The sequence below is a fragment of the Canis lupus genome, chromosome X, assembly GCF_003254725.2.
Source record: "Canis lupus dingo isolate Sandy chromosome X, ASM325472v2, whole genome shotgun sequence".
NCBI classification, from domain to species: domain Eukaryota; kingdom Metazoa; phylum Chordata; class Mammalia; order Carnivora; family Canidae; genus Canis; species Canis lupus.
Window position 1 is genome coordinate 35015443 of NC_064281.1, and position 939667 is coordinate 35955109.

The 939667-nt window shown below is 41.0% G+C and overlaps 13 protein-coding genes, 1 long non-coding RNA gene, 1 other non-coding gene and 1 pseudogene across 34 annotated transcripts; 10 read left to right on the plus strand and 6 right to left on the minus strand.

Annotated features, from left to right (window-relative positions):
• Positions 1–35082: 35082 nt before the first annotated feature.
• LOC112673288 (uncharacterized) lies at positions 35083–73145 on the minus strand. The gene is made up of 5 exons (XR_003144720.3): positions 72983–73145; positions 46578–46746; positions 38087–38173; positions 37347–37399; positions 35083–35911 (listed from the first exon to the last, which is right to left on the minus strand). It is a non-coding gene; the product is annotated as an uncharacterized LOC112673288 (long non-coding RNA).
• On the plus strand, positions 51149–74181 carry ATP6AP2 (ATPase H+ transporting accessory protein 2). 3 transcript variants are annotated; one of them, XM_025468842.3, is made up of 9 exons: positions 51149–51393; positions 57532–57662; positions 59317–59448; positions 65371–65466; positions 65653–65790; positions 66807–66860; positions 68107–68256; positions 69054–69173; positions 73144–74181. In XM_025468842.3, the coding sequence occupies exons 1-9, from the start codon at positions 51354–51356 to the stop codon at positions 73336–73338; spliced, it is 1056 nt and encodes a 351-aa protein (XP_025324627.1). In that variant the 5' UTR covers positions 51149–51353; the 3' UTR covers positions 73339–74181. The 3 variants fall into 3 exon arrangements, with proteins under 3 accessions (XP_025324627.1, XP_048963381.1, XP_025324628.3); XM_049107424.1 differs by lacking the exon at positions 73144–74181 and adding an exon at positions 69450–69581 and having other exon boundaries at positions 51159–51393; XM_025468843.3 differs by lacking the exon at positions 51149–51393 and having other exon boundaries at positions 57480–57662.
• An 11808-nt stretch (positions 74182–85989) lies between these two features.
• LOC112673226 (fatty acid-binding protein 5-like) lies at positions 85990–88514 on the plus strand. Its single transcript, XM_049107824.1, has 2 exons — positions 85990–86099; positions 87935–88514. The coding sequence occupies exons 1-2, from the start codon at positions 85990–85992 to the stop codon at positions 88314–88316; spliced, it is 492 nt and encodes a 163-aa protein (XP_048963781.1). The 3' UTR covers positions 88317–88514.
• Positions 88515–97361: 8847 nt separating this feature from the next.
• On the plus strand, positions 97362–98165 carry MPC1L (mitochondrial pyruvate carrier 1 like). The gene is made up of 2 exons (XM_025468844.3): positions 97362–97494; positions 97600–98165. The coding sequence occupies exon 2, from the start codon at positions 97610–97612 to the stop codon at positions 97979–97981; it is 372 nt and encodes a 123-aa protein (XP_025324629.1). The 5' UTR covers positions 97362–97494; positions 97600–97609; the 3' UTR covers positions 97982–98165.
• Positions 98166–99403: 1238 nt separating this feature from the next.
• LOC112673177 (ras-related protein Rab-2A-like) lies at positions 99404–100250 on the plus strand. Its single transcript, XM_035711548.2, has one exon. The coding sequence runs from the start codon at positions 99442–99444 to the stop codon at positions 100081–100083; it is 642 nt and encodes a 213-aa protein (XP_035567441.1). The 5' UTR covers positions 99404–99441; the 3' UTR covers positions 100084–100250.
• CXHXorf38 (chromosome X CXorf38 homolog) lies at positions 99863–121986 on the minus strand. Of its 5 annotated transcripts, none has more exons than XM_025468837.3 (7): positions 121686–121985; positions 121410–121544; positions 114813–114932; positions 113124–113273; positions 112649–112828; positions 107381–107567; positions 99863–102447 (listed from the first exon to the last, which is right to left on the minus strand). In XM_025468837.3, the coding sequence occupies exons 1-6, from the start codon at positions 121899–121901 to the stop codon at positions 107406–107408; spliced, it is 963 nt and encodes a 320-aa protein (XP_025324622.1). In that variant the 5' UTR covers positions 121902–121985; the 3' UTR covers positions 99863–102447; positions 107381–107405. The 5 variants fall into 5 exon arrangements, with proteins under 5 accessions (XP_025324622.1, XP_025324621.1, XP_025324624.1 ...); XM_025468836.3 differs by lacking the exon at positions 99863–102447 and adding an exon at positions 104089–106730; XM_025468839.3 differs by lacking the exon at positions 99863–102447 and having other exon boundaries at positions 107020–107567; positions 121785–121984.
• Positions 121987–125778: 3792 nt separating this feature from the next.
• On the minus strand, positions 125779–192078 carry MED14 (mediator complex subunit 14). Of its 5 annotated transcripts, none has more exons than XM_025468830.3 (31): positions 191434–192078; positions 187015–187041; positions 184609–184714; positions 178124–178297; positions 177396–177525; positions 176803–176931; positions 176385–176492; positions 175696–175828; positions 174092–174242; positions 173497–173608; positions 166830–166955; positions 164895–164973; positions 160687–160846; positions 157195–157389; positions 156659–156793; positions 154280–154356; positions 148230–148390; positions 147996–148142; positions 147286–147377; positions 146164–146316; positions 145576–145845; positions 142150–142290; positions 140000–140111; positions 137276–137407; positions 135303–135485; positions 134228–134463; positions 132080–132259; positions 131419–131526; positions 129606–129731; positions 128984–129176; positions 125779–126411 (listed from the first exon to the last, which is right to left on the minus strand). In XM_025468830.3, the coding sequence occupies exons 1-31, from the start codon at positions 191646–191648 to the stop codon at positions 126338–126340; spliced, it is 4365 nt and encodes a 1454-aa protein (XP_025324615.1). In that variant the 5' UTR covers positions 191649–192078; the 3' UTR covers positions 125779–126337. The 5 variants fall into 5 exon arrangements, with proteins under 5 accessions (XP_025324615.1, XP_025324617.1, XP_025324616.1 ...); XM_025468832.3 differs by lacking the exon at positions 191434–192078 and adding an exon at positions 187670–190129; XM_025468831.3 differs by lacking the exon at positions 137276–137407.
• A 106-nt stretch (positions 192079–192184) lies between these two features.
• On the plus strand, positions 192185–677299 carry USP9X (ubiquitin specific peptidase 9 X-linked). Of its 6 annotated transcripts, none has more exons than XM_049107421.1 (48): positions 192185–192254; positions 197015–197109; positions 241528–241658; positions 498161–498309; positions 565896–566149; positions 571532–571677; positions 573824–573903; positions 576260–576372; positions 577663–577881; positions 580628–580743; positions 580947–581198; positions 581272–581410; positions 582502–582654; positions 583530–583634; positions 587544–587750; positions 589197–589333; positions 590799–590947; positions 603213–603300; positions 605910–606252; positions 608556–608651; positions 609279–609490; positions 610559–610799; positions 615897–616046; positions 617240–617360; positions 626525–626655; positions 626849–627127; positions 629254–629379; positions 630591–630716; positions 632029–632195; positions 635894–636002; positions 636228–636374; positions 637166–637312; positions 638372–638594; positions 640927–641147; positions 644991–645181; positions 650536–650709; positions 654119–654260; positions 655482–656235; positions 656844–656967; positions 657622–657847; positions 658345–658474; positions 662571–662756; positions 663215–663435; positions 663525–663613; positions 669911–670067; positions 670225–670437; positions 671022–671117; positions 673288–677299. In XM_049107421.1, the coding sequence occupies exons 5-48, from the start codon at positions 566054–566056 to the stop codon at positions 673423–673425; spliced, it is 7680 nt and encodes a 2559-aa protein (XP_048963378.1). In that variant the 5' UTR covers positions 192185–192254; positions 197015–197109; positions 241528–241658; positions 498161–498309; positions 565896–566053; the 3' UTR covers positions 673426–677299. The 6 variants fall into 6 exon arrangements, with proteins under 6 accessions (XP_048963378.1, XP_048963379.1, XP_025324613.1 ...); XM_049107422.1 differs by having other exon boundaries at positions 590814–590947; XM_025468828.3 differs by lacking the exon at positions 241528–241658.
• TRNAK-CUU (transfer RNA lysine (anticodon CUU)) lies at positions 482576–482648 on the minus strand. Its single transcript has one exon. It is a non-coding gene; the product is annotated as a tRNA-Lys (tRNA).
• A 27050-nt stretch (positions 677300–704349) lies between the features above and the next one.
• LOC112673287 (40S ribosomal protein S27-like) lies at positions 704350–704665 on the plus strand. Its single transcript, XM_025468966.3, has one exon. The coding sequence runs from the start codon at positions 704383–704385 to the stop codon at positions 704635–704637; it is 255 nt and encodes an 84-aa protein (XP_025324751.1). The 5' UTR covers positions 704350–704382; the 3' UTR covers positions 704638–704665.
• A 1853-nt stretch (positions 704666–706518) lies between these two features.
• LOC112673225 (GTP-binding nuclear protein Ran-like) lies at positions 706519–707816 on the plus strand (annotated as a pseudogene).
• Positions 707817–724006: 16190 nt separating this feature from the next.
• LOC125754628 (liprin-alpha-3-like) lies at positions 724007–724785 on the minus strand. Its single transcript, XM_049107427.1, has 2 exons — positions 724572–724785; positions 724007–724156 (listed from the first exon to the last, which is right to left on the minus strand). Exons 1-2 carry the CDS (start codon positions 724727–724729, stop codon positions 724060–724062), a joined length of 255 nt encoding a protein of 84 aa, XP_048963384.1. The 5' UTR covers positions 724730–724785; the 3' UTR covers positions 724007–724059.
• A 35936-nt stretch (positions 724786–760721) lies between these two features.
• On the plus strand, positions 760722–791241 carry DDX3X (DEAD-box helicase 3 X-linked). 5 transcript variants are annotated; one of them, XR_004813146.2, is made up of 18 exons: positions 760731–760904; positions 763746–763803; positions 765906–765953; positions 767651–767783; positions 768735–768893; positions 768978–769077; positions 769479–769614; positions 770696–770781; positions 771092–771190; positions 771298–771458; positions 772066–772210; positions 772292–772436; positions 772641–772822; positions 772911–773028; positions 773281–773434; positions 773745–773884; positions 774087–774363; positions 791047–791241. XR_004813146.2 is itself a non-coding variant. In XM_025468824.3 (17 exons), the coding sequence occupies exons 1-17, from the start codon at positions 760860–760862 to the stop codon at positions 791127–791129; spliced, it is 1989 nt and encodes a 662-aa protein (XP_025324609.1). In that variant the 5' UTR covers positions 760722–760859; the 3' UTR covers positions 791130–791241. The 5 variants fall into 5 exon arrangements, 4 of the variants coding, with proteins under 4 accessions (XP_025324609.1, XP_025324610.1, XP_025324607.1 ...); XM_025468824.3 differs by lacking the exon at positions 774087–774363 and having other exon boundaries at positions 760722–760904; positions 773748–773884; XM_025468825.3 differs by lacking the exon at positions 791047–791241 and having other exon boundaries at positions 760723–760904; positions 773748–773884; positions 774087–776670.
• Positions 791242–836732: 45491 nt separating this feature from the next.
• LOC112673224 (voltage-dependent anion-selective channel protein 3-like) lies at positions 836733–840893 on the minus strand. The gene is made up of 4 exons (XM_049107825.1): positions 840349–840893; positions 840049–840197; positions 837127–837226; positions 836733–836835 (listed from the first exon to the last, which is right to left on the minus strand). Exons 1-4 carry the CDS (start codon positions 840891–840893, stop codon positions 836733–836735), a joined length of 897 nt encoding a protein of 298 aa, XP_048963782.1.
• Positions 840894–850423: 9530 nt separating this feature from the next.
• On the plus strand, positions 850424–869281 carry LOC112673223 (uncharacterized). Its single transcript, XM_035712288.1, has 7 exons — positions 850424–850432; positions 858620–858725; positions 862084–862225; positions 866733–866942; positions 867797–867991; positions 868329–868406; positions 868989–869281. The coding sequence occupies exons 1-7, from the start codon at positions 850424–850426 to the stop codon at positions 869152–869154; spliced, it is 906 nt and encodes a 301-aa protein (XP_035568181.1). The 3' UTR covers positions 869155–869281.
• Positions 869282–885274: 15993 nt separating this feature from the next.
• On the plus strand, positions 885275–889101 carry NYX (nyctalopin). Its single transcript, XM_025468821.3, has one exon. It carries the CDS (start codon positions 885524–885526, stop codon positions 887138–887140), a length of 1617 nt encoding a protein of 538 aa, XP_025324606.1. The 5' UTR covers positions 885275–885523; the 3' UTR covers positions 887141–889101.
• Positions 889102–939667: the final 50566 nt, after the last annotated feature.

A 939667-nucleotide genomic window follows, 5' to 3' on the forward strand; every position in this document is an offset into this window, starting at 1 on the left:
TGTGCTCTTTCTCTCAAATGAATAATTTTTTTTTTTAAAGGCAAGGGTTTCTTTACCTGTATTTTCTCACCTGTAATGGTATTTGTAACGGTATTCAGATTCTCCTATCTAGACCTGCGTGAGCTCCCCGGGGAAAAATGCCCACAGTGGGAGACCCTAAGAGTCCTGGGTGGATAGGGTGTTTGGTCAGGATGGCCTCTGGCAGCCGTGAGACAGGATCCCAGGAATAATGAAGGAGATTCATGGTGGTCACTGTGGTCCAAGGTGCAAGGCCAAGCCAGGAGCTTGGAGGGAGGCCCAAGGGCAGAGGGCAGGGGCTGGAGGGAAGGGCAGAACAGGACAGGGGGCTGGGACAGTGGGGGCCAGACTTCCCCATCTTCCCTGGTGCCCTGGGTCACACAGGGGACCTGAGGCCTTAAGGCAGCCTCACAGGCCCAGGCACAGAGAGCTGCTGGGTGCTGTTTGAGCTCGGCACCTCCTATCACTCCAGGGTGTGTGAGAAAGAAGGAGTTAACATCTGGAATCTTCCAGTGGAAGCTGCTCACAGCGCGAAGCTGCATTTGTGAAAAATGGGCTCAATCTGATATTTGGAGAGCAATGAAATTGAAATCATTTCAAATTTTAAATGCCCAACATATTGAGACCCACCCTCGGATAGATCTTCCAAATTATACTGCGAACTCTCCATGCCTAGCTGCAGGAGGGGATCGGCTTCTTTGCCAAAAAGATTCCTCTTCCTTGAGTTGGAAAACAAAAGGCCCTGGGTTGGCGGGTCTCCCTGAGCCCAGGCCCTCTGTGTGCTACCGAGAGCCTTCTGCGCAGGCTGGAGGAGGAGTGTGTTTTTCTTCCTCTCTCAGGTAATGAATTTGATCTAATGGGACTGTCTAAGTGCCCAGATACCATGGTGATAGGCACCCCATAAACACAGAGATAAACAGGTAGAGAGATATATGGAGGCAAGCATAATTTGCTTCTAAGTGCCTTTTCACTAGTATAAATAAAGGAGGAAAATAAAGTTGTTGGAGGCACTTGCAATACTAATGTAAGGAGGAAATTAAGCACTAATTACAACGTTAAGGATAAATGAAAAGGCCCACCCAGTCCAGGTGCGTCGGCATGCGTGTGTGGAGGGGCCAAGAGTGGGAGAGGCAGGAGAAAAGGCACTGGGGCCATCTCCCCAGCTCCACCCAGAAGGCCGTCCGCAGACAGTTTCCACAGGCCCCGTGGCTTCCTATGTTTCTCCACCGGAAGGCACTCTCTGGCTCAGGGGGCATCGTGGGGCTGGCCTGGGAGTTGTTGGCTGGGGGGGGGGGGGGGAGGAGGGGGGGCAGGCTGTGTGTTAAATGCTCCAGGAGTGCAGGAGCCACCCTCAGCCAATGAGAAATGGGAACCGAAGGATAAATACCCCAGCTTCCTGGCCTCTCGGTAGAAGGAGGATATTCATTCCAATGTCTTCTACATACTCCTTCGGAGGACCTCCAGGGCCCATGGGGATAATCCACCCAAGAACAGACCTTGACTGGCTTTCCCCACTTCCCTTTCTCACTTCCCCACCCGACCATCACTGTGTTTCCTGCACAAATAACCTGGGCCCCTCTGCTTTGAGGGAAACTCAAACCAAGATGGGCCGTTTTGCACCAGGTCTGGAAGCAGAGCCTGAAGCCTGCGGACAGTTTAGGGGGAGCCCAGAGCCCACTCCCAGAGGGGCCCCATGCTTGGTTTCATGTTCTGCTGGCTCTATCTTGAAATCCTTAATAATTTTGCCGTCGAACTTGTCTTTCCCAAGTGACAGCTGATGGGACCAAGGAGCACACATGAGAGTCACACGGATAACACACAGGGTGATGACGCTGAGTGGCAGCTGGGGGCTCTGCAGGCAGCACAACCCAAGGGATTCCCTAGCAACCCAGGGCACACATGCATGCTTGGGGCAGTCCCCAGTGCAGCAGAGCTCCAAAGCCAGATTGGGGGTGCTGATGCAGCTGTGGTGGAGAAGGGCGGGATATCCACATGGAATTGGCGCTGGGACCCCTGGTGGGAAGCCAGCATGCCCGGCAATGCATGGACCCCATTCCTGTGGCATCAGCACAAATGTCAGCTCTTCGGCCTGCGCACCTGGGCAGGAACTGCCAGAGCTCAGACAGTCAAGTTTGTCAATACATCTTTAAAAAAATCAAAGCATACACATGGACATTGCAATAAAGCATAACAGGGAGTTAGAGTTTTTCGATGAGTTTAGAATCTCGGGTTTTAAAAACCCCAGCAACACTCCGTGACAAATATCCACAGGCTTAGACATAGAAATTAAATTTAAAGATCATCAGATTCAACAGAAAAGAACGCTATTTTCACAGGAAGCTTCAGATGAACCAATTATTAACAAAGACAATTTAAAAATTAATTTTTCCTTGTAATTGGAGATACAACAATAAAATGCATAAACAGGCATTTTGAATTATAGATAAATCACGAAGCCACTTTTAATTTCTTCTATGACCTCCACGAGTTACAGGAGACGTCAGAGAAAATATTAAAATGCCTTTGTATAAATTTACATTTAAAATTAAATTCAGACTTAGATGAAACTGATTTGTATAGTTGAATTTTTTTAGGAAAAAAGATGTTCTGTGAGACTTGGCTCTAGATACACTGAAATTTTTGAATTTCAAAATGTAATATATTTTGAAATAATTCATCAGAAATGTATCCCAACCTGGTCACAGCCCATAAAAAGACTCTAAACAGGTCTGGTAACAGTTATCACACAGAAAGGTCCTTTTTTTAAAAAAAAGATTTTATTTATTTATTCAAGAGAGACACACAGAGAGAGAGAGAGAGAGAGAGGCAGAGGCAGAGAGAGAGAGGCAGATACACAGAGGGAGAAGCAGGCTTCTCATGGGGAGCCTGATGTGGAACTCAATCCCTGGACCCTGGGATCACACCCTGAGCTGAAGGCAGATGCTCAACCACTGAGCCACCCAAGCATCCCCAGAAAGATCCTTTTCAAAATTAAAAATTTCCAAAGTCACCTGCAACCTCACATTTGCCAGGGGGGACCTATGTCACATTCAATTTATTTTGATTGAAAATGAAGTAGCTACAAGTATAAATTTTGATGACCTAAATAAATGAATTTGCAGAAAAGTGAGCCAGAAAATATGATCAACCTTGATAGCACATTAATAAAGTATTATTGATTTTGTTGCATAAAATCATAATGCCAAAATATTGTTTGGCATGGGGCACCTGGTGGGCTCAGGTGGTAAACTGTGCAACTCTTGATCTTGGGGTTGTGTGTTTGAGCCCCACAGTAGGGGTAGAGTTTACTTAAAGACAGAGAGAGAGCTTGTAAGGAGTTCTTGGGCCCGAAACCTGCTTTAACCCCTGTTTCACAAACTGGGTCTTGTCATCCAGCCATTGACTGCAGGCTTCCCATGGGCAAGGAAGTTCAGTGTGCTTGAGGGCAGTTTTCGAGAAGGAACACTGCTTTGGGAGTCATCAGCAGCTGGGGCCAGGTAGATTGGCCTTGAGGGAGGATCTGAGTAGAACACAATAGTAGAACACAATAGAACACAACTACAGTCCACCCCTTGCGCCACTGCATTCACTTGCTGCTTGTAATGACCTTACTCTGCTTGTGGAAAACTTGTCCAGGATTCTGAAGTCTTGTTTTCTGGGAAAATTAAGAGAATAGTTAGTGGGAGAACCATAGTCCCTACTGCTACTGTTATTGATTTTGAAGACATAATAGGTCCTCTTTCTCCTCCTCCTCCTCCTCCTCATCATCATCATCATCCTTCATCTTTTATAGATTCCCCTCTGCTAGCATAGCTTTTATTTAGTTGCCTTTCCTGGTGAGGTGATAAAGACCCTTATGCCTGAAAGATCTAAACCCTGGATCACCGTGGCCTTTTTAGGCTATAACTGCCATACTTGCCCATTTATCATTAATATTGGACATGAGAGCACCAGGAGATTCCTCAGTGGATAATTCAGGAGCCATATTTTTCACCATTCCAGTTTTGTAGCATTCACTTTATCTCCTCCTAATGATCAGGGTTCCACTGCCACTGCCAGGATGGTGACTACTCCTTTTTCTGCCTGTTGGTCACTTGGCAGGAGGCCAAGAGACTGGGAGGCCACCTAAATCTTAAGGCTGAACAAAAGCCTTAGTGTATCCCCTAATGTACACATTCCTCTTCTGAGAATGGAGACCTATAGATCCACATGATGGGGACCAGAAGCATAAATTCCCCCAAGTGGATCAACAGGATTGATATTAATTGGGCCACTTCCATTTCTACCTCTTGGTTCCTGAATCCACATATCCTACTATTGGGGCTACAGTACCATATAATCATTGTTGATTTCGAGTATGTACAATGTCCCAGAAGATGGCATCCCATCCTTACAGAATACATCCTTCAAGCTGATACATCAGCAGCAACAAAATAGGCCATTTGTCTGTTTTCTCATGCTAACAGCTCCTGGGTGGTGCAGTATGGGGTAGAACCAGAGCATCCTGTGGTCATGTGTCCACTGTCATACCTCATTTGCTGTAAAGAGGGACCCTCAGAGGTGGTGTTATATGAGAATCCATGTTAGTAAATCAAAGGTTCTGTAAGCCTTCAAGATTGGAACTAACTCAACCTCAGCCTTTTCCCTTATCCATCAACTGGTCATAAGGGTCTCCCCAAATGTAGTGTCCACTGGAGGCCCAGTGGACAGGAGAGATAAGCCCATATTGCATGTTGGTCCCAGTCAAGATGAATCATTGCCCTTTCCAGGGCAGAAATGAACTTGCTACCAAGGGGACAACTGGTCTCCTTGAGGAATGATGCCAAATTGGAAGTTTAGCACTGGTCTATGTTAATGATAGGTCAGGCACTCAACAGTGCCAGTAGCTAGATCAGCCTTAGTGAGAAGGAGCCCATGGAGTTGGGCCAATGAATAACTTCTATCACTGTTATAATGACTACTTCATTCATGCAGCTGTTATGCCACTGTGTCAGCATTGGGGTGGCCAATGACAGAGGATGACTGATGTCAACTGACAGATGTCTACTTGGTTGTTTGGTGACTCTTCTGTGGTAGACACTCTCTGGTGGCTATTATGTGTGATAGAAAGATCATACTTCGTGCATACCCCCATACATGCCTCCACATGACTCTTCCCTAGACCTGTTTGTCCCTCATCTTCTAGTCTTTCTCCTTTCTGGAACCTGACAAACCAGTCTGACCATTTGCCACTGTCTGTGAGTTTGTATTTTCTTACTTTAGGCCACTTTCTGCACAAGGTAAATTATCAGGTGTACCATCTAGATCTCTGATCATTGAAAGGATTTCTCCTTGCTTATGTCTTTCAGGGCCATCCCTGAGTGGGATGAGACAGCAATCCACTTTGGGCTTGCACCAACATACCAAGTTTACCCCCCTGCGACTCAACCTCAGCCTTTTCCCTTATCCATCAGCTGGTCATAAGGGGCCCCCCAAATGTGGTCATTTGAGGTCAGCTAAGGGAAAGATGCTGGAACAGTGGTAGAGGACAGGAGCATCTGGGCTTACATGTTTGTGTGGCTTACATGAGCTCTCTGGTCCTGCTTGCACCCAATTCAAGAACACCATTCTTATCATCAGTGGATTCCTACTGGGCCCACCCAAACTTATGATATAGTGGGACCCTTACAGTCCCAGTTCATGATGGGTAGTACTGATCACATAATCACTTGACATCACATATTTAGGTGCTTGGTCTCTAGCAGGGCTCAGTAGCATGCAGGGAGCTGTTCTCTGAATGGCACGGCATGGTCTTGCTCCAGAAACTAGAATCAGGCACCTAGCTTGTGATTCTTCTGTTGGGGCTTGCCATAAACTCCATCTGGCATTTTATCCCACCACACTTACCTCAACTATAAGGTCATAGGGCCCAAGCCCCAGGGCTGTTTGCCCTGCAGCCTGGACTTGCTGCAGAGTTCTTCCCTGCTCTGGGCCCTACTCAAAGTTGGTAGCCTTCTGTATCGCCCAGTTAACAGGTATCCCCATGTGCAGAACATGCTACCCCAAGATCCTGGGGAGGCTTACCAAATATGGCGCTCCTTTCTCAGTGGTGAGACAAAATACAGTAAGTTGCTTTTGCTTTGTAGAGGATGCCCCAGCACGTCCCAGCCTACTAGGGGTCCCTCAAACCTTCACGGATGTGATAGGATACTAATTGTCATAGGGCTGATCTCTCATTCTCTGGAGTTCATATGTCTTATCAAGACCTCCAACAGGGTTCCTGGGTAGTCAGTGGTTGAGCGTCAGCCTTCTGCTCAGGCATGATCCTGGAGTTCCAGGATCAAGTCCCACATCAGGCTCCCTGCATAGATCCTGCTTCTCCCTCTGCCTGTGTCTCTCTGCCTCTCTCTCTCTCTCTCTCTCTCTCTCTCTGTGTGTGTGTCTCATGAATAAATAAATAAAATCTAAAAACAAAATAAAAATAAATAAAAAATAAAAATAAAAAAGACCTCCAACATACTCACCACTCATTGCTCATCTGTTGTGATTAACAAGACACCACCAACATGATGCATCCATGTGATGTTTTGCAGAATGTTCCGATGGTCCAGAGCTCTTCAGATTATGTTTTAAGAGAGAGTGGGAAAGTTAACATAGTCCTGGAGCAAGACCATCCGTGTCTACTGTTGTCTATCCCACAAGTATATAAGCCATTAGAGATAGCAAAGAATGGTTTACTATCTAGCTGAATTCCAGGGATCAGATGAATTTAGGGTCCCCTCCTACTCCACTATCTTAACTCCCCAGCCAGATAGCAAAGAATGTATTCACCAGATCTTTGGCCATATACTATGTGCCAGAAGCAAAGATGCCACATTGGGTAAAACAGCTGCCAATTGGGGTTGCTGCTTGATCAAGTGATCCACTCTCATTCACCATACTCCATCCAGTTCTTTAAGGGGTCAGACTCACGCATTAAATGGGAACATGTTGGGAACCAACATGCATTCTTGACATCATTGAGCGTGACCCTAATCTCTGCCATCCCTCCAGGATGTGATACTGTTTGTGATTCACTCCAGTGGCTTGGGGTGTGAGGGGAGGCATTTCAGAGACTTCCACCTCATCTCCTTCACTGTGGGAGCCCTTACTCCGTAGGCCAAAAAACCCAATATGAATGGGGGTTCTGCTCACCACTAAATATGTCCATTCCAATTAGACATCTAGGGAGCAGAGAAATAACCACTGAGTACGTTCATGGACCCAGTGGAACCACACCACTAGTCAGACCTGGGCCTGGCCTCTATTTATTACCTGGCCCACATGTGCTTTCCATTCGAATAGAGGCCCCAGGGTAGAGTTTTGTGTTCCGGTATCAATGTCTGTGCCAACAATCCTTGAAAAGTCTGCTCAGTCTCATTTTTCTACGGCTCCATTACCCAAGTAAATGGCCATAGGTTCTCTGGAAAAAGAATGAGCCTCAACCAACTAGCAGTGAGAGTTGATGACTAAATACCCCAGCTTCCTTGCTCATCTGGGAGAACAATTCTGCTTCACACCGTCTCCCAGAGTCCCCGGAGCAATCGTGCCCTGGTTGCCCACAGAGTTGACCTGCTGTGGAGCTCAGCCTTCACCAGCCTTCCCCCTGCCCCACCCCATGGCTCCCGTCCATCACTGTGCTTCTGGGGACCTCTTCCCACGTGAACTACTTGCATCTACGTCCTTGTCTCAGGGCTCCTTGGGGGAAACCACCTTAAGATAATAGCATGGAAATGAGTGGCCTGAGAAGTCAGCCCCTCTCTCTTCTTAACCCTTAGGCACTTCTGGTCTGCTTGCCCAGAGGTGAAGAAAAGGTTCCACCAGCCTCCATGGCAACCCAGTTCAACATTTAATTCTCATTGTCAGACCTTTGCTTTTTATTCTCAACCCTCAATCCCTCCTGCTGGAATTTCAAACCACTTCATCATCTTAGGATTTTTTTCTTTCTTTTTTCTTTCAGAGAGAGAGAGACAGAGACAGAGACAGAGAGAGAGAGAATAGCCGGGCACCAACTTCAGTGTAAGAGAACCTAATATACTCGAGTGTGGGTATTAATCTTTACTTCTCCAGGCTGAAGAATCCAGGTTCTTTTAAAGAGTGCCCATCAGTCCCGTTTTCCAGGCTTTTAATCATCTTTGCTGCTGTAAGCTGTCACCCCCAGCTGCTCACCATAGACCAGCCTGCAGGCTTCTGGAGACCACCAGATGCATGTTTAACCCAGAGAAGTTCACAGGAGGGGAGGTGCCCCAGCTGCTGTAAATCACCCTCCCCCTTGCCTCCTCCCCAAAGCCAGAGAACAAGTCCCAGCTTGCTGTGGAAGGCCATAAAACTTCTCTTCTTTAAAGGGCCCCTTTGTTGGGTATGTTCATTGTAGCAGGCATGCAAGTCCACCAAGGGCCCATAAAACTTCCCCAGGCTTTGTGCGGGTGACCCCACAGGCCTGCGCCGTAGCAATCCCACCCTTAAGCCCACAATGAAACTGTTTCTGGGTTCACCCAGAAACAGACTGGACTCAATTTGCCTTGTGATTTGTTTGTTAGCTTTACAAATGGCTTTTGAGGCCAGACAACCCCTCCTAACCCTGACTACTTGATGGGTGGAAGCCCAGGGACTTCCCGGGGAACTGTGGGGGCTCTCAAGTCTCCATGGAGATTTCTAAACAATTCACCTCAAGGGAAAAGCTGTTGTGGCCCTGGAAGGGTGAGCCAGCATTCAGACGCAGCGGGCCGTCTTGTCTCTGGTAGCAAAGGTGTTTTGCCTCGTGCCCTCGCCAGCATGGCCTAGGGCCCAGCTCCCTGAGTAGCTCCAAGAGCCTTGCCTGGTCCCTGACGATTAATCTGCTCTGGCAACCCTACCAGCCTTGGTAAGCAAAATCCAAACAAAGTCAATCAGCCGGAGGATGATATTTATCTTAGACATAGCTTTAGTGGTTAAGAGCACAGGCTTCAAACAACCCAAATGTCCATCCACAGTGGAATAGATATTTATACAATGGGATATAAAAGAACAAAGCATAGATATACACAACCACATGGACAAATCACACAGACACCCTGCTGAGTGAAAGAAGCCAGACATATAAGAGCAAATGGTACACACTTCCATTTATATGAAGCTTAAAAACAGTCAAAACGTAATCTATGGTAGTAAAAGTCATAATAGCAGTTACCTCTGGGAGGCAAAGAGGGGGTGGTATTGACTGCAAAGGGACCCGAGAGAACTCTCTGGGGGTGATGGAAAGATTCCACATCTTGAGCTGAGTGCTGGTCATACACACATTGTGTATGTGTATAGGTATATACACACATAAAAAGTAATCGAGCTGTCCACTTAAGATCTGTGCTCTTAAAAAAAAGTTCTGTGCTCTTTATTGCATATAAATTATACATTAGGGTAGCTCTGGGGGAGAAGCCCCAGCTTCTGACCTACGGAACTATGAGCTTATAAATGGCTGTTGTTTTGAGCTGCTAAATTTGTGGCGATCTGTTACATAGCCAGAGAAGACTGGAACATCTCGGTTCTGACATCGGTCCTGCCTCCAGTTTATTGTGTGGCCACGGGCATGCCGCTCACCTTCTCTGAGCTTCAGCTTCCCAGCTGATGAGAACGATAACTCCTGTCCTGCCTGCACGACAAACGTGGACATCAAATGAGTCAAAGTATGTAAAAGCTCTTGGGAAGTTAGAAAGCGGCTCATAAATGGGAAGTTTATTATTGTCATATTCAAAATAAACCTCCAACTTTGAGCACAGGAAATGATTTGGAATTAACCAACCCAGGGCTTTGGGGTTAAACAATCATGGGTTAAAATCCTGGTTCTGCCACTCATTAGCTGTCTTTTAATTGGGTTATTTAATCTCTTTAAGACTTAGTGCCCTGGGAATTGAAATCTGTACCTCATAAGGTTGTTGTGATTCTCAAATATCATAGTGTCTGGCACAGAATAAACGCTCGGTATCCGATACTAAGAGTCATGGGTGTACCGGGCCTGGAGGGCAGCTGGTTCAGATGGGGACAGATCAGGAGGCTCCAAGATATAGAGTTTCTACAAGATGAAATTGATTGAATACTTGACGTGTCTGAATGTCTTTAGAGATTTAAATATCTGGCAAAGTTTACAGTCGTGTTACTGATAAGTGTGTACAAAACAAAGAAAATCAAAAACCAAATGACTATTAACTCCAGGGAAAAGGTTGTGCAAGAAAAAAAACCCATAATTCACTGCACGGATCAGTTGTATAAAAATATTTACAAAACATTTAGATAAATACTGACCACTGGTCCAATCAAAAGTACAATATAACTACATTGGGAGCACGGGGAGGGAAGGGCACATGATGTGGGGAAAGGGCAGGAAGAGAAACGAAAACAATTTTTGTAAAGAATGAACTCATGGGGGCGCCTGATAGGCTCCATCGGTGGAGCGTGTGACTCTTGATCTTGGGGTCATGAGTTCAAGCCCCATGTTGGGCATAGAGTTTGCTTTTAAAAAAAGAAGAATGGATTAAGTATTATGCTCTAATTTGATAATCATAAGTGAAAGATACTTTTAGTCCATTAAAGATTTTAACTAAAAAAAAGATTTTAACTTGTGGAAAACAGATACAATGATAATAATATTTTAAGAGGGTAGCAACTGTGGGATGTAAGGGAAGCTCCGAGTCATCTGGACAGGGCAATATTGCCCTGTCAGAGGGAGAGCTGCAAGGTTCTAGAAGGCATAGAACTTTTTAGCAAGTGAAAAATAAAATTTCTATGTATTTTACTTTAGGAAGGTTTTTTAAAAAGTAAACAAGTGTGAAGGCATCTGCCTGTGTCACTTCTGTTGCAGAGATAAAATGGTACACAGGTGGCAGTGTTCAGAAGGAGTGCATCTGACATCATCTGTTCCCCCAAGCTTGGCCACATCCAATGCTGAACACACTCACATGCAGTGGACAGTTATTGCTGAGGCCCTGTAACAAAATGGGGGCTTATTGGCCCTGGGTTGGTTGATTCCAAGTCATTTCCTGTGCTCAAAGTTGGAGGGTTTTTTTTTTTTGAGGTTTATTTTGAATATGACAATAATAAACTTCCCATTTATGAGCCGCTTTCTAACTTCCCAAGAGCTTTTACATACTTTGACTCATTTGATGTCCACGTTTGTCGTGCAGGCAGGACAGGAGTTATCGTTCTCATCAGCTGGGAAGCTGAAGCTCAGAGAAGGTGAGCAGCATGCCCGTGGCCACACAATAAACTGGAAGCAGGACCGATGTCAGAACCGAGATGTTCCATCTTCTCTGGCTATGTAACAGATCGCCACAAATTTAGCAGCTCAAAACAACAGCCATTTATAAGCTCATAGTTCAGGTGTGGCTGGATCCTCAGCTCAGGTTCTCACAGGGCTAAAGTGGAAGGCCAGCCAGGGCCGTGATTTTGCCTGGAGTTCACAGCCCCCTTTCAGGCTCCCTCCAATTGCTGGCAGGATTCAGTTCCTTGCAGTTGTAGGATTAAGGGGCCAATTTCTTGATGGCAATTGGCCAGGGGTCACTTTTAGCACCTAGAGACCACTCTCAAGTCCTTGCCAGGTGGCCCCAACACCTTCAAAGCCAGGAATGGAGAATCTTCCTGACACCAAATGTCTCACAGGTACTGGATCCTTCTCATTTAGAGACCAGACGCTTTTAAAGCCTCACCTGATTAGGTCAGACCCACCTGGGGTAATCTCCCTTTCTTGAAGTCCACTGCAACACAGCATAACCTAACCACGGGAGTGTTACGCTGTCATATCCAGAAGTCCTTCCCCACACTCAAGGGGAGGGAATCCTACAGAGCCTGGACCCCTGGGGGCCACCTCAGAATTGTGCCTACCACAGGAAGTGTGCTGGAATAGCATTTTCCCTGCTAAAAGGAGGGCTTCCTTGACCACTCATTTTGAGAGTTCCATGCCCACCCCAGGTTATAAAAAGAAGAAGAAAAAGAAGAAGAAGAAGATGTATCATTGTAAAATTGGCTTAAAGGGATGCCTTTAGGCTGATGCATTATAGCTATGCCGTGGAGAATGTGAAATGTGTCTGCTTCAGCTCATTACAGCAAAGATTTGTAATTTCTTAAAAGAATCATCCACCAGAAATAAACCAGTCACAAAAAGACAAATACTGTACGATTCCACTTATTTGAAGTATCTAGAGTAGTCAAATTCATAGAAGCAGAAAGTAGAACGGTGGTTGCCAGGGGCTCAGAGGAGGGGGAATGGGGAATTGTTCAATGGGTTTCAGTGTTGCAAGATGAGAAAGTTCTGGAGGTTGATTGCATAACAATGTGAATATACTTAACACTACTTAACTGTACACTTAAAAATGGTTCAGATAATAAACTTTAGGTTATGTGGCTTTTTTTTAAACCACAGTTAAAAATAAATTAAAAGGAAAAAAGAATCACTCAGGAAAGCTTTTTGTGATCTGAAGTATAAAAGGGCTCTTCAAAGCAGCCTTGGGATGAGGGGAAGTTCCTAGAATGGGGATGATGGGGAGGATGTGTTCTCTCGCCATCCATCCCACCCTCCTCTTATGTCAGTCTGCACTGCCAAGCCAGGAAAACTAGGGTTCTGAGTGCGGATTACATTCTACCTATTAGATGCCCCTGTCAGAGATTCAGAGGGCGGGAGTGAGGCTGAGGCCATGTTCCATTGACAAGTGTGGCTGGGGGTAGGGCCAGTGAGTTTCTGGAATAGTTTTTCAGTGCCCAACACTGGCCTCGTGAGTGTCAATTGGCAACTGAGGCAACAGCATAATTGTGATCCATCCCTGGATCACACACGGCTAAAGCAGCATGCTCTTGAAGCAACCAGTCCCCCCGCCACCCCGACCCAGAGCTTTCTATGTCCCCACTTTCTTGGTTAAGGTAGAGAAAGTAGCTCCCCTGGCAGGCCAGTCATTCTGTGGTATCATCCTGAGAGTCATTCCTGACCTTGAATACCCTGAATCAAATTCATTTCTGCTTAAAAGAGCTGGGGTGACTTCCTTTTTCTACAACTAAACTCTGAGAGTTAATTGGACATGATGGTCAGGCCAGCAGAGGGATGCTTTCCATCTTGTGAGGTTTTGGTGACAACTGATAGAGGCCAGCATCTTCAGCTTTTTCCAGGACTGTGCTGGGGGCCTTCTGTGGCAATGGGGCCATTATTCTCATCTGCCTGACTTTCACCCGGTCCCCGTACCCTAGGCCTCAGGTGGCAGCAACCGGCCCCCTACTGCTGGCAGGCAGTGCTCTGTTTCTCTCCTCTCCCTCTCGCGGTTGTTTGAAAACTTTTCCCTTCTACTCAAGTTCCCAACCTTCTGCTAACAGAACCCAATTTTGTTTGGGTATTAGGCAAATATCTCTCAATTTTAGGCACTATGTTCTGTGATGGGTTTGTGACCCAGTCCTGGCTAATAAGGAGGAGTCTCCTGGGAAGCTTCTGAAGAGAATTTTTCTTCCTGAGGAGAGAGTGTGTGTGGGGTTCTCATTGTCTGACTGCCCAGGACTTCCTTGCCTAAAACAGGCACTGGCTGCCTGGAGCCACAGCAGCCATCTTGACACCATGAAGTTACAAGAATGGGAAGGACAGACCACCAGCTAAGGATGGCAGGGCAGAGCGGCTGACAGAACTGGATTTTCCATGCAATCAACAAACCACGGACAGACCCTGGACTGCCTACCTCCAGACTTCTTGCTAGCTGAGCAGTAAAGGTCCTTAAGATTTAAGCCACTATTAGTTGGGTTTGGGGCCACTCAAAGCCGAAAGCCTTCCTGCCACTTCTAGCCCATTCCTGATTAGTTACTCAGCAGATGCCCTTGCCTTTGACTTTGCAGAGAAAAATGGAGTCCACTTCCTGCCCACCACCCCCCTCCCAACACACAAGATTTCTCTCTTCCCTCTTGTGTCCTAGCCAAGGGCCTCTGATCTGATCTGAGACTAATCATTCCCTGGGGCTTCAGACACCAGGCCCACCCCTCTGTGGGGAGCTCCCCAACCATTCTCTCTCTCTCTCTCTCTCTCATCTTCCGCCTCCTGTTCTCCAGCAGCCCCCTTCCCAACTGTTGTCCTGAGCAACCACCCAAGGCGCTGTGTGCTAGACTGAGTGCACATGTCTCATCCTAACCCCCAGGGCGCGGCTTCTAAAGGGCCCCTGCCCTGTGCGGTGGGCCAGCCCCCAGGGGTGAAGGAAGCAGGAGGTTGAAGGCTTGGAACTGTTCTGACTGCAGAGGTAGCGGCTGCCCAGGACTGGGGACGGACATGGGGGCCCATGCCAACGGCGCTGTCCACTGCAAGGCTTATTTTCCTTCTGCCTTTTCCCCTTATTTTTATTGAGGGCATATTTTCCTTATCTTTAAAGCTTTTATAGCTTTGTATCTCTGCCTCGTTTTAGTATATTCTGTTGTTATGATTTATGCTGCTTTTACTGGCTCTTTACCCTCAGCACATAAACACGTTTAAGTTTTCCACAGCTTAGAAAAATAAAATAAAATAAAAAAACCCTTCCTTGACCCTGCATTCTTTTTGAGATTTGGCTCTCGCTCTCTCTCGCGCGCTCTCTCTCTCTCTCTCTCTCTCTCTCTCGCCTTCCTTGTGAGCTCTTCGGGAGCTGCCTGCATTCAGAGTATTCCTTCACATCCCACCCAACGCTGAACTCTTGGCTCCCAGACCGGAAGCGGCCCAGCCTCACTTAGCACAATGGGGGTTTTATTGGCAGGATGCAGGGGATCTCACAGGGTGTGGGAAGAAAAGAAGGAAAGGGACGCAGCTGGGGCCACCAGCGCCCCTGGGACTCATTTCTGGCGGCCCCCACGCTCTTTCTCCCAGCTGCTCTCCTGAGAGTGACGTCATTCCCCCCACGTGACTCCTTCCTGCTCCAGAGCCTCCTACCCTTCTGCTCCCCTTCACTCCAGTTTGAAAAATCCCAGGGAAAGATTCCGATTGGTCCAGCCTGCGGCGGGGGGGCGGGGCTTCCCACGGATCAGCCTGTGGGGCAAAGTCGGGGAGCAGAGACAAAACCTCAGGGAGGGGAGCTATAAGCCAGCACCTCAGTGGGCTTTTTTCTTAGCCACAGCACTTGCTTGAAAGTGGCGGTGGCGGGGCGCCCGGGTGGCTCAGTGGCTGAGCCTCTGCCTTCAGCTCAGGGCGTGATCCTGCTACAGGCTCCCCGCGGGGAGCCCCCTTCTCCCTCTGCCCATGTCTCTGCTTCTCTCTCCCTGTCTCTCATGAATAAATAAATAAAAGGGGGGGGGACGGTGGCCTCCCCGCAGTACTCAGGCCTTGCCTCCATGTACTCAGGCTTTTTGCAACTGCCCAGGCCTGCCCGGCACCTGGGCGCTCTGCTCTGCCGGTGTATAGGGCAGGTCGGCAATGCTGAGAGATGACCGCACCGCCGCTGACCTCACCCACGACCCTGGGCTGCATTAATGGCACAGCTTGCTGGAGAGGGCGAATGCAGTGGCCACAGAGATGCACCCCCAGTGCACCCCCTTACAGAGGGACTTGTTGCCTCGCTGTCGGTAGACGGCCTCCAACTGCTGGAAACCACCTGGCCCCAAGGTAATTGACGATAATTGGTCATTCGGCTCTCTGTGGGACAACTCTGACCGGCCGGCACATGCTTCAGGGCTTCCCAGGGGTTTAGTCCAGGGTTTGCTAGGCCAGCTTTTGCAGTTCAAGCCAGCTTTCAGCCCAACCCTGCTTCCACCCCGCTTCTTCCACAAGTGTTCTCCCTAATAACTACCCCACATGCCAAGTGCCATTGTGGCTTCTGCCTCCAGAGAACCTAACCTGTGACAGATACCCTTGAGCTGTGTGTCCCACACCATCTCCGGGAGGTCCTGGGGTCCTGACCACCAGCTGCCCCTAGTGGGAACAGACTTGATAAGGCTCCCTTTACTGGCTGCCTTCCTTCCCCTAGCTCCTTTCCCCATGTCCCATATTCTCTGCATCTCCTGAAATCTACTTGCTCTCAAGTCCTTACCTTGGGGACAAACCAAATCCAGACACCAGGATTATTGGGACTTTTTTTTTTTTAACTCCAGAATCTCAGCCTTTATCTGTGACATGTACCACTGTGACCACAAGCTCGTTCTTGAAACGCTGTCCTCCCTGGACACGCTGGGTTCCCTGTTCCCTCACTGCCCACTCCTCTGCCCACCCTTCTTCCTCGGCCCACTCCCTGGGTTATAGCTTGGCTTCTCTACATGCAACATGTTCCAGGGAATCTCACTCACGCCCCTAGAGTCCACCACTACACGGGGATGACCCACCCTTGTCTGTGTCCTGCCCGGATTGCTTCTCTTGTACCCTGGACTCAGATATCCAACTGCCAACTGCCTCCCTGCCATCTCTACTTGGATATCCCACAGATGATTCAAAGCAATTCAGCAGAACTGAGCTCATTGCCTTTTTCTAAGCCAACTTCTCCTACATTCCCTCTCTCAGCCAACAGCATCGCTGTTTGTTGTCCCCAAAGCCAGATTTCTGAAAGGCACCCCCACCTCCTACCTATCTCCTCACTGGCTCAATAGCACTTTCCTGTCTTGGTACGAAACCCACCCACCCCTGCCCTTGATCAGACCTCCCACACCTAAGCTCCGTCCTCCACTAGCCATGTGACATGGAATTGCTGAATCTCTCTTAGCCTCAGTTTATGCATCTGTAAAATGAACTGTTAATAACAGTAGCTACTCTCTTAGAGTCGCTGTGAGGTTTAAAAGATATTGCCCTATGTAAAAGGGTTAGCAAAGTATACGGCGAGTAGTAAGTAATGATGGTTAGCAGGGTTTTTTTTTTATTATTATTGTTCTTGTTTTTTATCTTTACCCTCCCCATCACTTTCCTTGTATTGTAGCCACTTACATGGCATCTTTAAATGCCCTACTGGTCTGCAAGATTTTTTTTCTTTTAAGATTATTTATTTATTTGTGAGAGACACAGAGAGGCAGAGAGAGAAGCAGGCTCCCTGCAGAGAGCCCCATGCAGGACTCCGTCCCAGGACCCTGGGATCACACCCTGAGCCAAAGGCATATGCTCAACCACTGAGCCACCCAAGTGCCCCACGGTCCGCAAGATTCTTGAAGGCAGTGTTATATCTTATTCACCTATCTGTGACCACCGTCTCCACTCCTATTTCCCCTCAGATCTGGTAGCATGGGAGTAACGAGGGGGATTTCTTTATATCCAGCTAAGGAAAAATTGACTTGGGGATATATTTAGTTTGGGTTTAATGGGACATGTGTGTGTGTGTGTGTGTGTGTGTGTGTGTGTTTAAGATATCGCTGGCCATCCCAGGGCAGGAATAGCTTCCAAGAACACTCTCACCACCCACTGGGTTGACTCCCCAGGTAATGTAACATGAAGATTCAGGTCCAGAGGTTGTATCTCAATGTAAACATGTCCTACGGTGCCCAGAACCAGAAGCGTATGTGTAGTAAAGGAGAAACAAAGTTTGATAAGTCTGGAGTCAGAAGGTACTCTACTCTGGAAAATTCTTCCAATCACCGGACATGAAAAATTGTAAACAGGGGATTTAGTTCTTATTCATGCCTAAACAAAGGAAATTCTCTCCCATTGGGAGTATATTCAGCCATGCAATGTATACAATTATGAATGCACCATATATTTTTTTCCTTTCTCATGGAATGTATATGGAATAGAATTTATCGGAATTCTTGGTTTGTAGGGCACAAACTTATAGCAGTACAACAAATGGTGAGTAGGTCCGCATGTGATGTCGCATGTTTTATCCACTGCAGTGAATTGAACCATATCTTAGAGTATCTGATGCCTCTTGTTCTGATGAAGTCTGGCAGTTCCAGACGAAACGGCAGACAAAATTGACACCGACACAGCAAAATACCCTAAAGAAACATATTTATCAATGAGTCAATTTTTATCCCATAAGAGTAATTCAATTACATAATTATGTAGCCTGGTACGATGTAGTGGCAATTTAAGAAGGCATTTGAATTGCTCTTGTATGCCCTAACTTCAGATTAACTTTAGATATTTTTTTCGAAAATATTGATCAAACCAAAAATCGATCAACGAATATGCAGCCAAAAATCGTAAGATTAAAAAGTACTATCGAGGTGTGTCAGGCAATGAGTGAAAATATTCTATGACATTGTCTGGATTTTGTGAGGTTTAGGTATTTGTCAACTCTTTCAAATTCAAGATTTCTTGTCATACCTCATTTTGCCCCTGTTGTCTTACATTCTTTTACTTAAAGAGAGGGACCCCCAAATTATATATGTTTCAGGCCTCACAAAGCCTGGATCCTCCACCAGTCTCACTCTGCGACCCTGCATGCGTGTGTGTGTGTGTGTGTGTGTGTGTGAGAGAGAGAGAGAGAAAGAGAGAGAGCTCTATTGTCCCTATTCTGGTACCCGCTGCACTCCACACACATCCTCACAGCCAGCCATGCTGGAAGGTGTCTCTTGACAGAGGGAAGGGAGGGCCAAGTAAACCAGGCTATGGTTCTATCGTGTAATAGAGCTGGGACCTGCAAACCACAGAGGCGACCCGGTGGGGCAAATTCAATCAGCCGGCTCCCACTTTGGGGACTGGGGCACAAGACTGTTTGGCAAATAGAAAAAGGGGTGGGAGTGGGGGTGGTGGGCAGGCCCAGAGTGGGCTGCAGTTCTGCATTTGACCACAAGATGGAGGTAGAAGAGTGGTCCCTCTGCTCCGCCTAAAAACTCATTAAGAGCTAATCAAGGTAAAGGGGGTTTTTCATGTTTCCTGAGGGTGCCTTCTCCCCTTTGCCAAGCCTCAGTGCACTTACTATTGTTCCATTCTTTTTGGTTGAAGTCGTCACAGATCTGCATTTTTGTTTGTTAACTCAACTGTAGCCTGCAGTTCGTCTTCTAGACAACTTTCCCTGCTCCTTATGGTTAAGGATTATGTTCTTATTAACTATTATTAGAAGAATTTTCTGACTCAGAAGTTTCAGGACTTAAAGCTATAGTCTTAGCTCAATAATTGCCTGATTATTTGCTGCCGTGCTTGGAACTTTCATTACCTGGCTTCTATTTCGCATGCATTGCTCCATACCCCCCCAGTCAGGGCTCTGTACAGAGCGCTATCTGGACCACCAGGCCGCGTTCCCATCTGTCTGAGAGAGATATGGTTCCATCTAGTTTTACTGGGGCCCTGTGAAGGTTGAATTATTCCTACATTAACCATAAACAAACGGAGCAACTTGCCTAAGGAAGACGGTGATAGAAATAGGGTCAGGCTTCCTGGATCCATTCCTCCATTCTCCACTGGACAGGACCCCCTCCTCCTGGCAGGACAGTGGTAGTCCCATAGACCAGCACCATTAGCTCAGAATGCACCGTGCAGAAAGCATGGGGCCGTGACCAGCACTGACCCACCTTCCAGACATCTTTTGAGAACTTTGCCTTCTCTGGGAGTCCTTGACCTAGACATGTACTTGGCTTATTGGTGGGGGCTTTGCTGGAAAAGCATGCTAATAAGAGGGCAAAGGTCCCCACCCAAGAGCAACCACACTATGATCCTGAGCACACAGATGCATGAGCTGCCTCTCCAGTAGTGGAAGCTATAATGTTTGTCTTTGATGAGTCATAAGCTTGTCTTATGACTGAGGTTGGAGATTACATCTGTGTAAGAGGACATACCAAAGCTCACTGGCCCACATTCACAGCAGATCTTGGCTGACCCCTTAGTAAATCTCCCCTGTTTCTTGACTACTCCAGCATTGAGATATCCCATGGGACGACGGGTGCTTTCTTTGAAGCAAGTAGAGGAATCAGAAACATCATGGCCTATTTCCCCTACAAAATGCTTCTCTGGCTCCAGATCCCACGGATTTATTTTGTTTTGTCTTGTAGGAGTATCCCGCCCTCGACGGCACCTTGGGGCCTCGGGTTGGGCAGAATAGGAAAAGCAGTGCTGGACAAGGAATTAGGGGACCTAGCTTCAGATGGCAGCTGTGTGACTATAGCATCTCCTGTCAGGAACGAAGGACTCCCCCCAGCTGCAGGAGAGACTCTCTGGCCACGGCCACACCTTTTCCCAGGGTAGCCCACCTCTGATGACTACTGGCAAGGAGGTATTAAGTTTCAGCCTTCTTGTCCCAACTCGAAGTGACTCCAAGGGTCTTCTTTCTATCTTTCAGATTCCCCATAGAGTCAGCAAAGTTTTCCCTGAAGGCTACATGGCAGCTCAACTTGTCCCTCCATCCACTCTTGCTTTCTCTCCTCCCTTCCTCAGGGGTGGATCCCAAGGGCTCTCCCTAATAAACCTTCTCTGCATGCAAAACTCCATCTCAGAGTCTGCTTTCTGGGGGAACCCAGCCCAAGACGGTGACCTTGGGGAAAGGTAAATACTCTTTCTGAACTGTGTCAGGAGGCTGGCCAAAGCTGTGGAGCTACATTTACTGCCACCCCTGCGCTCATTTTTCACAGCTGACCACTAAGGATCCCACCAGCTCTTGGCAACCAGACTCGGCAAAGAATTCAAAGTTTCAGAAGCCTGGGAACCCAGTTACAGAGGCGTGCTCACACGCAGAAGTGGCTGCTCACTCAGGCAGGCTAGGGAGCAGTACTGAGATTCTGTAGCTCTCAACCCAAATTCTAAGAGTGCTGCTGTGTTTGGTTTTCAAGTCCATCTGCTGCTTAAGCTTGAGGGATAATTTCTCCCACTCAATCCCTGCAACTCAGAGACAGGCCTGGGACATTGTCCACTTCCATTAGAGGTTGGTTGTCCAGTTGTCCTATGTTGACCTTTGCTCTCTCTCTTCCTATAGGGCCGTGGAAATAAATTCCTATCCAGGAAATATTTCCTGTTCAGCGGAAATAAATTCAAGCCACATATATAATCTTAAATTTTCTAGTAGCCATACATAAAGGTAAAAGAAGAGGACGAAATTGATTGCAATAGCATACCTAACCCAATACATCTAAAGTACTATCAGTTCAATAGGTAATCAATAGGAAAATCATTCACAAGGTATTTGGTATCTTAAATTCTTTTGGTTCATACTCAGTCTGAACTCTGGTGTGTGTTTGGCACAGCGCCTCTCCACTTGGACTCGTCACATTGCAAGCATCCAGTAGTCACTGCAGTGACCATATTGAACAGTGCAGGCATGGATTATAAGGGAGGAGAGTTGCAGAAGGAGGCATATGAGACCCTGTGATTTCGAAGGGTCTCAACCACTTTTGTTTCTAGGGCCGATGAGTTTGAAGCCTGAACTCCAAATTCTTGCTGACCCCTAGCTCTCATTTCTCCATAGATTAGAGATAATACCGTACCTGCCTCATAACGCAGGTAGGGGACTTTAACAAGATAACATCCCTAAAGCACCTGGCACACCCACAGGTTATCTGAAACCCCATGGCTTTATACTACCCACCCCCAAAATTCCACCAGCATGAGCAACATCAGCCAGGACTGGTTCATAGGGTTTGAAAGCAATACTAAAGACACCTTTATTTCAAGTTGCATTTCTGCGTCTTGCACAAAGTCTTGACCAATTTTCTAATCCCAATCAGGGGAGGAAGTGTTTGGAGAGAGGTATAATACTACGTGTTCCCTTAGAATGTAAAACATTTAATTAGATGCCAAGGATTGAAAATCTTGATTCAGAGCCCGAAATGGCTAATAAGGTTTTATTGTTGCTATTACTTAGAGTTTTTATAGAACTTTAGGCTTGCAGAGTGCTTTTCAATCACTTGAGAGAATCTAAGTTTGTTAACAGCAAGATGAAAAAATGTTCTATTCATCAGGAAAGACAACATACATAATATTTTAAGTATTTAAGAATTACAACCCTGCTGTGAGAACTTCTGAAATTACCTCTACGTGGATGCAAGAGATTCTTGTTATAGGCACAGGACATTAATGCAGATACCAATGTTATTACCCTGCTGAGTCTGCAAGGGTGAACTTTTGCAAGTCAGGAAATACGGAAGTTTCTAAAACAAACATTAGTTGGCTCTAGTTACACATATGGAGCTTTTTGCCCACACGTAATTTTTGAACATTTTTCTAAAGGAGCTCTTAAGGTTTTATGGGTGATCATATTATAAAATCATACATAGTTCTAATACGGCATAATTTATGACTGCTCTGGGTCACTGAAATCTCCCAGGATTGTGCTGTTGGGGCTGCTGCAATTAGAGACAAATTTGCACCAATTCCTCTATAAATATTATCGGTGAGGCAGCATTGGCTGGAAAATGAATTTCTCTTCCCATGTATGCCAAAGGCAAATCCAAGCCCTCTAGCCTTTTGGATGTATCAGTTAGCTTCTGCTACGACAGTGCTGCCTAACAACCAAATCAAAGCGCAGTGGCATACAACCCTAAAGATGTATGCCTCCAGATGATTGGCTAGGTGGCTCCACTGATCTCAGCTAGATTCACAGGTGGTTGGTGGCTGATCAATGCTGGCCTCAGCTCTACTCCACTCTACATGTCTCTCGTGGTCCAGCAGGCTAGCCTGGGTATATCAACATGGAGATGGCTGATGCCCAAGAGAGAGCAAACTCCAATGAATAAGCCATTTTCAGCCTGTGTCATGCTTGCTTACAGCCCATTGGCCAGAGTCATTTGGCTGAGCCTGGAGTCCATGGCTGTGGTAAATCAACCCACCGACCAAGGAAACGCACTGCAGTCACATGGCCAAGGGCACTGATGAAAGGAGGGATGAGAATCGTAGCCATCTGTGTGGGCTACTACAGGTGTTAATGGATTAGAATAGTTTTCTTGAAAAGAAAAGGAAGGGCAAGCACAGTAAATGTCACCGACATTTGCATCCATTTTGATTGAGAAAAGATGCTCTCAGCTGGTAATGCCAAGCTAATGCCAACTCACTTCCCAATCCCTACCTCTCGGAACAGTTCCTAGGCCAAAGGTCATGGGAAAATTTTTTTAAAGGTTTTTATTTATTCATTTGACAGAGAGAGAGAAAGAGAGAGAGAGAGTGAGAGAGAGAGAGCACACAAACATGGAGACTGGCAGGCAGAGGCAAAGGGAGATGGAGAAACAGACTCCTCATGGAGCAGGGAGCCTGACGTGGGGCTCGATCCCACTACCCCGGGATCATGACTCAAGCTGAAGGTGGATGCCCAACTGCCTGAGCCACCCAGGCTCCCCAGAAATTTTTTTTAAAGATGCATTTATTTATATAGAGAGAACGGGTGGGGGGAGGGGAGAAGCAGAGGGAGAGAGAGAATCTTAGGCAGGCTCCATGCTCAGCACAGAGCCTGACATGGGGCTCAATTTCACGACCCTGAGATCATGACCTGAGCAGAACTCAAGAGTCAGACGCTTAATTGAGCCACCCAGGTGCCCCATGGGCAATTTTTGACTAAGTTCTAATGGGCAATTTTGACAGAGTATGAAGCAGGAATCTTTTCAAGTGTACCCCTTCATAGACAACACATAGGTGAGTAGCTCACAGCATCCTCCTGCCTATCTCCTTCTGGTAACCTCCATGTAGGGCCCTCAGTACCATGTAGAATTATACTTCAGAAAGCAAGGCAGGGGTTATAGACCCTTGTGGCCCTGCCTTGACCAGGTTTGGGTGGTCACCACACATGCTGAGAGAGCCTCTGCTCTCTGCCATTAGGCCAAGCATCAGCTGGCCCCATGCCAAACTAGCATTTGTGCCCATCTGTCAGGGTGGCACCTGGCCCTCTTCTAGAAGCAGATGGTTTCAATTGATCTTTCCTTGCCAGTCTTCCCTGCATTGACACTCCAAACCTGCCCTGCCTCTACCTGGGATTTAATGGAATTCTCACATGCTCTAGCTTCCTGTATCTTTTCCCTGGTAGCCAACTTGTTTTTCTTTTTTGCTTTTTCTTTCTTTCCTTTTTTTTTTTGTTTAAGTTTTTACTTTTCTGAAATAGTAGGATTATAAATGGATTTGTATATACAGAGGGAAAAATCAATAGCCTGTATTTTCTAGGACAAAATGTAACCTCGAAGCAAAGCACCGACAATTATAAAAAAAAATCATTTGTTTTTCCATTTCACTGATCTTGACATACAGTCCACCTCATAGTCCTAGACAAAACCAACTTTGGCCTCCCTGGACATAGGAGACTTGACCTAACAAAACCTCTCAGAATGAGACAGGAAATATGAAGGCCCATTCCTGGCACACCTTGGGTGTCAGGCTGACAATTTAGCGGCCCAGAGGACAATATGGATTTAAAATTTTATTTAGTTTTTTTAAAGGAAAGACCTGAGTTCGGGCAGCTAAATGTTACAAATATTCCAAAGGTAAGGTGGCGCCTTGGCCCTGAGGTCCCAGCCTGGGAAGGGACAAGTGACCCTGGTGACCTGGCCCAAGGACAACAGGACACCGCCCCTGGTGCTGGGGCCTGCTGACCTCTGCCTGCAACCCAGCCCATAGAGACGTAGCTTTGGCCAGTGGGGCTGTCCAGAAGCACCCAGCAACGTCCAAATCACAGCCTGGCGTGGGTGTTTCTCCTGCTATATGCCTGAGATGCCACCATGTGGGTAAGTAAAGGCGGAAGAAGACCTATAGACAAGCACTTCAGTATGCACGGAGCAGCTCTGGCCAACAGAAACATAGTGCGAGTTGCAGATGTAATTCAAAATGTTCTAATAACTACATTTGTAAAACGTAAGAAGAGAACAGGTGAAATCAATTTTAATGAGACCTTTTCTTCACCCAATATATCAAAATATTATCCCTTCAACATATAATCTGTACGAACAGTGACTTATGAGACATTTCACATTAGTTTTTACATGAAGTCAAATTCAGTGTGTGTTGCACTTACAGTACACTACAATTCAGAATAGCCATATTCCGAGCACTCAGTAGCCACGTATGGAGAGGGGCCACCATATTGGGCAGCGCAGAGCTTGGGTAGTTCCAGAAGGGGACTCAAAGAACAGTTAACAAGGGTTGCCTCTCAGGAGAATGAAGGGACTGAGACATAGGGACGGCAAACAGACTTTTATCTATAAACACTTTTGTATTGCTTTTATATACCAAGTGTACAGATTAACACTACTCTGTTGTATTAGGGTTCTCCAGAGAAACAGAAAAAATAGGAAAGAAATATATATATTCATTAAATATATTTATATATAATATATATAAATTATATCATCGATATTCATTTAAATGTTCATCTAAATTACATTCAAATGTGTCTTTACTATATCAGTACTGGGCTAATTGCTTTTATTTTGTTTTAAGATTTTATTTATTTATTTGAGAGAGAAAGAGAAAGAGAGAAAGAAAGAGCTCACAAGCAAGAGGAGGGGCAGAGGGAGAAGCAGACTCCCCATTGAGCAAGGAGCCCCATAAGGGGCTCCATCCCAGGACCTTGGGATCAGGACCTGAGCAGAAGGCAGACACTTAACTGGCTGAGCCACCCAGGCGCCCCGGGCTAATTGCTCTTAATCTTCACAAAAACTTCAAAGTGGAACGTGCTGTGGACCCTGTTTTACAACACAGATACTAAGGCTCTGAGGTTAAGAAGCGGGCTAGCTAGTAAGAGGTAGGACTTGAGTTTGAACTGATTCTGTCTGCCTTCAAAGCTAGCAGATACAGATAGGGAGAATGAACACAGATGGTCCAATAAAAGAGATTTATTATAAGAAATCAGCTGATGTGATTCTGGAGGCTGAGAAGTCCCACGATCTGCCGTCTGCAAGCTGGGGACCCGGGAGAGCCAGTGGTATAAGTCCCAATCCAAGGGCAGAAAACCCATGTTTCAGCTGGGCAGGCAGAGAGCAAACCCTCCCTTCCTCTGTTTTTTTGTTCTCTTGGGGAGGGGGGCCTCAATGAATTGGATGAGGCCCACCCACAAGGAAGGGGGGGCAATCCGCTTCACCTGGTCTTCTGATTCAAATGGTAATCTCATTCAGAAACACCCCAACAGATATACCCAGAAATATTGCTTAACCAAATATCTGGGCACCCCGGGGCCCCATCAACTTGACCATAAAATCAACCATCGCCTCTCCTTCTAGAAATGGTATCATAAAGAAACAACTAGACAAGAGGGCCAGTACGTTACGGACGAGGCTGTTTATCTCAGCATCTGAGCTCTTACTGGGAAATTGAAACGATCCTAAACGTTGCCAACAGATGTGTAGTGAAACTGCACCCTCTGGAGGGAGTGGCTTCTAAAGACAGGCAATAAGAGGAAATCACCAAGAGTCAAAATTGCCCTTGAAAATCACTTGGACAGCAACCTACCTAAGAGGCTCGGTGCTAAATCCTCCACAGCAAGGTCGCTGCTTCTCAGCCTGAGCTCAGGATGCAGCAGTTTGCTCGCATGCCTGGGCCATACTGTGTGAAAAATAAGTGCCCTACGCCCTGGTCTAAGTGGGCAAGGTTGGAGAGACACATTTGAATGGAAAGCAACGAAGGACACAGAAGATTTGTGGCTTCCACCTTGGGCTCCGTTTTTGAGTAAACTGGGAGACTGAATTGCCCCCTCTTATTTAAATTGTTTTCTCTTGCTCTGTGAAGTCCATACTTTGCACTAGACATAACTGACATGCTTGAAAGGGGGTTTGGGTGACCTGCTGCATACTGACGGGTGTGTATAAAGAATGTAAGGGCATGAATAGGGGCGCCTGGGTGGCTCAGTTGGTTGAGCATCTGCCTTTGGCTCAGGTCATGATCCCAAGGTCCTGGGATCGAGTCCCACATCGGGCTCCCTGCTCAGTGGGGAGTCTGCCTTTCCCTCTGCCTCCCCTCCCCACCTCCATGTATGCATGCGTTATCTCTGAAATAAATAAAATATTTTTTAAAAGGAGGGAGTGGTGTGCTCTACTTCAAACATGGGGTACATTCTCTTTATATTCAAAGGGATCGAGGGAACATTAGAGATGCCACTGGCATTTACAGAAGACCGAGGTCCTTGGTTGGGGGGCTGAGGACAACAGCTCCCCCTAGATAGTTCTCCTGCCTCCACTCCATGCCACTGCCCCACTGAGGCTCAAACGAAATGTCTCCTGCGGGGATGGTTCATCACCCCAGGCCCCCAGCCTGCCCACCCCTTCCCTTCAGGGCTGCGGTGGGGCTTCCCGGACACCCCGCAGATTGTCACACGGTGCAGCACGCGCACCCCCCTGAACCACCGGCCTTGGCATAGCAGGAGGAAGCCTGGCAAACACAGGACACATTGGAGAGGGACAAGCATAGCCTGGCAGCGCTGACTTAGGTGCAGGTTGAAAGCATGAGGCAGGCCCTTCCAGCAACTTGCTGTTATTTCCAGTCAGCATGCTCCAGATTCTAAACATACTAATGAGAATCCCTGCCCTGTCCTGGCGGCTCAGCCTGAAACAGGACTGTCCGTCTGGACGGTCTCTCATTTAATCCCCATAACAAGCCTCCCGGAAGGCGTTGCCACGACTACTTCACAGATGATGGAAGCCAGGCTCAGGGAGACAAATCCTCTTGCCCAAGTGTCATGGGTTGGGTTCCCAGGGAAGGAGACTCTGAGGCAGAGGGAAGCACACAGGATGCTTATTAGGGACCTTGGAAGGGAGAAAGGAATGGGGAGGGGATGGGAGGGGCGGGCAGAAGGCAAAGTCAGCTGTGATGCGGGGCAGTAACAGCCTTGGTCACCCCTCCACAGGAAGCTTGGGAGCAAGGGTTGTCCCGAGTTGCCCCAACGTGGCCAGATTCTGATCTGATGCTCTGGCAGCCATCGGTCAACGGATGGGACCCACCCCAGAAGGCCATGACCTTGGCAAGGTGCTCTCTGGAGCCAAGACAGACCCTGCAGGGGCAGAGAGCTGAGGGCTGTCCCCTAACAGCGTCGCTGATGGTGGGCAGAGCAATGCATCTTCTCTGGAAGGAGGACCTTGGCCCCTCGCGTGGCTGTGCCTACCACACCAAGGTCATCCAGCTAATGAGTGACAGAGCCACCGCTGAGAGTGAGCAATCCAAGAGCTGCAATTTCTGCCATGCTACTAAGCTACACTGCCTCCTCTGGGCTTCAAGTCTTACAGCAGCCTCAACCTTCCACCTAAACTGGGTCCAGTCTGAGGCCATGTTGGGGGGCGGGGTGTGAATAGGGAGTCCCTATTGGAGTCTAGATTACCAGGCTGTTCCAGGTGCTCCTGGAGCCTCGCTACAGTTGTTCCCATTACAAAGGCTGTGGGATCTTTCAATTTTGCCTCAACATCCTCCCTAGCCCACAGGTGGGCTACTCTGCACCATCCCCCCCCCCATCACCACCTCTGATTGCTTCTACCACTACCTTTGGCCCCACCACATCCTTCAGCATTTTTAGGGTGGATTGTAATGATCCAGGGGTGCCCGGGTGGCTCAGTCAGTTTTAGCATCCACCTTTGGCTCAGGTGGTGATCTCAAGGTCCTGGGATCGAGCTCCTCCCTTTTCCTCTGCCCTTCCCCATGCCCATGTGTGCTTGCTCTCTCTCTCTCTCTCAAATAAATAAATAAATTCTTTCCCAAAAAGATGTATTTTAATGATCCAAATGAATTTTACCAAAACCTAAGGAGATTTACAAGGGAAACCGAACATTCGAGCACATTAGTGGCACTTAGAAACCGTGGTTTTCTCACCCTACAATAGCTTTCCAGGCATCAGTAAGCTGAACCAAAATCCTGATTCAGAGACTCCCATTTCCTCTTGGTAGATTCTTACTCACCGCCATCCCCCAGGCCCCACAGCCACACTAGGCAGGGGATAGTGAACCCCTCAGTCCCACAGCCCATCCGGAGGTGAGTGACATGGAGGACAACTCCCACAGGTAAGGCTCCTTCTTCAGGGACAGCTGCTCTTCTACTTGGAGGGAATGGGATTCTGGGACCCAAACACACACACACACACACACACACACACACACACACCAGTGGCTTGGGAACAGTGGCCTCGCTGGCTGGAGATTGGATGGAAACGGATGGGCTGGGGAAGAATATTGGTGTAGATGCTGAAGGGCAAAGGACACAGGAGAAGAGACAGAAATGGGTCAGAGATAGAGAGGGACAATGACAGCCTTTGTTAGAATCCTACTCTGTCCAGCCTGGAGTATTAATTTCCTAGGGCTGCTGTAACGAAGTACCACATGCTGGGTCACTTAGACAACAGAAATGTGCCTCCTCATGGTTCTGGAGGCCAGAAGTCCAAGATCAAGGTGTTGGCAGGGCTGGCTCCTTCTGAGGGCCTGAAGGGGAGCACCTGTTCCAGGCCTCTCTCCTCTAGCTTCCGGTGGTTTGCTGGCAGTCTTCGGTGTCCCTCGGCTGGTAGAAGCATCACCCCCATGTCTGCCTTCACGGTCACGTGGCCTTCTCCCTGCCTGTGTGTCTCTGTGTCCCAATTTCTCCTTTTTGTAAGGACATCAGTCATATTGGACTCACGCCCACTGTCATGACCTCATTTAACTCTATAAAGACCCTTTCTCCAAATAAGGTTACATTTAGAAGTCCTGGGGGTTAAGGTACCAACGTGTCTCCTGGGGAGGGGGATACAATTCAATCCATGACACTTACTGATTCCAAACCCAGAGTGGGCATCTCTGATTTTTGCCAGCACAGCATGCCTGCCTATCTTCTGGTAACTTCTCCTTCCTTTAGGACTGAGTCCTTCCTTTCCATGCAGCTCCCAATAACATGACTCCATTTTCCCATTACAGGGATGGACACATGACCCAAGCTAGCCAATCAAATTCTCTCCATCCATCTCTCTTTCTGGATTGTAATGATGTTAGTGAATCAGTTGAGAGAGAGAGAGAGAAAAGTTGGTGCTCTTCCTGAAAATTGGCCCAAGCCCAATCTGTTTCTAGTATTTGCTCTTTTAAGAAAGTCTTCATGATGATATGCCCAAACGGTGACAAGCCCAAGGCTGCTGTGCCTGAGGAAAGCCCTTGGCTTTGATGCGCAAACCCCAACCTCCTCATTAATTAGCTAAGAGATTGAGAAGTTTTCAGTGCCTAGGTTTTCTTCTCTATAAAATATGATGGTGGTAATGCTATCTATCTCAGAGTACTCTTGTAAGGGTCATATACATAAGAAGATGCCATACAAAGCAAAGGTCTATAAAAATATTTGTCATTATTAGAAAGGTTAGTAATCTAGGAATAGGAGAGCCAAAGAATAAGAATTTGTCAGTGTTTACCCAGTCCTGACTTCGAGCACTGGCATCACACTTTCCCGGCCCACACCCTCTTCCCCTCCATCTTCCAGTTGATAAGGCCATGTGGTTGGTTAAGTATGACTTTCTGGCCCAGACTCAATGTGGGAGGGAGAACACAAAAGCATGAACACAGAGGGGTGAGTGAGATTCATCAAGCATTACCAAATGGTAGTCTGCCACAATAGTCAAATAGTCACTCATTTGTTCATACTTTCATCCACTCATCAAATCCTTTTTGAGTACCCTTCATGAGTTCAGCATTGTGTTAGGCTCCGGGGATTAAAAGATGAACAAGCAAGGTCAGTCCCTCAAAGTGTTCCTCTTGTCACAGGTGAGATGGGGTGAGCACATAGTTGCAATATAATGTGTCCATCCCTACAAGGGAGGGGAACACTGTCTGGAGTCCAGAGAGGCTTCCTGGAGGAGGTGATGTATCAGCTAGCTTTTAAAAGGCAAGTAAGTGATTACCAAGCAGATGGGGGCAGAAGAGCTTTTCAGGCAGAGGAAGCCACACCTCTGAAGATACCAAATGTTGGAGGTGTTGCGCAGAGGTTTCAGAGTGGCTGGAACACAGAGTGTGTGGAGTGTAAATGCCAGGCTAAGGCATTTTGATTAGATGATGAAACCTGGGGAACCACAGGAGGTTTTCCAGCAGAGAAGTAGCTTAAAATGAAGTCTTTCTAGGAGAATAACTCCAATGGGAGGTTAGAAGATGAGTGGCAGGAGAGGGATTGGAGGCAGGCCAGGTAGAAGGCTACTGCACAAGTCCTGAAAAGGGATAATGAGGCACAAACCAAGGCATGGGGTGAGGACTGAGACAAGAGACTAGATGTAAGAATTTCTGGGGTATAAGGGAGAGATGTTGGAATGGGAGCCTGATTATGACTAATTCTGGATAATTGGCCTGAGTCCTTTAGACAGAGCCTGGAGTGAAAACCACTAGCCTATTGCATCTCCATAGCTTGAAAGAAATTTGTTTCTTCTAATTCTCTGCTTCCTAAACAGTTCTCTGGTCTCTAGTTTGGTCTACTGAGGAGATCAACCCCCTGGAAGAATGTTCTATGTAGATCAAACACTTGTGTTCAGAACCCAGAGAGGAATACCTAGTCAAAAATATCCACTCCTCTTACCTCCTGCTCTGCTGCTAAGGAATTAGGTCCCATCTTCACATTTTGGCTGGATGTTCTTCCTTCTGGAACAGATGGGTACATTTTCTCCTCTACACATAAGATCTAAGGGTAGAGGAGACAGAATTTGCTGATTGACTGAATGTCATATGTGAGGGGAAGAGCAAAGGTGAAGATAACACCGGGCTTTGGGCTTGAGTAATGGGAAGAACAGAATTACCACTTACTGAGAGGAGGAGGAGGAGGTTGGGGGAGGTTGGAGTTTAGTTTTGGAGATGCTCTAAGTGAGATGCTACTGGGCATGTAGGTGGAAAGGTGGAGAAAGTGGTTGAACGTATTAATATAAAGTTCTAACACATTACCCAAAATGTGGCAAAGAAAGATGAAAAATATCAAAGGAGGGTTACAGGATATGGAGGAAAGAACAAGACAGTCTAATAAATGTTTAATTGAAGTCACAGAAGAGGAAAATGGAGAAAAGGCAATATTTGAGGGGATAATGGTTGACAATTTTCCAAAATTAATGAAAGGCATGAATCGTCAGGTCCAGAGAGCCCAACAAATTCGTATAGGATAAAAGAAATTACATCACAGTGGAACCAAAAAAAAAAAATCAAAAAACAAAAAACCCAACAACAACAACAACAAAAAAACCTGAACACAAAAACACAAGAGAAGATTCTAAAAGCAGCCATGAGATAGGGGGATAGAATGGGACACAATTACCTATAAAAGAATGACAATTGGAATGTCAGCATAGTTGCCAACAGCAACAGCAGAAACAAGAAGATAGCCAAATGCTTTCTAAAAAAATATATAATTCACGTACCATGCAATTTATTCTTTTAAAGTATACAATTAAGTGGGTTTTTTAATATTTACAAAGTTGTGCAACATCACTGCTATCCAATTCTGAAACAGTTTCATCACCATCCCCCCTCAAAAAAAACCCATGACCCGGTCACTCCTTGTTCCCCTGTCCCCTCAGTCCCCAGCAAGCCCTAACCTAATTTCTGTCTCTATAGATTTGCCTATTCTGAACACTTTGTAACAACATAGAGATTTTGCCTGGCTATAAGCTACAGTCATACTTGTACTCTAACCCTCCTATTCACCCCCCTTTTGCTGAGCCCTGTGAACCCCCAGAACCATGAGGAATAATAAGAAAACGATTGTTGCTATTTTAAATCACTAAGATATTTTGTTAGGCAGCCATAGGTCACTGAAAACTGCTGCCTTGTTTCAAAGGCCAATGTCCTCGTGCAAAGGCAGAGTAAGGATGGTCATTCAGAAAGGATTAGGTCCCACGCTTGTGTGTGCATGTTGGTGGGGGGTGGTCCTAGGAAAGATAATACAGGTTTCTGAAACCAGTCTACTGGGCACCCAGCACCAGTGTATCTTCCATACTGAGAGCCATGTTGGGGTTGTTATAGCCATCGGTCTCCTTCAAGTTTTACCTCATATGATTCAGCCCACAACAGCCACATCCTCCCTGGGTAAACTGAGAACATCTCATCTGGGGGCTCTGATGCTGAGACCCACTCCAGTGACTCCACCAGAGGTGTAGCCCCTGTGAGGTTGTACATTCTTTAGCTGCAGCATTTTGGCCAAGTCTAAGAAAGCTTATGTTTGCGAAAGTATTTTCATTAGCTCAACACTTTTTGGTGCTCACTGCTTCCTGAAAAAGTTAAGAATGGACAGACTTTGGGATGCCTGGCTGGCTCAGTCAGTGGAGCATGTGACTCTTGATCTTGGGGTCGGGTGTTCAAGCCCCACTTAGGGCATAGAGTCTACTTTAAAAAAAAAAAAAAGAATGGACAGACCTCTACCTGGAAGCTTTAAAGTTGAGTCTTTATTATTATTATTATGTTGAGAATACTTAACATGAGATCTACCCTTTTAACAGATTTTTAAGTGCACAATACAGTGTTGTTAGCTATAGTTGTACGGCAGATCTCTAGAACTTCATCTTGTGTAACTGAAACTTTATACCTATTGATGAGTAACTCCCCATTTCCCCTTCCTTCCAAGGCTGCCTCTTACTTAAATTAATTCTTTTTTGATTAACAAAGCATAAGCCAAAAATATATCCCTATGTTATGTTTAACAAGTATCTAAACTTCTCAAAAATTAATTCGTTGAAAATATAAGCTTTACATTTCTCTTTAAGAAATCCTTGAAGTTAGGGGCACCTGGGTGGCTCATAGCTTGAAAGAAATTTGTTTGAGCTAGTGATTGAGTGATTGAGCATCTGCCTTCGGCTCAGGTCATGATCCTAGGGTCCTAGGATCGAGTCCTGTATCGGGCTCCCCACAGGGAGCCTGTTTCTCCCTCTTCCTATGTCTCTTCCTGTGTCTCTCATGAATAAATAAATAAAATCTTTTTTTAAAATAAATCCTTGAAGTTTGAGACTATAGAATACCAAGATGTATATGCTAAAAAGTTTTCAGAATGAATTCTTCTGGACACCCACAATTACTACAAATGAGACCCCCAAATTAAATGTTACATGATTTTTTTAAAAGACAGTAAATTTTAACAAATTTCACAATTTTCTTTAAAACTAAGGGCATTAGGAAATATTGAATACATTTTTAAAATAAGACAGATTATGAAATTATAGACTTTGTAGTAATATTGGCTCTCACCCACCTTTATTCATTCAGGCATTCATATTCGGTAAATATTCTTTGAGTGTGTAAGATAAATAATAACAAACAGCAAGTCTTTTTATGGATCAGGGACTATGTGACACCATGGGTATCATCTTATCTAATCCTTTTAATAGCCTTTCAAGTATATGGGTTTTTTTTTTTTATTCCTTTTGCCCAGATGAGGACCGATGAGGTCACTGAGGCACAGAGAAGCTACCTTGACCAGTTACTAAGTGGCTGCACCCAGATGTGAGCTGTAAATGTGTCCAGTACTTTCTTTTAACCACTGTCCTCTGCTGCCTCCATGTGCCCAGCAAAAAAATTTGGGTGCTGAGATGGAGAGATGTTTAAGACAAGTTCTTAATTCCAGGGAGGTGACTATAAGAATAAAGAAATCAAACAGCTCAACCTAGCCAGGGAACAAATAGTATAGACCATACTTGATAGGGCAAGTTTTTACCAGTTTAGGGTTAAATAAATTTATGTGGCTTTTGTCTTTAAAAAAGATATATATTTTTAAAATTTAACACGTTTAAACTTACACAAAAGAAGAGAGAATAGTATAATGAACCCCCCCACATACCCATCACCCAACCACCCAGTGTAGCTAGTACTATCAATTTACCGCCAATCTTGGTTCCTCTATATCCCATCCACTTTTTCCTTCCCCCACCCCCTCCCTACTGGATTTTTTAAAATGTTTTTTAAGATTTTATTTTTAAGTAATCTCAGCATTCAATATGGGGCTCGAACTCACAACCCCAAGATCAAGAGTCACATGGTCTACTAACTGAGCCAGCCAGGTGCCCCCTTACTAGATTTTTTGAAGCAAATCTCAACCACCCTGTTCTTTTATCCACGAATACATCAGTATGTATCTTTTAAAGACAAGGAATCCTTGTAAACATAAGAGCAATACCAATACCCCTCCCCAAATAATTAACAATGACACCCTAGTAATCATTCAGTCTGTAGGGGAGGAAAATCATTTTCTCTCTACCCTTCTAGGTTCGTGGCTGATAATAAATAATAATAAAAGTTTAACAGGAGAAAAACAAGCATGTCTAATAACATGTATACCACCATATGCATGGAAGAGACCTTGGAAAGCTGAATAACTCCAAAATTGTGCAAGTCATCACCTTAAATACCATCTCCAGCTAAAGACAAAAGAAGATATCGGGATCGGGGTGCTTGGCTGGCTCAGTCGGAAGAGCATACAACTCTTGATTTCATGGTTGTGAGTTCAAGCTCTAACTTCACTGTAGAGATTACTTAAAAATAACATCTTAGGGACGCCTGAGTGGCTCATGCTCTGCCTTTGGCTCAGAGCATGATCCCGGAGTCCCGGGATCGAGTCCCACATTGGGCTTCATGCATGGAGCCTGCTTCTCCCTCTGTCTGTGTCTGTCTGTCTGTCTCTCTGTGTCTCTCATGAATAAATAAATAAAAATATTTTAAAAAATAAGATCTTAAAAAAATGTCAGGGAAAGGGAAGGTCAGTTACAGGAAGTTATCTGGCAAAGAGCAGTAATCAAGAATATGGTCATTGTGCAGATTTAGGTTATTGCCTTCTCCACTGATCAGTTTCTAGAGACTAAGTCATCCTGGTACAGAGAGCAAGACACTCTCACAAATAGAGAGTTCCCTTACACATGCACTTTTCTCTTACAAAAGGGTCACTTTCACTTGATTGTCAAAGCTTTTCTTCTGTCTACTGTTTATTAAAATAATAATAATAATAATAATAATAATAATAATAAGCCTAAAGTAATTCTTTTGCCAAAGAGACATATTTTGGGATGACAGATTCTATTCCCCTTCAAGTCATTTACATATTCAAATTGACTCCTTAGGGGTCCACATATCCAGATTAATAAAAAACACAGTTTCTCTCCTGGGGTTCCTCTTCTAGTGAACTGAGATGCTAGTCCAATTCCATTGTGGTCCTGCTTCCAAGCACCTGGAGAAGAAAGAACCAGAGAGTCTGAGCCATCTCCCAACAGGTGCCCTCCTTACTTGCTGCCCCGGCTGCCCCTGAGTCTTGCTGATGGAAACCAGTGATCTTGGTCAGTCCAACCACTCTGACTTACTGCTAGTCAAGCTCCTGTCTAGGTCCCAGGGGTTCTCCCAGGAAGGCTGAACCTCTTCCTCTGGGGAGCCCTTGGATAGGCAAGGGCCCCACTGTGGGGATCTCAAGTGTCTGGCTCTTTACTTGCCTCTGAAACACTCAGCCCTTGTTTCCACAGCACACCTGGAGCTTTCAGGGCCCAGCCCCACACCTGAGCAGAATCCACCTTCCCCAACAAGAGCCAACACCAAAGGTATTGATCCTAGTCGAGCTTCTTCCTTCTTGGTGCATTTCCCCAAGTGCTCCCATGCCCCTCTCCGGCCAACAGATGCCCATCCGGACCCCGGCAACCCGTCAGAGAAGGGAGATGTCTCTGAAGTGAAGGACTAGGAGCCAGTTCCCTGTAATGTTGGGAATCTCTTGAGCCCCACACAAATCTGCCCTGGGACAGTTTCTGCAGGCCAAGACCTACTGGAAGAGGTGGGCCACAATCCAGCCACAAGGAAGGTCTTGTTATACCCCTCCCCTGGGCTACCTCTCACCACACATTTACACAACTAAGAAAGGTGGTTTAAGGATTTCTTAGACACAAGTCCATTCCAAGGTGACCAGCTGCCTCCTCCTCCACAACCTGTGGAGTTTTGCCTTTGTTTTGTTTAGCTAACTTCCATGTTGTACATTTATGTCTTGAACAGGTCAGACATTTGCATAGTTCGAAATTCAAAAGATATCGAAGGGTAGGTGGGAAAGTCTCTCTCCCACTGCATCCTGCTCTCACTCACCCAGATCATCCCCCAAAACAACCAATTTCATCAGTTTCTGGTGCTTCCTCCAGCAATATTTTATGTCTGTACAAGCCGATATATATATATATTTATAATTTAATATATATGAATATTAAAATATATAAATGTTTTAATATGTATATGAATATATATTTTTCCCCTCCTTCTTACAGCAACAGTAGCATACGATGCACAGTGTTTTGCTCCTTGATTTTTTTCCCCCATTTACAGTATAATCTTTACAATCAATCCAGGGGGGCATTCTTCTGTTCCTATTACACTTGCAGAGTATTCCAAAGTGTGAAGGTACTGCAAGTTGTTTAACCTCAAGTCTTCTATCGGTAGGCTCTCGGGTTGTTTGCCATCTTTTCCAATTACAAACAACACTGTACTGAATAAACTTATAAACAGGACCCAGACAGCTTTTAACAAGCAACTTCTCTTGCCTAGAAACAAATTAAAATTCTAACTAAGTAGGCACCCTGCTGTATAAGATAAAGAATGATAAAATACTCTGGAGGATCAGAAAAGATAGAACTTACTTAGCTGTCTGGGGGCCACAGAGAAGAGATGTGTGGGGCGGGGAAGACGGAATCTGCAGGAGGGGAAATCACAGGGAATTCATTTAGAAAAAAAAATTAAGTTACCCTGATCTATGTATAGAATGTACAATAAGGAGGGGGGCAAGTTGTTATTTCAATTAAAAAAACAAACCTCTAACTTAAAAACTCTAGTATTCACATGGCATTATATATACTGCTTGCCTGAGAATGTAAATATCAGGCACTCCAAAATAAATTACAGACATAATGCAAAATCTGACCCAGTTCTTAGGAACACAGACTATAAAACACTATAATGAAGGCAAAAATCCACATCAAAATCTCCATTGTCTCAGAAAAATGGAATTTAAAGAAATCCCTTCCCTATTCAGTAGCGTTATCACTGGTATATTAGAATAATGCTACTCCTGCCCTTTGTCATTAATATATGCTTGCCACTTCTTGGTAAATGTCTCTGGTTTGCCTTTTGGTTGGTGGGTGAAAGGTGATTGTAATGCAGTTAAGGTAGCAAATTTTCCCACAAACAGGCAGTACAGACATAATATCGTTCCACACTGCACTTGATGCTCTGAATTATTAATTAGGACGTTAAATATATTGCTCAGTGCATGAGGTTATATTTAACTCCATATACTGACAATCTGAGCTTTGCACCTTCCTGGGTTTGAAAATTAGATTTGTAACAACAGGATTTCTTGTGTTTGTTCAGAAAATCATACCTGTAATGAGGGTGGAGAATCATTTCAAGCGGACTTCGAGAGGTGAAAAGTCAGTTGAGGTTCTGGAATGAAATGCCCACATAGGAACTAGGAAAAGAGCAACATCCATAATTAGTTCCTGGCACTTTCACTCCCAAGTTCAATCTTCTCGAAAATTCTGTCGAGAAGTATCAGGAAAGACTTGGGCCTCCGTCAACCAGATCTGAATTCAGATCTAGATTCTGACAAAACCTAAGATACAAAAATAGGGGATTCGATCAGTAAATTAGGATGCATTCACACAATGAAATATACAATTATTAAAAAGATGTGTGCAGATATACTGTTAAATGGATGGTACTAGAGCATTTCATGTAAAGGCAAAACATGGGAAACATTTTTAATGTCTGTTGAAACAGGCTTGGAAAATTAAATTATGATACATCTGCTGTGAACTGACCAAGGCCAATTTGGTCAAGGCACTCTTATGAGGCTCTCTTGTTGCAGCAATTAGTCTGAGGCAAGTAGGGTCTATTTATGCCCCACTTTGCCACCAGCTTTTTTTTTTTTCTTTTAAGATTTTATTTATTTCTTGAGAGATGGTGAGTGCAAGAGCAGGGAGTAGGGGAGCAGAGGGAGAGGGAGATGCAGATCCTCACCAAGCAGGAAGCCCCACTCAGGGCTCAATCCCAGGACCCTGGCACCATGACCTGAGCCGACAGCAGACACTTACTTAATCAGCTGAGCCACCCAGGTATCCCTTGCCACCAGCTTTAAGGAAAGTGGGTCTCAGGCCCAAATCAGCCAGGTATATATTAACAAGCAGGCCTAGCAACAGTGTCACAACCTCTTCTGTATACAAAGGAGTCCCAGCTCAGTCCTTGTGTTCAAGGTTCATTCGAGGCAAAGGCTGTAGTATTCTAGAAGCAGGATTCCATTGGCCTTATAGGCGGTATCAAGCAAGTAGAATGTCCAAATTCATGGTTGGATAAAGCCCCATTAGAGATCAAGCCTAAGGTGCCACTGAGCAAAGGCTGCATGCCTGCCTAGATTCAACTACCCTGCTTGTGTAAGTATGAGGAACGTCTATAAAATAGTTCGGCCAATCCATACACCTTGAATACTTCTCAACTCAACAATGAGAGCACATTTTGAAAAGCATAGCTTAAACTAAATAACACATTCATAAAACACTGACTATATTTAAAGTATATTACAGGGACACTTGGCTGGCTCAATTGGTAGAGCATGCAACTCTTGATCTCGGGGTTGTCAGCTTGAGCCCCATGTTGGGTGTACAGATTACTTAAAAAAATAAAATATTTAAAAGATAGAGAGAGAGCCCCTCGGAGGTACAGTCAGTTAAGTGTCTGACTCTTGGTTTCTGCTCAGGTCATGATCTCAGGGTCATGAGATTAAGCTCCACATTGGGCTCTGTGCTCAGCACAGAGAAGATAGGGAACTTATCATTATCCCAGGAAGTATGATTAGTGGGAAGAGAAGAAGCTACTTTTTTCTTTATGCGTTTCTGTATTTTGAATTTTTTACAATGACTATGTAATTGATTACATGAATTTTAAAAATGCACACTTCTTCTAAAAGGATGTTGCAGAAGAATAATTATGTGGAGAAATGTTTATAATACATTCTTGGGTAGAAGACATTAGATGGTATTATATTAGATGTGACAACCATTGTCTCCTCATCTGTATGCAAACCCCATGTGGCAGATTGTGTTTTCTGAAGATGGCCAGGCCAATAAATATCCCAACCCATGGGCTCTTCATCCGATGTGACATCAGTAGGCCTCCAGTGACAGGCAGCAGGGGTGGGATGGGAGGAGGTCATCTTTGTTCCCTCTCCTTACACCTGGCAGATCTTTCTGCCTTGCCCAAGCAAGTGAGCAAAGACGTGATGTTCAGTGACCTTCTGAGGCTAGATCCTAGAAGGTGATAGGGCTTCCATCTGGCTTTCTCTCCTTGGGACATGTGCTTGAGCCATTGGAGTCCCGAGTCCCCATATAGGACAACGGTTACCCTGATGCTGCCATGCTGAAATGTCCATGTGGGGAGACCATGGAGAAATAGAGAGATGCCCTGTATGCCCCAGCTGTTCCAGCCCCCAGCTGTTTGAGTCTTCCCAGCCCAGGTGCCAGACAGGCAAACATAGAAACCTTTGACATGATACCACCTCTGGCCACCATTTGACTGCAATGGTGTGAGACAACCTAAGTCAGTACCACCCAGCTGAGCTGCTCCCAAATGCCTGACCCACAGAATCCCTGATGAATAATAAATGAGTATTGTTTGATGCCACTGAGTTTTGGGGTTACTTGTGGAGTGTAATAGATAACTACTACATTCTTCCTTTTAATTTTAAAGCTTTTTATTTATTTAAGAGAAAGAGTGAGAGAGAGAATGATCAGGGGATGGGGTAGAGGCAGAAAGAGAAGCCGACTCCCCTCTGAGCAGGGATCCCAACATGGGGCTCCATCCCAGGACCCCAAGATCATGACCTGAGCCAAAGACAGATGTTTAACTGACTGAGCCACCCAGCCACCCTTACTACATCCCCTTTGAGAGAACCTACCACTCCCTCAGCCTAGAAGAGGAAGTCTTTACAATCCATTTGCTTCACAAAGAGCATCCACACATATTCGCAGTGGCAGGACCCCTGGAGGTCACCCGACCTCCTGGGAGTTCTCTGTTTCTCTTTTCCAGAAATTTGGAATGTGAACACTGACGCCAAATCTCCTAGCTTGGGGACACTAGACACTTCAATTTCATTTTCTACCTTATGTCCCAGGCTGCAGAGGACAGCAGAAGGACTCAAACACTCAGAGAAGAGCAGGACAGAAAGAGATCTCGTAGCTTTAAAAGAAAATGAGAGGGATCCCTGGGTGGCGCAGCGGTTTGGCGCCTGCCTTTGGCCCAGGGCGCGATCCTGGAGACCCGGGATCGAATCCCACGTCGGGCTCCCGGTGCACGGAGCCTGCTTCTCCCTCTGCCTGTGTATCTGAGCCTCTCTCTCTCTCTGTGACTATCATGAATAAATAAATAAAATCTTTAAAAAAATAAAAAAAATAAAAAAAAAAAAAAAAAAGAAAATGAGAGGGACACCTAGGTGGGTCAATGGTTGAGCATCTGCCTTTGGCTTAGGGTGTGATCCCGGGGTCCTGGGATCAAGTCCCACATTGGGCTCCCCGCAGGGAGCCTGTTTCTCCCTCCATGTATGTCTCTGCCTCTCTCTCTGTGTGTCTCTCATGAACAAATAAATAAAATCTTTAAAAAAAAAAAAAAGAAAATGAGAGAAAATGTTTTTCTGTCTCGTTCCTGATATTCTTCCTACCTTTTGGTTCTTCTAAGTGCTCAGCATGTGTTAACTTTAATCCTCACCTGATGTATGGAGCTGACACCACTATTGTCCTTATTTTACAGCTGAGGAAGCTGAGTCCTGAAAGGCAAAGTAACTTGCCCAACAGGCAGTTGAAAAATGCCTTTTTTAAAGTTTTTGTTTTGTTTTGCTTTTTTAGAGCCAAGTATAAGCACACATACAACAGTGCAGAGCCAGGCTCAGATGTTCCCCTCTCTGCTCTCACTAATCTCACTAATGACTGAGAGTGGATCAGCACAAGGCACCCTGCAGGCTTCTGTGTGCAGGGTTCTTGGTGGGGCCCTCTGGAGGCTGAGGGAAGGTATCTGGAGACTGGAGATTTTTCATTCATAAGTCATTGCATTCATAAAGAAGGGGAAGTAGCTGCTAGAGGTGATGAGAGGAGACAGAGAGCACGTGGTTTCCTGATGCTGGTAATGGATCGGTAATGACCAATTCACGCTTCTCAGTCTAGACTCTTTCCCCTTATGGTCAGGACGATGGATGCCCAACAGCTGGCTGGAGCTAGGAGTGTGGTCTCCCAAGGGATTGGAGGGCGGATAGGGGCTTAAAGACATTGCTGGAAGCTTTAAATAGCTGTAGAGGTTGGGGAGGAAGGGAAGAGGCAGTGACTAGGTCAGGGGAAAGGATGGTCAGGGCTCAGCTGAGAGCCAATCCTAGGGATAGAGGAATTTCCACAGCAGCAGCGGTCGCAGCCCATGATAGGAAGAGAAGGTAGGCAGCCACATGGTTCCAAGATCAAGGTTTTGTCCAATAGGTTGAAGAGAAGACAGAGAGGAAAGAGAATCAGGGTGTGGCTAAGAGAGAGTGAGGAGGGGTGGCTCATGACTCCAAAGTGGGATAGGAAAGGCAGAAAAGACAGAAGGGGGGAGGTGATAGGAAAAATAGAGGACCAAAGGTCTGTTCAGGTGATCAAGCATCCCTACCAGCTCCTGGGAGCTCCAGAAAAGATCTTGAAAACACTTGTGAATGAGGCACGGTCTTGCCCTATTTTTTGTTTGTTGGGTTTTGGGTTTTTTTTTTTTTTTTAAGTAATCTCTACCCCCAAGGTGGAGCTTGAACTCAGGACCTAGAGATTGAGTCACATGTTCCACTGACTGAGCCAACCAGGCCCCCCAGTCTTGCCCTGTTTTTGCCTTTGTAATTATCTGGAAGTTGAACTTATTGTGATCACTTCATTAGCAGAAGATTCCCCCCATTTCATTCTTCATAGATAAATAGAAGCCATCAATAGTTAATTTGTTCACTTATTCATTCATTCATTCATACGTCTAATGTTGTGTTTACAATGTACTCTGTGAACATGGGTCCCTGGTAACATGGAGGTGAACCACATGAAAGGAAGTATTTTCCCGTTGTCCCCAAATGGGACACAAATTCTCAGCTTATTTCCCCAAAGTTCAGCTCCAAGTTAGCAGAACCCAGAGTTCACAGAGCACATTGTAAAGGCACAACGTTGGATACAGGAGTGAATGAGTGAGTGAATGAACAAACTAAATGAACAATGGCTTCTATTCATGTTGGTTTAAATATGATCATCCACTAGGTGCAAACTGAGAATACGCTAAAGATATGTTAGGTGTAATTTGCATGTAAAAATGCATGAATTTCAAGTGAACAGCTTGTTGTATTTTCATCTATGTGTATCCTTCATATAACCACCATCCAGATCAAGATATAGAACATTTCTGTCACCCCAGAAAATTCCCCTGGGCCCTTTCTCAGTCTACCTCCCTCACCCTCAGAGATAATGAATATTCTGACTTCTATCATCATAGATTCAGAGGATCCAGTGCTTTTGATTAGGTTTTTCAGGAGAGTTGAAGAGAACTATCCAAAGTCACTGTAGTCAGTATCCAGTGGCTCAATGAGAGGAAGTGCTCCTGAAAGCTTGGAAATAAGATTGCTGTGTCTCAGCCAGGGTTTAATCAGGAAAACAAACATGGTAGGGACCATGGAAGGGGGTGGGAAGCTCTCATGGATGGAGAGGTATGGTCTGTGCCATCACCCCAAAGTGGCTTATTACAGTGTCCTGTCAGTCTGACACACATATCCAGCCTGCCCAGGAAGTACATTCTAGCTGTGGAGATGGGTACAACAGAGTGCCATGCATGAAATATTTGCTCTGATTGTATACTCACCAAGTTGATTTTGAATAACTAGGATTCCTGTGTCACTTGCATTTTTGGGAGAGAATACACTGACCAGGTTGACATGAATATGTAGACTACCACATACTTATATCTCATTGTAAGTGAACAAAATGCTATTTTCAACATGAAGATCTTTTGAGTTTATTGTTTTAGGTCCATGTCATGGAGTCAGATCCACTCTGAGACACTGACAGAGCTGGGGTTCTCAGGCTGTGATAAATTCCCATGATAGATCCCACCTTTAAGATGTCTTAGAAAACACTCATTAACCTGCCAACCTAACTCTGGCCTTTCTTTGGAAACTTCCACACTCACCGAAGACATGTTTTGTAAATACAAGATTCTCCAAACATGCATTGAAATCACACACAAATAATTCCTATCAAGTCAAAGAAAGATACATCTTCTCAAGATCCAAAAAAGCAAACTGATTTTTAAAACCTTTTAATTGTAAAAGATAGCACACAAACATGTAACATCAACGTTCAGAATATGGATGATTATGAAATAAGCACTAATGTAACAACCACCATCTAGGTCATTAAGAAATGGCCAGCATTACCAAATTCTTGTGCATGTCCCTCTTTTTTCAAAAAAAGATTTATCTATCTATCTATCTATCTATCTATCTATTTATTTACTTACTTATTTATTTATTTAGTTTAAGCAGGGAGAGGGGCAGAAGAAGAGAGAATCTCAAGCCGACTCCACACTGAGCATGGAGCCCAGACCCTGAGATCATGACCTGAGCCAAAATCAAGAGTCCGATCCTTAACAGACTGAGCCACACAAGCACTCCTTACATGTCCCTTTTAGTCTCATCCCCTTCTCTACTACCCCCATAGGTAACCACTATTGGATTTTTATGATAATCACTTCCTTATTTTTCTATATACTTTGAATGCCTATGCTACATACCTAAACAACATACTTTCTGGGTGCCTGGGTGGCTCAGTCGGTTAAAAGTCTGCTTTGACTCAGGCCATATCTCAGGGTCTTAGGATGGAGCCCCACATCAGGCTCCCTGTCCAGCAGGGAGTCTGCAGTCTGCTTCTCTCTCTCCCTCTGCCCTTCCCCCTGCTTGTGCTCTCTCTCATTCTCTCTCAAATAAATAAATAAATAAAATCGTTTTAAAAAACCAATATACTTTCTTTTTGTCTGCTTTGAAACTTTATATAAATGGAATCACATTTCTCATTTCTTATTTCTATTTCTGTGTAATATATATGACATATAATATTTATTATTTACATTTCTTAATTTTTATTGTGGTATAGCATCCCATTGTATGGAATATACCACAATTTAGGGATCCCTGGGTGGCGCAGCGGTTTGGCGCCTGCCTTTGGCCCAGGGCACGATCCTGGAGACCCGGGATCGAATCCCATGTCGGGCTCCCGGTGCATGGAGCCTGCTTCTCCCTCGGCCTATGTCTCTGCCTCTCTCTCTCTCTCTCTGTGTGTGACTATCATAAATAAATAAAAATTAAAAAAAAAATATACCACAATTTATTATCCATTCTATCGTTAACGAACATTTAAATTACTTCCAGTTTTTGGCTATTATGACTAGTGAGCAAATGAATATTCTCTTTTCTTCTTAAAGATTTTTTAATTTTTTAAAAAGATTTTATTTATTTATTTGAGAGAGAGCAGAGTGTGAGAGAGAGCATGAGCAAAGGTGAGAGGCAGAGAGAGAGGGAGAAACAGACTGCCTGCTGAGCAGGGAGCCCTATGCGGAGCTTGATCTCATGACCCTGAGATCATGACCTGAGCTGAAATCAAAGTCAGGCTCTCAACTGACTAAGCCACCCAGGCACCCCAGTGAGTAAATGAATGATATGAACATTATGTGCATGTATTCTGACACATGTAAGTACATACTCATATTTATTCCAAGGAATAAAGCTGCTAGGTCATAGAGAATGTATATCTTCAATAGATTAGGCAATGTTTTAAAAAAAATCATTGCACCAATTTATGCTCCTACCAGCATGTTATGAGAGTTTCAGTTGACTCACATCCTTGCCTACACTTGGCATGGTCAGCCCTTTTAACATTTGTCAATCTGGTGGTGTGTTGTGGTATCCCGTGGCTTCAAATTTGCATTTCTCTAACTATTAATGAGGTTGAGTGTCTTTTTATCTATTTACTGGACTTTCGTATTTCCTCTTCTGTAAAGCATCTGTTCACATCTGTTGCCCATTTTTCTATCAGACTTTTTCTTATTAATTTTTAGGAATAATTTATATAGTCTGGATACAACATATCTTTTATCTTTCCAGTTTTTACCTTGTATTTTCATTTACTTTATGGGTTTTTTCTTAGAGATTTTATTTATTTATTCATGAGAGACACAGAGAGACAGAGACATAGGCAGAGGGAGAAGCAGGCTCCCTACAGAGAGCCCTATTCAGGACTCAATCCCAGGACTCAAGGATCACGATCTGAGCCAAAGGCAGACACTCAGCCACTGAGCCACTCAGGCATCCCTACTTTATGACTTTTTATGACTTTAGTTTTTAGAACAGTTTTAGATTTAGAGGAAAATTGAAAAAATATAGAGAGAGTTCCCATATACCTCACACTCAGTTTTCTCTATTAACATCTTACATTAATACAGCATATTTGGGGCAGCCTGGGTGGCTCAGCGGTTTAGCGCTGCCTTCAACCCAGGACATGATCCTGGAGACCCAGGATCGAGTCCCACATCGGGCTCTCTGCATGGAGCCTGCTTCTCCCTTTGCCTGTGTTGTGTCTCTGCCTCTCTGTGTGTGTGTGTGTCTCTCATGAATAAATAAATAAAATCTTAAAAAATAAATAAAACCTTTAAAAAACACAGCATATTCATCACAATGATGAACCAATATTGATATGTTATTAAGTAGAACCTATACTCTATTCAGATTTCCTTTTTCTGTTGCAGGATCCCATGCAGGAATGAACAATTATGTTTAGTTGTCATACCTCCTTAAGCTACTCTTGGCTGTGACAGTTTTTCAGACTTTTCTTGTTTTTTATGAACTTGAGAGTTTTGAGGAGTACTTTGTGGTATCTTTGTGGTGTCTGTCCGATCGGGTGAGGGCGCCCACAAGTGGGGTGATGACTGGGTGGAAGCTGATGGTACAGGCTTCACCTGAGGCAGAACAAAGGAGACAAAAGTTTATTGAATACACTGCAAGGGAGCTGTGGGTGAGACAGCAGAGGAGAGACTGCAATGAGGCAGCGGGTAGAGGCTGTTTTTCAAGGGGGAAGATGAGGAGGTATGGCAATGCATGGAATTCACCCTTTTCTGGTAATTGTGCCTGGTTGTAAGTAGCCTATTGGTCAGTTAGGGCCTATGGGTATCTTGAGGTGGGGCACCTGTTGGTCCTGTCTTCAGTCCGGGGGCTGCTGTGGGCCCTTTCTACATTCCATTGCTCAAACCTGTTTGCCTAAAAGCCACCTCTACATACTTGTCATCAAATATTTTGTAGGATGTCCCTCAATGGGGATTTGTCTGATGTTTTCCTCATGATTAGACTGGGGTTATGGGTTTGTTGAGGTAGGCCATAGAAGTAAAGTGCCGTTCTCATCACATATCAAGAGTACACACTATCAGACATGGTTTGTCACTACTGATGTTGGCTTTGATCACCTGGCTGAGGTAGTGTTTGCCAAATTTCTCTACTGTACAGTACTGTACTGTTTACACCCACTTTTCCATTCTGTTTATGGTATCTTTTGAAAATGAATTCTTTTTTTTTGTTGTTTTTTTTTAATATAAGTAATCCCTACACCCATCATGGGGCTCAAACTTATGACTCAGAGATCAAGAGTCTCACACTCTTCCAACTGAAACAGCCAGGCACCCTTGAAAAGAAAGTCTTAATTTTAATTGAGTGGGGGCTGCATGGTCTAGGGGTATGGCACAATCGTAGCCTCCACAGGACTCCCTGATGGCTGATTTGCAGGGACCAAGCCATTTTAATGCTGCCTCTGGGATCACTCAGAACTTACTGCTGGAATTAATGGGGCTGAGGGGCAGAATTAGGGAAACAAACTAAACTGTGTCTTCTTTCGAATCTTGTATCTGGATATCTCCTTTTAAAACTCAAGAGCCAGGAACCTGGGTGGCTCAATGGTTGAGCATCTGCCTTTGGCTCAGGGTGTGATCCCAGGGTCCTGGGATCAAGTCCCACATCGGGCTCCCCGCAGGGATCCTGCATCTCCCTATGCCTATGTCTCTGCCTCTCTGTGTGTCTCTCATGAATAAATAAATAAAATCTTTTTTAAAAAATAAAACTCAAAGGCCACAAATTTGACATCTTTGTTTCCTAGTTCTTCTCTGAGAATCCTTCCCTCAGGGCAAAGAATGACAGGAGTCTTGGCTATTTGGCCTGGGAGGAGAGGGGTGTGTGATGAAGGCGGAGGAGGAGGCTTCTTTAGAGGAGTAACACATAGCCACCTCTAAATGCTTTGAAGAAAAAGAAAAAGTTAACCACACGTATATCACCGATTATTTACTGAACACTAAAGATTGAATCAGGAGGGCTACAAATAGGAGGCAGAACTACTGACGATTCAAAATATAACCTTGAGTACATACGCCCTTCACCAGGTTCAATCTCTCAATCTATGAAACAAAGAGAAAGCTTCCTACAGTGTTTATTTTGCTGAATTCCTAGGCTCTAAGGAGCAGTGATGCCTCTTGGAGACCAGAGAGGAAAGGAGGGCTTTAGATTTACAGGCTAAAATATTCATCCCTAGCTCAAAAAGGGATGTTATTTCTCAAGACACAGAGTATGAAAGAGACTGAGGTTTTCTTGCAGGGAGGAGAAAGAGGAGGGATTTTATGTTCCTGTCTATAATATCTTTGTTCTTCTTCAAATTAAAAGAAATAAGAACGTTCTAGAACTCTTTCAAGAACAGAAAAATTCATCCCATTTCCTGTGTCTTTAGGCTGGGTGAAATGGCGTGGAGTTCTGCTCCACTTTTAGCTGATTGTGCTCCTAAAGGTTTATTTAGACAAACTCTTTCAGGGCCTTTGGTTTAGAATCTATTTCAGGATATGCAGCAAGATGGACAAAGAAGAAAATTTTAGTTGATGTAAAGAGAAATGACTCCATCATGCTTAAAAATGAATTTTTAAAAAATGATTAAATTCTTATTGATTTTTTTTCAAGCTAGTCATTTCAGAGTTGATGCTTTGAAAATTAGCTGCTTTAGACAATTTTGGTAATCTAATAATTTCACATTCCTAATGGAAAACTATCCTTCCCCCTTTCAGATTTTTTTTAGATTTCTTTCTTTTTTAAAGATTTTATTTATTTATTCATGAGAGACACAGAGAGAGAGAGGCAGAGACATAGGCGGAGAGAGCAGGCTCCATGCAGAAAGCCCAATGTGAGACTCCATCCCGGGACCCCAGGATCATGCCCTGGGCCGAAGGCAGACACTCAACCACTGAGCCACCTAGGCCTCCCCAGATTTCTTTAAAGTCACTTTTGTGCTGGGTCACCTGCCTGGCTCAATCCGAAGAGCATGTGACTCAATCTCAGGGTCCTGAGTTCATCAGTAGTTCAAGCCCTATATTGGATGCAGAGATTACTTAAATAAATAAAAATCTGAAAAAAAAATAAAGGCACATTTGTGCAAATTCTTGCCTCTGAAAGAATGCAAATTTGAGAGTCAAAAGTTTTCTGAAGTTGAATGAAGAGATCCAGATTCCATTCCATCAATTGAGAGTGGCTTTTGTAAGCATAGTGGATTCTGAAAGTTCAAAACTGAGTATCTGGGGAGTGTTCTGATTCCAGTTTTGAGTTGGGCAAGTTTTTCCTGGTATAGGTCTGCTACCTAAGAAACTCCTGGGATCACTGCCTTCAATCCATCTCCTATTTTCTCCTTCAGTTACTCCCAAAAAGAAAATGGAAATTGGAAACTGTGTAAACAGTAGGACATTTTCTCCCAAAAAGTTTGTCTTCCATTTGTGCACTTTACAAAGCTCAAACACCTTCAATGGCTCCCCATTTCCTGTCAGTTGATGTGTTCTTTTATTTAACATTCTCAATAAAAATGTCCCTAATTGAAATTTTTAGCCCTATGTGCCTCTCCCCTATATAATCTCTTTGGTTAAATTAAACAGTTAATGTTTAACCTGACAGGCTTTCTCCATGCTGCACCTTACAGTTTTTGCTACCTGCCAGAACCACTCCTTCTCCGATACTTGCATATTGAAACCACAGCATCTTTCAAGGTCATGGGCCAGGGCATCCTTTTCTGATATTAGATGCCACATTGTGTCACTTCTTGCTTAATATCATAGGCAAAAAAACTTGTGATTAATGTGGGAAACAACGGCAGAAGGAAATGTAGGTAAGTCTAACATTCCTCCAAGAAGCTCTCTACTGTCTTAATGTTAATGACTTGCTAGAGGGAAAAACTACTTTAGCCTGACAATAGCAAGATCTCCAATATCCCAGGAGTCTTGAGCGTTAAAAAAAAAAAAAAAATCCTTTTTGGAACTTCCCTTATCTTTACCTCCCCAACACCATAGTACATAATCAGGTGCTCTTCACAGTTCCAGGGCAACAGCTCTTTCTGCCCAGGACCCACAGGTCCTGTTCCTGTGCTTTTAAAAAAACCACCTTTCTGGACTGAAGACCCCAAGAATTCTTTCTTGGTCATAGGCTCCAGACTCCAACACTACTCCAAAATACACATGATGAGCACTGGTTATTGTACGCAAGTGATCAATCACTGAATCCTACTCCAGAAACTAATGTTACACTGTACGTTAACTAAAATTTAAATTTGAAAAAAATATATCATAGGCCAAAAGACTTAAAAGTTGGAAGAGAGGATCCTGGTCTAATTAGTAGGTCTAGCCCTCACCTAACACTGAGCGAATGGATGAAGTAATTAACGTTCTTGGCCCCACATTCTTGGTGGATAGTAGAGTCTTAGGAGATAGGGCTGCCAGATTAAACAAATCAAGATATATGACGGCCAGTCATATGTGAATTCCAGATAAACCATGAATACTTTTTAAGTATAAGCATGTCCCATGAAATATTCACGACATAGTTCTACTAAAAAGTATTCGTGATTCATTTGAAATTCAAATTTAACTAGGCGTCTTATATTTTATCTGGCACTCCTGCTTAGAGGGCAGGGGCTCCCCGAGGCGCCTGGCTTCCACCCAGCAGGTGCTCAGCATCTGTGCAATTGTTAGAACGAAATCCAAACCAGCTCCGCAGCTTCCACAGCTGCACCCCAGCTGGGCGGAGCCAAGCCACCGGGAAAGATAGACACCCCCGACACCGTCACTGGAGATCGGCCAAGGGGTCTGCACCTGGGAGGCAGCCCCGCCCGGTGGGCACTCAAGATCCTTCCACAGGCTTCGTCATCCCCCAAGTCCCCGACCCCCTGCCCTACGCTCCGTCTCGTCACTGGTGGTCACGGGCCGGGGGAGCGGAGCCGCCCGACTCTCCAACCGCTGTCTACCATTGGCGGGGCCTTCCATCCATCACGCTAGGCCCCGCCCACGAGGCCGACGTTCCTCGGACTACGTCGCTCCCGCAGGCCGCGACGTAGCTAGCGATTGGCGGAGAAGGCGGCAGCCGTCCCAGCGGAGACGACGACGGGGAGGTCTCAAGGAGTCGGGACGAGCCGGAGCGCGTCACCCCGTACCGCTGCGGTGGTCGCTCGCGTTCAGTCGGCCCCGTCCGTGCCGCCCTGCACTGTTGCGGCCACCGCGGGACCATGGCTGCGCTCGTGGTGCTCCTGTCCTTGTTGGCGGCGGGTGAGGGCCGGGGCGCGCTGGAGGTGGCCGTGAGCCCCGGGGGGCGGGGGGCGGCCCCAGGTGGGCGGCAGCGGGGCGGGTGCCGCAGTGCGGGTGCCCGGCGGCGGCCTCGCCCCAGCCGCCTCCCTCTCGGCCGTCTGGTCGGACCGACCTGTGGCGGCGAGGCCTGGCGGGCCGCCGGGGCGGGGCCAGACCGCGTGGGGGCACCTGAGCCGGCCTCCACCCTCCGCCTCTTCCAGGAAGGCGCGGCCCCGGGTCCAGCCGCCGGTCTCTTCCGGCTCCGGAGGCACCGGGATGCGTTTCTCAATTAACTGTGACCGCAGCCCTCGGCGAGGAAGGGAAGGCCGACTTATGAGCTGCCATCAGATGCTGCGTCAGTTTCTTGGCATTTTTCTGGTGTCTTCCTTTCCAGCGTTTGTCATCAGTAATTGGTGAAGTCCCCTCTGTTCCCTTACGTGTTTCAAATACAGAAGTTGGAGGTGGAGTAACTGGTTTTGTAGGATTCTTTCTAAAGGCAAGTTCAGAGTACCTCTCAGTAGTTTGTCAGGGTTCTCCATTTTAAGGATTTGGAAACTAAGATGTGAGTCACGTTCCTAGGGTCACATGTCAAGTAAATGATAGCTTTCAGAGTGGAACCTAGGTTCCCTAGTGTTCACCAAGTCCGCTAATATTTGGCCTCTTACTGTGTATCATGTAATTCGTTTAATTATACAGTAGTCCTTAGAAGAGGACATCATCCTCGTTTTACAGGGCGATCAGGCCTAAATCCATTACCAACAGCACGCAGGTAGGAAGCAGCAAAGCTGGAATTGAACCCGAATCAGCTGGCCCCAAGGCATGGGTCTTTCCGTTGTGTGTGTTGTGGCACAAGTGACAGAAATGCGCCTACTGCGTAGGAATGATGGGGACCTGGACTGGGGGCTCAGACAGTGGCAAACAAAAGGCTAGATTGAGAACAACTTGGGCTCTGTCTGTTTAAAACCTATAGCTTACAAATCTGTGGGAGGCTTCACCCACTTTTGGAATGGTGGTTTATTTCTACACGAGGGTATAGGCCACTGGCATTCTTGAAATCTGACGTTCTTGAAATCATCTCCATCCCTGGAGATGTGCTCGGGGTCATGTATTGATAATTATTTTCATACTCCCAGGGTTTTAGGGTTCTTTTGTTCCTTTCATTTCTGCTTTTGGCTCTGGAAGGGTCATCCTGATCTATCTAGTAAGTTACTTTGAGGGGTGTTTTTATTTGTTTGAAATGTAGTTTTTGAAATCTAAAAAAAATCTTCTCTTTGATACTGTGATTTAACTGAATATCTGTTGAAATCCCATCTTTTAATGTTGTGACTAATAATTAGTTTGGTTCAGTGAGGTTTAGGGTTTTTTTGGTTTTTTGGTCTGAAGCAAAGTAATTGCTTCTGTACACGGTTTGAACATGGTTTCCTAGCTAGAGTATAGTTCATACAGACTAAGAATTTGACCTTGTCAGTTTCTGCATTGCTTGGTCTTGTCACATGAGGTTAAATTACTATTTTCCACAATGACTAAATGTGATTTAGTGGAAAACATCTCCAAGAGATTAGACTTCTCTATTTGAGAAAAAACGTAAATCCTTTAAAATGGTGTTAACCAGAGAGAGACTAGAGGAAGGGAACTAGTGTTATGAATACCATGTCAAGAGGAGTATTTGAAAAAAAAAATTCAGATGTTTATCTTGAACAGGAAAGGCCAAGGGCAAACAGGTGGTATTTGAAGCAGTGTCATGTGGAAGAGGGATTTGATGTGGCCAGTGATGCCCCAGAGGTCAAAAGTAGGACCTATTTTGTTCTTCTCTTATTGATTCCATCCACTGTTCATCGATCACAGCATAGTACCGTGGGAGTCCCAAAGGGAAAGGATACTCCCTCTCTAGCCCAAAATGGGAGATAGAAATTTTGTTGTGGGGGGTGATGCTTCATTGGCAAATATGTGGAAAAGATTGGAGTGGGGGAAGGCAGTTTAGACAGAATGGCCTGTGTACGAGCAGAGATAGGAGCAAAAGAGCCAATAGTTTGGTGGGGCTGGAATGAATAAGGATTGAGCTGGAGAGCTCCCAGGAAGTAAGGTTGGTGAGGTTCCTTGGGTGTTCTGTTTTAGGTTTTGTCTCAAAAGCTCTGGGCAGTAAGTGCAGGTGGTTAAGCTGATAGGTGAACAAACCCACTGGTATTTTGAAAAGGTGCTAGAAAAGCTGGCCCAGGGAATAGTGTGACAGGTAATCAGGCAGCCAGTTCTAGGAAGCCTGGTAAGGGTCCGGGAGTGTGCACCTGACCTGGAGGGAAAGGGATTTGTGAGATAAGGAAAAAAAATGGACAGAATTCAATGGTTGATTGGCTGTGGGGCTGAGGAAGAATTTAAAGATGACCAGTGTGAGCAGCTGCCTTGGAAGATGGTGTCGAGATAGAGAATACAGAAGGAGCATGTGGAAAGATGGTAAGTTCAGTTCGGAACCTGTTGAGTTTGAAGGACCCGTGGGACTTAGAAGGAAATGCTTATTAGCAGGCTGTTGGGTATGTAGGTCTAAGGCTCCAGGGAAATCTAGGCTGCCAATAAAAGTCTGGGAGCCATCAGTGTTTTTGGCGTTTGCAGCCTGAGGAGTTGATAGGCTCGGCCAGGGAGAGGGATATAGACTAGGAAAGCAGTGAGGGTCAGGAACAGAGCCCTCAGATCTCAAAAGTAGAGTTTGCTCGGTGATCTGTTAGGATGCCAGAAGAGGGTACTAGAACTTCCATTTGTAGCTTTTTTAGCTCCCCCCCCCCCTTTTTTTTAATAGTAATGGCCAGATATTTTGTAGAATATCAGTCAATTCAGGTTTGTCTGATGTTTTCTCATGATTACAGTGGGAAGAATACAACACAAATAGCTCATCCTTTTTAAAAAGTTTCTGGTTTTGTGTGCTTTGTAATATATTATGAATGTACAGTCTATTCTACAAGTGTGTACTTTATAAATAAATATATGTATATTGGGGCTGCTGTCAAATTTTGTACCAAAAGAATTGAAATCTAAAAAGTTTGGACAGGGGACACCTGGGTGGCTCAGCAGTTTAGCGTCTGCCTTTGGCTCAGGGTGTGATCCTGGAGTCCCGGGATCAAGTCCCACATCGGGCTCCCTGTATGGAGCCTGCTTCTCCCTCTGCCTGTGTCTCTGCCTCTTTCTGTGTGTCTCTCATGAATAAATAAATAAAATCTTTAGTAAATAAATAAATTAATTTTTTAAAAATTGGACATCGCTGCTTTAAAGGATGGAAAGGAAAGAAACTGAGGGGAAACTACCAGAGGGACTGGGAGGGGGGTGGAAACAAAACAGGGGCCCTAGCTTCATGAGGGCCAAGGCAGGAGATTTTCTGTTTTGTTTTTTAAGATTTTGTTTTTTTTTTTTTTTTCATGAGAAAAAAGAGAGACACAGGCAGAGGGAGAAGCAGGCTCCCCACAAGGAGCCGGATGTGGGACTCGATCCCAGGATCATGACATGAGCCAAAGGCAGATGCTCAACCACTGAGCCACCCAGGCATCTCAAAGCAGGAAATTTTCAAGGAGAGAGTTACCCAGGATTGGTGCTTTGAGAAGTTAAATAAAACAAGGGCTGAAAATTGTCTTTTGGATTTGGTAAATGGCATCGGTGGCCCAGTGGGGTCAGTAGCTGTGGGTTAGATGGTAGTGTTAGATGAAGAAGTAAAGAAGCAAACAGTGATGGTGATTGGTGGCTCTTCCAGGACCTTTCCTCGGAAGGGAAGCAGAGGCTGGTAGAGGTGGGGTTTTGTGGTTGTCATTTTAGAAGGGGAGCACTTAAAGTGTATTTTTATGCTGAAGTGAAAGAGCCGGTTGAAAGGGGGAAGTGGGTAGCATGAGGCATGGCTTCACTCATGAACTCAGCAACTGTTTCTTGAGCACCCATTTGTCAGGCACTGTTCTCAGCCCCAGGGATATTCTGTGAACAAGACAAGCTGGAATCCCAGCCCTCATGGAGCTTACATTTTTACAGGGCCAGCTTTTTGTGCCTACAACCATATAGCCACCTAACTCCTGATCCTCATTTTCCCAGGATAGTGGCATAATGAACATTGAATGACTAATAGGTGAGTGAATAAAGGTTCCTAAGAAGGCTGAATTCGGGGGTGATGTCAGCCTGGATGAGGGACAGCCCTGCCAGCATCTGGAAAGAGAGGAGATAAGCCTGGGAGCTGGCGCTGATAAATTTATAGTGCGGAGAGGAAGCAGGCAGTGGGCAGGATTCCTGTGCTCTCTTTTGAATCCAGGAATGAGGTTATCTAGTAAGACTGAATCAGGGGTGATAAGATGCAAGAAGTTGGGAAGCTCATTTCAGTTGAGTACAAGGAAGAACTTTTCAGGGGACTGGAATGTTGGGACAGTGAAGATGACTGCTGGCAAACGTTGGGTTTGTAAGTTGAGGCAGTGTCCCCCTTGACTGGTTATATTCTGGTAGAGAAGGGGAGACTTCCTGTCAGGTATCCAGGAGAAATCTGGAGTAGGCAACAGTTTCTCAGTCTAGGCCACAGCTGTAAGGTTTTTCTATAGTCTGAGGCTCCTGAAGGACTGTCATGCAGGCACCAAAGCGGGGAATCTACCTACAGTGTTGGGGCAAAATAATTCAGTAGAGCTTACTTTGCTGGGATTGAGTGAATAGGGCCCTATTGCAAAACAGGACTATCTCCAGATCCAAACAAGGTTCTTTAAATGTGTATGATACTTAGAAAGTACAGGTCTCTTGCTGCCCCATTTTCCTTAGCGTTTGCAATAACCACTAGTGTAGTGAACCAAGATGTCTATCAGTTAGAGACAGCCATACCATTCTAATTTTTTTTTCTACCTGCCTTTGGCTAGAACACTTTGGAAATCCTGCTCTGGTCTGCGCTGAATTGAAACTCATAACTCTTCATGTTGTATCAGCACCATCCTGAGGCCTTTTATTTACTGTCAATACTGCAACACCAAAACATTTATTGTTGCTTCTAACTTTATTCCCATACCCTGTAAGTGGTACTTTCCTTAGGTCAAGAGAATAACAGTGATGCTTTATTAAAGTCTAATTTTCCCATACTAGGTAAGCATGGCCAAGATTTGTTTTGGACTTGGAGCTAATATTTCATAGGAATCTGAAAGTTTCCATAAGTTACTTGTCCTTGTCTAAGCTAGACATCATTAGGTTAACACAGAATGGCTGAAGAAGCCAGATACCTCATCCTTGAAGGGTTTATCACATAGTCCTTTTATTCTCATCCTTTGCCTCTTAATCTCAGACTCCCTACCCCTAGACTTGTTGGCTATATTATTACAGAATACTTGTTCTCAGCCTCTTGATAAACCCATTGGAAATACTATTTCCTATACTACTTCTAAAGTCTGCAGTGTTTATATTCTGACTAGTAACATGGGCCCCCCTCCACTCACCTTTGACAGTCCTCATTTTGCTAGGTTTGTTTATGGGTTGTAAAAAGAGATCTGCTCTATCTGAAGATATGCTAACTTGCTCAATTTTTAGAGTGAAACACTAGGAGTCTTAATTTGCATTTTGAAGAGAAGGTGGATGGCAGAAATACTTTAGAGATTTCAAGTTTCTTCCTTTTTAGTCTGTGCCAGGGTTTTGCTTTCTTTTTGTTTTTATTTTTTAAAGTTTTATTTAAGTAATCTCTACACCCATCGTGGGGCTTGAACCAACTACCTAGAGATCAAGAGTTGCATGCTCCTCTGACTGAGCAAGCCAGGCGCCCCTTGTTTGCTTTTGAAATTCTGGAGCCATGCCACTGATTTCTAACTCTTGCTGAATGTGCCAAATGTCGCTGTTTAAGGGCCACCTGCAGGAAGGTATCTAGCTCATTGAGAGAATTGTGTTTCATAACTGTGCCTCTGTGACAACCCAATGTATGGACTTGGGTTCTTAGAGCAATACTTTGAAAAAGAATTTGTTGATGTTTGGGATTCAGCACTTTGTTCAATAATATGTAGTATGCTAATTCAGTGGAGAATGGGGAAACAGGTTTTATTTTTTATTTTTTGGAAACAAGTTTTATATTTAATAATTTTCTACATGGGCGTAAGAGATTTATGATGTTCATCATTCATTTATTAATCTGTTTTCTTCCAGGTGTTTTGGGGAACGAGTTCAGTATATTAAGATCACCAGGGTCTGTTGTTTTCCGAGATGGAAATTGGCCTATACCAGGAGACCGAATCCCAGATGTGGCTGCATTGTCCATGGGCTTCTCTGTTAAAGAAGTATGTGTATTTTTGAAAAAATATTGGGAGCTGCTTCTAAAAGTATTTTTGTTGATTTTTCTGCCAATAGCCCAAGAAACCAAGAAGCAAACATAGGTATATTTAGTAGAGATTACAAAAGGTAAAACTTATTTGTAGTCGGGAAGATTTGGAGATGTGCTACAAACTTGGCTTATGAAACCAAATCATCATAAATCATTAATCATGTAATTATTCATAGTAGTGATGTTCTTTGTATATGAGAATGCATCTGTCCTATTAATAGGATTCACAGTTTTACTTCTTTTGTCAGTACACAGTAGATGTAGGTCTTAGCTTGGGTTGCTGTTACAAAGTACCAGAGACTGGATGGTTTATAAACAATGGAAATTTTTCTCTCACAGTTTTGAGGGCGAGAAGTCCAAGATCAGGGTGCCAGCCCAGTCAGATTCTTAGTGAGCACCCTCTTCCAATTTGCAGACTGCTGACTTCTTTCATGTCCTCACAGGGTGGGGAGAGGGTGAGAACTCTCTGGAGTCCCTTTTATTAAGGCATTAATAACCTCACTGTGAGGGCTCCATCCTCATGACCTAATCACCTCCCTAAGGCCTACCCCTAATACTATCACACTGGGGGATAGCTTTCAACATGAACCTGGGGGAGACACAAACGTGCAGTCTATTCCAATTTATTATGAATGATAAAATGTGCATGCGTCTTGCTGGAGTTTAAGAATGTAGTGTGGTCAGTAGCTGTGGAATATAATGCCTAGGACCTTGGTTTCCCACATAAGCTGTTGAGTATTTGGCTGCTGCCATGATGTAGTGAAAGGGGTGTAGGTCCTGTCACGAGAGGTCCTCAGTTAAGGGCATGGAGAGAGGGGATGTAGTCTGCTCTCTCTTCCCACTTCCTAAGTCTGGTGCTTCTGATGTGGTCTCTAGACATCACCTGTCACTCAAAGGGACTCTCCTCTTAGGTCCTGAGTTCCCTTGAAGCCTGAAACCCTGCAAGGGAGCTGCCTCTCTACTGGGCCTGTGGGTGGTCCCGAGTTCCTTATGGGAACAAGACTGGCTGTTTACATTTAAGGATGAAATTTGTACCTACTTCTTTATAGACTTAAATTTGACTACCCTTGGCTGTCATAATAACCCTGAGAAGTGATTATTAGTAACTTAACATGAGCTGCTTTTAAGAGGGATTTTATTTATGAAGAGTTTAGTCTAAAGAGAAGACTTTAAATGGCAGTTTTGCTGTGTCCTTATGAAAGAGAAAAGCCATGCTGTCAGTAAGGGCAAATGATGGGGTAGGGAGTGGGGATTCGCCCCTGGTTCTGTGAAGAGAAGAGTATGTAATCTGGAATTTGAAGAGGACCTACATTTTGTTTACTTGTCTGCTTTCTTCCACAAAAGGTTTGGGAGGACTTACTACTAGACTTTGTTGTTTCAGATCTGTAGAAGTTTAAGAATATGAAGGAGGTCGAAATCATCCCCATCCCTGGTTAGGAGATTGCAACTACTGCCTTAAACATTTGCTTCCCCTGCCCGCCCCCCCTCCCCTGTGAATTTTCATTGCCAGTGTTATCCCGGAACCCTTTGACTCTGCTTAGTATCTGTTGTTGGGGAGGTGGTTTCTGGAGTGGATAAGTAAGCCCTGTCTCATGTTTTACAATGTCTAGGACCTTTCTTGGCCAGGACTTGCAGTGGGTGACCTATTCCATCGTCCTCGGGCTACCATTATGGTGATGGTGAAGGGAGTGGACAAACTCGCTCTACCCCCAGGCAGTGTCATTTCATACCCTTTGGAGAACGTGAGTATTCACCCATTTTTAATCTTGTCGAGCTGTCATTATGAATTATGTTCGAAGCACACTTTTCTTGTCCACATTTTCTTGGGCATTATCTTGTCACTTTCCCTTCTGAATTTTATTTGATTATTTGTGTAAGTAGGAGACTGGAGTCTGTTTTGCTGGCTCACTTACTCCTTCACTGGCTTTTCATATAGTGTGGCTGGATGAGCTATCGTGAGAGGCCCTCCTTCCATTGCCAGCACATAGAAGTCACTAAAACATGTGTGTAGCTGAATTTTCAAGCAAGGGATACACAGAGCTGCCAGACAGGCATAGAAAGCTCAAAAGCTACAGTGGTGAGCCAGAGCTTCATGTTTCTTACAGAAACCCAGGGGCTGTGAAATGCTGTCTTGTTCTCAAAAGGGGGACTAGTAAAACCCCAGCTGCCCCAGAGCTACACACCAGAGGAGCTGGCTTACCACTCTTGAGCAGTGGCACCGAAAGAGTCCCCTAAGAGAAATCAGAATCCCAGGCTTGGGCTGTGCAGAGTGGTGTGCCCCAAATTCACATGACCCACCCCATACGGATGCCTCCACAGCCCAGGGCTGCTTTGATTAAAAAAAAAAAAAATTGAAGAGGAGTAATTCGCAAAGCACTTGCAAGAAAAAAAATGCCATGAGAGAGTCTGCAGGTGCAACAAATTGAATTCATACCCTTAGAACTACAGATAACAGACCAATCTCAAGGAGATTTTAAAATACATATGTTAAAATTGTGAGGAGGTTCAAGGAAGGGATAAAAAGAAACTGAGGCAGGTAGAAGACATTTTTGGTATGTGGTGCATTCATTGATACCTCTGAATATTTTGTAATTTATCTTTGATTTCTTTAACCCATGAGTTATTTAGAAGTGTTTAACCTGTGGGTTATTTTCAAATATTTTTAAATTTTTCAGTTTCTAATTTCATGGCATTGTAAGACTGGTCTATATGATTTTGGGGGGGAATTTTTCAGACTTTCCGTGGTCTAGTATAAATTATTTCCAAGCACACATGACATGATTACAGAAGGCCATGTACTAGGCCACAAGGCAAACCTCAACAAATAATAATTCATATCAAATAAACTACCCTCTCTGACCACAATGCAGTTAAATCTGAAAATGATAACAAAACAATACCTTAAAAAAATGTATTTGGAAGGGTGGGGAGGATGGAGGTAATAGGTGCAGGGGACAAAGATGTACAAACCTCCAGTTATAAAAAAGTCACGAGAATGGGAAGTACAGCATAGGGAATACACTCAATAATATTGCAATAACTTTGGTGACAGATGGTAACTAGACTTACCATGGGGATCATTTCATAATGTGTATAAATACCAGATCACTATGTTGTACTCCTGCAAACTAATACAATACCGCATGTCAGCTATACTTCAGTAAATAATAATAAGAAAATAAAAATGCATTTGGAAATGATAAAAACAAAATAGATGACCCCTCAGGTTTAAAGCACACTGGAAATCTTAAAAGATATTTGAGAAAAGCCTTTGTCTTCATAAGGAATGATAGTAGAAAGCAGATTTCTCATTCCCATTAGACACTAAAAGCAAGAACCAAAAAGCAGTGATGGTCTATGGGGCGCCTGGTGGCTCAGTCGGTTAAGCGTCTGCCTTCAGCTCAGGTCATGAACCGGAGTTCTGGGATCAAGTCCCACATCAGGCTCCCTGCTCAGTGGGGAGTCTGCTTCTCCCTCTGTTCCTCACCCCGCTCATGCTTTCTCTCTCTCTCTCCCTCTAAATAAATAAACAAAATCTTTAAAAAGAAAACAAAAGCAGTGATTGTCCAGTATAAGGCCAGGCTGAGAATACAGTTTATATCATCATAATAATGATAGATCCAATGAAAATTATGACTATTGGGAAGGTGACAGCATGTATGGGGCGGGGGATAGGGCTGTGTGGTTGGTGATGCAAGAAAGCTAAATCCTCATTCTCTATAATCAATAAATAGATGATCTCTAAAATGGAAAAATCAAGATGTAGTAACTAAACATATTTAGAAATGGTGGCAAAAGGAAAAGGAAACGGTTTGAAAGTGAGGGCCTTGGGAATGAGAAATGGAGCAAACTTTATTTTTCATAGTCTAATAGAACTCTTCATATCTTTAAACTGTATGTATAATCCTTTTTCTAGGGATCCCTGGGTGGCGCAGCGGTTTAGCGCCTGCCTTTGGCCCAGGGCGCGATCCTGGAGACCCGGGATCGAATCCCACATCGGGCTCTCGGTGCATGGAGCCTGCTTCTCCCTCTGCCTATGTCTCTGCCTCTCTGTCTCTCTCTCTCTCTCTCTCTGTAACTATCATAAATAAATAAAAATAAAAAAAAAAAGTCCTTTTTCTATATGACTCTTGAAAAAAAATTTATTTGTTTTTAAAGATTTATTTATGGTGGGATCCCTGGGTGGTGCAGCAGTTTAGCGCCTGCCTTTGGCCCAGGGCGCGATCCTGGAGACCCGGGATCGAATCCCACGTCAGGCTCCCAGTGCATGGAGCCTGTTTCTCCCTCTGCCTATGTCTCTGCCTCTCTCTCTCTCTCTCTCTCTGTGTGACTATCATAAATAAATAAAAATTTTTAAACAAAGATTTATTTATGGGCACCTGGGTGGCTCAGTCGGTTAAGTGTCTGCTTTTGGCTCAGGTCATGGCTCAGGTCCTGATCCGAAGGTCTGGGATCAGCAGGGAGTCTGCTTTCCCCTCTCTCTCCGCCCCTCCCCTTGCTCATGCTCTCTCATTTGCTCACTCAAATAAATAAAATTTTAAAAGATTTATTTATTTTAGAGAGCATAGGAGCTGGGGGGAAAGGGAGAGGGAGAGGGGGAGAAGGAGACTCCCAGCTGAGCGTGGGACACCCTCCCCCACAGCCCTACTGGTTCTCACCAATCAGAGATCATGACCTGAGCCGAAATCAAGAGTGGGACACTTAACCAACTGAGCCATCTTAGGTGCCCCATCTCTTGAAAAAAAAATTGTTTTTAATCAACAGGAAAAGTTAGTTGGAATAGATGGACTCCTACTAAATAATTCAAAAGTTAAAAAGAAAATCACAGTGGAAGTTTTGAAATTATTTGGAAGTGAATATCAATGAATGGTGCCATATATTTAAAAATAGTGAGGTGCGGCTAAGGTGGTAAGGAAAGGAAAATTTATAGCTTAAATGCATGTGTTAGTTTAAAAGATTGGAAATTAATGAGCTAAAGAAACTGAAAGAATTTCAGAATAAATGAAAGGAAACAGTAAAAATCAAAAGGCAGATTTATTTATTTTTTTATTGGAGTTCAATTTGCCAACATATAGCATAACACCCAGTGCTCATCCCACCAGGTGCCCCCCTCAGTGCCCATCACCCAGTCACCCCAACCCCCTGCCCACCTCCCTTTCCACTACCCCTTATTCGTTTCCCAGAGTTAGGTGTCTCATGTTTTGTCACCCTCACTGATATTTTCACTCATTTTCTCTCCTTTCCCTTTATTCCCTTTCATTAATTTTTATATTCCCCAAATGAATGAGACCATATAATGTTTGTCCTTCTCTGATTGATTTATTTCACTCAGCATAATACCCTCCAGTTCCATCCACGTCAAAGCAAATTGTGAGTATTTGTCATTTCTAATGGCTGAGTAATATTCCATTATATTCATATACCACATCTTCTTTATCCATTCATCTTTCGATGGACACTGAGGCTCCAAAAGGCAGATTTTAAAAATATTTTAATCTTAGTAATAAGATTATTAAGAATGCAATTTCCGTGAAAATGATTGTTGAGGATCCCTTTAAAATATATAAAAATCCAAAATGCTATTAAGATGTTAATATGCATGCAGTCAAAAACTAAGGATTTTTAAGACTAGCCTCATTTTACATGAGTACAAAATGTGAAAAGAGCTCATGTTGTTGCTTGACCCTGACTGCTAATACTTTTCCTGGCAGTGGGTGGTAAATGAAATACAAGGCTCATAGGGCAAAATCCACAAAATCTTAAAAAATTACCCTTAATCCTCAATGAAGCTTCTGTTTGATTAGCTCCTTTCATTAGAATTTCAAGTCCTATAGATAGAGAAATTTCATTCTCTCCAGGACACACACACATCTCCTTCTAATATAGTAGAAGAAAATAGGAGATTTTAAGCAGATGAGTTTTTTCCTTTTTGAGCTTCGTGTTCTGTATAATTTTTTTCTTCTCCTTCACAGTTTGGCTCTCATCTGACTCAGCAGCTTCTCTAATTTGATTGCTAAGGATGTGTTACCTTTAATCTTCAACTTTCCTGAAACAAGTGCCATTACATTAGGTGAAGTGAGGCTGGAAAGTCACAGCTCTCGCATTCCCTTAAAATAAGTTAATAGTATCATGAATTAGATGAAATTCCAGCATCAAAATTAATCAGCGATGAATCATATTTATTTCTGTCTGTACCATGTTAGCATTAACTTGCTACTTACAAACACTAACCATTTAATAGTAGAGGGAATCACTGGGGGAAAAAAAAATCACTGTAAGAAATCTCATTTAAAAAAAAAAAAAATCTCCATTTAGGGATGCCTCAGTGGCTCAGCGGTTTAGTGCCTGCCTTCAGCCCAGGGCATGATCCTGGAGTCCCAGGATCAAATCCCACATCAGGCTCCCTGCATGGAGCCTGCTTCTCCCTCTGCCTATGTCTCTGCCTCTCTCTCTCTCTCCCCCCCCCTGCCCCCCCCCCCGTCTCATGAATAAATAAATAAAATCTTTTTTAAAAATCTCTATTAGGGATCCCTGGGTGGTGCAGCGGTTTGGCGCCTGCCTTTGGCCCAGGGCGCGATCCTGGAGACCCAGGATCAAATCCCACGTCAGGCTCCCAGTGCATGGAGCCTGCTTCTCCCTCTGCCTGTGTCTCTGCCTCTCTCTCTCTCTCTATCATAAATAAATAAAAATTAAAAAAAAAAATCTCTATTAAAACAAAAACACTGGGCATCCCAGGTGGCTCAGCAGTTTAGTGCTGCTTTCAGCCTAGGGTGTGATCCTGGAGACCCAGGGACTGTCAGGCTCTCTGCATGGAGCCTGTTTCTCCCTGTGTCTCTGCCTCTCTGTGTGTGTGTGTCTCTCGTGAATAAATAAGTAAAATCTTTAAAAATAAATAATTTTTTTTAAAAAAAGTAGATTTTTACTACAATTGGTTATTTCAATTTGGTATCATGTGATCTCAGGGTAGAGGCTTCAGAATTCTTGTGACATACTTTATATGCCTTGTCTGAGTCTTCAGTCTATCTAGAGAAAAACCCTAAATCCAGTATTTTTAAAATTCTGAAATGAAAAATGAGGTCTAGCTCTCTTCCAATGAAATTTAATTCTTCAAATTCTTCTGACCTTCTTTTACATACAAGTTAATACTTTATTATAGAATGTGCATTCATTGTAACACACTTAATATTGAAATCAAATGAATTGCTGCTTAAAATACACTAACTACCAGGCGCCTGGCTGCCTTCAGCTTGGATCATGATCCCAGAATCCGGGGATCGAGTCCTGCATCAGGCTCCCTGCTCAGCAGGGAGTCTGCTTCTCCCTCTACTCCTCCTGCTTGTGCTCGCTCTCTCTCAAATAAATACATTTTTAAAAACCTTTTAAAAATATATGAACTACCACCAGGAAATGATAATTTTACAAGTGTTGTGTCCTTCGTGTTGGCAAGTTACTTCCCATCTAGGTGTATGAGAGATACAGACTTGAGGCCCACTAGGGCCTGCTTTGTTCCTTCAGAAAGGCTGTGTTTGGAAATGTTTTGGGTCTTTTGAATTTCCATAAATGATGGGGTTTTTTGTTTTCTTTTAAGGCTCTTTTGTTGTTGCTGAATGGTTTCTCTTACCCCTTGTATTCTGACGATAATTGGTCTTACTCTTAAATTTCAGGCAGTTCCTTTTAGTCTTGACAGTGTCGCAAATTCCATTCACTCCCTATTTTCTGAAGAAACTCCTGTAGTTTTGCAGTTGGCTCCCAGTGAGGAGGTAAGTGATAGTTTTTATTTAAGGTGTTTTAAAAGATAAGCTTTCCTTAATGAAAATTTAAAACTACTTTTATGAAAAATTGTATATATGTTCTCTGTTGATTGCATATACATATATATTTTATACATACTCTGTATATTGGAATTAATGTGCAGACTGTAACAAAATTTTGGATTCTTCTTGCAGAGAGTGTATATGGTGGGGAAGGCAAACTCGGTTTTTGAAGATCTCTCTGTAACATTACGACAGCTCCGCAACCGCCTGTTTCAAGAAAACTCTGTTCTCAACTCACTTCCCCTCAATTCTCTGAGTAGGAACAGTGAAGTAAGAAATGCCGCCATTGAATGAATACATGAACATCATTACTAATTTTCCATGTCTTATGCCCCCTGACTTCAGAGCAAACTTGGAATTTTAGGAATTGACAAGTTTTGCCAGTTTCCTGCTGGCATAGATTCTTCTTCTTTAGTGTAATTTTTAAATGAATCCCAAATCCCGCGAACAAATAGACTTTTTTTGTGACTTGAGTAAATAGTTTTATAATCTCTTGCTGCAGGGGTTGCCACCAGTTAAGGCAGACAGGACAGGAGTCACACAAACTACTTGATTGGTGGAGCTCTGTTGGTCTGGTTATGTAGAGGCCATTATTCACTGCCATCTCTGATGTGTTGTCTCCTCTTTCTAGTACATTCTCAACAGTACAGTAGAGGGAAGGACTTACTTTTGACTCCCTATCAGCTTCACCACCCTCTTTACCATGTAGCATGCCACCTTTGTGGCAGTCTCTCCTCTTTACCTACTATGGATGACCAGACCCGCCATCTTTCCTTCTCTGATGTGGAATGTATTCAAAGAATGTGAGCAGACTGGGCCACTGGCAGGACCTCATTGCAGTATGTCAAGAGTATTTTGATCCCTGGAGGGAAAACCACTCAAGAGTTTGGATGCTATATCAAGTTTTTTTAAAGAGCTTTTATTTAAATATTCAAGGAGTCTTATAACTGCTCTTAAAAATCAGACCTGTGCTGGGTTTATCTGAAACTCCCATTTCAACTAATTCTGTTATCATACCTTTATCAAATATATAGCTTTTTTTTTTCAAATATATAGCTATTGAGGGTAGTCACTGTACTGAGAATGACCCATCACCTTTTTATTAGGAAATGATTTTATGAGCATTTTCAGTTGAGATGAACCTACCAAATGGAGAACAACTGTTGCCTAAAATCATTTACTACGCTAAACATTTATAATATATCCTGTGCCTTGCTTGATAAATGGCAAATACAGATCTCTGATGCATATTTAAAATAATGCTTATTTCTTTTGGCCCTCTGAAGGTTGATCTGCTCTTTCTTTCTGAATTGCAAGTGCTACATGATATTTCAAGTTTGGTAAGTCAGCTACTCTAGTATTTGTTTCATTTATTTTGGTTCCAAAAGACATTTCCGGAGAATCTTGAAATGATAGTGAGACCAATTGAAATTTGATTCTGCCCTAGATTTATGGTATCACAAAAGTTAAGAAATTGGTGGTGATGGGAATTCTGAACTCTTTTGTTACAGTGAAATTATTTTGCATTTCTGCTTCTAGGAGAGATAGTATATATATATCTTCAAGGGCACAGGCCTGGGAGTAGGGCCACCCTCGCCATAGTCCTGACTTGGCTGTTGATTTCTTGAAAGACATTAAGACCTAATTCCTGTATCTTTATTTTTGGGTCTAAAATAGAAATAACAGTTTGGACTAATAATGCTGTCAACCAAGTCAGGAAGGAAATAAATATACCTGTAGTATATTTTGTGTGTGAGAGTGGTTCTTAAAAAAAAAAAAAGCCCTCCTGAGACTAAAAAAGAAAACTTACTGGTATGCTGTCTTCTGAGGTTGTTCCCCAGTTTTCAGTGGATTGATTTGGGAGAGTCTAGAGGTGTATTGCTGGGGGCAAGCCAGGCCAGTGCTCTAGGAGGGCGTGTGTGAGGTAACTGCTCTCTGAGCACTGATGGCTCATGCTCTCCTGGGATCAAACTGGTCCTGCTGTCTGTTCTTTCATGCCCTGGCCCATATCTGAGCGTGTTTTGTTTTCTTAAGTTCTATGTAGGCCCAGTGTGAGGCTTGAACTCCCGACCCTGAGATTCAGGGTCATATGCTTTACCAATTAAGCCAGCCAGGTGCCCCTTATATCTGAGGTTTTTTAACTAAGAAGCTTTTTTTTAAAGAGCTTTTATTAAATATTCAAAGAGTCTTACAGTCGCTCTTAAAAATGAGATTTGTGGGGATCCCTGGGTGGCTCAGCGGTTAAGCACCTGCCTTCAGCCTGGGGTGTGATCCTGGAGCCCGGGATCGAGTCCCACGTCGGGCTCCCTGCATGGAGCCTGCTTCTCCCTCTGCCTGTGGCTCTGCCTCTCTCTCTCTCTCTCTGTCTCATAAGTAAATAAAAATTAAAAAAAAAAAAAATGAGATTTGTGCTGGGTTTATCAGAAACTCCCATTTCAACTAGTTCTGTTTGCCACCAGATTAGACTATTTGTATATTGTGGCACACTGGTATGGTTCTGTTCAGCCTAGTTTTTAGTTCAGTATAGAATTTGAAGTGGCTGTGTCTGACATGACCCACTTCCTTTTGTTTGTTTGTTCTCCTAAGTTGTCTCGACATAAGCATCTGGCCAAGGATCATTCTCCTGATTTATATTCGCTGGAGCTGGCAGGTTTGGATGAAATTGGGAAACATTATGGGGAAGATTCTGAACAATTCAGAGACGCTTCCAAAATCCTTGTTGATGCTCTGCAAAAGGTAAATTAGTGATGGGGGTATCTGAGGTCAGAGTAATACCATTTCACTTTTAGCCTCTTAGTGGAAAAATCTATTTAGTGAAGTACTGTTGATTGAAGTCTCCTCTTTGGAGGACCTCTAATTTTAGTGACAAAGGGTAGAGTGGGTCAGAGATGTGTGCTGGGATGTCTCTAATGCTGGCAGAGACAGCAGAGGAAATGATCAATAACTCCAGCACAATACTTTTTTAATTGTGGTGAAATAATACGTAAGTTAAAGTTACCATTTTAACCCTTTTTAAATGTACAGTTCTGTAGCATTAAGTACGTTTACATGGTTATACAACTATCACCACAATCCATTGCCAGAACTTTCTTCTTTGGTACCTGAAACTCTGTCTCCATTAACCCTATGAAATCTTCGAAGGAGCACACTCTGCACCGTACCAGACATTGAGTAGTTGTGTAATAGGTGCTAGTTTCTCTCTGCCCTTGGAGTTGCTCACCTGCAGCTTTTCAATGAGTTAAACTTTATAGGTGTTTGTGATTAACTGGAGACCCCTTAGGAAGATTTTTAGTTTTCCACTTCCTTCCCCCAGTTTACATGCCAACAACTTGTTTCTTCTTAATTTTATTTCAAATGTTTGAATATATGTTGAAGATTAACACTTTTCTGAATATTTTGACATAATCAAACCTTTAAGACTGTGTGATGCGTTAGCTAATAGGTGGATATATGTTCTCATAGGTGCACAGAGCTTTAACATTATTTTCATAAATGCATGTTTGCGATTCATAGTAACGTCTGTAACTCTTCAGTTTGCAGATGACATGTTCAACCTTTATGGCGGGAATGCAGTGGTGGAGTTAGTGACTGTCCGGTCGTTTGACACATCTCTTGTCAGGAAGACAAGGACTATTCTTGAGGCAAAACAAGCGGTGAGCACATTTTTAGACCCTGCTTCAAAACTGTAAAAATAAAAACAAAACAAAAAAAAACTCCACTAAATCCTCAATCACCTGTGGGCTGCATGGACGATCAGACAGTAAATCTGGGAAACAATTTCAGTGAAAACCTAGATTGCTTATTCACGGAGGCATGTGTGTTTTGCCAGGCAATGCTCAGTTCCTTAGGGTTGTAATCAGATAATACAAGATTTAAGGATGAGTCTATCAAAGCCAATAAGATAATTCAAATACTGCTCTTACAAGCAGACATCAGACGTTGATGTGAGGGAGTGGAGGATTCAGCACGTGGAGTCTTTTCCTGGAGGTATGTTGTCTGTGTGGCATAGTCTCTCATTTTCCAGGACCTGCTGTGTATACTCCTGAGAATTTGATTTACTTCTGTAAGTTTTCAGCCTGCATCATGCTTTGATTTTAAGCCTTGTCCTAGGCAAGGGTGCCAGCCATAGCAAAACGTGTGTATGTGAGCATAGACAAGAGCTGCACTGTGGGAACTCCAGAATAGCATGTGGGCAAGAACCTTATTTATAGTTGGTTTGAGAGCTTAGAACAATTACACAGGCATCTAGAGACACTCCCCTTTGGACCCATTTATTGATCTCAGTGTGGGACTTAAGACTGTCCAAGGTAATGCTCATTCAAGATCATCTAGACGTGACTGATCTGAGATAGTTTCATTCTAAAGGGAGTAGGAGGCCCTGTATTTAAGACAGTATGGGGACACCTGGGTGGTTCAGTGCTTGAGCGTCTGCCTTTGGCTCGGGGTGTGATCCCATACCATGTGGTACCCTGGGCTCCCAGCATGAAGCCTGCTTCTCCTCCCTCTACTTGTGTCTCTGCTTCTCTCTGTCTCTTGTGAATAAATAAATACAATCTTAAAAAAAAGTATGGTAGGGATCCCTGGGTGGCGCAGCGGTTTGGCGCCTGCCTTTGGCCCAGGGCGCGATCCTGGAGACCCGGGATCGAATCCCATGTCGGGCTCCCGGTGCATGGAGCCTGCTTCTCTCTCTGCCTGTGTCTCTGCCTCTCTCTCTCTCTCTCTGTGTGACTATCATAAATAAATAAAAATTAAAAAAAAAAAAAGTATGGTAGGCTGGACAGTCCAAAAAATATTCCCACTACAGAGCATCTAGGAATACCGATAAAATATAAACATCTTTTTGAGTGTATAGTTTAGCTCTCAAGACATACATTCTTCAGGAGCAAATAAAGAAGAGGAACTCAAACTGGTAGGCAGGCTACCCTGGGAACATTTCTAGTTGGGTTACCAGGAGAGTGGTAGTAAGGCCCTGGCTCCCTCAGAAGGGCAGGGTTTGAAATGGACACTTCTATATAAAACTGGGGGAGCCAAGGCAGACTAAGAAACCGGTATCTGCCCACTGGCAGAGGAAGACAAAATGGCAGGTTGGGCTCCTCCATGTAGTTGGGGAATGTTGTTGGGGATGGGAATGTCTCTTAGGGAATTCTTTTTTTCTCTCTTTTTTTTAAGATTTAATTTATTTATTCATGAGCGACACACAGAGAGAGAGAGGCAGAGGGAGAAGCAGGCTCCATGCAGGGAGTCCAACGTGGGACTCGATCCTGGGTCTCCAGGATCACGCCCCGGGCTGCAGGCGGTGCTAAACCTCTGGGCCACCGGGGCTGCCCTCTTAGGGAATTCTTAACCACAAGTCCACCTTCATGTGGGTTTGTGGCTCAAATTTATATTTACTGCAAGTTCTAGGAAGCCCCAGGCCAAGAAATTCACACAAACCCTGGTCTCAAGATGGTAAGACCTGTGGTGCCCAGCAGGAGTAAATGTAAAACCTCTGGTAGGACATTCCCTCCACACGAGCCACAGTGGAGCGGGTGCCCCCAAATGTGAACTCAGAACACCATGAGGCAGGGGGAGCCAGTTTCCTGTGAGTGCAAGGTAACTACTAACGTGTCAATTAGACCACCAAAAACTTCTGTAGAATATGGATATAGGCTATAAAACAATTTAAACTGATTAAAGAAATAGGAGTCAAGAAAAAGAATAAGATACTTTTTAAATTTAAAAGATTTTATTAGAACACAAGCAGGAGGAGTGGGGGAGGGAAAAGCAGAAGCAGACTCCCCCTGCTGAGCAGGGAGCCCCATGCAGGGCTCAGTCCCAGGACCCTGAGATCATGACCCTAGCCAAAGGCAGACGCTTCACCTACTGAACCACCCAGGCGCCCCTCAACATACTTTAATGGCAGATGTGAATGTAACTGGAGCCTTCCAGTACTAGATTCTTTCACCACTGTCCCCACCAGGCCTGCTAATTTTATAGGAGGTGACTCTGGAGAGTTTGAAGAAGGTGTCCATGTTTTGGGAGTTTGGCAAGGCAGTTTTGCAGAGGTGAATTACTTTGTCTACTCTGAGGTGTTAGGTGGAATTTATAATGGATAAATGGAGTTTATTAGGAAATGAGCTTATTGGGAAAGTAGTTTCTAAAATTATTGTCTATGTGGGGAGGGGCCAGAATCAGGTGGCAGTCACTGGATTTTCTTTACCTACAAGGTAGTGCATTAACATCTTACACACATAATCTGAAGTCTACAGTATCTAGCAGACAAAAGCACTCAGAGCCAGGAGGCTTGTACCCAGCACCCCTGGGAGCACTGTTCTGCCCCGTTCTCCTGTGTCTGGTGTCTGCCCCTCAGCTCTGTGTAGATGATCTCCCCAGTCCCCAGGAGACAAGGCCCTGGGCTTAAGGTTCTCTGTAGGGTACTGGAAACGTTCTACAGTTAGGTTGTGGCACCAGCCGTGCAGCCCTGGGAATATCCTAAGGTGCAGGGAGTTGTGCACAGGAAGAGAGAACCTGTTTACCCCCAAAAAGAAAGAGGTTTCCAAGGGTGAAATCCTTTAGTGTTTGCCTCCTGCTCTGAGCTTCCCACACATGGGAATGCCCAGCTCCTCTCTCCCACTGAGATCACGATCTTGCTTTAGTCTGAGGGAGAGTGTCAAGAGTTTAAGGAAAGGTTCAAGTGCCCACAACATGCCAGGTGCTGGGGTCTGGGGCTGCTTTCTCTTCTCTGTCCTTTTAAGACAAGCCTGATCCTATTGCTTACTTCCTGCCTGAAACCTCGCCCACAGGCTCAAGGCCACATTGCCCATACCTCCCCTGCCTCTAGCCACTCGTCCTGCTGCTTTCCTCCTTGTTCTGTTCTCCAGCCAGGATGAACGAAGCTTCCCCAACAATGCCTCTGCGCACACCTGGAATCGACTCCACCCCCACCAGGGCCTGGCAGGATGAAGTTGTGGCTGAATGAACTATTTGTTTTCCTCTTTAAAATTAAAAATTTTAAGTGGAGCACACATAAGCATATAGCATGTGGGGAAGGGAACACAGTACTTGTTCCTCTGAACCTCCCGGTCCTGTCCCTGTACCGTCCCCATCCCCAGGTAACTGCTGTCCTGATACATTAGTCATGCCTGTGATTTCTTTACAGCTTAACCACGGAATGGATTTATCCTTAAACACTAGTGTTTGGTTTGCCTGCATTTGAATTATATGTGGACGGAACCCTGCTGTGGTTTTCAGAGTCACACAGGCTGTAGGTCAGGCCTCACTGCCACGGCTTCCGTTGTGTGGACCTGCCACATTCTCCGTGCGCTAAGTGGACATCCCTGTGCATGTGTCTCAGTACACAGAAGGTTGCCCTAGGGTATGGACTTGCTGGATTACATGATATGCATACTTTCGACAATAGTGAGGTCACCACACTTTCTGAGGCAGTTGGACTGGTTTATGCTTCCACTGACTGTGTGCTTACCTTTTCCGGGGAGGCTCCCCTTCCTGGCTCCTCCTAGTAGAAGCATGTCTTAATGCCGCCTAGGAATAAATGTTTGATAAATGAATCAGAGCTACCAAATGGGGATAATTTCCTATCTTAAAATTCTTCCCTCTTGATTTGCTTTCTTCTCTTTCTCGTAGAAGAACCCATCAAGCCCCTATAACCTCGCATATAAGTATAACCTTGAGTATCCGGTGGTTTTCAACATGGTACTTTGGATAATGATCGCCTTGGCCTTGGCTGTGATTATCACCTCTTACAATATCTGGAACATGGATCCTGGATATGACAGCATTATATATAGGATGACAAACCAGAAGATTCGAATGGATTGAACTTTCCTTACGCCAAACTTAAAAAAGAGGTTTGGAAATTGGCTGTTCTGTTAAATCTTCTAGTGTAAAGTAGATGGTATACTTTAAATTTATAAAAAAGAAATTTTGTTTTCCGTGTGCCTGTAACGTTCTTTTAGAGTGAATTATAGTATTGATGTGAATTGATTTGTGTGGTATAGATTCCATGATATGCTCAAATATGATATAACCATTTAATTTCATTCCATTTAACATTTGGAAATGTGCACTGAAATAAATGTAAAACATTTAGAATAGCTTGTGTTATTTATGTTGGGGGAAAATGCACTGAATTTATTAGACAAACTTAGGAGCGCTTAACTTCCTTACACAGGACAGGTGAAAATGACATTTGGGCTGTTCTATACTATGAACCATTTGTAAATGTCTTACCCTTGATGTAAATATCTCAAACAAGATAGAACGTTTTTAAACTTCAAGTAGCCCTAAACAGGAGATTGAGAACTGCATCTGATTCACAGAGGGTAGCTGGCTTTTAACCTCTTCTGAACGTTTGATGATCTAAATCGTAGGGTGCATATTAAAAATACTATGTTGATCTAAAAAGAAACTGGAAAAAAACAACTGGAGTTATAGATACCTGTCATTAGATACCCAAAAGCCAGTATTTGGGGGACATCTATAAAATGGGGCTTGACTATAAAATCTTTATTTTAATAACTCTTCCCCCTGTGTAAGTTACTGTTAATGGTTTGTGGTACGTCATTCTCTAGAATATTAAGTGGAAGTAGATGCTCCCTACTTTTCATGTGGAAGTGGACCAATGTCTATAAAGAGTGACAAATAAAGTTAATAATGATTCCAGATTTGTGTCATTTCAATACTAAATTTATTTTATATTATAAAATCCTAACAAAGCAGGTTGTATTTACTCAGAATTGGCTGTTACACAAACGGTTTCATGTCTCTTTAACATTTGTTTATTCTCGCTGCCTCCTGAGATTCAGTTTCAAGACAAGACATTTTAATTACCATTCTTATTGAATTTATACAGAATATCTGGTGAATTCACACTAGACTTTAAGTAGGAAAAGCCCAAATTTCCCTGTAGTATTTAAAAGAGGAGTAATTGATCAAAATAGAAAGGACTATCTAAGGTAAAGGCTTAAAGGTTATAGTTTTATTTCTTAAAAGACTTAATAGAATTTTAAATTTCATGATCATGTAGCAAAATCAGTCAGTTGTGCTGTCCTGCCCCTGGGAACTCTACTTGGGCTCAGCAGGAGCTGTTTCCATGCCCCTTCTTTGGGAAGATCATCACATCCTTTTTAAGTAACACTGAGGGTGGCAGGTTTGAAAAGATGGAGTCAAGCTAGTTGCATTTTCTACCACTTAGTGGAAGATACCTTTAACAATTACAGTGTTAAGTGTCCACAGAAGAAGGTTTGATTTTCTTTGTCTCCTCTAACTATAAATGGCCAAGCTGGTATCACGTTCCCTGAGAAGAGAGTTCCAAAATCACTGAAGTGTTCTCCACCTCTACCTCCCTGGTAAAGTTATCGGGGTGAGGGTGTTTTCAACTGCCTGTTCCCAAAACGCTAACCCCCAGAGAACTCAACAGGGCCTGTCTTTGGGGAGCCAGAAATCTATAAGGCTGAGGAATAGTTAAAATCTGTGTTTCTTTCACAAATTTCTTATATAAACATTGCCAGAGAAGACTGTGATTACATAGGAAGTAAACCAATGCCTTTGTAATTTAAAACTGATGAGATGAAGTTCGAGGGGAGAAAAGAATTACATGACAGCACTGCTCCTCATAGTGTAAATGGCATCAGCACCCTTCTATCTGTTAGGCAGAAAGCAGTTAATTAAAATAAATGTTCTGCCAAGATTATTATACCTGTTGCTGATGATTTGCTTTTAAGTCTAATTTTGTTCAGGAACATAAATCAGTGTGGAGATTTGTATAAGAGGCAGGAAAGCTAGACTCATGACAGACTATTCTACTGACAAGCTGAAAAAACCCAATCAGTTTATATCAAATTGGTAGAATAATCCAGGCTTATAAAATATCTGAGATTCTACATGTGTGAGGTACTGCTTCTGGCCTAATCCTTTTACGAATGCTGTAGAATTGATCTTTGTTCTCTTTGGCTATGCCTATTTTGAAGGAATGGTAATATGAATACATTTTCATTGGTACCAAATAAGTGGAAGCCATGAACTCACTTTTTTTTTTTTTAAGATTTTATTTCAGAGAGAACACAAGTGGGAGGGAGAAGCAGGTTCCCCACTGAAAAGTGAGCCCAACATGGGACTCATCCTAGGACCCTGGGATCATGACCTGAGCTGAAGGCAGATGGTTAACTGAGCCACCCAGGCGCCCGACTATGCAATGGCTTCTTGGAACAACAGAGTTGCTGGAGTTAGTAAAGTGCACTGGGATTAAAACCCCTCAAGAGTCGTACAGATTAATTCAGTTCACCATGTCACCATCTAATAGCTGAACAATTTTGGGCAAATCCCTCAATCTCTATATCAGGATTTTATTTATTTTTTAAAGGATTTTATTTATTCATGAGAGACACACAGAGAGAGAGAGAAGCAGAGACACAGGCAGAGGGAGAAGCAGGCTCCATGCAGGGAGCCCGACGTGGGACTCGATCCCAGGTCTCCAGGATCACGCCCTGGGCTGAAGGCGGTGCTAAACCACTGAGCTACCCAGGCTGCCCCAAATCAGGATTTTTAAAAAAGATTTTGAGGGCACGAGTTGGGTGGGGGGCAGACTCCCTGCTGAGCAGTGAGCCCGATGTAGGGCTCAATTCCAGGACCCTGGGATCATGATCTCAGCCAAAGGGCAGATGTTTCACCAACAGCCACCCAGGCACCCCAGAAGCAGAGTTTTAAATCAACATCATGGGAATGGTAATACTTTAGATTTGTGGAAACGAGCCTTCAATGCACTAACATGTTCTAAGGTTTGCGAATGCTTAATATAATAATAACAGTTATATTAAATTCAAAGAAACCTGCTTGGATCCATGTTGTACCATTGATGTGTCCTAGCCAGTTTCTTGGTTGCTAACAACAGTAACAAAGTTTGGTTAAATTATACCAACTGTCCTAGTAAGGACCTCTTATTAGCCCAGAATCCAGTTCAGGAGCACACATTGCATTTAGTTCTCATGTTTCCTTAGGCTTCTTTAACCTGGGACACTTTACTTTTGCAGTGTAATGGACTGTTACTTTATAGAATGTCCTTCAGTTTCGGTTTGATACTTGCTCATGGTGAAATTCAGGTTATAGGTTTTTGGAAAGAATACCACAGAAGTGGGGCACCTGCATGGCTCAGTAGGTTAAGCGCCCCACTCTTGGTTTTGGCTCAGTCATGATCTCAGAGTTCTGAGATCCAGCTCCATTTGGGCTCCACACTGAGTACAGAATCTGCTGAGATTCCCTCCCTGTGCCTGCCACCCCGCCTTGTGTGTGCATGTGATCTCTAATAAATAAAAAGAATACCACAAGTGTGTCCATCTTAGCGTGTCCTTATCAGGAGGCACATGGATGTCAATGTCTCATTTTTGGCAACCTTAACTTTGGTGAAGGTGGTATCTACCAGTTTTCTCCCCTATAGGTACTTAGATATGATAAGACTATTATTCAGAGGTTTCCTGGTTGCCTGAGTGTGTAGACGTAATACTTGATCTCAGGGTTGTGAGTTAAAGACCCGCGTTGGGCATAGAGCTTACCTAAAAAAAGGGGGGGTGCCTGGGTGGCTCAGTCAGTTAAGTGACTCGATTTTAACTCAGGTCATGATCTCAGGGTCATGAGATAGAGCCTTGCTTCGGGCTCTGCACTCAGTGGAGAGTCTGCTTGAGGATTTCCTCTCCCTTTGTCCCTTCCCCCATTCCTGCCCTCTCCCTCTAAAATCTTTTTTTCAAAAATTCACATTTCATTTTTTCATCTTTTACCTATTCTAGCATCTACTGATACTCTTGCCTGAAGGAATTACTATTGTGGTGTTTGCCAAATAATGATGTTTTATTTCCATCATTCCCGCTCTATTTATTAATTGGAATTCTGTAAAGAAGAGCTTTCCCTTATCCCTATTATTTATTCCATTATTATGCAGCACAAACTCATGGATATTTTGGGCTCTGTGTTATAATCCATTACTGTCCTCTATTTTGTTGCTCAGTTGTCCCAGATTTGGTCACTGGGAGATCCTTTGGTTGGTTCCCATGTCCTTTTGACATATCCCCATCATTTTTTGAGTACTTTAGGCACCATGTATTTATGGCCTGGATTTTTTTTTTTATAAAGATTTTATTTATTCATGAGAGACACAGAGAGAGAGAGAGAGGCAGAGACAGGCAGAGGGAGAAGCAGGCTCCATGCAGGGAGCCCAACGTGGAACTCGATCCCGGGTCTCCAGGATCAGGCCCTGAGCTAAAGGCGGCACTAAACTGCTGAGCCACCTGGGCTGCCCTGGCTTGAATTTTCAAGTTAGCCATTAGCACACCTTTACGTGATAGGGAGAAAGGTGGGTGGGGAGGGGGGCAAGTAAGGAATGAAAAAGTGGAATATGTAAACGTATACATAACAGAATGAGGAATTAAGGAATTCTTATTGCTTCAAAAGACAGCGAGGTCAGAGTTAGATTTGAGAGGACTTTTTCTGGTCTACTACTCCGCTCATGTTCCCTTTACCTTCAGCTCACATCTCAGTTCAGAGCTTCTTCACTCATCACAGAAACCCTCTATCCCTGGAGGTTGAAGGAACCTTCTAGTAACTTCCTAGTGGACTAAATGGGTTGCTCAAAGGGGCCCAGAGATAGGTGCCAATCTGTGGGCTGTTACCAGTCTGTGATGTGGTAAGTGCAAAAACAGATCTATGTTAAGAAGTTTTTATAGCAATTTGACATGACATGATCTCCAAACAAATTATCAACAGCTTCCTCTTTAATGAATAAGGTACAGACCACAGGCCAGTTTGGGTGTAAAGCCTGCACGGTGAACCACATGCAGAACAAGCTGTGTCCCAGTCATGCACAATGAAACCATGTCCTAATAGATATTTTAAGGTTAGTTTGCCAACTGTTACCCAAAAGTATAAAAAATTAACATTTACATCATAAATTGTTAGAACTGAAGATTTGAAGACCTATTTTGGGAGTAAGTCATCACTTCCTTTTAGCTTAGATGAAAATTAAAAATAAATATCCTGAGCTTGCTGGATTACTTTAAAATATCTTCTTTCGTTTCTGTCAACATAGCTCTGTGAGACTACAGTTTCTCTACTATAGATATATATAAAAACAGAGAAGTCATTCAGCTCTGTATCTGCCCTGCGTGTAGCACTGTCCTCAGTCCAACCTGAATCAGATAAGTTACCAAACAACCACGCTTACTGGTCATGTTTAAACTTTAAATAAGAAACATGGTGTTTCGGGATACCTGGGTGGCTCAGCAGTTAAGTACCTGCCTTCAGCCCAGGGTGTGATCCTGGAGTCCCGGGATTGAGTCCCACATCGGGCTCCCTGTGTGGAGCCTGCTTCTCCCTCAACCTATGTCTCTGCCTCTCTGTCTCTCATGAATGAAGAAAAAAGAAAAGAAAAGAGAAGGAAGGAAAAGAAAGAAGCAAGCTAGCTCGCTCAGAGTACATATAGGCATTGGATATGGGAGAACTGATTTGACTCGATTTTTATCTAGTTATAACTGTAATGATAACATCACGAATATAGTAGTGACTACTAATTGCCTATATATTCACTTTCAACTAATGTATAGTTTTTATGATTTTTTCCTTGCGTTTCTTCTGATTATACTGATTAAAATGCAATTTTATCTGTTAAGTAAAACAGTTGGGCTTGTAGTTTTTGGATCATTTAAAGATATTCATTTTCAAAGTAATTCATTTTTGTTATTTTACAAAAACACTGGTCCACATAGCCACATGCAGAAGAATGAAACTTGGACCATTCTCTAACACTGTACACAAAGATAAACTCAAAATGGTTGAAAGGTCTAAATATGAGACAAGAATCCATCAAAATCCTAGAGAACACAGGCAACAACCTTTTTGAATTTGGCCACAATAACTTCTTGCAAGATACATCTATGAAGGCAAAGGAAACAAAAGCAAAAATGAACTATTGGGACTTCATCAAGATAAAAAGCTTCTGCACAGCAAAGGAAACAGTCAACAAAACTCAAAGACAACCTACAGAATGGGAGAAGATATTTACAAATGACGTATCAGATAAAGGGCTAGTATCCAAGATCTATAAAGAACTTATTAAACTCAACACCCAAGAAACAAAAAATCCAATCATGAAATGGGCAGAAGATAGGAACAGAAACTTCTCCAAAGAAGACACACACGTGGCCAACAAGCACATGAGAAAATGCTCCGCATCACTTGCCATCAAGGAAATACAAATCAAAACCACAATGAGATAACACCTCACACCAGTGAGAATGGCGAAAATTAACATGACAGGAAACAACAAATGTTGGAGAGGATGTAGAGAAAGGGGAACCCTCTTGCACTGTTGGTGGGAATGTGAACTGGTGTAGCCACTCTGGAAAACTGTGTGGCGATTCCTCAAGAAGTTAAAAATAGAGCTACCCTACGACCCAGCAATTGCACTGCTGGGATTTACCCCAAAGATACTGATGTAGTGAAATGGCAGGACACCTGCACCCCAATATTTATAGCAGCAATGTCCACAATAGGCAAACTGTGGAAGGAGCCATGATTCCTTCGACCGATGAATGGATAAAGAAGATGTAGTATATATACATACAATGGAATATTACTAAGCCATCAGAGAGACGAATACCCACCATTTGCTTCAATGTGGATGGAACTGGAGGATATTATGCTGAGTGAAGTAAGTCAATTGGAGAAGGACAATCATATGGTTTCACTCATACAGGGAATATAAAAAAACAGTGAAAGGGATTATAGGGGAAAGGAGGGGAACTGAGTGGGAAAAATTAGAAAGGGAGACAATCCATGAGAGACTTCTATCTCTGGGAAACAAAGGGTTGCAGAAGGGGAGGTGGGTGGGAGGATGGGGTAACTGGGGGACGGGCAATGAGGAAGGCACTTAATGGGATGAGCACTGGGTGCTATACTATATGTTGACAAATTGAATTTAAATTTTTAAAAATGTAAAAAAAAAAAAAAAACCTGGTCCACAATGGATTCAAAAATAAAAAACTGGGTGCTGGGCAGCCCCAGTGGCATAGCGGTTTAGCGCCGCCTTTAGCCCAGGGCGTGATCCTGGAGTCCCAGGATCAAGTCCCACATCAAGCTTCCTGCGTGGAGCCTGCTTCTCCCTCTGTCTGTATCTCTCTTTCTCTCTCTGTCTCTAATAAATAAATAAAATCTTAAAAACAAAACAAAAACAAAAAAAAACCTGGGTGCTCGCTTCAGCAGCACAGATACTAAATTAAATTTAAATTAAATGTAAATAATAAAATCTGGTCCCTTACAGATAGCACAGAAACACTACCCCAGTAGAACCCCTGCCTGTCCCTCCACCCCAACTCCTGCCTGGTGTGGCAACCTTATTTGCTCTTTCAGAGGGAGATGAAGGTGCTCCTGAACTAGCAACTCTGTGCACAAAAGGCCTGGGAGTAGGAAAAGAATTAAACTAACTCAGTGCAAAATACTTTAAGAACAAAACAAAAATCAGCTGATGAAAATTCTCCCCATAAAAGCCAACCATGAAGCAGATGGAAACTCTAATACAAAAAATCCAAACCAAATTAAATACTCTCAAATGTGTTTTTCAATATTAAAAAATCCTAAAATCAGAAATGTAAAAACTAAGAACAGAAATTAACAACAGGTACAAATGCAAGAGAGTTGACTGAACTCAGGAAAGAAATTGAAGTCACCGTCTCATAAATGAATAAAATTACAAGGCACCCAAGGGAGAACAGATTCAAATGAAAATTTAATAAAGGATACTGAACAAAGATGGAGATGAATCCAAGAAAATAAAAAGCAGATAAAGAAGTAAAAAGGGGGACAGCCTGGGTGGCTTAGCGGTTTGGTGCCGCCTTCAGCCCAGGGCGCGATCCTGGAGACCCGGGATCGAGTCCCACGTCGGGCTCCCTGTAGGGAGCCTGCTTCTCCCTCTGCCTGTGTCTCTGCCTCTCTCTCTCTCTCTCTCTCTCATAAATAAATTAAAAAAATCTAAAAAAAAAAAAGAAGTAAAAAGGGTCAGAAAAAAAAAGTGGTCAGAATGGAAAATATGCAAGAAAACTCCCAACATACACACACTTAATTTGAGTCCAACAAAAATGGAAGAGAATTTTTACTTATATGAATAAGAAAATTGGCCTGGCATCAGAATTCTCAAGCATAATACACAGGGTACTCCAAGAGTGAAACAGCATTTTCAAGAAAGCCAGGGAAATAAAATGCAAAGAACAGTGGCTCTACCCTGGCTACCCTTTCAGACTCACATATATAGGAAACAAGTTTCAATTTTGAAACACTCCTAAAAAGACACAGAAATAGACTTGAAAAATGAAAATACATCTTCTTGAATAGGAAAACATGGATGCCAGTCTGTGTGCTTCAGAGAATGAAAAAAAATATAGTTTCTACATACACATGCACACACATGTATACATACACACACAGAGGTGTTTTAAGAAATCCAGTTATGTGATTGTGGGAGCGGGGCCAGCAGGCTGGGAACTCACGTAATATTCCTGTTATAGTCTTAGGCAGAATTCCTTCTTATAAGAACAGTTCTACTGGCTGAAGGGCCCACCCTAACTCCTGTATGATCTCATCTGAACTCACGACATCTGTAGGGAACCTATTCCCAAATGAGGTCAGTTCTGTGGGACCAGGACTTAGGACTCCAGCATATCTTTTTGGCAGACAAAACGCAGCCCATGACAACATCCCCCAAAATGTCAGCTCTCCCTAAGTTAATTTAATGCTCTCCCAACGAAAATCAAAATGTATTTATGGAGCTGGACAAGGAGATCCTAGAGTTTATATATGGGAAACTAAGAAAACACAGGAAAGGAAGAGTTATAAGGGCTGAACTACTGCTACCTGATATGAAAACCTAAAGCCTCCATGATTAAAACATTACGATGCTGGCCCATTAATAGACAAACCAGTGGAAGAGAAGAGAAGATCTAGAAAGAGACATGTAATAGATGGTAAAGGCAGCATCTCCCATTGGTGGGCAAAGGTAGACTTTTTAATAAATGAGATTGGGGCAACAGGATACCCATTTGAGGAAAAAAAAAACTACATCCCCATCTTCTCGCATGTACAAAAATAAACTCCAAATGGATTAAAGATCTAAATTTTAAGGAGAGAAACTACACAAGTGCTAGAAGAAAACAGTGTTGGTTATTTTATAGCCCAAGTGTAGGAAACGGCTCTTGTCTCTATTGCATCAAAATCCAGATGCGATAGAGGAAAATGTTGATAAATTTGGCTATCTAAAAGTGTGAATTTTATAATTTTTATTGAGACATATTTTAGATATCACATATCTATTGCAAGTGTTTAATTTAATGATGTTTTTGTGAATTGACCAAGTTGTACAACATCACCATAAATCAGTTTAGAGCATTCCCATCAGCCCAAGAAGATCCCTCATGTACATTTACTGTTAATCCTATCCCCCTCCACCCGTACAAGTGCCAATCTCTCTGTCTCAACAGATTGGCTTTTTCTGGACATTTTATATAAATGACATCATGTGGTGCGTGGTCTCTTGTGTCTGGCTTCTTTCACTGGGCATAATGTTTTTGAGGTTGTTTATGTCATGAGTCCATAGTTTGTTCTTTTTATTACTGAATAATATTCCTTGTGTGGATAGACCACATTTTGCCTGTCTATTCACAATTTGGGGCTATTATGAATAATGCTGCCAATAACACAATAAAGAAGTGAAAATACAAATAATAAAGAGAAAATATTGGCAATATACATCACAGATAAAGCACTAATGTCTATAATGAAGAGCTTTCCAAATTTGAGGAGAAAAGTCCAAAATTCCTATTTAGAAATGAGCCAAAGACATGAATAGATAATTCCCCTAAAATGATATTAAGATGCAGGTACCTGGGTGGCTAAGTTGGTTAAGCATCTGCCTTTGGCTCAGGTCATGATCTCAGGATCCTGGGATTGCCCCCCCCCCGCCCCCCCCCCGCTGCACAGGGCTCCCTTTACAGCGAGGAGTCTACTTTCTCTCCCTCTCCTCCTGCTCAGGTTCTCTCTCAAATAAATAAAATCTTTTTAAAAAAAGATATTAAATGGCTCTTAAACATATGAAAAGAAATTCACTAATAAGTGCAAATTAAAACTGTATTGAGGGGCGCCTGGGTGGCTCAGTGGTTGAGTGTCTGCCTTTGGCTCAGGTCATGATCCCAGAGTCCTGGTATTGAGTCCTGCATTGGGCTCCCCAAAGGGAGCCTGCTTCTCCTTCTGCCTATGTCTCTCTCATGAATAAATAAATAAAATCTTAAAAAATAAATACATAAATAAAACTGTTGAGAACATCAACTAGGAGGCTATTAAAAAAAGATAGGTAATAACAAGAGTTGGCGAGGATGAACTCTTGAACACTGCTGTTGGGATTGTAAAATATTGCAGCCTCTTTGGAAGACAGCATAGCAATTCTTCAAAAGATTAAACGGAGCTGCTGTATGACCCAGGAATTCCTTTTTGTTGTTGTTAAAGGTTTAATTTATTTATTCATGAGAGACACGAGAGAGAGAGGCAGAGACACAGGCAGAGGGAGAAGAAGGCTCCATGCAGGGAAACAGATGTGGGACTCGATCCCAGGGACTCCAGGATCACGCCCTGAGCCAAAGGCAGACGCTTAACCACTGAGCCACCCAGGCGTACCATGACTCAGGAATTCTACTCCTAGGTATCCAACCAAGAGATATCCAAGAGACATCCACACATAAACTTGTACACAAATGTTCAGAGTGGCATTATTCACAATAGTCTAAGGAGGAAACAACTCAAATGTCCATCCATGGATGCATGGATAAACAAAGTATGGTCTATGCACACAGTGGAATAGTATTCCGCTGTAATAAGGAATAGAATATTACTACATGCCACAACATGGATAAACCTGGAAAACAACATTGTAAGTGAAAGAAGTCAGACACAAAAGTCACCCTGTTACTTCCATGTATACAAAATCTCCAGAACAGGCAACTCCTTGGAGTCAGAAAGTAGTTTAGAGATTGCCAGGGGCTTCCAGGACGGAAGAAAGAAGGGTGACTACTAATGGATACAGGGTTTCTTTTTGGGTTGGTGAAAATGTTCTAGAACCCATTGTGATGACAGAGGTACAGCTGTGTGACTATACTAAGAACCACTGAATTGCGCACCCTAAATGGATGAATTGTACGGTATGTGAATTACACCTCAATATAACTGTTAAAAAAAAAAAACTACCATAAGATACCATTTCTCAACTGTCACATCAGCAAACATTCTAAAGCTTGACAAGGCTGTGGAAGAACAGACACTCAACATTGTAAAATGCAAAATGGAAAGCAAATTTGTTAATATCTAATAAAATTAAATTTGTATTTACTCTCTGACCCAGCAATAACATTTCTAGGGCCTTCCTCTTTTTTTTAATTTTTTTAAGTTTGTTTATGTATGCATGTATGTAACCTACACCCAATATGGGGCTTGAACTCACAACCCTGAGATCAAGAGCCACATGCTCTCCTGAGGCAGCCAGGTGCCCCTCTAAGGCCTTACTCTTAAAATACACCTATAACAATAAAATACACATGTGCAAGGATACTTATGATTATTCATATTTGCAAAGTAGTAGAAACTACCTAAATGTCTAAATGAAGGATACTGGCCAAAGAAACTATAACATGGCCACACAATGGAGTACTGTGTAGCTGTAAACAAACAAAAAAAGGTGTATCACCTCTATGAGGTGATAGGGAATGGTTTCTAAGATATATTGTAAAGTGAAAAAAAATATAAACAGTCTGTTCTCATTTGTATAATAAAGGGGAAATAGGGGCACCTGGGTGACTCAGTTGGTTAAGCATCTCCCTTCAGCTCGGGTCATGATCTTGGGGTTCTGGGATCGAGCCCCATGTTGGGCTCCATGCTCGGCAGGGAGCCTGCTTCTCCCATTCCCTCTGCTCCTCCCCCGGCTCAAGCTCTCTCTCTCCCATGCTCTCTCTCAAATAAACAAAATATTTTTAAAAAGGGGGAAATAAGTGAATATGCATGTATCTCCATATTTTTTGCAAAAGGAAACACAGGAAAGATGAACCAGAAAATAATGATGTTAGTTACCTGTGTGTGTCTGTGTGTGTGTATGAGAGAGAGAGAGAGAGAGAGAGAGAGAGAGAGAGAGAGAGAGAGAACAGCATGGAATAAACTGGGAGGGAACAGCCTTTGGAGGGTGTATCTTTTTGTGTAGTTCAATGTTGGGGTCAGAGGAGATAGCTTCAAAGGGCTCCCACTGTCCAAATATGGACCAATTGGAGCATCAAACTTAAGACGACAGTAAAGGATTCTAACCCAGTGAATAAAACAGGAATTCACAAGACCGTATTATTAATAAATAGGTAAGTATATAAATGGAGGAAGCAGGAGATTCTTCTGTACAGTAATGCTGACATGTACATGGAAGGACTGGTAGAACTGGAAAATCCTCCCCTTGTATCCATCGTAGTAAATATTGATTTGGACGAGAATCATCCAGGGATGCTAAATCTATGGGAGCAAAAGTCTGATCAGGAGCAGGCTATTTATACTGTTTTAAAGCATCTATCTACTGACCATTTATGAGCCGCAAGGGGCAAAGCTATAACCCTACAGTGGAGAAACTGGACAGTGTTCTGACTAGGTGACCCAAATGTCCACTACAGCAAGGGGCAGACAGACACGTGCTTTTGGGTGTGGTGCTCTGAGGAGGACACAGATCACAGACAGTATTTTGGCTGAGAAAGTGTAACCTCAATCTGTGAGGAAACATCAGGCAGGCCCCAACTGAGGAACAATGCTGTAAACTAACTGTGGCCTGTGGCTCTTCAAAAACATGCAGGTCAGGATGCCTGGGTAGCTCAGCAGTTGAGTGTTTGCCTTCAGATCAGGGCATAATCCCAGGGTCCTGGGATCAAGTCCCGCATCGGGCTTCCCGCAGGGAGCCTGCTTCTCCCTCTGCCTGTGTCTCTGCCTCTCTCTCTCTCTCTGTCACGAATAAATAAAATCTTTTTAAAAAGCCAAAAACATGCAGGTCATAACAAGTAAAGAAAGGCTGGGGAACTGTTCCAGATGAAATGCCCTGCATACTGGGGTGGATCCTGTACTGAAGGAAAGGATGCTATAAAGGACATCACTGGGACAGGTGACAAAACTGAAAGAGGGCCTGAAACTGCATAAAGTACTGTACACAATATTATATCAGTGATTACTGTGGTTATGTGAGAAAAGCTCTTTGTTCTTCTCTCAAATGCTTCAGAGAAAATATGTAGTAATGTACCCTTTGGACATACATATGTAGTATATACACAACACATATAGGGACACACGTGTACACACACACACACACACACCTACAAAGAAAATGATAAGACAAACATGGGAAAGTTTTAAATTGGTTGGGGTGGTCTGTACTGTGTCAGCCTGGCTGAGCCAGAGCTCTGATTCCCAGAATCCCCTTCCTCATATGGTTCCACATAAGAGATGTGGCATACGGAAGTCAAAAAAGGACTCTCTGAAGGCATTCAGGATCAAACGCAGTGGAAGACACAGATGTGTTGGCAGATTCCAGCTTGTTTGTTGAGGCCAGCTCTTCTTCCTAACTTACTGAGCAAAGTTAGTAAGTTCTTCGGGTCTTACTGAGCAAACAGTGCCCCAATGCCCGGGCCTGTCACCAGACTCTTGGCTGCAACACCTCAGAGGCAAGAGGCCCCGACCCCCACCCCACCCTGGGCCTGTCTGCCAGACTCCCTTCCAGCACTCTACGCCCTACTTTGGCAGTTCAACAGGACTGGCTCCTCACGATGGCTGGTTGGTGATTTCTTGCCCTCAAGGCCCCACCTCCGACACCATCACGTCCCCAGCTCCTTCCATGGCTCTGTTCCATCGACTCCCTCTAATAAATCCCTACTCACTCATAGTGGCCCTGCCTCCCTGATGGAACCCCGCCATTGGTGAATCATTCTGAGTAAAGGGACAAGGGTTTTCTGTATTCTTATAACTTTTTGGTCAATGTGAAATACTTGCCAAAGTTTTCAAAATTCAAAGTTTTATGTTTTTGTAGAATTTACTTATATTTTAATTTTTTTTTTAGATTTTATTTATTTGAAAGAGAGAGAGAGCACAACAGAGGGGAGGGAATGCCGAGGGAGAGGGAGGAGCAGACTCCCCACTGAGCAGGAAGCCCAACATGGGGCTGGATCTTGGGACCCTGAGATTACAACCTGAGCTGAAAGCAGACGCTCAACTGACCCAGCCACCCATGTGCCTATTTTTGTAGAACTTAAAATACTGGATGAATGGATAAAGAAGCTGTGGTCTATGTATACAATGGAATATTACTCAGCCATTAGAAACGACAAATACCCACCATTTGCTTCGAAGTGGATGGAAGTGAATACATGAAGGAAGTAGGAGTGGGAATGGCTCTGCGAAAAGTGGGTGCAGTGGCCAAACCAGATTGTATCATCTCTTCTGACGACAAAAACCTCACCATAAAAACTGAGAGCACTTTGAAAACAACACAGTTTTCGTGTAATCTGGGAGAGAAGTTTGAAGAAACTACAGCTGATGGCAGAAAAACTCAGACTGTCTGCAACTTCACAGACGGCGCATTGGTTCAACATCAGGAATGGGATGAGAAGGAAAGCACAATAACAAGAAAGTTGGAAGATGGGAAATTGGTGGTGGAATGCGTCATGAACAATGTCACCTGTACGCGGATCTATGAAAAAGTAGAGTAAAAATTCCATCATCATTCTGGACAGGAATTAGCTGTGAGGATGAACAAGCTCAGTTCAATGAGCAAATCTCCATACTGCTTTTTTTTTTCATTACTGTGTTCAATTACCTTTACCACAAACATTTTACATGCAACTATTTCAAAGTGTTGATTTAATTAGGATCATTCCTTTGGTTAGTAAATAAATGTGTTTGTGCTATGCCAAAAAAAATAAATAAGTCCTTCCAGAGAAGGACAAGCATTATATGGTCTCATTCATTTGGGGAATATAAAAAATAGTGAAAGGGAATAAAGGGGAAAGGAGAAAAAATGAGTGGGAAATATCAGAAAGGGAGACAGAACATGAGAGACTCCTAACTCTGGGAAATGAACTAAGGGTGGTAGAAAGGAAGGTGGGCGGGAGGTGGGGGTGACTGGGTGATGAGCACTAAGGGGGACACTTGATGGGATGAGCACTGGGTGTTATTCTGTATGTTGGCAAATTGAACACCAATAAAAAATAAATTAAAAAAAATACTGGATGATCCACTCACTCAAAGGTTTAAAAAAAAGGGGGGGTCTTCATTTCTGGGGCAAAGAAGTATGAGAAGGTAGCACTGAGCTATTTCCAATGGCAGACCCTCCAATGAGGCCCTGGCAAAAGAAGCAGGTGGAGGGAGGCTTTGCAGCCTCTTGCTCCATTTCCCAGTTTATTCCTGGTCCATTTGCCATGGACCTGGTCAGAGGACGTGTGAAGAAGGCAGAAATCCAACAAAAGCAACTGTTTGGTGGGGGCTGGACCCAACCTACCCCCTCCTGCCACTTGATCACACCCAGGGACCCAGGCCAGGCAACAATCCACTTTATAGCTAGAGAACGTGAGCTACAACACACTTAACTGACTTTCTCATAGCCACTGAAAAATCCCCCCAACCTATCCTTTAGCTGCTGTGTCCTCAGGACAAAAAAGAGCATACATAAAGGCAAAAGATTAGAATCAGGCCCACAGACAACTCTAAAATTATTTTCAGCATTTACTGAAAATAGCAGAGCCAATATATCTGCTTATTGTTTTATTCATCCAGCTTTTCTTGAGGCACTCTGCTATTTATTCCCTTTGGTAGAATTTAAGAGCAAATATTCCAAGGAGATCAGTATAGATGTGGCAAAGAAAAAAAAAAAATTTCTGTTCCATAAAACACCCAAGTCTTAAATGTTCAGTTTTCACAGCTGTAATTCATGAATAGTCATAGGTTTTGGAAGTGTTGGCTAGCATTCCAGGGCAACTTTAATGAAATACATAGTGTTGCTGGGGCGCCTAGGTGGCTCAGTCGGTTAAGCATCAGACTCTTGGTTTTGGCGCAGGTCATGATCTCTAGATCCTAGGATCGAGCCCCCAGGTTGGGCTCCATGCTCAGTGGGGAGTTGGCTTCAGGATTCTCTCTCCCTCTGCCTTCCCACCACCACCACCCACGCTTGCATGCCCACATACTGTCTTTTAAATAAATAAATAAATCTTTAAAAATAAGAAAATAGGGACGCCTGGGTGGCTCAGCGGTTGAGCGTCTGCCTCCAGAGTCCCAGGATCGAGTCCCATATCGGGCTCTTTGTGTGGAGCCTGCTTCTCCTCTGCCTGTGTCTCTGCCTCTCTCTCTCTCTCTCTGTCATGAATAAATAAATAAAATACTTTTTTAAAAAAAATTTTAAATAAAAAATAGGGTCACCTGGGTACCTTAGTCATTAAGCATCTACCTTCGACTCAGTTCATGATCCCAGGGTGCTGGGACCCAGCTCCACAGTCAGGATCCCTGCTCAGCGGTGAGTCTGCTTCTCCCTCTGCCCCTCCCCCAGTTTGTGCTTTCTCACTAGCTCCCTCTCAAATAAATAAAATCTTTTTAAGAAATAAAAATTAAAAAAAAATACAAACTAGAATGTCACCATCATTAGAGTAACAATTCAGGCAAGAATCAGCAATGAATGCTAAAATTAGTAGGTTAAATATCTGATGAGAAAATAGATATTTACATCATCTCAAAGTATCTCCCCATAAACTACTTTTTACAAAGGGGAAAACACAGACTTTATGGTGGAGAATCCTGGAAAATACTGCCTTACTATCACTAATAAGCAGACACACAGACATCATGTGCCTCCTAATGGGACTAATGCAGTGAGGGACACAATGCTCTCATGGGGTTCCTGTCCAAAACGAACACCCTGAAGACAGTCATGAAGGAACATCAAATGAACCCAAATTGAGAGACATTCTATCCAACAGCTGGCCTGTACTATTCTAAAATTTCAAGGTTGTGAACACCAAAGAAGGGCAGAGGAAGGCAGAAGGGTTCCAGATGGAAGGAGATGAAAGAGACATCACAATTAGATGCAGTGTGTCATCCTGGTCTGGATCTGGGACTAGGAAAACAAAATGGTGATACAAGCCATTATTGGGACAAGAAACAAAATGTGAAGTAGAACTACAGATTATGGTATTATACTGTGAAATGTCTTGATTCTGGGTATCCTGTGGTAATGTAAAAGAAAGCCACAAGCCTCCGTATGCTTAGGAAATGCACTCTGATGTTCTTAAGAAATACCCTTCGAGGGAGAGAGAACTTTACAGGGGATGTTGCACAATGTTGAGAGTTGGGTAAATCTCAGCGAAGGATATGTGGGTGTTCTTTTGGCACTTCTTGCTTTGTTATACTTGCTTTATTTTTAAGATTTATTTATTCATGAGAGACACAGAGAGAAAGGCAGAGAGAGACATAGGCAGAGGGAGAAGCAGGCTCCCTGCAGGAAACCTGATGCAAGACTCAATCCCAAGGTCCTGGAATCACACGCTGAGCCAATGTTATACATACTTTAAATTGTTTTAACTTTTATATGAGCTTGAAATTATTTCAAAATAAGTTCAGGGGCACCTGGATGGCTCAGTTGGTGAAACGTCTTGCCTTTGGCTCAGGTCATGAGGGAGCCTGCTTCTCCCTCTCCCTCTGCCCTTCCCCCTCCTTGTGCATGCTCTCTCTCAAATTAATAAAATCTTTTTTAAAAAAAATTTTAAAGGGGATCCCTGGGTGGCTCAGTGGTTTGGCGCCTGCCTTTGGCCCAGGGCATGATCCTGGAGTCCCGGGATCGAGTCCCGCATCGGGCTCCTGGCATGGAGCCTGCTTCTCCCTCTGCCTGTGTCTCTGCCTCTCTCTCTCTATGTCTATCATGAATGAATAAAATCTTTTAAAAAAATTTTTAATAAAAAGTTCAGAAGAACAGTTAAAATAAAAAGATGTGCTCTACTGTGGTCCACTGCACTGGAGCTCACTGAAGGGTCATGTCGGGCTAGAGTTGTTAACGTCAGGGTCCTGGGGTCGAGTACTGTGTGGGGCTGCTCAGAGGAAGCCTGCTTCTCTCTCTGCCTATGTCTCTACCTCTCTCTCTCTGTGTCTCTCATGAATAAATAAATAAAATCTTAAAAAATAATAAAAAATAAAGTAAAATAACGATAAACCTTTAGCTCTTTAGTCTCCTGCATTAAAGCCCAGTGAAATTCGCAGCAAGGCTAATTTACCCATGGGGAAGGGTAGTCACTGGCCAGCATTACCGTCAGAGCACCCAGCTGGGCTGACTTGCTTCAGGTTAACACGCTCCTGGCTTGCTGACCTGAGGCCTTTGATTTTTTTTTTTTTTTTTTATGATAGTCATACAGAGAGAGAGAGAGAGGCAGAGACATAGGCAGAGGGAGAAGCAGGCTCCATGCACCGGGAGCCCAACGTGGGATTCGATCCCGGGTCTCCAGGATCGTGCCCTGGGCCAAAGGCAGGCGCCAAACTGCTGCGCCACCCAGGGATCCCTGAGGCCTTTGATCTGTCACAGAACTAATGTACTTTGAGATTTGCAGACCACTGGACTTGGGGAATGAAGGAGCAGAACTTTCCCAGGCCACAGAGGCTAGCAAGTCCGTTTGAGGCTGCCTCAGCTTTCTAATTAGCTAAAACATCTTTTATCTTTTAGCAAAATGTTTTTCTCTTTTTACGGTCACGTAAATGACTTTACTGACCTCCCTCTGTGCATCTGTAGACCCTGCCCTCCTTTGCAGAAAGAACAGAATATTCTTGTGCAACCCCCTAAGTACCAAAGAACCAGACCTTCTTGCACAACCCCTTCCTCCCTCATCCCCTGGGGCTCCAAGGAACTTCTAGAATTTCTTGCACAACCTCCGTGCACTGAGATAACTGTAGTTGGCATCATGCAGTCTGCACGTAATCAAGAAAGGTCACAGACCATTGCACTCCTTTAATTGATTAAACCCCTTTAACTCTTTGAGGAACCTCCACACAGTTTTCCAGAGTGGCTGCACCAGTTCACATTCCCACCAACAGTGTAAGAGGGTTCCCTTTTCTCCGCATCCCCTCCAACATTTGTTGTTTCCTGCCTTGTTAATTTGCCCCATTCTCACCGGTATAGCAGCAATGGCCACAATAGCCAAACTGTGGAAGGAGCCTCGGTGTCCAACGAAAGATGAATGGATAAAGAAGATGTGGTTTATGTATACAATGGAATAGTACTCAGCTATTAGAAATGACAAATACCCACCATTTGCTTCAACGTAGATGGAACTGGAGGGTATTATGCTGAGTGAAGTAAGTCAGTCGGAGAAGGACAAACATATGTTCTCATTCATTTGGGGAATATAAATAATAGTGAAAGGGAATATAAGGGAAGGGAGAAGAAATGTGTGGGAAATATCAGAAAGGGAGACAGAACGTAAAGACTGCTAACTCTGGGAAACGAACTAGGGGTGGTAGAAGGGGAGGAGGGCGGGGGGTGGGAGTGAATGGGTGATGGGCACTGGGGGTTATTCTGTATGTTAGTAAATTGAACACCAATAAAAAATAAATTTAAAAAAAAAAGAAGAAAAAAAAAATAAACCCCTTTAAAAATCTCTGGGCCAGGCAGAAACCTCAGAGTCGGGTTGTTCGTTTTTTTTTTTAAAGAATTTATTTATTCATGAGAGACACACAGAGAGAGACAGAGACATAGGCAGAGGGAGAGGCTCCATGCACGGAGTTCAATGTAGGACTTGAGCCCAGGACCCCAGGATCATGACCTAAGCCAAAGGCAGATGCTCAACCAATGACCCACTCAGGTGCCCCCAAAGTCGGCTTTTGGACAAGAGTCTACCTTCTCCCCGGGTGGCCAGCCACCTGAATAGAGCTCATATTCCTTTCTAATCAACATTCATCTCTTGAGTACTAGCCTTCCAGGCAGCAGGCAGCCAAACTTGGGTGAAGTAATATTACTTATGTTCTCTAAGCCTAAAATTCTTTTGTCACTATCTTTGTTTCAGGCAAGTTGGATTCTTATAGCTTTGCTCATTCCTAGCCCCGTATACCCACTCCAGTTTCTCTTCATGTGCTGGCCAAGCTCTATGACCATGCCTTACCTTCCTCTGGGGCCATTTATTGCAACTCTAAATACCAACAAATATCTACCAGGCACAAACCTTATACAAAGACTGTATTCAGCCAGCATCTACTGGCCTGGAACCAACCAGGAAAGTCACACATTGTCTGTACCTCCATTTCTCTGGCTGTAAAATCCCTACTGAAAGGTAGACCTTGTCTTGTTCAATTTGGACCAGGTCCAGTCGGCACATTAAAAGAGGCTCCTGGGGAGAAGGAATGTTTCCTTTGGTGATATTTTCCCTGGTCTGAGGGAACTTACAACATAGGTGGAAAGACAGAAACACATCAGATGTTAAAATGATTTGTGTAGAGGACTGATGTGAGAAATAGGAAATCTTAATACTGGTGTACTGCAAATTCACTATGTCATCATGGCAAATAACATGATGTCTTAAAGGCTTCATGCCTTATTTATAAAATGAGGGGTTGGAGTGGATGACAATGATAATAGAAATGTACTGAGCACATATTATATGCCAGGCCCTAGACTAAGCACCAAACAAAGATTAATACACTGAAATCTCACAATAGTGCTGTGAGGTAGGGACCACTACCCCCATTTTACAGATAACCCGTGAGATCCTTTCAACTCCAATGGTCCAGAACTATGTGATTTCAAGTTAAGTAATATGGTAAACTGTTATTTTCCAAAGGGGCCACGCTATTTCCCATCCCATATGCTTTTCTTAAAGTGTGACTCTGACACTCCTGCCTTTAAGAGATGGGTCTGTGTCCTCTCATTGACTTTGAGTGGGCTTGTGATTGGAGAAAGTGATGTTATGTGACTTCTGAGGCTAGATCACAAAAGCCAATCTAGCTGATACCGTTTTCCTATTGTGACACAACAGATGACCACATACTCAGTGACTTAAAACAGTATCTGCTATTGTTAGCTCAGTCCATAGGTCAGAATTCTAGGCACAGCATGGGTGGTTTCTCTGCTCTGGGAGTCACCAGGTTGAATTGAAGGTGTTGGCTGGACTGAGTTGCCTGGGGGCATCTAGGGGAAAATCCACTTCCAAGCTTATTCACGTTGTTGGCAGAATGCAGTTCTTTGTGACAGCAGGACTTGAGGTCTGCCTCTCCTTGCTGGCTATCAGCAGAAGCTGCGCTCAGCTCCTAAAAGTTCCCCCAAAATTCCTTGCTAACATGTCCAACTCCACCCTCAAAGCCAACTGTAAATAATCTCCCTCACATCAAATCCCTTGAACACTTCAAATCTCTGACATCCTCTGTTTCTGGCTTTTAGAATGGACCCAGATTTAAACGACTTCAGTGATTAGATCAGGCCCACATATAGAATCTCCCTATCTTAAGGTCAACTAATTTGGGAACTTACTTACACCTGCAAAATCCCTTTTGTCACACAATCGTGAGAGTTAAATCTAATCATATTCGTAGGTCTCACCCAACTCAGGGGGCAAGGGTCACTGGGGGTAAAATTGTGCCTACCACATAGCTCCTATTTGATTCTCCCGTTATGTTATTTTTGGAGCGTGGCCACCATACTCTGAGGAAGTACAAGCAGCTTGAGGAAAGGAACAGACCAGCTGAGCAACCAGCCAACAACCAGTATTAACTTGCCAGCCATGTTAGTGAGCCATTTTGAAAGTGGGTCTTCCAGTCCCAAACTGAGCTGCCCCAGTTGGTGGTAAGGACAGCTTATTGAGTCCCACTCAAATTGCAAATTCATGGGTAAAATAAAGGACTGTTGTTGTAAGCTACTACTAAGTTCTGGGGTGATTTATTACACAGCAACAGGTAATCAAAATGAAGTAACAACCTAAGTAGATGATCTACTGAAAGATTTTTGCAGACAAGGAGTGGTAATTTACATTTTTAGGACAATGAAACATCTGATGATGTAGCCCTAAAATGTCATTCAATTCATGGTTGCTGATTTATTAATTCAAACTTATACTGAACTAATTTACTCTAGTATATTAGCCCTCCATATTTGGAAGCCCAGCATTTTAAAAAGGTTATCTAAAACTTATGCTGCTTCCTTTTGAGCAATGGCTAAACTATATATTTTAAGCTACATTTACAAAATATTTGGGATGTAAATAAACAAAAGATAATGAATGTATTAATTTTTAAAGATACCATGGCCTTGTTTATAAGTCACTAAAGTATTAGTACCTCAATGTATATTTAATTACTTTTCAACAGGTATTATTTTCAATAGGAAACACTTGGAAAATAACCATCAGTTTGTCATTAAGAATTTTCATCAATGGGGGTTATCTGGGAGGCTCAGTTGGTTAAGCATCTGCCTTTGGCTCAGGTCATGATCTCGGGATCCTGGGATCAAGCAGGGAGCCTGCTTCTCCCTCTGCCCCTTACTCCACTGGTGCTCTGCATTTCAAATACATAAATAAAATCTTAAAGAATTTTCATCAATGGATATTAACTGTTAGGTGAAAGACTGTTGGAGTAGAACTCCTCTTGGATTTTTTGTTGATTACAGAGGGGGAGAAACGTGGTAGACAAAGCCTTAACCAAATAATCAAACTTAAAAGACAAAAATAAAAACAAAACAAATAATCAAACTTAATATCACCAATGATATTGTAACAGTGACATCATGTGCCTTCTTCCACTGTGATGCACTAAGGACAGACCATCACATGTGTAGTGTTCTTGCCCTGAAGTGTTTAATCTAAATCTAATTATGAGGGAATCCCTGGGTGGCTCAGTGGTTTGGAGCCTGCCTTTGGCCCGGGGTGCGATCCTGTAGTCCCGGGATCGAGTCCCGCGTCGGGCTCCTGGCGTGGAGCCTGCTTCTCCCTCCTCCTGTGTCTCTGCCTCTCTCTCTCTCTATGTCTATCATAAATAAATAAATATTTAAAAAATACTCTCTATGTCTATCATAAATAAATAAATATTTAAAAAATAAACTAATTGTGAGAAAACACATAAATCCAAATTAAGGATATTGTGAAAAAACATTGACTTATATTCTTTAAAAATGTCAGTGTCATGAAAGACAAAAAAAGGGGGAAGGAGCTCCTCTAGGTTAAGGGAGTCAATCGAAAAGAGGTAACTAAATGTGAATCTTGATTGGATCTCCCCTTTCCAACAAGAAAGAAAAAAAAAACAGCTATGAAACTATAAAACTTAAGTATGCACTACATATTAAATAGTAGTGTACCTAATGTTAAGTATCTGAGTGGATTACTGTACTGTGGTTAAGGAGGAGAATGTCCTTACTAAGAGTCAGATACGGAAATATCTAGGGGTGAAGTGTCACTATATCTGCAACACTCAGGAAAACTGTATAAGGACTAACTTTGTGGACCTGGTTGTAGGATTTCCTATCAACACAGTCCACAGACTGGGCAAAACAAGCAAATTTCCCTTTGGCTAGTTAAGGAGAAACACATAGCTGGACACTCACCTCCCTGGTGGTGCATGGGGCCCTGAGAGTCTTACCGTGGTCTCAGCACAACGGCGAGTGAAAGACGAGGATGTGGCTTCACTTTTGCTAGAGAAACAGACGTACGCGCACACAGGAGAGCACTCAGGCTCTGCACCCTCTACCGCAGCCCTACTCAAGCGTGACGGCGAGGCCGTGCCTCTCGCCCAGAGGCTCACCTGACAGCAGTACGTGCCTGTCCGATGCACTTTACGGCAGTCACGCGAAGGCGTGGGGGAGTGCTTACGCCTCCTGCGCCCACAGGCACGCAACGACAGCAGCACACGCTGTGTGGAGCGCTTTATGGCAGCCACGCGAAGGTGCGAAGGCGGGAAGCCAAGGGCCGGTGGGCCCACGCTGCGCGGGGTAGGCCCGGCGTCCCACGTCATCATAGGCTGCCTGTTATTTTGTTGTCACTCCCACAGCTGAGCGATCATGGCGATGGTGGCGGGACTGTGGCAGAGGGCGAGAGACTATATGAAGACCAAGGAGTTCCGGGACTACGTGACCAGCACGCACTTCTGGGGTCCCCTGGCCAACTGGGGCCTACCGCTGGCCGCCATTAAGGACATGAACGCATCGCCTACCATAATCAGTGGCCCTATGACGACAGCACTCATCTTCTACTCAATGGCATTCATGCGTTTCGCCTACCGTGTACAGCCTCGAAACTTGCTGCTGCTGGCGTGCCATAGCACCAACGTGGTGGTGCAGAGTGTGCAGGTGAGCCGCTACCTAATTCACCAGTACGGCGGGGACTCTGCTGCCGCCACCGCCGGTCTCACCCAGCGACCCTATGGCTGTTAGCAACTTTGAGGATGATGACTTCTGCTAGACAGCCCGCCGCCAGCCCCAACCTGTGGTCCCCGAAATCTGGCTGAGAAGGCCCTATCAAATCTCGGCAGCTTGCAAGCCCTGACCTATTGTCCTCCCTGAAGAAAAGACCAATGAAGTTTGGTTTTGAGTCTAATAAAAAACAAAAACAAAGAAACAGTGCGACTCTGATTTAAACCTGCAGTTTGCTTATTAAGAAATAGAAAATAGCACAGAACTGAAGGTGTAGAGTGTTGTTTATTTCGTCACCTGGAAAGAAACTTATTTAGGTGAGGGTAGATTGGCTGGTTTTCCTCTTCACGGGACCGGCACCTCGAGGGTTAGTTTTTACAGGGGAGGAAAACTGAATGAAAATGCCCCTGAGATCGCGTTTCGTTACTTGTTTCTTTACTTGTTTCGGGCCTCCAGACCAAATAATGGTGCTTAGTGTTATACATGATTTTGAAAACTTGGTATAGACATTAATCTCTTTACGGGAAAAATAAGTCGGGAGCTATTTCTACTGAGGGAACTACCTCGGAGGGGTTTAAACGAATTCAGTGAAATACAGGTTAGACTTTTCAAAAGTACTTTTTAAAAACAATTTTTATTTATTTATGAGAGACACAGAGGGGCAGAGGGAGAAGCAGGCTCCATGGAGGGAGCCCCACGTGGGACTCGATCCCAGGTTTCCAGGATCACGGGACTCCATCCCAGGTTTCCGAGATCACCCCCTGGGCTGAAGGAGGCGCTAAACTGTTGAGCCACCCGGGCTGCCCTCAAAAGTACTTTTTAAGAGAACCTAGAATCTCTTGGTGATTGGAGAGCGATTATAATTACCATGGAAACAGGATAAACAACTCTGAAGTCAGTTGCCCCGAACTCTGAATTCTAGGTAAATAGAAAATTAAAACGACGAAATCACCATCGCTGCCTTTCTTCTTCATGCCTAAAAAAGGAGGAAATGGCAGTCCGTAAAACGGGTAAGCCTATGACCCTGTGTTGAAAGCTAGTTAGGGTTGGGGGTGAGGGTCAGTGGTCAACAGTTTTAGGCCACAGTGTCCCCCTGGTTATCCTGTGGGTGCTAAGGACTTAAGTCAGGTTGAATGAGGTGGGGAAAGAGAAGGGCGGGGCTGTGGGTGTAAGGCCATTGTTCCTGCCACAGAGGCTACACTGTAGGGTATGACCTCAGATCTCCTGCCTCTGGAGGATGTGGGAAGTTCCAGAGTGGTGTACGGGGGGAAGAGCACTTAAACTCTACTTTTGTTAAAGATTTCAAATGCAGATTGTTCGACTGAGCTCGGTCGGCCCCTGACTCCCGGCGGCTGACCGCGACGGCTGCGGTGGGCGGGGCCTGGTGTTTCCAGGCAGAGAGCGGCGCCAGGGTGAGGGGCTCGGAGAAGGAGGAGGAGCAGGGGCCGGAGGAGGAGCCGTGTGCCCAGACACCGAACGCCATGGCCTACGCCTATCTCTTCAAGTACATCATCATCGGCGACACGGGTGTTGGTAAATCATGCTTATTGCTGCAGTTTACGGACAAGAGGTTTCAGCCAGTGCATGACCTGACTATCGGTGTAGAGTTTGGCGCTCGAATGATAACTATCGATGGGAAACGGATAAAACTTCAGATATGGGATACGGCAGGGCAAGAGTCCTTTCGTTCCATCACGAGGTCATATTACAGAGGCGCGGCAGGGGCGTTACTAGTGTATGATATCACAAGGAGAGATACATTCAACCACTTGACAACCTGGTTGGAAGATGCCCGCCATTATTCCAATTCCAACATGGTCATTATGCTTATTGGCAATAAAAGTGATTTAGAATCTAGAAGGGAAGTAAACAAAGAGGAAGGGGAAGCTTTTGCACGAGAACATGGACTTATCTTCATGGAAACTTCTGCTAAGACTGCCTCCAATGTAGAAGAGGCATTTATTAATACAGCAAAAGAAATCTATGAGAAAATCCAAGAAGGAGTCCTTGACATTAACAACGAGGCAAATGGTGTTAAAATTGGCCTTCAGCACGCTGCTGCTACTAATGCCATACATGTAGGCCATCACGGAGGACAGCAGGGCGGGGGAGGCTGCTGTTGAGTCCACCCTTTTTACTGTCTCGCTGCCCAAATTCGGCTTCTCACTTCCTCTCACTCTCCCTTGCTCAGCTGAGACCTGAAACTATTCGAAATGGCTTTATGTCACAAGGCTTTAATCCTTCGAATTGTTGTATAACTTTGAATAAATGGTTAATGTTCACTTAAAAAGATTTTGGAGATTGTATTCATATCTATTTGCATTTGTTTTCTAGGTCAATTGATGTGATTAAATATTGTCTCGCGCCTTACCTAGGAACTGAACTGTACTAAACACTACAAAGTCATCTTGAGTATTTTAAATCTACTTGTATGGTTAAGTTTCCCAACATCTGTGGTGACCTAATGTTTAATATTCTAGAACTGTCCTCAAAGAGTTTGTCAATTTTCAAGGCTATAAGAAAACAGGAAGGCCTCTTTTAATTCTCTACTTATAATTTACTTTCCATATATACAGTTTAACCTGCTTGGGTGTAACCAAGCTTGAATTCTTTAAAGCAGTTGCATAAATTCTATACTGTTTAGAGCTTAAAGCTACAGAAACATTGTTAGGAATTGCTTGGACACTGAATTTTAAAATTTTTGACATTGTTAACAAGATGTTCATCTTCTCTTGTCACTAGTCCAAGAAAATATGCTTAATATACATTACTAAAGGCTATGTATGTGTTAACTTGTTTTAATGCCAAAAGTTTGCTTATGTGTCCACAATTTATTTTTTTTTTAAATTTATTTATGATAGTCACACAGAGAGAGAGAAGAGGCAGAGACATAGGCAGAGGGAGAAGCAGGCTCCATGCACCGGGAGCCTGACGTGGGATTCGATCCTGGGTCTCCAGGATCGTGCCCTGAGCCAAAGGCAGGCGCCAAACCGCTGCGCCACCCAGGGATCCCTCCACAATTTCTTTAAGACCTCCTCAGAAAAAAAAAAAAAAAAGACCTCTCAGAAAAGGATCTGTTTGCTTTAATGAATATTGTTGGGTAGAGACACAGTATAATGAGTGAAATGGGCAGAAGAACTCCCTACACCTAAGAGACTCCAAGAAGAATGAATGTCCATATTTAGATGGTACATTATGAGGACTTTAATCTTTCCTTAACACAATAATGTTTTCTTTGGCTTTTATTCACATGATTTCTAAGTATATTTTCCATGCAGGACAGTTCTTCAACCTTGGTGTACAGTAACTGTGTAAACTTTTTCTTTCAGTGGCAACCTATAATCTTTATTTTTTTGGGCAACCTATAATCTTTAAAATATGGTAAGTATCTTCTCTGTTTTGAAGGGGATATGACAATAAATCTACCAGATGGAAAATCTTGTCAAAAGTAGAAAAGCAAAAAAAAAAAAAAAAGGGGACGCCTGGGTGGCTCAGCAGTTGAGCGTCTGCCTTTGGCTTAAGGTGTGATCCTGGAGTCCCAGGATCGAGTCCCACGTCGGGCTCCCTGCATGGAGCCTGCTTCTCGCTCTGCCTGTGTCTCTGCCTCTCTCTCTGTGTCTCTTATGAATAAATAAATCTTTAAAAAAAAGTAGAAAAGCTTTAGTAATTTACTCAGTGTGATGGTTTTATCCTTTTTTTTTCTCTCCCTTGGTCTATAATAAAATTGTTACAGCAGTGCAAAATAAAATCCTATGTATAAAAAAAAAATTTCAAATGCAGAGAGGGGCCCCTGGGTGGCACAGTGGATCTGACTCTTGGTTTCATTTCAGGTCGTGATTTCAGGGTCTTGAGATGGAGTTCCTGTCAGCTCTGATCTCAGTGAGGAGACTGCTGAAGTTTCTCTCTCCCTCTCCCTCTGCCCCTCCCTGCTCACTCTCTCTAAAATAAATCCTTAAAAAGAAAGTTTTCAAATCCAAAGATATTGAACATAATTCTTTGAAGGGTTCTGAAGACATCAGATCTTAGATAAGACAGGCACAACATTAGGGGAACTCTGGAAGATTCCCCTTTATCTTCTGTGGCATCTAGGCAGTAGTTCACTCTGTAGGCAGTTTCTGCATTTCACAATCTGCAGATGGGGGAGAAAAACCCTGGAAAACTATTGTGTGCTAGTTATCAATTCCCGTGTGACAAATCACCTCAAAACAGTATAAAACAACAAATACTATCTCACACAATTTCTGAGGGTCAGGAATCTGGGAATGGCTTATCTGGGTGCTTCTGCCTCAGCATCTTTGCTGTCTGCTGGGGCTGTAGTCTCTGGACTTGCCTGGATATGGTGGATCCATTTTCAAGATCACTCACACAGTCGTTTGCAGGTTTCAGTTCCTTGGCATGGGGGCCACGGGGCTGCTCAGGGCAGGGCTTCCCTCCAAGTGTTCCAAGAGAAAGCCCAAGATGGAAGCCACAGTCTTCTATAGCATCATCTGGGAAGTGACATACCATCAGTTCAGCTGTGTCCTATTGGCCACATGAACCAACCCCAGTACGTTGTGGGAGGAAAATACAAGGGTGGGAATACGGGGGGGGGGCGGGCAGGGATCTTTGGGGGGTCATCTTGGAGGCTGGCTATCACATATGGTTCTGAAATAAAAATTCTCATGCCTTTCTGAAAACTCAGTAGAAAGTAATAATGCATGTCAGGTCATTGCCCACCTTCCCCAAAAGATGTCACAAAATGTTCAGTTTACAGTTTTGTGGGCAGTTCTTAAAGTTTTGAGATGAATCATAACCTTTTATCAAGATTTTTATTAAAACTTGAAAGGGGGCAGCCCCGGTGGCTCAGCGGTTTAGTGCTGCCTTCAGCCCAGGGCGTGATCCTGGATCGAGTCCCACGTCGGGCTCCTTGCATGGAGCCTGCTTCTCCCTCTGCCTGTGTCTCTGTCTCTCTCTGCGCCTCTCATGAATAAATAAATAAAATTAAAAAAATAAATAAAACTTGAAAGGAATATTTCCCTTCACTACAATGTGAGTAGAAATTAATATATTTTTAGATCTGTCTTACAACATGTATTTTGTAATTGGAGTATATTTCAATCAAAGGCAGGTAGATTTCTAATTAACCTGGTAAAGGAAAGGTAGGTAATAATCCCTGCTGATAATTTCATATCATTCTACATTTATAATTTAGAGGGCAAAATGATGAGAGAAAAAAAATCCAAAAGATTCCAATGCCTCCAACTCTAAGGCAATGTTTCAGTTACAGGATCTAATTTGTAGTATGCCCACCCAAGAGGTCTAACCTTTGTTGCCTAGGATATTCATGTTTAAAGCCATATAAGTGATTAATACTTTAAAATGAGCCTTTCAAATCATTAGGGTAATAATCACTTCATAATCTCCCAAAACTCTCAAACACAATCCTTTCTGGCCTTCACAATTTAACCTGTCTACAGATCTCTTCCTCTACTTTATGAAGCCAATAATATTTTCTGAATTGGCATTTTTCCCAAAGTTTTTGTTACTAACACACTTTTGTTACTACCCAGAATTTGTTTTATATTGAGTTTAGTAAGTAGTGTCCTTCTCCTTGGGCCCTCTGAGTTCCCTGGCAAAGCACAGGCTAAAATCCAAAGAACTGCCTTACTTTTGCAACCATAATGCTGAAACGATTTCTCTCCTCTAATTCCTCTGTTAAAGAAAAAAATTGTGTGGTGGGGAGAGGCGGAGAGAATAAATCATATTACTGGATGAAAAGCAGGCACTCAGAGACAAAACGGCCCTGTGTGGAAAGGAGACCATCTTCCTGGGCCTCTCCAGACCCTGCCACCTCAAAAGTGCCCCCAGAAGTGGAGCTGACCCCCACGAAAATGGAAGCTATGACATATTCCAGGAAATGTGACACATGAGCCTTGCAGTTTGATTTTATACTGTTCACATCTCTTAATTATCTTGAAATGAGAAAGCTGTAATTAAAAACTTTCAAAACACCAGTGGCGCAATGTTTGTTGAACAGATTTCATATGGGACTAAGCCAAAAACAGAAAAGCCAGATTTCTTCTAACCAACCCCCTCAATCCCAATTCCTTTCACAGTGGTACACAGCAAAGAAGCTTGAGAAAGGCACACAGCTTTCCAGACCTTTTATTGAAAAATACAAATAGTTTTACAGCATGCTAGGCATTGTTAAACGTTCTGCTCTTCTGTTAAGCGTGTTTTAGAGATCATTCTATACTACTGCATTGTGGCATTACTATATTATTCTAACAACAGCATAATGCTCTGTAGCATGAATGTGCTGGGATTTACCCAATCATCTCTCTTTTTTTTTTAACATTTCATTTTATTTATTTATTTTTAAAGATTTTATTTATTTCTTCATGAGAAACACAGAGAGAGGCAGAGACATAGGCAGAGGGAGAAGCAGGGTCCATGCAGGGAGCCTGATGCGGGACTCGATCCCCGGACCCCAGATCACACCCTGAGCCAAAGGCAGACGCTAAACCACTGAGCCACCCAGGCAACCCTAACTAGTCATCTCTTGATGGCGGGCTGCCAATGCTGCTGCGAGCACCCTTTTGTGCACATCCTGTGCTGCGTGCCCAGGTCTGGAGAGGAGAGGCCCACAGGCTGATGTTCCTGTACACACTGGGCACGTCTTCCCTTTCTTCCATTTCAATGGAATTAAATGTTGCCACTCTGATGTTTTCTGAGCAGTATCTTTATCAGAACAGACAGTAAATCCAGAGATGGCATGTATACCATCACCCACACCTTATAAACCCTCACATCTGCATCCATTTCAGTGCCTGGCCATGACCGGTAATTGATAGATGTTGGAGAGAGAGGTAAGAGCTAACTGGATACAAGGAGTATGAAATGAAAGTATTCATAACCCCAAGTCCCTCAAGTTAGAAATCAGGTCTTAACTTGGTTAGTGAATCAGGATTTAATTTGATCCCAACTTCTAGATGTAAGGTCCATCTAGGAAAAGTTTTAGCAAATTTCTTAGTTTGGGCAGAGTTGTGAGATGAAGATTCTTACTTCACTACTGACATTTTTTTTTAGATTTTATTTATTTATTCATGAGAGACAGAGAGAGAGAGAGAGAGAGAGAGAGAGAGAGAGAGAGAAGCAGGCTCCATGCAGGGAGCCTGACGTGGGACTCAATCCCAGGACTCCAGGATCATGCCCTGGGCTGAAGGCAGGTGCTCAACTGCTAAGCCACCCAGGGATCCCCTAAGCCACCCAGGGATCCCCACTACTGACGTCTTCTAAAGGAACTGTATGAAATGAAGGGACAAAGAAAATGTATGATTCAAGACCAAACAGTTATAGGCATATTTGCATTCATCCAGAGTTTACAGCATTATATATATGCATTGTAATGTAAAAATATACCAAATATATCGTACCCTCTGCCCATTGTCTATAGATTACATCCTTGATGGGCAGCTGAGCAAGCAAAGAAGGATGGCTTCCTTTGGGCCTGGAGTGGAAGCACTTCCTCCAGGCAGCGGGGCAGGGGACAATTCTTCCCCCAAGGTCCAGAGGTGACATGGCCCAGCTAAGTAGCACTGGCTTTGAAAAGGAGCAGATATAGGGGATAGGGAGGCTGATCCCATGGACCACTGCATACGACTGGGTGGTGGTTTTGCAGTTTAGGAAACCGACAAAGAAGTGGATACAATAGAGCAACAGAAGTTACAAATGAGTTTGTCACTTTGTGGAAAGAAAATGATAACTTTGAAATTCCCTAAGAGTGGTGATATTTCATCCTTAAATCTCATAACAAAGGACCAGGCTTAGTTAACAGTATAACAAACACTCACATGTAAGGATAAATTGTTGGTGGATCCTTCAGTCAACAGATAATCATGGAGCACATGAGGGCTAGGCCCTGTGCTCGGTGTTCCAGATATAATGGAACAGAAAGAGCTGTGATTGCCACAGGAGCTAACTTTTCCCAGGAGTACCAGGAACAAGCCAGCAACCACACAGCTGTCCCTGGTGTCCCCATCTGTGATGCTGGCTCAGGCCCTCTGCCTGCTTTGGTCAGTCAAGTCCCTGTGTTCTCCACTACCCCCTGACCAGCCTTGGGCCCACCTCCTTGCCCTACTGCCCTGGGGCTACCAGAAATGGGGAGCAGTAGTTCTATACTAATTAGAAATGGCTGGGAAATGGCCTTTTAGGTGATTTGTTTTCTTGCCTTCTTCCAAAAAGGAAGGGTTTATATCACAACATTTATATCACAGCCCACTCCTTGGGCATCCTCAGAAACGTGACTCTCAGGAAGGGGTGTGGGGAAAGGGCTTGCGTGCCAGTGAGCAGAGAACTCGATGTGACCCTTCATGCAGGCCTGGCCAAACATGGACTTTACTGTGTAAAGCAGCTTTAAGTTCAGGACCGGAAAAGAATCTCACCTTCTGAATAGTAAAATAAACCCCCAAACCAAAAATCAAAACAAACAAACGAAGTAAAAAAACCCTTGGATGACAGCATGTGTTGGCACAGCAGTATCTAACATTTTTGGGGGGGCGGTTACAGATAACACAACACCAACCTTATGGATATTTTTTCCAACCATATGAATATTAAAAAAAAAAATGTTCCCAAAGAGTCAAAGAAAGTCCAGGAAAAGACAACAAAAGTTCCTTTCTGTTTGGGCGGGGTACTCTGGTAAGTTTTTCCTGTTGCACAGAAAAGAACAGGTGAGATCGAAACTGTGCTGACCTTCACATAAGACACCTGATTTCTGTCAAAGGGCAACCTGAAACCAGAGAAAATATTTAATTTTCTTTCTTTGAAGGGAAAACCGTGGAACATCAGACAGTTATTTTAACAAACTTTTCTTATGGAAACGACCAAGTTGCTAAGAACTAGGCATTACTGGCATCGTTTGAGGGCTCACATGCTTTTTGATTGTGTTAGTTGATTTACTTAAGACTAGACCAGTGGCTTCAGGTATATTGGCCTAATAAACAAAGCTGACAGGGAGATTATGTTGAATCACTTCAGAGATGTGAGAACCATCAATTAGCACACAAAGCTCAGTGCCCTTTCTTTTCTTTTCTTTCTTTTTTTAAACATTTATTTTTATTTTTTTAAGATTTTATTTATTTGTTCATGAGAGACACACAGAGAGAGAGAGAGAGAGAGAGAGAGAGAGAAGCAGAGACATAGGCAAAGGAAGAAGCAGGCTCCCTGTGGGGAGCCCAATGCAGGACTTGATCCCAGGACTCCGGGATCACGCCCTGAGCCAAAGGCAGATGCTCAACCACTGAGCCACCCAGGCGTCCAGTGCCCTTTCTTTCAAATAGTAAGGACACAGGGAAACTTCAGGTTAGACTAAACTGTGTGTTCATCATGGCCTTGTGTAAGAGAATAGGCATCAAAGTGCTGAGGTTATTCTGTCCTTACTTAACATCATATGTGGAAACTCCCTTCAGGACTTCTCTTTGGGTGCCTGGGCCCCAGGTTCCTCTGAATCTGGTTTTTGATGCTGGAGATGGAGGCTGTCTAGTTTCTGAATATCTTCTATAAGACCATTTCGAAGATCCTCATTGTTTCTCAGAAATTCTTTCACCACTTCCAGTTGATTTAAGATCTGCAAGAGGAAACCATACAGTGCATGGCTTAGATCACTTTATAGCAGGCTCATAATTCAGAGGAAAAACTTACTAGGTCCAAGACTGGCTTCTGCTCCTGTGTCTTCCAATAGCTGGCTCTGGGCCACACAATGGGGGGTTTGTTTGTCTCCTCAAATTTTTTTGCTTTTAAGGGCTAATATCCAAAATATATAAAGAACCCGTACAACTGAATAGCCAAAAACTTCCTGAATAGGAACAAAGATGGACAAAGGACCTGAATAAACATTTTTCCAAAGAAGATGTATGATTGGCCAACAAGTACATGAAAAGGTACCTGACATCACTTGTCATTAGGGTAATGCAAATGAAAACCACAATGAGATCTCACTACATGCCTGCTAGAATGACTATCATCAAAAAGACAAGAGATAACGAATGTTGGAGAGGATATGGAGGAGAGGGAGCCCTTGTGAACTGTTGGTGGGAACATAAATTAGTGTAGCCAGTATGGAGAACAGTATGGAGGTTCCTCAAAAAATGAAAAATAGAATTACCCTATGATCCAGCAGCTCTACTTTTGGGAACACATCTGAAGGAAATGAAAACACCACATCGAAGAGATTATTTGCTCTCCTATGTTCATAAGAAGCATTATTTACAATAGTTAAGACATGGAAACAACCTAAGTGTTCATCGATAGAAGAATGGGTAAAGAAGATGTGGTATAAAAAAAAAAAAAAAAGAAGATGATGTGGTACATGTATACAAAGAGAGATATTACTCAGACATCAAAAAGAAAGAAATCCCACCATTTGTGATAACATGTACGGACTTAGAGGACATTATGCTAAGTGAAAGAAGTCAGGGAAAGACAAATGCTATATGATCTCATTTATATGTGGAATCTTAAAAAAAAAAGCCCCCCAAACAGACTCATAGAAAAAGAGATCAGATGTGTGGCTCCAAGAGGCAGAGGGTGGGAGGAGAGGGAATAGGAAGAAGGTGATCAAAAGGTACAAAGTTTAGTTATAAGATAGGTAAGTACTAGGGATGGAATGTACAACACGGTGACTACAGCTCGCACTGCTGTGTGATACATAGGACAGTTAAGAGAGTAAATCCTAATATTCACCTCACCAGGAAAAGTTTATTTCGTTTGGTATCTAGATGAGCTGATGGATGTTCACTAAACTTACCATGGTGGTCATTTCATAATATAATATACAAGTCAAATCATCATGCTACATGTCACCATAAATTTATATAATACTGCATGTCAATTATATCTCAATAAAAATGGGGAAAACTTTAAAAGTTCTTTTTTGCTTTAAAATCTCCTACATTGAAAAAAAAATAATAATAAAATAAAATCTCCTACATTTGGGGATGCCTGGGTGGCTCAGTGGTTGAGTGCCTACCTTTGGCTCAGGGCATGATCCCGGAGTCCCAGGATTGAGTCCCACATCAGGTTCCCTGGGGGGCCTGCTTCTCCCTCTGCCTATGTCTCTGCCTCCCTCTCTCTGTCTCTCATGAGTAAATAAATAAAAATCTTAAAACAAACAAAAAAACCTCTCATATATGTAGGAAATAGCCATATATCTATCTCTATATGTGTATGTACACACACATACACATACATATATGTGCACGTTTGTATACATATATAAAAATAAGAGGCACCGGGTAGCTCATTCAGCTGGGTAGCTGACTCTTGATTTTGGTTCACATCATGATCTTTTTTTTTTTTAATTTAAAGGTTTTATTTACTTATTCATGAGAGACACAGAGAGAGAGGCAGAGACATAGGCAGAGGGAGAAGCAGGCTCCCCGCAGGGAGCCTGATGTGGGACTCGATCCTGGAACTCCGGGATCATGCCCTGAGCCGAAGGCAGACGCTCAAATGCTGAGCCCTGAGCCACCCAGGCGTCCCAGTTCATGTCATGATCTCTTACTTGTGCTCTTTCTCTAGCTCTCTCTCAAATAAATAAAATCTTTAAAAAAAATCAGTAATGATTTTAAAGAATGTGGAAATTCCTTACATGTTTTCAGCCACTTACTACACTTGACATGTTTTAGCTGAATTGTTAAACCTGCTGGAGACAAACAGAGCACTATGGGTTGGCAGGTCCACATGAAGAGGTCTTGGGTGGTGACTGGCTGCTGCTGCAGATGGGCTCATGGTGGACATACTCCATACATGTCCCAAGGGGCCTGAGCAGCTGCTGCTCCCATTTGGCTCTGAAGCGGAATGCATTTTACAATCACAATTATACAAGCAGAGTGTATTTTAATGGGAACTCCTTTTTATAATGCTGTATATCACTGAGGCTTGTCAACTGAACAGAACAGAATGGAGATGATGAGCTCTCTCTGCTGTACGGTCCCTGGCCATCCCATGCTCCATGATATGTTGGTGCAAACTGTCACACTAAATTACCACCATTAACCATTTTTTTCTCAGCCTGGCTTTCCAACAGTAGCCATACTGTTTTAATGAACAGCAGAAACAGGTCTTGTGAAACAGTCACTGGAAAAGCCTGTGGTCCTAATACAAGCACAGTATTTCTAAATTCCTAGATGCCTGGTTTTTCATATCTTAGTATCTCAAATGAGAAGGTACCTTACTGTTGATAGTGTCTTACAATAGATTGGCAGTGGTTTTTTTTTGTTTGTTTCTTTCTTAGAAGTGACTGGATTAATGGCGTCTCACAGTCGATGGCATTCTAGATTCACTGAAATCTGGTTTGTCAAATCCTCTGACTTTGTGGAAACTAACCCTAAAGAACACGGATGACCATATATGGTACAGAACCTTCAAAAGACAGTAAGTTCACATATTGTGGAAAGCCAACCTTCAACTTCTTTGAGATAACATCACAATCTATCCTAACTTCCATTTTGATCAATCAAAATATCAAGAGACATGTCATGCTCTACTGAACAGAAAGCATGAAGAATGAGAATTTATCAAGTCTACCTAGAGATTTTGGGGACCCAGAGGACAAGCCAACTAACCCTAATTTCCTGTCTATAAAACAGAGATAATGAGGGCTCAAAATTTATAGCTGCTAGCTCCTCGGTGATATATGATCTGCAGGGCCACATGTGGAAAGGCCTAGAAACAGAGCCTTGAGACCCCCGGGGCCAGCCCTCACTCCCCAGCTGCATGGCCTGGTGTCTGTCAGTGCACGCTCCTGGTGGTTGCTGCCTCGCATGCAAAGCAGGGGACCTGGTCCCTGCCAGGTTCCCTGCCAGCTCCTAACTTACATAGACTCCTGGCTTGAGTGCACTGCTACTGATATATTTTGCTGTTTCTTACACTAACAGGAAAAAATAACTACAGCTCCCTGAGGAGAGAAGACAGAGCTACTGATGCCTCTGGGGCCTTAAGTCTGACCCCACCCCCACCCCATCCCTGGTTGTCTTCTCCTGTTCTAGGCTGTTTCTGACAAAAGCAGCAGAAACAAAACCCAGACTGGTTCTAATGATATTTTGAAATAAAGTATGACAAAACACACAGATTTAGAAAATAGAAGATTTAACCATCTTCTTCATCGCTGTCAATGCCTATGGTGTGCTTGGGGTGGGAGCATCCAAAAACCAGGGGTTCTCAGTCCCTCTGCTAAAAGAGCTCACTAAGTTGAATGAAGCATCTAGGTCAAGGTCAGAATGATTAACAGAGGCCTATGGAGCAGTGAGGAGCAGGGCTTAATGAATGAAACACACACTTTGTATTAAAGAAACACTTCGCCTGTGTTTAAAGAGGTTACCAGCAAACTAATTTCCTTGGACAAGGTAGAATGGAGAGGTAAAATGATTTGTCCAAGATCTCCTGGTGATCTAGAACTCTAATCCAGTAAGTACTGGAATCTGTCTGAAGTTTACTAGAATATAATTCTACTACTGTTCCTCCCCCCCCCCACTTTTTTTATACCTTGCATCTAACAAAGAGGATTCATTTGTCCTGTATTCCCTAGCAGGACTTAAGACCATCATCAGTCGGCACTGTCCTAAGCTGGAAACCTTTAAACCCTCCCTTTCCACTTTCTTCCAGTCCCATGTCACACTCCAAATACTCTAAGCAGCCACTAAGAGCCATCAGCTCTGCCCCAGCAATGCCTCCAGATTCCAGCTCCTCCCCTGCACCTCCAGTTTCTATCTTTTTTCCACTCTCACATGGCTGTGACAACCTCCCGCTTGTCTCCAACCCCCAATGACCATGAGTTAGCTTTCTAAAAGCCACATTAGATCTATTCAGTTTACTCTTTCTTGCTTAAAAATACTTGTGGGGGTGGGGGGTGCCTGGGTGGCTCAGTCAGCTAAGCATCTGCTTTCAGCTCAGGTCATGATCACAGGGTCCTGGGATCGAGCCCCACATTGGACTCCCTGCTCAGCGGGGGTTCTGCTTCTCCCTCTCCCTCTGCCTTTGCCCCCCTACTCATGCTTGCTCTCTTTCTCTCTCAAATAAATAAAATCTTTAAAGAAAACAACCAACCAACAAACAAAGAAAGCATCTGTTTGCTCCCCACTGCTTTTTAGGAACAAGGCCCAAGTCCCTTGCAACAGCACAGCAAACCTTCTAAAATATGGCTTCAAGCTAACCTGCCTTCCCATCTGACCATCACTCCTACACTTGCCTTCTCATTGCTCAGGTCCAAGCTATTCTTTTATACGTCTGCAACTGCTGCTCCTTCGGCCCAGGATGCCCTCTGCTCTTGCTAGTTTGCCAAACTCTTGTGTGATTCCGCTAGTCCTGGTTCAATGGCACCTTCTCAGCAAAGTTTTTTTTTTTTTGTAATCCCCCCTGACCTGCAGAGAAGCCCCAGAGCCTTTTGTTCAGAATCTTGTTGTAGCCCTCACCATGTTGTCCCATTCTGTGCATACTTTGGGAACTCAAATGTTCGCTGACTGAGGGAAAATATTTGTGTAAAGGTAATACTAGTCTGTGTCAAAAGAAAACTTTCTGGCAATGGGTTGATTTCTAAATCAGAAACATAGCTGGCAGTATGTTAAAATGAGCGACTCTTCCTCCCTGGCGCCTTTCTTTGATTTGTTTACTCACACAGAGTATAGGATGCTTTTTTTTTTTTTTTTTTACCTCTTCAGGCAACACATCTTGTTCTTGTGCTTGAAGATAGATCTCTTGAAGTTTTTCCTTTAGTAATTCCATTTCTATTTCATTGACTTGGCTCTCACTCAGGTAAACTCCTGTTTCATATTCACAGCCATCTCGCTGATCTTCTGCAGGGATGTGAACAGCCCAGTCAGATGTCAACAGCTGTTGGATTACCGAACAAATATATGAATGATGGAATGGGAAAGATGTTTCACTGGATTGCTCAAAGAACTTAAAACTAAACATCTTTGACTGGATCCACTTTAGCAATATCCTGTGACCAGAGAAAAGCTTCTCAGCATTGGAACAATTCTGGATTTCATATCAACATTTCTTTCCCCTGCTTACATTCTAAAATTTCATTTAAATCTAACAAACTTCAAATTCTAAATGAGTGAATGCAGTTGCCTTTCCCACTTTTGTTCTTTATACCAGAACCGTTAAACCTGATTTTTACCTGTTCTATTCTAGTGTATGCTGCCACAATCTCTGGGATATTCTTGAATTCATTCAGGAAATTTTGGATCTTCATCTGAAAATCTCGAAGCCACAGAGAAGACACTTTCATCTCTGAAGAATGCATGATCTCGTTACGACACTTAATCACCTACAGAAAGGCAAAAAAAGGTTTCAAAGTCAAACAATGGGGTAAATGGAGATTTTGTAGTTCCAATGGAAAATTCCAGAAAGGCTTTGTTAACTACAAAACCCACAAGTGTGGCCTGTAGTTGCTATCAGGGTTTGAGGGGATGTTTGACCACCTGCTACTTGGCAGTCATTGGAGTGAGAAACACAAACAAGCCTACAACTCTTGCTAACTCTTGAAATCTTGTTACTGGCTGGTTCTCTCTTACACAAGTCCCCAAATCTCTTAACTTAAAACTACCGGCCAAAGAGCAAGAGCAAGTTTTCTGGCTCTGGGTACACCCAAAGGCTGAAGCAGACAATGTGAAAATCTTTTGAATATTGTTGGAGCTCCAGGAAGCTGGGCCAAGGGAGTATTTTGATGTGGAAACTCTGATGAAAAGAAAATCAGGGACGCGTGGGTGGCTCAGCAGTTGAGCATCTGCCTTTGGCTCAGGGCACAATCCCAGAGTCCTGGGATCGAGTCCCACATTGGGCTCCCTGCATGGAGCCTGCTTCTCCCTCTGCCTATGTCTCTGCCTCTCTCTCTCTCTCTCTGTCTCTCATGAATAAATAAATAAAATCTTAAAAAAAAAAAAAGAAAATAAACTTCTGCCTATATTTTGGCAAACAATTCTGTCTTATCTCACACACACACACATACACACACACACACATTTTTAAGTAGGCTCCACACCTAGTGTGGAGCCCATCACACAGCTTGAACTCACGACTCCAAGGTCAAGACCTGAGCTGAGATCAAGAGTCAGATGCTTAACTGACTGAGCTACCCAGGTGTCCCATGTCTCATCATATATTAATATGTAATTCACATAAAGTCTTCTACATTTTTAGTTAAGAGACACAAAGGGGTCAGGTCTATACTGGGACAGTTTTTGCCTCTGCTGATATCACTCAAGATTCTCAGTCCTTTCAGCTGCTGGCATGCCAGTGAAATATACATGTGTTTCTCTGCATATTATATATCATCCAGGTATGCTACATACTCTTTTTGAAGAACCTCAGAGTAATAAATGTGCAAGAGTTGCTCTCTGGTGAAATAAAGTCTAAAGCCCACAGAGAAAATATGACAAGCATCATGATCTATTCTGACACTGTCGGTCCATTAGTGTTTTTATTTCCTTCAGCTCCGTGGACCTTGCTCTTGCAACTGTCTAGCTGAAGACATTCAGAAGGACAGGATTCAAATGCTGGCATACGACAGAGTGACACACTGCTTTCCTATTTTTTTTAATGGGGAAGATTACATTATGTTTATGGCAAACCAGAAAAGAGAAATTTGTGGTTTATCTATTTTGGCAGCGAACAGTATAAAATCAAGGTGTTGGGAAACTTCAGTGAGGGAGAATTAAGGGGTCCTATATTCACACACAGCTTCTCCGACGTACAGAAGGGGCACGCGCCGTGATCCCCACTAGGCCTCCCGCTGCTGGTCTCATCTTCACAGTCCCCCTGACCTGCCTAACTCTCACTGTATGGTTTTAAATCCAACGGCTCTTACCTCTGTGACTTTCTTTCGATCAACTGTGAAGTGATCGCAGGAGTTGATGAGACTTAAAAGAGCAACGGCATCACATTCCTCAGGGCCTGTTTTGTCCGTCAGTCCTCGGGGCATGAAGGCCTACAGCAGGGGAGGCACAACGGATGTGGATACCGGAGGCTCCTCCAACCCCAGGAGCTAGTGGGGCAGGTGTGATCTGCCTGTTTCCTGAATGATGACCGAAATTCTCTTACTGAGTTTTCGAGGTTGAGCCTCGTGAGTCAAAAACACAAGTCAGGAACCAGTGTCAGAGCTAAGCCTTGGCCAAGGGCAGTAACCGAAGGGCTGCTCTGCCTGTCCCTCTGCTATCAGAAATACTTAAACACTCGACAGAACTGGTTTCCCATCCTTTCCCAATGGGGTATAAGCAGGCAGCAAGGGTAGGAAGCACCAAAGTTTCAGTGGCTGAGCTGTTGAGAAGGTTCTTTAAAATTTAAAAATAGTTACTCCCAAGTGGGAACTGTAAAGATGACTTAAGCAAGGGGTGCCTGGGTGACTCAGTTAGTGAAGCGTCTTCCTTTGGCTCAGGTCATGACCAGGGTCCTGGGATCAGGCCCTACACAGGGCTCCCTGCTCAGTGAGGAATCTGCTTCTCCCTCTCCCTCTGCCCCTCCCCCTGCTTGTGCACGCGCTCTTGCTCTCAAATAAATAAAATCTTAAAAAAAATAAAGATGACTTGAGCAAGTTCAGTATGATGGTAGCACAAAGTTAAGAGCCTGGGCACTGCAGTGTGACACAGCTGGGTTCACATCCCAGCTCTGCCACTTGCCAACTGTGTAGCCCTTACTCTCAAGATTTCTCATCAGTAAGTAGGGGATAAGTGTTGTCATCAGCCTCGAAGGATGTTGTGAGAATTAAATGAGTTAATGCAGGTGAACCACTTGCATGGTGTCTGGCACACGCTAAACCAATAGGCCATAAATGTTGGCATAGATTATGTTGATGGTACTAGGCAAGCATGACCTATTTAGGAGTTACAGATGGAATCTTAGGGTTTGAGATACTCGATACATCAGAAGGGCCTTGTTCTAGCATAAGCTTGCCTTTTGTAGGATTTTAAGGCATGGACACCCAAAATGGTATCACCACAAGGCTTGGGAATGTTTCTTTCCTGAAATAGTCTCAAATTTAAACCTGAATGCAACAACTTTACCAAGCTCAGAAGCTCCACCAGTGACTAGAAAAGATGACATATGAAAGACAGCTTGCAGTAAGAACTCCAAATAAAAGGAACTGTTCCCTTGAAAAGAAACACATCTCAGGAGGCAAGCAAATGCAGTGCTTCCTACAGTGCTGCTCATGATGAGATTCCAAAAAGGGCTTGTGATCAGGGCCCACACACCCCAAGGAGAGTCCCAGCTACGTTCCTGACAGTGGTAGAATCCTTGCTGGAGCCTCACATACTTAAGAAGAACTTTGTAGGGGTGCTTGGGTGGCTCGGTCAGTTGGGTGTCCACCTTCAGCTTAGGTCATGATCCTGAGGTCCTGGGATAGAGCCCCAAGTCAGGCTTCCCATTCATGGGGAATCTGCTTCTCCCTCTTCCTCTGCCCTTTTCCATTGCATGTGCTCTCTCTCAAATAAATAAAATCATTAAAAAAAAAGAACTTTGCATGCACTGAATGGCCCATATCGAAAGGTACAGTAAGTAGTGAGTACCATTACTCTTTCCATGTCTTTTTTTTTTTTTTTTTACTCTTTCCATGTCTTAACAGCCACTGACATACTGAGCCTCTGAAAGTCTACGATGGATGCTCCGATGTTTTTTGTTTTTTAAAGATTTTTATTTATTTATTTAGAGCACCCCAACAGGGGGAGGGGCAGAGGGAGAGGGTGAATGAGAATCCCAAGCAGACTCAGCATTGAACACAGAGCCCAACATGGGGTTTGATCCCATGACCCTGAGATCATGACCTGAGCCAAAATCAAGAGTTACAGGCCCAACCGACTGAGCCATCCAGACGCCCATGGATGCTGCGATGTTAACACAGAAGTTAACTCATGTATTACAACCAAACTAGTGCAATGAAACTGCAGGAAGAAAAATTACTTCAGCTCCTCTTGGGAGGATGATCCCAAAGTTATAGGGGTCTTAGGTGCCTCAAATCCAGGCATAGTTTTTCTTTTCCATTACAAGGTGCATTTTCTCACCAATATGGGTTTGTCTTTTCCACATTCTTGCTTTAGTCTAGTAATGATTTCCCTTTCTTCTGAACTAGAAGATGACAAGGGAGGCTCTGCTGCCTCCTTGCCACTGAAAGGAGTTTCTTAAAATGGTGCCAAGTGCCACTGTGTTCTAGACATCAAATGCACGGCAGTGGGAAACATGTGTTACTGCCTCCCATGACCCTCTCCTGCCTCTTCAGTGAGTAGATGTTTTGTTTTCCAAAAACAAACAGAGGCCAGATCTGGCTCTGGAAAGGAGTTTAGAGTTTCTTCTAAAGACTTCTTCAGGAAGCCTCCCAAGGGTTAGAAATTAGAAAACGATCTAATTTCCCCTCAAAGACTACATATCCTGCCATGTGGAGAACCAACCAGGGGGTGACCAGATGCCACCAGAGCAGCAGAGGTGGCTGGGTGAGAGGCTGAGGCCAGAGGCCAGGCAGGAGGTGGAGAGAAGGAATCCAAAAGTAATTTGCAGCTGTAAACAAGGGGGCAGTAAGTGGGAGAGATGAAGCGAGGGTGGTTGTAGGTAGCTGCTGCTGGGGCGTGGCCACACTGCAATGGGTTGGGCAGTCCAGGTGGCAAGTCCTGCTTGAGAATCCAAAGTGCCCAGGGGGTAATAAGGAGAGGGGTTGAGCATGCTAGATAGGGGCACCTGGAACTCAGAAGAGAGGGCAGGGCTGGGGGCACGAATTAGGGATACATAGCATGAGTGTAGTATTTGGTGGTGAACTCCATGGGCCAGGGCAGTACTGCCAGAGGAAAAGACGGGGACAGAAGAGGCCTGAGAAAGGCTGGCTGAGGACCGGAAAGAGGCTTTGGAGGAGGAGCGAGGGAGACAAGAGACCCATGGGGGACAATGATGACATAAAGCCTCAAGTGTTTCAAGAAGAGGGGCCAGTCATGCAAAATGCCCCTGAGGAAAGAGAGATGGGGCTGGAGAACTGAAGGGTCACATGTGCCCGACAAGACCGATGCAGGGGGCTGGCAGGGGCAGAAGCCACACTGTAAAGGGTTGAAGAGTTACGGGCAGCTGGGGAAGAGAGAGCAGGCATAAAACCCTTCCTGAGAAGCTCCACAGGGTATGCATATGGGAGGCAGATACAGAAATGGGGACAGAGCTAGAGGGAATGGCTCAAGGGAAGCTTTTCTTTCTTTTTAAATTTTATTTTCCAAATATATATTCAAGCAGTTTTATTTTTTATTTATTTATTTTTGTTAAGCAGTTTTATTTTTTATTTTATTTTTATTATTATTATTTTTTATTTTATTTTTTAATTTTTTTAATTTTTTTTTACAGTTTTATTTTTTAAAACGGCTTTACTGAGGTACAATCCACATACCAAACAATTCACTCTTTGAAGCGTATGGTTCTCTGTGACAACATGAATGGATCTTGAGGGCATTGTGCTAAGTAAGTCAGAGAAAGACAAATATTGTGTGATCTCACTTCTATGTGGAATCTAAAAAAACCAAACCAAACCAAACCCAAGCTCGTAGATATGGAGAACAGGCTGTCAGAGGTGAGGAGGTGAAGGGGGTCAAAAGGTACCAACTTTCAATTATAAAATACGTAAGTCATGGGGATCTAATGTCCAGCATGGTGACTATAGTTAATAATACATACTGCATATTTTAAAGTTGCTGAAACAGATCTTTAAAGTTCTCATCACAAGAAAAAAAAACTTTTTCTAACTATGTATGCTGATGTGGCAATCATTTCTTTTTTTTTTGCAATCATTTCTTAATATTTACTCCTATCACGCCATTAAAGTATACATCTAAAACTGATACAATGTTATATGTCAGTTATACCTCAACTTAAAAAAATGTAGTTTCAGTGGTTTTGAGTATATTCACAGGATTGTGTCACCATCACCAGTTGATTTTAGAACACGTTCAGCACCCTAAAAAGAAGCCCTATACATCTGTTAGTTATAATCTCCCTCTTACCCCCTGGCCTTGGCAACCACTCGTCTTTTTGTCTGTGTTTCTGCCCATTCTGGACATTTCATATAAATGGAATCATACAATATATGATTGGCATCTTTCACTTAGTATAATGTTTTCAAGGTTCATCCAATGTCCTAGCATGTATTAGTACTTCATTCTTTTTTTTTCAAGATTTATTTTTATTTATTTGAGAGAGAGAGAGAGAGAGGAGGGGAGAAGCAGGAGGAGAAAGAATCCCAAGCAGACTCCACACTGAGAGTGGAGCCTGATACTGGGCTCAATTCCACGACCCTAAGATCATGACCTGAGCCAGAATTAAGAGTCAAATGCCCAACCGACTGAGCCACCCAGGTGCTCCCACTTCACTCCTTTTTATAGCTAAATAACATCTCATTGTATGGACAGGGCACATTTTGCTCATCCATTCATTGGCTGATGGACATTTGTGTTGTTTCCACTTTTTGGCTGTCATGAATTGTGCTGCTATGAACACTCATGCACAGGGTCTTGTGTGGATGTGTATTTCCACTTCATCAAATACAAACCTAGAAGTGGAATTGCTAGGTCATATAGTAACCCTATGTTTAATATTGTCTTTTTAAAAATTATTTATCTATTAAAAAATTTATTTATTTATTCATGAGAGACACAGAAAGAGAGGCAGAGACATAGGCAGAGGGAGAAGCAGGCTCCCTCCAGAGGAGCCCCATGTAGGACTTGATCCCAGGACCCTGGGATCACGACCTGAGCCAAAGGCAGATGCTCAACCATTGAGCCACCCAGGTGCCCAATAATCTTGTCTTTAAAAAATTTAAAAAAAAAAAATTTTTTTTAAATAAACCAAGACAGTATTAAAGCTATCTGTATGGTGGTGGGAATAAGCTCGGGCGGGGAGAGAGTGGATCCCTGAGGCCTGAAAGTCCATGGGCAGGTGGGAAGGGCTATGATCCAACATACTAGTGGAGGGCCAAGGTGGTAAGAAGATAAATGTCCTTCCTTCTTTGTAGCAGAAGAAAGATGGTGCACATGGGGTGCGGGTAGGTTTGTAGGTCTGGTAAAAAGATAAAGCAGGTATCTATGGGCATGTATCAACTCCAGGAAAAATGCACAAAGTCAGTAGCTGGGAGCAAAGGTGGCGGAATGGGAGCGTGGCATGGGAAAGGCAGCAACAATTGTCCCCAGGAACAGGAGCCCTATACAGAGACGTGGCCAGACCACTGGGGCTCATGATTAAGAACTAAAAGTGAAACCAGTCAGCTCCCTTGTGAGATTATTCCCCTGAGCATGATCAGATGATGGTGTCATCAGGGCTGCAGTTGGGCCAATCAAGTTCAGAGAAAGGAGGGTAAAAAGGAGGATGTGGTTGGAGAATAAACACTTGGGTTGGACTAGAAGGTCTTTTGGTGACAGCAACAAAAAGGTGCATGAACAGGTGACATGGGCTTCAAGAGAATTCCAAGGGTATGAAAGCAGCAACAACGACCACACAGGTGAGGGATAGTCACAGTAAAGGGCAGAATTTTAAGTTTCTTTCTTTTCTAGGTAAAAGTAAAAGTTGGGAATTCTATAGTGGCAACAACAACCAAAAAAAAAAAAAAAAAAAAAAAAGAAGAAAGAAAGAAAAAAAGAAAGAAGAAAGAAAAGGGGAAAGAAGGTGTAGATATGGTGGGTTTACGGATCCATGATAGCCACAAGTCTGTGGCCACTGATCAAGTCCAACTTCCTCATTTTTGAGGTTAGGGAACACAACAGCAGTTAAGCTAGGACTCTGATCCCTGCTTTCCAGGCACCAAGCCTGTGCCTGTTGCTAATTAGTGTGTAGACTGACTATAAAAGTTAATTTGGGTTAGAAGGTGACTTTGCCCAGCCCCACCTGCTACTGGGCTTCTGGAAAACAAAAACAAACAAAAAAAATTCCCCAATTGGGGAAGTCACAGCTAGGCAAGTCACAGCGCCAAGATCTAACAGTCTATCTGGCTGCCCTCTCCACCTGACCTCCCCAAAGTTTTATGCCTTACCTGGGCACTTGAAGTCCTTTCTGTTTTAGCTCTAACTTCCCTTGGCTTCCTCTGCTATCCTGATGGCACTCTACAGTCAAAATGAGCTACTCAGGGAGCCTACACTCAAAAACGTTTGCCTTACGTGTTTCTCCCTCTGGGCCTGTGCCCATGATGCTCGCTCTACATCTTGGGTCAGTGTCTCTTGTTGAAATCTTTCCAATATATTTCCAAGCAGGGGTAGCAAACTTAAATGCCTTGTTAGTAGTATCAAGCTTCTACATCGCTAAGCTAGAATGGATGCAGTACAACAGCTCTGAACCCCCTGGACACTAGATCGTAGATCAAACACTCATTCCTCTCTATCTCTGCGTCTGTTTATGAGGCTCTAGGATCCAGGTGACCAGCTACCTGGTGAGTCAGCCACCCTCCGGAGCAGGTGCTTACCTTGGCCACCTCCCAGGCATCAACTGGCCAGCGGCGCGGCTGGCAGTTCCCCCAGTGGACGTCTCCATTCCTGTTGGTGTGGTGTTTCAAAATCTCCCGTTTCCACTCCGCGCATACCTGACACTGAGGCTGAAACTACAGGGGGCGGCGGTGAGAAGGGGCCCGGCAGGGAGGGGTGGCATCTTGGGCAAGTGAGCCCGAGGTTTTGCGGTCAGCGCCGCCCCGGGGAGGGCTCGGGAACCAGGACGGGGGCTGGGAGTAAAGCCAGGGGCTCACCTGGCGGGCCCGCGGGCTACACCGTGAGCCGCTGCGGCAGGCGGCGCGGGGGCCCAGGCTGGGGGTGGCGGCGAGCAGACCGCGATGGAAGGCGAGTACCTCGCGGGCGACGAAGCCCTGCAGGCAGCCGCGCAGCAGCAGCAGGCAGTGGCCCGCCTTCACCCAGTTCTTGTACTCGGTGCAGTTGAGGCGCGCGGCTAGCTCAGACAGCACCATGTCCCCCTCGGGCCCCGCGCCAGGGGCGAAGAGCTGGGGGCGAGGGGCGAGAGGCGGGGCCGACGGCACTGCGCAGGCGCGGGAGCCTGGGCGGTGCCGTCAGCCAGGCCCCGCCCGGAGCCCGCCCCCACGTGCAGGCCGAGGCAAGGGGGCGGAGCCTTCTGGCTTAACGGATACGCCCGCCCCATCCGTGTTGGGTGACAGCTGACGCGAGTCCTTTATGCAGTGCTCGCCCAGAGCTTGTACCTGAGTAACAGCCCGCTTGTCTGTTCCCCCAAACTGAGACCCTGCCAGTACCCGATTCGACTCCCTCTCCTGTTGTCCGTGCTCTTTTATTGTAGAGATGTGCAAGATGCTCAAGGCAGTTTTTGAATGATGTACGTTCCTTGCATTATACAATTCTATAAAGTTTACTTAGTTCCTAAGCCCAATAGGTTGGCTGTAGCAAATAAAGGCATTACTGATGTGTGACCGCTGGTGGCCTATACCACGTGTCTACCACGCACCTGCAGTGTGCCAAAGTGACACAAAGCTTAAAAACATCCGCCATTGGGCCATCTAGCTGAAGCAAACAGGACGACGCATCCCGGATGGGTTTGTGGAGGGCTGCACTACCCCAAGCCATATAAGGGCTTCTTCCACTATTGTCCTGAGGCATCCAGCTTAGATGATGATTTAGTAGTCTGTTACAATTAGTGCTTCTTACCTAAGGCAGTCTTAACTTCCAAGTAAGTGCCATGAGGATTAGAAGGCAATGGACTGTCAATCCTGTCATGACAAGAGGTTCTTTCAGTTTGGGGGCTATTTAGTGAGCTTCTTGAACTTGGAAAACTTTAAGTTGTGTGTAGTCAAAATGCTCTGGGAGAAGTGTCTATAGACAGAACCTTCTGCTGACTTCCTGGTTAAAAGCAAAGTGGCACAGTGTGTAGGGGAGCTCTAGCTCTGAATTCAAACTGCCCCCTTTTAACTGTTTGATCTTGAGCAAACAATTTTGATCTCAGCAAACTACTTCATTTCCCTGGGCCTCAGTTTACTCATCTGTAAAAGGAGGGTACTAATACCTACCCCACTGAGTTGTTGTGAGAATTAAACACACATTGAAATACTTAGGATAGTGCCTGGCAATAGTAAGCTCTCAGTAAATATTAGCTATTACTTTACATTGTTCTAAATGTGCCCTTCCACCAGTCATATTCCTGGGCAAGGTATTTGAACAAATCACTGGCCACTTGGAAAAGTGGACGCACTATATAGAAAACTGAGATCTGGTCTTCTGGGGTTGTGCAGCTCAATGCTGGCTGTGCTCTGCTTTTTTCTTAATAACCTCAATACTAAATCCACCCTAAGTAAATTTCCAATCATTTCTTTAGACATATTGTCCACTCTCATCAAACCAAATGAAAGAGGAAATTCCACAAGAAATAATGAAATATACATTAATGTTTTTCCTTTCTGCCTCTAAAGTTACCTGAGAAGTTCTCTTAAAATTTTCTGTATATTGATTTTGTATCACGAACTTGGATAATATAAAGTAAAATATAACGGGTAGTTCTTTGAGGAAAAAAAGTCATGAAAGAAAGGAACATTTTGGGATGCCTGATGGCTTAGCGGTTGAGTGACTGCCTTCGGCCCAAGGCGTGATCCTGGAGCCCTGGGATGGAGTCCCTTATCGGGCTCCCTGCATGGAGCCTGCTTCTCGCTCCGCCTATGTCTCTGCCTCTCATTCTGAGTCTCTCATGAATAACTAAAAAAAAAATTTTTTTTAAGGAACTTTTCTGTGTAGCAATTGGATTCTTCTTGAAGTTATCAAATTAATCATGATCCAAAGAGTTACTAACAAATGATTAGTATTCTGTGGCTGAATGAGTTACTGTATGAACTTCAACACAGTTATTAGTGGTATTTAAATTAAAATCAGTTATGTTTTATTCTGCTTACACTAGCTCAGAGTTAACTTTCAAACATAAGGTTCAGCCCTGCTATTTAAAAACTGGGTATGTTCTGTTGAATTTTTCACCTTCTTCCTCACTAATTCTGAAAGTACTTCTACACCTTCCAAAATGGCATTTCCGTGAATGAAAAAAAAAAAAAAAAAAAAAGAAAAAGAGATGGCAAATCAGACCTAATTTCTTCTTTCGAGATCAAACTAATGCTAAACCAGATTACTATCTAAAACATCTCCGTGCAAATTAACTAGAGAGAGTTGGTAGTTCTCTGAAACTTGTATAAATTTTATTACCAAATATACTAAAATCACACTGAAAAGACCCATCAGAGAAAATCACTATGGGCATCCCGTCCCTTTGATTGAACCTGGGTAATAAAAAGAGGCAAAAGACATGGTTTATCCTGAAACCTAAGATTTGAATTCTAGTGTTTTCAAGCTTTAATAAACTGTATATCAATTCCAAGTACCAAGCATAATATCAAAATTTGTATTCATGGGTTTATCCTTCTTAAGCAATGAAAGCAAATTCTGCTCACTGAATCCTACCTTTTGATTTGCACGAGGCATTCAGAGAGGAGTTATAATCAGAAAAGTGTCCGCTGAATGCATCATGTTTAAAAAATACAATTAATGTTTCAAAACCACACTTAAAAGGGAGAATATCTGAGAAGTTTACTCCTTCATAAAATTTGAGACAATATCATCCTGCAGATAAAAATACATTTCTTGTATATGCACGAAGGATTTCTACATGAAAGAAAGGACTCAGCTACCAACAGAAAAGGGCTGATCCTTGATAAAGACACGTTAGAGATTGCCAAACAGATGTGATTCCCGTTGTAAGGAGAACAGAAAAACAAAGGATAAAAGATAAGTTAAAAGAAGGATAAAGTCCAGTCACCTGCTCCTGAACAGCGGCAGAGCTGGGTAAGAAGCAGGGGATAAAGGTAGAAATAAGACACTGAAGAATGGCAGAGAAGGCCTCGACTCTGACCAGAAGTGATTAGAGAATCAAGCAAAGTTGAGAACAGATAGGATACAGCTGCAGTGAGATGTCTGAAACTAGAATTTGGTAGTTGATAGTTACCAGAAGTTCAAGTCATCTTAAAGTGGAATTAGAGCATCTAAAATTCACTGGAGAGCCAATATTCCAGTGACCAGATAACTCTGTAAAAAACGGTCCCAAATAATATTAGGTCACCAGAAGACTTTTGCTTCTGATCACATTCTTTAAAGCTTAAAAAAGTCCCTGACTGACTGGGAGAGACAGCACAGTGCTCCAAAAGAAACTCGGCTGAGATGGGTCAGCACCAGAAACTTCACTTCACCCTGGACGGCACTGAAGTTGACTTCTTCAAAGTGAGGGCGCTGTACCAGGTTTCTTCCAAGCAAAACATTTTACTGTTTTGTTGATAATGAATTAAGTTGGGATTGTTTAGAACAACCCCAAGTGTGGTGGGGAAGGAAAGGGAGACAGAAGTTAAGCAAGATAAAGAAAATGTCACAGAAATTTAATGCAAGGGTGGAGCATTCAAGTTCTAGGTTTCCTAATTAATGCTGTATGCAGAAGTAACCTATAAACTATATTTGCCTAACAGAAAAGTTTCCATATCTTCAACAGATGAGAATGATTGTAGTATTTGGGACCCTTGATCAATATGAACTATTCACTGTCTCTTCTCAAAGACTGGTTCCTTCTTTTTTACCCAAATCCTACACTGAAAGACAACTACGGTGCTAAATATTCACCATCAGTCAAGTTAGGAATAGCTGAAGAAAATAAATTAAACTTGAAACAAAGAAGTAGAGGTTTCTGGTCAAATTTCAGACATGTATCATTAGAAATTAATTATTGGCCCCACCAGCTGAAAGATAAAGGAGGCCAGGAGAAGTCTATAAAGCTGATATACACACAAGTGAGTGTCACTGTTTTGTTTTGTTTTTTAACCTAGTTTTATTAAATATTGCTTCTTTGGGATGTGTTTATAACAACTCCCAGAACATTTTCATGTAAGGACTCAAAGCGGGCATATTAAAATACAGCTTCAATATAAAGTTTATCACAGTTTTACAGTATTCAAAAATGACAGACCTGCCTTAAAAAACAAAAACCAAAAAAAGGACTATTACACCCAAAACATAAGAAAACAATTAAATAAACAAGTTTGGCATTTCCATAACTTTATAGTATAAAACAGAATATTAAATCTATTACTGGCAAGCGGACACCAATGTTTTACCTAGTTTGAAATGTGTCCCATTTAAACACACTATACAAGTTCACTATACAAAAGATTGATGGTCTTTTTGATGAAAGAAGTGCACCCTGAAAATTTTTGCCAGTTTAGAATATTTTAGCTCTTAAAGTCAAAAAAGTCCTTTTTTAAACTGAAGGCTAAATTCAGATTTTTTTTTTGTTTTTTTATTTTTTTGTTTTTTTGCTGTTTTGTCTCATTTGTCAGCCTTCCTGGTTTAAAAACAATAGTGTCTATGGACGCCCACCAGGGGGCAGTGTAAGATTAGCCATTAAATCACGAACAGCTGCAAATATTGTGCATTCACCTGCAACAGAGAAAAATGGTCATTAGCTATTCGCAATACAGGAAAGATGATGTCAACACACCGGTGGGGGTAGGGATAATTAAATCTAAAATCAGCAAGAACTTCAAGGGTCAAAATAAAAGTATAAATTTTAACTGCACAGGTTATAGGGAATTATTAAGCTTTGTTGCTAAGTATCAAATGATACTTGATTCAGGTTTTGTTTTTCTTCTCATGGGGAAATTCTGGGTAAGTTCCAGTTGGGTTTGGATTTAGGAAGATAGGCCTCAAGTTTCTCTGTAGAAACACTGGAGCATTGGATAAACCTTTAAATTTGGGTTTCAAGGCTACTGACTGCATTTGAATCTAATGAAAATATCTAGTTTAGATTTATGCATCAGTTACAACATCAATGATGTCCTTCTAATGTTGCTTTAAAGGCTGGATAAAAATGTCTGTGACCGCACTGTGCAATAGAACTTTTTGTGCTGATGGAAATATTCTATATGTGCACTGTGGCTCCTGAGTACCTGCAATAGCTTGTGTGACTGAGGAATTCAATTTTAAAATTTTAGTTAATTTTAACTAGCTTGAATTTAAATAGCCACACGTGGCTAGTGACAGTTATATTGGACAGTGCTGTTCTATGACATATACTGGAGTTTTCTCAAATTTAAAGGAAAAGATCAACTTCTGGAGTTCAACATTAATATCAATTAATAAAAAGAAAACTAATTTTTCTTAAAAGCACTTCACTGGGAGGGGAGGAAGTGATGGGTTGCGGGGGAGGGAGGCTGAAGTATGGTACAACAACAATCCAAAAACAAGACTTGTTTGGGGCAGGTGGGGGGGGGGAGGTTGTGGGGGAGGCTCATAACTCATCCTTTCAATGTCCCCTTTGCTCAAAGAAACCAAAGACCCTGCCTCTTACTTCTTGTGAACATTACACATACTTAAATATAATAAACCCAAACCAGCTGTAAAGAATATAAACCAAAAGCTGAGTCCCTTTCCTGGTGCATGGCGTAATGCTACAGTGGCTGCAAGTGAGAGAATTGGAGGCCTCAACTGAATAATGGCCTTTTGGCAAAGGGTGGGGTGTGCAGTAACCCTGTGCAAGTTACTGCAAGCTTCCCTCCAACTGGTACAGAAAAAAAAAGAAACCCCAGTCTTGCCCAGTCTAAGGTAGATACAAAAAAGACTGAAAAAAGAAAAGAAAAAAAAAACATTCCTAAAGCATCCCAATAATTTCTCAAATAAAAGGAAAAGTTACATCTTTTTTCCTTTTTAAAAACACATTTTCATTATTGATACGTAGAAAAACTTATTTGATCCCAAGAGGATCAACACATTCTTTTAATTGTAAATTCCACAAGACATAATAATGATAATCATCTGCTTGTGAAGGAATGGCCTTATCATCAAAGTTCTACCGAACTGCTACTCTGAAAATTCTTCAGCTTTGAACTTTGATTCTTAAGGACCTATTTTTAGCTGAAAGAAGAGATAAGTCAAAAGATGGAAGCAGAAAATTTTAAGAAGTGGAAGAAGTATCACAACAAAAGAAGCATACTCTTCTCTACTGCCCAGTGCAATCCTTGTAAACTCTATGTGAGTGAAAACTTGCCTATGTATATACAATATGGAGAAATAAATAGCTGAAAGTGTAATTTCTCCCATGATTCCTGTTTCTGGTAAAGTTTTAACACTGTGGTACCTAAATAATGTTTCAGAGAACAACTTTCCCTCATTTATAAACATAACTCTGTTGTCATGCGATTCTAAACAGAAAGCTACAGAGGACTTCCTTAACATCAGAAATAAGCAAATTTTAATTCAAATTTAATTTCCTTAAAAATAGCAACAGGCAAAATGGTAGAAAAGTTCTCCTTGCTGAACTTTAGGTTTTTGACCAGTTAGCACTGCTGGGAATCGTGCTGTTACGTGTAGGCTACCACAGTATGGAAGGGACCTTGTTTACCTGCCAGAAACATTCAGGGTTCCTTGAAAATGTTGTTTGAGAGCTTCATTGTGCACTTGGTGAAAAGGTTCACTTGCACCCGCCTGACACTTATATAAGAAGCCCAAAAAAGCAGTGATGCCATTTGTATCAGCTTTTATTCTTCACAAAACATTTAGAAGATACAGAACTTTGAATGATAATATTCTATTCATGATTGAACCATGAAATATGAGAAACCAACATGCATTTCAACTGGTGACATACAGAGTGGCAGGTATCAATGGGAGGGCAGGAATTCACAGCCATGAAAAAGTCTATCATCCTAACCTAGGGCTCTGTGGCAATGTGTGCTATAAATACAAGCTTCTGGCATTAGCAACTGGGTCAGTCCTGATAGTGAAATCACTAACAAAAATGAGGTCCAGGCAGCAGAGACATGGACAAAAATGAAGAACCAGTGAGAAAGGAAGAAAGCGACAGGCAGACATTAAGAGGGCCACAGCAATCAGTGCTCTATTACTAGAATTGGGGATGAGGCAGGTAAGGAGGGAGCAGAGGGAAGGAGGAGGAATCTCTCAAAAAAACTTTTATAACATATATGCAATAAAATATCATCTACTGGTCATGTACCTTGTCGTGGTGGGTTCATCTCTGCAAACCTCTTCAGAATGTTGCTGACCATCATGGGAGCAGCAACAGAAGAGTTCTGCTGTCTGGGAATGTCTGCCTGTTGGGTTGTACCTGAAGCCATGTCATAAATGATCGGAACTATAATACTAACAGGTTCTTGGGGAGGGACCGATGTTTTCTGAGTTAGCTGAAGCTGAAGACACACAACACATACAAAGAGAATAAAAACGTAGTAAGAAAATAAAACATTTGCCTAAATTTATCAAAGGTGCTATTATTTACTCTATCAGATTAAGATACCTCAGGCAAAAGAAAACTAAAGATGACAAAAGGGACAACTGAATATTATGGTTAAGATGCAAGTGTGCCACACAATTGCCTAGAGTTCAATACATTTCTGTTATTACTGAAGGGACGGGGAGTACATCATGTCTACACTGACAATTGAGGATCTGAGCCTGTGTTTGGCAGTGACAGTTAACTCTGCAGTAATCTAAAAGTTGTCCTATTATCCTCACATGGCTTTTTCCTCGGGGGCTCTGTACATGCGACAGCACACGCATGCACACACACACACACACATACACACACTCTGTCTCACACATGTGCTGGGAGTACTTACAAAAAATAGCATTTTGGATTTCAGCACCACAGCAGGTGTCCCAGGGGGTGCAATTGGAGGCGCACTGGGAGGGATCGTCAGGCAAAACTGGACGTTCCATTTTAGTTGTGTTGCCTGGTCAGGAAACTGTTTTTGAAATCATGATAAAGTCATGTGAACATTTAAAATTACATCCTAGTAGAGGAGTCTGAAAGGTCAGAATTTTATTTTATACTCCATTATGTACAGAACATAAAGATTATAGCCTGCATTATTTCAAAGAAAATGCATACATGATGTTACTACATGAAAAGTCAACTCCAGACCTAGGTGATATGTTTCCTTCCTTTTCTCCCACTCCGTTAATTCCCAAGGCCAATGGATTCTGCTTCCTTGGTATCTCAGGCATCTGTTCCCACAGCTCTATTTTCATGGATGCCACCAAGCTCCAGGATTTGTGACTTCTCTTGTGACCCCTAATGGTCCCTTCCAGTGGCTTCCTTTCCCAGCTACTCCATCTACCACTGCCAGGGTCATTCCCAGAAGAATGTCCTAGAGCACAGTTCTAATCGACCTCACAAATGTTTAGTGACATGCAGTAACACATGCTGTTTGTTCCCTTCCCTTCCCCTGCCAGGACCAAGACCTGGCATTCAAGGCCCTTCTTAACTGGTGCCAGCCCAGACTTCCTAGGCTCATTCCCAACTCCTTCTCTAAAACATACTTGTCAAATTGTGTTAATAATTTTAAACTGTATTCTCTGGTGTTTTTTGTTTTGTTTTTTAAAGATTTATTTATTTTAGAGTGTGTGTGTGTGTGTGTGCGCGCGCGTGCGCGCGCACGCATGCAAGCTGGGAGGAGGGTAGAGGGAGAGAGAGAGAATCCTGAAGTAGACTCCCCGCTGAGTGCAGAACTGGACTAAGGGCTCCATTCCAGGACCCTGAGATCAAAATCAAGGGCTGGCCATTTAACCGGCTGAACCACCCAGTCGCCCCTACTGGTACTTTTTTTTTTTTTTTTCTTTTCAGCCACATGAATACCTATTCCTTCAAAAACTCAAATGTGTATCTTTTTGATACAAATAATGTTTCCTATAGGCTACCAGAGCAGAAGCCAAATGTTGACTATTAGCAAAGGAACATTCCTGTCCCGATACTAATAGTAAAACACCAACTGGAAAAAGGAGTAAGGTATTTGGAATTACCCAAAACAATACTAGAAACATTTGAAAGTTCTGTAAGCTTGGAAAAATATAATCAGCTGTCACCTGAATTCCATTTATAGAACTGTATATTTTCACAGGAAAGAAGAGGGATTAATCTCTTCCAGAGAAGAAATTTTTAACAAATGATATTAGGGCAATTTGGGGCATCTGAAAAAGCTAGATCCATACCTCACATTTGACAACAAGGTATATTTTAAATGGATCAAAAACCTAAAGAAGTAATTTATAAAATGAATCTACAACAGTATTAAAAGAAGCCACAGGAGCATCATTTCAGTATCCGAGAGCAGGAAGAGTGAATTAAATATATTTGTTTTAAGAGGTAAGCCACTGGTAACTTGGGTTGTCTGTAGGGAGGGAGACTAGACAGCTAGACAGGGATATGTGGGAAATTTCCCCCTGTATCACATCTTGATCTAAATTCAAAAATTAAAAGAGGGCTGTGTTACCTATTCAAAGATAAATAAAATCTTAAAAATTAAGAAAAGTAGGAGAAAAACAGAAGGTACATATAAATAGGTGGAAACCAATAAATACTGCTCCCACCCACTCCAACCTCCACAGACAGACCTTGCTTTACATAGAAGTATGCATTTCTCTGTAACTTACCAGCTCTAGCTTCATAATATGCACACAGTCCCTGAGGATGTGTGTAGGAGCTCCTAACAGCTTGGTGAAGGCTATTAAAGTGTTGGCTTTAAATGGCGGTCCTGCAACCTATAGGGATGAATAAAGCAAGTTACTCTGCATTCTACTTTGACTCTTCCCTTTTGTCGATTGTACAAGCATACTTTGGAGATGTGAGTTCAATTCCAGACCACCGCAGTAAAGCAAGTATTGCAATAAAGCAAGTCAAATGAGTTTTCTGGTTCCCCAGTACATATAAAAGTTACGTTTATACCATACTGTAGTCTATTAAGTGTGCAATGGTGTTATGTCTTAAAAAAAAAAAAAAAAGAACCTATCTTAAAAAATACTTCATTGCTAAAAAATGCTATCACTTGAGCTTTCAGTGAGTCACAATCATTGATCACCATAAGAAATAATGGGAGAGTTTGAAATATTGCGAGAAGTATCAAAATGTGACAAAGAGACAGGAAGGAAGTGAGCAAATGCTGTTGGGAAAATGGCCCTGACACACTGGCTCCATGCAGGACTGCCACAAACTTTCAATTTGTAAAAAACATTCAGTATCTACGAAGCACAAGAAAGCAAAGTGCAATAAAACAAGGTATGCCTGTATTAAAACTATGCATTAAGAAACACATACTCTTGTTTCAAAGAATTTCTCCAAAACTTGAAGTTCATCAGGTTTCCACTGTCCTGCATTTTCAGGTGTCACTTTTAGCTGAAGTGTTTGATTGGTTTTGGGACTAAGGGCTACTCTGCATTTCAGCGCATCAGTTTTAAACATGATCACTCCAGGTTCATTGGAATTTATCAGCTGCAGCTGCAAAACATGAAGGATGCACGGAGTTAAAATGTAAGACAAAGAGAAAATGAAAATGTTGCTGAGAGAACTGTTTCAAAGGGAAAACAACTCAGCTGATAACTGTTCCCAAACAAAAATATCTAGGCACTGAGCACCATCAATTGCTAACATCCCAAAGGAACTACACATTAGGGGTCTCTCAATGGAAGAATAGAACAAAATCTATGGAATATCCTCATGAAACAACAACAAAACTTGAGCTGGAATTTGGTAGTTAGATCCGCAGGGTGGACCAATACAGAAATGTGAGGGTCAAAAGAACATGTTCAGGAATTCCAAAGGGAGGCAATCAGCAAAATCCAGACTGAGAAACTCGAGAAGACAAAGGATATGGTTTCTTCAACAAACAAATAAAATGTAGAAGAGATGGAGAGGGAGCCTACAGTTTAAAAGGGACTTAAAGACTTGTTTGGGTTCTACTGTAGACTGTAAAAACTGTAACAACTTGGGTAATCTGGACACCAACTAGCTATCTGATGATAAAGAAATGGTCTTTATGGATGAAACAACGTCTGAGATTTGCTGTCAAACCATCTGGAAGAAGCTATAGAGAAAACTATTGACAGGGGTTCACTGTTGAGGGTAGGTGATAAGAACATAGAAGTTCATACTCTTATACTATTATACTCTCAACTTTTAAGTATAAAATTTTCCACGAGAATTTTTTTTTTTAATGGCACAGTAGAAGAATAAAGAATACCATTATAAAATGTTGGATCTGGACTGGGACCTTATATTGGCCCAGCAGCTGGCAAATTTTTCTGTAAAGTAATAGTGAATAAATATTTTAGGCTACATGGTTTGTCACAATTACTCAATGATTCCATCATAGTTGAAAGCTGCCATCAACAATAAGTAAGTCAATGGGTGCCACTATGTTCTACTAAAACTTTACTAAAAACAGGTGGTGGGTAGGACTTGCTCCCTGGGCCAGTAGTTTACTGACCTCTGCTCTAGTGTAACACGTTGATTATGCAGATGAGCAAAATGAGGTTCAAAAAGAGCTGAAAGTTTCCATGGCTCTTAAGTGGCAGAGTGAGGATAGACCACAGGTCTCATAATCATCATTTTTTAAAATGCTAATTATTTAACTTATGTTAAAACCTCTGTAATTTTCAAATCTGTATATAAAGGTTGCAAAATAGCTTGGTGCCATCCATGGAGTGGGTATTTTAAACATTCACCATTCTACCTCATTAACACATACATATATCAAGAGTTATACATAACTAATATATACTGAGCGATACCAAGATATTACGCTAAGGGCTTTATGTGAAATACCTCCAACTACCACAATTGCTAGGAGTTATATAAATATTATTATCTACCCTTATTGAAAGGTAAAGGTTGTACTAGCCTAAGGTTGTACTAGCAGGTAGCATGGCCTGGGTACAAACCCAGACAGTTGGGACTCCAGAACTGGTAGTAACAACTCTGCACTATCTCCTGAGGGTATCACCATCGGACACAAGTCTTTTTCTTAATCAGTTCAGTTGTTCATGTATCTAAAAAGGAGCTTTCAAGCTTGTGATCATAAATAAGTTGATTTCAATGGAGAATCTGATTCAAAGTCCGCCTGCCTGCAAGAGATTCCAGAAGGCCAATAGTTGCTTGTATGCTACTCTCCGCAAAGGCTGATCCAGGGTCCATTCGTCCAATGGCACTATGGGGACCCCGTGGGACCTATCTACGGATCCCTAATGTCAGCCATAGCACAGCAAACTATAAAATGCAGGAGCATGTTAACAGAAGAATGAAAAAGAAAAATGTGGAGTCCATTTTTAATGCTAGAGCAGGGTGGAAAGCAGTTTCAACAAGCTAACAGAAGTGAGGGAACATCATCTTAGTTCAGATGTCACTCCGTGGGCCAACGTAGCACCCACCTCCAACAATCACCACCAAGGAGTTCACTAGTACCCATACCGTTTCTTGTTGAATGATTCTTTGAAGGTGCCGTCTCATGATGACCGATCCAAGGAATCTCTCAAGCGGAGAACAAAGGTAACTACCTGCCAGGCCAGGTACAAGGCCTGGTGTTGGAGAGGGCAGCAGTAAAATGTTCAAGGCACTATGTGTGAGGATGGTAGGTATGGAGGCTGCCCAGGAGCGCTGAGGTAGTTTACGAGGTGGAGGCATGTTTGTTGGCAAAGTTTGGGAACCTTTTGGGAAGGAAAACATGTCATTTCATTTACAAAAACACACGGTTCCATTGTTCTGTTTTGCTTTTATTATAAATCTTTGATATTCTAAAGCAATCCATACTGTTTTCGTTACTCCTTGTGGTGTAACAATCATGTTAGCTTCCTGTCAGCAAAATGGCCAGTTATTCTCCCTGTAGCTTGGTCCCTTGCAAAGTGACTTTATAGCAAGCCCTTTGAGGGGCAGAGTCTATTTCTTGACCCGGACTCTGGGCTGGCCTTGTGACTTACTGTGACTGAAAGGATGCAGTGGAAATGATGTGATGCCAACTACAAACTAGGATTTCGCTCATGTTCTTGAAACCCCATCCAGCCACCAAATGAACAAGGCTGTGATCAAGTATGAGACCACATGGAGCAGAGGAAGCCATGCTGGCTGGGGCCATTTTAGACCAGCCAGGCCCCAGCCCATGTGGGAGCTGACCACAGACACGTGAGTAACAAAGCAGAGCCTGGAAAACGAACATTATGTCTGCTATTTTCTCCTGTGTTAATTTACACAACCTTGTCAGTTAACTTTAGGTGTCCTTTCAAGGTCTAGTTTTGCAGCTAAGTTAGTAGGCATAACAGAGGCACTGGGACTCACCTCAAAAGATTTCTGGAGACATTTCCCTTTCTTACATTTTGCTTGACTATGCAAATTAACTATTGTTAACCAATTTGCTAAAGGGCTAAAAGTTTAAGTTATGAAGTATCCCCATTTAATAAGTAGGTCACAACTTTCCAATGTGAGGATGAGAAAAAAATAGGTCATTTGGAGGTTAGGCTAAAATGAACACTAAAGTGATGGTGATGCTCACTTGTTCCAGCTCGAGGGGAATGAGAAGCATCTGGAACTGGAGAATGTAGTGATGGATTGGCTGGTGACATTCCAGGCATGCGTGTCGCTGGTGAGGGGCCAGACACTTGAGGAGACCCTGGCCAGTTCCCAGCTCGTCCGCTTGGTGACACCATAGTGTATGGAGAACTAGGGTCTAGGGTTCCTGTAAACAAGTAAACAGATGGTCTTCAAAACCTGTATTTTAACAACTGAAAAGTACTTGGCAGTGCTGAAATGCTCGACCCTTTACAAGGTGATCATTTTTTCTTTTGCTATTTCATGGAAGTATGATGCTTAACATGGCACATCTGAATCTCTCTATTTTGTGTAGTTTATGTACTTTTATACATGATACAACATTAGAAAGGATAAAATTTACCTTCACACAAGCTTCAACATGTGCAACATGTAACAATCTACTTTATACCATGCAACAACCTACTACTTTCAAAACCTATTTGCAAATATCTTTGAAAATGTCAAGGAAAAAAAACTCAAAGCTCATTTAAGGGCCAGAAATCTTGTATTTTTCAAGTAACCCTGACAAATTGTTTTTCATTCTATTCAAGGCTGAGGAGAGGGAAATTTTTCCCTTTTCTTTCTGAGAAACGAACCAAGAATCAAGTTTTGAAAGCAGCAAATTACTGAACAATTTGATATTTAAATTTCATCCTGTAGACACCCTTAACATATTACTTATACCCCTCTGTAACCAAATGACAAACTGAGAAAATACTTTTACCATATATCACAGAGTAAACGATCCTAACTTAGAAGTCTTATAAATTGGTAAGAAAACACACAAGAACATAGAGGCAGGGATAAAATAAGAAATACCAAAGACTTGTGAAAGAAAAAAGGTTTAACATAATTAATAATCAAGAAATGCACATCTTAACCAATAAGATACCGTTTTTCACCAATCAAATGACAAAGATTTCTGAAAGTCATAATACCCTGTGTTGGCAATGATTAAGGAAAATAGACATCCTTGTTTGATGCTAAAGGAAATTGGTATAGCCTTTCAGGTGAGCAATTTGCAATGTGTTTCAAAAGCTTTAGAATTTCTCAAACCCTTTGAGGCAGCAATTCCACGTCTAGGAACTTACCTAAGGGAATAATCATGTGAGCAGAGATGATACCATTTTTAGTTGTAAAAAAAATGGAAACATTCTAAACATATAATAAGGAGGGCAATTAAATTATGGTATGTCAAGACAAGGGAATACTATGAAGCCATCTAGTATGATGATGTAGAGTTTTTACTGACAGAAATGTTCCTACAATATTAATACTAGAGAGTAAAATCACAGATGCTACACAGCTGTAAAAACTGAGCAAGTTCTTTATGTTGTGATTTGGCACAGCATTCAGGAAAAATAGATGAAAAAAGTAAGGCACTGAAGTATGCTGTCACGTGTGTGAAAGGGCAGAGAACACTTACAGTATCTGCTTGTCTATACATACATCATCTCTGCAAGAACACTGAATGCCTCTAGGAAGAGGAACTAGGTGGTTGGTGGCACAGAAACACTTCACTGGCTACCTCTTCTATTTTTTATTCGAACCAATTCAAAATAGAATTTTTTAGTTAGAAAGTTAAAAATTCAAGTCTCAAAACAATACATATGGTACAGTCCCAATTGTGGGGGGTGGGGTATTTGAACGGATAGACAAGCAGACAGGTGGAGAGCAGCAGAGAAGCGAGCAGGCAGGCAAGCATGGGGTGCGTGATGGGAAGTGCAAGGCAGAGTGGGGGAGGGGGGAGGAGTCCAAAGTAGATGGACTAACTGGTAGATCTAGAGATGGTGGGATCAGGACAAATTCATTTTCTTTTGTGATTTCCCCAACGAACAATGTGCTAAGTTTGCAATAAGAAAATAACTTACTTAACAAAAAACTACTTTCACGTCAAATTCTTATGCTAATCGCGATTTCCACGTATGGACTCACCATGTGGACTAGCAAAACTGGCCCCTGGTCCTATTGAGATTCCATGCGAGGATGGGGGAGGAGTTGGAACAAATGACGCTGGTGAAGGGGCTCTCAAAGCCCCACTGGGGGAGCTGGCAGCATGCAGATTTCCTAATAAAGGAAAATAATTATAGATGATCTTCGCAGGACACATACTATGTCCTGGCCAAGGACCTCAAGTTAAGACTCTCTCTACAAATTAAAGAAATAAGCAGTAAAGCTCCCTTAAATAGCACAAAGAAAATCTGGAATGATTTTGTTACTGAAAAAGAGAGAGATCAATTCCATGGGGCCCAAATTCTAGCTCTTATATTGACTGAGCTTAAAAAAAAAAAACAAAAACAAAACCCAGTGTACTTTTTTATTCACTCATTCACTCTTTCAGCAAGTGGGCATGAACGTTCATTTCATGCCAAGCATTGCTGTAGGCACTGGGGATGTAGCAGTTGCCAAGAGACAAAAATTACTGCCCTCGTGGAACTTCTATTCTAGTAGAACGAGAAAGACAACAAATGTGTATCAGGTAGTGTAAGTGCTATGGAGAAAACCAGGGCAAGGAAAGGGCGCAGTATCATGTAATGGTGGAGGTGGGTGCTGTTCTTTCTGTAAAGCAACACAAGAAGACCACTCTAAGGGGTCACATGGGTAAGTGAAGGGTAAGGTGGGCAGATACCCAGGGGGTAAGATATTCCAGGCAAAAAAAAGAGTTAGTGCAAAGGCCCCAAAGGCAGCAGTAAAAATAACAGGTAGGGGGCCGGTATGGCTGGATCTGTGGGAGCCACGGGGAAATGGGAGATGAGGACAGAGGGTGGTGGTCGGGTTCCCTAGATCACACAGGGACGTGTAGGCCACTCCAAGGACTCAGGGTTTACCCTGAATGAGATGGGAAACCACTGCAGTTTGGAGCAAAGGAGTCATAAACTACCTTCTGTTCCAGAAGGATCACTCTATAGTCATTGTGTAAAAAAGAGACTACAGGGCAGGGGCAGGTAAACCAGTTACAGGGAACAGTAATAATCCAAATGAAGGCTAGTTAATGGCTCGGTTGAGGGTAGAGGCTGAGGGTTAGAATCTGGATAAATTCTCAGTACAGGGCAGGCAGTGTCTGGGGCTGACTCAAGTGGGTATGAGAGAAAGGAGTCCAGCAAGACTCTAACAGCTCTGGCCAGGCTGCAGGCAGAAAGAGGCTGCCATTTATGGAGATGAGGTGGAGGAGGGAGGACAGACTGGGGGGTAGGCGGGTGGGAAATGTTAGAGGAGTTAAGTCTCAGCCATTGTCTACACAAGGACATGCTGACTAGACAGCTAGAAAACACAGGACTCGAGCTCAGGGTGGAGGCCTAGATGGCAGATATTAAAAAACTGAGAGCAATGAGCTTAAAGATGGGATTTAGCCAGAGGACTAGTTTCAACCGAGGATCAGGAAAGGGGGACCTATGCTCCTCAAACCGCGAATAAATGTTACACAGAGAAACTACATTACCATCACTTTCCTCAGTATCTATGCGTTTCAAATTCTTACTACTACCTAAGAGAATTTATTTTCTACGTTCTGTGCTTAATGGAGTGCCTTACAAGCAGTTAAGTATGTCCATCAACTTGATTAACCTTTAAGCGTCATATTTAGATATTCAGCTGTGGGTTTTGCTGTGGAGATTCAATGGATAAAGTGCTCATACATACGGCTTAGCACATAGCAAGCACTGTATACCTGTCTGCTACTATAATTATTCCAAAATAATTACTTCTGCTTCCTTTACATAAAACCTCTTTCGTATCCTAGAAACACATACGCCTTGGGTTCTATGCCCACATCTCCTGTTTTGCTCCTTGCTCTCTAGCAGCTCCTTCTCAGGCTCCTACATCTGAGAAGCAGCTCCCCGTACTCCGCAGGGGCTGAGCTCACCCACTCAACTCAGCCTTCAATGACCTTCAGTGACATGAAGTAACTTCCAAATCTTCCATCTGTGGTTCCGTCACCTCTGATGAGCAGGTAAGGGGTCATCTACCCAACAAATCTGATACCCATCTTTCTTGCTAGACTTAAGCTTTAAGAGTAGGACTGGTATCTTGCTGACTGCTAAATCCCCAGCACATGGAGCATCTGGCCCAGGGCAAGAGCTTAAGTGATACCAAAGAACTGTTTGGTTAAAAGTAAAAATTAGGTATCCTCAAGCAATTTTATAGTGCACTTCATGGGGCTGCCAACAGAGCCATTTTGTTTGGACAAGCAGGTTGTGCACTGGCCTGACAGGCAGGGCACCTTTCATATATACCCAGCTTAGGAAACTTGTTCTGTAAGGGATCGTTTAGAAGGAAAGCAGCCCCCACGACTGCATTAAGGGGTGTGGCTGGATTCCCACGAAACTACAAAAACAGTCGGTGGGCAGGACTTGGCCCATGGACCTTGGTTTGTTGGCCTCTGCCACAGATTGTGTTGTGACCAGCGCTTCTCCGAGCTGGGCTTCAAGCCTGGCTCTGGGTGACAATACCTCCACTTAATTCAAACCTTTTCAAGTGCTCCTGAATCATGAACACAGCTTTCACAACCCTGCCATAAGGAATGAATAGGAGATACCTAGCCACAGATAAGGAGTGGTCTCTGAAGGTCTAGGCTACATGTGTGGTGCATGTGTGTGTGTGTGTCCATATCTGTTCTGGATGTCAAAGTTGAACATGACAGGAGAGGAAGTAGTATCTTACCTGGAGACTGTGTGTGCATCATAGAGGGAGACTGATTAACTGTGCTGTGGTAAGATGTAGGGGGTGAAGTAAGGGGATAAGCACCTGATGATCCCGGTTGCTTGGGAAATGGCTGCAGAGAAAAAAAGTAAACGTTGGTTAAAAAGCCACCTGCATATAGTATATATAGTACAGACAGCACATAGCATTCGGCTGGTGTTAACCTTTACACATTTCTGTGGTTATGAAACAGGAAACATGAGATACGGAAATGTGTAAATTATACATCAATAACACAAGTTTTTAAAAACTCCGACTTTCAAAATATTTATTTTATTTATTTTTTTTTTTAAATTTTTTAATTTATTTATTATAGTCACAGAGAGAGAGAGAGAGGCAGAGACACAGGCAGAGGGAGAAGCAGGCTCCATGCACTGGGAGCCCGACGTGGGATTCGATCCCGGGTCTCCAGGATCGCGCCCTGGGCCAAAGGCAGGCGCTAAACCGCTGCGCCACCCAGGGATCCCTCAAAATATTTAAAAAACAGCAAAAACCTCATTCCTGACCTTATATTACCATTGCTTATATACCTCAAGATGGTTTTTTTGCTTATTTTATCTACCAGATCACTGATTTTTCTCTATCATTTATCTACCATTTCACGGATTATAAGATCCTCAGCACCACCCCCATGCCCTTTACTATCTCTGAAGTCAGGGTGTATCTTTGTATCTTGCAATTCATGGCACAGCATGGTTTCACTGGCAGCTTTGTTTCTGGCAGTTTATAAAAAGTAGTGCATCTTACATTTGGTGGGGTTTTACAGGCAATCAAATATGGTAGTTCAACCTGACCTCTCCTCACCCTTACCTTCATCTCCAGCCACGAAAAACCTAGGACAACATAATCCTTCCTTGTTTCTTGTTTAAGGTACAAATCACATATAGTAAAGAACACAAATCTTAGAAAATGTCCAGTCTGATCAATTTTTACAAATGCCACAGCCACAGAGATCAAGACACTGAACAATACCACTAGTCCCCGGAGGCCTCCCTCATATGCCTTCCAAGTCTTTATCACCTCCCCAAGGTAAGCACTATTCTGACTGCTGTCACTCAAGCTTAATTTTGTCTGTTGTCATATTTCATATAAATACTAAATGTATAGTTATTAGCATCTGGTTTCTTTTGTTCAACATTAGGTCAGCAAGATTCACCATGTTGTTACATGTAACAAGAGTTTGTTTTCTCATGTTTGTATTCTTTTTTTCCATTTTTGTAAGTATTCTAGTGTACGAATGGACCCAGTTTATTCACTCATTCTGTTGCTTGATATTTGGGTAGTTTGTACTTTTTAGATAAATATGTTTGCTATTAATATTCTTGTGTTTCTTGATACATTTCTGTAGCACATATACCTAAGAGTAGAATTTTTAAGTCAAAGCTGTGCCTAATGTTCAGATTTAGTGCTCTGGAATACCGCTGAAAGGTTGTTAGACCACTTTATGCACCCTCCAGTAGTAAAGGAGCTTCACTTGCTAATACCAAATGCTGGCAAGAATTATCAATTTTCTCCTTAAAGCCATTTTTGTGGGTACGGAGTATTATCTCACTGTGGTTTTTTTTTTTAAGATTTTATTTATTTATTCATGACAGACACACACACACACACACACACACACACACACACACACACACACAGAGGCAGAGACACAGGCAGAGGGAGAAGCAGGCTCCATGCAGGGAGCCTGACGTGGGACTCAATCCCGGGTCTCCAGGATCACACCCCAGGCTGAAGGCGGCGCTAAACTGCTGGGCCACTGGGGCTGCCCTCTCACTGTGGTTTTAAGTTGTATTTCTGTGATGCCAAATGATACAGAACACCCTTTCTGTGCTTACTGGCCATTTGGATATCCTCTTTTATGATCACATGGCTAATCACCTTACATCATTTTAAGTGCACGAATCTGAGGTTAATGCTACTTCTGGTACTGTTCACCTGCCATCACTAGAAGCCTCCTCTCCCTATGTCATTATTTTTTCTTATGGACTTTCTGGACATCTTGGGCCCACCAAGGATCTCCTTGCCTTTCAACAAAGAAGCCCTGACGCCTTAAGAACCCATTAAGTTATGTGAATGTGAAGCCATTTGGAATTTCAGCAAGACATTACCTGCTGTTGGGGTGGTGGTTGAAGCTGTGATATTAAAGAATCCATCATATCTCCTCCAATGGGAGAAGGGGGATTATCGTCCTCATTTACAGACCTTCTTCGAGCATCCTGATTGCTGTCAACAAACATATTCAGGAATGTCTATGGATATAAACAAGTAGAATTCAGATTATTTTATTTAACTTTAGTATTTTTAATCATTTAGACTATTTTAACAGAAAGAAATATACTATGCCCATCACTAAAACAGAAGTTGGATACACAGCCACTATTATGAGGACAACCTGGAAGACATATTGATAATTTTGAAGGGGGGAAACTGAGGAAACTGGTTAACCACAACAGAAACAACATCTAAGTTAAAAATCCTGTCAAGTAAAAAGTATTGTGCAAGTAACAAAGTTGAAAAAGTATACCCTGGTACCTCCTCATACTAGGTCGAAGTATTTTCTTATTAACTTCTGAACCAGAAATGCAGGGGGAAAAAAAAAAGTTGTATGTTGGCCATTTAAGTAACTTAAGTGACTTGGGAAATTTCCTATTTGGTGAGAGTCCTCACTTTCTAAGCTAGAAAATATGACAGGAAAACTGAATATAGGAACTAAGCCATCTTTCCTCTTTTTTTATCTGACATGACTGAAATTTTGAACCACCAAGAGTGGGACAATCTTGTTTTATGGGATATGTCATCAAAAATTAAGCAAGGCTATGAGGGTTTGTGTCTCAAGCATTTTCTTCCTTTTAATACTCTCCACCTTTCCCATCTTCAAAAACATAGATCAAAAGCTTGTCAGGATCACTCAAAAGCTTTTAAAAGTACATCACTTGATTTCTAATAAAAGATGATGGAGTCACAACGCACCATTTTATCTTTTCCCAATACCCCACTGAAACTCCTTAAAAAAATTTTTTTAAGCAATAAGTTACAAATACAGAAAGAATGGGAGAAGAAAAAAAATAGCAATGAATTCTGGAGGCTGCAGAGCAGATGGCTGAGTGGTAAGTGAACTATCCAATGTGAGGAAGTTGTATCCTAAAGCTGGCAGGGGGGAAAGCCAAGAAGCAAAGCTATTTCCGTCCAGATCCTCAAGACACGTAGGAACTGGCAGCAGTAGACACCTCTGGAAGTGGGGATGAAAGTGGGACTAAAAATAGGACTGGCTGGAAGTCTCTTTAAGAGACAATGAAAGCCTCCCAGAGCCTCTGTCACTCTCACTGTGTGAGGTTGACTTCTACCACTCTGGTGGAGGGTCTTTTACTAGGGGGACTCTAGCATCGATGGAAAGGAATGCCGTATTAAAAATGAAGATTATGGGGCACCTGGCTGGTTCAGTCAGAAGAGCATGCGACTCTTGATCTCGGGGTTGTGAGCTCGAGCCCCACGTTGGGTGTAGAGATTACTTTAAAAAAAAAAAAAGAAGATTAAAGTTTACATACTGAATGTTGAAAATAGTAGTTTCCTTCTCTTATTTGACTTGCCAAAAATTGGGGGCCAGATGCACACCATCTATGCAGAGACTTGAATACTCCTCACCAGCCCAATAAAAAGACTTGAATCTACTGACACTGATAGTTACCCAAGGAAATGGCCAAAGCAGACCATCCTAAAGTGAAGACCATAGTCAGCAAGTCTCACCTTCTACTAAGAGCTGCGAGTTAAGCATCACTAATATGAGAGATTAAAACAAACAAAAAAAAAGCAAAGTGGATGAAATGGAGATTCTGGAGGAAGAAAAGAGGTAAAAGAAGTTAAGATAGCCATATACAACAAAGATGTCATAAAATGAACACTGAATGAACATTTAGGAACAAAAGCGAGCTCCTGGAAGTTTTTTAAAAGATGGCAAAAAAAAAATAAAATAAAAAAACAGATGAAAAGGAAAAAACAAGGAAATCTCTCAGAAACAAAGAGATAAAAACAGAAAACATAAGAAAAATCAGAGGATAAGTCCAAGATACCAAACATCAGAATAGTAGTGGTACCAGAATGAGCTAACAGAGAGAACAAAGAAGAATCAAGAAATAATACAAGGAAATCCCCAGAGCAAAAGGATTTAAGTTTACAGAGTGGAAGGCTCTGCTTAGTTACATAAGGTCCAAGAACTGGAGATTAAATACCTCAATCGTTATAATGGAAATAAGAAGACAATGGAGCAATGTCTTCAAAATTCTTACAGAAAATTATTGGAATCTCAAATTCTACACCTAGCCATTCTCTCAATTAGATGAGGGTAAACTAAAGATGTTTTTAGGCAAACAAGATCTCAAATTAACCTCCCACGTACCTTATTGAGGAAACCGCGCAGAAGCTATTCTACCAAAACAACGGAGTTAAACCAAGAAAAAGACCCATGGTCCATGCCACAGGGCATGCAACACAAGAGAGAGGTCAAGGACTCTCCCTCTTCACCATCCTCCTACAGATTCCTAAATCAAACTGTGCAAAGAGTCTGGAGCACTGCCATTCCAGAATGAAGGTCAGAGGACTGTAGAAGAGATTTCTTCAAGATGAAACCAGTGAGATTTCTGATATGTAAACACTGAAGGGAGAGTTATATCTATGGAAGAGACTTTAAGGCTGAATTAGTGATTAAGTATAGAGAAAGCCAGGCAAACTAGTACATTAATAATTCTCAGGAAAATAAAATGTTGAACAAGAAAAAAGTAATCATACTAAGCTTGGCAGATAGTGTTTACATATTTATAATGAGAATACTGAACAATCATCTAACCAAAATTGCTCATAACCATACTGCAAGGATAGGAGGAAAGAAAGAAGGTGTAATGGGAGCTGCCTGGGAGGAAGAGGCATTAAGAATTAAGAAAAGAATTAAACCATGATCTTCCACTGCAAGGATGAGATAATGCCCTCGACTAAGAAGTCCACAAATAGCAATGTAAGCATGTTATTTAGAAACAGGGATGTAAATACCAAGAGAATCACCATATAAGAGCTGAAAACAGAGCAGGAAAATGGCAAGAGTGGGCTGCAAGCAACTAATTTTCCAAACAAGTCTTTGTAACTATTTGACTCTAAACAATTGAGCTATTATACAAGAATCTGCAGGGATTGTGGCCCAGGACCCTACATTTTAAAAAAATCTCATGGTTGAACTGATGAATCAAACTTTCTCAATAATCAATGAGAAAGACATTGTTGAAGTTCCTTAAAGTTCCAACTAGCAAACAGGACTCTCTTCAGTATCTTCCTTCCACCTTATTCATTACAAGGAGAGGAGATTTTATCATCTCATGCACGTAGGCACAGCGCTTTAGAACTTCTCGCTCCTTTGGAAGGACGCTGCAGAGGTGATAAACTAACACAGCTGTATAAAATAGGAATTTGTTCTTTGCCCCATTATTTTCCCCTTAAAAGAATTTGGAAATATTTATGTTTACTCGTGCTATAATATTAAAGTCGGTTACCTTTAGTCCGGGTGCAGGATAAAAACCTTCCACTAACTTGCTATTATCAAAAAGACTATAGGCACCATCTCGTATCGCCACCACTCCTCGGCTCCGGCAGTAAATATCAATGCAGTACATGTTCCTGAAGGCCAGTCTAATGTGGGTGGACGATTGGGGCAGGATGGAGAAGCACTGGTAAGCAGTGTTGGTTCTCTGGGTCAAGCCCAACATCGGCACGGTGGGGAGTTTGTTGATGGCATTTAACGGAGCCTGAGTATCAAAGAGTACCTAAAAGGAACACACACAGTAAGGGTAGCAAGTTTCTGCACAAATGCTGAAGCCTCAGAATCTTCCATGTCTAATGGTCATGAATGAGCCTAGGTCTTCCTGGCACAACCCATATGACTTTCCCTTGAAGAGAATGCAATGTACACTGCTGCATCCTCTTTGAATCAAAGAAAATTCCCCAAGAATGCAAGATATAAAGGATAAAAATATGCACCCTTGTCAATGAAGACAAGTTAAGCCCACATGATTTTTAGAGTTTTACATGGTACACTAACACTGACAGAGGCTTATGTTTACACAGATAATAAGCTTAATTACCTGTAATAACTGAACCACATTTGGGGTTTTGTTGAACATTTCTTGAAGCTGATGGAGAATGGTATTGTGACAGTTACTGCAACCTGAGTTTGGGCCAACAGTTCCCAAAGAAATGTGAAATTTCTGATGTATGGAATTCCACTGGATGCTAATCTAAATCAAAGAAATTACAGGTTTCAGAAACTGAGAAAGTAACAGATCCAAGTAAAGAAAAAACAATGTTTAAACAGTAAGGCAGAATGCCAAAGATCTACATGAGGTCTTTTTGGAAAGCCAGTCATAAGACTGGGTTCTATAAACTCCAGAAGTACTGTTACTATGGACAATTACATTCCCGGAGTAGGTGCATATTAGCCCACCCCCACTAAGTAAAACAGAAAGAGGAGGTGTTAAAAGACCAAATCTGGATTAAGCTTTGTTTGAAAATTATCACTGGTGGTTCTTATTTTTCCTTTTTTTTGTAGGACTGAAGAAAAGTCACCCTCTAGGTGAGTGCTGTCATAAAGGGAAAGGAAGTCATTTCTAACACAGATGCTTTCAGTTTATAGATTTTAAAACACTCAAGTAATTTCTCATATTACTTGAAGTGGAAGAGTCCAGAAAGAAGCCAAATGGCTGAATTTTTATGCTAAATTTCTAGGACTTTACATATGGGTGGGAAGAAAATGAGGAAACCGAGATTACAGGGAATACCTCCCAAGATTGAGACATGATCAAAAAATGTTAATAATCATAACATGACCAAAAACATAGACATACAGTAATGTTCAAAGCCATTCATAATCTTCATTATAGTAATCACGTTGCTAACCAGGTTTGAAATTGGTGAAGAAAAAATACAAAAACCAAAAATACATTACCTTGTCCAAAGCTCATTAAGATTATAATACCCCATCAAAGAGGGCATAATTTTTGCTTTCAATTTTAAAGAGTTAAGCATTATAGTATACTAGTCTACAGTATTTATATCATCAAAGTTTTTAAAATTTACTTTTAGCCCTAATTTTTACTTGAGTCCTCAATTATTTCAAGGCAGTTTTCATAACTTTTGAATTCTTGGTTGTTTTTTTTTTTAAAGGATTTATGAGAGGAACTTCAGTTTTAAGTAGTTCATAGACTTACTGAGCTTCCCTTGGTGGTTCCATAACACAAGATAAGTTTTCGGTAATTATAGACACGGACTTCTGAGAAAATATTTAGATGAGCAGGTATGTCTAAAGAGAAAGGAAGAAAAAAGGAAACTAAGGTGACACATGCAAAACTTTAAAACCCATATTTGAAGAAGTAGGCATCTGGACAGTATCATATGCCTAGCTGGAAAAATCTCTAGATACATTAATTTCGTCAAAAAAATTTTTTTAAAGTAAAGCAATGGCATAGACAGTGGGCTTCTGTATCCATTTCTACAGAAGGGGTCTAGGGCAGGAGTGGAGACTAATGAAGCAGTATAGCACAGCGGTCAAGAGGTTCCAATTCCAGCTCTACCCTTTAGTAAATAGCTGTGCAACCTTCAGCAAGTTCCGCAGTCTCTGTGACTTGTTTTCTTCATTTGTGAAATGCGGAATACTAACACCTACCTCACAGGGGGATTGTGACAATTAAATGAGTTAACACAAGCAAACTGTCTGCTACATTGTACAGCCCATAGTAGACTCTCAATAAATACTATTATTGTAATACGGTAGAACTCGGAGTAAAATTTTCTGGATATGTAAGAAAGTTAACAGTGGTTGTCTCTGGGGGAAAGCCTGAGGTAGAAGGGAAATTTATTTTTCATTAGATAAAAGGGCGGGGGGGATGCTCCCTTCCAAAAGGAACGTTATCACATGTACCTGGTAGAGAACGTGCAAATTCCAACACACATTCATATAATCGTGCAATGCTATTCCAGTCATTAAGGAACATTTCAACCACTTTCCTACCACCAACGGGTTCAGACAACAGGTTTTCATATGTCAGATAAACATGCCGGGATGGCCCTACAGGATTAAAAAAAGAGAATCGCTATCAATACTAAAAAGAAAACCCCAGAAATATGCAAAGACAAAGTGTGTGAAGCATCTTACCTTGCTCCCTAGTAGAAGTGCCATTAAGTGGACAATTTGCAAATACTAACTCCGCCACCCAGGTGCGGTTATTTCTACCTTGCAATCGGAAAGTGCAATCGAGAAGAGAGCGATCCAGAGCTTTCTGGGTTTCTTCATTCACACCCTTACAGGGAGGAATTCTGGCGATGAAAGATAGAGCATATGAAGTGTACTTTGCATTACAGAAAGACATGAGCACAACCTACACAACAGGCAGGGTATCACATTAGGGCTTCAGTTCAAACTCCACTACTAGGTGCTTTCTGCAAAAGAAGGAAGTGATTCATAGCAATTCACAGCAATTCATAGCACTGAACCCACTTCTACTCACACCAACACAGATTAGGACCACCCGCTTTAATGAAGTGTTTGTCTGAGTGTTTTAACAAAATGTATTTATCTTCATCCTTATTCCTGTTATTAGAAACACTATGATTCTTCAAAGTGAAAAATCAAGGACATTGGCTTTCTATGAAATCTACCTAGAACATCCTCAAGGAAAAGGGGAACAGAATACTTGTAAAACCACTCTGAGAACAGAATGATACAGTGGAAAAGAACATGGGCTTTGGAGTCAGGGACCTGCATTCTAATTCTGACCCAGTCACATTTAACCTCTGAATTTCAGTCCCCCAACTACACAATGGAGAGAATTACCTCCTAGGTCACTGATTTTAAAACATGACACCATATGTGTAAAGTGCTCATGGTAGCTGATATAATGGTATTCATTCGTATATGTTAGCTCCCTTTGCAGTAAAACCAAGTCTCATTCACTGATACCAAGACAAAATCACAGGTCTATTATCTCTACTCCCCTCTTCAGTAGAGGTAACACTCATGTGATAGAGCTTTGCATGTATCAACTCATTTAACATACTGTCACTTGAATATATCACATATAGAAGAAGAATGCATTGGCTTTAATGTCATAAAATACCTACCTATCCATTTTCCTCTTGCAGCTTTATGGACTATCTTATCATAAAACATTATGAAGTCATATATTCTCATGTTTTCACAGTAATAGATGAAATAATGAGATACTTTATATTTTTTAATTACACATTATCCTTTAACTCATAGGGAAGATGGGTTAATTCTCAGACTTGGTATAATGATTATCTATTATCTAAGTCAACAACAATGGGAAATATGGAATCTTGATTCAGGCCTCTTATTCAGAAACACCTACAATAGGGTTTCTCAATCTTGGCAATATTGACATTTTAGGCTAGATAATTCTCTGTTGTGTGTAGCCTTGGCCTCTCCCTACCAGATGACAGTAATACCTCCTACCCACTCTTCTCAGTTAATGATCACCAAAAATCTCTCCAAACATTACCCAATGTCCCCTGGAGGGCAAATTGACAACCACTTGCCTAGAATAAACAATTTAAGAGCAAAAAAAAGAGCCAGAGGTTGCAGATGATTAAAAAAATTTGGAGGCTTAAGAAAACAGCTACACAGGTTGCATAAAAATAGAATTAACATAGTACCAAAATTTTCTTAATTAAAAATTCTACCATAGCTCCTTATTATTTTTATTATTTTTTTAAGATTTTATTTATTTATTCATGACAGACACAGAGAGAGAGAGAGAAGCAGAAACACAGGCAGAGGGAGAAGCAGGCTCCATGCAGGGAGCCCGACATGGGACCCGACCCCGGGGTCTCCAGGATCAGGCCCTGGGCTGAAGGCAGCGCTAAAAGCTGAGCCACCGGGGCTGCCCCATAGCTCCTCTTAAATGTATAGTTTTGTTTTGAACATTTCAGAAGTTAATCTTTTGATTAACTTGTAACCAAAAGTTGATTAACCAGGGGTGCCTGGATGGCTCAGTTGGTTAAACGTCTGCCTTCAGCTCAGGTCATGGTCCCAAGGCCCTGAGATAGAGCTCCACATCGGGCTCATTGCTTGGTGGGAAGTCTGTTTCTCCCTCTGCTTGTGCGCACATGCTCTAATAAATAAAATCTTTAAAAAAAGCTAATCTTTCATACTTATTTTTATTTTTTATTTTAATTTTTATTTATTTATGATAGTCACAGAGAGAGAAATAGAGAGAGGCAGAGACATAGGCAGAGGGAGAAGCAGGCTCCATGCACAGGGAGCCCGATGTGGGATTCGATCCCGGGTCTCCAGGATCGCGCCCTGGGCCAAAGGCAGGCGCCAAACCGCTGCGCCACCCAGGGATCCCTCATACTTATTTTTTATCACTCACTACAAGATTTTGCCCAATGTTATTTGGGGTAATTACAGAAATTACATACATTGCATATATGCTTATCAATTTTGTAGGTATACTGAGAACTTTTGCCTGTCCTTACCCCTGAAAACACAACCTCAACTCATAAGAGTTATAAAACAGCCAATTTAGATAGATTTTTAATCTTGATTTAAAAAATATAAATGCAAGGACGCCTGGATGGTTCAGTGGTTGAGTGTCTGCCTTAGGCTCAGGGTGTGATCCCGGGGTCCTGGGATTGAGTCCTGCAGGGAGTCTGCTTCTCCCTCTGCCTATGTCACTGCCTCTCTCTCTATGCCTCTCATGAATAAATGAAAATTTTTTAAAAATAAAAATATAAATGTAGTAATTATCCTCCTTTCACGTAAATAGGTGTTTTGTGAAATCCATCTGGTTTGAAAATGAACACAAAGAAGCCAGAATGTTTTCAAGGAAGAAGGGTAAGACTCCTTTCAATTTATGCCGAGGGATAGCATGACCCTAACAATGCATTCTATGTCACCTTCTTTATCTGGGACACACAAGTAATTGGCTCAGCTTCAAGGAACCTGTAAACTATTTATTTCTTTTAAGGTTACAAATGTAACAGAATAAACTACAATTTTAACTTTAATCCTCCCTCACTGAGGAGGGGGAAATAAAGCTCCCCAAAAGGAAGCCTTTTGAAACAAAACTGTTACAAACTCAAAATAGTCACCAAAAATTAAGAACTGGGGAAGGTATTTCTGGGACAATGGCTTAACCTTATTTGAAAATTTCTACCAATCCAAAAAAGCTGTTTTTTGATCTAAACAGCTACACCCAACTAATTTTTCTCCTGTAATCCTGAGTATGGGAAAAAGGTAGAAACTAGGGTCTGGTCCTTTAAGGTAGATGTGGGCTAGCACTGCTCCTTTTTGGTCACCACGTGCTATCAGTTTCGTCCTGAGGGGTTCCACAAACATCAGCAACCACATTATGGAGATCACTGAACGTGCTAGTAAAGGAAGCGCAATTGTGCCTACAAGGAAAGTGAAGAGGGCTTTATAAAGGTTCCATATGCATATTCAGAAGGACTGAGTCACACAACTGATATAAGCTGAGTCACACAACGTGCAAAAATGAGTTGTGCCTATGCATTATTTGCATAAGCTACAAGAGGCAAAGAAACACAATGGACAAGATGAAAAATCCTTGTGGGTGTGGCTAGCAGACCAGCATCACTGTCCAGCAGGGTAATGTTATAGTTCGGGAGAAGGTGGGAAGTTTGCTCAAAACGAGGAACTGTGAGCAGCATGCTGCTCTTGAGACCTGTGTTATCTGTGCTGTCAGGTCAAGGCTCTTAGGAATCTATACAAGGCAACAGGCCCGTGAACTACAGCAATCAAAGGTGTTTACCATTGACACTTTCAGATACTTCAAGGAGGCCTGCTCAACAGATTCTCAAAAAGATAAGTTGAATAAGAATTGAACATGTTTTTACAAAGAGCAGAAAAATGTGCTCAATTTTAAAGCTTTGAAGTATAGACTCATACTCCCATTTAGTATTAATATATCTAGGAATGAAAGCTTAAAACTTTCTAAAGAGTAAACGCATTAGAGTACTTATATGCTAATTAGACCTATGCCAGGTTTTAATTTAGTAAAATCGTGTTTAAACATTTGTTATTTACGGTTTCCTTCTTAATTTCTATACCCTATCTCCATAATGGACAGCAGGTACTAGACAAACAGATTATCTTTAATTTTCCATTTCTCTGTATATTTTCCTTTTAAGTTTTAAATAAAGAAAATAGCCAGGATGTAATAAGGACTTTTAAAAAATTATTATAATGAAGCTTAAAAAACAATAAATGCTTCCTTCTTAGGTAGGACTATATTATGGGTTCTCTCAAATTCAAGAAGGAAGAGGACTGAAATTTCTTCATAAAACTGCTGAGAACAAGATATTTTAAGACTCTTGCAAAACATGAAAAATTTAGCTATGAGACTAGAACACAAATCTTAACATTATTTATCTGCAGTTGCCAAGAAGAGTATAAAGATTAAAAAATCAAAACAAAACCCTAACTCCTATACTTTAGGCTGAGGTGATTCAAAATCAAAAGCCATTAAAAGTATACATTTTCCTATTGATTTCTATTACAAGGCTAGCTCTCTCTCTGGAGAACTTTTTGTAGAGATAACGTTTAGACAGCCAGGAAGGGAAGCTATTCTAGTTCTTCAACTCTGTCCCAAGTAAGCACCATGACACACGGGTGGAGTGCGTGCTGCTAGTCCTTCCCATCTTCCACAGAAACCAACTGTTTCCCAAGTAACAAAAATTAAAGCTCCACTGGCTCAAATTGTAAAGCAGCCATGTCTTGGCAGTCAGAGGAATTCCATAAATAAAAACTGCTTCTGCAATTTATATCAGTAAGCAACACCTAAGAGACAATACAAATGCCCACCCTCCCACACCCCCAAAACGGTTTTTTGCATCAAAAAGGCATAAATGGCATCCTAGCTCTGCAAGTCCATCCTGGTTGCCTTACGTGACAGAGGCAATGCACTATGTTGGCTTTCCTTCTGAGCATCCTTTGCCCCTGGTCCTTGATTCATTTAGAGCCAAGACCTCTACCCATCTCCCTCTGTATACTCTTTCCTGGCAATCAATTTTAATATCCCAGCTCAATTACTATCACCTTGGTGATGACTCATACACTTCTCCTGCCCAAACCTGTTGCCTGAGCCTGAGACCCAGCCGTGCCTGGCCAAAAGAATGCACAGGCACCTCAACCCTGTGAAGCCCCTTCCAACTCACATCTTCAGTGTCCCTTATCTCACAAAACACCACCATCATCCATCGTGTGCCCAAGATAAAACCAACAGGCACCTGTGCCATTTTCTTCTCTTTCTTACCTTCAAACATCAATATCCTCGTCAACCCCTGAATATTCCACCCCCTAAGTCCTTGCAGAACCTTCCCAGGTCTAAGCTACCAACAAGTCTGGTGTGAACCACTTCAGCAACCAGTTTCACCAGTCTTGGTCCCCTCCAATTGATCCTTGATAGGGCTTTCAAGATGAACTTTCAAAAACACCTAGCTCATGATGTCAGTTTCCCTTTAAAATTCACCTGATGGCTTCTTTGGGCCATTAGGATGAAGCCTACATTCCTTGAGGGCATTTAGAAAGCCCTCCAGGATCTGACCCCTTCCTGCTTACTGCTCCAGCCTCCTCTCTCTCAACTCCTGCCACAATGACCTCCTTTCAGTTCCAGGAGGCAGAGCTCTCTTTCTCCTGCCTCCAAGCAAGAAAAACAGAAAAAGAGAAAACTGCCTGCCTCCACTTTAGCAGTTAATCCCTTCTGGCTAGAACCGCCCACTCTGTGCCTCACTGCCCACCTTCCCTCTGGCTAATTCTCCCCTCTCCTTCAGTCTGAACACAACAGGTACTTCCCTCAGGGATACCCTTTCTGGCTTCCAAACTAGCTTAAATCCTCCTGCTACATGAACCCACAGCATCCAGAAGGGCCCTAGCAGAATTCAAGCCTGATACACAGTCGCACTGAGTAAACATCCATTAAAGGAGTAAAAAGAAACGCAGAGGAAAGACGTCCTAAAATACCAAGAGTGCTGGATCTCGACTCAGCAGGTGGAAAAGCAGCCTCCCCAAGACCTCAGTGATTGTATGCAGAAATCCAGAACACCCACAGGTTCTGAACTCTGCTTTACATGGTCTCCTAGGGGAGGGGCAGCTCTAGCACCATGGCTCTAACGTGAGGGACTGAATGAGATAGGACTGAATGAGACAGGATGGGGACTTACTTCAGTAAGCGAATTGCATGGCTGAAGCCATCACCTTCCATTTGTACTCCTTGATGGGGAATCTCCAGATTGGACAGCTGGTAAGACAAAAGCAGGTAGATAAGACCACCAATTTTACAAAGGAAACTACCTTTTCTAAGTACTAGCGTCTATTTTTGCAGCACCTGTTCTAGGGCTACTCTGTTCCAAAGTTACAATATATTAGGCATGCATACTGTCCTCCATTATCTGATTGCCTGGGTCTTCTATGGCAGGCTATTTATACCCACCTTGTTCCAGAAAGGTTTTAAAGCAACCCTAAGTATCTGACCGAGCCTACTCTTTAGGCCTCAGAAGGGCAAAGGTTTAAGAAAAATAACTGCCCACCAAATAGGCCATAGGAGTCCAGATTCAAAAGGAAGCCAAGTGTAGGAGGACTCCAAAACACTGTCTCTGTCCCATGGATCAGAGATCTAAATGTTCCTGGTAAGATGAAATTTAGTTATTCACATCTCAGCATAAATTACTTTAAGCAGTAAATGTGCTTGCCTTTTCCTCAATGTGGCTTTTTCACTGAGAGAAGAAAAAGCAGGCTGTTTAAGAGCTTGAGTGGGTTCAACAGAGTACTACTATACAATGTTCTTATGTGGCCCACCTGTGCAACAGGTAGAGGAGCACAGAGGAGGAGGACAGAGAAGACTATGTCTATAGGTTTTAGTCTCTGTGAGCCCTACAAAGACACAAGTTTTTTTTTGCCATTTCTAGACTGTGGGTAGAGCAGGCAGGGAGAGAGACATCACAGTGCCCCTAAATACCATGTAGCCTCCCTTCCCACCTCAAAGGTAGTAAAAATGAATGCATTCTTGTCATCAATCAACAGGGCACAATAAAAGGCCCAAGAACACAGTCAAGTAGATAGGAAGCATAGACACTGTCCATACAGTTTAGGACCTATGGCCAGTACCTGGATAAGAAGACCTTTATTAAGCTCACAATTTTAGGAGCGAGGACATCAAGGACACAAGTATCTATTTTAGGTGCCTATTTCTGGGCCTCGATTTCTCTGGGCTATTCCTGTTCTTCATAGTTTTATACTTTACTCTCTGCTTTCAGACCCTAAAGCCCTACAAAGCAAGGGTCAGCACACAACAGCTCATGGGCCAAATCCGGCTCACCACCTGTTTTTGTAAATTGTTACTGAAACATAGCCACACTCATCTGTTTAAACATCAACGATGGCTAATTCACATTACAAAAGCAGATGTGTATAGCTATAATAAGAGACCCTATGACCCACAATGCCTGAAATACTATCTGGCCCTTTATGGAAAAAGTCTGGCAATTCCTGCTCTAAAGCATGAGAGTGTTCAACAAGACTATGGTCATTATTTTCTCTAAAATAATTCACTTCCACACTCCCAGAGCTCTTCTCTCTTTTTTTGTATCTTCGGTTGTTTTAGTCATACACACTTTTTTTTTTTTTAATTATCTTTTATTTTATTGTGGCAAAAGTCTCTACTTCATTCCCAATAATTTACAGAGGGAAGGAGTCTTACAAAAAGTGAAAACTTCAAAATAGAGGGAAATAATTATGGTTTTGGTGTATCCCTTCAAAGGGATGCCAATCCTTGGCCAAAGTCCTTTTCAGAAATATAAAAAATGCTCGTTTTGGGGACATCTGGGTGGCTCAGCAGTTGAGCATCTGCCTTTGACTCAGTTTGTGATCCTGGGATCTGGGGATTGAGTCCCACATCGGGCTCCTGCAGGGAGTCTGCTTCTCCCTCTATTTCTCTGCCTCTGTTTCTCATGAATAAATAAATAAAATCTTAAAAAAAAAAAAAGTAGGTTCTGTTATTGCCCTTTACTATCATATTTAGAGATCATGCTGGATATCACAACTATGTATTCTTGAAAGACATTAATTCTAAATGTATTCTTTAGTCCATGTGACAAGAGTAAAAATTGGTTTAATATTCTTTCTGACCTGCTTCTCATAAAGGAATGAGGTCTTATTAGTGTGTAAGCAATATGTATGGCTTCACCAACTCAGAAATAAGCCACTCCTTTATCAACTAACCACCTCTAAGAGATAACACTGTACTAAGAGGTATGCAAGTAAGATGATAATACTCAAAAAATGTCCCTTTTAAATTGGTTAGACTTTACTTTCCATTTCCATAAAGAGCAGAACGCCCACAATTTGGAATCAGAAAGATGAGATAATGTTAAGTCCTGTTTTACAGATATACCATGAGATGATAGGATTTCAACCCCATCCCTCCCAAAATAAGTAAGATCACAACTATTCTGGTTCTCCTAATGGAATCCATGTAGCTTTACCAAGGCATTTTAAAAATTACTCTTTTACATAGAGTATTCAAAATTGTTTCAAAAAATTACCTCCAACCGAAGTCCTACAAATGGCATATTTGTATCACACATAGCAACAAAGTGAGCTAGAACTTTATTGAAGGCACACATTTCTCCTGATCGTTTGGTTTTCTTGGGTTCTACTGGACATGGATCATCAGACAACTAGAATTTAAGTAAAGAACACAAGTGGGTAAAGAAGTACAGGTGATGCAATTAGTTAAGAAGGTTAAACTACTGTAGAGCTCAAGGTTAACCAAAACAAATGTTATGCATTCAACAAATATTTGCTGAGCAAATATTTCGACCTAAATACTAGAAATTTAGGTAAATACTGTGTATTTAGCAAACTCTCTTGTGGAAACGGTGTATAATTATTAATTAAGAGGCATTTTCAAGAAAATGTAGAAAACTATCATTTAAACCTTATTGCCCCCTCATCTCCTAAAACCCTAATTCTTTTTTTTTTTTAACCCTATCTAATTCTTTCCCATATTAAAATGTTTAAAGAACCCAACAGAGTTAATACACACAAATCCTGTACTCACTTCGGTATGTGATCATACCTTGCGCTTGGGACCAGTCCTAGGCTGTTTCCCAGGTTTTGTGCGAAAAACCAATTCTTGGACGTTTTCCTTGAACTGCTGCAGCAGGAGTGCCATAACAGGGGTGTCTTCACGTTCTGCAGCATTCACAGACATGAAGTAGTACTTATATGACAGCTGTGTGGGTTTATTAGGAACCTCCAACATCTCCACAACCTAAGAAGGCCCAAATCAGAAAAAAGACTCAGATAAATCATTAATGAGTGTCAGATATTTTCCACCTTATAGCAAGTAGAGCTCAGAATTGTAAATCTACTGTAGATGGTCTTTCTTCTTTAAATGAGGATAAATCAATCTCATGATTCTAAACGAGAAAAGCATTCTCACTAAATATATATTCTGGTCTCTAAAAAAAATAGATCAGACTAACAAAAGCAAAAACCGCTATAAACTATAGCAAATGGGACATTTGAACTATTATAGCATTAAGTGTTCTGGACTTTCATACTTCAGCTTAAAACACTATATGCTTAAGTCCAGCAGGTCTGCTAGATTTTCTAGAATGGTTTCTGCTTTAAATTGCCATTTCCCTTAACCATTAAAATATCCTAGGGGGAGCCCAGCTGGACCAGTTGGTGGAGCAGGCAAGCAACTCTTTATCTCAGGGTTGTGAGTTCAAGCCCCACATTGGGTAGACATTACTCAAAAATAAAATCTTAAAAAAAAAAAAAACCTCCTAAGAATTCCAGTTATAGCAGAGAAAAATGACAACTAACTCTCAAAATTGGAAGCATATAAAAATAAACCCTGATAAATGTGGTCACTGTGAGGATAAGGATCTCATGACCAACAATAGTAAACACTGATAGAAGAGTACTATGTGCCAGGTACTGTCCTAAGTACGTGACACATGTTAACCTCTTCAGTCCTCTTAATGAATCTAGTAAAGAAGGATTACTTTCATTTTTCTGATGAAGAAACTGAGGCACAAAATACTTAGGTTACTTGCCCAAAGTCTCAAGAGCTGAGAAGTGATGGACTCATGCTTCAACCCCAGTTTGCCTCCAGAGACCTTGCTCTTAGTCACTACCCATTTGAAACAGCTTACCTTCAGCATCTACCTAAAATTTAAGAAAAGTCCCCTAAATACTCAAGGGGGAGAAATAAATGCCATTGGACCATTATTGCTCTGCCATATGCTTTCCGTCTCTCTTCCTGCCTCCCTTCTCTCCCTCATCCCCCACCTTCCTATGCACTCTCTTCCAGGAATTCTTAGGCTAGCACCTACTACCACAATGATACACCTGAGGAAATGGAAAAATTAAAAGGAAAATGGATGTTTCACCAGAGAAGATAAAGAGATGACCAAAAAAACACATGAAAAGATATTCAATATCATCAGACATTAGGGCAGCATAAAATAAAACTACAATAAAATACCACTATACCCCTATCAGAATGGCTAAAATTTATTTTTTTCAGAGATTTTTAAATTTTTAAGTAATCTCTACGCCCAATGTGGGGTTCAAACTCACCACCCCAAGATCGAGAGTTGCATGCTCCACCAACTCAGCCAGTCAGGTGCCCCCAGAATGGCTAAAATTTAAATATTATAGTACCAAGTGGTGACAAGAATGCAGAGCATCTAGAACTCTCTTTTATTGCCATCAGAAATGCAAAATGGCCCAGCCTCTTTGGAAAACCCTTTGGCAATTTTTTATAAAGCTAAACATACACTGACATTATAATCTAACCCAACAATCCCACTCCTACTTATCTAAAAGAAGTGAAAACCTATTCACACACACACACACACACACACACACACACACGTATACACAAATGCTTACAGCTGCTTTATTCAGAATTGCCCCAAATTGGAAGTAACCCTGATGTCCTATCACCAGAGACTGGTTAAATAAACTGTGGTACATCCTTACCATGAATACTACTCCAATTAAAGGAATGAATTATAATATACATCACAATGTGGATGAAAATCAAAGGCGTCATGCTTGCTGAGTCAAAGAAACTAGACTGATGGGCAATGTGATATAATCAGAAACAGGTAGTCAGGGGTCATCAGCTGAGAGGGGGGGAGCATCTGATTATAAAGCAACAGTATGAGGGCATTTTGGAGGTGACATCTGTTCTGTGTTCTGCTGAGAGGGGAATTACAATAGTGTAAGCATTTATTACAACTCAGATATAAAAAGTCTAAATTTTTCCCGTATAAATTATATCTTAATAAAGCTGACAGAAGTATAAGGGCAGACCAAGCCTTTCCACAGTAGTTTCTCCCACTTCTATGAATGTATCATCCCTAAGTGAGAAGTAAGAAGGATGAAGAGAAACATACTTTCAGTTTTGGTGTAAGCCATGTGAAACAAATTATTGCTCCACAATAAATCATTAATCATTGAAACTAACACCTGGTTTCTGATGATATTAAGTAAGGTCAGAAATAATAAAACCATTTACTCTGTGGCTAAGTATAAGGATCTTTGTGTGTTCAAAGGTTTGGTTATTATGTGTGTATTCTGAATATCATTTTATATGTACACCAGGCAGCTCACCAAGAATGGAAACAACAATCCTTTATCATGTATCAAATTTAGTTCCACAGCTGGGGTCTTAAAATTCAGGAAAAAAGTGAAATTCACATCAGTGACAAACTACTGCTCTACATAAATAATGCTAATTTAAGATATGTCAGGTTATGCAGGGTACCTTTTTTAAAGATGGTATCTTTTAAAAATATAGCTCAAAACCTTAAAAAACTTCACCTCCATTACCTGCAACCAACAATCTTAAGTTTTTCAAACATCTTAGATTCTTAGCCAAAAATATCTACTTGGTATACGTAGAAAATTCCTACAAGCAGGGAAATATATTTAGGGTGAGTTCATATTTCAAATTCTTGCAACTTTTAACCATTTAAAGATCTCAAAGAAACAAACTAGAAACCACCTAGAAAGAGTGAAAATAGAAGAAAGGATCTTACTGTGCCCTGAAAGGTATATGCAATCAAAATATCTATATATATATGTGTGTGTGTGTGCCTTTAATCAATTAAGGAGAATATAAAGCTACTTCAGTTAGTCATATTTAAAAGGATGTATTATGCAAGTTAACATTAAATTAAAATCAAGAAAGTTTATCTGACACCAAAACATCTCCACACCATCACAGTAGTGCTTTCAAAGTTTTTCCTCCTATATAGAGGACATGCTTCATCGCAAGCAGAAACTAGGCCTCGCTACAGGAAAGATCCGAGGGTGAGGGATGAAGACATACCCTATATTCCCCAACCCTGCCTGATCACTGTATCATTTCTTAAACACATGATTTTCTTCTCTCCCTCATCCCTACCTCCTAGGTTAAGAATCACTAAAGTCAAATATCCAATAAAATATATTTGCAAATTAAATTAAGCAATAAATCACGTGAAATAGTAATAGAATCACTGAGCTTGATCACCCAAATCCCCCCCCCCCCCTTCTGCATACTTACAATGTAGTACTGTGGAAGACGGGTAAGTTTAATGAACAGCTTATTCTTAGAAAGATTTCCAATAGGATGGGTTGAGTAATTGGACAGCTGCAATGTTTCACTGCTTATTGTAGGCAGATGTTTTATAGATTGTTTGCAACGCTGTTGTCCAAGCCAAAACCTTAATTGAAAGGAGACAATTCACATCACAAAATCAGATTCTTCTGATTAACTGTGTGCAACTGATCTGTAAATCCATTACTGAAGACCACTAAAAGGTTACAATTAATCTGAAACTTAACTGAACAGTAAAAAGACGATAATGATGAATCATTTCTCAAGTTTTACATTGGTCAGTTAGTTGTAGTTTAAGGAGCTGAAACTGCTATGTGAATGATTCTGTTCAGTCATAATGTAGAATTAACTAATATTAAGGCTAGGACACTGTAGCAGTGTATTACAGAAGATGACAGATTTCCTATGGTTTATTAAGACAGCAGTAACTAATCTCAACATCTTTTAAAAAATATCTGGTGTTTATAAAACAAAATAGAATAATAAATAGGTATAAAGCTACCTAATTTTTCTAGTATCACTGGAGATATAGTTCCAGTTGTTATACTGTGTATGTTTAAAGTGATAGTTCTATCTAGCAGGTGCCAGTAACTATTAATTATCTTCTTTCCCTCCTTTCAGTTAAGCCAACAGATTTCAGTTTGATGCTTTTTATAGTACTCCTCTCACTTCTTTTATTTGATTAGCTATCCTTGAGTCTAGACACTGTGTGTGTGTGTGTGTGTGTGTGTGTGTGTGTGTGTGTGTGTGTAAAGTATGGAAAACATACTGTATTAGTCCGGTGCAGTAAAATCATGTCATAAAATGACTGGTTTACAAACTCTCACTGATTCACAATGAAATAACTACAGAAAATAAGAATACAAATTTATAAACTTTCCATAGCAATGTAACAATTATCACAACATCCAAGCTCATAATCAGTAGGCTGGCCCTGCTAAACAGAGTATGACTAGTTTGGGTGCTGTTGCTTTTGTGTAGTGAGCTGCATGTGGTACAAACTTTGTACTAATCACGTGCAGTAAAACCATGTCATAACATACGATGTTTTAAGGGAAGTTTGTCACAACTATTATCCAAAAATGGATAAAGTCTAGAAAGCACTTTTTTTCCCCAGTGAAAAACAACTTAAATTTAGCTGCAACTTCACAGGATCAATTGCTAGAACTGGCTATAAATGAAGAAATGAAGACAAATTTTGAAAATATGGTACTTCCTTCGTTTTAGATAAAAGCTAAAAATGACTATTCTGAACTTGCTAAAACTGCTTTCAAATATCTACTTCCAGTCCAATCAACATGTGAGACTTTGTGAGACTGATAACTCTATTAAGTATGCTTTTAAAAGAAAAACAGAAAAAGTTAACATATACGTTGTCTCCTGTAATTAGCATTATCCTTCCAATCTAGATTAAGTTACAATGAGCAAGAAACTCATTTGTCATGTTAAAAATTCTAAATACAAGACAACATTAATACAATATAAATCCTAAATATATACAAATGTGTTTAGATAAATTATAAATACAAGATACTCTTTTCAAAGCACATACGGCATTACCATTTTACTCTTGACTTTTTGTTTTGATTTCATGGAACAAAAAAATCTAAGCATTAAGAGTAATTTTCTGTATTAACTGCCCATGTACAGTTCCAATAAAAAACGTGTACAGATTTTTTAGTTTTATACTGTTTGCTCTGATTATGTTTACTGAGATAATTTTTTCTGTTGGTTCTTACAATTTAAAAAAATGGGACTTATATGTTACACATGTTTTTTCATCTTTTTTTGTAGAATGTTTTCATTGCACGTTTTAAGAAAAGTAATCACATGAATACTCATCATCAGTCATTAGAAAAATATAAATGAAAACAACAGTGTGATACCTCGTTATACTCACTAGGATGGCTATAGTCAAAAACCATAACAAATGTTGGCAAGGACTCGGAAATGGAAATCCTCAAATACTGCTGAGATGTGATTTTAAAATGGCACAGCTACTCTGGAAACTGGTTTGGCAGTTTCTTCAAAAAGTTAAACATAAATTTACTGTGTAACTCAGCAATTCCACTCCTAGTGGAATGAAAATTTAAGTCCACACATAAACTCACACATGAATATCAAGCAGCATTATTCAAAATAGCTGAAAAGTGAAACAACCCAGAGGTGCCTGGGTGGCTCAGTCAGTTAAGTGGTCAACTCTTGATTTTGGCTCAGGTCATGATCTCAGGTTGAGTCAGTCTCCTGCTCAGCGGGGAGTACCTTAAGATTCTCTCTCCCCTTCTGCCCCTCCCCCTGCTTATGTGTGTGCTCTCAAATAAATCTTAAAAAAAAAAGGTGAAACAAGCCAAGTGTCCAACAATTTATGAATGGATAAGCAAAATGTGGTACATAGCCATATAATGGAGTATTATTCAGCCATAAAGAAATTAAGCGTTGATACCTGGTACAACACGGATGAACCTCAAAACATGGTTAAGTGAAAGAAGCTGGTCACAACAGACCACATGTCTTGATTCCATTTATATGAAATGCCCAGAAAAAAAGATCTTAAAAGAAAGTAGATTCATAATTGCCTGGGGCTGAGGCTGGGAATGGGGTTAACTGTAAATGAACACCTTTTTGAAGTGATGAAAATGTTCCAAATGCCTGAAAACTGGATTGTGGTTATGGCTGCAAAACTCAGTAAATTTACAAGTCATTGAATCATACACTTAAAATGGGTAATTTTATGGTACAGAAATTATACTTCAATAAAATTATTTCAAAAACATTAATGTCCCACGAAAGCTTAGGAATAAACTGGTCGTCCACCAAAGATCATCTGAGAAGCACTACTGTAAGTGATAACGAAGGGATCTTTTTTAGAAATTATGTGTTTAAGTACAGAGACATATTTGATAAGTTTAAGGCTTTGGAGACTTAGCCTTCTGGTTTTAGCTTATATTTCTGCTAGCTGGACTGCCAGATATCCTCAAATTATGCAAGATGTGAGTTACTAAGCATTTAAGTATTTAAACCTTATTTGTTTAGCCAAATACACAAAAAAAATGTTAAATCGCTAAAAATTCTGGAATGTATTACCCAGAATGATTACCATTTTTTAAAAATTTTATTTATTTATTCATGAGAGATAGAGAGAGAGAGAGAGAGAGAGAGGCAGAGACACAGGCAGAGAGAGAAGCAGGTTCCATGCAGGGAGCCCAATATGGGACTCATGTGGGACTCGATTCCAAGACCCCAGGGATCACGCCCTGGGCCAAAGGAAGACGCTCAACCACTGAGCTACCCAGGCGTCCCTGATTATCATTTTTCATATACAGTTGAACTAAGCAGCTGTTCAAAAGGAGGCTCACAAAACATTATCTATCTACTGGCATTAAAAATCATGTCTTGTTAATGAAAACATTACTTGATTATAGTAGATTCTTCAAATATTTACACAACTCAAACTGGCAAAAGGAGAAGGGATAGGGTAGATCACAAAATCAACAGATCTCTGTGAACAGTCTAACCCTCCCAGTTCTCTATTTGCCAGTTTGGGTTTTGATCTCTGAAATTTATTTTTATCCCTTGGAATTTTGTTTTATTAATTTTAAAAGAGACTTTGTTTGCCATAATGGTACCTCTGTGTACCATGATAGTAATGAAACCTCACAGAATTATCTCTAGTTCCGTTTTCAATGTTTTTTAGTTTAACAGTATGAAGCATTCAAAAGATTCTGAGATGGTATTGAATGACAGCATTCGAGAAGCAGAAATAACTATTTTGGAAGTGTCAGCTGGTAGATTCATACCATGGAGATTATCATGGGTAAGAACAAGTAAGACTATCGCAGAGAATATCAAATTCAATAAAATTCATTGTTTGAGTGATATGTACAGTGCTTTTATAGCAGGAAATATGGCAAGGAATGAAGAGTGGAGTCTCATGCCCTTCATACCTATATTTGTTCTAGAGGGGAACTGGATACAAAACACTGCCACCTTGGCCCTATTCCAAAAGAATTTTGATTCCAAATACCAGAAGGTGCTCAAGTTTCATGTCATAAACATTAAGGACAGTAAGTGACCAAGAGTAATGATGGAGAAGAAAATATATCATGTCAAAATAACATTCCATTTTTAGTCTTGAGCTAAATAAATAAGCTTACTTCAGTTGTTGAATCCAAGGAATAATTCGTTTCATATCATCATTCACAGACTTCTCCATGTCATCCAGCGTGGCCTGGTCTATAGAATATAGCACTTCATTAATTCGTTGCTTACACAAGGCACAAAATATGGAGGCCAAAACTTAAATGAGAATTATTGTTTTATGCAGAAAGTAGTGTCATTTTTAAGTCAGAGAAAACCTCAATTAAATGTATCACTAGGCAGAAATCAACCTAATTTGTTTAGCCTCTTTAACACTTAGAGAGTTATAGTTAAGACAACTAATTAATAGCAAAAGCAGACTAGTGGGAAGAACAAGTAACAAATATATGAATTCTTTGCCTACATTTTAATTCCCAAAACTCTTGGTATAGTTAATTATTTTTCACTTACATGTATTTCAAACTCCTTGGATTACTAAACTTAGAACCTTAAAAATGCAAAAACTATAAAACTCCATTAAAATGTTTATTCATTAAACAAATGATTTCTGGCATAAGTAAGAGCTGTTGGCTTAAGTTAAGCTTGCTAAACATCACTTATTAGACTTTTTAATGACTAAAAAAATGCTGTAATAGCATGCTACACAAAAAACAATATAAAATGATTTCAACTAAAGAAAAAAGTATAGAGAAAATTAGAACAGCATGACTATGGATTAAACTGTGACCTCCAAAATTTGTATGTTGAAGCCCTAAACTCCTAATGTGATGGTATTTAGAGGTGGGGGTCTTTGGGAGATAATAAGGTTAAGACAAAGTCATGAGGGTGGGACTGAGGTCATGTGGTTATTGGTGTTCTTATAAGAGGCACCAGAGAGCTTGCTCTCTCTCCTTTTTGCCATGTGATGACGGAGAGAAAGCCTAGCCTCCAAGTCAGGAACAGAGCCCTCACCATAACTCAACCATGCCGGCAACCTGATCTTGACTTCCAAACTCCAAAATTGTGATAAAATAAATTTCTATGGTTTTGGCAACCCTCCCTGTGGTTCTTTGTTATGGCAGCCTGAGTGGAGCCAAGTACATACCCTCTAAAACAAGCAAGACTGCCAACAGGTAACTAATTTTTGTTTCTCTCATTTTTATATGTTCATCTTCCTTATTTATGAGTGCGTATTGTGTAAATTAGTCAAGAAAACAGTTAAATACAAAAAGTTTTGAAGAACATTTGCCTTGTGCTTTGGAACCATAATTAAAGGTAATTCCCAAGTGTGCCACTTATCATTTAGCCATCATAAATGCAAAGAGATTCAAAGTAATGAGGGCAAACTTCCATAAACAATTCATTGAAAAGTTTATCCTTAGAGCTATACAGTATAACCAGAAAACCTTCTATTTCATCAATCTGGCTTATATTAATTTCAAACAGTAAATGTACTAATATGTGCAAGAACACTGTTCTATTAGCAAAGCAAAACCACCACGTTCCAAGTGATTCATCATTTCAAAACACCAACTTGGTAACAGAACTTGTTAGAAATCCAACGTTAATGTCTACTGTGTTTAGACCAAGAAAAAACCTCCTGTTCTCCAGGATTCTGTACCCCAAGTCATCTTTTATATGTTTACACGGTCAAAAACCTGTTCGGCAGTCATGAGTGACATCAGAATCCCCTATAGTCATTTCCATGTCACCCAACTACTAGTGGCAGTATTGTTAATCTAAAAAACACCAGCCATTAATCTTATTATACTTTTACATAAGAGAAACATGAATGAACTTCATATTGGGAAGTTTAATTTTATACAAGAAAATCCAAAGTAGGCTTAAAATTGGCCCCAAGGAACAGACGTCAGCTAGAGTTCTTCCTTTCACATCTACTTTCTGTACTACTGATACCACCCCCTCCAATACCTAATGGCAGAAACACTTTAGTGTACTTTTGTTAAAATGTTTTTCCTTATGCTAAGTGACTATATCATTAAGTAACTTACCAAGTCCGTAAAGCATCAATTGAAACATTCCAGAATGCAAGTCTACGAAAATGTGTAGACACTCAGAATTACCGCAGGGCTCCAAAATGGGAACAACAAGAGCCGGAAGCGCAGTCTCTATGGAAGCTGAATGGTTAAGAATAAAAGATTATATTTCTATCTGAATGTTTTCCAGAAAAAATTATTTCTCAATGAGTAGAAACAAATGATCAAACAATCCTATATGTCAGAGGAAAAATATGGCTTTGCAAAATTGGAATAGTACTATTATGTCAATGTAGTGGCTCAAAAGGAAGAATGTATTCCTCGAGGAGACTTGAAACAAACATACCCCTCTCAAATACTACAGCAAAAAAAATCCTGAGTCTTTTAAAAAAGGTTAAAAGAGGGATGGCTGGGTAGCTCAGTGGTTGGGCATTTGCCTTTGGCTCAGGGCATGATCCTGGAGTCCCGGGATCCAGTCCTGCATCGGGCTCCCTGCATGAAGCCTGCTTCTCCCTTTGCCTGAGTCTCTCTGCCTCTCTCTCTGTATCTTTCATGAATAAATAAAATCTTAAAAAAAAGAAAAAAAAGATTAGAAGAGCTCGTGAAAACAAACTTCAGCAGTGAGCTGAGTTCTAGTTTACCTTCATTCAGTAATTACTAGTAAATTAGTTTTTAAGGATTTTCATTTTGATATAGTGGGAAGAAAATTGTTTGGTAAATAGAATAAATCTCATCTACAGCCTCAATATTTTCAATGCCATTCTTCATAAGCAGAGGTTTTCTGGCAATTAGGGCTCATGTGTTAAATTAAAACACACACACACACACACACTTGAAAACCACTAAACATCGCTTATTTAGGAAAAAAATTTTTTCCAGTTATTTATATAACCTTATTTTCAAGTCACAGATGAAATAAAAGCAAGCAATTGTTAAATACCAATTCCCAAAGCTGCCAGTATACTTCTTCTAGAGGTTCATAGTATTTCCACCAGGCCCAATTAACTCTTCCCTTAATCCTACAAACTGGGGTAACAAAACTGAGTAAAGGAGCAAAGTACTGAAAGCACAGCCTGTGCTGATCAGATTGAGGAGTTATAAAAGGAATATGCTCTTCTAGTTACCACGTTCCTCTAACGCTATGGCACAGAAGAAAAGGCTGGCAGTGAGGAGAGTGGTAATGTAGGCCCAGCCTTTCACCAGGTGTGACTTCTCTGTGCTACTCTGTTAAACAAGAATAATAACATCTTCCTGTCCATGCCATGGATCCTTAGGAGGAAGAAATGACAAGTTTGTAAAGGTGCTTTAAAAAGCAAAGTGCTCAACAACGTGCATTTCCTATAGTCCTTTATGAATCAAAGAAACAAACCAAAACCTCTTATTAGGAATTTGCACAATAATTAAAATGGGTGAAGTTACCATTAGTGCTATCTATACAAAGAAATTATCAAACAAGTTAATAAAGCCAAAAAAAAGGAGACATATTTAATCAGATGAAAACTGCTTTCAAGTAGATTACTACATATTTGCAAAGAGATGTTTAACATACACAGCCAGCAGAACTATCACCTAAAACAAACACAGAAGAACAAAAAGGTACAAACAGAAATTTCTTTTACGGTATTTTATAATTCAGAGCAGTGTGACAAATTAGTTCAAATTATGTTTTGCTGAATTTACTATGTTAATAAACAGTGCTTACAGATTTGAAGCAAAATTACTGATTTTTAACACAACTTTAACTATTTTAATTCTTAATGGAGTAGGAACATATTCTTTAAAGCAAAATCATTTTTTTAAAATTAAATTCAATTAATTAACATACAGTGTATTATTAGTTTCAGAGGTAGAGTTCGGTGATTCATCAGTCTTGTAACACCCACACCCAGAGTTCATTATGTCACATGCCCTCCTTGATGCCCATCATTCAGTTACCCTGCCCCTCCCCATCCACCTCCCCTCCAGTAACCCTCAGTTTGGTTTCTGTGATTAAGAGTCTCTTATGGTCTGTCTCCCTCTCTGATTTCATTTTGTTTAATTTTTCCCTTCCTTCCCTTATGATCCTCTGTTTTGTTTCTTAAATTCCATGCATGAGATCATAGGATAATTGTCTTTCTCTAGCAAAGTCATTTTTAAAGTGTAGCAATGGTGTAAAACTAATTCTGACAATTGGGATAACGATTATAATTTCAATGTAATGATAAAAATTGAATATTTTTGAAAAGACAGGGCATCAGAGAAGAATCTAGAAAGCACAGTCAAAAGGTAAAAAACACTTTTATGTGTATCCCTAATAATGGCCAATGTCCTTATTTTCTTTACAGAAAATAAAATATTAAAAAAAAAAAAAAAAGGGGGGGATCCCTGGGTGGCGCAGTGGTTTGGCGCCTGCCTTTGGCCCAGGGCGCGATCCTGGAGACCCGGGATCAAATCCCACGTCGGGCTCCCGGTGCGTGGAGCCTGCTTCTCCCTCTGCCTGTGTCTCTGCCTCTCTCTCTCTCTCTCTCTGTGACTATCATAAATAAATTTAAAAAAATTAAAAAAAATATATATATAAGGCCCTAAGCATTTAAAGGCAACTGGTTTGAAGGTATCTAAAAAGAGCAAAATTTACAAATAAAATATAGAAAGGGAATTAAAGGCTGTGCAAGATGACAGGATAGTACACCACTTTTTCCTGCAGCAGGAATATAGAAATCTTCTATTTATTGAGGACCAGATGAGGAATGGACAAGTACAGAGTAATATAAAATGTGAAGACTAAAGAGAGGCAATTAAGCCCAATTAGGAAGAGCTGCATGTGGTTCACAGCTTCCAAACTGCCCTTGATACCCTGATTCTCCACAACACAAGGGAGACTCCCCTGGCTTTCAAGAGACAGGAATGCTGCAAATGGGCCAACTGGCAAGTGACATTAAGTGCCTTGCACTGCCTTTTTTGACCTTCTCTCTAAAGTTCTGCCTACTCTCTGGAGATGTTCCCATTCCCACGAAATCACACACTGCCATCTAGCCTGACCAAAACCTGCTGTCTGTACATCCCCCCAGCCCTCCCTTGAAATGCTCCCTTGTCCAAGCTACTCATTTCCCTGGCTTATACCAGTGAGGAGTGGGAAGAAAAGCCATGTGATTTAAGGGTGATTGCACTAAAGGATTCCACGAATAGCCCTTTGTCCTAGTAAAGGATCTGACTAAAGCATGCTTTCCCATCACAAAAGGGATCAGGTAAGACTACAGGAAATATATAAATGCATGAACAGGAATTTAAAAACAAGTTTAAGCATATGTCATAAAATGGTGGACCAGTAGGCCCTCTCCTACAGCAAGTCCTCATTTCCAGAACTGTTCTGATTAAAGCAGGTCTGAGGGGCCCAACCCCACATGCAAGTACCTATCTCTCCTCCAAAACACAGTACAGTCTCCAAAGCACCCTTCTCTCACACCCAGAACTCTACAGACACCTGGAACATGAAAACCACTGCTGGAGCACACACTCCCACTAGAGTTAGAGATCTAGGAAAAGCCTGGACTAAACATCTTTGAGTTACAGATGAGAATGGTACCCCAAAAATACTACTGTTCAAGAGCATGCACCTCAACTCAGACCTTCTGGCTGCCCAACCAGTGAAATCTCTACAAAATGGCACTGATGAAAAAATCTTTCTGACTTGTTGCATATTAACAAGACGCAAAACTATTCTTCTATAAAAACTTGGTTAGTCTATTTTTCAAATTAATTTAAATATCCCCTGGGCAATCATACTAAGCTTTTTACTTACTACAACTAAGAGTTGTTTACGGATGATATTGAAGTAAACCAGAGTTGGTACGCCGGGGTGGCTCAGCAGTTGAACTTCTTTCCGCCTTTGGCCCAGGGCGTGATCCTGGTACCCAGGATCAAGTCCCACATTGGGATCCTTGTAGGGAGCCTGCTTCTCCCCCAGCCTTTATCTCTGCCTGTCTCTCTCTCTCTCTCTGTCATGAATAAATAAAATCTTAAAAAAGAAGTAAACAAGCTTGTCAAAAGATCATAAACCTTGATTTTCTGCAATCCCAACAAGTGAATTTTAGAATTTTACTATTTTGAAAAGTTAGAAATAAAAAAAATTAAGATTGCAAAAATCCTTAAAAATCTTCTTTACAAGGGAGCCAAGATAATTAGATGGGAAAATTGTTTTTTTCAAATGTTACTAGAATTGTACACCCTCAAACAAAAGAACACAGCTGGACCCCCTACTTCACACCACATACAAACATTAACTCAAAATGTAATCTAAATGTAAGACTAAAAACTATGAAATAGAAGATAGATGACAAGATGTTCAAGAATCATTAGGCAGAGATGCAAGTCAAAACCATAGCGAGGTACCAGTTCACACCCACGAGGATGGCTAGAAACCAAAAGACCGTAACTGGTGTTGGTAAAGTGTGCGAAGAAACTGGAAACCTCATACACTACTGGTGATGGGATATAAGGTGGTGTTAAACGTGTAAAAAGGTAAAACAGAGTTACCATGTGACCCAGCCCTTCCACTACTAGGTACATACAAGAGAAATGAAAACAGGTCCACACAAAATCCTGTATAAGCATGGTCACAGCAGCATTATTCATCATAGGAAAAGAAAAAGGAAGTGCAGTGGGAAACAAAGGCAGAAAGAAATGTAAATAAAATCAAAAGTCCTTATCACCTGCAGCCCACTAACGAATACTTGAGGAGGCAGAGTAGAACATTCCTCCAGGAAGCTCCCAACTGTCTTAATGTTAATGCCTTGCTAGGGGGGAAAACAACCTTGGTTTGACAAAGGCAAGGCCTTAGGTTTCCGGAGTCTTTTTTGCATATGAAAATCCTTTTGAAACTTCCCTCACCTTTACTTCCTCCAACCCCAAAGTATACCATAAATAACTCCTCACAATCCTGGGGCAGCAGCTCCTTCTGCCCACGGGTCCTGTCCCCATCCTTTAATAAAAATCACCACTTTGCACCAAAGACATCTCAAGAATTCTTTCTTGGCTGATGGCTCTGGACCCCACCAAACACATCAACATCCAAAAACTACATCAGATGCGACCTCCTCACTGATGAATGGAGAAGCAAAATGTGGTGTATCTGTACAATGGATTATTTGACAACAAAAATTAAGTACCAAAGCATGCTTTAACATGCACAAACCTTAAAAAGGCTATGCTAACAATATGCAGAAGAGCAAACATTATATAATTTTATTTATGTGAGATGTCCAGAATAGGCAATGCTACAGTGGTAGAAAGTGGACTAGTCGTTGCCAGGGGCTGAGGGGAGGGATGAATGGGGGAGTGGCTGCTAATGCATACAGAGGTTTTTTTAGAAATGATTAAAATGTTCTAAAATTAGATTGTGGAGCTAGTTGTACAACCCTGAGTATGTTAGAAACCACTGAACAAGTGAATGTATGTGAATTTTATCTCAAAACTACTATAAAAAAAAGAACAAAACGGGGGGGGGGGGGCGGTTATGCATGCTTTCTAACCCCAATGAAAGTTTTGATTATACTTTCCAATCACAAAGAAATCTTAAGGCCAGTATTTAACATCCTTGTTTGAGGGATTAAAAGGGAGGAGAGGATGAGGACTTACACTGCAACTTATAATTAAATTAAAATCACTAAAACCTGATAAATCATTAAGCCCTGATGGGGCTAGTGGACATGCCCCCCTCAAAATAGATTTAACCACTGCATACATCAGATGTCTATCATACTCTTTATTTTTTTAAGGCCTATATTTGCATTTTTGTGAAGTTAAGCTGCCCTTCCCTTTAATCTTTAGTTTGGCTCAGACTTTCTTCTGCACTTTTGTCTCTTTTGCTTTCTTTGAATGACTACTGTATTCTAAATACAAATTTATTTTCCTGATGGTCTTTCCTTCAGGCAGTATTTCTACTTAATTCATCAAAGTGGTACCAAAGAAATTGCTTAAGTAGAATGGACTGAGTTGGGCTCTGTGAGGATGAAAGTCAGTACCTTTGCTACTAGAGCTATTAAAGACATGATATTTTTATGGCACTTTCCCTATATCAGCTCACTTAATTGAAGGCTGTTCACTGTGGGCATGAGGTGATCACAACCAAAAACAACTGGGGTAGGGATAGTGCCTATGGTCATTATGATACTGTGAAACTATTTCTAGAATGAGAGCACTGGTTCTCTAAATGATTGTCCCCAAAGCTCTAAACTTAGAAGATTTTTCACTACGTGTATGTATCTGTATTTCTTACCTGAATCTTGCTGATGTATTAACAATTCAAGAAAAAAATCTTTAAAAAGACCAGGGATAAAATCTGTTTCACTCAAAGAGATGCGTATTTTATAAATAACTTAAGTATCTGCAAAGCTGCCTTATTCTTAGAAGACATAAAAGAAGTAAGATTCATAATAAGATGTTAAAATAATTTCCACTTCAATTGGAAAAAAGCTTTCAGGAGGTTCAATATGTATATGTTTCAAAAATATAGCCAAGTTAAATAAGAAAGAAGAAAATAAGAGAAAAATTAGGGCAAGCTTGATAGATCACTAAAGTTAAAATGCAGAAATGCCCAACCGCCACAACAAAACCAGGGAAAAAAAAGTATTAAGACGTTTCGTAAAATAAAAGTGGATAGTAACATAAACAAAAAAGAAGAAATGCCAATTTTAAAAGAACCTACAGTTTTCGTTGGCATTGAAGCCTCGCAGAATGGCCTTCAGCTCCTGGAGCTTCTGATGAGCTCGTGCATGGACGCTGTCTATCAGGAGCTTTTCTATTGATAAGTGGTCAATCTGCATAAACAACAACAGAATCATATGTGCAATTTAAACATATTTACTTTAAAAGCCTAAGAGTACATTATTGTTCTTTAAGATAATTCCTTTTAGAATCACACTGACTGTTAACCAGTAAAAGCAAGCAAGCTTAAAAAGATAAAAGTATATGGTACTGGTAGCTTAAAGACTTCAGCTAACATTCTGGCAAGTGTACACCAGGATAGTATGTATTGGTTATCAGTGATTAAGTGGCAGACCTTCAGAATAAAATGGTGATCTGTCCTAAGTTAAAAAATTTGAAAGAACATTAAAAAAATTATGTATAACATCAGTAATAAAAAAATGCAAATATATAACATTTGTTTATAACAAGTTTCATAAAGGGTTTAAGGAGCAACTTGGTATTTTAAAGAATTTCTGCTAAAAGTTTAAATATAAATAGTAAGTTACATATATTCATTTAATCAAAATAATATTAAGATACACTTAATCTCTTACCTTCATGGCTCTTTCTACTAATTTGGAATCAGAAGCTGGCAAAGGAGGATCATGAAAAATCTGTAAAGGCTTAGAGACATCATTTTCATCGATTTTAATTGTAACTTTGTGAACAGATGCCGTCCCTGTTTTTCTCCCAAGAACCTGTTGACTGAGAGAAAAGAAGAAATATTTTCATTTTTTACAGATTTATATATTTACTTATTTGAGAGAGAGAGAGAGAGAGAGAGAGAGAGAGAGAACATGCATGCACAGCAAAAGAACAGAGGGAGAGGGAGAGTGAACCCCAAGCTGAATCCACATTGAGGGTGGAGCCAGACACAGGGCTCAATTTCATGACCCTGAGATCATGACCTGAGCCCAAATCAAGAGTCAGATGCTCAACTGACTGCTTACCCAGGCACCACAAGAAAAAAAAGAAACATTAATATAATTTTTTTCCAACACGGCCTATTAACTTTTGGAATAAAACAGAAAAAATATTGTGTACCTTAGCCAGAGTCTAGAACATGACAGGCCCTCAATGTTTGTGGAGGGAATAAATTAATAATGAGAAGACTGCTATTCATAATTGAACAGAATATTTATGTCCTTAAAAAAAAAGACAAAATTTAAAAACACGCGCGCGCACACACACACACACACACACACACACACACACACACAAAATCCCAGGGGGATGCCTGGGTGGCTCAGTGGTTGAGTGCCTGCCTTCAGCCCAGGGCGTAATCCTGGAGTCCAAGGATCGAGTCCTACATCAGGCTTCCTGCGTGGAGCCTGCTTCTCCCTCTGCCTATGTCTGCTTCTGTGTGTGTGTGTGTGTGTGTGTGTGTGTGTTTTTCTCATGAATAATTAAATAAAATCTTAAAAAAAAAAAAATCCCAAAACAAAACCACCTGTGTTCTAAGTGGCGTCTATTAATCTCTGATTTCTTTACAGAAAATGAGTGTCAGGCAAAGTTCAAACAGGGAATCAAGAACTGGAAACAGCCTGATACTAATTTTCCCCAAAAAAGACTTTAAAGGGCACAATTCAAAATGTAAAACTGTGATAAGCATATTTTAAAAACATATCCAGGGGCAGCCCCGGTGGTGCAGCAGTTAGTGCTGCCTGCAGCCCATGGCGTGACCCTGGAGACCCTGGATCGAGTCCCACGTCAGGCTCCCTGCATGGAGCCTGCTTCTCCCTCTGCCTGTGTCTCTGCCTCTGTCTCTCACTCTGTATCTCTCATGAGTAAATAAAACAAAATCTTTAAAAAAAAAATAAAAAATAAAAAATAAAAAATAAAAAATAAAATAAAAACATATCCAACAATCTCAATGGTCTTTCAGCCATCTGGTATGAGCTCAGAGTAATTTAACATTTTAAGAATAGCAAGTCTTAGTACAAAGAGAGATCTATGTATTTAAAACATGCCATGCTCTAAGAAAGGGGTCAATTATAAATGTTCTATGTGGTATATATGATACCAGTGACCTTACTATATAAAATCATGTTGCTAGAGGTACACAGCTATTGGTTTATAGTAAATCAGAAGCATGAGAGAAAAAAACAAAGAGTATTAACAGTCACAGCATGAACTAACCAGAATCAACTTCACTTACTTCCAAACTGAGAGGGAGAGGCACTTTCCAGCATGGTACCTTTCCACCTGCACAAGGTCTCCCCACCGCTCTCGTATTAACATTAGAGTTTGGGAATGTAGCACTTCTAACTGAAGCGATAAGCAGAAAGAATCTGATGGGTCTCGTTAAGCAGATTTAATAAATCACTACAACAGCCAAGAAGTACAAGCAAAATTTCATTTAACAAAAGTTTCCCCAAAACCTGGGTATGAAAGAAATATCTGGAATTATATTTCTCCAATGACATATACTTAAAAAGTGTTATAATTTCTGGCACAATCTTAGAAAGAAGCTTCATATTTAATTCTGAACAAATATAAACAAACTATAAGGTCCAAGTTGCCTGCTAATTGATCACAGTTTAGAAATTATGAGTAGACCAAATAGCACTATTTTTTTCCTCCAGATAGTACTATTTCTAATTCATTTTTGCTTTTACCTGCAAAGTGAAGAGTAAAATGTACAATTTGGTTTATTACAGATGTATAATTATTCTTCACACTGATCAATTCCCAGCCCTGTTTCTACCCCCATAAAGGAAGGTGGGGAGGCAGGGGAAGAGTTTAGTCTGCTACAGTTCAGGATGGGGGGAAGGCAAATGGAAATGTGGGGAGGAGAGGGACATACAAACTCCTTACAAATATATGTCTCAAATTTCAAAAGGATACGTAGGCAGTTGTACATGTCCTGAAGAGGTTTTTCATCAGCAAAGAGTCTAGACTGCACCAGCTGATGGATAAAGTTGATTTGCATACTATGAACCAAGGCTCGCCCATCTTCCATTGGCAGGAGAAAAGAAGGTGGTTAATCAGAAAAAAACTGTACAGATCATGTCACAGTACCATTTAAGGAAGAGTATACTAACAATAAAAAAAAAAAGAACTTAATTTATCTATGAAAACCAGAGAACATTATACTTGAGAAACACTAAAGCCTCTACAGATTAGTAGGTAGGTATGATTACCATAACATGTGCTTCAAATTACAGGATAAATTGCTAAACATTTATTATTCTGTAAGAATGTTCCAATAATATAAAAACAAACATTTGAATTTTTATGATTTAAATCAGTATTTGTGATTTACCTCCTGTTTCCTTGTCCTCAACTAGAATTTCTAGCTTGAGAAGACGCCATGGAACATCTGGATCATCTCCCATCACGGTTAAGGTGGCTTCAAACTCTCCTTCAACTCGAAACTTCACCCGGCCATTTGCTTTTAAAAGAAGAAGACAATGACTACCATGCTAGAAAATAAGCAGCTTCTTGCTAACCTAGAAAGCTTAGTCTTGCTTAAAAGAAATTTTAAATAGCTTGAAAGTTCTTTCATAAATGTCCAAGAATTCAGTAGTTCCTGCATAAGCAATAGCCAAAGGCAGTTAACACTTCTAACATCAACTGATAATTTTCTCTTGAGGCCTAACTCTGGAGCTTCCTCTCTCTCCTCCAGCCCTAGGTGATCCCTTTGCTCCCAGCTTCACATACCAGCATTTTATCTCCAGGTACTAAAATTTTATCCCTAGGTACTAAAGAGAAATGATCGGATTGACAAGTCACATATTTGAACACCACCTGAACTGCAGGCCAAAACATCAAAATGAAACCCCCCAAAAATTGTTTTAAAAAAAATTCTAACAAAAGTTAATTCTTTAAAAAACATAAGAAACTTCAGGTACATACCAACTGTAAGATTTGCTAACTGAGGGGGAAGATCTGTGGTCACAAGCCGATGTCTAAGAATCTGATTGAGTTGGTGAAGTGTGGCTTGTTTCTCAATCTTGGTAATTGGGTCTGGAGGAATAATTTTATCCTACAAAAAAAATTAAGTGATAAAATAATGTACAAGACACAATCTTTACCTATGCCTATCTTAACGTAATATTTTCATACTTTGTCCAAGAGAATCAACACTCATTTTCTATATCCAATAATAGTGACATGACCATTACTATCATGCATCAGTTCCAATGATTCCACCAGTACCCAGCTAAGACAGTAATGCATATGATCTTCATGCTCTATTTAACCAAGTTCATGTCACTAGGTAACTTCTACCACTTCTTAAAAATATAAAATGCAATAGCACCGAGTCAGTAAACAACTACCACAATAATAGTTAAATACAAAACAAAACCTTTCAAAAAGCAAGCATCATTCAGTATTTTTACATCTGAAATAGACATAAATTAATTTGCACATGTTTAACTTCACATACACGAAGATTCATCCATTTTGATAGTTACTCAATTTGGCCTCAATTTTAGTTATAGAGAAAAAAAAGTCAATTACATGAAATAGCTGTTTTAAAAATACAGAATAGTCATTTTTTGGGCTCCTTAATAACACAGTAGACTCCATTGCCAAAGTCTTCAACTTTTGAGAAAGGGAGTGGTAAGCAATGCACTTACCCTAATGCAGGTGGGCAGTCGTGGGTAAGACCCAGTAGTCAGTACATCAATGGCATACGGGATGGCAAAACTAGGCAGGCGTGCATGGACTAGGGCATCTCTAGCTAATGAGGCCAGGCGATCAGCAGTATCCACAAACAGAATGGCTTGCTGATCTAAAAAGCTTGAAATCATCTTTAAAGCAAAGGGTAAATGTATTAAGTTTTATTGAGAATGGGCTGCTTTCCACTTAAAAATATCATTTATTCATTCCAAAGTAAACTTTGAGGGCCTTAATACAGTTTTTCACATTTTGAAACATTTCTTCAAGAAATTTCCCAGTAACGTGAAGAAATATTTAATGCATTTGTATTTGACATTAAAAACAATAACCTTCTATCACTTAAAGTAAAAGGTTTTCCAATTTATTTCTCCATCCCTAACACTGCATATACATATCAGAAGTTAGGAAAAATGAATAAAATAAAATGCTTCTTACTCTCATAGATTTCTAGAGTTGGCTGTTAAAGTAGTTAAAAGAATGGACTCCTGGACCCGGACTGCCTTGGTCTCAATTTTAACTCTAAACTTGCTAACCCTATATAAACTAGGCAAGTCACTTAACCTCTCTGGGCCTCAGTTTTTTCAACTGTGAAATGGAGATAATGATTTCCAACCTCAGTAAGGTTGTTCTAAAGATTAAGCGTTAACGCATATAGGGAGCACTTGGGTGGTTCAGTCTTAAAGTGTCTAACTCTTGGTTTTGGCTCTGGTCATGATCTTCTAAGACGTGGGAATGAGTCCCACATTGGGATCTGCACTCAGTGGGGAGTCTGCTTGAGATTCTCTCCCTCTGCCCCTCCCCCTACTCTGTGCTCTTGCACTCCAATAAATAAATCTTTTTTTAAAAAAGTTAATGCACATAAAACCTTCAGAACAGTGCCCAGAACACATAAAATACTCCATAAATGCTGCCTGTTATATGAAATCTAGGCCAGTTTCATACCCCAAACAGAAATCCTTTCCATCGGTTCTCTATTGAATGCATTTCATAAGAGTACTTGAACTACCTGAGCTCATCACAGAGCTGAAAACAACTTTTTTGAAACTTCTATCTTCTATTCTGGAGCAGTAATGTGTCTTACGTCCTTCACACAGGAGAAGCCCACCCTATATTCAAGCTAAACATTCCAAGTCACTTCATTTAGTCTACATCTCCTAATTTCTGACTCACCACCCTTTTTATGCAGCCTTGAAAATGCTACAATTTATCAGTGGCTAACTTAGAACATGGTATCCAGAATTAATAACATATCACACTCACAATTAATACCTGAATACAATGCCCTACATTTTCTCAGTATTTCCATATTTATTTTTATTATCTGATCTTCACAACTCTAGGAAATAGATAAAACCAGATAATTACCATCACCTTAGCGATAAGAAAATTGAGATTTAAGACACCTGCCCAAAGAAAGACAGCCAACAATCAGAGAAACTGGAACCAAAAAAATGTTTCTTCTCCTAGACTGCCCAGAAGCACTACCTTGCATGACTACTAAAATGGATTTCTTTATCAATGCCACCAATATTAACTTCTTATTAGCAACTATGACAGTGCTAACACACAGTAAGTTGGGAGTCCATTAAAAGACCCTGATATTGGGATCCCTGGGTGGCGCAGCGGTTTGGCGCCTGCCTTTGGCCCAGGGCGCGATCCTGGAGACCCGGGATCAAATCCCACGTCGGGCTCCCGGTGCATGGAGCCTGCTTCTCCCTCTGCCTGTGTCTCTGCCTCATTCTCTCTCTCTCTCTCTCTGTGACTATCACAAATAAATAAAAATTTTTAAAAAAGACCCTGATATTTTGTACATAAATCTCTATCAAGCAAGGTCCTTTTCCATCCTGAAACCAAAGGAGGACTGTAATCTGTCTGGTTTTAACAGATTAAAACCACTTGGATTCTACTTCTCAACTTTTTTTTTTTTTTTAAAGATTTCTTTATTTTAGAGAAAGCAAGAGCACAAGTAGGAGATACTAAGGGAGAGACGGAGAATCCCAAGCAGATGCCACGCTGCGCGTGAAACCAAATGTGAGGCTCGATCCCTCAACCCCAAGATCACTACCCGAGCAAAAAACCAAGAGCCAGATGCTCAGCTGACTGTGCCACCCAGGCGTCCCTACTTCTCTCAACTTCTGAGCTGGTTTTTACTCAGATCTAGATCATCTCAAGTCTCCAATCCAGGACACTGTAAAAATGCTTATCAGATAAAAGCCAAAGCCAAAGAATACCAAAGACCTCCCTCCTCCTGGGAAGACATGTATCAATCCCAGTGCAGTAATATAGTTCATCCAGCCCATGGTGCTCTACCTTAAATGTGGGTAATTAATGAGACATTCTCCAAACTACTCTGGCTCAATTCAAAATACACTAGCTTCAGTTATACTCCTTTGACTTAGAAACCGAATGAGTAAACATAAAATGTTAGTTTTGAGTAACTTACTAGTGAAACTATATAGGTCCCTAATGATCTTTTTTTTAAAGCACTCATGTGCCAGTTGTTAATATGGTTAATAATATTCTCCTTTCAAATCTGAGCACTGAATAGACATTTCTCAAAGAAAAATACATAAATGACCAAAAGTACATGAAAAGATATTCAACCTCATTGGTCAGCAGAGAAATGCAGATCAAAACCACAATGAAATACCACCTTCACACCGAATAGGATGGCTAAAATCAAAATGTCAAATGATAACAGGTATCAGCATGGAAAAACTGGAACCCCATACACTGATGGTGGGAATGTAAAATGGTACAGCCATTTTGAAAGACAGTCTGGCAGTTCCTGAGGTGATTAAACATAGTCACCATATGACCCAACCATTCCATTCATAGGCATATACCCAAGAGAAATGAAAACATATGTCCACACAGAAACTTGTACATGAATGTTTACAGCAACATTATTTATAACAGTTAAAAACTAGAAACAACCTAAATGTCCACAAACTGATGATAAACAAAATACAGATCCATACAATTCAACTATAAAAAGAAATGAAGTACTACTACATGCTACAGCATGAATGAACCTTAGAAACATTATGCTAAGTGAAACAAGCCAGTTCCAAAAGACCCCATATTATGATTCCATTTATATGAAATCTTCAGAATAGGCAAATTTACTGACAGCAGACTAGTGGTTGCTTAGGGCTGGGGGACACATCTGGAGGTGATAGCAAAAGGGTAGATGTTTTCTTTCTGAGATGATAATAATGTTCTAAAATTGACTGTGATGGCTGCACATATCTGAATATACTAAAGACCATTAAACTGTGTACTATAAATGGGCAGATTGTATGGTATATGAATTATACCTCAATAAAGCTGTTTTTTTTTTTTTAATTTTTATTTATTTATGATAGTCACACACAGAGAGAGCGAGAGAGGCAGAGACATAGGCAGAGGGAGAAGCAGGCTCCATACACCGGGAGCCTGATGTGGGATTCAATCCCGGGTCTCCAGGATCGCGCCCTGAGCCAAAGGCAGGCGCTAAACCGCTGCGCCACCCAGGGATCCCAATAAAGCTGTTTTTAAAAAGCTCCAGGAATATGAGATATTTTCTTTTTCTTAGATAAAACATGACCCAGACTGTTTTACCATTAGAGTTCTATAAACTATGTATTTATACCCTGCCACACACTTAATATGTCTGGTATGGCTAAAGATCACTATCTATTAAGAACCTCAAATGAAACTAGATAAATAATCATTAGATTGAGAGGAGTCAAAACACAAATAGTCCTCTAATCCTCAAATTGATGGGCATTATACCGGACATAAATACATCTTTTCCTACATTCTCAAAACAAAAATACCAGAACTTTAGAAGTTCAATATGAGACTTTATTCAGAACATGACTGATGTGAATAACCAATTAAAAAAATTAATAGAAGAATGCTGAACTATGAATTAATGAAAGATGAATAACAATATGGTTCAATATCAAAACCAAGAGTTTTGAATTTTCCTTGACATTATGTTACTGAAGCAAGACTCAGTAATATTAAATAGGTAACTGAAACACCCATGATGTTATTAGGGATTTGACACCAGGTTTGAAAAATTGAACGCTTCGATATGATACACTTCAGTGACACCTAACTTCTCACTGCAAGTCTGAACATCTTTAAGAAAAGACTATCCCAAGTTAAGTAGTTAATGAAAAGAAACTGCAGGCTTTCCAGAAATATACCATGCTTCTTCATTTCAGCCAGAATAGATTTACTACATTTGGTGTCCAAATTTCCAGAACAATGAATTGTAAATCTTTCTGATAAATAAGCTTACCATAAGTCTATTTATTAATATTTATAATCAAAACTATCCCTTGAATGATGCTTTACAGTAGACAAAAGATCTTCTGAATACAAACTTTAATTTCTCTATCATACCAACAGACAACAGATGAATCCAAGAACACTTTCCCCCGTGAGGAAAACAATATATGGGGTACAAAATATCCTCCCTCCAAATAAACCTGTGACTGATGTTGTACTTCAGAAGGATGATCGCTTACTCCTATGGACAAAGATATGCAGGCTAGAATGTCTCTTGGTAGAATTCTTAGTATTGTCACTAGCTTAGTTGGTAGAGATGGAATGGAGTATCAACTTCAATGAAAACCAGGTTTTATTTTTAACTTAAAAATTATTATTCTGTGGGGATCCCTGGGTGGTTCAGCGGTTTAGTGCCTGCCTTCAGCCCAGGGCCAGATCCTGGAGACCCAGGATTGAGTCCCACATTGGGCTCCCTGCATAGAGCCTGCTTCTCCCTCTGCCTGTGTCTCTGTCTCTCTTTCTCTCTCTGTGTGTCTCATGAATAAATAAAATCTTTAAAAAAAATTATTATTCTAGAAATTACAATTCTCAACTTCTTCACAATCCCTTTTCTCCTTTTACTTTAGCAACTTTCACATAGGCTTTGTGTCTAATGACGAGGGAACCTAGTAAAAACCAAGGAAAGTGAATGCAGCAGATACAATGGAGGGGAAAGCTCAGGAAATCACATGCAGAAACACAACTGTGTCCTAGATTCATTTCTAAAGTGGAAGAGGCAAGCCCTGATAGACTTGCAAATATAAAAGTACTATAAAAATATTTTTGACTTAGCTTGTCAGGGTGCTAAAAAGAAATTTATTATAGTACCTCTACACTAACTGGGTGGCTGTTCATTTTAATTTATCCAGGAAATCTACTAAACTTTAAGAGATTCTGAAAAGTACTCAAGTAAAATTTAACCAGTGTAAAGCTGTTTTTCTGCCTTTACCTGTAAAAACTGATTTTAAAAAATTTAATATTACATAATTGAATGGAAAAAAAAATGAGCATCAGTGTCATGCTTACTTAGAGAATCTACCCACTTTCCAAGTATAACTGACAGTGGCTAGATTACTTGGCCTTGTAAAGCTGACCTCAATTAAAGTGAATAAATGCTCTCATTATGATAATTATTCTATCCTTTCCAAGATGAAAGAGTACTCTACTCTCTTTCCATTCTCCTCACTGGAATTGACCGAAGTAAAACAGAAGAGAGTAATCATGTGTTTTGTTTGTTAACAGGGCGTCATCCTCCCCAATAATGAGCTCATACTTGGGTTTCTTTTCTTTTTTGAGGGGGGGTGGCAGATTTTAGCATCTTTGGTACACTTCACTACAAGTCATTCCTTTGAATTCAAAAGATTTAACAGACTATGAGCTTCTTGAGAGCAGGGGCTATGCCTTACTTAAGTCTCATCAGCCATACCCTATGCCGGACCTGTGCTCACTCAAGGGTATGGAGAATCAGATAAATGGTGTTATTAGCTGTGACCTTGAAGAAGCCATTTAGCTACTAAGAACCTTATTCCCTCATCTGTAAAACAAGAAAAAAATAACAACTCTGCCATACTCAGGGTTTTCAAGAATCAATAGGCAAAGTTCAAGGAAGCACTTTGCACACTCTAAGGAAGTATAACGATATAAAGCTGTTTCTCCCTCCTTTAGTTCAAGTCTCATATTTAATGTCTTCTAGAGTAACGGTGTTTCCAGATACTCTTTTTTTCTGCTCAGGTGATCAAATACTAAATTTCTATAGAAATATATTACACATCTTCTAGGGTTTTTTAAAATTATATTTATTTATTCATGACAGACACAGAGGGAGAGGCAGAGACATAGGCAGAGGGAGAAGCAGGCTCCCCACAGGGAGCCTGATGTGGGACTTGATCCCAGGACCCTGGAATCATACCCTGAGCAGAAGACAGACACTCAACCACTGAGCCACCTAGGCATCCCATATTACACATTTTCATCCAAAAATATGGCTACTCACTTAAGTAATGGCCCTCAAAACAAATCAGCAGATATTAATTAAAGCCAAAATTAGAAACTATGTCTATTATAAGTTAACATTCCAAAAACTTATTTTTTATAAAATAAAGTGAAAAATTTAACTTACCGCACATTTTTCCACCTTGCCAGCATTATTAGCCCATTTTACTAAAGCTAACAGTCGAACAAAGAGTTGACGTGTCCGGCTAGCAAACTGCACTATTTCTATTTTCCTATAAAATAAAACAATTCTTAATGAACCAACACATTTGAAAAAGTATTTCACAATTTACTTCATCTGGACTGAAATACGAATCAATCTTTGTTTATGAGCATTACAATGAAATGAACAGAAATATGAATTATTGTCACATTTTATATACTGCCTGTTTTTTATTTTCAATAAAATTCAATAAAATTCAATAAAATATTTTAGCAATGAATCAGAATCACATTTTAAAAATTAATTTTGTATAACAATAAAAGCTGTTTAATAAAATGTATCCAATTTACAAACATAAAAATACAATGTAAAAGTTAACTAGCTCACAAAGGAAATCAAATTTAGAGTTAGGAATTTCAGAATTCAGACTACGAGTTATGAATTAGCAACCTTTTTGGTAGGAGAAAGGAACTGAAACAGATCTTTACCAAAGCTTGAAAGTGTCTCACTTCTACAAAACCAAGAGCCCATTTCCCATCTTGCAAGCGTGTGATTTAAACACCTGAATAATTAAAGAACTATGCAACTTTACCAAACTAATTTTAGTGAAAAACTTAGACATTAAGTCATCTAAACAAAGTTAAAGAAAGTAAGCTAAGCACTAAAAATAAGAGCTAGATGGTCTTCCCATATCTATTTTTATTCTATACCCACTACAATGCTTTTTCTCTCAATACTCATCTGTATTTTTATCATCTCATAAAGCCTTAAAAGCTTTACGTTGTCAGTGTGTTAGCAAGACCTCTCAATTTCCTGTCAGCTTTAAAACTGAAAAACCACTTTCATAGTTTACCTTAAGGTACTGAAAAAAAATATTCGACAGGCCAGGACTGATGACAGGACTCAGCAGGACATCAACCTCTCTCCAAGTGGACTCTGACCTATATTAATTTCAGTACAGCTGTTCAATGGCCTCCGGTTCCAACCCACATCTCTGCATCTCACCAATAGCAACACCATGAGGCAATGCACCAAAATAAAAGCTTTTGTTGAAATATAATCCTGACTGAGGACCACAGAATCTAAGTCCTAGCAAGCCTACAAAAAACCTGAAAGACTTCCTTAAGATTCAGCCAGCAATACGATTATTGATAGTACCAAGAAAAGCAAGGGCACAGATACAATTAAGACTCTTTGCCAGTATCTGTGAGAGATCTTAAGAAAGAAAACAAGCGGAGCATTACTCACAAGGCCGGAGCACAGCAGAAACAGAAAATGTACATTAAGACCTGGCACCGTCTCATTGCTGGGGGCCTCACTACTGTCACTCCAACTCAGCAACAACTTACAGAGCATGTGAGCTCTCTACTCTTCTCTTAGAGCAAACATATCTGTATATTATTAACTTGGTTCCCCAAATGAGCTCCTGTACTGGAAAGCAAACACCCACCTTTGTAAACTATTGTTAACATGACTTTTCAACTCCATGCAATCTCAAGTGATCAGCAGCATGAATCAGTTTTTCAAGGCCCAGTTTCCCTTCAGACACCAGAGTGGACATAAGAAATCCGAATTTACATTTCCTTCCTTTAAAATGGGCCAGCCAAACCATAACAAAAGTATGCTTCAACTGTCTCTCCCATCTCTACCTTTTGATCTCATTCCATCAGAAAGATAGCTGGCAGTGGGGGTGGGGAGCATAGTCAGTAATAAATCCTCCCTAGTGACTTGGTATTTAGGAAAAAAAAAAAAAAAATCAACCAAGGAGCATAAGTAATGCCAGACATACAGTCATGTAGCCTATACCATGGCGACAATTTAAACCTCCATCACAGGATTACTCCGAAACAATTTATCTTGTTCCTTTGGCCTATGGAAACATTGGTATTTAATTTAGTTGGGTCTTAAGCCCCAAACTCCAATTCAATCAAAATTCTCTCAACTATGAAACAGCAATAGCAGAAGACAAATGTCAGTTCTCTAACGACATCTAACAGCATCATCGTGGCAAATGGTAAATTAGCAGCCAACTTCCTGAAATCAGTCTGTTCCTCAGCTTCTTTTCTTAAGTCCTGTATCTTCTACATCTTCCTACCCCCTCAGGACTTGACAATAAAGGTTTCTAGAACACAAGGTCCAGAGCTGGTCTCACACCAAGAATTGTTGAACTGTCAAGGATGAGGAAATCACATTTCCAAAGGTGCCCTAAACAAATGGTGTGAAACACCACCCTACATTCTCTGGACCAGGTTTCCAATCCACAGCCCTACTACCCATACCCACACCCACACCCTTTCTCTCTTTCTCATACATACACACTCTCATAGACAAACCAACATAGACACAGATTTAAGTTTTTTTCATACTCACCTTTCTACATCAGATTTCCTTGGCAGTCTAAAAAGAAAAAAAAAAAAGAAAATGACTAAATATATACATACCTTCATCAAAACATGACAATGGTCTTTATGTTGACTCTATTATATATCTTAGTGTTTCAGAAAAACTGGATAAATAGCCACTACGGGCTGGCGAGGCTACCTATTCTTTTTTTTATAAGTTTCTAGCAATATGGCTATAGGGGAAAAAACCAACAAAGGAACATTCCTCTCCATTCAAGATGGTCCAAAAGGTACTGCATGAGCCTCAAACATTTAAAAAGCTCAAGCCTTACATTAAACACACTACTCTATCATGGAGTCAGAGAAAATATTTTTAAAACCAAAATAGTCACAGATGTAGAATACTAGTTGCCAGCTTCCCTGTATCCAATGGAGCCTTGCCTCCAAGCAGTAACTTCTCCATGTTTTGTCAGGGTGGGTAAAACTGGAAGCTAAACACCCAAAAGAACCAGTGTCAGCCAAGGGTTTTACACTAATTATGATGTTGCATGGTGGTTAGATGTAAATGAGGACTTTTAAGCTCCAGTAAGGTTTTTATTTCTTTTTTGCTAGTTCTCTAGTATAACAGCCAGCAACCAATGTCACCAATTACCCTGTTAAATTATACTATTTAACACACTCACCTCAAATGATGTTTACAAAGGTCCTTATCTGCCTCCTGAATCACCACATTCATTCGGGAAGTTTCTATCTCATGGCCTGCCCAAGATTCAATGGCCTGAGCAGCTCTAAAGCCTCCTCTACATCTGATCCCCTTTTCAAGAACACACACCGAACCACTTAGGTTCTCTTCTCCCACTCACAGGCCACAGGTGCAGAAAAAAAAATAAAACCAGAGTTCAAGGTACAAGGAGGGGAAACTATTAAAATGAGCTCTGGCTTACAGTTAATAATTCTGAGAGTAGACAGTGAGATAGAAGTTGAAGTTATGATCCGAGTGATAAAGGAAACTAGGTAGAAGCTGGAAGGGCCAGGAGATCATATGAAGTAGAAATTAAGGCCTTGTAAGACTGCAAGGAAAAACAACTACTGGCAAGTTCCTCTACATGTGAAAGCTCCTGAGAACATTCCCTTGAGAAGCCACAACCCTCCTCCTCAAGGGAGGGAAAGAATGAGAACCATGGATGCTGGTGTGCGCATAAGAGATAGAGAGAAACAAGATGAGAGCCTTTGGGGGGTAGAAAGAACAGGAAACATTGTTTGGTCTCTTCTCTCCTGCCCTAGGGACCCTCCCTAAAAGGATGATCTCAAAGTCAGAGGCAGTATCATTTCCGGGACAAAGATTAGGCCTTGTTGTCTGCATCTCTTTCCTCCCAATTCCTCCTAATCTATTTAAAAATTCCTTTTATGGGGGATCCCTGGGTGGCTCAGGGGTGTGGCGCCTGCCTTCGGCACTCAGGGCGGGATCCTGGAGTCCCGGAATCGAGTCCCTCATCAGGCTCCCGGCATGAAGCCTGCTTCTCCCTCTGCCTGTGTCTCTGCCTCTCTCTCTGTGCCTCTCATTAATGAATAAATAAAATCTTTAAAAAAAAAATTCCTTTTATGGATAACAAATCCACTATTTAAGGCAAAAGTCCTAAAATGCAAATTTTTGAAGTCACACTTATTTACACCAAAGTGTAATAAGACAAGTTTACATGACTGAGATCCTAGCATTTTCTAATTTTAATTAAAACAGGTTTAAAAAAAAAAGAGTAGAACCTAAGTTCCTAAGAAATCAAGGCAGAGTGTAAACTCCCAGATGAGAGCATGTATGTTGGGGGAAAGATGGAGGCAGACAAGCAGAAGGGGAAAAACAGAAATCTGCGGCCAAAATCAAACTACTGAAATTGTCAAGGTATTCTAAAAACTAATTTGTTAATGTATTAAAATAAACTAATTAAAATAAACTAATGGTACCCAGGAGCGATAAGAGAAAAATAAAGCAGTGAGTAAAGAATAGATAGCAGGGGCAGAGTGCTTTCCAGGGGTGGTCAGAGAAAGTCTTTCTGATAAGTTCTATCTGAACAAAGACCTAAATTAAAAGAAATGGGAAAGCAGACCACACAGATTTCTGGGGGAAGAGCAAAGTGTGCCTGGCACTATCAAAAATATGTCAAGAAGGGTAGTGGGGCTGAAATAGAATAAGCAAAGAGGAAAAGTATTAGGAAATGAGGACAAAGAGGGAAGGAGAAGGCAGAGACCACATGTCCTGGTTTGCCAAAGAAAGTCCTGGTTTATGCCTGATGCTCTGATATCATTTTTTAAGATTTAGTGGAGAGGGAGAGAGGGCGTGCTCATTTTGCATGCAAGCGGGAGGGGGAGAAGGAAAGAGAAAATGAATCTCAAGTAGACTCCCTACTGAGGATGGAGCTCAATTTCATGACTGAAATCACAGCCTGAGTTGAAACCAAGAGTCAGATGCTTAACCAACTGTGCCACCCATTATTATTAACACCACCACCTTTCATGCTCAAAAGTGTCCTGATTTGGACCATAAGTCTTATAGTCACTCCATATACAGGTGACTATAAAATGTTTTTACTCTAAATGAGATGGAGAACCACTGGAGAGCTGTGAGCAAAAAAGTTTTAAGGATCTTCTTGGCTATTTTATGGATGACAAAATTGCAAAAGGAAAAGGGTAGCAGTAGAGACATCAACTGGCATACTACAGTTAACATGGGCGAAGGATTCATACTCAATGGAAATGCTGAAAAGTGGCCGGACTCTGAAATCAGGTGACAAGACTTGATGTACTAAGTATGGGACTGGAAGAAAGAGGAGCCAAGAATTACTTGAAATTTTTGGCCTAACCCACAACAGGAAGAATGGAGATAATCTTTAGTAAAATTGGAAAGGGGTGGGGCAGGGCGGAGGCAGGGGGGATTAAGTGGAATTGACTGAAATGCCATTAGGAATTTAAATGTAGCCATTTGGATATATAGTCTGGAGTTCAGTGAAGTCTCTGCTGGAGATAGAAGTATAGGAATCATCATCATATAAAGGATGCAGGATTAAAACTATATACTTATACTACTGCAATAAAATAGACGTTTCTTCATAATTAAGTTGTAAAATAGAACACAGTATATAATTCAAAGAATTTCTTCAAATCATCTATGAAAGAACAAATTATACAAATTACACAACCACTGACATCGTTTTCAACATTTTTCCATAGCTATACACTGGGTAGGTGAGCTTCATATATACATAATTTTTTCATGGATACCCTTAAATTTTTATGAAATCCAACAGTAATTGGTTCAGGGAATTACACTACTACAATAGGACCTAATCATGACAGCTACTTAAGTTTCTCACTAGACGGGGTAGCCTTCTTTCTGTTCCATTCAATAAAGTACCATATGTCAAATTGGGTGGAATGATGTTTTACAGGAATAAGTGGAACCTATTCTAACTTTCAGTTATCTGCAAACAAATATTTTAAGTCTCTGGTAACAAATTACTGTGCTACTTTACAGACTAAGATCTACATACGAATGTATACAATTGAAAACTAATGTATATGTTTTCAATTGTATACATACAACTGCAACTGTTGATCTACAGTCTAACAACATAAAAGATAAAAACCTAAAATTCTTACTTTTTTTGAACCTGGATTTAAAAATGTAAAACAGTTTTTTAATTAAGGTATATATGCCTCAAAATTTTATAGTGCTTTTTCTACACACACTGAAAATCATTAGTGTATTCTGATCCTATTCTGAAGGGATTAACACTCTAATCATGTCCCAAGGCATTTCATTGGTAACTTGGTGATTTATAAACTCCCTTCATACTCCGAGACAATAACAGAAGACCAGTAACATAAAGCTTTTTCTTATACTAAATGCGTTAGGACTTCAAACACTCCCAAACATTTCAGGAAAAAACAACCTAGGAATCCAAAATTTTAGATTATTTTATACACAATACATCTCCTGAGTTCAAACTCTGTCAGAAGCAATTACAACCCTACGTTTAAAACATACCGTCAAGACGCTGTAAAACAGACTTCCTGTCTTTGGGAATTCAAATAGTATGTATTCTTAAACCCTAATCTTGGGTTTTCGACTAAAAAGCTTCCAACCAAGATATCAATTGGGCTCTGTTGGCAACTGGAGCAAAAATCCCAAAGATGGGATTTTCAGTGAGTCTAACATGCATAATTAACAAGTCTCCGTTGCTTCATCTCGAGAAAGACCCCAAACGCAAAGCTTTTCCTCCACCTCCGTTGAGCCCCACGAGTTTAGAAATTCTAGACTAGCCCAGAGGAAAGAAGAAAACAGCAGCCCCTTGGGGAGAGGGAGGTGCGAGCCTCTCTAAGCTGGTTGGGCGGGAAGAGGCGGACGGGAGGGGGGGGGTTGCTGGGGAGCAGGCATGGGTTTCGCGGCACTTACAGGTCCGTCAACACCATGAGCTCGGAGTAGGCCCGGTGCAGGAGAAATTCGATGAGGGTGCTCAGCCGGTAGCCCGGGCTGGCCGCGGCTGCAGCGGCCGCCGCCACGGCGGCTCCTGGAGGAGGAGGCGCAGGGGCTGACGCGGGACCACCGCTGGCCCCGCCACCGCCTCCAGGCGGGACCAACTGGTGGTTCTCCAGCTGCACTGGGGCCATGGCGGCGCAGGGCCGGACTTGGCGCAGCGGCACAAGATGAAGCCCTTGAGCCTCCCGGGCGCTCGGTCACCGCGCCTAAGTGGGCGCGGGCAGAGTCGCCACCGCCTACCGCCAGGCCGCCTCCGAACAGGAAGCCGTGCGCCAGCCGCGGAGGCCCGCCCCCATGTAGCGACGAGCTCGCCGGCCCCAGAGACTGGAGCGAAGGGCGGGGGAAAGCGGGGGGAGGCGGGGAGGGCGGGGAAGCGGGACGGCCTCCGCAGAGAAGCTGCGCCTCCGCAACCGATCAGAGGCAGCCTCGCCAGGCAGCCGCAGCGTCCATGTTGACGGCTCAAAGCGGAAGTCGTTAGGCTGAACGGAAGGGAACCTGCAGGGGGACTTCCGACAGCAACCTGTGCCTTTTTCCCGACTGTCCGGCGCCGTGACGCTGGGGGGCGCGTGGGAGTGGGGCGGGGCCGGCGCGCGGGCCGGGAAAGCGGAAGCGGGGGCTGTGCGTCGCCGGAAACGGGTGTGAGGGCGGAGCTGGCGGCGTCACCGCGGACGTCAGTAGTTGCCCCGCCCTTGCCTTCGCCGCCCGCCGGTGCTTAAAAGGCTTCAAAGTACTGTGAGGTATTTATCAACGCTCCCCAATGGGGCCAAACGCGACTGGGGAGGTTTCCTCCCAAGATGTTCGTGAGTTGTGATTCTGGAATCGCGAAGAAATTGTGGCGGCTGCGCTCTTGTGGCTTCTCAGATCTTTGCTCCTCCCACAGTCTGCTCATGCGCTTTTCGTGGGATAGCAAACGTTTCCGTCATTGTTGGCTTTTTTTTTCTTTAACTGTGGGAAAAGATGCGAGAAAATATGATGGGGGGCAGGAGCAGGGCTTTTGGCAGAATAACTTCACTTTAATGAAGTTGGATATACGTATATCTCGTTTCCGACCCCCTAAATCCCGGGAGTTCTACCACAGAAACAGCCCTTAAATCCTCTACCGCTGGCTTTCACTCAGTTCTTGTCCCTGCTCTTGCAGTCGACGCCCTGTCCTCCTAAGGTTTTCAGGTCTTTTTCTATGCGCTACCTCCACTTTTCCCCTTCAAAATCCACGTTTAGTATTTTGCTTCTTGCTTTAAAATGGTGACTCAACCCAGCCTGCACGTTGGAATCGCGGGGCGTGAGGGGCGGGGCTTTAAAAAATACTTATGCCATCCTTCTAGGTTCGGCTTTAAGTGGTCGGATGTGAGGTCTGTGTTAGAAGGTTTTAAAAGCTTCCTAGGTGATTTTATTGTACAGCTAAGGTAGAAATCCACTGTTAAAAAAATAACAATTCCTATGACTCTTTTTTCAAACATCCTTTTGGGGATTCCTATCTGTAACTCTTAGGTGTAAGAGATGCCCTTGTTCTTTCATCTATAAAATACTTTTTGCCCACTTAGTAATTCTCAGTCATTCCTGAAGGCCGTTCACTTGTCTCCCAAAGGTGTAACCTTTGGAGAATAGTCGCTTGCTCTCTTTTGTGGCCTTTAAGCATATTTACACTTAATAGCATCATGGTACTCCTCAAAATGCTTTCCGAGTACTTATGGATAGTGCAGTTGCTGGGGGGCAGAGACTATCATCCCTCCCTATGCAAGTAACCTCAGGGAACAAACATTTTTCTGTTAGCTAGAATGGTACCATTTCTTTTGCAGTTTTTGTTTGTTTTACTGAAGTTCTCCCCCACTCTTCTTGAAAACTATTGACTTGCGTTAAAAAAAAAAAAAGTGGTTACAGACACGCGAAAGATAAATGGTCGTATAAGATGGTGTTTAACGTCTTTTCTAACTCAGATTCTCATTCTGTGTGATGTTGATAGGGTTTTAACTCTGCCTTATTGCATATATTAAACAGTTATACACTATGTCTTTTGGTATACATTTTATTTGTCAGTAAGGGTCTCCAGAGACAGTATGACCAACTTGCAAATAAAAGAAAAAAAAATTAATTGGATGGGTTTGTTTTAGAATAGAGAAAATCTCACCCACATCCATCAGATTAGATTCTATTGAAATATCTGTGAGTTGAAATAGGTATCTTTAAAAATTGGAAAGTACTTGTTAAAAAGGATATTCTAAAGGAAAACAAGGCAAAAATCTAGGAATAAAACTGTGAGAGGTGCTATGCTTGAATTGTTGGTGATCAGGGAGGTAATACAAATGAAAGCTCAAAGGGGTGATAGCCCACCTCCCAACCTGATAGTTTAGCTGTTAGACAAATACAGGAAGTGCTAGTGAGGAAATGAATGGGGAAGGAGAAAAATTGTTAGCAAGTTTGGCTGAGTTACTAAAGGAATGACTCCTCCGAATCACTTTTGTAAATCGTGTAATTTATAATTTTACAGCCTATAGTACAGTGCTTGGCTTTGTAGTATATATACATAATTCTTTCATTCATAACTACTAATTATTCCTCTATTTGGTCATCACCAGATTCTTCACACTTAAGATAGTTTCAGAACTAGCAGCATGATATTTCCTTGGCTCTTCAATTGACCTAGACATTTGAGATCTTTCATGAAGTCAATCTGATTTTAATAAATTGATTGCAAAATAGGGAGAAATAAAAGAATATTTCCTTTTAAGCCCTCTTGATAGAAAAATAGAATTGTGATAAATATAACTTCATTTTGAAGCATACAACTGCCCCTCAGACACAAATGAGTGGGAAAGAGATTGAAAAGTAATTTTTTTTTTTTTACAAGATACTACAGTCAGTTCCTCCAAAGCAGACTGCAAAAGCAGTAACTGCATTCATTCAAGAGATGCTCCATTGATGGTAAAGTTGAGGAAAGGAAGTCAATACTGTGAGTGTGGTCTGACCAATGTAGAAAAAGACAACACTTTTATAGTTTTTGCCTGTAAAAGAAAACCCAAACTTCTTACTGTGGTCTCTAAAGCCATTAACAAAGTGACCCTTGCCTGCTTCTTCACCACTCTTATGCCACTCTTTCCTTCGCTTACTACACCTATAACCTCACTGGGTCTAGCACCTGCTGTTCTCCACAATGTTAGGGCTTGTCCACTGTTCCAAATATGGGAAACACTTGTTTCCCAGTTGTCCCAGCTCAGGTGGCTGGTTTCTCATCCTTCCAGTATCTGTGTAAATGAGAAAATCCTTAGCGAGGCCTCCCCTGACTATATGATATTAGGAATGTAAAAGGAATTTCATTGCCCTATTGTAGAAGCAAAATGGCTGAGTAAATTGCTATTTTTTTTTTAAGATTTGTTTATTTTAGGGAAACCTGGGTGGCTCAGTGGTTGAGCACCTGCCCCTGGCTCAGGGCGTGATCCGCAGTCTCAGAATCGAGTCCCACATCAGGCCCCCTGCCTGGAGCCTGCTTCTCCCTCTGCCTACGTCTCTGCCTTTTTCTCCCTGTCTTTCATGAACAAATAAAATCTTTTATTTATTTATTTTTAAATAAAATATTTTAAAGAAAAAAAGATCTGTTTATTTTAGAGAAAGAGAAAGTACATGCAGTGTGAGCACACAGTTGGGCAGAGGAAGGAGAGAGAGGATCCTCAAGCAGACTCCTCACTTAGTGTAGAGCATGACACGGGGCTTGATTCCAAGACCTTGAGATCACAACTGGAGCTGAAATCAGGAGTTGTCTACTTAACCAACTGAGCCACCCAGGCACCCCAAACTGCTGTATTTCTATGTAACTGTTCAAATGAAGGAATTAAACCTATATGTAACAACATAGATACATCTCAAAAACAATACTGAATGAAAACAGCAATCTTTTTTGATATTGATACATTTCTGTCCATTTTTATTTTTTATTTTTTAAAATTTAATTTTAATTACAGTGTAGTTAACATACACTGTTATATTGTTTTTAGGCATACAACATAGTGATTCACCAGTTCTATACATCACCTTGAGCTGTCATGACAAGTGTACTTCTTATTCCCCATCACTTATTTTATCCACCCCCTCCCCTCTGGTAACCATTAGTATGTTCTATATAGTTAACTGTCTGTTTCTTGCTTTGTATCTTTCTTTTTTTTTCTTCACTCATCTGTTTTGTTTCTTATTTCTGCCCATTTTTGAAGCACACAAAATAACGCTATAATTTCATATATTGTAGTCAAAGTGAAAAATGTAAATGAGGATGACATAGCTTTTCAGGATGGTAGTTACATCTAGGGAGGGGTAAGGGATGAGGCAGTGCTTTATTGGTTGTTAGCTATTAGTTCTATGTAATGGGTTTACTGAAGAAATACCTGAAAGAAATGTGACAATATTAATATCTATTAAATCTGGGTAGAAAGAGATGATTGTTAATATATTCTGTACATTTCAGTATTTTTAAAAATTTCATGATTTGTTAAAGTTTAAACTGTTTCTGTTAATTTACACAAGCTGCCATAATAAACCACTAAATCACAGTGACTTAACAGTAAGAGTATTTCTTGTGCTCACAAAGTTCAGTAAAGATATTACCTGATGGAGATGCCCATCCTACTCTAAGTACTAACCCAGAGATCCAGGCTCCTTCTACCTTGGGAAGCCATCACTTTAACCAGGAGATTTTTTTAGTGTCCACCCACATCCCATTAGTCAGAATTAGTCACATGGCTAGGAGCTGGGTTAGTCTATGTTGTCTCAAATGGCAAGACTTTATTCTTTTTTATGGCTAGGTGATATTCCATTGTATATATACCACATCTTGTTATCCATTCATTTATCAGTGGACACTTAGGTTACTTCCATACCTTGGTTATTGTAAATAATGCTGCAGTGAGGGCTAGGGAATGAAGAATGGGTGAAATAGGTGAAGGGGATTAAGAGGTACAAGTTTTCAGTTATAATAAGTTGCAGAGATGAAAAGTACAGCATAGAGAGTAGTCAATAATATTATAATAATGTTATATGGAGAAAGATGGTGACTACGCTTACTGTGGTGAGCAAAGCTTAACATATAGAATTGTTAAATCACTATGTTGTGTCCCTGAAATTAATATAACATGGTCTGTCAACTATACTTAAGTAATAAATTCTTTTTTTAAGAGTTATTAATTATTTTAGAGGTGGGAGAAGAGAAAGAGGGTCAAGCAGACCCCATGCTGAGCACAGAACCTCATGCAGGGCTCAATCTCACAACCCCAAGACCATGACCTTAGACAAAATCAAGAGTCAAACACTCAACCAAGCCACCTACTCAGGTGCCCCAATAATAAATTCTTCTTAAAATAAAGGCCATGGAGCTGCGAAATACAGTCTTGTGTGCCTAGGAAGAAAATGAAATGGTTTGGTGAACAAATAGCATTGTTTTTACCACAAGATTAAAGTAGTCTTCTCTCTGTCTCTCTGTTTCTCTGTCTCTCTCTCTCTTTTTTTTCCCCCTTAGAGCACAGCCTCTGGAATCAGATCACTTAGATTAAAATCCTAGTATTTACCTCAGAGGATGATTGTGAAGAATTGATGAGTTAACATTTACAAACAGTAAGTGATCTATAAATATTAACTATTACCATCATCATTACTTAAGAGTAATAATTCTTAAATTTGTTATTTCACCTTAATTACCTATGAACTAACTGTCTTTTCTTGTACTAATGTGGCTCTCTCTGTCATGGCCCCAGCACTAGCATAGTATGCCTAGCTTCTGGCTTCAATGAATGAATGGGACAGGTATATTTCTTCATCTGTACACTGTAGTTCTATTTATATTGTGTTCTTTTATTTAGGATTAAGATTGACTTACATGGATTTACATGTGAAATGAAGTGTCTAAGGTTTCTATGAAAACACTTTGGAAAATAAAGTGGGCAGAGGTAGATGAAATACCACTGGCAACATGTTGAGAATTATTAAAGTTGATGATGGCTACATAGAAGTTCTTTATACTCTGTTCCTTTTCTTCTTTTCTGTAGGTGTGGGAATATGCATGATAAAAAGTTTTGAAAAATTGAATACAGGTAGTCAACTAAAGGTCCAGATTTTTTTCTTTCCTAATCAACAGCTGATTGATAAAACACATATAATGTTTCAGATTTTTAAAAATATTTTCTTTATTTGAGAGAGAGAGAGAGAGAATGAGCAGGGGGAGGGGCAGAGGGAGAAAGACAAGCGGACTCCCTGCTGAGCAGGGAGCCTGATGTGGGGCTTAATCCTAGGACCCCACAATGACCTAAACCAAAGGCAGATGCTTAACTGACTGAGCCACCTAGGCGTCCCATCTTCCAGATTTTTAAAACATTTGTGTAATTTATAGAGTGTTTAACATTAAAAAAAACTAAAAGGAAACTTATGCTTGCTTGTAAAAGAGATGAAAGTGTTAACTTTGGTTTCAGGCCTTGAAATAAGAATGTTTGCAAGGAGCTCTAAAAACAACAAAAACAAAAAACAAAAACAAAAAACTTATCCAAATGTATAATCTTAAAAATTTCTAGCTGTGCTAAAATTCAGTATCTTTTATTTCACGTCCCAGTTACTTAAAAAAAAATTGGGGACTGAGAACATTTAAGATCTACTCTCTTACCAACTTTCAAATATATAACACATGTTAACTATAGTTACGATACTATATACTAGATCTTCAGAACTTATTCATTTTATAACTGGAGATTTATACCATTTGACTAACATTTCCCCATTTCCCCCACCCCAGCCCCTGGCAACCACCAACCTACTTTTTATTTCTATGAGTTTGACTTTTTTGGATTCCCACATGTAAGTGTGATCATATGGTATAGTCTTTGTCTTTCTGTGTCTGACTTACTTTACTTAGCATATTGCCATCAAGATTTTATCCAAATGGCAGGGTTTCCTTCTTTTTTATGGCTGAATAATATTCCTTTGTCTCTGTATGTGTGTGTGTGTGTATGTTCACGCTGCAGTGAATATGGGGGTACAGATACCTCTTTGTAAAATTCATTATCTTTTATTTTTTTAATTTTTATTTTTAAGATTTTATTTATTTATTTGACAGAGAAAGCACAAGCAGGGGGAGTAGAAGAGAGAGAGGGAGAAGCAGGCTCCCCACGGAGCAGGAAGCCCAACGTGGGACTCGATCCCTGGACCCTGGGATCATGACCTGAGCTGAAAGCAGACACTAAACCTACTGAGCCACCCATGCACCCCCATTATCTTTTAAATGAGTGATTTCTAATGTGTGAACAAAGGAAAAAGAAGGAAGAAGGAAGCCATTTAAAAAATAGTTATATTCTGATCCCTGGGTGGCGCAGCGGTTTGGCGCCTGCCTTTGGCCCAGGGCGCGATCCTGGAGATCCGGGATCGAATCCCATGTCAGGCTCCCGGTGCATGGAGCCTGCTTCTCCCTCTGCCTGTGTCTCTGCCTCTCTCTCTCTCACTGTGTGCCTATCATGAATAAAAAATAGTTATATTCTTCATTAAGAGATAAAAATTTTATTGTGTCTTGTTCTATCTTTGTTAGGGAAGAACACCAACCTCTAAATTGCCAGGAATAAACCTGCCATCCGTAGGTGCCAAAAGTGACGACGTGATCAGAGTAAGCCTTAGCGCAGCAGACAACAGGGGCATCACCACAATAGCTCTGGTTCTCATGTCCCCAAGTCCCATGGCATGATGTGATGGGCCCAGATGGAGACCCTGTGATCAGTGAGTTGCATCATAGCTGAGAAACCTGGGGCCCACGGTTCAACATCTTAATTCTTAGCAGTCAAATTGAAACAAGATTGAACTGGTACACATAGGAGAGAGCTGAGATGTCAGGCCCAGCCGAATAGTCCTCCTTTTTTTGTTAGGGTATCAGGCAGAGCAGAATAGCCCTGCCATCCTGAGGGTGTCCAGTGCAACACAGTAATTCCACTGGGCCAAGCCCACATTAGTTTTTCTGTGTTCATAGCACAAGGATGAGATAACAAGCCCAGCAGTAGGGTCATGTCACTTGCAGCTGCTGCTTGACTCATGTGAACCATGTGACAGTTTTGTGATGCTACAGTGCTCGGTGAAGGGGACAAAGAAAGCATTAAATGTTCCCACCCCTTCCCCAAACACACACACCTCATAGGGATGAAGGTGTCCCATTATCAGGTTATTGTTTCCTTTCCATGACCACATAGTTCATTTGTTCTAAGTCAGTAGCCAGTATGTCTCTCTGCACTCAGCCAACTTCCACCTCCACCCAGATCTTTTTCCATTTCAGATAGGAGGCACCATGGTAGAACTTGGTGGAACCATGATGTCCCCTGTCATCAAGCAGGCCATGGTAGGGATACTCTAGGGCTTATGAATTTCACCAACTGATTGTTCTGATGGTCAGTGCTCTTCCACCCCCAACAATTGAAACCAAGTGGTAGCAGAAGCAAAGATTGTAGTCACCTTCCTCCTGTGGTCTAACTGCTGCTTCAGGATGAAATCAGTCAGGTTTCTCAGGCACTAGAACCAGAGGGGAAAAAAGGAGAGGAAGGACTAGAGATTGTCAGAGTGGGATCACAAATATGGAGTACCAGTCTCCTATTGCTCCAACTCTTTCAGTCCTGATCTTCCCTACTCGGCTGTTCCAAAGGAGATGTTTCCTTGGAAGCCTGATAGGCCATATGGCTGCATTCAGTCTTAGCGGGTGTGGACCCCTTCTACAAGTGTCCACATGGGCTATAGAGATGTCTTGTTGGGCTGTAGCAATGGCTCTTCAGAGTTCTCAGCCTCACAGAGGGGTGTCTTTACTACACCAGTCAGTCATCATTCGGGTGCTTGACCTGAGAGCTGGGGCATTAGCCATAGCCCAAGAGTCAGGGAAAACACAACATGGATGGTCCTCAGCAGTACTGCCTAAGGCAAGGGTGATGACTTTCAATTTGACCCATTGTACTAAACCAGTCCTTACCACAGTGTTTCTTTTTTTTTTTTTTAATTTTTATTTATTTATGATAGTCACACAGAGAGAGAGGCAGAGACATAGGCAGAGGGAGAAGCAGGCTCCATGCACCAGGAGCCCGACGTGGGATTCGATCCCGGGTCTCCAGGATCACGCCCTGGGCCAAAGGCAGGCGCTAAACCGCTGCGCCACCCAGGGATCCCACCACAGTGTTTCTAATGGAGCTGTTGGAGTTGGACAGCTGCTGCTCCCCAGGACACCTCATCAGCTTTTAGTTTGGCTGAGACATCAATAAGCCAAGCCCAAGCATTTTTAGGGACACTCTGGAAGTGGGTCCCTACATAACTGGAGGCTGCCCCTGTGAGTGATGTAGGAGGGGGAGCTACCGTGGCCCCTAAAGCTGTGGCCACAATATCTTAATGTGAAGAGGACACACCTGTGGGACTAGGCATGCCATTTCATTAAATAAGAAAAGTCTATTGTGCCTTTCTAACTCTAAGCATTGAGTAGACCCACCTAAGATGAGACAATTTAGGTGCAGTGTAACCCGGAGGTACTGTGAGATGCTCAGTCTCCCCAAGTGCCTGCCCGATAGCAGACAAGTAGCTCTTTTGCAAATGGAATGTCGTGGGTAAGTGTCTGGGTGGCAAGTCCAGAACCCGCTGAGATGCATCCAAGCAGAAGCAGTCTCCCTTTTCCAGAGGGCATACAACAAGGGTCCAAAAAGCCAGACTCAGATGGTTACAGTTAATTCCCCTCTTCATATTATTTCATTTCTAGTTCTGGCCAGGTGAATACATGGCTGTGAATGAGCACTGGTATTCAAGTGAGTCATAAAAATTTTTATCCTGCTTCCTTGCCCTCCCTTTACCTCACTGTATCCTAATTAGAGGTTAAGGCCTCTGGTTTGCTCTGGGAGTGAAGAAACCTCAACCCCCATCCTTAGTCCCTTTTCTCCTTAAAGGCAGTTAAATCAGAATACTTGGTTCATGGTCAAGCAGTAAAGGTACTGGAGGAGGAATGTGTTTTAAGGCAGCCATTTATTTGGCTTCTCAATTCCTCCAATAGAACGATTTCTGTGGAGGGATCTGGTTTCATAGAGGCACTCTCAATTCCAGTTGGGTGGACAGCTCACTGTTTGCTGCCCCTCCCTCCATGGCTCAATATCCAGACCAAATTTCTTTGGTACTCATCCTATCAGTCTCCTTATGGGTAGCCCCTGCTCAAACAGCCGTATCCGCATTGTCTTACACGTTACTTTGGAGGGAATTTGATATCCCCTTCCTTAGTTTTGTCTTGTACTGCAGAGTCTTTGCCTTGTTTGGATTGCCCATCTTTATCCTAGGCATTTTTTTGGCTCTGTCATCACTGCCTACCACGCACACAGGGCTTCCAAGTATTAAAAACAAAGAGAGTAGTCTTCTACCTGGAAGTGGGGTAGGGCAGACCACAACATCCTTTCAGCCGTTGTCTAAAGTGAGGGGTTCATCATGGGAGCTTTCATTCTGTCCATTTTGTAGTCGGTCTGGAGCATCTGTAGCACTCAGGCTTTGAATAGCTTCTTCCATAGTGTTCCATCCATGGAATTTTTATCAGCTTTGGGGAAATCTTTCTGGTTTGGCCATAATGTAGTTATTGAAACAAATTTAAAGTAGCAAGCCTTGTTGAGGGCATAATTCTGTCCCAACTATGTCATAGCTTGAAGCATATAAGACAGCCTAGCTGCCGCCACTCATCCTTGATCCCTTGCCACACACATAACAGCCAGGTCTTCAGTAGCTCTCCACTCATTAGCCAAAGCAGTCCCCAGCGTCCCTCACCACAGTGGGCCAACAAAAACTGATTTTTCTTGGACTACAGATTTGTCCCTTGTGATTTTAGACTGATTAGGCTAGGATAATTTAGAGTTTCTACCAAGGTACGGTCAGGACCCTCACTACTATGAACCAGGACCCTTCACTCAGTAATAATGTGCACATCTGCAGCTCCTTGCATCTCCCCCACTTGAGGCATCTCTATCACTAATAACATACTTTCTGCACTGAATCTGGGCTCTGATGATCTTTTTGGCCCTTCGGTGTCAGATTTGTTATTCCATCCTAGGATTTTAGAGTTCTGATCAGACTTTGGTGTCCTCTCATGAAATACGTCTCTCTCTTTTTTTAAAGATTTTATTTATTTGAGAGAGAGCACAAGCAAGGGGTTGGGGGAGGGGCAGAGGAAGAAGCAGACTCCCCAATGAGCAGGGAACCTGACATGAGGCTCCATACCAGGACCCTGGGATCACGACCCAAGCCAAAGGCAGACACTTAACTGACTGAGCCACCTAGGAGCCCCTGAACAATCTTTTAATACTATCTATGTTCTGTGTTCCATCATCTTGTGTGTTGTCTGAGAACTTTTGAGAAATTGGCCTTGGAAGAGATCTTTGTAAATATTCTGCCCTCTAGGAGGCTGCTGATTTTTCCACTGAGCAGTTGAGATAACTTAACATTAGAGTTAAGGGCCGAAGTCATGTATAAGTGATATTTTTTTGTTTAACTGAGTGTCAGGTAATTTCTCAGGGAGTTGTTTGCTAATAATATACTAACTTCTGGCATAACATCCCTGAGGATAATTTGGAATTGTAGTGGCCACCTTAGGCCAACTTTGACATGTATAAGATTGTTCCTCTGAGAGGTGCTAGACGTATCTTAGAACAACAGGAAAAAACTCACAGAGACTATCCCATCTAAGAAAGAGAAAACACATTATTTTTCCATACATTGAATACTAACAAGTGCTGACTTTTCAGTGCTATGACTTGATAAAATGATCAAGACCCCAAGTTATTGGTTAAAACACCTCTAATGACTCTTGTGGGAAGCTGTATATAACAACCATATGTCAAAATGGGTGTTTAGCTTTTACAGTGCTAACTTCATTCGGAAACCAACTCCTTCTCTCCTTTTACAGTTTTTCCTTTTCTCTTTGACTCACTTAGGAAATTTTAAAGATAATCAGAAAAATTATTTTGTCATTAGGTGCAAATTCTAGGAATATCTAGTACAGATAGTCATAAATGTCTTTGAGGAAGAAAGAAAAAATACAATAAACTGTGTTTCTTTCACTTTAAAAAACACAAAAAATAAGTTTAAATCATGGCCTTTTTTTTTACTATAGTTACAAGGTAAGAAGAATGTCTTCTCTTGGTTTTAATCTATAAAATTAATGCAAGTCACTGTTCTAGTTTATACAACTAAGGCCAAACTTCTCATTATTTAAACTTCCTAAATTTCATATGTTGGTCTTTTGGAACAAATACATTTTCATTGTTTGCACAAGATGTTAAAGATTACAAAATATAAAATGGTGCTTCACTAGATGACAGTTTAACAAGCATCTTTTATCCAGATCTTTAGTAAACATCTGTTTAGGTTTTAAACATTAGATTGAATTTATTGACGAATAATCTTTGGATAAATTTTGTACTAATTTCTTAGTATAAAAAACATATAAAACTTTAGTCACTAAACATAGTTTCAATTTACTCTCATTCTTATAAATCATAGAACTATTTTAAGTTCACAGAATATTCCAGTGCTTTAGATCATTGACACATGCTTATTATATCCCCTTAAAATTTACTAATATAATCTAAAAAGTGTATGCAGGGAAAATTAGCTAGAAGGTTCTTTTTTTTTAAGATTTTATTTATTCATGAGAGACACACACACATACAGAGAGAGAGAGAGAGAGAGAGATAGAGGCAGAGACACAGGCAGAGGGAGAAGCAGGCTCCATGCAGGGAGCTGATATGGGACTCGATCCCGGGTCTCCAGGATCACGCCCTGGGCTGAAGGTGGCACTAAACCGCTGAGCCACCTGGGCTGCCTTAACTAGAACTTAACTATTTCCTGCCTATTAGTTTTTTCTGTGTCTAGAGAAAACAAAAGTTGACTGTGTGGATTAAAGGAGATAATAAAAGGGACGCCTGGGTGGCTTAATGGTTGAGCATCTGCCTTTGGATCAGGGCGTGATCCTGGAGTCCTGAGATTGAGTCCCACATCATGCTTCCTGCATGGAGCCTACTTTTCCCTCTGCCTGTGTCTCTGCCTCTCTTTCTCTCTCTCTCTCTGTGTCTCTCATGAATAAATATAGTTTAAAAATATTAAAAAAAAAACTTTAAAAATTTTTTTATTTTTTTAGAGGGATGCCTGGGTGGCTCAGTGGTTGAGATCTGCCTTTGCCTTAGGGCATGATTCTGAGGTCCAGAGATTGAGTCTGCATCGGGCTCCTCGCTGGGAACTTGCTTCTCACTCTGCCTACGTCTCCACCTCTCTCTGTGTGTCTCTCATGAATAAATTGAAAAAATAAAAATATCTATTTTTTTTAGAGATAGAGCAAGAGAGCATGAGCTCAAGTGAGGGAGAGGGAGAGCAAGAGAGAAAGTCTTAAGCTTCAGGTTCAGTGCAGAGCCTGACATGGGGCTCGATCTCACGATCCTGAGATCACGAAAGGGAAGATATCCCTTTCCCTTCACGAAAGGGAAGATACAGGGGCAAGGAAAGGAAACTCCAAATTCTTCAGGATCACGCCCTGGGCTGAAGGCGGCACTAAACCCCTGAGCCACCCGGGCTGCCCTAAAAAAATATTAAAAAAAAAAAAAAAAAGAAAGTAAAACTACAACCTACAGAATGGAAGAAAATTTGTGAATCATGAATTTTATAAGAGTCTAGTATCCAGAATACATATAAGACTCTTACAACTCAACAAAAGACAATACAATCTTAAAAATGTGCAAAGGACTTGAAAAGACATTTCTCTGAAGAAGGTATACAGATGGCCAATAAATACATGAAAAGATAGTCAGCATTGCTAATCTTAAGGAAATTCAAATCAAAACCACCACAAGATATTTCTTCACACTTAGTAGGATGGCTATAATTAAAATACAAAATAGCAAGTGTTGGTGAGGATGTGGATGGAGCATTGGGGTCTTTATGCTTCAATGATGGCAATGTAACATGGTGCAGCTCCTGTGAACAGTTTGGTTGGTCTTCAAAAAAGCTAAGCTAACAATTGCCATATGACCCAGCGATTCCACTCTTACATAAATACCCAAAAAGAATTAAAAGTGCATGTAGAAATATTTGTACCTGAATGTTCGCAGCTTCACTATTCCCATTAACTGAAAGATGAAAACAACCCAAATGTCCATTGACCAATGAACTGAAAACATTAGATTTTTTTTTGTAAAACAACCAATTACCTGCCTAGATAACAGATGATTTCTGTTATTACTTATCTAAAAATCATAGAACATATTTTATTAAGACTCAAAATGCTCTTTTTGCCTTTTTGTACTTCTAGCAAACTCTTAGGTAATTTTGACAATTTTTTTTTTAAGTTTAAATTCCTAAAAAAAGGGACGCCTGAGTGGCTCAGTGGTTGAGCGTCTGTCTTTGGTTCAGGGCGTGATCCCGTACTCCTTGGATCGAGTCCCACATGGGAATCCTTGCGTGGAACCTGCCTCTCCCTCTGCCTATGTCTCTGTCTCTCTTTGTGTCTCTCATGAATAAACAAAATCTTTAAAAGTAAATAAATGAGTAAATAAATAAATAATTCCTTAAAAATGACCATGGTTAATTATTACTGTGGTTTAAAAATATATATAGTTTTTGGTTTAAAAATTATGATTGCACAGTTAACAGGAAATAATATTTTTCCCAAGGGCATGCTATAGGTATAGAATGTCATAATAACCACCTTCTTTGGTGACTACTGCTGCCATACTTACTTAGAAACTTTATTCTCTAAAATCATAGACTATCAGAAACTTTGCTTTTTGAAAATATTCCTCTGGAATGCCTGGGTGGCTCAGCAGTTGAGCGTCTGCCTTTGGCTCAGGGCATGATCCCAGGGTTCTGGGATCAAGTACTGCATCAGGCTTCCTGCATGGAGCCTACTTCTCCCTCTGCCTGTGTCTCTGCCTCTCTCTCTCTCTCTCTCTCATGAATAAATAAATAAATAAATAAATAAATAAATAAATAAATAAATAAAAATTTTTAAAAAATAAAATGAAAATATTTCTTTAAAAATGAAACATCTCATTCTTGCCTGGAGAATTTAAGTCACTTTGATCTAGAGAAACAGCTGCAATTTTCACCATAGGTACAGAGCTTTAGGTAGGGGTTCTGGATTTCACATTGTACATATATCCTAACTTTGTAGATTCCAAGGAATCCAGGGGTTTACATTGCAGATTAGAGTTGATGTTGGTCTCTTTTCACACAACCTTGCTTTGAGTTTACTGCTTCATTTTCAATTTCGCCTAAACTCCACCCTCCCCTCCCCCCGAAATTCTATAATGCTTTGTCTTATCCTTCCTTTGATAAAATGTCTCATGGTTCCTCTGATGTGATCTCCCTCATTGCAGTGGGTTGATGAACCTGATTTTGTTACACTATAGGTTTGTTTTTGGTAGTCTGATGAGGCTAATAGAGTAAAACCCCTGCTTCCACAGGTGTCAAAAAAGTATTGAACAAGATTCAATAAATCACAATAAGACATTTTATTCCAGCACAGCAAATGGTAGGAGTTTCAGCATAGCAGTGCCAGTTCCTGTGCCTCTAAGACTCCTGATGTGAGAGGCTAAACATATAGTGGATTATGCCACAGCTGAGGAGCCCAGCATCAATAACTCAGCATGTTTTGTAGCAAGTATCAAACAAGTCAGTTCCCCTTTCCTAGGGAGCAAACCATCCCATTGTAGTCATCTTTTGATCACCCTGACCAACCCAATTGTATATGGGACTCTATAGAAACTAGTCAGTATCAGGGGATGGTTAGGCTTTAGCATGGCACACTTAGCAAGGCGATGTAAGGGTGCTTGAGACCTGCGGTGACTACCTTTCCCATAAACCAATGGAAATATTTGTATAGAATTCATTTTTCTGGGCGCCTGAGTGTCTCAGTTGGTTAAGCGTCCAACTCTTGATTTCACCTCAGGTCATGATCTCAGTCAGGGTCCTGGGATCCAGCCCCATATCGGGCTCTGTGCTCAACAGGAAGTCAGCTTGAGGATTCTTTCTCTCTCTTCCCTCACCCCTGCTCCCACTTGAATGCACTGAGGCATGTGATCACTCTCACTCTCTCTCAAATAAATAAATAAATCTTTTTATAAAAAAAGGATTCATTTATACTTCAAAAAACTGCAGCCCATTGTTTCTAGAGATTTTTGAACAAGGTAGAATGAGCCAAAAGGAAAGGAAACTCCAAATTCTAAGCCAAAGCAAAGTTTTTAAAAAAATATTTTATTTATTTATTCATGAGAGACACACAGAGAGAGGCAGAGACACAGGCAGAGAGAGAAGCAGACTCCATGCAGGGAGCCTGACGTGGAACCTGATCCCGGGACTCCAGGATCATGACCAGAGGTGGAGGCAGACACTCAACTGCTGAGCCACCCAGGCATCCCCAGCCAAAAGCAAAGTCTGGAGAGAAAACAATACTCCTCAAGAAAATGTAAATTATAACTTTGTTTTTTATTTGATACTTATGAAGGATGCCAAAATTACTTACCCTGAATGTTATCAAAAGACTATTGAATTAGTTACTATTGAGAGATAGGTAGTGGTATAGCAACATGTTAACTAAACCAAAGGCACAAAATAAGATTGCAAAATATTATGAGGTTGTTGATCCGTCAGTAATTTCATTTATATGTGTTTTCTTAATTTTTCAGTTTTATATTTTTGCTGACTCAAACAACCAGAAATGTATTGGAACCTAGAGTATATTGAACCCAAACTATCTGATTTTGAGGGCTACTAAGCTATAAAAGTGGATAAATCTATAACTTGAAATCTGATACTGAGTTTAGCTTTTATCATCCCCTGGAATCATCACATGACAGTTTTTTCAGTGCAGAAAAGTTAGACTATACTGCAGCAAAGTAACAATTCTGTCATGCTGAATTTCCATACCAGTCAATTATTTCCTCTTTATGGATGTTATGTTCAATTATTCTGATATCGTAGGTCATTATTTAATGCCAAAATATTTTCTCTTTGACAACAGAACACTTTTGCAGATAGAACAAATAATAAATAGATTTAAGAGACCATGCATAAACCTGTATTGATGAATAGTGCCACTGAACAGTAAACCCATCTGTCTCTGGTATGTAGTTGTCACAACCCATTTACAGACTTTCCCAGATCTGGTCTGACCTCAGCCAAATCCTAGATTAGGTTTCAAAATCATTGGGACTATGGGCACTGACTTGAGAAAAATAGAATAAATGAAACTCTGCCTGAGTAAAAACTACTTCTACTTTATTTTTAAAATTCTCAAAACCAGAATATCTTCCATTGTATCAGCTAGGAATGATTTTGACTACAAGAACGATTTGGCCAGCAATGGACAGGAGTTCATTTTTCTCACATAACAAGGCGTCTGGAGATTTGTGGCTGCTGGGAAATTTTTTTTTAAGATTTTATTTATTTGTTTGTTTATTTGTTTATTTATTTATTATTTTAAAGAGCGTGTGTGGAGGAGAAGCAGATGGAGAGGGACAAGCAGACTCCACACTAAGCATAGAGCCAGATGCAGGGCCTGATCCCACAACCCTGAAATCATGACCTGAGCTGAAACCAAGAGTTGGACGTTTAACCAACTGAGCCACCCAGATGCCCCAGGAATTGGTTTAATGTCTTAACTATATTAGCATCCTCTGCTCCATGAGTTCATGGTCATAAGATGGTTGATGCAACTCCAGACATGGCATGAACTAGAGAAAAAGAGACGATCTCAGGATATTTTCCCTCCTTTCTTTATAAAGCAAAACTTTTGGTGCACCTGGGTGGCTCAGTCAGTTAAGTGGCTGACTCTCGATTTCAGCTCAGGTCATGATCTCAGGTTCCTGTGATCAAGCCCCACCTCGGGCTCTGCACTTAGTGAGGAGTCTACTTGAGGATTCTCCCTCTGCCCCTCACCCTGTTCTCACTGTCTCTCTGTCAAATAAATAAATAAATCTTTAAAAAAAAATAAAGCAAAATTCTCCCAGAAGCCCTCCAATAGATTTCTGCTTGTAGTTCATTAGTCAGACTGTGAAGCATGGCCACTTTTGGCTGCGAGGGAGACTGGGAAACCATGGCTTTTTGTAGCCTCTAAAATGGACCCAAGAAGAGGGCAAAGGCAGAGGGTACAAACATGGAGTTACCCTATCAACACATGTGATAGAGATGCCTGGATGGCTCAGTGGTTGAGCATCTGCCTTTGGCTTAGGGTGTGATCCTGGAATCCTGGGATCGAGTCCCACATCGGGCTTCCTGCATGGAGCCTGCTTCTCCCTCTACCTGTGTCTCTGCCTCTCTCTCTCTCTCTCTCTGCCTCTCATGAATAAATAAATAAAATCTTTAAAAAAAAACATGTGATAACACATGTAACTTCTATGCTATTCAGTTCTATTCCGTGGGACATGGGGTGGCAAAATTAAGGAGGAAATCAAAGAGGTTCTGTCTGCCTGGAGTTCATAATCTTATTTCATTTATTTTCCCAAAATACAAATCAAAGTCACTGTTCAAGCTTTATTTACTATTTCCTTCAGTGTACTGTATGATCTGACCCAATTTAATTTCCTGCCTTCATGCATTTGCTCATGCTGTTAGCTCAGTCTGAATAGACCTCTTCCCATTTCTGCATATTAAACATCTTATTTGTTCTTCAAAACCTAGCTCAAATATTATTTCTCCCATGAAGTGTTTCCTAATCTCCCCAACTCAAATTACCTGTGGGCTCCAAAGACACATTCTTATTGCCTAAAATAACAATAGCTTGAGTTCTTTACATAGACCATCTCAATCTTCACCACCCAGTGAAGTAGGTACTATTGTTATTCTTATTTCATGGTTGTTGAAACTGGAGCTTAGGAAAATGAAATAGTTTGGTTAAGGGCATGTAGCTTGTAAGTGCTAATGTGAAGATTCAACTCCATTTCTATCTGATGCCCAAATCTGTTCTTTTAACATCATGCCATATTGCTTTCTCTATCTACCCAGTAGCTGCATGAGGATGTATATTAAGGTAGGAACAGAGTCTCATTCACCTCTAACTAGCCTCCCCTCCTTTACTCTTTCACTGCCTTGGAATTCAGAGACGCTCACAAAGTTATTAAATAAATAAGTAAAGCTGAAGGCTCTGCCTATAGGGCAGCATAGTAGTACGTAGGAAGGAAATTTGAAACCAGATGGCCTAGGTTCAAATTTTGGCTTATTTGAGCAAGTTTATCTACCTTGTACAATTTTCTTACCAGTAAAATAGTAATAATGACCCTTTCTCCATCTTAGAGAGTTATTTTTATTAGGCTTAAATGAGATAATATAGATAAGGTACTTAAAATAGTGTTGGCACAAAGTAATTGCTCAAGAAATCTTAGCTATTATTTATTTTTCCAATAGCCCTTCATCAAATTGAGATTAAAGATGCTAAGAATCAAGGGACCATTTTCAGATGGACCTACCTAATAGGCCATAATGTAAAGTAGTGCTACAAAAAATTTACCGAGTACTTCTGTTTGTTTCATTCCTGTTACATTATTTAAATGTATTTTTCATAAACATGTATCATCAATAAATACCTATATCTTTTTCTCTAACTCCATACTCTACCCCCAACAAAACAAGAACCTTAACATGCATTCAGTTCCCTCTGCTACCTGTGCTCCTCACATATAGAAATCACCTGGGAATTTATTTGGCCTGTTGATTTTTTTTTTTTTTTTTTTTTGCATTATGCAGCAATGACTTAGATTTATCTTATTTTTTCTTACTTTTTGATTCATTTTTATTTTGACAAAGTACATCTTCAAATAATTCTTTCAAAAATAGTTTACATATCTGAACACTGAGAAATTTTGCTATTGTCAGGGCCTGGGAAAAACAATTTAGAGGTGTTAAACAGAAATGTTTCATTGAGCTCTCAAGGTTGAATGGTAGTGAGGCTTGTTATGAAATTCTAGGATCAAAATGTTTTCCCTCAGAACTTTCAAGATATTGTCTTATAGCATCCATGGTTGTCAATTTTATTCTCATTTCTGTACAGGTAACCAGTTGATTTTTCTCTGAACGCTTTTAGGATTTTCTTTAAATTATAAGACCTCAATTTTCACCATAATGTATGTAGGTGGAGGATTTTTTTTTTTTAAGATTTTATTTATTTATTCATCAGAGACACACAGAGAGAGGCAGGCTCCCTGCAGATAGCCCGACATGGGACTCGATCCCAGGACTCCAAGATCATGACCCGAGCCGAAGGCAGACACTTAACTGCTGAGCCACCCAGGGGTCCCTGTAGGTGGAGGATGTTTTAAAAATCTATATGTGTGTGTAATGGGACCTAGGGGCCTAAAGATTGACATCTTGAGCTTCTGATAATATCTCATTCATTACTTCTTTATTCCTTTCCTCTCACTATCTCTGTGGGGTTTTTTGGGTGTTTGGGTTTTTGTTTTTTTTTTTTCACTAGGATCCATGCTCCTCATGGAGCCCAACACAGGGCTTGAACTCACAACTCTGAGATCAAAAGTCAGATACTTAATCGACTGAGCCATCCAGGTGCCCCTCACTATCTCTGTTTTACCATGAATCATGATCATGTAAATATTTAAACTTTTGAATCTATTTTCCATATCCCTTGATGTATCTTTTCCTTTTTTTGCCCCTATGCATTATATTCTGAAAAATTGTCTGGCTCAGTCTTCATCTGTGTTTAAGGCTGAAATTAAGCCAATTTACATTGCTAGGGCATACTATTCTGAGGCATATATATTTTTTTAAGATTTTATTTGTTTATTCATAGACACACAGAGAGAGAGGCAGAGACACAGGCAGAGGAAGAAGCAGGCTCCATGCAGGGAGCCCGATGTGGGACTCGATCCCAGGTCCCCAGGATCACACCCCAGGCTGCAGGCGGCGCCTAACCACTGCACCACCGGGGCTGCCCTGAGGCATATATTCTGATTGTTGGATAACTGTGCCATACTAGTCAGTAAATATTTTTAATATCATTCCTAGGCATGTTTGTCATTCTTTTTAGCCCCTTTCTTGAGTTTTTTATTTTAATGATCATATATATTTTATTTCTAAAAGCTCTAGTTATATCTTTTCTCTCATGTACTTTTTTATAGAATATCTCCAGGATACTATACTTAATTTTAAAGTCTTCTTGGGATGCCTGGATCGCTCAGCGGTTTAGCGCCTGCCTTCAGCCCAGGGCATGATCCTGGTAGTCCCGGGATTGAGTCCCACATTGGGATCCCTGCGTGGAGCCTGTGTCTCCCTCTGCCTATGTCTCTGCCTCTCTCTCTCTCTCTCTCTCTCTCTCTCTCTGTCCCTCAAGAATAAATAAATAAAATCTTTTAAAAAAAATTAAGTCATCTTTAGTTGGCTGTTTTAACTATTTCTTCCATTTGGGAAGTTGACTAACTTTCTTTCATGGTGGTTCTGTTTTGCACTTGTATTTTTTTCAGATGCTCTATTATTCTGTTCATGAATTTTTGTTCCATGTAATGAATTTCACATTGTTAGCGGTGAGGGGTTCTAGATAAGTTTCAGTTACCTGAATTAATCTGTGGCACAGTTCTTTTAGTGCTAAAACATAAGGATTTTTGTATAAATACTATTATGGCTATATAGTTACCTGCCACATAGGATTAAGGGCCCCTTTATGAGCAGACAATGCTATATGGGAAGTTTTGAAGGGAGAGAGTCTCCCTGAAAAATCAAAATTCTAAGAATATGCCTCTTCTGGGTTTGAATTCCAAATTCCAAATAACTCTCCACATGGTTTGGTAATCTCAGACTATACAGTTAATGTAAAAAATTAGTCCTGGTCCAGTGATACCTCCTGAAGAACCTGATGTACCATTTATCAGCTTATGGCCTCTAAGCTTTAAATATACCCTTCTTTGCCCTGCTTTGTGATACTAGACCTTGTAAACATTTCTCCTTGGCCATGAAGTATAATGTTAGGCTTTGTCAGGTGAGGGTGCTGGAGGAACAGTTCAGAGCATAGCAGAGGCAAGAGCTTATCTTTCTGGTCTGGGGTATTTTCTTTTCCTGAATCTGTCATGCAACTGCCAGTAGTGTGCAAGAGACCAAGTGGTGCCCTTCTTTCAGCAGTTTACACCAGATTCCAAGTAGGTAGCACCCTTGCTAGCACTGTACAGGAGACCCAGTGGCACCCCCTTGCCTAGTAGATTTCCCCAGCACCCAAAGAGGCAACTCCCTGCTTGTCAGCCCTAGCTCACTAGCCTGGTAAGCAGCTGCCTGTTTGCCAGCCTTGACCAGCCATGCCAGTTGTGACCCAGATAGTCACTGACAATCTAAAAAACAACAAAGATGACAATAATGATTAATTTGGGTGTATTTAAAATAAGATGGAATTAAAATATTGGCAAAGACATCTAAAATTGGAAGGGGAGACTGGAGTTAGAGTATTTTAAAGTCAACACATTCATCAAGATGTAATCAAGTTAAGATGTGATCATACTGGATTAGAGTAGACTCTAAATCCAAAGACATTTGAGGAATAAGAGAAAGGAGGGGGAGGGGCGCCTGGGTGACTCAGTTGGTTAAGCGTTTGGCTCAGGTCATGATCTCAGTGTTGTGTGATGGACCCCTCATCAGTTTTCCTGTTTGGTGCAGAGTTTGCTTGAGATTCCCTCTCTCCCTCCCTCTGTCCCTCCCTCCCCCTAAACTACCACTCACTCACACACTGTCTCTCAAGTAAACAAATAAAATCTTTCAAAAAAAAAAGACAAAGGAGAGTGAGATTTATATAGAGAGATACACAGAGGGAAGAAGGTCATGTGATGATGGAGGCAGAGATTGAAGTCATGCCAAGGAACATTAAGCCAAGGAATATTAAGAATCACTGGAAGCCTCCAAAAGCTAGGAAGAGGCAAGGACGGATTCTTCCTTCTCTGTGGTCTTCAGAGAGAGCATGGCTTTGCTGACACCTTGATTTTAGAGTTCTGGCCCTCAAATATGTGAAAGAATAAACTGTTGTTTAAGCTGACAAGTGTGTGGTAATTTGTTATGGCAACACTAGAAAACTGACACACTGCCAAATTAGTTTCTATAGTGGCCACACCAGTTTATATTCTCACCACTAGTATATGAGTGATCCAGCTTCTCTGTCCTCCCCAGCATTTGGTATCATCAATGTATTTTCTTTTTGCTGTTCTAGTAAGTTTGTAGTGATATCTCCTTATGGTTTAGATTTGTATTTCTCGAAATAATGAATGACATTAAACATCCTTTCAGGTACTTAATCGCCATCCACATCTCTTCCTGGGTGAAATGTTTGTTCGTGTCTTTTGCTCATTTTACAATTGGATTCTTTTCTGTTAACTTTTGAGAGTTTGTTACTTACTCTACAAAGAAAGCTTTTGCTGAAAATGTGCTTTGCAAATATTTTGACCACACTGTAGCTTATCTTTTCATCCTCTTAGTAGAGAACTTCGCAACATAAAAGCTTTTAATTTTGATGAAATCTAATCTATTTTCTTTTATGAGTAGTGCTTTTAGTGTCATTTTAAAGAACTCTTCACCTAATTTGAGTCCCGAAGATGTTCTGTTTTCTACTAAAAGTTTCACAGTTCTACATTTTACATGTAAATCCATAATTCATTTAGAATTAACTTTTGTATTAAAAGAATAAAACTTTTGTATGGTATGATGTTTAGGTCAAGGCTTATATTTTCTTCTTTTTTCACCTGTATGGATGCCTATATATTCCAGCACAATTTGTTGAAAAAGTTGTCCTACCTTTCTTGAATTGCTTTTGGACCTCTGTCAAAAATCAACTGGCCATTTCAACAAATCATGCTGGGAAAACTGGATATCCATATGCAAAAGAATGAATTTGGATAGATACCTCACACCATACAAACATTAACTCAAAATGTATCAAAGACTGCCTTCTCCCCAGCAGTTCAGCAAAGTACAAAAATTTAAAGCATTTCTTTCTTAAATTTTTTAATTCTTTACTATGAAATAGCTCAGAATGTCACTTCTGTTTTAAATAACAGAATTGATAACTGAGAAAGGAAATGTAATTTGGATCTTTTTTTTTTTTTAATTTGGATCTTAAAATTGTTGCTTTAATAAAAAAAATTCCTAAAACAGTTAAAAAAAAAAAAAGTAAGACCTAAATGTTGCTTCCTGTTGTTCAGATTGTGTAATGTCTATTGATTTGTCTTTGAGTTCTCTGATTCTTTCCTCTATTTTCTCCAATACTGTTGAATCTATCCAATGAGTTTTTTTATTTCAGTAATTAGACTTTCCAGTTCTATAATTTTTTTGGTTCTTTATAAACTTTTTTTTTGCTAAGAATTTCTATTTCATTTATTTCATGAGTGTTCATAATTGCTCATTGAAACAATTTTAGGATTGATGCTTTAAAATCCTTGTCAGATAATTCCAATATGAGTCATCTGTGTTGGCATCTGAGGCTATTGTCCTGGGTTTTGGTATAATGAGTCATTTTTTATTGTGTCATGGATATTTTGGGTATTATTTTGTGAAACAAAATCCTACTTATTCTGGATCCTACTTATTCATTATAAGCAGACTGTACTGGTTAGGTATAGGGAACAAGTCCAGCTTTTCATCCATTTATAAAATTGGTTTGTTTTCTTATCAATGAGGTATATAAGTTCTTTCTAATTCTGGATATACAAGTCCTTTATGTGATTTATGTGAAAATGAAATGTGATTTGCAAATATTTTCTCTCAGTCTATGGCTTTTCTTCGTGTTTTTTAAAGGTGTTTACTAGTATTTCTTAGTGGTGCTTTGAGCTTCGAAGTTCAAAAGTTTTGAATCTTGATGACCTTGGATTTATTAATCCAATAAAGTATGACCCCTTTTATGGGTCATACTTTTGGGGTCATATCTAAGAAATCTTTTCCTAACTAAGGTGCTTAAGATTTTCACCTGCTTTCTATTACAGGTTTTATAATGTTAGCTTTTACACATAGGTCTCTGATTCATTTTGAATTAACGTATGAGTGTAGTGTGTGTGTGTATCTCCAATTTTCCCAGCACCATTTGTTGAAAAGGCTATCCTTTCCCCCACTGAAATACCTTGGCACCTTTGTCAAAAATCAATTGACCATAAATGTAAAAGTTTATTTCTAGATTCTTAGATCTTTTCCTTTGATTTGTGTCTGTCTTTGTGTCACCATATACTATATTATAACTACAGTTTATAATAAGTTTTGAAATTGGGAAGTGAAAGTCCTGCAACTTTGTTTTTCATTTTCAAGGTTTGAAGTGGGGGTATATTCTAGATCTATTCCATTTAATTTTAGGATCAGTATTAAGTCAAAAACTGTGAAGGGCCTGAGATTTTACCCTACTTTCCAACTAAGTTTGTCAGTTTCACATGTATATACTGACAAGAAGACATCAGATCCCTCTGTCAAAGACACAGATGATATATTACTCATGGTAAAAACAGCATCCAGAGTAGCATTTTGCATCAATTCTCCATGCCACAGTTCTCCACAGGGCAACACAAATGAGGGTCAGATGTTTACCTGCATATGCAGTGGGTTTCGCTATAGGAATAGGCCCTCAAAATTATGAGACTCTAAGCTCATGTAAGGTTTGATGGCACATCTACCCTAATTCTTCTCTTTTGGGAGAGAATGACTTCATCTTTACTCTGGAATGTAAAGAAATCTTCTCTGGGAAGGGGAGGGAAAGGTGTCTAGATTTATTACCTTGGAATGTAAGCAAATGTCTCTTAGGGAGACATCTCTCAGTCTCTAGCTTCCAAGGTCTTTGCTATTCAAACATGTTCTTTGCTCAGAAGACCTACACTGTGCAGAACTGTGGAATATCCATGGAGAATTGTCTCCCAACAGCCAGCTTATCAATTTCCACATACACAGAAAAATTTGTTGGAATTTTGGTAGGGATTATATTAATGTATAGATCAATTTGGGGATGACATGAGATGGCTCTCCACTTATTTAAATATTTAATTTCCTTCATCAGTGTTTTTAAATTTTCAGTGTACTCGTTTTGTATTTATTTTGTTAAATTTATTTCTTTTTTTTTTTGTTAAATTTATTTCTAAGAATTTTTATACTTTTTAATGCTATTGTTAATGGTATTATTTTCTTATCGAATTGTTTATTTATTAATAGTGATACAATTGATTTTCATATACTGATTTTGCATCCTGAGATTTTTCTGAACTTACTTATTAATTCTAATAGTTTTTGTGCGTGAATTCCTTACAATTTTCTAATGCAGGATCATGTCATTTGCAAATGAAGACTGTTTATCTTCTTCCTTTACAATCCGTATGGCTTTCATTTTCCTTGCCTGATTGCACTGGCCAGAACCTTCAGTACAATGTTGAAGTAGCAACAGTGAAGTGGCAGGAATGGGCATCCTTGCTTTGTTCCCAGTCTTTTTTTTTTTTTTTTTTTTTTTTTTTTTTTTTTTTAATTTTTTATTCATTTATGATAGGCACACAGTGAGAGAGAGAGAGGCAGAGACATAGGCAGAGGGAGAAGCAGGCTCCATGCAGGGAGCCCGACGTGGGATTCGATCCCGGATCTCCAGGATCGCGCCCTGGGCCAAAGGCAGGCGCCAAACCACTGCGCCACCCCGCTTTGTTCCCAGTCTTAAGAGGTAACATCCATTCAGTCTCTTATCAGTAATTATCATGTTAATTGCAGGGATTTTGTACATGTCTTTATCAGGTTGAGGATTTTCCCCTCTATTCTAGGTTTCTTGAGAGTTTGTATTATGAATGTCAAATGCTTTCTTCTGTACCTCTCAAGATGATTGGGTGGCTTCTGTTCTTTATTATATTTTGCTTTTCATTTTCAAGTGTATTAATTTTCCTGAACTTTTGGAAGGGAGATACAGATTTTGTAAATTTATGACTGGGGTTTTTTGTCTCTATTGTCACTATCCTGTTCAATTTAGATTCACCAGCAGGATCTCCTCAGTATAGATATTTATCCTTAAAGGATGCATTAGCTGATTAGTTCTAAGAGTTCATGTGGATTAGCCAGACTGTTTTAGCACTTTTTTTTTTCTGTTTTAGCACTCTTAGACCTTTTTACAGACCCATGGTACTCACTTACCATTGAAATATTAAATCCTTTACAATTTTAGCTCCTCTCCTCATGTTGGCTCTATGAGCTTTCAGTGAGTACCTGTTCATTATTTTTTTTATTCTCAGGTCAGTGAGAGGCCCTGTTGCTTCCTTCTGCATATAAGGTAATACTGTAGTTATTGCTGTTGTCACTAGTATGTCCCCACTTGCTGTTTTGTTTTCTGGTGGGAGGGATAATTTATCATCTTGTTTTGTTGTACAAATAACTCCTATTTAAAAAGAAAGCTAGCAGCTAAATAACTTGAATGTGACAAACCAAAGAACAAAAGTAAAGTATGTCAACTCCTGGGACCAGGACTATGACAGATGTGTGTGTGTGTGTGTATGTGTGTGTGTGTGTGTTTGAGAGAGAGATAATCCCTTTTGTTGGACCATATCTTCTATGCACCAGGTGGCAGAAATAATTGGGAATGGACAGGGAGTAATCAACAAAAAAAAGTGACAGCCTTCTCCTCTAGTACTTCAACTTCCTAATTTCTTTTAAAAAATATTTTAATGAAAATTAAGTTACCTTAGGGAGCTTGGAGTTACATTTTACACAGGTAGTTATGAGTAGAGAAGAAAGGCGGTTAATGAGATGGTGCTTTGGTATTGCAACAGATGTTATTTAAATCCTTCAAACAAAGATTTTGGAGTTTTTTTTTATCATAGTGGAATAATGAGGCTTGTTATTATAGTATTTTCTCAGTTCAAGGAGGGAGATATTGAAAATGGATTTTATTCCCATGTGCCATCAGTAGACAAGTAAAATAAATACTCATGACCTAAGTGCAAGTGATTACTCAGTAAGTTAAAGTCCAACAAATTTGAAAGCAGGAAAAGTAACCTAGAGACTCTAGATAAATACTTTTAAACCAAATAACTATGCCTTTGATTGCACCATAAGATGTTTTATAAAGAGACAAATATATAAATTCAAATTTTGAAATAAATATTTTTAAATCTGGTATGCTCTGTGATTAGAATTCTCAGTGACTAAAACAGGGAATTTCCATTTTTAAAAAGCAAAATGTTGGACTTTGGATATTTCAAACCCACCTCCACACACACTATTCTTATCCTAAGAATTTTGTTTCAGCCATTGTGTAACATTTTAAATTTCTCCACAAATAACTTTATACTTTTGTCTTAAATTACCCAAATGCTTAAAATCATGCATTTTAACCTTAAAAAATTCTTAGTATGCCCAAGTATGGAAATATAATTCCAGTTCATTAGCTGAGAGTAATTTCTTAAGAATTACAAATAATCAAAAACAGGAAAGATTAACAAAAAGCATTTATCTTGAATACTGAGCCTTCATAGTAAAAAGTAAGAGATGTATTTCTCTAGTCACTATATTTTATGTAGGAGCTATAAAATGAAACACACATACTTTCAAAATATTTTTAATGTGCATACATTTGAAAGCAAATCTTAATTTTTTTTTAAGATTTTATTTATTTATTCATAAGAGACACAGAGAGGCAGAGACATAAGCAGAGGGAGAAGCAGGTTCCCTGCGGGGGACCTGATACAGGACTTGATCCCAGGACCCCAGGATCACGACCTGAGCCAAAGGCAGATGCTCAACTACTGAGCCACCCAGGTGCCCCAAATCTTAAATTTTTAAAAAAGATTTTTATTTATTTATTCATGAGAGATGCAGAGAGGCAGAGACATAGGCAGAGGGATGGGAAGCCTGATGTAGGATTCCATCCCAGGACCCCAGGACCATGACCCAAACCAAAGGCAGATGTTCAACCACTGAGCCACCCAGGCATCCCACAAATCTTAATTTTTAAATCAATCTAGTTTCAAATATTTTTCCAACTGCCTAGTACATTCCCATTAAATGCCATAATGACTGGTTATGCTTTAAAATTATAAGAATAATTAAAGGTTTTACTCTGGAAAATTAAAAATATAGAGTGATGATGTCCAAAGAATTTGAAAAACCAAGTTAAAATTAATGGGCAAGTGCCTCATTAAATACCATCAAGTAATTCTGATATTTGAAGAACACAGATGCTAGTTCCAGAAGCCTCTCCTGTTTTCTTCTTCACCCTACCAATGCAATTTATACATGTTGTCAATGGAGAGAGCTTTATAGTAAGCACAGCTTGATGAATAAAACTATATGTCTAAAATACTACATGTATCTAAGAAATATTTTTTTCCAATTAAGGCTGTTCAAAATTGAGATAATACTGAAAAAGAGATCAAGGTAAAAGATGAAAAGTTTTCCTGGATATCAAGCAGTCTGCTAAATTTTTTAGGGCAAAGAGTAGGAGAAGATGATAAATGACCCAGGAAGGGAAAGGAATCACAGAGAAATTGCTAGAAGAAAGAAGAAAAAAACTAACAAAATCCTAGCTCATTAAGATCTGTAGTCTGAAGAAGAAGGAGGAACCTATATTCACAATTCCTGTATATGTATTGAATGGAGATCTAACAGACAAAATTATCTTTTATTATTTAGAATTATAACTATTGATATAGTGAAAAATGTGATCGAAGGATGTGGAAGAAATAGGTTGTAGAAAATACTTGCCCAGTGACCAGCAACTATAGTCCTTAAAGCATACTAGTCAACCAACAGTTCTTGGTTGAAACACAATTAGAGTAGGCGACATGGGGATCCCTGGGTGGCTCAGCAGTTTAGCGCCTGCCTTTGGCCCAGGGCATGATCCTGGAGTCCTGGGATGGAGTCCCACATCGGGCTCCTGGCAAGGAGTCTGCTTCTCTCTCGGCCTGTGTGTCTGCATCTCTCTCTCTCTCTCTCTCTCTCTCTCTCTCTCTCTCTCATGAATAAATAAATAAATAAATAAACCAATCTTTAAAAAAATTAGAGTAGGCAACATAATTCATTTAAAATACTTGTTGAATGGAATATTACTCAGCCATTAGAAACAACAAATACCCACCATTTGCTTCAACGTGGATGGAACTGGAGGGTATTATGCTGAGTGAAATAAGTCAATTGGAAAAGGACAAACATTATATGGTCTCATTCATTTGGGGAATATAAAAGATAGTGAAAGGGTTTAAAGGGGAAAGGAGAGAAAATGAATGGGAAATATCAGAGAGGGTGACAGAATATGAGAAACTCATAACTCTGGGAAACGAACAAGAGGTAGTGGAAAGGGAGGTGGGCGGGGGATGGGGTGACTGGGTGACAGGCACTGAGGGGGGCACTTGACGGGATGAGCACTGGGTGATATGATATGCTATATGTTGGCAAATTGAACTCCAATTAAAAAAAATAAAAAAATAAAAATAAATAAAATAAAATACTTGTTGAGCACCTACAATGTGCCAGAGTGGGCTCTACTCACTGAGACTGAAGAGAAAACAAAACATAAAATTCATACCTTCATGCAATTATATTGTGGTTGGAAAAACAGATAAAGACAGGATAAATAAGTAAACTTACAGAATATAGAACTATATCAGTAGTGCTAAGTGCTATGTAGAAGAAAATAAAGCCAGGAAGGGGGATAGGATGTCTTGGGCAAGAGTGATGGTGGTGGTAATGTGGAGATGAATAAGAAGATAACATTAAGTAATTTCCAAAGGAAGTGAGACTATCTGGGAAAAGAGCATTCTAGGTAGAGGGAAGAAGAAATGCCAAAACTTTGAGATAGGAGTTTGTCTGATGTGTTGAGTGAATTACAAGAAGACAAGTGTGGCTAACAGAGTGAAGGGAAGAAAAATAAGAGGTCACCTCATATGTTACAAAATTTTCTTTACCTTATGTGGACTTTTAGGACCTACTATCTTAGCAACTCTCTCATTCATTCATTCATTCATTCATTCATTTATTTATTTAAGAGAGGGAGAGAAAGCATGTACATCCACAAAGGAATGGGGGGGAGGGGCAGAGGGAGAGAGAGTCCCAAGCAGAATCCATGTCATGATCGTGAGATTACCACCTCAGCCAAAACCAAGAGTTGGATACTCAACCAACTGTGCCACCAGGCACCCTATAGTCTCTTAGCAATTTTCATATATTCAATACTATATTATTAACAGTAGTCACCATTTTGAATAGTACATCCCCAGAGCTTCCATAAACTGGAAGCTTATACGTTTTGATCACCATCACCCAATTCTCTCATCACCTAACCCCCTCTTCTGGCAACCACAAATCTGATCTCTGTTTCTGTAAGTTTGGCTTTTTAGGCTCTATGTGTAAGGCAGATCATATAATATATGCAGAACTGACTTCTGTGGTATGACCAGATGAATAAATGGGGGATGTTAACTAAACTTATTGTGGTTATTATTTAGCAGCACAGGTATCCCCTGCATTTTAAAAGTTCACATTATACCACTTTGCTTTTACAAGAAACTTACATCAGTACCTATTTTTGCTAACCAAAAGAAACCCACAGAGTTTTTTTGCTTTTACAAAAAAGATGAAAAGTGAAAATAGCATTTGGTGTTTGTTTTGCAGAGAGCGATTAAAAAGGCAGTGGGCACCTTTGGTTGCCTGGGTGGCAGAGTCAGTTGAGCTTCCAACTCTTGGTTTCCTCTCAGGTCTTGATCTCAGTCAGGGTCATGGGATCAAGCCCTACATCGGGCTCCACACTCAGCACACAATTTGCTTGAGTTTCTGTCTCCCCCTCTGCCCCTCCTGCTTATTCGTGCACATGCGCTCGCTCTCTCTCTCCTTCAATAAAATAAATAGATCTCTAAAAAAGAGAGAGAGGGGCAGCATGTTCCCCAAGAGCAGGGAGAGCAGCCCCACCAAGCTTCTTCCCCCAGAACTACAATAGGCATCTCAGCATCTAGCCACCAGAGCTTTCAACTGCATCTATAAGCATCTGTGTTTTATCTCAGTATTTTGTGCATTTTGTTAGCAAGATGTGTCCTAAGGTTTCAGACAAGCCGAAGAGGGGTGATTTTGGTGGAGCTGAGAACATTCAAAATTTTTCCAGATAAATAGGGCAGCCCAGGTGGCTCAGCAGTTTAGCACTGCCTTCAGCCCAGGAGCTGATCCTAGAGACCTGGGATCGAGTCCCACGTCGGACTCCCTGCATGGAGCCTGCTTTTCCCTCTGCCTGTGTCTCTGCCTCTCTCTCTCTGCGCCTCTCATGAATAAATAAATAAAATCTTTAAAAAAGTTTTTTCCAGATAAATTAATGGTAATTGGTTTGTTTTATGCCATTTCAGCTTATGAAAACTTTCATAGGAATACCCTAGTTTTGGTGAGAAAACATGAGAGACCCCCTAACTCTGGGAAACAAACAAGGGGTAGTGGAAAGGGAGGTGGGCGGGGGGTTGGGGTGACTGGGTGATGGGCACTGATGGGGGCACTTGGCGGGATGAGCACTGGGTGTTATGCTATATGTTGGCAAATTGAACTCCAATAAAAAAATTTAAAAAAAGAAAAGAATACCCTATTTTTTGGAAGCAGAGGAAGCCTGTGTATACATATATCAAATCATTCTATTGCACACCTTAAACTCATATATTGTTACATGTCAATATATCTCAAACTGGGATAAAAGTAATGACAATACCAAGTGCTGGTGAGGATGTAGAGAAACTGACTCTCTTATTCGTTGCTGGTGGAATGTCAAATGGTACAGCTACTCTGGAAAACAATTTGGCATTTTCTTTAAAAACTAAACATAAACTTACCATATGGCCCAGCAATCATACTCTAGAGCATTCATCCCAATGGAATAAAAATTATGTTGGCATCAAAACCTATACATGATTGTTCTAGCAGTTTTATTTATAGTAGCCTAAAATTGGAAACAACCCAGATGTCTTTCACAGGTGAATGGTTAAACCACTGGTACATCTGTGCCACAGAATACAACTCAGCAATAAAAAGAAGTAACTATTGGTGCTTTCAACAGCTTGAATGAATTCCAAGGGCATTATAATGAGTGAACAAAAGCCTTTTTTTTTCTTTTAACAAAACCCATTTTTAAAAGGTCACATATTGTATGATTCTATTCACATTACATTCTCTACTAACAAAATTATAGAGATGGAGAACGAGTTAGTGTTTGCCAGGGGTTAGAGTTTGTGGCATGAGCGGGAAGAGGTGTATGTGACTATTAAGGAATAGCAAAAAGGGGGTTCTCTTTTTAAAATTTTTTATTTAAACTCAATTTAGTTAACATATAGTGTATTATTAGTTTCAAGAGTAGAATTTAGTGATTCATCAGGTGCATATAATACTCAGTGCTTATCACATCAAGTGCCCTCCTTAAGGCCTATCACCCAGTTACCCCATCCTCCCACTGACCTCCCCTCCAGTAACCCTCAGTTTGTTCCCTAGAGTTAAGAGTCTCTTATGGTTTGCCTCCCTGTTTTTATCTTATTTCATTTTTCCTTCCCTTCCCCTATGTTCATTTGTTTTGTTTCTTAAATTCCACGAGTGAAATCATATGGTATTTGTCTTTCTCCGACTGACTTATTTCACTTAGCATAATACCCTCTAATTCCACCCATGGCATTGCAAATGGCAAGATTTCATTCTTTTGATGGCTGAATAATATCCCAGTGTGTGTGTGTGTGTGTGTGTGTGTGTGCACGTGCACGCGCGCGCGTGTGCACACACACACCTGCACCACATCTTTATCCATTCATCTGTCAGTGGACATCTGGGCTTTTTCCATAGTTTATTGTTGACATTGCTGCTATAAACATTGGGGTGCATGTGCCCCCTCAAATCACTATTTTTGTATCCTTTGGATAAATACCTAATAGTGCAATTGCTGGGTCATAGGGTAGTTCTATATTTAACTTTTTGAGGAACCTCCATACTATTTCCACAGTGGCTGCACCAGTTTGCATACCCACCAACAGTATGAGAGCATTTCCCGTTGTCTGCATCCTACTCAATATCTGCTGTTTCTGGAGTTGTTCATTCAGCCATTCTGACAGGTGTGAGGTCATTGTGGTTTTGATTTGTATTTCCTTTATGCCAAGTAATGTTGAGCATTTTTTCATGTGTCATGTTTCTGGAGTTGTTCATTCAGCCATTCTGACAGGTATCTCATTGTGGTTTTGATTTGTATTTCCTTTATGCCAAGTGATGTTGAGCATTTTTTCATGTGTCTATTGGCTATTTGGATGTCTTCTTTGGAGAAATATCTGTTCATGTCTTCTCATTTCTTGACTGAATTTTTTGTTTTTTGGGTGTAAAGTTTGATAAGTTGTTTATAAATTTTGGATACTAGCTCTTTATCTGATAAGTCATTTGCAAATATCTTCTCCCATTCCATAGGTTGCCTTTTAGTTTTGTTGACTGTTTCCTTTGCTGTGCAAACACTTTTTATCCTGATGAAGTCCCAATAATTCATTTTTGCTTTTGTCCTTTTGTGCTTCATGTTTTATGCTTACCTTTGAAATCTTTTTGTGTCTATAGTAAAATGTAGGAAGAGATGTCTGTCATATATCATATGATTACCTGAAGTATATACTTGATAAATATAGTTTGAAGGACTACCTAGATGAAAGATTTTATACTGTTTTTCAAAGGGCTCACCAGGCCAGCAATTCTTGTATTAAGTCATAGAATTTCTGAAAGTATCACTGACCCCGAGGTATACAACCTACCACCATGAGAATCACTACTAAAGATTAAATATTTTTATTTTCTTAAAGACTATTTTTAGGGAAGCATTAAAAATTTATTCATTTGGCCAGACCACAGAAGTCAGTTCTCTGGATTTTTCTAAATACAATATGCTGAGTCTTCTATCTGACTGTAACCAAGGCCTGTGGAAAAGTGGTACAGTGACCCTCTTCTCCAGAGCATTCATCTCCAGTTTGGAAAAGCTAAGAAAGGGCATATTCTCTAAAACACAAGTTATCATTTCTGGTGCTTACAAAGCCACCTTATTAAAAAAACAATTAGGCTTGAATTGCTGTTTGCAGGCTGAAACTCACATACTGCTTTGACCTTCAATGTTCATTGCTCAGCTAATAAACTGGACATTATTGTAAGTGCTAAATACACTTATTTCTCTGTAATAGAGAATAATCAACATGTGCCTTTCCTGTCCTCAAAGAAACAGTTGTCATCATCATAGCCTAATGAGTTACAATTGAATTCAGTATCACATTCAAACAAGGGTGCCATTTTAACAGAGGGAAATACTATAGTAAATAATTTTATGAATAGAATAGGTAGAAACCATATTTTAAAAAAGATTCCTTGATCTCTATTCCTTAGGGAAAAGGCAGTCTTTGATCTCTCTTGTGACAGAGATGTACAGATTAGGTTACTGGGGTCTTTTTTTTTTTTTAATTAGCACACAATGTTACTGACATTTTTGTGTATATATACTTCTATGAGTTCTAACACATTTATAGATCTGTGTAACCACCACTACAGTTAGGATACAGAACAATTACATCACACATCACATCCTAGACTCCTTTGTGCTATCTCATTATAGTAGGGATTGGCAAACTACATCCAAGTCAAATCTGTCCCATAGTGTTTTCTTAGGACTCTAAAGCTAAGAATGGTTTTTATATTTTTCAAGTGTTGTAGAAAGAACAGAAGCAACAACAAAAATAAATAAGAATATGTGATGCAGACCATATGCAGCCCACAAAGCCTAAAATATTTACTATCTGACCCTCTGCAGAAAATATTTGTTGGCCTTCTGCTCTACCGTCATATCCAAGCTACCCCTTACCCCTTGGAAACCACTTATGTTTCTCATCACTATAGTTTTGTCTTTTGGAAAATGTCATACAAATGGTGTCATATAGTATGCAGCCTTTTTAGACTTTGGAGAACAGTGCCTTTGAGATTCATTTGTGTTGTTGCACTTGGCAATAGTTCTTTCCATTTTGTTGCTGAGTGGAATTCCATTTAATGGATGTACCACCACTTGTTTATTCATTTGCCTTTTGAGAGACATTTCAGTTGTTTCTAGTTTTTTGGCATTTATAAATACAGCTGCTATGAACATTCACGTACAGGTTTTTGGATGAATGTAAATGTTCATTTCTCTAGGGTAAATACATGGTAATGAGATTGCTGGGTCATATGGTAAACATATATTTAATTTCATAAAAGGTAACCTGCCAAAGTGTTTTTCAGAATGGCTGTATCAGTTTGCATTCCAACAGATAATGTATTCTCCAGAGTTCTGGTTGCTCTGTATCCTTGTCAGCACTTGATATTGTCAGTATTTTTTTATTGTTGCCATTCTAATTGATATGTAGTGTTTCCTTGGGGTCTTATTTCAATTTTTTTTTCTTAGAGAATGAGAGAGAGAGAGAGCAGAAGTGGGGGAAGGGGCGCAGAGGGAGAAAAAGAGAATCTTAAGCAGGCTCCAAGCTCAGTCCGGAGCCCAATGCAGGGCTCAATCCCACAACTCTGAGATCATGACCTGAGCCAAAATCAAAAGTCAGTGCTTAACCCACTGAGCCACCCAGGTGCCCTTCCTTGTGGTTTTAATTTGCATTTCCCTAATGGCTAATGATGTTGAACATCTTTTCACATGTTTATTTGCCATCCGTATATTTTCTTTGGTGAAATATTTGTTCAGATCTTTGCCATTAAAAAACCTCTTTTATTGTGAAATAACTTTACATTCACAGGAAGTTGCAAAGATACTATAGAGATGTCTCATGTCCCCTTCACCTGCTTTCCTCAATGGTTACATCTAACATAACTGTAGTATAATATTAAAACCAGGAATTGACACTGGTATGATGTAAGTGTATAGTTCTATGCCATATTGTCATTGTGTATAAATTTGTGTAACTACCACAGTTGGCAAGATACAGAACTGTTCTATTACCACAGATACCTCCCTTGTGCTACCTCTTTATCCTCATGGCCCTGCACCTCCCCTGAACCAACCCTAACCCCTGGCAACCAGTAATTTGTTTTCCATCTCAATACTTTTGGCACGTTGAGAATGCTAAATAGGTGGAATCACATAGTATGTAACAGTTTGAGATTGGCTTTTTTATCTCAGTCTACCTTTGAGATCTATCCAAGTTGTTGCATATGTAAATCATGTACTTATTTTTGTTGTTGAATAAGCACTCTGTATAGATGTACCACAGTATGTGTAACCATTCAACTATTGAGGGACTTTTTGGTTGTGTCAGGTTTTTGGCTATTGCAAATAATGTTGCTGTGATCATTTGTGTGGACATAAATGTTCAAATCTCTGGGATAAATGCCCAGGAATATGATTGCTAGGTTGTATTTTAAGATTTTTGCTGGGCTGTTTACTTTGTAATTGTGTAGTTCTAAGTTCTATATATTATACTGGGTATGAATCCTTTCTTTTTATTTAATGGATCATATTTTTGCTGTCATGTCTAAGAAATCTTTGCCTAGGGGTGCCTCGGTGGCTCAGTTGCTTAAGTGTCTGCCTTTGGCTCAGGTCACAATCTTGGGATCCTGAGATGGAGCCCCATGTCGGGCTCCCTGCTGAGCTGGGAATCTGCTTCTCCTTCTCCCTCTGCTCCTCCTCCCACTTGCTCTCAAATAAATAAAGAGAATCTTTAAAAAAAAAAGTCTGCCTAACCACTGACGATGATTTTCTCCTATTTTTCTTCATATAAGGCTTATAATTTTATATTTTACATTTAGATATGGGACCCATTTTAAATTAAGTTTTAGATAAGGTATGAAGCTTAGATCCAGGGTGTTTTTCTTTGTGAATAGATGTCCAATTGTTTTAATGCCATTTGTTGAATAGTCTATTTTTTGTCCAGTGAATTGCCAAATGTGGTGTATTGTACAATGAATGTTACTTGGCAATAAAAAAAGAAATGAAATACTGATACAAGTTACAATATGAATGAACCCTGAAAACATTATACTAAGTGAAAGAAGCCAGTCACAGAAGACCACATACTGTAATCATTCCATTTATATGGAATGTCCAGAATAGGCAAATTCATAGAGACAGAAAATACATTAGTGGTCACCTAGGGCTAGTGGACTCAGAAGGAAACGAGTGACTGCTAAGGAGTACAGGATTTTTTTTTTCTAAAGATTTTATTTATTTATTCATGAGATACAGAGAGAGAGAGAGAGAGAGAGGCAGAGACACAGGCAGAGGGGGAAGCAGGCTCCATGCAGGGAGCCTGATGTGGGACTTGATCCTGGGACTCCAGGATCATGCCCTGGACCAAAGGCAGGCGTTAAACCTCTGAACCACCCAGGGATCCCAGGATTCCTTTTTGAGGTAATAAAGATGTTCTAAAATTGACTCTGGTAACAGTTGCAGAGCTTTGTTAATTTTTCTAAAAACCATTGAACTATGTCCTTCAGATGGATGAATTATATGGCATGTGAATTATATTTCAATAAAGCTGTTGTAAATATTTTTTTAGATTATTTATTTATTTGAGAGAGAGAGAGTGCAGAGTGAGAAAGAGAACAAGTGTGGATAGGAACAGAGGGAGAGGGGGAAGCAGGCTCTCCACTGAGCAGAGAGCCCAATGTGGGGCTTGATCCCAGGACCTTAGGACCATGACCCAAGCCAAAGGCAGATGCCCAAGTAACTGAGCTACCCAGGCATTGCTGTTATAAACATTTTTGAAGGAAGGGAGAATGTTTGTGAAATGAAGCAATGACAGGATAGCAACAAGCAAAAATTAAGGATAGATAATTGAAACAGAGATAAGTAGTTTCAGATAATTTCAGAGCAGGGCAGTAGTATTAGTAAAGGTCGTTCAGAAAGCAAAAGAATACATTTGTATTTGTGAAGTGTTCAATGAGTTTTGAACATAAATTTCTTTAAAACGACCCAAGCCTATAATTTATACAGTAATGGTAGAAGTATAAATTGATATGCCCTTTATGTAAAACAATTGATCAGTGTTTATCAAGAGTTTCTTAAAAAAAAAAAAAGTTTCTGGGGCACCTGGGTGGTTCAGCTCAGGTCATGATCTCAGGGTCAGAGTCAGGCTCCATGCTCAGCGGAAGTGCTTGAGATTCTCTTTCTCCCTCTCCCTCTGCCCCTTCCCCTACTCATGCACTTGTACACACACTCTCTCCCTCTCTCTCTAAAATAAATAAATAAATCTTTTAAAGAAGAGTTTTTTAAAAAAAAGACCCTAAGGATCTTTTACTCAGTAGTCCCATTTTGAAGAATTTACCATCCTAAGAAAGTAACTTAAAATGCATTCAAAGATTTATGAACAAAGATAATACCAAAAGTTTGGAGATAATCAAAGAGAACATAGCTGAGTATAACTATGCAATGAATATTGAGCTATCATTGAAAAATCCTATTTCTAACACCTTTATTGAGATATAATAGATATATGAGAAACTGCATGTCTTCAGTATACAATTTCATAACTTTTGATGTATATATACCTATTAAACTATCACCACAATCAACAAAATGAACATATTCATCATACCCAAAAGTTTTCTTATCCCCCTTCTTCTTGCTCCTCACCAACCACCATCACACATCAGGCAACCACTGATCTGTTTTTTGTCACTTAAGATTAGTTGGCATTTTTAAGAATTACATATACATAAAATTATACTACTGTGTATTCTTTTTGTTTGGATTATTTCACTCAGAATAATTATTTTAGATTCATCCATGGTGTTGTGTATATCAACAGTTTATTCCATTTTATTTTATTTTATTTATTTAAGATTTTATTTATATGAGAGAGTGAGAGAGAGAGAGTGAACACAAATGGAGAGGGGCAGAAGGAGAGGAAATAGACTCTCTGCTGAGCAGGGAGCCCAATGTAAGGCTCAATCCTGGGACTCCACTTGGGACCATGACCTAAGCCAAAGCCACTTAACTGACTGAGCCACCCAGGCACCCCTGGTTTATTCCTTTCTAATGATGAGTAGTATTCCATTGTATAGATGTATCAAAATTAACTTACTCATTCATCTATTGATGGATATTTGAGTGGGTTTCTAGTTTTGGGCTATTATATAAAGCTGCTATGGAAATTCATGTACAACTCAAACTATGGACGTATGCTTTCATTTTTCCTGGATAAATACTAGAAGGGCAATAGGTGGGTCATATGGTAGATGTGTGTTCAACTTTCTAAACAACTATTAAGTTGTTTTCCAAAGCAATTGTGCATTTTACATTCCAATCAGCAGTCATGCAACTTATAGTTCCTTCACATCCTTACCAGTTTCTGGTATGGTGAGTCTTCTTAATTTTAGCCATTTAAAATAAGGTGAGAGGTGGTATTTCATTGTGGTTTTAATTTGTATTTCCCAGATAACTAGTGATTTTGACCATTTTTTCGTGTGCTTATTTTCCAACCATATATCTTCTTTGGTGAAGTATCCATAAAAATCTTTTATTCATTTTTTTTTAAGATTTATTTATTTGAGAGAGAGAGAATGAGCACAAGCAGGGGGAGCAGCAGAGGGAGAGGGAGAAGCAGCAGACTCCTCCCTAAGCAAGGAGCCCAGTGCAGGACATGATCCCAGGACCCTGACACTTAACTGACTGAACCACCCAGGCACCCCTTTTTCACTTTATTTATTGGCTTATTTGTTCTCTTATTATTGATCTTTGAGATTTCTTTATTCTCAACACTAGCCCTTTATCAGATATATGATACATGTATATCAGATATATTTTTCTATCTGTAGCTTATTTTTTCATTCTCTTAACAGTATCTTTTGAAAAGGGTAAGTTTTAAATTTTGATGAAAATTCCATTTTTTTTTTTCATGGATAATGCTTTTGATGCTGTTTCAAGGAAATCTTTTTGTAACTTAAGGCTAGTTTTTCTCTTTTGCTTTGTTCTAGGAGTTACATAGTTTTTACATTTAGGTCCTTGATCTATTTTGAATCCATTTTTGTTTATGGTATAGAGTATGATTCCAAATATATTTTTCTTTTGCCAGTTATTATAGATAGCCAGTTATTCTAGCACAATTTGCTGAAGAGACTATGCTTTCTCCACTGAATTGTCTTTGCACCTTTGTCAAAAATCAGTTGTTCATATATGTATAGATTTAATTCATTCCATTGCTCTAATTGTTTATCTTGACATCAATCTGACTTTGTCTTGATTATTGCAACTTTATACTAAGTCTTTGAAGTTAGTTTTAATCTTCTAATTTTGTTCCTCTTTTTAAAAGTGATTTTGACGATTCTAGGTCCTTTGCACTTCTGTATGAAATTTAGAACCATCTTGTCAGTTTCTACGAAAAAGCCTACTGGAATTGGTGATTACATAATCTATAGATCAATTTGGAGAGAATTGACCTATTAAATCTTATGATCCATAAATATAGTATATATTATATATAATTAATTATATATAATTATATTATAATTAATCAATACATATATTCATTTATATCCATTGATTTCAGTCTTGTTTAATTTCTTTCAGCAGTAGTTTGTGGTATTTAGTATACAGTGTTTTCATATCTTTTGCTAGATGTATTGATAACTTTTTAATATTTTTAAATGTTTTGTTGGATTCAGTTTGGTAAAATTTTGTTTAGATTTTACATTGATGCTCATGAGGAATACTGACCTTTAATTTTTTTCTTCTGTTAATGTCCTTGCCAGGTTTTAGTCTCAAGGCCATGTCAGCCTTAAAGAGTAAGTTGGGGGCGCCTGGATGGCTCAGTCTGTTAAGTGTCTGCCTTTGGCTTAGGTCATGCTCTCGGGATCCTGGGATCAAGCCTTATGTAAGGCTCCCTGCTATGCAGGGAGCCCACTTCTCCCTCTCCCTCTGTTGCTCCCCTTGCTTGTGAGCACTCTCTCTTTCTCTTTGTCAAATAAATGAACAAAATCTTAAAAAATAAAGAATAAGTTGAGAATTATTCCCTCCTTTTCAGTTATTTGTAAGAGTTACAAAGAATTGGTATTATATTGGGACGCCTAGGTGGCTTAGCAATTGAGCCACTGCCTTCGGCTCAGGGCATGATCCTGGAGTTGCGGGATCAAGTCCCACATCGGGCTCCCTTCATGGAACCTGCTTCTCCCTCTGCCTAAGTCTCTGCTTCTCTCCTTCTGTGTCTGACATGAATAAATAAATGAACTCTTTAAAAAAAAAAAGACACTTAAAAAAAAAGAACTGGTATTATATCTTCCTTAAATATTTCATAGAATTCACCAGTGAAGACATGTAGGTCAGGTATTTTCTTTGTAGGAAAGCTTTTAACTAAAAATTCCATTTATTTAATGTAGGACATTTCAAGCTTTCTGTTTTGATATTGGTCATTTGTGGGTTGGTTTTGGGGTTTTTTTTTGGATCAGTTTGGTTAAAGGTTAATCAATTTTATTGTTCTGAGAGTAGCAGCTTTGGGTTTCATTTATTTTCCCGGCCATTTTTCTCTTATCTCCTTCATTGATTTCTGCTCTGATCTTTGTTATTTCCTTTCTTCTTCATAGTTTGGTCTTAATTTGCTCTTGCTTTTGTAGTTTCTTAAAGTGGAAGCTGAGGTAATTGATTTGAGGTAATTTCAAATCAATGTAAGTGTTATTGCTATAGAATTTCCCTTACATACTACTTTAGTGACATCCCACAATTTTGTTATGTTCTGTTTTCATGTTCATTCCATTCAAAATACTTTCTAATTTTCCTTTTGATTTTTTCTTGGTTTCCTTTTTGTCTTTCATTTTATTCTTTTGATTTTGTTATTTATATGTGTTAGTTTTCAAATATATATGGATTTTTCAAATATATTTCTGTTTTTGATTTTTAATTTAATTCCATTGTCCCTAGAAAACAGTTTGTATATGACATATATCCTTTTAAATTTATTGAAACTCATTTTATGGCTCATAATTTGGTCTTTCTTGGTAAATGTTCCATATGCAATTGAGAAGAATGTGTATTCTGCTGTTGTTGCATGGTGTGTTCTATAAATGTCACTTAGATCAAATTGGTTGGCTGTGATGTTCAAGTCTTCTATAGCTATACTGATTTTCTTTCTGTTTGCTCTTTCAATTATTTAGAGAGGGGCATTGAAATCAACTATAATTGTGGATTTGTCTATTTCTTCCTGCAGTTCTTTCAGATTTTGCCTCATATATTTTAAAGCTCTGTGATTAGATGTATAAGCATTTTGGATTATGTCCTCCGGAAGAATTGACTTCTTCATCAGTTTAAAATGATCTTTCATATTCCTGATAGTATTTTGTGCTCTGAAATCTTCTTTGAAATTAGGGGATCCCTGGGTGGCGCAGCGGTTTGGCGCCTGCCTTTGGCCCAGGGCGCGATCCTGGAGACCCGGGATCGAATCCCACGTCGGGCTCCCGGTGCATGGAGCCTGCTTCTCCCTCTGCCTGTTGTGTCTCTGCCTCTCTCTCTCTCTCTGTGACTATCATGAATAAATAAATAAAATAAAAAAAAAAAAAAAAAAAAAAAAAAAAAAAAAAAGAAATTAATATAGCTGCTCAAGCTTTTTTTTTTTTTTACTAGTGTTAGCATAATAATCTTTTTCTATCCTTTTAATTACTTGTATCTGTATATTTAAGGAACATTTTTATTTTTATTTTTTTAGAGAGAGACAGCAAGGGGGAGGGGGGGCAGGGGAGAAAAAATCTTAAGCAGGCTTCACACCCAGCATGGAATCCAATGTGGGGCTCCATCTCATGACCCTGAGATCATGAACTGAGCCAAAATCAAGAATCCCATGCTTAACTGACTGAGCCACCTAGGTACCCCATTTAAAGTACATTTTAAAACCCATACCCTTATAAGAAACAAATTTACCACCTAAAAATACAATGACTATATACAGTTACTTTTGTCTGTAGCCTTATAGTTTTCAGTCAAAACATCATTGTCCCAAGTAAGATAGGTCAGCTTTCTAAAAAATGCATACATTGGGGATCCCTGGGTGGCTCAGCAGTTTAGCACCTGCCTTTGGTCCAGGGCATGATCCTGGAGCCCTGGGATCGAGTCCCAAGTCGGGCTCCCGGCATGGAGCCTGCTTCTCCCTCTGCCTGTGTCTCTGCTTCTCTCTTTCTATGTCTATCATAAATAAATAAAATCTTTAAAAATAAATAAATAAATAAATAAATAAATAAATAAATAAATAAATAAAGCATACATTAGAATTCACTCTTTATAATATATAGTTTTATGGTTCTATACAGTTCACATGCAATCATATATCCATCACCCCCACACCATACAAAACAATTCATTCACCCTAAAAGTTCTCCCATGCATCCCCTTTATAGTCAACAACTTGGGTCTTCTCAACCTCTGGCAACCATTAATTGTTTTGTCTCAATAGTTTTGCCCTTTCCAGGTGTCAGATGAATGGACTCATACAATGTATACAATATGTAGCTTTTGTTTTGTGCCTTCTTTCACTAAGTAGAATGCACTTAAGATTCATTCATGTTGATGAATGAATCAGTTGCTCATTTCTTTTTACTGCCGCACAGGATTTCATTGTATGGATGCACCAGAGTTTGTTTATTCATTCCCCTGATGAAAGACATCTTTCTTGCTTTCAGTTGTTAGCCAGTATGAATAAAGCTCTCTAAACATTTGTGTACAGGATTTCATATGGATATAATTTTTCACATCACTTTACATTATAGTGGTGCTAAATAAGTAAATGGATGGTGGATGGTATGTCCAAGGTTCTCATTGTCAGAAAGTTATAGGTAAACAAGGAAAGGAAGCAAGAATAAACCCTGTGATACTGAATTAGAGTCAGAGACATAAACTTCCATTTAGCTTAATATAGATATATATAGGGGAGGAGAGAGAAAGACAGAATTATAGGCATGTGTGTACATGTGGGTTAGTATCCATACATATATTACTTAGATCTATCCATTGAGAGGGCCTAGAAGCAATGATACCCAATAGCAACAAGCATAGTCAGGACCCAGATTTGGGTTTCTAAATACAGCTCCAATAAAAGGAACCAGGGATTATTAGCGGAACAGCTGATTTTAGGACCAGGGCAGAGAGCATATTCTAGTATCAGAAAATAAGAAAGTGCTGGGCAGCCCGGGTGGCTCAGGGGTTTAGCGCCGCCTTCAGCCCAGGGCACGATCCTGGAGACCCAGGATCGAGTCCCATGTTGGGCTCCCTGCATGGAGCCTGCCTCTCCCTCTGCCTGTGTCTCTGCCTTTCTTTCTCTCGCTCTGTCTCTCATGAATAAATAAATAAAATCTTTTAAAAAAAAAGAAAAGAAGAAAGTGCTTAAAAAAAAACCCAAAAATGAGGTCATGTCAAAGTGACAACCAACCTGAAAGAACTACCACTAACAAACATGGGAACAAATTGAGTGGTTTTTTTTTTTATTTCATTTTATCTCCTTTAACCCATGTATTAGCCTCCCCCCCCCCCATTAGCTTTAACTCCTTGTGTTGTTTCGGTGGTTGCTTTTGGGTTTAAGTATACATTTTTAATTTGACACAGTCAACTTTCTACTATTGTTATACCACTTCATACATAGTTTAATACCCCTACAATAGTATATTTACATTTCCCCCCTCCTGGACTTTGTGCTACTGTTGCCCTGCATTTTGCTTTTACATATATTATAAATCCCACACTACATTGTTAATTATTTCTGTTTATATAATCAAATGTCTTTTCAATATATTTAAAGAATAAGAAAAAATTATTAGGCATTTACCTATGTAGCTACTATTTATGGTGCTCTTCCCTCCTTTGCAGAGATCCATATATCCTTTTAGTAGCATTTTCCTTCAGCCTAAAGAATTTCCTTTAACATTTCTTAAAATGATGGTCTGCTGGTGATGAATTCTTTCACCTTTTGTAAGTCTGAAAAAAGTATTGTTTTATCTTTGTTTTTGAAATGTTTTTTCTGGGTATAGAATCTTAGGTTGACTTTTTCTTTCAGTTCTCTAAAGATATTCCATTGTTGTCTTCCTTATATTGTTTCTGATAATAAATATGCTGTAATATCCTAGTGCCCTAGGGCATTCAGTTAGGGAGGTAAGATCACAAACAGAGTGGAAATCCATGGGCACAGGCCAAGCTGTTGTCCACAGGTGGAATTTCTTATTTGTCTCAGGGAAGTTTCAGCCCTGCTTTTAAGGCTTTCTAACTCCTATTATCATTATTCAGTACTTCAAGCAAGTTCTAAAGGTTAAGCCTACAAAATGTTGTGTTCCTAATAGCATGAAGAGGAGATATGCTTATATCCTTGAGTGGTGGCAGCAGAAGTGACCAGCCGCAGAATTAGGGGCCTCTTATGTAAGAGTCTCCTTCCTTTGCCCCACCATTAATTCAACCCTTTTATTCAATACATCATTTGTACTGTCTGTCTTCCTTAGTCAGAATTTTAACAACTATGTATTTTAAGTGAAGGACGGTTGCTTTAGATAATTGGGTGTTGAATAGAAACCAGAAAATTTAACTTAGAAAGTACCAGGGCCCAATGGAAAAACACAAGCCAATACAATAAGTAGCTTGCACTTGTACTTGGAAACAAATAAGTACTCACAGTACTCTTGGCTTTTGGTTGTTGAGATTTTTCATTACAGATATGGGTGGCCAAATAACTAAGTTCTGGCTAATGAGGTAGAGGCAAAAGTTTTGGGTGGGATTTTAGGAAAGCTCTTTTTTTTTTTTTTTAAGATTTTATTTATTTATTCACGAGAGACACACAGAGAGAGGCAAAGACACAGGCAGAAGCAGGCTTCATGCAGGGAGCCCAACATGGGACTCGATCCAGGATCTCCAGAATCACGGCCTGGGCTGAAGGCGGTGCCAAACCGCTGAGCCACTGGGGCTGCCCAGGAAAGCTCTTTTGAAAGGGGTTTGAGAAAAAATAAAAATAAATAAATAAAGGGGTTTGACTCACCTGGAAAGTAGCCTTTGGCCTCTATTCTGTCTTCCTCTCTACCACAATCTGGAATACAGACACAATGACCAGAGTTGCAGTGGCTACCTTGCAATCATGAGGCAAACTTTAGGGTAGAAGTTGTGTGCTAAGAAGGACAAAGCAGCAAGATAGAAGAATCCAGGGAAAAAAAAAAAAAAAAGAAGAATCCAGGGACTTGGATGAGTTCATGGGCTTGTCAGGCCACCACCCGATTACCTACCTCTGCCTGCAAAAAAAAGACAAATAACCTCCCAATCTATTTAGACCACCCTTTATTGAATGCCTGTTATTAGCATCTGAATAAAATTCAGAAATGATGCATTCACATTCATGTGATGGGCACCATCTTCTGCTCAGTATCCTTCAGGTGAGACTAGCGTGAAATTGACATGGAATACTTTGAACTACTAAGTTAGGGTTGTATCTTAGTCAATCTTTGCCTCCACTTCTAAAAGTAGTGCCTGACAAATAGTAGATGCTCAGTAAAAACTGGCTGACCAATCAGAGGCCTTGCTTTGAATCTGTTATTCTCAGACCCCTGTCTCCAATTTGATCAGGCTAGACATGTTTTAGAGCCCTTGTGCTTCCTGCTTGAAAACAGCAAACAAATCTTGTTTCATTTTCCAGGTAATAGAGTCCAAAACAATCACAAAAGTATCTGAAATAGTAAAGAGCCATTAAAAACAGGAAATCAGGACAGACCCTAAAATGAAAAAATGGCAGATGATGATGGAGATACAAGAAGAGAGTCCAGGCCTTTGTTAATCTTTCTCTTCTAATCTAGTTCTCTCCAGTACATTTTTTGTCTCTTGTTCATCTTTCCTGCCCTTTAGAGTATAAACACTTATCTGCTTAAACATTTGTAAAACTATTTTTGTAAAACAAATTGTAAAACATTTGTAAAATAAGGTGACCTAAAAAAATAAATTAAAAAATACGTAAAATAAAGTGACCTACATAAATAAGTAATTGTGATGGATGAATAAATAATGAGTAAAGGAATGAGGAAGGAGTAAATATGCACATATGTTCATAGGCAACACACATAAAGAATCAACAATGGTATTAGATGAGGTCACTAGGACAGGGAGGGAAGAGAGAGGAGTCAGATGCAGAATATGCTCAGAAAAGGTTCATATAAATATTAGAGGACAGAAGCCTTAAAAACCAGATAAACATTTTTTTCTTACTTTCAAAAATGCATTTCGAAGTGACTGGAATTGCTGGCAGGCGCCTGGGTGGCTCAGTCCTTTAAGCAACTGCCTTCAGCTCAGGTCCTGGGATTGAGCCCAGCATCATTGGTCTTCCTGCTCAGTGGGGAGCCTGCTTCTCCCTCTCCTTCTGCCCCTTCTCCCTTCATGCTCACTTTCTCTCAGGTTCTCTCTCTCTCTCTCTCTCTCTCTCTCTCTCAAATAAATAAATAAAATCTTTAGAAAAAAAAGTGACTAGAATTACTGGCATCAAGTTCTCCTTCCAGCCTCTGGGAACTAATGGTCTTATCCTTATGACATGCCTATAGCCAAGGAAAATAAAATTCAGTCAGTCCTCCAAACAAGAAGGGCCTGGTAACCATGTTTGTAGGAAAGAAGACATGAAATAGTTGAAGCTATAGAATGTTTGAATTTCTCATATATCTTTTTCTTCTGACACTTAGTCAAGAGCTTATGATCCTAACATTATTCCATAAGTGTTTAGTTCCTAATGTGAAGAATATGTAGCAGATGGGACGCCTGGGTGGCTCAGTGGTTTAGCGCCTGCCTTAGGCTCAGGGTTTGATCTTGGGTCCCAGGATTGAGTCCTGCATCAGGCTCCCTGTGAGGAGCCTGCTTCTCCCTCTGTCTATGTCTTTGCCTCTCTCTCTGTATCTCTTTCATGAATAAATAAATAAAATCTTAAAAAAAATACATAGCAGATGATAGAATATTCTGAGGCCTCAGGATAGACTCCTAGGAATAGAGCCATGAGAGGTCATAGATAGAAACTTTTTAGGGATCCCTGGGTGGCGCAGCGGTTTGGCGCCTGCCTTTGGCCCGGGGCGCGATCCTGGAGACCCGGGATCGAATCCCACATCGGGCTCCCGGTGCATGGAGCCTGCTTCTCCCTCTGCCTGTGTCTCTGCCTCTCTCTCTCTATCATAAAAAAAAAAAAAAAAAAAAAAAAAAAAAAAAAAGAAACTTTTTATCTTTACTTCTAACTTTGCTCATCCCAACTTTGTCTCTTGCATTTTATCTTTGGCTCAGTGTATTTTTTTAATTTTATTTTTTGCATGTTATTTTCATTTCCTAACCTTTTTATTTTGAAAACTGTTGATCCTACAGAAAAGTTATAAAAATACTGTAATAAACACCCACATACCCTTTACCTAGATTCACTAGTTGTTAACATTTTGCCAAATTTGTTTCCTATTTAAATGTGTTTGTGTAAGTGCATATGTGCACATGTGTACACACACACACACATTTTCATGAAAGATTTACCTTTAAATCTCTTTAAAGGTAAGTTTCAGACATCTTAACATTTTACCTATATATAGTTAAAGCATATTTTTCTTAAGAAAAATAACCATAATAACATTTGTCATACTCAAGAAAATTATCACACTCAAGAAATTTAACACTGATATATGATACTGTTATCTAATATACATTCTGTAGTTATATTTCTTCACTTGGATCAATAACAACAGTATCTTTTACACTGCTTTTTAAAAATCCAAGATTCAAGGGCACCTGGGTAGTTCAGTTATTTAAGCATCTGCCTTCAGCTCAGGTCATGATCTTGGGGTCCTAGGATTGAGTCCTGCATCAGGGAGACTGCTTCTACCTCTGCCCTCTGCCCTTCCTCCCCTGCTCATGTGCTCTCTCTTACTCTCTGTCTCTATCTCAAATAAATAAATAAAAATCTTTAAAGTTTGTACATTGCATTTAGTTGTCATGTCCCTTTACTTTCTTTAAAGATAATGTCTGCACTTTTCTATCTTTTATTATATCAACATTTTTGAAGAATACAGGTCAGCTACTTTGCATAATGCTCCTGAATTTAGTTTGCACAATTATTATCTTATGATCAGAATCTGTTTTTCTTTTGGCAGGAATACTTCATGTGTGATTTGTGTCCTCTGTGCATCACATCATAGAAAATACGGTATTTTTTCCCATTTTGGTGACATAAGTTTGTTCATTTGGTTTAAGTGATTTCCACCAGACTTCTACATTTATAAAGGTACCTTTTTTCTCATTTATTCTCCTTTTTCCTTTTCTCTTTGTAATTGTAACTAGTGGTACTTTGAGACTGCATGAATATATTCTTCTTTACCAACTTTTCACTCACTCATTTTACATCTATTGATGATTGTTGCCTGAATCAAGTATTACAATAATGATTGCAAAAGGTTTGTTTTCTAATTCTAACAATTCCACATTTATGAGTTGGCATTCTTCTGTAAACACTTCTTTCATCATTTCTTCCTCACCCTAAAATTTTTTTAAGATTTTATATATTTATTTGCGAGAGAGAGGGAGAGAGAGAGAGAGAGAGAAAGGGAAAGCACGAGTGGGAGAGGGGCAGAGGGAGGAGTAGGCTCCTATATGGGGCTCTATCCCAGAACCCTGAGATTGTGACCTGAGCCCAAGGCAGATGCTTAACCAACTGAGCCACCCAGGCACCCACCCTTAATTTTTTTTTTTTAACTGAATAGTGTCTCATTAAATTGTTATTTTTTGTTCAAGGTATTACAATCTATTCCATTTCCTTATTCATTTTGGTACTCAAATTGTCCCATATTTATCAAGTGGGAGCCCTTTCAAGCTGGCTTCTGTCTTCCTTTTACATGACCCCATCAGTTTTTGAGCATTTCTGCATTTTTCTGGCACAAGATATTTCAAGACCACCTTATACTTTCCCTACTCCTGATTAAAATCATCCATTTTTTTTTCGAGGAGCTCTGGTTCTTTTTAGTGAGGTATAATCCAGGCACTAGACGTGCTCATTGCAATTGAGGTGTTATCTACAAATTTTTTTAAAAGATTTATTTATTTATTTATCTGTGATAGACACAGAGAGAGAGAGAGAGAGAGAGAGAGAGAGAGAGGCAGAGACACAGGCAGAGGGAGAGGCAGGCTCCATGCCAGGAGCCCCATGCGGAACTCAATCCCAGGACTCCAGGATCACGCCCTGGGCCAAAGGCAGGCGCCAAACTGCTGAGCCACCCAGGGATCCCCTACAAATATTTTTTTAAAGATTTTATTTATTTATCCATGAGAGACACAGAGAGAGAGGCAGAGACATATATAGGCAGGGAGCCCCTGCCCACAGGGAGCCCAATGTGGGACTCGATCCCCAAACTGGGATCACGCTCTGAGCCAAAGGCAGACGCTCAACACTAAGCCACCTAGGCGTCCCTATCTACAAATATTTTAAACAGAAAAGAAATACCATTGAAAACAGTTATTTCAGATGATTGTGTAAAGAATGTGAAAAATACAAGAATTTTAACAGGTAGATAATTCTAATAATAGTTTTCATTTGTATAAGATGATCTAAGTGCATGACATCTGATAATGTCACAACTGACACTCACAGAAATACCAAAAAGTTATATTGAATATGCTCTCATCAGCACAGTAATATATATTTTCCATTTATAATCTAGAATGTGATCAGCATCATTTAACATAAATTTAAAATCCCAAGTTTATAATATAATTTTCTGCCTAGGATCTCAACTTCATTTGCACTTAAAACTATTTTTAGATTTTATTTGAGAAGAGAAGAAAAAAGATGAATTAAGAAAGAGGAAGAAAAATAAAGAAAGATGAAGGAGCCACAGAGTACTTAATTAGAGGAAATCACTGAATTTCTGGTAGTTAAATCTATCATCTGAATGAGTCCTGATATAAAGCTCTAAAGGGATTCCTTAATTCTTAGGGTATCTATGTGATATAGGCTATTAACAACTATATAGTACTTCCCACTTCCTCTAGAAGTGAACAAAATAGGGGCTTTTATCAATTATTTTAAAATAATGTTTGTATGTATAATGTACATAAAGCTGAGCTGTACCATGGCCCAGTCTTAACTAGTGTTGTTTTCAAAGAAATGTCAGTTGAACATTCAAGAAACAATTTTAAAAGCAATTTGATTTTTTTAAAAGATTTTATTTATTTATTCATGAGACACACACAGAGAGGCAGAGGGAGAAGCAGGCTCCATGCAGGTAGCCCGACGTGTGACTTGATCCTGGGTCTCCAGGATCAGGCCCTGGGCTGAAGGCGACGCTAAACCGCTGAGCCAACCGGGCTGCCCAGCAATTTGATTTTTTAATAAAATAATTTGTAAAATTCCAAAAGGGGGATTTCTATTTATATTATATGGGAAAACTTTTATCCATCTTTCCATTATATATCAAGATAAAATTGACAAATAAAAATTGTATATATTTAAGGTGTATGACTTGATTTTTTAAAAATTCCAGTATAGTTAACATAGAGTATTATATTAGCTTCAGGTATACAATATAGTGATTCAACAATTGTATGCATTACTCAGTGCTCATCGTGGTAAGTGTACTCTTAATCCCCTTTACCTATTTCACCCATCCCCCTACCCATCTCCCCTCTGATAACCATCAGTTTGTTCTGTATAGTTAAGAGTCTGTTTTGGGGTTTTTCTCTTCTTTTTCTTCGTTTTGTTTTTAAATTCCATTTATGAGTGAAACTGTATGGTATTAGTCTTTCTCTTACTGACTTATTTCACTTTCATTATACTCTCTAGATCCCATCCATGTTGTTGCAAATGGTAAGATTTCATTCTTTTTTTGTGGCTGAATAATATTCCATTGTGCATATATATCACTTCTTTATCCATTCATCTATCAGTGAACACCTGGACTGCTTCCATAATTTGGCTATTGTAAATAATGCTGCTGTATACATAAGGATGATGTATCATTTTGAATTGGTGTTTTTGTATTCTTTGGGAAAATACCCAGGAATGGAATTACTTGGTCATTTGGTAGTTCTACTTTTCATTTTTTGAGGAACCTCCATACTGTTTTCCACAGTGGCTACCCTAGTTTGCATTCCTACAAACAGTGCACGAAGGTTCCTTTTTCTCCACATCTTTGCTAACACTTGTTTCTTGTGTTTGGGATTTTAGCTGCTCTGACAGGTATGAGGTGTTATCTCATTGTGATTTTTGATTTGTATTTCCCTAATGATTAGTGATGTTGAACATCTTTTCATGTGTCTGTTGGTATCTCTGTGTCTTCTTTGGAGAAATGTCTGTCCATGTCTTCTGCCCATTTTTAAATTGGACTATTATTTTGGTGTTGAGTTGTATAAGTTCTTCATATAGTTTAGATACTAACCCTTTATCGGAATATCATTTGCAAATATCTTCTCCCATTTAGCAGGTTGTATTTTTGTTTTGTTGATTGTTTCCTTTGCTGTACAGAAACTTTTTATTTTGATATAGTTCCAGTAGTTTATTTTTGCTTTTGTTTCCCTTGCCTCAGGAGATATACCTAGAAAAATCTTGCTATGGCCCACTTACTGTTTAGTAGCACGTTATTTAACCTCTATGTATTTGTGAGAGAAAGTACTGTCTGTGCTCTCTTCTAGGATTTTTGTGGTTTTTAGGTCTCACATTTAGGTCCTGAATTCATTTTGAGTTTATTTTTGTATATAGTGTAAGAAAGTGCTCTGGTTTCATCCTTTTGCATGTAGCTGACCAGTTTTCCCAGCACCATTTGTTGAAGGGACTTTTTCCCATTGCATATTCTTACCTCTTTTGTCAAAGATTAATTGACCATATAATATAATCATGGATTGATTTCTCAGCTCTCTATTGTGTTGTATTGCTCTGTTTGTCTGTTTCTGTGCCAGTACTGTTTTGATTACTATAGCTTTGTCATATGTTTTGAAATTTGAATTGTAATATCTCCAGTTTTGTTCTTCTTTTTCAAGATTTCTTTGGCTATTCTGGGTCTTTTGTGCTTCTTTTTTTTTTTTTTTTTAATTTTTATTTATTTATTTATTTATGATAGTCACAGAGAGAGAGAGGCAGAGACATAGGCAGAGGGAGAAGCAGGCTCCATTCACCGGGAGCCCGATGTGGGATTTGATCCCGGGTCTCCAGGATCGCGCCCTGGGCCAAAGGCAGGCGCCAAACCACTGCGCCACCCAGGGATCCCTCTTTTGTGCTTCTATACACATTTTAGTATTATTTATTCTAGTTCTATGAAAAATGCTGTTGGTATTTTGATAGGGATTGCATTAAATCATTGGATTGCTTTGGACATTTTTATAATATTTGTTCTTCCAATCCTTAAGAATGGAATATCTTTCCATTTCTTTGTGTCATCTTCAATTTCTTTCATCGGTGTCTTATAGTTTTCAGAGTATAGGTCTTTCACCTCCTTGGTTAACTTTAATCCTAGGTATTTTATTGTTTTTTGTGCAATTTTAAATGGGATTGTTTTCTTTTTAAAGCCTGATGTGGGACTTGATCCCAGGACTCCAGGATCACACCCTGAGCTGAAGGCAAATGCTTAACCACTGAGCAACCCAGGCATCTCATGATTGTTTTCTTAACTTCTCTTTTGCCACTTCATTATTAGTGTTTAGAAATACAACAGATTTCGGTACATTGATTTTGTATCCTGCAAACTTACTGAATTCATTTATTAGTTCCAGTAGTTTTTTGGTAGAATATTTAGGGTTTTCTTTTTTTTTTAAGATTTTATTTATTTATTCATGAGAGACACAGAGAGAGAGATGCAGAGACATAAGCAGAGAGAGAAGCAGGCTCCTGGCAGTGAGCCCCAAGTGGGACTCAATCCTTGGACTCCAGGATCACGCCCTGGGCTGAAGGCAGGTGCTCAACTGCTGAGCCACCCAAGGCATCCCTCAGGTTTTCTATATATATATATATATATGTAGTATCACGTCATCTGCAAATAGTGAAAGTTTTACTTCTTCCTTACCAATTTGGGTGCCTTATATTTCTTTTCCTCATCTAATTGCTTCCAGTACTATGTTGAATAAAAAGGGTGAGAGTGGACATCCTTGTCTTCTTCCTGATCTTAGGGAAAAAGCTTTCAGTGTTTCACCATTGAGTATGATGTTGGCTAAAGGGTTTTCATACATGCCTTTTATTATGTTGAGGTATGTTCCCTCTAAACCTACTTTGTTGAGGGTTTTTTATCGTGAATGGATGTTGTACTTTATCAAATGCTTTTTCTGTATCTACTGAAATGATAATATGGTCTTTTTTTTTTTTTTTTGATAATATGGTCTTTATCCTTTCTTTATTGATGTGATATTCCATGTTGATTGATTTGTGAATATTGAACCACCCTTGCATCCCAGGAATAAATTCCACTTGATTGTGATGAATGATTTTTTTAATGTATTATTTAATTCTGTTTGCTTATATTTTCTTGAGAATTTTTGCATTTATGTTCATCAGAGATATTGGCCTATAAGCTCTCTTTTTTTTTAAATTTTTATTTATTTATGATAGTCAGAGAGAGAGAGAGAGAGAGAGAGAGGCAGAGACACAGGCAGAGGGAGAAGCAGGCTCCATGCACCGGGAGCCCGACGTGGGATTCGATCCCAGGTCTCCAGGATCGCGCCCTGGGCCAAAGGCAGGTGCTAAACCGCTGCGCCACCCAGGGATCCCCATAAGCTCTCTTTTTTTGTGGTGTCTTTATCTGATTTTGGTATCAGGGTAATGCCAGTCTCATAATATGAATTTGAAAGCTTTCCTTCCTCTTCAGTTTTTTGGAAAAGTTTGAGAAGAATGAGTATTAACTCTTATTTAAATGTTTGGTAGAGTTCCCCTATGAAGCCATCTGGTCTTGGACTTTTGTTCATTGGGAGTTTTTTGATTACTGATTCAATTTTATTGCTGGTAATTGGTCTGTTCAAATTTTCTATTTCTTCCTGATTCAGTTTTGAGAAGTTACACGTTTCTAGGAATGTATACACTTCTAGGTGGTCCAATTTATCGGCATATAAGTTTTCATAATATTCTCTTATAGTCCTTTGTATTGCTGTCAGTTGTTATTTCTCCCCTTTCATTTCTGATTTTGTTTATTTGAGTACTCTTTCTCCCTCTCTTTTTTTGATGAGTCTGGCTAAAGGTTTATCAATTTTATTGATTTTCTCAAAGAACCACCTCCTGGTTTCATTGATCTGTTCTATTGTGAGGTTTTTTTGTTTTGTTTTTTGTTTTTTTTTTTTCGTTTCTATTTCATTTATTTTTGCTTTAATGTTTAGTATTTCCTTCCTTCTGCTGATTTGGGGTTTTGTTTTTTCTTTTCCGAGCTCCTTTAGGTTGTTTACTTGATATTTTTCTTCTTTTTCATTTTTTTAAAGATTTTATTTATTTATTCATGAGAGACAGAGAGAGAGAGAGAGGCAGAGACACAGGCAGAGGGAGAAGCAGGCTCCATGCAGGAAGCCCGACGTGGGACTCGATCCCAGGACTCCAGGATCACAACCTGAGCCGAAGGCAAATGCTTAACCACTGAGCCACCCAGGCGTTTCCCCCCCCTTTTTAAAAAATATTATTTATTTATTTATTTATTTGAGAGAGAGAAAGCGAGAGTGAGCGAGCATGAGTAGGGTGAGGAGTAGAGGGAGAAGCAGGCCTCCCTGCTGAGCAGGGAGCCCCATGTAGGACTGGATCTCAGGACTCCAGGATCATGACCTGAGTCACGCCCCTTTTTCTTACTTTTTGAGGTAGGCCTGTATTGCTATAAACTTCCATCTTAGAACAGCTTTTATTGCATCCCAAAGATTTTGTACCATTATGGTTTCATTTTCGTTGGTCTCTGTATTTTTTTTTAATTTGCTCTTTGATTTCTTGGTTGAATGACCCATTCATTATTTAGTAGCATATTATTTAACTTCCATGTATTTGTGTTCTTTCCAGATTTTTTTTTTTTTGGTTGATTTCTGTTTCATAACACTGTGGTCACAGGAGATGCATGGTATGCTTTTGATCTTTTTGAATTTGTTGAGACTTGCTTCGTTACCTAATATGTGATCTATTCTGGAGAATGTTCCATGTACACTTGAAAAGAATGTATATTCTGCTGTTTTGGGATGGAATATCCTGAATATATCTGTTAGACCCAACTTGTCCAATGTGTTGTTCAAAGCCACTCTTTCCTTGTTGACTTTCTGTTTGGATGATCTATCCATTGATGTAAGTGGGGTGCAAAAGTCCCTTACTATTATTGTATTACTATGGATTACTTCCTTTATGCTTGTTATTAGCTGCTTTATGTATTTGGGTGCTCCCATGTTGGGTGCATAAATATTTACAATTGTTACATCATCTTGTTGGATTGTTCTCTTTATGACAATATAGTGTCCTTCTTTATCTCTTTGTCTCTTTCTGTAAAACAGTCTTTGTTTTAAAGTCTCTTTTCTCCAATATAAGTATTTTTACCCTGGCTTTCTTTTTGCTTCCATTTCCATGATAAATGCTTTTCTATCCCTTTACTTTCTTTTATTTTTTAAGTATTTTATTCATTTATTCATGAGAGACACACAGAGAGAAGCAGACAGAGACAGAGACAGAGGAAGAAGCAGACTCCATGCAGGGAGCCTGATGTGGGACTCGATCCCAGGACCCCAGGATCACGCCCTGAGCCGAAGGCAGACACTCAACTGCTGAGCCACCCAGGCATCCCTCCATCCCTTTACTTTCAATCTGCATGTGTCTTTGAGTGTGAAACGAGTCTCTTATAAGCAGCATATAGATGGGTCTTGCTTTTTTATCTATTCTTTTTTTAAAAAATATTTTATTCATTTATTCATGAGAGACATAGAGACATAGGCAGAAACAGGCACCCTGTGGGGAGCCTGATGCAGGACTCGATCCTAGGACCCTAGGATCACGACCTAAACCAAAGGAGACGCTCAACCACTGAGCCACCCAGGCGTCCCGCTTTTTTATCTATTCTATAACCCTATATCTTTTGATTTGGGCTTTAGTCAATTTACATTCAAGGTAGTTATTGATAGGTATGTACATATTCCCATTTTGTTACTTTTTTATGGTTATTTTTGTATTTCTGCTTTGTTCCTTTCTTCTTGGTTTGCTGGTTTTCTTTAGTGATGTACTTTGGATTCCTTTCTCTTTATTTTTTGCTTATCTACTACTGGTTTTTGATTTGTGGTTCCCATAAGGTTTTTATATAGCATCTTATACATATAGCAGTCTATATTAAGTTGATGGTCACTTATGTTTGAACCTATTCTTTACTCCACTTCCCCCAACATTTTAGGTATATGGTATCATACTTCATGTCCTTTTATTTTGTGAATCTCTTGACTGGTTTTTATAGATATACTTAATTTTACTGCTTTTGTGTTTCCTATTTTTCTTACTCCCACTTACAGTCTTTCCTTTCTACTCAGAGTCCTCTTTAACATTTCTTGTATGGCTGGTTTATTGGTCATGAACTCTTTAACTTTTGTTTGTCTAGGAAACTCTTTATCTCTCCTTCTATTCTGAATGATACCCTTGCTGAACAGAGTATTCTTGGCTGCAGGGTTTTTTTTTCCAGCACTTTGAATATATCATGCCACTCGCTTCTGGCTTGCAAAGATTCTTCTGAAATATCCACTGATAGCCTTTTGGAGTTTTCCTTGTATATAGCTGTTTTCTCTTGCTGCTTTTAAATTTTTCTCTTTATCACTACTTTATGCCATCTTAATTATTATGTGTCTTGGTGTGGACCTCCTTGGGTTCATCTTGTTGGGGGCTCTCTGGGCCTCCTTGGCCTGATTTCTGTTTCCTTCCTCATATTTGGAAAGTTTTTAGTTATTATTTCTTCAAATAAATTTTCTGCCCCCATTTCTCTCTCTTCTTCTTCTGGGATCTCTATAATGTGAATATTATTACACTTGATGGTGTCATTGAGTTCCTTAAGTCTATTTTCATTTTGTGTTTTTTTTCTTACTCCTGTTCCACTTGATTGCTGTCCAGTATTATTTCCTCCAGTTCACTGATCTGTTCTTCTGCTTCCACTGGTCTACTATTTTTTCCTACTTTGATTGGTTCTTTTTTATGTTTTCTGTCTCTTTGTTGAGGGTCTCACTGTGGTCCTGCAATCTTTTCTCAAGTCCAGTGAGTATTTTTATGACCATCACTTTAAATTATCTATCAGAAAAAAAATTATCTATCAGGCATATTAATTATCTCCATTTTGTTTAGCTCTCTTGCTATGATTTACCCTATTCTTCCATGTGAGACATATTCTTCTGTCTCCTTGCTTTGGCTAATTCTCAGCATCTGTCTCAATGTGTTAGGAAAGTCAGCTATACTCCTGCCCTTGAAGGTAGTGATGTTAGGAAGGAGAAGTCCTGTAGTGCCCTGCAGTGCAGTGTGCCCTATTTACTAGAACCTGCCACTTCAGGGGTGTCTCTTATGTGTGTTGCATATGCCTTGCTGTTGTGGCTGAGCTGCTTTTGCCTTCAGTCCAGAAATCTGCAATGGCCCTCTCTGCTTGTTGTGGGAAGGGTTTGGTCCTTGTGTTGTTAGTGGGTCAGTCTGGGCCTCCCTTGGGCTTAAGTTGAGTCAGACCAGGCCTTTGCTAGAGATACAGTAGCACTGAACTGCAGGAGAATGCAGAGGTGGGGTGTACCATGCCAATAAGGCCCACATGGTTAGGAGGGAACCTACAGCTGCCAGGGACCAAAGCAGGATGTGTTGGAGAGGAAAGATCTGCAGAAGCTCACAGGGGTGGGACTCACAGGTAAGACTCAGGGTTTACTCTGGTCCACTATAGGAGGGGATCTGCAGCCACCAGGTCAGAAGGGGCAGATTCACAGAAGCAAGCGGCAGAGCTCATGGTGTTAGCAAGGTTTGCATAGGTCTACTGTGGGAGGGGACTTGGAACTGAGGCCTGGCTGGTAGGCAAAAATCCACAGGAAAACATAGCAGGCAGGACAGCAGTGTTATCAACTTAGGTAGCAAGTTATGTAGCATTGGTTCCAGTAGGTGTCCTTGTATCTAGGATGGGGGGCAGGGGAGGGAAATGCTGCCCACCAGCTCCTTTGTTTCTGGAGAAGTCTTCCCACAATCTCTGCCCCTCCAGCACTCTCTCTGAGATTAGTAAACAAATCTCCCTCTTGTATACCCTGGGCATTTTTCAAACTGCTGCTTCTATGCTATATCTCCATGGGGCTATTTGCAGTACTGTCTCTTTATTTTATTTTTTTTTTTAATTTTTATTTATTTACTTATGATAGTCACGGAGAGAGAGAGAGGCAGAGACACAGGCAGAGGGAGAAGCAGGCTCCATGCACTGGGAGCCTGATATGGGATTCGATCCTGGGTCTCCAGGATCGTGCCCTGGGCCAAAGGCAGGCGCCAAACCGCTGCGCCACCCAGGGATCCCCCGCTGCACCACCCAGGGATCCCTGTACTGTCTCTTTAAAGATAGGGACTCCGTTTCTTCTCACCCTCCTGACTTTCCCACAAGCCAGCTGATTTTAAAGTTCCAGGTTTTAAGCCTTGCTGATTGTAAGAACTTGCAAAATTCCGCCCCTCTACTTTTCAAACCTGAGTGTCATGAGGATTCGTCTTCCCCATGAAGGCTCCCTGGTGTGAGAGTCTGTTTCTCACTTCTTTCTGCCCCTGTAGCATCCCTCTCTGCCATGGATAGTTCCACAGGTCTATTTAGCTCCCCAACATGTCTTCCAACCATCTTCAATATGGCTTCTCATCTACATTTAATTGTGGAGAGTCCGTTCTGCTAGTCTTCAGGTCATTTTCTGGGTTATGTACTGATGTGTCTTGACGTTTTGATATATGTACACATTGTGAAATAACTGCCATAATCAAGCTAATTAACATATCTACCACCTCACATAGTTACCCCTTCTGTCTCACTGGATCCTAGATAGAATGCCCCAGAAATTCCCTGAAAAAGGTCAGTTGTGGACCTCACATACTCTCCTCTGACCTCCTCTCCACCATTTGTCCAGTTCCTTGCATGAATTAGCAACACCAGCTGGGGGCCAGGACTGCTTGAACTTTCCACATTTTCTCAATTCACAAAACCAAAACTATAGCTTTGCAAAGCTGTGGCATTACTGAAAGGAATGTCTGGTGATATCTGTGTTAGGGGCTTTAGAAGAAGCTGATACTGGAGATCCCTTGGCCCCTGAGGTGGCCAGTACTTTTGGCTTTATATCTGGATAGCTTTTCTCCCCACAGTAGAACAGCCAGTGTGGAGGCCCCACAGTAACAACCATCACACTGTACCTCTACCAACTACCCTTTCTAGGTATGCCAATCTTTTTCCTCCTTTGGGGTAGATACTTTGAAAGGGAACCCACAGTCACTTCATGTTTATTTCTGACACTTCTTCCTCAGATGTCTGGGTCTGGGTCTGAACCTAATCACTGACATCATTCACAGTCTTTTCCCATGGCTCTGAACTGACTCAGTAAATCAGCTGATGGAAATCAGTGCTGGGATGGGGGCCTCTCAATGTGCAGTCTCTGGTTAGGCTCTCTTAGAGTATGCAACTGCAAGAGCTTTTATGCATGGATTTTTATTTGGCAAAATAAATATTTTAAACTTCTTTTAAAGATATTTAAAAAATGGTGGTAGCCTGTAAACACTGAGTTGTAGGACACTCTTAATTATCAGCTTTAGAAAAGCAAGAAATCAAGTAATAGTAAATACTCTAAAAGTCACACAATTCTTGGGCTTATTGAGAGAGAAGCAATAACCAGATAGATGTGCAGATGTCATTTTGATTTGCTGTTGAGATCCCTCTTCAGTGTAGATCATGTTGCCCCAGCTGCCAGGGGAGTACATATATGTGTCTGCATTTTAAATGTATCTACTAAGGTCACACCCTTCCCAGGGCAGCCCACATCCAGTGATGTAGAGGTATGAAGACCTGGCCATCTCAGTTCATAGGGAGACAGTTCTGAAGCACTGTTTTAGCTCTGGAGCTTTCCTTGGGTTTGCCAAGGCTGTCAGCAGCCTGTTATAGCTCATCTTCTCTCTGCCCATGCCTGCTTGCTTCTATAGGTGTTAGTCCCAAGAGCACTTCTAATAAATAGCCTACACAATAAATTTCATTGCAGAACTTGCTTCCTAAGGAACTCAACTGGCAAAACAATGTTTTGCCTTCTTAGGTAAGATTCTTGTGATTTGCTAGCTTCATATGCACTCTATATGGAACCCTGCTGTAAGTGATATTACTGTTGCCCTTCTCATTTTGCAGATTCAGTCTCCAAATTATTAATCACCTCTGAGGAAATCAGTTTGACAGAGTAGGTATAACAGCACCGAATGCTGCAGTGAATTTTCATCTGTCCGTCAGTCCATCTATCCTCCATCTAGCTAGGTAATAAAAAAGCAGGCTGGGATCCCTGGGTGGCGCAGCGGTTTGGCGCCTGCCTTTGGCCCAGGGCGCGATCCTGGAGACCCGGGATCGAATCCCACATCGGGCTCTCGGTGCATGGAGCCTGCTTCTCCCTCTGCCTATGTCTCTGCCTCTCTGTCTCTCTCTCTCTCTCTCTGTGACTATCATAAATAAATAAATAAAATATTTAAAAAAAAAAAAAAAGCAGGCTCTGCCAACTATTTTTTTTAACTTTTTAAAAAAAAGATTTTATTTACTTATTCATGAGAGGCACAGAGAGAGAGAGGCAGAGACACAGGCAGAGGGAGAAGCAGGCTCCCCACCGAGCAGGGAGCCTGATGGGGGATTCAATCCCAGGACCCCAGGATCACACCCTGAGCCAAAGGCAGACGCTCAACTGCTGAGCCACCCAGGCACCCCAGGCTCTGCTAACTATTAATGTTCACCAAATATTCCACTTTGTCCCTATATGCGCAGCCCCCACCCGCCCCCCGCAGGCGGATAGGCAGTCAGGTGATTAGTTCTGGCCAATGAGCTGTGAGAGGAGAAGTCATCCCTGGGCTGAGGCAGTGAAAAGTCAAGTATGATTCTCCTCTCTTCTCTGCTAGGGCCGCTGGGAAGGCTGCATGTTTTAGACAGTGTGGATACAAGATGCTGAAGCTCTGACAGCCTAGATTCCTGGGTGACTATAAGAAACAAGCTTTTGTTGAAACAGGCTTTTGTCGTGTTAGGACATTCAGATTGGGGGTTTGTTACTTCACTCCTTATTAACCAGCCTATACTGACTAATATACTTTATATTCACTATAAAATAACATTTACACAAAACTATTTAAGTAGATGTGTATTAAATACATATACATCTACTAAAAGATGCATTATGGGGTGCCTGAGTGGCTCAGTAGGTAAAGTGTCTGTCTTCAGCTCAGGTCATGATCCCAGGGGCTGAGGATTGAGCTCTGCATCTGGCTCCCTGCTTCTCCCTCTCCCTCTGTCATTCCCCCTGCTTGTGCTCTCTGGCTCTCTCTTTCTCTCTGTCAAATAAATAAATAAAATCTTTAAAAAAAATAAACAAAAATATTCATTATATATAATGTAGAATGCTATATTATATATATGAATTATATAAAATAGATCAAATAGGAATATTGTATATACATCTATTAAATGTGTTAAGTATATACAATATACACATCATGCTCTAGCCATGACAGCTTTAGCAGTTTATTCACATGCTTCTAGATTTTTTCTAAATAAAGTAAGATGTTGGAAGATTAAACATCTAGGTTGTGGGGATGCCTGAGTAGCTCAGCAGTTTGGCGCCTGCCTTTGGCCCAGGGCGTGATCCTGGAGGCCTAGGATCGAGTCCCACATCGGGCTCCCTGCATGGATCCTGCTTCTCCCTCTTCTCTGTCTCTCTCTGTCTCTCTGTCTCTCATGAATAAATAAATAAAATCTTTAAAAAACAAACAAACAAAAAAACCCATCTAGGTTGTGTTTGGCAACTTTGTCACCAGTATCAAGCTTTACCCTTGTTAAGTAACTCCAAATCCCCAAGGTGGAGTTAAACGTCCTTTCCAGAAGTTTGTCTTCCAACATTTTATTCAAAGTAAAAAGCTGTCTTGGGCTACTTACCTCTCCTTCCTCTTCCCCAAATAATGGTGGTTTTTTCTTGGATGACTAGTTAATCCCTGGGCAGGCAGGAGCCTTGAAACTCCCTGCCCCTTGACAGCTGCTTCCTTTTGCCACAAGACTTGAAGTCAGACAAGAAAATCCCAGGGCGTTGTGTCCCAGAGTACAGCTCAAGCATGAAGAGGTGCTTTTCCAACGTACTCTTCTTAGCTTCCCCACCTCCCACCATCTGGTTAACCTTTTAGTTTGACTACTGTAGCAGATGTTAGCAGGCTCTACACTTAGCCCCTTTTTTCCACCCCAGGGGTCCCATGGATACTCCCTGTGCATGCTAATGGCTTCCTGTATCTCTGTGCTTTCTGGAGGAAGCTGCATGCTGAAAATGTCTGTGAATTAACAACCCTAGGAGCAATCCTTAGGTCTCCAACTAATGAGGGATGAGAGTAAATACATACTCTGGCTTTCTGGCTCCTCAGCAGAGCCCCTCAGTGTCTCAGGGGCTCCAGCTGGATTGAGCCCCAGATGCCCAAAGTGATAACCTGCTCATTGGCACACCCTTTATCGGAGTTCCTCTTCTTGTTTCCCCATCCTTAGTCTATCACTCTGCTTCCTGGGCTCACCTCTCAACTACTTGTCTTTAAATCTTGTTCTCAGGCTCCATTTGGTGGTGGTGGTGAGGGGGACCCAAATGAAGGCAACCACAAGGAAACTTGATTGTCTATGATGTTAGTTTAGATCTCTGAAGGCCAGAACTCAGATTCTGCCTAGGCCAGAGTTTCTCCCTTATGCTGAGATATCAAGACCAGGAAGTATGTCAAGAATACTGAAATTTGTGAATGATTTTCTTGATAGGTTCTTTATAAGTTAGGGTAAATTTAAGGTTACCCCGTGAATAGTGCTGTCTTCTTTCCCGGAGGCTAGGTATGGAGTTAGAGACATTCACTAGGAATTAGTGCTACTCGCATCACTTATCTTCTATGTTTCAGTGAAGAAATTCTTAAGCAGGTTTTCAAGGAAAAAAAAATTTTTTTCTTGAAGGGCCTGTATTCAGTCATTCAATAGGTATTCATTAAGTGCTTATTAAGTGCCAGGATCTCATATTAAAGACACTAGAGGGATCCCTGGGTGGCGCAGCGGTTTGGCGCCTGCCTTTGGCCCAGGGCGCGATCCTGGAGATCCAGGATCGAATCCCACGTCGGGCTCCTGGTGCATGGAGCCTGCTTCTCCCTCTGCCTGTGTCTCTGCCTCTTTCTCTCTCTCTCTCTGTGTGACTATCATAAATAAATAAATAAAAATTTAAAAAAATATAGAATTTAAAAAAAATAAAATAAAATAAAGACACTAGATATTGGGGCACCTGGGTGGCTCAGTGGTTGAGCATCTGCCTTTGGCTCAGGTCAGGATTCCGGAATCCTGGGATCAAGTCCCGCATCAGGCTCCCTTCAGGGAGTCTGCTTCTCTCTCTGCCTATGTCTCTGCCTCTCTCTGTGTCTCTCATGAACAAAAAATAAAATTGTAAAAAAAAAAAAAAGACACTAGATATTGTATTGAAGGTATTAAGATGTTTTCTGGGTGGTTGATAATTATGATACTTGAATTTAGAAACTTTAGCGAGACTTTGTAGAGTTAATTGTATTCTTTAAATAAACTGAAAAAAAGAAATAGTGGCTTTATTGGTCAGGTAGTAAGTTGGCTCACTTAATATCAATTCCAGTGTTGGTGGTGTCTCAGGCAGAATTTTTCCATGGGATGACTGTATATTTTTATTGGCTACATTGTCCTGACTGCATTATTTCTGAGTTGTAGCCAACTGCTTTCTGGGTAAACTAGCTAGACTAAAACTGTTGTCTGTAAGTGAGAACCTGGGATGGGAGAACTGTAAACAGCAGGTTAGGAAAATGTTGCTAAAGATAAACACACTGGTTTGGTGGAGAGGTATTTGGGTGAACCTCCCGGAGAGGGCAGAGGACATATGGACTTTTGTGTTTCACATTAACACCCACCGCAGAGCATCCACCACAGGTGCCTAAGATGATCTGTCTTGAGGATGTCACCAGCTTCCTCATCCACCCTAGCACCTGTGAACAGAGTGGTCATGGTGGCCTCATGGAGGCTCTACTGGGGCCCAACAACACAGATTCCCATTCACCACAGGTGATCTAACTACTGCCACTGCTGCGTGCCCAGCCTTCTACCAGCAAAGAACAATGCCAGGCCCTTGAAATGGACCAGTGTTCAGAGAGTTCTGCCAGCCAACAGCATGTTGTCAAACTTCGGGTTTTTTGCCAAGTTGGCAGGGGAGAAATGCTATCTCTGTGTAGTTCTAATTCACATTTCTCTTACTATGAGTGAGGTTGAACATTTTTTCATATATTTGAGGGCCTTTTTCATTCCTTTTTCTCCAACTTATCTGTGTATGTCTCTTACCATTTTTCTATTGATAGAAGTCGCAAATACTTTTCCCAGTTTGTCACTTGTCTTTTCACTCTTCTTTTTTTTTTTTTTTAATTTTTATTTATTTATGATAGTCACAGAGAGAGAGAGAGAGAGGCAGAGACACAGGCAGAGGGAGAAGCAGGCTCCATGCACCGGGAGCCCGATGTGGGATTCGATCCCGGGTCTCCAGGATCGCGCCCTGGGCCAAAGGCAGGCGCCAAACCTCTGCGCCACCCAGGGATCCCCTTTTCACTCTTCTTATGACATTTTATACCAAGCAAAAAATTTTTTTATTTGAGCAAATTTATCTTTTTTCTTATTGCTTCTGTAATTTGAGTGATAGGTAAGTTTTACCACTCCCAGGCTTTAAGGGAATTCACTCATATTTTCTCTTATTACTTGTAGTTTCATTTTTTTTTAAGATTTTATTTATTTATTCATGAGAGGCACACAGACGGAGAGAGGCAGAGACACAGGCAGAGGGAGAAGCAGGCTCCATGCAGGGAGCCTGACGTGGGACTCGATCCCAGGTCTCCAGGATCAGGCCCTGGGCTGAAGGCGGTGCTAAACTGCTGAGCCACCTGGGCTGCCCATGTAGTTTCATTTTTTATGTTAAGAATTCTGATCTATCTGGAATTTATTCAGTGTAAGTAATAAATTGGATTTTATCTTTTACCATATGGCTATCCAGTTGTTCCAATGCCACTTATTAAAAAGTGTTTCTTTTCCCATGATTGAGATAGCCTTTATCATATACGCTACATATACGCTATCTCCATGTGCATGTGAGTCTTTTTCTGGATTTTTTGTTTTCTGTTCCATTGGCCAATTCATGTGGTGATATCTTTTTTTTTTTTTTTTTTGGAGAGAGAGAGAGAGAGAAGGAAAGAGAGAGAGCCAGGGACGAGCAGGAAGAGGGGCAGAGGAAGAAAGAGAGAGATCTCCACCCTGAGATCATGACCTGAGCCAAAATCAAGAGTTGGAGGCTTAACTGGCTGAGCCACCCAGGTGCCCCGATATCATACTGTTTTAATTATGAAAGCTTTATGATAGGTTTTCATATTTGTTAGAGCTATCCCTCCTTGTTGCTTTTATCTTTTAGAGAATATTCATCCTGGCTTGTTTATTCTCTGAAGTAAACTTTATAATCAACATTTCTGGCTCCAGGAGAAAAGACTGATGAAATTCTACCGAGATTGTGTTAAGTTTATAGATTAGCTTACAAAGAATTAATATCTTTATCCTGTTAAGTTTTCTTATCAAAGAACATGGAATGTCTTTCTGCTTACTCAGATCTATCAGGAATGTTTCATAGTTTCTTCATAAAGATTTTTCACTTTCCTCATTATGCATATGTCTAGGCACTTTCTTTTATTTTGCTCTTGTGAATGCTATCTTTTCTCCCATTGTTTCTTCTAGCTGATTATTGATCATGTGTATATATAAGGGCTTTTGGTTTTTTAAAATATTTTATTTATTTATTCATGAGAGGCACAGAGAGAGACAGGCAGAGACTCAGGCAGAGGGAAAAGCAGGCTCCATGCAGGGAGCCCGATGTGGGACTCGATCCTGGCACTCCAGGATCGTGCCCTGAACCGAAGGCAGACGCTAAACCACTGAGCCACCCAGGGTTCCCAAGGCTTTTGGTTTCTGCATGTTAATTTAATATCCCGCTATTTAAATGAATTTTCTTCTTGTTTGTGATAGTTTTTTTGCTGACACTTTTCGGTTTTTCAGATAGATAAAACGTATCAGCTGCAAAAAAGGATAAATTTTCCTCTTCATTTCCCATTATTATGCCTGTACTTGATTTTCCTGTCCAACTGCTCACTGGCTAATACCTCCAACAGTGTTTGATATTAGTGGAGAGAGTGGGCCTCCATGTCTTAGTCCTCACTTTAGCCTGAAAGCCTCTATTATTTCCTGATTCAGTAAGATGCTGGCCTTTAGGATTATGTATATTTTATCATCATAAAGAAATACCCATCAAGTCCTATTTTATGGATCATTCTTAACACACCTGTCAACTTTTAAGTTGATAATTAGAGAAAAAAAATGAGTCACATTATTTATCTAAAATACAAAATCTGTGAATGTAGAATGTAACACATAACCATAGTGGCATTGCAGGCAAGCATTCAAGGGTATCTGTCCTGGGAAGTTTATAATCCGAGGAGAGGGGCAGTGAATGAGGCAATCACAGACTCATTCATAGGCTCTACAACGTGGGGCAGGGACAATGTAGTATAGCAGGTTCTGAATGAAAAGACCCAGGTTTGACTCTTAGCTCTGCAAATCACTTTGTGATCTTGGACAACTTGCTCAGCCTTTCAGCGCCTCCATTCCCTTTTATGTGAGTGTGTTTAATGGCAGTAGTTACATTAAGGATTGTGTTTAGTGAGGTAATCGCCCCAGAGGATTTAGTTCAGGACTTGGCACATAGTAAATGTTCACTAAATGGTAGCTATTATCATTAGGTACCAAAATAAGTAGTAAAGATGATAGATGCTATGAGGGTTCTCTGGAGGAGGGTGTACTCAAGCTGGTTTATTGAAACTGCATAGGGTTTGAATAGACAGAGAGTAGAGGAAGAAAGAGACTTGCCAGGTAGGAGAAAAAGATCTTTAATATTTAAAAGGTCATGCCAAAATAGTAGTTTATTTTAATTTGTATTTTTAAAGAGGTCCAACTGCCTTTTTTGGCCAAATGCCTTTTAAAAGCATAGTTCTTTAAAATTTGATCTGCTTTCCTCATTACATTTTGCAGAATACTTGAATATGAATAACATGTTTTATTATGCATATGAGAGAAAAACATTTTGAATCAAATCCCATGCTCTCTATCTTTGAGGCCTCCACTGGTTTTTCCATCCTTTATAGGTTTTTTTTGTTTTTTGTTTTTTTTGTCTAGTTGCCGTTTTGCATTTTAATTTGACCCTGCCTTTTATTTATTTGCGCCTACTACCAGAATGCTTTTCTAAACTAAATATTTTGTGGTGTTTGCTATTCAGCATTTGATGAATGTTTATTACTATAATTCATTATTCAGAATAATGTACCATATTCTACATCAGTCATTACACTCCGTTATCCATGGGGTCTAACTCACTTCATAGTCATTAAATGAATATATTATTTGGGGATTAAATCAATGGGAAGAAAGGATAAAGGCAGCCAAAGGTGGTGAGAAGTAAGGTGGGCAGTGGTGAGGCTTATGCAAGCAGGAAACACATAAAAGCCTCAGATTTTTCCTTCCTCTACCTCCTCTTTCTGCCACCTTTCCCTCAAGTAAATGTTGTAGAAACTTGCATCAGGCTGTGTTCCAGATTAGCATGGGCAGTGTGGAGCATGCCTGAACAAATATCTATGGGACATATTGATTGTCTTAGGTTGCATTGTCTAAGAAAACCCCCAAATCAAGAATTTGAGTGTCAGTTGTTTATTTGGGAAGTGAACCTAGTAAACACCAGTGAGGGGAATGGAGAAATGAGGCAGGAAAGAAGCCAATAAATGTTATATCATTGTCGAGAACTGTAAAGGGCCATTTGTTCATTTAATATATTAAAAATAATAAATACTTACTGGAGAAATTCCAGAAAAGATATATATGTATAGAGATTATATACATACATAATATTATATAAGTTTTTATTTATTTAAGTAATCTCTACACCCAATGTGGGGCTCCAACTCAGCAACCCTGAGATCAAGAGTCAAATGCTCTACTGAGGGATCCCTGGGTGGCGCAGTGGTTTGGCGCCTGCCTTTGGCCCAGGGCGCGATCCTGGAGACCCGGGATCGAATCCCACATCAGGCTCCCGGTGCATGGAGCCTGCTTCTCCCTCTGCCTATGTCTCTGCCTCTCTCTCTCTCTCTCTGTGACTATCATAAATAAATAAAAATTTTAAAAAAAATGCTCTACTGACTGAGCCAGCCAGATACCCCATATTGCATGATATAAATGTCAAGAATGGTGAAGATTCTGAGGTGTTTTTTTTGTTTTTTTTTTTTAAACTTTTTTTATTTATTTATTTACGATAGTCACAGAGAGAGAGAGAGAGAGAGAGAGAGAGAGAGGCAGAGACACAGGCAGAGGGAGAAGCAGGCTCCATGCACCGGGAGCCCGATGTGGGATTCGATCCCGGGTCTCCAGGATCGCGCCCTGGGCCAAAGGCAGGCGCTAAGCCTCTGCGCCACCCAGGGATCCCAAGATTCTGAGGTTTTAACCTACTTGTAAGCTAACAAGTTAGCCTGCCACAGATTCATAGACGTTGGGAGTTTCTTGGGTTAGAGGAACCAGGATGTGTCTGTCATTCGTGGCCTGGCAGGCAGCTCCTATATCTCACAGGATGGTGGAGAATGGCCCAGGTAGATGTCGCACATGCAGCATCTCTTATTGACTGGGCCTGCTCCTGGGGGCATTAACGCAGTGGCACTTTTGGCCCATTGATTGTTCCAGAGCCAGTCCTGACCAGAAGGTGGAGTTGGCTTTAGTTGGCAACCTCCTCTTCTCCAGTCTTTCCCCAAGACAACTCTGTCTCCATCTTCCCCAGAAAATGGGTCCACATTTTCATGTGTCTTGATCTCTTCTTTTATTCCCAAAGAAGTCTGACTTTGTAAACTCTTCATTTGTATTAGGGAGGAAATGGCTGGGAGCAGTCATGTTAGCATTGGAACTGGGATGTCCTAAAACTGAGTGTCCTAAAACTAAAGATATAAACACCCTCTCTGGGAAGACTTCACATACCAGATGGCAAATGGAGGAAGCTATGGGACAGAGGGAAAATGCCCACTTCATTAAGGCCGAGATTTCAGGGATGATCCTTAGGTTGCCTGGGAAAGTCAAGTGTCCTGCTCTTACAACTCCCAGGTCTTGGGAAGAAGAGCTCATTACCATTTCCTCTGATGCAGCTCTATGTTAAGTCACTTTGATTTTTGGTAACATCTACAAGGGACCAATAATCATCCTACATTTAAATTTTGTCCATTTTCCTCTTCCTCCTCTCCCTAAATGATAGATCACCGGGCTGAAAACAAAATTCACTTGTTTCAAATCGATGGGTCACATCATGAACAAAGAACAGAGGCTCCATTCTTCCTTCATCCCAGAACATTCTAATGAGAGGCCTGCCCCCATTTCCCACAATTCCCAGCCACCTCAGTGTAAATTACAAAGTTGTGATCAGTTAGCACTACCCTCCAGGCCAGGGAGTAGCATGGGGTGGGTGGGAGGGACCTCAGATGCCTAAGAAACAAAAAGATCCCCTTGAGGCTTTACTCTATGTCTAAAATGAACACTATGGTACACAATCCTGAACTCAGTGGCTTTCCACCCTTGCTTAGATCTATCAGAATGTCATTCACTCTACTGAATGACATTCTCTACTCTTTTCTCCAGGCTTCCTCTGGGCAAAATGAATGAATGAATGAATGAATGAATGTGTGTGTTTGTGTGTATTCCATTTTCCAATGCCTTTTCATAACCTTGAGATAATTATTTAGGGCACTCAGCATCTTGCTGTCATTACTATTGTTAATGTACCCTGTGATTGTTCAGAAAAAAAATCTGATGATTTCAAAAATATGTCCTCATCCAGGGCACCTGATTGGCTACTTTGCTCCCTTTCTACCATCTCTGAGACTGAGAAGGTTGGCATTTATTGAGTGAATCTGAGCTGTAGAATAAGCCATATCTGATCCCACACAGATTTATTGACTAGAACTACCCAGTCTAGCTGTCTTCAGATAATGGTTAGTACTTCCCTTGACACTGTATGGACATGGCTTTGTAGAACCAAATCCATTTAGATCTTTATATCGCCTAATAAAATTTTATAATTTTTTCCCATTGAAAATCAAAACATTCGGGCAGCCCGGTGACTCAGCGGTTTAGGGCCACCTTCAGCCAAAGGTGTGATCCTGGAGACCTGGGATCGAGTCCCACATCGGGCTCCCTACATGGAGCCTGTTTCTCCCTCTGCCTTGTGTCTCTGCCTCTCTCTCTCTCTCTCTCTCTGTGTGTCTCTCATGAATAAATAAAATCTTTAAAAAAAGAAAATCAAAACATTCTATTTTCTTTAATGTTCCTTGAGATTGAGGGGTACTTTTAGTTAGTTCACCTTTACATTAAAAGTGGGACCTCCTTTTTCTATGTGTTTGATTTTTTTCTGGTTTGTCTTTTAAAATTCCACATATAAATGAAATCATACAGATTTATCTTTCTGTGGTTTATTAGCATAATGTCCTCAAGATCCAGCAATATTGTCAAACATGGCAGGATTTCCCTTTTTATGGCTGAATAATATTCCATCGTGTGTGTATGTATATGTGTGTACACCACATCTTCTTTATCCATTCATCTATTTTTTTTAAGATTTATTTATTTATTCATGAGAGACAGAGAGAGAGAGAGAGAAAGAGAGAGGGAGAGAGGCAGAGACACAGGCAGAGGGAGAAGCAGCTCTATGTAGGGATCCCAATGTGGGACTCTATCCCAGGACTCCAGGATCACGCCCTGGGCCAAAAGCAGGTGCTAAACCACTGAGCCACCCAGGGATCCCCTCCATTCATCTATTGATGGACATTTACTTGGATTGTTTCCATGTCATGGCTATTGTAAATAACACTGCTATGAACATGGGGGTACAGATTATCTCTTTGATTAATTAATTCTAAGATATGCTTTTTTTACATTTTAACATTCTAGAAATTAGGAGTGTCTTACAGTAGATGGTGAATTTCAATTCCTGTTTGTCAAGCATCTGTCCTGATGTATTTGTAATTCTCAAAACATGCAGGAATTTGGCCACAGTAAATCACATTGCCACCATTTCAGTTGAGTTATTACACTGTTGATACTACATGTTAAATTCAGTTACCACTTTTAAAAAGTTTTCAAAAATATTATCCCATTATTTGCCATTGAAATGAAAAATTGTTGTATGTGCAAAAGACACAGGACAGCACAGCATAAATTTGATATTAGTAAAGGTTCAAATTCTTCTGGTAGAAACAATAAGTACTAGCAACAACACTTGCAAAACAGATGCCAATGGTATGGGAAATCTAAGAGACAATAGTGAAGTGTTAACAATATATCAAATGCCTTCCCCACCCATAGTTCCTTCTAAGGGGACTTATTACCCTATCTTCAGTTTCTGTTGAGAAAGCTGCCTCATGTTTTGTTTCACATGACCCAATACACTCCTCTTCTCTACCATTGCTCATGGTCACAGTTGACTGGGCCAGGGTAGGCACCTGTCCAGTGAGCAGCCTCGGCAGGTTCCATAGACAGGTCAGGAACCTCTGCTGTAGCCTGGCCCAAAAAGCCAAATTGGCTCTATCATATTACCTCTTTTTTAGAAAACATGAATTAGATGGCACAGGAAGCTGAAGTTGAACACATGTGTAAAGAAAGGCCATGGCCAACATGCACATGAGAAAATGCTCTGCATCACTTGCCATCAGGGAAATACAAATCAAAACCACAATGAGATACCACCTCACACCAGTGAGAATGGGGAACATTAACAAGGCAGGAAACCACAAATGTTGGAGAGGATGTGGAGAAAAGGGAACCCTCTTACACTGTTGGTGGGAATGTGAACTGGTGCAGCCACTCTGGAAAACTGTGTGGAGGTTCCTCAAAGAGTTAAAAATAGACCTGCCCTACGACCCAGCAATTGCACTGTTGGGGATTTACCCCAATGATTCAGATGCAATGAAACACTGGGACACCTGCACCCCGGTGTTTCTAGCAGCAATGTCCACAATAGCCAAACTGTGGAAGGAGCCTCGGTGTCCATCAAAAGATGAATGGATAAAGAAGATGTGGTTTATGTATACAATGGAATATTACTCAGCCATTAGAAATGACAAATACCCACCATTTGCTTCAACATGGATGGAACTGGAAGGTATTATGCTGAGTGAAGTAAGTCAATCGGAGAAGGACAAACAGTGTATGTTCTCATTCATGTGGGGAATATAAATAATAGTGAAAGGGAATATAAGGGAAGGGAGAAGAAATGTGTGGGAAATATCAGAAAGGGAGACAGAACATAAAGACTCCTAACTCTGGGAAACGAACTAGGGGTGATGGAAGGGGAGGAGGGCGGGGGGTGGGGGTGAATGAGTGATGGGCACTGAGGGGGGCACTTGACGGGATGAGCACTGGTGTTATTCTGTATGTTGGTAAATTGAACACCAATAAAAAATTAATTTATTTAAAAAAAAAAAAAGAAAGGCACGGATTAGTGCTGGCACCATTCAGGACAGAACAAACTCAGATTGCAAAGAAGCAGAAACTGTGAATCAGCAAAAAGCTAAGAGGTAGAGAAGAGCTACATAGAATAGAGGGGAAAAGTAAACCAGAGAGGGCATTTCTGTTTCACCTAGGGCATGCCAGTTATCCTAGTTATCTTAAAAACTACAAACACAAGGGAATTCTGGATGAAATGGAACAAATATCCTCTAAAATGCATAACTGAGGTCAAGGAAATAAATCTGGGAGGGAAGGGAGGGACAAAAAGAAAGCCAACCCAAGTGGTAAGCTTGTGCTGATGTTTTGTACTGGTAGAAGCTTATTGTTCTCAGCAAACAAGAAACATGGTGGGGCTGAGAGATAAAGAGCTCCCTCAATGAGAGGCCATACCATTTTTCTACTCACCAACAAAGGGACATCACGAGGATACTTGTCAATCTAAGTTTGACAGTTGTTGGAGCCTCAAGTGGGGCCTGTATAAGTTGGGGAACACACATTAACAGTGTCACCAGTATGGCCTCCCAGACAGCTGGTATACCTTAAGTTCCCAATTCTGTTTGAATAATTGAGTTTAGTCCTCAGTGTTAGAAGGCCAATCTCAGGGTACTTATCCAATCTATTCTATTTGTCCGTACCACCAGCCAAATGACATTTGTCCACCCTGTAGAATGAGTCAAGGCTATGGGAATGAGCTTGGGGAAGGCATCTGGAGGTGCTGACAGGTGTCTTATATGAAAGTTTAGCAGCTTGGGTCTTCCTCTACTGTTGCTGATAGACTTCTCAGTAAGGTAAGGACAATAGTGACCATATTGGCATCAGAGCTATCTGGGAAGGACAGCAGACCCAATAGTCAGTTAAATTATAAAGTACACAAGTAAAATAGTTATGGAAAGCTACATTGACACATTTTCCCTCATAAAGCCAAGCAAGGCTCCAGGGGCAGTTCTAAAAGACAGAAGGTCATTAATGTCCCTCCCTCCTCTGTTCATCTTGGCATCTAAGGTATTCCCTCCCTGGATGCCGGTATTACTGTTCTCCCTCCACCTCCACAAAGTTGTTTTGGCCTATTCCAGCAGCTATAAATTCACTTTTTTCCAGTCATCTATTCATACCCATACTTCTTGTCCATAAGAGTCAGGTGCAAGATGGACAAAGATGTTTTGATAAAACTTACAGAAACCCCCATTAAATCCCCCACTTTAGCCCATATGGGTCATGATAGGGAGATTCTGTGAGCAATGCACTCAATCAAGTGCTCATTACCTTTACTACCTAGACCATGGAAGTCTAACAAGAGAATCTAGATGGCTGAACCAGAATTAAGTTCCAATCCCCTAGGCCTTGTTTTGGATTAAGCTGCCACCTAGAGAGTGTACCAACCAGGCTGGCTTGGGGTTGCCATTAGGAAAAGAAGCATCATGCTGAGAACTGGGCAGGATGGAATCCTGAATTTTCAAAATAGGTCTCTTTATATAAATCCCACCACTTTTGTCCTGATCATTACCTAGGAAGTAGCTGAAAAGGGAAGATCCCTTTTTTGGGAACAACTATATTCAGTGTCCAAACTGCCTTATGATATATAGACCTGCGATATATAGACCAAGAGGAAGTGAGGGAAATAGAAATCCTTTTAAGTTGATTTTTGAGGAGGCTGGTCAAACCCCCCAATATCAGATACATGTGGATGGTAGGGCACGTGGAAGAACCATTGAGTACCTTGACAATCAACCCATTATGTGTGGCTTTTGCCACAAAAGGGACCTTATTGTCAGCCTGCAAATGGTCTGGGAAGCTGATCACATGACCTAGATTAGCTTCAAGGGCCACAGTAATTTGTTTGGATTCAGATGATCAGACTGGAAGAGCAGAAGAGTAACTTTAAAAAGTATCAAGAGGGATCCCTGGGTGGCGCAGCGGTTTGGTGCCTGCCTTTGGCCCAGGGCGCGATCCTGGAGACCCGGGATCGAATCCCACGTCGGGCTCCCGGTGCATGGAGCCTGCTTCTCCCTCTGCCTATGTCTCTGCCTCTCTCTCTCTCTCTGTGTGACTATCATAAATAAATAAAAATTAAAAAAAAATATTTTAATAAAAAGTATCAAGAGCAGTGAAGCCCTACTCCTAGGCCTGAGAGAAGGTCAAAGGTCCAGTGTGATTAATATTTCAGGAGCAGGTGGAGCCAGCACCCCGTATAATATTGGTGAGACAAAGGGGTCAGCTTTTGGCAGGGGTCACAAGTCTGGCATGCAAGAGTAGCCGTTGCATCAGAAAGCTAAAACTTCCTTATTTTGTGCCCAGTCTGAGAGTGGATGTGTTGCCATGTTTGATCTAAGCAGCAATAGTGATAATCTGGGCAGTGCAGGCTTGATTAGCAGCTTGATTTTCATTGGTCTCATCAGAGAATTGGGCTTTATTGGCATTCACTTGAGTAATCCGGCTGGTTTGATCAGAAGTCATGATTCGTTTCTATTATACATAGGTCTCAAGAGAGGTGTCCTTAATCTAAGTTTTCCAAGTGGCAGACCAAACAATGAGGCTGTTGGCAATAGCCAATAAGTCAGTAAAAATCTGACAAGGATAGTCAAAGGGAGTACTGGTCAGAGCTATGAAAATGGCCTGAAGTTCTGCCCACTAAGTGGAGCCACATTCATTTTTGGTTCTGTGTAGCTGGTGATGAGGTTAATTAGTTGCAGCAACCCAGTGGACACCATTGGGTTTAAGTTTGGGCCATCAGTGAACCCAGCCTAGGCATTAGAGGAATTTCTGTGAATCAAGGATCCCACTGAACCAGTGACTCAGCTTCAGGCAATGGAGTAGGGGATAAATTATCCCCCAAATGATAACTGTCATTTTTTCATGTAAAGTTGAGATGCTGCTTATGCCAGGCCAGCTGCTTTCTTTTCTTTTCTTTTTCTTTTTCTTTTTTTTTTTTTTTTTTTATTATTTAGTCATGAGAGACACAGAGAGAGACAGGCAGAGACACAGGCAGAGAGAGAAGCAGGCTCCATGCAGGGAGACTGAGGAAGGACTCCAGGACCACACCCTGGCCGAAGGCAGGCGCTCAACCGCTAAGGCACCCGGGCATCTCTGCTTTCTTGAATATACCATTGACAAGTGAAGCTTATTGGGCTCATTTTACCTTGTTAGTCATCAAAGTTTGAGTCGGCCCAGCCCAAAATGGAGATAATCAGGCTGGAGAGTCACAAGGCTTCTATGGGTCAGATGTTTAGTTTTGACAAGAACCCAGTAGCAAGCTAATAGCTTCTTTTCAAAAGGGCTATTTCTAGTAGCCATGTCTAGGAGGCAACTAGTCCAAAACCCTGAAGGGCATTTCTGGGTGGAGGCTGCCTCCCTTTGCCAGACTTCAATCAGCAAAATCATGATCATTAAGTTTATGGAATGCTAAAGACTTAGAGCGTGCCATAACTTGCAGAGCAGCTTCAAATGTGATCTGTTGGTATAAGCCCCACTCAAAGGATGCTGATTGATTAGTAGGTTAGTTGGTATAAAAGACCAAGTAGCATGCCTAGGTGAACAACAGATTGATACCTGAAGAATCCAGTAAGGTGTTGGGCTATTTGGTCTGTAAGGCCAAAGAGACAGCAGTTTTTCCATGACCACCAGAGGGATTGAATGTTATTAACGCATCCACATAGTTCTAAGAAATTTTGCTTGTTGAACAGGCCCCTAGATTTTGTCTGGGTTTATCAGATCCTTTCCTGGCTACCCGCATGGTGTAATAGCACTACCACCAAAGTCATTGAGACTGATGCTTCTGACTTGCCAACAAGGTATCACCTATATAGTGAAAGCTTGGGACATCAAAGGTAGAGGAACTCATGCCAAATCCTGACTCACCAACTGGTGGCAAATGGCAGGGAAACTTGGGTATTCCTAGGGGAATACTATAAATATATATAGGAGGCCTTGCTACATGAATACAAGCTGATCTTGTTCCTCAGGTATCAGTAAGATGGCAACAGAAGGTATTGGTAATGTCTATGACAGTATACCAAGTGTCATCAGCCTGTACAATGGATTCAATTGTGGTCACAATGTCTGGAACAGCCAGGGCTATGGGAGCAGCAATTGAAATCAGTTGGCAATAATCTGATATAAGCTTTCAAATCCATTTAGTCTATTTTTACTGCCTTAAAGGGCTTTTGTATTCAGATATTGCATTGTGGTTTGGATTTGCGTTTCCCTAACAACTAATAATGAACATCTTTTCATGTGTTTACTGGCCATTTGTATATTTTTCCTCAGCTTTACTGAGGTATAATTGACAAATAAAAATTGCATATATTTAAGGTGTACAATATGATGGTTGAGATATATTGATGTATATTGATTGTCGTAATCAAACTAATAAACATACATCACCACATGTTTTTGTGTGTGGTGAGAACACTTTTTCTTTAGCATAGTTAACACAATATTACATTAGTTTCAGATGTACAATTTAGTGATTTGACAAGTTTGTACATTATGCTATGTTCAAAAGTATAGCTACCATCTGTCCCATTACATCACTATTACACTATCATTAACTATATTCCTTATGCTCTGCTTTTTATTCTCATGAGTTATTCATTCCATAACTGGAGGCCTGTATGAGAATGCTTTTAAGATCTACTTAGCAGATTTCAAGTATACATTACAGTATTATTAACTATAATCACCATACTCTACATTAGATCCTCAGAATTTATTCATCTCATAACTGAAAGTTTTCACCCTTTGACCCATATCTCCCCATTTTTCCATACAGCATTTGTCTTTTTGTGTCTAGCTCATTTCACATAACATAATGTCCTCCAGGTTCATCCATATTGTCACAAATGGCAAGAATTCCTTCTATTTTATGACTGAATTATATTCAAATTTGTGTGTGTGTATATCATATTTTCTATATCCATTCATCTGTCAGTGAACACTTAATTTGTTTCCATATCTTGGCTCTTGTGAATAATTCTGCAATGAACATGGGAGTACAGATATCTTTTCAAGATACTGATTTCATTTCCTTTGAATATATAACCAAAGTGGGATTGCTGGATCGTATGGTAATTCTATTCTTAATTTTTGAGGAAAATCCATACTGTTTTCCATAGTGGCTGTCCCAGTTTATACTCCTACTGGCAATATACAATATTCCCTTTTCTCCACACCATTGTCAACACTTTTTATCTCAACACCATCCTAACAGGTGTGAGGTGGTAGCTCAGTGGGTTTTGATTCATATTTCCATAGTGATTAGTGATGTTGAGCACGTTTTCATGTACCTATTGGCCATTTGTTAGTTTTTTTTTTTTTTAGAAAAATATCTATTCAGGTCCTTTGCCCATTTTTAAATTAGGTTATTTGTTTTTTGCTATTGAGTTTTAGGAGTTCCTTATATATTTTGGATATTAACTTATCAGATGTGTGGTTTGCAAATATTTCCTCCCATTCCATACGTTGCCTTTCTATTTAGTTGATTATTTCTTTTGCTATGCAGAAGATTTTTAATTTGATGTAGTCCTACTTGTTTAGTTTTGCTTTTGTTCCTGTGTTGGTAGTGTCATATCCAAAAAATCATTGTAAGGACCAATATCAAGGAAATCCACCCCCCCCCCCCCCATGTATTCTAGGAGTTTTACAGTTTTAGGTCTTACAATTAGGTCTGTAATCTATTTTGAATTAATTTTATTCTACAGTATAAGATGAGGTCCAATTTCATTCTTCTGCATGTGAATATCCAGTTCTCCCAACAGCATTTATTAAATAGCTTATTCTTTATCTATCATGTATTCCTGGTATCCTTGTCAAAAGTTAGTTGACCATATATTTGTAGGTTTATTTCTGAGTTCTCTATTTTGTCCCACTGGTTTATGTATCTGTTTTTTTTTTTTTTTAAGATTTTTAAAAATTTATTCATGAGAGATACGGAGAGAGAGGCAGAGACCTAGCCGGAGGGAGAAGCATTGTTCTGTATGACTTCTTTAATTTCTTTTATCAATGATTTGTAGTTTTTGTAACAAGTCTTTTACTTCCTTGGTTAAGGTTATTCCTATTCTTTTGTTTTTGATGCTATTGTAAATGGGATTGTTTTCTTAATTGCTTTTTTTGATAGTTCATGGTAGTGTATAGAAATGCAGCTGATTTTTTATTTTGTATCCTAAAATCTTACTACATTTATTTATTAGTTCTAACAATTTTTTGTTGTGGAATCTTTGGGATTTTTTTTTTACCTATAATATCATGTCATCTGCAGAGACAGACAATTTTACTTCTTCCTTTCTGATTTGGATGCCTTTTTATTTCTTTTTCGTCCTTAAGTATTCTGACTAGGACTTCCAGTATGTTGTATAGACGTCACAAGAATGGGCACCCTTGTTTTGTTTCTGGTCTTAGAAAAAAAGCCTTCAACTTTTCACTATTGAGTATATTAGCTGACAGCTTGCCCTATATAGCCTTCATTATGTTAAGGAATATTCCTTCTATACCTATTTTGTTGACAGTTTTTATCATGAAAGGGTACTATTTTGATTACTGTAGCTTTCTGATATATTTGAAATCAGGAAGTGTGATGCCTCTAACTTTGTTCTTCTTTCCTTTTTTAAAAAAAATATTATTTATTTATTTATTCATGAGACAGAGAGAGAGACAGAGAGAGAGAGGCAGAGACACAGGCAGAGGGAGAAGCAGGCTCTATGCAGGGTGCCTGACATGGTACTGGATCCCGGGTCTCCAGGATCACACCCTGGGCTGAAGGCGGCGCTAAACCGCTGAGCCACCTGGGCTGCCCTGTTCTTTTCTAAGATTGTTTTGGCTACTTGGGGTCCCTTGAGATTCCATATACATTTTAGGATAGGTTTTTCTATTTCTGAAAAAAAAATCATTGGTATTTGGATAGGGATTGCATTGAATCTGTAGATTGGTTTGAATAGTGGTAGTATCTTAATGATATTAAGTCTCCCAATCTATGAACATGAAATGTGTTTCCATTTATTTATGTTATTTAATTTCTTTCAGCAATGTTTTGTATTTTTCATTGAACAAGTCTTTCACCTCCTTGGTTAAGTTAATTCCCAAGTATTTTAACCTCTTTGATGCTATCATAGTTGTAATTTCCTTTTTGGTGCTTGTTAATGTATAGAAATGCAACTGATTTTTGCATATTAACTCTGCAAAAAGATATTGCTACTTTACTAAATTCATTTATTAGTTCTAACAATGTTTTTGTGGAATATTTAGGGCTTTCTGCCTATGATCATATTATCTGGAAGCAGGTCATTTTACTCCTTTCTTTTTATATGGATGCCTTTTATTTCTTCTCCATTTAAAAAAAAATGTTTTATTTATTCATGAGAGACAGAGAGAGAGAGAGACAGAGACACAGGTAGAGGGAGAAGCAGGCTCCATGCAGGAAGCCTGATGTGAGACTCGAACTTGGGACTCCAGGATCACACCCTGAGCCAAAGGGAGCTACCCAGTCATCCCTATTTCTTTTCTTTCTTGCCTAATTGCTGTGGCTAGAATTTCCAATACTGTATTGAGTAGAAGTGGTAAAAGTAGTCATTCTTGCCTTGATCCTGGTCTTTGAGGAAAAGCTTTCATTCTTTCACTATTAAGTTTGATATTTGCTATGGTTTTTTCATCTATGGCTCTTATTCTGTTGAGAGTTTCCTTCTATTCCTAGTTTTCTGAGTGTTTTTACCATGAAAGTTTGTTGATTTTGTCAAATATTTTTTCTGCAGCAAAACACAAAAGCCTGTGGCTTTTCTTCATTGTGTTAATGTGGCATATTATATTGATCAATTTTTGTACATTGAACCATCGTTGTATTCCAGGAATAAATCCCATTTGTTCATGGTGTATAATCTTCTTAATATACTGCTGAATTAGATTTGCTAGTATTTTGTTGAGGATTTTTGCATCAGTGTTCATAAGAGATATCAATTTTTAGTTTTCTTGTAGTGCTTTGTCTAACTCTAGTATTAGAGTAATGCTAGCCTCATAGAATGAGTTAGGAGGTGTTCTCTCCTCTTCAACTTTTTGGAAAAGTTAGAGAAGAATTGATGTGAATTCTTTAAATGTTTGGTAGTATTCACCACTGAAGCCATCAGGTCCAGGACTTTTTTTATTGGGAGATTATTGATTACTGATTCAATCTTCTTACTAGTTTTAGATCTATTTTGTATATCTTTTTCGGTGAAGTCTTTTCAAATCTTTTGCTGATTCATTACTTGAATTGTTTGTTTTACTATTGGGTTGTATGAATTTTTTACATGTATTCAACATACAAGTCCTTTGTTAGATAATTGTATCGAGAATATTTTCTTTTAGTCTGTGGCATGTCTTTTTATCTTCTTAACACCATCCTTTGAAGAGCAGACATGCTGATACAGTCCATTTTGCCAAATGTTTTTTCTGTTATGGTTGGTGTTTTTTATTTCCTATTTAAGAAATCTTTAATTATCTTAAAACCAAAAAGATTTTCTCCAATTATTTTTCTAGAAGTATTATAGTTTTACCTCTTATGTTAAAGTCTTTAAGCCAGGGACGCCTGGGTGACTCAGTGGTTGAGCATCTGCCTTTGGCTCAGGGTGTGATCCCAGGTCTAAGGATTTAGTCCTCCATCGGGCTCCATGCAGGGAACCTACTTCTCCCTCAGCTTATTTCTCTGCCTCTTTTTCAGTGTCTCTCGTGAATAAATAAATAAAATCTTTAAAAAAAAAATAAAGTCTTTGAGCCATTTCAAGTTAACTTTTGTGTATGATATCAGCTAAAGGTCAAGATTCACCTTTTTCCACCTGTTTTTTTCTCTCTACCCATCTTAGGTTCATTGACGGAGTCCTGTAAATGAGACTAACAAAAAACAGATTAACAAGGGAAAAACAAGCAGAAGTTTATTAGCATGTGTATCACACATACACATGGGAGCACTCAGAGATGACTAACTCAAAGGGATGGCTAGAACTTGGGCTTATATAGCATCTTAACACAAGTACAATAAATTTTTAGAGAGATAACAAGACAAAGGAGAAAGACTGGTTTCTAGGGGAGCAGATTGTAGGAAGGCAACTACATAAGGAGAAATAATGGAAGATAATGGCTAATTAATAAAGTTGGGTATATGGATTCCTTTGGCCTTGTCTCTGGGCTGATAGGCATCTAGGGTGGTCTCCAATGATTAACTTTTATCCTTCTTGGTAGAGAGGGAAGGAATAACACCTTTACAAATTTATATCCTGCTTGTAGGCAAATAGCAGTTGAACTTTTCTTTTATCTGTTTCTTCTCAATTGCCTTCAACTCAAAATAATCTTATGCCACAGTGGACTATTTCACAGTGGCATATTCTGCTACCCCTCAGCACTTAGGATTTATATTATAATTGCCCTTCACATAGTTTGTTCCCTGCACTTTATCCTGATGTCATCAAGGGTAGGAACTATTTATTTTTATCAGAGTTTGGTTCCCCAAACACAGTAGATGCTAAATTGAACTTTAAATTATTGAACTTAAAGGGGCACCTGGGTGGCTCAGTGGTTGAGTGTCTGCCTTTGGCCCAGGTCATGATCACAGGATTTTGAGATTGAGTCCCACATCAGGCTCCTCACAGGGAGCCTGCTTCTCCCTCTACCTGTGCCTCTGACTCACTCTGTGTGTGTGTCTCATGAATAAATAAATTAAAAATATAAATTATTGAACTTAAAATTTTTTGCACTTTACCTTTGCTCAACAAATGTCAGAAAATGAACATCCAAAGGAAATCATTCTTTGTCACTACCCCTAGAGCCCATTTTCCCTAATCCAGTCCTTTATTCATACATTTTTTTCATTTTTTATTGTATTTGTGTGAGCAGGAATTCATGGGTAATCTCTGATAAACTGGTTTGCATTACAGCAAATTGTATTGCCACTCTGAGATTATTTGCATTTAAAAGTGAAGGCTGAAGAGGAAAATTCCTTTTGCCAAAGAGGAATTCCAAGCATCTCTTACTAGCCAATGGGGTTATGTTTTTTGAAGGGGTTAGAAACTGTTTGAGGGAGAAACTACCAAATCATCCCGTAGAAGGAAGTTATTTTATTTTGGTCACAAGTAGCAATAAGAACAATCTTGAAATCTTGAACAAAAGTCTCTAAAGAGGTTTGATTTTGGAAAGAGAAGGAGAGTTAAAATACTAGCAGTTAAAGAGTTAAAGAGAAAATATGCTTCTGCCAGCAGTTCCTGGGATTCTGTCCAAACAGCATGCTGTCAGCAGCATCAGCCAGCAGGAATGCATAATCTTCCACCCTTTGGTTTTAGTGGGTAATATTAACTAAGAAAACACTCCAGATTTTTCATATTTATATGGTATAACTCACTCACTTCAGACACGGCCCTTTATCCAATAGTTACCTCCTACACTTGTGAGAACTAACTTTCTTTCTTTCTTTCTTTCTTTCTTTCTTTCTTTCTTTCTTTCTTCTTTCTTTCTTTCTCTCTCTCTCTCTCTCTTTCTCCCTTTCTTTTCCTTCCTTCCTTCCTTCCTTCCTTCCTTCCTTCCTTCCTTCCTTCCTTCCTTTCTTCCTTCCTTCCTTCTTTCAATACATTATCAAATTCAGGACACCAGCCAGCATGTCCTAGGACAAAAAGGCAGCTTTTCAGACTATAAGGTCACTTTTCTTTTGTTACAATCATTCTTTGAGTCAAAAAGGCACAGTGACCTCAGGTTTTACGATTTCTGAAATTAAACATACTACCTAATTCTTTCCCCCACCCTGAAAATCTCTTATTAAATTGATGGTCAACTAGTGACTCATGGTGTCTTAGAATGGAGGAAAAACATGCCGTAGAAATGCACTGCCTGTCATTACCTTTGTCCTGGTGAAAAGAATGCTCCCTGGATCAGGAGCCCTCCCCACTTCTGTGGAAAAACAAAAAAGCTACCTCATGTACTACACTATAACTTAGTTCAAGTCAACAAAATTTATTAAAGATTTATTAAATGTAAATCTCCATGGTATATATAGAACTGAATAATTTAATTCAACCAAAGCACATTGAAGCTTAAATGAAGCTAGCACCAGGGTTACAAAGAATAAATCATAGCCCCTACATTAGCCCAGTGTGTTCGGGGAGACCATCTACAGATAATTATTTTAAAATGTGATATGCACTATAGTGAAAGAAAGCTCAAGGAAGAAACAATAAAAATTTTGTGCGGAGAATGGAACTTTAAGTTCCTTACAGAGCACTGTAGTAGTTTTCAAACCCTTTGCCTTGTCCCACAGTAAGTAATATGTATATTTTTTTAAGAGTCTATTTATTTAGAGAGAGTGTGTGCAAACAGGGGAAGAGGCAGAGGAAGGGAGAGAATTTCAAGCAGACTGCAGTGAGGAAGGAGCCCAGCATAAGCCTCGATCTCAAGACCCTAAAATCATGACCTAAGCCACAATCAAGAGTCAGACACTCAATTAGGGGATCCCTGGGTGGCGCAGCGGTTTGGCGCCTGCCTTTGGCCCAGGGCGCGATCCTGGAGACCTGGGATCGAATCCCACTCGGGCTCCTGGTGCATGGAGCCTGCTTCTCCCTCCGCCTATGTCTCTGCCTCTCTCTCTCTCTCTGTGTTACTATCATAAATAAATAAAAATTTTTAAAAAAAAGAAAGAAAAAAAAAAGACAATTAACTGAGCCACTCAGGCACCCCAATAATACATATTTTTACTTGATGTTTTGATTGAGATAACTGTGGATGCAGTTTTAAGAAATAATACAGAGGGATACCATGTACACTTTGTCCAGTTTCCACCAATGATAATATTTTGGAAAACTGGATACTATTCCAATTTCCTAGTTTTACTTGCACTTCTGTATATGTGTGTGTGTGTGTTAAGTTCTCTACTGTATTATCACCTATGTAGGTTTACTTGTCCACCACCACAGTCAAAATACTGAATAGTCCCAACCCTAACGGATCCCTCCAGTTGTCCTTTTATAACCACACTTACCTCCCTTCCACATCTGTCCCTGAACCCTTGCCACCATTAATGTGTTCTACATTTCTAAAACTTTGTCATTTAGGAATTGTTATATAAATGGAATCACACAGTATAAAACCTTTTGGGATTGGCTTTTTTCATTCAATGGTAATTCCCTGGAAATTCATCTAAATTGTTGCATGTATCAATAGTTCATTCCCGTCGGGGAATATTATATGGGATGGAATTCCATAGCATGGAATACCACAGTCTGTTTAACCATTCATCTGTCAAAGAATAGCCTGGATGATTCTAGTTTTAGGCTGTTACAAATAAAGCTACTATGTACGTTCATTCATGTACAGGTTTCGTGCGGAGATACATTTTCATTTCCCTAGGATAAATGCCTAGGAGTGTAATTGCTGAGTGTTATTGTTGCATGTTTAATTTTTTAAGAAACTGATACCATGGGACATGTGGGTAGCTCAGTTCGTTAAGCATCAGACTCTTGATTTTGGCTCAGAGCATGATCTCCAAGTCATGAGATTGAGCCCAGCATTGGGCTCCACACTGGGGGTGTGGAGCCTACTTAAGATTCTCTCTCATCTCTCCCTCTGCCCCCCCGTCCCCTTCTGAAAGAAAGAAAGAAAGAAAGAAAGAAAGAAAGAAAGAAAGAAAGAAAGAAAGAAAGAAAAGAAACTGATAAAGTGTTTTCCAGAATACCTATATACTTTTACACATCCACCAGCAATATATGAGTGATCTAGTTTCTTTGCATCCTCTTCGGCATTTGTTGATGTCAGTTTTTAATTTGTAGCTATTCAGGTATGTGTATAGTAATATCTCATTGTGGTCTCTATTTATATTTCCTTAATGGCTAATGATGTTCAGCATCTTTTTTTTTCTTTTTATTTATTTTTTAGGATTTTTTTTTAAGTATTCAATATCTTTTCACGTGTCTGTCTACCATCTGTTTATACTCTTCAGTGAAGTGTCTCTTCATGTCTTTTGCCCATTTTCTGTTTGGATTGTTTGTTTTCCTCCTGTTAGGTTTTGGGAGGGTTTTTTTTTTTAAAGATACATTCTAGATGGTAGTCTTTTATCAGATATATGGGTTGCAGATATTTTCTCCCAGGCTGTGGCTTGTCTTTTCATCTTTTCATCTTTGTCATGTAGATTCTCACAAAGCAAAAGTTTTTAATTTGATGAGCTTCAACTGATCAATATTCCCTTTTACAGTTCATGCTTTTAATGTCAAGTCTAAGAATCCTTTGCCTAGCCCTAGATCCCAAAGATCTTCTGTGTTCTTTTCTAAAAGTGCACTCCCACAACAGCCTTTTACTCACTTCAGAGAAATCACACTGGAGCTTAATGGAAGACAAGCAGTAGGTTAGAATTTAATAAGAGCACTATATTAGTGTGCTTGGGCTGCCATAGCAAAATATTGCAGACTAGACAACAGAAATTAATTTTCTCACAGTTCTGGAGTATGGAAGTTCAGTATCAGGGTGCTGCCAGGGTGGGCTTCTGGTGAGACCTTTCTTTCTCCTGGTGGACTGCCTTCTTCTTTGCTAGATTTTCACAGGGCCTTTCATCTGTGAGAGCAGGGAGATTAGAGCTCTCTGATGTCCCTTCCCCTTCTCTTAAGGACACCAGTCCTATTGGATTAGGTCCCTACCCTTATGACCTCATTTAAACTTAATTATCTTCCTAAAGGCCCTATCTCCAAATACAGCCGAATTATGAGTCAGGGCATCAACATATGAACTGTTGGGGTGAATGACACAATTCCTTCCTTAACAAACACAGTGCTTTGCGTGTTGGACTACCTGTTCTGGGTTTTTTGAACCACCTGTGCTGGCTGTTATGAGCAGCATTTATATGTGGGCATAGGTACCAACACTGCCTGGTTTCCGAAGTCCTGTTGCATGAATGCCAACTAGTTCATGTGCTTGTCTGCTTAGCGTGTTCCTATTCCCCCCACTTCCTTGATTTTCTGGGAATCATCCCTGTCTCTCCCACTCTGGTAATGAGGCTCTTACCCTCAGAACTGCTGACTTAGTACAATATGCCTCTGGCACTCTGGGCATAGTGCATTCATCCAGGAAAGGGACTAGTTGAAAGCAGGGCAAATCAATCTTTTTCTGGGAATTTTGACCTCAAGACTTAAACTCACTTTGGCTGCTCTAACTAAAGAAATCTGAGCTTGGGGGCCCTTGATGTTGACCATGTTCTGCTATGCGGATTAGGAAACAGAAATGGTGGATTTGCCGTGAGAAAGAAAATGGTGCAGATGCAAAGAAAAAACAAGAGGCAGAAACAAGGGGCAGAGAATTCTAGCACCAACCACTGTATCTTATCCTTGGGTATTATGAAACACCAAAAACCAAACTTCCCTTTTTGCTGGTAGGAAATTGAAGGGGGCAAGGAAGGAGAGGGAGGAGAAAGCTGCTGCACAGAGTTCCTGCCCAAGCTCTTATTCCACTTTTAGTCCTTTCCGGACTGACCATTTAGGTCAGCATACTCTTCAGAGCAGCTCTCTCCATAAAATGGAATGCACGCCACATAGGTCATTTTTAATTTTCTTGTAACTGCATTTTTTTTAAGAAACAGGTGAAAGAAAGTATAATAATTGATTTGACCGGGCAGCCCAGGTGGCTCAGCGGTTTAGTGCCGCCTTCAGCCCAGGGTGTGATCCTGGAGACCCGAGATCAAGTCCCACGTCGGGCTCCCTGCATGGTGCCTGCTTCTCCCTCTGCCTGTGTCTCTGCCTTTCTCTCTCTCTCTGTCTCATGAATAAATAAATAAAATCTTTAAAAAAAATATTGATTTGACCAATATTTCTAAAACATTCATCATGTAACTCAATTTTTACAATTGCTCCTTTTGAATGATTCATGTACTGTTGGTTGCCTTAAGAGGTCTAGAAATTCTTCTGAGAAGTGGGGTCTGAAAGACGGTCTTATTGATGAAGTGTGGACTATAGGTGAGGTCTGGAACTGACGACCAAGAAAAAATTCTTGAGAGGTCTTTGGTGCAAAATGGTGGTTTTATTAAAGCACAGGGACAGGACTCGTGGGCAAGAAGAGCGGCTGCCCCAGGCCTGTAAGGAGTAGCTAATTATATACTTGCAGATTTCGGGGAGATGGGGAAAAGGGAGATTCCAAAAGGATTTTTTTTTTTTTAGATTTTATTTATTTATTCATGAGAGGCACACAGAGAGAGGCAGAGACAGGAGGAGGGAGGACAAGCAGGCTCCGTGCAGAGAGCCCAATGTGTGGACTCCATCCAGGCATCCTGGGATGGAGCCCTGAGCCAAAGGCAGATGCCCAACTATTGAGCCACCTAGGCGTCCCGATTTCCATCACTTAATGTGTATGATAATAAGGTGCTGTCTTGGACCCTGCTATAGGGATGTTACATAGTATATACATTGCCTTATCTTTCTTAAATCTAAACAATCCTGAACCCCAAAGCATATGTGGTCTTAAGAATTTCATATTAAAGTTTATAAATCTGTATTTGCTTTTAACAGGGAAATCTTAATTAGATTATATTACAGACCAATGATGTATGCTTTGTGAATAGGCTATATCTAAAAAGAGAGGTGGACAGAATAGGATTTTTATTAATTCCTAAATTTGGTATTTCTAAGTTTTGTGGTTTTTTTTTTTTAATATTTATGTATTCATGAGAGACATAGAGAGAGGGAGGCAGAGACCTGGCAGTGGGAGAAGCAGGCTTCATGCAGGAAGCCCAATGTGGGACTCTGGGATCACACCCGGAGCCAAAGGCTGGCACTCAAAGGCAGGGGTCCCCCCAAAAGATTTTCATATGCTAAGCAGGACCTATAAGATACTGGAGGCCTTGCCATTGTCAAGTTAAAGATTACTTTTCCCTCTAGCAAGACATTAACATTAAGACAATTGGAAACTTCCTGAAGAAAGTCACACATATCCCACTCTGGATGGGGGTTGTTTGCAGGATATCAGCTGTGATTTGTCATCAGCTAACCCTGCTCCCTCATCTTTATGGCCAGGGTAACTCCTGGACTGCTTCATGGTGACTCTGTATCCTGGGAGCCCAAGGCAGCCACGTGAGAATTCCAGATTTCAATTTGCAACCAACTTGACCACCTCCCTAAGTTTCTCCTAAATAAGTCTGTGATTCTAGGTAACACCCTGAGTTAACACTTTCTTCCACGTCAATGCCATCTGTCTGTCTATCTATCTATCATCAGATGAGCTCTGGAGTCAGAATCTCTATTTGAGTCTTGCCTCTGTGCCTCTCTCTTATTAGCTCTGTGACCCCAGGCAAGTTATTTCATCTTCTCTGAGATCTTCATTTCATGACTGTAGAATGGGGATAATGGCAGTACCCGCCTACCACTCTTAGGTTGGGGATTAAATGAGTGAAGTATGAAAAATGTAAGAAGGATGAAAATCTCAGTCGTGTACATTAACCACTCCATAATTGGTAGCCATTATTATGCACAGACATCCTCTCTAAAGAGCTGACAGCTTTCTAGCAGCTAATAGGAAGGACAGAAAAGGTAACATACAAAGAATTAATAAAAGGAGATACTTCAAATTCTGATATCTAACAGTACCTGAAGCTTGGCACAAAACTTTTAGTTCCCCTTTGGGTTTCTACTTAGGCAAAAAAAAAAAAGAAAAGAAAAAATATTAAAGCCCTTTCTTTGTCTTAGCATCCATTCGCACCCTAAATTTTTTATATGGGTTATTCAACAGAAATTATTTTGCAGTAGGTCTTTGCCCTTTTCCTGTAGGTTGACCAATGTCTGTAGATCTTTTAGCATTCTCATTGAACACCACTCTCCTTTCTCCCTTTAAGTCACCATCCTCCCCTTCAGTGTTCCAAGTGATTTTCCTCTGGAGCATACATAAATAATTTTATTTTTTTATTTTTTTTAATTTTATTTATTTATTTATTTATTCATGAGAGATACACAGAGAGAGGAAGAAACACAGGCAGAGGGAGAAAGAAGCAGGCTCCATGCAGGGAGCCTGATGTGGGACTCGATCCTGGGTCTCCAGGATCACACCCTGGGCCTCCAGGATCACACCCTGGGCTGAAGGCAGGCGCCCAACCGCTGAGCCACCCAGGCGTCCCCATAAATAATTTTAAACTATGGCCCTGGAAATTACTTTTACCACGAGTAAAAGAACCCCTAAGGTGATTTGCAAATGTATTCAGCTAGAGTCCACCCACATCCCCACTAAGCTAAATTCTCCTGTTATAATGGAAGGAGGACTTCAAAGAGAGAGAAATAAAGAGCAGGAAATTCAAGCTGAGAGAAATTTTAGAAAACATTCAACACAATCCTTCTTAAATATTGTACCTGAGGAACCTGGGCCCCAGAGAAATTGGCCCACATTCTTCCAGAGTTTTCTGTGTTCTACAAATACCCACTCAGCTCACACCTGCAGAGTAGCCTTTGCCACGTTGCATTATGGTTGGTAGTGTGTCTACCTTGTCTGCTATCCTCTGAGACCATCAATACAGGATCAAGTCTTATTCATCCAAGTCCTCAGCACTGCACTTGATATATAAGTGGTGAATAAATGTCTAATAAATGAGTGACATGCTTTTGGACTTATAACAATCCATCTTGGCCTGGTATCTGGAATTAATAAAAGATCAGAGTGAGGTCTTTAGTTCTTATCTTTTTTGTTCCCAGGGCCTGGTTCTCTGGTATGTATTTGCTCTTCATGGGGCTCAATTTCTGTAAAATGTGTCTGAGTAGGCTGAAGAGGGCCCCAGGCATAATGTGAAACAAAATGATCTGACGGGGATTTCCAAATGTTATGAGAATTAAAAGCCCTCAGTGTACTGTACCTTAGAATGGCCATTTTAACTCCCAAGTGAAGAGACCCTGCCTGAGAATGAAGCCTAAACAGAAGAAATCAGAGTTAAGGGAAGGAAAGAGGTATCTTTCTGATGACATCATCTGAGTACCTGCATCCAGTCATACCTGAATGAAGTCAGTGTGCCTGCACTTGTCTCTTATATGAGCCAATGTACTGGCTTTTCATATATGCCGGCTGAGTTAGGCTTCTGTCACTTGTCCCCAAAGAGGATTGATTAATAAAGACCAAATAATTAGAGAACAATAAAAGCCACATATATAAAGTGTTGAACTGCATGGTACTGATTATAGATGCAATAGAAAGACAGAGGAACAGGCTGGGGCGAGATTAACAAAGATAATGAGAGTTGGACAGACCATGATCACTGTTGTAATTATAAAGAAACACCAAGAGGGGACTGTGACTGGTAAACTATAATAGTGTAGTAGAGTAATAATACAGTATAGTCTAGTATAAAATCAGGAATATTAGATAAAAAGGGAAGAAGAATGGGCCAAGTGTAGTGCTAGCCATTATCCTCTTAGAATGTTGTTAAGAGGGCCAGTGGAGGGAGAGAAAATCAATATGGTGTAAGACTGTTAGATTTGGACAATCATCCAAGCCTAACCTAGTGTCTGGGCTGAACGTACTCTATTATCTTGTCTAGAGCAGTGGTTCTCAACCTTGGCCATGCATTAAAATCAGTTGGGGAGCTTTACAAAATCCAGATGCCATGGGTACAAGGGAATATTATTCAGCCATAAGAAGGAAAAGAATCCTGCTACTTGCTGTAACATGGATGAAACTTGAGGATATTATGCTAAGTGAAATAAGCCAGATAGAAAAAGACAAATTCTACATGATCTTACTTGTATGTGGAATCTAAAAAAGTCAAACTCATAGAAATGGAGTAGATTGTGGCAACTAGGGGCTTGGGTGTGGGGAGATGGGGAGATGTTGGTCAAAGAGTACACATTTTCAGTTATAAAATGAATAATTTCTAGGGTATAGCATACTGACTATAGTTAACAAAACTGAATTGTGTACTTGAAATTTGCTCAGAGAGTAGATCTTGAATCTTATGAGGTGATGGATATGTTAACTAAGCTTAACGTGGTAATCATTTCACAATATATACACACATCAGATTGTAACATTGTACACCTTAAACTTACACAATATTATCATCAAATTTCAATAAAGCTGGAAAGAAACATCCAGACACCCAGGCCAGGTAAAGCTGAATCACTGGGGGTACTTAGGGGGGGAGGGCGGCAGCAGGTATCACTATTTTTAAAAAATATTTACTTATTTATTCATGAGAGACACAGACTGAGAGAGATAGGCAGAGGCACAGGCAGAGGGAGAAGCAGACTCTTCGCAGGGAGCCTGATGCGGGACTCAATCCCGGATCCCGGGATCATGACCCGAGCCGAAGGCAGGCGCCCAACCGCTGAGCCACTCAGGCATCCCCATGGTATCACTATTTTTAAATACTTCCCAGGTGATTCCACAGTGCAGCCAGATTTGAGAACAAGTGCTCTGGGGTGGTGCTTCTTGAATTTTAATGTCTTTGAATCTTGCTTAAGTCTAAGGTGGGATCCAGAATTTCAGGAGTTAAGTGTAGTTTAGTGTGGTGGTGATGGTGGTGGGAAGGCTGCTCTTTCCAACCCATCCAGCCAGATTTCCCAGAAATAATCTGTGGACAACTACATGTCATGAAAGGTTGAAGGCTCCATGATAATGCCAGTTCTGACGTAGGATATAGGATGACCCACTGACCTAATTTGCCTGGGTCTCAGGGGCTTCCGTGGCCATGGGGTGTTCAGTGCCAAAACATGAAAGTTGTGGGCAAATCGGGATGGTTAGTCACTCTACCTGACCCTGCCCTCAGGCAGTGAAGTTCTGGCCACAGTTAGGAAGCTTTTCCAACCAAATAAGCACCGTTAATAAAGTGGGAGTGAACGAGGCCTCAGAAGATGCTCCTTGAAAAAGAAAAGGAGGGCAGCCCAGGTGGCTCAGCAGTTTAGCGCTGCCTTCATCCCAGGGCGTGATCCTGGAGGCCCCGGGATCAAGTCCCACGTCGGGCTCCCCGCATGGAGCTTGCTTCTCCCTCTGCATCTCTCTCTGTGTGTCTCTAATGAATAAATAAATAAAATCTTAAAGAAAAAAAAAGAAAAGAAAAGGAGTTGCTGAAGCCGGCAACAGATAGGGGGGCAAGGGAAGGAAAACAAGTGCTCTGGTGTGCCTGGCTCACAGGCACCTATCCAGAAAGGGGGATAGGTAGCCCTGGAGACAGAAAGGTCTTTAGCTTAACATGAAGAAACTGGAAGCTTCCCACTAATGTGGGGAATTCAAACTGGAACATACAGAATTACCCAGAGAACTCATTCAAAATTCAAACTCAGGGGATCCCTGGGTGGCGCAGCGGTTTGGCGCCTGCCTTTGGCCCAGGGCGTGATCCTGGAGACCTGGGATCGAATCCCACGTCGGGCTCCCGGTGCATGGAGCCTGCTTCTCCCTCTGCCTGTGTCTCTGCCTCTCTCTCTCTCTCTCTGTGTGACTATCATAAAAAAAAAAAAAATCAAAATGCAAACTCAGCACCTCCCCTGAGAAATTCTAATTCAAAAGGTCAAAGGCCTTTTAACTGGTATCCCAGGTGATTTTAGGCTACACACTGAGAAACACTGAACTAAAGGGCCTGTCTGCCAGTAGTTTGGTCTGTTAAAGAAAACTTTCCTGACCAGTAGGATGGGCCAACTCAAAGAGACTTAGCAGTGATGGTAAAGTTTCTCAAAACAGCAGGTCCAGATGGTTTCAGAAGTGAATTCTAGCAAATCTCTAAGGAACAGATCATTCTAATGCTTTTAGAGTTCCAAACCATGGACAAAGAAGGAAATACAATTCTATTAAGCCAAGATAACATTGAAATCAAACCTAGCAAAAATAACACACAAAACAAAACTGTAGACCAATCTCATCTATGAATATCAATGTAAAAATCTGAAATAAAATATTGGCAAGCAAAATTCTGCATCCTTTTAAAAGAATAAATTACTGCCACCAAATGGGGTTTATACTGAGAATGAAAGAATGGTTCAGTGTGCAGGAATTTATTATTTTGATACATGACATTAACAGAGCAAAAAAAATTGCATGTCTATTTTTGTAGGTCATGTAATAGCATTCAATAAAACTCTACATGTACTCTTAATGCTTTTTTTTAAAATGCCCATTATGATCTGGGTGTTACCTGATCTTCTACACCATAAACTTGAACATGCATGGCAATTTTCCCTTACAAAACAGAAGTCAAATATATGAAACCAGGCCCAAGCATGTCAGGAAAGCAAGAGAAAACTATCCAACTAGGTGGCTCAGACTCTTATGATACCTACTCTTACTGCTACTCTGCCTTACATTCAATTTTACCTGTGGCCTCATGGACTCGATTCCCAATGACCCATTTTCTGAGAAGGAAAAAGCTTGAACTTGCTTCCCTAATGGGTTTACATGGTATGCTGGCACCAGCCAAAAGTGGATGACTATTGCACTACATCCGTATTTAGAAGTAGCCCTGAAAATGTTGCTGAAGGAAAAATCCTTCCAAGAGGCAGAACATTTAGTTGTTTACTTTGTTGGGACTGAGATGGCCAGAGGACTGGATTCACACTGAGCAATAATAGCAGAGTTATCTAATTGGTCAGGGACTTGGAAAGAAAAAGATTGAAAAATTGGAGACAGGACATCTTAAGGGCAGGTATGTGGATGGACCTCTGGCACTAAGTCTAAAATATGAAAGTTATTGTGCCCATGTAAATGCCCACCAGAAAGCATCTATTGCAGAGAGGCTCTGAATAATTAGGTAGACCAGATAACCTATCCCTGGTTGTCAGTCAGCCTCTCCCTCTAGTTACCCTGGTGCTCCCTCAGTAATCTTGTGAACTCAGAGTCATAGCATCCACAACAACAAACTTCTCTCACTAAGTCCACTACTGGATGCCTGACAAGCCAACAGTGGAGGCAGCTCTGAGTCTTTCATATGGCACCATTCCCTAAGGGAGTCCAGGCTTGTGGAGCAGATGTGAACAGGACTTGAGGTCTGGAGTTAGCCTGGCCCAGCTGAACCTAGCCTAAATTAACTGAACTATAACTATAATGCATAGACCTGTGAGCCAGAAATAAAACATTTGCTCTATTAAGCTACTGAGGTTGTGGTGCTGTTTGTTATACAGCAGAAACCTAACATAGTCCTGTTATTAATTCTCACTGAATTCTCCTGATTTGGTTGTGCCATCTGTTTCCTTTTGGAGCCCTGACTGAATCACTGCCTTTTTACAGATGACTCAAGGATATATAAATCTCCAGTTCATACCTCTCTTCCCAGACCCTGACCCATATGTAGTCAGTGTTCTGCTGGATAGCTCTTCTTGGATATCATAAAGGCATCTGAAAGTCAACACTCATTTGTCTGTCACAAACTTGGTCCTCTTTCAGTGGCCTCCCTCTCATTTAACAGTACCGCCCACTGAAGAAACCTGTGAACTCTCCTTGATGCCCACTTCCCTGTCATCCCTGTATTTAAACTATCACCATATCACATTGATGTAACATCCTAAATATCTCTCTAATATGTCCCCTTCCCTTGACCTCCACCACCAGTATCACCCTAGCCCAAGCCACCAGTATTTCTTGCCTAAAATAATCTTCCAATTGGCCCCCCTCCAGTTGGTTTTCCATATAGCAGTCAAAAAGTTCTTTTAAAAAACTGTTCCAATATGTCCATGCCTCATTTGAAGTCCCCCAATGTCTTCCCATTGCCTTTAAGATAAAGAGCAGAATATTTAACATGGGCCTCAAGGCTCCATGTGGTGTGGCCCTTGCTCCTCTGCTTTATCTCTACCCCTCTCTGCTCTCTTTATTTGGTATAAGAGGCCATATGGCCTTCTTTATTTGCTATGTACCATCTTACCCCTTGCTGTTCCCTCCCCCTGCAAAGCTCTTTCTCCTGTCTTTTCCTTATTAACACTTACTCATGCTTTACATCTCAGCCCAAGCATCACCTCTTTAAGGAAGCCTTCTCTCAGCTCCCTAAGTCTGGCTCACAGCATGGTGTATTTTACATTTGTGTGATTGCTTGATTAATATTGGTCACCACTGCTGCCCCTACGCACTATAATGTGACCCTCAAGAAGGCAGAAGCCATGTCTGGTTTTGGTCATCACTGCATCACCGCAGAGTCTGACATACCCTAGACACTTGGCACCTACTTATTAAATTAATAACTTGGTAAATCAGGTGTTGAGCTGGAATGTCTCTAGAGTTCATGTCAGCTCTAACCTTTGGGCTTCCTTTCCAGGTTCTGCCAGTAGGATAGAGGAGTGATGGGGAAAGCAGCCAACTGAGGTGAATTAGCAGCCCCCATGCAGTCAAAGCCATTGGTTAGACCTTGAAAGAAGCCCTTTTCCTACTTCAGAGATACTGCTAAGAACAATGTGGCATGTGCCAGCACTTGACTGGCCGGACCATTCTCAAAGAATCCTTAACACAAGTGCCAGAAAACCAAGTGCCAGAAATCCTGGGATAGAGGCTTTTGCCAGGAGATTCCCCGATTTGTTGAGCTGAACCAAGAGAGAGATGACTCTAAATGCCACTGATTGATGACCAAGAGTGATGCTTATCCATTTTGACACTCTGCTGCTTCTTGTCAAGTGTTCACCCACCCTGCCCCATTTAGAAAGACCTCAAGTAACTGCTGTCTTGAAACCTCCTTAGATGGTTGGCTTGGCTGATACCTAAATATCACTTGACTCATACTGTGGTGTTGGGGAAGGAGGGAGGGATAAATTACTCTTCTTGCATTGCATGATTCTGTTATTTTTTTTCTTTTTTTCTCTTTTTTTTTAAGATTTTATAAATTACTCTTCTTGCATTGCATGATTCTGTTTTTTTTTTCTTTTTTTTCTCTTTTTTTTAACATTTTATTTATTTATGGAGACAGAGAGAGAGAGAGAGAGGCACAGACACAGGCAGAGGGAGAAGCAGGCTCCATGCAGGAAGCCCGATGCGAGACTCCATCCTGGGACTCTGGGATCACACCCTGAGCTGAAGGCAGATGCTTAACCACTGAGCCACCTAGGCATCTGATATACTAATATATTTTTTATTTTTTTATTTTTATTTTTTTTAATTTTTATTTATTTATGATAGTCACACAGAGAGAGAGAGAGAGAGAGGCAGAGACACAGGCAGAGGGAGAAGCAGGCTCCATGCACCGGGAGCCCGACGTGGGACTCGATCCCAGGTCTCCAGGATCGTGCCCTGGGCCAAAGGCAGGCGCCAAACCGCTGCGCCACCCAGGGATCCCACTAATATATTTTTTAATATAATTAATTGTGACTCAAATATGAAAGCATTTTGATTATAATGTAAGTCTCCATGCAGGGAGCCCTATGTGGGACTTGATCCGGGAGTCCAGGGTCATGCCCTGGCCTGAAGGCAGGTGCTAAACCGCTAAGCCACCCAGGGATCCCCTGTTATTTTTTTTTTAAAGATTTGTTTATTTATTCATGAGAAACACCAACTGAGAGAGAGAGGCAGAGACATAGGCAGAGGGAGAAGCAGGCTCCCCTCAGAGAGCTCAATGCCAGACTCAGTCCCTGATCCCAGGATCACGACCTGAGCCAAAGGCAGGCACCCAATCCCTGAGCCACCCAGGTGTCCCAGATTCTGTTATTTTTAATTCTGAGGATTTCTTTTCCTCTTCTTAAGAGTGAACTAATTACATTTTGACAGCATGGCTTGGATTTCATCCAGGGGAAAGAGGTAGGGAATTCCAAGTACATGAGTCATTCTGCCACCAGAGGTAGAGGCAGTTCTTCAAGTCCTTATTCCATGGCAAAGGCAAACTCCTTCTCTCAAAGTCAGATGATATTCTGAATCCATACTCACCAGGCAGCCTGCCATTTCTAACAAAGCTTTCCCCGAGGCGAGGGAAAGAAGACTTGGATGAGGGACCTGGATAATTTGGCCCTTAGAAAGGGGTGTTACTTTGGTTGTGAATTAAGAATCCAACATCCTGTGTGAGGCAGGAAAGAGGAGTGAGTGCATTCCTGGGTTCTGCATTTGGCTGGTAGAAAAGGTGTGTCTGGTCAGAAAATGGAATACTATATAACAGTTAAAATGGATGAGCCAGAGCCACACTATCAACATAGACTAATTTTTAAAACATAATGTTGGAAGGATGGAGCACCTGGCTGGCTCAGTCAGTTAAGCATCTGCCTTTGGCTCAGGTCATGATCCCGGGGTCCTGGGATTGAGTCCCACATCAGGTTCCCTGCTCAGTGGGGAGCCTGTGTCTCCTTCTCCCTCTGCTCTCCCCCCACTTGTTCTCTCTCTCAAATAAATAAATAAAATCTTTTTTAAAAAAACATAATGTTGTGGGACCCCTGGGTGGCGCAGCGGTTTGGCGCCTGCCTTTGGCCCAGGGCATGATCCTGGAGACCCGGAATCGAATCCCACGTCAGGCTCCCGGTGCATGGAGCCTGCTTCTCCCTCTGCCTATGTCTCTGCCTCTCTCTCTCTCTGTGTGTGACTATCATAAATAAATAAAAATTAAAAAAAAAACCATAATGTTGTAAAGAAAGAGCAAGTTGCAGAAGGATACATAGAGGTCTGCTACTATTTATAAAATGTTAAAATATGCAAAAATATTATAAATAAGGTTGCCTGGGTGGCTCAGTTGATTAAGCATTGGACTCTTGATTTCCATTCAGTTCATGATCTCAGGGTTGTGAGATCAAACCCTCCATCAGGCTCCACACTCGGCGTGGAGTGTGCTTGAGATTCTCTCTCCCTCTGCCCCTTCTCCCACTCACTCTCTCAAATAAATAAATAAAATATTTATTTAAATTATAAATCATTTAGTTTAAATATATATTCCTAATGATTTGTAACAGGGTATAACTTACATAGGATTTATGATATGTATATGTATGTATAACATATATGTAACAAAAATATAAAAATACACATAGAAATAATAAACACCCAATTTGTGGTTGTCCCAAGGGTAGAGAGAATGAGAGTAAGAAGGGGTACATGGAGGTCTCCAACTGTATTTGAAATGTTTTATACCTGAAGCTGGATGTTTGTTAGATTATTCTGTATATTTTTGTGTTTCTGAAATATCCCATGACAATTTTTTAAAGGCAGAGAAGAAACATTGGGTTTTAGGAGGAGGCTTGAGTATAAAGTCAAACCATGGATTTGTGCATTTATTGGTACCATCTCTCAGCTATGACCGCCCAAGTTACCAGTGTTCCATGAGCAAATTCACCCCCATGTCTATTGGGTGCTTTCCTGTCAATTGCTGCTGAAACTATAAATGCTCCCACCTCTGCTGCTGCATCACTGCCAGGCCCACCCCCGCTCCTTTTCCCTTCTTTCTGTAACTGCTGGGAAGCCTCTGCCTCTGTTCATAGCCATCTGGAAATCTTCCAATTCCTTTTCCTGCCTGGTACATTCCAATCCCCCAAGCTTTAGGAACCCCCACTTCTGACTGCAGAGTGGAGTAGGGAGTAGAGAAGGCAAGCTGTGCTCCTGTTCTCCCAAGTTGGAACTTAAAGTGGATTTTCACTGGGAAATAACATTCTACCCAACAACTGGCTTCCTGACCATCATTAATACCAGCATCCCACTTTGTTAGGGGTGACATGGCCCCCAGGGGCCTGCTTGGGAACCAAAGTCATTCCTAACCAACTGAGGAAAATCTGTTCTGAACTCTACGACAGATTTTCTGACAAACTTTTGGAACAATACCAATTTTTAAGTTGTTAGTTCTCTCTAAAGCCCTAAGGGGCAAAGCTAAGTTTTCCATGGCTTAAGGGGATAAAATCCAAGGAAGCAAGGTTGCTGATGGGTGAAGTAAGACAGGGAACTTCAGAGGAACTCCAAAAGAATTTCCTGGGAAACAAAATTACATCATGGCTCACCTACCCCACTGCTTGAATTCTTTAGAGTACCCATGCTTCTATGGAAAAAGCTTTTTTCTTTCTGTTAAATATGAACAGTATATTAACAGATTCCAGTGAGAAGATCTGACAATTTGCCACACAATGTGAATTCTAATTGCTTGAATAATACTGCACAATGGAATAATTTCCTACCCAGTAAAAATGATTCCTCCTTGCCTGCGTGATAATATCCTGTTGAAATATAATGCTGTTCCAGACAGGGACTACATAATGTCTGGAGGCTTTTTTTTTTTTAATATAACCTTTAAATGCTAAGCATTAGAAATAAGGCAGTAACAAGTGATAAAACATGTTCCCAGATGAAGAGAAGAATTCGTTGGGTCTGTTTTGGAATCTACTAATTACTCAATGTCCTTGGATAAAATAGTGAGTCAATAAATTTACAATGCATAGACAGTCTCTGCTCTGTTCTTTTAGAGAAGATTGGTTTTGTGAAAAGAATGGAAATGGATTTTTCCATAAAGTTGGTACACAATGTAACATATGTATTTGGACAGGTACACACACCATGCTGTTAATTTTAATGCACCAATTTAATCCTTGTTATATGCATCACTGGACTCATAAAAGCAGATTTGTCTTTTGAAAATGAAATTGTTAGACATTTGTTGTCCAATGACCTAAGTGTGTAGTGCTCTAGCTTTGGGTGCTGTCTAGGAATATGGAAGAAAGGGAAGATGTGGTCCCTGTTCTCAAGGCGTTTGGAACACAGGCAGTTTATGGAAATTCCGAGCAGAAAGAAGCCATACATCAGAAAGATGAGATAAGTGAGGCCTGGAGAGGGAAAATGACCTTCCCAAGGTTACAGAGCTATGTAATGGAATTGTTCAGATGAAAACCAGGTGTCCAAAAACTGGAGCCCAATGCTAGCCTCTTCGGCACCAGACCTTTACAACATCCATGTTGAGACAGGACCAATGCTATGCTAGATTTGAAAGTTTCTGGAGGCTGGGCTGTGTTTTTGGGCACACATCTTCCTCCATGGGACTCATGGGAGGCTCCTTTGCTGGATCTCTTTGCAGTTCTTATGATGGGCATCATACACTGTTTTTCCAACTGGAATCCCCCTTTTTGCTTTTTAAAGATTTTATTTATTTATTCATGAGAAACACAGAGAGGGGAGAGAGAGAGGCAGAGACACAGGCAGAGGGAGAAGCAGGCTCTATGCAGGGAGCCCAACGTGGGACTCGATCCCAGGTCTCCAGGATCACGCCCTGGGCTGAAGGCGGCGCTAAACTGCTGAGCCACCCGGGCTGCCCCTGGCATCCCCTTTTAGCCCCTGGTTCTGGGACTGAGGTGAGAAGGTGGGGGAGAGGATGCTCTACCCAGACCCTTATTATTGAATCCACACTCTCTCTAAGAAATCTTCTTGGGCAAGACTTCATACTGCTCCAGATTTGACAGATACCACCCCTATGACCCTGAAATGCCACTCCCAGGTATATCCACAAAAGAAATGTGTACATATTTACTAAAAGATGTGTGTTAGGGATCCCTGGGTGGCGCAGCGGTTTGGCGCCTGCCTTTGGCCCAGGGCGCGATCCTGGAGATCCGGGATCGAATCCCACGTCAGGCTCCCGGTGCATGGAGCCTGCTTCTCCCTCTGCCTGTGTCTCTGCCTCTCTCTCTCTCACTGTGTGCCTATCATGAATAAATAAAAATTAAAAAAAAAAAAGATGTGTGTTAGAATGTCCGTAGCTATTCATAATAGCATCAAATTGGAAACTACTAAAATGCCTATCAGCTGTAGAATGGATAAATACATTGTGGAATATTTACATAATGGGATGCTATACAACAGTGAGAATAAACTATCTACAGCTACATACAACAATATGATGAATCTCATAAATATGATCTTGAGCAAATGAAACCAGGCACAAAAGGGTCCATACTGTATGATCCCATTTGTATAAAGGACAAAGAAAGGGGCCACCTGGATTGCTCAGTTGGTTAAGCATCCAACTCTTGTTTTCAGCTCAGGTCATGATCTCAGGGTTGTAGGATTGAGGCCCACATTGGGCTCTGCACTGAGCACGGAGCCTGCTTAAGATTCTCTCTCTGTCCCTTTCCCTCCCCCCCTCCCTCTCCCCTCTCTTGGGGGAAGAAAAGAATATAAAGAGGCAAAACTAATCTATGCTATCAGAGGTCAAGATAGTAATTATCCCTGGAGGGTAGTGGTGACTGAAAGGGTGTACCAGGGACATTATAAGATGCTGGTAATTAATGTTCTAGTTTCATGGGGATGTTCAGTTTAATGAAAATTTGTCAGTCTGCAAATCTGCTATTTTGGAACGTTTTAATACATATCATATATTTCAAAAAAGGTTTATAAAAGGCTCCAGACAGACTCTTCCCCCGTCCCTGGCTCCCACACGTGTAGGAGTAGCCTCTCCCCAGTGTATCCTCTCTCTCCCACTGCCACAGGCTGTCTTAACTCATGTCCCAGTCCTGCTTCCCCAACCACAGGGAACATACAGCAACCTTTTTAAGGGCTCCCCTTAATGTCCTCTCTTATGAGGCTGGAGGTTAGAGGGCATCTCTCCCCTTAACCCCACCCCAGGGGCAGGGGGAAGGAAACTCATAGAATGACAGTAGACTTTTCCAAAGAATCCTCTTCACACATCCTCCTTCTCTCTACCCTCTCTTGATGCCTTTATAATAAAAATTGTTGAGGGCATTTGAGATCTTAGAGTTTCTTGTAAAGACTGCCTCTGTGCACTTGTTCACACTAATTTTGGAGCATAATATCTCTTCTGTTGGCACTAGACAGTATCAGGATGATCCCATTTTAATATCTTGTTATGTAAGTAAATAAGAAATCTATCTACCATAATGACTTACCATATTCACATAGTGCTTAGAATTGATGAAGAGAACTCCAATCTATTTCCTTAATTTGATGAGGTGACCTCCCTTGCCTGAAGTCACACAGGTACTACATGAGGACACTGGAACCCCAGACCAGGTGCTCTGATTCCAGATTTATTCTGCAACAGTTCAGAATTACCAAGTATTAGCCAACACTGTTGGTTACCTACCCAAACCCATTTCTCCTTCTAGAATCACTTTCCTATGACCATGTGCTCAGGGAAAGTATTACCTCCCACTCCCCAACAGTTAGGGTGATTTCATTCATTTTGTCTTGTGATAGGTTTAGGCATGGACATTTGATTCAAACTTGGCCAGTGAAATCTGAGGGGATGTCTGCTGGGCAGAATTCAGAAAAGTTTTGCTCACTCTTGGAAAGGAACACAAGACAGGAAACATTCCCCTCCCCCAATTGCCTTTTTCTGTTCCCCCCTCCCAATGCTATTTTGTGAGGATGTGCTACTTGAAGCTGCTGCAGCCATCTTATGATCATGAGACACAAATGTGAAGGTAAAACCTGGCATCCCATAAAGAAGAGGTGGCATATATACACAGTGGAATACTATTCAGCTATAAAAAATAATGAAATCTTGCCATTTGCAACAACATGGATGGAACTAGAGAGTATTATGCTAAGTAAAATAAGTCAGAGAAAGACAAATACCATATGATTTCACTCATATGTGGAATTTAAGAAACAAAACAAATGAGCAAAAGAAAAAAGAGAGAAAAGCCGAGAAACAGACTCTTTACTATAGAGAACAAACTGATGGTCACCAGAGGGGAGGAGGGCAGGGGTAGGGGCGGTGGAAATGGATGAAATAGGTGATGGGATCAAGGAGGGCACTTGCTGTGATGAGCACCAGGTGTTGTATGGAAGTGTTGCATTACACCTGAAACTAATATAACACTGTATGTTAACTGGAATTAAAATAAAAACTTTTTTTAAAGATTTTATTTATTTATAATAACTTTTTTTAAAACCTTAGCATCCTAAACATAGGGAAACAGTAATAAAAAACAAAACAAAACAAAACACCGAATCCTTGATAATATTCTGCCACTAAGTTAGACAACTCTGGAACGACCTACCCTCAGACATACTATATAAGTTAATAAATGCCACTATTTTATTTTATTTTAAAGATTTTATTTATTTGTTCATGAGAGATATACAGAGAGAGAGAGAGAGGCAGAGACACAGGCAGAGGAAGAAGCAGGCTCCATGCAGGGAGCCCGATGCGGGACGGGGATCACGCCCTGAGCCAAAGGCAGATGCTCAAGCACTGAGCCACCCAGGCGTCCCAATAAATGTCATTATTTTAAAGCCACTTTTAGCCAAGTATTTTCTCCTTGCAACCAGAAGCATTCTAACTAAAAAACGGCAACATTTTAGTACCATATCGTTCTTTATAATGTTAATAATACTCATTTATTAGATGACGTAGCCAAACAGATACCAATCATACAGGAGAGAATCCAGGGTTCAGTGTAGGAAAAGACAAATGAGGTACTAGAAGAAGAGTAAATAGGTGGCCAAAAAAGGAAGTGGAGGGAATTCGTTTCACCAGATTGGAGATGGAACTAAAAGAAAGCCATAAGTAGACTACAGCAAAGCTAAGCTATGCACAGCTTCCCTTCCCCTCATTACAAGCTGCCTGTACAGTTTATGGATTAGACTTCCCCTACAGGAGAAGTTACACTCTTTCAATGTGCAACCTCAAACTAGAAAAAAAAAAAAGAGAGAAGAAAAGAAAAAAAAAACTAAGTATTAAGAACAAGCAACAATGTTTCTTATGTTTAGCATTACTGACATTATCTGTTTCTTTCCCATTTTGTCTCTTTAATGGGCTAGATAACTGGAGATACTTTTTTAAGAGGTTGAGACTTACTGGGTGATCACACCATACCAGACTTGTGCTAGTATTGTCTATTTTAATCTTTATGGCAACTATGGAGATACTGTCATTTGCCTGTGTAGTATCCATTTTATCCTTCTGTCTTGCGGCTCTCACAGTGCTGGGGATCAGACAGCAGCTCCCCTCCCTCCCCCAGGGCAGAGGAGGGGCTACGCAGCATGGCAGTAGTCCTCTACAGAGAATTCTCTCCACAAATCCTCCTTCTTCACACAGCTCTGGTTTTATTCAGGATGACAAAGTTCCCAGATAAAAACATCACCTTTCCAGACTTCTTTGGGGCAGCCTGTAACAGAGTCTTAAACAATGAGAAGTAGGCAAAATTGCTGCTTGGGCTGTTCAGGAAACTTTTTTTTTTTTTTTAACATTTCAAAGGAGCACCAAAATATATATGTAGGTTGTATTTGCTTCCTAGTAACATTCATAGAGAGGGTATGCACTAAAGAGATTGGGATCTATAAGAAAAATTGGGCTGTTTGGAACTCCACTGCCCAGTTTTCATGGACATACATGTATTTTTTAAAATTTTTTTTAATTTAAGGATTTTATTTATTTATTCATGAGAGACAGAGAGAGGCAGGCAGAGACATAAGCAGAGGGAGAAGCAGGCTCCATGCAGGGAGCCGGATGTGGGACTTGATCTGGGGACCGTGGGATCACGCCCTGAGCCGAAGGCAGATGCTCTGAGCCACCCAGGCCTCCCTGACGGACATACATGTATGCAGACATATATGTGAATTTTGCAAGTGTTTATGACATAATTTTTAAATCTGACAATAGGTAAGATCAAATTGTCCCCACAGGTGACTTAGTATTGGTCAACACAGTGCATTTGCTCTTCTGTATTTACAGCACACAGCCAAGGCACATGAGGCCCAGCATACTTTGTGAAACAGTTATACACATTTCATTTTATAATGGGGACACTTCACAGTAAATAACCTGAGAGCAAGAACATTTTGGAAATAGTGCGAGGGGGCTGGTATGCCATTTTAGGTATCCATAAATGTAAACTTATTTAATTAACCACAATATGGTCTCATTTTTTTCATATACTTCTATCTAGATTTTAGTTGGGGTTTCTAAATTTTTATTTATTATTTAAAAGATTTTATTTATTTATTCATGAGAGACACACACAGAGAGAGAGGCAGAGACATAGGTAGAGGGAGAAGCAGGCTCCATGCAGGGAGCCCAATATGGGACTCTATCCCGGGAACCCAGGATCATGCCCTGAGCCTAAGGCAGACGCTTAACTGCTGAGGCCCCAGGCGTCCCTAGTTGGGGTTTTTTAAAGATTTCTTTTGAAGATTTTATTTTTAAGTATTTTCTATACCCAACGTGGGGCTCAAATTCATGACTCCAAGATCAAGAGTTATATGCTCTACGGACTGAACCAGCCGGCTGCCCCTAAAGATTTTAAATAATCTATACCCTCAGTGTGGGGCCAAATGCATGACCCTGAGATCAAGAGTTGCATGCTCTATTGATGGAGCCAGCCAGGCACCCCTAGTTCTTACTTTTTATTTTATTCTAAATAGATTTTAATCATGATTTAAACATATGAGGGCCTGGGTTCACTTTTTTAGAATTTTTATTTATTTTTAAAAATTGTCATGTAACATATTATTAGTTTCAGATGTACAAGGAAAACTTTTTGAAGTGGGGGCCAACTCAACTCTCTTGTCTCTGTGACTTTTTGCCCTTTGTCCTTTGCCATTCTTCCTGGAACATGGATGTGATAATCAGAGGTAAAGCAGCCATCTAAGAAGCATAAAGACAAGAGCCAAGCATTATCGTTCCAAAAGTTAGGAGGAGCCTGGTTGCCCATGGCATTATGGAGACATTATACTAACCCTGGGCTGACTTCCCCTAAACTTCTTCATTATGGAAGAAAAATATATTCCTTTTTAGTTAAACCTCTGTAGTCAAGTTTCTATTCATGCGGTTGAATACAGGCTGTCTGATACAGTTGTGCACTAAAGTTTACCTTTTCAAAATTTGTGAAATTTATCATGCACAAAATGGTTGAAATTCATATATAAGATTTTAATATGATCAAATCTACCTTCTCCTGGATCCTGCTCCACTCTCCTCCCTGCCAAATGGAGTCGACCATCCTGACTTATGGCAATATTTTTTCTCAGTTTGTCGTCATCCCCTTAAAACTTAGTCACTTTTTTTTTTTTAAATAATGAGTTTCCTTTCCCAAAGTCCATTATGACAATAAACAAGATGTTCAAAAAAGCAAAACCCTACAGGGACAAAGAGATTGGGAGAAAAAACAACAAACTCTCAGAAGCAAGAAAGCAGATGGACAAGTCATTACTGATCCAACAGACCAGAAGAGGCCAACTTCCAAGTTTCTCAGAGGAGTTAAGGAGACCAAGAAGCAAGATAATTTCTGGTGTGAGACTCCAGAATGGTTCAGGATTTGGAGATGAACCATGCCTCTGGGATGTAAGTGGGGCAGGAAAACAAGAGGTTTCATTGAAAGTAGGTCTAACAGTCAGGATCTGGTCAGGATACAGAAAAACCCTATCAATTATTTGAACAGATAGAATTTAATATAAAGAATCATTAACTAGGCATAAAGTTGAATCCTAAAGTATCAGGGAGGCAGTAACTACAGGAAGCAGCTAACACCCCCCAGCTGGGGTAGGTGGGGAGCTATGAGGCTGGTTCTGAGAGTGTCAGAAAAACTGCAAACTGACTTAAAGTGTTGCTGCCAGAAGGAAGCCCTGCTGGAGCAAAGAGGTATTGCTGGGGTGGGGGGTGGGGGGTGGGGTGGTTGCTGTTCACACAGTAGGAACATTAGGAAGCAGTCTTCTGGATTCCCTCTATTGACTTCTGTGGGTAGAGTCTAACAAGGAATAGTTGGTAGAGTGCCTGTGCTTTGAAGAGTCTCAGCACCAGTGTTGCAAAGCTGAGTATGGAAAGGTTGGGTTTATTGCTGAGAGACAATGACAGAGTAACAGGCAGTGTTGGTAGTAGAAGCAAGTTTATTTTTTTAAAGATTTTATTTATTTATTTGAGAGAGTGAGAGATAGAGCACAAGCGGGGTGAGGGGCAAAGGAAGTAGCAGGCTCCCTGCCAAACTGGGAGCCTGATGTGGGGCTTGATGTGAGGCTCAATTCTGAGACCCTGGGATCATGACCTGAGCTGAAGGCAGACACTTAACCAGCTGAGCCACCCAGGTGCCCCTAGAAGCAAGTTTAAGCTCAGATCTCCATCCTCAACAAGGCAATAGCTGCTTCCCCCACTCTAGCTATGAATACTGAGGTGTATTCTCTGGAGGGAAGAGGGTCTCCAGACTAGGGTCTATTAATCACTGTTGAGGGTGGGATCCTGTTTTTAAAATAGGGATTAAGCAAAGATTTACTGAACATCTGGACCTCAGCCCTCTTCTCCCAAATGACCCTCACTGAAAGTTAGATATATATTCTCCAGACAGGGGATTTGGAAGCTTCTTGGAGAATTTGACAGCCCAAGAAAGACCTAAACATCCTGGTATCAATATATGGGTCTAGCTAGATTATAGTGAAGCTTGTAATCAATAACCTCCACCAAGCTGTCTTCCAATTGGGCTTTTAGGTTATAATCTTAAAGGGGAGCAGGATAGCCTGAGACTTCCAGACATCTCAGGAAACTCTAAGGTACAAGACAGAAGCCAAAGATTGAGGAAAAAAAGAACCTGGAGGAAATAGAGACTATGCTGAGCGATATCATCTTTGATATTTAATATTTTCTGAAAAATAAGATTTGCAACTAAATAAAAAAGAAGTCAATGAAAAGGAAACATTTAGAAAATAGGAAAGAATCCTTGGAAATTAAAAATAATATAGCAGAAATGAAAAACTCAAAAGGAAGACTAGAAGCTAAAATTGAAGAAATCTTCTAGCATGTAGAGCAAAAAGTCAAAGAGATGTAAAATAGGAGATAAAAGGTAATAAAAGCACTGTGTCTCAAGAAGGTCAACATATAAATGAGTTCCAGAGTGAGAACACATGGAAAATGGAAGGGCAGAAATCATCAAACAATTCAAGAAAATTTCTCTGGCTTGAAGGATATCAATTTCCAGACCAAAAGGGCTCACTGTGTGTCCAGCACAAAGGTTAAGCAAAAAACACAATTATACCAAGGCACATAGCTATGAAATTTTACAACACAGGGGACAAAGAACAGATCCTATAAACTGCAGGGAAAAAAAATTGTTAAACCAGGCTGGGGTCGACCTCAGGAATCTTTGTTGGAGACCTTATTGTGCTGCCCAAGTACCCTGGCAGTAATTATATCCAACTAAAATAAATAACTATCATTTATTAAGTACCAAAGACTTCACACATGTAATCTCTCTTAATTTTATAGACATCCAACAAATCACATAATCCTATCCCCACTTTATAGATGAGAAAATTGGAGCTCTAGGAGGTATGTGACTTTTTCACTTTAGAAAGGATACAAAAGAAAGAGATGGCTCTCCTCTGCTACTGCATATTGTAGTGTTTGGATATGATGCCTGGACCTATGGTAGCTGTCTTATGACCATGAAAGGAGACAGCCCAGGAAGGCCTACAAGCTGAGGTTAGAAGAACATACAGCTAGAAAGAACCTAGGCCCTTGATGAGCTAACCAATACTGAAATTTCCCTCTTTTTGGACTTATTATGTGAGATAATAAATTTTCCTTATTATTTCAGAAAAAAAAATAGTTACATAGGATCATGTGTCAGAATGGGTCTAAACTTCTCAACAACACTTGTAACCTAGAAAACAATGAAGAGAACAATGCCCTCAAAATGCCAAAAAAGGGCAGCCCGGGTGGCTCAGCGCCGCCTTTGGCCCAGGGCGTGATCCTGGAGACCCGGAATCGAGTCCCACGTTGGACTTCCTACATGGAGCCTGCTTCTCCCTCTGCCTCCCTCTCTGTGTCTCTCATGAATAAATAAATAAAATATTTTTTAAAAATGCCAAAGACAATGAATTCTGACCTAAAATTCTATACCTGTAAAACAATCAGTTAATGCAAGGATAGATTAAAGGCATTTCCAGATATGCAAAGTCTCAAAATATTTACCTCCCATGCACCTCATTCTCAGAAGCTACTGGAACTGCTCCATGAAAACAATGAATAGAACTGGGAAAGAAACCTATAGAAACCAGGAAATGAGATGTAACAAGAGAGAGGTGTTAGGAGTATCAAGGATGATAGTGAAAGGAAACCACAAGACAAGCAGCTGAGCCCCAAGAGTAGAAAGTAACCAAACAGAGTGGGAAAGAGTTCTTCAAGATGAAATTGATGGAATCCCTGATGAATTTGAACATACTGAAATGAGGGAAGATTTGGGGGATGAATTCATTATAAGTGGGTAGGAAATGACACAAGTGAGAAAACCAGACAGCTAGCAATTCTAGGAAAATGAAAACGTTGAGTAAGCAAAGAAAAGTAATTGTGGAGTACTACATAGCTTAGCCAGGAATGACATTTACATAATCATATAAAGAATGAATATTGGTTTAGCCCAATTATGATACATGTATTGGGAGCCTTGGGGAACGAAAAGTATGGTTATATGTGATAACCAGGGAAGGGGAATCAATGCAAGAGCAAAATCTTCATTTTTCGAAATGAGACATAAGTAGATAATGCCTACACTGGGCAAGGCAAGCACAATCACTATGAGCATGTTATTTAATGACCTGAAGAAACAGCTAAGAGGGAAGCAAATGGTTGCCTTTGAGGAGTGGAAAATGGAGGTGATGGGGTGTAGAAGGCTGTTTTTTTTTTTTTTTTTTTTTTTTTTCATTATTAGCCTCGGAGAATTGATTAACTGTCCAGGAGTTTGAATAATTTTAGTAAAAATTTAAAATAATTTTTTAAAGATTTTATTTATTCCATGAGAGACAGAGAGAGAGGCAGAGATATAAGCAGGCTCCTCACAGGGAGCCCAATGTGGGACTCCATCCAGAGACCCCAGGATCATGCCCTGACCTGAAGGCAGATGCTCAACCACTGAGCCATCTAGGTGGCCCTAAAAATAGATTTTTTTTTTAAAGATTTTATTTATTTATTCATGAGACACAGAGAGAGAGAGAGAGAGAGAGAGAGAGGCAGAGACACAGGCAGAGGGAGAAGCAGGCTCCATGCAGAGAGCCTGATGTGGGACTCAATCCGGGGTCTCCAGGATCACGTCCTGGGCTGAAAGCAGGCGCTAAACCGCTGAGCCACCTGGGCTGCCCTAAAAATAGATTTAAAACATGAGATGTGCCTGGGTGGTTCAGTCCACTAAATGACTTGATTTCGGCTCAGGTCCTGATCTCAGTGTTGTGAGATGGAGACCCCTGGCAGGCTCCACATTGGGCATGGAGCTTGCTGAAGATTCTTTCTCCATTTCTCTCTGTGCCTCTCCCCACCCAAATCATGCATGCATGTGCCTGCATATGGGTGTGCATGCTTTCTTTCTCTTGCTCTCAAAAAAATCATAAGAAACCCCCAAAAAAATTTTTTTAAGAAAAAGAGCCAATTTTGAACTCCCAGGCAAAAATGAGTTATTCAAGAAAATAGAGGACACTAAATGTGCCCTGCTGAGGGCTGCCTGGGTGACGCAGTCAGTTAAGCATAGGACTCTTGATTTCAGCTCAGGTCATGATCTCAGGGTGGTGAGATCGATTGCCGCCTCAGGCTCCAGGCTCAGTGGAGAGTCTGCTTCTCTCCCTCTTCCTCTGCTCCTCCCCCTGTACATGCTCTCTCTCAAATAAATAAATAATTCAAGGAAGGAAGGAAGGAAGGAAGGAAGGAAGGAAGGAAGGAAGGAAGGAAGGAAGGAAGGAAGGAAGAAGAATGTCAGCTGTGAATACTAGTTACATAATTTGCCTTCCAAATTCATCCACCTTTCCCCACCCGCTCTGTGCCTGGGAGGCAATCTGCTATGGACTCGACCAACAGGCTCCCATGCCCCTGACTTCCAGATGAGTTCTTCCCCTAGGAAGGAGGTTGAGTTGAAGGTACATGGTTTTTTCTCTGTCTTCCTATCATGGTCATCTCAGGCTGGCTACATGCCCTGACAATGGTCCAGTTGCTATCAGGCAGCTCTCACTATACACTTCTAGATCTCCAGGTTCTTTGGAGTGTAGGAGTGGTAATGGAGCCCCCACAGTTCTAGCAGCCCTATCTCCAGTAGTTTTCCTATACCCTGCCCACACTTTTTACAGTTGGTCCCTTATTAAATTCTTCTCAAATTACTGGATTTGAGTGTGTCATCTATTTCTTGCTGGGACACTGACCCATGCATATAACCATGATAATATAAACGATGAATGTTGACCTAATAAAAAGCCCATGATATATTGGGAAATGAGGAGAGTAAATATGTGAATATTTGAAGAAGGTGCATGAAAGGGAGCTAAATCCTCATTTTCCATAAGAAGAAAATAGATCATATGTAAAAGCAAAAGAAAAATGAAATAAGAATATATTCATGTTATTTAGAAATATGGAAGTAAATCCCAGAAGAAATAGCAAAATAGAGTCAGGGAAATGAAGATCCTTCTGATTTGTTATTTGGCTGTCTGAGGAATAGATTCTAAGACTGTTTTTTGGACTATGGTTTGAGACTCATTAGAGTCTTGACCAATTCAGTGAATATCGGTCAATTCTTTTATTATTTAGAACAGAGTGGAAATTATCAGTGTTTATCACAAGTAGTGAGACTATGATTTTGTTAAATGGTTTGGTTTTATGTATGATATAAAATGTGTGTGTGATATAAAATGTATTATTGTGGATTGAGCTCAAAAAAGCTTGAAAGTCACTATTCTGAAAGATCAATGGTGGCTGAAGACAGGGCAGTGAAGTAAATATCTTAACCAAATGGAGTTAAAGGGTCATGTTATTCTCTGTGGATGCCAGGAATAATAATTCACTGCATTTGTGTGAGGACCTGCCAGGTTAACAGTCCCACATGCAGCTCTTATTATATTCACCCCGTGCTTTATAATGTTCTTGGCTTACCAGCTAATAAAGAAGTAAATCCAGAGCCTCTCTGGTGGGATGATATATTGCTTTATCATGGAAGCCACTACCTACAAAAAAATATAATCGCTCCGGATGGGGCAGGGTTGGTGGGGGTGGGGGTGGGTGGAGAAAATAAAAATTACACCCAGACCTCTTTGCAATGAACTGTCACACTACAGGCCAAGTGATGCAGGGCTTAAGCTAACACAATTCCTAGCATGTGAAACCAAAAACACTCTCTCAGAGGAATAAGCATTTAACTTTCCTTTTGTTAGAGAGGTGGAAGATGAGCTCCAGCCTGGTGAAATAAATTGAAAAAGTGTCCTATTTTCAAATCTGCACAAAGATACCATTTTATCATATATAGTTGAAGCTGTATATAATTATGGAATTCCAACTATATTTATTCTACAAATTGCGTAATGAAATGACTATCGTGAGAGGAAGGCAAGGAACTAGCAAATCACAGGTGGCACTGAAAAGCCAGCAATTCCTGTGAATCCATCTGTTTGAACTCTGCAGAATTCTAAACACAAATGACAAGTGCAAAATTGTTGATCATGAGAATAAACCCCGATACACACTTTAAGTCTATTTTTTATTGTAACAACTTGTTGTGAATAGATTGTCAATGAAAAGTTGGCCCCTCACACAACAGCTTTTTCAGCCAATGGTATATTCAGCTCTCCATGGCAATGAGGGTGAAAGGAGGTCTGAGGTCTCAGGAAAACATCACCACTCCATTGAAGAATACAGAAACAGCAAGAAACTTGTGCTCACCAACCATCACTTCCTCTTTCTTCAGCATGTGACAATGAACTGAGAGGATTGAAGTCAAGGCTGCTTCTCTGCCCCTCATGCTCTTACAGCCAGCAGCACATACTGCATGAAGCCTGTGTGTTCACCTCTGAGCCAGGCACCACAAAGAGCCAAAAGAAGGAAGAAATAGAGTTCCACTCTTGAGAACTTCTGTCTTGTTAGGTACCCAGGAAACAACTAGGGTATGGTGTCAGACATCATGTGACATAAATTGTGTGTACTGGGAAATCAGTCCAGCTGAAGAGATTCGTGTCCCTGGTGCCATGCTATAACATGTTTGGAGAAGTCCTGCCACCTTTGAGTGGGCTGTGGAATAGGGCGAGGCTCTCATTTTCCACAGTGCATTTGGATGGGCCAAATGAACGTAAGGGCTGACATGCCCTTCTGTGCTCATTACTGAAACCCACCGACTCTAAGAGCTGATCTGCTCAGGATATCAAAATCCCAATTGCCTGTCTGTCTTAAGCTACCATTTATCTCCTGATACGCTATAGAAGGCTGGGTTACGAGAAGTAGGTATCGGGGGCAGCCCAGGTGGCTCAGCAGTTTAGTGCTGCCTTCAGCCCAGGGCATGATCCTGGAAGCCCCGGGATCGAGTCCCACATCAGGCTCCCTGCATGGAGCCTGCTTCTCCCTCTGCCTGTGCCTCTACCTCTCTCTCTCTTTCTCTCTCTCTCTCTGTGTCTCTCATGAATAAATAAATAAAATCTTTAAAAAAAAAGAAGTAGGTATCGGGAAAACCAAGTCCCACAGCCTCATAGGCCTGTCTTCTGCCTAAAGCGACCACACAGCGAGATAGTAATACACAACCACAAGGCGGATGCATCAGGCAGGCTCTTTGTTGCAAATGACCCCCATCCTGATTAATTAAACGAAAAGGAACATATTGAGGGATAGTAACCAGGCTCACAGAATCTCTAGAATGGTGAGAGAATCAGGTTTGTACACCTGAACTGTGCTATCAGACTGCTTCCACTGCTGGGCATGAGTACTGCAGCTTACATGACTGATGCTGGGCATAGGATGCTCCCACTAGGATCCCTGCCGCTGCTATCCTGAAGACTGGAAGTCTCTTCTTCAGGCTCTGCCACCCTCACTAGAATGGATTCTGTGCCATCCCTCTGCTTGCACTCTCTTCCAAAGGAAACTCTCTCCTGGGAGCATCATTGCATACCCACACCATAGCTGCAAGTATGTCTGAGAAAGCAAGTTTTTGCCTTCTGCCTTGGGAGACAAAATGTGCAAAATCATCCCTACATAGGGAGGCTGTGCAGAGGCGCCAGGCAGCCAAAAGGCATGGAAAAAATGTTCATTTGTTAAATGAGCCTAAGGCAGAACATACACAGGGTTCTAGTTCCACATAGTTGACCTCTCTACACACTGCCTCCATGACATTTGAAATAAGACATTTCTCATCCAGTAGGACACAATCACTCTTTTCTTCCAGGGTCATAGGATGGTTGTGCAGGTGAGGTAGCCCAAGGCAGCAGCAACAGCAGCAGCCATAACTAAAAAGGAACACGTGGCTTACGAAGTGCCTCCTGACACACACGACACCAGTGATGTTCTGTGCTGATGTCAGTCACTGAGGAAAATCCTGGATCGCAGTTCAGATGCCCATTCACCTGATAAAACCATACAGTAAGATGGGACTTTAGTGTCTTTTCAAAGCTGAAACATAAGATCTGAGTGAAGATTATTCATTATATTAGTTTCTTGAGACTGTTGTAACAAATGACCAGAAATCGGGGCACCTGCATGGCTCAGTCGGTTGAGTGTCCAACAATTTCTGCTCAAGTCATGATCTCAGGGTCGTGAGATTGAGTCCTGCAACACACTCCATGCTCAGCAGAGTCCACTTCTCTCTCTCTGCCCCTCCCCCTGCTTGCTTTCTCTCTCTCAAATAAATAAATAAAATCTTTTAAAAAATGACCACAAACTTGATACCTTAAAACAACACACATTTATTCTCTCACAATTTTGGAGGCCAGTGGTTCTGAAATTGGTATCAGTGGGCCAAAATCAAGATGTGGGCAGGGCTATGCTCCCTCCAAAGGCCCTAGGGGAAAACCCATCCCTTGTCTCTTCCAGCATCTGTGGCTGCTAGCATTCCTTCCTTGGCTTGTGGCCACATCACTACAATTTCTGCCTCTGTCTTCACATTACCTTCTCTATATGTATAATATCCCTCTGCCTTCCCTTTTATTTATTTATTTTTAAATTTTTTTATTTATTTATGATAGTCACACAGAGAGAGAGAGAGAGAGAGAGAGAGAGAGGGAGGCAGAGACACAGGCAGAGGGAGAAGCAGGCTCCATGCACCGGGAGCCTGACGTGGGATTCGATCCTGGGTCTCCAGGATCGCGCCCTGGGCCAAAGGCAGGCGCCAAACCGCTGCGCCACCCAGGGATCCCTGCCTTCCCTTTTATAAGGATAAATGTGATTGCATTTAGCACCCACCTGGAAAATATAATCTCTTCATCTCAAAATCCTTAATTCAGGACGCCTGGGTGGCTCAGCAGTTGAGCGCCTCCCTTCGGCTCAGGTCCTGATCCTGGAGTCCCGGGATGGAGTCCCACATCGGGCTCCCTGCATGGAGCCTGCTTCTCTCTCTGCCTGTGTCTCTGTCTCTCTCTCTCTCTTTCTCTCTCTCTCTCTCTCAGTGTGTCTCATGAATAAATAAGTAAAATCTTTTTAAAAAATCCTTAACTTAATCACATCTGTAAAGACCCTTTTTCAAAACAAAGTAACATTCACAAGTTCCAGGCATTAGGACCTGACACCTTTAGGGAACATTATTTAGCTTACTACAGAGGTAGCTGAAGGCTGTAGGAGAAGATAGGACTAGAAGGATCAGGCAAGACTGGGGTCAATAAATTATTACAGAGACTCTTGGTGGGGATGTAAATTAGTGGAGCCACTGTGGAAAATAGTATTGAGGTTTCCCCCCAAAATTAAAAATAGAGCTACCTTATGATTTAGCAATTCCACTTCTGGATATTTATCCAAAGAAAATGAAAACAATAATTTGAAAAAAATACATGCTTATATATTTATTGCAGCATTATTTACAATAGCCAAGATGTGGAAGCAACCTCAGTGTCCATTGATAGGTGAATGGATTAAGATGTGGTACACACACAAATTTTACTCAGCCATGAAAAAGGATGAGATCTTGCCATTTGCAACAACATGGATGGACCTAGAGGGTCCATAACATATTAGCAAAATAAGTCAGAGAAAGACATATGATCATATGATCATATCATATGATATACCATATGATTTCACTTATGTGGGAATCTAGAAAACAAAACAAGCACACGAAAAAACCCAAACAGACTCATAAATACAGAGAACAAACTACTGGTTGTCAGAGGGGAGAGGGATGGGGAATTGGTAAAATAGATGCAGGGAACTAAAAGGTACAAACTTCTAGTTATAAATAAGTCATGGGGATGAAAAGTATAGCCTAGGGATTTAATCAATAATATTGTAACAACTTTGTATAGTAACAGATGATAACTAAACTTATTGTAATGTATATAATTGTCAAACCACCATGTTGTACATCTGAAACTAATATAATATTGTAGGCCAACTATATACTTCAGTTAAAAAAATTTTAAAGGAAGCTAAAAAATTATTACATGGTCAGATCCTTCCCCAAATCCCTTCAGCCAACCTCTAGCATCCTCAGAATTTGGTAAAACTAAATGACCCCTGCCCCTAGACTTAGTTCCTTTTTTTTTTTTTTTTTTTTTATTTATCTATGATAGTCACAGAGAGAGAGAGAGAGAGAGAGAGAGAGAGGCAGAGAAGCAGGCTCCATGCACCAGAAGCCCGACGTGGGATTTGATCCCGGGTCTCCAGGATCGCGCCCTGGGCCAAAGGCAGGTGCCAAACCGCTGTGCCACCCAAGGATCCCTAGACTTAGTTCCTAGTGTGATTAATCCCTTTGACATGAAGTTAGCTTCAAAGGCAGCACAAGTAAGATCATTTGGAAAGTAAAGCAAAGTTTGTTAAGAACTCTTGACAAGTATAGGCACAAACCTAGGTTTGATGTCTCATATTTGTTCAGTAGTGACTTAAGGCAGTTGATTTGTGCTGCCTCAGCTATGGCTGACTGCAAGCTGGCAGCAAGGGCTTGTCTAGGATGCCAGGGTGGAATCCCACTCTGCCACTCCCAATGATTTGACCTTGGGCAAGTTCTTCAGCTCTCTATTTTCTGGTCTCTAAAATAGGGATAATAATAATAATAATACTACTTACCTCATAAAGTTGTTACAAGGCTAAAATGAGATAGCATATATAAACAATATCTGGCATATAATAAGCATCAAACAAATGTTAGCTTTTGTTGTTGCTTTTGTAATTGTTGTTATTATACTTTAATGCATTTTGTCTCATTCTTTTTACGAAAATATGGTATCTATAAGCCAAAGCATATAAAAAGGGCCTTTGAGGGGTGCCTGGGTGGCTCAGTAGATTGAGTGTCCAACTCTTGATTTCAGCTCAGGTCATGATATCGACCCCTGCATCTGGTTCCATACTCAGCAAGGAGTCTGCTTGAGATTCTCTTTCCTTCTCCCTCTGCTCCTCCCCCACTATGCACTCTCTTTCTCTCCAAAATAAATGAATAAATCTCTAAGTTATTAAACATAAGAAAGAAGAAAGAAAGAAAGAAAGAAAGAAAGAAAGAAAGAAAGAAAGAAAGAAAGAAAAAAAGAAAGAAAGAAAGAAGAAAGGAAGAAAGAAAGAAAAGAAAGAAAGAAAGAAAAAGAAAGAAAGAAAGAAAGAAAGAAAGAAAGAAAGAAAGAAAGAAAAAGAAAGAAAGGAAAGAAAGAAAGAGAGAAAGAAAGAAAACCTTTAAAGCCATATGAAAAAAGTTTATCAGGGACAATCTACAAAAGTAGAAATTTAAACACTAAAGTTTGTTGTACTGAATGAAAGGAAAATAAAAGCCCAAAGTTATAGTATTAGACAGGCCTCAAGGGACACCTGGGTGGCTCAGCAGTTGAGCATCTGCCTTTGGCTCAGAGCATGATCCTGGAGTCCCGGGTTTAGGTCCTGCATTGGGCTCCCTGCATGGAGCCTGCTTCTCCCTCTGCCTGCATCTCTGCCTCTATCTCTGTGTATCTCTCATGAATAAATAAATTCTTTAAAAGAAAAAGAAAAATAAAAAAAAAAAAAGAAAAGAAAAGAAAAAAAAAATAAACAGGCCTCAAATAAGTTCAGTGATGTTTTTGTTTGTATATCATAAGAATGATTCAAACACAATAGCAAGAATTTTTCTCCATGTAAAAGGCTTTTATAGACCTCAACATATACAGACTATCTTGTGGGCTTAAAAACAGCTTCTTTCATAATTTTTTAAATGTATACATTTTCATGCAGGACACTAGGAGCAGCTTTATTAGCAACACTTATCAGTTAAATAGTAAATTGTCCCAAATATTTTGGACTGTACATTTTTTTAAAGTAGGCTCCACACCTAGCATAGAGCCCAACGCAGGGCTTGAACTCACAACACTGAGATCAGGACCTGAGGTTAGATCAAGAGTTGGATGCCTAACTGACTGAGCCAACCAGGCACCCTAGGACTGTGCATTTTATCCTAATCAAGTGGAGTCCACAAACAAATATTTAACTTATGTTTCTGTTTATATATTCCCAAGAGTATTTATTTGTTTAATGTGGCTGGTAATTGGAAATGTTGACTGAACTAGGCTCCCTTGTACAAAATGGAAGACTTATAAAATTTTATCATAACTATGAGTCATAAAAGCCCCTTTAAACAAATTAATGGCCACTGATGGAAATAATCAGGGACTAACAAAAACTTCAATTAGTCATTTCATTAATTTTCCCCCAATCTTATCCTACAATAATGTCATAGTTTTCCAAATACAGTACAAGACCTTTCACTTAATACTGTTTTTGTTGATTTGTGGCATTTTCTGACACATTTAAAAAATTACAACATGGAAAAAATTTCGTTAAACTTTGACTAGCATAATCAACTCAAAACATAGAACATATTGGTAAGATTTTTACTCTCTAGTATTTAGAAAAGCAACTTAGTAAGTTGAGAGAGTGTGTGTGGAGAGACCATTTTAATATATTTTTTACTTTATTATGGTCTCTTAAAACATGATTTATAAAATCTTATTTTCTAGTGGGCTCAGATTTGTGAATGGAAGGAGTTAGGATCCATCTAAAATCAGGTAATAGATGTATCTAATTTTAAGTACAGAGAATTTAGAAAAGCAAAGTTGGGCTATTTTTAAGCTAATAATTTTGGGTAGACATTTGGAGGGGTGTTTTTTTTTTTTTCATTTTAGAATAAAGGAGGAAAAAGGCTTTGATGCCTGGTAAGGGTAAGAAATCTCTGAGTGGTGTTTATGTTCCTGGAAGAGTTTTGCCTCTTAAAAAATTTAATGTCAGTTTAAATATACATTCTTGTCAAGCCTGGAGAGTTGATGATTAACAGCCACTACATATTAGTGATTATTTTTCAGTTACATTTGCATGTTTATATTCTTCTAAGCATTAGTTCTCAGATACTCTGTTCTTCTTTTATATCTTAGTTTGGATTCCTCTAGAAGCTGCCTGTGAGTCAAGGGTTTAAGAGCAAGTAGTTTGGGACACCTGGGTGGCATAGTCTGTTAAGCGTCTGCCTTTGGATCAGGTCGTGATCACAGGTTCCCGGGATCCAGCCCCCATGTTGGGCTCTCTGTTCAGGGGGAAGTCTGCTTCTCCTTCTCCCTACTCTCTCCCCAGCCTCATGTTCTCTCTCACTATTTCTCTCTCTCTCAAATAAATAAACAAAATCTTAAAAAAAAAAAAAAAAAAAAAAAAGGAGCAACTAGTTTATTTGGGAGGTAAAGGAAAACATAGGTAGGGGAGTAGGGAAATTAGTCCATGAAGGGAAGTCATTAAAGGGTGGATTATCCATAAAGAGACAATTGTGGACCACTGGGGCCTAATTCTACTGTGGAACTCTGGGAAAGAGTGTAATGCATGACCCTCAGAGTCTTCTCACATTGGGAGTGAGGGGGTTGGGGTATTTATACATGAACAAGCCATAGTCTTTGGTTGAGGGTTGCTCATGGAACTGTCAAAACCCTTGGCACTTTCAGGCTGCCATACTGTGGGCAAAACCCTTGGCAGATATGGGCAGTTGGAGCACACTGAAATGGTAGGTCCTGGGGTTAGAGGGGTTAAGCACCCACAACATCTAGTATAGGTTACACAGAGGATTTCTATGATAAATGAATTGTTGCATATAAAGAATTTAGAATAATGCCTGCCACAGAGTAAGGATTCAATGTTAGTTTAGTTGTTTTGATGATATTTACTTTTTTTTTCTTTTAATATGTCATGAACCATTCTTTCTTGGTGCCCAAGGACTTCTCTTTCTCTGCTGGCACTTTATTTTTATTTTTGGCTTAAACAACAGCAATTTATTTTCTCATAGTTCTCAGAGGCTGAAAGTTTGAGATCAAGGTATTGGCAGAGTTGGTTCCTTCTGACAACTAAGGCAGAGGACGCCTTGCCGCCTCTCTCCTTGATTGTACATGGCCATCTTGTCCTGTCTCTTCACATCGTCTTCCTTCTGTACATGTCTATGTCTAAATTTCCTTTTATGTATTTATTAAAAAATTTATTTATTCATGAGAGACACACAGAGAGAGAGAGAGAGAGAGAGGCAGAGACATAGGCAAAGGGAGAAGCAGGCTCCTTGCAGGGAGCCTGATGTGGGACTCGATCCTGGATTCTGGGATCACACCCTGACCCGAAGGCAGACACTCAACCACTGAGCCACTGAGGTATCCCCCTTTTATTTTCATTTTTTAAAAAATATTTTATTTATTTATTCATGAATGACAGAGAGAGAGAGACAGCGAGGTAGAGACACAGGCAGAGGGAGAAGCAGGCTCCATGCAGGGAGCTTGATGTGGGACTCCATCCCGGGACTCCAGGATCAAGCTCTGGGCCAAAGGCAAGTGCTAAACCGCTGAGCCACCCAAGGATCCCCTCCCACTTTTATTTTTTATAAAGATACCAGTCATATTGGATTTGAGCCCATCCTAATAAACTCATTTTATTTTTTTTTTTAAGATTTTATTTATTTATTCATGGGAGACAGAGAGAGAGAGAGAGAGAGAGGTGCGGAGACACAGGCAGAAAGAGAAGCAGGCTCCATGCAGTGAGCCTGATGTGGGACTCGATCCCCAGTCTCCAGGATCACGCCCTGGGCCAAAGGCGGCACTAAATCACTGAGCCACCTGGGCTGCCCCAAATGAACTCATTTTAATGTAATTACTTCTTTAAAGACTCTATTTCCAAATAAGGTTACATTTTCAGATACTAAGATTAGGACTTCAACATATGAATTTGAGGGGGAACAGAATTCATTGTATAACACTACTGGATCAAGTCATATATATACAAACAATCACGCTTAGTAAAGTTGTAAATCCATGTTTAAAAAAAGAAGAAACAATTTTTTTTTACTACCCAATTATCTGCTTAGAGTCCCCTGATCATGATAGGGGTGACCAGTGCATAAGAAATGGGGTTCCTGGGGCACCTGGATGGCTTAGTTGGTTAAGCATCTGCCTTCAGTTCAGATCATATTCTCCAGGTCCTGGGATCAAGTCCTGCATCAGGCTTCCTGCTTAACAGGGAGTCTGCTTCTCTCTCTCTCTCTCCCTCTGCCCTCCCCATTGCTTGTCTCTCTCTCTCTCTCTCTCTCTCTCTCTCTCAAATAAATAAATAAAATCCTTAAAAAAAAGAAAAAGGAAATTTGGATTCCTTCCAGAGTCATTGGCCCCTTCACAACCCTTGAAATGAACTCTTTACCTTAAGACAGATGAAGTTTGTAGGCAGGGCTTCTAGCCCTACCCTTATCCAAAGGAAAGCCCCAGTGATGAATACAGCTCCATTTGGGTGGTGGGATTATGGGTGACATTTGCTGTCTTTATTCCTTCCTCAAATATTTATTGAATATCAGGTACTGGCAATACCTTGGCAAAGTTAATGGGAACAAAATGGTCCCTTCTGTCATAACAGAGATTATATCCAAGGAAACAAGCAATGTGCTAGTCATGGCAACCAATACAGCCTGGTCCAGGGTCACTTGCTATCCCAGACCTGGTATAAAACCCAGTCAACAGTATAGATTTCCTTTTCTTCCATGGGGATTATCTCTGTCCATCAATGATGTTCCTGTGACTTAATCCACAGAATGTGCTATGGAAACTCTCTTCCCAGATGCCTTTGGATCTCTTACCCTGTCTGTGAGCCCATCTGCAGTCTTTGCTACTAGAGCCATTTTGCCCAGATGTGGGTGCAGAAAGCCAGAAGTGCCTGGGGCTTTACTCCTGCCTTCTCCACTCACTCCCCCATAGGCCTAGCTAGTGCTAGATGGATGATGGTCAGGATAATAGTCCAGAGGAGGGATAAACTCAGAGCAGTATTTATAGTTGATCCTAATTATTGATAGAACCCCTATTTGCAAATTTTCCTATGCACTAAAATTTATGTGTAACCCCAAAATGCATGTGTGTATGTGTGTGTGTGGTGGTTTTGCAATCATTGGTGGATGTGCACAGAATGAGGCAACACCCTGCCCCTTGTTTCAGCTCTTCATACTATAAACAGGTGTCCTTTTCGCAGTCTATTTAATGCTTCATGTTTCTTTCACTTTTGTGCTTTTGTTGGTGATTTCGCTGTTTAAAATGACCCCTAAACATAATGCTGAAGTGCTGTCTACTATCCCCATGCACAAGAAGGCCATGATGTGCCTTATAGAGAAAACACATATGTTAGAGAAGCTTTTTGTTCAGGCATGAATTATAGTGCTTGGAGTTCAGTGTTAATGAATCAATGGCATACATTTAATAAGGTCTTTAAATACATAAAAGCAATGTTGGCATTGATCAGTTGCCAGAATGGGACCAGAGACTCACAGGAACCTAAACGTTATATTTCCCCTAGGGGTAAGAATTCAGCAGTATTTGCTAACTCAGTGTTCATGGTGACTTTATAGAGAGGATGAGAACCCACCATACATTCCAGACTCCCCTGTGTGTTTAGGTTGAGGCTGGCTTCTCCCCCATTATCTCTTTGGCATTTCCTACTCCTTTACCAGTTTCTCTTGGGAGCACTTCCTTAATAAATTTTTTTAAGATTATATTTTATTTATTTATTTGAAAGAGAGCAAGTGAGAGAGGACAAGCAGGGGGAGCAGCAGAGGGAGAGGGAGGAGCAAGATCCCCCCCTGAGCAGGGAGCCCCACATGGGGCTTGATTCCAGGACCCTGGGATCATGACCTGAGCTGAAGTCACACTTAACTGACTAAGCCACCCAGGCACCCCCTTCATAAATTCTTGTACGAGAACTGTCTCAGGTTCTGCTTCTGGGAACCAGACCTGAAGAAGGACAGCACTCTTATCTTTTTGCTTCTGGTGCTGTTCCTCAGCCCCTGGAAAAACTGGTTTCTACTTCTTCCATAGAGACCAGCTCTGTGTAATGCAAGGTATTGGGAGGGGAGCATGGTCAATCCACAAAATAAGGACTTGTTATATATCCATCTGGTCTAAAGTGTCATTAAAAGCCACTGTTTCCTTATTGATTTTCTGTCTGGATGACCTATACTCAGGTGCTCCTCTGTTGGGTGCATAGATATTTACAATTGTTATATCTTCCTGTTGGATGATCCCTTTATCATAATGTAATACCCTTCTCTGTCTCTTACTACAGTCTTTAGTTTAGAACCTATTTTGTCTGATATAAGTATTGCTACCCAAGCTTTTGCTTACTTCCATGTGCATTAAATATCTTTTTCTATCCCTTCACTTTCAGTCTGTATGTGTGTTGAGGTGTGAAACAAGTCTCTTCTATCTCTGCCTGCACTTTAAATGCTGCGGTTCCTTTCCCTTACTCTACATCCTTTTCAGGGGCCATCTTTTACTGTGTCACCTGGTGGTCACTTTTCTCCCTAATGCACATATCCAGACCAGGCCACTCCTCTGGGTCCCAGACTCCTCTACTCAACTGCCTCCCTGAGAGCTCTTCCACAATCACACAGATCCTCAGGCTCATTTTGCCTCATCTGAAGTCCATCCCCTGCCAATACAGCTCCCCACCACTTCTGTTGGTGGCTTCACCACCAGAGAGACTACCCATTCTTCATCTTAGGCCAGGGCCCTTGAGACTAAGGTCTATCATGGCCCTTGTCCATCCAAGCCCACCAGATGCTTCACTCCACTCTCACCCCCATTGTGGCAGGATGAGACCTGTTCTAGGGTCAGGCCTCACAAGATCAGGATGTTAGAGATCTGAATTCTGGAGTGAGGAGGATCTGGAAAGCCAGGCATGTTCGAGGGAAGCTCTTTTCTTGAAATATCTAGATGCAAGGTAGGGAAGAGGGGGGTACTGAGCCCTCTAATTCTCCTGCCATCCTGGATGTTTGAATAAGCCCTTTGGTTGCAGTTATTTGAGGATAAGATGGTCCCAAGTATTCCAGACCCCTTAGAGGGACAATGGAAGGCCCACAGCTCAGTTCTCACAGGAAAGACCATGAACAGGGCCTTTCTTGTTTGGCCTCGCCTAAAAAATAAAACCCTATTTAACCATCAAAAACCAAAACAAACAACAACAAAAACTTTTCCCAGAGCAATGGGGTCTAGTAGCACTATACTGTATGGAAGGGAGACTAGTCGAGGAATTCTTCAGATAATGAGGGGGAAAAAAACTCTTTTAGAGGATGTTCTAGCCCTCTCTAGAGCTTGGAGGGACAACTTTTAATGCAAAAGAAAAGGAAAAAAATACAAATTCTCCTCTGGCTGGTATCTGTATCAGGTGCCACTTGATTCTCATGGAGCCTGGCCCAGACTAACATTCAGGAAACACTGGCCCTAGGATAAGGGTCAGACCCTCAGGGTAGCAGGTACCAGGGATGTCTTTTTACCCCTCCCTCTGTTCTGCCCTCTTTTCCTGCAACTCTTATGCAATGGTTCTCTCCATTTTAGCTCCATGTTGGGTTAGATACCACATCTCTGGACTCCTGCTAATGCCTTGTGCATATCCCCATTATCACCCTTTTCTCAACCATGTTACAGGTATTTATTTGGGGCTATCTCTTTTAATAGGCTGTATGAACCTTGAGAACAGGGACATAGAGTATTAAGCGATGCACCTCCAGTGTGGCTGGCCCCGAGTACAGAAGGAAGGAAGCAAGAGAGGGAGGGAGGAAGAAAGGGAAGGACCCTTAATAGTTTCCATCTATAGAGCAGCAGGCACAAAGATGGGCTCAAACATACAAGAAATTTATTAAAGAAAATACCTGTGAGAGAAACTAAGCAGAAACAGATGAACATATGGGAAGGGGGAAAAAAATAGGGGAAGGGAAGCAAACCATCAGAGACTTTTTTTTTTAATAAGAGACTCTTAACAATAGAGAACAAACTGAGGGTTGATGGAGGGAGGGAGGTGGGGGTTTGGGCTAGATGGCAGACAGGCATCAAGGAGGGCGCTGTTGTGAGGAGCACTGGGTGTTTGTATGTAAGTGATAAACCACTGAATTGTAATCCTGAAACCAATATTGCACTGTGTTCACTAACTAGAATTGAAATAGAAATTTGGAAGGAAAAGAAAAAAAAAATTCAGGCAGGAGATAGAAAAGACTGGGACGCCTAGCAGGCTAGACTTGGGAAGGAGGAAGGAGAAGAGAGGAGGGAAGGAAGTTCCGATGGAAGCATCTTAGACTGCACTTCAGCATAAGGAAGGTTGAATGTGAGTGAAGGGGAGCCCTTGAGCCCAAGTTCCTGTCAAAGGAGCCCCATGTCACTCAGGAACAGGCCTGCCTTCGTACACCTGCTCCATTCAGTCGCTGGTGGTGGAGCAGCCTATGAGAAGCGTGGTCTGAGCACCAACATGCTGACAGATTTCTGAGGCTGCAGCTTGGGGCCCCTGGGCAGTTATACTTCTAAAGTCAAAGATCTGAGAGGTGAATTCTCATGAGGGAAGTGAGGAGAGAGGACATACTGAATGAGAATCTCCAGGGAAGGGGCCTGAGAATTTTCTTTTTAAAAGGCCTCCAGTGACTCTAAAATATTACCATGCAGCAGGAAATAATCACATCCTCCTGAGGGCTGATCTTACTAACCCAGACCTAACATGCACCAACAAACCTTTACAGCAAGGCGTCACAGGGCTGCATTCTAGTCTAGTCCCACACTTGGGATGCACTCTATGGCTGGCTTCAGATGTTTTTCTAATCTCCCTCTGAAGCGTCCACATTAGGAAATGAATTCAAAAGAGCCTCAAATAGAAAACTCATCGGAGTTTTTTCTCAGATGAGGAAACTCCCCAACCTTAATCCTTCCATCTGAGCGATAAAACTGTGCTCACTTAACTAGGAGAAACACAACTAACTTCCTTCAAAGCATACCCTGTACCACTGTCATTCTAGTCATTTCTGTATGTACATTGGCACAGCTCCCAGCTGGCCCTCTCAGGACCACCTGTGATGCTGGATGACAGTTTCAGAGACCAGTTAGAGCAAAGAAGATTTAAGTTGCTTAATGTACAGTAAAAGAATTCACAAATGCAGACATTTTTATTGTACCAGTTCTTGCAAGTTCCAGAGCTCTCCTTTTAGATCATGGTTTGTTGACATTTGCATTTCCAGTCTTGTTCAGTCCTTGACACACAATAGGTGCTTAATACATGTTTTGCTGGTACATGAGAGTTTAGGACCCCTAACCCAATATAATGTTGACGTAGTAACATAATCAACATGGCTTGTGAGGTTTCTTCCTTCCTCTTTTGCTTTGGTGTATTTGCATAGGTGCTGCATGTACCTTGTAACCAGTTAAACAAAGCATAAGACATTTATGAAAAATCTTACCTTCCCCACTTTAATCTCGCCCCCTGAGGTTACCAGTGCTAAGTTTGGTTTATATTCTTTCGCACCATTCTTTATTCTCCTACAAAAAATATACAAATGCACAGGTATTAGGGTTCTTGAGAGACCTAGAACCAATAAGATATATCTGTATATCTGCATATATATATATATATATATATATGTGCATACATACATATATATATGAATCTATATATATATCATATATATCAGATACATACACACAGAGAGAGTTTATTTTAAGAAATTGGCTCACCTAGTTGTGGGGCTTCAAGTTTGAAATCTCTTGCCAGGCTGGAAATTAAGGTAAAAGTTGATGTTGGAGTCTAAGTCCAAATTCCACAGGGCAGCCCAGGCAGTCTGGAAACTCAGGGTTTCTATGTTGCAATTTTTTTTGAAGATTTTTATTTATTCATTCATGAGAGACACACACAGAGAGAGAGGCAGAGACACAGGCAGAGAGAGAAGCAGGCTCCATGCTGGGAGCCCAATGTGGGACCCAATCCTGGGTCTCCAGGATCATACCCTGGGCCAAAGGCAGCGCTAAACCGCTGAGCTACTGGGGCTGTCCTCTATGTTGCAATTTTGAGAATTCTTCTTTCTTCAGAGGATGTCACTCTTAAAGGCCTTTGGCTGATTGAATGAGGCCCACATTATAGAGGATAATCTACTTTACTCAGTGTCTACTAATTTAAATATTAATCACATCTAAAAAATATCTTCACAGTAAGATCTAGATGAGTTTGACCGAACAACAGGGCACCATAACCTAGCCAAATTGACCCATAAAACTAACCATCACAGCATATAAACAGATTATAGGGATTTTTAAATTTGCTTTTTCTCCCAAGTGGAATCATACCCCATGCTTTTCTGTACAACTTGCTTATTATTTTACAATAATATACCATATTATTATTAATAAAATAATAATGTCTCATATTTATCTCATCGAGTCAATCCTTGTAGATCTTACTATTTTATTTTAAAGATTTTATTTATTTATTTGAAAGAGAGAACTGGGTGGGGGGAGAAGCAGAGGGAGAGGGATAAGCAGACTCAGTGCTGAGAACAGAGCCTGATGGGAGGCTCGATCCCACCACCCTGAGATCATGACCTGAGCTGGTATCAAAAGTTGGACAATTAACCGACTGAGCCACCCAGGCACCCCACTCTTACTGTTTTAAGAAGTTGCATAATATTCAACCATTTGTCCTTTGAGGGGATTCTTTCCAGTTATGACCAATGCAAAAAACATCATTACACATCTGTACTTACATATTGGTATATTTATTTCTGGAGGCTATAATTCCAAAAGGCAAAGAGTCAAAGAGTATGTGCATCTTTGATTTTAATAGATCCTACTAAATTACTTTTTTTAATATGCTATAGCAGTTCTCCTTCTAGCCAGGAATGAAAGGAAGTACACATTTCCATACATCATTGTCAGAATTAGTTCTACATTTCGCCTGATGGGTAAACAATGGTATTCTGTTATTGTGTGTGTTTAAAATTTGTAACTGTGGTAAAATACACATATAGTAACAATATATCTATAACATATGTAACAATAATACATGTAACAGAAAATTTACCATCTGGAGCATTTTTTTTAAAGATTTATTTATTTTTTCATGAGAGACACAGAGAGAGAAGCAGAGACATAGGCAGAGGGAGAAGCAGCCAGGAGCCCAATGCGGGACTCGATCCCAGATCCTGGGATCATGCCCTGAGCCAAAGGCAGACACTCAACTGCTGTGCCACCCAGGAGTCCCAGAAGCATTTTTAAGTGTACAGTTCAGCAGTGTTCAGTACATTGTTGTACAATCAAACTCCAGAACTATTTTCACCTGCAAAACTGAAACTCTGTCCCCATTAGACATTTACTCACCATTACTCCCTCCCACCAGCCCCTGGCAACCATTCTGTTTTCTGTCTCTATGAATTTGACTACTGTAGGTACTTTAGGTAGGTAAAATCATGCAGTATTTGTATTTTTTTTCAGTGACTGGCTTATTTCCCTTAGCATAATGTCTTCAAGATTCACCCATATTATAGAATGAGTCAGAATTTCCCTCCTTTTTAAGGCTGAATAATATTCCATTGCATGTATCTACCACATTTTATCTGTTCATCTGTCGAGGGACACTTGAGCTGCTTCCATCTTTTGGCTCTTTTGAATAATGATGCTATGAATATATATAGGTGTGCAAATATCTCTTTGAGACCCTGCTTTCATTTCTTTTGGGTATATCCCCACAAGTGGAATTGCTGGATCATATGTAATTCTATTTTTAATATTTTAAGAAACTACCATCCTCCAGAGTGAGTGCACGAATTTACATTCCTGCCAACAATGCATGAGGGTTCTGATTTCTCCACATCCTCACCAATGCCTGTTTTTTTTTTTTTAAGATTTTATGTATTTATTTATGAGAGAGAGAGCACACTCATGGGAGGAGAAACAGGGGAAAAGCACAAGCAGAATCCCTGCTGAGTGGGGAACCCAATGTATGGCTTGATCCCATGACCCTGAGATCATGACCTGAGCTGAAATCAAGAGCCAGACGCTCAACCAACTGAGCCATCCAGGTGCCCCAACACCTATTCTATTTCTTTGGTAGAAGCCACTTTCCTCTGCCTGTTTTAACTTTCACTTTCATATATAAACATATATATTTACTTATTTACAATTATATATTTATATATTTGCTATTTACATTTTCTTTTCTATGAATTTCCTCTTTATAACTTAGAATCGTCACCTTTTTTTCTGTTGAGTTATGTGTCTTTTTCCAATCAACATATAGAAGCCCTAAAATGCATGTATTCTAGGAGCCCTGTGTGTTGGGTTGAAATCTGAAATTACCATTTCTTTTTGGTCATAGACAGTCGATCTTCAGCAATTTCATATAGTTTAACTTAATATTATGGATATTAATCCTTTGTCTGCAAATTTGTTGCAATGATTTTCTCACAGCCTTTTTCTTTTGATTGTTTATGGTATCTTTTACCCCTGGAAAATTTTGTCTCTATTATCAAATTTGTTTCATTTCCTTTATGTCTTCTGAGTTTCTTGATTATTTAAGAAGGCCTTTCTATCTGATATCATATAAATATTCTCCTAGATTTATTTCTAGAATGCGTATTTTACCTTTGCATCTTTAATCCATCTATAATTAAAGAAATAGGGGTCTAACTTTATATTTTCCCTATAATCAATTCTTCTAACATTTATTGAATAAGCCATTACTGGCTTATTGGAATGCCACCTTTATTGTACTCTGTATTAAGTTCCCAGAAAATCTATTTCTTTCTTCTGTATTCCATTCCACTGATCTGATCTACTTGTCTATTTTTGTGCCAGCTCCCTACTCTTTTGATTACACTAGCTTTATACTGAGTTTTAATATCCATTAGGGCAAGACACCAGTGGGGTATTACTGGTCTCGTTTCTCAAAGTTTGATTAGCAGTGATCACAGAGTTGTGGAGCTATTGTTCTTCACACAAATCTACAGACACCCCTCATTAACAGTTAAGTCACTTAACACATCTTAACATCTCCCTCAGCTCACGAAACTAGTTGGGTTCAAGTTCCCCTTAGGAGGCCAGTACCCAGAGCTTCAGCAAATGATTAGGAGGATGCAGTGGAGGAAGAAGAAGAAGCAAATCTCTCCAGAAGCCCTCAGCATAGACCTACTGGTTGCTCATAATTGCCCCCCACTGTCCTCAAGATGGACCTCCCAGGTAGATAGAGTAGTAAAGGATGGTGAAAGAGCAGCAGAAATAAATTACCCACTTCAGAGTTTCAGTTAGGCATGGGCTTGTTCTTACCAAATATTTAAATGACCCCAAAATAGAAATAACAACTCCTCTTCCTGTCAGTCCACAACATTGCTTATTAACTAAAACATGTGGAAGCTCCAATGTGGCAATAGGATCTCAGCAAGTGGTGAGGGTGCACTGCAAACCAGTTAGGTGCATGCCAACTAGACAGTGTCCCTGAGTGCCTACCTCTGCAGGATTCCAGACCATTGTGGAAATAAATCAAACATACCATGCCAGTTAACTCAGGTTGCCGCACAAATTCCTGACATAACTAAGGAAATGTAAATGGTCCCACTCCCTCTGAAGCAAGGCCTACCTTGAGCAGAAATTTAAAGCTCCTTCTTTAATGGCCTTGCCCTAGCTCTGGTTATCATTTCTGTGTTATGTGTCTGCAATGTGTACTCTGCTTCTATTATCCATATCACTCAAAGTCAGTGGTGATAATTAGCCTCAATTCTTTTTGAAATAGTGTTATAGAATTGTAACCCATGCATCTGGTTTTTAAAAACCCCTTTGAGGGGTGCCTGGATGGCTCAGTTGGTTGAGCATCTGACTCTTGGTTTTGGTCAGGTTGTGATCTCAGGGTAGTGGGATCAAGCCCCATGTCAGGTTCCATACTCAGCACAGAGTCTGTTTGTCCCTTTCCCTCTGCTCTTCCCCTCCCCCCTCTCTCTCAAATAAATAAATAAAAATCTTAAAAACTCCTTCAAATAGTAAAAATGGACACAGAGAATAAAAATGGATATATAGAAAGAAAATGAATATAGAAAGTCATTCTCACACCCCCAAGCCCCCCAGTCTCTTCTTAACTCTTCTCATTTGTTACTTGTGTGGGGAGAAACTTCCCGTAAGTGAACCAAGAATCCAGTCTTCTTAGATTTCTCATTATAAATTAATGTCCTGGTTTATTAAATTGCAACTTGGTTAAACTTCATAGAGAGGAAAAGCATTCTACTTCAGCAGATCCCACATTGCAGGCCAGGAATACAGAAGAATTGAGCTGGCTAGAGGAAAGAGAGCTGAGGCCAGATGGGTATGGGGCATGGAGACAGCTCATGTGGAGGCTGATGGGCTCAATGAAATCCTCACGTACACAAGGGAAGTACATCCTGGCTTGTGGTAGCCATGGGGAACCTGAAAGAATCAGGTGGGGGCATGACCCTGTTCACTGGCCATGGAGGGGGTGTCTGGCAGCCCATATGCAGAGGCAGCTGGTTGTTCAGGGCATGGCAGAGCACAAGAACTAGGGCTGGCAGGAGGGGTGCAAGAAGCTAGTCCCCTGCCTAGAGGCTGGGGCCTGGAATGGGTTACCTCCTTACTGGGCAACACTGCCTTGTGTAGACACTGGAGGATAAACAGAAAACTCGAGCCCCAGGCAGAAGAGGACCATTTAGACTGCCCCCCTCTACCAGAACTACTCAGGCAGGGAGACCACCACGACCCCCTAACTTTCACCACTACCCTCAGGAGTGCTGGTGGAAACCACCATGGGCAAAACTACAGCAAAGTATTTCCAAATTCAGTGTGTCAGATGGCTTCCTTTTGCCCTTCCAGATCCCTCCACCCTTTTGCACCTACTCTGTGCCACTGCAAGCCAACCTCAATGGAATCCATCAATGGACTCCTATGTCCTCTGTCTTCCAGTTGCCTTTGGCCACCACTAAGAGATGGGAAGCTGGGAGGAGAGAGATCAGGGTATTTGTTTCCCTCAAATGCCTTTTTTCTGGGTCCCTGAGGGCTGGCTGGTTTCATCCCTGAGCCAAAAGGCATCACTCCTGTCAAGAGGCCCTCTTCACAGAATTCTCCCCTGAGGTTCCAGTAACTGCTCCCTCCTTCTGCTCCTTCTGTCCTGTGGTTTCCCTATACCCTGATATGCCTTTGTAAATAGTCTATTAAACTCGTCTCAATTTACCCAATCTGAGAGTGCCATCTGTTTTCTGCCAGGACTTGGAATGATACAGATGGCTTGTCTGACAGGCCCTATTGAGGGAGAGTCCAAGGACTCCTTATTGTTCCAAGCATAGGTGGGGCAGCCTGCAGATAGCCAGAGGTTACTACAGACACCTGGAATGAAGCCAGGAATTTGAACACTTGGAAATAGGGACTGTGTCTTCTTATCTTTGCAGCCCCAATATTAGAGCAGGGTCTGTCTTTTAATAGGGGGACCTCTCAAAACAAGTTTCTTCTCTTTCTTCAGTTCAGGAATACTTTTCTGTCTTAGAAGGATCCCCTTCTCTGATGATGTCCCTAAGCAGTTGCTCTTTGAATGATTTTCTGCTAAGATCAAAACAGTCAGTAAATTCTTGAGCAGAATAGATGCTAACACTCAGAGAAGAACAGGCCCTGGGAAGGGGCTGAGTGGATGAGGATCTGGAATAGCACTGGAGGAAGAATATGCCCTCAGAGAGAGAAATGGAGGGCTGTTTCAGAGACCTCCTTCCCCATTCCACAACTTTGCTCGAAGCCAAAATTCTGGGCAAGGAAGAGGTACTGATCCAGCTTAAAAGAAGCAGAAGAAAAACAAGAGCTCCCACCACTATGCAGGGAGTTTTTCATCTCTTAACAAGCGGCAGGTTTAGGCCAGTTACCTGCACATTTTGCAGCATAAAAATACTCTAACAGTTAGAAGATTACATATATGTGGCCTTTTATCATTTTTTTGAAAGCCAATGTACACCATGATCACAACTTTCTATATATGTCTGTCTTGATAAAGACCAGAATGTACACGAAAATACTTATTGTATTAGGGTTATAGAATAATTTTCCCTTTTTTAGCTTTGTTGAATTATAAATGATATACAAAAATTTCACACATTTAATGTATACATCTTGATGAGTTTGGACCTATGCATACACTGACAATACCATCACCACAATCAAAAAACTAAACATATCCAACACCTTCAAAATTTTCCCTGTGTTCTGGGGAGCCTAGGCTAAGGTGCTAATAATTTTCCCTATGTTCTGGTGGCTCAGTCAGGTAAGCATCTGACTCTTGATTTTTGGCTTAGGTCATGATCTCATGGTTGTGAGATTGAGCCCCACTTCGGGCTCTGTGCTGGGCATAGAGTCTGTTTGAGATTCTCTCTCTCTCCCTCTGCATCTGCATCCCACCCACCCCCCACTGCCACTCATGTACTCTCTCTCTCTCTCTCTCTCTCAAAAAAGTTCTTTGTGTTCTTTTCTGATGTTTTTTAGTTCTTGGGGTTTTTCTTTTTGCTAAGAACACTTAACATGAGATCTATCCTCTTAACAAATTTAATTGTAGGTACTGTGTTGTACAGCAGGTTTGTAGAACTTATTCATTTTGCATAATTTTTTCATCAGAAAATTGCTAAGCTCATAAAATTATTCTTAAAATGTAGGAAAAACACAAAGCAAGTATTTACATGAAATTGGACAAGGTATTTTCTTTTTAGTTTCCTTTTCTTCATCTATATAATGAGATTAACTGTTTTCTTTTTTTTTTAATAAACTGTTTTCTAAAGTCCATTCCAAACTTTACATAATGTGATTCTGAACTGTTAAAATTAATCATAGAAATACGGATACAGGGAGAGAGAGAGAGGTTTTGATTATTTTATCATTTCCATAAAAATCAAGAAATAGGTAGAATTGGCCTTGTTCCCATTGGGACTGTGGTAACTGGAATGCTCTCTGTCCAGCATGGTTTCCCATTTCTTCCTTTGTGTTACTTTGAAGATCCTTTCTTTGATCTCATGTGACCCTGGTGGACAGGTCAATCATGGTGCCCTGCTTCCTCCTTGACAGGCATTTGGTGGTCACATGGCCAAAGCAGAGCCAATCAAAACCTTCTATAACATTGATACATGGACTGGACAGCAAAGAAGATCTCTTTCTTCTGAAGCTATTAAATCTTCCTGCCCATTATTTGGGTGACTTTAGACAAATCATTTAACTTCTCTGAGCCTCAATTTTCTCACATTAAATGAGGAATATAATCTCCCTCATAAAAACATGTGAGGAACAGTTGATATAACATGAGAAAGGGGCAGCCCGGATGACTCAGCGGTTTAGCACCGGCTTCAGTCCAGGGCGTGATCCCGGAGACCCAGGATCGAGTCCCACATCAGGCTCTCTGCATGGAGCCTGCTTCTCCCTCTGCCTGTGTCTCTGCCTCTCTCTCTCTCTCTCTCTGTCTCTGATGAATAAATAAATAACACCTTTAAAAAAATAAAGCATGAGAAAGGCTGCTATAAACTTTAAAGTATAATATTATTTTTAATACATTTATTATTAAACATTAAGAAAATTATATGACATACCAATCCATTATAATATGTTGATCAATCATAAGACATTAAGTCCCTAAAGGATGTTTCTCATTTTTAAAGGAACCCATTACATAAAGTACAAAAACAAGCTGTAGTAATCTATACTGTCAGAAGTTAGGATAGTGGTTAACTTTGGAGGTGAGGCTGGTGATCACAGGAGGCCTGAAGGGGCTTCTAAGGGTGTTGGTTGTTTTCTGTTTCTTGACCTGAGTTCTATACAGGGAAGTATTGTTAGCGAAAATTCACTGGCACATATGCTTAAGATATGTGCTCTTTTCTGTATATATGTTATACTTTAATAACCAGTTGCAAAAACTTGAGGATTTCTATTTCCAAGAAGATGGAATAGACATACTTTTCTTTTTTTCTCCTCATAAATACAACTAAAAATGCTGGACATTGTATATGATTCAAACATAAGAAGACTCAAAGTGGAGAGAAGGAAGACCTGCTAAGGACCTCAGTACTCAAGGTACAACATGGTAGTGAAGTCTCTGGATTTTCTTTTCAACTCATATATCTCAGATTTGTAGCTATAGAAGCTGACACCCAGAAATGCAAAAAAGTGCAGAAAAAAAAAGCCAACAAAACCTTCTAAGCTAAAAGATCAGGAAGGAGCAGCATAGGAAGAGAAAACGTTTCAACTGTAACTGCTCTACTCCAGCTAAACCCATAGGAAAAGCTGTGGCCCCACTCCCACTCATCTAACAAAGGCCAAGGGGGGAACCCAGAATTGAACCCTTACCAGGCTTTAATGAGGTACCTCAATGTACCCATTAGGATGTAGCATCAGAGAAGGCTACATGTGGAGCCAGTTCTTTCTTCCTTGCTGGGTGGTAATGAGGAAACCATATAAGAAACCTGTCCTTCCATCCTGTGTCCTTTCTGCTAAAGTAGTATCAGAAAAAACCTAGTGGAGAGTCATGACTTTCACCATTGCTCAATTATATTGAGGCCACCATCTCCCTGGGGTGTCAGTGGAGATCTAGTGGGGAGCCTAAACTTCCACCCCACTCAGCAGTAATAAGGAGCCCCCTCCAACAGTTACTCCTCCCTACCTCCCCTCCCAATCCAACAGAGACTGAGGGGACTTCTCTGCTGACCTGGTAGTGATTGGGGAAGGCAGGGGGATTCCCCTCTTCTCCTGTTGGAGTTGTATTTTACAAACAGCTAAAGCAGGGGTGCCTGGGTGATTCAGTCAGTTAAGTGTCTGCCTATGGCTCAGGTTATGATTCCAGGGTCCTGGGATCAAGCCCAACATCGGGCTCTCTACTCTGTAGGGAGTCTGCTTCTCCCTCTCCCCCACCCCTGCTCATGCTTGCATTCTCGCTCTCTGAAATAAATAAAATGTTAAAAAACAGCTAAAACAGAAGGTTTAAATAAGATACAGTCATAACATAATATCCCAACTGCTCAGGTTTCAATAAAAAATCACTTATGATACTAGGAATGAGGAAGATCTCAAGCTAAATGAGAAAAGATGTCAACACTGAGATGAAACACATGTTAAATTTATCTGACAAATATTTTATTTTATTTTTAAAAAGATTTTATTTATTTATTCATGAGAGACACAGAGAGGGAGAGAGAGAGGCAGAGACAGAGGCAGAGGGAGAAGCAGGCTCCATGCAGGGAGCCCAATGTGGGACTTAATCCCCAGACTGGACCGTGGGATCACACCCTGAGCCAAAGGCAGATGCTCAACTGCTGAGCCACCCAGATATCCCAATCTGACAAAGAAAGCAGCCATCATAAAAATAATGAGCAATTACACTTTACACAAATGAAAAAATTAAAAATCTCAGTAAAAAAATAGAAGACATAAAGAAAAGCCAAATGGAAATTACAGACTGAAAAATAAAATAACCAAAATTTTAAAACTCAGTGGATGGGCTCAACCAAAATAGAAGCGACAGAAGAAAGAATCAGTCAACTGGAAGGTAGAGCAATAGAAATTACCTAATCTGAACAACAGAAAGTAGACTGAATAAACAAACAAACAGAGTCTCAGGGAGGTGTAAAGAACTCTCAAAACTTAATACTTAAGAAACAAAATGAAGCAATAATCCACTTAGGAAGTGGATTGTAAACATGAAGAGACATTTTACTGAAGAGGATATAAGGATGGCAAATAAGCACACAAAAAGATGTTAACCTTTAGGAAAGTGCAAACTCATCAGAATAGCTGAAATTTAAAAATAGTGGCATCAAATGCTGGCAAAGATGCAGAGAAACTAGATCACTCATATCTTGCATGGGTGAGGGTGTGTAAAATGATACAGCCACCGCAGAAAACAATTTGGCAGTTTCCTAAAAAACTAAATATACACCTACCATATGACCTAACACTTGTACTTCTGGGCATTTGTATGAGAGAAATGAAAACTTATGTTCATACCGAAACCTGTACGTTAATGTTTATAGCAGCTTTATTCATAATAGCCCCAAACTGGAACAATCTAGATGTCCTCCAGTAGGTCAATGGTTAAACTGTGGTCTATCCATACTTTGAAATATCACTCAGCAATAAAAGGGAATATGCTGATGATACACACAACAACTTGGGTGGATTGCCAGAGGATGGTGTTGAGTGAATAAAGCTAATCTCAAAAGGCTACTGATTACATTTACGTAACTTACTTGACAAAATCATAGAAATGGAAAACAAATTAGTGGTTGCTAGGATTAAGGAAAAGTAGGATGGGAGGGAAATGGGTGAAGGCCATAAAAGGGCAACGTGAGGGATCCTTGTGATGATGGAACTGTTTTATACCTTGACTGTATCAGTGTCAATATCTTGGTTGTGAACTGTACTATAGTTTTGTAAGATGTTACCTTTGGGGGAAAGTAAGTAAAGGATACATGGAATCTCTATATTATTTATTACAACTGCATTTAAATTTCTAATTATCTCAAAATAAAATGTTATCTTTCTTAAAATGAGGCAAAGGGGTCCCTAAAAAGCAGAAATCCTATAGGACTAAGAGAAAAAAAAACGTCTAATAGTATGATTTCAGGCATGGTGTCAAGTTAGTAGAAGAGGGAGATAGATACACCTTTTATCACATTCGTTAAAGTCAACCCTGGCACGTAACAGAGAAAGAGATTAATACAGACATGCCTCGGAGATACTGCAGGTTAGATCTCAGACCACTGTGATAAATCACAATATCACATAAAGTGAGTCAGATGAAGTTTTTTATTTCCCAGTGCATATAAAAGTTTTGTTTACACTATACTATGGTCTATTAAGTATGCAATAATAGCATTGTCAAAAAAACCCGTACATATACCAATTAAAAAATACTTTATGGTGGGAAAAAAAATGCTAACCATCATCTGAGCTTTCACCCAGTCATGATCTTTTTGCTGGTGGAGGGTCTTGCTTCAATATTGATGGCTGCTGACTGATTAGGGTGATGGTTGCTAAAGTCTGGGGCCACTGTGACAATTTCTTAAAATAAGAGAATAGTGAAGTGTGCCTCATCAATCAACTCTTCCTTTTATGAACGATTTCTCTGATTATTCATATAATGCTGTTTGATAGCATTTTACCCACAGTTGAACTTTCAAAATTAGTCAGTTCTCTCAAACTCTGCCACTGCTTTATCAGCTCAGTTTATATACCATTCTAGATCCTTTGTCGTCATTTCAATGATCCCCACAGCACCTTCACCAGGAGTAGATTCTGTTTCAGCAAACCACTTTCTTCACTCATCCCTAAGAAGCAACTTCTCATCCATTAAAGTTTTATCATGAGATTGTAGCAATGCAGCTCCATATTCAGACTCCACTTCTTCTGGTTCTCTTGCTGTTTCTACCACATCTGCAGTGACTTCCTCCACTGAAGGCTTGAACCCCTCCAACTTGTCCATGTGAGTTAGAATCAACTTCTTCCAGCCCCCTGTTAGTGTTGATATTTGACCTCTTCCCATGAATCACAAATATTCACCATCTAGAATGGTGACTCCTTTCCAGAAGTTTTGCAATTTACTTTTCCCAGACTCACCACAGGAACCACTATCACCAGCAGCTATAATCTTATGAAATGTATTTCCTAAATGGTAAGACATGAAAGTTGAAATGACTACTTGATACATGGGTTGCCACATGGAATGCTGTGTTAGCAGACATGAAAATAACATTAATTTCATTGTCCATCTCCATCTGAGCTCTTGGGTGACCAGATGCAATAATATTTTGTTTTGTTTTTTTTTTAATTTTAATTTTATTTTTAAAAATATTTTACTTATTTATTCATGAGAGACACAGAGAGAGAGAGGCAGAGACACAGGCCAAGGGAGAAGCAGGCTCTCTGCCAGGAGCCCGATGTGGGACTCGAACCTGGATCTCAGGATCATGCCCTGGGCCGAAGGCAGATGCTCAACTGCTGAGCCACCCAGGTGTCCCAAGCAGTAATATTTTGAAAGGAATCTTTTTTCTGAGCAGTAGATCTTAACAGTGGGTTTAGAATATTTGTAAACTATGTTGTAAAGAGATGTGCTGTCACCCAGGCTTTGTTGTTCCATTTGCAGAGCACAGGCAGAGTAGATTTAGCATAATTCTTAATGGCCTGAGGATTTTCAGAATGGTACATGGGCATTGGCTTCATGACTTAACATCACCAACTGCATTTGAAGCTCTGAAGCCAGGTATTGACTTCTCTTGGCTTATGAAAGCCCTAGATGGCATCTCCTTCCAATAGAAGGCTGTTTTGTCTACATTGAAAATCTGTTGCTTAGTTTAGCCACCTTCATTAATTAAATTAGTTGGATCTTCTGGATAAGTCACTGCCACTTCTACATCAGCACTTGCTGCTTCACCTTGCACTTTGATGTTAAGGAAATGGCTTCTTTCCTTAAACCTCAAAAACCAACCTCTACTAGCCTCAAACTTTACTTCTGCAACTTCCTCATCTTTCTCAGCCTTCAGAGAATTCCAGAGACTTGGGGCCTTGCTCTGGATTAGGCTTTGGCTTAAGGGAATATTGTGGCTGGTTTGATCTTCTTTCCACACCACTAAAATTTACTCCTTATCAGCAATGAGGTTGTTTTGCTTTCTTATCATTCGTGTGTTCACTGGAGGAACACTTAAAATTTCCTTCAAGAATTTGTCCTTTGTATTCATAACATGGCTAACTTGTTTGCCACAAAAGACTTAGCTTTTGGCCTGTCTCACCTTTTGACATACCTTCCTCACTAAGCTTTACCATTTCTAGCCTTTGATTGATTTATTCTTTTTTTTTTAAGATTTTATTTATTTATGAGAGACATACACAGAGAGAGAGTGAGGCAGAGACACAGGCAGAGGAGGAGCAGACTCCATGCAGAGAACCCGATGTAGGACTCGATCCCAGGACTCCAGGATCACGCCCTGGGCTAAAGGCGGCACTAAACCGCTGAGCCATGCAGGGATCCCCTGACTTATTCTTTTTAATTATTTTTTTTAATATTTCTTTTTTAAGTAAGCTCTAAGCCCAATGTGGGGCTTAAACTTATGACCCTGAGATCAAGAATTGCATGCTCTACTGACTGACCCAGTCTGGCATCCTTAGACTTTGATTTAAAGTGAGAGATGTGGGGGGGACCCCCACAAGTGCCCTGTCGGGCTCCCTGCATGGAGCCTGCTTCTCCCCATGCCTGTGTCTCTGCCTCTCTCTCTCTCTCTCTGTATCTCTCATGAATAAATACATAAAATCTTTATTTTTAAAAAAAGTGAGAGATGTGGGACTCTCTTTTTGTTGAATACTTAGAGACCCTTGTAGGGTTATTAATTGGTCTAATTTCATTATTGTTGAATTTCAGGAAATACAGAGGCCCTAAAGGAGTTAGAGAGATGGGAGAATGGCCAGTCAGTAGAGTAGACAAACACACACACATTTATCAATTAAGTTCGCCAACCTATGTGAGTATGGTTTATGGTGCCCTAAAACAATTTACATTAAAGATCACTAACCAGGGTGCCTGAGTAGCTCAGTCAGTTAAGCATCTGCTTTCAGCTCAGGTCATGATCCCAGGGTTCTGGAATCGAGCCCTGCATCAGGCTCCCCACTTGGCAGGAAGCCTGCTTTTCCCTCTCCCCCTCTGCTTGCCGCTGCCCCTGCTTGTGTTCTCTCTCTCTATGTCAAATAAATAAGTAAAATCTTAAAAAAAAAAAAAATCACTGACTGCAGACCACCATAACAAATGTTATAATAATGAAAAAATTTGAAATATTGTGAGAATTACCAAAATGTGACCCAGGGACACAAAGTGAATAAATGCCATTGGAAAAATGATGCCAATAGATTTTTCTTGATGCAGGGTTACCACAAACCTTCAACTTATAAAATAAAAAAAGAGGGGGTGGGCGCCTGAGTGGCTCAGTTGGTTAAGCATCTACCTTTGGCTCAGGTCATGATCCCGGGGTGCTGGGATTGAGTTCCACATTAGGCTCCCTGCTGAGCCTGCTTCTCCCTCTCCCTCGCCACTCCCCCTGCTTATGCTCTTTTGCGTGTGCTCTCTCTCTGATTTAATAAATAAATCTTTAAAAACACACACAAAACCCCTCAGTATCTGTGAAGTGCAATAAAACAAGGTATGTCTGTATTTATATCTGGCTGATTGAAGGACAATTCTTCATATATTATGAAGAAGGTAATTTATAAATTACTCTTTGTAAAATTTGCAGTCATCAATAAAGGCAAGATAAGAATCTGTGTCTGTTATTCTTAGCCCCAGATATAAAAGACTTAAAAATCTTAGTTGGTGCTCTCTGTGTTTATGTAATTTAATTATAGTGATTTTTTATTTATTTTATTTATTTATTCACAAGAGACACAGAGAGAGAGGCAGAGACACAGGCAGAGGAAGAAGTAGGCTCCCCGCGAGGAGTCTGATGAGGGACTTGATCTCAGGACCCTGGGATCATGACCTGACCCAAAGGCAGACACTCAACCACTGATCCACCCAGGCATCCCTAACTATAGTGATTTTCATGTAAAAAGATTAGCAGTTGTAATCTGCACCATAGAGGAATTTGCAGCTGAAAACATCTCAGTTTTTCTAGGTAAATTTCCAAAATACCTAAATTTTCTTAGAAAATACCCGGGGGGGGAAAAAAACAACAGAAAGAAAATACCCATAGTCTCAGATGTGGTTACAGAATAATGGTCTCCTGATGACTCATAAACTGAGTCCCTTTAGGGGGAAAAATACCTCTGGCACTACAAATAGGATTGCAGAAACTAAAAAAACAAATTATGTCAAGTCAAGAGGTTTTTTTCTGCTCATGCTATGTAACTCCTTTTGTGGTGCTTCAATGGGAAGGTTGGTAGAAAAGTAGGACCTGGAGAAGTGATGATTGACAGGAGAGACTCTTGAAGAGAGACTCTTGGAACTAATATCTCTTTTTGGTTCATCTAAGAAGTTTAGGAAATAATGTCTTAGGATGAGAAGAAATTGTGACCCCTGGGTGGCTCAGTGGTTAGGTATCTGCCTTTGGCTCAGGGTGTGATCCTGGTCTGGGGATCGAGTCCCACATGAGGCTTCCTGCGGGGAGCCTGCTTCTCCCTCTGTCTGTGTCTCTGCCTCTCTGTCTTTCATGAATAAATAAAATCTTTTTTAAAAAATGAGAAGAAATTATACTAATAATTTAATCATTCAGATTCCAAAGAGGACTGCGTGGGAACTGAAAGATCCAGAAGAAATACATTTTATTTTTTTATTTTTAAAGATTTTATTTATTTATTCATGAGACACACAGAGAGAAAGAGAGGCAGAGACACAGGCAAAGGGAGAAGTAGGCCCCATGTGGGGAGCCTGACGTGGGACTCAATCCCAGGTCTCCAGGATCACACCCTGGGCTGAAGGCAGCACTAAACCGCTGAGCCACCTGGGCTGCCCAAGAGATGCACTTTAAATACATGACTATGAAGGTGGTGGTGTGAATGAATCAGTGTGGACCTCCTTCAAGATTGAATATTTAGAGGAAGAAGAGAGGTAAGGAGGTGACTGGCATGGTTGGTGGTCCTCGGCTTAGTGTTTGGCCAGTGTTGTCTTTGGGTTCTGAATCCTACACTGGAAGAGCTAACCAGTCTTCATGGGTTGGCTGAGGCAGAGACAACTAGTCCTAGAGGTAGATAGCAGAGAACCACCTGGGAGGACAGTTTTGTTTTCAGAAGAGCATGGATATGCAGCCCGCAACCAGGAAACTGAGGCATGATCTGAGCAAGGACTAAGCGGGGGGTGGGCCCTGATGGACACAAGGATGGAGAGGGGGTTACATGGAGCCCTGACCTGGGGACAGCAGCCAGGTCAGCAGGTGCCAGAATTCAGGCTGATGCCAACTGAGCAAAGCTAGGCTCAGGAACAAATGTGAGTGGTGGTTGCAAAATCCTGAGATTCTTGCTCCCTAGTATACACTGATTAATCTCCTCCACTTGAGTGTGGGCAGGATCTGTGAATATGGTGGGATAATCAGTCCATCAGTTATGTTATATCATACCAGATTCTGCCATCTCCTGCTGACCTTGCAGATGTAGCTGCCATATATTTTTAAATTAATTAATTTATTTATTTATTCATGAGAGACACACAGAGAGGCAGAGACATAGGCAGAGGGAGAAGCAGGCTCTCCGCAGTGAGCCTAATGTGGGATTCAATCCAGGGGGACCCCGGGATCACGACCTAAGCCAAAGGCAGATGCTCAACCACTGAGCCACCCAGGCGTCCCTGTAGCTGCCATATTATGAGAAAGCCTCATGGCTAGCTCCTGAGAACAGTCTGTCAATGTTGAGAGAGGTCTCTCTACCAACAGCCAGCAAGAAAATGGGGATCTTAATCCACAACTTTAAGAAAATCAATTCTGGGAGTGCCTGGCTGGCTTAGTCAGTGGAGCATGTGACTCTTGATCTCTGGGTCCTGAGTTTGAGCCCCACATTGGGTGTAGGGATTACTTAAAATAGATATAGATGATAGATAGATAGATAGATAGATAGATAGATAGATAGATAGATAGAAAAAAATCAATTCTACCAGCAACCTAAAATTTGGAAGAGATACCAAGCCTCACATGAGTTCATAGCCCCATCTGACTGACACCTTGATTAAAGCCCAGTGAGACCCTGAGCAGAGGACCCAGCTAATCCTGTGCCAGGATTCCTCAACCACAAAACTGTAAGTAATGAGCTCATGTTGTTTTAAGCCACTAAGTTTGCCACACAGCCAAAGAAAACTAATATAGAAGGTCTGGCCTGGATTTAGAAATGTCAGGATCAAAGAAGTTTGGTGAGAGTGCTCATCTAGGTAGATGGATCCCACAGGGCACTAACTTCAATTGAGACAACCATGGAGGATGTGCCACCCCTGCCAGAGCTGTCTTTAAGGGGCCTTGGCACAATTTTCCTGTGTAAATTGGCACAAGCTTCCTGATAGTCAATTTAGCAGCATCTATCAAAATTACAAGAGCATATGATCTTTGACCCAGTAATTTCACTTCTAGGAATTTACCCCACATACAGTAGCAGACGTGGGAAATGATCCATATACAAAGTTATCCATTTGGACATTCATCTATTCATTCATTCATTCATACAACACTTGTATTGTTAGTAATAGCAAAAGGTTGGAAATAACCTAAATTTATATCACTAGGAATAATGAAGTACATTACTGTACAGTGGAATACCACATAGCTGAAACAAGAGAACCAGGAAGCTCTGTGTGTATCAGTATGGAAAGATCTCTGAGATTTTTAAAAATTTATTTATTTGAGAGGGGGAGGGGCAGAGGGAGAGAGAGAATCTCAAGCAGACTCCCTGCTGAGTCCAACTCCGGGCTCAAACTCATGACCCTGAGATCATGACCTGAGCCAAAATCAATAGTCAGATGCCCAACTGACTGAGCCACCCAGGTGCCCCTCTAAACTGTTGTTGTTTTTTTTTATTTTTATTTATTTATTCATGAGAGACACAGAGAGAGGCAGAGACCTAGGCAGAGGGAGAAGCAGGCTCCCTGCAGGGAGCCTGATACGGGACTCAATCCCTGACCTGAGGATCACAACCTGAGCCAAAGGCAGACACCCAACCACTGAGCCACCCAGGTGTTTCTCTAAACTGTTTTAAAAAGAAAAAGCAGAATAGAGCATACAATCATGTTAAGAGTTAGGATATATATTCACATACATTAAAAAAATCTCTGGGGATCCCTGGGTGGCGCAACGGTTTGGCGCCTGCCTTTGGCCCAGGGCGCGATCCTGGAGACCCGGAATCGAATCCCACGTCGGGCTCCCGGTGCATGGAGCCTGCTTCTCCCTCTACCTGTGTCTCTGCCTCTCTCTCTCTCTCTCTCTCTGTGACTATCATAAATAAATAAAAATTAAAAAAAAATCTCTGGCAGGTTTAATTGGGGAGGGAGGAGACTAGGCAGAAGGGGCAAGCATTAGAGGGAGACTTTTCATTATATATCTGGTTACAATTTTTATTTCTGAGCCATTTTGAACTATCAGCTATATATAATGTTAAATGCATGCATTTTGCAATTAAGACATTTTCAAAGAGACTTCAGCTCAATAAACTTAGGGAACCACATGATCTTTGTAGCATTACCAACCACACTTCCCACTGGCTCAGTTTCCTTTACCCTGTGGGACCAGGAAGGAGACCCTCCTCTGACCCACATTTAGATTTTGTAGCCTGAGCACTATCCTTTTCTGGAGCCACCACTTATCTTTCCCACCCCAGCTCCCTGGGGAAAATTTAAGGGGTGTTTTCCCAGAGACCACTAAGGCTTTCCAGCTATTCCACGGCCCTTGCTGACAGCTGAGATTCCCCAGGGACAAGAGAATCTGAGGGGGTCCTGCTAACCACCAGGCCCTAACCATCTGGGAAAACTTGATTTCAAATAACCCAGCCAGTCCTGAATCCAACTCAAGCAGAGCCGAGATGAACTGGGATGTATCAGTGCTAGTTATTTATACCTGGAGTCTCTTCTTGCTGTTTACTGCCTTTGGTCTGCAGGTTGTTATATGGTTTGGCTATCATCTCTGTCCTCAGCTACTTCTCTCACTTCAGTACCCTCTATTGCCTCCTTCCCACTACTCTGGACTTCCTCCCTTGATTGTACCTATTGCTGCTGATTACTTTCTGGTATCAGACAGGAGCCCATCAAGAAACAGATGGCATTCTCAAATTGGGTAATTTGAGAAGAGTTTACTAAGAGATTATTTATAAAAGTGTAGGTAAGGTCTAGGGAAACCGCTAGGGATAGGGCAGTACCTGGGGGCAAGAAGAGGGATCAGCAGCAAAGAGGGATGGGTGGAGCAGGCCCTGGCAGGAGCTGAGACTTGTGGTTGATTAAAGAAGGCAGCCAGCTCACTGTGACTCATCAGGGAGGGAGCCTGGGAAATTAAAAACCCCAACCTCACTCTCTTTCCCTCCTTCCATCTCCTAAAGGTATCCCATTTTACAAACCCAAGAAAGGGCACAAGAGCCCATTGATTCTATCCATAGAGGTCAGCTTCCCAGGCAGAGCATGGGGGGAAAGGTGGAGAGTGAATCTGGAGGGACAAATGGAATCTACCTAGCATCACTCCCATAATGTTTTAGAAAAATCATCATGGAAAAATTTTAAGCATATAAACAAAGTAGAATAGTATAATGAATACCATGTACCCAGCATCCAATTTCAACAATTGCCAACATAGAGCCAATCTCATTTTATCTGTATTCCCACTAACTCTGCCCTCTTATTAGTTTTCAGCAAATGCCAGGCATCATATCATTTCATCTGTCAATAATTCATATGCATCTCTTAAAAGTAAGGATTCTTTTAAGCCACAAAATCATTAGCAAAAATAATAAATGAAATAATCCCTTAATATCCAATCAGCATCAGACTTCCAATTGTCTGATAAATATCATATATGGATTTTTTAAAAATAATTTGTTTGCTTGAATCAAGATCCAAATAAGAGCTAATCTTTGCAATTATTTGATGTCTTTTGAGTCTCTTTTAAATCTATAGCTTCACCCTCCACCACTTTTCTTTTTCTTGCAATTTATTTATTGAAGAACACAAGACATTTGTCTGGTAGCATATCCCACAATCAGGATTTTGTTGATCATATTCCCATAGTCTAATTTAACATGCCCTCTCCTCTGTATTTCCTATAAGATTATAGTTGGTTCCAGAGGGTAAATAAGATTCAGGTCCAATATTTATTACTACTTCATAGACAGATGATGATACATTCTTCCTTCAGGACGCACAAAAAGTCTCATTGACGATTCTTGTGATGGTAGTAACCATGATGATTGATGCTTACATCCATTAATTTATTAGAGATTGTAAAATGATGGTATTCAAATTTATTCCTGTTCTTATGTTAGCAATTTTGCATCTTGTTTTTTTTTCAATTCATAATACTTTTTTTAAAAGACTTTATGAATTTATTCATGAGAGACAGAGAGAGGCAGAGACATAGGCAGAGGGAGAAGCAGGCTCCCTGTGAGGAGCCTGATTCAGGATTTGATCCCAGGACCCTAGGTTCACAACCTGAGCCAAAGGCAGATGCTCAACCACTGAGCCACCCAGGTGCCCCTCAATTCATAATACTTCATGGAATTCACCATGCCACCTGGTATAGCCCTAATGCATCCTTTTAATGACTCTATAACTTTTATGCTGTGGAATATTATCACTTATTCAACCATTCTCCTATTGGCAGGCTTTCACTTGGCGACTAGGTTTTTTGCAACTATGAGCAATGCTGCAATAAAACATCTTTTTACACATTTTCTTACTTACTAATACTTTCATTCCTACTGAATAGATTCCCAGGAGTAGAGTTGCTGGGGAAATGAAATTTGTTAATATTAACAATTGTTACCAGATTACTTTCTGGAATGGTTGTAATACTTCAATGTTCACCAGCAATGTGCAAGAATACTATTCAATCTATATCCTCACCAGCTATAGGTGTTACAGCTTTTATAATTTTTGCAGATTATGGGTATAAATAATGTCTCATTGCTTCCTTCTCTGGAGCCAGACTTCTGGATTTAAATTCTGATTCAGCCACTTACTATATGTGTACCTTGGTCACATTAACTTCTCAGGATCTCAGTTTCCTTATCTGTAAAACGGGGATGATAATAATAATACCTGCCTTAACATGTTTTAAGAATTAAGTGAGTTAACATATTTAGGACAGTGTCTGGCTTATTGCAAATGCTTATCATTATTTTTCTATTTTAACTTGCTTCTCTTGCCTAGAGCTTCGTGGTATATTACATCAATTCCTCTATTGCTAGCACCTTAGTATCCGGAGTCCCCGTTCTTTTACACTCCCACCATTGCAAAATAGCCCACTCTCTTCTCCTCTTACCTAGGCTGCCAGGTGCAGTTGTGCAGACAATGCCATTAGGAAATCAGACTCTTTCCTCAGATGAGTCCTGAGCACTGATCAGAGATCTATGTGTCTTTGAGACCTCCCCCAAGCAGGTATTCTACATTATCACTATACCTCCTTATCCTCTACCCCACTAATCTTTCAGCAGACAACTTTGAAGCCCTTACCTATAAACTTATGGAGGTAGATGTGTCAGACTGACTTATTTGACACCCATTTCAATGTGTACAGTCTGGAAAGATAGAAGGCTCCTTTGCAGTCAGGGGTTTGGATGTGATTTGGGTTATACCAATTAGAAGCACTGATGCATCAGATGGTGGCATTCTCTCACAGTGAAAAATAATTTCTTCAAATTGCTTTAAAATACAGTGTTTTGATGACATAAACCTAGTGGAATATACCCTTAGGACAAAGCACTCTTAAAAAAAATCTTAAACATCTTTCAGTAGTCTTAGTGATATTAGTACTGCTATTGTCATACATACACACGATAAGCCTAATTAATGATTATGTTAATATTGTTAGAAATAAAGATTTTCCACAAAAGATAAAAGAGAAATGCTAGTAAAAAAATCAATTAAGCATAAACACTTTAATCATAAATTCAAATTGGAAATATCAATATAAACTCATTATTTAGGGTTTTTTTAATTTTTTATTTTTATTTTTAAAGATTTTCTTTATTCATGAGAGAGACACAGAGAGAGAGAGAGAGGCAGAGACACAGGCAGAGGGAGAAGCAGGCTCCACGCAGGGAGCCCGACGCAAGACTCGATCCTGGGTCTCCAGGATCACACCCTGGGCGGAAGGCAGGCGCCAAACTGCTGAGCCACCTGGGCTGCCCGATTTAGGTTTTTTTTAATTGTATCTTTTAGCTTTGTACACTGACAAAGGCTTAGATACAATGGTAACTCAGCAGCATTCACACACTACCAAAGTGGTGTCCTCTAAATACCATTTTCACCTAAAGGAAACAAGGCTTCTTAGAGAAATGGCTGATTCCACTTAGAGATAGGAAGTATACAAAATAAGCAAGTATCAGTCAACTGGGGTTGTGTCAGAAGGACACAGAAACCAACTTGAAGGCACTCTCACTGGTTTAAGATGAGATAATTTTAGTATCAAAATGAATAAATACTGCAATTGATTGATAAACATCATTTTTAAATTTATGAGTTTACAATCATACTAAGCAATGAAACAAAACCCCAGAAAACTCATTTGTCATCATTGGAGGTTGCTAGAGCACCAATTCATCATTTTGAAAAAGTGGGTTGTTGTTTTTTTTAAGATTTTGTTTATTTATTCATGAGAGACAGAGAGAGAGGCAGAGATACAGGCAGAGGGAGAAGCAGGCTCCATGCAGGGAGCCTGACACAGGACTCGATCCCGTGTCTCCAGAATCACGCCCTGAGCTGAGGGTGGTGCTAAACCACTGAGCCACCCGGGGTGCCCTGAAAAAGCGGTTTTTAAATAAGAGAAAGAATTAAATGTTTATCCTGCCTTTTCTGTATATTGACTGAATTTTTAGGTAACCAAATAGTTGATGAAAAATCTTCCTCTTTTTAGAAGAATTCCAGCTAATATGCAGAATAATGATAAAATAAGAATATTACCGTTTTTCAGGTCTTAATAAAATGATGGATCTTAGTGATGATCATTAATGGCTGCTAAAACCACTAGTGGAAAGATTGATAGGAAACTTTACAATGGGGGAGCCTGGGTAGCTCAGCGGTTTAGCACCGCCTTCAGCCCAGGGCATGATCCTGGAGACCCAGGATCGAGTCCCATGTCGGGCTCCCTGCATGGAGCCTGCTTCTCCCTCTGCCTGTGTCTCTGGCTCTTTCTCTCTTTCTCTGTGTCTCTCATGAATAAATAAATAAAATCTTTTAAAAAAAGGAAACTATAATGGATGAATCAGGCTGACACCACCTGATCTTACTCATCAATTTTAGCATCACTACAAGAGAGAAAATAACATTATCTACCTCTTGATGTGCTGTGATAAGTACATAACATCACCTATTAAATATTTTGCCTACCAAAAAAAAAACATTAATCAAACCTCTCTATATAAATACCAATTATCAGGAAACACAGGAAACAGAGAATGAGTTAAATGACATCCAGCAGGGCAGCCCTGGTGACCCAGCGGTTTGGTGCCACCTTCAGCCCAGGGCCTGATTCTGGAGACCCGGGACAGAGTCCCACATCGGGCTCCCTGCATGGAGCCTGCTTCTCCCTCTGCCTGTGTCTCTGCCTCTCTCTGTGTCTGTCATGAATAAATAACTAAAATCATAAAAAACAAAATGACATCCAGCAGAAGCAATCAACCAAATCCAGATTATAACATATCCTGCATGATAAATGATCCAGTTCATAAAAAAAAAAAATCAATGTTATGGAGGAAAAGGAAGTAGAGCTGTTAGAGAATAAAAGAAACTTAAGATTTCTTTTATTAACCAATACGATATATAAAACCTTGCTTGGATCCTAATGTGAACAAACTAATTGAAAATAATATCTTTGTGAGAACTGAGGGACTTTGAATATACCTGGGATGATATGGTATTAAGGAATTGTTGTTGATTTTCTAAATGTAATAGTGGTATCATATTAATATTATTTTCAATACCCTGATTAGATAGAGATGCTTACTGAACATTTATGGATAAAATTATATGATCTGGATTTCACTTTAAAATACTCCAACAAAAGATATTGGGGTAGTGGTGAAATAGAAAAAGATTGGCAAAATATTGTTAACTGTTGATGCTGAGTGATGAGTACATGGAGGTTCATTATATAATAATTTTTACTTTTGTGTATGTTTAAAATTTTCCATAATATGAAGTTTTTTTTTTTTAGATTTTATTTATTTATTCATGAGAGACACAGAGAGAGGCAGAGACATAGGCAGAGGGAGAAGCAAGCTCCATGCAGGGAGCTTGATGTGGGACTCGATCCTGGGACTCCAGGATCATGCTCTGGGCCAAAGGCAGGCACCAAACCGCTGAGCCACTCAGGCACCCCATAATATGAAGTTTTAAGGGGCACTTGGCTGGCTCAGTAAATAGTGTATGCAACTCTTGACCTCAGGATCATGAGTTTGAGTCCTATGTTCGGCGTGGAGATTATTTTTTAAAAAATAGGGACACCTGGGGGGCTCAGTGGTTGAGCATCTGCCTTTGGCTCAAGGTGTGATCCCAGAGTCCTGGGATCAAGTCCCACATCAGGCTCCCTGCATGGAGACTACTTCTCCTCCCTCTGCCTATGTCTGTGCCTCTCTTTCTGTGTCTCTCATGAATAAATAAATAAAATATTTAAAATTAATTAATTAATTAATTAAAATAAAATGCTTTTAAAAGTAAATGTTCCTTAAAGACAAGGAAAAAACAAGAAAATGTCACAGATTGTAGACTAAGGAGAGGAGACATGACTAAATGCAATGTGGTATCCTGAATCAGATCTTGGAAGAGAAAAAGGAAAGTCCAAATAATGCCTGGTGTTTATTAAAACTATTGTACCAGAGGTGCCTGAGTGGTTCTATTAATTGAGCATCCAACTCTTGGTTTTGGCTCAGGTCATGATCTCCTGGGTCGTGTGATTGAGCCCCATGTCAGGCTCCATGCTCAGAAGGGAGTCTACTTGAAGATTCTCTACCTCTGTCCTTTCCCCACCAAATAAATAAATCTCTAAAAAAAAGTACTATATTGTACCAATGTTCATTTCTTAATTTTGATAAACATACCAAGGTCATCTTACTATTCAGGCTCCTATAGCAAAATACTACAGACTGAATAGTTTATAAGCAATAGAAATTTATCTCTTATAGTTCTGGAGGCTGGAAATCCAAGATCAAGGTGTCAGCATGGTAATGTGAGGGCCCTCTTCCAAGTTCATACCTGATGTTGTCTCATTGTGTCCTCACATGGCAGAGGGGGGCTAGGGATCTCTCTGAAACATCTTTTATATGGCATTAATCCCATTCATGAGAGCTGCACTGTCATGACTAAAGCACCTCCCAAAGGCTTCACCTCCAAATACCATCACCTTTGGGGATTAGGATTTCAACATACGAATTTTGAGGGGACACAAACATTTGTATCATAGCAATGGTTATATAAGATGTTAACATTAAAGAAACTGGGTGAAGAGTATATGGGAATATTCTGTACTATCTCTGCAAGTCTTCTGGAAATCTAAAATTATTTAAAAACTAAATGTTAAAAATAAAAAATGTTATTAATCTCTACACATAAGTTTCTTTTTTTAAGATTTTATTTATTTATTCATGAGAGATACACAGATTGAGGCAGAGACATAGGCAGAGGGAGAAGCAAGCTCCCTGCAGGGAGCTCGATGCAGGACTCAATCCCAGGACCCCAGGATCATGATCTGAGCCAAAGGCAGATGCTCAACCACTGAGCCACCCAGGTGCCCCTACACATAAGTTTCTTAAAGTGAACTAGTAACATCAAAGAAAAATACTTATGTCTGTATAATTGGCTTTAAATAATTCTCGAAAGATGAGGAAATTGGCATGCTTAAACTACCTTCCTGTTTTTTTCACCTCTAGGATATCCAGAATTTGGTTGGCTATAGTATGACTTCTATTTATATCATCACAGTACATATAACATTTATATGCTATTCTCTTTCTATAGTCGCTTTAGCCTTTAATGGACCCATTGATCACTCCTAGTCATTTGTATTATTATATCTGTTGGTAGAAATTTATCAGACAGTTTTATCTTCAAGAAAGGTTCTTGAGAACTACAAAGCCATCTGTTTGTGTCATTATACTTGGATAGCAGTCTGCTCACCACACATTCTCTTTCTCTGAAGATTTAGCAGGCATTACTCCTCCATCTTCTAATGTTGGATGCTATTATAGAGAGGGTGGAAGCCAAGTGAATTTTTTCCCATTCACAAGTAACTTAGTTTATTTGCAAGGATTCTCATGGGATTCCTTCTTTATTTCTGAAATCCATTAGTTTCATCAGGATATGTGTTGAAGGTAGTTATTCTATATCAATTTTACCTGGGATAGGTTTGTTTTTCAAGCTAAAAATCAAGTCTTATTTGTGGAAACACTCTTGAATTATATATTTGAAAATGTTTGTTAATGTTGCTGCTCCATTTAATCTATTTTCTTATTTAGAAACACTGATCCTACATGTGGTAGATCTTTGTTCTTTATATGTCATTTTCTCTTTAATCCTCTTAAACTTATTTCTTTTTTAGAGAGAAAAGGAGAGAGCATTCACAAGCAGTGGGGAGGGACAGAGGGAGAAGGCAGAGAGAATCTTAAGGAGGCTCCACCCTCAGTGCAGAGCCCAATGCAGGGCTTGATCTCACGACCCTGAGATCATGACCCGAGCTGAAATCAAGAGTCAGATTCTTAATCAGCTGAGCCACCCAGGTGCCCCTAATCCTTTTAAACTTCTAAAGTCTACTTGTTATATTCTCATTCTTTTTGTTCACTTTTTTCAAGACTTCCTTTCATATCCATAGCTTTTTTAAAAAAGAAATGTCTTTTTTTGATGTTTATAACATGACCTTCATTTCTCCTTTATATGCCTTCCCCATTTCTTTTCTGAGCTCTGCTAGCTCATTTCTTATTTCTTTTATCTTATTTTTTCTTGAGCTAGTTTATCTGTGTTTAGGTTCCTTCTTCACATATTGTGTTTTTATTAAGTTTTTTGTATTCCTATATAAAGTTTTGGTCATGATTTTCATTTTTTCCTTGGCAAATTATTTCTGTTTTGTGCCCTTTGACCTTCTCTTGATCTTGCTCCTTTATTTTTTTTTTTAAGATTTTATTTATTTATTCATGAGAGACACACAGAAAGAGGCAGAGACACAGGCAGAAGGAGAAGCAGGCTACATGCAGGAAGCCCGACATGAGACTCAATCCTGGGACTCCAGGATCATGCCCTGAGCCAAAGGCAGGCGCCCAACCGCTGAGCCACCCAGGCATCCTGCTCCTTTATTCTTGATGTTTTTGGACAGTCCCTATATTGGTTCCTTTTTATTATTACTAATATTTCAGTGATGCTTGATTTTCCTAGACCACTGTGTTGTGGAAGGCAGAAAGGACAAATTTGAACATCAAACATTTCTTGGTCCAGAGTATAGAGCCCTTCAAAGTATAAGATAACCTAGGTTAAAAAAAAAAAATACCCTCACAGGATGAGTTCAATAATAAAACAATGATGACAGGAAAGTATTATTAAACTTAAGTGTATATCAATATTAAATTTAAATATATATAAAATGTGCTCAATCTGAACACTAAGAAAACAAAAATTTTAAAAAATGAAGAGAGCCTCAAGAAATACAGGACAATAATAAAAGGGCTAGCATTCATGTCATCTGAGCTCTAAAAGGAAAGGAGAATAAGTGTGGTACTGGGGGAAAAAAGTAATTAAAGAAATAGTGACTGAAGACATCTCCAATTTGATGAAATACCTAACCTCCAGATTCAAAAGGCTTGATGAATCTGAAGCAGGATAAACAACAACAACAAAAAAAACCCATATCCAGATACATCATAATCAAACTGCTGAAAACTAAAGACAACGCAAAAATCTTAAAAACAGAGTAAAACAGCGTATTACCTGCAGGGGAACAGCTATTTGAATGACTGCAGATTTCTTATCAGAAACCATGGAGATAAGAAAATAGATCAGTTGTACAGATTAGAGAATCCAGAAATATGATTTGCAGAAATATGCACAGCTGATTTCCAACAAAGATGCGAAAGTAATCCAATTGAGGGAGTTACCTTTTCAACATGGTGCTGAAGCAATTGTACATCCTCGAGGAGAAAAAAAGAATCTCAATCTAAACCTCACATCTTACACAAAAACTAACTCAAAATGGAACTAGGACTTAAATGCAAAACATAACAATAAAACATTAAGGAAAAAGTAGGAGAAAATCTTTGGGACCTAGGGCTAGGCAGAGAATGTTTAGTCCTGACACCAAGAGCATGATCCATGAAAGAAAAAAAATTGATAAATTGGACCTCATCAAAATTAAAACTTTTTCTCTGTGAAAGACCCTGGTACGATGATGAACGGTCAAGCTATAGCCATGAACGGTCAAGCTATAGCCTGGGAGGAGCAAACCACAAATCTAACAAAGGATTTGTATTTAGAATATATAAAGAACTCTCAAAACTTAACAATAACAAAATAATCAGTTAGAAAATGGGCAAAAGGCATAAACAGACTTTCACCAAAGAAGATATATAGATGGCAAGTAATCACATGAAAAGGTACTCAACATCATTAGCTATTAGAGAAATACCAAACAAAATCTGAGATACTACCACACATCTATTAGAATAGTAAAAGGCAAAACAAAATAAATACTGACAGGACCAGGTGCTGCCAGGATGTACAACAGTTAGAACTTTTTTTTTCTTTTTTTTTTAGAACTTTTATACAAAGAGTAGGAATGCAAAATACTGCAGCCACTCTGGAAAACAGTGCAGGAGTTTCTTAGAAAGTTAACATTTTTTACCATATATCCCAACAATCTCAGTTCTAAGTATTTGCCCTAGAGCAGGGGGTCACCAAACTAAAGCAAGCAGGTCAAATCAGGCCAAGGATTTGATTTTGTATGGCTGCAGGCTAAGAATGCTTTTTACAATTTTAAAGAGTTGTCGTTTGTTTGTTTGTTTGTTTGTTTGTTTGTTTGTTTTAAGAATATGTTACAGAGACTATACGTGGTCCACAAAACCTAAGATATTTACTATCTGGCACTTTACAGAAAATGTTTGCCAACCTCTGCTCTAGAGAAATGAAAACTTACACTCACATAAAAACTTGGGCATTAACTTATATAATCTCTATTCCTTTTGCCCCAAACTGGAAACCATCCAAATATCCTTCCATTGGTGAATGGATTAACAAATTCTATGTGTTACATTTATAATAATGAAATTCTACTTAGCAATAAAAAAGAATAAACTATTGTTACATAGAACAATTTGGATGAATCTCAAAGGCATTATTCTGAGTGAAAGAAGTCAGTCCCAAAAAAGTTACATACTGTATGATTCCATTTATATGACATTCTCAAAAATATAAAATTACAGATACAGAAAGCAAATCAGTGGTTGGGGTGAGAGGGTGGGGCGGAATTAAGGAGTTTTTGGGTTGATGGAACTATTCAATATCCTGATTGTTGTGGTAGTAACAACAATGGCTGTAACTAGTTTAAAATTCATAGAAGTGAATTCAAAGAAAAATGTTTATTTTACTGTATAACAACTTAAAAAGGGAAATAGTTTTAAAAACTCAAAGTGACCAAACATTTGTCAATGGGTAGCTTCTTTTAAAGTGGTTCATGGGGCAGCCCTGGTGGCTCAGTGGTTTAGCACCGCCTTCAGCCCAGGGCATGATCCTGGAGACCTAGGATCGAGTCCCATGTCGGGCTCCCTGCATGGAGCCTGTTTCTCCCTCTGCCTGTGTGTCTGCCTCTGTCTCTCATGAATAAATAAATAAGATTTATTAAAAAAAATAAAGTGGTTCATGAAAGAAACTGAAATTTGTTTATTTATTTTTTATTTATGTATTTAAGATTTCATTTATTTATTCATGAGAGACACAGAGAGAGAGAGAGAGGCAGAGACACAGGCAGAGGGAGAAGCAGGCTCCATGCAAGGAGCCCAACGTGGGACTTGATCCCCGGTGTCTAGGATCACAATCTGGGCAGAAGGCAGCGCTAAACCACTGAGCCATCCGGGCTGCCCAGAAACTGAATTTTAAATTGAGCTAACAAAAATAAATAAATAAATAAATAAATAAATAAATAAATAAAGCTAACAGCAGTAATAATTGCAAAACAAAGACAAGAATGCTGGTGCCACTCCAGGTAAAGTTTAGATTCTTTATTAAACTATATCATGTTATCAGCCATTACTGTAGAGATTATACTATGAAATATTGCTTATGCTAGCTCAAGGAAATGCTATAGTGGTTACATGGTAAATATCATGGGTCTGGGGGCAGATGGAAGATCATTAGACATGCCACAAATAGTGTTCTTCTACAGTATCAATGCCTCTGGAATAGCATTACTAATTAAGCCATTTAAAGCTTCATTGAGGATTTGGCACAGGTTACAACAGTGGGATACAAATCATTTCCAGAGGGGATAAAGAGTATTTTCAGTTTTCACAACCAATGCCTAAAATGTCACTGCAGAACAATAACTGGTTCAGCATTTGTGGGCAGGGACTAAGGGGACTTGAGTTTCTCTGAGGTGAGCCTATCATGGGCCTACAAGCTCAGGTCCTTCTGTTAATGGAGCCCTGTGGTAATGAACAATCTAATATTACTTCTGGATAGTGGTGGTAATGAACAATGGTTTTAATCCCTCTTCATCCAATTAAAGAGTTCGAACATGATATTGTCTTTCTTTTTGTGATCCAAGGGCATATCTCTCTACTTAGTCTCTTAGAGTCCATTTTAAAAAAATTAGTTGAAATGTGATTCCTTTTAGATGAGAGAATCAAGAAAAAGAAAACACTGATCATACATCTCAAAGCCCATCATTTGTTCTTTCCAATATACTTGATCACTGCAAGTATCAAGAGAGGAAAGAAATGTATTTTCTTTGATATCCACCTAACTGCAAGACAGGCTGGGAAATGTAGTCTAGTAATGTTTCTAGGAGAACAACTTAAGAGGTTTGGTGAACAGCCAGCCAGTCTTTGCCACAAGCAAACCAGTGTTGGTGGAGGACAAATTGAAGAGACCATTTGAACAACTTGCCCCAAAGGGTGTTCATTAAGTGATCAATGTCAGCCAAGAATGAAGATTATGAAGCAGAGCCACAGGACTTTGATCTCAGACCTGTTTATTAGTTGAGTCCTCCAGGAAGCAAACATTTGGACAGAGTTAGGAATGGAGAGGTTTACTGGTAGGTAATTCCTGTGAAAGATAAAAGGAGGAGAATGCAGGTTGGGCAGGGCCACCTTCAGCCTGCAAATCAGATCTGACAGTCTTAGCCAATACAATGGGGAGCTCCAAAGCAAGATTGCCCATTAAAGGAGTTGCACATGGCACAATCATAAGAGCCTAGTAACACCACCATACTTAGTTGTCTGGGAGCTATTGAGAAAGACAATGGCCTTGGTTCGAAAGCTGAGGCAGTGATGTAAGCAAAATGGAAGAATAGGAAGCCCAAACAATCCTTCCTCCCACAGAGACACCAAAAACAATACAGGGATGGATTCCCTATTATGAGAAATCCAGAAACCACTTAAAAGGCTCCTGTATCCCCAGACAAGCATGAAATCAGCTATGTCAAAGGTCCTAGGAAATTCTGTGACCCTCTTCCCATAGTCCCTCCTGGGGTATAGTGCCACATGATTGTGAGAAAACTCCCAGCTCCTGGTATCTCCCTGGGTAGGAAAGAGAAGGCTAGATCATATATTCAACGTTCTGACTTTTTAAGGGGACTACCTGAGGGGACTGGCTTCTGTCTCGCCTGCCTGCCTCTGAGCGCTGACAAGACCCAGCATACTTGAAATACCTGGGCGCCTGCTGAGAACAAAGAAGAGCCAGGCAGCATGCTGCTACTCCTGGGAACCTGCGTACAACAGACAGAAGCTGATATGGCTTGGTAGCCTCTCCCTCAAGAGGAAAGTGAATAGTGGAGAATGTGTGCAACATTGCAGCTTTTCAGGGAGTTGTCCAAAGGACTGATTTCTGTCTCAGAGCATGGATGGGACCTAGCATGCTCTAGATGCCCGAGAGCTGCTGAGAACAGAAAAGATCAGTGCAGCCTGCTGCCTCCGCAGAGGTCCTGTGGCACAGGAGAAATACACTGATACAAGTTGGCACCCTCTTCCGAGAGAGAGAGAGAGAGAGAGAGAGAGAAGAATGGAGTATGCATCCAACATTCTAGCTGATTGGGGAGCTGCCCAAAGGATTGGTTTCTGTCTGGCACAACTTGGGGCACTGACAGCACCTGACATACTCTACATGCCTGGAGGGCCACTGGAAAATAAAAAGCTAGGCAGAATGCTGCTGTTTCACAGGACTCAGAGTATAGCAGACACCAGAGTAAAGAGATTATAAGATTTTGAATGAAAAAAACAAGCAAATTCTCTAATTAGAAATCGACATGCATAGGGGCACTTGGGTTGCTCAATCAGTTAAGTGACTGACTTTGGCTCAAGTCATGATCTTGGGGTCCTGGGATTGAACCCTGCATTGGGCTCTGCACTCAGTGGGGCATCTGCCTCTCTCTCTCTCCCTTTGCCCCTCCCCCTGCTTGTGTGAGCACTCACTCTCAAATAAATAAATAAATCTTTTTTTTTTTTTTTAAGAAATCTACATGCACAAATCTAGAGAAGACACATCTACAGAAAATGTTTGAGAGGCGCCAGGATCTCTAGAGAGACTGGTGAAGGTCTTTTCCTGTACAAAGCTAGTCTATCAAGACTGAGAGAGGTGGCTGTTTTTCCAAATATCAACACAAAGTTACAAAGACATCAATAAACAGGGGGAAATGGCCCAATCAAAAGGACAAAATAAATCTCCATAAGTCAACACTAAAGAAATGGAGATACAGGAATTACCTGACAAAGAATTCAAAATAACCACCATAAATATGTACAATGAACTCAGGAAAATTATGCATGGACAAAATGAGTATAGCAAAGAGATAGAAACTATAAAAAAGAACCAAACAGAATTTTGGAGATGAAGAATGTGATAACTGAGGAGACTAAGAAAGCAAAAGGAACAGAAAACTTATTTAAAGAAAAGATGGCTGAAAACTTCCCAAATTAGAGAAAGGAAATGGCAACCACATTCAAAAACCTTAATGGACACATAATAATCAAATTATCAAAAGTCAGAGAATTTGGAAAGCAGAAGTGAACTCATCATATTCAAGGAAACCCTCATAAGACCATAAGCAGATTTTTTTTCAGCAGGAAACTTGTAGGCCAAAAGGGATATATTTGAAGTGCTGGAGAAAACTGCCAGCCACGATACTGTCTCCATCAAAATTGTCCCATCAAAAATGAAGGAGAGAGAAAGACTTTCCCAGATAAACTAAAGCTGTGGGAGGTCATCAGCAATAGTCCAGCCTTATAAGAAGTGCTAGAGTCCTTCAGGTTGAAATGAAAACACGCAGCACAAAAACATATGAAAGTATAAAACTCACTAATGTAATATATAAATATTATTAATATATAAACAAGTACAGAATACTAAAATACTACAATTATGGCACATAGATCATTTTTAATTCTGGTATAGAACTTAAAAGACAAAAGTATTATAAATAACTATAATTATAAAAATATGTTATTGGATACACAATATAAAAGATATAATTTCTGACATAAATAACAAAGTGGAGGGGGGAGAAGTAGAAGTATAGAGTTTTTATATATGATTGAAGTTATCATCTTAAAATAGATGGTTGTCACTATAAGATGTTTTATGTAAGTCCCATGGTAACCAGAAAGAAAATACCTATAAAAGATACAAAAGAAAATAAGAAAGGAATCAAAGCATGTCATGATCCCTCCCCCACAAAAATCAATGAAACGCAAGGCAGCAAGAAAACAAAAGAGGGACAAAAGAGCTATAAGACAAACAGTAAACAATGATAAAAATGACAGTAGTAAAAAAAATGGCGGGATCCCTGGGTGGCTCAGTTGTTTAGACCTGCCTTTGGCCCCGGGTGTGATCTTGGAGTCCTGGGATTGAGTCCCACATCAGGCTACCTGCATGGAGCCTGCTTCTCCCTCTGCCTGTGTCTCTGCCTCTGTGTGTCTCTCATGAATAAATAAATAAAATCTTTTTTAAAAAATGGCAATAGTAAGTCCTTCCCAATCAATAATCACTTTATTTTTTTTAAAGATAGAAGAGAGAAGGCAGTCATAGGCAGAGGGAGAAGCAGGCTCCCCACAGGGAGGCCGATGTGGAACTTGATCCCACGACCCCAGGGTCAGGCCCTGAGCCAAAGGCAGAAGCCCAACCACTGAGCCACTGAGGCCTTCCTCAATAATCACTTTAAATGCAACGAGATTATGAGGCACCTGGGTGCTTCAGTCAGTTAAGCATCCAACTCTTGGTTTTGGCTCAGGTCATGATCTCAGGGAAGTCAGATCGAGCTCCCTGTCAGGCTCTGTGCTTATTGGGGCGTCTTCTTGAAGATTCTTTCCCTCTGCTCCTCCCCCTATGCGTGCTCTTTCTCTTTCTCTCTCAAATAAATAAATAAATCTTTTAAAAAGAGATATTACAACTGATGTTACAGAAATAAAAAGGATTGTAAGAGAAGCACCTGGGTGGCTCAGTGGCTGAGCATCTTGCCTTTGGCTCAGGTCGTGATCCTGGGGTCCCAGGATTGAGTCTTGCATCAGGCTCCCCATGGGGATCCTGCTTCTCCCTCTGCCTATGTCTCTGCCTCTCTCTGTGCCTCTCATGAATAAATAAATAAAATCTTTTTTAAAAAAACGAAAAAAGGATTGTAAGAGACTTCTATAAACAATTATATTCCAACAAAGTGGATAACCTAGTAAAAATGGATAAATTCCTGGAACATACAACCTAACAACACTGGGTCATGAAGAAAGCAAATCTGAACAGACCAATAATGAGTAAGAAGACTGTATCAGTAACCAAAAAGCTAGCAAAGAAAAGCCCAGGACCACATGGCATCACTGGTGAATTCTACCAAATATTTAAAGAATTAATGCCAATCTTTCTCAAACTCTTCCAAAAAAGTGTCGAGGCCAGCATTACCCTATACCAAAGCCAAATAAGAACAGTACAATGTAAGAAAATTACAGGCCAATATTCCTCATGAACATACATGCAAAAATCCTCAAAAAAATACTAGCAAACAAAATTTAACAGCACATTAAAAAGACCATATACCATGATCAAGTGGGATTTTTCCCTGAGATGCAAGGATGATTCAACAAACACAAATCAATTAATGAGATACACTTTATTAACATAATGAAGGATAAAAATCATGTGACCATCTCAATAGAAACAGAAAAACGGATTTAGCAAAATTCAACATCCTTTCTTGATAAAACTCAACTAATTTGGTATAGAAGTATTGTACCTCAACATAATAAAGGCCATATATGACAGTCACACAACTATCATCATACTCAATGTGGAAAACTGAAAGTTTTTCTTCTAATATTGGAAATAAAGCAAGGATGCCCACTCTCACTACCACTATTCAAAGGAATACTGGGAAGTCTTCACTGGAGTAAAATTACTTCTGTTCACAGATGACAATTTCATATGTAGAAAACCCTAAAGATCTCTCTCTCTCTCTCTCTCTCTCTCACACACACACACACACACACACACACACCTATTAGAACTAATAAATGAGCTCTGTGAAGTTGCAGGATACAAATTAAACTTTTTTTTTTCAAATTAAACATTTTTAAAAAATCAGTTGCATGTCTATACGGTTAGAACAAACTATCTGCAGAAAATATTAAGAAAAATATCCTGTTTACAACAGCATCAAAAAGAATAAAATACATAGGAATAGATTTAACCAAGATGAAAGACTACAAAACTGAAAACTACAAAACATTGATGAAAGAGATTGAAGAAGACACATAAAAATGTAAAGAACACACTTATAGAACCAATGCAATTCCTATCAAAATTCCAGGGGCACCTGGGTGGCTCAGTTGGTTAAGGTTCTGCCTTCAGGTCATGATCCCCGAATCCTGAGATCAAGCCCCATGTGGGGCTCTCTGCTTATTGGGGTGTCTGCTCCTCTTCCTCTGCTTCTCCCCCTGCTCGTGCTCTGTCTCTCTCTCAAATAAATAAATAAAAATCTTTTAAAAAATGAATTAAAGTCTTGAACATCAGACCTGAAACTTTGCAGTGCCTAGAAGAAAACATAAGGGGAAATCTTCATGACATTGACCTTAGAAATTATTTCTTGGAAATGATATCAAAAGGATAGGCAACAAAAGCGAAAACAAACAAGTGGGACTTCATCGAACTAGGAATCTTCTGCATGGCAAAGGAAACCATGAACAGAATGAAAAGTCAGCCTACAGAATGAGAGAAAGTATTTGCAAACTGTATCTCTGTTAAGGAGTTAATATCTAAAATATATAACTCATATGACTCAATAACAAAAAAACCAAATACTCTGAATTTAATATAGATGAAGGACTCAAAGAGGCATTTCTCTAGAGAAGACTTACAAATGGCTAACAGGTATATGACAAGATGTTCAACATCACTAATCATTAGGGAAAAATGTAAATCAAAACCACAATGAGGTAACACTTCACATCTATCAGAATGGCCATCATAAAAAAAAAGAAAAGAAAAAGAAAAAGGGTTGGTGAGGATGTGGAGTAATTGGAACCTTTGTGCACTCTGTTGGTGGGAATATAAAATGGAGTAACCACTATGGAAAGCAGTATGATGGTTCCTGAAAAAATTGAAAGTAGAATTACATATGATCCAGCAATTCCACTTCTGAATATTTATTTTAAAGAATTGAAATCAGGATCTCAAAGAAATGTCTGTACTCCCATGCTCACTGCAGCATTATTCACAATAGCCAAGAGGTAGAAACTACCTAAAAGCCCTTCAACAGATGAATGGATAAAGAAAAAATGGTATGTACATACAATGAAATATTAGTCAACCACAAAAATGAAGGAAATATTGTCACATGCTACAACATGAACCTTGAGGACGTTATGCTATGGAAATAAGCCAGTCGCAGAAGGACAAATACTGCACAGTTCTACTTACGTGAGGTATCTAAAGTAGTCAAGCTCATTATAGCAGAAAGTAGAATGGTGGTTGCTAAGTACTGAGGGGGAGGTATAAAGTGGGGGTTGCTGTTCAATGGATATAAAGTTTCAGTCACATAAGATGAAAAAGTTCTAGATATCTGCTGTACATGTACTTATAATTAACAGTGCTGTACTTTATAGTTAAATATTTGTTAAGAGGGTAAATCTCATGTTACATTTTATTTTTTTACTTTTTTACCACACTCAAAAAAAGAAGGCTGAAGCAGAGCCTGAGGGCATGAACAGTGAGGGCTCCTGGTTAACTGCATTCCATGTAATAAATGATAAATTCCTTCTTGAATACCAGCATGGCATACCTCCATGGCCATTGCACCTTGTCCTATTCAACATTGTCAGTAGCAGTGACCGAGATGAAGCCATAGAATGGTAGATAACTGACTTCGACAGCTGACTCACAATGTGAAGAGTGATAGGCAACCAAATAGCATTTGAAAACTATTTTGATGGCTGGGACATTGCTGGATTGAATCCAACATGTTGAAATCCTACAAAAATCAATGAAAAATCTTCCATTTATATAAATGCATTACATAAATGCTAATGATGAAAGTATTTTTCCATTCATATTCAAGTTTTGTATGACTTTCAGTTTTGTATGACTACCAGACCAAAAATGATACAAAGATGTGTGCTGTGGCTCCTTATAAAACCAGAAAAGACCGTGGCCGCACTAATGAAAGTGTAGTGTTTAGAACACAGGAGGTGATATCCATCCGAAGCAGGTGTTACCTTCTGGGCATCATTATTTAAAAAGGACACTGACAAACTAGACAACATTCAGAGGAAGGTGACCAGGCTTTGGAAGTCAAAGAACTATGTAATATTAAGGAAAGATGAAGGAATACAGTCCACTTGTTATAAGCTATCTTAGCACCCTATAGTTTTCTGGTGCAGAATTTATATAAGGCTATTATAAAATAAATAATATTTTAGTTGTACAGATGTTTTCCAATTTCATTAACTTTTTAAGATAATTATAGATTCACAGGAAGTTGTAAAGATAGTGCAGAGCCCTTCACCCAATTTTCCTCGATGATTACATTTGTCGCAAGCATAGAATACCAAAACTCAGGAAATTAACATTGGTATGGTGTGTACATGTAGTTCTTTGTTATGTTGTTACATGTGTAGAATTGTGCAACCATCCCCACGGTTTTTTTTTTTTTTAAGATTTATTTATTTACTTATTCATGAGAGAGAGAGAGAGAGAGAGGCAGAGACATAGGCAGAGGGAGAAGCAGGCTCCCCACGAGGAGTCTGCTGCAGGACTCAATCCCAGACCCCGGGATCATGCCCTGAGCTGAAGGCAGACACTCAATCACCGAGCCACCCAGGCGTCCCACCCCCACAGGTTTTATTGGTCTTTTCAAAGAACGAGCTTTTTGGTTCACTGATTTTCTTTTTTCTTTTTTCTTTTTTCTTTTTTCTTTCTGTTTTCAACTTCTTTAATTTCTGTCCTTAGCTTTATGATTTCCTTTGTTCTGCTTGCCCTGGGTGTATCTCAATCACCACTTTTTTTCCAGTTTCTTGAGCTGGAAGCTTAGATTATTGATTTGAGACTTTTCCTCTTTTCTAACATAGGCATTTAGTGCTACAGATTTCCCTCTCAGTGCTGATTTAGTTGTTGTTAGGCCAGTGGGATCAAGGGGGATCGGGATGATGGCGGCTGACCCTCCATCTTGTCACCCTCACTTCTGGACTTTCCCGCCGCTAGCAGACCGCCCAAAGACACATCATCATGGGAAAACAAGACCTATGCAGGAAACAGAAACCGAACCTTACCTAACCCCATATTCACTGACCCCCTCAACCACCAATTCCTTTTCTGTTATTCCACCCCTAACTTTTCCCTCTGCAACGTCAACCTGTCAAATGTTACCTCTCATCACGCCCCTATGGGCGGTTTCTTTTGGTGCAATGGCACCCTTTCTAAATACCGGTACCACCCTACCCTTCCCTATAAAAGCCTGCCTGTATTATTCCCATGCATGACTTCCCCAGTCTCACTCCCTTGCGGCCCAGAACCTCGCCTGAGAGCGCTTGCATTAAAAGCTTGCCTCCATCCACCTTTGCCTGGCCTATTTCATTTCACTACCAACCAGATCAAACCTGACAGTTGTGTCCCACAAATTTTTATTGGGTTTATTTTTGTTTCCATTTTCATTTAGTTCAAGGTAGTTTTTAAAATTTTACTTGAGGGGTGCCTGGGTGGCTCAGTTGGTTAAGCATCCGACTCTTGTTTTTGGCTCAGGTCCTGATCTCATGGATCATGAGACCCAGCCCTGCATCCAGCTCTGCACTCGGTGGGAGTTTGGATATTCTCTCCCTCTGCCCCTTCCCCCACTCATTCTCTCTCTCTCTCTCTCTCTCTCTCTCTCTCTCTCTCAAATAAATAAAATCTTTTTTTTTTTAAGATTTATTTATTCATGAGAGATGCAGAGAGAGGCAGAGAGAGAGGCAGAGACAGGAGAAATAGGCTCCATGCAAGGAGCCTGATGAGGGACTCGATCCCAGGACTCTGGAATGACGCCCTGAGCCAAAGGCAGATGCTCAACCACTGAGCTACCCAGGTGTCCTCAAATAAATAAAATCTTTTTTAAAAAAATAAATAAAATGAAATAAAATTTTACTTGAGACTTCCTCTTTGACACATGGACTATTTAGAAGTGTTTTGTTTTGTATCTGAATATTTGAAGATTTTCCTATTAATCTTTCAGGTATTGATTTCTAGTTTGATTACACTGTGGTCAGAGAACACACAATAGGATGTCAATTCTTTTAAATTTGTTGAAGTTCATTTTATGGCCCAGGACATGTTCTATCTTGGTATATGTTCCATGGGCACACATGTATTCTGTTATGAGGTGGTGTGTTCTATAAATGGTGATTAGGGGTGCCTGGATGGCTCAATCAGTTATGCTTCTGCCTTTGGCTCCCATATCTGGCTCCCTGCTCCACAGGGAATCTGCTTCTCCCTCTACCCCTCCTCCCTGCTTTTGCTGTCTCCCTCTCTCTCTCTCTCAAATAAAATCTTTTTTAAAAAAATAAAATAAGTGGTGATAATAGCCTGTTATTTAATGGTAGTTACATTTTTCTGTATCCTTGCTGATCTTCTGTCTGGCTTTTCATTAATTGTTTAGAAAGGATTGTTGAAGTCTTCAACTATAATTGTGGACTTGTCTATTTCTCCTTTTCAGTTCTATCAGGTTTTATTCTTCCCCTCTTAGGGTTTTTTAAAAATATTTTATTTATTTATGAGAGACAGAGAGAGGCAGAGACATAGGCAGAGGGAGAAGCAGGCTCCATGCAGGGAGCCCGATGTGGGACTGGATGCCGGGACTCCAGGATCACGCCCTGGGCCAAAGGCAGATGCTAAACTGCTGAGCCACCCAGGAATCCCCTCTATCAGGTTTTGATTCGCATCAAATACTTCTGTGCATACACATTTAAGAATGCTATCTCTTCTTGATGTATTGATCCTTTTATCATTATATAATATCACTCTGTCCCTGGAAACTTTTTTTGCTCTACAGCCTACTTTATCTGATACCAATATAGCCACTCCTGCTTTCTTTTGATTAATACTTGAATTATATAGCTTTCCCATTTTTTTCTTTCAACCCACCCATATTTGAAGTGTATTTTTTATAGACAACATATAATTCAGTCTTGACATTTTTATCATTTTGCCACTTTCTGGTTTAAAATTGGTGTATTTAGTCCATTTAAATTTAATGTAATTATTGATATGAAAAATCTGTCTTTTTATTTTCTGTTTATTTTCTGCTTTTCAATCCTCTGTTTTCTTTGCTCTGGCTTCCTCTGGATTACTAGAATATTTTTAGAATTGCGTTTTAATTTATCAGGGGTGTTTCTTCATGTATTTCCTTGTATAATTTTCTTACTGGTTCTTCTAGGTAATAGTAATACATATGTAAGCATATATATATTATCAATATATTTTCACAGTCTACCAGTGTCATCCTTTTTCCAATTTGAGTGACATAGAAAACTTACCTTTTGTGTCCCTTTACCCTCCCTAAATTATAATCATCTTAAATATTTCCTTTTTGTACATTTTTTTAAAGATTTGTTTATTTGAAAAAGAGAGAGCATGAGTGGGGGGGGGAGGGACAGAGGAATAAGCCGACTTACCAGTGAGCAGAGAATCAATGTCAGGCTTGACCCCAGAACCCTGAGATCATGACCTGAGCTGAAGTCAGAGGCTTAACTGACTGAGCCACCCAGGTGCCCCTCCTTTACATACATTTAAAACTTAGAACCATTTAAGACAATGTAATAATTCTTGCTTCAACTATCAAACATAATGTATGAAACTCAAAAAAAGTAAAACCTATTGTATTTACTCATATTCTTGTTCTTTCCTTCGTTCTTTCTTTCTCCCCGATGTTCCAAGATTCCTTCTTTTATCACTCTGTGCTTAGGGAAATTCTTTTAGCCATTCTTTAGAGTTGGTCTGCTGGCAACAAATTCTCTTGGTTTTCCTTCACCCGAGAATGTCTTGTTTTTCTCCTTAATTCCTGAAGTATATTTTCAGTGCATATAGAATTCAGGGGTGACCATTCTTATCCTTCAGCACTTAAAAAATGCTATTCTGCTACTTTCTGGCCGCCATGGTTTCTGATGAAAAAATCTACTATATAGTTTAGTTTTTCCCCTATAAATACTGTGTCATTTCTCTCTAGCTGGTTTCAGTTTTTTTTTTTCTTTGTCTTTAGTTTTCAGAAGTTCAGCTGTGACATGACTTGGTGTGGATTTCTTGAGATTTATCCTGTTTGAGATTCATTCAGCTTTTGAATCTGTAGGTCTTTGCCTAATTTTCACCATTCTTTCTTTGAATCCCCCACCGGCCCCACCTTTGGGATTCTGATGACAGGAGTTAGATATTTTATTATACTCCTATGTATCCCTGGGGCTCTATTCTTTTTTGGTCAGTCTCTTCTCTCTGTTGTTCAATTGTGTAATTTCTATTTTATATCTTCAAGGTCCTGATTTTTTCTTTTGTCCTCTCCATTCTGCTGTGAGCCAAATGTATTTTTTAAATTTCAGTTTGTATTTTTTCAGTTCTAAAACTTCCAGTTGGTTATTCTTTATAGCTTTAATTCTTTGCTAAGACTTTCTGTTTCATTAATGAGATTCTATTTTATCATTTGTTTCAAGAACGTTAATAATTACTAATTAAGGGATGCCTGGGTGGCTCAGCGATTGAGTGTCTGCCTTTGACTTGGGGAGTGATCCCAGGGTCCTGGATAGAGTCCCACATCAGGCTCCTGCAGAGGGCCTGCTTGTCCCTCTGCCTATGTCTCTGCCTGTCTCTCTCTCTCTCTCTCTCTCCCTCTCTCTCTGTCTCTCATGAATAAATAAATAAAATCTTTTTAAAAACATTACTAATTAAGCATTTTTATGATGGCTGCTTTAAAATTCACACCAGGTAATTCTAATATCTTTGTCATTTTGGTGGCATCTGTTGTCTTTTTCAAGTTGAGATCTTCATGGATTTTGGTATGATGAGTGACTTTCTATTGAAACCTATGTTGTGAGACTTGGGATTTTATTTAAATTGTGTGTTTTAACAGGCCTCCTCTCGCACCACTCTGGTCATAGAATGGAGCATGTTACCTCATTACTGCCAGTAGGCCTAGACATCCACATTCTCCACTCAGTTAACATTGACACTGGAGAAGTGGTGAGGAGGGGCCCTTTGTTACCTCCAGTAGGGATGGGAGTTGAGACTTCCCATTAGGCCTCCACTGATACCATGCTGGCTGCCAGTGGAAGAAGGACCACAATTTCAGGAACAACTTTCTCTGCCTTTCTTCTCATTGAATCTTCAGATCAAACCAACTAAATAGCTGGTTTTCTGTGTAGAAGAAATATTAACTTCTGAGCTCAGTCCCTAGATGGCTGTCCTTATAGTTGTCTGAGACATGAAAGAAAACAGTTACCCTAAAATGCAGCATTTTCACCACCAGAAACACTTGCTTCATGTGCTTCTTAATATTATGTTTCAATTCTATAGCTTGGGCAAAAAGACCTTTCTTAAATTGTAGTCTCTGAGATGCCAGCTTCTTGCCAGGTTTTAAAAAGACTTCTTGAGGAAAAGGAATTCTAAGATCAACCAAATTTGGGGAGCCTGTAGCCTACACTTCTGGAAAATTGCAAAGGCCCATTCATTTCCTAAAGATCACAGGAGTACCGAAGTGAAGAAACCTGCTTAATTTTGTTCAACCTAAACATATTTGACTCCCAAATCTTATAACACCTATTAACATCTCAAAGGCCAGCAGAGACCATGTGACCCAGTTAGCAAGTGCTGTTCCTGGGAGCCTTTGGCATTTTTTCCTCTCACAATGTATTATAGAAAGTATATTTTTATGTTAGGGTTCAAAGCATGTGTGCCCTCTCAGGAATACAATTAAATACTTAACCTTGGGCAGCCCAGGTGGCTCAGCGGTTTAGTGCCGCCTTCAGCCCAGGGCCTGATCCTGGAGACCCGGGATCCAGTCCCACGTTGTGCTCCCTGCATAGAGCCTGCTTCTCCCTCTGCCTGTGTCTCTGCCTCTCTGTGTGTGTATGTCTCTCTCTCTCTCTCTCTCTCTGTCTGTCATGAATAAATAAATAAAATCTTAAAAAATACTTAACCTTGAATATGAGACCTCTTGTCTTTTTTTTAAAGATTTTACTTATTTATTCATGACAGACACAGAGAGAGAGAGAGACACACACACACAGAGAGACACAGTTAGAGGGAGAAGCAGGCTCCATGCAGGGAGCCCAATGTGGGATTCGATCCTGGGACTCCAGGATCATGCTCTGGGCCGAAGGCAGGCGCTAAACCGCTGAGCCACCCGGGGATCCCGAGACCTCTTGTCTTAATTTGCACTCCCCCAGCAGCAGACCCCAAGACAAGGATTTGAACACAATCTGGGGGGCAAGGGAGAGGTGATCTTGGGAATCATCTGTAGTGGAGTAGAAAAGTGAAATGGGGAAGAGAAAGAAGCCAAAAAATGTGAGCTCTTGACCAGGTTACAGTTATGGGTAACTGAGGCTCCATCCCACTGGGGAACTCTGGGAGACAGCACAGAACACACTTTGGGGTTGTCAAATTACCCCCTCACAATAAAGAAAGGAAGCTAGGGTGTTTATCCTAAACTCCAATACATCTTTGGCTGAGAGCTGGTCTCAGGGCCATTGACTGGCATTTCGCTTGCCCTGCCCACAGCTGAGAGAAAGTACACAGGCTGAGTCACAGGTGCTTGCGGTTGGAAGCCTTTGTCTTGTGTCAGAAGTGAGTGCCAAGGGGCTGTGAGTGGAGCACTGATGGTGTTTGCTACGTCTCTGAATTCTAAATGTGTTTTTCCTAATCTCTTTTTGGCTCTAGTGTAGCTAAATAGACAACCCTATTAATAAAATATTCTTAAGGATACTGAAATTAGCTATATAAATAGATTATGTATAGTATTTTCTTTAAGGTCCAAGAAGCCTGGAATGATCAGGGTGGTGGCATTGAAATAGGGCAGGCCCAAGCCTGATAACTCAAAGTGCCCCCTCACTCCCTGGAATGGCAGACACTAGTAGGACAGACTCAGCTATAGGGACTTGAGGTGTAGGCCCAGTTTCTAAGATAAGAGCAGTCCAAGGCAGCAGACTACTATGGCATCTGACAACTATGGCAAAGCACAGCTGACCATGTAATCTACACGGCATTACAAAGGACACACTTGGGGGAACAAAATGTCTCTAAAGGTGCTCAGAGCATGTGATGGGAATCTAGGCATAGGTGATGGCAGAGTCATCCAGAGCATCTGGAGCATCCAGAGAGCCAGGAGGATAGACAGGCAGCAGGTGACAGTCATCTGTTTCCAGTAGTTGGTGCCAATCACTGAGAATGTGTCTGGGCACAACTCTGGATTCTGTGAGGGAGCCTACCAAGACTAAGTCAGAGCCCCCAACCTTAGAGGGTTTTAGGAACCAGACAGGTGTCCAAAGTAGGGCACTAAATACAGAGGACAAATCCAAGACCAGGAGAGGGTCAGTAGAACTATGGGAGACAAGAACTATTAGGGAGACAAGAAGCCCAAGGTCAAGATGACATAAACAATAAGGATGCCTTTGCCCTTGCCTTTGCATATGGGACTAGGGTTCCTGAGATAGTCCAGCCTAAGGCCAGGATTTGTCCCCAAGTTTATTTTTTTATTTTTATTTTTTTAAAAGATTTTATTTACTTATTCATGAGAGACAGAGAGAGAGAGAGGCAGAGACACAGGCAGAGGGAGAAGTAGGCTCCATGCAGGGAGCCCAAGGTGGGACTTGATCCCAGGTCTCTAGGACCACGCCCTGGGCCAAAGGCAGGCGCTAAACCGCTAAGCCACCCAGGGATCCTCTGTCCCCAAGTTTAGAGAAGGCTGCATAGACAAATGGACATCAAGCAGCCCTAGCAGTAGAGAATGAGGTTCTTTGAGACCCGGCAAGGCCTGGCCCCCTACTCAGACATTTGCAACCAGGTGGTCAGGTGTTCCTGCCAACCAAACCTCCCATTTATCCCAACACTTTCTTTATGGTCTTGCATATGCCCTCCTCTCCCTGCCCCACTGACCACCACCCTAAGACTTTGGAGCACTTAAAAATTGGTGGTCGGAATCTGCCCACTGGCCTTGAAAGGCAGCTAACTTCTGGGATGGAAAATCATAGAAGCCAGTTGTTCCTATGACAACATCCAGAGCATCGTCCTCTATAACTCACAGAAACAGAATTTGCAGGTAATTTGAAATGGAGGCATTGTCTCATATTTAAAATCATCTCCTCAAATTCCTCTGCCCGAATAGTGTTAATGGCCCCTTCTCTCCCTTTCCCTTCAAATGACACTGTACATGTCTATTTTGGTCCATTTCTGGTTAAATGTGCTTCCTTTTCTCTTTCTATTCTTGCTCCTTATTCCTCTTTTTCCTCTCCTTTCATTTATATGCTGTTGTTTTGTACCCTAAATCTGACCCCGGCCTGCTGTCCCAGGCCCCCACTCCCACCCACAACAAGATTTGGATCCGTTCAGTTCTTCTGATCGCATAGCCAGCAATTCATTCCTTGTAGGACTTTCCTTATGCCTGTTTCCTTTTTGTTTTGTTTTGTTTTGAATCCTTTATTACCCAGCTTTCCCTGGCAACTGTCCAAGATGAACCGGCATCGCTTTCTAAACCTTCTCTCTCCTAGTTCCTTCCTTTCTCCACTTTGCCCCTAGCTTCCTGAAAGTATGCCTGAGGGTCCATTTCATGTCTATTTATACCAATAACAAATACTTCATTTACTGTTTTGAATACACTATGCTTCTCAGCCTAAGGAGAACTTGTTTCTCCTCTGAAAACACTTATTTCTTCTTTGAAAACACTATCTTAAAAGAATCCACTAAACCTCTTTCATACTTTTTTTGGAAAGATTTCTGCATGCTCATCACAGAATTCTAAATAGGTGGCATCACGTGTATTTGGAGCCAGACTTTTGACAAGATGCCTTCCATCACCCACAGCTTCTTTATGAGTTTTCCCATCAAATGTGACTTCAGTTATTAAGATGTCCCAGGTGATTAGACTTGCCAGCAGCCTCCTAAGTATTCAGCTGAGGAAACCCGATATCGTAGGGAGAGGCTGTTCGGGGGAGATTAGTCCGCAGTGGTAAAAGTCAGAGGCCTGATGTCTGCAGAAGTTTGTTCACTTCTCAGAAGTCCTTTGACTGGGTGATGTGGGGAAGTCGCCTGAAATCTCCTTGTCTCCCTCCAGCTGCAATAAAGAGGCAACAATACCCCATTACAAAAGTTCTATGAGAAAAACGTTACAAAATACCAACAAAATGCTTTGGACTTCTTGTATATTTCACCACAGTAGATGTAGCAAAGGACTGCCCCTCCTCCCAGTCAGTCTCTCTGAGGCAGGGAGCTGTTTAGGAGTGGTAAGGCGGCCCGGGAGCAGTCTCTGGAGGGATGGGAGGTACAGCTCCCTGGGAGCCTGCTCTGAGAGGGGCTCACACAAACCCCTCCCATCCAGACCCGGCCCTGACATCCAGGTCCGTTTCCCTAGTTTCCCATTATTTTGTACATCTGAGAGTTCGTGTTTTTCCAGAGGCTATATATCCCTTATTGCTCAAGTAAATAAAGGTTCAGTGAAGGAGATGTAGGCAGCATTTACATGGTAGTTAAGAATATGAACTTGGGAGGCAGATGCCCTGGTTTGATACCTGGCTATGCCATGTGATAGCTTCGGGACCTTGGGCGACTTACTTCTCTGTGTTTCAGTTTCCTCTCTATAGATTGAGAATAATGTTATGAAGGTTAAGCAAGTTGATATTTGTAAAGGTCCTGCTTGAAACAGTGCCGGTATATAGTGAGCATGTTAAAGTACCTGTTAAATTAAAACACTGTCCAGATTCTAATGCTTTTAATGTTATAAAATCTTTTGTAAAAATAATTAGTTAAGATACAATAAAAAACTGAAAAGACAGCCTTCTTGTGGCAATGTGGAAAATAAAGTGTAAGTATAGCAAAAATAAAATGATCTAGGGGCCCCCAGGCAGACCACCAAAATGATCCTGCTGGCAAGATTTCACACCTTGAAATAATAACTCACTGATAGTTGTGCTGTTTATAACTGAAAGGAAGAACAAGAGGGAGAGAGGAGAGAGGTGAAAGTGGAGGGTAAAAAGAAAGAAGAAAGTCTTCTGAGAATTTGATCTCTTTTACAAACACAGATCCAAGAGAGTTCCTGTAGAAATTTGGAAAGTGCGACAGATTATATTTTCCCAGTATGGCTGCATTAATAAATGTATCCCATCCAAACACTCTTCTCTTGATGTGACATTGACATCCCTCCCACTGCTATTTAAGATGTACAACATGTTTTGATAAACATATACATAGTGAAATGATTACTGCAGCCAAGGTAATTAACATATCCATTTCTTCACATAATTTCCATGAGGGAGGGTATGTGTGTGCAAGTATGGTGAGAGCACCTGAAATCTACTCTCTTAGCAAATTTCCAGTATATAATGTAGTATTATTAACTATAGTCATCATGCTCTACATTAGGTCCTACATAACTGCAACTTTGTACCCTTTTTTTTAAGATTTTAAGATTTTATTTATGTATTTGTGAGGAGGGGGAGCAGACACCCTGCTGAGCAGGGAACTCGATGCAGGGCTCAATCCCAGGGTCTTGAGATCATGACCTGAGCCCAAGGCTGACACTTAACTGACTGAGCCACCCAGGCACCCCAATTCTGTACCCTTTGACCAACATCTCATTTCCCTCAAGCCCCACCCCTAGTAACTACCTTTCTACTCTCTGCTTCTACGAATTCAACTTTTTAAGATTCCACATCTAAGTGAGATCATGCAGTATTTTTCTTTCTGTATCTGGCTTGTTTCACTTAGCATAATGTTTTCCAAGTCTTTCCTTGTTGTCACAAATAGAAAGATCTCCTTTTTTTTTTTAAGATCTCCTTTTTTAAGGCTGAATGATATTTCATTGTGTATGTGTAAATACATACTACTCTTCTTTACTCATCCATCAGTGGACACTTAGGCTTTTTCCAAACCTTGGCTATTGTGAATAATGCTGCATTGAACATGGGAGTGCAGATATCTCTGAGATACTGATTTCATTTCCTTTAGATATATGCCCAGTAGTGGGATTACTGGATCACATGATAGCTCTATTTTTAATTTTTTGAGGAACCTCCATACTGTTTTACGTGGTGGCTGTACCAACTTACATTCCCACCAATAATGCACAAGGATTCTTTTTTCTCCACATCCACACTAACACTCGTTACCTCTTGTCATTTTCATAATAGCCATTCTGATAGGCATGAGGTTATAACTCATTGTGGTCTTGATTTGCATTTCCCTGATGATTAGTAATGGTGAGCACCTTTTCATGCACATTGGCTATTTGTATGTCTTCTTTGTAAAAATGTTTATGTGGGTCCTTTGCCCATTTTAATTGGGTTGTTGGAGTTTTTTTGCTGTTGAGTTGTATGAGTCCCTTATATTTTTTGGATATTAACCTATCGTCAGATATATGGTTTACAAATATTTTCTCTCCATCTGTAGGTTGCCTTTTCATTTTGTTGATTCCTTTTCTGTGAAGCAGCTTTTTATCTTTATTTTTTTAAGATTTATTTATTTATTTATGATAGACACACACAGAGAGAGAGAGAGAGAGAGAGAGAGAGAGAGGCAGAGACACAGGCAGAGGGAGAAGCAGGCTCCATGCCTGGAACCCGATGCGGAACTCGATCCCGGGACTCCAGGATCGTGCCCTGGGCCAAAGGCAGGCGCCAAACCGCTGAGCCACTCAGGGATCCCTGAAGAAGCTTTTTAGTTTGATGTTGTCCCACTTGTTGATTTTGCTTTTGGTGTCTGAGCTTTTGATGTCACATCCAAGAAATTGTTGCCAAGGCCAATAACAGAGAGCTTTTTTTTTTCTATATTTTCTTCTAGAAGTTTTAAGGTTTCAAGCCTTATGTTTAAGTTTTTAACCCATTTTGAGTTGATTATTGTGTATGGTGTAAGATAGAGGTCCAATTTCATTATTTTTCATGTGGATACCCAGTTTTCCTCACACTATTTTTAAAGAGACTAATCTTTTCCCATTATATATTTTTGGCACCTTTCTCAAAAGTTAGTTGTCCATATATGCTATGGTTTATTTCTGGACTCTTGACTTTATTCCATTGGTCTATGTGTCTGTTTTTATACCAGTGCCCTATAATTTCCACTTGTTTTCTATTACACAGCCTTGCAGTGAATATAATTCTACACATACATATCTGAGTATTTCTTTAAGATAAATTTCCATAAGTAGAACTGTAGGATCAAAGAGTCAGAATTTTATAGGTCTTTGGATGAACAGTGCTATGTTGCCCTCTAGAAAGATTATAACAATTTACATGTACACCAACAAAATACAAGAGTCATATAATTGCTAACTCAGATTTATTTTTTTTTTAACTTGGATAATCTTATAAGCCAAAAATTGTAGGTCATTGTTCTTTTAATTTGCACCTTTTTAAAAAAAATTTATTTATTTATTAGAGAGAGACAGAACATGAGCAGGAAGGAGGAGGCAGAGGCAGAGGGAAAGAGAAAAGCAGACTTCTTGCTGAGCAAGGAGCTCAACGCGGGGCTTGATCCCAGGAGCCTGAGATCTGACCTAAGCTGAAGGCAGACGCTTAACCAACTGAGCCACCTATGCACCCCATTTGCATCTTTCAAAGTTGACCATGTTTTTGGTTTGGTTTGGTTTGGGTTTTGGCCACTTGTCATTATTCAGGAATTGCATGTTCCTGGTTTTTTGCCTTTTTTATTAATGCATATATACTTTTTAGTCAATTTGTATGAACTCTTTATATGGTAAAGATATTAACCCATTGTCTATCATAAATACTGTGATTACTTTTTCTTAAGGGTTCATTTGTCTTTTAATACTATTAATGGTGGTGGTGGTTTTTTTATTTCTCCAAATTTTCTAAATAGGAAATACCTTTACACCAAGTGCTAGTTTTTAAAGGGTCTGATATTAGTATACACCATATATGCAAAAAGACCTGGGGGCAAGGTTGCCCTGGGTGATGCTTTTTGTACTTTTCTGTCCTTCCCAGATTTACTAAAATGAGTAACTCTTATGATCTTAAAAAGTATTCTAAAGAATGTTTTTATTTCTTTAAGTGCAGAGAAATTTGTGTGGTCTATGTGAGTGGAATGCCAGAAGCAAGCAAGAATGAGGATGGGAGGGAAGATGGGTGATGATGGGTGAAGTTAAAAATGAAAATGGGAACCAGACCAGCAAAAACTTTGGATTCGATGTCTGAGTTGCAGTCTGTTGAAGGTTTTTCGGCAGGAGTATGCCCTGATAAGATCTGTATTTCAGAAGAGCTCTAGTTACAATGGGAAAGATAAATTAGATTTGGGGTTTGAGAAGACATTGGTGATGGTATCAGTTGTTTATTGCTACAATAATACTGTGTAACAAAGAACCACAGACCCTCAGTGATATATAACAGTTCTATTGCTCACATGTCTGGAGTCAGCTAGAGGCCAGCTATGCAGCCCTGCTGGTACTGGCAAGGCTCATTCACACGCCTAGGAGTGGTTGCCTATTGGCTGATCTAGACTGGCCTTGGCTAGTCCGATAGCTGTTTTCATAGATGTTTGTATAGCTAGCAGGCTTGGGAGATAGAGATGGTATTCCCTCCAGAGCAAAGGGTAAGAATGCTTACCATCTGTTTTAAAAGATCCAAGTTCCCTGATCTTAGAGTTTTTCTCCTGTAATGCCATCCACTGTGTGTGCAGGCATTCACCTGTGTTTATCCACATTGCCCTCATCAGACTTAGGGGGCAAGGGGAACCAATGCAAATACACATGCTAAAGTGGCTTGCTGTGCCTTGAATAAAAAAATCCGGGGATCCCTGGGTGGCGCAGCGGTTTGGCGCCTGCCTTTGGCCCAGGGTGCGATCCTGGAGACCCGGGATCGAATCCCACGTCGGGCTCTCGGTGCATGGAGCCTGCTTCTCCCTCTGCCTGTGTCTCTGCCTCTCTCTCTCTCTCTCTCTCTCTCTCTCTCTGTATGACTATCATAAATAAAATAAAATAAAATAAAATAAAATAAAATAAAATAAAATAAAATAAAATAAAATAAAATAAAAAATCCTTTGTCTTTAACCCGGAAGTCATGTGTCTCTTGCCAGTATCCAGGAAACTGTGGCAAGTTAACAAGGTAAAACCTCAGATTCTTCAGTTCTCTTTTTAAAATTTTTTTTCAAATAAATAAATAAATAAATAGATTTTTTTCCCACTTTTATTGAGATATAATTGACATATAGCACTGTGTAAGTTTAAGGTGTATAGCATAATTACTTGACATACATATATTGCAAAGTGATTACAATAAGTTTAGTTAATGTCTATCACTTCATATGGTTACCAAAAAAACACATTTTTTTCCTTGTCATGAGAACTTCTAGGATCTACTCTCTTAGCAACTTTCCATATACCTATACAGTATCATTAACAATAGTCATTATGTTGTATATTATATCCTCAGTATTTATTCATTTTATAACTGAAAGTTTGTACTTTTGACCACCATCATCCATTTCCCCTACCCTCGCCCCTCCACCTCTGGTAACCATAAATCTGATCTCATTTTCTATGAGTTTGATTTATTGTCGCTGTTGTTGTTTTAGATTGCACATATAAATAAGATCATACAATAATCTTTCTCTGCTTGCTTAGTTCACTTAGCATAATGCGTTCAAGATCCATTCATGTTGTCACAAATGGCAGGATTTCCTTTTTTATTGCCGACTGGTAGTCTGTTGTATATATACTACATTTGCTTTACCCATCTCAGACTCATCACAGTTCTTGACAACAGTTATTTCTCCCTCTTTAAAAAAATATTTTTTTAAAGAGGGAGAGGGAGATGTGGGGAGGAGCAGAGGGAAAGGGGGAGTCCCAAACAGGCTCCAAACCCAGCACAGAGTGCAGTGCAAGGCTCGATATCACAACCCTGAGATCAAGACCTGAGCCAAAATCAAGAGCTGGACCCCCAACCAACTGAGCCACTCAGGTGCCCCAGTCGCTTCTCCCTCTTTTTTTTTTTTCTTAAAGATTTTATTTATCTATTCACGAGAGACACACACAGAGAAAGGCAGAGACACAGAGAGAGAAGCAGGCTCCATGCAGGGAGCCGGATGTAGGACTCGATCCTAGGACCCCAGGATCACACCCTGGGCCAAAGGCAGGCACTCAACCGCTGAGCCACCCAGGCGTCCCTCGCTTCTCCCTCTTAACCATTGACTACATGAGGACCTTTTATAGTCATATTCCCAGTGCTAGGCACAGGGCTTCTATTTAATTGTCACTTCAGAAATATTTGCCAAATGAATAAATTAATCATTTTTATTTACTTTTTATTTTTAATAAAAAGACTTGAAAATACCGTTATACTTGACTTGGTGATCAGTCTTCTGTCATTGTTACTCCAAGTAAGCTTTTCCCTCCAGTACTTGTTAAGAAACTGGAACCGTAGCATTGGCATAGGGGGTATGGTAACCTTTAAAGTATTTTGGGATGGTGGTCGATGCAGGATTTATATCCAACACAATTATACATGGGCTCCTAGGGATATTGTTTCCACTTTTCTGAAATTCATTTACATGTGAATTGTTTTTGTTTTTGTTTTTTTTGAATTTTGATCTTTTAATGAAAATTTTACCTATACACTTTAGAAAAAACTCTTCACCTTTCCCTGTACACTTACTGGCTAGATTCCCAACTATTTGTCCAACTGAGTGGATAAGCCCAAAAGGAAGATGAACAAAATAAAAATAGAGAATCAACTGGCTCAAAATGAGAGAAATGGACAAAGGTTAGGACAGCTTACCCCGGGATCCCTGGGTGGCTCAGCGGTTTAGCGCCTGCCTTTGGCCCAGGGTGCGATCCTAGAGTCCCGGGATCAAGTCCCACGTCAGGCTCCTGGCATGGAGCCTGCTTCTCCCTCCTCCTGTGTCTCTGCCTCTTTTTCTCTCTCTATCATAAATAAATAAATAAACCTTTAAAAAAAAAAAAGGACAGCTTACCCCTTCAACTGTTATTATGCAAGTTTTCTGCAGCTGTCTGTTCAGCTGCTGAAGTCTGGGTTAAAGTTCAAAAGGAAAAGCTCTATATGCACATATTTTTCCATGTAAAAAAAAGTTCAAATATTTGAAACTCAAATATTTTCATACATTAAAAATATCCAGTGATGAATTTTAATAAAGCTATATGCAGTGTAGAAGAAATTCAGCTCAGATCTCAACATCATTCATCCATGGTTAAACTGTATTAATTTTAAAACTTCAGAAAAAAAAAAAAAACTTCAGCCACAGCACACTTCATAGAGCCTGTCTCCTCCCACTGACTCTGGTGACATTCTCTGAGCTACACGTGAGTCATAACTTGTGACATTGCACAGATAGCATCTGTGAGGTAGGGCGTTTCACTTCTCACTTTGGCTCATGTTTGCTTATGCTGATTGGAAAGTAGTGATATAAGAGGAAAGCAAATGTGGGAAATAGGGTTCTAATTTCATTCAAAAGGCTCTGGACTAAGAAATATTTAAAGATTTGTTTTGTTGGTTTTTTTTAATATAACACATGAGACTATTTGAGCTTCAATAAGTATAAAATGCAATGGATACTTAATACCACACAACTGTACACTTCAAAATGGCTCAAATGGTAAATTTTGTTATGCACATGTTACCACAATAAAAATGTAATGGATTAAAACCCATAAAGTGTGTTTATAGTTTTAGACTCATTGTGATATTTAAAAACTAGCCACATTAAAAGATATCAGAAACCAAGTCATCATCTGAAAACTGGTAAATAAAGGGGAAGAATCAAACGTGTATCCTGCTTTTCCTGAAGAGACTGTACCACTAAATAACCAAAGAGTACATCAGGGAAGCATCTCTTTATAAAATTATTGCAACTAATAAATGGAAATAAAATGATGGAATTAGATTATCACCATTTGCAAGGCTCAGTGAATTAATTGATTTAGGCAGTAAGAACCAACAGCTGCTAATGTTGCAAAAAGAGACACAACCAGACATCATGTCTGCTGATGCAAGAATTCAGAACTGCTTATAAAATCCAACCCAAGTCTGGTCAAACCTCTGGGTCTAGCTATTTTCAAGAAAAGCTGGGGACAGAATACATATTGAGATGTACCATGTATGTGCCATCAGCAAAATTCAAACTGTAGGAAACTCTATAGGTCAAATTGTCCATGTTCTTCAAAAGGCAAATTATAAGGAAAAAGGGATGAAGAGGGAATCTGTAGATTAAAAGAGATTTATTTATTTATTATTTTTATCATACTTACATTTTACTTAATAAGAATTCAACCATATGCAGCAAGACCCTCCTCCAAAAAAGCCCAACAGATAAATTAGTGAAATTGGAAATACTGTAAAATCATATTTTACATATATGTATAACATTCTGTTGTTTATACATTTATACATATGAACACATAATAGCATGTGTTATCAGAGGTTTTTTTTAAGATTTTATTTATTTATTCATGAGAGACACAGAGAGAGAGAGACAGAGAGAGAGAGGCAGAGGGAGAAGCAGGCTCCACGCAGGAAGCCTGATGTGGGACTCCATCCCGAGACTCCAGGATCACACCCTGGGCTGAAGGCGGCACTAAACCACTGAGCCACCTGGGCTTCCCGTGTTATCAGAGTTTTACACAAAGCTACATAACTGCATATTATGAGCAAATGCAGAGATTTATTTTATTTTATTTTATTTTATTATTTTATTTTGTATATATATTTTTATTGGAGTTTGATTTGCCAACATATAGCAAAACATATAGCATAACACCCAGTGCTCATCCCGTCAAGTGCCCCCCTCAGTGCCCATCACCCAGTCACCCCAACCCCTGCCCACCTCCCCTTCGACTACCCCTTGTTCGTTTCCCAGAGTTAGGAGTCTCTCACGTTCTGTCACCCTCTCTGATATTTCCCACTCACTTTCTCTCCTTTCCTCTTTATTCCCTTTCACTATTTTTTATATTCCCCAAATGAATGAGACCATATAATGTTTGTCCTTCTCCAGTTGACTTACTTCACTCAGCATAATAACCTCCAGTTCCATCCACGTCGAAGCAAATGGTATTTGTCGTTTCTAATAGTTGAGGAATATTCCATTGTATATATAGACCACATCTTCTTTATCCATTCATCTTTCAGTGGGCACCGAGGCTCCTTCCACAGTTTGGCTCTTGTGGACATTGCTGCTATAAACATTGGGGTACAGGTGTCCTGCCATTTCACTGCATCTGTATCTTTGGGGTAAATCCCCAGCAGTGCAATTGCTGGGTTGTAGGGTATCTCTATTTTTAACTCTTTGAGGAACCTCCACAGTTTTACAGAGTGGCTGTATCAGTTCACATTCCCACCAACAGTGCAAGAGGGTTCCCCTTTCTCCACATCCTCTCCAACATTTGTGGTTTCCTGTCTTGTTAATTTTCACCATTCTCACTGGTGTGAGGTGGTACCTCATTGTGGTTTTGATTTGTATTTCCCTGATGGCAAGTGATGTGGAGCATTTTCTCATGTGCAGGTTGGCCATGTCTGTGTCTTCTTTGGTGAAATTTCTGTTCATGTCTTTTGCCCATTTCATGATTGGATTGTTTGTTTCTTGGGTGTTAAGTTTAATAAGTTCTTTATAGATCTTGGATATTAGCCCTTTATCTGATATGTCATTTGCAAGTAACTTCTCCCATTCTGTAGGTTGTCTTTTAGTTTTTTGTTTTATTTTATTTTATTTATTTGTTCATGAAAGACATAGAGAGAGGAAAGGCAGAGACACAGGCAGAGGGAAAAGCAGGCTCCTCATAGGGAGCCTGACAAGGGACTCGATCCCAGGGCCTCCAGGATCACACCTTGAACCAAAGTCAGACACTCAACCGCTAAGCCACCCAGGCATCCCATGTCTTTTAGTTTTGTTGACTGTTTCTTTTGCTGTGCAGAAGCTTTTTATCTTGATGAAGTCCCAATAATTCATTTTTGCTTTCGTTTCCCTTGCCTTCATAGATGTATCTTACAAGAAGTTGCTGTGGCCAAGGTCAAAAAGGGTGTTGCCTGTGTTCTCCTCCAGGACTTTGATGGATTCTTGTCTCACATTTAGATCTTTCATCCATTTTGAGTTTATCTTTGTGTGTGGTGTAAGAGAATGGTCTAGTTTCATTCTTCTGCACGTGGCTGTCCAATTTTCCCAGCACCATTTATTGAAGAGACCGTCGTTTTTCCAGTGAATAGTCTTTCCTGCTTTGTCGAATATTAGTTGACCATAGAGTTCAGGGCCCATTTCTGGATTCTCTGTTCTGTTCCATTGATCTATGTGTCTGTTTCTGTGCCAGTACCACACTGTCTTGATGATCACAGCTTTGTAGTACAACCTGAAATCTGGCATTGTGATGCCCTCAGCTCTGGTTTTCTTTTTCATTATTCCCCTGCCTATTTGGGGTCTTTTCTGATTCCACACAAATCTTTGCTTTTTGTTTTTTAAAGATTTTATTTTTTTTATTCATGAGAGACAGAGAGAGAAGCAGAGACAAGCAGAGAGAGAAGAAGGCTCCATGCAGGAAGCCCGATGTGGAACTCGATCCCGGATCCCAGGATCACACCCTGAGCCAAAGGCAGATGCTCAAGCACTGAGCCACCCAGGTGCCCCTGATTCCACACAAATCTTAAGATGATTTGTTCCAAGTCTCTGAAGAAAGTCCATGGTATTTTGATAGGGATTGCATTAAACATTTAAATTGCCCTGGGTAACATTGACATTTTCACAATATTAATTCTGCCAATCCATGAGCATGGAATATTTTTCCATATCTTTGTGTCTTCCTCAATTTTTTTCAGAAGTGTTCTGTAGTTTTTAGGGTAGAGATCCTTTACCTCTTTGGTTAGGTTTATTCCTAGGTATCTTATGTTTTTGGGTGCAATTGTAAATGGGATTGACTCCTTAATTTCTCTTTCTTCAGTTTCATTGTTAGTGTATAGAAATGCCACTGACTTCTGGGCATTGATTTTGTATCCACACTGCCGAATTGCTGTATGAGTTCTAGCAATCTTGGGGTGGAGTCTTTTGGGTTTTCTATGGTCAGTATCATGTCATCTGCAAAGAGGGAGAGTTTGACTTCTTCTTTGCCCATTTGAATGCCTTTTATTTCTTTTTGTTGCCTGATTGCTGAGGCTAGGACTTCTAGTACTATGTTGAATAGCAGTGGTGAGAGTGGACATCCCTGTCTTGTTCCTGATCTTAGGGGAAAGGCTCCCAGTGTTTCCCCATTGAGAATGATATTTGTTGTGGGATTTTCGTAGATGGCTTTTAAGATGCTGAGGAATGTTCCCTCTATCCCTACACTCTGAAGAGTTTTGATCAGGAATGGATGCTGTATTTTGTCAAATGCTTTCTCTGCATCTATTGAGAGGATCATGTGGTTCTTGTTTTTTCTCTTGTTGATATGATCTATCACACTGATTGCTTTACGAATGTTGAACCAGCCTTGCATCCCAGGGATAAATCCCACTTGCTCATGGTAAATAATCTTCTTAATGTACTGTTGGATCCTATTGGCTAGTATCTTGTTGAGAATTTTTGCATCTGTGTTCATCAGGATATTGGTCTATAATTCTCCTTTTTGGTGGAGTCTTTGTCTGGTTTTGGAATTAAGGTGATGCTGGCCTCATAGAACAAGTTTGGAAGTATTCCATCCCTTTCTATCTTTTGGAACAGCTTTAGTAGAATAGGTATTGTTTCTACTTTAAACGTTTCATAGAATTCCCCTGGAAAGCCATCTGGCCCTGGGTTTGTGTCTTGGGAGGTTTTTGATGACTGCTTCAATTTCCTCCCTGGTTATTGGCCTGTTCAGGTTTTCTATTTCTTCCTGTTCCAGTTTTGGTAGTTTGTGGTTTTCCAGAAATGTGTCCATTTCTTCTAGATTGCCTAATTATTGGCGTATAGCTGCTCATAATACGTTTTTTAAATCGTTTGTATTTTCTTGGTATTGGTTGTGTTCTCTCCTTTTTCATTCATGATTTTATTAATTTGAGTCTTTTCTCTATTGTTTTTAATAAGGCTGGCTAATGGCTTATCTATCTTATTAATTCTTTCAAAGAACCAACTCCTGGTTTTGTTGACCTGTTACACAGTTCTTCTGGTCTCTATTTCATTGAGTTCCGCTCGAATCTTTATTAACTCTCTTCTGCTGGGTGTAGGATCTATTTGCTGTTCTCTCTCCAGCTCCTTTAGGTGCAAGGTTAGCTTTTGTATTTGAGTTCTTTCCAGTTTTTTGATCGATGCTTGTATTGCGATGTATTTCCCCCTCAGGACTGCTTTTGCTATATCCCAAAGATTTTGAATGGTTGTATCTTCATTCTCATTAGTTTCCATGAAACTTTTTTATTCTTCTCTAAGTTCCTGGTTGACTCTTTCATCTTTTCGCAGGATGGTCTTTAACCTCCACGTGTTTGAATTTCTTTTTTTTTTTTTAATTTTTTTTTTTTATTTATTTATGATAGTCACAGAGAGAGAGAGAGAGAGAGAGAGGCAGAGACACAGGCAGAGGGAGAAGCAGGCTCCATGCACCGGGAGCCCGATGTGGGATTCGATCCCGGGTCTCCAGGATCGCGCCCCGGGCCAAAGGCAGGCGCCAAACCGCTGCGCCACCCAGGGATCCCCTTTTTTTTTTTTTTTAATTTTTTTTTTCGTGTTTGAATTTCTTCCAAATTTCTTCTTGTGATTGAATTCAAGTTTCAAAGCATTATGGTCTGAAAATATGCAGGGAACAATCCCAATCTTTTGGTATTGGTTGAGACCTGATTTGTGACCCAGTATGTGGTCTATTCTGGAGAAAGTTCCCTGTGCACTTGAGAAGAATGTGTATTCAGTTGCATTTGGATGTAAAGTTCTGTAAATATCTGTGAAATCCATCTGGTCCAGTGTATCATTTAAAGCTCTTGTTTCTTTGGTGATGTTGTGCTTAGAAAATCTGTCATTTGCAGAAAGCGCCACGTCGAAGTCTCCCAGTATTAGTGTATTATCTAAGTATGTCTTAACTTTGGTTATTAATTGATTGATATACTTGGCAGCTCCCACATTTGGGGCATAAATATTCATGATTGTTAGGTCCTCTTGTTGGATAGATCCTTTAAGTATGATAGAGTGTCCCTCTTCATCTCTTACTACGGTCTTTGAGATAAACTTTAATTTATCTGATATGAGGATTACTACCACTGCTTTCTTTTGAGGACCCTTTGAATGGTAAATGGTTCTCCAACCTTTTATTTTCAGGCTGTAGGTGTCCTTAGGTCTAAAATTTGTCTATTGTAAACAGCAAATAGATGGGTCTTGCTTTTTTATCCAGTCTGAAACCCTGTGCCTTTTGATGGGGTCAATTAAGCCCATTCATGTTCAGAGTTATTATTGAAAAATATGAATTTAGGGGGGCAGGGAGAGGCACAGGCCGTTTCCCCCCAGGGCCCCAGCGGGCTCCTCCTGCCCCCCCCCCAAAAATGAATTTAGTGTTATCATAATACCTATTCAGTCCCTGTTTTTGTGGATTATTTCTTTGGGCTTCCTCTTTCTTTTACAGAGTCCCCCTTAATATTTCTTGCAGAGCCAGTTTGGTGGTCACATATTCTTTCAGTTTCTGCCTATCTTGGAAGTTCTTTCTCTCTCCTTCTATTCTGAATGAGAGCCTTGCTGGATAAAGTATTCTTGGCTGCATGTTCTTCTCATTTAGGACCCTGAATATATCCTGCCTGCCCTTTCTGGCCTGCCAGGTCTCTGTGGAGAGGTCTGCTGTTAATCTAATATTTCTCCCCATATAAGTTAGGGATCTCTTGTCTCTTGCTGCTTTAAGGATTTTCTGTTTATCTTTGGAATTTGCAAGTTTCATTATTAAATTTTGAGATGTTGAACAGTTTTTATTGATTTTAGGGGGGATCTATCTCCTGGATCTCAATGCCTGTTTCCCTCCCCAAGTTAGGGAAGTTCTCAGCTATGATTAGTTCAAATACACTTTCTGGTCCTCTGTCCCTTTCGGCATCCTCTGGAACCCCAATTAAACGTAGATTTTTCCTTCTGAGGCTGTCATTTATTTCCCTTAACCTTTCCTCATGGTCTTTTAATTATTTTTGTCTTTTTTCCTCAGCTTCCTCCCTTGCCATCAACTTGTCTTCTATGTCACTCACTCTTTCTTCTACCTCATTAACACTCATTGTTAGGACCTCCAGTTTGGATTGCATCTCATTTAATTGATTTTTAGTTTCAGCCTGATTAGATCTAAATTCTGCAGTCATGAAGTCTCTTGAATCCTTTATGCTTTTTCTAGAGCCACCAGTAGTTTTATAATTGTGCTTCTGAATTGGCTTCCTAACATTGAATTGTAATCCAAATTCTGTAACTCTGTGGGAGAGAGTACTGTTTCTGATTCTTTGTTTTGTGGTGAGTTCTTTTCTAGTCACTTTGCTCAGTGCAGAGTAGCTAAAAACGAGTTGTATTGGAAAAAGGAAGAAAAAAAAAAGAAAAAGAAAAAACAAAAACAAAGAAAAAAAACAAGGAGGGGTATCCTTTGGTTCTATATACTGTAAATCTCTTGACTTCCCCTGGAGCTTTCCAGCAGTGCTCGGCCAAGAACTTGCTCTTCCCCTGTTCTTCCAGCTTGGTCTTCTGGGGGACGGGCCTACTGTGCTGATTCTCAGGTTTGTGCACGGCTCAGTGGGAGCTGTTTATCCTCAGCTCCGCCTCCACCTACCCCAGGAGAGTGCAGGATCCTGGACTATGTCCGCTCAGAGTCCTGGGATCCGGGGCCTCTGCCGCTGGAATCGTGCTCCTGGGGCTGCCCAGCCCCCTCCGCCCTGAGCCGCTGCCTGAGCTGCTCCAGAGGCCCCGCCCGGCACGCTCCAGCCCTTTACCGCGCTCGCCCCGATGTGCAGCATGCTCTCCCCTGGGGCGCACTTCCTCTGTTAGTGACCCTGGGAACCTGGGGGCTCCACTGCCCCTCCTGCGGTTCTGCCCGGTTTCCCTGCTGAGCGCCTTTCCATCTGGGAAGAATCTGGTGTGGATTTTTAAAGTTCCGGCTTCTTCGGGACTGGGCTTTCCTGTCCTGGAGGCTTTTGCTGCCTGGCTTTAGCCCGGCTCCTTGTGGGGCCCTTCCCCCACTTGATTCTTTTTTATTTCCCCCCTCCCCTGCCTTCCTACCTTGTTAGAAGCACAAACTCTTCTCTCTGTAGCGTTCCAGCTGTTCTCTTTTTAAATCTCAGGTCGAATTCATAGGTTTTCAGGATGATTTGAAAGTTATCAAGGTAAGTTGATGGGGACAGGTGACTTGGGGACCCTACTCCTCCGCCATCTTGCCCCACCCCCGTAAAAGAGATTTAAAAGAGGGGGATCTGGGAGACTCAGTTGGTTAAGCATCTACCTTCGGCTCAAGTCTTGATCCAGTGCCCTGGGATTGAGCCCTGTGTTGGGCTCCTGCTCAGTGAGGAGTCTCCCTCTCCCTCTCCCTCTGCCACTCCCTCTGCTTGTGCCTGTGCTCTTGCTCTCTCTCTCTCTCTCAAATAAATAATAAATAAAATTGGGGGAGGGAGGAGATTTAAAAGAATCAAGGGGTACCTGGGTGGCTCAGTCAGTTAAGCCTCTGCTTTCAGCTCAGGTCATAATCCCAGAGTCCTGGGATCAAGCCCCATGTGGGCCTCCCTATTCCAGGGTAGTCTGCTTCTCCCTCTCCTTCTGTCCCTCCCCCTGCTCACACACTCTCACTCACTCTCTCTCAAATAAAGTCTTTTTTTTTTTATTTTATTTATTTATGATAGTCACAGAGAGAGACAGAGAGAGAGAGGCAGAGACATAGGCAGAGGGAGAAGCAGGCTCCATGCAGGGAGCCTGACGTGGGATTCGATCCCGGGTCTCCAGGATCGCGCCTTGGGCCAAAGGCAGGCGCTAAACCGCTGCGCCACCCAGGGATCCCTCAAATAAAGTCTTTAAAAAATAAATTTAAAAAATAAAAGATGAATCAATAATTGTTTAAAGAGCAAGGCTCAACTAGAGTGTCTGAGGGTGCACACTTGCATAATGAAGCCATAAAGAAGTATAAGGAAATGACTACTATAAAGATGGGGGTTGTAGACATGAAGGGACTTCTGGAGTGGCTGGCAAAGTACTACATCATCACCTGGATGGTTGTTATGAAGATGTGACCTTATGATAATTCACTATTCTACATGTTTGTGCATTTTTCTGTGTTTTATTTTGTAATAAATATATATTTAAATAAGGTATCCAGAATGAACTGTAGTAGTATGTCACCCAGGACTGCCATATGGATGTGGCCAGCTGGTGAGAAAGAGAGATGATGAGAGAACTGGTGAATCCTCAGTAGCCCCCTCAAGGCCAAGCATTTGCCCAGCTACATGTGGGCGAGTGGCAACTGAATTGTACTGTGAAATTGGGCCAAGACAGCATTTTGAATTCCTGGCAGAAATGGATGGAAAGGGCTCAGAAGTTGTTTTGAGCAAACCATATTTTAGTTCCTTGAGCAGTTTAGTTCTCTGGGCATAATAGCTCTGGCCAGCCAATTGCCAACAAGAACTTAGAATTGCACCTTCAAGACTGTGCAGTTTGAGGGCTGTGGGTGAGGAAGTACTTGCTTTAGAGGCCCCATTTTATTAGAGAAATACTGTAGTATCGTTTGTCTCCAACCCCACCCCACCACTGTAACATCCTTATCAGCAATGCACTCAAAGCTGTGTTTAAGGCTGCAGCTAGCTTTTTCCACCAAGAAATCCAGAGAAGACAAATAAATATATTTTTAAAATAAAAATAAAATAATAAAAATTAATCAATTAATTATTTTAAAAAAAGAAATCTGGAGAAGATAAGGAGCTTATTATTACATCTGTGATACCAGAAAGCCCAAACATAAGTCCCTAAGGTGAAGGCAGCATAAAATGTCAGAGCAGGAAAAACAATATGTTCTACCAAAGATTGGATTAACAATGTGATACAACAAACACCTATTAAAATCCTCAAATCTGATAATTCAAAGTGCTGGCAAGAATGTGAAACAAGAGAAATTCTCATTCATTGCTGGTGAGAATGCAAAAATGACACAGCCACTTTGAAAGACTATTTGACATTTCTGTACAAAGCTAAACACAGTCTTACCATACAAAATAACAATTGTGCTCCTAGATATTTGAAAATTATTTCCACCACCCCCCATTATTTTTTCCACAAAAACCTTCATCCATATGTTTGTAGCAGCTTTATTTAGAATCACCAAAAATTGGAAAAAAACAAGATGTCCTTCGAAAAGTGAACAGATAAATCATAGTACATCTGTGTAGTGGAATACTCTTCTGTGATAAAAGGAATGTGCTATCGAACTATGCAAAAGATACAGATGAATCTTAAATGCCTATTGCTAAGTGAAAGTAGCCAGTCTGAATTACTCCATTTATATAACTATAGAGACAGTAAACAGATCAGTGGTTGCTAGAGGTTTAAGGAAGGGGGAGTATGGAATAAGTGAAACACAGGATTTTTAAGGCAGCAAAATTATTTTGTATGATACTCTAACGGCAGCTATGTGATGTTATGCATTTGTCAAAACCCATAGAACTTTACAGCATAAAGAGTGCACATTAATGTGCACAAATTTCTTTTAAAAGTCATTTAGGGGGCACCTGGGTGGCTCAGTCAGTTAAGCATCTGCCTTCAGCTCAGGTCATGATCCCAGGGTCCTAAAATGGAGCCCTGTGTTGGGCTCCTTACTCAATGGGGAGTCTGCTTGAGGATTCTCTCTCTCTCTCCCCCTGCCCCTCTCTCCTGCTCATGTGCCCTCTCGTGCTCTCTCAAATAAATAAAATTTTTTAAAAAATTAAAAGACTTTATTTATTTATTTGAAAGAGCACAAGCAGGGGGGAGGGGTAGAGGGAGAGGGAGAAGCAGACTCCCTGCCAAGCAGGGAGCCCAATGCGGGACTTGATCCCAGGACCCCAGGATCATGACTTGAGTTGAAGGCAGACGCTTAACCGACTAAGCTACCCAGGAACCCAATAAATAAAATCTTTAGGAAAAAAAAAGTCACTTGGGAGGTCAGTAGATCCCAGTATGGATTATAGACTGTGACAAGAGAATCTAACTGCATTATGAATGTATGAAATAACTTCACTAAAGGTACTGGGAAGAAAATATGCTGACCTAAATAACTTTAGAAATGAGTGGATTAAAAAAAAGAAAAAATATGTGGATACTGTAAGACTAAAGACAAAAGAAACTGTACGTAAGCACTACACTCTAGTTGATAATGTGGTTTCCCATGGGGGTACAGGTTAATGATTCTAATGCTACTGTGCATGTATACTGGAAATTACCAATTAAGTAAATAGATGGCACATTATGGAAGCCAGGTTTCTCACTATTCGAGTAGAAAGTTACAGACAATCAAGGAAGAAAAGGCTAGAATGATCCATGTGGTACTGGATTAGAATTGGATACATCAGTATGGAGACTTTTTGCCCTTGCCCTTCCTCCTGCCTACTGCCCTAGAATATGAATATAATGACTGGATTGCAGCAGCCATCATGGACTATGAAGCAATCTTGATGATGGGAGCCATGCATCAAATATAGGGGAGCAGAAAGAAGGAACCTGAGTCCTAGATATGTGTAGAACTGTTATATTTTTTTAAAGGTTTATTTATTTACTTGAAAGCAAGAGAGACCATGGGGTGGGGAGCAGAGAGAGAGGGGGAGAGAGAATCTTTGAGCAGACTCCTCACTGAGCATGTAGCCTGACTCTCGGCTTGATCCAATGATCCTGAGATCATGACCTGAATCGAAATCAAGAGTCAGATGTTTAACCTACTGAGCCACCCAGGTACCTCTGTAGAGCTGCCATATTAACCCTAGATGCCTACCCCTGAACTCCTTTTATGGGAGAAAAAAATAAACCCCTATCATATTTAAGCCACTGTGATTTGGGATTCTTTTATATGAAAACCAATCCAATGAAAACTAACTGATACATTTACTTCATAAAAGAAGTATATTTGTGGGAAATTTTAAATTTTATGGATAAACTATCCTAAATAAAAGTAGTAAAAATGCTAAGTTTCCTAAGGTAATGATTAAGCCACTTAAATCTGAAATCTGAAAAGAAGAACTTTAACTCGGTCAACGATTGTATCTTTTGACAAAGGAAATTTCTGTGTAAGCAAATTTGTGGTGCTGGGTTATCTGCAGCTATACCTTTGCTGTTCTATGGCTTTGGTGGAGGAACACACTGTCTTGAAGAGCCTGGACTTGTTGGTTTCTGTAATATTGTTTAATTATATATCACAAATATAGCTTATAGCTTATAGCTCCCAAAACCCTTGGAATTTCCTAAGAGATAAGAGCAATAGGAACATCTTTTGTTACAATATTTTGTCTCTAGCCTTCAGTTCCTAAAAATGCTTCAGAGCCCTAAAGGTGAAATGAGTGTTTTGTTATTCATAACAAACCTCTTTCACCACTACTGGGTTTCTGTTAATGAAGGTCACTTTTTGAAAGCACCTAAGGATGGGGACTGGTTGCAGGGGAACCAACCATGAACAGCAAGTTGAAAATTTCAGTGCATCTCCTGATTTCCAGGAACCGGGAGAAGGGCTAGAGGCTGAATCAACCACCAATGTTAATAAGTTCATTGATCGTGCCTTATGTAATGAAGCCTCCATAAAACCCAAAAGGAGGAGTTTCAGAGACCTTCCTGGTTGGGTAACCAGAATACTTCCGTGTGCCACATGCCAGGCCCCAAGCTCCATGAATACAGAAACTTCTTTGTTCAGGACCTTGCCCTATGTATCTCTTCATCTGACTACTGATTCATATCCTTTAATATCCTTTGCAATAAATCAGTAATCTAGTGAGTGAATGGGTTTCCAGAGTTCTATGACCCATTCCAGCAAATTTTTTAAAAATATTTTATTTATTTATTAACGAGAGAGAGAGAGGCAGAGACACAGGCAGAGGGAGAAGCAGGCTCCATGCAGGGAGCCTGACATGGGACTTGATCCTGGGTCTCCAGGATCAGGCCCTGGGCTGAAGGTGGCACTAAACCTCTGAGCCACCAGGGCTGCCCTCCATTCCAGCAAATTAATGAAACCCAAGGAGGGGGTCATGGGAACCTCCAATTTATAACCAGTCAGTCAGAAGTATGGATAACAACCTCGAGTTGTGATTAGCATCCTGAAGTGGAAGGGTTTTTTGGAACCTCCAATGTGTAGCCAGTTGGTCAGAAGCATAGTTAACAACTTGGGCTTGTACTTGGCGTCTGAGGTGGAGAGTGGTCTTTTGGAACTGAGTCCTTTCCCTATGGAATCTAATGCTATCACTGGATAAATAGCATTAGAATTGAATTGAGTTCTCAGACATCCTACTGGTATCTGATAATTGCTTGTTGGTATGGGGAAGCCTATACATATACATTGGAATTGTGTCCAGGAACCCAAAAAACAGTTTCATTGCCTCTTGTACCTGGGCTACACACTGGGGGATGTTAAGTCAATAGATGTTGTACATGCTGAAATCATGTTCTTTGTGGGTAAAAGCAGTTGAAGGAGAAATAAAATCTAATGAAACAAAAGTTATTCCTTCATTCATAGAGAGAACTGGGTGGAAGGAGCAAGAATGGACTTTTCTGAATGCACCTTGTTTGGGAAATATATACATATTTTTGTGTAATTATAAAAACAAATTTAAATCAAAAAGATTTTTTTTAATCCATGAATAACAAGAAAGAAATAAAACAAATCAGCCTGTATATCAAATTTGTATCTAACAACACAGAAAGAAATTATTTCAAATAATTTTAAATATATAGTGTTGACTATACCACTCTTATGGGATATATCCTGTAGACAAAAAGAAATTCAAAAAAATATTAAACTTTCAGTGATAATTCTACAATTGCTATTTTGAAACTATTACTGTGAATGATATATATCTATACACATACACACACATAATCATACACACATATATATTAGGATAAAGCAACTAAGTAACTATGTTAATGTCATTAGGAACTAGTATTTTCAGCCTAAGAGTAAAAGGACACAAATATAAATTCAATCAAATTATGTAAACGCCATTTAACCTTAATTTTGAATTGGAGGTACCAATATGAATTTGTGAATTCTTTTTATCTTTCTAAAACATACAAACTTCTCAGCTCCATCCACTGAAAAGGCAATGACCAACTCTGGGGCATGAGTACTCCCAGTGCCAGATTGTGGTTTCTCAATGCCTTTACCCAGCTCTGTCCACTGAAAAAACAATGGTCAGTTGAGGCATGAGTACTCCTAGTACCTAGATTGTGGTTTCTCAATGCTTTCACCAACTAAAAATAACCAGGACTCCCTGGAGAAATTACTGATTTCAGATATAGACCAGGAGATAAGCTATGGTAGCAGAAAACATGAAAGCAATCAAATATTGATATCATGTCAAAAGGGCATAGTAATCAATTTTAAGGGGTTCTACTTGCTAAAGATGGGACAATTTGAACCTCAAAATGAAAAATGATCCTAAGATTAGGAATGAGACAAAGATGTCTGCACTCACTACTTCTATTCAACATTGTACTCGAGGTTCTAGTCAGGACAATTAGGAAAGAAAAAGAAGTAAAAAGCCATTCATATATGAAAGGAAAAAGTAAAATTATTTCTATTTTCATGGTCTTATAAATAGAAAATCCTCAAAATCCACTAAAAAACTATTAGAACCAATAAACAAGTTCAGCAAGGTTGCAGGATACAAGATCAATATACAAAAAACAATGTGTTTCTATACACTAGCAATAAGCACTCTGATATTAAAATAAAAAATAATTCCATTTATAATAGCATCAAAAAACAAAATACTTAGGGATAAATTTAAAAGAAGTGCAAAACTTATACACTGAAAATCACAAAACATTGCGGAAAAAATTAAAGATCTAAATAAATGTAAACTTACACATGTTTATGGGTCAGATGTTAATACTCCACAAAGCCATCTACAAATCCGATGCAATATCAAAATCCAAAATCCAAAATCCCAAAAATTGATTTTTTGCAATAACTGACAAGCTAATTCTAGAATTCACATGGAAATGCAAGAGATCCACAATAGCCAAAACAATCTTGAAAAAGAAGAAACAAGTTGGAAGATTCACACTTTATTTTGCAACTAATCAAGACCATGTGGTACTGGCATAAAGATAGATATATAGATCAATGCAATCAAATTGACAGTCCACAAATAAAACCATTCATTTACAGTCAAATGATTTTCAACAGGAGTGCCAAGACTATTTAATGGGAATGAAGAATCTTGTCAATGAATGGTGCTGGAACTAGATATCTATGTGCAAAAGAATGAAGTTGGAGCCTTACAACATTTGAATTAATTCAAAATGGATTAAATACCTAAATGTGAACGTTGAATCTAAAGATACAGATTTTGGATTCTAAAGTTTTTGAAGAAATTATAGAAGTAAATCTTCAGGACCTTGGGTTAGCCAGTGGATTTTTAGATACAACATGAAAAGCACAGCAACAAAAGGGCGAAAAAATAGATAAATTTGACTGCATCAAAATTAAAATCTTTCATGCTGCAAACAATACTATCCAGAAAGTGAAAAGACAACTAAAGGATGGGAGAAAATTTTGAAGATTATATATTTAAATAGGGACTTACATCCAGAATTTATATATATATAAATACACACACACATACACACACTCTTATCATTCTATAATAAAAAGACAAGTTGGGATGCCTGGGTGGCTCAGGGCGTGATCCTGGAGTCCCGGGATCAAGTCCCACTTCAGGCTCCCTACATGGAGCCTGCTTTTCCCTCTGCCTATGTCTCTGCCTCTCTCTCTTTCTCTCTCCCCCCTGTCTCTCTCTCTGTGTCTCTCATGAATGAATAAATAAAATCTTTTAAAAAAATGGACAAAGGATCTGAATAGACAGTTCTTAAAACATATTTGCATACCAATAAAAATGTGAAAAGATATCTCAGTAAAACTGAAGGGGGGGAAGAATGTGAAAAGATGCGCAATATCATTAGTCATTAGGCAAATGCAAAACAAAACCACTGTCCACCCACTAGGATGAGTATAATCAAAAAGACATGTGATAATAAGTATTGTTGAGGATGTGGAGAAATTAAAATCCTTATGCAGCTGCTTTGGAAAACAGTTAAGTTGTTCCTCAAAATGTTGAGCACATAGTTACCATATGACCCAGCCATTCCACCTCTATGTACATACATAAGAAATGAAAACATATGTCCACACAAAACTTGTACAGGAATGTTCTTTGCAATATTATTCATAACAGCCAAAAAGTGGAAATTAGCTTCCTAGGGCTGCAGTAACAACCACAAACCGGCTGGCTTTAAAACAACAGAAATGTATTCTCTCACACTCTTGGAGGACAGACGTCTGGAATCGAAGTACAAGTAGGACTGCACTCCATCTGCAATTTCTAGAGGAAAGTCCTTCCTTGCCCCTTCCAACTTCTAGTGATCCTTGGTTTGTTGTGGCTGCAAAGCTTCAATCTCTGCCTCATCTTTATGGGTCATTTTCCTCCTCTCCTCTGTGTTTTTTTATAAAGATATTTGTCACCGGATTTAGGGCCCACCAGGATGATCTCCTTTTGAGATCCTTAACGTAATTACATCTGCACAGAACCTTTTTCCAAATAAGGTCACATTCACAAGTTTTGAGAGTTAAAAGATGGACGTCTTTTTGGAGGCCACCATTCAACTCACTACAAACCCAAAGGTCTATCAGCTGATGAACAGAGGAACAAAATATGGTTTATCCATACAATGGAATATGATTTCGTGATAAAAAGTACTGACACATGCTGCAACATGAGGGAACCTTGAAAACATTATACTAAAGGGAAGAAGCCAGACAAAGGCCACATGTTATGCAATTACATTTGTATGAAATGTCCAGAATAAGCAAATCAGTAGAAACAGAAAGTAGATCAGTGGCTACCTAGGGTTGTGGGATTCTTTTTTTTTTTTTTTTTTTAAGATTTTTTATTTATTCATGAGAGACACAGAGAGAGGCAGAGACAGGGAGAAGCAGGCTCCATGCTGGGAGCCCAATGTGGGACTCGATCCTGGATCTCCAGGATCACGCCCTGGGCCAAAGGCAGATGCTCAACCACTGAGCCACCCAGGCGTCCCGGGTTGTGGGATTCTTAAGAATGGACAATGATTGCTAATGAGTATAGGATCTCTTTTTGGCATGATGAAATGTTCTAAAGTTATATTACAGTAACAGTTGCACACTCTGAATATACTGAAAGCCATTGTATTGTGCACTTTAAATGGGTGCATTTTATGGAATGTAAATCATATCTCCATGAAACTGTTAAAAGTGAGAAATTTAAAAATTAATAATGAAGGTAATGGATTAAAATATATCAAATATGCTCAAATTCATAGGCCCATGATGATTTTTTTTAAAAAAGCTATTTAGTCATCTGTAGACAATGTTGGCGAATAAAGGAACTAAACACTTATTCTGCCTTTCCTTTTTTTTTTTTTTAAGGATTTTATTTATTTATTCATAGACACAGAGAGGCAGAGACACAGACAGAGGGAGAAGTAGGCTCCATGCAGGGAGCCCGATGTGGGACTCGATCCCGGGTCTCCAGGATCACACCCCAGGCTGCAGGCTGCGCCAAACCGCTGTGCCACCAGGGCTGCCCATTACTCTGCCTTTCCTATATGAACTATACCTGAGGGAATCCAAATAGTTGATAAGAGAAAGTTCTTTATTATAGAAAAGTCCCTGCTAATTAAGGTATAAGAAAGGACAGAATTAGAATCTCACCAGTTTGCAAGCCCTAATGAAATAATGGATCAAGGCAATGTTTTCCATTAGGTGAAAGTTTGATGGGAACTTTAAAAGAGGGGCTAACAAGATCTGAATCCAGTGATTAATCTTAGTATCACTAAAAATGGGACAGCTAGACATTACAGGCCTCCCAGTGTGATGCAATAGGAGGCACACAGTACCACTTACAAAGTATTCTTGCCAATAAAATCCAACCTGAATTTGATCAAGCCTCTAATTTTAACTACCAACTTATAGGAAATACAGGGTCTAAAGGAATATTATATTAAATGACACTAGAAATGTGGGTGCAATCAGCCAAATACTGACTGGGAAATTTTCCAGGACAAATGTGTCTATTTTTTTTTTTTTTGGCAAACAAATAGGAAGAACATAAGATGGGGGCATTATCTGTCAGAAAGACTTGAGACCAAAAAAAAAAAAAAAAGACTTGAGACCTGTTAACCACATGTAATGAGGAACTTTATCCAGTTCCTAGTTTGAAGAAACTAAATGTAAAAAAATAATTATGAGATAATGTGGAAGATCTTGAACACTGGATATAAATGATATTAAGAAAAATATTGTCAAAAAAAAAAAAAAAAAAAAAGAAAAATATTGTCAATATTTTTATTTTGTCAATATTTAATGTCAATATTTTAGTTGTAATAATAGTTATATTTGAAAAAAAGTTTTTATCTTTTAGATATACATACTTAAACATTTGCAGATGAAAAGATATAATGTCTGGGGTTTCCTTTAAAATAATTTCATGAGGGGGTGAGAGAAGTAGCTGAGAATATAGATGAAACAAATTGGCCATTTGTCACTAATTGTTGAAACTAGGTAATAGGTATATGGTGGTTCATATGCTGTACTACTTAGTATATATGTTTGGAAATGTTCCAGAGTAAAAAAGTTTGGTTTGTTTTTTTTAAGTAGGCTCCATGCCCAGCATGGAGCCCAATACTGGTGTTGAACTCATGACCCCAAGATCAAGGCCTAAGCTAAGATCAACTAAGTCACCCAGGTCCCTAAAAAGATTTTGGGGTTTTTGTTTGTTTGTTTAAGATTTTATTTATTTATTCATGAGAGACACAGAGAGAGGCAGAGACATAGGCAGAGAGAGAGCAGGCTCCATGCGGGGAGCCCTATGTGGGACTTGATCCCAGGACTCCAGGATCATGCCCTGGGCCAAAGGCAGATGCTCAACTGCTGAGCCACCCAGGCCCTCCCAAAAGGTTTTGTTTTTATGTTCTTTGGAACATTGAGTTGAGCCCTGAGTATGTTTTTCTATGTAAATCAATATGGTTTTTGCCTAGTGAAGTATATGGAATTCCTTTTTGCCTAATCTGACTAAAGCAGATCATTTTGAGAGCAGAGAGACAGTGCTTTGAAATCAGGCCTGGGTTTGAGTTCAGGCCTCACTATGCACTCATGTTGTCAGATACTTAACCTCTATGAAGCTCAGTTTCTTCATTGATTAAACTGGCATAATAATAGCTCCTCTCTCCTGAGGTTGTTTGGGGATTAAATAAAATATAGAACACACACACAAATATATATATATATATATATATATATATATAGAACACAAAGCACTTGCCACAGTACCTGGCAGTGCTCTATAAATATTAGGGGCAGCTAATTCTTTTTTTTTTTTTTAAATCCGTTTCTTTTTTTTTTTTTTTTAAGATTTTATTTATTTATTTATTCATGAAAGACACAGAGAGAGAGAGAGAGAGAGAGAGAGAGGCAGAGACACAGGCAGAGGGAGAAGCAGGCTCCATGCAGGGAGCCCAATATGAGACTTGATCCCAGGACTCCAGGACCACGCCCTGGGCCAAAGGCAGGCACCAAACCGCTGAGCCACCCAGGGATTCTTGGGGCAGCTAATTCTTATTTGCTTTGGCTATCTATTCTGGATTGACTTGACTCAACTGGGAGCTTCTGCTTTGTCTGCTATCAGCTGGGACTATAGTCATCTGGTGGGTGAATTGGGCTGAAACAACCAAGCTGGCTCATATACAGAGCAGGCAGTTGATGCCAACTGTTGGCTGGGCACTCAGCTAGGGCTGTTGTCCACAGCACCTACACATGGCCTTTCCATGACATTTGGGCTTTTCACTTCATGGTTCTGAGAGGAAGTATCCTATCCTAAGAGCAAAGTGAAAGCTGACAGTTCTCAAGGGCCTTGAACTGGCAGAGTCACTTCCACTACGTTCTGTTGGTTGAAGAGTCACAAGGCCCACCTAGATACAGTGGGAGGGGAAATAAACTGAACCTCTTGATGGGGAGAGGGGCAAAGAACTTGTAGCCATTTTTAATCTACCACATTAGGTGTCCCTGTTTCCTTATTAGGTGATCTGCAGATAAAGATCTAGATTTCAAAGAAACACACCAAAAATATACTCAGTATATGTCTCTGGAAGATGTTCACCCTGGACCACCCTGGCTGACATTTTTCCTGCTGCTCAGCTGACTAAACCAGGGCCTGAGGAATCAGAGGGCTAGACAGTGGTCACTAACCTGAGACTGGATTGGGAAGAAAAATCAGGACAGGACTAAATCTTCACCACAGAAATACCTTGGCATGAGTCAGTGGTTCTCAAAAATAATTTATGAGACCAAATTAGGTCATCTATTTTTAATTATTGCAGTTATTAATTTGACAAATTGTAATTCAATACTGTTCTCATATGCAGTAATTCTTGAGACGAGGAACTATTAGTATTCTTTTCCAAGGTATTAATTGATTCCTTAATTCTTTAGATTTAAGGCATAACAACTTTCCACATATTTCCTTCTCTTACCTTTTAACCAACAGTTGCTGGCTTTCACATCTCCTCTAACATTGTCTAAAACACAGTCCAGGAGAGGTGTGTTTGTTTGTTTGTTTTACAGTGTATTGCACAAACACAAAGTTTTCCCTTTTGGGTAAGAAACATCTGCTAGGGCTAAACAATGCAAGGTTAGTGGCTAGCTTGTGCAATATGAGTTTTACATGAAGACAAAGCTTTCCTTTTAATTGGAACATTTACAGTAAACAAATGATTGATAAAGACACCCAGTTGCCTCTATAAACAAGGAAGAACCCAGCCATGCTGAACACTGTGTTTATTTTCCACTGGAAGAGGATGTAAACTACTAATCACTGGCATGCCACGGTTTAATTTCTACACAAGACCCCTTCCTGATTTTCTATTTTTAGAAAAAATGAGGCAGCCCAGGTGGCTCAGTAGTTTAGCGCCGCCTTCAGCCCAGAGCCTGATCCTGGAGTCCCGGGATCAAGTCCTACGTCGGGCTTCCTGCATGGAGCCTTCTCCCTCTGCCTGTGTCCCTGCCTCTCTCTCTCTATCTCTCATGGATAAATAAAAATATTTTTTTAAAATGATGGCATTTTTGCTAAATTTCTTTGTATAGGCTTCTTAAATGCTATTAATTTTAACATAGGTTATCCAAAAGAAAGTTCTTAAAACTTCAGGTGCTTCTTAAGCTTGGATTCATTCTGCTATTGAAAAGATCCCAGCTGACAGCTGTGATATAAATGCATGGAGAAGGAAATAAACATTGGCTCTTTGACCATGACTTGGAAGTTATGTCAGAAGAATCTGGCATTCTATCAATTGGCCATAAAGCAAATATGGGGGAGTGGGAAGGAGATGGAACAGCCACATATTTCTGGCCCTTTCTGGATTCTGAGCACATCAGAGCATATAGCTAGAGGCTCAGAATCATTGTGGTGAAGAAAGAGTGGTTAAAAACATTCCCTTAGGGATCCCTGGGTGGCGCAGCGGTTTAGCGCCTGCCTTTGGCCCAGGGCACGATCCTGGAGACCCGGGATCGAATCCCACATCAGGCTCCTGGTGCATGGAGCCTGCTTCTCCCTCTGCCTGTGTCTCTGCCTCTCTCTCCTCTCTCTCTCTCTCTCTGTGACTATCATAAAAAAAATAAAATTAAAAACTTAATTAAAAAATTAAAAACATTCCCTTAGATATAAATTGTCCCTGTATAAGCTAAGACCCTTACTGACATATTTGAGATTTCTGACTTGAGACTCTTTCTGACTTACTTAAGCCCTCCCAGACTTCAAACACTGTCTGAGGAATTAGATACCCATCCTAATTTGTATGGAATTCTTCCTTACCTTTTGAGACCCTTCCTAATATGTTTGAAACAATTCCTAACTTGTTTCAGACCCATCCTTTCATGTGAGAGACTCTTCCTGACATATTTGAGATAGCTCGTGATTTGATTGAGATATTGCCTGAGGTACTTGAGACCCATCCTGATGTATATGAGACTAGTCCTGAGGACTTTGACATGCTTCCTGGCATGTTCAAGATGATTCCCAAGTATTTAAGACTCTCCCTATCTGTTGGAGATCCTTCCAGACATATTTATAATTCTACCTGACAACTTAGAGATCCAGTCTGACTTGTATGAGACTCTTCCAGACTTGTTCAAGACCTTTCCTGGTGTGTTTAAGACCATTCCTGATGTATTGAGACTAAGATGTATTGAGACAGGATGTATTCCTGTCTGAGACTCTTACTTACATATTTAAAAACTCTTCTGTTTTTAGACACTTTCTAACCTGTCTGAGATGATTCCTGCCATGTTTAAGACCCCCATCTGACATATATTGGACCTTTCTTGACATGTTTGAAATGCTTCATGACTTGTTTGAAAGCCTTTCTGACTGTGTGGGAAACTTCTTGACATGTTTAAGATTCTTCCTAAATTGTTTGAGACCCTGCCTAATCTATTTGAGAAACTTCCTGATGTATTCAAACCTCTTCCTGACATGTTTCAGACCTTTCTTGACTTGTTGTAGACTTTTTGACATGTTAGAGAACTTGGCTGACTATTTGAGATTCTTTCTTTCTTTCTTTCTTTCTTTCTTTCTTTCTTTCTTTCTTTCTTTCTTTCTTTCAGATTCTCTTTCTCTTTCTATGATTCTCTCACTTCTTGACTTATTGAGACTCTTCCTGACCAAGACCCTTCCTGAGGTAATGAAAATGCTTCCTCACTACTTTGAGATCCTTCCTCCCATGTTTGAGACTGTCCCTGACTTGTTCAAAAACATTCATGACACATTCAAGACCCTTGCTAACATATCTGACCCCTTCCTGATTTGGTTGCAACCATTTTTAACTCTTTGAGTCTCTGATGTAATTAATCCCTTCCCATATGTTTGAGACCCTTCCTGATATATTTGAGACTTATGATGACGACTGATACTTTTTCTGGCTTGTTTGAAGTTGTACATGAAGTATTTGAGACTCTTCCTCTCTGTTTGAGACATATCTAGATGTCTTTCTACTTACTTTGACTTGTTTGAGATGTCCCCTAGCATATCTGAGATCCTCCCTGACTGTTGAGACTCTTCCTGATGACTTTGAGACACTCTCTGACTTGTTTGACAGCCTTGTGACTCTGTGATATCATTCCTAAATTGTTTTAGTCTTCTGATTCTTCTTGTCTGAGACCCTTCCTGACTTAATGTCAATGCCTATTGAATATGAGATCCTGACGTGTTTGAGAACCTTCTTGATGTATTTGAGACCGTTTCTGACATGTTTGAGATTCCATCAGACTTGTTGAGACTCTTCCTAACAGGCTTGAGAACTTTCCTAGTTGATACTCTTCCTTTCAGTTTGAGACCCCTCTAGACTTACTTGGGACTATTCCTGACATGTTTCCATCTTCTCTTTATTTGTTTGACACCCTTCCTGACTACTTAAAGACTGTTCTTGACTTGTTTTAAGACACTTCTTACATATTTGAGCCCCTTCCTAATGTATTTTAAACTCCTCTTGACTGTTGGAGCTATATCCTGTCAGCTTGAGACCCTTTATGAATTAAGACTTTTGCTGTTGTAAACAATTCCTGTATAGTTGAGACCTTTTATGACATAGTTAAGGGACTTCCAGTCTTGTTTGAGGTGCTTCCTAATCTATTTGAGAATCTTTTAGACATCTGGAGAGACTCCTCGATTCATTTGAAACCCTTCCTAATGTATTTGAGACTCATCCTGACTTGTTTGAAATTCTTTTTGACTTCTTTGAGACTATTTGAGACCCTTCCAGATGTATTTTAAACCCTGCTAAGGAATTTGAGGCTCTTCCTGACAAGTCTGAGACTATTCCCTACTTGTTTGAAACTTTTCCTTATGTATTTGAAAACCTTTCTGACTTATTTGAAACTGTTCCTGAACTAAGACCATTCCTGAAGTATTTGAGACTCTTTCTGGCTCTGAGACCCTTAATGATGTATTGTAAGCTCTTCCTGACTACATTCAGATACTGACTTTTTGGAAGACACTCTGACATATTTGAGACCCTGCCTGCATGTTTGAGAAACTTCCTTACAAGTTGGAAGCCCTACTTGACATATTTGAGAGACTTCCTGACTATTGGAGACTCTTTCTGTTGACTTTAGCACCCTTCTTGGCTTGTTTCACAGCTTTCTTGACCCTTAGAAAGCTTCCCAGACATGTTTGAGACCTTTCCTGACTAGTTGAGATCCTTCCTGAGGTATCTGAAAATTTCCCTATATATTTGAGACTGTTACTAACTTGTTTGAGGCTTTTGCTAACATCTTTGAGACTTCTTCTCAGTTTGAAATGCTTTCTGACATTTAAAGCTCTTTCTGTTTGACATCGTCCAGACTTGTTTGAGACTGACATATTTAAGAACCCTCATAATGGGTTTGAAACTTCTCCTGAATATTTGAGTCCTTTTGTCATGTTTTAGAACCTTCCTGAGGTGTTTGAGATATTTAGTGATGTATTTGAACTATTCCTGTATGGTTGAGACCCTTGCTGAGGTACTTGAGGCATTTTCAGTCTTATTTGAAAGTCTTTCTAACATATTTGAGACTCTTCCTTGAGGACTAAGTGACTTTTTGATATATTTCAAACCTTTCCTGAGATACCTAAAACTTGTCCTGACTCATTTGGGCCCTTCCTGACATACTTTAAAGTGTGAAATACATTCAGATGTATTTTAAACTCCTCCTGACAAATTTGAGACCTTTTTTTCTTTAAAAGATTTTATTTATTCATGAGAGACACAGAGAGAGAGAGGCAGAGATGTAGACAGAGGGAGAAACAGGCTCCATGCTGCCCGATGCGGGACTCGATTTCAGGACTCCAGGATCACACCCTGGGCCGAAGGCAGGTGCTAAACCGCTGAGCCACCCAGGGATCCCCAATTTGAGACCTTGTCTAACAACTTTAAAATCCTTTCTTAATTGTTTGAGACTCTTCCTGATGTATTTGAAATCCATTTTGGCATGCTTGAGACTCTTTCTGTTTACAACACTTCCTCACACATTTTAGACCATTCCTGAAGTATTTGAGACTCTTCCTGTGTTTGAGACCCTTCTCAGTGAAGGTAGAACTCTTCCTGACTACCTTCAGATAGACTCTTCTTGTCTGCCTAAGACACTCTCTCCCTAAGACAAGTTTGAGACTATGTCTTACTACTACGTGACCATTCTTGACCAGATGAGACATTTTTAATGACTTCTGGACTTTTCATGATTTGGTCGACAGCATTTCTGACTTACTGAGACCCTTCTGACATATTTGGGACATTTCCTGAGAAAATTTCTTACATACTTAAGACTTCCAGACAATATGATCCTTTGTGACTTTCTTGAAATACTACCTGCCATGTTTGAGACCCTTCCTCATGTGTTTGAAACTCTTTCTGAGGTATTAGAGATTCTACTTGTACTTGATACCCTTCCTGTCAGGGTAAGACACTTCCTAATTTTTTTTTTTCACTTCCTAACATCTTTGAGACCCTTCCTGGGTGTTGTGTCAGAGCTTCTTGATGTGAGACTCTCAGACCATTTCTGACATATTTAAGAACCTTCCTGACCTACTAAAGATTTTTGTCAATATGTTTGAGACACTTCATTACTTGCTTCAGAAATGTACAGACATGTTTGAGACCATTATGGATGTTTTTGAGACCTTTTATCTCTTAATCGAAACTTTCATTGCTAAAAAAAAAAAGAAGAAGAAGCTTTCATTGCTTTAAAGCTCTTCCTAATGACATTGAGAGGATTCCAGAATTGTTTGGAAGATCCTTTTTTTTTAAGATATTTTATTTATTTATTCATGAGAGACACAGAGAGGCAGAGACATTGGCAGAGGGAGAAGCAGGCTCCCTGTGGGGAACCCAATACAGGACTTGATCGCAGGACCCCAGGATTACAACATGAGCCAAAGGCAGATGCTCAACCACTGAGCCACCCAGGTGTCCCTGTTTGAGATTATTAATGTATTTGAGACTCTTCCTTTTCGTGTAACACTTCTTGACATGTTTGAGTTCCTTATTAACATGTTTTTTACTCCTCCTGATGTAGTGGGATTCTTCCTGATGTATTTGCTGCCCTTCTTGACTTTTGATATCATTCCTAATGTGATACTTTCTCATATCTGAGAAACTTCTTTTCAGTTTGAGACATTTACTGACTTATTAATAACTTTTTAAACTACGTTGAGAAACTTTCTGACTTATTTGAGATATTTCCTCATGTATTTGAGATTCTTCCTCTCTGTTCCAAACACTTCCTGACAAGTTTAAGAGTCCTCCTTACAGAATAAAGGGGAAAGGAGAAAAAAATGAGTGGGAAATATCAGAAAGGGAGACAGAACATGAGAGACTTGTAACTCTGAGAAACGAACTAGGGGGGGTGGAAGGGGAGGTGGGCAGGGGGTGGGGGTGACTGGGTGACGGGCACTGAGGGGGGGCACTTGATGAGATGAGCACTGGGTGTTATTCTATATGTTGGCAAATTGAACACCAATAAAAAATAAATTTATATATATAAAAGAAGAGTCCTCCTTACATGGTTGAGGCCATATTTCACACTGTATTTAACAATGTTCCTTGTGTATTTATGACTCCCCTTAAAAAATAAATAAATAAAATAAAGATAAAAAATAAGACTCCCTTTGAAAAGTTTGAGACTCTTTATGATATATTTGAGACCTTCTCTGACATGCTTGAGACACTTCTCGACTTGGGACCCTTATTGAAATGTTTAAAACCCTTCCTTTTTGTTTGAGACCCTTACTGACAAAACTAAAGCTTTTCTTGACAATTTCGAATACTTATGGTCTAATTTGAGAAAATTGTCAACGCATTTCCGACTTTCCCCCTTTCTTGGCAACACTTCCTGTCTTGTTTGAGACACATCCTAACATCTTCGAGACTCTTCCTTTTTTTTTTTTTTTATTTATTTATGATAGTCACAGAGAGAGAGAGAGAGGCAGAAACACAGGCAGAGGGAGAAGCAGGCTCCATGCACGGGGAGCCCGATGTGGGATTCGATTCCGGGTCTCCAGGATCGCGCCCTGGGCCAAAGGCAGGCGCCAAACCGCTGCACCACCCAGGGATCCCTTCGAGACTCTTCCTGATGTATTTGGCACACCTACTATATCTAGATTACTAGGGCTGCCTTTTAAAAATACCACAAATTGAATGTCTTAAAACAACAGAAATTCTCTCAGAGTTCAGGAGACCAGAGGTCTGAAATCAAGGCGTGAGCAGGATTGGTTTCGTTTGGAGACTCTGAGGAAGAATGTGTTCCATGGCTCTCTCTTAGCTTTTGGTGGTTTCTGGCACTCTTTGGCATTCTTTGGCTTGTGGACCTATCACTCCAATCTCTGCCTCTATCTTTATGTGGCATTCACTTCTTTATGTGTCTTCACATAGCCTTCTTATAAGGACACCAGTCATTGACTTTAAAGCCCACCCTAATTCAGTGTGGCCTAAGCTTAACTAAATACATCTGCAAGACTCTATTTCCAAATAAGGTCTCATCCTAAGCTTCCAGGTGTACATGAATGAGGGTGGGCAGGGGATAGTATGTAACCCAGTGCATCTACTAATATAATTGAGATTCTTCCTGACTGTCTGAGGCCCTTCAAGACATGCTATAAGTTCTGTCTAATGATTTTGAGACATTTCCTGACTTGTTTGAGATGCTTCCTGATTTTTTGAGACTTTTCCTAATGTATTTGAAGCCCTTTCTAACTTGCAGTTCTTCCTGCTTGAGACTCTTCCTGACATTTCTGAGAATGTTCCTGCCATGTTTACTACTCTTGTTGACATATTTGTGAATCTTCCAGATTTGTCTGAGATATTTCCTGACTGTTTGAGACTATTCCTGGCATATTTGAGACACTTTGTGTCTCTTTGAGAGTATTCTTCTTGGATTTGGAAACCTTCTTACCTATTTAACACTCTTCCTGACATGTTTGAGATACTACATGAATTGTTTGAGACTCTTACAGATGTATATGAGGTCTTTGCTGACTTTCTTGAGTCTCTTCTCAACTTGAGACCCTTCCTGACATGTTTGAAACATCTGACATGTATTTGAGACACTTCTTGCTCTTTGAAACACCTTACTGACTTATTTATAGTTTATCCTCACTACTTTGAGAAACTTCTTGACTTGTTTGAGCTACTTCCTGATGTATGTTCTCTGCTTCCTGAATCTTCTCTGTTCTGGCTACTTCCTGACAAATTTCAGACTTCCTGGAGTATTTGAGACCCTTGTTGCCATATTTGAGAACCTAGCTCATGTATGTAAGATTCTTCCTGACATATTTGAAACCTTTCATGGCTTGTTTGAGACACTCCATGGCATATTAGACAATTTATCAAACTTGCTTGAAACACTTCTCAACTTATTTGAAAACTTGCTGGACATGTTTGAGACCCTTCTGGAGGTATTTGAGTTTCTTTTTCTCAGTTTGAGATGCTTACTGAAATGTTTAAGAAGTTCTTCCTACTTTGAGGACCTTTCAGATTTGAGATTCCTGATGTAGTTGAGACTCTTTCTGTCTGTTTGCAAGACTTCCCAATATGTTTGCTACTCTACCTGATGTATTAGATTCCTCCTGATATATTTGAGGCCCTTCCTAATTGTGACCATTCCTGACCTGGTATCACTCTCTCAGTTGTATCTGAGACACTCTTTTCTGTTTGAGACTGACTTATCTGTAACTCTTTTTAACTACTTTGTGAATATTCCTGACTTGTTTGAGATGTTTCCTCATATATTTAAGAATCTTCCTCTCTGTTCTGGTAACTTCCTGACAAGTTTAAGACTCTTCCTGGCATGTTTGAAACTCCTCCTCCTATGTTTGAGACTCTCTCTACCACATTTGAGAAACCTCCCCATGTATATATGACTCTTTGGGGACATATTTGGGAGATTTCAGGGCTTATTCGAGTCTCTGTGGTAGAGTTGAGACCTTTTTTGACATGCTTCAGATGTTTCTTGATTTGTTTGAGTCCCTTACTGAGTTCCTTACTGAAAAGTTTGAGACCATTCCAGATTTATTTGAGACTCTTTTCTCTGTTTGAGACCCTTACTAACAAATGTAAAGCTCTTCCTGACATCCTTGAGATCCTTCCAATCTGGTTGGAGAGAATTTGTGATATGTCTCAGATGCTTCTTCTCTCTTTGCAACACTTCCTGTCATTTTTGAGACTCTTCCTGGTATTTGAGACTCTTCCTGACTATGATTTTTCCTGACATGTTTGAAACTCCTCCAGTTTTTTGAGACTCCTGATGACTTTGAGGCCCTACCCAAAGTAAGAGTCTCTACAAAAGACTCTGCTGAACTGTTTGAGACCCTTCCTGATATGTGTGAGGCTGTTCCTGGAGTATCTGAGACTTTTCCTGCCTGTTTGAGACTCATTTCCATTATGACCTGTTATAGACACTTTCTGACATGTGTGAGACTACGTTGAAGCCGGTTCTGACTTGTTTTTGATGATTCTTCATGTATTTAAGACATTTTCTCTCTGTTTGTGACCCTTTCTGACTTATTTGAGACCCTTCCTGATATATCCGACATCCCCCTAATGTATTTGGGACTCTTCCTGACTGTTCTTGTCTGTTTGAGACCCTTAGAGACACATTTGAACTCTGCCTGATGAATTTGAGACCCTTCCTGACATGGTTGAGTCTTTCCCTGACTTGTACGAAACCCTTCCTGATTTTTTTGACACATTCTGGATTACTTACTTTTTTGAGGATTTTATTTATTTATTTGAGAGGGAGAGAGAGAACACAAGCCGAGGAGAGAAGCAGAGGGAGAAGCAGACGCCCCACTGAGCAAAGAGCCCAACACGGAGCTCAATCCCAAGACCCCGGGATCATGACCTGAGCCAAAGGCAGATGCTTAATCTAATGAACCACTTAGGCACTCCCACCCTAAACTATTTAAAATATTTAAAGCTTTTTCTGACTTGCAACTCTTCTTGATTATTTGAGACCATTCCCAACATATTACTACTCTTCCTGATGTATTTGAGACATTTCTTGAATGAGACTACTTTTTGACATCATGGAGATTCTTCTTGTCTCTTTGAGACAATTCCTGATGGACTTGAGAACCTTCTGTACGTATTTAAGACTCTACCTTCCATGTTTAAGACCGTTTATAATGTGTGTGACTCTTCCTTACATATATGAGACTTTATCTGACTTGCTTGACATGCTTCTCAACTCACGTGAGTCCCTTCCTGAAATGTTTTAAGACGTATTTGAGACTCTTACTAAGCCTTACTGACAAATGTAGTGCTCTTCTGGACTACTTTAAGATCCTTCCAGTCTGGTTTGAGAAGACTCATGATGTATTTCAGATCCTTTCTCTCTTTTGGGAATAATTCTTGTCATGTTTGAGACTCTTGTTGAGGTCTGCCCCCCCACCAGCCCCACAATGTGTTTGAAAGCCTTTCTGACATGCAGGACTCTTTTTGTTGTATTTGAGACCCTTCCTGACATGTATGTGACCATTCCTGAAGTAGTTGAGACTCTTCCTGTATGTTTGAGACCTGTCCTGGCTTGTTGGAGATGCTTCCTGAGTTGTTTGAGACTCTTCCTGATATGTTTGAGTCTGTTCCTGATCCGTTTGCTAGTCTTTCTGATATATTGAAGAATCTTTTTAATGTCTTTGAGACTTTTCCTGACTGTTTGACACCATTCATGACATATTTGAGACTTTTCCTGTCTCTTTGTAATCATTCCTGACAGATTTGAGAAACTTCCTTTACTATTTGAGATTCTTCCTCACATATTTTAGATTCTTTTTTGTAATTCTTCCTGACATTTTAATCAATTCCATACAAGTTTTAGAGCATCCATTATTTCTTTGTGACTCTTCCTGACATATTAGGAACCTTTTCTGACTTGCCTGGGACCCTTTTCAACTGACTTGAAACCTTTCCTGACAAGTTTGAGACCCTTCTGGAGGTATTTAGGTCACTTTCTCTCTGTCTGAGACTTTATTTTTTATTTTTTTGTCTGAGACTTTAATTTACAAATTGAATGTGCTTCCTGACTACTGTGAGACCCTACCAGACTTGTTTGAGAAAATTCTTGATGCATGTGAGACCTTTCCTCTCTGCTTGTGACATTTCCTAACATGTTTGAGAAACTTCCTGAATCTTCCGAATTTGCCTGCCTGTTTAGGATCAGTAAATACATATTTTAAACTCTGTCTGATGAATTTCAGACCCTTCATTATCAGTTTAAGACCTTTCCTGGCATGTTTGAATTTCCTACTGTGTTAGACATTCTTTCAATATTTGAGGCTCTTTCCGGCTGAGTAAGCTGACTCCTGTTATATTTGAGACCCTCCCTTAATTATTACTAACTTTTCTAATTATTTAAAACCCTTTCTCATATTTTTGAGGCTCTTACTCACTTTTTGAGAACCTTCTTAACAGATTTGAGATCTTTCCTGATTATTTGATATGCTTCGTTTAGGTTTGAGGCCCTTTGTAATGTATTTAAGACATTCTTCTCAGTTTGGAGCCCTTACTGACATTTTTAAATTTTTTATTTAAAAAAAATTTTTTTAAGATTTTATTTATTTATTTAAGAGAGAGAGCACAAGCCAGTAGGGAGGAGCAGAGGGAAAGGGAGAAGCAGACTCCTGTTGAGCAGGGAGCCCAATGTGGGGCTCCATCCCAGGACTCTGAGATCCTGACCTGAGCCAAAGGCAAATGTTTAACCAACTAAGCCACTCAGGTGCCCCTGAAATTTTTTAAATTTTTAATTGAAGTGTAGTTGACATATAATATTGTATTAATTATAGGTGTACAGCAAAAATGATTCAACAATTATATACATTACAAAATGTTCACCATGGGGATTTGTTTGTTTGTTTTTAGGGTGACGAAAATATTCTGGAATTAGATAGAGGTGATAGTCGATCACCTTGTGTATATACTAAAAGCTGCTAAATTTTACACTATAAAATGGTGAATTTTACTGTATGTGAATTATATATCAATAAGATATTCTACGCAAAAAAATACACTTTCCAATGAATTTCAATTTTGAGATACTTCCTGATGTATTTAAGACACATTCTGACTTTTTAAGATCTTTAAGAACACAGACCCTTCCAGATGTGTTTTCCTTTTTAGGATTATAAATGGCTTTATTTTTTTCTAGCTTTATTGATATAATTGACATATAACTTGTATAACTTTAAGGTATTATATTGTGATGATTTAATATACATATATATTGTGAAATGATCACTGTAAGGTTAGTTAACACCTCCACCACCTGACCTAATTACCTGTTCTGTATTTGTGGTGAGATCATTTAAGACTTACTCTCTTAGCAACTTTCAAATATATAATAAATAATTGTTAACTGTACTCACCATGAGGCACATTAGATCCCCAGAACTTATTCATCTTATAACTGGAAGTTTTTATATACCCTTTGACTAACATGTCCCATTTCTTCCACCATCACCCCCCTACCAGCCCTGGCAACAACTATTCTACTCTCTGTTTCTATTAGTTCAGCTTTTTAGATTCCACATGTGAAACCATTCAGTATTTGACTTTCTCTATCTGACTCATTTCACTTAGTATAATGCCCTCAGGGTCCATCCATGTTGTCACAAATGACAAGATTTTCTTCCCTTTTAATGGCTTAATGATATTCCAAGTGTGTGTGTATGTATCATAATTCCTGTATCCATTTGTCTGTCAGTAGGTGCTTAGATTGTTTCCATGTGTTGGCTATTGTTAATAATGCTACAGTGAACATGGAAGTGCAGATATCTCTTTAAGATCCTGATTTCATTTCCTTTGGATATATACCATAAGTGGTATTGTTAGATCATATGGTCATTCTATTTTTAATTTTTTGAGGGACCTCAGGTACTCCACATTGAGTATTATTGGCTTCCTTGTCAAATAATAGTTGTATATGATTGATTTTATTTCTGGGCTCTTAATTCTGTTCTATCAGTCTGTGTGTCTATTTTGATACTAATATGATACTATTTTGATTACTATAGCTTTGTAATATATTTTGAAATCAAGTGTACCTCCAGCTTTGCTCTTTTATCTTAAGATTGCTTTGGCTATTTGGAGTCTATTTTGGTTCTGTATGAATTTTAGAATTGTTTTTTCTACTTCTGCAAAAAAAAAAATGCCATTGTAATTTTAATAGAGATTGCTCTGAATCTGTGGATTGCACTGAATCTATAAATTGTTATGGACATTTTAACAATATTAAGTCTTCCAATTCATGAACAGAGAGTATATTTCCACTTATTTGTGTTTCTAAATTTCTTTCATCAAAGTCTTAAAATTTTCATTTTACAGATCTTTCACCTCCTTGGTTAAGTTTATTCCTAACTATTGTATTATCTTTAGTGCTGCTGTAAATGGAGTTGTTTTCTTTATTTCTTTTTAAGATATTTCATTATCAGCATAGAGAAACACAACTGATTATTTATGTTGATTTTATATCCTGCAACTTTGCTGAATATGTTTGTTAGTTCTAGCAGTTCTTTGGTGGTCTTCGGGATTTTCTCTATATAAGATGTCATCTACAAAGACAAGTTTACCTCTTCATTTCCAATTTGGATGCTTTTTATTTTCTTTTTTTTTTCTTCATATTGTTCTGGCTAGAACTCCTATTCAAGTACTCTGTTGAATAGGAGTACCAAAAGTAGACACCCTTATCTTGTTCCTGATCTTAAAGGGAAAGCTTTCAACCTTTCACCATTAAGTATGTTAACTATGGGTTTGTCATGTATGTTCTTAATTATGTTGATGTACATTCCTTGTATGTGTAATTTGTTGAAAATTTTTAGCATGAAAGGATGTAAAGTTTTTTTCAAATGCTTTTCATGCGTGTATTGAGGTATCTCTGTGATTTCTATCATTCATTTTGCTAATGTGGTGTATCACATTAATTGATTTGCATATATTAAGCCATCCTTCTATCCCAGGAATAAATCCCACTTGATCATGGTGTGTTATCTTTCGAATGTGCTGCTGAATTCAGTTTGCTAGTATTTTGTTGAGAATTTTCATCTATATTCATCAGGAATATTTACTTACAGTTTTCTTTCTTTGTAGGATCCTTATCTGGCTTTTGTATTAAGGTAATGCTGGCTTCATAAAATGAGTTTGGAAATGCTCTCTCCTCATTAATTTTTTGGAAGAGTTTGAGAAGGATCGGCATTCATTATTCTTTATAAATTTGGTAGAATTCACCAGTAAAACCACCTGGTCCTGGGCTTTTCTTTGTTAGGAGGTTTTTCATTACTGATTCAATCTTACTCATTACTGGTCTATTCGTATTTTCTCTTTCTTCATGATACAGTCTTGATAGGTTATGTTTCTAGGACTTTGTTCACTTCTAGGTTATCTAATTTTGGGGCATATAATTGTTCAAAATAGTCTCTTATGCTCTGGGAAAGGAACAAGGGGTAGTGGAAGGGGACATGGGCAAGGAGATGGGGTGACTGGGTGACGGGCACTGAGGGGATGAACACTGGGTGTTATGCTATATGTTGGCAAATCGAACTCGAATAAAAAATATACAAAAAAAATAGTCTCTTATGATCCATTGCATTTCTTTGGAATCAGTTGTAATGTCTTCTCTTAAATTTCTGATTTAATTTATTTGAGTTTTCTTTTCTTTTTGGTTAGTGTAAAGGTTTGTCAAATTTATCTCTTCAAAACAACAGTTCTTAGTTTTGCATTTTCAATAGTTTTTTTAAAAAAAGATTTTATTTATTTATCCATGAGAGACACACACAGAGAGAGAGAGAGGCAGAGACACAGACAGAGGGAGAAGCAGGCTCCATGCAGGGAGCCCAACGCGGGACCCGATCCCGGACCCCGGGATCACGCCCTGAGCCAAAGGCAGACACCCACTGCTGAGCCACCCAGGCATCCCTTCTATTGGCTTTTGTGTGTCTCTATTTCACTTATTTCTGCTCTGATCTTTTTTATTTCCTTTCTTCTGCTAACTTTGGGCTACTTTGCTCTTCTTTTTCGAGTTCCTTGAGATGTAAAATGAGGTTGATTATTTGAGATTGTTCTTCTTCCTTAATGTAGGTGTTTATTGCAATAAACTTTCCTCTTAGAACTTCGTTTGCTTCATTCCGTAAGCTGTGGTTTGTTGTACTTTCATGTTTGTTGGTTTCAAGATTTTTAAAAAATCTCCCTTTTGATTTTTTCTTTGATCTATTGGTTTTTCAGCTGTGTGTTGCTTAATTTCCACATATTTGTGAGTTATCTTTGGAGGAGCAGAACTTCAGTATTTACATTCAATCCTGTAGCTACCTGTTACAGAGGCTAAGTTACAGGTAAGCATAGTTGAGAGGTTGAGGGCTCCTGTATTCCACATAGTACCCACTTTTTGGGTAAAAGATTTGCTTTCAGGTGTCATACACTGAGAATACTGGGGCCCTGATCAGTCTTGCCCCAGCTTGTTCATAGCAGAAGTTTCATGCAGGGGAAGAGGCTACCACCCTGCTCAGTGCCCAACCCCTAAAGTAGGCTTATCACTCAGAAACTATGTTACTGTCCCTGCCCCCAGCTCTGGAGCCATGACTCAGAAATTTTTCCCTGAGGGAGAGGCAGGCTCTGAGAGCTCTGAAGTTCTTCCCAAAGGAACTAACTTTATTTGAAGCATTAGTGTGGGTAAATTCAAGCCTAAGAAAGCTCTAAAAAAACAATGGAGGTTTTGGTGGAAAGCAATTAGGAGACTGGTAGTTTCATTAGAAATATAAGCTAAACCATAGGCCATCTTGTTTAATAGGGAGAACCTGGGAAAGTGACAGCTAGAATAGTCCTCTTAAGGTCAGAAAAAAACCTCATACACTGATCTCAAACCCTATCCCTACTAAGGAGCCTGAATTTAGATTGAGTCTATGGGGTAATTTATGCCCCAAAGGTATTATTGAAAGCAATAAAGCAATCATCCAACAATTAGGGAAGTTAACAGCTGGGTGTGACCAAGGAGAGAGACAAAGAGGGCCCTACTAAAACCACTTTCATCCCAGGCTGACAGCAGCTTGTGACCAAGACTTTGCCCACTGAGGAGCAATATCAAAGCCTTCACATTGTAGAGGAAATTGACTTCACTAAAATAATCCAGCCAGTCACTAAGCAAATAAACAACAATAACAAGCTGGGGGCGGGGGGGGGGGGGGGTGGCGAGGACTGGTATCAGGGTTGCTACAATGTATTATATAAAATGCCCAATTTTCAACAAAAAATTACAAGACAAGCAAAGAAATAGGAAAATATTCAAATACAGGAAAACAGAATACAAATACAGGCAACAGAAACTGCCTGTGAGAGCAACCAAATGTCAGATTTAACAGAAAAGACTTCAAAGTAGTCATTATAAATATATTCAAAGAACTAAAGAAAATTATGCTTCAAGAAGGAAACGATATGATGACTGTAATAGACTAATGTTTGTGTCTTCTCCCAAAATTCATATGTTGAAATCTAATCCCCAATGTGATCGCATTTAGAGGTGGGGCATTTGGGAGGTGATTAGGTCATGAGGTTTGAGCCTTCAAGAATGGGATTATTGCCCTTATAAAAAAGACCCCAGGGATCCCTGGGTGGCGTAGCGGTTTGGCGCCTGCCTTCGGCCCAGGGCGCGATCCTGGAGACCCGGGATCGAATCCCACGTCGGGCTCCCGGTGCATGGAGCCTGCTTCTCCCTCTGCCTGTGTCTCTGCCTCTCTCTCTCTCTCTCTCTGTGACTATCATAAATAAATAAAAGAAAAAAAATATTTAAAAAAGACCCCAGAGAACTCCACCACCCCTTTGGCAATGTGAGGACATAATCATAAGACAGCTGTCTGAACCAGGAAGCAGGCCGTCACTAAATTTGCCACCACCTTGATCTTGGGCCCCTCACCTTCCATAACTGTGAGAAACAAATGTTTGTTGTTTAAGCCACTGAGTCTGTGGTATTTTTGTTATAGGAACCCTAACCAACTGAAAGCTAGAAGCTTTGGGGGTCCAGACATAAGCAGATCTCCACAATACTGTGTTTTACTTCTAGGAGATCAACTAGTTTCCCACAGTAAATATTGGAGAAAAATTCCCTGGTCCTTCGATTAAAGGGAAAGAAAGAGGAAGCATCTTGAAATACACTAGACACTCTGTACTTCTTTTTTTTTTCCCAAAGATTTTATTTATTTATTTATTTATTTATTTATTTATTTATTTATTTCTATTTATTCATGAGAGACACACAGAGAGAGAGAGAGGCAGAGATAAAAGCAGAGGGAGAAGCAGGCTCCATGCAGGGAGCCTGAAGTGGGACTCTGATCCCGGGACTCCAGGATCATACCTTGAGCCAGAAAGCAGACCCACAACCGCTGAGCCGCCCAGGTGTCCCCACACTCTGTACATTTTTTTTTCCTTAAGATTTTATTTATTCATTCATGAGACACAGAGAGAGAGGCAGAGACACAGGCAGAGGGAGAAGCAGGCTCCTCACAGGGAGTCTGATGCGGGACTCGATCCCGGGACTCCAGGATCACGCCATGGGCGTGAAGGCAGACGCTCAACCGCTGAGCCCCCCAGGCCTCCCAACACACTCTGTACCACTTAACAAGGCCTGCCCTCAGGGTAAACTAGTTAACCAGAGCCTAACCTGATGGGATATTATTAGACTCTAACTGACCTAGGGATAAGGGAAAAAAACAAATCCAGCCCACTCTAGCCATCCTGTTCCACCTCTGGTAGAAGGAAAAAAAAAAACTCTTGTGAAGTTTACACTCTAGAGACATGTCACTAAAAGACTGAGACCTAGGGATGCCTGGGTGGCTCAGTGATTTAGTACCTGCCTTCAGCCCGGGGCGTGATCCCGGAGTCCCAGGATCAAGTCCCACATTGGACTTCTTGCGTGGAGCCTGCTTCTCCCTCTGCCTGTGTCTCTGTCTCTCTTATTCTGTGTCTCTCATGAATAAATAAATAAAATATTTTTAAAAAATTTTATTTATTTATGAAAGTCACAGAGAGAGAGAGAGAGAGGCAGAGACACAGGCAGAGGGAGAAGCAGCCTCCATGCACCGGGAGCCCGACGTGGGATTCGATCCCGGGTCTCCAGGATCGCGCCCTGGGCCAAAGGCAGCCGCCAAACCGCTGCGCCACCCAGGGATCCCAATAAATAAAATCTTTTTTTTTAAACATTTTATTTATTTATTCTTAGACACACAGAGACAGAGGCAGAGACACAGGCAGAGGGAGAAGCAGGCTCCATGCCGGGAGCCCCACGTGGGACTCGATCCTGGTTCTCCAGGATCACACCCCAGGCTGCAGGCGGCGCCAAACCGCTGCGCCACCAGGGCTGCCCCCAATAAATAAAATCTTAAAAAAAAAGACTGAGATCTAATCATAGGATTATACAATGCTTCCTCTCTCCCCACAAATTACCACCACATTAGTAAGGCCTATTTACAGCAGTTTCTTTTACTTAGTACATCATATTAAGAAAAAGTACAGTACAGTACAGCTGTATTAAGAAAAAATTACAAGGCATACCAAAAGGTAAAAACCACAATTTGAAGTGACAGAATAAGCATTAGAACCAGACATGACAGGGATATTGGAATTATGAGACCAGGAATTTTTTTTTAAGATTTTATTTATTTATTCATGAGAGACACAGAAGCAGAGAGAAAGGCAGAGACACAAGGAGAGGGAGAAGCAGGCTCCACGCAGGGAGCCTGACGTGGGAATCGATCCTGGGTCTCCAGGATCACACCCTGGGCTAAAGGCAGCAATAAACTGCTGAGCCACCCAGGCTGCCCTGAGACCAGAAATTTAAACAACTATGATTAAATGATGTGGGCTCTAATGGATAAAGTAGACAACATGAAAGAACAGATGAGCAATGAAAGCACAGAGATGGGAATCCTAAGGGAAGAAAAAAAGAAAGAAGCACTAGTGAATTAAAAACAAAAACAAAAACAGTGTCCCAGAAATGAAGAATGCCTTTTTTTATGATTTTATTTATTTATTCATGAGAGACACAGAGAGAGAGAAAGGCAGAAACACAGGCACAGGGAGAAGCAGGCTCCACTCAGGGAGCCCTGCATGGGACTCAATCCCCGGTCCCCAGGATCAACCCCAGGCTGTAGGTAGCACTAAACCACTGCACCACTGAGGCTGCCTGAAGAATGCCTTCTTTGGGCTTATTAGTAGACTCGACATGGCTGAGGAAAGAATACCTGAACTAGAGGATATATCAATAGAATCCTTAAAAACTATAAAGCAAAGTGAACAAAGACTGGAAAAAAAAAAAAAACAGAAAAGAATATCCAAGGACTGTGGGACAACTACAGAAAGTATGGCATAGGCATAATGAGAATGCCATAAAGAGGGGCACCTGAGTTGCTCAGTGGTTAAGCATCTGCCATTGGCTTAGGTCATGATCCTGGGATCCTGAGATCGAGTTCCACACCAGGCTCCCCGGAGGGAGCCTGCTTCTCCCTCTACTTATGTCTCTGCCTCTCTCTATGTGTCTCTCATGAATAAATAAATAAAATCTTTAAAAAAGAGAGAGAAAGAGAGAGAGAGAGAGAATGCCATAAAGACAAGAGAGAGGACAGCCTGGGTGGCTCAGCGGTTTGGCACCACCTTCAGCCCAGGGCGTGATCCTAGAGACCCGGGATCAAGTCCCACGTCAGGCTCCCTGCATGGAGCCTGCTTCTCCCTCTGCCTGTGTCTCTGCCTCTCTCTCTCTGTGCCTCTCATGAATAAATAAATAAATAAATCTTAAAAAAGAGAGAGAGAGAAGAGAGAAAAGAACAGAAGAAATATTTGAAACAATAATGGCTGAGAATATCCCCCAAATTAATGTCAGACACTAAACCACAGATACAACAAGCTCAGAGAATGTGAAGCATGATAAATGCAAAAAAAAAAAAACCTTACACCTAGACATATCATTTTCAAACTACATAAAATCAAAAATAAAGAGAAAACCTGAAAGAAGCCAGGCATAAAATAAACAAACCTTACCCATGAAGGAACAAAGATAAAAATTAGATCTGAAAAAAAAAATTAGATCTGACTATTCCTCAGAACCATACAAGCAAGAAGTAAAGTATTTAAAGTATTGAGAGGAAAAAAACCACCAGCCTAGAATTATGTACACTACAAAATTATCCTGAGAAATACTTCTCAGATAAACAGAAATTGAGAGAACTTGTTGCCAGTAAACCTGTCCTGCAAGAAATGTTAAAAGAAGTTCTTTGAATAGAAGAAAAATAATATAGGTCAGAAACTCAATCTACATAAAGGAAAGAAAAATGTCAACAAAGAAATAAGTGAAGGTAAAATAAATTTTTCTTATTTTTTAAAGATTTTATTTATTCATGAGAGATAGAGAGAGAGAGAGAGGCAGAGACAGAGACATAGGCAGAGGGAGAAGCAGGCTCCATGCAGGGAACCCGATGTGGGACTCGATCCCGGGTCTCCAGGATCACGCCCTGGACCGAAGGCAGTCACCAAACCGCTGAGCCACCCAGGGATCCCTCTTATTCTTGATATAACAACAGTTTCTTCAAAATAATATCAATAACATACTTGATTTTGTATGCTTATATATATATCATATATATAGATATATGCTTATATAAGCTTACATGTAAGTGAAATGAATGACAGCAATGATACAAAGGATGGCAGAAATGAATTGAGATTATTTTATTACAAGGTACTCATGCTGTGCAGCAGTATAGTGTTATTTGAAAGTGGATTTGAGTTAGCTGTAAATGTATATTGCAAACTCTAGGGCAATCACTAAAAAGAAAAGTTTTTTAAAAAAAGTATGACCAATATGCTACAAAAGGAGAGAAAATGGAATTATACAAAGTGCTCAATTAAAATCACAAGCATAAAGGTAGTGAAAGACAAAAATAGGAATAAAGAAAAAGGCAATTGGGACATCTGGGTGGCTCAGCAGTTGGGCATCTGCCTTTGGCTCAGGGTGTGATCCTGGAGTCCCGGAATCGAGTCCTGCATCAGGCTTCCTGCATGGAGTCTGCTTCTCCCTCTGCCTATGTATCTGCATCTGTGTGTGTGTGTGTGTGTGTGTGTGTGTGTGTTTCATGGATAAATAAATAAAATCGTTAAAAAAAAGAAAAAGAAAAAGGCAATAGAAAATAGTAACAAATGTAGAAAATATTTGTCCAACTATATCAATAATCACTTTAAATGTCAGTGGTCTACATGCATTAATTAAAGGACAGAGATTGTCAGAGTGGATCAAAACCAAGACCCAACTATATGTTGTCTATAAGAAACCCACTTTAGGGACGCCTGGGTGGCTCTGCAGTTCAGCCTCTGCCTTTGGCTCAGGGCATGATTCCGGAGTCCCCAGATCAAGTCTCACATCAGACTCCCGGCATGGAGCCTGCTTCTTCCTCTGCCTGTGTCTCTGCCTCTCTGTGTCTCTCATGAATAAATAAATAAAATCTTAAAAAAGAAAAAAAAAAAAAAGAAAACCCACTTTAGAGGTGCCTGGCTGGCTCAGTTGGTAGAGCACGAGACTCTTGACCCCAAGGTTGTGAGATTGAGCCCCACATTGGGTGTAGTTAAAAATAATAATACTTTTTTTTTAAATTAAAAATAAACCCACTTTAAATGCAAAGACACACAAAAAACAAAAAACAAAAAACAACAACAAAAAAATAAATGCAAAGACACATATAGATTAAAAGTAAATGGGTGGGGGATCCCTGGCTGGCTCAGTGGTTTAGCGCCTGCCTTCGGCCTGGGGCGTGATCCTGGAGTCCCGAGATCGAGTCCCACATCAGGCTCCCTGCATGGAGCCTGCTTCTCTCTCTGCCTGTGTCTCTGCTTCTCTCTCTCTGTGTGTCTCTCATGAATAAATAAATAAAGTAAATGGATGGAGGAAGATGTACCATGTTAACATTAAGCAAAAGAAAGCACGAAGGGCACCTGGCTGGCTCAACCAGAAGAGCGTGCAACACTTGATCTTGGGCTCATGAGTTTAAGCCCCATGTTGGGTATAAAGATTAAATAAACTTTTTAAAAAAGAAAGTAAATAGTTCTATTAATTTCAGACAGAGTACACTTCACAGCAAGGAATATTATCAAGAATAAAGAAGGGCATTATACAAAGGTAATGGGGTCAATTCTCCAAAAAGATGTAACAATCCTTAACGTTTATACTCCTAACAAGAGAGTATGGAACTATGTCAGGCCAAAACTAATAGAACTGCAAAAAGAAGTAGATGAGTCACTTTCATAGTTAAAGACTTAAACTGTATCAGAAGTGGCTAGATTCAGCTTGCAGAAAATCAGGAAGAACATAGTTGAATTCAACTACACCATGAATCAACTAGATATAATTGACATCTATAGACTACTTTGCCCAACAACAGCAGAATACACATTCTCCTCAAACTCACATGGAACATTCACCAAGACAGACCACATTCTGGACTATAAAATGCACCTTAACAAAATAAAGAATAGAAATTATATGTTGTCTGCTCTGAGAATCAATAACAGGAAAATAACTGTAAAATTACAAAATATGTGGAAAAAGCAGACTCCCCGCCAAGCAGGATGCCCAACGTGGGGCTTGATTCTGGGACTCTAGAATCATGACCTGAACCAAAAGCAGATGCCTAACCAACTGAGCCACCTAGGTGCCCCCAAAATGTATATTTTATAATGATAAAAGGTTAATACATCTGGAACATATACCAATTATAAACATATATGCACCTAATAACCCAAAATACATGAAGCAAAAATTGACAAACATTAAGGGGGAAATATTCAAATCAACAATAATAGTTGAAGACTTCAATATGTCCCATTAAATAATGGATATAACAGGGGCACCTGGGTGGCTCAGTTGGCTAAGCATCTGACTTCTGCTCAAGTCATGATCTCAGAGTCCTGGGATCCAGCCCTGCCTCAGGCTCCCTGCTCAGTGAGGAGTCTGCTTCTCCCTCTCCCTCTGCCCTGCCCCTGCTCTCTCTCAAATAAATAAATAAGTAAATAAAATATTTAATAAATAAATAGTGGATAGAACAATTAGGCAGAAGATCTAACTGTCAGATGATAAACAAAGAAATAGAAGACTTGAACAGCACAATAAACCAACTAGATTAAACAGATACCCATAGAATAATTCACACAATAATAGCAGAATATAAAGTCTTCACAAGTGCACAAGACTCCCTCTGCCTGTGTCTCTGCCTCTTTCTCTGTGTCTCTCATGAATGGATAAATAAAAATCTTAAAAAAAAAGTGCACATAAAACGTTCCTCAAATTAAACCATATGTTAGGCTATAAAACAAATTTCCATCAATTTAAAAGTATTGAAATAAAAGAAAGGGTGTTCTGTAATCACAATAGAATGTTATTGGAAATCAATAACTGAAAGAAATTTGGAAAACTCACAAATAAGAGGAAATTAAACAACACACTCCTAAATAACCAATGTATCAAAGAATAAATCAGAAAGGAAACTAGAAAATACTTTGAGATGAATGAAAATGAAAGTACAATATACCAAAACTTTAGAGATACAGCTAAAGCAGGGTACTGAGGGCAGTAAATAGTTATAAAATGCTGATATTATAAAAGAATGATTTCAAATCAGTCAATAACATAAATTTCAACCTTAGGACTCTATAAATAAAAACAAACTAAACCTAAAGCAAGCAGAAATAATAAAGCTTAGAGCATAATTTAATGAAATAGAAAATAGAAAAGCAAAATAGAAAATCAAGAAAATCAAAGGTTGGTTCTTTGATGACATCAAGGAAATTGACAAACCTTTAGCTCCATTGACCAAGAAATAGAAAGACCCAAATTATTAAAATCAGAAATGGGGGTGCATGGCTAGCTCAGTTGGCAGAGTATGCAACTCTTGATCTCAGGGTTGTAAGTTCAAGGCCCATGCTGGGCTGGGCATGGAGCCTACTTAAAAAATTTTTTTGAAAACAACAAATGAAAAATATTACTGTCAGTCTTACAGAAATAAAAAGGATTATAAAGGAATGCTATGAACAACTGTATGCCAGCAAATAAGATAACTTCGATGAAATGGGCAATTTTTTTTGACTACTTCCTTTTATATTTTTTATTTGCATTTTTTTGTATATTTTTTTATCGGAGTTCGATTTGCCAACATATAGTATAATGCCTAGTGCTCATCCCATCAAGTGCCCTTCTCAGTGCCCATCACCCAGTCACCCCATCCCTCTGCCCACCTCCCCTTCCACTACCCCTTGTTCATTTCCCAGAGTTAGGAGTCTCTCATGTTCTGTCACCCTCTCTGATATTTCCTACTCATTTTCTCTCCTTTCCCTTTAATCCCTTTCACTATTTTTTATATTCAAAATGGGCAAACTTTTAGAAGGACACAAACTATCAAAACTAACTCAAGAAGTGGAAAATATTAGTAGACCTATAACAAGTAAAGATATGAATTAGTAATCAAAAAAACTATCCATGAGGAGAAGCCTTGGCCTAAATTGTTTCACTGGTGAATCTTATCAAACATTTATTTTTTTAAAGGTTTTATTTATTTATTTATTCATGAGAGAGAAGGAGAGAGAGGGGCAGAGACATAGGCAGAGGGAGAAGCAGGCTCCATGCAGGAAGCCCGATGTGGGACTCGATCCCAGGACTCCAGGATCACACCCTGGGCCGAAGGCAGGTGCTAAACTGCTGAGCCACCCAGGGATCCCCTCAAACATTTAAAGAATAATTAATACCAATTCTTCATCAACTCTTCCAAAAACTAGAAGAGGAGGGAACACTTCCCAGCTCATTCTATGAGACCAATATTATTCTTATACAAAAACAAGACAAAGATATCACAAGAAAACTATACATCAATATCCCTTATGAATATAGACCACCCACCCCCCCGAAAAGTCAACAAATTACTAGCAACCTGAATCTAAAACTCTCATGCACCATGACCAAGTGGGGCTTATCACAGAAATCCAAAGTTGGTTTAACATCTGAAAATAAGTTATATTAATACACCATATCAATAGAATCAGAAATAAAAACCTCAAGATCATCTAAATAGACACAGAAAAAGCATTTAACAAAATCCAATAGTCTTTCACAATGGTAACACTTAACAAATTAAGAATACAGGGGAACTTCCTCAACCTGATAAAAGACGTCCAAGGAAAACCCACAGCTTACTTTACACAGAACAGTGAAAGACTAGATGATTTCTTCTTAAGGTCAGGAACAGGACAAGTGTATTTGCTCTTGACACTTCTATTCAACATTGTACTAAAAGTTCTAGCAGGGGCAATTAGGCAAGAAGAGGAAGTAAAAGCCATCCAGATTGGAAAGGAAGAAATAAAACTCTCTTTTCACAGATGACATGATCTTAAATATGGACAATCCCAAGGAGTACACTAAAATATATATATTAGGATATTATATATATATGTATATATATATAAGAACTAATTAATTTATCAAGGTTGCAGAATGCAAGATCAATATACAAAGATCAATTTTATCTCCTACACTTGCAATGAACAATTTCTGATATATTTGGCATGACTCTTGACATGTTTTTAATCCTTCCTGACTTTTTGAGACCTTTTCTGACATATTAGAGACTCTCTGTGTGTGAGACCCATCCTTTTCTTACATGTTTGAGACTTTTCCTGACTCCTTGAGCCCATTGCTCACTTGTTTAAGACCCTTCCTGATGTGTATAAGAATGGCTGATCAAAACCACAATGAGATACACTTCTCACCCACTAGCATGGCTAAAATCAATCCAATAACAAATGCTGGCAAGGATGTAGAAAAATTGGAACCCTCATAGACTGCTGGTAGGACTGTAAAATGGTGCAGCTTTTTCAGAAAATGGTCTGGCATTTCCTCAAACGATTAAACACAGAGTTACCATATGACCCAACAATTCCATTTCTGTGTGTTTTTTTTTTTTAATTTTTATTTATTTATGATAGTCACACAGAGAGAGAGAGGCAGAGACACAGGCAGAGGGAGAAGCAGGCTCCATGCCCCGGGAGCCCGACGTGGGATTCGATCCCGGGTCTCCAGGATCGCGCCCTGAGCCAAAGGCAGGCGCTAAACCGCTGCGCCACCCAGGGTTCCCATTTCTGCGTGTTTAGTCAAGAGAAGTAAAAACAAAAACCTATACATGAATGTTGTTTACTATTATTCATAATAGCCAAAAAGTAGAAACAAACCCAAATGTCCATCATTGATAAATGGATAAACAAGTGTGATATATCCATACAATGGAATATTATTTGGCCACTGAAAAAGAATGAAGTAGAGCTGAATGCTACAACATGGATGAATCTTGAAAACATAATGCTAAGTGAAAGAGGCCAATCAAAAAAGACCACCTATTATATGGTTCAAGTCCCATTAAAGTCCAGAATAGGAAAATCTATAGAGACAGAAATTAAATTAGTGGTTGCTTAGGGCTGGGGCAGGGGGCAGGGAATAGGAAATAAATGATAGCAAAAGGAAATAAAATTTCTTTTTGAAGCAATGAAAGTTGACTGGGATGATGGTTATACACATATGTGGATATACTAAAAACCATCGAATTATATACTTTAAATAGGTGGATTGTATGATATGCGTATTATATCTCAATGAAGCTGTTTTTAAAATAAAGAGTAAAAAGGGGGGGGCTTTCTTACATGTTTAGAACCTTTCATGATTTGCTTCAGACTCTTCCTAATGTATTTCAGATCTTTCCGACTTGCTTGAGACATTTCCCAACTTCTCTAAGACTCTTCTTCACATGTTCAGATCCTTCCAGCCATAAATAAGAATCTTGTTTTCTGTTTGAGACTCTTCCTAACTTGAGTGATATCTTTCTGGGTTTGTTTTATTCCTCCTTAAGTGATTGAGAAAGTTCCTAACTTGTGTAAGACTCTTCCTGACATGTTAAAGTCTTTTCCTAACTATATGTGATGTTCCCTGCTTGGTTGAGACGCTTCCTGAAATGTTAATGTTTCTTTCTGATTCTTTGAGACCCTTCCTGACCATTTGAGACTCTTCTAGTTGACGTTGAGACCCTTTCTGTCATATTTTACACCCTGCATAATTTGTTTGACACTCATTCTTACCTGTGTAATATTCTTGCTGAAATGTTTGAGACCTATCCTGACCGAGTAAGATTCTTCCTCATAACATTTATACCCTTCTTGACTTTCTAAGACCCTTCCAGATGTATTAGATAGCTTTCCTGACATATTCAACTCCTCTGGACATATCTGAGACACTTCATGATGTGTTTAAAGCCTTCTTTGGGATCCCTGGGTGGCTCAGCGGTTGAGCATCTGCCTTCGGCTTGGGGCATGATCCTGGGATCCCAGGATGGAGTCCCACATCCGGCTCCCTGCGTGGAGCCTGCTTCTCCCTCTCCCTCCCGCTGTGTGTGTGTGTGTGTGTGTGTGTGTGTGTGTGTGTGTGTCTTATGAATAAATAAATAAAACCTTTTAAAAAATAAATAAAGCTCTCTTTAATGTATGTGAGACTTCCTGATAACTTTGAGAGCCTTCCTCTCATCTTTGAGACTTGTGTGATACATTTTATGACATGTTTGAGATACCTGACATATTTTAGACTTTCCATGATGTATTTGAGACTCTCCCTTTATTTGGGTTCCTACCTGGCTTGTTGAAACTCTTAATGACTTGTTTTTTTTGTTTGTTTGTTTGTTTGTTTTTACTGACTTGTTTCAAAAGACTCTTTTTTTTTTTATTTTTTATTTATGATAGTCACAGAGAGAGAGAGAGGCAGAGATACAGGCAGAGAGAGAAGCAGGCTCCATGTACCGGGAGCCTGATGTGGGATTTGATCCCGGGTCTCCAGGATCGTGCCCTGGGCCAAAGGCAGGTGCCAAACCGTTGCGCCACCCAGGGATCCCTCAAAAGACTCTTTACTGCTCCTTGAAATCAATCCTGGTGACTTTGAGACCCTTTCTACTCTATTGGAGACTCTTCTTGTTGCATTTGAAACAATTTATTTGCTTAAAACTCTTTCTGACATGGTTGAGACTCTAACATATTTGACTTGATGACCTGTTTGAGCCACTTTCTGACTTATTTGGGACTATTCCTGATTGAGATATCCTAATGATGTTAAGTCACCTTCTACCATGTGCACAGTCCTTTCTGACTTGTTTGCTATGCCCCGTGACTTTTTTGAGACCTTTTATGACATATTGAAGATAATTTCTGTCAGTATGATATCCTTTCAAAGGTCATTAAAACATTTCCTTATGAGTTTGTGACCCTTCCTCATATATTTGAATCTGTTACTGACTGCTTAAGACCTTTATTAACATATTTGAGAACCTTCTTGTATGAATCCCTTCCTGGTGTATCTAAAACTCTTCCTGATGACTTTGAGACCCTTCCTAACATGTTTGAGACCTTTTATAACATGTTTGAGAGGTTTCCTGATGTATTTGAGACCATTCATAATTTTCTGAGATTCTTCCAGATTATTTGGGGCCCTTCATGATATATTTGAAATCTTTCATATCTTGCTTGAGATCTTTTCTGATGTGCTTGACCCTTTTCTGACTATTCAAAACTATTACATTCTGTTTTAAACACTTCCTTATTATTTAGTACCCTTCTTAACTTATTTGAGACTCTTCGAGAAGTATTTGAGATTTTTTCCTGACTTGTTTGAGACTTCTTCTGACATATTTGAGACAATTTCTGACTTGCCTGAGACCTTTCCTGAGATGTTTAAGACTCCTCCTTAACTATTTGAGAGTCTTCCGGTCTGGCTGAGACACCTTTTCATACATTTTGAGATCATTCACTCTTTTTTTGTCACAAGACTTTTTATTTGTCACCATTACAAGTCTGAATTTTAAACAGATTTTCAGATTGGTGGCTCAGATTCATCAGCTTGTTCAACTTTAGCACCTGCCTCATTCCCAGTAGTTTTTTCAGGACTGCTACCTTCACCATGAAACTCCATGAGTTTTCCCAATTCAGGCTTGGGCTTCATCATTTTTACATTTCTAACAAAGATGCCATGGAGTGGATAAATACATCGGCAAACATTTTCTATGTCTTTTCCAATACTGTCTGGAATCAATTTATTGGCTGCTGCTTTTTAAGTCATTTGTCTGCACCTCCAGGGTCATGATTTACATTATCTTCTAGATTTGTCAAACACACTGATGCTAGGTATAAAAGCTGTTCCAATTTGATTGTTGGAACAATCTCCAACACAGAGTAGATGAAGCAAATAATCTTTGGTAGTCTTGACATTAACATGAGCTTCAATCATGGTCTGCCATTTTTTTACTATGGAGCATGTTTTGTCACAGATAAGATCCGTGCCATGAAAGTAAGTCAGGCAGTTTTCCCCCTGAATATCCTCAGTAGTTAGCTTTAATTTTCTACATGCAACTTTATCATTCTGCAGATCAGCAAGGTTCACTTCAAAAGCACTTACTCTTGAGCAGCCCTGGTGGCCCAGAGGTTTAGCGCCACCTTTGGCCCAGGGAGTGATCCTGGAGACCCTGGATCAAGTCTCATGTCAGGCTCCCTGCATGGAGCCTGCTTCTCTCTCTGCCTGTGTCTCTGCTTCTCTCTCTCTGTGTCTCTCATGAATAGATAAATAAAATCTTTAAAAATAAATAAATAAATTGGTTTAAAAAAAAGCACTTACTCTTGAGGCCATCAGATGCAATTTTGGTTCCTTGAATTCTTGTCATGAGTGTTTTTCCAATATTTATTATTAATTGAACATAGTTGGTGCTTTCACAGCATACCAATCTTTCTTAGAAATTGGATCACTTTCTTCTTGGCTCCTTTTTTGCTACCTTTCATAAAGCACTTGATCTTGCCAACTGTCATGGTTCTGCTTAGAACACTTCCTTCTTTTTCTGAGACTCTTTTTGACTTCTCATCCTGACATGTTTTTGAGCCATTCCTACCTATTTCAGATTCTTCCTGACTTACTTGACCCTCTTCCTGACATGAATGTCTTCCTGACCTATTTGAGACCCATCTTTATATACATAAGGACACTGAGACTTTTCTTGACATCTTTGAGACCCTTTTTGTTTTGTTTGAGACTCTTTCTGATAACATTGAGACCCTTCCTGGGCAGCCCCGGTGGCTCAGAGGTTTAGCGCCACCTGCAGCCCGGGGTGTGATCCTGGAGTCCGGGATCAAGTCCCACATCGGGCTCCCTGCATGGAGCCTGCTTCTCCCTCTGCCTGTGTCTCTGCCTCTCTCTCGCTCTCTCTGAATGAATAAATAAATAAATCTTTAAAAAAAAATTTAAAAAAAGAAAGAAAACAAGACCCTTCCTAACTTCTTTGAGACCCTTACTGATATGTTTGAAATCCTTTCTGGTGATTTTGAGACCCATGGTGATGTATTTAAGTACCTTCCTGATTTACTTCTAAGTGCTAAATCAGTCCCTGATACAGTCTTAGGAGGCAAAAAAGACCTTTAGCCTCAGACTTGAAAGGACTTTTCTTCAAGCATTTAGTCAAAAAATGTCTATGATCATATATCAAGAAAAATTCATCAATGCTTTTTCCAACCATCAACTGCAAATGGACAATGGGAACTTTTACTGGTCATTTTTCTAGGCTCTTAATGAAATTTTTCTATAATTCTGTTTAAGTATCAGTGATTTTCATTAGAATATAGTTTTTTAAGATTTTTTATTTTTTTTAATGTTTTTTTTTTTAAGATTTTATTTATTTATTCATGAGAGACACAGAGAGAGAGGCAGAGACATAGGCAGAGGGGAAAGCAGGCTCCATACAGGAAGCCTGATGTGGGACTCGATCCCGGGTCTCCAGGATCACACCCCGGGCTGCAGGCGGCGCTAAACCGCTGCGCCACCGGGCTGCCCAAAGATTTTTTATTTATTAGAGACACACACACACAGAAAGAGAGAAAGAGACAGGCAGAGGGAGAAGCAGGCTCCATGCTGGGAGACCGACGTGGGACTCGATCCCAGGTCTCCAGGATCACACCCTGGGCTGAAGGCGGTGCTAAAGCACCAAGCCACCAGGGCTGCCCTAGAATATAGTTTTAGCTGTGGTCTTAGAGAGCCAAAATAATAATAAGACATTATTATATTATTATTATATTAACATTATTAACATTATTATATTAACATCTGAGCATATGTAGTCTGGGGCTGCTCTGCAGCACTATGGCGGTTCTCAGGCTCTTCTGTCTTAAGGAACTGCCATGCTTGGTTGGAGCTTTGTCCATATTGTCCAAGATGGCTCATTAGCACATACCTTTTCCAGCCCGCAAGAAGTAGGAAGGGGGGGGCAGCAAACTGCCTTTTTAAGGACATGACCCACAACTTGCTCTTGTAAGTTCTGTTCTTGTATGGTTAGCCAGAATGTAGTCATATGACCATACATATGACCATATGACTATAATGGAAGCTGGGTAATATAGTCTCTATACTGGGAAGCCATTTTACCTTCTTAAGTTCAGAGTATCTATTACCACACACACAAAAAAAAGTATCTTGGGGAACAATTAGCAGTCTATTCAAAGCCTCTCATTTTTAAACTTTGAAATTTTTAATTTGGCCAAGAAAAACAATTCCCTCCTCTAGCAAAAGGAAAAAAGGATTTTTCTCCCTTTTCCCTTCCTTAACTTGGTAGCTCCCAGAGAAGAATAAGTTCTAATTGTAAACTGTGAAAGTTCAAGGGAAAAAAGGTTGCTTGAAACTGGAGTGTTTATTTGTAATGAAAAAAAAATGCCTTGGGCTATTACACTAGTACCTAAAGACCAACCTGAATTTTGTAATTGAACATCTATTCATGAAGCAAAAGCACAAAACATTTTCAGAGGCAGAGTATCAGATCACCATCTGGACCATAAATAATTTATGCATTTTAGATACTTGGAAATCACATGGATCAGGAACAAATAATATACTAAATCTCAATGAGAAAAAAATTCTCTAAACATTATATTTGTGAATTCAATTTAAGGCCTAATGACAGTTCTGAGAATTTGATTAAAATGCAGGAAAGAGCCCCAGTGTTTATGTGAAACTAAATGAACATTATTCTTGATTTTAAAAATATACAAAAGAATAGCTGATCAAGCTTAAATTGCCACAATCAAGCTTAAATCTCTACAATCTGATCATGGAGGCCAACTAGAATTGAATTCCATATCCAGTACACTATCTTTGAGTAAGACTTTGAGATAAAACTCTTATCAGATCCTGACCTAACAGTGACTTTACATGCTGAGCCACAAGTTTGTGAAATATGGTCAGTGCTTTAGCTGTTTTTGAGAGTTGCTGAGGTAACTATTCTGGTACACCTGAGGAAAGACAGAACATGGCAGAGAGTTCAGAGGTTGGTCCTGGTTGGAGCAGCAGGCTGCCCCAGATCCTGTGAGTGGAGCATGGGTGGGGGCATGAGACAAGGTCAAACTGGACATTACCTTGAAGTCACAACAGAAGCTCTTCCATAGTGGAGCCAGAAGCCTGAAACCTAGAAATGAACTATGTTAGGAGCTGGCAAGGTAACTCGACTACTGACCTTCACCAAGTACTCGTCAGCAACCTTGGTCAGCCTTTACAGGCTCAGCCATTCACCTGCCAACACCTCTCTGGACAGGGCTTTTAAGACCCCATGGATGAAGCTTAGCATTGTACTCTCTGGGATGGATTCTTATGAGTTGGTTGGGCATTTTTCTGTCCTATTGGGAAATGAGTGATCGTGTATGGTCTCTCTGAATTTGTTTTTTTTTTTTAATATTTTATTTATTTATTCATGAGAGAGAGAGAGAGAGAGAGGCAGAGACACAGGCAGAGGGAGAAGCAGGCTCCATGCCGGGAGCCCGACGTGGGACTCAATCCCGGGACTCCAGGATGGCGCCCTGGGCCAAAGGCAGGTGCTAAACCGCTGAGCCACCCAGGGATCCCCGGTCTCTCTGAATTTGAATATAAATGGACACTGTGTGTTTTTGAGCACTTAGACTTTTAATTTCATATTTATTGAAAGGATTCTTTTGGGCTTATTTAGGTATTTGTTTATTTATTATCATACATCACTTATAGACACACATAAAAGGAAAATTATATAACAATAAAGGTGAGAATGAATACTCCCGAGACTTCTTCACACTGAGAACCCCACTTTTCTGAATCAACTTTTTAAAATTGAGGTATAGCGGGGCACTTGAGTGGCTTTGTCAGTTATGCAGCTGCTTTCGGTTCAGGTCATGATCCCAGGGTTCTGGAATCGAGCCTGCATTGGACTCCTTGCTCAGTGGAGAGTCTGCTTCTCCCTCTTCCTCTTGCTTCCCCTGCTTCTGCGTTCTCTCTGTCAAATAAATAAATAGAATCTTAAAAAATATATATCACCCAATCAGTGAGGCCTATCCTAACCACCCAATTATAAATTGGAGTCCACACACCTCTACTCCTGATCCTTTTTTTTTTTTTTTTTAATTTTTATTTACTTGATGATAGTCACAGAGAGAGAGAGAGGCAGAGACATAGGCAGAGGGAGAAGCAGGCTCCATGCAGGGAGCCCGATGTGGGATTCGATCCCGTGACTCCAGGATCACGCCCTGGGCCAAAGGCAGGCGCCAAACCACTGCGCCACCCAGGGATCCCTACTCCTGATCCTTTTTACCCTCCTTTTTCTAGTATCACCTTCTAAAATACTCTAGAAACCGGGATCCCTGGGTGGTGCAGCGGTTTGGCGCCTGCTTTTGGCCCAGGGCGCGATCCTGGAGACCCGGGATCAAATCCCACATCGGGCTCCCGGTGCCTGGAGCCTGCTTCTCCCTCTGCCTGTGTCTCTGCCTCTCTCTTTCTGTGTGTGTGACTATCATAAATAAATAAAAAATTAAAAATAAAATAAAATAAAATAAAATAAAATACTCTAGAAATGACTTATTATATTTTTGCTTACTGCATTATTTTATTTATTATTTTATTATTACTGCTTACTGTATTTTGAGGTTACCTGTGCCCCTTGTGAGAAGTAAGCTCCACATCCAATTATTGGTCTGTGGTGGGGGGGGGCGACCCAGCCCACTCACTCCAACTCATGGCATCACAATAGGTTTATCCTTGCTCCAGAGCTCCCTATGGAATCCACTGTGGACTTTGCTATGACCACATCCAAACTCAACTTTTCCTTCTACCCAATCCTACTTCTGTCACTTTCCAAAGAACTTCCCAATAAATTTCCTGTCTGTAAATCATAGTCTCAAAGTCTGTTCCCTGGAGCACCTGAGCTGTGATAATGCCTTCCATTGAAACAGAGGCAAGATCAGGTTTACTAGAGAAGAGTCATGAGTTCAGATTTGGACATATTACCTTATTATCTAAGAAATATAAAGTAGATAGTTGCATATATGAAAAGGAATACAGGGATCCCTGGGTGGCGCAGTGGTTTGGCGCCTGCCTTTGGCCCAGGGCGCGATCCTGGAGACCTGGGATCGAATCCCACATCAGGCTCCCGGTGCATGGAGCCTGCTTCTCCCTCTGCCTGTGTCTCTGCCTCTCTCTCTCTCTCTCTGTGACTATCATAAATAAATAAAATTAAAAAAAAAAAATGAAAAGGAATACATTTATTCCTTAAACTGCTCACCATATAATCAAGAAGATAAAGCATGTTCTCTTAGAAAATCCATAATATGAGGTATTATATTACATAAGATTACAGCTGAAGTGCTAGAGGGGTCCAGAGGAGATCAGGAAAGACCTGGCAAAGGTGACTTTTTTTTAGTGACCACCGAAGATTGGGGCAGGAGCAGAGGCAGAGCAATGTAAGCCAGGCATGAAGACAAAACACTTAGAGCAAATAGAGGGAGTAATGGGCAGTTCAGCTTGAATGGAAGGTCAGGTATGCAGGGGGGCTCAGTAGAACACAAAGTTAGGAAGTGTTGGGATCCCTGGGTGGCGCAGCGGTTTGGCGCCTGCCTTTGGCCCAGGGCGCGATCCTGGAGACCCGGGATCGAATCCCACGTCGGGCTCCCGGTGCATGGAGCCTGCTTCTCCCTCTGCTTATGTCTCTGCCTCTCTCTCTCTCTCTGTGTGACTATCATAAATAAATAAAAATTTTAAAAAAAAGTTAGGAAGTGTATTAGTCAGGGTTCTCCAGACAAATAGAACCGATAAGAGATATATATAAAGGAGTTCACTCATATGACTAAGGAGGCTGGCAAGTCCAAAACCTGCAGGGTGAGCTGGCATGCTGGAGATCCAGGAGTGCCAATGGTACAGTTCTAATCTGAAGTCTGCCTTACTGTAGAGCCAGGAAGATCAATGTTGCAGATCAAGTGCAAAGGCAGTCTGCTAGAGAATTCTCTTGCTCCAGGAAGGCTGGTCTTTTTGTTCTATTCAGGCCTTCAGATGATTGGGTGAGGCCCACCCACATTACAGAGGGCAATCTATTTTACTCAAAGTCCACCAACGTAAATGTTAATCCCATTCAAAAATACCCTCACAGAAACACTCAGAATAATGTTTGAGCAAATATTTTGGCACCCCATGGCCCAGCCAAGTTGACACGTAACATTTAATCATCACAGGATGGTAAGGGCCAGTTGAAGAAAGACCTTGAATGCTAAGCTAATATTTAGGCTATGAGAACCACTAAAGATTTAGAGGCCAGAGGATTGGAATGAGGAAGCTTGGAGGCAGAGTGAGAACTTAGAAGACTACTGTGATCATCCAGGCAAGAGGGAAAGGGTAATTACAGTTAGCCTGGAGGGGATGAAAGGGAGGCAAGCAGTATGGAACTGACAAGACTTGGCAATTGACCAGTCCCAGGGTGGGGGAGGGAGTGAAGGAAAGTATGCACAGAATGACCTGTGGTTTCAAACCTAGGTAACTAGGAGGCTGGGAAAGCCACAGAGAAATGGAGGAATTGGTAGAGAGAAGATGCTGATCTCCCTAGGGGCTCCTCTAATGGAAGGGCTTACAGCACGTTCAGGTTATCAGTGTGTAACAAACCACCCAGAAATGGCGACCTAAAACAAATGCTGTATTTTGCTCACAGATCTGAAGGTGACTGGGCTCACCTAGCAGTTCTCACTCTCCATGATGATGCATTGTGGTGGTAACAGTAAATTAATTCTTCACATAAGATTTATTAAATGGAGGATGAAAGTAAATACTGATATCATCTTTTCTGCATATTACCCACTGAACTTGTTTTGTAAAAAATTGATTGCCATTTTTATCTACTGACACTGATTAATTCTAGATCCTACTTTGTTGCCCTAAGAGAGAGAAAATGATCTACTGTTTGTGCCTCTCCTGTACCCAGAAAGTGTTCTGAGTTAGAAACGTCTAACACGCTTTTCCAGTAGAACTTGGTTGAATTACCTGTTTATCTTTTAAATGAATTTTAGATTTCCCTTTGACCTTAGTTCTGTTGGATTTTATTTGTTCAATATTCTAGGACCAGCCTGAATTCTTTTTAAAAGATTTTATTTTTACTTATTCATGAAAGACACAGAGAGAGAGAGGCAGAGACATAGGCAGAAGGAGAAGCAGGCTTCCCACAGGGAACCTGATGTGGGACTTGATCCAAGAACCCCAAGATCACGCCCTGAGCCAAAGGCAAGTGCTCAACCGCTGAGCCACCCAGGCATCCCAGCTTGAAATTTTTTTTAATTATTTTTTTTTAATTTTTATTTATTTATGATAGTCACAGAGAGAGAGAGAGAGAGAGAGAGGGAGGCAGAGACATAGGCAGAGGGAGAAGCAGGCTCCATGCACCGGGAGCCTGATGTGGGATTCGATCCCGGGTCTCCAGGATTGCGCCCTGGGCCAAAGGCAGGCGCCAAACCGCTGTGCCAGCCAGGGATCCCTCAGCTTGAAATTTTTGAAACAATTTTCTTGGGGCATAATTTATTCTCATAAAATTCACTCATTTTTAAATGTGCAATTCAATGATTTGTAGTGAATTTACTGAGATGTGCAGCCATCATCACAGTACAGTTTTAGAATATTTGTGTTATCCTAGCCCCAGGCAACCACTGACTTTCTAGATTTACCTTTCCCAGACTTTTCATATAAATAGAATCATATGGCATGTGTTCTCTTGAGTCTGGCCTCTTTCTCTTAGGATGATGTTTTCAAGATTCATGCATGTTGTAGCATGTGTCAGTACTTCACTGCTTTCTTATAGCAAAATAATATTCCACTGAATACCACAATTTGTTTATCTATTCAACAGTGGGTGGATTTTTGGATTGTTTTTACCTTTTGGCTATAAAGAATAATGCTGTTATGCATATCTGCATACAAGTCCTTGTGAGGACATATGCTTTCATTTCTTATGTGTAGATACCTAAGAGTGGAATTGCTGAGCATGGTAAATTGATGTTTCACTATTTAAGAAACTGCCAAACTATTTTCCAAAGTTGTCATATCATTTTGTCATACCTGCCAGCCATATATAAGGGTTCCCATCTCTCCATGGTCTTGCCAGTATTTCTTACTATCATTTTGATCCTGGCCATTCTAGTGGGTGTGAAATGGCATCTCATTGTGGTTTTGATTTGCATTTCTCTCAGAATAATGATGTTGAACATCATTTCATGTGTTTATTAGCCATTTGTACATCCTCTTTGGTGAAATGCCTATCCAAATCCTTTGCTCATTTTCTATTGGGTTCTCTTTTGAAAATTGAGTCATAAGAGTTTTTACTTCCAGGCCTAAATTTAATATAATCAATACAACCTTTCTGAAGTACAATATGACATTATGTTTTAAATATCCTAGAATTTATTTAGTTTTGCTTATCCTGCCAAGTGGACATCATGGTGAATGTTATAATGCATTACCCAGATCTTATCTCTTATTGTCCAACTTCAAGAGTATGATCAGCAGACAGACCTTAGATGTCCACCCTCTGTGGCCCACCTCAGCTACATAGAATCACTAGGGCAGCCCACATCCAATGACTGATCATTGCAGGGGTATAAAGGTTTGCCCATTTCCACTTACCTTTGGATAATTCTATAGGACTATTCTAACTGCAGTGCTCCTTATAGGGTCAGCCAAGTCTGCCATCAAGCCTGCTTTGAAACTTGACTTCTTCCTCTAACCAATCCTGCTTTCTTCCCCTCCCAATACCCACAGGTGTTGATTCCAAGAGCATTATTTCCAGGGTTATTGAGATATAATTGACATATAACATTGTATAAATTTAAGGTGTACAATGTGTTGATTTGATACATTTATTTTTTTAAGATTTTATTTTTAAATAATCTCTACACCCAACATGGGGCTTGAACTCACAACCCTGAGATCAAGAGTCACATTCTCTACTAACTGAGCCAGCCAGGTGCCTGATACATTTATATATTGCAAAAATGGTTACCACCATAATATTAGCTAACATCTCCACCTCATCACATAATTACCATTTTTAAGGGTAAAAACATTTAAGATTTATTGTCTTAGCAACTTTCAAGTATATAACAAAGTATTATTAGCTATAGTCACCATGCCATACATAAGGTCCCCAGAACCTGTTAATGTTATAACTGGAAGTTTGTACCCTTTGGCCAGTATCTCCTCATTTCCCCCACCTCCAGCCCCTGGTAACCACCACTCTACTCTGTTTCCCGGAGCTCAGCTTTTTTATATTCCACATATAAGTGACATCATACTTATTTGTCTTTCTCTGTCTGACCTATTTCACTTAGCTGGTTCATATGGCAATTTTTTTTTAAGTTTTAAGGAACCCCCACACTGTGTTCCACCAACTTATATTCCCACCAACAGCGCACAAGGGTTCCCTTTTCCCCACACCCTCATTGACTCTTGTTATCTCTTATCTTTTTGATTATGGTTACTCTAACAGGTATGAGGTGATATTTCATTGTGGTTTTGATTTACATTTCCCTGATGATTAGTGCTGTCAAGCACCTTCTCCTGTATCTGTTGGCCATTTATGATTTTCTTCAAAAAATGTCTATTCAGGTTCTTTGCCCATTTTTAATTGAACTATTTTTTTTTAATATATTTTGCGGGATCCCTGGGTGGCGCAGCGGTTTGGCGCCTGCCTTTGGCCCAGGGCGCGATCCTGGAGAGCCAGGATCGAATCCCACGTCGGGCTCCCGGTGCATGGAGCCTGCTTCTCCCTCTGCCTGTGTCTCTGCCTCTTTCTCTTTCTCTCTCTGTGACTATCATAAATAAATAAAAATTAAAAAGCATATATATATATTTTGCTATTGGGACGCCTGGGTGGCTCAGTTGTTGAGCGTCTGCCTTCCCCTCAGGGCATGTTCCTGGAATCCCGTGATCAAGTTCCGCATCGGGCTCCCGACATGGAGCCTGCTTCTCCCTCTGCCTATGTCTCTGCCTCTCTATCTCTCTGTGTCTCTCATAAATAAAATTTAAAAATCTTAAAAATATATATATTTTTTGCTATTAAGTTGTAGGAATTCCTTATATATTTTGGATATTAGCCCCTTGTCAGAGATATGATTCAGAAATATTTTCTCTCATCCTATAGATTGCCTTTACATTTTGTTGATTGTTTCTTTTGCTGTGCAGAAGCTTTTGAATTTGATGTGGTCCCCACTTGTCTATTTTTTATATCGTTGTTTGTGCTTTTGGTATCATGCCCAGGAAAGCACTGCCAAGACCAATGTCAAGAAGCTTTTTTCCTATGTTTTGCTCTAGAAATTTTACACTTTCAGGTCTTATGTGTAAGTCTATAATCAATTTCATGTTTATTTTTGTGAGTGGTGTAAGATAGGGCTCCAATTTAATTCTTCTGCTTATGGTTATCCAGTTTTCTCCACACCATTGACTGAAGGGATTACCCTTTCCCCAGTAAGCATTTCTGGCTCCGGTGTCAAATGTTATTGTGAAAGTTTATTTCTGGGCTCTTGATTCTGTTCCATTGGTCATTGTGTCGATTTTTATGCCAGTACCACGTTGTTTTGATTACAATAGCTTTATACTAGAGTTTGAAATCAGGAAATGTGATGCCTCCAACTTTGTTCTCTCTCAGAATTGCTTTGGCTGTTTGGGGTCTTTTGTGGTTCCACACAAATGTTAGGATTGTTTGTTCTATTTCTGTGAAAAATGCCATTAGAATTTTTTTAGGGATTGTATTGAATCTGTAGATAGCTTTGGCTAGTGTGGACACTTTAACAATATATTAATATTTCTAATTCGTGAGCACAAAATATCTTTACATCTATTTGAATCTTCTTAAATTTCTTTCATCAAAAAAAAAATTTCTTTCATCAAAGTCTTATAGTTTTCAGTATACAGATATTTCACCTCCTTGCTTAAATTTATTACCAAGCATTTTATTATTTTTGATGCTATTGTGAATGGGATTGTTTATTTCTTTTTCAGATGCTTTGTTGTTAGTGTATAGAAACCCAACTATTTTCTGTATGTTGATTTTGTATCCTGCAACTTTACTAGAATCTGTTGATTACTTCTAGCAGTTTTTTGGATAATCTTTATGATTTTCTATATATAAGATCATATTATTTGCAAACAAAGACAATTTTATTTCTTCCTTTCCATTTTGGATGCCTTTTATTTCTTGTCCTTGATTCATTGCTAAGAGCACTTCTTTTTTAAAAAAAGATTTATTTATCTTTAGAGAGAGAGCATGGGTGGAGGGACAGAAGAAGAAGGAGAGAGTCTCAAGCACTCTGTCCTGTCAGGGGAGCCCCACACAGGGGCTAGATTCCACCACCCCAGAGGAAACCAAGAGTTGGACACCCGACTGTGTGGTGGAGATAACCCACTATGAGCACTTCTTAATAAACATCCTGCAATAGCTATAAACTCCATCTCAGAGTCAGTTGCCTGGAGAACCAAACCTACTACAGGCAACTTTCATTTTAATTATCCAAAGATTGGTACACTCACACACAGAGCCACACACATATATTATTGCTTGTTGATTGGCCCAGATGTGAGCACCTGACCCAGGATGGACCAATGAGAGTCTTTCCCTGGGGGTATTGAACTTGGGAATCCGTTTAAGTTGCTGCCCCTCTGTCAAAAAACCTGGAAAATAGGAAGAGTAGGAAAGAGTAACACAGTATTTGTGATTGCTCATGCCTCACATGTCTCCAAGGGAACCTAGAATCATGATGAACACCTGGAGATAGGGGCCCTTCAAAGGTTTTTTATGTTAATGATTGATGATTTTGTTGTGTACACCTGGAGCAGTGGACCATTCTGTACTAGCTTGTCCATATTGCTTTGCACAAACATCAAGATTGATGATGCGCACCAAAAGGGAACCAGCTGTCCAGATGGTCCTTGAGGAGGGATAAAGGCAGCATGAATGTCCATTTTCTGGGCTACGTGGCAAAGGAGGAAGCTGGCATGCTTATCTGTCTGAAACATGCATTCTGCCCTCAGGACAACCATGCATCTGTCCTCTCCAAACTCTACACTGAACCCAGCAAATCTCCTGCAGTCTTTTGATTTTAGAGCCAGACCAGAAAATAGCAAATGGCAACCTAGGGACAGTAATATCTCTGCCTTGGCAATCATTTTTCCTCCAAAGGCCCATCTACCACAAGAGCTCAGAACACATCTTACTGCCTCAGAATCATCTTGGTTACACACATTTCTATTACTTACAGGTGAATTTTGAACCTAGGACCTCTTTGAACCCCTTTCTAGTCAAAAAAGTTTCTCTAAAAAAGGTAGAGACAGTGCTCACAAATATCCAAATCATACATCAGGGAATTCTTTTTTTTAAGATTTTATTTATTTTTTAAAAAATTTTATTTATTCATTCATGAGAGACATGGAGAGAGAAAGAGGCAGAGACACAGGCAGAGGGAGAAGCAGGCTCCATGCAGGGAGCCCGATGTGGGACTCGATCCCAGGGCTCTGGGATCATGCTCTGAGCCAAAAGCAGAGGCTCAACCTCTGAGCCACCAAGGCGTCCCTTTCAACATGACTTTGTCTCCTCTTCGGCCCAAAGTACCACTAGAGCATGGCAGCCACGGGTGGCTGACTTTAACTGACGTTTGGGGGAAATGAAAGCCAGTCACAACACAGCAAGAAATAACTTGAAATTCACACCAGATATTATGGTCTCTAGAAAGTTACTGGCCATTCTCCACCATATGGGGTCTTTTTGTTCATGATGTTTTTTCATGGACCCTGATGTCCTGCCATGTTCCTGGGACCTTGTGCTCTCTTCATTGACCATATTATGTTTTCTCTTTTTTTCTCTGTACCTAAAAAGTTCACCTCCTCACTCTAGCAGCTCTGAAATTCTAAATGCCTCCTACTTTATTGTGTAATCCCTCACACATCCCAGGAAACAAGTTCCTCCTCAAAACATTTTCTTCATTTGGCTTCTAAGACACTACATTCTCCTGGTTTTCTTCCTTCCTTACTGGCCACTCCTCAGCTTCCCTTTACTGGCTCCTTGTCCTCTCTCTGACTTCTAAACACCAAGGTGTCCCAGGGCTGAGATTTTAGGCCTCTTTTCTATCTTTACTCATTCCTGAATGATCTAATCCAGTCTAATGGGTACACTTACCCTCTATATGCTAATGATTCTCAAATGTATATCTTCTGCTCTGACCTCTAGGCTCATATGCCCAATTGCCTACTCAGCTTCTTCATTTTGATATCTAACAAGCATCTTGAAGTAAATCTTTCCAAAACTGAATTTTGCATTACTCCCAAATTTGTCCCTATCTCAGTGAATGCCAGCTCCATTCTTCCAGTTGCTTAGGCCAAAACCTTGGAGCCATCCTTGACTCTTGTCTTTCTCTCCCACCTCACATTTCTCCTGGTAGGAAATCCTGCCTGCTCTGATTTCAAAGTATATGCTGGCCCTGGCTACCCCTCCCATCCTCTAACACTAGATTCCTGATAGCCTCCTTGATGGTCCACTGCGGTTGATCCCATCTGGTCTGACCTGTTGATACAGCCAGACTGATCTCCCCATTGTCCCTTAATGAAAGAAACTCTCATCATGGGGTCTGTGCACTCATTGTTCCCCTTACTGAAATGTTCTGCCCTCAGATCACAGTATAGTATCCTGCCTCTGTTCATGTTGCAGTGCAAATGGCACCTCCTCAGAGAGGCCTCCTTGACCACCTTTTCTAAAAAGAGCACCCACATCAGAATGATTCTGTCAGGGATCCCTGGGTGGCTCAGCGGTTTGGAGCCTGCCTTTGGCCCAGGGCGTGATCCTGGAAGCCCTGGATCGAGTCCCACATCGGGCTCCCTGCATGGAGCCTACTTCTCCCTCTGCCTGTGTGTCTGCCTCTCTCTCTGTGTGTGTCTCTCATGAATAAATAAATAAAATATTTTAAAAAAAGAATGATTCTGTCATTCTGTCAAAGATTCTATAATCCTTGACACTGCTTTCTTTCCCTTCATGGTACTTACCCTGACATTGGATTACATTGTTCATTTTTGCATTGTCTCTCTCCCCATGAGGGCAGGAACCGATCTGTTTTGTTTATGGCTATATTCCTGTAATCTGGACTAGGAATTAACACAGAAGAGGAGCTCCACACATTCTTGTTAACTCTCTTAGTTTATGTTATGCCCTTCCAAGTTCTTCCCCACTTGGAATATACCATCAAGGCTCCTACAGGTGCTTTCTTTACCACAAGACACAGCCATCTCTAAGATGAAGTTTATTCCCCTCTGGAATGCAGTTATACACACACACACACACACACACACACACACACACTTATGGAGCACATGCTTCAGATAAACTCACAGAAGTAAAATTACTAAGTCATGAGCCAAATTTCCAAATTACCTTCTAGAGAGGTGAACACTAATCGCTCTTCCATCAGTAGTGCTCTCTCTATTCCAGTGTATTCTGGGTCTCCAGGCAAATGGTGATGATGATGATGATGATTTATGTTCCCCTTACTCTTCGTTAACTAGAAAAGAAATGGATCTCTGTAAGGGCAGGGAAACCGCTGAGTTATCATGCCACTGTTGAGGGTCCTGGAGTATGCTGACTTTGGGAAGTAAAGATGTTCTCTGGCAGCTTCCACATCTGAAATTATGGCCTCACCAACACCTTAAATTGTTTTTTTTTTCTATGATGCCAAGTCATGTTCTTCCATTAATTAATTCATTTCACTATTACTTTTGAGCATCTGTTTTATATGTAAGCCCTAAACATTTGCCAAACTGAAAAATATCCCTTAAGATAATGAAATCTGCAACCATCATGGTGTGCAGGAGTTTACAAAGTGCTTTCACTTCCGTTATCTCATTTGGACTATACAAAAGCCAACTAGGAACAGTTCTGCCCCTTTTAAGGTGAGGGAACGAGAGGCACAGAGGGCAAGGATTTGCCACAGGTTACATATGACATATGAGTCAAAGCCACAACCAGGAACCCTCTGAGCTCCTCCACACATGCCACCCCCTCCATATGACAATATCCTGCCAGGTCCAACACCACCAAAAGCAGGTGTACTTAGCCATAGTAAAAAGGATGGCATACTTATGCCTTTTAATTTCTGCGCTGAGGGACATCAGAATGGAAGAATTACTTAAAAATGGCTTCTGCAGGTGATGCCATGTCCTCTATCATGGCAGTGGGGGCTGTACTGAATTGCACAATGGTGCCTTGATTAAGTCAGGGAATGACAGTTTCCTAGAAGCTCCTCCCTTGTATGATTCTGGGTTAGAGTTGGCCAAAAGAGGAACTTGTGTGGGAATTGTAGGGCAGAAGGTGAGAGCAGTCACTAGGTTTGGCAGGTTTTCCCATCAGACCCAGTGATGGTCAGAAACAGAGGTGCCCGGCATATTCCAACTTATCGGCTCTCTCCCGGCTTCACCTCCAGCTCCCATTTCATACTGTTGGCCTGGTTAGCCCAACAGCTGCCTCAGGCCCACCGCCAGGAACTTGTCTGTAGCCACACACACACTGTAGCAGGAGTTACACAGAGGCCACAGCCTCCATAAACCCCTCCACGAACAATCCCTCCACTGCCCGGCTTGGGCAGCTGAATGCACTTGGCTTCTTGAACTTTTCCTGAAAGCTCTGAAGCTCCAACTGCACCAATGCTTCCGGTGGTGGCTAATGAATCTCTGATCCTCTGACTCGTCCTTCCAGACATTCACTTCCCCCAGCACTTCTCACATCTGTGAGAGGTTTTATTCCTAGAATACTCATGGTGGCTCTGCTTCCCTGTCTGAATCCTGACTGATATAATACTTGCAGATTTTGCTTTACTTGAAACGAAAAATAACATAAGAAAAAAAAATGTTCCAGATTGTAAGGCAGAATTCCACCTTCTATTTAGAATCTGTATATCTCAGATGCTAATTTATAGACGGTGGGCGTGAAGGGAAAAAAGGAAGGGAGATTATTAAGTGAACTAGTGGAGGATGAATAATGTATGCCTTACATATAGACCAAAGTGAGAAAGGAAATGAGAAAGAAGAATCAAGAAGATTTACTTTCTCTATTTTGTTTTTATAAGATAAATGGGTGGAAGAGAGATGAAGAAATTGGAAGTGATATTATTTTTGTAGTCTGAAAATTTTCCATCAAGCTTTACCATATTTCTGTAGGACATAGTCAAAGAATTAGTCCAGTCTCTATCCTCTAAGTAACCATCCTTTGTGAATTGCAAGAGAAGGGAGTGATTCTTATCTAGTAAATCTGGGGGGGGGGGGGGGTTAACATAAAATATCAAATTACATGTGAACAGGAGCAAAGATGATGTCCAAGGACACTTAAACATACAATCCAACAGGATGATATCCACCTGATAGTGCTGAGGCCTACAATGAAGGCTTTAATGTTTGGCTTTTTAAATTTTTATTTGGAGAGATACAGCAAGAGAGAGCATGAGCAGGAAGGAGAGGGAGAAGCAGGCTCCCTGTGGGAAGTTCCACATGGGGCTCTATCCCAGGACCTATGGACCATGACCTGAGCACAGCCAAAGGCAGACGCTTAACCAGCTGAGCCACCCAGACACTCTAAGGCTTTGATGTTAAATAAATATGTCAAAGATCTCCTTTCTCCTCCCTATCCTAACTCCCTCTCTTTGAAACAATCACAGAAAGGAAGTTTTTAAAACAATTTCCAATAGAGAACAATTTTGAAATTCAACATTCTCTTCAAAGGAGACAGCAGGTGTGTAGAACAGACATTCTGTGGCATTGTTCCTTCAAAAATCAGACTTGTTGTCGGGCTCCCGGTGCATGGAGCCTGCTTCTCCCTCTGCCTATGTCTCTGCCTCTCTCTCTCTCTCTCTCTCTGTGTGACTATCATAAATAAATAAAAATTTTTAAAAAATCAGACTTGTTCATCCCCCTTCCATCCTCACACAGTGAATGGGTTCTTTAAAATATGCCCGCCTCAGGTGGCTGGTCATTTTATCAAATAAAAGGTGGCAGACTTTGCCAATTTCCTTTCCCTACTCTGAATTAATAAGCCCGGCTCACAGAGCAGTAAAATTTTATTTCCACCAAGTAAATATAGATTGTTTTCTCCTTGGCTGCTGTTTAAAAACTGTCTCATTCTCACTCGCGTCCAGAGCATGCACCTATTCCTGCAGCACTGATGTTTGACAAGTGGCCAAAGCATAGGAAATGTTGCAAGTCAGTCCTCACCAAATGGATTCCCCCTCTGCCACTGTATAAGCCAGAGAACTACCAGCTCATTCTCAAGGACACAAAGAAGGTATCTTCTCTACTCCCTGGAGCCCCAGGGACCCAAACTCTTGGCTCTGCATGTGGTTTCACCTCCAACTTGTTAAATATTGAAAAACAAAACAAAACAAAAAAGAAATTTCCGGGGCACCTGGGTAGCTCAGTGGTTGAACATCTACCTTTGGCTCAGGTCCTGATCCCGGGGTTCTGGGATTGAATCCTGCCTCAGGCTCCCCACAGGGAGCCTGCTTCTCCCTCTGCCTATGTCTCTGCCTCTCTCTGTGTGTCTTTCATGAATAAATAAACAAAATCTTTTAAAAAAAATTTGCCGAGTACATTTGAGGGTCTAATTGGTTTTATTAAGTGATTCAGGAATCAGGTAGCATCTCATCTAGTAGAAAGGTAGAAAATTGCACAAAACAGAAGGTTTCTATGGGCTGGCAAGGTGGTTGCAAGAAAGTATTAGCAAAAGAAAAGAAGGATTGTTTCAGGCCAGGAGGCCTTCTTTCTGCAGGGAAAAGCTGGGAGAGTTTTTATCATGCAAAGTACTTCACTTGTGCAGATCCAGAAATTTCAGATTGACTGTTCAAAGACCACATACCTGGGGTGCCTATCTGGCTCAGTCTGTAGGACTTGCAACTGTTGATCTTGGGGTTATGAGTTTAAGCCCCATGTTGGGTGTAGAGATTACTCAAAACAAACAAACAAAGACCACATTTCCAGAAGAGGTTGAAACTGTGAGTCTTGGGGGCAAGTTTTGCTGTCAAGGGGGCAAATGACTCCATTTTGGGCTTGTTTCATGGGTTTACAGCTGCAAGCCTGTAATTGTTTCCTGGGGCCCACTGTAACAATTAACATAAACCTGGTGACTTCAAACAACAGACATTTAAACTCTCATAGTCTGGAGGCTAAAAGTCCAAAATCAAGGTGTTTAAAGGGCCATGCTTCTTCTAGCTTCTGATGGTTGCCAACATTCCCTTGTGTTCCTTGGCTTGTGGCCACATCACTCTAATCTTTCTATCCATGTTCACATCTTCAACTCTGTGTGTCTGCGTCTTCTCCTGTCTGTCCTCTTCTGTCTGCCTCTAATCTCTCTGTGCCTTTCCCTTCTAAGGACATTTGTCATTGGAATTTAGCACCCACTCAGATAATTCAGGGTGATCTCTGCATCTTGAGCTCCTTAATTACATCTGCGAAGAACTTTTTACCAAACAAGGTAATATTCACAGGTTCCAGGGTTTAGGACATGGACACATCTTTTGGGGGCCACCATTCAATCCACTACAAGACCTTACCTCTCTTTCTTTGCCTGACTGTTTAAGAGTTTTCAACCCGTCACCACAGTGCTATACTCATTAACATTGCCTGTTGTATTCAGAAATGAGGCTTCACAGCAGGAAGGGCTGCATTTTGCTCAGGAATCCCACTAAAGTGATTCATCCCAAGTTTTTTTCTCTCAACACTGGAGTCTCTACATCTTTTCCTCCAGCCACTCTACCTTCACTCAACTTTGCTGGCTCCAGTCTTCTGTTCCTGTGACTAGAAATCTTCTGTCCCCTTCCCATACAGAGCAGTAGAGCCTAATCCAGTCACTCTAAATTTATGTCTCCATATCCACCCTCCTCAAAGGATCCTCCAGTTACCAAAATCCATTTGGTGGTATTGAAGGGAAAGGTGTTCAGTAAGTTTTGTCCTTTTTAGGATTTTTTTTTTTTTAGGATTTTTTTTAAAGTTTAGTTTATTGAGATGAATTTTGCATAGCATGAAATGAACCATCTTTAAGTATACAATTCAGTGGCATTTTTTAAAATTTATTTATTTTTATTAAAGGTTTTATTTATTTATTCATGAGAGACAGAGAGAGACAGAGAGAGGCAGAGACACAGGCAGAGAGACAAGCAGGCTCCATGCAGAGAGCCTGACGTGGGACGTGATCCGGGGTCTCCAGGATCACACCCCAGGCCAAAGGCGGCGCTAAACCGCTGAGCCACCCGGGCTGCCCTTCAGTGGCATTTAGTACATTCACAGTGTTGTGTAGCCAATCACCTGTATCTAAATCCGATACATTTTCATTATCCCGTGAGAAGACCTATACCCATTAAAACAGTCATTTCCATTCCCTCCCTCCCAAGCCTTAAGTAATCACTACTTTCTGTTTGTATAGAGCTGCCTATTCTAGACATTACATGTAAATGGAAGCATACAATATGTAGTCCTTTATATCTGTTTTTTTTTTCATTTAGCATAAAGTTTCCAAGATTCATTTATATCATAGCATGTATCAGTACTTCATTCCTTTTTAAGGCTAAATAAAATTCCATTGTAGGATAGATATGCCACATTTCCTTTATTCATTCATCTGTTGATGGTTAGGTTTATTTTTTAGTATTCCTTATTGCAGAGTTTCATTCACTGGTTTCGCAAGTATTTACTGAATGATAACTATGTGCTAGGCACAGTACAAGGAACAGGCCATATAGCACCTGACAAAGCAGACCAAAAATATCTGCACGCATGAAGCTTACGTTCTGGTGGAGGAGACATGATAGATAAGACAAACAACTGAAACACTTAGATTGCTAAATCAAAGTGCGGAAGAGGAGAGAAGGGTTGGACAGTGACTAGAAGGGGCCACTTAAGGAAATTTTGAGGGGGTGATTAGTCATTTCCTGTTTCTTGAACTAGGTGCTACATGGGCATGCTCAGTTTGTGCAGAGTAAGTGAACTTGGACTTAAGATTTGTGCACTGCGGGGTGCCTGGCTGGTTCCGTCTGTAAAGCACGCAACTCTTGATCTTGGGGACGTGAGTTCAAGCCCCACATTAGGCATAGAGTTTACTTTAAAAAAAAAAGATTCGTGTACTTCTCTGTATATATGTTACACCACAATAAAAAAATGTTTAAGCCAACGTGCTTCAATATCCTTTATTTTATTTTATTTTTTAAGATTTTATTTATTTATTTGAGAGAAAGAGCACACAAGCATCAGGGAGAGAGGTAGAGAGAGAAGCAGACTCCCTACTGAACAGGGAGCCCAACACAGGGCTCCATCCCAGGACCCTGGGATCATGACCTGACTGAAGGCAGACACCTAACCTACTGAGCCTACAGGCATCTCCTTCCATTTCCTTTCAAAGGCAGCTTGTTGCATCTATCTCTGGTGCTGACTCTTAATAAAATGAATGTGTCAAACCAGATGGTTTTGCTACCTAGGGGATCCAGCTAAATCCCTGACACTGTTCTTGGGTGGGTTAAGGATGCCACCAGATCATGATGCTGTTTTCAGCATTCTACCATTCGCTTACATCCTTTGGGTTTCTGGATCATTCCAGCTCTCTATAAAACCATTACTGTCAGTGGACAGCCAGAGTTTACAATGACCATGATGGCAATTTCAGCTCATTACCTTCTTTTAAAGCTCATTTCTGCCATTATCTTGAGCCTAATTTGGCTCTTTTTACAATGCTGACCTTAACAAGAACAAAATTTTTATTTTGGGGAAAGAATAACTGTGGAATCACAGGACTGGAGGAGGACAGAAACAGATTATAATGAAAGGTAATTATGTACACAGAGGAAAGGGTCACCCTTGGTTATCAATTAAAGAAAATGGTTGAGATTTCTATGCAGTACAACTCAACCTAAATCAGGAAGCAGTCCCTAGTGGGCAGTTAAATTGAAATGATTTGAGGGAAAGATGGATGAGTAATAAAAATTGGCCTTAAGTAGGGTCTATACCTCCTACACATGTATAACAATTTAGAATTTATTCAGCCAGAATTCTGTGACCACAGACACAAGGTAACTTGATTTGCCCAGAGTGTGATGAAGGACACATCCTTCATTATGTGAGTTGTTATTACGCCTCCATTATAACTTAGATGAGTTTGAGATATAAAGGTGACGGTGACATATACTGATGGAGAGGCTGCGTCCAAGTTGGAAACATGTCCTTGACAATGTTTTTGAGAGAAGAAAAGAAGGGGAGTACATTGAGTCTTAGATAAGTCAGAATCAAAGAAGACTTTCATTAATACAAATAGGATTTTTTTTTAATTTGAGAAAGAGAGAGAGAGAATACAAGTGAGAGGGGCCGAGGGAGAGGGATAGAGAATCCCAAGCAGATTCTATGCTGAGTGCAGAGCCCAATGCAGGACTTAGTCTCATGATCCATGTCATCATGACCTGAGCAGAAACCAAGAGTCTAACACTCAACCAACTGTGCCACCCAGGCACCCCTATTCATACAAATAGGAAGGAAGTTGGCCAAGATAGTCAAGAGGGATGAGTATGATTTAGGTAAGAGAGAAGACTGCAGAAACACTGATCTCACTGCCAAGGTGGTGAGAAATGTTTGTGGAGAGATATCTGAGTATGTACTTCAGAGAACTGCTAGAGACAGGGCTGCCAGAAAATTTAATTCTGGCCTAGAGTTAGTGCCAAAAGGGGTGAGATGTCCCTACCCACCAGCTCTAAGAACTAGTCATACAGCTGGAGGGAAAAGGAGGTCAGAAATGAAAATATCTGACATGCATATTAAATTGTGTTAAACTCTATTCAGGGACTAGGCAAAGCTCCAGTGATTCACAGACCAAGAAGATATAGCTTACAGATCAAACTTCCTCACCTTTTGGTAAGACAGATGCATCAGTGATGAAAACAGAACAAGTGAAGTCCTGAATGAGACTATGAGGATGCAGCCTATAGAGGAGATAGACCTTTAATTCCTCAGGTCATGTGGTAGAAAAGACAAGAGGACACCATAGGGGCCATTGCCTAAAACAGAGATGCCTACAAACATTCTTTTCTCAGTTCTCACTAACATGTGGGCACCAGTTTGATAAACAGTGTTGTGATGGAATCCCTGGGTGGCTCATCAGTTTAACACCTGCCTTCAGCCCAGGGTGTGATCCTGGAGTCCCGGAATCAAGTCCCACATCAGGCTCCCTGCATGGAGCCTGCTTCTCTCCCTGCCTGTGTCTCTGCCTCTGTGTGTGTGTGTGTGTGTGTGTGTGTGTGTGTGTGTGTGTGTCTCATGAATAAATAAATAAAATCTTAAAAAAAAAAACAAAAAAAAAAAAACAGTGTTGTGAAACTATACCTAACTAGAAAGTGAGATGCAAGGTAAATATCAGAGGTCACCAGATGATGTTCCTGTGCGATCCTTGTAGACATTTATTTCACCTGCTTGGGCTCAGTCAACTAATAAAACCTTCCTATTCATACAGTGCTTTATTGTGAACAAAGTACTCTAGTGTTGTATTTCATTGGATCATTTCCTCAAATCCTCATAAGGAGAGATGCCCTAAAGGCCCAAGCCTATGAAAAATAAGGAGTCCAAGAAGGTAGTTACTCTGGAAGTTCCCAGCTTTGCCAGTTAAGGTCAGTGTAGCACTCTGAGGCTGTTAATCACTCCTAGGTTCAAAGATCAAGGAGATAGAGTGGTAACTAGAACCCAGAAGGGAGTCTCATACAGAGAAAGAAAGGGCTACCTTGATAAGAGCTGTGGCCTTTCCCCACAGCCAAACTGAGGGGATCCTGTAGACAGCCAAGAAAATAGACCCCTACCTTCATTCTGCCTCCTTCCTTTGATCTCTTGCTGGGGCTCCGCATTGGCCAAACCGAAGCAGAGAAACAGAAAGCAGGGTACAGGAGAATGGAGAGTGGGTCTGAAGGACCAATAAAAAGCTCTGGCACTACTTGAGCAATTAGGATTTTCTTCATTAATTGATCCCTTCTTCTATGATTTTCTCCATTATATTCTTTTTTTAGAGAGAGAGAAAATCCTAAGCAGGTTCCATGCCCAGTATAGAGCCTGACACATGGCTTAGTCCCACTGACCTGAGCCAAAATCAAGAGTCAGACACTTAATCAACTGAGCCACCCAGGTGCCCTTTTCCGTATTTTAGAGGTGAAAAATCGTGACAAACAGAGGTTAAGTGACTTTGCCAAGGTTATGGCATAACATATGCTTATGTTAATACATAAGAGGGCCACAATGTGAATCAGGTTTGCTGACATCAGAGCTTGCTCTCTTAGTCACCACCCTATCCTGCTTCCACAACCTCAAAAAGCCTTCATATGATTAAGGCAGTTATAAGAATAAAATGAGATGGCACAGGGGATGCTCTTGCGGTATAGGAGGTGTTGCTCTTGTCAGCCTCTGAAACCCATGAAACCAAAACAGAAAGACAGATTGTCTTCAGGGACCTACAGAAACAAGGGCATTGATGAAGCTGGCCAGTAGCTTTGGTAGGGAGTAACTTAAAGAGAGGGAAAGGAAACTGATCTAAGAACCAGTTGCCAGAGGCTGACCCACCTGGAGCAGCAGAGGAGAGGCAGAGAAATTCCCCAGTAACAGCTTATGATGTCACCACAGGGAAGACGGCTGAGGTGCACAGGCAAGCAAAGGTGTGGACTCTGGGCAAGCTGCCATGGGCCACCAGGCAAACACCTCTAGTTTCATCAAAAGTAGAACTGACTAATTAGAAACATAACTACAGATAGTCCCCAACTTATGATGGTTCAACTTACAACTTTTTGACTTGACGATGGGATGAAAGTGATATATAGAAACTGTACTTTGAATTTGGAAGTTTGATCTTTTCCTAGCCTAGCAAGATGGAATAGGATACTCTCTCATGATGCTAACAGCTAGCCACAGCTCCCAGTCAGCCATGCAATCACGAGGGTGAACAACCAATACACTTACTGTTTTATACCCATGTGACCATTCTGTTTTTCATTTTCAATACAGTATCCCATTAATTACATGAGATATTCAACACTTCATTATGAATGAGCCTTTGTGTGAGATGATTTTGCCCAACTGGAGGCTAATGGATATGTTCTGAGCACATTTAAGGTAGACTAGGCTAAGCTATGATGTAGGGTAGGGTGGGTGTAGTAAATGCATATCTGATTTAAGGTATTTTCAGCTTACACTCGGTTTATCAGGATGTAACGCCACCATAAGTTGAGGAAGATCTGCATACCTCAAAGACACTGCAGATGTTTTAGCAAAGCCAGGGGTGGGGAGTGGGGGGATGGGAATCAGGGCATCAACCCAACTCAAAGGAGCAGCGGTTAGATCTTGGGGGCAAGAGAGATATTTAGCATAATAACTGGGGGCAAGCCAGTTGAGGGCAAGAGAGATATTCAGCATAATATATGGCTTTCCACAGGGGTCAGTCCTCTCCTTACACCCACATTAAAATTTTACCCTGACCTATCCTGCTCACTGATTTTGCATGATTTTCCCACAACTCAAAGAGGGGAGGAGTGCCAGGCTCATGTTTATTTATGTAGCCCTGGAAAATGTGTTTTACATATGTCTGCTTATTTAAATACCAATCAACCTATGAGCAAATACAAGTTCTCTTTTAGCGGAATTCAAGGCTCAGAGTTTAGGTTATTTCCCACAGTTACACTCCATTACTGGGGAAACCGAGTTTCCAAGTCAGGGCCATCAGATGCCAGTACCTGTGCTATTTATTTAAAGTGACCCTAATATATTCTGTATTTCAGAAATTCAGAAAGTGAAATTCAAAGGAGGGTAGTCCACATGGAGAAGAAAGAAAGTGGACACCAAAGTGCCATACGGAAGGGCAGGGGCTATGCAAATCTGTCAAGAATACCTCAGGATCTTAACTGAAAACAAACTGAGCATGAGCCATAAAATATAGCAACATGGCTTTGAAAAGGTCTGCCACAACAATAGTTCTTTGATTTTATTGCATAGTTTGCACATCATTTTTAAAACTATTTATTATGAAAATTAACAAATAAACACACAAGTAAAGAACACAACAAACCCCCATGTGCATCTCACCCAGCTCTTTCACATTTGTCACATTTGTCACATTTGTCACATTGCCATCACCTGTGAGAACCTGATGAAAACCAAGGACTGCCACCCCTTACCCCTGTGAAGACAATGCTCAGATACACAACTGTGCATACCTTTCCAGAGCATTTGGTGGACTCCCTGAGATGCATTCACGGATCTCCTGGGACACACGGATTCTAGGTTAGGAGCTCTGGGCTGCAAGGATGCAGTAACCTTGCAGTATACAGAGACTCCACTCCAATCCAATCCATCAGCATGTTCTTTTGACCCACCAAATAGATCTCCAGTAGGTCCACTTCTCTCATCTTCTGCTGCCACCATCTTCTGCCTGGACTCCTCTGAGAGCCTCCTAATTGGTCTCCCTGCTCCATTCTCGCCCATCCTACAATCCATTCTTTTTTTTTTTTTTTAATTTTTATTTATTTATTTATTTATTTATTTATTTATTTATTTATGATAGTCACGCAGAGAGAGAGAGACAGGCAGAGGGAGAAGCAGGCTCCATGCACCAGGAGCCCGTCGTGAGAAGCAGGCTCCATGCACCGGGAGCCCGACGTGGGATTCGATCCCGGGTCTCCAGGATCGTGCCCTGGGCCAAAGACAGGCGCTAAACCGCTGCGCCACCCAGGGATCCCCTTACAATCCAGCAGCCAGAAGCCTGAATCAAACTGTGTCATTTACTTGCTTGAAGCCCTTTGAAGGGTTCCACTTGCTCTCTGAATGAAACCTAAAGCACTTAGCCTGGGGTGCGGGACACTAAGAGCTTTTATTACCCCCCCCCCCCCCACCCAAGGCTCATGTTTCTTTCATCTGCACTCACTCTCCAGTCACCTTAGCCCTTGTAGAGGGGCAAAAATAATTTTCCATCTACGCTTCAAGGTTCTTGGCTGAGACCCCCACAGTATAAAAGGCAGACAAACAGGTGAAAAAACAAACAGAAATGGGGATCCCTGGGTGGCTTAGCGGTTTGGCGCCTGCCTTCGGTCCAGGGCATGATTCTGGAATCCCGGGATCGAGTCCCACGTTGGGCTTCTTGCATGGAGCCTGCTTCTCCCTCTGTCTGTGTTCCTCTCTCCCTCTCTCTCTCTCTCTCTCTCTCTCTCATGAATAAATGAATAACATCTTTAAAAAAAAACACACAGAAGTTTAATAATGTGTTCATATACGTACATGCAAGAGAGACTCATGAAAACTGAGTTACTCCCCCAAAATACCTCAAGTGTCCATCTTAAATAACATCTCCAGCTAAAGACAAAAGAAGAATGTTGAGGGTGGGAGTCAGTTATGGGAGGTTATCAGTCAAAGCAGAGGTATGATTGCTATGCCAGTTTAAGTAACTGCCTTCTCCACTGATAAGAGTTTCTAGAGATTTAGTCATCATCCTCCTCCTGGCAAAGAGAGGGAGACACTCTTACAAATGGAGATTTTCCCCTTTAAATGTAAATGCCTCTTTCAAAAGGGTAACTTCTACTCTGCTTTCAAAGCTTTTCCTATGTCTACCGTTTCTTAAAAATAACCAGCTCAAGGAACACCTGGGTGGCTCTGTGGTTGAGTGCCTGCCTTCATGCCCGGGGCATGATCCTGGAGTCCCTGGACTGAGTCCCACATTGGGCTCCCTGCATGGAGCCTGCTTCTCTCTCTGCCTATGTCTCTGCCAATCTCTCTCTCTCTGTGTCTCTCATGAATAAACAAAAATCTTTTTTAAAAAAATAAATAAATAACAAGCTCGAGATAATGCTTATGCCAGGGAGGAATATTAGGGGGTGGCAAATTGTGCTCCCCTTCCCCTTCCAACAATCAGAACACATCAAGCTCTTTTCTTCCTCAGGTCCTTTGCACTTACTGTTCCCCAAACTCTGTAAGTCAAGTTCTTCCTCCATTTTCAACACAACTGGCTCCCTTGTATTTCAGCTTAAGTGTCTCCTCTTCTCTTGCCATCCTAGCCACAGTACCCTCCACTCCCCTCCTCGCACACACCCTGATGCTCCACCAGTGTTCTGTATGTTTTTCTTCACAGCACTTACTATAACTAGAATTATATTTATGGATTCAGTTGATCATTTGACATCTCTCAAGTAGGATATAAGATCAGGATAGGAGTTCTCTGATTTTTATTTTTATTTTATTTTATTTTTTTTAGGTCTCTGATTTCTTAACCTTCAGACCATCCTGCACCCAGAGCAGTTCCTGTCATAGGGTGGGCACTCAATAACTATTTGTGTGTATCATTAAACTTGCCTTGGGGCATCTGACTGGCTCAGTTGGTGGAGCATGCAAATCTTGGTCTCAGGGTCATGAGTTCAAGCCACATATTGGGTGTGGAGTCTACTTAAAAATAAATAAACATACAAACAAACAAACTTGCCTTCTGTCAAGATTAGACTTGATGAAAACCTTAGGACACTGTGTCAAGTCTAGTTTCCTAGACAAAGGAAAATGGTAAAGAACCTAAAGATACAGGAGGAGCTAAGGTAGTTTTATTCGTCAGCTTGGGCCACCATAACAAAACACCATAGACTGAGTGGCTTAAACAACAAAATTTTGGGGCACCTGGCTGGCTCGGTTGGTACAGCATGCAACTCTTGATCTCAGGGTCCCAAGTTCAAGCCCCATGTTGGGCATGCAGTCTACTTAAGAAAAGAAAGAAAGAAACAACAAAAATTTATTTTCTCCCAGTTCTGGAGGCTGGGATTCTGAAATTAGGATGGCAACGTGGTTGGGTTCAAGTGAGGACTCTCTTACTGGCTTGCAAATGACAGCATTCTCACTGTGGCCTCCCATAGTAAAGTGAGAGAGAAAGTGAACAAGTTTCCCAATGTATCCTCGTATAAGGGCACCAATTCCATCATGAGGGTCCCACCATCGTGAACCCATCTAATCCTAATTCCCTTCTAAAGACCCCATCTCTAAATATCATCACATTAGATGTTAGGGCTTTATTTTGCCCCTGTATTTCATATACACTGGTAGTAAAATCTAGAACCTTTCTCAGAGTTAGGTTTGATTTGGGGGCAAGAATACTTCATACGTGATGTTGTAAATTTCCATCAGGAGATACATAGTATTTCCCTTTTTAGTGATGTAGTAACCATTGATGATCAATGCCCAGGATCCATCACTTTATTAACTATTTGGGAAAAAAAAAACAACTATTTGGAAAATAGTAATAATCTAATTCAAAAGTTCTCAAGCATTTAGACCAGAATTCTTAATAGTTATTGAGGATTACAAAGAGGTTTTCCTTATGTAGAATATACCTATTGATATTTATCATATGCAATATTAAAACTGAGAAATTTTATTGGGTATCTGAGTGACTCAGTCGGATAACTGTCTGATTCTTGATTTCAGCTCAGGTCATGGTCTCAGGGTCATGGGATCCAGCCCTGAGCCAGGCTCCATGCTCAGCAGGGAGTCTACTTGAGATTCTCTCTCTTCCTCCCCCTCTTCCCCTCCCCACACCACATTTTCTCTCTAAAATAAATAAAATAAATCTTTTTTAAAAAACTGAGAAATTAAAAAAAAAAAAAAAAACTGAGAAATTTTAGGGACGCCTGGGAAGCTCAGTGGTTGGGTGGCTGCCTTCAGCTTAGGTCGTGATCCTGGGATCCAGGACCGAGTCCTACATCGGGCTCTGGCAAAGAGCCTACTTCTCCCTCTGCCTAGGTCTCTGCCTCTCTCTCTCTATGTCTCTCATGAATAAATAAATAAATCTTTAAAAAAAAAACTGAGAAATTTTAGAACATATATATATTAGTTCATTTAAAAATAATAAAAACCAGGGTGCCTGGGTGGTTAAGCATCTAACTCTTGACTTTGGCTCAGGTCATGAGATCAAGCCCCACATCAGGCTCTACAGAGTGTGGAGCCTGCTTAAGATTCACTCTGTCTTGGGATGCCTGGGTGGCTCAGTGGTTGAGCATCTGCCTTTGGCTCAGGGTGTGATCCTGGAGTCCTGGGATCGAGTCCCACATCAGGCTTCCTGCATGAGCCCTGCTTCTCCCTCTCCCTATGTCTCTGCCTCTCTCTGTGTCTCTTATGAATAAATAAGTAAAACATTTTTTTAAAAAGTAACAAAAACAAGTGGAGCATAAATAACATGTTTTATTAAAAATAATCGGGATCCCTGGGTGGCGCAGCGGTTTGGCGCCTGCCTTTGGCCCAGGGCGTGATCCTGGAGACCCGGGATCGAATCCCGCATCGGGCTCCCGGTGCATGGAGCCTGCTTCTCCCTCTGCCTGTGTCTCTGCCTCTCTCTCTCTGTGACTATCATGAATAAATAAAATCTTAAAAAAAAAAAAATAAAATAAAATAAAAATAAAATAAAAATAAAAATAACCATATTTTCCAAGACAAAATAACCATATTTTCCAAGAAATAAGTGGCACTATACATTGGTATAAATCTCTTTAACGTCTGGCTTAATGAAAGACAGCTAGATTCTCATATTTGCTTCTATATCCAATCTGTTGTATTATGTTGCTTTGCTTGAAGTATATGAAGAATATCTGGCATTACACAGATATGTAGTTAGAAAAGGAAAAGCATTTTAATAACCCCTACAAATAATTGTAGATTTTTTTTTAGGAAAGAAATTGTAGTTTCTTAAAAGTCAATAGTCTGATGTGGAATCTGAAATCACACCAGTATACTTTTTATACTGTTTCATTAAAATCTATCTTGTACTTTGAATGGTTCTTTTACCCATCCGTGATTTTGTAACATCATGCATTAGTCATTTCAAAAATATTGATTCATTGAGTTATGCAAATATTGCAAATGTTGACACATCTCATTACACAATATCTTTAAAAATCCCATTTGTTAATATCACCACCAATCTCATCAGAAAAATCTTTAAATATTGAGAAGATATTAAACTCACAGTGGTGGATACAAATTTTCCAGAATTTCAATTTTCACTTGAAACCTTGAATTTTATCATTGGCAGTAAATACTATTACGTTGTTTTCCTTGGAACGCCTGGGTGGCTCAGTGGTTGACTGCCTGCCTTCGACTCAGGGTGTGATCCTGGAGTCCTGGGATCGAGTCCCACAGTCGAGTGCCTGCATGGAGTTTGCTTCTCCCTCTGCCTAAAATCTTTGGAAAAAAAAAGTTGTTTTCCTTGATGTGATAAGGCTCATGTCTTAATTTTTCAAGAAGATATCTGTCTAGTAGTCCTGGCTGAATAACCAGTTTGCCTGTCAATGGTTCTTTTCTGTTTTTCTCTAGTCCTTTTCTTTTTTTTTTTTTAAATATGGGTTTGAACATATTATTGAAATTGAGACTTGGGGAGTCTTTTTTTTAAATATTCCATTTATTTATTCATGAGAGACACAGAGACATAGGCAGAGGGAGAAGCAGGCTCCGTGCAGGGAGCCCTAGGTGGCTCAACTCAACCGCTGAGCCACCTAGGCTTCCCTCTCTAGTCCATTTTTATTTTGTTTTTATTTTTTTTCTTTTTTCCCCAGCTTTATTGAAATATAATTGGCATAGAACATTGTGTAAGTTTGTGTTATTTGACAAACTTACATATTGTAATATGATTACCACCATAGCTTTAGCAAACACTTCCACGATGTCACATAACTCCATTTCTTTTTTGTAGTAAGAACATTTAAATTCTATTCTCTTAGCAACATTCAAGAATATACTATAGTATTGTTATTTTTATTCACAATGCTGCATACTAGATCCCCAGAACTTAATCATCTTCTAACTGGAAGTTTGTACTATTTGACTAATATATCCCTATTCCTCCCATCCCCCAGCCCCTGGTAACCACCATTCCACTCTGTTTCGACAAGGCCAGTTTTTTTGAAATCCACGTATAAGTAAGATCATACAGCATTTGCCTTTCTCTATCTGCCTTATTTCATTCAGCATACTGCCCTCATTGTCTTTCCATATACCTCAAATGGCAGGATTCCTTCTTTTTCATGGCCAAATAATATTTTATTGTGCACATATAACACATCTTTTTTCATTCATCCATTGATAGATTCTTACATTATTTCTATATCTTGATTATTATGGACAATGCCACAATGAACATGTAACTACAATTATCTCTTTGAAATCTTGTTTTCATTTCCTTTGATATATACCCAGAAGTGGGATTGCTAGGTTATATGGTAGTTTTAGTTTTTATTTTATGTTATTTCTTTTAAAGTGAGCTCTACACCCAACTTGGGGCTTGAACATACAATCTCCAGATCAAGAGTCATGTGCTCTGCTGACTGAGCCAGCTAGGTGCCCTCTGGGAGTTTATTTTTAATGTCAGTGATTCTTTTAGATAAAAATAGTATTTTATGAAAAAAAGTGGCTACTTCAGCTCTCCATTAAAACACTTGCACAACACAACTGCTTTTCAAAACAGTTCTCATACCTGAATGTTGTGCAGAAGTGTCTTGTGTACATTTCCCATTCTATTATACAGAATTTTATACATATACTCAAAGTTTGAGATTTTTTTTTTGAGATTTATTAAATTAATAATTTTACTACTTCAAAAAGACACTCTCTAAGTGAAACTGGGAATTTTTTACTGTGAGTGTGGCAGTGAAGAATACAGTGACAGTATAGTCAGCACCACTGCCTTACCACATGCTAAGGCACCAGCAAATTTAGCCACCACTGCTTTTGCACCATCAATGAAATATCAACCTAGTGAAAAAGGTAAGTAACATCGTCATATTATTATAAAAATAATTTGACTTCATGGACCCCTGAAAGAATGCAGAGGGCAACACTTTGAGAGCCACCATTCTAATTCTATGTTTCCCTCTTCATTTTAAAATTAATATTTTCATAGAGGGAAACTGCCCCTCATTCACTCATTTGGTTACCCTGAGGTCAGTTTGTACAAGAAAAGGCAAGGTAAATTTTTATCTTGTCTCTTGATTTACTAGTTGTTTTTTTTTTTTTTTTTTTTTTTTAATGGTTCTCTAGCATCCTACAATGGTGATTGGTGAGAATTTGGTAGTTTATTTCATTATGAACTTAGGTATTTAATATATTTGATGTGTTTCTATCCATTGCAGTTATTATTTTTATTGATACCTAACTATTTCCATCATTTGCTAATGGGAACCTCTTCACATTGGCTACTGAGTCCTTTTGACATGACCCAAATAATCTTTGACAACTTCCTTGCCTTCTTGTATGACAGGATATTCTGTGGACATACTGTACTTTTCCTGATTCAGACCTAAGAATCAACCATTTGTCTAAGGAGCTCTAGTTTCTTTCAGTAGAAAATAGTATTCAAAGACCACAATCTGGGTGCTAGGAAGACTGTGCCAGTTATCAATATATTGCCTCTCAGATCCAAATTTACCCTATTTTACTGCTCTGTTAAAATGAATCTGGGCCCTTTAAATCATTTTTCCTTTGCCAGTAGTCACTGAATCTTAGTCAGTAGAGGACAATGGAGAGACATTGCAGAAGAAAAGGGTTTTGCATCCAGGTTCCAATGTGCTCTCTTAGCAGGGTCCTGCAGCAAAGATGGTGTTGTGTAGCACCAGGCTCCTGCAACATGGACAGCTTATTGAGTGCCCAGTTCCTGCACTGTGCAGTTGATAGCAGGACTCAGTAATGAATGGCCCAAGCACCCCCATGGGTGGACTTCTGCCTTGTTCCAGAGGGCAGATTTCCAGTATGTTACAGGGGGCTATTTTCCATAAATTTCCAGAGGATAGATCTCTTCACTGGGTGTTTCATCTCAGTCCTATTAGTAGTGATTGTACCTTATGTCTACTATTTCCATATTTACAGTGATATTTATTTCTAACTAGCCAATCTCTTGTTACTCTAATCTTTTATAATTACTTTTTTTTAAAAAAAGATTCTATTTATAGGGCAGCCTGGGTGGCTCAGTGGTTTAGCGCAGCCTTCGGCCCAGGGCCTGATCCTGGAGACCCGGGATCGAGTCCCATGTCGGGCTCCCTGCGTGGAGCCTGCTTCTCCCTCTGCGTGTGTCTCTGCCTTTCTCTCTGTCTCTCTCTCTCTCTCTGTGTCTCTCATAAATAAATTAAAAAATATTTTTAAAACAAGATTCTATTTATATATTTGGCAGAGAGAGAGAGCACAAGCAGGGGAGCAGCAGGCAGAGGGAGAGGAAGAAGCAGGCTCCTCACTGAGCAAGGAGCCTGATGGAGAGCTCAATCCCAGGACCCTGGGATCATGACCTGAGCCGAAGGCAGACACCTTAACTGACTGAGCCACCCAGGCACCCATAATTAATCATTCTTAATGTTAAACTTTCCTTGTTGAAGTTACTGTGTGACTTCTCTTTCATTGGACCCAGACTAAATTGAGTTGGTCATTTTTGCTATGTTTCCATTGGCAATAGCTAGGAAATACATATTATTTTAAAGAGAAAATACATCCTAAATTCATACTGGTAGTTTCTATTAACAGGATTAAATAACTTGATTTTTATATTTTATCTCATCCATGCTGAAAATCTTGGTTCCTAAAGACATTAGTATAATTAATTATAAACTTTATCCTACTAAATATATAAATTTAATTTAAATATTGTCTAGTTCAACAAAACTAAAAGACAACCTACAGAATGGGAGAAGATATTTGCAAATGATGTATCAGATAAAGGGCTAGTTTCCAATATCTATAAAGAACTTATTAAATTCAACAGCAAAGAATCAAACAACCCAATCATGAAATGGGCAAAAGACATGAACAGAAATCTCACAGAGGAAGACATAGACATGGCCAACAAGCACATGAGAAAATGCTCTGCGTCACTTGCCATCAGGGAAATACAAATCAAAACCACAATGAGATACCACCTCACACCAGTGAGAATGGGGAAAATTAACAAGACAAGCGACAACAAATGTTGGAGAGGATGCGGAGAAAAGGGAACCCTCTTACACTGTTGGTGGGAATGTGAAATGGTGCAGCCACTCTGGAAAACTGTGGAGGTTCCTCAAAGAGTTAAAAATAGACCTGCACTACGACCCAGCAATTGCACTGCTGGGGATTTACCCCAAAGATTCAGATGCAATGAAACGCTGGGACACCTGCACCCCGATGTTTCTAGCAGCAATGTCCACAATAGCCAAACTGTGGAAGGAGCCTCAGTGTCCATCGAAAGATGAATGGATAAAGAAGATGTGGTTTATGTATACAATGGAATATTACTCAGCCATTAGAAACGACAAATACCCACCATTTGCTTCAACGTGGATGGAACTGGAGGGTATTATGCTGAGTGAAATAAGTCAATCGGAGAAGGACAAACATTATATGGTCTCATTCATTTGGGGAATATAAATAGTAGTGAAAGGGAATAGAAGGGAAGGGAGAAGAAATGGGTAGGAAATATCAGAAAGGGAGACAGAACATGGAAGACTCCTAACTCTGGAAAACGAACTAGGGGTGTTGGAAGGGGAGGTGGGTGGGGAGTTGGGGTGACTGGGTGATGGGCACTGAGGGGGGCACTTGATGGGATGAGCACTGGGAGCTATTCTGTATGTTGGCAAATTGAACACCAATACAAAATAAATTTATTATTAAAAATAAAATAAATAAATAAATAAATAAATAAATAAATAAATAAATATTGTCTAGTATTGGGGTGAGTGGGTTGCTCAGTCTGTTATGTGTCTAACTCTTGATCTCTGCTCAGGTCTTGATCTCAAGGGGCGTGAGTTCAAGCCCCACATTGGGCTCCACACTGGGCATGGTGCCTACTTTAAAAAAAACATAATATGTAACTCTCTTATAATATATTATTATAATATAATAACATATTATTATTAAAATGTAATTAATATACTTAAATGTATTTAAGAAAATAATCTTTATGTAATATCAGAAAAACAAAAACAATATATTATTTTCAGTGTAAGATTTTTTTTATTTTACTTTATTTTTTTTATTTTTTTTAGATTTTATTTATTTATTGAGAGAGAGAGAGAGAGAGAGAGAGAGAGAATGGCTGGGACACAGGGATCCCTGGGTGGTGCAGTGGTTTAGTGCGCCTGCCTTTGGCCCAGGGCACGATCCTGGAGACCCGGGATCGAATCCCACTTCGGGCTCCCGGTGCATGGAGCCTGCTTCTGTCTCTGCCTCTCTCTCTCTCTCTCTGTGTGACTATCATAAAATAAAAAATTTTTAAAAAATGTTTAAAAAAAAAAAAAAAAAGAATGGCTGGGACACAGGCAGAGGGAGAAGCAGGCTCCATGCAGGGAACCTGACATGGGACTCGATCTCAGATCTCCAGGATCACACCCCAGGCTGTAGGCGGTGCTAAACCGCTGCGCCACCGGGGCTGCCCTGTTTTTTATTTTTTTAAAGATTTTATTTATTTATTCATGATAGACATAGACAGAGAGAGAGAGAGAGAGAGGCAGAGACACAGGCAGAGGGAGAAGCAGGCTCTGTGCCGGGAGCCCGATGCGGGACTCGATCCCCGACTCCAGGATCGCGCTCTGCACCAAAGGCAGGCGCTAAACTGCTGAGCCACCCAGGGATCCCCCAAGATCTTATTTTATATCTCCCTTTTATCCTTTGGGTATCCATAGAAACTTAGTCAAATTACTATCTTTTATTAATCTTAAAGATTTTATTTATCTATTTTAGAGAGAAGGGAGAAAGTGCACAGCAGGGGGAGGGAGAGGGACTAGCCGACTCCAAGCAGAGCACAGAGCTCAACAGGGTGCTCAGTCCCATGTCCCTGAGGTCATGACCTGAACCAAAATCAAGAGTCAGATGCTCAATGGACTGAGCCACCCAAATGCCCCCAAATTACTGTGTTTTAAAGTTCACTTGAAAGAATTTGTCTCCATGTAATTAAACCATTAGTTCAACATACAGACCCATTTGTTTCATTTTGATTTTGATTTTTAGATAATGCTTTTTAAAAAAAATTTTACTAATTTTGCTTTATAATTATGTAAAATATTGACATGGTCCTGAAGTTTAATCTATAATTCAAAATATCTTCAGAAAAATCTAGGTTCTGTCCCTGTACTCTATTCTTTTTCTCCTTTCATAGGTAATGCATTTGTTTTATGATCTATCCTTACATTGTCCTCTCAGAATATAAATACATACATGTTCACATGCTTCCCCCTTTCTTAGTTAAACTGGAATAAACTATGTTCTTTTCTTTACTTAACATTATATCTTGGAGAATACTTCATAGCTGTGCATAGAGATACACTTTGTTCCCCTTTATATTTAAGTAGTATCTCATTGTGTAGATAGATCTGAATTTATTCTACAAGGCCCCCAGCAGACATTTTTGTTATTTCCAGTCTTTTGCTACTATTAATTCTGTAATAAATATTTTTTCTTTCATCTTTTTATTTTGTACCTTGGGGATGGATACCTAAAAGTGGAAATACCAACAGAAAATGTTGACAAACGTTTGGATTTTTGCTACCCTGGTAGGAGAGAGAAGGTGTTCCAGCGTAGTTGTAATTTACATTTCTATTATGAGCAAGACCAACCTCTTTCCATGCTCAGGAGTGATTTGCATTTAGTTCTCTTAAATTGATTGTTCACGTCTTTAGCCTGTTTTCTAGAATTTTTTATTCTTTTTCTTCTCTATTTTAAATTCTTTTTTTGAGAGAGAGAAAGCACATTCGTGCATATGCACAAGCAGGGTGGCAATGGGCAGAGGGAGAGGGAGAAGGAGAATCTCACAGAGACTCCATGCCCAGCGCAGAGCTAAAGCGGCTCCATCTCATGACCCTGAGATCATGACCTAAGCTGAAATCAAGAGTCAGATGCTTGACTAACTGAGCCACACAGGTGCCCTATATTTTTAAAAGCTTATCATATATTAGGAATAATAATCCTTCATATGTGATACAAGTTGCAAATATTTTTTCCCATTTTGTCATTTATCTTTTTCTTCTATTTAAGGTGTTTTTGTTTGGTTTTGCATCCAACAGTTATTTGAACATAGCCACATTTATTTTTTCCTATGGCTTTTGTATTGTGAGTCATCATTGTAAAAGTTTGATTTCCTCTCAGATTACCTGGCAGCCTTGCGACCTAAGTGTTCTTCTCTGATCAGCAATGTTGGCATTGCCTGGATTTTGTTAGAAATGCAAAATCTCCAGTCCCACTCAGACCAATTGAATCAGACTACATTTCAACAGGATCACATTAGTTAGTTAATTTGCATACTCAAATTTGAGAAGCACAGTTTTAGGGGATTTCACTCACATTTTCTTCTAGAACTGGTGAGGTGGATGAATGGTTCTTAATTGGAAGTCATTGGTGAGCTCTTATCCACAGCTGTGATGAAAAACAAGGGAAAAAATGAGGCCAATTCCAGCAAAGAATCTACATTAAAGGCTTTCTGGACCACCGATTTTATTAAATACAGATATGGGAATCATCTATTAAAATGGTCTTTAAGGGCAGCCCTGGTGGTGCAGGGGTTTAGCGCCGCCTGCGGCCCAGGGCGTGATCCTGGGGGCCCATGATGGGGACCCACGTCGGGCTCCCTGCATGGAGCCTGCTTCTTCCTCTGCCTGTCTCTCTGCCTGTCTCTCTCTCTCTCTCTGAATGAATAAATAAATAAATAAATCTTTAAATAAAAAATAAAATGGTCTTTAAAAGTATATCTTTTGTAGTGCTAGGATTACTTGACTGACCTGTTGATCCATCATTTTATACACATCTGTGGACAATATACTAGTGAAAAGTGGACTTTGGTTATTTTTTTTCCAAATGAATAGCACTATCTCCTGCTGTTAAGCCTTTCATGATTTTCATGACCATGAACTTTGCAGAGGAAAAAATAAACCTCTTTAAGGCTTGCTGCACTGCACAAGCAAATCCTGTTTCTCTGCCACAAACTTCAAAGATGGTTGCATGAACAGTGCTAAATACATTTGTGGGTAAAATATTCATACAAAGATTCTTGACAGGCCTTTGCATCTAGCACCATGTAGCTGTTTGTCAGTAATTTTCATTTCTGCCAGAATGTTATTTAATCTCCTTTGCTAATAGGTTATGTAGAACTTAATAAGAACGAACAACATACTGGAGAATTAGATCTTGACTCAGCTGTTTGTAACAGCTTTTTGCATTTTTCATTGTCTTGGAATGTGAAAAGGTTTTGCAGGAATGATTAAGGCAGGAATCGGCCACTATGATATGATGCTGTTATTCATTTTTAATACATGGGCTTGGATTCAAGAGGCACTGAGAATTCCAAACACTAATAGAGAGAAAATAACTGCTTTGAAATACAGAACTGGACCTGTCAACATGAGGAACATGCTGGTATAAATTTGACAAATGATATCTTTTTTTTTTTTTTGACAAATGATTTCTTACTTTGGTTCTCTTTTGACTTTTCTAGTATTTCTGAAGCAAAGTTCTTAAAATTTAGTACATAATTTTATTTTAAAAAATATTTTATTTATTTATTTATTTATTTATTTATTTATTTATTTGAGAGAGAGAGAGAGTGCGAATGGAGAGAGAAAGAGGGAGAAGCAAACTCCCCACTGAGCAGGGAGCCCAATGCAGGGCTGGATCCCAGGACCCCAAGATCATGACCTGAGCCAAAGGCAGATACTTAACCAACTGAGCCACTCAGGTGCCCCTCATTTTATTTGTTTGTTTTTCTCCACCCTCTCCCTTTACCATATCATTTTAAACCTAGATGTTAGGTTCCAAGAAAAGTAGGTTTAAAAATCCTGTGTGGGGGGCCCCTGGGTGGCTCAGAAGATTAAGCATCTGACTTTGGCTCAGGTCATGATCCTGGGGTCCAGGGATGGAGCCCCATATTAGGCTCTCTGCTCAGCAGGGTGTCTGCTTCTACCTCTCCCTCTGCCCCTCCCCCTGCTCATGTTCTCTCTCTCTCTCTGTCTCAAATGAATAAATAGAATCTTAAAAAAAAATCCTGTGTGGGAAAACACTTCATAAACTATAAAGCAACATCTTTATTTTGGTTATTGTAGTGGGATCATGGTTCACCTTTCAGCTTTATAAAAGTCAAGGAATGTAATAGTACAAATGATAAAGATTTCTTAGTCATTGAGCTTCCCTAAATAAAGTAGCAGCTTTCTACAACCTCATGAAAGACATGACCTATCTGGCTTTGCCTTACCTGGTGACCTATGCTTGTAGGAACTGTTTCCATGAACTGTTTTCCCGTAGTCATAGCATCAGCCTCTCCACACAGCAGAAATACATAGTTAAAATATTCAGTTGCTAGCTGTTCTCATAATTGCTAGTGGGAGCCTAAACTGGTATAACCCCAGAGGTTAATTTTGCAAAATTAATCAAAATTACTAATATGTAGAGAATAAAGAGCCCAGAAATAAACTCATGCTTATACAGTAAATTAATCTATGACAAAGGAGGCAAAAATATACAATAATTGGGAAAAAGTCTCTCCAACAAATGGTTGTGGGAAAACTGGACAGCCACATACAAAAGAATGAAACTGGATTACTTTTTTTTCCCTAAGATTTTATTTATTGATTGATTAGAGACAGAGAGAGAGGCAGAGACATAGACAGAGGGAGAAGCAGGCTCCTCTCAAGAAGCCCAATGCAGGACTTAATCCAGGACCCTGGATCATGCCCTGAGCTAAAGGCAGATGTTCAACCACTGAGCCACCCATGTGTCCCCTCACATTTAGGTCTTTAATGCATTTTGAGTTTATTTTGTGTATAAGAAAGTAATCCAGGGATGCCTGGGTGGCAAGAGAAACAAAAGCAAAAATAGATTACTGGTACTACACCAAAGTAGAAAGCTTTTACACTGCATAGGAAACCAATAACAAAACAAAAACACAACCTACTGAATGGGAGAAGATATTTGCAAATGATATATCTGATAAACGGTTAATATCCAAAGTATATAAAGAACTTTTACAGCCCAACACCAAAAAACCCAAACAATCCAATTAAAAAATGGGCAGAGGACCTGAATAGATGTTTTCCCAAAGAACACATACATTGTGTTGGGGACTGTCTTAAAACATAAGAGATAGGGATGCCTGGGAAATAATATATAATCCAGTAATTCCATTACTTTTTATTTATCCAGAGAAAATGAAAACACTAACCTGAGAAGATTATGTTATTGCAGCATTATTTACAATAACCAAGATATGGAAGCAACCCAAGTGTCCATCAGTAGATGAATGGATAAAAGATGGTGTATAAATACAATGAAGTATTAGTTGGCCATAAAAAAGAATGAGATCTTGCCATTGGCAACAACATAGATCTGCTTAGAGGGTATAGTGCTAAGTGAGATAAATCAGTCAGAGAAAGACAAATCCCATATGATTTCACTCATATGTGCAATTTAAAAAACAAAACAAAAGAATAAGCTAAGAAAAAAGATATAAACAAATGAAAAAAACAGACTCAAATACAGATAACAAATTGGTAGTTGCCAGATGAGCGGTCGGTGGGGGAATGGGTGACATGGATAAAGGAAAAAAATTGCAAATACATAAATCATTTGACCCATCAGTTCCACTTCTAGGAATTTTTGCCACCCCAATATTTACATGTGTGTGAACTAATATATGTACAAGGCTATTTTGAACACCAAAGATTAAAAACAACTTAAATATCCATCAATGGTGGTGTTGATGCTGCTGGTCTGGATATAGTGGTTAAGGTGGGAAAGCTGAGGTATAGAATTATGTGACTTGGTTAAGATTGTATAGCTAATAAGTAATGGAGCCAGAATTTTGAACCCAGGTATTTTTACTCCAGAACCATCAGTACACTATTAAATTCTTTTTGGTAAAACAAAAAAAAAATTGCAGTATAAACAAACTTAAAATATAATGCAAAACACGATCATTTTTGAATGATTGCTATGATTTTGCATTATTAAATGTATTGATTTTTTGGCAACATCTATTTATTCAGCAGCCTGACATTCTCCACTAAGTGCTAATGTTATTAACCATTAAACATGTTTCCTCAAGTGTTTTAATTATTTTCACTTCAGAAGAAAAATATTTGTTGAGCATCTGGTATGGTAATCAGAAATAGTAATTGTATAAACTGTGGTTAATAAACAATGGACTTCAGAAAAGCCACCAATAATTTTTAAATTTCCTAGTTGGATTTTTAATAGTGTAATGCAAAGCTATATTTTCACTGGCAAGAACCCTCTTGAAAAAATGTTCCTTGGTACTTTTTCTGCCCTTTTCACAGTGGAATCTTTATGCATTTGAAAAATTTGAAGTAAGAAATGCAAACAAGTCAGCAGTTGTTCTTACCCTTGAAATCATGTGTCTAGCTGGGTACTTACTGTATCAATTACATGATTAAAAATAGTAAACTATAATTCCTTCCCCTTAAAAAGTGCCAAAGTTATGGTACTATCATAAGCAGAGCAAAAATCTTTAAAGTATCACTAAATTTTGCTAACTTGACCAAATGAGTCATCCATGCAGATAACATGGAAAAAATATAATTATGTCTTACGGTTTTTTTTAAAGATTTTATTTATTCATGAGAGAGAGAGAGAGAGAGAAAGAGAGAGAGAGATACAGACGGGGAGAAGCAGGAAGCCCGATGTGGGACTCAATCCCAGAACTCTGGGATCACACCCTGAGCCAAAGGCAGACACTCAACCACTGAGCCACCCAGGCGTCCCTATCTCTTCTGTTTTAAGACAATCCTGTATCTATTGATTTATGACATGTAATTCCAACAGACTTCATCACACTTGCAGCTAAGAAATGGCCAATTATTAATCCACATCTGCCACAGCACTTTATCTTTACCTTACCAACAAAGATTTCAGAATCCTTTAGACTGAAAACCAGAAAGCTTAGAAAGCATTGGGAAATGCTCTTGACACACCAGTGAACTATATAGGGAGGCTCTCTGTGAACATGCTGGGTTTGTCTCATTCCAGCAATGGGAGCAACAATAACATGTAACAAGTATGCTTTCTGGTGAAATGGAGATTCTGAACTATTCAAAGTAATTTTCCCAATAAAGTGATCTATTGTAATACCAATTACATGTTTGTGCTCCTATTTTCATAGTACTATATAATTTGTTTTAGTAATGCTTAGAACATTAGACCTAAATGAAACTGCAAAACTAACATGATGATTTATTACTGGATAGGTCATTGGAATAGAGATTAGATAATTTAGAACATTCATGGAATTTCACCCTCATTGTCATTCAGGGCACCAAAATAAAATTTGCAAAATAAAATTTGTAGGTCAGTACCATAAAATAGTGGTCATCATTCTAGGAGTTCCAGAAATCTGCGGTGAGGTCCCCCATACATAGAATAAAACTCCACATGGCTGGACAAAGAACTTTTCCACAAAGAACTACCAGAAAGTTGTATTCATTGATTCCCAGAGTTAACACAGGACCAGGGATCTTCAGGTTATCAGTCTGATATAAGACTTATATAGATATAAGTCTGAGAGACCTTGATCCCAGAAATATCATACCTTAGGATTGTGGTTAATCTAGCCCTGCAGGGAAAGCTATTCTAGATCTCTAAAAATTCTTGAAAAGAAGTCTGAAAGGGATCAAAATGACCTACAAATAACACAACTGCCTGCCAGAACAAGTCCAACATTATTTAAAGTAATATGGGAAATTCTATGACTCACATATGTAACATTCATATACCTGGCATCCAATCAGAAATTAACTAGTATGCAGGGGTACGTGGGTGGCTAAATTGGTTAAGCATTTGCCCTCTGCTCAGGTCATGATCCCAGGGCCCTGGGATTGAGCCCTATGTCAGGTTCCCTGCTCAGTAGGGAGCCTGCTTATCCCTCTCCTCCCTACTCATGGCCTCTTGTGCTATCTCTCTCTCAAATAAATCTTTAAAATGAAAAAAAAGAAAAAGAAATTAGCTAGCATGCAAAGAAACAGAAAGTATGACCATAAGGAGAAAAAATAGCTAATAGAAACAGACACAGGAATTACAAAGTGCTGGAGATAACAGACAAGGATGATAAAAAAGCTATTATAAATATTTTCAATATATTAAAGTAAAAATAAGAAACAACTAACAGAATAGAATGAAAACAGAAGGGGAAGATATAGAAAACAGAGCCAAGTGGAAATTGTAGTTATGAAAAACACAGTACTTGAATTTATAATTTCACTGGATGGGTTTAACAGAAGATTAAACACTACAGAAGACAAGAGATCTTGAAGACATAGCAGCAGAAACTATCCAAAATGAAACATGAAGAGAAAAATGGCTAAGAAAATGGTACATAAAGCCTCAATAATCTATAGGAAAATATCAAGTGTTTTAACATATGTACAAATTTGAATCCCAGGAGAGGAGAAGGAAGAGAGACACAAAAATATTTGAAGACATAATGGTTAAAATGTTTCCAGGAATGATTTTTTAAATCTGATACACCTCAGGGGCACTTGGCTGGCTCAGTCAGCGGAGCATGTAAGTCTTGATCTAAGAGTTGTGAATTCAAGCCCCACATTAAATGTAGATATTACTTAAAAATAAATCTTAAAAAAGAAAATCTGATAAACCTCAGTAGTTATAGATAAATAAACTGGTATATCCAGACAATGGACCATTTATTCAGTGGTGTAAGAAGTTAGCTATCAAGCCATTAAAAGGCAGAAAGGAGTTTTTGTTGATTTTTTAAAAAATATTTTATTTATTCATGAGAGACACAGAGAGAGGCAGAGATATAGGCGGACTCCCAGCAGAGAGCCTGCTGTGGGACTTGATCCCAGGACCCCGGGATCACACCCTAAGCTGAAGGCAGATGCTCAACCACTGAGCCCAGGGTGTCCCAAGGCAGAAGGGAGTTTTATTTTTTTTATTTTAAAGATTTTATTTATTTATTCATGAGAGACACACACACACACACACACACAGAGGCAGAGACACAGGCAGAGGGAGAAGCAGGCTCCATGCAGAGAGCCCGATGTGGGACTCATCCTGGGTCTCCAGGATCATACCCTGGGCTGAAGGCAGCGCTAAACCACTGAGCCACCTAGGCTGCCCGAGAAGGGAGTTTTAAATGCATATTACTAAGTGAAATCTGAGAATGCTATATACTGCATGATTCCAACTTATATGACATTCTGGAAAAGGCACAAATGAGGGGACAGTGAAAAGATTAGTGGCTGCTGGATAGAAACAAGAGGTAGGAGTAGGGATGAAAGGAGCACAGAGCATTTTTAAGGCAGTGAAAATACTTTGTATGATATTATAGTGATGGATGGGTGTCATTATACATTTGTCCAAACCCATTGAATGTACCAAGAGTGAACTCTAATGTAAACTATAAACTTTGAGTGATTATGATATGTCAATGTAGGCTAATCCTCAATTAAATATATATGTATATACATTCCATTCTGGTAAGTGATGTAGATAATGGGAGAAACTGCATATATGGGAAATCTCTGTACCTTCAGTCTTACTGAAAAGCTAAAACTGCTCTAAAAAAATAAAATCTTTTAAAAAATCCTATAAACCCACAGGTCCAAATAGCACAATGAACCCCAAGCAAGATAAACACAAAGAAAACCACATCAAGACACATCAAAATCAAATTGTTAAAAAGGAGTGATAAATCGGCACCTGGCTGGCTCAGTTGGAAAAGCGTGTGATTCTTGATCTTGGGGTCGTGAGTTCGAGCCCCATGTGGGGTATAGAGATTACTTAAATAAATAAAATGTTAAAAAAAGAGGGAACGATAAAGAGAAATCTTGGCAGCTTTCCAAAAGGAGACTGTCTACTTCATGAAATGTTAAATAAAGTTTGTATCATCTAAAAAGAGGGAGAAAATCTTAAAAGCAACCAAATAAAGGCATATTATGTATTGATGTAGAAGGGGGAAAATATCCCCATAGGCTTTTCTTCAGATACTATAAAAGACATAAATGCAGGTCTTGACACAGCTGGAAGGAATTTTTTTATTTTTTTTTTCTTTCTCTTTATTTTTTTATTTATTTATGATAGTCACAGAGAGAGAGAGGCAGAGAGAGAAGCAGGCTCCATGCACCGGGAGCCTGACATGGGATTCGATCCCGGGTCTCCAGGATCACGCCCTGGGCCAAAGGCAGGCGCTAAACCGCTGCGCCACCCAGGGATCCCTGGAAGGAATTTTTTTAAAAGTCAATTTAGAATTCTCTACCCGGGGGTGCCTGGGTGGCTCAGTCAAGTGAAGTGGCTGCCTTTTGCTTAGGTGATGATCCCAGGGTCCTGAGATTGAACCCTGTGCTCAGCAGGGAGCCTGCTTCTCCCTCTTCTTCTGCCTGCCACTCCCTTTTTGTGCTCTCTCTCTCTGTCAAATAAATAAACAAAATCTTTTTAAAAAATGGGGCGCCAATAATAAAATAAAATAAAATAAAATAAAATAAAATAAAATAAAATAAAATGGGGCACCTGGGTGGTTCAGTCTGTAAAGCATCTGCCTTCAGCTTGGGTCATGATCTGGGGGTCCTGGGATAGATCCCCACATTGGGCTTCTCCCCACCCCCCTGTTCTCTCTGCTTGTGCAGTCTCGCTCGCTCTCTCAAATAAATAAACTTTAAAAAAAAAATCTTAAAAAAGAATTCGTTACCCAGAAAACATCCTTCAAAAATGAAGGTGGAAAAAAGAATTTTCAGGCAAATAAAAACTGAGAGGATTTGGCACCAGCACACCTGCACTATGAGAAATGTTAAAAATTCTTCCAGCAGAGAGATACAGTACCAGAAAGAAACTTAGATCTACAGAAAGGAATGAAGAGTGCTGAAAAGGCATATATGCAGTTATTTATTTATTTATTTTTGCATATATGCAGATAAATAGGAAAATAATTATTCCAATTTTCTAACAATTCTACAAGACAACTGTTTAAAGGAAAAACAATAATGATGTGCTGTACCATTTATAACATATGTTGAAATCAACACATAAGTCAGGAGGGAAGAAAGGGAAGTACACTGTTGCATGGTTCTTACACTATATGTGAAATGGTATAATATTATCTGAAAACAAATTGTGAGAAGATGAAGACAACTTTTGGAAACCCCAGAGCAACCACCTCAAAACAAAGAGGTATAGAGAATATGTCAAGAGTGGAAATGAAATGGAATAGAAAAATATCAACCCAAAAGAAAACAGGAAAAGAGGGGAAAAGGAACAAAGAACATATAGGCAAACAAAACAAAGAGCAAATGTGAGATTTAAAGCTAATTATATGGATACGTTAAATATAAATTATCGAAATGCTCCAATTAAAAGGCAGAAATTCGGGGCACCTGGGTGGCCTCAGTCAGTTAAGCTTCCAACTCTTGGTCTCAACTCAGGTCTTGATCTCAGAGTTGTGAGTGCGAACCCTGAGTTGGGCTCCACACTAGCATGGAGCCTACTTAAAAACAAGACCCCCCAAAAGGGCAGAAATTAACATCAAACTAAAAACCTTTTGCACAGTGAAGAAAACAAAGCAAAAAGGGAACCTACTGAATGGGAGAAGATATTTGCATCATACATTCAATAAGAGGTTAATAGCCAAATTATAGAAAGAACTTACACAACTTAATATCAAAAACCACAAATAACTTGAGTAAACAAATGGACATACGACTTAAGCAGACATTTTTCTGAACAAGACACACCAATAGGCACCTGGCACACAAAAAAGTACTCAGCATCATTAATCATCAGGGAAATGTAAATCAAAACCACAATGAAATATCTCCTCACGCCTGTCAAATTGGCTATTATCAAAAAGACAAAAACCAGCAAGTGTTGCTGGGGATGTGGAAAAAGAAACCTCAGTCACTGTTGGTCAGAATGTAAATTGTGCAGCCACTCTGGGAAACAGTATAGAGATGCCTCAAAAAATTAAAAATAGAGCTACCAGATGACCCAGAAATTCCACTTCTGGGTATTTAGCTGAAAAAAACCAAAACATCAATCTGAAGAGATATCTTCTCCCCTATGTTCACTGCAGCATTATTTACAATAGCCAAGATATAGAAGCAGTATAAGTAAACATGAATAGATTAACAAAACTGTTTTACACACACACGAGATCTTGCCATTTGTGAGAACATGAATGGGTCTACAAGGTATTATGCTAAGTGAAATAAGACAGAGAAAGATGGGAACCTGGGTGGCTCAGTAGGTTAAGCATCTGCCTTCAGCTAAGATCATGATCCCAGGGTCCTGGGATTGAGCCCTGTGTCTGGCTCCCTGCTCAGCATGCAGCCTGTTTCTGCCCCCTCTCTCTCTTTCTGTCAAATAAGTAAATAAAATCTTAAAAAAACAAAACAAAAAAAGAGAAAGGCAAATACCATATGATTTCACTTATATGTAGAATCTAAAACACAAGACAAACAAAACAAAGCAAAAACAGGTTCATAGATAAAGGAAACAAATTGTTGGTTACCACAGTGGGGAGAGGTTGGGGGGCAGAAAAAGTAAGTGAAATGGATTAAGAAGTACAATCTTCCAGTTATAAAAAAAAATAAGTTATGAAAATGTAATGTATCACATAGAGAATATAGTCAATACTATTGTAATAACTTTGTATGATGACAGGTAACTAGACTTATTGTGGGGATCATTTTGTAATGTATAAAGATACTAAGTCACAATGATATACACCTAAAACTAATAGGATATTGTATGTCAATTATACCTTAATTTAAAAATGACAGGGGCACCTGGGTGGCTCAGTGACTGAGCATCTGCCTTTGGCTCAAGTTCTGATCCCGGGGTCCTGGGATTGAGTCCCACATTGGGCTCTTCTCAGGGCTCCTGCTTCTCCCTCTGTCTATGTCTCTGCCTCCCCCTTGTCTCTCATTAATAAATAAATAAAATCTTTAAAAAAATAAAAATGACAGAAATTATCAGACAGGGTTTTAAAAAATAAAAAGCAAGACCCAAGTATATGCTGTCTGCAAAAACTGACAGAAGTGAAAGTAGATAGGGGATCCCTGGGTGGCTCAGCAGTTTAGCACTTGCCTTCAACCCAGGGCGGGATCCTGGAGTCCCAGGATCGAGTCCCACTTTGGGCTCCCTGCGTGGAGCCTGCTTCTCCCTCTGCCTGTGTCTCTGCCTCTCTCTCTCTCTGTGTGTGTGTGTGTGTCTCTCATGAATAAATAAATAAAATCTTTAAAAAGAAGTGAAAGTAGATAAAGCCAAAATTACAATTGGAGATTTTAACATATTTCCTATAGTAATTGAAAGAAAAGCAGACAAAAAATCAATAGGAGTAAAGAACACACAACACAATCATTCAACTTGACCTAACTGACGTTTAAAAATATTCCATACAACTACAGAATACACATTTTTTCCAAAGTGCACATAGAACATTCAGCAAAATAGACCATATGCTGGGTCACAAAACAAGTCTTAATAAATCTAAGAGAATTATATCATACAGAACATGTTTCTTACCCACAAATAAATTACAAACCAATAAGAGAAAGATATCTGAAAAATGCCCAAATATTTGGAAATTAAACAACACACTTCTGAGTAACATAGGAGTCAAAGGAGAAGTTACAAGGAAATTTTATAACTTTAAATACTTACGGTAGAGACGAAGAGATGTCTACAAACAATAAGCTAAGCTTCCACATGAAGAAGCTAGAAAAAGAACATATTAAACCCAAAGTGATGAGAAGGAAAAGTAAAAATAGGAACAGAAATCAATATAATATGGGGCATGTGGGTGGTTCAGTCGGTTAAGCGTCTGACTTTGGCTCAGGTCATGATCTCAAGGTCCTGGGATTGAGCCCCAGGATGGAGCCCCATGTCAGGCTCCCTGCTCAGCAGGAAGTCTGCTTCTCCCTCTCCCTCTGTCCACATGCCCCACTAATGTTCTCTTTTTCTCTCTCAAATAAATAAAATCTTTTAAAAAATCAAAATAGAAAATGACCAATAAAGAAAAATCAATGAAACCAAAAGCTAGTTCTTTGAAAATGTCAATAAAATTGATAAACCTCCAGGTAGATTGATCAAGAAGAGAGAGAAGATACAAATCCTTACTATCAATAGGAATAGAAGAGGGTATATCATATAGATCACAGAGAATATATACATTATATAAAATATATAAAATAACATATGAAAATAATGTTATATATAAAATAACTTCATACCAACAAGTTTAAGAACTAGATGAAATGGACAAATTCCTTGAAAGACAAAAATAAGGGATGCCTGGGTAGCACAGTGGTTGGGCATCTGCTTTTGGCTCAGGGCATGGTCCTAGTCCCGGGACTGGTCCCACATCAGGCTCTGTGAGGGGCCTGCCTCTCCCTCTATCTATGTCTCTGCCTCTTTCTCTGTGTGTCTCTCATGAATAAATAAATAAAATCTTAAAAAAAAAGACAAAAATTACCAAAATGGGCTTCAAAAGAAATAGAAAAAAAGAAAAGCCCTATATCAATTGAAAAATTGAATCCACAGGGCAGCCTGGGTGGCTCAGCGGTTTAGTGCTGCCCTCAGCCCAGGGCCTGATCCTGGAGACCTGGGATCGAGTCCCATGTCGGGCTCCCTGCATGGAGCCTGCTTCTCCCTCTGCCTGTGTCTGCCTCTCTCTCTCTCTCATGAATAAATAAATAAAATCTTTAAAAAAAAATTGAATCCACAAATAATGACCATTCCAGAAAGAAAACTGTGTGCCCATATGGCTTCACTGAATACTACCAAACACATAAGGAAGACATAATTCTAATCCTACTACAATTTTTCAAAACATGGAAAAGAACACTTCCTAACTCAATGGATGAGAGAATTATCCTGCTACTCAAACCTGGTAAAGACATTACAAGAAAATAAAACTACAGACTAGTATTCTTCATAAATAGAAAGATCCTTAATAAAATATTGACAATTCAAATCCAGCAATATATGAAAAGGATGATATACATGACCATATGAACAAGTAGTATTCATCTAAGGAACATAGATTGGTTTGTCATTTGAAAATTAATCAGTAACATTGGCCATGTTAAGAGACTAAAAAAAAATATATTATCACCTTGACACAACAAAACAAAACCACATTTCACAATATTCAATACTCCTTCATGATAAAATCTCTGAGAAAATTAGGAATAAAAGAGAACTTCCTTAACTTGATAAAGAACATCTGTATTAAAAAACAATTAACATTATATTTAATATTAAATAATAGATGTTTTCCAAGTAAGACTAGGAACAAAACCAAAATACCCATTTCACCATTTCTGTTTCATATTGTGCTATAGTAAGTATTAGCCAGTTTAATAAGTCAGGGAAAAGAAATAAGTGGCATAAAGATTGGAAAATGAAAGGTAAAATTGTATTTATTTATAGATGGCACAATCATGTACAGAAAATATCCTAAATATTCTACAAAAAAGCTATTAGAACTGATAGGTGAGGGATGCCTGGGTGACTCAGAGGTTGAGCATCTGCCTTTGGCTCAGGGCATGACCCCAGTCCGGGGATGGAGTCCCGTATCGGGCTCCCTGTAAGGAGCCTGCTTCTCCCTCTGCCTATGTCTCTGCCTCTCTCTCTCTGTGTCTCTCATGAATAAATACGTAAAATCTTTTTTTTTTTTTAAAAAGAACTGATAGGTGAATTTAGCAAGTTTGTGATATACTAGGAAAAAAGACAAAAATTGATTATATGTCTATATACAAGTAATGAACAAAGGGAAATTGAAATTTTAAAAATGTCATTTGCAATAGGATCCAAATACATGAAATAGGAACAGATTTAAGAAAATATGTTCAAGACTTATATACTAAAAACTTCAAAATATTACATAGAGAAATTAAAGAAGACCTAAATAAATGGAGAGAGATACCATATTAATGGATTGGAGGGGTCAATATTGTTAAGGTATCAAGGTTCCCCAAGTTAATCTACAGATTCAATGCAATCCAGATGAAAATCCCACTGGTCACAGGGTACCTGGGTGGCTCAGTTGGTTTAAGTGTCTGCCTTCTGCTCAGGTCATGATTCCAGGGTCCTGGGATTGAGCCCCACATTGGGCTCCTTGCTCAGCGGGGAGTCTGCTTCTTTCTCTCCCTCTGTCTCCCTCTTCCTCTGCCTACTACTCCTCCTGCTTGTGTGCTCTTTCTATCAAATAAATAAGTAAAATCTTTTTTAAAAAAGAAACAAAAAAAGAAAATCCCACTGGTCTCTCTCTCTCTCTTTTTAAGAAAATGACAAACTATTTCTAAATTTTACACGGAAATGAACAGGAACTAGAATAGCCTAAATAATTTTGAAAAAGAACAATGCTGGAGGATTTACATTATCTAATTTCGGTACTTAATAATCACTAGATATTCATAGGGAAAAAATGCAGCTTTACCATAATCTATACCATACACAAAAAAATTAGTTCAAAATGGATCATAGACCTAAATGTAAAATCTAAAACATAAAATATGTATAAGAAAACATAGGAGAAAATTTATGTGATCCAGGACTAAGGAGAGATTTCTCAGGACACAAGAAATGTGAACTATACAAGAAAAAATTAATTAATTGCACCTTATCAAAATTAAAAACTGCCCATTGAAAATCACTAATAAAGTGAAAAAGAGGGCGGGCCACGTGGCTAACCGGTTTGGCGCCGCCTTCGGCCCAGGACTGATCCTGGAGACCCGGAATCAAGTCCTCCATCGGGCTCCCAGCGTGGGGCCTGCTTCTCTCTCTGCCTGTGTCTCTGCCTCTCTCTGTGTGTCTCTCATGAATAAATAAATAAAATCGTTAAAAAAAAAAAAAGCCAGACATCCTGATGATTTCATTCATGCGTAACTCTAGAACGTGCAAAACTAATCTATAGTGAGAGGAATCAGGCCAATGATTGTCTGGGACTAGAGGTGAAGGTAAGCATTGGCTGAAAAGATGAACAGGAAACTTTTTGAAGGGGTAGAAATGTTTTATATCAGAGGTTGGCAAACTACATCCCCATGGGCTAAATCTCATCCACAGTCTTTTTTTGCATAGTCAATGAGCTAAGCATGTCTTTTACATTTTTCTTTAATCATTGAAAAAACTCCAAGGAAACATGCAAATATTGCCTAGAATTTGAATTTCATTGTCCATCAATAAACTCTATGATAGCAGAATTGAGTAGTTGAAAGAGAGACTGTATGGTCTTCAAACCTAAAGTATTTACTATCAGACCCTTTACAGAAAAAATGTGCTGACCCCTTGAAGTAAGCCATAAAATGCCATACAATTCCACTTTGCTCATTAGAATACTTCTTTTTGAGCCCTGAGTTGCCACATAAGAAGTCCAACCTCCCTGAAGCTGCAATACTGGGGTAGCCCAAATCACAAGGAGAACGTAATATAGACACTCTGGTAGATAATCCAAGGCGAACCTAGGCTTCGAAATACCCCAGGGACCAGACATATAAATGAAAAAGCCTCCAGGTGATTCTTTTCCCCAGCTGTTCAACTCATCCCCAGACATTTCAGTCCCCCCAGATATCATATACCAGAAACAAGCCAATCTCACTGTGTCCGTTGGGATTCCCTGCTCCAACTGTAATAGAATACCAGTTGTTTTATGCCACTAAATTTGGGGCAGTTTGTTATATAGCAATGTACAACTAAAATAGATAACACATTAATAAGAAAAGGATAGGTAATTATTAATCTAGTTTTATTTATTTTTTAAAAAAAGATTTTATTTATTTATTCATGAGAGACACACACAGAGAGAGAGAGAGAGAGGCAGAGACACAGGCAGAGGGAGAAGCAGGCTCCATGCGGGGAGCCCGATGTGGGACTCGATCCCAAGACTCCAGGATCACGCCCTGGGCCAAAAGGCAGGCACTAAACCACTGAGCCACCCAGGCATCCCTATTAATCTAGTTTTAATAGATTAATACATCTATTAATACATCTATTTTAATACATACACACGCAAAAAACAACCAGTAAATCTTTTTAAAGATATTTCCCATTTAAGTTATTACCTCTTAGAAAATGCACTTGCCATAAAATTCCGGCACAAAAAGTCAAAAACATTCAAAGCTCTAGAGGGCTGCCACTGTGAGTCATCATGACTCAGTCTGGATAGAACTGGCAAAGGGTGCCTTTTTATTTTCATGAAGAAGGATATGTTTATTTCAGAAATGCAGGATTGGTATGCAGTTTGAAAATAAATGGTAGTCACCATATTAATAAAACAAGGAGCAGAATTATGAGTATCTCAAGATGCATTAAAAGCATTTAGTATAACATCCATTCATGATATAAATTCTTAGAAAGCTCCAAATAGAAATAAATGGGCTTTCTTGGGGCCCCTTGATGGCTTGGTTGGTTAAACACCCAACTCTTGATCTCAGCTCAGGTCTTGATCTCAGGGTCTTGAGTTCAAGCCCCACATTGGGCTCTGCATTGGGCATAGAGCCTACTTTAAAAAAGAAAGTAGAAATGGGATTCCTTAAAGTGACATGTACTAAAACCCTGCAGCAGCCATCATACACAATGATAAAATATTTAACGCTGTGAAATGGAAACAGGATGAGCATGTCCACTCTTACTATTTAATCCCTATTGTAATGCAGCCATTACAATAATAAGGCAAGAAAGAATAGATGAGAATGCATCATGTCTAGCAAAACAGAAATAAAACTGTCACTACTTGTTAGCAGTATGATTGTGTATGTGGAAAGTTGTGTATGTGTAAGGTCAGCAAGGTACAGCACAAAAAGTCAAAACAAAATCAGTTGCATTTTTATATGCCATCAAAAAATAGGAAAAAAATTTAGAAAATCAAACTTTAAGAGGAATTATTTATATTAGCATAAAAAATACTAAATACATACAATAAATCTATCACAATTGTACCAGAACTCCACAAAGAAAGCTATAAAATACTGTTAATATTATTGATAGAGGGGTGCCTGGGTGGCTCAGTTGGTTAAGCGTCCAACTCTTGATTTTGGCTCAGGTCATAATCTCAGGGTTGTGAGATTGAGCCCCGGGCCAGGCTCCACACTAGGCATGGAGCCTGCTTAAGATTCTATCTCTCTCTGCCCCTCCTCTGCCCCTTGTCTCTCTCTCTCTCTCTGCCTGTCTCCCTTTGTACCTCTCTAAATATATGTGTGTGTGTGTGTGTGTATCTATATATATTATTAATAGAAATGCAAGGAAACATAGATTGGAAGATTTAATATTGCAAAGATATCAATTTTCACCAATCACCAACTTAAACATCTATATGGTATTGTATCTGTAAGAGAAGATTGTCTAGCTTATCCTTTTTTCCTAATATGGATTTTAATATTTTAAGTTACTGGCGCTGTTATTGAGAATATTAAGATGCTTTCATGTTGAAATTATTAAAATGATATTTGGAATAATGAATGACACAAATAGCTCCCAGACACTTTTTAAATTGATTTTATTTTATTTATTTATTTTTAAAGATTTTAATTATTTATTCATGAAAGACAGAGAGAGAGAGAGAGGCAGAGACATAGGCAGAGAGAGAAGCAGGCTCCATGCAGGAAGCCCAATGTGGGGCTCAATCCCAGAACCCTGGGATCACACCCTGAGCTGAAGGCAGATGCTCAACCACCAAGCCACCCAGGCATCCCTCTTTTTTTAAAAAAGTATAAAATTTATACTATCATGGAAAGTCTTCAGAAGCATTCTTCTGGGAAACTCAGGGTTGGGGAGCCATAAATACAGCATCAGTAAGTCCTAGAATGTGATCTACTACAAAACTTTGAAGCTCATTACCTACCAAGAACCCTATATAATTCCTGCCCCCAATAAATGAAAAGGAACTTGAACTACTCTGGAACGTGGTATCATTTTCTTCCTAATTGTTCAAAAGCTAAAGATGCTTGTTAAAATAGATATTTATATCTGGTATGGAGAGTTTGCCAAGGTTGTCTGATTTGGAACCCAAGTACAGCTTAAGCACTTAGGGCAGAGCTCCAAATGTATGGAATTGGCTTCTCCCCCTTGCCAGAATTGCATCATGCCCTTTTCAAACCATCTTTATTCCATTTTCCCAGCAGTATAGGTCACACACGGAGGGCTTTTGGCTTTTGTAATCAGAACGTAAAGGTGCCATCCTGCCCTAGGAGGGATCCCGTGTGGTGCAGAAGCCTAGATGAGCCCAAGCCTTGGCAAGGAACCCCTTCTGGTGTCATGGTAGGGTGGCCTGCTGACCTGGAAAAAACAGCCTTCTTTGAGTACCAATATAAACAGTCACCAACCCATCATAACTCCCAAAGCAAAGCTTCACGGAAGTGCTTAGCCAATTCCTCCCCCTGCTCCCACCCCCAGTGCACCCTAAAGCAGTGAGATGCACTATGCTTCCTTGGGAGGAAGGGTCTAGGTTAGCTCAAAATAACCCTGGCATGCAGTGGAGATGCCTCCACTCCCACTCCCCCACTGCACCCCCATCAGCCTCTCATTTGCCACCAGAATAATCTTTGTCCTGCCTTCCTGAGGATTGCTTGAACATTTTTTAGGATCTCATTTTAAGGGGCACCTGACTGGCTTAGTCGGTACAGCATGTGACTCTTGATCTCAGGGTTATGAGTTGGAGCCCCATGTTAGATATAGAGATTACTAAAAAAAAAAAATCCCATTTAGATTTATCTATAGTGTTCTTTGAGTGTATCTCTTTGTATCTTTTTAATGGTTGCCCTAAGTATTATGTTATATATACCTAACTTAGGAGTCTACTGTTGTCAACATTTTACCAGTTCCAGTGTAGTGCAGAAACATAACTTCAAAAAAAAAAAGAAAAGAAAACTTACTTCCTTTTCCAACTCTTCACCCTTCCCCATATATAATTGTCTTAAATATTTCCTTTACTTAGAAAATTACATTAGCCAACGTTATAATTTTATTTCCACCATCAAACATGTATTTGCTCTGTCATTTTTTTCTTCTTCTCTGATGGGCCAAGATTTCTTCTTTTATAGTTTTCTTTCTATTTAAAGAACTTCCATAGCCATTCGGAAGAGTAGGCCTACTGGCAAAAAATTCTTAGTTTTTTGTTATCAGAAAATGTCTTGATTTCCCCTTCATTCCTGAAGGATATTTTTGCTAGCTGTACAATTCTGTGTTGAGAGCTCTGTGCCCTCAGCACTTGAAAAATGTTATGCCATTTTTTTTCTGGCCTCCCCAGTTTCTGATGAGAATAAAATCTATTATTCTAATTGTTTTTCCCTATGGGTAGTATCATTTCTCTGCCTTTCTCAAGATTTTTTTCTTTGTCCTAATGTTCAGAAGTTTGACTATGGTATTCCTTGGCATGGATTTCTTTAAATTTATCTTGTTTTGGGGTTCTGGAACCTATATGTTTACATCTTTTGCCAAATTTTGGAAATTTTTAGCCACTATTTCAACTCTACCTTCTTACTCCTCTCCTTCTGGGACTCCTGTGATCCAAATACTCATTTTATGTTAGAGTCTCACATGTCCCTCAATTTCTGTTCATTTGATTTTTCAGTCTGTTTTCTGTCTGCTGTTCAGATTGGGGATTCTCTATTCTAGCCTTAAATTCTCTGATTCTTTTCTCTGTCTTCCATATTTTACTGTCCATTGAATTTTTTATTTCACTTATTGCAATTTCTAGTTCTAAAATTTCCATTTGGTTCTTACTTATATTTTTTGGATTTCTTTGCTGAGACTTTTGTTTTTCATTTCTTTCAAGTGTGTTTGTAATTATTCACTGAAGTGTTTTTATGATGGCTGCTTTAAGTCCTTGTCAGGTCATTCTAACAATTCTGTCACCTTGGTTAATTGTCTTTTCTCATTCAAACTGAGATCTCCTTGGTTCTTGATTTGACGATTCATTTTTGATGAAAACCAGGACATCTAGGGCATGATGTTATAAGATTCCAAATGTTACTTAAATCTTGTGATTTAGCAGACAGCCAGTAAGTGAGGACACTGCCTCACTACTGCCAGATGAGGGTGAAAGTCCACAGTCTTTCCTTGGCTTTATTGACAGGCATGTGGGGTATGTACCTTGTTACTGTTGGGTAGTAGTGGGAGTTCAGGCTCCCTGCTAGCCCTCCACTGGAACTACCCTGGCTGGCAGGGTTAAAGGTGGTTCATGCTGCCTCCGCTGTGGAGTGGGGAGTGAGAGGGTGGTTCTGTAACCACTGAGTGGTGGTGAAAATCCTAAATGTCCACTATATCTCCTCTGACACCATCCCAGAGAGGAGGAGGAGAGGTACCTTGCTACTGCCTGGGGTGGGGAGTAGGAGTAAAGGGGGGAGTGGAAACCCAGACTCCTATGTTGATTCTACTAGCACCAACTGGTGGGGGACTTGTTACTATCTAGTAAGGATATCTAGTGCCTGCCTTCCCACTAAGCCTTCTGTTGCCACCTGGATGGGGAAGGGATGATGTCTGGCAAGGGTGGCAATCAAGGTTTCCTACTTGGCCTTTGCTGGCAGACTGGGGCCACATTTCTTTTCACCCTGTGGTGTTTATCCAGAGTAAAGCAATTATTGATTAAAAGTTTTCTGTCTTGAGACACCTGGGTGGCTCAACAGTTGAGTGCGTCTGCCTTCGGCTCAGGGTGTGACCCTGGAGTACCAGGATGGAGTCCCACATTGGGCTCCCTGCATGGAGTCTGCTTCTGCCTCTGCCTATGTCTCTGCCTCTCTCTTTCTATGTCTCTTATGAATAAATAAATAAAAACTTAAAAAAAAAGTTTTCTGTCTTGCTAAGCTGTCCTTTTCCTGGTCTTTTGGCTAGAAAGAGCAAGCTTTTCTTGGATTTGTTTTCTTGTTGTCTGTGCCCATTGATGTTTCTGTGTTGCTGACTTCTCTAGCACCCAGTCAGGGAGATGTGAGACATAAGGAAAACTTTGGTAATTTACCACCATTGCTTGATCCTGAGGTCCCTACTTGGTCTGATGTTTTCTCTCCACCTTTCAGTCTTCTTATGATTATTTTATATATGGAAATCTAGGGATAAGTACATTTATTCCATCTTTTTGGAAGTGGAAGTCCCAAAGATTCCTTTTTTTTTTTAGATTTTTAATTTATTTATTTGAGAGAGAGAGAGAGCAGGGGGAGGGGCAGAGGGAGAGAGAGAGAATCTCAATCAGACTCCACATTGAGCACAGAACCCAACATGCAGCTCAATCTTACAACCCATGAGATGATTGTGACCTGAGCTGAAACCAAGGGTCAGGTGCTTAACTGACTGAGCCACCCAGGTGCTCCATATATTTTAAAAATTTATTTCTAAAGTAATATCTATACCCAGTGTGGGGCTTGAACCCACAACCCCAAGATCAAGAGTCACATGCTCTACCAACTGAGCCAGCCAGGTGCCCTAAATGTGTATGTTTTATAAATATTTTTTTTCTAAGTCTATGGCTTGTTTTTTCATTCTCATGTCTTTTGTTTGTATGATTTATTTATTTATCTAAAGATTTTATTTATTTATTCATCAGAGACAGAGAGAGAGAGAGAGAGAGGCAGAGACACGGGCAGAGGGAGAAGCAAGCTCCATGCAAGGAGCCAATGTGGGACTCGAACCCGGGAGTCTGGGATCATGCCCTGGGCCAAAGGCCCAACTGCTGAGCCACCCAGGCATCCCTATGTTCTATTTATTTAAGCAATCTCTACACCCAATGTGGGGCTTGAAACCACAACCCTGAAATCAAGATTTTTACACTCCTCCAACTGAGCCAGCAGGCACCCCAACATTCTCTTATGACGTTAAAAGGACAAAAGGTTTTAATTTTGATGAAGTCCAATTTATCATTTGTGGAAGGATTATACTTTTGGTGTTATATCTAAGACATCTTTGCCTAAACAAAGGTCATTTTCCTGCCTCTTCACATGCCTGGTAATTTTCGATTGGATGCCAGACATTATGAATTTTACCTTGCTAGTTGCTGGATATTTTTTGTGTTCCCATAAATATTCTTAAGCTTTGTTCTGGGATGCAATTCAGTTACTTATAAATAGTTTAATCCTTTTGGGTCTTGTTCTCATAATTTGTTAGGTGGGTCTGGAGTAATGATCAGTTTAGGGCTAATTATTCCCCATTACTGCAACAAGACCTTCCTGAGTACTTGAGTTTCCTATAAGCAGCATATAGTTGTCTTTTAATTGAGGTATTTAAGCCATTTACCTGTAATGTAATTTTTATAAGTCTAAGTTTGAGTCCATCACTTTGCTATTTGTTTCTATCTGACCCATCTGCTCTTTGTTTCATTTTTCTCCTTTTGTTGTTGTTGTTCATAATTATTTTGGTGATTCCATTTTATCACCTTTGTTGGTTAATAGCAGAAGAGAAGGTCAAAGATTTAAAGCACAGGAAGGATCGATTGTGTTGTTGCTGCTAAACATGAAGGAAGCCATGTGTCAAGGAACATAAGTGGCCTCTAGGAACTGAGAGTGGCCCCCAGTGGGCAGTTAGCAAGGAAATGTAGACCTCAGTTCAACATACACAAAGAACTGAGGTCTGTCAATAACAAGAATTAACTTGGAAGTGGATTTTTCCCCAGAACTGCCACACAAGAATTTTGTGTGTCCAACAATTTGATTTCAGTTTATGACACCCTGAGCAGAGAACCTACCCATGCTGTGCCTGACTTCTGACTTACAGGACTATAAGCTAATAAATCTGTGTTGTCTTAAACTGCCAGGTTTTTGCTAACTTATTATGCAGCAATATAAAATAACTATAGGGGCAGCCCGGGTGGCTCAGCGGTTTAGTGCCGCCTTTATCCCAGGGTGTGATCCTGAAGACCCGGGATCGAGTCCTATGTCAGGCTCCCTGCATGGAGCCTGCTTCTCCCTCTGCCTGTCTCTCTGCCTCTCTCTCTGCATCTCTCTGTGTCTCTCAATAAAAAATAAATAAAATCTTAAAAAAATAACTGTAGATTGTTTTTAAATTTTAATGATTGTCTTCGGGTTTATAGTATAGTATTTAACTTGCTAGTTTACTTTTAAGTGATATTATACCATTTCACTTATTTTTTTTTTAAGATTTTTATTTATTCATTCATGAGAGACACACACACAGAGAGAGGCAAGGACACAGGCAGAGGGAGAAGCAGGCTCCATGCAGGGAACCTGATGTGGGACTTGATCCCGGGTCTCCAGGATCACACCCCAGGCCAAAGGCAGCACTAAACCGCTGAGCCACCCAGGCTGCCTTATACCATTTCACTTATATTGTAAGAACCTTACAATAGTATACTTCCATTTCTCTCCTCTTGGTCCTTATGCTATTGTTGCCATGTATTTAACTTTTATATAGATTATAAACCTCATAATACATTGTGATTATTTTTGCTTAACCAATTATCTTTTAAAGATATACATATAATTAAAACATCTTATATATTTATATATATTTACCCATGTAGTTAACCTTTCCTGGTGATCTTCATTTCTTTGTGTAGATCCACATTTCCATCTGATATCACTTTCATTCTGCCTGAAGGATCTCCTTTAACATTTCTTTTACTGCATGTGTGCTGGTGATGAATTCTTTCAACTTTCATATGTTTGAAAATGACTTTATATTGCTCTACTTTATGAAAGATGTTTCCCAAGGTGTAGAATTCTAGTGTTTTTTTGTTTGTTACTTGTGTTTGTTGAGTTTCTAGGATCTCTGGGTTTATAATTTTCATGAAGTTTAGAATGTTTTGTCCATTATTTCTTAAATTATTTTGTCTCCTCCCCCCTCCCCCCCATCCCCTTTTAGGGACTCTAATTACAATATAGCAGACCACTTGAAGTTGTCAAACATCTTACTGGTGCTGTTTTATTTTTTTATTATTTTTTTTTAATTTTTTTTTAGGTATTTATTTATTTATTTATGATAGTCACAGAGAGAGAGAGAGGCAGAGACACAGGCAGAGGGAGAAGCAGGCCCCATGCACCGGGAGCCCGATGTGGGATTCGATCCCGGGTCTCCAGGATCGTGCCCTGGGCCAAAGGCAGGCGCCAAACCGCTGCGCCATCCAGGGATCCCGCTGTTTTATTTTTTTAAAAGTCACTGTGTGTTTAATTTTGGAGAATTTTATTACTGTGTCCCAGATGAATTTTTTTCCTCCTCCAAAATCATAAAGGGCACCTACCAAAAATTCCTACAGCTAACATTATACTTAATGGTGAAATACTGAACATTTTCTCCTTAAAAGCAGAAACAGGGTAAAAATGCCATTCTCACCACTGCTATTTCACAGCGTACTGCAACCCTGAGTCAGTGCAGTCAAGGCAAGAAAAATTCAAGGTATACAGACCAGAAAGGAAACAGTAAAACTGTCTCTTTTTGCAGATGACACAATTATTTATTTAGAAGACCTTAAGGAATATATACAACTACAACCTAATTTTTCAAAGTCACAGAATACAAAGTTAATTTTGAAAACTCAATTATATTTTTATATGTTATTAGCAAATGATTAGAAAATAAAATTTTAAATGAATTTCATGGGGATGTCTGGGTGGCTCAGTGGTTTAGTGCCTGCCTTCAGCCCAGGGTGTGGATCCCGGAGTCCTGGGATCAAGTCCCACATTGGGCTCCCTGCATAGAATCTGCTTCTCCCTCTGCCTATGTCTCTGCCTCTCTCTGTGTGTCTCTCATGAATAAATAAAAATTTTTAAAAAATGCATTTCATGTATAATAGCATCAAAAAACATAAAATACTTAGTAATAAATTTAACATGTGCCAGACTTCTACACTAGAAAACATCTTTTCTTTTTCTTTCTTTCTTTTTTTTTTAAAGTAAGCTCTATGTTCAACACAGGGCTTCAACACCCCAAGATCAAGAGTTGCATACTTTAATGACTGAGCCAGCCAGGTGCCTCGAAAACATTTTTGAGAGAAATTAAAGAAAAACTAAATAGATGGGGAAATAAACCATGTCCATGAACTGGAAGACTTGATATTATTGTTTATCTGTCGATTCTACCTACACTGATCTATAGATTCAGTGCAATCTTTATCCAAATACCAGCAGTTATTTTTGTAGATACTGAAAATCTAGTTCTAAAGTTATGGAAATACAAAGGACCTAGACTACCCAGAGTATTTGAAAAAGAAGAACAAAGTTTGAGAATTTGCACTACCTGGCTTCAAGGCTAATTGTAAAGCCATACTAATCAAGAGTGTATGGCATGTAAGTTGATAGCATAGAGAGCTAGAAATAGACCCACACTTATTTAGTCATTTGATTTTTTACAAAAGCACCAAAGCAATCCAATAAGGAAAGAAAAGTTTTTGCAGGAAATGATGCATAGTAACTATCTATCCATATGAAAAAAATACAAATGTTAACCTCTATCTCACACCATACACAAAAATTAATCTGAGCTGGATCACACACCTAAATGTAAGTGGCAAGCTATATATTTTTAAAGGAAACTTTAGAAGAATGTCTTCATCATTTGAGATAGGTAAAGTTGGCTTAGCAGGTCACAGAAAGCAGTGTCATAAAAGAAAACACTGGTAAGTTAGATTTCATCAAAATTAAAAACTGTTCATCAAGACACAGTCTACAGACTAGGAAAAAATTCTTGAAAAAAAAAAAGAATTCTTGAGACGTTTTCTGTGCAAAAATGTGCTTTTATGGGGTGCCTGAATGGCTCAGTCAGTTAAGCATCTGCCTTAGGCTCAGGGCCTGGGATCTAGCCCAACCTGGCTCCCTGCTCAGCGGGGAGCCTGCTTCTGCCTCTCCCTGTCTTCCACTCCCTCCGCTTGCTCTCTCTCTCTCTCTCTCTCTCTGTCAAATAAGTAAGTAAGTAAATAAATAAATAAATAAATAAATAAATAAATAAATAAATATTTTTTAAAAATGGTGCTTTTATTATAGCACAGGCAGGGACAGGACCTATGGGCAGAAAGAGCTACAGTGAGATTGTGAAGAATGGCTGATTATATACTTTTTAGTTAGTGGGAGTGAGGGATAAGTAAATTTCTAAGGAATCTGGACACGTTAAAAGCAAGGTCTCCAGGACCTTGGAGAGCTAGGGATTGTTAAGATAATGTTTTGCTTTTAGTCTCTAATGAAACATCAACACTAAGGTAGCCATGAGTTCCTTGAGGAATGTCAGTCACACTCTGCACTTCTCATGGATTTATCAGTGGGCTGCAAATTTTAAGATTTACTTTTTTGCTACATTTCTCATGCCTTTGTTCTCCTCATCAATAGCACTATACAGGGCAGCCCAGGTGGCTCAGGGGTTTAGTGCCGCCTTCGGCCCAGGGCATGATCTTGGAGACCTGGATCGAGTCCCACGTCAGGCTCCCTGCATGGAACCTGCTTCTCCTTCTGCTTGTGTCTGTGCTTCTCTCTCTATCTCTCATGAATAAATAAATAAAATCTTTAAAAAAAATAGCACTATACATCTTTTAGAATAACTAAATAGCTTCCAGGGGAGCCTGGCTGGCTCAGTTGGTGGACCACAGGACTCTTGACTTTGGGGTTGTTTGAGCCCCACATTGGGTGTAGAGCTTACTTAAAAAAAACTAGGGGCGCTTGGGTGGCTCAAACGGTTAAGCATCTGCCTTACCCTTAAGTCATGATCTCAGGGTCCTGGGATGTAGCCCTGAGTTGAGCTCCCTGTTCAGCGGGGAGTCAGCTTCTCCCTTTGCCCCTGCTCATGCTGTCTCTTGCTCACTCTCTCTGACTCTCTCAAATAAATAAAATCTTAAAAAAAATAAATTAAGTTTAAAAAAAAGAATGGTTAAATTTAAATGACTGACAACCCCAAATGTTGAAGATTGTAGAGCAATTAAGCAGACCTCTCAAACCTTGTTGGTGAGAATGTAAAAGTATAACAAGTTTAGAAAAAGATGTGGCAGTTTCTTACAAAACTAAACATTTACTGCTCTGTAGCCCAACAATGCCATTCCTATTTACCCCAAAGAAATGAAAACATATTTACACAAAGACTTCCACATGAATCTTCGTAACAGCTCTATTTATAATAGCCAAGATGAGGAAATATCAATAGGACAATCGTTGATCCCAGGTGCCATCAACAGGGGAATGGATAAACAGAATCTTGTATATTTCATGCATTACCACTCAGAAGGAATGAGCTACTGATACATGCAACAGCATGAAGAATCTCAAAAACATAATGCTAAGTGAAAGAAGCCTTACACAAGAGAGTACATACTGTATGATTTCATTTATATGATATTCTTAAAAAAACAAAACAAAACTTGGGACACTTGGGTGGCTGAGCAGTTGGGCATCTGCCTTTAGCTGGGGTGGTGATCCTGGAGTCCTGGGATCAAGTCCCACATGGGGGTCCCTGCATGGAGCCTGCTTGTCCCTCTGCCTGTGTCTCTGCCTCTCTCTCTCTCTCTCTCTATCTCTGTGTCTCATGAATAAATAAAATCTTTAAAGAAAATCTTAGGGGGCACCTGAGTGGCTAAGTTGATTAAGTGTCTGACTCTTTTTATTATTATTTTTTTAATTTTTTTTATTTATTTTTTAAAATATTTTTAAAATTAATTCATGAGAGAGAGAGAGAGAGGCAGAGACACAGGCAGAGGGAGAAGCAGGCTCCCCACAGGGAGCTCGATGCAGGACTTGATCCCAGGACCCCGGGATCATGCCCTGGGCTGAAGGCAGGTGCTCAACCGCTGAGTCACCCAGGCATCCCAAGCGTCTGACTCTTGATTTTGGCTCAAGTCATGATCTCAGAGTTGTGAGATCGAGCCTCACTTCAGGCTCTGTGCTGGGTATGGAGACTGCTTAAGATTCTCTCTCTTCCCCTCCCTCTGCTCCAACTCCCACCTTTTTCTCTCTAAAAAAACAACAACAACCCCCCCTCCAAAACCCCACTTAAACTATATGATATTCTAGAATGAACAAAACTAATCTACAGTGGAAAAAGTAAGAATAATCTTTGCCTCTGGCAGATAAAGTTGGGTAATGACGGGGAAAGAACACGAAGAAACTATCATGAGTGATGGAAGTGTTTATATGTCCTGTTGTTTTGTTTTTTGTTTTTTTGTTTATTTGTTTCGTTTTGTTTTTCTTAAAGAGGTGGAGAGGAGTAGAAAGAGAAGGAGAGTGAGAATCTTAAGCAGGCTTCATACCCAGCGCAGAGCCCAATGTGGGGCTCGAGCTCACAATCCTGAGATCATGACCTGAGCCAAAATCAAGAGTCAGACACTTAGCAGACTGAGCCACCCAGGAGCCCTCTTTTTTTTGTTTTTAAAATATATTTGTTAAAGTAAGTTCTATACCCAGTGTAGGTTCAAACTCAAAACCCAAGTTCAAGAGTCACATGGTGCACCACCTGAGCCAGCCCGGCACCCCTGGAAGTATTGTAAATCTTGATAGGGATTTGGATCACATATCATTGTCAAAATTCAGTGAATGTACTCTTAAAATTTGTATCTCTGGGTGCTTGACTGGCTCAGTCCGTGGAGCATGTAAATTTTGATCTTGGGGTGTGATTTCGAGCCCCATGTTGTGAGTAGAGATTACTTTTAAAAAATGTGTCTCTAATTAAAGATAGATTTTATAGCAAAGGAAAAACTGTAAACAAGTATTCTAGTTAATTATTTGCCTGCTGAAGTATTTTGGGGGGCATGCACTGATGTCCACAATATACTTCAAAGTGCATTAAAAATTAATGGATGGATAGAGGCATGGATTAATAGATTTGTGATAAAACAAGTCTAATAAAACATTGATGGTAAAATCTATGTGGAGTATACCAATTTATCTTTGCTGAATGTTTGAAAATTTTCATAATATAATGTTGAGAAAAATTAAAAGAACACAGAAAAATATGTAGTAAAAAGCAAAAGTCCCTCCTTTCCTACTCTGAATTTTGCACTTTTCCAAAAGTAACCACTATTAATGGTTTGGTAGATATCATTCCAAATTCTTTTCTTTGTGTTTTTTTTTTTTAAGATTTTATTTATTTATTCGTGAAAGACACAGCGAGAGAGATGCAGAGACACGGACAGAAGGAGAAGCAGGCTCCATGCAGGGAGCCCGATGTGGGACACCATCCCTGGGATTACACCCTGGGCCAAAGGCAGGTGCTCAACTGCTAAGCCACCCAGGCATCCCCAAATTCTTTTCTTTGAGTGGCATATATTTATGTTGAAATGTATAGTTATCTTTTTAATACATAAAGGGAATTATACAATTAACATATTGAGTAATTTACTTTATTCACTTGATACTTTGTCTTGGAGATCATTCTATGGCAGCACATAAACATCAGCTTCTTTCTTTTTAACTCTTGCCTACTGCCCCATAGACCATGCTATAGTTTATTCATTCCCCAATAGACATTTAGGTTGCTTAAACTTTTGTGGTATTAAAAATTACTCTCCAGGGGCACCTGACTGGCTCAGTCGGTTGAGCATGCGACTCTTGACCATGGGACAGTGAGTTTGAGCCCCGTGTTGGGTATAGAGATTACTTAAAAAAAAAAAAAGAAAAAAGAAAATCTTAAGAAACAAATTCTCCTAAAAGCTGAACCAAATTACCTATAAAAAGGCTGATTTTTGGTGATTATGTATCAATGTTTGATTCCCGACACTCTTCCCTACAGGGGATATTATCTTTTATTTTTGTCTATCCAATGGCTAAAAAATGGTTTGTGTTTTCCTAAGAATTGGTGAGGTTGCAAATCTTTTAGTATTTTTATTGGCCATATATGGGTTTTCTTTTGTGAATTGCTTTTCTTTGCCCTCTTTTCTATTGGATTTGACTTTTCCTAATTGATTCTTTGTATATTCTGGATACAATCCTTTGTCAGCTATCATATTGAAAATATAAAAATATTGTCTCCATGTTAACTAACTAGAATTTAAATAGCAGTTTGAAAGAAAAAAATATGGTTTCCTTATTTGTGTCTTATGGTTTCACTTTTTCCTGTATGTCTTTTAATTAACATTAGGTCTTAGTTTAAGTGTATTCAAATGTGTAAGCCTGGGACACCTGGGTGCCTCAGTGGTTGAGTGTCTGCTTTCACTCAAGAGTGTGATCCCAATCTGGGGATCAAGTCCCACATCAGGCTCCGTTGGAGGAGCCAGCTTCTCCCTCTGCCTGTGTCTCTGCCTCTCTCTGTGTCTCTCATGGATAAATAAATAAAACATTTAAAAAGAAAACAAACAGGGATCCCCGGGTGGCTCAGCGGTTTAGAGTCTGCCTTCAGCCCAGGGCCTGATCCTGGAGACCCAGGATCGAGTCCCACATCAGGCTCCCTGCATAGAGTCTGCTTCTCCCTCTGCCTGTGTCTCTGTCTCTGTGTCTCTCATGAATAAATAAATAAAATATTTTTTAAAAAAGAAAACAAACAAAAAAACAAATGTGTAAGCTTTTCTTTATGGTTGTACTTTTTATGTCTTACTTAAGAAATTTTCCACTATCACAAGATCATGAAAATAATTCTCTTACATTATCTCCTAAAAAGTTTTCCAGATATTTTTTCTCTGCAGATACATAATTTGTGTAATCAGAAAACAGGATGACATCATGCATACTGCTCCATAACCTGTTGTTCTGTCATTTAGCAATATATTTTCAACATATTTTCTGTGAATAAATGTATCCATGGTGTTGTGGGTGGGGTTTCCCAGGAAACAGTCTCAGATAGAGATTTGGGTACAGAAGTTGATTAGGTAAGGCCTTCAGGATCAACATGTATGGGGGAAGGGAACAAAGTAGGATTAGAGAGGAGAGCAGTGGTGCAGAGGCAACCAGGGTTGCAACTTCATAGTTTAGAGGATCTTGTAAGTCACAAATTGAAGGGGCTTGGCCTTGAGACTCCAGTATTGTTAGATGTGGCTGCCTCCAGCGAAGCGGATTGGACACTGAGTAAGGCAGCTGACTTCAGCGGAATACAATTCCTGGAGATAGCTGCCAGATGAAGGTTGTCAGCCTATAGTATTCCTAATAGATGGCTGTCCTGAAGGGGTATCTGAGCAGCACATCACAGAATCCACCACAGTTAGGGACAGTTTTGACTCTGAATAGCAGAAAACCCGGCCTACCCTTGCTTAATAAATAAGAGTCTGTCTCACTTAACAGAAGGTCTGCAGTAGATAATTGCCAGCATCAACAGTATCTATCCTTTTTATATGGAAAGCAGAAACGTTCTCAGAAGTCCCCAGAAGACTTTCCCTGAAAATTAATTGGCCAGTACTGGGTCACAAGTCTATCCCTAGGTGCAGGGGAAGCTGGGAAAGTGGGAATAGGATTGTCACGATTTTGTGCTTGGAGCAGTGAATGTTGCTGCCTTGAACAATCTCTGGGTTCTGTTACCATAGTGGAAAAGGAGAAAGTATATTAGGCTTACCACAAATAGACCTCTACAAAGTTATTCTAAATAACTGCATTTGAAAAAAAAAAAAAAAAAAAAAAAAAAAAAATAAATAAATAACTGCATTTGGATATAACTTACTGAGTCTCTGTATTGCTAGACATTTGGTTGTTTCCAGCTTTTTGCTATTATTCATTGTACTTCAGTAAACATCCTTGCAATTTTTCTCTGCCCATATCCTCAATTATCTCTTTGGAATGATATGCAACATACGTAATTGCTAGGAGGAGGGAATGTACTTTTAAAGAATCTTGATGGAGATTACCAAGGTGTACCTTTGAAAGGCCTCCAAGTCTTTCAAAAGGCCATTATACCTTACAATTTTATGTCTTCCCTCAGCAGTGAATGAAGAGGTCTATCCTTACTGACACTGGATATTAACGTTCTCATCAATTTGCATCAGTTTTATATTTTTAAAAAGTACCTCATTTTAGTTTGCGTTTTCTATTGATTTTTATTGTCTGTATTTGTCAATTTTTGCATTGTGGTCCAAAAACCGTGCTTTGGACCTTTTGGTTTTTTGGAAAGTATTGAGATGTAGTCAGTGTTTGGCTATTGTGCTCTGGGGGTTAATTCCAGCAGGCCTGAGTTGTTTTGCTGGTCAAGGCATGAAACATACTGATTAACAATGTTTCCATTTAACTATGCCGGGACTAATTTCAGGGCATTTCAACCCAGTTTGTTGGAACTATTTATTGATAACAATGAGAGTGATATTTGCAGGTGGTCTTGGTGTTAGCGAAGCCCATCCCCACCCCACTCTCTGGAGGGCTCTGCTGCTGAGTCTGGTTACATTTCAGGAAAATGGCTACGTGTTACGAATACCTAAATATATATTCATAATTAGTATTCAAAGCAGCAGCAGAAGAGCTATGCAAGAGTACTTTGTAACACGAATATTTTTATGACCTATAAATTGTACTCTGTATAAATGCCAAAAATATTTTTAAAATATCACTCCGAAAGGTAAAAGGAGAAAAAAATAATTTTGCTAATTAATTCAATGAAGAATGATGACATATGAATTTAGAAACATATGCCATAGCTATTTTAATGAGAAACATGGCAGGGCTGTTTTAAAAACATTTACTGAATATGTAGTTCATGAATAATAGATCTCTTACTCCGTAGATGTTTTCTTAGTTAAAAAGGGTTAACAGCTATTTTTACAGCAAAAATAAAACCATGGTGCTACAAATCCAACAAAATGACTTGAATATTTTACTATCTCTAAATATTTGAATATATTGTACTAAAAATTGCTGGGATAATTTTTATTGCATTTTGTATGACTTGTATAATCATTATTGCACTTTATAATTTTAGCACACATTATAGTCTTGCATGTAAGTACTAGATATTTACTAGTTGAGAAAAATATCCTATAAGTCAGCATGCACTTCAGGTGAAAGATGTAGAAAAATAAAGTTAAATAGTTAAAAATGATACTTGATATAGATTTTGAATTAGTAAGAGTTATCTTTGAAATACGGAGTAATAAAGTAAACTAACTTACTACTAAAGCATTATGGGTAAATATATGGCCAGCCACTACAAGCATATACTTAAGTATATCTGTCAAAATAGTCAAGATTAAAAAGAATTAGACTACTCAATTCAGATAAGAATACAGAAAAGATAAACGCTCTATACTTAGTAGATAGAAATGTAATGCAGTATAGCTCTTTTGTGAACCAATTTAGCAGTACATAAAGCATAAAAATTATTCATAGCTTTGACTTAATAAATATGTGAGTCTAGGGATGCCTGGGTGGCTCAGTGGTTAAGCATCTGCCTTCAGCTCAGGGCATGATCCTGGGGTCCTGGGATTGAGTCCCACATGGGGCTCCCTGCGTGGAGCCTGCTTCTCCCTCTGCCTGTGTCTCTGCCTCTCTCTCTCTCTCTGTGTCTCTCATAAATAAATAAATAAATAAATAAATAAATAAATAAATAAGTCTAGAAGTCTAAAATAATAATCCAACACCCCGGGGCACCTGGATGGCACAGTCTGTTGAGTGTGACTCTTGGTTTTGGCTCAGGTCATGATCTCAGGGTTCTGGGATTTAGCCCTGCACCAGGCTCTATGTTCAGTGTGGAGCCTGCTTGGGATGCTCTCTCCCTCTCTCTCTGCCCCTGCCCTTCACTCTCACTCTCTCAAAAATAAAGAAATAAATCTTAAAAAAAAAAATCCTACATCCAGAGAAACCTGTACATACAAAGATATTTGTTGCAGCATTATTTATAGTGATGAAAATTATAAGCAGCTTATGTCTAAAACTTGGAGAAGAATTAGTAATTAATGAAGCCATTAAAATGTTATTTAAACTATAGTATATTTGTATAATGAAGTTAAATGAAGCTGTAAAATGGAGTGAGGAAGATCTCTGTGCTTTTTTTAAGGTTATCTGTAGAATATGGTGTTAACTGAAAAAAGGCAAAGTGCAGAAAAGTTGTATGGTAGGGAATATAAATATAGGTATGTATTTTCTGATATTTTTCAAAGGGAAACAATGGAAAGTAAAACAAGGACTAATAAAAGTGGTTTCCTAAAGGAGGAGGCAAGGAATGTGGAAAGTACAAAGATGGCAGCTAGACCTCTCTGAATATATCTTGTTTCATAATTTTGTTTTGAGTAAAAGATGGCCCCCAAAGATTCCCACCTCCTGGTATTTACATCCTTGTGAAGTTCCCTTGACACTGTAGCAGGGTTTGTCTGTGTGACCAGTAGAATTTGGCATCAGTGATAGTATATAACTTCCAAGATTGGACTCTAAAGGACAATGTGGCTTCTGTTTTATTCTTTCTTTCTCTTGGACCACTTGTTCTGGGGGAAGCCAGTTGCCACATGGTGAGGATCTGAGGTCTGCCAGCAGTCACGTGGGTGAACCATCTTGGAAGCAGATGCCCAGCCCCAGTTAAACCCTGAGATGACTGCAGCCCTAACAGACATCTTGACTGTATTTCATGAGAGACCCTGAACTAGAACCACCCAGCTAAGCCATTCCAGATTTCTGACAGAAACTGTGAGATAATAAATACTTGTTATTTTAAGTTTGATTTAATTTGCTAGGCAGCCGCTAATACATGTTGGAACCATAAGATTGTTTAAAATAATTTAAAAACTGAATCTCATTCTTGGACATTGAAGACAAACAGAAACAAATGAACTCAAGTATATATCAAGTTTTGCCATCAAAACTACACAGAGAATAATTATTCCAAGTGACTTGGAAACATAGTATTTTTATAGTATATCTCTAGTGAGTTAGATCCTAAGGACAAGAAGAACTGCAAATAAATCTGAAATGGCATTCAGTGTGGTCTAATTGTCAGCAATAATATTGATAGTGTTACCCTGACGCTCCTCTATCTATATAGTAGAATCAAGCAAATCAGTCATTATGTTAATATCATTAAGAATCAAGATTTTATACATGAGAGAAAAGAGATAAATACAGAATCAAAGAAACTAAAAATCCTTTAATCTTTCATTTGGATTGAAAATAGCAGTATCAATTTATAGTTTATTTTTCTTTTTCTAAGAAATATGTCTTTCCTAGCTCGGTGCACTTAAAAGACCTAAAAGAAATGACAACATAATAGCAATAAATACCCAGCATCCAGATTATGGTGACTAAATATAATTTAAAACAAACAAACAGGGGCAGCCCTGGTGGCTCAACGGTTTAGTGCCGCGTTCAGCCCAGAGTGTGATCCTGGAGACCTGGGATCGAGTCCCACGTCGGGCTCCCTGCAGGGAGCCTGCTTCTCCCTCTGCCTGCGTCTCTGCCTCTCTCTCTGTCTCTCATGAATAAATAAATAAAATATTAAAAAAAATAAAACAAACAAATATGCAGAGCTCCTTAGGGAAAGAACTGATTTCAATTCTGAGGCTGGAAATGTAAAAGATGAAGCTGGAATATCCTGTCTTACTAGAAATTAAAGCCTACAAGGGTGGTATTAAAGGATTAAGGAACCAACTTTTTAAGGGGTTCTTACTGGCCCCAGATAGAACACTTTAAGCATGAAAATGCCTAATGACTGCAAAGTAATATACACATTTATACATCAAATATTGTAGAACTCCATGAGTTCATTCTGATACTAAAAAATAAAACCTCATTGGTCACTTTTTGGAGGCTGCTAGGACATCAACTTATGAATCATAAAATTAACAAAGGGAAAAAAATCAAACACTTATCCTGCCTGACTGTATTTCAGAGCAGTCAGAATTGATGAGAAAGTTCTTCATTAAAAAAGAATTCAAGGGATCCCTGGGTGGCGCAGTGGTTTAACGCCTGCCTTTGGCCCAGGGCACGATCCTGGAGACCCGGGATCGAATCCCACGTCGGGCTCCCGGTGCATGGAGCCTGCTTCTCCCTCTGCCTGTGTCTCTGCCTCTCTCTCTCACTGTGTGCCTATCATAAATACATAATAAAAAAAAAATTAAAAAAAAAAAGAATTCAAGCTCTTAAAGGAAAATCACCATTTATGAAGGAATGGCCTGGATTATGGAAATGCTTCAATATCTTGATCTGAGCAGTGGTTACATGGATGTATAGTCTGTAAATAGTCCTCAAGCTGTTTACTTAGTTTCTGTGCATTTAATTTTGGGTAAAGTATACCTCAACTTAATAATTTTACCTCGATTTTTAAAAATGACCATAGTGCTTTCCAATGAGGGGTAATAGGAAGTACACAGAATGCTATGAAATATCCTTGCCAAAAAATTGAACCTGAATCTAGCCAAGGCTCCAGATGTAACTACCCACTTACAGAAAATAAAGGGGACAGAGGAACATGTTAAATGATACCAGTAGGATTCAACCAGAAAAATTTAGAATATGAGACATTCCACAGGACAAATGATGTTTTTCTGGTGAATTGAAATAATATACAGGAAACAGGGAAGGGGGAAGAAAGGATTATAGATTAAGAGAGAATTAAGAGATATACTGACAGAAACCATACCTGGACATTGTTTGGGTCTTGATTCAAACAAACCAACTGTAAAAAGCCATTTTTGAGACAACTGGGAAAATTTGAACACAGACTGAGTATTCGATTATATTAAGGAATTAGTGTTAATTATATTATGTATGATAATGGAATTATGTTCCTAAAGTCTGTATCCTATTAGACACTTAAGTATTTATGGGTGAAATTATGTCATTTGCTTTAAAACACTCCAGGGGAAAAGTATGGAGGGAAATAAATGAAGCAAGAAAGCCAAAATAGTAATAACTCTTGAAGCTGAGTGACAGATAAACTGGAACTCACTAAACTATTCTCTATTTTTCCGCATGGTATTAAGTTATTAAGCCTCACACTCACCCTTCCATATTCAACCCTTTGATTCGGGAGATGGGAAGCTACCACCCACATTTCTGTTTGGCCGGCTGCTTCCTGCGAGACTCTGCCTATAGGGGGCGATAGAGGGAGACTGCAAGGCGGGAGGAGGACGTAGCAACTTAAACTCCTTTCTGTTCTTCCTTGTTCCCTCCTGTCAGCTTCCTGCTGCTGTCAGCATTCCCCCAGAACATTTCTTCACCGCCGCCCCAGCAGCGCCTTTCCTTGTCTCCAGCGGAATCCGGCTTGCAGTTTTCCAGGATTCACAGAACGAGCTTCATCCCACCCCCATCAGCAGCACCAGCATGAGGTGAGCAGCACCCCCTCCTCAGAGGTCTGGGTCCCAGTTTCCACGGAGCCCTTCCTCCAGTCTTCTAAGTTTAACAATTCCATTTTCTCCTTTGTACCCCAGCGCTGGGGCTGGTAGCAGCTTCCTTCTATTACTTTCTTTACGATACCTTAAGAGTTCTCTTTTCACCGCTTGAGTTAGCTCCTTAACTTTATGCCTAGTTAACGTTTTTGTTGTTTTTGTTTTGTTTGTTTTTTAAATAGTAAATCCTGTCTTTTCGAATAACTAATGTGCTTTCTACGTTCCAATTGGTCCCTGATGAAAGGTACACGGACTCCCATTAGTCATTGGTTGAGGGCTGCGTTCAGGGGGCTCATTCCCCAGCATTTCTGGTCTGCCACATGGGTAGCAGAGCCAACTCCAGCAGCTAAGCAGGTTCCAGTGGCAAGAGAAAGCCCTTAGGCAAAGTAATTCAGGCGCTACCAATTGGAAGTTGCGCCAGTGTGCATTAAAGTGATAAGGTGGGGGCGGCTGGACAATTTTGCTACGCAGCCAGATGCCCTTTATAAAACATTAATTTCTAATTACAGAAGCGTTAATTGTCCTTGAAGGACAGTTATTAAGAAAAGGCTGAAATCCTCTCAGTCACCAGCCCCAGTTCTGATTCCTTTCTCTTCTCTCCTGCTGCCCAGAGGCAGCCAGTATTACCGGTTATCATTTACATGTGCTTTTCTACATGTATTATTAAAACACACATGGCATTATGTGTGGGTTCAAAAATTTTTTTTGCATAGTATATATATCTTTTTTGCATATGATGATATCATCGAGCCACCTTTCTTTTCTTTCTTTTAAAATGTTTATTTATTTACTTGGGGGGAGGGGCAGAGGAAGAAGCTGACTAGCGGCTGGATCCCAGGACTCTTGAGATCATGACTTGAGGTGAAGGCAGATGCTTAATGGTTTCAGGCACCCAGCGTCCTCATCCTCATCTCATGCTTTTCACCTGCTGCCTAATATTCCTTATTAGGAGAGCATATGCCATTGTTTATTGCACTCTTGCCATATGTTCACTCTTACCCACATTCCATGATTAATGTTCATGTCCCTGCATCTTTCTACCTGTTTAGGAATGTTTCTCTAGAGTTTTTTTTTTTTTTTTTTGATTATTTATTTATGAGAGATAGAGAGAGAGGCAGAGACACAGGCAAAGGGAGAAGCAGGCTCCATGCAGGGAGCCCGACTCGATCCCAGGTCTCCAGGATCACACCCCAGGCTGCAGGCAGCACTAAACCGCTGCGCCACCAGGGCTGCCCTGTTTCTCTAGAGTTAATACAGAGTACAAGAAATGCTGGGTCTGAGAGAATACATATTTACAACTTGAATTAGATGTTAAAAATATGTCCTTCAAAAGGAAGTTGCAACTTACAAGCTGTAATACTGTGATTGGTAATAAGAAATATATATTTGGCTTCCCTTTCATTTCTGGCATAGAGCTCCTAAAACCCTTGGAATTTCCTAAGTGATGAGAGCAACAAAGGTGTCTTTTGTTATGTTAATGGTGACATTTGGGCTGTACCTAAGGCTGGGGGCTGGTTGCCAGGGGAACCAAGTAGGAATCAAGGGTTAGAACTTTGAGTCCCACCCCCTGACCTCCCGGGAGGAGAGGGGCTGGAGATTGAATCAATTACCAATGGCCAATGATTAAATCAATCATGACTATGTAATGAAGCCTCCATAAAAACCCCAAAGGACAGCGCTTGCAGGTTGTCAAACACCTGGTCTCAGGAAGAGTGACGGGCTTGGAGAAGGCATGGAAGCTCCTCGTCCTTACACCATACCTTGCCCTGTGCATCTCTTCCATCTAGCTGTTTCTGGGTTATATCCTTTTCTAATACACCGGTGATCTAGTAAGTAAGATGTTTCTCCGAGTTCTGTGAGCCACAATAGCAAATTAATGGAACCCAAGGAGATGGTTGTTGGAACCTCCAATCTGTTGCTGGTTGGTCAGAAGCACAGGTAACAGCCTGGGCTTGTGATTGGCTTCTGAGGTTAGGGTGGCTGGGGTTGGAGAAACCGTCTTCTAGGACTGAACTCCTAACGTGGCTAATCTGATACTGACTCCAGGTAGGTGGTATTGGAATTGAGTTGAATTCTTGGACTCTGCTGGTCCCAAAATTGCCTGGTATTGTGTGGAAAGCCCTTCCCCCAACTTGGGATTTGGGTCCAGGAACTCCCAAAAAGTTGGTGGTCAGTGAATTGGGACTTGCTAGATGCGTCCTTGGCTCACGGAAGTATGTGGTTTGGGAAGAGAAAGGATGAAGGGGAGGTAGGGGGGGATGAGGAACCTCTTGATTCCTGGGTGATCATGTGGTTACTCCAGGAATGGAGCAGCAACTGTGTTGCGTTCAGTTACTAAAGATGGACCCAACTCCCAGGTATTTCGAATAAGGAAGTGCATACTAATGAGAAAAAGGCAAAATATTCAATCCTTTGGTCATTGTTGTTATCTGTAATGGCTAAACTAAAAGGGACCGCTCGGTCGGACTTTGGTGCCAGTCCAAACTCCGATTTCAGTGAGTCTGAGCTTTGGCCGTTAGCCTCAAAGCTGCCCCCCTAAGGTAAAAGTCACTGTGGGGGAAGGGCAAAACCAAGGAACTTTTGAAACTAGGGGGATAGAGTGTGAAAGCGTTGTTTTCATTTTGTCTAATCAGTATCCTCAGCTTCCTGAGGAAGCCTTCCTGAGCCGGATTGGGGGAGTAACTGATTGGGGGCGGTGTGTTTGGTCTGAATGCCGCCGGTGGAACAGCAGGTTCGGGTTGAGGCGGGACCCACAGATCGCTCTGGAACACTCGCAGGTGGCTGTATGTGATCCAGACATTCCCCAGGGAACAGCCAGCCTGGATAAAAGCCACCCTAAGCCTTGTTAATCCTTGGAAAGGGGACTGTACTTAACCCCCACATGAATGCCAAGTGCAACACCCCGATGGAGCAGCTGATAAGCTTCCTATGCAAGGCGTGGGGACTGGCTTTATGACAAGCGAGATATTAACCCGCCCAAAAGGCCCATTACCCGAGTCATGGTAAATGCCATGGTTGAGGGGGCCCCTTTCACAGGAGCGCCCCACCGAACCTCATTGCTGCAGAACCAAACAACAGCTCGGGAAGCCTCATCGAATTTGCTGCCTCAGCTTCCCCTCAGGGGTCTTACAGATGCTAATAGAAACCTTAGGTTAATTAACAAGCAAATGGAGAAAGTCTAGGGACGTTTCCGAACCAGGTGGAAATTTTTGAAGTTATTAAGAAATATGGTGACTAAAGTGAGTATCGATAGGAGTGAAACAAAGAGGAAAAGAGAAAGGGGACTCGTCCCAGCCGGGTGGAAATTTTTAGGTGATTATTAAGACATGGGTGAACCGTTTTTTTTGTTGTTGTTGTTCTGTATATATAAATTGCATAAGGATTTTTTCTTAAAAGAAATAGGATGAATAAAACAGACATTGATGGGGTTAAGACAAAGGTTTTATTTTTTTTTTAAGATTTTTATTTTATTTATTCATGAGAGAGAGAGAGGGGCAGAGACACAGGCAGAGGGAGAAGCAGGCTTCACGCAGGGAGCCCGACTCGATCTGATCCTGGGACCCCAGGATCACGCCTGGGCCAAAGGCAGGTGCCAATCCGCTGAGCCACTCAGGGATCCCTAAGACAAAGGTTTTAATAACAGCACTACCTAAGGTTGATCGGGCCAAATGGACCCGTTACTACCCCAGCATTAAAGGGCCCCAAACAATTTTGCTTTATGTTACCCTGTTTGGGAGAAATTTCACAAGGCGGAAGGCAAAAAGTACAATGAAGTCCCTGACCAGCAACTGCTTGGGCAAGCAGTTAGGCAGATTAATCAAGATAAAGATGGACAAAAGGGCCAGCGTCCCTTGGCTTAAACACCTCACTGGAGATTCAAAGCCTGTATAGCACAAGAGTAGGTAAAATGGTCAGAGAAGTTTCCCTGGACTTCTTGATACGGGAGTCCCATGAACTAGGGTACCAAAACCCATCGGTAAAGCCCTGACTCCTGATACAATTAGACTGACAGAATGTAAAAATATAGGGTTTGATAGGATTATGAAAGTTGATATACTAAAGCTGGTGTTCTCTGAAGAAATCATGTTAACTTTACCTGAATGTTTTATGGGAATGGATATTAAATGTGGCTGAGGAGCACTTCCTTTGCCTGGTTGTAAAACCGTAACCTGTTGATGAAGTCCTGACAGGCTGCAGCTAGGAACGCGAGTCCATGGAATCATGGTAAAAGTTTGTAGGAGAATTTGTACATTTGAATAGACTTTCTGGGAAGGGCTTGCGTTTCTTTTACCTGATGGTTAAAAGGCAAAATATTAGGGAATGACAAGGGATGGACATTGTATCTGACAGGGGAATGCTTCCCCTACCTAGTATTGTAACAGAAGGCATGTATGTCTGCCCTTCAAGGAGCATTAACTGGATGTGCTAAATGGGAACCAGTAAGATGCCTGAGCCCACAGCGGAGGGTAGAAGCTGGAATGTTGGTGAAGACCAATTCTGGCAATAGTGCTTTGTAAGAGTGTACACTGGGGTTTATGGCAAGAGCCTGTGAGCGCCTCCCAGTGACCACTACTGGGACTTTGGAGAGGAGAATTTTGAAGGTCATTTACAACCTTGCTATGGGATATTATTAATTGAAGCTGAAGGGCATACACGATCTTGAAACCTGAAATACCCATAATGTCTAGAATGATGTTCGAGAAACACCTTAACGGGAATAGCAGTGCCTGGGAATGCGAGGAGGAGCTTCCTCACAAGCAGGGAGCCCTTTTCCCCTAGGATAGACTCTGGAACTGTGTGAGGAGCTTGTTGGATTCTCTTGTCACTTGGTCAGTGCCCTGTAAATAGCTCTCAACTGATGAACAAAAAGCTGCTTGATCTTTGGATGCAAGTTCCATGGGGAATGGACAACATCTTACTTGGAAGGCTTCCATTCTGAGCAAAAAAGGTGAAAGCCAGTCAGCTCAGTGGTCTGAATTGCATGCTGTTTTGCTCTCAGCGATGGAAGAATTGAACCGTGATAAAAAGCCTGTATGTTTGACTCTTTACTGACTCACGGGCAGTGGCCAGTGGCCTGGGCTTATGGTCAGCAGGAGGGCGGCAGAAACATGGTCTATTAAAGGGATGCCCAAGTAGGGCATAGCCCTCTGGAAATTTGAGGGGTGCATTAAAGTAGAACATGCCAATGCCCATCAGAAGAACTCCCTTCCAGGTTTGGAAGGTGGTTGGAAGAAGCTAGCAGATCTCCCCATGTACTCCCTTGAGGTAACCACCTGGCTGGGGATGAGTGGACATTGGGGGTCTGTAGCAAAGCAGAGATGGGCTGGTTCCAGACCTGTTCCTCTGGCACCTTCTGAGGTACAAAATGTCAGTAAGAATTGTTCTGTTAGCAAGGGAGACAGAGACTGCAGATGGCCTTGTGGCAGATTCCCTGGTGGGAAGGGCCTTAACATAGTGGGCAAGTGAGACTTGATACTGGAAGTACTGGGGTCTTCCAGTGGGTCCTGACAGCAGGAGTCACTGACTCTAGATTGAGACCCAGAACTGAGGATACTGCACCACTTTGGACAGTCCATCGGCATTTCTTCAGAGGGAGGAATATACTTTATAGCTGATAATGTCCAACATGGGACAGGGATATCCTCCTGAGTACTAGTTTGACAGAGAATGGATGGGGCAGTTAAATAGTGGTTGTCTAAAAGGGGCTGAGGGTCAGGGTGGGCAAGGGGAGAGAAGCACACAAAGGGGGCTAGCTTCCAGGCCTTCATGAGTGTGTTCTCACACTCAGCATGAACATGATGGGGACTACAGGAATGTCCCCCCTGCATAGATTCCTCTGTCTTCCCAGTGGATCCGGGGAAGAGGGTGTGTGGGAAGGTGCTCATTCTTTTCCACATTGCCTCAACTTTTTTTTTTTTTTTTCCCTTCTCTACTTGATGCAGTGGTCAAAGGACCCAGGACTACCAGGGCTGGATTCTCAAGCAAGAAACTTGCAACTGTGTATTTTTAACCCTTGTGTCAGAATTCCTAAGGTCCCAATGAGGCAGGATGGGCCTTTGCCCCTTCTGGCGAAATTGGGGCTAACAGCGAATTCAGCTCTATTGCCTGGTGGTGCAGATAGCCCACTAGTACTACCTTAGCTTATCTGACTAGAACTGAACTGAGCGGGAGGGACTTGCTAGACTAGTTTTGCTGCTTGCAATCTACACCAGCACAGTGGCCAAACCCAATGTTCCTTCAGAGGTGGAAAGGTTTGGATATAAATGGAGGGAAGGAAAATAGTAGCTGAAGGGTAAGGGAATGAATATGTGGGTTATAGAATGAGGGAAATCCATGCATGGGATGTTACATTGACATGTCCAAAGAGGCTCAGAGCAGGAGATGCTATTATTTCTTAGCTTGAGTATACCAGATGCTTGAGAAGGTGAAGCCATATGTTGCTGAGCCCACTCTTGGTTTTGGAACCTGATGGGATCTACTGGAAGCCTGCAAACCTGAGTGGCCAACCCCCTGGGAGGGGGACTGCTTTTCCTCCATATGATGCTGGACTGGATAGTTATTAATCACTGAATGAGATTCTAGTAACGTGCCATATCTTTTGACTTTTATGATTGTTTTGCTATTAGGGATCCGTGTTCGAAGACCAGGGTGGGCTGTGATACTGTGGTTTATAATAAGAAATATGTGGGCAGCCCAGGTGGCTCAGTGGTTTAGCGCCTCCTTCAGCCCAGGGCCTGATCCTGGAGACCCAGGATCGAGTCCCACGTCAGGCTCCCTGCATGGAGCCTGCTTCTCCCTCTGCCTGTGTCTCTGCCTCTCTCTCTCTCTCTCTCTCTCTCTCTCTCTCTGTGTGTCTCTCTCATGAATAAATAAATAAAATCTTTAAAAAAAAAAAAAAAAAGGAATATGTTTGGTCTTGTCCCATTTCTGGCACCAAACTCCTAAAACCTTTGGAATTTCCTCAGCATTGAGAGCCTTAAAGGTGTCTTTTGTTATGTTAATGAGTCACCTGGCCAGCACCTAAGGAAGGGGGCTGGTTGCCTTGGGAACCAACCTTGTGATTAGAAGGTTGGAAATTTCAGTCCCACTCCTCTAATGGGTGGGAGGGGGATTGAATCAATCACTATTGGCCATAGATTTAAACTAAAAGGATTGGGTTCAGAGAACTTCCGGGTTGGTGAGCCTGTGGAGTTGTGGAGAGACTGGTGCTCCTGAAGAGAGAATGGAAGCACCTCATCCTTTCCCCAGACCTGACCCTATGCATCTCTTCCATCTGGCTGTTCCTGATTTATCTTTTTATAATAAATCAATAATCTAGTAAGTAAAATGTTTCTCTGAGTTCTGTGAGCCACTCTAGCAAATGAACTGAACCCAAGGAGTAGGTCATTGGAACCTAGCCAGTCAGAAGTACAGGTCAACATAGACTTGCAGCTGGTGTTTGAATTGAGTTACCAAGGGGGTGGTCATTGGAACCTCCTATCTACAGCCAGTTGGTCAGAAGCACAAGCAACAACTTACGTTTGGTGTCTAAAGAGAGGTGTATGTGTATGGGGTGTGGGACAGTAGCAGCCTTGTAGGACTGAGTCCTTAACCTGTAGAATCTGATGCTCTTTCCAGGTAGATAGTGTCAGAATTGTTTGGTGTGGGGGAACACGGCCCCCCACACATTGGAAATTGTGTTTCAGAACACTTTGAAGACAAGCATACTAGGAAGGTGCCAGTGCTCTTACTACAGGACGCAGTAGAGTTGCCTTATCCTGCATTTCCCATCTGGCACTGCTCCGGGCTCCCTCAGCAGAAGATAACCTGGGTGAGAGCGCCGTTCACCCTACCACACCACAGAGAGGAAGGCATTTTCTGCACCCTACTCCCTAAGGGGCCACCAAGGTGGAACTACTGTAATCAAGCTGGAGGTACCAATACCCTCAGGGAGTCCTCAGAGTGGCTGCAGTGCCTGATATCCAGCCAAGAGTAGAGTCTCATGGAGACTGTCGGATGGGACTTGTTCCTGGGCACACGTGACAGCCCTTAGCAACTCCCGGAAATCATTTGGTGCACTTCGTGGAGGCCCTGAGGTCCTTGCATGAGTAGGTGGCAGGGCAGTTAGGTTCTGCCTGGCTTCTGGTGAACCTGGTGCCTGTCGGAGTGGGAGCTTTAGGGAGAAACCTACAGTCTCTCAGCTACCTTCTGTGTGCTTAGGACTCCCATCCCTGATGTCCTTATAAATATGTGAAATCTATAAATGTGAAATACTTCATAAATATCTGAAAAGAAATTTGTTTCAGGGACAAGAAGGAACCAGCAGAGGCCAAGGATCTGAGATGGGAATGTGCTTTATCATGTTCAAGGAATGATAAGGAGCCTGGTTGGCACGGAGAGCGTGAGGGCGGCAAGAAGGAAATGATAGAAGTGAGTTAATGATGGGGACTGGAGACTCAGCTTTCCCAGATCGCTTCTTGCCCAAGGGTTGTTTTACCTAATTTTTTTAAAAAAAGATTTTATTTATTTGAGAGAGAGAGAGAGAGAGAGCATGAGCAGGGGAGGGGTAGAGGGAGAGGGTTAGAAGCCGACCTCCATCTGAGAGAGCTTAATGTGGAGCTCAGTCCCAAGACCCTGGGATCATGACCTGAGCTGAAGGCAGACACCCAATAGATTTGAGCCACCCAGGTGCCCCCAAGGGTTGTTTTAAACCTTGCAGCTTTTCCAGGCCAGATCTTGACTTCCTTGGTGATCAGTTCCATCCAAACCTTAGCAGGCCTCTGATCTCTCTGAGACCTTGCCCACATTCTCTTCCTAGATGTGGTTGTGATGGCTACCTTACTTATTTGCTTCCTTGTTCCTGTACTGCTCCGTTTTGAAACTAGTGGTGGGATCCCTGGGTGGTGCAGTGGTTTGGTGCCTGCCTTTGGCCCAGGGCGCGATCCTGGAGACCTGGGATCGAATCCCACGTCGGGCTCCCGGTGCATGGAGCCTGCTTCTCCCTCTGCCTGTGTCTCTGCCTCTCTCTCTCTCTCTCTCTGTGTGACTATCATAAATAAATAAAAATTAAAAAAAAAAAAAGAAACTAGTAGTGTCTCCCTTGATGCTATCTCAAACAGCAGGCTTAGATGAGAAGGATACCACCTCTTCAATTTGATTTGATTTCACTTCAATTTGATTTTCACTTTAGAGCAGAGTCCCGTTTACGGAGTTTTACACAGGGTAGCACTGAACATGCGAAATGACAGACCACCAGAGTGCTGTGGAGAAGCCAACTCTAAACTACTGCCGAGCAGTTTTATAGAAAGCCATGGAAGCTGGCAGCTGGATCCTAGCGGGGTAGTGGGGAAGCTAGAGAGAGTTGCCCTCCCCCCAAACTAGGGAGATGGATAAGAAACAGTTCTGTGGCAGTCTCCCTTGAGTTAGGGGTGGAGAAGCAACACTGTAGCAGCTCCTTGTCCTTAACCCCTTTCTTCCAGGAGGAATCACAGAAGATTCTGCCATGAGTTGGGTGAGACTGCAGATGCTCTGTTTATGTGTCCTACGTGGAGATAGGCAGGGTCACATCATGATGGAGCTGTTCTCCTACACCTTTGTGACACTAAGCCTTTTTCAGTCTTTTATTATTTGGGATACAGAAGCAGTCAGCTTCAGTTTCTTTCTTTTTTTTAAAGAGCGAGAGAGAGCGCAGAGGGAAAGGCAGAGGAAGAGAGAGAATCTCACGCAGACTCCATGCCCAGTGTGAAGCTGGATGTGGGCCTTGATCTCACCACCCTGAGACCAAGACCCGAGCCAAATTAAGAGTTGGAGGCTTTTAACTGACTGAGCCACCCAGGCGCCCCCGCAGTCAGCTTTTCTAATCTTGTATCCCCAAATTTCTCATTTTGTTTTTACAACTCAACCAACCAGTTCTTGCCTGAACTTTTTTCTTCCTTGTAACACCTTGCTAAATAGAGCAAGGAACCATCAATACACACTACTAACATCGCTTTCCTATATCCTTTGCGAAAGCTGGAGGCTCTGGAGGCACTTGGCCCTACTTCTTTTTTTTATAGGTAGCATCTGCTGTTTAACAAGAAGACTCTTTCCATCTTTCTATCCTCTGATACCGTTTTCCTCATCGTCTACTGGTTCAAACAGCAAACATTTCTTTATTGCTTATCTTCCCATGCTGTGTGGGTAAACAGGTCATGGGGACAGCCCTCCATGCTGTCATTCAGAAACCCAGCCTGACTAAGGCCTTGCTTTCTTTGACATGGGGCTACCAAGGTCATCCTTAGGAGTAGGGTTTGGAGCCACCTCTGTTATAGCAAGCTGCAAGGGGAGAAAAGCATATAAGAGTATGCTTGGGAGGTTTACACAGACAGGCTGGAAATGGTATGTGAAATTTGTGCTCACATTCCATATGGCCACACCTACCTGCAAGAGAGGCTGAGGACTGTGTGCCCAGGAAGAAGAGGAAAGTGTGGAGTCGGTGAGCAGCCAGCAGACCTTGCCACACCATGCTGTGGAATAGTTGTATTGGCAGTGCAGGTGCTGAGAAGAGGCTGAGTTCTGGATTTATATAAAAGGTAGAGACCCGGGGTGCTTGGGCGGCTCAGTGGTTGAGTGTCTGCCTTGGGCTCAGGTCATGATCCCAGGGTCCTGGGATCAAGTCCCAAGTGGGGTTCCTTGCTCAGCTTCTCCCTCTCCCTCTACCCTTCCACCTTGGCTTGTGCTCTCTCTTTCAAATAAATAAATAAAATCTTAAAAAAAAAGAAAGGAATTTGTTGACACCAAGGTTTGGGGCCTGAAAAGTTGGGAGAATAGAGTTGCTGTATGTCAAGATGGGAAAGGCCATTGAGAACTGTGTTTTAGACATATGATTTTTGAGTATCTGTGAGCATCCACGTGGAGACATTAGGTAGGCAGTTGGAGATGCATGTTTATGGTTCATACAGTTTTTTTTTTTAAAGATTTTACTTATTTATTCATGAGACACACACACACACACACACACACACACACACACACACACACACAGGAAGAGACATAGGCAGAGGGAAAAGCAGGCTCAATGCGGGGAGCCTGATGCGGGACTTGACCCCAGGACTCCAGGATCATGCCCTGGGCTGAAGGCAGGTGCTAAACCACTGAGCCACCCAGGGATCCCCCAGGTTTATGGTTCAAAGGAGTGGTCAGGATTGAATATATAAATAGGGAGCAGCCCTCGGTACATATATGGTATAAAGCTATTAAACAGCACTAAATACAATACTGAATTTCATTCGTTCTTCAAAGCACAGTTTTTTTTTTTTACATCTTCAGATCTTTGCAATTGGAACAAGTCTTTTTTTTTTTTTTTAAGATTTATTTATTCATGAGAGAGAGAGAGAGGCAGAGAGGCAGAGATACAGGCAGAGGGAGAAGCAGGCTCCCCACAGGGAGCCCAATGCAGGACTTGGTCCCAGTACTCCAGGATCATGTCCTAAGCAAATACTCAACCGCTGAGCCACCCAGGTGTCCTGAAATTGGAATGAGTCTTCAACACTAAATATAGTCTTCAATTATTATGATTGACTGTTTTCTTTCTTAGTATCATTTAAAATAATGATGTGTCTTACAACTGATGGCACCCCAGATTCAGTGAAACCGTGATGATAATAGTAAAAATGATGATGCTATTGAGCACGTACTAGTGTGTGTCAGACACTGTGCTAAACCACTTCCATGATTATCTTTACATGTAGTTACAAGAATGTTAAGTGCTCAGATGCTGGGACATGACTGCATGGATCTTGAATTCTGGCTCTGAGTTTACAAACCATATGACCTTGGCCAAATGCTTACTCTGTTTGTGCCCGAGTTACCTCATCTCTAAAATGGGATGATAATAGTGCCTAACTTACAGGTTTATTATGAGGATTAAAGGAATTAATACCCGTGTAGTTCTTATAACAGTGCTTAACAGGATAACTGCTAAATTGTTAAACATGATTAACAAATTAATATTGTTGGGATCCCTGGGTGGCGCAGCGGTTTGGCGCCTGCCTTTGGCCCAGGGCGCGATCCTGGAGACCCGGGATCGAATCCCACGTCGGGCTCCCGGTGCATGGAGCCTGCTTCTCCCTCTGCCTGTGTCTCTGCCTCTCTCTCTCTCTCTCTCTCTCTGACTATCATAAATAAATAAAAATTTAAAAAAAAAAAAAACAAATTAATATTGTTAAAACTGGCAAATATATGTATGTAAAAATTTATCAAGCATGAAATCTTGCCATTTACAATGACATGGATGGAGCTAGAGAGTATTATGCTAAGCAGAATAAATGTCAGAAAAAGATAAATACCATGATTTCACTCATAGGTGGAATTTAAGAAACAAACGAGTTTGGGACGCCTGAGTGGCTCAGCGGTTGAGCATCTGCCTTTGGCTCAGGGCGTGATCCTGGAGTTCCAGGATCGAGTCCTGCATCAGGCTCCCTGCGTGGAGCCTGCTTCTCCCTCTGCCTGTGTCTCTGCCTCTCTCTGTGTGTTTCTCATAAATAAATAAATGAAATCTTAAAAAGAAAAAAAGAAGCAAGTAATCAATAGTTGCCAGATTAAAAAAAAAAACAGACGAGCAAAGAGAAAAAGGCAAACTAAGAAACAGATTCGATGGTTACCAGAGGAGAAGTCGGTGGGGAGATGGGTGACATAGGTGATGGGGATTAAGGAGGGCACTTGTGATGAGCACTGGGTGTTGTATAGAATTGCTGAATCACTATTTTGTACACCTGAGACTATAACACTCTATGTTAACTAACTGGAATTTAAATAAAAACTTAAAAAGAACAATGTTTCAAGTCAAAAAAATTCATCATCAACTCTTTAATGCAATTTACCCACATTACTGTATTATTATTTTATACCTCAATAAAAGAAGAAAACCCAAACAAAAAAGTTTGTTGCAAAAGATTGTCTTTTTTTATTTATATGTATTTTTATATTTATATGTATTTTTATATTTATATATGTATATATGATATATATATATATATATATATATATATATATATATTTTTTTTTTTTTTGGAGTGACTGGGTGGCTTAGTCTGTTAAGTGTCTGCCTTCCGTTCAGGTCATGATCCCAGGGTCCTAGGGTCAAGCCCTGCATGGAGCAGGGAGCCTGCTTCTCCCTTTCCCTCTGCCCCTCTCCCAGCTTGTTCTCTCTCAAATAAATAAAATCTAAAGATAAAAACTTAAAGATTTTATGTATTTGGGAGAGAAAGTGAGCAAGCGGCTGGAGGAGCAGAGGGAGAAGGACAAGCAGACTCAGCACTGAGTGTGGAGCCTAAACCAAGAGTCGGCCACTCAACCACCTGAACTATCCATGTGTCCCCATTTGCAAGATATTTTAAGTGACAAAATGCAAGGTACAGAAAATAAATAGCATGAATGAATGTTTTTTGACGTGAATAAATATATATATTTTTTTAGTCTTTTTTTTTTTTTTTTTTAAGATTTATTTATCTATTTATTCAGAGAGAGAGAGAGAGGCAGAGACACAGGCAGAGGGAGAAGCAGGCTCCATGCAGGCAGCCCAACGTGGGACTCGATCCCGGGTCCCCAGGATCACACCCCGGGCTGCAGGCAGCACTAAACTGCTTCGCCACCGGGGCTGTCCCTGAAGTGAATAAATATTTTAAAAATGGTTATGTATTCATATCAACTATTTTTCAAAATAAGTAAAGGAAATAGAATTTTAAAAGATTGGTGGAAAATATATCAAAATTACATTTTAGCCACAATATAGCACAATCCATTTTAGCCAATATACCACAATCACATTTTAGCATTATAGGGGTTGTTTATGTTTCTTAATTTTCCAAACATTCTTAATTTGGTTACATTATTTCTATAAATTTTTTTAAAAGATTTTATTTGAGAAAGAGGGGCAGAAGCAGGTTCCTTGCTGAGCAGGGAGCCTGACTTGGGGCTCCATCACATTCCCTGGGATCATGACCTGAGCCAAAAGCAGATGCTTAACCAACTGAGCCACCCAGGCGCCCCTATTTCTATCATTTTTTAAAGGAGTATTCATAAGAAAAATCGGGAAGGTAATACACAAAAATGATAGAGATCATTGGTTTTGGTGATAGATGTAAGGAAAATTCCTTCTATTTGCCATTTTGTAATGTTATATTACATATACAATAATGTTTTTTGTGACACATATGCAGGTTTTATTTTGTTTAAGCATCTGGTGTCCATGTTAGGCTTGGAACAGCCTGGTTATACCACCTGTTACACTAGCATTCCTAGTACACATTGAAAAGATACTATAAATCGCTATTTTGGTATACAGTCCTATATTTGTTGAAGGACTTGATAAAGCAGAAAAGACTGGCTGATTTGGAAACAATGTAGTTTTTCTCCAGTCCTCTAGCCAACCAAGTGAACAATGCAGCCACAAACAACACATTTCTGCAAACCGCTACTTGAATCTGAAAACCAAAGAACAGAGCGGGAGCAGGGATGTCCTCTGCATTACCTAGACCAACCCAAGAAGAAGCAAGAGGTCCTGAAAAGAATCCAAAAATAAAAAGAAGGGAGAGGGATCCCTGGGTGGTGCAGCGGTTTAGCGCCTGCCTTTGGCCCAGGGCGTGATCCTGGAGACCCGGGATCGAATCCCACGTCGGGCTCCCAGTGCATGGAGCCTGCTTCTCCCTCTGCCTGTGTCTCTGCCTCTCTCTCTCTCTATGTGACTATCATAAATAAATAAAAAAAAATAAAAAAAAGAAGGGAGAAACTGATGCTATATAGTTGACAAATCATTTGTATTTTTTCTAAAAAAAACATAAATTTTGCCTAAAAGAGGCAAAACACAAGAGCTGAGAAAGAATAGCTGTTTCCAGCAGTCAAAAATGAAATGCTTAGAAGACAAATATAAATGAAAACAAAAAATAGAAACCTCACTAAATGTGATTGAAAGAAAGCCTTTTTGTATTTGTGAAAAGTTTGAATTGCAGAGTATATTTAGAGAAATAGCAATTAATTACATCTTATATGTATAAAGTAATTATATGTATTGTAATATATGTAGGAGTGCCTGGGTGGCCCAGTCTGTTACTTGTCTGACTTATGATTTCTGCTCAGGGCATGATCTCATGGGTGGTGGGTTGGAGCCCTGGGTTGGGCTCTTCACTCAGTGAGGGGTCTGCTTGAGATTCTCTCTCTCCCACTGCTCCTGCCCCTACTTGTGCAGGCACACACACTCTCTCTCTCAAATAAATAAATGTTTAAAAACTGCACTGGTCCCTTTTTACATAGATCACTTTTGATAAATACGGTACTATAAATGTATTTTCTCTTTTCTCTCTCTCTTTTTTTTAAAGGTTTTATTTATTTATTCATGAGAGACAGAGAGAGGCAGAGACACAGTCAGAGGGAGAAGCAGGCTCCCCGCGGGGAGCCTGATGTGGGACTCTATCCCGGGACCCTGGGACCAGGCCCCGGACCGAAGGCAGGCAGTAAACCACCGAGCCACCCGGGCTGCCCTCTTTTCTCTCTCTCTTTTTTTTTTATTTTTTTAATTTATGATAGTCACACACAGAGAGAGAGAGAGAGGCAGAGACACAGGCAGAGGGAGAAGCAGGCTCCATGCACCGGGAGCCCGACGTGGGATTCGATCCCGGGTCTCCAGGATTGCACCCTGGGCCAAAGGCAGGCGCCAAACCGCTGCGCCACCCAGGGATCCCTCTCTTTTCTCTTTTTAATGATTAGTTTAAAATAACATTTTCTCTAGCTTTCTTGATTGTAAGAATACAGTATATAGTACATTAACAAATTATATGTTACTGACAGACTATGTTATCAGTAAGGCTTCTGGTCACCAGTAGGCTATCATTAGTTAAGTCTTTGGGGAGTCCAGTTTTAAAACTTACATCGATTTTTTTTTTTAAAGATTTTATTTATTTATATATTCATGAAAGACACAGAGGGAGAAGCGGGCACCCTGCATGGAGCCCGATGTGGGACTTGATCCCGGGACCCCAGGATCACGCCCTGGGCCAAAGGCAGGCACTAAACTGCTGAGCCACCCAGGGATCCCCTTACATTAATTTTTGACTGTGTTGGGGGTTGATGTCGCCAAACTCTGTTGTTCCAAGGCCAACTGTATATTATATATTAGCATATGAATTCTTTGTTAGAAGTCCTGAAGGAAGTGACTCTCAAACTTCAGTAGCCTGTAGTAGTGTCACCCTGGGTTGCCTCTTTAATTTGAACCATTAGCCCTTCTTCCATTGATTCTAGAAAGCTCTGTGTGAAACAGAGCCCTCAAGTCATTCTGTGCTTTCTTCAAATGCTTAGAGACGCTACTTTAATAGTTAAGAATGATGTAGGAGTTTAGTATTTTAACAAATCTTACTAAAATTTCAGAAGAACTGTATTGAGAGACAAGACTAAATAATTATGATTTTGTTTATACTGTTGATTTGACTGATGCCTTTTTAAAAATCCAATGATAGGGCAAGCATAAAACTCAAGATGTGTTCTGTCTGAATACCATTTTCTAATTTAGTAAATTCTTTTTTTTTTTTTTTTTAAGATTTTATTTATTTATTCATGAGAGACAGAGAGAGGCAGAGTCACAGGCAGAGGGAGAAGCAGGCTTCCTGCAAGAAGCCTGAAGCAGGACTCCATTCCGGCATCATGCCCTGAGCCGAAGGCAGATGCCCAACCGCTGAGCCCCCCTGGCATCCCTAATTTAATAAATTCTAAATTATGTTGTAGTACATGAAGTAGTAGCAAATGAGCATATTTATGAGCTTGCAGTATTGTGATTTATAAGAAATATATGTTTGGTCATTCAGATGACCAAAATATACTTCTATCGTTAATCTTCATCCAAGTTTCCTGGCTCATAGCTAGCTAGCTCCCAAAATCCTTGGAATTTCCTGAGCAGTAAGAGCAGTGGGAGCATCTTTTTTCATATTTGGCTTTTTGTCCATATTTCCTAAAACTTTATTGCTTCAGAGCCATAAAGGTGAAATTGGTGTCTTCTTATTTATAACAAGCCCTCTTTCCACCACAACTGGGTATATGTTAATGACTTCTGTCATTAACAAGTCTCCAGGTGACTTCTGGAAAGCACCTAGGAATAGGGGCTGGTTGCCAGGAGAACCAACCATATGATTGGAGGGTTAGAACTTTCAGTTACTCCCACACCCTTAATCTCTGGGGAGCAAAGAGGGACCAGAGATTCAATAGATCACCAGTGGTCATTGATTAAGTTAATCCCATCTGTATCATAAAGCCTCCTTGAAAACCCAAAAGGGAGAAGCTTCAGAGAGCTTCCAGGTTGGTGAACAAATGGAGATATGAGAGGATGGCACATTTGGATAGAGGCACAAAAATTCCGTGCCTCTTACCCATACCCATCCCTATGCATCTCTTCATCTGGCTGTTCTTGAGTTTTGTCCTTTAAAAAAATTTTTTTTTAAAGATTTTATTTATTTATTTATGAAAGACACACAGAGAGAGGCAGAGACACAAGCAGAGGGAGAAACAGGCTCCACGCAGGGAGCCTGATGTGGGACTCTACTCAATCCCGGGATTCAGAGATCAGGCCTTGAGCTAAAGGCATACAGACACTCAACTGCTGAGTCATCCAGGCATCCCTCACTCTAGCAAATTAATCGAACCTAGGGCTGGTGTCATGGGAACCTTTGATTTATAGCCATTAGTTCAGAAGCATCAGTAACATCCTGGATTGGCTATAGACATCTGAAGTAGGGTGAGGGTGGCATTCTTGTAGGACCAAGCCCTTATCTGTAATGCAAGGTGGGAGTCATTGGAACCTCCAATCTCCAATCTATAGCTGGTTTGTCAGAAGCACAGGTAACAATCTGGAATTGCAGTTTGGCATCTAAAGTGAAGTGGACTCTTGGTGGGACTTGATCCCTTAACTTGTGGAATGTGATGCTCTTCTCTGGGTGGATAGTGTCAGAATTAAGTTGAATTGTAGGACACCCACCTGGTGTCAGAATCTTAATTGGTGATGTGGGGGGGAAAAACCACTTCCCTCCCACACACATGTTGAAACTGGTGATCAGAATCTTGGAGCTTAAAACTGATTACTTTTTTCTGGCATAAGCAATGATATTAGAGTAGACTTTGGAGAAACTTTAGCAAAAGGAAAAATTGAAAACTTGTGTTACTACAAAATTTCCAGGCTGGCCATGAAGAAATAGGGAGGGTATGCTAAGGCAGAAAGCAAGATGGAACTGAGGTTTTACCAGGCTGCAAGCATGTGGAGAGAATGTAGTAAGAATTTGGCTTGGCGTTTGAATTACGAAATGGTTGGTCTGGGTGACTGCAGTGCAATTTTTATTGTAAAAATGGTTGAGAAAATCAGGTTGACTTTGCTGGTTCACATTTAAATTATGAGGCTTAGATTTTAGCTAGATAAGACCTGGAACATTTGGCACACACAAGACAGAGCTGAGCTATACCACTGTTAAGGAGCTCTTAGTTTAGTAGAACTAGCATTGGGCCATGTCTCAAGTCATGCTGAAGCTACTTGCCTATGCCATAAAAGTAATAGAAGATCCAGGCTTCCAAGGAGGCATAGTTGTCATTCTCCAACTGGGAAAATGTGTATTTCTTAGGCCTAGATGAAGTAAGTAAGACTGGAAGTAAAAATAAAAGGATCAGATTATTTTGCCCTATGGTAGGTTATATAAAATATAACCTAATATAAACAGAACCCTTCAAATTTTAAATAAAACCCAGGAGATTCTAAAACTCTAGAATAAAAGGAGTGAAATAATACCCTGAAGTTGATGTACAGGTCCTTGGCTGGGAATAGGTCAGTTTTAGAGAGATTCTCCCACAGTGGGATAGACAGACTATTTTTTTTTTAAGATTGATTAATCAATTTAGTTTTTTTGAGCGAGAGCACATGTGCGTGAGTCTAGGGAGGGGTGGAGGGAGAGAATCTCAAGCAGACTCCCACTGTGCAAAACCACCTGAGATTATGACCTGACAGAAACCAAGAAACCAAGAGTCAGTCTGTTGCTTAACCCACTGAACCACCCAGACATCCCTTACCATATTTTATATTGAAGATGGTAAGTCATTGTGGACTTTCCTCATTCCATTCAAATCACAAAGCCTTCTCTAGGATACATATTAGCAATTTTATATTTGCTTGGCATTAACCCAGAAGACCTTTTCACAAGTATGAAGCAGTTAATCCCTTGTCTCTAGAACTTTGGAATGTGTGGCCCTGAAAGTATTAAGTGGTATCAATTTAGGAAGGCCTGTCCTTTTTCGTTTTTTTTTTTTTTTTTTAAGATTTTTAAAATTTATTTATTCATGATAGACATAGAGACTGATAGAGAGAGGCAGAAACACAGGCAGAGGGAGAAGCAGGCTCCATGCCGGGAGCCCGACACGGAACTCGATCCGGGGACTCCAGGATCGCGCCTTGGGACAAAGGCAGGCACTAAACCACTGGGCCACCCCGGGGTCCTCCTTTTTTGTTTTAATTGAAATATAGTTGATACACAATGTTAGTTTAGTTTTAGGTGGACAACACAGTAATTGTACAATTCTAAAATTTGCTGTGCTCACCACAAGTATACCTATAATCTGTTACCATACAACGCTATTGTAATACTGTGGACTGTATTCCCTATGCTGGGCCTTTTATCCCATACTTTTATACTTTTTTATTTCATATCTGGAAAACTGGACCTCCCACTCCACTTCTTTTTGCCTGTCCCCAACCCCCATCCCTCTAGCAACCACTGGTGTGTTCTCCATATTTATGGGTCTGTTTCTGCTTTGTTTTGGCTTTTAGATTACACATATAAGTGAAATCCTATGGTATTTGTCTTTCTCTGACTTCTTTCACTTTGTGTCTGTTCTTTAAGATAAATGTCCTAGTAAACAATGAGTATACTTATTAAGCATTTCTGGTTGGACAAATAAGAGTGCAGTGAGAGATTTTATGAGGAAATGGAATATGATAAGGCTTTGCTTTACCAAGACAGAACCAGGAAGTAAAAAATTACAGTTTTAAAAACCAAGGGGGGATCCTTGGGTGGCTCAGTGGTTTAGTGCCTGCCTTTGGCCCGGGGCGTGATCCTGGAGACCCGGGGAGTCCCACGTCTGGTTCCTTGCATGGAGTCTGCTTCTCCCTCTGCCTGTGTCTCTGCCTGTGTCTCTGCCTCTCTGTCTCTCCCTCTCTGGGACTCATGAATGAATAAATAAAACCTTTAAAAAAAAAAAAGGAAAAGAAAAACCAAGGGGCACCTGGGTGGCTCAGTTATTTAAGGGTCAGTCTTTTAATTTCTGCTCAAGTCTTGACCTCAAGGTCTTGGGTTCGATCCCCAAGTGGGGCTCCCTGCTGCGGGGAGGAACCTCTTGGAATTCTCTCCCCCTCTCCTCACCCTCATGCAGGCACATGTTCTCTCTCTCTCTCTCTCTCTCTTTTTTTTTAAAGATTTTATTTATTTATTCATGATAGTCACAGAGAGAGAGAGAGAGAGAGAGAGGCAGAGACACAGGCAGAGGGAGAAGCAGGCTCCACGCAGGGAGCCCGATGTGGGATTCGATCCTGGATCTCCAGGATCACGCCCTGGGCCAAAGGCAGGCGCCAAACCGCTGCGCCACCCAGGGATCCCCCTTTTTTTTTTTTTTTTTAAAGATTATGTTCTCTCTCTTAAATAAGTCTTTTTAAAGAAAAAGAGTGAGAAACCAAAATGAAGGAAATGAGAAGGAAAGCCAGGACTGTATGGACTTTAAGGAGCTTGCACTATGGCATTGAGCCTCTTCTTTTAACTCCAAACTGTTCATTGCCTAGCCCATTAACTGAGTGGAAGGTGTCAAAAGTGCGCAGTCCTGTAGGCCACACCCACTCTGGGAGCCAAGGTGCACATGGTAGCTTTGTGCTAGGAAAGAGTGAGCTGCTGGTGAGTTTGACTTGATAGACTAAGTCCCCCTAGAACTGCTGGTGGGAGTGCCATTTATAGGTTAAACCATATGAAACAATTTCCCCCCACTTTTTAAAGTTTATGGTAAAATAAATATAAAACATGAAAGCAATCGTTTTAACCATTTTTAAGTGTACTGTTCATTGGCTTTGAGCAGCACATTCAGTGTTGTGCAGTTATGTTTTCAGCCCCAGAATTTTTTCACCATCCCAAACAGAAACATCTTACCCATTAAACAATTACTTCCCCATTCCCTCCTCCCCCAGCTCCTTGTAACCTCTATTCTGCTTGCTATGAATTAGTCTGTTTATAGGTACCTTATGAGGTAGAATCATACAATATGTAACCTTTTGAGTCTGGCTTCTTTCACTTAGCACAGTGTTTTCAAGGTCCATTCATGTTGTAGCATGTCTTGGAATTTCATTCCTTTTGAAGTCTGAATAATATTCCATTGTGTGTATGTACCACATCTGTTTTTCCACTCACCTATTGGACATTTCGATTGTTTCCACATTTTGGCTATTGTGAATAGTGCTGCCATGAACAAGGATGACAAGTATTTCAGTTCCTGATTTCAGTTGTTGTGGGTACATACTTAGTGGAATTGCTGGTCCATAGGGTGATTTTATGTTTAGATTGTGGGGAGCTGCCAAACTGTTTTCTATAGCAGCTGCCGCATTTTACATTCCCAGCAGCAGTTTGCAAGTGTTCCAATTTCTCCACATACTTGCCAGCACTTTCTATTTTCTTAAAAAAAAAAAAAAATTATTATAGACATCCACATACTTGCCAGCACTTTCTATTTTCTTAAAAAAAAAAAAAATTATTATAGCCATCCTAATGGGTGGTAAGTGGTATCTCATTGTGGTTTTGATTTGCATTTCCCTCAAGACTAGTGATGTTGAGTTTCTTTTCATGTGCTTATTGCTAAAAAGTCTGCTGGGATTTTGATAGGGATCAGGTTGACTCTGAAGATCAATTTGGGGGGTATTGCTATCTAACAAAATTAAGTCTTCTAATCCTTGAACACGGCCTGTTTTTTTCATTTATTTTGGTCATCTTTAATTTCTTTTAATGATGTTTTGTAGTTTTCATTGTACAAATCTTGCACTTCTTTTGTTAAATTCTTTTGTTAAATTCATTCATTACTATTTTATTATTTTTGAGGTAATAGAATTGGTTTCTTTATTTCAGATTGCTTATTGCTAGCATATAAAAATATAATTGATCTATTATTTATCTTATATGTTGCAACTTTGCTAAACTCATTTATTAAGCTCTATTAGTTTTCTGTAGTGAATTTCCCAGGATTTTCTATATCTGCAAAGGGGGATAGAGGTGGCTTAATTGTTCCTTTCTTACCTTTGTGTCTTTCAGTTCTTTTTCTTCCTGTGGTTTGAACCGCAAGTACAATGTTGAATAGAATTGGTGAGAGTGGACATCCTTGTTAACACTGCTCTTTTGATAGGGTTAAAAGACAGGTGCTTTTTTTTTTTTAATTATTTATTTATGTATTCATGAGAGACACACAGAGAGAGAGGCAGAGGCAGAGGGAGAAACAGGCTCCATGCAGGGAGCCCGATGCGGACCCCGGGACTCCAGGATCACACCCTGCCTGAGCTGAAGGCAGATGCTTAACTGTCGAGCCACACAGGCATCCCTAAAAGACAGGTGTTAAACACTTTCCAATCCTGTCTGGTGATCATGGGTAAATGACTTATCCTATTTCTTTATCTAAAATTAGTGATAGCAATATATGTTCTGGCTTACCTCACAGAGTTCTGAGGATTAAGTAAAATCATGTGGCTAACAAACCTACAGTGTACACAGATGGTAGTGTCTGCTCTCTAGAGGCTCATAAGCTAATGGAGAAGAAAAGCCATTCATGGAAATAATTATAAAAACAAGGTAAAATGTGCTATGAATTATTAGGGCTATGAATTTTTTCTTGAATACCTTATTATATAATTTTTGTGGTGAAAACAGTCCAGTAATGTATAGTGAAATGATTTTAAAGATACTAGTAATGTGCTGCCATCCCCAATTAGTTTGGATTCCATTTTAACAACTGTATTACAAATTAACATAGTTATAGCATAACTAAGTCTAACTCTTTTCCATACAAAATATAATCTTACTTAACAAGGGCTTGCTACGATTTCAAATTTAGTGTCCAGAAGCATTTTTAAGTCAAAAGGAAATCTGTGGTAAATTTGGGACTGCATTTCTTTTCTCTCCATTTGGGCACTGAAAGTAGGTTGTATAGAATTGATCTAAGCACACCGTTTATTTGAAATTAGCCTGATAACCTTCGTTTTTGGAATATAAACCTGTAGAAAATAGCCCATGACATACATAGTGAATGTCATGGGTTCTTAAGGGTTTTCCTGGTTCTGACACAGAATTGGACTGATGATTTGGCAAAAGAGGCTAATCTTGCTGTTGAAACTGCTTTGTCCCTATGCCTTCCGTGGCATTTTATAATTTTTTCTTTGCTGTTTTAAGAGCTCCTATGGTCAAAGGGCGGTCAAAGTCAATACGGTTGTGAGGAAGCCCAAGTGCTTTCAGGTACTGATGCTACAGGATCATGTGAATTAGTTTCTTAGAGCACCTGCTTCATAGAGTGGGGGGGAGCTCCCCAATCCGACCATGTTCCCCCCCACCCCGCAGTAGATAGCCACACCTTCCCCCTATCGGCGAGGAGCAGGTGGCCAGGCCCTTAAGACCTCGCACTGCTGCCACCCCCAAGGTATCCGCCCAGTGGGCCTGGCTGGCTCACCCGCCAAGTGACGCGGGTTAGCTCTGCCCCCCCCAGACCCCCACGCACTGCGGGTGCGACCGCTCAGCGCGTGGTCTCGAGATCTTGTCTTTCTGCTACCCCTCCCCCCAACAATCCCGGAAAAAGGGGGGGGGTTGGTGACGTCATCATCCGGGCACTCGCCGGCGGGGCCACGGTTCACAATGGAACAAAAACAAGCGGCCCAAGTCAAACTCTGAGCGACGCAGCTGCGGTTTGCGCGATTAACCCTGTCCTGGCCACACACTCTGCTAGTCCTGAACTCCCAGCTCCTCCTCTGGCGTTTGCCAGATCCTTCCGGACTTCCCTTCCCCCACTTTTCCCTGTCCTCGTGTCACCTCTGCTCTCACATCGTTCTCAATATGAATGATTTGGAACACCGTTGCCGGTCGTAGCGCGATCCTGAACGGGCCGGCCGGAAGAAACGGTCCTGCGTGAACAGTCTTTACCGCATTGTTTTCCCCTCCCCCACTCCAGCTCCCCGGGTTCCAAACGTCTCTCGCCTGGCCCGGCTTCCCAGTAGCACGCCCAACTCTCCCTGGCTCTGGGTAGAGGAGGGAGCAGCAGGAGCAGCTGAGGGAGGAGGAAGGGAGGGGGGAGGGGGTGTAGGGAGGAGGAGAAGGGCCTTGAGGGGCGGGGCCTTGAGGGGCGGGGCTTGGCGGGGGCGGGATCCTCGCGGCTTTGGGCGGTGCTGGGGCTAGTGGGAGTCTGCGCCGCCGCGCTGCTGCCTCCACCGCCTCCAGTGCTGCTGCCGCCGCCGCTACCGCCGCCGCCGCCACTGGCCGAGCGGTTTTTTTTTCCTTTTTTTTTCTTTTTTTCTTTTTTTTTTGGTTTGCCGGATCCGCCATATTGGCGAGGACGGGCATCCGCGGCTGCGGAAGCTAGTCTCCGCTGCCGCCGGAGCCGCAACCTCTCAGTACCCGGCCCGTCCGGGCCTCAGCCGTGCGGGGCCCCTCCCCGCGTTGCTCCCCTCACAGGCCTCGCGGGAGCCCGCCGCTGCCGCCTCTCTCCCGGGAGGCGGCCGCCCCAGCCCCCGGTGCTCCGGTCGGTGCCGGGAGCAAGGAGCGACCCGCAGCAAAGCGATCAGGCCCAGAGCCGGTAAAGAGGCGGCGACCAGGGGAAGGTGAAGCCGCCGCTGCAGGAGGAGGAGCAGGAGGAGGTGACGCAGGAGAAACGCACCGTCCGGAGCCCGTCTGAGCTCAGCGAGAACCCCGGCCCGAAGGGAGAAGGGGGAAGAGGGCCGCCGCCGCCGCCGGCTGAGGAGGAGGAGGAGGAGGCGGCCGCGGCCACTGCTGCTGAAGGGCGGGCGCGGCGAGCGGCGAATTCCGGCGCCCCCTGTGTAGCTCCCTGGTCTTCACGCCCGTAGCCTCTCGACCCACTTTGTCGCCAGTCACCCCCGGGCCTGGGATGCACCCAGGGTTGCCCTTGCCCTGGGACTGAGTCTTGCAGCTGCCTGCTGCTTCCGCGTGCCCTGGTTGTGAGGAGAAGACGCCTGTGTCGTGCGGTGAGTAGCTAGCCGCGCCGGGCCAACAGCTGGATGTAAGTGAGGGGAGGAGGCCGAGGGGGGTGTGAGAGCCCAATGTTTCTTCCTCGGCCGGCGGCTGGCCGGGCCGGGGCCTTTCCGGTTCCCCCTCCTCGGCCCCTGGTTGGGCGAGCGCGCACGGCGCGGGTGGGGGCGCGGGGCTGTGTTGTGTGTCGAGCCGGCGTCCCGGGAGCGTGTCTGTGTGTTTTGGACTGTAAGGGAAAATGGCTGACGGCTTCGTCCCTCCCCCTCCTCCCCCTTCCAGTCCTGTCTGGGGCCGAGTAGGAGGATGGAGTCTCAGGGCCCGGCGTGCAGCCCCCGCAGCGGCGCCTGGGGGCCGGGTCGGCGGCGGGGCCTACTCGCCCTCGGCCCTGGGGCTTACAGCCCGACGCTCGGCGAACTCACGGCCGCTCTCCTCCCCAGTCTCGTTCCACTTGACACCAAACGCCATTACTGAGGTGGAGTGATTTGGAGCAGCAGAGCTAGGCCTCGGCTACGCCTGGCTATCAGGCCCGACGACTTGTCCGCCTCCCCCCCACCCTCCCGCGATAACCGGCAGCTTCTCCTCAGCCCTGTGGCCTGGGAGCCTGGGCCCGGTTATCGGCCTCCTACACCTCCTTCGCCCCCCTTCATTTGCTGAAGGCCAAAGCCCCGAAAGATGTTTTGATGCAGAAATCGCCTCCAAGCTAACTTGGACCCACCACCTTTCTATTTTTAACTGTTTCTGAGAAAATATTAGCCTGTGCGAGCTTGTTGATAAGGACCCTTCAGATTCGTGTGGTACGAGGCTTCCGGTTCGGTAAATTGCTTATTTTTCATTCATTGTAAAATATTAGGTTAAGTTACGGAGCAGGTGTATACGTTGTTTTGTAATCTTTGTAGGGACTTCTGTGGCGACTGGAATTTACACGGGAATTTTTTTTAAGACTTCCAATAGAACTTGCTTAGACTAAGCGTATTTTTTGAAAGTTCTATAGGAATAACGTTAATTGGAGTTTCCACGGTGCAGTTTACAGGTGTGTGTAATTTCTTCAGATTGTCTTTGAATTTAACTGAGCGAGTTGTAGTTGTAAATATTCGTGCCTTATTTTGAGCCCAGGGAAGGAAATATCTGTAGCCTCTTTTCCCTGGAAACTCATGAGCCTCCTAAATCTACATAACGTTTGTATACCTTCAGTTTTGAGGAAGAATCTGGGCTGTATTTATTGATTAGGAAACTTTTCAGCTGGTACTTAACCCTGTCTTGGAGCTCATTATCTCTACTCTTAGTGATTATATAGTAAGGACTCCTTAACCACGACTAGCTTGAACTATGACTAGCTTGACTTTCTTAATCCGTACACTTGAATTTAAAAATAGAGACTGCAAACTCCTTTAGATCTCACTGGTCTGATTCAGTGGGCTGCCATTTTGGTTTCAGCAAATGCCTCTCAAGTTCTTGAAGATTAAGGTTTATTGTTCCAGTGTCTGCATAGAGTGAAAATCAGAAGTATTTGGAATTGGTGTTCCATGGGTGAACTCAAAATGTTATGTTTTGTTTCTTCTGTTTTAAAAAGGCATTTGGAGTAATTTTTCCTCCTAACCTGTTTTCCTTTTTTTTTTTTTTTTATGGACATTTGACTTGGAATTTTTAACCTGTTATCTTCATGTTCTCATGCCATTTCTTCCTTTTGTTTGCTGACCTTTGTAGTTTCTGAGAGGGAAAATTTCTGGAAGGTTTTAGTAACGGCAAGAACAGGGCATGTGAGAATCTAAATTCTTCAGAAAGTTACTTTGAAGGGCAGATTTTACCTTTAACCGAATTACTGTAATCTCTTGTTGGTGTTCCATAGTTCTCTTGTTTTATCGATGGAATGTTCAAGTAGGATTCACTTTGCATCTTTTTTTCTTCCAGGATCTTGAAATAAGTATTCTGACATCTCAAGAAGATGAGGGATTTCGTGGATGTCTCTTCAGAGATAATTTTTTTTTGACCTGGTATAAATAATGCACCTTACAGTTTTTGAAAATGGATGTCGTGACTGCTGGTTAAATTCTTAGTTGGACATAAGCAACTATTCTTTCAGCTTGCTTTTATTTGATAAGGTCAACTTTAGTGAAGTTTTTATGCTTCAGTTACAGAATTTTAATATTGAAACCAATTTTTGCTTAGGTTAAAGAAAGTTGTCTGAAATGTAGGGGGCGGTGTCAAAGGATCAATCCTCTTGTAAGTCTTTGGGGCAATTTAGTAAAGGATCTCATTCTGTGATTCTTGAGCTAGTTGGGTTTGTTTTTTGGTGTGTTTTTTTTTTGTTGTTGTTGTTGTTTTTAATTCTAAAATAATGTGATGGTTTCATAATAGCCTGAATATTTCCTCCCTTGCTGGTATGTTTTCTAAATCTTTAAGTTTTATTTTTAAAAATTGAAAAATATTTTAGTTTCCCTTTTTTTTGAGCTGTCACGTTTGTTCTTAAATTCTTTTCTTGGTATAGGCTCTAACATTAGTGTTGGAGAAGGGTTAATGCGTTGACCCTTAACCCTGACTGCGCATTGGAATCTCTTAGGGGAGTTTGCGTGGGGGGGGGGGCGGGGGGAATACGGATGCCTGAGTTACTCTCTAAGACTGATTAGGTCTGATATGGGTCCTGAGCAAAGATTTCTTTTAAAACCACTATGGGTGATTCTCATGCAGTTAAGGCTGAATACTACTGTTAATACTACTGCTGTCTTACTGGACTTTCAAGCAGATTTATAAGAAGATGGATTTTTTTCCACATGTTTTCAATTACTGCATAAATAATTCTCCATTATACAGATGAGGGATTGAGGTCTGTCAACCAGTGATGTTTCAACTATGGTGCCACATTACTGAAATGACACTGATCATTATTTAAAAAAAAAACAAACATACAGAACTTTGTTTCATGAACCAGAGTAGCTTTAGACTAAGATTTTAATAAAAATATGACAATTATCTGCAATTTGGGAAACACTTTGGTTACCCAGCGAGGTGCTAAAAGCTTTGCTGCAAGTAGGTTCTTCCTCTTCCATATGTCTCCCAACATGTTCTGGGTGATAGTTTAGTTGGTGGGTGTGTTTATGACTAAAATAATGTTAGGCAACATAACGTTCCTAAAAGATGTAAAATCCAGGCATTTGTCTCCCAGTAATTTATTTAAATCATCTCATAAATGAACATTTAGTATTATGTGAACTATTATCTCAGTTTGAAAATTCTGAAGTTTATTTAGCTTAGTTTAGAATCCGTGTAATTTCAACAAAAAGTTCTGAAAACTGAGGGTTTCATTTTGCACTTTTGTAGTATTGCTCAATAATTTTATGGAATAAATGAAATAGCAATAAACACCTTTATTTGGTGTTTATTTCTTTTAATTCTCTTGGTCCACTGTGTTAAATTGTGTATTGAGGCTGCGGGGAAAGCCTGCTAATGTAGAATCTATGAGCTTTCTTAATGTGGCACAAGATCTGTCAAAGATCTTTTTTTTTTTTTAAGATTTTATTTACTCGAGAGAGGCAGACACCTAGGCAGAGAGAGGGAGAAGCAGGCTTTTCACAGGGAGCCCAATGTGGGACTCTCTGTGGGACTCGATCCCGATCACGGCCCTGGAGCCAAAGACAGATGCTCAACTGCTGAGCCACCCAGGCGTCCTGAGCAAATGGATTTTTAATTCTGTTTCTAGCCACTGTCTAACAATGATTTTTCTAACTCAGCTGTGTATCAGAATCACCTGTAGAGCTTTTTCAAAATCCATTTTCTAAAAAAAAAAATTCCTAGATCTTCCACTCTGGAAGTTATGATTGAATTGAATAAGTGGTGGAAACTAGGCATTAGAATAGCTCAAAAAATACTTTGGATGTTCAGCTAGGGAGTTCTTTGCATTTCATTTCAGGGAAAGGGGAGATCAGAGACTTTGCGTTTTGAGTCCTACCATTAGGCAGTGATATTCTCACTTTTTAGTTTTGCCACACTGCCAAAAATTCCAGGCAAAGTAGCAAAAAGTTCAGATGCTTGATTAAAATTTGGGAGAGACCACGATTCCAGAGTTTAATGTATACACACACAAATGCACAGAATATAGTCATTATCTCTTACTGAGCAGCATCTTGGAGTTATGGTTCCAGTCTTAATACTAGCATTACTGATAATCTGTTTTAAGTCCTTAGTTTGCTTTTTATCCATTCAACAAAAATTTATTGGGAATCTGCTGTGTACCAGACATTTTTCTGGAGATTGCTATTGTCTAGAAGCTTATGTTGTATCAAGTGAGGGGCATTGGACTAACTCATTTCTAAAGTCTCTCTTAGGTCTTTGTTATTTTATTTTTCTTAAAGATTTTATTTATTCATTCATGAGAGACACAGAGAGAGGCAGAGACACAGGCAGAGGGAGAAGCAGGCTCCACGAGGGAGCCTGATGTGGGATTTGATCCTGGAACTCCAGGATCACGCCCCAGGCCAAAGGCAGGCATTAAACCACTGAGCCACCCAGGGATTCCCTAACTTTGTTATTTATTGTGCTTCATAGATGGAGACTGGATTTTGTTCTAAGAAATCTACTTAGTTATGGTATAATTCAATGGAATTTTCCTTTTTCAGTTTCTTTTAGTTAATAGAATTTCATTCTGATCTCCAGTCTTCTCTAGCAAGCACAAATGTCAAGTGCAGTAGAAATGGATTAGAATTCTTGTATATTTGGTTTAGGAATAGCTATACTTGCAATGTTTTTAATTTTTTGTCAGGAATTACACACTCTGGTGTCTCACCTTTCCTCTTGCCATTCCTTTTTTGTATTGATGGTCTGTCAGTTACCTTTACACTGTTGGTATGTTTTTCTTTTTGTTTTATTTATTTTGTTCAGATGCTTTGATTTTTGTCCTCCAAATTTTAGGTTAGTGGCATTCATCTGATCAAACTCAAGATCCTAAGTCAATGATACATCTCTAGTAGCTAGAAAGTGCCTGGCACGTAGATATTCAGTAATTATTTGTTGGATGAATAGTCAGTTCATCACATTACATTCTGGTATGATTTTTCTCCATTTTTTTCTTTTTTCATAATTTTCTTTATTATTTGGAGTCACTTGCCCTGAAAATTGTTTTATGATGAGCAGTCCTGGAAGGAGTCTTAGACCTACTCAAACTCCTTTTCAGATGAAGAACATGCCTCAAAAAGTTGCTGAAGTAACTTAAGATAGTGTGCATAGAGTACATTCTACATGAAGCTCTTTCCGTATCTAATAAGGCACAGTAACTACTTTTTGAAATCCAATACCTTTGTAGTCATTGTCCTAAACTCACACTTAAATTTCTCTAAGGTGGTAGATAATAGGTAATAAGGTCAGCAATTCTGCCCTTTACCTTTGTTTATTCCAAAGCATGTAGAATATTATTTACAGTAACTGGCGAAATCTGGAGGAATACTTGACTTCCAGTACTTAGAACTGCATACAAAATTGATGTATCATCATATTTTGGCTCTTTTCAGTTTATCCTTCTGTAACTGATCAATCATAGAAGTTTTGAACACTTTAGACCCATATTGATTGGCCAGCCATTATCAGAGGAATTGTTTTCCTTGGCATGATTTTGACCTGGTTGTCTTGGATCCCAAGCTTGGATACAGAGCCTATGAAGTGGGAAAATAAGAAAATTTAGGCTGAAAAAAAGGAGTAGGAAAAGACTCCCTTTCCTATTCTATTTATGCTAGTTTCCTTTCTAGTGACTTTGGTGTTTATTAAAAGTTTAGGTTGTTGGTTCTTTCTTTCTTTTGTGGTCTTTGAGCTGGGTTTTTTTTTTTTTTTTTTTTTTAAGATTTTATTTGTTCATGAGAGACACAAAGATATAGGCAAAGGGAGAAGCAGGCTCCCTGTGGGGAGCCCAATGGTGGGACTCAATCCCAGGATTCCAGGACTCCCGGATCATGACCTGAGCCAAAGGCAGATCACTGAGCCACCCAGGTGCCCCTCAGCTGGTTACTTTGAAGGAACTTCTGAACATTTATTCAATTAATTGAGACACCAGAAAACATGGAAATTATTACATGGTATTAGACTCATGTTGTATCTTAACAGAGTATTTTGTCTCAGATCAAGGTAGTGTAGGAAGATTTGATTGTTCGACTTGATAACGCTTCCCAAATTCAAATCTGGAATCAGCAAGTTTTTCTCTAAAAAGCCAGATTGGAATTGTTTTAGGTTTTGCATGTGAAGAGGAGACGTTGAGGATATTAGGTCAATTTTCTGTTAGTGGAATTAAAAATGATAGTTGGTGCAATTATTTGTAATTCAGGTCTAATAAGAATAGAATGGGGAGGCTCATAAATACAGTATTTTGCCTAATGGGGAATTTAAAGTTAGTGTTCCCTGTCATCAAATAAGTTGTAAATGTTCCTGTGTGAAATACATTCTCAGCTTGTGGGCTATACAAAAACAGGAGATTGGGTTTGGTCTTTCATCATAGTTGGCCCTGGTTTATTATTTTTTTTTTTAATTTTTATTTTTTTTAAAGATTTTGTTTATTTTATGAGTGACAGAGAGAGGGGCAGAGACAGAGGTAGAGGGAGAAGCAGGCTCCATGCAAGGAGCCCGACATGGGACTTGATCCTGGGTCTCCAGGATCACGCCCTGGGCTGAAGATGGCGCTAAACTGCTGAGCCACCTGGGCTGCCCTTGGCCCTGGTTTAGGGCAAGGTTCTAAAACCTGTTGGTTTGTTAAAATAGATTTCTGGGCCCTGCCCCCTGAATTTGATTCAGTAAGTGTGGAATGGGGCGCAAGAATATATGTTTCTTTTTTTAAGATTTATTTATTCATGAGAGACAAAGAGAGAGGCAGAGACATAGCAGAGGGAGAAGCACGCTCCCCACAGGGAGCCCGATGCAGGATCCCAGGACTCTGGGATCACACCCTTAGCCAAAGGCAGATAGATGCTCAACCATTGAGCCACCCAGGCATCCAAAGAGTATATATATATATTTCTAACAAGTTCCCAAGTATGTAACCACCCTTGGAGAATTACTGGTTTAGACATGAATTCCAGCATATCTTATCTTTCTTCCGTCTTATTATTTTATCTCATTTTACTTGAATCCTTTTTATTTTGTACCTTAAATTCTGCACTTACATGTTAAATGCCTATTATGTGCTAAGTATTGTACCAGATAACAGGGATACAAGGTGAGCAAAACAGAATTGTTCCTGTCATATATACTGGTTAGAGTGAGCTTAAAAGTCAGTTTCCAGGGCTCCTAGATTGCTTAGTTGGTTAATTGTCTGACTTTGGCTCAGGTCATGATCCCGGGGTCCTGGGATTGAGCACCCCCCCCCCCCCAGGTGGGCTCTCTCAGTGAGACGTCTATTTGTCCCTTTGCCCTTCCCTTGCTTGTTCTCTTTCTCTCTCAAATAAATAAATATCTTTATATTTAAAAAGATTAAATATAACAAACCCTTTAGAGCTAGAGTCTGTGAAACAAAGCACCATTTTGAAAGTGGGGCAATGGTGTTTAATGCTTGTTAAAGGCAAGCTAAGTTGGAAACGTTACAAAATACTTCATTAATTTGATGTCTTAGGAGATATTGTTCTGTATAAATGAATTTTTCAGATCACCAAAGCTTTTTTTATTTTTTAAAGATTTTATTTATTTATTCGTGAGAGACCCAGGGAGGCAGAAACAGAGAGAAGCTCGCTCCTCACTAGAAACCCGATGTAGGGCTCAATCCCCAGACGGGATCATGCCCTGAGCTGAAGGCCGACTCAACCACTGAGCTACCCAGGCGTGCCCCAATGCTTACTTTTAAATACTTAAAACCAACTAGTTATTTGATGGAAGGCTTTCTAAAGATATTATATATATTTTTTCATCTGATTATGAACTTAAACATACTCTGTTAAAAAGTCTGAAGAGCGTGAGGGAATAAAAGCAAAAAGCAGGGCGGCCCCGGGCGTGATCTTGGGGACCCGGGATTGAGTCCCACTTAGGGCTCCCTGCGTGGAGCCTGCTTCTCCCTCTGCCTGTGTCTCTGCCTCTCTCTGTGTGTCTCTCATGAATGAATAAATAAAATCTTTAAAAAAAAAAAGCAAAAAACAAAACACAAACCTCACGTTTGATAATTCCATCATGTCGAAACAACCATGTTAATTACGTGTGTGTTAAAAGTTCTCATCAGTTAAACAATTTACTAAGTCATGTACCCTCGTGTCTGCTGTCCTCTGCCTCCACTTACTCCTGCCTCAGGAATTGAGTGTGTGCCATTTGTTCATCCTTCCTAGGAGACAATTTTCATGTCCCTCCTCCCTCCCCCGCTCCTTTTTTAGATACTGCTTTTGTAAACACTGCTGCAAACTTTTATTATGAAGTTGATTTTCGTACAACTTCATAACTTAATTTCCCAACATTTTTTTCTTAACCCCCTCCCCCAATCCCTCATTTACTTGACTCTCCCAATTCTCCATATACTTCCTTATTCTTTCAGACTTGTATTTTATTCAGTATCTTTTTTTTTTTTCTTTTAATTTGTTTATTCATGAACGACATAGAGAGAGAGAGGGAGGCAGAGACACAGGCAGAGGGAGAAGCAGGCTCCATGTAGGGAGCCTGACTTGGGACTCCATCCCGCGTCTCCAGGATGACGCCCTGGGCTGAAGGTGGCGCTAAACCACTGAGCCACCAGCGCTGCCCTGTTCAGTATCTTTTTTAGGAGTTTCCTATTCTTTGTATCAGCTGGAGGTCCCAAACTTAATATCCTTGACAGGGAACTGATTAGGGATATGTCTAACATTACTGGGTTAGACAGTTCATTGGGTTCATTGGTTATGTTGCCTGACTTTTTGTTCACTGGTGGATGAAGTAATTGCACTGACACAGGAAATTAAGTATGGCAAATGTGTAGTAAAGCTTACAATGTGAAAGATGAGGTGTAATTAGGGATTTTATAATAATTGGAAAAATGTCTAGGAACATGTGAATCTGTTGTTTGGATTTGGAATATTTGATTTGTCACATTTTCAGGAATGCCTTCTGTGTGAAAGGGAAGGGTACTTGCCCAGGCTCTTGTGAAAATGATTGCAGAAAATCTAATTTTTCTTAAATTTAATCAGTATGTATATAGATGTTGACTATGTCATTTGTAGATATAATTCAGTTATCCAAAGTTCTTACGAGTTTTTGACTGGGAGTGTGTTGAACTGGAATGAAAGGGATTGTGAGCTCAGGCTAAGGGTTGGAGGAAGAACCCGGCGTACTCTCTGCAGGTGTATTGCCTGTCTGGCTTGATGTCATTATCTGAGCCATATAAATGTCAGCAGTCTCAAATTGATACTACTCAAGCGTTAGTAGGAAAAATCATGGCGAGATTCTTTGGCTTCTATTCATCTACACAGCCACAAGAATCATGTTTAAGTAACTCCTTATGTCTTCTGCTCCCCCCAAATACTGTTCAAAATTGGAGTGCCTGGCTAGCTCAGTTGGTGGAATGTATGACTCTTGATCTCAGAGTTGTTTATTTGAGCCCCCTGTTGCATGTAGAACTTAGTTAAAAATTAAAAACTGGGGGGATCCCTGGGTGGTGCAGCGGTTTGGGGCCTGCCTTTGGCCCAGGGCGCGGTCCTGGAGACCCGGGATCGAATCCCACGTCGGGCTCCCGGTACATGGAGCCTGCTTCTCCCTCTGCCTGTGTCTCTGCCTCTCTCTCTCTCTTACTGTGTGCCTATCATAAATAAATAAAAGTTTAAAAAAAAATTAAAAACTATTGTTCAAAATGTACCATGGCAATCCTTTTTTTTTTTTTTTTTAAGATTTTATTTATTCATGAGAGAGAGAGGCGCAGAGACACAGGCAGAGGGAGAAGCAGGCTCCATGCAGGGAGCCCAATGCGGGACTCGATCCCGGGTCCCCAGGACCAGGCACTGGGCCGAAGGCAGGTGCTAAACCGCTGAGCCACCTGGGCTGCCCCTACCATGGCAATTCTATGCAAAGGAGGTCATTCTGGCATAATTCCAGTCTGACTTTTTTTTTTTCTTTTTAAGGATTTTTTTTATTCGTGAGAGATACAGATAGAGGCAGAGAACACAAGCAGAGGGAGGAGAAGCAGGCTCCATGCAAGGAGCCTGATGTGGGATTCAATCCCGTGACTCTGGGATCATACCCTGAGCCAAAGGCAGTCACTCAACCACTAAGCCACCTAGGCGTCCCTCCAGTGTACTTTTCCAAGGTGATTTCTTGTTCTCCCATCTAATCAAACAACCCATACTTGATGTGGATGCTCCAGTCTTTTCCTATTCCCATGACTATGCTTCTTGGAGCTCCATCTCCCCTTTATGGCTAACCTCCAAAAGTCTAGCTCACAGGCCATATTCATGAAGTTGGAAATTGGTCTTAACCTTCTCTGAATTCTGGTAGCATTTTTCCTGTGCTCTTCTTTTGGTCTTATTCTACTTTTTGTTTGTGTTTCTTTAAGTAAAGCCCCCCTTGGAAGGTGGCTCTGGAAATTCTGAGCCTTAGTTGATAGTGTTTGAGTTTGAGTTAGTGTTTAAGTTTGTCTTTTGTAGGTAGTCAGAACCTCCCTCAGCCTGATTGAGATCGTAGTACAGTAGGTAGTAAAGAGCTCTAATCTCAGTCAAAAGGGTTAGATTACAGTTGTAATTCCTCTACCAATTAGTGAGCAAGTTACTTAACCTCCATGAAATAAACCTTAACACTATTGACACTTTGAGTAAGATGAATCTTTGTTGTGTAGTGTGCTGTCATATTTCCTTCTGGTTTCTATCCACAAGATGCCAGTAGTACCTGCTCCCCCACTTCCCACCCCGTTGTGATAACCAGAATTGTTCCCAGACATTGCCAACTGTGTTCCGGATACAAAATTTCGGAACCGTTACTTGAAATGGAAGAATGAAAGAGAAAGTGTAGTGTTTTAGAGAAAAGTTAGTAGAAAAAAAAAAAAAAAAGAAAAGTTAGTAGAATGTAGAAGGAGCATTGGAGATAATTGGAAGGGATTATGGGAGGTGAGGCTAGATTGCAAGGGACAGACAACCTTGTATACCACATTAAGGACACTTATATTTTGTTTTTAGGGTAACGAGACGGATCCTTAAGTGAGCGATGGTTAGGTTTGTGTTTTTGAAAGATAATTCTGATGGCTTTGTGGTAGACCTGTCAGAGGGGAGAGTTGGGGAGCCAGGAGAATGTGAGGCAGTATTTTCAACACTTTGGCTGAGAAATAATAAGAGAATAGTTTAGGGAATGGAGTAAAGGAAGTGAGACACATGGGACTCCTCTTGAATGAGGGAGTTGTTGCTAATTTGACTTTGCTTCTGTCACTGAAGGGAGTGTTGAACTGGAAAGCAAAGCACCTTTATTGTCTTTTCTTTCTTCAACTCTTACTCCATTCCCAATTTCACCTCTCCACTTGAGAGCTTCTGACTGTTGAGATGTGTTGAAAGGTCATAGAGCGGAATCTGGGTTATAGAATGACTGTATTTTCCCAGTGTGGCTCCATTACTTAAACAGTGGATTATGAAAGCACATGCTTTCTTACCACCTCCCTCCCCTAAAATGTAGGTGGCTGGAATCTGGTATCCAGAGAGTGTTAACTGTTGCCTTGCCATGGTTTGTATAGGTGTTATTTTACAGCTTTTAAATTAGATTTTTACACATGAGTAGAATAATCATATTGTTTGAATAATTGCATTAATTCCATTAGCTCCTAGTTTGGAGGTTTTTTTGTTTCAAAACAGCATTTGTATTTGAATTGAAACTGTTGTAGTCAGTGGAAGGGTACTGGACTCCAGTCAGAAGGGCTCTATTAGTTCTAGTTACTCTGCACGCTGTGTTAATCACTTAACTCTTGGGTCCTCATTACTCTTATCTGTAAAACCATGGTGTTGAACAAGAGAGGACTTAAGCTACCTCTTTTTTTTTTCTTTTCTTTTCTTTTCTTTTCTTTTCTTTTCTTTTCTTTTCTTTTCTTTTCTTTTCTTTCTTTCTTTCTTTCTTTCTTTCTTTCTTTCTTTCTTTCTTTCTTTCTTTCTTTCTTTCTTTCTTTTCTTTCTTTTCTTTCTTTTCTTTCTTTTCTTTCGATTGTATTTATTCATGAGAGAGAGAGGCAGAGACCCAGGCAGAGGGAGAAGCAGGCTCCATACAGGGAGCTGGGTGTGGGACTCCATCCGGGGACTCCAGGCTCATGCCCTGGCTGAAGGCAGGCACTGAACCACCCAGGGATCCCCTGTGTATCTATTTAAAAGTAAAACTCATTGCATATTTTTTTCTTAAGATTTTATTTGAGAGACAGTGTGAGCAGGGCAAGGATGAGGGCGTCGATGGTGCAGAGGAAGAGCAGCAGACTCCCTGCTGAATAGGGAGCCTAATGCAGGGTTCCATCCCAGGACCCTGAGATCATGACCTGAGCTGTAGGCCAACACTTGACTGAGACACCCAGACGCCCAAAACTCATTGCATGTTAATGTGAATAGTACTTTTATGAAAAATAGCTTTTCCCAGAAAACAAATTTTTTAAAAGATTTTTTAAACAATTTATTCATGAGAGACACAGAAAGAAAGAGAGAGAAGCAGGCTCCATGCAGAGAGCCTGACATGGGACTCGATCCCAGGACCCCAGGGTCACGCCCTGAGCTGAAGGCAGATGCTCAACCGCTGAGCCACCCAGGTGTCCCCCAAGAAAACAAAAATTAATGAGCAGTGTTGCGTTGTTCTTTATTTTTGCAGGTATCTCATATTTGGCTTAATTAATAGAAGAAAGCTGGATTCCATCTGCTTCTGCCTTTAATCTCTTGTAAATAGGCTATATCATCAGACTTTGGAAGAACTCCACTGTGTACTGGAGAGAGAATGACAGTGACAATAGCAACTACTATTTTCTTATTATGAAAACAATTTTGACTTCTTGAATCTCCCGTAAGGACAGTGGGACCACACTTGGGGAACCAGTGCGTCAGACTTTCAAAGGAAGTTTGACATGATCTTTTGAGTGGCTTGCCTACTGTAAGATTTTTTTTTTTTTTAAAGATTTTATTCCTTTATTCATGAAAGACAGAAAGAGAGAGAGAGAGAGAGAGAGGCAGAGACACAGGCAGAGAGAGAAGCAGGCTCCATGCAGGGAGCCCAACGTGGGACTCAATCCCAGGTCTCCAGGATCAGGCCCTGGGCTGAAGGCAGCGTGCTAAACCGCTGAGCCACCCAGGCTGCCCTATTTTTAAGTAGGCTCCATGCCCAGCGTGGAGCCCAATGTGGGGCTTAAACTCATGATGTTGTGATCAAGACCTGAGCTGAGATCAAGAGTTGGATGCTAAACTGAGCCACCCAGGCACCTTTCCTTCTATCTTTCAGTGAATTAATTATGCCTGTTTTTGAGCTTCATATAAATGGAATAATATAATATGCAGTTTTGTGCCTGGCTTCTTTTGCCATATGTGATTAACTTCTTTTTCATTACTGTGTAGTCATTGTATAAAATATGCTGTAATTGCTTTATCCATTCTGTTGGGGACATTTGGATTGTTTATGGGGTTTTTTTTTTCTAATTATAAAGAATATTGCCATGATCATTTTAGAACATGTCTTTTGGTATATACCCAGAAGTGGAATTGCTGAGTTAGAGGATATGTATCTGTTTAGTTTTAGTAGATACTACCAAAAAGATTTCCCAAGTTGTTGGTGTCCTAATTTTAGAATTCCACCACTGTAGTTAGATTGCTCTTCCTTAACAACACTTAGTACTGTCAGTCCTTTTAATTTTAGCCAGTTTAGTAGGTACTTAGAAATACCTAATTGTGGCCTAAATCTTCATTTGCCTGTATCTATCTAGTGGTGGTTAGAACCTTTTCATAATTTTGCTGGGTTTTTGGCTACTTTGCTCTCATATATAAATTCTGAAGTTTGGCTAGTAGGCAGCTTGAATTCTTTTGTGGCTCAAAATCACTACTTGAGTGAATTTTTGAAAATACAAGCTTTTTTTTTTTTAAATGAACTTAATTGATCAGTGATAATGGGGTTAAACAGTACTGATAATTTAAAGAAAATTCTGCGTATTTGGCTTTAGAGTATGTAAAGATCTTTGCTTTTGAGAGAGCCAATACTTTAGATTAAAATATGACCCTTAAAAATACCAAGAAGAGGGATGCCTGAGTGGCTCAGCAGTTGAGCATCTGGCTTTGGCTCAGGGTGTGATCCTGGGGTCCAGGGATTGAATCTCACATTGGGCTACCCACAAGGAGCCTGCTTCTCCCTCTGCCTGTACCTCTGCCTCTCTTTGTGTCTCTGATGAGTGAATAAATAAAATCTTAAAAAAAAAACAAAACAAAAAACAAGAAGATAAGAAGTAACAAGTGTTGGTGAGGGTGTGGAGAAAAGGGATCCATTGTGTGCTGTTAAGGAATGTAAATTGGTGCAACCACTATGGAAAACAGTATGGAGTTTCCTCACATTAAAAATAGAACTACCTCGTGACCCAGTAATGACACTACTGGGTATTAACCTGAAGAAAATGAAAACACTAACTCAAATAAATTTATTCACCTCCATGTTTGTTGCAGCACTATTTATAATAGCCAAAATAGAGAAGAACCCTAAGTGTCTATCAGTGGAGAAGTGGCTAAAGAAATTGTGGTGTGTATCTGTTCCATTGTGTATGTATCTACAGTGGGATGTTATTCAGCCATAAGAATGAATCTTGCCATTTGTGACAGTGTGGAAGGACCTTGAGGCCGTTATACTAACAAACCAGTCAAAGACAAATACCATATGATCTCTTAACATATGGAATCAAAAAACAAAAGTCAGGCTCGGAGAGACAGAGAACAGGTTGGTGGCTGCCATAGGTGGAGAGCCGGGAGGAGAAATGGATGAAATGGAGGAGTCAAAAGGTTTAAAAAAAAAAAAAAAAAGAGTGCCTTGACTGGCTAAGTCAGTACATCTTGCAACTCCTGATTGTGGGGTTGTGGGTTCAAGCCTCACATTGAGCATGGAGCCTACTCCAAAAACAAAAACAAAAAAGACCCAAATGTGTTCAATGTCCAAAGAGGAAAAATACAGGAAGCTTACTCAATTCGGCAACTGTTCCACTGTCTAGGACTTTCCTGTGCATCCCAATAAATGTCAAAGCTTAGCTATGATTCTTTATTGTGTGATATTCACATTTGTGAAATGCATTTTAAAGCATTTACTTGCTGTCCTCCTTTGGTAAATTCTGTGATAGCAAAACAGTAGTTTTTTGTGATTCTATCTTAAGGATCTTAAGGATATACTCTTAAGGGAATAGATATTCAATAGTGTCACCAAGACAAAATGTCTTTCATAGATTTTTTTTCCACCCCACCTTTATTTAACCAGATTTCACCTATATAGATATATCTTAAGGAATGGGCAAGGATATAGATAAATCCTTGAATACTCTTTAAGAATATCTGATTTAGGGCAGCCCAGTTGGCTCAGCGGTTTAGCGCCGCCTTCAGCCCAAGGCATGATCCTGGAAACCCAGGATCGAGTCCCACATCAGGCTCCCTGCATGGAGCCTGCTTCTCCCTCTGCCTGTGTCTCTGCCTCTCTCTCTTTCTCTATCATAAGTAAATAAATAAAATCTTTAAAAAAACATCTGATTTATTTTAATATGATTGCATATGTTTTATTCATCAGTGAGCTTTTTGTATAGGCCAAATTTGTTTTGTTATGATCTAACACTTAATGCCAGAGTTAGGAGAAATGAGGTTAGGCAAACCACTCAGTGGTACTTGAGGTGATTGGTGCTTGTCTTTTGAGACACTTATTATGAACTACTGTTAAAATTGACTGTCTTATGCCTATTCCACACTGCTTCTTGTGCCTTTTCTCCTTCATCCTTATATACACTTATTGATTTTTTACTCATGGTTACTCTTAAGATGCAACTCCTATGTTCTTCTGAGATGCTTTTGTAGATACTCTGTGTCCTTAGATAATTTTATTTCCCCTTCTTCCAAACTTTTTTTAAGTTTGTATTTATTTTAGAGGAAGAGTGAGTGCTTGAGTGGAGGGAAGGACAGAGGGAGAGGATCTTCAAGCAGATGCTGTGCTATGCACGGAGCCCATTATGGGGCTTGATCTTATACCCCTGGGATCATGACCCAAGCCAAAACCCAAGAATCGGATGTTTAACGGACTGACCCACTCACGTGCCCCTTAGGCTTTTATTTAAATTTCAGTTGTTTAACATAATATAGTACTATTTCAGGTGTATAGTGTAGTGATTCAGCATTTCATACACCTATTGCTCATCACAAGTGCACTCCTTAATCCCCATCTATTTAACTGATCTCTTTATCCAAACTTTTTATTAAGGAAAAATCAAACATACAAAGATGCAGGTAAACTCCCACCAAGTAGCTTCATTTTATGGCTGTTCTTATATTTTATAAAACTGTATTTAGAAGCAAATCAAAGCCTATGATCTTAAATATTTCAGTATAATCCAGTCTAGTTATTTTTCCTTGGCACTCATCATTCTTCTCTATTGTAAATTATGTTTTTTTTTTTTTTTAATTTTTATTTATTTATGATAGTCACAGAGAGAGAGAGAGAGGCAGAGACACAGGCAGAGGAAGAAGCAGGCTCCATGCACCGGAAGCCCGATGTGGGATTCGATCCCGGGTCTCCAGGATCGCGCCCTGGGCCAAAGGCAGGCGCCAAACCGCTGCGCCACCCAGGGATCCCAAATTATAGGTTTTTATTTTTATTTATTTTTATTTTTTTTATTTTTTATTTTTTAAAGATTTTATTTATTTATTCATGAGAGATACAGATAGAGAGGCAGAGACACAGGCAGAGGGAGAGGCAAGGAGCCCGACGTGGGACTCGATCCCAGGACCGCGGGATCACGACCTGAGCCAAAGGCAGGCGCTCAACCACTAAGCCACCCAGGCGTCCCAAATTACAGGTTTTTAAATTTAGTTCTTAGATATTCTCATGTTCCAATTTGTAAACCTTTCACAATAACAGCATCTATAAGTGAGAAAAATAAATCGTTTCAATACTTACATTCTTTATATTCTTCAAACAATCCTAAGTATATATTACTATCCCAGTATTATATATTAGGAAACCAAGACACAGAGATTAAGGAATTTTCCAGGTTGGGTAAATTTAGGTAAGTGAGAGAACAGGAATCAAACTGAAGTAGTTTATCTTTAATCTGTACTCTTAACCACTACAGTATATAATGTCTGAGTGAATGAGCTCTGTTAGCACTTGTTCCTTCTTATTAATTTGGCCACCTTTGGCCTTGCATTTGCCAACAGCACCTATGTACTATTTGCTCTTTCATAAATTATAGCCAGAAGGGACCTTAGCATGTAGCTCTCCCATTTTAAATATGAGGAGGTTTCTTTGCCTTTAGCCCTTCTGCTTTTCATTTCATTTGTAATAAGTAAAAAAAAAAAAAAATCATTGACCTCTGGCCTCTGTATAGTGTCTGCATATAATAAGGGGAGATGGGTGCTAAAATTGAAATGTTTTATATACTGTACACTACATTTAAAATTTTTATTGTTGAGTTTGCATTTTTACTTAACATTATAGTCTTAATTTTCAGTAACTTGGTATTATAGCTTCCACTTTTGATATTTCTCTTTTGATCTGAGTGTTAGCTTTCATGGTATACTGCAGTTATTTTGAACTTTTAGAGTTGTACACAATAGACTTTAAAGGATACTTTTTCTCTTAGATATCTTTTAATGGAATCTACATGTATAAAACTAGATCGGAAAAACAATGCTAGTGTCCATCAACTAATGAATGCATAAATAAAGTGTACTATACAATGGAATAGTTTTCAACAGTAAAAGGAAGTGATTGATACATGCTACAACTTAGTTGAACTTGAAAAACAATTATGCTAAGTGAAAGAAGCTAGTCACAGAAAACTCCATATTATATGATACCATTCATATGAAATGTCAACAGTTTTGTAAAGACAAAAAGTAGATTAGCTTAGGGTTGGGGGTATGGGGTTTCTTTTTGGGGTCATGAAAATGTCCTAAAATTGTGTTGATAGCTGTACAGCTCTGAATAAACTAAAAACTGTAGAATTGTATACTGTAGATGGGTGATTTATGTGGTATGTGAGTTAGATCTCATGGCTGTTGTTTAAAAAACTCTTATATGTAACTTAAAAATATAGTGAAAATCATCTCATTGACTGAAAGGAATTTCAAATTCCTTGATTTCCTTTTCAAATTCTTACGTTTGTGTGGAATATTCAGACCAAAAAAATAACCCACTGGATACACATTGAGAATGGTAATTAATACTATTATTGGTCTTTCTTAAAATATTGACCAAATGAAATGAGGTCCTTGTTTCCAATGTGATGGATTAGCATTTCATGATTGAATTAGTAACTTCCAAGTATTAACTAATTTTGATAAAGATTATTAAAAGCTATTAAGAGATAACTTTGAGTTGTTAATCTTGTTATTTAACAAAGAGACAGATAAGTGGGTATACTTTCTGTGACATTTGGTATGTGACTGATATTTTAAGTCAGCATTGCTCACCTGATAATAGGTTGATTTGTTTAGCGACTGGAATTTAATGGACCTCTTTTACTAGGCAGAACCATAACCAGTAGGTGAGTACCAGTGACAAGGGAAATAGACATTTGACATAATAGAAGAGACTTTCCTGCTGACAGCAGTGGGCTTGACAGTGTTGTAACAGGAAATCTTCAAGGGCAGATAAGATGTTGAATTTTCCACATTTTGGAGCAGTTAATTTTTAAATCTTAATGGACTTCCAACCACACCTCCCCCACTCTCTGCAAAGTTCTATAGCCTTCAAAGTATCTCTTTGGTACCCTTTTTGTGCTAAAGTTAAAACAAATGTTTTCTTGTTAAAGAAAGCAGACTTGTTTTAAAATTAGTGAGAGTATTTTGGACTGCCTCCTAATCAAGAACTGCCACACAATTTCAGTACTTATGTTAGCTTTGTATTTTTCATGCATTGGTGCTTTTTAATTTGTGGGACAGTGAGAACAACAGAAGCTGATTTATCACATAATGATCTCCGTGCAAAGGACAAATTATGTCATAAGACACCATGTATACACAGTGATGTAGTAATTCAAGTAGGAGGGCTAAGTCTCCCACATGACTTATGATGGTGGTAGGATAGCTGTGCAAAACTCACAAGAACCCATGCCTTAGCAGTCAGTAATATGCTGCCATCTGTCACGTTACATTATTATTATTAATAGTTTTGTTTGTTTTGTAGGAGGGCAAGAAGCATAAGGAGTTTAATTCTTATTTTCATATTTACATATGTTTAAGCAATGTTAAAATAGTAATTTTAAAAATTCTGTTAAGGTAGAACCAAAATTGGCAAACTTGAACCAGCTTTGTATTGTTGATAGAAATCTGGTGCTTGGAAGTCAGGTGACTAGAACCTGGAATTCCAGTCCATACTTACTAGGTTATTTATTAAGTGAAAAGTGTGTTTATATTTCTACCTAAAAGTGTGATTTTTTTTTTTTTTTTAAGATTTTATTTGGGGATCCCTGGGTGGCTCAGCGGTTTAGCGCCTGCCTTTGGCCCAGGGCACGCGATCCTGGAGTCCCGGGATCGAGTCCCAGGTCGGCTCCTGGCATGAAGCCTGCTTCTCCCTCCTCCTGTGTGTCTGCCTGCCTCTTTCTCTCTCTCTCTCTCTCTCTCTCTCTCTCTCTGCGTGTCTATCATAAATAAATAAGTAAGTAAATAAGTAAATAAATAAATCTTAAACAAAAAAGATTTTATTTATTTATTCATGGTAGGGGGGCAGAGGGAGAAGCAGGCTCCATGCAGGGAGCCTGATGTGGGACTTGATCCCAGGACTCCAGGATTACGCCCTGGGCTGAAGGCAGGTGCTAAACTGCTGAGCCACCCGGGAATCCCCTAAAAGTGTGATTCTTTTATTCATTCCTTTATAGATAATTTGTAAGTCATGTAACACCACATGCTTTTGATGTCTTATTACTGTTTTGTTTGTTTGTTTTTTTAATGATAGTCACACAGAGAGAGAGAGAGGCAGAGACATAGGCAGAGGGAGAAGCAGGCTCCATGCACCGGGAGCCTGACGTGGGATTCGATCCCGGGTCTCCAGGATCGCGCCCTGGGCCAAAGGCAGGCGCTAAACCGCTGCGCCACCCAGGGATCCCTATTACTGGTTTTTTTATTCTCCCTGTTACATTTTGTTTTTAGAGCCAGCACAAAATCTGATAGGAATACTGTGCTATGAGTTGTCCTACAGAAGTTAAGATAATTTTTGATTTGATTTGAAAAGTAGGACAAAATTTTAAGATATGGTAGGATTCTGTGTTAAAGCAACAAAATAATAAAAACAGCTATAATCGTATAAAACTGTTGAAGACTGTTCATTTATTTAAAAATCATCCTGAGGAATTGTGATACATATATCAGGAGCATAGAATCTTGGTAGTTTATAATTGCGAGAATACTTTCCCTCTGAACTGATCTAGAGATCATATTCATCGGGAGCCTAGGAAGGTTCAAAAATAAGTGTTGTCAAGATTACATAATCATATAATTGGTATTTCAGGGGAGATATAGCTGGCACTTGTTAGAACACCTGCTATTTATTGGGTACCTTCTATGTGGAAGGCACTTCACATACATTCTTCCATTCAAGCTTCCCAATAATTTCTGAAGGTATCCAGTAATTTGGGGTGGAGGGGATGATATTTTGAGATTAAACACTACCTGTTAACAGGCATATCTTTTACATTGTAGTTGCTGAAAAAACTCATGCTCTGCAAAATAAGGCACCAAAATGTAACTGGATTTATGGGGAGAAAATAGGGTTAAGAGTAAAAAGAGATCTGGATTCCTGGGTGGCTCAGTGGTTGAGCATCTCTTGGGCTCAGGGTGTGATCCCGGGACTCCCACACGGGGCTCCTCTCTGCCTCTCTCTTTTCGTGTCTCTCATGAATGAATAAGTAAATCTTTAAAAAAAAAAACACACACACACACACACAAAACCACTCAAAAGCTATGTAACTTTGTAATTAGAGCACTAACAGAAACAATAAAAATTCTATTAAACAACACAGTTTGAAAACATCCTGAATTCCTGACAAGCCATAGTAAATTATAGGACTTATTAAAAACCAGTAACCTAATGGATTCCTTCCAAATAGGGAAGCATTGAGGTTATGGAGTTAGGGAGCACGAGGGAGGGAGATAAAATGCTCAAAGATCAGCGTGAACAGTTTAAGTACTTCCAAGGCAAAGCATGTAGCCAGCCTGAGCCAAGAAGTTCAGACCTTTATTCCCCACTCTCATACTGCTGCTGTTATTTGGTGCAAGACATGTATTAAGGGGAAAATTGCATCTGAATTAACATGATTTGCAGGTGTGTTTGCTGGCATTTGCCAGTGAGCTAAATACTAAATATCATTACAAAGCTGTATGTTTTTTTTTAATTTATTTTTTAAATTTATGATAGTCACAGAGAGAGAGAGGCAGAGAAGAAGCAGGCTCCATGCACCGGGAGCCCGACGTGGGACTCGATCCTGGGTCTCCAGGATCACGCCCTGGGCCAAAGGCAGGCGCCAAACTGCTGCGCCACCCAGGGATCCCAAGTTGTATGTTTTGTAGCAAAATAGACTTCACATTGACCAAGTCCTCTTCACTTCAAAACCCACATTCACAGTTTCACCTTCAGTAATAAATTGCAAATAGTTGTCTTTAAAATGTCTCCCCTTCAATGGAATGTGTTAGAAAGGAAAAGGAACTAATATTTACCTGGATTCCTTCTGGCATTTAAAGATAATTATTATCTCATTTAATCATAACTGTAGCCTTATATCCTCAAGTGAGGAGACTGAGTCCCAAGGAGATTGGGGAATTTTGCTCAAGATCACACAGTAGGTATGAGTAGAAATTTAAATTCAGGGCAGCCCCGGTGGCGCAGCGGTTTAGCGCCGCCTGCAGCCCAGGGCGTGATCTGGAGACTCTGGATCGAGTCCCACGTCAGGCTCTCTGCATGGAGCCTGCTTCTCCCTCTGCCTGTGTCTCTGCCTCTCTCTCTCTCTCTGCATCTCTATGAATAAATAAATAAATTAATTCTTTAAAAAAAAATTTAAATTCATGTGTTTCTGGTTACAAATTTGCTTTTGTATACCACGTACTTCTGGCCAAATAATTTTATGAGGCCTTTAGCTAGAGTGGTTGTCTAGTGCACCTAATAGGGATTGGTGAAGTCCTTCTATTCCTTCCCATTGGTCTCTTACAGCACTGAAATAGGCAGAAATAGTGATAGAGCATACCAAGTAGATGCACAGAGGTGATGGTACTAACTTGTCTAGATTTGAAATCTAGATTTGCTAACTTTGTTCCCCCTACGTATTAGCTATTACAAGCTAGTCAAATTATGCACCTCAGTTTTTTTTTCCATCTGTAAACTGGTCCTGATGACTCTTTCTTGGGACTGTCATGAATATTAAGTTAATAGATCAGAATCCTTTACATGATAACCTGGCTCATGGTAAGTGCTTAGTAAATGTTAACTTAGTTGTCTGTCTCCTTTGCCCCATTGCTTCTCTCATGTTTTGGTTCTTTTTCTGCTCCTAATCCATACTGTGCTCCTATTTCTCCCCTTCCTCCCCATCTATTCATATCACTGATTTGAAATAGATTAAATATAGACTGTACTTAACTGTATGTTGATGTTTTTTAACACTTCCTACGTTTTCATTGATGTTTTGGGTATATTTGGATGGGTATTGTTTATGCAAGGCCTGACAATTTGAAAAAGTAGCCATATGTGAGGATTTGTAATGTTTTAGTTTTTGAGGTACAAATTACGGAGCTGAGTACATAGTAGGTATACTATTTTAGTCTTATCATTTTGTGTGCCTAAATTTCTTGTATCTGAAGTATAATATATATGTGTAAGTATATAAATATATACACTACGAAAAAAAATGAGAAGCAAGAGTCTTAAGGTTTATTTTGGTGATATGATTGTGCCTGTTTTGTCTTTAAGGAGAATTGAGAATTTTTGTTATTTGTAGATGTCAGGATTATATATAAGAAAATCAACTGAGAAGCTAGTAATTGGTTTGAATATGATCACTGTGCCAAAATAAATTTAATTTTCACATATTTGTGAATTTCCCAAAATTTCCTTTGGTTGAATTCTAGTTTTATTTCTCTGTGTTCAAAGAACATAACTTTTTCAATCCTTTAAATTTATTGAGACTTGATTTACAGCCTAGTGTGTGGTCCATTCTGGAGAATGCTTATGTGCACTCAAGAATAGGTGTTCTGCTGTTGTTGGTAGAGTGTTCTACATATGTCTAGATGGTCTAGTTGGTCTATACTGTTAAAATCTCCATCTTTGATCTTTTCTTAGTTCTATCCATTATTGAAAGTGGGGAGTTGGAAATTTTAACTGTTCAATTGTCTATTTCCATCTCTTTTTGCTTCATAAATATTGGGGCTCTGGTAGTTTGCATATATGTATAATTTTAACATCTTGATGAGTGGACTGTTATTATAAAGTATTCCTTTAGTATATTTTTGTCTTAAAGTCTATTTTTTGTGATAAATGTATGGACACTTAACCTTTCTTATGGTTGCTTTTTTCATGATGCATATTTTCCCATTCTTTTACTTTTTTAAGTAATGTCTGAGGGAGGTGGGTGGGGGTGACTGGGTGACAGGCACTGAGGGAGGCACACTTGATGGGATGAGCACTGGGTGTTATTCTATATGTTGGCAAATTGAACACCAATAAAAAATAAATATATAAAAATAAATAAATAAAGTAACCTCTGCCCAGTTTCGGCTTTGAACTTGTGGCCCTGAGATCGAGAGTTGCATGCTCTTCCAACTGGCCTTGCCAGGGGCTCCTCCATTCTTTTGCTTTTAACCAATTTGTATCCTTGGTTCTAAAATTCTGCTATTAGGGTGCCTGGGTGGCTAAGTAGTTAAGTTTCTGCCTTTTGTTCAGGTCGTGATCTCAGAGCCTTGAAATGAGTCCCACATCCTACATCCTTCCTTCCGGTTGTGATCTCTCTCTCTCTCTGAAATAAATGCAATCTTTTTAAAAAATAAAATTCTCCTTTCAATTACATGTGGTTAGATCTTCCTTTTTAAATCCAGTCTGTCTCTGTGGTTTGATTGAATTTTATGAGCCATTCACATTTAATGTCCGTGATTTAGCTGGATTACATCTGCCATTTTGTTTTCTGTATCTCCTGTCTTTTTGCCATTTACTGATTTCTTTTGCCTTAAGTGGATGTTTCCTAGTGTATTTTAATTCCTTTTAATGATTTTTTTCACTATAATTTTTGTTTACATTTTCTTTTAATAGATTTATTGAGGTATATACATATTATATAGTTCATCTAAAGTACACAATTCAGTGGCTTTTGGTGTATTTAAAATGTGTTAAAATATATCACAAAATTTGCTATTTCAACCATTTTAAGTGTACAGCTTAGTGGCATTATTTACATGCAGAGTATTGTATAAGCATCACCACTATCTACTTCCAAAACTTACTCATCACCCCAAACAAATTCTGTAATGGCTAACCAATAATACTCTATCCTTCTTTTCCCTTGGCATAGTGTTTTCAAGGCTCATCCATATTATAGCATGTATCGAACTATATTCTTTTTTATGATGAATAATCTATTGTATGGGTGTACCACATTTTGTTTAATGCTGTAAACCATTTGTGTATAAGTTTTTGGTGTGGATGTGTTTTTATTTCTCATTTATATATATAGGAGTCAGACACAACTGGGCCATACATCAATTGTGTGTTTAACTTTTTGAGGAACTGCCAAACTATCTCAAAGAGGATGCACCATTTTTATTCCTGCTAGCAGTGTATGAAGTTTCCAATTTCTCCACATTCTCGCCAATGATTTTCTGTTCCCCCACCCCATTTTAAAATGTACAGTTCTGTGATATTAACTGCATTCATATTGTTGTGAAGCTATCACCGCCATCCATCTCCAGAATGTGTTCATTTTCCCCAATGAAATTGTGTCCATTAAATATTAACTCCTCAAGTTCCTTTCCACGAAGTCTTTGATAACCACCATGTTACTTTTTGTCTCTGAATTTGACTACTGTATGTGCCACAAATAAGTGAAATCCTACACTATTTGCCTTTTTGTTACTTCTTTCACTTCTTGTAATGTCTTCAGGGTTCATCCATGTCATAATATGTGGTGACTTTAAATATTATTTTTAAGATTTTATTTATTATTAGTGAACATTAGTGGGGGGAGGGGCAAAGAGAGAGGGAGAAAGCAGACTCTGCTGAGTTCATAGCCCCCGGCAGGGCTTGATCCCACCCCCTAAGTCATGACCTGAGGCGAAGTCAGACCCTTAACTTACTGAGCCACTCAGGTGCCCCTTGACTCCTTTTTTAAAGCTGAATAATACTCCACTGTATATAACATTTCATTCATCTGTCGATGGACACTTGGGTAACTTCTACCTGTTGGCCACTGTGAATACTGCTTCTATGAACATGGGTGTACAAATAATCTGTTTGAACCTCTAATCTCAACTCTTTGAGGTGTATACCCATAAGTGGAAGTGCTGGAAAATATAGTAATTCTATGTTTGTTTTTTTTAAGATTTTATTTATTTATTCATGAGAGACACAGAGAGAGAGAGAGGCAGAGACACAGGCAGAGGGAGAAGCAGGCTCCATGCAGGGAGCCCGACGTGGGACTCAATCCTGGGTCTCCAGGGTCAGGCCCTGGACCGAAGGTGGTGCTAAACTGCTGAGCCACCTGGGCCACCCCCTATGTTTAGTTTTTTGTTTTTGTTTTTTTTTTTATAAATTTTTATTTATTTATGATAGTAACAGAGAGAGAAAGAGAGGCAGAGACACAGGCAGAGAGAAGCAGGCTCCATGCACCGGGAGCCCCACGTGGGAATCGATCCTGGGTCTCCAGGATCGCGCCCTAGGCCAAAGGCAGGCGCCAAACCGCTGCGCCACCCAGGGATCCCCCTATGTTTAGTTTTAATGAGAAACTGCCATACTATTTTCCACAGTGGCTACACCATTTTACATCACCACCAGCAATGCACTAGGATTCTCTTCTCCCCACATCCTCACCAACACTTATCTTTTTTTTTTTAAGATTTTATTTATTCATGAGAGACACACAGGAGAGAGAGAGAGGCAGAGACAGGCAGAGGGAGAAGCAGGCTCCATGCAGGGAGCCCGATGTGGGACTTGATCCCGGGTCTCCAGGATTAGGCCCTAGGCTGAAGGCAGCGCTAAACCACTGAGCCACCTGGGCTGCCCCATGTTATTTTCTTTTTGATTATAATCATCCTAGTTGGTTGGAGGACTCTTATCTTACTGTGGCTTTGATTTACATTTTTCTGATGGCTAATGATGTGAGCACCTTTTCTTGTACCTAATTAGCATTTGTACATCTTTGGAGACATGCCTATTCATATGGTTTCATCATTTTTAAATTGGTTAGTTTTATTATCTAGTTGTAGGAGGTATTTGTTCTGGTGTATTACAGATAAAAGTCCCTTATTAGGTTCATGGTTTGTTTTTTAATATTTATTTATTCATGAGACGCAGAGAGACACAGACAGGGAGAAGCAGGCTCCATTCACGGAGTGCGATGTGGGACCCAATCCTGGGCCTCCAGGATCATGCCCTGGGCCGAAGACAGACGCTAAACCACTGAGCCACCCAAGGATCCCCAGGTTCATGACTTTTAATGTTTTTTTTCCCCCTCCCATTCTCTGTGTTGTCTTTTCACTGTCTTGATCTTCTATTAAATACCTTTTGAAGCACAAAAGTTTTTAATTTTGGTGCAGTCCATTTTATCTCTTTTGTTGTTCCTGATTTTGGTGTCATACCTGTAAGAATCCATTGCTGAAATACTAGGTCATGAAGTTTTACTCCTGTTTTCTCCTAATTTCATAGCTTTTGATTTTTTGTTTAGATTGTTCATTTTGCGGATTCGTTGTTACAGGGAAATATTTCTATATGCAATAGACCCAGTTCTGCATTATGTATACTTTGCTTTATACAGTGCTTTTTAAATCAGTTAAGAGAATAAAGGAGAAGAAATGTATTTATACTGTTTTTATGATTATATTTACCAGTACTGTTTCACTGGAGATTGGGTCTGCTAAGGTTCTTAGGCTGTCATGCTGGAAGTTGATATCTGACTTCTGTTTTGAAACAATTTTGGTTAACAGGATTTTTTCTTTCACTACTGTGAATGTGTCATCCCACTGCTTTCTGGCCTCTATATTGTCTGATGAGAAGTCAGCTGACAGTGTTATTGAGGAACCTTTATATGTGATGATTTGCTTCTTCCTGCTTTTTCACTTCTCTTTGTATTTGGCTTTTGACGTTTTAATTATAATGTTTCTCAATCTGGTCTCTCTGAATTTATTCTACTTGGAGTTTGCTGAGCTTCTTGGATATGTAGGTTAATGTTTTTCATTGAATTTGGGGGGAATTTGGGCCATAATTTCTTCAAATATCTTTTCCTTCCTCTTTCTGGACTCCATTATGCATATGTTGGCATGCTTAATTGTGGTCCACATTTCTCTGAAATTTTTTTTTCCTCTTCAAATTGCTTAATCGATTGATCCATCTTCTATTGTGCTGATTCTTTTTTTGTTTGTTTGTTTAATATTTTGTTTATTCATGAGAGACACACACAGAGAGGCAGAGACATAGGCAGAGGGAGAAGCAGGCTCCCTGCAAGAAGCCCGATGTGGGACTCAATCCCAGATCTGGGATCACGCCCTGAGCTGAAGGCTGAGGTTCAACCACTGAGCCACCCATGAGTCCCTCATTTTAGTTACTGACTAAAAATTATGACTCCAGAATTTTCATTTGGTTCTCTTCTATCTCATTATTTATAGTCTCCTCCTAAACATTGTCCTGTTTTCCTTTTTTTTTTTTTTAAGATTTTATTTATTTGAGAGAGCACACGCTGATGGGAGGGGCAGAGGGAGAGGGACAAGCAGACTCCCCACTGAGCATGGACCCCTGATGTGGGACTCCATGCCAAGACCTGGGAATCATGACCTGAGCCAAAGGCCCAAAGGCCCAAAGGCGGCAGATGCTTAACCAAGTAAGCCATCTTGGCATTCCTTTTCTTTACTTCTTTTAAGCACGGTTTCCTTTAGTTCTTTAAACATACTCCATGGTAAGTCTGACATGTGGACCCTCTCAAAGCCAATTTATTTTGTTTTGCTTACCCCCTCCCCAATATCCCCATGTATGAGCCACATTTTTGCACATCTTGTAAATTTGAGGGGGGAACGACACTGGATCTTTCACCTACCATAGCAACTTTGGATACTGATTCCCCACTACCCATACCTAGGGGCTTCTTGTTACTTGCTTGTCTGTCTAGTGGCTGGGCTAGACTACTGTAATGAAATCCATTTTCTTGCAATGTACAGCCTGTGATTTTACTTTAAAGAGGGTACAGGCTTAGTGCATCTGTGTTAAGCTGTCTCCCTCTTTTGGTATCACATGCAAATGTTAGTCTCCCCTCTTTGTTGGCTGATTGCTTGTTTGTTTTAGGTGATGCCCTGGGATTTAATCGCCCCACAGTTTGGTCCAGTTCAGTTTTTTCCCTTTTTTTTTTTAAGATTTTATTTATTTATTCATTCATGAGAGACACAGAGAGAGAGAGAGAGGCAGAGACACAGGCAGAGGGAGAAACAGGCTCCATGCAGGTAGCCCAATGTGGGACTCGATCCCGGTACTCCGGGATCACGCCCCGGGCCAAAGGCAGGTGCTAAACCGCTAAGCCACCCAGGGATCCCCAGTTTTTCTCCTTTGTAAAGGATAATCTTTGAGATCAGTCTTTGAGGTCTATTCTGACTCAGGGGCACCCTTAGCTGTTTCTCTACCTGATTGTTTCTAGGTAAGCTGCTAGTGAGTTTCAAGTTTAGTTTCTTGCTCTCATGAGATTAACCAGCTTCTTAATTGGTTACTGCTTTGGTCTACATTGTTTTTAGTGCACCCTCAGGTTTGAACTTCCCCTGTACTCTGTTCCAAATGAAATCCATTCACTTTGAGAGAAATGTGAAACTTTCATATGGCCTGCCTTTTCCCATGGGCAAATCCTTCAGGCCATTGCTTCAGAATGGGATGAAACAGTGGCTCACTTTTGTCAGTGACATCCCTGCTTCATGAGTAGAGTGTTAGGTGGGAACAGCAGCCTCTGGTGTTCTCAGTTTGTGTCTCCTGGTGTGGAGCCTCAGTCCTATGAGTGAAATGGAGTGAGGGCCATTAGGAACACATTCTTGGCCTGTAGGACCTAGGGTCAAACTTCTGCTCTGCAAGTAGGGCTTGGATAGCAAGGAACCCCCGACATCTCAGCTGCTTGGGCATGCAAGAGAGCCACTGCAAGTCTAAGTTGGGGATGATGAGGCTGCCTTCCCTCTCCTGGGGAGAGAACCTTGACTAGGAGGTTGGAGGAGAGAGCCCTGTGTTCTTGGCTGCACCCACCTGGAATGGAGCTTCTGTCCTGCTGAGCTGTCCCAAAATGCTACAGATGGTCTATTATTACTGAGATACAGAATATTTATTTATTTATTTATTTATTTATTTTCTTTTTTAGTAGATTTTCTTTAGTATGTGTTTCTTCACTTACTGTCTACCCTCAAGACAATTTCTCACTCTCCTTCTGAGTTTCTCTATTTATACATTGTATATTTAGTCTCTTTGTGTGTGTTTTTATTAGGATTTGGATATAAATGGAAGAGAAAATTAAGAAATCTCAATTTAAAGGGAATAAAAATAAAAATGTCCCTCTCAAATATCTGGGAATAGAACATGGTCTATAGGCTATGTGTTGGTCTATATAAAAGTATCATGTGATTCATTATATTTGTTTATCCCATTTTTATAATCACTCAAAGATTAGAAAATCAAAGCATTATTTGGGGAGTTTAGAACAGTAGCTAGAAATAAAATTATTTACACTTTATTACAAATATACACTCTCGGGATCCCTGGGTGGCGCAGCGGTTTGGCGCCTGCCTTTGGCCCAGGGCGCGATCCTGGAGACCCGGGATCGAGTCCCACATCGGGCTCCCGGTGCATGAAGCCTGCTTCTCCTTCTGCCTATGTCTCTGCCTCTCTCTCTCTCTGTGTGACTATCATAAATAAATAAAAATTAAAAAAAAAAAAAAAAGAAATTTCAAATATACACTCTCTCCCCTTATCCTCGGTCACCTGGTTGACCTTAGATATGTCATTTGATAGGTCTCAGTCAGCTAATCTGCAAATGAAGGCTTTGGAAACCTGCTGTAAAGTTGAATTTCTGGGGACTTAAAAAAATTTTTTTTAAATAATTTTCAGTGGTTATTGTGTTTTCACTGGAGAAAGTATCGACAGAGCTTCTGATGCCAGCATTCCAGAAGTCATTTTTAATTTAAAATTACTTTTTGCTTACAGCCACTTAAAAACTCATGTTTCAGAATGTCCTAGAAAAGATGCTGGAATTTATTGAAGTTTTAATGTGCATATAAAAGCTTCCAGTATCCTAATTGTGTAGATACGACTTGACACTTAGCATGGAGAAGTTTTAAATAGGAGTGTTTAGCTAATTACTGAGCATTTCTAAATGAACACATTTTTGTTGCAACAAAAAAACTAGAATGCAGGATGCAGTCTGTTGTGATTACCTAATACGAGGTTATCCATAGGAAGCAGCAGGGAGTTTACATAGTGACTCTATTTTTAAAATTTTTTAGTGTACATAGTGACTTTATTGTAAAATTTTTTAGAATTTTTTAAATTTAAGTATAGTTGATCCACGTTACATTCGTATATGGTGATTTAGTGACAAAAATTGTGGCCTGTGTGTGTTTAATAGTGGTGGTAATAGAATATGAGCATTTAGCTAAAGTAATGTATTTGGGTTTGACAAAGATTAATTATATATCTTCATTTGCATTAGCCTGAGTTATTGATTGGACGTGAAGCTGTCTAGAACTAGCATCACATTTGGGGGCTGGGGAACCTGTGCTTAATATAGCTTCCTTGACTGGTTTTGTGTATAATATATCATAATTGTGAGAAGAATGATGAGTCCTGTGTTAATGATAATGGCAGTACTGGTGGAGCTAGGTAAAGAAAATCCTTGACTCTTGAGCAAAGACTACATTTAAAAATTGCTTAGGGATATTTAGGTTTGTAGCTGTGGACTCAGCTATTGAAAATAACTTGCTGCATTTTAAACTCTTGAAACCTGAAATCTCATGTCTCACTGATCATTTTTTATAACATGGTTTTTGATTATACTATTTTTTTTTTTTTTAGGAATACAGTGATAGTGTTTTTTGTTTTGTTTTTAAGATTTTACCCATTTATTCATGAGAGAGAGCGGGCGGGGGGTGGGGTGGGGTGGGCACAGAGAGACCCAGGCAGAGGGAAAAGAAGCAGGATCACGCCCTGGGCCAAAGGCAGGGGCCAAGCTGCTGAGCCACCCAGGGATCCCTGTGATGGTGTTTTAGAAGAAAATGCTGCAGTATGTAGCTATTAACAGTGTTGTAGAAGAATAACATGGGAAAACTTTAAATGAACTAAAATTCCAGTTTTATAAAGTGTTTCTCCAGCAGAAACATTTTGATAGAGTTTATCTTGGAGTTGGGGATATAGTGACGGTAACGGGTAGATTTTTTTCCTCTTTTTCAACATTATTGTGTGGCCTGGTAGTTAAAACTGAAGAACCCTGGAGCTTGTGCAACCTGGGGTAGGATCCTGGCTCTACCACTTTCACTGCCTATTTATTCACTGTGCCCTAGTTTCTTTACTCCTAAAATGGAGCTAATAATAGGCTTGATCTGAGGATTAAATAAGTTATACATATAATTTGCTTAGAATAGTGCCTGACACAAAGTAAACACTCAAATAGTAGCTATTATCATAACTATCAATAAGAGAATTTTTATTTAAAATTGAAGGTATGTCACCTTGAGTATAGTAGTATTGAAATTGGGGAATGAGAGATGAAAATAGGGCTGACTGAGAATGACCTTGAATAGTGCTTAGGTAAAAGGTGGAGAGGAAACCACTAAAGATTTCATAGACTGAAATCTAATATACTAAACAGATTGGTGGTGTGGAGATAGTGTGGAGATCAGCCAGGATGCTTTTAAAATTGGAATCTCCTAAAGTGCAATGGGAGTAGGAAAGATAATTTTGAACACATTATAAAAGGGGAATTGTTGGAGATGGGAAGGGAGAGGGTTTGTTTGACTTGGATGTTTTTATTACCCACCCCCCCCACCCCATTTTTGTTTTGAGCACCTACTTGTTGTGTACCAATGAATCCTTAGGATACAAAGATGACCAAAGTTCAAATAACTTCTACCCTTAGGGAACTTTTTTTTTTTTGTAAGGAGTGTGATCATTACACAGATGCTTTAAGTGCAGCTGGCTCTCAGAGCTTCGGATAGGAGTACTTGAGTTCTAAGTCAAGTGAGTTGAGTGCTGGTCAATCAGTATGGGTGAAACTAAGCTGACTGCTTATTCAGAGGCTTGAGTCCACATGAAGGAGTACATTCGAAGAAATAAGAAGGCAAATTGAACTGGAGTATTTGCAAGATGAGACTGGAGTTGGGTATTGGAGGATCTTGTAGACTATTAAAACATTTTGGTCTTTGTCCTGGTTATTGAAGATTTTAAAGCAGGGCCATGATATGGTATAGTTTGCATTTTATTTTAAAGATTTTATTTATTGGGATCCCTGGGTGGCGCAGCGGTTTGGCGCCTGCCTTTGGCCCAGGGCGCGATCCTGGAGACCCAGGATCGAATCCCACGTCAGGCTCCCGGTGCATGGAGCCTGCTTCTCCCTCTGCCTGTGTCTCTGCCTCTCTCTCTCTCTGTGTGTGACTATCATAAATAAATAAAAATTAAAAAAAAAAAAGATTTTATTTATTCATGAGAGACACACACAGAGGCAGAGACAGAGGCAGAGGTAGAAGCAGGCTCCCCACAGGGAGCCTGATGCAGGACTCCTCCCAGGACCAGGACTCATCCCAGGACCCCAGGATCCTGCCCTGAGCCAAAGGTAACTCAACCACTGAGCCACCCTGGTGCCTCTAGTTTGCATTTTAATAAGAGTCATGGTGTTCATTTCCAATGCCAAAAAGATAAAACATAATTGGAGGGGTGGGTACAGGCTTGATAGTAACCATGATTTTAAGAGAAAGATCACATTCTCAGACACATTATCCTTGTCCCCTCATCTCCTCCCCCTTTTTTCCATCTTAATTCTCCTCCTTCAGAGAGAACATTTTGCAATCTATGGAGAATCTTCATGGTTTAATGGAAGAGCCAGTGGCTTTAGAGTCTTAACACGTTAGTAACTGCCATTTTGGACAAACTCAAGTTACTTAATGTTTTAGCTTCTGTTTGTGACTATTGGATCAACAGTCATATGGGATAGGTGTCATGGTGATTTCATGAGGTTATACAAATAAAGCACCTACTGTTCTTGATACATAAGTGCTCATAACTTTGCTAATGTACAGATTAAGATGAAACTGTAAGGAAGCTGTGATACTGTAATTTATAATAAATATATTTAGTCTTCATTCCAGTTTCTGACACAGAGCTTCAAAAACCCTACAAATTTCCTAAGAGGGGAAAGCCAATAAGAGGCATCTTATGTTAATGAGGTGGCTTTTGGAAAGCCCCTTCCCCTTCTCCCTCCTTGGGGTGTGGGGAGAGACTGGAGATTGACTTTAACCTTCAGTAGTCAGTGATTTAATGCCTATGCCTATGTAATGAAGCCTCCATAAAACTCCAAAAGACAGGGTTCAGAGAACTTCTGGATTGGTAAACACAAGGAAAATTGGGGAAAACGGTGGGCCCAGAAAGAACATGGGAAGTACATTGCCTTTTCCCCATACATTGTCTTATGAATCTCTTCCATCTAGCAGTTTGAGTTACATCCTTTAATAATAAACCGTAAGCTAGTAAATAAAATGTTTCTCTTAGTTCTGTGAGCCACTCTAGCAAATTAATTAAATTAACTCAAGGTGCAGGGATCATTGGAACCTCCAATCTATAGCTGGTTAGGGAGAAGCATAGGTGACAACTTGGACTTGTGACTGAGGCGGGGGAGAGGGGAGCGATCTTGTAGAACTGAGCCTTTAATCTCTGGGATCTGATGCCATCTCCAGGTTGATAGTGTCAGAATTTAGTGGAATTGTAGAACACCCAGTTGGAGTTGGAGAATTGCTTGGTATGAGGGGGAAAAAAACACACACATTGTAACTGGGTGTAGAATTGCAGAGAAACTTTGAATGTAATGGAACCAAGTCCATAAAAGACAAAATTCTTTGAATAGTATAAATACTGAAACCTATTTTGCCTTTACCCACTAAAGTTTTTGGATTCTATGGTGTCTGAATATAATTGATGGATTGTGAGGTGTGTGACAAATAATCATAAGTAGTTAAATAATTAGTTGAAACAAATAAAATAGCAATGTTTCCAAGTGAGGTTACCTAAAAACTCGAATCAAGATTATTCCCAGTTACTATTTTACTCACATTTCAATGTTTTATTAAAGGGATAGTAAAAAAACACACACAACTGGAAGTCCAGGTATTGGTGCAGAGAATTAAGTGCACATAACTTTTAATTTTGTGTGTGTGTGTGTGTATTTAAATAGTTTTTGGGTTTTGGCAATTTCTCTGTGTCCATGTAAGTGTCTAAAACCTGCAATAGTTTCATGTGTCCTTTCTAGTGTAGTAGGAAAACAACTATGTAGGAAAGGATACTTTTTCTTCCAGATAACAATGCATAATCAAGTTTGCCTTTAAGCATATTGAATCTGTCATAGTAGTAGAAATCCCAGTTTAAAATCCAAAAAGGTTAGGGTGCCTGGGTAACACTGTCCGTTAAATGCCCAAATCTTGATTTCTGCTCAGGTCATGGTCTCAGGGTTGTGAGAGTGAGCCCTGTGTCACGCTCCATGCTGGGCGTGGGGCCTCCTTGGGATTCTCACTCTCCCTCTCCCCACCTCATGCACACACTTGATCTCTCTCAAATCAATTTTTTAAAAACGTTCTTACTAAAATAAAATTTAAAAAGTCTAAATACTCTTGGCCTAAAAATAAGTATTTTTGTACTCTAAAATGATGGTTATTTTGAAATAAAGCTTATAGTTCCTAAAAGATGTTTCACAATGGATTATAATAAAGATGGGAAATTTATACATTCTACTTTAAAATTTTAAATGCACAATTCTGTTTATCCTCTATATGCTAGTGTATTAACTGCAAAATAATAAATTTTCTAAGACACTTGTAATTAAAATTTTCATTTTGGGACACCTGGGTGGTTCAGTGGTTGAGCGTCATCTGCCTTCGGCTCAGGTCATGGTCCTGGGATCAAGTTCCACATCAGGCTCCCTGCAGGGAGCTTGTTTCTCCCTCTGCCTTTGTCTCCACCTCTCTCTCTCTCTCTCTCTCTCTGTCTTTCATGAATAAATGAATAAAATCTTTAATTTTTTTTTTTTTCATTTTGTAGTAATCAAAGTAATGAGGTATCTAGTGCTTGGTGTAGGCTAAGTACAGCTTGTGTTTCATTGTTCTCTCATCCCGGTTAGTCAAGTATTTTAAGAAGGGAAAAACAAGAGTTACGGATATCAGTTAAACATAGAAAGGCATTAGAGAGGAAAAAAAAATAATTGAGTAATTTTCCTCTTTGGTTTTGGTACATAATAGGTAAAATTTGCAAGTTAAGATAATTTCCATAGATGAGTTAAGGATGATCTGCTTTCTAAGAAACTCATTTCATTCTGATGTCCAGTAAAGGAAATAATTTGTTGGACTTCTTCTTGTCTGTTTATAAGTCTCTAGCCTCAATCTGTAAAGCTAATTCCACAAGAGCAGAGGAGAGATTTGCCTGCTGTTCTCTGCTGGATTCCCTTATGCTTAAAACAGTAATGTGCCCCGGGCCAGCCCAGGTTGGCTCAGCGGTTTAGCGCCGCCTTCAGCCCAGGGCCTGATCCTGGAGACCAGGGATCGAATCCCACATCGGGCTCCCGGCATGGAGCCTGCTTCTCCCTCTGCCTGTATCTCTGAGCCTGCCCCTCCCTCTCTCTCTCTCTCTCTCTCTCATGAATAAATAAATAAAATCTTTAACCAAAAAAGAAAAAAAAATGTGTTCCATTGTAGACACTGAACACATATTTCTTTTCTTTTCTTTTTTTTTAAGATTTTACTCATGAGAGACACAGAGGCAGAGACAGGCAGAGGGAGAAGCAGGCTTCTCTCACGGAGCCCAATGTGGGACTTGATCCCGGAACCCTGGGATCACACCCTGAGCCAAAGGTAGATGCTCAACCGCTGAGCCACACAGGTGTCCCTGAACACATATTTCTTAAATGAGTAAGCTCTGAGTTTTCATTTAATCATCTTTTATTTTTTGGATGAAAAGAGAAAGTTTTATTTATTTATTAAGGTTTATTTATTTATGATAGACATAGAGAGAGAGAGAGAGAGAGAGAGAGAGAGAGAGAGGCAGAGACACAGGAGGAGGGAGAAGCAGGCTCCATGCCAGGAGCCAGGACTCCAGAATCACGCCCCGGGCCAAAGGCAGGCACTAAACCGCTGAGCCACCCAGGGATCCCCTGAAAAGAGGAAGTTTTAGAAAGAGAAGGAACTCTTAAGTATACTAGGATTGTTTATATATGTGTACTATATAAAAAGACATTCTGAAATCAAGAAAAGGTTTGAGCAGAGGAATAATGACTGGGTAGAGAATGACCATTCTTTGACTTGAGGGTTTCTCTAGTATTAAGGCCATCTTCCCTTGAAAACTGTTGAAGAAGGGTGCCTGGGTGGCTCAGTCTGGGAAGTGTTTGACTTTTAGTTTTGTCTCAGGTCATAATCTCTCCAGGCCACTTGCTTTAGGCTCCCTGCTCAGTGGGGAGTCTGCTCGAGATTCTCTTTCTCTCTCAAAGAAATAAATCTCTGCTTGAGATTCTCTTTCTCTCTCAAAGAAATAAATCTTCTGGACGTGTCCCTCCTACCTTGTGCTGGTGTTGCCGTGACCAAGCATGGGTTTCACATTGTTTGCTTAAATGGAGACTTTGGGTCTCTGTCACGGGGGGAATCCTTCTAGAAATGACTGGAGGGGGCAGTGGGTGCCAGCCGAGGCCAGGATGGGCCCAGGGCAGCTCCCCTTCCTCCCCAGATCCAGGCTTCCCTGTGCTCTTCCCTGTGACTTACGGGCTAGCCTGAGGCCTGCATCAGGCAGAACCAGAACCTTCCATTTCTGCCAGAATAATTGAATTGAACACATTGGCCAAGTAAAGTTGAAATTTTACTATAAATGATAATAATAAATCTTTAATTTAAAAAAAGAAAGAAAAGTATTTGAGAAATTCAGTTCTGCAAAATTTAAAGTAAATATAAATGGTTGCCACTATGTAATACTAGATTATTTTAAAAAACACAATGCCCAAATTAAATAAATAAATAAATAAATAAATAAATAAATAAATAAATAAATAAATAAAAAACACCATGCCAACCTTTAACCAACCTTTAACCAGGTATAGATGATGCTTCTTCCATCTTGGAAGATACTGAGATGCTAAGTTTAAATATGAAAAAATGCTGTCTTCTAAAGGCCATATAATATTGCTATTGAGGTTACATTGCAGAAAATCCAACATAATTTCTGGTTAAAACCTGAGTGAAAGAAAGGGAGAACAGTGATCCTTACAATACTTCACGTTTTTCTAAAATAAAACTTGATGTTTTTTATACAAAGCTTAAATCTTCATACAGTAAATTTTCACATTGGATTTGTTGAATATGAGCATTTCTTTAGGAAATTTAACTATTTAACACAATAGTTAAATTTTAAATGATTTGTATAATTTTTGAGTTGTTCAGTGGAGGATACTGCTCCTTGGTAGAAAGCTTGTTCTGTCCTTGCTGGGTATGCCTAAATGTCTCCTAGAAAAGAAGCTCTGTAGAGTCTGGGGCTGCTTCTTGAAATCAAGTGAAACACAGTGTGATTCCCATCTATTTCCACCACTTGGATTGAATGGTATTTATTAAGAAAGGTAGCAGTGTTATTCTTGGATAACTTAGTTGTAGCATATCTTTGATAATTTTTTTCCCATTCAAAGCTTTCCAAATTATTATTTTTTTTAAAGATTTTATTTATTTATTCATGAGACACACAGAGAGAGAGAGGCAGAGACACAAGCAGAGGGAGAAGAAGGCTCTATGCAGGGAGCCCATGTGGGACTCGAACCCGGGAGTCTGGGATCACACCCTGGGCCAAAGGCAGTTGCTAAACCGCTGAGCCACCCAGGCGTCCCGCTTTCCAAATTATATCTAAAAACATTATTTTCCAATTCTTACCTCATATTCAAGAACCCTTCACAATACAGTTATAGAAAGGGAAAAGAAAATTAAGTATTTTGAGAATTACTGTGTGTTTGGTATTTGGCAAAACATCTTTATTAAAATAATCTTAAAAAAATAATCTTTGTGGCATTTTTGTGGGTGGCATTCAGTTTTGTTTTTTTAAAGATTATTTGTTCTGGGAAAAAAAAAAGATTATTTGTTTATTCATGAGAGACAGAGAGAGAGAGGCAGAGATACAGGCAGAGGGAGAAGCAGGCTCCATGCAGGGAGCCTGATGTGGGACTTGATCCCCAGACTCCAGGATCATGCCCCCGCCAAAGGCAGGGTCTAAACGAGCTACCCAGGGATCCCCCATTATCTCAGTTTTAAACACCTGTGAAAATTGAGTGGCCATTACTGGTTTTAGTAAGATAGGCAGCTTGTAAGTGGCAGAGGTGGGATTTTGAAATAAAAGTTATGCTTTAATCCAGAAAGTATTTTTAATTACTTTGTATCTATTTCTTGTTCTTAATCTTTGAATCCTAGCATACTGAGGAAAAGGTTATCAATTCTGATGTGGTGGGAGAGACATAGCTATTAAAAATACCAGAATAGGGTAGAGTATATATGCTATGCTGAGACCTGACATACCTGCCCAGCACTACTGGAAATCTTGAAATGTGGAGAACTTGACAGAGATAGAAGAAATCTAGAAACCAAGGGACAGAAAGATGAGAATTATATAAGAAGAGATAGGATGGCAAGCAGTTTGAAGCTTTGTCAATGGGATATTCTGCAAGAAGCAGAAGATGATTTAGTTCTATGGTCAGAGTAAAAAGTATATTGTTTGGTGGAGAGGTTGGTTACACGTCTCCCTTTTCCATTTACCTTAAAGTTGTTTAAAGGGGTAGTTCTTTAGTAATCCACAGAATACTTTTCGTTAAAATAATTTATTCCCAGACTTTAGCCAGATAGTTTTGATTTGTTTGTAGACGGAGGGTTTTGGGGATACATATAGATAGGAGGATGTTGAGCTTAAAACATCACAAGGGTATAATTTTCAAGATATTTTAACTCAATCTCCAAATGTTAATGGGCTGCAAAGCAAGAGAGCGTTCAGTGCTATGTGTATACATATAATTTTATTGTGGGAGAAAATACATAACCTTAAATTTTATCATTTTAACCATTTTTAAGTGTACGATTCAGTGGCCCTTAAGTACGTTCACGTTGTGCAGCCATCACCATCATCCATCTCCGGAACTTTTTTTAATCTTCCCAAGCTGAAACTGTACCTGTTAACTCCTTAATCTTCTTTCCCCTTAACCCCTGGTGACCACTTTTATACTCTCTGTATTAGTGTTGGTACCTCATGTAAGTAGAATCATAGAATATTTGTCTCCTTGTGACTGGCTTATTTCACTTAGCATAATGTCCTTGAGGTTCATCCATGTTGTAGCATGTGTTAGAATTTCCTTTTTAACACTAAAGAATATCTCAGTTGTATGTGCATACCACATTTTATTCATTCTTTTGTCCTTGGATTGCTTCCTGGAAAGACTTTTTAAGAGAGATAGTATTGGTGTAGTGAACAAAGTAATAAAATTTCTAATTCTAGACTTGTTTATTTTCTACTGTGCTTTGGTCGAGTCACTTATTGGATGCTTGGTTTTCCAATTTTAGAAAAATACCACATTCTGTGTAAATGGTAAAGATTTACCTTTAAAAAAAAAAAACTACAATTTTTTGGTGTTGCTCAGGATTCATCCTCTCTCCTAGACTTTCCCCACACTTGGCATCCATATTCTTCAGTTAAGACCCACTGGCTTTAAAGCAACAATTTTTATTTTTTATTTTTATTTATTTATGATAGTCACAGAGAGAGAGAGAGAGAGAGAGAGAGAGAGAGAGAGAGAGAGAGAGAGAGAGGCAGAGACACAGGCAGAGGGAGAAGCAGGCTCCATGCACCAGGAGCCCGACGTGGGACTCGATCCCGGGTCTCCAGGATCCCGCCCTGGGCCAAAGGCAGGCGCTGAACCGCTGTGCCACCCAGGGATCCCTAAAGCAACAATTTTGATAGCTTAGACTCAAACAGATGATAAGGGAAAATGGAAGAAGGGAAAGGGGAGGCAGAGACATTCTTAAGATTTTTGGGAAAAGGGAAGGGCAGAGATTGGTGATTTTTCAGTAAAGTAGATGAAGAATAAGGCATCCAGGAAAAGAGCAAGGGGATGATGATTGGAGCATCAATCATCCTTTGGGGAGAGTACACAAGTGGATCATGAACCCAGGTTGGGAAACAAACAGAAGAAATTGGAACAAATTTGAAGTGGAGAAGAATCAAGCTGATTAGCTGATAATTTTGAGTGGCAAGAAAAGAAAGGTTCTCACATAATTTGCCAGCAGACCCAAAATGACTGAAGAAAATTATAGGCTAGTTTCTCTAGGTTTTTAAAATTGTTTACTTCACCTGAAGTTTTTTGTAATGTAGGGTGTATGCAAATGGAAAACAAAATTGAAAGGAGGGCCAATCAATCGTGTTATCTTTTGTATTTTCACCTTACATATTAAACATTTTTCTGTGTTTTTAGGCTCATCAGTACTTGATATTATTGGTCTTAAACTTTTATACGAATTTGATAAGTGAACAAAATCTTGTTAGGAACTTATTTCTGGGTTAAGTATTATATATATATATATATATATAACGTTTTTCAAGATTTATTTTAGGAGTGCCTGGGTGGTTCAGTCAGTTAAGCATCTGACTTTGGCTCAGGTCATGATTTCCAGGGTCATTAGGATTGAACCTCGCCATCCCCAAGATCATGACTTGAGCCAAAATCAAGAGTTGGACACTTACCTGAGCCACTTAAGTGTCCCAAGTGATTATATTTAAATTAGAGGTGTAAACTTGGACTGTTTTGGACTAAATGGAAAGTATGGTCGCCTTATAATGACATGTCTGTAAGTCATCAGCTAAGGCTCTCAATCTCATGGCACAATTCTCAATCACCAAGGGAGATATTTTGGAAAGTACTGATGCCTAGGCTTCACTCCCAAATGCAGTGGTTCAGTATGGAGAGGTTGTGTGCATCAGTGTTTCCCAAAGCATCTCAGATGATTTTAGTATGCAGCTAAGGATGCGAGCCATTGGTCTAATGAATATAGAATTGAGCGTTTTGCTGGTATTCCCTTATATACCTTTGCTGGTCAAGTAACAAAGAATTCCATTGTTAAACAGTTGTGGTTTGTCAGGCTTCTGGGGAATGCCTGTGACCAAAACAATGCCAAAAGGGAAGAGTCAGGGTCACTTGAGACATTGAGTTTTTTTGGAATAGTTGTATATAGTTTGAACTTTTTCCAAACAAAAATCCCCCCAAAGTTTTAAAGTTTCTATTAAAACCTGTTATAATCTTGTTTGAAAACTATTTTTATAATGACCTAGTACTGGTGATAAACGTTAGTTGTACAGTCTTTCCGAAATGTTTTTAAAAACAACCTTTTGTTACCTGGTTTATGTGTGGAGTATTCGTAATTTTACAGTGTATTGAAAGTATTAGCAAATTGGAGGCAGTTTTTTGTCATTCCATGATTGAATCAAAATGGCAACTAAATAAATACCTTGATAATATGTCTTTGGGATCCCAGAAGAAAGCTGAAACATATAAGCCTGTGCTTTGGTACAAACTGATCTACAGTTACCAGTTTAAGTTGAATATGGAATTAATGAGACTTTAGGTTTTCACCTCACCCTCTCATTATATAGCCACCTTATCTTGACTAGATTCACTGGTAATACTAAAATTGAACAGTTCCTTAATTCATGATTTTTAAATATAAAACAAATATAATTTTTTTCTTCTTGTAGGTTATGCAATGGTCTCTGCAAGATGGTTTATTCTTGAATTGGAGCTTTTTAAGACTGACAAATGCTGGTACTTCATCTTCTATAAGTGGACTATAATTTCTTTTCTCAAGACAACTACATAAGCAGACAAAATTGCAAAGATCTGCCCTGTGTCGAGTATGACAGCCACGACTCGTGGCTCTCCAGTAGGAGGGAATGACAGCCAGGGCCAGGCTCCTGATGGACAGTCTCAGCCCCCCCTCCAACAGAATCAGGTAGGACATTTAAGATACTAGTTAAAGCCACATTGGTATGTCTACTATGTGATACTAAATAATGGAGCATGTTCTGAATAATTTGTGAAGTAACCATAAAACTTAAGAAATGTAAATATAGGTCTCACACAGTAATAAGAAAGCTCAAGCACTGTGGGTGGTGATGCTTGAGTATGTAGCCCCTCTTTTGCTCGTGTCTTACTTATTACACAATCAGTTATCAAATGAAGTATTTATATTTAAGCCCTCTGTATCAATTCCAGAGTAAAGTGTTAAATCATTCAGTGTAGCCTGTTAAAGAGATTGGATTCAAGTCATGTTGTTTGTGTTCAAATTTGAGCTTTTCACTGTACTAGTCTTACGACTGGATAAATATACAACCTCTGAGCCTCAGTTTTTCATCTTAAAATGGGGATAATGGTAGTAACTACTTAATGGGATTGTGAAGAAGATCAAGTGAAATAATGATTACAAAGTTTACAAAATAGATTTTGGTATCAAGGTTTTATGCTGGCCTTAAAACTCACAGATAAATATTTTTTTTCTATTCTGTGGATGAATTTGTGTATGATTTCTGCATTTTCATTAATCATTTGGAAGATTTTATTGGTGAAGCCATCTGGCCTGGGGTTTCATTTGTAGGAAGGTTTTAATAAAGATTCATCACCTTTTTTTATTAGAGGAATTTTCTCGATCTTATTTTTTGTAGTGTGTGTTTGTGTTCTCTTTTGGTAAGTTGTGTTTTTCAAGGAATTTGTACACTCATCTAGATTTTCAAATTTATTGAGGTATAGTTGTTCTCATATCCTCTCTATTATCTTTTGAATGTCTCAAAGTCAGTGGTAATTTCTCTTCCTTCATTTCTGATACTGCTAATTTGCCTTCCCTCTTCTGAGGACTATTTCCTTAGGATTCATCTATTTCATTAAACTTGCTCCAAAACCAACTTTTGGCTTCAATTCCCTCTCCCCTCCTCACTTGTATATTTTAACCTTTTATCTTTGTTCCTTTCATTTCCTTGGAATTTGACTTGCTGTTTTTTTCATTTCTTGAAGTAGAAGTTTAATAATCGCTTTTCAGCTACTTTTTCTAACATATGCAGTTGTATCAATTAATAACCAAATAAGACCAAACATACTAAAATTTGTGATGTGCAGCTCAACACTTACAAGTGATTTTATAGCTGAGGTGCATGCACATGAATGACAGACATGTGACTTACAGTTGGTGCATGTTTATGTAGAATTCTGTATGGATAAGTTTTTAGGCAAAAATATTGTTACTGTAGGGTACTTAAATTTGTCATTTGGGGATAAGTTCTCATTGTCCAGTTTTTATAGGTTAGATAATCTATTACAGGTATGGTACAAAAGAGATGTACATCTGCTCTCTGTCTCTCTTTGCCCTCCTTCTTTTCTGTCTGCCATTTTAGAGAAGTGAGCAAATCAGGTTTTTATTTTATTTTTCCAAATAAATATGTTGCCTTTATTCCTTTTCCTCTCCAGTTTCCACGTTTAAGCCGTAAAATACTGAAGTAATAGTCACAGGTATTAGAGTTGTTAAGCCTTTCTTGTGTCATAGATTTGTTACCTAGTGTTTGGGTTTCTTTAAATAAACATAGTCAAAGGTTTGTGTTGGATGCCAAAGAATCTATTTTTCAACCAGGAGCTAGGGATGCCTGGGTTGCTCAGTGGTTGAGTGCCTTCGGCTCAGGGCGTGATCCCAGAGTCCTGCGATCGAGTCCCACATTGGGCTCCTTGCATGGAGCTTGCTTCTCCTCCCTGTGCCTCTCTACATCTCTCAGGAATAAATAAAATCTTAAAAAAAAAAACCAAAAAACCCACAATGAGCTAGTAGAGTTTCAGTATGTTTCACTCTCTTTTCTGTTTAACATTTTACTTAATTATTTTTAAAATTCAAGTATAATTTGGGGCGCCCGGGTGGCTCAATTGGTTAAGCATCTGCGTTCAGGTCACAATCACCCAAGTCAATCCCCCTGCTCGGTGGGGAGCCTGTGACTCCCACTCCTTGTGCCTCCCACTGCCCCTGCTTATTCTCTCTGTCAAAACAAAAAAAAAATCTTTTAAAAAATACTAATTTCAGGTGTACAACATGATTCAACTATTCTGTACCTTAGTGCTCATCACAATAAGTGTATTCTTAATCCCCTTCACCTGTTTCACCCATTCCCCACCTACCTCTTCTGGCAGCTACCAGTTCTCTATATTGAATAGTCTGCTGTATGTTAACTATACTGGAATTAAAATTTTTTTTAAAAAGTGTTTGTCTCCATTTTCCCTTGTTTGTTTCTTTCTTAAATTTGACTTAGCATTTTACCCTCTGGATACATTCCTGTTGTTGAAAATGGCAAGATTTCTTTTTTTTTTTTAATGGCTGAATAATAATCATTGTATCTTCTTTCTGTTTTATAACTGCATTGTGCATGGAGTCCTAACTTCTTTTGCAGTGCTTGTGGCTTGCTTGGCTTTAAACAGATATTAAGCCTCTACTCTATTAGTTTTATTTTAAGGTACATTTGATAATTTTTAGAGCTCTTGGGTTTGTGATATTCACCTGTTTGTGCTTCTGCCTTATGTTCTCTTATAGCTCTTGATGTTTTTTTGAGTGGACTGACCGGTGATTAAAAGAACAAAAATTACATTCTTAGCTATCTGTAGAATCCCTCACTTTTGTTTTCTTACTCTCTACATTTTAATGTTAGAATTTTAGTTACTTCACAAGATTTGACACTCTTGGACCAAGGAAAATCAACTATAGCATTAATAATTATCCAATTTAAGGGTCCCTTTTGGAATATGCTTTTTATATGTTGGCATAAAAGGAATTTCTTAGATAAATTAAAATTTTCAGTTGATGTACAATTTTTAAAGCGTGTTTTTTATAGGAGAAAAATTGAAATTCTAGTATGTATTGAAACTTGGTCTTGAATGAAACCTCCTTGGCAAAGGTACTGTGGGTTGAAAACTCTGGGTGTGGTTATCAGAGGGTGCAAACTTTCTGGAATGTAATTTGGCAATATGTATGTCAGTATTCCTAAAAGAGTTTATAAACTTATTTTTGTAATTATATTTCCAGGATTCTATCCTAAGGAAAAACTGAAGTTCACCACAAAGATTTATATGTAAAAAAATGTCATTACAGCTCTGTTAATGTTGGCATAAAGATGACAAAATACTGGGACGCCTGGGTGGCTCAGAGGTTGGGCAGCTGCCTTTGGCTTAGGGCGTAATCCCAGAGTCCCAGGATGGAGTCCCACATTGAGCTTCCTGCATGGAGCCTGCTTCTTCCTCTACCTATGTCTCTGCCTTTCCTTTCTCTCTCAGTCTCTTTGTGTCTCTCATGAATAAATAAATTAAGTCTTTTTTTAAAAAAAGGCAAAATACTAAATATCCCTTAATTTTATCTTATTTAATACTGTGTGACCCTTAATCAACTTTTTAAAACAGATTTTTAATTTAAATTAAGTTTGCCAGCATATAGTATAACACCCACTGCTCATCTCATCCTGTGCCTTCCTTAATGTCCATCACTCGGTTACACTATTGCCCACCCACCTCCCCCATCTGCAACCCTTTATTTGTTTCCCAGAGTTAGGAGTCTCTCATGGTTTGTCTTCCTCTCTAATTTCTTCCCCACTCAGTTTCCTCCTAAAAAAACGATTCTTAATGATGTAGGGAAATAATCAAATGTTGAATGGAAAAGGACATAGATTTTACCTAAGCAGGTAAAATCTCGACTTTAAAATTTAGATGAGATTTGTGGCTCTTTAGAACAAAGATTGCAAGAAAATAATTAAAAATGTCAGTGTTGCTTATCTGTTGGTGTGGTATTACATGTTTAGTTACTTTTATCTATGATTTTTGTGAGCATGCATAATACATATGTATCAGGGGAGAGGGTTTTTAAAAAAAAAAAATAAGCAGACTTCCTAACATATTTTAGGTGCTAATATTTCTGTTGGGCTTCTAACATTTGAGTTCTGTGCTATATAGATTTCTTTCTTTTGTCTTGGGACTAACTCTGTAGCACCTGGACAATGTTTACCATCTTAAATAAAAGTTCACCATTTGGTTGCAAATTGGTTCTATAAGTTCATGCATAAATTTTGTAAGTAGAACATATTAATGGTGATATGCCCAGCTGTCTTCAATATGTGCATTTACTTATGCAGCTGTTCAGTAGGTAATAAAATGATAGGGAGAGGATCCTTCTTTTCCATGAGGGCCATCAGCCTACAATGGGTAGAAAATTCAAGAACACATGAGCAAAAATCAGGTTAAAATTTGTATTGGTTTCAGGTTGCATTGGTGGCTCAGTGGTTGAGCATCTGCCTTCAGCTCAAGGCATGATCCCCCGGTCCTGGAATGGAGTCCCTCCCTCTGCCTATGACTCTGCCTCTCTCTCTCTCTCTGTGTGTGTCTCATGAACAAATCTTAAAAAAAAAAAAATTTATATTTCAGTTTAAAAGAGAAAATACCATCTGCTCTTTAAAGTAATAATATAAGGGTCATAAAGTTCATTTACTTAGTTTCAGAAATATGCATATCTAAAGAAGGAAGAAAGAGATGCTAAAAATGAAGAATGAAAATGTATAAAATTAGACCTATTAGTTGAAAATGATGTAGCTTATTTAGAAACAGCAATCATGAAATTTTATTTATTTTTTTAAAGATTTTATTTATTCATGAGAGGCAGAGACAGGCATAGACAGGCAGAGGAAGAAGCAAGCAGGCTTCATGCAGGAATCCCGATGCGGGACTCAATCCCAGATCTCCGGTATCATGCCCTATGCCAAAGGTAGACACGCTCAACCTGTGAGCTACCCAGGTGTCCCATGAAGTTTTAATAATTGTTTGGGTAGTCGTTTGAGACTACGGAAATTGCTGAATAAAAAATTTTCCTTTCAAATTAAAAAAATGAAAGTTAGAAATCAGAACCTTCTGTCTGTGAAATGTGAAATGCATTGTTTCATATTTGTACAATAATTCCTGTTGTGACAGGGCTCATATAATAGGAAATGGAAGCAGAGAAGCAATATACATTGTGGTTAAGAACACAAACTTCAGAGTTAAACCTGGATTCAAATCCTGACCATAGATTTGAATCTGTGTGACCTTGGGCTAGTTACTTTATGTCCAAGTTTGATTTTTCATCTATTAAATGGCTGTTCAATGCTTCTTAGGCTGTTAAGAGTTAAATGGAATTATTTTGAAGTATAATATCACAGAGACCACCTGAAACATCATAAAGCTACAGTGATTTTTATCTTTAAAATTTCCCCTTTACTGTGTTTGTTTGACTTATTAGATGTTGTACATGTTATACAAACCTTAATCTGAAATAATCTAATTTTTTATTAAGACTTCATCGCCTGATTCTTCCAATGAAAATTCCCCGGCAACTCCCCCAGATGAACAAGGTCAAGGTGATGCCCCACCACAGCTTGAAGATGAGGAACCTGCATTTCCACATACTGACCTGGCGAAGTTGGATGACATGATCAATAGGTGAATTAGTTTTTTTTCTTAATATGTGTAATACACAGGAAAACCAACAGTTTCTCAGCATAATTATTAGTAGTAAATAAGAGAAAGAGTGGACAGAAATATTATAGTAGCCACACTGCCTCTTTAATAGCCTTAACATCTTAGTGCTTACCAAATATTTTGTAACCTGTGGTTCTTAATGGATTTAAAGAATGGAAGGGAGTAACAGTGTCAATAAAGTTTTCAGATTAATGATGATGACCCATGCTGGTGTGTTTCTGAAGTAGAACCATATGTGTGATTTCCCTCTTTCAGAGTTTATGAAGATTTTTTCTTTCTTCATTTTTTCTTTTTTGGTACGTTGATTGCTACAGCTGCTGGATGATTTTCATAATTTTTTACTTGGTCCCTGAGGTAAGCCAGGTCATTAGAACATTGAGTTCCTCACAGCCTGCCCCTTATGAACTCTCGAGTAGTCTGAGGCATTTAACCATCTCAGCCTTTTGTTTCTCTTGATCTTCACCTCAGGGGCAAGTTCGGAGTAATAATTTTTTATACTTGTAGTGGGCAACTCTGAGAGTGAAAGTTTAAGCTTGTGTGCAGGGGTTGAAAAAGGTCTAAAGAAGATAAGGGAAGAGTGTGTTGGGGAACCCCCACATGGGTGTGGTCTTCACCAAGGCTGTGGGGCCCAACAAGTGAGTGCTAGGGAGGTGTGACAAATCCTCCCATCACCATTGCCACCAAAGCAGAAAAGTAAGGTACGGAAAATAAACTTAGAAGCATTTGACTTTACTAAATTTCCTTGTTGTGTTTCACTTTCTAAAAAATCACCTTCTGTTACGTATATAATACAGAGAAACCCCTTGCCTCCCCCCCCAAATTCTGATTATATATGTAATGTATGTACTGTTGAACATGGAAATACTATGTTGATAAAGTTCTATAATTTCCTTCTTCTGTACAGATATCTTAAAAAATTACTAACCATAAGAAGTATGCTTTTCAGATTATTTTTACTTTTACTATCATTTTTATTGATTTTTCTACAGATAAGAGGTTTTTACTATATCATTTTATAACTTTTTCATTTATCTTGAAATTTTTTCCTATTTTTAACTCATTGTTTGTAATAGTATATTTGAAAGAACACTTTGTAATTTTAGTAGATACATATAATAATGGTATACAATGAGTTGTAGTCAAAAAACCAGAAATAGTAGTTATTTTAGTGTCTGAGTATGTTTTCTCTAGAGCAGTGACCTAGCAAAAGGTTTTATAGTTGCTTTTTGATTTATCAGGTGATTGGTGGTGGTTAGTAAAGGATACTTATTATGCAGACTTGAGGACAAAGTTGTGTATTAGCAAATAAATTCTCAGGGGAAGATAAATACAAATGGTGTCTTTATGTGAATAAAAACAATGACAAGGGTGGTATGCATTTGAATATATAGTCATGGAGCACTTTTTTCAAAACAAGGGTTTAGGGAGCAGTGAGGAGGATGAGGAGAGAGGGTTAGGGTGTAGGGGAAAGTAGCCTTGGAGGTGGTTGAGCTGCCAGTGGGGCCAGAGAAAACACCACCTGGGTGCTCACTGCATCCTTCTTGGAGGGAGGGGGGTACCTGTGGTGGCAGAGAGACTTGGGAGAGCCACATCTCCCTTAACCTTCAGGAATAACTGACTATCAATTGAGGCAGAAATCTGTCATTTTCCACCTAAATGCTGCTGCCTTGTGAGGAAATTGAAGGCAGGTAAGAGGTTCATCATAATCCTGAAAGAGCACTTTCCTATGAACGTGAACAATAGGTATCCATTTAATTAATACTTGATTATTATTTCTAGTTTTATATTCTGTTATTAAAATAATTTCCTTCCTCCCCTTGCTATCTTTTGTTTGACAGTTTTTAAAAAATTCCCTTTGTAGAGACAACAGATGGATCTTAGTTCCACAAAGTAGATATTCTGCCAACCTTGTTGTTTTAATATTTTAAAATTTTTAATTATTAATATTTAATATTTTCATGGTGAGGCAAGTATAATTAGTAACTCATTTATAGTGCTTCTTTTAGAGTGTAACCAATAAACATCTTTTTGTTTTATTTATTTATTTATTTATTTATTTATTTATTTATTTATTTATTTTTCTTTTTGTATTATTTAAAACTCTTAGGCCTCGATGGGTGGTTCCAGTTTTGCCGAAAGGGGAATTAGAAGTGCTTTTAGAAGCTGCTATTGATCTTAGTAAAAAAGGTAAGTTTGTATGTTCTTATGCTTTTCATAATGTATACTACTAACACATTTTCACTTCATCCCTGAAGACTTTGTTCCTCTCTTATAAACAGTTATTGGGGGAAGCTTGGGTGGCTCAGTGGTTGAGCGTCTGCCTTGGGCTCGGGGCATGATCTTGGTCCAGGGATCGAGCCCTATGTCAGACTCCCTCTGGGGGGCCTGCTTCTCCCTCTGCCTGTGGCTCTGTGTCTCTCATGAATCAATATATAAAAATATTTTTAAAAAGCCTTATTGGATATTCCTGGACTAGAACGTCTAACTTAAGTTTTCTTGCTATTGCTTATGATACATACCTAGAACAAGGGTTCACATCCTTTGGACAGCCTTCAGGCATGTTTGTGAACTCACCGAAGTCGTATATAAAATTTGTGTATATTCATTTTTATTAGATTTTTAAGATTTTCGGTATTTTATAATTGTCTAGTTTGCATGTTGATTATTTTTTTAATATACAGAAAAGATCTAATTTCTTTTTTAAAGAAAAGCATGAAAGATGAGGTCTGATGTTTTTACCTTGTATAGAAGTGAAAGCTTGACAGTAGATTTTTTTTTTTAATGACTTGGGTCTGCTTTAGGTACAGTTGAATTCTTAGTAAAGGACGACTGTTGTAATGTGGTCTTCATTTTTAAGGCATTGGAAATTAGGAAAGTGGCAGTAACGTTTCAATATCTGAAATAGGGTACCTATGGATGTATTCCGTCATTAGGCATTATCAGAATTGAAGTTGATTATTATAAAAATTACTCTGCTTACATTTGTCTCCATGGCAAGGGTGATACTTCCTTCATCTTAGAATAATTACCTTCCTTTATTTAAAGAATGTCTCTCCACACCTTTTTAATCTTGTAAAAATAATCTAGTAAAGTATAAAAATACATTTCCAGATTACAGTTATTTACTGCCAAATTTCTTTTGTTCATTTACACATTTATTGAGCAAAATTTTGAAGATTTTTGCACTAGGCATGTTGTACTTCCTGGCTGTACAATGCTAGGTAAGAACACACAATGGTATTTTATTTACTATTCATTGACATTCACTGGACATGTAGCCCCCACTATCTATCTTTTCTGGGACCATGGTTTATTTTAGGAAAGGTTCAGATTTTTAAATACAATCCTGAGTTTCAGTGTCCTCTCTTGTGCAATCAAAATCCTAGAACACTTTATATACAAATTGAGTGGCTTTTCACTTTGTCCTCAAGAGTTAAAGATTTTCAAAGGGTGCCTGGATGGCTCAGTTGGTTGAGCATCCTACTCTTTTGGCTCAGTTCATGATCTCAGGGTCCTGAGATTGAGCCCCAAATTAAGTGCTCTGAATTGAGCATGGAGCTTGCTTAAGACTGACTGTCGCTTGCTTTCTCTTTCTTTCTCTCTCTCCCTTCACACACCCCCTCCTCCAGTGTGTGTGCTCCCCCACTCTTTCTCTCTCTGAGACAGAAAAATAATAATTATGAGAAAAGTTTTTTCTTTGTGTTTGGTGAGGTGTAGGGTATGTCGCTGTGTTGCCTTTCTGAAATAAGGTGAAATTAAGCAAAACTATACAGAAGCATAGATGCTAGGACAGTCAAGAGAGACGAGACAAAACCATTCATCTTACTCAATGAAACACTTATGTAAAATAGTTTAAGGATATTGGTGTCTAATGGATCATGTACAACTAAAATTAGATTTTAAAAATAGTTGTGAAATAATCATTTTATGGGGCACCTGGGTGGCTCAGTGGTTGAGCATCTAACTTCGGCTCAGGTCGTGATCCTGGGGTCCTGGGATCGAGTCCCGCATCAGGCTTCTTGCAGGGAGCCTGATTCTCCCTCTGCCTATGTCTCTGCCTCTCTCTCTTTCTCTCTGTGTCTCTCATGAACAAATAAAATCTTTAAGAAAAAAAAAAAAACACATCATTTCCTACGGTTTAATGTTTATCTTCAGAGAGTAAAATTTTGTGAAGCACTTAGATTCCCTCTCAATGGTACTGGCAACCATTTTGTGTTTAATATCTGTTGTCATAATTTGAAATGTTTGCAGTCCACCTTGCTGTTACTTGGTTTGATGTGCTTTTATTCAATTAAATAGTTTTGAAATTCATTGATTTCTTTGTTTCGGAATCAGCTACCTTCTTGATGCATAGGAACTTTGATAATACCTATGTATGTTTATCTTTTTGACCTCATAATGATGGATAATGCTGTGAGTTTTTTCCAAAGCTAGTCTGAATTTCTTACCTCTCAGTAAATTATTACTTTTTATCATATAATTTGACATTTTGAGACAACCAGAAAAATACTTTGTTTACATTAATTGTCTTCCTTTTTCTTAGGCCTTGATGTTAAAAGTGAAGCATGTCAGCGATTTTTCCGAGATGGGCTAACAATATCATTCACTAAAATCCTTACAGATGAGGCAGTGAGTGGCTGGAAGTTTGAAATTCATGTGAGTCTTCATTTGACTTTAAAAAATCAGATTTTCCTAGTGTTGCCTGTGTTTTCTCATATATATGTAAAATACATATTTGGTTGTATATTTGATCCACTAATTGAATTAAAGATCTAAAACTGAGAAACGTTAAAAATACTTGTTATAAATTATAATTTCTATCGAAGGGAAGCATAATCTTTTAGGAGTGTGGGATTTAGAATTAGAGACCTTTGGTTTAATCTGTCTCCTGGGTGCTTTGTGACCTTAGGCTGTTCACCATGTTTCATTAATTGTGAAATGCACCACACATTTATTTTATGGACCGCCAAGGAAGGAAAACACCTAACTAAGGTGGGGAGTCAAATACGTGGGACACAAAGGCTCAATGCAGAGAAATAAACTTGCCATACAGAAAGAGATGCGAAAGAAACCCATACGTGTCAACTATGGTATCTTAGAGGGGGTAAAAGTCTCCTGAAGATTTAAACAGGCCAGCATTCAAAGAGTTTTGTAATTTGAAATCAGATTATAGTTGTGAAACAAAAAAAAAAACTCCTTAAATGGATAAAGTGATCTCAGGTTCATGCTATGCCCAAGTGATTGGCAGAGGCAAACACAGGTTTTCTCTACAGTACCTTCAGTTGAAGAAACTAGAAGGCCTTGATTATAAGATACAATGGAACTTCAGAGTTTTTAAAAAGTAAAAAAAAGTCATGCATCTTAGGTCTGTAGAATGCCAAAATTATTCGAATTCTCTTTCTCTATTCATACTGTGGAAATCTAGTCATAAATTGTGAAGCAGATATTTTTGTGCTCTGTGAACTATTTTTCAGATAGAACCATAGCACAGAAATCCCATCTTCAAATTCAACGTGTAACTTTATAAGTAAGGAAATGGAAACTTTGGAGGTGCTATCAGACTTTTTCATTGAGGCTTAGATAGCAAATCAATTCCATCTTAGATAAATAAAATACTGTGTAGATTTTAGAATAGCTGCCTCTAGTGTGCAAATTCCAGAGAGGAAAAAAAAATTTGCATCTTATCTGTTGATGTAGAGCAGTACCTTGTTCATTTCGTAAGCCATTGCAAGTGTTTTTTTTTAAGCAGGTACTATATAAAGGACAGTAAATGTTAGTTGGTTTTTTGATATATCAGTTTGATCCTAATATTAAACAATTCAAATGATCAGTGTTAAAAAATGGAGTGATCATAATTAAAATATAGTTAAGATAGGAAGGTATTTCTATTTGGAGTTACAGTGTTTTGATCTTCTAAAAATCACTTTTCCTCCTTACATAATACAGAGGTGTATTATCAACAATACTCATCGCCTGGTGGAACTATGTGTGGCCAAGTTGTCCCAAGACTGGTTTCCACTTCTAGAACTTCTCTCCATGGCCTTAAATCCTCATTGCAAATTCCATATCTACAATGGTACACGTCCGTGTGAATCCGTTTCCTCAAGTGTTCAGTTGCCTGAAGATGAACTCTTTGCTCGTTCTCCAGACCCTCGATCACCAAAAGTGTGTTGGTTTGTTATTTTCTAATTAATACAGTTTTGGTCTCCAACAGAGATGTAAAAGATCTGAACTGCTTGTTAACGTGAAGAAGAGTAGTTTCATGTTCCTATTGAAGGGATTCTGCATTATTTTATGTTTTGGATTCTTTTTTCCTTTCCAGCTTTACTTGAAGCAGAATTGACAAAATTGTTTTGGAGTGTGTTTTTTTTTTTTTTTTTTTTTTTAGCTTTCTCTACAGTTAATCCCCATTGTTTCTTCCCAGCTCCTTGGGAAATAGTCATAAATTGAGTTAATATGAAGCAGGCCATAATTTTTGTCATAGAAAAGGGTAGAATAGGAGGCGACTTTCCCCCCTTCCCTGGCCATGATCACTGTAGATATACTGATGTCTTGACTTGAGGATCAAGTATATCCTGTGAATGTCTAATAATGTGTCATAAAAGTAAAATTATAGAAATTATAAATGAAAGAAACTAAAATTTATGAGTATCAATGAAATATATGTAGTATGCATCAATGTAAAAGTTCTTGGATGTAAATGTTCTATATTGGCATAAACAGTATACAAAATCTATCCTGGAACTGTACATCTTTTAATAAATAGTAAATAACAATATATAGTTTTTAAATTTTAGAATTTAGGGAGACTTTTTAATATTATGGGCATTATAAAAAGGAAAACCTAGACAAGATAATTTGAATTTATACATAAAACTTTGGTTTATTTCTGTTAAAAGTGGAAATCCTGAAAATGTGTTAAACTGAGGGCTGGGATTTTTTTTTTATATTTCCCAAGATTCATGTTTTTGCCACTTCATGCCTGTTTTTCTTTTGGTAAATCAAATTAGTATCTAAACAGTTAAAATCTCCAAAATATACCTGTGATTTTTGCTGTATAGTTCAATGATAATGTTCAAGGGACTCACAGGGAATAACTTGATTTAAGATGGCTTCTGGCTGAAGATCTCTTTATATCTTTCTTTGAAGCCTAGCTCTTGAGTATTATTAATTACAGTGTTCCTAATTGCTTAAACATAACATCAAAGCTGAAAACGTTTAGTAAGATTCGCTTTAGAATTTTTTTTTTTTAACCTTATGCACATACACTATTTTATATATTCGTGTTGTACATAACTACTGAGCGTATCAGCCTATCAGTCTCATTCTAGTTTCTGGGGAAATTGAAGTACAGAATTGCTTAATGCCATAAGGGACTCATAAATTAAAATGCTCAAGTTTTAAATTGTTTAGAAATAACTTTTTAAGACCAAATAAAAAGATAGGAAAATACTATAATGAACTTAAATAGAAAAATGGTTAATTTAGTACAGAATTTAATTTAGATATAAAGTCCTATCAAAACCACCTTTAGGGATCCCTGGGTGGCGCAGCGGTTTGGCGCCTGCCTTCGGCCTAGGGCGCGATCCTGGAGACCCGGGATCGAGTCCCACATCGGGCTCCCGGTGCATGGAGCCTGCTTCTCCCTCTGCCTGTGTCTCTGCCTCTCTCTCTCTCTCTCTCTGTGTGACTATCATAAATAAATAAAAATTTAAAAAAAAAAAAAAAAAAAAAAAACCACCTTTAGCTAACATAAGTCTCTTTGAAAGCATTACCTAACAAAAAAAAAAAAAAAGAAAGAAAGTACTTGAGATGTTCATTTCCCTTTGTCCTGGACACATTTTTTTGTTTTTGTTAAGTACGTGTTGTAGAAATTATTTGTATTTAAGACTTAGTAGTGAAATTACCTCCCCCCCGCCCTTGGTTTTCCCTCAGTGGATTCTAAAATGTGGCCTTTTAAAAGAAACCAAGGTATAAAAGGTTGTCTTGGGCACATAAATTTTTTGATCAATTTGATTCTTAGATATGTATATAACCTCTTTTTTTGCATGTAAGCATGCTTTTAACTCCACAAACCATTGGCTGTCCTAACTGTATTGGACTTTGAGTGATTGCTGTCCCTTAGGGAAGATTTTGAAAGACAGTCCATAGTTATTGGATCGTTGGTTAACTCTAAGCTGAGAATTGGCATGAGCCAGCAAAAGCATCAGCCAACATGTTTTATTTAGTTAGGAGCAACAAAAATACCAGGGTTAGCTTTTAATTAATAGTTCACTCTCAGGCTTTAAGATTATTGTTTTCATAGGGAATTTTTAATTATTTATAACTACAATAAAAAGTAAATTCAAACATTATTTTTGGTTACCAAATATCTTTTTCTTATTTTTTAAAGTTTTTTTTTTAAATTTTTTTATTTATTTATGATAGTCACATAGAGAGAGAGAGGCAGAGACACAAGCAGAGGGGAAGCAGGCTCCATGCACCGGGAGCCCGACGTGGGATTCGATCCCGGGTCTCCAGGATCCCGCCCTGGGCCAAAGGCAGGCGCTAAACCGCTGAGCCACCCAGGGATCCCTTTTTAAAGTTTTTTAATCTCCCTAAGCTTTTAAAAATAACTTTCAGATAATAAGATTTTCTCCTACAGTAGGATCTCTGAAATAGAAACCTGACATCTAATTCCTGTTCATGAGTTCTGTTGGTACAAACAACTGTGCCCTAGTGATTTAATCTGTACTGTTGCTTTTGCTTTTTTCTCACAGGATTACTGTAAATAATATGAAGTATTTCAAAGATGATTTTACATAATGATTTTCTTTTATTGAATTTCCTGTTTTAATCAAGAAAGTACTTCAGATGCTGCTTTTCTTCCTTAAAATCAGGAAGTCAGCCTCTTTCATTAACTGTATTACAGGGTTGGCTGGTGGATCTTCTCAACAAGTTCGGCGCTTTAAATGGGTTCCAGATTTTGCATGATCGTTTTATTAATGGATCAGCATTAAATGTTCAAATAATTGCAGCCCTTATTAAGTAAGTTATGTTTTTAAGTGAATCTTACGTGTATTATAGGAATTGCTACTTAATTCCTTGATAAAAATTTTTTTCAATTATGGTTTCCTTTTTAACTGATAACTACTAACTTTTTAAAAGTAATATAAGTAAGTCTGAGTTCAATCCTAGTTGATTGTAGGAAAGCAAATATTATAAGAGTTGTTTTGTCTTTCTTCTTTCAGACCATTTGGGCAATGCTATGAGTTTCTCACTCTTCATACAGTGAAAAAGTACTTTCTTCCAGTAATAGAAATGGTCCCACAGTTTTTAGAAAACTTAACTGATGAAGAGCTGAAAAAAGAAGCAAAGAATGAAGCCAAAAATGATGCTCTTTCCATGATTATTAAATCTTTGAAGAATTTAGCTTCAAGGGTTCCAGGACAAGAAGAAACTGTAAAAAATTTAGAAATATTTAGGTTAAAAATGATACTTAGGTAAGATGTTTTCCTCTTGAAATAAATTGTGTGAGTGTTTAGAATCCTACTTAACACTGAATTTCTCTTCTAGATTACTGCAAATATCGTCTTTTAATGGGAAGATGAATGCACTGAATGAGGTTAATAAGGTGATATCTAGTGTATCCTATTATACTCATCGGCATGGTAACCCTGAGGAGGAAGAGTGGCTCACAGCTGAACGAATGGCAGTAAGTCCTTTGGTTCTTCTGTTATAAGTGCTAGAGGAGAAAATGGCATCAAGTGTTTAGAAACTTTTGTGGCATTTTGACATTGCAACATATTTCCTGTATTTTTACAAACACACCTGCAACAGATTAGAATAAAAATGGACCTTTGCCAACTGAAAAGTATATTTCGCTAGCATATGGGGGGGGGGGCGTAAATACTTATTAAGTTGAATACTATAAAGTTACACAGTATGGACTATTACATTTTTGTATTGTGAGTTATTAGAATTTTGTTCTATTGGTATCAGTATTAAATAAATGCCAGTCAGCAACATAGCATACTGTTACAGAAACACGGACTTGGGAAGCATGCAGTCTTAATTCCAGTTCCACTTCTCACACTTCTGAGCCTGATTACTTTTACTTTAATAGGATAATATATCCCTTGTTAGGATTATTTGGAAGATTAAAGAGCCAATGGATAAGCAATAGTAGCATAACTGATGAATAAATAAAAGCAAAAAATTAAAAGGGCGTGTTTTCACCAGAATCCCATCTGATGTAAGGAAACCAAAGATCTTAAAATGGGTCTTGTACCCACTCTACCTAAACCATTGTGCTTACTGCACTTAAATACTACTTTACTGCATAAATGCTGGAGTTGAATTTTCAAAATAATTGCATTATTTTTGAGTCATGGATACATTTCAGTATGTGCAATATTAAGTTTCATTAAATTATAGTGGCTTTTCATAGTTTTGAATTAAAAAAGCACATAAGCCTATTACATTAGTGTATTTATTTTGCATTTTTAAATTCCTACTAATGTTGTTTAAAAGTGTGAACTGTATTTCATACATATATTCTAAAAAGCTTCTATGTGGGACGCCTGGGTGTCTCAGTGGTTGAGCGTCTGCCTTTGGCTCAGGTTGTGATCAGATCCTGGGATTGAGTCCCACATCGGCTCCCCAGAGGGAGCCTGCTTCTCCCTCTACCTGTGTCTCTGCCTCTCTGTGTGTGTCTCTAATGAATACATAAAATCTTTAAAAAAAAAATTAAAAAAAGCTTCTGTGTTTCAGCTTCTTTGAAACAAGTTTTTAAATTTTGTTTAGGAATGGATACAGCAGAATAATATCTTATCCATAGTGTTGCGAGATAGTCTGCATCAACCACAGTATGTAGAAAAGCTAGAGAAGATTCTTCGTTTTGTCATCAAAGAAAAAGCTCTGACTTTACAAGATCTTGATAATATCTGGGCAGCACAGGTAAGAAATTTCAGATGGTGACTACTTGGTTTCTAAAAGAAAGATATTAAAAACGAAAGGAATATAGTAGTCATGAAACAAGATGAACGTTTATATTATTAGACTCCTCATACATTTAACTCCTCTTGATTTACAGAAATCTTGTCAATCTTTTTAAATATATTCATCATTTATTGTATGTTTGGTACAGGTTACCAATTTGTAGGAGGATTTTTTAAAAATTTAGTATTCACTACAAATTTTTGATTGAAGTAGTTTATTTACACAATATTACATTAGTTTCTTCATAAACTTAATTCAAAGAAAACTTTAATGTCAGTAGAGTTAAATCACTAGATTATGTATGAAGACCTGTTGTATGTAATCCAAAGGATTTATAGCTTTGCTGAAGGATAAGTAACTTTTTTGATTTAAGAAACTAGATGATTCAAATCACTTTGACTACTTCAATAGTGCATTTTTACTAGGATCACTTGGGAAGTATTGAGTTAGATTACAAAGCTTTGTGTTTTGAGTCTGTAGCAAGAAAACATTCAGTTTTCCCTTTGAGTGCTTAAGGTAACAGTTTTTGAACAATACCAGTGGTGTACCTTATTGTTCTACTTAGAATGTTAAAATTGGCACACTAAATTCGATAAATTATAATAGAGGCTCACATGAATTCCCAAAGTACACATTAGCCATGTATATCAAGGAATTTAATTTGTCAGGTTTTAGAGGCCAATTCTAAAGCATTTAAAATGTTAGGGATTTCCTTATGTTACACACTTAGATGAAGATGATGGGAAGAGTTTAACAGCTGTCAGTGGTTAGTATATACAACTTGAGTGCTGTTCAAATTGAAATATGCTATGTTTTCTTTGGTTTTTCAATAGGCAGGGAAACATGAAGCCATTGTGAAGAATGTACATGATCTACTGGCAAAGTTAGCATGGGATTTTTCTCCTGAACAGCTTGATCATCTTTTTGATTGCTTTAAGGTAATAGCATCGTAAAGTAATGCCACTTCATTTTAATAAAATTATTAGAGCTATGAGTTGTTCTTAGACAATACATACTTGAGAAATTTTCTGGTGTGAAGGAATTGGTCTTTTTTTTTTTCCAGTTAGCACTTAATGTTCATTTTTATTATAATAGGTCCTCATAAATAAGTAATCTTTCAAACTCAGGTTGTGAGTTTGGATTCCTTTCCCCTAGCAATTTGAATTTTTTTTTATAGATTCTGGTGCACTGTAGGACTTCAGGGAAGGATGATTGGTTGCAATAAAAAATAGTGTCAATAAAAGGGATTACCAATAGCTTGATATTTTGGGGTGATATGCGCAGACAAATCAAAATGTAATTCATAAGGTAGCCCAAGAGCCCTTACAGTGATATCTGTGTTAGTACCATCTGCATTTTTTAAGGCCGTATTGTGTAGCGGTTTCTTTATAGTTGCTAGTACCAGGTTTTTTTTTTAAGGCCGTATTGTGTAGCGGTTTCTTTATAGTTGCTAGTACCAGGTTTGTAAAAAAACACGATTGATGAATTTGTGGATTAAGAATATATAACTTTAGGGCAATAACAGTGCTCATGAAGGATGTTCTATTAGCAACTGGCATTAGATGATAAAAGGTATCTTGTTTAAAATTAGTTACACTGCCTGCTGGTGGAAACATAAGTTGCTACAACCGTCTTGGATATAGAATGATATTTCTTAAAAAGTGGAGGATTCTCATGACTCATTAGTTTGACTTCTGAATATATCCTCTAGAGAAACTCACGTATAAGTGCACCGGGATATATGTTTAACATTTGTAGCAAAATTATTTGTAATAGCCAGCAAGAAAATTGCTATGTAGAATGGATAAACTGTATAATGTTCCTACAATTTAAACACTTCACAACAGTGAGAAAGAGCAAATTTGAGCATTTCAGCCACGTGGATAAGTCTAATAAAGTTGAAAAAAGGAATAAAATTACACAAGAATTCATATACCTTGATTGCATAACATAGACTTCAGAAATAGACCAGCTAGCTTCTAGAGTCTTGCTTACCAGGTTATTTTTGACCTGTGTAGTAAGTTACACGGGTGTTGACATTATGTAGATTATGTATACATTTATACCTTTCTTGGTGTGTATTTCACAATTGAAGGGAAAAAAATGTGAGTTATTGGCTTGTGCCTCAGACCAGTTAAACTTGAATTGCTTGTTATGGTGCCTGGGAGCCTGTATTTTAAGCAACATTTTCAGCTGAATCTTAAGCACATTAAAGTTGTAAATAATTGCCTTATGGAAAAATTCAGTTTGAAATCTATCAAAGGCAGCTGGGGAAATAATAGAATCTATTATCATGGGTATTCTAAAGTTAATTGCCATTCAGTTTTAATCTTGAGATGACTTCCGAAGTGGCACAGTGCACGTTGACCAAGATGGCCATGATGGGAAAAGGAAAGAAAGAGGTCAAATGTACAGCCTCCTGAACCCTCCTCTTCTAAGGATGGTCTAAATACAACAGTAGTCTAAATACAAACATGGTTCCATTATTTTTATCCCCTTTGGCCTAGCAGGTATTTACTATGCACAGGTTATTTGGTCGTAAGCACTGTTTTCTAAGGTGTCGCAACTTTTTACAAAAGATGATTCAAAGGAAGCATGAAGTCCAGGTCATGCCTTGTAGTTCTTTATAAACTGGAAGCAAGTGATTTCAGACTTGTCGATTAGTCTTAGGTATTTGCCTAGTTTAGTTTCAAGTAAGTCTTTGTTCTTCAAAACATTTATACTATTGTACAGTCCCATCAAGATTTTCACATCCTAGCCAGCAGTTGTTTTGTCAGAATTCTTGATTTGTGACCATCTGCTTGGTATGAAATATCTCATTGTGGTATAGCTGCTTATATCCTTGATCACTAATGAGGTTGAACATCTTTTCGTATGTTTCTATTCTTTATTTTGTTGTGAAAACCCTATTGAAGTTTTTTGACTAATATTTCCTTATTGGGTGGTTATTTTCTTAGTGGTTTGTAGGAGTTCTTGGCATTCTCAGTGATAGTCCTTATCAATTCAAGTATCACAAATAATTTCTCCCAGTTGTTGTCTTTTTTCCTCCCCTTATGGTGGCTTCCCCTGAATAGGTGTTCTTAATTGATTCTCCTTTTCATACGTCATTATTTTTGTATATATCCCTCAGAGATGAGTATATGAAGAAAAAGTTCATACTATTATCATACCTAAAAAAAAAAAACCCTAATAATTCTGTAGTACTGTCAAATAGTATTAAAATTCTTCTTTATTGTTTTTTAAAAAATAGTATTAAAATTCTAATGGTCTCAGATCATTATTTTTGAAATTTGTTTGAAAAGGTATTCATACTTTGTAATTGGTTGTATACGTCATTAAAGTCTTTTTTGAATCTACAGTTTCTCCCTTTATTCCTTAAAGAAACTGGATTGATTATTGTGTTTTATATCAGTAGTATGAAATTTAGGCCTGTGGGTTTTTTTTTTTTCCCCTTTTCCTAGAATACATCAGAGGTGGTCATGTGCTCTTTATTCAGGAGGCATGTAATGCCTAGTGAACCTGTCTTTTTAAGATGTTCTTAATTGTAATGTCTAGTACTTGAGATGTTATCCTGTAGAGTTTTCATATTTCTTTCATAATTTTGAGGGGTTAGAAGGAATTACAAGTTTGCATTAAAGTTGTCTTCCGGGATCCCTGGGTGGCGCAGCGGTTTAGCGCCTGCCTTTGGCCCAGGGCGTGATCCCGGAGACCCGGGATCGAATCCCACGTCGGGCTCCCGGTGCATGGAGCCTGCTTCTCCCTCTGCCTGTGTCTCTGCCTCTCTCTCTCTCTCTCTCACTGCGTGCCTATCATAAATAAAAAATAAAAAAAAATTAAAAAAAAATTGTCTTCCAAGATATCCCATATTTATCAAAATGTAAATGGTTGTGTGTAATGATTCCATTGAAAGGATCTCCTATAATTAACGTAGTTATCCTTCTGTTGCTTGCCATTAGGTTGATTTCACATTATTTTCTAATAAACACTCATCAGCAGCTTAATACATACAGCTTTTCTCATACTGTTTAGCAACAGCCCTGGCCTTTACCCATTTGATGCCTTCATCACTTACAACCTACCCCACGTGAATTGTATAATGGCATTTTAAAAAAATACCATTTTGAGGTTTTTTTTTTTTTGTTCCCCCCATTGTAGAGATTGTATTTTTTTAAGCTTTTATTTATTTGAGAGAGAAAGAGAGCACAAATGGAGGAATAGCAGAGGGAGAAGGAGAAAGACTCCTCCCTAAGCCAGGACCCCAGCATCATGACCTGAACTGAAAGCAGACACTTGACTGGCTGAGCCACCCAGGCTCCCCTTATTATGGAGATTTTAAATGAGTATTATTATCTTCTATATTGAAATAGCACCAAATTATTTTTACAAACGTTAGAAATTGTTTTTATTGGTTAATAACAGACTTAATAGAATATTTTGTTCTCATGTGTAGTGCACAGTGCTCTCATCAGCTTTTTAAATTTATGAAAATCTTTGTATATCAGGTTGTGTTTATCAAGTTTTAGTATAATTTTTCTATTTATTAGAGAGCACACAAGTGGGCTGGGATAGGGGCAGAAGGACAAGCAGACTTCCTGCTGAGTGGGGAGTCCGGCCTAGGCCTGGATACCACAAGCCTGAGATTATGACCTAAGCTTAGGTATTTAAATAGAGATTTTTTTTTTTTTGTCTTCTTGTTTAATTCTGCTCTTATTTCTCATCTATCACCAGAATAATTCTGTGCTCAGCTGTGTTGTTTTTCCAGTGAATATATTTAATCCCATGACACTTAATTTAATTACTGATGGGTGAATTTGTTGTTTTCATGTCATTTAAATTTTTTTTTCTAGGCCAGTTGGACAAATGCAAGTAAAAAGCAACGTGAAAAGCTTCTTGAGCTGATACGTCGCCTTGCAGAAGATGATAAAGATGGTGTGATGGCACACAAAGTGTTGAACCTACTGTGGAATCTGGCCCACAGTGATGATGTACCTGTGGATATCATGGACCTGGCTCTCAGTGCCCACATAAAAATACTTGATTATAGTTGCTCACAGGTAAGGTGTGCCCCCTTGCTCACTTTTTTTGACCTTCACCTTCATTCTCAGGATGGCTTAGATAACGAATAGTTCCACATCTTTCCAACGTTGTTATTTTTAAAATGATCCTCAAGAAGTGACTTATTTTCTTCATGTAAGTCTGCCTTATGTTAGGTCTCTGTCAAAATTTTGTGTATCATCTAGAAAAGCATTTTAGTTTCCTTGGGAGAAAGTATTTTAAAAAGCAGTTTATGGGGGATCCGTGGGTGGCTCAGCGGTTTGGCGCCTGCCTTAGGCCCAGGGCGCGATCCTGGAGTCCCGGGATCGAGTTCTGCGTCGGGCTCCTGGCACAGAGCCTGCTTCTCCCTCTGCCTGTGTCTCTGCGTGCCTCTCTCTCTCTCTCTCATAAATAAATAAAATCTTTAAAAAAAATAAAAAGCAGTTTATGTAGTGGTATCATTGTTGGTGCATGGTGCTGAAATACCAGTTTTAAATAGATCATAAGATATTAAAGCTGATGCGGGATGTTAGAGGTAAGAATTTGGGTTTTCTTTGCTCACAGGGAAGTTAAGAAAAATTAATAGAATGTTCTAAATAGTAAAACATTTTGAGCCCTGCCTGTGGGCAAATCACACAACAGCTTCCCTGCATTCTAACTTGTAGCATGTTAGCTGTTGTGTGATTTGCTGTTGACCCAGGGTAAAATTAAAATTGCTGTTAACTAATTTTCCGCTTGTTAAAACTGTTGCTACACCAATGAACTGAAATTCCGTTGAGAGCTAAATAAATAAGTTCAAGTAGGTGTATGTGATTCAGATGCCCTTTTTTTTTCTAGCTAATCACAGTTCCGTAAGTATTTAGTATATCAAATACTACTAACAGTCTTCAACAGAGATCACACACACACACACAAAGTAATCCAAACTTCAAGTTCTTAGTGCAGAAACCTGCATTTCTGCTTACTATTAATTTAGGGGAAGGAGTAAATAATGTTTGAGAAGTGAGTATCATATTTGCAATAATTCTGAGTTTATAATATTTTCATAACTACTTTTCTTTTATCTCTTTGTGTATATGTCCGTATTTCCTTATTTTGATTTTCAGTGAAAATTTTTTAACTTAGTTGCCATACCATTATTTTCTTGGTAAAAAAGAAATTTTCAGTGTCCCTCACCATGCTAAACAATCCCATATAGAATAACAATTGGATTATATGTTATTGCTGAATTTTATTATATGGTAGCATCCTTTGAAACATTGGATAATATTGTTTTGCTTTTTGTAGTTATGGTAGTAAATGTGAAATGAAAATGTATTTTGTGCTGCGTTTTATTACTGTTAATCTCATTTCTGCAATTATTACATTTGTTATGATCTTTTAAGAAAAGCCCTATTTTGTCATTGGAGGTGGAATTTTCCTGAGTGTGTGGCCTATCTCTAAAACAGTGAAATTGTTTGTTTAAGGATCGTGACACACAGAAGATCCAGTGGATAGATCGCTTTATAGAAGAGCTTCGTACGAATGACAAATGGGTAATTCCTGCACTGAAACAAATTAGAGAAATTTGTAGTTTGTTTGGTGAAGCCCCTCAAAATTTGAGGTAAGGCTTTTAACAGAAAATTTCAATATTTTTATTTTTATATTTTATTGAAAGAAATAGCATTCTCACTTGGTAAAAGCAAATTTGTCAAAAGAAAGAGTGGGAGGTTGACAGGCAAAGTGAAGGGTTAATTTGGAACAAAAGAAGATTCCTGTATCATATCCACATGTTGATTTTATTTATGAAGAAATAAGCCACAATTAAATTATAAGCATCAGAATCAGCAGTATTCTATATTACTCATGCAAGATAACAAGATACGGTTTTGTTTTTTAATTGATTGTAGCTAAATTTCTATTAGTGGTATGTATTTATTTATATATAGGAGTCTTTAAATACATCATTTTACATGCCGAATTCTGGTTACTAAAATAATTTGTCCTGGTGTTTTCTTTCTATAAGAGTTATAACAGATAATGTGAAAAGTTAAAAATAATATGCAGAGGGAGAGCCTAGGTGTAGTACAAAGCATATTTATAGTGGGGACAGGATTCCTGAGTATGACCCTTGTGTCTGAGCAGTCATATCATCTTTAAAGATTTATGAATTGAAAGAAATGTGTTTTTCTTATATGTAAATTAGATGATCGCCAAGATCCTTTGCAGCTCTAGATTATTAAGATTATGCCCAAGACCGTAAGGCTGTATATATTTTGGTTTCAATGGTTCAGCTTTGTCTCATTTTTTTCCCCAAAAGCTTGAAAAAATATGAAATTAGTAAAGCTATAGGGATAAACTGGAGAAAATCCAGATATATATCTTATTAAGAGTAACATTTCTTTGAGGGACATATTTTGATTTTTTTGGCCTTTTTGCCTTTTTCAAATGTATGTATTTGTTGGCAGATAAAGTAGTTTACATACTCTTCCAGGGTACAGTGACTTCATCTCCACTAGAATAGTAAAGACTGAGAGTTTATTGGTTTCAGTGAATGTAGTAGAAAAGGTTGGAAAGGAGCTAGCTATCTTTCTGGTAATGTGGGCAAATATGGCTATACACCAACTGTCCCAGAATGTACCTCGAATGGCTAATAAAATTTTACAGAAAGCATTTTCTTTGATCAAATTCCTTACTATTAGAGCATAATCCTTGTAGTGCAAGTCTTGAAAGGATTATGTTCTTATTTCATAATTCTGGAAATAATCACATAAACTTACACAGGTGCTTTAGTACTACTGTAGTATAGGAGTAGAAAATGGTTGTTGAGGTAGATATCCATGTGGTGAGATGGGAGAATATTGATGCATAGTTTCTGTGTAAGTAAGAATAATGGAATAAATATCTTAGTTTTTGAGGCATTATTTTCTTTTAAATTACTTGATATTGTTATTTAAAAGTAAACGGCCAAGATTGCAATTCTGTCATGAAGAAAACCATTCTAAGCTTTTTAATTAGTAGCTAAGAATTTAGATTGTATAAGCTCTTTTGATTACAACAGAGTTTAATTGCCTAATTATATTGTTAAGTTCTTCTCGTTTCAGTCAAACTCAGCGAAGTCCCCATGTATTTTATCGCCATGACTTAATCAATCAACTTCAGCACAATCATGCCCTAGTTACTTTGGTAGCAGAAAACCTTGCAACTTATATGGAAAGCATGAGGCTGTATGCTAGAGGTATGTTTTGCAAGCTCACATGAAATAACAGCAACTTTCCAGCATTTTTTAAATCAAATTACCTCAAAAATGGACAACACAAGTATTTTAAAAGATGGAAGATAATTGGTCTTATTATTTTTTATTTTTTTATATAATTGGTCTTATTAACTGTTCCTTTATGAGCTTATGTTCCTTTTTATGCTCAGTTCTTACCCACCCTAAATCCCAAGCCAGCATTTTAAAGCTTTCTTTAGTTCTTGCCTTCCCCATTCTCCTTGTTAAATTGATTTCTTTCTCTTCTGTGGGAGTTCCGCCTTTCTATACTATGTATAATTGGTATTACCTTCTTTGGGAATGTACTTGACTCACTCTCAGCTTTGGTTCGTTAACTACCATCACCTTTATTATTTTATGAAAATGTGTGTTGTCTATGTCTATTCTTGTATATATTATAGTTCCTTTATAATCCTAAGTCCTTATTTTATAAGAGTTTCAGACTTTGAAACAAGAGTTTCACTCTTTTCATATGAATTGGAAAATTCACACAAATAATGATATGAAGCTACAAGAATCCACGTGTTTATGTTGGTTTTCAAAGTGCAAATTTGTTTAAATTTGTTAGTTTCCTGAGGTTTCAACAGCTGGTTTTTAAGTTCCTGCCATATGTGGAACTCTGCCTCAGTACTCTTTTTTGCCCTCTGACGGTTGTGTCTATGCTAGAGTAAGGATGGGTTTCTAGTAACATTCCACGGTCTTTTAGGCCCAATGTTGTTCGCATGGCCAAAGAAAGAAAACTTGATACTACCACTGCTAGAAATAGAACTGAACATAATGGGTACTGAACATATTACTGATTTAACATGTTACATTACATAAGAGTCTACAGAAACCAGTAGTCCTATATTAGATATAATATTTCTAATAGTATTTGAAGAGTAGATTAAACTCTTGGCATTCTTGAATAAAATCCCAAGATGCTTGTAAATCATAGGATTTGCTTAACATAGGATATATATATTTCCATCTAAAATTCAGATAAATATAATGGAAAAATTAAGCAGCTCTTCAGATATGCCTACGATTGTGTTGATTCCTTTGTCCTTCCTTTACCCTCCCTCAGGGCCAACTGAGTTCTCCAAGGCTGTAGATTGTAGAGCTAGATAAGCAATCTAAGCATCGGGTGGTTGATAGGCACCAGGCAACGATCTTCTATAGTTTCAGGCCTCAGTTCATTCTAAGCAGCATGATAAGACAATCAGAGCATGTGACCATGTGATTTATGTTCTGTACCAAATGCAGCCAAAATCAGAGAAGCACAAGAGGTTTCCACATAATATACCCAATCAGTCAAGCATCTAGGCTCAATTTAACATAATGCAGATTCTTTGTTTTGGCCTCATCTCTCCTTGCTGGCACAAAGTTCTCAGAAACACCATTGTAGGCCTTCCCCCAAAATGCAGCCATATAAATCATGTGTGCTGAGATACAATTTTTATTTACTTCATTGTGTGTTTCAGTTCTTTTCATTGCCAGAAGTTGAATACTATGTTGTCGGGACAGTCACGTAATGCTGATGCATGTGCAGTTCAGCCTTACTAGAGTTCTCAGCTTTGTTTTAGTCAAATTTTACATGAGTCATTGCCTCATCTCAATTTTATTGTCACAAGAAGGTTTTCAGTCTTCAGTTTTCCCTCCTTAAATTGTAGCTCCATAAGAGGTATGATTCTTCATACAAGTTTGATTGTCTAGATTTGAAAATGACCAAAATATATTAGGTTTATGACCTTGGGCAAGTTATGTATACTAGAACAATGCACAGCACATTATAAACTCTTAGATTTTTGTTATTGATGGTCCCCTGAATTCATTGACACACCTTGTGTTTCTTGTAACTTTGATAACTTCTTCCTTTATTACAGTACTCTTCTGATTAATACCGAATGGTTGGTCTACAGATCCTTAAATATGGGTTTAAAACTAGTGAAATTCTCCTGTTAAACTTTCTGCAGTATTAAGTCACTTCTGTGATAACATCAGCCACCAACTTCCGAATTTGGAATTCTGAAGTAAATTATAGGTTTTATCTCTGTATAATAGAAGTATTCCATAGATTTCATTTGGTATAAACCTACTATTCGCAGGATAACATCAAGATTCCACAATTTTCTGATACTTTTAATTTTGGTTAACTATTATATCAGTATTACATATTTATCCTACCCATATTTCATCTCCACTAGCACCTTTAGTTTTGGAATAAGACATTTTTACAGTAGTAGGGGCAGCTGATTCTACCTCCCTTTTTAATATTATTTAGATAAAGTAATGAATTTATTAAAATTCTCTCCAATATTTACTCCTGTGTTCTTACTAATAGTGCCTTCAGACACTGGTGCTTACTGGTCATCCTTTAAAAGTTTTTTAGTACACACAAAGTAGAAGGACCACTTTTAATCTTCACTCAACATTTTGCCTCATTGGTAGGGTAGTCATTGTATTGACTTGAACACGTATTGATCATTTTATTTACCACTTTTTCTGCTTTCTGGATAGAGTTGTAGAACTTAATCTTCATTGTATATCGTACTTTTGCATTCTGTTTTCCAAGGACAGCTACTTCTTTGACATCTTCTGAATCTCTTACATCCAGTACTGGTGATTCTTAGGAACATTTTTCCCCATAAAAGATTGTTTCATGAGTGTCATTCACCAACAGTGCTCTGTGTTAGGGTTGTAACGTCTTCTAGACGTTCTCCGCTGTGGCTCATTCCTACACATCAGTCATGAAATACAGTTAGGTCTGTGTGGGCTCTTTCTGATTTTTTAAAAAATTGAGTCTTCGTTTTATAAATAGCTTATACTTTTCTGGAGTAATGGTTATTTCCATGACTGGTTGTATGAAAAGTATGTAAGATGGGCCTCCAGCATCGTATTTTAGAAAGTTAGAAAGGGTTTAAAGAATTTTGTTAAAGGCTGCCTGAGTGGCTTGGTCAGTTGATCATCCTCGTCGGACTCTTGATTTTACACTCTTGATTATGGCTCGAGTCATCAGGGTCATAAGATTAGAGTCTTGCCTTGGGTTCTGCACTCAGCAGGGAGTCTGTTAGAGATTCTCTCTTCCTCTGTCCATCCTCCAAGTTGCGAAGCACATTCTCTCTCTCTCTAATTAAAAAAAAAAAAGTAGTTGACATTTCGAAAACAAATAGGAGCCAGCTCTTACTGGCCAAAATTAGGTCTAAGTAAATAATAAAAATAACTAAACCCATTAAATAAGCTACAGACCCCTAAGTCCATGCTGTTAGAAAGTATCAACGAATATATATATAGAACATGCGGTGATGATTAAAAAAAAAAAAAAAACATGGGATGAGGGGTTTTAACTTTTTGAATGGTGGGAGTAAGATGCTCAGTGGACCTTATTTTTTTTCTTTTAAAGATGATTTATTTTACAGAGAGCATGCAAAGGGCAGGTGGGGGAGAGGGAGAATCTCATGCGACTAACCACTGAGCATGCAGCCCAACACACGGCTTGATCTCACAACCCTAAGTGAGCTGAAATCAAGAGTCAGATGATCAACCAACTGAGGCACCCCTCAGTGGACCTTCTCTTTAACAAAACAACCATTTTGCTGAAGAAAAGTTTTTAAATAATCATTGAAAGTACCTGGAAATGATTCTAAGGGGATACAGAAAATGGTGAAATAATTATTCAAGAAAATCTCTTGAGAAGAACAAGAAGAGTCTGTAGCATTTGAGCTACAACTTTCTCTCTCTACAGCTGCCAGTCCAGGGCTGTGGTTCCACCATAAGAGGGGCATAAGATTGGAGCTTATTATCTTCCCCAGTTAATGTTTTACAGAAGTTCTGTTCTAAGGCAGTCATGTTAAGAAAACAGAGACTCCCTTATCCTGCTCAGTGTCTACTCGTAGGTCTAAAGCTTTGCTTTAGTCATGGCAGTCTGAGAATACTGAAGCTCCGATTACTCCCATTGCAGTTTGCTATGTCATAAGATACAAATTCTGTGCCTAGGGAGCCAGACTGAGAAAATCGGGTATTTCCGTTTCCCATGCACCAGCACCCCTCAACAGAGCCAGAGGTATTTCTCTTGGAGAAGCTGCTTGCTATGTTGTCACCAATTCCTGTGCAGTAGCACAGAGGTTCTGCCCAGAGGGAGAGACAGGCTGTGAGGATGAAGAGTTCAGTTAGGCCTGAAGGGGTTGACCTTATTTGGACCAGATCATGACTTCTTAAAAGCATTATTAAAAGCAGTGGAAATTTTGGTGAAGAGCAATTAAGAGGGAGCTGATAGTACTCCTACTAACCAATGAAACTGCAGAGCAATAAAAAATTTAACAGAGATTTAGATAAGGAGACAGTCAAGATGAGCCCACCTGGGAGCACAGTCAGCCATAGGCTGTCACAAATGTTCTGCACATGCATTAGATTGTACCCACTCAGAAGCAATTAGAGGAAGACATGGACAACTTGAAAACATTCTTCAGTCCACATGCCAATCTATCGGGAAAGGTGGTAAGCTTCACTGGCTCAAGGACTTAAATTCAACTTCTGACCAGTGGGTGAATTATAAGCTACCATGACACCTGAGGCAATTCCTAGGAATCTAGGCTTAAAAGTAAAATTGTATCCCTTTTAGAAGTAAAAGGAATAAAACCTATTCCTTATAGTCAGAAACACTGTGTTTCATGCCTAAGACCACCCTCATGAATTATTGGGAAGAAAACCTCCCACCTACTACTAGCCCTTGACTGAATGTGAGACAAAAACTACTTGAACTACAATGATAGTATCCAAGCCATACTTCATCCACTGGTAAAGGGTAATAATTTAACTAGCCAAGGGGATTTAATTACAGCCTTTGGCCACTAAGGGGCTAGTGCTGAACCAAGAACAATCTACAGGTGGCAAGGCTGAAAGGTAAAAACAAGGAGAAACACTGTGGATGATATCGACTTCTTAGAGTTAGTTCACCCTAGTCACTAAACAACCAAGGAAACAACAACAACAACTCAGGGAGTGAGTGGGTGGTGTCAGTATTCAGGTTGCTACTAACTGTTAAATACCCAGATTTCCACCAAAAAAAAAAAATTTAAAGGTGTCACCCATACATACACAGACCATAGAAACTGCCTCTGAAAAGGCCCATATGGTAGATTCTGTAGACAAAGACTTGAAAGAAGTTATTGCAATATGCTCAAGGAGCTGTGTGAACTTGTCTAAAGAATTAAAGGGAAGTATCATGATAGTTTTCGTTGAGAATAGCAATAACAAAATAGTCTTTTCTTAAAAAGAGAATCAAATGGAAATTCTGGAGTTAAAAACTATAGTACCCAAAATGAAAAATTTGCCTCAAGGGCTGAACAGATTTGAGCTGAAAGAAGAATCAATCTCTCAACTTGAAGATTGGGCAATAGAAATTATACAATCTGAAGAACAGTGAAGAAGGGATAAAGAAAAATGGAGTCTTCGAGAAATACAGGACAGCAGGGATCCCTGGGTGGCACAGCGGTTTGGCGCCTGCCTTTGGCCCAGGGCGTGATCCTGGAGACCTGGGATCGAATCCCACGTCGGGCTCCTGGTGCATGGAGCCTACTTCTCCCTCTGCCTATGTCTCTGCCTCTCTCTCTCTCTCTCTCTCTCTCTCTCTCTCTCTGTGTGTGACTATCATAAATAAATAAAAATTAAAAAAAAAAAAGAAATACAGGACAGCATTAAAAGAGTACCAACCTACATGTAATGAGAGTATGGGGGTTGGGGAGATGCCTGGGTGGCTCAGTGGTTGAACATCTGCCTTCAGCTCAGGGGGTGATGCTAGGGTCCTAGGATGGAGTACCGCATCAGGTTCCCCGCAGGGAGCCTGCTTCTCCCTCTGCCTATGTTTCTGCCTCGTGCTCTCTCTCTCTCTCTCTCTCTTTTTCATGAATAAATAAATAAAATCTTAAAAAAATAATGAGTGTGCTGGAAGGATACGCGGGGAGAGAATAGAGACCAGAAAAGGACATAATCACTGAAGACTTCTAGATTTCAGTGAGAGACAGACCTTAAACCACACAAGAACCTTAAAGAATTCCAAGTAAGTTAAAATTAGACCTGGATGCAGGCACATCATAGTTGTAAGAAATTTTGAAGGAAGTAAAAGAAAACTGACTTCACAAGGAAACCTCTATAAAATTAACAACTTCTTTTTTAGAACACTGGAGACCAGGAGGCATTAGGATAATTTACGTGAAGTGATGGGGCAGTGGAGGGACCTAAGAATCAAACCTATCTTTAAAAAATAAAGGCAAAATAAAGACATTCCCAGATAAATACTGAGAATTTATTGTTAGCAGACTTGCCCTGCAAGAAATACTAAAGGGAGTAATTAGGCTGACAGTAAGTAACACCAGACAGTAATTCAAAGCCCGGGGGGGGGGTGGGGGGGTGGAGGGGGGAGAATACAGGCATACCTTGTTTTATTGCTCTTTAAAGATAATTGTATACTTTACAAATTGAAGGTTTGTGACAAGTCTGCATCAAGCAATTCTATCGCTGCTATTTTTCCAGTAACATTTGCTCACTTCATGTCTCTCACATTTTAGTAATTCTCACAGTATTTCAGACTCTTTCATTGTACTTGTTAAGGTGAACTGTGATGATTATGACTTGCCAAATGCTCAGATGATTAGTATTTTTTAGCGATAAATTGTTTTTAAATTAAGGTATTTGCATTGTTTTTTAAGACTAATGCTTCTGCTTAGTTGATTCTAATACAGAATAACTTTCAGATGCACTGGAAAGCCAAGAACTTCATTTGACTCACTTTATTGCAATACTTGCTTTGTTTTGGGGGCCTGGAACCAAACTTGTAATATCTCCAAAGTATGCCTGTCAAACTTTAGAACACCGTAAACCAGTAATCCGTATATCACAAGTATCTTTGGAATACTCTCCAGCAACAGCTATTGTACATTTGTAAGTGTAAATAGAATATTCTGCAGGACAGACCGTATTCTGGGCCATCAGCAAGCCTTAATAACCTAAAGTTTTGAAATCTTATAAGGTAGGGGTTTTGTCCACAATTGAATTAAACTATAAATAAAAAAGGAAATTGGTGATTTCACAAGTATGTGTTTAAGTATATGCTCAAAGAACAGGTCAGGGAAGCAATGATATCTGTGAAATGAGAATATACTGAGATGAATGAAAACAAAATCCCAAAATATGGGGAAAGTTACTAAGAAATTTGTACCTCCAAATGTTTATTATAAAAAAGAAAGTTAGAAAATCCGTAACTTTCAGAAACTAGAAAAGAGCAAACTAAACCCAAAGAAGAAAGGAAGAAAATAATGAAGATTATTAGAGGGGAAATCAAGATAAGAGAGAGTAAATCAATGAAACTGAAAGTTAGATTTTTGAAAAGATCAGCAAAATTGACAAAACTTGAGCTAGGCTAAGAAAATAAGACTCAATTATGAAAAATCAGAAGTGAGAGGATACCATTAGTGATCTTAGGGACAAACATGAGAATACCAAATTACTGAAATTGAAGGAATTGTTAAAAAGTTGAATAGACTCCTATCAAGTAAAAAGAGTGTATTAATAACCAAGCAAATTAGCACAAAGAAATTCCAGGACCATATGGTTTCGTTAGTGAATTTTGCTGAACAGTTAAAGAAGAATTACTACTGGACCTTCTAAATCTTCCCAAAAAATTAAGGAACACTCCTTCTATGAAGCTTATTACCCTGATGCCAATATAATACAAAGACATCAGAAAACTATAGACCAATATCCTTTGAGTATAGATTCAACCCCCTCCCCCTAAGAAATAAGTAAACCAAATTTAACAACATACTGTAAAGGATTATGGAGGCGCCTTGCTGACTCAGTCAAAAGAGCATGCAACTCTTGATTTTGAGCTTTGAGTTCAAGCCCCACATTGGATGTGGAGAATACTTAAGAATTTTAAAAAAGAAAAAGATTATTTATTGTAACTAATTGGAATGTATCTCTGGAACAAAGTTGGTTTGATGCCATTGTGATACATCATATTAATAAAGGATCAAAACTTAGGTTAATCTTGTACATGAAGGAAAGGCGTTTGACAAAATTCAACACCTTTCATTTTTTTTTTTTAACACCTTTCATTTTGAAATCATTCAACAAAGTAGGAATAGACGGTATCAACCTGATAAAGGATATCTCAAAGATCTCCGTTAATCTCACTTAATGGTGGAAAACTGGCTGCTTTCCCCTTAGCATCAAGAGTGAGACTAAGATGTCCATGCTAGTCCTCCTATTTAACGTTCTGTGGCAGTGCTGGCCTGAGCAACAAGGCAAGAAAAATAAACATCCACATTGGAAAAAGCATAACTTATCACAGAAAACATCTGTATATAGAAATCCTAAGGAAATCCCTAAAATTTATCAAAACTAGATTACAGGGGATCCCTGGGTGGCGCAGCGGTTTGGCGCCTGCCTTTGGCCCAGGGCGCGATCCTGGAGATCCGGGATCGAATCCCACGTCGGGCTCCCGGTGCATGGAGCCTGCTTCTCCCTCTGCCTGTGTCTCTGCCTCTCTCTCTCTCTCTCTGTGACTATCATAAATAAAATTAAAAAAAAAAAAACTAGATTACAGGAATTAAGATCACTATATAAATGTCATTTGTATATCTGCATGCTCAACAAAAATGAACCTGAAAATTAAATAATTTTATTTATAATAGCTTTATAAAAATGAAACATTTAAGAATGAATTGAACCAAAAGTATAAAACGTGTATTACTATTTTTTAAAGAAATCTCTGCACCCAGTATGTGACTCAAATACACAACCCTGAGATCAAGAGTCTCACACTCCACTAAGCCAGCTAAGCTGCCCCCAAAACTTGTACATTTATTTTTTTTAAAGATTTTATTTATTCATGAGAGAGAAGCAGAGACCTAGGCAGGGAGCCCGATGAAGGACTCGATCCCGGGACTCCAGGATCATGTGCTGGTCTGAAGGCAGATTTGACCATCTGCTAAGCCACCCAGGTGTCCCAAAACTTGTACATATTAAACTACAGAATAATATTGTTGAAAGAAGTTAAAGATCTAAATGGAGAGACAGACCAGGTTCACCGAATTGGAACAGTTAAAATTGTTAAGGTCACAGCACTCTGCAAGTTGATCTATAGATTTAACACAATCCCTATAGAAATCCAAACTTTCTTTTTATAGAAGTTGGCATGCTGATCCCAGAAATGGATAGCCAAGACGGTCTTGATGAAAACTAAAGTTGGCTGACCTATAATACTTTCTGATCTCAAAACTTAATGCAAAATAACCATAATCAAGACAGTGTGGTACTGACATCAGAATAGATTATGCATCAGTGGAATGTAATTAATAGAAATAAATCGTTAAATTTATTGCTGATAATGGAGTTAAAAATGGATCATCTTTGACTACTAACAAATCACAGTATTTAGACTGAACAAGAAAAACCACCAACTATCCTGTTGATGTTCTGACAACCCAAACCCAAAAGCTGTTCTGTAGCTAAGTGTAATGTCTCTCTCTTCCTATTTAGCATTGATGGATCTTCTTACTTCTTGACTTTTCTTAATTATTGTTTGATATTCGTTAAGCATTTTCAAAGTTTTTCCTGTGTTCAGTTTCCTAGTTTTTTGTTGTTACTGTTTTTTTTAAAGTAGGCTCCATGCCCACTGTGGAGCTCAAATTTAGGTCCCCAAGATCAAGAGTCACATGTTCTACCACGTGAGCCAGCCAGGCATCCAGGATCCTAGTTATTGATAAATTCCTGGTATGTAAATAAAAAAGGGGTGGGGATACTAAACGTAGTATAAAAGTTCGGTAAGAAGCAAGACACTTATATAGTCTGCAGGTCTCTCCCCACTAATTACTTATAGATTATTAAAAGAAAAATGGTAACTTTATAGTGTAGTAACTTACTGGAACCATATTAACCAAGTGATGAAAGTTAACTTTAGTACTGTATATAAGTATTAATTTGACAATTGTAATGTTATATTAGCAAGTGTCTTCATTATTTGGAAATACTTGAGTATTCAGGGGTGAAGAGCAATGTCTTCAACTGAAATAATTTAGGAAAATTTTATATATGTAGCAACTAATGAAGCAAATGGGTCAGGTTGTCAGCAACTGGTGAATGGGGTGAAGGTGATAAAGGAATTCTTACATTCTTTTTAAAACTTAAGGTTGAAATTACTAAAATTTAAAATTTCCCCTACAAAAGAACATGGTAAGTAAATAAAGCTATGCATAAACTACTTGTTAACGTTTTTTAAAAGGCAACTGAAGTCCATTGATTATTCAAATACCTAAGCACATATTCTTTGATAAGGAAAATTTTGGGGTGCCTGGGTGGCTCAGTCAGTTAAGCATCCAACTCTTGATATCAGCTCAGGTTATGAACTTGTGATTGAGAGATCTGGCCCCATGTTGAGCTGCTCCATGCTGGGTGTGGAGCCTGTTCAAGATGCTCTGTCATCTTTCCTCTGTCCCTCCCCCCTTCTCTTTCTCCCTCTTTAAAAAAAAAAAAAAAAAAAATCTACATAGTTGATTAGAATTTGATATTCTGGGGCAGCCCAGGTGGCTCAGCAGTTTAGCGCCGCCTTCAGCCCAGGGCATGATCCTGGAGACCCAGGATTAAGTCCCACGTTGGCCTTCCTGCATGGAGTCTGCTTCTCCCTCTGCCTGTGTCTTTGCCTCTCTCTGTATGTCTCTCATGAGTAAATAAATAAAATCTTTAAAAAATAAAAAAAATAAAGTCCTCAGCCCTAATGAAATTGACTTTCAAGGATGTAGAGAGTATGTGTTTAGGACTACTTCTGAAAGGTCTCATATAATTAGTATTCTGTGGTGGTAGCACACGTACCATAAAGTCCATGATCTGGTAATAATTGATCAGTAATTAATACTAAAGAGAAATCACACAATTTCTCATTCCTCCATAACTTGGTACAACTTTCTGGAAGAAGGGTCAGTGATTTTCTCATGGTTGATGGCATTATCAGGGAATTTGCTTCATGTCTCTTTTAGTGCCATTTCCATGTCATGCTGCTTTTTCCCATTAAATCAAATTGGTGATTTCACAGTACGAAAGCCACCGTCCATGGTATTTTTAGGACAGTAAGTCCTTTTTAAGATGTTTTGCTGTGGTCTTTCATAGCAAATACTGAGGCTTTTCCATCCATTGTATACTGTAATGGAAGTAAAACCAAAGAATTTGATAGCATTCTTTTTCTCTTCTTTTTTTTTTTTTTTGAAGATTTATTCATTTGAGAGAGCGCAATCATAAGTAGGAGGAGAGGGAGAGAATCTCAAGCAGACTCCATCCACACTGAGCACAGAGCCCAACATGGGGCTGAATCCCACAACCTCGACAACTGACCTGAGCCAGAACCAAGAGTCAGACTCTCAACCTACTGGTCCTCCTAGGCACCCTCTTTTTCTTTTATTTGATTTTTAAAGCTTTTTATTTGTTAATTTGTAGAGAGAAAACTCATGTGCAGTCGAGTGGGGGGAGGGACAGAGGGAGAGACTCTGAGCTGATCAAGGAGTCTGAGGCTGGGCTCAGTCCCAGCTCCCTGAGATCAAGACCTGAGCTGAAATCAAGAGTCAGTTGTTTAACTGACTAAGCCACCCAGGCTCCCTTTTTTTTTTTTTTTAAAAGAAAGAATTTACAGATTAAGTTAGGTTTAGTGACCCATACCTATACACATGGTTATGATGGAGAGGTAGGTTTTCTTGAATTTCTGAGACGTTCTAGACTTACAACAAGCTATTGCTTATTGCTGATAACTATGATAACTTAGTTACAGAATAGCATCTTGTGTTACCCTTGTGTCAATAGGTAAAAATTGACAATATATACTTTTTATATAACTTTTTTTCTCTATGAAGACAGTTTTCAGTATAACAGGAAATCGGAAAAATTTTGTCATGGTAGTTCATGTTCACAGACCACTCAGGTCAATTTTAGGCTATAAACAAAAATTGCTTCGTTGTGTATAAAGATAGTGCAGATAGGCTATGAAGAATTATTTTTGACAGCATGTTTAACACTTTTTTTTTTTTTGGTTATGTAAAAAGTTCGTATTTTAGGGAAAATAGATGGGTAGAAACCATCAATAATTAGTAAACATTAGTTTGCCTTTTAATAAAGAATTAATGACATTTCAACGGACTTAATTACCTTTGGTTAAAGCCAGCAGTGGATATCCATGTGTATAATGCGTGATTTTTTTAATTTGTAGATCATGAAGACTATGACCCACAAACTGTGAGGCTGGGAAGTAGATATAGTCATGTGCAAGAAGTCCAGGAACGGCTTAACTTCCTTAGGTTTGTTTTAAACCATCAATGTTGCTCTCTTTAAGACACAGATAAAGAATGCTTAGTTAATGTGCTGTATAGTTAAGTCTTTTTTAGGTGACCTTTCGCCTGCCACATTTAATTTTCTCACAAGGAAATGATTACCTAAAAGTCAAAGGTCATTTCCCTATGTGTTTATGATGTAATACTTTGAAATTATTGGCTAAGTTTTAACTTTTCAATGTTTGAAGAGAACACATTTTAAGATTTTTGTATATACTTTTGTCCTTCTTATTTGTTTTTGCTAAAAATAAGTTTAATGATTAAATTTCTGTATTTTGACACAACCTGCTGGAGAACTCTACTGACCTTAGTACTGGTATCCTAGACCATAAGGAAATGGAGACAAAGGGCTATTGGCTCAACACCTCAAAAGAGTGGTTTGCATCCACTGCTGCCTGGTTTATTCTAGCAGTGGCTGACAAAGGAGATTTGAATGTGGGAATAACATTATTCTGATGGGGATGAGGCAAAGAGGTTGATCCCTTTTGGCCAAAGCTAAATTTGTCCCAGCCTGAATTTGAATTTGCTCAGTGATAATTATTTTTTAATGATTATACACCTAACAGATTTGAAATTGTTAAAAAAATTTTATGATCGGTTTCTTGTGAATTCAGAAACCACGTACTATAGAGGTGCTTATTCAGTTTCTAAGTGTGCCAAGAGAAATGCCCAAATTGTCAATGTTTTGAGAAATCTATTGCATTTATTATTTTGATACATTGGGGGATTTTCTCCTGAGCTGAGTTAATTATGGACTTGTTTATTGAACTATGTGTTTATTTACTGGGAAACATTTATATAAATAGTAATTTTTTTATATAAATAGTTAAATAATTATCTTAACTTGAAAAACTTCAGCCACCAGATTTTAAGAAATTTGGCTTTTGTTGAAAATGAAATGTTTTTTTCTGTGTGTGTTTTGATTTTTAACCACCTGGATAGAAGCTCCTACCTCTCCAGATCGAGAATCACTGCCTTAGTGAGCCACTGTTACTGATTGGTGTGTGTTGTATCCCTTAGGTTTCCTAGAACAGAAAAATGGTTATGAGTTCTACTATCTTCATGTTTGGAATCACAGGATCTGTTCTACTCCATACTCTATTAGTACCTATGTACATGACCTATAGCAACACAGGGGAAAAGAATCTTAACTTTACTTACTGTATTACTTGGTCTATGTTAAACACTTCACATTTAATCCTCATAACCATGCAGAAGGCAGGTATTCTCCCCATTTGATTAAAAAGAAAATGGAGATCGGCATGGATTAAACTAGCTTCTTTGAAATCTCACAGCCAATATTGACTGGCGTTGTGCTGCTGCTCTAGATCTGACTACAAGGACTATGCTCTTTATATTAGGCAGTGATTTTTGTAAATCTGTCTTGGATCCTTAGGGCTTCTAAGGAGTTTCCTTCAAGATTTCTAAACAAGCAATGGAGATCTGATCCCCATTTCTCCTTTCTTTCCTCCTTCCAACAACTGGGGCAGCCCCACTTGTATTTTATACATTGGACTTTGAAATGGAATTTTTGCTTGAAGAAAGTTTTCTGCTATTGTATTTAAAAACAACAAGCTTGAAAAAAAAATGCATGTTACCATGGAGGACATTTTATATCATCCGTAAATTAGAGGTAACAGGGTTAGGTAGGACTAGGTGCTAGAAATCTTAAAGCTCAGCAATTCTTTTAAAACATCAAAGAACCTAGGATTGGGATCCCAAAATACTTAGAAATAATGAGGGAACCCACTGACATGAAATACATTCACTTTACTCCTTTACTAGGTGTGGAACCATTGTTAAGTAAGCTAGAAATTCTGTGCTATAATTCAGAATAAACTGAAGTTTTCTCTTTTCCTGTTATTCACTGATAGGGCAGACAGGGTGGGTGGAGGAATGCTAAAAGAAATACAGAGTTCATAGAAGAGACTGTAGCTGTAACAAAATTCACCTTCATTGTCTTAACCAACATTCACAAAATGAAAAAGACCCCAGAGAGCATCACTGAATCATTGATAAGCATCCTATTAAAGATTGGCAGAGAAAGTAAAATCCTATGTAGTCTGTTCTGTTCAGTGTGGCCAGGTATGGAGTAATGCGTATTAGAACATCAGAAAGCATTAAAACTTAAAGAAATTTTGATTTAAATTAATGAAATGGTTGTCTATGAAAGTCACTTGGAGATCACCTCATTTTCCGATGATGCTATAGAAGCGGAATGGTAAAACTCAACCCATTAAATAAAGTTTTGCAATGACTGGTTTCAAAAACCAAACTGCTTAATAAGTTCAGAAAACAAATCTTTATTTGGTTTAGGCCATCACCTAATGGAGTTCCTGGCACATTCAGGGCGTCCAATATATGCTTATTCAATGAATAAATTAATACCAAATTATTTAGTTATTTTTACTATAAAACAAAAATTGAGAAAGAAGTTTGGTAAGATGTCAATAAGAACTGACATCGTTTTACCTGTAAAAGTAGAATTGTGACAGATTATTCCTGCACTTATTGATAGTTTGCCTTTCATGGTAAAAATTATATAGATCTAATTGCTCATTTTTTGTTTTTCCAAGATTTTTATTGAAGGATGGCCAACTGTGGCTGTGTGCTCCTCAGGCAAAGCAAATATGGAAATGCTTAGCAGAAAATGCAGTGTACCTTTGTGATCGTGAAGCCTGTTTTAAGTGGTATTCCAAGTTGATGGGGGATGAACCAGATTTGGATCCTGATATTAATAAAGACTTCTTTGAAAGTAATGTGCTTCAACTTGATCCTTCCCTATTAACTGAAAATGGAATGAAATGTTTTGAGCGATTCTTCAAAGCTGTGAATTGTCGAGAAGGAAAACTAGTAGCAAAAAGGAGAGCATATATGATGGATGATTTGGAGTTAATAGGATTAGACTACCTTTGGAGGGTAAGTGAAAAGTGGAAACTTGATAAACACTCTTACTGATGAGATTTTGCAAATAGCTAAGGGGTCACGATTTTGCATATTAATTATGTACATCTGCTGTCCTGGTGCTCTCCCCAGTAGGTAGTATAGTTCATCTTTATCTTACAGGGTCATTTGTCATTAGGGTTTTTTCTCTCCCTTCCACCAACCCCCGCAATTGATGATCTTTTTGTCCCAGCTTCAAATCTGTCCATTCCAGATGTGTTTAGAAATATACTGACCATACAAATTCTTCATGCCTCTCTATGGAAGTTAACTGTTCTTTCCTTTTTTCATTCAGTATAGATCTGTTCTCATTTGGTGTTAATTTTGTGTTATTCATGCAATGCTAAAACAGGACAGAAAAGAAGACTACTTAGAATGGATTACAAACGTATACTTTATTGGCACTGTTTTAACGTGTGATGTTTTTAAACACTTTAGGGAGTAAAATATTACCGTCTGTTTAATTTTTCCACCTTTTTTAGTACTAATATGTATATATGTTCTTTAATTGAGATTAAATTGACACATTATATTTCAGGTGTACAACATGATTTCATATTTGTATATAGTGAAATGATCAGTAAGCCTAATTTTTTTTCCAGTAAGCCTAATTAATTAACATCCATCATCACCACATATCATTAGAATTTTTTTCTTGTGATGAAAAAAAGTCTTGACAGCAACTTTCAAGCATGCAGTGCAATATGATTAACTATAGTCACCATGTTGTACATTACATCTTCAGTACTTACTTTATATGTGGAAGTTTGTATCTCTTGGCCACCTTCACCCATTTTGTCCGTCCCTTCCTTGCCTCTGGTAACCACCAGTCTGTATCTGAATTCAGTGTTTTCTTTTTAGATACCACATACAAATGAGATCATACAATATTTGTCTTTCTCTAAACTTACGCATTTAGCATAATGGCCTCAAGGTTTGTCCGCATCGCGGCAATATAGTAGTAATTATTATTTCTATCTTTGAAAATATAACCATTCGCGGCAGTTTATATTGTTTTTTGGATATACTTTTCTGCAAACCATGGACTGCTTACTGTGTCATTCAGTTATTCAGACTTTTTCATTAAATGGTTTTCAACATTTTCAAACAGCCAGAACCCTTTTTAAAAATAAAAATTTATACAGTACTCCAAAATATAAAACTAGTTAGAGAAGAAAGAACCTTTCTTTTGGGGCGAGGAGTTCATCTATTTATTCATGAGAGAGAGAGAGAGAGAGAGAGAGGAACAGACACAGGCAGAGGGAGAAGCAGGCTTCACGCAGGGAACCCGATGTGGGACTCTATGTGGGACTCCATCCCAGGTCTCCAGGGTCACACCCTGGGCCGAAGGGGGCGCCAAACCGCTGAGTGATCCGGGCTGCCCAGCCTTCCCTCTTTTTTTTTTTTTTTTTAATTTTTATCTATTTATGATAGTCACACAGAGAGAGAGAGAGAGGTAAAGACATAGGCAGAGGGAGAAGCAGGCTCCATGCTCCGGGAGCCCAACGTGGGATTAGATCCCGGGTCTCCAGGATCGCGCCCTGGGCCAAAGGCAGGCGCCAAACAGCTGTGCCACCCAGGGATCCCCAGCCTTCCCTCTTCTGAAGCCTACATAGAGGTCAACCTTAAATCACTTCCTCAACCCCCTAGAGTTCTGCACATAGTTTGAAGGCCCTCAGCAGAATTAGATGAGTGAGGGGATCCCTTGGTGGCTCAGCAGTTGAGCGCCTGCCTTCGGCCAAGGGTGTGATCCTAGAGTCCTGGGATGGAGTCCCACATCGGGCTCCCTGCATGGAACCTGCTTCTCCCTCTGCCTGTGTCTCTGTGTCTCTCATAAATAAATGAATGAAATCTTTAAAAAAAAAAAAAAAATGAATGATAAAGATCTATAGAAATGGAAGTTGTAGGACAGCTCTTTTTGCTAAATTATTTTTTATATGTATTTCTTTTTAAATAATTTGAATTTCTCCTTCAGTGTCTGACACTTGGTTACCAAGGTGTCAATTTACAGGGTTAATAACTGGTCAAAGCGTATTTTGTTGTTAGTAATATGTGCCTTCCATTCTTAAACAAATTGCTTTATTCAAAGACTAGAATTTTGCATTTTATTACTCTTTTTTTGGTCTATTTTCTCACTTAATTTTACTTGATTTACTTGATTATCAAATATATCCCCAAATTATAGAGTACAGTGTTGAAAATAACCGAGGGAATAGTTTGAAATGTCCAACTAAAATATTTCATGAAAGTTATTTACACTTGAATCTGTTTGAACCTAGGTTGTGATTCAAAGTAATGATGATATTGCCAGCAGAGCTATAGATCTCCTTAAAGAGATATATACAAACCTTGGTCCGAGGCTACAGGTCAATCAGGTGAGGATTGACATCCACTAAAACTTCCACAAATTAGAATTCTGATTAAAGAACTCTATCGCTTAAAAGAATTTTTTCTTCAATTCTGAAATAACTAAATTGTTTTGTTTCAACTCCTTTTAAAAACATAGCAAAAGGGGCACCTGGGTGGCTCATTTGGTTGAGCATCTGACTCTTGATCTCAGGGTCGTGAGTTCAACCCTTGTGTTGCTCCATGTTGGGCATGGAGACTATTTTAAAAATCCATCGATCTATCTAAAATATTTAGTCTGTATCTCCATTAGATAAAATGCTGTCCAAATGAATCTTGATAATTATGTGAAGTGATTATTTTGCGTATAATTATGGCATGAGATTTCAACTGAATTTATTTTGATTCTACAACCTACTCTGAAGTTCATACTTGTTAACTTACATAACCATAGCTTCCATTGACAAAACATAGTATGTTTTATTATCAGTATAGACTTTGGTGAAATATGATTGCAGTTGAGAGCTATCTTTAAAGTAGTTATTTCCATCTTTAATTGAATTATTGTTTTTATGTGTATTTTTTTTTTTTTTTTTTTTTTTTTTTTTACATTTTAAAGCATCTTGGACTGTCTTTATTTGGCCCATTATTTGTAGGTGGTGATCCACGAAGACTTCATTCAGTCTTGCTTTGATCGTTTGAAAGCCTCTTATGACACGTTGTGTGTCTTGGATGGTGACAAAGACAGTATTAATTGTGCAAGGCAGGAAGCTGTTCGAATGGTTCGTGTATTAACTGTATTAAGGGAGTACATAAATGAATGTGACAGTGATTATCACGAGGAAAGAACAATTCTACCTATGTCAAGGTTTGTGAATAACTGATCCACTTATTATTTGGTATTTCTTAGACCTTTTTTTTTTTTTTCAGGATACAGTTTTTGCTTGTTGTTTTGTTAGAGCATTAAGTTTAGTTTTCTTTCTCTCTCTCTCTCTCTCTCTTTTTGCCGTTGACTTTTGTACCTGTTAAGTGTTCCCAAGGATCAGTATGCAGTTGAAGTATTTTGATGCCATTCGTTTATATAATAAATTGCACAAGAGATTGGAGAATAATTGGAAAAAACTCTTAAGAGCTGCTTTTAACAGCTGATATAGCAAGAAATACTTCCAAATGATCTGTTTATAGAATGAATGCTATCATTATTTAAGAGTTTTCCTTGCTCATTCTAAAATTATATAAAGTTGCTTCTTGAATATAATTTTTAGTTGTATCTTACCTATAACAAGATATTATCAAATATTATTTGGGGTGTGAAGTTTGAAAAGAACAATTTTTCAGAAAAACTTTCCATCTTTGCATTTTTGTTAATAATATCAAGCTAAAGTTTATCTTTCACATATAAAAATAGCCTTAATGGGGGATCCCTGGATGGCTCAGGGGTTTAGCGCCTGCCTTTGGCCCAGGGCGTGATCCTGGAGTCCCGGGATTGAGTCCCACGTCAGGCTCCCTGCAAGGAGCCTGCTTCTCCCTCTGCCTATGTCTTCTTTCTCTCTCTCTCTCTCTCTCTCTCTCTCTCTGCCTTTCATGAATAAATAAAAATCTTTAAAAAAAAAAAAAGTCTTAATGAGTTGCACTTTTATGACATTAAAATAAGAGTATTAACTCAGATCTCTGATTTAATTTCTTTAGACATCTCATTTTCTGCAAGTATAGGTACAAGAATAACTGGAAAATGATTGTTGTATTTTGAAGATCACTTAAAATATTTGTAATTAAAAGGCAATATATTTTGATTTTCAAGGTCCTAAAAATAAGTATCCTTAATTCGCTTTCTCTTTTTTAATAAGAAAATATTCAACATTAAATACCTAGCTTAATTTTCCTTGCAAGAAGATAATAAAAATCTGCTAAGATTTTTTTTTTTTCCCCCCTCCAGAGCTTTCCGTGGTAAACACCTCTCTTTTATAGTTCGATTTCCAAACCAGGGCAGACAAGTTGATGACTTGGATGTGTGGTCTCATACAAATGATACGATTGGTTCAGTACGACGATATATTCTCAATCGTATTAAAGCCAATGTAGCCCATACAAAAATTGAGCTCTTTGTAGGCGGTGAACTGATAGATCCTGCAGATGACAGAAAGTTGATCGGACAATTAAACTTAAAAGATAAATCGGTAAGTATCTATGATTACCAAACTTTTCAAGAATGTCAAATTGAGACTATTTTTTCATTTCACTGGTAAACATTTCACTCCATAAATGTTTTTTATTATTTATTATTTTTTTATTGGAGTTCAATTTGCCAGCATATAGCATGACACCCAGTGCTCATCCTGCCAAGTGTCCCCCTCAGTGCCCGTTACCCAGTCACCCCAACCCCACCCGCCCACCTCCCTTTCCACTACTCTTTGTTCATTTCCCAGAGTTAGGTGTGTCTCATGTTTTCTCATCCTCACTGATATTTTCACTCATTTTCTCTCCTTTCCCTTTATTCCCTTTCATTAATTTTTATATTCCCCAAATGAATGAGACCATATAATGTTTGTCCTTCTCCTATTGACTTATTTCACTCTGCATAATACCCTCCAGTTCCATCCACGTTGAAACAAATGGTGGGTATTTGTTGTTTCTGGCTGAGTAATATTCCATTGTATACATATACAATGTATACATATGCATGTACAATCTTTATCCACTCATCTTTCAGTGGACACTGAGGCTCCTTCCACATTTTGGCTATTGTGGACATTGCTGCTATAAAATTGGGGTGCAGGTGTTCTGGCGTTTTGCTGCATCTGTATCTTTGAGGTAAATCCCCAGCAGTGCAATTGCTGTGTCATAGAGTAGCTCTATTTTTAACTCTTTGAGGAACCTCCACACAGTTTTCCAGAGTGGCTGTACCAGTTCCCATTCCCACCGACAGGGCAGGAGGGTTCCCCTTTCTCCACATCCTCTCCCAACATTTGTTGTTTCCCGTCTTGTTAATTTTCACCATTCTCGCTGGTGTGAGGTGGCATCTCATTATGGTTTTGATTTGTATTTCCCTGATGGCAAGTGATGCGGAGCATTTTCTCATGTGCTTATTGGCCATGTCTGTGTCTTCCTCTGTGAAATTTCTGTTCATGTCTTTTGCCCATTTCAGGATTGGATTTTTTGTTCTTGGGTGTTCAGTTTAACAAGTTCTTTATAGATCTTGGATATTAGCTCTTTATCTGATACATCATTTGCAAATATCTTCTCCCATTCTGTAGGTTGTCTTTTAGTTTTGTTGACTCTTTTGCTGTGCAGAAGCTTTTATCTTGATTATCTTGATGAAGTCCTAGTAATTCATTTTTGCTTTTGTTTCCCTTGTCTTCATCGATGTATCTTGCAAGAAGTTGCTGTGGCCAAGGTCAAAAAGGGTGTTGCCTTTGTTCTCCTCTAGGATTTTGATGGATTCTTATCTCACATTTAGATCTTTCATCCATTTTGAGTTTATGTTTGTGTCTGGTGTAAGAGAATGGTTTAGTTTCATTCTTCTGCACATGGCTGTCCAATTGTCCCAGCAGCATTTATTGAAGAGAAGAGACTGTCTTTTTTCCAGTGGATAGTCTTTCCTGCTTTGTCAAATATTAATTGACCATAGAGTTGAGGGTCCACTTCTGGATTCTGGATTCTGTTCCATTGATCTATGTGTCTGTTTCTGTGCCAGTACCACACTGTATTGATGATCACAGCTTTGTAGTACAACTTCAGGTCTGTCATTATGATGCTGCCAGCTCTGGTTTTCTTTTTTAATATTCCCCTGCCTATTTGGGGTCTTTTCTGATTCCACACAAATCTTAAGATGATTTGTTCCAAGTGTCTGAAGAAAGTCCATGGTATTTTGATAGAGATTGCATTAAATGTGTAAATTGCCCTGGGTAACATTGACATTTTCACAATATTAACTCTTTTAATCCATGAACATGGAATATTTTTCCATCTCTTTGTGTCTTCCTCAATTTCTTTCAGAAGTGTTCTATAGTTTTTAGGGTATAGATCCTTTACCTCTTTGGTTAGGTTTATTCCTAGGTATCTTATGTTTTTGGGTGCAATTGTAAATGGGATTGACTCCTTAATTTCTCTTTCTTCAGTCTCATTGTTAGTGTATAGAAATGCCACTGATTTCTGGGCATTGATTTTGTATCCTGCCACGCTACCAAATTGCTGTATGAGTTCTAGCAATCTTGGGGTGGAGTCTTTTGGGTTTTCTGTGGTCAGTATCATGTCATCTGCAAAGAGGGAGAGATTGACTTCTTCGTTGCCCATTTTAATGCCTTTTATTTCTTTTTGTTGTCTGATTGCTGAGGCTAGGACTTCTAGTACTATGTTGAAAAGCAGTGGTGAGAGTGGACATCCCTGTCTTGTTCCTGATCTGAGGGAAAAAGCTCTCAGTGTTTCCCCATTGAGAATGATATTTGCTGTGGGCTTTTCATAGATGGCTTTTAAGATGCTGAGGAATGCTCCCTCTATCCCTACACTCTGAAGAGTTTTGATCAGGAATGGATGCTGTATTTTGTCAAACGCTTTCTCTGCATCTATTGAGAGGATCATATGAGTTCTGTGAACTCCATCTGGTCCAGTGTATCATTGAAAGCTCGTTTCTTTTGAGAGGTTGTGCTTAGAAGATCTGTCCTTTACAAAAAGCTCCGTGTTGAAGTCTCCCAGTATTAGTGTATTATCTAAGTATGTCTTTATTTTGGTTATTAATTGATATACTTGGCAGCTCCACATTAGGGGCATAAATATTCATGATTGTTAGGTCCTCTTATTGGATAGATCCTTTAAGTATGATACAGTGTCCCTCTTTATCTCTTACTTCGGTCTTTGAGATAAACTTTAATTTATCTGATATGAGGATGGCTACCCCTGCTTTCTTTTGAGGACCCTTTGAATGGTAAATGGTTCTTCAACCTTTTATTTTCAGGCTGTAGGTGTCCTTAGGTCTAAAATTTGTCTATTGTAAACAGCAAATAGATGGGTCTTGCTTTTATATCCAGTCTGAAACCCTGTGCCTTTTGATGGGGTCATTAAGCCTATTCACGTTCAGAGTTACTATTGAAAGATAGGAATTTAGTGTCATCATAATACCTATTCAGTCCCTGTTTTTGTGGATTGTTTCCTTGGACTTCCTCTTTCTTTTATAGAGTCCCCCTTAATATTTCTTGCAGAGCTGGTTTGGTGGTCACATATTCTTTCAGTTTCTGCTATCTTGGAAGTTCTTTCTCTCTCCTATTCTGAATAAGAGCCTTGCTGGATAAAGTATTCTTGGCTGCAGGTTCTTCTCATTTAGGACCCTGAATATATCCTGCCAGCCCTTTCTGGCCTGCCAGGTCTCTGTGGAGAGGTCTGCTGTTAACCTAATACTTCTCCCCATAAAGGTTAGGGATTTCTTGTCTCTTGCTGCTTTAAGGATCTTCTCTTTATCTTAGAATTTGCAAGTTTTACTATTAAATGTCGGGGTGTGGGGTGTTGAACGGTTTTTATTGATTTTAAGGGGGGATCTCTATCTCCTGGATCTCAATGCCTGTTTCCCTCCCCAAGTTAGGGAAGTTCTCAGCTATGATTAGTTCAAATACACTTTCTGGTCCTCTGTCCCTTTCGGCACCCTCTGGAACCCCAATTAAACGTAGATTTTTCCTTCTGAGGCTGTCATTTATTTCCCTTAACTTTTCCTCATCGTCTTTTGTTTTTCTCTTTTTTTCCTCAGCTTCCTTCCCTGCCATCAACTTGTCTTCTATGTCACTCACTCTTCTTCCTCATTAACCCTCGTCGTTGGGACCTCCAGTCTGGATTGCATCTCATTTAATTGATTTTTAATTTCGGCCTGATTAGATCTAAATTCTGCAGTCATGAAGTCTCTTGAATCCTTTATGCTTTTTTCCAGAGCCACCAGTAGCTTTATAATTGTGCTTCTAAATTGGCTTTCTGACATTGAATTGTAATCCAAATTCTGTAACTCTGTGGGAGAGAGTACTGTTTCTGATTCTTTGTTTTGTGGTGAGTTCTTCTTTCTAGTCCTTTTGCTCAGTGCAGAGTGGCTAAAAACAAATTGTACTGGAAAAAGAAAAAAGAGGGGGGACAAACAAAAAAACAAGGAGGGGTATCCTCTGATTCTATATACTGTAAGTCCCTAGTCTTCCCCTGGAACTTTCCTGCACTGCTTGGTCAGGAACTTGTTCTTCCCCTGTCCTTGCAGCTGGTCTTCTGGGGGAGGGGCCTGCTGTGCTGATTCTCAGGTGTGTGTACCTGGGGGAGCTGCTCCGCCCCTGCTAGGTGCATGGTTCAGTAGGTGCCGTTTATCCTGTAAGGCCCCTGTTCCCTGGCACCCTGCTCAGTCCCAGACACAAGATGACACCATGAGGAACAACAACAGTGGCAGCGGCCAGCTCTCCAGCTCTGGAGTCAGCTCCAGCAGCAACAACTACAGTCTCCCAGTGTGCAGGGGCCTGACATTCCATGGGCCGGGGGCACTGCTCTGCACAGCTTGGGACCTCCCGGCGTCAGGAGCATCCCTGCTGTCTTGTGTGCTCCCTGGGCCGCACAGCCCCTTCCTTGCAGAGCCGCTGCCTTGCTGCGGCTGGGCACTCGCTCCATCCCTTTACGGAGCTCAGAGCTCAGCCCACGGTTTGTGGTGCTTTTCCTCTGTTAGTGGTCCTCGTGAGCCTCGGGTCATCACTGCCCCTCCTGGGATCCTGCCCGAGTTCCCTGCAAGAGTAATGTTCCTGCTTCTCCGGGACTGGGTTGTCTTGTCCTTGGGGCACTCGACACCAGGCCTTAGCCTGGCTCCTTGCAGGGGCCCCCTCCCCCTTGGATGCTTTTTTATTTTTATTTTTTTCCGTCTTCCTACCTTGATAGAAGCGCGAACTCTTCTCACTGTAGCATTCCAAGTGTTCTCTCTTTAAATCTCAGGCCAAATTCATAGGTTTTCAGGATGATTTGAAAGTTATCTAGGTAAGTTGGTTGGGACAGGTGACTTGGGGATCCTACTCTTCCGCCATCTTGCCCCGCCTCTTCACTCCGTAAATGTTAATTGAGCTTCTATTCTGTGTAAGGCTCTTTATTAGGTATTTGGATTATAACATTAAGACTCACATTAAAAACAAAAGTATTTGATTGTTAGGCAGTACCTGTAAATTGTATTTGTTGAAGTGCTGCCAATAGTTTTTTTGTTTGTTGATATGTTACTAATTTCTGTCGTGCATATTTTACCTTGTCTTTGATACTAACTTAGTATATATTATTTTCAGCTAATTACAGCCAAACTTACACAAATAAGTTCCAATATGCCTTCAAGCCCTGATAGCTCTTCTGATTCCTCAACTGGGTCTCCTGGAAACCATGGTAATCATTACAGTGATGGTCCCAATCCAGAAGTGGAAAGCTGTTTGCCTGGGGTGGTAAGTAGATGGTTTGAGCTACCGTAGGCAAGACATTATGCTAGATTCTTTGAGAATAAGGAAGTATAGTTGGACCTCATATCGACCACCTACCCCTCACCATCCCCCCCACAAAGTAGAAAATTCAAGTATACCTTTTACCTCTCCCAAAATTTAACTACTCATAGCCTAGTCTTGACCAGAAGCCTTAATAATACATAATCAGTTGCACATATATTTTGTACGTTATATGTATATTTATTGCATTTTTACTGTATTATATACTGGATATATGCATAATACACTTTTTTAAATAATCTACATAATAAATGCTAAGAAATTCATAAGGAAGAGAAAATACATTTACAGTACTGCATTGTATTTGCAAGGAAAAAAATACGTGTATAAGTGAACCTGTGCAGTTCAAAGTCGTTGCTGAAGGGCTAGGTGTATATAGAATAGTTCGTTTTTTTTTTTTTTTTCTGAGAAGCTTACAATTTAATGTGGAAAAATACAAATAACTACATAGTTAACCATCAACTTCAGAATAGATCTGAAAGGTGATTGTAACTTGGTTGAAATTTAAACATTTCCTTTTAGATACAGTATTACATATAGTAATACATTTACGTAAAATTAATCTATTACAACTGAATTACAACTATTGAATATATAAACTTAGAAAAATATCACTGTATTTTGTATTTGTACCACAGAAATAAATCCTTTCTTCACAACTGTTTTTGTAGGAAAATGTCTGTAGTCTTTCTCAACTTGTCCTTAACATACCTTATATCTCAAGAAACAGTGACTCCTCCTTTCCTTACCCTCTCCTTCCACTCCTCCCCAGAAGAATTTTAATGGCTGTGATAATAACCAGCCACTCCAATGTCAGAAGAATTGGCTCCTATAACAGGATTAGGAATTTAAGTATTAACAGCCATTACAGCCTTTGGCATGTATGGAGTCTAACTTTTATGTATGAGAGAAATAAAATAATGATAGGGCTGTCACTCAGAAATTACTGGAGATGGCTTGGATAATATAATTCAGTCTGAATCATGAAGGATTTCTACAGATGAAATGTTGGGTAAAGCAGACCATTTTAGAGACAGTAGAAATGACATAAGCAAAAGTGTGGAAATTAATTACTTGGCTCTTTTTGAGGGTACATGTCATTTATAGGTAAATGTTTTATATGTTTTGTATTCTAGATAATGTCACTACATCCCAGATACATTTCTTTCCTTTGGCAAGTTGCAGACTTAGGTAGCAGCCTAAATATGCCTCCTCTTAGAGATGGAGCAAGAGTACTTATGAAACTTATGCCACCAGGTAAGAATCTTTTTTATATGTATAATGTTCATAAAATATACCCTGGACAATAATGGAATGTATTAACATTCTTTCTCTAGATGGAATATGCTTTGTTGTATAGGCCACATCAGGAGTTGACAAACTAAGTGCACAGTCCAAATTCACCCCATTGCCTCATTTTGTACAGCCTAGGAGCCAAGGATGATTTTTACATTTTTAAATGGAGGGGGGACGGATTTCAAGAGAATAATATTTTGTGGCTCCTGAAAATCACATGAAATTTACATTTTATTGTCCTCAACAAACTTCTGTTAGTGTACAGGCATGCTCATTCGTGGCTGCTTTTGTTTTAAAACACTAGATAGCGCAATAGTTGTGGTTGACACCGTATGGTCTGCAAAGCTTTAAATATTTACTATCTGGCCCTTTACAGAAAAAATGAGCCGACTTCACAATGTTATGGGCCATGTGTCATCTGTGACACTGTTTCTTTATTATTCCTCAGAAACAATTACTTTAACGTGCAGCTTTTTTTTCTATATGTATATACCATTATATCTATAAATAATAACTTAGTACAATTGTGTCTTGTCTATTTTATATACCTGCTCTTGAGTTTCTATTGTGGAGATGAAAACTTAAGTCTTATTATTATTTTTTTAAGAGTTTATTTATTTATTCACGAGAGAAACAAAAAGAGATGCAGAGACACAGGCAGAGGGAGAAGCAGGCTCCATGCAGGGAGCCTGACGTGGGACTCGATCTCGGGTCTCCAGGATCACACCCTGGGCTAAAGGCGGCGCCAAACCACTGAGCCACCAGTCTGCCCTTAAGTCTTATTTTCACATCCTCCTCATTTTTGCTTAAATTCTTTTATCTAAAATTAACACTAAAATGTAAATTTACATTTACATTTCTTACTTCAAGAGTACGTGGGAAGTAGTTTGGATTACTGACAAACTTTTTTCCTGAATTTAATAATGTCCACTTTTTGTTTTCTTAATTTTCTGTACGCTTATCACTATTTCATTCCACATACTGTTTAATAACGTCTCAAAATAATTTCCCGTTGTTATTTCCATTATATAATCTGTTATGTTTTACTATTTTCTGGAGCCTTTCTTCCTTCCTCTTGTAGCTGTTTATTCTTTGGTATAGAACTACTGTTGTGGGACTTCTTTCTTCACCTTTTCCATGGCAGCATCTCCATTCTCAAGTTCCTATGTCTTGGGTCTTGAAGTTTTTTCTTACCTACTCCCACAAGGATGTACTCTCGAACCCTGCTTGGGCTGCGATACCTTAGACTATGCACCCCTTTCACATGGAATTTAAATAGCACTATTAAAAATAATATATCTTCAGAGAGAACTTGAACAACTCACCAGGTAATTGAATGTGCCTGAAGGCTGCCTCAGGAGATAATAAAAAGACATGACACCAGTAGAAAATGCTGACTTGGTAGTGCTGAGGTAACACAGGGGGAAATATAACTGGGAGATAGATGGGCTGCCATTAAAGTTTGCCTGGGAACCAACACCCAAGAGTCCTGAAAGGCTGGTTGTACACCTCTCAGAATAAGCTCTGCTTGCAGGTCCTCACTTTTCATTTTCCTAAAAAGTTAAAAGGGCTTTTTACTGTACAGCTGCCTGGCCCAGGGGTTTTTGGTTGGTTGGTTTTGGGTTTTGTTGTTTTCGAAAGTTAGACCTCATCAATTATATTGGCACCTTCCTCATGATACAGACACCCTTTTATTTGCCGTTTGAATATGAGCTGATTAGGGTTTTAAAAACATGTGACAAATGAACAGAGTTTACTTATTTCCTTGAAGGCTAATACTGATAGGTGCTTTATTTTCTTGTTTCCTGCCTGTCTCTTGTTTTTGGAGAGTACTTTTTTTCCTAATAAAAACTTATTTTCCTTTTTTTTTTTTTTTTTTTTTTTTAAAGATTCTATTCATTTATTCATGAGAGAGAGAGAGGCAGAGACACAGGCAGAGGGAGAAGCGAGAAGCAGGCTCCATACAAGGATCCCAGTCCTGGACTCGAACCCGGGAATCTGGGATCACACCCTGCGCCAAAGTCAGGCGCCCAACCACTAAGCCACTCAGGCGTCCCTTATTTTCCTATTTTAAATAATTTCAAACTTACAAAGAATAATACAATCTCATTTACCCATCCCCACATTCAGTAGTTGTTAATAATTTGGTATAGTTGTTAAATCATTTTTTTTTCTTTTCTTTTTTTTTTTTTTAAAGATTTTATTTATTTATTCATGATAGTCACAGAGAGACAGAGAGAGAGAGGCAGAGACATAGGCAGAGGGAGAAGCGGGCTCCATGCAGGGAGCCCGATGTGGGATTCGATCCTGGGTCTCCAGGATCACGCCCTGGGCCAAAGGCAGGCGCCAAACCGCTGCGCCACCCAGGGATCCCTTGTTAAATCATTCTGTGGTAAGATTTTTCTAACTTTCGGAGAGCAAGTTGTAGATACCCTATATTTTTATCCCTAAATAACTACTGGTTTCTAAGAACAAGAACATTCTGTTAAAATTACCACAGTAATTAATCAAAATCAGAAAATATAACATTGGTAAATTACTATAATTTACCCAAAAAATTACTATAATTTACAGACCTTATACATATTTTACCAATTTTCCCCATAGTGAACCTTATCAACAGTGTTTTCTGGTTGAGAGTCCAATTCAGGTTCTTACACTATATGATTCGTTGGATCTTTAATCTGGAATGGTTCCTCGGTCTTTGTTGTTTATGATTTTGAAGATTTTTTTTTTTTAATTTTTTTATTTATTTATGATAGTTAGAGAGAGAGAGGCAGAGACACAGGCAGAGGGAGAAGCAGGCTCCATGCACCGGGAGCCCGATGTGGGATTCGATCCCGGGTCTCCAGGATCGCGCCCTGGGCCAAAGGCAGGCGCCAAACCGCTGCGCCACCCAGGGATCCCGATTTTGAAGATTTTGAAAAGCACAAATCATTTGTGGTCTTTTTCGGTTTTGCTGGTCTTCTGATGGTTATATACAGGTTGTACATTTTTGTCAGAATACCACTTATGTGATGCTCTCTCAGAGCATTATACCAGGAAGCACATGTCATTTTGTCCTTTATTGGTAACATTATCCCAGATCACTTAATTGACGTCTGCCAGGTTTCTCCTCCGTAAAGTTACTTTTCATATTTTGGAGAAATGTTACAAGATTCTGTAACTCTTTCCTCATCACACTTTTACTTAGGATTTTACCATTCATTGCAATTATTGCTTGAATCGGTTCTTTTGTGGTGGTTACAAAATGGTGATTTTATTTAATTTGATCATTCCTTCTGCATTTACTGGTTTGCAACCCTATTTGTGATGTCTTTTAGATGTATACACACATGCATAACCTTGTTGGGTTATAGCCATTATAATTATTACTTATTTTGATTCTCAGTTGTCCCATAAACAGTCAGTGGATGGACACAATGCCTTTTTTATATAGCTGCATCATTATTTGAGTACTTTCTTACTTGCTGTCACAAGATGTTTAAAGCTCATCTAGTACTTTTATTCTAGCCCTAGAATCAGCCATTTCTCCTTTCTGTGAGAGAGAGAGGGTATTTAGAAACCAGAAACTTATTGCTACTGGGGTATCTTGTTTCCAGGCCTTCCCATTAAACTGAGGAAGTAATACACATCTCTATCAATTTCTGTATTTGTCTCTATTAGAAAAAATAAACATGGGTTTATACTGGTTCTATTCCAGCATCTTCATCTTTCCCCATTTCATATTTGTATCTATCTCTAAATGAGTAAGAAATCTGCTTTCCAACTTCATCAATTTATTGTTGGTTTGGGGGAGTGACTTGCTTCTTATGCAGACTTCAGCCACTGGTTAGGTCTTTGATTTCATCTCTACTTTCTCAAGTACCTGTTGTTTTCATGTCCTGAGCTTTTCTAGGATTCAGTGGGACATTAATTTAGTAAGTACCCCTTCTCCTCCCTCTTACCCCCATAGTTGCTTCTTGTTCATCTAAGCTAGCTGTCTTCCATCCCCTCTATACCTTCAGTAATTCACTCACATTTTTCTACTGTTTCTTCATCCCCTATTTGTATGTCCTTTTGAGGTTATATATTTTATAATCCATTATTCTCTTTGTGGTGGGTTTGTGGTTGCTTTGCTGATAAATACAGTTCAATAATTCTTAGCTAAAGTGTCTCTCAATCACTTAATTTAATCCTTATCCCTTACCTGTTGTACCATTTGGAATTGTATTGTTTCATTTACTAGTGTTTGAGTAACAGTTCTTGCTTTATGTATGCAAAAGAGCCCACCATCACAATGTATTTTAAAACACCTCAGAATCCCTGATCTTGTGATTTTAGCATAATGCCACTACATAGTACAAGAAAGCTCTTGCAGAAGCCCAAGCAAAAAACCTCAGTGTGCTTTTTTTCATATTTTATATGATCAAAGTATAGTACCTAAATTTGAAATAGCCAACACTGAAAAAGCCAGTGATGATCATATTACAATAGACAGATCACAGGCTTTGGACTCAATAGACTTGAGTTCAAGTTCTTATTCTAGTTATTTCATGCCTCAGACATGTTTTGTTTTTCAGAATTTCCTTGTAAAACTGGGCTAATAACTATTTCATGGAACTGCAGGGATTACATGGGTGACCCATACATACATCTGTGGAAAATCCCAGCCTAATGACTGGTATTTAATAAGTATTCAACAAATGTTAACCTACTCGCTGTCACTATAGTTGCCTCATGCATGCATACATATACACACACACATTCATTATCCATCCCTCCCTCCCTCCACCCCTTTTAAGAAAGGAAGCAGAGACTCCTAAGGAAAGGAAGTAGTTATAAATTCTGTTTCTAGCTGTGTTACTTTTGGGTAATCATTTAATGTTTGTGTACGCTTGCATATATTTTAAAGGGGGAGAAAACCAAGATGGAATGAGTAGCTTTTTTTCTAGTCATTGACTTTACATCTCTTAGTTCTTTCTGAATCTGCCTGAAAGTCAGGTGCCTCTATTATGAGTTGCTGTTAAACTTCGAACATCTCCAGTCTTCTCTGTAGGTAATTTAAGCTTTTGTAATTTATACTGTTGTCAGTAGTTCCTCTGTACTTTCCCTACGTGCATTGGGAAAAGATTCTCCTTGATACTGAGTAATAAAAATGTATACTGCTTTACTAAGCAGAATGAGTTGCTTTTCCCTTTCAGTGCTTCCTTTTTTTAATTTTAATGTATTTCTTTGGAAAAAGAGAGCACAAGTGGGGGAAGAGACAGAGAGAGGGAAAGACTCCCCGCTGAGCAGGGAGCCTGACACAGGACTCCACCCCAGGACCCTAGGATCATAGCCTAAGCCAAAGGCAGCTGCCTTAACCCCCTGAGCCACCCAGGTGCATCTTCAGCCCACTTTCCCCTAGAAGTTTAGTCTGCTTAATATCTTCAAATATGCCAAAGTCCATTGTAAGCACTTCATTTAAGCCTCAAAACATGCCTATGAAGGAATTAACTTTTTTTTTTTTTTTCATTTAAAGATTTTCCCTCTCTGTGTCTCTGCCTCTCCCTCTGTGTGTGTCTTTCATGAATAAATAAAATCTTTAAAAGGGGGATAGGGATCCCTGGGTGGCTCAGCAGTTTGGCATCTGCCTTCGGCCCAGGGTGTGATCCTGGAGTCCTGGGATCAAGTTCCACATCAGGCTCCCTGCTTCTCCCTCTGCTGGTGTCTCTGCCTCTCTCTCTCTTTCTGTATCTCTCATAAATAAATAAATAAATAAATAAAATATTTAAAGAAATAAAATGAGGGCAGCCCCGGTGGCGCAGCGGTTTAGCGCCGCCTGCAGCCCAGGGTGTGATCCTGGAGACCCGGGATCGAGTCCCATGTCGGGATCCCTGCGTGAAGCCTTCTTCTGCCTCCATGTCTCTGCCCCACTCTCTCTGTGTGTCTCATGAATGAATAAATAAAACCTTTAAAAAAAAAGAAAAAAAATATAAAGATGGAGAAACTGAGACAGCTAACAAGCTACCTAACCAGGGACACATAACTTAAATGACAGTTCTAAGATTCAAATGTAGACTTTTGGGCTCCAATGTTTATACTGTAAACATATACAGGTTTATATTACTGTTCATTGTTTTCTATAATGTTAATAATATATTGCTATAACCATATACTTGATTAGGGTTAGGTATCTTTATAAAAGATGGGAAGGGAATAAACTAAAATCTTAACTATAGTTGGATGACAGTATTGTGGATGGTTTAAATTTTTCTCTATTTAACTGGGGACCTGGAATCATTTAGATTCATGAATGCTGAAGTTGGAATAGCCATTAATGATCATTTGGTTTACATAGCACAGTTGAATAAAATAGAATGCAACAACATTAAATGATTTGTTTAGTACTCATGCCTTCCTTTTCTTAGAACTTGTTTCTTTTCTCCGCCTCCCTTTTGCCTTCATCCTTCACTCAGAATATCTTTAAACCAAGCAAGACTTTCTCAGATAAAGCCTATCAGTTGCTTTGTTTTTAGAGAGTAGTTTGGTGATATATGTTAAAAGTCTTGGATCTTGGTGGCTTTTTCTGCTTGCAGGATTTTTTTTTTTCCTGATGAAATAAATAATTGCAAAGATTGAGCTGCTAGGATCTTCAGTGTAAAAAAAAATACAGAGACAAAACTACATGCCCAATGAGAGGTTAAACTGGTAAAATAACATACTATCAATTTAAACACCAATTAAAAATAATATAAGGGATGAATATTTAATATTCTCATTACATTTAATATTCTCATTACCTGAGAAGCTATTCACAGATGTTTGATTATAAAACTTAATATTTCGGCAGACTGGGTGGCTCACGGGTTTAACACTGCCTTCAGCCCAGGGTGTGATCCTGGAGACCCCAGATCGAGTCCCACATCGGGCTACCTGCATAGAGCCTGCTTCTCCCTCTGCCTGTGTCTCTGCCTCTCTCTCTCTCTGTGTCTCTCATGAGTAAATAAATAGGATCTTTAAAAAATAAAACAAGACTTTATTTAGTTACATTATGTTTCACTGTCCCTTCAGAATAGGGAAAACTAATGATTTTAACACAACTGATTTGTTTTTTTCAAGATTTTTAAATTTTGTTTTTAAGTAATCTCTATACCCAACATTGGGGCTCGACTTCACAACTCCCGAGATGAAGAGTCATGTGCTTCACCAACTGAGTTAGCTAGGTCCCCCACAAACGGAAGATTTTGCTATTTCTAGGCTACTTCAGGCATACAAAATTACCTTACTCTATGGAAATTATAGTAATTTTCATTTATCTTTATTCTTCAAGAAAAAAGATTTTATTTTATTTTTATATATATATATATTTTTTAATTTTTATTTATTTATGATAGTCACACACAGAGAGGCAGAGACATAGGCAGAGGGAGAAGCAGGCTCCATGCACCGGGAGCCCAACGTGGGATTTGATCCCGGGTCTCCAGGATCACGCCCTGGGCCAAAGGCAGGCGCTAAACCGCTGCGCCACCCAGGGATCCCAAGAAAAAAGATTTTAATATTTTTAAAGCAATCTTAGTTATCAAGTGGTATTTTAATCATAACACATTACCTTGGAAATAATTTGATGATAACAAGGTACTTTCTAAAGTTGATTATTCTTAAGTTTGAATGGTAACTAATGCTAAATTGCATCATGGGTATTTTTTTAACTGTATCTTTTCGCTGTCATTTGAAAGAAATGTAGGGGTACGTGGGTAACTCAGTTAAGTGTCCAACTCAGTTTCAGCTTGTGTCGTGAGATTGAGTCATGCATTGGGCTCCATGCTCAACTCGGAGTCTGCTTAAGATTCTCTCCCTCTCCCTCTGCCCCTCCCTTCATGCTCTCATGTGCTCTGTCTCTCAAAATCTTTAAAATGAAAGAAAGTAAGAAACTTGTATTTTAGTAGCATGGGTGGAAGAATAAAAATCCTGTGCTTGGAGGTAAACATTAATCCCCGTAGGTTTCTCCTACTACTCAAAAGTAGATTGTTCCTATGAACAACCTTTTGTAAGCCAAAATGATGTAAAGCACAAAGAAGCAGTTACCATTAGTTTATATGGGAAACTATTTTGAGTGTTCCCACACCCAAAAAGTAACCTCTTAAGCGACATCTTGTTCTAATGGATCCACAAAATAAGATAAAGCACAGAAGCTCACAGAGACAGCCTGACGCTCTAGTGGCTTGATGCTGAGTATAATTCCCAGGAAAGGAGCTTTGTGGGGCCACTTCCCTCCTTGAGGGTGCACATTGCCTCTTTAACAACTGCGAAACAAATAACACTATTTTTGTTTTTACCTTTTCATAAAAGTGAAAATCCTCTTTGGATTTCTTGTGGCTAATGAAAACAGATACTAATGTAGGTCTTTCTTGCTTTCTTCCTTTCTCTTTCTTTTTTGCTTGCTTTTTTTTTTTTTTTTTTTTTAAGATTTTATTTATTTATTCATGAGACAGAGAGGCAGAGACACAGGCAGAGGGAGAAGCAGTCTCCTCCAGGAGAGCCTGATAGGGACTCCTCGAACTCCCTGAACCTAAGGCAAACCAAAGGCAAACGCTCAACTGCTGAGCCCCCCAGGCATCCCTAATGTAGGTCTTTCAATAAAGAGAAGGGCCGTGCTGTTAGGCAAAGGGTGCGCCTGTATTCCTTTTTTTCTTCACCATTGTTTGTTTTAAAATTCACCTCCTAAGGTACCACTAAGCTCATATTCAGTAAAATAAAATAGTTAATGCATAGTGTCATAAAGGTGAACAGTAGAGAAGTTGGAAGACTTCTCACTTTTTCTCTTTTGTTAGTTTCAGTAAGAATTCTTTCTTTTGAAGTGTACTGTATTTTTTAGGTTTCTAGTGGCTGAGGAGGCGTGTTGATTTGAGGTCTCTGATTAGGTGGAGACTGCCTCCTTCATGTTTGGGTTGACTGATAGGAGTCATGGTTGATGGTGGGTTTTTGTTTTTTTTTCTTGTTTTAAATCAATCCAGATCTGGCTATGTCTTGTGAAGTATGAGCCTATATAACTCAATGAACTGATTGTTATGCCACACTGAAGTAATTTTCAAAATATCAAAAGTGAAACACTATGAATGGATGAATGGTGTTGTGTTTTAGACTATCTTGTTTTCTTTCAGATAGCACAACAATAGAAAAATTAAGAGCTATTTGTTTAGACCACGCCAAACTTGGAGAAAGCAGCCTTAGTCCATCTCTTGACTCCCTCTTCTTTGGTCCTTCAGCCTCACAAGTGCTGTACCTAACAGAGGTTGGTATTTTCCCTTTTGAATTTATTTCATATTCTTTGAACTTGACCTTTTTATGTGGTAATGTGAAGAACATGGATAAAATTTGAAAATTTGAAATATTTTTAAATGGTCAAGAATTTCTTAGCAGTGATAATAGGGAAAATAGAAGTTACTTTTTAAAACCCTTTTAATATGATCCTTTTCTTTTTCCAGGTAGTCTATGCCTTGTTAATGCCTGCTGGTGCACCCCTGGCTGATGACTCGTCTGATTTTCAATTTCACTTCTTAAAAAGTGGTGGCCTACCCCTTGTCCTGAGCATGCTAACCAGAAATAACTTCCTACCAAATGCAGATATGGAAACTCGAAGGGGTGCTTACCTCAATGCTCTTAAAATAGCCAAACTGTTGCTAACTGCCATTGGCTATGGCCATGTTCGAGCTGTGGCAGAAGCTTGTCAGCCAGGTGTAGAAGGCGTGAATCCCATGACATCGGTAACCACTTTTTAAAAAATATCTTATTTATAGTAATAAATGGTAATTTTTAAAGTTCGAGTTCAGAGTTGATTCAGGATGTTTCGAGTTCCTTTCTAGTGGAATCTTAATTTAGAGGGTTTCATCTATTAAATTTGTATGAAAAGTGAAAATGGTATTTCCTGACTACTCTAAGAGGACAATTCCTCCCTACTCCTTTAAGCCTGATAAAAACTCCATATGGATCTCTTACTAACTTGTACCTGGCAGATGGATGAAGATAAACGTGGTAGTAAGAAAACTTTAACTGATTTACTACCCTGTTGCCAGCCTCTCTTCCCACCTTGATAGGCTTATCCTCTAGTTCTGAGCTTATTCCAACTCTATTTTTGTCTTGGTGGCATCCTTAATCCATCTCACCAAAAGTCCTCAAGGCATGCCAGAATTCAATGTCTACTTATGAGAGGTCAAACTATGCACTTAATTCTGACTAAAATTTGAAGTTTTCTATATTGATCACAAGTGATGGTTTTACTAAATTAATCAACAGGAGATAAAGGCTTCAGGAATGTAGATTCTCTTTTTTATAAATGACTTGGGTCTTAATCAGGGAATTGGAATGTTGATTAGTTATGTGATATATTAAATATGTGATATGGAATAATACTGCATGTATTATCATAATAGCACTTGTAATTGTTTTAGGTGTGATAATGATACTATGGTTATGTTTTAAGTGAGGTGCCCCCTCCCTTTTTATTTTTAATAATTGCTAAAATATTTACAGGGGAAACTATATGATATGCAGGATTTGCTTCAAAATAATTCTGGGGGGCAGCACCGGTGGCGCAGCGGTTTAGCGCCAGCTGTAGCCCAGGGCGTGATCCTGGAGACCCCGGATCGAGTCCCACAGCAGGCTTCCTGCATGGATCCCGCTTCTCCCTCTGCCTGTGTCTCTGCCTCTCTCTCTCTCTCTCTCTCTCTCTCTCTCTCTCTCTCTCTCTGAATGAATAAATAAATAAATCTTTTAATAATAATAATTCTGGGATTGGGGCTCCTGGGTGGCTCAGTTGGTTGAATGTCTACCTTTGGCTTAGGTCATGAACCCAGGGTTGTAGGATCTAGCCCTCATTAGGCTCCTTGCTCAGCAGGGAGTCAGCTTCTTCCTCTCTTTTTACCTGCCGCTCCCACTGCTTGTGCTTTCTCTGTCAAATAAATTAAAACGTTAAAAAATGATAATAATCCTGGGGTTGAAAAGGGAGGGAGGGAGAGTGGTTAGATAAAACACTATTGATCCTTTGTTCATAATTATTGAAGCTGGTACATGAAAGTTAATAATACTATTATCTCTGGTTTTATATACATTAGGAACTGTCCATTAAAACAGTAAAGAAAAACAAAGGGCCTGAGTTTATATCATTTACAGTATAGAGAAAGGGAATTACAACTGGAAAGGTAGTCACAATGGCCTGGCTATGTAAAACTAATCTGTTTTTTATTTTATTTTATTTTATTTTATTTTATTTTATTTTATTTATTTATTTATTTTATTTTTATTTTATTTTATTTTATTTTATTTTATTTTATTTTATTTTATTTTATTTTATTTTATTTTATTTTATTTTATTTTATTTTATTTTATTTTATTTTATTTTATTTTATTTTATTATTTTGTTAGGTAGGTAGGTAGATAGATTGATCTGTTACTGAAATTCCTCAATGTTTCTCCTTTTCAAAGAACAAAATGATGACCAGGAGAAAGCAGAGCAGGATCTGCCCAAGAGCACATTTGAGAGATCTGGGATAATTTATTGAGTCTCTAGATAGGGTTGGGACCATCAGTTTAGTTTATTACTTAAATCTGTAAGATACACTGAGCCCACATGTAGAGACAGGAATTGAATTGATCTAGAATGGGTGTTTGCAGAGGGACATGTTAACACTACATTGCACAAGAAAAAGTGGAGGCCCTATTTTTGGCAATATGGTCCGCTTTTTGTGTAAATCACCGTTGACTGTGTGTGTGTGTGTGTGTGTGTGTGTGTGTGTGTGTGGTTCTGAGGGAGTGGTGATGGGTGGGGAGCAAGTGGTTGGGTCTGGTTCTGTACAAATTACTTTCTTCAAACCAAATGGTTACATTTTTTCAGGTCAACCAAGTTACTCATGATCAAGCTGTGGTGCTGCAGAGTGCCCTTCAGAGCATTCCTAATCCATCATCTGAGTGCATGCTTAGAAATGTATCCATTCGTCTTGCTCAGCAAATATCTGATGAGGTTAGTATTAAATATTTTAATACTTAGTATTAAGAATTTTAAAGAAATAAATAAAAAATAAAAAAAAGAATTTTAAGCTGTGAAATCTTGCAAGATCTTTTCTACTTTTGGCCCTCTGTTTAATTAAGAAATAACCCTTATCACAATTTAATTAAGACTGAATTTTCGTGGGCCCACTCACTGTAATCACTTTCTCAGTCTAGAGTTCCCCTAACATGAATTTTATCTAATATTAATGTTAGTATTTTCCAGTTTGAATCCTCTTTCTGTACAATAAACATCCTTTTAAAGTGTCTAATTCAATTTTAACAAAAGCATGTATGGGAATTCCTGGGTGGCTCTGCCTGTTTAGCGCCTGTCTTTGGCCCAGGGCGTGATCCTGGAGTCCTGGGATCGAGTCCCACATCGGGCTCTCTGCATGGAGCCTGCTTCTCCCTCTGCCTGTGTCTCTGCCTCTCCTGTCTCTCATGAATAAATAAATAAAATCTTCAAAAAATTAAAAAAATAAAAAATAAAATCTTCAAAAAAAAAGGCATGTATGTATGAAACCATCACCATAATCAGGACTCAGAACATTTCCATCACTCTGTGATGTCCCTTTGCATTCCCCTCTTCCCTCTACCCCAGGTAACAGTGATCTTTTGTCACTATAGAATAGTTTGCATTTTCTACAGTTTTATATAGATATAATTCTACATACAGTGTGTGGTCTTTTATGTCTAGCTTCTTGCACTCTGAATAATGATGTTGAGAATTATCTATGTTGTGTGGATCATCAGTCCATTCCTTTTTTACTGCTGAGTAGTATCTCATTATGAATATTCCACATCCATACACTTGGTAAAGTACATGTGGATTGTTTCCCCTTTCTGGCTATGAATAAAGCTGCTATGACCATTCTGTATAAGCATTTGTGTGGACTTGGTTTTCATTTTTTCATGGGGAAAAACCGAGTAGAATGTAGATTGGTGGGATCATCTTTATAGTCTTTAATATTCTTCTGAAAGTAATGTAGGGCCATATAATAACTTAAAGAGCATACTTTGTGGTACTGCTGTTAAAAAAACAAACAGGAAGAGCAGTTTGGGAACATGAAGATTATAGTACTGCCTCATGGCCATTCCTGTTTATTTTACAAGGAGAAACATTTTTTCTTCTCCAGTTATTTTACTCTAATACTTAAATAATTTTTATTACTCATTGTCTTGCAGGCTTCAAGATATATGCCTGATATCTGTGTAATTAGAGCTATTCAGAAAATCATCTGGGCATCAGGATGTGGGGCATTACAGCTAGTATTTAGCCCAAATGAAGAAATAACTAAAATTTATGAGAAGGTAAGAATTACCTTGAAATATTTTCCTTTTAAATAAATGTTGTTTAATTGTGTGTGAGGCTGAATCATTACATCTGCTATTTTTAAAAATCCGCTCATTTGCATCTTGGATGGTTGAAAATTAAAAATATCTATAGGTAAGATGGAGTATATAGTAAAATTTTACTTAGGAAATACAGTACTGCAGAATCCTGCCATAAAGCTTGTTTTTCAAATATGATGAAACTATCTTTTTCTACTTCTCACTAGAGTCCAATATGATCTACTGAATTTGCTTTTCCCTATTCTCTTCGTTCTTCTTTCATCATCTTTCTGTCCTATGTAAATTTTGGTTTAGTTAACTATCAGCTGTGGTGTCCTGGCAGTTAAGTATTTTTGGTGCTCTTTTAAAGCAGTCAAAAGTAGAAAGAGTGTCAGCAAATGAGGTATCATCTCTGACCTTCCCTTAGATTAAGCAAATTATTTACATAAGCAAGGCTGTGTTTGACTCTTTGATTTCCTGTTACATGTACTTGCCTCTCATAATCACAGCTGCATATTTAGAAGCGGAAATTAAGTTATAGCAATTTCCGGGCTTGGTAGAGCTTCCTTTTTATAAGTTTTTTTCTCTTTTTTTAAGATAATTTATTAGCACAAGCAGGAGGAGGGGCAGAGGGAGAGAGACAAGCAGACTCCTTGCTGAGCAGGGAGCCCAATGTGGGGCTCTATCCCAGGATCCCAGTATCATGACCTGAGCTGAAGGCAGATGCTTAACCGACTAAGCCACCCAGGCACCCCCACTCAGCTAGTATTTTAATGCTTACTTGTTCTTTTTTAGGCATGTATTATAATTACTAATTTTCGATAAAGTCAGATTACAATTTATTAGCTACCCACCCAAGTATATTTTAGGTTGTAAAGCCTTCAGAACCTTTCTGAACAATTGTCCAAGAATATTGCTTTCGAAATAAAGTTTCATTGTAGATATACTACATTTTGGAACTAGTCATAAGTTCCCAACTCTGCAGTGCTAGAGTAGCTCTTGAGAAAGGAATGATGGTTGCTTCAGAAGATCCCTAGGAACCTGAAGGACAAAGAAGCAGGTGATATTCTCAGTGTGCTCCTTCATAGCTCCTTGAGATGTAACAAAATAACAGAATTAAACTCCATTGTCTATTTTAGTCATTCCCGTGCTATTCTTAAACGAATCTCAAGTTGTAGGTAGAGAGGCTGATGCCAAATGGTTTAAGTGAGTCTGTAAGTTAAGTTCCAGTTGTCTGAGATTTTTCTTAAATGCATCTCTATGTAATTTGCCTTTGACCATAATTTTACAGACCAATGCAGGCAATGAGCCAGACTTGGAAGATGAACAGGTTTGCTGTGAAGCACTGGAAGTGATGACGTTATGTTTTGCCTTGATTCCGACAGCCTTAGATGCTCTTAGTAAAGAAAAGGCTTGGCAGACATTCATTATTGACTTACTGTTGCACTGTCACAGCAAGTAAGTATCTTTCTTAATTGTAAGAAACTTGATCTTTTGTTATGCAGAAATAAATTTAGGCTGGTGGAATTTATCCCAGAAATCTGTACTCTGCAGACAGACCAGAAATCAAATATTTATTGTCCCTATAGCATAATAATGTTTAGGGAAATTAACCATATTTTCCCTAGACCTAACTTTGGTTTTAGTCCCTGTAAAATGGCAACATTAAACTTCAAAGTAAATTTTTCTCTAATTTTTAAAATCTGGTTTGTAAGATTTCAGTTATAATTTTCACCTCCTATCTTGGATAGGTAGATTTCAGGGTTTTTTGTTTCAAGAGAAATGATTAATTCAGTGTGAAATTCACAAGCACGGTTATGGTAAGAACTTTTTCATTTTATAATGAGAATAAAGAGCAACTATATAAAGCCCTCATTTTCAATTCGAGATCATTTGATCAACGATATTAACTTTGTTTTGGACTTCTTTTTTGTGCAAGTCCATCATATTTGTAGAAAATACTGGTTTCCATCCTCATGTTATAATCCTGACCTTCCTGAGGTAACTTTTTAAACTGGAGCTCTAATTAGTGTCACTGTTCCATGTAATTAATCTATCTTACATAAATTTTGTGAAAAGTCAGAAAATGTTCGTTTTGATTATTCTCTCATGTCATTTAGCAATGACAGAAATCAATGATGATTTTAATGTAAAGTCAAAATATAAGTGCTGAAATAAAACCTAGTGATAAAGCTTTTTTCTTTAAAAAAATAGTACGTTAATGGAATAGATACAAACTCACTTGTTTTAGAGGATGCTATTAAATGATTTAGTTGAAATGGATACTATTTTAGAAGTTCCTTGGTAATTTCCTTGAAATTCAGAAAATCCTTTGACAGGATTTAATTTTCTTTATTTGTTCATGAGAGACTGTTTCAGATACTGGATTATGTCCCTGCATACATGAAGCTGCCCTTCAGGCAGAGTTTATACTTGTATAATATTACTAACCAGTATACCCATGTACTGTGCATTTCCCACATATGTTTTCTTCTTAATTCTGTAGTAACGCCAAAGTAGACTGCTGCTGGCAGAACTAAGGCTGAAGTTATAGGGCAACGTTCTACCTCTTGAGTTTTAACTTTCTGCCACACAATTATATTCTGTATAATTATAATCCATGAGCAAATTAATTTGAGTCCCTATTGGTGCTTGGCAATGAAAGTCCATAGTCACAAAAAGTAGTTTTTACACTTGAGAGCTTTGAGAGAGTAATTAGTGTCATAAACGGCAAAGCACTCTGGGAATTAGAAGAGGAGTGAGTTAATTTCTACCTGGGAAGAGCAGGAATAAAGGTTCTATGTAGAATGTAACATGTAAGCTCATGTTTGAGTTAGACTTACATGCATACAAAGGAAGATGGGCATTGGCGGTTCTGCCCCTCAACTACACTCCCCATTATGATGTTTTTATTTATGTATTGTTGGACTCCATATACTTTCCTCCTCCTCCTCCATATTGCTTCTACCCTTGTCTAAGCAACCAGCACTCCTTGCCCGGACAACTGAAGTATCCTTAATCTTCCCACCCCAGTGCTGCACTACTAAGTTATTACTCTAATCTGGGTACCACACTGCAAACAGCATGATCTTTGCCAAGCAAGATCATGTTGTTTTCCTCCTAAAAAGTCTTTTTTTCTATGCCTTCCCATTGCCTTTGAATTAAGTCTAAACATTTAAATTTGGCTTATAAACATCTCAATTTGGCCCTTGCTTCTACTTAGAAGTTTCAACCGCAATGCCACGTTTTCTAGTAAATTTTCTGGGAAGTCTCCCAGACCTCTGTTCATATTAAATGAGGTCTGTTTATACATCATAACATTGAACTTACTGTAATCACCTACAATTGGATTTAAATTCCTTTATGTGGCTATGTTTCTTCCTGCCCCTTCTACCTCCTTTTGCCTTATATCCTACCTATTTAACTCCTTTGTTATCTCTGATTGACATAACAGAGGCATTTGAGTTTCCCACCCCTGGAGTAGTGCTTTCAGAGAAAAGCTGAGTAGTCTGGTTTGATGTATGAAAGAGAAGTACAGGATAATACTGTAAAGGAGATTAGTGGGAGTCAGCTTACAGAAGGTGTTGATGCTGAGATCTAAGTAGTGTTCGATTTTAATATGGTTAGGCAGTCTCATTGGTAAATAATTTAGCAAGTACCTATTATGTATCAGGCACTATTCTAGCTATTAGGGATATAGCAGTAAATAGATAAAATGTCAGCCTTGGAGTCTACAGACTACAGAAGATAGGGATTGGGAAGGGGCAGACATGTGGGGAAAAATATATATAGTATGTTATATAATAATACTATGGAAAGAAAGCAGGGAAGGTGATAAGTAATGGAGAATCAGAGTTTGGTTTTATATAAGATAGAGAAGCTTCCTAAGAAAGTGACATTTAAACAAAACTCTGAAAGAGGAAGTTAGTGATCCATGTAGATAATGGGGGAAATGTGTTTTAAGCAGAAGGAACAACAGATGTAAATATCCCAAGACCAGAACATGCCTGATGTGTTAAAGAACAGCAAGGAAACTAGTGTGACTGGAGCAGTGAGTAAGGGATGGGCAGCTATATAGGAGGTGAGGTCAGAAAGTTAACAGGCAGCCTGTTAGGATTTTATAGGTCATTATAACAACATGAGGCTTGTTTGTGGGTTTTTTGGGTTTTTTGTTTTGTTTTTTACCTTGAGATGGCATCCCATTGTAGGGTTTTGAGCAGAGGAATGATGTGCTCTAGCTACTAACATTCTGAGTTTATTCTGGTTGCTTTGTTGAGAATAAATTCTAACTTGTCAGGAAAAATAAGACTATTAATCCAAATAAAAGATGACAGTGGCTTGAAGTATGGTAGTATTAGAAGTAGTGAGAAATGAGATTTTGAGTATGATGTAAAGATAGAGGCCACAGGATTTATTGATAGGCATGTATTTCTTTGGAAGCATTATAGAAGCCTACATGTATGGGGGAGATTTCACCAAGAAATGACAAATACAAATATGATAGATCCTACTTTATTTGGGCTGCATACATAAGTTTTAAAAAAATAAAGTAGGACAGTGTAAATGACATACACCTTTGAAAATCTAATAAAAGTTAAGGACTTTGTCCTCAGAAAACTTAGGTACTCCTGATTTCAATATACTTGGGTTCCATCAAATTCAACCCACAAGGCTTCTAAAGTCCTGGTTTATAGAAGACTATGTACAGCTTTCTAGAAACCTAGATATATCCCGGGGGGGAGGTTAGTATATGAAAAATATGCTGTCATGTCCTTTACACTGAGCTATAAATTTGGCTCTAAGCTCTCTGTTGGCTAGCGCAAAGACAGAAACAAGATAGTTTTCCATTAAATGTAGTTTGCAGTGTCCATAAGATGTATCCAGTGGAGCACTTCCATCTTCCATCTTGTTCCAAGAAAGGGGTGTTACAAGGCATCCCTCTATGACAATTTGAGGTTATAGTTCTTGCCATGCAGCCTAAGTTCATCTGTTCTATGTTGCCGGCTTAAGGGAGTGTTACCTTGTATTCTTGTATCTTTACTTATAATATACCCTTTATTCCACTCCACTCCTCCCACCAAAAGAGATCAGTGTTGGAATCTTTCTTTTTTTTTCCTTCATGCAAATATGTTAAATGTGAAACATTTTTATTTCAGAACTGTTCGCCAGGTGGCACAGGAGCAGTTCTTTTTAATGTGCACCAGATGTTGCATGGGACACAGGCCTCTACTTTTCTTCATTACTCTGCTCTTTACCGTGTTGGGGGTGAGATATTTTTTAATATGCTTCTTAATGTGATTAATTCTTTAAACAAGGCATTCAGGAATTTATGGTTTTAGCTTATATTCAAGTTAGAACAGCTTATATTTATTAAATATTTGTAACTTTTCATACTGTTTTAGTCCTCTGCTCTAGTTAACTCTAGGTTTTTAAAAAGTGGCTTCTGAGCATGGACATGTAAATTCACATTATTCTACTTTATTGTTTCAGAGCACAGCCAGAGAGAGAGCTAAGCATTCAGGCGACTACTTCACCCTCTTAAGGCACCTTCTTAATTATGCTTACAACAGTAATATTAATATACCCAATGCTGAAGTTCTTCTCAATAATGAAATTGATTGGCTTAAAAGAATTAGGGTAAGTTACCTTTAATACTGTGTTTATTGTATTGATAGAGTTTTTTGTTAATAGTTTGTAGTTTTGAGCACATTGGTTAGGTGAAGCACACCAAAAAACAATAAAAAGGACCAGGTAATATACTCTGATGGTGGGCCTTAGGAACTGATGATTCACAGAATGAATGCCTAACAAGTTTTATAAAATGCTTTGTTTTACTTGAAACTTGAAATACTGATTTTTTTTCAGCCTCTTCCATTTTAGAATCTTGGGCCTTTTTGCAAATTTTCATCTTCAAAAATGTTTGAATTGTTCTCCTCGAAAATCCGTGTGTATAGACTATCGCTTAACTCTTGTTCTTAACACTGGATACTCTTTACTCAGAATTGTATGGGAATTTATTTCAGAAGAGATTCATAGCTTTTATTGCCCTGAGAAAGTTCTGAAGAGAACTTTTCTTGCCTAGAAGGGAAAGCTTTGGCAAGAAACAGACTCTTAACTATAAAGAACAAATAGATGGTTATCAAAGGGGAGGTGAGCGGGGTGAGGGGAATAGGTGATGGGAATTGAGGGCACTTTTTATGATAAGCACTGGATGATGTATGGAAGTGTTGAATCACTCGACTGTACACCTGAAAGTAATATGACACTACGTTAACTACACTGGACTGTGTGTGTGTGTGGATTTTTTTAAAAGAATGGAAACGTTTGGGGGGATTACTACATGTATGTCTAGTTCTCTAATTGTGGATCCTCTCTGCCTCCATTCCTCCCTTCCATAAGTTAAGCATTTGTTGTTTTTTCTTTGGCAGGATGATGTTAAAAGAACAGGTGAAACAGGTGTTGAAGAGACTATCTTAGAAGGCCACCTTGGGGTAACAAAAGAATTACTGGCCTTTCAAACCCCTGAGAAAAAGTATCATATTGGTTGTGAAAAAGGAGGTGCTAATCTCATTAAAGTAAGTTTTGTCCTACACCAGATATCATAACCTCCTAAATGTTTGTTTCCAAATATATCTGGTTGGCTTATAATATCCTGTCTTTGGTGTATTATCTTGACCTTTTCTGTTTCTGCTTTCTAAGAATCTCTACAGGGCACCTGGGTGGCTTAGTCGTTGAGCATCTCCCTCAACTCAGGGCATGATCCGGGGTCCTGGGATTAAGTCCTGCATCAGGCTCGCTATGGGGAGCCTGCTTCTCCGTCTGCCTATGTCTCTGTCTCTCTGTGTATGTCTCATGAATGAATAAATAAAATCTTTAAAAAGAAAAAATCTGGATTTTTCACTTTATTGGTCTATTTAAAACAAGACCTATTTGTTTTTTTTGTTGTTGTTGTTTTTAAGATTTTATTTATTCATGAGAGACACAAAGAGAGGCAGAGACATAGGCAGAGGGAGAAGGAGACTCTATGCAGGGAGCCCAATGTGGGACTGGATCCCAGGACTCCGGGATCATGCCATGAACCGAAGGCAGATGCTAGACCATTGAGCCACCCAGGCGTCCCAAGACAGACCTATTTGTAAGGCTGCATCTCGTCTGTGATATTTCTTTAATGACTTTCTTTACGCATATAGTTAGGAAGCAAAAAGTATTCATTTTAGTACGTGTTATTTTTATTCAAAATGAGTTTTGGTATACATAAGATTAAAGGGGTAAACTTGGGGTCCCTGGGTAGCTTCCTTGGTTAAGCATCTGCCTTTGGCTCAGGTCAGAATCCCAGGACTCTGGGATGGAGCCCTTGCTAAGCAGGGAGCCTGCTTCTCCTTCTCCTTAAAGCAGAATCTTTTTATTAGAAAATCCAAGTAAGTTTTCTCAGATTATCTTTAATTATCTTTAATTCTGACATTATTTCCTTCCAAGAGTCATTTCTTAACTTTCCTCAAAAAAGAAATGTATATATACATACATACACATACACACAACTTTGTGTCATATGTATAAACCTTTATAAAATATAACTATTTATATAATATACATATGTAATTGTTAACATACAATCCTTTTTTCAACTCTTACAGGAATTAATTGATGATTTCATCTTCCCTGCATCCAATGTTTACCTGCAATATATGAGAAACGGAGAACTGCCTGCTGAACAGGCAATTCCAGTCTGTAGCTCCCCAGCTACCATTAATGCTGGTTTTGAGTTACTTGTAGCATTAGCTGTTGGCTGTGTGAGGAATCTCAAACAGATAGTAGATTCTTTGACTGAAATGTATTACATTGGCACAGCAATAACAAGTAAGTATACTAAAATACAATGTTGTGATGACAGATAATTCTCTAATGTGTTCAAATTCTATTTTCCTATTTTTCCTTCAGTAAACATCTTCAACTCATGTTTTTCTTTCAGCAACTAGTTTAACATTTGTAGGAAATGAATGTATAATTTAACAGCATTATAATTGAAAAACCTTGATGCAGAAAAATTTTCAAGTGTTTCTAAATTTCTTCCTATAAGGGGTTTGTGTATTTAGCAAAATTTCATCTCCATCAAATCTGGAAAAAACCCAAACCACAACATGATAAGTAGTCAAAATAATGCCAGAGTTCAAACTTAAAACTTGTGTTGCATGCATTGGAAAACCTTTCAGGCCCTCTCTTAGAAGCTTTTTAATAATATTTTTATGTGAACTCATAATCTGGTTTTAAAGATTAGAATGTGAGAAGATAACATTCTAATTCACTTTTTTTCCTCAGTTAATGCTCACATGAAGCCCTTGAGATAGACTATAGACTCCAGATCATAGAGATCTGAACTGAAGCTCCAAAAGGGTGAAAGCAATATTAAATGACCCCTAAAAAGAAGAAAATAATAATAGCACAAATAATTTAAGAGAAGAAAACCAGTGTTTATTTATCTTACAAAGCTTAAAGATGTAATTGATTCTGGTAAATATTTAAAAATGTGATATTATTTCTTCATACATTGTATTTCAAAATATAAGGACATTTTTAAATAACATTTTAGGAGATTCTGATTAAACTGTCTCCTTAAAAGGTTAGATCCTTTATTCTACCGTGTGTGTGTGGTGGGGTGTTTGGGGTTTTTTAACTTAAAGAAGAGTCTTTTCTCAGTTTTTTGATTTAACAAATCACAGATTTATTAATTTAATATTCAATAATCTTACACCTTCAAGGGGTACAGTATCACACAGATTCTGTTTTGTGGCCTTAACAAGAGGCTTGCTTTGGAATTTGGCATGAACCATACCACTGCTTCCATGGGCATGGGTAACCTTTCCCCAGATTCATCTGGTTTTGTTCAATTTGCCACCAGGAGTCACCGTGTCATCCTTTCCTTTGTACATGTGCGCACATCTCTTGCCTGTATAGAATTACTTCATCTCGGGCATCAACGCCTTCAATTTTAAGGTGAGCTGTGTGCTCACTGTGGTTTTGGAGGACCCCACTTCAAGCCACCACAACATGGCCTTGGACCATTAGCACTCCAGATATATTGGCATTTTCAGAAGTCCTCTTCTGAGTACCCCTTCACAGGTTCAAAGATAACAGAAACAAAAAGGCTGCTTGTTTTTTAAGTAGTACATGTGCATAGTAAAAATTTGAAATACCAAAGAAGCTACATGCTACAAAGTATGTTTCCTGCCCATTTTAATCTCCAGCTCCTCTTTAATAGCTGTAACCATTATCATCAGTTTGTCTGTCTGTCCTTCCAGCATTTCTGTATGGAAACAAAATCTTTTTTGGTTTAGTTGTTTGTTTTTAACCACAGATTGGCATATAGTATACAGAGTGTCTTCACTTTGTTTTCCCCTTCATATATCTACAGTTGTTCCCTATCGACAATACGTATCTGTCTAGTTCCATTTATTGGTTATATACTTTTCATTTCAGTATACCTAATTGAAATTTACTTAACCAGTTCCATAGACAGTGATAATATTTACACTGCTTCCAGATTTATACCAGGTAGAGGGAGATGTACAGTGATTTAAAATTCTCACAGAACTTTCAAATCCACTATTTGATTAGCTCCTCAAAATAACATTGTGATTATAGGCAAAGCAAGTGTTACTCTTTGTACATTTATTAGGGAGGAAACAGAAGCTTACCTGAAGGTGAAAGAGTTGGTAAGCAACGGAATCTGGGTATGATCCCAGGTGGTCCCAGGATGCTTCAAAACTGAGCAAGCTATAGAATACTTTGGTGTATTTATATTAACATTATATGTCAGAATGAATTTGAAGGCACTTTAAAAACATAAGTTGAAAAAAAAAAGTTCATAATGACTAAATAATAAAAACTAAAAGTAAAGTGAGCACATAGAAGTTAGCATTGTACCATCTCATGAGACTGCTTCTGACATTTCCCGTAGAAGCAGCCTCAGGTAAAACACAGGTTCTCAAATGGTGGGGTAAGAATCCCTATAGGGGTGCATGTTGCCACATACCTTCAGTTTGTCAAGAGGGAAATGTATACTCAATGTACTGCTTCAGCTGGCTGAAGAAGTAGTGGGACTGTTGATAATGTTAACTTACCATCTTAACAGAGCTAAAAACTGAACAAAATGGTTGTGTTAATGCTACAGGAATCTTTTCCCTTCTCTCAGCTTGTGAAGCACTTACAGAGTGGGAATATCTGCCACCTGTTGGACCCCGCCCACCTAAAGGATTTGTGGGCCTGAAAAATGCTGGTGCTACTTGTTACATGAATTCTGTGATTCAGCAACTCTACATGATTCCCTCCATTAGGAACGGTATTCTTGCAATTGAAGGCACAGGTAGTGATGTAGATGATGATATGTCTGGGGATGAGAAGCAGGACAATGAGGTAAATTTTATTCAGCTTTTCTGTTTTATGTTTGTTCTGCTACCAGATGCTATCATTCTCTCTGACAGAATGTTGTACTTTCATTGGACATGTTGACATACATTTATTTGAAAATAAAGCTGGAGTCTCCCATCATGGACTGCTACGTCCTGACACACATAATCTAGTGCTCACTAGCTACCAAACTTTAAACTATAGTTGATTTTCATGATAGTTTATATGTTTTTTAATAATAAATTTATTTTTTATTGGTGTTCAATTTGCCAACATAAAGAATAACACCCAGTGCTCATCCCGTCAAGTGCCCCCCTCAGTGCCTGCCACCCAGTCACCCCCACCCCCCGCCCTCCTCTCCTTCCACCACCCCTAGTTCGTTTCCCGGAGTTAGGAGTCTTCCATGTTCTGTCTCCCTTTCTGGTATTTCCTACCTATTTCTTCTCCCTTCCCCTCTATTCCCTTTCACTATTACTTATATTCCCCAAATGAATGAGACCATATAATGTTTATCCTTCTCCGATTGACTTATTTTACTCAGCATAATACCCTCCAGTTCCATCCATGTCGAAGCAAATGGTGGGTGGGTATTTGTCATTTCTAATGGCTGAGTAATATTCCATTGTATATATAAACCACATCTTCTTTATCCATTCATTTTTCGATGGACACCGAGGCTCCTTCCACAGTTTGGCTATAAACATCGGGGTGCAGGTGTCCTGGCGTTTCACTGCATCTGTATCTTTGGGGTAAATCCCCAGCAGTGCAATTGCTGGGTCGTAGGGCAGATCTATTTTTAACTCTTTGAGGAACCTCCACACAGTTTTCCAGAGTGGCTGCACCATTTCACATTCCCACCAACAGTGCAAGAGGGTTCCTTTTTCTCCGCATCCTCTCCAACATTTGTGGTTTCCTGCCTTGTTAATTTCCCCCATTCTCACTGGTGTGAGGTGGTATCTCATTGTGGTTAGTTTATATATTTTTAAAGCAGTAGGTCACGTTCTCATTTTTTCTGTGACGTGTTTAGTATAATTTGGAGTTTGCATAATGAAGGATCTTCATTTTTATAACAATTTAAATTATATTTTCACTTTTCTATCATTTTTATTTATATCTCCATTAATTTATGCCAAGTTGGGGCACCTGGGTGGCTCAGTGGTTGAACGTCTGCCTTCAGCTCAGGTTGTGATCCAGGGTCCTAGGATCGAGTCCCACATCAGGCTCCTGAGGGAACCTGCTTTTCTCTTTTCCAATCTCTCTGCCTCTCTCTGTGTGTCTCATGAATAAATAAAATCTTTTTTAAAAAATTAATTTATGTCAAGTTTTATACTATTACCAGTTGCTTTTAGGTTACTTTTATATTTGCCCCAGATCATAGCTCTTCTTGCTTAGGTAACAAACTTCTCTCTGCTTCATATGTCATGTGGTCTTATGACAAATTTAGGCTGCCTACCAAGTATCCACTGCACAATAAAGCTATAGAAAAGTTAGGTTGTAGTGACGTATCATATTTGACGTAACTATGGCACAGATCTTTAAAGAGAGAATACTGCAAGACTTAAGTTGTGGTCATGTTTGTATCCATCCTGTGTTTATTTTTATTTTATCTTTTCCTGTTCGTGGTGTTGGTGAGAACTGCAGAGAGAAGCCAGAATGTTTTCTAACTGTAAATATCTTCAGTGGTTCCTTCCTCCTTCCCTCTCTTCAGTCACCAGAGCTTTTTGCTCTGATGTAGTTTAACGCTTACATGGCTTCTGAAACATATGCTTGTCCCAGTTCTTCCCCCAAATCTACTGAACCACATCACCCCAGGGATCAGGGTCTGCGCATTGTTTACTTTTTTTTTTTTTTTTTAATATTTATTTCAGAGACAGAGCATGCACATGAGCATGAACAGGGAGAAGGGGAGGGTGTAGAGGGAAAAGCATGCTCCCTGCTGCACAGGGAGCCCAATATGACGCTCCATCCCAGGACCCTGGGATCATGACCTGAGCCAAAGGCAGACCCCCAGGCACCCCATTGTTTACTTTTTTAAAAAGCTTCATAGCGGGGATGTTTATACCTATAGCCATTTAATAACCACTCCTCTGAGTAGAAATTAAAATTGAAATTCTGTTTCTATAGCCCATCACATCTCTGGGATGTTATAGGTAAGGTCAGGGAGAGAATGCTAATTGTATTGGCAAGAAGAAAATAAGACAGACAAAATATGCAATTTCAAATAAAGTGTCCCATCTTTGCTCTCATAATACCTTCTGCTCTGTGTTGCCTCGGCACTTCACTGCACTTAGGGTTGTTTTGTTTGTTTTGTTTGTTTGTTTGTTTGTTTGGTTCTTTGATTTTTGCCTGTGCTCCTGTTTCTTCTCTATTCAGAGAGCTTCTCATGGGCAGGGATTGGATATTTTCTGTTTCTGTATCAAAGGTCCCTGATACCACAATTCTCTTTCCATCTCTACAAATTGACTATTCTAAGTACTTCAGATAAGTGGAATCATACCATATTTGTCTTTTAGTGGCTGGCTTATTCAACATAATGTTCTCAAGGTTATACATGTATCATGTGTCCAAATTTTCTTCCTGTTTAAGACTGAATAATAGTCCACTCTGTGGATAGATCACATTTTGGTTATTTATCCATCGGTGGACACTTGGGTTGCTTCCACCTTTTAGTGATTATGAATAGTACTCCTATGAACATGGGTGCCCAAATATCTCTTTAAGACCTTTCTTTCACTTCGTCTGGGCATATATCCAGAAATGGAATTGCTGGATCATGTGGTAATTCTATTTTTAATTTTTTAAGAAACTGGTCCGCAGTAGCTGCACTGTTTTACATTTCTACCAACAGTATACAAGGGTTTCAATTTCTTTGCACAAAAGTTAAGAGTTTCGTAATTTTAGCTCTTGCATTCAGGTCTTTGTTCTGTATTGTTTTAATTTTTATATATAGTGTTAGAAAGGAGTCCAACTTTATTCTTTTGCATTGGTGATATCTTGTTTTTCCAGCATTTTTTTAAGAGTGCTACTCTGAACAGGCATATTTTATTGAGTGTTCACAGTTTTGTTTTGAAGATTTTATTTATTTATTCATGAGAGACACGGAGAGAGAGGCAAACACAGGCAGAGAGAGAGGCAGTTTCCATGCAGGGAGCCCAATGGGAGACTCGATCCTGGGACTCCCGGATCATGACCTGAGCTGAAGGCAGACGCTTAACCACTGAGCCACCCGGGCATCCCAACTGTTCACAGTTCTGAGCACTTTATAATTCTCACCATAGCTACACATCCCCATGAGGAAACTGAAGTTTAGAAACATTGGAGTAGGGATCCCTGGGTGGCACAGCGGTTTGGCGCCTGCCTTTGGCCCAGGGCGCGATCCTGGAGACCCGGGATCGAATCCCACGTCGGGCTCCCGGTGCATGGAGTCTGCTTCTCCCTCTGCCTGTGTCTCTGCTGCTCTCTCTCTCTCTCTCTGTGACTATCATAAATAAATAAAAAAAAAAAAAAAAAAAGAAACATTGGAGTAGTTGATCGGCTCTAAGTTAGCCAACTTCTAAGTATCAGCACTGGCGTCCAGATCAGTCTGTGTCAAACACCACACTCTGCTACGTTGCCTTCATTATCTCCCTTTCTGATACATAGGGTTGTTCCTTTCTGACAACTCTTCTGTGGAATGGTGGAGATAAACCTTAATATTTTAAATTAAAATTTTTAAATTGGAAGTTAAGTGCTTTGGAAATAAATAGAAGTAGAAATGATTAATCATTTGTTCACTAACTGGTGTTTGTCTCAACATATTTTACTGTACTTTAAAGTTGGATTAACTTACTAGTATTTTTTCATTTCTAGAGCAATGTTGATCCCAGAGATGATGTATTTGGATATCCTCAACAATTTGAAGACAAACCAGCACTGAGTAAAACAGAGGATAGGAAAGAGTATAATATTGGTGTTTTAAGGCACCTTCAAGTCATCTTTGGTCATTTAGCAGCTTCTCGACTGCAATACTATGTGCCCAGAGGATTTTGGAAACAATTCAGGTAAACTATAGATAGACAGGAATACTGCTTAAACCTTTATGAACATCTCCATACACTAATGTCAACCTTGTAACATACATGTTGGAAGGCACCTTTATGTTTAATATTTAAGCAGTAGTACAGGTGACCCTGAAAAACATGAGTTTGAATTGCACGGGTTTTGGGGTTTTTTTTCCAGTGAATACAGTAAAGTACTTTAGGTGTGGCTTTTTTTCCCCCTATGGTTTCTTAATATTTCCTTTTCGCCAGCTTACTTTATTGTGAGAATACAGTATATATAATACATAAAACATACTAAATATTTGTTAATCACTTCTTTGTGTCATAGGTAAGACTTCAAAGCAACAGTAAGCTCTTAGTAGTTAAGTAAGTTTGGGGGAGTCCAAAGTTCTAGGCAGATTTTCAACCGTGTGGGGTCAGCTATAATAATCAAACTTCTTAATGTATTTTTCTCTCGTTGTCTTCAAAGTTGGAGGTAGAGAGTATCATAGTTTGAAGAGGCAGCATTCTCTAGTCTCCTAAGATATGAAAAATTTTTGGGACACCTGGGTGGCTCAGCGGTTGAGTGCCTGCCTTCGGCCCAGGCTGTAATCCTGGAGTCCCGGGATCAAGTCCCACATTGGGCTCCCTGCATGGAGCCTGCTTCTCTCTCTGCCTGTGTGTCTCTGCCTCTCTCTGTGTGTGTTTCTCATGAATAAACAAAATCTTTTAAAAATCTGAATATTTTATTTTAAAAACTTTTCACATTCAGAGAAGTAGGGAGAACCGTGTGAGCCCTTATGTACTCCTTCCCCCAGCCTCAGCAGTTGTTGACTCATGCCCAATCTCATTTAGTCTACATTTTCATCTGTAAATATTGCAGTATGTATCTCGGATGGCCTTTTTTAAACATAATAATGATAATATTACCATGACTTTTAAAAGTCCTTAATATCCTTATCAGTGTTCAGATTGACTCAATTTTCTCACAATTGGTTTTTACTATGAATTTTTTGGAATTGGGACCCAAATGAAGTCCATATACCTCAAATGTTACTATGACTCCTCCCTCTAATCAGTTTTCACCCTTGCAGTTTGTTGGGGGAAGAGTAGGTAGTTTATGCTGTAAAGTTGCATACCATCTGGATTTTATTGATGGGATACCTATGGTGTTCTTGTATTTTCTGTTTTCTTTCAGTCCACTGTATTTCCTATAAATAAGGAGTGAGATCTAGAGACTTAATGAGATCAAGGTGTTCTTTCTTTTTTTAAAATGCTAGGCAAAGCTACCTTATAGATAGTAATGTTTACATCAGTGAAGAGAGGTATGTAATGTCTTTCCCATGTTCACAGCCATTTTATCATCAGTGCCTTAGAGTATTTCATCACAGTTACAAAATGATAGTGGTCTCCTTTTATCCTTCTTTGATTTACTAGTTAGATCTACGTATAAAGGGATACTTTCGGGATCCCTGGGTGGCTCAGTGGCTTGGCGCCTACCTTCGGCCCATGGTGTGATCCTGGAGTCCCGAGATTGAGTCTCACATTGGCCTCCCTGCATGGAGCCTTCTTGTCCCTCTGCCTGTGTCTCTGCCTCCCTCTCTCTCTCTCTCTCTCTCATGAATAAATAAATAAAACCTTTAAAAAAAGTAAGTAAAGGGATACTTTTCCCTCACCAACAATTTGACTATCCTGAGGTAGAATTTTCTAGGAAAGATGGGTTAAATACCTTTTTTAAAATCATCATCTAGGGCAGCCTGGGTAGCTCAGCAGTTTAGCGCTGCCTTCAGCCCAGAGTGTGATCCTGGAGACCCAGGATCGAGTCCCACGTCAGGCTCCCTGCGTGGAGCCTGCTACTCCCTCTGCCTATGTCTCTGCCTCTCTCTCTCTGTCTCCTGTCTCGATCTCTCATGAATAAATAAATAAAAATTTAAAAAATAAATAAAAATAATCTATTATGTGTTTCATGCACTGCACTATAATACCACAGTACAACCACTTAACTCTTTTTACTGTATATGCAGAAGGCTCTAATATCCTTCATAGCAGTGCACTTTTTAAATAATACGCCTTAGAATCTCTTTTTTTTTTTTTTTTTTTCCGCCTTAGAATCTCTTAAAGGTCTCACCCATCAACTGAGAGCAGAAGTAGAGGGTCACCTGACACTGCTGCCCCAATCTCTATCTTTCCTGATTCTATCAGAGCACATTCCCTTTTCCCTATAAGGATACTATTTAGATTTCTTCTGAAACCACTGCTTTATAGTATAGTGGCTTTTCTGTGACTCAACCATATAAATTCCTCTGATTCCCTTAACTAGGCCCTGCTTAATCCATACTACTGGTTTGCATGCACCACCCTCCTTCCCAGCTCTGCTTTTACTCTTTCTGTCCCATCACCTGGCACACCCCTTGCCCTCCTGACTATTCTAGTTCGTTCTTTCCCCAGCTTGTCCCATCTCTGCCATAAATAAGGCTATTAGCATTTGTGTTCTTCCTCTTCCAAATTACTCTCCCCTTTTTAATGTTTCTTAAAATTTGTCATTCAGTTATAAATAATTTTCTCTCTGACAATACATTTGCATTTTTTTATTTCTAAATTACTTTGTATGCCAGTGGAGCTTCCAGTTCATCTAGACTAGCACTTCTGGACAATTCTCACTTTATTTTTTATTTTTTAAGAATTTATTTAAGAGCATGCACAAGTGGGGATAGGGGGGAGGGCAGAGGGAGAGGGTGAAGCAGGTTCCCCACTAAGCAGGGAGCCTGAAGTGAGGCTTGATCCCAGGACCCCAGGACCATGACCTGAGCCTAAAGCAGATGCCCAACCAATTGAGCCATCCAGGCACCCCTGATAATCACTTTAGACACAGACTGCTGATACATGTGGGTTAACCACATTCGCCACCCCACGCCCAACTGTTGATTTTGAAAAATTTGACATCAATAGAAAAGGTGATGAAGTAGGATAGTGATCACCTTTTATGTTCTACTCTAACCAGATGTACCAGTTGTTAACATTTTGCCATGCTTACTTACATGTATACAGTTAGCCCTTGAATAGTGTGGGAGTTAGGGGCATCAATTAATTCCCCCTCACAGTTGAAAATCTACATATAACTTTTGATGCGCCCAAAACTGAATAGCCTGCTACTCTTGAATAATATAAATAGTCAATTAACATTTTGTGTGTATATATATATATATATGTAAGAAATACATTCTTACAGTCAGGTAAGAAAAGGAGGAAATAAAATGTAATGAAAATGATTTTTTAAAAAAAAATCATAAGGAAGAGAATATATTAATGGTACTAAACTATATAGAAAAAATATCCGTGTATAAGTAGTGGATCCACATAGTTCAGACCTTTGTACCAGTGTCAGCTGTACTTGGGTTTTGGTTCTTCTGAACCAGTTCATGGTAGGTTGTAAATATGATACTTTATCCACCCACACCTACATGTGTTTCAGTCTGTATCAGCTAAGAATAAAGATACTTTCCTACTTCTATATAATACCATTATCACACTCAATAAAATTTAATGTTGATTTAATAATTCCTAAATGACTCTTGATTTAGGGAGTCGTGAATTTGAGCTCCCACGTTGGGTATAGAGATTACTTTTAAAAAGGAATGGAAAATATTTGTCTACCTTTAAATATTTTTATAAAAGAGTAATAGTAATGCCTAATACTCATTAGTGTGTATTCTGATTTCCCCCAAAATGTTCTTTGTAACCTTTTTTTTCAATCCCAGACTGATCCTGAAAGGATTCACAGGAATTTGGTTGTTACCTCTTTAGTTTTCTTTAAAATAATCTCCTAACTTGTCATGACTTGTATGGTACTGAAATTTTGTCTTTCAGAATTTCTCTCGATTTGTGTGATAATTTCCTTATGATTAGATTCAGGTTAAATGTTTTTTGGCAAAAAAAAAAAACCTACGATAGATGATGTTGCATGCTTCTCATTGCATTACATTGGGAGATACATGGTATCAGTTTGATGATTGGTGATATTAACTTGGTATCTTAACAGATCTGTTCATTTTGGAAGTACCTTTTCCCTTTTGTAATTAATGGTTTGACTACATGTTTGAAAGTATGGGGAATTGACCATAATTTGAAAATAAATAGAATGGATTGATGTCATTTTCAGTAATGAAACAAGTTGATTCTAACAAAAGGACATGTGTTTTATTTTAAGCTCACTGTATCAAATTTAAGTCTAATATACAATTGAAGGGGCACCTGGATGGCTCATTCAGTTAAGCATTAGACTCTATCTCAGCTCAGGTGTTGGTCTCAGGGTCGTGAGTCCAAGCCCCACATTGGGCTCCATGCTGAGCAAGGAGCCTACTTAAAAAAACAAATAAAAATATATAATAGGACTGAGGGGGCAGCCGGGGTGGCTCAGCGGTTTAGCGCCGCCTTCAGCCCAGGGCGTAATCCTGGAGACCCAGAATCAAATCCCACGTCAGGCTCCCTGCATGGAGCCTGCTTCTCCCTCTGCCTGTGTCTCTGCTTCTCTCTGTGTGTCTCATGAATAAATAAATAAAATCTTAAAAAAAAAAAAAAAAAGGAATGAGGTTATTTGCTCTATAGAAAAAATGTAGACAGTTTCTCTAGCACATTTAAAATACATTTGTCATATCTCTCACTTAGAATGCATTCATACCTATATTCACTATGTATGTCACTCTAAATACAAAATTAGAGGTCAAATTAAGAGCAAATAAATCCTCGCACTGTATCTGTAACCTGAAATTTAAACAAAATGAAAGAAATTCTAACATCTACATAAGAGTGAAATTGGGATCCCTGGGTGGCGCAGCGGTTTGGCGCCTGCCTTTGGCTCAGGGCGCGATCCTGGAGACCCGGGATCGAATTCCACGTCGGGCTCCCGGTACATGGAGCCTGCTTCTCCCTCTGCCTGTGTCTCTGCCTCTCTCTCTCTCTCTCTCTCTCTCTCTCTCTCTCTCTCTCTGTGACTATCATAAAAAAAAAAGAGAGAGGAAAAAAAAAAAGAGTGAAATCCACCACACAGTGTCTTCATCTAGATTCAAAATGCATCTGTGTACCATGTTACCTAAAGCAGCTGTCTTTGCTGGAGCCATAGTATCTATCCATCAACCACACCAGCAGTTTCATGGTGACTCTTCCCCACCACAGTGCTACTTGTACTGAGCCTCACTTTTCTTTCTCACTGCACTGTATACATAAAGAGCATTTTTTTTCCTACTTCCTCATGGAGTTGCGGGGGGGGATCTGTTTATATATTGTCATTTGTGGTCATCTTGCTTTTTTTTCCTTAGAAAATATTGTATATATTCTGAGTATCACACATTACATATTTGATTCCATTCATTTCTTAGGCTTTGGGGTGAGCCTGTTAATCTGCGTGAACAGCATGATGCTTTGGAATTTTTTAATTCATTGGTGGATAGTTTAGATGAAGCTTTGAAAGCCTTGGGACATCCAGCTATGCTAAGTAAAGTCTTAGGAGGTTCCTTTGCCGATCAGAAGATTTGCCAGGGCTGCCCACATAGGTAAGTGCTGATTATATATTTAAAGTTGTACTGTTGGGCAGCCGTAGTGGTGCAGCGGTTTAGCACCGCCTGCAGCCTGGGGTGTGATCCTGGAGACCCAGGATCGAGTCCCACATTGGGCTCCTTGCATGGAGCCTGCTTCTCCCTCTGCCTGTGTCTCTGCCCCCCACCCCCCGTGTGTGTGTGTGTGTGTGTGTGTGTGTGTGTGTGTGTGTCTCTCATGAATAAATAAATAAAATCTTTAATAAAAATAAAGTTGTACTGTTTATTTACTTAACAAAAATAAAATATTTATTAGTAGTTATGTGCAAAAGTGGAGTATGCCACCAATTTAACTATATACCTGAGACTAAATGTATTATATATACTGTGCACACCTTACTGTTGTAGCTTTGGGTTTTGTGTGTGGTGGTGGTGGTGGTGGTGTTTCTGTAGACTTTCGTTTTTCTGGTTTTGAGGGTTTTGGTTTGGTTTCTCTTCATCAAGTAACTTTTGGTTCCTTTTACCTATGGTCATTCCTGGGGAAATCAAATGGCACTTTGCATATATATATATATATAGCTTATAGGCGTTACTCATAAACTTGTTCATTATCTTAGAATTAAAGTAATTAAAATATAAATACATTAAGCTTAGAAGATGACGGACATTGGAGCACCTGGGCTGCTCCGTTGGCTTAGTGTCTGCCTTCACTTAGGTCATGATTCCAGGGTCCTAGGTCTCAACCGCATGGGACTCCCTACTCAGTGGGGAGCCTGCTTCTCCCTCTCTGCCCAACCCCCCCCCTCGTGTTCTCTTTCTCTCAAATAAATAAATAAAATCTTTTAAATTAAAAAAATAAAGAATATGACAATGGGGTACTATTTCCTATAAAAATACTAGTTTTTAAAATAGCATTGATTTGGTCATTATCCTTTAAAGTATGTTTTCAACACAAAACATAGCAAGAGGTGACTGAACAAATTGTGCTTTTGACTTTAAAGGAAAATCAATCAAGGACTCTTACTGAAAATAGTTATATGATTACTGAAATTCTCTACTATTAAAAAAATTATATTCTCTACTAGTAGATACATGTTTATGCCTATTACATGGACGTTTTACTTTGGAACTTCTCTTGCATGTTACTGATTACTGTTGGTTTAAAATCACTTTTCACCAAAATATCACAGTTCTATAGTATTTTCTACAAGCCTGAACAGAATTATAGTCATGAGTTGTGTGTGTATATGGCTGATTGGAGTGCTTCATTTTTTATCAAGGGAAATGATTGGTTGAGAGATAATACTGTAAAAATGAGAAATTATGATGAGGTTAAACCATTCAGAACAAGACAGTGTAATTGTTCACATAGCCTAGACAATTTTTGGTCATTTAAGATCTTTTGCATTAGGTAGACAAAAAAAAAACTATCATTTTTAACTAAACTGTTTTTAATTACTAATAAAATAAGCCAACTTTTTGGTCATTTATTCTAATCAGTCCTTCTTGGTTTATTTTAGACATCTTTCAAAGTTATTTGGAAATTACTGCTTTTCTTTGCTAAAGTGAAAATATCCAGAGAGCATGATCATAAGTAAGATCCCGAAAGTTTATTTTTTTTTTAAGATTTTATTTATTCATGAGAGACAGAGAGGGGGTTGCAGAGACACATAGGCAGAGGGAGAAGCAGGCTCCCCAAGGGGAGCCCGACCTGGGACTCCATCCCAGGTCTCCAAGGATAATGCCCTGGGCTGAAGGTGGCGCTAAACCAATGAGCCACCCAGGCTGCCCAAGATCCCGAAAGTTTAATACTTTCTCCACAACTAAACTAATCTTGTGATATGCCAGAAGGTTACATAAAGAGAGTCCCAAGTCTGTTTTAGGGCATTATTTATCTAGATCAGCAGTTAGCAAGCTATGCACCATAGGTCAAATCCAGCCCTGCATCTGTTTTTATATAGTTGTATTGGAACATACTCACCTCTTTACCTACTCTCTGGCTGCTTTCCGTAGAACAGCAGAGTCATAGAGACCTCATTGCCCCCAAAAAACTTGTAATAGTTACTATCTGGCTTTTTACCGAAAGAATTTTGCTGGCTTTCTCATCTTTGAATGTCCCAATTTTAGGTGAAGTCGTTAAGTTCTGACTTCGGATTGTTACCTGATCAGAGTAGCAGTATGCTTAATACCTACTTCATATTCCATTCATGCCACTTACAAATACCTTTTTCCCCATAACTAAACTGAAAAGCCTCAAATATGAGGGACTGTGTTCAACGTTGACTATCCCAGAGTACTTTTACACATAGAAGGCACTATGAATATATTTGTTGAATGAATAAATTTGATGGTTGAAAGTGTATTCCCCATATCTAGTGTTCTGAGTTTATGAATACATCTCATCAGGAATCTGACATTTCCCTTGGTAGAAAATTGCCGGAAGATGGGATTCTGGCTCCTACTCAGATGGTTTATCTCCTTTTGATTGGTTTGTTCAAACTTGTGCTTGTATTAAGGTTTCCATTACAGAAAAGAAGGACCATTTAAAAATTCAGCCTGCTAATAGTTTAAAATATGCTTTTCAGAGGTTGATGAATTCATGCTTTGGTCTTGGCATAAATTACTGCCTAAATAGGTGACAGTGGAAGCAGCACGGTAGACTGTAAAGAGCTTAAGCCATGAAGCAAGACAGACCTGGCTTCAAAACCCCATTTCAGGGATCCCTGGGTGGCGCAGCGGTTTGGCGCCTGCCTTTGGCCCAGGGCGCGATCCTGGAGACCCGGGATCGAATCCCACGTCGGGCTCCCGGTGCATGGAGCCTGCTTCTCCCTCTGCCTGTGTCTCTGCCTCTCTCTCTCTCTCTCTGTGACTATCATAAATAAAAATAAAAATTGAAAAAAAAAAAAAAAAAAAAACCATTTCACCTAGTTAATCTTGACCAAATTAACCCTTCCAAACCCCAGTACCCTTGTCTCTGGAGTAGAGGTGGTGATATTTCTCTAGCAGGTTTGTCATGAAGTCAGAGAACCTGGTGTATTTATGGGGTGTAAACAACCGAATGGGGATCCCTGGGTGGCGCAGTGTTTAGTGCCTGCCTTTGGCCCAGGGCACGATCCTGGAGACAGGGATCGAGTCCCACGTCGGGCTCCCTGCATGGAGCCTGCTTCTCCCTCTGCCTGTGTCTCTGCCTCCCTCTCTCTCTCTCTCTCTCTCTCTCTCTCTATCTATCATGAATAAATAAATAAAACTTTTAAACAACCGAATGTATTGCCCATCGCTAGGTAGGTGGCCCATAAATGTGTCGTTTATTGGTAACATTCTATGACTTAAGGGTTTCATGTTATAATTACTGCAAATGTAGTTTTCATTAAGTCTATAAGAATGTTTAGAAAAATAATTAATCCTCCTTATTTCTTAATATCTTTAGATACGAGTGTGAAGAATCTTTTACGACTTTGAATGTAGACATTAGAAACCACCAAAATCTTCTTGATTCTTTGGAACAGTATGTCAAAGGAGATTTATTAGAAGGTGCAAATGCGTATCATTGTGAAAAATGCAATAAAAAGGTATGAATTGTCCAGGTTTTTAAAATAATTATGGTTACATTTAATGGATTTGAGAATTGATTGGTTTTGTTCTCAAAGTTCACCCTCTTTTTATTCCCTACCCTGTTTTGTTATATTGGTAGCAGAAGGTTGTTAAGATAACTGATACAACACTTTTTCAGGGAAGAAGATTGAAAGAAAGTAGTGCCAGCAGGGCTAGGGAAACAGGTAAATAAGAGTGACCATTTTAGAAGTCATAATAGTTTAATAACTTCGATGGATTCAACAGCAATTTGGTTGGGTTGGACACAGACCCTTTCCATCCATACCCAACCAAACTACTATTGAACCCATCAAAGCTATAGCGCTGTCAGGAAAACATTTCTCCTGTCATGTCCAGAATTGCTTGTAAGGACCAGGAAGTTCACTAAAACCTTCATTACTTGATTTGGTTGCATAAGATTTCTTCTACCACCTGTGTTTTTAAACCACTGGGTTCAGATTTTTAGGCCCAATTGATCAAGTTTTATCTCTGGGATCTCTTAGGAGAGACCGTTTACACGGATGGACAGTAAATAACGTGTATCTTCTGGGCTCCCAAACTCTCTCACCTCCAAGTCACCTGTATCGTTTTGACATTTACACACCACCTAAAGAGGTGTTAAAGTCTAGAGGGGTGAGATGTGAGCTATAAAGCCCAACTGCCTGCCATCCACAGTTCTGAGACATGAGGCAAGTGACTCGATCTCTGCTGCTCCTGCTCCTCCTCATTACCACTCAGTAGCTCCTGCCTGGTGGCTTATGAGGATTAAATATGTTACTACTTGGGCAGTGGTTAACATATTACTTGGCACCTAATGGCCCAGTAAATAAGCTGCTACTGTGTATCTTCAGTTTACTCATAACAGAGCACACCTTCATTAGAATAACAGTAAACATGAAACAAGTAACAATGGTTAGATAGCACAGACAATATAGAATCCAGGCAATGAGTAATGTCTGTGTCACTAATTTCTGCAGTTTTTAACAAGTGGCATCCACTATTTCCATATTAATAGTTTTAGCATTTTTTAAATGCCCACTGTGACAGACTTACCTTGATTATTATGTTCATTGCCGTGTGTTTGTTTACACTTGTAACCTCCAATTAGTCTTCACGAGAATTTAATAATACAGTTTTATAGTTTGTTTTGTGCAGTGGATTATAAAAGAACATCTAGTAACTTGCTCTGTTTGTTTTAGGTTGATACTGTAAAGCGCTTGCTAATTAAAAAATTACCTCCTGTTCTTGCTATCCAACTGAAACGATTTGACTATGACTGGGAAAGAGAATGTGCAATCAAATTCAATGATTATTTTGAATTTCCTCGAGAGCTGGACATGGAACCTTACACAGTCGCAGGTGTTGCAAAGCTAGAAGGAGATAACGTAAACCCAGAGAGTCAGTTGATACAGCAGAATGAGCAGTCTGAAAGTGAGACAGCAGGAAGCACAAAATACAGACTTGTGGGTGTGCTGGTACACAGTGGCCAAGCAAGCGGGGGACATTATTATTCTTATATCATTCAGAGGAATGGTGGAGATGGTGAGAGAAATCGCTGGTATAAATTTGATGATGGAGATGTAACAGAGTGTAAAATGGATGACGACGAAGAAATGAAAAACCAGTGTTTTGGTGGAGAGTACATGGGAGAGGTGTTTGATCACATGATGAAGCGCATGTCATACAGGCGCCAGAAAAGGTGGTGGAATGCTTACATACTTTTTTACGAACGACTGGATACCATAGACCAGAGTGATGAATTGATAAGATATATATCAGAGCTTGCTATCACCACAAGACCCCATCAGATTATTATGCCATCGGCCATTGAGAGAAGTGTACGGAAACAGAACGTGCAATTCATGCATAACCGAATGCAGTACAGTTTGGAATATTTTCAGTTTATGAAAAAACTGCTTACATGTAATGGTGTTTACTTAAATCCTCCACCAGGTAAGTATCAAGAATTTATCTTAGGAATGAAGCATAACTCTTACTTTACTTATAGGATTTCTTAGCAAGTATCAAAATGTTTGTGTTTTTACTTTAAGCTGTTTTTGTTTCTTTTGGTTTTTTGTTTTTAAAGATTTTATTTATTCATAAGAGATATACAGAGAGAGAAAGAGGCACAGGCAGAGGGAGAAGCAGGCTCCATGCAGGGAACCCGACGTGGGACTCGATCCTGGGTCTCCAGGATCAGGCCCTGTGCTGAAGGCGGCGCTAAACCGCTGAGCCACCGGGGCTGCCCAGCTGTTTTTAAGCCATGTTTCAGATGACTGTTACCTTTGAGCAGTATATATTCTCTTGCTATTTGAAAACAGAGGAGGTTTTATTTATTAAAACCATTTGGTTTTGACTCAAGCATTAGTTTGAAACGTGCTTCACTGAACTAAGAATTATTTCAAAAGTTAGCCGGGTTTGGGGGGGTGGGGGCACAGTTAGCAAAGTTCAGAACATTTGGGAATCAGTGGAAATGCAGACTTGTTTGAAAATGGAGCTTAGACATAGAAATTCGTTTGACACTTTTTTTTTTTTTTAATATATCTCCATTTTTTTTATAGGGCAAGATCACCTGTTGCCTGAAGCAGAAGAAATCACTATGATTAGTATTCAGCTTGCTGCTAGGTTCCTTTTTACTACAGGATTTCACACCAAGAAAATAGTCCGTGGCTCTGCCAGTGATTGGTACGTTTCTTTTGGTTTTCATTCCTATTATAGTAGCATTTAGTTTGGTTCCTTAATAAAAGTGTCCTAAGTTGGGACTCCTGGGTGGCTTAGCAGTTGAGCATCTTCCTTCAGCTCAGGGCGTGATCCTGGGATCCAGGATCGAGTACACATCAGGCTCCTAGCAGGAAGTCTGCTTCTCTCACTGCCTGTGTCTCTGCCTCTGTGTGTGTGTGTGTGTGTGTGTCCCTTGTGAATAAATAAATAATCTTTTTTTTTTTTTTAAAGTGTCCTTAAGTATCAAAGTTGTGAACGTACAGAGGCCATTATAATACTTTTATTGAACAATTTTTATGTACTCATCCAGTGGGAAGATGTTAAGGGAAGATTAAGTTAGGGATTATTTTGTCATCAAATCTAGGAAGAGTTTGGTGTAATGGATTTGTAGAGGACTGGATAAACTTTCATCTCTGTTGTCACTCTGTGAGAAGATACCGAGTTGTAGTAGTCATCTGTCCTTTTAACACTGGTACTAAAAGCAACCATGGCTGATTCTCTCCTTCCAGTAGTAAACGGTGTTTGATTTTTATTTGGTTCATAGAGACCCATATCTGTACTATATACAAAACATATCATTGAATTGACATTCATAGATATTGTTTTGTTTTCTCTTAGGTATGATGCATTGTGTATTCTCCTTCGTCACAGCAAGAATGTACGTTTTTGGTTTGCCCACAATGTCCTTTTTAATGTTTCCAATCGCTTCTCTGAATACCTTCTAGAGTGCCCCAGTGCAGAAGTGAGGGGTGCATTTGCAAAACTTATAGTTTTTATTGCACATTTTTCCTTGCAAGATGGGCCATGTCCTTCACCTTTTGCATCTCCTGGACCTTCTAGTCAGGTAATTTTCCTGGTTTTCTTTCTAATGATTAAATGCTTACAGATCGCTTTCCTGAAAGTTTGAGTCAGCAAATATATGTGCATCTGTTTGATATGTGTGTGTATGCACACACCCCACGCCATCTGATATCTAGGAGTTTAGTAAAAGTATTTCACAGCAATGAATAGCAATTATTGGCGCTTTAAAAGCAACAGAATTTTCTGTGTTCGTTTAGTTACAAGCGGTGGCTTAATTGTACACATTGTTATGTAGATTATAAAGTTTTTGTGTAATGGACCTCCATTTATTAAAAATTAAAATATCATGAAGGCTCTAGATAAAATCTACCTCAGATCTTCATTTCCTAAGATGCAACCCTTTTTAATCATTTCTTTTGTGATTAGTCCTTCCAGAAATTTCTGCCTGTATTTGTGTTTGCGCTTTTTATGCAAATAGAATTATATTGTCCTATATCTTGTCACTGAAATGAAAAATAGCCAGTGCTTTATCCTTTACAGGCTTACGACAACTTAAGCCTGAGCGATCACCTACTAAGGGCAGTTCTCAATCTCTTGAGAAGGGAAGTTTCAGAGCATGGGCGTCATTTACAGCAGTATTTCAATCTGTTTGTAATGTATGCCAATTTAGGTAAGAATTTAAGTTATTCTAAATCTGTTTTAATGTATTCTATTAAGTGGCAAAGTCCTTTAGTCTAATGATGAGACATTTTTCAGTGCACTTTTCACCTTGTACTTTATAGTTCTTTTTGCATATCTCTGCAGTAGACACAGGCCAGAATCTGTCCTTTTTTAGAGAGCGAGGAAGTGGTGGGGGAAGGGCAGAGGGAGAGAGAATCTTAAGCAGGCTTCACTCTCAGCCTGGGGCCTGGCATTGGGCTTGATCTCACTACCCCGAGATCATGACCTGAGCCAAAAATCAAGAGTTGAACACTTAACCAACTGAGCCACCCAGGCATCCTCCGAATCTGTGTCTTGGGCAGCCCTGGTGGCTCAGTGGTTTAGTGCCGCCTTTAGCCCAGGGTGTGATTCTGGAGACCTGGGATCGAGTCCCACATCAGGCTCCTTGCATGGAGCCTGCTTCTCTCTGTGCCTGTGTCTCTGCCCCTCTCTCTCTCTGTATGTGTCTCATGAATAAATAAATAAAATCTTCATTCATGAGAGACAGACAGAGAGAGAGAGGCAGAGGGAGTAGCAGGCTCCATGCAGGGAGCATGGACGTGTGGGACTCGATCCCGGGTCTCCAGGATCACACCCTAGGCTGAAGGCGGCGCTAAACCGCTGCGCCACTGAGGCTGCCCAGAATCTGTGTCTTAATCATACTTTTATCTCCTAAAGCGGTGGTGCCAGACCTGTCTGGATATGAAAATACTGATTCCTAGGCCCCATACCACACCAACTTAAGTAGAATTCTCAGAGCTATCACAAGGAATCCACATTTTCGAAAACTCCCCAGATGGTTGATACTCACCCAAGTTGAGTGACGTGGTGAGTCCTTGAGTAAAGGACTTGGTCTGAACATAAATTTTTGTTGGAGTAAACTGAATTAAAATTACATATAATATAAATATTGAATTACCCTATTATTTGTTACTGCCTCTGCTTAATAACTTACTTTCTCAAAGTAATCTAACATTGCCTGATCAGTGATCCCAGAATACTTCACTTAAAAGTATATTGTTATGCTATCTTCTACTTACTCTGTTGGTTTTGATTGTATTCAAATTTTTGTGTTGCTCCCCAGTGAGATGGCAAAGATCAGAAGTTTTCACACAATGACACTCAGTAAATGTTTTTTAAATGAAAAAGATGTACAATTAGGAATATTATGAAAAATCCATCCATTATCTTTTAGTGTTTGTTCATTGGCTTTGTATGGGGTGGTAAATTTCATATGATTAAGAATATAAACGTTTGTTTGTTTTATTTAAGTAATCTCTATGCCCAACCTAGGGCTCAAACTCACAACTCTGAGATCAAGAGTCGCATGCTCTTTGAACTGGGCCAGCCAGGCAACCCTAAATTTATAAAAATTTCTTATCAATCAGGTGCTCATGCACTGTTTCCAAAATGATTAATTTATTGACATGCCATTTAAAATCTTACTAATATTTCGCCAGATTGGAAACTGATTCAAAGACTTAGCAGATAATAACTTCTTTAAAAATTTTTGGGATGCCTGGATGGCTCAGCGGTTGAGCATCTGCCTTCGGCTCAGAGTGTGATCCCGGAGTTCCGGGATTGAGTCCCACCCACATTGGGCTTCCTGCATGGAGCCTGCTTCTCCCTCTACCTGTGTCTCTGCCTCTCTCTGTGTGTGTCTCTTATGAATAAATAAATAAAATCTTGGGATCCCTGGGTGGCGCAGCGGTTTAGCACCTGTCTTTGGCCCAGGGCGCGATCCTGGAGACCCAGGATTGAATCCCACATCGGGCTCCCGGTGCATGGAGCCTGCTTCTCCCTCTGCCTGTGTCTCTGCCTCTCTCTCTCTCTCTCTCTCTGTGACTATCATAAATAAATAAGAATTAAAAAAAAAAATCTTAAAAAAAGAAAAAACTTAGAAATACCAAATTTAGGAATTCATAAAAATCCTATTCTGTTCAGCTTTCTTTTTAGATATAGCCTATTCACAAAGCATACATCATTGGTCTGTAATATAATCTAATTAAGATCTCCCTGCTAAAAGCAAGTACAGATTCATAAACTTTAATATGAAATCTTCAAACCACATATGCTTTGGTGTTCAGGATTGTTTAGATTTAAGAAAGGTAAGGCAATGTATATACTATGTAATATCCCTATAGCAGGGTCCAAGACAGCACCTTATTATCATACACATTAATATTTCCACAGTAAAGCATGAGTAGTCACTCTGAAAGAGGGGATAAAGACTAAAATAGCCTCTTGTCAGTTCAGGCCAGCTTTTCCCACAAAGCATGTTTTGACACCAACTTTAGGAAAGAAGTTTGTATTTATTATAAGTGCTTTTTGAATCTCAGGATTTCAGATAAGGGATTGTGGGCATTTATTTTTATTTTTTATTTTTAAAGATTTACTTATTTATTCAGAGATTGAGAGGCAGAGACACAGGCAGAGGGAGAAGCAGGCTCCATGCAGAGAGCCCGATGTGGGACTCGATCCCGGCACTCCAGGATCATGCGCTGGGTGTAGGCGGCACTAAACTGCTGCGCCACCGGGGCTGCCCGTGGGCTTGTATTTATTATACTTCTTGGAATATGACAATATAAAGGATAGTCTATCGTCTAATGGGGTATAAAAGCAAATGAAAAGGTAACTGCCAGAGCACCTAGATGTCTCAATTTAGGTTTAGTGATTGGATATTAAGGAGAGGGGAACACAGAAGAGATGTTAAATGATGCCCAAGATTCAACCGAGCAGATAGCAGTGCCATGTACCAAGAGGGAAGAACACTGATAGGGGAGTAAAATGAGTTCAGTTTGGGCAAATTGAGTGTGAGCCTGTTGGGCACCCAAATAGTGATGTTCAGTATTCAGTAGAATACTTAATATATTTGTCTGGAAATATTTTGGAATCATTTGGACAAAAATACCTGGAACTTGAAGCCATTAGAGTGGGTTTGATTGTCCAGGAAAAGCATGCAGATAGTCTGGTGTGGGAACTTTGAGGAGCAACCATTTTTCAGAGACAGAGGAAGGAGGACTCACAAACGAGACCAAGGAGAAGAGGTTGAAAGAAGAGAGGAATCCAAGAAGGAGAGGAAGCAGTTATGGTTTAGTACTGTTCTTTAGCTTTACCCCGGGAAAGTGGGCAGAAACCAAACTGACATGGGCTCAGAGTGGGAAAATAAGAAAATTGAGATGCCACCTACTTTTTAGGCATGGTTTCTTTTCTTTTTTTCTTTCCTTTCTCTCTCTCTCTCTCTCTCTCTCTCTCTCCCTCCCTCCCTCCCTCCCCCTCTCTCAGCACAAGCAAGGGATAGCAGCAGGGAGAGGAAGAAGCAAGCTCCCTGCAGAGCAGGGAGCCCAAGGCAGCCACTTTACCAACTGAGCCACTCAGATGCCTCTAGGCATGGTTTTCAAGTAGCTTAGTTGTAGAAGAAAATAAAGAGGCAGTGTATACAAGCATTCTTAATTCTCAGAGTTTTCATCATCCTCCCTTATGATGAGGATTGCAGTCTAGGCTAGTCCCCCAGACTCAAACCATAGAAAGTGTTCATTTTCTTTCTTTTTTTTCCTTTAATTTTTTTTATTGGAGTTCAATTTGCCAACATACAGCATAATACCCGGTGCTCATGCTGTCAAGTAAGTGTTGATTTCCTTGATGCCTGGTTTGACTGGAATATCATAGGCTTATAAAAACTTCAACCCGGGCAGCCCCTGTGGCGCAGCGGTTTAGCACCGCCTACAGCCCAAGGTGTGATCCTGGAGGCCCAGGATCTAGTCCCACGTCGGGCTCCCTGCATGGGCCTGCTTATCCTTCTGCCTGTGTCTCGGCATCTCTCTCTCTCTCTCTCTCTCTCTCTGTCTCTCATAAATAAATAAAATGTTTTTAAAAAATAAAAAAATAAAAACTTCACCCCAATTATACCATGTAGATTTTCTGTTCTCGTCAAATCATTCTAAATGCTAAATAAGAGTGGTTTTCTGATTCGAAAACTTACAGAAAAAATATTTTAGATAACTGCTTTATTATGAATCCCTTCATCATCCTAATTTTTTTCTCTTTTGTATTCTTCTTCATTGTAGGTGTGGCAGAGAAGACACAGCTTTTGAAATTGAATGTGCCTGCTACCTTTATGCTTGTGTCTTTAGATGAAGGTCCAGGTCCTCCAATCAAATATCAGTATGCTGAATTAGGCAAATTGTACTCTGTTGTGTCACAGCTGATCCGCTGTTGCAATGTCTCTTCAAGAATGCAGTCTTCAATCAATGGTAAAGTCAAATGCTCACTCCTTTACATTGATTTTAAAATACTGCTGAACATACATAGTATCCAGTTAAAAGTAATTCTGAAGATGCTTAAATGTTTAAAAAAAAAAAAGTCTGACAGTCTGTGCTTTGGAATATTTTAATAATATTTTGGGTTCTACACCTTTATCACATGTTTAAAGGGGATCTTTTTTTCCTCTCTACTTGTTATGAGGTTGATACTTTATTTATGAAATAGTTTAAGAATTAACCTTTTAAGTTAAGTTTGCATTTTATCATCTTTGATCATTTTCATATCTAATATTACTTTCTTAGTTTCTTCATAGTACTTAGGAATATTGATTTTAAATGTTATTTTTTTAAAATCCAAAACTCCTAAGCTGTTTTCTGTGGTGAAGGCTGTATTATTTTATTGTGGAGAAGCCTATTAGTTTTTCATTGATGACAAATCTGTATTCTAGGTAATCCTCCTCTTCCCAATCCTTTTGGTGATCCTAATTTATCACAACCTATAATGCCAATTCAGCAGAATGTGGCAGACATTTTATTTGTGAGAACAAGTTATGTGAAGAAAATCATTGAGGACTGCAGTAACTCAGAGGAAACTGTCAAACTGCTTCGCTTTTGCTGCTGGGAGAATCCTCAGTTCTCATCTACTGTCCTCAGTGAACTTCTCTGGCAGGTTAAAGGACAATAAACATTCGTATGCCTCTCTGATTTGATTTATTACTCCTTTAAATAAGTTTTTCACCATGTCTTTCCTATTTTTAGGTTGCATATTCCTACACCTATGAACTCCGGCCCTATTTGGATCTGCTTTTGCAAATCTTACTGATTGAAGATTCCTGGCAGACTCACAGGTAGATCCTCCTTCTTAGTTGACCAACTTTTAAACTAAAAACTGCCAATCTGCTTTTTTTTTGGGGGGGGGGGGTGGGGGAAGGGGTTTAACCTCCTGGAGATCTAATAAAGGTTTTACATTAAAACAAAAGCTTGGGCAGCCCCGGTGGCGCCGCCTGCAGCCTAGGGCGTGATCCTGGAGACCCTGGATTGAGTCCCACATCAGGTTCTCTGTATGATGCCTGCTTCTCCCTCTGCGCCCCCCCCCCCCCCCCCCCCCGTCTCTATGAATAAATAAAATCTTTTTTAAAAAAAATAAAACAAAAGCTTAAGAATGAATAAAAAGGGGGCACCTGGGTGGCTCAGTCAGTTAAGCATCCATCTCTTGGTTTTGGCTCTGGTCATGATCTCAGGGTCCTGAGATTGAGTCTCAAATCAGGCTCTGCGCTCTGCATGGAGTCTGCTTGAGATTTTCTGTGCCCTCCTGCTTGTGTTCTCTCTCCCTCCCCCCTCTCTTTTTCAAAATAAATAAATGTAATCTTTATAAAAATAAAATGAATAAAAAGTTCCTTCTTCCCTCACTTGATTTCACTTTTTATTCTTTCACTGCCCATTTGCATACTTACTACTAGATTTGGATTTTTTAATTAAGGAAAACTAATAGAAAATAAATAAAACATATAAAAATAATAATTAAGGAAAACTAGCATAGACTTTTGGTAAATACCTTAATTTCATTGATATGCTAGGGTTATTTTAGGATTAGATTACAGTAGTTTTAGAATGAGTCCTATAAGGTCACATTTCATTATATAAAAATAGTCCTTAGGTAAGTAAGTACAGTCAGTTCCCATTATTCATGGAACTTATTTTCTATAAAGTCACTGTGAATACTGAAGGAGGGAATGCAAAGGCATTATTCCCAGGGGAAATACGAGATTAGGTTCCTGCAAGCTTCTGGTTAGGTTTTTGTTGACTAGTCTATACATAAATGTGTGTTTCTTTTTAAAGACCCCTTAACATACATTGCTGACTTGTTAACAGTGACCTCCCAATAACCTGTGTCTGATAAAGTAACAAAATATTTTCTCTGCAAAGCCTTTTTGAGCTTAGGAATACTAGGTACTTCAGAACTACACATTTGAGGGGGTGTCATTTTAAACCATGAGATCAACAAAACGTACAAACATGTGGGAAAGGTGTCACTAAACAGCAAAAAGGACACTCCTGTACAATATAAAGTGCCACTTTGTTCTGATTTAGCTGGTAACATACATGTTCGGTGACTCCAATTTTTTTTTTTTTTTTTTTTGCCACCTAGCACATGACCACAAAAGCACCATGCTATTTTTTACCATTACAAATAAAGTTTACCAAGTAGGAAAAACCACAAATACAAAATCTGTGAATAATGAACATCAGCTTTAGTTTTTCAGTATATGAGAATTTGAGTGCAGTTTTTCTCTTTAAACTGAGGTTATCCAGCATAACTATCCTTCAGACTTCATCTATTATCTTTTAATACCTAAAATTATATAGATGGTGAAGTATGTAATTAGCTGACAACTCTGCCAGATTTTATAACTTCCCTCCCCATATGGATGATAGTATAATACTTGATTTTCGGAAACAGTTCAAAATTCATATATTCTGTCAGTAGTTAAAACAGCAACTTGAAGACAAGTTCTGTAACGACAAAATGCTTTAAGAAGATTCATAGGAGCACCTGGGTGGCTCAGTCGGTTAAGCATCTGCCTTCAGCTCAGGTTATGATCCCAGTGTCCTAGGATCTAGCCCCTGGATTCCCTGCTCAGCTGGGAGTCTGCTTCTCCCTCTGCCTCTTCCCCCTTGCTCTTGCTCTCGTTCTCACTCACTCACTCTCTCAAATAAATAAAGTATTTTTAAAAAAGAACTTAAAATTTTGAGTCTTAGTGGGGATTGCAAATGCCAGAATTCGTGAATTAATATTTCCAAGTTATCTCTGAAATTACCATCATAGATTTAAGTTGTGTTGTTCTAAAAATAGTTATTAAACCAAAAATCAGTTTTCATGACACAAGAAATTGAGTAGTTCCAAAACTATAGCCATATATTTTGAACACCATCCAGTACCCTTCTCAGTATGATTATAGAATTTTTGAAACTTTTTTAAGGGATGCCTGGTTGGCTCAGCGGTTAAGTATCTGCCTTCGGCTCAGGGAGAGAGCCCTGGGTCCTGGGATTGAGTCCCAATCGGGCTCCCTGCTTGGAGCCTGATTCTCCCTCTAACTGTGTCTCTGCCTCACTCCTCCCTCCCTCCCCTCTCCCTCCCCCCCTCTCTCTCTCATAAAGAAATAAAAATCTTTAAAAAAAAAAAAAGAAGAAGAAGAAAAACTTTTCTTAAGAGTTGTTTTTAGGAGCACCTGTGTGACTCATTTGGTTAAATGTCTACTCTTGGTTTCGGCTCAGGTCATGATCTTGGGATTGTGAGATAAGGCCCTGCATAGGGCTCTGTGCTGGGCGTAGCCCACTTAAGATTCTCTCTCTTCCCCTGTCTTTCCCTCCCCCTAAAAAAGCATAGTTTTTTTGTTTGTTTGTTTGTTTGTTTTAATTTTTTAAATTTATTTATTTATGATAGTCACACACACACAGAGAGAGAGAGAGGCAGAGACATAGGCAGAGGGAGAAGCAGGCTCCATGCACCGGAAGCCCGACGTGGGATTCGATCCCGGGTCTCCAGGATCGCACCCTGGGCCGAAGGCAGGCGCTAAACCACTGCGCCACCCAGGGATCCCAATTTCACTCTTATGTAGATGTTAGAATTTCTTTCATTTTGTTTAAATTTCAGGTTACAGATACAGTGCAAGGATTTATTTGCTCTTAATTTGACCTCTAATTTTGTATTTAGAGTGACATACATAGTGAATATAGGTATGAATGCATTCTAAGTGAGAGATATGACAAATGTATTTTAAATGTGCTAGAGAAACTGTCTACATTTTTTCTATAGAGCAAATAACCTCATTCCTTTTTTTTTTTTTTTTTTTTAAGATTTTATTTATTTATTCATGAGACACACAGAGAGAAGCAGAGACACAGGCAGAGGGAGAAGCAGGCTCCATGCAGGGAGCCTGACGTGGGATTTGATTCTGGGTCTCCAGGATTACGCCCTGGGCTGAAGGCGGCGCTAAACCGCTGAGCCACCCCGGCTGCCCCCTCAGTCCTATTATATATTTTTATTTGTTTTTTTAAGTAGGCTCCTTGCTCAGCATGGAGCCCAATGTGGGGCTTGGACTCACGACCCTGAGACCAACACCTGAGCTGAGATAGAGTCTAATGCTTAACTGAATGAGCCATCCAGGTGCCCCTTCAATTGTATATTAGACTTAAATTTGATACAGTGAGCTTAAAATAAAACACATGTCCTTTTGTTAGAATCAACTTGTTTCATTACTGAAAATGACATCAATCCATTCTATTTATTTTCAAATTATGGTCAATTCCCCATACTTTCAAACATGTAGTCAAACCATTAATTACAAAAGGGAAAAGGTACTTCCAAAATGAACAGATCTGTTAAGATACCAAGTTAATATCACCAATCATCAAACTGATACCATGTATCTCCCAATGTAATGCAATGAGAAGCATGCAACATCATCTATCGTGATGATAGGGATCCCAGCATAGTTGTTTTTAATGGAATCTTTCACTCTTTTCATTTAAAAATACTGTAAGCATTATAGCTTTAAACCAGTTCTTTACATCTTAGCTCTCAATTCATTATAGCAAGCGATAATGGTAAAGGCAATGTGCTATATTAAATATGGACAATTGACTGTTGTGTAATGAGTTTAGTAAGGTATTATTATTTTGAATCACTGGCCCAAACTTGAAAATAACTTTCTCATAGTGAGCTTTTAGTTCATTCGGTAAGCAGTGTTTGAATATTTATGGAGTATATACCATGTGTCTGGCACAACCAGGCATTGAATGGGAACAAGGCGTACAAAGATAATATTGATAAAAGATGGCATCTGAAAGCACTTAAAACTACTGGGAAGAAAATGTGATGTAGCAGAAATAATGGCTTAACACTTCATTATCACTTGACAAAACTGAAGGGAAAAACAAGATACACTGAAGTGTTTCAGATTAAACAGCCAAAAGCCTGTATATGATTGATTAGTGTGAAATCAGTAAACCTTACGAGATTGCTGGAGTCATGATTTCCAAACCAAATATTTTATGAATGCATGTAATGCAAAAACAAATTTGAATTTTTATTTGGAACATTCTATTAAGTAAAATTTATGGTTTATGTAAGTATTCTTTTTCTAATTACTACCCAGGTAATGTTTCCTTATGGAGGTAAAATTCACTTACAATATTCACCATTTTAATCATTTTAAAGTATACAATTCAGTAGTTTTTAGTAAATTCATAGTATGCAACCATTTCCACTATCTAATTCCAGAACATATTCATCCCTGCAAATGGAAACCCCATAACCAATTAAGCAGTCATTCTCTATTACCTCCCATCGCCCAGCAACCACTGATCTCCTTTCTGTCTCTGTGGATTTGCCTAACCATAGGCAAATGTCCTTTTGTGTCTGGCTTCTTTTACTTGGCATAATGTTTTCAAGATCTTACATGTTAGAACATGTATCAGTACTTTATTCCTTTTTACAGCTGAGTAACATTGCATTTTGTGGATATACCACATTTTGTTTATCCATTCATCTATTGTTAGACATTTGGGTTATTTCTACCTTTTGGCTATTGTGAGTAATGCTACTATGGACATTCGTGGACATGTTTTGTTTTTAAATCTGTTTTCAATTCTCTTGGATATACCACAGAATTGCAGACAGGTAATTATTATTTTTTAGTTAAATTGTAAAAATATTCATAACTTACCATTTTAACTATTTTTAAGTGCACAATTCAGTGGCTTGAAGTATATTCATAATAACTGTGTTGCCATCACCACTATCCATCTCTAGAACTTTTTCATCATCCCAAACTGAAACTTCTGCATTAAACGATAACTCTCAGGCAGCCCAGGTGGCTCCGGGGCGTGATCCCGAGTTCGAGTCCCATGTCAGGCTCCCTGCATGAAGGCTGCTTCTCTCTCTGCCTGTGTCTCTGCCTTTCTCTCTGTGTGTCTCTCATGAATGAATAAATATTTTAAAAATAAAAAAAATAAATAAACGATAACTCCCCATTCCCCTCCCTCCTCTCCAGCTCCTGGTAACTATTATTCTTTCTTTGATTTTGCCTATTCTAAATACCTCATAAAAATAGAATCATACAGTATTTGTCCTCTTGTATCTGGCCTAGTTTACTTAATGCCTTTAAGATTCATACATGTTACAGGGGTGCCTGGGTAGCTCAGTTGGTTAAGCATCCAACTCTTGATTTTTGACTCTGGTCATGATCTCAGGGTTGTGAGATCTAGCCCCGTGTAGCGTTCCACACTCAATGGGGAGTCTGCTGGAAATTTTCTTCCTCTCCCTTTGCCCCTCTACCCTATTTGCACGCACTTGCACTCTCTGAAATAATAAGTCTTCAAAAAAAAAAAGACTGCCACATATAGTATGTGTCTGAATTTCATTCCTTTTTAAGGCTGAATAATAATCAGCTGTATGTATATACACCACATTTTGTTTACTGGTAGGTGATGTTTTTAACACAAAAGAAGGCACATTCTACCCCACAGCCAAGTTGCTTCTTGGGCTGGGCAGGGATAGGGACAAGAAATCATTGACTATCACTCTGGGCAAGAACTAAAATGAAATCATCCATCATTGGCAAATCAGCTAAATAGTAGCATTGGTGAAAATTGCTTTGCTGTATAGCTCATTATTAGAATTCAGGTTTGTTTTGTACTTCTAAATTATATCACCATTTCATAGTCACTGGTTACTTACTTTGAGCAATGCAGTTTTATAAAAGGTACTGACCTGAAGCAAACTCTTAAGTATAGCAGTCATAAACTTAGTTGTTAGTTAACTTTAAGTCTGTATTACTTCTGGTGTCCTAAAGTAACTTCAGGTAATGTCTTTGAATTACATACATAGCAAAGCCATTTTGGATTGGTAACATGTTGGTAAGAGCACAGACTACTGAGTGGCTGTATGACCTCCAGCAAGCTGTTTAACCCGTCTATACCCCTCTTCTCATCTGTTCAGGGAGTCAATAACTGTACCTGCTCTCCAGCATTAGATGACATGACTACATCAAAAATCTTTTATTGAGTGGCGCATAGTAGGCACTCCATAAATGTTAGCTGCTATTTGATTTTACAAATTTTTATATTTGGTTCTTTTTCAGAATTCATAATGCACTTAAAGGGATCCCAGATGACCGAGATGGGCTGTTTGACACAATCCAGCGCTCTAAGAATCACTATCAAAAAAGAGCATACCAGTGTATAAAATGTATGGTAGCTCTTTTTAGCAATTGTCCTGTTGCTTACCAGATTCTGCAGGTGAGGATTTCTTTTCTTAATTTTGTAGAAATCTGGATCAGAATTAGGGATTCCTTTTTAAAGAAAGGAACAGTGAAAATTTGGACTTGCTATTTTAAGTTAACTTTGAAAAGTATTCTAAAACCTTTTCCACACATGGTTTTATTTTCTTTTGAAGGGCAATGGAGATCTTAAAAGAAAGTGGACCTGGGCAGTGGAATGGCTTGGAGATGAACTTGAAAGACGACCATACACTGGCAATCCTCAATATACTTACAACAACTGGTCTCCTCCAGTGCAGAGCAATGAAACATCAAATGGTTATTTCTTGGAGAGATCACATAGTGCTAGGATGACACTGGCAAAAGCTTGTGAACTCTGTCCAGAGGAGGTATTAAAAAAAAAAAAGCCACAAGTGTGCAGCAGATAGAAATGGAAGAAAGCAATTTTACTTTATAAGCCAGTGTTTATGTATTAATGATAATGTCAAAGAAATTTTGTTGGGGTTTTGTTTGCTTTAGTGTTTACTACATGTAATCTTAAGTTAACAAGAGAGCCTTCTTTCATAGAAATTTCTGAAATCAAAAAAAAAAAAAAGAAAGAAATTTCTGAAATCGCCTGAAATGTAGTCTTTCTGAGAGGACCCAAGTCAGGTTTTTTTTCATCTGCTTTAATTTATCTTCAGTAGGGCAGCCGGGGTGGCTCAGCGGTTTAGTGCCACCTTCAGCCCAGGGTGTGATCCTGGAGACCCAGGATCGAATCCCACATCAGGCTCCCTGCATGGAGCCTGCTTCTCCCTCTGCCTATGTCTGTGCCCCCCCCTCCCCCTAATGAATAAATAAATAAAATCTTAAAAAAAAAATTCAGTAAAAGGAAAGTTGTGGGTCAGTTCTGTAGGTTTTTAAATTTTTATTTCAGATAGTAAAAACTTAAATTTGTCTACATAATTCTTTATCTTTAAATATTTAAAATTAGGAGCCAGATGACCAAGATGCCCCAGATGAGCATGAGTCACCTCCACCTGAAGATGCCCCATTATACCCCCATTCACCTGGATCTCAGTACCAACAGGTAAATAGGGATTGATTTGTATTTTTATCCCCTAGAATCGATTCTTATGCTTTATTTAAAGGGTGGCTAAGATTTTTGTTGTGACTGCAAAGTAATAAAGGGATTATTTAGACTACCTTTAGAGCATGATCAAAAAAGGAATAGCTGGGGCAGGGTCATGATGTGATGTGTTTGAACTTCCCCCTGTGGTGTTTTCATGGTCAAATGGGTGCCCTTCTTTGTACTTAGTAAAACTGTATGACAATTGATGTCAACATAAAATGATAGTGTTTCAGACAAAGGATTAGGACATTTCCTGTTAGGCTGAGTCTGCAAATGGATTCCAAAGACATTTAAGATGTGGCAGTGAAGGAGATTGTTCTTGATTATTTAGCCTAAGACTTCAGTGACACTCAAAATTGTTGAAAAATATCAAGCATTTGATAGATTTCCATAAAGTTTCATCTAAAATCAGTAAATAAAGTTTCGATGAAGATACTTTAAAAAAAACAAAACTTTGTTTTCTAAAACCAAAGATGTGACTAATTCAGATCTTTTGAGGCAGTGGTGCTCAAAATAAATAAGCATCGAAATCCCCTGGTGGAGTGAGGGGGTTGGTAGCTCGCTGGCTTGGTTGGTAAAGCACATGACTCTTGATCTCAGGGTTGCCTGTTCAAGCCCTACATGGAATATAGAGATTACTTAAAAATAAAATCTTTAGAGACACCTGGGTGGCTCAGCGGTTAAGCATCTGCCTTCAGCTCAGGGTGTGATCTTAGAGTCCCAGGATCGAGTCCCACATCCTGCATGGAGCCTGCTGCTCCTTCTGTCAATGTGTCTGCCTTTCTCTCTGTCTCTCATGAATAAATAAATAAAATCTTTTTTAAAAATAAAATCTAAAAAAAAAAAAACCTGGTGGGCTTGTTCCAAAACAGATTGTTGGGCCCCACCCCGAGTTTCTGATTTATTTAGGTCTGAGGTATAGAACCAGAAAAATCTACATTTCTGACACATTCCCAGGTGATTGATGCTACTGCTAGTCTGGAAGCCATACTTTCAGAGCCATTATTTAAGGCATTCTTTGTTATATTTCAGGATGGAGGGCCTCCTGGGTGGGTGGCTCAGTTGGTTAAGCATCTTGACTTTTGTTTTTCTTTTTTTTTGTTTGTTTGGTTTTTTTTTTGTTTGTTTTGTTTTGTTTTTGTTTGTTTGGTTTTTTTTTAAGATCTTATTTATTCATAGACACAGAGAGAGAGAGACAGAGACACAGACACAGACAGAGGGAGAAGCAGGCTCCATGCAGGGAGCCCGATGTGGGACTCAATCCCGGGTCTCCAGGATCACACCCCAGGCTGCAGGCAGCGCCAAACCGCTGCACCACCGGGGCTGCCCAGCATCTGACTTTTGATCTCAGCTCAGGTTTTGATCTCAGGGTTGTGAGTTCAGGCCCCACATTAGGCTCCACATTGGGCATGGAGCCTAATTTTTAAAAATTGGGGGGATGGAAATAGAAGCATAGTTAGAAAATGCATATTCAACATTTATTTTCATAATACAAATTATAGAAAGTAAGACCTAAAATGTTCTTGACTGGTGGGAATGTACAGAAAAATGAGGGTTCACAGGTTTAAAAGGTTAAAGCAAATTCAAAAGAAAGTTACTTTGATCAGCCTTGAGAAAATTCATATATTAATCAGGCCTGGTTCATCCATGTTTCTTTAACATTGTATTGTTTTCAGTGACACTATTCTGTATTCAAGGTTGCTGGTAATGCAGATCTCATATGACCAATCAGTCAGATTCGTCATTATCACATAGAAGCTTCAAGGTGCTTAGAAGAGTCAGAATAGATGTGTTCTAGCTCACAAATCTTTTTTTTGTGAGTGTTGTTGACATAAGCAATAACAAGCTGCGATCCCTTATATAGACTTAGATCTAAATGATTTGGGGCACTAAAAATCACTTTGACTAAATATTTATACAGACCTACACTGCTTTTACTTGGGGTTGCATTTAGGCTAGCTTTTCTCTTCCAAACCAGTTTTTTTCCTTCACCAATGGCCCAAGGATATTTTACTTTCTGTAAGTCCTGGGAGTAAAAGAAATGTTTACATGTCCACAAACTTTTGCCCATAATTTTTAAAGTTTAATATATGAACATTTTTAACATAAATCTCTTTTCCCCTCCCAGAATAACCATGTGCATGGACAGCCATATACAGGCCCAGCAGCACATCATATGAACAACCCTCAGAGAACTGGCCAACGAGCACAAGAAAATTACGAAGGCAGTGAAGAAGTATCCCCACCTCAGACGAAGGATCAGTGAAATGCACATAATTAACTGGTTCCATCAAGACTGTGCACCCAGGCCTTACAGTCCAACCTTTTTCTGTGTCTGGCTAATAATTTAAAACTAGAAAAACTATTCCTAATCAACACGGAGTGGAGAGTTTATTCACTGTCTTATCTGCAGAAATTTGCTGTCAATATATAACCCGCCTGCAGTGGAAAGTGTATAGTGTTTTGTAATAAATGGCCTGATGCTAATGTGTAAATGGCAAAGGTGTATATAGTATATTAATGTTTGACTGTTAATTCTTAAGCAAGAAACTTTTTTCTTGAGGAGACTCACAGATCTACAAAAACTACAAAAGTTAATTTTCTCGTTCTACCCACTGCACTCTGCAACCAGTGTTGCCTGCCTCGTGGCAGTTGGATCTACTCCTTTACAAAAACAAAAAAATAAACCAACAGCAACAAAACAGAGCCCATCCATGTCAACCACACCAATAGTTTCATGTTAATTCTTTGCCACTGGAGTCAGTTTTACTAAGAGCAATGATGTAAGGCTGGTAACCTTTAAATTATTTGGTTGATGTGGAAAATTGGTGATGTAACATTGTTTCTAGATCTTTTTCATTGCCTTTTTATTCTGATACTAGGTTAATCACTTTGAAGCTATAGTTATGCTGTAACATTTAGCATGGCTTCACACCAGGTTAGTGTAGCCAATGAGGAAAAATTTACCATAATGACAGCAGTTGTCCCAGTGTGACAGCTGTATTGCTCAGAGCTTTTCCTTCTTACACCTAGAATATAAATATAAAACAAGGGGAGAAATGTGATAAAAGGCGGTTTTCAGTTACACATATGTTGCTTATGTCTAATGTTTGACAGTTCGATTTCTGGGTGGGATAAAGAAATTTAAGTATCAGTAATGGGAATTTTTAAAGATTTAAAACAAATATGCAAAAATTTGCTATGCCAGAATGCTTGGAGCATAATAGAAGACTGTATTTGGTGTGCTTGTTTTGTTTCTTTGATAGAGCTTATTAGGTGAATCTTCTAAAACTTTCCTTCTGCTGGACCCCAGTGAAGTGGAAGTCACCAGAGTCCCACAGTACTTGGAGCACCACTGCACCAAGATGTTTAGCTGAGTTTCTGCTCAGTTTTACTTGAAAGCAAGAATTGTCCTAGCTCCTTTTCCATTATTCCAAAACTTTGAATGTTCGAAGCAGGGTCTGATTAAAAAGGAAACTACTGGTTAGTTAATCTAATTGAAGTATCATAATTTCAGCATAAACATTTAATTAAAGATAAGGAACTCATTGGTTAATACTGTATTTAAAAGAATTGGTAACTTGAATGTGTGTAATTTTTGGAACCTGTCTAAAAACCAAATACCCCTGCAAACAGATACAGTCCACCCTATTCTATTTAAATATTTTGCTGTTTTATTTTATAGAAATTATTTTGCTGAATTCACAAATAGAATTTGATTTACGAAGAACTTTTTGTCCTGTGGTGTGTTTTTGGTTTTGTTTTTGGGTTGGTTTTTTGGTTTTTGTTTTTGTTTTTGTTTTTGTTTTTTAATTCTTTGTCCATTTTTATTGTTTTTGTTTTTGTTTTTTGAAGGACTGCATAATAAAATTAATTCTGTGCATAGCCTGCTTAGGCATGACACTGAATTCAGGAGTTCAGTCGCATTGAGCTTTTGTGCACAGAAAGATCTGACCTTAGGCCCTTGACTAAAGATTTAGAGAAAACAGGATGTTGACACTGTAAAAGTTTCCTAACATAATCAATCTTGTACTTTTTGTATGTTTTTTATATACATGTATATTTAATGAGCACAAGCTTGGTTGTATTTTTTACAATTTAGTTAATAGGAAAATGTTTTGTCAAAAAGGCTATAGTTGGAACTGAACAAAGCAGAAACAAAATTGAGAATTGCTTTATTTTGTGATTAAAAGGGGCAGGTATTTAAGATAAAGCTTTGGGTATCTTATTTGCAGTACTCTCTAGTCCATCTATGCTTTTAGGTTTTCTGTAATATTAGGAAATTTTGACACGAGATAGATCCTGTTTTTACCTTAAGTATATTACATCCGAGTTTGTTAAGTTTGAGCAGAAGTCCTACACACTGTTTGCAATTCCAATTGGTGGTTTTAATTCCAAAGTTCCTCATTTCCAGGCTTCCTTAGCAATGAACAAAATAGGTTCACTTTATTTGGACAATTTGCTATCCTTAAATACACCATCTCACCAGATGGGAGGTTGTTTTTGTATTTCCCGCTCCTTAACAAAGTATGTGATGTACTTAATTTAAAAACTTGAATGACTTCCTAGACCCGAAAAACTTGACATTTGAAAAGGCTGTGAATTTTTCTCCCTCTAAGGAGATCCCACTTTGGTTGCTTTGGATTGACAATTCCCCTTGTGCCTGGTGAGGGCTTGTGAATCCTTTTCCCCTCCATTTGAGGAAGAGCCATCTGTGCTATGTCCAGGATCGAGGGAAAGTGAACAGGGAGATTTATTTTTGTGCGAATTATTTTCTCTATTTAACTTCTTAAGCATTAACATATAAGCGGAAATTTTAAGGCGCATGTTATTATAAGAGCAACAGTAATGGTGGTGTTGAGGTCTTTTCTGAACATCAATGGCACATTTTAAACTTCCAAGTCTTCAAAGTGCCTAAAGATTATTTAATTCTCAACTGATTTCTTGAGCCATATATATAATTCCTACTTTAAATGTTTGTTCCAGAATCACTAGTCTTCCTTTCAAAGAAGTACCCCCACGAGTCTAAATGGCATGATTACTTCATAGAAGACCATAGAATCTGTTAACACAAAGAGTAAAGCTATTTTTGTTGTTAATCTGTGAACAAGGGCTTGGCCCTGTTGGATCTAAGTATTTCGTGCACAACTTGGTAAAAACCATATTGCTGCTGTTTCTAAGCCCTCCACCAACCAAATTGTCGTGCTCGGCAGTGTAGAGGCAGAAATAACATAAATCATATTTTGGGGTTTTTGTCTTTGATTTTTCTCTGATAGTTTCCCAATCTTGTGTCTTTTAGCTGTTATATATACAAATTTAGAATTATTAAAATGTTTTATATTTTTTTCACAATTAACTTTTATTAGTGAATGATAAGTATTTAATCCTAGTAGTGGTTAAAAAGATGAGGAGCCTTTTTTATTGAAGCTACGTTTGTAAATGAAAGCAACAGTCTGTGAATTTTCAGATGACTACTCCAGCAAAATAGTTCCTTTCACTTTTTTCCCTTGGTATTTTTCCAGCTTCTGTTCTCCCATGAACTCTTTGCTGAATTTTGTGGTTAATTTGGTGGATATATCCTGCCTTATTTAGAATTCTAACTGGATAAGAAAATTGCCTTTTCCTTATAAGTGCCCAACTTTGGTCTCTAGCTGGAAGGTACTACTACATACTTTAGAGAAAGGAAAACAACCTCCTTCCCGCCCACCCCGGTTTTGTGTTACTGAGAGAAAAAAAAAAAAATTCAGTGCTGGTTTTGTAGTAGTGCTCAACCAAAATTGGTCCTGCACCTACATGACTGTTGAGTGTTTGAAAATAAGGTTTTGGGTGTGATACATCACTACAAAAAGTGCTAAATGTGTTAATAAGAACTTGCTGCCGACTGTATTTATAACAATTATTTTACATTTGCAAAAATGTAGCACTTTTCCTCCAAATTTCATAGGTGTAAGAAAAAAGGGGGAAAGGTGCACCATGTTTTAAACTGCAAATAATTTTTTTTGAAATCCAGATTCCCCAAAGGAAATTCACCACCCAGACCACACACTTCTCAGCCTTTTACAAGCCAACAGACTGACTGAAGATTGTCCACAGTTCCTAAGATTTAGCACATATACAAAAATAAAACTTTATAAATTAAATTTCGGTTTTCCCTTTTATTTATTAAAATAAGATGCCTAAGGGAGGTAAATTACAGGTGTAATAGATTTAATGGGAATTTTTTTTAAAAGTGTCTACAAATAGAGAATTTTGGCCCTCATTTTTTATCTCCAAAGTGTATTCACATCTAAGTTCAAAAATTGTGATCTAATTGCTGACTTAACAGTTCAGTCTAAAACAGATTTGGCAAACACTCATGATGTTTAAAAGTTCATTTAAATATCCAAAGTGCAGCAGGTCACATGTTTTGAGGGGAGTTACAGAAGTGAAAATTCTCCAGCAGATTTCATCTACTCTGCTTTTTAGTATCTGCAAAGCAATTCTTTGTTGCAGTATTCCAAAGAAATAGGACTTTCACAGAGGCCTGGTGGTGTGTCCTTTAAGCTGGGGTACTGTGAGGAGTACTGTTAGACCTAGCCCAGATTTTCTGCATTTTGGAAAACCCTTAGGTTAAACCATTTGAACTTTTAAAGATTTTAATTTATGAGAGACACAGGCAGAGATGTGGGCAAAGGGAGAAGCAGGCTCCATGCAGGGAGCCCAATTTGGGACTCGATCCTGGGACCATGGGATCACACCCTGGGCCAAAGACAGGTACTCAACCGCTGAGGCACCCAGGCATCCCTAAACATTTGAACTTTATTCTTAGCAACATGAATACACTTAATTGAATGAAAATGTACATAGCCACCGATATTTTGAACTGTTCATTGTAACCTGACAATTGACAGGTAGGTAAAAAAGAGTTTAAAGTTGGGGGTTACCCTCTTGCACTGTTGGTGGGAATGGGAACTGGTGCAGCCACTCAACTGTGGAGGTTCCTCAGAGTTAAAAATAGACCTGCCCTACGACCCAGCAATTGCACTGCTGGGGATTTACCCCAAAGACACAGATGCAGTGAAACGCTGGGACACCTGCACCCCAATGTTTGTAGCAGCAATGTCCACAATAGCCAAACTGGAAGAAGCCTCGGTGTCCATCGAAAGATGACTGGATAAAGAAGCTGTGGTCTATGTATACAATGGGATACTCCTCAGCCATTAGAAACGACAAATACCCACCATTTGCTTCGACGTGGATGGAACTGGAGGGTATTATGCTGAGTGAAGTAAGTCAATCGGAGAAAGACAAACATGGTCTCATTCATTTGGGGAATATAATAGTGAAAGGGAATAAAGGGGAAAGGAGAGAAAGTGAGTGGGAAATATCAGAGACGGTGAGAGAACATGAGAGACTCCTAACTGGGAAACCAAGGGATGGTGGAAAGGGAGGGGGGAGGGTTGGGGTGACTGGGTGACAGGCACTGAGGGGAGCAATAAAGTTGGGGGTTACATAAAAGGTTTTCCTAACTTTTAAGATTTTATTTATTCATGAGAGCTACAGAGAAACAGGCACTGACACAGGCAGAGGGAGAAGTAGGTTCTTCCATGCAGGGAGCCCATGTGGGACTTAATCCCAGGACCTCGGGATCACACCCTGAGCCTAAGGCAGACGCTCAACCACCGAGCCACTTAGGCGTCCCAATAACTTATTTTCTTTAGGGATACATAGTCTCGAAGGAAATCTCTTCAACCACACTTAAACTTTTGTCCATAAAACACATTTCAGACCCATGTAAAAAATCACCAATTTTAAAAGCATTCCATTTAAATGTGTAAGACTCCAGAGTATAGTAGTGGGAATGCTTTTTAACTGTCCTCTGAAAATGAGAAGTCCTCTCCTTGTGCTCCATCAACATTAGAATACGCATTTCATCCAGAAATGCCATCTTATGATGTGATGCCCCAGTAAGCAAAATCACTGGCTGATATTTCAGGGTATCAAAATGTGGGGAATCCCATTTCGTAGTAACCCATAGCAAATACTTTTTTTTGATATCCAGAAATAGTGTTTCATTGTGTTGGCCTTTTCTCGTGTGGCTTATTTTTCCATTAACCTAGCAGAATAGAGAAACCCTTTATTTATTAAAATAAGATGCCTAACGGCATCACCTCATCACCCTACTTTTATGTGTAATTAGTAATAAAGCTGGCAAATTTACACGTTTATGAAGAAAAAGTCTGATGGAACTGAGCCTCTGAGGAGTCCTCAAACTATTAATGGAGTGACCTATATTAGCAATTCTCTTGAGAGTTTTCTTTCCACACACATTATAGTTAAGATGTCAGGCAGACTTTCTGGCTCCACCAAGTGTTCTCCAGCTGCCCTGGCCTCATTTTTGTGTCTGTCAAAGCACTCCCTGTGTTAGAACAAGCGGAGCAATTGGTTTCCCTACCCTTCTTACTATTCCTCCTCAAAGGTAACCTGGTGAGGGTCACCTGCAAGATAGAATCACTTATTTTCTATTTCAATTGTACAGATGTTAAATTATTCAAAATGGGGGCACCTGGGTGGTTCAGTCGGTTGAGTGTCATGAGCTCAGGTCATGAGCCCAGGGGCCTGGGATCGAGTCCGACATCGGGCTCCCCATGAGGAGTCTGCATCTCCCTCTACCTGTGTCTCTGTCTCTGCCTCTCTCTGCTTGTCTCTCATGAATAAAATCTTTAAAAAATAAAAATGGATGCTCTGGATGCTGGAGGAGTTTCCAGGAGTCCTTTGGAGGGATTCATTTGCAAAAGGATTTAGAAATGTATTCTTAAGAGTGTTGCTGTACAGGGATCCCTGGGTGGCGCAGCGGTTTGGCGCCTGCCCTTGGCCCGGGGCACGATCCTGGAGACCCGGGATCGAGTCCCACGTCGGGCTCCCGGTGCATGGAGCCTGCTTCTCCCTCTGCCTGTGTCTCTGTCTCTGTGTGACTATCATGAATAAATAAAATCTTAAAAAAAAAAAAAAAAAAAAAAGAGTGTTGCTGTACATCGCCCGCCGTTCTGTCAAGTTCTCCTGTAACTCCCCACTCATTAGAGCACTGGGTACGCCTTTGGAATTCACAAGTGAAGATAACATGGGGGGGGTCTTAAATCTGGTTTCTTAGGCAGAGCGAAAGAAGCGTTGCATCATGAAGGTTCAGAATCCCCTTGCCTTCGGACCTACCTACTGCTTGCACCATGGCTGCTGGCAGGAAGCAGCGTTTATGTTCAGGGCGCCAAGGAAACTGGTCCACACTTAGGGCTCTGTGTGTGTTGAGGAAAAGCCCTTCGTAATCTGTTTTCCTGAGGTCTCTAGATGTTCAGGATATGTCCCTGACCTAGTTCTCTTTTTGTTGTTAAGATTTTATTTATGAGAGAGTGAAAGGGAGCACAAGCAGTGGGGAGGAGCAGAGGGAGAGGGAGTAGGCTCCCCACGGGGAGCCCCTGTGGGACTCAATCCCAGGACCCTGAGGGGGTCACACCCTGAGCTGAAGGCAGATGCTCAACCACTGAGCCACCCAGGCGCCCCTCTGACCTAGTTCCTGACGTAAATTAGTGTGTTCTGTTGGGTGAATAGGCAAAGAGCTTTTCAAGCTGTTTAAAATCAGAAATCTAGATGGTGACTGCTTAAATTTGGTGAGTACCTTCCCTCATTAAAAATACTCATCAGTAGGACTAGTAATTAGTTCTTTCAACCATCTGCTTTCAGAGTTTCTTCTTAAGCATTTAGTATAAATCTGTTCTCCGAAAAACAGGCCTTACACAGATCCCCAAAAGGATGTTCTAACATACCTTCCTTAGGAAGTCTGACTTAGTCAAAGACCAAGTCCGTAAATATGCTAAAGATTTACAAGCTAAAGCTACCAAGTCGGGTTTTTTTTTTTTTTTAAAGATTCTATTTATTTATTTGAGAGAGAGTGAAAAGGAGCACAAGCAGTGGGGAGGAGCAGAGGGAGAGAGAGAAGCAGGCTCCCAGTTCCCTGCCAGATCCAGGGCTCAATCCCAGGCCCCCAGGACTGCAGGACCGCAAGATCATGACCTGAGATGAAGGCAGATCTGAACTGAACCACCCAGGAACTCCATGGGTCCTTTTTTTTTTATTTTATTTTTAAGATTTTTATGTATTTATTCATGAAAGACACAGAGAGAGAGGCAGAGAGAGAAGCAGGCTCCATGCCAGGAGCCTGATGTGGGACTCGATCCTGGGACCCCAGGATCACATCCTGGGCTGAAGGCGGCACTGAACCGCTGAGCTACCCGGGCTGCCCCCCATGAGTCAGTTTTAAATACCAGGCTCTTACTGTCTCCTGTGGCAGGTTTTGACAGAAAAAAAAATAAAAACATACATATATATCAAGCTCTAAGGTTGCAGTTAGCCTTCTCTTTGGTCCCAAGGTTGAGCTTTTTAACCAAAAAGCAAAATCTAAAAATTCAGGTTTGCAATAAAATGTGAAGAAACTTGCTTTTCTAATATAGCCAGCGAAGCATGGTTTAGCAGTTGTCACTAATAACACAAGTGCTACATAAATTGGATGTTGAGTTATTGTTTAGCACATATTGACACAGCATTAAACACTTGAAATAGGCTTCTTACAGTGAGGTTAGCAGATACTCCATTTGGATAGAGAAAAGAATCATACTATTTTGGAAGGAGTGCAGGCTAGAGGAGTATGCAGTGTTGAAAGCACTTTACTGCCCATAATGCAGTAGAAACGGCTACAGGATGTCCCTCCCCTCGTTGTGTTTATGTCTCTAGAAAAGCACAGTGCCGAGTAACCAAGAGAACATTTTCGAGTGCTTTTGAGCAGTAATAATTTATCAATATTCAATTCACATTTACGTTTTTTAACGATTTATTTATTAATGAGAGACAGAGAGAGGCAGAGACCCAGGCAGAGGGAGAAGCAGCTTCCCTGCGGGGAGCTCAATGAGGGTCTTGATTCTAGGACTCCAGGATCTCAACCTGAGCTGAAGGCAGACGCTCAACCACTGAACCACCCAGGCGTCCTCACATTAAGTTTTTAATTGCTGTTCTGCTATGAAGTATGATAGGGAATAGTCACTACAAAAATCACTCTGAGGCAGAGGGCAGCCTGGGGGGCTCAGCGGTTTAGCGCAGCCTTCAGCCCAGGGTGTAGTCCTGGAGTCCCGGGATCGAGTCCCACATGGGGCTCCCTGTATGGAACCTGCTTCTCCCTCTGCCTGTGTCTCTGCCTCTTTCTGTGACTCTCACGAATAAATAAGATCTTTAAAAAAAAAAATCAATGTGAGGCTGAGAAGAAGAGTAATAATGTATATAGTAGGGAAACTGATTTAACTCTAGAGTGTTTATATTGAAATGTTTTTTTAAGTGAAGAATGAAGTGGAGAGGCACCTGGGTGGCTCAGTCCGTTAAGCGTCTGCCTTCGGGTCAGGTCATGGGTCCAAGATCCTAAGATCAAGTCCCGTGTCAGGCAGGGGCTCCCTGCTCATTGGGGGCCTACTTCTGTCTTTGCCTGCTGCTCCCCCTGCTTGCGTGCTGGCAAATAAAAAGCAGTCGTTGGGCAGCCAGGGTGGCTCAGCGGTTTAGCGCCGCCTTCGGCCCAGGGCGTGATCCTGGAGACCCGGGATCGAGTCCCACGTCGGGCTCCCTGCATGGAGCCTGCTTCTCCCTCTGCCTGTGTCTCTGCCTCCCTCTCTCTCTCTCTCTCTCTCTCTCTCTCTCTTTGTCATGATAAAATCTTAAAAACAAAGCCAAAAACCCACAGGTCCGTGAGGAAAGGAAAGTGGCCACTTCCATTTTCAAGGGACAGCAGGACGTCCCCTGACCCAGCGCCATTCCATACAGTCCCCTCGGCCGCTTGCAAGTGGGGGCGTGGCGCCGCCGTCCCAGGGGTGACGTCATGACACCCAACAGAAGAGGCGGGCCGCGCAGCGCTGTGATCTTGCCCAAACAGCCGGGCGGTATCTAACTGACGCAGTCTCATTCTGTGTATGGTTCTTAACTTCGATTTCAACTAGGGACGTTTTCCTTCCTTAAGGAAATGAACAGCGTGTTCGTATTGAAGCCCACGGCGGTAATTCTCATTGGAGGCCCGCCTCCTTCTGAAGCTCCGTGAAATGGTGGGGATTTGAACTGCGCGGGGCTAGTCTCAGCGCGGGAGTTACTCTCCTGGGCATTTCACCTGCTCTTCGTTAAAATGAGTCGCCATCAGACGTGAATTTGGCTGTAACGATCCGTCCGGGATAATAATGCTGCAGCCATGTTCCGGGTGCTGAAGAAAGTGACCCTAAAGAAAGGAGGGGAGCGTGGTACGGGAACACAGGAGCGAGCTCCACGACCTCTACGCGGGAAGCGCACTTGTCACTCAAACTCGCAGTTTTCCGATAATGCCTGAAGCGGCGGCGGCCGTCTGTTCTAGTTGCTCTCGATTAGGCGGGGGACTGGGTCCCAACTTAGTCTCTGGAAAGCTCTGGCTTCGGGTCGCCAAGGGCATGGTCACCCATCGTGTGTAAAATCATTTGTGTTCAGTGTGCAGAAATACTAGTGTCAGCCTTGTCCTCGCCAGGGTTTCTCCGCTGTGTTCGTGTCTTTAAAAAAAAAAAAAAGGCAGTTGTCCAATCGCATGTTTAAAGAAAGGCGAGCAATAGAAGCTCTCAACCTGGAATTAAAATGGACAACTTAGTAGGTTTAGGGTTGCCTGCAAATAAAACCTTACCTTGAGCCCCGTTACCTGGATAGATTGGTACAACCCAAACCGGTTGGTTTGTATTCTTCGCTTTTTAGTTGCTTGCCTGCATGTACTTTTTTTTTTTTTTCCACATCGTATTGAGATTTTTGAAGGTACATGCATGTAAGGAATATTGTTTGGTCTAGCTTTGGCCACTTGTGTTTGTATCGGTGAGAATTAATTTTCAGTGGAAATGACCGGGCCCTTTGCTGTGCTGCGCTTCTCAAGACGGGAACTTGCTCTCCTTTGTCCATCGTTATAAAGCCAAGGAACCCGGCAAGGCCGAACAAAGGCCCGGGGCGGCCGAGGACAGGGGCCCTGCGCGAGGCCCCGCGGGCCCCGCGCTCTCTGGCTCTGCCTTGGGAATAAGCCCTCCCGCCTCAACGAAGGTGTAAACAAGTCGGAGGATGAGAGGATCTTACGCCGGGAAAAGGGGAATCCTCCATGCGGGCTGTTTACCGAAGCGCACGCACGCTCACCCCGCTCACGAAAGGGGGGCCCCTTCCCACGCGGAAGTTCTAACCCTTTAGCAGCTTCCTCTTACATTTGAAAAGAAAGAAAATATAGCCCAGTCTTGGCTGTCAGGGCAGAAGCAAGGCATGAAATACGCTTGACAGAAAGCCATACACGGTCGTGAAATTTTCCTGGTCTTTATTGGTTTTAGCTGCCTGATACCAAGTAGCAAGGAGGACTATTTAATTTCACTTCCTCCTTTCGCTGTTCACCACCTGAGGGAGGGTGGGGGCCGTGGCAAAAAAGGATAATATGATGGGGTCCGGTACCTGAGTGGCTCAGTGGTTAAGCGGCTGCCTTGGGCTCAGGTTGGGGGTCCTGGGGTCCTGCGATGGAGCCCCACCTTCCGGATCCCTGCTCAATGGGGACTCTGCTTCTCCCTCTGCCTTTCCTGCTGCTCCCATGTGCTTGTGCTCTCTCTAAAATAATCGTTAAAAAATAATACATATGTTTAAAGATTTTATTTATTCATGAGAGACAGAGAGACACAGAGAGAGGCAGAGGGAGAAGCAGGCTCCATGCAGGGAGCCTGACGTGGGACTCGATCCCGGGTCTCCTGTATCATACCCTGGGCCGAAGGCAGTGCTAAACCGCTGAGCCACCCGGGCTGCCCTAAATAATGAAATCTTTAAAAAAAAAATGTGTACAAAAAAGGAGTGACAGTGTGCATCTACATGTAAGGATCAGTGTGAGTGCACAGGACAGAAGAAAAGCCAACCTAAAATGAGGACAATCAGAAGACAATGTGGTGCACAACCTAAAACAACCAGCGCTACCGTTAGAAAGATACCACTGGCAGGTTGCATTGCCCCCCCCAACCTCCCTCCCCCCAGCCCCGCTGGCAGAATTAAAGCTCCACATTATCTGAGGAGGAAATCCATTTATATCCCAAGGCCATTCACACAGTCCGTGGTAATATAAACTATGAAAGTTTCACACTTTGGCTTTAGAACTGCAGGAGAATCATAGTCCATGTTGTCAAATGAGTTTTGACCCACTTTTGACATATAGAGACCTCTTTTGTTATTATTATAGTAGTGATTTCTGGTAAGATTGAAGGCTTGAGTCCCCACGTGGACAGGTACACTGCTAGTTTTTTGGTTTCTCACTGAGTTAACGCGGTTTGGAGTATTGTATTGGGGGGATTAGAAATACACACAGAGTAACTTTTGTGAGGCAGTGGTGCTTCTAAGCTGGTCCAAGGGCTGGCGTTGGAGGGGCTGAATGAACATCTGGGGAGCTTCTTTACAAACCCAATGTCATGATCCCTGGGTGGCTCAGCAGCTGAGCGCCTGCCTTCCACCCCGGGCCTGATCCTGGAGTCCCAGGATCGAGTCCCACATTGGGCTCCTTGCACGGAGCCTGCTTCTCCCACTGCCTGTGTCTCTGCCTCTCTCTATGTGTCTCTCATGAATAAATAAATAAAATCTTTAAAAAATAAAAAATAAAAACCCAATGTCTGGGGACTCCTGGGTAGCTCAGTGGTTGAGCATCTGCCTTCAGCTCAGGGTGTGATCCCGGGGTCCTAGGATCGAGTCCCGCATTGAGCCCCCCCTCAGGGAGCCTGCTTCTCCCTCCGCCTCTGCCTCTGCCTGTGTCTCAAATAAATAAATAAATAAATAAATCTTTAAAAAATTTTTGTCCGAGTTCCACTCCTGGAAACTGAGCATAGGTGTGACGTGTCCAGGAATCTGCGGCATTCTTTTTTGGTTCCACAGGCACCATGCACCATGCAGTGGAGTTTGAAAGCTATTTCCATAGGGCACTGTTGTTCTTTAAAAAAAAAAAAAAGTGGGGGTGTGGGTTGCCAAATTTGAAAACCACAGATAAGTAAATAGAACACCCAAACACCTCTTAGCCAGGACAGGCATGTTTGCTTCAAGTATTATTTTCATCAAAAGAAACTGGGTATTAGAGACGAGTCCCCAGGTCCCCAGTCCCGTTGCTGGTGGTCCCCAGTCACCCTGCTTCGGAAGGCTCCATGGTTATGACGCACTGTGCATCCCTAAGGCACATCTTGGAACGGTGCCCAACGTCGCTGTCAGGTGCCCAATACAGGTGGTGCAGCAACCCTAGGCTGCAGTTCCACCTGGAGAACTGGAAGTTGTCTCTCTGCAGAGAGGGACCAGGAGGAGCCTAAAGAATTTTAGGGAAGAAAAAAATGTTTTGGTAAATTCGGGAACACTGATAATGCACCGTGTGCAAAGGTGTCAGGGCCAAAGGAACGGATGGTGTTTTCTCCAGAAGTGATGATGGGGCTCTGGGTTGCAAATGGTGTTCTGCACAGATGTGTGGGTATAACATGACACACACCCCCGTTTGTGAAGAGATTCCTAGTCGTCTGATTTTTCCTCCCTGTGCTTAGAGTCCACCAGCAAGAGGAGGCTGGTTTCTGTCAAATTTTCCTTTCAGGAAAGTCCTGAGCCCCAGGGAGCTCTGATCTCGCCCAAGACAATTCCTCCAGCTTTAAGTGTGTGATCCCAGCAGCCCAACTATGCGATATTTCCCGAACAAATAATGACAAATGAACTAGCACCTCGAGCCATCTGTTGCAGTTGGTGCATTTTGCCTCTGGTGTTTATAAACCTGCTTCAGTAGGAAGCAAAAACAAAGCCCTGAGTTTAGCAAAAAGCAGGGTTGGCTGAGCAGCAAGCGGCAATTTCCAACTCCGAAAGAAACACGACTTCATTTATTTTTATCCAGGATGTTTTAGGACCGTGTGATTTGATTTAGAGCAACAAATGCAGTGTGCTCTGGTGCTGCCAGCCTCCCCTTTTTGAAGCAAGGAAAACATGGGGGAGTCACAACTTTGGGGTCGTTTTTAGTCTAAATTTGGCTTTGTTGCTGAAGTTAGCTGTAAGAATCTTCTGGAACATCTGCCTAACTAGTTCACCGAGCGGTTCCCGGTGGTGCTTGGGAAAGAGAGGACTTTCAGGGATGACCCATGGCCGTTAGAATTGTGCTTTGTTTGCTCTGGAAAATTCCAGGGGGCCTTTTCCCATGTTGACTCGCTCAGTGCGCGCTCACGCGGTAGCCGTCTCCGCGCCGTTCCTTCCCTACGGAGCAGGACTGGAGGAGACGGGCTCTCATCCTCACCACTTGTCAGGAAGCTAAGATGTCCTTGTCCTCCGGAGAAATCTCAGCTCGGGGACAGCTTGAAAGGGTTGCTGGGGTTCGCTTGGCAGGAAGAGGGAACAAACAAAAACTTGTTTTCTTTGTCTTACACTAGGGTCCAACAGGAAAACTCTACGGGGAGGCGGCGTTTCCAACGTGCCAGGAGGTCTGCAGGGGGCGCCGGGGGGTCCCCGTCAGCAGGGGGGTGGCCAGGAACCGTGTCCCCAGCCGCAGCGGGGACGAACGCGTATGCTTTTCTGCCTCCGAGGAGCTCGCTGGCTGTCACAGTAGCGTGGGTTACTTGGTAATCAGCCCCCGCCCAGGTCCACTGCTGCACCCCCGGAGGGGAGGGCGTTAAAGATATTTTTGTCCAGAAACCAGTTCCTCTCTCTTTCGAAGAAACGGGCTGGGCTTCCAGTGTGCACAGTGGGGGGTGGCAGACGGGGTTCAGCAGAAAAACCGGGCTTGCAAGGATTGAAAGTAATTCATAGATATGGGCGAATAAACTCTATTGTTTTTTTTTTAAATATGTGATCTTTTGTCCTTCTGCTTTAATTTACTACCAAAGCAGAAAATCTAACCAAACTGCCCTGAAGCTGGAAATGCAGGAAATAAGAGACGTGCAGCTTCTTTCTGGGGCTTTTCGGTCCCCTACGTGTCGAGGGCGGCGATGCTGCCGCTTCCCGGGAAGGCCCGCTCTCAGCAGTTGTTTTGTTTTGGTTTTGTTTTTTAGGAGTTAATTTTTATTTATTCATTAAATTTTTTTTTTTTTTTTTAAGTAGGCTCCAGGGGGATTCCTGGGTGGCTCAGCGGTTTAGCACCCGCCTTCGGCCCAGGGCGTGACCCTGAACACCCGGGGTCGAGTCCCACATCGGGCTCCCTGCACGGAGCCTGCTTCTCCCTCCGCCTGTGTCTCTGCCTCTCTCTCTGTGTTTCTCATGAATAAATAAAATCTTTATTTTTTTTAAATAAAATCTTTAAAAATGAATAAAGTAGGCTCTGCTCCCTAGGTGGGGCTGGAACTCACCACCCTGAGGTCACGAGTCACACGCTCTATCCCGCTCCCCACCCCTCTCAAGCTTTTTAAAATCTTTTTTTTTTTTTTTAAACAATGAAAACCCACTTGACAATTGCGGCCTGGCCGGGGCCCGTTTAGTTAGTTAGTCCGCCTCCGCCAAGGCCGCTCCGCCCGGGCCGCGGCAGGCGGCGACGACTCCAGAGGCGTGTCCGCGGCCACGTGACTCCTCCAGGGCTCCCGAGCCGCGGCTGCGCCTCCTCCGCCGCCGGGAGCCGCACACGGGGTGACGAGTTAACGACGCTCCGTCTCCCTCGGGCTCGAACCCACGTCCACGCCGCCGGGTTTCCGGAGCCAATGCGGCAGCAATCGCAGCAAATTCCTTGTCACGGCTGTGGCGGGGAGGGCGAACTGGAATGATTTAGTAAAAATAGATGTCTCCACCGTACGGGAATTTGATGATCTGTCTGTATGTAAAATCTGCCTGACAACATAAAAGCGCTTATTTTTGTGATTTTTGTAAAAGCCTCCATAAACGGGCAGCCCCGGCGGCTCGGCGGTTCAGCGCCGTCCTGGAGCCCCGGGATCGAGTCCCGCGTCGGGCTCCCTGCACGGAGCCTGCTTCGCCCTCTGCCTGGGTCTCTTTCTCTATGTGTGTGTCTCGTGAATAAATAAAATCTTTAAAAAAAATAAATAAAAGCCTCCATAAACCGCGATTCCAGCAGGTTGACCCTGGGCTCCTTAAGGACCTCTTCGGGCCGCGCGCGGCTGAGAACGCTCCGCCTTAGAAACCCCCGCCTTCCGACGGAAACGTCCAGTGTGCAGGGTCCTGCGGAGGAGCAGAAGTCTTCACCGCTTGGTTTCCTGTACCGGATTCAAAACAAGTCGGAGGGATCAAATGGGGAGAAATCAAGCCTCCTGCTGGTAGTAAATGGTTTTGTGCCCTTCTATTTACCTATACTCTCAGCCCATCAACGAATTTTAGGGTAAGAAATGAGAAAGCTGCCTCAACTATGCCACATATTTACATTTTAGTAGCTGGAAAGCGGCGCTAGCCTCTCATTAGCATAAATCTCCTTTGTTACCCACGAATTCTACCCTGGAAGAAAAATACATTTTACCCCATGGGACTCAAACCTATTTTTATTGGGAATGAAAAATAAATGCAACCCACAAACATCATTTTTCCCCCGAAATTGGCTCTTGTGGGGGAAGATAAAGGTTGCTCACCAAGAAATTTCTAGAAGCTATAAGAGATTCTGATTTGCACAGTGTGATTTCTAATTAGCCAAACACCCCACGAATACTGATTAAGAAAACCTACATGAGCTGATGTAGGTCAAAGGGTACAGATCTTCAGTTCTAAGAAAAATAAGGTCGGGGTGCCTGGCTGGATCAGCGGTAGAGCATGTGTTTCTTGATTTCAGGGTGGTGAGTTCAAGCCCATCATTGGGTGTGGAAATTATTTAAAAATAAATTTTTTTTTAAAAAGGGTCTAAGAATCTAATGTATAGCATGGTAACTATAATTAATATATTATTGTAGACTTGAAAGTTGTTGAGAATGGATTTTTTTTTTAATAATATGGCAATACCTTTATTTATTTTTTTTAATTTTTATTTATTTATGATAGTCACAGTGAGAGAGAGAGAGGCAGAGACACAGGCAGAGGGAGAAGCAGGCTCCATGCACCGGGAGCCTGACGTGGGATTCGATCCAGCATCTCCAGGATCGCGCCCTGGGCCAAAGGCAGGCGCTAAACCGCTGCACCACCCAGGGATCCCGAGAATGGATCTTAAACTTGCTCACCACACAAAGAGCCAACCATGCCTTATGTGAGGTGATGGATGTGTTATTTTGGTCTTGGCAGTCATTCTACCATATACATATATATCAAATCATCAGGTTGTGTACTTTAACTGCTTACAATTATATTGAATTAATTAATTAATTAGTCAATTATTACTCAATAAAATTTTAAAGTTCATTTATTTTAAGTAACCTCTATACCCAATGTGGAACTTGAACTTACAACCCCAAGATCAAGAGTCATATGCTCTCCCAACTAAGCCAGGTGCCACCAAAGATTTTTTTTGATTTTTAATTTTTTAAGTAATAAAGTCTTTAAAAAGCAAACCGGGAAGAATAACTAAAGAAGGAAACAAAATAACCAGATGGGAAGCTCCCAGGGGCACTAAGGGGGGTATTAAGGAGGGCGGTTTCTTTTTTTTTTTTTTTTTTTTTTTTTTTGGAGGGCGGTTTCTAAACACTGAGCTAGTCCCCAAACCTCATACCTCGAGGATTGTTCTAGTCAACATGAAGCAGGTGAGATTTCTCTTCAGATGAGAGAAATCAAAACAACACAGTAAGATTTTCATAAAACTGAAGTTGCTCCACTTAAAAAACTGTCCTATGAGATGATAGGACCTTTGGATCTTTTAAAATTCAAATGTTGGGATGCCTGGATGGCCCAGCGGTTGAGTGTCTGCCTTCAGCTCAGGTCTTGATCCTGGGATCCGGGATGGAGTCCCACATCGGGCCCCTTGTGGGGAGTCTGCTTCTCCCTCTGTCTCCCTCTCTCTCTGTCTCTCATGAATAAACAAATAAAATCTTAAGTAAGTAAATAAATAAAATACGAATGTCCACACTTATATGATGATGACACTAGTAGGCTGTTGCTGTTTTATTTTTTTTTTAATTTTTTATTTATCTATGATAGTCACACACACAGAGAGAGAGGCAGAGACACAGGCAGAGGGAGAAGCAGGCTCCATGCACCGGGAGCCCGACGTGGGATTCGATCCCGGGTCTCCAGGATCGCGCCCTGGGCCAAAGGCAGGCGCCAAACCGCTGCACCACCCAGGGATCCCCTGTTGCTGTTTTAATGCTCTAACTTGCTAAAACACAAAGTTGACAACCCAATGTTAGTCTCCTTTAAAAAAAAAGTTATTTAGACTAAACACATACACAGATTGAAAATGAAGGGAAGGAAAAGCATTTGTTATGCACGTGGGTGTGAAAAGAAAGCTGGGGTAGCAATACTTGTATCTGACAAAATAGACTTTTTTATTTTTATTTTTTTAAGATTTTATTTTATTTATTCATGAGAGACACAGAGAGAGAGAGGAGGCAGAGACACAGGCATAGGGAGAAGCAGGCTCCATGCAGGGAGCCTGACGTGGGACTTGATCCCAGGTCTCTAGGGCTGAAGGCAGCGCTAAACCACTGAGCCACCAGGGCTGCCCCAAAATAGACTTTAAAATAAAGACTGTAGGGGCACCTGAGTGGCTCAGTCGGTTAAGTGTCTGATTCTAGATCTCAGCTCAGGTCTTGATCTCAGGGTTGTGAGTTCAAGCCCCACTCTGGAGCACCAGCCTGGAGCCTAGTTAACAAAAATATAAAATAAATAAAGACTGTAATGAGACAAAGAAGAATACTATATAATCATAAAGGGGACAACCCTACAAGAAGGTACAACAATTGTAAATATTTATGTACCCAACATGGAAGCACCCAAATTACATAAAGTAGTAATTAACAAACACAAAGGAAGAAATCAATAATGATACAATAATAGTAGGGGACTTTAACACCCCACTTACATCAATGAATAGATCATCCAAACAGAAAATCAACAAGGAAAGAGTGGCTTTGAATGACACATTGGACCAGATGGGTCTAACAGATATATTCAGAACATCCCATCCTAAAACTGCAGAAAACACATTCAAGTGTACATGAAATATTCTCCAGAAAAGATCACATTAAGCCACAAAACAAGTCTCAACAAATTTAAAAAGACTTAATTAAATTAAATCCTGTATTTTGGGGTGCTGGGCAGCTCAGGTCATGATCCTGGGATTGAGCCTCACATTGGGCTCCCTGCTGAGCAGTGCCACTCCTGCTCCCCCTGCATGGACTCTGGCTCTCTCTCTGTCAAATAAATAAATAAAATTTTTTTTTAAATCATGCATTTTTTTCTGAAGAGAATGCTATGAAACCAGAAATAAACCACAAGAAAAAACCTGGACAGAACACAAATACGTGGAGGTAAAATAATATGCTACTAAACAATGAATGGGTCAACCAAGAAATCAATGAGGAAATTAAAAAATACATAAAGATGAATAAAAATGAAAACACAATGGTCCAAAATCTTTGGGATACAGCAAAAGCTGTTCTAAGATTATAGCAATACAGACTTACCTCAAGAAGAAAAATCTCGGGACGCCTGGGTGGCTCAGCGGTTGGGCATCTGCCTTCGGCTCGGGGCGTGGTCCCGGGCTCCCAGGATCAGGTCCCACATTGGGCTCCCTGCATGGAGTGTGCTTCTCCCTCTGCCTGTGTCTCTGCCTCTGTGTGTCTCTCATGAATAAATAAAATCTAAAAAAAAAAAAAAGAAAAGAAAAAGAAGAAAAATCTCACATAAAAGACCTAACCTTATAACAAAAGGAGTCAGGAAAAAAAGAACAAATAAATGCCAAAACAAGTAGGAGGAAAGAAATAATAAACATTAGAGCAGAAATAAATGAAATAGAAACTAAAAATACAATAGAACAGATCAATGAAACCAGGAGGTGTTTTTTTTTTTTTTTTTAAGGATTTTATTTATTTATTCATGAGAGACACAGAGAGAGGCAGAGACATAGGCAGAGGGAGAAGCAGGCTTCCTCTAGGGAGCCCGATGCAGAACTCTATCCCAGGACCCAGGGATCACACCCTGAGCCCAAGGCAGATGCTCAACCACTGAGCCCCCAGGTGCTTCAGGAGGTGGTTCTTTGAAAAGATCAACAGAGTTAATAAACCTTTAGCCACACTCATAAAAAAAAGAGATATAGGGGGCAGAGGGACTCCAATAAAATCAGAAATGACCAGGAGAAATGACAACCAACATCACAGAAATACAAAGGATTCTTAGAATATATTATGAAAAATTATATGTGAGTAAATTGGACAACCTAGAAGAAATGGATAAATTCCTAGAAACATAACCTCCCCAAACTGAATCAGGAAGAAATAGAAAATATGAACAGACCGATTACCAGCAATGAAATTGAATCAGTGATCACCAAACTTCCATCAAACAAAAGTCCAGAACCAGATAGATTCACAGGGGAATTCTAACAAAAGCTTAAAGAAGAGTTAATACCTATTTTCTTTCTTTTTTTTAAAGATTTTATTTATTTATTCATGAGAGACACACAGAGAGAGGCATAGACACAGGCAGAGGGAGAAGCAGGCTCCATGCAGGGAGCCCGACGTGGGACTCAATCCCGGGACTCCAGGATCACACCCTGGGCCAAAGGCAGGCGCTAAACCACGGAGCCACCCAGGGATCCCCTAATACCTATTTTCAAAAACTATTCCAGCGGCTCCTGAGTGGTTTAGTCAATTAAGCATCTGCCTTTGACTCAGGTCATGATCCCAGAGTTCTGGGATCAAGTCCCACATTAGGCTCCTTGCTCAGCAAGGAGTCTGCTTCTCCCTCTCCCTCTGCCTGCTGCTCCTACTGCATGTGTTCTCTCCTCTCTGTCAAATAAATAAAGATCTTAAAAAAACACACACAAAAAACGATTCCAAAGATAGATGAAGAAGGAAAGCTTCCAAATTCATTCTATGAGGCCAGCATTACCCTGCTTCCAAAACCAGTTAAAGACATCACAAAAGAGAGAGAGAGAGGACAAGCCAACATCTCTGATGAACATAGATGAAAAAATTCTCAACCAAGTTATCAGTAAACCAAATCCAACAATACATTAGAAAAAAATCATTCATCATGATCAGGAATAAACCAGGGATACAAGGGTGGTTCAATATTCACAAATCAATGTGATCCATCACATCAACAAGAGAAAGGATAAAAGCCATAAGATCATTTCAATAGATGCAGAAAAAGCATTTGACAAAGTACAACATCCATTCATGATAAAAACTCTCAACAAAGCAGGGGTAGAGGGAACATACCTCAGAATAATAAAGGCCACAGATGAAGAATCAACAGCTAACATCATACTCAATGGTGGAAAACTGAGAGCTTTCCCCTAAAATCAGGAACAAGACAAGGATGTCCACTCTCACCCCTTTTATTCAGCATAGTACTGGAAGTCCTAGCCACAGCAATTAGATGAGGAAAATATAAGGCATCCAAATTGGTAAGGAAGAAATAAAACTTTCAGTATTTGCAGATGACATGATACTATGTATAAAAAACCTTAAAGGGGATTCCTGGGTGGCTCAGCAGTTTAGCGCCTGCCTTTGGCCCAGGGCGTGATCCTGGAGTCCCAGGATCGAGTCCCACATCAGGTTCCCGGCATGGAGCCTGCTTCTCCCTCCTCCTGTGTCTCTGCCCGCCCCCCCGTCTCTCATAAAAAAAACAAAAAACAAAAAACAAAAAAAACAAAACCTTAAAGACTCCACCAAAAAGCTCAGAACTAATCCATGAATTCAGTAAAGGTACAGGATATAAAATCAATATATAGAAATCTGTTGCATTTCTATACATTCATAATGAAGAAGAAAATTAAGAAACCCCATTTACAATTGCACCAAAAAGAATAAAATGCCTACAAATAAAATTAATCAAGGAGGTGAAAGACCTGTATTCTGAAAACTATAAAACATTGATGAAAAGGGCAACTGGGTGCCTCAGTTGGTTAAGCGTCTGCCTTCAGCTCAGGTCATGATCTCAGGATCCTGAGATGGAGCATTGAAATACAGAGAGAGAGGCAGAGACACAGGCAGAGGGAGAAGCAGGCTCCCTGAGGGGAGCCCAATGGGACTCGATCCGGGAGCTCCAGGATTGTGCCCGAGCCAAAGGCAGATGCTCAAACGTTGAACCACCCAGGTGTCCCTGATTCTTGGTTTTGGCTCAGGTCATGATCTCAGGGTCATGAGATTGAGCCCCAAGTTGGGTTCTGTGCCGATGGGAGTCTGCTTGAGATTCTTTCTCCCTCTCCCTCTCCCCCCACCATGCTTGTGCATGCGCTCTCTCTCTAAAATAAATATATCTGGGGCAGCCCTGGTGGTTCAGTGGTTTAGCGCTGCCTTCGGCCCAGGGCGTGATCCTGGAGACCCAGGATCGAGTCCCACATCGGGCTCCCTGCATGGAGCCTGCTTCTCCCTCTGTCTGTGTCTCTGCCTCTGTGTGTGTGTGTCTCTTTCTCTCATGAATAAATAAATAAAATCTTTAAAAAAAATAAATCTTTAAAAAAATGTATTAAAAACTGGTAAAATTGTTAACCTCTGAGGGGAAAAATGTATGCATGCACATAAACTGATAGAAGCAACACACTTTTCAATGTAAACCTTTCATACCTTTTGCTTTTTTTTAAGATTTTATTTCAGACACAGAGAGGAAGAGAGCGAGCAAGCACAAGCAGGGGGGAAAGGCAGAAGCAGAGGGAGAAGCAGGCTCCCCACTGAGCTGGGAGCCCAATGTGGGGCTCGATCCTGGGACCATGACCTGAGTCGAAGGTAGACACTTAACTGACTGAGCCACCCAGGCGCCCTACCTTTTGCTTTTGCAACATGTCTATATTATTAACTCAATAATTAATAAGATATAAAAATACTGTCATAGAAATGATAAAACAATTATGCACCCCCCAAAAAAAATCCAAATTCAATTTAAAAATGGGCAGAAGCCATGAATAGACATTTCTCCAAAGGAAGACATTCAGATGGCCAACAGACACACGAAAAGATGCTCAGCATCACTCATCATCAGGGAAATGCAAATCAAAACTACAATGAGCTATCAACTCACACTTGTCAGAATAAGTAAAATAAACACAAGAAACAACAATTGTTGGCGAGGATGTGGAGACAAGGAACCCTCATGCGCTGCTGGTGGGAATGCAAACTGGGGCAGCCACTGTGGAAGATGGTATCAAGTCTCCTCTAAAACTTAAAGATAATTACCATAGGATCCAGTAATTCCATTACTGAGTATTTACCCAAAGGAAACAAAAACCCTAATTCAAAAGGATATATGCATCCCTATGTTTATTGCAGCATTATTTACAATAGCCAAGATATAAAAGCAATCTATGTGTCCATCAAAAGATGGATAGGGAAGTTGTCATACATATATAAACATATATGTATATATACAATGGAATATTACTCAGCCATCAAAAAGAATGAAATCTTGCCATTAGCAACAACATGGATGGATCTAGAAGTATAATGCTAAGTGAAATTAATCAGTGAAAGACAAATACTGTATGATTTCACTCATGTGGAATTTAAGAAATAAAACAAAGAAAAAGAGAGACAAACCAAAAAAACAGGCTCTTTTTTTTTAAGGGCTTTATTTATTTATTCATTCATGAGAGACACACAGAGAGAAGCAGAGACATAGGCTGAGGGAGAAGCAGGCTCCTTGCAGGGAGCCTGAGGGGGACTCCATCCCAGGACTCGGGATCATGCCCTGAGCCGAAGGCAGATGCTCAACCGCTGAGCCACCCAAGCGTCCCCCAAAAAGCAGACTCTTAAATATAGAGAACAAACTGACGGTTATCAGAGGGGAGGTGGGTGGGGGGATGGGGGAAATAGGTGAAGGGGATTAAGAATACACTTACAGGGGCACCTGAGTGGCTTCTGGCATGGGAGTTGTAAAGGCCTGTTGCCTGGGAGGAAACACAAATAACTCCAGGTGGACTCTCTTTGAGACTGAGCATGATGAGTCCTGAGGTTCCCTGGGCTAGAGTAGGGTGCACGTGCTGGAAGACCTGCTCACATCAGCATTAGCAGGAAGCGCTGGACCCCGAAGAGCCCCCAGATGAGGGTAAGACACAGAGTAAAGGTAGGTGTCTGTATTTGAATCACCGAAATGTGGAAACAGCTCGAGTGCCCATTTGTAGACGAATAGGTAAACCGAATGCAGTACAATTATGTCCACGCGATGGAATATTAGTTGGCCACAAAAAGGAATGAAGAATTGGCACATGCTGGGATGTGTATGAACCTTGGAAAACTCACGCTAAATTAAAGAAGCCAAAGACCAAATATTCTATGATTCCATTTATATGAAATATCCACAACAGACAAATCCATAGGGTCAGAAAAATTAGTGGTTGCCTGGGGCTGGGAGACAGGTGGGGACAGGGAGCTACAGCTGATGGGTTCCTTTTGAGGGGATAAAAATGTTCTGAAACTAGATAAAGTTGATGGGTGCACGGCACTGTGACTGTCCTGAATGCTAGTGAACTGTAGTTGACTAATACAGTGACTTTTGTGTTATGCTTACTTTCACACACACACACACACACACACACAAATATGTGTGCCTTTCCTGCCTGTGGCTACAAGGGACTCACGGGTTCCACAGATACCCTCCTGCACCGGCTCTGCTGGCCAACCCTTCCTGCCACCTATCCCCCACCCCACCCCCACGCCCCAACTAGGAGCTATGTGAATGTGCGGCGTCCACACAGACTGGGCCCAGCAGCCTCCCACACCTGAATCCAGCTATCCCTGGGTTAGGCTGTGGGGACTGACCATCCTCATGTTCATCAGAGTGATGGTCTCACCTAAGTTCTTTGCTTCTACGTCATCATCCCAACCCTCTACTCAGACCTGGGAGGGGAGCTCTGGACATTGTCCTAGAGACCCCTCGGGGCCCTGAGGCCCAGCAGTCAAAGACAATACCTTGTTGAAAACATGAGGGGCACCTGGGTGGCCCAGGCGGTTAAGTGTCTGCCTTCGGCCCAGGTCATGATCTCAGGGTCCTGGGGATGGAGCCCTCCCCCCCACCCCACCCCACCCCTTGGGGCTCTCTGCTCAGCAGGGGAGTCTGTTTCTCCCTCTACTTGTGCTCTCTCAATAAAAGAAAAAGAAAAAGGAAGAAAATATGAGCTACCGCCTGGACTCCCAGAGCGAAGCCAGCCAGTCTCTGAGGGGGCTGCCCCGCGAGATGTCCCCCCCCTCCCCGGGCATAGCCTGGCTTCCAAATGGGGGTGGTGCGGACCCCACCCATCCCGCGGCCCAGCTCAGGGCGGTGCCACCAACACAGGCCCTCCGAGGTCCGGCGCCTTCTTCCCTGGCTGATGTGCCCACTCCGGCTCCGGGTCCCACCCCGTCACAAGCCTCCCCTCCCAGGTCCGAGACACCCTAAATCAAGAGCAGGAGTGTCCTGCACGCTTTAGGAGCCGGACGGGTGGCAAAGTCCCCAGAGGACGCCTAGTGCCGGGGAGGCCGCCCCCCTCGCCCGCAGACCTCAGCAGGGGGCCCGGCCCTTTGCCCTGGGTGGGGGCGGGAGGTGGGGGGTGCTCCTGGGTAAGGACAAACTTCTGGGCACCTGAAAGGGCTCCCGGAACTTGAGCGAGGAAGCCGGCCCGCTCCCTGAGGCTCTTGCCGCACCACGAGCAGTCGTCCGGACCCGAGGGCGTCCGCGCCAGGCCCCGCGGGCTGTACCTGGGCTCGGCCGGCGCGCAGGGCACCGGAAGTCCCAGGGGGCGAGGCCCGCCGCCGCCGCCGCCGCCGCCCCCTTGGCAACCGAGCGGCTCCGGGATGGGGATGTGGTGCCCTCTAGGGGCCGCGGGGCCGCACGGCCGGGACCGGGGCGACGGCCGGGGGCTGGCAGGTGCGGGACCTGCGTGGACGCAGAGGCGAGCGGTTTGTTCAGCTCAAAGGGAGAAGCGGCTCCGAGCCTTTCCGAGTCGGCCTTCTGGTATCCCGCTGCCGCTGGCTAAAGAAAGTGAACAAAAAACCCTCGCACCCTCACACCCGCCCGGAGCTAACGAACCTGCGGTGTCAGGGCGCCTCATTTGCTAAAGACCCTGGGCGGGGCCCCAGAAGCGGCTTCACCTGGTCGCGTGTGTTTGTACAATTTGCAAAAGAGAACTATTGGAGCTGTAATTGGTTAAGATCGCTCTCTTCCCGCTCTGACTCTGTCACCTTCCTCTCGGGTCCTGGAGAGGCCGAGGGCCGTGAGGGGCTGGCTAAGGGGAAGTTGGGCTGGGAACACACTGAGTGTGCCCTTAATGGGAACCGTTTACAGAGGTAGGTATTACTGGCCCTCCCGCTGTAGGAACGACTTCCGGGAATAATCCCACTGCCCACCTGGCGTCATGACATCGAGCACCACAGCAGCTGGGCTGTGGGAGGAGGAGAAACGAAGTTTGAAATGTGCAGGGCTGGAAGCTACCCTGTGGGAAATTCTTCCAATCACCAAATGACTAAATTTGTGAGCAGATCAAAACAGAAAATTTTCCTCCCAAGAATATCATCAATAATGCAGTGAATATAATCGCAAACTTCCTAGAAAACGAATTATTTTTCAGGTATGTCCATATGCAACCAGTGGAAGCGATTCTGGCATAGAAAAGTGAACTGTAACAGATTTTTTCCGATCACACCAAAGGAGAAAGCGATAGATTTTGAATAGAGGTGATATGTGGGCTCTTGGTTTGTTTAATAATCGACTTAATGAAAAGAAGTGAAGTATATGAACACAATGGGAAAGTAGTTAAATTTCTTGTGGATTTGGGAAGCCTGGGTGGCTCAGCGGTTGAGCGTGTGCCTTCCGCCCAGGGCATGATCTCGGGGTCCTGGGATCGAGTCCCACATCGGGCTCCCTGCATGGAGCCTGCTTCTCCCTCTGCCTGTGTCTCTGCCCCTCTCTCTCTCTCTCTCTCTCTCTCTCTCTCTGTTTCTCATGAATAAATAAATAAAATCTTTAAAAAGAAAAACAATAAGTTATCTTTCTTTCCTCTTGCTAGAAAATGATATCACAAAATTGTTGTACAAATAGGTGTTCAAAGAGTCTGCAGAGGAAAACTGTAGGGGAAAATTGTATTTCTCAGCCTTTAAAATGCCATGTGTTAGGTGCCTGGTTGGCTCAGTCAGAGGAGCATGTGACTCTTGATCTTAGGGTGGTGAGTTCCAGCCCCATGTTGGGTGTAGAGATTACTTTTGAAAAAATGCTATGTATTGTGTTTTATTTCTGACTCTGAATAACATTCCTCTCCTACCTAATTCTGTATCCATTCTGTTTTTTTCTCTTTAAGGGCGCCCCCAAATCATAAAATCTTCAAACAACCACAAAACCTGGATCCACCCTCCCGCCCACATATATACACACAGACACACTCATCTCACATACTCGAGAATCAAGAAAACCACAGGCTCTCTGAGTAAAAAGAGGCACAAGACCCCTTCCCTAGAGACATTTGTGTGCCTTGGAGTAGTTCTTCTTGTCACTAAAAAGGCACTGGTGAATATAAGTCTGACATCAGACTTCTCCAGAAAATATATAGAATCATAAAATGCCCATTGATTTGTTAAAGGCTAGATCCAATGAAAATTATTTTTACTAATTAAGCTAATTTTACTAACAAAGCTAATTTTCCTGGGGAGCCTGGCTGGCTCAGTCAGTAAAACATGTGACTATTGATTTTGGGGTTGTGAGTTCGAGCCCCATATTGGAGTAGAGATAGCTTAAAAATAAAATCTTTTTTTTTTTTTAAAGCTGATTTTCCTCCTGGTTTCCCCAATGCCTTCCATTCCTTTAGTAGATCCCAAAGGAATTGCAGAGGACAGGTTTGGGCCATTATTTTGCCAATTCCCCTCAGTCAGAAGGAGTGGTTTTTCTTCCTTATTAGTCTTTTGGGTATTTTTAGGTTGTCATCATCTGTTATGCAAAAACAAAACAAAACAAAAACAAACTTATTTTGTATCTTAATATTTCATGAGCCAAACGTCTTTTGTTCTCTTGACATTTATAGAAAGAGGTTTTTTTTAAAAGTCTGCTACTCAGAGTGAAGTGGCCGCAACCTGCAGAGAGGTACCTTGTTCATTTGAATGTGCAGTAATATCCTGGTTGGTAGGAAGCTCCTAGTCCCATGATGGTTTTTTCCTGTCAGGCTGTACTAGAAGAAGAAACAGAAGAGGCATAAGGGTATGCCAGATGGTGAAAAATAGGTTTACGGCACCAAAATAGTGTTGTTTTTATTAAAAACTAGGCTAGTATTGAATGCCAGAAGGTGTGAAACCCAGCTCTGAGTAAGAATCTCCACATTTAGCATTAATCTTGGCCCATCTGAGCCTCCCACCAGGGGAAGCAGAGTGGGCTCACTAGCCTGCGTGGGGGCATTGTTGCCAGGCTGCCTGCACAGCATCCTGGAGGCTCACAGGAGAGCACTGGGCCCTGCTTCTGGGAAGGGCCAGCTTGGCTCCCCAACACCTTCCTGTCCTCATGCCCGCCCCATCACGCCAGAAGTTCTTGGCTAGGTGCTCTCCAATTCACCCACTCTCTTTCATATTGGATTCTGAAATCCAAGAACACATAAGGCTGGAACCCAGGAAGTTCTAGGCTTCTACAGCATCAGTGAAGGTAACAGCTATCTCCAAAAGTGTTCCTGGAACCTGCAGTGGGCAGTGACCCTCAAACACTCCAACTTAAGAGAAACCAGCATCTGAGAGGGTTAGGCTCCTCACCAGGAAATTCCTTATATACGTCCATCATCATACTCTGAGACAGTTAGCTTTTGCTTCTAAACAATCCACCACCAAGCCTAGTGCCTTAAGACACCAACTTTATTTTTTATTTTTTTAAGAGAGAGAGAGCACATGAATGGGGTGGAGGGGCAGAGAGAGAGCAAGAGCATCTTAAGCAGACTCCATGCTGAGCATGGAGCCTGATGCAGGGGGCTCGATCTCACAACCCTGAAATCATGACCTGAGCCGAAATCAAGAGTCAGATGCTTAACCAACTGAGCCACCCCAGGAGCCCCATCCAATTCTTAATTTAGCTCTTGATTCTGTGGATGGGGAATCTGGGCTTGGCTCCCCTGGTTCACACCCATGTCTACATTATCCACTGCCAGGGTGGCCAGGGCAGGCTGGTTTGAGATGGCCTCAGCTGGTCAGATCATCTCTCCCTCACAGGGTCTCAGCATCCCTCAGCAGGCTAGCCTGGGCCTGTTCATAGGGACGTGGCTGGGTTGCAGAAGAGCAAACAGAAACAGCAACAACGCTCAAGGCTTCTTGAGAGGCCTGGATCAGGTATGACGTTTGGTATTTGGATTGGTCAGAGCAAGTCCCAAGAGCAGGCCAGGTTCAAGGGCTACACCTCTTTTTTTTTTTTTTTTTTTTTTATAAATTTTTTTTTATTTTTTTTTATTTATTTATGATAGTCACAGAGAGAGAGAGAGGCAGAGACACAGGCAGAGGGAGAAGCAGGCTCCATGCACCGGGAGCCTGACGTGGGATTCGATCCCGGGTCTCCAGGATCGCGCCCTGGGCCAAAGGCAGGCGCTAAACCACTGCGCCACCCAGGGATCCCAGGGCTACACCTCTTGATGGGAGGAGCTGCTCTGCATTGAAGAGGGGTACAGGTACAGGGAGGGTAATAACTGTGGCCAGATGTTTTCTTTAAAAATTTTATATTGTGGGCTGCCTGGCTGGCTCAGTCAGTGGAACATGCAACTCTTGATCTCAGAGTTGTCAGTTCAAGCCCCACACTGAGCGTGGAGATTATTTAAATTGTTTTCTGTGGGACACCTGGGTGGCTCAGCAGTTGGTCAGGTCGTGATCCCGGGATCCAGGATCGAGTCCCACATTGGGCTCCCTGCGAGGAGCCTGCTTCTCCCTCTGCCTGCGTCTCTGCCTCTTTCTCTCTCAGTCTGTGTCTCTCATGAATAAACAAATAGATCTTCAAAAAATTTTTTTAAATTGTTTTTTGTATTGTGGTAAAATATACAGAACATCAAAATTACCCTTTTATCCAGTTTTACATATACATTCAGTGGCATGCAATACATTCACATTGTTGTGCAACCATCATCACCATCCATTTCCAGAGCTTTCTTTTTTCTCCAGAGCTTTTAAAAAATAGACTCTAAAAAAAAATAAAATAAAATAGATTTTAAAAATGCTGTCTTTTATTCACTTAGCACTTTTACAGTTAGTACAGGACCATTCTTTTCACTGCCTCAAAAAATCTTCTGTGTTTGGCCTATTCATCCCTCCTTCTCCCCCAACCCCTAGCAACCACCATCTTTTTACTGTCTTCATAGTTTTGCCTTTTCCAAAATGTCATATGGGGCACCTGGGTGGCTCAGTGGTTAAGCATCTGCCTTTGGCTCAGATCATGATCCTGAGGTCCTGAGATTGAGACTTGCATCGGGCTCCCTGCCCTCCCTCTACCCCTTCTCTCTGCTTGTATGCTCTCTCTGAAATAACTAAATAAAATATTTTTTTTAAATGTCCTATAGTTGGAAGTATACATTATGTAGCCTTTTCAGACTGGCTTCTTTCACTTAGTAACATGCATTTAAGTTTCCTCTGCGTCTTTTTATGGCTTGACAGCTCATTTCTTTTTAGTGTTGAATCATATTTTACTGTGTGGATGTACCACTGTTTATCCACTCACCTACTGAAAACATCTTGGTTGCTTCCAAGTTTTGGCAATTATGGATAAGCTGCTATAAACATCTGTGTGCAGGTTTTTGTGTGGACATAAGCTTTCAACTCCTTTGGGTAAATATCAAGGAACGCGTTCACTGGATTCTATGTTTAGTGGTTTTTTTGTGTTTTGGCTTTTTTAACATTTCTTTCCTTTTTTTTAAGATTATTTATTTGAGAGAGAGCGAGAGAGAGAGAGAGAGAGAGAGAGAACAAGCAAACAGGGCGAGCAGCCCAGCAAAGGAAGAGGGAGAATCAGGCTCCCCACTGAGATGGAAGCCCTATGTGGGGCTTGATCTCAGGACCCAGGATCATGACCTGAGCTGAAGCCAGATGCCTAACCGAGTGAGCCACCCAGGCACCTCCTTTTTCTTTTCTTTCTTTCTTTTTTTTTTCTTTAACATTTCTTTAAAAATAGGGATGTCCCTTTCTGGCGGTGACGACCTCCCCACGAGAACATGCCCCTTGCGAAGGATCTCCTGCACCCGTCCCCGGAAGAGGAGAAGAGGAAGCACAAGAAGAAGCGCCTGGTGCAGAGCCCCAACTCCTACTTCATGGACGTGAAGTGCCTGGGATGCTACAAAATCACCACCGTCTTCAGCCACACAAAGACGGTAGTTCTGTGTGTCGGCTGTTCTACTGTCCTCTGCCAGCCCACGGGAGGAAAAGCAAGGCTTACAGAAGGATGCTCCTTCAGGCGGAAGCAGCACTAAAAGCTCCCTGAATCAAGATGAGTGGGACACTATCCCAATAAACAGATTTTGGATACAAAAAATAAATAAAATTAAAATAAAATAAAATAAAATAAAATAAAATAAAATAAAATAAATAAAATAAAATAAAAATAGGGATGCCTGGATGGTCAGCGGTTGAGCATCTGCCTTCAGCTCAGGTCATGATCCCACAGTCCTGGGATCAAGTCCCACATGGGGCTTCCTGCATGGAGTCTGCTTCTCCCTCTGCGTCTCTCATGGATGGATAAAATCTTAAAAAACAAAATAATCTCTACACCCAACAAACAGCTCAAACTCAAGACTCCAAGATGGAGAGTCACACACTCCACCGACTGAGCCAGCCAGGCACCCTGCCTATGTTTAGTTTTTTAAGAAACTGTCAAACTACTTTCCAAAGTGGCTATAGCATTTTGTCCCCTCACCAGCAATGAGCGAGAGTTCCCATTGCCCCACATTGTCAGCAGCATTAGGCGTTGTCAACTCTAGAATCTTTCATCAACCCAAACAGAAACTCTGAACAGTGACTGAGCCTTCCTCCCTTCCTCAGCCCCTGGTACACCTTTTCTACTGTGTCTCTGAGTTCAACGACTCTAGCTCCCTCATACAAGTGAAATTGTGGCCTTTTTTTTTTTTTTTAATTGTAGCCATTTTTGAAAACAATCCATCACCTCTGCTCTTAGAATAGGTGGATTTATGGGGCTCCAAATGCTTCATCATCTATATCTGTCCCATATTCTAGGCACAGCCATCCTTTCCAGAGTCACGTGTACATGTCATCTCCAAGATGGCTGGCCTTGGGACGACTGAGTGGCTCAGTGGTTGAGCGTCTGCCTTCAGCTCAGGTCATGAACCTGGGGTCCTGGGATCGAGTCTCACATCCGGCTCCCCTCAGGGAACCTGCTTCTCCCTCTGCCTATGTCTCTGCTTCTTTCTCTCTGTGTCTCTCATGAATCTTTTTCTTATTTTTTTTTAATTTTTATTTATTTATGAAGTCACACAGAGAGAGAGAGAGAGAGAGAGAGAGAGAGGCAGAGACACAGGCAGAGGGAGAAGCAGGCTCCATGCACCGGGAGCCCGACGTGGGACTCGATCCTGGGTCTCCAGGATCGCGCCCCGGGCCAAAGGCAGGCGCTAAACCGCTGCGCCACCCAGGATTCCCCTCTTATTTTTTTTCTTATTTTTTTTGTTATTTTATTTTATTTTATTTTATTTTATTTTATTTTATTTTATTTTATTTTATTTATGATAGTCACACACAGAGAGAGAGAGAGAGAGGCAGAGACATAGGCAGAGGGATAAGCAGGCTCCATGCACCGGGAGCCCGACGTGAGATTCGATCCCGGGTCTCCAGGATCGCACCCTGGGCCAAAGGCAGGCGCCAAACCGCTGCGCCACCCAGGGATCCCTGAATCTTTTTTAAAAAGATTTTATTTATTTATTTGAGAAAGAGAGAGCACAGGAGCAGGAGGGAAGGGCAGAGGGAGAGGGAGAAGCAGACTCTCCGCTGAGCAGGGAGCCTGACGTGGGAATTGATCCCAGGACCTTGCAATCATGACCTGAGCCAAAGGCAGACACTTAACCAACTGAACTACCCAGGCACCCCCCAACTGATTTTAATCAGTATTCTCACTGTAATAAACTATAACTATGGGTATAACAACATTCAATGAGTTCTTTCTAGCAAATAATCAAACCTGAGGGTGGTCTTGGGGACCCCTGAACTCTGAAGTTGGTGTGAGAAGTGAGGACGGTCTTATGGACTATTGCCTAGTTTGACAAGAGGGTACACAGATGGAGAATGCTATCCTGTTAACAGTAAATGCAAGAATAATGGTCATAATGCCCTCAGTCAGATGGGGCATGGGGATGCTTCTGGAAACTGCCCAGGGAGAATCACAAATTCAGTTCAAACTTGTATTGGTTGGTGATGATGGAAAAATGACATTCATGAAACATCATCTGGTGAATTGGAGAATCATGTGACTACATCGGAGGTTGAGGCCCATTCCTTTGTGTTCCACACCAGCAAGAGGACCATTCAGTCCAATGTATGGAATACAATAGGTCAGGAGAAATTTGGTGGACCAAGAGATTACTATTATGTATAAACCCTGTGTGCCATTGTAATGTTCCATGTGACATGAAGCGTTACTTCTGAGGATGTGCCTAACTGGCATAGAGATTTGGTACGAGTATATGAAAACATCCCCATCACACTGTGTGACAACAAAGTGGGTACTAAGGACAGGAACGTTAAGGCAAAATCCATAATCTTCCATCGAAAGAAGAATCTTCAGTAGTTTGACATTTCTGCTAAAAGTAGCTACAAACTTTGAAAAGCTCTTCCTTGGAGATCCCTGGGTGGCTCTGCGGTTTGGCACCTGCCTTTGGGCGATCTTGGAGTCCCAGGATTGAGTCCCACGTTGGGATCCCTGCATAGAGCCTGTTTCTCTCTCTGTCTCTCATGAATAAATAAATAAAATCTTAAGAAAGAAAGAAGAAAGAAAGAGAGAAAGAAAGAAAAAAGAAAAGAAAAGGAAGAAAAGAAAAGAAAGAAAAGAAAAGAAAAGAAAAGAAAAAAAGAAAAGAAAGAAAAGAAAAGAAAAGAAAAAAAGAAAAGAAAAGAAAAGAAAAGAAAAGAAAAGAAAAGAAAAGAAAAGAAAAGAAAAAAGAAAAGAAAAGAAAAGCTCTTCCTTTGGCTTGTTTGAAAACTAACTGTAGGGCAGCCCCGGTGGCGCAGCGGTTTGGTGCCGCCTGCAGCCTGGGGTGTGATCCTGGAGCCCCGGGATCGAGTCCCACATCGGGCTCCCTGCATGGAGCCTGCTTTCTCCCTCTGTCTGTGTCTCTGCCCCTCTCTCTCTGTGTCTATGAATAAATAAATAAAACCTTAAAAAAAAAAAAAGAAAACTAACTGTAGACCCTAACTTGGAGTTTGTCACCATGCCTGCTCTTGCCCCATACCAGAGGTTGTCACCGACACAGTTTTGGCAGTGCAGTATGAGGCTGGTAGAACGGGGTGGCGGCGGGGGGGGGACTGGGCGGGCCACCACAGTGTGCCCAGAAACACCATCTCCACATGTATCAGATACCTCTATCCTTTTGTGGCTGGTGAGCAGTTTCATGGTGTCCATGCCAACTACAGGTTGGCTGCTCTCTAATGAACGTGCCTTCTTCCCATTAGACCATCTTTATTTTAAGTGCCTTATAGGAAGAGATACATTTAGTTTCAAAATCCATTTGCAGGGATCCCTGAGTGGTGCAGCGGTTTGGCGCCTGCCTTTGGCCCAGGGCGCGATCCTGGAGACCCGGAATCGAATCCCACGTCGGGCTCCCTGCATGGAACCTGCTTCTCCCTCTGCCTGTGTCTCTGCCCCCCTCTCTCTCTCTCTCTCTCTCTGTCTCTCTGTGACTATCATAAATAAAAAAAAAAAATCCATTTGCATTACAGTAAGAAATTTCAACGTGGGGATCCCTGGGTGGCTCAGCAGTTTAGTGCCGCCTTCCACCCGGGGCCTGATCCTAGGGACGGAGAATCAAGTCCCGCATCAGGCTCCCTGCATGGAGCCTGCTTCTCCCTCTGCCTGTATCTCTACCTCTGTGTGTGTGTGTGTGTGTGTGTGTGTGTGTGTGTGTCTCATGAATAAATAAATAAAATCTTAAAAAAAAAAAAAAAGGATAGGGGGCCTGGGTGGCTCAATTAAGTGAGTGACTCGATTTTGGCTCAGGTCATGGTCTCGGTTGTGGGATTGAGCCTCATGTTGGGCTCAGAGATCAGCCTGGCGTCTGCTTGAGATTTTTTTTCTCATCCTCTCATCCTCTCCCTCTGCCTCTCCCCACTCTGTGTTCGCTCTCTCAAATAAATAAATAAATAAATCTTCTATTTTTTTTTTTTTTAGAAAGTATAAGAACAGGAGGGGGAAGTGGGTGAGGGAGGAGATGAAACAAAATTGACCCTACTCTTGATGAGATGAGCACTGGGTGTTATACCATATGTTGGCAAATTGAATTTAAATTAAAAAAATATATTTTTTAAAGATTTTATTTATTCATGAGAGACACACAGAGAGAGGCAGAGATGTAGGCAGAGGGAGAAGCAGGCTCCCCATTGGCAGCTGGATGGGGGACTCGATCCCAGGACCCAGGGATCATCACCCCAGCAGAAGGCAGATGCTCAACCACTGAGTTACCCAGGTGTCTCTTAAATATTTTTTAAAAATTTGACCCTACCTTGGTAAATGATGAAGCTGAGGATTCATTATCTATTCATCTATTTTTTAAACATGTGTGAAATTTTCCATAGTAGAAAGGAGGAAATGAAGGGAGGGTTGTGAGGGACACCTGGGTGGCTCAGTGGCTCAGCGGATTAGCACCAGTCTTCTGCCCAGGCGGGGTCCTGGCTTGATCCTGGAGTCCCCAGATCGAGTCCCACCGTGCTTCTTCCTGTCTATGTCTCTGCCTCTCTCTGTGTCTCGTGAATAAATAAAATCTTAAAAAAAAAAAAGGAGGGTTGTGAAAATTTCATTAGGAAGCTGGATATTTAACACCGCTTCTAATAGTTTATTTTTCATTTTCTTTACATGATTGCATAATACAGTTAAATCATTTCTTTTCCCACCAGGCCCCATTTTGACTCTCCAAATACTCTCCAGTTCACCCCTGAAAGTCATTGGGATATTATATAAATTTTCTGGGTGTCTCATGACGTGAACAAGGACGAGGAGCCTGGCCTGACCCCACATCCACAAACCTCGCCAAAGGCCGCCGGCGCCCCCGACAGGGCTCCAAGAGGGCAGGCGCCCCGGCCTCCCCGCCCCCAGCCGTCCCGGGCGGGAAGGGACGCTGAGGAAGCGCAGCCTCCCGGGGGCCCAGGGCGGCTCTCCCGGCCGCTCCTGCCCACGCTCTGGCTTCCAGGAGTGGCTGCGCCCAGGCTCGCCTGCCCCGTGGCGCGCGCCCCGGGCTCGGGGTGGGGGTGAGGGTGAGGGTGCTGGGAGCGGCCGGAAAAGGCGGGCCAGCCTGAATTACGAACCGCTCCAAACCATCCGGGGAGGGGCCAGAAGCATCTCTCAGGCCTTCCATCCCCACCCCCTCCCACCCGCCTGCGGCTTTGCGCACGCCCTGGCCTCCCGGTCGCCCTGGGACGCCCCGGCCTTGGGGAGCGGGAGACCTCTGCCCCGCTGAGTCACACTCTCCGGGAGCCCTGGGACCCCTGGGCTCTGATCCTCGACGGCTGTACACCCGCGCAGCCCCGAAGTGAAGGGGCGCGGCGCCGAGGGCCGGGGAGATGGGGGGCGCGGCGGCCCCGGCTGGGCGTGGAGCGCCCCCCGAGGCAGTCTGGAACCCGACTTTCCGCCGCCTTAGCGACCCCGTCCCGCTTCCCGTTTGGAATGATTGATGCGAGCTCTCCTGCCTCGAAGCCACCCTCCCAGGAAGCCCTCTTTCCTTGCAAGGGCGCCCAGACCCCGCGGCGCGAGCGGGGAGGGAGGGAGGAAGGGGGGGTGGGCAGGCGGGCAGAGGGGAAGGAGGGAGAATGAATGAATTGCATTGGCCGGTGGCATCCGCAGCGGACGATGCGGACACTCCCGGTGGGGGCCCCCTCCCCCGGGCCCAGCACTCGGCTTCCCCGCGCCGGCTGCAGACAAATGAGCCCCCAGCACGCGGACCAGAACAGAAGCAAGGCTATTTTATTACTTCTTATTTATATATGTATGTATGTATTTATTTATTTATTTATTTTGCACGGTAATTAATAAATAAACTGCTGCACCGGAGGGGAAAAAAAAGCTAGCAAGCAGAATCCAAACATGCTCTCGGTTGCCATTTGGTTATGTAAGAAGGAGGAACGAAGGCTAGTTGGCCGTAAAGAATTCCTCCAATGCCATGCTCCAAATCAGAGCCCCTGCAAGGAATTAAATCAAAAGGGAAAGCAGGCACCAACAGCCAGCACAGAAAGTGGGGCAGAGTTCTGCCAGCAGCTCACGTAATGTTCCTGCTCCTAAGGGGACGACTGTCACATGTCGCAGAATTAGGCCCAGAGAGCCACCAGCCCTCCACACCAGCTCCTAGTTCCACCCCTGCCTCCCCATTCACTTTCTTTCTGAGCAAGGGTGGGCTCCCAGGCAGCTTCCTTTGTTCTGGGTGCCCACCTCCATCCATCAGGGCCAGAGGTGCTGGGGCAGGGGGCACACAGCTGCCCCAAGGTACAGGGCCACCAGAGTCCCCTCACCCAGGAATTTAGGATTGAGATGGAGAAAGAGAAAAAATGTCTGAAGAGCCAGAGGCCATTGGGTGTGTAAACAGGGGAGCTGTGGGGGGCTGTAAGCCTGAGGAGGCAGAGGGAGCAGTCAGGGAGAAGAAAAGACCAAGGGAAGGAGGGAGAGCGTGAAAGAGAGAAAGGGAGAGACAGCATAAAGAGCTGCTAAGCACAGAGGGTCAGACCACAGGAATTCTGCTTATGCTCCCAGCTGCCTTCTAGGCCTTTCTGAGGCCCACCGCAGCAGCCCCCTCCCCCATCTTGCGGCAACAATAATCCCTGTCTTCTGGTTCACCAGGCACCTGTGACCTATAACCTTCAAGCTCAACGAGCTTGAAACTTCTGTTGCTTGTACTCTACGGGCTTCTAAATCACATGCCTTCTATCAAGCTTTTAGTTTTTAGAGAAGTTGTAGGTTCACAGCAAAATTGAGAGGAAGATAAGAGAGTTCCCATATACCCTCTGCCCCCTCTACATACACAGCCCTCCCCCCTCCCCCAATATCAACATCCCCCACCAGAGTGCACATTTGTTAAACTGATGAACATACGTTGACACATCATAATCACTCAGAGTCTGTAGTTTACCTTAAGGTTTATTCTTGGTGATGTACGTTCTATGGCTTTGCACAAATGTAGAATTGTTACTGATTTGATCTATTACAGCCACTCACCCAGGAAACAGGTGAGTCCTGGCCCTGCCCCGGCCACCTGCTCAGTCCAGGGGAATCCCCGGGAAATTGGGGGCCAGACAAGTCAAAAGTGCAGCTCTTGGTTAAGTTTGCCAATGCTGGGGATCCCTGGGTGGCTCAGCGGTTTGGTGCCTGCCTTTGGCCCAGGGCACAATCCTGGAGTCCCGGGATGGAGTCCCACGTTGGGCTCCCAGCATGAAGCCTCCTTCTCCCTTTGCCTGTGTCTCTGCCTCTCTCTCTCTCTCTATGTCTATCATGAATAAATAAATAAAATCTTTAAAAAGTTTGCCAATGCTGTTGCCAAACAAACTCACATAAACTCACCGCAAGAGACATCAATAACTCAAGAGGTGAGGGTTTGGAAGAGAGAAAGGGAGAAATTTATTTCGGGTGCTGGCAACTGGGGCTGGTGGCAGGCTCAAGCGACCTCTCTGCCTGCAAGATGGACATCTAGAGCTTTCGAGAGAGAGATTTGGGAGGTATGTGCAAGAGAGCAGGCAGGGAGCGCATGATCGTGCATGGGGGTCAGTATGGGTCCAGGCCATGAAGAGGACGTGTGGGGTGTGGCCTTCTAGGCATTCCACTGGTATCAGGGCTTTTCTGGTCTGGTGCTTGGAATGTTCTGGTCATTGCAAAACATCTTCGTCAATGCCTTAAGAAAATGTGATAAGAAATAAGCACAATGGGTTTTAGTTAGAGTATGAGGTAAGCAGACTTGTCTATTCCTGGTTTTAATTGTTGGGGTCTATAGTTGAGCAAGAGGGCTCGCTGACATAATGACATGTATCCAGCATTACAGTGTCATACAGACTAATTTCATTGCCCTAAAAATCCTCTGCACTCTGCCTCTTCTTCCCTCCCCCTAAGCTCTGGCAACCACTGATCCTTTTACTGTCTCCATAGTTTTGTCTTTTCCAGAATGTTAGAGTTGGACTCACTCAGTATGTAGCCTTTTCAGATTGGCTTCTTTCACTTAGTAATTCAAATTGCTTTTTTTTTTTAAAGAATTTATTTATTTATTCATTAGACACAGAGAAAGAGAGACAAAGAGAGAGAGAGAGAGAGAGGCAGAGACACAGGCAGAGGGAGAAGCAGGCTCCACGCAGGGAACCTGACGTGGGACTTGATCCTGGGACTCCAAGATCACACCCTGGGCCGAAGGCGGCGCTAAACCACTGTGCCACCCAGGGATCCCCTGCTTTTTTTTTTTTTAAATTAGTTTCGTAGGTAGAATTTAGTGATTCATCAGTTGCGCATAACACCCCGTGCTCATCACATCGAGTGCCCTCCTTAATGCCCATCACCCAGTTACTCCATCCGTCCGCCCCTTCAATTTGCTTTTATGGTAGAAGTTTCCCATTTGCATTTTTCCCAACCCTTCTCTTCTTTAGTGGACATACTACATCATACCTTCCAGTTGTGGGAAAAAGCATATTTGGGATCTACCAATAAATTGGAATCAAACGTTTTTCCTTTGGGAAAAAGGGAAATGACACTCACTGAATCCTAGACACTAGAAATCCCAGCATTTCTCATTTTGGCCATAGTCCAACTGATCTAGAGCATTCTCTGACTTCATTTTCCAGAGCAGGGATGTTAAAAACCTGGGGATATGTGTTCTGAATGGCAGCTGCTTCCCCCAAGGATGGGCATGCTCCTGAGCCTGGCATCCAAGGGGCCATCCCTTAAGTGCCCCCCCCTCACCCCAGGCAGCACGGGCCCATCTGCAGTAAGTAGAGGCCAGTAATGCTGTGCATCGAGATAAAACCATGGGGGCCTGTTTCAGGGGCACTTGCAAAGACTTCTTGTCCCCTTTACCTGGAGGTCAAGAGCATCGTACTACTGGCACACTTAATCCCCACGCTGGCCGTGCGATTCTCCCATCACCTATAATAATGACAGTAACAGCAGTGGCCATTTACCTACTGCTAATTATATGCCAGGCACCTTGCTAAGCACTTTATACCTATTTATTTAATCCTCCCAACCTCATGAGATCGTATCCTTCATTTTATAACCAAAGAATCTGAGTCACAGGAAAATTGTTACATGCTCAAGGTCACACAGCTTAGAAGTGGCCTACCCAGGATGTGGGTCCAGGGAGTCTAGTTCCAGGGTTCGAGTGGGAACCACAGCGCTGTGATGGGGGAAGATATTAGTTATATATTGCTGTGTAACAAAAGCCTCCAATACTTAGTGGCTTAAAATAATGGACAGTTATGGCACACAGTTTCTGAGGGTCAGGAATCTGGGTGCTCTGGCTCTGAGGGTCTTGGGGGGAAGGCTGTAGTAAAGGTATACTCTCCCAAGACTTTACTGAAACTAGAGGATCTGCTCTTTCTTTCTTTCTTTCTTTCTTTCTTTCTTTCTTTCTTTCTTTCTTTCTTTCTTTCTTTCTTTCTTTCATCATGAGAGACACAGAGAAAGCAGAGACACAGGCAGAGGGAGAAGCAGGCTTCCCACAGGGAGCCCTATGCGGGCTCGATCCCAGAACCCCAGGATCACCACCTGAGCCAAAGGCAGACACTCAACCGCTGAGCCACCCAGGCGATCCTAGAGGATCTGCTTCTGAGCTCATTCATGTGGCTATTGGCCGGAGGAGGCCTCAGTTCCTTGCCCTGTTGGCTTTTCCATAGAGCTGCTCAGGACAAGCTTCCCCCAGTGTCAGTATTGAGGGGGAGAAAGATATTGAGAGATGAGCCACACACTCTACCTTTTATGACCTAGTCTTCCAATTACACATCATCACTTCTGCCTTCTTTTATTTGTCAAGCCAACCCACACTCAATGAGAGGATTAAGCAAAGGCGTGAATATACCAGGAAGCAGAGATCACTGGATCACCATCTTGGAGGCTGGCTACCACAGCTAAGCATAAGGACCTTGCCCTCAGAAAATCCTAAAGCCTGCTTTAGAGGTGATAACAAATAGCTACTGAGCCCTGTGCAAATGTTTGTCACCACTCAGCAGGCCCTTCCCTGTGTCTGACACATTTCACCAGGCACTATGGGGAGAGGTAGACTCATCTGGAACATGAGCTCTGTGGGGACAGGCTCTACATCTTCGGCAACATATGGTTGTCAGGCTTCCATGAATATTTTTAATTGACTGACACTAAAGAAGTAAAAGATACACTCCCTGCTCTTAGAAAGTTAACAACCTAGTTTTAAAGCAATCTATTTTTTTTAAAGATTTTATTTATTTATTCATGAGAGACACACAGAGAGAGGCAGAGACATAGGCAGAGGGAGAAGCAGGCTCCCTGTAGGGAGCCCAATGTGGGACTCGATCCCAGGACCCCAGGATCATGCCTGGAGACAAAGGCAGATGCTCAACCACTGAGCCACCCAGGTACCCCTAAAGCAATCTTTTTTTTTTTTCCCTAAAGCAATCTTAATTGCATTTTATTTGCGTACCTTTTGTTGTAAAATATACATCACATAAAATTTCCACTTGAATCATTTTTCAAATGTACCGTTTAGTGGCATTAAATACATTCACATTGTTGTACAACCATCACCACCATCCATCTCCAGAACTTAATCATCATCTCAAATTGAAAATCTGTGCCCATTAAAGAACTCCCCATTTCCCTCTCTCCCCCACCCCCCACCCCTGGCAACCACCTTTCTACTTTCTATGAGTCTGGCAAACTCCAGGTACTTGATACCAGTGGAATCATACCATACTTGTCCTCTTGTGACTGGTTTATTTTGGCCTAATGTCTTCAAAGTTCATTCATGTTGCAGAATGTGTCAGAATTCCCTTCCTTTTTAAGGCTGAATAATATGTTCCATTGGATGTGTATGCCACATTTGGTTTACCCATTTATCTATCACTGGACATTTGGGGTGCTTCCACCTCTGGTCTATTGTGAATAATGCTGCTATGAACGTGCGTGTGCAAATCTATTTGAGTCCCAGTTTGCAATTCTTTTGGGTACATACCCTGAAGTGGAATTGTTGGGTCATATGGTAAGTCTGTATTTCTTTTCTTTCTTTTTTCTTTTTTTTTTTTATGTCTAATTGTTTGAGGAACCACCATACTGTGTTCTTAACAACCCAGTGTCAATAAACACTATTGTTTTGGGGCCCCTGTTCTAAGCTCTATATACTTTATTTGAAACCAACACTGCAAGGTAGAGTTGTTATTCTCACTTTTCAACAGATGAGTTAATTTGCTCAACATCGCATAACTATTTAGAAGGCAAGGTCAACACAGATGGATCGCTTAGCAAGGCAAACGGCTACAAATCCAGTTCAATAAAACCCAAAGTCAGTGCAAGGCCACAGGGTGCAGCTGTCTGCAGAAAGGTTCCTACGAGTAAGTGGTGAACCACATTTTGAAGATGTTCTGTGATGAGGCATCTGATGGAAATCTAGGAAGACACTTGGCTGCAGAAGGGACAAGAGCCTTACTTTGAACCCTAGGGGTCTGTGTGTGATTCTCTTATCTGGGCTTGTCAGGGGCTCCATACAGCATCCCTATCCAGAGAGGCTTTTGAGAACCATCAGCCCAAGTGGCAGAGTGGCTTGTACCATAGCAGAGCTGTCTCTTGCTCTGGGTGCCCTCTGAACTGTCTGCCTCCCTGTTTCTCAGCAATTGGATCAGAGCAGCTGGCTAGAATGGGGTGTATGTTGCCCCTAAAATTCAAAATGGGGGTGCCTGGGTGGCTCAGTTGGTTAAGTGTCTGATCATGACCTTCAGCTCAGGTCATGATCTCAGGGTCCTGGGATCGAGTCCCCGCATCAGGTTCTTTGCTCAGCAGGGAGTCTGTTTCTCCCTCTGCCTCTCTGGCTCTCATTGTCTCTCAAATAAATAACATCTTTAAAAAATAAAATAAAATAAAATCTAAAATGACACTGTAGGGGAGCACACTTTACCAGCCCAAAATAAGTCTCTTTGGCATAAGGACCATTATAGGCTGATTATTTTCAAGGGACTGCAAATAAGTGAAACTCAGAAAACTAAGCGGATGGTACCCTTTTGAAAGAGAGGTTTACAGGTGTAAGGGAACTCACCCATTTCCAAGTGTGTCTCTCTGGTGGTTCCAGGGAGAAGGGGATGACTCCATATCTCTAGAAACTCATCAGTGGAGAACACAGTGACTTAACTCTGCATAACAACCTTACCCTTGTTGACTATGCTTTTTCTGATAACCTCACATAACTGACTCCCCACACCCAACATCTTTTGTCTTTAGTTGGAGATGATATTTAAGTGATAGCTTCTGCCATTTGGGGGAGTTACTCAGTTATCCTGGGTGTCTCTCATGCGTGCAGGAGGAATCTGTGTTTTTAAACTTCTGTTTGGTTTTCTCTTGTTACTTCATCTTGTATTTCAAGGGGGTCTCAGCCAAGGACCTAGAAGGGAAGAAGGAAAAATTATTCCACTGCTTTGACACGAAATACTGTGCCTTTTTCTTGATGGTAAGGGTGTTCCAACTTGTGTTTCATTTTGGAAGTGGCATCCCACTGGCTCCCTAGAAACTTCCTCCAGGTGGTGGAAATTACAATATGTGAATAGTGAATCCAGTTTTGAAGTTGCGATCAGAAAGGTAAATGAAGGAAGAGAATGGCATTCGAGGCGGAATAAGGGCAGAGGCACCATGACACAGACAAGCATGTTACAAATGATCTACCACACTGATGTATGCAGAGGGAACAAGGATGGTTCACCTGGAGGGCTCACGGGACTCAGGATACAGCTGCACTCATGGCTGAGATTTATCACAGGGACACAAAGCCCAATCAGCATAAGGAAAAAGTGCACGAGGCCAAGTCCAAAGGAGACCAGGAATAAGCGTCCAAGATTCCTTTTCCCGTGGGGTCACACAGGACATGCTTAACTCCCCCAGCAATGTGCAGTGATGACATGTTTGAAATGGAGTTTACCAGAGAAACTCATTAGAGACTGGTTTTTACTGGGGGCTCATGTAGGCACGCTTTGCCTGGCATGACCCACATTCCAACCTCCCAGAAAGAAAGCAGTTCAGCATGAACCACACTGTTTTCATAGAGTCTAGGCACAGTGGGCCACTCTTATCAGGTAGGGAATGGTGGGAGAACACCTGGGTGGCTCAGTGGTTGAGCATCTGCCTTCAGTTCAGGTCGTGATCCTGGAGTTTGGGGATCGAGTCCCGCATCGGGCTCCCTGTGAGGAGCCTGCTTCTCCCTCTGCCTCTGTGTCTCTCCCTCTGCCTCTGTGTCTCTCTTTATGTGTCTCGTGAGCAAATAAATAAATTTTTTTTAAAGTAGGAAATGGTGGAAGCCCTCCTCAAATCCCGATTTCCAGGCACCAGTCAAGGGCCAACCTGGGCAGCTGGCCTTTCTACGTAGAAGCAGTCAGGCTTGCTGTGTCAACCTCATTTTGCACAACACATATCCCATAGAACGGCTCAGACAGGTCCATGAGGGAGATGCACAGGTGTTCATTCAACTGCTATTGTGGTAACGGGGATCCCCAGGCACTCTGGGCATCTGTCACAGGGACAGGGTACATGGTTCAGTAGGGTGGAGGTGTACCCTGGAATATCATGCAGCAATTAGAAGCAATGGATTATATGTACACGTATTGACAGGAACGGATCTGAAAAACTTAATCCTTGGTGGAAAAAAAGGTGAGAAACAGGCTGATATATATAAGCCAATACCATTAATGTAAATTCAAAATATATACAGGTACTATTCATATAAATTTCAAAAACAGGAAACATAATGTGTACTGTTAGAAGTCCAGATGCAAATCACCCTTGGAGAGGTAGTGACTGGTAAGGGGCATGAGGTGCTTCTGGAGCATTGGTCCCATTCTCTCTCTCTCCTGAGCTGGGAGCCACACAAAGGTGTGTCTATTTTGTGAAAAAATTTCCACCTGTATACTTATGATTTGTGCATTTTTCCATGTGTGTTACATGGCTATACAATTTACATTAAAACAAAAAGCTCATTGGAGTGCCTCGGTGGCTCAGTTGGTGGAGCTTCTGCCTTTGGCTCAGGTCACGATCTTGGGGTCTTGGGGTGGAGCCCAGCGTCGGGCTCCCCATTCTGCAGGGAGTCTGCTTCTCCCTCCCACTCTGTCCCTTTCCCCCCATTAGTGCTTGCTCTCTCTAGAGCTGTCTCTTTCTCTCAAATAAATACAATCTTAAAACAACAATAACAACAACCCATATTCATGGAAAAGAGCCCATAGGAAGGAAAAGATAAATACTAAAATGATTGTCTAGGGGCAAGGGAGGTGAGGTGGGAACAGAGAGAAAATGAAGAATACCCGCACACACTCTTGCATGCGTGCACGCAATAGGCCTTAGGGGGATCAGTGTTGTTAATAGGACACAGAGGAGTATTATTAATTTGCCCCTCTGCACCTGGGTTTTTTTTTTTTTTTTTAAGATACTAAAAAGCTCACCTTGTGATTTCACTGTTCAGAGGGACTTGATTTCTTTGCAGTGTTTATGAGCCCAGCTCTGTTTACCCAGTTCCCTAAGAGATTGGTGACCCCTCACCCCCCACACTGTCTCCAACCTGGAAGAGCACTAAGGGTTACCTAGCAGGGTTGAGATCCCAGAAGGCCCACCAGCCTCGCTCTGGAACCCTCCGGTCAACATCACCCTTGCTGAGTGACTTAGTAGAGAGGAAAGATGCACTCTCATCAAATCCCCGGAAAGACTTAAGAGAGATTTGTAAGTTCTCACCAGAGCTGCATCCCTATCCCCTGGAGGGCTCATTAAAGCACAAAGTGCTGCCCTGCCCCCCGGGGGTGTCTGATTCAATTGGTCTAGGGGGAGGCTAGAGAATTTGTATTTCTAACAAGTTTGCAAGAGCTGCTGTTGCTGATACTCCTGGAACCTCACTTTGAGAACCACTGATGCTTGGGATCCCTGGGTGGCGCAGCGGTTTGGTGCCTGCCTTTGGCCCAGGGCACAATCCTGGAGACCCGGGATCGAATCCCACGTCGGGCTCCCGGTGCATGGAGCCTGCTTCTCCCTCTGCCTATGTCTCTGCCTCTCTCTCTCTCTCTCTCTCTGTGACTATCATAAATAAAAAAATAAAAAAATAAAGAACCACTGATGCTACAAAAGACGAAGAGAAGTCCAGCTACCAGCCATTTCTGATAAGCAAGATTTCCTCCCCCAGAGCCACCCCAGGCTACAAAACAAACCTCAGCTCTGACTGTGCTCTAACCAGATAGTGTGACCCCAGACGTGGAGCTGATTGCATAGACAATGCAGGAAACTCATGAGGGGAAGATCTGTAGGTTTTGAGACATCAACAGGCCACTCCTCCAACCAGCCCAACCCTCCATCCAGCACAAGAGGTGGTGGTCTGAGCTTTCAGCTGAGAAATTTGGGCAATGGCCAAGTTCACTAGAATGGTAGTCTCAGGGAAATGTGAGTGTATATCCAAGCAGGTAATTGCATGATGACCCCACTCGAGAACAGAGCATGTTCTGGAAAGAAGTGGTCAGTAGGGAGTCTGGACCAGGGCTTCCTAACCTCTTCACACACTGAAAATGATTAACACTTGCAGTATTCATTCCAGATTGCTGATAAAAGGTTTGGTTAAAAAAAAAAAAAGAAAAATGATTCTATTTCCTTTATATATCTAATCATGGTAATAAAAAAGGATTTGGTGACTAAATAAAATATAGAAGTTGTATACAATTCAAATAAAATTACAAGAAAGTGTACAAGCATCAGTTCTTGGGGCAGAGTTGTAGGCCATTACCTGCACTTAGGTAGCCACAGCACTCTGGCTGGGAAGCTCTGCTCCAAAGCCTCCTACTCCACCAAGCAGGAACCAGGTTCCACCTGCCAGAGGCAAGAGCCAAGCTGACCAAGAGGTCCCCATTGGGGTGTTGGTTAGCTATAGCTGTGTAACAAAACATAGCGGCTTAAACAACACTGAACACCCTCTCACAGTGTCTGTGGGTCAAGAGTCTGGGAGTAGCTCCCAGGGTGGTTCTGACTCCACGTCTCCCATGAGATTATAGTCAAGTTTGGACTGAAGTCTCTGAGGACTCCACTGGGCTGGAGCATCCACTTCCAAAATGGCTGACTCACATGACCGGCAAGTCAACACTGGCTGTTGGCAGGAGACTTCCATTCCTTACCACGTGGGCCTCTCTTGAGAGCTGTGTGAGTGTCTTCGCAACATGGCAGCTGGCTCTTGCCAGAAAAAAATGATCCAAGAGAGAAGAAGGCACAAGCTACCATTTCTCTTATGGCCTGACTTCAGAAGTCATGCAGTGTCACTTCTGCAGTCTCCTATTAGCTACGCTGCCATTCATTGAGGGAGGGTTGTATACAAGAGAACAAATACCCCAGGGCCAACATCCAGGGCCATCTTTGAGGCTCCTGACATAGGCAGCCTGGGCGGCGGGGGGGTGAGGTGGGTCGGGGATGGCTAGGGCTCTACACTCATATCCTGGCCTACAGGAACTATTCCTCTGGGCGATGCTTCTTCCTAAACTCTAATTTGGTGCTCACTTTATCAGTTAGGATTAGGCATGGCTGTTAAACAGAACATAAGTGGTTTACACCAGATAGATGTTTATTTCTCTTTCATTTAAAAGAAGTCCAGAGATGGGGCAACTCAGGTAGCTCAGCCGTTAGCACCGCCTTCAGCCCAGGGCATGATCCTGGAGGCCTGGGATCGAGTCCCACATGGGGCTCCCTGTATGGAACCTGCTTCTCCCTCTGCCTGTGTCTCTGCCTCTCTCTCTCTCTGTCTCTCATGAATAAATAAATAAAATCTTTTAAAAAAATAAAATAAGATAAAAATAAAAGAAGTCCAGAGATAAGCAAACCAAGGCTGACAGGTGGCTCCATAGGCTTCTGGGACTCAGGTTCTTGCTATCTTTCTACTCCTTCATCCTCAGGGCAGGGCTTCCATCCCTCAGATCACAAGGCTGCTGGAAGTCCATCAGCACACCCATATTCTAGGCAGGAAGGAAAGGAAAGGCAAAGGACAAAAGGCCTTTCCGAGAAACCTCATCCACCAACTTCCCCTCACATGTCAGTGGTCATCCCTAGCTGCAAGGGAGTCTGGGACCGTCATTTTCTATCTGGCATATTGCTACCTCCAATAATACCACGGTACTGTTGGTAAGGGGGCAGAGGAGAAAGAGGAGTGGGTAGGCATGTTTGTAGTGGGGACAGAGGGGTGCAAGAGCATCTGGCTCCTGGTGGGGGGGGGTCCCAAACAGACCAGGTTTGGCCACTTGCTACTGACAAAACCCAAAGGCAGAGAAACAAGTGGAGGTGAAACAAGGAAGGACTTTATTTCAGTGAGGCCACCACCAGGAAGACAGTAGATCTGCATCTCAAATATTGTCTCCAAAGCGCCAAAAATACTTCCAGGTTTATATAAGGAAAACGTGGAGGTGGAAGCACCTGGCTGGCTCAGTCAGAATCAGCTTGTGATTCTTTATCTCAGGGTCATGAGTTTGAGCCCCACATAGGGTGTAAAGATTATTAAAACATAAATTTTAAAAAACAAAGGAAAAAATGTGGGTCAAAGATGGGTGGGTACACGCAGGTGGCAAGGAAGGTCAAACTGATCACTGTCTTGGAGTCAATCATGGGTGGGATCTTGCGGGCTCAGGGCAGTTCTTGCTCTTGAGGGGTAGTTTCATTTCCCAACAGGGGATGCTTTGCCCTGGGGTCTTCCACCTGAGCCAAGAGACAAGCTGGAAGAAACCCAACTAGAGAGGTCAAAATCGGGATGCCTGGGTGGCTCAGCAGTTGAGCGTCTGCCTTTGACTTACGGCGTGATCCTGGAGTCCTGGGATCTCGGGATCGAGTCCCACATCGGGCTTCCTGAATGGAGCCTGCTTCTCCCTCTGTCTACATCTCTGCCTCTTTTTCTGTGTCTCTCATGAATAAGTAAATAAAATATTAAAAAAAAAAAAAGAAAGGTCAAAATGGAGGCAGCTGGGGCATCTGGGCAGCACCATTGGTTAAGGATCTGACTCTTATTTTATTTATTTATTTATTTATTTATTTATTTATTTATTTATTTATTTTTTAGGATGTGACTCTTGATTTGGACTCAGGTTATGATCTCGGGGTGGTGGGATCTAGCCCCATGTCGGGTTCTGTACTGAGGGTGGGGCCTTCTCCCTCTCCGTCTGCCCCTCCCCTCCATGCATGGGCATGTGCACACTCTCTCTCTAAAAATAAATAAATAGTGAAATAAATAAATAAAATGGAGGCAGCTGAAGTCCTCTATCATGTCCACCATGTTTGCTAAGCAAACTTCCCACAAAATTATTTAGCCTCCCAGTATCCTTCATTCAGAGTCGGGGGGTTATTAATGGGAAACATGGATATTTCTGGACCATGAAAACTTATGTTCAGTGTAAAGAAATATGTACTTCTTTTATTTTTTTAAGATTTTATTTACTTATTCATGGGAGACACACAGAGAGGCAAAGACACAGACGGAGGGAGAAGCAGGCTCCCTGCAGGGAGCCGGATGCGGGACTCTATCCCAGGACCCCATCCCAGGACCCCAGAATCACGCCCTGAGCCAAAGGCAGATGCTCAACCGCTGAGCCACCCAGGCGTCCCAAGAAACATGTACTTCTTAAAGTCAACATACTGGAATCCAGCCTACATGTCAGCTTGGGAGCCTTTGGTTATTCCAAGACAGTGATCTGGACTGATGCTAGGGGGTCTAGGAATAGAGCTCCTGGATCCTGGAGCCCAGCCCCTCAGGTGTGCCACCTAGCCAGCTCTCCTGGGTCAGGCCACTTTTCCCAGGACACTGCCAGGGAGCAGAGCACCCCCACTGCTTGCAGGGTGGCCGGCCTCTATCCCTGCCTCTGCCCTGGGGATTCTCTGCCCCATCCCACCCGCTGGGGGGGGGGGGAGAGTGCCCCTCCCTCCACTCTCCTCCCTTGTCACCCAGCAGGACCTCTTCAGTCAGCCCAGGCTTTCCCTAAACACCTGAACCAGGACTTGCCTCCAGTGGCTCAGCTTTTGCCACCCTTGCCAAGGCCCTGAGGCCAGGGACTAGATCTGGGCTGGGCCTGCTCTGAGAGGAAAGTACCAGAAGAGCTGTGAAATAATAGTCCGATACATTTTCCTGTCTTGAGTGAGAGGTAGTGGCCAGCCTGGGCATGCTAAGGAGCTTAAACTTTATTCTGTAGGTGTTGGAAGCTACTGGAATTTTTTCCACGAGGAAGTGACATGACCAGATGGGCATTTTAGGAAAATGATTCTGGAGGCAGCAGGGAGATTGAACTGGAAAAAACAGGTTCTCGAGAGAAACAATCATACAGTCCAGACGACATCTTTATTTTTTTTTAAGATTTTATTTATTTATTCATGAGAGACACACAGAGAGATGACACTCTAGTGTCTAGGACCTTTGCTCCCCTTCCCAATCCTACCCCCTCCCCAATTGCTCCAAACTCCTCCACCTGGCTCCCCAGGGGGACTCTTACACTCCAAACTCACCTCAGATCTGGGTCTGACTCTCTTCCCACCTCCTCTCCAAGTCCTTCCGGTCATAATTGAGCCGTTTCAGGCACATGATCCCATAATGCAGACTCACCCTGAGCAGTAGGGGAAAGTGGGGTCACAGATGAATCCTCACAACTCCAGTGGCTGCTGCTGCTTCCCTCCCCATTGGCTGTGGTCTTCTGGGAAAGGTCGGGGAGTTGTTCCACTGGGTCAGTTTTAGGGAATGCTGACCTTCCCAGGACTTGGGGTATTTTCAACAGGCAGTTCCTATTGGCTAACCTGGACAGGGTATGGGGTCAACTAGCCAAGCTGTCTGAGGATTTGGACTTTTCCTGATGGGCCATCTTATTGGTTGGAAGGGGCACAGAATTTCAGGATTTCCTGAGAATCCAGGCTAATCGACCAAAGATAGTCCGAGGACTTTCCCATCACCAGTCCCATTGGCCAAAGACTCTCTAGGAGTGAGGCTTCCCCTTGGACTGTCCCCATTGGCCAGGCAGCCCCCACCTGTGGAAGCTGTCCACCATCTTGAGTTGGCCCCGGAGCTCCTTCTTGTTAAGATGATCTAACATGCAGGCATCCACCAGTGACTCCATGAAATAGCTGCGGTATTGGGGCAGCCCCAGGCTGGGCAGCCAGTCGTTTCCCACCCACTCATGGTTCATGTCACCATATGCCAGGATCTGGGGCCATGGGCAGGTGGGGGAGGGGTCAGAAGGCCTGACCCAGAAGATCCCGGGTCTCCAGGATAATGCCCTGGGCTGAAGGCAGGCACTCAACCGCTGAGCCACCCAGGCATTCCAATAAAACTGTTTTTTTTTGTTTAGATTTTATTTATTTATTCTTGAGAGACACAGGGAGAGAGAGAGAGGCGGAGACAGAGACATAGGCAGAGGGAGAAGCAGGCTCCATGCCGGGAGCCCGACGTGGGACTCGATCCCAGAACTCCAGGATCAGGCCCTGGGCTGAAGGAGGCAGCACTAAACCGCTGAGCCACCCGGGCTGCCCAAAACTGATTTTTAATAAACAAGACAGGGGCACCTGGGCAGCTCACCTGGTTGAGTGTCCCACTAGTGATTTAAGCTCAGGTCGTAATCTTGTGGGTCATGGGATGGAGCCCTGAGTAGGGCTCCTGGCTCAGTGGGGAGTCTGCTGGGGATTCTCTCTCTCCATCTGCCCCTAAAATAAATAAATAAATCTTACCAAGAAAGAAAAGAAAGAAAGAAAGAAAGAAAGAAAGAAAGAAAGAAAGAAAGAAAGAAAAGAAAAAAAGAAAGAAAGAAAGAAAAGAAAAAAAGAAAGAAGAAAGAAAGAAGAAAGAAAGAAAGAAAGAAAGAAAGAAAAAGAAAGAAAGAAAGAAGAAAGAAAGAAAGAAAGAAAGAAAGAAAGAAAGAAAGAAAAGGAACAAAGAGGCTCACCTAGCTGGCTTAGTTGGTAAAGCATGTGACCCTTGATCTCAGGAGTTGTGAGTTCAAGCCCCACATTGGGTGTAGAGATCACTTTAAAAAAAAAATCTAAAAAAAAAAAAAAGAAAAAAGAAAAAAAGGAGGGAAATATTGAAATGCCTCTGAGGCTGCTGACGAGGATGGGTTCAAGGGCACAAGTGCCGGGTCAGGTGGGCCCCTGAACCCGGAAGGACCTACCAGGCGGACGAAGACACCTGACCCAGCTGCGTCCAGCGGCCCTGGGCGGAGAAGGAGGCCGGGTAGGTTATCTTTCTGGCCGACTCTGCGGTGCGAGCCCGGGGCGGGCGGGGAGAAGCAGACGGCTTTGAACCTGCTGTTAGGAAAAGCAGGAAGCCAGCCACCTGGTTCGAGTCCAAGGCTTGTCAGACCTAAAGCTGGAGCTCATTAATCAGTAATGAAGCCATGAAGCCATTCGGTGTGTTGATGGATTTTACCCTAGCAACCTGGGGGCAAAGCGGAGGGAGAAACGTTGCAAATGCCAGCGCCCTCCGGGCCTCCTGGACCGCGCCGCCGCTCCCACCGGGCACAGGGGCCTTGCAGGTTCTGCAGACCAGGCTGCCTCTGCGTGTGGGGAGGCCGCGGGGCAGCCCCAGAGGCCTGGCCTGTGTCCCCTCAGGCTGGGTGCTGTTTCTCAGGGCCGCTGCTCCCATGTGGCCTTGGACACTTCAGGCTCCCCCTGCGCCCCCCCTTGCCAGTCCCACGGCCAAGCCCCAGGTTGGGGGTGTGCTCTTGCTCTGCTGACTGCCAGCTCTGTTCAGGGAGGAGAAGCATCAGAAGTACTCTGGAACCCTAAACTTTGGTCTGCTTCCCCGCCTCAGTCACCTCCAGGGATTTAAGGGTCGGCAGACCTCCTCCCTCCTTCATAGAAGGAAAATCCTCCCCGGAGGTGCCTGTCCGCCTGAGCACAGGCCCTATTCGTGGTAATCCATTACCTTCCATCCTGCTCCATTGGAGTTTTTTCATCTTTAATTATCTTGTGATGACAAAATTACATGCTCTTTGGAAGACAAACAAGGTGGAAATGTATACTTTTCGGTGCTTCCACCTTCCAGAAATAACCCCTGCTCGCTCTGGTTTATATTCCTCAGGATAGATGTGTGTATTCTCGCATATGAGAATGCATTAATTTTATTTTTTATATTTATTTTTGATTGTGTTAAAATATACACAATAAACATGACATTGTATAGAATGTAAAAATTTTCTAAATTTATACAATATAAAATGAAATTTTAATTTACCATTTTAAGCATTCTTTAAATTAAAAAAATTTAAAGATTTTATTTGAGGGAGAGAGTGCACATGAGCAAGGGTGGTGCGGGAAGGGAGGGGGTGGGGGAGGAGGGTGGGGGAGTGAGGGGGTGGGGGAGTGGGAGGGAGGGTAGAAGGAGAAGCAATATCAGGCTGAGTGCAAAGCCAGATGGGGATCTCAGGACCCTGAGATCAGGACCTGAGATGAAGTCAGAGGTTTAACCAACTGAGCCACCCAGGTGCTCCCATTTTGGCCATTTTTAAGTATACAGTTCACACTGTTGTGGAATCACCACCAACCACCTATCTCCAGAACTTTCTCATCTTCCCAAACTGAAATTCTGTCTCCATTAAACACTAATTCCCTACCCCACCCCCCACCCAGCCCCTAGAACCCAGGGACTTTGTGTCTTTGTGAATTGGGCTACTCTAGGGACTTCATCTAAGTGGAATCATACAATATTTGTCCTTTTTAAAAAAGTATTTAAGTAATCTTTCTATCTGACGTGGGGCTGGAACTCAAGATGCTGAGATCAAGAGTTGCAAGCTTTTCTGACTGAGCCAGCCAGGTGCCCCATTTATGTCTGTTTTATTTCTCTTAGCATAATGTTTTCAAATTTCATCCATGTTGTAGTATGTGTCAGAATTTCATTCCTTTTTAAGGCTGAATGATATTCCATTGTCTGGTTAGACCACATTTGGTTTATCCATATTCATCCATTAATGGACATTGGATTGTTTCCATTGACTGTATTCTTATATATGAGAATATGTTCTTGGGGTGCCTGGCTCAGTCAGTGGAGCATGTGACTTTTGATCTCAAGGTTGTGAGTTTGAGCCCCACCTTGGGTGTACAGATTACTTAAAAAAATAAAGGTAAAGAAAAGAATATATTCTTATATGAAAGAATATCAGTTAATCCTATTGATTCTCTCTCTCAGCCCAATCTAGTTTTCACACAGAAGAGATCACTGGATATGCCTTCTCTCCTTCCATGTCCATAATCTATAATCAGATGCCTTCCCAGACCAGGCCCCTCTGATATTCTGTACCCTGTACTGCTTTTTGCCTCTGTGCTTTTATCCCACAGATTTTGCCTTTTTCTAGAAGTTTCTATTGCCTAAATCTCTTTCAGTGCTCCTCTGCTTAGCCAATCCCTTGGTCTTCCCCAACTAGTCCAACTCTTCCCTTGTCCAGGGATTCCTGCTGTTTGTATCCACAGCAGCACTTTACAGATCAGCACATAATTTGCTAGTTTTTTTGTATGACTTCCCAACTAATGATAGGCATGATTTGAAGATGCAGTTATCACCTCTGTATTCTCCGTACTCTAAGTTCAATACTAGGCACACTGATTTATGTAGGGCTGATCCCACAGGATCCTGAGAGCCTAGCAAACAAGTTAGACTCAATGTTAGAGGGGCATCTGTAAGCATGGCAGTGACAAAACCAAGACATATTTTATGCAAATCTGTTTTTCCTATGGGGGAAAAAACTAAAGTAAATGTCCTTTGTAAGCCATAAGAACTGTGGTTTTCTCTCCACATCTGGTTAACACTCCCCATCTCATCAATATATGGACAGTATATATTTACTGCACATTTGGGGTTGGCATTCAGAATCAGACTACAAAGTCATTATGCAGGCTTTGCGGCACAGGACTTGGACAAAAGCCAGCAGGGTAGAGAGGAAAGTGTGCTGGAAGAGATTTGAAAATCCTATGCAATCGCTATGAACAACTTCATGCCAATAAATTTGGAAAATTAAATGAAAGAGACAATCTTGTAGATGTAAAGTAATAAAATCAATTCAAAAAGAAATGGAATGTCAGAATAAATCAATAACCTCTTAAAAAGATGAAACAGAAAGTAAAAATTCTCCCCCAGTGCCCACACTCTACCCTCCACAAAAGAAAGAAAGAAAAAGAGGAAGGGAGGAAGGAAGAGATCCAGCTTCAGGTACTTTCATGGATGTGTTTTACTCCATCCTCAGAAAATAGGAGATCCTATCTTATATGAACCATTACATAAAATAGAAGGGGAAACTGCCCAGATCATTTTATGGGGCTATTAGAATCTTGAAATCCAAGCCAGATAAGTACAATAACAAGATAAGGAGGAAATTGACTAAACTCATTTATAAGCACAAATTAAAAAAAATTTTTTAAAGGTTTTATTTATTTGAGAGAGAAAGAGGATGAGCATGAGTGGGTGGGGAGTAGGGCAGAGGGAGAGGGAGAAGCAGACCCCCTGCTGAGCAGGGAGCTCGTTATGGGGCTTAATCCCAGGACCCTGGGATCATGACCTGAGACAAAGGCAGACACCTCGCCGTCTGAGCCACCCAGGTGCCCCCCAAATTTTTGAATAGAATATTAGCAAGTCGAATCCAGCAATGTATAAGACACTAAAACATTATGGCCAAGGAGAGTTATTGCAGGCATGCAAGGATGGTTTAACATCAGCAAATCTATATGGAATTCAGTGTGTATAGAAGAAAGAAGTATGAGCATCAGGAAACATATTTAAGTTCTATCTCTGTTCTGCCACTAACCAACTGTGGAATCTTTCGCCTCCCTTCTGCCCACTTCCAACAGGGCTCTCAGGAGGGCCTCTTCACTGAGAGGGGGAGCAAAGCTTTGAGAAACACAGCTCCATTTTTTTTCACCTGTGAAATGAAATAGTCTATCACTTTATAAGCTTTATGAAAGGAACATGATAGAGTCGAACGAAACAGGAACGGAAAAATTGCCATGTAGATGGGCCGCAGCTAAGCAATTGTGCCCATGGTGCTGGTGGGCTCCTTAGAGGCGATCAGGCCCACAGTGCCACCCTGTGGCTTGTTGGGAAATGCATAAGAGGTATAGGCACCTCTGGGGCCAGTTGAAGGTAGACAAGAAGAAACAAATTTAGACTAAATACAATGGTGTATGATGGAAGTACACATTACCATCTGAGGTTGCTTGCTTGCTTTTATTTTTTAAAAAAGATTTTATTTACTTATTTAAGAGAGAGGGAGTGAGAGAATGAGCAAGGGGGAGGAGCAGACTCTCTGCTGAGTGGGAAGCCTGACATGGGGCTTGATCCCAGGACTCCAAGATCATGACCTGAGCTGAAGGCAGATGCTTAACCAACTGAGCCACCCAGGCACCCCTCTTTCTTTCTTTCTTTCTTTTTTAACTTTTTAAAAAAGTTTATTTATTTGTTGATTTATTTATTGAAGTAATCTCTATATCCAACATGGAGTTCAAACTCATGAGCCTGAGATCAAGAGTCACATGCTCTTCTGACTGAGCCAGCCAGGTGCCCCTGAAGTCATTTTCAAAACAAAACTAAACTAAAAAAAAAAAAAAAAGTGATTCTGATCAAGCTTCTACATCTGGTTCGTCCAAATACAGTAGTCACAGCCATATTTGGCTATTTATATTTAGATGAATCGAAATTACATAAAATTAAAAATCCAATTCTTAAGTCACACTAGCCACATCTCAAGTGCTCAGTACTCACATGTGGCTAGTGGGCAGCCATATTAGTGCAGATATAGAACATTTCTGTCATTACAAAAAGTTCTACTGAACAGCATTGGCCTAGCTCTAATTACCAACTTATAGAGAATACAGAAGACAAAGGAACATGTCAGGGCAGCCCGGGTGGCTCAGCGGTTTAGTGCCGCCTTCAGCCCAGGATCTGATCCTGGAGACCTGGGATCGAGTCCTACTTCGGGCTCCCTGCATGGGGCCTGCTTCTCCCTCTGCCTGTGTCTTTGTCTCTCTCTCCCTCTCTCTCATGAATACATAAATAAAATCTTTTTAAAAAAAAAAAAAAGGAACATGTCAAATCACACCATGAGGATGCACTAATCAACCTTTAGTCTATGGGAAATTCTTATCAGGAAATATTGAATTTCTTCAATAACAAAAAATTACAAGATAAAAATGAAATGGAGGGTAAATGTATAGACTAACAGACTTAAGAAACATACCATCAGGGGATCCCTGGGTGGCTCAGCAGTTTAGCGCCTGCCTTTGGCCCAGGGCGTGATCCTGGACACCCGGGACCGAGTCCCACGTCAGGCTCCCTGCATGGAGCCTGCTTCTCCCTCTGTGGCTCTGCCTCTCTCTCTCTCTCTCTCTTTCTGTCTCTCATGAATAAATAAATAAAATCTTAAAAAAAAAAGAAAAGAAACATACCATCAATAGGACTTATTTACATCTGATTCAAACAAACTTTTGAAGGTGCCTGGGTGGCTCAATTGGTTAAGCGTCTGCCTTGGGCTCGGGTCATAATTCTGGGGTCCTGGGATCGAGTCCGGGGGTCCCTGTTCAGTGGGAAGTCGGCTTCTCTGCCCGTCCCCGCTCTCACAAAAATAAATAAATAAAATCTTTAAAAAAAAAAAAACACCCCAAAATGAACTATTGATTTTGTATAAAATCAGTTGGGGACATGAGACCACTGAGTAAATGGTTGATGGTATGAACTACTGTTATGGGGGGTGTTAATAGTATTGTAGTTATTTTCTTTTATAAAAGTCTTTAACTCTGGGCAGCCCTGGTGGCGCAGCAGTTTAGCGCTGCCTGTAGCCCAGGGTGTGATCCTGGAGTACAGGGATCAAGTCCCACGTCGGGCTCCCTGTAGGGAGCCTGCTTCTCCCTCTGCCTGTGTCTCTGCCTCTCTCTCTCTCTCTCTCTCTGAATAAATAAATAAAATCTTAAAAAAAAAAAGTCTTTAACTCTTAGGGGCACCTGGCTGGCTCAGTTGGTAGAGGATGTGACTCTACTCTGGGTTGTGAGTTCGAGCCCCGTGTTGGGTGTAGAGATTACTTTAAAAAATGAAATCTTAAAAAAAAGTCTTTAACTTTTAGAGATACATTTTGAAAAATCTGCAGATGAAATTATATTCTGTCTGAGATTTGTTTCAAAGCCTTCTAGGGGTAGGGAAGTGAGAAAGGAATAGAGGACATGAGATTGGCCATGAATTGATAATTTTTTTTTAAAGATTTTATTTATTTATTCATGAGAGACACAGAGAGAGAGAGAGAGAGAGAGAGAGAGAGAGAGAGAGAGAGAGAGAGAAAGAGGCAGAGACACATGCAGAGGGAGAAGCAGGTTCCATGCAGGGAGCCTGATGTGGGACTTGATCCCAGGTCTCCAGGATCAGGCCCCGGGCTGAAGGGGCAGGCACTAAACCGCTGAACCACCCAGGGATCCCCCGATAATTTTTGAATCTGAGTAGTAAGTACTAAGGGTACCCAGATATTTGGTCAAACATTATTCTGGGTGTGTCTGTGAATGGTTTTGGATGAGATTAACAGTTAAATTGGTAGACTGAGGAAAGTAGATTGCCCTTCCCAATGCGAATGGGCCTCATCCAATTAGTTGAAGGCCTGAGTAGAACAGAAAGGCCGAGAAAGAGGGAATTCCTCCTGCCTGCCTGCCTAAAAACTGGGACGTTGTTTTTTTTTTTTTTTTTTTTTTTTTTTTTTTTTTTTTTCCCCTGTCTGAACTGTAAAACATCAGCTCTTCTTAGGTCTCAGGATCATCACTGAGATTGGAACTACACCATTGGTTCTCTGGGTCTCCAGCTTGCTGACTGCAGACCTTGGGACTTATCAGCCTCTATAATTGTATGAGCCAATTCTTTGTGATGAATCTCTTTATATACATACACATCCTATTGGTTCTGTTTCTCTGGAGAACCTGATTAATACATTTGATAAGTAAACACCATCACTGGATAAAAACTCCAGTAGGCTCCCTGATTTTTCCGCAGTCTTAGGCACAGCCCTATGCCTAAAGTCACAAGTACAACCTCTCTTCCATAATTAGAATATCCAGTCCAAGATAATCTTCATACCTCCTCATCTCCCCTGGCTCTAACCTACTTCTGGTTGGAATCCTCTAACAGTTAGGTGTGGCTCGCTTCCTATTTCCCCCACCTTACACTTCCCCTTCCCTCCCCCACCTCTAGCTTCTCAGAGGTGAGGTTGAGTGGAGGGAGGAGTGGTTTTTCTCTTGACCTGTTGCTCTCTCTGAGTCTGGGATGTGTCTATGGCTGATTCTCTCTCACCTGAGAGTTGCTGTGGGCTCTTCAAAGATTCTTACTACTGTCGTTCTCTCCCGGGGTGGTGGATACAGAAGTATGGGCAGTGCCTCCCTCAGCCCTGGGCATTGGGCACTACCCTCCAGCTTCTTTGTGTGTTTTCACCTCCCCTCCGCCCCAGAAGTCCTCTTGGGCAGTCTCTAAGACAACCCCAAGGGGACTGTCTCCTTTGGGGCCAAGAAAACACCCAAACTTTCTCCCAACACGCTCTGGAAGGGTAGGCTGATGTCATGCGGCAGTGCTCCTCTCTTGGCCACTATGGCAGTGAGCTTGCCGTCATTTGCCCTTTAGAAGGCTTGGGTAGGAGGAGCGCCTGGGTGGCTCAGTGGGTTAAGTGTCCAACTCTTGGTTTCCGCTCAGGTCATGATCTCAGGGTCGTGGGATCAAGCTCCACATTGGACTCCACTTGTCCTTCTCCCTCTGCTCCTCCCCCTGCTCATGCTCTCTCTCTCAAAATAAATAAATAAATCTTAGAAAGAAAGAGAGAAAGAAAGAAAGAAGTAAGTCTTGGGTGGGAGCAGTCCCCAGTCCCCAGCCTACTTTAGTGTTCTCCAGTGTGGAGTTGACACCTCTCACTCTAGCCCTGAGCTTCTCTGTGGCTGGGTGGGGAGTAGGGGCTGGGGGACCACACAGTGGCATTCTGACATGTGTGCAAACACCCCAGGCCAACTCTTGACCAATTCTGACTTAGAGCCCGTCCATAAATTCAATCTTCCTCCACCCCCACCCCCATTCCCACTCTAGGCAGACAGACGATTCTCAGGCACCTTTTAAGTGGCTCCTCAGAAACTCCTCCAGTGATATCAGAGCCCAAGAGCTCACACTGGTGGTCCCTCCTTTCCCGGTTCACTCTGGCCCCCACTCCCATTTCCTGGGGCACTTCACAATATAAACTCTGCAAGGAAGCTCCTTTCTCAGGCCCTGCTTTTGAGGGGTGGCAAGGAGACAGGCTCAGATGGACCGCTCATTAGGCTTTGGGTCAAAAGGCATCACCTCCCCCACATACCTCCTTCCCCACATTACCTGTCATTTTTCGGGGGTAGGTGGGGGTCTTAGACACAACAACTACTACCCACCTCTGCCTCAAATCTCTTCAACAGTTTTCCCCTTCCCCCTCTCAGACCTTTCCTGTCCTTGAAACCCCAGCGCAGTTGAACAGGTTCAAGGACCTTTACCTTTGTAAATCTGTACATGTATATGCCAATTTGGCCCCTCACTCCAAAAGTTCATATTTACTGTTGCTTAGTATCTGTGTAGAAGCTTCCATTTTCATATCCTGTTACACACTAAACATTCAACCCAGAGTTCCTTTTCGGGAAAACAATGGCATCTAGTTTTTTCTTTTGTGTCTATAACACAATTCCCAATTCTCCTACTATGCTGGTTGCATCTGCCCCGCCCCCCGCCATCACCAGGTCTTGCTCTGAGCCTGGTTACTAACGTCAATCTGAAACTTTGCCCACTCCCTGCCCACCGCTAGTGACAGCAATGAAGCCTACATACAATGCAGCTATAAATGCAGCCTAATGTGCTCGTTTTTGCAGCCACGTCATCTGGCCACTTCGGCAGTAGCTCCCCAGCCCCATTTCCTAATGCCTTCTGGATATTTCCACCTGGATGCCTGCAGGCTCCTCAGATTAACAAATCAGCAGCTCATTATGTCCTCCCACTGGCTGCCTCATGTATTTGTGGTCTTGGTAGATGGAGTCATCCAAACAGTGTCCTGGGCAAGTCACCTCACAGACTTTCCTAAGGCCTCTGACTCCTCCTCCCCTGCCCTTCTTCTTCTTCTTCTTTTTTTTTTTCCCCAAGATTTTATCTATTTATTCACGATAGACACACAGAGAGGAGAAGCAGGCTCCATGCAGGGCTAAACTGCTGAGCCACCCAGGGATCCCATCTCCCCTGCCCTTCTGATCTACCTATCCCCAGACTCTCTGCAGGGCCACTGAAACCACGATTTGAAGCTCTGGCTCCTTCTCTATTTCTGCCACCAAGTCCCTGGTTTCCAGTCTCTGACAGTAACCTGGTGACTGAGTTTTCCAGTCCTTTCTAGTCATTCCTTTCTGCTCTCCTCATTTTATTCTTGTATTGAGTCATGTTTCTCAATGATGACTGCCTGCTATTAATTTTCAAAGTCTCAGGATCATGCTGGCTGCATCCAAATAACAGTCATCTGAGTACATACTCCCCAATCCCCTGGGAGCATTAAGTGGCCATGGCTCATTAGGAGGCTGCACAGTGGCCTGTATGCCTCACTCAGTACCCTGGCTTTGAGGGCAGGATTCTGGAACACTGTGATCTTCTCCACCCACATCTCTCAGTTGATGTCATCCTGAGACACTAACTTGAGGTACTTTCAAAGTACCTGCTTGGGTCCATGGATCTGCAGAGGCTAATGGGCAGGCCCAACCTTGGAGTGGTCAAGGGGATACAGGGATGCTGGTACCAAATCCACAGGGTAGAAGTCATCCAGACTACAGAAGAACAGTTTTGTTTTTTTTTTTAAAGTCATCTCTATGCCCAATGTAGGGCTTGAACTCATGACCTCAAGATCAAGAGTTGCATGTTCTTCCAACTGAGCCAGTCAGGTGCTCCAAGGATGACAGCTCTCTTTTTTTTTAAGGATTTTTTTTTAATATTTTTTATTTATTTATGACAGACAGCAGAGAGAGAGAGAGAGGCAGAGGCAGAGGGAGAAGAGAGAGGCAGAGACACAGGTAGAGGGAGAAGCAGGCCCCAAGCAGGCCCCACGGGGACTCGATCCTGGGTCTCCAGGATCAGGCCCTGGGCTGAAGGCGGTGCTAAACCGCTGAGCCACCCGGGCTGCCCAGGATGACAGCTCTTAACTCTGGTGGCAAATCCCCAGAAATTCTTGTAAAATCTGATGATGGGTATTTGTAGTTCTGTTGACGATGGGGAGAAGGTTCACAATTTTCAGTAGATTCCCAAAGGGATTATGACACAAATGAAGTTCAGAAAAGAACAAAGGGGCCACCAAAATGGAACCACCATTTTGTTAGAATATGGTTCTTCCTGATTATAGTAGTAATCCATATTCATCAAAAAAATTGGAAAATGAGGGCAGCCCCAGTGGCACAGTGGTTAGGCGCCGCCTGAAGCCTAGGGTGTGATCCTGGAGACCCGGGATCGAGTCCCACGTCGGGCTCCTTACATGGAGCCTACTTCTCCCTCTGCCTATGTCTCTGCCTCTCTCTGTGTGTGTGTCTCTCATGAATAAATAAATAAAATCTTTTTAAAAAATTGGAAAATGAGAAGAGCACAAAGAAATCTCTAAAACCACTCTTGATTCCAGCATCCGGAGATAACCACAGTGGCATTTGGCTATGCATCCCTCTAGCCCTTTCTCTGGGCAAACATATTATCCTTCTAAATTTGGGCCAGAGGCTCCTTCATGACCTGCTTCTTTCTCCTTAAGATACCATAGACACTTTTCCAACTTATTAAATATCTTTCTAGAACTTTAATGACTTAAATAACTTCATAATATTCGATCACTTGGGTGCCTTATTTATTTTACTTTGCTTTCTGGGTTTTGTGTTTTTTTTGTTGTTGTTGTGATAAATAACGTTGTGATAAACATCCTCTTACATACGTTTAAAAATATTTTTTTGTGGGCGGCCCAGGAATAAATAAATAAAATCCTTAAAATTTTTTTCTTTGTTTTCTTTCAATACGATTCTAGAAGTGGAATTTTAAAAATAATTTTATTTTTTTAAGATTTTATTTATTTATTAATGAGAGACGCAGAGAGAGAGGCAGAGACACAGGCAGAGGGAGAAGCGGGCCCACGCAGGGAGCCTGATGTGGGACCTGATCTCGGGTCTCCAGGATCAGGTTCTGGGTTGAAGGTGGTGCTAAACTGCTGAGCCACCTGGGCTGCCCAGAAGTGGAATTTTTTTAAGTTTATTTAAGTAATCTCTGCACCCAACGTGGGGCTCAAACTCACGACCCCGAGATTAAGAGTCCCAGGCTCCTTCAACTGAGGCAGCCAGGCGCCCCTAGAAGTGGATTTTTTTTTTAAGATTTTATTTTTTATTCATGAGAGACACACAGAGAGAGGCAGACACATAGGCAGAGAGAGAAGTGGGCTCCCTGCAGGGAGCCTGATATGGGACTTGATCCCAGGACCCTGGGATCACATCTTGAGCCAAAGGCAGAAGCTTAACCACTGAGCCACCCAGGTGCCCCTAGAAGTGGAATTTTTAAATTAAAGGGTATAAACACTTTCATTTAAGGATTTTGATATTGACAAATTATTCTCCATAGGGTTGGCAGTTTGTGAGAATACTTATTCCCTTGCATCCTCTTGTGATCGATACTCATTGGTGTTACCTTTAGGGGAGAATCTGAGGGGGATATTTGCAATTTGCTAGATGAAGTTATTGCTTTTCAGGCTTTCCCAAGTTTCATGTGGAAGCTGGTCTGTGCTTTAGCTCTGTGTTGCACAGTTAATATTGCCTGAGAATTTTCTCCAGATTTTGACAGCCCTCTGACAGGTGCTATTCAACTGAAGATGACTCTGCTCTTTGCCTATTTAGGAGACCTGACACACGGTGACAGCTTAATTTCCAGGCAGTTATGAGAGTCCATGCAACTGAATGACAGCAGGATACAATATTTGGTGGCTCTTTCCAAAGATTCCCTCTCATCTCCAGCTTAAGTCAAAGTGTCAATGTCCTGAGAATGTTTAAGAATTGCAGCTCACCCAAAAACTCCAACCCCCACCCCTCCTCCCTGGCATGCCTCAATTTTCTGGATAATTTGAGGAGAAATGAGCACGTCTGAATAAAAACCATTTGTAATTAACAAACATCTGCATAAAGGCATTTCTGTTTTTTTTTTATTCATTTATGATAGACATAGAGAGAGGCAGAGACACAGGCAGAGGGAGAAGCAGGCTCCATGCCGGGAGTCTGAGGCGGGACTCGATCCCAGGTCTCCAGGATCACACCCTGGGCCAAAGGCAGGCGCCAAACCGCTGAGCCACCCAGGGATCCCTGGCATTTCTGTTTTTACATAACAGATATGTGAGGGATTCCAGAAAGTTGTGAGTAACTGACATCTATTTCTAATTTCTCTAGGACTAACTCAAGGTGATTCTATTCTTTTGTATAGTCTTTTTTTTTTTTTTTGTATATATTCTCTTTTTTGTCATTATTTTGGAAATAACATCTGTTGCAAATCTCCATTTCTATCCATCCGAAAGTCACTTAGTCAGTTGGCTAACTGGGAGCCTGATTTTTTTTAAAAGATTTTATTTATTTATTCATGAGAGACAGAGAGAGAGAGAGAGAGAGAGAGAGAGAGAGAGAGGCGCAGAGGGAGAAGCAGGCTCCATGCAGGGAGCCCGATGTGGGACTCGATCCCAGGTCTCCAGGATCACGCCCTGGGCCGAAGGCAGGTGCTAAACCGCTGAGCCACCTGGGCTGCCCAGGGAGCCTAATTTGTGAAGAACATTGTACTTGGAGCTGTTCAAGGGACAGGTTTTGGTCTTGGGTCTCAATCCTGTCCCTCAGGGCTTTATTGAGGAGTGTGGCAGAGTCCCCGACAGGCTGGCTCTACTACTGTCCCTCCTTCCTGCTGGGAGGGCCCCGTTGCCGTCACAACTGTTCCCATTATCTCCTCAGCCTTTGGATACCAACAGCTGGAAGGGCACAGCTGAGGGAAAGCAGATAAATGTGGGAAATGACCCCAGAGGTCACCAGCCCACACAGTAGTGTCCCCAAACTGGCCAGCAATGTTAACTAGCAGTTTCTGTTTAAATTGAAAATTGCTCTTCCAGGGAAATTCCTGCCTTTCTCTGGTTTACAGGAAGGCTAAATGATGGAGATAGCATGGCATGGGCGCAAGCAACTTGGTCCTGAACCAACACAGAACATTCCTTAAATCCCCCATCAACTTTGCTTTTCAATATCTTTTTTTTTAAAGATTTTTATTTATTTATTCATGAGACACACAGAGAGAGAGGCAGAGACATAGGAAGAGGGAGAAGCAGGCTCCCTGTGGGGAGCCCGATGTGGGACTGGATCCCAGGAGCCCAGACCTCGACCTGAGCCGAAGGCAGATGCTCAACCACTGAGCCACCCAGGTGCCCCTTCAATATCTTAATGTAAAGCAACCAAACCCAAGTTCGTGATATAACACCATGGAAGAAAGAAGCAAAAGAGCAGGAGTCAGATACAAATAAGGATGTGTCCGCAAAATGCCATTTCAAAGCTTGTTGTTCTGGAGCTTGGAATGAAAACCAGAGCAGTGTTTAAAGTGGTTGTTAGATTCCTAGGCTAGATCTCAAAATTCTATATAATTCATACCATGGATGAAATACCTATCTTTTGTCATTAAAAATTAGTAGGAAACAAAATGTGATTTTGCAATAATATTTTTAAAACACGAAGAGGGAGATGCCTGGGTGGTGCAGTCGATTGAGCAGCTGATCCTTGGATTTGGCCTCAGGTCATGATTTCAGGGTCCTGGGATCAAGCCCCCTGTAGGGATCCCTGCTCAGCCTGGAGTCTGTTTCTCTCCCTCTTCCTGTCTCTCTGTGCCTCCCCCCAGCTCTCTCTCTCTCAAATAAATAAATCTTAAAAAACAAAACAAAACAAAGGAAAAACAATTTCAGAACAGAAAATAAGACAGGTTTTGTTCATCTGAAGCACAAGTGCTTAAAAAAATTTTAAAAATCCAGACTTATGGGCAGCCCGGGTGGCTCAGCGGTTTAGGGCCACCTTTGGCCTAGAGTGTGATCCTGGAGACCTGGGATCAAGTCCCACGTCAGGCTCCCTGCATGGAGCCTGCTTCTCCCTCTGCCTCTCTCTCTCTGTGTCTCTCATGAATAAATAAATAATTTTTTTTTTTTAAATCCAGATTTACTAGAAAATAGGGAAGAAGCAGTTCACTTTGGGGAAAACATTTTTAACAAGTACTTTTGGGAATTCTCACCGGGTTTAGGGCTTGAAGTCACAGGTTCTTTACCCTTAATTTTTCTTCAGAACTGATGGCTTTTTAAAAAAATACAAACATAGCACTAAAACCACTCTGGTTTAACATCAGCCATGACTTGGACTGGGGTGGCAGCGGGGAGGGGTCTGGGCTCGAATGTGGAATTAAAAGGGGTAGAGATTTTACTGAAGTGATTACATCCTGGTTGGAGAGAGGCTCTAGGAGATAAAGGTACTAGGTGAAAGAGGATGAAAGTGAAGAAAGATTGTCTGAGGTGGAATTACTTTGTCTGGCAAGGTGACAGATGGCAGTGAGAGAAAAGAACGGTGAAGGTAGAGGAGACCTGGGCCTACCAGTGTCCTGGGCCTATAGAATGGCCCTGTCAGCCCCTGAGAGCTTGGGTGCTGTATTAGGAGTGTTGAATACAGATGGGAGGCACCATGTGTATCCAGCCATCCACTTAGGAGACCTGTTTTAATACCCACTCTTTGAAACTAAGAGCACCCCTGCTCTGTGGTGCCAGGCTCTCAGAGCTCATTGCCAAAGATGGCCTCCCTGCTGCACTGGTATTCACGCTCTTGGATCCTGGCTGACCCTGAGACTTGCTTTTTGGCTAATAGAAAACGGTGGAATGATACTGTGTGGCTTCCGAGGCTAGATCCTAGTAAGTGCTGGGGCTCCTGGGACATGCGTTCTAGGGGAAGCCAGACACGATGCTGGCTTTGAGAAAGCCCACGTATTCAGAGACCACTACTGCGTTGTAAGGAAGCCCACATCTGCTTTCCAGCCACTCCAGACATATGAGTGCAGAAGCCTCAGGTGAGTGCAGCCTCACCTGCCATCTGACTGCAACCAAACTCAGAACCTCATGGAAGAACTGTACTCTGGGTCTCTTATCCCCCAGAACTGTGAGGAATAATAAATACATGACTGGGTTTTTTCTTTTTTTTTTTAAGATTTTATTTATTTATGTATTTATGTATTTTTAGAAAGAGAACATGAGCAGGGGGAGGGGCAGAGGGAGACTCTCCAGCAGGCTCCATGACCAGCATGGAGCCAGACTCCAACTTGATCTTATGGCCCTGAGATTGTAACCTTAGCTGAAATCAATAGTCAGACACTTAACCAACTGAGCCACCCAGGCATCCAATAAATACATGGTTGTTTTAAGCCACTAAGTTTTGGGGTGCCTTTTACATAGAAGTAGATCACAGGAACCTGGATTAAGCCCCAAACTTGCTGGCCTACAAAGCACACTCACATGTTAGTTCCAAACTACCATCTTCTCCCAAGAGGGTGTGTTGACTCATAGTTCAACATGCTTAGCAAAAGGGACCATCCAGGATCTCCCAGCATGTCAATAATAATAATAATAATAATAATAATAATAATAATTTCATAGCATACTCAACATTTTTTATTCATGAGAGACACAGAGAGACAGAGGCAAAGGGAGAAGCAGGCTCCCTGTGGTGAGCCCCATGTGAGACTTGATCCCAGGACCCCGGGATCATGACCTGAGCCAAAGGCAGACGCTCAACCACTGAGTCACCTGGGCATCCCGCATACTCAACTTTTAGACCTGGATTCATTTCTTCTCAGTCTCACCCGTGGGCCGTTTGCTAGGTTAGAAATCTAGTGACTACAATTAAGGCAAAGAAATTAACCTCTTGGATGAATAAAGGCAACATTAGCTCTCTGTAGCGTTCTGGTGGGGCAGCCTTGGTGGAAACCCAGAAGTATCTCTGGGCCAATGTCCCACAGCTTACTGGAAAAGCAGCTTCCTGTCTCTACAATTTCACTGCTGTAAGTTGAAAGCTCATACAGGTTTCTCTACGTTCTCGAAGAACTGGGTCCTTCTGGAGACACAGCAGAGTGCAGGTGTTTTTCAAAGATTGGCTTCAGGAACTGAGTAAAGAAAGACCATCTGGGCACAATGCTTGAGATTCCTTGCACTGCTGAAATGACTTCAACAGAGCACTCACTTTCTGGGTGAGTTTTCACCGAGTTGTTGTTTATGATGAGGCTGGCAGAGTCATTGTTGAACAATTACACTGAGGCAATTTGGACAACACAGTCATGGAGCTAGCTTTGAGATTCCGGTTTCACCAATTCCTTCGTCTCAAAAGAACAAAGGATGTGGTCATGTTAGGGGAACTGATATGACACAAAGAATTTGTCCAAGGGGTCGGTGCCCCCTACTAGGCAGATGATCAACAAGAGTTGCTTTCCTCCTTCAACCTGGAATGCTGTCTTGAAACAGATGGCATTCAAAAATGTCTGCCCGATGAATGAATCTATGACTTAGAAGGCCTGAAAACTGAGTAGCTTGGAGTCAGGTAACTCACAGGGATACTATAAATAGCCAGATGGAAAACAACTCCATTCATGCTGTAATTGAGTTACACCCTAGGCAACTATACAGAATATTCCTCCAGGCTGGAAACAGGCAAAAATGTAGAATGTCATCAAGGACATCTTCAGGGGAAAAAAAATTACCCGTGTTTCCAGACTTTATGGACACTGTATATGTGAACATCAGACATTTCTAATCTTTTACCAGTTTGATCCCAGAGGAAGTAACAGATCTTTTTTGTTTTGGAAGGCTTTGGTCAGAACCCTGTAGCACAAACCCTCTTGTCAGCGCTGCCAAGGGGCCTCACACAGAGGAGGGACTCGGAAGTGACAAAGGTGCTTGTGAGCTGGGCTGTGGCAGTTGGTTTCCCTTGGGCTCCTGAAGGGCATCAAGAAGACATAAGCAGGGCAGCCTGGGTGGCTCAGCGGTTTAGCGCCGCCTTCAGCCCAGGGCCTGATCCTGGAGACCCAGGATCGAGTCCCACGTCGGGCTCCCTGCATGGAGCCTGCTTCTCCCTCTGCCTGTGTCTCTGCCTCTCTCTCTGTGTCTCTCATGAATGAATGAATAAATAAATAAATCTTAAAAAAAAAAGAAGACATAAGCAGGGGGGCCTGGGTGGCTCAGTAGGTTAAGCACCTGCCTTCAGCTTGGGTCATAATCCCAGGGTCCTGGGATCGAGGCCTGTGTCGGGCTCCCTGCTCAGTGGGAAGTCTACTTCTCCCTCTCCCCCTGCCCCTCACCCGGCTTGTTCATGTTCCCCACCCCCAAGTAAATAAATTAAATCCTTTAAAGATTTTATTTATTTATTCATGAGAGACACACAGAGGCAGAGACATAGGCAGAGGGAGAAGCAAGCTCCCTGCAGGGAACCTGATGTGGGACTCAGTCCCAGGACCCCGGGATCATGCCCTGAGCCAAAGGCAGACCCTCAACCACTGAGCCACCCAGGCATCCCAATAAAATCTTAAAAAAAAATCCAAACCAACCAATCAAACAAAAAAACACATAAGCAGGCAGCCAGAGAAGCCAGGAGGCAGCAGCAGCAGCAGTGGTTTACCTCCCTCCAGTCCTTCCCCAGCAGTGCCGGGCTGGAGGACCAATGGTTGATCCCTTGGGAGCAATAATGGTGACAGTGAAACAAAAAGGGGCCTGATCCCCTTTCCAGAGCCAGCAACGTTTGGGGCTTTCTCCAGAAACATTTCCACTTAAGGGGACTAGCCTTTCTTTTCTCTTGGCTTTCCTTCCTAAATGGTGTTGGATTCCCTGAAACTGGAGGATGTAGGAGTGATACTACTTTCAATAGTGCATATTGAAACCCTACCCCACGGTGTGATGACATTAGGAGGCAGGGCTTTTGGGAGGTAATTAGGTCGTGAGGGTGGAGCCCTTATAATGGAATTAGTGACCTCATAAAAGAGACCCGAGAGGGCACCTGGGTGGCTCAGTGATTGAGCCTCTGCCTTCTCTGCTCAGGTCATGGTCCTGGGATCCTGGCATCTAGTCCTACATCAGGCTCCTCCCCGCAGGGAGCCTGCTTCTCCCTCAGCCTGTCTTTGCCTCTCTGTGTGTCTCTCCTCTGCCTATGTCTCTACCACTCTCTCTCATGAATAAATAAAAAATCTTAAAAAGAAAAGAAAAGAAAAGAGACTTGAGAGAGGTCCCTGGCCCTTTCTACTCCAGGAGGACACAGCAAGATGATTATCTAGGAACCAGGAAGCAGGACCTCACCAGACACAGAATCTGCCAGAGACTTGATCTTGCACCACCAGCCTCCAGCACTGTGAGAAAAACATTTGTGTCATTCATCAGCCACCCATCTGTGGAATTTCGTCACAGCAGCCTGAATGGACTAAGGCAGGTCTCCAGTTGTCCCTGTGATGAGGTCAAGATATAATACAAGGAGGTTGTGATGGTTAATTAACTACCAAGAGCGCTACCTGCTATCAAAGTTAGGTTAATTGAAAAGCATAATTGTCCAATAAACCTTTAGGGGAAAGGACAAAAAGAAGTTCAGCGTGTACATTGCTGACTAGTTTACATTTCTGGACACTTATTAAATCTTCCAGGATCCTCTGAAAATACTTCACTCAACATTTGTCAGAAGAATTTAGCAAAGAAGAAGGCAATGATGAGTTTAGTAACCTGGAGGGAAGGAAGTGATACTGGGCCTTTAAGTGAAATCTGCTCCTGCTGTTACAGCCACAAAACAATAACAAAAGAATTACCACTCTACAGGCACCTTTGAAGGCTCCGGATATATTTTAATTGCCTCAAGTTCTCATGGATCATGATGTAAGAAGCAGGTATTTAAAAGAGAGGGCTCACATGAAGAAAAAAAACGAAGTTGCAAGTCAGAAATGCTACTGGTTTCTGTTTTTAAAAACTTTCTAATTAAAAATAAATAAATAAAAACTTTCTAATTTTGAAATATAGATTCACAGGAGCTGCATAACTATGGTACAAAATGAAAGCGAGGAAATGTACAATCCACAGACCTCATTTAGATTTCTCCAGTTTTACAAGCATTCATTTATGTGTGTATGTGCACATGCACATACATATGTGTATACGTATGTGTGTATGTGTGTGTGGCTCCATGCAATGCTATCACATACGTAGCTTTGTGCAACCACCACTGCCAAGACACTGAGCTCTCCCATCTCCACAATGCTCTTTCTGATTATCCCTTTACAGTCATACCCACTCCCACCCCCACTGCAATACTAAGCTGTTCTCCACCAGAATGATGTTATTTTGTGAATGTCATACAAATGAAGTCATAGTATATAACCTTTTAAGATGGGCTTTTTTGAAAAACATTTTTTTAAAAAACATTTTTTTAAATATTTTATTTATTTACTTGTGAGAGAGCACACAGTGGGGGAGGGGAACAACAAGGGGGGTGGGGAGGAAAAGAATCTCAAGCAGACTCCCCACTGAGCACAGAGCCCAACATGGGGCTCTATCTCACAACCTTGAGATCATGACCTGAGCAAAAATCAAGAGTTGAATGCTTAACCAATGAGCCACCCAGGCGCCCCAAGATTAGCTTTTTAAAACAAGTTTACTTACTTATTTTTTAGTGATTGCTACACCCAACATGGGGCTCGAACTCATGACCCTGAGATCAAGACTTACATGCTGTACTGACTGAGCTAGTCAGGCACCCCTGGTGTCTCTTCTAATAAGGGTACCAATATCATCAGGGCCCCACCAAAACATAACCTCCTCTAAGCCTAATGACTTCCCATGGGCCCCCTATCTTCAAATACTGTCAACATTGGGGGTTAGGGCTTCAACATATGAACTTTGAGGGGGTCACAAATGTTCAGTGCATAACAATTATTCATTCTTTTTTTTTTTTTAACTGTTCTTTATTTTAATTTAAAAAATTCTTTTGGGGACTCCTGGGTGGCTCAGAGGTTTAGTTTCTGCTTTTGACTCAGGGGATGATCCCGGATTCCCGGGTTCGTGTCCCACATCGGGCTCCTTTGCATGGACAAGGAGCCTGCTTCTCCCTCTTCCTATGTTTCTGCCTCTCTCTCTGTGTGTGTCTCTCATTAATAAATAAATAAAAATAAGAAAATTTTTAGGGCAGCCCCGGTGGCTCAGTGGTTTAGCGCTGCCTGCAGCCCAGGGTGTAATCCTGGAGACCCTGGATCGAGTCCCGCGTCAGACTCCCTGCGTGGGGCCTGCTTCTCCCTCTGCCTGTGTCTCTGCCTCTCTCTCTCTCCTCTCTGTGTATTCTCATAAATAAATAAATAAAATCTTGAAAAAAAGAAAGATTTTATTCATTTATTCATGAGACACACACACACACACACACACACACAGAGGCAGAGACACAGGCAGAGGGAGAAGCAGCCTCCATGTAGGAAGCCCGATGTGGGACTTGATTCTGGGACTCCGGGATCACACCCTGAGCCAAAGGCAGATGCTCAACCGCTGAGCCACCCGGGTGTCCCTTAATCTTAAAAAAAATAAATAATCTCTATGCTCAATATGAGGCTTGAACTCACAACTCTGAGATCAAGAGTCACATGCTCTACTGACTGAGCCAGCCAGGCACCCCTCATTCTTTTTTATTGTTGAGTCCTATTCCATGGTATGGATGTGCCATAGTTTAGCCAGTCACCCACTGAAGGACATTTTGGATAGCTTTCAATAGTAATCTTTATTATGAATAAAGCTGCTATGAATGTTTGTGTAGAAGTTTACATGAGAAAATAAATTCTCATTTCTCTGGGATAAATGCCTGAGTCCAAGTGCTGAGTCATACGGTAAGTCCATTTTTAGTTTTGAAAGGACCTGCCCAACTGTTTGTCAGAGTGGCTATATAATGTTACATTTCCACCAGCAATGTATGAGAGGTCTAGTTTCTCTACATCCTCTCCAGCATTTGGTATTATTTGTATGTTTTATTTTGGCCATTGTGACAGGTGTGTAGTGCTTTCTTATTGTAGTTTTAATTTATTGTTTTTTTTGGGGGGGGTTATTTATTTGAGAGAGAGAGAACATAAGCAGGGAGGGGAGGAGCAGAGAGAGAGGAAGAGGCAGACTCCCCACTGAGCAGGGAGCTGGAAGCAGGGCTCCATCCCAGGACCCCGGGATCATGACCTGAGCCAAAGGCAGACGTTGAACTGACTAGGCCACCCAGGCACCCATCTCACTGTGGTTTTAATTTGTATTTCTCTAATGACTGATGATATTGACATTTTTTCATGTGTTTGTTGGCCGTTTGTATATTCCCTTCAGTGAAATATTTGTTGATATCTTTTGCCCATTTTCTAATTGGATCATTACCAGTGAGTTTTGAAAGTTCTTCATATATTCTAGATACAAGTCCTTTGTTAGATGTGTGATTTGCAAATATTTTTTCTCAGTCTTTAACAGGGTCTTTGGCAGAACAAAGTTTTTAATTTCGATGAGGTTTTATATTAAAGTTAAAAAAATAATAATCATCTCCTAGCCTGCCCTGTATTCCATGCCAAATAAGGGCAAATACATATTTCATCTGTCTGTCCATCCAAGTGATGTTTATTGAGCACCTACTATGTTCCAGGTTCAGTACCAGGTACTAGTAATCTGAAAAGGAATATAATACAGTTGCCTCCAGGGTGGCCTGGGAGGCTCAGATGGTTAAGCATCTGCCTTTGGCTCAGATCAAGTTCTGCATTGGGCTCCCTGCTCAGCAGGGAGTCTGCTTCTCCCTTTCCCTCTGCCTCTCCCTCTGCTTGTGCTTGCTCTCTCTCCAATGAATAAATACAAAATCTTAAAAAAAATACAGTTGCCTCCAAGGGTTCACAGTTTCGTGGGGAGAGGGACATGGAGCACATGCCTTCCATCAGAATGTGGTAAGGGATGTAAATCAGGCTGTGGGAGCACAAGACAGAGCACCTGCTCTGACCTGGGGAGGTGGGGGAGGCTGTTCCCTCCTTATCTCCTTCACACAGCTTCTGAGGGACTGTCAGTTATGAACCAGTTGAAATTTTAGCATTATTCTAGCTCTATGTAGGTCATAGTGTATCATGGAAATACATTTCCATCCATTCTTTTCGTCAAAATTACTGCTGGTTCATTTTCTAGAACATTCTTTCCGCATCCCCAAATGACTAATAGCAAAACTGAGATCCTGTGAGATTAGCCAAGAATTCACCCCGAATGTGATCATTTCACAAAAATAAACTGACACCTGTTAGTTCAATGGGTGGTCTTCACCGTGAAGTATAAGCATCAAGCAAATGTAGCTGGGACCTGTTGCATAACAGTCCTTGGTCCTAATATAGCAATGTTCATCTGAGAAGCTTAAAGGACTTGACTCACATGACAAGCTGCCTCATTTTGTACTGACTCTTTGAGGAAGACAAGACAAGATTTATTACACAGGAGCCTATATTCCAAATAGAGTATGATGTTCCCTACCCAGGTAACCGGAAAAGTATGTCCCGTGACGCATTCAGGAGGACCCTAGAGATCCTTCGGTGAGAAAAGAGGATCGAACCATTGGTTTAGGCCACAGTTCTGCTCCAAGAATTTTTTTTTAAAATGTAAGGCGTGATTTTGCTTATATAGAATTGAGCAAATTATTATTATAACAAATAATTGAGGTTCAAAACCTGAGTGTTGTCTGTGTTCATGTCTAATCTATACTTGCCAGTTCTTCCTGGGTGATATCCCCCCTTACATTCTCCTTCCTTCTTAGTCCTTACTACAGTTTGGTCCAGAGACACTTGACATCCAGCTGCCCAGCCTCAGTTTCTTTCTGCCCCAAACTGCCCTGTACATAACTGTTACAGATAAAATGTCTGTGTGTCCCCCCCCATCAACCAAATTCATATGTTGAAGCCTAATCCCCAATATGATGGTATTTCGAGGAGTTTAAGTAGGTCCTGAGGGTGGCGCTCTCATGAATTGGATCAGTGCCCTTATAAAAGAGGACCAGATAACACTCTTGCCCCTTCCTCCATGTGGGTACACAGGAAAAAGGCATCATCTAGGAACGAGGAAGTGGGCTCTCACTAGACACCAAATTGGCCAGCATCTTGATCTTAGATTGCTAGCCTCCCAACACTGTGAGAAATAAATGCCTGTTATTTATAGGGTCTCCAGTCCATAGTATTCTGAGATAGTAGCCTGAGCTAAGAAAGCAGCAAGGACAGATTTATATCTCAAATATGGTGTTTCTTCTTGTCACTCCCCTGCTAAGAAATCTATAGTTGCTCCTCAATGGTTACAAAATAAAGTCCAAATGCTTCATTCTCCATGATTGGTCCCAGTTGACCTTTTCCACTTACCTTTTTATCTTCCTCTACTTTTCTAAATACACATTTAAACACCATGGGCTGGGGCGCCTGGGTGGCTCATTGGTTACGTCTCTGCCTTTGGCACAGGAGCCCTGTGTTAGGCTCCCTGCTCAGTGGAGAGCCTGCTTTTCCCTCTCCTGCTCTCCCTACTTGTGCGCTCATTCTCTCTCTCTCTCTCTGTCAAATAAATAAACAAAAAACAAAAAAACACATGGTCAACAGATGGGCAGTCCCATGACATCAAGGACTGATGTCTTGCTCATTCATCACTGTGTCTCTGCATTGCAGGTTTTCCTGAATGAATGAACCATCCTCTCCAACCACTGTTTCCCAACTTGCTGCTTCCAAAAGGTCCTTGGCCAATCCTACCCCTAGCCCCTATGCATCCACACACTAGGTGTCTTCTCCCTCATTCCCACAGCCAGAAACAGCCCTTCCTCTCCTCTCTGATTATCTGACTCCTAACCATGTCTCCAGGTTTGACTCAAGTTCCAAATTTAAAGGCTTCCAGAACTTTCCTTTTTTTTAAAAAAATTTTATTTATTTATTCATGAGAGACACACAAAGAGAGGCAGAAACACAGGCAGAGGGAGGAGCAGGCTCCCTGTGGGGACCCCAGTGAAGACTCAATCCCAGGATCCCAGGATCATGACCTGAGCCAAAGGTAGATGCTCAACCATTGAGCCACCTAGGCACCTAGCCCATGCTTCCAGAGCTTTCTAGCCCATCATATCTTCCTCTTTAGAAGAGCTATTGCACTTTTGGTACCGCTCATTCATTTACTCCACATCCTCCCCCATCCACGAATGTCAGGAAGCAAGGCAGAGACCTGGAAGGTTTGTTAGATATTCCAAAGTCATAGAAAGTGGAGTTCCTAAGGAGACCAATCCTCACCCATGGTGACACTTCTAAGCAAGTAGCTCGCTAGATTTGGAATAGGTTGGAAAGAAAAATAGTGGGGCAGCCCTTTGGAGAAAGCTATTCTTCCAGGGCCCCTGCAACTCCTAAGCTTGCAGTGTTGCTGCAAAGACCCTCTCCGGTCTGGTCCTTGGCATGATTCCTTTTTCAATATAAGTTTTATTTTTTTGTGCACCTCTGCTGATCATGTGAATGAAAGAGGAACAGTTGGAAGAGCTGTACTCGCTTCACAGACTGTCTCCCTACAACAAAACTGGGTGGTCATGACCTGACTGGCCTACCAATCTAATACAGGGTAAACTCATTTGAGGAGAAACCAGCTTTAATTGTTTAAAAATCACTACTTCACTCTGTTAATTCAACAAAGAAAGGAATAACTATGCCAATAAAATGTTTTCTCCCTAAAAAAAAAAAAAAAAAAAAAATAGAATGCTGGCCCTGCAGTAGAGGACCTCACATTCTCATAGTCTAGATTTACTATATACTGCCTCATGTTGGGTTAATGATCTTTTTGTATATATGTCTTGTCTCCCCAGTTTTGTAATGGTAGAGCCATGTTTTAAACTTATTTGTCCCCTTCTCCCCATATCTAGCCCTTAGCATGGTGTTCACTAAACATGTTCCTTTTTTTCAGTATTATTTATTTTGAGAGAGAAAGGGGAAGAGAGAGAGCATGTGCAGATGCACACACACACACACACACACACGTGAGTTCGGGGAGAGGAAGAGGGAGAGGGAGAGAAGCAAGCAGACTCCCTGCTGAGTGCAGAGCCTAGATTCAATTTGGGGCTCCATCCCTGAGATCATGACCTGAGCCGAAATCAAGAGTTGGATGCTTAACCAACTGAACCACCCAGAAGCCCCTCAATAAACATCTTTTGAATGAATAAAATAATAATTTGATTTGCTATATCCCCCCTCTGTAGATTTCTCCCTTCACCCAGAGAAAACAATGTCCTATTACCCATTTGCAGTACTTAAGGGATGGCTCTTATTATCCTTGTTTTATCAATGAGGAAACTGAAACACAGAATGGTGAAGTAAGTGTTCCAGACTGCAAGTGAGTCATGGTTGCTTCATTCAAAATAGAGGCTGAATAGTTTTGGAACCAAAGACAGCTCCATTTCCATGGTGCCAGCATGTAGCTTTCTCTCTTAGATGCTGAGTATAAATTATGCCCTATTATATACCCGTAGAGATTTCATCAAAATCATGAACATGAACATGTGTATGTTTGAAGTCAGAGTTTGGTTTGTGCAGAATAATAAATATTCTTTTTTTTTCCAGAATGAATATTCATTCTTATGTTCAAGATCAAGTTGTATGAAAGGTAACATATGATAGATTCCAAGACATTCCAGAGAGGAAAGAGTGGGTGGCAGCTGGTGAGCTGCAAGATTTTTCTTTTCATAGAACAATTCTTGTGGAAGAAACAGCATTGCTGCCTTTTTCTATTTTCAGCCCAAAGTAACACTTAACTAATCTAATTATTATTCAAGTGAAGGTGTATAGCTAGCTGCTAACCTTCATCTGCAAGTTTTACAAAACTAATAATATACACTAGAGGATGCAAATGGGAGGTCTGCTGCAAACTTGAATTCACATAGAAGGTTTATAGTTTCAATTTGGACCACGTATACAAGGATATTTACAACATATCTATGAGGCAACAAACCCTCACGTACCCATCAACCCAGCTTAACAACTAGAACATTACCAATAGTCCTGAAGCCTTCTAGCCACACTCATCGCCTAGAAATAATAGGGATGAGCTGCCAACTGTTAAAAAATCAGGACATTTCACCTAAAAACCCAGATATCCAGCTTCTCTTGAAAAACCTGGCACTGCTGGGCCCGCATTCCTGTAGGGAAATAAGGGGTTGGGTCACTCCTCCGGTTCAGCACATCCCACCCTGTGTCTGCTATCTGGCTGTCTTCCTTCATCCACATGACCTGTCTGGCCCTGAGGCATCTGAGTTCAGAAGCCCTGGTATGTGTGTCTCCTTTCTGCTTTCTCTCCTCTGACCCAGTTCAAGACCTCCATTTCCCTAGTTCTGCCTCTGCTTTGGGGCACCTCTTTTCTGGGTGGCGCAGGACCTTTCAGAGGCACTAGGACTCCACGGAGATGCACAGATGAGAAGAAACTGTCTCAGCCCCCAGTGGACGTGAGCCGTGTACATCCTAGTGACCTGTGTACAATCGCATATTATATAAGACAGGCAATAATGGGAATGGAAAAAGGGCGTAGGAACACAAAGCAGGCAGAAACTGTGTTAGTCATGGTTCTCCAGAGAAACAGAACCAAGAGGATTGATTGATCGATTGATCAATCTGGAGATTGATTTTAAGAAATGGGCTCACATGACTGTGGGGCTGGCAAGTCAGAAATCTACAAGGTAGGCCAATAGGCTAGAGCCCCAGGGAAGAGTTGATGTTGCAGCTTGAGTCCAAAGGCTGTCTGCTAACAGAATTTCCTTTTCTTTGGGGAGCCTCAGTCTTTTTCCTCTTAAGGCCTTCGATTGCTTAGATATGCCTCACCTACATTATGGAGGGTCATCTGCTTTATTCAAAGTCTACTGACTTAAATATTAATCTTTTAAAAAATAAATTTTAATTAAAAAAAAGAATTTATTTATTTGCCAGAGAGACAGCGCAAGCAGGGGGAGCGAGAGAGGGGAAAAGCAGACTCTCTTGGGATGCCTGGATGGCTCAGGGGTTGAGCGTCTTTGGCTCCGGGTGTGATCCTGGGGTTCTGGGATCGAGTCCCGGATCGGGCTCCCTCTGAGGAGACTGCTTCTCCCTCTGCCTGTGTCTCTGCCTGTGTCTCTGTCTCTCATGAATAAATTTATAAAATCTTTAAAAAAAAGAAAAGAAAAGAAAAGAAAAGAAAAGAAAAGAAAAGAAAAGAAAAGAAAAGAAAAGAAAAGCAGACTCTCCACCAAACAAGGAGTCCAATGCAGGCCTCGCTCCAAGGACCCTGGGACCATGACCTGAGCTGAAGGCAGATGCTTAACCTACTGAGCCACCCAGGCACCCTTCAATGTTAATCTTATCTGAAAAACAACTTCACAGCCACACCTAGACTGAGTTTGGCCAGATATCTGGGTACTGTGATCTGGCCAAGTTGACATATTAAAATTCACCCTCACAGACTGTATGGGTGCACGTGTGTGTGTGTGTGTGTGTGTGTGTGTGTGTGTGTAGGTTCATTTAAGAGGCAGGAACACGGGGGAAGAACATTTTGTGTGGAGGAATCGTTGTGAACCAGGGAACAGAGGTGGGCTTTGTGCTGAGTATGTTTGGAGAATAATGAGCAGTTCAGTGGAGGAGCACAAAGTGTGAGGACGGCGCTGGGGATTGTGGGGAGGGGTGGTGAGGGGACGAGGTGGACAAGAGGGGTGAGGAATGGTTGGGGACAGGAGAAAATGGGATTGGGGCTTGAATGGGAGGTGTCAAAGTGTTTTGAGCAGGGAAGTGGCACAATAAGACTGTTGTAAGAAAAACCTGGACTTGAGGTGCCTGCGTGACTCAGTCCATTAAGCGTCTGCCTTTGGCTCAGGTCATGACCCGAGGGTCCTGGGATCGAGAGCCCCATGATGGGCTCCCAGTTCAGCGGGGAGTCTGCTTCTCCTTCTCCCTCTGCCCCTCACCACCTCACGCACGCGCCGTCTCTCTCAAATAAATAAATAAAATCTTTAAAAAAAAAAAGGAAAACCTTGGACAGACTTGTAAAGGATGGGGCAGAGGAGAAAGAGTGAGGCAGGAAGAGCAGGGAGGAAGTTTCTGGCATAATAAAGATCAGGCTTGAGCAAAGCTCGAACTATCGGGGAGAATTCTTATAAACATGTATATTCTGAAAGTGGCACTCCTGCAAGAGAGAGAGATTACTCCCTACTGATGTAAAGGTAAGTAAGAGCCTCAACGAGGCAGTGGGACAAGACTAGTTGGAGAGGCACAATGTGGGAAGGAGGAATGGTCTGCTTATGGATCACAGGTAGGCTAGAAGAGAAATGGGAGTCCAAAAAAAATCACTGAGGTTTTAAGTCTGGGTGTGTGAAATGATGATGCCTCCATGTGAGATAAAAGCCAGAAAAAAAAAAAAAAAAAAGAAAAAAGAAAAAAAGCCAGAGACTCAAGTGGTTTGGGAGCTGATGGGGAATCCTGTTTAGGACTTGCCAAGTTTGAGGTGTAGGAAGGGCCCTGGTTAATGGTGTGTGGGGCCCTAGCTTCATGGGCTGATTTGACTTCCGCTGGTGTCCACCAATTGCCAGGCCTGTCAATGACAGCATGTCCTTGGGCTTTCTGTCTGTGCGCAAGGCAGGGCTGGTTCTCCTCCCTTCTAGAGCCACCGTGAGGATTAGATGAGCTAATAATACGTATGAGGCATTTTTTTTTTTTTCATATGAGGCATTTTAGAACCGTGCTTCTGAACAGACACACAAAACCAGACCATGAAAAATGCAGCTCCATCTTCCCAGAAAATGTGAAAGAAGTGTTTCAAAGCATTTTCCTTGTGGGTCTCCACATTCCAGGAGGGCTCATCTGCCCTGTGTGGGTGGTGACACAACTGTGATGAAACTGAATTTCCATGATAAATCTTTCCTGCCTTTTGGTTCGTAACATTAGGATGGCCAACATGGAGGAAGACTCCCTCAGGAAGAGGGTTCGGGTTCTGCCTAAGTACACAATTCTACATTAATAGAGTACAATGGGCTGGACAGTATGATTTTGACTCCCAATTATAATGTGTAATTTTTTTTTTCTATACCATCAGGCAATTCTGACACCGGCTGGGAGCCCTACATTCAAATTCTTTCTGATGCTGTCTCCAGGTAGATCCTATAGGGTAAGGGTGCAGTCCTACATGATTGCCCCCTGTCCCCCACTTCAGATGTCACAAATCCAGATTATTACCTGTGCTTCTGACCAACAGCCACAGATCGGAGCTCCCAACAATCCCCACCTTTGGTTCAAATAATTTGCTGGAGCGGCTCATAGAGCTCAGAGAAGGGTTTCACTTAATAGATCGCCAGTTTATTATAAAAGGATGTAACTCAGAACAGCCAGATGGAAAAGAGATGCACAGGGCAAGGGCGGGGAGAAAGAGAGGGAGGCTTCCACATCTTCTGCAGGACCCTGCCACTCTCCTCACATCCCCACGGGCTCACCAACCCAGAAACTCTCTGAACCAGCCTTTTTGGGTGTTTATGGAGGCTTGTTACATAGGCACGATTAAATCATGGGCCATTGGGGGTTGAATTTAACCTCCAGCTCCCCACCCCCTCCCAGGTGGGCAGATTGGGACCGAGAGGTCCAACCTGCCAACCAGCGCCCACCCTAAGGCACTTTCCAAAAGTCACTTCATCAACCTAACAAAAGACCTTTATCACTCACTCTTTTCACAGGAAATTCCAAGGGTTTTAGGAGCTCAGTGCCGCGGAATGGGGGTCAAAGACCAAATACGTATTTCTTATTCTAAATCACAATCTCATTGACAGTCCTAGCAAGAGGTCTTTAAAGAAATCAAAATTCAAACGTTGAAAAGGTCTAAAACACTTCAAAAATGATTAAACCTAGCAGCCACCAAGGTCTGTAAAACGACGGCAATAATCACCAAAGCAGGAGGGGGTGGGGGAAATAATTAGTGAGTTTTACAAAGCACAGAGTGCGTAATTCCAACACAGGACAGTGACTGTGAGGTTCTGGCTAAGTTCTGGATTGCCCGAGAGAGAAAGACTGCTAAAGATGCCATTACCTAAGACGCAGCGTGGAATCTTGGAGGCATGTGACCCCTTTCGTTGTATTTCCAAGAGTCCTCCTCTTTCCCTAGACAAGGCAGCCTCGTTGTCCCCGCCCCTCCCGTTCTTCCAGCTCAGAGCCTCCACCCAAGGCTTTCCTATTTATCCTTTGTACTGGCTAGTCACCTTGCACGAACGGAGGCAGAAATACACTGGGTTTTTCTGTTTGAAAATGTTTTCAGCAGTGTTAGTGGTAGTGAAGATACCCTCCACGTAGCTTGGTTTTTCATCTTGCCATCTTTGTGGGAGGAAAGTGAATTCCAGGCCAGATCTGCTACTTGGGAATATAATTGCCCAAATCATGCCTAGTTTTGAATGTACCAGCCCTGACCCTCGGAGAATAAGAGTGTACAGCAATATCTCAAAGTCTAAGACTCTTCTTTTCCCTTTAGAACTTTTATCAGCTTCCATAGTAATATCTTCCTAATCACAATTGACCCTGGAAGAATGTAGGGATTAGGGACGCGGATTCCTGACCAGTTTAAAATCCACATGTAACTCTCGCCTGCCCCCAAACCTTACCACTAATAGGTTACTACTGACCAGAGGCCTTTCTGATAACAAACAGTTGATTAACATTTATATAGTATTACATACTGTATTCTTAGAATAAAGTAAGCTAGAGAAAAGAAAACGTCATTAAAATCATAAGGAAGTGGCGCTTGGTGGGCCCAGTTGGTAGAGATGTTGAGCCCCATATTGGGTGTAGAGTTTACTTTAAAAAAATCATAAGAAAATATAGGGGTACCTAGGTGGCTCAGTTGGTTAAATGTCTGCCTTCTGCTGAGGTCACGATCCGGTATCCCCTAGGATCAAGCCCCAAACCGGCTTCCAACTCAGTGGGGAGTCTGCTTCTCCCTCTGCCCCTCCCTCTGCTTGTGCTCTCTCTTTCTCACACATGTTCTCTCTTTCTCAAATAAATAAATAAAATCTTAAAAAAAGAAAATACATTGATAGTCCTGTACTGTAAAAAGATCCATGAATAAATGGACCGCGCAATTCAAAGCCCTGTTGCTCTAGGGTTAACTGTACTGTAAATTAGCTGGCAGTGGAAGCTGATCTGCTTTATTGGGAGCCCGAAACAAACAGAAACTCAAAAAGGCTATTACACTTGAAAACATAAAAGGAAACTCAGTGGGCGATGCTTTTACTTCCACACCTAGTAATTATCCTTCTGATTACAGGGGAGTTCCGCCCTCCCCGAACCTTATTCCCTATCCACACTAAAAGGAAGGATGGGGCAGTTGGACCTAGGAGATCTTTCCTCTGGACCTTGCAGAAAAACTACTGGTAATCGCGAAGGTTCACAAAAAGGCTCTGAGGTTTCTAGCTCTTAGAATCCCTTTTCCTATCACCTTTCTTCAAGCTGCAAAATAGTCTGATTATCTTTCTGCAAGGTTTTAGGTTTTTTGGGCACATTATTTCTTTGCACCACGATAATGTGATTTCAGTTTATCTTAGTCTCAGAGAATGGTGATGGAATTTACTTAAAACTATTTGCGGAAGCAAAATGATGGATTTAGATTCCTTAACGTGCCCCATATTACAACAACTTGCCCAGGGCGGGCATTTGCACTAATTACTCATCATCAAACATCTATTGGGCAGTGCAGAGTTGTGACAAGTTCCCTCTTCTCTGTGGGCTCACTCAGAACCGCAGCACAACACGGTGAATGTATCAGTGGCTTAAACAGTGGGTGCATCGGCTTAAACAGTGGGTGCCAGAGCAACTCACTCTGCTAGAAGAGTTAAGACAATGGGGACAGAGACAAGTGTATACATACTTATATCGACCATGTGCTAATTTCTCACTCCTCGCAAAGCATTTTCATGCACTAGCCCCTGAATCCCAACCACCTTTTGAGACAGAAACTATTTATTTTTATTTCTTATTTTTTTAGTAATCACTACACCCAACATAGGGCTTGAAGCAATGACCCCAAGATTAAGAGTCGCATGCTCTCCCGACTGAGCCAGCCAGGATCCTCGAGACATTAACTAGTTTTCTTCTAACTATAGATAAGGAAACTGAGGCACGGAGCTCTCAAGTAAGTTGCCCCCAGTCACACAGCTGGTCAGCAGCGAAGCAGGAATCTGAACTGCCAGTTAAAGGATCCGCAGTTTTTAGGCTTTTGTCTGCTCAGCTGTCTCTAGGGAGGGGGGAAGGGGATGGGGTGGTGCAAAGAGTATATTTGCTTCAACATGGGCCATCAACTTAAGAATGTCTGGGAATGTAAGGAAGTGAGAATGCAAAAATGTTTCCCTGGTTTCAGCTTTTCCTAACCCTTTTTAGGTTACTTCAAATAAAATTTGCAAATGACTGCCATGTGGAGAAGATATGCAAATAACCGTTTAGTGGAAGAGTCCTTCGGAGTGTTATGAAAGTTGGCTCATTTAGCTACCTCAAGTGTGCACATCATACTTTTTCAGAGTGAATGTGTTTGAAGACAAAGCTTTGTATGTTTCCTGGCCTCCTTTCCAATTTGATATTCCAATTATAACATATTGATTAACAAAACACCCTAGTGGCTTGAACTGAGTATGCTATGAGCAGGGGTTAATTGAAAATAGGAAACTGCTGTATATTTTAATTCTTTTAGGTACTCCCATGGTGGTACCCTGTACATCGGCTCTACTGAAATGTAAAACAAGGCCCAGAACCGAGGATATCAGGATATCCCATTGTTGCTATTTGCAGTTCGAACTGTCAGAACTATACCTTTTCAACCTGTTTACCCTGGTCTATATTAAAAGGAAACCGAAAGCAGACCAAGCAGAAACACCTCACCAATGCTCCGTGAGAATTCACAAATGTCAGGGCTGAAAGGGACTCTAAATGGTCGTTAAGCTTAATGATTCTCAAGGGGGGGCATTGTGGATATCTGTATTTTTGGTTGTCACAATGACTAGCACAACTATTGGCATTTAGTTGCCAGGAACTAGGCAACCTAGATGTTTTACAATGTTGGTCAGTTCCGTGCTGCAAAGAATTGACCCGCTGGACATTCACATAAAGGAAAAAGTAGCTCATCCTAAAGCCTGGAACTATTTTACACATAGAAATATTCTCGCCTACTTTCGATGTAACATTGAAATCTCTATGAATGTACTGTAACAATTGAGAGAAAATGTTACTGTTTTGTTTCAACCATTACCAACACTTCCATCATTTTGGAAAAGGTCAGCAGTGGCAATGCTGCTCACCGTACTTGAGTTGCGAAAACACTATTTCCGTTTGCGTTTGTTGATCACCCTGAGCAGGGGTCTATCATCGCTTAGCGTCGTCGGGCGGGAGCATTCACACATTAAAGTACATCGTTTTGTTACAATCATTTTTATTCTACAGTTAGGTCACGTTTTTTGAAATTGTGTGTTGTCAGGTTTAGGTTATATTATCTATGATTTGTTATTTCAGCATGTTTAAAGGGGGCGTTAACAAGCGGTTGTCATAAAAAGGAATGGAGTCTTCTACAGGGTTTATGTAGCCCAGTCAACTCCTTATATAGATGAGGAAATGGAGACCCAAAGCAGTTAAGCAACTTGCCGGGACACAAGTGTTATGTTATCTCCCATCTCGTTAGAATTTCAGTTTCAATTTTAAAAATCTGAAAGGGAGAGAAGCTACGTGGTAATTTATGCGATGAGCACTAGTTATTTGAATTCTGGCAGAAGACCCTTTGAGGGATGGTGGAAAACCCTGTATATTATTTAATTCTGTCAGTCTGAAGGTTAGAAGAGAGGGGGGAAAAGCGTTTTTAAGAACCACGTACGCGCGGCTGCTCGCTTAAAGCCGGGGATCTACTAGTCAACACATTTTCTTCTATTTAAGGGTCTGTGTCACTGAATCAAGAACTAGGGGTAAAAAAAAAAAAAAAAAGAACTAGGGGTAGCCTGCTTCGGAGGGGGCCACAAGAAGGGGTTCCTCCGGCGGCAGAAACTCATTTCCTGCCATCCCTCATTTACTGCAGGGGCCTGAGGGCCACCCCCACCCCAAGCAGATAACGCCGTAACACGTTCTTCGGCAGGCCCTAACTGCGCCTAGCCACAAACACTGCCGACTCTGGGAGGGCCGTTTGCAAGCCTCATGAGCGCCCCGCGGGAGGAAAGGAGGGGCCTAATGTCGCCGTTGTTCCCACGGAGGGCCAGGGTCCCGGGAGGGTACGCCAGCACCGCCTCAGGTTCAGCGCCTGATTGCCTCATTGTTTCCTCACCGCGGATGAAACAGGAGGGGCTATTGCGTTCCTAGGCGGTGCCCCCGCTGCCTAGGCAACCCAGCAGTTAAGCGTCGGGCCACCAGCCCTCGTCCCCAGATCCCCAGCACTCCCGCCCCAGTCACTATTCCCCCCTCCTTCCTCCTCCTCTCCCCCCTCCTCCTTTTCCCCTTCTTCCCCCATTTTCCCCTCTTCCCTCTCCTGTCCCCTCCCCCCCCACCCCCCCGCATTTCAAGCACTCAATTGAGGCCAAGGCTTCCAGCTTCACAAAATGGCCACCGCGATCAACACCTGCGGTCACGTGACCCGCCGTCCTCCCAGCTTCGGGCTTTCTTTTGCTTGACTCCGGTTTCGCGGAGGCTGCCCGAGGAAGAGCAAGGGCTGGTTAATTCTAAGAAATCTCCAGACGCCCCCAAGCCCGAGGACTCAGAGAAAAAAGAACGAGTGCGCAACCGAAAAGAACAACAACTGGGAACACAGGGAGAAAAACAGTAAAGAGGCCTAGGTTAAATTTAAGACCTCGCAGGCGGAAAACGGGACACGAGTTATCGCGAGATCTCAAGAACTCAAAGACAGGCTAGGGTATCAGCGGAGAACAGGGGAACTGAAGCTCAAGGGAACTAGGGCAGCATTTGGCGCGCTGAACTCCAAGGTAGGACGACAAGCCAGGGACGGGACTGAATCGGAAATCACGCGAGGTTTGGACTTAACCAGCGCGCAGTAGCTAGGCAGAAGTCACAGCGGCAGGGGGAGTGCGGGTGTGAGAGGGCGGGCCTACGTCTTACGTGCTGACGTAGTAGCCTTTCGAGTGGGTATATTAGATCCGTGGTCGCGCCGTGCGCTCCAGAGCCGCAGTTCTCCCGTGAGAGGGCCTTCGCGGTGATTCTAACTCACTCAGCAGAGGAAGACTCCGAGTTCTCGGTACTCTTCAGGGATGAGTCATGTGGCGGTGGAAAATGCGCTCGGGCTGGACCAGCAGGTGAGCTGCAAGGAGCCTACCGGGATGGTTGTTGACCTAACTTGGCTTATGGCGCAGCGCTAACTGGCACTCTTAGTTCCCATTTCCTGAGTGCCTCAGGCTGGCCAGTGTCAGTGTTTTGCAACTGTGGAGGGACGGGAAGGTGGCAGAAATACTGGTTATGGCTCTCGCTCGGGCCGGGGCTCCGGCCTGGCCCGCGGTATTGTCCCTGGGCCGAGCACAATGGCGGCTTTTGTGTGTGCGTGCGCAGGCGGGTGGAGGGGGAGGGGGTGCGCGCGCTCTCGCCGAGACGCGCACGCGCGAACCTCGACTGGTTAGTGACCCAGGGGTGGTGGCGGGGTGTGTGGTATGTTGGTGCGCGAACGGGGACCTTTTTGGCCTCTTGGTCTTTCGACTCATTGCGCGCGCCGCCTGGATTCCTGTCCCAGAGACTTGGCGGCGTCGGTGTGTGTGTGCGCGCGCGCGAGCGCGCAGCGGCATTGGTGTGCGTGTGCGTGTGAGCTGGAGGGACGCGGCCCTGGAATGTAGGAGGGGGCGGTGCGGGGGGGTGGCCTTCGCTCGGGGTAATGGCGGCGGCCGCCTTTGTGTGGGGCTGGGTGCCTGGGCGGCGCTGCGGCCCACTAGCGGGAGAGAGCGGGTCCCGGGCTGGCTAGGGCCAGGAAAGGAAGATGGAATGGCATGTTGTTCCTCCCGGGCTTCCTTCCGTAGGCCTTTTCTCTCAGGCTCAGTTTCCGCAGGGGCCATGGCATGTTGGGTGCCGCGGCGGCCGAGGCCGCGTTTCCGGAGTGGAAAGTTTTGTGACGCAGAAGATTTCGGGGAGGAGTGGGGGGAAGGGGAGGGAGTAATGGGTCCTTGCGTGCGCGGTGGCGCTGGGCTCTAGATAGAGATTGAACGCGGCGGGGAGACTTCAGGGAGATTAGGGACTTGGAGCGGCTCCTTTTCCTAACTTGATCCAGATAGTCTGTGTGAAGATTTAGCGAGGGTCGCGCGTTGTTTTGGGCGGTACCTCGGGTTGTATGACCGTTCCCGTGTTTTAGTGACGTTTGATCCAGGAATCAGCCGGAGGAAAAATACCCGGAATGTAGCTTGGGGGAAATAAACAGTTTCGTTGTTGACTTGTTGCTGCCTGTGCAGTGAAATTGTGAAATAGGTCAGAACTCCGGGTCTGTCATCTTAACCGGAATCCCCTTTTCTAAAGCTTTGGGGGTAGATTAGAGGAGGACGTATGCTCTGAGCGAGAAGGGGCTATGGGCTTCGGTGGAAGGAGTCTGCATTCCTCTGCAACAGAGGCACCGTGCTTCGGATAAGCTTTTCGGTGGGATGTTTGGAGATTTTAAGTAAAGTTTTGTTTAACCACGAACTCTGGAAAAATCCTGAAACGAAGTTTAGTGACACAAATTGATAGATTTTAATGTAGTCGTGTGTAATACATTTGTAGAGACTTAACGACCTGTTTCTCTGGGAGCATTTCCCCCCCATTAATGAATCAGTTACATCCTTCAAATTGCTGACACGTCATAATGTTGAATGAAGCACATAGAGTATCTTGTCAAGAGCACAGGCTATCCCCAATTTTAGCATTTTCTATATAGGTGGTGCCGGTTTAAAAAGATTATAGGCAGGAATGAACCTTATTTGTGATATAATTAAAAAGTAGACTAGTTAGAAACAGGCAGCAAGCAAATTCATAACAAAATTGCAACAATTTAATCCTCAGTTTACAGTATCCTTTAAAGCGCTCTTGCCCAGTGTAAAATTAACAAAACTTGTACTGTAGCAAGTGCAAAAGGAATATTTATTCCCGTTGGGCTTTATTTAAATATCAGTCTCTTGTAACAGAAAGCAGGCAACATTGCTAATTCAAAGTATGGAAGCGAGGTGCCCAAAAGTCTTAACCATACTTAATTTCTTTTTAAGATTTAGCATCTGCTTCTAGTTTTCAGTGATTCCACTGATGATGCTTGCAATTTGACCGTATCCGTCTTGAGCTTTTAACAGAAGACTTAATATCACCTCTGTGACATCAATACTGTGTGATTTGGTCTTTTGTGGCTTTCTTTAAAAAAAAAAAAAAAAAAAAAAGTGTCTCTTTTGACACAGTTTTTTCCCCCTGGTATTGCTTGCAGTAGTTTCTGGTTAGTCGTAACAGAATGAGAACATAGCAGATCTTTTTGTAGAATATTTAGGTTTAGAGCTTCCAGTGAAGGAGAGTAGAAATGGAGATTAAAAGTAGTGAAATGTGTTCTCTTTAAAAACATTGAATATCATTTGTGCCATTTATGTCCAAAGTCTTCTGAACCTAATCTCAGTCTTGAAAATGAGAGAATAAATAGGTAATATCTAGTTAGTTTTTAAGAGTGTTCCCATAATTAAAAATGCTTGTGCAATATTAGGGGTAAAAGGACAAATGGTCAGTTAAAATTTGTCTTTTTAAAAGCGTGCTCCATAGGCTTAAAATATTCCAAGTAGAAAGTTGGCATTGGAAATGTCAAATGTGATTGGAGTAAAAAATGAATTCCTTTGCCTATTTGACATTTTAAAATAATTTTAGTTTCTTGGAACTTTTACTATGGAAAATGTTACAGGAAAAATTCATTTTTAGTCAAATGACTTAAATTTGGATCCAACTTTTACCAGGTAGTAACACCAGCATCCTAGTGTGCTGGTTTCTAGAGTATAAACAGTTACTGCTATTTTGTGTTTGCTTAGACAAGTTTCACATCAGCCCCATTAAGCAGGCAGGGCAACTAGGGTTTATTCAATGTTAGAGGACAGGACTAGTTTTCTCTTAGTGTAATATTTCAGCACGCGAGCTGCTAACCATTTAAAACTCTCTTCTAGTTTGCTGGCCTAGACCTGAACTCTTCAGATAATCAGAGTGGAGGAAGTACAGCAAGCAGTAAGTAAACCATTTTATGGATTTCTTGACTATTAGAGCTTTAATAATTTAGTGTTTCATTGGACTTACTAGAAGCATTGTGGCCTTTTGATAATAAAAGGGTCTCAGATTCTTGAGTACAAACAATCATTAAAAAGAACTTGATAGGGGCAGCCCAGGTGGCTCAGTGGTTTAGCGCCACCTTCAGCCCAGGGCGTGATCCTGGAGACCCAGGATCGAGTCCCATGTCGGGCTCCTTGCATGGAACCTGCTTCTCCCTCTGCCTGTGTCTGCTTCTCTCTCTGTGTCTCTCATGAATTAAAAAAAAAAACAAAAAACAAAAAACAAAAAAAAACTTGATACAACGCACAAATTATCTTTGGAAGAGTTTATGTCCATTATGAATCTCTAGCCCAACTTAAAGAGGTTGTGGGAATGTGTTTATTCCTGTTACAGTGAATTTACCAGAATTAAATCCAGTAAAGGGAACATTCAACGTTCGTTAGCTACAGTTAACCCTTTCCTGTGAAGAACATGAGACTTGATGATCGAACAAGGCTATACTGAATCTTGAGATGGTTAGGATTTTAAATGCTGAAGTGAATCATTTTTTTTTGAAAAGTTAGGTATAAAAGTTTTATTTCATTCTATTTTTTCAGAGTTTTTTTAAGATTTGTTACAGATTAGTATTAAGGTATAGGTGATTTTTTTGAATTTATTTTTTTTTTAAAGATTTTATTTATTCATGAGAGACACAGAGAGAGGCAGAGGGAGAAGCAGGCTCCCTGTGGGGAACCCAATGAGGGACTCCATTCCAGGACCCTGGGATCATGACCTGAGCCAAAGGCAGCCGCTCAACCACTGAGCCACCCAGGTGCCCCAGTATAGGTGGTTTATTATTTGGCAGTAGACCTGCTTCAGATTCCTTTAGGTCAAGTCTCTTTCTATAACTCCCCCACCCTGCCCCAAAGGAGGCGGGAAATGGATATAGGCTGTAGGAAGTGGAAGCATTAATTTTTTTTTTTTTCCCCAAGCACCGTTAGGTGGTAAAGGATGTGGCCTCATTTTTAGGCAAGAAGGGCCTCACTGGGGGCATAGAGTTACTTGGTATTTTTTTTTATATTTCACGTTATTTGCCATGTTAAAAGATCTTTTAAGAGTTGATCATCCTAATAGAGATCTTTAATATTTAATTCTACCCAAAAGTTGGAAAAGAAAGTATAAAATTGCGATTTATTAGTACTAGAGCAGGTTGGCTTTCCTTTACTTGGTGGATATACATTATTTGCTTTTGCTTCTCATCCATCGTCTAGACTGTTGTCTTGCCTGCGTGTACAGAACAACAGTTGACTATAGACTCCTCAAACCCCAAGTTAAAATTAAAACTCTCGGTTCCTTGAAATTCTTTTGCCTTTGCAGTTTTTCCTTAATACGTAGTCTTTTTTGGGGAACTTAACTGGATGGAAACAAAAAAGCCTCTTAGTGTCTAATTGCATGATTTTTTACAATTGTTTTAGGTTGTTGTGGTAATATTTATGTTGTAACAGTTTCTGTTTATGACTGTTCTCTGGAATAATTGGCCTTTATTTTTTTATTTTATTTTTTTTTATTTTTATTTTATTTTTTTTTTTTTTAATTTATGATAGGCACACAGTGAGAGAGAGAGGCAGAGACACAGGCAGAGGGAGAAGCAGGCTCCATGCACTGGGAGCCCGACATGGGATTCGATCCCGGGTCCCCAGGATCGCGCCCTGGGCCAAAGGCAGGCACCAAACCGCTGCGCCACCCAGGCATCCCTATTTTATTTTTTTTTAAAATAATAATTGGCCTTTAAAAAAAACTTGTGTTACATTAACCACTAGTGGCAAGTTATATTTATTTGTGGATTTCAAGATAAGGATTTTTATTTACTAAAACTTTGTCTTCCCCTTCCCTTTTTAAAGTTCTTAAAAAGCAATAACCATTTAAAGTAAAAACAGATTCGTTTTCTCCCTCTCAGTCAGACTGGAAGGCTAGATCCTAAAAAAGTTTTTTCCAAGAGCATTTTTTAGTAGCCTGAATTTTGGTAAAAAGCTTTAACTTGAAGTTTTGGCATTTAATTTTGTATTTTTTTTTTTTTCTAGAGGGGCGCTATATTCCTCCTCATTTAAGGAATAGAGAAGCTACTAAAGGTAAGTCAAGTAACTTGGTGGACCTAATTCTTGTGTTTAGAAGTTGAAGCCTAGGGAAAAATGAGGCATTTTGGGAAAACTCCTCTAAAGTCACACAGTGGAAAATTTCCTGTTTGCTATGTCAGATTTCTTTGTGGCCAAGGGCATGGTTTTGTACAAATTTACTGGTGTACTTTGTGATTATAATTATTTACATCGTGATTTCAATTTGAAAAAGGTGAGTAGGCATCCTACTATGTAAACCAAATTGCATGGTGATAACCCAGTTATTTGTGTTTTGCAAAACTGTCGAAAGATGGGTTATTGCAGAATAGTTAACAGATTATAAACAGATCATAACACTGGGCATGCTCCCAAAGTTGGGAGTGACTCTCTGGTTTCATCTCCTTGGGTTTAACTGCTTCATTTGAAAAGTTTTGTCTGAAACTAATGGTTATGTTTGTAATGTAGTGATAACTAGTAGATAATTCGTTATGGGACGATTGTTTGGGTGCTGTATATTCATAAAATAGGTGATCTGAGGCTTGGAGGAAAAATGAAGTTTTAGAAAACTAAAGGTTAAGGGAAGATGCTAAGACAGAATTGGAAGGGTGAAGAAATCCCAGAAACTTGGGGTTTGCTGTCATTCCTTCATGTGCACGTTCAGTCTTTATAGTAGCTTCCCTGTCCTTGGTGATAAATGGCTATAAAATCTGTATTATAGTTTCTTAACTATAGTATCATTGTTCCTAGTTACTGCATATTTTGTCTTAGATTCTCTCATTCTTAAAGTGTTCTAGCTAAAATTGGCTCCATACCTATTTAGTGCTTTTCCCTCTTGATTGCAGGGAGAGATCAAAGGGAAGAGGCAGTATCAGAGGTTTTAGAACTGGAAGAAGGCTAGACATGTAATTCAGTTTTCTTATTGCTAGCTAAGGCTGTCGATCACCTGACTGGCTAATGGTAGAGGCATTAGGCTGAAGGAAAGTAACTTATAAACAATCTCTATTTAATGAAGTGCTATTGAAATTAGTTTAAATCCTCTACTACTAGTCTTTAAACCCTCTACCTGTTGGGCTAATTCACACATTTTTCATTCTCTGTTGAATGTTTATAGTTGTACCCTAGGAATCTGCCCACACCAGTAGTGTAAAGGGATGAGCACTTCCCTTTTTTTCTAGATATTCCTGATTCTTGTCTGAGAGTATATTTCATGTGAACAGAGCATTGTTCTACTTTTTTACTTTTGAAGCTGGAAAATACTGTATCAAATCAAGTAATCTGACACCTTTAGGAATGCAAATAAACATCACCTCTAAGAAACATTGAAGCAGTGGTAACTTTCCTAGTGTAAACTCATACACATCTATAAAATGAATGGTAATTGTGGTGGACTTCAAACATTTTTTTTATAGGCAAGGCTATTGTCCTTTTCAGAGGTGGTATTTTATTCATTTATAACACTTGTAGACTGTCAAATTGCTCCATTTAGTGCACAGTATTTTCTAGTGGAGAAATAAAAATCTGAACAATTTTGTGTGCCATTGTGAACCAGCTCTAAATCTTGGTTGTCTTCTAGTACCATGATAGGAATATTTCCATTATCTTTCCAGTTCACAGAGATAAGATAGTAGTAGAGGGCTTTAAATTCAGAGACCTAGGTATTGTAAACTTCTGATTAATAAAAAAATGGGTTTGCTTTTTTTTTTTTATTGAAGGATTCTACGATAAAGACAGTTCAGGGTGGAGTTCTAGTAAAGATAAGGATGCGTACAGCAGTTTTGGATCTCGTAGTGATTCAAGAGGGAAGTCTAGTTTCTTTAGTGATCGTGGCAGTGGATCAAGGGGAAGGTAAGTGATTTTTATTGATCTTTGTGTCTTGTGTATGCAATTCAGGAATTGGTCTTTAATTTGATGAGTACTCCTTCTTTTACTCTGACCATTAAAGCATGATTTTTTTCCCCCTTAATAGACCACCTATTTGGATGTTAAGCATTATGTCTATATAATCCTATTTTCCTAGTTATAAGAGGTCTTTCTTCCTAAATTGAACTTGTTACATAGAAATTAGATGAGAATAAGAATGCCCCAGGTGTAATGAAATCCGTTACTTTTATATTTCTTTAGTTTTATTTATATTTAAAGGAGTAAGTTTATCTAGTGAATGGCCTATGGTTGAGATTTTTTGTGGTTATTCTATATGACAATTTTAAACACCTTATATTTTTGATTACACAAGTGGTGAACTGACCTCATGCGCCTAATAGCTGTGGTTAGTCCTGTGTGTCCTGATTTTTCGCAAACAGGCCTAAAACTAAAAACATCTTTAATTCAGGTAAGGATTATTTTCTACCTTTTATCCAAAGTCTGTCACACAGGTAAATTGATTGTCCTTTTAAACAACATTCTAGTATAACTGGGACAATTATTTGGTGTGCTGTTTTCTTCTCTTTCCTACCACTAAAATATTTTTGGATGAGAAGTTTAAATAAAGGTGTAAGTTATGTGCTGATAGCAGATATTTGAGACTTGGTTCTTAATTCCAGCATGTGTGAGGCCTGTGTAGGCTGTATAATTTTACAAAAATCAAGGATACTTAATTTTGAAAGTAAAGCTAAGTAAATGACACATATGATCTGATTAATTAAAGAGCCTTATTTTCAAGAGTAAGCAAAATTGACATCCTTGAAGTTAGCCATAATGAACAGTTCAACTTCTCTTTTGGTACAGTTGTAGTTACAGATACAGGAATCTGATAGTGGTTAAGTGATATGATACTGATGAGTTCGTTATGCTATTCAGGTTTGATGATCGTGGCCGGAGTGACTATGACGGCATTGGCAGCCGTGGTGATAGAAGTGGCTTTGGAAAATTTGAACGGGGTGGAAATAGTCGCTGGTGTGACAAATCAGACGAAGATGACTGGTCAAAACCGCTCCCACCGAGTGAACGCTTGGAACAGTAAGTTTTTGAAATGTATATCAATTGTGAGTAAAGCCTCATTAGCTAATATAACAAGTAAACTTACTAATCTTTTGATTTTAGGGAACTCTTTTCGGGAGGAAACACTGGGATTAACTTTGAGAAATACGACGACATTCCAGTTGAGGCAACGGGCAACAATTGTCCTCCACATATTGAAAGTGTAAGTATTTGTGCTTGAGTTGTTAAGACACAGAGGGGCGTGTATAAACTTTTCCACAGCACATCAAAATGAGGTGGGCTTCCTAAAAGCAAATGCAGAGTGTGCCTGCTTTATTTTTTTAGTTAATTAAAAAGATGCCTCATTGGTTATGGAAAGGGGAAGATTGAGTTCAGTGTTAACATTGCTAATAATTGGAAATAGAAATATAGGAAGAACCCCGACTTCTCCAATGTGTATTGAGCCTGAGGAGGTTGATTTTTCTCAAAATAGGTTTTTCATTTAAAGCAGCTGTAAAGTACAAATCAAATTGTTAGGAGTTTTTCCCCCATATTATTCGTGTATAGTAAAAATGGCTCCAGATAGCATTTCTACCTATTTAACTCTGTTGAATTTCTTGACAGTTTAGCGATGTTGAGATGGGAGAAATTATTATGGGAAACATTGAGCTTACTCGTTATACTCGCCCAACTCCAGTGCAAAAGCATGCTATTCCTATTATCAAAGAGAAAAGAGACTTGATGGCTTGTGCCCAAACAGGTAAGTTTACTTGCTAGAGTAAAAAATTGACAATTGTCAAGAATACTGTAATTAGGTTTGCTCTTGTAAAACTAGTACCAAGAAAACACATGGGGTATCTAAGTATCGTAGGGAAACATGAATCCCAGATGTAGCCTAACTGGTATTCTTTAATATGGGCATGCAGTACTTGGCTTGGTATTTCTGGTCTTAGACCTTTGGATTTTATGTTATCACTAGTATTCTCATTGGGATGTCTTGGGGAGCCTATAGAAAGTCCTCAGCCTGGAATTACTGCAATAAGGATAGATTGTTGTCTGTGCATTGCTGGGAAATGAGAACTATTAATATTATTGCATCTGGAATAAGGATAAGAGTATAGAATAGTCTGTGATCCATAGGAATGTGGCCAAGGGGAAAAGAGATGCCTTTGTGGGAAAGGAGCACCTCGCATCTTTTGGGAATGGATGTAGTTAGAGCCTCTAAATTGAGTACAAGTTTTGCTATATTGGTGAGTTTGACCAATATGAGAGTGGCAAATCTCCCATCCCCATTAAAAAAGTATAATAATCATTTGGTATTTTTCCTACCCTATGGAAGTGAGAATGTCATCGTTTGTACACTATCAGTACCTACAAGGAAGTGTTAGAAATTGACCTCACTTTTGAGGCAAAATTGCTGTTTTCTTACACATACAAATGCAAAGAAGTGAGTTAGGTATCCTTCTATAAGGGAAGAAAGTAAACAATTTTGGTTTTATGGGTCATGTGGTCTCTATCACCAATTTACTCATTTCTCCTGTTGGAGTGTGAAAACACCTATGGACTGTAACTTGGGCATGGCGGAATTCCAACAAAGCTTTATTTACAAAGATAAATACGCTGGGTCTTAGTTTCTTGACTTCTGTTACATCTGACCTACAGATGGGTCAAAGAAGTCACTTCTTGGTATTTTTAACTTTGGTGTTAATTTTTAGAAAATTTATTTGGGTGCAAAGTAAAACATTAGTAATAGGGCAGTTAAACTCATCTACCAATACTTATTAAAAAATAATGAGCAGGTTTTTCTGTGGTTGAATTAGATTATGCTTTCTCTTAAATAGGGTCTGGAAAAACTGCAGCGTTTCTCTTGCCTATCCTAAGTCAGATTTATTCAGATGGTCCAGGCGAGGCTTTGAGAGCCATGAAGGTAAATATTGTTAAATGGGACATTATTTTTAAAGCAAGCTTTATGCCCAACTTGGGGCTTAAACTCACCACCCCAATTCTCTACCGACTGAGCCAGGCAGGTGCCACTATAAATAGGACATTATAGAACTTTGGAGGTAGCTGCTGAGAGTTCTTTATAAGGAACTTTGTACTTATTCCAAGTTATTTAATGAGAATGAATTTTCAAGCATAATCAGTGAATTACAGAAGGGAATTATGTTGCAGTAGTTTTTTTTTTTTTTTTTTAATAAAGAATGTTACAAATATAACTTCCTTAAATTACTTCTTAGGAAAATGGAAGGTATGGGCGTCGCAAGCAATACCCTATCTCCTTGGTATTAGCACCAACTAGAGAATTGGCAGTACAGATCTATGAGGAAGCCAGGAAAGTAAGTATGCATTTCAGGGATTATTAGCTTTCTCATTGATTATAATGAAATGTTTTATGACCATGTGAGAGTTGGCCTTGAAATTGATAAAATTTCTTTTCTTTCAGTTTTCATACCGATCTAGAGTTCGACCTTGCGTGGTTTATGGTGGTGCTGATATAGGTCAGCAGATTCGAGACTTAGAACGTGGATGCCACTTGTTAGTAGCTACTCCAGGACGACTAGTGGATATGATGGAAAGAGGAAAGATTGGATTAGATTTCTGCAAGTATGTTAATTTTTAAATGCATAAAATATAATTTTTTAAATTACTGGCCTTTAGTGTGTTTTTTTAAATATAGGATTGCTTAATTTATGGATTCTTTTTAAAAAAGATTTATGTATTTATTTGAGAAAGAGAACAGCATGAGCAGTGGGGAGGAGGAAGAGGGAGAAGCAGACTCCCTGCCTAGCAGGGAGACCTGGACAGGGCTCTATCCTAGGACTCTGGGACCATGACCTGTGTCTGCCTTCAGACACTGAGCCACCCAGGCACCCCTGGTCATTAGTTTTGTAGTTAATCAGCATTGTTGACATTTTAAGATTTGAAAAGTGGTTTTATCTTAGTCCTCTTTTATAAAAAGTTTGCTAATTGTAATTTTAATGTCGGAAAATCAACAAGCTTTTAGTAGAGGCTGAGAATGACCAGATTGGGACAGAGTGAAAAGTAGTAAGTGCTAGTTTTGCTGTGTGCTTGTGAATGATGGCCGAAATCCTGGGCTTGGGTCTTGTGTACATGTGTCCAGTCATGCAGTATGAGGGATATAACTATCAAAATGAATATATTAATTTTAATAACAGTTACACTAAAACTTCTTAAATTCTAAACTTGACAGATACTTGGTGTTAGATGAAGCTGATCGGATGTTGGATATGGGTTTTGAACCTCAGATACGTAGAATAGTTGAACAAGATACTATGCCTCCAAAGGGTGTCCGCCACACTATGATGTTTAGTGCTACATTCCCTAAGGAAATACAGGTATTGTTTGATGCTGCAACTTTTATTTACTTAGGAATTTGTTGATCTCGGTGGATAATAAACATTTTTTTTCCCTTTTAGATGCTGGCTCGTGATTTCTTGGATGAATATATCTTTTTAGCTGTAGGAAGAGTTGGCTCTACCTCTGAGAACATAACACAGAAAGTAGTTTGGGTGGAAGAGTCTGACAAACGGTCATTTTTGCTTGACCTTCTAAATGCAACAGGTAAATGACAATGTTAGCATCATTCTCTAGTGGCTTAGGTAATAATGAGAATCCACTTGGATCCCCTTTACTGCTTTTCCTCCCCATTCAGAATATTCTGTTAAAAGCCTGGCTTTTTATTTACTTATATTTGCTTGTTTTACTAAATGTAAAAAGAACTAAATCCCTATTAGTGACAAAAACTTGGTAATTTTTCACAATCAGGCAAGGATTCACTGACATTAGTATTTGTGGAGACCAAAAAAGGTGCAGATTCTCTGGAGGATTTCTTGTACCATGAAGGATATGCTTGTACCAGTATTCATGGAGATCGATCTCAGAGAGACAGAGAAGAGGCCCTTCACCAGTTCCGCTCAGGAAAAAGCCCAATTTTAGTGGCTACAGCAGTATGTATAAAGACCTCCTCACTTTTGAGTTCAGCATGTTCAACTTCTGGCTTTAAGTGCTCCATGTATAACAAAAGTTATTTTCCAGGTAGCAGCAAGAGGACTGGACATTTCAAATGTGAAACATGTTATCAACTTTGACTTGCCAAGTGATATTGAAGAATATGTACATCGCATTGGCCGTACAGGACGTGTAGGAAACCTTGGTAAGTGTTTGGTTACTTTTGATGGTCTGGTGGTGGTTTTTCAGTGGAATGCATGCAGACAAGAACTTTCCAGGATCTTAAATCTTAAGCACTCCTCTGTTTCTGAGGGATGTGATTAAAGTCTATCTCAGCGATACAAGTGACTTGTAATCTCTTTTCTTGGTATTCTACTTAATATTCTGTGTAGGAAAGTAAGAATACTATGCTTTTGTGGAAGACCTTAACTTAAGTACTTTTTTGGAACTGGTTTAGGCCTTGCCACCTCATTCTTTAACGAGAGGAATATAAATATTACCAAGGATTTGTTGGATCTTCTTGTTGAAGCTAAACAAGAAGTGCCATCTTGGTTAGAAAACATGGCTTATGAACACCACTACAAGGGTAGCAGTCGTGGACGATCTAAGAGGTAAGGCAGCATCCAGGTGGTATATAAAGAGCTGTGTCCACAGTTCACTTTTCCAGTATTTAGTTGTGTGGGCTTTGTATTTCTTGGTTGGTTGCCTTCATCCTTTGCATAAGAGGCATCGGAAGGGGTTGACACAGTTAATGCCAGCTGTTCATGGCTACAGCCTTTAAGATCACTATTAGGGAACATAGGGCTGGATAGGGAGTCATTTGAATTGCAAAATTGGAACTTGAACCCTGGGAAATTTAACAAGAATTGGGTTATTTGGAACTCCTTCCCCCGTGAACCACCAGCACATTTGTCGTTGCAGTAGTAGGTTTAGTGGAGGATTTGGTGCCCGAGACTATCGACAAAGCAGTGGTGCCAGCAGTTCCAGCTTCAGCAGTAGCCGTGCAGGCAGCAGCCGCAGTGGTGGAGGTGGCCACGGCAGCAGCAGAGGGTTTGGTGGAGGTAATGTGAATTTCTAACCTATCTTTGGGGAAGGGCTTCTTCCTCCTAGTTGTGTTTTTCAAAGTGTAATTAAAAACATTGGGGAAGTTCAGCCCTATAGATTGCTTTTCGTAATTTGACATCAAAGTATTTAAAGAAGGGAAAGATTATGTTGAACAGTGGATGACTTAATTAATTTCTCTTTTTTTAAATCTCTCATTAGGTGGCTATGGAGGCTTTTACAACAGTGATGGATATGGAGGAAATTATAACTCCCAGGGGGTTGACTGGTGGGGTAACTGAACCTGCTTTGCAGTAGGTCACCCTGCCAAACAAGCTAATATGGAAACCACATGTAACTTAGCCAGACTATACCTTGTGTAGCTTCAAGAACTCGCAGTACATTACCAGCTGTGATTCTCCACTGAAATTTTTTTTTTAAGGGAGCTCAAGGTCACATGAAGAGATGAAAGGAACAATCAGCAGCCCTGTTCAGAAAGGTGGTTCGAAGACTTCATTGCTGTAGTTTGGATTAACTCCCCTCCCGCCAACCCCCATCCCAAACTGCATTTATAATTTTGTGACTGAGGATCATTTGTTTGTTAATGTACTGTGCCTTTAACTTTAGACAACTTTTTATTTTGATGTCCTGTTGGCTCAGTAATGCTCAAGATATCAATTGTTTTGACAAAATAAATTTACTGAACTTGGGCTAAAATCAAACCTTGGCACACAGGTGTGATACAACTTAACAGGAATCATCGATTCATCCATAAATATTATAAGGAAAAAAACTTATGCGGTAGCCTGCATTAGGGCTTTTTGATACTTGCAGATTGGGGGAAAACAAACAACAAACGTCTTGAAGCATATTAATGGAATTAGTTTCTAATGTGGCAAACTGTATTAAGTTAAAGTTCTGATTTGCTCACTCTATCCTGGATAGGTATTTAGAACCTGATAGTCTTTAAACAAGCCATTCCAGTCATGATGAGGTGATGTATGAATACATGCATACATTCAAAGCACTGTTTTCAAAGTTAATGCAAGTAAATACAGCAATTCCTCTTTCAATGTTTAGGCAGATCATTAACTATGAGCTAGCCAAATGTGGGCATATTATTACAGGGAAAGTTTAAAGGTCTGATAACTTGAAATAGGTTTTTAGGAGAATTCATCTACTTAGACTTTTTAAATGCCTGCCATAAATGAAATTGAAATGGTAGAATGGCTGACCACAGCAATGACCAGCCCTCCTTGGGGCCCTGGGTGATTTTTGGTCTAATAACGCATGCTAGTGTTGATGTTTTTTGGTCAAGAGGGTATGAACAGGAAGAATTAATGCAGCAGGCTTTATTTTAAATGCCGATTCACATTACTCTGTTCAAGCTGCGTTGAGATGTTAAACTGGCTTACTATAGACTTTGTAAAAATGGCTCCAGAAGAGTAACAAACTGAAATCTTTGAGATCACACAGGTTGGAAATATGTACATAACTGCACAAGGTGTCAATTCTGCTCTACAGTGCAGTTTTAGTCAGTTTTAGTTGCATAGGTTTCCATTGTATTTATAGTCTGTTTATGCTAAATCTGGCCAAAGATGAGCATTGTCCACCACTAAAATGCCTCTGCCACTTTGAATTCTGTGCTAATTTTGTGGCCAGAATGCGGTGATCAAAACGCTCAATCTTTTTACAGTGGCATAGGAAGATGGCAAAAATTTCCTAAAGTGCAATAGATTTTCAAGTGTATTGTGCCTTGTTCTAAAACTTTTATTAAGTAGGTGCACTTGACAGTATTGAGGTCATTTGTTATGGTGCTATTTCAATTAGTCTAGGTTTAGGCCCTTGTACATTTTGCCCATAACTTTTTACAAAGTACTTCTTTTATTGCACATTCAGAGAATTTTATATATATGTCTTGTGTGCGTGTCCTTAAACTTCCAATCTTATTTTGTCTCTTGGAGATTGTTGAACGCAGCTTGTCTAGGAAGGGGATGGGACTAGATTCTAAAATTTATTTGGGACCACGGGAATAATAGTTGGGAAGAAAACTATTTGCACACGACAGATTTCTAGATACTTTTTGCTGCTAGTTTTATGTAATATTTATTGAACATTTTGACAAATATTTATTTTTGTAAGCCTAAAAGTGATTCTTTGAAAGTTTAAAGAAACTTGACCAAAAGACAGTACAAAAACACTGGCACTTGAATGTTGAATGTCACCGTATGCGTGAAATTATATATTTCGGGGTAGTGTGAGCTTTTAATGTTAAGTCATATTAAACTCTTAAGTCAAATTAAGCAGACCCGGCATTGGCAGTGTAGCCATAACTTTCTGATGTTAGTAAAAACAAAATTGGCGACTTGAAATTAAATCATGCCAAGGTTTTGATACACTTGTCTTAAGATATTAATGATACACTTCAAAAACACTGATAAGAAGTGTCCAGATTCTCAGATGTTTGTTGCGTGAGTTTTGTTTAGTTGTGTGTATTTTTTTTTTCAGTGAATGTCTGGCACATTGCAATCCTCAAACATGTGGTTATCTTTGTTGTATTGGCATATTCAGTGACTTGTACATTCAGCGGCAGCATTTAAGCAAGTTTTATCAGTAAGCAATATTTTCAGTTAAATAAACGTTTCAAAAAATCACATAAGAATGGATTTAAACTTGCTGAATGTAAAGATTGAACTTCAAGTCACTGTAGCTTTAGTAATTGCTTATTGTATTAGTTTAGATGCTAGCACTGCATGTGCTGTGCATATTCTGATTTTATTAAAATAAAAAGTTGAACTGCACAGTCTCCTTTGTTGTTGTCAATTGTGGTTTATTATAGGTGAAAATAAAGTTGTGCTCTTGCCTGAAGAATTGTAAGGTGTAATTTTTTTTGGTTTGCCGTCCAGTGCTAATTTGGAGATGTCTCTTGAGATGTAATAAAAGATGAAGTTGGCCAAAAGGATTCAAATAGATGGGAATCTAAGATTCTTAATGGAATACAGCATGTATTGCAAATTGTTTTGTACTTTGAGCAGTTTGATATGGGTGGGATTCTTTGTTCTTTGAAGCACTTGATATGAAGGTCAGCTTGAACAGTGGAAGTTGGGTAAAAATCTAATGTACTAATAATCCAAATGCAGATGAACACGTAGGGATCAAGAATGTATTTGGGGTCTGGGCAGGGGAGCTCCTAGTTGGCTCAGTCGGTAGAGCATATGCAGTTAAGTCTCAGGGGTGCGAGTTCAAGCCCCACACTGGGCGTGGAGCCTACTTCTAAGTGTATTTGGGTCAGGGGGATAGACCTGGCATGGGCACCCTTTCTCCCTTTATTTGCTGGCCTCCATTACCTCACATTCCGGCCAGCCCCTAGTACTGATTAACAGGACATGGTCTGAATCAGAACTGGATAAGACCTAAGAAGTTACGTTGGACCATATGAAAGGACTTGTTTTGGGGGTCAAACATGGTCAGGGGTTGGCAATTGGATATGACTAAACCTAGGGAAAGTACTTAATTCAGCTTTTTTTTGTTTAATAAAATGAGTTTTAAGTTTATTTTTACATTTTTTCTTTTTTTTAAATTTATTTTTTATTGGTGTTCAATTTACCAACATACAGAATAACCCCCAGTGCCTGTCACCCATTCACTCCCACCCCCCGCCCTCCTCCCCTTCTACCACCTCTAGTTCGTTTCCCAGAGTTAGCAGTCTTTACATTCTGTCTCCCTTTCTGATATTTCCCACACATTTCTTCTCCCTTCCCTTATATTCCCTTTCACTATTATTTATATTCCCCAAATGAATGAGAACATATGATGTTTGTCCTCCGATTGACTTATTTCACTCAGCTTAATTCAGCTTTTGTTTGAGTTTTTGCAGTATTGAGAACAATTTTTTATTTTTTGGCATTATAAAATACTTGCTGGATAATTAGCCATTTTTGGAGTTAGTAGTGATCTCAAACAGCAATCCTAAATTTGGGGGGCAGAATTTTGAAGATGATCAGCCACATTGGTTTTGGAGATGGGAAAGAGGAAGGATCCTGGGTTTCATCAGAAGTGTGGAAAGAGGTTATGTTAGGATGGCTGGGTTGACAAGATAGTGGCAGAAGGTGATAAGTAGTGAAACTGGATTCTAAGGATTTAAGGTCCTTTATATTAAGAGTGTACACAAGCTATCTGGGGGGGACTAAATCATTGAGATTATTTCTAGTCTAGCAGGGTTAAGATTATAACAGGTTTATTTGCATACTCTTAATTTTTGTAGTTTATTTTAATTTTTGTAGTTGAAGTGATCATGTTTATATATTTAAATGCTATTGTCACCCTACCCCCCATCAATGTTAACTGGGTTTGTTCTTAAACCATGTTTTGGCTGAATTTCAACAGATCTTTTCTAAAACAACTTACAGGGTCCATGTTTGAAAATGTTCAGTGTCTTTATTTATATAAATGTTTTTCTATCATGGGTGGCTGGTTCCCTTGCCCCTATGCTCCTAAGTGACCTGGCTGAACAGTCACTGACTTGATTTCTTTGAAGCTCAGTAACTAAGCCATCTGGGTGTTGACACTGGTCTTACCTGCCTTCCGACTGGAGTGCAGAGCTTCCATTCACTGCATTTTAGGAATCTCTTTCTCTTCTGTTCTCATTGAACACGATTCCAGATATGTTTAAGCTGCTTTGCTTCAGATCCTGTCCTCATTTCAGTTGATGTGCTTTTCAACATGTTCAGTCTGTTTCTAATATGGTTTTCCTCTGTAGTGACTTCTCCATTTCTTTCATTTTCTTTGTTGATTTTCTTCCCCCTGAGTTTTTCCTACCTATATCTGACTGGGGTGTCTTCAGGATAATTCTGAAATGTGATTGTTTTGACACAGGGCACTGTTAGTGTGGAAGAATATTTCATGACCTGGAAACACGTTTATTATGGGAGAAAACATAAAACAGATGAACACATTTACTTTATGAGGAGAAGAGGTCTCAAAACATGTTAAACGTAGAATTACCATATGACTCAGCGATTTTATTCCTAGGAGAATTCTACCCAGGAGAAATGAAAACAAGCCTACAGCTTAGGTTTGCATGCGAATGTTCATAGCATTCAAAATAACCAAAAAGTGGAAACCACCAATCAGCTGCCAATCAGCTGGTGGATAGACAAAGTCTGTATACATGGAATGGAGTGCTGTTTGGCCATAAAAAGGAAATACTGATGCTATCTCTATCCTTTGGGGACATGACCACATCCCTAATTTCCTTTCCCCTCCTCAAAGGATCATTAGGAGGGCCTTTTAGCACTGTGACACATGACTGTACTCTGACTTAAGGTTTTCTGTGGATGTCTGTATGGTTTCAGTCCTGATTTTGTTGTGTTAGCAGATCTAGTCATGGTTTATAATTTGAGGGTTCCTGTTTTCTTTGTTACAGTGAAGATGACATTTGACCTTTTTTTTTTTTTCTTAAAGTAGACTCCACACCCAACATGGGGCTTGAGCTCAGGATCAAGTGTGGTGCCCAGACGTTTTAGTTTTTAAGAACTAAGTGGAGTAAAAACGCCACTCCCATCTTTGGAAGAAAGAGGAAATCCTCATTCTTCCTTTTCCACTCTCTTCATTCTACTCTATACTCACCTAGATTTTCAACAGCCCATCTCATTTACCTGACATCAGTTGGGTAGTTGTATGCAGGATGGTGTTTGAACCTCCACTCCTGACCCAGTCACCTGATAGAATCCTAGTGGGTTATCTGGGAGACATTTGGATAGCCAAGGTTGATTTAGGACTCATTCAAAAACTGGGAGTCTGCTTGGTGTTGGGGAATGTAGCAATGATTTCAAATGTAGTCCTTGTCCTCTTGGGACCCTGGTTTTTCTTTTGCAGTTCCCCAACTTGATGTTGCAACAAAAGAATCTGGGAAATGATTCTATGGAAACTCTCCTAATAGAATCCATCCCTGGGGTTCACTCAGGAATTTCTTTTGCTTTTAATTTCCCCAGGCAACTCTGATGAAGCAAACTTAAGGTATGGAGTCTGCTGTTCTCTACCCTTTATCATCTGTTCTAAAACTTCAATTACCATAATCATGTTTCAGGTACTTCATGGCACAGACATCTCTATATTCCAAATTACAATAGATACTGCAACCAAATGAATAGTGCTCTATTAAGTTGGTCCTATGGTGTGGCACCAGTCTACCTTTGCAGCTTTTAACTTTTTCCCCATATCCTATACCGTAGCCAAATATGATGCTATTGCCCAGACACATCCTGCCCTCTGGCTTTGCTATAGTTTTTTTTTTTTTTTTAAGATTTTGTTTATTCATGAGAGACAGAGAGAGAGAGAGGCAGAGACACAGGCAGAGGGAGAAGCAGGCTCCATGCAGGGAGCCCGACATGGGACTTGATCCCAGGTCTCCAGGATTACACCCTGGGCTGAAGGCAGCGCTAAACCATTGAGCCACCCGGGCTGCCCTGCCATAGTTCTTATTCACCCAGTTCCTTCTAACTAGAATTAGAGCTGAATTAATATTTAATTTTATATATTGTACTCAGAATTAATATTCTGCCACCATTTACAGTATTAGCGAGGTCAAGAAAATAATTGCTTTAATGGGTTAAGGAAGGAGTAGGCTTCAACTGGAGTGTGCAAAATGAGCTCAACTCTTTGGGGGAATATATAGAAAACTAGAGGGAAATTGCAAAAATAGTGACAGTTCTGGTAAAGCAGAAAAGATTTTCTGCAGCTTCATACTTTTCCTGTACTGAACAGGTTTTATACAATTTTTTTTAAGATTATTTATTTATTTGACAGAGAGAGTGAGCAAGCAAGCAGGGGCAGAGGTAGGCAAAGGGAGAGAGAAGCAGGCTCCCCCACAGAGCAGGGAGCCCAATGTGGGGCTCGATCCCAGGACCCTGGGATCATGCCCTGAGCCAAAGGCAGACACTTAAGCAATTGAGCCACCCAGGCACCCCACAATGGTATTTTCTAATAAAACTTGTTTACTTTTATTAGTCTGAAATGACCTCTGAAATGAGGTCATGTGTACCTTTCTTGCAGTTTCCCGCTAGTAACATCTGACATAACTAGTGCATCAAAACCAGGAAATTGACATTGGTACAATCTACAGACCTCCCTTAGATTTCACCAGTTTTCTGTGTATCTTGTGTGTAGCTCTATGCAGGTTTATCACATGTTGATTTGTATAACCACCACAGAACTCTTCCATCACCAAGATCTCCCTAGTGCTACCTCTTTATAGGCACACCTGCCCCCCCCCCTTTCTGCTTCTCTACCCTGTCACCCCTGGCAACTGCTTATCTATTTTCCATCTCTAAAATGTCATTTCAGAATTGTTAACATAAATGGAATTGTGCAGTATGTGACCTTTTGAGATTGGCTTTTTATCATTCAGCATAATGTCCTTGAGAGCCCTCCAAGTTGTTGCAAATAGTTTGTTTCTTTATTGCTGAGTGGTATGGATGTTCCACAGTTTATTTATTCAGCTGTTGAAGGATATTTGGCTTGTGCCAGTTTTTGACTATTGCTAGTCAAGGTTGCTATGAACATTCGTGGACAGATCTTTGGACACAAATTTTCATTTTTCTGGCAGAAATGCAATTGTTAGATCATATGGTAAGTGTATGTTTAGTTTATGCTAAACCATTTTCCAGAGTGGCTGTACCACTCTGGTTGCATTCCCACCAACAATACACCAGAGATGCAGTTTCTCTGCATCTTCACCAACATTTGGCATTGGCTTATTTTATTTTGGCTATTCTAATTGGTGTGAGGTGGTATCTCCCTGTGGTTTTATTTATTTATTTATTTTTTCCCTGTGGTTTTAATTTGCATTTCCCTAATGGCTAGTGATGTTGAACATCTTTTCATGTGCTTGTTTGCCATCCTTCTGTTCTCTTTGGTAAAATATGTGTCTTTTGCCCATTTAAAAAATTGTTTTTCAATGCTGAGGTTTAAAAAAAATTAGTGAAATATAGTTGACATACAACGTTACATTAGTTCAGGGATTTGACAATTCTGTACATTACACAGTGCTCACCATGATACGTGTAGCTACCATCTGTCACCATACAAAGTTATTGCAACATTATTGACTGTGTTCCCTATGCTGTACTTTTCATCCCTATGATTTATTTTATAGCTGTAAATTTGTACTTCTTTTTTTTTTTTTTTTTTTTTTTTTTTTAAATTTGTACTTCTTAATCTCCTTCGTCTATTGCCCTCATCTCCCCAATTCCCTCCCCTCTGGCAACCACCAGTTTGTTCTCTGTATGTAGGAGTCTGTTCTGTTTGTTTGTTTGTTTTGTACTGTTGAGTTTTGGGAGTTCTCTCTATATTCTAGGTACCAGTCCTTTGTCAGATGTTTGATTTACAAGTATCTTTTCTCAGTCTATAGCTTGTCTATCTTTTTATTATTATTTTAATTCCAGTGTAGTTAACATACTGTGTTCTATTAGTTTCAGGTATACAATATAGTGATTCAAAACTTCCAGTGCTTGAACACTTATCTTGACAAGATAAGTGTACTCTTAGGGCGCCTGGCTGGCTCAGTCAGAAGAACATGTGACTCTTGATCTTGGGGTCATAAGTTTGAGCCCCATGTTGGGTGTAGAGATTACTTAAAAAAAAAAAGATAAGCGTACTCTTAATCCCCATCACCCAGTTCCCTCATCTCCCAACCCACCTCTTCTCTAGTAATCCTCTGTTCTCCACATTTAAGAGTCTGTTATTTGAAGGGTGCCTGGGTAACTCAGTCAGTTGGACGTTTGACTCTTGATTTCAGCTCAGGTCTTGATCTCAGGGTCATGAGCTGAAGCCCCATATTAGGCTCCATGCTGTGGAGCCTGCTTAAAAAAAAAAGTCTGTCATTTGGTTTGTCTCTTTTTTTCCTTTGTTTTGCTTCTGAAATTCCACATATGAGTGAAATTATATGGTATTTGTCTTTCTCTGGCTTATTTCACTTAGCATTATATTCTCTAGATCCATTCATATTGCAAATGGCAAGATTTCATTTTTTTTAAATGGCTGTATAATATTCCATTACATATATATATATATATATATATATATATATATATATATATATATATTCACATCTTCTTTATCCACTCCTTTATCGATGGACATGTAGGCTGCTTGTTTTTTCTTTTTTTTTTTTTTTTTAATTTTTATTTATTTATGAGAGAGAGAGAGAGAGAGAGAGGGGCAGAGACATAGGCAGAGGGAGAAGCAGGCTCCATGCACCGGGAGCCCGACGTGGGATTCGATCCCTGGTCTCCAGGATCACGCCCTGGGCCAAAGGCAGGCGCCAAACCGCTGCGCCACCCAGGGATCCCTGCTTGTTTTTTCTTAATGGCCTTTTGCAGAACAAACGTTTTTAGTTTTTTTTTAATTTAAAAAAAATTTATTTATGATAGAGAGAGAGAGAGAGAGAGAGAGGCAGAGACATAGGAAGAGGGAGAAGCAGGCTCCATGCACCGGGAGCCCGACGTGGGATTCGATCCCGGGTCTCCAGGATCGCGCCCTGGGCCAAAGGCAGGCGCTAAACTGCTGCGCCACCCAGGGATCCCACAGTTTTAGTTTTTAAAAAACATTTTCAATCTTGATGCAGTCCAATTATCAATGTTTCCTTTGTGGATTGTGCTTTTGGTATCATGTTTAAGAACACTTCACCTAGCCCTAGGTCCTAAAGATTTTCTATTTTTTCTAATTTATAATTTTACATTTAAATCTATGATCCATTTTGAGTCCATTTTTAAGATGTGAGGTTTAGGTTAAGGTTCACTTTTTAATCTATGGATGTTCAATTGCCCTAGCACTATTTATTGAAAATACTCCTTCCTCTGTTGAGATGCCTTAGCAACTTTGTCAAAACTCAGTTGACCAGCCTTGTGTGGGTCTGTTTTGGATTCTCTTCTGTTTCATTGATCTCTGTGTCTACCCCTCCACTAATACCACAGTTTCCATTACTTCTAACTATATAGTTAGTCTTAAAACTGGGTAGAGTGATTCTTCCCACTTTATTCTTTTTCAAATTTGTTTTAGCTATTCTAGTTCCTTTGTCTTTTCACATAAGTTTTAGAATTAGCTTTTCTTTCTTTCTTTTTTTTTTTTTTAAACTAAGCTCTATGCCCAGCATGGGGCTCAAACTCATGACCCTGAGATTGAGTCACATGTTCTACTGACTGAGCCAGCCAGGCGCCCCTAGAATAAACTTCTCTTTACAAAAAAATCTTGCTGGGATTTTGATGGTAATTGTGCTGAACCTATAGATCAATTTGGGGGAGAACTGACATCTTTACTATGTTGTCTAAAATATATTTTTAAATTCCAAACTCAGAATATCCAGCCAACAGGAAAAATCATCTGCTACTTCCTTTCTGGAGCATTCCTGTTTATTCATCTTAGGATCATGCTCCTTGTTTGGAGCATGTCCACAGAGCAGGTATCTCCATGAAATGCTACATTTTGTAAAGGAAGTTCATGTAGGAATATATGAAAGAGTCCGCCTGGTTCTCATTCTGATCCAGACATTCCCCTTCTGATCCAGTAAGCATCTTCTGGAAGGGTTCGTTCCTGTTTGTGAGGCTTCCTGAAAGTCAAGTCAGTAACCGCCTGTGCAAAAAATGCAACATTGAGGGGCGCCTGGGTGGCCCAGTGGGTTAAGCATCTGCCTTCAGCTCAGGTCACGTTCTTGGGGTCCTGGGATCGAGCCCTACATCAAGCTTCCTGCTCAGCCGGAAGTCTGCTTCTCCCTTTCCTTCTATCTGCCATGCTCTCTCTCTGTCAAATAAATAAAATCTTAAAAAGGAAATACAATATTCAGTTCATTTTAAACTTGTAAAAAGCCTTACACCTTTTCGGTTTCATCTTCTTAAAACTCATTATTGGGAGAGTACTTGGGAGTCTTACTTGAATATCAATTCTCAGCATGCACTGAACTTAATGACTATAATGTCCCAGAATTTTAATAACAAAATTTTAATGTCAGTTTTCATCAGGGAACTGTGTCCTTGGATTGTACTGTGGTGGTGACTTCCTGTAGAAGTTCTTTAATTGGCATAAGCTTAGGCAAAGCTGTCTTCTCCACAAGAGGCTGGGAAGCTGCCATGTGCAATTTGCGAGTCTGTTTATTCCATGGATTTCTAAAAGATCTACAATGTTAACAGTATCCCTTGTAATAGGACCTGTGGGATAAATTTATTTGGGCGTCAGTGTCACAAATAGGCTTTGTTTTTAAGGAACATGTTTTTCTCTTACAAACACTGAAAACCAGCCCCCTCCTAGGAATCAAGTCTGTGGCATTTATTAACCATACCCCCGGCTGAATCTCAGCCTACTCATTTCTCTCTGACTTTTCATTTTCTCGCACGGACATCTGAAACTTGCCTCCAAATTTTGGAGAGAGATAAGGTATACATATATGAAGTGAAACTTAATGCTATTTTCTAAAAGTCTGTTGTTTTGGTTTGTTACCACAGGAAGGAATATCTGGAGATGGGAATTCAGATTTAACAATGATAATACAAAAAAGGAGGGGATGTGATTCAATTTTGACAGTGCAGCAACCTGGGTAATCCTATTTATTTACTGCTTTGGAGTTGTGTGAGACATAACTCAGATTTTATCTAATTCTATAGGGCAGTTGGGTTTGTATTCCTGTTTTAGTGATCAAGCAGCCAAAGCAAAGGCATTTTTAAAAGGCATTTAGTACCAGATGATAAAGATGTACTTGGTAACAACTCTGTAGAAAACCCCAAGAGAGGAACTGGGATCACCCCTGACCTGATTCATTATCTTCTCTTAGATGCTTTCCATTACTTCCTCCATGAGGAAGTGTTCCTGTTTAAGGCCTGTCTAGCTGTGCCTTTCTCAACCACTTAGTGCTGTGGTGCCCTCTTACACCTCTGAATGCATCATCTGTATTTCCCTCTCTTCTGGATCATTCCCTTAACTTCACCCATCTCAAAGCCCTAGCTTGACCTCATGTCTCTATCCAGCTTGCGCTTCCACCCATGTTCATAGCTTTCGATACCATGTCTTTTTATTTAATATTTTACCTAGATAATACATTGAATTATTTTAAGAATCACGTGATACGTGAAGTTATATAGCAAAGTCTTACTCCCACCTTGCCCTCATCCCAACCAGTAGCCACGTATTTCTTGTCTATCCTTCCAGAGTGTCTTTATGCAAAAGTAAACATATATGAATATACTTTCTCCTCATTTTACCAGTCAGTAGAGCATGTGACCAGTCAGTAGAGCATGTGACTCTTGATCTCAGGGTCATTCAAGCCCCATGTTCGGCAGAGAGCTTGCTTAGAAAAAAAATTGCACACTATATTGTTCCATACTTTTCTTCTACTAAACAATATTTAGTGGAAAATTTTGCATGTCAACATGTAAAGTCCATTTTTTTTACAGTTCTGTACTCAGAATATTCTTATTGTGTGGCTGTACCATAATTAAGCAGCTATCCTATTGATGAATGTATAGGCTGTTTTCTATCATTTGCTATTCCTAGCAATACTGCAATAAATGATTAACTTTGTACACATAAGTATATCCATTGAAATTTGAATACATATGGTCAAGTTCTCCCCAGGAGTTGTATCAATTCACACTGCTACTAGTGATGTATAAGAGTGCTTCTTTTTCCATAATTTTGTGTATTGGCAAACTTGTATTTTGGCTAATGTAATTGAAACTTTTTTTACCTGGATAGTTTTATAGTTCTCTTCTGAGTAAGCTCAAACATCTTCCCATAATTTAAAAGGCTATTTGTATTTCTTTTTCTGTTAAGTGTCTATTCTCAACAGTCTTTGGCCGATTTCTCTTTTGGGTTATTGATCTATTTCTTGTTTGATTTGTAGAAGCTCTATAGGAGGATGATTAGCTCTTTGTTACAGTAGTGGCCAAATTGTTTTTGTTTTTGTTTTTTTTTACATTTGGTCATTTGTGTTTTCATGTTGCTTATGGTGTTTTGATTTTTGACAATATAGAGGGCTTTAAAAAATTGTTTTTTATTAGGTATTCTCTATGTCCAACATAGGGCTCGAACTCACAACCCCGAGATCAAGAGTCACATGCTCTTCTGACTGAGCCAGCCAGGCACCCCTGAGAATTTGTTTTTTTTTTTTTTCAAATGTGTAGTTTATTTCATCAATCTTCCGAATATTGAGTCATATTTTTTCCTACTCCAGCATGTCATAAAAGAATTATCCTAAAAAAAGGAGAATTCTCCTGTGTTTTCTTTTCTTATAGTTATATTTCTACCTTTGTGGTTTTATTTTCACATTAATTTTTTAATTTGGAGTTTATCTTGGTATATTATAATGGTCTATGGATCCAACATTTTTTTCTATTTGAACCAACACTATCTATTGAAACATCCATCTTTTCTATACTGTGTTAGGATACAGTTGAAGAGTTGTAACCAAGAGGCCCTGAAATAGAATAGCTTCACCAAGATAGAAGTGACTTCTCTTACTAGTTCAGAATTCATATTCTTGGGTCAGTGAGTGACTGTTGTTCTCAGCAGGATTGAGGTTCCTTCCATTTTATTTCTCAACCTTAGGGCAAGTAGTTCTCAACACGTGGTCCCTAGACCAGTAGCATCAGTGTCGCCTGGGGATTTGTTAGAAATATAAACCCTTGAGCCTCACCCCAGACCTGTTGTATCTGCAACTCTGGAGATGGAGCCCTGCCATTTGTGTTTTAGTAAGCCCTCCAGTGGTTCTGATGCCTGCTAACTTTGGGGAACCACTGACTTAGGACATTGTCCTCATCTGCGTGGTTCAAATAAGACTGCATTGTAGACGGAAGGAAAAGGGCATGGAGGAGACACTCCAGCAGTTTTCATGTGTCAGTACTGAAGGGGCACACATCACTCATGTGCCAGTTTGGGCAAAATCTTGGTCGCATGGCCACTTCTAACCCCAAGGGAGGCTGGGTAGGATCATCTAGCTGGGCACATTGAGAGATAGCTAACAGTCTCCAAATGTGGCCAACAGTGATAAGATACAAAACTCCCTTTATACAAGTAGGGTTGCTTCTGGAATTGTGAACGCTGACCTTTTTTTTTTTTTTTGAGAGGGTGGGAGGGAGGGAGAGAGATTCTTAAGCAGGTGCAATGCCCAGTGCAGAGCCCAACATGGGGCTCAGTCTCACAACCCTGAAATCATGACCTGAGCCAAAATCAAGAATTGGACGCTTAACCAACTGAGCCACCCAGGTGCCCCAACACTGGCTTTTTTGAATCATGTGCTAGAACTACATAGTTTTAATAATTCAGGCTTTGTGATATTTTTTAATATCTTTACTATCTAGTCCTTCAGTGCTCTTTTATTTAGAGTTTTGTTTTGCTTTGCTTTTTTTTTTTTAAGATTTTATTTTTAAGTAATCTCTACACCTGACATGGGGCTTGAACCCACAACCCTGAGATCAAGAGTCTCATGCTCCATCAACTAGCCAGCCAGGTGCCACTTGCTTGTTTATTTTTTAACATTTACAGTCAGTTTGTCTAGCTCTAAAAATTTGTCAGGTTGTTTTGGAATGATGTTGATTTACAAAGTAACTTAAGGATAATTGACCTTTATGATGACTCTGTTCAGTTGCCTTTTATAACTTCAGTAATGTTTTAAAATTTTCTTTGTTAGGTTTTACGCTTTTTTTTTTTAAAGATTTTATTTATTCGTGAGAGACACCCAGAGAGAGACAGGCAGAGACAGAGGGAGAGGGAAAAGTAGGCTCCTCGCAGGGAGCCTGATGTGGGACTCAATCCCAACTTAGTGGCACATAAGATTTTATTTTATTTTATTTTATTTTATTTTATTTTATTTTATTTTATTTTTTTTATTTTATTTAAATTCAACTTACCAACATATAGTATAACACCCAGTGCTCATCCCATCAAGTGCCCTCCTCAGTGCCCTATCCCTATGTACTTTTTATGTTATTTATTGCTATTATAAGTGAGGTATCTTCTTCCATTATATTTTCTAGCTGGTAATTATATATAGGAAAGTTGTTGGTTTCTGCATATTTTATTTTCTGCTACCTTATTGAATTCTTATATTGTTTATAGTAGTTTCTTGGTTGAGTCTCTTGGCTTTTCCAGGTATACAGTTACATTATGTACAAATAATAATAGTTTTACTTCCTCCTTTACAATCATTAGATCTTGAATTGGGGGAGGTTGTGTTTCTTTATTTTATATTTTTTCATTGCAGAAATGGTACTATTTATTAAAGATATACTATATTATATACTATATAAAAGATATACTATATTTAAGATATAAAGATATACTGAAATCACTCAAATAATACATAAAGTAATTTTATCTGTTCCTTAAAACTATACCATTAGACCTCTATCTATTTCTCATGTCCAATTGCCTCAGTTGGTTTCTCCAGTACAATGTTAAAATAAGAATTGTGAATTCTTCTGGTGTTTGCCATTAAGCACAATGCTGGAATAATGTTAAACATGTTAAGGGGATCAGTCTGTTCATATTTTGAATTTTCACCAAGAATGGGTATTGAGCTTGTCACATGCCTTTTCAGCCTCTGCAGAAATGATTATATGTATTTTTCTCCCCATATTTATAAATATACTTAAATATTTTAATAGATTTTATGATATTTAGATAATGGGGTACTCTTCACCATCCGAACTAAAGAACTGAACAGATGGTGGATAATAGCAGATACCTGTACCTTCTCCCTCCCTTTCCCTGACCTCTCCTGGGTCCTTCCCCCATTTCATTAAATGGCTTGATCAGTTCACCTACTCAGGTCAAAGGCTTAGAAGTCGTTCCCTTTTTTTTTTCTCTCATACCCTTCATCAACAAATCTCAGACGTTCTCCTTCCAGACCTGGCCATTTCCTCATCACCACTCTAAAATCCTGGTCCAAGTTAACTTCCTTTCTTTCCTGACTATAACAGTCTCCTTAACTGGCCTTCCTGCCTCCATTATGACTTATAAGACTATCTCTAATCCACTGTGTCCCTCTCACACCAACCTCCTTTCACTCCCTTAACCATGCCAATTTCATCCTTTCTGCTAGAACTTCCTTTCTTCTCATGGCTGTCTCCTGCTCATTCAGGTCTCAACCCAACTGTCTCCTCTTCAGAGAGAGCCTCCTTGACATTCTTAGCTAAGTTCTCTAATTAAGTACCAAGGAAGCCCTAAAGAAATGATGTGCAACCTCTGACAGGGCCCTGAGCCAGTCTCTTGCCTACAAAAGGTGGATCAGGAGCTGCTGAGGCTGATGACACTTGTTTGGCCACCTCATTTCCAGCTTATGAGGGACAGGTCAGAGAGGGCTGGGCTTCCACTCCCTCACGGCCACTAGATGTGGCACACTCCAGGCAGATAGATGCTTCCTGGTTCCCTTGACGCTCCCATACTGAGGGCCATCCTCCCTTACTGTCTTCCTGCCATGAAAGGACCTATAGTGAGAAAGCACACTTCCTAAAAGTAAGATGCTGTCTATTTGTGAGCAAGAGGATGCCACCTTACTGCCTGTGGCCTTCAGCAAGTGACTTAATCTCTGAGTCCCAGCTTTCTTTATGTGAAGTCAGAACCACAGTACCTGCCTTTACACTTTTGGTGACAATTAAGGGAGGATATATTTAAAGAGCCATTGTATGATTCTATGATTTCAATAGACATGGAGGCAATAGTAAACTGTCATGACTGTCACAAAAAATAAAGCCCTGCCCCTCCCTGCCAATCTTCTCACTTCTCTGCCAGGGTAAGAAGCTTAGAGCCGCCCCAACAGTTCATTTTACCATCTCTCCTACAGTCACCCAAGGCTGGTTCGTTGTTTCGGAACATGGCTCATGTCTGCTATTCTTCCCTTCCTGCTGCCTTTAACCTGGACTCTGGAGATAGCTACCTCTCTGTCTTTATTCTCTCCCTGTCTGTGACAGATACTCCTTTCTGGTCTCCCTTCCCAACACAACTCCAGTTTGGCTCAGGGTGGACGTGCCTCTCTGAAAGTATACTTGGCTCCTCAGCCTCCCTCGCCCTTGAGTAGCTTTGTCTTCCAATTCTGGTCAATGAGATGTAGGTAGAAGTCCCCAGGATGGGTGGGTGTCCCTTTCTTACGTAAAACCTCATGAGAAGAGTTTTGGATCTACTATTTTTTCTTTCCTAGAACTTGGAGCCTCACACCCAGGGGGACAGGAGCTGATCTGTGACCACAAAGACAAAAACCAAATGCTGACCATAGTGGAATAGAACAATGAGCAAACCTACATCATGGATGACCCAGTGAAACCAGTACCCCAGCCTTGGCTGTCTTCCCCAGTGTGCCTCATTACATAAGAAAAATAAACCCCTGTGCATCCCAGTTTCTATCCTTTGCACTGTTTATTCTTACAACTCTTTGGCAAGTTTAAATTTTCTTCTAAATGAAAGATCGGGAAGCAAACAAGCCTATAAGCTAGTGGGAAAGGGAATCTCCCATCTGTTATGATACATAAATATTTTTACATATATTTTCCATCATATGAGATATTATCTACATGACCCTTTGGCAAATACGAAATTTCTTGTTTTAAAACTCTAACCGGATGTTTTATTTTTTCTGTTAAAAAAGAACACACACACACCTCTCGGGAATATGGAGAGCATCTGGCTGTGGTGACAGTATTGTCACAGTGCCACTATGATGGAGGTGAGCCCGTTACACCGAAACACCGTGAATCAGTGACTCACCAGTAACTACCACCACTCTTGATTTCAAGTTTTCTCTGTGAGCCAGACATTGCTCTCACTAGTTCTTGCAAGCACCCCAGTGTTGAGTTTTCTGCCTTAGGTGTGATAATGGTAGTGCAGTTACTTTTTGCAAGGGTGATTCTTACCTTTCGGAGATACATATTTATTTACCAGTGAAAGGAAGGGATGTCTGGGATCTGTTTCAGGATAATCGAGGGGCAAAAGTGAGTCAGGGTATAAACAGAACAAGATTGTCCAATCAGTTGATGGTTGTTGAAGCTGGATGGTAGATAAGTCATTTATTTATTTATTTATTTATTTATTTATTTATTTATTTATTTATTTATTTATGAGAGGCACAGAGAGAGGCAGAGACATAGGCAGAGGGAGAAGCAGGTTCCATGCAGGGAGCCTGATGCGGGACTTTATCCCAGGACCCCGGGATCACAACCTGAGCTGAAGGCAGACTCTCATCTGCTGAGCCACCCAGACGTCCCGGTGGGTAAGTCTTTTAAAAAGATTATTCCCTTGGGATGAATTCCCAGGACTGGGGTGGTGGGTCAGAGGGTGGGATCATTTATGAGTTTAACATCGGGTTATGGCATTGATTCCTCTCTGGACTGCTAGGGGTGGGTGATCCCCATGTGTGTTCAAACTCCATGGTTTCTGGCCCTTAAAGCACATTTGTCTTCTCCTAATGTAAACTATCTGAAAAGCAGGCAAAGGGCATGCTTGTTCCAGCCCACTGTGTGGACTAAAGGAGCATTATAGAAGGCTGATATTAGTATAATAAGGGCTTCACAGCTCAAAACAGTGCTCAGGATGAGCCCAGGCCCCTGACTCACTGCCCTGCCCCAGCCCCTTTGTCAACACCCCCAACACATTAACTCCAGTTGACACCAATGTCCCAGAGTTCCGCAGAACCAGCCACTTCTCCTTAAAACCCTATCACTGTTGCCCTCATTGGGGTTCTCCACGCATCTATGCTTCTCCCCCGAATTGTTCTAGCACTGTCAGAGTTGGCCCCCCTGGCCTTTTTCTCATCCCCAAAACTACTCTCCACCCACAGGTCAGCATGCTCTTTGTAAAGGGCGACTTGGTTGTGTTATTCTCCTGCTTAGGCAAACTCTGCCAGGCTGGTTTAAACGCAGAAAAGTGCCTATCATATGCTCATAATTTAATAAATAATTACAACACAAATACCCATCCAACCAAGAGTAGAGTTTTGCCAGCATCCCAGAAGCCCAGCACATATTCCTCCCTAATCTCAGCTCCTCTTCCCAGAGGTAACCACTATGCCTTCCTTGCTTTATAGTTTTATCACTTACACATGCCATCTTAAATATTGATTTTGCCTGGTTTTGAGCTTTCTTTGCTATATAATATTCCATTTCATGGATAACACAATGTTTTGAATCCATTCTCTCATTGCTGGACATTTGGGCCATTTTCTAGTATTTTGCTCCTGAGAACAATGACAGAGCAAGCTTTGGGGTTCTAGAATTTTTGAAAAAACAAAAGTAGAGAGAATGAGTGGTATGATGAATTCCCATGGAGCCACACACAGCTTCAACTTATTAACACTGCAATGCAAGTGTTTTTAATGCAACATCAGAATCTCTGGGGGCACCTTTACTGAACGTATGGGTTCTAGCTAAATCCCTGGAGGTCCTGCATTGCATTTAGTTATGTCACTGTTTGCCAAACTATGGACTTAATCCCAATATCACCAGTGTTTTCACAAATGTTCTTGATCTGTTTCAGGATCCAACCCACAATTCCACATTGCATGTGGTTATTATGTCTCCCAGTGTCTTCTAGTCTTTGATGCTTCTTCGGTCTTATCTTTTCTCAACACTCGTGAAGTGTCCCAGTCATGTATTTTGTGGAGTGTCTCTTGATTTAGGTTTGTCTGATGTTTTCTCCTGATTAGATTGAGGTTATATATTTGGGGCAAGAATACCATGGAAATGATGTTGTGCCCCTCTCATCTCATTGCGGGGATACAGGATGTCAATGTGTCTTATTCCTGGCAACCAGCTTGATCACTGGTTAAGGTGATTTCTGCTGTGTTTCTCTACTGTAAAATTACTATGCTCCCAGCATTATTTTTTTTAAAAGATTTTATTGTTTACTAATCTCTATGCCAACATGGGGCTTAAACTCACAACTCCAAGATCAAGAGTCACTCACTCTACCGACTGAGACAGCCAGGCACCCCCCATCCTGTTTTTATTAATAAATATCTTAGAGAAGCTATTTTGAGATTATGCATCTATCCTGTTTTTCTTGAAACTTTTGCCCACTGATTTTAGCATCTATCAGTAGATCTTGCCTGTGACGATTATTATTGTGTTGTTTATATTTCTCTCGTTCCTTCTATATTTATTAATTGGAATTCTTCTGTAAGAAAGAGCTGTCCCTTCTCCCGTGTTTATTTATTTATTCAGTTATTTATCAATATCAATATGGACTCTTGGATATTAATTTTATTCTATGGGTTATAATGCAATACTGTTGTCGTTTATTGGTCGAATTGCTCTGACTTTGGCTATCGAGAGTGCCTTCAACATGTTCTTATCTTTTTGTGAGCATTTCCTTATTTTCTTTATGCAGAATTTTTGGGGAGATTTTTTCATTGACACTACCATTTACAAAGATGTTGGCAGGATTGGGGGAATTCACAAGGGATATTGAGGACTCAGGAACTAGCAACATCAGGAAGACATTAACACCCATAGATCTGAAGGGGTAGGTGAGGAAAATTATATTATTGGAGGCTGGTGAGAGCTGGTGCCATGAAAAGGGGCCACTTGACAGGAGCTGTGGCCATGGAAGGTTCCAGTCACTGCCAGAACCACAGTGAAGCAGAAAACAAGAACAGACTCCCGACTTCTTTTTCTTCCCCCCTCTCAGTCTTTTGCCTGATCTTCTGATTGTCTGGACCCACTTGGAGTCCAAAGAAGCAAGGAAGTCTGGTTAATGAAATCCGTTAAGGGTCACTTTCAAGGGCAGAGAAAAACAAAGAATGGATTTGGGGGCAACTGGAGAATAACCTTCACAAGCTAATACTTCCTCCAAGAATCCTTTCCTGGGCTGAAGGCGGCACTAAACCGCTGAGCCACCCGGGCTGCCCGGGGGTGCTGCTTCTCATTCACCCTGTTACTTCTGCTCAGGGTTGGCCCATCCACAGGAAGTGCTCAACATATATTTTGAGAAGAGATGAAAATCTGGGTGATGCAGGCCAGAGCTGGAATAGTCACAGGCCCATCTATTCCCGAATATGGCCACCCTCCAGCCCTTCAGGGGCTGAGCACACCACACAGTGTTCACACCCTGTGCCTTTTATATGCTGTTCCCTCTCCTTGGAATACCAACTGTGACAAGTGTTAAGTGAAATTAGATGGGCAAAATGTTGATAATTGTTGAAACTGAGCAATGAGAACATAAGGGGCTCACTACACTGGTCTCTCAATAGCTTTTGTATGCTTGAGAATTCCCATAAAAATAGGTTTCAAAACAGTATTTCTGGAGCCCATGCTGTGTGCCAGACCCTTTGCTTACAGATACTGGAGACACAGTGGTGAAACAGCCAGGCAGTTGATACAAATAGGAAGAGACAGCCCCTCCTCTCACTGGAAGACTGCCCATTGTCCTATCCAGGCTAGGCTCAGGTGGTCTACCCCTGCAGCATCCCATCTGTCTTCTTCAGGACTCCAGCTCAGTACAGAATGGTCAGGGTCTTCGTGCTTCTTGCTATGACTGAACTGTGCCCTCCCCCATTCGTCTGTTGAAGCCTTAACCTCCCAGTGTGATGGTATATGGAGATGGGGTTTTTGAAATGTAATTAGGTTACATGAGGTCATGAGAGTGAGGCCCCCATGATGAGATTAATGTCCCTATAAGAAGAGATGCCAGAAGGGCACCTGGCTGCCTCATTGGTAGACCACGTGACTCTTGATCTAAGAGTTGTGAGTTCAAGCCCCACATTGGGCATAGAAGCTTACTTATAGAAGATAAATTCAGGGACATCTGGGTGGCTCAGCGGTTGAGCATCTGCCTTCGGCTCAGGGTGTGATCCTGGGATCCGGGATTGGGTCCCGTATTGGGCTCCCCACAGGAAGCCTGCTTCTCCCTCTGCCTATGTCTCTGCCTCTCTTTGTTTTTCATGAATAAATAAATAAATCTTCTAAAAAAAAGATAAATACAAAATAAAACACCACTGTGCACTATAGTTAAAAAGAAGAAGAAGAAGAAGAAGAAGAAGAAGAAGAAGAAGAAGAAGAAGAAACACCAGAGAGCTCCCTCTCTCTCTATCATGTGAGGACACCTCGAGAAGGCTGCAAGCTAGGAAGAGGGCTCTCACCAGAAACTGACCATGCTGGCACCCTGATCTCCAATTCCAGCCTCCAGAACTATGGGAAAATTTCTGTTGTTGAAGCCACACTGTCTACGGTATTTTGTAATGGCGGCCCCAGCTGACTGATAACTTCCCTTGAGGTGACAACTGCTCCCACTGCCCCAGTTCCAGCGATATGGTTCATCACCCTTGGCCTTAGAACTGCTGAAGGGTCAAGAGCTCTGAGAGCCATGGTCAAGGCTCCACATCCAGGGTTGTTGGGGGTGAAGATGTATGAGCTCCTTTAGAGCTTTGTATGTATCCACCAAAACTGAACAGATGCAATCTCTGACCCAGCACTCCCACTCCTGGCTATATCCCCAAGAGAAATGCAAATATACACTTATCCCAAGACAAAAATGTTCATGGCAGCATTCTCTGCAATAACCCTAAACCAGAAACTGCCCAAATGCCTGCCGCTGACATGGAACAGAAATAAATGGTGTCTTCAGACAGTGGAATAAGTACAGCGATGAGAATGAATAAGGTCTTGAGACAACACGGATGAATCTCATATTGTTGACCAAAAAAAAGCAAACAAACACGAGTCGGTACTGTATGATTCCATTTATAGGAAGTTCAAAAACAGGCAAAATGAATCCACGGTATTATGAGTCAGGATAGTAGTTATGCTCCACTAAGAGTTTTTATTTTTATTTTTTAAAAACATATTTTTTTATTTTTTAAGGTTGTTTGATTATTTGTTTTTTATTAAGGAATCCTTATACCCACTGTGGGGCTCGAACTCATGACCTCAAGATCAAGAGTCGCACGCTCCACAGATGGAGCCAACCAGGCACCCCTCCACTAAAAGTTTTTAAATCCGTGCTGACAAATGGTTTGCAGGGTATGAAGTACCCGTGCACATCTGTTACCTCATTCTTTGTGCTTTTTCATGCCCACAGTGTTTTCTTGATCTCTTATTTTAGATACAGCAAAATGCGTAAGTCTTAAGTGACCAGCTTGATGAATTTTGCCACATGTATACACCTGGGTAATCCATACCTAGGTCAAGCTACAGAACTTTCCACCACTCCTGAGGGCTCCCCCACATTATTTCCTTTTATCTTCATGACAATCTCAGGATGGCAGAGCTGTTATTTGTTCCCATCACCACCAAGAAACAGCCTCAGAGATGGAGCCCTGGCACCTGGCACTGCCTCCTCAGAGTCAGGCTGCTGTTGCTCTTTACGGTGGTGTAGGGATGACTGAGTGAACCCTTGGAGACAACCTTCAGCAGCCTTCTCAGCACACCTTGTCTCGAGCTTGCATCATTAGCCAATGAGTTGACTTCCTGGAAGATGAAGCTCTGTCCCCCTTCCCACACAGCTGGGCAAGGGAGTTGGGGTGGCCAAGTGGGAGGCATCTGTTAGTTATTTTTTTAGCTCTGGTTATTTTCCAGAGTCATCTCCCAACCATCGACATTCTGGACAATGCCCTAGAGTCTGAGAGGTGTCAATGCCAGGTGCAGGGACGCTGGTGCCAGGCTAGAAACTGCCCCTGGGGAGGGAGTGGCCCCCAACTCGTTAAACTGGGTGGGCAGGGTGCCTAGGGAAGAACAGGTACCTCTAATCCATCTGCGCTTCAAAGGATCGGGGCCTGGATCGGGGCCTGGAATGGGGCTCAAGCTGAAGCTTTTGGAAGGCCAGCATGGATGCTCTTGGAGTCTAGTTTTCACAGTCTCTCGATCCCTGCCTGGGGCTGAGTGAGGTTTTCGGGCTGACCCTACACACACTAGAAGAACAAAGAGAAGGTGCATCATGACGTTTCCTGGCGATTTCTCCCTCCGTTCAAAGTCCTTCCTCAGACAGGCTCTATCCCCAGGTCATGGCCCTGGGACTTGTGTGACCTATGCTTCTCAAGGGTAACCCAGTAGGCTCCCAGTAGACACCCTTGCTCACGGTTCCCTCAGAGTTCTGGCAAGTTTCTTAGTCCTCTGAGGAGAATACTCTTGACTCTTCCATTCAGGAACAGAGCTCCCCTACCTGCTCCTGGGACTGGAACTCCATCCTCGGGAAGCAGAGGACTGCAGAGTAGCCAGGGGGACAAAGGCCTTCCTGGTTTTCCCTCCTTGCAGAGCCCCCTCCAGCCACATGCTCACTGGCTTCTGTGAGTGGGAGGCTGAGGAGCTGGGTGACTCATCCTGTTTCTGGGAAGGAGAGGATCAAAGGTTCCTTTATTTCTGACTGAGATCTGGATGACGACGTGACATGAGAATCATACAAAGGCTTGACAAAACCTAGCCTTTTTTCTATTTTTCTTTCTTTCCTTTTTTCTTTTTTAAAGATTTTATTTGAGAGAAAGAGAGCAGAAGCAGGAAGAAGGGAGGAGTAGACTCCTTGCTGAGCAGCAGACTCCCTGATGAGCAGGGAGCCTGATGCAGGACTTGATCCCAGGACCCCGGGATCCTGACCTGACCCAAAAGCAGATGCTCAACCGCCTGAACCACCCAGGTGCCCCTTCTATTTTTCTATTAAAATACGCACATGCACACACAAACCTTAACATTCCGAAGCCACAAACGAACTTACACCATCTGCTCATCCCCCAGCCTAGGAACACAATTCCAGGAAGTAGGAGAAGGCAGGCCTGCCCCAGCTGTCCTGTGAGGACCGTCGGGATGGGAACAGCTGCTTATCCTCAATGACTCTTTCCACGCAGACCCATTTCTGGGGTTTGCTGTCCCTTGGGTGGCAGAAGGGAAACTGACCCCCACCTCTGCCTAGAGACAAAGAAAAGCCGGATCTCTACTCCCATCTACCCTACAGGAGCTGGGGCTAGAAAATGAACAGCCTCCAGTGCCTCAAGCTTTCACTTGGTTAAAAACAAAGCAAAACAACAAACAAAACAAAGTAAAACAAACAAACAAAAAACCCCCACAACCCTGGGACACCTGGGCGTGATCCTGGAGACCCGAGATCAAGTCCCACATCGGGCTCCCTGCATGGAGCCTGCTTCTCCCTCTGCCTGTGTGTCTCTGCCTCTCTCTCTCTGTCTCTCATGAATAAATAAATAAAATCTTAAAAAAACCACAAACAGTTTTATTGGAACGCCTGGGTGGCTCAGCAATTGAGTGCCTGCCTTCAGCCCAGGGCATTATCCTGGAGTCCCGGGATCGAGTCCCACATTAGGCTCCCTGATGAGGAGCCTGCTTCTCCCTCTGCCTGTGTCTCTGTCTCTCTCTCTCTGTGTCTCTCATGAATAAATAAGTAAAATCTTAAACAAAACAAAACAAAACCACAACCCTCCTCATGTTCCTGGGGCCTGAGCTTCTGAGTAACTACTGTCAGCCTCTGTCCCGACAAAGAGCTTTGTCTGCCTTTGCAACAAGATTCTGGATGTTGGGCTTTGATGTGAATTCTAGTTCTTTTATTTCGGCATATGCCCTCTTGATGTCCTAAAAGTGTGTGTGTGTGTGTGTGTGTGTGTGTGTTGGGGGATGCGTTACTAGAATGACTTTGGGACAGGAAGTTATAGAAGCTCCCCCGCCAAAAAAACCCCTGCAAACCCACCCCAGATGCATCTTTGCTGGGAGTACAAAAGTAGCCAGGCCTCAGCCTGAAAGGTCCCTTTCAGAGCAAAAAGGAACCGGACAGCAAAAGTCACATGCCACCCAAGCCTCAGTGAGGTCTGGGTGAAATGGAAACTTCCTGTTTATTTTAGTCCATTCGAGCTGCCGCGGGGGGGCAGGGATTTAAACCAGGGCTATTGCAGCTTGGAAAGAATCAGAACTGCTGCATCAGTCCTGAAAACTGTGGCATGGCCCGTCCCATCAACCACGCCCTCCTGTTCCCACCCGAGGAAGAGACAGAGATCATACCATAATAATGCAGAAGAGTTACCCCGAACTTGCACCAGATGCTTTCAATGAGCTAATTTTAACCCCATGGCATCCTTTGGGGGGTGGGGGTGGGGGGTGGGGATGAGAAGCAGACACAATCCTCATTTTTTTCAACACATCACAGCCGCCCACCCCTGGGAGGCTGAATAACCCAATCGGGGTCAAACAGCAACTCAAAGGTTGAGTCAGGACCTGGCTTGGTCTCCCTCCTCCCTCTACCCCAGCTACTCCTCCCTCTACCCCAGCTACTTCCTCCTTAAGAGCTTTAAGCACTCGGTTTCTCCCGCCTTGAGTTTCAGCTCTGGGGCTGCCGTGATCATTTCCCTGGCCATGCTCCCACTCTGCCCTCCCCACCCCGGGGGTCTCTGTGGAAGGGGATCCAACCCCGGGCCACCCCACACCTCAGAGTTGGTCCGGGGTAATTCTCGGGATGGGAAACAAGTCGGGCTCCCAGAGCTTAGTGCAGGGGGCTCAAAGTTCATCACAGCTGTGCCACATGATAAAGATCCACAGGCCGAGGATGTGGGGAACTTGGCACCCTCACTCATTGCCAGTGGGATGGGTCAATGGTGCGGCTGCTGTAGAAAAGAGTTTGGCCGCGCCTCACGGGATTAAACAGAGAGTTACCCTAAGACCCGGCAATTCCACTCCTAGGTACCCACCCGAGAGGAGTGAGGACATGCAATCCTGCAAAAACTTGCACGTGAGCGTTCACAGCGGCGTGATATATGACAGCCCCAAATGGAAACGACCCGAATGTCCATTAACCAATGAGTGGATAAACGAACTGTGCTCTATTTGTACAGTGAAATCTGATTCAGCGTTAAAAGGAAGGGAGCCGCACGTGCTACATCACGGAGGGACTGTGAAAATGCGATGCTGAGTGAAGAAGCCAGACACACAAGGCCACATATTGTACGATTCCGTGTATAGGCAACGTCTAGAGCTGGCAAATAAATCCACAGAGTCCCAAAGTAGATTAGTGGTTGCCAGAGGCTGGAGGAAGGGGGGTGGGTGGAATGAGGAGTGACTGCTAATGGGTTTGGAATTTCCTTTTGGGGTGATGAAAACGTTCTAAAATTAGATAGTGGTGATGGTCGCAAAACTGTGAATATGCGACAAACCACTCACTGGTCTGCTGTAAAAGGGTGAATTTTATGGTACGTAAATTATACCTCTGTTAAGCTATTACCCAAAACAAAAACAAGACAACAACAATAAAAAACATATGCCTGGGCCCACCCTCGGAGATTCTGGTTTAGCAAGTTTGAGATGGGACTTGGGCGCCTGCCTTTTGAAAAAGTACCCTAAATGTTGGAGAGGGAGTGGTTTGCAAAGAAGCGTATGGCCTCGCTCGTGTCCCCAAAGAGCTAGTTCACAGTCACACCGGGGAAGCATGGGAGTCTGTTAGGGAAAAGTCTGTTAGTGTCAAACTGTGTGATCCTAGAGGAGAGTACATAAGAAGTTCAGGAAACAGAGAAGACAGTTTGGGTCGAGGTGGCCTGGGAAGGGTGGAGGGACTGAGCCTTGGGGGATGGGCAGGATTTACATGGACAGAGGGGCCACATTCCAGGCAGGAGAAGGGGCCTGGCAAAGATCTGGGGGTGGGAATGGAATGAGCATGGCATGGATTGGGGTCTGTTTGAACTGACCTAGAAGGTGAAATTGGGGGTGTTGGGGAAGACAAGCTTGGAGGAGTGGTCTGGGATCCTCTCTGAGTGCCAGCCAGGAAAGCACTAATGGGGGAGATGTGGAGCCAAAGAGGATTAGAATGGCGCAAAGAAAACCAAGTTTTAGGAGGAGTAACCTGCCATTTATGTAAACATGTATTGTAGGCAAGGACTGGCAGTAAAAGGCTGCTTGAAAAGCTGGGGCAGGGAGGCGCCTGGGTGGCTCAGTGGTTGAGTGTCTGCTTTTGGTTCAGGTCATGATCCCGGGGTCCTGAGATTCAGTCCCACATCGGGCTCCCCGCAGAGAGCCTGCTTTTCTCTCTGCCTATGTCTCTGCCTCTCTCTGTGTCTCATCATGAATAAATAAATAAAATCTTTAAAAAATAAAATAAAAATTAATCCTGAATAAAAATAAACAGAGGAGACTACATCACACTAAGAAAGCTTCCCACACAGCTGGGAAACCGTCAGCAAAATGAAAAGGCACCCTACCGGATGGGAGAAAATATTTGCGAATCATATATATATCTTATAAGGGGCTAGTATCCAAAATAAGCAAAGAATTTGCACAACTCAATAATACCCCCCCCCAAAACAATCCAATTGAAAAACCAGGCAGAGGATCTGAATAGACATTTTTCCAAAGAAAGCGTATAGATGGCTAAAAGATACATGGAAAGGTGCTCAATGTCATTCATCGTCGGGGAAATGTGGATCAAAACCACATGGGATATCATGTCACTCCTGTTAGGATGACTATTATCAAGAAGGCAAGAAATAACAGGTGTTGGCGAGGTTGTGGAGACAAAGGAACCCTAGTGCATTGTTAGGAATGTAAATTGGTGTGGCCACTCTGGAAAACAGTATGGACAGTCCTTAGAAAATAAAAAACAGAACTGCCATAGGATCCAGCAATCCCACTTCTGGGTATTTATCTGAAGAAAACAAAAAACACCAGTTTGAAAAGATACAGGCCCCTCCATGTTTACTGCAGCATTATTTATAATAGCCAAGGTGTGGAAGCAGCCCGTGTCCCTCAACAGATGAAGGGACAAAGAAAATGTGGTGTACATATATACAAGGGAATATCACTGAGCCATAAAAAAGGATGAAACCTTGCCATTTGCGACAACATGGATGGATTGAGGGCATTAGGTGAAGTGAAGTAAGTCAGAGAAAGACAAATACCATATGATCTCACTTATATGTGAGGTCTAAAGAAACAAAACCGGGGTGCCTGTGTGGTTCAGTCAGTTGAGCATCTAACTCTGGAGAATTCAGATCACGATAGTTCTTCCATGATGGAGAGACACTGCCTCTTCCGCCAGTATTGGTCAGGCTGTTGCTTTTGAGTAGGAAGATAAGACCTAGAGGAAGTGAAAGCCCAACATTTGTCCTATCTGATCCCCAGGAATTGTGGGAAGAAACATGGAGGCGGGGCCAGGAGAGACCTGGCGGTGGGTTCCCAGGTTACTTTTCTGGGCTTGTGGCCAAGAGAAAGGGTGAAAAGTTGAAGTTGAGAGGGAAGCCAGAAGCAGGAAGCCTTTGGTCAGATTCATATCTGGGACTCCGAGAGGTGACCATGTCCTGCACTGGCCCCTGCCGCCAAACACACACTGGGGGGCCCATGAGGATGTCTTGGCAGTGCCACCAGTTGACATAGAGCAGGGAGGAGGGTAGCTGCCCAGGATTTCCTCCCTGTGCTGCAAGACTTGGATGGAAATTTCTGTTCTGGCTGGATGTAGGCCAAGAAGAGGGCAACAGGCTATGGGTAGAAATGTAGGAGTCAACATAAATTGAGCCCCTAGAAAATTCTGCTCTGGGAAATATAGAAAGAGTGGTGCGAAGCTGACCTACAGTTTGAGCTCCCAAATGATCCTTGAATCCAAGCTTGGTGAACTCACTGACAAGCAGGGTGGGGAGACCCATAAGTTAGGCAAGACTAGGTGAGAAGCTTGAAAGCACCCCCAGCCCAGAGAAGAGACCAGAAGTGTGGCAGGAAAACTGGCAAAGTGCTTTGTCAAAGACTCCAGGGGAAGCCACAGCTTCCATGACAGACGTTCAGTTCCGGAAGCGCTTGGTGCATGCCCACGGGTGGCCAAGTTAGGCTAATCCACGTGGTCAGAGCTGTGTCTCTCATTTGCCTCGGAGCTGTTGTACCTGCCTGATGTTCAGGATGGGCAAGCTGAATTCTCCAGGCCTTGAATGTGTTCTTTTCAGAGGGGACAGTACTCCCGTTGGATCCCAGGCTGACAGGAAAGCAGGTCCCTGTTTGGGAGGCCACCCAGGCCCTTACTGGAAGAGTCCCTGCTGGAGCCACACCTATTGTCGGGGAGAGGTGAGTCAGGGCCTTCAGTAGCCCAGGGGAGCACTTCCTGTCATCAGGGAGCCTGGGTCCTGGCTGCCGGCCAGAGGACAAGGGAGCAATGGCAAGTTCCCTTCCACTACCGTGGTTGCAACTCCAAGTGCCAGAGTGGCAGAGGCCGTGGGAGTGCCCAAAGGCAGGCAGGCAGGTCACTTGCGTGGTCAGGCCTGCCCGGTTCACATCCCTGAACTGGGCCAGGAGGGCGTGTTGGGCAATTAACTGAGGATGACAGTGGCAGCTGGGCACACAACCCCTGATTTCCACATGGCTTGCTGCTTCTTGTTCTTCCTGTCTGGGGTAATTTTAGTTTTGCTTCGGTTGTTACTTTCTTTTCTTTTTTTTTCTTTTAAAGATTTATTTATTTAATTGCTAGAGGGAACGGGGAGAGGTAGAGGGAGGGGGAGAAAGAGAATCTCAAGTTGACTCCATGCTGAGCCCACGAGGGGCACGATCTCATGACCTGGGCTGAAATCAAGAATCGGATGCTCAACCGACTGAGCCACCCAGGTTCCCCGGTTGTCACTTTCTATAGCCCTTGGACTGAAAAAGGAAATGAAAAAGAAGTCGCCCCCTCCATTTGGACCCAGAGGGAAGTGTGGGCTTGGATTTTCAAGGCCTTGGTTGAGGAGGGAATAATGAGGACGTTACTTCCTGAGACTCTTGGTCGCCACAAGAAATTATGGAAATGACAAATGTTTTTCATAAGATATATTCATCCTTGGGACACAAGGTGGATATGGACACAGTCTCATTCACCAAGTTGTTTTGAGATTTTTTAAAAGATTTTATTTATTTGAGAGAGAGATTGCAAGAGAGAGAGCAACAGAGGGGCAGAGCGAGAGGGAGAAGCAGACTCCCCGCTGAGCAGGGAGCCTGATGCAGGGCTGGGTTCCAGCACCCAGGGATCATGACCTGAGTGGAAGGCAGATGCTTAATCAACTGAGTCACCCAGGCAGCCTGAAGTTGTTCCAAGGTTTTGAATTATTTGAGCCTCCTATGTTTTTTTTTTTTTGACAATTTTTGCATGTGAAAGTTGTGACCTCAAACTGTTAAAATAGACAACATTTCTGACATTCAAAGCCACTATACTTTGATCTTAGCATGATGAAAATCAGTCTTCTCCCTCAGTACTCATCGACATCAACTCCAACCTTGTTCACTCATTTATTGATTCATTCATCCATCTGTGTATTCATTCATTCATTCATTCATTCATTCAATAAACAGTTTTTGAGCATGAAATGTGTGCGATGTACTGCTTGAAGCTAGAGATACTGAGATGAAAGATAGAGTCTCTAGGTGCCAAGAGGGAGAAAATAAAAACCAATTTACCATTCCATGTGAAAATGTTAGGCTAGGTGCTGCAGGGTGCTGTGGATGGCCTGCCCCATCTCCCCTGAGCCCCCGAGCTCACCTGGAGCTTCAGTAAGCAGGTGACCACTCTACCTCCAGGCCTGCCTCTCAGCTTCTCAGCTTGAGCACCTGGCGGGGGGACCAGAATTATGGGTGAGGGTTAGCAAAAGGGCATGGCAGTTGGTAGAAAAATGTCCCAGCCTCCCAGTCTCTCAGTGTGATGGTTGGGAGGCATGTTCCTGGCCTCTGAGATGATCCCTAGCAGGTCTAAGCCCCAGTTGCCCAGGGTGCTCATCAACTCATAAACATAATCTTTATTGGCTTCCCTCTGTGTCTCACTTTCTCTACTCGAAAAGAGTAAGACTATAATTCTTGTTCTAAGATTTAAAAAAAAATACGATTTTAAAAGATTTTTATTTATTTATTTGACACACACAGAGCACACATAAGCAAGGGGACGGGAGAGGGAGAAGCAGGCTCCCTGCTGAACAGGGAGACCCATGTGAGGCTCAATCCCAGGACCCTGGGATCATGACCAGAGCCGAAGGCAGACACTCAACTGACTAAGCCACCCAGGCGCCCAAAAGATTTATTTATTTGAGAGAGAAAGAGAGAGAGCAAGTAGGGTGAGGGAGAGGGGTGGAGAGAGAAGCAGACTCTTCCCTGAGCACCAAGCCTGAGATGGGGCTTGATCTTAAGGCCCTAAGATCACCTAAGTAAAAATCAAAAGTCAGATGTTTAACCTGCTGAGCCACCCAGGTGCCCCTAAAACTTTACTTCTTTACAGGAAGGAACTCACTTGTGACTCCTGAGGTCACCTCTCAAATAAGCTACTTGCCTCCAAATCCTCCTCTCAGGGGTTTGCCTTGGGGGGGGGGTCAAACTAAGACAACAAAGATATGAATTGGGGGAGATATGGGAGCCCAGAGGAGGTACCCCCAAACTGGAAATCATACAAGTTTCACCAGACAAAAAGCCTTGAACTGAGTCAGACGAGAAGCTCGAGTTGATCGGGGGCGGGGGTGGGGTGGTGGGGTAGTGGTGGGGTGTGTGTGTGTGTGTGTGTGTGTGTGTGTGTGTGTGTAGAAGACCGAGAAGGGCTTGGGCTCCAGGCGGAGGGGCCAGCGGGTGAGGAAAGGGCTGTAGGTGGGAGAGCGCGGGGAGCTGCACGGGGAGCCTCCAGCCTGCAGGGGGCGCAAGTGCGAGTTGCTGGGGTGGGCGGGGCGCCCTCCGCCCTCAACTGCCGCTCTCCTTTTTGCCTCAAATCCTTTGCCCGGTTCAAAACCGGTTCACCGGTTCGCTGGGAGCAAATCCTCTACCCCGCCTCTTAACCCCACTGGCACCCCCTGGAAATAAAGGACATCCAATATTGAAAAGCGACTTTTTAGCCAAAGTTCAGAAGTCTTCGAGGGGGGGGCGCCTGGCTGTTTCGGTCAGTAGAGCACGTGGCTCTCGATCTGGGGGTTGTGAGCTGGAGCACACACGTTGGGTGTGAAGATGACTGAAAAATAAAATCTTTAATTAAAAAAAGAGGAATCTTCGAGGAACGTAGGATCAAAACCCCATTTGCACCCTGACTTTCGAAGGAAAGAACATAGATAAAGCAGCCATCAGGCGCTCGCTCAGTCCCGCGGTAAGTATTTATGGGGCACCTGCTGGGAGCCACATGGGTGCACAGTCAGCATCAGGAGACGGCAGGGTGTCCTTCTCACAGAGGATGTCTCTGTACCCACTGGCAGGTGGACCTTTGCCTAAAAATGAACCGTAGCATTGATAGCAAGGAAATGGATTCAGTTAAACAGAGGGTGAGTGGCAGCAAGTCTCGCCTTAGCCCTTTCTAGTTTTCTCCCTCCCTTCCTTCTCCTTCCTTTTTTAAGAATTTCTTTTAAAATTTTTATTTATTTATTTGACACACACACACACAAAGAGCAGAAAGAGCACAAGCATGAGTAGGGGAGGAGTGGAGGGAGAGGGAGAAGCAGACTCCCCCCTGAGCAGGGAGCCCAATGTGGGGCTCGATCCCAGGACCCCGAGATTATGACCTGAACCAAAGGCAGACCCTTAACCGACTGAGCCACATAGGTGCCTCTTCTTCCTTTAAAGGGGTGTAGTTGGGGATCCCTGGGTGGCTCAGTGGTTTAGTGCTGCCTTCAGCCCAGGGCATGATCCTGAAGGCCCAGGATGGAGTCCCATGTCGGGCTCCCTGCATGGAGCCTGCTTCTCCCTCTGCCTCTCTCTCTCTCTCTCTGTGTGTCTCTCATGAATAAGTGAATAAAACCTTTAAAAAAATAAAGGGGTGTAGTTTTATTCTCTTTGACTACCCAGAAGGGCAGCGCTAATCTTGTTCTTTTGCTTGTGTTTAGTTTTCTTTTTTCTTAAAAAAAGATTTTATTTATTTATTCATGAGAGACACAGAGAGAGGGGCAGAGACACAGGCAGAGGGAGAAGCAGGCTCCCTGTGGGGAGCCCGATGTGGGACCCGATCCCATCGAGATCATGCCCTGAGCCCAAGGCACATGCTCAACCACTGAGCCACCCAGGCGTCCTGTGTTTAGTTTTCTGAACTGGTAATACACCTTCTTTGTTCTGGAAAGAGAGAACAAGTACCTTGGAAATGGTCGTCCTCCTTCTGTCCTCTAGTCAGTGGATCACCTCCCCCAAGGTAACCCCTGTGACCAGTTTCTTGGTGTATCTTCCAGAAATATCCTTTGCCTTTATCGACATATATGGTTGACCTATGTTGATATATGATAACCATATTGATATATGATTATATATGGTTATATTTTTCTTTTTTTTTGGCTGCATGTAAATAGTAGCATTCTATACACCATCTAAACCTTATATTTTTACCTAAAAATAATCCCTGGAGGGCTTCCAATATCAGGGTAACTGGAGTGGCCTCATTTGGGAAGCCATACCATCTTGTTTTTGGCTAGCCTACTATGGATAGATAGCTATGTAGGTTGCAGACAGTCTGTTGCTGTTACAAACAATGCTGCGATGTGTATCTTTGTTGACAGATCATCTTGCACAGGTGTGAGTGCCTCTGTAACATGCCTTCTTAAAGGAGGAGTTGTTGAGTCAAAGGGATGAGCAACTTTAATTTTCATAGATATTGCCCACTTGGCCTCTGTAGAGGTTATGCATATTTACGTGCCAACCAGCAATAAATGCATGCAGCTGATTCTCCACACCCTGTTAAACACAGCGTATTAGTTTTCTATGGCTGCATAACAATTTACCTCAAACTCTGTGGCTTAAAACAACAACCATTTATTAGCTCACAGCTCTGTAGGTAAGAAGTCTGGCACAACATGGCTGGGTTCTCTGTTCAGGGTGTCACAAGGTTAAAGTCGAGGTGTCTGCCCTACGGAGTTCTTGTCTCAAGACTCTAGGGAGGCATCTGCTTCTGAGCTTGCTTTTAGTGAATTTCAGTTCCTTACGGTTGTAGGACTGAACTGGGAGAAGTTGTGTGTACACTGGGGGGTGGGAATTTGGGAGAGCATCTTACGCTTCTGCCTGCCACACATAGTGTTATGAAACCTTTTGATCTTTGCCAGTGTGAGAGATGAGAATGGAATTTATCGGATATTACTCTTCTAGGCTTGTAGGTATTTTCTTTTTTTTTTTTAAGATTTTATTTATTAATTCGTGAGAGACACAGAGAGAGAGAGAGAGAGAAGCAGAGACAGAGGCAGAGGGAGAAGCAGGCTCCATGCAGGGAGTCCGATGCGGGACTCGATCCTGGGACTCCCAGATCATGCCCTGGGCTGAAGGCAGACGCTCAACCACTGAGCCACCCAGGCATCCCAATATTTTCTTTTTTTCTGTTTTTTTTTAAATAGAAGTTCGATTGGCCAACATATAGATCAATATTTTCTTTTTTTTAAAATATTATTTATTTATTCATTCAGAGAGAGCAAAGAGAGAGGCAGAGACACAGGCAGAGGGAGAAACAGGCTCCCTGTAGGAAGCCCGATGTGGGACTCGATCCTGGATCTCCAGGATCACACCCTGGGCTGCAGGAGGCGCTAAACCGCTGAGCCACCGGGGCTGCCCAATATTTTCTTTTTTTATAAGTTTTTTCCTCCCTTGCAAGTGGGGGCAGGGGCAGCAGAAGAGGGAGAGAGAGAGAATCTTAAGCAGACTCCACACTCAGCACAGAGCCTGACTTGGGTCTCAGTCTCATGACCCTGAGATCATGACCTGAGCCGAAATCAAGAGTTGGACACTTGACTGACTGAGCCATCCAGGTGTCCCACAAATATTTAAACATATTTAAGATCCATTTCCGTTTTTTTTTTTTTTTTTTGGATGAATGCTATGTGCTTATGTTTTTTGCCCCTTTTTCTACTGGATTCTTGGTCTTTTTCCTTTTTATTAGAAAAGCTCCTTATATGTTAAGGATATTTCCTTTTTTTTTAAAACCCACTCCCTCCTTCCTTAATGACTTTGTTTTCCTATTTATTCTACCTGAAACCCCACCCTCCTTCCTCAGCTTTCTGAAACATCATTCGTTCTTTACAGTCTAGAATTCAAACCCACATTACTAATGCCATACTGATGCACACTCCCCCACTCCTCTTGACTCTTTTCTTGTGCCATTCTATGCTTTTTGTTTGTTGGTTAATCTTAGTTCCCCAGTTGGGATGTTGAGCTTCTTTACTGGAGGGATACAAGAAGATTGAAGTATAAGACTGAACATGGAGAGGAGGGGCAAGATGGCGGAAGAGTAGGGTCCCCAAGTCACCTGTCCCCACCAGATTACCTAGATAACCTTCAAATTATCCTGAAAATCTACGAATTTGGCCTGACATTTAAAGAGAGAACAGCTGGAATGCTACAGTGAGAAGAGTTCAAGCTTCTATCAGGAAGGAAGACGGGGAAAAAGAAATAAAGAAACAAAAGGCCTCCAAGGGGGACGGGCCCCGCGAGGAGCCGGGCTGAGGCCGGGGCGAGTGTCCCCAGGACAGGAGAGCCCCGTCCCGGAGAAGCAGGAGCTGCACCAACCTTCCCGGGCGGAAAGGGGCTCGCAGGGAGTTAGAGCAGGACCCCAGGAGGGCGGGGGTGCCCTCGGGCTCCCGGGGACACTAACAGCACCTGCGGCGCATGCAGGAGAGTGCACTGAGCTGAGCTCCCTGAAGGCTGCAGCGTGCATGGGGGGACCCGGGAGCAGCTCGGGGGGGCTCGGGCGGCGGCTCCGCGGAGGGGGCTGCGGGGCGGGAGCAGCTCGGAGGGGCTCGGGCAGAGGAAGAGGCTCCGCTGGAGGGGGCTGCATGGCCGGGAGCGCGAATCCAACAGTGCAGGTCCCGGAGCACGGGGCGCCGGGGACACAGCCCGGGATCTGGCCTCCCCCGGGACAGGCAGAGGCCGGGAGGGCCCAGGACAGTGAGGACGCTCCTGCCCCCTGCCCCGAGCTGAGCAGAGCAGCGGCCCAACCCCAGAGCATCCAGGCCCTGCGGACGGTGAGCTCCGGAGTTACTGTAGAGGCTGAATCCAGGGCTCCAGAGCTGGCCCCGCCACTGGGGTTGTTCCTCCTGGGGCCTCACGGGGTAAACAACCCCCACTGAGCCCTGCACCAGGCAGGGGGCAGAGCAGCTCCCCCAAGTGCTCACACCTGAAAATCAGCACAACAGGCCCCTCCCCCAGAAGACCAGCAGGACGGACAAGTTCCAGGGGAAGTCAAGGGACTTAAAGTACACAGAAGCAGAAGATACTCCCCCGTGGTTTTGTTTGTTTGTTTGTTTTTTGTTTTGTTTTGTTTTGTTTTTTGCTTTTTGATTTGTTTGCTTCTCCCACCCCCTTTTTCCCCTTTCTTTCTTTTTCTTTCTCTTTTTCTTCTCTCTTTTTTTCTTCCTTTTTTCTTTTTCTTCTTTCTTTCTTTCTTTCTTTCTTTCTTTCTTTCTTTCTTTCTTTCTTTCTTTCTCTCCTCTCTTTTTCTCCTTTTCCCAATACAACTTGTTTTTGGCCACTCTGCACTGAGCAAAATGACTACAAGGAAAACCTCACCTCAAAGAAAGAATCAGAAACAGTCCTCTCTCCCACAGAGTTACAAAATCTGGATTACAATTCAATGTCAGAAAGCCAATTCAGAAGCACTATTATACAGCTACTGGTGGCTCTAGAAAAAAGCATAAAGGACTCAAGAGACTTCATGACTGCAGAATTTAGATCTAATCAGGCAGAAATTAAAAATCAATTGAATGAGATGCAATCCAAACTAGAAGTCCTAACGATGAGGGTTAACGAGGTGGAAGAACCAGTGAGTGACATAGAAGACAAGTTGATAGCAAAGAGGGAAACTGAGGAAAAAAGAGACAAACAATTAAAAGACCATGAAGATAGATTAAGGGAAATAAACGACAGCCTGAGGAAGAAAAACCTACATTTAATTGGGGTTCCTGAGGGCACCGAAAGGGACAGAGGGCCAGAATATGTATTTGAACAAATCATAGCTGAAAACTTTCCTAATCTGGGAAGGGAAACAGGCATTCAGATCCAGGAAATAGAGAGACCCCGCCCCCTAAAATCAATAAAAACCGTTCAACACCTCGACAATTACTAGTTAAGCTTGCAAATTCCAAAGATAAAGAGAAGATCATTAAAGCAGCAAGAGACAAGAAATCCCTGACTTTTATGGGGAGGAGTATTAGTATTAGGAGATCTCTCCACAGAGACCTGGCAGGCCAGAAAGGGCTGGCAGGATATATTCAGGGTCCTAAATGAGAAGAACATGCAACCAAGAATACTTTATCCAGCAAGGCTCTCATTCAAAATGGAAGGAGAGATAAAGAGCTTCCAAGACAGGCAGGAACTGAAAGAATATGTGACCTCCAAACCAGCTCTGCAAGAAATTTTAAGGGGGACTCTTAAAATTCCCCTTTAAGAAGAAGTTCAGTGGAACAATCCACAAAAACAAGGACTGAATAGATATCATGATGACACTAAACTCATATCTTTCAATAGTAACTCTGAACGTGAACGGGCTTAATGACCCCATCAAAAGGCGCAGGATTTCAGACTGAATAAAAAAGCAGGACCCATCTATTTGCTGTCTACAAGAGACTCATTTTATTTATTTATTTTTTAAGAGACTCATTTTAGTCAGAAGGACACCTACAGCCTGAAAATAAAAGGTTGGAGAACCATTTACCATTCGAATGGTCCTCAAAAGAAAGCAGGGGTAGCCATCCTTATATCAGATAAACTAAAATTTACCCCGAAGACTGTAGTGAGAGATGAAGAGGGACACTATATCATACTTAAAGGATCTATCCAACAAGAAGACTTAACAATCCTCAATATATATGCCCCGAATGTGGGAGCTGCCAAATATATAAATCAATTAATAACCAAAGTGAAGAAATACTTAGATAATAATACACTTATACTTGGTGACTTCAATCTAGCTCTTTCTACCCTCGATAGGTCTTCTAAGCACAACATCTCCAAAGAAACAAGAGCTTTAAATGATACACTGGACCAGATGGATTTCACAGATATCTACAGAACTTTACATCCAAACTCAACTGAATACACATTCTTCTCAAGTGCACATGGAACTTTCTCCAGAATAGACCACATACTGGGTCACAAATCGGGTCTGAACCGATACCAAAAGATTGGGATCGTCCCCTGCATATTCTCAGACCATAATGCCTTGAAATTAGAACTAAATCAGAACAAGAAGTTTGGAAGGACCTCAAACACGTGGAGGTTAAGGACCATCCTGCTAAAAGATGAAAGGGTCAACCAGGAAATTAAGGAAGAATTAAAAAGATTCATGGAAACTAATGAGAATGAAGATACAACCATTCAAAATCTTTGGGGTGCAGCAAAAGCAGTCCTAAGGGGGAAATACATCGCAATACAAGCATCCATTCAAAAACTGGAAAGAACTCAAATACAAAAGCTAACCTTACACATAAAGGAGCTAGAGAAAAAACAGCAAATAGATCCTATACCCAGCAGAAGAAGAGAGTTAATTAAGATTCGAGCAGAACTCAACGAAATCGAGACCAGAAGAACTGTGGAACAGATCAACAAAACCAGGAGTTGGTTCTTTGAAAGAATTAATAAGATAGATAAACCATTAGCCAGCCTTATTAAAAAGAAGAGAGAGAAGACTCAAATTAATAAAATCATGAATGAGGAAGGAGAGATCACTACCAACACCAAAGAAATACAAACGATTTTAAAAACATATTATGAACAGCTATACGCCAATAAATCAGGCAATCTAGAAGAAATGGACGCATTCCCGGAAAGCCACAAACTACCAAAACTGGAACAGGAAGAAGTAGAAAACCTGGACAGGCCAATAACCAGGGAGGAAATTGAAGCAGTCATCAAAAACCTCCCAAGACACAAAAGTCCAGGGCCAGATGGCTTCCCAGGGGAATTCTATCAAATGTTTAAAGAAGAAACCATACCTATTCTACTAAAGCTGTTTGGAAAGATAGAAAGAGATGGAGTACTTCCAAATTCGTTCTATGAGGCCAGCATCACCTTAATTCCAAAACCAGACAAAGACCCCACCAAAAAGGAGAATTACAGACCAATATCCCTGATGAACATGGATGCAAATTTCTCAACAAGATACTAGCCAATAGGATCCAACAGTACATTAAGAAAATTATTCACCATGACCAAGTAGGATTTATCCCTGGGACACAAGGCTGGTTCAACACCCGTAAAACAATCAATGTGATTCATCATATCAGCAAGAGAAAAACCAAGAACCATATGATCCTCTCATTAGATGCAGAGAAAGCATTTGACAAAATACAGCATCCATTCCTGATCAAAACTCTTCAGAGTGTAGGGATAGAGGGAACTTTCCTCGACATCTTAAAAGCCATCTACGAAAAGCCCACAGCAAACATCATTCTCAATGGGGAAGCACTGGGAGCCTTTCCCCTAAGATCAGGAACAAGACAGGGATGTCCACTCTCACCACTGCTATTCAACATAGTACTGGAAGTCCTAGCCTCAGCAATCAGACAACAAAAAGACATTAAAGGCATTCAAATTGGCAAAGAAGAAGTCATACTCTCCCTCTTTGCCAATACTCTACATAGAAAACCCAAAGCCTCCACCCCAAGATTGCTAGAACTCATACAGCAATTTGGTAGCGTGGCAGGATACAAAATCAATGTCCAGAAATCAGTGGCATTTCTATACCCTAACAATGAGACTGAAGAAAGAGAAATTAAGGAGTCAATCCCATTTACAATTGCACCCAAAAGCATAAGATACCTAGGAATAAACCTAACCAAAAGGATCTATACCCTAAAAACTATAGAACACTTCTGAAAGAGATTGAGGAAGACACAAAGAGATGGAAAAATATTCCATGCTCATGGATTGGCAGAATTAATATTGTGAAAATGTCAATGTTACCCAGGGCAATTTACACGTTTAATGCAATCTCTATCAAAATACCATGGACTTTCTTCAGAGAGTTAGAACAAATTATTTTAAGATTTGTGTGGAATCAGAAAAGACCCCGAATAGCCAGGGGAATTTTAAAAAAGAAAACCATATCTGGGGGCATCACAATGCCAGATTTCAGGTTGTACTACAAAGCTGTGGTCATCAAGACAGTGTGGTACTGGCACAAAAACAGACACATAGATCAATGGAACAGAATAGAGAACCCAGAAGTGGACCCTGAACTTTATGGTCAACTAATATTCGATAAAGGAGGAAAGACTATCCATTGGAAGAAAGACAGTCCCTTCAATAAATGGTGCTGGGAAAATTGGACATCCACATGCAGAAGAATGAAACTAGACCACTCTCACATACACAAAGATAAACTCGAAATGGATGAAAGATCTAATTGTGAGACAAGATTCCATCAAAATCCTAGAGGAGAACACAGGCAACACCCTTTTTGAACTCAGCCACAGTAACTTCTTGCAAGATACATCCACGAAGGCAAAAGAAACAAAAGCAAAAATGAACTATTGGGACTTCATCAAGATAAGAAGCTTTTGCACAGCAAAGGATACAGTCAACAAAACTAAAAGACAACCTACAGAATGGGAGAAGATATTTGCAAATGACGTATCAGAGAAAGGGCTAGTTTCCAAGATCTATAAAGAACTTATTAAACTCAACACCAAAGAAGCAAACAATCCAATCATGAAATGGGCAAAAGACATGAAGAGAAATCTCACAGAGGAAGACATAGACATGGCCAACATGCACATGAGAAAATGCTCCGCATCACTTGCCATCAGGGAAATACAAATCAAAACCACAATGAGATACCACCTCACACCAGTGAGAATGGGGGAAATTAACAAGACAGGAAACAACACATGTTGGAGAGGATGGGGAGAAAAGGGAACCCTCTTGCCCTGTTGGTGGGAATGTGAACTGGTGCAGCCACTCTGGAAAACTGTGTGGAGGTTCTTCAAAGAGTTAAAAATAGACCTGCCTTACGACCCAGCAATTGCACTGCTGGGGATTTACCCCAAAGGTACAGATGCAATGAAACGCCGGGACACCTGCACCCCGATGTTTCTAGCAGCAATGTCCACAATAGCCAACCTGTGGAAGGAGCCTCGGTGTCCATCGAAAGATGAATGGATAAAGAAGATGTGGTCTATGTATACAATGGAATATTACTCAGCCATTAGAAACGACAAATAGCCACCATTTGCTTCAACGTGTATGGAACTGGAGGGTATTATGCTGAGTGAAGTAAGTCAATCGGAGAAGGACAAACAGTGTATGTTCTCATTCATGTGGGGAATATAAATAATAGTGAAAGGGAATATAAGGGAAGGGGGAAGAAATGTGTGGGAAATATCAGAAAGGGAGACAGAACGTAAAGACTGCTAACTCTGGGAAACGAACTAGGGGTGGTGGAAGGGGAGGAGGGCGGGGGGTGGGGGTGAATGGGTGACGGGCACTGAAGGGGGCACTTGATGGGATGAGCACTGGGTGTTATTCTGTATGTTGGTAAATTGAACACCAGTAAAAAATAAATTTATTAAAAAAAAAGAAAAAAATAAATCTTGGGATCTATGGAAAAAAAAAAAAAAAAGACTGAACATGGGGCAGCCCGGGTGGCTCAGCAGTTTAGCGCCGCCTTCAGCCCAGGGCGTGATCCTGGAGACCCGGGATCGAGTCCCACGTCAGGCTCCCTGCATGGAGCCTGCTTTTCCCTCTGCCTGTATCTCTGCCTTTCTGTGTGTCTCTCATGAATAAATAAATAAAATCTTAAAAAAAAAAAGACTGAACATGTGGGATGCACAAAACTAATATCTATAAACTGATAAATTGATGCCTTGGACTGGAGGTTAAAAAATTTCGTGCTTCCTCTCCATATTTCCTATGTTCATTATAGGTATATATCACCATACACCTCAAATAGCCTTGTCTTTGTAATTATGTTTTTAAAGTTTATTTATTTTTTAGTAATCTCTGTGCTGAACATGAGGCTTGGACTTACAACCCTGAGATCAAGAGTCACATGCTCTTCTGACTGAGCCAGCCAGGTGCCCCTATTTTTATTACTTTTAAATGATATTAGACCATGTTAATGAGTAATCTGTCATGTAATCACTCATTTTTTTTCTGTTAGTTTGTTTCTCTTTGGCATGGCTTGATTAGTGAAATTTGTCTCCAAATCCATAGTATTTTTTAAATTTGATTTGATTTGAAATTAATTTAAGATTTTATCAGAGAATGTGTTCATTTTCTTTCTTTTTTTTTTTTTAAAACTAGGCTCCATGCCCAGTGTGAAGCCCAACATGGAGCCCAACGTGGGGATGGAACTTATGACCCTGAGATCAAGACCTGAGCTGAGATCAAGAGTCAAATGCTTAAGTGACTGAGCCACCCAGGTGCCTGAATATGTTCGTCTTTAAAAGAGTTAAGTGGAATTGAGAGTTTCATGATGAATCAGGGCAATCACCTTGCCTGGCCTTCCCTACCTCCTTCACTTCTCTCCCAAAGGAGATTATTTTCAGCCCTTTCTTTTTCTCCTCATATATTTCTCCGTATTTCTAATTAATACACATTTTTAAAAAGACATTTTTTAAGATTTTATTTATTTATTCATGAGAGACACACAGAGAAAGAGAGAGAGAGGCAGAGACACAGGCAGACGGAGAAGCAGGCTCCATGCAGGGAGCCTGACGTGGGACTCGATCCTGGGTCTCCAGGATCATGCCCTGGGCTAAAGGTTGTGCTAAACCACTGAGCCACCCAGGCTGCCCCTTAAAAAAGATTTTTTATGTAATCTCTACACCCAGTGTGGGGCTCGAACGTAAAATCCCAAAATCAAGAGTCGTGTGCTCTACTGACCAAGCTAGCCAGGTGCCCCCAATTAATATAATTAAACCACTCTGTTTAATTTTTTAAGTTTAGACAGCATTTGTGACTTCCTGTCATGGCGTTGAAGATGGGGCCTTTTCTTATAGTTCTGGTCCCATTTTCCCCTTCTTTTATTCCCCCAACAGGGCTATTTTGCAATTTTTGGTAAAGCAAGTCACTGTTTATATTATTATAACCATGCAAATGCTTACTGCTGAGGTAGATCGTGCTCCACAGCCACACTTCCTTTCTTAAACAGCAGTTTTATAAATGTGAGTGTATCAGTAAGGATGCCATAAGCTTAAGCCATAAGACCTCTCCTCTCCTCTCCTCTCCTCTCCTCTCCTCTCCTCTCCTCTCCTCTCCTCTCCTCTCCTCTCCTCTCCTCTCCTCTCCTCTCCTCTCCTCTCCTCTCCTCTTCTTCTCCATGCCCAACATGGGGCTTGAACTCACCACCTCAAGATCAAGAGTTGCATGCTCTACTGACTGAGCCAGCCCGGCACCCCTCTTTGTTGCTTTCTTAATGAGCATGAAGTGGGTGGGCCAAGGGTTGGTTCAGAGGCTTGGCAGTGTCATCAGAACCCAGTTCCTTCTGTCCTTCCATTCTGCTGGTCTGTGTCCTTGTCTTCGTATTCAGTTTTGCTCTGAACAGTAACAAGATGGTTGACATGGCTCAAAGAGTCACATGTTCATACTACATCATTCAGGAAGAAAAGAAAAATTCTCCTGTGCCTCCTTTTTTATTTTGGCTGGTGTGGGGGTGGCAGCGGGTGTTCCAAGTGGACTTTCCTTTATGTCTCGTGGGCCAGAACTAGGTCACATGAGCTACCAGCTGCAAGGGAAGCTGGGAAAGCAAGTATCTGGCATTTTCACCCTCTATAATGGAAAAGACAGTTGGCAATGGGTAGCCAACCAACAGCCTATGCCCATGAGGCTGTTTTGTCTGCAAGTGACAGAAGCCTCGATTTAAAATGGCTTAGACAATACTGGGGTTTGTCATCTCATACAAGAAGTCCAGAGCTAGGGAATTCCAGGGTTGGTAAATTCACTGATTCAATGATACCAGCAAAGATCAAGCCCTTTCCACCTTTCTGCTGTGTTATCCTTAACTGTTGGTTTTTGTCCTCTGGCTTGTCTCCTCATGGTTGCAAGAGGGCTGCAGCAGCAAGGATCACAAAGTATCAATCGGATTAAAGAGAGAACATTTTGGGGGCATCTGGTTGGCTCAGTCAGTAGAGCATATGGCTCTTGATCTCAGGGTTGTAAGTTCGAGCCCCATGTTGGGTATAGAGATTATTTTTAAAAAATGATTAAAAAGAAAGAGAGAGGGATGCCTGGATGGCTCAGCAGTTGAGCGTCTGCCTGTCTTTGGCTCAGGGCATGATCCTGGGGTCCCGGGATTGAGTCTCGCATCAGGCTCCCTGCATGGAGCCTGCTTCTCCCTCTGCCTGTGTCTCTGCCTTTCTCTCTGTCACTTATGAATGAATAAATAAAATCTTAAAAAAAAAAGAAAAAGAGAAAAAGAGAATATCCTGTCTTCCTATCTCACTCTCTTTCTTTTTTATTCAAGTGTAGGTAACATACAGTGTTATATTGCTTTCAGGTGCTCAATATAGCAATTCAATAATTATATACATTACTCAGCGCTCATCACGATAAATGTACTCTTCATGCCTTTCACCTATTTCACCCATCCTCTCACCCATCTCTGCTCTGGCAATCACCAGTTTGTTCTCTATATTTAAGAGTCTGTGTTTTTTTTTTTGTTTATCTCTTTTTTTTCTTTGTCCATGTGTTTTGTTTCTTAAATTCCACATATGAGTGAAATCATATAGTATTTGTCTTTCTCTGATTGACTTATCTCACTTAGCATTATGCCCTCTAGATATTGTTGCAAAGAGAAGATTTTGTCCTTTCTATGGCTGGGTAATATTCCATAGCATGTGTGTATATATATGTATATATGTGTACACACACATCTTCCTAATCTTCCTTATCCATTTATCTGTCAGTGGACACTTGGGTTGCTTTTATATCTTGGGCTATTGTAAATAATACTGCAGTAAACATAGGGGTGTGGATATCTTTTCAAATTAGTGTTTTGTACTCTTTGGATAAATACCCAGTAGTGGAATTGCTGGATCATGTGGCAATTGTTTTTTTTTTTTAAAGATTTATTTATTTATGATAGACATAGAGAGGCAGAGACACAAGAAGAGGGAGAAGCAAGCTCCATGCGAGGAGCCTGACGTGGGACTCGATCCCGGGACTCCAGGATCACGCCCTGGGCCAAAGGCAGGCGTTAAACTGCTGAGCCACCCAGGGATCCCCCCAATTCCTTTTTTTAAGATTTTATTTATTTATTTGATTTTTAAAAATTTATTTATTTATTTATTCATGAGAGACACATACACACACAGAGGCAGAGACACAGGCAGAGGGAGAAGCAGGCTCAATGCAGGGAGCCCAACGGGGGACTTGATCCCAGGACCTCGGGGTCACGCCCTGGCCCGAAGGCAGATGCTCAACCACTGAGCCACCCGGGCCGCCCTATTTATTTGATTTTTTAAAAAGATTTTATTTATTTATTCATGAGAGACACACAACCACACACAGAGAGGCAGAGACACAGGCAGAGGGAGAAGCAGGCTCCATGCAGAGAGCCTGATGTGGGACTCGATCCCAGGACTGGGGGATCACGCCCTGAGCCTAAGGCAGATGCTCAACCACTAAGCCACCCAGGCATCCCAATTTATTTATTTATTTGAGAGAGGGTGCTCGTGCATAACTGGGTGAAGGGCAGAGGGAGAAGCAGACACCCTGCTGAGGAAGGAGCCTGACTCAGGGCTCGATCCTGGGACTCGATCCCAGGACTCTGGGATCATGACCCGAGCCAAACGAAGGTGGATGCTTAACCAGTTGAGCCACCCAGGTGCCCCCATATGGTAATCCTAATTTTAATTTTTTGAGGAACCTCCGTACTGTTTTCCAGTGTCCATACCAGTTTGCATTCCCACCAGTAGTGCACAAGGGGTCCTTTTTCTCCACACTCTTGCTGACACTTGTTTCTTGTGTTTTTGATTTTAGCCATTCTGACAGGTGTGGGGTGATATCTCATTGGGGTTTTGGTTTGTGTTTTCCTTATGATGAGTGCTGTTGAGCATCTTTTCATGTGTCTGTTGGCCATCTGTATGCCTTTTTTGGAGAAGTTCTATTCATGTCCTCTGCCAGTTTTAAAATTGGATTATTTGTTTTTCTGGTGTTGAATTGTATAAGTTCTTTATATATTTTGGATATTAACCTCTTATCATATATGTCATTTGCAAGTATCTTCTCCCATTTAGTGAGTTGTCTTTTTTTTTGTGTGGATGGTTTCCTTCACTGTGGGAAAGCTGCTTATTTTTATGTAGTCCTTTTTTTAAAAATTTTTATTTATTTATGATAGTCACAGAGAGAGAGAGAGAGGCAGAGACACAGGCAGAGGGAGAAGCAGGCTCCATGCACCGGGAGCCCAACGTGGGACTCGATCTCGGGTCTCTAGGATCACGCCCTGGGCCAAAGGCAGGTGCTAAACCGCTGCGCCACCCAGGGATCCCTTTTTATGTAGTCCTAATAATTTAATTTAGCTTTTGTTTCCCTTGCCAAAGGAGGCATATCTAGAAAAATGATTGTATGGCTAATGTCAAAGAGATTACTGCTTGTGTTTTCTTCTAAGAATTTTATGGTTTCAGGTCTGACATTTAGATCTTTAATCCATTTTGAGTTTGTTTTGTGTATGATGTAAGAAAGTGGTCCAGTTTCATTCTTCTGCATGTAGCTGTCCAGTTTTCCCAACACCATTTGTTGAAGAGACTGCCTTTTTTTCCATGGTATATTGTTGCCTCCTTTGTCATGGATTAATTGACCACATAATTGTAGGTTTATTTCTGGGCTCTGTATTCTGTTTCATTGATCTATGTGTCCACTTTGTGCCAGTACCATATTATGTTTTTTTTTAGATTTATTTATTTATTTGAGAGAGAGAGCATGAGCAGGGTGGGGGCAGCGGGGGAAAGAGAGAGAGAGAATCTCAAGCAGACTCCCCATTGAGCATGGAGCCTGATGTGGGACTCAGTCTCACAACCGTGAGATCGTGACCCAAGCCGAAACTAAGAGTTGGATGCTTAACTGACTGAGCCACCCAGGCACCCCTATTGTGTTTTGATTACTAAGGCTTTGTACTATATTTTGAAACCTGGGATTGTGACACCTCTAGCTTTGTTCTCTTTCAAGATTGCTTTAGCCTTTTGGGGTCTTTTGTGGCTCTATACAAATTTTAGGATGATTTGTTCTAGTTCTGTGAAAAATGTATTGGTATTTTGGTAGGGATTACATTCCATTTGTTTATGTTCTCTTCAATTTCTTTCATCAATGTTTTATGGTTTTCAGAGTACAGGTATTTCACTTCCTTGATTAAGTTTATTCCCAGGTATTTTTAAAAAAGATTTTATTTATTCATTCATGAGAGACACAGGCAGAGAGAGAAGCAGGCTCCATGCAGGGAGCCCGACGCAGGACGTGGGACTCGATCCCAGTTCTCCAGGATCAGGCCCCGGGCCAAAGGCCGCACCAAACCGCTGAGCCACTCAGGCAGCCCCTATTCCCAGGTATTTTATGTATGTATTTTTTGGTGCAATTGTAAATGGGATTGTTTTCTTCATTTCTCTTTCTGCTACTTCATTATTAGTATATAGAAATGCAATAGATTTCTGTATATTAATTTTATATCCATTCCTGTCCTTTTCTTAAGAGTGAGAAGTGTCTTAGAAACTTCACTGCAGACTTCTCAGGTCTCATTGACCAGTATTGTGCCACCTGTTCATTAGTAAACCAGTCACCATCAAAGGGAATATATTACCATGATTGGACTAATCAGGATTCTCCCTCTGGGGGAGACAGGAGTCCCAACACACTTGGGACTAGTAGATGAAACTGACATATACTTAATTGAAATCAGAGTTTCGTTAGCAAAGAAGGAATGGATGCTGGGGAGGCAAATAATGTCTACCACACCTTCATTTTTCCTGGAGTTTATAATTACCTTGATTTTTATATTCACCCATTAAAATTTTTTTATGAATATTGAGGATCTACCAAATTCTAGGCACTATTCTAGGTACTGGGTATTTTTCTTAAACAAGAAAAACTTAAGTTTTTGGCTTTATGGACTTTACAACAAGATCCTACATGTTTGGAACACTGACTGATGGGTAGTTCCTTAAACTGCCATTGACAATGGTCTCCTGCAATTTTCATTTGTGTCTACATGTACTTGTTTGAAGAACTCAGCTTGCTCAACTGTTATTTATTCTTCTTTAAAATTTGAAACATTTAAAAAAAGTTGAAACATTTTTTTGGCCTGTCTCTGAGTAATTCATTTGAATTTTTAAGAGAGGCTTTAAATAGTTTTAGTTGTCAGTTACTTTTCAGGTTCCTCAAACTGGATGATCAACAAAACAATCTTAATTCCTCAGCTGTGAAAGGATCAATATTCTTATTTTCTTGTGATGAGCACCTTTAGGTACCTTTAGTCATTCCTGATTTGGAGATAATGTTCTTTTTGATTACTGTTTTCATTGAGAAATAGTAGACGGATGAGGCCACTATGATATAGAAGGAGAAGGGATTTTTCAAAGATTCTATGCTTTATTCAGATTATCCCATTCAGGACTGTTCACCCCCTCCCTATTGAAATTAGAATAATCAAGGTGTCTGGCTGGCTCAGTTGGGAGAGCATATAACTCTTGATCTTGGGGTCCTGAGTTCCAGCCCCACATTGGTGTAGAGATTCCTTAAGAAAAAGAGAGAGAAAAGAAAGAAATTAAAATAATCAATAGATGCTCTCAAGATTTGCCTATACTATTATTAGCAATTGTCTCCCGCAGAAGCTACAAAATTTCAGAAGTTTTTCTCTCTTCTAAACTCTGCTACAACTTTGTAAGTTTAGCTTCTCCAAAATCAGTTTTTATATTTTGAGTAAACATGCCAGTAGTCTTGGTAGCATGTTTTTTATGGTTCATAGCAATGAAAACATTTACTTAATCAGTCAACTCCCACAGTAGAATGTAAAGTTCAAGAACTTTCACATTAACTGTAGTGTTTTCATGAGATATTTTAGTAATGATAGGGACAAATTTTGTTTGAATTTTGATAAATCTATCTGTGAGATAAAGTTTCATCTAGTGCCATTGGTTAATTCTTATGAGGCTTTGGAACAAAACTTTTCTATAATTGTTCTATTTTTTGTTGGTACTGATGAAAAATGTAGGTTTTAACTTTGTGAAAATTGGTGTGTATACTATGATCTGAAATCACAGCCATGTTAGGAAAGGGGGTTATCCATTCAAAAGAGAATTGTTTTTTCTCACTATAAAAGGACTCTTGCATTTTACCAGGAAAATTTTATGAAAACTTTTTTTAAGAATTTATTTATTTGAAAGAGAGACAGAACATGAGCAGGGAGGAAGAGGCAGAGGGAGGGGGAGAAGCAGACTCCCCACTGAGCAAGGAGCCTAACTTGGGACTTGATCTCAGGACCCTGGGATCATGACCTGATCCAAAAGCAGATGTTTAACCACCTGAGCCACCCAGGCACCCCTATGAAAATTTTCTTGATAAACATAGAAACTATAGAACTGGTAGGAAATTGATGATTCTTTGGTGGTGTTCATAAAGTCAGATTCCTACTGTAAAGAACATTTATGCCACTTTTCTACTGAGTACAAATGATATAAAGTCAACTTTGTAAAATTACATATTCTTCTTATGTCTTTTGTACTCATTTTGACACTAAAATTAAAAATTATATTTAAATGTTCCCTCAAACTCTTCAAACAGCCTGAAACCATTGACAAAGTTAGCCCAACTGATTAAGGCACACCCCAGCATGGAAAACCATGGAACATTCCATGGGTGCCCATGCTTTTAGTTGATGAGTTGCTCAGCCCTTCCCAGCTTTGCACTGGACCCCAGCGCTGGATTGCCTGACCACTTTTCACCACGGCAGAGACATGCCCTGTGTTATAGGAACAAGGGTGCAGTGACTTGTTGGGTCCCAAGGCCTTCCCTTGGGGGTGTGCATCATCACCCCCCTACATGCATGTGCCTGGCTGAAAACAGACTTGGACATCCACTCTTGACTACTGAGCATCCATGGGGAGCCACTTGCTGGGCTTCCTGATGGACCCACCTGATGCTAGTGTCACAGCCTGATCGGACACACCTCAATACCTGAACTCGACAGACCATCATTTGCCCTGTTTATCAAAGAGCCTTTCCACCTCCGCAGTCCGCCCTCTCTCTGAGTTCCAATCTGGGCTGCCGTTTTACTTACCTGTAGCCTCCTCTGAGCACTTTCTGTGCACCAGGCAATGCACTAAGTGTTTCACATAGATTATCACCTTAAGCCTAGTTATAACCCTATGATGTAGGTAGTGTGTTCAGCCCGTTTCACAGATGAGGGAACTGAAGCTTCCAGAGTTTCCATCACTGGGCTGATTAATGCCCCACAGACAGACTGAATGACTCATCTGGCCCCATGCTGACTCACCATCCAGGTGGGCAGTTAACCAGTCAATATGCCTCCCTCTACCCAGAACATTCCATTCCTTGGTTGTTAGAGCTTTCATCCCTCTTGCTTCTGAGCCTCGCCATAATGTCAGCTGCCTGTTAACATCTAGCAAGACTTCTCCTTGCCCAGGTAGGACAGAGCCCCTGTCAAAATTAACAGGATACCCTACAATGTGGGAAAGAGGCATATATGGTATGGGCTGACAGACATTGGCTCCAAGGGAAACAATCAGAGAAAACTGGCTTAAGACTCTCCTTCCTCCCCCACTGTTTCAGCTCACCCTGTTGAAAAGTTGAAGTGTACTTTCTCATCCCATGTAGGCTGATGGGTTTTCTCAGCCCCGTGGAAGTCCACTGTTGGTGACCCCCTCCAAGCATCCAACAGTATCTTCTACCACTTTCTGCCTTGGCTGACTCACTGAGAGCCTGCTCCATTTCCTTCCTGTGTTAGTTTCTATCACTGCTGTAACAAACTTAGTGACTTAGAACAACACCCGTTTACCATCTTACAGTTTGAAAAACTAAAGTCCAGGCATCAAGGTGTTGGCTGTGTTCCTCCAGGAGACTAGAGGGGAGAATGCATTTCTTTCCTTTTGCCAGCTACAGGCTACCTGCATCCTTTGGCTTATGGCCCCTCCCTCCATCCTCATAGCCTGCGATGTAGAATCTTCCAATCCCTCTCTTTCTGTCTTTGACCTCTGCTTCCATTCCCACATCACCTTCTTTCACTTTGCCTCCTCTTGCCTCCCTCTTAGAAGGACCCTTGGGCTCACATTGGGCCCAGCTGGATAATCCAGGCTGATCTCCCCATCGTGAGATCCTTAACTTGATCACATCCACAAAGTCCCTTTTGCTGTATTAAGATCATATGTTCATGGGTTCTGGGGCTTTCCATACCTCCCACTACAACAGCCCAGCCACTAAAGATGGGAGCTGAAGGACACTGGGGAGGAGGTACTGGGTTGTGGCAGAGACCCTGGCCAGGTCTAGTTAATAGGTCCTGTGGAAAGAGTAGGTGGACCAGAAGCACTGGAGGAAACCTACCTGCCTTCTCAGGAAAAGGCAAAGTTCTTTTTTCAGACAGATTGGAGCAGCCTTGATTCTGACTTGCCCTGCCCAGCTGCCTAGGTGGGAGAGGGCAGAGGATGGGGGCTGCCCATAAACCAGGTCATCTTATCATCATCCCCCATGAGATGGATGGCCAGCAAGGAAAGACACCACTTCTACACACAGGCCTGCTTTTGTCCTGTCCATCTCCTGCCTCCTGGCCTTGCCCATGTTTCTATCTGCTTCTAACCTGAAGTCTTGCTCACTGACCTTCCTTTACTACCCTCTGCCCCAGTGGTTGTTGAACTAGGCCTACCTTCCCGCTCTTCTACTCCCATAGAAATCTGTGTACCATCTTTGGTCCCATGGCTATCAACCACTGTACCTCAAGGAGGTGGACATTGGTCAGGGAAGAGAGTCTAGAAATATTTGCCACTATTCTCTTGTTCTGTCTGGCTCCTTGCCCTCAGGCATTCTGGCTAGAATGTGCCATACACACAATCTTCCCTCAGCAGAATATGGGTCACTGTGAGCTCAACTTTGTGAATAATTGTGAGGTGCTGGTTTTTTCTTTTTTTTCCAAGCCTGCCATCTCAAAAAATGCTTAATGACTTCATTCATGTAGATATAATTCATCAGGATCCTAAAATTTAAGGGGGAAATGATGATTTGTAATGACAAGCAGATAGACTATTTAAAAATCAGGGCTCACCCAAAATAGCCAGAACATATGATCGACATCTGGAAAACATCTGCATGAATGGTGTGGTCACAACAGATACCAGAGAAATGGAAATTTTAAGAACTCAACTGAGGGTTTCTGGGTCCTAAGAACGCTAAAAGTCCTCCTGGATTATATAGCAACCTTATATTCAAGGGGATTTTTTTTAAAAAAGCAAAGCACTTTTACTGTAAAATAGAATGCAGACACAACCAAACAAATGTATGACTCAATGACTTATTTTAAGCCAAACATTCTTGTAACCACCAGCTAAGGTCAAGGCACCCTAGAAACCCCTTCATGTTTTCCATCCAAACCACATCACCCCCCTTCCCGCTATGTAATCATGAGCCTGACTTCTCCGCTAATCATACACACACAAATAGTTTTATCAACCAATTGTACATCCCTACATACTATAGTTTAGTTTGCCTTTTAAAAACATTTTAAATGTCTTCTAAGTCACTTTTAACATATTTCCCCCTTCCATTTCTTTCTTTTCTTTTTTTTTTTTTAAAGATTTTATTCATTCATTCATTCAAGACACAGAAAGAGAGAGGCAGAGACATAGGCAGAAGGAGAAACTCAGGGGGCCCGATGTGGGCCTCGATCCTGGGACCCCGGCATCGCAACCTGAGCCGAAGGCAGATGCTCAACCACTGAGCCACCCAGGCATCCATTTTTCTTTTCCCTACAGTCTAGCTGTTGAAAGGCCTAACCCACTTTGTTCTGGAGAGTTTCCCATAGTCAGGATTTTGCCTATTTATACTCCTGGCACTGTTCATTTTCCTCGGCCCTCTATCTGAGGAGGTTTTGGCTGCACAAAGGAGGAATGGCAAACATGACCACCTCACCAGCTCATCTGTGGTCCTTTCCCAGAAATCTTGTGAATGAGGCTGGTGCATATTTAGCTCTCCATGACTGTGGGGGCACCCACTTCCTCAGCCTGGTCCCTTGGGTTCCCATCCAGGGCCCCCCACCCCATTCCAGGGCCAGGGGATCTTGCACCTGGCCACAGTTTCCTGGCTTCAGTGAGCTTAGGGAAGCAGCCAGTGCTCTCCACTAAAGATGTACAGCCTGCCTGAGATGGAGCCTGTCTTCCTGCAAAAGAGCTTTTCAGCAGGCCAGGAAACCTCTGCCTGTGGTAATGCCTCTGGCAAATTGCTTCATAGGTGAGCCTGTGTCTGATGAAACGCAGGTGATTGTCCAGAAGCATTCTGTGCCTCATTCTTCTACTACACTGTCCTGGATGGGCCTGCAGCATGGGCTGGGCTGCTCCAGGCAGCAAAGGGAGCTCCTACTCCAGTATTGCCTTCTGGCTTGGGCTCTATGCTTTGGAATGTGCCGTGTCACCACACTAGCACACTAGAGTTTGCAGGGGCATCTCCACCCTGGGATCCAGTGGTCAGTGTTGGCATAGTCCTGAGCCCTGAACTGTGCCCTTCTTGGGACAGGCACTTGCATGACTAATACTGTTCAGGCCCTGGGGAAATCCTTCTGCACAGCGCTTGCTCTGTGTTCTCAAACAAAAGGCGGCTATTTATGGATGCCGTGAAGGTTTATGGGTTGTGCCTTCTCTGATCTTGGAGATGGCCACAGCTTTGGAGTAAGGGGGAAATGTGAACAGCAGAGGCTTACAAGAAAGAAAAGACAAATTAACTCGGCAGACCCTTCCTTCCAGATAGCAAGAATGCAAGAGTTACACTTAACCGAGTATCATTTCCCACTGATGCTACACGTCTATACTCTTGTTTCTCTTTGTGTTCAAAATTGTGGATCCAGAGGGACCACATAAGGAATGCCATGAAACATTAAACAATTAATATTACTCTTAAATATATATGCATATCCATAAACATGTACACTCCTTTTTTAAAATATTTATTTATTAGGGAGTGTGTGTGTGGGGGGGAAAGAGAGAGAGAGAGAGAGAAAGAGAGAGAGAGAGAATCTTCAAGCAGACTCCCTGCTGAGCTTGGAGCCTGATGGGGAGCTTGATCTCACAACCCTGAAATCATGACCTGAAATGAAACCAAGGGTTGGACATTTAACCGACTGCCCTGTAAACATACACACTCTTAATGTACAGGAAGCATGATATTAGTTCTCTACAATGGTGCTTAGAGGGACATTGGACACTAATAATGCAAAAAGTTGTATATTTATAAAAATATTTAATAAGACTTCATTAAAAATTCAAATTAGTGAGGCGCCTGGCTGGCTCAAGTAGGAAGAACATGCATCTCTTGATCTCGGGATCATGAGTTTGAATCCCACATTGGGTGTAGAGCTCACTAAAAAAATAATAAACTATTAAAATTAAAAATTTATAGTATTAAAATTCCAGCATGATTTAAATCACTTTGACTTCAAATTCTGATCTATACATTTTATTTTATTTTAAAATTTTTATTTATTTATTCATGAGAGACAGGGAGAGAGAGAGAGAGAGAGAGAGTGAGGCAGAGACACAGGCAGAGGGAGAAGCAGGCTCCATGCAGGGAGCCTGACATGGGACTCGATCCCGGGTCTTCAGGATCAGGCCCTGGGCTGAAGGCGGTGCTAAACTGCTGAGCCACCAGGGCTGCCCTGATGTATACATTTTAAATAAACATGCAATATGGGGGCCTGCATCTGTCCTCTTGCCCTTGAGCTTGCAAATCTGGGGACTGGGCCAGACCTCGTAGCTCTTGAACTCCAAGCTGTCAGGCAGCTCAGAGTAACATCCCAGCAGCCCTTGCTAATTGCAGACTTCTGTCTTTAAAGCTTAAGTCTTGAGCCATTCTGCTTTGAGAATGCCATTTTTCTTTCTCTTTTTTCTTTTTGCCTATTTCTAATCTTTCCATCATGGACATGGATTACTTGATTACAGTTGTAAAAACCTTCGACTGTTTGTGGTAGCCTAGAATAGTAAGATATCAGGATTCTTCTCTCATACTATTCTGTTGTTTCCAAATTCTCTACATTTCTGTTTTTAAGATTTTATTTATTTATTTATTTTAGAGAGAGAGAGAGAGAGAGAGCGAGCACACGTGTGAGTTAGGGGAGGGGCAGAAGGAGAAGGACAAGGAGACTCCATGCTGAGCACAGAGCCCTACGTGGGGCTTGATTTCATGACTCTGAGATCATGATCTGAGCCGAAATCAAGAGTCAACTGCTTAACCTACTGAACCACCCAAGTGACCCTAGAAATTCTCTACATTTCTAAATTTTCAAATTTTCCAAATTACTTTTATAACCTGAGAAGAATTAAAAGGAAAGAGAAAGATAGACTTCTGGTGTTGAGCAGGGTATAAGTCTTTTTGATCAGGAATCTGACTTGTATAAACCCAAATAAATGTTAAGATGTTTGATTCACTTATTCAGTGGCTATTGATCAAGTGCCTACTCTGTGCTAGGCACCATTCTGGGAGTTGAGGATCCAACAGCAAATCTTTCATTCTGTGAAACAAAACATAAAAAGTTCCTCATGAGAAAATGAGTGAAAATATCAGTGAGGGTGACAAAACATGAGAGACACTTAACTCTGGGAAATGAACAAGGGGTAGTGGAAGGGGAGGTGAGCGGGGGGTTGGGGTGACTGGGTGATGGGCACTGAGGGGCACTTGGCGGGATGAGCATTGGGTGTATGCTATATGTTGGCAAATTGAACTCCAATAAAAAAAATAAAAAAAAAATTTCCTCATGAAAAAAAAAAAAGCCACAATGAACTGTAGGGTTGATGAAGCCAAATGGATGAGGGTTGGGAATGAGGAGAGGCAGAACAGGAGGTACACTTAACTGAATTGATTTCAGGATTGGTTTATTTTGTCCTGCACCTGAGTCTCCCTACCTATGAAATGTCATCAGTATTCTGTACACAAGCTTATGCGACAAACCTTATTTTAAATGGATAATTAGGGAAGCCTGAGTGGCTCAGCAGTTTAGCGCCGCCTTCAGCCCAGGGCCTGATCCTGGAGACCTGGGATCGAGTCCCACGTTGGGCTCCCTGCATGGAGCCTGCCTCTCTCTCTGCCTGTGTCTCTGTCTCTCTCTCTCTCTGTGTCTCTCATGAATAAATAAATAAAATCTTTAAAAAAATTAAAAAATAAATGGATAATTAGTAATTATTCCAATGAAATGGATATAATTATTTATTTATTTATTTATTTATTTATTTATTTATTTATTTATTATTTTAAAAAATTCCAGTATTGGGCACCTGCCTGGCTCAATCAGGGGAGTGTGAGACTTTTGATCTCAGGGTTGTGGGTTCAAGCCCCACATTGGGTGTAGGGATTGCTTAAAAATAAAATCTCTTAAGGGTACCTGGGTGGCTCAGTAGGTTGGGTATCTGCCTTTGGCTCAGGTCATGATCCTAGGGTCCTGGGAACGAGCCCCGAGTTGGTCTCCCTGCTCAGCGGGGAGTCTGCTTCTGCCTCTCCTGCTTGTGCTCTCTCAAATAAATAAATAAAATCTTTAAAAATACATAATTTATATTTTTAAAAAGATTTTATTTAAGAAGGGGAGAGAGAGCGAGAGCGATTGAGAGTGCAGAGTAGGCAGAGGGAGAAGCAGTCTCCCCACTGAGTAGGGAGCCTGGTGTGGGGCTAGATCCCAGGATGCTGGGATCATTACCTGAACTAAAGGCAGACTCTTACCGAACTGAGCCAGCTAGGCACCCCAAAAATAAATATTTTTTTAAGAGCTCAATTAAAAAAAAAGATTTTGTTTATTCATTTGGCAGAAAACAAGAGCACAAGCAGGGGAAGCAGTAGGCAGAGGGAGACTGAGAAGCAGGTTCCCTGCCAAGCAAGGAACCCAATGTGGGGCTTCATCCCAGGACCATGGGATAATGACCTGAGCCAAAGGTAGATGCTTAACTGACTGAGCAACCCAGGGGCTCTCCACAAAATAAAATCTTTTTAAAAATTTCCAGTATAATTAACATAGTGTTATATTGCTCTCAGGTGTACAATATAGTGATCCACCAATTCTGTAAATTACTCAGTGCTTATCATGGTGAGTGCTCTTTTTTAAACCTTTTTTTTTTAATTTTGGTTTTTAAATTTTTTTTTAGATTTTATTTATTTATTCATGAGAGACACGGAGAGAGGCAGAGATATAGGCAGAGAGAGAAGCAGGCTCCATGCAGGGAGCCTGATGTGGGACTCAAGGATCACACCCGGGCCAAAGGCAGGCACTCAACTGCTGAGCCACCCAGGCATCCCAGGTTTTTAAATTTTTAAATAGGCTCCATGCCCAGGATGGAACACAATGTGGGGCTTGAACTCATGACCCTGAGATCAAGACCTGAGCTGAGATGAAGAGTTGGATGCTTAACTGACAGCCTGGTGCCCCATGGTAGGTGTACTTGTAATCCCCTTCACTTATTTTACATATCCTACACCCTCTTCCCCTCTCGTAACCATCAATTTGTTCTCTATAGTTAAGAGTTTGTTTTTTGGTTTGTCTTTTTTGTTTGTTTGGTTTTGTTTCTTAAATTCCACATATGAATGAGGTCATATGGTATTTGTCTTTCTCTGACTTATTTCACTTAGCATCATACCCTCTAGCTCCATCCATGTTGTTGCAAATGACAAAATTTCATTCTTTTTTTTTCATTCTTTTTTTTATGGCTGAGCAATACTCCATTGTGTATATATACCACATATTCCTTATCCATTCATCTATTGATAGACACTCAGGTTGCTTTTATATCTTGGCTATTGTAAATAATGGTGTAATAAACATAAAAGTGCATATATCCTTTTGAATTAGTGTTTTGTTTTCTTTGGGTAAATAACCAGTAGTGGAATTATTGGATTGTATGGTAATTCTATTTTAAATTTTTTTAAAAGAAAATACCATACAATTTTTCATAGTGGCTTAACCAGCTTACATTCCCACCAACATTGCACAAGGGTTCCTTTTTCTCCATATCTTTGCCAACACCTGTTGTTTCTTGTGTTGTTGATTTTGACCATTCTGACAGGTGTGAGGTGATATCTCATTGGGGTTTTGATTTGTATTTTCCTGATGATCAGTGATGTTGAGCATCCTTTCATGTGTCTGTTGGCTATCTGTATGCCTTCTTTGGAGAAACATCTGTTCATGTCCTCTGGCCATTTTAAAATTGGATTTTCTTTTTGGTGTTGAGTTATATAAGTTCTTTATGTATTTTGGATATTAACCCCTTATTGGATATGTCATTTACAAATATATTCTGCCATTTAGTGGATTGTCTTTTGTTTGTTGATGGTTTTTTTTCACTGTGTGAAAGCTTCTTATTTTTATGTAGTCCTAATTGCTTAATTTTGTTCTTGTTTCCCTTGCCAATGGAGGCATATCTAGAAAAATACTTCTATGGCTAATGTCAAAGAGATTACTGCCTGTGTTTTCTTCTAAGAATTTTATGATTTCAGGTCTCACATTTAGGTCTTTAATCCATTTTGAGTTTATTTTGTGTATGATGTAAGAAAGTGGTCCAGTTTCATTCTTCTGCATGTAGCTGTCCAGTTTTCCCAACACCATTTGTTGAAGAGACTTTTTCCCATACTATATTCTTGCTTGTTTTGTCATAGGTTAATTAACTATATAATCATGACTTTATATCTATATTCTGGGCTCATTCTGTTTCATTGATCTATATCTCTGTTTTTTAGAGATTTTATTTATTGATTGATTTTTTAATAGATTTTATTTATTTATTCATGAGAGACACACAGAGAGGCAGAGACATAGACAGAGAGAGAAGCAGGTTCCATGCAGGAAGCCTGATGTGGGACTCGATCCTGGGACTCTGGGATCATGCCCTGAGCCAAAGGCAGATGCTCAACTGCTGAGCCATCCAGGCGTCCCAGATTGATTGATTGATTGATTGAGTGTGAGTTGGGGAAGGGGTAGAGGGAGAGGGAGAGAGAATTCCAAACAGACTCCAAGCTGAGCATGGTGCCCGATGCAGGGCTTGATCTTATGACCCTTGATCATGACCTGAATTAAAATCAAGAGTCAAACACCTAACTGACTGAGCCACCCAGGCATCCCATGTGTCTATTTTTGTGCTGGTACCATACTGTTCTGATTACTATAGTTTTGTAGTATATCTTGAAATCTGGGATTGTGATACCTCTAACTTTATTCTTCTTTTCAAAAAACTACTTTTGCTATTCTGATTCCATCAAATTTTTAGGATGATTTATTCTAGTCCTATGAAAAATGCTGTTGGTATTTTGATAGGGATTGCATTAAATCTGCAGATTGCTTTGGGTAGTGTGGACATTTTAACAATATTAGTTCTCCCAGTCCATGAACATGGAGTATCTTTCCATTTGTTTGTGTCCTCTTCAATTTCTTTTATTTATTTTAAAAATATTTTATTTATTTATTCATGAGAGACACACACAGAGAGAGGCAGAGACATAGGCAGAGGGAGAAGCAGGCTCCCTGCAGGGAGCCTGATGTGGGACTCAATCCCAGGACCCTGGGATCACGACCTGAGCTGAAGGCAGATGTTCAACCACCCAGGCACTTCTATCCTTTTCAATTTCTTTCATCAGTGTTTTATGGTTTTCAGAATGCAGGTCTTTCACCTCCTTGGTTAAGTTTATTCCTAGGTATTTTATTCTTTTTGGTGTACTTACTTATCTTTTGTTTTTAAAGATTCTATTTTTAAGTAATCTCTATGCCCAACACAGGACTTGAAGTCATAACCCTGAGATCAAGAGTTGTATGCTCCACTGACTGAACCAGCCAGGTACCCCTCTTTTTGGTGCACTTATAAATGGGATTTTTTTCATTTCTCTTTCTGCTACTTCATTATGAGTGTATAGAAATGCAACAGATTTCTGTATATTGATTTTGTATCTTGTGACTTTACTGAACTAATTTATCAGTTTTAGTAGTTTGTTTAGTGGAGTCTTTAGGGTTTTCTATATATAGTATGTCATCTGCAAATAGTGAAAGTTTTATGTCTTCCTTACCAATTGGATGCCTTTTATTTCTCTTTCTTATATGATTACTGTGGCTAGGACTTCAGTACTATATTGAATAAAAGGAGTGAGATAGACATCCTTGTCTTGTTCCTGATCTTAGAAGAAGAGCTGTCAGTTTTTCACCATTGAGTATGATGTTATCTGTGGCTTTTTCATATATGGTCTTTATTTATTATGTTGAGGTATGTTCCTTCTTTTTTTCTTTTTTTTAAAGATTTTATTTATTCATGACAGAGAGAGAGAGAGAGAGGCAGAGGGAGAAGCAGGTGAGAGAGAGAGAGAGAGAGGCAGAGGGAGAAGCAGGCTCCCTGTAGGGAGCCTGATGTGGGACTCGATCCTGGGACTCTGGGATTATGCCCTGAGCCAAGGGCAGATGCTCAACCGCTGAGCCACACCCAGGTGTCCCGAGATATGTTCCTTCTAAACATACTTCATTGAGAGTTTTTATCATGAATGCATGTTACACTTTGCCAACTGCTTTTTCTGTATCTATTTAAATGATCATATGGTTCTTATTCTTTCTTTTATTGATATGATGTATCACATTTCTTCTTAAGATATTATTTTAAGTAGGGGTACCTGGGTGGCTCAGTTGGTTGAGCATCTGACTCTTGATTTTGGCTCAGGTCATGATCTCAGGGTCGTGGGATTGAGCCCTGTATCAGGCTCCACACTCAGCAGGGAGTTTTTAAAAAATATTTTATTTATTTATTTATTCAAGAGAGATAGAGAGAGACAGAGAGAGGCAGAGACACAGGCAGAGGGAGAAGCAGGCTCCATGCAGGGACCCTGATGTGGGACTTGATCCTGGGAATCCAGGATCATGCCTTGAGCCGAAGGCAGACACTCAACTGCTGAGCCACCCAGGCATCCCTCAGCAGGGAATTTGCTAGAGATTCTCTCCCTCTCTCTCTGCTTCTGCCTTCCTTGCTTGTGCTCTCTCTCTCTAAAAATAAAATCTTTTACAAAAAGATGTTATTTTAAGTAACCTCTTTAGCCAAAATGCGACTTGAACTCACAACTCTGAGATCAAGAGTTGCATGGTCCTCCTGACTGAGCCAGCCAGGTGCCCCTGATGTGATGTATCACATTGATTTACAAATATTGAACCACTAAAATAGAGTATTTTTGGGTGGGTTTTTATTTTTTAATTTTTTTGTATATTTTTTTATTGGAGTTCTATTTGCCAACATATAGCATAACACCCAATGCTCATCCCGTCATGTGCCCCCCCTCAGTGCCCATCACCCAGTCACCCCATTCCCACACCCACCTCCTCTTGGGTGGGTTTTTATAAAATATGAATCCCTTATGTTCAAAAATACATTTAAGGGGTGCCTGGCTGGCTCATTCAAAAGAGCATACAACTCTTGGGGCACCTGGGTGGCTTAGTCAGTTAAGTGTCTGCCTTGACTCAGGTAATGGTTTCGGGGTCCTGGGATCTAGCCCCCTGTCAGGCTCTCTGCTCAGTGAGGAGTCTGCTCCCTCTCCCTTTGCCCCTCTCCCAGCTTATGTTTTCTCTTTCTTTCTCAAATAAATAGATAAAATATTTTAAAAAAAGAGGATACAACTCTTGATCTTGAGGTTGTAAGTTTGAGTCCCACCTTGGGTGTGGAGATTACTAAAAAAATAAACTTAAAAAAATACATTTAAAAAGCTTCGATGAAAAAAAAAAAAAGCTTCGATGAGAATGCATAATAATTGAAGTCAGCCTCTTTCATGGAAGCACAGGGTAGAAGACCAACAGCCACCTCCCTAGGTGAGAAGTCCTCTGCAGATTTTGTACTTATCAAGGATTTTAGCTTCTTGCTCAAGGAAATTGCAGAGAGGATTCTTTAATCCTCCTCAGCATGGGGACGGTGGTAAGGGTGTGAAGAGGCACACCCTGAGGAAGGCAGGAGAACTTGCTGCTGCTGAAGAGGGAAGGTTAAGGTGGAGATTACTTAGCTAGCTGGAAGAACAAAGTTCAGTCTAGGCTCCACACCCCTTCCTGGCCAGCTGCAAGCCCCTAGCCTCAGCATTCAAAATTAGAATATTTTATAAATTGGTCCCAAATTGAAGAGAGAAGGTCACTTCTGTTGGAGGGTGGAAAATGCACCCCCTAGTCAGGCTGGGGTTAGGGACTGTTGATAGAACAGCCCTTTCTGTCTCTACCTGGTGGAACAAAGGAAACAAGTCTTCAGTGAGGGAGACTTGCTACTTACCTGAGGCTTTGGTTGCGGTTGGCCCAACCAGCACTGGCTGTTTCCTGATTGACATTTAGCTTTAGCTCTTCAGCACTGTTGTTTCCTTGTGTTTGTAAAACTGGAGGGAGATTTGTCAAACTTCCTCTTGCCCAAGTTCTGGATGATTCCTTGCTTCTTGAATTTGCTTTCTTTTCTTTCTTTCTTCCTCCCTTTCTTTCCTTCAGATTTTATTTATTTATTCATGAGAAACACACAGAGAGAGGCAGAGACATAGGTAGAGGGAGAAGCAGGCTCCTTGCAGGGAGCCTGATGCGGGACTCCATCCCAAACCCCAGGATCACACCCTGAGCTGAAGGCAGATGCTCAACTGCTGAGCCACCCAAGCATCCCTTGAATTTGTTTTCATATGATCAGGTTCTCATAGCCAGTACCACCCTTAGATCTGGGCAAGAGGGGTCCCTGCTCCAGACCGTGCATTTCAGAAAGCACCACAGGTCACAAAGACACATTTATCAACAAACACATGGGCACCTCTGGGCTTAGAATCAGCTAGTCAGCATTGGCACTGCCCAGCCCAAGATCTTGAATGTCCACTCCTGTGACTGACAGGGTCTAGGCCCCAGGAAACACTGCTCCATGGGCATAGACCTGTGTCCTTCAAATAAAAGGCGACCAAGGCTACATGCTGTGGAGATCTAGAAGTTGTGCTGCAGATGCCAGAGGTAGTCAGGGTTTTGGAGTGTGAGGTAGAGGCTTTGAGGGACTGAAGTGCTTGAGAAGTGGCAGTATCATCAGACTTACCAACTCTTTCCTCTCAGAACTGTTCATGGTTCTGGAGGTTCTCATGAATGAAAGGGGTTTTCACAGCATGGCAGCTGAGGATCATTGGCAGTATTGAATCATATTTAAAAACATATAAACAGGGCAGCCCGGGTGGCTCAGCGGTTTAGTGCCGCTTTCAGCCCAGGGCGTGATCCTGGAGTTCTGGGATCGAGTCCCACGTCAGGCTCCCTGCATGGAGCCTGCTTCTCCCTCTGCCTGTGTCTCTGCCTCTCTCTCTGTCTCTCGTGAATAAATAAATAAAATATTTAAAATAAAAAAATATTTAAAAATATTAAAAAAACTAACAATATAAAAAACAATTTGTATTACTCTTTTAAAAAAGATTTTATTTATTTATTTATTTGAGAGAGAGTGCGTGTGCACGAGTTGAGGGAGAAGCAGAGGGAGAAGCAGAGGGAGAAGCAGAGGGAGAAGCAGGCTCCTCACTGAGCAGGGAGCCCGATGTGGGGCTTGATCCCAGGACCCTGAGACCATGACCTGAGCCGAAGGCAGATGCTTCACTGACTGAGCCACTCAGGTACCTCTTTATTATTCTTAATTTGCTATGTATGTGGGTTTGGACCTAATGTGTGCAATGTGATGCCATTTTTAAATTTTATTTACTGTTATAAGATATTTCTTAAGAATTAAATTTTCAAAAACTTACATGTTTTCCCAAATGTGATGGGTTTATTTTATTTTACTCTGATGCAAGACCAAAAATTTCACTTCAGCACAGAGACCAATATATTATTATTACTTTTTTAAAAAAGATTTTATTTTTTATTCATGAGAGACACACACACACAGAGAGAGAGAGAGAGAGAGAGAGGCAGAGACATAGGCAGAGGGAGAAGCAGGCTCCATGCATGTGGGACTCGACCCTGGGTCTTCAGGATCAGGCCCTGGGCTGAAGGCAGCGCTAAATCGCTGAGCCACCCAGGCTGCCCGAGACCAATATATTAAAATGTCATGAAAAAGTGGCTAAAAATAGATCTGCCCTACAACCCAGCAATTGCCTTGTTGGGGATTTACCCCAAAGATACAGATGCAATGAAACGCCGGGACACCTGCACCCCGATGTTTATAGCAGCAATGTCCACAATAGCCAAACTGTGGAAGGAGCCTCGGTGTCCACCGAAAGATGAATGGATAAAGAAGATGTGGTTTATGTATACAATGGAATATTCCTCAGCCATTAGACACGACGAATACCCACCATTTGCTTCGACATGGATGGAACTGGAGGGTATTATGCTGAGTGAAGTAAGTCAATCGGAGAAAGACAAACATTATATGGTCTCATTCATTTGGGGAATATAAAAAATACTGAAAGGGAATAAAGGGGAAAGGAGAAAAAATAAGTGGGAAATATCAGAAAGGGAGACAGAACATGGAAGACTCCTAACTCTGGGAAACGAACTAGGGGTGGTGGAAGGGGAGGAGGGCGGGGGGTGGGGGTGACTGGGTGGCGGGCACTGAGGTGGGCACTTGATGGGATGAGCACTGGGTGTTATTCTGTATGTTGGCAAATTGAACACCAATAAAAAAATTATTATTAAAAAAATAAAAATAATAAAAAAGAAAAAAGAAAAAAAGAAAAAGTGGTGTGGGACATGCAGGATGTGATGTATAAGCTGGAAGGCTGGGTCATTTCCTTTGTAACGTGACACTGTATCGTGGCTGAGGAACACATTTAAAATCATATTTCGGAACTCACCTAAAATGTGGCACAAACATGACAACTTCCAGGCATGCCTTCAAGTATCTCCTGTAGGATGGACTTGTGATCTCTAGACTTCAGTGTGGGGAGGATTACAGTTCTTTGGAAGAATAAAAAGTGCATACTTTTAAATTTCACAGAAGAGTTTTAAGGCTAAAACAGTGGGTTCTCTTCACCTCCAGGAACAAATTGGATGCTTTACTCAAAACCACATTAAGCTTCTAGTTCAGGGGCACCTGGGTGACTCAGTGGTTGAGTGTCTGCCTTCGGTTCAGGTGGTGATCCTGGGGTCCTGGGATGGAGTCCTGCATTAGGCTCCCTGAGGGAAGCCTGCTTCTCCCTCTGCCTGTGTCTCTGCCTATCTCTAATGAATAAATAATCTTAAAAAAAAAAACTTTCTAGTTCAAATCCCAACCCAACCTTGTGACCTCCTGCACTGAAGTTCTTTCTGTTGATTAAGGCTGATAGGGTCAGTTTGACTCCAGGCCGAAGAGTCGGAGTATAACCCAGTCTGATCAGACTGGCATTATTTACTTCAGCAGACAGAGAAGTTCTACAATCCAGCATGTATTTAGCAGCGATGCCAAAATGGGTATTATTACTGCTGGGCCTCTAAGCAAGGTTTATTGATGTTTCAATCTTCTCGTTAACCTTCTAATAGACAGACTCCAAATTCAGTGTCATCATTCACATGAGTGTGCAGCTGGAAGTCTGCAGCCTTGTAACCCAGGGCGAAATTGTTCTGTGACAGTTTGGATTTGGCTGTGTCAAAACTCATCTGATAGCCAGCAAGCCAGCCTTCAAAGGCTAACACAGCCCAGCCATAGATGGATGATCCAGAAAAATCTCTACCAACGTTACTGCCAAGACTGAAACAATCTCGTTTATAGGAGGCCTTCAATTTTCCACTCTTCTTTCCTGTGTTTGGTACAAATATAGTATCAAGAGTTTGTTTCAACTCTTCAGCCAACTTATTCTCCAAAGATATTTTTGTTGCAGGAGTATTATCTGTGTTCCATTTCTGGGTGAAGGTAAGTCTGTAGTTACAGACCTTATATTTGGTCTCTAGGTTGCCTGATGCTTTCCCTGTATCAGTGTAAGCATGACTAGAAGTAGAAAGTTCCACTCTACTACAAGACTTGGTTCTCAGATCTCTTTTGACTACTCTAAATCCATATCCTTCATTGAAGACATCCTTGGCGGTCTTTCCTAGGTCACGGTAAGTCAGTGCATTACACATATATCCAATCAGAGGCCCGGACTCTGTTCCACCAGGGCAATGCCAAAGGTCTTCTTCCAAAAACTTAAATTTAATATGTTATCTTTATTTAAAGAACTTAGATAAAATTTTTTTCTTAGATAAAAATTTGATATATGTTGATTATATTTGCCATTTAGCTAAAAATGTTTTGATTGTGTTAAAATACATATAACAAAATTTATCATCTTAATCATTTTTTCCCTAAGATTTTATTTTTTTGTTTGTTTGACAGAGAGCACAAATAGGTGGAGCAGCAGGCAGAGGGAGAGGGAGGAGCAGACTCCCCGCTGAGCAGGGAGCCCGATGTGGGGCTTGATCCCATAACCCTGGGATCATGATCCAAGCCAAAGGCTTATATCATGCTTAACTGACTGAGCTACCCAGGTGCCCCTCATCTTAACCATTTTTAAGTGTATAATTCAGCAGTATTAAGTACATTTATACTGTTCAACCATCACTACCATTCCTCTCCTAAACTCTTCGTCTTGCAGAACTGTAAGTTTGTACCCATTGACCACTAATTCCTTATTCCTCCCTTCTCCAGCCTTTGGCAACCGCTGTCATTTAATTTTAATATAACATTTTAAATATTTTAAAGATTTGTTTATTTATTTTAGAGAGGTGGGGGAGGTGCAGAGGGAGAAGGAGAATCTCAAGCAGACTTCCTGCTGACTGGAGTCCAATGCAGGGCCTAGTCTCACGACCCAGAGATCATGACCTGAGTCAAAATCAAGAGTCTGATGCTTAACCAACCAAGCCACCCCAGCACCTTGACATTTTAAATATTTTAGAAGAAAAATATTTTAAAAACATATGAAGATGTTTAAATATTTTGGTTTTTACTACCTCTTTTAATTTTAAAATCTGATATAATTTTATATATCAAACATTTAAATGTGTACAATTTTAATGCAATTACCTCTTGTGAGATAATAGAAAATATATAAATATACGTTGGTTTCTGTCCTTGGTTTCTGGTAGAGAGCTCCTAAAACCCCTTGTAAATTCCCAAGTGGTAAGAGCACTAGGAGCATCTTTTATTTTATTTTATTTTTATTTTATCTTTTTTGCATATTTTGTTTTAATATTTGGCCTTAGACCCAGGTTTGTGATACAGAGTTCCTAAATCCTTTGTAATTTTCTAGGTGATAGCAATGTCTTTTTCTTTTTTTTAAAAGATTTATTTAGAGGCTCCTGGGGGGCTAAGTTGGTTGGGCATCTGCCATCAGCTTGGTTCATGATCCCAGGGTCCTGGGGTCAAGCCCCACACTGGGCTCTCTGCTCAGTATCAAGTTTGCTTCTCTCTCTTCTTCTGTGATCTCTCTGGCTCTTTCTCTCAAATAAAAATATCTTTTAAAAATTTATTTATTTTTAGAGAGCGAGCGAGTGCATATGAGCAGGGGGAAGGGCAGAGGGAGAGAATCTTTCAGGCAGACTCCCCACAGAGTGAGGAGCCAGGTGTGATAGGAGGCTCAATCCCACAACCCATGAGATTGTGACCTGAGCTGAAACCAAGAGTAGGATGCTCAACTGACTGAACCACCCAGGTGCCCCTACAATATCTTCCATTTTAATGAAACTGCTGCTGGTGGCTCCTGGATGGGGGCTGGTCACTGGAAAGACCAAATCATGATTAGAAGGTAGAATTTTTAGCTTTACTCTCCATTCTCCAGAGGGAGAAGAGGAGCTAGAAATGAAGTTAATGATCAATCATGCCTCGGTGAGGAAGTCTTCATAAAAACTCAAAAGTACAGAATTCAGAAAGCTTCTCTGTTTCCGGGTTGGTGAACACATGGAAATGCCAGGGAGTGCTACATGATGAGAGGGCATGGAAGCTCCACCCCCTTTCCCACACTTTGCCCTATGCACTTTTTTTTTTAAGATTTAAATTTATTCATGAGAGACACACAGAGAGGCAGAGACATAGGCAGAGGGAGAAGTAGGCTCCCCATGAGGAGCCTAATCTTCGACTCAATCGCAGGACTCAGGATCACGACCTGAGCTGAAGGCAGACTCTAAACCGCTGAGCTACCCAGGCGCCCCTCTTTTTTTTTTTTTTAAGATTTTATTTATTTGAGAGAGAGCGAGAGAGGAGGGGGAGGAGCAGAGGGAGAGGGACAAGCAGACTCCACACTAAGTGCAGAGCCCAATGTGGGGCTCTCGATCCAATGACCCTGAGATCGTGCATGGCCTGAGCCAAAATCAAGAGTCAGATGCCCAACCAGCTGAGCCACCCAGGCACCCCTATGCACCTCTTCATTTGGACATTCATCTGTATCCTTTGTTAGACTCTTATAATAAAATGGTAGACAGTAAGTAAACTTTTCCTGAGTTCTGTGAGCTCCTCTAACAAATTAATTGAACCCAAAGAGGGGGTCATAGCAATCTCTGATTTATAGTGGATCTGGCAAGAACAGGCAACAATCTGGACTTGTGACAGGCATCTGAAACGGGTGGGGGGCAGTCTTGTGGGGCTGAATCCTTAACTGTGGGATCTCATAGTAGTGTCAGAATTGAGTTAAATTGTAGGACGCCCAGCCAGTGTCACAGAGGATTGTTGGCGAGGGACACCCCCACGCATGTGGTGTTACAAGTGTTGTGAGTGTGGTAGTCTTGTGAGAATAAAAGAGATACATATAAGAAGACAGTTTTTCCTAACACACATCTTCTATTAAAATCCTTTAGATAATTGCTGTTAAGAGAACATAAATCATGTAAACTTTTTTTGATTATAGCAGCATAATTTGTGATTTTATAAAATAAAGGCAATGCTATTATATAAATTATATACATCTTTCTTAAAGTTTTTTAAATTTTTATTTATTTATGATAATTACACAGAGAGAGAGAGAGAGAGGCAGAGACATAGGCAGAGGGAGAAGCAGGCTCCATGCACCGGGAGTCCGACGTGGGATTTGATCTCGGGTCTCCAGGATCGCGCCCTGGGCCAAAGGCAGGCTAAATTGCTGCGCCACCCAGGGATCCCTACATACATCTTTCTTATTACTCATCCAAACTCAAAGGATACACAGGTACCCACAAACATAACTGATTTCAGTAGTCTTTGATATATTTTTAAAAGATTTTTTAAAAAATATTTTATTTAGGGGAACCCTGGGTGGCTCAGCAGGTTAGCGTCTGCCTTTGGCCCAGGGCGTGATCCTGGAGTCCCAGGATTGAGTCCCATGTGGGGCTCCTGGCATGGAGCCTGCTTCTCCCTCTGCCTGTGTCTCTGCCTCTCTCTCTCTATCATGGATAAATAAATAAAATCTCTTAAAAAAAGATTTTACTTATTTGAGAGAGAAAGAGCAAGAGAGAGCACGAGCTAGGGGGAGGGGCAGAGGCAGAGGGAGAAGCAAACTCCTCACTGAACAGGGAGCCTAACATGGAGCTTGATCCCAGGACCCCAGGACCATGACATGAGTGGAAGGCAGACACTTAACCAACTGAGCCACCCAGGTGCTGCCCTTTAAAGATTTTTAAAATTTATTTTTATTTTTTCAGTTTTTTAGATTTATTTATTTATTTATTATTTATTTATTTATTTATGAATGAAAGAGAGAGAGAGCATGCAGGAGGGAAAGACAGAGGGAGAGGGAGAAAGAGAATTGTAAGTAGATTCCCTACTGAGCACAGAGCTCGATGCAGGGCTTGATCCCATGAGCCTGGGATCATGACTTGAGCTGAAACCAAGAGTTGTATGCTTAACCAACCGAGCTACTCAGGTACTCTTAAGATTTTAATTTTAAGTAATCTCTACACCCAACATGGGACTTGAACTCAGAGCCCTGAGATCAAGAATTGCATGCTCCACTGACCAAGCCAGCCACGTGACCCAGTAGTCTGTGATATTTTACTGACTTTCAGTCATATGAAAGATGATAGCTTAGGGACGCCTGGGTGGCTCAGTGGTTGAGCGCCTGCCTTCGGCCTAGGGCATGATCCTGGAGTCCTGGGATCGAGTCCCACATCAGGCTCCCTGCGTAGAGCCTGCTTCTGTCTCTGCCTGTGTGTCTCTCCCTCTCTCTTGCTGTGTCTCTCATGAATAAATAAATAAAATCTTTAAAAAAAGAAAGATCATAGTTTAATTTAAATTAAAAAAGACTAACTCACTTAAAATATAAAAAAATAAAAAACCATAGCTTTACATATATACTTCCAATTTTGTCGTGTGTGAGTGTATTAGTCAAGATAGGAGAATAGAACATACTTTATTCGACAGTTTGCTAGTTCCATGTATAACTTAGTCTTTATACATATGGTATAGGGACTTCCCTTTGTACTCTTGTCCTGGACAGTTTAGGGTTGCCAGATTTAGCAAGTAAAAATACAAAAGCAAAGTTAGATTTGAATTTCAAATAAACAACAAATAAGTTTTTAGGATAAGCTTGTTTCATGAAGTATAGTTGAAATATACTAAAGAAGTATGTTTTGGTTATCTGAAATTTAAATTTATCGGGCCATTGTCCTCTACTTTACCTGGCAACATGAGCTGAATTGCTCAAATGTAAGAAGACATCTACAACCTAGTCTAATCTGTTGTGAATTTTTACTATAATTCAACTTTATCTGACCTGTTCTTATTTTTTATTTTTTGTCTTTTTATTTTTTTAAAGATTTTATTTATTTATTCATGAAAGACAGAGACAGAGAGAGAGAGGCAGAGACACAGGCAGAGGGAGAAGCAGGCTCCATGCAGGGAGCCTGACATGGGACTTGGGCTGAAGGTGGTACTAAACCGCTGAGCCACCCAGGCTGCCCCTGTTCTCATTTTTTTTAAGTTTTTCATTGTAAAGTAAAAAACAAAAAGTGCCTAAAACTTACATGTGTGATTTAACAAATATTTGCAATGTGAACACCCACATCAGCAACACCCAGATAAAAAAATAGGACATCATTTCCACTCTTGAAGTCCCTAGGTATCCCTTCCAATCATAGTTTTCATCTGTCCTCAAGAAACAATCCCTCTTCTGACATTTATAGTAGTCATTTCCTTGCTTTTCCTTACATTTTGACTATTCCTGTTTTTCCTTACATTTTGACCGTTTGTGTCTGCATTCTAAAGCAATATAGTTTAGCAAACAAACAAAAAAACCAGAGACAGGGTGCCTGGGTGGCTCCGTGGTTGAGCGTCTGCCTCCGGCTCAGGGCGTGATCCCAGAGTCCTGGGTTCGAGTTCCACATCCGGCTCCGTGCATGGAGCTTGCTTCTCTCTCTGCCTGTGTTTCTGCCTCTCTCTGTGTGTGTGTGTCTCTCATGAATAAATAAATAAAATCTTTAGAAAAAAGAAACACCAGAGACAGACTCATAAATACAGAGGACTAACTGGTGGTTGCCAGAGAGGAGAAGTGGGGGGAATGGGCAAAATAAATGAAGGGATTAGGAGGTACAAGCTTCCAGTTGTAAGATAAATAAGTCACGGGGATGAAAAGTACAGGATAGAGAATGTAGTCTAATAATGTAATAATGTTGTATGGTGACAGATGGTAACTAGACTTATCATGGAGAGCATTGTGTAATGTACCGAATTGTTGAGTCATAATGTTGTATACCTGAAACTAATCTAACATTGTTATCAGCTACACTTCAATAAAAAAAAAGAGATAAGTGGCACCTGGGTGGCTCAGTCAGTTAAGCGTCCAATTCTTGGTTGCAGCTCAGGTCATGATCTCAGGGTCATGAGCTTGAGCCCTGCCACGGGTTCTGGGCTATATGTGGAGTCAGCTTGGGATTCTTTCCCCACCCTCTCGCTTCCCTCTCTGTTCCTCCCCCCTACTCTTGCACTCTCTTTCTCTCAAATAAATGAATAAATAAATAAAATCTTTCAAGAAAAGAGATAAATCAATATGGTTTTACTTCTTTATTTTTAAATAATCCCTATGCCCGACATGGGGCTCGAACTCACAAACTCAAGATCAAGAGTTGTGGGATCCCTGGGTGGCGCAGCGGTTTGGCGCCTCCCTTTGGCCCAGGGCGCAATCCTGGAGACCTGGGATCGAATCCCATGTCGGGCTCCCAGTGCATGGAGCCTGCTTCTTCCTCTGCCTATGTCTCTGCCTCTCTCTCTCTCTCTATCATAAATAAATGAAAAAAAAAAAAAGAGTTGTATGCTCTACCAACTGAGTCAGCCAGGCACCCCACTATGGTTTAGCTTTGCCTTTGCTTGAACTTTACAGAAATCAATTATACTTCATGTATTTGGAGGGGGTGCTAACTACTCTATATTGTGGCATGTAGCTTTAGCTCATCCATTCTTACTGCTATATAGCATTCCATGGTTGAACATTATGTAATGGTCTTATTCTTCCTGCTGGTGAGAGACAGTTCAGTGTTTCCAGTTTGGAGTACTCATAAAGAATGCTACCATGACCATTTTCCCATGTATATCCTTGTGCATGTATACAAGGATTTTGATAGGGATGCACTAGGGCTTAGATTGCCTAAATATGGAAATTAAATAAACATCCAAATAAGATTCATTGTATATATTAGAATTCTGTGCGTAAGAGATATGTGAATGAAAACAAAACTGAAGAATTCTAGATTTCTTCTTGCCTAATTCAATGAGCAACCTATTGTTAACATTTAAACCAGAAAACTCATTTTTTTCTAAAGGAAATAGAAATTTATTGAATACACTGCAAGGGAGCAACAGGCAGGATAACAAAGGAGACTCTCTACAAAGATTTTTTTTAAAGGTTTTATTTATTTATTCATGAGAGACACACAAAGAGAGAGGCAGAGACACAGGCAGAGGGAGAAGCAGGCTCCATGCAGGGAGCCCAGTGTGGGACTCGAACCCAGGACCCCTGGATCATGCCCTGAGCCGATGGCAGACACTCAACCACTGAGCCACTCAGGTGTCCCAAATATTTGTTTTTTTTAATTTAAGTTCCATGCCCAATGTGGAGCTTGAACTTGTAACCCCAAGATCAAGAGTTGTGTGCTCTACCAACTGGGCCAGCTGAGCACCCCCAAAACTCTGTCATTTTTACATACATGTGTGAATATACATTTCTACCTCTTCTTGCTTCTTTTACTTAGGTTTAGATATCATAGGCTTTCATTTTGTGGTATTCTGAAGCTCCTGGTCCTAGGAGAAGGGGAATACAAAGTAGCCATCTTCAATCTTCTTGATCTTTTCCTTTTATCTTGCCAGTTTTGTGGCATCCATTGGGTTGTTACATCAGCGCAACTCAGTCTACCTATAATTATGGTGTCTGTGTGTAGGAAACAAGACTTGGAAAGGAGGCAGAAACAGATCCTGCTGACCTAGACCAATTTTTTCCAAGTGGAATATCTGTAATCAGGCCAGTAATGATATTTTCCTGGAGAAAGAATTGAGTGAATTTAAGAAAAGAGTTTTAAAGTGCAACATGCATGTGTCTGGGCTGGGGGTGGCATTGAAATGCAAGACAATGTAAGAGTTTGGTTCAATATCACCTCCTTTTTTTTTTTCCCAAAAGATTTTATTTATTTATTCATGAGAGACACAGAGAGAGAGGCAGAGACAAAGGCAGAGGGAGAAGCAGGCTCCATGCAGGGAGCCCAATGCAGGACTCGATCCCAGGACCCTAGGATCATGACCTGAGCCAAAGGCAGATGCTCAGCCACTGAGCCACCCAGGTGCCCTTCACCCCCTTTCTGGAAGAAACATAATTTTAGTGATACCAGCCTTGTCCTGTGAAGAAAGGGAACTCCTCCAGGAGTAAAGGGATATAAAAGTTTTAGGAAGAAATATTGGTGATTAAAGAAATATTTTGATTGGAAATAGCCTTTTATTTTATTATTTTTAAAAGATTTTGTGTATATATGTATGTATGTATGTATTTAGAGCAAGCAGAGGGAGGGAGGGGCAGAGGGCGAGGGGAAGAGAGAATCTCCAGTGGACTCCCCACTGAGTGCAGAGCTCAGTGTGGGGTTCAGTCCCATGACCCTGAGATCATGACCTGAGCTGAAATCAAGAGTTGGACATTCAACCAACTAAGCCACCGAGAAGCCCTGGAAAAGGCCTTTGAAACAGGTCCCTAACCTAGAAATCACAAAGCAAAAAACTGGTAGTTCTGATAATATAAAAAATGTCTATGTGAAGCAAAATACCATAACTAAAGACAAAAGCTAAATACAGACACCTCGCCTCAATTTTTAAAAATACATGTGACAGACTATATGCTAATTTCCTGAATATACAAAGAGCTTGTACATATCAATGAGAAAAGGACCAGTAATCTAACAAAAAATGGGCAAGGGGCAGGAGCAGGTGCCATTTACAGAAAAATATAAGTGGCTAATAAGCTTGTGATATGATGCTCAATGTAATTTCTAACTTAAAAAATGCAAATTAAAACAACCATATTAGCCTGTCTAATGGTCAAAGATTTAAAAGTTTGATAGAACGAGGACACGGTGGAAATAGAAATTCTCATTCTGTATTGGTATATATGCAAATTGACAACTCCTTCAAGGAGACGATTTAGCAGTACCTAGCAATTTGGCAATAGTTAGCACGGTTTAAAAATGCACAAACACTTTGACTCAGCAATTCTACTTCAAAGAGTTCAGCCTGCAGATATACTGAAACAAGTGGGTACAGATAAATCTAGAAGAATGTTTATTGTCTCATTGCTGGTACTGTACAGTGATATAAATCGGATAAGTAATTTGCAATACATCTTTATTGTGGTAGAATGAGGTAGGTCCATGGGTGCTGATGTGTGAAGATCTCTGTGGTAATCAGTAAAGATGTTCCCAAAAGCTCTGCCTCTCTTCTGCCTCCCCACACAGGGTAGGGTTGTACTTTCCCATCTTCTTTATTTAAAAATTTTTTAAAAATTTATTTTAGAGAGAGTGCATGAGAGTGTGGTGGGGGGGGGAGTTGCTGAGGGAGAGAGTGTGAAGCAGATTCTGTACTGAGCTTGGAGCCTGATGCAGTACTTGATCTAATGACCCTGAGATCACGAGTTGAGCCCACCCAACTGATCAACTGCACCACCCAGGTGCCTCTCCCATCCTCCTTGAAGAGAGGTGTGGCTACATGGCTTGTGGCCAATGTTATCTGAGCAGAAGTGACATATGTCCCTTCTGGGTAAACACCTTAAGTGCTGGTAGGTGACATCCCCTTCTTCCTGCCCCTGCGATTTGGACACAAATGTTGAAGTGACTATGATGAGCATGTGCTCTTAACTATCTGAGTTAGTAGGAGTGGGAAATAAACATTTAAACCACTGGGATTGTGAATGCTTTTCATTACCTCAGCATATTCTAGCCTATTCTGACTAATATGATCTCCAAGATAATTATGTGAAAAAAACCCTAAGTGCCAAAAGAGTGATCTCATTTGTATGTGTGTGTATTTATATGCTTAAGAAATTTCTGGAAGGGTTCCTGAGAAACTTAACAGGGTTTACAGCAAAGGTGTTGAAAGGAGGCAGAGATGGGGAAGGCAGCTTCTGCTTTTCACATTATAACATTTCACATTATAGTTGGATTTTAAAAAAAAACAAGCCACCATGACCATGGTAAGTTTAAATTTAAAACCAGCCAGTGTTTCCACAAAAAGATTTCTGCAAGAACATTCGTGGCAGCTTATTCATAGTAGCCCCAAACTGGAAATAGCCCAGATGTCCATCTATAGGAGGATAGATAAACAAATTGTGGTATATTCATACAATGGAATACTTACTACCCAGCAATGAGAATGAATGAACCACACTGAATGTAACCGCATAGAAACTCATACAGATATGACATTGAATAAAAGAGGCCACACACAAAAGAATGTGTAGTTTATTCTGTTTATGTATAGACACTGGCAAAGCTAATTTATGGTGTTAGTAGTCAGGATACTGGTCATGTAAGGAGGCGAATGGGCTTTGATTGGAAATGGGCTCCACCAGGGAGCTCCTGGGGTAAGGGCTACAAGGATGTGCTCAGTTTGTGGGAATTCATGGAGCTGTATCTTATCATTTGTGCACTTTTCCATATATAGGCTACACTTCAATAAAAAATACAGACCCAAACCTGGTTGATATAAAAAATAAACAGGTAGGGGTGCCTGGCTGGCTCAGCCGGTAGAGCATGGGACTCTTAATCTCGGGATTGTGAGTTTGAGCCCCCACGTTGGGTGTAGCAGTTATTTAAAAATAAAATGTTAAAGAAAAAGAAAAGAATTAACAGATAGTCAGAAGGCAGTGCTTGGCAGAGCTGGGGTAGCATGTCCCAGCCAGTGGTGCCCCGTTGGCCACAAATCCTCTAATGCAGGCCGGGGCACGTTGGCGCACTGGAGCCCCAGGAGCTCAGTGTCCTCATGTGAGCCCACAAATACAATCCAAGCAGGCTAGCCTCCCTTCCCATGCATGACCTCAGCACCAGCTGCTTAGCATTGCACTTAAAAATTCTGTGTGGACATCTGCTGGAGCCTGATTGGTGACCAGGGCTTTCCCGTGGGGACAGGGCATCCTTGGCAACCAGGGCAGGAGTCTTGTTCTATTGCAGGAGAGATGCAGAAATACAAGCTGGAGCAGAAGCTGCTGGCCTCTTGGCAGCGATGCTTAATTAGCCTCCTGCAGGAGATTTGGTTTTTAATATAAAAAACACTCTAATTTAAGCAATTTTATTGAACAATGAATCGAATGAAAAGCAGTCTTATTGTTTAATCCATTCCTCTGTAGTGCAATTCAGGGCTCCCACCAGGTTCAAACTACTTTCATAAAATACTAAGACATTGTTTGCCTTTTCCCCTCTCATTCTCTCTCTGGTATACAGTGGAGTTTTCCAAGGGCTATGTATGTTTGCTAACACAAAAGATTGAAGGGCAGAGCGCTTGGAGAATCCAGCTGTCTTCTATTAAGCCATACACGAGAGATTTGCAAAAGTGTAAAACAATGCCAATTTTCTGGCTATTTTGTTTGTGTGTTTTGCAAAATACAGTTTTTTTCCCCATAAAAGTATATGATTTAAGTTAATATGTAATGGGTTTCTTATTCTCATTTTTAAAAAATATTTTATTTATTTATTTGAGAGCACAAGCAGGCGGGGAGAGAGAGCAGCACACTCCTCACCGAGCAGGGAGCCAAATGTGGGGCTCAATCCCAGAACCGTGGGTTCATGACCTGAGTCAAAGGCAGATGCTTAGCCGAGTGAACCACCCAGGCGCCCCTCTTATTCTCATTTTAAATAAATAATATATGAATACATATTTTAAAAAGTTCTCAGCTTTAATTTCTGACACAGTAAATATTGATTGCTATAACCCACATGAACAAAAGCTCTGGGTCCTCAGTAATTTTTAAGAGTGTAAAGGGGTTCTGAGACTAAAACATTTGGGAATCACTGCTAGCTCTGTAGTTTTTTTTTTTTTTTTTTTTTAAGATTTGGGGCACCTGGGTGGCTTAGTGGTTGGGATCCTGGGTCCTGGGATCAAGTCCATTTTGGGCTCCCTGTGGGGAGCCTGCTTCTCCCTCTGCCTATATCTCTGCCTCTTTCTTTGTGTCTCTCATGAATAAATAAATAAAATATTACCAAAAAAAAGATTTTATGTATATATGTATGTATTTTTTTAGAGAGTGTGTGGGAGCAGAAGCGGGGGGAGGGGCAGAGGGAGAAAGAGGATCTTAAGCAGGCTCTGCACCCAGCATGAAATCAAGAGTTGGACGCTTAATCAACTGAGCCACCTAGGCACCCCAAAGATTTTATTTTTTAAGTAATTTCTGCACCCGACACAGGGCTTGAACTTACAACCTGAGATCAAGAGTTGCATGCTATCTACTTGAGCCAGCTAGGCACCCCCGTCTATAGTTTTTTGTAAAGCTTTTGATTTTATAACTTCAGTTGTACAGAAAAGTTACAGAGCTATTACAGAGTTTTCATGCACGTTTCACCAAGCTTCCCCTGATATTAGCATCTTGCATAATATACATGGTACTTTAGTCAAAATGAAGGAACCAGGGGATCCCTGGGGGGCTCAGCGGTTGAACGCCTGCCTTCGGCCCAGGGCCTGATCCTGGAGACCCGGGATCGAGTCCCACGTCGGGCTGCCTGCATGAGCCTGCTTCTCCCTCTGCCTGTGTCTCTGTCTCTGTCTCTGTCTCTCTGTCTCTGTCTCTCTCTCTCTCTGTCTTTCATGAATAAATAAATAAAAAACAAAAAATAAGATGAAGGAATCAGCATTGGTACGTTTCATCCCTATACACTTACCAGTGCATGCCTTCTCTGTTTCACTTCATATTCTTTTGTATAACATTTTCATGTTTTTATTTATTATTATTATTTTTAAAGATTTTATTATTTATTCATGAGAATACACAGAGAGGAGACAGAGAGAGAGGCAGAGGCACAGGCGGAGGGAGAAGCAGGCTCCACGCAGGAAGCCCGATGTGGGACTCGATCTGGGGTCTCCAGGGTCACGCCCTGGGATGAAGGCGGCGCTAAACCGCTGAGCCACCTGGGCTGCCCCATTTTCATGTTTTTAGATGGTCTGCACATACCATTAAATCTTTGCTTAGTTGTCACCCATACTGTCATATATCATATTGATGAGTAGCCTGCATGCTTTTATTCAGTAGTTTTTTTTTTCTGTGTATATGTGTGGAATCTTTGGCATGTATTCCCCAGAATAAAGTTATTGTGCCAAAGAGTGTGAATACTTTTATAGTTCTTGTTATATATGATAATTGTATATATTATACTGTTTTAATTGTTTAACAAATACTCTCTTACAAAGTGTATCAGTTGACTCTTGATTAAGAGGTACAGAAATCAAACTGAAACAGTTTAAGCCTCAAGAGAATTTCTTGAGGGGAGGAGATAAAGGGGAGTTGTTATTTAATGGATACAGGGTTTCAGTTTGGGATGATGTACAAAGTCTGGAGGATAGTGGTGATGCCTATACAGTGATGTGAGTATACTTAATCCACTGAATTGTACTCCAAAAAGAATTAAAATGGTAAATTTTGTGTTCTATATATTTTACCACAATTTCGTAAAAGAGAGAGGAGAATTTCTTGGGTCTAGCAATTGGATCTCACTTCGGGCATGGCTGGATCTAGGGGTCCAAGCAATATTATTAGGACTCTGGCCCACTCACTCCCATATCTTAGTTATTTTCTTTGTGTGGGTTTCAATCCTAGGTAGACTCTCTCCATGTGGCCATTGAGATGGTTACCAGGGTCACTAGATTTATGTCCTTAACCTTCAAAATCCTGGAGAATTTATCATGACTCTCCCCAGTGTCCGTGTCACTCCTTGAAAAGGGCTGTAATTGGCCTGCTTGGATTACATGCCCAATCTAGGAGAATTCACCTTTATGAGGATGAGTTACTCTGGCCATCTGGGTCACCTCCTCATCACAGCACCAGGGGATTGGCAGTTCCACCAAAGTCATGCAGAGTGGGGGAGGGGGAGTTCCCCAAAGAAAGAGATGACCTGTTACCCTTGTAGTAACTGAGAAGACATGGGGCCAGGCAAAAACAACAGATGTCCACTACATGTGTTCTGGATTTCCCGTGTAACCCAAGCACTACGAAAGAGAACATTTGAGTGTTTCAAAACATTCCTATGTGATCGGCATTTTGTTTTTGTTATTAAAAAAACATTAATGCTTTGTGGTTTGACCATCTGGTGGATGGTATTTCTGTCTTTCTGTGAATTCCAAATCTAATAAGTCGAAAAAACTCTTGATGTGTGCTAAATTAATGAAAAGAATGAGTCTTTGTGGTCCAATATAGGATCATAATTTTTTGCATGTTTGCGGTTGGTATGATCTTTGTATACTTGGAAAGGACTATATTACCCTGTCCCAGCTTAATTTTCTCCACATGTCTGCCAAACTCATTACTGTTTATGGAGCTGTCTTCTAGCACAAGCCCTGGAATTTAGTGAGTACTTCCTCCCAATTTTTATTAAATGAGTTATTCAGTCATACAGTATTTTCTAATTTATTTTTTTTAAGATTTTATTTATTTGCTCATGAGAGACAGAGGCAGAGACATAGGCAGAGGGAGAAGCAGGCTCCCTGTGGGGAGCCTGATGCGGGACTCGATCCCAGAACCCTGGGATCACGCCCTGAGCCAAAGGCAGCCGCTCAACCACTGAGCCACCCAGGCATCCCTCCAATTTATTCTTTGTCTATTATTTCCCCAAATGAAATGTTGAGGGTTCCAATTAAAATAATAGTTGTTTAAAAAATAAATTAATTAAAATAAAACAAAATAAAATAAAATAAAATAAAATAATAGTTGTTTTTATTTCTTCTTGCTTTTTTGTCCTTTGTCTTTCCTGGACTTTGTTGCAATAGTTTTTGTAACACATACATCTGGTATTTCTTGATTTTCATGATTTAATGTACATTTGGTCATTAGACCATGACCTTATTTATTTATTGTGCTGTCTTTTACTCTGACATCTGCTTTACTTGCTACCAAAATAGTAATCCTTGCTCTTCTTCTGTTCTTATAGGCATATCCCTTTACACTGCTACTCTGTTGATTTTTTTTTTTTGGTGTGTATATCTCTCATAGGCAACATGTGGTTAGATTTTGTTATTTTAACAGTCAATGAGCTGCCTTCTTTTTCTAAGGAGAATTCAGCCTGTTTACACTTAATACATTAACTGATGAAAATTTACCAAATCCTATTTCTTTTCAAATTTATCTTTTTCCGTTTAAATGTATGTCAATTTTTATCTGTTTTCTCTCTTTTAATTTGTGGACTTTTATATGGGGTACTGTATTTTTTTAAGTTTTATTTTTAAGTAATCTCTATACCCAACATGGGGCCTGAGCAGAAAAAAAAAAAAAAAAAAAAAGACCCAAGGTCAAGAGTTGCACGCTCCGCTGGCTAAGCCAGCCAGGTGCCCCTATAGAGGGTACTTTTAAACTTTGTGTTTCCTTTGAAATTGTATCAGAACAAAACTGATATAACTCATCTGTTTTCTAGTATTTTTGATGTATTACGCTTTTACACAACTTTCTAGTTCTAGCATTTACTTCTATTATTAACCTGGGATACTCTGACTTCTCACACAGGAATGTTAAAAGCCTAGTTTGGGAAACTTTATTCTCTGCACTCCCACCCCTAATCATGTATGGTTGCTAGATATTATTAAAATTCAATCTGGGGCAGCCCTGGTGGCTCAGTGGCTTAGCCCCGTCTTCAGTCCAGGGCCTGATCCTGGAGACCCGGGATCGAGTCCCACATCGGGCTCCCTGCATGGAGCCTGCTTCTCCCTCTGCCTATGTCTCTGCCTCTCTCTCTCTATGCCTCTCATGAATAAATAAATAAAATCTTAAAAATAAAATAAATAAAATTCAATCTGTACCAATTGTTTCTTAAAATATTCACTGATTCATTTTACTTTTTTTTTTTTTTCCCCATCAGACTTATCTTTTGGTGATGTTAGAATGTACTCTGCTTGGCACCTGGGTGGCTCAGTCGGTTAAGCGTCTGCCTTCAGCTCAGGTCATGATCCCAGAGTCCTGGGATCAAGCCCCGCATGGGCCCCCCTGCTCAGTGGGGAGTCTGCTTCTCCTTCTCCCCCTGCCTCTCCCCTGGCCGGTGCTCGCTCTCTCTCACTCTCTCTCTCAAATAAATAAATAAAATCTTTAAAAGAAAAAAGAATGTACTAAGCTCATGTTTGCATCTTGTGGTTTGATCCACAAAGAGATGTGTAACTGTTCCCCCATCACAGTGGGCATTTGTAGTGTGATGTTTATGGGAACTTGCTTTGGCATTATGCCCTCCATCCATGTTGAAGAGTATAATAAGAAGTAGCCCTGTTTAATTCTTTACTATATTCTTTAGAGATTAGAGAGAGATGGTTTTGGAGGCTGTTTTATTTTGTAGTTATATTTATTTTATTATTTATTTATTCATGAGAGACACAGAGAGAGAGGCAGAGACATAGGCAGAGGGAGAAGCAGGCTCCCTGTGGGGAGTCTGATGTGGGACTCCATCTCAGGTCCCCAGTATCACGATCTGAGCCAAAGGCAGACCATTAAGCACTGAACCACCCAGGTGCCCCTTGTTTTTATTATTTATTTATTTATTTATTTATTTATTTATTTATTTATTTTTCTCAAAGATTTTATTTATTCATGAGACACACACACACACACACACACACACACACACACACACAGAGGCAGAGACACAGGCAGAGGGAGAAGCAGGCTCCATGCAAGGAACCCGATGTGGGACTCGATCCCCAGTCTCCAGGATCACACCCCAGGCCGCAGGCGGCACCAAACTGCTGTGCCACTGGGGCTGCCCCTTCCCCTTGTTTTTAAATATTGCAGTGTCGATAGGTCTGTATACCTGGAGGAGAAAATTTTCCTTAGAAACAGTGGAATTGATTGTATTTTTATCTTTGCTTGAGCTGCTGGACAAGTAACCTTCTGTCATGAATTTTAGGTATTAACCTTAGCTTCATCTTTTTCCTGTCTTGTGTTCTTTTCTAGTTCTGTCCAATTTTTCTTTGGTTAGAAAAATCTTACTGTAGTTACCCAATGTATTATTATTATTATTATTATTATTATTATTATTAGTGTTGTATGCTACTAGAATCCCTTTTGGAATGAGATAAGTTTCCAGTAAAACTAAATGATAATATTCTTATTTATATACATTCCAAGTCAGCTCAATGGATAGTTCCTAAAAGGTTGGCTAAGCATCTCCAAATTTGTGACACATCACCTGCGGACACCCACTGTACTAGAACTATGGAGGGCCATAGTTTTGCTTGATAATCCACTTAAGTGAAATAATACTCTTCAGTCTTTGTGAGAATCTTTCATGTGGAGTACTGTTGTTTCCACAAAAATCTTAAATCCAAGGAAACCACAGAGAACTCGCTTCTGATATGATATTTATAAAATGACCTTAGTTAGAGATGACCTTGGGGGAATCTGTATGAGGAAAGATTTTCGTGTTCAATTTAATGTTCATCTTAATGGTTGAAAAATCACGATGCTTTTCTGCATTGTCATCCAACTTGGTGACTGATATGAAGCATTATTAGACTGATTCTTTTTTATTTTTTTTGTTAGTCGCTGCAGAAATTCTTAATTTCTGAAAAGCATTCCTGAGTGATACAGAACAGAATTCTTTTGGGGGTTCAGCAGTCTTTGTTTAGAAAAGCAAGCTGATTGATGGGCCACTGTGACAGTAGAAAGAGAGCAGGGCTACCGCCACCTGGGAATGAGACAAAGAGAGCCAGACTACTTTAGCATAAGAAAAGAGTGAGAATTTGGGGGCTTTGCAGTGTTTGCTGAGGAGAGGAACAAAGGAGGTGGCCCGCTGAATGGCTGGAGGTGGGGCTGAGCTGGAGACCTGGCTGGGACCCAGCCAGGAAAGGGGAAAGGGGGTGACGGGAAAATAAATAGCGGGGGTGGGGGTGGGGGTGAGTATCAACCATTCTGTCTTAAAAACTCTCCTCTGTGTTCTTCGGAGGTAGCAATGGGGTGCTACCTCCAAATCCTGAGCAAGAGCCTGCACACATTCACCGCAGCCTTGGCGAGTAGGGTTTTGGGGAGGTTGCGGAGAAGGGGCTTTATCACATCTTCGGGTTGACGTGGAGTAGAGAGAAAATAGAGAAAATGTGCAAAGTGGGTGGCAGAGCCTTCTGAGCAAGCCGGAAATCAGAGCCGGAAGTCACTAGGTGAAACGCACCCTTCCCCTGCCGCACCCCGGCATCCGGCGCTTCCCCACAGATATTGGAAGAGGACACGGGGTTTCCCACCGCCACGGAATTGGACACCATCATTAGCATCTCAGAGGGCTGCATTACTGGAGCTGGCGGCTGCGTTAGCTGCACTGGTCAGCTATTTTGCAGAGCGCCTGGCGCTGAAGGGCGGAAAAGTCGCCAGTCTCCGTGCTAGGTGTCAGGAGGCAGGAATCCTGTAGCTCCTCGCCTCCTGGTGAGGACTTAAAAGGCAAGTGCAGGTTTCTGGGGGGTCACTTTGGTAGCAGGCAAGTTGATCTTCCAAACATGTGATCTCAGCGTTTCATTTTATTCCCGCTGCCCCCTGGGTTTTTGGCTGGCTTGCCGAAAAGATGGCTCCTTTCAGTGTTCATTCACTCTGTTTCCAAAGCAAAAGAGTTCTCTTTGCAGCGTGCTTTCACTGAGATGTTGGAGAATCTGTGCTTTGTGAGTATGTTTTAAAAGTCTAAGGAGGACTTAGTAAGCGTTTGGAAACTGCAGCTTTCAGGATGAAAGCAGGGATCTGTGGTCATGACATCATCAGAATTAATTACCCCTTTGCAAAAATCTGCCTGAATGGAGAAGAGGTGGGTGTGTCTATGTGGGTATTTAATGTGATGATTAAAATGTATTAATGATAGTTTTCACTTCCCTAGCATGGTTATACATCTTAGGATCTGCTTTAAAAGTGCTTCCACAAGCTTAAATTAGCCCTTATAATAACTCTACTAGGAAGAAGTAAAACAGCTCCATTTTACAAAAGAGGAAAGTGAAATATAAGGGGAGCTCGGCCTTCCTCCTTTGCTTCCACCAAGAATTGACATTCACAGGCTTTAAACGAGGAGCACAAATTTGATCATACCTTCACACGCTAGGTACCTGAGCCAAAACAGCACATTTTGGGGTCCATAAGAAATGATAGCTTGTTATAAGCCATCTCCTAAGGTTATCTACACAAACAAATGACAACAAAGAAAAAAAAAAAAACCACAGAAAACCTCAGACAGTAAATCGAATGGGCCACGAAACTCAGAAGTTCTCATTCTGTTTCCTCCTTGACCATTTTGAGTTCTGGGTTATATATGGAACTGTTCTAGATCAAAAAAAGGAGAAATGCTTGCTAATTATTCCACTCCTTATAGGTTATTTTCATTTCAAATGAAGGAAATGTAGGAAACTTAATAGGAATGCAGGGAAGAAAATACAGAGACAGAAAATTTTCTTCCCACCACATACCTTTAGCTGTATATCTGAAAGAGGTCAAATGAGGAGCATACTTTTTAAAAAGCTACTATGAATAATTTTTTTAAATTTATTTGAGAGAAGAGAGCACAGGGAGGAGGAGCAGCAGAGGGAGAGGGAGAAGCAATCTCCCAGCTAAGCAGGGAGCCCGATTCTCGGGGCTTGATCCCAGGACTCTAGGATCATGACCTGAGCTGAAGGCAGATGCTTAACCGACCAAGCCACCCAGGCACCCCATTATGAACAATTTTCAAACACACACCAAAGTCTAGAGACCTCATGTATTCATCAACAGTTTCTAGTTGTCAATTTTCTGCCTTTTTTTTTTTTTTTAAGTAGGCTCCACATATAGAGCCCAATGCTCTGTGGGGCTTGAACTCATGACCCTGATATCAAGACCTGAGGTGAGATCAAGAGTCGGATGCCCAACAGACTGAGCCACCTAGGCACCCCAACTTTCTGCTGTTTCTATTTCAATTCTCCCCTCCATTTGTTTTGTGGGAATATTTTAAAGCAAATCCCAGACATATAATTTCACCATAAATACTTCTATATTTTTTCCTAATGCATAAGAACATTAAAAAATAGGACATAATACCCTTATCACACCCAAAAGAAAGCTAATTCTGTATATTACCTAATGGTCTATATTTTATTTCTACTGATTGTTTCAGAATTGTCCAAAGATGCATTGTTTGACATCTTGTAAGTTTCTTTTAGTAACAGATCTCCCTTTCTTCTCCTCCTCCCCTATTCCGTTAATTTGTTGGAAAAATTGGATCATTTGCCCTGTAGAACTTTCCACAGTCTATATTTAGCTGATTGCATCTTTGATGTCTTTTAACACATTTCTTCATCCTTCATATTTCTTTAATTAGTAGCTAGATCTGGAGGCTTGATTAGCTTCAGGTTTTCTTTTTTGGCTGCAATTCGGTGATAGGGCTATGTACTATAGGTCACATCAGGAGGCACCTACTGTCTGCTTGTGCCATTTTGGAGGCATGTCAAGGATGATCAGTAGGATTCATGATTTCACTGCAATGTAGACATTTCCTCATTCTGTCACTTCTGGATTTATTAGCTGCGATTCTTTTACAAAGGAAAACTCTCCCTCATCAGCTAGTGCATTTGGTTATTGTAAAATATAGTTCATAAAGGAAAGGCAAGATAAATGCTTGATTCTTTCCCTTTAGTTACCACGTTTCAAAATAATGCTTTAGTAACCTCCAAAGCTGCTGCTGAAAGTGTTTCTCTTTTTTTTTTAGATTATTTTTTTAAATTTTTATTTATTTATGATAGTCACACACACACAGAGAGAGAGAGAGAGAGAGAGAGAGAGAGAGAGAGGCAGAGGGAGAAGCAGGCTCCATGCACCAGGAGCCCAATGTGGGATTAGATCCCGAGACTCCAGGATCGCGCCCTGGGCCAAAGGCAGGCGCTAAACCGCTGGCCACCCAGGGATCCCTGAAAGTGTTTCTTTAAGTATCATTATGAACTCATGGATTTAACATCATTTAGTTGATTTGATGCATTTCAATTCATGAAAGTCAGTATTTTTTCTTTTTAAAATTTTTTAAATAAAAATTTTTTAAAGATTTTATTTATTCACAAGAGACAGAGACAAAGGCAGAGGGGGAAGCGGGCTCCCTGTGGGGAGCCCTATGTGGGACCCAGGACCTTGGCATCAAGCCCTGAGCCAAAGGCAGATAGACGCTCAACACTGAACCACTCGGGCCTCCCAAGGGTCACTATTTTTGTTGATGCTTGTCCTGTATTTGGGCTGTGGACCCACTCAACTTTCCTTCTACCCGAGTACCTTCGATGGCTTGTCTTTTAAAATGTAAGATACGGGCAGCCCTGGTGGCTCAGCGGTTTAGCGTTGCCTTTAGCCCAGGGGGTGATCGAGTCCCTGCATGGAGCCTGCTTCTTCCTCTGCCTCTCTCTCTCTCTCTCTCTCTGTGTCTGTTATGAATAAATAAAATCTTAAAAAAAATAGAAAGATATTCCAGGATCGTGTTGTACTTTGCCTGCCCCTGGCCAGGGAAGCAACCTTTTCTTCGAGGAGCTCTGGTTTTAGTGGGAAATGAAGAGAGACCTACTTTTGATGCGATGTAAAAGAGCGATGATTTCAAAAGAGGCTCCAAGGAGGTGTAGATCTTTGGGCAGCGGGCAGCGTTTGTTGAATGTAATGGCAGGAAGGGACCCTGGGCCAGCTCTTAGTGCACAGATGAGCACGCAGGGTATCAGCCACCATCAGAGCTACGTGGCCTAGTCACGAGGGCACGGCACTGGGAGACCAGCCCCCGGGTGTGCCCTTCCGCAAATCAGGCCCTTGCCCTGGCACCCCTTCCAGCGGGGCGCTCCGCGGCTCCAGGTGCGTGACTAACGTTTCCGGCACCCACACGCCCTGGGACTTTCCCGGGCCGCAGCCTGGCTGGCCTCGCTGCCTGGAGCGGCGCGGCGGGGGCGGGGAGCAGGTGGGGGCTGGGGCTTGGGAGCCGCCCGCCGGGGCTCCGGAGCCCGGGCGCCCTCTGGCGGCCACGCTGGGAGGGGCGGGACTCGGCGGGGGCGGGGCCGCGCGCCCAGCTGCCCCGCCTCTTTCTCCCGGGGGGAGCCGGGAGAGGGGGTCGAAGGCAGGAGCCGCAGAGGTTTCGCAAGGACGTGACCTTAAGGGGTAAAAACCACTGTGTCATGCGTGGTTGCCAACCGGGGCTAACTAGCTGAACTAGTTCTCCCACGCCCGGGGAAGGGGGGAAGGGGGAGGGGGGAGAGGGGGAGGGAGGGGTTGGGCTGAAACGTCCAGACCCATGACTCGCTGCCGGCTGCCTGCCCCCACCTCCCATTGCTGCGGTGGCGCGCCCTGCGACCCGACCCGCGGGATGGAAGGGGGCGCGAGTCTGCACCGGGCCTGCAGTTGGGGCGACGTCACTCGGAATGAAGGCACTGTTTTCTCTGCCTCTCCCTTCCCCCCAGTTACAGGACGGAGGCCCCGGAGCCCAAGCTGATCACAGCTCTGGGGGTTTTGGTTGGAAGGCTGGAAGTGAGAGGAGAAGGCAATTTGCTAACAGAGAACAAAGGAGTTAGGCGCTTTAGCGGTGGAATAGATTCAGTCGAGGTAGTTTAGGGGTGCCTGGCAAGAAGTGCAGTGGCTACCTCCCCCTCCTCCTGCAGGCAGCAGGAGTGGCCATGGGGATAGGGATCTTTTGTTTCCCTGTCTTGCTAGGGTCCCAGAAAAGCCCAAGGACTGGGAGGCAAGGGGACAAGGTCCTAGCTTCCTCTCTACCTGTCACCCTGGGGAGCAGTTCACTTGACCTTTGTGGGCTTCCATCTCCTCACTTGAAGATTGATGGTCTGGACTAGATTCTGGAATGTTTCCATTACTAGACTGCATGGGAGGTGAGAGTGTCTTTCCGAAGACCACCCAGTAAGTCAGAGAAAAAGGCGAAGCCAGGGGGGCAAAGGCTGTCACCCCAGTCCTCTTTCTATAACTTCCCCACAAATTGTCACATGAACTCCATTAGCAAACATTTGTGCACCTCCTCCTGTCTGCCAAACAGAGGCTCATCCCTAATGTTTGTGGGACCTGGGGCAAGGGTATACATAGAGAACCGCATGCCGTATGCCTGAGTATTTAAAAGTTACGAATCAAGCTAACCAACTGTTAACTATATTCTATCCTCCCATCTTGACGGATACCTCCATAAAAATTGCCAGGTTCAAGTTCAGTATTCTTACATTTTTCAGCATTTCTGAACTGGAACTGGTGGCAGAGAGATTGGTGCCAGCTATGGCCTGGGTGGTGTGGCTTCCTTCTCTTCCCAGCCTGGGTCCATCCCACACCACAAGGTCCTTTCCCCTACACATCCTCATGTGCAAACAGCTGCCACTTAAGAGGCCACTTCTTGAGCATACACAGTAGTGACACAGTTTACCCTCAGCAGGATGGATTAAGAAAAGTGGGTTCAGAATCTGTTGGACACGGAGTTCTGAGGTTCCAGGGCCCCATGACTCCTCAGCCTGAGTCTCCCTCCATCTTGCCCAGTGATCTTGGCATTGCGGGAGGGCGACTTGGATCAGACACGTCCTGGACCAAACACTATAAATGAAACCCTGGAGGGTGCCAGGAAGGGGCTCATTTCTGAGAGGAAGTAGCACTTGTACTAAGCCTGCGAGGAAGGTTGGAACTTCAGCACATGGAGAAGTGAGGGAAGAAAGGAGCAAAGGCTGGGGGACCAGCCGTCCAGGGTCAGAGTGTCTGTGAATTGTGACCACAGTGCAGAGAGATTGGAAGTGAAGTCTGCGTCCTCTGAGTAACAGGTATCACTGTACCATGTAGGGTGGGGCCGCCGGCTGGGGGGGGGGGTCTGAGAAGCAACCTCTCCTATCAGAACAGGAGACCCTACAGCCCACCCCAGGGCAGCTGGGCATTGAGCAAAAAATCCCAGCACGCCTCCTCGTGCCATGCCACCTCGGTAACTGGCACTTCTTTGTCAAATCCAGATTGGAGAAGCTTAGCTACTCCCACCTTCCATGAGGAATTCTGCCCCTTGATTTGGGGTAAGAGGTCACTCTGGGAAGGAGTTTCTGTCTTCCTTTTTTTTTTTTTTTTAAGATTTTATTTACCTATTGGAGAGAGAGAGAGATAGCACAGGGAGGGGAGGGGCAGAGGAAGATGGAGAAGCAGACTTCCTAGCAGGGAGCTCAATGTGGGGCTGGATCCCAGGTCCCCCAAATTATGGCCTGAGCCATATGGTCAGACGCTTAATGGGCTCAGTCCAGGCGCCCCAAGAAGTGTCTTTAGGAATCAGTGCGGCTACATCATTATGCCTGGTAGCCAGAGACTGCTGGAGAATCAGCAGCTCCTCATCACCTCTGGGAGCAGCCTTCTACCAAGGTGGATGCTGGTGGATGAATGCCCCGGCTCCCTGCCCCGCAGCTGGGATAATTCTGAGATATGTGCTCTCTACTGTCTGAGCAGAGTTTGCCACAGGATTAGGCTCTGCTTGTCCACAGTGCCAATTTGCCTGTTCACATCATTGATTTCCACCGACTTCCCCACTCTCCTGCTGGTGCTTCCAAGGACTACCTCCCAAATCAAGCAGAGCTGATCTTTAGAACAACATGGGGGTTATGAGCAGTCGAAAATCCACGTATAACTTTTGACTACCCCCCCAAACTTACTACCAATAATAGTGTACTGTTGACCAGAAGCCTTACAGAGAACATAACAGTCCGTGAACACCAATTTTGTATGTGCTATGCATTCTGTACTGTATTTTGGCCACATGAGCTAGAGAAAAGAAAACGTGGTTAGGAAAATCATAAGGAAAATACATTTTTAAAAAGATTTTATTTATTTATTCATGAAAGACACAGAGAGGGGTACAGACACAGGCAGAGGGAGAAACAGGCTCCATGAAGGGAGCCTGATGTGGGACTCGATCTTGGGTCTCCAGGATCACGCCCTGGGGGGCTAAACCCCTGAGCCACCCGGGCTGCCCTGGAAAATGCATTTCCAGTACCATAGTGGATTTGTTGGAAAAGAATCCTCATGTAAGTGGACCTGCATGTTTCCAACCCATGCTGTTTGAGGGTTGACTGTACTTCCATTTATATCTTCATCTCAGGATCTGCTTTTGAGGGGACCCTAACCAAACGTAAGGACCTTTCATTCTGCAGTTGGGCCTGAGGTTCCTCATCTGTAAATAAAGGCATTGAATGAAACGATTGCCACAGTTCCTCCCAGGGCTCTACTGGGAGTGTGTCTCATTTGCCTCATATGAAATGAAGCAGGGCACCTTGGGGTGCCTGGGTGGCTCAGTCGGAAAAGCGTGTGACTCTTGATCTCCGAGTCGTGAGTTCAAGCCCCATGTTGGGTGTAGGGATTATATAAATAAAAATAAAAACTTAAAAAAGGGAAACAGGGAACCTTGCTTTGTTTCACTTGGAGTCAAGCTTAACATGCCCGTGCGCTCTGTCCCCAAGGAATAGTCTCGTCTACATGTGGTGGTGTGTCTGCATGTGCAAGCAGGAGGTGTCTGAGGCAGAGAAATAGAATCTGGTTTAGTATCCGAGCCCGGTCTGAGAATGCCCAGAGGAGACCACTGAAGGTCTGAACCCGGGAATCCACAGGAGGAATTTTTGTCTTTTCCTTTCACTAGTGGCCCCTTGCTGGGTCCCTGTGTGTGTGTGTGGGGGGGCAGAAATGACAAAGAAGCGCCAGGGCTTCCCACCCCTCCTCTGCTGACAATGGCAGCTTTTCCAGAAGGCCACCTTGCAAAGCAGTGTTTCCTGGGCCACTTCTGTTTCACTCACTTACATACTTCTCCTCCCTTTTCCTGCCTCTTATCAGCTACCGACTGCCTTGCAACATGGTGAGCATCGGTGCAAACTGCCAGGCTATCAGCGATCTTTGGATAACAAGGTCCCATCGAAGTTTCTCCTCCAGGGCATGCTAGTCAGTTGCACCTCCTGTGACCACCCTTCCCTCCTTGCTTTTAACCCCGTGGGAACAGGGATTTTGATCACAAGGCTGCTTGTTCCCCAGTTGGGGTTCCGTGGTACTGGCCAACCTGGTGGTTGAGTCCTTTCCTTTCCCCGCCGAGAAAGTCTCTGATTGCTCCTCACTTTCCACTCGGGAGAAATGTCCAATTTCCTAGGTAGAGAAGGCCTTCCTCAGGGAGATCCTTGGCCCAGAGCAACAGGCCCACTCGGCTGGAGAAGGCTGAAGGCAAGGTGGGCCCAGTAAGACACACGCAAGGACTGTGGATGGGGACAGGCTTTTCTCACAACCACGTTCCAGCCTGGGCAGGGGTTTCATCTGCAGGGCTTCAACTACCCGCATTTCTACTCCATCCTCACAATGGTTTCCTTCCCAGCAGAGGTTCGGACAGGTTCAGCCATATATTGGCTTACAAGGCCCAAGTGGAAGAAAACAGAAATTCTCCAGGCACGGCAGCCGCAGAGGTCTGGATTCACACCCGAGCCCAGGTCGTGGGAAGAGAACTCCAGGCTGCCGTCCATCGGCACTGGCACGGCCAACACCAGGCGGGCGCAGCCGGGCCAGCCAGGCCGCGGCTGTCTCCCCTCGGGTAGGGATCGCACAGCCGGCTGTACCTCCAGGTCAGTCCCAGCAGAGCAGAGGGCTGGACCCTACAGCCAAGCCCGCTGGGGCTGGAAGAATGTGGGGGGCACCTGAACTGCCACCTCCACTCCCCTAAACCAGGGATTTACTGAGCACGGGCATTTGGTGAAAATGCCCATATTGATTCCAGAGGTCTGGGGTGAGGGGATTGGGAGTGCTGGGATGCCACGTTCCTAACCAGTGCCCTGCCGCTACTGCTGCTCCTGGGCTCTGCTTCCCAGGAGGAGACACTCTGAATAGTGAGTCTTAACTGAGTCCTGATGGGTTTAAGAAACCTCAGCCAGGTTCTGGAAATGGCCTCTAGACCTGCCGCCTTCGGGGGTGGCCAGCACGGCCTCAACCCCAAAGCCAGGATTCTCGCCTTACTGCAGTGAAGGACAGTCTCCACCGTCTGTTTTTGGATTATCAGCCATCAGCCACTGCAAAGAAAGGAAGTGAGCAGCCTGCATTTTGGGAGAACATCATTATTTCAAGCTGTCCTATCCTTCCCCACCTCTCCCAAGTTATGTAACGTGTCCTTGTTCAAAAATGCTGATAATGCCGTTTGGGTGGCAGGGAGCCAGTTTCTGGCTGCACGTTTGCTTGGGGGTTGGGGCTGGGGTCAGGGTAGGAGGTGGGGTCTGTGGAGGGTTTAAGGAGAGAAAGGGGCCCGGCAGATGGAGAGGCCAAGGCCTGGGGATAAAGCTGATTGGTGTGTCAGCGAAATCTGTCACTGGCTTTGGTGATTCGAAAGGCAGACACATTCTTTCATCTCTGTTAATCCTTATCTGATACAGGATTTTCCTGCCATTAAATCTGCAGAAAGAAAAATAAGCGCTCCAACCTGCACAAGCAACTATTTCTCCTCGACTCCTGCTCACCATCTCCCCCACCCCCTTTTACTTCTCTGCTGGACCATTTTTTGCATCTGTGGCTGCCCAACTTGGGAGATGGCTGGGCTGGGGGAGCCCAAGGGCACCTTGGAGAAGGAGCAGGACCAGGAAGACCCCCGGGACAGTAAGCGACATTGGGGACTATTCATGAATACGTCTCTGGTCACAGGTCTCCTCCCTGTCTGGTTGCTTGCTGGGCTGTCAGTGAGTCCATCGGTGTTGCTGTCAGGGTTTTAGTCGGATGAAGGATTTCCAAACAGATCCATGCTATCAATTTTTTTGGGGGGGCTTCTGATTGGCTGTTGTTACTGGTTTCTCCTAACCCAATACCAAGACTGATGGGAAGAAATGAGTGTGGAGAAGAAGACAAGGCAGGGCATTCAGGAAGAAGTGTGGAGGTGTGGGGAGGTTCTCAAGGGACCCCTTCTGGGCGCTTGGTGACCTGTGCTGTCTCCCCTTAGGTGGGGATTCCACAGCTGGGTGGTTCTAAGCCACCGGGTGCATGAAAGGCCACAGGATGCTGGTCCTGCTGCTACATGGTGAGTTCCAAGCCTGGTCCTTCTGACCCCCAGCAGACAGCTGCCAGTGGGTGCAGGGGTTGGGAAGCCCATGGATGATTCTAGAAGATTCATGGAAACCACAGGGCTTCTACCCAAGGAGCTTGGTCTTCAAGTGGCTTCCATGAAAGCTGTACATGGACACAAGTTCTGATTAGGTTTCACTGAACTGTGATCACAAGGAAGGGAATGGAGAATGAGATAAAACTGAGCAGGTGGTGGGTTTGGTTGGTTTGCAAAATCCCTGAACCAAATATCTGAAATAACCTTTGGCGATTTTCTTATTCTAATTTCAGATATGAATTCATTTCCTTATTCTAATTTCAGGTATCGATTCATTGGTTTAATCACCAAAAACGATAGTGGCCATATTACTTTAAGCTCATTTAGTTAAAAACAAAAAATCCTTTAAACCATCTTCCTAAAGGGAGAATTAAAAATGAAAATATCACGTTGGAATTGTGTGATGATGGATGTTGAAACATTCTTCCCCACGTTTTTTGGTCCTGTTGTTATGTTATGTGGGTTTTATTTTTTATTATTTTTTTTATTTATTTATGATAGGCACACAGTGAGAGAGAGAGAGAGGCAGAGACACAGGCAGAGGGAGAAGCAGGCTCCATGCACCGGAAGCCCGACGTGGGACTCGATCCCGGGTCTCCAGGATCGCGCCCTGGGCCAAAGGCAGGCGCCAAACCGCTGCGCCACCCAGGGATCCCCTGGGTTTTAATATAACAAGAAGACTCATCACAAATTTTTTTTTCTGTACCTCTGCAGCCCCACCTGCTCAAATCTGAGATTGCCCAAGGAAAAACATCCCTTGGTAAATTCTGCAGTAAAGAAGTCTACACAAAGAAGCTGTTTTTCTGACCTTTGGATGAATGTGATTATTTGAGGTTATGGGCACCCATGTGATAGACTTCTGGGTGCAGTGCTGGCAGAGAAAATTTTACCAGATAATTCTAAAATGGTGGTTATAGAATCTCCTTACCCTTTATTCCCCCTTTTCAAAAAGTAGACCCTGCTCTATTCAATGAATCAACAGGTACACACTATACCTTCAGTACACTCCAGGGACATTATGAGGGATATAATTGCATAGCTTCTGTCCTTGAGAAACTTACATTCTTTTATGAGAGACCCAATAAATAAATGAGAAAAAAAATTGGAACAAGGTGCAGGGAACAGTATGATAAATAGGACATGACTTTCTACCTCGAGGAGCCTCCAAAGGACAAAGGTTGACATTTATATAATTACGAACAGCCAGCTCCTTGCCATTTCTCCTACCTAGAAAGGATATGAAGTTTGATTGACTCATTGGGACAGAATGTTTGCTTCTACGAGCCAATATGATTTTAAATGTGCACCCAAAGCTCTTCTGTTCCTGACAGCATGCAGACAGTATTCATAGCCTGTGTGCTGCAAAACAGGAACTGTTCTTGCTGCTGCAGAAACTCGAAATACATCTAGACTTCTTGTGACAAGTTGGAGAGCTTAGCGGTGACATCATTTGCTAACAATAGATGCACTTAAAATTAATGACCGTCTCCACATCCCCTGGCGCTTTAATTTAAAACACACTCAGCAGCGCAGATAGTATTACTCTGACTACAAGTCACAGGATTATGAACTACATGTTCCCGAGAAGCAGGCAGGGAGAGGGTTCTACCTCCTGAGCCAGAGGAAAAATGATTAAGTGAGCCTGACAAAACAAGGTCGTGGGGGAATCAGAAGTGGCTCACGGCGGGGTAAATCTGGGACAAAATTGAAACGAATTCTCTGGACAGGAAGGTTGCCCAGAAGTGCCCCTCCACTCCCCTCCACTATGGCAGCCCCTTCAAGGTCTTCCTGCTGTCCACAGCATGATATCCCAACCCCTTGCTTTACAGGGTTCTTCACCAGGGGCTTTCTCTAAACCACAAGTCTTTGGGGAGGGTCGGGGTTTCTGTTTTATTCATCTCCTTGTCTCTAGAGTCTAAGATGTTGGTAGGTGCTTATAAGGACTTGTTTGTTGAATGGGTGAAGCCGTCCAGATTAGAACCATTACAATATCTGATAGAGGTCTTGCATCTAAAAAATCTGTCTATATTTCAAAACCTCTTCAAACTCACTAAGACAACCCATTAAAACATTTTTTTAATAATGTAATCTCTGTGCCCAATGTAGCACTCACATTCACGACCCCCCGGATCAAGAGTTGCATGCTTTTCTGACTGAGCCAGCCGGGCACACCTAAGATAACCCATCTTTAAAAATGGGGAACATGTTTGAATAGCTGTTTCATCAGAGAAGATATACAAATGACTTAGAAGCATGTGAAAAGATGCTCTACCTAATTAGTCATTAGGGAGATGCAAATCAAACCCACAAGGAGGTACCACTTCACACCCACTAGGATGGCTAGCGTCAAAAAGACAATAGCAAGTGTTGGTGTGGATGTGGAGCTATTGAGACGGGTATTTACCGTCTGACCCAGCAATTCCTCTCATTGGTAGATGCTGAATGGAAACACATGTCCACAACAAGACTTGCCCACAAATCCTTACATCAGCTTTAGTCACAGTAGGTAAAAACTGAAAACAATGCAAAAGTCCAACCCCAGGTGACTGAACACACAAATTGAGGTACATCCATACAATGGAATACTGTTCAGCGATAAAAATGAATGAACAACTGAGGCCTCTGGGTGGTGCAGTCGGTTGAGGATCCAACTCTTGGATTTGGCTCAGGTGATGATCTCAGGGTCAGGAGATCGAGTCCCTCAACGAGCTGCATGCTCAGTGACGAGTCTGTGAAGGTTTCTTTCTCCCTCTCCCTCTGCTCCTCCCTGCGCACTCTCTCTCTAATAAATAAATAAATCTTAAAAAAATGGACAACGGACACTCAGACAACATAGATGACTCTCACAAACATAATGTTGACTGAGAGAGCCACTTGGACTCCATTTACATGAAGTTCTAGAATAGGCAAAATGGATCAATAGTTCAGAAAGCATATCAGTTGTTGTCTGGAGCTGCAGATGGGGAGGGGACCACTGTCAAAGGGACCTGAGGACACCTTCTGGATGGTAGGAATGTTCTAAATCATGATTAGAGTGGTGCTTATGTGGGTGTGTTACATTTGTTATACACTTAAAATGGGTATATTTTATTGTAAGTAAATCATACCTCAGTCAACTTGACTTAAAAGAAGAAGTCTGTAGGGAGAGTGCATCTGCATCCCAAGAGAACAAATCTTTCATGAAAGAAACTCAGGTGCTGTGGAGTGTAGGGCAGTATATGTGTGCCATTCATTGATGTCACTGCATAGATTAGTAGCTCATTTGTTTTGATTGCAGAGTAGAACTCCTTGTATGGGGGCTACTGGTGTGTTCATCATTCATTCCCCTATTGCTGAGCATTTATTTTCAGTTTGGGGCGATTATCAGTATTTAGGCCTTCCTGGGGCCTTGTGTTCTGCTCCACCAGATGGGACAGCTCTCTACCCTAAGATCCACAGGCCTGTGAGGCCATCAGCAGATCACCCTTCCAAACCAGTTTCTCCATCCCTCATGACCCGCATTAATCAGCAGAGCTGAGGGGTGAATCCATGATCCTTTCTTCCTTTATTGTCACAAGAGGTACCTTTGTGTTTTGAGAAGAAAGTTCTGGGATTACAGTGAGGTGAGAGGCCATGGAATGGTCTCCCCCACTGCCTTTCTGATTGCCCCCTCCCATTTCGTTTTGAAAATCCAGCACTGGGGCTTGACCTGAGGAGCCACTGGGATAGCATTTGCCAGGAGTGGGAGGAGAATGACTTCCAGCACCAAAGTGGCTAAATAGATTTTGCTGGAAGCAGAAAATGGACCATATTTTCCCTTGCTATTTTGGTTTTGTGAGGCACAAATTCTTTGAAAACAATGAGGATGAAGAAGCACTTCAGACTCAGTCTGTGGTTGGAAACTCTATGAGTAACTGTTCTCCTTAGCAAACCTCCAGGGGGAAAAGCACATATCCAATAAGTGGAGGCCCTATGAAAGAGAAATTCCTCAGCTGGTCTGCATTAAGACATTATTCTGTGGGGCATCTGAGCCCAGCCTTCCTGCCTCCCTGCAGCTTGGGGGCTGGCCAGCACACCAGACCAGAACACAAAAGCAGGGACCCATTTCTGGTATTTGCCTAGACTCAGGGATACCTTGTAACATTCATCATCATCATTATTATTTTATTTAAGATTTTATTTACTTGAGAGCACAAGTGGAGAGGAAAGGCAGAGGAGGAGGGAGCCTCCTGAGCAGGGAACCCGAGGTGGGACTCGATCCCAGGACCCTGGGATCATGACCTGAGCCGAAGGCAGATACCCAATCCACTGAGCCACCCAGGTGCCCTATTATTCTTTTTATTGAAGTAAAATTCACATAATATAAAATTAACCATGAATCTTTTTTTTTTTGAGAGGGAGAGAGGGAGAGAGGGCAAGCATGTGGTGGGGGGAGAGGCAGAGGGAGAGGGAGAGAGAATCTTAAGCAAGGCTCCGTGCTGAGTGCAGAGCCCGATGTGGGGCTTGAACTCATGATCCTGAGATCATGACCTGAGCTGAGATCAAGAGTTGGACACTTAATTGACTGAGCCACCCAGGCGCCCCAAACCACGAACCATTTTATTTTTAAAATTATTTTTTTAAAAGATTTTATTTATTTATTTATTCATGAGACAGAGAGAGAGAGAAAGGCAGAGACACAGGCAGAGGGAGAATCAAGCCCCCTGCAGGGAGCCTGATGCGGGACTTGATCTGGGGACTCAGGGATCACGCCCTGAGCTGAAGGCAGACTGAGCCACCCCAGGTGTCCCTTATTTAGCATTTAAAAAAAGATTTTATTTATTTACTTGGAGAGAGAGCAGAAGCAAGGGGAGCAGCAGAGGGAGAGGGAGAAGCAGGCTCCCCACTAAGCAGGGAGCCCGATGTGGGGCTCGATCCCAGGACCCCAGGATTGTGACCTGAGCTGAAGGCAGATGCTTAACTGACTGAGCCACCCAGGCATAATATTTTTGAGGTTCATCCACCTTGCAGTGTGTATCACTACTTCATTCCCTTATTTCTTTAAATATTTATTTGAGAGAGAGAGAGAGAGAGAGAATGAGCGGGAGGAGCAGGAGAGAATCTCAAGCAGACTTTGTGCTGAGCATGGAGCCTGACTTGAGGCCCCATCTCATGACCCTGAGATCACGACCTGAGCCAAAACCAAGGGTCGGTTGCTTAACTGACTGCACCACTCAGGTGCCCCACTACTTCAGAACAGTATTTTACGTTATGGAGAGATCACATTTTGTTTATTCATTCATCGGTTGATGGACATTTGTTTCCCTCTTTGGGCTATTGTGAATAATGCTGCTGTGAAAATTCATGCACAAGTATTTATTAGAACACCTACTTTTTTTTAAAAGATTTTATTTATTCATGAGAGACAGAGAGGCAGAGACACAGGCAGAGCGAGAAGCAGGCTCCATGCAGGGAGCCCGATGTGGGACTCGATGCCGGGACTCCAGGATCACGCCCTGCGCTGAAGACAGGCACTCAACCACTGAGCCAACCCGGCGTCCCAGAACACCTACTTTCGATACCTTTGGGTATATACCTAGGAGTGGAATTGCTGGGGCATATGGTAATTCTAGTTTACACCTTGTAATGTTTTATACCACGTGGATAAATCCCATGTTTATAAAGTTGGTCCACCTCGACTGTTGGTTTTTGACTTGGGCTGTGTATTGGAATCATCTGTGGAGTATGATGCTTGGTTCCAGCCCCTGAAGGTTCGGATTTAATTGGAGTAGTGTCCGGTGGAAGCATTGTGAGTGGCTCGGAAGCTCCTCTGGTGATGCTAATGTGCAGCCTAGGTAGAGAACCATTCTAGACTCTTCTTTGCAGTCTACTTGTAATAACTTCACTATTCTCATACTTGGTATCTTTCCACTTTGGGGCAGATCTCCACGTGATCCTTGAAGTATTCGTCTCGGTGAGATTTAATCCTGTGACAACAGTGCCTCATGGAGCCTGCTTTAGCTTTATCCCATGCTTTCACAGCTTTTTCAGGCTTTACAACTCATCCATTCCTTATAATAGTCTGCCTGTTATAGATGAGGAGACTGAGGTGCAGAAAGCTTGGCTGAGGTTAAAGCAAAACAAAACACCCAGAAAAGGAGTATGAGAGCAGGGATGAAAGGCAGTGTCATCAGAGTTTATGAGCGAACTAGAGAGGCCATGCCATCAGGATGAGTGTTTCCAAACTGAATGCTCTGGAAAGCCCCGCATGTGTATCCCCAAACTGTGACAGAGGCTGGCTGAACAGAGGCCAGTCCTGAGCCTGGGCCAGGTTGGCTGAATTTCCCATCTTCCTCTCCCAACCATAGGCTGGGAATAAAAGCACTGAAGCCTTTTCAGATTTCCACATGGATCCTTCTCGAAAATCCTGGTGTGTGAACAGAAATTGCTAAGCACTGGACCTTCACGTCTCACAAACTGAGATCTTTATTTTAATTTGGTAAATGTTTTTCTGGCCAAGGTATCCCCATGGAATTTGGCTCTGGACAGCTGAGAGTGGTTTTTGGAATAATCACTGCTGATTCCAGGAGAGGCCCCTTTTCATTTGTGTTTGGAAAAATCAGGGAGGGCCTAAACAAAATTTTTTAAGATTATTTACTTATTTATTTGAGAGAGAGAGAGAGAGAGAGAGCCAGCAAGCACAAGCAGGGGGAGCAGGAGGGAGAAGGAGAAGCAGGCTCCCTGCTGAGCAGGAAGCCCAATGAGGGTTCATCCCAGGATCCTGAGATCATGACCTAAGTGAAGGCGGACGCTTACCCCACTGAGCCACCCAGGTGCCCCTAAACAAGTGTTGATTACATATTGTATATATTGTGGCAAAGAATAACAAGGAGCTTCCTTTTGGCTTGGGCGCACTGCCTGGTCCTGAATTTGAGTAGCTTTCTCTTTTAAGGTGGAGAGTTCATGAGATTCTTGGGGAAAGGGGGAGTGGCCAGAAGGAGGAGATGGTCCGAAAGAGATTAAGGGGACCTGTTTCACTTGGGATGGTGCTTAGGACTCTTGTTGCAAAGCACAGTAAGGTACTGTTGAAGCCAAGAAAGGGTTTATTCAGGGATGTGAAATGTTCCCAGTATTCCTGGTTGGAGGCCCACTGCCCGGAGCAATGCCTAAACCAGGGATCAGGGCAGTTCCAGCAATGGCCCTGAGGCCACCATCACTGATGGACACACCTGGCAGCTCATGGACATCAAGCTGGGTATTGGGTGCCAGAAATTCCACCCCAGGGGCCTGAAAGCCAGATGCCTCTGCCACCATCCTGGCCAGAAAATGGTTTCTCCCTGGCATGCACTTCTGAATCCAAGTGTCCCTGGCGGGTATCTGATCGACAAAGCTAGGTCATGTGCCTGGGCCCTAACTGCAAGGGACGTTAGGAAAGAGAATTTCTGGCTTCTATCTTGAGGAGGCAGGACTTATAGGAAATTCCCCAAGTGTAGAAAGAGTACTTAAAAGGTGCTGGGTAGCCAGAAAAGGTATCAAATGCCCCCACTATCAGAGATGATTTGGTCACAAGGAACAGAAGTCCACTTGTCCACGCAGATGGTTTGAGTGGGTTTCTAAATGGAAATAGGGAAATGTCATAGACACAGCTGTAGCAGGGCCTTCTGGGAACTAGAGAGCTGGCTAGCAACTTCCCATTCTGTTTTTTTTTTTTTTCAACTTCCCATTCTTCTTGATCTCCGTCTCTGTGATCCTCACGTTGGGTTTTGTCCTCTGTCCACAGACCAGCTTCCTCACCTTGCCTTAATTTGTTGTTGTTGTTTTTTAAAGATTATATTTATTTGTTCATGAGAGACACACAGAGAGAGGCAGAGACATAGGCAGAAGAAGAAGTGGGCTCCCTGCAGGGATCCCAAAGCAGGACTCGATCCCAGGACCCCGGGATCACACCCTGAGCCAAAGGCAGTTGCTCAACCACTGAGCCACCCAGGTACCCCTCTCACCTTGCCTTTGACTCCTGCTCCCTTACAACTCTGACCTGCACATGGCTCTGGTACAAACCCTACCCCCAGTGCTGTACTGGTTGATGCTCACACGATCTCACTGCCCATTCCATGTTCACGGTGAGTGTGGGGGTGGCGGCTGTTGAATGAATCGCATTGGCTCTACTTAGGTCAAATGTTTATCCACAGTCCAAACAGCTGGGTCTGGGAGGAGGCAGCAGAGGCCCGTGGGGCTCTGACTGGGGTATTTTTTTCTTAGAGGTGGTGGTTGGCAACAGCTGCTGTCCAACCACAGAAAATGAGAGCCAGAAGGGCCCCCAAAGGGCAGGAAGTACAGACCCTTCAGTTTACAGTTAAAGAGACGGAAGCTCAGAGAGACTAGATGTGTCGCGCGGGGGATAGGACAGGATAATGGAAAGACAAAAATCAGAAGCTGGTGTCATTTAATCACCTTGAACCTCAGTTTCCTCCTTCACAAGAAGAAGAGAATAATACCTTGCAGATTGTCATATTAAATGAAAAAAAAATGTAGCAAGCTTAGCTTTGAGCAAACACTAATTAAAAGTGGGTAGTTATAAGAGCAAAAGAAACCCATAAACTTTGATTAATTTGAATGCATGATACATGCTCCTATCACCCAGATAACATTCCTAAACTATATCTTGTAGATATTTGCTGACTTACAGGGTGGAGTCCATCTGCAAGCCTTGTTCTGTTGAGCTCCCAGAGCAACTGCCAGCAGCTCTGTTCTGGGGCTGCATAGAAGTATAATCCTATAGTATGTACTCTTTTGTGTCAAGTTTGTTTGGCTCAACATGATGTTTTTTTGTTGTTTGTATCAATAGTTTATTCCTTTTTAGTTCTCTACTGTTGAGTAATTTCTAATTTTTATCTATTATGAATAAGCCACTATGAGCATTCTTGTACATGTGGACCTATCTTTTGTTTCTCTTGGGTAAATACCTAGGAGTGGAATTGCTGAGTCATAGGGTAGACATATGTTTAGCTTTAATAGACACTGCCAAAGTTTTGCAAACTTATTGAACTATTTTCTACTCCCACCAACAATGTAAGAGAATCCAGTTGGTCTATATCTCTGCCAACATTTGGAATTGTCAGTCTTTTGAACTATAGCCATTCTAGTGGGTGTTTAGGGAAATCTCATTGTGGTTTTAATTGGCAATTCCCTAATGGCCAATGATGTCATTGAGCACCTTTTTATGTGCTTAATGGCTGCTTAATATATTCTTTTGTGAAGTGTTCAAGTCTTTTTTTTTTAAAGATTTTATTTATTTATTCATGAGATACACACACACAGAGAGAGAGAGGCAGAGACACAGGCAGAGGGAGAAGCAGGCTCCACGCAGGGAGCCCAATGTGGGACTCGATCCCAGGACTCCAGGATCATGCCCTGGGCCAAAGGCAGGCTCTAAACCGCTGAGCCACCCAGGGATCCCCAGTGTTCAAGTCTTTTACCGATTTTTATTTAGTTGTCTTTTCGTTATTCGTTTCTAGTTGTTTCTTTTTTCTTTTTTTTAGGACTTTATTTATTCATGAGAGCCACAGAGAGAGAGAGGCATAGACATAGAGGGAGAGAAGCAAGCTCCATGCAGGGAACCCGATGTGGGACTTGTTCCTGGGACCCCAGGATCATACCCTGGGCTGAAGGCAGGCGCTAAACCGCTAAGCCACCCAGGCATCCCCATTTCTAGTTGTTTTTATATTCTGTATGTAAGTCATATACACATATATGTGTATTACTTATGTAATGTGTATTACACATGACTTTTTAAAATATCTTATTTATTTTTTAAAGATTTTATGTATTTATTCATGAGTGACATAGAAAGAGAGAGGCAGAGACACAGGCAGAGGGAGAAGCAGGCTCCATGCAGGGAGCCTGATGTGGGACTCCATCCTGGAACTCTGGGATCACACCCTGAGCCAAAGGCAGACGCTCGACCACTGAGCCAACCAGGAGTCCCAATAGGATGCAATTCTAATTTGCATTTCCCTAACAACTAATGATGTTGACCATATCTTTATATGTTTATTTGCCTTCTGTATATCTTTTTTTGGTCAAGTGTTTCTTCACATATTTTACCCATTTATTAATTAAGTTGTTTGTTTTCTTATTGAGTTTTGAGAGTTCTTTATATATTTTGGATACAAGTCCTTTATGAGATATATACAGAGAAAATATACAGCAATTTTCTCCCAGTCTGTGGCCTGTCTTTTCATTCTCTCTTTTTAAAAGATTTATTTATTTTATTTTATTTTATTTTATTTTATTTTTTTTTTGATTTATTTATTTTAAAAAGAGAGAGAGCGAGCATGTACGTGCATGCTTGAGTGAGTAGGGGAAAAGGATGAAAGAGTCCTGATTCTCTGAGTGTGGAGCTCAATGCAAAGCTTGATCCCAGGACCCTGACCCGGGCTCAAATCAAGAGTTGGATGCTTAACCAACTGAGCCACCCTGGCACCTCTCTTTTCATTCTTTTAACAGTGTCTTTCAAAGAGCAGACTTTTTGTCTTTTTTAAAAAAATTTATTATTTTTTTATTGAAGTTTGATTTGCCAACATATAGTATACCACCCAGTGCTCATCCCATCAAGTGCCCTCCTCAGTGCCTGTCACCCAGTTACCCCCTCCCCTTCCACAACCCTTTGTTTCTTATATTCCTTGTATGAGTGAAACCATATGATGTTTGTCCTTCTCTGATTGACTTACTTCACTCAGCATAATACCCTCCAGTTCTATCCACGTTGAAGCAAATTGTGGGTATTTGTCCTTTCTAAAAGTTTTTAAAAATTTTTTATTTAGTTATTCATGAGAGACACAGAAAGGGAGAGAGGCAGAGACACAGGCAGAGGGAGAACCAGGTTCCTTGCAGGGAGCCCGATGTGTGACTCGATCCTGGGACTCCAGGATCATGCCCTGAGCCAAAGTCAGACACTCAACCGCTGAGCCACTGAGGCGTCCCAGTATTTGTCCTTTCTAATGGCTGAGTAATATTCCATTGTATGTATATAGACCACATCTTCTTTATCCATTCATCTGTCGAAGGACATTGAGGCTCCTTCCACAGTTTGGCTACTGTGGACCTTGCTGCTATAAACATTGGGGTGCAGGTGTCCCGGCATTTCACTACATCTGTGTCTTTGGGATAAATACCTAGTAATGCAATTGCTGGGTCATAGCATAGCAAAAAGCAGACTTTTTTTTTTATTTTGATAAAGTCCAAGTTGTTACTTTCTTCTTTTATGTTTTTTTCTTTTTGGTTCTAAGAAGTCTTTGCTTACCACTAGGTCACAAAAGATACTCTCTTGTCTTCAAGAAGCTTTATAGTTCTAGCTTTTTCATTTAGGTCTCTGGTCCACCTAAAATGAATTTTTGTGTATAGTGTAAGATAGATGTCAAGAATCTTTTTTTTATTTTCTAGGGATTGCAATATGCATCTTTAATTTATCACAGTCTGCCATTAATTAATTCATGTATAATGTAAGATCCTTATAAGAGTACAGTTTACCTTCCTTCTTATCCTTTATGCTGTTGTTGTCATATCTGTTAGTTACATATGTTAAAACCTCCACAATGCATTGTTATTTTGGCTTTAAACAGTCACTTACCTGTTAAGCAATTAAGGTAAGAAAAGAGTAGTCTTTTATATTTAGTGACATATTTACCATTTCCGTTGCTCTTCATTCCTTTCCGTAGACCTGATTTTCATCTAGTTATCATTCCTTCAGGCTAAAGAATGTCTTCATTTCTTGTCATGTGGAAGATCTGCTAGAGATGAATTTTCTCATATTTTTTACCCTGAAATAAATAAAATAGATAACTATTTTATTTCATTTCTAAAGATATTTTCATTGGATATAGAATTCTAGGTTGCCAGATTTGCTCTTTCCCCAGCACTTTATTTATTTTTATTTTTATTTTTATTTTTATTTAAGTAATCTCCACACCCAATATGGGGCATGAACTCACAACCCCGAGATCAAACCACGTACTCTACCCACTGAGCCAGCTAGGCACCCCTTTTCCAGTACTTTAAAATAGATAATTCTTGGGGTACCTGGCTGCTCACTTGGTAGAGCATGTGACTCTTGATCTCAGGGTTGTGATTTCAAGCCCTACGTTGGGTGTAGAGTTTACTTAAAATAATTTTTTTTAAGATTTTATTTATTTATTCATGAGAGACACAGAGAGAGAGGCAGAGACATAGGTAGAGGGAGAAGTAGGTTCCCTGTGGGGAGCCCGATGCAGGACTCGATCCTAGGACCCAGGATCATGCCCTGAGCCAAAGGCAGACAGATGCTCAACCACTGAGCCACTGAGCTCAGATGCTGAACCACTGAGCTCAACCACAGATGCTCAATTTTTAAATTAAAAAAATTAAAAAAAAATTTTAAGGTATAACTTATCTTAGGGCCTATGTGCTTTCTGATAAGAAGTCCATCATCATTTTTGTTGTGTACTCTATATAATGTCTTTTTTCTTTGGATGCTTTAAGGAATTTTCTTTCTTTGGTTTTCAACAGTTTGACTATGATACGTCTAAAAGAAGTATATTTGTGTGTATGTGAGATATTAGTTGGGATTTCCTGGGCTTCTTGGTTTTAATCAAATTTTGGAAATTGTCTTCAATTATTTTTCTGCCATATTCTCTCTCTTTTCTCCTCTGGGACTCCAAATACATGCATGTTAGTCTAATTGCTTGGTATTATCCCACAGAGCACTGAAGTTCTAATCATAATTTTTCCAGTCTTTTCTTTCTGTGCTTCTGTAATTTCTATTGACCTCTTTTCAAGTTCATGAAATCTTTTCTTCTGCTGTGTCTAATCTGTTTTTCTTATTCAATGATTATTTTTAATTTCAAATATTATGGGGTGCCTGGGTGGCTCAGTTGGTTGGGTGTCCAACTCTTGATTTCAGATCAGGTTGTGATCTCAGGGTTGTGGGATGGAGCCCTGCATTGGGCTCTGTGCTTGGCAGGGAGTCTGCTTGAGAATTCTCTCTCTCTTTTTCTCTCTCCTTATCCCCTTCCCCACTGTGCTGTCTCTAAAATAAATAAATGAATCTTAAAAAACTTCAAATATTGTATTATTTTAGTACTAAGATTCCCATTGGGCTCATTTTTAGTTTTCATCTCTTCTAAAATTCAAATTCCCTATATCTTCACCCATTATATCCATATTTTCCTGTAAATTTCTTAACATATTTATAATTAATCCTTGTTTGGTAATTCCAACATCTGGGCAGTCTTTGGGTCTACTTCTGCTAACTACTTCTTTTTTCCTTTTGGTAAGTGTAATGTTTTGCTACTTTACTATCTAGTATTATTTGTATACAAGATGTGAGAGATAGTAGTTAAAAAGAATTCTAGATTCTGTATCTTCCTTTGAAGAGTATTGAGTTTTGTATGGCATTCACTTTACTGGCAGGTCACCTTCATACTGGGGAGGCTTAGTTTTAGGCTTTGTTACAGTAGGCCTAGTTCAGTTTTGCCCTTTGTCCTGGGAAATGGTCTTCACTCCTAAGGTGTGGCCCTCTGGGGTTTCAGTGGAAAGCCTGAGGTATTTTACAAGCCCTTCTAACTTGGTGGACCTTGAACTCTTAATCTGTCTCCCATTACTGGGAAATTGTTGAAATCTTGGTGTTTCAGTTCTTGGCTCTTTGGAGTCACCCCACATATATGCACTTTAGGACTCAAATAAGGATATAAGGAGAGTATGTATGCCAATTTTGTGGCTCCTTCTTTTCCATGTTTTTCCTCCTCAATTTCCAGCCACCGTGGCAGCTATAATACTCTGACTTCTAAATTGTCAGCCTGATAAGACTCTTGCTTTCTGCTTGAGCTCATTTCCTGTCTGCAGAGGGAACTTGGAAATGCCTTAAGAGGAAAAGCCAGTTTTCTTTTCATTTTCATTTTTAAAATTTATTTTAAAAATTCCAGTATAGTTAACACACAGTGTTATTCAGGTATAAGGAAAAGTCAGATAAATGTGGCTTCATCTAGTTTGCCTCTCTTAGTTTTTTTTAATTAATTTTTTTAGAAGGGGGGGTAGAGGGAGCGGGGGATAGAGAATCTTAAGCAAGCTCCATACCCAGCACAGAGCCTGACACGGGGGCTCAATCTCACAGCTCTGAGATCATGACCTGAGCTAAAATTAAAAAATCAAGAGGTAGACGCTTAACCACCCGAGCCACCCAGGCACCCTAGCTTCTCTTCTCTTAAGGGTTGTATCTACTCTGGTTGCCTGTTTAGGTTGCTCTCCAGTGCCTTCAAACACTTTTTCTTTAAATATTTTTTCAGAGTTTACACTAGCTATCAGCAGGAATGTTAGTCTGATACAAGCTACTCTGCCATTATTACAAGCAGAACTCACCCAAATATGTTATTATTTTGTAAAAATAATGTTTTAGTGTCCTGCTTTTCTGAATCATTAGGCATGTACATAGTCTTCATATTGGGTAAACCAATACTGGATTTTGGTTGTCTGTTCTGAGAATTTACTTGATTTAACTTAAATTTCATTAAGCAATCCAGTTAAGTAGTAATTCCTAATGGCTATTAAAGTTTCAGAGGTTGAAAATAGGTCTCTAGGGGCACCTGGGTGGCTCAGTGGTTAAGCATCTGCCTTTGGCTCAGGTTGTGGTCCCAGAGTCCTGGGATTGAGTCCCACATCAGGCTCCCTGCATGGAGCCTGCTTCTCCCTCTGCCTGTGTCTCTGCCTCTCTCTCTCTGTGTCTCTCATGAATAAATAAGTAAAATCTTAAAAAAAAAAAAGAAAATAGGTCTCTAATAGTGGCAACATCTTGAGTGTTTAACATTTAAAATAAATCTTAATCTATTTTCTGAAATAAGGAATACCTTCACATGGTTCAACATTTAAAAGACAAAGAGGATACAAAATTAAAAGCTTCATTCCCACCCCTGTTGCATGTATTTTAGAAAAATTGGCAGCTCCATTTTATTGACTAATCCCTGTCATAAACCTTGGAATTCCTTGATAAAGAGGTTTTTTAAAAATGTTTTTTGTGTTTGTTTTAATAAATGACATCCTCCAGGAGGAATCATTACAGAGGAAAGCATTGATTCCATTTAATTTTGCAAACATTTTGTGTGCCCAGAACAATGTGAGCTATTGTGAAGTAGAAACATGAGTCATGTGGTTGAGAGTGCACTTCTCTTAATTAGAAAGAAGAGAGTAGAATGAAAGACTATTTGTAAGGAAATCTGATGCCTTCTACTTGACCTAGTTGGAAGAGTTGATAGAAAAAGGTCCCACCCTTGTCCAGCTGATGCCTGGAGTTAAGGTTATATCTTTGGCTCTGTCTCTCTAAAAGGGTGTCTCTCTAGCCCAACCGCTGCCCTGTTTACAGTTAAGCTCAGCACAGGGTGCAAGAACCTTTCTGGAAGCTACGCATCTAGTTTACGCATCTAGTTTACAGTTCTTAGGAAGAGGGAAGAGCCAAGTCAAGCCTCTGTAACATCAGAATGTTGAACTAGCTACAGTTCACAACAGAAGGGTTGCTCAAAGGGCTGAGTGTTCTCTGCCAAGTCTGAGAGAGCTGAACCCCTTCCTAGCAGCTGAAAAAACATGGAATGTCCACAACAACTGTACGCAAGACACTGGAAGCAGAACAAAGCCACAGAGGCAGCAGCAAGCATATTCTGCACACTCCTTGTGTGGCCACGCCTTCAGGTTCGGACAAGGGCTTCCACTGGCAAGGCAGGGTAATATGTACACAGTGGGACTGACTGAATGGTAGGTCAGGGATGTTTGCTAGGATTTGGGAGTACTGCTGAGGAGGGCTAGAAATTATGAGTATCAGTGGTCAGGTTTACATGTGGGTACCTTTGTTCCTCTGCAGGAATTTCAGATTGAGCACACTCCACCTGCGAGCTGCTCCTGGCCAGAAAATAAAACTTGTGCATCTTCCATGCTGCCTTTTCTTTTTATTTATTTATTTATTTATTTATTTATTTATTTATTTTTTTTTATTTATTTATGATAGTCACAGAGAGAGAGAGAGAGAGAGGCAGAGACACAGGCAGAGGGAGAAGCAGGCTCCATGCACCGGGAGCCCGATGTGGGATTCGATCCCGGGTCTTCAGGATCGCGCCCTGGGCCAAAGGCAGGCGCCAAACCGCTGCGCCACCCAGGGATCCCCCATGCTGCCTTTTCCATTGGAACTCAAGATGGGGCTTGTGACCTCTGGCTACCATTCTGTTTTGCTGCATGTGGCAAGCCTACTGGAGGGCTTTTGAAGTCTTTATCTGATTCTCCATTCAAATACTCAGAACAAAATTAATTTATAAGCACCATTCTTTCCCGTGAGAGCAAGGGCTGGTGGATGATAATTAACTCCACAGTGTCCACAATTATTTTTTTGAGATGTGTAAGAAGGTCATTGTTAGTTTATTTAGAATGCTCCTTATGGCTTAAATTTAGTGATTGTTAAAAAAAAAAAAAAAAGATTGACAGGCTTTTCTTTCTTTCCCAACCTCCTGTTTCCTAATTCTTTTTGATGAGGCTTAATTTCCTCAGTGCGTGTGTGTGTGTGTGTGTGTATGTGTGTGTGTTTCAGGAATTGAATTCTTATGGTGGGAGGGACTAGAGCAGCATCAATAAAAATATAACGCATGCCACATATGTTTAAATTTTCTAAGTAGTCCCATTAAAAATGTAAAAAGAAACAGCTGACATTAATTTTAATATTGTAGTTAATCCAAGATATCTAAATACCATTTCAACATGCAATCGATATAAGAACTATTGATAATTTATCCTTTTTTTTTTTTTTTGTACTAAGTCTTTGGTATTTTACATTCCCAGCACATCTCAATTCTGGTTAGCCACATTCCAAATGGACAGTGGCCACATGTGGCTAGTGAGTACGGTATTGGGCAGTACAGGACTAAAGCACAGGCCACGGTGATGCCCTCCAGGTCCCCCTATGCATGCAATGAACCCTCTAGGCCAAATTCTAGGAGAGCACCAAGTGACATCATAAGCAAGAGAGTGTTTAGAATTGGCTCACATGCCCGAATCCCAGCCGGGGTTTGCCGATGAAGGTAACTGGAAAGCAAAGGGGAGGGCTGCGTGGGTGGGAACCTCCGTGTGCCTTAAGGTCTGGGAGCCGGAAGGAGGCCACTCGGGGGGCGCGCTTATGCAGGAGGTATGGGAACTTGGTGGAGGGCCGAATCCTGCCTCATGGGCAGGTAGGACTTTACTGGGGCGACGCTCAGGCTGACGGTTGTTCCTTCTATTTCTTCCCTCGCCCTTCCCACCTCCCAGCGGTGGTCTTCGGTGCCTGGGCCGAGGAGGCCTGCACGCGCACCTGCCCCACCGCCTGCGCCTGCAGCAGCACGGAGCGCGGCTGCTCTGTGCGCTGTGACCGCGCCGGCCTCCTGCGGGTGCCGGCGGAGTTTCCGTGCGAGGCGGCCTCCATCGACCTGGACCGGAACGGCCTGCGCTTCCTGGGCGAGCGGGCCTTTGGCACGCTGCCGTCGCTACGCCGCCTGTCGCTGCGCCACAACAACCTGTCCTTCATCACGCCCGGCGCCTTCAAGGGCCTGCCACGCCTGGCCGAGCTGCGCCTGGCGCACAACGGCGAGCTGCGCTACCTGCACGCTCGCACCTTCGCCGCTCTCGGCCGCCTCCGCCGCCTCGACCTGGCCTCCTGCCGCCTCTTCACCGTGCCCGAGCGCCTCCTGGCCGAGCTGCCGGCCCTGCGCGAGCTCGCCGCCTTCGACAACCTTTTCCGCCGCGTGCCCGGCGCGCTGCGCGGGCTGGCCAACCTGACGCATGCGCACCTGGAGCACAGCCGCATCGAGGCGGTGGCCTCCAGCTCGCTGCTGGGCATGAGGCGCCTGCGCTCTCTCAGCCTGCAGGCCAACCGCGTCCGCGCGGTGCACGCAGGCGCCTTCCGCGACTGCGGCGCCCTGGAGCACCTGCTGCTTAACGACAACCTGCTGGCCGAGCTGCCCGCCGAAGCCTTTCTAGGCCTGCGCCGCCTGCGCACGCTCAACTTGGGCGGCAACGCGCTGGGGCTCGTGGCGCGCGCCTGGTTCGCCGACATGGCGGAGCTTGAGCTGCTTTACCTGGACCGCAACAGCATCGCCTTCGTGGAGGAGGGCGCCTTCCAGAACCTCTCGGGCCTCCTCGCCCTGCACCTCAATGGCAACCAACTCACTGTGCTGGCCTGGGCCGCCTTCCAGCCTGGCTTCTTCCTGGGCCGCCTCTTTCTCTTCCGCAACCCGTGGCGCTGTGACTGCCGCCTGGAGTGGCTGCGCGACTGGATGGAGAGCTCCGGGCGCGTGGCCGACGTGCCGTGCGCCGCCCCGGGCTCCGTGGCCGGCCTGGACCTCAGCCAGGTGGCCTTCGGGCGCTCTTCCGATGGCCTCTGTGTGGACCCGGAGGAGCTGAACTTCACCGCATCCAGCCCAGGCCCGTCCCCAGAGCCAGCGGCCACCACCGTGAGTAGGTTCAGCAGCCTCCTCTCCAAGCTGCTGGCCCCGAGGGTCCCGGTGGAGGAGGTGGCCAACACCACCGAGGGGCCGCTCGACACCTCCCTGTCCGACAGCCTTCCCTCCAGTGGGCTGGTTGTCTCTGGCCACGACACCCGGTTTCTCCTCAGCTCTGGCTTCCTGCTCAGCGTGGTGTTCGTCCTAAGCATGGACTAACCTTGCCTCACTGGGGTAGCCCAGATGGCCTTGGCCAGTGGGGGAAGGTTTAGCTAACTGGGCTTGAGCGTATTTGTGGTGGGGGGAGAGGGGAACAGGACGGGGGGCAGGTGTTGATGGAAGGGACAGTTTACTTTCAGATATGGCTCTAGGAAGAGGAGAACCCGGGGAAATGCCACGCGGGGGATGGGGTGGAGGTGGGAAGAGGAATGGATTTCCGCTCATGTCACATGAGCATCAATTGGAGAAGACAAGCAAGAGTGAACATGGGCCCTCCCGTGAGAAAATTAGGAATTGGAACCTCCTAGGGCTACAGGGCTCTCCCCCCATCCCTTGCCCCCATCTTCCAGGAAACAGGGACTGCAGTGCCTGAATTAGACTGTGCCAGTTTTCCTGGTGGGACAGCCCATTAAGCCCGGTCCCTTTGTTTTCCACTATAGTTACCCTCCTCCTCCCGCAGGGGAAGGGGACACTAGAGTCCAGGAAGATGGACAGAAGGAGAGAGAAGGGCGATGTGAGAGGAACTTAGACCCAAGGGGTTGGTGGTGGTTCCAGGGGTATGGAATGTGTTAGGAGACATTGAAAATAGAAGTCTCTTTCCCTTACTCTACAGTTATTCGGAGGGGAGGCTTTAGCCACAAAGCAGCTTTAGGGCAGGGAAGGGGGGGAAGAAGGGGGAGGGGGTTTCTATGTACAAAAAAAGTGTGTAAAATCCCAAGATTTAAAAAAAAAGTTAAGTTTCTGTACTGCAGGAATTTTTTTTAGAGTCTTTCATATGCAAACATGGATTGTGAATCTCCATGGAGGCCACAAAATCCTTTTTTCTTAGGTTTTGTGGGAAGTGTTCGGAAGGCAGAAATGCTGTTAGCAGGGCAGGGAGTCTCCAGCCTGGATGATCCTGTTAGATGTGGAAATTATTCTGGGCCGCGCACCTTGGGGCTAATGTCCAGGAGGCAAGGAGGCAGCCAGTAGCTGGGAAGGAGGCCGGAAGAGATTTCCCAGGGTGGGAGTTGGCCAACTGGAAGCCCCCAGGCCTGAGTGGCAAATTCCATATGTCTGCTAAATACTTGTTCAGGCAGTTCTCCACACACAAGTAACGATGACTGCATCTGTCAACATGCTCAAAATCCCTACTTTTAATGTCCCAAATTCCTTTGTCTGTATTTGAAGATGTGGGTTTTCAAAGCCCACATAATTCAGGGTGCACCAAGTTGTCAGGTCTTCATGGTGATAGTACTTCTTCTGTGTCTCTAGGTAATACTAAGTATCAGAAATGTTGCTTCTGAGGGTAGGAGTGTTCAAATAGATTGTGACTATTTGTGGTCAATCAACCCAACGAGTCACAACCAGCATTTAAAAAAACAAGGTAGGGGCACCTCGGTGGCTCAGTGGTTGAGTGTCTGCCCGGGGTCCTGGGATCAAGCCCGCATTACTGCTTCTTCCTCTGCCTATGTCTCTGCCTCTCTCTCTGTGTCTCTCATGAATAAAAAATTAAATCTTTAGAAAAGTAAAATAAAAACAAGATAGAACAGGAAAGTCACAGAGTCTTATGTGTAACAGGTATTGTTATATGAAACTTTAATTTGTATGCATTTGCTCAGATGATATGTGTATGTGTGTATTCTGCATCTGGATCACTGATTACAATTTATATTTTATTGTGGGCTATTGTTAAGAAAGTTTGAAAGTCACTAATCTGGAACATGCATGATTTTTTGGAAATTTATTTTGAAAAGTCTCAAACCTCTAGGAAAGTTGCAAGGATAGGAGAGTGAACACTTTGGCCATTCACCTCAGTTTCCCAGTTGTTATCATTTTACTGTATTTGCCATATGTAGTTTGAGTTAGTTGTAAACATCACAGCCCTTCACCCCTAAGAACCACAGCATGTATTTCCTATCAGGAACGCTATCATTGGTAGGATACTATTATTTAAAATATACTCTGTATTGAAATTTCAACAGTTGTTGCAGTGATTTTTTAGGCAGTCGTTCTTTTTCCTCTGAGTGGGGGAAAAGGTTCCTTGTGTTCGTTTGATCGCAATACTCAAAATTGCAAATCCGCCGATTGACTTTAAGGTTTTAAAATGAATTCGCTCTGCAAATGTCTTACTTTTCAAATGTGAGAACCAGATGAGGTCAGAAATGTTGTTTGTTCAAACCATGTGTTGTGGCTATGGTAACTGAGTAAGGATCACGAGAATCCTGGAGACCAGATCTCTGCGTTCGGGTAACCATGGAAGGCCACAGCGGACATGCAGCCCGTGTTACTGAGGAACAAGATGCCGCCTTGGGAGGAATGTCCTTCCTTTCATTTGGAGCCGGTTCCTCAGAGTCAGTCTCAAAGCGCTGCTCCAATTCTGCCTGGTGGTTAGATGGCCAACTTTTTAATGAACATTTGTCTGACTGAATGTTTTTGAACAAGTATCAACACTGAAATAGCCTCCGGGGAGACAGATTTTTTATAGAACTATCCAGCCCAGTAGAATTATGGGAACGTGGGAGTTACTTACTGCCAAACAGATCCAGAGTTGCCTGGAACGGGTTCCCAGTGAATTGTGGCCATTATGAGCTTTCATGCAAGAACAGGGAGTGGAGTTCCCAGTTTTGAGTTCATTACGTTTCCCACCCCATTATTGGCTAATAGTACCTTGAGAAATCCTTAGGTGCCATGGATTCTGCTAAGGCAAAGTAAGTGTACCTGTTGGATGAACCATTTTATGCCGTGGTAACCAACAATCCCCAAACTTCAGTGGTTTCCCGAGGGTCATTTCTTGCTTATGCACATGGGCTTACATGCTCTGCCCCTTGTAGCCACTTAGGCACCCAAGCTGATGAAGGATCTGCCGTTTTCAGACATTGTTATCCAAACATGAGTTCTAGGGGTTGCTGCAACAGAGAAGGAAAGCTTGGGAGAACCAGGCATCGTTCTCAGACGCTTCCACCCAGATGCAACTTGTGTTACTTCTCACCCTCCTTTGGTCAAAAATGTCACACAGCCATATTTAACTTCACCAAGGCAGGGAAGTGTGGTCCTCCTGTGTGCCCAGAAAGAGAGGAGAACTGGGGACTTTGGTGAACACCAGCAATCCTCTGGAGCAGCTCCAGGCAGCTCACCTGATAGAGTCAAGCCTGGGCTTCTCAGAACTGTCAGAGGACATAGAGGCTTGAGGGGGAAATCATCTGGTGGGCAAGCCAGTATAAACAAAACCCAAAACACTGGTGTATATATACGTAACACTTAAAAAGGTTGGGACTGTTGCATCTTTCTGGCACCCCAGCTAGGCTTTGAACACAATATTTGCTCCAGCCAAGAGGAAGGCTGTGGCTTCACTGAATTGGTTCTTTCAAGAAAGGGGAGAGAAAATGTAGAGACAAGGTTCATATTTTTCCCTTTAGAAAACGTTTTCCACACAAACAGTATTCAGATCTTTGGGAGCTCGATCTTTGGAAAATTTTCTCTTGGTGAGCTCCTTGGCTATTTCTAAGAGGTCTCCCTGCCCAGGATTCATGGGGATGACCAAAGCCCCCATCCACCAACCTCTTTGTCAGGCCACCAAAATGCTGCCCTCTAGGGGACACTTGTCTGCTGGGCACAGCTGTCTTTAGCCATTGGCTCCCCCTGACCCTGTTCTCCCCTTTAGCCCTCTGGCCAAAGGACAGCTTAGGTTCTCCCCCTGGATCCCTCACAGCACAAAAGTGAAGGAGACCTTTCCAAAGGATCAGTGTCATGGAAGAGAAGCAAGTAGCCCCTCTGACTAGTGTTGGATGTGGCTTTTGGTGGAATCCACAGACATTAAACCCCTCAGGGGCCCATGTGGCTGGGCTGCGGGCTGGCCTAATTCCTCTTATTTTCCCATGATCCCCTCTCCCCCCACTGGAAATGCCCAGGCTTTGCTGTGTTTCTGAGACAAACTCCCAGGGAGGACTCTTTTTTTCCTTATCCGGCAGGGTAAAGCCCACCTCCCCACTCTACAGGTAGCAGCCAGCTTTGCCCTCTGCAGCACGCCCCATAAGATGTCCCACACAGTTCCACGGTGGGGTCCATGAGAACTGAGGGGGCTAGTCAAGTCCAGAAATTCAGCCCACCCCCCTCACCCACCACCAGTCCCTTTTTCATCACGGTACCATGTTGCTTGCAACTGTGGTTCAGAGCTCCAAGAAAACTAACAGCAGTTCCAGGGACACTGTTAAAGTAACATTTCTGGGGCAGCCCTAGTGGCCCAGTGGTTTAGTGCTGCCTACAGCTCAGGGCGTGATCCGAGACCTGAGTCCCATGTTAGGCTCCCTGCGTGGAGCCTGCTTCTCCCTCTGCCTGTGTCTCTGCCTCTGTCTCCGAGTCTGTCATGAATAAATAAATAAATAAATAAAATCTTAAAAAAAAATAAAGTAGCATTTCTCTCCAAAAAAACCCCCACATCAGGGAGACTGGGAGACACAGCTCTGATTAAAGATACAACAGTCCCAACCTTTTTAAGTGTTACGTATATATACACCAGTGTTTTGGTTTTTGTTTATCTTGAAAGATACTCTGTTTTTCTGTTCTGAAAGAGGACCCTTCACTTCCCTCTCTGAGATTGTGTTTGCCTCCCAAGAGTGAGGGGATGGATCCTGCCTTTTGTTTGTACTGAGCCTGAGGGCTTCACAGAGCAGAGGACAGTCTCAGAGGAGGCCCGCCCAAATCTCCATTCCAGGGGCTAGAAACTGCTTGTGACATTAAATTTTTCTGGGTTTCAGAAGTCTGAAAGCTCGTCCCTGCCAGTGTGGTCAGGAAAGGCTGAGGGGGGTAGCTGTTATGCCAGGGGACTGGTGGTATTTTTATGGTTTAGGCAGCAGTAATAACTGGATCTTAACCGCCCCCTCCCCACTCCCCCCATCTCACAGGGGCTGATTAGAGAAGGAGTCATGAACAGCCTCTGGTTTCAAAGAACACTTTGGCATCTGTCTCCCTGTGGCCTGAGGTGCGAGGCTGCAGTGAAACATGGACCCCTGCACCAGGTGCCTGGCTAACTTCAGCTGCTGAATGAACGTTACTTTTATTCCTTCTATTTGTGTTCCAGGCACAGAAAATTTAGAAGCACTTAGATAAACATTTGCCATTTTCAAGGGAGTTCCCTTGAAATGTTGTTGACGTTTATATCTGTCATCCTGAGAAGAGAAAAAGTTTTTGCTCAGCCAGACAGAGACACCAAACTGCTGGGAGACCTACGGAGGACTTATCTTGTGGTTCCCGGCAGCTTAGCAGGAGTTCTTTGTGGGCATATGTGACCTCATGGCCGAGGCTCACTCACAGCTCACTCAGGATCCTTCACTCACTTAGGATCCATTCAATGGGTCTTGGCATTGGTAGTGGCAACCAGCATTAAATAATAGAGACAAAGTAGGTGGGGAAACATTAGCACATATCACTAAAGTTATGTATGTATGTATGATAGTTAACAGAACTATTTAACTAGTTAGTTAAACTAGTTTAAACTAGTTAGTTTAACTATTTCATTAAACTTTGGCATAGTTATATATATGTGTAAGCATGCCTTCTTTGTGTGCCCCAGAATACAATATGAAAATGCATCTGTCACCATGGCTCATAATCATGAATATCTGTAAGCCAGTGTCATAGATCAATTTGATTCCTTACTTGTTTTCAAAGAGCTTGGGGTTGAAAGTAAAGTGCAGGCCTCTATTTCATTTGTTGATTATTCTTCCCCCAGCCAATTTATTTTCTTGCATCTCACCACCAAAAAGTAGACTTGCCTTATTTATACCATATTTAAAAACCTAGTTAGAGGGGCGCCTAGGTGGCACAGTCGGTTAAGCATCTGCCTTTGGCTCAGGTCATGATCCCAATGTCCTGGGATTGAGCCCCATGTCGGGCTCCCAGCTCACCAGGGAGCCTGCTTCTCCCTCTCCCCACGTTTGTGCTGGCATGCTCTCCTTGCTATCTCTCTCTCCCTCTCTCTCCCAAATAATAAATAAAATCTTAAAAAAAAACACCTAGTTAGATCAAAAGAAGTAAGATTGGGGGTTTTGAAGAGCACCTGAGCAATTAGGATCAAGATGCTCTTTCATCGCCTGAAGAGGCAGGGTGAAGTGATGTGTGCAGACCAGGTGGCTAATGACTATGGGGTCCCTGCAGCGAGGTTCTGTAGAGGCCTGCAGAGCACTAATGGCTGTTTCATTTAACAAGTTAATAACTAATAATGAGAGCATCTTAGAATGACCCTCTTGGTGTCTCACGGTGACATCTATTATTAAAACATCTAATAACATGAATAAAGAAAACCCAAGGGTAAATGATTACAGAGATTATGATCATTTTGGATAAACTGTGCTATGTCACCTCTGGGTGCTGTTCCTAATATTATATTTAACTGCCTTCCTAAAATGTTTCTAATTCTTCTTTAAAATGCTTTTTGCCCTGGAATTCAAATGGTAACCATTATTAACTACCTATTATGTGCCAGATAGTGCCTCATCCTCTAATTCTCTCACTTAGGCATTGTTATCCCCATTTTACAGATGTGGAAGCTGAGGTTTAGAGAATTAAGTGACTTGCCAAAGGTCTGGGACTAGTAAATGCCAAAACTGGGATTTGAATCCAGGTTTCAAAGCTCTAGACCCAGAGTAAACTTCCCTGTCTTTAGATAGTGATGTGACACTTTTCATCTCTGGGAAGCCTTCTCTTCTGAAGCTAATAGTTGAAGTTCAGAAGAAATGAGTGAAAGAAGATTCCAAAAGAACTATACACCATGATCAAGTGGGATTTATTCCAGGTATGCAAGTCTGCTTCAACATTTGAAAATCAATGTAATCTACTATATCAACAAACTAAGGAAAAAATCATATAATCATGACAATTAGTTCAGAAAAAGCATTTGACAAAATATAATGCCTATTCATGATTAAAAATGCTCAGCAAGTTAGAAATGGGGGAATGACCTGAATTTGATAAAGAAACATTCATAAGAAATCTGTTAGCTAATATAATACTTACTGGTGAAGGACTAAACGCTTTCCCCTAAAATCAGGAATGAGGTGAGGATGTCCACCTCACTACTTTTTTTCTTTTTCTTTTTTTTAATTGGAGTTCAATTTGCCAACCTATAGCTTATCACCCAGTGCTCATCCCACTCTCACCACTTTTATTCAATGTAGTACTGGAAGTTCTAGCTAGGGTGGTATGTCAAGGAGAAGAAATAAAAGACATACATATTTGAAAGGAAGACATAAAATTGTCCTTATTTGCAAATGACATAATTTTCCACATAGGGAATTCTAGATAATATGTAAAAAAATTCCTAGAGCTGATAATATTCAGCAAGATCACAGGATGCAAGATCTATACACAAAAATCAATTATATTTTGGGGCACCCGAGTGGCTCAGTTGGTTAAGTGTCTGACTCCTGATTTCAGCTCAGGCAATGATCTCAGGATTGTGAGATAGAGCCCTGCAATGGGCTCTGCCCTCAGTAGGGAGTCTGCTTGAGATTCTCTCTATCCTTGTCCCTTTGCCACTCCCCCTGCTCTATCTCTCTCTCAATCTCTCAAATAAATCTTTAAGAAAGATCAGTTATATTTCTATATAATGTACACATGAAAACCAAAATTAAAAACACTGTACCATTCACAATCACTCCAAAGAAAATGAAATTCTTACATATACATTTAACAAAACATGGGGGTGCCTACGTGGCTCAATTGGTTAAACATCCAATTCTTGATCTCAGCTCAGATCTTGATCTCAGAGTTGTGAATTTCAAGCCCGGCATTGGGCTCCACACTAGGCATGGAGCCTACTTAAAAAAACAAAACATGTACAGCATCTCTATGAAATGCTGATGAAAGAAAGAAGATTTAAATAAATGGAGAAACATACTGTATTTATGGATTGGAAGACTCAACATAGTAAAGATGTCAGTTCTTCCCCAATTGATCTGTAGAAGTAATGTAATTTCTATCACAATTTTAGCAAAGTTATTTGTAGATATAGACAAGCATATTCTTGAACTTATACAGAGAGAAAGAGGCTATAGAATAGCTAAACCAATCTTGACAAAGAAGAATAAAGTGGAAAGAATCCACGTGATGTTGTCTTACTATATAGCTATGGTAATCAAGACAGTGTGGTATTGTCAGAGATAGGAATATCGAAACATAGATCAATGAACAGAATAGAGAACCCAGAAATTGACCCACACAAATTGGCTCAGCTGATACTTGGTAAAAGTGCAAAAGCATTTTGATGGAGGAAGGGTAACCTTTTCAACAAATGGTTCTGGAGCAATTGGACATCCACAGGCAAAATAATGAACTTTGATCTAACCCTCACACTTTATAAAAAAAACTTAACTCAAAATGAATCTTGGAATTATATGTAAAATATAAAATTATAAAACTTTGAAAGGGATGCCTGGATGGCTCAGTGGTTGAGCCTCTGCCTTTGGCTCAGGTCATGATCCCAGGGTCCTGGGGTCAAGTCTCATACCAGGCTCCCTGTAGGGAGCCTGCTTTTCCCTCTGCCTATGTTTCTCCCTCTCTCTGTGTGTCTCTCATGAATAAATAAAATATTTAAAAAATAAATAAAACTTTGAGAAAAAAATAGAGAATCTTTGGAATCTAGAACTAGGCAAAGAGTTCTTAGTCTTGACATCAAAGGACAATCCATGGAAAGAAAAATGGACAAATTGTATTTAATTAAAATGAAAAAGTTTTATTCTGCAAAAGCCTATATGAAGAGGATGAAAAGACAACCTACAACCTGGGAGAAAATATTTGCAAACCACATACCCTACTAAGGAATTTGACATCTCAATGGTAAAAATATAAACAGTATAATTAGAAAATGGGCAAAACAGAATAGCCCAGAAATAAATCCATGCATATATGATCCATTAATTTAGGACACAGGAGGCAAGAATATATAATGAGGAAAGGACAGTCTCTTTAATAATGGTGCTGGAAAAGCTGCACAGCATTGTGCAAAAGAATGAGACTGGATCACTATCTTACACCATACACAAAAATCAACTCAAAATGGATTAAAGACTTGAGTATAAGACTTGAAACCATAAAACTCCTAGAAGAAAACAGTAAGCTCCTTGACATTGGTCTTGGTGATGGGTTTTTGAATTTGACACCAACACAAAGGCAACAAAAGCAAAAATAAACAAGTAGGGCTACATCAAATTGCAAAGCTCTGCACAGCAAAGGAAATCATCAATGAAATAAAAAGGCAACCTACTAAATGGGAGAAAATATTTGCAAAGCATATATCTTATAAGGGGCTAGTATCCAAAATATACAAAGAACTCATACTACTCAAAAGCATAAAAACCCAATTTGATTAAAAAATGGGCAGTAGACATTTTTTCCAAAGAAGGCATATAGATGACCAACAGACACAGGAAAAGATGCTCAACATCACTCATCATCAAGCAAATGCAAATCAAAACCATAATGAGCTATCACCTCACATCGGTCAAAATGGCTGTTACCAAAAAGAAATAACAAGGGTTGGTGAGGACATGGAGCAAAAGGAACCCTTGTGCACTGTTAGGAATGTAAATTGCGGGAGGCACTATGGAAAAGAGTATGGAGGTTTCTCAAAAAATTAAAAATAGAGTCATCATATGACCCAGCAATTCCACTTCTGGGTATTTACCTGAAGAAAACAAAAACACTAACTTGAAAAGATAGCTGCACCTCCGTGTTCACTGCAGCATTATTTACAATAGCAAAGATAATGGAAACAACCCAAGTTTCCATTGATGGATGAATAAAGAAAATGTATATTTGTATAAATATATACATACATATACACAAAGAAGAGTGATTCAGGGATGCCTGGGTGGCTCAGCGGTTGAGCGTTTGCCTTTGGCTCAGGACATGATCCCGGAATTCCAGGATCGAGTCCCACATCAGGCTTCCTATATGGAGCCTGCTTCTCTCTCTGCCTATGTCTCTGCCCCTCTCTCTCTGTGTCTTTCATGAATAAATAAAATCTTTAAAAAAAGTGTGATTCAGCCATACAAAAGAATGCAATCTTGCCATTTGTGACAACATAGGTGGACCTCGAAGACATGATGCTAAGTGAAATAAATCAGAGAAAGACAAATACCATATGACCTCATTTATGTGGAATCTAAAAACAAAAAATAAGCACATACATACAGGGAATAGATTGGTGGTTGCCAGACGCTTGGGGTAAGGTGAGTGAAATGGGTGAAGAGAATCAAAAGGTAAAAATTTCCAATTATAAAATAAATAAGTCCTGTGGATGTAATGTACAGCATGGTATCTATAGTTAATACTGCATTGCACATTTGAAAGTTGCTACAAGAGTAAATCTTAAAAGTTCTCATCACAAGAAAAAATTCTGCGTGTATGGTGACTGATGTTAACTAGATCTATTGTGGTGATCATTTTGCAATATGTCAAATTATGCTGTATACCTGAAACTAATATAATGTATTGCAATTATACCTCAATTTAAAAAAAAAAGGCAGGGGGGAGCCTGGGTAGCTCAGTTGGTTGAGTGTCTGCCTTTGGCTCAGGTCCTGACCCCAGGGTCTTGGGATCAAGCCCCACATAGGCTTCCTGCTCGGTGGGGCCTCCTCCTCTGTGACTCCCCTGTTTGTGCTCTCTCTCTCTCTCAAATAAATAAATAAAATCTTAAAGAAAAAAAGGTGGAGTGACTGGCTAGCTCAGTCAGTAGAGCATGCAATACTTGATCTTGGCATTGTGAGTTTGAACCCCACGCTGGGCCTAGAGACTTAAAAAAAAAGGTAAAAATAAATGGACAAAAGGCATAAACAGACATTTTGCTGAAGAAGATATACAGATGGCAAATAAGCACATGAAAAGATGTTTAACATTAATAGCCATTAGAAATATACAAATTAAAACCACAGTGAGATAACACCACATACTTATGAGAATGACTTGATAAAAAATAATGACAACACCAAATGCTGGTGAGGCTGGGGAGAAATTGGGTCACTCACGTAGAGCTGGTAGGAATGAAAAGGGTATGGAAATTCTGGAAAATTTTGGCAATTTCTTCCAAAATTAACATGTAGCTACCATACAACTCAATAGTTGTACTCCTGGTCATTCACCCCAGTAAATGAAAATTATGTTCACACAAAAACCTGTACATGAATGTTCATAGTAGTTTTATTCATAATAGCTAAAAACTGGAACCAGCTCAGATGTCCTTCAATGGTGGAGTGGTTAAACAAACTGTGGTATAGCTATAACAAGGAAAAATACTCAGCAGCAAAAAGGAATGAACTAGTGATACGCAGAACAACTTGGATGAAGCTCCAGGGAGTTATGCTTAGTGAAAAAAGCCAATCTCAAAAGCTTACATATGTTAGATTCCATTTCAATAAGATGTTTGAAATGACAGCATTTTAGAAGTGGAGACTAAGGGGTGCCTGGGTGGTATATTTGGTTAAGTGTCTGACTCTTCATTTCAGCTCAGGTCATGATCTCAGGGTTGTGAGATTGAGCCCCATATCAGGCTCTGCACTCAGCGTGGAGTCCGCTTAGGACTCTCTCTCTCCCCTCCTCCCTCTCCCTCTCTAAAGAAGAAGGAGAAGGAGAAGGAGAAGGAGAAGGAGGAGAAGGAGAGGGAGAGGGAGAGGGAGAGGAAGAAGAAGAAGAAGAAGAAGAAGAAGAAGAAGAAGAAGAAGAAGAAGAAGAAGGAGGAGGAGGAGGAGGAGGAGGAGGAGGAGGAGGAGGAGGAGGAGGAGAAGAAGAAGAAGAAGAGGAGGTAGAGAACAGATCACTGGCTGCATGGGGTAGGGACTGGGTTGGGGGGGATATGGGTGTGGCTCTAAAGGGTAATAGGATGGATCCTTGTGATGGAATTGTTCTGTATCTTCTCTGGTAATGCATACATGAGCTTACACAGGTGATAAAATTGTATGCAACTAAATACATACACTACACACAAGTGAATACAGGTAAAACTGGGGAAATTTGAATAAGATTGGTGGGGTTGACTATATCAAGGTCAGTATCCTAGCTGTGACATTGCACTGTAGTTTTGTAAAATGTTACCGTTGGGGATAATTAGGAGAAGCACACCGGGATCTTTCTGTGTTATTTCTTATGACTGCATGCCAATCTCAGTGATAACTTTACTGATAATGATCTCAGTAAAAAAACTTCAATTAAAAAAAATGCCAAAATTTGGACCCTTGATTTTCAAGGTGAAGGGTGTTTCAAGATCTCTTTGCATTTCTGGCATGGTACTGTAGGGAAGCAGAATTTGCCACCCCAAGATATGTCTCTTTGGTATGAGATTATTTTAAGTTGATTATTATTATTATTATTTCTTTAGGCTGATTTTATTTTTATTTTTTAAAGATTTTATTGATTCATTCATGAGAGACAGAGAGAGGCAGAGACACAGGCAGAGAGAAAAGCAGGCTCCCCAATGTAGGAGCCTATGTAGGGAACCCAATGTAGGACTCGATCCCGGGACTCCAGGATCATATCCTGGGCCGAAGGCAGGTGCTCAATCGCTGAGCCACCCAGGCATCTCTATTTTTATTTTTATTTTAAAGATTTTATTTATTTATTTGAGAGAGAGCAAGAGAGCGTGAGGGAGAGGAAAGGCAGATGGAGAGGGAGATGCAGACTCCCCACTGAGCAGGGAGCACGATGTGAGGCTCGATCCCAGGACCCCGGGATCATGACCTGAGCCAAAGGCAGACACTTAACTGACTGAGCCACGTAGGTGCCCCATACGATTTTATTTTTAAGTAATCTCTACATTCAACGTGGGGCTCAAACTTATAACCCTGAGATCAAGAGTTGCATGCTTTACTGATTGTGCCAGAATGATTTTAGCCAAGAATTTCTGAACTAAACATTTACCTAGTATTTCCTTAAGGCTGGATAGTGGGTCACTTAAGGCTGATATTTGGTATAATTAGCTTGTTCCCAGCATCATGGAGCCCTCTGACTTAACTGAGCGTCATTCACATGAATCTGTCCCATATCTGGAATAGTGTTTCATTGAAAAGTCCTTGTGGTATGGTTACAAATTAACATTCTGTCCTTTTGACAAGTCTTTTTTTTTTTTTTAAAGTAAAATATCATCGATCGACATTGTTCCCTACTTGGAGTTTAACTGTTCTGTTCTGGGCCTTATATAAGAAGTCTGCTCCAAAGGAAAAAAAAAAAAAAGAAGAAGAAGAAGTCTGCTCCATGTCTCATGAACCAGTCTTAGTCTTGAAGAATAGGTCAGTATCAGTTAAACAGTGGTCTCATTTCGGGAGGTGGTCCTTCCTGTAGGTGGGCTCTCAAAGTTGAGGTAATTAATAAGAAGCATTTCTTATGGAAAGAAAAAAAATACAGGTTAATGGTTGGAGCAAATTATAAACCTAGTGTCAGAGTCCTGAGTGCTGCCCATGAGAAGATTGCTAAATGTCAGGCTCAAAACATCTGCAGATGGAGTGAGGGCAGGCAGTGGGCAATCTGACAGGTTTTCCTGATCTGCAGTTTGGATGTGTCTGGTGATCTTTCTGAGCGGCTCAAATAGCAACAGGCATGAAAGCTGTGTAAACATGGGCTGTTGTGGCAATTTCTCTGAAGCTGACCTCAAGTTGTTTAGCTTCAGTTTGCAGGGCATCAGAAAAAAAGGGCAACTTTTGTTTTCAATGATTCCAAGCCAAAAGAATGACAAAGTTTGAAACCTTAGTTTGGAGAGTCATAGCGAGATATTTGAAGAAATCAAAAGAATTCTAGTCTCAGTTCCATTTTGTAGGCAAACAACAAACACTCAAAGATAGTTGATCAGAGCTAGAGTCTAACATCCACAAAGGTATGTTACTGAAATATAATTTTTCTCTCTAAAATCACTCTCATTTCCACCAAAGATTGCCAAATCAAGACTAATTTGTTTATGAAATAAGTCTAGTTTCAATAAACTTGGCCTGATTATTTTATACAACTGCAGCAAAATAGTGGTTGACCATATGGATTCTTTTTATTTTATTTTTAAAGATTTTATTTATTTATTTATTTATTTATTTATTTATTTATTTATTTATTTATTTATGAGAGAGAGAGAGAGAGAGAGAGAGAGAGAGAGAGAGAGAGGCAGAGGGAGAAGTAGGCTCCATGCAGAGAGCCTGATGTGGGACTTGATCCTGGGACTCTAGGATCACGCCCCGGGTGAAGGCAGGCGCTCAACCGCCAAGCCACCCAGGGATCTCAGGATTCTTTTTAAAACTGCTTTGCTGGAGGGGCACCTGGGTGGCTCAGCGGTTGAGCGTCTGCCTTCTGTTCAGGGCGTGATCCCAGAGTCCCAGGATCAAGTCCCACATGGGGCTCCCTGTGAGGACCCTGCTTCTTCCTCTGCCTATGTCTCTGCCTCTTTCTCTGGGTCTCTCATGAATAAATAAATAAAATCTTTAAAAAATAAAATTTGTTTTGCTGGAAATTTCATAAGGAATTTCATATTGAATTTTTAACAGTCTCTTGAGGTTAAGAGGCCAAGCCAAATACTTACCATAGGCAACATCTATAGATTCAGGTTACTTCCTCTCTTCTTGAGGTCCCCAAAATATCCTGAGGTTCCTGAGCCTTCAAGGAACTCACCTGGCAAGGTCCCTGGGAACTCTGTAAGCAAGGTACCAGGCTGATTATTTTTCTAAGGTGTTTCATTGGCTCCATGAAGTCAACCTGAGTTCCTTAAATCTGTCTGGTCATATATGAGTCTCTGCAAGTCTTTCTCAAATACGACATTCCAGTCAAAGCCCTGGTGGTATAACCAATGTTTCTAATGGTGTCCTGTTACAAGGAAAACAGATTATTATTATTTTTAAAAATATTTTATTTATTCATATGACAGAGAGAGCAAACGGGGAGTGGCAAGCAGAGGGAGAGGAAGAAGCAGACTCCCCGTGGAGCAAGGAGCCTGATGCAGGGCTCAATCCCAGGACCCTGGGATCTTGACCTGAGCTGAAAGCAGATGCCTAACTGATCCACCCAGGCTCCCCAAGATTATTATTGAACTTCTGCAAATAACTATAATTGCCATGAAAATAAGAATACTTACTGAGAGTTTCTGAAGTCTAGAGGGATTAGGAAGGGAGAAAGAGATAAATGTTTCCTTAAATCCAGAAGTGCAAACGTTAGAGAACCAGCAATGTTTTCTTAATTCTTTCAGGCCCATGTTACTCTTATTTGGTTTGAATGCAGTTTTTCCCTTAGCTCCAGAGATTCTTACTCAGTTTATGATCATAAGGGTATTAGAAACTCATATATGTCAAAAGTCCTTTCCATGATTCTTTTTGAATCTGAAACATATTTGCAAAAGCATCAGAATAAAACAATAACTGTAAATGTCAAAAGACTAAAAAATGGCACGGTTAAAGATCTGATGAGAGTTTATTATAATAAAGTTGACAAGGAAATTTGGTCATGTTCTGTGACACACAACACTTCAATAATAGAATTATAGGTGATGACATTATACTAGGACATATCAAAACTTTAGGAATTTTATATAATTTATGGAACAGTTATAGCACAAACCCATATAATACAACCTCAGAAGGTTTATCATTATTTATCTGACAATGCTTCCTATGGAACTTAACATACCAAATAAATAAGCCTGATTACTCAAAAAAGACATTTTTTAGAATTTGAATTTTGGGAAGTTTGTTAAAAATATCAAGAAGGTTTTAAAGCACAGGCCTAAATGGGATCACAGATCATTACAAAACCTAATATTTAATTATCTATTTAACCAAGGTGATAATAAGATTCTAAAGGCAAATACAGAAGGTCACATAGTTGTTAGCAAATCTTAGTTCTTTTAATATTGAGAAGAGTCAGTTTTCGTAAGTGATCAAAGACCTGGTAAATTGAAAACATAGAAACTTGTTTTTCTAGGCAGATTACATGAAAGATAAAAACTTTTGTTTACAATTTTCTATTAAGAGTAGACCAATAGTACCCTTCTCTTGATGAACACTGGAATCATTATCTTGTACACCTGAAAGTAATATAACACTGTATGTTAACTATACTGGAATTAAAATAAAAGAGTAGACCAATAATCTAAGACAATTTTAGTATTTTAACAGAAAAACCAAGTTCCAATCCTGTACCAGTGTACTTTTGATATTAACATTCATTTTGTTCTTTGTCTCGACAGAGCACAAAATTCTTTTCCAAAGATTCCTTTTACATAAACTTCTTACAACTTTCTTTTTTTACTTAAATTTTGTCCTAAGTTTTCCCTCTCCAAACAACCAGTCTCATTTTAGGACAAAAGCCCTTTCTTTTTCCTCAACAAAAAAATGTATTCCCATTCCTCATACCTTTCTTACCAAAATCCACATCTTACTTTCCTTGTATACAGAATTGTTTCCCTTATTATTTCCAGTAGTCTTAATTACATTTATTAGAATTCTCAGTGCTTAGAAATCTTACTTTCTAGAGAAAACTAAGTAGTAAGCAATTGTAAACCATCTGTTACATCAGAATTCTCTAGATTGGCAAATTTATGAATACATTTCATAATTTCTAGAAACGTGTTTTGCCATGGTACAGTCTTTCAGTAAAGCATAAAACATGTTTACTGCCAGACCCAAGTTTATCTTTATTTTCTCTGTAATAAGGCAAAAGTAGATAAACCTGTGTTTAGTAATCAATGTTTCAGTATTTTATTTGGGAAAGACTTAGACATCCAATGAATTCAACTCAATATCATTTAACTTAGCAAAATTTCAAAATTTTAGGTTACCAAAGATTTTAGAAGTTATTTAAGTTTACCTACAAACTTTTTATCTTATTTAACCTACTTATTTTGAACAGTTACCCATGAAAACTTGATTCAGCAGACAAAATCAACCATCATTAGAAGTTGTTTTTGTTGACAAATTGCAACAGATACAACATGAATTCCACTAATAAATTGAGTTAGAACAAAAAAGTTGATTATCTGTATTGTGTTCAATATTGATAACTCCCAAAGACATGCCAATTTTAATTAGGTCAACAAACTCAAACTGGCTTTAATCTGAATATTTTTCCAGATCATGTGAACTTGAAACTTTTTGGGTTAATTCCATTTCTGAGGGCAGCCCCCGTGGTGCAGTGGTTTAGCGCCACCTGCAGCCTGGGGTGTGATCCTGGAGACCTGGGATCGAGTCCCCACGTCCGGCTCCCTGCATGGAGCCTGCTTCTCCCTCTGCTTGTGTCTCTGCCTCTCTCTCTCAATCTGTGTCTCTATGAATAAATAAATAAAATCTTAAAAAAAATAATTCCATTTCTGAGAATTTAATTTTAATTTTCTTTAAGCCAATCAAATAGAGCTCTTTTACAAATCAACTTTGGTGGGGAACGTGGGTGGCTCAGTTAGTTAAGTGTCTGCCTTTGGCTCGGGTTATGATCCCAGGGTCCTAAGATTGAGCCCTGCATCAGGCTCCCTGCACACCGGGGAGCCTGCTTCTCCCCCTGCTTGTGCTCTATCAAATAAATAAATAAATAAACAAATAAATAAATAAATAAAATCTTAAAAAAATTAATTTTGGCAATACCATCTGGAGGTAGAAAATGCCACATATCTACAACACATACAGACATGAACAAAAACCTTATAATCATTGTTTTAAAAATACCAGCCATGAGGCAGGTATGATAATATGGAACCTGCTAGTTTATAAAAGAACAGTTGGATCCAGACTGGTTATCTGGCAGATGGAATAAGTTAAGATTATTTGGTCAAATGGCCAAAGCTTTTTTTATTAACATTTATGGAGGGGACATTTCAGATTTGTGTTTATCCTTGACAAGTAACTGTATGGAAGCTGCGGGCTAGGTTTTGGGCAGGAGTTCTTCTATAGCCATTTGTATTTTTTTTTTTAAGTTTCTTTTTTCCTTTTTAGTCTTAGAAATAGGAAATGATCTATTTAAGAGTTCTCAGAGAGGTTATGAGACTTTTGACACGGGGGGTGCCTGGGTGATTCAGTCGGTTAAGCATCTGACTCTTGATCTCAGCTCAGGTCTTTTTTTTTTTAAATTAATTAATTAATTCATGAGAGACAGAGAGGCAGAGACACAGGCAGAGGGAGAAGCAGGCTCCATACAGGGAGGCTGACGTGGGACTCGATCCTGGGTCTCCAGGAACGAGTCCTGGGCTGAAGGCAGGCGCTAAACCGCTGAGCCACCCGGGCTGCCCTCAGCTCAGGTCTTGATCTCAGGGTCGTGAGTTCAAGCCTTGTGTTGGGCTCCACACTGAGTGTGGCACCTATTTAAAAAAAAAAAAAAAAGACTTTTGACATAAATAGGGGAGGTCTGAGGACTGGCAAAAGGGACAGCTTGAAGGACTTTGAATTGTTTCTGGGGCCATATTTCTAGTTTTGCAAAAATTTGTAAGATAAAGCCTGTTGCTTTTAATCCTTCAAGGAATTGGGTTGCAACTTAAATGATATTCTAGATTGATCTATCCAATCAGTTTGCCTCTTTCCCTCTGGGTACATAGTTCTAAGTTTAGCTTCAGGGAGAAGGCCTTAAAAAATTCCTACCAGGCTCTGGAAACCAGCTTCAATCTGGCCAACTCTTGCCTATAGAGCCATAATTGCCTTAGCATGGTGAGGAGAGGGAGGCTTTGATTTTAATGCCTTGTTCCCTGGCAGCTCATTTAAAGGATAAGAAGGAGGTGGAACAGTTGGAAGTACTTCAGGAGTTGATAATTTTGAGCTCAGTTTTGTCACTATTTCAGGAAGTTTCTTATTGGTTTCTTGCATGGTTAGTATCTGGTCAGTGTTTCTTTTAGAAGCTTCTAAGTACCAATTAAAATAGGCATCTCACTCAGGTTTTTTAGTTTAATAGCCAGCTTTCTTGAGTTGAGTGTGCAGACAAACTAGTTAGGTATTCCAGAGGATCCTCATGTAGGCCAGCTGAGCATTTAAGATCATCCTTAGTATAATTTTCTCATTCACTTAGGAACTTGCAAGTATGTGATCCCTGTGCATCAAACCGGAATCCCGTCAGAGTCTTGGGAGGTGGCTCTCCATCATGTTTCTCCAATTGTGATGGTTTATCTCTCATCCTAGTGGTTTTGAATGCTCAGCACCGCCTAAGGGGTCTGACTGTGGACCAGTGTGCTGATGAGAGGGCTCTCGCTCTCCTAGGTGTTATCCCGGAGTCGGTTGATCATATTTTGTGTCTCGGTTTTCTCTTGGTTTAGCCTAGCTAAATCGAAAGTGCTCAGAAAGCTGAGTGGCCAACTCTTATATACGTCCCCGGCAGAGCAACTAAATTATTTGTTGAATTGTGAATGGGAATCCCTGTGGGACTGCTGCATGGTGTGAGGTTAACCTCTGTCGCTCTCTAATGAGAGGAGCTAGATTCCCTTGTCTTCCGACTCATTCAGAATCTCGTTTATATGATTGTCGCATTGAGCGTTCAAATTGGGAAAATAGCAAAGGATTTTAAATTCCTGGGATGAGGATTCGTTACTCCAATAGACTTGCAACTGGTGCCCTGCAGCATGGCAACCCTTCTGACTTACGAAGAAGAGACAACGGATAAGACCTGAAACCTGTGTCACACCCAGGATACCGCCCATACCTGACTTTGCAGGAGAAAGGCAAGAAGCAACAACGAAGAAAGCTTCTGGACTTTCTACCCAACTGGGAGGTCCAGATCCCAGGCAGGACTCACCCAGTCATCTGTGCTCCATCCAAGGCATGGGCCGGACACAAGTGGCCCCTTCTGGAATCAAGGCTCTGGTTCCTTGTGGAGTCCGGGTGAGAAAGTGGCATCTCTTTTGGGGTCCCTTTGCGGTCGCCAGATTGTCACCTAGAAGAAAAAGAAAGGCAGCCTCGAAATAGGTTAGTAATTGCTTTATTCATTATCTCATTGAGGACTATAGCCTGGGAGACAGTAGTTCAGATTGCTCGGAAAGATCTGCTCTGAAGCCTCTTGGTTTACAGGGGATTATATGCAAAAAAGGGAAAGGGGTATGTATCTGTGCTTGCAAGTGGGTCTCCAAGGTATCGCTGTGCCTCACAAGGTATACTTTCTTGGGTTGTACACATTAAAGTTTACTGATCTCTGCACAGACCCGTGCAAGACCGTTAGGTCATCTTAATACAGTATTTTCTATCGTATCTGATTGTTCAAAACTACTACCAGCATGCCTCCTCTTAACTGTTTTTTTGGTTCTTGTTTTTGGTTTATCCTTGAGGTCACTTGGAATGGCCACAGGAGGCTGAAATTAGTCACCTACTGGGGTTTCAGGGCACAGCTGGAGATGGTATTTAAGGGGCTGGCTTGGGCCATTTCGGGGAGTTATTCCGTTTTCCTCTGTCTCTCCCATGCATATGAGACGTCTGCATGTTATTATACTTCTTTCTGTGTTTCACCTGTTAATCCATCTTATATTAATGTATTAGACTAGTCAAGGAGCCTAGAAGGAAAAAAGGAAAAAATTTTCACCCCTACCATATCATTTAGGAGCTAGTTCCCTGTCCCCCTCGTCTTTCCAACAAATTTTACTGAGAAGGAAAACAACCCTCATTATTAAATATGGTTGCTTTATTTTTTATTTTTATTTTATTATTTTTTGCTTTGCCATGTTCCCCACTGGTAATTTTCTTTGCTGACATTTTTTGCTTCCTCGAGTTTTAACATATGTTCATCAGCAAAATAGCACATTGTCCATTATGCAGAACATCATCTGGGGGATCCCTGGGTGGCTCAGTGGTTTAGCGCCTGCCCTCGGCCCAGGGCGTGATCCTGGAGACCCGGGGTCGAGTCCCACATCAGGCTCCCTGCATGGAGCCTGCTTCTCCCTCTGCCTGTGTCTCTGCTTCTCTCTCTCTCTCTCTCTCTGTCTCTTTCTCTCTCTCTGTCTCTCATGAATAAACAACAAAATCTTTTTTTTTTTTTTTAGAGGGAAGGATTGCAAGGAACAGAGCTGAATGTAGTTTTTTTTTTAATTTTTTATTTATGTATGATAGAGAGAGAGAGAGAGGCAGAGACACAGGCAGAGGGAGAAGCAGGCTCCATGCACCGGGAGCCCGATGTGGGATTCGATCCCGGGTCTCCAGGATCGCGCCCTGGGCCAAAGGCAGGCGCCAAACCGCTGCGCCACCCAGGGATCCCCAACAACAAAATCTTAAAAAAAAAAAAGCTCCCCCTGGGGGGTTTGAAACATTTATCTCTCAAGCTGAGGAGTGGCATCGAGTGTCTACCTGGCGTGTTTTTTGGCCTTGTAATCTAGCATCTCCTGGTTGGGAGCTGGCCTCCAGATGGACGAACCCACCGCAGCACTTCCCTAATCTCAGGCTATGGCTGACCAAGGACTTGTGCCTCCTGGTTTCCCTGGCACATGGCTGACAGCACAGGGCTTACTCATGGTGCTGAATGCAGTGACTGCAGGAACAGCCTTCTGAAAGGACCAACCAGCATCACCAGTTTCACCTCATCACTGGGTGCTGAAGCTTCCATTTGCTCATTGGGAAAAGGCTTTTTACCTCAAAGAGCCATTGTGAGGAACGACAAATAGAAATAGCTGTGAAGCACTTTGCACCAGCCAAGGAAATGTGAGTCACCACCGGAGTCTTAAGTAGGGCTGGGCTCAGCTGTGAGTAACATAACACCCCCCCCCCCCCCCCCCCCCCCCCCCCCCGCCACTAAATCCCAGTGGCTGAAACAGGGTAGAAGTTTATTTTTCTCTCATGATCAAGTCCAAGGGAAGTTGTAGGGGAGGAAAAATAATTTTCCTTTTACCCTTCTGAGTCCTTAGCTGAGAACCCTGCAATAAAAGACAGATTAACAAGGAGAAAATCTACTCTCCCCCAGCAATTTATTAACATGTTTGTCTCCTGTATGCATGGGAGAGACACAAGGAAACTGAGCAACTCTCTAAGGTGGCCTAACCAGTTTTTGGTGTATTTTTTTTAAAGACTTTTTTTTTATTTACTTGAGAGAGAGAGAGAACACAAGCCGGGTGCCGGGAGCAGAGGGAGAGAGAGAAGCAGACTTCTTGCTGAGTGGGGGGCCTGACACAGGGCTCTATATCCCAGGACCTCTGAGATCATGACCTGAGCCAAAGGCAGATGCATAGCTGACTGAGCCACCCAGGGACCCCTGGCCTAAGCAGTTTACATACCATCTTCAGCTAAAGGCAAAAGAATGAAAGTTACAGTGTGTGTATGTGTATGGGGGGGGGTTATGAGGGGTGACCAGGAAGAGCACAGGTAAACCAGGATAAGATTGTTATGCAGATTTAAGTCCGTACCTTCTCCACTGGTAAGAGTTCCTGATGACTCAGTCTTCCTTCTTTGGTACCATGAGGGAGACACTCTTATAAATGGAGATTTCCCTTGTATGTGAAAATGGTCATCACAAAAGGGTAGCTTCTGGGGAATCCCTGGGTGGCGCAGCGGTTTAGCACCTGCCTTTGGCCCAGGGCTCGATCCTGGAGACCCGGGATCAAATCCCACGTCAGGCTCCCGGTGCATGGAGCCTGCTTCTCCCTCTGCCTATGTCTTTGCCTCTCTCTCTCTCTCTCTCTGTGTGACTATCATAAATAAATAAAAATTAAAAAAAAAGGGTAGCTTCCGTTTCCAAAGCTTCTCCTGTGTCTCTTGTTCTCAAAATAATCCTTATGGCAAAGAGGCATATTTTGGGGTTGTATATTCTGCTCCCTTTCTTTTTTTTTAAATTAAAAGAATTAAAAAATATTTTATTTATTCAGAGAGACACAGAGGTAGAGACATAGGCAGAGGGAGAAGCAGGCTCCCCATGGGGAGCCTGATGCGGGACTCGATCCCAGAACTCCAGGACCATGACTCGAACCAAAGGCAAACGCTCAACTACTGAGACACTCAGGTGCCCCTATTCTGCTTGCTTTCAAAGTCTGGAGCATGTGTGGCAGCTCTGCTCCACGAAGCTCTTAAGGAGTTAGATTCTTCCTGTATTATTGGTCCACAGTGTGGAGTTTCTAGTTTCATCGTTGTCTTCTGATCTAAGAGGGCTGCCAGAGTACTATCCGACTCCACGGAGGGATACACTCCTGTGTGTGTCTCCTCTACTTAATACTTGGCTTCTGGCACTTCTGATCACCAAGTGTGTGGTACTGTTTCCTACACCAAGCAATTAGGTGATTACCAGCTAGGTGTCCTACAATTTAACTCAATTCTAACACTATCTACCTGGGAATAGCATCAGATCCCACAGGGTAAGGGCTCAGTCCCACGAGACTTCTAACCCCCTTCAGACATCAGTTCTAAGTTTAGGCTGTCACCCATGCTTCTGACTAACTATAGATCAGTTCCCACATCTCCCTCCTTGGCTTTGATTAATTTGCTAGAGCAGTTCCTGGAGCTCCAGAAGACAGTTTTTTTAAAAAAAATATTTTTATTATGTTCTTGTAAAAATTTTATTTATTAGAGAAAAAGAGTGAGCACAAGTGGGGGCAGGGAGGAAGGGGAGGCAGAGGGAGAAGCAGACTCCCAGCTGAGCAGGGAGCCTGTGACACAGGGCTCAATCCCAAAACCCTGACACCATGACCTGAGCTGAAGGCAGACACTTAACCAACTAAGCCACCCAGGTGCCCCCGAAGACTGTTTACTTACTAGATTACCAGTTTAGTTTGAAGGAGATAAAATATACAACCTCAAAATATGCCTTTTTGGCATAAGGATTATTTCAAGCTGGTTATTTTAAAGAAACTGCAGGCACAGCGTGTATGGATGGATTTGACTCTCTGGGTTTGGGTGGGCTCTGAGACTCTGTTCGGATGATGTGGCATTTAGGGCACAGCTGCTTCAGCTGTACTGTCTATTCCTGAGTCAGTCAGGGCCCAGACAGGAGATAGAAAACACCACCAGTCATTGGAGAGAACTTGTTTTATTTTACTTTTTCTAAGCTTATTCTGAAATCATTTTAGACTTACAGAAAAGTTTCAAAATTCGTCTAGAGAATTCCCAGATATCCTTCACCCAGTTTTCTCTGATATTAACATCCTATATAACCATAACCACAGTACAGTGATCTAAACCAGGAAATGAACATTGATATAATACCATTCACCACACTACAGACTTTGTTACAATTTCTCCACTTGTCCCACTAATGTCCTTTTTCTGGTCCAGGATCCCATATTTCATTGAGTTTTTGTGTTTTCCTCAATTTCCTTTGTCTTTCACGACCCTGGCACTTTTGAGGAGTATTGTCCAGTTACTTTGCAGGAGTATCTTTCAACTGGGGCACCTGGATGGCTCAGTTGGTTAAGTGTTTAAATTAAGTCTTGGTCATGATCTCAGGGTCTTGAGATGGAGCCCTGCGGTGGGCTCCATGCTCAGCAGGGAGTCTACTTCTCTCCTCTCCCTCCCTTTGCCCTTCCCCCTACTTGTGCACACACCGTCTCTCTTTCTTCCTCTCTAAAATAAATAAATCTTTTAAAAAATTTATTCATGAGAGACACAGAGAGAGGCAGAGACACAGGCAGAGGGAGAAGCAGGCTCCACGCAGGAAGCCCGACATGGGACTCGATCCTGGGTCTCCAGTATCATGCCCTTGGCTGAAGGTGGCACCAAACTGCCGAGCCGCCAGGGCTGCCCTAAAATAAATAAATCTTAAAAAAAAAGACTATCTCTTGGTTTGTTTGATATTTTCTTATGATGGCATCGAGATTGTGTATTTTGGGCAAGAATATCATTTTGCCCTTCTCATTGCATCCTCTAAGGAGACATGTAATGTTGATGTGTCTTATACTGATGATGTTAACTTCTATCACGGAAGGCAGTGTGTGCCAGGTGAATATGCTATAAAGTTACTATTTTTCCCCTTGTAATAGGTATCTTTGTACTAAAGATCTTTGAGTCTCTGCAAATTTCTTGTTATCATACTTTGACTCACTAGTGTTAACATCATCGATAATTCTTGTTTGCAGCAGTTATTACTGGAATACTTGCCAAATGGTGATTTTTCTATCATTTCTTTAACTGAAATTCTACCATAAGAAAGCATATCCTCTCTCCCCTACTGAGTTATTTATATATTTATTTTCACCAGTATGGACTTGAACAAAGAGCATTTCATATAAGACATTTATGAACTAGTTATAAAGTTGTTGACTAAAAAAAAAAAATAATAAAGTTGTTGATTAGTACCTGAAAAGCTGGAAAGTGAATGCTTGTTCAACATTATTAGCCATTGGAAAAATGCAAAGTAAAACCACAAGATAGCACTAAACAACTCTCAGAATTGGCTAAAATAAAAAATAGCGACAAGACCAAATGCTGATGGGGGTGCAGGGAAACTGAATGTCTCCTACATAGCTGGTGAAACTATAAAATGGTACAGCCACTCTGGAAAACCCTTTGGCAGTTTCTTTTCTTTTCTTTTTTTTTTTTTAAGATTTATTTATTTATTTATTCATTCATGAGAGACACAGTGAGAGAGAGAGAGAGAGAGTCAGAAACAGGCAGAGGGAGAAGCAGACTCCCTGCAGGGAGCCCGATGTGGGACTCGATCCTGGATCTCGGGATCATGCCCTGAGGCAAAGGCAGATGCTCAGCTGCTGAGTCAGCCAGGTGTCCCATCTTTGGCAGTTTCTTAAGCTAATCGTGCAGCTACCATATGATCTAGGTATTGAACTCTTGGCCATTTATTCCACAGGAACGAAAACTTAAAGAAATGGGGAACTATGAATCTCAGTAAAAAAATGTTAGACTTGGGGGGGAGGCGCCTGGCTGGCTCATTTGGTAGAGCACATGACTCGATCCTAGCATCGCTTGAGTTCAAGCCCCATTCTGGGCATAGAGTTTACTTAAAAAAATATTAGACTTGGAAACAAAATAAAAATGAAAATAATGTTAAAAAAACTTAATGTTCACAACAAAACCTTTCCACAAATATTCATAGCTTTATTTATAGGAGCCAAAAACTGGAATCCATTTGATATCATTCAGTGGGTGAGTGGTTAAACAGACTATTACATTTACACTAAGGAATACTATTCAGCAATAAAAAAGAAATGAACTGGTGATACAATAACTTGGATGAATTTCCAGGGAGCTATGTTGAGTGAAAAAAGTCAATCCCATGGGACGCCTGAGTGGCTCAGTGGTTGAGCGTCTGCCTTTGGCTCAGGACATGATCTGGAATTTCGGCATCAAGTCCTGCATTGGGCTCCTGTATGGAGCCTGCTTCTCCTCCCACTGCCTATGTTTCTACCTCTCTGTGTGTCTCTCATGAATCAATAAATAAAATCTTAAAAAAAAGTCAATCCCTAAAGTTTATGTAGTATATGATTCCATTTGTAATAAGATTTTTGACTTATTCATTTGGGGAATATAAATAACAGTGAAAGGGAATATAAGGGAAGGGAGAAGAAATGTGTGGGAAATATCAGAAAGGGAGACAGAACGTAAAGACTGCTAACTCAATGAAAAAAAACAAAAAAGACTGCTAACTCTGGGAAACGAACTAGGGGTGGTAGAAGGGGAGGAGGGTGGGGGGTGGGAGTGAATGGGTGACGGGCACTGGGGGTTATTCTGTATGTTAGTAAATTGAACACCAATAAAAAATAAATAAAAAAAATAAAATGATTAATAATGAAAAAAAGATTTTTGAGATGATAAAATTTTAGAAATTCAGAGAGATTAGTGATTTCCAGGGGTTAGAGATGGGGGTGGGTGGGGATGAGAGAGAAGAGGTGGGTGTGGTTCTAAAATGGTCAGGGGGGATCCTTGTGGCGCTGGAACTCTTCTATATATTGATTATGGTGGATACACAACCCTGCACATGTGATAAGTGTATAGAACTATATACACAAACACACACAAATGCATACAAGTAAATGGGAAATATACGTAAGAATGTAGGATTGTATCAAGGTCAATATCCTGGTAGGGAGATTACACTATAGTTTTGCAAGATGTCACCATTGGGGGAAACTGGGCAAAGTGTACAGGGGAGCCCTCTGTGTTCTCTCTTACACCTGCATATGAATCTATAATGATCTCAATAGAATTTCTGATTAAAATAACGTCAACTGGGAGCTTGGGTGGCTTAGTCAGTTGCTCAGCTGGCTCTTGATTTCAGCTCAGGTCATGATCTCAAGGTCATGAGATTGAGCCCCATGTTGGGCTCTGAGCTCAGTTGGAAGTCGGCTTGAGATTCTCTCTCTCCCTCTGCCATTCCCCCACCCCCTGCTTGCTTGTGTGCTCTCTAAAATAAATAAATCTTAAAAAAAAAAAGAAAGTGAACACTAAGGCATCAAAGAGGTAGCAACCACAGGAAGCAGCTACCACCCCTTGGGGTAGAGGAGCAAAGGGAAGACGATGGAATCATTAAAATTTAGAAATTTGGAGGAGGGACCCCATGAGGATGAAACTTTGACCTCTCAGGAGGGGCCACCAGACTGCCAAAGGGAGGGGGCACAATGACACTGATTCTGCAAATGTTGGAGAACTTCCCCAAACTGGATTGAGCTTGCCACTGCAATAAAGAAGCCCTGCTTCCTTACAGAACAAGCATTGCTGGAGCATTGCTCATGGGAGCAGGAAACAAACAGACCTGAGTATGTTCCTCTTCCTCCTCCAGCCTCACAGTCTCCCTCTGGCGCCCCCTATTGGCAGAGCTTAACAAGGACCAGCTGGCGAAACCAATGTTTGCTAAGCCCTGAGCCCTAGATCACAAAGTATAGAAGGGTGGGTTTGGAGCAGAGAGACAGTAACTGAATAACTGGCCCTGTCACCAAAGCTAAGAGGTCTCCTCCTGTTGAAAAAAAGCACAGAAAAGATGGACAGCATGACAATTTTCCACAAAGCGAGTATTCATGCAATCACCATCCAGATCTAAACTCCCCAGAGCTTCCCCCAATCTTTCTCCATCTTCCTCTCCCCTCCAGACACAGGTACCATCCTGGCTTTTATGATAATTATTTCCCAGCCTTTCTTTATAGCATGCAGCTTTGAGCACCGTGCACTGTTGCTTGTTTTTGAAGTTTATAGAAATAAAGTCATACTGTGTGTATTCCTTTGTGTCTCTGTGTCTGGCTTTTATGAAACATTGGTGAGGTTTATCCATGTCCTCTGTGGCTATAGCTTGCCCGTCATACTTGCTATATGGTAGTTCGCTGTATAAATATATTACAATTAATTTATTCATTCTGCTGATGGACATTGGGATTGTTATGGCTTTGGAGATCTTAGAAATAACGCTGCCAAAAAAAAAAAAAAGAAATAATGCTGCCATTATTAATAGCCTTGTATGTGTCTCTTGGTGTATAAGCGCATGCATTTCAGTTGGATATACACCTCGCAGTGGAATAACTGGGTCATGGTGTATTTATATCTTCAACTTCAGTTGATAATGTTGGACTGTTTGCCAGCTTACATTCCCTTCCTTGGTGTTTGAAGTCCACATCTTTATCAGCACTTACTATTGTCTGATACCACCAGTTGAGTGTATCTTGACATTTTAATGTATATTTCTCTGATTACTAATGAGGTCGAGGATATTTTCCTATGTTTATTGGCTAGCTGGATAGTCACTTTTGTGAAGTACCTGTTCAAGTCTTGTGCATTTTTCCATTGGCTTGTCTGTCTTGCTGGTTTATAGGAAACTGCCATTTGACCCATATTTTGTAATATTTTTTCCCATTCTGTGGCTTGCCTTTTTAGCTCTAATCATATATTTTGATAAATAGTCTTAATTCATCCTTACAATCCTAAATCTAATAGTCTAATTTATCTGTCTCTTTCTTTATGGTTTGTAATTCTTGGGTCCTGTTTAAGACATCTTTTCCTTCTGTATGTTATGAGAATATTCTAGGATGCTGTTTTGTGGAAGCTGTGTTATTTTGCCTTTTCACATTTAGATCTATAATCTGACGGGAGTTGATGTATGTGTGTGAGGTCACATAGAAATCAAGATTTTTGTTTTTTACATGGTTACTTAATTGTCCTCACAATATTTATTGAAAAGACTGTCCTTTTCAGGACACCTGGGTGGCTCCGGGGCTGAGTGTCTGCCTTTGGCTCAGGCTGTGATCCCAGGGTCCTGAGATTGAGTCCTGCATTGCTCTCCCCACAGGGAGCCTGCTTCTCCCTCTGCCTATGTTTCTGCTTCTCTCTGTGTCTCTCCTGAATAAATAAAATCTTTAAAAAAAACTGTCCTTTCTCCCAGTGCCCACAGCTCTTCCAGTGTCCAAATATGCTAGGATTGTTTCTGGGATTTCTATTTCTTTTTTTTTTTTTTTTTTTTTTTTTTTTTTTTTTTATTTATTTATGATAGTCACACAGAGAGAGGGAGAGAGGCAGAGACACAGGCAGAGGGAGAAGCAGGCTCCATGCACCGGGAGCCCGACGTGGGATTCGATCCTGGGTCTCCAGGATCGCGCCCCGGGCCAAAGGCAGGCGCCAAACCGCTGCGCCACCCAGGGATCCCCATGGGATTTCTATTTCATTCCACTGATCTCTGTATCTTTGTGCCACTATCACACTAATTTACCTACTGTAGTTTTATGGTAAGTCTTCAGAGCTGTTCAGGGAAGTTCTTACACCTTGTTCTTCTCTTTCAATGTTGCCTTGACTATTCCAGGTCCTTGGAATTTCCATGTGAATTTTATAATCAGTTTGGTGAGTTCTACAAAACAAAACTCAGAAAATCTTGTTGGAGTGTTGAATTAGATTACATTGAATCTGTAGACCAGTTTGGGGAGAGTTGACATCTTTACAATATTGCATCATCTCATCCATGACTATCCTATATTTTTCCTTTTATTTAGATCTTTCAAGTTTTTCAATAATGTTTTTTAAACTATAAACTACATAGGAGTCTTGTGTGCCTTTTGTCAGACATATTCCTAGCTGTTTGATGTTGTTCAAGTCTTGTATATTCCTACTGATTTTTTGTTTGCTTGCCTATCATTACTGAGAGAGGTATATAAAAATAGACCACTATTATATTGATTTGTTTATTACTCCTTGATGTTGTGTCATCAAGGATGTATTACTCCTTGATGTTGTGATGAATTTTTTCTTTGAGGCTAGGTTGTTAGGTGATTACCAATATAGAATTGCTCGATCTTCCTGGTGAATTGAAACTTTTTTTTAAAAGATTTATTTTAGAGAGAGAGGGAGAGGGAAAGCACACATGTGTGAGCAGGGGAAGGGGGCGGAGGGGCAGAGGGAGAATCTCAAACAGACTCTGCTGAGTGTGGAGCCCAATGTGGAGCTTGATCTCACGACCCTGAGATCATGACCTGAGGTGAAACCAAGAGTTGGACACTCAGCTGACTGAGCACCCAGGAGCCCTTGAATTGAACCTTTTTAACATGATGAAATTATCTCTAGTAATGCTTTTATTTTTTTTTTAAGATTTTAAAATGTAATCTCTACACCCAATGTGGGGCTTAAACTCGAAGCCCTGAGATCAAGAGTTGCAAGCTCCATCGACTGAGCCAGCCAGGCACCCCTTTAGTAATGCTTTTAACTTTAGTTTATTTCCTCTAAAATTAGTGTAATTATACTGGCTTCTTTTGGTTAATGTTGTCATAGTATATCTTTTTGTTTTTTTTTTTTAACTTTTCTCTAGCCTATGCTTAAGATGTGTCTCATAAATCTAGAGACTAAAATTTTCAAAAGAACATCTGACCATCCTTTTAACTGGAGCACTTAGTCTATTTGGATTTAATGAAATTTAAAAAATATATTCGAGGGATGCCTGGGTGGCTCAGTGGTTGAGCATCTGCCTTTTGGGATCAAGTCCTAAATCGGGCTCCCCATAGGAAGCCTGCTTCTTCCTCTGTGTATGTCTCTGCCTCTCTCTCTGTGTCTCTCATGAATAAGTAAATAAAATCGTAAAAAAATATATTCAGGTTTGTATTTACCTTCTTACTAAGGGCCATCAGTTTGTCCCATCTGTTCTATATTATTCTTCCTCTTCTTTCTTGGCTTTTTTGTTTTTTTAAATATTTTTTTTAATTTTTTTAAATTTATTTATGATAGTCACAGAGAGAGAGAGAGAGGCGCAGAGACACAGGCAGAGGGAGAAGCAGGCTCCATGCACCGGGAGCCCGACTTGGGATTCGATCCCGGGTCTCCAGGATCGCGCCCTGGGCCAAAGGCAGGCGCCAAACCGCTGCGCCACCCAGGGATCCCCTCTTGGCTTTTTTGAATTGAATTGGGTATTTTGAATTTGATTAGTATTTTGAATTGATTTAGAATTTTTTATTCTATTATCTTGGAAGTTATAGTCTTTTTAAAAAAGATTTTATTTATTTGACAGAGAGAGAGCACACAAGCAGGGGGAGCAGTAGGCAGAGGGAGAGGGAAAAGCTATACCCGCTGAGCAGGGGGCCCGATGCAGGGCTCAATCCCAGGACTCTGGGATCATGACCTGAGCCAAAGTCAGACACTTAACCAACTGAGCCATCCAGGTGCCCCAAGGTTACACAATCTTATTATTCTTTTTTCTTTTTTTTAAGTTTTTATTTTTAATTCCAGTTAGTTAACGGAGTGTTATATTAGTTTCAGGTATACAATATAGTGATTCAACACTTCTATACATCACCCAGTGCTCATCATGACAAGTGCCTTCCTGAATCCCCATCCCTTATTCCCCTCATCCTCCACCCACCTCTCTTCTGGTAACCATCAATTTGTTCTTTATAATCAAGAGTTTGTTTCTTGGTGTGTCTCTTTCTCTTCATTTTTACTTTAGCTTGTTTCTTAAATTCCACAGGAGTGAAATCATATGGTATTTGTCTTTCCCTGACTTATTTTGCTTAGCATTATATTCTATAGCTCCATCCATGTTGTTGCAAATGGCAAGATTTCATTCTTTTTTATGGCTTAGTAATATTCCATTGTGTATATATATCACTTCTTCTTTATCCATTCGTCAGTTGATGGACACTTGGGCTGTTTCTATAGGTTGGCTATTGTGAACAATGCTGCAATCAACATAAGGGTGCATGTATCCCCTTAAATTAGTGTTTTTGTATTTTGGGGGTAAATATCCAGTGGTACATCTACCGGATCATAGGGTAGTTCTATATTTTATTTTATTTATATTTAATTTTTATTAAAAATTTCTTTGCTCTGTTTTTAAAATTTTGTTATTTGAATTCAATTTAGGTAATACATACTGTATTATTAGTTTCAAGGGTAGAATTTAGTGATTCATCATCTGCATTTAATACCCATTGCTCATTCCATCAAAATACACTCCTTAATGCCCATCACCCAGTTACCCCATCCCCCTACCCTTCCCCTCCAGCAATCCTCAGTTTGTTTCCTGCAGTTAAGAGTCTCTTAAGGTTTGCCTCCCTTTCATCTTATTTTATTTTTTCTTCCCTTCCCCTATGTTCCATCTGTTTTGTTTCTTAAATTCCACATATAAGTGAAACTATATGATAATTGGGGGATCCCTGGGTGGCGCAGCGGTTTGGCGCCTGCCTTTGGCCCAGGGCGCGATCCTGGAGACCCGGGATCGAGCCCCACGTCGGGCTCCCGGTGCATGGAGCCTGCTTCTCCCTCTGCCTGTGTCTCTGCCTCTCTCTCTCTCTCTCTCTGTGATTATCATAAATAAAAATAGAAAAAAAATTTTAAAAAATAAGTGAAACTATATGATAATTGTCTTTCTCTGTCTTATATCACTTAGTATAATACCTTCTAGTTCCATCCACGTCATTACAAATGGTAAAATATCATCCTGTGTGATGGCTGAGTAATATTCCATTGTCTACATCTTTATCCATTCATCTGTTGATGGGCATCTGGGCTCTTTCCATAGTTTGGCTATTATGGACATTGCTGCTATGAACACTGGGGTGCAGGTACCCTTTTGAATCACTGTGTTTGTATCTTTTGGATAAATACCCAGTAGTGCAATTGCTGGGTTGTAGGGTGGTTCAATTTTTAACTTTTTGAGAAACTTCCATACTGTTTTCCAGAGTGGTTGTACCAGTTTGCATTCCCACCAACTTTGTAAGAAGGTTCCCCTTTCTCTGCATCCTTGCCAACATCTGTTGTTTCCTGAGTTGCTAATTTTAGTTGTTCTGATGGGTGTGAGGTGGTATCTCATTGTGGTTTTGATTTGTATTTCCTTGATACTGAGTGGTGTTGAACATTTTTTCATGTGTTGGTTGGGCATTTGTATGTCTTCTTTGGAGAAATGTTTATTTATGTCTTCTGCCTATTTCTTGACTAGATTTTTTTGTTTTTTGGGTGTTGAATTTGTAAGTTTTTTTTTCTATAGATTTGGGATACTAGCTCTTTATCTGAGAAGTCATTTACAAATATCTTCTCCCATTCCATAGATTGCCTTTTAGTTTTGTTGACTGTTTCCTTTGCTGTGCAAATGCTTTTTATCCTGATGAAGTCCTAATAGCACGTTTTTGCTTTTGTTTCCTTTGCCTTTGGAGACATGTCCAGCAAGAACTTGCTGCAGCTGAGGTCAAAGAGGCTGCTTCCTGTGTTTTCCTCCAGGATTTTGATGGATTCCTGGTTTGCATTTAGGTCTTTCGTCCATTATGAGTTTATTTTCGTGTATGGTATAAGAAAGTGGTCCAATTTCATTGTTCTGCATGTAGTTGTCCAATTTTCCCAACACTATTTGTTGAAGAGACTGTCTTTTTTCCATTGTATATTCTTTTTTTTAAAAAGATCTTATTATTTATTTGAGAGAGAGAGAGAGAGAGAGAGAGAGAGAACACAAACAGGGGGAGCCTCTGGCAGACGGAGGGAGAGGAAGAAGCAGGCTCCTCGTCGAGCAGGGAGCCCGATGTGGGTTTCGATCCCAGGACTCTGGGATCATGACCCGAGCTGAAGGCAGACACTTAACCAACTGAGCCACCCAGGTGCCCCTCCATTGGATATTCTTTCCTGCTTTGTCAAAGATTAGTTGACCATAGAGTTGAGGGTCCATTTCTGTGTTCTCTATTCTGTTCTATTGATCTAGGAGTCTGTTTTTGTGTCAGCACCATACTCTCTTGATGATTACAGCTTTGTAATAGAGCTTGAAGTCTGGATTTGTGATGCTTCCAGCTTTGGTTTTCTTTTTCAACATTCCTTTGGCTATTTGGTGTCTTTTCTGGTTCCATACAAATTTTAGGATTGTTTGTTCCAGCTCTGTGAAAAATGCTGATGGTATTTTGATAGGGATTGCATTGAATGTTTAGATTGGTTTGGATAGTATAGACATTTTAGCAATATTTGTTCTTCTAATCCATGAGGATGGAATGTTTTTCCATTACTTTGTGTCTTCCTCAATTTCTTTCATAAATATTCTATAGTTTTCAGAATACAGATCCGTTACCTCATTTTTTTAGATTTTCATTTATTTGTGTGAGAGAGAGCATGTGAGCACACAAGCAGGGGGAGGGGCAGAGGGAGAGGAAGAGGGAGAAGCAGACACCCCACAGAGCAGGGAGCCTGACGCAGGGCTGGATACCAGGCCCCTGGGATCATGACCTGAGCCAAAGGCAGATGTTTAACCCACTGAGCTACTCAGGCGCCCCCCTTTACCTCTTTCATTTTAATTTCTTAAAGTAGGCTCCATACCCAGTGTGGAGCTTATTGCAGGGTTTTAACTCACAACCCTGAGATCAAGACCTGAGCTGAGATCAAGAGTTGGCTGCTTGGATCCCTGGGTGGCGCACAGTTTAGTGCCTGCCTTTGGCCCAGGGCACAATCCTGGAGACCTGGGATCGAGTCCCACATCGGGCTCCTGGTGCATGGAGCCTGCTTCTCCCTCTGCCTGTGTCTCTGCCTCTCTCTCTCTCTCTCTCTGTGTGTGACTATCATAAAAATAAATAAAAATAAAAAAAAAGAGTTGGCTGCTTAACCAACTGAGCCACCTAGGTACCCCTTATTTTTATTTTCTTGAGGAACCTTCACACTGTTTTCCACAGTGGCTCTACCAGCATGCATTCCCACCAACAGTGTATGAGGGTTCCTATTTCTCCACATCCTCACCAACACCTGTTATTTCTTGATTCTGAATTCTGGCAGGTGTGAGGTGACATCTCATCATAGTTTTGATTTGCATTTCCCTGATGATGAGTGATGTTGAGTATCTTTCCATGTTTCTGTTGTCCATCCATATATTTTCTTTGGAGAAATATCTGCTCATGTCTTCTGCCCACTTTTTTTTTTTAAAAAGATGTATTTTAAAGAGAGAGAGTGTGGAGGGGAGGGGCAAAGAGAGAGGAGAGAGAGAGAGAGAGAGAGAATCTCCAGCAGACTCCCCACTGTGCATGGACCCCAATGTGGGGCTTGATCTCATGACCCTGAAATCATGACCTGAGCCAAAATCAAGAGTCAGATGCTTAACTGACTGAGCCCACCCAGGTGCCCCTGCTTATTTTTTAATTGGATTATTTGTTTTTTGGGTGTTGAGTTGTATAAATTCTTTATATATTTTTTGGATACTAACTTTTTATCAGTTATGTCATATACAAATATCTTCTCCCATTTGGTAGATTACCTTTTAGCTTTGTTGATTATTTCACTGTGCAGAAACTTTTCATTTTGATGTAGTCCCAATAGTTTATTTTTGCTTTTCTTTCCCATGCCTCAGGAGACATATCTAGAAAAGTGTTGCTATGACTGATGTCATAGACATTACTGCCTGTGTTCTCTTCAAGGATTTTTATGGTTTCAGGTCTCACATTTAGGTCTTTCATCCACTTTGAATTTATTTTTGTGTGAGGTGTAAGAAAGTGGTCCAGTTTCATTCTTTTGCATGTTGCTGTCCAATTTTCCCAACACCATTTGTTCAAGAGACTATCTTTTTCCAATTGGATATCCATTCCTCCTTTGTCAAAGATTAATTGACCATATAATTGTGAGCTTATCTCTGGGTTTTCTATTCTATTCCATTGGTCTATGTGGATATTTTAAAGCCAGTACCATACTGTTTTAATTACTACCACTTTGTAATGTAATTTGAAATCTGGAAATGAGATACCTCCAGTTTTGTGATACTTTCTTTTTCTTTTTTTAATAAGATTTTACTTTATTAATTAATTTATTTAGAGACAGCACCTGTGCACATGTGTGTGAGCAGGGGAAGGGCTCAGGGAGAGGGAGAGAGAATCTCAAGTAGGGTTCACCCTCAGTGTGGACCCTGATGTGGGGCTTGATCCTATGTTCCCTCTATACTTACTTTGTTGAGAATTCTTATAATGAATGGATATTGTACTTTGTCAAATGCTTTTTCTGCGTCTATTGAAATGACCATATGCTTTTTATCCTTTCTCTTGTTAATGTGATGTGCCTCGTTGACTGATTTCCAAATATTGAACCACCCTTATTGTATCCCTGGGATGAATCTCACTTGATTATGGTGAATGATTTTAAAAATGTATTGTTTAATTTGATTTTCTAGTATTTTGTTGAGGATTTTTGCATCTATGTTCATCAGAGATACTGGCCTGTGGTGTCTTTATCTGGTTTTGGGATCGGGGTAATGCTGGCCTTGTACAATGAATTTGGAACTTTTCCTTCTATCTATCTAACTATCTATCTATCTATCTATCTATTTATTTATTTTTGAGTACTTTGAGAGGAATAGGTATTAACTCTAAATTTTTGGTAGAATTCACCTGTGAAGCCATGTGATTCTGGACTTTTCTTTGTTGGGAGTTTTTATTACTGATTCCATTTTGTTGCTGGTAATTGGTCCATTCAAATTTTGTATTTGTTCATGATTCAGTTTTGGAAGTTTATATGTCTCTCCAAATGTATCCATTTCTCTTAAATTGTCCCATTTGTTGGCATATAAATTTTCATAATATTCTCTTATAATCTTTTGTATTTTTGTGGTGTTGGTTATTTCTCCTCAGTTTCTGGTTTTATTTAGTGTTCTCTCTCTCTCTTGTTGTCATGAGTCTGGCTAAAGGTTTATCAATTTTATTGATATTTTCAAAGAACCAGCTCCTGTCTCATTGATCTGTCCTTTTTTAATTTTTAATTTTTTAAAAAAATATTTTATTTATTTATTCATGAGAGACACAGAGAGAGGTGCAGAGACATAGGCAGAGGGAGAAGCAGGCTCCATGCAGGGAGCCTGATGTGGGACTTGATCCCAGGACTCCAGGATCATGCCCTGGGCCGAAGGCAGGTGCCAAACCTCTGAGCCACCCAGGCGTCCCTGATCTGTTCTATTGTTTTTTTTTTTTTTTAAGTCTCTATTTAATTTATTTCTCCTCCAGTCTTTATTATTTCCTTCCTTCTAGTGACTTCGGGTTTTGTTTGTTCTTTTTCTAGCTCCTTTAGGTTTAAGGTTAGGTTGAGATTTTCTTGCTTCTTTTTTTGTTTGTTTTGTTTCTTTTAAAGATTTTTATTTATTTATTCATGAGAGACACAGAAAGAGAGAGGCAGAGACACAGGCAGAGGGAGAAGGCAGGCTCCATGCAGGGAGCCGGATGTGGGACTCGATCCCAGGACTCTAGGATCACGCCCTGAGCCGAAGGCAGACTCCCAACTGCTGAGCCACCCAGGCATCCCAAGATTTTCTTGCTTCTTGAGGTTGGTCTGTACTTCTATAATCTTCCCTTTTATTTATTCATTCTTATTTTTTATTTTTAAAAGAATTTATTTATTTGAGAGAGGGAGAGCGTGCATGTGCAAGAGAGAGTACAAGCAGGGTGACCCTCAGGCAGAGGGAGAGGGAGACTCAAGCTACCCCTGCTGAGCAAGGAGTCTGATGCAGGGCTTGTTCTCAGGACTCTGAGATCATAACCTGAGCTGAAGGCAGACACTTACCCGATTAAGCCACCCAGGAATCCCTATTCTTCCCTTTTAGAACAGCTTTTGCTGCATCCCAAAGATTTTAGTGTTTTCTTTCTCATTCATCTCCTTGTATTTTTTGTTTCCTTTTTGATGTCTTGGTTGACCCATTCATTGTTGAGTAGCATGTTGTTTATCCTCCAATATTTGTATTTTTTTCCAGGTTTTTTTTTCTTGTGGTTGATTTTTAGTTTCATAGTGTTATGGTTGGAAAAGATGCATGATATAATTTCAGTCTCTTGGAATTTGTTGAGACTTGTTTTGTGGCCTAACATGTGATCTATTCTGGAGCATGTTCCATGTGCCCTTGAAAATAATGTGTATTTTGCTGTTTGGATGGAATGTTCTGAATAAATCCATTAGATCCATCTGGTCCAGTGTGTCATTCAAAGCCACCCTTTCCTTGATTTTCTGTCAGGATGATTTGTCCATTGATGTAAATGGGATGTTAAAGTCCCCTATTATGATTATTGTCTTACTACTAAGTTCTTTCTTCATGCCTGTTAATCGTTACTTTATACTCCCACATTGAGTGCATACATATTTACAATTGGTACATCTTTTTTGTTGGATTGTTCCCTTTATGGTTATAGTAGTGTCCTTCTTTGTCTCTTGTTACAATCTTTGTTTTAAGGTCTAGTTTGTCCCATGTAAGTATTGTTACCCTAGCTTCCTTTTTTCTTCCATTTGCATGATGAATGGTTTTTCATTCCCTGACTGCAACCTGTACATGTTTGGGTCTCAAGGGAGTCTCTTATAGGCAGCATATATGCGGGTCCTGCTTCTTTCCATTCTGATACCCAATGTCTTTTGGTTGGAGCATTGAGTCCATTTATACTCAAAGTAATTGTTGATGGATGTGTACTTATTGTCATTTTCTTGCTTGTTTTGTGGTTGTTTTTGCAGTTCTCCTCTGTTTTTTTTCTTGTTACTCTCTTCCCTTGCTGGCTTTCTTTAGTGATATACTTGGATTCCTTCCTCTTTATTTTTTCCATATCTATTATAGGGGTTTGATTTGTGGTTACCATTAGGTTTGTATATAGCTACCCTACATTTATAGCAATCTATGGTAAGTTGATGATCACTTAAGTTTGAACACATTCTAAAAGCACTAAATTTTTACTCTCCCTTGCTACATTTTATGTATATGATATCTTATTTACATCCTTTTATTTTGTGAGTTCCTTAACTGATTTTTATAGATATAATTAACTTTACTGGTTTTGTGCTTTAATTTATGTACTAGTTTTATAAGTGATTAACTTGCTTATTTTTATTATGTTTGTATTTACCTGTGAAATTTTTTCCTTTTTCCTAATTTTCTTACTCATGATTATGACTTTTCTTTCCACTCAGAGGATTTTATTTATTTATTATAAAAAAGATTTTATCCATTTATTTGAGAGAAAGAGAGAACATGAGCAGAGGGAGGAAGAGGCAGATTCCTCACTAAGTAGGGAGGCTGATGGGGTGGTCATGACTCTGGGATCATGACCCAAGCCAAAGGCAGACACGTAACTGACTGAGCCACCCAGGCACCCCTCAAAGAATTTTCTTTAACATTTCTTATAAGGCTGGCTTAGTGGTGATGAAGTTAATTAAGTTTTGTTTTTGTGGGAGACTCTTTATCTCTCCTTCTATTCTGAACAGTAGCCTTGCTGGATAGAGTATTCTTGGTTACAGGTTTTTTTTCCTTCCAGTAATTTGAATAAATCATGCTAGTCCCTTGTGGCCTGCAAAATTTCCTCTGAAAAATACTCTGATAGCCTTATGGGGATTCCTTTGTATACAACTGTTTTCTTTTCTCTTGTTGCTTTAAACGTTCTCTCTTTATCATTACTTTGTGCCATTTTAATTATTACATGTCTTGGTATGGACCTCCTTGGGTTCATCTTGTTGGGGGCTCTCTGTCTCTCTTGGATCAAGATATCTGTTTTCTTCTCCAGATTAGGGGAGTTTTCAGCTCTTATTCTTTAAATACTTTTTCTGCTGCCTCTTCTCTCTCTTCTCCCTTTGGGGCCCATATAACATGAATGTTATTATGCTTGATGATGTCGCTGAGCTCCCTTAACCTAGTCTCATTTTTTATTTTTTTTAATTTTTGCTTTTCAGCTTGGTTGCTTTCCATTACGCTGTCCTCCAGGTTGCGAATCCATCTTCTGCCTCCTCGAATCCACTGTCTATTCCCTCTACTGTATTTTAAGTTTTGGTTATTGAGTTCTTCATCTCTGTTTGGTTCTTTTTCCTGTTTTCTGTCTCTTTGTTGAGGGTCTTACTGAGATCCTCCAATCTTTTCTTAAATCCCGTATCTTTATGACCATTACTTTAAATTCTCTATCAGGCATATTAATTATCTCCATTTTATTTAGCTCTCTTGCTATGATTTGCCCTATTCTTTCATGTGAGACATATTCTTCTGTCTCCTTGCTTTGTCTAACTCTCAGCATCTGTCTCTATGTATTAGGAAAGTCAGCTACACTCCTGCCCTTGAAGGTAGTGATGTTAGGAAGGAGAGGTCCTGTAGTGCCCTACAGTGCAATGTGCCCTGTTTACTAGAACCTGCCACTTCAGGGGTGTTTCTTATTTGTGTTGCATTTGCCCTGCTGTTGTGGCTGAGCTGCCTTTGCCTTCAGTCCAGTCATCTGCAGTGGCCCTCTCTGCTTGTTGTGGGCAGGGTTTTGTCCCTGTGGTGATAGTGGGCCAAGCTGGGGTGGCCCTGGGCTTGAGTTGGGTCAGACTAGATACCCACCTTCAGTCTGTGTGCTGGAACTGTGGTCATGCTGACCTGCAGGGCACCTTCCCTGCTGTGTCCTCAGAGAGGCCTTTATTGGGGAGGAGACCCCTGCACTCAAACCATGTGGCTGGCCCCAGTTCATCTGTTGCGGTTGCAGTGACCCTGGACTACAGGGCTGTCTTCTTGTGCTGCTCCCTGTGAGGCTTTTGTTGATGTGCAGGGCTGACATTGAGATCAGACATCTTTCCCTAGCCCATCACTGCGGCTGCAATTTAACTGGTATAGGTGTGGTTATCTTCTCCTCTCCCCAGGGCAGGAGTCATATTGGAGTGGTCACTGGTCACTGCCAAGGGCTGCTTGCAGAATGAGAGGTGACAGGTGCCACTCTGGAGGGACTCCTGGGGGAGTGGGGCAGGGTGGGTAGGGCAAGTCTGCAGGGGAGTGCAGGGAGGGTGTGGAAAGCAGGTGGTGTCAGCAAGATAGGTGGTGAGAGTTTGCACTGATTCCTGCAGGTGCCCCGCTAGCTAGGCCTGGGGGGAGGGAGAGAAATAGCAGCCTCCAGCTCTCTTGTTCTTGGAGAAGTCTCTTAGAGATCCCTGTCTCTCCAGTCATGTTCTGCGATCAGCAAATAAATCTTCCTTTATACCCCGGGTGCTTTTCAAACTACTGCTTCTATGCTGAATCTCAGTGGGCCTGTTTGTTGTACTGTCTCTTTAAGGGTGGGGACTCCATTTCCTATCAAACCCCTGCCCCCCCCCCCCCCAAGAGCAAAGCCTGCTGATTTTTAAACTACTCAGAGGTAAGCCCCACTGGGCTTCAAAGCCAAATGTTATGGGGATTTGTCTTCCCACTGTGGGCCCCCCATGTATCCATTTATTTACCTATTTTTCCTCCTGTGCCAAGCTGGTTTTTCTGTCATCAGACATTCTATCTGCTAAATTATCTGAAAGAATATTTGAGGCCTAGGATGCTATCTTCCTCTAGAGATGAATGACATCTTCTGTGGGGCACTTGGGAGCAAGCAATCTGGGATCCCCTCAATCAAACTTCCGAGCTTGAGAGGTTTTGAAGCTGGACAGTCACTGTGAGGGTGTGTCTACTGGTGGTTCAACTCCAGTCCAAGGATGCAAACTATTGGGGTCCCCACCCAAAGTTAAGGAAGTTCACTAGCCCCTCCATACCTCCCACAGACATCCCCTGACTCTGGTCCCTTCTTCCCACCCCTGAAAAGCTGTCACAGGTGCTACTCGGCCTTTTGGCCTGTTCCTCTGGAATGGGCCCTAAATGCTCACTGCCTTGGGAGTCCGCTTTCTCCCAAATCCTGGTCCCCTAATTCTTCATTATGTCGTCAGTGTGCTAAAATCTCTAAACAGATACGTTTTAAATATTTCTATCAGCTATTTTAGTTGTCTTAAGTATGGGGGTTGGTCCAAATTACGCAGTCTGCTGTTAGTGGAATGTGAAATCCCTTATTAAGACATGACTTTCTAATTTTCCTGATTATTTGTGAGTTTCAGGAAAAACCATTCAGATTTTACCTTCTGTGAATTGCCTGTTCATATCTTTGCTCATTTGTTCCCTTTTAGAAGTGATTTTTAGAAGTTCCTTTTAAATTATGGATGTTAGTTTTTTTTGTCAGTTATGTGTGCCAGGCATCATCTCCAGGTTTGTGGCTTATCTTTTTAGATTGTTTATGATAATGTCTTCTGTAGACCAACTTTTTAGTTTTTAATTTAAATTTATTCAACTTTATCAATCCTTTCCTTTCATGGTTTATACATTTTGAGTTTTAAGAAATTCATCCTTAACCTGAGGTCCCAAAATATTTTATTGCATACATATGCATATGTATAAAATATTATACTATATTTGCATATAGTATTGTATTTTTAAAAGATTTTATTTATTTATTTTAGAGAGAGGATATGCACACTATCACGTGTGAGGGGAGGGGCAAAGGGGGAGGGAGAGGGACAAGCTGACTCCGAGCTGAGCACAGAGCCTGATGCAGGGATTGATCTCATGACCCTGAGATCACAACCTGAGCTGAAATCAAGAGTCTGACACTTAACCGACTGAGCCACACTTAACCGACTGTGCCCCTAGGTAGGTTTATATTTTAGAGATTTGCTTTTCACAGGTCATTTAGCCATCAAACATGTTATTGTTCATGTATGATGAAGTATGGATCTAACTTAAATTTTTTCTGTATGGATAATCCAGTAGAATAGTCCATGATTTCAGCACTGCCTCAAAGTCCTGTCTTTGTCATTCTCAATGTTTTACGTACTTACAGGTCTGAGATCTCTGTTTTATTCCTTGTGTCTCTTTCTCTCTCTCTGCACACTGTCATTATTATTTCAATTAAGCTCTCTAATCTGTTTTTACTTTCTAGTTGGGCAACTCTCCGCTTAAGATGTTTATTATTTTCGACCTGGTAGGACTCTTCTGTTGTAGCTGGTTTAGACAAATGACCCATGGAGCCCAGCGGGCGAAGCCAGCAGCTTGAGTGCTCAGCTCAGAAATCCAGGGGCTTAGTAGGGGAAGAAAGTATTCTTTTTTTAAAAAAATATTTTATTCATGAGAGACAGAGAGAGAGGCAGAGATGCAGGCAGAGGGAGAAGCAGGCTCCACGCAGGGAGCCCAATGCAGGACTCGATCCCGGGTCTCCACGGTCACGGCCTGGGCCAAAGGGAGGCGCTAAACCACTGGGCCACCCGGGCGCCCCGGGAAGAAATTATTCTGACTGAATTTCATTCCATTATGAGGTGTCCTTTGACTCTGTGCTGCCTCTTTTTCCTCTTTGCCACTCACTCTACGATCCTCCTCGTCCCTGTCTGCCTGTTGGCTGGAGAAGGCTGCCTTTGCAGGGAGGCTATTCCTTTAGGGGACCAACCAAGGGTGAGCGTGGGTTTGGGGGGCTGTTGGCGTCAGAGGTGCTTTCCAGGCTTCAGCCGCCCCCGTGCTGTGTCCTCTGATGGAGGCCCAGCAGACAGCCATCTGCAAAATGCTCAGCTTTTGCTCAGTTGATTCACTTTAAAAACTACGAAGTAGATTCCATCCACGTTAGCCTCACTTGAGCAATGATAGCTATAATCCCAAGACGTGTAATCGTGTATACATAATGCAAACTATGAACACAAGTCGTCCATGTTCCACTAAAATGTGTGGAACCAGGAGTGTGTGTATGAGGCATAGGTGGAGGGAGGTTGAGGAAGGGGAGTGCGGAGGGTCCTCAGGGAGGGAGGAGGGGGCCAAGCAGGCTCCCAGCTGTTGCTGCTCTCCTCGCTGGATGTTGCAAGCAGCCTCTCCGAAGGGCACGCTTCTCCGGATTTTATTCATGGAATAACTCCACACAGGGGTTGGGCTGGGGTGCAGGGGGGAGCACAATGTATATACCTGGAGATCGAGCCATGGGATTGTCCCTGCCGGGTGGCCCCAACTGCCACCAGATCAAGGGAGCCCCAACTGCCACCAGATCAAGGGAGCAAGAGAATGAGTTTGAGAGACGTTAAAAATTTCTATATCTGGTGAAATTGTAAAACAAAGACAAATTCATTTATTATCCCACCTTCATAATACCACCAGTGTTTGAACTTGGGGATATTTCTTTATGATGAAGAGCTCTCAGATGCCAGGGGAAGGAGGTGTACAATAAGGTGTTCAAAGCACTCAGTGCCTGGATCATGAGAGTAACTACTCAGTAAATGTCACCGATTGGCTTTATTAGATTCTTTTATGAAAACGGGTACAGAGAAATGCAATAGTATGAAAAATATGAACTTTAATTTATGTGGCTCTTGGTAAATGTCACTGTATTATATGCAGTGCTATGAGCAATGGCTGAAAATGCTAGTTTCATCAACACACACACTAGCTTCGAATCTCGTATTTTTTATATATCTGCTAATAGGTAAATATAACATTAAGAGTTTTTTCAAGTAATTAACATCTCAAGAGTTAAAAAATTTTTTTAACTTGTATTTCTTTGATCATTTTCAATGTTGACTTTTTTTTAAAGATTTTATTTATTTTAGGGGCTCCTGGGTGGCTCATTTTGTTAAGAGTCTGCCTTTGGTTCAGGTCATGATCCCAGGATCCTGGGATTGAGTCTGCTTCCCCCTCACCCCCACTCATGTGATGCCTCCCTGTCTCTCTCAAATAAATATATAAAATCTTAAATAAAATATTTTTTATTAAAAGTTTTTTTTTAATTAGAGAGGGAGAGAGAGAGAGAGAGAGAGAGAGAGAGAGAGAGAGAGAGAGAGAATGAATGAGCAGGAGGGGCAGAGGGACAGGGAGAGGGAATCCCAAACAGACTCTGCACTGGGCATGGAGCCCTACTTGGGGCTCAATCCCACAACCCTTAGATCATGACCTGAGCCAAAACCAGGAGTCAGGCACTCAACCAACTGTGTCACCCAGGCACCCCAATGTATTTTTTTTTTAAGATTTTATTTATTTATTCATGAGACACACACACAGGATCAGGGCTTGGACTGAAGGTGGTGCTAAACTGCTGAGCCCCCCGGGCTGCCCCCAATGTTTGCTTTTTAATAGTAGTTTTACCCACAGTTAAATGTTCATGTCCTTTGTTATATACTGAGATGTTAGTATTTTTAACCAGTTTATGTAAAATCATTATATAATAAACTCTTTGTATATCCTGTTTATTAGAAAATGTCTTTCTGAGTTTGTGGTCTACATTTTTTTCATAAAAATGTATGTTTTAATGAGATCAAATCTTTCAGTTGCTTTGTGACTTTCTCCTGTATAAACTTAAAAAGTTACTCTCTTCTAGAGTTTTACTGATTACTTCTGCGTTTTCATTTCCTGTCACTTCATTTTTATATTGAACTCTTTGTCTGAAACTCATTTTGATGTGTGATGTCTTAGTTGTCTTAGCTTTAGAATAGATTAAAATCTGGAAGGGCTACTCACCCTTCATTTACTCTTGTTTTCTTAGTATTTCCTTTAATTAAAATTATAATAAAAAGTCACTGTTCTTCTAGATGAATAGTCATTCTGTAAAGGTCAAAAATGATTGGATTTTGATTTGGTGTCATAAACCTACACATTAATTTGGAAAAACCTGATGGCATTGAAATATTTAGTTCTTCCACCCAAGAATATTTCTCCTTGTTTATTCAAGTCTTTTACATTCTCAGTGCAGCCCCAGCCCTTGGTTAATGAGAGGGAATGAGGGAGGGGAGGGCCAGAGGGAAAGAGAGACTCTCCAACAGACTCCCCCCTAAGCATGGAGGCGGACTCGGGGCTCAGTCCCTCCACCCTGAGATCATGACCTGAGCTGAAATCAAGAGCTGGACGCTCAACCAATTGAGCAGCCCAGGTGCCCCTGTGCAGCTTTTTTGTCGCCTCAGTGCAGCTTTGTTTTGTTTTCATATACATCCCGTGGATTTTGTTGATTTTTAAAAATTCTTGTTGCAATTGAGAATGGTACCCTTTTACCATTAGTGGTTTTTAAAAATTCATTAATTAATGAGACACCCAGAGACAGGCAGAGGGAGAAGCAGGCTCCCTGCAGGGACTCGATCCTGGACCCCGGGATCCCTGAGCCAAAGGCAGACGCTCAACCGCTGAGCCCCCCGGGCGCCCCTGATGTTAGCGCTACTACACAGAATACCACTGAGTTCTGTGTTTCCGTACCTGTTCTGTATTAACTTGAATGGAGGTCCAGTTGTCCTCTGCGGCATTCCAAGGTGTACAGTGTTATTATTAGCAGACAGTTTTGTCTTCCCTTTTCCTATGATTATACTTCTTTTTTAAAAAAGATTTTTATTTATTTATTCATGAGACACATGCAGAGAGAGGCAGAGACACAGACACAGGCAGAGGGAGAAGCAGGCTCCATGCAGGGAGCCCGACGTGGGACTCGATCCCGGGACCCTGGGATCAGGACCTGAGCTGAAGGTGGCGCTAAACCACTGCGCCACCCGGGGATCACTGATTATACTTCTTTATTCTGTTTCTGAGCCGTGCTTTGGAAGCAAAGTTAAATAATCACAGAGGGAGGAGGATCTAGGAAGGAAGTCGGGGAGCTGCGTGTTTAGTATGACTCCCTCACTGCGTCAAACAGCGCAAATACAAATACGTATGTGGACAGTTGCGGGGAAACGCGTGACGGGGACGCATAGAAGGGTTTGCGGAGTTTCTCTGAGTCGCAGAAACTGGCTGAAGATCTACTTGTTCATCCATATTTTCTAGCCATTCTCTGAGAGGCATGTGCTGTTTAGGTAATGTAGAAGATAATGGCAATTTTAATGCCTTTATTGTATCACTTTTAGGTGGATTATGTTGCTTATCATCGTAATAGCTATTGTGTATCTGCTAAGGATATTTTCTATCTTATTTATTTGTTTTTAAAGAGTTTATGTTTGAAGTGATCCCAACCCCCAATGTGGGGCTCGAACCCACAACTGCGTGATCAAGAGTCGCGTGCACCACCGACAGAGCCAGCCAGGCGCCCCTTTGTCTTATTTTTAAGAGTCTTTGTTTTTTAAAGATTTTATTTATTTATTCATGAGACACACACACATACACAGAGAAGCAGAGACACAGGCAGAGGGAGAAGCAGGCTCCATGCAGGGAGCCCGACGTGGGACTCGATCCCGGGTTCCCAGGATCACGCCCTGGGCCGAAGGCGGTGCTAAACCGCTGAGCCACCGGGGCTGCCCAAGAGTCTGTTTTTTTTTTTTTTTTTTTTTAAGATTTATTTATTTATTTATGATAGAGAGAGAGAGAGAGAGAGAGAGAGAGAGAGAGAGAGAAGCAGAGACACAGGCAGAGGGAGAAGCAGGCTCCATGCTGGGAGCCCGACGTGGGATTCGATCCCAGGACTCCAGGATCAGGCCCTGGGCCACAGGCAGGCGCTAAACCACTGAGCCACCCAGGGATCCCCGAGTCTGTTTTTAAAGTAGAACTGGATGTTGAATTTGGTCAGATGTCTTTGTGACAGCTCTGAAACGGTCACCTGGTTTCTCCCTTTTCATTTGGAAACTGAGGTATAGCTTATGTACGATGAAAAGCACAGAGAATAGGCGTTTGGTTCGATGTGTTTTGACAATTGTGTGTGCCCATGTAACCACTACCCCAAACAAGAAATAGAACATTTCCATCACCCCAGAAGGTTCTAGGGGAAGTTCTGTGTAAGCTGTTGATTTTTGTGGCTGAGCCTTTACCACCCACTTTGTGCATGATCTCAATTTCCCTGTCTCTGGCCTTAGTTTCACAGCTTGAGGGTGAGGGTCTAGAGCCACCTGTGAGGTCCCAGCAGGCTGTCCCCTTTCAAGCCATTCATTTTGGACCACTGTGGTGGCAGGAGGGAGCCAGATTCTCTGCAGGGCCATTGGCCATGGCTGGGGGCTGGGGGTGGCAATGGACAAAGCTGCCCTAGAAATGGGAAGAGGGCAGTGGCAGGAGTTGGAAGCTTTTAGTGAGTGATCAAGCCTAAGAATGCTTCTGTGGTCAAGCTGTTTGTGGGCGCCCCCCCGAAAGGTTAAGATGGGGGGTGGAGAGCAGGTGCGGGCTGTGGGTGCGGGATCCCTCACATGGTCCTAAGCATGGGATTTCATCTGCAGGCCCAGGTTTTGCATGCTCATTCCTTGAGAGGGTCAGATGCCACCTTTTGAAACATTCTCTCCTGGAGCACCCCTCGCCTTTGCCTTTGGCTGGGTGGCACGCTGTCCTTCGGGGGGGCTTGCTACTGGCGGGCACTTCGATGTCACTGCCACCCTGCACCCATCAGGTTGCATTCATTTGGCAGATCCCCCCTCTCTGCCATGGTCGTTCATGGAATGATACCCGGAGTTATTTATTCAGCTTATCATAGTTTTTAAATTTATTTTTTTAATAATAAATTTATTTTTTATTGGTGTTCAATTTGCCAACATACAGAACAACACCCAGTGCTCATCCCATCAAGTGCCCCCCTCAGTGCCCACCACCCAGTCACCCCCACCCCCTGCCCTCCTCCCCTTCCACCACCCCTAGTTCGTTTCCCAGAGTTAGGAGTCTTCATGTTCTGTCTCCCTTTCTGACACTTCCCACTTATTTTTTCTCCTTTCCCCTTTATTCCCCTCCACTATCATTCATATTCCCCAAATGAATGAGACCACACAATTATTCAGCTTATCTAAATATTATGCTAAACTGGGGAAAATAGGGGAAAATACATGTTTCTTTTCATTTCTGTCAGCTTACTATCAACATGTTCGATGCGTTTCCATTGCCTTTAAGCACGAAAAATGAGCCTCATGGTAGTGTTCATGCTTTTGGTCCTCTGTACGTGGAGGTAAGCAATCTGAAGACAGGTGACTTGGGATTTTCCTGAATCAAGAGGCCGGGGCCTCAACTGCTTGTGTCTCAACGTGATCTAGACTCTTCTAGACTTTTTTTTTTGCGGGGTGGGGGGGCGAGTTATCTTGGCAAAGCCAACGATCACTCCTAGTTTATGTTTCTCACGTGAGCCACGTGAGCACATTTGGCCTGGGCTATTTCTGGAGCTGTGCGTGTTTGGACACATGCAAGTGTGGGTGTCTGAGGCCACCGGGGTTCTTTCCTTGGGCAGAGCCTAGGGACAGGAGGGTGCAGAGTAGGTCACAGAGGCATGCGACAGGCCATATCCCAGACTCCAGCCAGAGACCGAAGCAAACCACCCAACGCCAAGGGCAGCAGGCTTCCTCCTGAGGCTTTCCATGCAGACATCAGACAAGAGACTTGATTTCCATGCTGGGTGCCTGCACCACTCCGATCAATTTAGACTTCTATTTCTAGGAGCTGTCACACTCGGATTTTTCTTTTTCTCTTTTTTAAAACCCGAAGCTATTTTAAATCTGCATCAAGTGCGAGCAACTAAACTTGAACTGCTCTCAGGATGCAGTCTGTGGCAGCTTTGCCAAAGACCGTGACTGCCAGGGCAGACCCCCCCGCTGCCCCCCACCCCGCCGGGGATGTGCTCCATGAGGGCAGGTGGAAGTTGCCCTCCCCTGCCCCCACCCCCAGCCACCCCGCGATCCCCGCTTCGGCCATGCATTTGTGGGAAGGTCTGCGAGGCCGAACCCTGGAGAGGAGCTCCTTGTCTCTCCCATCCTCCTGTGGTCTGTACCCCGAGCTGTGTGGCCTGCAATCTGAGGAGACAACTGCCTTTTCGTGTTTTATACATTTTATTCATACATTTCTCCAACTTTGAAATGACAAAAGCCCAATTCTATGGTTTCCCATTACACAGCATCCTACAGGTATGTATATTCTACAAAGAATACTATGGAGTTTCTCTTCCTCCCCTGTCACACGAGAGAGAACTGATTAGGGTTCCATCGCTTTGTCCTGTAACTGGCAGCGCACCAGCGTTCCGGTTGTTCTGGCGACAGGGCAGAGGGATCAGGGCGGGAGGGCGTGTGCTAAGGCATGTAGATAGATACACACAGAAAGAAAAGCGGGACATTTACAGAGAATCCGGACCTTTCTGATCCCCTCACCTCCTGGGTGTCGAAGGACCCCTCCTGCACGCGTGCTCTTGCGTGCTAAGGCTTTGCTGTACCCTGCAAATACTTACAATTGGAAATGGTGAAATATACAACAACTGTTAACATCGCTCTCTTTTCATCACTGAGACAATACTTCAAAACCTTTTATAAAAAGGCAATTATACATACAGAGAAAAGAACACGCTGGCAAAACTTTATGCAAAACAACCCCAGAACTGAGTTTGAAGGGCGACACACCTGCATTGCAACTAAACACGATGCCGCGGCCTGGGCGCGTGAGGGCTGCGTGGCCTCCGCGGCGGGCAGCCCGCTCCCCCGCCACCTGCACGGGCGTCATTCCAGGACACAGCTGAGACTGGACGTCCGTTCCCCCAGTTCTTGGTCTCTTCAAAATGAAAACAATAGGTGGGGCCACTGGCTGTCGAGGAGCACCTGTTTCTGCTCCCAAGCAGCACTCCTTCTCAGAGATCGCACTTCGTCTGGGGCCCGGGCTGCTCAGCCCCAGGCCTCTCTCACGGGGAACGCGGGCACGTCCCCTGGGCCATGGGCCAGAGACAGAGAAGGGAGCTAACACCGGAGTGGCAGCGAAGTCCCGAGTTTCTGAGCATACACGGGTCTGGAGTTGTGCTTGGGGCCAGAAACGAGGTCTCCCGGGTGGTGGCAAACACCTCTCTCCGTTTTCTGTTGCTCAGTCCATTTGCACAGGTTCAAGAGGGTTGATGGAGGGTCAGGTGGGAGGTGGTGGGCGCTCTGGATGTCCTAGGCCTCCGGAGAGCTAAGACTTGGCCGTGCCTGCCTGGAGGTGGCGTGGCCGCCCCCCTCACCCTGCCGGCTCTGCCCGCCTCCCGCGGCCCAAGAGTGGCAGAGAAAGGAGCAGAGCAAAGGGATGTGGGCCGCGGAGCGTGCCCTTCTGCCTCCCGTCCTCCGCTTCCCGGATGCAGCCCACAGCGGGGACCCCCCTCACTAGGCCAGAAGACCCGGACTTCCAACAGCTCCAGGTTTAAGGGGAACCGTTAAGTGAGTGTGGGCCGGGCCCAGGGGGCAGGAAGCCTATGGCACAGCCCTTTCCCCCGAAGACCTCAAGTGGAGGGGAGACCCTTGCTTCGAAAGGGGTAAGAAAAGGAAGAGTTCTACCAAATGAAATGATTCATGATTAAAGCTTGTAGCCCTTCTGCAAGCTGCATCAAGGAGCAGAACGTCTTTCAAAGAGGGGAATTAATTAGAGGCGCAGAACAAGAGAAAGGCGCTCAGGGACCTTTTAGCCTATGACAGGCCCTAATCAGCCTCAGTATCTTAAGTCCTTGTAAAGAGGATGGAATTAGGAAGCTGTGTTTGGTTCTGGAAAAACAAACTCTCCCCCGCCCCCCAATGTGCACGCGTGTGCGTGCGCACGTACACACACACACACACACACACTACATTTGATGACAGGAAGCAAGGAGGAGGGCATGAGGACCCTAAGGGGCTTGTTTTCCAATGCTGAGTGCAAGGTGCCTTCCCTTTCGGGGGAGGGGGATGCATGAGGCAGGATAATTAAGAATTTAGTAAAGAGAAAATCCTCTTTGCTAGCTTCAGCATGTTCTCTTTGCCCCAAGAGATTGACCTGAAACAAAGAAGAGGACGTCACATCGGTAGGAGACGAGGAGTTTGCTCTGGGCTGCCTGTCCGTAAGGGGCAACGTCCCCTCTGGGTGTCTCCGCCATCTCATTTTTGAGGGTGGCCCAACGGACTACACTTTTTCAAGGAAGGAACTTACAACCTTAATGAACCGGTAACTAACAGTGATTTGAAAACCAACAAAAATTCTACTCTGTGGTAATGAGATCAGAGGCTTTCATCAGATCACCGGGGCACGGAGTGCAGAGGCAGCTGGCCGGCCCCGGAGGGTGGGCCATGGAAGCCGGCTCGGGGCAGCAGGGCACCTGCTCGGTCCTTCGCGCAGCGCGCTCTGCGTTAGGTTTAGGTAACCCGCCACCAGTAGGATGGGCTCGGAAGACGCCTTCTGAATGCAAATAGCAGGAAGTAGGTCACCCATTTCTTTTCTTCTCTGAGCAAATGTTTTAAACCATCTCATCTGACAGGAGATACATTTAATTGCATTTTAAAGAGCTACCATATTATCCTGACAGTGAGAAAACTTCCAGATGAATTGAGTGACATTCTCTTTTTCGGTGTTAAAATTGAATATGCTGCATGTGCAAAGTAATTACTACTACCTTACTAAAATATCAGGACCCTTCTTAATAATTCCACGTATTAAAAACATCCTTTTTTGCTGTGGGAGGTGGGGCTGGGTGGAAAAACCCTCCAGAATATGGCTCAATTGACCAGTGATGAGATTTAATAATTGTAATCATTTGCTCTGGCCTTTGAAAAGGAAAAAAAAAAAAGATTTTGCTGATGGAATGGAAGCAGTGAAGATTTTTAGTAATTTTCTCTGATTGCTTAGTGGATGATTGTAATGTAGCAGCAGCAGTTTTGCGTGAAATTA

Coding starts and splice junctions, on each gene's coding strand:
- USP9X (XM_049107421.1), top strand. CDS start 566,054: ATGACAGCCACGACTCGTGGCTCTCCAGTAGGAGGGAATGACAGCCAG. Junction 580,744..580,946: donor ATAATTGCAGCCCTTATTAA/GTAAGTTATGTT, acceptor TTCTTCTTTCAG/ACCATTTGGGCAATGCTATG. Junction 630,717..632,028: donor TAACTAAAATTTATGAGAAG/GTAAGAATTACC, acceptor ATAATTTTACAG/ACCAATGCAGGCAATGAGCC.
- CXHXorf38 (XM_025468837.3), bottom strand. CDS start 121,901: ATGGTGCTGTCTGAGCTAGCCGCGCGCCTCAACTGCACCGAGTACAAG. Junction 121,545..121,685: donor GTAGCCCGCGGGCCCGCCAG/GTGAGCCCCTGG, acceptor CGCCCCCTGTAG/TTTCAGCCTCAGTGTCAGGT. Junction 112,829..113,123: donor CATACACTAGAATAGAACAG/GTAAAAATCAGG, acceptor GTAATCCAACAG/CTGTTGACATCTGACTGGGC.
- LOC112673226 (XM_049107824.1), top strand. CDS start 85,990: ATGTACATGGAAGGACTGGTAGAACTGGAAAATCCTCCCCTTGTATCC. Junction 86,100..87,934: donor CTAAATCTATGGGAGCAAAA/GTCTGATCAGGA, acceptor TTAGAAACGACA/AATACCCACCATTTGCTTCG.
- ATP6AP2 (XM_025468842.3), top strand. CDS start 51,354: ATGGCTGCGCTCGTGGTGCTCCTGTCCTTGTTGGCGGCGG. Junction 51,394..57,531: donor CCTGTCCTTGTTGGCGGCGG/GTGAGGGCCGGG, acceptor GTTTTCTTCCAG/GTGTTTTGGGGAACGAGTTC. Junction 69,174..73,143: donor TTCTTGAGGCAAAACAAGCG/GTGAGCACATTT, acceptor TCTTTCTCGTAG/AAGAACCCATCAAGCCCCTA.
- LOC112673223 (XM_035712288.1), top strand. Junction 862,226..866,732: donor GGGGCGCTCCGCGGCTCCAG/GTGCGTGACTAA, acceptor CCTTCCCAGCAG/AGGTTCGGACAGGTTCAGCC. Junction 867,992..868,328: donor CCAGGAAGACCCCCGGGACA/GTAAGCGACATT, acceptor GTCTCCCCTTAG/GTGGGGATTCCACAGCTGGG.
- LOC112673177 (XM_035711548.2), top strand. CDS start 99,442: ATGGCCTACGCCTATCTCTTCAAGTACATCATCATCGGCGACACGGGT.
- DDX3X (XM_025468822.3), top strand. CDS start 760,860: ATGAGTCATGTGGCGGTGGAAAATGCGCTCGGGCTGGACCAGCAG. Junction 771,459..772,065: donor ATTGGATTAGATTTCTGCAA/GTATGTTAATTT, acceptor TAAACTTGACAG/ATACTTGGTGTTAGATGAAG. Junction 772,823..772,910: donor CAATTTTAGTGGCTACAGCA/GTATGTATAAAG, acceptor GTTATTTTCCAG/GTAGCAGCAAGAGGACTGGA.
- LOC125754628 (XM_049107427.1), bottom strand. CDS start 724,729: ATGAACCATGAGTGGGTGGGAAACGACTGGCTGCCCAGCCTGGGGCTG. Junction 724,157..724,571: donor ATGGTGGACAGCTTCCACAG/GTGGGGGCTGCC, acceptor CCTACTGCTCAG/GGTGAGTCTGCATTATGGGA.
- MPC1L (XM_025468844.3), top strand. CDS start 97,610: ATGGCGATGGTGGCGGGACTGTGGCAGAGGGCGAGAGACTATATGAAG.
- MED14 (XM_025468830.3), bottom strand. CDS start 191,648: ATGGCCCCAGTGCAGCTGGAGAACCACCAGTTGGTCCCGCCTGGAGGC. Junction 160,847..164,894: donor CCTTGGATTCAACAACTGAA/GTAAGCTTATTT, acceptor CTTTCAATTAAG/GTTTTGGCTTGGACAACAGC. Junction 129,177..129,605: donor AATCCAAAATGCTATTTTTT/GTAAGTACTCCC, acceptor GTGTGTCTTCAG/CTTCAGCTAACTCAGAAAAC.
- NYX (XM_025468821.3), top strand. CDS start 885,524: ATGAAGGTAACTGGAAAGCAAAGGGGAGGGCTGCGTGGGTGGGAACCT.
- LOC112673287 (XM_025468966.3), top strand. CDS start 704,383: ATGCCCCTTGCGAAGGATCTCCTGCACCCGTCCCCGGAAGAGGAGAAG.
- LOC112673224 (XM_049107825.1), bottom strand. CDS start 840,893: ATGTGTAATGCACTGACTTACCGTGACCTAGGAAAGACCGCCAAGGAT. Junction 840,198..840,348: donor GCAGACTTCCAGCTGCACAC/TCATGTGAATGA, acceptor TAGAACTTCTCT/GTCTGCTGAAGTAAATAATG. Junction 837,227..840,048: donor GTTGGGATTTGAACTAGAAA/GTTTTTTTTTTT, acceptor ATCTCCCTCCAG/TTTTACAAACACAAGGAAAC.